Here is a 1,153,433-nt window from a genome sequence, read left to right as displayed (position 1 = left end):
ACATGTCTGTGGTCATATCTAAAAGCTATGTGTTGTTGGTCCCTGTTGTAGCCCTGGGGTTTGTTTTATGCAGGCCATGTGTTCTGCTGAGGAACCTGATAGGAAGACAGAGTGGAGAAGGTTAAGAGAAGTGGGTAAAGTAGGGAGTTGGTGACAAAAAAAGGAGTGGGAGTGGGGAGGAAAATAATAGAGATAGGTCTGATATAGGTTGGTTAGATGGGAATGATGCCACATGTTGTTCGGTAAGGTGTGGGAATTTCAAGAGTAATTATTGCTTTTCATTTATGTCAGTGTACTTGTTACCAAGGTAGGGAGGTGTCTCCAATGAGCCATGGGTCCCAGATTTTATGGAAATTTTTGGGAGTGTCGTGAATTCAGGCTGTGAGGCTATGCATATCTACTGAGTCTTGTATTTTTGGGGCTATAATTGTCTATGTGGGTAATCATGTCGTTGAACATACCTCTCCTATTGCCCTGCTGGCGGCAAGGGCCACTTTTGCTACGAGATTGTTTCGGCTCGCTTAAAGAGGTTTGGAGACCAATAAAGCCCACAGGTCCATGGCGCGTGGATTTCTAAGGAGTCTGGTCAGAAGAGATGTTAGAGCTTGCCAAGATGGTTTCAGTTTTGGACAGGTTCACCAACAGTGGAGGAGTGGCTAGGGAAATTTCTTCAGTCCACCCCCCCTCCCCCCCTTTACCCAACCCTCTCAGTTTCACACAAAGTCCACTAATGACAAAAACAGGGCCTCATTGTCCAGCAGGAGAGAGAAGCCCAACACCGTAGCCTACTCTGCATGATTACACTGATCAGTCTCTTCTCCCACTGTCAGGATGTTGCAAGATGAAGAGATCTTCCAACTGCACATGTGTAAATTTGTCCGGTATGCCCAATGCATTTCCAGCATTCCTAGCGATAGGAAACTGATTGATTAAGTCATTGCCCTTCCTACAACCCCCCCCCCCCCCCCCCCCCGCCCACCCCACTCCTGGAGAGATTGTAAAAAGCATAAAATAGAAGAAGCAGATAAATATTTACCTGTTTTTCAGCCTGCAGAGTGAAACAGCTGTCTCATTCAAAGCTAAAGCTTTTGAATTAGACAGTTGTCTCAAAGTGATGCATATCCCTTTAATTAAAATTATGTCTGGACATTAGATAGCTTTATAAGGCTCTTGAAAAAAAAATTATAAGGTAAAGCAGTCAATAATGTATCTTAAACAAGAGACAATCTCTTTGCTGTTGCCCATGATCTCTGGTCCAGTCAAATGCATATTACAGAGAAGCACTGAAGACCTACGACTCATGGCAATGAGTATAATGACTGAGTTCAATGCCTCTCGTCTGGTTTTTCTTTATGAGAAACATTAGCAGAGGTTTATGTTACCATGCTATCTGTGATGATACTGAACATAAATACCTTTGGAAATTGAAGATCTTAAGAAGGAAGCGCTTCTATTGACTGTCTGTTTGCATTTAGAGCAATGTTTTAGGCAATAAATAAATATTGCCAGGCAAAAGGGGCAGCATCTACACATGTATGGTATTGTGGTTATGGTGTTTAGAGAGTCAAAAAATAAAGTAAAGGATGTTGGTTACATTTAACTTCACTAAAAAAGAACAGTGATATACCACGTCTGCCACCATGCATAATATTACTTCCAGTATCAGTAGGAAAAGGGACTCATGTTTCCTGTGATGTGGAATTTGATGGCACTATAATATAAATAACAATAATACTAATATAACTATACAATAATAGAATGCTTCATCACATTTTCTATAAAAGTCATATACATTGAGGTATGATAGACAGCCTGCAGAATTAGATCCTTGTCTTTATAACACCTGCTAAATATTCTAATGATGAACAAGTTGAGTATTTTCTAATTGTATCAGTCAGTGATGTTTCAGTACAATTTCTGGGTATGTCTTTCAGTCATTTTGCATTATATCAGGCATGTCAGCATAGTGGTGTGCTATGTTTAGGGATTACGCTAAATCAATCTACACTCTCAAATATAAAACATTCTAATCTCTCCATTCAATCAGTGCAGTCAGCAATGACTGTTTGAGGAGTACGCATATTGTAGGCTCTCGTATGTTACTGTCTCTGTCTTTTTAAGATCGTGCATTTATATCGTCAGCAGTTAGTTATTACGAAGGTTAATGCATGAACACCATATCAAAATTGTCTTTTTACAGCCATGTGTCACAGGTGGCTGTCACTGATTTTTCACTATGCTACCATTCCAGTCTTTTAATTCCATTTCCATTCAAACGTAATTTATCCAAAGATTAGGAGGTATACATAAGCCCCTTGCAAATGAGAACAACACTCACGGCAAGTATACTTTACTTTTATTTGTTTCTTATTCTTCACTAGTGATGTACCGAACTGTTCGCTGGCGAATAGTTCCAGGCGAACATAGCGTGTTCATTCTGAAGCTGCATTCTTAGATAGAGGAGGGAAAGTGTAGCTGCTACTCATTTGATAGGGAAATTGATAGCTATTTTTTTTCTGTGTAATGTAATTGCAGTTGCCTGCCTGCCAGCTTCTGTGTCAGGCTCACAGTGGATACTGTGCCCACTTGCCCAGTGCCACCACTCATATCTGGTGTCACAATAGCTTAGGCTTGCATTTAAAAACAAAATTTTTTTTTCACTGTAATAGATTGAATAGCAGTTAGTTGTCTGCAAGCGTCTGGGTGTCAGGCCTTCAGCGTGTACTCTGCCAACCTCTGCCAGTGTACTTTGCCACTCATATCTGGTGTCACAATAGCGTGCCTTTAAAAAGAAAAAAAGTTTTTCACTGTAAGCTAATAGCAGTTAGTTGTCTGCAAGCGTCTGGGTGTCAGGCCTTCAGCGTGTACTCTGCCAACCTCTGCCAGTGTACTTTGCCACTCATATCTGGTGTCACAATAGCGTGCCTTTAAAAAGAAAAAAAGCTGTAAGCTAATAGCAGTCAGTGTAATTAAAGCGGGTGTCAGGCCTTTAGCGTGTACTCTGCAAACCTCTGCAAGCAGTGGCGTACATACCAGGGTCGCAGGGGTCGCGGCTGCGACCGGGCCCGGCCCACCAGGGGGCCCGGCCCCCCTGCGACCCGGTATGTACCCACTGTGGCCAGCCTCTTCCCCTGGGGGGCCCAGGAGCCGGCCACCTCAGGGCCCCCAGAGGCTGGCCGTGGTATCACCGGGCTGGCGGGCGCGCGAGGGAGCACTTTCCCCTGAGTGCTCCCTCTTCAGCTCCCTCGCGCACCACACTGATACCGGAGCCGGAAGATGACGTCATCTTCCGGCTCTGGTATCAGTACGCGGCGCGCGAGGGAGCTGAAGAGGGAGCACCCAGGGGAAAGTGCTCCCTCGCGGGCCCGCCAGCCAGAAAACCCGCCCAGCAGCACCACCACCACTGGACCCCAGGGGATCCCCTCAGCACTTCTAAAGGTAGGGAGGCTGGGGGGATTAAATTTTTTTTAAAAAGTGTGTGTGAGTGTTAGTGTGTGAGAGTGTTAGTGAGTGTGTGTGTGTGAGTGTTAGTGAGTGTGTGTGTGTGAGTGTGTGTGAGTGTTACTGAGTGTGTGTGTGTTAGTAAGTGTTAGTGAGTGTGTGTGTGTTAGTGAGTGAGTGTGAGTATGTGTTAGTGAGTGTTAGTTAGTGAGTGTGTGTGTGTTAGTGTGTTAGAGAGTGGGTGTGTCTGTTAGTGTTAGTGAGTGTGTGTGTTAGTGAGTGTGTGTGTTAGTGAGTGTGTGTGTGTGTGTGTGTGTTAGTGTTAGAGTGTGTGTGTGTTAGTGTTAGAGTGTGTGTCTGTTAGTGTTATAGTGTGTGTGTGTGTGTGTGTGTTAGAGAGTGTGTGTCTGTTAGTTTTAGTGAGTGTGTGTGTGTTCGTGAGTGTATGTGTGTGTGTTAGTGTTAGAGTGTGTGTCTGTTAGTGTTAGAGTGTGTGTGTGTGTGTGTTAGTGTGTGTGTTAGATAGTATGTGAGTCTGTTAGTGTTAGAGTGTGTGTGTGTTAGTGTTAGTGTGTCAGTGAGTGTGTTACTGTGTGTGTCTGTTAGTGAGTGTGTGTTTTGTAAGTAAGTGAGTGTGTATGTCTGTCACTGAGTGTGTGTGTCTGTTAGTTAGTGTGTATGCATCTGTTCATGAGAGTGTGTATGTCTTAAGCACTTACCTTTCTCCAGCGCCGGACACCCTTGGCGCTGGGGATCTCTCCGCCACTCAGTTCCGAATGCGCATGCAAACCGCCCATAGGAAAGCATTACTCAATGCTTTCCTATGGACGTTCAGCGTCTTCTCACTGTGATTTTCACAGTGAGAATCGCAGAAGCTCCTCTAGCGGCTGTCAGTGAGACAGCCACTAGAGGCTGGATTAACCCTCAGAGAAACATAGCAGTTTTTCTGAAACTGCTGTTTTCACCTGCACGGTTAAAACTAGAGGGACCTGGCACCCAGACCACTTCATTGAGCTGATGTGATCTGGGTGTCCGTAGTGGTCCTTTAAGTGTATGTCTATCTGCATGCACTGGTGTACATACCGCGGTCGCAGGGGTCGCAGCCCTGTGACCCCTCTGACCAGGTGCCCACCACCAGTTCGCGCAGAGTAAGCGTGCGGGGGGGGGGGGGGGGCCCACGGATCAGTTTTCGCACCGGGGCCCCATGGGTTGTGTGTACGCCACTGTCTGCAAGTGCACTTTGCCACTCATATCTGGTGTCACAATAGCGTGCCTTTAAAAAGAAAAAAAGCTTTTCACTGTAAGCTAATAGCAGTCAGTGTCCTTAAAGCGGGTGTCAGGCCTTCAGCGTGTACTCTGCCAACCTCTGCAAGTGCACTTTGCCACTCATATCTGGTGTCACAATAGCGTGCCTTTAAAAAGAAAAAAAGTTTTTCACTGTAAGCTAATAGCAGTTAGTTGTCTGCAAGCATCTGGGTGTCAGGCCTTCAGCGTGTACTCTGCCAACCTCTGCAAGTGTACTTTGCCACTCATATCTGGTGTCACAATAGCGTGCCTTTAAAAAGAAAAAAAGTTTTTCACTGTAAGCTAATAGCAGTCAGTGTCCTTCAAGCGGGTGTCAGGCCTTCAGCGTGTACTCTGCCAACCTCTGCAAGTGCACTTTGCCACTCATATCTGGTGTCACAATAGCGTGCCTTTAAAAAGAAAAAAGTTTTTCACTGTAAGCTAATAGCAGTCAGTGTCCTTCAAGCGGGTGTCAGGCCTTCAGCGTGTACTCTGCCAACCTCTGCAAGTGCACATTGCCACTCATATCTGGTGTCACTATAGCGTGCATTTAAAACCAAAAAACTTTTTCCACTGTTATAGATTGAATAGCAGATAGTTGTCTTCAAGCGGGTGTCAGGCCTACAGCGTGTACTCTGCCAACCTCTGCCAGTGCACATTGCCACTCATATCTGGTCTCACAGTAGCTTGCACCCATAGTACCACTAATCCCCAAAAAAATGACAGGCAGAGGCCTGCCGCCTGCCGCCACCACCAACACTAGCACCACAGCCGCTTCACTTGGTATGTCAGAGGAGTTATTTACACATCCGAAGAAATGAGTGATGCGCAACCATTATTGCCAGAGGATGTAAATAACAGGGATATGTCTTAGGCAGGCAGCATTACACACATGGACGTACGGTGTGATGATGATGATGTTGTACCCGCTGCTGCTTCCTTTGCTGAGTTGTCAGATACAAGTGAAGCGGTTGATGATGACGATGCGTCCATGGATGTCACGTGGGTGCCCGCTCGGCAAGAAGAAGAACAGGGCGAAAGTTCAGATGGGGAGACGGAGAGGAGGAGGAGGAGACGAGTTGGAAGCAGGGGGAGGTCGTCGCAAGGAGCTAGTGGCACAGTCAGACCGCATGCATCGGCACCCGGGGTCAGCCCGACAGCACGCCAATCAACGCATGCTGTGTCCACCACCAGAATGCCGTCATTGCAGAGCTCAGCAGTGTGGCATTTTTTTTGTGTGTCTGCCTCTGACAACAGCGATGCCATTTGCAACCTGTGCCAAAAGAAACTGAGTCGTGGGAAATCGAACACCCACCTAGGTACAACTGCTTTGCATGGCACATGATCGCACATCACAAACGCCTATGGGATCAACACATGAGTACAAGCAGCACACAAACTCAAAGCTGCCATCCTCCTCCTGGTCTAGCATCTTCAGCCACGTCAACCACTGCTGTCCTCCTTGCCCCCTCTCAACTATCCGCCACTTCGTCTCTCGCCTTGAGCAGTTCCCGCTCATCTGCCCACAGTCAGGTGTCTGTAAAGGACATGTTTGAGCATAAAAGTCAATGTCAGAAAGTCACCCCATTGCCCAGCGTCTGACAGCTGGCTTGTCTGAACTATTAGCCCGCCAGCTTTTACCATACAAGCTGGTGGAGTCTGAGGCGTCCAAAAAATTTGTGGCTATTGGGATACCGCAGTGGAAGGTACCCGACCGAAATTTCTTTGCACAAAAGGCAATCCCCAACCTGTACTCGATTGTGCAAAAGGAAGTAAGGGCATGTCTGGCACACAGTGTTGGGGCAAGGGTCCATCTGACCACTGATACCTGGTCTGCAAAGCATGGTCAGGGCAGGTATATCACCGACACTGCGCATTGGGTAAACCTGCTGACGGCTGCCAAGCATGGAATGCGTGGCTCTGCAGAGGAGTTGGTGACACCGCCACGACTTGCAGGCAGGCCTGCTGCCACCTCCTCTACTCCTCCTACTCCATCCTCTTCCATAACCTCCTCGGCTGAGTCCTATTCTGCTGCTGTGTCTTGCTCCACATCAACGGCACCCCTCAGCTCCCCAGGTACTATTCAACATCCCGGATACGGCAGTGTCACGCCGTCTTGGGTTTGACTTGCTTGAAAGCAGAGAGTCACACCGGACAAGCACTCCTGTCCGCCCTGAACGCACAGGTGGAAAAGTGGCTGACTCCGCAGCAACTGGATATCGGCAAAGTGGTTTGTAACAACGGAACAAATTAGTTGGCGGCATTGAAATTGGGCAAGTTGACACATGTGCCGTGCATGGCACGTGTGTAATCTGATCGTACAACGCTTTGTGCATAAGTACACAGGCTTACAGGACGTCCTGAAGCAGGCCAGGAAGGTGTGTGGCCATTTCAGGCGTTCCTACACGGCCATTGCGCACTTTGCAGATATCCAGCGGCGAAACAACATGCCAGTGAGGCACTTGATTTGCGACAGCCCGACACGTTGGAATTCAACACTCCTAATGTTCGACCGCCTGCTCCAACAAGAAAAAGCCGTTAATGAACATTTGTATGACCGGGGTGCTAGGACAGCCTCTGGGGAGCTGGGAATTTTTTTGCCACGTTACTGGACTGTAGGCTGTAGGCTCATGCGTCCTTTTGAGGAGGTGACAAACCTAGTCAGTTGCACCGAAGGCACCATCAGCGACATCATACCATTTGTTTTCTTCCTGGAGCGTGCCCTGCGAAGAGTGCTGGATCAGGCTGTAGATGAGCGTGAAGAGGAAGAGGAAGAGTTGTAGTCACCATCACCACCAGAAACAGCCTTATCAGCATCGCTTGCTGGACCTGCGGCAACGCTGGAAGAGGATTGTGAGGAAGAGGAGTCAGAGGAGGAATGTGGCTTTGAGGAGGAGGAGGAAGACCAACCACAACAGGCATCCCAGGGTGCTCGTTGTCACCTATCTGGTACCCGTGGTGTTGTACGTGGCTGGGGGAAGAACATACCTTCATTGAGATCACTGAGGAGGAGGTACGGGAAATGAGTAGCTCGGCATCCAACCTTGTGCAAATGGGGTCTTTCATGCTGTCGTGCCTGTTGAGGGACCCTTGTATAAAAAGGCTGAAGGAGAACGACCTGTACTGGGAGTCCACGCTACTAGACCCCCGGTATAAGCAGAAAGTGGCGGAAATGTTACCAAATTACAACAAGTCGGAAAGGATGCAGCATTTGCAAAATAAATTAAAAAGTATGCTTTACACAGCGTATAAGGGTGATGTCACAGCACAACGGCAATCTAACAGGTGAAAGTCATCCTCCTCCTCTCACGACCACGCCGGCAAGGACAGGACGCTTTAAAGACGTGTTGTTGATGGAGGACATGCGGAGCTTTTTAAGTCCTACGCATCGCCACAGCCCTTTGGGATCCACCCTCAGAGAACGACTCGACCGACAGGTAGCAGACTACCTCGCCTTAACTGCAGATATCGACACTCTGAGGACCGATGAACCCCTTGACTACTGGGTGTGCAGGCTTGACCTGTGGCCTGAGCTATCCCAATTTGCGATAGAACTTCTGGCCTGCCCCGCTTCAAATGTCCTGTCAGAAAGGACCTTCAGTGCAGCAGGAGGTATTGTCACTGAGAAGAGAAGTCGCCTAGGTCAAAAAAGTCTAGATTACCTCACCTTTATTAAGATGAATCAGGGATGGATCCCGAAGGGACTGACAGTGGGCGATACATTCGACTAAAAAAGCCCTTATGAGATGAGCTGCCTTGGGCTAAAAATGGTGACCCTATGTAGGAGGAACGGTCCCTATTCTGCTCTGTGTCAGTGTGTATCAGGGTCCCTGAGCACAGGTGTCAATCCATATCTGCCAAGTGACCCTATGTAGGGGGAACAGTCCCTATTCTGCTCTGTGTCAGTGTGTATCAGGGATCATTAGGATAGGTGTCAATCCATATCTGCCAAGTGACCCTATGTAGGGGGAACAGTCCCTATTCTGCTCTGTGTCAGTGTGTATCAGGGATCATTAGGATAGGTGTCAATCTATATCTGCCAAGTGACCCTATGTAGGGGGAACAGTCCCTATTCTGCTCTGTGTCAGTGTGTATCAGGGATCATTAGGATAGGTGTCAATCCATATCTGCCAAGTGACCCTATGTAGGGGGAACAGTCCCTATTCTACTCTGTGTCAGTGTGTATCAGTGATCATTAGGATAGGTGTCAATCCATATAGAGCTTGGTTGCTTCATCTAAGTGTTGCTTCTAAGTGTGTGTGTGGTTGGAGATATTCTGGAGAGTTTTACAGAAGCTTCAACTGTCTAAGAGTTGTGCTAAGAGTTCTTTTTTACTGTTACAGGTAAGATTCATCTGTAGGAAAAGGTTACTGACTGCACAAGGTTTGATTTCCTGTTGGTAATTATAAGGCATTTGATTGGATTAGGTAGCTACTTGCTATTGATTGCTATTTAAATTAGCTATTGTTTGCTAATAAGCAGAGGCCTACCCAGGTGTTAAACATTCCTAGTGGGAGGTGATTTTAGGAGTATATAAGGGTAGTTGTCATTAGCTTGGCTAATAGAGCTTGGTTGCTTCATCTAAGTGTTGCTTCTAAGTGTGTGTGTGGTTGGAGATATTCTGGAGAGTTTTACAGAAGCTTCAACTGTCTAAGAGTTGTGCTAAGAGTTCTTTTTTACTGTTACAGGTAAGATTCATCTGTAGGAAAAGGTTACTGACTGCACAAGGTTTGATTTCCTGTTGTTAATTATAAGGCATTTGATTGGATTAGGTAGCTACTTGCTATTGATTGCTATTTAAATTAGCTATTGTTTGCTAATAAGCAGAGGCCTACCCAGGTGTTAAACATTCCTAGTGGGAGGTGATTTTAGGAGTATATAAGGGTAGTTGTCATTAGCTTGGCTAATAGAGCTTGGTTGCTTCATCTAAGTGTTGCTTCTAAGTGTGTGTGTGGTTGGAGATATTCTGGAGAGTGTTGCTTCTAAGTGTGTGTGTGGTTGGAGATATTCTGGAGATAACCTGGAGGTAATCCGAGGTATTCAGGAGGATAAATAAAAAGTTAAGGTTTGTTTGATTTAAATTATTCACCTCATTGGAATGGCAGACTTAGTTCAGTGTAATAGTTGCTATTCATTTGTTTCGCGTTCCACTTTTTGGAGGTTTAGTTGTTGTCTAATCTGTAGACAGTTCTCTATCTTGCGACAGGAGATTGTATTTTTGAAGTCTGAGATTTGTAAATTATCTGATAAACAAACTCAGGCTGGAACTGCTGCAAAGCCACTGCCGCAGAGACATACTACGAATGGCAGATGGATTACTGTAGGATCTGGTAGACTTGGAGTTGTGGATAAAAGGCATATTGCACAGTCTGTTGCTCTACATAATTCATTTTCTGCACTTTCAGAGTGTAGTGGTGTCGTGGAGAGAGGCACTGAGGCTAGTGGTGTCGTGGAGAGAGGCACTGAGGCTAGTGGTGTTGTGCAGAGAGGCACTGAGGCTAGTGGTGTTGTGCAGAGAGGCACTGAGGCTAGTGGTGTTGTGCAGAGAGGCACTGAGGCTAGTGGTGTTGTGCAGAGAGGCACTGAGGCTAGTGGTGTTATGCAGAGAGGCACTGAGGCTAGTGGTGTTGTGCAGAGAGGCACTGAGGCTAGTGGTGTTGTGCAGAGAGGCACTGAGGCTAGTGGTGTTGTGCAGAGAGGCACTGAGGCTAGTGGTGTTGTGCAGAGAGGCACTGAGGCTAGTGGTGTTGTGCAGAGAGGCACTGAGGCTAGTGGTGTTGTGCAGAGAGGCACTGAGGCTAGTGGTGTTGTGCAGAGAGGCACTGAGGCTAGTGGTGTTGTGCAGAGAGGCACTGAGGCTAGTGGTGTTGTGCAGAGAGGCACTGAGGCTAGTGGTGTTGTGCAGAGAGGCACTGAGGCTAGTGGTGTTGTGCAGAGAGGCACTGAGGCTAGTGGTGTTGTGCAGAGAGGCACTGAGGCTAGTGGTGTTGTGAAGAGAGGCACTGAGGCTAGTGGTGTTGTGAAGAGAGGCACTGAGGCTAGTGGTGTTGTGAAGAGAGGCACTGAGGCTAGTGGTGTTGTGCAGAGAGGCACTGAGGCTAGTGGTGTTGTGCAGAGAGGCACTGAGGCTAGTGGTGTTGTGCAGAGAGGCTTGAAGACTATGGTGAGGCCTAATAGAAAGCAGTTGTTGGTGGGGGATTCCATCATAAGAGGTGTGGAGATGGACAATGGTGGTCTTGTGAGGTGTCTTCCCGGAGCTACTGCTCACAGAGACAGGAGACGTATCTGTAATATTGTTAAGCAAGCAAAGCAGGAAGGGGAATTGGATGTACTTGTCCATTTAGGGACAAATGACTTGGCTTGCAATGAGGTTTCAGAGGTTAAGGAAGTTTTTAGTGTTTTTGCCAATGATATACGGCAGGTTGCTTCCACACTGTCATTCTCTGAAGTTCTGCCTGTGCATAACACTCAGAATGACAGGCGGATGCGTATTAGGGACTTTAACTTGTGGCTTGGTGAATGGTGTCGGGAGCAAGGATTTGGCTTTATTGCTCATGGTAGCTCTGTTTGGAATGGAAATAAACTGTACAAAAAAGATGGTTTGCATCTTTCTCAAAAGGGAACAAATGTTCTCAGTGAGCAGTTCAGAGGTTTTGCTAGGATGTATTTAAACTAGGAGGGGGGGGCAAAAGGGTGATAAAACATCAATCCAATTGTCCCCCAAAACAAGGACAGAAGGTGCCTGTAGCAAGTGTGTTAAAAAATGATAAGCTTAGAGTCATGTCTACAAATTCTCGCAGTTTAGGGAATAAGATCCATGAACTTGTGGCAATAATGGCAACTGATAGTGTAGATTTAGTCGCTGTTACTGAGACATGGTATAATGAGAAAAATGACTGGGACATAGCAATACCAGGGTACTCTTTATATAGAAAAGACAGGGAAGGCAAGAAAGGGGGAGGGGTGGCCCTGTATGTAAAGAATAGCATAAAATCTAGCCTAATAAAGGTTAGTGAGGCGAACATAGAGTCAGTTTGGGTTACGTTAGAATTTGGTAATCACACAGTAACTCGTGTAGGTGTGATTTATAGGCCCCCAGGACAAATTGAAGAGTTAGATAATCTACTAGTTGAAGAAATAGCTAAAATGACAATGAAGGGGGAAGTTATCATTATGGGTGACTTTAATCTTCCTGATGTAAATTGGAAAACAAAAATAGCTACTTGTCCCAGGAGCACACATATTCTAAACTCCCTACTGGGATTGTCTCTAAAACAAGTCGTTGAGGAGCCAACTCGTAAAGAGGCCATACTAGATTTAGTGTTAACAAATGGAGATTTGGTATCAGATATTACTGTAGGTGAAAGTTTAGGATCCAGTGATCATCAGTCAGTGTGGTTTAATATAAGAACAGTGACCGAGTCACACCACACAAAAACAAAAGTTTTAGACTTTAGAAAAACAGACTTTTCCAAAATTAGAATATGTGTAAAGGAGTCATTATCAGACTGGAGCAATTTAAATGGAGTCCAAAAGAAATGGGATTATTTAAAAGTTGCACTACTGAAGGCAACAGAAAATTGCATTAGGCTTGTCAGTAAAAGCAAAAAATTCAAGAAACCACTGTGGTACTCCACAGATGTAGCCAAAATAGTAAAAAACAAAAAGTTAGCATTTAGTAATTATAAAAAAACCCAGAGTGAGGAAGACAGAATGACCTATAAGATTAGGCAGAAAGAGACTAAGCAAGTTATAAGAGCTTCCAAATCACACACAGAAGAGAAAATAGCACAGTCAGTAAAAAAAGGGGGACAAAACCTTTTTTAGATACATAAATGAGAAAAGAAAAGTAAAACAAGGATTAGTTAGATTAAAAACAAAAGAAGGAAGGTATGTAGATGAGGATAAAGGTCTAGCTGACTGCCTCAATGAATATTTTTGTTCGGTATTTACAGATGAAAATGAAGGAAAGGGACCACAGTTAAGAAAAAGGATAAATGAGTCATTTATTACACGTGAGTTTACAGAGGAAGAGGTTCTATTTCAACTGTCAAAAGTAAAGACAAATAAGTCAATGGGACCTGATGGAATACACCCAAAGCTATTAAAAGAGCTTAGTGGTGTACTAGCAAAACCATTAACAGATTTATTTAACCAATCATTGATAACAGGAGTAGTCCCAGAAGATTGGACGTTAGCAAATGTTGTGCCCATTCACAAGAAAGGTAATAGGGAGGAGTCGGGCAACTATAGGCCAGTAAGCCTAACTTCAGTAGTGGGGAAAGTGATGGAAACCATGTTAAAGGATAGGATTGTTGAACATCTAAAAACACATGGATTTCAAGATCAGAGACAACATGGGTTTACTTCAGGGAGATCATGCCAAACTAATCTTATTGATTTTTTTGATTGGGTAACTAAAATTATAGATCAGGGTGGTGCAGTAGACATTGCTTACCTAGATTTCAGTAAGGCTTTTGACACTGTTGCACATAGAAGGCTTATCAACAAACTACAATCTTTGAGTTTGGATTCCAATATTGTTGAATGGGTAAGGCAGTGGCTGAGTGACAGGCAACAGAGGGTTGTAGTCAATGGAGTATATTCGAAGCTTGGGCTTGTCACCAGTGGGGTACCTCAGGGATCTGTACTTGGACCCATTCTCTTTAATATTTTTATTAGTGATATTGCAGAAGGTCTTGATGGTAAGGTGTGTCTTTTTGCGGATGATACTAAGATATGTAACAGGGTTGATGTTCCAGGAGGGATAAGCCAAATGGAAAATGATTTAGGTAAACTAGAAAAATGGTCAGAGTTGTGGCAACTGACATTTAATGTGGATAAGTGCAAGATAATGCATCTTGGACGTAAAAACCCAAGGGCAGAGTACAGAATATTTGATAGAGTCCTAACCTCAACATCTGAGGAAAGGGATTTAGGGGTGATTATTTCTGATGACTTAAAGGTAGGCAGACAATGTAATAGAGCAGCAGGAAATGCTAGCAGAATGCTTGGTTGTATAGGGAGAGGTATTAGCAGTAGAAAGAGGGAAGTGCTCATGCCATTGTACAGAACACTGGTGAGACCTCACTTGGAGTACTGTACACAGTACTGGAGACCCTATCTTCAGAAGGATATTGATACCTTAGAGAGAGTTCAAAGAAGGGCTACTAAACTGGTTCATGGATTGCAGGATAAAACTTACCAGGAAAGGTTAAAGGATCTTAACATGTATAGCATGGAGGAAAGACGAGACAGGGGGGATATGATAGAAACATTTAAATACATAAAGGGAATCAACACAGTAAAGGAGGAGACTATATTTAAAAGAAGAAAAACTACCACAACAAGAGGACATAGTCTTAAATTAGAGGGACAAAGGTTTAAAAATAATATCAGGAAGTATTACTTTACTGAGAGGGTAGTGGATGCATGGAATAGCCTTCCAGCTGAAGTGGTAGAGGTTAACACAGTAAAGGAGTTTAAGCATGCGTGGGATAGGCATAAGGCTATCCTAACTATAAGATAAGGCCAGGGACTAATGAAAGTATTTAGAAAACTGGGCAGACTAGATGGGCCGAATGGTTCTTATCTGCCGTCACATTCTATGTTTCTATGTTTCTATATCTGCCAAGTGACCCTATGTAGGGGGAACAGTCCCTATTCTGCTCTGTGTCAGTGTGTATCAGGGATCATTAGGATAGGTGTCAATCCATATCTGCCAAGTGACCCTATGTAGAAGGAACAGTCCCTATTCTGCTCTGTGTCAGTGTGTATCAGGGTCTCTGAGGACAGGTGTCAATCCATATCTGCCAAGTGACCCTATGTAGGGGGAACAGTTGCTATTCTGCTCTGTGTCAGTGTGTATCAGGGATCATTAGGATAGGTGTCAATCCATATCTGCCAAGTGACCCTATGTAGGGGGAACATTCCCTATTCTGCTCTGTGTCAGTGTGTATCAGGGATCATTAGGATAGGTGTCAATCCATATCTGCCAAGTGACCCTATGTAGGGGGAACAGTCCCTATTCTGCTCTGTGTCAGTGTGTATTAGGGATCATTAGGATAGGTGTCAATCCATATCTGCCAAGTGACCCTATGTAGGGGGGACAGTCCCTATTCTGCTCTGTGTCAGTGTGTATCAGGGTCTCTGAGGACAGGTGTCAATCCATATCTGCCAAGTGACCATATGTAGGGGGAACAGTCCCTATTCTGCTTTGTGTCAGTGTGTATCAGGGATCATTAGGATAGGTGTCAATCCATATCTGCCAAGTGACCCTATGTAGGGGGGACAGTCGCTATTCTGCTCTGTGTCAGTGTGTATTAGGGATCATTAGGATAGGTGTCAATCCATATCTGCCAAGTGACCCTATGTAGGGGGGACAGTCCCTATTCTGCTCTGTGTCAGTGTGTATCAGGGTCTCTGAGGACAGGTGTCAATCCATATCTGCCAAGTGACCCTATGTAGGGGGAACAGTCCCTATTCTGCTCTGTGTCAGTGTGTATCAGGGATCATTAGGATAGGTGTCAATCCATATCTGCCAAGTGACCCTATGTAGGGGGGACAGTCCCTATTCTGCTCTGTGTCAGTGTGTATCAGGGTCTCTGAGGACAGGTGTCAATCCCTATCTGCCAAGTGACCCTATGTAGGGGGAACAGTCCATATTCTGCTATGTGTCAGTGTGTATCAGGGTCTCTGAGGACAGGTGTCAATCCATATCTGCCAAGTGACCCTATGTAGGGGGAACAGTCCCTATTCTGCTCTGTGTCAGTGTGTATCAGGGATCATTAGGATAGGTGTCAATCCATATCTGCCAAGTGACCCTATGTAGGGGGAACAGTCCCTATTCTGCTCTGTGTCAGTGTGTATCAGGGATCATTAGGATAGGTGTCAATCCATATCTGCCAAGTGACCCTATGTAGGGGGAACAGTCCCTATTCTGCTCTGTGTCAGTGTGTATCAGGGATCATTAGGATAGGTGTCAATCCATATCTGCCAAGTGACCCTATGTAGGGGGGACAGTCCCTATTCTGCTCTGTGTCAGTGTGTATCAGGGTCTCTGAGGACAGGTGTCAATCCATATCTGCCAAGTGACCATATGTAGGGGGAACAGTCCCTATTCTGCTTTGTGTCAGTGTGTATCAGGGATCATTAGGATAGGTGTCAATCCATATCTGCCAAGTGACCCTATGTAGGGGGGACAGTCGCTATTCTGCTCTGTGTCAGTGTGTATTAGGGATCATTAGGATAGGTGTCAATCCATATCTGCCAAGTGACCCTATGTAGGGGGGACAGTCCCTATTCTGCTCTGTGTCAGTGTGTATCAGGGTCTCTGAGGACAGGTGTCAATCCATATCTGCCAAGTGACCCTATGTAGGGGGAACAGTCCCTATTCTGCTCTGTGTCAGTGTGTATCAGGGATCATTAGGATAGGTGTCAATCCATATCTGCCAAGTGACCCTATGTAGGGGGGACAGTCCCTATTCTGCTCTGTGTCAGTGTGTATCAGGGTCTCTGAGGACAGGTGTCAATCCCTATCTGCCAAGTGACCCTATGTAGGGGGAACAGTCCATATTCTGCTATGTGTCAGTGTGTATCAGGGTCTCTGAGGACAGGTGTCAATCCATATCTGCCAAGTGACCCTATGTAGGGGGAACAGTCCCTATTCTGCTCTGTGTCAGTGTGTATCAGGGATCATTAGGATAGGTGTCAATCCATATCTGCCAAGTGACCCTATGTAGGGGGAACAGTCCCTATTCTGCTCTGTGTCAGTGTGTATCAGGGATCATTAGGATAGGTGTCAATCCATATCTGCCAAGTGACCCTATGTAGGGGGAACAGTCCCTATTCTGCTCTGTGTCAGTGTGTATCAGGGATCATTAGGATAGGTGTCAATCCATATCTGCCAAGTGACCCTATGTAGGGGGGACAGTCCCTATTCTGCTCTGTGTCAGTGTGTATCAGGGTCTCTGAGGACAGGTGTCAATCCCTATCTGCCAAGTGACCCTATGTAGGGGGAACAGTCCATATTCTGCTATGTGTCAGTGTGTATCAGGGTCTCTGAGGACAGGTGTCAATCCATATCTGCCAAGTGACCCTATGTAGGGGGAACAGTCCCTATTCTGCTCTGTGTCAGTGTGTATCAGGGATCATTAGGATAGGTGTCAATCCATATCTGCCAAGTGACCCTATGTAGGGGGAACAGTCCCTATTCTGCTCTGTGTCAGTGTGTATCAGGGATCATTAGGATAGGTGTCAATCCATATCTGCCAAGTGACCCTATGTAGGGGGAACAGTCTCTATTCTGCTCTGTGTCAGTGTTTATCAGGGTCTCTGAGGACAGGTGTCAATCCATATCTGCCAAGTGACCCTATGTAGGAGGAACAGTCCCTATTCTGCTCTGTGTCAGTGTGTATCAGGGTCCCTGAGGACAGGTGTCAATCCATATCTGCCAAGTGACCCTATGTAGGGGGAACAGTCCCTATTCTGCTCTGTGTCAGTGTGTATCAGGGTCTCTGAGGACAGGTGTCAATCCATATGTCAAGGTGTCAATATGTCATATGTCAGGTGTCAATCCATATCCATTGTGATTTAGGAATGTTAGGTGATTTATGCCCTTTATGGATTAAAACCAGACTCTGCATCAACTGTGTAATTTTCCATGGGAGTTTTACCATGGATCCCCCTCCGGCATGCCACAGTCCAGGTGTTAGTCCCCTTGAAACAACTTTTCCATCACTATTGTGGCCAGAAAGAGTCCCTGTGGGTTTTAAAATTCGCCTGCCCATTGAAGTCAATGGCGGTTCGCCCGGTTCGCCGGTTCGCGAACGTTTGCGGAAGTTCGCGTCCGCCGTTCGCGAACCGAAAATTTTGTGTTCGCGACATCACTATTCTTCACACAGTAAAAATAGGATTTCAAAACATATTTGGCTCTCCCTTGAAGACTGAGAGGGTTACTCCAACCACCATAACCACATCAGATTACGTGCATAATGTGACAGATATGATCATCTCAAGAATACAAGATTGCTATGCCCTCCCACTCACATTGCGCTCCCTCACGCTTGCCTCCGTAGCACGTTCGGCTTTTTTTAAAAAAAAATCTTCCGCCCTCCTCTCCACTCCCTTTCTCCATTCCCTAGCTGGCCCAGAACAAGCGCATGCGGTCTGAGACGAAAAAATGGTCCAAATACAGGATTCTCTATGATAAGCCTTGGCCCTTACGGCACCACCTATGACATCGAAGTGGGCATTTAAGATCAGCGTCGGGTGCTTTACCCTGTACTGGATTCCAAGTGAGTAAGAGTTTTGTTTTGCAGGTTTTACTACAAATCAAGGGGGTGTTTACCTTCTCCATAGTGCCCCGTAGGGCATTTTACTCAAGAAAGGACCACCTCCTCAAAATGCTTAAAGTAAACCTTATAAGAAAGTATGAATCAATTTACTGATCCTTATTTGTATTTAAATTTGAGCCATTTCATTTTCTGTACTTCTTCACATTTTATTTACTAAAATCATTGCCATCTTTGCACAATTTTTCTTTTCTTTTACTGAATTTATTTTCCTCTGACCTTTTTAGCAAATGAATAAAACTATTTCGGTTTGAATTTTGATTGACTAGTGTGATATTATTCGCATCAGGTATAAGAATTCCTAAGAGACAATGCACAGTGCAAAGGTTAAGTAGACTGTGACTGAAGATGTAGCAATGGAAAAAAATTCTAATATATATGAAGAATGAAGAATGACAGGCATAGCCAAAAATACAACAAAAACAAAGAAAAAAAATCCAAGACTGAGGGGGCCCATGATAATGAATTAATAAGTAAGCCAATAAATTAGAAGAATGTTATTTACAACTACATGACAGCTAGGTTATATCCACAAACCTCCTCAAAATGTTTCAATGCTTGTAATTTAAAAATGAATATATATATATATATATAATTTCTGCTGTAGGTCAGTTGGATTCTGCTTTGCTGATGGTAAAGTCTTCAGACAATGATTAATAGTTACTTATATCCTTAAAGTTATGTGCTTCTTATATACTTAAGTTATGACCCAGTGGTCATCTCATGAGAGGGAGGGATATTCATGAAAAGAGAAGAATATATAATATGTTGAAGAAAGATATAAATGGTGGAATAGCTCATGGGCTTAATATGCAAGCTGTAGTCTTTTCAAACCTCGAGGTGAGGGACAAACATATTATCAGACAAATGGTTGGATTAATTATTGTATTAAAGACCCAGAAGAAAGAAACAACATTATTAAATGGTCATTATGGCACATGGGGTTCACGAAGTAACATTTTGACCTGCAGTAGTATCCAATATGTTTTTGTACCGGATTGTGTGGAAAGGTTTGAAGTGACTTATACATCACCAGAGGACCTTCTGATTCCAGGTCAACAATGGTAATTTGATATGATAAATAAAAGTATCTAAAATGGAAACCAAAAAAGAGCATTAAGAAACCATTACTCCAAAAAATTTCACATTTCATTTTACAAAAAAGGTTGTCACATGTGACTTTACAAAAAAAAGTCCTAATTCATGCCCAGAATCTCAAGAGAATTAACTTCTTTTATCCAAAGGAGTTCCCTTAGTTTAAGGCATTTTGACCTGTCACCCCCATGTCTGACGGGTGCCACATCCTCATTTACCTGAAATTGTAATATAGACAAATTTCATTTAGCTTCATGAAAATGGTAGGACACACATAGTTTCAAGTTTATTGTACGGATACTAGATCTGTGTTAAGACAATGATCTTCGACTTTCTGACTAGTTTCTCCTATGGAAATTTTGCCATAAGGACATTTAAGTAGATAGTAGGCATGTGCATGGGGAAAATTTTCGGTTCGGTTCGGCATTCCGAAATTCGGGACTTCGGCAATTCGGGACTTCGGCAATTCGGCACTTTGGAACTTCAGCACTTCGACACACACAAGTAAAAATTACTTAGTATTAGTACATTTTGCCCCTACTCGCTATACCGCGAGTAGGGGCATGTCTATTAAACAGTGAGCAGCCTGTGGCTGCTCACTGTTAAAAAAAAAAAAAAGGGTGTCCCCCCAAGAATTCACATTCGGACCGAAACAAATTGCATATGTCTAGTAGATAGACAATGTACTATGATGATTCCTAAGAAGAAGAAAAAAAACCTTCACCTGTCCATGGATCGGTAAAGCTACTCCCTTTTGTAATATAGTTGTTTACCTCATATTAAATTCCTACCTTTCGGATAATTGCAAATTCCTGAAATTCCTAAATATGTTTATGACTGTGGAACCATATTGTGTTACAATGTGCATCTTTTTAGAAATTGGTCTTATCTTAGGTAATAGTAGATAACATATATTTAAAGGGACACTATAGTCACCTGAACAACTTTAGCTTAATGAAGCAGTTTTGGTGTATAGAACATGCCCCTGCAACCTCACTGCTCAATCCTCTGCCATTTAGGAGTTAAATCCCTTTGTTTATGAACCCTAGTCACACCTCCCTGCATGTGACTTGCACAGCCTTCCATAAACACTTCCTGTAAAGAGAGCCCTATTTAGGCTTTCTTTATTGCAAGTTCTGTTTAATTAAGATTATCCCCTGCTATGTTAATAGCTTGCTAGACCCTGCAAGAGCCTCCTGTATGGGATTAAAGTTCAATTTAGAGATTGAGATCCAATTATTTAAGGTAAATTACATCTGTTTGAAAGTGAAACCAGTTTGGTTTTTTTCATGCAGGCTCTGTCAATCATAGCCAGGGGAGGTGTGGCTAGGGCTGCATAAACAGAAACAAAGTGATTTAACTCCTAAATGACAGTGAATTGAGCAGTGAAATTGCAGGGGAATGATCTATACACTAAAACTGCTTTATTTAGCTAAAGTAATTCAAGTGACTATAGTGTTCCTTTAAGCTTTTAGCCCAGGAAAATGCAGTAAGAATGGTCTCTTTAGGAGGTATCCTATTCATTACAATATATATAGTTGATTGAGAAAAATAATGGGTGGTACCTTATTGTTTATGAATATGCATTTATTGTTTTTATGATGATGTAATTGTTTAAATATGGCTATATTATCCTATATATATCCTATGCTTGAGGTACAGCAGTGATATGCACAGTGTGAAATATGTTGTTTCTACGTGGCCACATTCTTTGTAATCATGTGACCTGGAATGTTATATTGGTTCCCATGGTGATAATGTCACATGAATATGCAGTTGGCCACTCCTCTTACTATCTTGTGTTAGTTCACTCAAAATAACCTATTCACAATGTAACGGATCGCCTGGCACCCCGACTGGGTACCTCCGTTGATGGATGCTCCTAGCGCTTCTTGAGGATTCCAAGCACTCTAGCCGACACCACAACCACCGCAGGACGAACCTCTCTTCCTTCCAGAGCGAAGCAGGAACGAGCTCTTAAAAGAGCTTAGGAGTGATTATAGCAAGGGAATATGCAGAGCATAGCAATCCCTTGTAGCAGATTCCCCCAATAAGAAACAGGACTCCAAATTGAGGGTGAAGTAGAACTAACTCAAACTTTATTTTACTTGGGACTAGCCCATTTGATCTTAACATTAACATTGCTGTGAAAACTCAATAAAATTACAAACAGTCAAATCATAGCAGGCAACATTCAGTGACTTATTATGACATAATTACATATTTATAAATAGGTGGGGAAGACCATAATTAACACAAATGTCTCTCCTGCATGCAGAATTAGCGATATGCAAATCTACCCAAATATGCAAATTACCAGTCTTGCTATTCAGGTAGTGCATATTACTGTTGCTACCAACAGAGGGCACTACACAAGCTCCATAGCCAAATCCACCTAGATGGTAGCAATCCTCAGCAGTACAGGAGAGCAGGCAATACATCCCAGGGGCCATAGTCACATGGCAGGAGGCTGGCAATCAGTCTTCTCCAATGCCCAGTGGCAAGGCTGGTACCGCCACATTTCTCCCCTTTTCCAAACAGACTAACAGGGTATCTGACCTCCTGCCGGTCAGTGCCCTGGTTAGTCCAGCAACCCACCCACGAAGTACAAACAGTAATACAGCCTACCCACAATACATGGTTACTACACCTGGGTAAAAGATTAGCTCGTCCATGTCCAGGTGCCTCACCAAGGCTGTGTGGGGTACTGATAGGCTGCCTTGGTGGGTTGCTGAGTGCCAGCACTACCACGGGAGTAGCCTGGTTTGAGCCATGCTGAAAAGAAGAGTTGGTAGGCTCCTCTCTCGGGATCTGGGGCTGCTGCTGGAGGGGGAGACCGACTGTCTCCCCTTTGGTTACATAGTCCTGCTGCTGGAGGGGGAGACTGACTGTCTCCCCTTTGGACACACAGCCCTGCTGCTGGAGGGGGAGACCGACTGTCTCCCCTTTGGCTAAACAGCCCTGCTGCTGGTGGACAGGACTGACTGTTCCTACCCCTAGTGGTGCATGTGCAGAGACCACGGTCCCATCTGCACTGTTGTGGAGCTTACAGTCTCCCCTTGGTGGGTTAAGCTGCCGCTGGGGAGAGGGGGTAACAAGCTCCTCTCCCATACATACTTTCAGCCGCTGGGGAGAGGGACCAACTGTCTCCTCTCCTAATGACACACACTGCCGCTGGGGAGGAAGGACGACACCTTCAGCTCCCTGTAACACACACTGCCGCTGGGGAGGAAGGACGGCACCTTCAGCTCCCTGTAACACATACTGCCGTTGGGGAGGAAGGACTGCACCTTCGGCTCCCTGAGACTCACTGGACTGCTGGGGAGAGGGACCAACTGTCTCCTCTCCTAAGGACACACACTGCCGCTTGGGAGGAAGGACTGCACCTTCGGCTCCCTGAGACTCACTGGACTGCTGGGAAGAGGGACCAACTGTCTCCTCTCCTAAGGACACACACTGCCGCTGGGGAGGAAGGACGGCACCTTCAGCTCCCTGGGATACATACTGCCGCTGGGGATCTGGGTCGACTGCCCAGCATCCCTGTAGGGCCGGTAGAGAGACCTCGGTCCAATCTCCACCTGCCAGCTGGGTGTCTTCCCAGGACAAGTCAATAAGATCTTCCATCTCTGGTGCTGGTTGGGACGTATGTGGTACAGTACCAAGGTCCCCTGATAACAGGCTTGGTTGCTGGGGAGGAGGAACTAAACTCAATGCTTCCGGTGGCATACAGTCAATAAGCCCCATCATGTCAGAGACAGGCGGCGTTATACATTGGAATAGGCAAACATAATCCTGTTCTAGTTCCCACTCCCGGTTGGCAAGAAAAGATAGATCTGGCTGAATGGCATCGATCTCCGTAAGGTCCCAGTTGTCTGCCCGCTCAGCTCGGATGGACCAGAAGCGAGCAATGTCGGTGTCTCCGAACCAGAGACTAGTTTCAATAGTATCCCACAACAAACCAGGGCCATCGTAGTCTTCCCCCTCAATACACTTGTACTCGATCAGCCATGGGTAGAGGTGGTAAGCATGCCACCGCAGGGCCCGATAGGAATCATCCAGCCACACCTCAGTCTCAACTAGCGTCTCCAGTTCACTTACCCATTCCTCTGAGGGCTGGTTTCCCAATAATGGCATCCGCAGCTCTAGTTGTTCTGCTTGGCGCTGGTTAGTGGTCAGGATTTCCTCAAACCGGAAGGGACGAATTTCGTCGATGTCCTCCTTCCAGAGATCGGTACGAAGCGCCACCCTCCACTCTGTCTCTCTTTCCTCTGGGATAGGATACTCCATACTGCGCATCACATCCTGTAGTCGCTGCTGGAGCCTGGCGTCAAAGGGAGATACTGCACGGCCTTCCATCTCTGAAGTAGTGCTGGTTTTCCCAAGGCTAGGAAGCCATCCCACCGCTTGCCACCAATGTAACGGATCGCCTGGCACCCCGACTGGGTACCTCCGTTGATGGATGCTCCTAGCGCTTCTTGAGGATTCCAAGCACTCTAGCCGACACCACAACCACCGCAGGACGAACCTCTCTTCCTTCCAGAGCGAAGCAGGAACGAGCTCTTAAAAGAGCTTAGGAGTGATTATAGCAAGGGAATATGCAGAGCATAGCAATCCCTTGTAGCAGATTCCCCCAATAAGAAACAGGACTCCAAATTGAGGGTGAAGTAGAACTAACTCAAACTTTATTTTACTTGGGACTAGCCCATTTGATCTTAACATTAACATTGCTGTGAAAACTCAATAAAATTACAAACAGTCAAATCATAGCAGGCAACATTCAGTGACTTATTATGACATAATTACATATTTATAAATAGGTGGGGAAGACCATAATTAACACAAATGTCTCTCCTGCATGCAGAATTAGCGATATGCAAATCTACCCAAATATGCAAATTACCAGTCTTGCTATTCAGGTAGTGCATATTACTGTTGCTACCAACAGAGGGCACTACACAAGCTCCATAGCCAAATCCACCTAGATGGTAGCAATCCTCAGCAGTACAGGAGAGCAGGCAATACATCCCAGGGGCCATAGTCACATGGCAGGAGGCTGGCAATCAGTCTTCTCCAATGCCCAGTGGCAAGGCTGGTACCGCCACACACAACATTGTATTTGATGACTTGACAAAGGCCAGTTCAATGGCTGCAATGTTGTCTTCACCTATGTATTGTTGACAATAAAAAAGGACTAAAAAAAACCAATATAAAAATAGGTACAAGAAAAAATATATTATCAGACAAAGAGCAGCTATATACAACAGCAAGCGACTTAAATGAGTAATAGACTCAAAATAAACAGAGTGGTATGTGCGCTCCTAATTATGAAACAGAAAAAAAAAAAGATAAATAAAATAAATATAAATCTTTAATGATGACTTATTAAAAACTCATAAAATGTTGTCAGGCTGTTTCACATCCTTAATAATTGATAAACCCAAACTGTAATACTCAAAAATTAGTTACAGACAGTTATAATAAATGGATACAAAAATATATGGCAACAATATGTAACAATACTAAACTCTGTGTAGTATCTATACAAATCTTTTTTTTTTAAAAAACAATTGATATAATGAGTAGCAAACATACCAAAGACAGTATATGAACAGATAGACACTGTAAACAATAAAGATAATATATGTCCACAGTATTTACCTATGAGTAAATGGACATTGTAAACAATATAGATAATGAACAGAGGAAACAAAATAATATTTAATAATATAGATAAAATGTACCTGACCTCGGTGTGGTCCCCCACCAGAGGTGAAACTCTAAATGTAAAAAAGGATAGCTGAAATTCAAAACGTGTGTTAGAGCCAGGTTATGGTCAAATCATTTGTAAATGGTTTGGCAGCTTACCGCAGTGTGGACTGTTGACCCCATAACCACTACAGGATGATGCAGTAGTTATGGTGCATATAGTATCTCTTGAACACATATCAGACAGTGCTTTAAAGCCATGTAATTTTTGAGGCTTGGAAGGAAGCAAATGAACAAGGATGTATGAGCAATCTGCCCTCTCTCACTAAAATCTTTCTTTGTTTAACCAGACTTATTTGATGTTTTGGGATAAGCCAATCTCCTTCCCATTAATTGTTCTCCTGTTAATTGCTCATTAAACGCATTTTCCATTTTTACGTGGGTTTTATTAATTATAGAGTGTTTAACGAGTTAAGTAATATCAAAAATGATCTTTATAAATATTTAAGAAAAGTAAAGAGGATTAATCTGTTACTTTTAATGACATATCGATTAACATAGATTTTGCATGAGGAGTTCATTCCAATGGGAGTTTCAGTACAGGATTCTGCAAGTGTAGATGTTTTTCTCTTCATGATGTACTTCGAGATATCAATATTATATGTTAAATTATTAACATGTAACCATTTGGCGCACAAATATGGTTATTTTGCTGTCTAACAAGTCAGTTTATATGGACCTCTGCTAATTTATTTATAAAGACAAAGACTTCTAATTGTTTCTTTGTTTGTGTATGAATTATGAATTGTCTTATCAGTGTAGAGTGGTACTAGAGCGCAATATTATCTCATTATTTTGCTGCCTAAGCTAAATTAGTTATGGCCACAACTTACTAATCAAATAGTAGCCAAATTAATCATACTGAACTTGAACAGAGCCCATGCACGTTGAAAACAGAGATTCTGGATTCTTTTTTAAAGGTCCACAATGTAAAACAAACTCAAAACCATTGTTTGTTTAAAGCAATTGTATAGCAACGTCTGTGTGCTGCGATCGTTCTATTTTCGGTTTCTAACATTCCATGGTAAGAAGATGTTTACTGTTTGCTACAATACTCATGTCCCAAGCTGCATTATCATACCTCTCACATTCATTGCTAGAGGTGGTGGATCAACAAGCAGGTAGTGGAATTACTACATATACTTATAATGCTACATCGAGAATAACCAATGTTGGATTCTACACCAAAATATATTTAAATGGGAAAACAGTATATAACACAAGCCTGTGAAAATTTGCACTGAACTACTTTGAACGAGTTTGGACGCCATTGCCCAGCTTGACAAGAGATATCATAAACCACTGTGCATGCGCGGAACATGTAGAGGATTTATTGAAATGGGATTCCCTTTAAAAAAAAAAAAATACTTTCAAAAGTCAAGTTGAAAACATTGCTGTAAATGTGATGGCGTTCTAATGATTATGTGTTTGAAATGAATACAGAAAGGATGCCACTTAAAAGGACACTGCTATGTTACGGCTACAGTTGATATTGTAATGATTTACTCCACACTGTAGGTTTATGTAGAGCTAAGGCTAACGGGGCTTAGATTTAGAGGTGTTTAGACTTACCTTGTTGAGAATCATGGGAGGTACAATCAAATACTGATTGAAATTTCCCAGGGCCCTGGTAGAATGCCAATGCCAGATTGGACCCCATTCAAGAGCCATGTGCTCTGTACTGGACATTGTGGTAACTGGGTGTTTATTGTGTGTGGGGGAGACTGAGTGTTGTGTGCATGGAGAAGGCTGGAAGCTTTATGTGGGGGTTAGCTGAGTGTGCCTGTGTGTGTGTGGTGGCTGACTTTAGTGTGTGGAGGGGAGTCTGAATTTGGCTGAGCGTTATTTATGTGGTGTCTGTGTGTGTGTATATGGACTATAGTGTGTATAGAGGATGTAGTGTGTGTGTGTGTGTATATGGGCTATAGTGTGTATATAGGATGTAGTGTGGGTGTATATGGGCTATAGTGTGTATAGAGGATGTAGTGTGTGTGTACAGGGGATATAGTGAGTGAGTGTGTTTCCATAGGTACTGGAGTTGCTGTTTGTATTGGGGATGCAGAATGTTTATGTATAGCAGTTAAAAACAGATGTGTGTATATAGCGTCTGGTGTTTGCAGGGACTATATAGTGTGTGTTTAGGGAATGCAGTGTGTTTGTAGGGGACCCAGTGTGTGTGTGTGTGTACAGTGGCTGTGGTGTGTGTGGGCAGGGCCGCCACCAGAAATTTTGGGGCTCCTGACAAAGCACAAGGTCTGGGCCCCCCCCTCCCCCTCCCCCCCCCCCGCCATCCGGCCTCCCCCCGCAATGAATGCAGTGTGTGTCAGTGTAATGGATGCAGTGTGTGTGTGTCAGTGTAGAGGATGCAGTGCGTGTGTGTCAGTGTAGTGGATGCAGTGTGTGTGTGTCAGTGTAGTGGATGCAGTGTGTGTGTGTCAGTGTAGTGGATGCAGTGTGTGTGTCAGTGTAATGGATGCAGTGTGTGTGTCAGTATAGTGAATGCAGTGTGTGTGTCAGTGTAGTGAATGCAGTGTATGTGTCGCTGTAGTGGATGCAGTGTGTGTCAGTGTAGTGGATGCAGTGTGCGTGTCAGTGTAGTGGATGCAGTGTGTGTGTCAGTGTCGTGGATGCAGTGTGTGTGTGTCAGTGTAGTGGATGCAGTGTGTGTCAGTGTAGTGGATGCAGTGTGTGTGTGTGTGTCAGTGTAGTGGATGCAGTGTGTGTGTCAGTGTAATGGATGCAGTGTGTGTGTCAGTGTAATGGATGCAGTGTGTGTGTCAGTGTAGTGAATGCAGTGTGTGTGTCAGTGTAATGGATGCAGTGTGTGTGTCAGTGTAGTGGATGCAGTGTGTGTGTCAGTGTAATGGATGCAGTGTGTGTGTCAGTGTAGTGGATGCAGTGTGTGTGTCAGTGTAATGGATGCAGTGTGTGTGTCAGTGTAGTGAATGCAGTGTGTGCGTCAGTGTAGTGAATGCAGTGTGTGTGTCAGTGTAGTGGATGCAGTGTGTGTGTCAGTGTAATGGATGCAGTGTGTGTGTCAGTGTAGTGAATGCAGTGTGTGTGTCAGTGTAATGGATGCAGAGTGTGTGTCAGTGTAGTGGATGCAGTGTGTGTGTCAGTGTAATGGATGCAGTGTGTGTGTCAGTGTAGTGGATGCAGTGTGTGTCAGTGTAGTGGATGCAGTGTGTGTCAGTGTAGTGGATGCAGTGTGTGTGTCAGTGTAATGGATGCAGTGTGTGTGTCAGTGTAGTAAATGCAGTGTGTGTGTCAGTGTAATGGATGCAGTGTGTGTGTCAGTGTAGTGGATGCAGTGTGTGTGTTAGTGTAATGGATGCAGTGTGTGTGTCAGTGTAGTGGATGCAGTGTGTGTGTCAGTGTAGTGGATGCAGTGTGTGTGTTAGTGTAATGGATGCAGTGTGTGTGTCAGTGTAGTGGATGCAGTGTGTGTGTCAGTGTAGTGGATGCAGTGTGTGTGTCAGTGAAGTGGATGCAGTGTGTGTGTTTGTGTAATGGATGCAGTGTGTGTGTCAGTGTAGTGGATGCAGTGTGTGTGTGTGTGTGTGTGTTTAGTAGTGTATGCATGTAAATGTAATGTTATTCCCCCTCCCTGTTTCTTACCTGATTCAGGGAGGGGGGGGAAAGATTCTTTGATCCCTGGTGGTCCGGTCCGGTGCCATTGTGGGGCCCGCCCGGCTCCCTATACTTGCAGAGGGAGCCCAGCGGACTGTAGCTGTACTTTACAGCATTTCCTCGCTCTCACTCCCGCGAGATGTGGTGTGCGTGCCGCGCGGAGCGTTGCCATGGTAACCCATGGCAACGCTCTAACGGCCGCACGTCTCGCGGGTGTGAGAGCGAGGAAATGCTGTAAAGTACAGCTACAGTCCGCTGGGCTCCCTCTGCAAGTATAGGGAGCCGGGGGCCCGCAGCTGCACCTGTATATACCGATCATCGCTATATATAGGTGCAGAGAGTAATTGTGGGGCCCTGGACTGCCAAAGCAGTCCGGGCCCCCCAGGACCGCCGGGCCCGTGACAACCGTCATGGTTGTCACCCCCTGATGGCGGCCCTGTGTGTGGGCAATGTAGTATGTGTGCATATAGGGAATCCAGTGTCCATAGTGTGTATGTGTGTGTGTACAGTCGCTAAAGTGTGTGTATGGGATGTAGTATGTGTGATACTTTAGCAAAACTTCATTTGGAACACCACTGCTGAGAAATAATACATTTGATACTGTCACTTTAAGAAAATATAATTTTTCAAAATGAAGTAAATTAACTTTAGCAATCTTCGGTAGCAATAGGATTTGAAAAGAATAAAGCATAAGCAAAGATAAATCCTGCTTGGAAAATGCTTTAACAGTATTCAGTAGAAAAAAAACAAACAAGGTAACTCCTTAATTAGGAAAATATAATACAGTCCATTAGACATCAATTAAGGAATAGGAGAAATGCAATTCTTGTTTTAGAAATATATCAGAGTCCTTTAGATTCTGGCAGAAACTGAATTAAATCAGGAAAGTATAATTATCTCAAAGAGTAACTAAATCCCAGAAGGCAGGCAAGTATTCCAATTATCCTACCTAGTAACTTTAGGTATCATCCATTAGTAAATCTCCTTAACTGAAGAACTTAACTGTATTCCTGGGGATAATGAGAATGGAAGTCCTTTGCAACTGTTCATGAAGATTTTGTGGTCAAGTCTGTCCCAAGTCTGGGAGTGGAGAAGTCAGTGTTGTCAGGATCAGGTAGAAGTGGTTTGGAACACAGGTGATAGATAGAAGGTTCTCTCTCAGCAGATAGTGTCAGGATTCCAACATGTTGTTTGTATTTGATTCCAGCCAGATCGACATTTAGTGATCAGGCCCCATACGCTTGTGATGTCATCCCTTAAACGGAAGCTGCACCTGATCTCAGGTGCTCAATCAATCTCTGTCAATCTCCTGTGCTCTCGCTTATTACTACATGGTTGCTGTTTCACTGTAGAACTCATGACATAGGCACTGTCGTTATTCGGCAGGTGTTAGTTTAAAATTACCTTAATAAGACTCGGACACCAGTTATTCTGTTGGAGTATAACGTCCACAGCTTTATTAAATCTCAAACAAATTAACAAATTTAGGGTCGTTGTAATTTCTGACATTTTGTTACTATCCCCCCATACAATACCCCTGACAATGACCCTAGCACTTAAACAATAAATAACATTTCAATAACATTTAACTTATAACACACGGCCTACCAAAGAGGCCCCAACCAAACGTAACTGTAGGGGTGTACCCAGACACCCCTACCCCCTAGGTTCGTAGCCACCGAAGAGCTTGAACCTACCAACACTCTTATCCACCTGGCCTACTCCGGCCTAGGCCTTGGCCTATCCACTTCCAATTCCAGCCAACTTCCGACTTTACCATGCCCTGTTCCCGCCGCTGTGACCAAACGGGAACACAACCAAACCTAAAGGGAGGGTGGGTGGGACAAAGAACAGGTGAGTGAATTTCTGTTAAAATGGCTCCTCTCTAAGATGGCCGCTATTTAACTCGCTCTTAGACCACCCCCACGCTGCATTACCCTAAGCCCACCCCCAATTCATAACCCTGCCCACTCTCTGGCCCTGTCAAGGCCCACTCCCCCTCTGCGTTGTTTTGTGGGCTTCATGACATAGGCACTGTCGTTATTCGGCAGGTGTTAGTTTAAAATTACCTTAATAAGACTCGGACACCAGTTATTCTGTTGGAGTATAACGTCCACAGCTTTATTAAATCTCAAACAAATTAACAAATTTAGGGTCATTGTCATTTCTGACATTTTGTTACTATCCCCCCATACAATACCCCTGACAATGACCCTAGCACTTAAACAATAAATAACATTTCAATAACATTTAACTTATAACACACGGCCTACCAAAGAGGCCCCAACCAAACGTAACTGTAGGGGTGTACCCAGACACCCCTACCCCCTAGGTTCGTAGCCACCGAAGAGCTTGAACCTACCAACACTCTTATCCACCTGGCCTACTCCGGCCTAGGCCTTGGCCTATCCACTTCCAATTCCAGCCAACTTCCGACTTTACCATGCCCTGTTCCGCCATAGCACATGCCTTGACCCCTTAAGGACATGCGCGACCCCCACTACACAAAAACAGGGCCCTATCAATACCCTCCTGAAAACCCAGGTTCAGCAAGTCAGTCCCTACATCTGACAAATGAACCCCGTCTCTCCTGAAATAACCGGGCAACATGCCCTCCAACTCCCTGTGTTGGACAACTACTCCCCCCAAACGTCTAATAAATGCTGACATTGCCCTATTCACCTTGCCCCTGCAACGGGCTACCGCATCCAAGTCCCTAGCGTGCCTCCACGCAAATCGGGGAACCATCTCCGACCACACCACTACAACGCCAGGGACCAGCCCTACCAGCCGGTCCATGTCCCTCTTCATCCACCTCACTAACTCCCTCTGAGGGACCAGACCCAAATCATTCCCCCCGCCATGCAACACTACCACATCAGGCTTCGCCCCCCCATACACTTTCCTGAACAAAACACTGCTCAAACCTTGCCAGCTAAATCCCCTAAAACCAAACCATGAGATCGCCACCCGCTCCCGAGGAAAGCCCAGCTGTGTTCCGCTCCTTCTAGCTGCAGCTCTCTTCTGTGCCCAATACACGAACGAATGGCCGATCACCCACACCGTCCAACCTGAAACGAAATAAAAGTTAGTACTTCGTCATCCAAACCACCGTCCCGTCACCAACACCACCACTCAAAATACTTAACTTTTAAAATGTGTTTTTTTTTATTTTTTTTGGAATTTACACCAGCCTGTCTGGCCTCACATACGATCGGAAACGCAAGGATTCCCACATACCAATCCTTTTTATCCTCTCGTCACCCAGACCTAACCTCGCCGCCTCTGTCGCGGCCCCAATACGGAATGAATGAGTACCAAACTGCATGGGCTCCAGGCCCATCCTCCCCAGGCCTATCCGGAAGACCCTGGTAAACTGGAAACGTGACAACGCTGACCCGTCAGCGTGTATGAAAAAACAGCCTTCACCCTCTGGCCGGAGCGATAAATAACTAGCACCCCGCAACACCGGGCACACCTTGGACCCTGGAAACCCGTACAATACCACCGTGCAGCCTTTTCCAAAAACATCCGTTTTTGACCTGCACAATCTGATACTCACCCTGTCAGCGCTGACCACCACGTCTTCCTGCTGCAGACCCCCAACCCCCGCCTTGTTCACACTCACCAGCTCGCCGACTCGAAACGCCCCAAAAAAGGCCCACACAAATGCACCTGCAAATAATTCAACCTCGAAAGGCGAGCGGCATATCGAGGGTAGCAGCTCCACCAACTGTTGAAGCATCCCGAAAGACACCGGCCGCCTCGAGTCAGCCGTTTTCTTCCCTCTCCTGAAGCCCTTGATAGCCTGCCGAACCAAGAAATGTTTAGTAACATCTTCCCACCCATTGAACTTAAATAAAAAAGCCAGAGCCGACATATGTCTGTCGACCATGGCCGGCGAGGCCTGCTTAACAAACAATTGGCAAAGAATCCACAACAAAACGTCCAGCCTCCGCTCCGCGGAAAGCTCCCCCCCTACCTGAAGCACCGTCTCCTCCCATACTTTCCAGACCTTAACATACGCCGACCAGGTGCTTGGCGCCAGCGACTTCCTTATGCACTCCCCAAGCAGGCCATCCCGAGTTGCCACATTTCGACTGGGCACACCTGCCCCACCTTCGCTGCACCAGGAGCCGCTTCCCAAAAACGTTCCCACTGTAAACGAGATAGAGCATCAGCCACCACATTCTTACACCCCGGAATGTGCCTAGCCTTAAACACAATGTTAGATGACATACAGAGCAAAACCAACCGCCGCAACAATCGCACCACCGGCGGCGAGCTAGCAGACAGGCTATTAATCGCCTGCACTACCGCCATGTTGTCTGAATGAAATGTGACCCTCTTGTTGGCAAGCTCCTTGCCCCAGAGTGACACCGCGACCACCACGGGAAACAGTTCCAGAAACGCCAGGTTTCTGATAAGCGGGGATGACAACCACGTGTCCGGCCACCCCTCCGCGCACCATTCTCCCGCCAAATAAGCACCAAAACCAATACTGCCCGACGCGTCCGTAAACAACCCTATAGCCTCAGACGACACAGACAGCTCCCTAAAAAACACCGTTCCATTAAAATTGGTCAGAAAATGATCCCACACCTCTAGATCTTCTCTCATGTCGGCGGACACTCTAATATAGTGAGACGGCCGCCGCGCCCCGCTGGTTGCCTGAGCCAACCTCCTACAGAATATCCGCCCCATAGGAATGACCCTGCATGCAAAGTTAAGGCTCCCTAGAAGAGATTGCAAGCCCCGTAACGTAACCTTCCTTGCCCTTTTTGCCGCGCCTACCACCTGTCGTAAAATCTGCAGCTTATCTACTGGCAACCTGCACTCACCAGCACACGAGTCAACCTCCAGACCCAAGAAACAAATGCACGTAGTGGGGCCCACTGTCTTATCCGCAGCTAAAGGCACCCCGAATGCATGCGACACCCACTGCAGAGTCCCCAGCAGCTGACCGCACCTACCCGAATCACGAGGGCCGACACATAGAAAATCATCGAGATAGTGCACCACCGATCCCCCCGCCGACTCTTTGCGCACCACCCATTCCAAGAACGTGCTAAACTTCTCGAAATAGGCGCATGACACGGAGCAACCCATAGGCAGGCACAAATCTACAAAGAACCCGTCCTCGAAATGACAACCCAAGAGGTGATGACAATCCGGATGGATGGGGAGCAGCCGAAACGCTGCCTCCACATCCACCTTCGCCATTAACGCCCCCCGACCCGCTCTCCGTACCAGCTCGACGGCTTTGTCGAATGATGTATAGGAGACCGAGCACAGGTCCGCGTCAATGTCATCATTCACCGAACCCCCTTTCGGGTGCGACAAATGATGAATCATACGGAATTTACCCGGTTCCTTCTTGGGAACCACACCCAAAGGGGATATCCGCAGATCCGCCAATGGCGGGGCCGCAAACGGACCCGCCATCCTTCCCAAGGAAACTTCTTTCAACAACTTCTCCCCAACCACCCCCGGATGTTCCATTACAGACTTAAGATTTGCGCTAACCCCACTCGGACCTTTTGCCTTGAAGGGGATCCGGAAGCCTTCCGTGAAACCCTTCCATAAAAACTCTGCATCTTGCTGACTATCGTATTGCCTTAGCCAAGGCAACATCACGTCGACCTTCACCGGGGACCGCCCCAGCGGTAGTCGCTGTAGCAGCGGTTCCTGTCGTACCTCCCCCTGTGCTACTCTTCCCTTTTTTAAAGCATCTACTGACCCCGTGGCTCCCGCCGCAACCGGAACACTCGTGTCTAAACCTACACGAAGCCCCCCATTTACACTGGCCCTCGTTAAACGCCCAGCAAAAACCTTTTTTCGGACCCGCCGACGCAGCGCTCCCAGTGGCCGCGCCGGCTGTCCCCGGAAAGGGAGCAGATTTCTGCGCCATCATCAGCCGCATCCATAGCGGCAGGTCCATCTGGTCCCACCGCATGGATGCATTCGCTGCTAGCCGTTGACGAAACTGTTCGTCGTACTTCCACCATGCCAGCCCCCCATAAGTCCGGTACGCATCACCTATTCCGTCGAGATAGCAAAATAGCTGGGAACAGCAATCCGGACGCTTTTCGCCTATAACGCTGGCCAAAATACAAAATGCCCGCAGCCAATTCCCAAAAGTCTTCGGGATCTTCCTATACTTACGCCTCTTTTCCTCCTCCTCTTTCTTGGCGTCCTTTTTGTCCTCCTCCTTGAGGTCTAGGAACTCCTCTAGGGGAAGAAGGGAAAAGATTTCCACGAACTCACCTTTCCATATCTTTTCCTTCACCTCCCCTTTTAAATGACAGCCAAGGGGACCCGCGAAGGACACGTGCACGTTTTGCCGTGCGGCCTCCGAGATGTCCCCAAACCCTGCCTCCTGCTCAAACGCCCCTTCAGTCGATTCCACCGGCTGAAGCGCGGCATTCGCGTCCCCACTGGCAACCCCCCCCGATAACGAACCTCTACTAGTAACTACCTTACCTTGGTCCCCGTCTGTGGCCCATACTCTACCAAACTGCTGTGACTCCCTACCTTCCTCCCACGAGTCCAATAAAGATTTCAAACAGCCTATGAGTGTTCCTGGATGTAATGCAGAGCTCGACTCACCACTGTTGCCCCCGGCCGCCTCAGGCCCAGGGGATGCCGTCCTTCCACCGGCCCTGACAGGCCCCGGAGCTTCCGTAAATCGCCGACTCCTGCTCTCCTGGTCTCTCCTCGGAACCGCTGGCGTGTGACTCCGTGACCTGTAAGGAGACGATAACCTGGGCAGTCTGTTCGATCGGTCCCCTGCCCGCCCGTGCTCCCTACGCTCTTCCCTTCCGTCCCAGTCCCGGCTCTTCCTTGCCGCCCTACGGTCCCTGCTGACAGACCTCAGCCTCCGATCCCGGCCACTCCTATCCGAAGAACCGGATGCACTCAGCCGACTATTCCCCCTCCAATTCCTAGAAACGGACCTCCGCTGCCTAACTCCGCAACTGTGCCTGGAGTCGCTACGCCTGTCCCGTGATGGGCTCCTGTCCTCACTCATCTGACCTCTGTCCGTGCACCTACTTCTGCTGTGCCTGGCGCTAGCGCTGCGCCGCTCTTCGCTCCTTCCCCTTCAAACACTAGGCCACTTATTCACACCACCCTGGGAGATGCCTGCCGGGCCCTCCCGCACTTCTCTGCCTCGCCTGCCTCCACCAGCTGTCATGGGCCCCGGCCCATCCCAACCCGGCTGGCCGCTACTCGTCGTCTCCTGTCCTCCGCCGACCACTACCGCCTGACTACCAGAAGCATCCCTGGCTGTTGCCGCTCTCTTCGAATTGTGGCTGAGCTCGCAGCGCCCCCTCTCTCCTCCCTCTGTCCTGCTCCCCGACCTGGCTCTCGATAAGGCCCTCCGTCCACTGCTGACCTGATCCCCTTGCTCCTGAGACGGGACCGCTAGAGAAGATCCTGCAGCAACACTCTCGCCCTGACTCCCCAAACCCCCCCTGGTGTTCGACTCACCGCTTCCCGACAATCTGGCCTCCCTGGCCTCCTGGCCGCTTCCCGACCCACTCTTCTCGACAGCTGTCCTGGAAACCGGCTCCGTTCCCGCCTTCCTGCCAACCGCAGATCCGCGGGGCGCCATCTTCCCCCGCGCTCCCTTCGCCGTGGCTTTCCTCGCCTGGCTAGCCGTCCCAGTGACCGGCGCCGCCTGCTTCGACAAACCGCTGCCGGAACCAGTCGCCATTTCCCTATCCTCTACCGACGGGCTCCTCCGACGACGAGTTGCGGGTGCCACACCCGGGCTGAGACGCTGTGGCGGCCTCGTCATCCGTGTAGGCCTCCGCTCCGACTCCCGGGAAGTTGCAGCAGCGCCGAGCTGCTGATGTAGCCACTCCATGCCCCGGTCCCTGACAGCCGCTCGGACTCCCTCCAGGATCTCTTCTAACGACGCCATACCTGAAGAAACGAGAAAACAGAGGAAACCCACAGACCTGACAAAGAACAGGTGAGTGAATTTCTGTTAAAATGGCTCCTCTCTAAGATGGCCGCTATTTAACTCGCTCTTAGACTACCCCCACGCTGCATTACCCTAAGCCCACCCCCAATTCTTAACCCTGCCCACTCTCTGGCCCTGTCAAGGCCCACTCCCCCTCTGCGTTGTTCCGTGGGCTTCATTTGAATTCCTGTGTACCGAACCTCAGGCTTTGTCCCTGGCTATGTTCCATTCTACTCTGCCACTCAAGAAGCAGACTTAACTTTGGATTCCTGCCTCTCTTCAGTTACTTCAAGGAACCATGCGTCAATCTACACTGGAAGGACTTCAACTCCCATCATTCACTAAGGAAAGATACGTTCTCCTATGATTGTATTTACTAATTGGTTCTAGCCACAAGTTTCTTGGAAGGATAAGGGTTATCCAAAGTCTGCCTCTGATATTCTACTTGTTATATCTATTTGAAATATAATTTGCTAATTACTGAATGATACTAATTATTGCTATTGGAGCCTACTAACTACAACCACATCATATACCAGGATAATTAATTACCAAGTTATTTCTTTATACTAAGAGACTGATACTTTGTACTGATTTTACCTATATGGGTCCCTGAGGAAGTTGTCACGTGAGAACGAAACGCGTAGGACGACCATATTTTACATATTTTTTGTATACTATTTTAGTTTTGTATAATAAAATCCTTTCTTTGTAAGAATACTCTGGTTATCGTTGTTGGTGTTTCAAATAGACCAGTCCGGAGAGGAGTCAGAAGGAGGTATTTTAGCCCCTACTATAATCGAGGGTGGCACCCACAAGGCGCTGTTATCATCTTTATCTGTGAGTGCAACTGAGAATTAGTTTTTTCTATTTATCAGACATTATTGCACTATTTTAAAAAAAAAATGTTTTATTATTTATAGGTTCACCAGCAAGATCCCTAAATTCTATGTACTTTGCATTACAGGAATCACCTGCTTGGTTACCTTATTGAAGACTATACTACTTACTGCTAATTAAGCATTCCTCATTGCAGTCACTTGGACTATATTGTTTGTTGCTTAGTAAGCATTTCCTTATTTTTATCACTGCTATATTCTTGTGTTGCAATTCTGAAACAAGATTCCAAGCATTCATGAATTATTTCAAAACCTATTTGCTGAAAAAGACTGCCAAAGTTAATTTCCTTTATTTAAATAAATTATATTTTCTTAAAGTGACGGTATCAAATTTATTTCCTCTGCAGTTGCGTTCCAGTTTCTCCACACAGCATTATAGATAGCAACCAAGTATCAAAGTGGCACATTGAGCACCTGAAATCAGGTGCAGCATCCTTTTAACACAGGAATGGATGACATCACAAGCATAGGTGGGGCCTGATCGGTGAACCAGGAAGTACTGCAGAGTGTATCTACCGATCAGTAATCATGACCGTATGTGTACACAGTTAGTGAGTGCTTGTGTGTGAATGTGTAGGCAGGGACTGCATTATGGGTACGAGTGGAGCAATTAGAGTGGTGCATTTTTTTTTATTGCTCTTAGTTTATTGCCACCTACCTGCATCTTCTCAGCTTGTGCCAGGGAGGGGACTTCAATTCCCTGGTGGTCCAGACTGAGAATATGCTTCTCAAGATCCAGCACTGTGTATTGTTGGAGCATTGCTGCGGGATAGCAGAGCTCAGGGGAGGAATACCCTGTCTGCACCCAGGCTCGCCACCACAACATAGTGTGTTGGGCTGGTGGGGGAGATCTTTGGATAGCACCAGCCCTTCATAAACCGACAGGGTAGATCCACTGATCTCCCCTGTCAACCTGGGCCTATGGTCTTCACAGCCCACCAGTCATTTGCCAATCCAGGCAGTACCTTGAAGGCAGCTATCTGTAACGCTAATTACCCTCTAACCTTAAAGGAACACTCTGGACACACAGCCAGTCCACTGTGTCTCCACTGAGAAAACCACATGAGAAAGGTAATTACATACGCGTGTGATGTGTATCAGTGCCGAGGGTATCTGTTTCTTTCTGTAGTGTACATGCTTCAGACTTGTTCACTAAAATTGCTAACTGCCGGAAGTACAAAGAGAATTTCACATTATACCAAAATAGCCAAACTATCAGCATAGCTGACTTGAAAATACATAGATTTGCCTAGGGTGTCATGTAAAAAAACTTGCACCTGCCTTGCTATTAATGATATATTTTTTCCAGTGTTCTGTTTCACATTATATATGTATCTACACTATCTTTGCATATATTTTATTTTAACTTACTGCAAGCACTTATTTTTCATGTTCATTAACCCTCTCTTCCAAGTGCATTTATACTCACTAGTAAGACAGTATGATACTCCTGTAGGCTATTTTCAGAATGTTTTACACATCCACTGTTTACACAAGTTCTGCTTATATTTTAACTTCGCTTGGCAACGCTGACCAGAATTTCTGCTAGTTTATTCATTTTATATGGTTTATAGCTGAGGCTAAAAACAAGTGAGAAGTAAACTCTGAAATTTACTGCTGTGCACTACCTACGTATACCAAAATGACAAATATCACAAAGGTGGGCGCATGCAAGGTGTAACAATTCCCAAAATAGTGCAATAAGTGTTAATATTAAAGATTGTTTTTACCATATCAAACTTGCAATGATTAATGTTAGTGTTGATATTATTTATTAAATGTAAAAAAAAAAAAAAAAATCAAATACATTTCATAGTATAAAAATAAAAGTATCCTGGGGGCGGGGCCGGGCCGCCGAGCTGGTCGGTCGCAGGCCAGCAGAGCTCCTGCTACACCACTTAACTAATCGATTTAAAAACATGCCTATATACCGAAAAGCCGACCGACGGCTACGAAGCCTGAAGCAGGGGGACCGCTGGATCCAGGGAGAGGCTGGCTCCCCGAGCTACAGTCCCCTGGAGGGGAAATCCTCACGGACTTGCCTGAGGCCTACTCCGGTGGTGAGTGGGGCGGACGGCCGCTGCCCCACTGGCCTGCCACACAGCACCCAACCTGGAGCACAACGCTGGGCGGACTCGGCCTCGTTCCCCCCCCTATGGACCGGGGGGGTGATCCCGGTCCTCACCCCAAGGCCTTGATCGGGAAACCACGGCCGAAGCTGAGAGGTCTAACCGCTAGGCCCAAGATGGCGGGCGCCATGTGCGCAAGCGACGAAGTACGGACTAACACCTAACACTGGCGCCCAAGACTGACAAGGTGGCCCCAGCTCTCAGATGGGGCTGAGCCGAGAAGCGAGTTCACTTACCCCCGCAGTCACTTCACTCAACGAATGCAATGGCGGCATAGGAGGTAACTCGCAAACAGACTACCGCCACCTGAACAGGCGGAAAGTGCCTCCGACACGGAGACAAGCCGACCACCCGCCCCATTCCAAGCCTGTAACAGACTCACCCAGGGACCGAAAACCGGGCTCCCCTTCACGGCAGACGCTGACAATTTGATTATCGGAGAGACGAGCACACTCCCGCATAGCTACAGCCCTATGGGAACCAACGTACACTCCACAATGCAGCATGGGGGGACTGCGTCCTGATACCTGCCATGATGGACACTCACTTCTCGGCATGATCACAAGGCAGAGCGGATTTTTCAAGCTCACGGGACTCTCGCTGAGCGTGGGGTCTCTGGACCGCAGAGACAACAATGGTGGTCCCGGTCGGCGGGGGTGATATAAGCAATGAAGCAACTCACTTACTCATAATTATAATTTAATTTACTTACAAAGCGTTGACTGTTCTGCATGATGTTTATACTGTACCAGCATTAGTTTTTCTTTTTTTTTTTCAGCATTTAAAGCTAAGTCACTGTTCCTATAGTACAACTAAGCTATTTGCTATTGGTATTTTACCACCTTAGCTTAAGCTAACAGATATCCTACTCTGATTTTATTTTTTTCTTCTCTTGTTTATAGCATGGTTATAGCATCAGTGTAACTCACTTATAATTTCTTATAGATGTCTAAAGCTAAGTGTTTACTAACCTACTTATATATGACTAAAGCTAAGTGTATGCTAACTTACTTATAACTACTTATTTAAGTCTAAAGCTAAGTGTATGCTAACTTACTTATAACTACTTATATATGTCTAAAGCTAAGTGTATGCTAACTTACTTATAACTACTTATATGTGTCTAAAGCTAAGTGTTTAAGTCTGTTAAAAAAAAAAAATTTGTGCCTGTCATTCTTGTGCCCCACATGTCAAGCGTGGGAAAGGCCAAAGGATTGCTTTTGGGGCACCTCTCGCCACTCTGTACAATTTGCGTGCACAGCAAAATTAAAGAATTTAAAAAAATAAAATAAAAGTATCCTGCTGCATATGATTGCACTAAAACTGTTCGCACTATGAATAAGCGCAATGAGCATATTGTGGCTGTTGAGCCCTGTGTGGGTATCTTCCAAGGCCAGAATGGGACAAGAATTCAGCTCAGTTGATCCACTAAACTCAGTATAGTGAATAACTGTCAAGCAATTTGCAAATTTTAGCCAAAACTGACAAATTTAAAAAAAAATTCTCCAACTCGGCTATTTTACCAGATCAGGTACTATGTATTTAGGCCTAAAATGTGCAATTTCCTTATTGACTTTGCACAATACCTGGTTTAGGAAATAAATACCTTTTTTTTAAGGTAGCTTGCCTTAATGGTTACATTCCATTGTTCAACTGTTTTTATGAATCCACACGTATTGTACTCCGATGTTCTGTACTGCCCAGCCCATCTGACAATTTCAATATCCTGGCCTCAAGAGAAATCATATTGTGCTTTTTCTCATATCCTGTTTGAAGACATTGCACAGATGGAGGAAACCTTCTCTGAAGATTGTACTCTTGTTAACAAAATTATTTGTATGTTTGGTCGTACACTATTGTTGCGAGTGACTTTCCAGCTGCTATGAATATCATTATGTATCTAAGTCTCAAATTGAGCGGCAGAGGAAGGAAAACATTAATTAGGAAAAAATCTTGATAATGTGTCAATGCTTGTGTCTGTTGTTGCCTTTTCCCCTAAAAAGTAGATTGCAGTGCAAGTTGCAAAAATAGACCCGAGCATGGGTTTGTATAAGTGGGACCTATCAAGGCTTTCTGTTGGCATGTAGATGACCGGATCGAAACCTGTCTGTGTCACTTGTACCCGGACCACATTCCAGTTTCTTACAGGAAATATTACTTTGCAGGAAGGATAGCGGAAGTATGGAATAATCTTCAAGGAGAAAACATGGGTTTAACACCGTAAAGGAATGCAAGAATTGTCGTGATATGCATCGAGAACAATATAGTGAAATCCTTCCGAGATTTCATCATAGACCGGCCTGAATTCTTATCTACAGCCGCAATCTGTGCTTATAGTTAGCACAGAAAATGAATTACGAAATCCTCATCCTTGACATGAGATTGTCCTAACCAGGAAACTAAATCAATAATTAAACCTGCTATTTTTAAATAAAATGAGCAAATTGGTCTATGTGCTTCCAGAAGCTTCATTACAGTTATCATAGACTAATTAATTGAAGAATAATTCTGAAAATTGGCCAGTGGCATGTAAGGCATTTGAGGATTGTAATATTTGCTTTTTGCTATTTGCTTTTTGTATGGTAACTTCAAAACACCGCAAAAGATGCACAATTACATGATGATGAAAGCTGAACAGCTTATTGTATGGTCTTCAACAAGTTATAACTCTCTTGTTTCATTACAAAAGGAACCATTTGCCACAAGGACAGTCCAATGTTAATTTTGTCAACTAACAATTTTAGTCAACTTAATAAATATTTTTGAGATTTAGTCGACTAAAACGATTCAGATGGCTAAAATACGACCATAACTAAAATGGCATTTTATTCAAAAGCCTATGACTAAAACTATATTAAAATTTGGCGCCAATATTAACACTTCCCAGAGGGGCTGTGGAGGGGGCAAGAGACAGACCAGGGCTTGGGAGAGAGACACCTAGAGGAGCTGTGAGGACACAAAGAGAAACAGAGGGGCTGGGGAACGGGCAAAAGAGACAGAGGCTTTATCTAAACCCTTTAGATTTTTGTCGTGTCGACTAAAATCTACTGGAGATTTGGTCGACTAAAACTGGACTAAAACTAAAACAATTCATATGACTAAAATACGACTAAAACGGCTTTTTCATCAAAAGACTACGACTAAAACTAAATTGAAATTTGATGCCAAAATTAACCCTGGAACAATTCAGAATCCACTGGCCTATGCTATACAAAGATGCAAAAACCTTAAACAATTTGGCCTCTCGTGGACATCATTAGTAAGGTACAGCTTAGAAGCCCCTAAGCAGAGTAAACAAGGGGTGTATTTATGGATTACCCTTCTAAAATCACTGATGACTCTAAGAATATACAAATAAACCAAGAGACATACATCGAGCCCAGATGAAATATTGCTTGTTTTCACTTTTGCTAGATCATAGCCAGGTTGTCTTAAATAAGTTTCAGGTTTTGTACAAAGGGTATTTTGTTTCCCAATGGCCCACGTGGTTTGGATCAATCTCATATGAAAATGGTATAGGTTCCTTCTGCAGCACCACAATTTATCGGAAATTTGTTTGAGGACCTGAGAGGGGGGGAGGACCATAGGGCAAGCTACTGAGCTTTTCTTCATTTCAAGAATATATTTTGCCTTTAGTATTATAAAACAAGATCCAGGTCTGGATTAACCTAGCATTCTTTCGCTTCTTGAAACATCTGTGGTTCTACAATTCATTTTCTAACATGCGCCAAGTGCATGCTCAAAAATTCTTCAAAGCTTTATTTCGATTATATAAATATGAACCCAATATAGTCTGAATAATAATTTGCCAAACTGAAGACACCCTTGTGTAATTCATATGCTGTTAACGTTGTGTGTTGTGTGATTTATCAGTATTATGTAAAATTGCTCGTATTCAATCATGCTGGTGCATAAACCAAAATACAACACCCTACCCTGGCCAGCTTAGACCTGCTGTTTGAAGTATCTACGGTATGGCAAAACTACATTTGTAACATTTTTATTTTGCCACCAGCGAAAATCTTTTGTAATAGATCCAAAAGAAGATAGTTGTGGAAACATGATTTCTCGAGTTTCTGTGCCCAAGAAACGAGATATGAAGGAGATACATAACAGTAATTTTATTTTTGGGTCAAGACTGCAGCATGGGGAGGCTGTGTATTATCACCAGGTGAACTGATTGGACTGGTTAGTATTGTATAAATACATATTAACTAAGAAGATTGTGGTGAGGCCAAATACTACAAAACTCTCCCCATGGTGCAAATACAAAAATGTGTTATATATCACCTGCATATCTCAAGCTGGACTTTGAGAGGTATTTCCTCGTCAGAGAAACTCATGTTTACACAACTCTCCCAGAGTTCCCAGCTTGATATGCAAATCCGTACAGACAGGCATTGTGTTTCAGACATCATACAACATTTCTGCTGGTACACTTAACAGAAATGCAGATACACAGATAAAAAACCCAAAAACAAAATAAAAACAAAGCATTGGCCAAAAGTGTATAGTTGTAGAAACATGATTTCTCCAGTTTCTCCAGTTTCTACTCCCATGAAGGGCTTCTTAAAGTCCAACTTGAGGTATGCAGGTGATGCATGTCAGTAAGTTTTTGTACATATTAACCCATGTAATTAAAAGTTAATATTAGTCAACATAGTTATGGTTCTGTTCCAATGGGAAACAATCACATTGTCCTCATAAAGCATACTGGGCTTTAAAACACATATGCATATACTGGGTGACAATACATATGCATATTTTTCCTTTTAGATATATGATCATTTACACTTTCATTTTGCTATGGTATTAATGCATTGTCCTGTGGAGTGAGAGAGGGTGAGATGTAATTCTCGACTGCCATTCTCCAAATCACAGAGCAAACAACAGAGAACTGAGATTACTTGATAAAGATAGGGGCGCCTGAGGATTCTATGCAATGCAGCCTGCCATGTACATCTGGATGTTGTATTGCAGGATAACAACATACCGCCACCCCCAATTGTCTCAGACAGTACCGATTTGGGATCCCTGGTAAATACACCCCAGTAAGCACAGCTGGGGTGCATTGTTGACTTTGGGTATTCTGCATATTCTATCTTCTCATGCGCTACATCGAATGATTTGGGCATTTTAATATGTCTTTCATATGAACAGCACAGTGTGTTGCAAGAAATAAGTATGTAAAGTATGAGATACTTTTAGACATTCATTCCCACAAAAAGGCCAGCGGTTTAAACAAAACGGCGGGTAAAGATATTTAGACGGGCAAAAGAACCCATAATTAAGAAAAAACACAAAAGGAAATCCAGACAAAGTAAGTCCAGGTGCCTCAAAACAAGATTAGCAGAACACTGCAGAAATATAAAAAAACGGGTACCCAAACCATTCCATGTCTAAGCATTTTCTCAAACACATTCGGGATTCTAAACTTCTTAAATGTATTGGAATTAAAAAATGCAAGGTTCCCTGGAGAGGTGGTAATATAAAAAATATTTTAGGTAGATCAGAAATGGAGTGGGTATTTAATTTACAGACCCTAGCCCCCCAAGGCTTAAGTGTAGATTTTGATTTATTTAATTTTTTATAATACCATTATTGTTTTTATCCATCTCATTTATTTTATGCAATTCTGGATTTAGTTCATTTATTGTTTATGCTGTCACATTGGGGCTATCCTATTCATAGTTGTTACCTACTTATAGTCTAGGATACCCCCAACCTGACCGCATTCTTACTAATATGTGCTGTATTAATACTTTTGGAAAAAATTTTATATATGCTTTTTTCTTTTAAAATATTTCAATTTTATCTTCTCTTTATAATTTTATGTATTTTACCCCCTGTTTTTATATGTATGCCCACAACCAAAATGGCTTCCTTTATTAAGGCTTTCCCACATAGCCTTCCTACATACATATATCAATTTATCTGTTGATAAATACCACCATTTTAATGTATTATTAGCCTATATACTGATTCATTCAGTCATATTATATATTGGGTTTTTTCTTTTTATATTACTAATAATACCCTGCTTAATTTAATGGCGGCCGGATGTCCTTTAACTACATGTCCCTTGCGCCGCCTATCTTATTTGTTGATGCCGATCACGTGACCCCCGCATTATACTTTCTTATCTGCTGCGGGTCACGTGACACACCATGCACCAGCCCCCTTTGACGTGCATGCCACCCACCAACAGAACGGCCGCACACCCATACTTTCTATGCGGCCAAGTCCCCTCCCACTTCCCATTTCAGCATATTTATGCTGACGTCGGTCATGTGACTCGCGCACTACATCTCCCATAGTGCTGTGCGAGTCACGTGGCGCGCCATATCTTTTATAATACAACATTTAAAGTTTGAATCCTCGTTTTTTTATCCATTTTTATCTCAAATGATTGTGGTATGTAGCATTTGTATTACACATACCTCTATTTATTATTTTATTCTCAATTGTAAATTTTACTTTTCATATGTACAATGCATGACTCTGATTGGCTATTGACTAATGATGTTATTTTGGCGCCATTTTTAAAGTACCAATGTTCCTATATATACTCTCTATTTGCCAGGTTTTAATATTATTCCATTTTGATGAAGCCCTAGTGGTGAAACGCGTTAATGGTTTTATAATATTGTGTATTTTATATAATAAATGATTTTTGGCTATATTCCTGTGCCATTATCTTTTTACACACAATTTTATTTTATTTATTTTTTCCTGGCATTTTTACTTACCTTCCATAACTTATCCTGAGGTGGGGATTATACCACCAACTCTATTTCCAGAGTGCAGTGAGGTCTGCACTCCATTTGTGAATATATTTTATTTCATTGTATCTATTGTTACATCGTATCATCAGAGAGCACTATTTGCTTTTTTTATTTTCCTCTTCTCCTGAAAGTTGGACATCATTACCTTCCGGAGGACAAGCATCCACATATCCTACAAGCGGGGATTATTCCGCTGTATGCCTGTTATGCCTGGCCATAGCTCATCCAAATGTGAGTGTAATATTTATATTTTAATTTATTTAATATTCACCTTATACACTCCGCACGATTGGTCCTCTCTTCTTGTGTCTTCCATATCACGAGACGATCTGAACTACTATAAACAGAGAAGATACTCTACCAGCGGAATCAGTGACTTATTTATTTATTTATATATTTTTTTATATTTTTTATTATTTCCTTTTGGCGCAGCCTTTCTTTTTTCTTGTTGTACATTTCTGCTACAAAATCCAACCAATCCACAAAAAAAAGTGTGAAAATAGGCAGATGTTTTGCATATATTTTTCAACATGTGTAAATTTACTCTTTTGTATAACTTTAATTTAAATTGACACATTACTATTTTTTAAACAGTAACCACTAGAATTTGTTACCAGTGTCAAGTCTAACCCTAATATTAATATTAATGTTAACCCTTTAAATTTCGTGAAGTCCTCTAACCCTAATTTCACAAAGCGACCCACTACAACCCGTATGCATGTAATTTCGCTAGAGACCAAGTATCTTATCTCTATGAGCTACTAACCTTAGCGCAACTGCTGCAATACTGCCTTAAACACAATAAACTCCACCATAACTCGTACAGCTACCACATGGCTGATGCTCTGCAGTTGCTGGATGCTACATCTATAAACTGAAAGACAAAAATCCTAAAACCAATCATAGGCCGACACATCAACATATCCTAGCCATTTGGTCCCACGGACAGTCTGCAATTCTGTTTCAAGAAAAAAAACACTGGTGTGAATATGGCCTACGCCACTTCAGTAACACACTCTTGCTACATTGTTCACCACCTCATTCAGCAGTGGAACAGCTTGTATTCGTACATTGTTCCCTGGACCCCCTCGGTGATGGAGGGCCTTCTATGAGCTGCTCTGTTAATCCTCCGTCCCTCTCTTTCTGAAGCTTGCAATGCATTGATATGTTAATTCCCCTTTAACACATTCATCACACACAGTTAGAAATTGCATTGTTGGAACCATGAGTTTGTGCGTGTTCCAGAACATATTATAAATGTGACACAGCGGTACTATGAGTGATTAGAGCACAAAGCACACTCTTACTTATTTCATATACTATGGGACCACTCGCAGTATATCGAAAAGCAATTTTCTGCAGTCCCCTCTGGTATTAAACGATTCATCATAAACCGTCAAGGAAAAAATGCTTCAGCAATGCATCATCAAACTCCTTACAAAGTGACAGGATGCAGGGCCGGTTTTCGTGTTAACCTTTTGGATGCTGAGAAGCCTAATCCCTCCTCTGCCCAAAGGCATTGCAAAATTAGCAAAGTGCCTACAGTGAAAATCTCTCTCTCTCTCTCTCTCTCTCTCTCTCTTTTTGTGGTGTGTATGTGTGTGTGCTATTTGCCTTTCCCAGTCACTGTTGATTGAGCTACATCCAGCTCTTTAGAGAAAAGAAAATCTGTAGGTTTTGAGACAGCAGGGAATCAATCTGTCAGTGAAATTAAAGTTATTTGTCCTCGTTAATTTGCAGTAAAAAAAAAAAAAAAATAGCCTGCATCTTTTTCAGGGCTAGCCACTCCCTTAGGATTTTAGGGGGCAGGAGGGAATAAGGGTTACTATGTTAGAAGAGTCTCTTTGTTGTGTTTATAAAATTGAGTGTGGTTTTGCTGCTTTGGAACATTTCATAATATACTGGGTGTTCTATTGGACCAGAATTTGAAGCATAGAACGACTTGTTAAATGCCAAACCCAAGGCAATAAATAACCAGGTCCATGTGTGCAGTGTCTCCAAAGATGCTTTTCACATTGTATTTATGTGAAGATGATGCTTTATGAGAGTGGTGTTACTAAAATTCTGGAAAAGTATATTCCTGGAACATGTAATGTCATCATTCAAAATGGAGATTTTTTGTATCCTGTTTTATACATTTAATCCCCACCTATATTATTAACTCACAGTCCATGTAATCATAGAAACACTAACCCAGGACTTCTTCCTATTCTCTCATTCAATGTGGCAGGTGAATGTTGAATTTCACTGCTGCCCGCCCAGAGTAAGTAGCCATACCATGTTTGACAACTTATCTGGGTCCTCACACAGGACTGTATTTACATCATGAGCATCTATAGGCACAGAATTGTCAAGCGCACCCCATTCCAAACTAATACAAAAAAACTTGATTGTTTAAATATATACACACAAATATAGAGTGAGTGCATGTGTGTGTGTAAATGTCTAAATGCGTGTACATGTGCTGAGTTGTCCACTCTGGCCCCAGAACTCGTCCCCTCTAGGAGTTCACTGTATTCAGTCTGAGGGGGCGGGGCCAAGCACAGATCACTTTATTCAGTCTGAGGGGATGGGGTCAAGCACAGATCACTGTGTTCAGTCTGAGGGGGCGGGGTCATGCACAGATCACTGTTCAGTCTGAGGGGGCAGGGTCATGCATAGATCACTGTGTTCAGTCTGAGGGGGCGGGGCCATGCACAGATCACTGTGTTCAGTCTGAGGGGGGCGGGGCCATGCATAGATCACTGTGTTCAGTCTGAGGGGGTGGGGCCATGCATAGATCACTGTGTTCAGTCTGAGGGGCTGGGGCCATGCACAGATCACTGTGTTCAGTCTGAGGGGGCGGGGCAATACACAGATCACTGTGTTCAGTCTGAGGGGGTGGGGCCATGCACAGATCCCTGTGTCCAGTCTGAGGGGGCGTGGCCACGCACAGATCACTGTGTTCAGTCTGAGGGGGCGGGGCCTTGCACAGATCTCTGTTCGGTCTGAGGGGGCGGGGCCATGCACAGATCACTTTGTTTGGTCTGAGTAGGCGGGGCCATGCATAGATAACTGTGTTTGGTCTGAGTAGGCGGGGCCATGGATAGATAACTGTGTTCAGTCTGAGGAATTGGGGACATACAAAGATCATTGTGCTCAAACTGAGGGGGTGGGACAAACACAGATCACTGTATTATATCTGAGGTGGAGGGGCCATACATCGATCAGGCTCCCTCAGGCTGAATACATCGATCCCAGAGTCCTGAAGCCACTTTTCCAGTCAGCAAGTAGCAGACACCAGGGAGAATAGACACCCTCATCAGTCATGCACATATAGGCATGTTTATTTATTTTTTCATGGAGACATTTGGCTGCCTAACGGACACTGGCCGCCCTGTCGCTATGCATGAGGACATCCAGTGCCACCGAAAACCCAATAGGAAAGTCCTAATGCGAGCGCGGCCATTGCTGCCCATGTGCATTAGATTTCCCCCGCTGGCTGATGTTGGCAAAGAAGAGGCGGAGCCTGAACCAACTCCCAGGGCTGGGGGGAGGGGAGGGTGCTGTGCCAGGGGGCGCACTATAGATATTGTGCCAGGAAAACAACGTTGTTTTTCTAGTACAGTACTAAAGTCTCCCTTTAGCATAAAATGAATCCAATGAACATGTATTGTAAGAATTGGACTAATTTATCTAATGGAAATCAAGTAGGCAGTTCTGAATGGGCCGTTAAAAATGGAGAACGACATGTAACACCAGCCGAGAACATCCTGACGAAGTATACGTGCGAAATGCGTAGACGTGAAGTGGTGACATCACAGGAGTGGGCGGAGCCGGGGAGCCACAAGATACGAAGCAACAATTGCTGAAACTGCACTTTTGCCATATCTTGAATGTGCGATTTGTAAGTAGCGGCATGTGGATGCATTTTACTCACACATTTTATCTGTAAGAGGCAATTTTATTTATTCTTTTATAAATAAATGTTTTTTTGCCATCATTGAAAGCTGAATTATTGGATAAGTGCATTTGGAGGGGATTGGTGACTAACTATTTGAGTCACAAACTTGTATATAAGCTCTAGTTAATGTGTGTGTACAACCATCAGTCCATTGATTATTTTTTATTTACTGAAAAAAAACATTTGCTCTATATGTTCTTTGATTTTAGTTTTTACATGTACACATTGTGTAACATGGATTACATCCTGTAAAGACATTACAAGACAATATAAGTATTGGTTAATCCTTTATTCCTTACACAAATATTCCAAAATATTTCTCCATCTTTCTGTAATGATTTATCTGTTTGTTGCCTGTGGGTTAACTGCACTAAGGTGATCAAGCAGTATTTTTATAATCTACAAAGTGTCAGCGCTTCAAGTAGTTTTCCCCTTAGTAAAAAATATATCACAATATGATATTGTAAATTGTATTTTTATAAGATTCTACTAGCTGCAGCACAAAGGTACTCTTAAAAGGGAAGTATTAAAATAAACAAACACTCTCTTCTTTCCTCTTGTTTTCCTTTTTTATATGTTTTTCTTAAAGGGTCACTCCAGACCCCTAAGCAACTTTAGCTTGCTGAATAGCTTTATGTGTGAAGAGTGTGTCCTCTTTTTTCATTTTACAGAAAGTGTAGATTTCAATAGAAATTGACTCTTTTATAAATTAAAATGGTTACACCCCCTTGGCCTTCTAGCAGACAACAGGTAATGTTACTTCCTGGTTTTGTTAGCTCAGTGGAGAACTGCAGTTTTTGCAAGTTCTCATTTGGGGTATATCTACTAAACAGTGATTTGTATTTATATTGTATTTGGGCAGTGCAGTGTCCCTGTAATAAGCGCCTTTTACATATATTTAGTTTTATGTATTTACAGAATATATAATATTATAAAACTAAAGGTTAATTTACCTAAATATACAAATAACACTTAGAAGCGGAAAGTTTACCTCTGTAATCCACATCCCTGATCTTAGTTTTCAGGAACTAGGATAAGGAATCTTAAGAGAAAATAAAACAACATTAAAGATCTCTGAGACATTCCCTCGTATTAACATAAGATTCTAAACTATATAGTAAATTAATAAAAATAAGTATTCTTTTACCAGGTTATTTGATTTAAACACAAACAGGGATATCCACAGTCAGTCACTATGTTACATTCATTTTCCATTAACTTCATGATCACACAACAAAGCAGCTATATAAGCAGTAGTTAAAAATAAAGTCTTGTTTCTTAATGATTAAAACGTTACATGAATTGATGTTAAATTTGCAATTTCAATTTTGAAAGGTCATGCAATTGTGTTACTTTAATTTGGTCATGTACTAGTGTGTTTAGAGAACACCAGTTTGTATCACATACTGAATAAATAAGGGAATAAGAACTATTTCAAAAATGTGATATTATTGTTTGCAGAGTGAGCATATTCGTTTACTATTTGTAGTTAAATGTCTAATACATAGAGAACGAAGGATAGAGAAACATTAAATAAATGATTTAAGTATACCATTTCTGTCTAATTTTTTATTTTTTCTTAATTTTTAATTATCAACAGCAGCCTATGTATATGATGTTCATGGAACTTGAAAATCACAATAAAGACCCTAAAAGTATATAAATATTTAATTACGAGACAGATGAGCAGTTCAGTCAATGTCCCAGCAGGGATTTATTTTAGTCTGGCTAAGGCCCTGTGGTCATCCCTCCAAGGCGTCTCTGTTTACAAAGTTCACGATCACATTTAGAAGGTTCGATAGTGCTGTGAAAAGCTGAATATTTTAAAATATATTAATCGGTAAAACGAGCAACTCGGATTAATGAATTATATGTTACGGGCATTATATGTACCATCGTAGAGTAATATAATTTTGCATCTGGTTTGGCACATTTGTATAGCATCTGCATCATCAGCTGTGTAGAGACAGAGGGATATATGTGTATGTGTGTATTTATGTGTGTACTCATGTATGTGTGTGTCTGAGTTTAGGATTGGTTAGATATAGATGTGTGTGTAGTTAATAAGTAGCAATTTTCTGTGATTGTCTAGTTATGTAAATGCAAGTGGCTAGTTCTAAGTGTGAATTTGTGTATTATAATCGGATTATTTATGGATTTATCAGTAAATATTGCTGATTAGATCTGCTTGTGAGCCCCTTCCACAGACAGTACAGCATTCCCCCACACCGGTATACACTACTGAAGCACTTGCTGACCTCACATTTGAAATGTACACTTGATTATTTGCTAAAGTGAGAATCTCAACTGAACGCAAAGTCGAATTAGAGAATGCTTCCAGTTCGGCTAATTTGACCTTAACTTTACTTTTGGTAAATAAGCCTGTTAGTGGTTTTTACTCACAATTAATTATAGAAATAAAATAATTATATAAATGAGAGAGCATCCAAATAAAAATAAGAATATCCTGTGGGGATATCTGAAGGAGCGGGTGTACATGAACAAACCGCGTACATTTGAGCAGCTCAAGGAGAATATCCGTGCAGAAATTCGAGCGTAGAGCCTCAAACATTAACTAATGTTATAAACAATACAACTGAAAGAGCCCAGCATTAAAAGACATAATCTTCTGTACCTAGTCAAACAAATCCCCATGCATTAAGCAAACCCTACTCTGAAATTTGGCCCACCTGGTATATGCAAAACACAATAACAACATGTAGCTAATTTTTACAATGTATTTTTTTTCAACCATGGCTGGTTTGTACTTGCGTCCCTTAAAGTCTTATGTAGATATAGTATATTTATTGAAACATTACCCCCAATTTTGAATACAAGAGTGCAGGAATATCTTTAAGTGCATCAAGTCTGATTATAACTTCCGTAGAACATGCTTTTCTCACACTACCAGCTTACAAAATATCCTTCGTAAATCCTTGTTGAGTTGTGGTAAGTCTGATGACTGACATATGCGTATATATTATCTGACAATATCTTGTATCCTTGTTTGGCCCATACAAGCTCTTTGGGAAAAATCACAGAAAAAGAATAAAAAAAATGATGATTACCTTCACGGGAATTTTTCCTGCAAACATCAAATAATGACAGCTGCAATCACCAAAGAAACTGTGGATCTCTAAGAGTGAACGCGATCATCTTTAAGTGGTGCTTTAAGTACCATAAACACAACAGCTCATTGGAGTTGCTATGATATCATATGTGTATGACATCCCTAATCTCAAATTTTTAATACTAAATTCACCCAAAGCATTTACATAAAAATAATTCCAAGATGGTTCGTAAAAGTGCCACTACCTATATATGGGACGCAAAGCAAGCTATAACCCAAAGATAGCTTTAAAAGGACACTATAGTCACCTGAACAACTTTAGCTTAATGAAGCAGTTTTGGTGTATAGAACATGCCCCTGCAGCCTCACTGCTCAATCCTCTGCCATTTAGGAGTTAAATCCCTTTGTTTATGAACCCTAGTCACACCTCCCAGCATGTGACTTGCACAGCCTTCCATAAACACTTCCTGTAAAGAGAGCCCTATTTAGGCTTTCTTTATTGCAAGTTATGTTTAATTAAGATTTTCTTATCCCCTGCTATGTTAATAGCTTGCTAGAACCTGCAAGAGCCTTCTGTATGTGATTAAAGTTCAATTTAGAGATTGAGATACAATTATTTAAGGTAAATTACATCTGTTTGAAAGTGAAACCAGTTTTTTTTTTTTTCATGCAGGCTCTGTCAATCATAGCCAGGGGAGGTGTGGCTAGGGCTGCATAAACAGAAACAAAGTGATTTAACTCCTAAATGACAGTGAATTGAGCAGTGAAATTGAAGGGGAATGATCTATACACTAAAACTGCTTTATTTAGCTAAAGTAATTTAGGTGACTATAGTGTTCCTTTAAGTTAAAACACAAAATGCTGTACTGCCAGTCTAGATGTTGAGTAATGACAGTTCACCTTACAGATATCCTCTTTAAGCCAATTTGCTTTTTAAAGGGACATTATAGTCACCCAGACCACTTCAGCTCAATGAAGTGGTCTGGGTGCCAGGTCCCCCAGGTTTTAACCCTTCACATGTAAACATAGCTGTTTCGTAGACACTGCTATGTTTACATTGCAGGGTTAATCCAACCTCTACTGGCTGTCTTCCTGACCGCCGCTAGAGGCGCTTCTGCGACGCTGGATGCGGAATTCGCATGCGCATTCCGCTCCACTTTGGGAGATGATGTCAGCATGGGTGGAGAGGTCACCAGCGCCGAGTGAGCCGGCGCTGGATAAAGGTAAGTGGCTGAAGGAGTTTTAATCCCTTCGGCGCCAAGGGAGGGGGACCCTGAGGGTGGGGGGTCTTAAGGATGATATAGTGTCAGGAAAACGAGTTTGTTTTCCTGACACTATAGTGATCCTTTAAGGAACAAGTGCTATGACATTTGGTAACAAAATTAATTTGTGCCAAAATCCCTCAAATATGTCTTAAATGATCAATCTAGACTCTGCTCTGCCCTATAACAATTTAATCTTAACTTTAATTTATGAAGTTAAACAGTTTTCAAACAGATTAAACCATTCAGATGTGGCCCTGGGCCCCACTCATGCTACCCCCTCAGCCGCACATATAGGTAATTGGCTGAGAGTATCAGCCAATACTCCTAGCCAGCCAGTAGATAGAGTCCCTTTAACAAATTCTTTCTATTTTTGAATGATAATTTGTTCTGTCAGAGCCAAGACACAACGGTAAGGACATATTACTCTCATCACAAGGGAATTTGCTCTACAGTGTAGCAAAGAAATAATGTGTTGTTTTTTTTTTACATTATATGCTGAATATTGAGCTGGCGGAAGGAAAATAATATATGAACCAATTAAAAGTAATTTATTATTATTATGTGAAACCTTCTACTATGTATGCTATATAAGATTTAAGAATGAGGTCTGAAAAAAAAGTTAGAATATTTTGCTAATTAGCACTACACAGTCAATATCAATGTAATAATGATGAATATAATGCCATTTACTATTATTATTGTATTATTTATATGTGATGAATAATGATGAAAAATACATACAGTACACATTAATTGCACAAAATTGTATGTTAAAAGAACATATTAGCATGTATTTGGAGATCAAGCCGTCTCGCTAACACTAACATAGTTTTAATTAGATAATACATTTGAACAGTTATGCAATGTGCTAACTTACTATTTGATGAGTTCATTGCTAGTGGTACTAGAAGCAGAAAAATATTAATTTGTTAACCTCTAGGGTATTTTGGAGTTTATTAGAACTAATTCCCTTTGTATTATTTAGCAACTGTTTCTCAACAGAGACCCATACGACTGCCAGCTGTTTTAAAGCCCCAAGGGAAATATCTGAGCGTTCTTTTTTTTTTTCACTATGAGACCACAACATACCTGGCGACAGAATAGACACCTCCATAAACATATCGCCTTGACAAATAAGTAATCTTTTCCTTCGTATTACAGAATTGTAAGGAAAATAACATTTGGCAGACCTGTTCATTTAATTAGGCCACATAGATATAGAGGAAGGGTTACTGCAGTACCCCAAAAATCTAAATTAAATACCCTATTAACTCTGTGCTGCTAGCCCCGCACCTTGTTGCTCAAAGCACAGTTCAATATAAGTCCAGATAAAGAAATCTAAATAGCGCAATGTGCGCAGGGAGTGCTGAATACAGTTTATTTGAAGGTGCCAAGGGTTTTCCCTTTGTCAAAAAGTTTGTTTGAGTATTTTGTTGTTACCTTTATCTGTTTTTTTTAATTTTTTTTAAAGAATATGTAAAATAAGCTTATTAATGCAGACTAAACTGGATCGTGCATTGAGTATCCATACTAAAAATTAGAAGACATGCAGCCATTTTTACAAATAAACACTATTAAAATGTTCAAACGGTGCAATTTCTCCTTTTAGTGGAATTTATTAAATTGGTTTGAAAATAAAATGAATTTGTTAATATGAGCATCTTCCTACATAACACCTAATAAATTACTCCAAATCATAAACTTACCATAAACCACAATGCCAGGTCTTAGTATAACATATCCGGATGAGGGGGACCTACCACCCTCAAAAATATAAAAAGTCTAAAAATGAATTGATTTGCTTTTTGACTTCTCTGAAATATACATAACCCTTACTGAAAATGCATTCTAAAAAATGACTAATGCTTGTCTCTGTACCAGGCAAACATTGCAGCTGTTTTGGCAACCAACAGCATTGTTAAAAATGTACACATGTAAAGATAAGTACATGACTTAGCTTAATTCTAAAGTTGATGGTACATGGAAACCCTTGCCCCCATTCTCAGCTCTGAGAGTAGCTTAGAACTGCAGTGCTCTGTATAACATTGCTTCAGCTCCTCAGAGGTGTAAATAGGGTAATCGACATCTTCAGTTTCAGCTGGCGGATTCAGTATTGTCCAAGTTGTGTTGCGTTTTCTCTCCTGGACGCAGGGAAAGCCAATCTGTGGATCAAGATTCAGCTGTTTGCTGCACACAGCCAAGTTCACTAAAAGGGGGACTTCACCCTCCTGATATTTAGGAGGACATGCTGGCTCCCATATATATATATATATTTCTTTTTTTCTCTAGCTGCCATATTCATGAACGAAACCCTCCAAGCACCATAACCACTGAATGTAATGGTTAAATGTGTGCACTGGCACCCTGCCCGATGTACCCTTCGTTTTTGTTCTCTTACATGTACTCCACACCAAACTTTTAACCAAGTAACGTGTGGTAAGTTTTGGATTTGTTTTAGCGCTCCACTTATAGGTGTAGGTTTTTTCACTTACACCGCCTTAACATTTCTTATGATTGTTTTGTGGATAAGAGGATATTTCCACACAAGTGTATAGAGCTGCTTTCATTTTCTATATTCACGTCTTAGCACTTATTGTCACACATATCCCTCTGTTCAAAGAGGGACACTTTGGATGAGGAGTCAAACCATTTGGTAACAGTTTGACTTCATAACAGGGGTCTGTCTGGCACTGCTGCACACCTACTTCCTTCTGGAAGGAGAGCCTGAAGCTCCAATCGGAAGCCTTTATTAGTTCTCTTGAACTAAGCCCTGCAGTGCCAGCTCACTGGCTGAGAGCATAGCTCAATGAAGACAGCTTCCGGAGCAGAGTAGGTTCAGAGGGGTGCCCAACATACCCCAGGTAAGAAGTGAAAGTATTACTAAATGCTTTGATTCCTTACACTGGGGAGCACTGGGGCACTCTGGCACCATAACCACTACAGCACTCTGTAGTGATTATGCTGCTTGGTAACTCTCACACCACTGTGATTTTTTTTAAAAAAATTTTTTACCCTTTGCCCACTGCCTGCTGCTCGTATTAGAACAGGTAAATAATTTGGATATTCAGCATCCAGGTTTAAGTCATTTGGTAGTATCCAGGCAGGTTGAAATCATGTGGACTTCCATGTTCTCTAGGATGGTAAATGCCAAAATGTGGACATGGATAAATATTGTGCTTTATATATCATTTGTGCATTTATATAGTCGCCAACATTTTCTGCAGCGCTTTACGAGTATGCAAAGGTTTTAGCTCACATCAAATAATTGACAGATAACAATGTCGGCAAAAACAAGAGATCAAAAAATGCCTTACTTGTCCCCTGGATTTTGACATCCAAGCACTGCCAGGCGGTCCTGGATTATTTTTGCTAATTTAGACCGAGGTTATCCACCCTTTAGTAACCTGGTCCCTAAAGGTTATTAACTAATGTGAATTGCGAGAAATTCAAAGGGAATATTACATTTTATACAAAAAAGCAAGCAGAACTGAAATCATAGCCTATTTGGAGAATTTTTTTTTAATATTTTCAGTTTAATTAGTTTATCATCCAGGGTGATTTACTAAACTGAGAATTCAAAGAGATTTTTTTTAAATATAAGGCCAGAGTAGCTGAATATTAAATTCACTTTGAATTCTCACTTTAGGGAATAACCCTGATGGTCTTCAAATGTAATTTTCCTTTTAATTCCCAACATAACTTGACAAAATATAAATAAATAAAAGCAAACATGGATTGGTATTATTCTTCTGGAGCCACCCTGAAAAATAGGGTGTGAGTACATGATTAGGGGTGTCAGTACATAGGTTTGTGGTGTCAGTATATAGTATTAGGGTGTCAGCAGATGGATTTGGGGTGTCAGTATATAGTTTTAGGGTGACAGTAGATGTATTTGGGGTGTCAGTATATAGTTTTGGGGTATCAGTGTATAGTTTTGGGGTATCAGCGTATAGTTTTAGGGTGTCAGTATATAATTTTGGGGGTGTCAGTGTATAGTTTTAGGGTGTCAGTAGATGTATTTGGGGTGTCAGTGTATAGATTTGGGGTGCTAGTGTATAGTTTTAGGGTGTCAGTAGATGTATTTGGGGTGTCAGTAGATGTATTTGGGGTGTTAGTATATAGTTTTAGGGTGACAGTAGATGTATTTGGGTTGTCAGTATATAGTATTAGGGTGACAGTAGATGGATTTGGGGTGTCTGTATATAGTATTAGGGTGTCAATAGATGTATTTGGGGTGTCAGTATATAGTTTTAGGGTGTCAGTAGATGTATTTGGGGTGTCAGTGTATAGATTTGGGGTGCTAGTGTATAGGTTTAGGGTGTCAGTAGATGTATTTGGGGTGTTAGTGTATAGTTTTAGGGTGTCAGTAGATGTATTTGGGGTGTCAGTAGATGTATTTGGGGTATCAGTGTATAGTTTTAGGGTGTCAGTAGATGTATTTGGGGTGTCAGTGTATAGATTCGGGGTGCTAGTGTATAGTTTTAGGGTGTCAGTAGATGTATTTGGGGTGTCAGTATATAGATTTGGGGTGTCAGTAGATGTATTTGGGGTGTTAGTATATAGTTTTAGGGTGACAGTAGGTGTATTTGGGGTGTCAGTATATAGTTTTGGGGTATCAGTGTATAGTTTTGGGGTATCAGCGTATAGTTTTAGGGTGTCAGTATATAATTTTGGGGTGTCAGTGTATAGTTTTAGGATGTCAGTATATCATTTTGGGGTGTCAGTGTATAGTATTAGGGTGTGAGTAGATGGATTTGGAGTGTCGGTATATAGTTTTAAGGTGACAGTAGATGTATTTGGGGTGTCAGTATATAGTATTAGGGTGACAGTAGATGGATTTGGGGTGTCAGTATATAGTATTAGGGTGTCAGTAGATGTATTTGGGGTGTCAGTAGATGTATTTGGGGTGTTAGTGTGTAGTTTTGGGGTGTCAGTAGATGTATTTGGGGTGTCAGTAGATGTATTTGGGGTGTCAGTGTATAGTTTTAGGGTGTCAGTAGATGTATTTGGGGTGTCAGTGTATAGATTTGGGGTGCTAGTGTATAGTTTTAGGGTGTCAGTAGATGTATTTGGGGTGCCAGTAGATGTATTTGGGGTATTAGTATATAGTTTTAGGGTGACAGTAGATGTATTTGGGGTGTCAGTATATAGTTTTGGGGTATCAGTGTATAGTTTTGGGGTATCAGTGTATAGTTTTGGGGTATCAGTGTATAGTTTTAGGGTGTCAGTATATAATTTTGGGGTGTCAGTGTATAGCTTTAGGATGTCAGTATATCATTTTGGGGTGTCAGTGTATAGTATTAGGGTGTCAGTAGATGGATTTGGAGTGTCAGTATATAGTTTTAAGGTGACAGATGTATTTGGGGTGTCAGTATATAGTATTAGGGTGACAGTAGATGGATTTGGGGTGTCAGTATATAGTATTAGGGTGTCAGTATATAGTTTTAGGGTGTCAGTGGATGTATTTGGGGTGTCAGTAGATGTATTTAGGGTGTTAGTGTGTAGTTTTAGGGTGTCAGTAGATGTATTTGGGGTGTCAGTAGATGTATTTGGGGTGTCAGTGTATAGTTTTAGGGTGTCAGTAGATGTATTTGGGGTGTCAGTAGATGTATTTGGGGTGTTAGTATATAGTTTTAGGGTGACAGTAGATGTATTTGGGGTGTCAGTATATAGTTTTGGGGTATCAGTGTATAGTTTTGGGGTATCAGCGTATAGTTTTAGGGTGTCAGTATATAATTTTGGGGGTGTCAGTGTATAGTTTTAGGGTGTCAGTAGATGTATTTGGGGTGTCAGTGTATAGATTTGGGGTGCTAGTGTATAGTTTTAGGGTGTCAGTAGATGTATTTGGGGTGTCAGTAGATGTATTTGGGGTGTTAGTATATAGTTTTAGGGTGACAGTAGATGTATTTGGGGTGTCAGACAGTATATAATTTTGGGGGTATCAGTGTATAGTTTTGGGGTATCAGCGTATAGTTTTAGGGTGTCAGTATATCATTTTGGGGGTGTCGGTGTATAGTTTTAGGATGTCAGTATATCATTTTGGGGTGTCAGTGTATAGTTTTAGGGTGTGAGTAATTAGGGTGTCTGGAAGCAGTAATTAGGATGTGGGGTGTCTGGAAGCAGTCTAGGAGAGCACTACCTCCCTGTGAACTAATGACCAGTCTCACTGACACCCTCTGCCTGACTGACTGAGGGATTCCCTGACACACAATCCCCTCCCACAGCCTACGTCACGCAGCCCGCCTGTTAACCCTCTGCCAGCCGGAGTGGGCGGGGCTATCCCATCTTCCCAGTGTGTCCTGCAGCAGGCGGAGAGTTAACCTGGAGGGCGGGGTCCCGGCTGGCCAGGCCGCGCTGTGATTGGTCCGCCGTGGCACGCCCCCTCCCCAGTCTCGGTCGATGCTCAGTCCGTGCTGCCCGGGCAGTGAGTGACATGATGTCCGCTCCCCGCGCTGCCTGGCTGGCCTGAAATCGGACCGCGTTCCCCGCCTCCCCCCCCCGGGTTCCTCAGCTCTCGGTGTCCGCTCCCCCCGCCCCCATGCCGCCGCCCCCTCCTCCCCCCGTGGCGGCATTCTCCCTCCCCAATGTGGGCTCCCCAGGCGGCCTCGCTCCTCCTTTGTAATCCGCACAGGGAATCATGGCGACCCGCCGGACAGCTCCACCTGACCAGGACGGCGAGAGGGAGCAGCCGCCGCCCGCCAGCCCTGGCTGTGAGGTGAGCCCTGGGAGGGGGGGAGGAGGAGGTGCGCTGGCACAGCCTGGCACGGGCTCTCCTGGGAATGGCCACAAAACTACAACTCCCATGATGCTCCGCTATCGGTAAGGCTTGGCGGCGTCATGGGAGTTGTAGTTCTGTGGCAGGTTAGTGGTCTAGGAGGTGCCCCCCACACTGCCTGGATCTCACTGCATGGCAGGCTGGGACCTCTGGTGCTGTTTGGTTACTGTGTGGGTCTGACTGCATGGCTGGCTGGTACCTGTGGTTACTGTGTGGGTCTCACTGCATGGCTGGCTGGTACCTCTGGTGCTGTTTGGTGGTTACTGTGTGGATCTCACTGCATGGCTGGCTGGTACCTCTGGTGCTGTTTGGTGGTTACTGTGTGGGTCTCACTGCATGGCTGGCTGGTACCTCTGGTGCTGTTTGGTTACTGTGTGGGTCTGACTGCATGGCTGGCTGGTACCTGTGGTTACTGTGTGGGTCTCACTGCATGGCTGGCTGGTACCTCTGGTGCTGTTTGGTGGTTACTGTGTGGATCTCACTGCATGGCTGGCTGGTACCTCTGGTGCTGTTTGGTGGTTACTGTGTGGGTCTCACTGCATGGCTGGCTGGTACCTCTGGTGCTGTTTGGTGGTTACTGTGTGGGTCTCACTGCATGGCTGGCTGGTACCTCTGGTGCTGTTTGGCGGTTACTGTGTGGATCTCACTGCATGGCTGACCGATACTTCTGGTTCTGTTTGGTTATTTTGTGGATCTCACTGCATGGCTGACTGGTACCTCTGGTGCTGTTTGGTTACTGTGTGTATTTCACAGGCTCTGGCCATTGGTGCTGGGCTGTGGTATGATTGATTATACTGGTACAGCCATGGTCTTGCACTTGTTATTTGCTCCTGGACTGGTGCAGGGAGTCCTCACTAAATAACTCCCCATTGTCTTGTCGTTTTTTTATTTTTTGGTTTTTTTTTCCTCACTGGAAAGTTGGGAGTTCAAGCTCCACCTCCTCCTCCTGATCTCAATTTTATTCCTGAGTTTCCAAAATCATGGCAGTCAGTGCATGCATTCAAACAAGTGCAGGGGGAGAGGGGAGCTGGCAAGGTGCAGGGGGAGAGGGGAGCTGGCAAGGTGCAGGGGGAGAGGGGAGCTGGCAAGGTGCAGGGGAGAGGACAGCGAGGGGGAGCTGGCAAGGTGCGGGGGGAGGACAGAGAGGGGAGCTGGCAAGGTGCGGGGGGGAGGACAGAGAGGGGAGCTGGCAAGGTGCGGGGGGGAGGACAGAGAGGGGAGCTGGCAAGGTGCGGGGGGGAGGACAGAGAGGGGAGCTGGCAAGGTGCGGGGGGGAGGACAGAGAGGGGGAGCTGGCAAGGTGCGGGGGGGAGGACAGAGAGGGGAGCTGGCAAGGTGCGGGGGGGAGGACAGAGAGGGGAGCTGGCAAGGTGCGGGGGGGAGGACAGAGGGGAGCTGAAATCTAGAATGGTTTAAAAGAGTGAAGGGGGTTTGCAGAAGATAGAAGGCAACAAGGCTAGTGGGTGGAGGGAGCTGTCAGTTTGCATAAGGTAGGGGATAATAGGCTAAAATGATTGGATGTGGCAAGTAGGTAAGGGTTAGCTGGTGCTAAAGGTAGCGTTCAGCTATGAAATAGATGGGAGTTGGTAAGGAGTGTTGGTTGGAATAGGGGTAGCAGTGTATATAGAAGGTAGATAGCAGCTGGTAGAGCAGCACTGATTTGACCCTGCATTTTTTTCATGAATTAAGGGTAGCTGCATGCCAAGTCTTGTTATATACCTTCTTCCCCATGGCCAGGTTGGCTACTTAGTCACTGGTTTGCATATTAATCTTTTAGGGGCTTGATTTTCACACTGAAAATAAAAATGTGATAAAAATCTAGATATAACCCAGATCTAAAGTCTGTTTCCAAGCAGTGTTTTGTTTACTGTGAATTTGGCATTTTATAGCCCAGCAAACTGTTTCTTTTTATCTAGCAGAAGCTGTTGGCTGACATGTGATTGACAAGTGTTTTAGGAGGTTACACCAATAATTGTTACAGCCCTCACAATATCATTTGAAGCAAATGTCCTCAAGGCTTCTCTGAGATCCTTAACTGGGTTTGAGATAAACAAATAAACAGCTGGTCACATCAAGGCACACCATGCCTCCCTGTGTTGTTGCACATCAAACATTCCAGGCTACTAATGCCATTGTTACCATAACTTTTACTGCAGTGATTGACTGATGTTGTAAAATGTTACATGCTATAGTTACTCCCGTGGATGACCCTTATTGGTCAGACCATGTAAACTCTGGATTTGAATACCATTTTGGTGTCTGGCTCCCTTGAAGTTTTCACCATGTCTTTGGCACTTTCTTCCTGTAAATCCCAGGAATCTGTTTGACCCTGTGAGTCACACTCCCATTTGGCAATTTTAACAATGATTGCTGTCAAAGGTTTCATTAAGTGGATTTGTGTAGACTTGTTACGTGAAAAGTGCATTTAATGTGCCATTCTTCTGCTCTCATTCCATCTGAAGCAGGGATTTAGGTGCATTTGTAACTCGTTAATACTGAATGTGGTTGTAACTTTGTGGTGTTGTACGCATAGTATTCTGAAGTTATTTACTAAACTGAGGATGAATTTGAAATTTCAGGCCTAACAGATCGGGTTTACTGAATAACCACGGATGAAGCCATGCTGATTAGTCTATTCAACCTTTGGCACTCCAGATGTTGTGGCCTACATCTCCCATATTTGCTGACGAAGCATCAGGGGAGATGTAGTCCACATTTGGAATGCTGAAGGTTGCCTGCCGCTGGTTGTGGTTGCAGCAGAGTGTACTAAACAACCAGGTACTTTCTACTAGGCAGAAATGGTCATGTTCATAAAAAGTGTGTATGAGGAAATATTACGCATTTAAATGGGTGTTTTGTGAAATATCTCATGTTTGATCCCACATGTTTTCCTGAAGCTGTTCTTGTAAAAGAGAGATGCATCACCTGACAGAGTGCAATAAATTCTTCTTCTGTACGGTATCAACAAAATATGCAGTTTCTAGTGATTCACGTTTAGCTTAGACAGCTATTCTCTTAACTTACCAGCACACAGGTACACAATATTCAAAAATTAAAGATAAATGTTTTACGATAAAAAAAAACCAAAAAAAACCAAAACACTCTACTAGTGTCAATCCGCTTATGGGTGGCTTTTTACCCCCAGACTCTAAGGGCCTCCCAGAGTAACTTCACACACCTGTCTCTTGCTCTCTTGAAGGACCACACTCTATCACCTTCCAGATGTGCTACATTCTCCCCTTGTTGCTTAGTTGCTATCCCCTTCAATGACTTTCTTGTGGTTTTATACCCCCCTCCTCTATATTCTAAGCTCATTTGAGCAAGGTCCTCATTAACCTATTGTTCCTGTAATATTTTGTAATTGTCTCATTTATTGTTAAATGTCTCCTTTGTGATGTCAAGTGCTGCAAATAAGCTGGCGCTATATAAATGCCAATAATAACTAGTTGGGAAGTTGAAGTGGTTATGGTATTTACTATATCTTGTCTGTAATATGATGGCCTGTTAGTTGACAACAGTGCTAAATAGAAGCTGCAAATACATGATTAAATTAGTTTTATTAAATGATTCCCAAGTGGTTATAGGAAACAAACATGCTAACCTCATTTTGGTAGAATTCTTGCTAAACGTTTTTGGGCAGAAACACCGTTTTTTTGTTATTGCTTTGCGTTTCAGAGCGTTTATTTGATTTTGGGGGAATATATGTACAAATCCAAGGTTTTTGTGTTTTCTAATGTAAATGCCTGAATTTCTACCTCTGCATTCTCAACATGCTACGAAGACTGTTCTGAATAAACCAATGCTTGCTTCTGAGAATGTAAACCAGTCAGATTTTTATTTTGTGCAATATCTTCCACGTCCATCCAACCATGTTATAATTTGATTTTCCAAAATCCTAATCAAATGGTCTGTTTCTCCTGGTGCTAATGTGCAGCCTCTGTCACAGATTTTCTTTAAAAAAATCTGAAAAATATATTTGGTTGCCAAAACCTAATGGCAAAGTTATTTCCACTGCATTAGTTGCTACATAATTGCTACTAATGTGTTTTTTGTGGGTGTGCTGTGCCCACATGGTAACCTCATGCTGAGGGGGCTTTAATAACCTCAGCGTTGAGATTCTTTCCTCCGCCACCTGCGTCTGACTAATCTACCCATTAACTCTTTAACTTAAAATCCATGCTGGACAAAGAGGATGCTTCCTGATCCTTCTAAACTTGGCATGCACAAAAGGTTTCAGTGATGCCGTTGACTTTTCATTAACAAAAAAATACCCTAAAGGGGCAGTTATATCATTGGACAATGGACAAATATATGCACCAAGAGCAAAAATGAATTGCTCGCTTTGGATTTAGCAATCTAGTAATGACTGAGTAAAAAAGTAGGTCTATTTCACTTTGTAGTGTCCCGTACCCGGATGTAACATTGATGTAACATTCTCATGTGACCAGAGATGGCTTAAAGGCATAGACTGGGCATTAACGTTTTATATGGCGCCTAATGGATGGGTTTAGGGGGGAAAAAAAGGATTCAGCATCACGGACTTTTCACTGTCGTTTTAGATTTCCAAGAGGAAGTGGTGCGACAGCTTTCAGAAAAGTAGATTTTAAATAAACCCCTTCATGTAATTGGCCAGAAACCACTTTAATTTTCCCATGTCATGCAGACATATCTCATTCATTTTATAATGGGGAATGACGTTGTACAGTAAGTTTTCCGCACACAACTGTGTGAGGACCGGGATTGCCTGTGAGAGCTCATACGTGTCTGGGTTAAAGATGGATATCCGTGAAGACAGATCAGGGCCCACGGGATTTCCTGCCGAAGAAGTACATTTATTATCTAGTGTTCTTATAGTAATTTTATCTAAAATCTGTCAATGGAACTTTCCAATTGATCCCAAGTCCAGAATTATCCACTCACAACTGATCATTCGTTATAGCTGTTTAGTTTAAACTATCTCTGTGTACAGACTTCTGAATTTGGGAGAGAAAAAAATTTGGCAAAAAATTTTTAAGCCATGCAATTTTAGGTTGGAAGATATATCCGGGAATGGTGTGAGAAGACTAATGGAGCTCTCATCCCAAGGATGTGAATTACTCTTCTCTGTTTGTGTGCCTTTTGCTACGCAATTTGTATAAAATGGATAACAATGGAAGGAAATGTGTGTCAGGGTGAGGTTAATTGGGGACGGAGGTTATTGAAATAAACCTGGGTTGGTTGTGATGGTTGATGTATGTTCTTGTAACAGTAATGGAATTATTCCCAGTGGATGAGCAGCTACTGTATATTAATGCTGCCACAGTGAAACCTGTACCTTGGATAGTATGTTCCATTACGGTTATACGTATGAAAATAGTAAATTGCTAAACACCTGCCATGGTATAGGCCTTATTACAGGGATCGCCAACCTGTTGCCTGAAGTGCAATCTATAACTTGGTACTTGTTGAAAAATGATTGACAAATTGTGTCTGTTAATATTATTTTTAGGGAAACTCAATGGGCCTTAACCCTATGCTTACATATTAACTTCTCCCTGCATTGTTTGCCTATAACCAGATTGGTATGCAAACATTTCCAACATTATAAGGCAACTCCTACTCAGATAGGACAGCAGGGACCTGTGTGTCCCCTTGACTTAGAAGTATGTTTTACAGGGACTCTAACTTACTATGTGCTGTGAATGGCAATATGACAAACATAATTGGTTTGGGGTGTGTTGCTTGCACAGTGGTTTCATTCATGACTTTCCATGAGTCAAAATGTTGCACAGGTTAAACTACATAATCCCATAAAACTCTGCTTGCTTGTTATATTATTTTCAGCAAAGGTATACAACATGCTTTTTTACATTAAAGAAATAGATGGCAGTTGCTGGTACGTGTGTGTTGGCCACTTTCTTCATACTTATGGAGAGAGAAGTGAGCATGTGAGATCTGGTACCCACTCGTACAGGGTTTTAGGCAGTCTAGGGATTTGCGTCTGTGTGCATCACTGGAGCAGGATCGAGAACAGCTTATTTGCAGTCGGATAGTTTAATTTCTTAGGGAAGCATTTCACACTTTAAGCTAACACCACCAACCAATGACAACTTCAGCTGATTGAGGTTAAGCTAGGAGGGTCTGCTTACTGTCTGACCTTTGCAACTGTTTAACCTCGAAGGTGGGGCTCTCTGCCCATCACTGGTCATCCATTGAGAGAAATGGGCACTGTACTGCCTCTTTGTGTGTAGCATATTGGCAAATACTGAATTTTGGCCAATTAAATACATGTGGCAGTACGGTGACGAAGCTAGCTAACTTGGGAGACATTCCCCAACTTTATTCTAAAGTCCCATATTTTAGCATGAGTTTCTAATTTGCTTAATTCAGTGTTTAGTGAGTAACACTGTGAGATTAAATGCTCACCAAGCGCAAGTTGTTTCCATTCAGCAACCAAGCAAAAAAAAAAAAAATCCCAAACAAAATTGAAAGTAAACTTTGGATAAACTGCCAGTATTGAGTGTTCCGTTCTGCTCGATTTTGTGTGCTCGATGAAAGAGGTGTGCCGATTGAGTTAATCATAAAATATTATGACAGTGTCTCAGCAGTGCTTTGTCGATAACAAATGGCTCCTGGCTGCCTGCTCTAAAGTGTAAATAACCGTGATTGAGAATATTGTGGTTTAATGAAGAGATTTTTAGCGATTGGTCAGGTTACAGGTGCAGCACTGTTCGATGTGCACAAGGTGTGGTTTGGAGTTATTTTTAAACTGAAATCTGGCTGAAACTTATTCTAGAACTCAGTTCTGTCCAGTTTTAAAAATCTCTTTGCATATGACCACTGATTTTTTTTTTTTTTTAATTTTATTTCCCCCCCCCCCCCCAAACTGAATTGCCATCAGGAAGGTCCCAGAGGTTTTGCAGCTCTCCAATAATGATTGACATCTTTTAGTGGGGATCTTTCCTGTACCATACCATTTGTTCACCCCAATACATGGTGCCTTGCAAAATGTTTTGTGAGTTAAAAATAAAAAATAATTATTTTTATACCTTTTTATATTAGTGTAGCATTTTAGGAAAACTTTATGTCCTGTCATGCATCTGGTATTGTAAAACAAGTGTTCTATAACAAAATGAATCCATGGAAACCCACTACTGAGAGTAGTTGTAATGTTTTGAGAAGTGATTCCTTGGTACAGTAGTCTGTTTTAGCGTGTTTCCTAAAATCATTGTCTATAACCGGCAAGCGCACATTACAGTATTGATGTTGGCAGAACCTGTTCCCTTGTATTGGCCATCAGTGGAGACCTCTCCTTCTGTTCCAGGAACGCCTTTTCTTTTTACCCCTCACTTCAATTGCAGTTATGTTTCTACACAATCTTAAAAGGTTACTCTAACCACCATGACCACTTCTGTTTTTAGTAGTAGTCATGTTGGTAGGAAAACTCAATGTGCAGCGTTACTGCTTAAATGGCAACATATTCACTAAGGATATTTGCAGTTTGGTACCGGGGGCTAGTTATACGTTTGGCACACATGACGTAGGCTGCCAGAAATTCTGTTCCTGATTGCATAATGTCAAATTTGTGCAAAAAATACGCCTGTCCTCATAGCGCACAGCACATTTGTGCTGGCGACACTCATGGTTAGCCTCTTCCCTCACAAGCAGTGAGCCTGCAAGCTGAAGCCCTGGTCTCCTATACCTCCTTAACTTAGCCTTACCCGCTCCCTATAGTGCTGCTTCCCCCCGCCCCTTCTCCAGTTCAGAACGTGGGCATGCACTCAGAGCTGGGAGAATGGTTCAACCCAATGCTTCTCTACGAGAAGAGTTTGATTGGACCATGGAGAGGGAGGCTGTGATGTTGAACGGTGTGTTAAAACCAACACAAAGAGCTTCACCTGGCTCTGTGTTCCAGGTAAGTGTATTCTTTCTTTTAAAGGGACTCTCCAGTGCAGGAAAACCTATCCGTTTTCCTGGCACTACAGGACCCTGCAGTGCCCCTCTCCCTCCCAGCCCCCATCTCATGTTGCTGAAAGGGTTAAAACCCCTCACTGAATTACCTGAATCCAGCACCGTTGTCCCTTGGCGCTGGGTCAGGCTCCGCCCATGCTTCGGCAGGGAAGACCTAATGCACATGTGCGGCAATGGCTGCGCGCGCATTACACCTCCCTATAGGAAAGCATTATTCAGTGCTTTCCTATGGGGATTCCGGCTACGCTGGAGGTCTTCATGCATAGCGTGAGGCCATCCAGCATCGTTTCAAACACTTTTCATATTCTAAGAACACGGAAGTCCCTCTAGTGGCTGTCTAATAGAGAGCCACAAGAGGAGGACTTACCTGCAAGGTAATTATTGCAGTTTATAAAAACCGCAATAATTACACTTGCAGGGTTAAGGCTGGTGGGAGTTTGAACCCAGTCCACTCCAATGAGCAGAAATGGTCTGGGTGCCTGGAGTGTCCCTTTAATAGCTCATCCAGTATGGCATTCTAAATGATACAACCCATTTGTTAATTAAACTTGTCTGTTCAGAGATATCCATGGAAGTTCTTAAATTAGATCACTGTTCACACATTACATTTCTGTAAAAGCTGAGATTTCATCGCCTTAAGCGCCTCCTTAGAGTTTGGTGTTAGAAGCCGTTTATCCTGTTATTTAAGCAGGGATTGGGCATAGGAAGGTATCAGTACAGCTGTTGCCGGTGTGCCCCTTCATTTGTCATGGTTTTATTTCTCACCTCTCTTCCATGTCTGGCTCCCATTCCATTCAGTCCAGAATTCATCTTGTTGTGAACAGTTTACCTGGTAACCTTTACCTGATAATTAAGCAACTGTCTATTGAAATTAGAGAGTAACTGAATAAATGGGTTTTGTGTGTGTGTTTTTTTTTTTTATATTATAAGATTTAATATATAAAGGAAATGACTTCTGCCTCCAGTTATGTTAATACTACAGCCTCTGTAGAATTAAACTGTTTCTAAAGTATGGGGATTAGAGGCAAGTGAGTTACAAAATGGTCTCTCTAGAGCAGGCTTCCTCAAACTCTGGCCCTCCAGATGTTGCTGAACTACAACTCCCATGATTCTCAGCCTATTTCATTCATAGAATCATGGGAGTTGTAGTTCAGCCGGAGTTTGGGGAAGCCTACTCTAGACTGTAAGGCAGGTTTGTCAAATATTCACCTTTAGTTCATGTGGGGATACAAAGCCAATGATTGTCTGCTATTCAGTGACTACACAAAGTCATTCCCATTTGTTATGATAGTCAACAAACTGTTCTGACAGATGGGAATCTAGATTTCCCAAAATAGAGAAAGCAGAGCCAGTGAAAGTTCCATGTTCCGCATCCACCCCAAGAGAAGTTGGGTATCCTGGTTGAACATGTTGATTCTCTGTGACCAGTTAACTAGTGAGTCGTAGTGTGAATCTGTTTCCTGAGCTTCCTTGTGTTTCTCTCTTCTTTATTTTTCAGAGAAGTTTTATTTATTTTTTTATTTTCTTGAGGTCCAAAGCATACTGACAAACCTGATTCCTTCATGTTCTGTATGTGTTTAGTGTGTAGTGTTATAGAAAGGCCATCAAGACTGTAAATAGGTTATTAGTTCACTTATCAGACCTCCGAACAGGGTTTTTTGTTTTCTCCAATTATATGTTTATTTTTGTATTTTTTGTCCATTTTCACAGTTGTACAAAAAACAAAACTGGGTTCTCACTGTTATCCATATTAGTCTGTCCGTTGCTGCAACCACTTAGGATTGCTTAGCCCAGCGCTCACAGCCTTTCATTGCATATTTTGAAGAGTGATATCTAAAACTATTGTATTATTTTGCGAAATGCTAAAGGTTTGAGGTTCGGTTGCAAGGAGAGCCTCTGTTATTATTCTATGGACAAAAAATGGGAATTTACGACTCTGCAAAAACCTCTTGCAATTAACCACTTTACTAAGCTGTAGCGGCTATGATGCTTAGTGCACCTTGAATCTTTAATTTCCATGACATTTTTAAAAATAAGCCACAACATGAAATGGCCACTGAACCACTGTTCTAGACCTGAACTTTTATTTAAGGCCCTCTAACTAACTGGAGGATTTAATGGAGCTGATGTGCAAAACCGCTACTTGGTCTGCATACATTTTATGTACTTTTCAATGTTGTTCGTTTTAAAAATTTTTTTGTCATCTCTGCTGGTGGCTAAATTCTGTGGGCACTGGTTCCTTGGGAGGAGACTTCAGTCCTATGTCAGCTCTACTTCATGGGCTGTCACCGCACAGAAGAAAATAAATTTTATCGAAAAGTGTGTGTATATCTGTATATCTTTAAATATATATATTTTTATTATATGATAGGATTCACAGATCTCACTCCTACTTTTCAAGGGTACTGCTTTGACTTTTGCTTTCCTATAGTTGATGACAAAGAGCTTGATGAACTGTCTGGACAAACAATGTCCGTGATGGCTCTTGTGCATGAGACAACGTCCCCTTATAACCCTTATTCTCTATTGTATAGAGGAGAGCCTGCTGTGAGTGTTCACAGAAACGTGGTAACTGTTTATTTGGCATGTTTGCGCAGTTCAGGCAGTTGTTCTGGTAACCAGATACGTTCCTTTATAATTGCACAGATTCCAAGTTATTTTGATGTTTCTGTTGATACAATTTGACTGGAAATAGCGATGGGTACTGGGTGCACGTCCAAAGAATGAATTCCAAAAACCTCTGACACAAGCTATTAGAGCTCTGCTCCAGTTTTCTATTGTGATCATCCCCATAAATGTATGGTTTTTATTTTTAGGAGTGTTTTCTCTTTTCCTTTTTAAAAAGCCAGTAGAAGTGGACATATAATGTGACTGGGCCACATTGACCTCACTGGAGATTTATATCAGAAGTTTGCTCACTTTTGCTGGGAAAAAGCAGACATTGACTTTATTGGGTATTTATTGGAGAGTTTGCCTAGCTGAAAAAATTAATGTTAATATCCTTCATGTGCCATCATTCTACCTTTCCAAAAAGTGCCTGTGATGTCAGGATAAATATTTACAGCTCACTTGTACCGTCATCTAGAATGCCAATTAATTGTTGCCTAAAAAAACAACCAGAGAACCTCATGTTTGGTGGTGAAAGTGTTAAATTGCTCAACTTTTTTTTTTTTTTTTAAAAAGGGGGGATGGCTGTTGCGATTTGTATGCCTGCATGCAAACACCAATGTTGATATATGTAACTCTCCGATTACTGGATTTGAGTGGCAGCAGTGTTGCATGGATATTAAAGATAAGTGTTTTTTAATTTTTTTTTTTTCCTCTCCCTTCCCTCAATGTGTAAAAGGATATGAAAGGCTCATCTGCTCGAGTTGGCTAATTAGTGGAAGAAGCCTCTGGCGTACTTTGCTGATATGACTGTGATATCCTTGGCAGGGATTCACGATTTCTGGATTTATTTAATAAGGCTGCCATGTTTTTCTTGCTTTGGACCTTTTAGGTTCCAGTGCTATGTGCTGGATAAGAACATTACCCAATAAACCTTCTCAGATTCCGTACAGTGTTTTATGTACAGCCTGTGGACATTTAGTTGGACAGCCGTGTTGGGTAGGATGGACTTCACTTTATGGTGGGAAAGGAGGTATGGGGATTACATGACGGCTCACCAAGTACAAGTTTCCTTGAATTGTACAGCTTTTTAATACACGGCTTCACCTGTTTCCTTTTAGGACATTGAAACACGGAAACCATGTGGAGAGATCTAGCTTCACGAGAGGCTGCCATTGCTTCGATTACTAATTGTCTGGCATTTTAAACGGAAGTAGAACATTAGAGTTCATTGCCAATCACTGCGTGTTTGAAAATACTGTTCCGCTTAAGTTAAAGTTAAAATGAGTCTCCCTGCGTACAGTAAAACTGGGCTGGATCTGTACAGCTGCTCATGGAATTCCTGACTATTTTTACATATCTTATTTCTTCCAGATAATAACCTTTTGGTCCTTCCAGGTTTTCTTGAATCATTTACCATTCATAACTAACTTCATTCTACTGAAATACTCTTCAGGTATCCACTATTTATTTTTTTTTCCAGCAAATGTGTCCACGGCGCAAGTTAATTTCCTTTTGATAAATAATGAGATTATTTGTTTGGTGCTGTGCATCGTGGTCCAGAAAAGCACAGTTAATGTTTAAGCTGTTGTTTCCTCTTGTGAGCCCTGAAGGATGATTAATAAATGATTATCGCTGTCTTGAGCACACATTCACAAGTTTAGCCATTATATGTTCCAAAACTAGTCAGACAGGGTTTAGCTTTAATGTTGCTAAAAGGGAGATGTCACCATGGGATGAGCACATTTTAATGGCGATCTAAAATCTGCTGATTTAGTTTTGTTAGAATAAAAAAAAAGTTTGCATCGAATGCCAGCTTGGCACACAGTACAGAACCCGAATGTCCCTTGATTCCTTGCTTTAAGACAATAAAAAGAATCCTGGGAGGTGGAACATGCGCCCTTGTTTGAAGCATCTTGAGAAAAGACGATGGCACTAATCTTGAAGTGAAATCGTGATATATAAACTTGAAAAACGTCTGTATCATGTCCGTAATCGATATAGGTGAGCTGTACTAGAAGGATATACATCCCATTTAGCCAACCTAACTTACTAGGTTTTTATTAATTGCCAGATGTTAATCCTAGTTTTAATGCAGACGCATATTAAACACATTCTAAGGCCTGCATTCGTCCGATGTTATTTTGGGGGTGATTTCTTAACGTTTTTTGGGGTGTTAGTTTTTCTTTTTTTATTTAAATTTGCAGGTTTAGTAAGCTGTTCTAGTTAAAGGGACACTATAGTCACCCAGACCACTTCAGCTCAATGAAGTGGTCTGGGTGCCAGGTCCCTCAGGTTTTAACCCTTCAGATGCAAACATAACAGTTTCAGAGAAACTGCTATGTTTACATTTAGGGTTAATCCAGCCTCTAGTGGCTGTCTTCCGGACAGCCACTAGAGGCGCATCAGTGACGCTGGAGGCACATTTCGCCTCCATCGCGCAGAGCGTCCATAGGAAAGCATTGAGAAATTATTTCCTATGGACTTAGAATGCGCGTGCTTGCGCATTCGGCTCTGCTGATGTCGGCAGGGGAGGAGAGGTCACCAGGGCTGAGGGAGTCCGGCGCTTGAATAAGGTAAGCTGCTGAAGGGGTTTTAACTCCTTCAGCACCACAGGAAGGGGACCCTGAGGGTGGGGGCACCCTCAAGGCACTATAGTGTCAGAAAAACCGCTTTGTTTTCCTGTCACTATAGTGATCCTTTAATTAAGTGTTTATTTTTTTTTCCAGCACATTTGTACACCTCCCCATATATGTATCACTAAGAGATTATTGTGCAACTTTTCTTCCTCGCTTTCTCCGCCAAAGTAAAATGATGTAAGAGTGCCAGAAAAAGAGACAATTTTCTGGTGGAAATATTAAATGCAATGTGGTACACCAAAAATAAAGATAATGTTACAAAAGTAATGGTGGAAATTAAGAACATTGCTGTTGACAATTCCCACCAGAACAATAATCCTAGAACAGGTGTGGATTATTCACGACACTTTGAGGCAGTCTGCTGGACCATGGCACACTAGTTGGAAGTCAGTGCTGTAGATGATCCTTTCAGAATTGTTTGATTATAGCACTCATTACAGCAAAAATGGCAAATGTGTTCCACCTCTCCCATGCATTACCTGCAGACTAGGCTTTTATTCTATTTATGCCTGGCCACTGTATTTAATTGAACGGATATCTGCAATCCAGGTTACCGTTCAGGAATTAATGCTATTAATGTAGTCATTTAGTTTTATAGAGACTGCTGAATAACTCTTGCTGAATACTGGCTCTGAGTACCTCCCTGCTCTCACATTCTGTGCATTTCAAATGGGAAAGGTCAGCGTGAGAGCTTAGTGTTCCAGTGCTGCAGGTTCAGTTTCCCTAAATCAATAACATTTGTATTTTTTGGCTAAATTTTTTATTTTATTTATTCTTTATTTAAAAGAAAAGTCAATCTTTCTCATTTTTAGAGAGCGCATCGTGCTTGGTTTGAAATGAGTGACTCTGTCTTGTTTTTGGGGGCCCGCTGTTCCTTCTTCCACTCGGGGAATGTGGGAAGGTGACATGACTGACCCCGTGTCTGCCCACTTGCTGTGCCGACCAGTTCAAACATTCACTTTTTATGAGCCTTTATCTTTCACGTTAGATGCAATAAATGTAAGACTTGCTGAGCATTCACTTATTCGCATTAAACACTTGCCAAAGTTGTGTGTAGTTGGAGGAATATTTGTATCTTTAGGATATGCAGCAATCTCTATCTTTTTCGTTAGACATATTTTGGATTCCAGTTGTGCAATTCTTTGTTTGTTGCAAAGAAAAATTAATATATATATATATATATATATATATATATATATATATATATATATATATATATATATATATATATATATATATTTATTTTTTTTTTGCTACATTTGTTGCAGCCTTCAGTAATGTGTAATTTGGTAACGTGGATAGGTTTATGAACATGACCACAATGCAAAACAACTTTTATAACAAGCTTTGTAACATATATAATCTTATATGTTGTATGTAGACTGTAAGCTCGCTTGAGCAGGATCTTCTTCAACCTATCGTTCCTGTAAGTTTTCTTGTAATTGTCCTATTTATACTTAAGTCCCCTCCCCCCCCCCTGTAATATTGTAAAGCGCTACTGAATCTGTTGGCTCTATATGAATGGCGATAATAAGCACTACATGCTTATGTGAGCAAGATGTATGTAAGAAGGTGGTATTGGGGGGAGAAACACTTCTCCCAGGCTTTCACTGCCTCCAAGTTTGGGCGGAATTGATAATGCAGCAATGTAACTAATGCATTTATAATTGGGAATAGTAGGGGAGTTGTATCTGCTGGGGAGAGGTGCTAGTTTTTGTCAAGCTGCCCTAAAAAATGTAACCAAAAATTTGTAAGATGGTTTCTGGCTGCAACGTAACCGTGCAATTGTAATGTAGTTATGGTGCCCTTTGAATGGACTTATTGGGAATGTATAGGCAACCTCATCTGGCCTGTCATAGTGTATACAAACTTCTCAGAGGGGAAAAACTCTTCATATGTAACAGCACATTTAGGCTAGCAAGGACTGATTAGTATCTATGACCAAAAGGGAAAGGTAGCGTTTCAAATTACACAGCAATTATTTGCTTTAGCTTTTGTCTCCAGAGTGAGTGAAGCGGTCGTGTGGCTAAGCACAGATGCTAACATGCAGCAGGGCTAACAATCCCTAAAGAGCTACTGTAGCTAAGAGAATAGTCAGTGTTTCGGAATACATAGAGTTTGTCCTGGGAAAATATTCTCCTTGTGAAAACTAGCTCAATTGAAGTGGTGTCCACTTTGAGGCACACCTGCTGGCTATTGCACACGTGAAACCGATGTAATAAACATTCTTCAATCAAACATTTCAAAGGGGAGCGTTGCATAATTGTAGCTACATTGACCTTTAGTATAATTGTTACAACTGTAAATTAAAATAAAAATCAATCTATCCTCACAATTTCAATTTCCCACTTCCAAGTGAAAATTTAGCTCTGGGGGGACGGTAGAAATTCACCCCCGTCTAGTATACTATGTCCTGGAACAGCAATTTACTTTTAAGCCCTGGCTTCTAGCATAGGATTTAAAATTTTAAGCATTGTGTGTATATATAAATATATTTATGTGTAAATCTTTCTCTCCTTATTTTTATTCCCACCCTTTTTGACCAGCAATTTCCTACTCCCATACATTCCATAGAACCAGCCCCACTTGACCCATTATCTGTGCCATAGAATACAGAACACTACTAGCAAATTACCCAAGATATGTGCATGTCATTTTCTTTTTTCTTTTTTTTACTTTTCCTTTTAAATACACCTATTTTTGTTGAATTTGAGAACATTTCTACTATTTAACTTGCTTATGATTGACAAAATGTTTTAGGAAGAAATAAAACCGAAAGCATATTTATGTTTTTACCTTAACATTTTTACAAACTCTTCACATGAAATATATGACTCCACTTTTATATTTTGTTCTGCGGACCAATGACCGAATTAGGGATTTCAAGAAGTAAGTTAGCATAAGTACTAAATATCTCCACAACAAATGGGAGATGCACATATTGCCTACACTTATCAGACTGATCTAGTCACCAATTCACCCACTGAATTGCTGGGAGGCAAAAGATAACGAGAAAGAGGGGGGTGCTTTTTTTTTTTTTTTTTTTTTTTTTTTTTTTTTTAAATAAACAAAACACAGAAAAGAAAGTAGTTTTAGCTTAATAGCCAACCCTCCCTCTCCAAACAGACTTATTATTCAGTACAAATGCTAATTAGGTTGCCTTATGTAGATAGAACCTGTTATCTGGGAAATAATTGTGTAATTTTTATTTTTATTCATTTTAAATGCAGTCGTGCATTCTGCTGTACTTATTAAGATTGTCTTTAAATATTTACTAGTTAATGGGCATGTTCCACTTTTTCTGTCTCCCTTGGCAGAGCCAGTCTGTAACCGAACACGTGTTGCATAGTGGTTAAGACGTGCTGTGATATTGCCCCAAAGCACAAGGCCCTACCATATCATTTCAGGAACAAACATAAAGTCGATTCATAAATGTAAGTAACCATTAACAAATAGAAAAGTCAGACAGACTATGTGACCTCTTTGACCTTTCCACAGTCTTGGGATTTAAGTCAAAGCTCCTAGACTGAGACTGCCCATTGAGGAGCATATCAGTGCCGCTGTTTGCAGTACGAGATCTGGTCTTGGGTAACGATTGCAGGAATGCCAGCACTGTGTGGTATTTACACTGAAAATAACTGCAGATAAGAGTTGGTTCACCCATCTATGTTGCCTTACTCTTGTACAGTTTGTCAATCATCAACTTGAGGAGCCTTTAAAGGGCATACTCCCATGATGGGAGTGTAACTAGTTAACTGAAAAATGTCAAACTAAAAATCGACATAAGATACTTTTTAATTTTTTCTTTCTGCTAATCCTCGGAGAGTCCGGAAGTGGTTCTACCAATCAAGAGTCTCTCAATAGATCTATGGAATCTGATCTTATCCCATAAATTCTTGCCCAGAAAGCATTTATGGGATATGTAGTTCAGCCCCAGCAGCAGTTTGAACCCACTTTTTCCCCAGAGTGCTTTACAAGAGAGGAAGGGGAACAGCACAACAAAGTTTTTGTCCTCCAAAAAACATATAGTATAGTTTCCTTGTTTATGGTACTTTTAGAACCCCTGTTCAGTTTTTCCACCAAGACTTTGTTGGTAGATCTGTTAGTTTATGGAATGTTTTAAGTGTATTGGACAAATGCAACCCTTCATTGAAAGACCGGGATTCTAGAACTTGTACTTTGTCATTTAACCTGTGTGTTAAAGAAGACTGCGCTTGGAGTGGATTTGTAAAATATATTAAGTTGTGTAATTATTCCTTCTAGAAAGTATGTGCCGCTCTCGTGTCCTTGCATATCTTTCCCACCATGCGTTGGCCAACCACTTCTTGTTTGTCCACACAATTAACATATAATTAATTTAAGAATTGTAACTTATTGTTATTGATAAGGCGTTAAGGAAATAGTGAAAGGGTTAGATGGGTACGCAAAATGGAAATCTCATTGGCACATATAAAAACTAGAGCCAGGCAGCACAAAAGATTTGCTTTGTCGTTCTGACTGTTTGTGTTGGAGGTAATATTCTTTTTAATTGTTGTTGTTGGTTAAATAGGTCTGTTTTTTTTTATTTATAGAGTGCAAAGAGAACACAATAAATAGGTCTGTTTTAGCTACTGATGACCGGCTTTAAGATTGCACATGTATACCAGCAACATTTCCGTCTGGTAGGGTGTCTCGCAAATTATCGTCTCCAACATCTCCAGTTCTTTTTTGTTTTAGTTGGGGGGCATTTAAGATGTTCTAAAATGAAAAGTGGCTTGATTTGTTAGTTTGCCTTTCACCGTCAGAGAGTGGGTGCCATTAGGCTTTGCTTTTCCATGTTGTATACTACTCATGTCGTGTTGCGTACATCTTATGTGAGTGGAGTTTACTTTTATGCATTCATTTCTTCACCAAGATCTTTGTGGTATTGAAAAGGAAACATCTGGATTATACTTAAACCACAGAGTACTCAGAATGTGTCTTTGTTGGTTTTGAAAGTTACGAGCTTCCGATCTGTGAGCGTGTGAGGTAAATATGAACGGTCTTGGATGCAAATTTAAAGGGAGACCAAACAATTGCCAAGCCTGCGGTACTGTTCTTGACCCGGGTATTTTCAAGGTGTGTGGGGGTGGGCGGATTTCTGGAGTGTTCCGTCTTAAAGATGTGATCTCTGTAAAATAAGTATTTACTTATTATTCTGGTGTCGCTGCCATATGTGTGCTAAACTCTGCCCTTTCCTAATTGTGCACAGGCCAGTTTGATCCCGCTTTCAAATGTTCTTGGGTTTGGTTTTCTTCCATTTTTATTAATTATTATTTATTGGAAACAAAGAATCTCTGGTTATTGCAGAATATAGTTTTTTTGGGGCACATAATTATGATAATAGTCCATGTGTCATTGTCATTTAATTCTTAGGATCTACCGTCTTAGAGCAATTTCTCTTGTTGGACAGCCTCCTCACTGAAATGTTGGGCAGTGATATAACACCTGCTGATCGTTACTGTTAAAGTTTTGTCACATTGCACAAAGTTTGAATATTGTAGTTGGGATGATGGCCAATTATCTGTGTTCAAATCCTTGAATTTAAGTATGGATTTAGGAGTGCCCCTCATCCTCCTATATCCTAGTAAAAAGCTGTTCACTAACATTGTCTCCATGGCATAGTTACCAAAGGTGTTGGGATTATTTGAATATATTGTGTGAGCTTGAAGACTGCCAAATATGAGTCATCGAGCCCGTGTCCTAAGGTTTATTAACTCTGTACAAAGGGCCATTTATGTTTGTCTCTCTGGTCATGCAGTGATTTAAAATAAGAAAAATGTCTTTCTATTTTGTTCTTTTTTTGAAGAATCTTTTATGTGGATTATTCTTTGGAGGTGTTATGGCCCAATTTTGTTTAATTGTAAACTTTGCAATGTGTGTGTTACATACCTTCCAAGTAGAATTGCTAGATCTACCACATATTCATGGACATATCGGCAATACATATTGATGGCCAGAACAAGGAGTACTGCCTACAGTATAGAATTAATATGCTACAGGCATGACATCCAGTCATTTATCACAGGGAAATCCAGAAACATATGAATAATACGTACTACCAATGGTCCTAGCCAGTCATACAACAGCATCCCCACCCGCCTCCCCCTAAATGGCTAGTGCCCCTTGTTTAAAGTATAGGGGCAATGGCGCAGCCATGGGAATTCAGTCTTTTACACATAAAGGCTTGTAATGGAATATGATCTTTTTTAAAACTAGTATATTCATCCACGCCCCTGGGCGAGTGGCACTTCACTACACGGAACACCTCGGTTCCGAATCTACCATGGGCACGACAAGGGTGCTCCTCTAGATTCCCCCCCCCCATTTTTTTTCTTTTTTTTTTTTTTTTCTTTCTCTCTCCTCCTCTCTCTCTTCCCTACCTCCCTCTGTTATTATGCTCTCCTTTCTACACCACTAGCTCTTTCCCTGACCCCACGCAAGAGTCTGTCCCCATTGCCCGTGCACACTTGTCTCAACAACAGTCTAATAGGAGGGTATGGTAGGCTGGGGCCTCGGGTGCTATGCGGATGCCCCGCTAAATCGTCGCTGCTCTCTACTATAGACTGAACCCACAGATTTTACCGCCCGCACGAGGACCCAATGGAAACCCACTATTCCTCAATCTATAGGATGACGAGCCCTCTCTCCAATTTATATCTTCAGGTTAGCCTTACCACAGACGTTCTAATAGCCCCTATCCGCTTCAAAGATACTCCTCGGCTGTACACAGCCATTATGATGACTGGCGTATCCTGAACATATACTACATAGTTACTACCTGGCTCACACAGGGATGATAAACTTACCCCTTCACATTCGACTATAAGAAGCAGATGTTTGCATATTTGCTACATGTACCGTAACGAAGTTAATGATGTTGCTACTGTACTACCTTCTAATTGTTAGTATTGTCTTGGCGTTCATTTCTTTATATTTATATGGCTGCTCCCGCCTGCGTGTCTGCGTGTCTCCTATTTTACTATCCTATCGCATTGTTATACATTTTCGGTGACACAAATAAAAGCCGTTTGAACTATTAAAACGAGTATATTTAGTATAATAGCCAATCTTCATTGCTGTTGGTCCTAACCCACTGTTTGGTTAGCTTTTACCTTTAATAAATATTGATAAGTGATATTTGGGTTATACTTGGGACATGGGCGACATATATTGCATATAGTTATGCAATGCATGCTGGGAGTTAGTTGGTTAATACATATGGTTGCCATATTCTCTATCTTTTCCTGAAGTCGTATCACTTATACTTATTGCTGGGAAGCACATGAAAGGTTTTTTTTTTTTTTTTTTTTTTTGTCCTGTGCTATGTAGACTTCAGAATCTGCTGTATGAAATGATGTAATCGGACAATGAGGAATCCTGCAGTAGCTACATTCTATATATTTCAGAGCAGCACTTGTGTTGCCTTTAGCATGAAAGTATGTGTTTCTTAGAAAACTTTGTGGACATGGCAAACCTATCCGTGGGCATTGTTACATGAATAATGTATGACTGCCATGAGATCAATGTGTGATACAGGGTCCTGTTTTAAGATGTGAGTTACGTGATCTGTCCACTAACGTTTTGTTCTTGCTGGTGTCTGCCATTCGCTGCCTTGGTCTGTTACATAAAGATCTATTGGTAAGGACACACCAGCTGTCTTGTGCCCCCGTACCCTCCCCTGTCCATTCACACTATTATGCTGTGTTTTATGACGAGTAAAATACAGGGATTTTTACATTTATTTTGTAAATATTTAATTTTTAATGCACACAACATTAAAGGGGCACTATAAGCACCCAGATCACTACAGCTCATTGGTCCCTTAACCCTGCAAAGGTAATTATTGCAGTTTTTAATTAAAACGTAATAATTCCCATTTGAGGGTTAACTCTGCCTCTAGTGGTTGTTCCTTCCTGGTCCTTGGGTGACTTTTGGTGTCTAACTATGCTGGATGTCCTCAGCATCATGTAAAACTCCATAGGAAAGCATTATACATGCTTTCCAGTGGGGGAAATACAGGTGCGGATGCAGCCATTGCCACGCATGTGCTTTAGATCTTACCCCGCAGTCTAAGTTCAGCAGGGGGAGGAGCAAAAGCTGAGCCTAAACTGGCGCTGGACTGGGGCGCAAGCGGGAGTGGGACATTATAGGGAGCTGCAGTGCCTGGAAAACATTTTGTCTTCATGGCACTATAGTTTCCCTTTAAGTGGCTTTCTCTAAGCTGTTAATGCTATTTACTTTAATATAATCTCTCTAAATGCGTGAAATTTTATGTCTTAAAACTATTTTTCAAATTCAATGAAATAACACGTCTGTTAACCATCATTTTGTAGTTTTGAACTGGTCTGAATGGTTTTCTGTTATGCTTTAAAGAGCTCTAACTAGTTAACTGATTACATCCCAAGCACGTTCACGCACACACTGAGGAAAAGACACAATAACAACTACAGGAAATCTTGCAATACTCAAATTATTGCCCTCACTGCACACATAATGTACAATCCAAACATACCACATGCTGCATACAAAACTTGGCTTTCTAGGGACACTCTAAGCCTGAGTTGAACACCCCTTTTTTTTTTTAACACATTACAGTTTAGCTTAGAATATATATTTTTTATTTTTTACATTTATTGCACGACTGCACTGTAAAGTGGCCAAACCCTCCAACAATTCTGCTTCCATTAAAATAGAGCAGCTTTTTACTTAAGGCACTCAATTAGCACCATTCTTGAAAATCATGAATTAAAATATTTGAACATAACATGTGGGTCTGGCAGGGTCCCTTTAACTGGAGTTCTGCTTTTCGAATATTTAGAAGCATTTCACCAATGTTCTTGGCTCAAGCTGGTGAGATCTGCAAAAGGAAATTCTCTTCTGGGTTTTAGTAATATGACCATCTGCTATTTTATTTTTCTATTCCAATCTGCTTGGCTGCATTTATATTGTAGCATTGCCCAAGTCTTCCGCTTACTCTAGGTAGCATTGTATATAGCGTTGGTAGTACCGAATTTGTAGCAGCAACAATATCGGATATGAAATATTAAGCTTTAACCTTTTTAATAAAGACTTTTTTTTCAGTACTTTTATCTTCTTTGTGTATTTGTCCAGCCGTGCTTGTTTAAACCTGTTCTGCATAACTGTTCACAGAAACATTAGTTATTTTATATTAGGGGGTTACTTTAACCACCACAACCATGCCAGCCCGCTGTAATGATTATGATGCTAGGAGTACCCTGACACAGGTCCCTGGTAATTGGACAATCCATTTTGCAATGGTTTGCCCTCTTACCTGGGTCCTGCCTGGCACTGGGTCTCCACTCTATGCAGGATTACGGCAGTCCACTTCTGCAAAGCTGTAGAAGCTGGGTGCCATTTCTTCCATTTGTTCATTGGCTTAGTGTTGGCTGACAACTCTCAGCCAATGAATGAGCATCTGTGCACAGAAATATGCCCAGAAATGACATTAGTCAGCCCAGAACTCTAGTTTCTGGCTGGCTGACAACACCCCAGTGATGCTACTGGTGGTGGAGTTTAATATCTAGCACAGGAGGGGTTACACTCCACATGTGCAGCATTTCATAGTGAAACTCTTTACCAAACTCCAGGCACCAGGACCACATCAAACCACTGAAGTGGTTATGGTGTCTGGATTGTCCCTTTTAACAACATTATACACAACACATTAAATCAATCTGGTGAATGTGTTGTAAATTATTTGAAAATTTTGTGTTAAACCTTATGATGCAGGATTTGTTGTTAAGAATCTGGTTTTGGTTGCAATGACAGTTTGGTATGCACTGCACACTAATAAAGCTAATGAATTTATGTGACATCCGGTCCAGGTGAACTATATTATTTCCACTAATTTCAGATGACCTGCCCAGTGTTTATTTCTTTCAATACTGCCGCCATATTATGTTCCATTATGAGTATACAGGATGTGAATTGGGGAATTGGAAGTATGAGCAGTTTAATAAGGCTTCCTGCATTCTTACCACTTCATCAAATTTTGTAGCAGGTTTTTGTGCAACATTGAATAAAACGTGTTTAGAACCGTGATATTCATGAGATGCATTGATTCATGCAGTGAGGTGTCTCTTGGCGTGCATGTGCAATAGCCTCCAAATGATTTCCTATGGGAAAGCATTAAATCATCACAATTGATCTCCACCATGGAGGTGGTGCAAGGCAGAGCAAGTTGTGGTGAGGCCGGCGTGACGTGGGAGAAAAGGTGAGTAAAATAAAAATTTTTACTACACAAAATGGTGGCCGAACACCTAAATAGAGATCTAATCGCTTTTGCACCAGGGGCTATTGCAACATACGCACGCTGCCTAATATCAATTCTGTGCAAACATGACATCGGTTGTCAGTCCTCACAGCACGCTGACATTAAATATGATCTGCTTCTCACTTGCAGGCAGTGCACCTGCAAGGGCTTTAAATCCACTCGCTCCCCTCCCCTTGCAGGCTCAGATTGCATGCGCACTGAGCTGGTGAGAGGATCCAATCAGAAGCATTGGTAATGCCAAAAGACATAGCTGGCGCTCTGAAATCTTCCTTGTGCTGGTTTTCAGTTAAGCCATTTATTTGCAGTTTTTTTTTTTTTTTTTTTAACAAAATGTAGGGGTGTGCCTAATGAATGGTAAGAAAAAAAAATGTTGAACCACTTCCCCACCCCAAAAAGTCAGTCATTTGCTTCACTCATCCATGCCAGAAAGAATTTACACCTGTTTGTTCCTATAACAAAATAATGTGCATGTTCACTCCCTAAACTGATACCCAAATAAATAGTGGGTTCTAATGATTGACGAAGCTTAATTGTTACTCATGGAGTTAACGAGACATCTGAAAGAACAATGTCAGACCTACTGACAGGCCCTGTATATCTTAATTTTTTTGTTTTTGATGCACCACCATATTCCATAACACATCCAATACATGCTCTGGAACAAGCCTCGAATTTAGCCTTTTATACTGTAAGGATTAGTTCTGCATTTAGTTCCTGCACTGCATGTTTTCCAATGTGATAAAATCCCCACCAGAATCTAAAGCTTGGTTACCTTGGTGATGTACGCCATCGTACATTTTATGTTTAGGCGTGAAAGCCACACAGTGCAACATTTTTATTTCTCACTTAGGTATGATCATCTTAAAAAAAAAATGAATAGTAGATGGCACATTTTACACCGTACATTGAGCCTACACATACAAATCGTTAACAATGTGAATTTCTTTTAGCCCAGTCAATACAGCGGATATTCATGGAATTTAACAGTAAAATTAAATAAAATATATTTGCTGCTTAGGCAAACTTTAAAGGCAAAAAGTCTGTGAATTTTTTATTTTTTCCCCGTTTAACAAATGTTTAAAAGTTGAATGTATGTATTAATATAGTATGGATAATGAATGTCCTGTGCAAACTTGGGTATTCTTATAGGGCAATTGGGTTAGGTAGGATTTGACCTGGCACTGTGGCATGTTTATGTCATTAAAGATTGTCACGCAGTACTTGCCTTATCTCAATCGCTTCCTCTTGTCTTCCCGTTTCCTACTCCTACACTTTTTTTTCCATTTATTTCTAACTAAAAACACAACACGATGTAGGGTGCTACTTTATCTATGTATATATGCTCCGCCTGACTTTTAGACTCTGCACGGAACAGTGTCAATCCCGACAGCCATTACCAATGACGGCTGCAGGGGATTGACTTTGTCTATGGAGGGTCTCGCAGGATCCTCCATAGGACTTCATTGCTGCACTCTCTAGCATGCGCAAGAGTACAGCAGTGATGTCTGCTCCTGGTGCTGAAGAGGATCCGCTCGACGAGGATAGTGGTGCCCACGAGGGACAGGTTCAGGCAAGTAGAACTCGCCTTTCACTATGCCACTGCCACCAGTGGTGATGTCGTTGTCAGGGGAATCATTGACATACGTGTTTATTTGTGTGCACAGGAAACTGTAGAAATGGGTAAATTCTGCCAGACTTTTGAAATGGATACGAAGTTTCATCATACATGGGAAATGGAGGAAATATATATATATATAACATGGGGGGATGGTTGCACTCACCTAAACATGCTTAAATGGGGTGCTGCTGGGGGCCATATTATACAATAAACAATACACAAGATCCAGCGCACTCTCCTATCTACTAAACAGCAACTTCAATGTTGAGAGATTTTATTAGTTTGTAAAAGTTTTTTTTAAAAACACCTAATCTAGGCAAAAAAAATGGGGATTTATTTACATTATATGATCATACATTGCATAAGCCTGCCACAACGTCAATGTACCCCATCTTTGGCAGGTCCTACTCTCACAGTCTGTCTGCTCTTATGAGATTAACCACTTACTTGGGAAAAAATTCCATCTGAGGCTCTCTGCAGTACAAGGCTAAATAGGGACCTGAGATGAGGCACCTGTAACAGGGAGGGGTGCAAAACCAAGGAGTTGGTTACAGGTGCCTCATCTCAGGTCCCTATTTAGCCTTGTACTGCAGAGAGCCTCAGATGGAATTTTTTCCCAAGTAAGTGGGTTAATCTCATAAGAGCAGACATTAGACTGTGAGAGTAGGACCTGCCAAAGATGGGGTACATTGACGTTGTGGCAGGCTTATGCAATGTATGATCATATAATGTAACTAAATCCCCATTTTTTTTTTGCCTAGATTAGGTGTTTTTAAAAAAAACTTTTACAAACTAATAAAATCTCTCAACATTGAAGTTGCTGTTTAGTAGATAGGAGAGTGTGCTGGATCTTGTGTATTGTTGTGTGTGTATATATATATATAAAAGATACTTTTTTTTTTTTTTTTTTTTTTTTTTTTTTATGAAATACCTAAACGCTCATAAAAGTTGGTTAGAGTGATCCAATAAACTCTGAATTTATCAAATTAAAACTGATTGGAAAAACTAAGGCAAAAATCGTTCATCTTGAAAAGTTCTCAAACTATTTTTGTTAGGGATGTACCGAAATTTCGGCTGCTGACATTTTCGGCCGAAAATGGGCCTATGCCGTTTTGGCCGAAAACTGGTCAAATTTGCAGAAATTAAAATAACAAAAAAACTTTTTTTTTCAAGTGTTTTTTGGCATGTGAGGGGTAAAGAACACTATGGGACAGGGGAGGAGGGGGGAGAAAAGAACATTAAAAAACAGGGAGGGGAGAGGAATATTAAGCGGGGGGGGGGGGGCACTAAAGGAGAAGGGAAGTTTTTCATATTAGATTAATTAAAAAGTGTTATATTAATAAAAATTTATAGGGAAAAAAACCTTATATTAAATAATTTGGGGAAAAAAGTCGGTTTTAGTTTTCGGCCCAGAATTTTCATTTCGGTGCATCCCTAATTTTTGTCATTTGGATTAAATTTGCAAAAATGTGGCTTTTAGTGAATGACCCGTGTGCTTAATGATCTGTTCAGAAATACTCTGATCTCCGATATGATCGCTGCTGTTTGACAGCTTTGTCGCTGTAGTAGTTTTGGTCTACTTTGCCCATCATGCTCAGCCTAAGGCTTTCTCTCGTTGCATTAAGGACATGCTGTCAATTTAAGAACGCAAACAGACTAAATTGCATCGGTGATCTGCAAAATACTAAAATATTGAAGGTGCAGTTTAATATCCACCTTATTTGTGGAAGGATTGTTACTTTAACTCTTCAGTCTCTTTGCGTGGTCCCTGCTTTCCTTTTTTTGCCTTTTTGATGTAAGCCATGCAATTCCTATGTTTTAAAGGCTTAAAGTCCTAGATGTGTGCAGTGCAATCCTCCTGCAGCGTTGATTGGTATACGGCTCTGTTATTGCTGCTGCAAGCGATGTGCTGAGTGGGTGAAGTCAGAAAGGAGGAAGGTCCCTCTCTCTGCTTCCAAACACTGCATAGCTCTCACGTTCTCCCCACTACATCCCTGACACAAGCTGGCTGAGTCAGGCTTGAGATTCACACTGCGCTATAGGCAGAGATGGCCCAGTTCAGAATACTAGACTGCATGCTCAACCCAAACTGGAGTTTGATCTGCAATCTGTACTGCGCTTGGAGCAATCAGGTTTGTACATGATGCTGTTTGCTGGAGTACATGGCAAATCTTATTAATGACCTTCAGATTTTAGATTGACTCCTAATGAGGGAGACGTACCTGCCGGGATACTTTCTTAAACAACCAGGTGCCGTGTTTGCATGCTTTTGGGTTCTATTCTTTCACGTAATAAGTAAGTTAAGAGGTTTATTTTTTTTAACACAATTATTCAAGATATTGTGTGTACCCCCTCCTTCCAATACGCACTATATTATAACCATATCTATCTGCAGGAGTTTAAATAGCATTTTCTTTAACCCTACCAGTGACAGGTGGCTTGGCGGAACCCACCACTTCAAAGTACTGATATATGGATATTTGTAAAAATGTTCCTTCATTAAGGACTCGGGCATAGTCTTAGTAGAGGGAGTTATTGTTTACTGGTCCTCTACATCCGTTCTGCCTTTTTATATGCTGTCGAATTTTCTTTTTGTTTGTTTTTGTCTTGTTTATAAACTGTATCTATGATAAAGATGTCTTGGTGACTTATCTGGGCTTCTTTCAGTCTTACCAGGTTTATTGTGACGCCACCTAGCCTGCTGCATTGTTAAAGTACATCTTTTCTATCTATACAGTTTTATTTAGGGGGAGTACATCTTTTAGGTTTTTCGCAAGGACCATTGCGAAATTAAGTGGGGGTGTGTGGCACGATATTCAAGATGAACTTTGTGTTTCTTTAACTGTACATCTTAACCATCAAGAGGAACAGAAGCTGGAGTGTAACATGGGATTGCTGCACGGAGGGGTAGTTTATGAACAATCTTCTTTAATAGTGTCGTCAAGTCTGGTGATGAAAATTGCCTTTTATTTTGTGTGTGTGATTATTCAGCTGCCAATTGCAAGTTTTAGGTATAGGTTGTGCAGACAGATGTTTTTCACTTCTGCTGTGTCTCCTACCTACAGCTTTGCTAGTGGCAAAAGGCCAAAGGCTTTGGGTGACTTTATGGTCTGATTTGTTAATAGAGAATTTTTAGAAAGCACTATTGGAATGCATGTTAATGCAGAAGTTTGCCACGGTGAATTATGGATGAAATCACAGCTAAATATTGTCCTGTTAACTTGAATAACATCTTTTGCAGGTCAATGTGTAATTTAAATAGGAAGCCCTTCGACCACAGACATCTAGTGTAAGCTTTGCATTAACGAGGTTGCATGCTATTGGTATTTTCTATTGAGAATCTTTACATTTGGTCTGGAGATCTTGCATACATTATAAAAAGTCGAAGTGGCTTGGAAATGCCTTTATGCAAACGTCACTGTAAACACCCCAGGTTTGTGTTTTTTAATTTCTTTTTTTCCTTTGCACATTTCTACAGCTACAAAAAAATCAGGCAGGGAAACTCAATGTTTCATTGTCAGCTGAAACGATGTGATTCTCCATTCAGGCATTGATCCAGGTTCTGTGAATTTTAAGCAAACCGTTGGTACACCCATAGATCTCTGCATTGATGCTGTGACCCTCCGAACATTGAGATCTTTAAAGGTCTGTACAGTGCTTCTTGTTACTCAAAACTCCCATTAGTGCACCCGGAAGAGAATGGTTATTCACGTTGTATTCTCCAATGTTTCCATGAATGTGTCTAAGGGACTGGTGGTTTAAAGTGAAAATATCAATGGCCTGTAACCCCGTTAATGTAAAGCCAACAGAATACTGGTAGTTTGTGGTGGAACGCTTTCCCGTTTACATATTGCACGCAAATTTATTATTTTTCTTGTAAAAAGTCATTAAAGATTTGTTTTAATTTGTGGAACCAGCTGAACTTTTCATATATCAATGATATTGATTTTAAATGAGCTTTCATTTCTAACTGTACATTATATATCTTTGTGGGCCTTCTGCCATGTCTTTTTATTTTTGTGTTAAAACCATTATGGCTATAAACTGCTTATTCATCCACTATCTTTCAATAAACCGACTGCTTCCATCGCTCTTGTATCCAGGAAGCCATTAGGTAGCATTAAGAAGACCAAAGCTTTTAGAGGAATAAGTTGCTCTTAATGTCTGCATGTGGTTGAGTATTACAGCTTAAGAACAGTTTAAAGGAACCCTATAAGGTGAGGAACACAAACATGTATTCCTGATCCAATAATGTTTAACCCACCATTTATGTGGCTTCCCCCTTAAAAGCAATTAAAACTTGCCTTACTTCCAGCTCTGTGTGGGTCTGCTGGTGCTAGCTCCGCCCCCTGGTGACATCATCTGAATTGCCGATTTTTAGCCAATATAATGCTTTACCATGGCTGAAATCGGCAAGAGGGCAGGGCCAAACACTGTTTTGGTCAATCAGCACCTCATCATAGCTATGCATTGAATCAGTGCATCTCTGAGGAAAATTCAGCGTCCCCATGCAGACTCTGGAGACTCTAAACGGCACTGCTGCTACTGTGCAGCACTGAGCCAGGTGTCCCTAGGGGCAATGTAAACACTGCCTTTTCTCTGAAAAGGCAGTGTTTGCATAAAAATGCCTAAAGGCAATGATTATACTCACCAGAAGCTGTAATTGTTCTGGTGACTATAGTGTCCCTTTAAAGTAATACCTGTGGCTGTTTTACACCAAGTCCCCCCACACCTTTTTTTTTTTTTTTACACCATAATCTTCATTATAAAGTACAGCAAATTGACAACTTACCCATTGGAGGCAGCTATGATAAATCATTTGTCCTCCTGAAGCTAAAAAATATAAATATACAAGTCCAAAGTTACTAGCGAAATCTTCTTGCCACTGTTAGCTTGGAAGGTCCATGGCACACTTATCAGCGGGGAAGGAACATTTTGAATTAAATAAAAACTGTAGAACGAACTGCTCAAAGGAAACATTTCTCCTATATTTTTTTTTTTTTTAATTTTTGCTCTATCTCTTCCTTCCAGTTTCTGAGCATTATCTCAACTGGAGGTTTTTCAGAAGTTGCTAGGCTTATTTTAGTACTTATTTAATATTGAGTACTATTTGAAGAAGTCAATGTTAGGGTCACTTGTTTCAGGGATGCTTCACTTGGATAATTTGTTTGGTACCAGGTGATGAGACCACTCATGTAAGGCACAACCTATTCTCTCAAGTGGTCCATGAAATGTGGATTTTAATGGACCCCTCTCATGTTCGTATGTGTGTCTGTCTGCAGTTTTTCAGGACCACACATTGAGAATGCATCTTGAAGGGGTCACGTTGACCCTATAGATCAGTGATAAGCAAGCCTAGGCAATTCTAGCCATAATACTTGTTAGACCGCCTGGTCACCGTTGACTAGTACATGATTCCCAGCAATCACCTTCTTCTAAAGGACCTCTCGTAACTGGACTGAATACCCTCCCTACAGTGTCCCAGACTTAGGAGAGCCTAATCCACTACTCAGAGAGCCATGGGACCATCAGGAAGCTCTTACAGACAGTGGGCAGCTGACCGTGAGCTACCCAAGAATCTCCTCGAACTATAGATCAGATCGCGGGGTAACCTTGGTCGGGTCAAACTTCATCCATGTAGATCTTGGCTCCAGTATCACCAAACAGGGCGCTAAATGAAGGGATGACAGAGGTGGTGGCCATACATCCAAAGACATCAGTTGTGACAGGAATCTTCCACTCAGTACTCTGGAAGTCTGCCCAGGTAGGAGGATGCCTGCCGCCCTGGTCAAAATTATCCTTGGGACTATTTGGGCAAGACACCTCTTATCTGTGAGTTTTTTCGACGAAGCTCTTTCCTAGGAGGGAGCTTTCCGGGAGTGACAAATATTTGGAGATATTGGTAGGGAACGTTATTGTTAGGCGCCCAGGTGTCTGATTGCTAATAAAGTTATCTTGTCCGACCAAGTTATGTCTCAGCCACTATTGTGCCAGGATTGTGAAATATGTAGCACAATGCTTTGTTCTGTTGATGACCCCCTGTTGGGGACTTCTTTATAAAAAGGTGACTGTCGCTCAATAAAGTGTGTTGTACCCTACATCAAGTCTCGGCTGATAAGGTGGCGGGTGGAGCTATAATCACTCCGGGGATTTCACGAAGGGGAAAGTGAATTCCTGGTGGCGATACTCCGGATATCTTTGAAAGGTCTGCCATAATACGGGCAAAGCATCATGGGAGATGTAGTCCACAACATCAGGAGTGCTGAAGGTTGATTACCCCTGCTCCAGATAGTTACATAGCACAGTTAGATGTGGTGTTTTCAATATAATCCGCACTCTGCTAACAGGATTACATTTCTTAAATTGCTATAGGCATTTTACAGAATAGAGATGAATGTCACGAGATGCTCTCTGTACGGCTAAAGATAACTTTAAAAAGTCAAAGTATAGATGGTTTTGACTTCTGTTGAGAGTAGTTGAAAATTTTGTTTGTTTTAATGCATGCTGGTATTTGTGCTTTCAGAAACATCAAAATAACCACAACAACCTAGAATAAACAAAAAGCTCACGAGTCTCAATGGAAACATTGCTTTTGATGTGTTTTTTTTCTTCTTTCATTTGGGGAACTTGTATGAAAATTCTTGCATTTTTGTTGTCCGCATCTTGCGTGCTATTCTGTAACTGGTGCACCAATCTTGCGAGAAACATGGTAGAATTACCCCCTGTGATTTCCAGAGATTTCCTTTGTCCGTGTGTCATTCAGTAACAATCTGGAAGTAGGTGTTTTTTTTTTTTTTTTTTTCACAGGTGCTTCTCTGTTGCAGAATATTTTACTGAAATTTCCTCCAGATCTATAACCTGCAGACGGGAGCATTTAAAGTGTCCCTAACCATTTCATTACAGAAATAATATAAAACAATTATATTTTCATCTAACCAAACTCTATCTTGATGATTTGAGATAGATATATAGATATAGATATATAGATATAGATATATATAGGAAACATGGGGGGATGGTTGCACTCACCTAAACATGCTTAAATGGGGTGCTGCTGGGGGCCATATTATACAATACACAAGATCCAGCGCACTCTCCTATCCACTAAACAGCAACTTCAATGTTGACAGATTTTATTAGTTTGTAAAAGTTTTTTTTTTAAAACACCTAATCTAGGCAAAAACATGGGGATTTAGTTACATTATATGATCATACATTGCTTAAGCCTGCCACAACGTCAATGTACCCCATCTTTGGCAGGTCCTACTCTCACAGTCTAATGTCTGCTCTTATGAGATTAACCACTTACTTGGGAAAAAATTCCATCTGAGGCTCTCTGCAGTACAAGGCTAAATAGGGACCTGAGATGAGGCACCTGTAACAGGGAGGGGTGCAAAACCAAGGAGTTGGCTAGACTCCCAAATATATATAGGAAACATGGGGGGATGGTTGCACTCACCTATATATATATATATATATATATATATATATATATATATATATATATATATATATATATATATATATATATATAGTTTTATTGTGGAAGAAGCCATCTTAGAATTGTATCCCAGTTTCCAAACACGCCGTAAAAGTTATGGCTAAAAAAAAAAGCTTAGAGTGTGATGTTGGCAGCCTTTCAGAATCTGCGACTTGCCAAGTGGCTTCCAACGTTCTACTTTGAAGGATTAGGTTCTTTGTATTCTGGTGCCGTGCACCAAACATGCTCAAGGAAAAGGATAGATCACATAGAAATTAACACAAAAAAAAAATAGTCTCGGTAACTGCTCGATTTGTTTACACCGTTCTAAATACATAGGTAGGTCCCGAATGCATTTATTTAAGCTGTTTGGTTCTATGCATATAGCTGAAACGACTTGATCTTTAGTCCATTGCCGTATTAGTCCAATAATTTAGAAAGCTCGTCACTGCAAACTTTCTAGTTCAATAAAAAGAAAAATGTATTAAGACACTGCAATACCTCATTATATTGCATTTTAAAATATTATTCATAGTTTTACAAATGGACCTCAAAACGTTAATTTAAGAGTCAGTATTGTTTGGTCTCTTACTCATTTGAAACAAAAATGTCTTCTGTTAAATGTGAAGGCAAAGGACAGGCTTAAAATGTGGAATTAAAGGGAGCTATGGACTGTTGCTGGAAATCGGGTTGGCTGACAGGTGTGCTTCTACTGCTTAGTTTGACGTGTGCTATTTGAGATCTGACAAGTATTTCATCCTGTGCTAATGTGTTTAAACTTGTAGCTGTCACGTGTGCCGGGATGAATATTTCCACCCAATACACAGTGATGCAGATGATGCTTTCTCATTTTTTAAAGAAAAATAACAATTGTGGCTTTCAGCAGGCATGGCAGTTGCGTATGTGAGTACCCAGTTATCTGTGATCAGGTACTAGGTTGTACCTGGCCCTGTGCCAATGTTTGCCAAGTAACTGAGACTCTGCAGTTTTTTTTAAGATTGACAAAAATGAAAAATAAAAAGTTACAGTAAACTTTATTATAATGCAATTTTAGTGAATCTCCTTCCTGTTCTCTAGACAAAAAAAAGTAAATTGAAAATTGCTTTAACCCCTTAAGGACACATGACGTGTGTGACACGTCATGATTCCCTTTTATTCCAGAAGTTTGGTCCTTAAGGGGTTAAAAGATTGTTAATCTTATAGTTGCCTGTCTTGTTCTTTGTTTGATTCCAGAATTTCTTTTCATTAAGCCAAGAAACCCTCCCAAAAAGGCAGAAGTTAGCCCTGCACTTGGAGGTCAGCATTGACAATGGTACTCATAAGCTACAGTGCTTATACAGACCCAATCTGAAGGAGTAACCTGTACTCTATTCCAAATCTCTGTGCTTTTAAATCACAGGTTTTTGGTAATACCGTAATGGCTATTAAAGCTGCCTCCATCTGTAAAGTAGATGCTAACATTGTGGCCATAGAGGAGATCTTCAGCTTGTCCATTTTTTGAGAATGCATGCTTACCGTGCTCTGAAAAGCCCCTCCAGTATTGGTAGGTTGTTTAATAGGCGATAGAATTTTTAAACAAAACCACTTGCAGGATCATGGAAGCAGTGAAGCACAATCAAGCTGCTATGTATCACAAGGTCCAAGTCACGTCTCCGACCCTGGTTTTAAGTTTTCTACATGCTATTTGGAATACTTTTGGCTGTTTAGGACCGCGTTCCTCAGTGTGCTATGTGCACATCAGCACCCGTGTGTTCCCTTGTGTGTATATGTTGCTAAGAATAAAGTTGTTGCTATGGGTACGTTTTAGTCAAATCTTGGATAGTCCATTACTGGGGCATGATTGGGTGAAGATTGAGAAATAGCTGGTATGGGGATGTTTTGCTGTTTCTGCGCACATACCATGGTTAACTTTTCTTTGATTTTAAACTCCTATCTGAACTCTTAACCGTTAATCAGTAATGTGGCAGCTTGAAATATTTGCAGAGATGTCCCTCACCAGGTCTATCTGTTGGGTTCTTTGTGATGAGATGTTTTACAAACATTCAGTCTGTAGGGAGATGCATGTATATGTCAGATAAAGTGTGGGTGAGAGGATGAGGTCATTCTTGTTTTCATGGTGTGCCTGTGACACACATTATATGAATATTCTTGAAATGAAATCCCACATACAAAGCAAAGAATCGTTTTTGTTACATTGGAAAGCCTGTTAATTCGCCCCAATGTTCGGAGGTCACTTCCAGTCTGCAGTGTCTCTTGTGGCTTTAGTGTGCATGCAACTTCTCCAGGTGCTTAAATTGTTCCATTAATAGGTTATTCCAAGCACACTGCAGTAGTTATGGTATTGGGAGTTAGTACCCTGGTGCCATTCCCCCATAAGGGGTCCAAACCTTTTAGGAACAGGTTGCCTGGTTCAGCCCGGCGCCAAGTCTCCTCTCATACTGGCTGGACCACGTACGGCAGAGCTGCTGAATCAGATGCCGGTCGTTTATCGACTGAGTGCTCTCTGCCAATGAATGAGTGTCTGTCTGTACAGAATTCACATTAGTCATCTCTGAATTAGCTGGCTAATGGCGCTGCTGGAGGTGGAAGCCTAAATATGTCCTACTGAGACGCTCCTGGCACTGTGACCACTTCAAAACACTGAGACTGTCATGGTGCTTGGAATAACCCTTTACGTGTTCTTGATACATGCTAGTGGCCGTCAGTATTTTTTATTTAAATGTATATCTCTAGCTAAATATTATAATGAACAAAAATAAATTTTAAAGGCTGTTGTATCTTGCACTGTTTTATGGTAGACTTGTGGTCATTAGCTGGAGGAGGAGGAGAGATGCTATATCCTACCTACTGTGTCTGGGATCAGGTTAGTAAACATTGTTAGTTATAAGCCAGAGTCTTGCTGCTGTTGGGTCATTTGCAAGCCGTAGGTTGGAATTTACTTGACTGGAAGAAATTCTTGGAATGGGACTGAGAATGCCAGGGATTAGAAACCGATACTGCAAACCAGCATGTCACATTCAGTTTGTACATTTTAGATGGCCCATATTTCTGGCGTCTGTTACTCTGCTCGCTGTTCTAGGAATTGGCTTCTTGCATTTATGTGACTGAATGTAAAGTTTTTTTTTTGTTTTTTGTTTTTCTTTCCATAAACTGTATTCAAACTGAAACATCTAAAAAAAAAAAATTATACATTTTTTTGTACATTTTTCTTGTACAGATAACATTCTCTTTTATAACAAAGAAAAATGTCAGTTTAAACAAACAACAAACATTGATTACCGTAAACATATGCCATTTCTATTCTCCCTCCCCCTCCACCCTCCCAAGTTCAATATGATCTAATCCCTAAAGCAACATAGAGCTGTAACTAACTTTTTTTTTTTTGTCATGTGATGTTGGAAACGCCATTTTGTAATGTTTCCACCTTGTTTTGTTTATAAGTCTGCAGCATATTCCAGAGCACTAAAGTATCTCCTAACAACGTGCTTATTAGTTGAAATAATTTAAATAATTTTATTATTAAAGGGGCACTATAGTGTCAGGGACTTGGTGTATTCATGACAATATAGTTCTAAAACACAGTTTAGGTAGTCTGCCCCCCTTACCTCTTGTTCGATTACATGTTACAGATACTGAAGAGACTTGTGTCCATCAAGTTCAGCCTTCCTCACATATGTTGTTGCTGTTGATCCAAAAGAAGGCAGAAAACCCAGTCTGAAGCGCATCCAGTTTTGTAACAAACTAGGAAAAAATTCCTTCTTGACCCCAAAATAGCAGTCAGATGTCTCCTTGGATCAAGCAGCTATTACCCCACTAATTAGAAATGACATCTCTGTATGTTATGTTTTTGCAAGTATTTATCCAATTGCAGTTGAAACATCTATATAGGCTCTGACAAAACCACCTCTTCAGGCAGAGCATTCCTATTCCTTATTGCTCTTACTGTAAAAAAAACCTTTTCTTTGCCTTAGATGAAATCTCCTTTCTAAATGCAAAAACCTTGTGTCCTATGTATAGCCCTGTTTATGAATAGATTTCCACACATTTGGTTTGAACTGGCCCCGAATATATTTGTATAATGTTATCATATCCCCTATGAGGCGCTGTTTTTCCAAACTAAAGAGGTTTAAATTTTTTAACTTTTCTTTATAACTAAAATGCTCCATTCCTTTTATAAATTTTGTAGCTCGTCTCTGCACTTTTTCTAGTGCCATTATATCCTTCTTTAGAACAGGTGCCCAAAATTGCACACCATATTCAAGATGTGGTCTTACCAGCAATTTCTAAAGAGGCAAAATTATATTTACATCCCAAGAATTTATGGCCCTATTTATACATGACAAAACCATACTGGCCTTGGCAACTGCAGATTGACATTGCATATTGCTGCCTAATTTGTTGTCTATAACAATTCCCAAATCTTTCTTGTGTGTGGTTATCCCTAATTCACTACCATGTAGGGTGTAAATTGCTTGTGCATTCTTGTCCCCGAAGTGCATAACTTTGCATTTCTCTACATTAAATTTCATCTGCCATTTGAGTGCCCAGTCCCCCAATCTATTCGATCCCTCTGCAGCAAAGCAATATCCTGCTCACATTTTATTACTTTACAAAGTTTTGTGTCATCTGCAAACACTGATACATGGCTTTCAATGCCTATTGCAAGATCATTTATAAATATGTTAAATAGAAGTGGTCCCAAAACAGAACCCTGAGGGACTCCACTTAACACTTTTGTCCAGCTTGAAAATTTACCATTAATGGTAACTCGGTGTACCCAAGAATAAGAATATTCATCTAGACCAATTTCTTTTAGTTTGAAGGCTAACCTATTGGGTTAGTTTGACATGACCTATGTTTCATAAAACCATTCTGATTATTGCTAATAACAAAGTTCTTCCCAATGAATTCCTGAAAATTATCCCTTAATAGCCCTTCAAATATTTTCAGTCACAGAAGTTAAGCTCAAAGGTCTATAAATTCCACGCAAGGATTTGAAACTTTTTAAATATAGGCACGACATCTGCCTTCCTCCAATCCTCCGGTGCAATACCTGAAAGGTGATCTACTCACATTGTTCAAGCGCCATGCGGGGCTTCTTATGTCTGGCTGCGCCCACATTTCGCCTCCTGGGCTGACATCAGAAACTGATGATCTCAGCCTATCACTATGCTTTCTCATAATAAAGCATTGGATAGGCTGAGATGATCAATTCTAATGATCTCAGCCAAGGAGTTGGGACCGAGCCAAACTCCACTCTGGCCAATCAGCATCTCCTCATAGAGATGCTTTGACTCAATGCATCTCAATGGGGAAAGTTCAGTGTCTCCATGCAGAGCATGCAGCACTGACCCAGGAAGCACCTCCAGTATCCATTTGAGTAACTACATTACGACCTAGTAATATTGCCACGGAATATGCTGGCGCTATATAAATGCCAGTAGTAGTAGTAGTAATAATAATAGTGGGACACTTCCAGTGGCAAACCCGGCCTTTTCTCTGAAAAGACAGTGTTTACATTAAAAAGCCTGCAGAGACTGGCTATACTCAGCAGAACAACTACATTAAGCTGTAGTTCTTCTGGTGACTTCAGTGTCCCTTTAAGGCAAACCTATGCAGTAATTTTATATTTTATAAAGATATTAAAATTAGATTTCCAAAGAGGTGAGTGGTTGCTGAATGAACAGTAATTTAACGCCTTTGGCTCAGTAAGTTTGCAGGTTTTTTTTTTGGTCAATCTGTTTACAGGTCTATGTGAATGCCTGGTGAATGCACAAGCCCACCTTGGGCCCCCAAAATAGCCCTGATTCTAGAGGGAGAGGCTGGTTCCATTTATTTGGTATGTCAGGATAATGTGCAGGGCAGCAAGAATCTGAACAATGCTTCATTCTTTCTGTGCTATGCCAGCAATGCCCTGTAAAATAATTTGGGTCTTGCCAAGCTGTGCACATATGCTGCTGCAGTTCAGAGTCATTGTCTATTTGACAGAAATGCAAAGATATTCACAGCACAGTGTCCTCCTTCCTGGGTGCACAAGGGGTTAATTTTTGGCAGGAATCGTGTAGTTTGTGGATCACATGCCAATGACACATCTCCTCCCCCTCAATAAGGGTCTTAATGTCATGTGTTTATCATCTGGTTGTGGTATACCGCATCCAATTTTTGTGTTGAGCTCAGTTATTGCATGGAATGTTTACTGCAGAGAGCGGTGCTGAACCTCCTGTTGGTAAAGAGCAGATTTTGGAAACTGTTTGACGCTTTATATACAAATGCGTTTATTTACTAAATTGAAAATTTGAGGTCAAACTAAAAACTAACTTCCAACTTTTCCCCCATTGCGTTGATCTATTTCCCACATCTAGTGGTTTGGTTTGGTGGCTAGACCCAGGAGTAATAAAGTATGGCATTGTGAATTCTGTCTGCTTGAATGATAGGAATTGTCTGCCTCGATTTCTGTATTTGTTACCCACTGATGTTGTGGTTTAACCTGTGGATTGTTCAGAAAATGACAGCCGGATTCCATGACTTACGGGTAGAAACTTTGCATCTTCTTGTCCTACTGCCAAACTCCTTTATCACTCCCAGTAATTCTCAGCACTCCCTGTGCAAGTGTGAACAAGTGAATGGATTGTCTATATGTATCTGCACATCGCAGGATTAGTGGGGCAGCACCATGTCCGTTTATGTATTCTGCTATACTCTAGCTAGTGTAATTATTGCTCAAAATTAACCTTCATTTTCTTATTCAAAGACTTAAATCTTTCTCTCCTTCATCTCGTTTTCCTCTAGTACTTTAGACTTCACCTCAGTCTGGTTTCTAGATCGGTGTTTTGTTTTTCCCCTCCTTTACAATTTTTCTTAATTATGAACAAAGCATTTTGCTCCTAAAATTGAAGTGTAAAATTGTTTTGACTGTAATAAAACACACATTCTGTTAAATCTTTTTTATTTTGTTCCTTCAACATTTTACTGTTATACAATTTTTTTTTTTTTGTTGTTGTTGATGAAATTGTGACCTAGTGGTAACTGTGCTTTAAAGTAACTCTATATATTAGCTACTTGAAAGCTTATTGATTTTGCCTGTGGATGAGAGATCTCTAATGTATTACAAAGTTCATACCTCTTGGCAAATCGTAAGAAAAGTCCTCGAATGTAGACTTTACAGAGCACCCTGGCATCCACATGCGCACATTCTTCTCGCCATTACAACCCTTGCATTCTTACACTTTCTCCACACAACTACTTACATTCACAACCTCTCTCCACACAATTACAACCCTTGCATTCTTACACTTTCTCCACACAACTACTTGCATTCACAACCTCTCTCCACACAATTACAACCCTTGCATGCTCACACTTTCACTACACAATTACAACCCTTGCATGCTCACACTTTCACTACACAATTACAACCCTTGCATTCTCATACTTTCTCCACACAATTACAACCCTTGAATTTACACATACTTTCTCCATACAATTACAAGCTTTGCATTCTCACACATTTTCTCTAGTCTACACAATTACAACTCTTACATTCACAAACACTTTCTCCCCATTGTTACAACCCTTGCATTCATGGTGCCAGTTTACAACCCCTGCATTTCATATGTGTATATCATTTCTCTTCCCCGTGATAGTCTTAACTCACAGCCCATCATATGTATCTTCAGATCAATGTTGATCACCTTTAAATTGCCTAGCAACAGTGTTGTGAAGAGCACATCTAGCCTGTTTATCTCCATTATATGTGACTAAATGTATCCTTTCAAACCAGCATTCGCTCTTTTCATCTAGCAGTCACAATGAGCGTTTCTAACCAGCATTTAAAAACCTTTTCAGATCATCTGCTCTCTAATCTGCCCTGTTGGCTAGTGTATGCAGCTTGCATGACATGACTTTTTAGATTTTTTAATTTTTTTTATTTTTTATTCTGTCTCTCATTTAACACAAATCGCCGCACAGCTTTTTGCACCGTTAACCTCCAATCACACAACCTTGGTGTTGAAATTGTCAAATGCTTCAATCAAAACTGGATTCATTCTGCAGATGTCTGTACGCCCACTTGTCGCCTGTATAGAATAACCTCTCTTTATGTAGGGTCACGTGAGGACAAGGCCTGGCTGGGGCTATACACAAGCTTTGTAGAAAAGAAAAAAATAGGGGGGAGGGGGGGGCGGGGAGACACAGAAGGTAGACTCTATGTGGACTGTCTTTTTATTTATTTATTTGAGGATCATGATCAGAAACCATATTTAAAAATTGCAAACACTACCTTGCGTTGCAGATGGCAAACTAGAGTGTGCAAATTGGTAGTGTGGCTGAACTCCGTGGTAAACGTCTGATTCTCGTTTTTTACATAGGGCACTTACGACAATCAGAAAGCCATACTTCACACTAATGACTCTACTTTTCTTTGTATATTGCGCGTTAAGGTAATCTGATGAATAAGAGCATTCTTATCTCGATGTTTGCAGATTTCTTATAATGTTTACAAGCCAGAGTTCCTCTAAAGGGTTACAATGTGTTAAAAATATGAAACAAGAATTTTTATTTTATTGATTTAATTTTTTTTAAATAATTTGGATGCATAATGTAAAGTGCCCTTTTTTTATATTTAATTTTTTATAAGCTAGAGCACTGTAACCCAGAACACAGGTGTGATCTGCTTTGTTTTTATGATTTCCATTCTGTCCTGTGACCAATTACTTGCTGCAGACCCATGACTTGTTGCTGCATTTGTACATCTCCCCCTCCCCAACACCACACATCAATTCTTTATTACTTATTCCTCACCCCTCATCCATCTCTTCAATTCCATATATCTTTTCACTCTAACCGCAGTCCCATGCTGACGGGGATTATAAAACCAGAACCAACCTTTCTGTATCTTTCAAACCTGTACCAATCCTTTCGCAACAATATCCATATTTTCATAATCACCTAAGTTACCAAATGTACATTGTTTAATGAATGTCTACCATACATCTATATAAAGTACTTGGATGTCTGTCTGTCTGTGTTTTTAGGTATTGATACACTGCTATGGCAATGCTAATATCATTCTAGTACGTGTAGATATCTAGAGGACAATGGCTGGACAAATACACAAAAAATAAGTCCTCTGTTCAGACTCCCACTACTCCTGGGCGGCAGCAGTGACCATAGTACACATGAGCCCCTCAACCTTCATTTATTTAAATATGCATAGGGATTTGGGATAGTGCGTGGGTAACTATTTTCTTGGACAATGGCTGGACGCCCTATTCTTAAGGACTCCATCAAGTTCTGTGTTCTCATATTTATAGATTGGGCACAGTGAATGTTCATTATTCCCAAGGCTGTCTGGTGTCAGTCTATGTGAGTAATACTGCAGAGGTGTAATTAGTGTATTGGGATGGGCTTTTTAGTCTTGTTTTTAAACTGAGTGAGTCATGGTAATCTTGTATTTTCGTAAGGCAGGTCCATATGGTGCACTGAAACTAGTATTGCATGATCCGTCTCTGTATCGATTGAGTGACCCTTACTGTAGATGTAAAATGAGACCCACTGGTGGTCGAGCCCTGAAATATCCCGTCTAGCTATTGTATAATTTTTACCCCTGGGAGGGGGAATCTGAAAGTCTCTGCAGCTGCATCCATTTTATTAAGGCTGTTTGGCGTTCTGCCTCATCCATTTCATTTTTAATTTTTGCAAAATCACTTTTTAAGTAAATGAAAATGTTGCATTCTGGTGGTTTTCACGAAGAGCCATAAATTGCAATTTTATTATTCTTTATTATCGTCGCTGAAGATCTGTGTGTGTTTTGCTCTCACTCACGCTGCTCTTAGAGTAAAATGTTTTTAAGGATTACTCTAATGGGTCTCCCGCAGCTTTCGATCTCAATCCATCCTTTACTCCGTGTCAGATGCATTACCCATTCCAGTCCTCTGTGAATTAAATGTGGCTTATTTACTCTCTCGCTGCATGTCTCAGGTGTTTGCTGCACTGTAAGCGCCTACTCACCAGAGACTGCTAGTGTTGTTCCCATCCCACAAACGCTGGCAGAGACACTGTGTACCCCCCTCCTACCCAGAGACAAACACTATCGCTCTATGCCTGGTTACCATAGAGATCAAATGCAATGTGATCAGACCATTAGGGAGCTGCTGCGTTGGGCTCTCTATTCAGAGACCGCACAGCCATGCCTGCCAGTTAATGTGAGCTGGCCCCCCCAAAAAAGCATATTCTGATCACCTGCCACTTTAAATTTCATTTTATTTTTTTTCACTTTATCTTAGACGTGTTGGTGATGAGAAAGTAAATTAAGACTAATTTATATATGGCTTAATTTGTAAGTTAAAAAAAAAAATGTTTAAACATCATTTGAAAAGAAAAAGCCATCTGCTCAATTTTATTTATTTTTCTTCCAGTTTTTGTTTTCTCTTAAATGTTGTTTTTGTACTAAAGTCAAAATGATGTTTTATAAATAACCTGGAGTTTTTTGCATTATTTTACTTCAAATGGATGTGATTGTTTGGGTACTAAAACTACCATGCATTTATATAAAACTCTATATAGCCCCATACGAACCAGTGGCATTTTTTTAACCTCGCAGTCTGGTCCCTAAATGCTTTATGCTTGTTATAGTGTCCTGCATATTTGACATAATCAGAACTATACGTTCCTGCTTTTTAATTGAGTGGAACAATGAACTAAAGACTGGTAGAACATTGTGTGAAATGTATTTCACGAATCTCTGGAGTGTCCAGTTTAGCCATCATAATATTATGGACATCCCATAATCACATTTGGGGCAAAAGGCATTCTCAGAGTCAATTCATGTCTCCTAAACAGCGACTAGTTGGGAACTAATCTGCAGATCACATTATCTGATTGGCTGTTGGCATCGCAAGGTTCTCTGCAACCTTTGCCTAGGGTTTGCAAATTGTGAAGGGATTGAAAGATCGCCACCTCCAGTTTGAAATACGGACAGGTCTGCAAGTGATTCTAAACGGTTTATACCCTGATTAGATGGAAATCCTTTATTTCCATTGTTAATTTGATTAACGGAAAGATGTGTTTGGGTGACTGTGACTTTTAAGTGTGTGTCCGTTGAATATTTGTATTTAAAGGACAGGTAAACCTGCAGCTATAAAGAAACGTAGGCTTTATCTTGGCTAGCCAGTCAGCTAAACCTGGCACTGATGTCATGGCTGGCTAAGCATACTGGGAGTCCTTGTTCTGGAACAGGTAGCCATCCCTAAGCCTTTATATATGGCCCTGCTTTTTACAGCCATCCTTGCGCCTTGGTGGGTTTATAACAATGTGTTTTCTTTTCTTTTTGTTCTTTATCACAGTGAAACTGTTTAAAACAAAGGCGGTTTTTCCCGAAATGTTATGACCTTTATCTTTTGATTTCCTAGTTAAAGAGTGATTAGATAACCGCTAAACTGAAGTATCTCTGTGCAGCCCTGCTTATTTAGGGAGATGGAACAATTAACCATTGCATTTGCAAACATCGGCATTCTATTACCTAGCCTAGTGGGTGCCCACGTGTAACCTATACCAGGAATTAGTAACTCGAGAAATGCTTTGCAACAAAGGAAAAGTCAGCTGACACCTTGTTTCTTGTCCACATAATCTATAAATGTCAGAAAATTCCTGGAGGTTGCTGTATCATAGTGCTTGGCAATCTGTGCACTCAGGGTTAAATAACTCTCATCATGCTCTGCCAGACACAGGTATTAAAGTGAAGCCGTTTAACCGTTGGAAACCTGCTTACTGTCTGTAACAGTGGCAATACATCCACATGCAGGAGGTTATGTTTAGAAAAAAGCATTGATCAAGGTGTAGTGGTACATGGACACCAATGGGAATTCTAGTTCAAAAACAAGACTGACAGACCAAGACCTGCAATTTTATAATTAATGTTCATTTCGTGTTTAGTGAAAACACCACGGTCTGCTGTCTGTTTTCATTGTGGAGGTTAGCTATATTAGTGTTGGGAAAAGATTCATAAGAAAATGCTATTTCCATGGGTTTTGAAGTGTGAAACCTCTAACATGTTGATGTTGCGGCTGAAAATTATGGATCGTGTAATACAAACATTGAGGTCACATCTTAGAACGAGAGTTGGAAAATGTAAAATGATATACATGATTTAAAAAGGAAGGACAGGAGGTACTGTGAGGACATGCGAGATGTGGGATGCCAGGTAGAAATAAATGAGGTATGTACGGCCTACGTATTGCCTAGTCAGAGCAGAAAATGGGCCAGAAGTAATGTGTATAATAATAAAAAATAAAGATTAACAAAATGGCTTCCCTCTTGAAGCTTGCTGTATTATTATTGTATTATGTTATTATTTATATAGCGCCAACAAATTCCGTAGCGCTGTATCTATAGGAATAGAATTTGTAAGCCATTTCCATCCTGTGAATACTTTTCTAACAACCTACTTTGTATCCCTACTTTTACCCTTTGTGTCACTATACCCCACTCCCTTAAGAATGTAAGCTCAATGAGCAGGGCCCTCCACCTCTGTTCCTGTACGTCCAGTTGTATGGTTATAATTACATGTCTGTTAGTCCACCCATTGTACTGCGCTATGGAATCTGATGGCGCTATATAAATAATAATCCTCACAGAGCCAAAACTTGGTTCAAGACATTCTGTGAGGATGGAAGGTTCTGCACTGTGTGTTCCTTTTTGAGTTGTTTACCTCATGGTAATCACAGGGTTACATACATGGCTTTGGACTTCCCTATGCTCTGGGCATGTAAACAATCCTGTATTCTGGTTCTTCCCACCAGCCAGAAATACAAGCATCTATTGCTGCTTGCACGTCCCTTTTCTGGCCATCCTGTGCCAGTTAATGACTTGTTCAACATTCAGATTGTTATCTGTGGTGACAGAATTTGCAGAATGTGGGTTTGTTTTCCAGGGGGAGGGACAGAGGGCAAAAGGTCAGAGCTGATATGGTGGAGCAGCTGCTGTAGCGCAGAGTAATATGTCCATGGTTTACTTGTGCATTAATATCTATTTACTGTGCCAGCAGACACGGCATCTGCTGCGAGTACCCAGCCCTCTCAGGGTTAGTTGTGTATACAAAATATCCACCATGGAGGTTCTTTGTTACAGATTTATAATTGGTAATGTAAACTCTGAATGCATAGGATGAACCCATTAAAGGGGTACGGTTACTTCCAAGACTTTAATATAATGTTTAAGTTCCCCCCTTTATTTAACAAATGTCCTGTCTGTAAAGTGTAAAAAATAAAATAAAGGCAGACGTCCATATCTCTTTATCCTCTATCTGAATGCCTCCATATTGGCTTCCAGTCAGTCATTGTTATAAGCCCAGTCCTTTCTATGTGGCCGTCATTATAGGGAAATAAAACCAGGTCTGTTTCTTCGCCTCATTTGCAATATGTGCCTTGGCCGTGCCTGGAATGAACTTGATTTTGGTACCATTTACTAAATCTTCACTATCCTTTTAAAAGTAATGCAGCATTATTTACTTAAAGTTAGCAAGTTATAGGGGATTGTTATTGTTTTTTTTTTGTTTTATAATTTGGTCTGTTGTCCCAAAGTATTATCTAGGCTAGGGGATCAGCACCTTATAAATGTAACATTTACTTGAAGCCTTATTAAAGAGATATACATACTTCTAACCAAACCGGCTTATTAGTTTTAGGATTTTATCATATGTAATCCCCTTTCAATTTCTATTTTAATTTTTTTTCCCTAAGTACCTGTTTTTTTTTGGTTATTTTTTATATTGGTTTTTATTTACTATTGCTATGTTATATTGCATTGTTAATAAAGTATTTTTCATAAATTGAAGAGATTGGAATACAAATTTCACGCTGAGAATTAAAAATAAATAAAATTAAATTAAAAACCTGGGATTCTGGGTGGAAACCTGCTGGTCTTCAGAATTTGTCTGGAATTTGTAGATGTGTTGAGCAGTACTCTGCTGAATTTACATAGACGGTGCCTCATAGGTGCTCAGATTTTAATGCATTAATTTACTAGAATGGCTCCGCGTGCATAGGTGGTGCTTGTCGAAGTGTTTCACAGGGGGGACAAGAATACAGAGGAGGTGATTGATGCACGTCATTACTGGAGGTGTTCAGGCGGGTGTTGAGGGTACCAGATGCTACCGTTATTGGAGAGAGAATCCCAAGTGGTTCTGAGGGAGCAATTTTTTATGTACTGACAAATGGGATCTAACATAACAAATGTGGTCAGCTTTAGAAGATCAGTTCACTTTAAATTAATGTTTTTGTATTATATATTTTTTTTTTATAGGTATCCAAAAACAAAGATGGACGAGAACAGAGTGAGATGGTATCGCCGGCGGAGGAGGAAGGCTTTTCGTGGCCTGGTCCGAAGTCTGTAGCCTTAAGAAGAACTTCTGAGGGGTTTGGTTTTACTCTACGGCATTTTATTGTTTATCCCCCTGAATCCGCTGTTCACACCTCCTTAAAGGTAAGTTGAATGCCATTATTTGATTAATCTGTACACTATGCTAGTTTTACACCTTCCTGTTTCCTTATCTAAATAGTTGTTTGTGAATGTTGCAGTCAAAATGTGTTTAGAAAAAAGTGTTTAGAAGGAATTAATTAACTGAGTGTCAGCTGCCATTCTCAGTCAATTAATTCCATCCAAATAGAACAAGACTGAGGATGCCTGCGAAGCTCAAGTTAACTTCAGATTGTTTTAAGTGAATAGTACCTGCAGTGACTAAGATTTAATTTGAACAAAAGAAGAGAGGTAACCGCGCCTTGAAAATAACAGAAATATATAAATATACAAAAATGTATACGTACACAATGGTAGAGATGATGATATCTTATATAATTTAACCTCAAAGAAAAAAAGAGAACATACAAGATAATAGTGCAGTATATCAAATACAATGAGTATGTGAATGAATAATTGAGAGAATCCTCACTCACATCTCCCAGAGCTAACAAGGAGCTCTGCCGTTGGTGCGCGTGGACGGAACAATCCCCGTCTTAGGATATATATGATGTGATGGATGTCTTGAACGTCTCAGATGGATAAGTATGTAAAAGAGCAAAAAATTTCCAAATGGTGCAGTATGTACTAATAAATTGAGTGAAATAAAATAATAAGAATTGGATACTCACATTTACTAGAGCAGAACTTGCTCTAGTTTCAAAGCGTAGGTGGTATTGTCCCCACCAGGGAGCCAGGTATATGTGGAAGAGCAGAGAATAATAGATGGTGCAGTATGTACTGATAAGATCAAAAAATATAAAATGCTCAAAATTCAGTCCTCACATTTAATAGAGCAAGACTTGCTATAGTTTCTAAAGCGTAGGTGGTACAGTCCCCACCAGGGAACAGGATGATAACCAGGAAGTAAAAAAACGGAGTTAAAATATATATAAATAAAAACTATATTTATTATATAAAAAGTAAATAGAAATAAATAAAATTATAGTATTAAAGTCTTTGCAAAGTCCAATTTAGTCCACTTGACGCGTTTCACCTGTCAAAGGCTTCTTCAGAAGTGTCTGAAGAAGCCTTTGACAGGTGAAACGTGTCAAGTGGACTAAATTGGACTTCAGAAGTGTCTGAAGAAGCCTTTGACAGGTGAAACGCGTCAAGTGGACTAAATTGGACTTTGCAAAGACTTTAATACTATAATTTTATTTATTTCTATTTACTTTTTATATAATATAGTTTTTATTTATATATATTTTAACTCCGTTTTTTTACTTCCTGGTTATCATCCTGTTCCCTGGTGGGGACTGTACCACCTACGCTTTAGAAACTATAGCAAGTCTTGCTCTATTAAATGTGAGGACTGAATTTTGAGCATTTTATATTTTTTGATCTTATCAGTACATACTGCACCATCTATTATTCTCTGCTCTTCCACATATACCTGGCTCCCTGGTGGGGACAATACCACCTACGCTTTGAAACTAGAGCAAGTTCTGCTCTAGTAAATGTGAGTATCCAATTCTTATTATTTTATTTCACTCAATTTATTAGTACATACTGCACCATTTGGAAATTTTTTGCTCTTTTACATACTTATCCATCTGAGACGTTCAAGACATCCATCACATCATATATATCCTAAGACGGGGATTGTTCCGTCCACGCGCACCAACGGCAGAGCTCCTTGTTAGCTCTGGGAGATGTGAGTGAGGATTCTCTCAATTATTCATTCACATACTCATTGTATTTGATATACTGCACTATTATCTTGTATGTTCTCTTTTTTTCTTTGAGGTTAAATTATATAAGATATCATCATCTCTACCATTGTGTACGTATACATTTTTGTATATTTATATATTTCTGTTATTTTCAAGGCGCGGTTACCTCTCTTCTTTTGTTCACGTTACTCTTTTACAAGGTTGGGGTTCCTTGTATTGGTTACTGCTGCCTATTTTTATTATATAGCGAGCGCCTAATCCACACATTTTTTGTACATACTAAGATTTAATTAGCTATTCAATAGAATTCTCACTAGTGATCACAACATGATGACTGTACACATGCTCATCTGCAGCAACAACACACTCTGACCACGACCGTTTTAAAGGTCTGAATAAAGTGCAACGACGTCAAAGCAGTGTCATTCCCTCGCAACACTCAGAGGAAAGCGGCCCTTTCTGACTCACGACAGAGTGCCACCTCTACTGCTCACAAGCAGGTCCACATGAGCTACTTTTAAGCATGCCTCTTAACTTGTGCTGTCACGAACCCTAAAAACCAAGGTACCATACGATTTGACATGGCAAGTGACAGGTCGACTTTAAATATAAATTCTGAAGAGTGCAATGTTACAAATAAAAAAACGAATACAAGGCTGCGAATTGAAAAAAATATATATTTAACTGCAGGTCACAGGTCTCCTTTAATAAGGGTTGAGGGATGTGTTTAGATTTTAGCAAGAAGAGCAGTCTAAACAGAGAATATGGGACCAGATGAGATGAAAGTGGTTGCAAAGGAATGTAACATTTTGATGGCACCTGAAGATAATACAAAATAGTGAGAGAGAAGGAATTCTGGAATAATTAACACAAACGGAAGTTTAGAACTTGACACATCTGGTAGATTTTAGACAGGGCCATGTCTGCTCGTGCATGGACGGTTAATTCTGATTTTCTTTTATGGGCAAAGGTTTATGGGCCCTATATTTGGGGAGTGCCTTTTATTTTAAAGCAGTGTGTCATTGAGCCGCATACCTTGTGAATGTAGACAGATACATGTACACCACTGCACCAACCAGGAAGCACGCTTCTGTTAAGGTTTCCTTCATGCAAAATGTAATCCAGCAAGCGCCTTCATGGAATGAGTTATCATCAACATGTTTAAGAATGACGAGCCTACTTTAAAGGCTTCTATGGAGATTATTGGAGACAAAGTGCTGCAGAGCGTAGCACATACACAACTTTAACACCGTTACATCTACAGTAAACTCCTGAGCTAGGGACATCTTTATCTTATGGTAAAGATTGAGGTTGACAAATATTTAAAACAAAGGAACTTTTGTCCAATCCCACAGCCGTCACAAATGGTGGCTGCGGGATTAACTCTTAGTGGATGATACCACGGCCACACAAGATCTGTCCTTTTTCAAAATATGCAAATACCCCCTAAAGTGACAGATCTGCTTTAAAAGAGCACTCTAGGTATCTTCATCATACTGAATTGGTGATCGTGCCTGGAATCCCTTGTCATTGAATGCATCAAACCTCTTTGAATTGGTTTAACACTGAATGAGGGTCCATGGATGTTCATGGCTTTGACCACCACTTGAGGCCAGGTGGAGTTTTTTTTTCTGCGTTGGTCATACCACGTCATACCAGGGATGCAGTAACAGTGATAGACTGAGAGAGCCCAACCTATCTAATATCCATCACTGTTTGGACCAATGGCACCCTGGAATAAAAAAAAATTAAAAGATCCTGATAATGTGCAGTTTAAGCTACATACAGCTTGAGGAACAACACTCCCTCACAAGGACAAGGCTCCATGCAACATCAGTCCAATATGATCTGTGGTTTCTCCTTAACCCATAAGCTCTTACACGACCGATAAGTAGTTTATCAAACAACAGCAGTTCCACTCTTTACATAGTATGTATGGAACTTCTCTATAAATTCACAGCAGCCATACTGCTGCTATCCTCCAGCTAGCTGAGCTCCGTTTGGCTGACAGGGCTCTGTGCAGCGATCAGCATAGTACATGTGCGTGGTGGCCACTACACGGCTCCCTCTCTGGTAAGGAGAGAGATCAGTCCTTTCTTGTGCATATTTCACACAGCTTTGATGGAATTGATGTAAGCGGTCAGGAACACAGGATTCCAGCTGCCTAATTGACAACTGCAGTTATAATCCACTCCGAGAGAGGAGGGTAGGTGCAGGGCACTGTAAACAATGCAGTTATCCGGCTTTGAGGGACCCTTTTAATGTCTTAAATGTACATGAATCTGTGTGTGAAATTTGCGACATGCCTAGCACAATTTATAGAAGAGATCTGAAAGACGACCTATCACTCCTCAGTTTGTGAAAGTCCTCGCTCTTAACTCCATGAATTTTCTGGAAGCGTTTACTGGCATGAGCAGTTCTGTAGAGTATAAATGATACGTCCGCAGGATGGGAGTGTGGGCAACCCCATTGGTCCATGATACCTCTGCCAGAAAAGTTCTGTACAGTCACGTTGGCTCATGCATTCCTTTCGTAAGTCAACGCATGAGCAAGCCCCCCAGGCACTGGGTACGGAGAGGTACCCCCACACCACCTATACCTTTTAGTTAGCCATTGGGTTGTTGAAAAATGAAACCAGTAAAAAAACGAGCACGTCACCGGCTTTAAACCCTGTATCTAGTTCATTTTACCTATTTTTGTCCCATTGGCTCTGAGGTAAATTTACTCCCAGATAGTATTCGCAGTTCACACTGCAGCCTTTATAGAGGGTAACTGTGCCAATAACAAGACGCCAGAGAAATGTTTCAAACAATGGGCTGGGTTGCTTAGCGATTATTCCCTCAAGGTGTGTGTGCTGTGACTGTGCCATTTCAGAGGTGTGTCTTGTCTAAGAATGAGTGCTGTCTTTGTAACTTTGTAAGAATCTGCTAGTGTTGGCAGACATTGAGATGTGTGTGTGTGTGTGTATCTCTCATCTGTCTGTCTAATCTATCTATGTCTGTCTGTCTATTCTGTCTAATCTATCCCTATAAGACTAGCCTCTTTTATTCTGGAAGCAATAGTTGGATATTTTGCATTTGAATAAATGTAATATGCATAGATAAGGGGACATTCCACACACCTGAAGCACTTTAGCTTCCTGAAGTGCTTTGTGTGAACTGTGTGGTATTTTTGTTTCCTTTTATTGCATATTTCAATAAAAATTGTCACGTTATTAAATGACTTGTTACACCCCTTGGTTGTTTTAGCTCAGTGGAGCTATACTCCAGTGGCAGCAATTGCCCAGAGCACCTGCCTTGCAAAGACTTCTCATTGAGCTGCATTGGGAAGGCTGTGATTGGACAGCTACAGAAAGTCTTGGTTTTATTTAGAATCCAACCTTTTCAAATCTAGCTTATTGGCCACATTACAGAACATACCAGAGGTATGTAAGGTAGGTTTATCTAGGAGCTCATCCAATTTTTATCTGTTAAATTATCAAATGTGTTATGCAAGTAGTAATATTTTATAGACTCCATGTCGAAGTCAAGGCCCGCTTTAAAGCGATAACAAGATGTAACCTATTAAGCTGGTGTGTGTTACAATACTTTACTTTCTGCAGCTTGTTTTTAAGCACCCACACTTTGCACATGGTTTAAACTGCTTTAATGTTTCTCCCAATGTAAGTAATGTCCTGTTCACCAACAATTGTTACGGGTGTCCTGGGTGTAATCCTATGGTGAGTCGTAACAATGCAGGTGGAATTGGGCATTCCATGGCTTTGTTTTATTGTTTTTAAAACTCTAGGTGGGGGCTGGGGTTGCTTTTATATAAACTTGTGAGATTGTGTCCGCTTATAGCTGGAGTTCCTTGCTTTGTTAATTAACGTTTGTTAATACACAGGTTTAATTCTATTTTCCTGTTTTGCTTCCTAGTCATTTCTAATTCAGAAACTCATTAGGACCCTTCTATCCAAACAATGGTGCGTTTGGTGATGTTCTCATTACATCCTTTTTCCAACTTGTAGGCAGGGTTGTTGAGAGGTCGTTGGCTGCCCACCAAACTACATTGTCAGTAAATCTGGTCTGATGAATGGCCGATAATGGAACTACCATCGCATCCTCTGTTACAAATCCGTAACTCTCCAAGTTGCCACAATATGCAGGAATGTTTAAAGCTTCAGCAGTTCCAATTTTGTTTATTTATATGTGCATAAATATATAAAATTTATTTTTCCCCCCCTTTGGCTCCCCCCCAGCTCTTAGCACCCAAAGGGTACGAAGGTCCATATTGGAAGCTTTGCCTGCTACTCTTTTTAAAGGAACGTTATAGTTACCCAGACCACTTAATGTTGTGGTCTGGGTGCTGTGGTTTTTTTGTTTGTTTTATTTTCAAACCTACCGCTAGACATCCAAACCTGTCGTCCTGACTGCCACTAGAGGTGCTTCCTCCTCCAGACATAGTAAAACTGTCTGGGATTCAAATGCTGCTGATTGCAGCATTTGATAGAGGAGCATGGTGTTTGGATGTGCAAGCATACCTCCAATCCATTGCTTCTCTACAAGAAATAATATATTGGACGAGATTGCAAACATGTCAGCAGGCATGCTGATCTCTTCCAAAGGAGGTGCTGGAGACTGCAAAAAAAGTACTCCTGGCGCTGCAATTGTGGTAATTTCATAGTTCTTTAACTTTTATGTTTAAAAAAAAAAAAAAAAAAAAAAGGGGTGGTCAAAAGGGAACCTGTAGTCCCAAAATAACTATTACTTTCAGAATTAGAAGTTCCCTTTTAACACTTTCTGTCATCCTCCCTCTCTAGCACAAGTCTGCTTGGGTACATCTCTTCCAATCTGTACTCCATGCCCTTTTAAGGGATATGTCATTCACATGGCACCATAAACCTTATTTTAGGATTTTATGATCTAGGCCTCTTATATATATATTTTTTTTTTTACTATTTTAAAACAAATCCACTCAGTCTATCATCTCTTTGTGTTCCCACGAAACCTTCTCTTCTAAATTCTGTTTACCTGCAAAACAATAGTCCTGCTCAATATCCTGTAAGTGTTTCAACCTGGAGTACCTTGCACCCACCTTGCGCTTGTGCCCCCCTTTTAGAAAATGTCTTATGTACTGCATAGATTTGCATAGTGGGATTTATTTACTACACTGGGGATGACGAGAATTGACAGTGGAACTGCAATTCCGAAGCTAAAGAAGATGAGCTGTTAAACTAATTCTAGAATTAATTTGTCTTGCCCGCTTGGTTATTTTAGAGTAAGATTTTAAAGTTTACTGTCATGCTAATTGTCGTTTAGTGTGTAAGTACAAATGAATTGAAGTTTGTGAAGCTGAAACACAATACATTAATTTCAAGATTCTCCAACTGTAACAAAATAATGAATCTAACATTTATATGGCAGATTCACCTAAATTATTTCCTATATCGGTCGAAAATTAAACAGCAACATACCGTACCTCTTTGTCTGTACCATAAAGAATCTAGATCCAGACAATGAGTCAGACATATCTCTTTATTACAGTCTGCCTTGCAAGTTATATCGTATAACGAGAGTTGCTTTCCTTGGCTGAGATGGTTATGATTTTAATGTTCCTCTGAAACTCTGTAAAGACGCCAATAAGCTGTAGTGGTTATAGTGCTTGGGCCGTCTTTCACTATAATCAGATCCCATGGTCACACTGAACTTAGCCGCAATAACTTGTAATTCTCTTTTTTTGCTTCATATTGAACATGTTTGTTTATCATAAGAGTGTGCAGCTGTCCCGAGTGGCTCCCGTAGTACGATGTGTCTGAATGTATAGCTGTGTACATGCGTGTAATATATAGTTGTTTTTGTTTTGTTTTTTTCTTTCTGAAGCCCTGAATTAGTCAGAAACCAGTACATTCGTACCTGCCTACCAATGCCAGTATCAATGCATTATTTGCCCTACTATTGCTGTAGTTTTGGTCCTTGTTTGAAATTCATTTTCCAATTGTGTGAAGGAAAGTTTCAGATACCAATTAGCAGAGTCCGTGGCTCGAATGTTTTACTTGACTAATCATTGTTTACAGTCTGCACCCTGTTGATAAGTGATTGGAAGTGAGTCACTGCTGCCTAGGGCTTCTTTTAGAATTTTATTTTTGCCCACAAGTAGTTTTTAGTTTTGTTTTCCGTCTCCACACTCCGATACTGTAGCTGTATTATTATGCCATTTTTACACAAAATAACTAGTCTTTAAATAAACTATTTGGTTCCCATGTGATAACTCCATTGGCAATGCATCGGCTGCAATATCACGTTAAACTTTATTCATTACATTCTAGTGAACTGAAAACTGAATTTCCGCATTGAAGCTAAAATATCCAAACCGAGACTATAGAAACGTTGGAGCTTTTTTTTTTCTTTTCTTTCTATTTTTAAATACATTTTTTGTTTTGTTTTCAATTTACAATTTAATGTTTAGTCTTATTAATTGTTGATTTGGGAAAAGGTGCGTGGAAGGGAGTTCCACTGCCAAAAATGGCTTGATAAATTATTGTTGGAGAGTGCCGCTCTTGTCACCATAGCCACTGCATTGGGCTTGCAGTGTTCTTTTTAGTAGCCGTTATACTTTAAGGTAAACTTGTCGTGATAGTTCTCTACTATTAAAACACAGGTTTACTTTCTAAGTAAAGTTACTCAGACCCTAAGCTATAGACATCTAGGAAGAGGTCACATGGGGGGGGGACATGTCTGAGTTAAAATAGATTAAACCTGGCCTAACTGGCTGATAAGTGTTATGACTAACCCTTTAGTGCCCTTTATAACATCCATGTTGGTTATTTACACCATAATAACAGCATGGAATGTTTTACGCGAGCTGGGCTAGGTCTTCACTAATGCAGTGGATATCCTAGAGAGAGAGGCACATCCACCCCCCTTGCTAATGCGTATATTATTGCTTATGGTTCCTAGTGGCCAAGTGTTGCATCCCTCATGGTTTTGTCAAACACTAGGCATTCAGTGTAAGTTTATCTATGCTAATGAGTTTAACAGTAATTCCGCCAACGTGAATCCTATTTTTGCATATGAACATTTTGACCTAATTACCGTGTCCCAGCCAGGGTGCAGGCTTTAGGTGCAAACAGTTCATGTTTTTTGTTTTTAAAACCATTTGGAAAATGTTTTTACATAAACACCAGTGTGTGGAGGCTTTTCTGCCTCCGTGTTTTTTGCACTTAAAATAAAAAAAAAAACTATGTATTTTTAAAAAAAATTTTCTCTATGTTGGGTTTTTAACTCGTTGTGTGTGAAGTCCTACCTTTATTATGTCTGTGTAATAGTGTACTGTCCCTTTAAATATTACTGCAGTTCTTTTTGTTACTTCCCTCTGCTGCTAGTTAGAGTTAAAAAAAAAATTCTAATCGGATTATTGGACGACACCCCAAAAATCTGGCTGCCCCCTATTGTTAATGGAGCTAGTCTAGCAGCAAAAAGGCGAGACACAAATAGCCCTTAGTGGACATGGCCAGTGCCTGTCACTAAAGCAGCCTGGATACTGGACAGGCTACTCATTTATTTTATTTATTTACAATTTTTTTTTTTTTGCTATCAAACTTTATAATTTAAAAAAATTGGGCTTGAGAAATTCTATCTAGCATTGTACTGCAGGACCATTTTTACAATTATTAATTTATCGACATCTTGTGGCTAAATTCTGTATTGCATTTTTAATTTGCATTTAGCCTCAAAATGGCCAACTTATTTAACGCGTTTATAGGAATATGTCTTTATAGTTTATTCTCTGTATATTGGGACCATTCCATCCCCTGGAGGGAATAGAGCCACACAGGCATATTCTTATTCATGATTAAAAATCTTTAGTCAAATCCATGTATCCAGTCTGGCGCCTTACCAACTTGAAATTTCACCAGCCCTCGCTGACTACTGCATTCTAATGATAGTAGTATGGTTCTTGAATTGTTCTTTTAACACACAATCATCACTGCATTCACTCATGCTGTGCACTTTTGAAACATCGAGAATAAAATATTTATCCATTCAAATTGCCTGAAACACAAATATAAGTGAGATAATGCAATCACCCATGAACTCACAAGGGAATTCCCATACTAGAGATTGCTGGAGTCCAAAAGGTTGTCTTGTTTGTGGGTTTTTTCTGTGCCAGATGCTAGTGTTGGGTACTGGTCATTAAATGGAATTTTTGGTGTTCTTTCTAAAAAGTTTCTGCAGGAATAAATGTTATCCTACAATGTGTCTTAACCACATGTTGGGGTATTTTCAACATCAGTCATTGAATAGTTTGTTTAAGCGTCATTTTTATGTTAACGTTATGTTTTTTTGCTTGATGACAGAGGGAAAAACCCTTGCCTAGTGAGTCTGTTGCACTGTATAACCATTAATCTATTACCCATAAAGCATCTTTACGCGCAACATTTCGGCGTAAGCTAGGAGTGTAAACTATTTTACTTTAAGTCCCTTTGCAATTTAACACTCCGTGTAAAAAGCGAGGGCATGGATTGGCTGATTAGGTATTTGGATTTGTGGAATGTCCGATTTAGTCTGAGTCCCTTTAACTTTTTAAGGCATCTTTGTCGGTAGGTTGCAATATTTTATTCAGTATTATGTTTTTGAGACCACTTACATAAAGCAATTTAGTGGGAATCTGTGATAATCTATTTGATTCAACACATCAGATGGCTGATTTTGCGTGACAGTAAAGTATGTATGTAGATGGTGCTTGCCAAGAAGCTGTTGAACTCTTGCCACTTCCCCAGCTTGTGTGTGTTTTTCCTACTCTGTACACTATAAATTTCTATACTCTGAAAACAGGAAAACCATTGTACTGTAATGCAGATTGGGATGCGTTTTCATAACACAATACACCGCATCCTTCGGATTGCATTTTGTCTGTTTACGTTTTCGGTTTTGTTTTACAAATTATAACTTTTTCCTGTTTACCTGACCATGAGATGTTTTGCTTTTATTTTTAAACACGTTTTACTTTATTTTTTTATTTTTTTTATTTCTGCATTATATTTTAACCCTGCTATTATAGGCAGTTTTATTAAATCAACAAAAGTAGTGTGCATCACAAGCATCGTTGAACAGTAAGGCTGCAACAGTAGCCAGTTGGTATGAAGGTGGAGTGACCATCTGCTTTAGAAACCCGAGTGTAGAATTGTAATTTGTCTCCACAGAGAATACCATAGTCACGGGGTTGGCGAATCCTGGATATGGAAAGGTATTTACTAAGGTGTTCTAGTGTTACATCAAGGCATACGGGCTATCCTGAAGTCAATGATGAGCTCACACAGATTGGTCAAGATCTTTGTGTTGAACCTTCTGGCCTTCATCAAAGTCCCTCACAATGTGTCACATACTGTAAAAAGTTTTCATTAAATAGGAAATAAAGACTTGAATAGCTGGTGTTAATCAAAAGGGACCATCAAGTCTGCCTTTGCCACCTCTTCCAGAAGTCTGTTCCATGGTTCAACCAAACATTCCAATAGACTGCCAGATATATTCCACAAAGTTCCTTGTGTTAAAAGCTTAGAATTGTACAAGGTATTAAACATGTAATGGTTTACTTTGATGTGACTGTCACAGTGGATGCTGCTTGTGTTTGTACAAGGCCCCAAATTCAACATGAAGCTCCATGGGTTGGTAGTAAAAGCAGTTGGAAGAAAAACAGGAGATCATTGTGATAGGAGATGGCGTAGTCATTCACTCAAGTTGTCCAAGCTTAAATTGGCTAACCTTATTACTGGCTACCAGCTAAAGAGCGATCGGAGTGTCTGCTAAATGACATGTTCCTCTCTTTTGCTCTATGGAATGATACATGCTTGCAATGCAGGGCATATTTCTCCTATTTTTTAAGTCTTTGCTCACAAGTATTTGCACTCCATCTTATGGATACCTTAAGGGACACTATTGGCACCTAGACCACTTCAGATCATTGAAATGGTCTGGGTGTATATGCCAGTTTGCTTAACCCTGCAAAGCTAATTATTGCATTTTTTTTTTAATAATAATAATAATAAACTGCAATAATTTGCTTTGTGTGGTAACTCCAGCTCTAGTGGCTGTCTACCAGAAAGCCACCAGAGACGTTTAGGTGGTTAGGCTGGAATCCCCGTAAGGGAGAGCATTGTATAATGCTTTCCTTTGGGGAAATCCTAATGCGAGCTCAGCAATTGCGCATTAGGTTTTCCACGCCGGCTGATGCAGACAGAGCAGAGGCGGACCAGAGTCCGCAGCGAGGGCCATCGGTGCTGGACTCTTAAGTGACAGAAGGGGTTTTCCTGGCACATTAGTTTCCTTTTAACACACAATGGATAGTAGTTTTTTTTCCAAAGTAGTGTAATGCTCATTAAGGGGTGATGCTCTTTCATCCACCTCCACAGCAATCTGCGATCAAACATTTTTTCATAACCTGACTCATCGTCTGGTTGCTAACCAGTTGAACACTTTGTAGAGGTCATTTTAAGTTTTAATCACCTGGCACACTAAAAGAGATTTTGACCTAAATTTGACGGACCTAAAAAGCATTGGTTGGTATGTTTACTGAATGACATGACTGGGGGCAGGGAATAAGTGCTGAATCTTAATCCTGTGACATCTGACTCCAGACAATGGGGTTTTATGTTTTACTTGGGAATAATTCTATGCACTGGAATGCACAGTCTTAAACTGGTTTAATTCCTTTATATCTGGCAGATCTGTGTGTCTCCGTTTAGTGCATCCAGCTATCTCTGACGTTAACTGAGGGTATGGGCTTTCCATGGTTCGTGTAAGATAGCATTGTTTAGGCTACCTTTACCTGTATTTACTTCTCTACTTGGTTTAGACAATGCAAACAATACAGTAGCAATGGCATGTCTTGATATGTTATAATGGGTGAATGGAACCTTTCTTAAAGTGAATGTAATAAAACAGTAATCCCTATAGTTGTTTGATTGTGGGGTGTTAAGCAAAGTGTCATCTCTTATAAAACCCTTCCTATACATCCTGCAACACAACTAGCATTAAAGGAACTATTTGGCAATGGTTTAAACCCGAAGTTTAAGCTCCGGTGCTTGGCACCTCTACATCCTGGCTTCCGTTCCTCTCTACAGTGCAGCACAAGGATGGGGTAGCCACTGATTGAAATGGACTTTTGTATAGTGTTTTAATCTGTTTAATATGAAATAATTGGTGTCCATGTTTATCTTGCTAATACTTTTATTTTTTATTTTTGTCTTTTAGGATGATAATAATGGAAACAGAGGAGGTAAGACTTAATTGGTTATTAATGTTAATGTAATGCTTTTATCCATGACTGCGCTTTGCCATGCGTTTGCGGCATTGGCAAGTTTTAAGGTATATTCAGAGCGGCAATGTCACTTTTTAGGATAGAACACAAAGAAGGGACAAGCTAATCAAGGACAAGCTAATTTATAGCAAAGCTTAATCAAACTTTTGCTATTTTCTCCCACCTCCCAGAACAGCCTATGGTCTGCCAGGGTAACTGTCATTCCTCAAAATTATATCCTCCTCTCTCCACTTAATTAATAGGTCCATTCTTCATGGTCGCCTTCCGATTCTGCTACGTTCCTTGTCACTTGGGTACTATCCCCCCCAATCATCATATTGTTCCTGTCAAAATTTGTAATAGTTTGTCCCATATGTTGTTAGATTCCCCTTTATTAATATTGCAAAGCACGGCAGAATAAGTTGACGCTATATGAATACCAATAATATTTTTTTTTTTTTTTTTTTTTTTTTAACTGTTAAATATTCTGTTGTACAAGCCTCACTTCTGGGTCTCACTCCTTTATCATCTATCAGTAGTGTGGTATAGAGCAGGGTTGCCAAACACCCATGATGCTTTCTAATTCTAAAGGCATGCAAAACATCATGGGAGTTGTAGTTTTACCACATCTGGTGATCTACCTATTTGGCACCTCTGGTATAGAAACATAGAATGAGACGGCAGATAAGAACCATTTCAGCATTATCTGCCACAACTCTGACCATTTTACTAGTTTACCTACATCATTTGCCATTTGGCTGATCCCTCCTGGAATATCAACCCTGTTACATATCTTAACGTATCATCAGCAAAAAGACATACCTTACCATCAAGACCTTCTGCAATATCACTAATAAAAGTATTAAAGAGAATGGGTCCAAGTACAGATCCCTGAGGTTTGAATATACTCAATTGACTACAACCTTCTGTTGACTGTCACTCAGCCACTGCCTTACCCATTCAACGATATTGGAATCCAAACTTAAAGATTGCAGTTTCTTAATAAGCCTTCTATGTGCAACAGTGTCAAAAGCCTTACTGAAATCTAGGTAAGCATAGAGTCTGGAAAGGGGGTATTTCATCGGCTAAAATAAAATAGAACACGTACATTCTTATTACCCACCAGCGCATCAATGTCCGTCCTTAAGGAGTTGGTCTGTTACTGGAACTGCCAACTTTCTATAGACTAAGATTGTTCAAGTGATCAACCATCTAGTGATGGGGATAGGTGGGTGACATGATCATGAACAATCCGTGCTTGAGCTAATGATCCCTGCATTTGTTTCAGTTGAATGACTGTGGGTAAATAGTACACTGTATATATGGCATTTATTCATTTGATAACAAGGGGATTGCAAATTTTATTATATATATTTATTAACTTATTTTGGTCTTTTGCATTTCCCAAAATTTGCACCTTGGTGAATTAACATCAATATAGAAATCTCTTCCATTTTTTAAATCTCTCCTGCGCCCCCCCACCCCCCTGTTAAGAATAGGAAGCTATATATGTGTTTAGTTAATGTGCTTTATACAAACAACTGGTAAGTAGACAGACTTTTCTTGTTTGTATAGGATATTTGAAGTGTTGTCAGCCATTGTGTGTATCATGCATCGTCTGTCTTTTGTCCTTTTAAAAAGGTTCTGTTTATGTAAAGGAAGAATTGTCACTGAGAAATCTGAAAGCTTCAGCCGCTACTTTCTTATGCATCCAAATACCGCAAAGATTTAAAGGCATTGTATGTACCTGGGTGCCCTATTACTGGAGCACAAGCCTCCCACCTCTCCCATGTCAGTCTCCTCTGGCCTTAATTGTAATGTCTTGGCAAATAAACAACTTGCTCTGAATCCATGTGAAAGTGAAGGTTCTAAGTCTTCCTTTCAAGGGTTTATGGGTGAGGCTTAATCCTCTGTGCTAAAAGAATGTGTGATGTCGCTTTTTGGCAAATCTCTATGTCACATATATGGTGTATGTATGTGTGTCTATATCTATATCTATATCCTCAATGTGCCTGTATAGGCCCATACTAGAAGTATGTGGTGTACCGGTCTGAAGAAAAGACCATTTGGGGAAAAAGGTATTTGATCCCCTGCTGATTTTGAACATTTGTCCACTGACAAAAAAAATGATCAGTCTATAATTTTAATGGTAGGTGTAGTTTAACAGTGAGAGACAGAATAACAAAAAAAAGTAACATTTATTTGCATGTCAATAAGTCAAATAAGTATTTGATCCCCTATCAATCGGCAACATTTCTGGCTCCCAGGTGTCTTTTATACAGGTATCGTCTTTCAATGTTGCTGATTATTATGCTGAATTGAGTTTAATAATACGACTGGAGTGGCACAATATACAAGAAAAGGTGTATTCTAATGGTTGTTTAATATTCTAAATCGGTGTGGATGTATTCCTGTAGATGCATTATCGCCAGCCATAGTTATTATGCTTTGCCTTTTCTGCTTAGCCCAATATTCCATGCTGAGCCAGAATAGGACCATATAGGCCAGGAATGATTTCCTGAGCAATATTGAAACTATCTGCAAAAAAAAAAAACAGACCTACAGACTGAATAACCAACTACACATTTATAACCCCCACCCTCCCCCTTTCCTGTTTGAATGCAGGCAATTTTTAAATAAAGCTCTGCTCCCATGGTTGCCATTGTAATGTAAATGGAGCACAAGGCCATCTTCTGTTTCCTTCTGTCAATGTGTATCTGTGATGAGGTTAAATTTAAAAAGGACACTATTGTCACCAGAACCACTACAGCTTAATGCAGTGGTTCTGGTGTCTATTTCCTGTCCCTGCAAGTCAGTGAATAGGCAGTGTTTACATTGGTGTCAAGTAATGCCTCTAGTGGCAGTCACTCAGACTGCCACTAAAGGGGCTTTCTGTGTCAGTGCTATCCAGCGTGCAGCATTGCAGCGTGCAGCATTGGCCGCATTCAGCGTCCCCACACACTGCATGTAGGGTCTCTGCGTTCTCCATAGAGATGCATCAATTCATTATCTCGGAGGAGATCCTGATTGGTGCAGCGCGTAATTTAGCAACACATGCACAATAGCCTCCCAATGCTTTTCTCTGGGAAAGCATTGGATTGGCTGAGAGTTTGAGGATCACAGCCATGGAGGCTAAGCCAGCTGTGGCGAGATCAGTGCGGTTTGGGAGAAAAGGTAAGTTTAACCATGATCGGAGCGGAGCCGGGCACCTAAACAGCCATAGAAGGACTAGAGTGTCTGGAATATGTTTGTATTCCTTTAAGTGTGTTACAATACAGTAATAAAAACAGTCCTGCCACATAAAGTGACAAGTAGGTTCTAAAACTTGGCAGGAAGGCAAAATCACCCCAAGTACAGTGAAAGAGAGTACCAATTCACCTAGATTCTAAAATAAAAATACCTAACTCTGGCACTAAATGTTCCTGCACTGTTTATATACAGTGCTAGCAAGATATGAGAAGTGGGGGAGGGGCCATTCCCATCCTGCCCATGTATTCTGACGGGGCTTGACAAATTTGCTTTATATATAGGAGTCTGCTAAAAAAAAGTTAGCTTTTTTTTCTCCCCCAACGACAAATACAATTCTTAAAGGCACACTATAGTCACCAGAACCACTGTAGCTTAATGTAATGGTTCTGGTGTCTATGGCCTGTTCCTTTAAGAATTGTATATTTGGAGGGGGTGGAGGAGGGGGGGGGAGGGGAAATAAACCAACTCCTAACTAGCTATCTAGACCCTAAAGAGTCTATCTTCATGGAGGAGCTGAACGTTTCCCATAGAGATGCATTGATTTAAAGCGTCTCTATGAAGAGATGCTGATTGGTGCAGCATTTTGCAACGCATGCTCAATAGCTTCCCAATGCTTTCCTATTGGCTTGTCCTTCTCCTACGTGGTCTCAGCGCCAGGAGGAAGTAATTATAGTTCCCTTCAAAATACCTAGTCTAAAGTAAAATATCTAGATAAAACAGATTCATTTATTAGCCCTAAGCGTGGGGAAGAAAAAAACTCATTTGTGTAGGATGTCAATCCGTATTTGGATGGAAAAATCCTGCAAGAAGAATACTGTGTTGTGGTTCTTTTTATTTGACGGTTTTAATATTTTATGGATATGTAATGCATTATATACACATGGCTGGTATCAAAAATATTGTTTCAGGTCACTGTGAACGTTGGTCAATAACTCTGCACATTTGACTTGAAACTATTTAGTATTTAAACCAATAGCATTACTAGTGTAATTACAGCAGATCCAATATCTTCACATTTGTATCTGTGGTACACCTCAAAAAACAGGAAAGGCCACCATAGAACAGCCACGTCCTCTACTGCTATTGTGTAGAAAATAGCACCATCTAGTGGTATGTCAAATATATAGAAACCAAATCTAACAAACCAACATTAAAAGGGAATTATTTCCCAGAATTTTCAAGAATATCTTTACTTATCTCTATAATTAACATACAGTATATTTCTTTTTTTTGAGGAAATTACGGTTACCTACAACTTTTTTTCCCCACAATGGGTTATATATATATCACAGAACCCGTTGTAGGTAACCGTAATTTCCTCAACAATTTTTAAGTGATAGATCCTCTTTAACATTTTCTTAGTTTTGTTTCTGAGGATTAGCATATTATTCATGGTTTTGTCTTGTTTATTGTATAAAATAAACATCTTAATCTACTAATCTACTTTAACCCCTTAAGGACACATGACATGTGTGACATGTGTGATTCCCTTTTATTCCAGAAGTTTGGTCCTTAAGGGGTTAAAGGAAAACTCCAGTGCCAGGAAAACAATAAATTTTCCTGGCACTGGAGGTACCCTCTCCCTCCCACCCCCAATCCCCTGTTTCTGAAGGGGTGAAAACCCCTTCAGTCACTTACCTGAGGCAGCAACGATGTCCCTCGTCGCTGTCGCCTCCTCCGCGCCGCTCCTTTTACTGTCTCCGTCGGCGAGACTGATCCCACCCACCAGCCGAGGAGACCTAATGCGCTTCCCTTAGGAAAGCATTGAAAAAGATTTTCAATGCTTTCCTTTGAGGAAATGAGCGACACTGGAGGTCCTTACACAGCGTGAGGACGTCCAGCGACGCTCTAGCAAAGAAAATCTTTGCTATAAATCAGGAAGTGACCTCTAGTGGCATTCTAGTAGACAGCCACTAGAGGTGGAGTTAACCCTGCAAGGTAATTATTGCAGTTTATAAAAAAAACTGCAATAATTACACTTGCAGGGTTGAGAGTAGTGGGAGTTGGCACCCAGACCACTTCAATGAGCAGAAGCGGTCTGGGTGCCTGGAGTGTCCCTTTAACACCCGGTTCCCAGCACAGCTAGTAATGGACTTTGCAAGTTCCCTCGTCTCTAGAATGGTGGGTTACCACTGACTACGTGGGTCAGGATCATTAACTCCAAACTCTTTCATCCTTCCCTGGAATTTAATGTCTATTTGGTTGTCAACAATCAATGAACTGCTGTCCCTCAACTAACCCATTCAAGCAGGACTTGCTCATTTTATGCATTATACAAATTCATAGATGGGAAAACTCTGCTTCTTTATAGTTTTGGATCCCAGGTTTTCATGAGCGTTTTGTGTAGCTTAGAATTGGAGTATAGATTTAACTGATGGGCAGTGATTGGAAGGACACAAGTATATACCCATATATAGGAGTAGTGGCTGTAACTAGGGTAAAAATCTAAATATATACTGTGTATAATAAAGACGACTTTAGCTTTTCATTCGGTGCGGACCGATGTCCCTTGAAAGAAGGCATCTAATGAACTTGGAAGCTTGTGAGATCAACCTGTCCTCCTGTTATTACAAACCTTCATTAGACTGTGCCAACCAAAAGCCCCATTTTGTAACTTATCCAGCTGTGTAACAGACTTCTGCATCTTCGTGTGTTTTGGAATTGGTATCATTCGTCATGGCTGATAAACCTATTGAAATCAGATACTTATTAGCCTACATTTGCTTACCGAAGCATGCAAGTTAATCTGCAATCTGAAATTACAGAGGATGAGGACATAGGGTTATATAAAACCCAGCTCTATCTGCACACTGAACCTTTTTTACTAAATAATTGCCTATTACTCATCAACAACCTGACTGTCATTATAATAAAATATTGATGCCATAGTTCACCCAAAATAATTATTCGAAGAGTAGAACGGTGATTTTGTTCATGGCTGACCTGCATTATTTTCTGCACAGATGGGGCTTCCTCTGTTTGCAAAGTGCTTTTGTCCTGCATGCCAGGAAAGGTGTGTAGTAGAGGTAATTATTGGCCACGTGTGTCACAAGATTAAATTATAGGATGTAAACCCATTTAGATACTAAGGAACAAGAGTTTAATTCTTGAGAATGTTACACGTTTAACTAGTTGACTGAATTTTTAGTTGCATGTGGATGTTGCCATAATCACTCCACAGGTATACCAAATGGTAACATCCAGAATGATTACAGGGTTAATCCAGCCTCCGGATCCAAGCAATCTGTATGTGCAGTGTTTCTTCTTGAAATACTGGGTATATAGAGAAATTGGTACTTTGGTTTTGTTGGCATGTGTGATTCAGGCTCATAGTGCTAGTATAATGCCCAACAATGTGGGACCCTCAACAAGATCTGAAAGTGGCCCCATAACTACTTATGGGACTAGCTTAAGATTTAGTGCATATGCACAGTTCTAAGGTGTGAAGAAAAATAAAAGTTAATTGGGGGTGGAGATCTTCCACAAAATGTTCCTAAAGAATACCAGCCAGTAAATTGAAAAGTTTCACTAGAGCTTTGTGGTGTGAATCTGGTGAATATATGTAGGACTTTCAATATTAAAAAAAAATCTACACTGTATGTTGGGAGACTTCATCCCAGTCTAATTTAAATACATAAGATAATTTAATTTGACATTCAAGGTATGAGATTTTCTTTTTTTTTTCATTTATATGTGTTTTTTTTTTCCTGGCAGCTGCCCAAGCAATTTAAATAAATCTAGGTTTTCAGGTTAATGCTAGAAAAAAACAAAAACTAAAATGTGGACTTATATTACACATGTGTGATGGTCCACCTTAAAACATTCCAGCTGGAGAAGACTAGTGTAGAAGACTTTGACATGGATTGTCAGAACAGATATTTAGAGGAGTTTGATTGTTTTCTTTGTTCCTGATGAGCGGTTTAATCTGTCATCGTCCATCTGGCCCTACAGATTCATTATCTCTGCCAGGATACGTTTGATTCTCTATAATGGCTCGCATACCACTACTGTATGTAGATTGTCCAACAGCAGAGGGCAGCAGTTTAGTGTCACTAGAAAATGTTAAGTTGAGCTCTTGCTATTGCTACATTAATTAGTTTTGTTTTTTTTATGTTGCACTTGGATATTAATCCTCTCGGGAGAATGGGTTTTAGGAAGTCCACAGAGAGGTCAGTCCTTTCCAGGATAAAGCAACCTTAACGTTTGTATGTAAAAGGTCTGATTGTTAATGATTTTTGGAAACTTTGTCTATAGAAAATCTTCAGGTTTCCAGATTTTTTTTTATACTGTGAGTTTATAAACAATCTTCTTAAAACTGGCAAGAGAAGGTAGGCTTCCACCAAGACCTAGACCAGGGGTAGGCAACCTTTTAGTAGTAGTGTGCCAAAACAAGATATTGAAGTCCCTTGATCTTATTTTTTTTAACGTTGATATGTGTGTTACTGTATTCTGCTTGTGTTAGTTATTGGTGCTGCGGTTGCTTTGTACCATTGTATTTGTGTATGTGGACTGTCATATTGTATATGTTCATGGGAAGTTGGTGATATTGTGTATCATACATATGAATGTGGGCTGTGTAAGAGGCTGCGTGTTGAATTGTTTGGTGGTGTGTATATGTGTGGGACTGCTTGTGAGGTTGTGTGCGTGTATGTGGATAGTCACTGGTGTTGTAGGGACTTTGTGTGTGGGCTATTTATATTATTTGTATAAGAGAAAAGCTTATTTTGCGTACATCTAACTGTGTGGGTGGCTTCTCTGGGATCCAGTGGGCACCGGGTTGGCCAGATGCAGGTCAAAATCTGTGATAACTGCTGTGGGCTGCTCTACTCCAGTGCAGGCACCCGTTCATAAGTGTTGAGATGGAGTGATCTGAACCACCTGCAATTGTCAGTTTGCACTAGCAGATATCTGACAGGCCAGTGCAACCTTGAGTGCCATGCATGGCACACGCTGTAGGTTGACGACCCCTGACCTAGACCTTGGGTGGGAAATCCTGACTGATTACCTGGAGCATTGTCAAAGAAGTTTCTAAACTTCAGAGAACATCCCAAAGCCCTCAGCAGAAGGAGAATTAATGGCATATAGTTCTATATGATTTGAGTTTGGTTAAATAGTCTTGGACTTTTAGGATGATAAATTGCTTATTAGTAGTAGATATAGATATATAGATATATTGGTGGTGCTATGACAAATGATGGTTATTATTATTATTACTGGTATTAATATAGTGCCAACATATTCCAGAACGCTTTACAATATTATCAAATGAGATTTAACAATGAATGAGACCATTACAAAAACTTACAGGAACAATCGGCTAATGAGGGCCCTGCTCAAACAAGCTTACGGTTGACTTTACCACGTGTGTTACAATGAATTAACGCTCATTGTTTCATGCAAATGAGAGCAATATATACATCGTTATGTAAGTTTGTAATCTGGGCTGGATTAGGCAGTTGCTATTTCAATGATGTTACAATGTTTGTCTGATGGCATAATTCCCTTTCGCCCTTTTAAAGAATTTATCTAAAAAAAACTTGTGATGTATTTTTAGTAATCCGTTTTGCATGTTATAATAAAGACCCAAACAGACTCTCGTCACTCTTTGTTCCCCGTCAAATCTTATAAAAGTCATTGTCTCTTGCAGGTAGGCAGCGAAACCGTCTGGAGCCAATGGATACCATATTTGTTAAACAAGTTAAAGAAGGAGGTCCCGCACATGGAGCCGGGCTCTGTACAGGTGCAGTAAACCCTATCAAAATCTGGTCATACATATGTGTCCGCATGTGGTGACAACCTTTCTAATGTATTATTTAAAAGATCTAAGTGGGCCACCATACCTCCACAACAAACCATGATCCCATGTTTTAATCTTGCGGAATAAAGAAGACATTTTATTTGAAGACCGTGAGTGCTGCCGTTCTTACTAATTTCCATAACAAACCAGATAAAGGTTTTGAATTGGGTCATGTCACTGGACCCCCAGTCACCAAAAGACAATCTCTGCCACAGGTTGTATGGAAGTGTTACATTAGTGCATATTTACATATGTAATCACTACGTTGAAATTCAGAGAAAAGAAAGGGAATTCGGGCACACCCGGAACATGCATTTCTCAGCAGTGAGCAATGATGCTGCCCTAGAGACACAAATAAATAAAAAATACAGATGAAGGAACAACGCACACACAAAAATAGTTTTTACGTTTTACAAGGCTACTTAAAATCTCTTATCTCAGCAAACAAATATGGGGATAAAGCATAGCCCAGCACTATGCCCCAGTACCCCTTTATTGGTGGGTCCTACACCAATTCAAACGTGCTAAATGAACTAAACTGTATTAAAAGAATCTGTTAGAGCATTGTTATTATATACAAAGCAAAATGAATGCAATTTAAAAAAAGTTCCAACTAAACAATTAAAGTGATAGTGTTTTAATGTATATACTCACAATGCAGACTGCTCTATATCTGCATTTTTTAATTTATTTACCGTATTTTAAATCCCATTAATGTAGCATTATATATATTCACAATGCTCTTGCAACAGATTAATTAAATATACTAGTTAATTTAGCCAGGTGTGATTTAATTTGACTCCTACGTTGGAATTGGTGTAGGACCCACCGATATTGGGGTAACATAATATTCATATGGTGGGATTGAATCCACAAATCTGTTTGCTGAGATAGACGATTTTAAGTAAAATTTTAAATGGTTTTTGTGTGCGTGCGCGGTTTCTGAAATTCAGGACATTTCAGACCGTATAGAAGTGCGTCATCGACACACGGAGTATAGGCAGCCTATATTGACCAACCTATTGGACAACTTATCCTAGCATGCCTGTCTAAATATTTCTACAGAGTTGACATGCCGTGCTACCTTGCTTTATAGCCTCTTTGTAAAGACACCGAACTATGGAAGCGTGCATGCATAATTGGAAAATGTATCAATGTACAGGTCTGCACAGTGACTATCTGTTAATTAAGCAGTTCTATTAATCCTATTTGATTAATGGAAATGCTGCTGGATCCAACAAAGCCTGTTTTCTTTAATACATTGGGATGTTTTGTTTCTCGCTGAGACACTTCTCTTTGTAGAAGAATACTTGGGATTGACTGATAGGTGAGACACTGGTTTAGTAAGAATAGCAAAATAATTTAAAGTGTATATTGTCTTTTCTACTAAACTGATCTAGAATAATCGATGTGTCGAGTTGTTGTATAGAACCTATATATATATGTGTGTGTGTGTGTGTGTGTGTGTGTGTGTGTGTGTGTTTAATACAATGTTCGGTTCTTTTTTTCTAGGGGACAGAATCATTAAGGTGAATGGTGAAAGTGTGATCGGGAAAACCTACTCTCAAGTAATTGCTCTAATCCAGAACAGGTAAGTAGACTTCTTTTAAGAGTTGTTATCCAGTTTTGTTTAATACATGCACTGCTAATACATTACTTTGGGTAGGGCGATCCTCTACATCCAACATGTCTCTTATATTAGCTAATATGTAAACAAACATTTCTAAACCATTACGGAGTAAAGAAAATGTCTCTTGTTCAATGTCTCTGATATTGAACATTGGTCTCTCCTGCTGTTAAGGATTAGAGTTTTGTGGTAGTCAGATGAGCTCTTTTCTGCTCGTGGAGTTGCTGCATTTTGTATTCTTACCTAATCACCTGTTCAAATTACAAAATAAAACACAGATTTTCTTAAAGGATCACCATAGTTTGTTTTCCTGACACTATATAACCCTTAGGTCCCCCCCCCCCACCCCACCCTCAGGGTCCCCCTCCTTACCTTAATCCTTACCTTAATCCAGCACCTCTCCTTTCACCGCGACGTTGGCTCCCGAGTGGAGCGGAATGCGCATGCGCGGCAAGAGCCGCGTGCCCATTTAAACTGTCCATAGGAAAGTTTAAATGGATGTTCTGCACGCTCGATGCGATTTTCGCATCCAGCGTCGCAGAAGTGCCTCTAGTGGCTGTCAGACAGCCACTAGAGGGTGGATTAGCCCTGCTATGTAAACATAGCAGTTTCTTTGAAACTGATATGTTTACACATGAATGGTTAAAACCTGGGGGACCTGGCACCCAGACCACTTTATTAAGCTGAAGTGGTCTGGTTGACTATGGTGTCCCTTTAAATTTCTGTTTTCCAATTTGGTAAAAATCTTTTCTCACAGTCCATGCATTTCTTCCCTGATCACATGGTATTCAGAAGTTGTTGCAACTAAATTGCCCTCAAAATAAGAACCTTTAAATCACTTATACACAAATTATACAGATTGTAAAGATAGTCCATGCACGTCTGGTCCTGTGCTAGTGTCCTGATGCAGTCAGAAGTCCTATTTCCTTCATTTGGGACCACCTGATTCTGTCCAGACCAAAGCCATCAAAATGTCTTCCTAGAAAAAGCAAAAACGCTGATGTGGAGGGATTTGCAGGTGCTGCTCCCTTACATTGAGATTTTGAAAATGCAAAGACTGCCAGTCTCTGTGCTGAGTCTACACGAACACACAATTGTCTGAAGACATGTCAGTCTTGGTGCTTGAGAGCATTCACCCCTAGGTAGCAGCACCTGCATGTCCCCTTCATGTAGCCCGGAAGTGTAATTCATGGCTCTCTCTGACTGACGCGGCTCACAGGCAGTGCTGTGAGCTCCAATTTAAAGCCCTGTTTTAATGTTGGGCTTTTTAGGGACTGTACACTGGCACCATAACCACTTCAACAAGCTGAAGTGGTTATGCCAAGTGTGTTCCTTTTAGCCATTTGCATAGTTCAATTAAGTCCATTTGAATTTGAAATGTGTTTTCTCAATTATTCATTATGAAGATTTTTTTTTCTCAAGCCGTTTTTGAGAATGTTTGACACTTCGATATTTTGATTTGTATCTTTGTTGAAGTTGTACAAAGACATATTAAAGATGACAGTATATACAGTAATAACAGGCACTCTCATTTTCAGTTCTTATGAAGCATTAATATGCAGCAGTACACATGCTTCTTCATTCATCATTTTTCATAGAACTCATCTTCATCTTCTACAAATACTTGTAAAAATAACAGCTGCACGGAACATTCAAAGTTTTACTCACACGTTTATTACCTTTATACCTTTTGGTACAACCTAGGTGAGCTAATAGATTTAAAAAAAAAAAAAAGGTTTGCATAGCCTTGGAATTAATTTGGGTTGACAATGGTGCATGTTGAAAATTAAAATGATTCCAGTGAAATATAAATAAAGCTTATTAAAAATGAACTTCTTTTCCTCATATGTTATTGGGCTGTAAAATTGCCTATTTCCCTAGAAGTCCCATTTGAGTAAAGTGTCTTTGCTGTGCCAGAAAAAAAGGAATGTTGTAAAATGAGTAAAAACTAATTTTAAAAAGCCTCATTTAAATTTGGCAAATTGTAAAGTAAGGGATGCTTTAGTGCATGCGCAGATCCCCTTAATGCCGGACCAGCCACTTTGTTCATGTGACACATTTATTGTCACCCCAGCCTTAACATGTACTCTTTGACTCCGCTAGCCCTTAAAATAAACACATGATATAGAGCTGTTGTGAAAATCGAATAAACCAGATATTAAACTTTAAACTGTCTTCACTTTCTGTTCTAGTGGTTCCACGTTAGAACTCAGTGTGATGCCAAAAGATGAAGACATCCTCCAATTGGTAAGTTAATGTCTCTAGTCTTTATCATTCTAATAAGAATTTCTGCTGTTATTATGACTGTCTGTTTTGTTTTCCATCAAGACAGTCTGTAGAATCGAATTGTGAAAAAAGAATAATAAAATAAGAAATGCAAATAATACGAATACATTCGATTAGAATAGGAGCAGTAGCCTTTTGGTGTGTTGTGCCTGTCCCTTGTCAAGTATTTACAGTGGTGGTGTGATGCTCTGTACAGTCCTAGAGTCAGTGTGGGTTAATCTAAAAACGTGCTGGTGATTTTGCCATTACAGTTTATAGCCTGCATGTATGCCTGACTCCGTGTGACTTGTAATCCACATGACTTTGTGATGATCAGATTGTTGCAGGCTGGTGGATTAATTAGTTGGCAGGTTTCCATTGATCGTGTGAAATGTATAACCTACAGTTCATAAATGACGTTGGGGATTATTTTCTACTTTCAGGGTTTCCAACCAGCTTGCTTTGGTTACAGTCATCACATTAGACAAAATCTTCAAATCTGGTAGTCCACTAAGTGCAGTCTGACAGGCAATTCACTGTTGCTGAATGTGCACATTCTTGTCTGTGGACTGTGACAATTTGACTGTCTATTCAAATTATAAACATTAGGACATATTTGATTAAAATAAAAATCTTGGTAGTGTTCTTTGTGGTTTTGTTTTTGTTTTTTTAATATAACACTCCTTAAAATGCATCATTTCAGGTATCCAAGTGATGATGGTCTAGTTAGCTCCATAAGTTGCCAGTAAACATGACCGAGAACTGTATGTGTCTACCTATCATACTTTGATTGGTCATCAAAATTAGAATTGTGTGCTGAATGATTGAGCCCAATGTTCAAATTAAACATAACATTCTGAAGAATTAATGAAGAGGTTTCTAATGTAATGACTCTGGCTGTGTAGTCAGGCAGATTTAATAAAGCCACCTAGGAGAGTAGGTCAAGTGTAGCACGTATACATGTGTGCAGAACTGGCTCATTCATTTTTCAGGTTCCACCGTGAATATTACAATGTAAACGTTTATTCTCTGTGTAGAATGGTATCCAGTTTAAATGTTTGTCCAGTTTGTTTATTCTGAATCGAAGTTTTGTGTAGTGTGTCCCTGTTTAGGAGGGACAATCCCTATTTTGGGCCCAAATCCCCCTGTCTCTCTTCTATCCTAATGTCCCTATTTTCTAGGAGCACCATAGTATTGGTGTGTCTGAGTGTATAACAGTGCTCCACAGCAATAATACTCATAGTAACATATATTTAAACTACAACAACTGTGTTTAGAAATCAGTCTGTGTAAATAAGATATATATTCTTATGATAAATTGCTATTAGTTTTATTATTCTTGGTAAGGCATCTAAAATATCTCAAGATAGCCCCTGGCCATTCCCCCAATCACATCCCGAATTCCGAATTGTCTCCCTTTGTCCATTTGTAGTGCTGGAAAGTATGTTAAGCGGGTTAACTGGTAATATATTTTGGTTTAACTACCTGAGGCTTGAACCCCGCCTGTTTACTCTTATAGTTGCTTGCTTTCTGTGGAATTGCATATAGCCCAGAAATATTTACCTGTAAACACTTTGAATGACTCACTTCTTTATCTTGATGTAGTCCCATTGTATACGTGCCCTAATGAGGGTTAAGTGACACAACTGACACTTCATTCTGCCATTCAGATGGCGTTACAAGCATTCTTTGGATTTTTATAATTTATTTTTTTAGCCTACGTTTGATGGAATTTCTAGTTATAAATGGAACTCACTTGCGCTTAAAAAGAGACCTTGCATTTTAAAAAGTAACCTTTTATAGAAACCGATTCTTAAAACACATATAAAGCCCATGTTTTATGGAAATATGACCGTGACTGTTTATGCAGAGTACAATTCTTTTGATACTCTGAGCTAGATACATTCTAAACAGATTATGTGGATCTAGACGTGTTCATGATGTTCAGTTTTTTTCCTCTGTGCTGTTTATAGAGCGAACTCCGCAAAAAAGGGTTCCGCACCCTCCGCATTCTGAGATGCTTTGTGTATATGTTTTCATCTGTTTTTTTTTTTTATTTTTTGTTTTAAGCTTTATTTTTTTCACAATTTTACATTTTAGGTTCCGTAACTGATTCAATATGTATTATACGGTTTTATTATTATACGGTTTTATTGTGTTTTATATATTTTTCTTAAGTTATATAGAATATTTATAGGTGCTACTCCTTTATATTATATTTAGGCATATGGCCTCAATCATATTATCTTCCTACAAACCACTCTTAAAGGACCATTAATGTCAACCAGGCCACAATGAAGTAATCTGGGTGCAGCAATGTTTAAATTGATGGGGTAAATACACCTCTAGTGGTCCTGGATTGCACAAGATATCAGCAGGCATGCTTATGGCATAGTGGGTGGCTGCAGCGGAGTAAGTAAAGAAGATTTAACTTCAGTTGTATATAAGCAAACAGGTTAACAGAGGTCACAATAATAGACGTAAACTTATAGTCCCAAAAAAGCGTTTTGTTATTTTTGGGACTATAGTTCCCTTTAAAGTGACTCTGTTACTGTCTAGGGTTTTTGCATAATTTGCAAAGATCTCGACGTTACATTGCCGCTGGGGCCCCATTGGTCATGGGAGGGGGGCAGGGAAAGGTGAGATTTACTTACATGAACCTGTCCCTAGCAGGCATCTGTCCTTTCTTCAGCTCCTGGTGCTTCATCTGCCAATAGATTGTCAGCATTGTGGTCTTGCGCATTGTGACGGCTGGAGGTAATTACAAGCTTTTGTCAAAAGTAGAAAAAATTACTGAGGCAAAGTAGTCCCTAATTTGTCTCTGTATATCTTGTGACTGTGTTTGAATTTCAGTAAAATTTAAACAGTCGAAATGAGTAATCTTTTTGATATACAAATTTTTGATATGGGGGTGACAGAGCCACTTTAAAAGGATACTTCAGGCACCAAAACAACTTTATTTAAATTAAGTTGTTATGGTGACACAAGGTCACCAGAGGCACTCTTATCTCAAGGGGTTAAACCCAAAGTTGCATCCAGTGGCGAAAAAAATAAATTGTGCCATGTTATTCTGCAGCATTTTACAGTAGGGAGATGGTCTGTTTCTGACCTACACACTTGACGTTTATGTTTACGTTTCACTTGACGTTTAATGTTCTTAAGCAAACCTTCTCTTAAACACTGATATATATATATATATATATATATATATATCTCATTTTTTTTCACTTGCTAAATAAATATTTCGGCACCAATATCTTCAGTGAGCTGCAAATGAGTATGCTGAGCAGCCATTTACGCTTGAATTTTTGTTTTTTTTTACCTCTCCCCATTTCAGTTATCAAATGGAATTACTGAACTGTTACCGTTTCGCCTGCCCAATAGGTGCATCTCATTCTTCTCTAACTTCTACCTATGCTAAAAATATAAAACAAATACTGCGTGCAAGCATTATAGTCATGGGGGGGGGGGGGGGAGTCCTTTTTGTATCGGTCTTATAGCTCAAGTCTAGAAATGTTGAGCCCTGACTTAAAATGTTTTTACTGACTTCTGTAATGAATACCATGTTGCTATGTATAGATATATACATATCTATATATAGAACACCTTCACTTTAAAATACAATTTTAAATTTAAAGGACCACTATAGTGCCAGGAAAACAAACTCGTTTTCCTGGCTCTATAGGGTCTTTGGGCCCCGCCCTCATGGCCCCCCTCCCACTGGGCTCTAGGGGGAGAAAGGGGTTAAAGGCTTACCTTTCTCCAGTGCTGGGCTCCCTCGGCGCTGGGGACTCTTCTCCCTCTTCTGACGTCACCGGCTGAATGCACATGTGCGGCAAGAGCCGCATGTGCATTCAGTCAGTCCATAGGAAAGCATTCTCACTAGAGGCTGGATTAACCCATAGGTAAACATAGCAGTTTCTCTGAAACTAGGTTTACAGCAGGCAGGGTTAACCCTAGATGGACCTGGCACCCAGACCACTTCATTAAGCTGAACTGGTCTGGGTGCCTATAGTGGTCCTTTGAACACAATTTAAAGGGACACTATAGGCACCCAGACCATGTCATCTAATTGGAGTGGTCTGTGTACACTGCCCCTGTCCAATTAACCCTGCAATTTGAAACATTGCAGTTTTTTATGAGAGACTGCAATGATTAAGACTGCCTCTAGTGGCCAAGTAGGAATAAGTAGAAAAAAAGGTGGGTGGGGATTGGGGTACAAAGGCACATAGTTTTGTATTCCTAACACTATAGTGTTTAAAGGACCACTATAGGCACCCAGACCACTTCAGCTTAATGAAGTGGTCTGGGTGCCAGGTCCATCTAGGATTTACCCTTTCTGCTGTAAATGTAGCAGTTTCATAGAAACTGCTATGTTTACCTATGGGTTAATCCAGCCTCTAGTGGTTGTCTCATTGACAGCCGCTAGAGGTGCTTCCGCACTTCACTGTGATTTTCACAGTGAGAAGATGCAAGTATCCATAGGGAAGCAATAATAATGCTTTCCTATGAGACTGGCTGAATGCGTGTGCGGCTCTTGCCACGCATGCACATTCAGCCGATGACATCAGAAGAGGGAGGAGAGTCCCGGCGCTGGAAAAAAAGTAAGGGATTAACCCCTTCCTCCCCCTTCAGCGCCACGGGAGTGGGACCCTGAGGGTGGGGGCACCCTCAGAGCACTATAGTGCCAGGAAAACGAGTTTGTTTTCCTGGCACTTTAGTGATCCTTTAAGTAATTTTTTTTTTTTTTTTTTTTTTTTTGTAGGGAGGGATTTATATTTATTGAAGAGAAATGATGAATTAGGCACACAATTCATCATTTGATTAGGCACACAGGTCTCGATAATTACAAAAGTTTCATATAGTATCTAGAACAGTCTAGAAGCCTCATGCTCAGTATTTAAACTATAAAGTTGTTTGGTGCAACATGTGTATCTCTTCAGTGGAAACCTCTGGCAGTGTCATACCATTTTAGCATGTTTTCCAATGTCCTAGTGTAATAGTCCTTTGAAGCCAAATGCCTGGTCGTGTTTTTTTTTTTTTTTTTTAATAAATGAAATATTTGTCCCACTCCAAACCTCCATGCTGTAGTATATAACAGCCCAGTATTGGGAAGTATTTTGACTTTCTAATCATGCTCTTAATATGCTGTTAAATTATACTGAAATCTAAGTAAGCTCTTGAAAGGAAGCAAACCCTTTTATAATGTACGTGTAAAATGAAATATTGCGTGTTGCCTTGAAGCTACTGTAAAAAGGTTCAGGAGCACCTCATTTAACCTATCATTCCACATTAGCATCTTGCTCTCAGCATGTAAAGATATGAATGAAATGAATGGGCACAATCACATAACCACTATTTACTTTGGATTCTCTATTGTGTTATGTTTTTCGCACATTTTATATTCAAAGAGGTTTTCTGTATCTGTTTAAACAAGCAAGGGGCAAACAGCTTGATAACTATATCAGAAATTCTTCAAATACCTCTGCTATTTTCTTGCAGGGCTGAATGGGCCAGTGCTCATATCTTTAAAAATGATTCCAATTCTTTCTGTCCCGTATGGCTAACTGGAGCTGTTCTCAATTATTAAAGTTCAAATTTGTTTTTTTTTTGTGGGATTTAGGCCTTTGATTGTAGGGAGTTGAGCAAACATTTAAAACAGTAAATCTCATTCTTTGTTTTTTTTTTTTTTTTCCATTTCTGTATATATGGAATTTAATAGAGGACTCCAAACACTTTGTATTTGAGTCGTGATTAAATGAGTAAGAAATCTGATTTGCGCAAATGGTAGAAAGGATCTAGGCTATTCTTCAGAGTGTAGGCTTGCTTGAACAGCACCCGACTAGATGTTGTCCACCTAATCCAAATATTTGGTTCTGAATTCTCTTGTCCTCCCCTCCTATTGAGTGTTGCAGTATATATTGGTTAAATACCAATCTGCGAATTCTTTGGTGTGGGAAGAACATCTTGATCTTACTGTGTTACCTCATATTTTGGCCACCTAATAAAAATAGTCTTACCAATAACGTAGTACACATTATTCCTTCTTAAAGAGACACACACATATTTGCAGTGGGAAGGTTGGCATAGTTATGCTAACTTTATTTCTTCAGTAGTTTTTTTATTTTTTATTTTTATGTGCGCTAACCTCTTCTGTTAATCCCTGCCAACCTACAGTTTCTCAAATTTTTTGCTTGAACAGTACAGTTGCATTTGATGCATGTGCAATGTTTTTGGGCTTTGTAGTTCATCGGTTAGCTTTCGATGTTCGAAAGTGGGCAGTTCAACTTTAATTCCCAGAAAGCATGCTGTTCCTATTGAGCAATTCTTAATCACAAGTTAAATGGCTGCCTCAGTCACTTCCTGACCTGAAGAAAACTGGGAAATAGCATTCGGATGCGTTTGCGTTTTTGCTTTGTCTTTTTATAAATTTGTGTGTGCGTATTTTTAATGCCTTTCATATATAATACAATAAAAAGGCCAACAGCACCCCTCCGTGTCCCTTTAATACCCTGCGTATTACAGCTGCTTCATGGAAAACCCATCGCCACACACGAGAAGCCAATACTAACTTTTAGTGAAAATAGAGGCTATTGGTTAATTTGTGAACACTCGACATATTCCGTGTCAGCATCCACTAATGAGGATACACTAACAGGAAAATAATTTCTGTTCCACAGCTTGAGGTTTCCCCCCTCCCTCCCCCCCCAGTGACCTTGTGATTCATCAGTAATTAATATTCACGCTAACTTATTTTTAGGATTCTATACCTTATTGTGCGAATCGCTATGTTTATATTTTTGACAAAAATAAATCCAAAAATATCTTACACCCACTCAGACTGTGAAATAAGACATGAGATGAATGTCACTGAGAGAAGAATGAAACCCTGCAGGTTTCCTAAAGATCTCTTCCACCGCGCAAGCAATAAAGAAAGCAAAGGGCAGAGGTATTTACCGGTTAAACTCCTTCTGGAATGGTCTAGAAGTTTCCTTTTGCATATAGAGTATAGGCAGTGCAGTGGACTTTTTGTTTAACCTGTAAGTACACATGCAGAACATGCAAAACCCCCCTTATTTTTTTTTTTCTGCTTTAATGTGTAATCAGTAATATATGGGGGGCTGCAGGTAAATCACAGTGATAACATCTGCATTGAGTAGTATATACCGTAGGACTGAGAAAAAACTGGAATAACTGCATTGAGATAGGTATAAGGACTTAGAAAAGCAGGTATATAGGGACTCTGAAAAAGCCATAACAGCACCTGCATCGGACAGTATATTAGGACTGAGAAAAGACGGTAATAGTACCTACCTTGAACAGTATGTAGACACTGGAAAAATTGTAAAAAATCCTTGCATTGAGCTTTATACAGGAGCTGCATAAAGACTGTAATTATACCTGTGCCAAGCACTATGTAGGGACCGGGAAAAGGCCGTAACATCTGCATCGAGCGGTACATAGGGACTGGGAAAAGGACGAAACATCTGCATCGAGCGGTACATAGGGACTGGGAAAAGGCCGAAACATCTGCATCGAGCGGTATATAGGGACTGGGAAAAGGCCGGAACATCTGCATCGAGCGGTATATAGGGACTGGGAAAAGGCCGAAACATCTGCATCGAGCGGTATATAGGGACTGGGAAAAGGCCGGAACATCTGCATCGAGCGGTATATAGGGACTGGGAAAAGGCCGTAACATCTGCATCGAGCGGTATATAGGGACTGGGAAGAGGCCGTAACATCTGCATCGAGCGGTATATAGGGACTGGGAAGAGGCCGTAACATCTGCATCGAGCGGTATAAAGGGACTGGGAAGAGGGGGGAGATCCAATAGTAATGCACAATAAAGAATTCTAGATTAACCCTCTTTAAATAATTGTGTATATATATATCCCTTTAAGGGCTTTTATTGGCTAAGCAGAGGATGTTAATGATGGCAGTGATTTGATTAATCATACAATTTAGTTTAAAATAGAACTGGAGACATGTCTTGCACTCAGCTGTGAATATCGTGACTCAATTGTTAATCCACTATTTAGTAAATAAATACATTTTTGTTTTTTTAACTGGTTTGCGATCAGGACCTCTCTTGGGAACATAAAGAGCTTCATTGTATGATAGGGGGGAGTGTTTTTCCATCTATTGCATGCGATGAGTGGGAGGAAGATTTTCTTTTATTTAATTCTTTCTGGATTCTTTAAGCAAGACTAGTAACAGACATGCACGATCAGGTGCTGTATGTATGCTATAATTAAGTTAGCATGAATTCTGCTGGGTATCTTTCTATGTAAATGGATTGTCATGGGGAAAAATAAACCTTATTCTGGGTAACAAACTCAATTTGTGCAGCTGCACCCGGTGTGAATGAAGTTACAAATTCTGTAGCAATTTACAAAAGGGATTGTATCTTATTTTTTTTTTTTATATGCTCAGTGCTTTTTATTTTTATTTTTTATTTATTTTATTCTGATGTGACAAAACGCAAAAATAGGAGAAAAATAGGGTATATCACGAAGGAAAATAAATACATGGCTGTTGCACTTTTGCCTTGATTATCCTGATTATTTTATTGTTCGTGGCCATTCCGCCACCCCTGGCTTTTGCAAATCACAAGCAGGAATGCATGGGTCTTTGTTAATTACTGTAAACACCAGGCTGTGCTTGATCCAGAGTGCTCTAGAGTTCTTGGGATATATAGTTTAGTTGTTGGCTGTGCAGGATGCAGAAAAACATAAATAAAACCACCAGCCATGGTAATGGAATCTGCGATTTACTATGGCCTTGCATGTGTAATATCTTTACTAATCTCATTGTGGGTTGGTCAATAGTGCAATTGATGTCTAGCATGTTGTTGCTGAACTATACTATTGAATGGATGTGGAATAAAGCGAAGAGTCCCTTCTGCCATAAGCTGCTGTCATGAGTGGTTATGGTTTTTAGTTTCTCTGTAAGGAAGGAGGTAACGTGCAGTGCAGATACCCGTACAGCTATAAAAAAGGGGGGGGGGGCGCAATTACAGCGGGTATTGAATGAGTGGTGACTGCAGACCAGCCCATACCCCATTGAAAGTCCAGACCACCATTGTATCTAGATGACGTTATGTATATTTGCGTGCCCAATGAGCTGCCAGTATATCTGTGATCTGAAGCTGGGACACTAGTCTGTGCCATTGCAAGTACACCAGCGGCATTTTAACCTCTCACCTGGTATACCGTTTTGCCAATTAGTCTGGTTACAATTTTACCAGGTGCTTACATTGGAAACATAGAATGTGATGGCAGATGAGAACCATTCGGCCCATCTTGTCTGCCAATCTTGTCTGCCCAACTTTCTAAATGCTTGGCCTTATCTTATAGTTAGGTTAGCCTTATGTCTATCCCACGCATGCTTAAACTCCTTCACTGTGTTAACCTCTGCCACTTAAGCCGGAAGGATATTTGATTGTTTTAACAGATGGGAAAGTAATAGATAAAATTTTAGAGTTTCTAGGTTATGGGAAAGTATATTACGGTTGGTTTACAAAAGTAATGCAATATGGGGAAAGAGAAATGCTTGCATCAACGTTAAACCTTTTTACCGTAATACTTATAAACACTTAGACATTATTCACTGTAACCGTTTCTAGGTATTCCATTTTCCCATAAGCTTTGTTCTTCTTATATACCATGTTTATATACCATATATGTTTACCTTGATCTTGTGAGTACACACTTCCTCCATCCCATAAAAGGTTTTTACGAAGGTTGACTGATTCTGGAATAATAAATCGAATCTTTAAGATGTTGGTTGTTTTAGCGTGGATAAAATAAATATCAACTCTATTCCTGTTTATTTCTTAAAGAAGAAATATTGAAGGCTGTTTTTGGAAAACCGGTTGCGTTAAATACCTCTCAACAAGAAAATAGAGGTAGCAGCGCATAGTCCCGTAGAAAACACATTAAAACTGGAAAGAATCCCGAGCTTCACAATACCACAAAGTGGAACAAAGATTTAACATGCTTGTTTTCACACCGTCATGTCTCCCCATCAGGGTATGAACTCACAATATCCCTCTTTATTAGACACATGCTTTATATTACAATGAAAAGGCTATATTAGTAGTGAAACTAACCAGTTGTGGATAATTGCAGATTATCCTAGCTTTAGTGAACAGATAATCCTAACTTTATTAATGACTGGAAGTTTTTTTTAGTTCCATAGTGGCAATGACATGTAAAAATCAATCAAAAACAGTGGCAGTAGATAGACCTCCCCACAGGAAGAACCTCCTCTTGGATTATATAAACAGTGTAATATCAGCAGAGAAACACATGAATAATAATCACAGCGTTAGTCGTATGAATAAGTAACAATATGAGTTATCCACAGGATAAAATGTCCCACACATGCATAGGTTCATTATCCATTAAAGGAGCACTACAGGGTCAGGAACACAAACATGTATTCCTGACCCTATAGGGTTAAAACCACCATCTAGCCGCCCTGGGCCCCTCATGCCTCCATAAATATAGTAAATCTTACTTCAAGTCTGCAGCTGCATGATTTGTCCCGGTTTCCTTTAGACCTGCCCACTGCCTGCTAACATCATCAGAAGTGGTAGCCTGATCCAATCACAATGCTTCCCCATAGGATTGGCTGAGACTGACAAAGAGGCAGATCAGGGGCAGAGCCAGCATGATTCAAACACAGACCTGGCCAATCAGCATCTCCTCATAGAGATGAATCGAATCAATGAATCTCTATGAGGAAAGTTCAGTGTCTGCATGCAGAGGGAGGAGATACTGAATGTTTGGATGTATTTTAGGCAGCCATGACCCAGGAAGGATCTCTAACAGCCATCTGAGGAGTGGCCAGTGAAGTTATCACTAGGCTGTAATGTAAACACTGCATTTTCTCTGAAAAGACAGTGTTTACAGCAAAAAGCCTGAAGGGAATGATTCTACTTACCAGAACAAATATTATAAGCTTTAGTTGTTCTGATGACTATAGTGTCCCTTTAAACTTGAAAGCTATAAAAATTAAGTGATATGTACTCCAAGCTTTGGAGTCATTGAAAATAATGTGCATTTGCATAATTTAATTGAAACTATGATTTATTAGGAAGGGTGGCATATATCTATCTCTATATATCTGTGTGTGTGTGTTAATATCTGTTTGTATGCCAGATTGTACGGAGAAACATCCTACATTGTGATAATGTGCACACAGTTTGTATTAGTTTCTATGTGAACAAAATAAAAATCCAATTCATTTTATCTCCACTGTCTAAAACCTGGCTCTTATTTCTACTTAATGTGAGGAAAAGAGGCCATTTTAATGTATTATTAATAAACCTGCGGCTTGTGCTTTTAACAGACTCTTTCCTGGTTAAAAATCACTCTGCACTCTATGAATTTCACATGCAAGCTGTTGTATGCTATTGTAAAAGTAGTCCTCAGAATGCTACAGGTTAGGTATAGCTCAACGTGTGATACATCTCCAGGGGCTAGCTTCTTCTCTTGGAGAAAAGCATAACTCTGTTAGCTGAATAGCATTTTTCTCATCGATGGCAACCGGATACCGGTTATTCAGTTACCAGTGTTAAGGTTATCTCTTGTAATAGAATCTAGCCCATGGCCACAAATGGCTGTAATAGTTTTCTCTCCCCCACATTACTCCATTTTGTTCTAAAGGTTAGTGTAAAATGGCAGTGTTCTGTAATAAGTAATAACGCTTTCATGACAAAGTTGTGCACAGGCCACATGCTGTCACTGGAAAGCCAACTGGTGCTATATAGTGTTGAAATGAGTATTCTCTGCTATAATGCCGCTTTGGGGGTATTTAATAGTGCCGCTGTGTGCTCTAGGGCTATGGTGTACCCTATTTCTCATGGCACAACCAAAAGTGCCAGGTGTCTTCACGTTTTGAGAGGTGTCTGTGTCTACTAATGCACGACTGTTAGGACCTTCTTCAGTGTTTGTCCGAGGCTACCATGATGTTTGCACTGCCTGTTTTCGGAATACTTTTGAAAATGAATAAACAGGTTGTCCTAGCAGTGGATAAAACTATCCCAAAGTGCTCTTTCTTCTTCATTGTAATAGTCAATTTTTCTCACAATCCTGTAAACTTGATGAGATGAGTTCCTATTGGCTGCAGTAGGGGTTCCTTTCCCACTGCACCATTTAAATTTTCTTTCAGAGTACAATAACTTTGCGTCGCATAGCTCAGTTGTTATGGATCTTTAGCTCAGACACAACAAATGAGTGTTTTTGTGTTGTCCTCTGTTTTGCCCAACTTGTATTTTCAGTATTTGAATGCACATACCCAAGTACTTCTCCCCAATTTCTACAACTCCAAATATATTAATAAACGCATAGCAAACACAGTATAGCTGCAGTCAGTTTATTACTTGTACTTATGCCATAAATGTTTTTCTAGGGAGGGTTTTATGAGGCAAGATCAAACCCAACACATCAAAATGAGGCTTCTGATTGGTGGAGCCTCTTCCTGGTGAGGGAGGGTCTGCCTAAAGCTTACAAAACACTACTAAATTGAGTTTCATTGAAGTGAGTGGGTCAGTGTGAGCCATGAGTACTTTGCATACCTGCCAACTCTGCATACCATTCAGGACAGAGGTGGAGAGGAATGGAAGCTGGCTGTATATAAAGGGCATTGTTGGGGGGACACTTTGAAGGCATATAACTTTAATTTAATGTATTTTTCCAAATATTTTTGCGTTATTGTATTATCTGCATATCCTAGACCAGGGTAGGTAACCTTCCACTCTCCAGATGTTGTAAACTACCATAATGCTCTTACAGCCATGATGCTGGAGATGTAGACCAAACGTCTGGGGTGCCAAAGGTTACCTACACCTGTCTTAAACCAAACCCCAGTTTGTCTAGGATGTCAAACTCTAGCTCCCACAATTTTCTGGCCATCAACTGCATACAAATAATTTTAAGACGTCATCCATCAAAACCTGGTGAGTGTTGTTTAACTAATTGGAGGAAAAGAACACCGTTATCATTTCATATTTCTTTTTCCAAATTGTTTCTCAAGGTTAATTTCCCCCCCACCTACAGTTGCAAGAAAAAGTATGTGAACCCTTTGGAATGATATGGATTTCTGCACAAATTGGTCATAAAATGTGATCTGATCATCATCTAAGTCACAACAATAGACAATCACAGTCTGCTTAAACGAAGAACACACAAAGAATGAAATGTTGCCATGTTTTTATTGAACACACTATGTAAACATTCACAGTGCAGGTGGAAAAAGTATGTGAACCCTTGGATTTAATAACTGGTTGAACCTCCTTTGGCAGCAATAACTTTAACCAAACGTTTCCTGTAGTTGCAGATCAGACGTGCACAACGGTCAGGAGTAATTCTTGACCATTCATCTTTACAGAACTGTTTCAGTTCAGCAATATTCTTGGGATGTCTGGTGTGAATAGCTTTCTTGCGGTCATGCCACAGCATCTCAATCGGGTTGAGGTCAGGGCTCTGACTGGGCCACTTCAGAAAGTGTATTTTCTTCTGTTTAAGCCATTCTGTTGTTGATTTACTTCTATGCTTTGGGTCATTGTCCTATTACAACACCCATCTTCTGTTGAGCTTCAGCTGGTAGACAGATGGCCTTAAGTTCTCCTGCAAAATGTCTTGATAAACTTGGGAATTAATTTTTCCTTCGATGATAGCAATCCGTCCAGGCCCTGACGCAGCAAAGCAGCCCCAAACCATGATGCCCCCACCACCATACTTCAGTTGGGATGAGGTTTTGATGTTGGTGTGCTGTGCCTCTTTTTCGCCACACATAGTGTTGTGTGTTTCTTCCAAACAACTCAACTTTGGTTTCATCTGTCCACAGAATATTTTGCCAGTACTGCTGTGGAACATCCAGGTGCTCTTGTGCAAACTGTAAACGTGCAGCAATGTTTTGTTTGGACAGCAGTGGCTTCCTCTGTGGTATCCTCCCATGAAATCCATTCTTGTTTAGTGTTTTACGTATTGTAGATTCGCTAACAGGGATGTTGGCATTTGCCAGTGACTTTTGTAAGTCTTTAGCTGACACTCTAGGATTCTTCTTCAACTCATTGAGCAGTCTGGGCTGTGCTCTTGCAGTCATCTTTACAGGACGGCCACTCCTAGGGAGAATAGCAGCAGTGCTGAATTTTCTCCATTTATAGACCATTTATCTTACCATGGACTAATGAACAGCAAGGCTTTTGAAGATACTTTTATAACCCTTTCCAGCTTTATGCAAGTCAACAATTCTTAATCGTAGGTCTTCTCAGAGCTCTTTTGTGCGAGGCATAATTCACATCAGGCAATGCTTCTTGTGAAAAGCAAACCCAGAACTGGTGTGTGTTTTTTTTTATAGGGCAGGGCAGCTGTAACCAACACCTCCAATCTCATCTCATTGATTGGACTCCAGTTGGCTGACATCTCACTCCAATTAGCTCTTGGAGATGACATTAGTCTAGGGGTTCACATACTTTTTCCACCTGCACTGTGAATGTTTACATGGTGTGTTCAATAAAAACATGGCAACATTTCATTCTTTGTGTGTTATTAGTTTAAGCAGACTGTGATTGTCTATTGTTGTGACTTAAATGATGACCAATTTGAAAAATGTGACCAGATCACAATTTATGACCAATTTGTGCAGAAATCCATATCATTCCAAAGGGTTCACATACGTTTTCTTGCAACTGTATATATTTTGTTAATTTTATTTTGCCTTTCTTTTTCTTAAATATAGCAATATAGACCTATAGTGACATTTCTCTGCTTGCTTTCCTGATTTCATGTTGTGTGTTTAAAAGTTTCTGATTTCTATTCATGTATACCAGTGAAACTTGCCTTTTCCGGCTCTTCCAAACTTTGCTTTCCATGCGGCTTAGCAAACCTGTTCACAAGGTTTAGGGTACTAAAGATAACCCATCATTGACTATAGTGTCGCTCAGAGTGAAATACATCGCTTCATTTGTCTAACAACCTACAAACCTCTACACATCAGAATACATGATGCTACATTGTACATGTACGAGACTTATTCAGCACTTTGCAATATTGCTGATGAGTGCAGAGTGTCTGCCTCCTCGAGCTTGTTAGTGCTTCCGCTTAATCTGTGAACCTTTAAAACTGAAATTGCCTTCTAGTTTCACCTTGTTAAATCACAAGAACATCGACTGAAATGTGATTTTATTTATTTTTTTCAAAACCATTTTTATTGTGAATGCATGGTACAAGAATATAGCATGAGTGACATTATCATTTATGCTTTTACGCTGTTATTCGGTAAGTTACATTCACTATTTTGTGGTTTTCTCAACATAAACAAAACAGAAAAAACAAACAAATAGGTCATTGTTAATAAGTAAGAGGTTGAGCTTAGACCGTTACCTTTAGATGTGGGTGTCCAGTTGGCGCAGCCATTGCCACTGAAATGTGATTTTAAAGTTGTTTGGCGATTTCCTTACCTGGTTATATTCACTGGTGTGCAAATAATATACACACAAACGCACAAGAAAAAAGCGAAAGGTAGCCTAGAAAAGTAAAAATTAAAAAGTAACCTTTATTAAATTTGGTCTGATTTTATAAAATGAGCGAAATAATAATTAAAAAAAGCTACAAATATAATAAAGAACACCCTAATCGAATGGTATAAACCTGTTCTGCTGGTGTAATGCTAATGTCATTAGTAGAGAAATCAAGACTTGCAGCTTCTACATAAAACAAGTGTCCAGATAAGGATACGCAATGTGACGCTAGCAGGTGAAATGGTAGAACATAACAGCAGGGAGGGACAAAGCGAAGGGGAGATATAGTCACTAAGAAATGGTCCTTGAGCCTGCCTTTGAATGTACCCATCCTAGACTAAATATCCCAATCATTCTACAATAGACTGAATAAAAGTATTTCCTGCTACGGTACAAAAGCAGGAAGAATTGAGGGGTATAAAAGTGTTCAGCCAGGTTCCATGGTACTGCAATCACTGCGAAGTGACAGAACCGGCTACAGAATAGTAATAATATACAAAATCACACTGGATCTGTGTAATAGTGTGTGGGTGGGAGGGTGTTTGTTAAAATAATGCCAAGTGGGTATTTATGCCTGTGCCTTTAACTTGCTGTAACAGCGAGACTAGGAGGCAGTCACGTTCCTGAATAAAATCTCTGCTTGTTGTCATGGATACGTGCATGATACGTTTGCTATGAAAGCCATTTCCCACCAAATCTAGCTCATAAATTCATGCTACACTGCGCTCTATTTATGATTTTTTTTTTTGCTGATTATTATACAAGTGCTTATCTGTTGAACTTTGATACTTCTTGATGGACCTGATGATCACAGGATTTTGTGATGATTGTAACGCGGGCTATCATGACAATCCGGTTATCTATAGACTTGTTGACAGTGGCGTAGTCTGCGGTCATATCCTGTTAGAAAGTAACTTCCCTGGCACCGATCTCACCTGGACATTAAGTAAACGGACTCATAGCTACCAAGACGTCGGTGCTTAGTAGGGGTTGATCTGTTAACGTCACAGAGCAGGGTGTGTTGTAGTAGTTCTGTGAAAGGTTATGTTTACTGTTTAACCATTGCACAGGATGGTGCAAAACCCTTCCTGCAGAATGTATAGTAATTCTAGCTTTTTTCAGATGGGGTTGATAATCCTTTGTCGCCGTGTTTCTGGATTAAAAAATAAATTAAAAAATCCAGTGCTTTAACTGTGTGCAGAACAAACTATCTGGAATGAAGACTATATATCCGCATGCATTTCTATAGAGTCTAAAGATTTTAAATGTACTGCCCTTGTTTCCCTTTTTGCATATTGTGACAGAGTAATGCCATGAATGCCCACACAACCAAAATGATTTCATTTTTTTTTTTTAAACCATTCCCCAAGTACAGCACATAGAATATTTTATATCATAATCTCCCGTCTTCACTCTTTGCACGTTTGTGCATATGAATATATCCAAGAGCATCATTAGAATAAAATCACGCGTTGCTACCACACATTACCTTTTCGTTCAGCACACTAAGATCTGTGATTGTCTATTCACATTGTATCACAGAGCTCCACTGTAATAACTCGCAATATGTGCTTAAACGCCCTGTTCTAAGTTTAGTACCTCCTAGCCCACAAACCATCTCATTAGGCAATGTTTCTCATTATTCTGACTGCACATTTTGGTTTTTTTTATACATTAAGGTTAGCATTTTAAATGCTAAATGTATCGGTTAATAAACAAAAGCTTTTTCTCCTTAGAGATACTTTTTACTTTCTGTTTTGTTTTTTGGTTTTCAGTTTGGGATAGCCACTTTGTATTTTGTCATGCATCCAGGATATCCCTTGATAGCCAGAATCTGAATAGAGGCCTTCTGTGCCTAAACAAATGTGTACCTAAAATATAAGCTTGTTCCTCATGTGATGTGACAAACAGGCTTCATAAACATAATCACATTCTGCCTCAAAATTTCAAGTTAATATTTGTTGGGAGGGCTATTGGCTAAAATTACCCATTTGTTTACTGTAACGTGAAGGGGCAATATTAACCCCTTAAGGACACATGACGTGATATGTCACGATTCCCTTTTATTCCAGAAGTTTGGTCCTTTAGGGGTTAAACATGGTTTATACGGAATACTTTGGAAAACTAAACCTATATTGGACATAAATATATTTTTTTAAAAAGTGAAGAAAATAAAAACTTTGAAATTATAATCCGCAAGACTGACTTGAAAAGGCAGATATTTCTGTTAATTAAAATGGCTTAATGTAAAAGAACAAATTGATACAAATAATAGTGTCTTTATATTCACATCTGTGCCTAACAGTAGTATTGCCACTCACATGTTACAGAGCCCTATTTCAGCTCTAGGTTGTTTAGTATAAATGGGATATCTATTTCAACCATGGATACTCCTAATCACATATAAAATCGAGGACAGATCACTGCATAAAACAATATATTTTCAATTATGATATACTCAAAGCTGTTGTGAAAGTCCCATGTAGTTTAGTACTTGAGTTTAAAGGAGCACTATAGGGTCTGGAACACAAACATGTATTCCTGATGCTATAGTGTTTCACTATTAAGGTGACTACTCCCTCTTTATTCCACTTAAAATGTTTTTTAATTGCCTTTATTCAAGTGTGCGCGTGTTTGCCATTGCAGGCCCTGGCCCGCCTCCTTGGCTCAGCCAATCACAATGATTTCTAATTCTGATGATCTTTGCAAAGGAGGTGGACCGGGGCAGAGCCATGCCGCCCAGCTAATCAGCATCTCCTCATAGAGAGTGGAGATGCTGAACCTTGGTGCTGCACACTGTGCAGCACTGACCCAGGAAGCACTTCTAGTGACCATCTGATGAGCAGCCACTGGAGGTGTCCCTATGGAGCAATGTAAACCCTTCATTTTCTCTGAAAAAGCAGTGTTGACATTCAAAAGCCTGCAAAGGAAGGCTATGCCTACCAGAACAACCTCATTAAGCAATAGTTGTTCTGGTGACTATAGTGTCCCTTGTAAGGCTGTTTGTTGTATGTATATGGTTTTGTGTCACATCACATGCTATTTTAACTGGCTGTGCTATCCAGATTGCTTGCAAATGGGTAAACAAAGGTATCCTCATTTTGTTAATTTGATCGTACTGGGCTTTTTTTTAAAGTTGTATGCTGTTAGAGCCGTAAAGTCAGAGCTACAGGTTTCTCATCAAATAACTCCATGCATGCACCTGTTTGGAACTGTAGGATGTGGTTTGTGCTGTGTTGCAGTTCCATCCAATCTGTGCAGCTTGTGAAGGCAGTCAGCAGTAAGTGATCCTCAGGTACACTTGTGATTTCACCAGCATGGTTATTGGTTATCTACCTAGCTCAAGGTCAGGTTTACTAAAGCAGAACAAACTTTTCCCAGTTAGATACTTTGTCCTAAAGTCTTCAGTTTCTGACAATTCCCACTGTACCAATTAACACCAAGAGCTAATATCTAATCGCATCAAAGCTGTTTAACGCTTCCATTCAATATTCTATTCCATCCTTAATGCAAAAGGTGCTCATCTGTTACGGAACTGTTTGATTCTCAATCCGATAGAAATAATAAATATATGAATTTAAAACAGTCCTCCTACACACCCCACCATAACTAACCTGGGCAGGACGCATGTTTTTTACATTTATTATTATTAATCCGTTTTTCTGAATTGGCCACTGGAGCGTGATTAGAGGAAACCTAGTGATTTACAGAGTTATGAAAAGACCGCATTTGGGAAGTTTTAAACTATGTGTAAAGATTTGTGGGTCCCATCACCTCCTCTTCTAATAGAACCCTTTTTCAAGTTCCGATGGGTTAATGTTTAATCGTGCATTCCAATATAAGCAGTAATTTACTAGTGCATTGCTTCACATGCAGGACGAATGGTTTAAAAAATATATATAGCTATCCGTATTTTAAAAGTGATAGAACAAATAACGGCACACAGGCTTTTTTCCCCCTATTCCAGCTAGGTTTTGGCATTTCACATGAATGAATAGACCGACATTTCCTCCGTAACATCACTAATTTTAGCTGGAATGTGGAGGGAAGTAGAGGGCAGCTCGTAGTCAGCTGAGAGCAGAGCTTATGGCCAGGGCTGTATGGCAAGCCACACTATTTGAGATGAATAATAGACCCATTCGTGTCGTCATCCATAAGCTGCGTTGCTGAAAGCTCAGGGGAGAAAGAGCCAGCGTAATGCTGTAGTGGAAGGAAGCATCCTTAGCCTGCAACTAGGACTACCACCTACATGTTGCAGAGACGATGCACTTAAACACGACCACAAGCCCTCTGCTTAATAAGAGGAATACATTGAAACAAGCATGCATACGTAAGGAAGGGAAGCAACAGCAAGCAATCGAAAGGAAATTTATGCTCTGCCGCCCTTTTCTGCTTTTTGGTACCTTCCAGAGAAATCCGTGTAGATGTATTTTTAGCTTTCTGTACCCGGCATCAATATGACAACCTAATTCAGTCTTTCCATCAATACAGCCGCTCTCACTATGTTTTATTTCCTGCCAGCTGCAGTTTCCAAAAGATGTCACGGCTCTGGTAAGAAATGCACAGCCATTTCTGTCATCCTTTAATGGAATGTTTATTTGTAATATGTCTGAGGATTCTAGCTTGTTAACACCCGGACTTGCTCGTGTATCTGCCTGATTTTTTTTTTGGGGGGGGGGGGGGGGGGGGGAGCAGCAGAATCTGTATCTAGTTAATGTGTACTTGCATGGGCTGCTTAATTTTTATTTTACATGTATTTGTTTAGTTTTTGTGTATTTTTATTTCTTTATTTTTAACTGTGATAGCTGTTTTACTTGGTTGCTATGTTGCATTTCTTTTTTTTTTATTATTATTATTTTTTCCTCTTTGCAGTAGCAGGGTTAAAAGCCTCGCCCTCCCCTTCAGTAGTTTGCGCTGCTCTGTTTATGGCTGCCAAAGCTTTTTTTTTTTTTTTTTTTTTTAAATAACCCACAATTGCAAGGAATAGACAGGCTGGTGTTGTGTGCAGTAAGCATGTTAAGGTTGTAGCAGGAAATGCTGTTGTAATATGATACCACACCTGAACTATATAAAAATCCGGGACAGGCATTTTCCATTTTTTTTTCTATACTGCATTGGCAACCTCTGCAGTCAGCTCCTGCCTGATTACATCGAGCATGAATCTTAAACCTATCTCACACCGTTTCGTGTAATGATTTTCCTTCTGTTGGCTGCTCTTACTTCGTGTCTATAATCCCGTTAAAGATATGCTTCTGCAATGATTACTGAAGTATCCTTCAATAAACAAGGGAAATGGGGCAAACGTGGCGTTTTTAGTGTAACCATTTTTTTACAGAGCCAAGCCGTAAAGCGCCAGGTAAGTTCTAGGCTAACTCAACCAGGAGACCCTTTTTACATTTTGTGTGGATTCAGGCTGTTTTTGAAGCTGGTCAGCTTTCACTGCTGATATTTTAAGTCTGGTTTACTTAATACATAAGCTTTGTATGCCATGTGTACCTCTGATTATTTTTATAAAGAAGTCATTGACCTCTTTGCTTGTCTTGGTACTGAAATAATCCCTTTAAATACCTAAAATGAATATTTCATTAATCAACTTGTGATGTTTATGTGAAGTGACTTATCGATGTTTGTGCGCTGTAACTGATTTGTTTCTATGTGAAATCCACTTTTGTGTAAGTCAATGAATTTATAGATATTGGAATATTTTTGCATGCTGTAGTGTCTTGATGCCCCATTCTCTATATTTATACATGTATACATACACACACGCATGTGCAATATAAAATCTGTGTCGTTTTAATGAGCAGTAACATTGATTATTGTTAAATATGTTCAGAGATTGAATGTATCCTCAAGATACTTACTGGAATTTTAACAAATGATGTATTAATGCAGTTCAGGTATCTGTTCAGCTGATAATCCAATAAATTATGTTTCTGGATAATTAATATGTGCGCACACACACAGCACTGGTCAGGTTTGATCTTACAAAGGTTGATGAAAAAGATGTAGGTATATCTATGCATGTATGTACATGTGTTAATGCATGAATGCATGTGTATATATATATATATATGAGTGATTACAATGTGTTTTTTTTTGTTTGTTTTTTTGTGTTTTATATTATAAACTAAATCATGTACATAGAAGGAAGCAAACCTTAAAATTGTTTTGTAATGTGTGAATTCCAGTGCTTGTGTACTAATTAATATACTTTTTTATTTTTTTTTTCCCAGGCATATTCACAAGATGCTTACCTGAAAGGAAATGAGTCCTATAGCGGCAATGCACAAAATATTCCTGAACCTCCGCCCATATGTTATCCCAGAATAAAATCTACATCTTCAGCTATGGCTGAACCTGTGGAAGTTCCACCTCCAGGCACATCACTGGCCAAACAACAATCTGTACGGCCAGCACGAACATCAACACCACAAGAGAGAAGCTACAGAGTGGAAATACAAGTGCCTCCTTCGCCAACAGATATTGTGAAATCAAATACAGCTGTGTGTGTGTGCAACGAAGATGTAAGAACTGTTATTGTGCCTTCTGAGAAGGTTGTAGATCTTTCATCAAATAGAACTAATCGTGGTGGCCCTTTGCACAGGACAGAAGAGGTAAGGTATGATTTGGCAGATCCATCTGCATTCATAGCAAAATCAAGGACCACATCACCACCTTCCACCACTCCAATTTTAATGCCTATAGTTCCAGTTGCTCGACAAATGGATAGTGGACTTATGAGCAAACCTCCAAACTATGGTGGACCTACTAATACCATGTTTGGTGCTAGAACTAATGCCCCAGGAGAAGATTCTCCATCTCCTACAAATCATTATTCTTCTCCAACTGCACACCAGCACATAGACTGGAGAAATTATAAAACTTACAAAGAGTATATTGATAATAAACGTATGCAGATGTATGGCTGCAGAACAATACAAGAAAGATTGGACAGTCTTAGAGCAGCATCTCAAAACACCACGGACTACAATCAGGTGTTGCCAAATCGCACTTCTATACAAATCCGGAGACGTAGCACCTCTCATGACCGGGTACCGCCATCTGGCCAAATGCACCAAAGGAGTGTTTCGCAGGAAAGATTAGAAGATACTGTGTTAATGAAAGAATGGCCTAGGAGTGCTTCCCAAGATACTTTAACCACTCCAGCTGTTGTCTCTCGGAACCATAGATCGGAGTCATGGGATTATCTTACGAGAAAAGGGGAGAAATTAGACCACTTCAGCCCAGATATTCATGAGACTAATGGAGAAAGAAAGCACAATTATAAATGGTCTGGCTTTACGGAACAAGATGACAGACGGGGTATTTATGAGCGGTCTAGGCAGCATTCATTTCACATGTCCCTTCGATCACCCAACTTTTCCATGGCACCTGCTGCATATACTTCAGATGGTAGAAGAGGAGGCACCAGAGTTCTAAGCTCTGCACATCCACTACAAAAGGTTCCTTCTGATGTGAACAACGTTCAGCCCACACGGAACTCATGTCGAACTGCACATCCTAGACAAAATCTATCTTCTGATAGATCAAACTTTGCAATCTCTAGAACGAACTCTATAAACAGTCCTACTCCCTATGCACCTAAACCATTTTCTCTCAATGTAAGCTTAGAAGATGGTATTCTCAAAGACCAAAAAGCGGTGAACCATATAGGTAAAAGTACTCCATTAAACCTTCAGAAGAAAACCTCTACAGAATCCTCTACGGTATTGCAAGGGGACTCTGGCATCAAATCCCCTGTTGCCTCTACACCGCCAGTTCCCACTAAACCTGTAAGCCAGGTTACAAATAGCACAGCTACCTCTAATAACGTGGACGTTCAAATGTCTCCAAGCCCAGAAGAAAATGCCCATGACTCGGGTTCAGAATTAAATTCTGTAGAGTCTGTGGTTTTGAGAGAAAAGCCTCCATCTGGTCGACAGACACCGCAACCAATAAGACAGCAATCCTATATTTTTGCAGTAAATCAGCAGGAAGCTGGATCTGATGCTGCTTGCTGGTTACCTAATGATAAGCGTCGAGAAGTTAATATAAAAAGAATTGAGCAGAAGAAAGCATGTGGCTCAACTTCACCTGGAGACTCCTTGGCATCCATTCCTTTCATAGGTAAGCTCCACTGGGTTTATGGTGGTATATGCTGGTTGGCTCTGGCAGTTTTTTTTATATACCGGTAGGTTTGTTTTTTGTTTAGTTTTTTTCTTCATGCCTTTCATATAGCGGTAGGTATTACATTAAGTGGACGTGCTCTTTGACGTTCTAACAGAAGAGGAACCTGCCTTGCTGGTCTAGTGCTTTGTTTTTAGTTTGTGACATTATGTAATGTTTTAATGTTTGTGTTTTTTGTTATTTAGAACTCCAGATTTATTCTTCTATTTTTGTCTCTCACTATGTTGCTAGTAGTATAATTTCCCAACATGGGAAAACTTTGTTTAGAAAAATAATTCTGTACCCAAAATGGTAATCATTAGAAGAAAGCAGATATTTGCAATGATTTTCCATTTTTATTCTGGGTAACTATTCCTCCTATTAATGACTGGGTTGTTTAGTTACTTCCAGCATATGCTACAATCAGTAAGAGATCTGTATCTGAATGTTGCCTACTTCCATCTATTTAATTTTCCATTACGTTTTATAAAGGGCTTGACGTTAAAAGTTATTTTGAAGGGGGGAATGGTCATATAGAAATGTGTCTTTTGGAATGTGAAAACAAATATGCATTTAGCGTCCAATTTCTGACAATAACCGTAAACCATGTAACGGATGCTCATGTAAAGCATCCAGACATGGTCAGGTGGTTTAGCCATCTTTTTTGTTCCATTATATTGTAGAAAGGACGTTGTCTAAATTACATTGTGGCATAGTTGTTCCCAAACTTGCTTGTTCTAGATGGAGTGTTTTCTCTGCACTTCCAAAACATATATTACTTAAGTGGCACACTTTACCCTTGGTTTAGTGCATGCCTTTTTGGCCTCAGTTTACCAGTTTGCAAACAAATACTTCCAATAGGTAATGTGCTATCTCATGGTAGTCACCATATCTGGTTCCACTAACAGGATGAAAATCCAGTATAGGATGCATGAAGGGTTACTCCAAGCACCATGATATCTTCAGTGATTTGAAGTTATCATGGTGCTTGGAATATGTTTCGCTTTGAAATGCTGCACCTACAGAGATTAACCCCATGTCTGCCGGAAGTAGAACTCCATCTTTAGCAGCATCATAGGGTTGCCACCAGCCAGACGAAACTAGAGCTCTAGGATGGCTAATGTCACCAAAGAGTAGGGCGCGAAGCGTTTCTATATGTTTTGCTCCATTATCGGTGAGCGACTCTTGGCATCATAACCACTACAGCAGGCTGTATGCTGTATGTTCCTTGGAGTAACCATGTAAGGTGAGCTGGAAGAAGATGTTTAATGCACTGTAAAATCTGCCCTAACTGTGCAGCAGACCAATAATCCAAAGGTCTATCCAGGGCCGGTGCAAGGATTCTCGTCGCCCTAGGCAAAAATCAATTTTGACGCCCCCTCATGAATGCAACTACATTCCCGCAGAGGTTTATTCACCGAACTCTGAATTTCAGTGAAAACACATTTATGGAAAGAGACATTGAGTAGACATTAAAGGGAAACTATAGTGCCAGGAAAACAAACTTGTTTTACTGGCACTATAGCTTCCCCCTCTGTCAAGCGCCCCAACCTCGTGGTGCAAAAGGGGTAAAAACACAAACAAAAAACGTTCTTTCGCTTACCCGGGTCGAACGCTGATGTCCCTCGGCGCTGGCTCGTTTCCACCTTAATACAATTATACAATACTTTCCTATGGGGTCTTGCGTGATGCTGGAGGTACCCATGCATAGCCACTAGAGGTGGAGTTAACCCTAAAAATCATTGCAGTTTGTTAAAAACTACAATAACTACTTTTGAAGGGTTTATGGCCCTGGGACAGTGCATCCAGACCACTTCAAGTGAACGCAAGTGAAAGCATACGCACACAATTTAGAGAATGGAAACAGCCTGGGGAGACATTTAGGGAAAGGATAGAGAAACTGTTGAGATATTTAGGAAACAGAGACTGGGAGACATTTAGGAGAGAGACTTAGTAAGCACACAAATTTGAGAAAAGACACACACTCTCTCACTCTCTCACACACACACACACTGACATACAGTGTCACTTACACACTCTCACTGACATATATACACACACAGTGTCACTTGCACACTCTCTCTCACACACAGTGTCACTTGCACACTCTCTCTCACACACACAGTGTCATTTGCACTCTCACTAACACGGTCTAACTTGCGCACTCTCACTAACACGGTCTAACTTGCGCACTCTCACTAACACGGTCTAACTTGCGCACTCTCACTAACACGGTCTAACTTGCGCACTCTCACTAACACGGTCTAACTTGCGCACTCTCACTAACACGGTCTAACTTGCACACTTTCACTAACACACACACACAGTGTCACTTGCACACTCTCTCTCACACACACAGTGTCACTTGCACACTCTCTCTCACACACACAGTGTCACTTGCACACTCTCTCTCACACACAGTGTCATTTGCACTCTCACTAACACGGTCTAACTTGCGCACTCTCACTAACACGGTCTAACTTGCGCACTCTCACTAACACGGTCTAACTTGCGCACTCTCACTAACACGGTCTAACTTGCACACTTTCACTAACACACACACACACAGTGTCACTTAAACACAAGCTCACACCACTACATAAAGTCACACTTTATTTACACACAGAAACGCAGCAATTTAACACACACCAATTTACAACCATGCACACAATAAACACTCCCCCTTAGCCTACCTGGGTTCTGTGAAGAGGTCCAGGCTGCAGGAAGTTTCTGCGGCTTCCTGTCACCCCCCCCCCCCCTTCGCCAGAGTTCTGCCGGTGTTCACAGGCAGGAAGCAGTGTGCTCTGCTCGGGTGCTGGGTTTACAGTAAACACCAGTCCCTGAGCAGGCAAGCAGCAGAAGGAGCCCAGGAGCTGAATAGCTGCGCTGGGGGTGGTGGCTAAGGAGCCGCCCACCAGGAAACTTCCCGGTGGGCGCCCCCTGCAGGTCGGCGCCCCCTGCAGGTCGGCGCCCCCAGGCGAATGCCTTATGGTGGCGCTGGCCTTGGATCTATCCCACCAAGGATTTCAGTAGCTAAATATATATTGCCAAGGATTTAGGCTTTTGTGAAAGCAGATTTAGACCTACTTAACATTAGATTGCAACGTCATCCTTAACCCCTTAAGGACACATGACATGTGTGACATGTCATGATTCCCTTTTATTCCAGAAGTTTGGTCCTTAAGGGGTTAAAGCCTTGATCCAAAGGCCTTCTGGATGGTAAGTACTACTTTCTGTACCGTGGCAGTTTTTCAGTATGCAATACAGGGTACCACAGGACCACGTGTACTGCCGTGTACTACTATATGGTTCCCATGAACTTGTAACGTTTTATATGTATACATTTGCTGAATTCTCCGATACTAAGCAACAAAGCCATTTATCTAAACACCTGGTAGGAGTAATGCTAATGATGCATTGTAGCTGATATCTTGCCTGTTGAGATACCTTTTGTATGGCTGGTGATCGCCAAACTACATAGAAACAATCTGCACAGACTCGTCCTGTGAGTTGCATCCCAATTGTGTATCTTGGGGGTTTTAATTTTAAACTCTTACATTTCCGTGTAAAAATGTTCCCACAGTTAAACGGATTTGGTTTTAAATGGAAGTCCTTAGCCCACACACGCCATGCATTTGTCATGACTGCCAATTTGGAATCTTCCAGGCAGTGCCACTGAAGCTGGCATGCCACAACAGGCGCACACAGAGTTGCACAATAATGAAACATTTCAGAAGAAAGAAGGGGTTGGTCTGGTTTAAACATATATTTCTTGTTTGACAAGCACGGTTTCCATTCAAACTTGCCGAGATCAAAAAGTTCAAAGTCCTCCATTTGTTATATTGGTGCTTGTACGTAAAAGATAAAGTAAACTCAAATCCCAGTTGCGGTATGCTGCACCCAGCAGATCAACCGTGTATGGTTCTTTACGCAATATTCCCTTTAAAGATTTTTTGATTCAGCTTTTTCTGTGTCGGTTTTGTAGTATTTATGGGAGGGTGTTTTTTTTTTTTTGTTTACATGTTATACATGCTTCTGATTTTAACCCATAGGCAAACCTGTTTATTTGCAGTGTGGAGCTCTTTATTCAGATTGATTTTGTTGCATTTGTAAAGCTGTGGAATGTTTTTTCTTAAATTTCCTTGTTGGTTTTAAATGATATTTCTCAATTCCAGTTATCTGATTGTAACCTTTTATGAGGTGCAGAGGGGTGCTGACAGTAGCTCTCCAGGATTCCTCTGTAGTGTAGAACTAGTTTGACAGCCTAGGTATTCAGAAGTGTTCTATACAGGTAAAGAATGTGAACTGATTTATAGATAAGACACATAAACCAATATGATATGCACAACTGGGTGCTGAAATCTTATCAGGGATTTTTTTTTTTTTTAGCTACCAATATATTTCTGGATGTTATAGACCCACTTACTTATAAAATATGGGTACAAAATGGATCCAGTAGGATGTACTAGAAATAAGAGAGATACAAAATAGTACAATAAATTCGAGACCGGGAAATAAATAGTGAATACTGGATGCATTCACATGGCACAAAGCCCTACAAGGATAGGCTCAGATTACACCAACGGAGGTATAGTGTGGTGATACCAGGGCCCCTTCTTTATCAAATGCTTGAGAACTTAATGGGGGAAATAAAGCAGAGAGAACCTTGACACAGTGATGGAATAAATATAAGCTACAGGTAACTGTATCTATTATTTAAGACAAAATGAAGAAGCCATGTGTGAAAAAAACAAGGTACACCCTTACTGCTTTAATAGGACAGGTGTTGCTAATCAAATTAGTGAATAGCGCACTAATAAGTGATATCAACCTTACTCCGTTGCACCCGAGGAAGGCGAATCGCGCTGTGCAGTGTTGTCTATGGAGATTGTTTCTGTTTTCTGTACCAAGAGAATCTATGTGTAAGATTACTATGTGTTTTTTTTTTTGTTTTTTTTTATTGAATAAATTGTTTTTTTTATTCTAACTTGGTACCTATCATTCCTTTGTCCCTTTGGGAGAAATTGAAGCATTCCATCGGTGGAGGTATTTGAGGAGATCTATATCCCACTCTGAGCCATTATACCTGGGCCAGTGATTCACAGGCTCACAAAAATGAGTGGGATATCATATGTATTTTTACCTCATCCACTTACTAGTACAGACTATATTGCCCTATTGTGAGCACTTTATTTTTCAGGTTCATGAGAATCCTGTCTGTTTTTAAGTATATTTTTTCTTTTATTTACCTATGCATTAATATATATTCACACGGCGTAAGGTGTCACTTAGTGCGCTACCCACTATTTTGTTTGTACATTTTTTTTTCTTGTCTGGTGGAATTTAGTGATTGATTTCACTGTGGATTTTTAGCAGTACTTTCGTTAGCGCCGGGCTATATCATACATTCTAGTGTGTTGGACTGTTGCTAATCAAATTCCCTAGATTCATTGATCATCAACAGGTGTGACCAGCTTTAATAAAAGACAGACTTTTTTTTTTTTTTATAGCAGTTTGCTGGTCTGGAGCATTCAGGTTCATTGATATGTAACATCATAGAATTCAAAGAGGGTGGTTTTTTTTCTCTTTTCCATGACTGTATGTAGCAAATGTTTTGTGTGTTTTTTTTTCGTTATAATTGCATGGATATACTCTGTAGATGTGGTTACTTAATTGCTTTATTACATTGACGTAATAAAAAAAAACTTGTCCTTGAAAACTAGTTAATGTATTTACTTGCGTCACATGGTAAAACTGTATTGTACTATTTAATAACTGCCTAACCAGTGTTGATAGTTATGGATTTCCAAATAGCTGAAATAGAATTCAAGGTATAGATAATTAGTCTGAATAGTGATTTTTCTTTATTTCCTTTATTACCAAAAAGCGTGGAAGTAGGACAATCTTCCAACACTGCGGTCTACATTTGAAAGCATTTATTCAGCAAATGCTTCAGAAAAGTCATGAGAAACCTGTAAAAGAAAGAGGTGCAAAAAATTGAAACAAGACCGCGTGGGAGTTTACATCCCCCCCTCCCCAAGTGTGGTATATTTAATACCTATTAATTCTCATTAATCGTCAGTACCACCTTTTTTGTAAACTTTTGCTATTATATCACTGTTGCAGGTGGCTAGACAAAGGTGTGCAGAAGAGGTTATACGTATTTTATAGTCAATTAAACCCCACATCATTTTGAGATATGGGTGCAGTAATAACACTGTTTATTTTGAAGGTTTACATTAACCCCTCTCTTCTCCCCCCCCCCCCCCCATTAATATAAAAAGAGATTAGTGCCAACGCCAGCAAGCTTCGTGCTGCATCCACTCAAACTTTAACCAACATTCCTCACAATTTGCAATTGTGAATTTTCAGCACGTTTGCTTTTTTACCTTTTATCAATTATCATTATTACTACAATAACTGTAAGTGAGTTATACTTCAGCCGCACAGGTATTAGTGACAGATGTAGCTCCTGCTAATCTGCTCCTCCCAGTGGTTGAACAGACTTACCATAGTGTTTTAGTACTTGTCTGACGCAAGGTCACTTATCCGATACCATAAAAAACGAAAACAATGATGTGGTATGGAGGTTGTTATTGTTATTCATGTAGTGCCAGTACCATGCTTTTTAAATTTTAACATGAGTTGTGTGTATAGTAAATAAGACGTACAACAAGTAAAATATTCAAATATTCCTCTTTTTCAAGCAAGCATACAGTCTCCAGGTTAATAATTTGACCAGCCAATTCACATTTTCGGTGAAAATAGCAAAACTGTATAACTTCTCCAACTCTCGTTTTTTTTGCCGCTAGTAATTTTTTATTTATTTATTTATTTTGCCTAAAATGTATTTTCCAGTAATTCTAAATTTAGTGGATAATCTTGTGTTATGTAACTAGAGTGGCGCTTTAGAGTGGATGTGTATTTTATAAAGATCACCCGTTCGATCTATTGGTATGTTTGTTTGGATGGTCTTGACCCACAGAAGGGTTTCTTGGATTGAGTTTGTACGGTCTGATATAAAGTTGTGAATCATTACCTTTCACGTACACTGTAAAACCTAGACAGTTTCCCACGTTTTAATCTCGGTTTATGGTGCTGATATAAGTTGCAGTTGATTTGTGATCTGTTTAAACAAGGAGCCCAGTTCACCTGCCTTGTTTTTGTCTGTTGTGCTGTTGAGTCACTTTCTCGTACGTCACTAGTTAAATTGCAATCACCTAGCAAACTTAGTCACATCCTTTTATCCCCCATTCTCTTAAAAATCACGGAAATTCCAAAGGTGCATCTTTATGGAAATGTATCTTGTCATCTCTATATGAGCCATGTTCTGTTAAATGAAAATACATTTTCAAATAATGTTTGGGTTGTTTTTATTTTTTTCTTCATTTTTCTTATATCTTTAAAACTGTAATATAGCAATACACATCTCGGTCACTTTTCTTATTTATTTGCACATGATTCATTTTAACTTAGTTGATAGTTGTTCCTGTAAGCATTCTGGTTGGAGGCAGTCATCCCAAACAATATGCGTGCCCTGTCCCTTTAAAGGAAGAGTCCATTTTAAGTCCATGATACATGTCCATCATTTCCAAGCACATCTTTCTTTGTGTGTAGGCTATGCTGCCCAGCAGGAGTTTGATCCATAAAGGGGTAACATATGCCATTTGCATTCAAACATGAGCCCTGGCATCCTGTAGATTCCATTTTGAGTGAATAGACATATGATACGTGTCCCTTTAACAAGCACGACCTGGATTTGCTTGTTATTAAAAGCTCTTGTACTGTCTGCAAAACCATTGTGTATGTGTGTTCAGGATTTCACTTTTCATGATAAATAAATAGACCTCGTACTTTGTAACCGTATCCATTTCATGATAGAAAACAGAGCTGGAAAATAATTAACTATTCTCTTATTTTTTTTATTTTCACTTATTTTTATTGTCTTATTGTCTTTTTTTTATGTTATGTTATGTAGGCGCATGTGTTAAATTGTTGTTGAAGGCATCAAAGTGCTATGGACTATTTCTAGCTCAAAAGCTTCATTTGTAGTAAAATGGAATCTTAAAAAAAGACCTATTTTGGGCCAATGAGCTGGTTAAAAACAAGAACTTATCTTGTCAAAGTTTACATTCATTACAGCTGGGTTTTGGTAGTAAATGATGCCCATTCACTTTCTGTGGATAAAAAAACACGGACTCATTGTACGAACGTGTGAGAATCGTCCCCCTACAACAATGCATCTGTTTGACTCTTCTCATATTAAACGTTTCCCTTGCTTTTCAGTATCCCACTACAATTTGGTTTGAATATACCATATTACAGATTATTTCAGATTTAATGTAGGGGCTAAGAATTCGTTCTATAATTTGCCAAGTTCAGCACACAAATGAAGATTGATGGCAGCAGCCATGTTGCTTTTTTAGCAAACAGTCTCCAGAGTGCTGTTACGTGTGTAGTGAAAGTACTATAGTCACTCTTGTCGCTGTATTTTGTTTTAATGTCTGTTGCAGACTTTGCAAATGTGTCCGTGAGATATTGGTGTATTAAATATTTAATATTTTTAATGCTTGTCCACAAACTCCTTCATTAATGGAAGGGATTGTTTCAATGTTTCTTAAATATCAGATTGGTTTGTTCCTAACTAGTGTTTAACGGTCGTGGAAGTCATGTTTGTAGGAATCTATAAAATATATACCCATACATAACTTGTATTTTCCATATGTGCAATGCATGCGTTCAAAAGTAAAAATAGAAAGAGCACTCCTTTTTTTTTTTTTTAAAAGTAATATGAAATCAATGTTTTGACCCTCCTGGGTCTTTATCAAGATGTATAGTTACAGTAACCTTAATATTTGACAGTCTTCTGAAATGTAACTGATACTTAAGGGGTATCACAAGGTATTAAGCTACACAAATTAATTAATGAAATTGCTAATTGTCTAAATTAAATTTAAATTTCTGACGTCCCAAAAATGTTAAAACATTGTATACCAGCCTGCAAAGCTGGACACCGTGTACATCCCATCCATATAGACAGAGAGCAACTTGTGATTTGTGTGAAAGGCACAATGAGGCTTTGGCTGTGCATAGAACAAGGCTGGCTTGTTTCCCATTCATGTGCTATCGAGGAGCCTTGTACATCGAGATGAAATGACGTTTCCTCCACTGGGAGGTGGATCGTGGTACTTCTCCCTGCCAGATTAGTAGAAGTGTAATGTGTATTCGGGCAGTATGGATATGCAGTGATTTTAAAGAAACTCTTTTAAGTGTATTTTGTAATACCTCGGATGCCTTGAACCCACCTATTGGTTTGAAGTGGAGATTAAGAATTCATCATGACATTGCTGGCTGTGCAGACTGGTATATGCTGGACTTGTACAGACTGTCACAACTTTTATGAACTGCTAATTGAAGATAGCCTCGGTAATTTTGGCATCTTTTATTTGTTCTTAACCATAATCTTACTGGTGCCGGGGACTTAAACAATACGTTGATTCCCTGGACTCTGTTACAGAGAAGGAGAGAAAACATTAACCTTTGTTTCCATCATATTCTCCAATTAACCACACTAAAATTAAATAACTGGTTACTTAAAGCACTTCTATGTTAAATGTACACAGTTCTGTACAAGGGGATTTTATTTTTACTTCTCCTTTATTTTGTTTATTAGAACAGTTAGAACAAATTTCAATCCTTTTTATTTTTTTTTATTTCAAAATATTTGTCATACTTGTGTCACATCCTTTGGTAACTGTACAGATGTATACTATTTTGTTTAAATGAATGGATTATTACATGCCTTCTCGCATTTCTGGATGGTTTCAGTTAAATATTTTTATTAGTAGCATAGGACAGACTTTTCATATGAGGATTAAACCTCTTTCTTGTTTTGTTTTTTTTTTTGTTTTTTTCTGTCTTATAAAATCGTGCTAATAATAAAATGTAGAATATGAGCATGCCGGATTCCGTTTTATTCTGCATTTTCATTAGCTGTCATTGGAGGGCATGTTGAAGTAATTTCCTGTTTTATAGCATGAGGAAATCAGATTATTGTGTAAGAATATTGCATTTGAAGAAATGACCTCTTTTTCTTATTTTTCCTGTGCAGACGAGCAGACTAGCCCCAGTATCGACCATGAAATTGCGAACATTCCTGCTTCTGCTGTAATTTCTATATCCGTGCAGCCTCTGCCCACCATTACAACTGTCCCTCCTAGCCCTACATCCCCGGGCCCACAATTGCGCCGTCATCTCTCCCACGATCATGGTAAGTTCCATCGTGGACATATGTTTACATCCCTCTTGGTGACCTGTTGCAGAACCTAGACACTAATCCTCATGTGCCATTTCTTACTGTAGTTTGACCTTTCAGTGTTTGTCTGTGTGGCTTGTCCATCTTTGTCTATGAGAAGATTTTACAAGAGTGAGAGCTGTATTGGATTAATCTGAATATCCCAATGTTGTACTGGCCTTTAGCTCTTAGACGCTGGGCTGATTTTACACATTTTGTTAAGTCTCTTCCTTTTGTTCCTTTGTTGGTTAATATTGCTGAAATGTAACGGGAGAATTTGGCTTACAACTTAAACCTACAACTCGAACCCTAAGCTTCATGAGTGCATGTTTGGTGACTCCCTTTTGAATATCATTTGTCACAATAAGCTCCAGATAACATGCAATGACAATGTTTATGGGGAAAATAGGTGATACCTCCCTAAATGTAAATCATTATTTGATTGAAATGGGGTTTACTGAACGCTTTAGAAAGCACAGTTCATTCAAAACTAGAAGCACCATGAAATATTATGTAACTCAACTAATGGGTGCAATGTGCTTCACTATTCTATACCAAGATAAGGATGATGTCTATTATTTGTTTAAATTTTTTATTATGTATGGAGTGAAAGCAGAGCAACACCAAAAGAGAAATTGTAGCAGACACATTTGCATATTACCATCCATGTTAGGTGTGCAGAATGCTGTAATGTGACCTCTAGTTCTAACCTGTTACAACACATTTAATTCCAGAGTCAATCAGGCCCAGTGTTCTGGAGGTTCACTCTAGCTCAAAAAGTGAGAGGTCCAAGTCTTGCGATGAGGGGCTCGATGACTATAAGGATGAGACAAAATCGTAAGTAACTTTCTTCTTTGCTAAAACACTCTACAATTAGTTCTCTGCATGGAGAAGTGTCTGAGTAGGTCACTCAATGACAGCTAACAAATAACCCCCCAGTAGAAATTCAGACCGCTAACTGAAGAGCAAGTGTGGGCAATATGCAGAATTGCACCTTCTAAGCTTCTTTGACAGAACTAATTTCCCTATTATTTTCTTTAATTTAAAAAGAGAAAGTTATATAAAATGGTAACATCACTCTCCCCAACCTTTGCAGCCAATAAATCATTGCTTGAGTGGAAATATGCAGATGGTGTGACTCATTTCACCCCACTCGGTTAACTCCCATTGGTTCAGGCTGCCACGTTATTGGGTTCAAGGTTAAGGGGGCAGGGTGTCCACTGGGAACAGGGGGCTGATCATCCTACTGGTAAATTATTATTGGTAAGAAGACACACTTTTTTTTTCAAATTTTTTTATCTAACCGGGCAATATGTTGTTGCAATGAAAACATTTTAAATTACCGGTAACCTTAGTAACCCACAATTCAAATACTGTAACATTTTATTTTTGATATATAAATATTTTATTTTTCATTGAAGATTAATTTAAATTATATTTCCCCCTGAACCTTTACCGTATGTTTCTGTTCTTCTGACAGAGCTCTGAAACTCGTTGCTAACCTAAAAGGAATCAAGGTTAGTGTTTTATGTTTAACGTTGAAGTGACTTGTGATATTTCATAGTAAAGTCTGCATTAACTTGTTTTCAGTACATGCATAAATGCCTCGCCAATATAGAATATATATTTCCAAGGTAAAAGTTCTAAGCTGCATTTTGGGAAGCAGTGCACTTGTTAAAAACACACCATCTGATTAGAAACCTGTAGCTACGTTCCAATTCTGTCAAAATCTTTGAGTTGTGATGATATCGGGGTCAATGGTTCTCCTGTACATCCTGTTTATTCGGGTGTTCTTGGTTAACTACCTTTTTTGATGGGTTTCTACATTTTGTACAGATGTATTAGTTTTGTTGACCCACTCAGTTGATATATTTGTCAAGATCCCCTTTCAATTGTTAGATGTTCTTAAATTCTTTAACAAAAATGTCACTCTGTTCCCAGACTGCTATGAAGGTGTTTTCCCAAATTACATACACACACTTTTCAATTAATTTCCTCCCCCAGGCTCCTGAAAGTGTACAGTCATCCGAAGACTCTGTATCTAGAAAAGATTCATCCTCTGATGTCTTCAGTGATTCCAACAAGGAAGGCTATTTATATTTTCGGCAACTGGTCACAGATAAGGGAAAGGTATGCAAATCTTTGTACTTAACCAGACTTTTAGTACAATCCCAGTGTCATACACGTTCATATTATTTGGGTTAATTAATGGGGATTTTATTGCTTTTCCTTCAATTTACAAAATAACCTTGAATGAAATGATTTTATGCAAGTGCACTCTTCATGCCCTAAAATAGATAATTCTAAAAAAAAAAACCACTCAAGTAAAATTATGTACAAGACTTATGGCTTCATGTTTTTTTTACTTATTGACATTTCACTCTTTGCTGTTTCTGCCGTGGCATGTACTTTGCAGGTTCTTGATAAGTTATCGGCAAAACACCCGGATGTTGAACTGTACTACCATGATTCTCAGACTATGGTTGGCAGAGATTTATTGTTGGTTTTAATCCAAGAACAGCAGAGGAGCTGCTGTTCGGCATTTGTGCTGAAATTTTGCTATTTTTCCCTTTTTAATTGTGAATACACTTTAGAGGACTGCACCAGTGCATATACATAAATAGAATGATAGATGACCTTGCATAGAGTCTGGTGCTCAGTCTGCAGTTTGGCATAACTCCTGCACACTGCAGCAGTTAATAAACACAGAATAAAGCAGTTATATGTTAAAGAGCAATTACAGTACATGTGTGGGAGAGCGGAAATGGACGTTAACAGACGTTCTGTAATACATCAATTGCTATAGAATAGAGCTATGGAAGACCGGAGTATCACTGTCTGCAGCTGGTGGAGGTGATTGGCTGCTCTAGATCCTGTAACTGCAAAAAATAAACCAGAACACAAGCGGTAAACTGCAATCTATTAACCTGGCTAAGAAGTAAGATTGCACATTTTGAGTTTAACAGTTAGGAGACGTTAACTGTAAAATTCCACTTAGTTCTAGAGGGGGGTATTAAGTGACTGGCACAGATGCCGACAAATATTACTATTGTTTTATGGATATAAAACGACCTTATCTTGCACTTATTCTTTTCTAGGTGCATAACAATTTTAGCTTCCTAATGTTTTGTGGTTTGTTTTTCTTTTTTTGTTGTTGCTATTTATTCATCCAATAAACTGTATTTTTCAGAGGGTTGGAGGAAGCAGTCGGCCGTGGAAACAGATGTATGTCATCTTACGGAGTTCATCACTATTTTTGCACAAAGATAAAAAAGACCAAACCGGGCATTCTTCGTCTCAGTCTGAAGAAGAGCAGCCGATAAGCATTAATGGCTGTCTAATTGATATATCATACAGTGAAACAAAGAGGAAGAATGTATTTCGGCTCACTACTTTAGACTGCGAATACCTCTTTCAAGCAGAAGACCGAGATGACATGTTGGCATGGATTAAAGCTATTCAAGAAAACTGCAACCTAAACGATGAGGTACTCCAAGAACTGATTATCATTAGACAGCCAGTGACTAAAGCAGTCACCTGAACAAACATTAATAGGTTGCTGCTGAAAAGGGTTGGACATATAAAGGGACCCATGCACTCTATACTATAATGTTGAGCTTTTCACGTGTTTGAATGCCCTAGAACAATATAAGCAAAATAAGTGATGAGATTTATCAAACTGCTTTGCATGATTGCCTTAAAAGAGATTTAGAATCCATGTCATATTTTATTAATTTAATGAAAGCCTGATCTCTGTGCCCCCTTTAAGGGAACCATTTAAATCAAAAACCCTCTTTCCTTCTGTTCTAGCAAACGGGCCAAGCGAGCAGAGACCTCATTGGCTGGAGAATTAAAAAAGCACAGCAAGAGCACAGCACAATGATGAGGTAGGCATTGTGCAGAAATGTGGGCAACCTTTGGTGGGCTTTTATTTTTCTCTCTCCGAACATAATTTACCTGAACTACCTAACTCATGTTGCAGCTCTTCTAGCAACAAAACCGAGCCTTCACCCAAGACTCCACGCCCTATGTTAAGCATCAGACAGACCTTCCTGGGAACAAAAACTGAATCGAGGACACAGAGCCCCCACTCTCCAAAGCAGGAATCTGAAAGAAAACTACTCAACAAAGGTTTGTGTTTCAGATCCAGAACTTGTGGACACTTGGGAATATGTAATCACTTTATATGTAAACCATGGTGATTCATGTACTGGAAAGACACATTTTCAAACACCCTTGCTAAAGCAAGTTGGCATTACATTTTGATGGGCCATCTGCTTCTTTCATTTTTTTTTTTTCAAGGTCTTTTTTGTTATGATTTGAAGCTCTAACATTGTGCCTTTTGACATTTCATCAATGCTTATTCCTGTCTGCTTTAGGAAGGATTTGGGGGGGATCGGGGCGGCAGCTAGTACAGTATCTATTGGAAAAAACACATTTAATGTTCAGATGTCATTGTTCCAAATCATTACTGGATACAACCTTGGTTGTAGACCTGGTTTGTAAAATGTAGTTGTTGCACCACACTTTCTCATATTTTCCAAATCTAAAACTGATATTCAATTCTAGATGATACCAGCCCACCCAAAGACAAAAACACATGGAGGAAAGGCATAAGCATTGTGAGGAAGACCTTTGAGAAGAAACCGACCAGTGGTGGGACATTTGGTGTACGGCTTGATGATTGCCCCCCAGCTCACACTAACAAGGTACCTTTTAATTCTTCTGTTTATGTCATCATATTGTCAATGTCAAGGCTAACACGCTATCATTATCTTTCCAGTATGTTCCCTTAATAGTTGATGTATGCTGCAAGTTAGTTGAAGAAAGAGGTCTTGAGTACACAGGAATATATAGAGTTCCCGGAAACAATGCAGCAATATCTAACATGCAGGAGGAACTCAACAAAGGATTCACAGACATTGATGTACAAGATGACGTAAGCTCTATTCATATACCAATTTGCCTTGAATGTTTATTAAATCTGTTTCATTTTTAATACTGTTCTGTTTATTATCTAGAAATGGCGGGACTTGAATGTAATAAGCAGTTTACTAAAATCCTTCTTCCGGAAACTCCCAGAACCTCTTTTTACAAATGGTAAGACAATTCTAACTCCTATCTATTTATTTTTAACATAAAAAGCGTATTCTTTTGTGTTAATGATATCAAATTTTTTCTTTCGAATGAAATCTCGTAATACCAATTACTTCCGCTGAATGCTTTTTTGGGGGGGGGGGGGGGAGAGTTTTATCACAATAACCAGAATGTGGACAGTGCTAAAAAATGTATATTGCGTGTGGCACAGAATAATTTGGTGAAAGTAACACGCACATCTGCAATCACCCCAAAACTGTGAAATGAAACAGGGTTATCATGAGAGTTTTTCGAGATGCTATGTAGGTGTATACAGTCAAAGTCCTAATTTAATTTGTGATTGGGATCTTCTCAACCTCTGTTGTTCTGAGGTTCATTCATAAAATGTTTTAGGATTCTTTTATTTTGACAAGTTAAAAAGATTGAAATCTAGTTTCTGTGACGTTGCCTTTTTATAGGCAGCTTTATATAAAGAAAACGTGTATGCACAGCCTAATAATTATTTGATCATTTAACAAGTTTAATGTTTTCCCCCCAGATAAATATAATGATTTCATTGAAGCAAACAGAACGGAGAACCCCACTGAAAGACTTAAAATTCTCAAACGATTGGTAAAGATATTACGCTTTAACTTTTTACTGTATGCCGTATTTGTCCAGTATATAAACAGTACACATAACTTTTCAGAATTGTCAAGTCCCCTCTACAATAAGGAAAATGTTAAAACAGAACTATGTTGCAAATTTTCTGATTGGCTGTATTGTGTCTTCTCTTACAAGTGCTTGTCAATGTTACATTACAACAATAGCAAAGAAACTCAACCTTATGAAATACTTTTTGGAGGTTTTAAATGACCCTTTAACAAACCATGTTCTTTGTAACTAAGTGTACAGGAAACATACCAATAAATAGAACGCAAGCAATATGCACTGTACCGGTATCTAATGTATACATTTACATTTATTTATAGATCATAGATTTACCGGATCATCATTATGAAACGCTAAAATTCTTATCTGCCCATCTGAAGACCGTAGCTGAGAATTCAGAAAAGAACAAGGTAATCTTGGTGCCCAACATGTTCTTTCAAATAAGAGGCAAACAATCAAAACATTGTGGCATTTAGGGATTGAAGCAGGTAGTCTCATGGAATTTCTTGTCTAACTTCTGTCAAGCCTCCAAATGCAGAGGGTTCTTTATAACCGTATGACTTTGATTTGTTTTTAGATGGAGCCACGCAACTTGGCAATAGTTTTTGGTCCAACGCTTGTTCGAACATCTGAAGACAACATGACTCACATGGTCACACACATGCCAGACCAGTACAAAATAGTGGAAACCCTAATTCAATATGTAAGTCTACATGTGTAAAATTTTATTTAACATTTTACACGTATTGATACTTGTTATTTCACATGTATTTACTTATATGTTTACTCATGTATTTTTTTTATTTATTTTTTCTTGTTTAGTATGACTGGTTTTTCTGTGACGAAGGTGAAGATGATCCAATTGTAAGTATTGTTCCCAAAGATGAGAAACCCTTTTTTTTTCTTTAAGGTATAGAAGATGATCATGAATAAAACTCAAGATCAGAAAACGCAACTTTTGAAAACCTGTTTTCAGTAGTCGGGCTGTATATAATGTTGAAGAATTGGATATATATCTTTTTTTGTATTGGATATAAATAATTCTCGTAACGCCACCAGTATTAGACCATAACCGAATTGTTATTTTTAAAAACAAAACTTTAAATCATTTACTCATTGGTAATAAAATATATTTACAGTGCCTTACTCTGGGGAAATAAAGGTTCCATTCTTTTTATATATGTCCATTGTTTGTTATGCTGGTAATTGGCCCCAGACTATTCCATATTTTTATCTTAATAATCGCTTCATCACTGACTTTTTTAATTTATTTTATTTTTTATTAATTGTATCTTGATAACCTGGAGATTGTTGTTGGACAACAAAATTGAATATAGGCCCCCCCCCAAAAAAATTGTTTTGTAGGATTCAAATAAACCTATTTGTGTAACGATGTTGAAGAGATCTTTGTTTATTAACTGTAGACCACTGTACAGGAGGAAAACACAGTAGAGTCTCAGCCAGTGCCAAACATAGATCATTTACTCCCCAACATTGGAAGGACCGGCGTATCCCCCGGAGACGTATCAGGTAACTCTCGCCTGCATGAACCACGCAAACATGCAGGCTAGGCAAACCCTTCAAGCGGATCTCATTATATAAACCTAGATTTCCTAATTGTGGCGGTTTGGTTTTCTAATCATACAAATCAGGTGTCTTTATCATTTTATTTTCTTTCTTTATTACTATAGTCTACCCTAGAGTGTACAAATGTTTCGGCTAATCTGCAATATATTCTCTTATTGCTGCCATATACTTTTTCATGGGCTTTTTTTTTTTTTAGACCCCATTCAAAGCTTTTATTGGTCATTGATCTCCTGTTTTTGAGACCGATTCTGTAATGTATACAAACACCAGATTTGAACACACTCTGGGTTAAAGGAACACTATAGTCACCTAAATTACTTTAGTTAAATAAAGAAGTTTTAGTGTATAGATCATTCCCCTGCAATTTCACTGCTCAATTCACTGTCATTTAGGAGTTAAATCACTTTGTTTCTGTTTATGCAGCCCTAGCCACACCTCCCCTGGCAATGATTGACAGAGCCTGCATGAAAAAAACTAGTTTCACTTTCAAACAGATATAATTTACCTTAAATAATAATATCTTAATCTCTAAATTGAACTTTAATCACATACAGGAGGCTCTTGCAGGGTCTAGCAAGCTATTAACATAGCAGAGGATAAGAAAATCTTAATCAAACAGAACTTGAAATAAAAGCCTAAATAGGGCTCTCTTTACAGGAAGTGTTTATGGTAGGCTGTGCAAGTCACATGCAGGGAGGTGTGACTAGGGTTCATAAACAAAGGGATTTAACTCCTAAATGGCAGAGGATTGAGCAGTGAGGCTGCAGGGGCATGTTCTATACACCAAAACTGCTTCATTAAGCTAAAATTGTTCAGGTGACTATAGTGTCCCTTTAAGATATTTGCATTGGCGTTTCACATTACACGTTTTGCATGCACATAACTCGGGTTAATACACCAACTGTAGTCCTTGTCCGATTCCTGCTAGGGAATTACCACTGATAAAGTTATTGATAACGCTATATCCCAGGAAATGAAAACACAAACCTCTTTCAATGTATCCTTTTCTTTTAAAATATTTTTTATTATTCATTATTTAAGTAATATACAGATTTACAAATTAAGGTTCTTTGGCAGCCAGACACAAACGTATGATAACATAAACATGTCTGATTTTAGTCTGTATTGCATGTGTGAACATTGGGCAGATTGGCAAAGAATTTCTCCAACAATACAACTCTGACATGACAATCTCTACAGTAAACTTCAGGTTCAAGTTTTGTGCCTTTTAATTTAAATTTAAAAAAACATTTTTTTACCAAGTATCTTTCTGGGGAAAAACACAAAAACTTGCAATACAGTGTTAAAATGTCGGCCTATGTTTATTAGGATACACACTCAGTTTTTATTTATTCTAGAACATATTTGTTGTGTACTAAAGTTTTGTTTTCCGTCTTTTTTTCCTTTTTCACTTGCCACCTTTTCCTTGGCTAAGTACTAGTATCACGGGCTATCTTAGCAAATTTCCCATATCTGCTGTTGCATTAACCTAGCATGTTACTTCCCGCGATGCTAACCCCTTGATCACATAATCTTTCTTTTGCAATAAAAGCGTAATTTACTGCTGCTGTGTACACTGAAACAAGACATTTATACTGATGTTGAAACAGGTGAAGTGGGAGGAGTCTATCACACAGTGATGTCACTGGTGGACTCTGTGATGTCAATGGTGGACAGCTGGAATTGTAGGAAGAAGGAGGATTGCTGTCCACATTGTAGCTGCCTTGTCTGCAGAAACCCCCGTTTTTTGTAAATGGACATTTATTAAAGAAAAACAAAACAAAAGATGTAACAAAAAATAATCGAACGAAAAACAAAAGAGAAAAATATCTGCACTGTAAATTTTCTGTTCAGCGTATTTTAAACAGATCAATGCTACTTTCTTAAAGTCTTTCTACAATTTTCTTGTTATTTCTGATGCAGACCCTGAGGAGAGATAGCATGGTATGGTCTTCTAGTTTTTGTGATCATAAGCATTAGCCATGTGTCTCTAAGGGGGTGTGGCATGGGGCTTAGCTCAACAAGAGAATCCAAAGTCCTTCCAAAACAACTCAGAATGATTTTCAGAGCCTTAGCTGTCCCCAGTCTCTCCCCTCTTTTTACATGTCGAGCATCACTTTCCCTTCTATGGTAGTTTTAGGTTTTGATGTTCATTCCTCATTCCATAAAAATGAGCACTAGCGCAGGTTAATTTTTCTATTGATGTCACGATTAGTGAAAATATCTTTAATGTTGAAACCTCCTGCTGAGAGAGAACCAGTTCGGCTACTTTTTTAAGCAGTCAGCAGGGAATTGTCAACACTGGCTCTGAAATTTAAATTGTAATTTTAAAATATAAATTATTTACAAAAAAAAAAAAAATTCTAATATGCAAGATTCAAATTAAGAGTGTAGTTTTAGATTAGCATGAATGTTGTGTGTTTTGGGTTTGTTTTTATTTTTTTATTTCATAAAATAGTCTTAATGACCTATGGTTTCCAGATCAGGACGCGTGAAAACGTCTTTAAACATCAGTATTTCTGTTGTTTTTTATTTTATTTTGAAGAACAGGGTACCCTGCCATCCCTCTCATTGAGCTGGTTCTGCCTACAATTCACAGCATCTTTTCATGGCGGTGGCTTTCTGTGGTGCAGCTTGCATCTTTGTGAGCTATGACTATCCCTTTTTCTTTTCTGCTTTGATACATTTTGTTCTGTGCTTGTCCTTTCCATGAAGCCTAACATTATTTGTTGCCGCGTCTATATCCCCTTTCGTTATGTTAAACTATTTTTTTCCCCCTCTGTTTAACTTTTTACAGATTCCGCTACTAGTGACTCGGCAAAATCTAAGGTATGTTATAAATGATCATTATTTGCCAGTAATATACATAAATACTGTTTTGGGATCTAAAACCGCTTTCACATTTTCAGTCTTACAGATACAAAATCAGTTTTTGTTTTCCAGTCCGTAGTTTAAGATGCAAATATGACCCAATTTCCACTTTGCAATCTTTAAATTAAACAAAACTTTTTTGATTTAGTTTTTTAATGTCATATTGTATTCTTGATTAAAGAGTTTCTCAAGGCAACATGACCATCTCAGAGTTTTGAAGGGCTTATGGTGCTCGGAGTCTGTATGTGCAAGGTTTGATTGTGAAACTCTGTGCATACGGAGATGTTTGGGTTACCTGCTAGAGGTGTAGCATCATTAGCCAGCCCGGGACTGGAGTTCTCCTCTTGCCAATGTCTATTCTCTAGATCTTTCTTTGCGCAGACACTCATTCATTGGCTAAGAGGGCTCTGCTGACTCTCTCAGCCATTGAATAAGCGGCCGGATCGGCATCCAGCTTCTGCAGCTCTTCTGAAGCTGGATTCGGTGAAGCCACCAACATGGGAGTCTTACCCCAGATAAGAGGTAGGCAAACTGGCATCATAACCACTGCAAGGGCTAACCATTTAAGGCTTATTGGTACCAAAAGGTTAGTTTGGTGAATGTTTGTCCCCTTAAATGGTTTTGTGGTGGGTCAAATCGTATCAATTAATTTGCAGGATTTTGTTTGTGTGGATAAACTGATACAGCAATGCCTCCTTCTTTGTGGAGCTCCTTATTGAATATCTCAGTGCTTTCTTGTATCTGCAATAAGATTACTTTTTTGTGGTTTTAAGTGAATATGTAAAATGAGCAGCCAAGAATGTCTCTTTTATACGACATTTTGGCCACCATTCTAGTGATGCCGATGTATAAATGAGAATTAGAATGAATGATTAAAATCTTTATGCCTTACAATGGGTACGTTGGCAAATAATGGGATTGTAGACCGTATAATACATAGTTATACAAACTGGTACCGAAGGGAAGGAGATCTTGGCCTGAAAATCTCAAATAGATTATAGAAATACTTACCAGGTAGCAAGTGAGTAGTCTGGTGAGCCAACAAGGCGAGAATGGCGAATAAGCCACAAATTGCCCTCAAATCTGCAAAATAGTACATGTGGAAAATGCAGGCTATTTGAGTCTTTGGGATTCTGTAGTAAAATGTTAAAGGTAACGATCATAAGGACTTATGTAAAATAAGTAAATTATGATTTATATGTATGTATTTGTTTGCAATTGATCAGTCTACTATTGTCAGTAACGCTCAGTATCTACGCTCCCCAGTTGAAATGTGACCTTGCTAATATGTATCTGTCTTCAATCCTGCAGGGGTCTTGGGGATCTGGAAAAGATCAGTATAGCAGGGAGCTGTTAGTGTCCTCCATCTTTGCTGCAGCTAGTCGCAAACGAAAGAAGCAGAAAGGCAAAACACATCCCAGCAGTTCCGAAGATGAACTGGATAATGTATTTTACAAAAATGATCAATCTCCTGTGGAGTTTCCGAAAACGGACAATGGTGACATTGAGAAACATGGCACTGTGCTTAGAAAACTCAAAGGATTAACATTGAAAGTGACTGATGTGGACTCAAATTCTAGCAAGGAAGATCAGCTGAGAAAAGAGAGTACAGCGTCTGACGAACCCACTCCCTGCTCAATAAACTTACCAAAATCCCCATCCTTGGGTCATAGACTGACTGTTCCATCTGATGACAAACGGTTCCCTTCCCAACCAACATTCCATGTAGAAGAGAGTATGTCTGACTCCGGGACTATGCTTAGCACTTCATCTCAAGCTTCTGGGCACAGGTCAAAACCCAAAGTAGTAATTAGCCCTGAACTGAAAGGCAGCGATTTCTTAACAGCAGACGTGAGTTCTATAACTTCGGATTACTCTACAACGTCATCCACAATGTACATGGCGGGAGTGGACCCAAATCTTCTCAGCCCAGAGGTTCAGTCTGTGGCAGAAAGCAAAGGTGATGATGCCGATGATGAAAGAAGTGAATTAATCAGTGAAGGCCGACCGGTGGAAACAGACAGTGAAAGCGATTTCCCACTCTTTGCTTCAAGTACTGCATTTGACAGGCAATGCCATGTTAAAGTAGACGAGGTGTCAAAGGGCAGTCGGAGGAACTCAGAAGGAAGTGCCAGCTGGACTGAAGGAAGTTCGACTCCAAGAATGGATAGTCGGCGGTTCAGTTCACATAAACTTATTGAATGTGACACTTTATCAAGAAAAAAGTCTGTGCGACAAAAGACAGATAGTGAATGTTCAGCAGAAGGAAAGACTAATGAAATAACGGAATTATCAATTGTGGTTGATGAGACCGTTAAAGGAAGACCTTCTGGCAACATAGACTTAAAAGGCAAAATTGAACCTGAAAAACAGGAACTTGCCTGGAGACTGAAGATTACTGAGAGGTTGAAACTGCGCCTCAAAGCTTCTGCGGATGATATGTTTGGAATAGGAAGTCAAAAAGCACATACTGAAAATCGTAAAAAGAAAAATGTTAGACGAAGGCACACACTAGGTGGACAGAGAGACTTTGCGCAAATAAGCATCTTAAATGCCTGGCAAATCCACGAACCAGGTAAATCAAAAGAACCTGAACTATCAGCCGTAGATCGGTTGAAGCCAAAGTGCCCATCTCAGGATCTCTCCATCTCAGAATGGCTTGCACGGGAACGTTTACGCACTAGTACGTCGGAACTCAACATGGGAGAGCCTGAAGAAAAGGCTATTGAGAACACTAGCATAGTGGAGTCTGCCTCTTCAATTCCACCATCATCCTCATCACAAGCAAACCTGGCAGGCCCTAGTGGAGCCACAGAAAAAACATGCCAATTAGTGTCTAACTCATCAACTGATCAATTAAATGGTGAAAGCTACCAAAATAAGAACAAAAGCAACTTTAGCCCTGCTGTTGATGCTCATCCTCATAAACTTTCTGGTACTCAAGTGGTCCGATCTCGATTCTACCAGTACCTTTAAAAACACTATCAACACATTTTAATACTTTAGTTTAATTTCCAGTGTATATTGTTCTGTGCCTAATTTTTTTTTTTTTTTGCAGCCTAAATATAGGCTGAATTCACTCATAGGCTCTGTGGAAAGTTTTTGCAGAGCTTTGCAACAGCCAAGAGAACAGAATTCATTTTAGATGGAAGTACTGAAAAGAAACACAAAAAAACAAAACTACAAATCTAAACAAATGAATTGCTTACACATTGTGCATACTTATAGTTTTGTAAACTGGCAAAAGCCAGGTCATTAGCTGACATTGCTTCATAAACAGATGCCCTTTTTAATTTCAGTCACTAAGAAAAAGTGCCTCGTCATGAATTCATCCAGAGTTTTTGCTAGGGTGCCATATTGTTCCATACAATTAGAGAAATGTACTGTGCACAAATCAGTAGCATATTTTATCAGTGACCAGTTTTCATTAAATTTTACAGATTTTAAACAGGTGGATTCAGAGCTTCCATTCGTTACGCATTCCAGTCGAATCTCCAAGTTTTGTATACAAACTTTTAATACAGTTTTTGAGTTTTATGTGACTTGAATTTTTAATCTTTCTGTAAGATACAGTAAGTAACTTAAATGTACATATTACATGTGTATCTTTTATTCAGATACCAGATTTGATATAAATGTTGTAAGATAGGCATGTAGATAGTGAGTCTTGAATGGAGCTGGTTGCTTTTATTGGAAAAAAAGAGTATAATTGTGCATGGATCCCTAAGATATAAACGTGTATCTAGCCTGTGTGCATACCCATTTAAAACACTGGAAATAAAATTGTTTTGGTGATTTTTTTTTTTTATTATATATATAACTTTATTTAAAAATTTCTAGTGGACAAAATTACGCAATAGTTATGCACCGCCAAACCGTGGCTTTACATGCAAAGTTTTTTTTTATGACCAAATCTGCATTAAAAGTACAATGTACTCGAATAAGGTGATTCTGTAAAGACCACAAAATGACTATACCACCCAACAGACATAAACAATGTTTAATAATGAATCTGAATGAAACCCGTAATAAAACAGCTGGCCAGTTCAGTAAAGTCTGTCCGCTTCTAGTTCTTAAATAAACTTTATTTAATAACACAGATACATGTTGTCGATTCCCAATTATATCATTACTTTAGCTTCCTGTATGCATAAGGCAAAATTTAGTAAATTGTATGCCTGTCACATGGTGAATAATTCTGACATTAGGGATATTCAATGAATAGCTCAAAATATGGTTAAAAAAGTAAGCCTACCTCCTAGAGAAATCATTATTCAGACTGAGGGGGAATGGAGTTGATAGTGGATTTCCATGAAGTGTTTTGGACTAAATTTCTAATTTTGTCCATTAGTGGTCTTGTTGATAACCCCCAATATGCCATTTAATATTTATGTATAAATACCGTACTTCTATAATAAATGGGAAATAATTATTTTATAAACTGTTTATTACAGTAGTGCCCAGCAACATCATCAAGGAACAGCAATGGGCCCAGGGTTTGTCAGGTTTTGACAACTGCAAAATGTCCTGGACTGTTATGCCTAGAGGACTGATTTGGGAACCATGGGTTTAGAAGCTGCTGATTTCAACATTGGCTAAAAATTTAATTATGTATGCAATCCTTGTCTGGGGAAAATAGCAGTTTTACAAACAAGCAATGGTTCCAAACCCGGTTTGTTTCCATAATGAAAGTTCTATGTATTTTATGTACATGCATGTACAAATTTCTTTGTGCCTTTTGCTGTCAAAATAGAACAGGAATTTATGGAAAATTAACTAGGGTGTTGCAAATTTGGGGACAAAATAGCGAAGGGAGAACTAAGCTAGACTTTTTCCCAATTCCAAATTTTGGCCTAAAGTACTAAACACTCCTTCAGAAGAAACCATTTAGTAAATTACACCCCAACCTGAGAAATGTTTCTTGCCTCAAAACATGCATATAAAAAAAGAAGTGCATTACAAATTTGTTATATTTTGTTTTTATTGTAAATTCTCACACTCGGAGTATTTAAAAATCCACTTAATTCATTAAACACTGAATTGAAAAAACAAACCACAACATTCAAACTAAAATAGTCAAAGATTTTGGCAGTGTTGGAGAATTCTTCACTTTTTGCATTTCCGTATTCTATTCGCCCCCCCATTCATGGTTTAGTGAATTCAGTTATTAGTGTTTATCACACTTTTTCTATAAAACAGAAGACGTGGAGTCCATTTTATTCTTGCACAGCTCTGCCAGTCTTTATGATTGCACTTGTTTTAGTTGCACAGGTTGGGAAATAATTTATATAGGAACAACTCACAAATGGAAAGATTAAATTGTTAAAGGAAAAACACCTTTCTCATTCCTTCTATAGTGCTAAGAATTCCCTAATACACCCAGGACACCCATTTGAAATAAAACTATTTTCTACTTTTTTTTTTCAGCGAAATCTTTTAATCACTGGCATCCAAAGTGTATTCGGCTTGTTTTTGTTCTTGAAAAAGGCAGCATTTCTGTATCTTACCTGACTTTTAAATGGCAAATTTAGCAATCCAATATACATACAGCGGTAATCTTCGCTTACAATGCTGGCTGCCTCTACAAAGTATTGTTAATCATTTTAAGAGGTACGGAATTTGTAACCGTTTTTGTACCACTCTGATAGTACATTTGCTTACATTTGGGAAAACGAATTGCCTGTATGGATTCACCTCCACCTACAGTAGCTGTACCTCTAATCCTGGGGCTAATAACCTTCAGCATTCCAGATATTGTGTACAACATCTCTCCCATAATGCTGGCAAAGGATCAGGGGAAATGAATGGAGTGCCAAAGGTTGTTGTCTCAGTCTGCTGCAATCTATAAATCATATTGGTTAAAGCGATACTTAACTGAAGGCAGCTTCATTATGGCAACGGGTTATAAGATGCACATGTACCAAACATCATCTCACAATTCCTAGCTCGTGGATGCACACTTGCCTTGTGGGGTACTAGTGCATCTTTGAGGGAGGGGGGCGGGCAAATTACAGCATGCACATTGAACTGATGTCAGGGAAGAAATCAATTAAATTAAAACATTTTCAAACTTGCATTTGTAGAAAATTGCTAGCATGTGTACAAATGCAGGTTTGTGCCCTTGTGAAATGTGGCAAGCCATGTGAATGCCTGCACTCCTCCTCCCAATATTAGGACCACCATCTTAGAATTATGGCAATGATTTGAATAAGCTTTCCAAATATTTATGTACAGAAGTCCCCATTATAGTCTATGGAAATATTTGTGGAGGAAAAAAAGTTTTCAACGGTATTGAATCCTTTGCAGAGCTTATTTAATCGATCCCTAGGTTTGCAAACTGTAGTATCATGAACTAGATATTATTGTGTCAAAAAATCTCTCCCCCACCCTCCACCCCTCTCTTTATATTTAGGCAGCTCTCTCTCTCCTCCACCCTTACCCCCCTCAGTATTTGTGGTTTATCAGTTTGACATTTATGACTGGAGTAATTTCACAAATGTCTCTAATTACATGTCTCCTACAGCCTTTTTCCTGTAAAATTGGGGGACAATACCTATAACCTCTTGCATGCTGGTGTTAACTTATGAATCTGGGGATTAGGAAGTATTGACAAGGGAATTCAACATTTTAGACCAAAACAAATGAATTTGAAAGAATTCTCTAATCTTTTCCCACTTCTATTTTGGCTTAAATAAAAAAAATAATTATAACCACTTTATCGGAATTAAGTTGTTATGGTACCAGGAGGTTGCTGGCACCGGCTTAGCTTTAGGGGTTAAACTGTTCGCAATTGATTTAACCCTATAGTTTTGAATCCAGCACCATTTAAGTCTGTCCCTTCCCTTCTGTTGGTCTCTGATTCTTGAAACCGGAAACTTAAACTGCCTACCGCAAATGGCTCAAAATTCACAAAACTGCTTCGGAAATGTTCATAATTTTTCTCAAGCTGTTTTGATGAATCGGGAGATACTGATTGGCTTAGAGTATCGGTGGATGCACTTAGCCAATCAGTGGCACCGTGTCTGGCAGACTGAGATTTCCTGTATAAAAAAAAAATCTGAGAGCTGGATTCAAGAGTTTGTGATCAAACTCTTCTTGAACAGTTTAACATCTAAAAATAACCTGGTGCCTTGCACCTTAAGAACTTAATGAAGGTGTTATGGTGCCTGGATTGTTCCTTGAACACTAAATGCAAATATATCAATTCTAAAGGTTAGTCATCTTAAAATAAAAATAAAGCATACTCTAACGGGCTTAATACATTTTATATGCATGAATAAAAGACCTCTACACAATGTCTAATGACCATGCTATAGAATGAGCCATCTTTGATCACATGGGATGCTGATAACATGCAAGGTTTGTTGGAACTAAGGGCTGACTTTGAAAAATCTGATATTAAATCATTTTCATTGTATTCTCAATGGTCTTGTCTGTTAACTATGTGTGATCATTCGATGTATTGCACAGAAGGATCAGTGCTGTTTGTGCACTCTGAATGTAGACCTATATAGTGTTTGTGGTTAGTAAAAGGATATTTTCATTAAAACAAATTTTTATTTTATTTGATTAAACATTTAAAAACTGCTTGTTGGCTTCTTTATTTCTTCTTAATTTGTGTTGAGTAACAAAGTATTGGAAAGTGCTTCTCAAATGCAAATTAGGTTGGATATCTTGATTTTTTCCATGCAAGCAAAATGTACAACCTGATTGCGTTTATTGCTCTGTTTTGATTTATTTGCTCAAAGAAGCAAATGTATGATCATAAAGGTTTATTGCGCATGGCTAGAGAAGTACAAATATCTGCAATTCAGATTTCAGTGCCATGCATAATAGGAGAAATGATTGCATTCAAAGCAATCGCACTTCCCTGCGTGTGGTTAATTTATACCGGGGGGAAAAAATAGTTTGATTTTTACATTTTACGGTATATAGATAGGTTAATAATAAACATGTATTTTCAACTACAAGCTGAGGAGCTCCAGTTGTGTCCAATTAAGATTGTTCATAGTTGCTTGAGCCGTTCGGATAAGGTTATTGTCGAAACACTGAATTATCAGGAAATTCACCAGGGAATTACAAATTATAGGCCAAATTGTATTCTTCAACTCTGCTTGTGTTTTGTTCAATAATCGGTGATTTGAAATCACAACTGACAAATTATTGTGTTAATCGAGAAAAGAAAAAAAATATTACATTGCTAAGTGATCAATAATTACTGTGAGTTGCTACCACACTGATCTGTGTAATCCCCCACAAAACCAATATCCAGCAAACACTATTCAATGGAGCGCTATATTATTTTACAACTACAACCATGACCTAAATCAAATCACTTATCTGAATATAAAATCTTCCAAAAAATCAGGTGTGTATCTTTAAATTCTAAAATAAACCATTCCAAACATAATACTATATGGGAATACCGATTTAAATAAAACCGCAGCACTCTCATATCCCAGAGCCATATAAGCTAGCTGTATAACCCTCTGGGTCTGTTAAGGGGGTCACCCCCCCCCCCCCCCCCCCAATTCCCCCTCCTCTCAAACTGAGCTAATCTCTCACACCCCCTTTGAATCTTACTTTAACAGTGTCTCTGAAGGGAATAATATATATATATTACACACACGTCCCAGCACTCGATAATCCCGGTCTTTTAATGCTTCGGTGCTGTCTCCAACCAAATTGTATACGATACCAGTAGAGAGCACTCAGGAGTCTTTCAAGGTAAATTTCATCTGTTGCTTTATTGAGCAATGACAAATTCACACAACGTTCCAGTCGACGTTTCAGTTTGTAAAAGTCTTTTACAGACTGAAACGTCGACTGGAACGTTGTGTGAATTTGTCATTGCTCAATAAAGCAACAGATGAAATTTACCTTGAAAGACTCCTGAGTGCTCTCTACTGGTATCGTGTGTGTGTGTGTGTGTATATATTCTACAAGGATATAAACTTTAGGTATTTATTGTACTTTTAACGAACACTGGTATTTCGTATGCCTGTTCATTCGTATCCTCCCTAACTGCTAGGCACTTAGTGATTTTATCCTGCAGCTCAGAGCGCTGATTTGTACGTTCCCGAAAATCACAGTGAAGCATAAAAGTAAATCCAGTGGTTCGTCAATCACATACCCAAACATCAGTCGAGACTAGATGATGGGTACAACAGGAATCATTTTTTTTTTTTCAGGCTAGATGACTGGATTTTATGTAATTCAGGAAATCAGTATACACAAGATATCAAATATACACAAAAAATATACAGGAACCCCCATAAATATCATATCCCCAGATAGCTTGGATCTGATGGCCAAGTTGTCCAAATAGCGCTCAGATCCCACGAATACAGCTGAATCGCCACTGGGGTAAAGTTTTGACAGACCACTCATGGGGCGCTTGCCCAAAACAGTTCCATAGTTTCAGTGTCAGCGGTCGGTCAATTTCAGGAGTTCCAGACCAAACAAAACAACAAACGGTTCCCCAGGTTCATAGGTAGTGTTTTTTCACCTTGTTAGTGGGAACAAACCTACTGAACAGCGCTCTCCGGGCTTGTCTTTGAAAAACATAAGCAGGCATTTGTGAAGTTAACTGGTGTTCTTAGGGTTGAGTGTCCGACTTGGAGTTCCAGACACTCTATGACCAAGTAAGTCTCGCTGCCTCTTTTCATGCGACAAGATGGCTGCAGTTTTCATCAGCCACACAGGGAGAGCACCTAATCCTGTGGTTTTCTTTAAACTTAATGAACCAGGTCGTGGTCGGTTATTTGGTAGATGTATCTACTGAATGCCGAAAAATAACTTTTGGGAAACAAATAGGTAGAGCTTTATCCAATGGTGATCTGAAACTAAATTTAAGATTCTAGGCTGAAATAGTCCAGCTGTAAATTTTCATAAATGTTATTTTGGAATTCCCCAATTGAGCCCTCACAGTCCTTTCTTATAGACTCCTAAAATATAGATGTCTCTATCACTGTGTAATCCCTTCTGTTTACCTCTCCACTTCTAATTACCGTATATACTCGAGTATAAGCCGACCCGAATATAAGCCGAGGCCCCTAATTTTACCCAAAAAAACTGGGAAAACTTATTGACTCGAGTATAAGACTAGGGTGAGAAATGCAGCAGCTACTGGTAAATTTCTAAATAAAATTAGATCCTAAAAAAAATATATTAATTGAATATTTATTTACAGTGTGTGTATAATGAATGCAGCGTGAGTGTATGAGTGCAGCGTGTGTGTGAGAGTGTGAGAGTTGCAGAGCCTTGGTGGGGGGTGGTTTTTTTTTTATATTTAAATTTTTATTATTTAAAAAAATTTGTTATTATTAATTATTATTTTTATTTATTTAATTATTATTATTTTTTTTATTTAATTATTTTTATTTTTTTATTATTCATTATTTTTTTTCGTCCCCCCTCCCTGCTTGATATATGTCAGGGAGGGGGGCTCCTTCCCTGGTGGTCCAGCATTGGTAGTTCAGTGGGGGGAGAGGGGGGCTGGCAGAGCTGTACTTACCTCTCCTGCAGCTCCTGTCAGCTCACAGTGTAAGTCTCGCGAGAGCCGCGGCTCTCGCGAGATTTACACTGGGAGCTGACCGAGGTGCTGAACGGACGGCGCGGAGGAGGAGAGAGCTGACAGGAGCTGCAGGAGAGGTAAGTACAGCTCTGCCAGCCCCCCTCTCCCCCAGTCTGTATTATGGCAATGCAAATTGCCATAATACAGACAATTGACTCGAGTATAAGCCGAGTTGGGGTTTTTTAGCACAAAAAATGTGCTAAAAAACTCTGCTTATACTCGAGTATATACGGTACCATTAAACATTGGCTGGATTCACACTTTGTAATGGCTATGGTTTTGTTTGTTTTTTGAGGGGTGGGGGTTTCATTGAGTGCAGCCACTAGGGGTGTTCTGGACAGGTTTATGGTCATGAAGAGTGACTGTTGGCAGATGTAAGATGACAATCAAATTATAATACACGAGCAGTCATTTAACCAACTTCTATAGTAACCGGCTATGAATAAGTATAAAACAAGGGGATAAAGTTCTAAGGCTTACAAAATGGTAACTTTAGCATGAAAATACCTGTCGGTTTTCGCTTCCAACATCAGCCAACATTTATAATTACACCCCTCATCTCCATTGCTACCAGTATTCCGTATTAGTGCGTAGCTGAAGCACAAACTGTGTTACTGTAATTGACAAATGTCGAAAATGTTGTTTTGAGAACCAGAAATTAATCCATCCAAGACTAATGTGAATTCTAGAAATATGGATATTTTCTTCCTATACTGTGTAACTGTCCCACAAATCTGCAATATATTTCCTCTGTTCCATCTATTTGCAAGTGGGTTTCAAGATAAAGGTGATCCATAAGTCCAATGTGGAGATACACATTTATATTTTGCTCTCCTATATATATATATATAGAACCTGAGCTCATAAAGCTGACTTGTACCATAGGAAACCTGCGATTGTGCTGCGCTGGTTAGGTTTGGTAGTGGACTACTAGGGACAATGGAGCTCTCTAGGACAGTCGGCTACTTCTAACCCTAATGGATTTATTAGCAAAAAAATATAAAGTACACAGAGTTTAAAGCTATATTAATATTGATCATGTCAGCATGATTTTTTTTTTCTATTCATTAAAATGTAAACTGTCAGGAATTTAACATAGCTAAACTGGAAAAAGTCCATAAGTCTGCAATGTATCATGGTCACCTAAAATTTGAGTGATGTTAAATTGCTGACCATTCACACTTTAGTCAGACTTCCTCCATTATAAATTCGTTTTGTGTTCATATAGCATAGCCCTCACCCTTGCTAAACAATCCTACTTTTCTCTTCAATCCCAGGCGTCTCTTTAATACCTTCAACTCTCTCCTTCGCCCACCTCAAGCCACCCCTCAAACGGACCTTTCAGCAAATAGCCTTGCATGCTACTTTACCAACCAGATTGAACAGTTAAGATAAGAATTCTCCCCCATTTGCTCCTCTCTCTTGCAACCACATATGGACCGTACCTTCCCTACCCTACAGGCCTTCTCCCCAGCTACAGAACAGGAGGTGGCTTCGCTTCTCCTCTTGTCCCACCTCCTGTCCGCTTATCCAGTACCTTCCCACCTTATCAGATCTCTCTCCCCATGTCTTGTGCCATGCTTAACACACATCCTAAACTGCTCTCTTTCATCCGGTCATGCTACTGTCGTACCCATCTTAAAAATAAGCCATCCCTAGACCCGTCTTACCCTTCCAACTATCGTCCCACATCCAGGCTTACTTTTTCCTTAAAACTTCTAGAATGACTTGTATTTACTCATGTGACTCACTTCCTAAATTCCAACTACCTCCTCGATCCTCTTCAATCTGGCTTTTGCCCCCTCCACTCTACTGAGACTGCTCTTATTAAAGATACAAATGACCTAATCACAGCTAAATCCAAAGGCCACTACCTCCGCCTCCAATATAAATATTAAGATATGTACATGGTGCACTCACAGGTCTTAATAAGTGATATGTGGAAAAAAAACAGTGTACCATACGGGAAAAAAATTCATTAAAGTGACCACACATGCACAATGAAAAAAAACATCTAGATATGTCCTCCCCTAGAGGGTGTACTACACAACTCTCCAGTGGGTAATAATACCTGTAATCTAATAAAGAACCCACCGTATATATATGCACAACAACGCATGCACCACAGAGGGTTGTAAAAATTGTATAACAAATCAACAATGTATACTAAAGTAAATAAGACTGCAGAAAACAAAAGAAGTTGCAATCCATATATAGCACTTGAAAATAATCATTATGCCAATGAACCCAAAGTGCCTGCAATAACCATTGTTATAATACATTAAAGAAAATTAAACAACTGAATATAACCCCATGGTAAATCCATGGTGAATGAACACCGAAAAAGTATTGCATACATTTTAATAATAGTGACCATATCTTCAAACCGATTATGATTTGAATAAGCCCATAACTAATGATATACATAAATATATATACAAAAATGGTCCGAAATAAACTACGAAATGGTGCTATAAAATGCAATCTTGAAAACATCTGGGATAGCACTACAGCCCTGTGTCACCAAATCGATACCTGAACAAAGAAAGTAAAAGGAACCAGCGCAGAAAAGGGATATCAACAAAGAAATACTTCCTGAATTTACAAAAACATAGAGTAGGTATTGTACTCATTGAGGCCTTTAGGTGTAACCGTGTCAAGTTTAAAAATCCAATATGCTTCCCTTTGAAGCAATAATCTAGATCTGTCACCCCCACGAGGTAAAGGAGGGACATGATCTATAGCCATGAATTTAAGTGTGGGAAGTCTGTATGAAGCTGCTAGGTAGTGTTTAGCCACCGGCTTATCCGTTTTTTGATCCCTGAAGGCCGTCAGGATACTGGACCTGTGTCCTCGGATGCGGTCCTGTGGGGTTAGGTCCGTCTTCCCTACATAAGATAATCCACATGGGCATGTTATGAGATAAATTACATGGTCTGTTGTACACGTAATGTAATATGGAATGGTCATTCTTTTCCCACTGTGAGGATGGGCAAAAGAATTTCCAGAATTCATGTGGCTGCAGGTGACACAACCGCTACATCTGTAGCATCCATGTTTCTTATGTATTCCGCTCTTCTTATAGTTCTGTATAGGATCACTCCGAACTAAAATGTCTCTTAAGTTTCTATTTCTTTTGTAACTGATGATTGGTTTCTTACAGAATATGGTAGGTAGGTATTTATCTGAGCCCAATATATCCCAATGTCAGTCAATAGATTTGCGAATGTGTGTAGAACCTGTATGATATGTGAGTGGTAAGTATATATTCGGTGTATCCTTGCTTGGTTCTACTTGTACTCCGTTGTGTCCATTTCTCAATCGCACAGGTTTTTGCTTCTTCAAGGATCTTCAAATGGTATCCCCTCTCCTGAAATCTGAGGGTCATCTCTTTTAGTTGACTTTCTCTATTCTTGGAATCACTATTGTAACGTAGTACACGCATATATTGAGACATGGGTAGTGAATCTTTAAGTCGCTGTGGGTGGTAACTGGTGGCTGATAATAAGGTATTTCTGTCCGTTTTCTTATGCTGGAGAGTGTGCCCCAATTTGTCACCATCTTTATACAAAGTTACATCAAGAAAAGGTATTTCCTTCTCACTGTATGCCAATGTAAATTTGACTGGTAATGGCAGTTTATTGATATTAGATACCATGTCTTCCAGTTCACTAGATGAACCCTTCCATACAATAAGCACATCATCGACAAATCGGTAATATGCAATAATGTTGTTAGGTATTTGATTTAAAATATATTGATTCTCAAATTGGAACATGTAAGCATTGGCGTATGAGGGTGCCATGGCCGCCCCCATCGCGGTCCCAGATAACTGTAAGTAAAATAGCTCCTCAAACTTAAAGTAATTGCATGTGAGTGCAATGCGAAGAAATTCTAAAAGATATTCTATTGGAGGTCCTTGATACTTGTCAGAGGATTGGAGTATCTCCCTGAGGGCTTTGATACCCTCCATATGGGGTACAATGGTGTACAAACTTTGTACGTCCAGCGTGGCCAATATTATATTTTGATCTTTCAAGGAAATCGCCCCAATTCTATTCAATACGTCTTTAGTATCACGGATACACGTAGGTAATTCCTTTACACTTTCTTTGATATGGAAATCCACATACTTTGCGATAGGTTCCAATAAGCTCCCTCTAGCCGAAACAATGGGCCTACCCGGAGGGTTGTTGCTACCCTGCTATCCTTATGAAGCTTCGGGATGGTGTATAATACCGGGTGTACCGGGTGTTCCACATACAAGTATTTAGATATTTTCATATCAAGATATCCCATTTGTACTCCCATCGTAATGTGTTCCCTTATGGTCTTTTGGAACTTGCTAACCGGATCAAACGTTAGTCTTTGATAAGTAGTAATATCAGATATTTGGCGCATAATTTCCGATTTATACTGTTGATATGCCATTATGACAATGGCTCCCCCTTTGTCGGCAGGTCGAATAATGATATCCGAATCTTGTTTTAAATCTTTAAGAGCTGCCAATTCAGTTTTCGTTAAATTTTGTCTATGGTCAGATGTTTTTTTGATGATCTGTTCGGTGTCTTTCTTAAGTATTTGCATAAATGTTTTGATTGAATTATTCATAGTCTTAATCTCAGTGGTGTATTTCGCTTTAAATGGGTTCTTCTGTGTACCTGATTTATCATCCTTACGGTGTTCATTGTTATTAAGAGTGTGTTGTAATCTATACATCTCAATTTCCGTTTTAAAGGGATCAGGTTTGGTCACTGGTACAAAAGTTAGTCCTTTAGATAACACTGAATAATGATCCACTGTCAGTGTTTTTTGGGAGAGGTTAAAAACATTACCTCTTCCGTATAGGTGGTTTGCCCTTGAAACTTGTGTTTCTGTCTTTCCTTTTGTCCTCTGCGTGGGATTGTGTTCTTCTTATGCCTCTGGTGTCCATTCGAGACGTCCCAGGAGATTCTTGTGTAAACGTGTCCCCTTCTAAAAAAGGTACCGATCCTGTACGTGACTTGTCTTCTCATTTCAGCATCTGAAGCTGACTCACCGGAGCTAATGTCCACCGTTTGAAACGTGGGTTTTCTAATACGGTACCTATATCTAGGTGCTGAGTCCCTATTCGAAGGTTGTGTACAGCTGAGCCATCTATATACCTGGTGGTATTGATAATCGTGGTTGGCTTTGGCTAATTTTTGCTTTTTAAACCTAGTCAGTTCATTCTTGTACTTATTGATGTCATCCTGTAACTTTAACATTTGCGTAGTTGCTGCCGCAGATTGTAAGGCTGATGTATTGGTAATCTCAAACTCTTGAATGGAGTGTTTCACCACAATCAATTCTTTGCCAACTTCTTCAACCACTATTACCATCCAGTCTAAGGAACATTTATTCGCAATATTCATCCACTTCTTACAGAAGTCTGGGTTCCGCCTTCCTATGGTTGGTGCATTTCTTACTCTAAAGCCCCTGGGTATCCTTTTGGCTCGGTAATAATCTGAAATCAAAATACCAGATCCAAATCCACCTCACGTCTTTTAAGTTTCATCAGATCATTATACAAATCTTTAGCAGTGTTAGTATGGGTTCATTCATTTGCTGTACGAGGCCAGAGTACCGCTTGTGCTTGAACATCGGTTATAGTCAATGTTTCTGCAGGGTCTGCCAGAGCACCTGCTCTGGATAAAAAATCCTCCATGAAAAAATTTCTTGAAACTTTACAACTAAACACTCAGTTTTTAAGACCTGTGACACTTATTAAGACCTGTGAGTGCACCTTGTACATATCTTGATATTTATATATATACACTCAGAACAAGATTATAAATGCAACACTTTTGTTTTTGCCCTAATTTTTCATGATCTGAACTCAAAGATCTAAGACTTTTTCTATGTACACAAAAGGCTTATTTCTCTCAAATATTGTTCACAAATCTGTCTAAATCTGTGTTAGTGAGCACTTCTCCTTTGCCGAGATAATCCATCCACCTCACAGGTGTGGAATATCAAGATGCTGATTAGACAGCATGATCATTGCACAGGTGTGCCCTAGGCTGGCCACAATAAAAGGCCACCCTAAAATGTGCAGTTTTACTGTAACCGGGAAGGGAGGGTGCGCAAACCAGTCCATATCTGGTGTGACCACTATTTGCCTCATGCAGTGCAACACATCTCCTTCGCATAGAGTTGATCAGGTTGTTTATTGTGGCCTGTGGAATGTTGGTCCACTCCTCTTCAATGGCTGTGCGAAGTTGCTGGATATTGGCAGGACCTGGAACACGCTGTCGTACACGCCGATCCAGAGCATCCCAAACATGCTCAATGGGTGACAAGTCCGGTGAGTATGATGGCCATGCAAGAACTGGGATGTTTTCAGCTTCCAGGAATTGTGTACAGATCCTTGCAACATGGGGCCGTGCATTATCATGCTGCAACATGAGGTTATGGTCGTGGATGAATGGCACAACAATTGGCCTCAGGATCTCAACATGGTATCTCTGTGCATTCAAAATGACATAAAATGCATCTGTGTTCGTGGTCCAGAACATACACCTGCCCATACCATAACCCCATCGCCACCATGGGCCACTCGATCCACAACATTGACAACAACAAACCACTCACCCACACGACACCATACACACGGTCTGTCATCTGCCCTGTATAGTGAAAAACGGCATTCATCCGTGAAGAGAACACCTCTCCAAATTGCCAGATGCCATAGAATGTGAGTATTTGCCCGCTCAAGTCGGTTATGATGACAAACCGATGAGGACGATGAGCATGCAGATAAGCTTTCCTGAGATGTTTTCTGACAGTTTGTGCAGAAATTCTTTGGTTATGCAAAACGATTGTTGCAGCAGCTGTCCGGGTGGCTGGTCTCAGACAATCTTGGAGGTGAAGATGCTGGATGTGGAGGTCCTGGGCTGGTGTGGTTACACATTGGCTGCGGTTGTGAGGCTGGTTGGATGTACTGCCAAATTCTCTAATACACCTTTGGAGATGGCTTATGGTAGAAAAATGTTCTGGTGGACATTCCTGCAGTCAGCATGCCAATTGCATGCTCCCTCAAAACTTGCAACATCTGTAGCATTGTGCTGTGTGATAAAACTGCACATTTTAGAGTGGCCTTTTATTGTGGCCAGCCTAAGGCACACCTGTGCAGCTATGCCTGCCACGTGATCGCTCTCTGAGAGTGATCATGTGGCCCTGTGGGGGACTGCCTGGGCTGTCAGGCAGTCCCCCAGAAGCGGATCAAGGCGGAGGTGAGTAGGAGCTGGGCGCTGGGGTTCAATGCAGTTTGGGCGCTCTATGCCACCATAATGGTTTGAATGCCCATTATTGGGGATGGCATAGAACGTCTTAAAGGGTTAATGTCAAAAACTAATACAATATGATGAAAATTTTTAACATTTCATTTTTATTGTCTCAATGGCCACTAGATGGCAGTATGTACTTTCTTTCATCACATTTTTAACCCTTTAAGGATGCAGGCAATTGTACACGTTTTGATCAAAACAAAACATAAACAAAAGTATTTGAGCTATATGTCTGTTCAACCAAAATCATTTCATATTTAGTGCACCCACAAATATTATATATCAATTTGTTCAGGAGAAACGGGGCTTTCATTTGACATCAGACATTTATATATGAAACCTAATTTAATATGAATAAAAGCCAAAGTTTAAGAAATTAAGAAATATTATTTTTCAAATTCTGCATTGTATTTTAACTCTGTCATACTGTTAGCTTTTACTGCAATAAATTGCACATATTTGTGTTCAGTAATGTCTCACGAATATAACAGTAACCCTATTGTACACGTTTTATGTATTACAGGGTTAAATATAGGGCTTTCCCTTTTTCGGATTTTACACACTGAAATTTGCCAGTTTGGTTTGCTGGCCCTATCTTGCCTTTGAGATTGCATCGTAGCCTAGAAATGAAAATTAACATCATCATAGCATACCATTTGCAAAAGTACACTACTCGTAATATTCAAAATGCGGTATGTCCAGTCATTTTTAGTAGTCCCTTAGTCACGAACCCTGGCCAAAGCTAGCAATAATATTAATATGAAAAAAGTGCCAGTGCTTAGTGATAATCCCCTTAGACATATACTCTAGGGCAGTGTTTCCCAACCCAGTCCTCAAGGCACACCTACCAGTCCAGGATTTAAGGATTACCAGGTTTTGTCTAAGGTGGTTTTTCTTTTTTTTCTTTTTTTTCTAAAAACACCTTAGACAAAACTGGGTAATCCTTAAATCCTGGACTGGTAGGTGTGCCTTGAGGACTGGGTTGGGAAACACTGCTCTAGGGTACCAAGAATTCTATAAATTTGACCTTATATGTATAGAGTTACAGTTTGTATTCAATACATTGACGTATAGATCTAGGAGGATGGGGATATCTGTCCTGTTTGCTCCACAAAGTATCCAAACCGTAATTATTCCAGATATAAAGCAGGACCGGACTGGCAATGCAGAGCCGGCGATATCCGAGCACAGGCCTCGCTGTGTTCCATGACAGGCCGGTGGGGAGATCAAAGATCCTCCTCACCGTCCCACAGGCAGTGTAATGAGGCTGCCGGCTGGGGAGGGAGCCAGGAGAGGAACCCGGAGAAGCTCTATCTTGCAGCTCCGCCGGGTTCCTCTTGCGAGATCCGGAGAATTTTTATTAAAAAAATAATAAATAGATGAATCTTGGCATTAACCTGCCTCCGCCAACACACAATCCCTCCTAACACACACAGCACCCTCACACAGCACCCTAACACACACACACACACACACACATCACCCTCACACAGCATCCTAACACACAAACAGCACCCTAACACACACAGCACCCTAACAGATTCACACACATCACCCTCATACGCACACACAATGACACGCAGAGCACCCTAACACACACAGAACCCTCACACAGCTCTCTAACACACACATCACCCTCACATAGCACCCTCACTCTCACACAGAACCCTCACACACACAGCACATCACCCTAACACACAGAACCCTCACACCGCACCCTAACACACAGCGCACCCCTCACACACATACTGCACACACACAAACACTTATCCCTAACATAGCACCCCTCACACACACAGCACCCTCACATACATACTGCACACATACACACACTATACTACTCACAAATGCACACTACACCCCACACACACACTGCACACCTCACACATACACACAGCAGCCCCCAAACACGCTACACCACTCTCTCTCTCTCTCTCTCTCTCACACACACACACACACAATACTTCCAAACATACTACAGAACCCCTCACACATATACTGCACTCCTAAACACAATACATTCCAGACAAACATTAGATCCCTTACCCAAATCTGATCAACTACAGAGATACACACACTAGATATCTATATAGACTCTGAATCTTCTATACACACACACACACTCACTAGATCTCCTATACACACTCTGGGTCCTTCAAACACACACTAGATCCCCTACACACACAAACACACACATACTACATTTCTGACATACACACTCTAGATCCCCTATGCACACACTAGATTCCATTTAAGCAAACACATAGTGTCTCCATAAATGGGATACAGTGAGTATCCCAATTATGGAAACCCCTGAGACAAGTTTCAAGCAAACACAACGCAAGCATGTTATTAAATTTGCTTGCGCTGTGCAGAACAAATACTTTTTCTAATGCTAGAGCTCTTCAGCAGAGCTCTGCACATGGTCTGCCCTGGAAGAGCATTGAACCAACATGCTCACTTTGAGATGGGGTGTGCTTGTCATTGGGAATGACAAAACACACCCTATCTGGCCCCGCTTCTTTTCAGTGGGCCACTGTGGATAAAAAATGCCCTGACAAATTTTTTTTCCCAATCCGGCCCTGCTTTAAAGGATACAAAATGCGAACATAGTATAATATTGCACACTTTATTTTAAATCCCCAATCCCTCAAATGGAACCCTTACATAAAATCGATGTGGTACTGTTGCCAATAACCACACAAACAGCGATGTAACACTATTATGGAGATGTTACCACTCCGATGGACAGTCGTTGCTGCAGTCAGAATGAAATGAAGCTTCCATAAGCCGGGATGACGTCCGCTGTAGTTGTCTAAAAGCTCTGGAGGCCGCTTTCCATCAACATGTTTTGCCCACTTCCCAGGGGCTTTGTCAAGATAGCTCCATTTCAGTCTGACTGCAGCAACGACCATCCATCGGAGTGGAAACATTGTATCATTTGAAGGTACCGATATATCTGGAATAATTACGGGTTGGATACATTGTAGAGAAAACAGGACAGATATACCTATCCTCCTAGATCTATACTTCAATGTATTGAGTACGAACTGGGACTCTATACATATAAGGTCAAGTTTATATAATTCTTGGTACCCTAGATCAGTGGTTCCCAACCTTTTTTTACTTGAGTACCACTTGACAGCCCATTTCCATAAATTGTACCCCTCACATTAGCAAATGTTGTAACAATATAGTTGCATTTATTTCAAACTTATACATTTTTCTCTGTTTAAACTCCCCTTTATCTCAGCCCCAGGCTCCCCCTGCTTCTCCTGCGCCCCAGGCTCTCCCTGCTTCTCCAGCGCCCCAGGCTCTCCCTTCTTCTCCTCCGCCCCAGCCTCACCCTGCTTCTCCTGCGCCCCAGGCTCCACCTGCTTCTCCTCTACCCCAGACACACAAACTGTCACACATGCAGACACACAGACACAACTGCAGATACGCACACTGACATACATACAGATGCACCGACACACAGATACAAACACTGACACACATGCATTTACACAAATACACACATACAGGTACACTGACACACAGATACATACCCTGACACATATGCAAATACAATGAAACACAGATACATACACTGATACACATGCAGATACACATATACTGACACATACAAAGATACCCACACTGACATGCAGATACAGATACAGACACTGACACAGATATAGGCACTGACACACAGATACACACTCTGACACACATGCAGATAAACAGTGATACATACCCTGACACACATGCAGATACACAGACCCATAGATACATACCCTAACACACTTAAGGATACATACCCTGACACACAGATACATACTCTAATATACATGCAGGTACACAGACACATCAATATATATCCTGTCACACACAGCTATACAAATTGACACATTGACACACATATAGCCACACATATCCATACCCTGACACACATGCAGATACAGACACATACATATACACATCCTGATACACAGACACACATCCTGATACATACCCTGACACACATGCAGATACACAGAGGTACACACATTGACACGCAGATACACAGACACAGAGATACATACCCTGATACACAGCAGATACACAGAGATAATACCCTGACACACATACAGCCACACAGATACACATAGACACAGACATACAGATACATACCCTGACACACATACTGATACACAGCTACACTCATGCAAATACACCAGGGCTTGACAAATTTACTTGGAATTTAGGAGCCAGCTAAAAAAAGTTGGGAGCCGGTATTGTTTTTAACTACCTAACAAAGCTTAATTTTCAGCGACTAAAATTGAGTTTTTAAAGGGACACTATAGTCAACAGAACCACTACTGCTTAATATAGTGGTTGTGTTGGCTATAGCTTGTCCCTTCAGGCTTTTCAGTGTAAACACTGCCTGGAAATACTGCCAAATGTATTTAGTGATGACTCTAATCAAATCACACCCAAAATCATGATTAAGAAATGTTAATCTCCACCTTTTTCCTAGAGTTATCTAATTGTCCTTGACATTGCATAAGACTTGTACCCAACCTTGATGCAGCTTTAGACTATTTCCATTAGATGTTCATGCAGGTCCATAATGCCCAAACTCCACTCAATAGTCGAGCAAGAGGGGACAATTTTCACCGGCTTATAGTAGACCTCCTAGAACTATACCACCTAATGGTTACATTAGGGACAAATGGTAGCAAATTGGCACTGAGTATGACCATACTGTCTACATGCAACCTAGCAATACCTGCCAAACACCTAGTAATTTGCAGAAAACTCTATTTTAACTAACCAGATTCTGAAAAGTTATTAAAAATATCTGCAACCTTCCAAACCAAGTCCAATCTGCAACTATAAAAGTGAAATATCTATTATTGCAAGGTGCTTTAAATGTAGCAAATGCCTACAATATCTACTTTTCTGGGCAAGCAACTCTGCTGATTGTCAATCTAAAAATATGAAAACACTGAAAAAATGTCACATCAATTTCTCACATTCCGATCAAGAACACCTCAGAATTTGAATTTAAGGTAGTATCTATCAAATATAAAACTGAATGTCTACTTGAAAGGATACTATAAGCAAGGGGTAGTAAACCTGGTCCCTACCACCCACTAGTGGGCGGTTTGGGATTTCAGTTGTGCGGTTCCAGCAGAAGGATGGAAGGGCGCATTACCATGGCAACACTCCGATAACGTGCTGTGCTCACAGGAGGACAGGAGAGTCAGCCTGCAGCCGGAGGAAATGCAGGCTAAAGTGAACATGCAACCACTGGACCACCAGGGCTTGTAGCATTATGTCCCACCTCCCTGGTAAAAGGTAAGAAGAAGGGAGGGGGAGACAATAAGATAGATTTTCACATCTCACCCACCTACACACAGCATAGACCCTGTGCACCTTTCACACATAAACACACACTACACCCCCCACACACACAGACTGCCCTGCCCCCTCACACACACTGTATCCCTCGCACACACTGCACCCTTTACACACATACACAATGATTACACAACCACACACAGCACCCCTCACACACACACTGCACCCTTCACACACACACACACACACAGAAAAAAAGTAGCATAGAAAATAGAGAAAAAATATTAATTTCAGTAAATATTTAGAAAAAAAAACTCCTTTCTAAAAATAAAATAAAACAAATGCACTATGACGTTATAAAATTAGTTACTGCGGCACTGGTGGGTGGTAAGGAAATTTTACCATCAACAAAGATACAAAAGTGGGCGGTAAGTATCAAAAGGTTGATTGCCCCTGCTCTAAGCACTAGAACAACTTTAACTTAATGAAGTGGCTTTTGTGTATCAATCATGCCTCTGTAACCAATCTACTCAATTCTCTTCTATTTGGAAGTTCACTTTGTTCATGCAGCCATAGCCACACCTCCCTGGCTGATCATCACAAAGCTCTCCTAAAAACGTCCTGTAAAATAGCTCAAATGTTTAGGTTCCCTTATTGCACAGTGTGTTTAATTTGGAATTTACTGTTCTGTTAATAGTCTGCTAGAGCCTAAAGGAGTCTCTTGTGTATGATTAATGTTCAATTAACAGAGTACGGGGTAGGAAGATCTAAAGTTAACACACTATGGGTAAGATCTGATTGTGAGCCAGTAGGGGCACATCAAAAAGTGGAAGGGGAATTAAAACAGAAGAAAATAACTAGAATTCAAATGTAGAAAGAGAATTAAAGACTACAAATACAAAAATAATGGAGATGGAGGTATCATGCATCTACTTATTCCCCAAGACCTAGATATTTGCTCTAGAAACCAACACACAACACCAGAGATACAGGAACTGTGTTATGAGATGTCAAAGCCCTTATTTTTATTTTTTGTGTGCGTGTGTTTGCTATTTACCTTTTTAATATTTTTACTTGTTATACAGGCCAACTACTTCTAGATTAAACACAACAGTCTGTTTTAGATAAACAGGATTTTTCCTGTATGGATTATTTTATAGCATTACTACATACAACAAATACTCCTCAGTTTGTTACTTATCTAATCTATCTATCGCTATACTTTGCGACCACTAGATGGCGCATCAGTTCCTTCCCTGCAAAATTGGTGACAAAAATCAAAATGACTTCCAGACCATATCATCTATTATTCTTATTTTATTATTTATATAGCACCTGCAAATTCCATAGTGCTGTACAATAGGTACTGTAGAAGTCCTACCACGTTTGTGGTAGGTATGCATACTGGAGACATCCCACAAGACTTGCCATTTTGGAGATGCTCTGACCCAGTCGTTTAGCCATCACTATTCGCCCTTGTTAAAATCACTTTTTTCACTTGCCCGTTGTTTCTACTTCAAACACATGAAATTCAAGAATTGACTGTTCACTTGCTGCCGAATATATCCCACTGCTTTGGCAGGTGCCATTGTAACGATATAATCAGTGTTATTTACTTTATCGGTCAGTTGGTTTAATGATGTGGCTTATTAATTTGTGTATGCAGGGCTCGCGTCCTGCAGGAACGCGTGGGAACGGTGTTCCTGCACTTTTTTTTTTTTTTAAAGCAAGAACACCATTCCTGCTATTGCTGCAGGACTCGGGGGCGGCATAAAATGCCATCCCCAAATAACCCCCCCCCCCCCCGTGTTCTCCCTGTCATGGGGGGGCCCAAGAGGTGATGGACCCCTCCCCCCACCCAGCGGGCGCCTGTCACAAGCGGTGAGGGAGCTATGTGCTCTCTGTTCCCTCTCGCCGTGTGCCGTTTGCTGATGCTGGGAGCCGGAATATGATGTCATATTCCGGCTCCCAGCATCAGAAGACAGCCTACGCGGTGAGAGGGAGCAGAGAGAACACGGTTTCCTCACCGCTTGTGATATGGAGACAGACACCCGCCCCACTGGATCCCAAGGACAGGTCCACGCCAGCTCTCCAGTTAAAAAAAATAATTTGTGTGTGTGTGTCTGTGAATGTATGTGTGTGTCTGTGAGTGTGTGTGTCTGAGTGTATGTTTGTGTCTGTGAATGTGTGTGTGTCTGAGTGTATGTGTCTGAGTATGTGTGTGTTTGTAAGTGTGTGTGTCTGTGAGTGTGTGTGAGTGTGTGTGTCTGAGTATGTATGTGTGTCTGAGTGTATGTGTGTGTGTGTGTGTGTCTGTGAGTGTGTGTCTGAGTGTATGTGTGTGTGTCTGAGTGTATGTGTGTGTCTGTGAATGTGTGTGTGTGTGTCTGAGTATGTGTGTCAGTGTGTGTCTGTGTGTGTGTGTGTGTGTATATATATATATATATATATATATATATACACACACACACACACACGAATACACAAGTGTATATAATTTTTTTTGTGGGGAGGGGGTATCTTGGGGGAGTTCCTACACTTTATTCCCCAGGACCTGACCCCTGCGTGTATGTATAATATATATATATATATATATATATATATATATCAGCACTAGCAGCCAAATAGTTAAATAACCCTTGGCAATGAGAGGGTTAACTATGTAGTGGCCAGGAAGCATCTGCTAGCCAGTCACAATTTTAAATATTTTCTCAAAATAAAAAAATAAATAAAAAGTCCATGGGGGTAATATTACATATTTAGCTTCTGCTAAATTTTTAAAACTAGTAACTGGGCAGACATAGCACCCCGTGCACCCACCAGTGGGTATTGAGCGGGGACATTTGAATAAGTAATGCCTCCACCATTAGCACATGGGAGCTATTAGAAGATTCGGAGGGTAGGACCTAGTAACCCCCTGGCCCCCACCCATTGGCTACAGGTAGGGGCTATAATTAAACAATGTGGGGTGGACATGCTATTGTCCACCCCCATTAAAAGGTAATTAGTCTACCTACTCTCTAATAAAAGTGAGAGGGTTCAATAAAACTGATACCCGTAAAATAATGTCTTCTTTCTTCAAATATTTCTTATTTCATAAAAAAACAAAAAAAGTACATAAATCCCAACACAAATAATAAAAAATAAAATCCAACATGAACAAAAACACAACAAAAACAGATACAATAAAATGAATCCATCTTCACCCAGCTCTGATAGTGGGGAAAGTCCTTACTAAGGCACTATGTTAGCTATTACATTGTGTGAGAAAAGTCCAGATTTCTGACACCCAGTCCATATTCAGGACATTCTTGATTTTGCAGTCTGAATTGCCCCATACAGCACTGGATGGTTTTTGCCCTGTTCAATAAGGGGCCATTTGGACTATAGTGAATAACCTTATAAATAAACAAATAAAAACACAATGGAGAAAAAAGAACCATTGCAAAGCGTGATATTTTATATCCAAAAATATGCTATCTGAAGGAGAATTTCTGCAATTTGTTGAATGCTTTGCATATTTGTGGTAGTTTGAACAATGTTCCACAAGGTGTCACCAGAGTTCTTCAACCCAAAGCTGTATTTGGTTTTCCCCCAAAGTCCAAGCGAAGACTGCTTTCAATTTACTGAGCAGTTTCCCTCATGGGAGCTGGGGGCTGAACTGCATATCCCATCCCCAAATATCCTTTTCCCCATAGTCTGTAAAAAGCTCTGCTCATAGTAATTAACAATTTATGTTTGTACCACTGTCAGAGTAAAAGTATGAATTGTTGAGAATTCAAACTGAATTAAAAATATTCAGGCCAAAATAGCAAACATTAAACTACGGACATTTAGAATTATTGAGAATCTACTATTTTTTACCCAAAAGTTTAAATTTGGACAGTTTACAATGTATTGAAAAACTCTGTTTACGTTTAACTATGTTGTTCTGTCTATGAAAGCAGTGGTTTCTAACCTTTTTGGAACTAGTCATTTCTCATAGAAGAAACATTTTAAAGGTACACCTACTTCTAAATCTTTTAAATATTATTACCAGTGTCTGCGATGGGCGCAGGAGGGGCATCTCACCTGGCAGCATATCAAGCAAGCAGCCGGGCCCCCTCCTGGTGTCGGATCCTCGGTCAGGACCCCACACAATCTACCCTGGGCACCCCCCAGTGAGTGGCACCCGGGGAGGACCGCCCCCCCTTTAGTACACCACTGGGGGATATCCAATCTGAGAAGAAAGACAAGTGGTGACATGTTCTACGAGAGACATATCGAGGTGGTAGCGGAATCCAAAGGAATACGTTTTCCAAGAGAGGTAGTATAAAGAGAAAACAAAAGGGGAACAAGAAAAGAAGTTTGGGTGACTCTACCCGAGACAGGACAAGGGGAGAAGGTGTAATAAGAAAAGGAGACATTGAATAAACATCGGGAGACATAGGAAGAGAACCATGAGAGGACAGTGTCACTGGGACCAGGGGATTAAAGAATTTGGAATGAATCAACAGTGTCAAAGGTAGTAGAGAGGTCATGAAGAATTAGTATAGAGTAGTGGTCTTTGGATTTAGCCACAATTAGATAATTTGCTACTTTAATCAGAGCAGTCTCAGTAGAGTGGTGGTAGAAGTCACTCTAGAAGCTTTGAGGAATAGGGAGCAGAATTATGGGACGATAGTTGGAAGGGAGAACAGGTCAAGAGATGGCGTTTTTAAGACAGGTGACAGTAGCATGTTTAAGGGGAGCAGGGAAAATGACAGAGTAAAGAGAGCAGTTGAAGATGTGCTTTAAGGACGGCTCAAGACAAAAGGGACAGAGATCTAATTAGGTGAGAGGGGAAAAGTTTGGATTTCTACATTTTATTTTATTTTTCCGACCTCACAAAAACATATTTGCTAAACACAGGGCATAAGAAAACAGAATATCAAACATGCTGGGAAGTGACAGGTCATCTTTAACGGCTTCACTTAACCTACTACAGCCCTGACGTTAAGAAGTCCAAAACACAGAATGAGGTTGCTCGAAGGCACACACAAGTCTTCTATGCATTAGACACATCTTACATACAGGGCATCTCACCATCAAACTTTCTATACACCGTCTTTATATTTTTTGCATTAGTTCCTCATATATCAGTGAAGACCTTCATTATCTGTGAAAAGCTCTGTCTTGTGTCTTCTGTCGAGTTTTCTTGCATATTTTGCACTCACCTGTTTTTATTTCTAGCTCCGGAAGCTGCCAGGATATATACACTACCACCAAATGGATAAAATACAATACATTGAAGAAAAAAAAAATTGAGGTACATTTAAAAAGGGATGTCCCCATTGAGATGAACAATTTGGAAAGTAAAAAGTGTAATTTAATTTAATTTAAAGCAAATCTATCCTTCTGCAAATTACTCTGATTCTTACATTTGCTGGTACCTATGTTGATAACACCTGACATCCATTCAGAGTCAACATTATTGGTTGGGTACTTGTGCCCATGGTTGAATTAACCCATCCAAGAAAATTTTATCCCAGCAATTGAAAACAAATGATTTTTCATTGCAGAGTTAACACACCTATGTTGGATGTCAGGAAGATAGAAGTCGCATATAGGTCTAATGACTCTCCTAGAGAGCATTTGATTGGCAGCATAGTGCTGCATTTTGCCATGCATGCATGGCCGGATTAACATAGGGGCTGATGGAGCTGCAGCTCCAGGCCCAGGCCCATGGAATAGGCCCATTTAAAAAAAATAAATAATAATAATTTTTTTTTTTACACACACTACTCCTAGGTTTGCCACCTGGCTGGTATTTTAATGGCACAGCCGGTATTTGAGGCTGCCTGGCACAGCCGGTATTGCAGTAATGCCGGCAATACAAATGCAGGCCATTTTCTTAGTATAAACGGACATTATTTTGCAATACCAGCACTGGCCAGTAGGGGTCACTGTGTGTGGAGAGAGGCAGGGATAGGAAGTTACAGCATATCCCTGCCTCTCTCTACTACTCACTGATCCGTGGGGGAGCAGCTACACAGCACAGAGAGTCCAGACAGCAGCTCTACAGCTCAGGTAAGTGAAGGATAGGGTGCAGGGCCGGCGCTACCATAAGGCGGCCCAGGCGGCCGCCTTAGGGCGCACCGGCCGTGGGGGCGCAAAATCAGGCTGACCGGAAGGAGGGAAGCGCACTGCGCTCCCCTCCAACCGACGACCTGTTGTAGCGTGGCCGAGCGCCCGGTTCTGCGGGCGCGCGAGGGAGCACTCTCCCATGTGTGCTTCCTCTTCAGCTCCCTCGCGCGCCGCATACTGATACCGGAGCCGGAAGATGACGTCATCTTCCGGCGCCGGCATCCCTACGCGGTGCGCGAGGGAGCTGAAGAGGAAGCACACATGGGAGAGTGCTCCCTCGCGCCCGCCCGGGAGCCAGCCAGCCAGCCAGGGAGGGAGCCAGCCAGCCAGCAAGGGAAAAAGCCAGCCAGCCAGCCAGGGAGGGAGCCAGCCAGCCAAGGAGCCCAGCAGCACCACTGGACCCCAGGGAATCCCTTCAGCACTCCAAAAAGGTAAGGAGGCTGAGGGATTAAATAAAAAAATAAAAAAACATGTGTTAGTGTGAGTGTTAGTGTGTGTGTCTGCTAGTGAGTGTCAGTGAGTGTCAGTGTGTGTGTCTGCTAGTGAGTGTCAGTGTGTGTGTCTGCTAGTGAGTGTCAGTGTGTGTGTCTGCTAGTGAGTGTCAGTGTGTGTGTCTGCTAGTGAGTGTCAGTGTGTGTGTTTGCTAGTGAGTGTCAGTGTGTGTGTCTGCTAGTGTCAGTGAGTGTGTCTGCTAGTGTCAGTGAGTGTGTCTGCTAGTGTCAGTGTGTGTGTTTGCTAGTGTCAGTGTGTGTGTTTGCTAGTGAGTGTCAGTGTGTGTCTGCTAGTGAGTGTCAGTGAGTGTGTCTGCTAGTGAGTGTCAGTGAGTGTGTCTGCTAGTGAGTGTCAGTGTGTTACTGTGTGTCTCTTACTGAGTGTGTTTGTGTGTTTATTAGTGAGTCTGTTTGATGTCTGTTAGTGAGTGTTTGTCAGTGAGAGTGTATGTTTTGTAAGTGAGTGTGTATGTATGTCTGTCGCTGAGTGTGTCTGTCAGTAAATGTGTGTGTCTGTTAGCTGGTGTGTATGCATCTGTTCGTGAGAGTGTGTGTGTGTCTTCAGCACTTACCTTTCTCTAGCGCCGGACTCCCTTGGCGCTGGGGATCCCTCCGCCTCTCAGCTCCGAATGCTCTTGCCGCGCATGCATTCAAACCGCCCATAGGAAAGCATTACTCAATGCTTTCCTATGGACGTTCAGTGTTTTCGAATAGCGGAAGCTCCTCTAGCGGCTGTCAGTGAGACATCCACTAGAGGCTGGATTAACCCTCGGTAAAACATAGCAGTTTCTCTGAAACTGCTATGTTTTCAGCTGCAGGGTTAAAACTAGAGGGACCTGACACCTAGACCACTTCATTGAGCTGATGTGATCTGGGTGTCTGTAGTGGTCCTTTAATTGTGTGTGCATCTGCATGCACTGGCGTAAATACCGCGGTCGCAGGGGTCACAGCCCTGCAACCCCTGCGACCAGGTGCCCGCCGCCATGTGTTGGAGGGGGCGAGGATATGAATGACATCATATCCCTGCTCCCTGTGTACCACACAGCGCGGCTGGCGCCCTGTGATGGGGCTGGGCTGCAGGACAGGACTCCAAGGAGCCAGACAGCATGCATCCAGGGGACAAGATTGAACTAGTATGTAATTGTGTATGTCTCTGTATGTATGTATGTAGGTCTCTGTATGCCTGTATGTCTTTGTATGTATGTTTCTGTATGCATGTATGTGTCTGTATGTTTCTGTATGCCTGTATGTCTCTGTATATACAAATGTATGTGTCCGTATGCCTGTATGTCTCTGTATGTACAAATGTATGTGTCTGTATGCCTGTATGTCTTTGTACGTATGTGTCTGTATGCCTGTATGTCTCTGTATACCTGTATATATGTATGTGTCTGTATGTCTCTGTATGCGTGTATGTCTTTGTATGCCTGTATGTATGTATGTGTCTGTATGCCTGGATGTCTCTGTATGTATGTTTCTGTATGTCTGTCTATGTATGTATGTATGTGTCTGTATGACGGTATGCCTCTGTATGTATGTCTATATGCCTGCATGTATGTCGCTGTCTGTGTCTGTATGTCTCTGTATGATTATTTCTGTGTTTGTATGAACCTTATTTTAAACGAGGGTGGGGGGCACCAAAATGCATCTTCGCCTGTGTAACTAAAAATCCTAGCACCGGTTCTGATAGGGTGAAAGGCTGCAGGGAGACATGGGGACACTGAGACACTAGAGGAAACATGGGGACACATAGACTAGGGGATACTGGGAGACCTGGGGACACAGATACTTGGGGACACTGGAAAACATGGTGACACTGAGACACTAGGGGGCACTGTGAGACATGGGGACGCTGAGACACATGGGGACAGTGAGAGACATAGGGACATTGGGAGAAGCTGAGACATTGGGACACAGAGATTCTAGGGACACAGTGTCCCCATGTCCCCCAGCCAGTGTCCTCATGGCTCTCAGTTTCCCCTAGTCTCCCAGTGTCTGTGTCCCCATATCTCTGTGTCCCTATTGACTCAGAGTCCCTATGTCTCCCAGTGTCCCCATGTCTCCCAGCCAGTGTCCTCAGTGTCCCCATGTCTCCCAGTGTCCACAAGTCTCCCAGTGTCTGTGTCCCCATGTCTCAGTGTCCACATGTCTTCCAGTGTCCCCATGTCTCCAATGTCTATGTCCACAAGTGTCCCCATGTCTCCGAGTGTCCCCAAGTGTCTGTCTCCCAGCCAGTGTCCATAGTGTCTCAGTATCCCCTTGTCTCCCAGTGTCCCCTAGTCTCCCAGTGTCCCCTAGTCTCCCACTGTCTGTGTTCCCATGTCTCTGAGTGTCCCTAGTGTCTTAATTTCCCAAAATGTTTCAGTGTCCCCATGTCTCTGTGTCCCCATGTCTCTGTCCCCATGTCTGTATTCACGTGTCCCCAGGTCTCTGTGTCCCCAGGTGACTGTGTCCCCATGTCTCACTGTGTCCCCTAGTATCCTAGTGACACACTGAGACATGGGGACAATGGGAGAAATAGGGACACAGACACTGGGAGACTAGGGGACTGGGCTACATGGGGACCCTGACACTGTGATACATAGGATCACTGAGACACTGGGTGACTTGCGAGACTAGGAGACAGGGAGACACTGGGAGCAATTCCTCTATACAGCAGAATCAAACTGTGAGTAGTTTGTTGGTGATTTTACAGAATTTTCTCTTATGTCACTCCTTGTGATTTACATCATGTGATGTCACGCATAACTAATTAATTATACAAATGATTAAGGTTGGTATTTTTTTCTCCAAGAAAGGTGGAAACCCTAACTACTCATCACATACTCTTGCTTAAAGGAACACTATAGGGTCAGGAACACAATCATGTATTTTTGACCCTATAATGTAAAAACCACCATCTAGCCCCCTGGCCCCTTCTTGCCTCCCTAAATATAGTAAAATCTTACTTGTATTCTGTAGTCTGCAGCTGCTGGCTCTGCCTCTGAACTGACTCTGTCTGCTGACATCATCAGAAGTGGTGGTCTGAGCAAATTGCAATGCTTCCCTGTAGGATTGGCTGAGACTGTCAACTAGGCAGATCAGGGGCAGAGCCAGCACAAGTCAAACATAGCCCTGGCCAATCAGCATCTCCTCATAAAGATAAATTGAATCAATGCATCTCTATGAGGAAAGTTCAGTGTCTGCATGCAGAGGGTGGAGACACTGAATGGCAGTGCTGCACATTAGGCAGTACTGCCCCAGGAAGCACCTCTAGCCGCCATCTAAGGAGTGGCCAGTGGAGTTATTTTCTCTGAAAAGACATTGTTTACTGCAAAATGCCTAAAGGGAATGATTCTACTTACCAGAACAAATACAATAATCTGTAGTTGTTCTGGTGACTATAGTGTCCCTTTAAGTTTGTTTAAGAGGGATGTATGGCAACAAAACTTGTGTGGTCTGGCTGACAATAAAATTAGGTAATTAGGTTCTTAATCTGGCCCTGCATGCATGCACACTAGCATCTCAATTCTTCCCTTTGGCGAAGCACTGGATTGGAGATCATCAATTTTCTTGATCTCAGCCAAGAAGAGTTAGTGCTAGCACTTACTTTACCTTTTTACCTTTTTAACTCCTTTACTTCTTTACCTTTTTAAACTCCTGTAGAGAAGTGGACACCTAAATAGTTAGGATAAGGCTATAATGTTAGGAATACAGGTAATGGCATATTGTAAGCCAAGACAATCAGACTTTAAAAAGTTTCCAGTACACCTATATTTACAGTTCAAATATTTTGGCATAAACATTGCAACTCCCTGCTCAGTTTCTGACTTAATGATTAGCACTTTAGGAGCTTTCCTTGTCCCAGATGGAAATTTACACAGGATACATAAATATGTTCGAATGGCAAATTAACAGTGTATCGTGGTGTTGGAATCAAGAAAGATACTCTTAATATCCACCCTTTTTTCCCCATTCCATGCTATCCTTTGACTGTTCTGATCCTATGTGTCTTACAGCGTTACTGTTTTTCTGCTCCTCTGTTTTTGATTACTTTTCCACCCCATGGATTGTGGTGATGGTGGGATGTGCATAAAGAAAAATAAGAGGTTATGGGAGATGTCCTCCACTGCACAAGTTCCACTCTGATCCATGAGGTTGTGGAACGATGTTTTTTGTAAACAGGGAGACAGTGTAAGTTGTCAGGATTGCTTGTTCTGACTATCCCATGTTAAATGTCATATCCTGTTTCACTTATGCCGTTCACTTATGTCAGCTACGTGTGTCTATATGCTATTTTTTTAAACTAACAATTGTATGTTTATTTGTGTATGCTGGGACTGTATTCCTACCTCTAACTTAATAAAAAATATATTCAAAAAAAAGTAACAAATTGATTTCATTGTCAATCAACGGGGTTCGCCCAGCCCCACCTCCCCTGTAGCTGTAATCCTCTTTGTAGGTCCAACAAATTAATGTTAAAATTCCTTATGCAAAATGTAAGAAAATCTTTGCTCATTCTTGTGAGAACCCGTTTACCTCCCCAAAAGAAGAGGGGAATACACATCCAATAAGCAAGATGGGTTCGGTGTCTCCTCCATACTCTCTGTATCCATTTCACGCAGCAAATACAAATGACAGTGTTTAAAAGCAAACATTCATTACAAAGAAACAAAAAATGGCAATGCAGCACTTTATTTCTGGGGGAAAAAAAGTGATCTGCTTATTTTATATATATATTTTTTTTACATTGGTTATACAAATTTATTCATTTAAAAAATAATCTGTGCAAACATTTTTTTCCCCCAGCTTTTCATTATTCTTTCCATATCTTTGCGGTCTACAAGCATGCATGTCAATGGAAATTATACCACAATTGCATGTTTCTGTATGTAGAAGTATAAAGTATATACACACACACACACACAGTGGGAGTTTATTACATCACACTTAAAAATATGTAACTTTGGAACAACTCTAAACACACAACTTTACTAATTAAAAAACAAACATAAAAATGTACTTTAGGGTTTAACTCTGCGAAAGAAAAAAACAAACTGATAAATAAGCACTTTTGAAAATATTTATTTTATTTTATATATATTTTTAAATATAATTAAATGGCAGTGCCCTGTGTGCCATATTAAGTATTGCCTTAAAACATGTATCGCCTTGATCGACCCTAAAGGTATTGGGTAACCCAGTTTTCAAACTTTAAACATACATTATATTTATATCAAAATATTTTGCCAAAAACACAAAGAAAATCCATAAAGCAATAATGATGTATTGTTGGGAAAATAGAATTCGGTCATCAAAGCCAGCCGGAAGCAAGACTCCCCAAAAAAATAGTGATTTTTTTTTTTTTAATTTTTATTTTATGGCTAAAAATGTACTCTATTATGTCTGCAGATGCTGTAATGAAAAATATTTTATACAAAATAATCTGTTCTCTCATTCTCAACACCAAGTTCCTCCGTATACTTCTCACGTAGGCAAACATACAGTATATGGAATATGCATTCACACACGCACACACACGCAAACACACAATATATATATTTCAGTTTCTCCACGAATCTGAAGATCAATAAATGAAGAAATAATTACAATTACAACTTCTGACTTGGATTTCTGGGTTTGTTCATTATATACATGGATCAGAAAGGTTCTGGCGATATTGTAGTAAGTGTCACTGCACCGATGACACACAGTGGAACATTTAATAAACACGTTGATGAGCTTGTACAAGTTACGAAGTCTCCTTGGATGTGGGTGCTTTTCCTGCATTCCCGTTCTGTGCCTTGTAGCTGGTGAAGCTAGGTGTGTGGATAGTGCGGATGGTCTTCATATTTTGAGTCGGTGAAGTGGGAGAGACAGAAGTAGGGGGAGAGGAAGCAGTGGAAGTAGAAGAAGCAGTGGGAGGAGATGGTCGGCCATTTGGGGTCTGCGGTGAGAATGAAAGATGGTGACCTTTACCTGCAAATGCTGTATTTTGAAGTTTCGAAGAGCCATTATGAACAGGACGTATAAGGGAGGAAGCATTAATGCTGCGACTGGTTTGAGTGTTAGAATTTGTTAATGAAACATTTGACTTCACAGACGGATTAGAGGTATTAGAGGTATCATTACACTGAGCAGACATAGAGCTGCTTTTCCCAGTGTTAGAAGAAAGAGCTGGGATCTTAGAAGCAGATAAAGTAGGGGAAGCAGCCTTACAATCCCCACCAGCTTTCTTAGTACCTCCGTTAGCCTGCAAATAAAGATGGCAGGAGACATTTTGTCAAAACACTTAACATGATACACACCAATTAGGGCATAGGAGAAAAAGTTGAAACAGAGAGTTTTGCCGAGTTTTTTTCTTTTCTGGACCTGGCAGAATCCATAAAGTGCGTAAAGTTTAAGGAGCTAGAAATGAAGCAGATAGTGGCCGTAATGTGACTTTAAACACATCATGGTTGGGACACTGACCATGCGTCTTGACAATGATTAGTTGGAAATGGAAGTGAGTGATCAAGCCATTATTGCGATGCACCAAACACACACATTGTGCATACCACACTAGATGCAGACACACGTCAACTCTTCCTTTCAAGGGCTGTGTTAACACAGAAGGATTCCCTTCTGCTCATCCCAGCCAAACGCCAGGAAGTTAAATCAAGCAACAGATGTTTGTACGGCAGCCATGCAGGAGTATGGTGAAAGTGAGACAGTACTATAGGAATTCTCATGCCACCAGATCCAGGGATATAATTAAAACAAGTGTAAAAGCATAATTCCTTGTTTTGGTTATATTTAGACAGATACTTGGCTTGAAGTTTAAAAGCTTTTAAGTCCTTCCATATAGGTGTTCTACGGTAAAACTACCTGTCTGTATTGACGTTGTGGCTCCTGTAGTTTTGGCTGTTTGTTAGGTTTTTCTGTGCTTCCTTGTCTAATTTTAGAAGACATTGGTATTGGCATTCGGCTGGTTTGCGACGCTCCATTGGAACCCTACGAGAACAACCAATATGGGAGGGAAAAAAAAGACGACAGAAGAATGAATCACACATCAGTATTAACTTAATCGTATTCACATGCCATGCTCCATCAACATTAAGAATCTTTAGACATGCAAAAAAATATGTTATTGTCAAAAAAAAAAGCACATGATCAAAACAGAATTTAGAGCAAACACGCAATTTTTATGTCCTGATTTTGCCCATCACCAAAGTATCAAAGACAGTAAACCAACAGGTTGTTAGGCACCTAGTGAAAAGCCAGCCACCGGGAGAAGTAGAAGCAAACAAGTCATTCGGCACCAATTTTTAAGTATCGTGATTGGTACATAATTATGAATCGGGCTTTTTATGCAAAGGTACCTTACGTGCTGCTGAAGGTATTGATGAGGAAGTCTCTATAGTATGTTTGGTTTCATCCACTATTATAGGTTCCTTGTCAGGAGTTTGTGTTAAATGTGAAGATTTTTCCTCTCTTAGTTCAACAAAATCAGATCCTGGTTTTGGTGCCATCTCACTCATGGTAGTTTCTAGTTGCTTGATGGTCTGTTCAAGGCTATCTAAGGTCTTATATGTATTTTTCCTTATCTCGTCTGTTCTGGATCCCTGCTCTGGTGCATCCAAGTACAGGGCCTCTTGTTCCGAATGTTTATCATAACTAGTTTTGATGTTTTCTTCTCTACTCTTGGATCGTGCAATTTCAAACCTTTTTGCTTCCTTATGTTGTTTTACAGTGCCATCAGCTTCTTCTTCCTCCTCATACACTACTACCTGTAAGGTTTTCTTACCAGTTTTTGTCCCTGTGCGTATTGCCTGTGTCAAAGCAGCTAACTGCTTTTTAGGGAACTTGAACTTGAATTTTTTCTTGGCATCCTGCCTCTGGCTGAGCGCATAATCTGAAGCATCAGACTTATCTTCATCTGTCAAATGTTCCTGAGAAATATTCCCATCTTCCAACCTTTCCTTCTTCATTTGTGCTAAAGATGGATAACGGAATCTACATTTGTTTTCTATAGATAGAGAATGAACAGGATTGTCCTCTTTCTTAGTTAATTCAAGACGGTTTTCGTGAGCAGTAGATGCACCTGGTTCTGGTTCCTCTTTCTCTTCCTCTTCCTCTTCCTCTTCATCTATCTTTCCTTTGGACATCATTTTTTCTAGTTCATCATCACATTCCTCAAATATTGTTGAAAGTCTCTTATATGCTGATCTGATATCCATGGGTTCATCAAATATGATAATAACTGGTTTCTTATCTGTGGAGAGGACAGAACCTTCTGGTCCTTGAAGTTCTGTGTTCCCAGAAACTATTTTCTCCGCATTTTCCCTATCCAAGTTAACAGTCTGCACATCGCTACCCTGCCTGCTCACAATATCCTGAACTTCACCAGTTGACAGAAGCTGCACTTCGGTGTTGGTTATCATAAAAGCAATATTGTCTGCTGGAGACTTCGATTCAGTTGGAGATACGGTCGGAGAATCTGCATCTTCAGATTGCTGGCTAAAAGTTCTTCTGGAATTCTTTTGTCTCATCACTACTGTCTGACCTACATCCATATAAGACATCTCTTGTTCCCGTAACACAGACGCAGCTGTCAAAGGTTCTTTGACTCTTAAAACATCACTCTTCTTCTCCAAATTCAATACAGTGGTGAAGGTGGAAATTAAATCACCAGTTTTATTTTCAGTAATTCCACTCTCTATTTCTGTTACTTGACTGGAGACATTTTTGTTTTTCTCTTCATTATCTAGAATGATCACCCTTTCTTCACCATAACTCTCACCATGCTGTGGTGCACTGCCTTTAGAACTGCTGTCCTGATGTTCTGCCCTGTCTACAAAAACACTGTAGGTATACTTTTCATTCACTAAAACGTTATGCCCCTGCCTATCCTTTGCAGAATCAGGTGCCGTGCTTTGTAATGTTTGTATTTTCCACTTTTCCTCTGGGATTTCAACAGATTTTGGGCTTTCTGGGATTAAAGTGCCTGAAACCTACAGGGAAATATACAAGATAAGTTGTGTTGTTGCAATGTCAATGATCCAAAGTTATTAAGCTGGCTTAGTGCGGGGAATTGTACCCTTAAATACAATTAACTGGACTTAGAGCTATAACATACATTTGTAATTGGTATTCTAAACTTTTCTGCCACTAGAACATTTTCATCTTTGCAGTTTTGATGTCCCAAAAAATTATTTTTATGTTTACTTTTTTTGTTAGATCTTAACAAATTTTGAGCATTCTCATTTTGTTTTACACTTTATCTTTATTTTTAATTTTTTTTTATACAAAAATGATACGAATCGAAACGGGACAGAAAGATGTTCTTTTTCACAGTCTACTAGTTAATTTGACCAAAAAATATCCAAAGCTTACAACTGCACAGAGTAAAGAATTTGTGCCAGAAAAGACAGCTTATATTGTATGTGAAACAAGCCCTTATATTTAGGGGTATCGTTTCCCATACAAACATAAACAGACTAGCAATCATTTTGCACTTTCAGGGTCTTAATTCTTGAAACATTTTATAAATTCTATTAACATATCCAGCTGTTAGTAAAGGTTTACTAAGAGGTGAAATTTGGATTGAATTAATGCTATTGAAGCCGATATATAACTATCAAATTCCCCACTCCCCATTTTGTTTGTAAATTTAACTCTTTGGGTTAATTTGGGTCCATTCACTAACCCACAAATTGTGGATATATGATACGGTATTGCATTTTTAAGAATAAAATTTCTGCAAAAAGAAAAATTCAACCAAACCTCATTTGGCCTATAATTTACCCTGTCAATTGTTCACAATGAGGTTGGTTCAGGAAGTTGCTACATACTTTGTTTGGAACACTGTTTGGAACACATGGTCATAACCTTCACTACCTTTTTTTTGTGAGTGTTGAGTTCAAAGTTTAACCTTGAAATTATTTGCTATAAAGTACACAGAACTTGTCCATAGGGAAATGGCATCTTGTGGGGTTAATCGGATAGAGCTTATCAAGTCAAGGGGTGCAGTGCTCCACCATCCTTATACTTAATCATCCACCACTGCAGAGACCTGTAGTATTAACCGATTCCATTCTAAGCAAATGGATATATAAATCAACATATCAGCAATATTTGCTACAGAGAAATGCCATTGTGTGTATCAGACTTGACCAGGTGTCCTAAACTAGCCAGGGTTCCCCTATAATGCTATCTGCATTATTCTGTCTGTAGGCACATACTGGTATCAGTCTGCCCAACTGTGTATTCTACAATAAGGGATAATGAAAGAATCATGGCATTAACACAAACTAAGGCATATACATATAACTAAGGATAATGAAATAGAACACCCCCTTACGGTTTTCGTGCAGATTGTTAAAACATTTAAATACATAGTTCTTACTTTGTATAAAAGAACATGTTATAAATCATGTATAATTTTTTTTTGTAGAGTAATAATACAAAACGTTAAACGTTGACATTAAAGTCCAGCTTATTTTAATTTTTGTTTAAAGTCACGCTTATTTCTCATTTTTGTTCAAATAACCAGAATTTACAAAAAAAAAAAGCATTACTAAGAACTGGCACATTCTCAAGACCGATGAAGAAATATCCCCTTTTTTAGAAGAAAAACCTAGACTTATACTTCGAGGAGCAAAGAATTTTAAACAAATCTTAACTAAAAGTTTTTTTTAGATAAAGCAAATGAAGGGAATGTAAGGAATTTTCAAAAAGAACAAAATGGTTTTTATTATTGTGGAGAATGCAGAGGGTGCAAATTGAGAGATAATAAATTCAAAAAGATTTTTAAATTTACCTCATTTGCAACCAAGAAAGACTATGATATCGAATCTTTCATAAAATGCAATCCGAAGGATGTTATTTATATGCGGATATGTGCTTGTGGCTTTAAGTATATAGGTAAGACGTCACACACTGTAAAAATTTTAAAAATTCGTATTAGAGAGCATGATTAGAATATCAATCGAAAATTCACTAATCATGGCATCTCTAAACATTTTATGGAATTCCACAATGGGGATCCAAGTGGACTAGAGAAAATAAAAGTTCATTGGAGGGGTCGAGATAAAAATAATCTCCATCATAAAACCAAGATGAAATGGATTTTTAATATAGATACCCTCATACCACAAGGACTAAATGTTGATTTTGCGATTACCCCATATATATATAGAAATATAAAGATATAGAAGTTACTTTTTTATTTCTCTTCTTTTTTTAAATTTGTATATTTATATTTTCACATATTATTGGTAAATATAGATTTCTATATAATTGATAAATATGTGTTTTTATAGGTATCCTATTTTATATATTAAAGTAAATCAGTTATGGAATATGCGCTGATATTTATACTATTATATTATATTTGTCCCCCCTTTTTTTCTAACGCAATTTCTTCTTTTTTTCTACTTCCCTCAGGACGTTTATTAACTATAAATAATAGCAACATGTTTTTCTATTGATTAGGATAGATTTCATGTTATTTGCTCCGGAATATTATATACATGTTTTTGTAAGTTATTAACCTAAGTTTTTCATATTTAGGACCATTTATAGTTTTTGTTTTATAGTAAGACATCTCTATTCGTGATTTTGACCACTGAAGATGAAAAACTGTATGACTCTTTCCGGTTAATTGACGCAAATACAGAGGGGAGCGTCATGACTTCAATAATGGCAAAAGCGGAACTAGAGGAGGAAAAAACATAACGGACGCCAGGACAAAGGATGCAGTCCTGACATTGAAAACAGAAGTGGGAGTTGCTTATCTTCAGAAAAAGCGCCCCAATACCGTCCTTTTTAAAGATTCGATATTACACTTTTGAGAAAGACTAATGCCAAAACGAGTCAAGTATATTTTATTGTTGTAGTGGATTCTTATATTTGATTTTTTTTATCAGCTGTCTTTATTTTTATGTTCAAATTAATATTTTTCTTGATATCCTGCATCCTGGATTCTCTATGGGAGTATTATAAGAATAACAAGGAAGCTGCTGGTATTTTATCTTGAGACCATCTACATCTATCCATTCAACACCTTCAGTCTGAGCCAGCTCAATTTAAGTGGCTCAGCAACATGTGAGTGAGACTGATTTTAATTAAGGTTTTACTTTTACATAAATGTTATTACCCTATGTTTTTTCCTGTTTTGTGATTTACCGTATCATCCAGTTTACATGTGTAGTTTACCGTATCATCCAGTTTTTCATGTGCTCTCACCATATTTTGTTTTATTGAATTGCACTTTTGTGTGGTGGAGCGACCCACATAGGTGATTGTAGCACCTTATTGTACTGTTTTAACCAATCCTTATATACTATTTGTTTGGGTGGCTGTTTATTACAATTTCTAGCTTTTGGACTGCACTCCTACTATAGAATTAAGCTTTATTAATATATTCTTCAATTACTGTTAAATTTAATTATATTTTACATATCCGATGTATTAACCTCTTAACCCCTTAAGGACACATGACATGTGTGACATGTCATGATTCCCTTTTATTCCAGAAGTTTGGTCCTTAAGGGGTTAAAGGCCCACTACAGTCCCCCAGGCCACTTCATGTCAATGGAGTGGACTAAATGCAGTGGTCCTGTGGTCCTGTCATTTCAACCAATCAAGGTAAAACATTGCCGTTTTGCAGAAACAGAAATGTTTACCTTGAAGGATTAAACACACATCCAGTGGCTATCTTATTGACTGCCACTAGAGGCACTTCCACAGCAATGACCAAATAAAACTCGGTCATGTGACGCAGCTATCCCATAGAAAAATATTGATTCAATGCTTTGCTATCGGGATGCTCGGATGAGCACTCACTGTGCTTTAGCATTAGGCCCCCATAGGATTAGACCACCGCATGCCTTCTTGATGAGGTCATAGGACGAGTAGTGGTAATGCCTTCTTGATGAGGTCATAGGACGAGTAGCGGTAAGCAGCACCAAGTGAGCTCTGGAAAACGGCAAGTAAAATCCTTTATTTTAGTAGATTTATGGCACATGGGGAAGAGGTGGGGATAGATCACTATAATTATGGACAGGGTCTATAAAGCATTAGAAATACAGGTTTGTATTCCTAACGCCCTTTTAAGGACTGTTAGGCAAAGGCTGTACAAATATCAAAGTGTTCTGACTTGCATGGCACGTCATTGGTCCTTAATGAGTTAATTTTCATACAGGCTTTTTAAATATTTCATGGAATAATATAATCGTCCAAATCAATTATGTTATGGTATGAAGGAACTTTAGCTCAGAGGTGGAAAGAAATTACAGAGATTCTGAGGACAGGACTTCTGTCACTGATAGCAAATCCTTGGTGCCACAGGAACTCATTACTGGCACCATTCTTGAAGTTATGCCAAGCAAACAACTTCTGGCATTTGAATTTTACAGCAGAACTGTCACTTATCTGGAAATTAGACTTTAAAATATATATATATATATATATGTATATATATATATATATATTGTTTTTTTTTTTTTTGTTTTTTTAAACTGTAACTAAAACTTTTTTTTCATGTGATACTCCAATTCACTTCAGGCACAGCCAAGGCACACAATGTAAATGAGGAGGAGAACAGAAACACAATTTCGGTTTCTGCTCTTCCACTTGAACAGTGTTCAATGGCAGAAACATCAATACATTTCTAAAGATGACTGACAGGAGCCAACGTGTGGATTTATAGATCTATTCTCTATAGTCATACTTTTTCATATTATACTCTAAATATTTCTATATATTATTTTATGTAATAATATCCTTCCTAAATTAAATAAGCCATAATAAAATTATAATTTATATATCCTCTGTTATAGAAAAAATAGAAATAAAAAACAAGTAAACAAACTGTATTCAGAAAGAAATATTTAAAATTATTTTCTCTGGTGGTAAGATTATCTAACAAGCTGCTTAATTCATACTTCAATGTTCCAGAAAGGTACTGTCAAATGAAAATTACAAGGTTGTTAACAAGCATGCGGTCTACAAGGTGTATCAAAATGAATGACCAGCATTGAGTGTTTTCTGGCAGATGGTTAATTGATTCAGAAATATCTTTCAAAATAAAGATCGTTATATATATATATTCAAAACTGAGTAAGTCATGAAAAAGGCCAAGAGGGGTAAAGGCATAAGGAATTAGAAAGGGAACACACATTTCTCCAACGCTCTCTGGCCAAATGTTGTTAATGCAATGTGCTCTAGATATGGTGTTTGAGTGGATCATAACGTGAGGGACTTCAATAGAACATGAACAAATTAAATGAAGTCAAGTGTGGCTCCTTAAAACTTTGATATTTTCTAGGATGGGAATGGACATTCTGCAATGCTCCATTTGTGGGCCGTAGACCAAAAAAATAAATCCAAAAGAACAATAGATAGGAACCGAATGGCCCATCTATTCTGCCCATTGTGAAATCAGACTGATTTTGCCCATTTCGTCTGCAGGATAACCTTATACTCTTATATGACAGTAGAGGAAGAATAAGTCTCATGGAATAGTGCTGGTGTCCAATTTTGCTCTTGATATACTTCCCAAAAAGGAAGAACCAAATGTTTTACAGACGTTTCCAAAGATCACTAGATCTGGTCTTGAATCAGCCAAAGCACATAGGAAAGGTAATTGCACATTCTTTCTATGGGTTTATGTGTTTTGAAACAGACCACCAACATCTAGGAGACCCACCAAATCAGAAGCCATATCAGAAGCACGCTGGATTAAGTGGCCAGAGATTGCTCTTGGAGACATATGTTGGTTCTGTGAAAAGAATGTTAGTATCTTCTTTAGGGAAGAAGGTATTAGTCAGGCCTTCAGGTCAACATTACCTTCTTTTCCCTAGGATGGCCTAAGGCTGTTGGCCTGAAATCTTTAACTTCAGTCTCAGATTTGGAGTGATCAATTTGACCTTTTGTGTTTATGTCCACAAAGGAGCACTTCTGGAAAGCCTATGAAATGAAAACATTATACATAACATTGTCTGAATGTTCTCAGGATTTTTAAACTGATGTTTAATAGAAATCTTTTAGTTCCAACTCGTTGGGGTATCCTTATAACATCACATGAAGTTACAGTAATTTTCTATTTAAACTCATCATGATCATTAAATATGATGTACTATTAAATGTACTATTAGACCCCTGGAAAGTCAGTTACTCCTTTGTAAAAAAGGCCATTTTGATGCTGATTTTCTGAACTTGTCTTAGTTGAATAACATATAGTAAGGTGATAATTTCCTATATACTGTGTTTTGTAATAAAAATATAATTTTAATTGTAGTATCCATTGCTTCATGCAGGGAAACTGAAATGTATTTCTAGAGAATAGTGTAGTAGAACATTTATTGCTAATGAAAATCTTTTTAATGGCATGGCAATGTGATTTAATTACGTATTAATGTGCTTAGATGTAGGAGTCAGGAATAATAATCTGCTAGAAAATATTAATAACAGACCAGTCGACCTTAATATATGACACAGTGTATCTTTCTAAATGATCATAGCCCATCTTATGAAAGTTTAGATTGCTCTTTACTATATGGTCTTTAGGCAACCCTCCTATTCATTGGGCACTACTAATGGGTCATGTTTTAAGGGCCTTTTCAGTGCTTAACAAGTTAATGACTGATCTAAACTGGTCCAAAGTGAGATAAATTGTTATAGTCTTTACCTGAAGTTCTGCCATGATTCTCTCTCCTTCTTCCTCATCATCGTCTTTGACTGTGGCAAGCGTAGTACTTAGACCTTTATCTTCTGTATCAACCTTGGCTGTTTTTAATGGTGTTGATGGAAGGCTTTCTTCAGAATCCTACATTAGGGGGGAAAAAAATAAATCATAGCTTCCTTAATACCTCTGGAATCCTATAGCCAATGATATATATTTAATGACCTATATGTAGGGAAGTCCTGCATAACACCATGATACACTAAGCCTAAAGCAAGCATGTCACAGTGCAATGACAGATAGGTTTTATTGACTGAGGGCTAATGAAGAGACATGGTCTAAGATCCATACCTTACTGTTTTCCTTCCTCACAAGGTAAGGGGATTCTGCTGCCCATGAGCTACCCACAGTAGACCCAGGTGGGTACATGCGGCGAGGAGGAGGTGGAGGTGGAGATTTTGTCACCTTATCATAATCCTGATCGAGGTCATGTACACCTTCTAGAAAATGAAGACATGGGTGTAAAAAGCAATATTAAAAATAATTTCTGAATATAGATCAAACGCAATTTTTAATAGTGTCTCTGATGGAATGTATGAGCCACTTTGGATTTAATTTCTATATATAATGAGTCACCAAGATAAAACCCAACTGAGTGCAGAAAATCCATAAGAAGACAACTTGCACGTGGCCTAATAGCACATTTTGCAGTGGCCAGAGATAAAACAGATGATTGTCTATTCATCTTAAATTAAACCATACAAGTCTACTATTTCCTGCTGTGTGTCTCTGCAGAGGCTACTTTTGTATTTAGATTGTCTAGGTTTTGATATGCAGCCACTTGTACTGTTGGTCTCTTAAATTATGGGATTAATACTGTTGATGGTAATAAAAAAAAAAAAATTCTCTACAGGAAACTCAAGTCATTTTGTATTACTCTCACAAAAATTTTAGTAAGGTTTGACACTTATTGGGTCAGCCTGGAGAGATACAGAAAATTATAAAAACACTTACTTGCAGGTGATAGAGGTACTAACTATCAGGGCAATCATTTGACATCAAGAATATTCTATATTCCAGCTATGTTTCTTTAAAGATGGATTCTACACATTGATGTGTCTTTTGTAAAAGGCTGGATTAATATGGCATTACATACATAGCATACACACACACACACAATCATAGTTAAAGGGAAACTCCAGTGCCCGGAAAACAATCCGTTTTCCTGGCACTGCAGGTACCCTCTCCCTCCCAGCCCCCAATCCCGGTTGCTGAAGGGGTGAAAACCCCTTCAGTAATTTACCTGAGGCAGCGACTATGTCCCACGTCGCTGCTTCTCCCTCTGCGCCGCTCCTCCTTCTGACTGCGTCGGCCGGTGGGCGAGACTGATCCCGCCCACCGGCCGGGGAGACCTAATGCGCATTAGCGCTTCCCATAGGAAAGCATTGAAAATACATTTCAATGCTTTCCTATGGGGAAATGAGTGACGCTGGAGGTCCTCACTCAGCGTGAGGACGTCCAGTGACGCTCTAGCACAGGTTTCCTGTGCTAGGAATCAGGAAGTGCCCTCTAGTGGCTGTCTAGTAGACAGCCACTAGAGGTGGAGTTAACCCTGCAAGGTAATTATTGCAGTTTATAAAAAAAACTGCAATAATTACACTTGCAGGGTTAAGAGTAGTGGGAGTTGGCACCCAGACCACTCCAATGGGCAGAAGTGGTCTGGGTGCCTGGAGTGTCCCTTTAATGAAGCAATAAACAAGCATGGCATTATAATACATATAATCAAATGAAACCAAGCCAAACAAGTCTGTTAAGTGTCGTGGATTACCTGTGACCTCTAATTTATTAATAACCTCGACTTTTAGAGATTGGGATGGCACTTCAAGGCTGGGAATAGACTTCATGATATTGGCTTGTGCTTCTTCAAGCATCTTTTCAAATTCTTTACCATTGTAATGATCCAGATTCTGTCTTTTCTCTTCGTATTTTCTTTCTGCTTCCTGTAGAATAATGGGAAAATGTCTGTTTTGCTGGTATATAGATAACATAGCAATACAGTTTTATAACCAGTTACGTTAGTTTTTAATGGTAATGTGTATAATGTTACGGATTTTTTTGAAGACTCCCTTGGTTTCAAAACACTGTAAGGGAAAACATTCAAAGCTAAATTGGGCTCCACAAGGGAGTCCAATCTATCAACGTATTAAAGAAACACTCCAACAACCATAACCGCTGCTGCCCATTGTAGTTGTTTGGTGTAAGGAGTGCCCTGGCAATGTCTTCGCTTAATATGACAAACCATTTTAGTGAGGTTTGACATTTACCTGGGTCAGCCTGGAGAGATACTGAAAATTATCTAAAAAACAAAACAAAACACTTACTTGCAGGTGATACAGGCACTAGCCATCAGGGCAATCATTTTACATCAAGACTATCCAACAGATGCATGTTTTCTCTTTTCAAGACAACATATCAAATAATGAATTCAATACTATCATCACACAAACATTTTTTTTACATTTTTTATTTCTCAGATGACTTAATTCCGTTTCTCATAAGCATGCAAAATAACATGTATTTTACCTCTATAGATACAGCTCGATTCCTGTAGCTTGTGTGTTGAATTTCTTCAATAAACAGGCTTTGCACAGATGATCCATTATGCTGACCGGCTGGTGGAACTTGCTGCGATCCTCCAGATGCTTCTTGCGTTGTAATGGCTTGGTTGTTGATCATTAAATCGGACACGGACTGGTTGTTGGAGTTAAGAGGGTTGTTAACAAGAGCTGAAGATTGCTGAGATTGTTGAATAAGAACTGGTGAACTTTGTACTTGGTGAACCTTCATACCAGCAGAGAGAGGTACTACCTCAGATTTAACAGATGTTGTCTGTGAATCAATTGTACCACCTGTTTCTGATTGTGTTGACTGGAGGTACACATGAGGTTTCTCCTCCTGCTTTTGGAGGACTTCTGTCTCAGTAACTTGTTCTTTGATGATAAACTGGTTGCTTTGATTGAAGTCAACGGATTTTGAAGGTCCATCAGTAACATGTCTAAAAATATCGGAACACAAAAACAGATGGGAAAGGTTTTCAGTGGAACTTAGTATTTACACATTGAAGAAAGTCTAGTTATTCCCTTTATAGATGAGTTGCGCTATCAGTAAGTTCAAGCTTGGATTGATCATAAGTGAAATTTACAAGTGCAATTATTCATTATATTAGTGGCAGCATAGGAGTTGAGCTTGGGGTACGAAGTGCTCCCCATTTTTTGCCAAACCACTCAAAGTGTTTGACAAAATTTTGAAGGACTCCATCATCAATTCCTGCACTCTGACCACTTAAATAAGCTACTCAACTTATGCTGGTTAGATTGTGCCTTTAAATATCTCCATGCTTTTAGTTTCTTATAAAAAAAAAAAAAAAAAAGTTACAAAAATATGTTACTTGATAACGTCCCTCATTCAAAAGTGTCCGTATCAGGTTCTAGAATTATAGATATCAGTATATGACTAATATGAGGTTTCGCAGCATTGCACTGTTATTCATGAGCCTCACTGCTATACTAGAAGATATTTATCTAAGGGCAGAGAATGGATGTGATATAAGTCATAGATTTCAGTCTTGGGCTAATAAGAGATTCCTAAGATTGGAATGAAAATCACTGAGATATTTATCTAAGGTCAGAGAATATATTCATAGCTTCTAAATCTTCACGAATAAGGGATCTCATTGCCTGGTACTTCTTCTCAAAAGAGAGATTTAGCAAAGGGCAAAGTACGAACATGATATAATCCTTATCTATAATTATTTTTATTGAAAAATGCAGAAACTCAAAGCAAAGTGGTGCTTGAGATGTCCGGTAAAAGCTATTAATGTAGTCTTGCCATAATAATAATGCATTAATAAGGACTGCAGAAATCCAAATTTAATGAAAGTCACCTTCTTAACGTGGAGAGGGCATCTGTCATGCTTCGGATCCTCTTTAACATGCTGTCCAGCTTGTGAGGCTCTTCTTTCAAAAATCTCACCGCCTCCACTTCGACACGTAGAACTGCCCGCATCTTATTCTGGAGGTAAGGGAACTCTCCTGAAAGTGAGAACGCACATAAAGATGGTTTCTTACAGAAAATGAATAAATCACATCATTGGACGAATAACATTTCTGCGTTATTTAACCCTTTCAGGACTTCAGCACCAAGGTTACAGCAACGAGAACACGGATTGTGAAATATTGACAGGGGTAATCACGAAAGTGTTAAACCATTTTGAAAATAAATGTGCAGAATTTTACATTTAGGCGAAAAACTGCTAAATTTTGGGGAAAAAAATATTTTCATTCGAGTTATTTAGGGCTAAAATAATCATTTTGCTTTGAATTTACACTGAATTCATGGCAATTCACTGTATAGTAAATAACAGACAGTATTACTGCATACACTTTGAGTATTAACAGATATCTACGTACCTTTCAGTTTGGAAACGGCTTCTCCAATCTGCCGCAGCATGAAAGCTCGGTCTTCCACATCCTTCAGCGTAATTGATTTGTGAGATGACGTTAGGTCCTTTTTAATATCTTCAACAAAGCCCTCAAGATCACTGGAAGACGAATACATGCAAAGTGACCAAGTATACATGGTCTGCAGTTTTTTCATGCAGAAAAGTCATTTTTGTAAAGTTCTTATTATCCAGGCATTTAACATTAGGGAACGTTGCAATAATTTACAGGGTTATTTACATGTGGGGGGGCCATTAAATAAAATGAACAGGGGAGACATAAGGTCCATAACATCCTAATCCATGAGCTATACAAGGGGGCTCTATCTCAATACACTGTGGGGGACACCTTGTCCATTGGCGGTGGGTGGGGGCTCTAAATATAATTACTGGGGACCTATTGCCCTCTCTACTGATTGATGGTAGGTGGATGTACTAATACAATATAAATAGTCCCCAGGCTAGTAAGACACCCTCACAAAAAAAAAAGGATAATTTTTAATTAACCCCTTAAGGACCAAATTTCTGGAATAAAAGGGAATCATGACATGTCACACATGTCATGTGTCCTTAAGGGGTTAAAATACCCTACATACCCCCTCACTCTAATAATATAGAGGGGAGGCCCAATAAGCTATATCCTGTTAAATAAAAATGTAATACTTACCATTAGATATTTTCTTCCATCTTCTTTTATTCAGCCCCAAAAAAGGCCAAATAAAAATCTATAAGGTTTCATAGTTGTGAATCTTGTACATAGCAATCAGTTCCCCAATCAGCAGAAAGTGTTTTCACGTTCACTGAATAAAAATGTATACACTTTTTCGAACGCCTGCCTATGCAGAATAGTAAGAAGGCTACATATACCATTGCACGCAATTAGAAACAATAAGTCGTGAAGCAAATCTTAATTTACATTTATTTACATATAAATGAAAAAAATTAACATTCCATTGGTTTAAGATTAAAAAGATATATATTGAAACATAGAATGTGACGGCAGATAAGAACCATTTGGCCCATCTAGTCTGCCCAATTTTCTAAATACTTTCATTAGTCCCTGGCCTTATCTTATAGTTAGGATAGCCTTCTGCCTATCCCACGCATGCTTAAACTCCTTCTCTGTGTTAACCTCTCCCACTTCAGCTGGAAGGCTATTGCATATGTACTAAATAGACACTCCTACTGATCTGGCATCGGAGTACATTATTTAATAATATAGCAGGGTTGAAAAATAGTGGAATTTAGGAATATTTACTATTTGGCCTAAATGTTGCTCATCTGGATTGTTCTGGGCTGCTCACTGCAATTTCCTCTTAACAGATCAAAGATTATTTTAAAATATCTCAGGTTAATGTGATTATACTTACACTATTGAAAGCACTCAAGGGATATATATATATAATAAAAATAAATTATGCTCCAGTTAGATTTCAATGTGATGGAAACTGTAAAACCCAAGTTAATTCTATTGGATTAATCTCCATATATTCTATGAGTTTGTCTAACAACGGAAAGACCTATTCTAAATTCAAAGATCAAACTTCAATTTCAGAGCACTATTATTCTATCTTTAAGATTGGGTAATTGCTAATTATACACCTGCCAGCCAGTGAGAGGATTCTATTAATTAGATAAGACTGCTCAGCTTCAGTTTACCATACAGGACTTGTTAATGTTACACAGCATGCTATGTGTGGTATAATCTAGGGTGTGCTACATGCTGTATATGGAACTATTAGTATATATTGTGTAGCTACGGTTTATTATCAGGTCTAGATAGAATGCCATGTTTGATGTTATTTTTTATATGTCTCAAGTTGTCTATCATATCTATAGCATTATGTCATATGTTTACCATGACAAACTGGAATTTTACGTAAATATAAAAAAAAAAAATATGTGTAAAACATTTTTAGTTAATGAAAAGGTTTGCTATGGGATTGTCTGCTGTGTAGCAAGAAAAGATGAAACAGGCGCCATTTAAATGCTAATTTTGTGGCTACTTGGCTGGAAAACCTGCTACAAGTGTTGGTCACAGAAAGGTTGAGACACACGGCCAATGAGATCCACATGAGGCTCCTGTACCCCGAGGCCAGGAGCAGGCAGTTTATGCACTATTGAGATGTTTGAAATACGTTCTCTCGGCACTGGTGTGCATGTTAGAACTTCAGGCATAGTATGCATGTAGACAGGTTTGCTACTTATTATATGAAATGCGTTAGATCTAAATATACCTATTAGACAGCACATGAATTCAGAGTGAATTTCAAATTGAAGTCCAAAATAACCAAACTGGAAACATTCTCCTAGCCAACTATGCTTGGAGCTCTGCTATTTTGGACTTAAATTTGAAATTGACTTTGAATTCTCACTTTAGTGGACAACCCGGTTAGTCGGAACCCTCAAACTGTAGCTGACACATAGTTTGATTTATTTTTGAGAACACACTACTGATGAAGTTAAGAAACGGCAAAATGAACAAAATATTTCTCGTCTACATATGTTGGTTTTATCAAATAAATGCAATACTATAATTGGAGAGTTGTCACCCTGTAGACAAAACTGCCATTAATGTATTGGATTTAAAGCAATGGTAAAATCCAATTAAAGGGCTTATTTTGAGGATCTCCACCAATGTGACCCACTCCTGCACCATCCACCACTGGTGAATTTGCAGGAGAATAGAGGATCCCTAGATCATTACAGGTTTGGAGGACAGCTTATCACCACTATCCAAGCAAGGCTGTGATACAGCAGGTGGAATGTTACAAATGCACTTCATGCGAACACTATTTTCACAAGTCACGGGGGGCAGAGCTGTCAATAACTAGAGAGGGAATGTGCCTACCAATACTTACTCTTTATAACCTTGATAAATAGGTTTAGAAGAAAGAAGTCAAGTGTGAGTCTGCATTAGAGATGTCCCGAACGGTTCGCTGGCGAATAGTTCCTGGCGAACATAGCTTGTTCGCGTTCGCCACGGGTAGCGAACATATGCGATGTTCAGTTCGCCCCCCTATTTGTTATCATTGAGTAAACTTTGACCCTGTACCTCACAGTCAGCAGACGCACTCCAGCCAATCAGCAGCAGACCCTCCCTCCCAGACCCTCCCACCTCCTGGACAGCATCCATTTTAGATTCATTCGGAAGCTGCATCCTTTTTTTTATTTATTTATTTATTTATTTTCAATTCTTTATTTTTATTTTGGTTGTGCATAAAATAACATTGGGCTTGCACAGCTCCAACAGCTGTTGCAAGCATTTCTTTGACAGGCATTACAAACATAACATGGTATAGTGAGTACTCACAGCATTTATATCTATATTTGCTTTGTTATCTGGTGCCGCACTCTAGCAGCCCATGAGGGCGTAAGATTAACCAGCTAGTGTCCCGTACGTGATAAGACAGACAGTACAGTATAGCTCGCTAGTTGCCCATGCCGGTGTAGGGAACAAACAGTAAGATATATCACTCTGGTAACTCATGTGACGTTAAAGGTAAGGCACAGTGATAATGCTCTCTGGTAACTAATGTGATGTTAAAGGGACACTCCAGGCACCCAGACCACTTCTGCTCATTGGAGTGGTCTGGGTGCCCACTCCCACTACTCCTAACCCTGTAAGTGTAATTATTGCAGTTTTTTATAAACTGCAATAATTACATTGCAGGGTTAACTCCACCTCTAGTGGCTGTCTACTAAACAGCCACTAGAGGTCTCTTCCTGGTCCATAGCACAGGAAACCTGTGCTAGAGCGTCGCTGGACGTCCTCACGCTGTGTGAGGACCTCCAGCGTCGCTCAAATCCCCATAGGAAAGCTCAAATCCCCATAGGAAAGCAATGAAATTCGTTTTCAATGCTTTCATATGGGGAGACCTAATGCGCATGCGCGGAATTGCCGCGCATGCGCATTAGGTCTCCTCGGCCGGTGGGCGGGATCAGTCTCGCCGGCCGGCCGACGGAGCCAGTAGGAGGAGCGGCGCGGAGGAGGAGACAGCGCCGAGGGACATCACCGCTGCCTCACGTAAGTGACTGAAGGGGTTTTCACACCTTCAGTAACTGGGGATTGGTGGGTGGGAGGGAGAGGGACCCTCCAGTGCCAGGAAAACAGATCGTTTTCCTGGCACTGGAGTTTCCCTTTAATGATAAAGCACAGTGATAATGCTCTCTGGTAACTAATGTGAAGTTAAAGGTAAAGCACAGTGATAATGCTCTCTGGTAACTCATGTGAAGTTAAAGGTGAAGCACAGTGATAATGCTCTCTGGTAACTCATGTGAAGTTAAAGGTAAAGCACAGTGATAATGCTCTCTGGTAACTCATGTGGGGTTAAAAGTAAAGCACTGTGATAATGCTCTCTGGTAACTCATGTGGGGTTAAAAGTAAAGCACTGTGATAATGCTCTCTGGTAACTCATGTGGGGTTAAAAGTAAAGCACTGTGATAATGCTCTCTGGTAACTCATGTGGGGTTAAAAGTAAAGCACAGTGACAATGCTCTCTGGTAACTCCTGTGGTGATAGGATATACACATTGTTAGTAACTCTTGTGAGTTTAGGATATGCCCAGTGGTAGCGTACATTAGCGGTTGATACTTGGTTCCAGTAAACACATCTATAGTACATATTAGCGACTCAATTAATATTAGTGTAGGCACTCTGGGGAGACATGTAGGCATTTCTTGTTGAGATGTATTAAACACTTTGGTAGCACACTGTAGCGTCTCATGGAAAGTCAAAACAACATAAGCACTTTAGTGGTGTGCGTTAGCCCCTCAAGTGAGTTGTTTATATGCGCAGGGCTCGCGGGCTGCACTCATGGGGTAGTGGCTGGCTGCTCATTGGAACATGTGAGCAGTTTATACGAATATAATATTATATATTATAATTATATATTAGAGGAATAGTACTACTTAACACACCTTATAATAACGCAGAGAGAAGCAACGCAGAGAGAGGAGTCTGAAGAAGAGGAGTCAGAGGAGGAAGGTGGCTTTGAGGAGGTGGAAGACCAAACACAGCAGGCGTCCCAGGGGGCTTGTTGTCACCTTTCGGGGACCCTTGGTGTTGTACATGGCTGGGTGGAGGAAGAGACCTTCAATAACATCAGTGAGGACAAGGAAAGGGACATGGCTAGCTTGGTATCCAACCTTGTGCAAATGGGGAGTTTGTGGTTGTGCAAATGGACTGTTTGCGGTTGTTTGCGGTGCGTTAAACGGGGAGTTTGGTCTGTCACTGTGAAGCGGGTGTAACCCTTACACTACCTGATCGATACAACATCATACCTGATGTTTTAAAGCACGTTATTCCAAACAATTTAGGAATGTTAGGTGATTTATGCCCTTTATGGATTAAAACCAGACTCTGCATCAACTATGTAATTTTCCATGGGAGTTTTGCCATGGATCCCCCTCCGGCATGCCACAGTCCAGGTGTTAGTCCCCTTGAAACAACATTTCCATCACTATTGTGGCCAGAAAGAGTCCCTGTGGGTTTTAAAATTCGCCTGCCTATTGAAGTCTATGTCGGTTCGCCCGTTCGCGAATATTTGAGGAAGTTCACGTTCGCCATTCGCGAATGGAAAATTTTATGTTCGCGACATCACTAGTCTGCATGCTTTACTTGTTCTACAGAAATCAGGGAGTGGAAGTTTTATCAGCCAATCATTGATCTCCCAGTGAAAAAAAATGGACCAATTTCTGCACGTGTATGCAATGCTATCATTAGAATGAATGAGAGGTGTGTGTATTGGCACTCGAAAACCATCTTCTAAAAAGTTAATCTCAAACACAATATCTTCCACTGTATGGAGGATCAATGCAGATCATTCATATAGATTGTAAGCTTGTTTGCGCAGAGTCCTCTTCAACCTATTGTTTCTGTAAGTTTTTACAATTGTCTCATTTATTGATAAATCTTCCCCTCTTATTATATTGTAAAGTGCTACGGAATCTGTTGGCGCTATATAAATGCCAATATTAATTAATAATATTTTCAGCTCACTGAGTGAGACTGCTTCCAAAGAGCTGACAGCCCCATTCCCCAAAGCTGGTGAATACTTAAAAGTTGGCAAAAGTATACGGAGATCACTGCTCGTACAAATGTTACATGGTGTGAAACAAAAGATATGAATTTAAATATAATATAGTCAGAGTTACTGGCAACTTGCCATTCTGAGATATTTACAATTTTATAAATATTTTATTTTTCCGCTTAAGTAAACGCTTTTCGAATCTGATCGATGAATTCAGCATTTCACCAAATTTTTTTAAAAGCACCATAACTCAACATTAATGATTTCATGAGGTCCCACATACTAATGAATGCTAAAACCACATGGAAATTTCAGATAAAAGAGAAAGCTTTTCGTGGTCTGCAAAATTTGGCAAGTTCTATGAATATATTTAAGGAGTCACTGAAGGTTTCTATATTTTTTTAATGCTGATTTCTAATATTAACGTAGGAATGTAAAGTCAGTCGACTGAACTATCAGCACAGGCCAGATGGAGCCGAATGTATTTGAATATTCCGCTTCCGAAAGCACAAACCCGCGTTCCATGGAATATACAAATTACATGTACACACGCACTATGCATTTGGCAATGGTTTGATATATGTCCCGCATTCATGAAATTAATCACATTCACTAAGACTTTGGCCAATAAAAGACAATGTAAAAAAAAAAGGATTAGGAGCACAAAAAATGACTTTATATTTTTTGGTGTTCGTTCTTTTTATTTTTCCGAAGATGATTACATTGACCAAGCTATTGCTTATCAGAACTCGGTAAAAGTGCCAGCAGCTTAAATAAAACCACAAAGGCAATATTGCCATTTAAAATAAAACAAAAATTAATAGAAATCCTTGTGACAAACATAGAATGTGACGGCAGATAAGAACCATTCGGCCCATCTAACCTGCCCAATTTTTTAAAATACTTTCATTGGTCCCTGGCCTTATCTTATAGTTAGGATAGCCTTATGAATATCCCACGCATGCTTAAACTCCCTCACTATGTTAACCTCTACCACTTCAGCTGGAAGGCTATTCCATGCATCCACTAAACAAAAACAGAGGAGCCAGTACACAAGAACCCCTATTTTGCGAAGGAGTTAATGTAAACACCAAGGGTACTGGTGCATGAATGTACGTCTGGTAGACAAAAACTAAGGCATCATCCCTAAATCCCCTTTTGCCCCATCTGTCACAAGACATACTACTCAAAATTGGGCATCAACAGTTAGTTATGGATCTTAGACGAGACGAAAAGGAGACGAAAACAGTACATTGGAGCAGACACGCAGTATTGGAGGAACATGGCTTAGTGTGTGTCCTCTGGATAAACCTGCTCTCTCATATGTAATAACTCTACATCAGGCATCTCAAAATTTGCCCCACCTCCCGATGTTTCTAAACTACAACTACCATGATTATCTGACCATCTACTGCATTGAAATAATTCTTGGAGTTGTAGATGAACAACTGGGGGGGGGGACCAACGTTTGAGATACGTACTCTACATAGAGCGTTACCATGTTAAGAAATAAAATAATGCTGTAAGTCTGTAACTATTGATGTAACTGGGGATTTTACATGATTTATGAAACTCAATTATTGTAGCATTGCAGCAGTAGGACATCTACAAAAACATGTCATCCCTAATTTAAATGGCTCTAAAACCTGTTTCATTTAATAATCACTTGCAGAGGCTTTTTGTAAATATTTAGACATAGTTAGAAAAGGTTTAGTACCATTAACTCTTACAACTAGAACAGGGGTAGGCAATGTTCTGCACTCCTGATATTGTGGATTACATCTCTTCTCAAGCCTTTCCAACATTATGGTTATAACAGAATTATAGGAGATGTAGTGCACAACAACTGGAGTGCCAAATGTTTCCTACCCCTGATCTATAACTATAAGCACCCTTTCGGATAACAACTCACACCTTCTGGCTTAAGTAAAGTGAGTACATTTATAAAAATAGGTCATATTAAAGGAAAAATTTATTTAAAAAAAAAAATCATGAATTGCTGCTTTCAAGTGATTTAATGTAATTTACTCCTGATAATGGAGTTACCAGTGTGTATAAAAATTGATGATGGATTTCTCCTGGAACCTTACCAGCTGTTCCTCCAGTACATTCTGTTAGCAGGAACTGAAAGGACAGAACAGCTGGCGTTGTCAATGAGAATTGAAGCATTAAAAAATCCACAACATTCTTAAAAAAATATATACATTTAAGAGCATTGCACAGGCTAACCTTAGAATTATGAATTCAGATCAATGGTAGTGTGAGCAATAAATGTGGATACACTCTTTAGGTCTCCCATGATAAATGTCCTAACTGCTACAAAGTATCCAGAATCTTAGACATGTTGAGAATATATCCAATCTATGATGTATATTAAATTGCAATAGCGATGGAAAACTAGAGAGCTTTATTATTTACTTTCTAATGCGAAATCCATAAAGTAAAGCAGGTTTGACGCAGGTAGTATTGAATACAATATGTACATTCCCTTACCACCACTTGCAGCAGATACATCAAAATATTATAGTCTTATTAAGGAATATACCCTACCTCCTTTGTCATAAAATGTACTCCTATGCAAGTTAACTCATTTGCACAGAAGATATATATACAGTGTAATCATGGCTCAAACAGCACTCTAGATATAGCAAGACGGATTTAAATTAAATAATTGTGAAAGCCAGACTTGTGTAATCAAATCCTGCAATAAATTGTACAGTAGTTACCTTGAACGACTGTGCACAGGTCTTCACATAAGGAGAAACACATCCCTTTGGAATGTGGTAGTATTAATCTAAATTCTACTTGTTACTAAAAACCTAAACTTACCAGGAGCCTATGTTATGATCGTAGTAGAAACAATTCTGGTAACTTAGCAAAACAACTACCGTAATGCTTATTGATAAAAAAAAACGTTTTTTTTGTTTGAAGGTATTGCAGCGCTTTAAGGTATTGCAAAGTAAAAAGAACTAATGAACTACAAACAAATTTTCTTTTTGATATATGCCTTTGCCAACAATGCAGTGAATGGTCTAAAGCACTGCTGGGCATTTTACAATCAACTGTCATGTACTCTAAATGAGAAGTACTAGTCGCGATTCATCACTAAACTGTAAAATCACCAACTCTATCTCTGTGGTCTGTAGTCATAGCCCTCCCAGAGTAATTTATCAAACTGTTTTAGAATGATTTAATAATTTACCTAGGTTCCCAGTTTACCTAGGTTCCCAGTTAGGGGTGCAGCTAATTTAAACAGACTTTTGGTAAAGAACCACATTAAAAAAACTAAAACCACTACCTTCCTAAATAAAGGAAAGGGTTTTTACGGGTGTGGTACTTGTCTTGCATGTAGGAACACCAATAATAAAAATAGACATATTAAGACTTTTAAGAACTGCAATAACGATGAGGAATTCCCTATTAAAGAACTTATAACTTGCCACTCAAACAACGTAATATATTTATTGGAATGTCCTTGCGGTTTAAAATATGTGGGACGCACTAAACGGAATTTACACACTAGGATTGAGGAACACACTAGAAATATTAAGAAAAAATTTGAAGGACACAGTGTATCACAGTGTATCACAGTGTATCACACCACTTCACCCTAGCCCACAACAGTGATCCCACCCAATTACTCTTTATGGGTATACAAAAGGTTAAGGGGAATTGGCGGGGAGGCGACCTCAATAAATTATTGGGACAGAGTGAGATGAGGTGGATATTCAACCTCGGGACTTTAAAGCCCCGGGGTTTGAATATAGACTTTGAACTCTGCCATTTCATTTAAATGGGTATCCCCCCTTTTTTGGGTTCAATGGAATTTATCCATTGTAATCCATTCTACCCTTTTTATACCCCTTGTTTTTCTTTCATACATTTCTCTTATTCATATTCAATCAGTGGCATATTATATATGCCCGAACACTATAAACACTGTGAATACCACTTAAAGAATATTGATTTAAATACCCAATAAGGATATCTATTCTAGCACATATGTATGTAATATCACCTTTTTAATGTTTAAAAATATATGTACCACCAGCACAGTATGTATTAGTCTATATGCACCACTATTTACATTGTATCAATATTTGACATTATGCAATTTTACTGCCATTTCAATTCTGCAGCTCTATTTGCTTTTTTCAGCTCCTTTTTTTTTTTTGGAATGGCTGGATGGCGATCACATGATTACGTGATGTCACTTCTGCCAACCACCCGGTTGAAAACAAGCACTTCCGCCAACCATTGTTAGTATCATGTCTTTTTTTTGGGGGGGGGAATGGCTGGATGGCGATCACATGATTACGTGATGTCACTTCCGCCAACCACCCGGTTGAAAACAAGCACTTCCGCCAACCATTGTTAGTATCATGTCCTTTTTTTTTTTTTTTTTGGGGAGTGGCTGGATGGCGATCACATGATTACGTGATGTCACTTCCGCCAACCACCCGGTTGAAAACAAGCACTTCCGCCAACCAACGCTGCCCACCAATGAAAAAATAGACAAATAAAGGCGTTAACATCATTAACCTATTAAAGGTACACACACACACACACATTATGTGAAATTGAATCTGATTGGACAGAATGAACTTAACTCATTAAAGGGGAAGACCCAGATGACATAAAATGGAGGATTCAGAGGACTAACATTACAGCTGACTGAAGAAGCTCTATTTGAGAGTGAAACGCGTATTGGCCATTTTTAAAGGACTTTTATTTGAGGACTTTTATCATCTTTGTTTTTATGTTTATTTTAAACCAATAAATTCACCATTTTCATTCAAAACCTCATCCAAGTCCTTTTTGGAGCCTCCAAGGAATCCTCACAGGGGAAGTGCCATCCCCATTCAAATTGGCACAAAACCTACACACCTAGAGCCGGGATTCGTGGGCTCAGGACCAGGTGAGCACCCCATTTATTCAACACATACCTGTGTCATTTATCACCATAAGTATACACATTGGTCTGCTTTCTTCCCTTTTTTTCGTGTTCCTGAGAAATTCTTCAAGCCGAAGTAGGAGGGTGGTGCTACCATAACAGCACACAAGCCTTTATACGGAGCCAGTGTTTTCTATATACAGGCTCCTTGAAATGTGAGTGTAATATTCAGCACGATATCATTATAATCACTGTGTAGCCATTTTTCAGTACCATCTACACTATATTGTATTTTACTTTGACATGTACCCCATATTTTACCATTGAGTGAGACTACGTTTTGGTAAGATTTATCTGTGTTTGAGCGCTCCACTTATAGGTGTAGGTCCTTGTCACTTACACCGCACCAATATCTACTAAATTTATTCAGTGGAATAGAGGATATTTCCACACTAGTGTATTGAGCTGCCTGTAAATCACTTTCTGACTTTTTTGAGCACTTTTGTTATACACACTCCTCTGTAAAAAGAGGCAACCTTTGATTGGTATTCCCAGTGAGAACCTGTGGCCAAAGTCCTACGCCTTTTAGCTTAAGCAGGGCTCGAAGGGTGACAGTGAAACACACGTAGCCTGTATCGGACCTAATTATTGATACTACTGATTGGACCTACTTATCATCAAGCTTCTCTTCTAAAACACTTTTACAGATCGCTCTGGTAAGGTGCCAGATTACTACAGCAGACTGTAGTGGTAAACATGTTTGGAGTCTTCCTTTAAATATGGAACCTCTTCCCAAGTGAATTAGAAACAAGTAGTGACACTTCTTGTTGATGGGTCTACATTTACCAGTCAGCCTTAGAATTGTTCCGGTTTTACCTCTGTCAGGGTCCTCTAGAAAGAGTCACACAGTTCTATTCAGAAAAACCTTTAACTGTATATATACAATGTATCAAAGAGCCAATACAGAGTAGAGTAAAGAGATTAATTACATTTTGCTGAAGATGTCGTGACTATCTAAGGAGTAGATTAAAATTGAGTAGCACAAGAGAAAAGGGATTATTGATTATTTCCTAATTTACTCACCATAACTTGGTGATAATTTGCTCCTCGTCGTGAAGGTATTTTTGACGCTCCTGCTCTACAAGGACACGCTGCCTCTGCACGGGGTCTTCCAAACTCTTGACAATGTCTGTCACTTTGCTGCTGATTTCAATCTCTGCCTTTTTCATCATTGCTCTCATCATCTCCTGGTTCTGCAGCTGTTATACAAAAGAAATCAGTTGGCATTTTTATATTCTTTTTTCCCCCTCTCTAGCATCTCCAACAGATGATTCATATCTGATGGTAAATTCGAGCCTACAAGCAGCCCGTGATTAAATAACGTATGTAAAAATGTACTTAAATGGTCCAAATCGCAGTATATTACATGCCTTCCTGACTCAATGTTTGCTCCCTGCGGGGCCTATTCTACATACTCTGTATAATGAATGATCACTTTGTAATTAACATAAAGCTCAATAGAGTTTGCAGGGCCACTACAAACTAAGCAGAAGGAATGTATACCGTCCATTTCCACTTTAAATCTGTTCGATGAATGACATTCTTAATGGATTTTACACTTTTAAAGGCTGTGTTTTGCAGATGGCTTAAGCGATCAAAAAAGTGCAATCATATTTATTTACTGTTAAACATAGCCTTGAATCTTTCTGTAGTGGAAAGGGGAAGGGTACGTGTTCTGGAAAGTATTCTATTGATTAAAATTGTGAAAATCACCTATAATTCATGCTTGCCTCTTTTTCTTGTGATGTTTCAATATCTTTGCACATTAAAGATTTAGCAATTGACATCACAATCCAGTTGAGTTCTGGCACAACCAGGACACAGATGGCATTAGAGGAGGAGAAACACGTTACCTTTAATGTATTTGTAATATGTTACATTATCTGCGAATATTGCTACCTTAAAATGATATCTGAGTTACATTATCTGAAAAAGATACATATGGAGATATCAGAGGGTAACTAGCCACCACTAGCGAATGATGTACCATTCTGTAAAGGTTTTTCGGTTCCAGACAAGGCACGTAATGCAGCACGAAAGGGATAAACACAATTGAAATATATTAATATGTGGCAATTTTTGAGAGTACGAATGAAATAAAATTAAAAAACACATTAAACACGGAGATTCATTTTAAAATATTATGTTTGGTTACCAGGGTAACAAACTTACAGACCTCATTAATATTTTTTGTTGCTTGATTTGAGATTTTAATGAGTCTACAGAGCATGACAAATGCAGCCCCTGATCCACTGCTCAGGTAATTTTTTTTTCTCTGTATTTCAGTACAACTAAAGAGCAACATAATCCATTATTTTAGATTTTAAGATCGGCTTTTGTTCAAAGCTGTATGCAATCCTTACCCTGAGCAGTTCCGCCAAGCGACCCTCAATTAAACCTTTTGTTATCTTCTCTTTTACCACGTTTCACAAGTGTTTTATGCATCTGTTCAATTACACTTTTATCACGTAAACCGCGCATATTTCTTGGTTGCATATTGAATTTCAACCTTAATGTTCTCTCCTTAAGAGCTGCCAGAATTAAACTGTCAGCTATTGTTATTAAACACATCGTTGGCGTCAGATTATACCTGTTCACAGCACACAACTGGGCCTGCACAGCTTCTTCATTTTCCAGCATTTATAACCTAAAACCACTATCAAAATATTCATCTCACAAAATTCCTTCGGTAGACCCAATACCCTACCTTGGGGGAAAAATAAATACCATTCAGCAAGATATTGGGACACCAAGTACAGGTATTGGCCATGAGAAGTCTTGCACAAGTGGTCTTTCAGGACATGAAGTAAAGAAACAACTTTTCCAGAGAGGAAACAAGAGAGAAGACACCAGCGTGCAAAAACTACAGACTGGAACTATAACCACTACAAGAAGGACTCATGGAACCAAGCAGGACATTTGGTTTATTGAAGGTTCATAGGCTAATCATGACTGCTTCTGTCTCTCCAGGGAAAAGGTTTTCAAATACCCTTCCCCAAATTCTGGCAGATTTTTTTATTGTCTTCCACTACATTGTTTTCCCAGTATTATTTAAGACTTTATAATAAAAAAAAATAATAAAAAAAAATCACAAATACTAATTGTGCAAGCTAGCAAAATGAAAACTTACCTGGAATTGTCGCATCCTATGCAGCTGCAGGCGAAGTTCTGCCACATTGCGCCTCATGTCATGCAGGCTAACCTGCATATCGGTGGACCCAGAGGGGGCAGATTGGCTGTTAGATTCAATAATGGCTAATGAATTCTTTATGTGAGTTCCTGCAACAAGGTGGGAAAACATTAAACATACAAACATGCAGCTGGAAACAAAAAATTCTAATATACATTTTAATAGGCAAAAAAAATAAATAAAAAGTTCACTACTTTCCAAGAAAACCTTCTATGATATTTCTCTTAATGATGTGGAAAAATTCATCACGTCATCCTCCAAAACCGAGCAGGTGGGGATGCAAGAAAAACAAAATGTCTGTGAAATGCCACTGGGTGTCCCCAATACACATAGAGCAACTGCCTTCAATCAGACAGCAAATCTCCATATAGTGCCCGTCACCTGGAATGGAAACAGGCGGAATGTGGTTGCCAGATTCACAAAATGTCCATTGTAATGAACTGACAGAACCGCGGGGGAAGGATTATATATTTAGAATCCCAACATTCTGAAAAGTTCTGATTTATAGGGGTACGATCAATTCCCACCATGTTTTAATGTGAGGTTTACTATAAAATATGTGTGTGTGAGGTCTGTAAAATAAAATGTAGAGACTCAGATCATTGCATTTACCTCTATACGGAGGATATCATCATAGCCCCCTGTCATTTATTGTTAGAAGACTTTCCCCTTTGCATCAATCAGTCTTCACGAAGAGAGCGTAAAGAGAGGAGAACGAACAGAAACATTGTTTCGGTATCTCCTACTCCTAAACAATGTGTACCATAACTGAATGGATTGAATGTCAATTCTTTCATCTTTAATATACATTTAAATACAGAGAATCACCAGAAAATAATTACAAAAAGTTAGAGGTGATTTTCAGAAACATCACAACTCTTAATCACACAATCGACATCAGCATGTAGTAAACACACCTCCACCACTAGATGGCAGTATGACTGTCCAGTGATTCACAAACAAACAGACTAGGTATATCTTAAAAATCTCGATATGTAGGGCCTTCTGAAAGTTGTTACACTGTAATCCTCTCGGGAATTGCCGTGCAACAGCAGTAGAAACCAACTTGGAAACTTCTAGGCTATAATCTTAAAAAAATATTTTGACCCCTTAAAATAAAAAATGCATTAAAAAAAATGAAATTTATATAGAAATGGAACTGTTACTGAAACCTTAAAAAAAAAAAAAAAAAAGTTAAAAAGAGGCAATACAATGAAACTGTATGTTTTAAAGGATCAGTTGTTTCTAACATATATTAACCATACATTGGCTCGGCCTTGAGAATATAACATTTTATTTCCCAGCATGCAGCAGGCATGTTTCTGATTAGCCGCACACTCTGTATCATTTTACTTGGTTTGATAAAAGCAGTATCTCCTGCTCGATTGATTAATGTGTAATCAGTTGGTGAAAGTCCACTTTAGAAATGTAAATATTGTAGCTGTTCGTGAAAATGATTCACTGCATTGTTTTTCTTCAATGACAGCACCTGCCTAATGTCTGCTCTAGTTATGCACTCAGCATAAGCATTGTGTTCTGCAGGGCAAACAAGAATGTTCGCTGATTCTGCTGACAACAAATGTATTTTGGAAGACACACAGCATTTCTTTGGCTAGTGAGACTAAGCTCCTCAAGTCGGAAAACACAGAATAAATGCTGATAAGTTGATAAGAGACGGCTTTCTATACATATCACACAGATTCAGTTATCATTTTTTTTTATATAACCTAACTGTATTAGTTTAATGCAGATGTTTAAATAAAAAATAAAATAAAAAGTATACTGTACTTTTGGCTTATTTGTTTCACCACTTATTTATGCATGAAATGAATAGTTTTTAACAACACGATTAACAGACGTTCACTTCTTGGACTTCTTTGATGGTTAAAAGGACACTATAGACATCAAAACAACTTTTCTTAATGAAGTCATTTTGGTGTGTAGATTGTGCCCCTGCATGTTCACTGCTCAGTTCTCTGGAATTTAGGAGTTATGTCTACCACAGGTTGAGAAACCAGGCTTTAAACAAAATACAGGATATTTTGACATTCAAACGTGTAGGCCAAAATTGCTAATTCAACTTGCTTAAGTGATTTGCGTGTGAAGAACATGTTCTCTTATTATAATTGAAACTGACATTTTCATAAATTCACCTTGTTACACTCCCCAAGCTGTCAGACAACAGGTTCGGATACATCCTGATTTGGTTAGCTTAGTGGAGCTGAACTCAAGATGCAGAGCACCTGCCTTGCAAAGACTTCTCACTGAGCTACATTAAGAAGTCTGTGATTGGACAGCCACAGAATGTCTGGGCTAGGGCAGAAGGGGAGGGCTTGCAAAGGCAGCAGACAAGAGATATACTCCAGTGAAAATAATGCACAATTAGATACCTGCATGTGTGCATTAGAAGTATATCTACTAAATAGCGATTTTCTCTTTTATTTTGTATATTTTTTTAAGATTTAGGCAGTGGAGTGTCCCTTTCATTATTCAATAAGAACCAGTCAATGCTCTGTGGTGGAGTCTGTTGTAAGAACACCAAACTCGCCCATTTTACAGCATCTTAGAATATATACATATTATGAACTGTGTTACACCAGAGGCCACAGATAGATATGTCATGTCCACAAACCACATTCATTTATAAATCTGCCGCCAACCATACATACCTGTACTGTCTGTGCTTTCACTGTTGCAGTTTGCAGATTTTAAGACTTTTTCACTGAAAAAAGAAACAATGAAAAAGTCAAATTATTCATCACTTCTATTTGACCAATATGAACAAATTCTAAAAGGAGCGCTATCTTGCACAACATACGAAAGACCCATTTACCAATGTTAAGAATTTTATCTTTACATTAAGTTTAACAATTATTGCCGTGTGTTCCATTGTGGTGTCTGTCTGACTGAAAACAGGGCTGAACCTCAATTATCATCATGTTTAAATTATCCCAGAATGCACTGCTCTTAGGGACAGATTGTAGAGGATGCTAGGTTAAAACAAACGCCGAGAATGTCTGTGTGACGAGACTCTGCAATTTTAATAATATATTGATTTGTATCCATGAGTTTATCTTCAACATAACTACTGACTATAACAGAGGGTCACTCACAGTTTGTGGTAAGGCTGCCTATAGTCCTTTGGGGTTTCCGAGGATAATCCAGCACCCTCAGCCAATCAGTGTCATTCTTATTTAGCATTTTTGTCCCCAGAAAGTGCCTCTTTTCTCTTTGATAAATATGGCCAATTGCCTGCAGAAGTTAGCATGTTTCCAAATTCCCTAGCTGGCTAACTGGATTTGAGGGGGTGAAGGAACAGATTATCGCCTCTGTAACCTATTGGTTATATATATATATATATATATATATATATATATATATATATTGACTATTTTTGGCACTTTTAAATTATATTCTGGTGGGCTACTTTACCGCTAGAGCAAAGTGTTGTGAAAGCTTTATATATATATTTTCAAGGAGGCTACACTCAATAGGATTGTCAGTGCATTGCATTCTATGGTTGGTTATATTTTAGAATAATTAAATGTACTTAATACATAATTACATGTATGGTTAGGTTTTAATTTTTTTGTTGCACTGCATACTGATCATTACACCTTCTTATACCATCTTATATAAGTGGGAACATGTAGAAACACTGCTTATTTTACCTATGAGCATCTTTAGAGCTGGGTCCCTTTAAAAGTGCAGTTTGCACGAGACCAGTTAAACTTGCGATCTGTTTCTCCATGGCGTGCATCCTCTCCCTGTAAAACGAGAATAGAGTATTAGCAGATGCATCTAGTTTGTGATATCGGAGAACAATGAACGCCAAATCAACATATGCATGAATTCTAGTTCGCATAAAGTACAATATAAAATCACAAACATTTGGTTAATGTAACAATGCATCTAGAGGGACTTCCGTGTTCTTAAAACACAAAAAGTGTTTTATATGGCGCTGGACGTCATCATGCTATGCATGAGGACTTCCAGCGTAGCCAGAATCGCCATAGGAAAGCGGGGGGGAGGAGCGGGGGCGGAGCCTGACCCAGCGCCGAGGGACATCTGCGCTGGATTCAGGTAAGTCACTGAAGGGGTTTTATCCCCTTCAGCAACTTGGATTTGGGGGTGGGAGGGAGAGGGGCACTGCAGGAACCTGCAGTACCAGGAAAACAGATATGTTTTCCTGACACTGGGGAGTCCCTTTAAGGAAGTGAGGACTGTCAGAAATTCAAAGGTAATTTCAAGTATAAAGAGTTACTCCAAACACCATGACCACTTCAGCGTCTCCCTTCCATGCTGGATGCCTACAAAAGAAAGCTTGTTCTCCCCTCCCTCCCGCCTCACTCCATAGCCGATATTTTATTTCTTCAAATCTCCTCCCTACTCCCTCCCTAACAGGTGCATGCACTCTGAGCCAGCAAAATGAGAAGCCTTTGATTGGACCACACAAGGCAGTTTGTTGATGTTGAATGCAGGAATGGATGCAGTGCTGGGAGCATTGTTTGGCCCTGGATCTTGGGAAAGTAAAAGTTTTTTTTCCAGATTTTATTCCATCTTTTAGGTGGGTGGGGAGGGGGGACCCAACAAATAGTGCCCAGCAGGGCATATTAACTTAAACCGTAAACATGTTTTAGAAGGGTTGCAGAAACCCCTTACTGCCAAAGTAGCTGAACCTCAAAATGTTTCCAAGTCAACTCTCCTTCCAGTTCAGCTACTTTGGCCTTGGATTTGAAATTAGTTTTGAATTCCTGGCAATTCTCATTTTAGTGAAATAACCTTGTGAATCTCCCCTCTGCACCTCTTTTGGCATATCGGTATTTGCAGCTTGGTAGTGTGACTCTCACCGAACTATATCTTGAGTGGCAATAAATACATTTTATTGAAGAAATCACATACACTTTACAAGGGGAATCTTGTCAAAACATTTGGTTTACAAAATATAATCTACACGGATAAAAAAAAAATAATACAAATAAATAAATAAATAAATAAAATACATGGAAATATTATTAGAGCCTTTCACATAAATTGATGAGACGTTTTACACTCGGCAACTGTTCAAAACGTGTGTATTACAGGAAACAGAAGACAAAGCTATAGAGTTTTACAAATATTGTTAAAAATGTTCATTAGCGCGTAACATTTCCAGATTTTAAAGCAGGAAATATTGATATTATTTCCCTTAGAAAAAAGATACAGTATTTTAAAGATGGTAGATGTTTGATCGTCAGGCTCTCTTTAGTTTACTAACAATATAAATTTATATAAAATTATCAAAAATACAATACAATGCATTACAAAAGATGCACAATGGTAAATTAAATGTCAATTTCTGGGAAAAATATCTCTATCCTGACCTTAGACCAATCGTTTCTGTTGTTTCCAGAACCCTTGAAAGATAGTGCGCTAATATTTTCCTCAATACAACAGCCCCCTGCCCCCTAATTTTTTTTAATGTATTTTTACCATAAAAAAAACGAGAAAAAAAAAAAACACAAAAAACTTGGTTTAGTGAAAGAGCCACAGAGCGGCTATTGCCAGCTGTCCTATTTTGCCAAAGCATTACTCATTGATCTGGTCTATACCTGATTTTGTCATACATAACATTACCAAGAAAATATACAAGGAAATTCATCTAAAACTACACAACAGTAAAAATAAAAAATGTTATGGTTGGCTGCGACTATAAAGCCAATATCCATGTGATAGGTTTGGAAATTCCTTGTGTCCAATATTAAATTTATTTTTGATTACCAGCTCAATAAAGAAAGAGATTATTTCTATTATTCTTATTTCTTCATTATAATATCCCTAAAAGCTTAATTAAATACAGATGCGAAAGCAGATATTGCTCTTTTTTTTTTTTTCAAGCTATAAAGCAAAAATCAGCAATCTCTTCTCAGTTTAGCAATCTGGAAACAATTTTAAATTTTAAACTTCAACAAAAGGTTTATTTTTTTTTTTTTTTAAGGGGGATGACCTTAGTTTTTATTTACTGTAAAAGTATGCAAAAATTCTGCGTTTGTGATGAATATCACTATGCATTTGAGAGATATGATTAAAATGACTGATACTGAATTACTCATGTGTTCCTCATTTATGAAAGAATGCGGTATAATTTTAGGGGACAGTTACCATTTTGGAATTGTAACCCTTTCGGCCCCAAAGTGGGCATCTATTGAGATGCACAGAGACATAATTAAAAGTTCCCTGCAGATATTGAAGCTCACGGTGAAAGTTTAATTCAGACCATCACCGATGCATTTTTTGCCATTCGCTTCTAAGCATCATTTCCATGGTAACAGCAAGGTACATCAGTATCTACTAACAATACAAGGGAGCACTCTCCAGTCACCAATTGGCCACAGAACCCAATAAGTCTGCTCCTACTTGGTACCTATCCCCTAGCCTTTTTAGTGCCAAAATGTTGAGTTGCTGTGCTGTGGTAGATTAATTAAATGACACATATGTAAGATTTTTTACAATTTATATTTATATACATTCATTATGGATGGACAGGTCATACGAGCAAATTAAATACAAGTTTGACTTACATGAAGAAGAGATAAGAGGCCAAATGAGTTTATAATCTGAAGGGACCTTAATTTCCGGAAATTCTATGAAAGTGGAGACAAACACCATACTTTACACTAGAAGTTCTAGTAATTCCAAATTCACTAAAATACCCAATCATCTTTAGCGGAGTTTCAAAAATTCAACAGAAAAAAATAAATCTGGTATTTATTTATTTGGCACATATTCTGACAGAAGTAAAGCACGTGAGGGATGGTTTGTCTAAACAAAAGTGAGCTTTGGTGATATACATCTGTATTAGACACATGTATTAACCAATACAGAACCTTTATGTACACCAGTAATATCCAACCTTGGCCTCCTGAATGTTTGAGAGCTAGATTCTCCCATGATACTTGGCTAACCATGGTATCCTGAAGGTTTGTAAACAAGAAGGCTATCACTAGTATATACACCAATAGTGCTTGTGAAAATGTTGATTTTAAAATAAAATAATTGAATTGGTATTTGAAGCCAGGACCAAAGAGTAGCTGTATATAAAAATATGTTTAAAAATTCTATTCAGATAAAACGTCCTTGTTTTTTTATTATAGACGTTATCATGTAATAATTCCATTCCAGCCAATAGCCACCATAAAAAAAAAAAAATCATGGCTGGACAACGTTTCTTTTGGCCAATTCAGGAGGATTAAAAGGAATTGTTCCAGAGGTATGTGTCTCCTATTTGAATAAAATGAAACAGCAATTTAGAGATTAAGGATATGATTCTAATATTCTTAAAGCACTACAAAGGACAATTGAGATGCCTTGAAAAGAAACTGTAAATAAGAAAATCAAAGTTAACGACAAAGTAGTTCTAAAACCGAGGTTGGCAGCTTGGAACGCAGTCTTCATTTATATTCCATCATGCACATGTAGTCTATAAGAAGCCAGCTCTGAGTGAATGAGTTGGAATTATAGGCTGGGTTCCCCGATATGCAACCTTTGCAGTTATACCTTGTAGGTTTTTAATCCCGTTTTTGATAAATTTGTGATTTTTAAGTGAACACTGTGTTTTTATGTATTTTTCTCTCCCCGGATGCACAATTTAGGCCGGGTACGGATTTTCTTTGAATTTTTCTTGCAATAATCACTACCTAACATATGGTTAAAATGTGATTTATTTTGCAGATCTTATATTTGTACCTATAATTCATTTATTTTATACGGGGTACTTTAGAACATCTGATTTGCTACAGTAACTCATTTGTAGCACGCAGCACCGAGTGCAACACTGATTTCTTTCAGTCATTCATACATATGACGCTTACAGACTTTTTTCAAATCTGTTGGCACAACTAAAGTTTTGTTGTGGACTGTTTACTTTTGCCTGCCTTTGCCATGCACACATGATATTATGTGCTCTATTTGCCTGCTAAATTGTTTGATATATTTTCTCATATGTTTTTGTGCTGTATATCCTAAGTTTTTACCATATGGTATCCCTTGGACCAGTTTTTGAGCAGCATTTAATAGAACTGGCCTTGTACATTTCTCCTGTTTTGATCCCCTGTGATTTGTATCTGTTTTTTTTTTTTTGGGGGGGGGGGGGGGGGTTAGTCACATTAGCTTGACAAATGCCTTCGTAAAAAAGACAGAGACAGGGCAATACACAGTATTTATAAATAACTTAATTTCATGCTATATTTTCCGTCATCCTTTGGTACAATGAAACTGTGTCAGTGAGCATGATTTGTTCTCTGTAATGATTCTGCCTGTGTAGATTTCACATTCATTCTAATGAGGACTCATGGAATTTTCTGGGAATATAGAGTCAACATTATGCAGCTATGCCTGTCACTACTGGTTTAATATATGAAGTGTGTTGTCTTGTCAAAATATCTGCATGGACCACTTTATTTAGCAAACCCAATGGTATTACAATCATTTATTCAAACTGGGTGTCACTCCACGGTACTGGTCTGCTTGTAAAACAGAACGCGGGTACGTGCCTAGTGCTTCGATTTTTGCCATCCTTGGTAAATCCCTTTATGTCCACCATCCCCTTTCAGAGTGTCTTCTGTCGCTTCCTCCTCACTCACAGCCTCTCTCTTCCCTGTATTTTCAGCTCCTTTTCTTTTAATCCCAGTATCAACCCACCTCTGCAGGCATCTCGGCTTCCAAATCTTCAATAGCTTCTTAAAAACTTTTTCAACTGGTCTTCACTCACATTTTCCATCCTCATTCTCCGCTTGCATTTTCCTTTCTGTCTCTCCTCAAGGTTTCTTTCCCTACCTCTCAATTCACAGTCTGCCTAAATATTTTGCCATTACTCCCACCCTTTTAAACTTCTCTTTCTCCATACTCTCCCATCTGTGCCCTCTGTTTGTTTCATTATATTCCACATTCCTGGCTTCTTTGTACTCCCTCTGCTCCCGCTCATCAATTTAATTCCTTTCCCCCATTTAATTAAAATAATCATAATAATTTATAATATTTTCTTTCACTCTATTTAGTAAGTGGGAATTATCTTTATGTGAAGATAGTTTGATCTATATAATGTTCCATCATGTCTAAATGATATAATTCAATAACATATAGAAGGCAACAGGTCGGTTCGAACACACTAAGAAGAAATGTAATTGGTCTATGTTTCTAGGAGTAGCCGAGGTCCATTCCTCGCTATTCTTTATTTTTGTGATGGTTCTTTTGGGGAGAACTATTGATGCATAGAGATACAGAGAGTTGCCTTGAGTATTTGTTTTAGACATATGCCTGATTTACTTTAAAATGTATCACTGCAAGGTTCGCCTGACATTTAAAGTACAAGAAGTTTAATATTCACTGCATCAGTCTAATTACTAGCAAATATATTTGTCAGTTTACATCTCTACGCCATTGGCTGACATGTATAAACATAAATTGTGTCTGACATTGTTGGGTGTGGAACTGCACTTTGTCCCTTTTAAGTAGTATGTAGCTGGGTGCAACTCGGACAGTCTCAGTACCAGAGACCAAATGCTGAGTAACAAAATAGAAGAAGGGTCCACGCACTCCAAGGTACAAACCAGGCACTTTTTTTTGATGGAGTGGGTTGAAAAAAATTGCCTGGTTTGTACCTTGGAGTGCCTGGACCTTTCTTCTATTTTGACGGTAAGAAGATAGCATGCTTCTGTCAGGGAGTACATCGATACCTTCTGTCTGTAATAGAGTATGTGATATAAGAATATTCTGCTTCTTAAAAAGGTATATATCAGGTGCTGTTTACAGAGTGACTACTAACCGATCCAAAATTAATTAATGCATGGAACCATCTAGAAGTAGCTGTTCACCTTAAGGCAACTATTTTATACACAAATCCATGGAATGGAATGATGTACGTAACTCGATAAGTTGAAAATCTCCTGTGTAACCAGGCTAAACCATGTCCCTCTGGTCAATAATGTCCAGGAGAAGAATGCGTTATAGGCAAATTATAGGCTGGCCCCTTTGGTACCAGGGTCAGTCATTTTTTATGAGTAGAATTATGGGCATGGATTTCATAAAATACGAGTCCCTAGTGTCTAGTTACTGAGGAAAACCATGATTATGTATCTGGATGACCTTCCCTTAAAATCACTTAAAGGGACACTTATAAAAGTTTTTTTTCTCTGTTCGCTTTACTTTTAAAGCCTTATTTTTTTTTTAAAACATACCTTTCGCTCAGGGCCGGACTGGGATAAAAATTCGGCCCGGGCATTTTTTTATCACAGCGGCCCACTAAGAAGGGGCGGGGCAGAGAGGGTGTGTTTTGTCGTCACTAACGACAAACACGCCCCCTTCTCAAAGTGCAGGCCAGGGCAGACCATGCGCAGAGCTCTGCTAAAGAGCTCTAGCATGAGAAAAAAGCCCTGTATTTGTTCTGCACAGTGCAAGCAAATTTAATAACATGCTTGCACTGTGTTTCCTTGCAACTTGTCTCTGGTGTCTCTATAAATGGATACCAGGAGACAAAAATGCCAGGAAAGAGTATTGTGCTGTGTTTGGAGCCTGCTTGTGGGATTGTGTGTGTGTGTATAGAGTGAGCTGATTGTGGTGTGGTATTGTGTAATAAGGTCGGTTTTAGTCGTGTTGTGTTTGTGGTGTAATGTAATGAATATGTGGCTAGGGTCTGTAGAGAATGTGAGTATAGGGGATGTAGCAAGTGTGTGCATACAGGCTATAGTGTGTGTGTGTGTGTGTGTATATGTGATGTAGTGTTTGTAGACAGTGTGTGTTTAGGGGTGTAGTATGTGTTTGCTTACAAGGAATCTAGTGTGTGATGTGTGTGATGTGTGTGAGAGTGCTGTGTATGATGTGTTTTGTGATAGTGCTGAGTGTGATGTGTGTGAGTCCTGAGTGTGATGTGTGTGAGAGTGCTGAGTGTGATAGTGCTGTGGATGATGGGTGTGAGTGCTGAGTGTGATGTGTGTGAGAGTGCTGTGTATGATGTGTTTTGTGATAGTGCTGAGTGTGATGTGTGTGTGAGTCCTAAATGTGCAGTTATAATGTCCCCCCCTCCCTTCTTACCTATAGCCTGGGAGGGGGGGACCGGCACGCTGGAACCTGGGAGAGTGAGGGGGGGGACCGGAACTCGCACTCCGACAGCATTCCTGGTGGTCCAGTGGTGAGTGAACTCTAGCCTGAGTCCTAAATGTGATGTGTGTGAGAGTGCCGAGTCTGATAGGAGTGAGAGTGCTGGGAGTGAGAGTGCTGTGTGTGAATGTTTGAATGGATTGTGTGTGTGGGGTAAAAAAATAAAAATTAAGCAGTTATAATGTCCCCCCCTCCCTTCTTACCTTTAGCCTGGGAGGGGGGACCGGCACGCTGGAACCTGGGAGAGTGAGGGGGGGAACGGAACTCGCACTCCGACAGCATCCCTGGTGGTCCAGTGGTGAGTGAACTCTAGCCTGAGTCCTAAATGTGATGTGTGTGAGAGTGCCGAGTCTGATAGTGCTGTGGATGATGTTTGTGAGGGCTGAGTGTGATAGTTCTGTGTGTGATGGGTGTGAGAGTGCTGTGTGTGAAAGTGCTGTGATGGGTGTGAGAGTGCTGTGTGTGATGGGAGTGAGAGTGCTGTGTGTGAAAGTGCTGTGATGGGTGTGAGAGTGCTGTGTGTGAAAGTGCTGTGATGGGTGTGAGAGTGCTGTGTGTGATGGGAGTGAGAGTGCTGTGTGTGATGGGAGTGAGAGTGATGGGTGTGAGAGTGCTGTGTGTGAAAGTGCTGTGATGGGAGTGAGAGTGCTGTGTGTGATGGGAGTGAGAGTGCTGTGTGTGATGGGAGTGAGAGTGCTGTGTGTGATGGGAGTGAGAGTGCTGTGTGTGATGGGAGTGAGAGTGCTGTGTGTGAAAGTGCTGTGATGGGTGTGAGAGTGCTGTGTGTGAAAGTGCTGTGATGGGTGTGAGAGTGCTGTGTGTGATGGGAGTGAGAGTGCTGTGTGTGATGGGAGTGAGAGTGATGGGTGTGAGAGTGCTGTGTGTGAAAGTGCTGTGATGGGTGTGAGAGTGCTGTGTGTGATGGGAGTGAGAGTGCTGTGTGTGATGGGAGTGAGAGTGCTGTGTGTGATGGGAGTGAGAGTGCTGTGTGTGAATGTTTGAATGGATTGTGTGTGTGTGTGGGGGGTAAAAAAATAAAAATTAAGCAGTTATAATGTCCCCCCCCTCCCTTCTTACCTTTAGCCTGGGAGGGGGGGACCGGCACGCTGGAACCTGGGAGAGTGAGGGGGGGGACCGGAACTCGCACTCCGACAGCATCCCTGGTGGTCCAGTGGTGAGTGAACTCTAGCCTGCGGGCGAGAGTTCACTCTCGCGAGATCCGGTCGTTGCCATGGCAACGCGCCGGATCTCGCGAGAGGAACTCGGCGGAGCTGCAAGATAGAGCTCCGCCGGGTCCTCTACCTCCCTCCCCAGCCGCATGTGCCGCAGGACTGTCCAAGTGGGCCGGTGAGGGAGATCTTTGATCTCCTCACCGGCCCTTCATTGAAAACAGCGGGGCCGGCGCTCAGATAGTGCCGGCCCCGCATAGACCGGCAGGGGAGGTCCTGGGACTTCCTCTGCCGGCCTCGGCCCATGGCCACCACGGCCCACTGGGCATTTGCCCGGTGTGCCCGATGGCCAGTCCGGGCCTGCTTTCGCTCCCCCCCGACCCCAATTTTAATATTTAATAATAATATAACATATATTTGTGTATAACTGTTCATTTGTGTTTTTACTCTTCTGTCATTAATAAACCAACACTATTTTATATTCCTATATATATATATATATATATGCTTTACTGAAGTTTTACTGTATCCATCCAGGTAAAATATTTTATAAATAAATAAATATCTGTACGGATTCCAAGAAAAATTCCAAGTTTTCAAACCAATCCAGGGAAATATTTTGTATATACTGTAATGGTTAGGTAGAAAATTGATCAAATATAGGTAGAATAAAAGAGAATGAAATTAACTATACACGTAGTTATAATATATATTCAATAAAACATAATAAAAAATAAAATAAACCACAAAAGAGACACAAACAGAATGCCTTAAATGCCTTTCCTACCACTCAAGCCTTGGAATACAACACACACACACACACACACATATGTGAAAACGCAGACAAACACACAGACTGATGGGACTCACACTCACAGGCAGGGCCGGCCTTAGGGGTGTGCGAGCTGTGCGGCCGCACAGGGCGCCATGTAGCAGGGGGCGCCGTGCGGCCGCACAGCCGGCTGGGATTTAAAAAAAAACAAACATTTTTTTTATTTTTTTTCAAATTTGCAGCGGGGGCGGAGCTTACCATGCGGCGGGGGCGGAGCTAAAAGCACCGGAAAACTGCTGCAGGGGAAGCAGGAAGGAGTCCCTGCTTCCCCACCAAACAGTCACCAGGAGCTGCACTGCCTCCACAATGAACTCCACAGGTAACTGTGGGATTGTCAGGTGAGTGTGACTCTCTGCCTGTGTGTATTACTGTCTGTGTGTGTATGACTGTCTGCCTCTGTGTGTCTGTGTGTATGACTGTCTGCCTGTGTGTGTGTGTGTGTGTGTGTGTGTGTATGACTGTCTGCCTGTGTGTGTCTGTGTGTATGACTATCTGCATGTGTGTGTGTGTGTGTGTGTATGACTGTCTGCCACTGTGTGTCTGTGTGTATTACTGTCTGCCTCTGTGTGTGTGTCTGTGTGTATGACTGCTTCTGTGTGTATGACTGCCTCTGTGTGTATGACTGCCTCTGTGTGTATGGCTGCCTGCCTCTGTGTGTATGGCTGTCTGCGTGTTTGTCTGTGTGCATGACTGTCTGCCTCTGTGTGTGTCTGTGTGTATGACTGTGTGTGTCTGTGTGTATTACTGTCTGTGTCTGTGTGTATGACTGACTGTCTGCCTGTGTGTGTCTGTGTGTGTCTGTGAGACTGTCTGCCTTTGTGGGTCTGTGTGTGTGTGTATGACTGTCTGCCTGTGTGTGTGTGTGTGTGTGTGTGTGTGTGTGTGGATGTCTTCCTGTGTGTGTGTATGGCCGTCTGACTCTGTGTGTGTGTGTGTGTGTGTGTGTGTATGACTGTCTGCCTGTGTGTGTGGATGTCTTCCTGTGTGTGTGTATGGCCGTCTGACTCTGTGTGTGTGTGTGTGTCACATACAACCAATACACGCATATCACACACTGTTAATACACCCATTACAAATATCACACATAGCATACATATCAGGGGGCGTGGCCTGGCACCGCTACAGCCTAGACGCCATTACAGACAGCTCCGCTACGAACTGCCTAAAAACGCCGAAAACGGCGAAAATAACTTCAAGCCGCCGACTACAAACGCCTACAGCGGGAAGGGGAACCCCTGCTGCATCGACCCATGCCATTCCGGTTCGGATCCGCCTCGGCTCCACCCCGCAAGACCCGGCAGAAACTCCGGTCTGAAAGCCTGAAGGCCGCAACTTACCACGCCGAGCTCCTCGCAGACTGGAGTGAGTACATACACCCCTTCCAAAACGACCCTGACACTCCAATCATGGGCCGAAAAACGCAAAAACAGACAGGGGCACCCATCCCAGAGGCGAGAGATATAGGGACGCTCCTCAAATGCTCCAGGCCCAAAACGGCAGAACTCTCACCACCCCCAGCCGTCCCAGACACCATAGAGCCTCAGGAGCCTGAAGAGGGGAAGGGGAAAGGCAGCAAGAACCCAGACACAGCAACAGCCGCTGTAATAGAGTCCCCAAGCCCAGCACACGCCACTAAAAAGGACATTGCAGACCTTTACGATAGAATCAAGCTACTATTTGACACAGACATCGCCCTAGTAAAAACTGAAGTACAAGCGGTCACTGACCGTGTACAAGTCACGGAGGAAGACGTGATCGATCTCAAGCAGAGCCTGGCAGCCCTAGGGGACACTGTGCAACAAATGAGAACTCTGCACTCCTCTCTGACGCACAGAGTGGACACCCTGGATGACAGGAGCAGGCGCAAACATATAAAAATCCGCGGAGTCTCCGATGCGGTGTCCGCGGAGGAACTGCCGCACTTCCTTAGGCGGCTGATGGCTACATCCCTACCCGCCAAACAAGCTAAACAAATCCCGCTGGACGGAGCTTATAGGGTCAATAGACCACAACGTGCTTCAACGAGCCAGCCCAGGGATATTATTCTCAAATGTCAAACCGTTACAGACAAACAAAAGCTCATGAAAGCGTTCCAAGAACGGGCCCCCATGGACTTCGAATCACACCAGCTGACATTTTATCAGGATGTCACCAGGGCAACACTTCACTGGAGAAAAACCATGCAACCTATTACAACTAAGTTGCGAGAGGCTGGCGTGGCCTACCGCTGGTCGGCGTCCCGAACCCTTATGGTCATCAAAGACAGAAAGGTGCACACAGCGTCTTCTCCAACGGATGCCCCCACCTTCTTCACAGCCCTGGACCTGACGAGAGGCGCTAGAACTCCACCGAGACCGGCAACACACCACCAATGGGACATACCCAATGTGACACCCTTTGTCCCAGCTCGGAACCGCAACCCATCTCAGGATCAAGACTCAGTGACTTAATCACAGCTTGAATGGCACTACTTTAGTGCACCTCCTCAATGTTGGCGACAAAGAAAGAAATAATTACATACCACCGAGCCACAATATAGTGGCACCCTGCAAAGCGGACTGTAGCAACTGAATATTCCATGTTCTTCTCTCTTTTCTAATGTACCTAGTTTTGGTTTAATTTCATGTTTTAACTTTGTGTTTTATGTTTCATGGCACACACCGCCAGATATTCCACCAACACTGACACACAAACAGACGAACCCGTTAATTCCAACCACAATCTCCCCTCCCCCCCCCCCGTCTCCCCATAGGTTAGGGGAACACAAGAACGACAGGGGCCTCTGCCACCGCCCTCCACCAACCACTTACCTAAGAGGCACACGCCTACAAACACGCTGCACCACTGACTTACCCACCCTTCAACCCCTCATGGGTGGCCAGACGACACGTCCCACGAAGGCAGCCGACCCCTGACAAGACACCACCAGGAACCCACTCATCATACCTCGACTGCCACGGAAGCCCATTACACATACACCACATAACAAGACGTTATAATATACCTCTGCTTAAAATCGCTAGCCTAATAGGGTCACTTCTTGTTAGGTATTAACGTCGACGATCCACCACTAAAATATCACTCAACAGTTTAATACGCTAATTTCTGACATCATGCTTTATGTTGATTTATACTGTTTAAATAACGTTCCTGTTCATATTGAATGTCATACAAAAGAAAAATGAGGCACTTACTATCTGGAAATGTAATTAAATACTGCCTCTCTACCATCCCATTAATATGGAACACCCCTGCATTTCCCTTTTCTTCATTTTGTACCCTTTATACATGCCTTAATAAAATAAAGAATTTAAAAAAAAAAAAAAAAAAAAAAAAAAAAAATAGCATACATATCACACACAGTCATCATACCTACTATCACATACACAGACAACACAAACATTACAGCATACATGGATGACGGGGGGGGGGGGGCGCTGTGAAGATTTTTCGCACAGGGCGTCTAAATGCCTAAGGCCGGAAAACTGGGAAAACAGGCAGAAACTACTAATCTCCCAAAATTTCAACTAGACACAGAGGGACACTTTAATATTAGGGGTGTGAGTGGGACATGGCCAGTGACAGATCTGTTTTGAGGACTATTAGGTGACTTAGCAATGTATGAAACTAAAAATTTAACACAGAACAAGAACAATGTATTTTATTTACACAGACAGAGTTCTAAACGCATTTATTGTAGTTTAAAGACTCATTACTGGGGGCGTTATTGCTGTGGAACTCGGTTATACACTTTAAAACACCAACAATATGGAGCTCCCAAAAAAGAGTGACAGTTACATTGGCTGCAAAGAGACTTGCGTCCATCAAGTTCAACCTTCCTCACGTCTGTTTTTTGCGGTTTATGCAAAAGAAGGCAAAAAAAAAAAAAACAGTTTGAGGCATTTCCAATTTTGCAACAAACTAGGGGTAAAAATCCTTTTTCACCCCAGCATGTCGGCCAGTTTTATCCTTGCATCAAGAAGCTATTACCCTACAGGTGAAAAATGACATAATTACAGGTGAAAAATTACATAATTTGCAAGTATGCATCTAGCTGCGGTTTAAACATCTGTACAGACTCTGATAAAACCACTTCTTCAGGCAGAGAATTCCACATCCTTATTATTTACTGTAAAAAAAAAAAAAACTTTCCTCTGCCTTAGAATAAATCTTCTATCTTTCAGTCTAAATGCATGACCTTGTGTCCTATGTATAGTCCTGTTTGTGAATAGATTTCCACACAATGGATTGTATTGGCCCCTGGTATATTTGTATAATTTTATCATATCTCCTCTGAGACAATTTTTTTTCTAGACTAAAGAATAGATTTTACAGATATTAGAATAGAGAAGAGGTACAGGGGAATTTGAGCTCATGATAGGGACTGTCCTTCTTAAATAAGGACACTTGGGAGGTATGCAACTACTAATTAGCACTGCTCTCATTAATTTGGCTCCTTTTCCTTTACTGACATGCCAGGAGAATCTCTCACACTTCAGGAAAAATGGGAGGCAGATTTATCAAGTGTAAAGAGTATCATAACATCAATACTTTTTTAATGCACGGTGTGAGGTCATTTAACAACACACGGTTTGGAAAATTAAAACATGATATACATTCAATCGAAAACAATTCTATGCAAAATATCCACAAATATGAAATAAGCAAGCAATTGCTGCTATATAAATCTTAAAATATCTGAAAATTGAACCATCAGCATAAACAAACATATACATTTTAAACACACAAATATAACCAAAGTTACCCATGCTAATAATACTGATTTACTGCACAGCTATAAATTAAGCTGCTGTGTAATAAAATATTTTATAGGGCTGAATTAATGGAATAAAAATAAGAATGCGTTGTTTAAAATTCGTATTGAAATATAAATTATTCATATACCTACATTTTAATTAAAGGGATTTATATGAGTTTCACAAGTATATAGGATAAATGTCTTCAGAAAGAAGGTCTTTGGTTTGAAAAATAACATTAATAAATGTATTTATTTAAATTAGGTAGACCTATTTTTTTTTTTTATGAACTGTAATAATCTGTTTTTAGACACTACAAAACAAGGTTTAACTACTACCTGGCCATGTTAGCCTCATACCTTCTTACATTCTTCAATGCTGCATTGGCTAAAATAAAGAATGTGGACTACTGTCCACAGCTCTAACGTATGTACTTTTTATTTTTTTATATATATAACCATCCCCAATAAAAAAAGGAATGTGGTTCTGATCAACAGTTCTGTTGAGTCACAATTTGTATTCTCCCAAATTTATGAAGAATGACAATCAACTGACTTTTAGTTCATAAAGTCCAGCACGGATTTGTGTTTGACAATGTTTTATAGCAAACTCAATAATTGGCGATGACATGTATCGGCCACAGCACGGCCAAGAGCCTAACATAGATAAAAAGTTAATTGGTCGGTGTGTAAAATGATAGCAGTGGCCGTTCACTTTACGGAGGAGGTCCACTTATTGTATGTGATGTGTGGTACAGTTTTTGGGGAATAAATTACTTATACCATACTTTTGCTGCGCTAATATTTATGGGGTAAATTTCTTTAAGGGAAAGTAACTTTTTTTGTTAAGTTGCATTAAAAAAATATGAGGGTAATTTTACTTCTATACAGGCTGTATTTCCACTGGTCATCCTAAGGTAAAATGCCTATAAGTTTAAAAGTTTACTCTAGGCACCTGCACCACTTGCATAATTGCCAAGTTGATGGTGCTCCGAATACTCTGCACTTATTTTCATCTTCGAGAATGACTTGGAAATACAGTGATTTTGAAATCATTGCACCTCTGAGCCAGCCCCTGAGAGCTGTCAATAAGGTCATTAGAACTCTGCGTTCCAGCTTCCTGGTATTAATTTTGTACAACTTGTGCAGGGAGAATGTACTTGCATGACTTGGACCGAGCTCTCTTCTCCTGAAAGTCGTTCAGCAGCCGAGTGAGCACTCTTTAAAGGGACACTGAAGACTGGAAGTAACTCATTTTTGTCAACACATTATACGGTTGAGACATTTAAAAATAAACATGGAAAAATATATAACAAAACATAACTTCCTTTCAAACTCCTGATGCAGCAAACGGATTAGTCGAGGAAGTAGATATAGACTGTAAGCTCGTTTGAGCAGGGCCCTCTTCAACCTATTGTTCCTGTAAGTTTTTGTAATGATCTTATTTATTGTTAAATCTCCCCCTTTGATAATATTGTAAAGTGCTACGGAATATGCTGGCGCTATATAAATACCAGTAATAATAATAATAATAATAATAATATTATATTATTATATATATTATTATTATTATTATTATTATTAATGAAAAGCCTAGAAGGGAGACTATTAGTTTAGCCATTCTTTTTATAGCTTCCCTCATCCAGAACAAATGTATGCAATTGTAAGCAACAGCAGGTAGACGGGGCAGAGATGTAAGATGCATAGGTAGTTATGGTGGTTGGACTGTGTCATTTAGTTCTTTCATTGCTTTGCAAGCCTTAGATATAGGATTGTTAGTTAGTATTGTTTGCAACACTGTGATGACAATATATTCCTTTGTCACCGAGACATGGATTTCTCATTTCTATTTACTAAATGATGTAATAACAGAATTGGAGCTCTCCCCTAGTACTCAGCAGACATACTGTAATCATTTACAGAACACTAGATAAGATTGTCAGGGTATTTATATCGGCAGACCTATTGTGCTATGATAGAAATTAAAGTGTATATTGCCTAAATCATTCTGAACAGAGCAGACTCCATTTTGTTATCTTCAAGCTAACAAAAGACACAAGATTGCTATCCTTTCTATAAAACTAACCACTTTGCCAGAGCTAAAGGAATGCTTAGTATATACAAACCTGTTGATAAGAGATGAGAACAGGGGATGGACAGACTGTCTAAATGCTAATGGAATATAATTAATTCTAAACCCAGACATTTGTGACAGAGAAGATTAAATAATTTAATTTTACTTTCGATATTGTATAACATCCCATTGTAAGTTTAGGGGTCATACTTAGTTTACGAACTGTCATTTTAGAAATTACAGCAGGAATTGGAGACACATAGTCTGAAGAAAGCCTAAAAAAAACTATTTGAACTGACAGTAAACTTAAATTATAAATAACCATAAAGATAAGCTAAATGATGTCAAAATAGCCACCAGGAAAAGTTAACTCTTTCCTGCATAGGAATGTTTAGTGGGACGAGACTGCCCTCTATAGACCAAATACTTAAATTGCTATCTGGAAGGTAACCACACCTCCAGTTTTCTATTGGTCTATCACCTAGTGAATTTTCCCTTTAAAAAAAATAAGACAAAGGGAAGAGAGAGGTATGCAGAGGAAGCAGTTGGAAGCAGGCTAAGTCAGGAGATAGAGAAAGAGACCCATGACATTTAAATTCCTGAGAATACCTGAGAACATCTGATGAGAACATCTCTTTAACTGGTAATTATACTGGTTTCATTTAATTAATCTAAATTAATTAAAATTTTCTAATAGCATGATATATGACTGGATAAATCACGATCAGATTTCGATATTTAGAAATCTTAGTTACTAAAGAATATATAATTAAGCATTCTATTCTGCAGATAGAAAAGAATAATTATATATATTAATGTAAAAATATCACGTTAGCATATCGTGATATTTATCCAGGTTTATTGATTTGCTCTAAAATAAGATAAACTATCTGTTTAGGCAAGTTAAAATTCTGCTTATAGAATATGGTAGATTACTCTTATTGGATGGTTTTATTTAAAATTACATGAGACTAGGTCTTACCGTATATACTCGAGTATAAGCCGAGTTTTTCAGCACATTTTTTGTGCTGAAAAACCCCAACTCGGCTTATACTCGAGTCAGTGTCTGTATTATGGCAATTTACATTGCCATAATACAGACTGGGGGCTGTGTGCGGTTACTTACCTCTCCTGCAGCTCCTGTCAGCTCTCTCCTCCTCCGCGTTTGTCCGTTCAGCACCTCTGTCAGCTCCCAGTGTAAGTCTCGCGAGAGCCGCGGGGTCATAGTGCGGCTCTCGCGAGACTTACAGTGTGAGCTGACAGAAGAGCTGCACGGACCAGCGCGGAGGAGAAGGGAGCTGACAGGAGCTGCAGGAGAGGTAAGCGCTCTCTGCCAGCCCCCCTCACCACCCACTGAACTGCCAATACCACTGGACCACCACTGGATCAAGCAGGGAGGGGGGGATGAAAAAAAAAAAATAATAATAATAATAATAATAATAATAAAATAATAATTCAAATAATAATAAAAATAAATAAATAATAATATAACAAAAAATAATAATAATAATAATAAAAAAAATATTAAAAATGCCCACCCCCCCACCAAGGCTCTGCATCACACACACTGCACTCATACACACACACATTGCATTCACACACACACACAGCACTCCTACACACACACACTGCACTCATACACACACACTGCATTAATACACACTGCACACACTGCACTCATACACACACACTGCACTCATACACACACACTGCATTCATACATACACACTGCACTCATACACACACTGCACTCACACACACACTGCAGTCATACACTCACTGCACTCATACACTCACTGCACTCATACACACTGCAGTCATACACTCACTGCACTCATACACACTGCACTCATACACACTGCACTCATACACACTGCACTCATACACACACACACACACTGCATTCATACACACACTGTACTCATACACACACTGCACTCACTCATACACACTGCACTCATACACACAAACTGCATTCATACATACACACTGCACTCATACACACACTGCAGTCATACACACACTGCAGGCATACACACACACTGCACTCATACACACTGCATTCAAACACACACTGCACTCATACACACACTGCACTCATACACACACACTGCATTCATACATACACACTGCACTCATACACACACACACTGCACTCATACACACACACTGCACTCATATACACACACTGCATTCATATACACACACACTGCATTCATTATTTACACACACTGTAAATAAATATTCAATTAATATAATTTTTTTAGGATCTAATTTTATTTAGAAATTTACCAGTAGCTGCTGCATTTCCCACCCTAGTCTTATACTAGAGTTAATACGTTTTCCCAGTTTTTTTGGGTAAAATTAGGGGCCTCCGCTTATATTCGGGTCGGCTTATACTATAGGTATAATTACCTAGGAGGTCTAGCCAGCATTTAAAGGGTTATTCTAACTGTCAGCTAAAGTTTTATGTCCTTAAGCGGCAAGCTCTGTGTCTGTGTGTAAGTTCCACTTTCGTTTCTCTGTGAAGTACTATCATAAATCATTGTCTTGACAATTACGACTGTTTTAGCTATTGGGAGATGTTTTTACATTACCATATTGTATTGCATACTATGTTATACTGAATATTCATTGATTATTATCAAGCATGTTACATATTATTATTATTATTTAATGTCACAATAAATTGTATCTATTTTTATAACAAATTGTGATTTTATTTATATGGAATACATTTCACTTACACGATAACGATCTTTGGGATCTGAGAATTGAAATAGTGGGCAATTCTCAACTGTTTACTATTATTATCCCATAAATATCCCCACATGATAACAAAAAGAGAACATCATTTATTTGCCTAATAAAACTCACCACGATATGTTTGCATACAACATAATAATATTATTTAAATAGAGATTACGATTTATATAAATATTTTTTTTTTTACTTTGACCTTTACTAGGTGGATACAGGTGTCTCCATGAACGCACACTGAGCAGACTAACGAAAGTTTTATTTAAATTTATGTTTTAAAAAGATATATTTGCTGGGGATTTCTCCAGGGTAATGTATGGCATAAAGCTTAAGGTCTACCTGAAGCTGACCTTGCAGCCACACACTTTGTTGATGACAGCTTAACTTTAACTAGCCCATTATTTCAGAAATTTAATATAAGCAAAGTCACGGGCTGTGCTCTTTAAATGATGTGTTAAATACTGCAGTCATGTGACCTCAGAGCACATGAGCTGTCAGTGATGTCTCTTACACCTTGTTACAGAAGACAGCAGGAAGAAAATGAGACAGGATGTAAAACAAGAGCCTATGATTAAAATGACCTTGGTAGTTTTTTTTATTTATTTTTTATTTTTTTTAGCACTGGAAGGGTATGCCAGTAAAGTAAAAGCAAAACTATTGTCTAAAAATTAAGAATGTTCACCAGACATTAAAGACAACAGATCAGGGCACAATATTTTTTTAAAATTAAATAAAATGTAAAATAATGTCAAATAATGTTAAATATATATATATTTTACAGAAATCAATGACCTACCTTGTATAGGGGTCTTTAGGTGGTGCTCCACTTCCATATCCAGCAAATGTTTTGTCCGTTGGTGATGGAATTACATCAGCTATTCCCATTATTCCACCGGTATTGCGCATTTTAGCTTCTACAAACACGCCGGTCCCTTGATCCTTTTTAAAGGACTGACGGAGCGGAGATGATCTATCTGACTGTATGGCATGGGGAACAACATGGGCATTGTGCGGATGAATTTCCATCATCCTAATATCTGTCACTCTGTGAGGAGAGGCTGGAGGAGTTTTAGATCCAAAGGTTGGCAAATGACTTTCTGAATGTTTGCGAGACTTTTGTCTGTACACCGCTTGTTCCATCATCTCCATCTGCATAGAAGAGTTTGAGTAAGTGCTTGCAGATCTCATTGCCCCCCTGTGATATGCAATAACATGATCTGGGATGTCAGATGGGTGCCCACCATGAGATGATGCTATGCTCATCCGTCCCTCTTGATATAAGTAAGGGTCTGCATACATGCTGTCATTTCGTATTAGCTGTAAATTTTTGTTGCCCAAATCTTCATCTGGTTTTACATCCCTTCTTTCCAAGATGGCACTTGGACTTGGGGATATGGATCTAGACACCGGCAAACTTGGAACCCTCTCCCTTTGCATTGTTGGGTTGTTCTGCCCTGAAGTTGGACGCCCTCCACCATATGGAATCCTGGATGGAGACGGAGGCATGGAGTGGGGAATGGGAGTAGCCGGTGGTGATATTGGGCCTGCATGAGAAGGATAGGTCGCAGAACCAGGTCGATGAACTGGTGGACCTTCTCGAAACGAATAAGAAATATCTCTTTGCATCTAGAGGAAACAACAACAAAAATTCACTCAGTATCAATATTTACGCAACAGATTAAATAGAGTTTAAAATTTGCAGAGGATCATTAAGCTAATAACAAGTCCATACTTTAAAACCAATAACCCAAATAAAATATGCTAGTGTTTCTGTAATCTTTTGAAAGATAAAACAAGATATATTTGGATGTTCGAATTCTTCTGCGAAAAGAAAAGTTTAATATATTCTACAGCAAATTTAAAAACCATCAACAAACAAATCTCTCAAATTCACGCGCCATGCAATCCCTTGGGATTTATTAAACTAATACTACATTCTAGAAGCAAAGCCATTTATTTCAAGGAAAGACACGCGTCGGCTCTAAGAACAGTGCAATTCAACTTTAGGGACTTTATAAAATGCCACATTTAAATATTTTTTCCTTTCAAACCTCTTTATCATCTGCCACATTTTTCAGCATCTTATGACACAACAATAAAAATATGGAAAATTGTTTTATCTGTTTTAATGATGTTGGAAAAGAATATACAGGAGAAGGCTAGAAAAGTTACATTTTGTCCCTCTTTACCCCAAGTGTATAAAGTAAATACAGAGTGGGAAGTAAATAAAAGTTAGAGAAGACAACACAGGATGTTAAAAATTTAAAAACTTAGTATAGAAACTTGTTTGGGTATTTGTGATCAACTGTGATAATCGGTGATGTAGTCAATCAGGTGTTTTTTAATACTCATTAGTAACAGGTAACCTGCAACAAATCACTGTTGCTACACAGAATTCCACAAAGTGTAAACTGAGTCAGTGTGTGACCTTCAGACAGTGGTGACCTTCAAATAAAAACAAAGCCAGCATTTCTCAGAAATGTTTTTACTTGTGGTTTGCTTTTCGAAAATCTTATGCCTTAGAAGAGTAAATGAATGGTAAATCCGTGCAGAGAAATATTTAATAGATAGCACATATTAATATTATAAATAATACACACTGCAATGTTACAGAAACCAAGGTTGGCTAAACTTTTACCCCAACACCCCAATGCATTCTTTAATAGCATGGATCACAGTGCAGTTCCTTCCATGTCGATCTAATGCAGGAAATAGATATTTGTACAGGTCTATTATAAAGAACAGTGTACAGTTTGGAACTTGCAGGAGAGCATCTAGCAATGGGAACCGTTTAAATTTGCCACCATATTCCAGGGGCAGACTTTCTACTTTTCAGTAAGCCTGTTTGGTCAGGTCCTATTCACCCGTTGGTTCGGTTTTTGTTTGGTTTGTCATTTACTTTGCTTTTTTTAATTTCCTCTTTAAATATTGTAAAGCACCGCAGAATACTTTGGCATTACATTATATACATACCAATAAAACATGATTAAGAGCACATAGAACTGCACTCCTAATTCTACTCATTAACCTGTTCATCACAGAAAATGTGCCGATGTATTTACATAATGGTATTTTTTTTTAATGATTAAGTATTAGTTTAGAATGTTAAGACATATTCTGCGCAAGTTTATACATTATAGCACAGGCATTCTACATATTGGTTTTCCTAAGGGTGTTGACGTTGAAAGCACATCACGGTGTCTTGCACTACACGTGTTAAGAGAAGTAGAGTTTTGCTGAACATGAGACTTTTAGAAATACAATATTTTAATGAATATTCAGGGATTAATGGGATATGCACAGATCGTCTGGAGAAACAGTCCTGGATAGCAGATAGATATATTTCTGATTTTCTTCACAATGCGATACAAAGGAAGGACCAAGTCCAGCTATAAGTGCCGGTATTATTTAATGCTTTTACACAATTCAGCTTGGCTCAGTTTGGACCAGGCTCTTACAAGATCCTAGAGGACGTGGTCAGCTTCAGGTAAGTATTAAAATGTTGTGCTACCAATTCCAGCAGTATTTATGAATTATATCATATATTTATCCAAATTGTGCTTCATAATCCGTGCCGAACATTATGCATGGTATAACTTCAAAAACTAATGTGCCACTATGCCATAATTTGCCTTAAATAAACCCTTTAATGGAATTACTTTGTTTTTTTCTCTCCACACTTCAACCTACAGAAATCAGTCTGGCAACATTTTAACTATAATCAATTTATTGGTGAAATATGCCCAGACCTAGTACTGAAGGAGTTAAAAGTTCTATAAGCAGGATTTTTTTTGTTTGTTTGTTTTTTAATTAAAACCTGGGGGTTTGTGCTTTAAACGCTCTGATAAATCAGCTATTTTTGTCTCTGTTTTTCAATTCACTACAATGTGCAGCTTAGCAAATAAACCCCATGAGTGCAATTTAAATTTCTGGTATAACACTTTATTTCCTTTCTAACCAAATGTAAATGTCATTTAACAATAAGAATAGGACAAAAAAAAAAAAAGAAAAAAAAAAAAAAAAAGAAAAATGCACAACCACAAATCAGCCAGTAAACCTGCAAAGACAATCATGCAAAATTATACGGAAGAATTTGTGGCATTTCGGCAGTAAAGTGGAGCTGTGATGTAATTCCAGTAAAATACAAGTTTAGCAGGCTAAGATTGCCACAAGGCATATGTATGTATATGTGTTTGTAGTATCAGTTGGTTAATTACACGTAGCTAAGATACTGTCATCACTGTACTGACCAGGTGCAGGAATGTAAGAACTGGAATTACGCGTCCCTCTCCTTTGTATCAGATGAGCCACGTGGTTAGACCGGATGGATGAGTTTAGACTCTATTCATTAAATAGGTTAAGGGTATGTGTGGGTGTAGTTAATTGTGGGAGGAGCTACAGTGCTATATAAGGAATGTACTCTATGTATTCAGTACTCAGACTTTGCTGTATTTTGGTGACGCTAGTCCCTCTGAGTCCCGATCGGTGATCCAATAAAGAATCTCTTCCTTCCTGAAGAAACCTGTGTCCATCTCTCTGTGCTTGGCTTCCGTCAGTTTCTCCGGTATCATTTGGTGCATTGGCCGGGAAGCTCATCGTTCAACGGTAGCTGAGAGGCAGAGGCGTGAGACGGTCTATCTTTGCCCACGTTCTCTACGGCTGCACCCCTGAACTTCTGCGTGGACCTCCCTTCGTCTCGGCGCCACTGGTCTGTTGTCCAGGAGATCATCGGCCTCTACGTGAGAAGTGCTGGGGTGTCCCCGTCGATGAGTGTGAACTCAGGTTCAGGAACGAGGAGGTAAGATAACTGCTGTTTTAGACGGCAGGACCCGCTAGGGGTATACCGATTGTGCGGTAGGCCCAAAGGGGTTTTTGAATCTGTATCTGCCCCCTCTGTCGGAGGGAAGGAGCGAAGGCGCACCGCTCGATCGAACGCTCTTTAGTCAGACCGTTTGATTTGGTTAGTCAGGCGGGGTCCTGGTGTAAGATAGCCCTAGCCGGACACCGGTGTCTTGTCTAGACTAGCGTTCTAGGGTGTATATTACGTTCGCTAGGTCGGAGGGACCGGGAGACTAAGCGGCGCCTGTGTAAATTCGGTTCGCTAGTTCTCATCCTATCTGGGCTAAGTGGGAAGGCGTGTAAATTTGGAACCCACTAGACTTTTGATAGTACGACTAAGAGGCGCCTGTGTAAATTCGGATCTCTAGCTCGTGGTATAGTGCGACTAAGAGGCGCCTGTGTAAATTCGGATCTCTAGCTCGCTATGTATATGTGGTGATTGGGCAGTGTGGCTAACCAAAACGGGTGTATATAGTTTTAGGTAGTCCATTCAAGGTACTGGCCAATAGTTTAGTTGGGAATTGTAAATGTGTTAACGATTGTTTTAGTAAAGTGTATATCTTGTTAGATAGCGCGAGCTCAGCCGTCTAGCGAGAGTGTTAATAGTGTGTTGCTGTATTATAGTGCACGGTACCATAACCCTGTATATTTACTGACATTGTATAATAAGTACTAATCATTGTCGTCCATTGCATGTTTTAACACCATAACCACTAATAATTGTATTGTGACCTTAACTTGTGCTTTGACCTATGCTAACCGTACTGTAACCGCTATTTGTAAAAGACGATGTTACTGGGTGTGTTATAGACGGGTAATTCGTATATAGAGAATTATAGCGTGGGTGACTGTGTAGTTACGCCAAAGGGCATAATATTGATTATATAGTGACTGGTGTAGCAGCTGTGTGTGTACGGGAATTCCCTGAGTGTTTATTGTTATGGTGTACGTTTCACTTGGTAACCATACCACGTGGTGCTGTTGCCAGAGGAAACGGGTGTGACTGTTGAATAGTACGCGTGTATAGTAATCGTTGTCGACGACGTTCCACTGTTAAATATGGGCGCGTCGCAGTCAACGATTCCGGATCCCTTAGGATGTATGGTTAAGAATTTTAAAAAGGGATTCAAAGTTTGTGATTTTGGGGTTAAGATGTCCCCTGTACGTTTGGTCACTTTGTGCACTAGGGAGTGGCCTACTTTGGTTGCGGCATGGCCGCCACGTGGCAGTTTGGATCCAACTCTGGTACAGCGCTTACACGTGGCTGTATCAGGTAGGCCTGAACTTTACGGCCAGTTTCCTTATATTGATTGTTGGAGACAGGCCGTAAATGACTCGCCAAAATGGCTCCGGACATGCCACGAGGAACAGTGTCGCCTCATGGTAGCTAGGACTTGTTCGTCCACTAGGGCTGGTGTTAGGCCCATTTTGGACACGCCCCCTGAGTCCGAGATCCCTTTGCCGCCCCCTTACTTTCCGGTAAGAGGAAGTGACGCAAATACAGGAAGTCCTGTAACCCTTCCCTCATTACCCTCATCCACTTCCGCTTCCTCCTCCAGTACAGGATCCACCCCCCCTCGTACTAAATCTCCCCTTCCGGAACCAGAACCCACCCCCATTAGAAACGAATATCCTGATTTGGCGCCACTTCAGACTTCCGGTCAAGCTTCATCTAGCTCGGCCCGAAGTGTTCTATTCACTACCTTTTCCCAAAACCAACCTCCCACATCCCCATACCCTATATCTCCCCGACCGGAACCCATGACTGACGCTTCCCTACGTAGCCCCATCCAAACCCGACAGTTGACTGGTGCCCAACAATTAAAGCACTATCAGATGCCTCTTCGCTTAAATCCCGGGTCAGCTTATATCGATGCCGCAGGTCAAATGGCACACGCTGACCCTGTCTTCGTATATGTCCCTTTCACCACTACCGACCTTTTAAACTGGAAGACCCATAATTCCTCGTATACTGAGAAACCACAAGCCATGACTGATCTGTTCACCTCAATAGTACAGACACATAATCCGACATGGGCTGATTGCCAGCAGTTATTAATGACTTTATTTAACAATGAGGAAAGGACAAGAATAAATCAAGCAGCCATTAAAGCATTAGAGGATAGAGCCCGTGCTTTGAACCAAGCTAATCCAGCAGCATGGGCCGCAACACATTATCCCAACACTGATCCCAATTGGAACGTAAATGGTGCTGATATGGTTCAACTCAGAGCCTATAGAGACGCTATAATTGCTGGCATGAAAGCCGGAGGAAAGAAAGCCATTAACATGTCGAAGACAGTTGAGGTGATCCAGAAAAGCGATGAAGCGCCCAGTGTCTTTTATGACCGATTATTGGAGGCGTACCGCTTGTACACCCCCTTTAATCCGGAAGACGCAGACAATTCCCGAATGGTTAACTCCGCCTTTGTCAGCCAAGCTTACGGAGATATTAAGCGCAAGCTACAAAAGTTAGAAGGGTTTGCAGGTATGTCAATCTCCCAACTAATGGAGGTAGCTAATAAGGTCTATATGAATAGGGAAACAGAAAGCAAGAAAGAGGAGGAGCGCAAGATGCGTAAAAAGGCTGATATGCTAGCGGTAGCGATCGCAGGCGTAGATAAACGGGGCCCAGATAGAGGCAATAATAGATGGAGTAGGGAGCCTTTGAGTAGGGATCAGTGTGCGTATTGCAAGGAAGAAGGGCATTGGAGGAACGAATGTCCGCAAAGAGAGCAGTACGAGAGAGACCAACCCAGGGCAGGCTACGGAAACTTTAGAGGCAGAGCGAGAGGTAGAGGAGGTCCCGGAGGGAGTAATGGTTATAGAAGGAGTAATGGGAACAGAGGAAGTGTTAGGGAAGACAGGTATATTCCAGCAGCGCAAAGGTCTCGCGATAGAGAAGGTAGGGACTTTGTAGGATTGGCTGACACGGTCATGGAGGACTATTGATACCGACCGGGCTCCATCCCCCTTGGTCGAGCGGAGCCTATGGTCGATGTATCAATAGGGGGGAAAAGGAGTGCGTTCATGATCGACACTGGTGCTGAACATTCAGTGGTGACTAATCTAGTTGCTCCTCCATCTGGAAGGACTATTACTGTGATAGGAGCAACTGGAAGAAGTGCTGAAAGACCGGTTCTTAAAAGTCGACTCTGTACATTGGGAGGCCACGTAGTAAAACACCAATTCCTTTATATGCCTGAATGTCCAGTCCAATTGCTGGGACGTGATATGCTATCCAAATTACAAGCGCAGATTACGTTCCTACCAGATGGAACAACATCTTTAAAGTTTAATGGACCTTCAGGTATTATGACTTTATCCGTACCAAAGGAAGAAGAGTGGCGACTTTATACAGTGTTGACTAGCCAAAACCCTAGGAGTGATGAGACATTGTTTAACATACCAGGAGTTTGGGCAGAGAACAACCCACCAGGACTGGCCCGCAATATTCCACCAATAAAAATTGAACTGAAACATGGGGTTTATCCAGTGAGCCTAAGACAATATCACATTCCGCAGAAGGCTAAGAAGAACATCCAATCCTATCTGGATAAGTTCATACGGTATGGTATCCTAAAATTCTGTACTTCCCCCTGGAACACCCCATTGCTGCCTGTTCAAAAGCCCGGCACAGATGAGTATCGACCTGTGCAGGACTTAAGAGCAGTCAATGATGCGGTTGTTAGCATACATCCAGTTGTACCCAATCCATATAACCTGCTTGCTTTAATTCCGGGCGGGGCTACTTACTTCACAGTCTTAGATCTCAAAGATGCCTTCTTTTGCCTCCGAATTGCCGCAGAAAGTCAATGTATTTTCGCTTTCCAATGGGAGAACGCTGTAACGGGCTCAAAACGCCAAATGACTTGGACAAGACTGCCCCAAGGGTTTAAAAATTCACCTACCCTATTTGGTTCAGCCCTAAGTCAAGATCTATTGGATTTCGAGTCCATCCCAGGAGAGTGTGTATTGTTACAATATGTAGATGACTTGTTGATAGCAGCAGTTACAAAAGAAATCTGTCAGCAAGCAACGCACGATCTACTACACATTCTCTGGAAGGCAGGATACAAGGTGTCTAGAAAGAAGGCTCAGTTGTGTTTGCCAACTGTCAAGTATCTAGGATTCCATATCTCTGAAGGTCAAAGAATTATGGGGCCAGAGAGAAAAGAAGCTGTCTGCCAAATACCAATACCCAAGAATAGAAGACAAGTGCGAGAATTCTTGGGGGCAGCAGGCTTCTGTAGGATATGGATTCCCAGTTATGCGATACTAGCAAAACCTCTGTACGCAGCTATCAAAGGTACAGAGCACGACCCCTTCCTATGGACCCAAGAACAGCAAACGGCATTTGAAGATGTGAAGAAGGCTTTGATGAGTGCCCCAGCATTAGGTCTACCTGATCACACACGACCATTCTACCTGTATGTACACGAGCAAAGAAGAATGGCTGTGGGAGTATTGACACAGTACTTGGGATCATGGCAAAGACCTGTTGCCTACATGTCTAAACAATTGGATGCAGTGGCCAGCGGACTTCCACCTTGTCTAAGAGCCGTAGCTGCAGCCGCCCTGCTAGTAGCTGAAGCCGATAAACTCACTCTGGGTCAAGAACTTTATGTACGAGTCCCACATGCAGTACAGACGTTGTTGGATTACAAAGGAAATCATTGGTTTAGTAATAGCCGTATGACCAAGTATCAAGCAATGTTGTGTGAAAACCCAAGAGTGCATTTAGAGACTGTAAACACCTTAAATCCAGCTACCCTTTTGCCACAACCTACTGAAAGTCAACATGATTGTTTGGAAGTAATGGATGAAGTATTCTCAAGTAGACCAGATCTTCGTGATTTTCCCATCCAGAACCCCGATGTTCAATATTACACCGACGGCAGTAGTTATGTGAAAGAAGGGATCCGCTATGCAGGATATGCAGTGACAACAATAGACAAGGTGATAGAAGCTCGGCCACTGGCGAAAGGAACATCAGCACAAAAGGCAGAATTAATAGCACTAACACGAGCGTTACAATTGGCTGAAGGTTTAAGAGTAAATATCTATACGGACTCTAAGTATGCGTTTTTAACCACTCATGCCCACGGAGCTTTGTATAAAGAAAGAGGACTACTGAATTCAGAAGGCAAAGAAATCAAGTACGCAGCTGAAATCCTACAACTATTGGAAGCAGTGTGGGAGCCGAAAGAAGTCGGTATCATACATTGTCGAGCGCATCTGAGAGGAGATGGTGATGTAACCAAGGGAAATCGGATGGCAGATAGTGCAGCTAAGCGTGCTGCTGAATCAGGAAGACAGGAGTATGTAGGGCATATAGCTGCTCTTATACCAACTCCACTGTCCCAATGGACTCCAGTTTATACAGCTCAAGAAGAGGAGTGGTTAAAGACTGAACCGGGAAAGTATCTGGAGAACAAGTGGTATCAGCTAGAAGATGGAAGAATAGTTATACCAGCATCGCTAGCGGTAGAAATTGTCCAAAATTATCACAACGGGACACATTCTGGGAGAGACAGTACTGAAGAATCTCTTAGAAAACATTTCTACATACCAAGATTGTCCAACTTGACTCAGGCCATTGTACGCAGATGTGTAACGTGTGCTAAGAATAATGCAAGACAAGGACCAGTAAAGCCACCAGGAGTTCAGTTTATGGGGGGACTCCCCATGTCCGATCTACAAATAGACTTTACAGTGATGCCTAAATCGGGTGGACATCGTTACCTGCTGGTAATTGTGTGCACCTATTCAGGCTGGGTAGAAGCATGTCCTACTCGTACAGAGAAAGCAGGAGAAGTTGTGAGATTCCTGCTACGAGAAATAATACCCCGATATGGACTACCCTGTTCTATAGGATCGGACAATGGTCCAGCTTTTGTTCACCAGTGCCTACAACAACTGACTCATATGCTTGGTATAAAGTGGAGGCTTCATACTGCATATAGACCCCAGAGTTCTGGTAAGGTAGAGAGAATGAATAGAACTATAAAGAACCAGTTGGCTAAAATGTGTCAGGAAACCCAACTTAAGTGGAACGTTCTCTTACCCATAGCTTTATTGCGAATCCGCAGTACCCCTACCAGAAGGATGGGCCTCTCTCCTTTTGAAATCATGTATGGGCGACCACCTCCCGTACTTGGTAACTTAAGGGGGGACTTGAGTCAGTTGGGAGAAGGAATTACCCGGCAGCAGGTTGTAGAGTTGGGTAAGACTATGGAGGAGGTACAGAAATGGGTACAAGATAGATTACCTGTGAATATTTATCCCCCTGTTCATAGTTATCATCCAGGAGACCAAGTGTGGATTAAAGAGTGGAATACTGTACCGTTAGGGCCCAAGTGGAGAGGTCCTTATGTTGTTCTCTTGTCTACCCCTACAGCAATAAAAGTAGCAGAAGTGACTCCGTGGATACATCACTCCAGGGTTAAACCAGCAGCAGTCGATTCTTGGCAAGTTACAGCAGATCCAGAGAATCCCTGCAAGATCCGGTTAAAACGCACTACTCAGTCGGAGTAACGAGGAATTATTGTGGATTACAAATTTTATTGTTACAGGTGTGAGTGAGAAGGCCATAATAAAGCCTGTCCGCTTACCATCACATAGTGTATAAGCCAGGAAAGTCTCGAAGGGACACCTGTGAAGATGAGCAGAACTCCATTCCCTGCAGCCCCTCACATCCTGGAAGCTGAGGCGCCATCGCACGGACGAAGACTGAGGATGACGGCGAAAGATGTGCTTTTGATAGTGTTTATTTATATGTGTTTTTATATTCAGGAAGGTAGAGGTACCGACACTCCTAGCTGTGAGGTATGCATTAAGACTACGAGAACAGGTAACCATATTTCCCAAACCCTAATTTGGCATTCACAATACGAGTGTAAAGGAGATGTATCGAGATGTAGATACTTAAATATAGATTATAGTGTGTGCCATTTAGGAGTAGGAGAACCTAAGTGCTTCAGTCCGGAGTATCAACCTCGTACAATTTGGTTGACTCTCAGGAATGGAGATCCTCAGGGGACCCTAATTAATAAAACGGTGTTAGAATCCGTACATTCTTCGGGTGTTCTGCTATTTGATGCGTGTAAAGCGATATCGAGTGGTAGAAAGCCGTGGAATGTATGTGGGGATCTTAGATGGGAGAGGACGTATGGGTCTAACGATAAATATATTTGTCCCAGTAGCAAAAATAAATATGTAAGTCCTAGATGCCCAAATAGAGATTATAACTTTTGCCCATATTGGTCTTGTGTGGGGTGGGCAACTTGGGGACAGACAGTAGACAAAGACATGATAGTGACTAAGTTGCCGACTAGCCCTTATTGTAAGTCTATGGAATGCAACCCAGTCCATATACTCATTAATAACCCCGACAAGTTCTTAGATAAGTATGGAAATTTATTTGGGTTTCAAATATACGGGACGGGTTTAGATCCTGGGACATTATTGTTTATAGGAATAGAGACTGATACGGTATCCTCCCAGACTCATCAAGTATACCATTCCTTTTACGAAGAGATGAGTATAGATAATAAGATCCCCCATAATGCTAAAAACCTGTTCATTGATCTAGCTGAAAGTATTGCCGGTAGTCTTAATGTTACCAACTGCTATGTGTGTGGAGGTACTAACATGGGAGACCAATGGCCTTGGGAAGCAAAGGAGGTAATGTCCGGTTCTGAGGCAGTTGACCAATTAATATCTTCACAAGCCGATTATCAGATGAGTGTTAGAGGTAAATCTGAGTGGAGATTAAAGACCTCCATCATAGGTTATGTTTGCATAGCAAGGAAAGGAATGATGTATAATACTTCTGTAGGAGAATTAACTTGTCTAGGGCAAAAAGCTTATGATGATGATACAAAGAATACAACTTGGTGGTCGGCTTCAAATGTCTCAGAACCATCTAACCCGTTTGCTAGATATGCCAATTTAAAGGATGTGTGGTTTGATCTATCCATCACATCTACTTGGAGAGCCCCAGCAAATTTGTACTGGATCTGTGGTAAGAAAGCCTATTCGGAGCTGCCACAGGACTGGGAAGGGGCATGTGTGTTGGGTATGCTCAAACCATCCTTCTTCTTGTTACCGATTGAAACAGGTGAGACTTTAGGTGTTAAAGTGTATGATGTGAATCATAGGAAGAAAAGGGGACCCATAGAGATAGGCGCCTGGGAAGATGATGAATGGCCTCCCCAGCGTATCATAGATTATTATGGGCCAGCCACGTGGGCTGAGGATGGTACCTTTGGTTATAGAACCCCTATTTATATGCTCAACCGTATTATAAGATTACAGGCGGTGGTTGAGATTATCACAAATGAGACATCACAAGCGCTCAATCTTCTAGCGAAGCATAACACCAGGATGAGGACAGCAGTCTACCAAAATAGATTAGCCTTGGATTACCTTTTGGCAGTAGAGGGAGGTGTATGTGGGAAGTTTAACCTAAGTAATTGCTGTCTTCAAATAGATGACGAAGGGCAAGCAATAGCTGAGCTTACTAGCCATATGGTTAAACTAGCGCATGTGCCTACTCAGGTATGGAAAGGGTACAATCCAAGTAGTTGGTTTGGTAGCTGGTATGAGTGGTTTGGAGGGCTTAAGGCAGTGGTAGGTGGAGTCCTACTAATTTTAATGTTGTGTCTACTCCTGCCGTGTCTTATACCCTTAGTAGTTAGGTCTGTGCAAAGCCTGATAGGAACTATAGCAGAGAGGAAGGCTGCTGCATAGATAATGGCCATATATAAGTATAAGGCTTTAGATCAGGGAGAAACTATGCAGGAAGATGAGTGTTGAAAAGATTCACATCATAAGAAAAGTCTGGTCTGGTTCATGGTAACCTGAGGTATATGCAAACCAAGGTTAAGTGATGCCTCAAGTAATTGTGAAATATCAGAGGCATCAAAGGGGGGAATGTGATGTAATTCCAGTAAAATACAAGTTTAGCAGGCTAAGATTGCCACAAGGCATATGTATGTATATGTGTTTGTAGTATCAGTTGGTTAATTACACGTAGCTAAGATACTGTCATCACTGTACTGACCAGGTGCAGGAATGTAAGAACTGGAATTACGCGTCCCTCTCCTTTGTATCAGATGAGCCACGTGGTTAGACCGGATGGATGAGTTTAGACTCTATTCATTAAATAGGTTAAGGGTATGTGTGGGTGTAGTTAATTGTGGGAGGAGCTACAGTGCTATATAAGGAATGTACTCTATGTATTCAGTACTCAGACTTTGCTGTATTTTGGTGACGCTAGTCCCTCTGAGTCCCGATCGGTGATCCAATAAAGAATCTCTTCCTTCCTGAAGAAACCTGTGTCCATCTCTCTGTGCTTGGCTTCCGTCAGTTTCTCCGGTATCAGAGCCTCACAATTAACTGCATGCTCACTCTTCACTAAAAGAAATTCTAGCTACTTTTGCGGTTAGATCATGTTTCTCACTTTAAATTCCTTTCACATGAAGTGGAGTATTTTATATCATATATATAGTAATTTCTTTAATGTATTCCAGCTTGATATGTAGAATATAGGCCATATATTTAGACATTTTAAGAAGACACCAGAATGTCAGGTGTACAATAAATCGTTTACTTTGTAGAGCACTCATGGATGCAGAAAGGAAAAAAAACATGTTGTTCTAGGTGCTAAATAGCATAATAATGAGAAGGAATGGCGTAAAGATCAGGCGCAAATGGACTGGCTACTTTATGCTTCAAGGGCAAACAAAGACATCAGCACATTGTTCCACTGCAATCCTCTTCCCCATTTGCCCGCCACCCTCCCTGGAGGAAGATCTAGGGTTTCCGACGATTATCAAAGTTGCGTTTGTGCTTTTGGTTGTAAATATGAATAATTTGGTTCTTTTGCACTCTAAGTAGAGGATATATTAGGAGCAACCTGTAAATAAACATTGGGTATGACAGAAATGCACCCATCCACAGGGAGCTAAATATTTTTGGAGTAACATCACTATATGCTAATGGAAGATGATTCAGACATGGAATCTATATGAGGAAATATTTTCTCCCAGTTTGACTTTCACCTTCTGATCATTGCATGAGAGTCTTGCGGTAAAATTAGGTCGAACATTTTATTTGTTTCTTTTTAAAGACAGAATGTCACAAGATGTGCCAAGTGGTTGAAGTTCTAAACTGAGATGGGGGTATAGAATTCTCTAAATCATGCAAAAGGGCATCCAGTCTCTCTGAACTGTTATTTTTTATTATTATTATGCTGCATTATTTTACTTTGTGTCTCTTTCTTCTTTAAGAGTTAATTGATGTTGAAATTAATTCATTTAGAATGTCCGATAATAAAATTACCAAGTTACATTGAAATACTTCATATTCTTCAGTATGGGAAATGAAATCGAACTGCTTTGCTTAGTTTACAAGTCTTCTTCCTGTAACATGCAAATACCACATACAAACAGTGCTGCCCTTCAATGTTATGTATCCAGGAAAATTTGGCGAAGTATAAATGTCACGTTATCAACATGCCTGCAGAGGGGGCTATGGATTTGAACAATGCAAGATAAATGTTTTTCTAACAACTTGTGACAATTTAAAAAGCGTATCCAAAAATATAGTCCATAGTCTGGATACGGCACCCAGAGAGTCTAGGTAACATAACCACTACATCGAGCTGTAATGGTTGTATTGAGTTTAGCAGTAGAGATGTCGTGAACATAAAATTTTCCGTTCGCAAACGGCGAACGCAAATTTCCGCAAATGTTCACGAACGGGCGAACCTGGCGAACCGCCATAGACTTCAATAGGCAGGCGAATTTTAAAACCCACAGGGACTCTTTCTGGCCACAATAGTGATGTAAAAGTTGTTTCAAGGGGACTAACACCTGGACTGTGGCATGCCGGAGGGGGATCCATGGCAAAACTCCCATGGAAAATTACATAGTTGATGCAGAGTCTGGTTTTAATCCATAAAGGGCATAAATCACCTAACATTCCTAAATTGTTTGGAATAACGTGCTTTAAAACATTAGGTATGATGTTGTATAGATCAGGTAGTGTAAGGGTTACACCCGCTTCACAGTGACAGACCAAACTCCCCGTTTAACGCATCGCAAACAACCCCAAACAGTCCATTTGCACAACCGCAAACTCCCCATTTGCACAAGGTTGGATACCAAGCTAGCCATGTCCCGTTCCTTGTCCTCACTGATGTCATTGTGTCAGGATCGGGTCAGGGATCCAACACGCAGAGTACAAAGAGTAGCAGATACGTATACCGGTCCTTAGAATGGCCGGACTTAACGTATAACTACAATAGAATGGTCAGAGACAAGCCGAGGTCGAGGGAACGAGAGGACAGGTAAGCGAGAGACAAGCCGGGTCAAGGATAACAGAAAGGCAGGAGAGTAAACAACAAAGCCGGGTCAGAACCAAAAGACAAGTGAATAACAAAGCACTGTGTGACTAGGCGGACTAGAACCACGACAGGGCAATGAGTGAATGAAAGAGCCACTGTTAAGTATCCTGGCTAGGGAGAGAAGACACGCCTCCGGCGAGTCCTGATTCGTCTCCCGAGATTTGAGTGACAGGACGTTCCGGGTTGGCGTCATGACGTCTACCTCCGGTCCTCCTGTTATAAAAGGAAGTGACTCCCTCGTGGCCGGCGTTAGCAAGACCGAGTGAACCGCGGGAGACCGAGGAGACATGCCGTCCGGACGGATAAACTTCTAAGTCTCTACCTCTCTCAGAGGTAGAGACTTCAGGTACCCTGACAGTACCCCCCCTCTCAGATACGCCCACCGGGCGGAAGGAGCCGGGGCGAGATGGAAAGCGGGAGTGAAATGCCCTGCGAAGACGAGGAGCATGAACATCCTCTTGTGGTACCCAACTCCTCTCCTCAGGACCATATCCCTTCCAGTCAACTAAATATTGTACTCGCCCCCGGGAGACACGAGAATCAATAATGGAGTTAACCTCATATTCCTCCTGACCCTCCACCTGAACAGGGCGCGGAGGGGCGATTGTGAAGGAGAATCTGTTACAGATTAGAGGTTTCAGCAATGACACGTGAAAGGAATTCGGGATGCGTAAAGTAGCTGGGAGAGCTAGACGATATGCCACTGGGTTAATTCGAGTCAAGATCCTGTAGGGACCAATATAACGAGGGGCGAATTTCATGGAAGGAACTTTAAGACGAATATTCCTAGTACTCAGCCACACTCTATCGCCTGGAACAAAATTCGGAGCCGCCCTTCTACGTTTGTCAGCATGTTTCTTAACCAGTACAGAATTGTGTAGAAGAATCTGTCGAGTCTGATCCCACAACTTCCTCAAATTGGCCACATGGACATCAACCGACGGCACTCCTTGGGAAGGAGAAACCGGGGGAAGAATAGATGGATGAAAGCCATAGTTCATGAAGAAGGGGCTTGAATGCGTAGAGTCACAAACGAGATTGTTGTGCGCAAACTCCGCCCAAGGAATCAAACCGACCCAATCGTCCTGGTGTTCGGAAACAAAACAACGTAAGTATTGCTCAATCTTCTGGTTGGTTCGTTCAGCCGCTCCGTTAGACTGAGGATGATAGGCGGACGAAAAATTCAATTTGATGCCTAATTGAGAACAGAACGACCTCCAAAAACGTGAAACAAATTGGGAGCCTCTATCAGAAGTGATCTCCGAAGGAATCCCATGCAAGCGAAAAATCTCTTTAGCAAAGACTTCCGCCAATTCAGGGGAAATCGGGAGTTTAGGCAAAGGTACGAAATGTGCCATCTTGGTAAACCTATCGACTACGGTGAGGATAACAGTGTGTTTTTTAGAAACAGGCAGATCCACAATAAAGTCCATTGCCACACAGGACCAAGGTTTGTCAGGAATTTCCAGAGGTTGTAGAAGGCCACAAGGAAGCGAATGCGGTAGTTTAGTTTTAGTACAGACCACACAAACCCCGATAAAATCCTTAATATCCTTCCGTAACGACGGCCACCAGAAATCCTTGGAGATCAAAGAATACGTCTTGCGAACACCCGGATGACCAGCCACCTTACTCTCGTGAAGACACTGTAAGAGCTCCAATTGGAGTTCAGGAGGGACGAAAAGTCTGGAAGCCGGAGTCAGTCTAGGTGCCAGATGCTGCAAGTTCCTTATCTGATCAAGTAGCGGAGAATGAACTTTGAGAGTAGTGTTAGCGATAATGTTACACTTGGGTACTATAGAGGACAAAACCGGCTCAGATACGGCAGCAGGTTCATATTGGCGGGATAAGGCGTCGGCTTTAGAATTCTTAGAACCTGGCCTATATGTGAGTACGTAGTTGAAGTGAGTGAGAAATATGGACCAACGAACCTGTCTAGATGATAGTCGTTTAGCCTCTCCAATATAGGATAAGTTTTTATGATCTGTCAAAATAGTAACAGGATGCAAAGTACCCTCCAATAAATGTCTCCACTCCTTCAAGGCCATTATAACCGCTAGTAGTTCCCTGTCACCAATGTCATATCTGCTTTCAGTACCAGACAATTTTTTGGAAAAGTATCCACAAGGATGTAATGGTTTATCTACACCCAACCTTTGGGACAGAACAGCACCTATACCTGTCTCAGAAGCGTCAACTTCGAGTAGGAAAGGTAGAGTAGTATCAGGGTGAACTAAAATTGGTGCGGAAGCAAACAGCTCCTTGAGTGTCTTAAAAGCCAGAAGTGCTTCAGTAGACCAATTCTTAGTCTCAGCCCCTTGTTTGGTCATATTGGTGATGGGAGCAATGATAGAGGAGTATCCCTTAATGAAACGTCTGTAGTAATTAGAGAAACCAATGAATCTCTGGATAGCCTTGAGACCCTTAGGTAAAGGCCACTCTAATATGGATTGGAGCTTCTCCGGGTCCATTTCAAACCCTTCCCCAGAAATCACATAACCAAGAAAGGTAGTTTGGGATTGGTCAAAGCTGCATTTCTCTAGTTTGCAGTATAAGCCATGCTGAAGAAGTTTGTGCAAAACCCTTCTGACTTGTCCGTGGTGAGTCTCAATATCCCTGGAATGTATAAATATATCATCAAGGTATACAATCACACAGTCATCTTGAAACTCCCTAAGAACCTCATTAATAAGGTCCTGAAATACCGCCGGGGCATTGCAGAGACCAAAAGGCATTACAGTATACTCATAGTGCCCATATCGAGTATTGAATGCAGTTTTCCACTCGTCACCGTCGTGGATTCTCACCAAATTATAAGCACCTCTAAGGTCTAACTTAGTGAAAATTTTAGAACTTTTTAATCGATCAAAAAGCTCGGTGATCAAGGGAATCGGATATACATTTCTGATGGTTATCTTGTTAAGGCCTCGGTAGTCAATGCAAGGTCTTAAAGAACCATCCTTCTTTTTAACAAAAAAGAATCCAGCCCCAGCAGGAGAGGAGGATCTTCTAATGAACCCCTTGTCTAGGTTTTCACGAATATACTCTTCTAGAACTAAGTTTTCATTCGTAGACAAAGGATATACATGACCCCTGGGGGGCATGGTACCAGAAAGTAAATTAATTTTGCAATCAAAAGGCCTATGTGGTGGTAAGGTATCAGCCTTTCTTTTGTCAAATACTGCCTTTAAATCTTGATACAAGGACGGTATCTGTACTTTGGTAGAGTCGGTAGCGTTATTAAGTGAGTTGACACTACAAAGAGGTGACACTTTCTTTAAACAATTCTCTTGACAATTCTGACCCCACGAAACTATTTCCCCTGATCTCCAATCTATAACGGGGTTATGTCTCTTAAGCCAGGAGTATCCCAGGACTATGGGAACAGAAGGGGATGAAATGAGTAGTAGGGATATTTCCTCCTTGTGTAGAATACCAGTAGTTAAGTAAAGAGGTGTGGTCTCCCGGAAAATCACAGGCTCAACTAAAGGTCTACCATCAATGGCTTCAACAGCCAAGGGTGTCTTCCTTAACTGGGATGGGATAGTGTGTTTGGTGAGAAACTTTTGGTCGATAAAACTCTCAGCAGCGCCGGAGTCTATCAATGCCATAGTCTCTAAAGTTCCCTTCTCCCAAGTTAAAGAGACCGGTAATAGGAGTCTATGTTCTTTGTAGTTATGAGTAGAGGACAAAATCGAAACACCCAAGGTCTGTCCTCTAGAGAAACTTAGGTGCAAGCGTTTCCCGGACGGCTGGGACAGCTCAAACGTACATGACCTCTGGCCCCACAATACATACAGAGTCCCTCTCTTCTCCTGTACTGTCTCTCCTCCTCTGAGAGACGAGTAAAGCCTAACTGCATAGGTTCTGAAACCTGTGGATTTTTGGTTTCAGACATTTGAAATGATGGTGCTAGTCTAGAGGAAGATTTAGCGGTTCTATCTCGAGTATTCTGTCTCTCCCTTAAACGTTCGTCAATACGAGAGATAAAGGAAATTAAGTCCTCCAGATTCTCGGGAAGCTCTCTTGTCGCTACCTCATCAAGTATTACATCAGATAATCCATTTAAGAATACATCTATATAGGCCTGTTCATTCCATTTTACCTCTGCCGCCAAAGACCTGAACTCTAGTGCATAATCCACAAGTGTTTGGTTGTCTTGTCTAAGGCGCAACAGTAATCTGGCTGCATTGGCCCTCCTGCCAGGAGGGTCAAAAGTTCTTTTAAAAGCAGCTACAAAGGAATTATAGTTATAGACTAATGGATTATCATTCTCCCACAACGGATTAGCCCATCTCAGAGCTTTCTCAATGAGTAAGGTAATAATAAATCCCACTTTTGCCCTATCAGTAGGGTATGAACGGGGCTGTAGCTCGAAATGAATACTGATCTGGTTCAAAAAGCCACGACACCTCTCAGGAGAACCAGCATAACGTACAGGTGGGGTAACTCGGGAAGAAGCACCTACAGTAGCTACCTCTAGCCCCGGACCCACAGAAGAAGCAGACGTATTACGCATCTCCTCAGGTGGATTAATAGGGCGAGACAGCAGCGCCTGTAGTGCTAGAGCCATCTGATCCATCCTATGATCCATGGCATCAAACCTAGGATCAGGAGAACCAAGCTGACAATTTGTACCTGCAGGATCCATGGCCCTGTCGTAATGTCAGGATCGGGTCAGGGATCCAACACGCAGAGTACAAAGAGTAGCAGATACGTATACCGGTCCTTAGAATGGCCGGACTTAACGTATAACTACAATAGAATGGTCAGAGACAAGCCGAGGTCGAGGGAACGAGAGGACAGGTAAGCGAGAGACAAGCCGGGTCAAGGATAACAGAAAGGCAGGAGAGTAAACAACAAAGCCGGGTCAGAACCAAAAGACAAGTGAATAACAAAGCACTGTGTGACTAGGCGGACTAGAACCACGACAGGGCAATGAGTGAATGAAAGAGCCACTGTTAAGTATCCTGGCTAGGGAGAGAAGACACGCCTCCGGCGAGTCCTGATTCGTCTCCCGAGATTTGAGTGACAGGACGTTCCGGGTTGGCGTCATGACGTCTACCTCCGGTCCTCCTGTTATAAAAGGAAGTGACTCCCTCGCGGCCGGCGTTAGCAAGACCGAGTGAACCGCGGGAGACCGAGGAGACATGCCGTCCGGACGGATAAACTTCTAAGTCTCTACCTCTCTCAGAGGTAGAGACTTCAGGTACCCTGACACATTGAAGGTCTCTTCCTCCACCTAGCCACGTACAACACCAAGGGTCCCCGAAAGGTGACAACAAGCCCCCTGGGACGCCTGCTATGTTTGGTCTTCCACCTCCTCAAAGCCACCTTCCTCCTCTGACTCCTCTTCTTCAGACTCCTCTCTCTGCATTGCCTCTCTCTGCGTTATTATAAGGTGTGTTAAGTATTACTATTCCTATCAGTTTAATCCCTGTTACGTCCCCTATCAGGGGACGTGTATATGGCATCGATTTTAGGAACCGGGAGATGGAAAAAGATGCTTCGTCGGTCCTCCTACTTCAAATTTAGGGCACTGCGCGTGCAATCTAATGTGCCACCAGATAGGAGTGGTGTGTTAAGTAGTACTATTCTTATCAGTTTAATCCCTGTTACGTCCCCTATCAGGGGACGTGTATATGGCATCGATTTTAGGAACCGGGAGATGGAAAAAGATGCTTGGTCGGTCCTCCTACTTCAAATTTGGGGCACTGCGCGTGCAATCTAATGTGCCACCAGATAGGAGTGGTATGTTAAGTAGTACTATTCCTATCAGTTTAATCCCTGTTACGTCCCCCTCATCAGGCCTTTTTTAGTCAAATGTATCGCCCACTGTCAGTCCCTTCGGGATCCATCCCTCATTCATCTTAATAAAGGTGAGGTAATCTAGACTTTTTTGACCTAGGCAACTTCTCTTCTCAGTGCCAATACCGCCTGCTGCACTGAAGGTCCTTTCTGACAGGACACTTGAATCGGGGCAGGCCAGAAGTTCTATCGCAAATTGGGATAGCTTGTAGGTGTTTGTGATGTGCGATCATGTGCCTTCGCAAAGCAGTTGTACCTAGGTGGGTGTTGGACTTCCCACGACTCAGTTTCTTTTGGCACAGGTTGCAAATGGCATCGCTGTTGTCAGAGGCAGACACACAAAAAAAATGCCACACTGCTGAGCTCTGCAATGACGGCATTCTGGTGGTGGCAACAGCATGCGTTGATTGGCGTACTGTCTGGCTGACCCCGGGTGCCGATGCATGCGGTCTGACTGTGCCACTAGCTCCTTGCGACGACCTCCCCCTGCTTCCAACTCGTCTCCTCCTCCTCTCTGTCTCCCATCTGAACTTTACCCCTGTTCTTCTTCTCTTCTAGCGGGCACCCACGTGACATCCACGGACGCATCGTCATTATCAACCGCTTCACTTGTATCTGACAACTCAGCAAAGGAAGCAGCAGCAGGTACAACATCATCATCATCACACCGTACGTCCATGTGTGTAATGCTGCCTGACTGAGACATATCCCTGTTATCTACATCCTCTGGCAATAATGCTTGCGCATCACTCATTTCTTCCAACTGATGTGTAAATAACTCCTCTGACAGATCAAGTGAAGCGGCTGTGGTGCTAGTGTTGGTGGTTGCGGCAGGCGGGCGAGTGGTAACTTGAGAGGTGCCCAAAGCTAAGCTGGAGGAGGATGGTGCATCAAGGTTCCGAGCGGAAGCTGTAGAAGATTGGGTGTCCTGTGTTCGCCAGTCAACTATGTCCTCAGAACTTTTCGAGTTCAGGGTACGTGGCCTCTGAACACTGGGCATTATTCTAGGGCCAAAGGGAATCGCAGCACCACGACCACGACGGCCCCTGCTGGGTGGCCTGCCTCTGCCTGTCATTTTTTTTTCGATTAGTGGTACTATGCGTGCAAGCTACTGTGACAACAGATATGAGTGGCACTGTGCACTGGCAGAAGTTGGCAGAGTAGACGCTGTAGGCCTGACACACACGCTTGCAGACAACTAACTGCTATTCAATCTATTACAGTCAAAATTTTATTATTTTATTATTTGTTACACCAGATTTTATTATTTGTTACACCAGATATGGCCCTGGCAGGCCCTGAAACGCACACGTGTGAAGGAAACTGACTGCTATTATTTCACAGTAAAATTTCTAGTTTTTTTTTTTAAAGTACACTATTGTTACACCAGATATGAGTTGCACTGGTGTGACACTGTGCCCTGGCAGGCCCTGAAACGCACACGTGTGAAGGAAACTGACTGCTATTATTTCACAGTCAAATTTCTATTTTTTTTTTTTTTTTTTTAAATGTACACTACTGTTACACCAGATATGAGCTGCACTGGTGTGACACTGTGCCCTGGCAGGCCCTGAAACGCACACGTGTGAAGGAAACTGACTGGTATTATTTCACAGTCAAAAAAGTGTTGTTTTTTTAAATGTACACTACTGTTACACCAGATATGAGTTGCACTGGTGTGACACTGTGCCCTGGCAGGCCCTGAAATGCACACGTGTGAAGGAAACTGACTGCTATTATTTCACAGTCAAATTTCTATTTTTTTTGAATGTACACTACTGTTACACCAGATATGAGTTGCACTGGTGTGACACTGTGCCCTGGCAGGCCCTGAAACGCACACGCGTGAAGGAAACTGACTGATATTATTTCACAGTCAAATTTCTATTTTTTTTTAATGTACACTACTGTTACACCAGATATGAGTTGCACTGGTGTGACACTGTGCCCTGGCAGGCCCTGAAACGCACACGTGTGAAGGAAACTGACTGCTATTATATTACAGTCCAAAAAGATTTTTTTTTAAATGCAAGCTATTGTGACACCAGATATGAGTGGTGGCACTGGGCAAGTGGGCACAGTATACACTGTGAGCCTGACACACACGCTGGCAGGCAGGCAACTGCAATTAGATTACACAGAAAAAAAAAAAGCAGACTGATGTTCTAGCCCTAAAAAGGGCTTTTTGGGGTGCTGTCCTTACAGCAGAGATCAGATGAGTCCTTCAGGACTGTAGTGGACACTGAATACACTATCCTAGCTATCGATTTCCCTATTAAGTCAGCAGCAGCTACACTGTCCCTCCTCTAACTAAGAATGCAGCTTCCGAATGAATCTAAAATGGATGCTGTCCAGGAGGTGGGTGGGTCTGGGAGGGAGGGTCTGCTGCTGATTGGCTGGAATGTGTCTGCTGACTGTGAGGTACAGGAACAAAGTTTACTCAATAATGACGAATAGGGGGCGGACCGAACATCGCATATGTTCGCCCGCCGTGGCGAACAAGCTATATTCGCCAGGAACTATTCGCCAGCGAACTATTCGGGACATCTCTATTGAGCAGCTCTGGCTATGGAATACACAGAGAAGTAGTAATTTAGATGGTACAATAAAACAGACATATTACAGAGCCAACCTCTGTGGCCTTGCTCTGTTTTCTTGGAATTTGGGGATAAAGTTCACCAATGGACTTCTCTATAAAACAATCCACAGGGTTGGTAGGATTTCATACACAAGTCAAGTTACTGACCATTTGAAAATTGTGAAAACTATTTATACACGGAAATAAGATGTCAAAAATTGAGTGGTCTGTTTATTAAACAGTGAAGCTGACTTGACACAGTGAGGATAGTCTGCATTTATAGTTCTTGTACCAGATGTCCCACTATGCCATATTTGCACCACAACCAATAAGCTGCGGTGGATACGGTGATTGGAGTGTCTCTTTAAAGTCCAGTCTCAGCTTGTTAGTTTGTGAATATGCACCAAATGTTGCTCAGCCATTTGGCATTTAAAGAGTAAAACTCTTGAGCATCATGGTTTGTGAAGTCATCAGACCAACCTCATTTTATACAAATCAGCTGTTTTAATGCTGGCAAAATATTTGCATACACATTTACAAGTTCAGGAACAGTCATTTTATGTTGTTGAAAATACAAAGTCTTATTACGTGCGCATATCATGTAGAAAAGTTAACCCAAATTATTTAAATTTAAAAGGGACACTCCAGGCACCCAGACCACTTCTGCCCATTGGAGTGGTGTGGGTGCCAACTCCCACCACTCTTAACCCTGCAAGTGTGAATATTGCAGGTTTTATAAACTGCAATAATTACCTTGCAGATTTAAGTCCTCTTCTAGTGGCTGTCTATGAGTAACTCCAGCGTCGCATTGAATAATGCTTTCCTATGGGGAGGTCAGCCGTAGCGAGGACCGTGGGTGGGGCCTGACCCAGCGCCGAGGGTCATCGGTGCTGGATTCAGGTAAGTCAGTGAGGGGTTTTAACCCCTTCAGCAACATGGGATGGGGGGTGGGAGCGAGAGGGGCACTGCAGGGTCCTGCAGTGCCAGGAAAACGGATATGTTTTCCTGGCACTGGAGAATCCCTTTAAGCTCTCCTTTACATGTTCAGTGCAATCTACATTTGTTACTGTGTTTGTATTATATTTAATGTTTAATTTCAGCTTCTTCCTGGCACCGTTTGCAATTCCACATTTATAGCATGTTCACAAACACAACATCTTGTCTACAGACAAATTTTGTTGTAGGACTGCTAGGGTGAGAGATTCTGGAAAATATGTCTTTGCTGGTAGAGAGGAATATCCTGTGTCAATATCCAGATGGCAACCTATTGATGTAGCCACTAATTTCTCCGGAGTGATGTTTAACCGCGGGCTGCATCACAGAGGAATATAAAATAACCATCTTCCAATGTGGTTTTGTTAAACTCACTTCTATGCAAGACCACAAAAAGCACAGCAAACAGGAGAGGACAATAAACGCCCTGTTTTCAAGCGAGGAGAAATATTTTTAGCTCCACCAAGTAAACAGGAATGATATGAATTATGGAGGTAGGTTAAGCAATGTGACACCATTTATGAACATTAAACATTTAATGTACGGATAGTGTGGGAAAGCCTTTATGTTTATTTAAGGGTGTTGAAAAATAATCATAAGTTTCACCCTAGCCAAAACTCATTCAATATACATGACTTTTCCTCCATTAATGCATATTTTCTATACACTATTATTCTTCCTTTCTCTTTTATATACTTTTAATACTGAACTATTTATTGTATACTATCTGTATGTAGTCACGTGATCCTGTTTTCTTACCTCTGAATAATTTGATGAAATGTCTATTCTTCCATTATTTCTAATCATGCTCATATACAAATGCCTCCCTAACTGGAGAAGAGTTGGTTTGGCCCAGCGCCCCGATGGCCACAGGTACTTGGAACACAGAACTAACACACTGTCTTTTTACAGTTTGCTATATTAAAAAAAAAAAGTTCTCTGCTGCTGAACAATTACAAAAAAATATGTATATGCTCGGCTGGTTTCAGACACATTTATGCTCCTGTGATTAATGTAAGTCGTCTCTCAGGTGACATTGTAACTTTTACTGCTTACAGTATTCCAGTTTGTACCTGTCATCCTAAGTAAGTTACAGCTGATCCATATCTTCACAATCAGCTCATTGCTATGAAATGAGTAGCACCCCAGAGGAGAATTGATCACCAGCCCATTACTCACATCCCCTCCCTCCCTAGCTATGCAGGATAGTTGTACATGCTAGCCCACTGGACAGTCGTCACATCATTCTTAGGTTGCACTGGGAAGAGGTTAGGGTATGTAACAGCAGGTGTGAATCTTGACATTCCATAGAATGATAGCTCAGTATTTATCAGGTCCACCCAGGGTCGGGTTTCTCATTCTCCAATGCAGACATGTGCCCTGTGGACATTGGAGTTAAGGACCTGCCTACCAGCTGCCATTTCTAGTTAAAGGTTCTTAAATGAAGATTTTCTCCTTTAGTGGATTTGTGTAGATTGTAGACGTATTGAAACCTGTATTTTATACCTTGGAAACGATATTAGCGAATTCAGTAATGGGTGAACATCATTTCAATGTGACGTCAAGTCATTGAAAGTCTGAAAGGGTTAAAATTCAGCTCAGAATTTGATTAAAATACATCTAAAATCCCTTTAGGAGGAGAACATTAGAAAGGAATGTTGCTCTTTGTTCATTGCCAAAAAAAGGTACACACATTTCTTGACAATATTTTCTCAAGGAACCAGGCAACATATAGCTTGGCAAACACCTTCTTTAAACTCTCCCAAGTAGGCCTCATTTGCACTTGAAAGCCTGTACTGCTATAGTAAATCTTTTATCATGGGGCCAACTAAAATAGTTTGGCGACCCAATTTTGGGCCTAAACCTAGGGTTAAAAAGTACCATTATTATTATATTATTTACATAGCGCCAACAGATTCCGTAGCACTGTACAACAGGTGATTGTAGTCAAAGGAGAAGACTGCCACTTTACCTCATTAGTTTGGACAGAACTTCCTGTGAAAAACAATCAACTAAAAGTTTCATCTCTTGAGGACAAATGTTCCTAAAATTACACTATCACTAGAATCCTCAGGGCCATAACAAATAATTAATGAAATAAACATAAGCTAAAAATATAAAATCAAATTGAACATGCCATAGAATTAATATGTTTTTTCCGTTTAGTTTATATTATCATTAACGAGTGGTCACTAGATTATGCCTTAATGATACATTGTCTATATTGGGTTCCCTGACTCATCATCTTTAAATCAGGGTTGAGATTACAAACTGGATAAACATTCTCTCACTTAAAGGCTTTGGGCAAAGTAGTGTGAGGAAAAAAAAATCTATATATAAATTACAAGTGATATAAACATTTCCTCAGATATGCTGGAAATTGTAAATTTTAAAGAAAAATTCTCCAATTCAGCTGTTTTGGCTTAAAATACAGAATTTCTCTGTCAACTATTTGCAATTCCTGGTTGAGTAAATATACCCCATTTCTCAAAACGTGCCAACTTTGCGTTAACTAGTTGTTTAATCTTTACAGTCGCTCAGAGTATTTTGCAGACGAGTGTATGTATTTTATTTGTTTATTTTTGTAAGTCTAACACTCTGCTCTAGAATAAATATGCCATAATTTAATCAACCCATAATCCTAGATATGGAGGATTAACACCTCCACAGTGGGAACATTCCAGATACTACATTAATTTATTGGCCTCTGCTGAAGAAATCTGTTTTGGGTTTATGTTATTTACATTTGGAGTGCAAATTATATTTCCTCCTTCTTCAAAATCCACTGAACGTTTTAAAAAAAAACCTCCACACATGTAAAGCACTTCAGCTTGTTGAAATGCTTTATGTTCCTGCAGTCTGTCATATTTGTGAAAGTAAAAAAAATAAAATAGATCTGTTATAATTGGGGCAGAGAGACTTTCTTCCACTTTTGTTACAGCCACTAGAATAACTGAAATGCTTGCTTCCCCTTTTTATCAATAAGCTGTGTTACAGCTCGTTGAGAAGCATAGGAAAGAAATGTGGCTCCAGCACGGAGGCTTTTGGATGTCTGCTAGCTGTTTTTCCATTTACCCCCAAAGAAAATATGCAGAAACAAAATACATAAGTTTTCTTTGGGGGTTAAAAAAAATTATTAAATGGAATGTTCCTTTAAGAACGCTCCAGAATCCTGAAGCACTTCAGCTTTGTGTGTGAAGAGTATGTCCTCTTTTTTTTAAATTTACAAAAACGTCAGATTTCAATAGAAATTAGCACTTTTAACCTGGCTACAACCCCCAGGCTGTCAATCAGGCAACAGGTCCTGGTACTTCCTCGATTATCTAGCTCAGTGAAGTTAAATTTAAAAGGCAGCAAATGCCCAGAGCACCTGCCTTGCAAAGACTTCTCATGAGCTCCCTTGGGAAGTCTGTGATTGGACAGCCACAGAAAGTCTGGGTGGGGTTAAAAGGGGAGAGCTTGCAAAGGCTGCAGACAAGAGAACTGCAGCTTTTGCAAGATGTTGTAAAGATATACCCAATAATAAAACATTATATACCCTAATGAATAAATGCATAATTACATTTCATTGGGGGTATTTCTACTAAATGTATAAGAAAATAAAACATTTCTTTACATTGGTGGGTTCCTTTGACAAATATTCTTCTATTTCAAATGCAAACATATTTTACTGTTTTGAAAATATGCCACAAAGAATTAAGTGTTCCTTTTCGCGCCCTGACTTGCCTTTACAATAAACAAGAGGGCGTGGAATAAATTACTGCTCAATAAATAAATACATTAAAAAAAAAAAAAGACACTAGATTTCTCAAGTTCACAAATTAGAGTCTTAGAAGACCATTGAATTCAATAATATTGCTGTAGTGGTTATGTTGCAAGGTGTCCTCATGGTCAGTTCTTCCAATTATGCCAAACTGATCTCTCCCAGGTTGTAGTAATAAGATACTCGGAGTCTATCAGTGCCATCTAAGTTTGAAGCATTTTATTTGTATAGAGCAGTGCTTCCCAAACCAGTTCACATGTCTCAGCAATAGTCCAGGTCTTCATTGGAATAGAAAATGTATATACGTAAATTCTGGACTGTTGCTGGTCTGTGAGGACTGGTTTGGGAACCACTTGCATGGAGAATATTGGAGTTAAACGTTACATTCAGGAGCCGACCAGAAGACCTGTGGTTTTATTTAATTTTTTGTGTTTTTTGTTTGCTCATAAAAACACTAGAGAAAACTGGAAGAACTTTACCAAAAGATAAATTGCACCATATTCACTAGAGTAAGCTTCAGTGGTTATGGTGCTTAGGAGTACCCTTTTCTCTAAATCTCTCTTTTGAAAAGGGATCGAGAAATTGACTATGGAGAAATTGACTATGCAGTTCTTGTTAGCACATTTCCAAAAAGAGACTAGTTCTATTTTTAACAGAAATCAGCACACCTCTCTCACATTTAAAATGTTATGAGTCTCTACTCGCCTTATTTAATCTCTTTCCAGATGTTTTATGATGTTGGTTTTAATGCTTAAAGCCTAAATGAACGACTAGACAATATTAACTCTATAAATTCAAGAGGCAGCAATTCTAGATGAAAGCCTTTAAAATGCAATGTAAGCACTCTAATCATTTCATCTTACTGCAGTGGTTATGGTACAAATATTATATCCATGCAGCCTTTCTTTTTTTAAATGTTTAATTCCAGAAATGCCTTGGACAGGCTGCTCCTGGCTCGGTGAATTACACAGTCGGTGTCATAGCTTTCCACTGCTTAAGTTTCAGGCAATTTAACTCTTACTGATAAAGAAACAGATTAATTGGCTCTAATTTTTCAGCTCTCCCCTACCTCTGGATAAAGATCTGATTTAAAAATAAAAGATTCTGTTGGAAATGTATCTCTCATCAAATGAAGTGCAAGACATTGCCTATCTTTGCTGAACCACATCGTCTATCATGGTCAGAGAGAGACTGGTTGAAAGAGACACTTCAGAAGTTGGAAAGGTCTTGATACCGGAGAAACTGACGGAAGCCAAGCACAGAGAGATGGACACAGGTTTCTTCAGGAAGGAAGAGATTCTTTATTGGATCACCGATCGGGACTCAGAGGGACTAGCGTCACCAAAATACAGCAAAGTCTGAGTACTGAATACATAGAGTACATTCCTTATATAGCACTGTAGCTCCTCCCACAATTAACTACACCCACACATACCCTTAACCTATTTAATGAATAGAGTCTAAACTCATCCATCCGGTCTAACCACGTGGCTCATCTGATACAAAGGAGAGGGACGCGTAATTCCAGTTCTTACATTCCTGCACCTGGTCAGTACAGTGATGACAGTATCTTAGCTACGTGTAATTAACCAACTGATACTACAAACACATATACATACATATGCCTTGTGGCAATCTTAGCCTGCTAAACTTGTATTTTACTGGAATTACATCACATTCCCCCCTTTGATGCCTCTGATATTTCACAATTACTTGAGGCATCACTTAACCTTGGTTTGCATATACCTCAGGTTACCATGAACCAGACCAGACTTTTCTTATGATGTGAATCTTTTCAACACTCATCTTCCTGCATAGTTTCTCCCTGATCTAAAGCCTTATACTTATATATCGCCATTATCTGTGCAGCAGCCTTCCTCTCTGCTATACTTCCTATCAGGCTTTGCACAGACCTAACTACTAAGGGTATAAGACACGGTAGGAGTAGACACAACAGTAAAATCAGTAGGACTCCACCTACCACTGCCTTAAGCCCTCCAAACCACTCATACCAGCTACCAAACCAACTACTTGGATTGTACCCTTTCCATACCTGAGTAGGCACATGCACTAGTTTAACCATATGGCTAGTAAGCTCAGCTATTGCTTGCCCTTCGTCATCTATTTGAAGACAGCAATTACTTAGGTTAAACTTCCCACATACACCTCCCTCTACTGCCAAAAGGTAATCCAAGGCTAATCTATTTTGGTAGACTGCTGTCCTCATCCTGGTATTATGCTTCGCTAGAAGATTGAGTGCTTGTGAGGTCTCATTAGTAATAATCTCAACCACCGCCTGTAATCTTATAATACGGTTGAGCATATAAATTGGGGTTCTATAACCAAAGGTACCATCTTCTGCCCACGTGGCTGGCCCATAATAATCTATGATACGCTGGGGAGGCCATTCATTATCTTCCCAGGTGCCTATCTCTAAGGGTCCCCTTTTCTTCCTATGATTCACATCATACACTTTAACACCTAAAGTCTCACCTGTTTCAATCGGTAACAAGAAGAAGGATGGTTTGAGCATACCCAACACACATGCCCCTTCCCAGTCCTGTGGCAGCTCCGAATAGGCTTTCTTACCACAGATCCAGTACAAATTTGCTGGGGCTCTCCAAGTAGATGTGATGGATAGATCAAACCACACATCCTTTAAATTGGCATATCTAGCAAACGGGTTAGATGGTTCTGAGACATTTGAAGCCGACCACCAAGTTGTATTCTTTGTATCATCATCATAAGCTTTTTGCCCTAGACAAGTTAATTCTCCTACAGAAGTATTATACATCATTCCTTTCCTTGCTATGCAAACATAACCTATGATGGAGGTCTTTAATCTCCACTCAGATTTACCTCTAACACTCATCTGATAATCGGCTTGTGAAGATATTAATTGGTCAACTGCCTCAGAACCGGACATTACCTCCTTTGCTTCCCAAGGCCATTGGTCTCCCATGTTAGTACCTCCACACACATAGCAGTTGGTAACATTAAGACTACCGGCAATACTTTCAGCTAGGTCAATGAACAGGTTTTTAGCGTTATGGGGGATCTTATTATCTATACTCATCTCTTCATAAAAGGAATGGTATACTTGATGAGTCTGGGAGGATACCGTATCAGTCTCTATTCCTATAAACAATAATGTCCCAGGATCTAAACCCGTCCCGTATATCTGAAACCCAAATAAATTTCCATACTTATCTAGGAACTTGTCGGGGTTATTAATAAGTATATGGACTGGGTTGCATTCCATAGACTTACAATAAGGGCTAGTCGGCAACTTAGTCACTATCATGTCTTTATCTACTGTCTGTCCCCAAGTCGCCCACCCCACACAAGACCAATATGGACAAAAGTTATAGTCTTTATTTGGGCATCTAGGACTCACATATTTATTTTTACTACTGGGACAAATATATTTATCATTAGACCCATACGTCCTCTCCCATCTAAGATCCCCACATACATTCCACGGCTTTCTACCACTCGATATCGCTTTACACGCATCAAATAGCAGAACACCCGAAGAATGTACGGATTCTAACACCGTTTTATTAATTAGGGTCCCCTGAGGATCTCCATTCCTGAGAGTCAACCAAATTGTACGAGGTTGATACTCCGGACTGAAGCACTTAGGTTCTCCTACTCCTAAATGGCACACACTATAATCTATATTTAGGTATCTACATCTTGATACCTCTCCTTTACATTCGTATTGTGAATGCCAAATTAGGGTTTGGGAAATATGGTTACCTGTTCTCGTAGTCTTAATGCATACCTCACAGCTAGGAGTGTCGGTACCTCTACCTTCCTGAATATAAAAACACATATAAATAAACACAATCAAAAGCACATCTTTCGCCGTCATCCTCAGTCTTCGTCCGTGCGATGGAACCTCAGCTTCCAGGATGTGAGGGCTGCAGGGAATGGAGTTCTGCTCGTCTTCACAGGTGTCCCTTCGAGACTTTCCTGGCTTATACACTATGTGTTGGTAAGCGGACAGGCTTTATTATGGCCTTCTCACTCACACCTGTAACAATAAAATTTGTAATCCACAATAATTCCTCGTTACTCCGACTGAGTAGTGCGTTTTAACCGGATCTTGCAGGGATTCTCTGGATCTGCTGTAACTTGCCAAGAATCGACTGCTGCTGGTTTAACCCTGGAGTGATGTATCCACGGAGTCACTTCTGCTACTTTTATTGCTGTAGGGGTAGACAAGAGAACAACATAAGGACCTCTCCACTTGGGCCCTAACGGTACAGTATTCCACTCTTTAATCCACACTTGGTCTCCTGGATGATAACTATGAACAGGGGGATAAATATTCACAGGTAATCTATCTTGTACCCATTTCTGTACCTCCTCCATAGTCTTACCCAACTCTACAACCTGCTGCCGGGTAATTCCTTCTCCCAACTGACTCAAGTCCCCCCTTAAGTTACCAAGTACGGGAGGTGGTCGCCCATACATGATTTCAAAAGGAGAGAGGCCCATCCTTCTGGTAGGGGTACTGCGGATTCGCAATAAAGCTATGGGTAAGAGAACGTTCCACTTAAGTTGGGTTTCCTGACACATTTTAGCCAACTGGTTCTTTATAGTTCTATTCATTCTCTCTACCTTACCAGAACTCTGGGGTCTATATGCAGTATGAAGCCCCCACTTTATACCAAGCATATGAGTCAGTTGTTGTAGGCACTGATGAACAAAAGCTGGACCATTGTCCGATCCTATAGAACAGGGTAGTCCATATCGGGGTATTATTTCTCGTAGCAGGAATCTTACAACTTCTCCTGCTTTCTCTGTACGAGTAGGACATGCTTCTACCCAGCCTGAATAGGTGCACACAATTACCAACAGGTAACGATGTCCACCCGATTTAGGCATTACTGTAAAGTCTATTTGTAGATCGGACATGGGGAGTCCCCCCATAAACTGGACTCCTGGTGGCTTTACTGGTCCTTGTCTTGCATTATTCTTAGCACACGTTACACATCTGCGTACAATGGCCTGAGTCAAGTTGGACAATCTTGGTATGTAGAAATGTTTCCTGAGAGATTCTTCAGTACTGTCTCTCCCAGAATGTGTCCCGTTGTGATAATTTTGGACAATTTCTACCGCTAGTGATGCTGGTATGACTATTCTTCCATCTTCTAGCTGATACCACTTGTTCTCCAAATACTTTCCCGGTTCAGTCTTTAACCACTCCTCTTCTTGAGCTGTATAAACTGGAGTCCATTGGGACAGTGGAGTTGGTATAAGAGCAGCTATATGCCCCACATACTCCTGTCTTCCTGATTCAGCAGCACGCTTAGCTGCACTATCTGCCATCCGATTTCCCTTGGTTACATCACCATCTCCTCTCAGATGCGCTCGACAATGTATGATACCGACTTCTTTCGGCTCCCACACTGCTTCCAATAGTTGTAGGATTTCAGCTGCGTACTTGATTTCTTTGCCTTCTGAATTCAGTAGTCCTCTTTCTTTATACAAAGCTCCGTGGGCATGAGTGGTTAAAAACGCATACTTAGAGTCCGTATAGATATTTACTCTTAAACCTTCAGCCAATTGTAACGCTCGTGTTAGTGCTATTAATTCTGCCTTTTGTGCTGATGTTTCTTTCGCCAGTGGCCGAGCTTCTATCACCTTGTCTATTGTTGTCACTGCATATCCTGCATAGCGGATCCCTTCTTTCACATAACTACTGCCGTCGGTGTAATATTGAACATCGGGGTTCTGGATGGGAAAATCACGAAGATCTGGTCTACTTGAAAATACTTCATCCATTACTTCCAAACAATCATGTTGACTTTCAGTAGGTTGCGGCAAAAGGGTAGCTGGATTTAAGGTGTTTACAGTCTCTAAATGCACTCTTGGGTTTTCACACAACATTGCTTGATACTTGGTCATACGGCTGTTACTAAACCAATGATTTCCTTTGTAATCCAACAACGTCTGTACTGCATGTGGGACTCGTACATAAAGTTCTTGACCCAGAGTGAGTTTATCGGCTTCAGCTACTAGCAGGGCGGCTGCAGCTACGGCTCTTAGACAAGGTGGAAGTCCGCTGGCCACTGCATCCAATTGTTTAGACATGTAGGCAACAGGTCTTTGCCATGATCCCAAGTACTGTGTCAATACTCCCACAGCCATTCTTCTTTGCTCGTGTACATATAAGTAGAATGGTCGTGTGTGATCAGGTAGACCTAATGCTGGGGCACTCATCAAAGCCTTCTTCACATCTTCAAATGCCGTTTGCTGTTCTTGGGTCCATAAGAAGGGGTCGTGCTCTGTACCTTTGATGGCTGCGTACAGAGGTTTTGCTAGTATCGCATAACTGGGAATCCATATCCTACAGAAGCCTGCTGCCCCCAAGAATTCTCGCACTTGTCTTCTATTCTTGGGTATTGGTATTTGGCAGACAGCTTCTTTTCTCTCTGGCCCCATAATCCTTTGACCTTCAGAGATATGGAATCCCAGATACTTGACAGTTGGCAAACACAACTGAGCCTTCTTCCTGGACACCTTGTATCCTGCCTTCCAGAGAATATGTAGTAGATCGTGCGTTGCTTGCTGACATTTTTCTTTTGTAACTGCTGCTATCAACAAGTCATCTACATATTGTAACAATACACATTCTCCTGGGATAGACTCGAAATCCAGTAGATCTTGACTTAGAGCTGAACCAAATAGGGTAGGTGAATTTTTAAACCCTTGGGGCAGTCTTGTCCAAGTCATTTGGCGTTTTGAGCCCGTTACAGCGTTCTCCCATTGGAAAGCGAAAATACATTGGCTTTCTGCGGCAATTCGGAGGCAAAAGAAGGCATCTTTGAGATCTAAGACTGTGAAGTAAGTAGCCCCGCCCGGAATTAAAGCAAGCAGGTTATATGGATTGGGTACAACTGGATGTATGCTAACAACCGCATCATTGACTGCTCTTAAGTCCTGCACAGGTCGATACTCATCTGTGCCGGGCTTTTGAACAGGCAGCAATGGGGTGTTCCAGGGGGAAGTACAGAATTTTAGGATACCATACCGTATGAACTTATCCAGATAGGATTGGATGTTCTTCTTAGCCTTCTGCGGAATGTGATATTGTCTTAGGCTCACTGGATAAACCCCATGTTTCAGTTCAATTTTTATTGGTGGAATATTGCGGGCCAGTCCTGGTGGGTTGTTCTCTGCCCAAACTCCTGGTATGTTAAACAATGTCTCATCACTCCTAGGGTTTTGGCTAGTCAACACTGTATAAAGTCGCCACTCTTCTTCCTTTGGTACGGATAAAGTCATAATACCTGAAGGTCCATTAAACTTTAAGGATGTTGTTCCATTTGGTAGGAACGTAATCTGCGCTTGTAATTTTGATAGCATATCACGTCCCAGCAATTGGACTGGACATTCAGGCATATAAAGGAATTGGTGTTTTACTACGTGGCCTCCCAATGTACAGAGTCGACTTTTAAGAACCGGTTTTTCAGCACTTCTTCCAGTTGCTCCTATCACAGTAATAGTCCTTCCAGATGGAGGAGCAACTAGATTAGTCACCACTGAATGTTCAGCACCAGTGTCGATCATGAACGCACTCCTTTTCCCCCCTATTGATACATCGACCATAGGCTCCGCTCGACCAAGGGGGATGGAGCCCGGTCGGTATCAATAGTCCTCCATGACCGTGTCAGCCAATCCTACAAAGTCCCTACCTTCTCTATCGCGAGACCTTTGCGCTGCTGGAATATACCTGTCTTCCCTAACACTTCCTCTGTTCCCATTACTCCCTCTATAACCATTACTCCCTCCGGGGCCTCCTCTACCTCTCGCTCTACCTCTAAAGTTTCCGTAGCCTGCCCTGGGTTGGTCTCTCTCGTACTGCTCTCTTTGCGGACATTCGTTCCTCCAATGCCCTTCTTCCTTGCAATACGCGCATTGATCCCTACTCAAAGGCTCCCTACTCCATCTATTATTGCCTCTATCTGGGCCCCGTTTATCTACGCCTGCGATCGCTACCGCTAGCATATCAGCCTTTTTACGCATCTTGCGCTCTTCCTCTTTCTTACTTTCTGTATCCCTGTTCATATAGACCTTATTTGCTACCTCCATTAGTTGGGTGATGGACATACCTGCAAACCCTTCTAACTTTTGTAGCTTGCGCTTAATATCTCCGTATGCTTGGCTGACAAAGGCGGAGTTAACCATTCGGGAATTGTCTGCGTCTTCCGGATTAAAGGGGGTATACAAGCGGTATGCCTCCAATAATCGGTCATAAAAGACACTGGGCGCTTCATCGCTTTTCTGGATCACCTCAACTGTCTTCGACATGTTAATGGCTTTCTTTCCTCCGGCTTTCATGCCAGCAATTATAGCGTCTCTATAGGCTCTGAGTTGAACCATATCAGCACCATTTACGTTCCAATCGGGATCGGTGTTGGGATAGTGTGTCGCGGCCCATGCTGCTGGATTGGCTTGGTTCAAAGCACGGGCTCTATCCTCTAATGCTTTAATGGCTGCTTGATTTATTCTTGTCCTTTCCTCATTGTTAAATAAAGTCATTAATAACTGCTGGCAATCAGCCCATGTCGGATTATGTGTCTGTACTATTGAGGTGAACAGATCAGTCATGGCTTGTGGTTTCCCAGTATACGAGGAATTATGGGTCTTCCAGTTTAAAAGGTCGGTAGTGGTGAAAGGGACATATACGAAGACAGGGTCAGCGTGTGCCATTTGACCTGCGGCATCGATATAAGCTGACCCGGGATTTAAGCGAAGAGGCATCTGATAGTGCTTTAATTGTTGGGCACCAGTCAACTGTCGGGTTTGGATGGGGCTACGTAGGGAAGCGTCAGTCATGGGTTCCGGTCGGGGAGATATAGGGTATGGGGATGTGGGAGGTTGGTTTTGGGAAAAGGTAGTGAATAGAACACTTCGGGCCGAGCTAGATGAAGCTTGACCGGAAGTCTGAAGTGGCGCCAAATCAGGATATTCGTTTCTAATGGGGGTGGGTTCTGGTTCCGGAAGGGGAGATTTAGTACGAGGGGGGGTGGATCCTGTACTGGAGGAGGAAGCGGAAGTGGATGAGGGTAATGAGGGAAGGGTTACAGGACTTCCTGTATTTGCGTCACTTCCTCTTACCGGAAAGTAAGGGGGCGGCAAAGGGATCTCGGACTCAGGGGGCGTGTCCAAAATGGGCCTAACACCAGCCCTAGTGGACGAACAAGTCCTAGCTACCATGAGGCGACACTGTTCCTCGTGGCATGTCCGGAGCCATTTTGGCGAGTCATTTACGGCCTGTCTCCAACAATCAATATAAGGAAACTGGCCGTAAAGTTCAGGCCTACCTGATACAGCCACGTGTAAGCGCTGTACCAGAGTTGGATCCAAACTGCCACGTGGCGGCCATGCCGCAACCAAAGTAGGCCACTCCCTAGTGCACAAAGTGACCAAACGTACAGGAGACATCTTTACCCCAAAATCACAAACTTTGAATCCCTTTTTAAAATTCTTAACCATACATCCTAAGGGATCCGGAATCGTTGACTGCGACGCACCCATACTTAACAATGGAACGTCGTCGACAACGAATACTATACACGCGTACTATTCAACAGTCACACCCGTTTCCTCTGGCAACAGCACCACGTGGTACGGTTACCAAGTGAAACGTACACAATAACAATAAACACTCAGGGAATTCCCGTACACACACAGCTGTTACACCAGTCACTATATAATCAATATTATGCCCTTTGGCGTAACTATACAGTCACCCACGCTATAATTCTCTATATACGAATTACCCGTCTATAACACACCCCAGTAACATCGTCTTTTACAAATAGCGGTTACAGTACGGTTAGCATAGGTCAAAGCACAAGTTAAGGTCACAATACAATTATTAGTGGTTATGGTGTTAAACATGCAATGGACGACAATGATTAGTACTTATTATATAATGTCAGTAAATATACAGGGTTATGGTACCGTGCACTATAATACAGCAACACACTATTAACACTCTCGCTAGACGGCTGAGCTCGCGCTATCTAACAAGATATACACTTTACTAAAACAATCGTTAACACATTTACAATTCCCAACTAAACTATTGGCCAGTACCTTGAATGGACTACCTAAAACTATATACACCCGTTTTGGTTAGCCACACTGCCCAATCACCACATATACATAGCGAGCTAGAGATCCGAATTTACACAGGCGCCTCTTAGTCGCACTATACAACGAGCTAGAGATCCGAATTTACACAGGCGCCTCTTAGTCGTACTATCAAAAGTCTAGTGGGTTCCAAATTTACACGCCTTCCCACTTAGCCCAGATAGGATGAGAACTAGCGAACCGAATTTACACAGGCGCCGCTTAGTCTCCCGGTCCCTCCGACCTAGCGAACGTAATATACACCCTAGAACGCTAGTCTAGACAAGACACCGGTGTCCGGCTAGGGCTATCTTACACCAGGACCCCGCCTGACTAACCAAATCAAACGGTCTGACTAAAGAGCGTTCGATCGAGCGGTGCGCCTTCGCTCCTTCCCTCCGACAGAGGGGGCAGATACAGATTCAAAAACCCCTTTGGGCCTACCGCACAATCGGTATACCCCTAGCGGGTCCTGCCGTCTAAAACAGCAGTTATCTTACCTCCTCGTTCCTGAACCTGAGTTCACACTCATCGACGGGGACACCCCAGCACTTCTCACGTAGAGGCCGATGATCTCCTGGACAACAGACCAGTGGCGCCGAGACGAAGGGAGGTCCACGCAGAAGTTCAGGGGTGCAGCCGTAGAGAACGTGGGCAAAGATAGACCGTCTCACGCCTCTGCCTCTCAGCTACCGTTGAACGATGAGCTTCCCGGCCAATGCACCAAATGATACCGGAGAAACTGACGGAAGCCAAGCACAGAGAGATGGACACAGGTTTCTTCAGGAAGGAAGAGATTCTTTATTGGATCACCGATCGGGACTCAGAGGGACTAGCGTCACCAAAATACAGCAAAGTCTGAGTACTGAATACATAGAGTACATTCCTTATATAGCACTGTAGCTCCTCCCACAATTAACTACACCCACACATACCCTTAACCTATTTAATGAATAGAGTCTAAACTCATCCATCCGGTCTAACCACGTGGCTCATCTGATACAAAGGAGAGGGACGCGTAATTCCAGTTCTTACATTCCTGCACCTGGTCAGTACAGTGATGACAGTATCTTAGCTACGTGTAATTAACCAACTGATACTACAAACACATATACATACATATGCCTTGTGGCAATCTTAGCCTGCTAAACTTGTATTTTACTGGAATTACATCACAGTCTGAGCAAGTCTCTTGCTGAACATTCCAGCCTGGACGTAACAATGCAATCTACCAGTTTAGAGAATATAAACACATCTGCAAGGTTATTCACTAGATAATGACTTGGTTGGAATTAAGCACATTGTGATGCTTCATAGCAACGCTTGAAACCTGGCCAATTCTGACCAATATTGCTATTTTGGCCTTAAAAGTTACACTCACTGGTCAGTTCGAGTCAATGTCCAATTTAGTGAATAATACGGCTAGCTTATTCATTAAGTAACTAAACAGCTAATCGTGAACTAAAAACTGAATTGCAAAATTTAGACAAATATACACTGAATAAAATTATAAACGCAACACTTTTGTTTTTGTCTGAATTGCAAAATTTAGACAACTATACACTGAATAAAATTATAAACGCAACACTTTTGTTTTTGTCTGAATTGCAAAATTTAGACAAATATACACTGAACAAAATTATAAACGCAACACTTGTTTTTGTCCCCATTTTTCATGAGCTGAACTCAAAGATCTAAGACGTTTTCTTTGTACACAAAAGGCCTATTTCTCTCAAATATTGTTCACAAATCTGTCTAAATCTGTGTTTGTGAGCGCTTCTCCTTTGCTGAGATAATCCATCTACCTCACAGGTGTGGCATATCGAGATGCTGATTAGACAGCATGATTATTGCACAGATGTCGCAAGTTTTGAGGGAGCGTGAATTGGCGTGCTGACTGAAAGAATGTCCACCAGAGCTGTTGCCCGTGAATTGAATGTTCATTTTTAGATTTAGACAGATTTGTGAACAATGTTTGAGAGAAATAGGCCTTTTGTGTACATGGAAAAAATGAGTTAATCTCATGAAAAATGGGAGCAAAAACAAAAGTGTTGCATTTATAATTTTGTTCAGTGTATATTTGGTAAAAATCTTTGAGTAAGCTGTACTCACACGGTGATTTTAGCATGAATTTTGCAATTTGTTTATGATAGCACTGACTGTCATTGGTCTTTAAGGGGTTAACACGGACCTTAATAAAGGTTTTTAAATGACATTTTATTTAAATTTAATAGGCATTGGAATGTATAAAAATACAGACTCATGTAGGCAATGCATTTAGAGGTCATCAAAAATATATATATGTAGTTGTGACATTTGTGTAACTTGTGTGCAAAAGCATTAGCGAAATGTCTATTTCTAGACTATGCAATCAGTAAACAACATTATCCCCCCATCACCAGGGAGCTTAACATTTCATCACTCTGGATGCAATCACCATTATGCAACAAATTACTATTAAAATATGCATTTGCATAGTCGTTTTATACAGTTTTATGATATAAAAGACTGTTTACATGCAACATTATCTAAATAATATTGAAAATCATAAAAGGCTTAAAGTGAATTAAAGGGACATTCAAAGAATCAAATCCACTAGTTATGATGCCATGAGTACATTGGCGCAATCCCAGCGTAAGCTGCCTGGCTCTGTCTTTAAAGTCTGTGGATGATCATATTTCTGCAATACCATACCTAAGCATACAGAATCTGGGAGTTATTCATAGTCAGAGGAGTGTTACCATCAATTTCTGTTTCTGCATAGAGGGGCAGAATGGAGGTGTGCTGTAGTGGTTATGGTGCATAAGACTATCACTTTAATAATGACATTCTAAAGCCTTCAAAAAATTGACATGACTAAAAAAGTAAAAAAATAACTAAAAATACTCCAAAGCAGGCCTCCCAACCAACCCAATATATGTGGGACAGTCCCCATTTCTGATTTCGGTGGGACTCTAGATTGAGAGCTCATTTTGGCAGGGTCCGCCTTCACCTACATTACTCATATGTCAAACACGTTTTGTTACAATTAATGTTTGTATTGTTTTCCACTGTAGAGCTCTGCAGATTATGCTGGCGTTTTATAAATAATTGTAAACATAATTGCTTGTTTGAGGGTCCTGTCCCATAATCTAAACTTTTTTTTTTCCTGGTGTTCCACTTTTAAGGAAACCAGGGAACTGTCCCCAGAAAGTGTGGCACTTGTGCCAAATTATCAAAGGCACTAGGATACTGCACTTTTTGCATGTTCTACTCTTGGTGGGCTGGCCTGCTTGACTGGCAGCCTGGTGTGCATTCATGCCAGGCTGACCTGCCAGTCCTTTGCATGGACCTACCCCCTTTCTGGCATGTATGGCACGGTTTGTCAACAGACCATTGTGTAGGTGGCATTTTTTATAACTTTTTATTACCGATAGTCAACATAATCCAAAGTGCTTTCTATTTTTACAATCAATATATATATTGATAAATTAACGAGAACATAAAAGGTGAGGGGTGAGCAGATTTTAGATAAAATAAATATTATTTCTGAGCAATATCATAAAGAACCACAGGCAGGAAAACCAAAATAAAAATAGTATTTGAGGTACAATGTATAAAAGTGAGTAGGGAGTTTCTGGTATTTATATCAGTAGACAGGCATCAGACTACCAAGCAATTGGCAGGGGACCCAAACTGGGTGAATCAAGATTCATTAGCTGTGAACTGGATAAAACATAATCCACGTAACGTGACCTCTTTGTTCATTGCTAAACCAATGTAGTCAAGTGCCAATTATTTTCACAGTCTGTTCAATGGACACTTATTGCATAATCAAATGACAACAGCAAGAATTGTACACTCTCCCCAACGCGGCTCATGGCTCCATAAATCATTATTACGGAGCAAATTGCAAGAGACATGCAGTGGAATATATCACACAGCTCGAGCCTTCTGATAGCTTCATACTAGAGCGGAACTTTACAAAAAGGAACAAAGAAAATTAGAAAGGAAGATTTAGCTTCAAAAAGAACATTTCAAGCCATTGGCTGAAACATAGGCCAAATAACATGTACAATATAATTACCAATATCGATACCGCACTGACACTCTCCTGGATCCCAGGGTGCAACCGGGCCTGAGGTTGGCCAATCCTCACAATGTGATTTGCAAAAAAGTAATTATAGTCCAGGCACTCAATTCAATCCAGTGGGCAGATTTTCTGCCGAATCAAAACAACGTTTTGGCGCACAACAGGGCCTTTGTCAAATCTGCCCACTGGTTTGAACTGGAGTGCCTGAACCATCATTAGGTCTTTACAAATAAATGTACAAGTCCATTTGCATTCAGGTCAAACTGAAGCAATTTTGTTTCTCTGAGGGTTTCCCCAAATGCAGCATCTTTGTCTCAGAATATCTGTCAAAACAAAAGAGTAGCCAGGTGGTGAAGCTGGGATTAGTCGCCAAGAAACAGAAGAGAAATATGAACTTGAGGCGATATGCCTATGATTCCTCTATTTAGAATCATTGTATGCAATGATTCTCTATGGCTGACCGTGACGGTACTGCGCATGCCCACATGGCCTTACGGTATGCGAGCCAGAAAGCAAGATTCAGAGCTCTCATACTCAGATGGTTTGGAGGCATGGCTCGAAGCCGCACATCCATTCCTTGTAATTAGTGAAATATTTTTTTTTTGTTTTAAATTCATCACAATTTCAGAGAGAAATTGAGGTAGCAAGTAAATAAAGTAAAGTAGAATTAGAAAGTATGCCCTGTCCATAAATCTAGTTTCTTAGTGCAAGTGCGTTCCACTGATGTTTTAGTGACGCATGCCTCCAAACCGTCCTGATTTTGTCAAGACACCCCTGATTTTCAGATCCCGTCTATCGTCCTGCCTTAGTTCCCTACAGATGAACAAAAGCCGGACAAGAACCATGTGTGAACATGGTTAAGATACTAACACTGTTCAACCATGAAAAGCTGACAAACCCATTCAATTATGTGACAGCAAACGCCAACACTATGCACTTGTGCATAACAAGACACCAACACTGTTCATCCGTGCCAATGCAAAGCCTTATACTGGCAGTCTGTCACGGTCGATTACTTGTTAAATACCTGCATAGATAATTATGAACTATCATGCCTTATTTATTTATTTTTTAAATGGCCAATAATTATAAAACACACGGCTCCACGCGATAAATTGCTCTATATTAAAATGGAGGCTGCGAATCGCAAGGTTTAGCCAGCAAGTTTAGACATTCTCCCACCACACTCTCCTGTTAAAAAAAAAAAAAAAAAGTCTTGCTCCAACTTTTCTTTATTTATACTCTAGAGCTTGTTGAATTTTTACAAAAGGAAAATCTTAATTCAATAAATAATAATAGTCTGAAGGCGATTTCATGTGCAAATGTTGGAAAAGGTTTGTTGACATTCCACTGGGATATACGCAGAGAGAAAATTGCTCTACGAATGTCAGCCCTGTTTATTTAGTAACCTCATATTCTGCAATTTTATCAAGAATCATCAGTAGGCCATCATGTCGCGTGCATAATTTCATATTATACTGACAATTACATTAGCATGACCATTTAGACCAGTGATCGCCAGTAATTATAATCTCAGCATCCCATGATGGTCTCTCTGCTGCAGGCAACCACTCCCATTATGCTAAGCCTGCCACTATGAGCTATAAGTCTCATCTTGCTCCACATGTGGCTGGCTAATTATGATGAGATTTGCAGGCCAAATCCATTTTCAGTTCTGGCACACAATGACAGACAGAAATAGCTCAATTTCAATATTAATTCCGTGTCACATTCTCCTGTGATGCTGAAAAGCTGCCTATTCCACACTTTCCACATTAATAGTCTGGATCCCTTTGACGAAAAGCAGGCTGCTCATTTAATAGGCTGATACAGTTACTGTTAACTCAGATTTCAAAGGACTTCCAGATACTCTTCAGAATACCAGCACCGGTCTAAATTCACATCGAAAATCAATTTGCACAGTTTTGGCTTAAAATCATTTTCAGACCATCCACCTTATACCTGGCGCAAGGCCAAAGACTGACGCACGCGTGGAACAATGTCCCAGCATAACTATAAAGCACTGACATCACTTGTAGCTCTAATTGTGCCGCAGAAACGGTTACCTCTGGATTTGATGGCTCGTTTTCAAAAATCAACCATTTTTCTTGCTCATGGAAAACATTAGCACACCCTAATCAGTGCTGGCGAACTTTGGCAACCCAGATATTTACAAAACGACAGAGTTAGTTTAGGCAACATTTGAACCTCTTTTTTGTTCTTTTTAAGTAATGCTATTAAAAAATAAATAGCTAAATAAAAAAATAAAAAACAATATTGTTAAAGAAGAAACTAAAAAAAAAAAAAAAAACACAAAAGTTACACTTTTGCTGCCCCTCGATGCACTGTTTAGTGGGTCTGCTTGCAGGCAGGATGAGATAATGGAATCAGGATTTCCTCCTTTTGGTCTATAGGGACTGATCTTATCCCATAATCCTCTGTTCAGTAGAAGATTATGGGATAAGTCGTTTATCTACAAAGAGCAGAGTATATAATCACATAGGATGATATGAACTGTTCTTTAAACTGATAGCAATCATATTGCATAATGCCTCCCAACTATACCAGTCTAGGCTAGACAGTCCCTCAGATCCTGTCCCGACTTTGTCCCTACTTTTGGGGAGACCAGGGAACTGTTCCCAAAATGTGTAGTGCGAGTGCCTCATTAGACACGCTTGTGCTGCACTCGGGGCTCTAAGACCCCGCATTGAACACTGAAACAGTGCTGACTGCAAGTCCTACCCTCAGTGGGACGGCCATTTTGACTGTCAGGCAGCATGACATGCTTTACGCCAGGCTGACCTGCCAGTAATTCGTGTCAGTCCGTCCCATTTGGGCAGCGTCAGTGATGTAATCACTGGCCCAATCCCTTTCCACTCTCCCACCACTGTCCCGCTTCTCAGGATCCCAATGTTGGGGGGTATACTACGCTGCTGTCAGCTTATAAACATGTTGGTTCACGGTTTATTGAATATGGCTAACCTGGAACTGAGGCTGCCTGATTGACGGCTCTAGCGGGCTGTCTTATAGCAGCAGACATCATAGCCCACTCAAAGACTTGGGTTTGCCATCCTGTGCTACTAGGGCAGCACAGACATTATTCACTAACATTATAAGCTCATGTGCCAACTCCCTAAGCACTTGATATAAAGGTGTGAGCTCAATGAGGGTTCGCAATTCTTTAAGCACCTTAATGGTTATAAATGGCAATAATAATACAAATGGTTAATTACATATTTTTCTATCTGTAACCCCTTACTATGAACAATCACAAATTGTAGCAAAGCTGGTTATAGGTGCTTTATGAAATAGTAATAAAGATATAACGTGGCCTAAATTCTACTATGGTTTTAAATTGTGTATTATTATTATTCATTATTAATTCCCAGCTATAAAGAAATAGTGAACACAAGTTTCAAGATGATCAGCCCAGACATTCACAGAAATCAGTACACAAATGTACTGATAGGTCACTGACAACGCAGTCTATATTAATCAGATCCACGGCAGGTGGCGCTTGATGAGGCTTGGCCATTGAAGTAGACAGCAAAAGGCCAACAGGCCAATCATCTACAAGACAGGTGTTAAGAGAATAAGGGATAGTTAATGGTTTCCATTCACTTAGCAGGGGACATCAGAATGACAAGCACTTGGATTTACCCAACTTTACATAGCCTAGCAGCAGCATCCCAGCAATCTGTTCCCTTTTTATACAGGCAGTGAGATGTGTCACAGTGCAAGGTCACGTCTTATTTTTACCGGATAAGCGTTCCTCCGGCGGAAGATTTTATTATTTTTTACTTTGAATAAAAAGAACTCACCACAAACCTGGAGAAAGACATTGACCATTTGAGAGCCAGATAATAGTAGAATATTTGCAAACATACTTATAATTTACCCCAGGTTGTTAACACTTTCAAGTCTAGGGTTCGGTAAATAACTTTTTCGAATGCGTTGTTGGGTTTGAGAGGATTAAATGTTTTTTGTTTTTGTTTTTGTTTTTTAAGCAACATTTTTTTCCTCTCAATAAGTGAATGATACGGCTTTCTTTAAACGTTAATTTGACAAGCTGTGTTGTGTAAGGACATTGCAGACTGTGTGAAGTGATAATGTTTAAGCACAAATTAAAAGAAACATTTTTTTTTTCTTCTTTGTAACTCTGATGGGGTTGAACCTCTAAACAATGAACTGATCAGGAAACTGCAACTTTAAAAGCACAAAAAACAGACAAATGGAAAAAAACACTTTAAAAAAAAACCCGCAACTTGGTAGTTTTGGTATAAATTTAGCAATTTGCTTGTCAAATTGTCAAAAATCACTGTTTAGTGAAAACCCCCTCAAGAGATGGAGGTTTAAAGGATCCGATTCTTACATGTTAATGTCCTGAAACATTTCATTCTGACTTGGTTAGAAAGGGTCTATATTTAGATTTAAACATTAAACCAGCAGCCATATGATAGACCTCAGAGACGCTGTGGCTAGGCAAGTCATTTGCTTCTATTCAGGGCTACATCATGCAAGCTTTATTTAACTCTTCCCTACAAAAAGTTATCCTAAAAAGTTTTTTTTCACAAGTTGGTAAATACGGCTTTACAGATAAGTTGTTAATACGAAACAAAATCCATGTACAGTTATGCATGATAGGTCCTCCTGTTAATTTATTCCACCTCTTTGCTGGAATTTGGCCTGTCCTGGCAACTCTAGCAGGATTAGAGAGATGGGGGAGGGTGGGGAGTCCAGGGCAGAAAAGGGTAAAAGGTAAAATAGTTCTTACTCAGCGGTTAAGTATGGATGACAGAACTTCAAGCTGCAAAGTTAACCAATGCCACTCACAGTGTTTTTTCAATAAACTTTAAAATTACAAATACAAATTTAAATTGACATTTTTAGGTAAAATAGCCTAGCTATGTCTATAGCACAATGGCATTTTTTTTTTCTAAATAGGTTATTTTAGACACAATGTTGCCATTTGTAATTTAAAATTAGGTACAATTATTATTATTTTATTATTTATTTAGCGCCATCAGATTCCGTAGCGCTGTACAATGGGTAATGTCAGGATTCAGGTATATATAAAAAAATTAATAAACAAAATAAATAAATCACTAAGCATTGTGTCCTCCAAAAAAAAACTTGGATTAGCCACATGTTGAAGAGTCTCAGGTTGTATCACATGGCCAAAAAATAAGAAATAACAGTTATGAAAATACAAAGCCCACAAAACATTAATAACCAGTTCATCTTGTTAAAAATACCTTTCCCCATTTCCCCCTAACAATTGTAAGCAATATGAACGGTCATCATTCTGTGTCTGGCCTGTAGGAATTAGGGGTGGATTTCATCAATGAACCTCTGATAAACCAGAGGGGCTCAAAAATGCCACCCCACTAATTCTTCCCTATAATATTATGATGTGAGGATGCTGCAGTGGGCACCTGCAAATGTACCTCGGTAAGGGGTTTGAAGATGGAGGCCTTTTTGGGAGTTGGGATGCCTAGGAACCATGCTTAAATAAGAAGGTGGCTGGGTACCTCCTCTTCCGGCACGGCGGCACCCGATGTGTGAATGGGTGCACTGACCCTACAGAAGAAGTGAGTTTGTGTATCCCCTAATAATATGTTCCTGTTCGTTCCTTCTTGTGTAGTGCACCAGGAGTCTTCAGCCTCTAGGTACTAACAGTGACACCCTCCAGCCATAAAAATAGAAAAATAAAAAATAAAAACACACAAAATTAGCCTCTCAACAGTGTGCTGTGTGAAAGATGAATTACACGCGTTTTGTCATAGATTAACACATTCTATTCAAAGTATTTGATCAGGTAGATTGACCTATGACTCATGAATTTATCGGATTTAATAAATACCTGGCATCATGCTAAAATGATAGGTGGAGAAGATAAAATAATATTTCATGCAGTTGCACATTGCCATCCTTTATTCCTCAGCTTAGGAATGTAGTGGGTGCCTCAAATAAAAAAAAAAAAAAAAAAAAAAAAAAAAAATTTTTTTTTGGCCATTAAAGAATACATTTAAATTAACCCATTTCTACATTACAGCCCCTTTAGTAACATTGTAGACATGAGAATTCTGATGGGATTTCACATTGATGATAAACTCACACAATACAAAGAGATGCACTACGCTGATATTCAGGGGCGGACTGACAGGTCGGGCAGATCGGTCGTGGACCGAGGGCCCGAGCCAGTCAGGGGCCCGGCAGCACAGCTCTGGCTGGGGAGATCTATCTTTGATCTTCCCAGCCAGAAGGAAATAATTCCATCCTCCCATATTTCAGTTGAAGTGTCCCCCCATGCTGCTCTGCTTTGCTCTGTGTAAGAGGGAAGAGGCCTGGCCAGAGGATAGGAAGTGATGTCACTTCCTGTGCTCGCTCTTCTGTCCTGCGGAGTGCTGAAGATTAGGAGCAGCGGACAGAGACCAGGTATGTGCTTTGTTAATATTTTATCCATCCCTCCCTGTATCTCTCACAGCCCCCCCCCCTCCCTGTATCTCTCACAGCCCCCCCCCTCCCTGTATCTCTCACAGCCCCCCCTCCCTCCCTGTATCTCTCACAGCCCCCCCTCCCTCCCTGTATCTCTCACAGCCCCCCCTCCCTCCCTGTATCTCTCACAGCCCCCCCCCCTCCCTGTATCTCTCACAGCCCCCCCCTCCCTGTATCTCTCACAGCCCCCCCTCCCTCCCTGTATCTCTCACAGCCCCCCCTCCCTCCCTGTATCTCTCACAGCCCCCCCTCCCTCCCTGTATCTCTCACAGCCCCCCCTCCCTCCCTGTATATCTCACAGCCCCCCCTCCCTCCCTGTATATCTCACAGCCCCCCCTCCCTGTATCTCTCACAGCCCCCCCTCCCTGTATCTCTCACAGCCCCCTCCCTCCCTGTATCTCTCACAGCCCCCCCTCCCTCCCTGTATCTCTCACAGCCCCCCCTCCCTCCCTGTATCTTCCACAGCCCCCCTCCCTCCCTGTATCTTCCACAGCCCCCTCCCTCCCTGTATCTTCCACAGCCCCCTCCCTCCCTGTATCTTCCACAGCCCCCTCCCTCCCTGTATCTTCCACAGCCCCCCTCCCTCCCTGTATCTTCCACAGCCCCCCTCCCTCCCTGTATCTTCCACAGCCCCCCTCCCTCCCTGTATCTTCCACAGCCCCCCTCCCTCCCTGTATCTTCCCCTCCATAATACCCTGCACAGCCCCCCTCCCTCCATAATACCCTGCACAGACCCTCTCCCTCTATTATACCCTGCACATTTAAATTAACCCATTTCTACATTACAGCCCCTTTAGTAACATTGTAGACATGAGAATTCTGATGGGATTTCACATTGATGATAAACTCACACAATACAAAGAGATGCACTACGCTGATATTCAGGGGCGGACTGACAGGTCGGGCAGATCGGTCGTGGACCGAGGGCCCGAGCCAGTCAGGGGCCCGGCAGCACAGCTCTGGCTGGGGAGATCTATCTTTGATCTTCCCAGCCAGAAGGAAATAATTCCATCCTCCCATATTTCAGTTGAAGTGTCCCCCCATGCTGCTCTGCTTTGCTCTGTGTAAGAGGGAAGAGGCCTGGCCAGAGGATAGGAAGTGATGTCACTTCCTGTGCTCGCTCTTCTGTCCTGCGGAGTGCTGAAGATTAGGAGCAGCGGACAGAGACCAGGTATGTGCTTTGTTAATATTTTATCCATCCCTCCCTGTATCTCTCACAGCCCCCCCCCCTCCCTGTATCTCTCACAGCCCCCCCCCCTCCCTGTATCTCTCACAGCCCCCCCCCTCCCTGTATCTCTCACAGCCCCCCCTCCCTCCCTGTATCTCTCACAGCCCCCCCTCCCTCCCTGTATCTCTCACAGCCCCCCCTCCCTCCCTGTATCTCTCACAGCCCCCCCCCCTCCCTGTATCTCTCACAGCCCCCCCCTCCCTGTATCTCTCACAGCCCCCCCTCCCTCCCTGTATCTCTCACAGCCCCCCCTCCCTCCCTGTATCTCTCACAGCCCCCCCTCCCTCCCTGTATATCTCACAGCCCCCCCTCCCTCCCTGTATATCTCACAGCCCCCCCTCCCTGTATCTCTCACAGCCCCCCCTCCCTGTATCTCTCACAGCCCCCTCCCTCCCTGTATCTCTCACAGCCCCCCCTCCCTCCCTGTATCTCTCACAGCCCCCCCTCCCTCCCTGTATCTCTCACAGCCCCCCCTCCCTCCCTGTATCTTCCACAGCCCCCCTCCCTCCCTGTATCTTCCACAGCCCCCTCCCTCCCTGTATCTTCCACAGCCCCCTCCCTCCCTGTATCTTCCACAGCCCCCTCCCTCCCTGTATCTTCCACAGCCCCCCTCCCTCCCTGTATCTTCCACAGCCCCCCTCCCTCCCTGTATCTTCCACAGCCCCCCTCCCTCCCTGTATCTTCCCCTCCATAATACCCTGCACAGCCCCCCTCCCTCCATAATACCCTGCACAGACCCTCTCCCTCTATTATACCCTGCACAGCCCCTCTCCCTCTCTTATACCCTGCACAGCCCCTCTCCCTCTCTTATACCCTGCACAGCCCCTCTCGCTCTATTATACCCTGCACAGCCCCTCTCGCTCTATTATACCCTGCACAGCCCCCCTCTCTCCATTATACCCTGCGCAGCCCCCCTCTCTCCATTATACCCTGCGCACCCCCCTCCATCCATTATACCCTGCGCAGCCCCCCTCCCGCCATTATACCCTGCACAGCCCCCCTCCCTCCATTATACCCTGCACAGCCCCTCTCCCTGTATTATACCCTGCACAGCCCCTCTCCCTGTATTATACCCTGCACAGCCCCCCTCCCTCCCTATATCTTGCACAGCACTCCCTGCCTCCCTTATACCCTGCACAGCCCCCCATCCCTCCCTCTATTATACCCTGCACAGCCCCCTCCCTCTATTATACCCTGCACAGCACTCCCTGCCTCCATAATACCCTGCACAGCCCTCCTCCCTCTATTATACCCTGCACAGCCCCCCTCCCTCTATTATACCCTGCACAGCCCCTCCCTCTATTATACCCTGCACAGCACTCCCTGCCTCCATAATACCCTGCACAGCCCCCCTCCCTCTATTATACCCTGCACATCAGAGATATAGACACACAATCACAGACCCACACACATAATCACTGACTTACACGTACGTACAGACCCCCCACCAGTCACCACACACGCAAAATCACTGGCATCATACACAAAAAAATTACATTTATCACTGTGTCACGTAGTGTGTGTGTATGTATACACACACATATACACACATACCCTCCCTGCACAGAACCCCTCCCTGCACCCTTCACATACCCTCTCCCCCACTGCACCCTGCACAGAACCCCTTCATCCCTGCACTCTGCACAGACTCCTGCACTCTACACAGACAGACCACTCTCTCCATACACTCTGCACAGACCCTCCCTTCCTGCACATTGCACAGACCCCTCCCTCCCTGCACCCTACAGAACCCCTTCCTGCACGCTGCACAGTCTCCCTGCACCCTTTACATACCCTCTCCCCCACTGCACCCGGCACAGAACCCCTTCATCCCTGCACTCTGCACAGACTCCTGCACGCTACACAGACAGACCCCTCCCTCCATGCACCCTGCGAAGACCCCCTCCCTCACTACATACTGCACAGACGCACTCCCTGCACCCATCACAGTCTTCATTTCTCCCTGAACTGTACTAAGTAGAACCGCTGTACCCACGCACATGACTGGGCAGCACGCACATAATATCTATGTATGAGGGCCTCACAAAGAAGGGGAAGGAGTAGTAGCCCCCCCCCAAAAAAGCTTTGCACCAAGTGGGGGGCCCTTGATCTCCTATTGCCCGAGGGCCCTGTGAGTTGTCAGTCCGCCCCTGCTGATATTCTGACACATCCATTTAACTAGACTAATTTCACCCGAATTCTATCAATGAGGCTGGGACATAACAGGATTTATTTACTTAGTAAGGGCTTCTCTAAATGGCATTAAATGCCTATTGGAAACAAGGAGCTGAACTATGTTAAACTTACCAAGATAATTACTTTACACAAACTGGTTGTCTCAGATTTACTTCATTTTCAATTTCACCATCTTACACACCGGCTTATTATTATCGTTACTGGTATTTATATAGCGCCAGCATATTCCGTAGCGCTTTACAATATTATCAAAGGGGGAGATTTAACAATAAATGAGACAATTACAAAAACTTACAAGAACAATAGGTTGAAGAGGGCCCTGCTCAAACGAGCTTAGCTTAACCCCTTAAGGACACATGACATGTCTGACATGTCATGATTCCCTTTTATTCCAGAAGTTTGGTCCTTAAGGGGTTTTAAAAGATAATGTACATCCTCACTCTTGTTTGGGGTTCCAAAGGAATCACATTTTTTTTATCATACTTGTATTTACTATTTTAAATAACTTACAAAACACATTCCAATTTGAAAAAGGCGAAAAGAAAAGAAAGACTAAGTGCTTGTGGTTTTGAAGGTTAATGAATCACTACATAAGATGAACAGGGGTAGTAAAGAACAAATCTGAATCTTAATTTGGATAAAATCATCTGGGATGGAGAAGAATATATACATTTAGGCCTCAATTTAATCGTGTTGGATACGTTTTCCAAATGATTATATATTTTTTGTCTAAGCTTTTAGAATAATTTAATATTATGAAAAATATTGATATATTGATTTTTTTTATATATATGTGCTGTAGTTTTTGATATTTTAATATGTTGAAAAATAATTTTCCAAGTTTTTCCAAAAATAGTAAATCATTTGGAAAGCTTATCCAAAAATATTAAATTGTGGCCTTAATTAGCATATTAGTACACGAATAACGAACTGAAAAGCTTGTAGGTAGTAAATTAGGCGAAGCACCAGTTCTAGTGATCTGTTGCATAATGGTCAGCGACCAGAAGAATATGGTATACTTTGCTTTTATTGCCGGCACGGATGTGACGGGGCTGGCCAGGGGAGCACTATGATTGTGGGGCTCCATAACACATTTTTAGTTGTACCTTTCAAAAGTTACACTTTTGGGGGGTTTATAGGAGAGAAAACAGGGCAGCTCTGTCTTCTATTCTCCTTATTGAATGCCCATCTACAATACACAAAGAATACCAGTATACACCGTAAAATGGAGTAAGAAACTCACTGATAAATCATAGTGGAGGGATACTCTGTATCACACTACTGGACCAACCAATCAAAGATGGTGCCATTGTGAACAGCTTCTGGCAGTCCTGAATGAGGGCAATAGTTTCTTTTTTGTAACACTTCTATTTCTAATGGTGGACAAAGAATCTTTTATTTGCTTTAAAAAAAAAAAAAAAGAAGCTTTATCCAGCAAAAAGTATTGGATGATATTAACTGGAAGTAACAAACTGTAAATATTTAAAGGCCAGTGATACTCTATGATCTCATAACAATCTCTGATATTTCAGAATCCAATCACAAAATGGCCCACTCATCTTATGGACAGCAGGGCTTTAGAAAGCGTCAAATGCTAAACATGCTGGCATAAGGCGTTAATGGACAGATAATGGCGTCTAAGGTGTTATAGGCCAGAGAAAAAACGGCAATGCTACAAGTTGCGATTTGTTGCTTATACTATCACATACACAAAGGGAGAATAATCAATGAACAATCAAGATTAGCATTGTGTCTGATGTTAGCCAAAGGCCATAAACTCATAAATTAAGACATGCTGAAGCATTGCCATTTGGCACGTTACACTTATCAATGACAGTCAGTAACTACATCATTTGTTTTTTTTCCTTGCGCTTATGAGCTTAACCTTCTAAGCAAAAGTTTTTTTTAGGTAATTTTTTTCTTTCTAAGGTAAAATACATATAGATTGACCCCCCCCCCCCCCACCCCCCTCCGAGAAATAAAACACCACTTGATAACCTATTTAAATAGCCATATAATGCATATTGGTTTGTTTTTCCTTTCTCCATTATTCCCTGAAGATCTGCATTACAAGGAAGTCAGCTGTTTCTTGTGATTACACACGTAGAAGGAAAAACACAACCCTGAGGTCTATTCATTATAATTGAGAGAATGAAAGCAAGCTTTGTGCTGCAGGACTAAGGAATGTAACATCCCTGCCCTACAGAGGTGAGAACGCTGCAGGACTATGTACTATCTCTCCCAACAGAAAAATGTCTCGGACAATGATGGAAATTTCTGCTAACAGATCAACTCAATAATACAAGCACATTGACATTTGTTTTGTCTCTTGGTTTATCCGGTGAAGAATTCCCCAGGCTCTTTCTCATAATTCTAGCACCGGTATATAATTTTTAAAAAAAAATCTTTTTTTTAATGTCCACATTTTTTGTTTGGTTCTAGTTTTGCTTTGTATAAATACCCATTGGCTTATTGTTCGAGTGCAGCAAAGATGACAGGTATCCAGAATTGTTTTGTGGTTTGGGATTAAAAAAAAAAAAAAAAAATGTACGATGTTAACAAAGGGATCCACATAAAAAAAAATATATATATATTTTGATGGTTGTTTCATCTGAGAGAGTTTCCTAACCCCGAGATTTAGTTAATAATATATGTTTAATCTGGCCTGGGTAGAAGGTAGGCGCCCAGCTGAGACTACAACACCCATGATGCTTTTCCAGTCTTAAGACTGATGGAGAATTTGGAAACATCTTAGGTGGAAAGGTAAACCATGTGTGCCAGTAGTTTTCGTGATACAAAGTATCATGGCGGCTTTTCACACCAGCTGGGATCTACCCTTGCTTTGAGCACTGTGCTGATTTGAAGCAGTTGCTGTATTCACAATAAACTTCCTTCCAAGTTATTTTTGTACCTGCCACACCCACTGTAGGTGCAGCCAGTGACATACTGGGCAAAGGTCTAACGCTGCCTTGTCACTTCCTTAAAGGGAAACTAACACCAATGTAAAAAAAATAAACAAAAACCCACAGACAGCATTTTTACACTTTAGTGCAAATGGCACAAATTGTCCAAGGGAATAGAAGGGGGGGCAGGGGGGTGGAGTTCTTCAATGTATCCCCCTTTTCACACCCTTAATAATAACATCATTCATCCCATCTCATTACAGTAGAAATAACATGGAAACCATGTTTGGGGATGTGCTGATGAAAAAAGCCATTTTGGGGATGTGCTGATGAAGTGTGGTTTAGAGGGTCAATACATGTGGTAGAAATACAAACCCGTAATCTACTGACACCCCTAAGTTCTATAGCAGCTGGGATCTACCTTTTAGCTGAAGAACGCTTTACATGGATAAAAAAATGAAAACAAAATATTTAAAAAAGGATCATAAAGAGTCAAGTAAAATTAGGTTTCACCAGGGTAGATTGGCCACTGGCTTATAATGATCTGTCACACTCTGTATTGGCACAAATGTAAAAGTTCCCTGGGGCAATGTGGATATAATGACCACACAGCAAGCAATAACATCTTTCTAATGGTTTGTGGTAATTAATCTATCAACCTGCATCAAAGCAACAGCTATGGAAAATACAACACACACACACACACACCACAACACACACACAATATGTTTTGTAACAGGTTAATAAACATGCATCAGAAGCCATTGATAAATACATATTGCTAGTATATATAAAAAGGCAGATTGCACATTCTATACAGCGCTACGGAATCTGATGGCGCTATATAAATAAATAAATAAATAAATAATAATAATAATATATCTATACATATTAACCTATACATACCTTGTATATGTAATATGCATATCTGTGTGTGCTTAGGGTGTAGAAAGCTGATCTGGGCTGACAATTTCTTATCTATTGTAATGTTATTTGCACTTTCAAAAACTACAGCAAATTCATGTTTTTTTTCGGTGATTTTGATGTTGATCAGTAATTCTCATTTAGAGATGTGAACAAGTTAAAGACTACACACACAACCAGAAACATGTTGATACAAAACGATCTAAAAACCCAGCTCAGTTGTAGAATTCTACATTTCAGTTCCAGCGAGAAACATTGTATCAGAGACGTGGACTTACCTTTCATCTTACGGTGACCCAGCCCTGGAAGCCTGCTGTATAGCTGCCAGCAATGGGCAGAGAATAAAATGGGTCCTTTATCAGAGGATCACTCCCCCACCACCCCCTGCCCGGGGTTGCAGATCACAGTGTCTGAAACCCAGCAGACTTTCCTTCTGAGTGAGAGAGAGCGCAGAGGAACCGACAATGCCAGATATCCTGCCTAAACAGTGACTGACTGCAGCCAGGGCTGAGCTAATAGCAGCCTCCCAATGACAAGGAGATCTGCAGGAAGGATCACATAGAGAGCATGCTGCAGCCACATGCTTCTTCTCTTCCACATCTGAGTTTTTCCTAGCCTGCTTCCAAGAAAAGCACAGTACAGCAAACAGAGCTGCCTGCCTCTCCAGAAACCGATTAACTACTTTCTAAGCACAGCCTGCCTGATCATCACATGTTGCATTACATACAAGAGGTGCTAAGGGCATCTCACAAGCTATACCTGGGCTAATATTCCCATCTATCTCTGAACTGCATTTCCCTTAAAGACTCTATGGTAAAAAATAAAAATCTGGGGTGTCAAGGTTGTAAATATATAAAAGTGGAACAAAATCAGTGATGTGGCAAATTGACCCCCTTTAAAGTCAAATATGATTGGATCCATCCATAAGGTGATGTTTACTTTTCATGATATAAAAGTAATTATGATTTTAATTCTTATTTCCATGCTTTATATTGAAATATATTCTACCCCTGGCAGCTATTTTGCTATTTTTTTTGTAACCCTTATGTAAATTTGATGATTAATAGGGACACTCCACCGCCCAAATAAATAAATACATATATCACTGTTTGGTTGATATAGCCCAGTGAAAGCAAACAAGCATCTAATTATGTATTTTTCAATGGGGTTATAGATAAACAAAAAAAAAAAAAAAGCTTGTGAAAGCTGCAGATTTCCTGTCTGCAGCCTTTGCAAGCCCGCCTCTTCTCTCCCCCCAAAACTTTCTGTGGCTGTCCAATCACAGACTTCCCAATGCAGCTCAATGAGAAGTCTGTGCAAGGCTATTTCTTGCCTCCAGTTTAGCTCCACTGAGCTTAACAACCAGGAAGTAACAGGACTTGTTGTCTGATTGACAGCCGGTGGATGTAACAAGGGTTATTTATAAAAGTGTCCCTGTCTATTGAAATCTGCACTTTTTGAAGAAAGAAAAAAAAAATGTAACTCACTTCAGCAAGCTGACATGCTTTAGCTATCTGGAGTGTCCCTCTATTCAGGGCCGGACTGGGAGAAAAATTCGGCCCGGGCATTTTTTTATCCCAGCGGCCCACTAAGAAGGGGGCGGGTCAGAGGAGGTGTGTTTTGTCATCACTAATGACAAGCACGCCCCCTCTCAAAGTGAGCATGTTGGTTCAATGCTCTTCCAGGGCAGACCATGCGCAGAGCTCTGCTGAAGAGCTCTAGCGTGAGAAAAAAAAAAACTGTATTTGTTCTGCACAGTGCAAGCAAATTTAATAACATGCTTGCACTGTGTTTCCTTGCAACTTGTCTCTGGTGTCTCTATAACTGGATACCAGGAGACAAAAATGCCAGGAAAGAGTATTGTGCATGTGTTTGGAGTCTGCTTGTGGTATTGCGTGTGTGTAGAGTGAGCTGATTGTGGTGTGGTATTGTGTAATAAGGTTAGTTTTAGACATGTTGTGCCTGTGGTGTAATGTGATGCATATGTGGCTAGGGGCTGTAGAGAATGTATGTAAAGGGGATGTAGCATGTGTGCAAACAGGCTATAGAGTGTGTGTATAGGTGATGTAGTGTTTGTAGAAAGTGTGTGTTTAGGGGTGTAGTATGTGTTTGCTTACAAGGAATCTAGTGTGTGTGTGTGTGTGTATAGGGGATTCAGAGTGTATATGTTAAGAGTGGTGTGTGTGTGTGTGTGTGTGTGTATATGTATAGGAGTCTAGTGTGTGTTTGAAGGACCCAGAATGTGTAGGAGATCTAGTGAGTGTGTGTTTATAACGGATTCAGAGTGTATATAGGGATCTAGTGTTTATATGTGTGTAGATGATCCAGAGTTGGGTAAGGGATCTAGTGTGTGTCTGGAATGTAATGTGTTTAGGGGTGCAGTATGTGTGAGGGGTGCTGTGTGTGTGTGTGTGTATGTATATATATGTGTGTGTTTGGAACTATTGTGTATGTGTGTGGTGCAGTGTGTTGGGGGGGTTCTGTGTGTATGTGAGGGGTGCAGTATGTGTGCGTGATGGATGCTGTGTGTGAGGGATGCTGTGTGTGAGGGTGCAGTATGTGAGGGTGCGGTAAGTGGTATGTGAGGGTGCGGTAAGTGGTGTGTGTGAGAATGCTGTGTGTGATGTGTGTAAGAATGTGGTGTGTGAGAGTGTTGTGTGTGACAGTGCTGTTTGTAATGTGTGTGAGAGTGCTGTGTATGATAGTGCTGTGTATGATGGGTGTGAGAGTGCTGAGTGTGATAGTGCTGTGTGTGAGAGTGCTGAGTGTGATGTGTGTAAGAGTACTGTGTACGATGTGTGTGAGAGTGCTGTGTGTGATGGGTTAGAGAGTGCTGTGTGTGAGAGGGCTGTGTATGATGTGTGTGAGAGTGATGTGTGTGAGAATGCTTTGTGTGATGGGTGTGAGAGTGCTGTGTGTGAGAGTGCTGTGTGTGAGAGTGCTGTGTGTGAGAATGCTGTGTGTGATAGTTGTGAGAGTGCTGTGTGTTATGTGGGTGAGAGTGCTGAGTGAGTGCTGAGTGTGATGGGTGTGAGTGCTGTGTGTGATGGGTGTGAGAGTGCTGTGTGTGATGGGTGTGAGAGTGATGGGTGTGAGAGTGCTGTGTGTGATGGGTGTGAGAGTGCCGAGTGTGAGAGTGCTGTGTGTGAGAGTGCTGAATGTGCGAGTGCTGAGTGTGATGTGTGTAAGAGTACTGTGTGTGATGTGGGTGAGAGTGCTGAGTGTGATGGGTGTGTGAGTGCTGAGTGTGATGGGTGTGAGAGTGCTGAGTGTGATGGGTGTGAGAGTGCTGAGTGTGATGGGTGTGAGTGCTGAGTGTGATGGGTGTGAGTGCTGAGTGTGATGGGTGTGAGAGTGCTGTGTGTGATGGGTGTGAGTGTGTGATGGGTGTGAGAGTGCTGTGTGTGATGGGTGTGAGAGTGCTGTGTGTGATGGGTGTGAGAGTGCTGTGTATGATGTGGGTGAGAGTGCTGTGTGTGATGGGTGTGAGAGTGCTGTGTGTGATGGGTGTGAGAGTGCTGTGTATGCTGTGGGTGAGAGTGCTGTGGGTGAGAGTGCTGTGGGTGAGAGTGCTGTGGGTGATGGGTGTGAGAGTGGTGGGTGTGAGAGTGCTGAGTGTGATGGGTGTGAGAGTGCTGAGTGTGATGGGTGTGAGAGTGCTGAGTGTGATGGGTGTGAGTGATGTATAAATGTTAGAATGGATTTTGTGTGTGGGAGGGGGGTAAACAAATAAAATAACAGGCATTATGTCCCCCCCTCCCTTCTTACCTTTAGCCTGGGAGGGGGGGACTGGTTCCTGGGACTGGGAGGCAGAGTGGCAGTGTTCCCTGGTGGTCCTCGTGGTGAGTGAACTCTAGCCTGGGGCTAGAGCTCACTCTCGCGAGATCCGGTCGTTGCCATGGCAACGCTCCGGATCTCGCGAGAGGAACCCGGCGGAGCTGCAAGTTAGAGCTCCGCCGGGTCCTCTCTCCGTGCAGGCTGGCTCCCACCCTCTCTCCCCGCCGGCGGCCGCATTGGATAGCATGTGGGCCGGTGAGGGAGATCTTTGATCTCCCCACCGGCCCGACATGGAATACAGCGGGGCCGGCGCTCGGATAGTGCCGGCCCTGCATAAACCGGCAGGGGAAGTCCTGGGACCTTCCCCTGCCGGCCTCGGCCCCACGGCCATCGCGGCCCACCGGGCATTTGCCCGGTGTGCCCGATGGCCAGTCCGGGCCTGCCTCTATTAATGATATATATTTTATTAAAGATATATTCAGCCTATTCACAAAAGACCCCGGGTGTACTTATTAAATGTTGTAGTGACTAGTCCTTAAAATGCAAAATGTAGACCAACTTCACTAAACTGGAAACTATTTCAAACTCATCCTAGGTAAAAATGTGTTCAGCTAGGCTATTTTGGGCAATATTTTAAAAAAATGTCTGATCATTACATCATATAGCAATGAAAGCCCTAAATATGCCGCACAATTTATGAGTCAAGTATTTTTGGATGTAACTATAGCAATCTACTATTAAATAAAAAAAGAAATATTTATTTTGGACCGAGAAAAATAACTAAGCTGGTTAGTTCCCTTGATATCCCAATGTTAAATCCTTGAAAAGCTGCAATCGTACTGAGCCTTGCTGAATACCCGAGAGACCATGCTGAAGTCAAAAACGACTCAGCTACTTGGTAGAGCTCGGCAGGATACAGATGCAAGCTGGATAATAATGAATTCACCAAGTTGGCACCGCTGACTTCTGCCTAATTTATAGTCCTATCTTTGGTCCACATTCTAGCTACTGCAAATGTAAGGAAACAAGGTTTAAAGGGATACAACAGGCATCAAAACAACTTTAGCTTAATGTAACAGTTTGGTGTATAGATCATGCGCCATGGAGTGTGTTTGCTCAATTCTCTGTCATTTAGGATTTAAAATCACTTTTGTTTCCGTTTATACAGCCCTAACCACAGTTATTCTGGCTGTGACTCACATAGCCTGCATTTTTTTTCTTCAATCAGATGTTAACTTGCATTAGACATCTTTATCTCCGGCTCTGTAACTAGAACTTTAATCACACACAAGCGGTTCCTGCAGGGTGTAGCAGACTATTAACCCCATAAGGACCAAACTTCTGGAATAAAAGGGAATCATGACGTGTCAGACACGTCATGTGTCCTTAAGGGGTTAAAGGAACACTATGGTCATCTAAATTACTTTAGCTAAATAAAGCAGTTTTAGTGTATAGATCATTCCCCTGCAATTTCACTGCTCAATTCACTGTCATTTAGAAATTAAATCACTTTGTTTCTGTTTATGCAGCCCTAGCCACACCTCCCCTGGCTATGATTGACAGAGCCTGCATGAAAAAAAACAACTGGTTTCACTTTCAAACAGATGTAATTTACCTTAAATAATTGTATCTCAATCTCTAAATTGAACTTTAATCACATACAGGAGGCTCTTGCAGGGGATAAGAAAATCTTAATTAAACAGAACTTGCAATAAAGAAAGCCTAAATAGGGCTCTCTTTACAGGAAGGGTTTATGGAAGGCTGTGCAAGTCACATGCAGGGAGGTGTGGCTAGGGTTCATAAACAAATGGATTTAACTCCTAAATGGCAGAGGATTGAGCAGTGAGGCTGCAGGGGCATGTTCTATACACCAAAACTGCTTCATTAAGCTAAAGTTGTTCGGGTGACTATAGTGTCCCTTTAACAGAGCAAGAGATACATTCTAAATTAAACATACTGTGCAATAAACTAAGTTTTAACATTAGATATCTCTTTACCGGAAGAGTTTAGCAGCTGTGGAAGTCACATGCAGGGAGTTGTGGCTAGATCTGCATAAACAAAGTGATTTAACGCCTACATGACAGAGAATTGAGCAAATTAACAATCTGATTTTTTCATGCAGGCTTTGTAAGTCACAGCCAGAAGAGGTGTGGCTAGGGCTGCGTAAACTGAAACAAAAGGGATTTAAATCCTAAATAGCAGAGAATTGAGCAGTGAGACTGCAGGGGCATGATCTATAGACAAAAATGGCTTCACTAAGCTAAAGTTGTTTTGGTGTCTATAGTGTCCCTTTAAGAAGGGACAAAAATACAATTGGAGTTGTTGAAATCACCAACCATGAAAGAATGCAAAAAAACTTGCATCAACATTATAAAGGAAGAAATACCTACAGGTTTATTCCCTAAAGCGAAAATTGTTGTGAATTCAACATGAATTTCAAATTTAACACCAAAATAGCTGAATTGGAAGCAGAGCTGACCGTTTTCAATTTGCCTATTTACCGGTAGGTCTTAAATGTGAAATTCTCTTTGAATTCTTGCCAATTCTCACGTTACTAAACAATACCTGTCAGTAATTCATTAAAATGGGTTTTCTATAGTGTGAATTTTGGTGAATTCACAGTGCATTCAAAATTAATTTCAAATTTTAGGCTGAAATAGTCAAAGTGAATTTTGCCAGTTCAGCCATTACATAAAACTGAAAACACTTTACAAACAAAGAACCAATACTCACAAAATGCGTCCAAGTTCTAAAGGACACTTGCCGAAATGCTTTATGTGTGAAGAGTGTGTCCTCTTTTTTTCATGTAACAAAAATTGCAGACTTCAGTAGAAATTGGCATGTTTATAAATGAACCTTGTTACACCCTCCTTGGCTGTCAATCAGACAAAAGATTATGTTACTTCCTGGTTGTTTAGCTCAGTGGAGCTAAACTCAAGAGGCAGCAATTGCTCAAAGCCCCTGCATTGCAAAGACTTCTCACTGAGCTGCATTAGATACTATTTGATTGGACAGTTACAGAAAGACACACCCCCAATGGAAAAATAATGCATAATTAAAAGCATGCATGTTTTTATTTGGGGTTGATCAACTTAACAGTGATTTTAATTTTATTTTTGGCAATGGAGTGTCCCTTTAATGCATGAGCTATAAAGCATTACAAACTCATCTCCTGAAATGAGTTTGCAAACAACATTGACCAATGGTTTCTAATGAATCAAATAGGCCAATTTAAGGGCAGATAAGCACATTACCTAAAATATAACTAGTAAAATCAAAAATAAAAACACTTGCATATCAAAAGTGTCTGTTTACAGGTAACTTTTAAAAAAATTAAAAAATAGAACACCGCACACACATACAACAGAATAGGTTAATAACACACCTGTCACTGGCATCATCACACTTTGCTGAATGTAACCGCGGTTAACCCATAAAAGCGTGGGATAGCATAAGGCTATAAGATAAGGCCAGGGACCTAATGAAAGTATTTAGAATGTTCGGCAGACTAGATGGGCCGAATGGTTCTTATCTGCCGTCACAGTCTATGTTTCCATAAAGGCGCCATTTGTAATTAAACTTGTGATATTGGTCTATCGATCTAGGCCATATTAAGATTAACAATGAAATGGCGAGTTTCTTCATGGCTTCAGGAGAATTGTATACAATGGTGTTAAAGGCAAATAAATGGTTTCTGAAGCTCGGATTGTGATCACTTTGTTGATTCTTACACAATACTGACCAAAAGAGTCAGAAAGAATGATCTGACACCGGATTATAATTTATCCCGGTGTGTTCCGCACTGGATCTGCTACTCCTCATTCACCCCACCAGTAACACTTTCATGCACCGTATTCATTAATATTTATTTTTTAAAGAAAAATGTTGATGCTTTGTCAGCCTTATGGGTGTAAGAGCATTATGGGGGATGTAGTCCACAACATCTGGAGTGCCGAAGGTTGCCTATCCCTGGTTAGTGGATGTAACTGTGAGTCAGACATGACCAGGTCTATTATCTACTCCGGGAGCAGTTAAAAGGCTTCCGAGACATCATGGCAGAGAATCAACCTTTTGGCCACCCATGATCTATACTACTTCCAGCTCACTATACCTATTTTTTGTACAAGGGCTGTAAGCAGACTAAAGAACAGCACAGTAAAAGTGTATTTTATTATGCAATTTCGTTCATGTGTGATTTAAGCAAAATAACTCATATAGTAATTGTCTTACCTGGGATGTGGGGGTAAAAGTGTATTTTAGCGTATTTTATTATTTGGAATTAGTTATTTTGCTTATTGTGCCACTTAATCACACTTTTACCGAACAGCACACACACACAAAAAAATACACTTTTACATTTTCAGGGATACTTAAAATAACCTGTCTCAGCAACCATATGAAGATTCAGTTCCACTATACGGCCATACATATTGCATGAAGCCCCCCACTATTTCAGGGAGTCTTACACTAATTCCACGTTGGGAGACAAATTAAATAGTGCTATATGAACTACAGTGTATTTATGTAATCTGTTTTAAGAGCATTGTAAATATATAAAAAGCAAAATTTGTTTGATAAACACACACACAAAAAAAAAAATGCAGTGTCAAACAATTAAAGTGATAGTGCTTTGAAGTATATACTCACAATGCATACCATATATCTGCTCTGTATCAAATAGAAATGATTAAATTGACATTGGTATCCAAAACCTCATAGTTATACTTTTCTTTGGGTACCTTAAAGTGGAATCTAAAGCTGCGGGGTGGGTAGGGTGCTCAACCCAAAATGAATCTGGTGTAGACTCCAAACATACACAGAAAAAAAAAGTGGGGGATTGGGGCACTCCCAGAAGGGTTGTGAGCACAGCTTTCAATGATGTCCATTGGAGCTTGCTGGGTTCTCAAATCACTGAAATTATTCTGGTCTGCAATGATTTAACATTGAACTTGTGAGGTTTATACCTACCAAGCTGCTGAATGCTACTGAGTTCAGGTAATCTAACAGTTATTCTTCATCATATGTTTAGCTGTTAACAGATCAAATATTCATGCAAAATTTATGGAGTTTGCTGAGCTGTATTCTGATTGACAGGATAGAGCAATGCAAGTGAAATAGTTCAACTAGAGGTACACTATAGTCACCAGAACAACTACAGCTTATTGAATTTGTTTTGGTGAATAGAATCATTCCCTTTTGCTGTAACTGCTGTGTTTTCAGAGAAAATGCAGTGTTTACATTACAGCCTAGTGATAACTTCACTGGCCACTCCTCAGATGATCCTTCCTGGGTCATGGCTGCCTAAAATACATCCAAACATTCAGTGTCTCCTCCCTCTGAATGCAAACACTGAACTTTCCTCATAGAGATTCATTGATTCAATTCATCTCTATGAGGAGATGCTGATTGGCCAGGGCTGTGTTTGAATTGTGCTGGCTCTGCCCCTGATCTGCCTCTTTGTCAATCTCAGCAAATCCTATGAGGAAGCACTGATTGGATTAGGCTACCACTTCTGATGATGTCAGCATACTGTTTGTTTTTCTGAGGCAAACAGCATGCAGAGTTACAGCTTCAGGCTTGAATACAGTAAGATTTTGCTATATTTATGGAGACATGATGGGCCAAGGGGGGCTAGATGGTGGTTTTAACACAATAGGGTCAGGAATACACATTTGTGTTCCTGACCCTATAGTAATCCTTTAATTATAGTCCCATAGTCACTTTTATAAGGAATTTTTAAACAGTGCATTTTAATGAATTGAAATCCAAATTAAAATAAAGTAGTATAAAATAGCTACGCTGTGAGTAAAGCTGAGCTGGTGAATTAAAACTTTTCAAAATTAGCATTTTTTTGATACGTTTTGTAAATGGTTTTCAATTCATTACAAGTCAATTGCTTGGTAAATAAACCCCTATGAGCAGTGTGTGCATTATTTTTATATCAAAGGTTCACTTGGGATTCATTTGTTTATTAGAATCTCAGTCAAATGTCATCACAATATGCTAAATTGGTTAATATCAGCATTATTGTTTTATTTCAAAGGGCCGTCGCTAGTGATTGGTTGCTCATTTATCTCTCCCGAAGGTTGTTTCATTCCTCCCAACATTTCAAATGGACAAAGAGGGACACTTTAATTTTAGTGGTGTGGGTGGGAGTGTGACTTCCTAAAAAAATGTATGCAACTAAAATGTAATTTTGAACAAGAACAATGTATCTTATTTACACAGATTGATTTCTAAACAGATTTATTGTAGTTTAAAGGCACATTACTGTGATTATTATTGCTATGGAGCTCAGTTATATATTGAGACATACCGAACAATATGGAGCTCATAAAAAATAGGGAAATTAGGATGGACCAGATGGATTTGTGCCCAAAATAGGGATTCTCTCTCCTAAATAAGGACACTTGGTAGGTATGTTATTTTATTTAATAATATTAAAACAGATTTGGGATAGAGTGTTCATAACAAGCAGGGCACCGTTTGGACATCCTGTCTTCCTGAATTCCGTTTGTTTTCTCTAGTCTAGTGTATAAGCAGGAGGGTAACCCATTCAAGAAGCACAACTGATCATTCCTCCCAATTTTGTGTACAAACCTGTTCATAATTCATCACTTCCTGGAGATTATCTCTTCTGTAAACTTGCAAAATGGATTAAAGGGAACATAAAAGAAGACTATAATGATCCTAATAACCCACCCTATCCAGCAATTATTTTTATTCTTTGCAATTCTGCTTTTAAAACGAGATGGGATTGTTGACTAAACAGTGACCTAACTTTTAATCTTTAAAATTTAGAACAAAAATTGGAGATGGTCAAACAACCCTCTTTTGTCCAGATATTTGCAACCAGTTTAATAAAACCCAACCATACTGCTGAATCTATACGGCACTTGGAGAACGGGGAGCATTGTCTAAATTCTATATATTGTTCCGGTTTCTACATTCTTTGTCAACCCACTTTTAAAGTAAAGTAGCTACATTTCCACGCAGAACAGTTTAAAACCAGTTAATTTTATAGAAAATGGCAATTTATCCTTTATATCAACTATATATTCCTGAAACGAATCTGGAAATCGACAAATTGATGACCGTTGATTCACAAACAGCGAACTGTTGTGAATTGCAAACTGATTTTCGAAACTCTTGCAAAAATAGTCAACTGATATTAAAATTGAGTTGGAGAATATTCGCGAGTATAATTGGACTAAATCTCAAAATGAGTTTTTTATCACACTTATTACAGTTTAGTGGATAAACCCTTGGCATTCCTAGTTTTGCGCTAAAGGGTATGACTCTCACATAGACAAAATAGCTCACTTAGTAACTGAGGAAAGTTGAGGAGGGGATTTTAAAGTTCTAGCCACAATAGCTGACTTGGCAAATTCTACAAATTAGTTTTCAGCTCAGCTAGTTTGGTCTAAAGTTTGACATTTTATCAGCAATTATTAGTTTAATGAGTAAACTCCAAAAATGTCTTAATCCATGATCCAGTATGTAATAAACATTCTCGCTGAGCCAATATTCTAGAATTACTATAGTTCCCGGGGTCTTCAAAATTCTCTACGATTTCCTGTTTTTCTAATGATTGCCTTGCTTGTAACATCAAAATTCCAATAACACAGACGATCCTAGAAAATGTAATTATATTGTAATTCATAGAAACATTTTTTGGCTCGACAAGTTATGAATTTACAGGACGGGTTACTGAGGACAGGCAAAACACATAATATGAACTCAATGGAATTTAAATAAATAAACTTTGAATTTAAAAAAAATGAATTGCCAAATTTAGGCAAAAACAGACAAGCTATGGCCATAGCAGAATTTGAGAATTTTTCAAAAATAAATTTTGCAATTCACGTTTACAATTCCTTAATATTTAGCAAACGAAACACATATTTTCAAAACCATGCAGAGTAATTGCAATAGGAGATGAAAGTGGTTAAAATTCTGTTCTTATAGCATTAACACCTGTGATACCGAAAAAAATCAGCAAAAATGCTGATCAGTGGAAAACCCGTGGCAAACGTGAGGTTAATAGTACAACCTAATATTAGTGTTCACATAGAGCTGAATAGTTTCATTTAAGCACGAAAAGTACATCAAAGAAAGGAATCAATAAACTAAGCCTGGGAACCTTAGTGTCTCCAGACAAAGCTGGAAGGAAATCGCAGACTTGGAGCACGACTTGCTGATAAGCTCATAACACAGAAAGGCCCATTTATCACAATCAACTTTCATTACTTCACACACCTGTGATGGGGGGACCTAAGGGGGTGCAGGGAGATGTGGAAGGGCAGGTTTATAGTAATGTGTTATCATTCAAAAAGATTTCAAGCCACATAAAAAAAACTGAAGAACCAAACTTTAATAAAAAGGTTAAGCAGAGTATAGTATAGTATAGAGCATGATCCATTCAAACACGTCTAAGCACTACTATTTATCACAACGTCATCATCATGCAAAGAGTTGACTTGTTCATCAGATTCGGTCGAATTGTGATTTGGCCGAATTTGCCCTCTTTAGTTTGTCCAAATGTTTTCTCTAATATTTTTCAATGGACAGTATTCGTCCAAACCATCCGAACAAGCTTCAGACAGTCCAACTGAAATTTCAATATCAGGAAAAATGATTCACATGATCCAAACTTTTCCACTGTGGAAAAGTCTAGAGTTAAAGAGGTAAATGGACACTCTGGTAGACACCCTCTTATTAATGCATTACAGGGAGTGCAGAATTATTAGGCAAGTTGTATTTTTGAGGATTAATTTTATTATTGAACAACAACCATGTTCTCAATGAACCCAAAAAACTCATTAATATCAAAGCTGAATATTTTTGGAAGTAGTTTTTAGTTTGTTTTTAGTTTTAGCTATTTTAGGGGGTTATCTGTGTGTGCAGGTGACTATTACTGTGCATAATTATTAGGCAACTTAACAAAAAACAGATATATACCCATTTCAATTATTTATTTTTACCAGTGAAACCAATATAACATCTCAACATTCACAAATATAAATTTCTGACATTCAAAAACAAAACAAAAACAAATCAGTGACCAATATAGCCACCTTTCTTTGCAAGGACACTCAAAAGCCTGCCATCCATGGATTCTGTCAGTGTTTTGATCTGTTCACCATCAACATTGCGTGCAGAAGCAACCACAGCCTCCCAGACACTGTTCAGAGAGGTGTACTGTTTTCCCTCCTTGTAAATCTCACATTTGATGATGGACCACAGGTTCTCAATGGGGTTCAGATCAGGTGAACAAGGAGGCCATGTCATTAGATTTTCTTCTTTTATACCCTTTCTTGCCAGCCACGCTGTGGAGTACTTGGACGCGTGTGATGGAGCATTGTCCTGCATGAAAATCATGTTTTTCTTGAAGGATGCAGACTTCTTCCTGTACCACTGCTTGAAGAAGGTGTCTTCCAGAAACTGGCAGTAGGACTGGGAGTTGAGCTTGACTCTATCCTCAACCCGAAAAGGCCCCACAAGCTCATCTTTGATGATACCAGCCCAAACCAGTACTCCACCTCCACCTTGCTGGCATCTGAGTCGGACTGGAGCTCTCTGCCCTTTACCAATCCAGCCACGGGCCCATCCATCTGGCCCATCAAGACTCACTCTCATTTCATCAGTCCATAAAACCTTAGAAAAATCAGTCTTGAGATATTTCTTGGCCCAGTCTTGACGTTTCAGCTTGTGTGTCTTGTTCAGTGGTGGTCGTCTTTCAGCCTTTCTTACCTTGGCCATGTCTCTGAGTATTGCACACCTTGTGCTTTTGGGCACTCCAGTGATGTTGCAGCTCTGAAATATGGCCAAACTGGTGGCAAGTGGCATCTTGGCAGCTGCACGCTTGACTTTTCTCAGTTCATGGGCAGTTATTTTGCGCCTTGGTTTCTCCACACGCTTCTTGCGACCCTGTTGACTATTTTGAATGAAACGCTTGATTGTTCGATGATCACGCTTCAGAAGCTTTGCAATTTTAAGAGTGCTGCATCCCTCTGCAAGATATCTCACTAATTTTGACTTTTCTGAGCCTGTCAAGTCCTTCTTTTGACCCATTTTGCCAAAGGAAAGGAAGTTGCCTAATAATTATGCACACCTGATATAGGGTGTTGATGTCATTAGACCACACCCCTTCTCATTACAGAGATGCACATCACCTAATATGCTTAATTGGTAGTAGGCTTTCGAGCCTATACAGCTTGGAGTAAGACAACATGCATAAAGAGGATGATGTGGTCAAAATACTCATTTGCCTAATAATTCTGCACTCCCTGTATATGCAAAATGCATTTAAAGATACACAAAAAATGAATAATAAAAAAAAAATATTCCTCCAAATAGTCTGCTACTAACACAAAGCTAGACCAGGAAGAGACTGCACCAACCAGTGGACTTGAGCCATAGCACACTGGCTGTTACAGAATACTGTTTGAGGCAAGCAAGGTGCTGACAATTGAAAATGGTTAGAAAAAAAGGGAATTAGAGGTACACCTAGAACATGCATTTCTCAGCAGTGGTGCTGCTGTAGAGACCACATTTGTACAAAACACATGTTAATTAAATATACTTTAGTTAATTTAGCACTATATAGTTTGTCTAACATTAGTGTAGGACCCACCGATATTTGGATACTGTGACATAATTGTGAGCTTAAAGGGACACTCCAGGCACCCAGACCACTTCTGCTCATTTGAGTGGTCTGGGTGCCAACTCCCACTACCCTTAACCCTGCAAGTGTAATTATTGCAGTTTTTCATAAACTGCAATATTTACATTGCAGGGTTAACTCCACCTCTAGTGGCTGTCTATTAGACAGCCACTAGAGGTCACTTCATGGGTTCTAGCACAGGTGTCCTGTGCTAGAGCGTCGCTGGACGTCCTCACGCTGTGTGAGGACCTCCAGCGTCGCTCAAAACCCCATAGGAAAGCATTGAAATGATTTTTCAATGCTTTCCTATGGGGAGACGTAATGCGCATGCGCGGCATTTCCGCGCATGCGCATTAGGTCTCCTCGGCCGGTGAGCGAGATTAGTCTCGCCCACCGGCCGACGTAATCATTAGGAGGAGCGTCGCGGAGGCGGAGACAGCGGCGAGGGACATCGCCGCTGTCCCAGGTAAGTCACTGAAGGGGTTTTCACCCCTTCGGTAACCGGGGATTGGGGGGTGGGAGGGAGAGGGACCCTCCAGTGCCAGAAAAACGGATCGTTTTTCTGGCACTGGAGTTTCCCTTTAACACAATACAGCCATATGGTGGAACTAAATCCCCATACAGGTTTGCCGAGATAGGTGACTTAGAGTAGCCTTTTAAAATTTACAAGTGTATTATTTTGTGTGCACTGTTACTTAATCTGTATTTAGTAAAAAAAATAAATAAAAAAAAGTTACACAATTTTGGCATTGTAAAAAAAATAAATCAAAAATAAAATCTTGTTAAAAATATAACAAAATGCTTCCTGCAGTGGAAAGAGAATTCATCTTATTCTAAACGTGATGAAAACCAAAGTTTTTGTAGCATTAGTATTTTTACAATCCCTTGTACAATCCCTTACACATTGTGTCACGTTATGTATGGGGTATGGCTCCGAAGCATCAATATGGATTCTTATAAAAATGTACGATTGAGCTTCTTATTGCCATGAAGTATAGTTGTTTTTTTTTTACAGATTTTAATCAAAATAACATGCAGTGTAATCTAAGCTAACAGGCAAATATACTGCAGATTATGTAACCAAAATTTTAAAAGCATGGATGCTCAGGTTGAAATGTATTTGAGAATGGAATGAGTACACTCAAGCGTGCTATGAACTCCAAATCCCATTATGCCATGCAAATGTAGGCTACCTGTAACTGAAAAGTTCGCAAGATTTACAGTTTTGGAAATTTCTGTCCCTGAAAGTATACAAACACCTGTATACAGGCATTTCTCACTTCACAAACTCTCGCCTTTTATGAACCATTTTTTTTTTTATGCGCCGACATTTTGTGTCAGTGGTCCACGGATCAGGGCCGAGAAGAGTGCTTTGGAGCACAAACAAGAAGAGAAGAAGAAGAATTTGTGGTCAGGAGTAGACAAGAAGAGAGATGAGGATCAGGAACACAGTTCCTGAAGATAAAGGGAAGTCTGAAAAACAGGTTTAGATTGCACTGTGTTCTTTTTGTGCTTTCATGGGCATACATTACAGATCCTGTAATATTATTGCACTGTGTGCTATTGAGTAGAGATTTGACTTGATGTGTCTGTGTGTGTCTGACATAGCTGTCTGTGTGTATGTGTGTTTGCCACTGTACCATGTTTTGGCAGGCAGCAATAGTAAGGAGCAGGAGGAGGGCTGAAAAGCCTGAAAAAAGGGATGGAAGAAAGTTTGAGAGTAACAGAGAAGTGATAAAGGAGAGGGGGAAGCTGATAATGAAGAAAGTGAATAAGTAGGAGGGCTGAAGAGAGGTGCCCCCATTCAACAAGTGCAGCATGTCTCTTCACTGAATAGTAGGAGGATTGATGATAATTTGATGAAGGTTTTTAATATGGTATGTATTCCTTTAAAATTCCTGCAACATACATGTATTTGCTATGCTTTCATTTTATATTTGTACTTAATAATTTAGGTTTTCAATGGTAAAATTTGTTGGTCAGGAACGGAACCTGTGTTTATTACATTGTGTCTATGGGAAATTAGTTCTCACTTTATGAACACCTCACTTTATGAACACCTCACTTTATGAAATAGGCTTCGGAACCAATTAGTTTGTAAAGTCGGGAACTACCTATACATGGTAAAGAGAAAAAACATAGCGATTTGTCAAATATTCAGTGAATTAACTTGTCATATTTATCAAGTTCTTGATCTAACAGTGAATTCTAGACAAGTCATCAATTAAGTTTAAAGGGAAACTGCTATGTTTACATTTGGGGTTAATCCAACCTCTAGTGGCTGTTTTCCGGACAGCCACTAGAGGTGCATCTGCGATGCTGGATGCGAATTCCGCATCCATTGCGTAGAGCGTCCATAGGAAAGCATTGAGAAATGCTTTCCTATGGACTCTTTCAATGCGCGCGCAGCGGGGAGGAGGGGTCACCAGCGCCGAGAGACCACGACGCTGGATAAAGGTAAGCTGCTGATTTTCTGACAATTTAATGAACAAACTTGTTAATTTAGAAGGGCAATACTGGTGGGTAATTCTCCCACGCACCATAACTACAGCTTGCAGTAGTGGTTATGGTGCTTCTACAATCTCCCAAGAGTTGGAAGTTGGCAGTAACATTATGAGACGGACATTCTCGGCCAATTAGCTAAGCCGTCCTCATGCTGAGGAACTCTCCGGCTCTCTGGAGATTGTAGTAGAAGCAGGGAGTGGTGCCCGGTGGAACCCAGGAAAGAAGTCAAATTCTTCAAAAATGGTAGAGAACACATGGCACTATTGGCACCATAACCACTTCAGCGAGCTGTAGCGATTATGGTGCGTGGAGTGTTCCTTTTAATGTGCAGACTTAATATATTATTAAATTATTCCCTCTATTACTGACACTCCGTTGGAAGACATACTACCATTGCGCTCTCAATTCTTTTCTGCTTGTTTATAAGGGCGTAGGCATTATTGACATAATTTTTTTTTATATCAATAATGAGAACAAATAAAATGAACACAATGAAGCTGTTTACTTTACGCACGTAGCAACTGCCAAGCACCTTCTATGGGCCCTGCAGCTAGTTGCCCAATGCAATATTGCTATGCTTCCTAAAAATGAAGAGACAGCTGCCTTTAACCACATCAGTATTGTCACTCCGTGCCAGAGCAGCCTGCAGCTATCAAAACCGTCCACACGTTAGAAATAAAAAGGTGTTGAACAAAACTATAATCCTAATAAATTACTCAAACTCATGCAAGCCACAGTAATGCCCAATACTTCTTCAGTCTGCGTTTGAATTAAACCTGATTATTGACAAGACTCACAGAGATCTCCTTATCCATATGACAATTAGTTTTCAGATAGAGCCTATGAAACCAGGCATTGGAAAATGTCAGTAATCTAAAAAAAAACTCTCATCTGAATAAATCTATCCTATGTAAATGAAATCCTGTATTCCTTTACTATCTGATATCAATATACAGACATATCATATATTTTAACTTTAATCTTGAATAATTCTTTAATAAAACAAGATCTGATCACTCTACATCTTCACAGGAATGACTTTCTCGTCCAACTGTCCGACATTGCTAAGGCAAGGTAAGCATGTTAATAGAGTGATGGAGGTATTAGCTGAGGATGCTTTGATTAAATAAAAAATGAAATAGATGAAAGATTAAATATTAATTGACGAGTCATTGAGTTAGACAAAACGAGACCAAGATACAATTTTCTATATTTCCCATTCTAGTGAATGAACACCAACCAAGGAAAATGTAATGACAAAAAATATCTCCAAGGTACATATCCACTGCAGGACTTCCCCTTAGTCCTCCAAACTTCAGGGCCTGCATTGCTAACCCCTGATTGTCATTATGGAATCCTAATGATCTAACCGACCTTAATCCCAACGCACGCTGGGCTATCACTAGCCAGCACGTAATCCTGCTTTGGAATGCACTCTACAAAACCACTTTCCAGAAAACGAAATAAAGAGATTTAAATAAACGTATAAACTAATTTAACCTGTATAAATAAATGGCAATCCATTTCCAGAAGAAATAAACAAAGCAAAGAACAGTTGATCAGAAAAAACAGAAATGGCGTAGATAACAGAATAACGAGATCAGTTTACAGAACGCGACGCTCTTTGTGTAGTGATGTGAACTGGATATTTGATAGAATACACGTTTTACACTGTTGGATGATGAAAGGTTTAATTCATTCTCCGTGCTGTTTTCATGTTGTCTACCACTTACTTGAATGGTTTAAAAAAAACAACCCACTGGTTTTGGACAAAGTAACTGTTACTTTCCTTGTGCCCCAGCCCCCCACACTCCAAAAGAGAACAAAGTGAACATTTACCTGCATTGCAGCATCGAGGTCAAATTCTCCCAGCATCCCAATCCTCTATTGCAGTAGTTCCCAACTCAATCCTGAAGTACCCCCTACCAGTCTAGGATTTAGGGAATACCCTGTTGTGTCTAAATTTCTTTTCTAAAAACACCTTAGACACAACTGGGTAATCCCTAAATCCTGGACTATTAGGGGGTACTTGAGGACTGGGTTTGCAACCACTGGTCTATGGTATTGTGAATAGTGATTAGGTCAGGCACCACTATTTCCACTGTACAGTGAACAGAGATTTGGTCAGGTACCACTATGACCGACTTAAATTGCCTCTTGCTTTTCAAGGATTTAGCCAAAATAAAATGTAAATTGTATTACCTAACTGCTATATATTGTATGGGCAATAGAACACCTTCCAAGATACACACATCTGTGATACTAGCACATAAATAAACCAGGAAACTATATGAAATCACATAGCACTGTGAATAAGATTATTAAACCCATACTGGGAAGAACACAGACTGTTATTACTGAAGGGTAATTGTAAAGCAAGGATCTAAATGTGGAGCAATCTCCATGGATACCAATGAGATATTCCTTATGATTGCTCCATTTTCAGACCATTTCCCAGAGATTATTCTTTACAAATTACCCCTAAAATGTCTGTTAACCCTTTATATAAGGGTTACGAAATACAGTTTCAACCAGATAATGCAAAAGGAGATAAAATGTGTAGCATTCTATCATATTGAAACACAGATTTAGAAATGTGGTGCCCAAATCCTAGGTTTTTAACATGCAAGAGGCCCATCAAAGTAAAACATGAGTCAACATGGCCGTATATTATAGTCCGAAAACAAACCCACACATTGTTATTCAGTAAAGTATTCAGTAACCACAACAGCTGAAAATAAAAAATTTGCTAAGTCAACTGTTTGTTTTCATTTTGATTTTCCCCAAAACGAATCATTTAAGCACACCCAGGCAATAATTATTCACAACACTTTGACAGTTCTAACAGAGGACTTAAAGGGACTCTCCAGGAACCAAAACAACTTCAATTGTAAAGTTGTTATGGTGCCAAGAAAAGACTGCAGGAACTCTTATATCAAGGGGTTAAACCGTTGCCTCCAGCGGCGATGTCCACTCCCCCCCCAATGCGACATCCGGCTTCTGAATTTTGAGATTTAGGAAGAGTGGAGTGCTGCCTGGCAGGGCCGCTTCTTAACACTGTATTTGCCTTGAGGCAAACAATGCATTTGCCTTGTGCAGCACTTTCCAGGGGGCGGCAAAAAACACCGCCCCCAAATGCCCAAGCAAATGCCTTGTAAGCCTCAGGGCAGGCGGCTAACTGAGTTCCAGGTGTCACGTCACATTCCGGCTTCCGGCCTCACTCTACGGCGCGTAAGGGAGTTGAGCAGGGAGAGCTCACAAATGAGCGCTCCCTCTCTGCCCGCCTGGAACTCGGCTAGCTGCCTGCCTGCCTGCACGCCTGCCTCCCTCCCTGCCCAAACTACCCGACCAGTAGCCCCACTGGACCACAGGTAAAAAATCCGCCCAGCTCTCCCAAAAGTAGGGAGGCTGTGTGGATTTAAATTAAAATTAAAAAATTGATCTGTGAGTGTTGGGGGGGAAATGTGTGTGTATCTGTCAGTGTATGTGTGAGTGAATGACTGTGTGTATGTCTGTCAGTGTGAGTCTGTGAGTGAGCGAGTGCCTGCAGGGGCTTCCTGGCACGATAACAACTTAATTTAGATGAAGTTGTTTTGGTGCTTGGAGTTTCCCTTCAAAACGTAAGACCAAACAGACTGCTAGAAATGTGCAAAACACTACACTAAAAATCTAGTTCTTTTTAATATTTTCAATGTGTCAACATTCTCTGCATTAAAGTCATTGCATAAATATCACACGAGTACACAGGATTTGGTGATTGATGGAAAAGTATGAAGTGTGCAAAAGAAGTACTCGGTGATTGATGCGTGCCAAGTGTGCAAAAGAAGTACTTACCCTCACATCTCCATTGACAGCCTTGGGAGTGTGGTTAAATGCCTGTGCGGGATCTTTATTATACACTTTCAAAAAGGATCTATCCTGGATATTCCTGGAATAGAAGAAAGGAAAAAAAAAACATCAAACGACTTAGCACTTGAAAGAAGGTAACAGGCATTCCCTTCCCTTTAGCATGTCCTAAGGAAGCAAATCATTCTCTAGTTACACATGTCTGGAGAAAGCAAGCACAGGGTACAAAAAAAAAAAAAAAAAAAAAAAGATAAAAGAAAAGTGTTGCAACAAAGCAGAATATGAATAAAACAACCTGAATATCTACAATTCTTCAAGTTTCCTTCTATCCAGACACATTTGCACCATTCGCAATCAGGTGCTGCACCATATAGAGACGTGTCATTTAAATACAGACAAACTATGGAACAGATCCCTGAACAGAGGCACTAACGAGGAACTCACCAAAGTTTAGTTAATATTTAAATTATTCCCTGCCAAAATCTGAGCAAAGCAAAACACACACACACACACACACACACACACACACACACACAAAGGCGCTTATCTGAAAAATGCACATTAGCAAAAAAAAACAAGCCCTGCTTTGGTCAGCAAACCATGCACACTTTGAAATATAATAAATTAGATGAGAACGCAGCTAGCAGAGGGAGATTAAGACAGGAGCCAATTTACACTCTGCTTTTTCCACGATTATAAGATGGTTCTTGCATTGCCGCTCGCACACATCCTGTACCTTAACTGTAACTTTTAACCAAAAAGTTGGCAGGGTTTTACAATCCAAGCCGAAATGGAGTCTTCACCCAGAAAGAAACAAAGTGTAGCGAAGTTTGCTCAAATGCCTTCAGGAAAGGCATTCCTTTCTAGATGTGTGCCAGTGAATTAGGAAGCTTTCTAAATAAAGCCTGAATTCCTCCACTCCAGGTGCAGCAACAGAGTTTGTGGGCTGAGTTTAGAAGGCGAGATTATGTTTAACAAAAAAAAAAAAAAAGCTAAAGAATGTGTTGGGTTGGTCTTATTCTCATGTTTTTTTTTTTTGTTTTTTTTTAAATATAAGTTGCTTCCAAGGTTTGGAGTATACATGTAGTTAACCCTTCATTTATTTTTAGTGTCATATTTGTCTTCTTTTAAAGTATTTAAAATATTTGTATTTTTATTTTTTAAACACTGCTACCCACAGTCCTAGTTTTCAGGGTCAGTCCCTCAGTTTTTTTTTCCCCAATATTCTCTGGCATTTATCCCAGGTTCTAAATTGGAATTTTAATCCAGTAATCTTTAAAGACCACACAAACTTGTGCTTGTCTAGAAAGGATTAGCAAATTGTTCTTCCAATGCATCACAATTATGCATTTTTTGCAGAATGCTTTTGGAGGTGCTATCCTGCATAAACTCTGTGAAGATTTTGGTAATTTGTATTCCATCTGAAACTTTTCAATTTATTGAACTGTGAATGTGGTGACATTTAAATCATATTTTGAATTGACTATGATAAACTAGTTTTTGCAATTCAATTTGCCACAATTCGTTGTTTAAAGGACCCCTATAGGCACCCAGACCACTTCAGCGCAATGAAGTGGTCTGGATGCCAGGTACCTCTAGTTTTAACCCTGCAGCCATAAACATAGCAGTTTCAGAGAAACTGCTATGTTTACACTAGGGTTAAACCTCTAGTGGCTGTCTCGCTGACAGCCACTAGAGGCCGCTTCGGCGATTCTCACTGTGAAAATCACAGTGAGAAGACGCTTACGTCCATAGGAAAGCATTGAGTAATGATTTCCTATGGGCGTTTTTAATGCGCTTGTGGTTCTTGCTGCGCATGCGCATTCGGCGTCACTCAGGAGCCAACGTAGGAGGGGGGAGAGGTCACCAGCACCAAGGGAGCCCGGCGCTGGAGAAAGGTAAGTGGCTGAAGGGGTTTTAACCCCTTCAGCCCAGTGGGAGGGTGGTCATGAGGGTGGGGGGACCTAATGACCCTATAGTGCCAGGAAAACAAGTTGGTTTTCCTGGCACTATAGTGCTCCTTTAATAAATAAACCTTTATTGTGCTTTTATTCACTAAAATCCAAAGTGAAGCAAAATTAAATCTGAATGGCAACATTTAGACAAGAGTAACCAAGCTCTTACTGTAAGTGAGATTTTTTCCAAATCAGTCATTTTTGGCTACATTTTGCCATTGGGATTTCAATTCACTGCAATTCAGAGTTCCGTGAATGTATTCCTGTTACTTATTTACTCACCTCTGATTTGATGTAGCAAATTTGGAAAAACAACCACCACTAACATTTGAGAAAATTGTATGGCATATACTACCTTCATTCAATTTGCCATCATTGAAACTGTCAAAACAAATTCCAAACTATCTGAATACGACCTCAATTTAATATTTTTAGAGAATCTGTTCAAATGATGTCATATTTTTCGCTACGCATTTAAAATTATTTTTTGTTTAAAATATAAATAAAAAAATCAAATTTAAAAAGCAATGTATCAATATATGAAATAAGTCTAAATATTACAATATTAAAATATTTTTCAAAATATTAAATCATTTGAAATGTTTATTGAAAAATATAAAATCATTAGAAAAGCTTATCTAACAATATTACATTGCGGCCTAAGTACAATTTTGATACAACATTTCCACAGTCTGATATTAATTGGCCTTTATGACAAAAAAAGCTCAGGAATGAATTTCCCAATAACATCAATGGCTATCTACAGCTACAAAGTAGATGAAGAAAAGGACTAATGGGGTTCCTAAGGTCCTCTAACAACAACCAGTTGGAAAGTCCTCTTTCTCATCTCATACGTGAAAAATAAAGATGAGGGCTTTCAATAGTTGGGGTCCTGTTAACTTGTCCATTTTCCTACATGATACACAGAGCTTGAGAGAGGAATAATTCTAGCCAATCAATCAATCCAGTCCTAGGGTCCCTTCCATTCTTTGAATTTGTCCCCCGTCCCATACCATGGGAAGGAAGGGACATGCACACAAGGGAGCCTCTGCATATGTAAAGTGTAAATAACATGCGTCGGAGGCATATAGTCATCCTCTCTAGTTAAAACACAGTCCTAGGAACCCCTTTCACTTTTAATCTTTTCTACCCACTACAGCCTTCTGCTGTCATTTGGGTTCCAGGACAAACGTTGTTTATTTTCAACCTCCCACGAATTTTGGCTCTCTCCTGGTAATATAACAGGGCCTTGATGGTTGACATTATAAGGCCGTGTTTCCTTTCTGATTTGATGCTTAAAGCGGCACTGTCATGCCGAACTTACCTTTCCTCAATCTCTTCCTCTTCTCCCCCTCTCTCAGGATCTGTTATTCTTTTCTTCCTGTCTTCTTTAGTTTTCTTTAAAATCATAAGACAGAGTAGGGACTCTTTGTCTTATGGAGGATTCCTCCGCTTCACCAGCTCTGACCAGCGGAGGAGCAAAGTGTGCTTCATTTCCGCTGGTCAGAGCAATTTTCCCATGATCCCTAGCTTTCCTCACAGTTCCCACAATGCTTCCTGTCAGTATTGCCGAACGTCCTGTCACTTAGACAGAACGCCGGCAAAACTGCCGAATTGCATCCTAACAGAATGAGAAGAGTTTCTCCATTGGTGTTAGGATGCAATTCGGTACTTTGATCGTATCGGAATTTCATTCTAATGAATGAAACTCAGATCCTATTCATTGCCGCGGCTGCATCTTGCAGCCGCTTAGTAGATAACTCCCTAATCCCCACGATATCAGGGAGCTATCTACTAAAAGGCTGAAAGACCTAAACTGGTCTTTCAGCCACATTTACTAACCCTAAGTAAAAATGACTTGGTATTAGTAAATAATATGCCCCTACTCGCTATACCGCGAGTAGGGGCATGTCTAGTAAGCAGTGAGCAGCCTGTGGCTGCTCACTGTAAAAAAAATTTAAAAAAAATCTTGCCCCCCACCCCTAAACGACGGGTGGGGTCCGTAAAGTAAAATAAGGGAGGGAGACCTATTGTCCCCCCCCGGCCCCCACCCCTGAGCGGTGGGTGGGGGCCATAAAGATAATGAGGGGGGGGGCCTACTGTCCTCCCCCCGGCCCCCACCCCTGGCCGGCGGGTGGGGGCCAGAATGGTAATAAGAGGGGGGGGATCTACTGTCTTCCCCCCCGGCCCCCACCCCTGGGGCGGGTGGGGGCCATAATAGTAGTAGGGGGGGACCTACTGTCCTCCCCCCCGGCCCCCACCCCTGGGCGGCGGGTGGGGGCCATAATAGTAGTAGGGGGGGGACCTACTGTCCTCCCCCCCCGGCCCCCACCCCTGGCCGGCGGGTGGGGGCCATAATGGTAATAAGAGGGGGGGGACCTACTGTCCTCCCCCCCCCAGGCCCCCACCCCTGGGCGGCGGGTGGGGGCCATCATAGTAATAAGGGGGGGGGGACCTACTGCCCCCCCCTGGCCCCCACCCAGGGCGGCGGGTGGGGGCCATCATGGTAATAATGGGGGGGGGACCTACTGTCCTCCCCCCGCCCCCACCTCTGGGCGGCGGGTGGGGGCACTAAGTAAATCCCCCCCCCCATCAAGGTGACCAGGGGTCCCCAAGCCCCTAGTCACCCACCCAAATAAAAAATGCCCCTACCTACCCCCCTCACCCTAAAAAATAGTGAAGGGGGAATAAAATTGCTAACCTGTAAAGTAAAATTAAACTTACCATTCAACGTCTTCTTTTTTCTAAAATCTTCATTTTTCAGCCCCAAAAAAGGCCAAATAAAAAACCATCATAGCCGTCGAACTAAAAATAAAATAAAAATCCCGAGCGCAAAAAAAAAAAAACCTGACGAAAAAGAAAAAACCCGAGCGCACAAAAAATTAATCCATCTTCACCCATGGAGGGCTCCGCGCAGACTGAGCTCCGCAGGGCGGGGGAAGGCTTATAAAGCCTTGCCCCGCCCTGCAATTAGGCTAAGAACACTCTGATTGGTGGGTTTAAGCCAATCAGAGTGCTCTTTGTCATTTTAAAGCGTGGGAAAGTTCTTTGGAATTTTCCCACGCTTGTAAAATGACACAGAGCACTGTGATTGGATGGCTTGAAATCCATCCAATCACAGTGCTCTGTGTCATTTTACAAGCGTGGGAAAGTTCTTTGGAATTTTCCCACGCTTGTAAAATGACACAGAGCACTGTGATTGGATGGATTTCAAGCAATCCAATCACAGTGCTCTGTGTCATTTTACAAGCGTGGGAAAGTTCTTTGGAATTTTCCCATGCTTGTAAAATGACACAGAGCACTGTGATTGGATGGCTTGAAATCCATCCAATCACAGTGCTCTGTGTCATTTTACAAGCGTGGGAAAGTTCTTTGGAATTTTCCCACGCTTGTAAAATGACACAGATTTCAGTGCTCTGTGTATTATGGCCCCCACCCGCCGCCCAGGGGTGGGGGCCGGGGGGTGGAGGACAGTAGGTCCCCCCCCAATACTATTATGGCCCCCACCCGCCGCCCAGGGGTGGGGGCCGGGGGGTGGAGGACAGTAGGTCGCCCCCCCCTCATTCCCATTATGGCCCCCACCCGCCGTCCAGGGGTGGGGGCCGGCGGGGGAGGACAGTAGGTCCCCCCCATTCCCCTTATTACCCTTTTTTTTTTTACAGTGAGCAGGCTGCTCACTGTTTAGTGGACATGCCCCTACTCGCGGTATAGCGAGTAGGGGCATTGGGGAGATTTGAATCTCCCTTATGCTATTATGGGGGTCATATTGACCCCCATAGAGTGAGGGGAGGACCTGGGGGGCTAATGAAGTGGTGGGGAGCACTGCTCCCTGCCGCTTCTGTCTTTACATATTGCAAGGAGGTAGCTGCACGCCGGTAGCTCCCTCCTTGTAATAAACTGAACAAACAAACGAACACTGATACTCAGTGTTTGTTTGTTCGTTTGATTTTTTCTATTCATTCATTCGTCTGTCTGATGAATGAATGAATAGATGAAATTCCCGTTCGCATGTCCAGGTGTTTCACTGGGCATGTGCGGGAATCTCACAGTCTGTGTAGTGTGGGTAGATGACGTGTCCCACAGGGACTTCACCTACCCACACAAAGATGGCGGCGCCCTGAATATAGATCGGGGCAGAAAATAAAGAATAAAAAATAGGTAATGTGGGGGGCTTAGGGGCATTTGGGGGGGACTAGGGGGTCGATTGGATGTAGTGGAGGCGGGTTAAAAAAAAAACCGGAATTCGGCATGACAGTGCCGCTTTAATAAAAACTTTCATTCCCATATTCTGTAAGTGGGAGGCACATCTGGACCTTTAACACAGAGAGATAGCTTTCTTTGCCAAAAACAAACAAACAAGAAAAGTGTGACAAACACATTCATATCCCAATGAAGGTCTTGTCTCCATTAATCAGAGAATTGGACATAAAAGGCAGGCTCGTTCATTTGTTGGTAGATATGTCTGGGCTAAACTTTTAATTGAAACTGACCGAAATCTGAATTAAAAAAAGTTAAGCAAAACCAGCCAAGCTGTAATGATATCCAAGCTAGAGAATTTATAGTTATTTTAGCTTGGAAATCGTTTCAGTTGTGTACAGTTCAGAGTTTAGTAAATAACCTTGCCTGACATTTACAGTTGTTGAGATTTAGAAGTGAATCTGCTCAGGTGCTTTCTTGTCTCATGACCATTAGATTGACCATGGTTAATTCCATGGTTAATTCTCCCTGATTACATTCCCACTGAGAACACTATTCCGTATTAAAATAGAGTAAACTCTTTGGCTTCAATACAATTACAATAAGAGACAAAAATGGTTATTTTTGGTATCAACCAGTGAAAATGTGCAGCACAGATTAGGCTGCATACATTAAATATTACAATGGACTTAGGTGAGAGCAGTGCTCTGCTCTGCAAAGAAAGGAGTGCATTTAATTAAAACATTCTACCAACTGAATGAATGGACAGTATCAGACTATGTTGATCAGGCCCAGACATGACATAAAAATAAGGCAATCCACTTAAAAGCCTTGAGATCTAGATGTGCAACATATTGTATCTATACTTCGATTTCATTAGCCTACTTTTGTTGAAGTTCAGTTCGTATCCTCCACAAATACTGGCTGACCATGATGGAAGCTCAATAAAGATTATCAAATGAAAAGATACTTAAAATGGTTAAAACTTTAGCTGACAGTTTTTACAAAAAGATGTCAAGTAGGTTTGTTGGCCAAGCTGGTGTGTTCTCATTTCATTTACTCGCACGGTCAACATGGTGGAATCAGTATTGGCAGCTTCACAGTGGATGGACTCCATCTGAATTAGTATCCCATTTTATTTACCGATTTGTTAAATATATTTCCACAGGTAAAAATAAAAATGCAAGTTCATCCCAAGCACCAAGGCACAATGATGAAACGGAAATTTTCCTTCATTGTTGACCTAAAAAAGACCACTTTAGGTATTCATTGAACGCAATTTGGGGGAAAATTTCAAGTTCCCTATATGATAATTCCTTTATGAGAACTTAAACATAGGAACAGAACATGTCAAGAGTCTCTACAATGTATAAACATTCTGAAAGTTATTAAACAACACATTCTGAGGAAGGTTTAAAGACTTTGGCTTTGGAAGACAGAAGCAAATTTCACTGGGCAAAAAGTTCACAAGCAAATGAGAAAAAAAAAAGTTCACAAGCAAATGTGAGAGATAAAAACGTATTATGGATCCAAATCCTAGTGACCAGGAGAGAGCCAGGACTCCCCAATTCATCTCAACTTATGAGAAGGAGGTAAGGGGTTAGATAAAGTGTGATGTATCTAGGACCCATGCAACAGTGAGAGGGTTCAGCAATCATGATACTCTGTGCTTTCAGTGGTAGGTGAAGGAGGCATACAAATCATATCACATTTTGACCTACACAGGCAGAACACGCCAACTCTAGGAAGAAGACACTTAATCCAACAAATGGATTTCCTTATTCATTGCATCCAGACAAACACATGGACAAAAATTATATGTCAATATAGACCATAACTTCAAAAATGCACAGTAGGACTCTGTAGACTCAGCACATATAATTTGATATTTTGACTCAGTGAACGCATTTCGCACCAATGTACTTTGTCAGCTTAAGAGGCCTTAAAATCATATCTCAAACACTACCACTTACGTAGTTAACTCCTAACACTACTGAGTGTTCTGAGATCATCTTCAATCCCTTGCAACATGTTTTCCATTGTAGAGATGTATGGATTTTGTTAAAGCTTTATAAATAAAATAGCTTTTTGCACCAATCTTACATTGTGAACCATTTTGATGACATACTGCCCAATGTCTCCCAGAGTTGTGATCTGAAACTGTCCACTTCCTAGTTTCCATCATTTATGATTAAATACTAGGGGTGCACAATGTGTCACATAAGTCATGGAGACACATGGATTTTGCATTTGATTAAAAATATGGATGAACAAAGTTTTTAGATATTTGTTTTTTTTAAATAAACATTTTCCAATACATCTCCTCTTGTGACACTGGTGCCTTTCCTTTCTCCTTTTCACTATCGTTAACCAGTTATTCAATAATTATTTTTAACAGGAAACAGTCAACAGGATATTCAAAAATATCAAAAATATTTTCTTTTGCACATGCGTGAACCTCTGATGTGAAAGTGCCACAAACTAAATTTAGACTTTAGAAAAAGGGTATGTTGGTTGTTTGTATAAACTAACGGTATATGTACATCACATCTGATTCTAATCATGTTCTTTGGTGAGATGCTGTAATTTCAGATAATGATAATGAGACACTCAAGATGAGTCCTTAGGGTGAGATTATAGAATTGTAATAATCGCTGCTGCAGTGCTTAAACTGCCTCCAACCCCTATAATAGCTGACTCCGTATCAAGCGCTAGAAGTGCCTCGAATATTAATATTCATCATTTAGTCTGATATAGATTTGACAGTTTACACTGCAGTGCATAGAGAAGTATAAGATAGACTTAAGATCTTTACTGGTAAAAAAAATGGTTCTATATTCTAGTATGTTCAGAAAAGTGAGATGAACTAATTTTTAAAACATTATAATTTTAACATTAAAACATTTTATGAATTTTATTTATTTACCAAATCTTATATAGGACCCTTATCCAGAAAGTTTAACATAGATAAACAAACCACACAAGGAGTGAAAATAACATTTTGATATAGTCATTGAGTTACAGTATACTATGGTATTATACTTAGAGGATAAGCATTTAGAGTAAATTATTGAACATACAAGGACAGCAAGGTTACATAGAACAATACATGTTCTACTGAGCTAAGCTATATATTTTCCCCAACAAAATTGATTGGGTTTTGGTTAGGGGAGGTAAGGGTCTTGATGGAAGATGCGCAGGTAGGGAGAGAGGGATATTGGTAAGGGTGAGTTGAGGGGAATCAACCAGAGGAATTCGTTATTGAGTATTATAATGCTCGGGTAAATAGGTGTGTCTTCGGAGGTTTGTAAAAAGATGAGAGAGAGGTGGCTGACTGGATATGAGGTGGACTCTTGTTCCAACAGTAGGGGGCTAAGACTGAGAATGAGGGGAATTTTGAAGGAGCACATGAGTATGGTGTCGGGTTAAGGGATGTGGTTGAGAGGGAACAGAGAACGTGGGTTGGGGAATAGCGGCATACCAGTGAGGAATGATAGGAGAGGGCAAGGTTGTGGAGGGATTTGTAGACAACAGTGAGGCATATGAAAATATTCTCACTAATAGAAAGCCAATTAAATTTTTGAAGAAGGGGCATAGCATGAGCAGATTGGGGCATGTTGAGAACGATGGGGGCAGCTGCATTTTATATTTGCTGGAGGGGACTCTCTGTTATAATGTTTCAAAGTGAACACTGAACAGCACTGATAGGTCGAGATCTCTCCGATTGAGAACACAGAGAAGGTTGGAAGTGGATTAGCCAAGCGCTCGCCACTTATCACTGATCATTTTAGAATAGAATCCTTAAAAAACACTGGTCCTTACTGAGTTAACGCAGGCACTACAGTTAAAAAATTATCCATTACGCCAATAACTTAATTTTGTATCAGGCATTTTAACTTGGCATTTATGGTATTAACAGGTGTCAGATGTTAAAATGTTTGATACATGTTGCCAAGTGATGCTGATACCTCGCCTTAACCGGCTCTTTGTTCTTGCTGTGCTGAAAATTAGTGTATGAGATGATGATCTCTATCCATTACATAAAGTAGAGCCTCATATGTTGAAGCTATGTTTGTATCCATCACCAGAAAACACTTACCTTACATCACTCAGCTCGTAGTAGATATTCCTGCCATCGTCTTTGATGTAAACGGCAGTACTGGGAGACTCCAGAACTTTCATTGTCAACTGCTGAGGAAAGGCACTTACAAAGAGGGCACGTATTGTGTCCATGCTTGTAATCTCATTGGGCATCTGTAGTTTCTTTGTGTCTTCGCCATACTGTAAGAACAGTACACCTGTCATAAAAAAAAAGCAGAACTATAATTACCTATGATATCCTCGTTAAGCAGAGTTCTTATTCACTTTAACAAAAATCAATTCAAATATGATTTGCTTTTGTATTGATTAGGATATTGAATAGAAACACACTGTCTCTCTAGTTATGGTATCCTACGGCTTTGAAGGCACACACACTGACATCTAATAAACGGAGTCAAGTATGATTGATAAATGCTCTGCGTTAGAATTTTATTCATTCTTTGCACCCTCCTATTTTCCCCATGATTGATCAAGCCTATCTGAAACAGCAAACATTGTGTGTCTGGGAGAAATATTAACAATGTGTAACTGTGGAATTACATTTTGAACCACGTCTTATAAATATATAAATATGAATTATGAGATTTTTTAAATTTTTTTTTCAAGCAACAGAGAACAAAAAAGGCCTTTGCATTTTAGAAAAAAGTTACAAAAAGAAAAAAAAGAAAATACAATTATTCTGATTGCCTGTTCAGGGCTTTCACCCAGTCCAATTTTACCTGTTCATAATAGCAACAGTTTTATTCAGCCATTTATAAATAGGGTTGCAAATAAGCTCTTGGATTTTGTTGGTATAATGCCACACGTTCTAGAAATCAATATTAAAGAGGGACTATAGTGCCAGGAAAACACCCGTGGTGCAGAAGGGGTTAAACACTCTGAGACTTTCCTGAGTCAAGCGCCGATGTCCCTTGGGACTGGCTTGGGCTCCTCTGCTCCTCCTGCGCCATCGTTAACCGGCGGGGAGACCTAATGCGCATGCACAACACTCGCCACGCTTGCATTAGGGATTCCCCCATAGGAAAGCATATATAATGCTTTGCTATCGGGTTTTGGGTGACACTGGATGTCCCCATGCATAGCATGAGGACGTCCATTGTCGGTTAGGCAACCAAAAGTTGCGTAATGACCCAGAAGTCCCTTTAGTGGTTGTCTGGTAGATTGCCACTAGAGGTGGAATTAACCCTACCTGGTTACATAGTTACATAGTTACATAGTTAGATAGCTGAAAAGAGACTTGCGTCCATCAAGTTCAGCCTTCCTCACACCTGTTTTTTGCTGTTGATCCAAAAGAAAAAAAAAAACAAAAAAAAAAAACAGTTTGAAGCACAATTTTGCAACAAGCTAGGACAAAAAATTCCTTCTTGACCCCAGAATGGCAGTCAGATTTATCCTTGAATCAAGCAGTTATTACCCTACATTGAAAGATTATATCCTTGAATATTCTGTCTTTGCAAGTATGCATCTAGTAGCTGTTTGAACATCTGTATGGACTCTGATAAAACCACTTCTTCAGGCAGAGAATTCCACATCCTGATTGTTCTTACAGTAAAAAAACCTTTCCTTTGCCTTAGACGAAATCTTCTTTCTTCCAGTCTAAACGCATGGCCTCGTGTCCTATGTAAAGTCCGGTTTGTGAATAGATTTCCACACAATGGTTTGTATTGGCCCCGAATATATTTGTATAATGTTATCATATCCCCTCTCAGGCGATGTTTTTCTAAACTAAATAGGTTTAAATTTGTTAACCTTTCTTCATAGCTGATATGTTCCATTCCTTTTATTAATTTTGTAGCCCGCCTCTGCACTTTTTCTAGTGCCATGATATCCTTCATTAGAACAGGTGCCCAAAATTGCACAGCATATTCAATATGTGGTCTTACCAGTGATTTATAGAGAGGCAAAATGATATTCTCGTCCCGAGAATGAATGCCCTTTTTCATGCATGACAATACCTTACTGGCCTTGGCCACTGCTGATTGACATTGCACATTGTTGCATAGTTTGTTGTCTATACCAATTCCCAAGTCCTTTTCGTGTGTTGTTATCCCTAATTCGCTTCCATTAAGGGTATACGTTGCTTGTGTATTCTTTACGCCGAAGTGCATAACTTTGCATTTTTCAACATTAAATTTCATCTGCCATTTGAGTGCCCAGTCCTCCAGTCTATCTAAATCCTTCTGCAGCAAAGTAATATCTTGCTCACATTGTATTATTTTACAAAGTTTTGTGTCATCTGCAAGCAAAAAATTACACTGGTAATTATTGCAGTTTCTTAAAACCTGTTATAATTACCTTTGCAGTGTTAAGGGACCTGGGACACTGCACCCAGACCACTTAAATCAGCTGTAGTGCTCTAGGTGCCTATAGTGTCCTTTAAGTTAGTTTAAAGTCAGGTCTTTAGGATATCCCTGACCTGTTATATTTTTTACATAATATTATACTATTATATTAAATTTGACAAGTAAAACAATTCTTTAAAGAGTGAGCGGCATATAAAGCAGTTTTCTCATTTTTATTAAATTGCTACAGTTCCACCTGTAAATGTCCAACGCAACTAGCACATAATGTTTTAATCAATGATTATTACAAAGAATAATCAAACAGTCTTATCTTCATGAAAAATTCAAACCCAGCATAATTCAACCCAGCTACAATTGGACTGCGAACACACGTTACCATAAAAGTATATTTATGTAGGGCTTGCATATTTTATGCCTTCATTTCAGCATCTAGACAAATTTCTTGGCGGAATATCAAATATAATAGAATTCAGAACATCCCTAACTGAGACACAGCAATATTCTATTTTTTTTCAGGACAAAAATTTACTTGTTAACATTTTGTAAATACGTTACATACCCAAATACATTCGATTTAAAGTCCACAGACAGGATTTTCTACATCTTTTGTATTACTGTATCTATTTATACAACTTGCTGTCTGTAGCAATGCCTGTAATTAATTGCTTCTTTTTGTGAAGCTCTCTGGTTAAGACAGCTATAGAAGGACTGTTAAATAAACAAATATTCCTGATGATTAGCCCGCAGAGACCACGATGACAAAATCTTCTGAGCGCACCTGAATATGTAAATGGTCTGGTTTTTAGATATTCATATATTTTAATTATATTAGTTGTGCTTTTTTTTGTTGTTTTTTGTATTTCATTATTATTTCATTAAAATTTTTTATTTTATTATAATGAAATCAAGGAAGGTAGATTGGCAAATGTCATTCTCTATGCTCTAAAGCAGGCTTCCCCAAACTCTGGCCTGCCAGATGTTGCTGAACTACAACTCCCATGAATCTATGAATGAAATAGATAGGCTGAGAATCATGGAAGTTGTGGTTCAGCAACATCTGGAGGGCCGGAGTTTGGGGAAGCCTGCTCTAAAGTATGCTTATGGTGCCCGGTGGATCCCTCTCATTGTTAATGGTATTATCACTAATTTATATAAAGCACTGTGTATAGGTTGCTATATAGGCTATGTGACATAAATAGGCACAAATTAATAAATTAGAAACTGTGAGTTCATCACAAGAGAGCCTATATAGACATATTTTTCAAAATCTTATGGTGGTCTTATGCATGAGTAAATCGCAGGGTGACAGCAAGCTTATTCTAACTCTACGTATGTTAGTGAAATCTGCTATACGCCTCAGTTTTCGTTTACAAAAAAATTAATATTATGCCTGTAATATTCATGTCTGTTTTCAACTGTCTGTTTCTCAGTTCTTGTTTGACCTCAACAATGGACATGTTTGTTTCACTCCTGATCTCTATACAAAAACTGGTGCTGCACCCTCGACATATTACGATCTTAACCTTGTTATCGTCGTAATATTCTTACTTGCATGTGGTACTTTGGAAGCACCGCAAAAATAAAGAATGTTAATATAAAAAAAAAACAAGTCGAAAGGTTGGGAAGTTATTATGGAAACAAAGGAATGTTGCGTCCGACTGCAGTTTGAGCAGAATTGATTGTTATTCATAAACCCAATGTAGTTCTAATGGGAATAGGGCCCTCAAATCATGGGAATAGGGCCCTCAAATCATCCTGTGTTAATCAAATGTTGTATTGCCTCTTAGATTTATTGTACCTTTGTCTTTTTACTTGTATGAATTGAACTCTTGTACAATGCTGCAGAATTGATTGCTGCCTTTTAAATAAAGGATAATAATATTTTTTAGCAAATCCAACTTTATAATTTTGATATTTCTTTGAGGACAACTTACTTGTGCCTTCTGCTTGCCAGATTGCAAAATATGTGTAATTACTGCTTTCACTTAATTTTCAGATATTTAACTAGTGAGCGGTAGACCAGATGTGGAATTTGAGGGTTTATTTTATCACCCAGAACATTCCTGAAAACTCAGGTCTCTAATGCAACTCATGATTTTTTTCAACCAATGCTAATGATTGATATACAGCCGTACATGGCGAACGGGTCAATACTGATTGCAGGTTAAGCTCTCTTCATCTAATGTTCCAAATAAATCAATGGACTCTTTTTTTTGTTGATTGCGCAATAATGATCATTTTATACCAGAATTACCCTAGAACTACATTCACAAATAACCCTTTTAAATATAACGCTTCTTAAAGTGAAAACTCTGTATTTAATGTATTGGCTTAAGTAAAAATAAGTGAATCCTGCTGAAATCAAAAGGTGATTATGATGTAGAATTATTAAAAATCTTTATTAAACCTGTATTGAATTATTGTACTAACTCCATTTTAATCTCACATAACCTCACATTATGACAGACCCTCCATTTTGCCTACATTACATGACAGAATTTCCTAACAGCATTTAGTATAATGAATAGAGACTGTATTTTCTAAAAAGACATAGCTGACTCCGGAATTATTGAATCTCCTGTAATATGCAACAAAGTATAGCCAAGGCCAGAGCCAAGGCCATGAGAAGCAGGCCTAATGAAATGTTCTATTCATAAAAGAACCCTGCACCTGACCACGAGTCTGACATCACTAACTGCCCAAAATGACGCTCAAGCCCCCCTTCCCACCGAGTAAGCCTCATGCTGGGAGAGATGGCGCTTGAGCCATCTGTCCACACCCGTGTCCAGAGCAATACCACCTCCCGGTGGGAGGACACCTAGCTAACCACTTAGTTCTTGATCCAATAAATAATATTGATGGGTGGACACTGACATAGCCACTTAACATTTAATCCAATTAATGATGTTTATTCACTGATATCTCAATAATCAATGATGATGTAATTTTGCATCAAAAAGAGCCTGCAAGCCTGCTTTTGTTCAGATGCTAATAAATTTTCTCGAAGTTATTTTAACCTGAACTCCGTGTGTCAGTGTGAATTTACTTCTTCGTATACGCAATTTAATCATCTCAATTTGGACAGGAACAGATAGACATTTAAACATATTTGTTTATTTCTAAATTAATCTACATCAATTACAACAATTCCTCTTTGCCAGCTCTTATAAACATCTGGTTGGAGCTTATTCTGCACTGAGCAAAATATTTCTAATTTTGGAAACAAAGTATTGTCTGCATAGCTTTTTATTTTGCCCAATGAATCAGCCCATAACATACCTTGGATCCATGTGTTTCATATTTAAATATGACCTGTCGTACAATCATGCTGTACAACCATGCTGGCAGTCAGGGTTATGTTTATTTATGAATTGTGATTGCCCCTTGTGTTCCCTATTAAGGGTTAATAAGTATGCAGGGGTTTAGAAAAATACCCCTCTCTGTCTTAATAAAGATTCTTATCTTAAAGCTAAATGCAGCAACTTGAATTGTTAGTGTGGGACTCACCTGAGCGGTTTTGCCTTGACTTGGCAGGTAAGCTTACACTTGAATGGCCATTGGAGTGATATTAAAAAAAAACTCTAGTTATTTAAGTGTGCATATGCATAGGGATTTGGGATAGTGTACAAGTAACTTTTTCTTTGGTTTTTATATAAGTTTGTTCAAGAGGCACCACACGTTGGGATATATATAATAAAAAAAAAAAAAATTTTACTACAAAATTAAAAAGTTGAAAAGGAGATGTCTTCTGCGAGACCCCTGTACATCTGGCTTTCAAGTGTGTCCTGGAGTACAGAAGGTAACTCCCCCCCCCCAGTGTCAGATAAAGTGCACGAGGCCTAGCGAGACACTGAAGCCTGGCTGTGTATTGAATGTAAATAATGTCTATGTGTTCACCATCTTGTACCCTATTTGGGAATCTGTCAAATCATGCTCTGTTGTGGAACTCCTCATTCCTGCCCCAAGAGTACAAATACATTTTTTTTTTTCAACCTACAAAATGTATGTGAAAACTGGATCCATTTATGCCACCTTACCTCTTATGGTCATCCTAACAGAGCTTAATGGCTGTTCTGTGAGCAAATACAGCCAGGCATGCTTTATCACACACACACACACACCTTATTTTCTCATGTTTAGGTCTATTGTACAAGCAATACCTAAGATAGCAATAACACATAATATAAATAATGTTGCTGGAGGTTTTTTTCACTAAATAGAAAATTGCTGTATGTTGAATTCAAGTTAAAAAAATTAGGAAAAAACAAGAAGCTGTTATGGAATCACTGGGGTCGGTTATGAACTCACCTCAACTCACTGTTTAGTGAATTGACCCCTAAATAAGCCATCATTAAAATTGTGGATTCGAATATACAGTCATTATCTCTATATTGTCTTAAAAGGCAAATATTAGAACACTAGTGATTTTTTTTTGTCACTTTAAAATTGATGTGATTAAAATACTCTGACATTTCTTAGAAGATATAGACTCTGTAAAGATGGTCAAATAATGAGGGTCTGTAATATTCTATTTTCCTTGGCAATTTATCTCTTTGAATGCAAAAAGCGGACATCAAATTAGTGCATTTATTTCATGTGTTGCCAATAGTAAACCAACTAATAGCAATGTTATCTATTGATGTACCTCAATTAAACATGTGGTATTTGGGCTTGAAATGGTTTCTTACTAATTTTATTAGGCATGGGGAGGGGCCAGGTGCGAGGAGACTGGCGCAGCGCTAGAAAAAAAGGTGAGTAAATCACCTTTTTAACAGGAGTAAGGGGGTCGGGACCTAAATGGCGCATTTAGACCTATAGTGTCAGGAATACAGGTTTGTATTTCTGACACAATAATATTCCTTCAATATCCACCTTTTGTTCAGAAATGTATTTCCTAGCTAATATGTTTCACCGCTTTAACTGCACTACGGCAATGTACTAAAAGTGACACAATCCATTAGTTTCCATGGTGACTGCTCCATTCTTTACGCTTGCTCTCAAAACTGCCCAATTACCATATTTCAGAGGGGGAAAAAAAACACATGAAACAGTTTTGGATATGGTGAATTAAAAATAATTTATCTATGGATTCTCATTTCAAAGGGAATATGGGGCCAGATCACTCAATGGCTAAAATATGCATTAAAGAGGTTAGGTCTTGCTAACATTTATGGGTTTATTGGCGTTCAATCTGGTTCCAAGAACAATATTTTCCATATGGAGCACAATCCAAGGTCCTTTCGGATAAAATTTACATTAAAGAGATTATTGTTTCTCAGACTTCGCATAATTTAATTGAAATAATCAAATACATAGCTATTTCCAGTCTAATAATTCTGTCTGAGTATTAAAGGAATATGATCACTTAATTGCATTTTAGATTTTCTTTGGCCCCTAAAAATATCTTGGATATAAGCTGCTTGCTGCTAGAGATGTGTCCTGCATTAGCACCGTGCCACTCACATTGGAAAAAGACTTTGAGTTTTATTGCATCCGAAATTAAAAAAGAAATGGTTAACAGGTAGCAAAATATTCCATAGGAAATGTATGTAGTAGCCTTCATTTCTAAAATTGCCGGTTATAGAATTCGCTTCTTTATAGCTAGGCATCCCAATATTCTCTCGAAGTGCCACTAGCAAAGGATACCGTCAGTTTTATTCACAAATGTGGAAAAAGTAAGGAAATTAAAGTAAAGTAAAATTTAATTTAATACGTTATGCCAAAATCGTTAAACTGGATTTCTTTTCCATTTCAGGATTTTTTTTTTCAAAAATGTGAAAGATATTTTAAGTTTACTTTGAATTCTTAACAAATCACACTTTTGTAAAACCCTGTGTATATCTAACCAAATACCACTAATACCTGCCTTTTGTTCATAAATGTTTTTCCCAACTGTTTAACTCCATAAAAATAATAATTTAGCAAAAATTGAACGAGCAAACAGAAATTATCTGACAATGAGAATTAAATCTCCCAGCTCAGGGGGGATGGCTCAAGACGTTGGATACAGATTTGGCGACCTTGACGACCGGCACAGCCATCCCAGGGTTCAAGTTAAAGGAACACTATAGTCACTAAAACAACTTTAGCCTAATGAAGCAGTTTTGGTGTATAGATCATGCCTCTGAAGTCTCACTGCTCAATCCACTGGCACTTAGGAGTTAAATCACTTTTGTTTCTGTTTATGCAGCCCTAGCCACACCTGCCCTGACTGTGACTGACACACCCTACATTAAAAAACAAAACAAAAAAAAATGGTTTCACTTTCAGTCAGATGTAACTAAATTTAAAAGTTTTTATCTCCTGCTGTGTAAAATTAACTTTAATTACATACAGAAGGCTCCTTTAGGGTCTAGCAAACTATTGACAGAGCAGGAGATACGAAAATCTAAATTAAACAGATTTTACAATAAAGGAAGGATACATATTAGATGACTCTTTAAAGGAAGTGTCTAAGGAGGCTGTGCAAGTCACATGCAGGGAGGTGTGACAAGGGTGCATAAACAAAGTGATTTAACTCCTAAATGGCAGGGTATTGATCAGTAAGACTGCAGGTGCAGATCTATACACCAAAACTGCTTCATTAAGCTAAAGTTGTTTTGATGACTATAGTGCCCCTTTAACCCCTTAAGGACACATGACATGTGTGACATGTCATGATTCCCTTTTATTCCCGAAGTTTGGTCCGAAGTTAAGGGGTTAATGAACCACAATAAGGAACAATTAGTTTCAATCCAGATTGCATTTGTATCACTTTTTGAACATAATTGGAGAATTTTAACTGAAATACTATGTTCACAGTGCATATTCTCTGATCCTTGTACATACTTTCTGTTTTTTTCAGTAATGCTTCCCCAGTACAGTAAAAAAATAAAACATTCTTGTCCATAAATGGAAATAGTTCCAAAAATATATATTTTTATTTTGAAGGGTGCTATCTCTTTAATCATCCTGGCACAGGTTTGCACAGTCTGGTTTTGAACCTTGATGTACAGCATCAGTAATTGTTCCATGTCTTTAAATGGTAAAATGATGTAATCAAAATGCAGGACAGGACAACTTCCAGTACAGTATCTACACGCACATTCAACATTACTCATCATTCCAAGTATAGAACCTTCATCCAACTGGTGGTCTGGAAGTTATAAAGTCATATTATTTATTGCTTAACAAACACTAGACAAGTGTATTTTGGATTGTGATTTTAGGACGAAGATGGGATTTTTCAGATATATTTTTCCACAGAGAGAGGGAGAGGGAAAGAGAGAGAGAGAGGCAAAGAAAGAGGGGGAAGATAGGAAAGGAAGGAAGAAAAGAAGATGGGAAGAAGGTAAGGATGTTGCATACATAGATTATAAAAATGCATTAATAGACAGATATGTGCATTTGTTTCTTGACTAATTGAAAACTGGATAAAAATCGTGTTTTTTTTTTTCTCTTTGTCTGAAAGCAAATAATGGTTGAAAAATTAACAAATGAGTAAATGGGCCGATGAATGAATTTCATTCGCCACCATTTGTTAATTCGTTAAACAACGGTTGCTGTATGATTGAATAAATATAACCCTGTAGAAGGTTGTCGTGACTTCCACCTTTTGGATTCCACAGAGATTAACGGTCATCCAAACTTAGTTAAATAAACAAAAAAAATTATTCAATTTCAGACGAACAGAAGAGATATGCAAACGAAAAACAAACAAAAATGATTTCCCTGCACATCTCTAATAGATAGATAGATTATAAGAAAGACATATAGATACATTGTATAGACGATAGACACATAGAGCATGCCAAGTACATTTAAAATTCAAGGTCAAAATAGTCAAACTGGCTGAATTCTTTAAGTCATTATGCTTTAATTTCAGCTACTTTGGCCTTGAATTTGAAATTCACTTTGAATTCTCACTTTTTAGTGATTGACCCTGTATAGGGAATCCTTATTAAAAGTCATAACAAGGCTTTCAGTGTAACTGAGGCTAAATCTTCTTAACACGACCACAATAACATAGAATCCACTGTATTTTCCTCTAATAACACATACATGTTTCACTCCATAATGCAATATGCTGTGCCTCGGGAAACCATGCATAATGGATTTGAACTTTGCCCTTCTACTTCAGAGGCCAGGACTGTAATTTTGAAAATTGACATTGGGCGGAAGCTATTACACATGTGTAAATTGACTAAAGAGGGAGGATTTTAATTCTGTTCTCTCACACCTTGAGACAAAAAAACATACCGGTTTATATACTTGCAGTAAGTTTTGGCAAGTTGCACTAAATTGCAACTCAGGCCAAGTAAGATGGTTTCCCCCTGAATTAAAGGGGCACTATAGTGTGAGGGACACAAACGTGTATTCCTGACATTATAGTTCTAAAACCACTTTTGGTGGTTGGCCCTCCGTATCTGGGGTTAGAAAGGTGATTTACTCACCTTTTTCCAGCGCCACGTGGAAAAGGCAGTGTTTACATTAAAAAGCCTGCGGGGACTAGGTAAATAAAATCCCATAGTAGCAACATTTTATCATTTTAACTTATCACGCATTAAAAATACACAGCCATAGTAGTTCTTTTAACGCACTGTACAACATTTCTTTTTCTCGCTTTTTATCATGGTTTTCCAAATTTATTCTCTAAATTAATTTTTGGTGCCAATTAAAAATCATTAGGAGGAAGAATCAGTATTACAATAGATTTCCGATCATTGTCATTATTACAATATTTTGTGTGTGTGTGGGGGGGGGGGGGGGGAGATACGGGCCATCTAGTGCATTTTTCCCTTACTGAAAACCCCCCACTAGTTAGTAAATAAACACCATAAAAAGAGAGCAGCACATTGATTTGAGCCACAATCTCCAATCTATTCCTGGCCCTATATATTTATATTTTATTTTGCTTTTAATAAAATTGCGTGCAGCTTCTGCTTTTATAGCAAATAAATCGATGGTTGGATGCAGCAAGGAAGCACATGGAAAATTGGAGTCATTTAAAATAATAAATAGCAGGAGCTTTAATCTAAAATAAGTATTTTTTTCTCCCGAGCTCTGATATTTTTTAGTACATTGTTTGTAATTTCAGCAACAAAAAGGAAGAAAATGATGCTGGATGATGCATTTTTACAATCAAAGTAGGTATAATACAAGGAGAAAGAAATTGAAAATAACATACGTAGTCTGGAAAAGGAGCACAGTTTAAATATATTAAACATATAGTGCCACTTAAAGGTTCAAAATAACATATAAGCGTATATTTACAAAATCATTTGCTGTTTTTGTTCTCCTCGAGAATAATGCAGATGATTATTAAACCTTTTTATATCTATGTGTTCAGCATCTATAGATTGCAAATAACACACGTAAAAAGCAAGATGCAAGTTAATATCTGAGAGTCATTTATTTAATTGCAGATAAACAGACTGCTCTGCTGTGAAGTCTTTCTACCAACAGTAATCATTTCATTTTAGATAACAATCCACATATGACCACATGATGTTTTCCATAACTTGCATCCTGGTATTTAAGCAACCACGCGCAGAGTCTGACGACGCAATAGATGCACGTCCGCGGAAAACAGGAGGACGTCGCCGAGGTAAATGATTAATCAAATTCCCTTCTTTTTCCGTGTTGGGTGCACAAGATTCCAATCACATGCTTTTTGAGAAGTGCTTAATCACGGATTTGAGAGTTTCAAGCCTGAAACAAAGCAACAGTTAAGTGTTCAGAAAGTCTAACCCTATTGTACAGCGCAGTAATTTGATGGCGCTGTATATAAATAATAAAATAATAATAACAGGGACTGTGTTAGATCGTCTTAAATGCCGAAGCTGATTACCTATAGGATCACCTAGGAGAGCAAGGATATCACTTTAATACACCTACCAAGAGGGGAGCTGTCTCCTATACAGACCCAAAAGTCTCTATAACCAGAGCTAGATTTTATAGCTCTGGAATATGTGAGTGTTCCATGTTAGACACATTTTTATTAAATTGGTTATAATTTTTACACTATTTTGTATATTTATTGTTTTCGTACAAGAAGAGAGTGAAGAGATAATTAAAAAGAAATAAAAGTATAAGGAAGTGATATTTTTCTAAACGGTTATATCACCATCATATTTTGATTAATTGCACTTATTTCACAATAGAGCACTCCACTACGTATATTTTTTGTAGTAGATTGCTTATTGTGTTTTTTTTTTTGTGGTGAATTGCACATAACAGTGTGGTAGCTGATTAATAGTAAAGTATCAGTTAAATTATTCATTTATATTGATTGGCTATAAGTGCTTTTGCACAACATTTATGGTATTATATTAGTCCCCAAGTGCTCAGTCGTGCTAACCTACTCCTGATGTGGAAATGCTATCTTAACAAACATGCACACGTACACTGGAAATCAATAATGTGAATCATCTCAGTTCAGGCTTGAGCGTGATGACCAACAGAACAGAACAGTGCATTTATTATCAGTGAGTGCATTTATTATCAGCGCAAGAAACATTGTATTTACTGCATTACACTATTGTGTTTTTTTCTGTATGTTCCCTTTATAGAATTCTCAGCCGTATCCCGTCTTGGTTGTGGTTTTTTATATTTGTATTGAACGTGATGACCTTGATTGTGCTTGCATGACACCTTCTTGCACTCTACAGTGCTTACACAACCCATCTGTGTGAGACTCTTCCTAGCTAACCATCTTGGCATTTTAAACCATTTTAAACCATGTACCAATAAATTGCACATGTGGCTGGCCAAAATTGAACAAATGCTGGCCAAAAAAAATGTTTTTTTACATAGCTGGAAACGATCTCCGTGGAGATCTTATAAGAACCCATTTTTTTAATGAATTAAGTTTATCTTAATTCTAGTTACCTAAATATTATAATTATGTGTTATACTTCTAATGAATACCATCCTACTATGTATCGTTCACAGATTTCCGAGTTGACAACTTGGAATTAATAAATCTTCAATTAGTTAGTTCAGCTCATTTTAGGAGCCCATATTTTGGCTCTGTGATGGGGTAAACAAGTTCTAACAAACAGCTAGGGACATTATAAGAAAATATACCTTGAACTGTAGGGTGGATTTATGACATTTACAAATAAATATGTAAAATTAGCAAGCATGGTTTGTTCAACGGAATGAAACCTGCCAGACTGTCATTGATTCCATTTTTGTAAAGAAACATTATTAAATATTTTCAAACATATATTTGCAAGTTTTGACTGTCATGTTTCTCCCACTTCACAAGTCATTGTGGGAGAAAAAGATGTGCGATAGTGAAAGTTTAAAATAAAGTCGCGCAAAGTGTTTATAAAATATGTATAGTCAAAATTAAAAAAAGAGTGATAAATCACAACAAAACCATTAAAAAAACAACACACACATACTCTAGTTAACCTAATATAATTCCCGGGAGTCATCCAGACCTTATCTCTTTTACCTTAATTTAATTATATTTGAAGTCAGTGAGCAAAGGTTTCTGGGATAGGGACAACTGACAAGATTCCATTTAAAGTCAGCAAGTTACTCTTGGATGTTAGGGACAATTTTGCACATGTATAATAAGACAAACTGTTTCCCCACAACCTTTAGTATTGATTTATGTCTTCCAGGGGCCTACATTATTACAACATAGATTTATTTATATAGTTTAGAGATGCACGCATTATTAGTATATATATATATTCTCTTAGCGTGTTTCCTTCAATAATTACAAGGTGGTTGCTGCATTGCTATGTCTTGTTGAAAGGGTTACTATATCTTCATTGGAACTTGGCAATGTATGAGCCATGGGCACCTTTAATCAGCATTGGCTTCACAATTTAGCTGAATATTATTCTGGTCACAGCCCACTGGACACAATCGCTATCCACAGTCTGACCTCTCTGTTAATATGGGTTATCATTAGCAAGCAGTCTTTAATCACCCGTTGTCATCAGAACCTCTAAGCTTTTTTTCCCCCCACATTTTCCAAAGTTAATATTCTTTGCATCCGAATATAGCACTCAGGTCAATACACCGCACCCTCTGTCTCCTTTCAAGGACTCTCGGCATACTGAATGTCCTTAGCTTGAAAAAAGAATATGAGTTCATTCGCTAAACTGAGAAACATGAAGAATTGGTAAGGACCGCAAATATGAGCCCAAAAACTGGATAAGTATTACTTGTCAACTCTGCTATTTTCCCATGAGAGATATTGTCCCCCTAATATTTGCAATGCTCTTGCCAATTCTCCAGCATTTGCAGTTTAGTGAAAAAACCCTATACTGTATGTAAAATAATTCTACTTTTTTTTAACGGTTTGTGTGTGGTTTGACAAAAACCGTGTCTCTCTCTGGCAACCATGGTAGTAATAGGCTAAAAGTGTTGGGGGTGGGTAAGCCAAGTTTTTTCGATATATCAATGCTGTCCAACGGTTTTGCACAGATCGTGCCAAAGTGAATCTTGGGCGTTATCAAGTGACTGTAGAAGGTGTACAAGGAAGAACACCATTTTCTGTCAAATAACTTGAAAATGGTTTTATAGTAAATAGGAGGACTTCGGTCAAAGACTACACCACCATAACAACAACAACGATTGATGCTTGAAATAAAACTTTAAGGAATACAATCTTGCATCTGTAATTGTTGTCTTCTTTAATGTCTATGAGCAACAATAGAGTTGTGGAAAGGTTAAAGGGACACTATAGTCACCAGAACAACTACAGTTTATTGAATTTGTTCTGGTGAGTAGAATAATTCCCTTCAGGCTTTTTGCGGTAAACACGTCTTTTCAGGGAAAAGGCAGTGTTTACATTACAGCCTAGAGATTACTCCACTTGTCACTCCTCAGGTGGCTGTTAGAGGTGCTTTCTGGGGCAGTGCTGCACAGTGAGCAGCACTGCCACTCAGTGTCTCCTCCCTCTGCATGGAGACACTGAACTTTCCTCATAGAGATGCAATGATTGAATGTATCTCTATGAGCAAATGCTGATTGGCCAGGGCTGTGTTTGGGTTTTGCTGCCCCTGATCTGCCTCCATGACAGTCTCAGCCAAGCCTATGGAAAAGCATTGTGATTAACTCAGAACACCACAGAAGCAGGCAGATCAGGGACAGAGCCAGCAGATGCAGGGGGCAGGGGGTCTGAATGGTGGTTTTAACACTACAGAGGCAGGACTACATGTTTCTGTTCCTGACCCTGTAGTGTTCCTTTAAACCTGATGGTTTTGAGTCTTTCATTTTATATTAACCCGTTACCCTGTTCACTAGCTCCTGTTCTGCTTAGTCTGTCCGTTCTTTCTGATTATCAATTTGCAGGTTCTTTTCTAATTATTTAACATTATTGTTTGGATATTCCCCAGCACAATGCATTGTCTAGCATTAAATAGCAATTACATTATACTTGTCTAGTCCTTTAATTTCTATTTTAAAAAAAATAAAAAAAATTAATTACTTGCGTACATCCTGTAATGTTAACTTTGTTCCAAAATCAGTAATTTGCCATCTGTAATAAGTCCAGAAGGATTCTTCCAGCAATAAAATATATTAGCATTGTTATAACACTAGGGATTCCCTTTGCCTAAATAAAATGTCTTAAAATAAAATAGAATGTGCATATTGTAATGGTTTTGCACTAAAACACACTTTTCCTTGAATGTAATTTTAAACAAACCATGCATGCTTTATTTATACAAATGTAACAATACTTCAGATACACCACCTCCACTAAAGACAGTGCATGGTGTACTTTTTAAGTTTCCAATGATTCATTAGCCATATGGGTTATGTATAAACAACAGTTCTTGGGCAAAGTTTTAAATGTGTGGAACAATCTCAATGGAAACTGATGTCCCTGTGGTCACAGTTTTAATGTCATGCTAATTAGACAATCCCTAAATGTCTCATAGAATACATCACTCAAGGACCAATATTGCACTCTTGGTAGATCTACTTTATAAGACACCGTTTCAGTGTAAACAATAACAAACGGATGAATAATGAATCTGTGTAGCCTAATGACATTACCCAATCAGATGGAGAATTTCCTTTTTGAAAGGAGAATTGTCATTGACAGGACAGTTGTTCAATCATTCATAATCCTTCCATAAAAAGCCTTATTGTAGGACAAATCTTCATCAACCCTTGTCTGACCATCCACTTGCCTAGAAAGGTTTTGATCAGGGATTTAAAATGCAGATTTCTTCATTAGAAAACCCTTCTCACATCAAACTAATTTATTTTTATCTCTACAAAGAAGCATGTAATTTAACTTAAAACAATCTTGAGAGATTAAGGCTTTTTATGTATCAGTTACAAGACAGATGTTGCGTTCGCTGAGTAAATGCGCTAATCAGACTCCTGCCTGAAAGAAAAATGGCAAATTGATCTTCACAATTTAATATGAGTCTTACATTGCCTTATTTGGTTATTCAAAAACACTATCTTTCATCATGTCCTCTTATTTGTCAACAAAAGCCATTGACACATCAATACTTCAACAGCACATACATTTGCATTTCCTAATCTGATGTTTTTCTAAATGATGAAAAAAAAAATTGATTACTTAACACTGAAAGGCAACTATGCAAAGAATCTAAAACCGAGCCTCTAATATATGTATTTATGTTCAGCCCCATTTGTCAGCGGCCTGTCCAGCATTCTATTATATCTACGGTGGTGTGAAGTTCTATAAGTGGGGATATTCCCACGAACACCAGTGGAAGACACTCTTATAGTCCATTGGTCACCATGGCTACTGATCCACTTTTACATCACATTTAAGATAAGTTAGCAACATCCAGGAGTCTGAATGGAATGCAGAATATGTTACAGATGGCAATTCTGTATTACTTCTCCTTCAATAATTACTGCCCATACTTCTTGATGACCCAGTGAAGAAGCAGGTGATGCATGGATGTTAACATTCAGCCTTATTTATAAAACCCTGATAGTTTGCTCCTTCACAAACCTCTACAGAGTGCTTATTTTTTTATTTTTATTTTTGGTTGTTTTTTCCACAGACTCTATAATGTATTCATCCTGCAAAGATATTCTATAGTGTGCTTCTTTAGAGTTTTAGAGTCCACCTTTACAGACCTACATAGACTGCTATTTTGTTTGCCGTGTTATGCAAACTTCTATAGTCTGCTTTGGAGAGCTCTATAGTACATCCATTCTTCTTTTAATAGCTTTATTATATGTTTTTTTTTTTTTTTTTACAGTTCTCTATATAATATGTTTTATATTGGCTTAGTATATATATATCGGCATACCTTTAATGCTCATAAAGTATAAGCTTTTTCAGCACGGCCTTCTTTACCACTAATAGCCCTGCAGAATATGTTGGCGCTATATAAAAAAAATGCTAATAATAACGCTGCTTCTTCAAAATTATTTCAATTTTCTGACACCTGAAACGGATACCATATACGTTGACACTGTTAACGTGAGCTTCTTCTATTTGTCTAATTTTGATTTAACCAAAATTTGGTTAGAGATAACAAGATTAATCTGGCATTTATGTGTTCACCAATCTAGAAATAGATTGTAATAAAGCCCAGAACCTCACTTAATATATAGAGTTTGATTTCTAAGTATATATAATAAATTACCAGTATGCTAATGATGTGATTTTGGCTCCAATTTTAAATTGTCAATTCCTCATTCCCCTATATAAACCCTTGTGTGTCAGATCATTCTTTATCGCCACTTGAAGAAGTCCCAGAGGTGAAACGCGTTGTGGTTATAATCTATGCTGTTTTATGCTGTCTTTTATTTCTGTATAAATAAAGATATTTTGGCTTATTTTACACTTTTATTAGAGTGTGCCATCTTACTCTTTTTTCTACATTTTACCATCACTGTTATTTTATTTTATTTTATCTCATACTGCCTGGCACCTGACTTTTATCTCCAGTGAGTACTACTCTCAAGACATCCTTGGTGGGGATTATACCACCCACGCCTTATTCATAGAGCAGTTCGCCTGCTCTGGTAAATGTGAGTACGTTTTCATTTATCCCAACTCCTGGTATTTTATTCAGTGAGCACTATTGTTGTTTCTTTTTATACTCTATGATCTTCATACTACAAAGACATTATTCTCACCTATATTTGCAAGTAGGGATTGTACCACTGTATGCCATTCATACTAGAGCTAGTTACAGCTCCATAAAACGTGAGTAGGACTATATCATATTTCTTTTAATTATCCCCTGTAAGAACATACTACCCTATTATTCCTTTCTGTTGTTTCATACGGATTCTACTGCTGAACCCACCCTGCTACGCCCATTGAGGAATTTCGCAGACACGTGGTAGAAAAGCACTTCTGACAAGTGCATCTCCACATTATCTCTTGGACTTGTTTTACTATTTGGACTTATTTGCTCTACTTGTATCTTTGGTCTATATATTTGTTTATCTACTCTGTATCATATACTGTATATATCATTGTATATATCAAAATTGTGGCGCTAACCCTAGTTCTCTCCCCTTTTTCTGTAGATACATTATTAATTCTTATTTCCTCCGTAAAATTTTTAAAGTCACCGTTGCTCCTACTTGTCCAAAATAGCTAGAATACATGGATCTCCAATACAGCTTAAATGATCAGTTTACATTATGTTTGGATTATTTTTAAATAAATGTAAATATAGCTATTATTGGATAAAAATTATGTTACACAGAGAATAGAATGTTCATATTGGAATTACTTGACACGTTTCAAACTCTTATTTACTGATAAGTGGTAAAAGGCTTCAGGAACATGTGCTTTAAACAGCCAATCAGAACCCGGAATTTCCACAGTTGAGTTGATTTGTTGAATGGATTCTAGTTTTTAGAGAAGAGAAAAATTCTGTATATTAATGGCTTAATTATTCAAGAGCCAACAATTGAACCCACAGTAGGTCGAGCTGTTTACAGTATCTTATTATGAATTGCCAGATTGCCTTATAGTACCGATAGAAGCTTTATTTAATCAATCTTTTCATCTATAAGCAACCAATTAAATCAATTGACTTTGTCACAAATTCCTGTGCTTTAAAGAGAGCATAAACACGTTGTGTACAGAAATAAAATCGGCCCCTGCATGCAGTGATTCAAGGCCAACAAATGCCTAATAAACACAAGCTTCTCGCTAATATTTGCCAGATAAAATATATAAACATTTTTCCATGATAGATTTCCTTTATCGGTTGCCATTTTCTTTACACCATATACATCTGGAATAATTCGGAATAGCCGCCAGCTGCTTTCCTTTTCGCTGTGTTCCCAGTTTTGCACTTGGAGCCGAGTATTCCCACAATATAACACTCCTAAGCATGTCCGAGAGTCTAGAACAAGTACTGCACAAAGGGATGTTCTTTAAACGGATCCTGTCTGGGGGTTTCCATCGGCTGTTGTTGATATAATTTTATAGGAAGATCAATTATAATACAAACATTCCCTACTTAATTATTTTTCCACTCAATCTGGATAGTGTTGCACTAGTAGTGGTAGTAACTGTCTTTGACTCGAGAACTGCTAATAAATCATCACTGCGAATTGTACATAATAATTTTTACAGCAAGCAGAAATGTGAACTTGAATATGAACCATGTGAGGTCAATGCATATTCCTCCAAAATTAAAAGGGTTAATGTATATAATTCCAAATAAGCATTTTACATATTTAAACTTTAGGATTTAAGATGGTAGTGAAAGTTAAGGTAGCACGTTACTGAATCAACATCAGTATTTAAATGGTATTAACTGATTAAAATGTAATGTCAATGTCATACAGAATTAAACGGCCAATTTTACATTCTCATTTTTTTAATAAAATGATTTTAGGGCATAAATGCTGCCATTGAAGCTTTGAAAACAGTGGCATTTCTGGGAAATGGTTGTGTTTACATTTTGCAATTCCCATGCTTCTAACAGCTTATAAGCAGACTGCCAATAGGGGCTTCGGGATAAAATTGCTTCAAATATTGAACTGATTTTACACCCCCTGACAGACACTGAAGACTGAGTGTCTGTTCAACCATTGGTGAACATTGGTGGTAATGACAATTGGTGGTAATGACAATTGCTGGTCATTACCATATGTCTTCAATCCTTCTTCATGAGAAGCATTTGATTGCCACTGATTACAGATACAGTTTGGATCACACTGCAATACATCGTATATACACCAAGGACATCTACAACATTACAATAAATTCTACTTCGATATTATCAATAATGCCCAGCCATACAATATGTACCACAGGATAATGAATGGAGCACATCCATTAAGCCTTTGCAACAATACAATAAATGGTCCACAGACAAAGACTTTTTTGCACATTAAAATGAAATGTACAGAGCTCAAGAGCTTCTGGCAAAATGTAATGAACTGTGCACAAGCATATAGCCTTGTCTTATTGTGCACACTACAGAAACATTAAACTAAATTGTGAACATGCAAACCATTTCTATCACATTGCAATGAATTGTGTATGGGTCAAGACATCCTTCCACATCACAACAAATAGTGTATAATCCAAGAGGTCCTTCCACATCACAACAAATAGTGCATGACCCAAGAGGTCCTTCCACATCACAACAAATAGTGCATGACCCAAGAGATCCTTCCACATCACAACACATAGTGCATGACCCAAGAGGTCCTTCCACATCACAACAAATAGTGCATGACCCAAGAGATCCTTCCACATCACAACACATAGTGCATCACCCAAGAGATCATACCACATCACAACAAATAGTGCATGACCCAAGAGATCCTTCCACATCACAACACATAGTGCATGACCCAAGAGGTCCTTCCACATCACAACAAATAGTGCATGACCCAAGAGATCCTTCCACATCACAACACATAGTGCATCACCCAAGAGATCATACCACATCACAACAAATGGTGCATGACCCAAGAGATCCTTCCACATCACAACAAATAGTGCATGACCCAAGAGATCCTTCCACATCACAACAAATAGTGCATGACCCAAGAGATCCTTCCACATCACAACAAATAGGGCATGACCCAAGAGATCCTTCCACATCACAACAAATAGTGCATGACCCAAGAGCTCCTTCAACATTCCAATACAACATATGGTAAAAAGGCCTCATTGTAATGATTGGTGCACAATCATCAGCAGGGCCCTTACAAGGATTTTTGGGTAAATAGGCGAATATACATTTTTCTAGCCTCCCCCCTCCCCCACCCCAAAAAAATAACATCTTCACCTGTGTACCTCTTAACTTCCCTTTTGGGCTTCTTATCCCCTCTTTGAAATGTCTTACCCCCTTTACTGTATCTTATGTCCTATTTTTTCCCCATTGTGTGTCTTACACCTCCCTTTTGTATCTGTTACAACCCCCCTTGTGTGTCTCTTATCTCCCCTATTTGTATCACTCTTACATCCTCCCACATTTTGTGTGTCTTACTCCCCCCAGCCCATTTGTGCACCTCCTTCTCTCCCAGCCACTTTGTGTCTTTTGGCCTGGTAGGAGCGAGCAGGGCCGGACTGGGACAAAAATTCAGCCCGGGCAATTAAAGGCAGAGCAGCCCACTATTAGGGGCGGGGCCAGAAAGGGGGCATGTCATGTCACCACCATTGACACGCACACCCCCTTGCCCCCCACCAAATGAGTATGTTAATGTGACGCTCCTCCAGAGCTAAAATAAATGGCATGAGTTTTTTTTGGGGGGGGGGAGAGGGTGGTTTGAGTTTGAGTTTGTGCTGCGTTTGCTGGCGATTCGTCTCTGGTGTCCTCAATAGTGGGATACCAGAGATCAAAACAGGAACCGGACTGTTAAAGAGTGTTGTGCATGTGTGGGGATGTTCCTTGTGTTGTTGTATATGTTTGGACGTTGCATGTGTGTAGAGCAATTGTGTATGTGAAGGGGTCTGTTTGTGGCGTACTGCATGTGGCTAGGATCTGTAGTGTCTGTGTCTCTGGGTTGTAAAGTATGTGTGTTTGTGTGTGTGTATTTATATAGGGCCTGTGGAGTGTGTGTTGTACTGTGTGTTTGTGAGTGTATCTAGGGGCTCTAATGTGTGTATGCATATAGGAACTGTAGAGCACATGTGAATAGGGGGGATAATGTATGCATAGGTGGTGTAGTCTGTGCCCAGGGGGTGCAGAATATGTATTTATAGGGGATATAAATTAGTGTGGGTGCATGCAGGGGGTGTAATGTGTGTGTTTATAGGGGTATAACGTATGAGAGTGCAGGGAGTGTAGTGTAGGTTTATGGGGTATAGAGTGTGTTTAGTGTGTGTATGTGAGTGCCAGGGGAATCGTGTGTATATAAGGGGTATAGAGTGTGTGTAGTGTGTTTGTGTGTAAGTGCAGGAGGTGCAGTGTGGATATAGGGATATAGAGTGTGTATTGTGTGTTAATGCAGGGACTGTAGTGTGTATGTAGGGGTATAGAGTGTATGCAGTGTGTTTGTGTGTTAGTGCAGGGGGTGTAGTGTGTTTGTGTGTTAGTGCAGGAGGTGCTGTGTGTGTAGTGTGTTAGTGCAATGTTTGTTAGTGCAGGGGAGCAGTATGTTTGTGTGTTAGTGCAGTGTGTGTTTGTGTTACTGCAGTGTGTGTTAGTGCAGTGTGTGTTAGTGCAGGGGAGCAGAATGTTTGTGTGTTAGTGGTGCAGTGAGTGTTAGTGCAGTGTGTGTTTGTGTGTTAGTGCAGGGGAGCAGAATGTTTGTGTGTTAGTGGTGCAGTGAGTGTTAGTGCAGGGGTGCAGTGTGTGTAGTGTGTTTGTATGTGTGTAATGTGTTTGTGTGTTTATGGCCTTAAAGTATTATTATTAAAAAGTAAAAAAAAAATACATTTACTCCCCCTTTTAACTTTGCAGGGGGGGGGGGGGGAGCATTCACATACCTGGTGGTCCAGTGAGGGGGCTACGCCACACACACACACATCCCTGGCGGTCCAGCGGCAGGTAATTCAGTCTGTACCCTGCAGGGTACAGACCATCTCTCTCTCTCCTTCTCGCGAGCGCCGTTTTTTTCAGAGCGTTGCCGCCGGTTACCATGGCAACGCTCTGATAATCTCGGAGCTCGCGAGAAGAAGATTAAGGAAGCTGCTCGCCGTGCGCGGAGGGAGACCGGCTCACTGCCCGATCTCCCCTCCGGCCCGTGATGGGTTAGACCTCCATCTTGGGGCCGGTGCTGCTGCGCATGGGCCGGCAGGGGAGATCTCTTGGTCTTTCCTGCTGGCCTCGGCCCATGGCCATCGCGGCCCACCGGGCATTTGCCCGGTTTGCCCGATGGCCAGTCCGGGCCTGGGAGCGAGTGCTCTCCTTCTGTTAGTCACTGGAATCTTGCGCCCCCAGAGCCGGTGCGCCCTAAGGCGGCCACCTGTGCCGCCTTATGGAAGTGCCAGCCCTGATCATCAGTATCTTGATTTGAGAGAACCACCAGGTATATATTTTGTAAAAAGCTTGCTGACATACCTAGTTGCACGTCGATTATGAGATATGCCTAGTTGTACCTCCACTGTAGGATTCCATATGCTCAGCATCCCATAAGTGGTCGTTGTTTCTGCTTTATTTATAAGTAGACTACTTACTCTATAAAATAATAAAGTCAGGTACAATAACGGAATTCATACCGGAATACAGAATGAGGAAGTATAGTATTTATGTAGATATATGAAAGGACAAACTTTTTGTTTTCATTATGTGGAGTTTATCCACTAAACAGCAAATTGCAGTGAGCTGAAAAACAAATTGGACAATTCACACCAATAAATGTGAATGTAATTTTTTTCCATTTCAGCTTTATTCATGGTTTGGCTAATTCAGCTTACATTTTTCAATACAGATACAATTTAACTTCAGTTCTGAGTTTAGTAATTAAACTCCTCTGTTGTAACTATTCACTCCGGACCAGGAAACATGGGTGCGGTGAGAGACTCGTTGTGTGCAGGAGTGTCTCTAGTTTCCTGGACAAGTCTCAAATCAACAGATTAGCAAGGCAGGAAAACCGGTTCTTGCCTTTATCACAAACCAAGCAGCTTAAAGGGACACTCCACTGCCAAAAAATAAATACAAAATTACAAATCACTGTTTAGTAGATATACCTGCATCAAAGAACATGCATTTAATTATACATTTTTCCACAGGGGTATATTTAAAAAGAGTTTGGAAAACCTGCAGTTCTCTTATCTGAAACCTTTGCAAGCCCTCCCCGTCTAACCCCGCCCAGACTTTCTGTGGCTGTCCAATCACAGACTTCCAAATGCAGCTCAATGAGAAGTCTTTGCAAGGCAGGTGCTCTGGGCAATTGCTGTCTCTTGAGTTCAGTTCTACTGAGCTAAATAACCAGGAAATAACAGGGCATGTTGTCAGATTGACAGCTTGGGGGAGGGGTTATCCAGGTTAATTAATAAAAGTATCAATTTCTATTGAAATCTGCACTTTTCGTAAAATGGAAAAAAAAAGAGGACAAACTCTTTACACACAAAGCATTTCAGTAAACTAAAGTGCTTCAGGGATCCGGAGTGTCCCTTTGATGTAAACATCTAGAATGTCACATAGTCATATGGTCTAAATACATAATGGATTTTACACATGTGTTATTCAGCCTGGTGTTGTAATATCGCTAGTACAGCTAATACATATAAAAACGAAAAATGGGTAGCGGGAGATGGCACTCACTAACGTATAGACCCACATGTATACAAAGCCTCATGATCCAAAGTGTACAGACCTTAGCACACAGCAACAAGATAAAAGAGAATTGGGCTCATGTATTGCTGTGTTTCAATCCCTTACTTTCTCTATAACGTTATCTTTTCAAGAGTCTGGTACCAGTTAATATTTGTTTCATTTCCCATAACACTTGCTAGAATGCGCCATGTTTTTAAATAGCTTTTTTTTTTTTTTAAACCCTCTGGTTATGGTAGTTTTTTCTTTACAGAATTTTTGACACATCTGTATCTAAGATCTAGGACAGTGGTTTTTTTTTTGTTTTTTTTTTCTCCAAAATAGGTCATCCAATGCAATGGTTTACAATAGGTTGCAATGGTTTACAATAGGTTTACAATAGTAAGTTTGCTATTGCTGCACTAACTAATGCGATCTTGCATCTCAATAATGTGCAACAATTTTACGAGACAGCAGTATCAGCCATCACATAACACATTTCTAATCAACAGTAAACCTTACTTCTGTTGTGAACAAACTAATGATGGAACAACACGCACCATTCTAGAAACTGCCGTGCTGCATACTGTCCAATTGATCCTTTTAAATAGAGGTACTATATATATATAAAGCGCTTTCAAAGCTACACTGTTCATGGTTTATGGAAGTAATACCCTAAAAGTAACGGTGACATTCTGGACTGAATTCTCTTATTTAAGACCTAATTTAATGAGCTTCCCAAGTGACTCCAAATGATTTATCTACAGGAGCCATCATTAAAGTCTATAGGAATTTATGTAGATAAATCATTTGGAAAAATTTTCTAACAGGTCTGAATCATTTGGAAATTTTATTAAGGCCATAAAGGAAAACTGTAGTATCAGGAAAACAAACTTGTTTTCCTGGCACTACAGCTTCCCCTTCTGTCAAGGCCCCTCCTCCCATTCCCCATAATGCAGAAGGGGTTAAAAAACCCTTTTTGTCACTTGCCTGGGTCCAGTGCCGATGTCCTTCAGCCCTGGGTTGGGTCCGTCTTCACTCCTCCTCCTCCGTCGGCGGGGAGACCTTGTTCGCATGCGAATACTAATGCACACTCGCATTAGGATTTCCCCATAGGAAAGCATTATTGAACGCTTTCCTTTGGGTTTTTGGGTGACGCAAGACGTCCCCATGCAGAGTGTGAGGACATCCAGCGTCAATGCCCGTATGTCCCTCTAGTGGCTAGCTGGTAGACAACCACTAGAGATGGAGTTAACCCTAGCTAGCAGATAACTATAACAATTTCTTAAAAAGGGTTAAGGGACCTGGGGCAGTCCACCCAGACCACTTCAATGAGCTGAAATGGTCTGGGTGCCTATAGTGTCCCTTTAAGGTTTAATTTCAATTCACATGTTCTGGAGTAATGAGCCTAAACAATATAACATCTGTTAAAGGAGCACAATAGTGGCAGGAAAACAAACATGTTTTCCTGGCATTATAGGGTCATTAGGCCCCCCCACCCTCCGGGCCCCCCTTCTGCTGGGCTGAAGGGGTTACTTACCTTTTTCCAGCGCCAGGCTCCCTCTGTGCCGACAACCCCTGCCGCGCACGCATTCAAACAGCCCATATGAAAGCATTACTCAGTGCTTTCCTATGGACATCCAGCGTCTTCTCACTGTTATTTTCAGTGAGAGGCTCGATTAACCCTCAGTGTAAACATGGCAGTTTCTCTGAAACTGCTATGTTTTCAGCTGCAGGGTTAAAACTAGAGGGACCTGGCACCCAGACCACTTAATTGAGCGGAAGTGGTCTGGGTGCCTATGGCGGTCCTTTAAAGTCTAGACATGTATTTCACTATCACAAAATATGATCTGAATTAAGCATGAGGCAAGGCATAGGATTGTTTAGGTGTGTTTCTCTAAACAGTTTTTCTAGTGTACTACAAATAATACAGAGTGAAATTCAAGGTTAAACAAACCTTTATTATGTTGAGTTAGAAAGACGTCATCTAGCTACAAGGAAGCCTACTCTGAGTAAACAAACCCAGCATTCATTGTGGTCTGCAAGTAACCCAACAATATAGCACTTCCAATTTAAATATATGTACACATGCTATCAAAACAAACTTCAAAGATCCAAAGCACTCTCCCTCATTGGGACCTGCTCTTTCGCTTACCCCGATGCTCTTTGTTTTCGGAGTTGAAAATGTGTGTGAATGAATCACAGAGCTCCAGAGCAATAATTTTCATAACAACGCACTATAATGCACATAATCTAATCATAATGCAGCACATTAAGAAATCTCACAGTAATATGCAGTTTAAGAGTGCAATAAGTCGTGTGAAAGAGTGCATCCACCACACAGAGACACACATCTATAAAGCTCACACTAAATGTAGACGTTCATCAAAGAGCACTGCATCAATAAAGCTCAGGGCACTTTGAGGTGTATCTAAGAGTATCCCAGAGTTCCACAGCATTAAAGCCTATTGATATGCTTGTGGTGAGTGTGAGTTCTCCACAGTAATTGTATAAATTATTCACTGACCTCCATATGTCCTTAATAAGGTTTCTATTTACATAAATTGTTTTTAAAAAAAGCATCCACAAAACCACAGGAAAAAAAAACTCTTTACCATACCCCCCAACATTGAGAGGTATGTGAGTGGAATGCAGGTTGGCAGGGGCCTAGGAGAGTTGCCAGTGACTCAACACAATGTCCACAATGGGTGTCTTCAGGCCCGCCTACTGAAGGCAGGTTGAAGGACCTCCTTTAGACTGGCCCCCAATGTAAAAGACCATGAAAATAGTGAAGTGCTCTCTGCATGGTCCTATTGCCGATACGAGAGGGCGAGTGCATCCACTCATTTGTTTGCGTTGCCCCGGGGATAGTTTCTTGGTGTCCCCAGATGTGGGATAGTAGGGAAGTACATTGGGGAAGCAGGGCAGGAACCTAAAACAAAAACTGTCTTGCTTAACTCCTTAAAGACGCAAATTCTGGAATAAAAGGGAATCACAACAGAATATTTCCGTCATGTGTCTTTAAGGGGTTAAATTGTATAGTTGGGAGGCCTGTTTTATGCCTACCTCTGTTAGAGTACCTTTTATAAAAGGATAACAATAATACAAGTTTTTTTTTTTTCACAATGTTGCAAAAGATACAACATGTATAAGATGGAATAGCAATTTAAAAGATCACAGAAGCAATTATCCAGGTAGTGTGTGAAAGGCCAGAAACCTTGCAACACATATCTCTTATTGGTACATTTTGGTACTACTAGCAATCACTATTCAAGAAAAAACACTCAGTTAATAAATTGTGGTGGTGAAAAAAAATCAGTGTAAATGTGTATATATTGATGGGTAACGTGTCAGTTTTATTCACTGTACACAAACTCATGGTGCGATGTCAGTTTATATGTATTTTAAAAGCAGTCATTACAGCAATGTAAAGACTATAAGACATCCAAAGACATCAGACAGGAATAGAAGAGGCATGTTTTGCTCCATATATTGCTGAATTCCTGTGGTTTTGCTGCTGCTTCCGTACAATAGAAACTCTTTCGAACTGGCAGAACGTCTCGCTGTTTTCTTTCAATTTTCTTTGTACACTTTATACATCATTCCAAGACAATTCTCTTTGGTCTAAATCAAAGGCTCTCCATCTGCACTGACTCACCAACAAAAATATCAAGTTCAGCTTCTGAAAGACTAATTCTAATTGTTTATCTGTATCCTTAAAGTGGGGTTAGAAGGAAAACAACATATCACAATTATATATTTGTATCTTAAAAAGCAACATCTGCACAACGTCTATAGTTATATTAGTTATAAATGCCTTCCAAAAAATCAAAGAAGGGAATCTGTTGCACTTTACAAATAGCTTTTAAAATGTCATTTTTTTTATTGTAGTGCTCTGTTAAAAATACCTAGCATATGTAGGCAGGAGACGAGACCTCCAAACGCGTGGCACAGCGTAAAATGCGGAAGATGGGACGTCTGAGACTCCGTTATTTCTTACCTTCTACCTACTTATATTATGAGTTTTGTATAGTTATATGATACATTTTCAGATTTTCTTTTTATCTCTATGATAAGATTGTTCAAGAAAGATCAATATTGTTTCCTTACAAAATATATATTACGAAAAAAAACAAAATCAGAGCAAGTCTAGTTTGACTAACTACCTGAGAGATAAATGGGCATGTTATTTTGAGATATTAATGATGATGCACAGCTACTTGATAAATCAGAAGGAAACTGGGTATCCATATAACAACCCTGGAATCCCACATTATCACCTCTTAAAATGTGATTATTTACAAAGTTAACAATATGTGAGAATCTTTATCCTGACTGTACAAGTGGAGCTAATTCAGTCCGCCTCGGGCAGAATAACTCAAGTGGTTGCTCTCAATCTTGGACCCCAGTGAGTTTAGTCCTAAAATGCAATGACATTTGCTCAATTTAAAGAACTTCGAGACCAGGAAGTATCCCCACTTAAATCAACAAGAGCTCTTACTTTGAAATCAATGAAAGACTCTGTGATACAAGAATTTACTGACCATTCCATTTTTCCAAAATGTGAACCTGATGGTGAACAGTCTCCTAAATCTATGAACATATCCTTGTCTCAGATATGGCCAACAGCCAGTGTACCATGATCAGATAAACTCTACTGAAATCCCAAGTAAAGCAGGTTCAAATCTACTGCCAGGGTTATTTACTAAAGTGAGAATTTAATATGAATATCAAATGTAAAGTTTAAAATAGCCAAACTAAATTAAAATTCCTCTAAATTAGCTATGCTTTCAGTTATTCTTCTCTGACCTTAGAGGGACACTCTAGAACCCTAAAGCAGATTAGCTTGCTGAAAAACTTTATGTGTGAAGAGTGTGTTTTTCTCATTTTGGAAAAAGTGCATTTCAATAGAAATTTACACTTTTATAAATTATACTGGTTACATGCCCTGGCTTTTCAAGCAGACAACAGGTAATGTTACTTCCTGGTTTGATTAGCTTAGATTAGCTGCAAGAGGCAGCAATTGCCCAGAGCACCTGCCTTGCAAAGACTTCTCATTGAGCTGCATTGGGAAGTCTGTGATTGGACAGCCACGGAAAATCTGAACGAGGTTAGAAGTGAAGGGCTTGCAAAGGCTGCAGGCAAGAAAAAGCCAGATTTTGCAAGCTGTTTTTAGATATAACCTCAATGAAAATAATGCATGCACGTTGTCATTTGGGATATATCTACTAAACAGTGTTTTTTTAAATTTATTTTTTATTTGAGCAGTGGAGTGTCCTCTTAAATTTGAAATTCACTATCAATTTTTTATTTTAGTAAATAATCTATTGAGACATTGCAATTTCTACTCCACTGCAATCACCCTGCCCGTATACAGTTTATACTTTTTCTGTTTCTTTAAGAAAAAATAGATTTAAGCAATATTCAACAAACACTAACCTGCAGTTTAATGAACCCAAATTGCAATATTTAGGCAGAAATTTCTGAAACAAAAGAATTCCATCTCAGATGCAGCCAATGCATGGCTTTTTTAAGCCTAAAATGAGCAATTCAGCAATCATATTTGTATAATCTGCTGTTTAGCAAATAAACCACGTCCAATGAAATTTCTCATAGCGCATACATAATGCCTAAATAGGAATGCAAATTCAAAAAAGGAGGAAGCCCCCCTCCCCCAACAATAAACAAAATTCCTTTAAGCAGGCATATGTAAAGTTTTACTTTATAGCTAATACTAACTACCATTCTCATCAGCCTCAGCTAGCAGGAATTTCCAAACACACAAATTCATACAGAAATCTACATGGATTATAAAAAAAATAAAAATAAAAATGTAATTCACTACAATCTCACATCAGGTGGAGAGATCCACTAGCAATTGGCACAGAGACTGCCTGATATCTGACTGTGCCTAATGGGGGTTGTAGTCTAGAGCAGCCTTAGTGCATGAGGCTGTCCAACCTTCTATTTACTGTGACATGTAATTAACAACGTCATTAAAAGAAAGGCTGCGAGTGGTTCTGGGTCACTGAGTAAATGCCGGTTGTGGGCAGATTTCTCCAAACACAAAGAAGTAAGGTGATACTGGTTATTGGACATTCAGGCCGTAGTGCCCATGGGGGTTAATAAACACTGTGTTCGGCCTGTGCATGTTAAGGCACACCTTTTCTAGTGTGTCTGTGCCTGCAGGAATTAGGTGGATCCTTCACTGACATGCATTTCACATATATCTTTCAACTGTGTTTTTTATTACAGCTATTTATTTTTATTTTTCTTGCTACAGTCGATATGTTTAGAATGTTCCCTTAGGGTAAGTGAAAGCTCTTTGGTAAATATTCATTTAACTTTTACCTTCTGTGTACGATAAGAAACCTATGCAGGTAATACAGGTAGTGTTAAGGCACTATCCCAACACGGAAGCTAGAGGCAATTAATAAAAAGATAAAGTACATGTTACAGGACGTTATGGTGGCCGGGTTTAACGTAAGGAGCAAGGGATATTGTCCAAGTTATAAAATAAGAATAACCGGAGACAGGCCAAGGATAGGAGAATAAGGTAGAATAATCGAGAACATAAAGCCAAGCTCAGGAAATCCAGCCAGAGGTAAGAATAGTCAAAATAACAGAGCCAAGTCAAACCAGAAACACACACTGAATACTATAACACACTCTAAGAGCATGACAGGGCAAGGAAGTGATGTCAGAGAAGGACCTAAATAGGCATGAGTGTGTGGCAATTGGCTGTGGAACGAATCGGATAATCAGTAATTTATTATATATAGGTGTTTAGCACACAAATGGTTTGGACTGTGACTTTAAAACAGGCCGGAACCATGCGTTTCTCGTAATTTTAACAGAAACATAGAAGCACATTTGGCGTCGGCGAAACATAAGTACATGTAAACAACGCTTTTTGTGCACATTTAGCGTCAAGTTTCGTTTTCGTGATTTCTTTATTTTCTGTAAACAAGATCCAGTACAATATATACAGTATGGTTGTAAGTGTGTACATGTAAATATATATATATATATATAACATACATGGTGACTTAGTGTTAATAGAAAAATAATATTATTAAAATCATTAAAAAAAACAACAGACCAAAGGTTGAGAAGATTACGACTATCTCCAGCACACGATAGCAATACACGGTTCAGAGTAATGTGTCATTTATATCACATTGTATTTTAATTATGGCTAGGATGAGGTTAGGTATTTGTAAGGGCTAGAGCTTACAAAAGAAGTCAAGGTTAAGGCTAGGGGTAATGTTAGAGTTAAAGTATATTTCACCTTATAGAATCATACACGTCTTGGCTTACCTGAGATCGGTGGGAGTTAAACTTGATGTTCCCACTACAATAATGCAATATTCCATATATAATCTCTCCTCCCCGGACCTCTCCCCTGCCGTCCTGCAATGTGTCACTGCTTTCCTATGTCCTCCCGCTTTCTGAAACTAAATCTCTCTAAAACTGAACTTGTTGTCTTACCTACTCCTAATACTGATCCTCCTCTTTCGCTCTCCCTTCAAGTTAGTGGTATCCACATAAGTTCATCCACGCTGTCTTGGCGTCATACTTGACTCTGGCCTCACGTTTGAGCCTCACATCCAGTATGTTGCCAAATCCTGTAGATTCCATCTTAAAAACATAGCCCGCATCCGCCCCTTTCTTACGCAAGATGCTACCAAGGAGCTTGTCCATGCTCTAGTAATTTCCTGCATGGATTATTGTAACCCTCTCCCGATTGGTCTTCCCAAAAGTCGTATTGCCCCTCTACAGTTTGTAATGAATGCTGCAGCTAGACTGATTTTCCTCTCTAGTCGGTCCTCTCACACCTCACCCCTCTGTCAGTCCTTACATTGTCAGTCCTGTATCCTATAGGAGTCAATTCAAAGTGCTAACCCATACCTATAAAGCACTGAACTTTTCTAGCCCCTCTTACATCTTCTCACAGATCCACAGGTATGCCCCTTCTCTGTCTCTCCACTCTGCCTGTGACCTTCTCCTGTCCGCTGCTTGCACCCGTACGGCCAACTGACGCTTGCAGGACTTCTCGCGGGCGGCTCCCTTCGTTTGGAATAGCCTGCCTACCGCCATCAGACTCTACCCTAGTCTTCAATCGTTTAAGAAGTGCCTTAAAACCCATCTCTTTAGGAAAGCTTATGGGCCCCCCAGACTAACCTCTACCTCACATACCTGTCTCTTGCACTTACCTAAAGGGCAGCAGTCTACTCTCTCCTCCAGCTCTGCACCACTCCCACCTTATTTGATTGCTATTTTCTGTCCTGTGTTTTACACCCCACTTCCTATAGACTGTAAGCTCGTTTGAGAAGGGCCCTCTTCAACCTATTGTTCCTGTAAGTTTTCTTGTAATTGTCGTATTTATAGTTAAATCCCCCCTCTCATAATGTTGTAAAGTGCTACAGAATCTGTTGCCGCTATATAAATGGCGATAATAATAATAATACTAATATTCTAGACTAAAGATCAAGTGATATAGTGATGTGTGTGATGGCTTTATCTTCCCATAATACATGTTTCATGGGTATGGATATTTTAAGGTTAGTGTAAATGTAGTTTTGGGATAAATGTTCATTGTTTGAGTAGTATAGGAGTACATGTTTAATGTATTATAAGGGTTGACGCTAAGTGACAGTGTTCGAGTAGTTTAGTACCTGGTTTCTCAACCTGAGGCACGCGTACCACAGGGGGTATGTGCACCAAGAGCAGGGGATATACCAAGAGCTGGCCGGTTTGCCACCATAATGTCCCCCAGGAGGTGGCCGTCTGTGCGCTAAGGCAGAGTAAGGACCCGCTTACCTGGATAGAAGGTACCTACTCTGCCCAAATAGAGTGTCAGCTGTAGCCGTGTGGTGAGGGAGCTGTATTAATGCCTCAAGACTGCATGAAGAAATCATGTGTTAATACCTGTTTAAGAAAACAGCAAGGGATGAGCACATTTAATAAGAATTAAGAAACACAGAAGGGGGGATGGAGGTATCCCCTTGTATTGCAAATTAGAAAGAGAGAGAACAAAAAAAATAAGCTCTATTCCCTTTCTTATTGAGTCATTTATTTTTAGCATTTACATCTGTTTGTTCCCAGATGGTGGGCAGACTGAAATATTTCTAAGTATCGCATAATAATGGAAACTATAAACATGATCTGCCTGTTGAAATAATATGATGTAATATATAAAATATATATAAATATAGTGGGTATATGTAGACACTGTAGATATAGATATACTTGTGTGTGTGTATATATATATATACTCTTTTCTCATAGATTGTCAGCTTGTTTGATCTGGGCCTTCTTTTTTTTTTGTGACGTACCTCATTGTCAGTTATCCCCATTCTATGATTGTAAAGCGCTGCGGAATATGTTGGAGCTATATAAAAAATAATAAAAATACATATATGTATGTAAACCTAAGATACCGCACTGTAATACATGTGTTTAAACATTCAAGGGTTTTGGACACGGGGAATATGGAGAGAGAGCACATACGTATCTCCAGCACTCTCTCACTGACGGACCTGAGCTCTGACACAGCCAGTATTTACTAACACTGTTGGATGTCAGGAAGTAACTCTCCGAATGGGATTCACTGGTAAAGCAATCACACAATAACATGCTTGTAAATGTCACGTAGACTCCTGCTACATTACCTGTCACAGAGCAAAGGCTATTTATAGAGTTTATTGAGGCTTTGATGACTTAACAACAGAATTATTGTATTATTTCTCCTCATTAAGATGCCTTCCTGTTTGCTGGAAGTGGTTTTGGCATTATTAGCAATGAATAAAAGAGCAGTGAATACGAGACAGTCAGACAGGGACATAGTTAGGCAGGTTTTGACTCACATGTGACAGAGCTCAGCTCTATTGAGGTAAAACAGTCCCTAGATCAAATATCTCCAAAGCACTTATAATAAATGAAATACCAAATGCACAGATTGGTCATAGCTACAGGTATTTAATAACAGCATAGGCTGGGTAGGTGTCAGGACAACTTCTGTCTCCTTGTCACTAATGAAAAGTAACAGGTGAGAGCCATGAGATCTGCTTGAATCCTTAAATAGAATTCATTATAGTTGTCTGCTTTATTTTTAACTATTCATAGTCAGGAATAGATAAAATAGATGTATCTGTTGTCACTCAGTGACCTTATTGACATTGTAATAAAATAAAGGATTGCAGCAGTGCTGTTGTTAAGGGTGGTCTTTAAGGACTTAAGCCCCCTTCAATGCTAGTAACATCACAGAGATAAAATTCAGGGTGGCATGGGTTCCAATGTGAAAGGTGACGGGAAAGACAAAATGAAGAGGGTACGGGGGGCGTGAATGAGATAAAAGTGAAAAAGGACCTGAATGCTGGACAGAAATTGAGAGATGGAATGAAGAGAACAAAGTATGATGTGGAAGGATAGAGATGAAAACTTTTGAAAACACAGCTGACAATACTGTCAGGCACTGCTGATCTCTTACTCATTATTGGCTTCCTTATATCTTATATAGGATGCCTCTGATTTGTCCGATTTAAATGCTTTAAATGCCCTTTTCTTATTTTTAATCTCTTCTTTTACTTCTCTACTAAGCCACATTGGTTTCAATGCGTTTATTTTATATTTATTAACCAATGGTACATACTGAGAAATGTACCTTTCTAATATGTGTTTGAAGAGCTTCCATTGCCAGGAGTTTATGCCAGTCGATATGTTGTAGAACTTATTGAAATTGTCTTTTTTTAAATTATAGGTTTTAGTATACCCCACATGCTTTTTTGAGTTTATTTTAAAAATTACCATATTGTGATCAATAACAAAGCACTATACAATACCATTCATGGTACCTTTTTTTCATGCAGATGACACGCAAATCTACCTGTCCTCTCCTGATCTCTCCCCATCCCTCTTGACTAGTGTCTCTGACTGCCTCTCTGCTATTTCTAACTGGATGGCTGCCCACTTCCTTAAACTAAACTTGACCAAAACTTAAATTCTGGTGTTTCCTCCCTCAAGTGTTGTTACTCCTGTGTCTGTCTGCCTCCAAGTCAACGGTGCTACCATCAGCTCCACCACGCAGGCTCGCTGCCTAGGTGTTTTCTTTGACTCCGACCTCTCCTTTAAGCCTCATGTTCAGTCTATCGCCAAATTCTGCCGCTTCCATCTCAAAAACATTGCGCGCATCTGACCCTACTTAACGCCAGATCAGACTAAGGTGCTGGTCCATTCCACTGTCCTTTCTCGCCTTGACAACTGTAATCCGCTTCTCAGTGGTCTTACGTGCGCCCAACTTGCGCCGTTACAGTCCATCTTCCTGTCCGCCCGCACCTCCCACGACTCACCCTTCTGTCAGCCCCTACATTGGCTTCCTGTAAGATACAGGGCTCAATTTAAAATTCTGGTTCTTGCTTTCAAATCTCTACATAATGCTGCTCCCACCTATCCATTATCCCTAATACCCAAGTATGTCCCGTCTAGGCCCTTACGATCTGCTGAAGACTTACGTCTATCTTCTGTCCGTACTCCCACCTCTGATGCTCGCCTTCAAGACTTCTCGAGGGCTGCACCATTCCAGTGGAACTCACTTCCCTCCTCCATTAGATGCTCACCCAGTCTCCAATCCTTCAAAAAATCATTAAAAACCCACTTCTTCATAAAAGCGTATAAATTAAACTGTTAATAGCTCCCGGCTGATTTCTCTTTTGCAACTGTCATTAGTCTAATACTATCCTTACCTTTTGTGTCACTTTACCCCACTCCCTCTAGCATGTAAGCTCATTGAGCAGGCCCCTCAACCCCTCTGTTCCTGTGTGTCCAACTTGTCTGGTTACAACTACATGTCTGTTCGTCCACCCATTGTAAAGCGCTAGGGAATTTGATGGCGCTATATAAATAATAACATAATAATAATGGTGGTGGTAATTAATATTAGGAGTAAAGGATGCATAGAACTTAGAATATTGAGCCCAACTACCAATGAATCAGATAAGGAGGACAATACAAAAATGTAAAAAAAAAAAAGGTATCTGTATTTCTGTACCATTGTAATGCTATTTCTATGTTTCTGTTTGATAAAAAAAAAATACCATCACACTAATGTGAGAAATAAATGCATACATTGGCTCCAGTCTCTTGCATAGAAAATATCACAAAAATGTCTGAATAACAGATCCAGAACACTTCAAGTGTTCTTTTTTCCCGTCAACGGATTTTATACAAATTTACAAGAATGAAGTATGCTAATACCCTGAGAAGCTGCCTTTCAGAATCCACATCCCTTATTTGTCTTCCTTTCTGATCTTATCCATATGCTTTTCATCAGAATCCGTTGTAAGCTTTTGATCAGTCACTTTGAATTACTCTGGACCCTTTAACCTAATTATTAAGCCCATATGACATTGACTGAACAAGAAACAAGGAAAGACGTAGATCCATAAACCTCTCGATAAAATAAAAAAGTTAGTAGTCCGTAGTAATATATTTAGCAGGGGTGGTTTATTTCCTCTAGCATTATGGGTATATTGGTTTGTTCTTAATAAAAATCTCTCTAAGTGACTGAAAAAATGAATGAAGGACACATTGATAGTACAATTATTTATAAGCGCCAGGTGCCCTCTGTTGTTACTTTTAATATATACAAAAACCCTTTAGGTGAACTCTTTAAGCTTTAAGTCACACACCCTGAATGTTGAAAAACAGACATTGACCTTGAGTTTTTTTTTTTACTAAAGTACAAGTTGTGGTTAGTTTGAAACAATCTTCAAATGTTTGGTCATAAAAGCAGAGATATGGAAAAAAGAAGACTCCAACTTTGCTAAGTTGGACGTTTTTTTTTCTCTAAACCTTCAGTTTTGGTCTAAATTTTAAAATCACCTGTCCTCTACGGTGTTTATTAAAAGTATGTTATGGCAAAAGGACACAAAAAAGATCACATACATAGCAGAGTTGTTAAAAAAAAAAAAACACTCTGTATCTCTGTAGTAGTGTCCCACTGCTTCCTCCCCCCCCCAGCTAGCTATGGGGAGCTGTGCCCAGAGCTGGATAAAGGTAAGTAAGCTTTAGTCTAAAAAGCTTGTTATTTTTCTACTGGGGGACATATAAAATAATGCCAATAAGGTATTATTATAGTAATTCCATTAACTAATAAAAAGGGTTAGAGAAACCCTTCAATCAGTAGAATGTAGAATAATGGCTACTAACATTTTTTTAAAGGGGGATGTAGAGTTTTTAAATGTTTGCAATAATTAAATATATATGCTTTAGAAATCATCTTTGTTAGGAACTAATTATAGGGCCACAATACAATGTGGAACTTCTTATTTACTGTAAGTTCAAATATAATACAATGTACAATGCAAAAGACAATGTCAGTCAAATAATTACAGATGATACGCTTATTCTCTTCCTCAAAAAATATTTGAAATAAAAAATATAAAGTATATCACATTACCCGGTCAGTTCACAGGAGATAACATTGTTGTATTTCTACAACACACCTAGAGTGCTTTGCAAATATGCAAATGAGCACAAACTACTTTTTTTGGGGCAGTGAGTTTCTATGCTATTAATATCTTTTCAGCCAGATATAAATGTACCGAGGCACAGCCATGGGCAACTGTTTTGACCCTTAGCGGCTCGTCAGCGTGGTTATTTTGACATACTGTTCTATATTCATGCGTGGCTAATATAACATATGACACGCCTGATTTTATGATTTTTATGTAACATATATTTATCATGGGCATCCTCAAACACTGAATAATGGTTGTAGGTAAAAAAGATTGTATAATAGATTTTTACAGAAGCTCTGCAATTCTATTTGACAGCATGGAATGTCTACAGACTTGTATTCTATCCTGAAAAGTGACATTCCAAAACCTACCCTTTATGAGAATGTTACAGTATATTTTACTGATTCACAGTTTTGTAATTAGAGGCAGAAATAGGGTTGTCACGTTTGCTTGAATTTCTACTTTCCATCATGCGCAATTATTTTTTAGTGAGCACGTCTATTATTTTCTATCTATTATTTACTTAATTATGCCATACTTGGAAATCTCATCTGTAGCATATCTGTAAGTGAAAGGATGAATACATCCCCAAAATTATTTATTGTTACCAGCAACAAAGTTACAAGTGAACTAAAATATAAGAAACATTCCACACACACAAAAAAAAAAAAAAAAAAATATATATATATATATATATATATATATATATATATATAAAACATAAGTACAGTTCTATACTGGCGCTATAGTATTGGGGATTTTCCTCTTGCACGACACATTTATAACTATTACATAAATATTTGTAGTTTTAGAAGCGGTAATCCACATCGTTGTCAAACTTTTTGTGACTGTATTTAGATTTCTGATCATGCAAGCATAAAGAAAAAAAAATAGTTTTTCTTTATTACTATTTTTCATACCTGATAATTTATGTGTTTGGAACATTACCGTAATGAAGCTAAAGTGAATGATGGTAAAAAAGGATTCGATCTGCAGATGTTAAACCTTGGGTCAATGAATTTGATTCCTCTCCAGTTGCATATCAATGTTTACGCGCCTCTGTCACCTTCTGTGGTCTTTCATATTTTGCAAAGACCCTCATATAGTGTCATTGCCATTTAGAGAGCTGTGGCTGCAAGTTGCGAGGAAAGGTGAGTTTTAGTCACCTCAAGCTGTCCCTCATGGCTGCTGTCATCTTCTTCCTAGCTGCCCCTTTTTTGTCAAGCTTTGTCCAACATATTAAAAACACATAGCTGTTTTCCTGGCACTATAGGTTCCTACAGTGCCCCCCTCCCTTACACCCCACTCCCGCGGTGCTGAAGGGGTTAAATCCCATTCAGTCACATACCTGAATCAAGCGCCGATCAGGTTCCGTCCACGTTCCTCCGTCGCCGATGTCAACCGGTGGGGGAGACTTAATGAGCATGCGTGGCAGTGGCACTAATCAATGCTTTCCTATGGGGATTCCGGTGATGCTGGAAGCCCTCGTGCATAGCGTGAGGACATCCAGTGTCCTAGACAGCCACTAGAGGAGGAGTTAAACCTGCAATGTAATTACTGCAGTTTCTCAAAAACTGCAATAATTACCACTGTAGGTTTAAGGGACAATGAGCTGAAGTGATCTGGGTGCCTACAGTGTCACTTTAAACTATTGCTCAGACCTCGGGTTGTTCTAATGAAGAGCAAGAAATATCCTAAAGTATAATTTTACTGGTGTTCAAAAATAGTTCTAGGTTAATAACCAATCGACTCCAAGTGGGATATCTCTGGCTTTCAGTGATGTCCATATTTACTTACTTTCTCAGTTTTATTTTGCCATTAAGGTTAGCTGGCATGTTACGCTAGGACTGCTTTATTTACACAGAAATATATACAAAATATGCACATGCATGCTCTTCCTTTCTCAGGTGGTATTTGAAACTTAGCAAGCTCCTGTTTCTAATGCATTAGATCATTTTGGAAAGGCATATCTTGCAGACATATATCTGAGCAGCCTCTATTAACTGTCATCATCTGCATTCATCTTATTTTCTCTTTAATGTCACAGCTGGCACTGTTATCGATGCACAGCCCCCAAGTCATAGCAAGAATCTAATATTGTGACAGTTCGTAGAACGCACGTTTTAGACTGACGCCTGCCATCTTAAAATCCATTTCGATGAAACCATCAAGTCAGTTTGCTTAATCTCCATACTGTCTTCTTCTATACTATAAGTAAGCAGTCCATTTGATTGAAAAAAAAAATCACGTTTAATTAAGGACACATGACATGTGTGACATGTAATGATTCCCTTTTATTCTAGAAGTTTGGTCCTTAAGGGGTTACAAGCACCAATGATTGTATCAAGACCATGCAGTGTCCATTTTCCATAGGCCTGTCTTGTAAAAGGTATCCTGCAATGTGGGAGGGATGGGAGACATGAGGTTCCCCTTGCAGACAGAAGCAGGTAAGTCTCTCGGCAGCGTGCAGTGCATTCCAACGACAAGCTTATTTTATGCACAGAATTGACATTAGACAGCCCACAAGAGAATTCCAGGCTGCCCAAGTCACATATGTTGGTGATGCAACTTGCCCACGTGTGCAACCAGCACACAAATTCAAGCAGAAACACAGCACATCCAGACTCCGACCACCATGACCACTTCAAAAAGCAGAAGAGGTTATAGTGGTTGGAGTAACCCTTTAACCCCTTAAGGACACATGACATGTGTGACATGTCATGATTCCATTTTATTCCAGAAGTTTGATCCTTAAGGGGTTAAAGAATTCCTTCCATTAATGCATTCCTGCAGCCCACGATTGAAAAATGGAGAGTGGCTTTAAAAATGAAATGAGAACACAATAGCATTTATAAAACCACACTGTAATGGCAGTCTTTCTGGTAAATCATATCACCTTTATGTCAGACCTGTTCTAGATCACAGCCAGCTGCTAGAATTCCCATAGGGTCGTTTCCCGATGGGAGTGAAGAAATTCACTGCTTCATCCTTCGATTAACTGATCAACTCAGCCTTTTCTATTATTGCTGCTCCCATTATTCACATTATATTCCAATGGTCATCTCCATAGCAACTTTGTAGCTAGCAATTTATTGGACCCATGCAACAATATTCTGAGTTTAATTACATATTATTGAATTGCACTAATCATAATAATTGCAGACTTTATGATGTGTTTACCTGATAGGGCATTTGTGTAACTAAACATTGCCAAATGTATATGGTTTGCTTTGAATTCTGTGTTTCTGTGGTCAAATTCATCTTGAATATATTTGAAATAATGCTTTAAATTCATGTTAGTTGTATTTCCATACAGTGATTTCTGTTGTGTTTGTATCTGTTTTTTGTTTTTATTTATTTAGCCATCTGCAAGGTATGTTTCAATTTACTTTATTAGATGGTAACAATGCCACACAATTACATCATCTTCAACTGGAAAATGACACAGACCAGCCAATCCTGGTCCTCGGACAGTTTTCTAAAAGAAGCCTGTAAGTTTCCTGCTGTGCGGAGGTGTCTGGAAATGTAAGTCTTTGAAATACTTGCCTGTGGGTATGTTAGCTTGTGTGTGGCTTCTGAGCAGGGCAGGCCTTCCGACTATAATCCATAGGTGGCTCTCTAATTACGTGATTTAATGCTGCTGCCTAACACACGTAACTGGAAAGCAGGGCCTGTAGTATGGGGCAGAGTGTGTGTACGTACAGGGGCTGTTGTGTTTGTGTATATGGGATACAGTAAATGTGTTTAAAGGGGTATAGTATGTGTACAGCGGTTGTAGTGTGGAGAAAAGTTTGTCTTTATAAGTATAGTGTTTGTATAGGAGAGTAGTGTATGTGTATAGGGAGTATAAGGGTAAATAGGGTTATATGTGTCTGTGTATAGGGGGTATAATGTGTGTACAGGGTGCATAGTTTTTGCATAGGGACTTTATAAAGCAAATAATTATTTAAAAAAAAAACATACACAGACATACATGCACAAATACATATACTAACACACAAACATTTCTGCACACACATACGCACACACATACACACACACACACACACACACACACACACAAAAAAAACGCTGAGGAGCCTGCCTGTTGCTCTGCCTCCATTACTAGCGTGGCAAGACCTGCCAGCGTGACCCAAGACGGGCCCCATGGTGCTCAAGTTCATCGGCTGCCTGGGGTCAGTGTAGGTGATTAACAGCAAGGGCATGTGCAAGGTGGCTGTGGGTGATTGACAGCTGGGGGATGTGGGAGGTGGCTGTAGATGATTGACAGCTGGGTAGATGTGCAAGGTGGCTGTACGTGACTGCAATGTATATAGGGGATGTGCGGGGGGATATAGGTGTGGCTGCACAGCTCGCACACCCCAAAGGTTGCCCCTGCTTCTGAGCACTCTTTAATATTGTGAATTACAGCTTGGGGAGAGCTATATGTTTCTTGCTACTTTGGTAGTCTCTTTATCTTTTGAAGTGGGGAAATAAAGGGTGAAGCCAGGGAGCAACTAGTTATTGCATCTGACAATATGCAAAAAAAATGTACATAATGATAAGAAACATTCCAACACATTAGGTGCCTGGACTTTCCCTTTAAGTACAGGAAAAAAATATAATTAACATTAAAGCTTTTGGACTCTTTACAACTTGAATTACACATTATAGAGCAAGCAGCTGCCAGTAAGGGAATTGGTAGCCTTTCTTCCGAATTAGTTCTGTCTTTTAATGTGAAGGCATCACAGCATAAAATCAAAGGAGGGGAATCAGAAAATCACCCACATGAGACTTGCTAAGTCTATCTCACTTTGTATAGATCACCACTGAGCCGTCTCGCAGAATCCCCAGCCTTGCTTATGGGCAGACAGTACATGGGGAGGATATTAACAAACTACAATGGAGAATTCAAAAAAAGTGCCAGCATTATAAAGACGGTGATGAAATAGCAATGTTATGGGAAAGCGATTGTATATATGAAAGTAAAAAAATGACTGATCTTCAAAGAAACCGCAGGGCACAGTAAGTGTGACCTGGAAAAGTCCCCGCTATTCTTTTTTTTAGCATTGCCTGATTATAATGTATTTTTCACTTGTCTGACTTAATGCCCTTAAACATGGAGGCTTAGTAGGCACTGGGCCAATATATTCACATTAGAGTACAGCAAGCAATATTGCTCCCCACCTCAATGGGTGGTCTGCTCATCTCAAAAATAACCGCACAATCCAACACATAATATAGCTACGACGCTTGTTTTTTAAAATGGAAGAATTCGATAACATGGTAATACTAAAAGAAAGTGACCTTTGTGTATGCTTGTGGCATCATCCCATTGTACAGCGCTACGGAATCTGATGGCGCTATATAAATAATAAAATAATAATAAAATAATAATAATCATCAAAACAAGGAAGCACAAGTTTCTAGAGGTGACGTTGCCGTAGATGTGTTTTGTTGCACACTCACCATGTGAACAATTTAGTAGTGACCACTATCACCAACTCTTAAAGGTCAACAGTCATCAAATTCGCACTTCTCATTTTTTAAAGTCTTATTACATTTATTGAAACTTAATTGCATATGTTTTTAAAAGGATGTACGGTAGATTTTTTTTTTTTATTGAAAACGTTTCACCTTTTTATCTGGTTGAGCCGCCACGTTGGGTCAGACTCTACTGTAATCTGACAAAAGTGCCAATCAACCTAACTTGACTGCTGCTGCAGTTTCACATAGAACAATCACAGCAGCAGCAAGTTAAGTTGAGCAACGCTTGGTCAGATAACAGTAGAGTCTGACGTAAAATGGCAGCTCAGCCAGATAAAAAAGGGAGCATTTTCTAAAAAAAAAAAAAAAACTAAAAAACTTTATTTAAAAACATCATGATTCATTAAATGTAATAAAATAAAAAAAACAAACAAGAAGAATAACTGATTAATGCAATAACAACAGGTCTTCATGAATAAGTGACATACCTAATGATCTCTCTTTAGTTTGATTTGTCGATCTGACAACTGGCAGACTAGCCCTCGTACGGCTGCCTCTTACGAAAGGCAATGTTGATTCGCCCTCAAACATAGCGTCTCCAGAATCAGCAGACGCCTCAGAGAGATGTTCCGCCTGCTCTCCCAGGCTTGGTTGTGGACTTGGAGAAAGCTTTGGGCTTTTTGTCTGAAAAAACAAAAAATGCGAGAAGTCAGGAGGTTCTAGAACACATGAAATGTGAAATTGTAACTTTTCCATTGACTGATTTTGCTGTTAGTACACTTCAAAACACACACACACAGAAAAACCAAACAAACAAATCGTTTCAGTAAAAACTGATGAACAAATACCAGTGAAGTGTTTAATTGCTAGACATCATTGCCTTTTAAGATCCATTTACATGTCATTAACTTGTAGCATTAGCACACATGCATTTGCTCCTGTGCTAGCACAAGGCTCACCTTCTGAAATTATTTATTGGTGGGTGAGATAAGAGATGGCCATAGACACATGCACTGAAATCACCTCTTGGGGCATCTAGTAACAGGAATGGCTGTCCATCAGAGCAGATCCACACAAAGCCTTTGGACAGTTTCGAAAAATTCTTCAACACTAGCATGTTTTTTCTAAGGATAGCGAGTCGGTTTGGGAACACTGGGAGATTATGCTTGAATAGATTTCTGTTTTTATGTAACATGTATTCATGTTTTTGGACCTTTAGCTCCTTTCCATATTCCTTTACTAACTTTCCAGCCACATTTTTCAGAGGGATGTTATTACCAGTCCATAGTTATGCAGCCAGCCAGGCTTTGTTGGTGTAGTAAGTGGGGACAAACTTTAGTTTGGGTCACTCCATTCCTAGACTTTGCCTTTTCTTCCTAACTGATTACTTACTGGGGTATTCTCTAAACTATGACATTTCTTGAATTAGTCCAGAATGGCAAAACTGAGATGAAAATAGCGGAATTGAAAAAAAATATCCAACTCAGCTGGAGTCACATCTTGGCTATTTCTGGCTCAGCGTTGAAATTCAGAATTGATTTGTGAAAATGTGGCGTGTAGTGAATAACAATGCTTCACAAGTCCATTATCTTCATGTCACGGGCGTTTGTATTTGGATGACTTTCACATAGCATGCTATATACATAAATATTACTGTAATATCATCCAATCAGTAGGGAGCCTGTAAAATAATTCAGTTTATTAACTCACCAATAGCTCTAGAAGAGGTAGGAATAGCCACTAAAAACACGTTGCTAACACGCAAGAAAATATAAAAGAGATAAGAAAGCGTACATTGTGTTTATTTTGCTCAATTTAATTTAAATAAACTCTGTTTAACCCCTTAAGGACCAAACTTCTGGAATAAAAGGGAAACATGACATGTCACACATGTCATGTGTCCTTAAGGGGTTAAGCAAGAAAGAAAGTGAAAAATAAATATTAAAGCTATTCTCTAGGCACTTTACTTTATTTGAGTGGTTATAGTGCTAGGTTGCTGTGCCTGCAGTCTTTCCTTTAACTAATTTGTCAAAGCGACCAAATAGGTCACCAAAGTAGCGCTCATAGTTCTGTCTACAACCTACCTGTCGGTCATAGAGTTGGGGATTACAGGTTTTAATTTCTCATACATAGCATGTTGATCCAGAGGAACTTACATCTCCCTCCCCCCCCCCCCTTTCACATAGGGGGCGACCAAATAGGTCACCAAAGTAGCGCTCATAGTTCTGTCTACAACCTACCTGTCGGTCAAAGAGTTGGGGATTACAGGTTTTAATTTCTCATACATAGCATGTTGATCCAGAGGAACTTACATCTCCCTCCCCCCACCCCCCAGGAGTGGACGCTTGCAAGTCCACGGCTACAAGTCCAAAGGCTACAATACTACGACTTTAAAGCCCTATTTTGTCAATCTGACAAACAAGTTAAAGGAAATACTGCAGGGATGTAACTATGGCACCATAACCACTTTAATAAGCGGAAGTAGTTATAGTGACAAGTGCTCATTCAACAAGGGAAATTATTTTAGAATATTTTTTTTACTATGAGGAATTTTTTGTTATTTTTACTAAAACGTATCTTATCATTCACTAAATCGTGATTTTACCTTTTTATCAATAGATTACAGTGTTTGAGAATCAGAAAATCAGTTGTTGTGTTATCATTAACTTGATCAATGACATTCACATAAAACTTGTTTTACATCGAGCAGCTAGACTCCATTAATATATTTAAAGAGGAGTTCTTATCCACAAAATATATTCATGACAAGATCGGCTTAAAATAAGTTTTAATAATTAATGTATACACCATGCTAATAAAATCTCCAGCAATTGCTGTGAATAAATATTATTTAGCTGAGATGTGCTACCTTTACTAAAAATGTATCTTAACATCTGCTGGAAGTGTGGACTGTCTAGCACAAAACTTTGTCTAGCAGACATCAACTCCCATAATGGGTAGCTCATACGATTTGTAATAGAGTCACTTTGTTGTTAAAGTGCCAGAGGTTTCCTCTATCCAGGTAGAAATTGACCAATATCATTATAAAACACACTTCATATTGCTACGAGAATGATATTTTGCGGCTATGGGTTTACGGCTGCACACCAGATAACCTAGTTAGCTGAAAGGTTCACTGTGCGATGTCACATCTTGTTTCAGAATAAATAAGTTGCAATGACAGGTCATTTAATCTGATATGTCGGCAGCATCAAGTGTACACGATGATGGCATGTTCCCTTATATAAGAGTGAACCTATCTCTAGCAAAAAATATAACACTAAAAGGAAACAAGTTCCAAGAAGATGTATTGCTATCTACAAATCAGACACATCTATGAGTTAACCCAGGATCATTGTGATCCACAAGCCATTTATAAACATCAGTCCCCCATTCAAAGGGCACAGATGGCATTGCCCACTTCTAGGTTCAGCCATGTGAACACCTTCAGATACCACTTCTTTACCACTGAGATGGATTAAGATTCAATAATTCCCTACGCAGATTACAGGATAGGGCTCCGTGCATTGGTGTAGAGGGGCAAATTAAATAGGTGCCATCGCCAGGCCCCTGTTTAAGCTACAGGACATGCCTTGAGATTAACTTCAAAACGTAACATCCAAAATCATGACACCACGGTGTAACTCAAGACCCTAACCATTAAGAGTCAGAAAGGAGAAACTATCACTGATGTAGCATTGTTAATAGAACTGGCTATAACTTTAGTTGTTAAAATATCTCTCCGGTACCAATGTAACTGCAACATTTGTACTCTATAGCCTGTGGTAGAGGACTATGAAACAAGAGAGGATTTTCTCATGCAAATTAAATTCACATGTTACTGTATCCCACTTGTTAAAGGTTAAAGGAACACAAACAAACATGTATTCCTGACCCTATAGTGTTAGAAACACTATTTAGGTACCTGTCCCCCCATTACATAAGGTAAAAACTTACCTTTATTCCACTGCCCACTGCTCCACATCCTTGGCTGAGATAATCAGAATTGACCATCACAGCCAATCCAATGCTTTCCCACAGGAAAACATTGGGAGGCTAATGCGTGGCAAAACACTGTGCCGTGCCAATCAGCATATCCTCATAGAGATGCATTGAATCAATAAATCTCTATGGGGAAGGTTCAGCACCTCCATGCAATGTGGAGATGCTAAACATTGATCCAGGAAGCACCTCTAGTGGTCATCTGAGTGACTGCCACTGGAGGTGTTCCTAGGCTGTAATGTAAACACTGCCTTTTCCCTGAAAAGACAGTGTTTACATTAAAATGCCTGCAGAGAGTGACTATACTCACCAGAACAAATACAATAATCTGTAGTTGTTCTGGAGACTATAGTGTCCCTTTAACTACAAAATTAAGTACATACATAGGCAGCCTCTAGCACTTTATTCAGTACTACAGATCTCATCATTCTTTTGGAGCTAATGTGATGGGATTTGAAGTCAAATACATTGTTATATTTAAATAAATAAAATGTAGCCATGGTGGGCATATACTATATATTTTTTATGAAACAATATTCAGGAAATTATAAAATGAACATGTACAGAACACTGGAAAACCAAATTTGTCACAATGTCAATTTTCGGATAACTCCGTCATTATACAGAAGAATTATGATTTACTGTCTGACTTCCTGAGCATTTGCATTTTAAGCATACCTTAATTTATTATTAGGTTTTCATTAGCTGCAGCCGTCAGCTCCTGTCACCGCCATTAAACAGTAATTATATGATAGGAATAACTAATGCTGAGAACAGACCATCTGGAGGTCATGGCGGAGATATGTTGCTATTAAAATATTAGGTATAATCAGGCATCCTGCTGTGAAGTCAGTTGAACACATTTGCTGTTCAAAGAGCAGCTACTCGCTGCTTCCAGTTCATTTAACACTGGGGTTTAAACACAAGACACAGCAGACACAGCATGTATATAATATGTAAAATTGGAACACCCACAGACCACCTGCACGAAACGCAACAACACACATTATAAACCTTTATAATGCTAATATTTTATTTGCCAGCTATTAACATAATTGTGGAGTGCAAGCGTTTCTAATCATTGCAATACATTTGTCTTTTTAGTCACTTAATATAAATGATTAATCATTAGTTTAAAGAGTATACAAATGGCAATATTTTGTGTTAACACGTTTAATAGTTCAGTAAGTAATCGTAAATTTCGATATATCTCCCTGCACGTCTTTACCTCTTTCTGTGCACTTTTACCACTTTGTTTACCTTAGAAACATTGGTTTTGAGAGCAGATAAGGGACAGTTGTCTTATAGGTTCACTTATCTCCTATGAAACATGCATGTATTATTATTTAATGTATTTCCTATTTAGAACACTAATGGCTTATCTAAAGCTGGTATGCCATCTTCTATTTTTTTCGTGTTGTATTTACGGGTCTCTAAAGATAAGTTTTAAGAATTGAACAGAATATTATGGCTGCCATACAACTGATCTGTAACGTGTAATCAATGCTTTTAAGGAACAGTAAACAACAAAAGTGTATTCCTAACACTATAGTGTCCCTCAGTGATAAACTTAATGACCACCCCCCATAACAGGTGTTGGAAGGATTAAAAAAAACCTTACTTCTTTCCAGGACTGAAGTCCCTTGGTGTTGGTCCTGTCTCTGCCGCCTCCGACATCGGCAATGATGAGAGGCTAATGTGCATGTCCGGCAAGTGCTGCGCATGCATTAGGGCCTCCCCTCAGGTAAGCATTGAATCAATGCTTTCCTAACTGATTTTTTAGGAAGTTGAATGTCATGATACAAAAGCATGAGGACGTCCAGCATCGTTTCACTGACTTCAACGTTGTTTAAATTGCAGGATTAAGACTGCCTCTACTGGCTGTCTGGTAGACAGCTACTAGAGGCAGTCTTAACCCTGCAATGTAAACATTGCAGTTTCTTTAGAGCTTCAATGTTTTTAGGTTTATAGAACTAAGGGGACAATGAGATAAGGAGGTGTGGGTGCCTATAGTGTCCCTTTAATGTTCCGGAAGCCCACGGAACAACGCAGAGGGGGAGTGGGCCTTGACAGGGCCAGAGAGTGGGCAGGGTAAAGATTTGGGGGTGGGCTTAGGGTAATGCAGCGTGGGGGTGGTCTAAGAGCAAGTTAAATAGCGGCCATCTTAGAGAGGAGCCATTTTAACAAAATTTCACTCACCTGTTCTTTGTCCCACCCACCCTCCCTTTAGGTTTGGTTGTGTTCCCGTTTGGTCACAGCGGCGGGAACAGGGCATGGTAAAGCCGGAAGTTGGCTGGAATTGGAAGTGGATAGGCCAAGGCCTAGGCCGGAGTAGGCCAGGTGGATAAGAGTGTTGGTAGGTTCAAGCTCTTCGGTGGCTACGAACCTAGGGGGTAGGGGTGTCTGGGTACACCCCTACAGTAACGTTTGTTGGGGCCTCTTTGGTAGGCCGTGTGTTATAAGTTAAATGTTATTGAAATGTTATTTATTGTTTAAGTGCTAGGGTCATTGTCAGGGGTATTGTATGGGGGGATAGTAACGAAATGTCAGAAATGACAATGACCCTAAATTTGTTAATTTGTTTAAGATTTAATAAAAGGTGTGGACGTTATACTCCAACAGAATAACTGGTGTCCGAGTCTTATTAAAGGTAATTTAAACTAACACCTGCCGAATAACGACAGTGCCTATGTCATGACTTATTCCAAAACATTCAAATACTCTGCTGTTTTTGCATCCTTTTAGATTGTCATAGGTTACACCTTCCAGATCTAGTAATTCTCTTGGCGTAAGTAGAATTCTATTAAAAGTATGTACAATCATGGAGTCTTTATTTAGCATTTTTATGAATCCATTTTAGACCAATATACTTTACTAATACTCTAAAATCATCTGCCAAGTGATATCCATTGACTTGCACAGTACATAAAATAACACGGTTTATAAATTATCTCTGAGGAACTAATAGGTATTTTTTTTTTTTTTTCTTAAACAATACAAATGGTATTTCTTTTTTCATTGTGTCGGTAATATTTACTAGTAATGCATTCTGCTGAATAATCCACTACACCTCTTTATTTTTCCGTTTTTCTTTTATTGTATATTGTATTCTATATTGAGGCTGCAGTAACCTCATCCCACTCACTATCACATTTTGGGGAATAGAAAATAATGTTTGACTATTAATAGATTACTTTTCCTTTCTTCTAACAAAATAGGGCAGAATTTAAAAATAACTATATATAAGTTGAAGAAGAAAGTCCCATCCAGTCCTGTTCATGGTTGCTTGCATTGTTAAATAAATGAGGTTTGTTGTCTCGCAGGAATACTGGGAAGTCTTATCGCTAGACGTGATATGCAGCTGTTAACTGGTGTCACCTGTTATGGAATCTGGCCACTCAAGGGCATTTATTAAGTAGTAAATTAAAATGCACATTAAATCACTAGGGGATACTCCAATCATTAAAAAATAAAGGATTGCCTTTTAACTTAGAGTCACTGTATGTTGGTTTGGCTGGGCACACACAATCGTCAGCATATTCCCTGTGTTTTGTTCTTAACAATGCAAACATAATTTTATATAGATTCTTAGAAAGATACAATTCCCGAAGGATGACTATCATGAATACATATTGGGGTATCCGTCACTTGTCTTTTGATTCTCTTTGATTGTCATGCACTCTACATAATATTAAACCTTTGAGTGGCAGAACTGTGTCCAACAAACTGAAAATTATATCTCTCTTAAAGGGTTAAGGCAGAATCATCATTGTACCCTCTATTCACAGTATCCCCAGGCAGATTGCAATCCATGTCTTATTCAGTCAACTGAGACCCCGTCTTTGATCACAGCCTTGCTTTGGCAAAAAAAAAAAAAGTTTATTTTAATAAAACTTGGGGAAGGTATTATGTGTAGCATGTTACGTAAGATTAATGTTTGACAACTTACAAACACAAGCAATTTGTTACTTATGGGAGCAATGCTAGATCAGACATTGTTCTCTGAGATATGATTCCACTCACAGAGCATGCAAACTGAACAGGTGTCTCCGTTCTTGCAGAGAATGTGTCACATTGCAACTCATTTCTTTTACTATATAGTTTGTTAATAAAAATAGAAAATGTAGACACAGAGCATGCAGTTTCAAAAGAGATTGGAAGAAACTTTCTGACATCTAGCTACAAAACATTATTTTTGACAACTTTCCCCACCAGCATTTTGTATGAGACACATTTATTCCAAGGCCTGTCGCAGGGCTTGGTTGTTATATAGATATACCCCTAATGTTTTAAAGTGGGGCATCTCAAATAAACCAAAATGTAATATACTAAATCGGGGTATCCTTTGAGTTATCAGTCTAGCTACCTTAAGATATAATGACCACATTTGGAGATCTTTGATACTACAATATATATGAGCAAACCAGGCCAGCAATTACTTTCTTATCCTCATCAGGCTCAAATATTGTTGCTGTCACATGACTGAATGTGTGCTATTGAGTGGTATTTTTTTTAACAATGTCATGGAAACACCAGATTATCAACATATAGACCACACAAACTTTAAAAGTGAATGGTCAACTTAATTTAAAAACAAAACAACAACAACAACAACAACACAAATGTATTAATCACAAAAGCAGGTGTATTCAAAGCTTCAAGTATTGGCATCCAATTCCCATATCCCTTTGCCAAGCATTTGATCTGATTTTGGCTGTGAGAGGTTTATGTGAGTCATGGCCAGCTAACATCTGGAGATCAGCTATTTGAGTACCCCTACACTTAAAAAAATATCTACAGAGTATATGAGCTTTGTTCACTTTTTGTCCTACATTTAATGCATTTGTAAAGATATTTTTATACCACGTATGTACTGGCATTGTCTGTCACTTTAACACCAGCACGAGCATCTCCACTACAAAAAATGGAAAATTTGGATTATGAATCTTTGTAACCTGTTTTCTACATTGTACCTGGTGCAGAAGTCAGGAGAGAGGAAGGGAGATAGCCCCAAATTGCCATATACCAAATAACAGATTTCTATGGGAAATACATTTATTAGTTCATATCCTGTATGTTTGAATAGGCTGATCCACATGAAATGAAAACTTAACATAATATATAAACATATACTAATATAAGTTTGAGCTTGGCGGCTGCAAATTAATGCAGGTGTAGGTGCAAGCATGCATTCAAACAACTTAACTTGGCTCTAATTCTCAAGAGAATTCCATGCACTAAAATAATACTTACCCTGAAGATGATTGGTACCTGTTAAGGTGTATTTCACACATAGGCCTTGGTTTAATATTTTTGGATGAGGTTTTCAAATGATTTAACATTTTTGGATAAACCTGATTTTTTTCTTTCTTCAAAACATTAAACTATATGAAAAAAAATCATATATATATATATATATATATATATATATATATATATATGTAAAAAAACAGATCAAATTCGTATCTTGTAATACCTTTTTTATTGGACTAACATAATTTTTTAATAACAAGATTTCGGGATAAGCATGATGAAGCATTTCTGAGCAAGACGACACATAGAATTCAAAGTTGAGTTGTGATACAGGGGTTAAAGCAACTTTGGGATTCCTGTCCCACTACCAACACTTTACATGAACACTCTCCCAGCATTATCTTACTATTCTGTCATATGTACCAACACTTTAAAATTCATTCCTATATGTTTATTCTATCTATATACCAAGTACTATGTGTTAACCTATGCTTTCCCATACTCATATGCATGTATGCTTATATATATATATTACTGTGCATTTATATTTGTGTATATGAGTTCATGTGCATGTATGTATATGTGTTTATGTATATGTACATGTGTTTATGCGTTCACATATACACTTTTATGTGTGTGTGCATGTATAAAGTGTACCATCCTCTGCACTGTCTGCTTGTTTGTTTTTCTTTTCCCTCTCTCCCCCCTCACTCTGCTCTTCAGAAAGATATTTATGACCCTCTACAAAGATGGTGTCTATTTTCTACCAAACCTGTGTCTTATCTACACTCATGTCGCTTTAACCCCTGTATCACAACTCAACTTTGAATTCTATGTGTTGTCTTGTTCAGAAATGCTTCAGACTTGAGAAAGGGAGGTTATCCCGAAAGCTTGTCACTAAAAAAATCTGTTAGTCCAATAAAAAAAGTATTACAAGATACAAATTGTATCTGTTTTTTACATCTACATCACTGGACTAATACGGCTACGATCTCTACTTGAACTCTATATTTATATATATATATATATATATACACATATATAAAATCATCATAGTATAATAGCGGAGATTTAGATTTAGCAAAGTTTTCTGTTCTAAACAGTGGTGTAAAAATGTAAATGTAATCATTTGCCTGTTGGTTCCACAGATTTCCAAAGTGATTGCCTCAATTTTAGTAGTTTAACACTTTTGTTTTCTGTAGAACAGAACATTCCTATTTCCTTCAATGTGTATTTTTCACATTAACCAAATACAAAAGTTGTTTTGTTGCAACTGTGGGCTTCTGATTGACACAAAGACCTTGTGGGCCAATTGAACAATTTTACATCCCTGTACACATTCTCTAAGTGCTTAACCCTTGATATGTGAAGTGTTATATCTTTTATAATCTTATAATCCAAAATAAGAGTAGCTGCAAATTCAAAGGAATAAAACATTATCGATCATATGTTTCATGTGGAGGGCTCTAGCCATTTCAGAAGGATAAATTATGTTGAGTGGACAGAACCAAGGATTTTCTCAGCTAGCTTGGAGCCAACAAAAACTGTTCAGGGTCACGACAGGGAACTATGTGTTAGGGGAAGTTAATTGGACTCCATGTTCAAAATGTACATGCCAAAGCTCGAATGCAAAGCACTCTAAGTTGCCGCTTGCTCTTTCATTGTAGGTCAGAACGCATGCAAAACCTTGTCTATTTTAGCAAAAACATTCACATCGCCAAAGGCACAGTGTTAGAGGGAAAATCTCAGGCAAATGCAGAGAAAAAGAAGAGAAAGTACTAACTCTCTGAGAGGATTCAATTTTCATCAAGTACCTTTGAATGTCAAGTTCTGAATGGAGTGAGGACAGCATGCAATGAACTGCCTGTGGATGAAGGAGAGAAGACAAAAGGGACATAGAGAGACGATTTGTTGAAGGAAAATAAAGAGATTTTCTCATGTGTCTTATCCCTGTCATTACCTTATCACAATAGGTACGCCCTAACACACAATGTCAGCGTGCACTAGAAATGCCGAAATAACACGGCACTCAGTAATATAGTAGCAGACAATACGATTAACCTGCAGTGTCATAGAATACGGTACAAATCTATAATGTACATATAAGTAATATATAAACACACAATCAAGAAGGGCTCTCCATTCGACGTCTTGGTATATTTATGGTCACTGTGCAACTTTTGTCTCATACACTAAGCCAAAAAAGAAAAGTGCACTCACTGGACTTATTTTCAATTGTTTTCAGTGCTGCATTTATTTCTCCACAGCATACACATTTTGTATATATGTATGTATGTATATATACAACATACACATTATGTACACGCATATATATATATTTTTTTTTCCTCTTTTTTTTTTAATTAGAGGTCATAAAGTCATTATAGAGACTAAACCTTATTGTATATAAAAAGTTGTGTATTACACATTAAAGAATAAAATCAGAGTGCACAAAACAAAACAATCTTATGGAAATAGATTACACTAAAAGATCATTTATAAAAATGTATGCTGATATCTAATTTAGAGGTAGGAGAAGTCAATACTTTGTCACCTAATTTAAAGAAGATATAATTATAGTATGTAATTAACAATCTGGAAGTTTGACATTTTTCAAATGCATGGGATACATCTTTAACCCCTTAAGGACACACGACATGTCTGACACGTCATGATTCCATTTTATTCCAGAAGTTTGGTCCTTAAGGGGTTAAAGGGAAACTATAGTGCCAGGCTGACAAAGTTGTTTTCCTTGTCATTACAAGGTCTTACAAGGTCTTACAATGTTTCTTTTTTAATTTAAATCTGAAACGTCAAAGCATGAAAAAGGACACTCTACTTTAACAATCAATTTTGGGAATTTGCAATAATATTGTATTTGAACTTAACAAATCTTTGGGGTTCATTTCTGAAAAAAAAAATACAGATGAACTTGGCTACTCATTTATTTGTTGTTTATTATTTTATCTTGCTTCAAATTAACCGTGAATATGGGATATATCAAATATAGATATGAGATAATATAAGCACTATAACAAGCGATACTGATGAAATTTAGAGTGGAAGGAAGTCTGTTGTACTTGCCTCTCTGTCCTTGCCATCTCAGCTGTCACCTTATATTATACGTCATTCTGGCTGTACCAGCAAGAGTACAGCAGTTTTATAACTTTTTTTTTTTTACTGATGAAACTGAAGGTCTCACTGAAGCGACACAACCTGGGAAACGTAAAAATCTGAGCATTGTTTTAATCTTTTAATAATGCTGATTTGTATTTTGTGTTTTCTGTTATGCATTATCTATATAGTTCATTAACTAAGGGGTCGACTCTATTTTGATATCATTTGGAACATATTGTTCTGCTCGCAACATTCAATTCCGATTTTCGCAAAAGATGTTTTTGTGAAGCACTAAAATATATCAAGACTGTCAGTCAGAAATATGTAAACATATTTAACCCCTTAAGGACCAAACTTCTGGAATAAAATGGAATCATGACATGTCACACATGGCATGTGTCCTTAAGGGGTTAAGCAATGCGTTACAAAAATAATGTATTATACAAAACAGTCACAGTGAGACACATGTTAGTGCCTACCACTTTAATTGTCTTATACATAAATACTTTATCTTAAAATATATATCCACACATTCCTACTTTAACCCGTAAAGTAAGTTTATGCAATTATGTTTCATTATTCAACAATTCCGTTATAATAAATCCTAATATATCTTTCTTTGTCTTGAACAAGTTGCGCTTATTTGCTAAACAGTGAGTTGAAAACAGAATTGTGAAATTTAGGAGTAAATGATTCATTATAAAAAATCTCCAATGTCACCTTTTCTTCAGTTTGCCCATTTTGTCCTAAATTTTGGAATTCAACTTTGAATTCACTACAATTTGCTGTTTATTGAATACCACAACAAGAGGACATAGTCTTAAATTAGAGGGGCAAAGGTTTAAAAATAATTTCAGGAAGTATTACTTTACTGAGAGGGTAGTGGATGCATGGAATAGCCTTCCAGCTAAGGTGGTAGAGATTAACACAGCGAGGGAGTATAAGCATGCGTGGGATAGGCATAAGACTGCCCTAGACTTGAGATAAGGCCAGGGACTAATTAAAAGTTTTTTGAAATATTGGGCAGACTAGATGGGCCAAATGGTTCTTATCCACCGTCACATTCTATGTTTCAATGTATTCATTGTGTTTATAAAATTCAGAAATAAATAGTGTTAGGAATAAACTTGGCCCATTGTGATGACATTCTGACCACTTACGGACCAATTTCCACCCAGCACTCTGAGTTAGATGCAACAATACATACTGTGTCCATTCCTGTTGCATCGACAAAATAAAATGTATAAAACTGATAAATATGGGTTTGTCCAGAAATACAATTAAAAAAATATTTATTCCATAGTGTTATTATAACACTGAACAATGATCACAATAAAACACGTACAGAGAATTCTAAAAGGGTTCAGTAATATCTTTCAGTAGCACTGCATCCTAATCTTTCAAAACTTTTAGAAAAAGGATAACAAAAAAAACTCTAAAAAAAGTCTGTATTTTCTGTTACGGAAAAATAAATAAATATTGACAAATCACATTATAATTGGAATGAATGACAATCGTTTTTCAGTTTAGTAACAATGCGTGATCTTCGCTTTTCCTGCACTATGTGCTTTCTATTCAGTTACTACACTAATTGAAGTCTCATTTTTATCTCCCATATCTAAAGCTACATTCAGAAGCCGCACAGTCTCCCTTTCTTTTCATTATATAGTGAAACAAATACCCGTTTCTTAGAGAGATTGAACCGTTAATTCCTTTTTGATAGGCTTCCGTCTTTGCTTTGTATACATTAATGCAGTTTCTGAAGTTCCACTAATCCAAACACAGATTGTTCTTTTTTACTGGTAATAGGTGTATTGTATCAGCTCTGATAACCTCATTATATTGTCTGTGCTGTTCTGGCATTAAAAGAATGTTTTCGCGATAGCTTTTCAGGCATGGCTGTACTAAAAAACATGAACACAATCTTTTCAGTATTAGACAGCCAGCAAGGCAAATCCTTGATTGCAAGCTCCAAAAAATACTGCTTGGTTTTGTATGATTCAATGTATCTAATTTTCGTTGAATAAGGTTGGGGACAAGAAATACATCAAACACCGTGGCAAATTGTCAGAGCAGACTGCAGACTGCAAGTGTTGCGGGCAAGAACATGGGATGGGTCTACAACAAACTGACATTGTAGAGAGTGAAAGTACATATTCGCTAAATGAAAAATACACTCTCCTAGAATAACACTAGAATTTGCGAGCTGGGCATCTTTTTACTTACTACTAAAATATCACAATTGATTTAGTTTGTTGGTCATCTATAATGGAAATTAGTTTGTTGTTCTGCATGCTCAAAATTGGATATGAGCTAGTGTGATTTGGAAAACTAGCTTTAAATATTAAAAAAAAAACACAAAAAAATAAATAAAAATAATAAACAATATAGCAAAAAACACACAAAAATAAAAATAGTAATTACTAATATGGCCACATGGGGGAGCTGTGAAAAACCCTGTATACAGTCATTCTATAATAATAATAATTACAACAAAGTATTTAACCAGGAAAGGTACATTCAGATTACTCTGGTTTTTAAGTACGTTCTGGGGATGCCCAACATCCAGTGGTTGTTACTATTACCCAATTTAGTGGTACTCATAATGATGGTTTAGTAGACCAAATTGGTGTTGCACATGCTCAATGAAAGGATATTTTATACGAGGGTGCACCATGTTAGGGGGGCGGGTTCCCAGCAATCCAAATGAACACAAAAAAACTTTGGCAAACATATTAATATCCAAAAGACAGAGTTTAGAAGAAGGCTTGATAAAGGCTCAGGATGCGAGCAAAAACTTTGCTGTACCACTTCTTGAGATAAACTCTGCTTATCGGATATTACTTTGTGTGCCCACGTTTTCTGTGTACTTAATGATTGGACTTAACTGGTCCTAGTAAAACATCTTCATGCAACCATCTTTACTTACTAACTGATAAAACTGAACTGTTTGGTTGGTCTTCACTATACAGTAGTTTAATTTTGTCATCATAACATTATCTGTGGGAATTTGTCTTAATCAGCAGTAACAAGATCATACATAACGATATTGGCATCCTTCCTTTAATGGAACAATATGTGTGTATTTAGACTATTCTGCTTGTTCAACACATTGTAACTGATCAATAAAGAACAACTTCAACATTCAGCGCATTGTAAACATTCCGTTCATTTTAAGAATTCAATTGGGTGTATTCTCAAAACATTCCAGCAATTCTCTATCAATTGTATACACCTTCTTGCGTACCTTGAAGCAATCTATTGTATAGATATTGCACATATTTTTCAGCCCAGTGTGCAGACTATAGTATCAGCGTAATAAATAGTGATGGATAACCTTGGCCATGTCTCTACATGATATTTCCCGTCTAAGTATTGTGGGAAATGTGGAAGTGTCTTAACAGTGGGTTTATCAAATTTCAAGCGTTAAAACATACTATAGTCAATGACCAAGATATTAATGCATCATTTATATAAAGATGAATATTCTATATGTTCTATATTATGATATTATTCTACATATCCCTAGAATGGAATTTTGACTTTATTCAAATATAATAACCAATCCTGGGTACATTTCAAAGATTATTATATAATGAGAAAAAAAAACCCGCTGATCAACAATAGTAAGGATTTTAAGAATTGAGCTGAATGCATGATGTTGATTTAAACAGTACATTTTTATGGTCTCCCCATTGGGGACATATTTAACTCTGCTGTATCTCTCGGTACAGAGATCTCATCTCCCTCCCAAAGCAATCATATACTCCATTAATTGGAAGACGCACACAAAGTCCAGATGTGCATCTTTTCCCTCCTCATAAAAAAACAAAAACAGAGACAAAACTTTTACTGAACAGAAAATGGAAAAAAAGTGAGCAAAAATTTGCAGTTAGGCTAGGACCCAGTAGTAGACAGGTGTCTTGTAGCTGCCTATTGTCAAATCTGGCCCATAAGAGATTACACTATCAGGGTTATTTCCTGAAGTGAAAATCAAAAGTGAATAAAACATTTAAGGCCAGAGTAGCTAAATTGAAAGCATAGCTGGCCTAGAGAATTCTTCCAGTTTGGCCTTTTTTTTTACCTCAAAGGGACACTTTTTAATGTTAACTAACGAGTTCCTCTGCCCCTGTTTTACATTGTAGAACTAAGGGTGGCAGGGACACTGCACCCAGACCACTTCAATTAAATGGTTGCCTATAGTCAGGGCTGGCACTTCCTACAGGCCAACTAGGCGGCTGTCTAGGGCGCTGCTTAAGGGGTGTGGCGGCCCTGACTTTATGTTCAAGTTTGCTCCGTTGCTGCCCCTCTATTATTTAGAGTGTGCCGCCGGCCATGTTACCGGGTGCTAGGGAACACTTACATTGTTGCTCACTAGCGCCTGGTAGAACACCGGTCTGGCGGCATACACGTCAGCCCTCAAAGCCAGGCCCCCTCCCAGGCATCCCATGGTGAAGCAGAGCGAGGGCGCTTCAATTGCTCGCTCCTGCCCCTTCCCCTGTACGTGGGAGCAAGTGGACGGGAGGATAGCAGAGGCGGGGCTGAGACAGGAAGTGATGGGCCACCAGGCACAGGCAACATAGGAACAGCAATGGAGGTAGGATGTGTGTCAGAGAATGTGTGTTAGTCTGCTTCAGTCAGTATGTTTGTGTATGCCAGTCTGTATGGGTCATTGTGTGTCTGTATAGGTCATCGTGTGTCTGCATGGGTCATTGTGTGTCTGTATGGGTAATTGTGTGTGTCTGCATAGGTCATTGTGTGTCTGCATGGGTCAGTGTGTGTCTGCATGGGTCAGTGTGTGTCTGTATAGGTCAGTGTGTGTCTGCATGGGTCAGTGTGTGTCTGAATGGGTCAGTGTGTTTGTTTGGTTTAGTGTGCATCTGTATGGGTCGTTTTGTGTCTGCATGGGTCAGGGTATGTCTGCAAGGGTCAGTGTGTGTCTGTATGGGTTATTTTTTCTGTATGAGTCAGTGTGTGTCAGTGTATGTGTCTGCATGAGTCAGTGTGTGTCTGCATTGGTCAGTGTATGTGTTTGCATGGGTCAGTGTGTAGGTCAGTGTTTGTGTCTGCATGGTTCATTGTGTGTCTCTGCATGGATCAGTGTGTGCACGTTAGTTTGTATGGATCAGTGTGTGTTTATACTTGAGTCAGCGTGTGTATTAGTCTGCATGAGTGGAGGCGGCAAAATATTTTTTGCCTAGGATGGCAAAAATGCTTGCACCGGCACTGCCTATAGTGTCCCTTTAAATGTGAAATTCACTTTGAATAGATCTTGAAATCTCACATTAGTGAATAACCATGTTAATTTCTCTTAGAAATACAGGGCATTTTTTTGTATCAAGGTAACATTGGAGATATTTCAGATGATGTAGTTGATATATATTTATCAGAGAAAGATTCCAGTGGAAATTAATGGCATATTATCCGTTAATTGCTTCATATTTATCACTTTGCGTCAGAATTGTTCCATTTTTACATTGATATATCACCCCATGAAATTTTAACTCAATATATTGTTACAATAAATTAACTGATTAAATATCATGCATAATGAGATATTTAGGTATCACGTCAAGTAGGTTCAACTTTTTTTTCCATAAATTAGAATTTTATGAACAATTCTATACTAAAAAAAAAAATATGTAATAATGAAATCTCTAGCTGAACTGAATGGAAACCAATGTTGCATGAAGGTGACAACTCCAATTTAAATTTAATGAGAAACCATTGAATGAAATGTGTTTTCAATATGAATAAATGATTGAGGAAGATGTGCATACTCATGATACACTAGTTCTTATATCCACAATTATTTTTGCTTTTCTTTTTTTCATATTTTTTGTTATTCTCCCTTACCATTGGAGCAAATGAGGAGCAGGAAGTATTAATTTTGAGCTTAAAGGGGACAAAACATAACAATTATTTTTTTGGGACAATAGGTTCCCTTCTGTCCACCCCCTTTGCCCTGTAAGAGACTGCTCATCTTTTTTCCAGAACCTGTTCTCCTCCGCTGTAGCCTCCAGTGATGTCAGACAGCATACACTCGTGATCTTGTCCAATCCAATGTTTGTCATAGTGAAGCACTAGATAGGAGAATGCATGTGCGGCAAAATGCTGTGATCCTCCAATCATATGCTGCTAGCTGCGGTAATTGTTTGTCAGATCTCTGCCAGGAGGAGGAAGTATCTCTATTGGCTGTCATATTAATAGCCACTAGAGGTGGATTTAACCCTACAATGTAAGCAAACTGGAACATATTACATTGCTGGGTTAAAATAACAGGGACAGCGCACCCAGACCAGATTGAGTTGTACATGATCATAGAGCAGTCTTCATCTTTACTTAGGATGGCAGTTCCTATCACAGTGTTTTATTAAAAAAATTCTACAAAATCCCCATTATTGGATCTGGAAGTATGTGAATGTACTAGCTCCTTATGTTTACATGCTGATTCTGATGAATTCATTTCTTGGAACTACAGGGAACACAAAATCCTTTATCTGATCTTGGTTTCATGAAGACATAGTGACATCTATCAGATAAAATGACTCTGCTTGATGCCAGATTTGTATCTCGAGAAAATGAAGTTGAGGCCCAATGGGGAAGCCAAGAAGTTTAGACAAAGCGATCTGCAGGCCGTATTGTCATACTCAAACTATAAGTAGAAGCTGACAAAGTACTAATCGTTAGGAATACTCAACAGAAATTGGAGGCACACGTTATAACCCTAATGCCAGATTTATCGTAAAACACACTTCAACAACAACTTACTCATTTTGCACATGCTTACAAGATGTCAAATGTAAACAAGATCCTCACTTACGTACATGGTTAGCTAAGACATTATTTGTCAATGACAGAGAAATACCTGGCACAAGTTTGACAAAGGCGCTTAAAGTGCTCTTAAAGTTCCAAAACATTGCACTTTATATCTATAAATCTTCCTGGGAATATAACCATTTTGGGGGTCCTTCTCTTTCATTTCTGGGTATACTGATTGCATTGGGACAAAGCCTAAAGTCCCATGCAGGGATAATACTTCTTCTGCCATGTGCGTGCGTAAGATACTTTATTTCCTTTGCGAGAAATATTATTTTGATCTATCGGATTTACACTATATATTTGTTTCTCTTTATATTTTTGGGTGTCTACGCTGCTTAAAAAAAAAAAAAACGGCATGCAAGATTGCTATGCTATTTATTACTTCAGGGGCATATTGTGTTCGTTTTGCATGTATTTTGTAAGCATCCTTCCCCTGTTTTATGGATTGCCTTGTAATGGAGCCCCTCTTGACTGGTGGCACTTGGATATCTTTCACTTTTGTGTACCTTCAAAAATATCCTTAACTATTTTCCAATGAGACTTTTACACATAGACATCGTTCCCAGGGACATTCTCCGGGGACTACTGCAAATCTCAAGCATAATCTCTCCATGTTTTCAAGAGGTCTTATTCAGATAATATTTCTGCTGTGTTTTTCCTGTTTAGACACTAATTTGTTTTATAGAATATGATTAGTGTCAGTTACTTTCACAGAACTACAAAAAAATGATGACAACAATGTTTTGTCCCTATCTCTATGATGGGAGCCATAGCCTTTCTTCCAGACAGCCATGCTTTAGCAGAGGTTCCAAGGTTCCACTGGTTCCATCTTAGGTTCCAAGGCTCTACATAGGTTCCAAGATTCTACTGGTTCCATCATAGGTTCCAAGGTTCCACATAGGTTCCAAGGTTCTCTGCTACAGTCAACTGTCAGAGGCAACACATTGTGCATGTCATTTGTTCTCTGTGTCCATGTTAATGCACAGATTGAAATGTATGCATGCACATGCATTGATATGCTCATATGGGCAGACAGCACTTTAAATGGGTTCAGCGAAATGCTTAAAAAGTGCTGTGGTATTGTTTCTATTTGAATACAGAATCCCTGAGCAGTGGGTGAAATTATGGTTGCCCAACTAATCATATGGAAAATGGAAAGTTATTTGTGTACGGTCCCTTTAAACCGCTTTTATCAGAAATGTCACAGGAAGGCACACTGAAGGATTCTTTTGCAGAGTATGAAACTAATACCTCTAATACTTCAAAGCTATTGCACTGTTTGAAAAATAGAGACAAAATAGGTTTTTGGGAGGTAAATTTAATGAGACAAAAACCTCAAAGGTGACAGGTCCACTTTAATTATTTTAAAGCAGTCGATGTGTAGGCGTATGTTAGCCTTAGAGATTGCATCCGACTAAAGAACAAGCAAGCTGAAAGAAAGTACACAAACACAGATACACTCTAATTAATGTGTGTCTCCATATTGTGTCAGAGGATACAATGTCTACAGGCCTCAGAGTAGGAAAAACTGATATATAGATTTATATTTATATTTGTCTTCCTTGAAATAATTAATGTTTTAGTTGCGAGATATCTTATATCATGCAATCAGATTTCTATGTAAATTTTTGAGGTTCAAAAGCACAATTGTATGTTGTGCTAAGGCTTAATTGCTGCCGGAGAGGATTTATTAAAGAATGTCAGACATTTCTAAATATTGATTTACGGGCCAGGAATTTGACGGTCTATCTAGCATAGGGCAACATATTGAGCTGAGGTCTACTACTAAGTTTGCCTTAGGTACACAATTACTAAAAACTTGTCAAACCCCATTTCCCTGATACTAATCTTAACTCTTCTTTCAGATCACCAGAGGCGCCTTGTACTCATTCTATAACACTGACTGTGAACAATAGACAGAGGGCCCCGTGTATTATACAGGAACTTGGTATTTGGTTATATACGTCATACAGAGATGCTATGTGTCAGAAGAGCATGTTTTTAAATGGCAACCCTTAGACAGGTGCCATTTGTCTATACTGGGTATAGGCAGGCGTGTAGTTCACAGAAGCTGCCACTAGGAAGCAGGCTACACTCTTTGATAATCTAGCTGGCCTTGTTACTCCAAACCAAACATCAATATCTACAAAATTAAAGATCACTATGTAAAAAAAAAATTATATATATATATATATATATATATATATATATAGTGCAATCAAATTTCGTAGCGCTGTACAATCTACAATACATATATATATTCATGTGTTGCACATAAGAATGTTGAGAAGTTGGAAGAAGAATGTTGAGACGTCTTAAGTTTTCTCTTTGCCATTCTCAGTTTGCCATTCCAAAGTAAAGTACTGAGAATCCCTGAACAACCTGTAGACAGGTAAAGGCAGGCTCTAACCTTTTCCATCTGGTCAGTGATTTACAACAATTCACTGTTCAGTGATTGGTATTCCTGGTTTAACGAAGTTCACGGGTTTATGTCTCCTTTACAGAGATCAATATTATGTTATAAAAAAGAACCTGCAAAGGATCAAGTACAACCTATATAATTAAAATAGTTTGTTCCTTACAGGCTTGGATCTGACCTGCTCATGCCACGGTAGCAGTGTTCTAAAAGGCTGAAAAAGTAAAATAAGTAAGAGTTTATGATGGTGAAGAGTGTTTAAGAAACATATTCTTACAAAACCATGTTTTCACAGAATATTTAAAATAATATAGTCGCAGTGGGATGCGAACATGAATATGGTAAAGACAAAAAGTGACAGATTCATTTCGAGAACATCGTTATTAAAAGCGTGAGTTTATTAAAAAATAAATATTTTTATTTCATTAAAATTTCTCCCTGTATCAGCTGTACTTAAACTAATAGCAAATGTACACATTTCAAATAAATCTACTTTAAAATTCCAAAAACAAAGAAAAACGTGTCCAAGCAAGTATTCAAAAATATATCGTTTTAGTATTAACTATAATGACGAGAATAGAGAATTGATTGGAATTTTAAACCTGAATCTGATTGCAAGTTGAAAGCCTTCCCTTGGCCAATCTGTATTATATATTTCTTACAATCGAGCTCTAATCATTACCATTTTTTTTTCACGATCTCTCATTTGATTATGTAGCAGGATACTATAGCATCAGCACCTCTGAAAAACTATCCAGAAAAGGAAATTGGGAGCTGTCCTTCCAGACATCAATCCCCTCTGATGTGCTTTGTTCTCTAAACATATTCTTATGTTACTCAAGTTTCTTAACAAACTGCAAGGTGACTGACTATGTCTGGATTTATTCTCATGATAATGAGAAGAGGTATGTGATCATGCCAGTGATGGTTTTTTGGTCTAAATTTAAATTTAGATGATAAACTACATCGGTAAAGCGCAGCACACAGGGGTGTAAAATGATATCGAAGAGTGCAGAACAGCAGGAGAGTAGACCAGATATTTTGCCCACTGCTTCTAACATTCCTATTATTATTATTGCCATTTATATAGCACCAACAGATTCCGTAGCGATTTACAATATTATAGGAGGAGGGATTTAACAATTAGAAGAAACGATAGGTTGAAGAGAACCCTACTCAAACTATGATCAGTTCTTCGCACACCAGTGAAAAGCCCAATATAGAACACAATTATGTCTGAATGCTCTCATGCTGGGTCAGTGTGGCGCAATTCTGCACAAGCCTGGGATCGTCTGCAGGGTTCAGTGTGGGATCCCTTCCGTGGCTGATTTGCTGAACTGCCTGCTTCAGTGAGGACATGCAGTCTGCCCTGGTAGCGAATGGTCACTCATTACTTCCAGCTTGGGCCACTGTCGCAGTTTAATTAAGATACTCAACTGCCAGCAGCCTTGACGATCACTGCTTCGCTAGCACTGCCTCATCGGCTTCTCTCCCGTCCCAGATTTAAAATTGCCAAGAATTTACTACTGTAAATTTTACACACACCATCAGGATTATTTACCAAAGTGAGAATTCAAAGTAAATTTCAAATTTCACACCAGAGTAGCCAAACTAAAAACAAATCTGGCCTAAAGAATTCTTCCAGTTTGCCTATTCTGACCTTAGATTTAAAATCCACTCACTTCTCACTTTAGTAGATAAGTCTGTAAGTCTTGCTGTGAGTTTTATTGCTGTGAATCTATCCCACCCAACTGTCCCTATTTAGTAGTGACAGTCCCTATTTTGGACCCAAATCCCTCTTTTCTACGTCCATCAATATAGTTTGTTGTGTCTGAGTATATAACTGAGCTCAAATGCAATAATACAGTAATGTGTCTTTCAACCAAAATGAATGTGTTTAGAAGCCAGTCTGTTTAAATATGATACATTGTTCTATATTATTTTTTAGTAAATTGTTTTTATGTCACCTAAAATTTTACAGAACAGCCCGGGCCCTGGCCACGCTACGACCCACTCCCCTAAAATTAAAGTGTCGCTCTTTGTCCATTTAAAATGTTGGGAGGTATGTTGATAGAGCTTTGTGATAAATCATGCATACTGCACACTACTATAAATTCTATTGCTGTGGAGCATATAATAGAATTATGCACACTGCACATTCTATGCTAATAGGATAGGGACAGGGCTATCTGGACCACAAATAAACACAGTCTTTGATGTTATATTCACAGGAAGCTCTTGTCCTAACCTTTATTCGTCAGTCTGAACCAACTCCAGAAAGTCTCACACTCACAATCACATAACATCTTGTCGAATATGCAAACAGCTTTAATAAGTGCAATACATATGTATATACTTGTTAATCTATGGAAATGTAAGCATTCATATCCATCTCGTGGTACTCAGCACGATGGCAAGGTCTGGCAAGGTCACCCATTTCAGTAGAACGCCCCAAGAAAAAGAAAACGCACATTGAATGAAGAAAATAACAAAATGCAAAAAACAGTAAACTTGTTTCTCCTGCTGGTTTTCTGAGCTTTTACCAACTAGCCATGCAATAATCCTTTGGGGAACATCGATCACCGTGTGAATATGACAAAACACCCAAGGGGAAGGATTTCAAATTCCGGTGCATTTCACATTCCCTTTACTGCAAATAGCCAGAGGATTATTAAAGTTTATGTGCTTGTTTGTCTGTAGGAGTGTGGTATGGGCTCAGACGGAGCTATTCTAATTTACAGATTTTCCATCTTTAAGCCCAGCTTGACAGTGGGCACTCTGTTCTTTGGGCTATTAGCCACGTTATGTTTGCACCAAGGACAGGCCAAAAATTATATTGGCCCTAATACAGAGACAAACACGCCTAACGCGTTTTATCCAAGGTATACTTTACAAAGCCTTTGATACCGGTATAAATATATGAAGAAAGGGTTCAATTCCAGAATTCTGTAAAGTGATCTTCAGGTAAGCAGATCTTTTGATCTCTGACATTTTACCAGCACAGTTTTATATATTGAATTCATATTGTCCCAAAGGAAAACTAATCGTTTATAATAATCTATCAAACTGTCCGTCTATATATCCATATTTTTTGTACTTTTATACAAATTTTAAATCTTAAATTCTAGATGCATTTTCCACACCTCCCAAATCCAGCATGGGGCGTATCGGGACGCCAGTGGGAGGGAAGTCACTAGTCCCAACCCTAAAGGGGAATGCCTGACCAGAAAGGGGGGCGGGTCCACCCAAGTTAATGGCCAGTCAGCCAGACTGCCTGTCTATCATGTAGGCCAACCCACTGAGGCGAGGACAAGCACAGAGCATCTGCAGTTTCAGTGCTCCCTGCAGGGTTGTAGTGCCTTAAACATAGCGCAAGCTTGTCTTATGATGCACTCCTCTTATGATTGTTGGGGACTGTTCATGACGGCGATAAAGCACCTAAAAATAGGGACTTTCCTGCCAAAATTGGGACAGTTGAGAGGATTGATATTTTGATTAACTGTATCCCGCGTCCTCTAAAATATCAATATAATAATAAAATATAATAATTTTATGTTTAAAAATGTATAACTAAAAAAGATTAATAAATAAAATACCTGTTCCTATACAAGGAGTTTTAAATTATGTTTCTGAATAGTCAGATTTTTTAAACTATAAGCTACAATTTTAATGCAAAAACAGAACAACAGTTTTGCATTTTTAGGAATATGTAATCGGCCCCTGTACAAGGACACATAGTATTCTAATATTTCATTTTACAGAACATTTCAACTTAGTTAATCACGCTTAGTATGCTTGATGCATCTGAGCGCCACAGCATTTGAAAGCTTTATCCTTTTAATATTAGTTTAACACTTCATAAATTATACAACATGCCTTCCAGTAGATCCAATTAATATAACAAAGAGGAAAACAGAACGCAAACAAAACACCATTATTCAACTTTTACACAGCTTGCCTTGTACAAACATTTTGGGGGAAAGTTCAGTTGAATAGCATTCAGCACAAGACAGCTGTTAGCATGACTTGCTGCAGGGAACCCTCGTGAAAGAGTTGTCTTCAGGATTGAGAGGCTCTAGGTAGGGATGCATGTTCACAAACATTTTGGAGGATTTCTGCTTTACAAAAAGCTGTATTTAGCACCATATTCATATTTAACATGTCGAGAAAAAGGGATAACTCTAGAGGAGGGGTACAGTATACCCCAATTATACCCCAATTATAAAAACAAACACGTGTTTTTAATTAGAATATTTTTTGTAATATCTTTTTTGACTTGTATGTATTTTTAGACTGTCATACATCAGTATATTTATGTCCAACATAAATATTTAATAAAAGAAAAGCATGAAAAGAAATGTACTGTGAGCAAAAAAACGGGTGGAATAGAATAGTGATAATGGGAAATAGTTGTAATAGATGTCCCTTCAGTGGATCAGTTCTCAAACTGGTTACAGAGAGAACCTAAACCACTCGCATATCAGACTGATCCCATCCAGAAGGGCACTCCAGATCCGAAATGCAGGCCGAATCCCTCTACATGAGAGATACAGGCATCTGTAAGATGGTTTGTGTGATCTGGAATAACCACAAATATGGTCAAACATCAGTGTTTACTTTGAAACTGCAACTCAAAACCTTTCAGACGTATCTTCAAAGAAATAGCAAGATTCTTATACGCTCACTAAGTGACACACATTTAATTGGTTAATTGCTTGCTAATTAGAAAAATTGTGAAAGTTTGGTAAGAATATTACCCTCAAGGTGTCCTCTGTATATCGGTATTTTAAATAGTGTATAATGAATATATATTGGCGGTTTCATCATTTACATACATCCATTTATGACACAGACTCTCCAGTTACCTGAACAAATGGGATCCTTTGAAAACAGGATGAAACAGCTTAGACGGTTTGATATGCACAACAGAAATTGCAAAGCTGAAAAAATAGAACAAGGAAACATTCAGCCACACTATCCCCGAAACCCCAGTTTTTTGCATCCAAGAGAAGGAAAGAGACCCTGATGAGTCAGCGGAACCCTTCAATTCTTGTAATAAGTTTATGTAATGCTGGGGAAGGCTTACATTCACTTGTTATGTCAAACCACGAGACAAGAATTATTGCTGTATGTTGTTCATGTCTGCATTGTGTTGAACACAGGTGATGTTTCGCTCACCCATTCTCTAATACAAACATATGGCGGGCCAGGGATTGGCTCAGAGTCTTAAGCCTATTTTTGGTTTTCTGTAAAAGTCACATGTAATGGATCAGAACCCTGGGGAAATGCCAAATAAAGATGTTTATAGGTGTGCATAACTTTTATTTATGGCTGTTTTTTTTAATGCATATTTACTTAAATACATTTTTTTATCTGACGCATTGAATCATGGATGCACAATCCTCCTTCGAATGTCCATTCAATTAATTTGGACAATTCATGTTAAGGAAAGGTCAAGTCAATTGTTATATTCATTTACAACGCAAATCACAACATGCTCCATTTATTCTTGAGAAATCCCATTTTACACAGTAGAAAGCTTACCTCAAGCAAAATAATCTACAATCATGGTGCCATTACCCTACCCCGACCTACAAAAAAAACAAAAAAACGATTTTTTCACGTATATTACTAGTACAAATATGTGACCAAAGATTGTCTATTAAAGATAGAAATTCACAACAGCTTTCAAATCTTCCCCTACTGCCATTCTCATGCTGACGCACGTTGCCAGTCAGTTAGCTCTGCACATGCGCTCACATAATTCTGTCTATACAATATACAAATAATATATGATCTATATCAGGAAGATTTAACTTGCACCAATTTTGGTCCGATATTATATATAATCTATATCAGGAAGATATAACTAACTAGCATCCAGGCCGCTTGGTGCTAGTTATATCTTCCTGATAGAGATTATAGGCATTATTAAGATTTTGAACATTTCTGCATAGGCAAGAATAATTATTTATTTTTTTTTTTAAATGGCAGTTCTAGTACTGATTGAATGCAAAAATGCAACATTATAGGAGGGATCTTTTTTTTTTTTTTCTTAAAAATAATTTTAACAAATATTTGTAAACATAATATTTAAAAGTCTACACTTTTTATTTATCTTTACAGGAGCAGGAACATTTCTGAGTTTCTTCTTTAAAATGCAAAATGACCCTTAACTGTATTTATTGAAATAAAACTCATTGTTCATTCCACTGGTTATACTTTCAATAAAGTCACTGCACGTTTTATAGATTATTAATGATACAATGGTTTTGAATATATTAGCCTTTTACAAATGAATACCACTGCTTTATTAACTCTGCTCTTGTGAGATGGAAGACTTCACAGACTGTATCTGCTTTATATTATTCTTAAACATAATGCGTTTTTCAAAAAACAGTATGTAAAGTATTCTTTAATAAATACCACTTTCATATAAGGATTTTTAGTTTATTTTTCAAGGATTGCGATTTTATGTTTAGATCCAGATGTTAAAGTTTAGAATTAGGTGAAATGTGATTTTTTTTTAAAATTTTTTTTGCTAATAAGGACTCATGTTGTTTATCACAGTGTGTGTCACATAAGTCATTATTCCAAAAGTTTAAAAAACAATCCACTCTGCATATTTATTTATCACATTTTAAATGTTACAGCTGTTTATAGCTCTAACCCATGTCCCAGACATTAAAAGAACAAAATATATATATATTTTGTAATATATCTGTCATTTTCACATTCCAGACATTTGTTAAATAAACACAAAGTGAAATAACATTTTGTACAGTTCACACTAAAAATAGACAACGGCCTCCCTACTTGGATCATCTTCTGGTCATCTTTTACAACATGTCAACAATTCAATGTCCTCACTAATGTAATTTATTTTTGCTACCATAAGGTGCACAAATATCTTTAAATACTGTTGTTGTCACAAAATATACACATGAACATATCATGACTAGGTATGTAAAGCTATTCTCTAGAGCAGGGCTAGGCAACCTTCATCACTCCAGATGTTGTGGACTATATAGATGCATTATGGGAGAGGTAGTCTACAACAACTGGAGTGTTGAAGCTTGATTGAGAATTCACTAAAATGAATCGAGATCTATGTCAGAGGAGACCAGCTAAACTCAAAATCCTACTCAGTGTAACTCAATAATCATTTTGCCAGCTCAATCCAGTCATTCTGTGAACAAAAGCAGAAAAATTGCCACAGGTACAAACAACACGTAACCTCAACGATATCCATAGTCATGATATAAGACAACTTGCCATCAAGACACATATCTAGAGGGCAGGATTCTCCAGGCCAAAAGCAAGGCACACAACAATTATAGTGCAGTTCATAACTATTTAGACAGTACCGATGCACGCATATTATTTAAACACTGTGTTCAAATGCTTCTTTTTTGTATTTGATTGGGTTTTCAAAGATACAAATGATACAAAGAAACATCAAAAATAAAATAAGTAAAAGTAAAATGATAGAAGGTATTGGGCAAATGCAAAGACAGTTCATCAATCAATCAATCAAGTGGGCTCGCAGGACCACAGAAGTAACAACATCATTAGGAGGGAAACGTATACAACCTTTCGTACATTTCACCAAACATACCAGCCAGTAGGCTGCTGACACACCTGGGGAAGTAAATTGGCGGGGTAGGCACTTACCACTAGATCCCATAGCACACAGCCGTGTTCAAATACTTTTAAAGACCTGAATTATATTTTTGGCAAAACACATTTAGGGTCAGAATAATTCAATTGGGTGTTATTAACAGTTTGTGATTTAAGGAGAAATCTCATGACCTGCTTTGTCATTAAGAATAGCAGATTTACATTCACTTTTATGTCAAAAGTAATGGGACTAATTAATATACTAAACAAAATTGTTATATTTAGACTGTGGTTGTAAGAACTTTCAGAATGTTTCACTAGAGCAAGGATTTTTGAGAATTCAAAGTAAATTTCAAATTTTAGACCAAAATAGCCAAACTGGAAGGATTGTTGACTTTTCCGTTTTAGCGACTTTCACCTTGAATTTGAAATTCATTTGTCATTCCCAACAATTCTCATTTTAGTAAATAACCCTGTATGTATCAATGAAGATTACTACCTGTAAATAACATCAGACTCTGGATATCTCTTCGGTAATGAACCTGCATACATCTAAAATTCCTATTAATTTTGTGCACCATTTTTATGGCATTCCTTGGTTCCTTAGGCAATAAGTCTGAGGTCTTTGACCTGCACTAAGTATATTTTAATCTGAACTCATTTTTACACAGTTTAGGAATCCTCTTGCTGCAAGGCTAGGGTAAACATATCTTATAAATTACAAAGACATTTAGCTTGCAGATCTACTACTAAGTCCAACCCTAGGTTGAATCATTGTCGCCCGTCACTTGTCTGAATAGAATTACTGTTTACCAGTCTGGACATTTTTACATTTTATTTTATTAGGTTCACAGGCACAGGCAAAATTGTTGGATAAGCTTTCAAAATAATTTAATATTTTCGATGAACTTGACATGTTTGTTTGTTTTTTTAATAAAAATTATTTTTTGTTTTTTTTAAAATGTTGGAAAAAACATTGTAAAAGGTTATCCAAATATATTAAGTCATTTGAAACGCTTATCCAAAAATATAAAATCCAGGCCGAATGCGTCGAAAGATCAGCTGGTTATATCAAGACAGTGACTTTGCCTTAAATTTCTCAAGAACTGGAATTCTGTAGGTCAAGTGCCAATTGCCAGACACGAGTTCCTACAAACTAATTTAGAGAAAATCTTGTAAGGAATGAGTCTAAAACCTATGGAACTTTAATCTTCCCTGTCTTTGTGACCTGTGTTGTGAAGTGGTGTGTCACAGGAATTTAAATTGGAACCTCAATCACCTTATTTACATCAGCATTTTTAGGGATTAACTAAGTGTTTGGAAAATAAGCTTCTCGACATAATTCAGTCTGTTAGAAGTAGATATGCACTCTTTCTGATAATTTCCCTGTATTTCTGGTTTGGGATGCTAGTAAATATTGCAAAACAATCTAGCATCAAAACTGTTGTATAATCATAGTTATTTTTATATACGTTGTTGAGAGTGTTAGTTTAAATTCTTTCTCTTTGTATGCTAGTCTGTTTTGTTTTGTTTTCTACATATTTTACATTTAAAGGATTTTTACAAGCGGTGACTTGTGGAGTCTTGAGGAAATACTCAAGGTTAATTAATCTGAGGAATAACGTTTCACCCTATGCCCTAGTCTTGAGGAAATACTCAAGGTTAATTAATCTGTGGAATAACGTTTCACCCTATGCCCTAAGACTGGATGCAGTTTTTAATTCCCTACTATGTCTATTCATCTGTTATTCACATATCAACCCATATACAGGAATGATGCATCTTCCAAGCTGTCATGAGTCAAATGCGGAGATAATTTGAGCTCAGTAAAACCTTTCAGACTCACAGAACATTCTATACAGTATTCCCTACACCACTATTTATATATTTGGATCATTTCATAGTTCTCCATTAAATTGTAGACAGAAGCACTAAAACAGGAGAGCTCAGTTTAACTTGATGATGGGCTAAATTACTACATTACAGCAGGGGAGGTTTAGCAAGCGTAGAAGTGGGGGGGGGGGGGGGGAGGAGTGGGCAACTGCCCCTTGATCCATTAGCGCATATAGATTGTGTGATGCAGCCTTACAGCATAATTCTTTTACTCATTAAATGCTTCTATCAGCACCGTATTGTAGGAGGGAAGCAGTAGGCAGGGATTGTGCAACACCTTGCCAGACCATTACTCTATGGGTTATTTCGCACACTGTTTGTGTTCAGACTGGTGGATAACAATCTCAATGCTCAACAGGGCTGGACTGTCCCACTGGCATATATGCTAGTTGTTTTTACTGTACCCCAAAGGCCAAAGGTCGCCAGACTTCCCCTCTTTACAGAAAGGGTAGTAGATATGTTGGAAAGCAAATCAGAGGAGTGTAAGAATGCTCTAGGGGTGCATAAAGCAACCCTAAAGAATAAACAAGAATACTAAAGATGTAATCATAGACAGTCTAAAATTTACTGTCATCTGCAAGTACAATTTAGATTTCTATAAAATATATTTATCTTATATTAGGAACCTTAATACTACAGACGTATCTTTTTCCGCGCTCTCTGTCTTAAGACAGCGTGCTCTTATTATTCCATTAATATGGTGTGGACTGCGGAGGTATTGTAGTGACCTTGGTTATAGTGATCAAAGTCATTTAAGGAAGCGTAGAATCCTGTCCACTGCATAATATTCAGCTACCAATTATCTTCTGATACATGGCGTTAACGATTTCACGGAATTTCATGCCACTGTTTCAAAAACACAGGTACATAGACATGGACGGTTTTATAATATATCTTGCTTTCCATCTCTCTTTAAATCCTGTTTTGATATAAATATACAGTTTCATCTTTCAGTAAATCCTATTATTTGTTTCTTTCTGTATTTCTGTATATCCTTTTACCATATACCTTCTACGGAATTTCTACAAATAATAACATCTTCTACACTCTTTTCCAAGGGATCATTTTAGGATACTAAGGCTGAGCTCAAAATATACAGAAAACAAATCTATATAGGTCGTTTTCAAGAATTTTTCCTTTTGTAAAAAATAAATAGGGAGTTATTTAACGTTTTTCAGCAGTTGTCACGAAGACTAATTTAGGGCATTACAACAACTTTGTGCAATCCAGTAAATCAAGAATAAGCACGTCTCAAGCTTCTGATAATAGACGTAAATAATTAAATTAAAATATTTGGAATAGTACACAATGTTCTGCTGTCTAATGACAAATGAAAAAATAAATACTGATAAATAGTGCAACTTGTTTTTCATTATAATGTTTTTTTTTGTTTTGTTTTTTATGTTAGTAACCATAAGAATGTTAAATCTACTTCTATATTCTGGTAGTTCTTAGAAGGAAATTGGGGTCTTCATGTTATTTCATGGGGGTACTACTGATTGGAGCAAGCTCGTCATATTCATCGGGACACAGCAAACTGATTATTGCAATGGTGCTGCCTTTCTCATTTTTTTTGCAAAATTGATTTTTGTGTAAATTATATTAAATTTAAAGAATTAATTTCCGAGTTAATTTTCCAATTTAAAAAATGCACTGATAAAACTATCGTCATGCACCTCAGTTTGAGTCCCTAAAACCTACTACTTTATACAATGGTATCTCCGAAAATTAGGAATGCATGGTTACATGTATTTAGGCTGTTTTGTGTGTGACTTGTGGTTATATGCTATTGTAAGTCTATCCAGAGGTCAGAGGGTTAACCATTATTATTGGAGTTGCAGAACCAATTGTGTACTTACTTTCTCTGTAACTGTAAATAATATACACAGAGCCACTTTGTACTAGCCACAGGAGACTGTGTGACAGACGGGCTGCGTAACGCCATTTGGCTGCAGTTAGAAATCCAATCATTTGCTGATGTTAGAACACAAGTACTCAAATAGCCCATTAAATTTAAACCAGCATGTTACCAGCAGCCGTTACAGTATCTATTACTGGAACCACAAATCAAAGCTAGCGAGTTCTAAATAAATAAGTGACATGAAAGTGGAAAGACCCAAGTTGGAGTATAGTTAAACCAATAGATTTTGTGTATCGAGCCAGACTTGATGGCATTTACCATTAACAGAAAGAATAATTTCATAATTATGCCAAACATATGGGTAACAAAGAAAGGGGGAGATACAGCGCTCACTCAAATAGCAGCAGATTGTGTTAATTGGATACCCTAACAATCCAAGGTCAAACAATAGGTAGAAAACAATACAAAACTATTTTGCACCAAGTATAAATTGAAATAATCATGGGTATAGGAGTCAAATGGGGATATGGAGTCCCAGATACATTTGTGGCGGGTTAAGAGGCGAAAGCAAAAAAACTTTTTAAAGGAGTTGGTTGTCTTTTTATTTAAAAAAAAAATTGCATATTGTTTAAAAAGAAGATAAAGTACTATTAGAAACACTGAAATATTTGCTTCCTTCCTAATTTATTGGGCGATATGGACATATAGTTGGAAAGATAGACAGACACATGGTCAGACATACCAACAGATGGACAGAAAAGTCTTATTTTAGGAGTATCTGGTTAAGTGATCATGCTTAATATATACTTTTACAATTATGATTGATCATTTATAGATAATTAGTGTAATTAGAATAATGAAAATTAATTATCATATTTAATAAAAAAAACTAAATATTTACAGTGATTAATGTCTAAAATGTAAATTCAGCCTTTGTTAGAAATAAGCAAACTGCGTACAACATTCATATGCCAGACTCTTCAGCTTCCCGTTAAATATATTACGAGCATTTATTGAGTATTATTCTCTACTGACCCAAGATAATTCTCGTCATTTATTCACAACCTTCAATGAAATATTAGACATCTGTTCGGAGCAGTAGAATGAAGCAGCTGATTGAATTCACCAGAAGCAAAGAGAATTTCCCAGTGAATCAAATGCTATGCAAACAGATGTTTTATAATACAGGAGCCAGATCTTCCAGCTATAGGATCTGCTAATGTACAGAATGTGATGCTGGTATTTGGAAGAACTCCGCATATAACTAAATGCTGTGTATTGTTTGAGAGAATATATTTCTGGTACTCATTGGGAAGTATCATATGTCTAGAACTTGTTAATAGCAATATTGAGAAATGTTCCAGGTACTCACTTATACTGGAGCAAAAGAGAATTTATTCTGGAAGACATCTATAAAGGACACACATCCATTCTCTTAAAAAAAATCCTACACTTGGGAAAAATATTTGGACTCTTACTTGGAGAAATGCTCTCAGTAAAGGAAATATTTTTAGTAAATTCTTAAATTTGATTTCTTTAGTAAAAGGGGAGGAAATGCTTCTAGTACTCTCTTATGGGGGGGGAGATGCTTCTGGTACTCTCTTATAAGGGGAGGAAATGCTTCTAGTACTCTCTTATAAGGGGGGGGGTGCTACTGGTACTCTCTTATAAGGGGTGGAAAGGCTCCTAGTACTCTCTTAAAGGGGTGGAAATACTACTTGCACTCTCTTATAAGGGGGTGGGGATGCATCTAGTACTCTCTTATATGGGGAGAAATGCTACTGGTACTCTCTTTTAACCCCTTAAGGACACATGACATGTGTGATATGTCATGATTCCCTTTATTCTAGAAGTTTGGTCCTTAAGGGGTTAAGGAGGAGAATGTTGCTGGTACACTCTTATCAAGGGGGAAATCATACTGGTACTCTACTATAAGGGGGGAATAGTACTCTTATCAGGGGGGACATCCTACAGGATGGTTGTGGTACTTTCTTATTGGGGGGGGGGTGATCCTAGTACTCCCCTATAAGGGGGTGCTTGTGGTACTCTTTTTAAATTGGGTTGAATGTTACTCTTATAATGAGGGAAATACTACTAGTACTCTCTTATAAGGGGGATAAATTCCTTGGGTACTCTCTTGTAAGTGGGGAAATGCTACTAGTACTCTCATATAAGGAGGAGAGTACCATTCCTCTGGTACTTTCTTATATTCTGGGGGATTCCTCAGGTATAGAGGGGAATGCTTCTGCTATGCTCTAATAGTGGGTAAACTGAAGCTAGTACTTGTCTGTTATTTTTAAAATGCTAAAATGTTTGTGCAAATTGGTTACAATTTAATGGTTTCTAATACTTGGGACATATGCTTCTTAAATCCATATAATGCTCATTTAAAGTTTGAATGTACCAATATTATTTACTGCCTTCTATAGGATATGCAAGGTAACGAATGCATCTTAAAAAACGATTTATCAATGTATCAAGAATGAATGCATTAAGTGATTTCTTTGATGTAAATTAAATGAAATCTGGGACAGCATAGTCTACCAATTCATTACGGGAGTGCTCTTTAAAATTAGCTTATAAAGAAAAGATCCATATCTTTGAGTAAAACTAATAACAGTTCAGGATTCCTCATTAAAAATGAATGATAGTAGAGAATTTGTTTATTTTAGGAACACAAGCATTACGTTCATTCTGTTAACAGAAATGACAATCTTCAAGTACAAAACTTAATTCTGATTGCAATACAAAGTGTCAGAGCAAATTGTTTTCTATCCATATTAATGGGGGAGTTCTGTTAAAGCAGAGTAGGTGGTCTTGTCCTCTAACGATCCCAAGCTAATTTATTTTGCTAATTCTATTTTCTCCCTTAACAGCACACTTTCTTTAAACATTAATTGCTCATGCATGCCACTTGCTTCGGGGGTCTCACCAGACACTTCCCCGCTACTGAGCAATGTTCAGAACATGTTATTTAAGTCCGTTAGCAGGTATGTTAATTAAATCATATCAAGATATGTATTCCTACTAGAAAAACAATGCTTACATAACAGAATTGTTCTCATTATACTATCAGTCATAGTATGCTAAATGATATCAAATTATGGTTAGGGCTACTGTAGGACTCCTTATCTTAGAGAAATATACATGTACTTAGTTGCTTGAGATAAGTAGCTGCTTAACTAGATTATAGCAGGTATGGCGTGTACACTGGGCTCCACTTGAAGGTGGCTCCACTCCACAGCAGTGGTTGGGCAGGCAGTTTGTTTTATTATTTTAGCCCTGTCATGAGCAAGTAGCATGGCTGCCTTGGTGGATGGGGGGTCAGTGCTGGCAGTGTGAGGTCTGCACCTCAGGTGGGAGCAGACCTCGGTATTAGCTCCCTTAAAGTCTATTGCTTTCATGTTCGTCAGAGAGCAGTTGCTGGATGTTCCAAGCTTGCACGCTGACTCATTGAATTCCAAACTATGAGAGAGTGATTAATGAGGTCTGCATCCTTGCATCCTCCCCTGCTCAACAATTATGGACTCAGTACTCAGATCACCAAACAATTAACCTTTGCTGTACCACCAAGGAGTATGACCCCCCTTGACTGAACTGGACCACCAAGGATAGCCATAGCCAACCTTCCTTGAAGAAACCCAAGCAGGATGGGTCTGCACAGAGCATGACCACACACACATTACATACAGCCAACATACCAGCTATCACATCACATACAGCCAGCACACACCACACACTTTACAATCAGCTGTTTTTATGGTAAAGTTATATTATTATTATTATTATTATTGCCAATTATATAGCGCCAACAGATTCAGTACTGCTTATATATATATATATATAAAAGAAGAGTGTCAGAGGTTTGGACAATGTGCAATTTCAGTGCTTGACATGGGTGCCATTTTCAGTAGATACGCCTCCTAGTGGGAGTCACACTCTCATTAATACCCTCCCCTGATAACAATTTGCCAGAGGAGGAGCTGGGGAGACATAAATCTCAATGGGGAGCACATAATACTTCCTACAGGAAGCAATGTAGGAATGGTATTAATGAGAACAGATCTGCATTAACGTTAACACCATGGAACAACAAATAACCCAGCATTTCTCCTCTGCTGAATTCTTCATGCGTTCAACACTTACACAATTATTGACATTGTTTCAGCCACAGAAAGGCCTTCACAATTACAATTAAAGGGACACTATAGTCACCTGAACAACTTTAGCTTAATGAAGCAGTTTTGGTCTATAGAACATGCCCCTACAGCCTCACTGCTCAATCCTCTGCCATTTAGGAGTTAAATCCCTTTGTTTATGAACCCTAGTCACACCTCCCTGCATGTGACTTGCATAGCCTTCCATAAACACTTCCTGTAAAGAGAGCCCTATTCAGGCTTTCTTTATTGCAAGTTCTGTTTAATTAAGATTTTCTTATCCCCTGCAATGTTAATAGCTTGCTAGACCCTGCAAGAGCCCCCAGTATGTGATTAAAGTTCAATTTAGAGATTGAGATACACTAATTTAAGGTAAATTACATCTGTTTGAAAGTGAAACCAGTTTTTTTCATGCAGGCTCTGTCAATCATAGCCAGGGGAGGTGTGGCTAGGGCTGCATAAACATAAACAAAGTGATTTAACTCCTAAATGACAGTGAATTGTGCAGTGAAATTGAAGGGGAATGATCTATACACTAAAACCGCTTTATTTAGCTAAAGTAATTTAGGTGACTATAGTGTTCCTTTAAGATTGTTTTGCTAATTTGCATGTGGGTTCCACTCATATTAATAGGAAATGTGGTGCACGTATTTAATAAATGGACTGCTATAGTGTTTAATATTACAGACAAGAGGTATATGGTACGTGCTTTTTTTTTCTTTCACTTTTATTCAAACTCTATACATCTGGAATAATCTAAATTTGGCCCGGGGTGTCCATTTCTATGAAAGAAACAAAAGTTATACTTAAGTTTTAGGGGCTTTTTAAGGACAGTACAAGTGTACGGTTCTTCTGAATTCATCCATAAACATGACTTCCCTTTGTAAGGGAGCCAAATAATTTAAATTGGTACCTAGATTCATGACTGACACAGATGCGTAACATCCAACAGAGGTAAATTCAACAAAGCCAGGCTCGGTGTTTGTCCCCAAACAAACGCTCTCTGTTATGGCTGGATTTCATTACCTGTGATAGATCTATCAGTCCTTTCATCTTTTGCTTCCTCTTTTGACCGTAGCATAAACATTTAAGGCCAAAAAAAACCCCAAACATTAGCAACAAAAAAAGCCAGACACTTTCACGGATAGTTAAAAGAAAAATGTAGTTAAAGAATAATAGGTTAACATAGTATTGGACAAACTAAATAATAAATGAGAATCATGTAGTAATTAATATATTGTGCAGCGCTGTGGAATTTGTTGGTGCTTTATAAATAATAATAATAATAATAATTGTATCTTGAGATTAACCTGGCAGACTGGGGAATATGCATCAAATTCAGAGTGCTGCTAACATGAAATTAATTTGAAATAGCCAAGTTGTATAGAATAAAAAAAAAAAAGTCATTTTTTTTTTGGCCTGCTAACCTGGAAACATTTAGAATAACAATGAAACTCTTCAATTTAGTAGCCTTGATTTGTGAGCAATGCTCACTAAAGACCTTTAGCATCTCTTAGGAACCCTAAACATTAATGTGAACTAGTAATGCTTTACATAGAGGTATTATTCATTAGGCTGCCTGGGTCTAAGGACAAAATGATGTATTCTAGATAAACCACTAAATCCTCACCTTCTGAACCTACAATTACAAAAAGCACCTACTAAACTGGGAACATTTAGGTTCAAATCCTGGTCAGACCACCTCACCAGTGACACCTACCTCAAACCCTCATAGATTGTAACCTCTTTGGCTTTTCGTTACCTCTCAAATATCCCCTTTCCATTTCAATAACTGTAAATCGCTGTGGAATAATTTGGCGCTATATAAATTCTAATGATAATAAAAAGGAAAATGTCCTCTCTATCCACACTAATATCGTCCTTCCTCTGTTGTCCCCAGTGACTGTTTCCCCAATGTAGTCTACACCTCATATCCCTAATCTGTGCTCAGTTAATATCACTAATTATCCAGGCCCACAAATGATAGCTATAATATAGTGCCCTCTATCCCCAGATGGTTATAATTAATTATAATCTGGGATTACGGTTATAGGTTCTGTCTAGGCTGCAGGGGTAGTCAACCACCGGAACTCCAGATGCTGTGGACTACATCTCCCCTGATGCTTTGCCAGCATTATGGTTGTAAGAGCTTTAGGGGCATGTAGTCCACAACATCTGGTTATGATTGCGAATTCTATATATTCTATGTATTGTACATATATAATATAATGGTTATGACTGGCCATTATTCCACTCAATGGTCAAAACTTTCCACAAGCAACGGTTAAAAAGCTACTTACAGGGGACACAGCGATATATCTCATGGTCCTCAATGCAAAATAAACAAAGTAATCTGCAGTATTGCCAAACGGAAATAATTAAAAAAAAAAAAAATTCCTGGCATGGGTTTAAGAGGAAATTACATTTTGTGCTTACAACCTTTACAACAACAACGGTCAGATCTAATACTGACAAAGCCATGGTCAGTTGCCGATTAAACCGATAAAGATCTAACTATTCAGATAAAATACCTTATTTGTAACAGCTATGCTTTCTGTGCTGTATCCTTCACAAGGCCAGCTGGAAGCCAGACACCTTGGTTCCTCTATAAACACAACGTACTCCGTATACCAGACTGTAATAGAAGCCTGAGTGACAAGGCTAGCACCTTAGAATATATCCGTCCTTTATAATTAAAGATAACTGATCTTAATGTGAAAGTCATACTGGTCATCTGTGAGTGTCACTCTGAAATAATATTTTGATGTATATGACGTCACACTATTGTCCGTCCCAGAAGATGGCAAAGTCCAGCATTACAGGTGCATGTACCGCACCTCCTATAAGGCTCAGCCAGCCATTAGACGATTCTTGAGTTAGAGTCTTCAGTATATGGGTACCAGATATTCCCTATATTTGGACCAGATATAAGTGGGTGCACTAGTTTTCTCCTTATGGGAACATTTGTATCAATACAGATTTTTTAAGAAAACTTTTATAAGTTAATATCTTTCCAAATAACCGTTTAGATGAAAAATGACTAAAACGTTTATTCATTAAACATTAGAGAGTAGCGTACTATCAGTACTGACCAAGTTTGCAACTGAGTATGCACGTGACATCTTGCTACATCGTAATTGTTCTTGTTAAACCATACTTAACCATACTTTTTTCTCTACCCTTCAGGCATAAAAGTAAAAGCTAAAATCTTAAAGGAACAAGACAATTTCACCTATAAATTTGCACATGCACTGCAGAAGTAAAATTCTCAAAGCCAGTTAGTGCCATCAGTATTGCCTAGAATCTCAAAACACCAGTAACTGCAGTTATAAAACAGAGTTTTTGTCCCGAGGATTGCAGAGAATCTCTACTGTTTTGTGTGATTTATAGTATATCACCTTAAATATTTAGCATCACTCTAAAACTCCTTTTTAATCTAGCCTAAGGAACAGTCCATTAATTAAATTAATCAACATCTTATCTGCAAGTCCACAGCCATCAAAAAATCCCTATGCAATGCAAGAGATAAGATCTTGATTCATTTAAAAAAAATGTGATTCAATTTCAATAAATGTAGAATTTGTGTTCTTTTGAACTGAAACAGCGTCTTTCCTTCTTTGAACCAATTCAAGCATTGTGTTGTAGTAATGAATAATAATGTGACCTATTTAACCCAATTTTTCCAGCATTCAGCAGACATTCAGAGCTTCTGTCATTAGTAAGGATAGTCCAATCACAGCTAATCCGATTAGCAAGAAAAGTGGGAGCTTTTTCCATAAGATAGCGCGGTTTATCTTTAAAAGAATGCCGTGTTTAAGACTACACAACTCCAGATATTGCTTCGAGAAGAAACAAAATGACTTTCATTAAAGCACAATGCTTAACTTCTCACATTTTAAACAACCTTATAGCTATGGATTAGGTTGTATTTTTTTATGAAATGAAAATTCAAACCATTTACATTTTTTATTTTACCTTATATGTCTGGATGTCAGACCATACTCCAAGCAAACCAAAGAAATAACAAAAATCACAAGAGAGTTTAAAAAAACAAAAAATGAAAAAATCATAATAGAAAAATAGAAAACACAAGCTAAAGTAGAAAGACTACAATACCCTTTGTGTTTGTGACTGTGAAACTAATTCAGAAATATAGTAGTGCTGTGCTCCGTTAATGACAGATTACATATCCTAAAAATGACATATTAATGATGTCAACAGATTAACAGTGTATGTCTGTAGCAAAACGACTGTTGTGCTATGATTTATATCAACGGTTCCCAAAGTGTGTGTATGATGATAGCACCGGGAACTGTGCTCTCCCCTTCCGGCTCTGCAGGACCGGAGGGGGAAGCAGAGATCTCCCTCTCCAGCCAACTAGCACTTTGCTAACAACCGGCAGGGAGTGAGGGAGAGAGGACCCGGGGGAGCTCTAACCTGCAACTCCGCCGGGTTCTCCTCTTGCGAGCTCAGAGCATTGCCGCGGTAACCACGGCAACACCTCAAATCTTGCGAGAGTGAACTCTAGCAGCTCCTGAGGCTGCTAGAGTTCACTCTCTCCACTGGGACCACCAGGGCTTCCCCACCGGAATACCAGTGATTACAGGAAATGTCCCCCCTCCCTGCTTACCTTTGCCTGAGAGGGGGGGATCATTTTTATTTTTAATTAAAAATAAATAAAGTATATATTAATTAATTTGCCCTCCTACCCCCACAGACCACACACCACATAATAACTCCCCCATACACACACACACTGCCCCCCCATACACACACACTATCCCACATACACACACTACCCCCTATACACACACTACCCCCCAGACACACACACTGCCCACCATACACACACTAACCCTCCATACACACACACACACTACCCCCATAAGCACACTTTGCCCCCCCTTACACACTGCCCCCCCCCCCCCCCCATACACACTGCCCCCACCCATACACACACACTGTACCCATCACATACACTGCACCAGGGTACTCGTAATGGGCTACAATGGTAACGACGCTCGGAACAGCCCCTTTAACACAAGTATGTAGAAAGGAGAGGAGAAGGTAACTGTGTAGTAAATAAAAGCAACTTGATTGCTTAATACAAGCCCTTAATCACAGGTGCATGTACCGCACCTCCTATAAGGCTCAGTCAGACATTATCTAATTATTGAGTTAGAGTCTTCAGTATATGGGTACCAGATGTTCCCTATATCTGGACTAGGTATAAGAGGGTGCACATGTTTTCTGCTTGTGGGAACATTTGTGACAATACAGATTTTCAAACTTTAAACTTTTTCAACAACAGTTTTTATGTGTACAGTGGACACAATGTATTTCCTGTCTGACTAGCAATAAATGTTAATTCTGTGCTTTATTATGTGAAGAAATGTTGCTGTTTAACCTCTCCTATCCCACATTTATGACATCATTTACATTATACATGTTAGTGCATTGATCACACCCAGGCTCAGCTCGGAACATAATCCTCTATCGTCCTACTCATAGTTACTAGCACCCAGTTCCAAATTACTCGGAAAACAATGCCTTTTTATCAAGATAGTAATATTGTGACACATTAAGACAACATTGTTTACTTTATGAGCATTGTTTTATAAAAGGTGTTTCCTGAAACAGGAAGATGCTTATAATTCAGGTATTCTTCCAATTATAGCACCTGCTAATTTGTAATAATCCCATGACCTCATTATCTCATCACACTAAAACTACTATATCACTTAACTTCATTACCCAATGAACCAAATTACTGCATCACCACCCATACAGTAACTATTATGTGTATTGTAGCATCCCTCTATGACTTCCCTTTCAGCATCTCTCCATCACCTGTCTTACACCATCCCTCCATCACCTCCCTTATACCATCTCTCCATCACATCCCTTACACCATCCCTCATCCCCTTCTTTTCATCATTCCTCCATCACCTTCCTTACACCATCCCTCCATCACCTCCCTTACACCATCCCTCCATCACCTCCCTTATACTATCCCTCCATCACCTCCCTTATACCATCCCTCCATCACCCCCTTATATCAACTCTCCATCACCTCCCTTACACCATCCCTCCATCACCTTCCTTACAGCATCCCTCCATTACCTTCCTTACACCATCCCTCTATCACTTCCCTTATACGATCCCTCCATCACCTCTCATATACCATATCTCCATCACCTACCATATAATATATATAAGGAAACTGGGCTGCTGCTGTCTGAGGGATCGGGTAAGTGTCAAATCATATAATGCTCTTACAATTACAATGCTGGTAAAAGATCAGGGGAAAGGCAGTCCACAACATCTGGAGTGCCAAGATTGTCTGCTCCTACTCTTGTGGTTTCCTACTAACACTGCCCCTTTAAGAGAGCATCACAAATTGTCTTGTCACCTCCTTATTTGGGTAGTAGTTACTGCATAAGTTGTAAAGCTTAGAGATTTAAAGCAAGTGCTAGGATTTTAATTGTATCTTTTGCTTTTTTTTTTTTCTTATTATTAAATACAAATTAATAAAAAATTATTGGGGTTATTTTGCACATATATTTAAATTAATTTGTTGTATAAAGCAATTAAAAAAGAATTAGTGATCTCCAGCCAGTAGCACCCCTCTACAGAGTATACTGTACTAAACGATTTCATGACAACATGGCTCTAGAGCAGAACTGACCATCTGGATTTGGTAATTCCGGAAATCGACCACAAAAGGTTACTCGTTGGCCTTCAGCCTGCCTGAGAACTCAATAAGCCTTATTATATGACAACGTCATTTAATAGCATCCGGACAGAGATTTATAGATCGCTCCATGAATTAACTGAGCGGTGCAATGGTAACTTCTAATTAACACAGTCTTTGTCTGTGTATCTGCTTCTATGTATCAGACAGACAGACTGTTGAAGCAAAGCTTCGCCTCGTAAGAAGGAAACTGTAATTTTGGGGAGAAATGATTCTTTCATTTATTAATTCAGAGAAAACCAGGCTAAATGCAGCATTTGTTCCCCGATAAGCAGATGCCAAATTGGAATGCGGGGTACAAGTGGGTAAACTGCCCATCCTACGTAAAAGCTATTTCCATTCTTTCGTTGTCTTTCTTTAATGTTTTAATAATCATTTCACATTACACACTAACTCAGTAATAACAGTACATTCCTATTGTGTTTTACACCCCACCTCCTATAGAATGTAAGCTCATTTGAGCAGGGCCCCCCTTCAACCTATCGTTCCTATACATTTTCTTGTAATTGTCCTATTTATAGTTAAAACCCCCTCTTATAATATTGTAAAGCGCTACGGAATCGGTTGGTGCTATAAAAATGGCGATAATAATAATATCATTCAGTTGTGCTGAGATATTGAATTTTAAAACTTTGTTATAAGAACAAGAAAAACTAATTGTAGAAATGCACAGAACGATTATTTAATCTACTGCAAAATGCTCACAAATGACTATAATAATCAGTTTCCCAATACAATTATAATTATGAGAAATAATCAATCTCATGGCATGCTTAAAGGAACACAACACTGCCCAAACACAAAAATATAAAAAAAATCTCTAGTCGTTACATATATTCCCAACGAAAACATGAATGCATTTAATCATGTGTTTTTTTTCATTGAGTGGTATATCTAACAAACGCTGGCTAAAGCTGCAATCTTTACAAGCCCTCCCCTTCTTACATAACGCACACTTTCTGTGGGTGTCCAATCACATACTTCCAATGCAGCTCAGTGAGAAGTCTTTGCAAGGCTCTGAGTAACTGCTTGCCTATTGAGTTTAGTGTTATTGAACTTAATTACTAGAAAGGAACAAAACGGAGCAGTTGTCTGATTCACAGCCAGAGAGGTGTTTTTGGAGACACCATTTAAAGAAACACTATATGCACCATAACCACTACATTAAGATGTTTTCCTTTTTGTCTGGAAATATAGTATACATGTTATACAGGTATACAGTATTACAGGTTCTGGGAAATGGCTGTGCTTACTTTTGTCCTAAAACACACTCAGACAGACAGCCACTAGAGCCATTTCCTCCTTAAAGGGACAGTGCAGGTACTGTAACTGCTTCATTTCATTGAAGTGGTTATAGTGTCTGGAGTCCCCTGGACAGCTGTGATTGACTTGAGTGTTAACAGAAAGCTTTCAGCCTATCACAGCATCTATTACTGGTATGAATTGGTATGGCTAGAATGAAGTGTCTAATCCCTGCCTTAGTCATACCTACAGTAAGGGCCGGGCTGTGGGAAGCCAGACCCCCTTATTTAGTGTTAAACTGCTTGAAAACGTTTTAACATTGAATGGACGGACAGTACCAAGGATGTTCAGGCACTATAACCAATTCAATGAGATAAAATGTTTATAGTGTCATCAAAAATGAAGATAGGAGCCGCACTCAATAACGCAATGCGCAATTACATTAGCCTGAATAAAGGCTGGTTTGGAATGTACACTTTTCTGATTTGCGTTCCAGGGGACTCCTATTAGCGTTTTTTTCCACTTATTTTTTTATATTATTTTTTGTATAAGCTGCCTTTCTTCCCTTGGACACACAGAGGTGAGCTATTAATGTACTAATGTATTTTTATTGCTATTTTATTTGTATGATTTGCAGGGCCGGTGCTTGGATTTTTAGGTACATAGGCGAAGATGCATTTTAGACACCTTGAGTGCCTGAAGATTTTATTTTTGTCCTTCTGTGTTTTCAGATATAACATGATAACTCCAAACATAGCTAATGCTTATGATAGGAAAGCACTGGAATTGAATTGGTGGCTCGAGGCGGTTGCCATGCATGGACAGTATGTCCCCAATGCTTCTCTGTGAGAAGAATATGATTGGACAAAAGTCATGAACACATTGATTTAATAAGTTTTCCAATGTTATTGCTGGAAAACGTTTCCAAATGTTTTTTCTACAGTAGGCTACATTAAAGCCTATAGACATTTGTGTAGATAAATTGTTTGGAATTTTTTTCTAACAGTACCAAACTATTTGGAATGCTTATTAACCCCTTAAAGCCGTTACGGCGTTCTATGCCGCCGCGGCTTTAAAGGGCTTTAAAGATGTACTCACCTCCGCCGCGATCCTCTTCTGGAGGGCTGCCTGACAGCCCAGGCAGCCCTCCTCCGGCAAATGAGTCCCCCGGGGGCCATGTGATCGCTCTCAAAAAGCAATCACATGGCCCCCTATAGCTGGCTGTGGATCTGCCGGCAGGGGGGCTGTCTGAAATATCAGACAGTCCCCCTGCTGGTAGGTAGTGTAAAAAAATTAATTAAACATGTTTCAAAATAAATTAAAAGTATTTTTATATATATAATATATGTATATATTATAAATATAATATATATACATATTATATATATGTAACGTCATATGTAATGTATTTTAATATTAATATAAGTATATATATTAGTATTAAAATACACTTAGAATGACATTACATATATATAATATGAATATATATTATATATAATAGATATATACACATATATTATATATATATACGTATAATTACAATAATAAATAAATAAAATAATAAAATAAATTAAAATAATAAAATAAATAAAATATTGAAACAAAATTGAAAATAAATTATATATTTATTATATATTCATAAATTATATATTCATATATATTATATATTCATATGTTATTTCATTCTAACTGTATTTTGTTATTAATATATATATATATATATATATATATATATATATATATATATATATATATATATTGGTAACAAAATACACTTAGAATTACATTCTATATATATCTATCTATATATAAAATACAAATAACCGCAAATATATATATAGAGATAAATACATATAATTACATAAAATAGCTGATACACATCCAAGTTAACTCTGCCCATCAACTATCTGGTGGAATAACCACCATCAAGAATACAAAGCTCCTAATGGAATTCTGGAATTTCAAATTCACCTCTTTTGGGACCAAGTTCAATGTAGTGAAGCAGAAGAAGCAACTATCAAATCCATAAACTAAACAGACACAACTGACCTTTAAGAAAGTAAACACACAATTCTACAACAAACAAGGACCCAGAGAACTCTCCTCGTTCCACACTGCAGACAGTGCTCACATACACAAAAAGGTTCCTTGTCGTCTAAAATACTTACAAGGACCTTTGTCATGCAGAGGCATTGTTGTTAGGCATTGGATGTTTTGCCTACCTGTTTAATTAAAGAGCACAAAAAAAGAACAAGACAGAATCTAGCACATTTTACCAGATAATAACTAGTTCAGAGAAAAAAAAAAAGATAATTTTAAAGAGACTGAAGAAGGTGAGTTCTTGCCCCAGGCATGTCACTTCCCATTCAAAGTAAGAACGCCTTGCCCGCTTGGCACTTTTTGTATACTTCCTGGTATTCTACCTGACGGCCTTAATCAGTAAAAATAATCATGATTAAAGGAATAGTAATTCTCATTTTCTTAGAGAATCTGGGTGTAGAACATGAAACAAATAAACCAAAAAAATATAAAAAACATTATATGCACTCAGTAATGATTCGCTGATTCTCAATTTCTCATTCACAGCAGTGGGTGCACTCTGATGTCAGTTGGTAGTGGAGAACTGGCAGATCAATAAATCCCAGAGCAATAAATGAAATGCAAACTTGAATTTATTTATGGCCATAAGTTCAAAAAATGGAACTGGCTTTTTCTGCCCCCCCAAAAAATGTTTGATCTAGAAACTTATTCCCGCTAATGTTTTTTGAGTAACAAATAATGTTTTTCGAAACGAGCACGATTGTTCTGGAAAGATTTACAGAAAATAAAAAGGTACTAAAAGGAACCAAACTACCGGCAATGATGTAAAAAGCCGTAGAGATCGCCAAACAAATTGAGTACATGGCATATACACATGGCCAGCGCAATCAAAAAGCTAATCATCTCTGTGTGCCTTGAAGCCCGCAACACAATTTAATCAGAGAGAGATGAGTTAGCATAAAAATAGCACAAAAATAGCATATCGTACACAATTATCTCCCTCAGCAATTGAACATGGATGTTATTTAAAAGTCGGCGACGATAAGAGTGCTGCAGTTCAAGATATCTGCTGATTTAGATACGCTCTGTAATTACTTGACATTTTCCTTAGAATTACAATTGTAACAATGCAATAAACTGTCTAAATTGGATGTCCCCTTAATAAAGACACTAATATAACCAACATATGAAAACAGTCAAACTGGAAACTAAGAAACATGAAAAAAGAATATTAAACTAGATAAAAATGATACAAATTAAATACAGTCAGAGAATACTGTTGCTGTTTTTAAATTTGGATTTGGATTTGTTCCAATCCAAAGAGTTAGTGAATAAGCCCTCGTAATGTTCTATTAAACTATATCTTTGTTTAATGAGGATAAATGCTTCTAGCTGCTACAATGTTTCTGCTCATCCTTGGTGACATCAAACAATCCCTGGGTACCAAGCAAACATATTAACTGCAATTAGAAAGGAATCCTGTCCCATCAGATTTGCCATAGGAGTTAATAGCGATTGGGTGAATTGAAATTTTTTTAACCGTAAAAATATTTTAAATGGTTAATAAAAAAGTGAAGAGGTGGTAATCAAAGTTGGAGGGCCAGGTTTTTTTTGTTAAACCACTCAGGTTGGTAACAACTGGACGGCTTAAACCCCAGATCCTTACTCCATAACCATCAGTACAAGCTGTAGTTTGTATAGTATTTGGCAGAGCAAGATTACCCATAAGATGGCATGGGCACCCCAATGAGCTTCTGTCTGAGCCTGAAGTTCCAGCTCTGGCAGCGAGGGTGACCTCATTAATTCAGCAGATAGATGGAGATATCTCCCTGTTCAGCTCCTTGCCCCTTTACCTGCTATCGATATCGATATCGAGTGCAGATCACTTTAAGAGCTCCGTGGCGGTCCCCCAGTGGTTTGCAATGACTTGCAGACAGCGTTCCGAATCATCAACTGTGTGCCGGAACCCCAAGTGAGCTCCCAGTATGATCTGCAGATTACAAAACTGGACCACCGGACCAAGTGAGCACCAATATTGGTGCAGACCACAAAGCTCTCCACTGGACAACCAAGGATCCTGCTCCATAGCTCACCCTCTACCAGACCACCAGAGATCTAGGCCAGGGTGGCTTATACTGGACCACCAGTTGTAACAGCTGCCTCCTGCCAAAACAAGAAAAGCTTCTCCAGAAACACGCATTCAGACACTACGCACACACAAAAACAATACTCAGAGTGCCCTACACACATACGTAATACTTAGACTCTTTTGTACACAAAATTCAGCCACCACACACAACACTCAACCAGCACATGCAGACACACTCAGTTCTCCCATAGAGTCTCTTCCACACACTATACACACCATCACACAGGCAATACCAACAATCCCTCCCCCCTCCCCACTGCCACAAAGAACAGGGCTCTAGTAGGGGGCCTATATCTGGCATCCTGCCTAGGACCCTGAGCAACCTTAATCCGTCTCTGGTACTTGGAGTGTCCCTTTAAAAAATTCTACCTGGTTAAAGCATTGCATGTATTTTACATAGTTATATTTACCTTGCCTAATTCTGTTTGATTTCTGGAGCCAGCACAGCACAGGGATACAAAGTGTTTCTCTGGTTTCTGCTTCCTGATTTTAGGGGATACTTGATGTTCCATCGTTTGTGCTTCAGAGCTGTGTTCAGGGTTTGTATACAGACATGGGAGCACTGAGACAGTCCAGGCATGTGTTGTACTCCTGTACCTACATGTTCTGCGAGAACATAATATCAGGTTGCTGCATATCCTAGTGCAGGACGTCTCTGCCTGAGTACTGGTTTTTCATGGGTGATAAAGTAAATAAGAGAGGGAGGGTGGGGTTAAAGTTTGCAAATGACTGTATCTCTTCTGCCCATAAAAGAAGAAATCTTCCAAATCCCAATCACAGCCGACTATCCTGACATTCGCCTGCCAGAATACTAAAAATACAGCTCAAGGTACAACACAAAGACAGTGACTAACACACAGAGTTCCTCTGCACTGCAATGGATCATCAGGCTGTACTCAGTTTGCAGAAATATAACCTTATAATGATATGATTAGGGTGAATTCTGCTGTTTGTATAATAAGAGCACGATAAAATAAAAAAATAAAAATAAAATATTAATACACTAACCCTCTAAATGGAACTATTAAAATAACTCACACAGATTACGGTATTTACCCTTAAATGTCAACAAACGAGAGCTGGTTTCTAGCTTTCAATCCAGAACAAATCTCACTAAATTATCATCTAATACGGTTCCTGACTAAACTCTGTTGTCGCAAATAAAAACATGAATTGCAAAAATAAGGCTAAAAAAACTGACCTGCAAAAAGTTTCTGCATAAGTAATATCTTTCTAGTTTGCCAATTTAGGCAAAAAAAAAATTGCAATATCCTTACATTTTCTCCACAATTCCAAGTTTAGTATGTAAATTACAAATTAATTGCAAAATTCAGGTCTGTATATTTTATAACTGAATTTTTTTTTCACAATTTTTATCCTATATATTGATAGGATAAAATATTGGAGGAAAGACGAGACAGGGGGTATGATAGAAACATTTAAATACATAAAGGAATCAACACAGTAAAGGAGGAGACTGTATTTAAAAGAAGAACAACTACCACAACAAGAGGACATAGTCTTAAATTAGAGGGACAAAGGTTTAAAAATAATATCAGGAAGTATTACTTTACTGAGAGGGTAGTGGATGCATGGAATAGCCTTCCAGCTGAAGTGGTAGAGGTTAACACAGTGAAGGAGTTTAAGCATGCGTGGTAGGCATAAGTCTATCCTAACTATAAGATAAGGCCAGGGACTAATTAAATTATTTTACAAAAATTGGGCAGACTAGATGGGCCGAATGGTTCTTATCTGCCGTCACATTCTATGTTTCTATGTTTCTATATAGACTGTAAGCTCGTTTGAGCAGGGTTCTCATCTACCTATTGCAACTGTAACATGTTGTAATTGTCTCATTTATTGTTACATTTCCCCCATTTTATAATATTGTATAGCGCTGCGGAATTCGTTGGCACTATATAAATGGCGATAATAATAATAATAATATATAGGGATGGGTGGACAGATGGATGGATAGATACAAGAATGGATGGATTGATGGACTGGGCCACAGGTGAACTCTCATTCTCTCACACACATTAAGTGTTAGTGTATGTATAGTGATTACCTACATGTTAGTTCATGGATATTTTACATTTATATTCATTTATAATTGTCACTTCCCTGTTAAAGTACAGAAAGCAGAGACCAGAAACATAGATAGCAGTCCTACGCATGTCCTTACAGTTTCGTCATATTACCATGCCCTACATTACCTTGTCACATGATCAAGGGTGTTAGCTTTGAGTGTTTTTGTATGCAAATGACCAGGTACGTATTACCTGGAAAAACCTGCACGACTTGAACTAGTTAGGCTATTGCCAATGGCTATTATATAATTTGCTTCAACTTTATCTAATGCTTCGAAGAAACAACTACAATCATTAAGACATTCTATCTTATCAGATATCCCAAAGCAAATCTCTATTAAGATGAAATGTGAATTAGTTTATAAGATTGGAATTCAATTAGTTCTAAGATATAAGAGTGAATAACAGGAATGAATACATAAAACATTATTCATAGAATCACATGAAATTCTGATTTCTTTAAAAATAACCCAAATGGAAAAAAAAAAAAAAATTCCTATAAGAAATCTGACTTGTGTTGTCATTAATTAAACAATTAAGGGTGGTTTTTGCTAAAAAAAAAAAAAAAAAAAAAAAAAAAAGGTGAGCTAGGATAAGAACGAAAAGCAACTTGTTAGGACAAATGTGCATCTGCTGCAGGCTTGAGATTAGATATAAATATAATACTATTTTTGCAAGTTTTTAAAAAAAACATATTTGTGATTAGACAGTGATCATGTCCCTTTAGGTTTAAGTGTCTTTTTAGCCAGTTATGAATTTATATATATATATACACACACACAAACAAACTTATACATACATAACAGACACATACATGCATATTACTACAAATTATATGAATTGAGTGAAACTTTAAGTTAAAGATTTTCATCCTCTTAAGGCATTCATTGGCACACACAATGTTTAACAACACACATTCTCACAGACAGACACACACTGACATACGCTACCTTGCTGCCCTCCTTCCCACCACTGTATATTTTGGCTGAATAGGCACCTGCCGGCCAGGTACACAGACGCCTACTCTGCCATAGCACATAGCCGCCTGCTTCGTGGGAGTATTCTAAATTGGGCCCCCAGTGATAATCGAAACAGAGGGCCAAGGTAGACTCACGACTTTAGTGAACTCCTGTTGTTCCGCCACGTTCATTTAAATGAAGACATTAAAACATCAAAAATGGAAACAATTATTCTTTATAATGTACAGTGTTTTAAAGTGAGATGTGCAATCTCTATCATGGTGTATTCAGGTTTATCAGTTAATTCCATACTCACACACCACAAATAAGACATCAAGATGAAAATAATTAAATAAATCTTTAAATAAAATTACAGCTCGTCTGGGAGTTTTTCCACCCTGATCTGTCAATTGAGTTTGCAATTATTACTTTGACTGCGCTCTTACACAATTACTAAATAGGTGCACCCGGTGGCTGTTTATTAGCAGAGACATAGGGGCGATGAAGGATACCGTATGGTGGCACATCTAGGTGCAATGTTGATGCCCCACTGGGAAGAGTTCCATGTAAGCAATTATTATTTCAATGACTGTGTCTTGTCTAACAGAGCAGCAGAACTTAGCACCTTAACTGGAGAAATACTTAAGTAGTAAAACAAACTAATTGTCTGTTAATTAACCAAAAAAAAATAGAAAAAGGTGTTTTTTGTTTTTGTTTTTAGATCTTGAAGATAAACCAGTGTTTTTTGAAAAACATTTCTTGCAATACATTCCAAACCAACTACTATGGAACACATTAATCTCATACTTGGGAACTCTCCAAGTTTAAACCAGAGGTTTCGAGTCTGACAGCTAAGGATCTGGCTCACACCTATTTTGTCTGGGCAGGGGTAGGGGAAAGTGTTGTTTAGTTAAACCCATTTTTGCCAGGTAGGCATACCTACCTACTTGCCAGGTAGACATACCTACCTACTTTTTGAGCTGGACCATCCTCATTACTTTTTGAGAAGCATTACTGTCTATTTTTAGCCCATGAGCACCCATGTTCTTCCATGGGACTAGAAGATGGGAAAGACCTGAAGCATAGCAAGCTTGTACCCTAAAGTAGAATTAGGAATGCAAACCTGTATTACGGAATATAAACCTGTCCCTAGATCTATATAGGACCCTTCCTCCCATTTGTAGTAAAACATTTAAAAAAAGAAATGTGGGCACCTTCTTCCTGCACAGTCTTTTTTGGTACTGTCCACCTCTCTGACTCCCGCAACATCATGGAGGAGGCATGACTTCCACTGCAATGGTACAACTGAGCATTGGGAACCTGGCATACATTCAATATTCTCCATAGGAAACCATTGTATTCAGTGCTTTCCAAAGGGCCTTCACATCACATGACCGAGTTTTCCGTATGACAGCCACTAAAGGTATATTTAACCCTGCAATGTAAACACTGCAGTTTCTAAAAAAACAAAAATGCAATGTTTTACATTGCAGGGTTAAACGAACAGGGCCACTGCACCCAGACCACTTCATTAAGAAGAATTGGTCTAGGTGGCATTGTCCCTTTAATTATAGTAATGCCACAGGCATAACTACCCATCCCCCTTATTTTCTGATTTGTGCACCAGTAAAAAAAAAAAAAGAGAGAAACGTTAAAAAATTTTTTTTACAAAATTTAGGCTGTTTTAAGCTTGGTTTAGGTGTTTTAAGCTTGGTTGATTTAAGTATTGCAATTTTATTCTGAGGATTTTTTTTTTCTTTATAATACTGACATATATATTTTTTCAATAAATCAGTATGGGGTTTGCTTAAGGGATTCTCCAGTGCCAGGAAAACATATCCGTTTTCCTGGCACTGCAGGTTCCCGCAGTGCCCCTCTCCCTCCCACCACCCATCGCAAGTTGCTGAAGGGGTTAAAACCCCTTCAGTGACTTACCGGAGTCCAGCACCGATGTCCCTCAACGCTGGTCAGGCTCCGCCTACTCTCCTCCCCCGCCGACGTGAGCCGGCAGGGGAGACCTAATGCACAGGAGCGGCAATGGCTGCGCACTCGCATTAGACCTCCCCATAGGAAAGCATTATATAATGCTTTCCTATGGGGATTTCGGCAACACTGGTGGTCCTCACATAGCGTGAGGACGTCCAGTGTTGCTGAACCCTTTTCGTGCTCTATGAACACGGAAGTCCCTCTAGTGGATAGACAGCCACTAGAGGAGGACTTAACCCTGTAATGTAAATATTGCAGTTTATGAAAACTGCAATAATTACACTTGCAGGGTTAAGGGTAGTGGGAGTTGGCACCCAGACAACTCCAATGGGCAGAAGTGGTCTGGAGTATCCCTTTAGTGCAATAACAATTGTTTATATAGCGCTGACATATTCCGCAGCACTGTACGATAGGTAAACAAGACAAACAATTCTAAGAAGAAGAAAAGACTGGGCACAGACTGGGCACAGACTAAACACCAAATTGTATGGAATTAAAACCTAGGCAAAAACTTGTAATTTAGAAAAAAACACATATATAGTCACCGCTTTTTTTGTAATTTGGTTTTCGATTTATTACAATTCACTGTTTAGAGCATAACCCCCTATATTTTATTTTTTATATTGTTTGGTTGGCAGAGTTTGCTGCGGACAATGCAATGCGGACGGGACATTTTTCAGTCAGATCGAATCAAGACCATGAAATTATAATGAAGGAATTTGAAGATCTGTCATCAAAATAAGAGCCAAGAAACTCACAGGTAATGGCCAACTAATACATTGTTCTGAGAAGAAACTAGGTGATTATCACTATATCGGACTTGTAATTATTTCAAAACAATGCGGCCGTACATGTTTATTGTGCAATGCCTCCGTTCTTAAGTCAGCTCTAGTAGCTACAAAATATCAAATGAAAAGATATTATTTATGCGTGTACGTGGTATCAAACAGCAGAGGACTCTTGGAAACGAAGAAGATACAACTATGATTGATGTCTTTCTGTATTTTCAGCCTAGTTAGCTGCAGTATAAATGACATCAAGCCAAATCCCAGGTGGCTACTGACAATCATTTATTTTTTAGCGGTCCTGTTATGGAGTCTGTTTGTTTATATAGGTATATACAGTTCGCATTTTAAAACAAACAATTTATAGGCATCTCTTTCCCTGCTCTAACAATGTAGAAAAATATCTACTAAGAACAACAACGCTGGCTTTGTACAAATCACATCTCTGAGCTGTTTATCACTTGAGGTTTGTTTACACTTTAAGCAATGGCTTAACTTTTTTATTTTTGTTGCCCCGGGTGTTACACAACTCCCACATATAAAAAAGCCTGAAAGTGAATGATAAAGAATTCTTTCTATAAGTCAGTTTAAAATAATAATGCAAACAGATTAATATTAATTTCATCCAACCAGGCTATAATACCTTTTGCAGGAATTCAAGATCTGTCACATGCCTCACACCAGCCCACTTTTGAAGCGGGCACAACGCAAGCACATCATTAACGATCTCGCTCAGTGCAGCAGGAACTAGGACCATGCCGTGCGGGTTTCAGCTGCGCTCCCTGCATAGTCCTGTTGGTAAGAGGCCAGCCAAAGGACCTGCTCTGCCCCTTTTCCAGGAGACCTGCCCATTATTTGCATTGCCAGTGACGCAAGTCATATCACTGGTGATGTCCCCACAGTTCTGCCACCACTCATTCTCGCACCATACCTCCCAATGTTGGAAGATATGTTGCCATTAAAAAAACTAAGAAAAGAGTTACCTGCGCACAATTCCAAATCCCTATGCATATTTAGATAAATGGAAGTTTTTAGTTTTACTCCAATGGCCATTAGATGTAAGCCCACCTGCCACGCCGAGGCAAAGCTCTTAGGTGGATTCTACACTAACATTCACCTTGCTTGCTTCAGCTTAAGGCAAAATAAAATCTCTACTGAGACAGAGAGGGGTATTTTTAAACCCCTACATACTTATTCACTCTTATTAAATATGTAAACCCCTACATACCTATTAACCCTTATTAAATATGTAAACCCCTACATACTTATTAACCCTTAATAGGCAACACATGGGCTGGGCGACAGCATTGTAACATGTGGGTGGCAGCAATGACTATAGTACACATCAGCCCAAATACATACAATAAAAACCAAAGAAAAGTTACATGCACACTATTCCAAATCCTCTATGCATACTTAAATAAATTGAGTTTTTTTGTTTCACTCCAATGGCCATTAGGTGCTGTAGGCCAATTGTTAGTGTAGGACCCACCTAAGAGTTTTGCCTTGAGGTGGCAGATGAGCTTACACCTAATGACCCTTGGAGTGGAATAAAAAACCCTTCATTTATTTAAATATGCATAGGGATTTGGGATAGTGCGCAGGTAACTCTTTTCTTTGGTTTTTATTGTATGTATTGTGGATGATGTGTACTTTTGTACTTTTGTACCTTTGTACTTTTTGCTGATGCCCAGGAGTAGTGGGAGTTTGAGCTCAGGACTTATTTTTGTGTGTTTAGATATGTTTAGATGTGTTTTCGTGTGGAGACGGACATTTTTCATTTTCCTCAACAATATTCAAACCCTCAGTTACAATTACTGAAAAAATATATATATTTGGCAAACTAACATACACCCCAACTGTCCTGAATTTCGTAGGGATAGTTCTACTTCAAGGACCCTGTCCTGCTGTCATGCTTTTATACTCTGGTATTCTGCGACTGGGTAGAAAACAAAACCAAGTCATAATAAAGGCCTTGTATTCTGCTGTGCCAAAACAGGACAAATTCACCATGGGAGAGCTGGGTTGGTATAAGGGACCCTCTATCCTCTGGCAGCATGCTGATAATTGGTGATACAATTCAACCATACAAATAATACTCAAACTGACCTCACTCCCTCTCACATTTAGAGAATTATGCTTTCTTTAAACTTTAAAATACTCAGAGAGTACCTGTGAGCATTTTGGTACAGGAGGACTTAGTTATCAGTTAGTAGATGATCCGAATGACCGCGTGATCTGTGAGTCCTCTTATACCCTGTGCCCATAATATATATATTTGCAATATAAATATATTCTGGATGTCTTCCACAAGGGCGTGTGATATGGTAACAGGAAATGCCAATAAATTGTTGAAATAGAAGACTCTTAGTATGATGGCACCATAACCACTATATTGTTTATGGAGTCTGGAGTGACCCATTAATTAGCCAGCTGTATAACAGGTGTTAAACACTGAATGTAGCAGGCTTCAGGAGTGCTATATGATATCGAGATGTATATCAGAGATACAGATTATGATGTGGATAGCTGCAGTCACTCAGACACATGCCTCTAGCTCTCATGCCCCCTATTTGACCTTTTTATGAAGTACTATTAATCCAGTCACTGGGATGGAACTCAGTCAGACTAGACATGATTGAAGACCTGACTACCTCGAAGGAGGATATGGTGTACTGATCGAGGCAGTGCAGTAATAGCAGCGTTTTTGAGAAAATACGGCCCTCTGCTTTGTGCATGGCATTATCACATTAAAGGTACAGTATAGGCACTCAGACATTCATCTCATTGAAGTGGTCTGGGTGCAGTGCCCCCCCCCCCCCCCCCATAGTCCTACAATGTAAAACCTTGCTGTTTTAGAGAAACTGCAATGTTTACAATGTAAGGTTAAGACCGCCCCTAGTGGCTGTCTACCAGGTAGGCATCAAAATAAAACGCATAAAATAAAGCATTGACACTTTTCAGAGGAAACGATGGATTCTGGCTTGAAAATGGCTTCTAGCCAACAGGTCGGTTATAGTGGGATTTTCCTGTCCCCTTGACCTGAAAGGGTTAACTGTACCATCAGCTAGAGGATGCCATTCTAATTAGTATCCTTTCTTTTAAGTTATGGTATTATTTTGAGACTGCACAAGGTAAATAACATAAATGAATGTTGCTTCTATATTCTGTGCAGTATAAAAACAATTCAACCTAGTAAAAACTCCAGGATGAAGGAATAAATGAGAGCAACAACAGAATATTTAAAGTGCAAAGTGCATAATTTGCAAAGACCCCTGATGGTGGCATTGCGGCTGTGTGCCCGATGTCTGGGGGTGGGGGAGGAAAAGGTGAGAGAAACTCACCTGAACCTGTTCCTCATGAGCCCTGCCACTTTTATCTCCTGCCTTCAGGAGCCGACATCAGCGATGTATGCGAGCAATTGTAAATGAGTAGAGTACTGAGGTCTATGGAGGACAGACAGAGCTTTTTTCCCTAGAGCCATCAATGATAATGTCAGTGGCAGGGCGAGTATTTAATAAATACTCTGTCTCCATGAAATACTCATTTAGAGGTGGGGGAGGCGGGAGGAGGGGGCTTGGAACATCTGCTTTAAGGTGAGATTTTTTAAGGCAAAAAAGGGGCTATTTGGGTGTTTTAGTATAGATGGTCATTCTATTGGGTTTTTATGGTGATTACTCCATATTTGTGTCTGGATAAATCTCCATCATGATGCCACACCATGTATACAATAAGCAAAGTGACATTTCCATGATCTGAAGCCCTCTCAGGTCTTTGAGAATGATTTGATGGCCAAAATGTTTCTCCAGCAATGTAACAGGTTCTGTGGCACCAAATATATTGCTTTTTCCGTGATTCATTCCATTGTGTTGGAGCTTCTAGTGGATTGTGGATGTAAACAGACAGATATGGACCTAATTACATATGGCGCCAACTGAGGCTGTAGAATAGACTTCGGTTTCAAACAAATTGAGATTTGTCTTAAATTTTAGGCAAAAGAGTGATTTGTCTAAATTCTACAAGTCCGCCACTCTCAAAAAATATCAGGACACATTATGAAATGAACGAAAGGGGCAATAGATGAGCCAATTCATTGTTTTTCTACAGAATTCCATCCTAGTACCGGAAAAAGGGAGCATTAATGTAGTATTTTGTTATGTATTATTGTACACTAATAGGCACATTTTGGTGTCACTTTGATTTTTCAAGAGCATTTTTTATTCTATTTTCACAATATCACAATTGTATCCACTGCTCTGTTTTTTATTAGTTCAACACTAAGTTGGACTTAGTTGGAACAATCAGTTCAGTATTTTTTTTTTTTGCAAATAAATTTTTTTTGTATTTATTTTTTAACGACCCCTGCTTAGTACAGCAGATATTCTCTGTATTAGGAATAGATTGTAACAGTTAGTGGGTAGAGAACACCCTTTCATCTACTATTCTCCAGAATCGATATACAAACAGTAATTTAAGTAACGCCAGTCGCCGCATAGAGCTTTAAGTGATGTTTCCTCGGGTGACATCACATTACACCTTTTGATAAATCAAGATGTTTGCTTCAAGATGTTTGCTTCCTCTTGGTAATCTGTTTGTTTGATGTCAACTTCCAACATCTCAGCAGAAACAATCAGGCCCTCCATCTCTACCCCCCTCTATTTGTGCAAACCATGACTCATAGCAAAAAGGAGACAAGATAATCCATGGAAATTAACCCTTTATGTTATGAAAGATAATGTTCTGACAATTTGTCTGGCATACTGAAAACAAAAGCAAAGGATGTTTAGGGTGCAAAGAGATTAGGGTGAGTTGTGATCAAGGGCGTATACTGTAGAAATACTGGCCTGGGAGATTTTTGAACATGTGAATATATTGTGTTTAAATATGTCTCTTGTGCCTATTGAATAATAAATGAATTGGGGTGCAAGCACTAATTTTCATTAACATCTATATTAAGCTACATTCTTTTAAACTGTATTTCAAAAAAGACGGTTTAAAGACGTTCAGAATAAGAGAAAGATGGACAAGTCAAATTGAGCAATGCAAGAGAGAGAGTTTATAATAATTCTAAACAGCACATGATTGACCTACCTACAGGCACAATTGTATTCTAAAAAGAATCAACCCCTTCCGTCCCAGCCCATGGGGTTAGTTTTCACCATCTCTCCCAGTGTTGGTCATCACTCAGCAGATGAATGATTTTCTACACCAGAGCTTTGATAATTCCTTCCACATCACATAAAAGATCAGTAAAAATCACCCTCACACTGCTGTTCTATTCAGACGCATACGTGGCTCATGCAATATAATGTGACTGAGTAGCAGCCAGAGGGGGATAAGTGAATAACATTTATTATACTGTTACAATGGCACCTGTCAAGGGGTGGGATATATTAGGCAGCAAATGAACGGTCAATTCTTGAATTTCATCTGTTGGAAACAAGAAAAATGGGCAAGGGAAAAGATCTGAGTGACCCTGCAAGTAGTGGTGGCTAGACGATTGGGTCAGAGCATCTCCAAAACGGCAAGTCTTGTGGGGTGTTCATGGTGTGCAGTGGTTAGTACCTACCAAAAGTGGTGCAAAAAAGGACACCCAGTAAACTGGCATCAAAGTCAAAGGTGCCCAAGGCTCCTTGATGAACTATGGGAAGAAGTAAAGGCCAGTGGAGGCAGTGTTATGCTCTGGGCAATGTTCTGCTAAGAAATCTTGGGTTCTGGTATTCATGTGGATGTTGTTTTGGCATGTACCAACTACCTAGAGAATGTTGCAGACAACGTACACCCCTTCATGGCAATGGTGTTCTCTAATGGTATTGGTATTGGTATTCAGTGTGGCCTACTGCCACACTGCAAAAATTGTGCAGAAATGGTTTGAGGAACATGACACAGAGTTCAAGGTATTGCCTTGGCCTCCAAATCCCCCAGATCCCAATCTCAATCAGTTGTATGTGCTGGAAAAACAAATACAAACCATGGAGGCCCCACCTCGCAACTTGCAGGGCTTAAACGATCTGCTGCTAATGCCTCGGTGTCAGATACCACAGGACACGTTCAGCGGTCTTGTAGAGTCCATGCCACAATTTGTCAGAGCTGTTTTGGCAGACCGAGGGGGACTTACACGATATCAGGCAGGCGGTTTTCATGTTGTGACTGATCAGCGTATTTGCTGACCTTAGTAACCAAGTGCAAATCCACTGAATATAAAGATGCCTGATTTTAGCCAGGCAACTGCATTAACTGTACAGCTTACTGTTTACATTCTGTTAGCATTGGCAGTGATAATCATCCCCATTCCTTTTCTTTTCTAGCCTCCCCTCCCCCACACACACCCTATCCAGAAATTATTTTTACCTACGGATAAGTAAGTTATGCTTCCTCCACCTCTTATCATGTCACTGATGATAGGTCATGCACTGTTCCAAATAGGCAGCATGTTTTATAAAATAGTAAGATAAACAGGGAAAACACACAGCACTGTTATTTTTTTTCTCCTTTTATTTACAGTAGAATATTAATAATAAGCATAACAATCATTATAGTAAGTCAAACACTGGCCATCTGCATTCCCTTCTGTGATTAGACTCTGTTTACAAGTTAAAACAAGCATTCAAATATCTTGGCAGTCAAACTACCTGATCAGCAAATTTTTCAAAACCAAAAGAAAAGGGTTATAAGAACACAAATATATCTACCTCTGCAAAGTTGAAGCCGTAAATGTAGGACGTATTTGCAAATTAACAAATCGGAAATGCGATATAAAGAATTCTCAATATATAGATTCCGATGTGACTAAAATGTTAAGCTGCATGTATTGTAAGCTATTAGTAACATTTTAATTTGTCTCTATTGAATATAGTTTATAGATTCAGAGATGCGATCAATACAAAACTCCTCCTTTTAGCAATGATTTGTGTTGGGCTATATTGACCAAAAATGTTAAAATTCACTATGAAATTACTTTCGATTCCGGCCATTTCAGATGTTAGTAAATAACCATTTTGTAGTCCAATATAACAGCAATTTGACTTTAAAAAGTAAATAAATATTTAAAAAAAAAAATTGCTATACAACTCTCATGGTTTATCTCTAAGCCAAAATATTTAATTTAATGGAAAAATCTATTTAAAGTTTTTTTGATAAAAGTAAATAATATAACGTATGCATTAGCAAAGGATCATGGGACATACACATTTTGACCGCCAAAGTTCTTCTAGATCATTTTCCGATTTCACTATGTTTACATTAAACTGTTACATTTTCAGTAAAATTTGATCTGGGATGGCAGGCCACCTTTGAGAGAGGAGATTGGGGATTAAGTAATAAAAACAGCATATACCAAACAAAGCTGTCATGTTCTAAATAGCAGTTTTTACAAAGTTCAAGTGAAACGGTTCAGAGAAATGTTGGTGTGTTTGAAATATTTCAGCCCCAGAGATTGCAGTTTCAGACAATGGTCAGAAAGGGTAATTTACTACAGTGAGAGTTCAAGGTGAATTCAAAGTGAATGTTACATTTAAGGCTAAAATAAATGAACTGGACGAATTATCTGTCATCTATGCTTTCAATTCAACTACTATGGCCTTCAAATGGAAATTCACTTTGGATTCAGTGTGAATTCTTACTTGAGTAATTAACCCTGACAGTTTAACCAACCTACTATATATTGCTTTTTATCTTCACTTTAAATCTGAATCACCCTTATTCCTCCTGGAATTGCCTGGAATTAAAAACATTTCCTGAATGAAGTATCCAGTCCTGTTAATTTCTCTTTTACATTAACCTTTTACAGACCTCACACTGCACTGAACATTCTACAGGATCTCCGCTAACCACAGCTCCTGCCCTTCCTGACCTTTCCTACACAATAACCACGATCTCACTGCACCAGTTTTACTTAAAGAAAAAAAGTCTTTATTTTTTTCCTTTCTGATATTTTGTTTCTATCGTTGTAGTAAAACGGGTACATGGGTTCGCAACACATCAGGAGCTCTTTCACAGATTTCAAAAATTGACTTAATTCTTATTTGCCCTTACTCTTATACTAATTTGGAAAGCTTCAGAATGCATCAAATATGTCTACAAATGTGTCTGGCATACAGTGTAGATGCCAATATTCTAACTGAAGTTCGGGGTATGTTATTCTGGGTGTAAAAACAATCAAAGTGTCTCATGTCAAACGTGTGTCTTTTCACAAGGCACTATAGACACCTTAAAGGAGAGCTGTTACCTCAACACTATATTTTAATGTTATAACCCTTTCATAAAGGTTTGAAAAAAAAATGGATTCTTTGTTAAATGAAGTATATGTAATTTAACAAAGAATCTATTTACTTTTAAAACTTAATGAAATGAACATTATATATATTTTTTAAAAATAGCATTTATGCGACAGTTGTCCTTTAGCACAGTCTTTGCGTCCCCCGTGACTTGAGGATTCAGGATACCCCACATTTTATAGGGTGTAAGGTGACATAACGTCATGTTTGTCATTACAGGTGCACTCCATTGATCACTTGGTGACAACCTAACGATCACATTGAACACGTGTAACTACTTAGTCCAACCCTGTGGTTGTAACTAAAAGATCAGGAGGCGGAGATAAAAACACAGAATTCTTTTCGTATTTGAAATAAGCATTGTGTAAAGTGTTAAGCCAACATATCAGTTATCACTAGTTTATTTTACATTGCATTTACCCAAGAACCCACCCACATGTCCCTTAGCTAACCCTATGAATAACTAGTTTGGTTCTATTAGGCCACGCTAGGCCTTCAACTCCTTCTAAAGACATTCCTTCACAGTGTTTACACAGACTGAGCCGCTGAATGATGTAAACACAGGACAGCTATAGCTCTGTTTACTGGCTGTCCTTTTCACTATAATATATCCGTTGCTGTGTTTCTTAGATCTGCTCAATGCCAGCACATGACCCCTACATACATTGCTCTCTAAAACATAGGCAACAACTCCGAAAAAAAAAATGAAAAGGAAATGATTGTGAGTTTGGTCTGCTGGCTGATGTAGGAATGGAAAAGTTAAATCCTTTTGCTTACTATTATGTTGTAACACTTTCAATGTCACCAGGGAATTTGAAGGAAATATTGCCAAGAGGGAAAAGAGTTTTCCAAACAGGCATTTATTGATAAAAAAAATTTAATAATGAAAGAGTTTTCATTATTCAACACAAGCGCCTTCATTTCTCTGAATAATGAAAACTCTTTCAGACGATAATAGTCCAAAGTCGGGATTGTCCTGATGAATCTGGAGATTGTTGGGAGGTATGTAGACATGCGCCTGGCTCTGTATTTAGGGTTATTTACAAAAGTGTGACTTATCAGGAATTCAGTGTGAATGCAACGTGAGTTTAAACTTTTAGACTACTTTAGTATAGCGGATATAGGCATTTTTTTTAATTTCTTCTATTTTGACATAACATTTGAAATTCCTGACTATGAATTCTGGACATGTAACACTTTATTGAATAACCTTGATTGTGTCTGGTCTCAAAACAACATCTAAGTGAACATTCCAAAAGCCACATGTTAGACTCATTCCCTCCGAGAAGATGCTATAAATACGAAAATCAGTGTGTAACACAGGAAGTCTTCAAAGCAAAATATTATAAATCCCAAATAGCAAAATAATGTATTCAAACCACAACTAACAACAGATGGGCTGGATATTACAAACATTGAACATGCATTAAGGGCCGATCCTGGGTGGTTTCACCGCACCCAGGCGCTTGAAGGTGGGGGGCGCCAAGATGAATCCTGTCCCAGGGGTCCCAGGTGGTGGCTGTCTGGCCACCGTAGGACATCCCCGAAGTGGCGTTTATTAAGTAAGGCAGAGTAGGCAAAACTCCTATACTGAATATGATGAGCAGAAGTTGTTTGGGACATGACAGGTGCTCTTTAAGGTGCTACAGAACTTCTAATCTCAACTCGCTGTACCAATAGCAAGAATAGCATAGTATTATTGGAACCATAGATTCACAACGGCTGAAACTCTGCTTTCTGGGCTTCCTGAACTACTAATGCATTAGTAAATCTATTGAATAAATAATATATAAGTTTCAGCCAGATGTAATTTATGAAATACAGTTCTGAAAATGTTATCCACAAAACTAAAAATGTTACAAATTAAAGTTGCATGGCAAAACATAGGCTACAGGAGCTACGCTGTGACTGTAGTTGACCTGGACATTTGTTCAAAATCAGCGATAGAGCCTCAATTTTCACATTTGCTCTTCATTTGCTAGAATTCAGAGTTTAGCGAATAACTCTGTAAGAGGTTTTGATCAAACATCCCCATTCTAAAGCCTCATAGGTCATCATGGAACAATAATGCAAACTATTTACTAGAAGTTTGTAGCTATTTACTTGTATAAGTTATTTACTATTCATAAAGCACCATCATAGATGAAAAATATTTCAAGCTGCAAAATTGTATTTAAAAAAAAAGGGTGAAATTAGCAGGTTGGTATCTGTTTACAAAGGCACCTAGACTGACTATCCAAAGTGACATCTAAATACACAAAATACACTGCAGTTTAGAACCCAAAGATCCACTATGAGAACACATGTAGTGCTTCATTACCGAACCATAGCCTGGGGTTAGTTACAAAAATGTAGTTCATGAAAGGGGCAACAGTATCAGGTTAATCCAGAGACACCAATTAAGAAAATGGGAATTTAACAATGGATTGAAAACAATTCAGGATTTAATATCCCAGTTTTTATATTCATTGCTTTTCATAACACGGTCCCCGAGGCAGTGATTATTCTATTATTCATATCCTGGATGATAGCAACACAACCTCACCTTAAAATCTCATCTGTTACATCCTCCCTTGTATATCTATCTATCTATCTGTCTATCTATCTATCTATCTATCTGTCTGTCTGTCTATCTATCTATCTATCTATCTATCTAATGTATCTTTTTCCTGAATTACAGATAACATATTTTAGAATTGATATTTCTTTTACATATATTAATAAAATGTCCAAACCCAATTTTTGTGACAATGTTTGGGACAAATTGGTAACATTGTTGCTTGCTTACACAAACCACTACAAGAGTGCAGACCAACATACTTTTCAGTACAAATAATGCAAGAAGAAGGTTATTCACTAATCAGCGAGTTGCGATAAAACCATTTTTGAAACAGTATTTTTGGCCTTAATGTTACGAATTGGTTACCACCGCACATGTTTAGCTTACTTCAGTTGATTAATACTGACATTTTACACTTTCACACAGCATTTTCTTCTAATACCAAATCTCTACTTGTTGCCCCTACCTCTCATGCATTATTTAGAACAGGCATAGGCAATCTTCGGCACTGCAGATGTTTTGGACTACACCTCCCATGATGCTTTGCCAGCATTATGGGTGCAAAAGAATTATGGGGGATGTAGTCCACAACATCTGGAGTGCTGAAGGTTGCCTATCGCTTATTTAGTAACCTCCGTCATAGATTAATTTGTATAAAATATACAGCAACAACTTATCGCACAACAACAATAATGCAATTCAGAATTATAACCTGGAAGCTTAATTTATTCACAGAAGCAGAACACACCAATATCCAGAGGTTTATTCATTAAATACATAATTGTAGTGAATTAAAAACTTTCCAAATACAGGCAAAACGTGATCATTTCTTTAAATCAGCTATAGTCGCAGCATTCCGATTTTAGCCTAAATTTTGCAGTTCTCTGCAGTTGAGCATTTAGTGACTAAACGTTCGTGCATTCCTAAAAGTGCACCCACTGATACGCCTTTCTGTGCAGTCGAGAGTAAAACTGATCATCCGATTACACTATGCAAGTAAGATCTTGCACGTATGTTTGGTATGAACAAATATTTTATATTTACTCATTTGGAAGAAAAAAAAAAAAAGAAAAGAAAAAGGATATTATAGATCAAATCTCTTTACCTTTGAAAATGTCAAGTGTCCAGCAGATCGAAGGACCAAACGATGTCTCCCTGTGAAGTTAATCCACAAAGTTGTGTGCTGTGTTCCTTTTTGTGCAGTCAGGTATAAACTAGCCCCATCTCCCTCCTGTATTCACTTGAATTCTGCTTGCAGCCTATAGGAGTTTCATTTTTTATTTTTTTTTAAAGCCGTAACATGTTTCTATGAGTGCCTTGACATGCTTTTTCAACCGTGACATCACACCATCTCCATAGTTACTCACCCCACCTGGCAGGCTACATGCATGTGTTACACGTAAAAAAATAAAATTAAAAAAATAGTCAATGTAATCATTTTGCTATTTTGTGGGAATTCTTTGTTAACATGTGATCATTCCGTTAAAAGAATCACACTGCGTACGTCCACTGTGGAAAAGTTGGATGAATTCTGTTAAGAACGACTAGTTCTCAACAGAACAATCAGGTTTTTTGGCTATCTGCCCCTCCCTGTCTGACTATGTAGCTATCTGTTGAACAGTGCCACTATGTTTCCCTGGCAGCTCGTATTTAAGGTGAGGGCTCCGAGGACTGCTCGAGCAGGTTTTTCTGTTTGTATGGCCTCTGGGTTAAAGCTTCCCTTAAAAAAAAAAAAACACAAGTATAAAAAATCTCCTTGATACAAATAAACCAATCCATGTGCAGTTTGTATAAAGTGTTTATGTTTTGTTGCATAATTTATGAGATTCCTATTTGGTTTGTCTTTCACTTACATACTTACAATAGTAAGCATTAAAGGGACACTACATGCACCCAGACCACTTAATCTCACTGAAATAGTCTGCATGCAGTGTCCCTGTCGCCTTAGCCCTGCAATGTAAAACCTTGCTGTTTTAGAGAGACTGCAGGATTAAGGCTGCCTCTAGAGTTTGACTTCATGAAACGACACTGGACAGCCTCACGCTTTGAAGCGCTAAGGAATCTGTTGGCGCTATATAAATGGCAATAATAATAGTAATAATGAGGACATCCAGCATCTTCAAGTCACCAATAGGAAAGCGCTGAATCAATACTTTCCTATGGGGAAGGCCTAATGCGCATGCACAGCACTCGCAGCACGTATGCATAAAGTGTGGACGTTGGAGGAAGAGGAGAGGGAGCCAGCGGAGAGGGAGCGCGACACTGGAATAAGGTAAGTGTAAAAAAAGGGTTTTTAACTTTTTATTTGCTGGGAACGGTGGGAGAGGAACACTTGAGTGTTAAGAATACAGCTTTGTATTCCTGAAACTAAAGTGTTCCTTTACGTTTAAATGTAGCCAGGAGATCACACAACTATTTTACTATCTTTTCTCTAGACGTCTAAGTGGCGGAGGCCAGAGTAGTCAGTATGATTCTTCACGTGAGTCTTTGTTGGAGGCATGGTTAGAATTAAAGATGAATTTTCACGTCTATGAAAATGACGTCATTCAATAAAACTCGCGTAAAACTTTTGTTAACCTTTTTTTTTTTGCTTTATATGATGGTTTATTTCCTTTTAAAATTGCATACATGTGTTACAATATAGGGTTGCCCCAAGGTCTACTGTCCCATTATGCCACAATTTACAGTTTATCCCTATAAACACTTGCCCCGTGATTTACTAGTGCCTGTATCTAATCAGATACGCTGGCATAGAAAACTCTCCGAGCAAGCTGAAAGAAATATAGAAATAGCAATAAGGAATAGTATTTATTAGATAGACTAAGCAGCTTACATGCTGAAATGCCTTGAGCTAGACAGGCATAGGGCTTGCATATCGCCGTACCTGTTATTTGTCATCGGCTAGGTCCTACTTGAAAGTACCTTTCACTTCTTTTATTAAGTAGTGGATGTTTAATGTCCGCCAATTTTATGAGTAGTGACAGGGAATTCAAGGCAGAACTTAGAAACTTATTCTAACTGTAGATAATGCATGAGTAATCTCGGTGTACGTAAAGAATCAACGGCAGACTGTTAGTTTCCCAAAAAACAAACCAAAAAAAAACGACAAAATATTTCCATATTAAATGTGGACAAGGCATCTGACATGGGTGCCCTAGGTACACACTAACATAGGACTTAAGTTCCTACTTGCAATTTTCAATCAATTTGGCTCAGCTATGGTGTAAGATAAAAATTAAAAAATATATATTCTTTATGTATTCATCTACATTCTGCAAGAATAGATATTTGGAGATTTGTTTCTAGTGCCTGTATTTTCTGTATTATCTAGCTCTGTGGAAGTTTAGTTTGTTTGACGATTAAAAAAAATATACATGTTTCTTTATGTTTTCATATTCAATAAATATTTTCCTTTTATAAATTAAAACACAGTTTCTCGAGTGTGCACTCAAGCAACCAAAAAAGTTTGGCTCATCTTTGCTACGTTTAAAAAAAAAATTTTTTTATTGAGATTTTAGCGAGACATTTCAGTGACCGCACATAATCTCAAATGATCAAATCAAATGGTAGAAAGCTACATGTTGCACTAGTATTGTACCTCCAAGTAAAAGTGATCTCAGCTGAATTTTTTGCCACATATTAAATTTATTCAATAAAACACTTAATTGCACTTAATTATATATATACATTTTTAATTTAGTCTAAAATAATCAGTTTACAGACATTTTTTTAAATTAACTATATTTGTCTTAATTTAGCAAATCTCTTGTTTTACTACAATTCAGTGTTTAGTAAATCAACCCCTTGTTTCCCTGCAGGGCTATAAATATGCAATTTTTCTGAATTCAGGAAGCATTTAAAAATGTCTTTTAAACATTTGCATTTCAAGTATTTAATTTCCTTGTGCGAAATTGTCGTTGTGAACGTTAATGTGCATTTTTCTTGTAGCTTTTGTTAAGAGTCTCTTCTGGGTAAAATCAATGGCCAAATCTTTCAAGATACAACATGAGTGAAAAGTTCCTATTTGTGTTATGATAGCAGATTGCTTTTAAAGAAATTCCCAGCTGTTGGGGAAACATTCACATAGACCAAATATGCCCCGATCACTAAATGTTGGCACTGTACTATTTGTGGACTATGTCTCCAATTTACCTTACTCATTTAAAGATGAACACAATTAAATAAAACACTGTAACTTATAATAACTTTTATATCATGTATATATATATATATATATATATATATATATATATATATATATATATATATATATATATATATATATATATATATATATATATATATATTATACAGATTTAGCAAATTACATCACAAGCCAGATCAGTTCAGGCACATCCAGGGCACACAATGCAAAAGAGAAGCAAAAATAGATAGAACAGCTTTATGTGTGAAGAGTGTGTTCTCTCTTTTTTCATTTTGGAATTTTAATACAAATTAACACTTTTATAAGTTATACTAGTTACACCCCCCGGCTTTTCAAACAGACAGCCGGTCCTGTTACTTCCTGGTTTGGTTAGCCTTTTTGCACTGAACTCAAGAGGCAGCAATTGTCCAGAGCGCCTGCCTTGCAAAGACTTCTCATTGAGCTGCATTGGGAAGCCTGTGATTGGACAGCCACAGAAAGTCTTGGCGGGGTTAGAAGGGTTGACTTGTAAAGGCTTCAGACAAGAGATCTGCAGCTTTTACAAGCTGGTTTTAGACATATCCCAGTGGAAAACAAATGCATAAATAAATATTTTTATGAGCTTTATCTACTAAACAGTGATTTTAATTTATTTTTTTGTATTTGGACAGTGGAGTGTCCGCTAAAGTTTAACAACTCTGTTCATACTGACCTTTGCTGCACAACCAGCCTAGTAAATACTGAGGTACAAAATGAAGAAGAGGTGATTGCGCACTTTTATAGAAGGAACTCCTGGATTGTGAAAATAATCTCTATAATCTGTAAGTATAAAAAGCCAACAATCGCGTAATAAAATCACACACAAGGTATGTAAAATTAAATAATTGGAAAACTCACAATGTTTAGAGCATTTCTGAGTTTGCTCTAAACTATGAAGGCAGGATACATCAAACAGATGTGAAATTGCTGGTTTGGGGTCCCCCAGGAGGTATAGATAATCCTCTGTTTAGTAGATCAGGAACCAGGAACCAAGATGAATATATAATAAATACTTTAATTGATGCAAAATAAATATGCAAAATTATATAGGGCACAAAACACTTCATAATCAATTAAAACACAGAAACAGGTGTACATCCATTAACCTCCCCCTTCTCCATATATGGTATGTTTCCGGCCGTTTTTCAGTACTTCCGCCTCTTCCAACATGTCCGCCGTCATCATTTCCTTAGTATGTGTATGGAGCCACACCCAATATGGCCGCGCGTGTCTGACGTTTTCACTCCATGTAAGTTGAAATCGTCATATCCGTTTCGTCATTTCCGGTTGACGTCACATATGTCCTTTTCGGACATTGCTCAGGCCGGCCTCCCCTGCATTAGTGAGCCGCAATCACATGACCGCACACCTGCCGAAAAGGACATATGTGACGTCAACCGGAAATGACGAAACGGATATGACGATTTCAACTTACATGGAGTGAAAACGTCAGACACGCGCGGCCATATTGGGTGTGGCTCCATACACATACTAAGGAAATGATGACGGCGGACATGTTGGAAGAGGCGGAAGTACTGAAAAACGGCCGGAAACATACCATATATGGAGAAGGGGGAGGTTAATGGATGTACACCTGTTTCTGTGTTTTAATTGATTATGAAGTGTTTTGTGCCCTATATAAGGGAGCTTATTTTAGTTGCAAACTTATATGCACCTGAGGAAGACCTATTGCATTAGGTCGAAACGCGTTGTGCTATTTATTGTTTTTTATTTATTTTGCATCAATTAAAGTATTTATTATATATTCATCTTGGTTCCTGGTTCCTGATCTACTAAACAGAGGATTATCTATACCTCCTGGGGGACCCCAAACCAGCAATTTCACATCTGTTTGATGTATCCTGCCTTCATAGTTTAGAGCAAACTCAGAAATGCTCTAAACATTGTGAGTTTTCCAATTATTTAATTTTACATACCTTGTGTGTGATTTTATTACGCGATTGTTGGCTTTTTATACTTACAGATTATAGAGATTATTTTCACAATCCAGGAGTTCCTTCTATAAAAGTGCGCAATCACCTCTTCTTCATTTTGTACCTTTCTATGTAAGTGTAAAAGAGTGACTATACACTTAGGTGATATTGCTGCATGCCACATTATCTTTGATTAAGATATTTGGTTTATTAGCGCCACCCCTTTTCTTTCCTGTTGTACTAGTAAATACTGAGTTTTCCACCTCGAAATGTGAAAAGTGAGCATTGAGGCTTAATCAGCAATCTTTGACGTCAGTTTTGATGTTAACTTGAAATATCTAGTGGCCATTTGCACACATGCGTTCATAGATCTTATACATCTCATACATTTTTGCAAGTATTTCTGTCATGTGTCTTTGTATCTGTTTCTTGCGTTATCTGCAAAATACATGATGTCTCAGGAGAGAAGCACCCCTAGGCCCCCTGCTGTTATTATGGTAATCAAAATCAATATGTCCAATTTGGCTGTTTTGTCCTTACATTTTAAATACATTTTTCATTTACTTTGAATTCCCAACAATTCTCACTTTAGTGAATAATATCGAAAGTGAGTTTAGATAAAAAAAAAAAATCCAGACTTTAAATAAAGCTGACTTTTTTTCAATTTGGCTCGAATTAGCGCAACAATCTTTTGTTTCTCTTCGTTTACAGATACCATAAGAAAATAGGTTCCAAGTAGAGGGTGTGTTCACCGGAGTAAAAGCTAAGTTAATTTACAATCATGAAAATAATATTTATAACGTAACAAACAAAATCGTTATCAGCTTGATTTCACAGCAGTTCACGATCTCAATAATAACCATCGTTGTTCCCCTTTAAAATAAAACATATAACAACCGCAATATATCTACATTAATCCAAAGGATGGCTCAGTGATGGAACTGATGGTGAAGTGCCTGTTTCATCAACGGGAACATAAAATATATCTCAATACGTCTTTTCTATTTAAAATGCACTAATTATTTCAGAATCAGTAAATCCCTTCTTGTATAAGAAAAGATCTGAAATATACGGAAGCAAATTACTTTTAATTATAAAAGGTGCAGGGATTTGTTCTATTATAAATGATAAATCAAAATCAATTGTTCCTTAAGTCATAATAGAATAATCACAGAGAAAACTAGCTACTCGTCATGTTTTAAGAAAATACAGAAGTTTGCAAACAAATAAATAGATAACTAAATTAAAAATATCCATAATAAAACGTTCAACCAATTATTTTGACTTGTTGAAATTGTAACTACTGTTAATGATTAAAACCAATGAATATCCAAATTATGTGGTTCCGTTGAACAATATCCATTTAGGACCTACGTTTCTCCATTTTTGTTAATTCTTTGGTGTCCCAGAAAAGTAATCGATGTCAAAATAAATGTCTGCATGACACATCGCCTTGCCTTGAAATTGCGAGGTTTATGTATATTAAGATGACCCAGATTGTGGTATAGACACATTTGATCTTGATAAAGTAATATGTCCACCTAGAAATTACTACATCTTGAAACCATAAACTGTAATTACTATTCACAAACATAGGAGCTTTCCATACTCTAAATACACACAAAAATGCATGAAATAAAGACTCTGTTGTTGGTACTTGGTTAGAAAATATTTAAAACAAGGCTAGAATGGATGGTGCATTTCCTACAGAGGTCACAAATACATGTTCTAGGACAGGGATAGGCAACATTCAGCACTCCAGCTGTTACGGGCTACATCTGCCATTATGTTTTGCTAGCATTATGGTTGTCCCCAACTTTTACAGTTCCGAAGGTTGACTACCCCTGTTCTAGGAAATGCCTGCCTGCCTTTGAGAAATCGTACTTTGAAATGGGCAACAATAAAAACAGCTTATCGTAACAATTCTTACCTGATCTCTTAGGCGCTCCTGGTGACCCATAATTGCTGTCGCATGGTGTGGGTACTTGTACTTGAGATGCTCTAGAAAGGCCTCTCTCTTGCGGTCCATATCTGATGTCTGCATTCCAAGGATTTCTTTAGAACTTCGAGGTCCTCCTACAGTATGTCTCCTTGGGATGTTCCGTCCAGTTTTGGGTGGAATGTGACTATTTCCATTAGAAAGGTTCTCTTTTGATTGACGATTTTCTGCATCGTCTAACGATGCGCCATGCGCGTTATTTTTTGTTTGACCTGAAAAATATATTTATGAAAACTCTTAATTATATGATTCTTTTTTTTTGCAAAATACCAAATATTAATTTGTATCTAATGTGATAAAGTTTCTAAATAGTTTTGTCTACTAGAAAATGATAGTTCACCACAAAACAATGCTATAATAATATATAATAATATGCATTTTATCTGTAGCTATAAATATATGTGTATCTATATGTTTAGGGATGATTTTGAGAACATCAATTGTATGTATTTAGATATGTTGTAACTTTTCACGATTTATGGCAATTATTTTCTATGGCTTACAGTTGGTGGCACGCACATTGTATATCAGTATATTTCAAGGAATTAACTGGTCTCTTTGTAGCACATATTTTTGCTTTTACGTCCGGGTTCACTGTAAAGAATTGTGTGTTTAGGAAAACATATTTTTAAACCTTTGCGGTCCTATGTTGGAATATATCCGACAAAATATTTAACCTCTTGCGGCCCAATGTCGGATTATCATCCCTGGATAGTAACACCGATCCTCCGTGCTGGGACCTCCCTGCCTGTGCGCATTGGACACTTTTGTAGCACCCAGCACAGAGGATCGGCGGTACTCTCCAGGAAAAACCCGACATGGGACCGCAAGAGGTTAAATATTTTGTCGGACATAGGACCGCAAAGGGAAAATACAATGCTTCCCAAGTAAGGCTATGCAGCAATAGACTTTAAATTAAGCAAAGGCACTGAGGTACGCTTGGTAGCCAATGGAAAGGTAAGGGTGAGGAGTAGGGTTAAGATCAGAGTTAGTGTTAAGAGTCAGTGATTACGTTAGAATTATGATGAGGATTAGAATTGGGTTTATTATTAGAATGTAGAACTAATGTACTCTAGGAATTAGGGTTTGATATACAAGGTTATTTACTGAAATGAGAATTAACAAAGTAGCAAAACTGAGAACCCAGTTTGAATTAGGGTGAGAATGACATTTAAAGTTAAGAGTCAGATTTGCATTTGTGCCATAATTTTGCATAATATTAGGGGAAAATTAACAGGAATGATTAGGTTTTAGTGTTGATTAAAAAAGTAAATTATGTATTAAATTATTTTAAGAAGTTTGATATTTTTAATCTTCCTCTGGCAAAACAAATAATCTGTGGTTGGCACGTGGAGTCTTATCGCCGCCACTGATTGACACCAGCGTAGAGCACAAATCTAGCATTCAACCATCCTGAATGGTGTGACCATGACCACCGGATACATATTTTTGGCTGCCCTTGTTATGACTCCTTTTTACACTCTTCATTTCACCATTATTTATTTTTCGCAAATTGGAAGCATCATGTACTATAAACTCAGTGTCTGTCCCATTTCTGCCTTGTAATGCCCCTGACCCCCCCCCCTCACCCCCCCAAAAAAATAGTATTCAAATTATCCAATCACTAACCATCATACAAAATAATGATGCACTAAAATCAGGCATAAGTAACCTTCGGAACTCCAGATTTTTGGACTACACCTCCCATGATGCTTTGCCAGCAATTATGGATGTAAGAGTCTTATGGGGGATGTAGCCCACCACATCTAGAGTGCTGAAGGTTGCCTACCCTTGCACTAGATATTTAAATCAGCCATTTACTATTGGCAGAGAAGTATTTTTTTTTAGCAATAATACTATTTAACAGAACAATTTAAATGTTGTATTTCTCCAAAGCGGATTAACAATAAGTCACAGTATAGTAAATCGTGTTATATACCATTTTATGTAATCACTAAGGAATATTTTTTCTCGCCTAGCAGTGGCCTTTGTTGGATTTTAAAACATTGTTTTGTTTTTGAATGTTCTCTTCCATATAACAATCCTTCATGCGGAGAACTCATCTTGTAAAGAACTCTCACTGAGTAGATTTGGATGACATTTCCTGCAGTGACAATCCTTTCTAATTTAATTATGTGCACAAGCACAGAAAAGTAAAGGCAGTTATAATGAAAATATCGCAACATGCCACTCAGTTAGGTCAAAGAAGAGGATGTGTCTGATTTGAATGACAACCCTCGAAAACCAGCATTTACTGGTCTCAAAACTAGATTGCAAATAATGGGTAAAGATGACAGCATGCTGGCAATCTTCCTTTGAAGTGGGTATGTACTTATTACTTAACCATCTGCGTAAATACAGTTCAAGGCACTCTAACTACCGGTGAGAAGCAAAACAAATCCTTCCCTCCCAAAACTGGTAGGCATCAGTAAAACTGTAAGTTTTTGGTTCTTTTTTCAGCAGTGAAAAAAAAGTAATAATAAAACATAGCAACAACACAGCAGCTTGTAGTACACAGTAATAACAGAGAAAATGTGAATTAATGATACAAGCACTTTAAAAACCATGATAAATATTTATTTGAACTCTGTCAGTGTTCAGGGTTAAAAAATAATTGATCTATGGTGTCAAAAAATCACTCTATACATGTGCCCAAGCAGTTTGGCTTACACTAAGTAAAGATAAGGATAGGATCAGCAGAAATAGGATGTTGACGTGGTTATTATGGCAGAGTCCATTGAAATAAAGTGAGGAATGGTAAAAAATTGCCAGAGAACCACAGACATTTACCTCCCTGCTTGGCTGAGACCACTAAAATGTAGTGAGCCCTATGGAAAACCACATTGCCACTAATTCCAGTGTCATTGTTACAGTGATTTCAGTCATATCACAGGAATACTAATGTATAATCAAATTCATTCAAACACACATACAAGGAGCTTTCGACAATTTCCTGCGCTCTGATTAGACGCTGCCAGACGATGAACTCACACCGTTTATGAAAGTGACAAAATTACCAATTTAACTGAAACTACTGCAAATACCATACTAAATAATGCAAATTCAATTTTTGTTTTGTTTGAGTGTATTATTAAAAGAGACACCTAATTGGAAATACCCGTGTCTGTTCATATTTACTTTGAGTTAATAATTAAGGTTTCTTATTAATTAGAACAAATATACCTAAGGCAAAGGGGGGGAGAATGATGTTGAGTCTGGAAATAAAACTCACGTCCTGTGTTCCCATAACGAAACTTTCGAAGGAAGTAATGAGGTTAAAGTTTAACCTTTCCTCGCTCTGTTGGGGACGGCACATAAACAACATTTCTAATAAATGTTTTATCACTGTATCGAATATCCAAAGGCTCTTCAGGATAGCTGGTGGTGGAAGATGCACGTTGTTCGGAATTCCGCATACCAAATATAGTTCATTCTGGAATTATTCCAACATAGTTTGTAAATTTAGTTCTTGTTCATCTCCTCTGTCCCCCTTCCCTGTCTACATGGCTACTGTCCTTATAGTCAAATATAAGATTACTATTAAAATCGAGCGTTCCACAGTCTATGCTATCTAAGCAGCTATTATTTGTTTATTAAATATCATTTCTGGCATTTCAAAATACTGCCACATTTTTTTATTTCTAGTTAAATGACTCTTGACAGGGATTATTATTACATATCATGTTATTCAATGCAGCACAGAAATTGTCTTGATAAGATATTTTGTCTGATAAGCATTTCAACCATGGCGTTGCCTTTGTGCTCTATGGTGTGTGCGCAAGGGAGGAAGTGTCTGCGGTGGTGGGGCGCCGTGTATTCAATGAACATGTGCGATAACGTTCTTTACAGTAGAAAGCAAGATGAGCAAAAACATATAAAGAACAATAACATGTAAATCTAAATGAATTAATAGTAGCTGATGGAGCATTAAGCTCTTGGTAACCGGCACCCCCGTGCTCGCAGTTGGCATTGGGAGGTGCTGTTGTGCTTTTTCATTCTGGGGCTGTGGGTTTTGATGGGGTGAAAGGTGCGATGTTGGTGACATCCCAGTGATGTGCGGGTCTCGTCGTGATGCCTGGGGCCGGGTGTATGCCCAGGGTTTGCAGGAACTGAGCCACTTAAGTTGGCAGGATCAGCCGGTGGCGGTGTCCGTCTTGTTTGGCGATGAGTGCATTCGGGTATCCCCATTTATACGTGATTTTGGCTGCTCTCTGCTGCGTTGTTACATCTTTTAGAGAGGTGCGCCACTGCAGTGTCTGGCGACTCAGGTCTTGGTAGAAGTTTAAGTAGTGTTCCTCGAATGTATATGGGGTTTGTCCCCTAATTGCACGGAGGAATCCCTCCTTGTCTGAGCGGGATTTAAAACATATGATAACATCTCTAGTGGTGATTGATTATTGCAAGGGCGCCCAGGTATGCGGAATAGGCCATCTACAGTCAGCCCTTTGGCCTGCTTGGGTGGCCGTATAGCTGAGAACATTCTCTTAATGTATTACGGCAGTTCTTCGGCAGCCACGGTGTCAGGGATTCCTCTCACCTTTAGGTTCCGTTGGCGTGCCATGTCCTCCAGTTGTCCCACTGGTGAGTTTAGCTGTGTGCACGTGGATGCCAGCTGTGTGCTTAGCAGTGGCGTCCTGTTGGGCCCTCAGGTCCTGGACCTCTTCTTCTGTGCCCAGCGCTTTCTTCAGCAACCCCAGTTCCGCTGTGTGTCTACCTTAGTAGGCAGCGGGGGTTCCGTTTGCCACGGAGGCACAGCTTGGCTTCTCCTTTGGGGTGTTGGAGTCGGCACATTGCTCAGGTATTCATTCTCTGAGGCTCAGAAAGTGAGTCTAACCCCAGGTCCGGCAGGACGTTCACCATCTTGGGCCTACAGGTCTGGGACAGCAGTTGGCCAATGTCGCTGGTTTGTCCCGTGCTCGTGTACTGGGTCTCTCAGCGGCCGCATGTACCGTGGCATAGGCAAATTGACCGGTTAGTGTAGCTTTTTCGAGTTTCTTTTGTCAGAGTTCAGGTGCCATGCATCTTGTCAGCTCACCAGTTACCTCCGCCCCCCCTACACATACCCAATTTGAATAATACTTTTGCAAATGGTATACCATGATGTCTCATTTCTGGTCTGCCATACAATCTCAAAGGCAACATGGACCCAGTAAACCAATCTGGCATCTTTAAATGTGTAAAACTAAAATGGGCAAGTACATTATTTGATTCTGTAATTTTCCAAAACATTGTGTAACCTGTACATGTGGGGCATTGTTGTACTCATGAGAAATCACAGCATACAAATATGTCTGTTTTATTGAAGTAAAAGCTAACAATATTATGATATTCACAGTTACAATACCATGCAAAACTTGGAAAATGTCTTAATTTCTCACACTTCTTTAAAAGATTTTATTCATATTAAATTGTGTTCCACATGTAAATATTGTGATGTGATTTCTATTTCTTCTGAACTATTTCTCCTGAACACTTTTGTTAGTAAATGTATAGATTAGGAGAAAAATCTATTTTAAAAAGGCATGGACTGACAAGGCAGAGCAAAAAAGAGGAAGTCCCTCTGCTCTCTTCTCAAAGCAATCACAGCGCATGCACTTCAGTTACTATAGAAACTAGGGAGTATAGGAATGGAGTTACTCTCTGTTCCGACGCCAGCACGCTGGCAATTAATCCAGCATGCATATTTCACCAACAAGATTTGCCCTGATTGGTGATGAGCCAAGGACGGAAAATCAAAGAAGAATAGAGGCAGAGCACAGGCAGAGGGGAGGTCGGCCAGGGGGTGGGTGTAACACCCACGAAGCGGCGCTGGTATGGAGTAAAAGTGAGTAAATCTTTATATTTTACATTGAATACACCTTGTATATCTGTGATAAATTGTGTATTCAATGTATATGGAAGCAATTTAAGGTAAGTCATTTTTTTCCATTGCAGCTTAACTTTAAAGGAACACTAAAGTGTGAGGAATACAAACGTATTTCTATGAAGACGCTGAATGCAAGTGCTGCACAGAATTGATTTGATATACCTCTAGTGGCCGTCTGAGTGACACCTAGAGGTGTTACTAGGCAGCAAGGTAAACACTGCTATTTCTCTGCTATACATTAAGCTGTAGTGGTTCTGGTGACTATAGTGTCCCTTTAAAGATACCAAATCAGAGAGCTATCTACTAAACAGCACCCTAATCTTATATCCTAATATATGGCAATCCCAAATAAGGGTACCAAATTGGAGAGCTATATATTAAACACAGCAGCTCCCTAATTTTGTACCCTTTAATATGGCAGTCCTCGTAATGGTCTCAGATTAGGGATATATCTACTAAATAGATAACTGACCAAAAATAAAAAAAATCTAATTTCATTATTTTGCTCTTTCAGTTGCTTAGTATATAAGTCCCTAATTTGGTACCCTTATTTATGGAAATCCAAGAAAAAGATATCACTTAGGTAGGGTTTAAAAACAAAAACAAAAAAACAAACCAAGGAGGTGAGAGAGGGAGATTTTCACATCTGTCAGCAGTGGGCAGTGCGCACTAATGACAGATGTTTTTTATGCACAGAATTGACATTGGCAGCATGGAACAAAGTTCCCCAGAACACAATTACAAATATTACAGTATATGCAGTAATTCAAGTTTTTTTTTTTTTTTTTTTTTTATGCTGCCCAAGCTATACACTTCCACTAGCTACACAGGCTCCTTGAAACAAATCTGTAATTTTCAATCAGATATTACAGCACAGTGTGTTTATTTTAAAAGTGTTTATCTAATGCTCTGTTAATTGAACACACTTTTGCAGGCTCTAGCAGGCAATTTTTATAGCAGGATATAATATATTCTAAATTAAAGAGACTGTGCAATAAAGGAAGTTTAATAATGAAATCTCTCTTTTCAGGCAGTGTGTAGGGTGGTGGTGTAAGTCAAAAGCAGAGGAGGTGTAGCTATGGCATAAAGTAAAGTAAATAAAGGCATAAAGCAAGTGACTTAACTCCTAAATGGCAGAGAATTGAGCAGTTAGACTGCAAGAACATGATCTATACACCACCACTTTATTGAGCTAAAGTTGTTTTGGTGTTTGGAATGTCCCATTAAAGGCGCATTGCTGTAAGCACTATTACTGTGGAGCTCTGGAATACACTCAGACACACCGAAAATACTGAGCTCCTACAAAAGAGAATCATTAGGATAGAAAACAGAGGGATTTGGAAAATAAATAGGGACTGTACCTTCTAAATAGGGACAGTGTGGAAGTATGAATCTATGTTAAATATTGTTTATACTCAAGCTTTTTTTTTTTTTAAAGTATGCTCTATTGCAGGGTTAAAGCCGGCATGACTCTCTACCAGGATATGTCAGGGGTTATTTTGCTGCAATGATTTGCCCCAAAATTAGTATGAACATTCATGTTGAAAAATGTTTAAATGATGCTGCTATAGAGATTTTTATGTATCTCTTTAATGTCGGTATTCCATTCTGTCCTTAATTTATAAAGTCAGTTTCTAACGCACAGTAACTCACTGTTTAGCGAATAATCCCCAAATATTTTTGTTGCTAATGTTATCTGAGTAGTATAGAGAATATGGCATTTAGTTTAAGTGGCAGAATGAATAGCTCATTAAAAGGGCACTCACACGGCCATATCTCTCTAGTTATTAATTTGATGCATGATGGTCCTTTCATGTTACGTAAAACACACATTCTCCAGGTTTTTGTTTGCACTTAGTGTCAGCATTTTATGCATGAAATGGAAGACAAAATACAGAGCTCGAATCGTTTAGCTGACCTTAAATGTCGTTATTAAACTGGCTGATTTATAAGGCTTTTGAGCACTTACTGTTGGGCTTCTTTTAAAGCCATTGAAAACTCAACAACTCTCCCCTAATCACTGAACAAAGAACATTAAAATAACTCCCTTTTACATTTCATAGCAAAGCACACAGATTGCTCTTGCCGTGCAGGATACAGTGCTAAGCCTGTCTGTTAAATGGACTTGATACATGATATTCTGCGGAACAGGGAAACACCTTCAGAGTATCACATTTTTGCTGAGCCTTAAAGGGCCGGCGATGAATATACTGCACTCAGCCCAGACTGGTTGGATTAGAATAGAGCCTGCAATCAGTTAAGCAGGAACAGACCAATAAATAAACTTTCATTGACTAAAGAAGGAAGACGTGTAGCTCCATTTACACGGTCCTAACAATAGCAAGACAATGCTCTATGGAGTATACAATCATTTATGGTCAGTGAAAAGGTAGACATCCATCAGCTGTTGTGGGACTACAACTACCATGATGCTTTTCTAGCCTTAGGCTGGCACAGCATCATGGTAACTGAAGTTCTAAATGAGCTGGTAGAGGTGTACCTTTTGACCTCCAGCACTGTAATTTCTCCTGAGCAGTCATTTATGCTGTCTATCAAGGCTGGCAAAGCATCATTGGAGTTGCAGTTCTACAACATCTGGGAGCCTACCTTTTTGACCATCCCTGCTGTCACCTCATCCACAGAGTCATTCCGCTGCTTACCTTTTATCTGTCCGTTAGTAGTAATATCCAAGCGTTGATCAGACTCCTGGCTTTCAATCTCCATTGTCCCTAGAGCAGCAGCAGCTGAAGGTTTTCAACAAAACTTTCAGCAGTTGCTTAATAAATAATGAAAAAAAATGGTAATAAAAAATGCGTATTAGAAAAAAAATAAACAGCATTCCAAGCACATCCAATGACGCTCCCCTGAAACGAAGGCTCTCGATGAGCTGGGAAGTCTGTCTAAACTCTGGGCTGTTGGCTGGGGCTGCTGGTAAGCTTCCCAAATCAGCTCTCAGTGAGGGCCCCCAACAGGTGACGACGGGCTTCTCTGCTGGTGAATTCGAGTCTAAATGCTTTCCACTGTTGTCTATTCCACATATAGCTGCAATTACCGAGGCATTGAGAATGGAATAATTTTGCAGGAGGGTACAATTGCACATATGGGTTTTTGAAAACTTCTATTAACCCTTAAATTGCTGGATGTTTTAGTAACACTCTTGACTCTTCCATTCAATGATTTTTTGTTTTTAACTATAATTTGTCTTTGTTTCTTTATAGACTCTTTTTTTTTTTTTTTTTTAACCTTTCATTCTACTATTTGAAGAATGTTTCAATCACATCTTTTATGTCTCATATAATTTTTGGGGTGGATTTTGGCGATAAAACCAACGGTGAATATTTTGTATAATCTGCAGCCCTTGATATTTTACTTCCAAAGCTGGCTATGCCGGTGGCATCCAGGTCCAGATGTCAAATATCTAGAATTTGGTGAACATTCACGCCAGTACAGATGTTGAAAACCGAAATCCGTATGGCTGGATTTTGGCGTCCTAATTTCCCCAAATTTTTCTAAACCAGACCAGGGGCATTCGGAGTTTAGTGAATAACCCTGATAGTACACCTGCTATCTTATAAAGTAGATTCGTCCTCACAGCATTTAATGCCTTTGCCAGCTGGTGCATTAGAGAGCACTGAGCACTTGCCAGTAACCTGAGGTGACCCATGACTGACTTCATCTGCAAAAATTACAAAGGAGTTCTAGATAACCCAATAACTGTGACAACTTGTGAAGTTTGCCCTCCAGTTAAAAAATATTTTTGGGGGAAGTTCCCTGGACATCCGTATAACCAGAAAAGCCCTGGCATCTTACTTTTCCATCTCCCCAGATATAGTTCCACTTTCACCATGAAACCCAGCTTCTCATGTTCCCATTTAGTCACAGTTAAAGGTAATGAATTGGTAACAAAAAATGTAGAAACATATAAAAAAAACTATTCTAGTCAGATGCCAGATGGATGAGGGCCCTCTAGAGGACAAGGGTATATTTAAAGGCATCAAAACAACTTTAGCTCAATGAAGCAGTTTTGGTGTATAGATCATGTTCCTGCAGTTTAGTCACACTGTTCAATTCTCTGCCATTTAGGAGTTAAAGGACCACTATAGGCACCCAGACCACTTCAGCTTAATGAAGTGGTCTGGGTGCCAGGTCCAGCTAGGTTTAACCCTTTTTGCTGTAAACATAGCAGTTTCAGAAAAACTGCTATGTTTACCTATGGGTTAATCCAGCCTCTAGTGGCTGTCTCATTGACTGTGATTTTCACAGTGAGAAGACACCAGCGGTCATAGGAAAGCATTGATAATGCTTTCCTATGGACTGGCTGAATGCGCGCGCGCGCGGCTCTTGCCACGCATGTGCATTCAGCCGATGACGGAGGAAGAGGGAGGAGAGTCCCAGCGCCGAGGGAGCCCGGTGCTGGAAAAAAGGTAAGGGTTAACCCCTTCCTCCCCCTTCAGCGCCACGGAAGTGGGACCCTGAGGGTGGGGGCACCCTCAGGGCACTATAGTGCCAGGAAAACGAGTATGTTTTCCTGGTACTATAGTGGTCCTTTAAATCACTTCTGTTTCTGTCCATGCATCTCTAGCCACACCTCCCCTGGCTGTGACTGCAACAGCCTACATGAAAAAAAAATGTTTAATTTTCAATCCAATATTAACTAGCTTCAGAAATGTCCTGCTCTGTAAATCGACTTTAATCACACACAGGAGGCTCCATAGGGTCTAGAACAGGCTTCCCTAAACTCCGGCCCTCCAGATGTTGTTGAACTACAACTCCCATGATTCTCAGCCTATTTATTTCATTCATAGAATCATGGGAGTTGTAGTTCTGCAACATCTGCAGGCAGGGGTGTATTTACGCGAGGCAAACAAGGCATTTACCTTGGGCGGCACTTTCTGGGGGGGCGGCCAAAAAAGCCACCCCCCCAATCACCCTGGCAAATGCCTTGCTAGCCTCTTGTACTGGGGGGCCCAGGAGCTGGCCAGGTGGCCAACTCAGAGCCTCCAAGGCAGGCAGCGGCGGAGCTTTCCGGGCGGGTGGCGAGGGAGCACTGATCCTCCTGTTCAGCTCCCTCGCGCACACTGCAGTGATGCTGGAGCCAGAATATGACGTCATTCTGGCCTCAGCATCACTACGCGGGGCGCAAGGAAGCTGAACAGGAGGATCAGTGCTCCCTCGCCGACTGCAGTGACCGGCCGGCCGCCCAGCAGCTCAGCAGCCCCACTGGACCCCAGGGAAAGCGGGAATCCACCCCAGCATTCCCAAAGGAAGGGAGGCTGGGGGGGATTGCCCAGGGCAGCACAAAACCAGGATACATCACTGTCTGCAGGGCCAGAGTTTGGCCCTATTACCTCTACACAATACAGCACTGTTTGAACAAGCACATGCTTGGTGCAACATCACTGATTGGCTGAAATTGTTCAACAGCTTCCTGATTGCTAGTGAGGCGAACAGCATCACGAAACTGGACTTTTACAACGGGAGCTTAACAGGTCTGCATTTTTCTGTTTATTTATTTATTACATGTTTTTGAAAATGTTATAAAAAAAAAAAAGCACCAGCCTGGTATAGTTTGTTCTGGGCTTTTGATCAGACACATTCAATTTATGTGTTTTTTTTGTTATTATTCTGGGCAGCAAAACAAAACAGTCAGCTCACAAGGGAAGCAAAACAAAGAAACTTTATTGGCACCTGAAGCAAACAACAAATACAAATACATACTTGACACGTTTTGCACCCAGAGGCACCTCCCCTATTGCCGTATGCTTTATATATTATGTATTTATGATTATAAATAAACCAACAGAAGCCTTTAAAAACACATGGGTGTTTTATAGAAAACCTGCATATTTAGGCAGTATTAATAATAACTTGTGAGCCTATTAGAAATCTGACTGGGCATTATGTCACCAAAGCAGCTAAAAATAGATTTTTACATTATTAGTATCCAATCGATCACTTTTTTTTTGGTCTTTCATCTGCTATTGGGCAACAGTTATAACACTGATAAGAAAATAAATTATTTCGCTTTTTTAAAAAGAAATGTATTTTACAGAGAGTCAAGTGCAATGAAGATGTTGATAGGTAACATGTGCAGTTAACCTATTGTGTTCTATATTTACAAAGCAGAACCTTAGTCAAACCATGTATTTTGCAAACGTGTATTTAATACGCTGTTGATTTTGCCACTTTAGTTTGGTTACAGTAAATTTGTTAATGACGAATCACGTGCTACTTGCAGGAATCATCAACCCAGGGGAGTAGCTTGTGGTGTTTATTCTGCTGATGTGCTAACACGAAGAATTATTTCGATGTATTGTTTTTTTTTGTTAGGAAAGTGTCAAAGTTCTATCTTTATCTAAATGAAGTGGTCTCGGTGCAGTAGGAACGTCAATGTTTTCATTGCAGTGTTAAACATACCGTTAGTGGTTGTGATTAGAGTCACTTCCTTTGTGAGAAACGAGTCAGACTTGTTTCTCAGTCAAATAGTGGTCATTGAGAGCATTTGATTAGGCAATGCAGCAATTTGCCTCGTATGTTCACTAGCTTCCTAATGCTTCCTTATGGGTTCCCTTCATAATCTCAGCCAGGAAGGCAGAGTAACAACAAGGAGATCAGAGTGGTATGGCATGACAGAAGTAAAAGGGGGGAGGGGCATCACCTAAAGGAGGGAGGGGGGTTACCTAAATAATTAGTAGGATACATTTGCATTACTAGTTTCAAAGTGTTCCCCTAATCCTTTAATATAACCAAAATGCAAAATACCTACTATGACCAGTTCTCATGTATCTCAGGACTAAGGGAAGTGTTGTCCACTACGTCCCTATATACAATGGCCAGTAGGTCCTCAAGCACTCTGATTCCTACACTGAAGCGTTTACCTAGTATACACAAAGTGCTCCTGGTGAGAAAAAGTATTGTTTATTTTAGATCCAGAAAGTCTGTTTAAGAATTATTCATGGAACGTATTGATTTTGTCGATTTCTCTTTGTGTTCTAAATCTGTAGTCTCTAGAGCAGGTGTAGTTCTAACAGCGGAATGCTGCTTTTCCGGGTTCTACATATCAAGGCTTCAAAAAACACAAAGAAATGGCTTTGTAAAAAGTCTCTATTTTCTTAAGCTAGAAGATACAAAAATAACCAAACTAAGAATGTAAACTACAAAATAAAAAAATACATAACAGAAAGTCCAACTGCTACTACTGGTTTATTGACTATACAAGAGACTGGTTGTATATGGAGTACAACTGTTTTTCCAAGGCTTTGCTTCTACAACAACTCTGTAAGAAGCCACAAAGCACCATAGAACCGAAAAGATTATCCCAACGAAGATGTAGGAGGCAGAACAGTAATACAAGGCCAGATAACTGGCAGCTCGTTCACTGATCTTGTCCTTGAACTTTGTGTGAAAGACTTTGTGACAACTGCCAAATTAATTAAAATTCCATTACGGCCAACCGGATACGGCGTACGGTGAAAAACAAACTAGAACAAAAAACAATGCAAACAAAATGTTTCGCTACTACTACTGACCCCTGGTGAGATATTAGGGCCCTACTTTATTAGGTGGGTTCCATGGAAAAATCGAGAGAAACTGCTGTCAAAACTCATCAGTTGGTTCTTTGTTTATCATTCTACTAGAACATCTTGGAACTTGTCTTGGTGCAAGTCAATCTATGATTATTTATCTAAAATATTTAATTAAAAATGGTATCCGCTGGTTTAAAAAAACAACAACAACATGATTGTGGAAGGGGCTCATGACTTGAGGGCTGTACCTGTCAGTCAGAAATGTCACCCTCCTTTTGATTAGAGCTGTATAATATTGTGTACAAACAATATGAATTTAGCAGGGATATCAGCAAACAGATATTTCGTCCCTGGAGTGTGACTCCTATCACTCACCAGCAGCAAGGGATATTCATGAAATAAGCACGTGATTGTGTGTATGGATGTGGTTGTGTGTATACATGGCTGTTCTTGTGTATCTGTGAGTGTGGGACTGTGTGTTGTATGTCACAGCGGCTGCTGTTATGGAAGAAAATGAAATATAAATTCTCTATCTTTTACAACAAAAAAAACTATACAAGAGATATAAAAACATTTATTGTGCAGAGACGTAGACGCACAGACAAGTTTGTGAATTAATTAATTCATTTCATAAACATATACAAACTTTTCACAAAACATTGCAAAATACCACACAGTAAAAAGAAACCAGTGATAATTAATTTACATTTCACACTGATAGATGGAGAAGAAATATGCGATTCATCACATCCAGTGTGTTTATTGCATGCTTGGATGGGCTGTATTTTGTATGAACTTCGGTGATCAAAGGTAAGACACGTCTTTGAATTAGAAATGTACAAAGTCGCCGATAATGACAGACAGCTATAATGAAACCCTCATCAACTACATGTGGAGGTGAGATGATTGTACAAAGTTTAAAGCCTGATTTCAGAATGAAGGGACTAATGAGGGACCTTTCATGCTAGCCTATTTTAGTACTCTTGAAATAAGATAGGAGTGTACAGAATACCAACCAGTGTCGTACATAGGATTCCCCATGCAGTACAGCTGACATAAACACAGGAGACTGAAATAAGCTGCTTATAGCTGGGGCAATTTAAAGGACCACTATAGTGCCAGGAAAACAAACTCGTCTAATCAGTGGAACCGAAGTGCCCAACCATGATGCTGCCAGAGCTCTCCTTAACATTCGTGTTATCCTGTTGAAAGGTTTTTGGGCTCTCTTTGCGAAGCCCTCTAATGGATGGGACAGGAAGAACAACCATGGATCTAGTTCGAATTATATCTAAAATACAGCCGCCAATAGCCTAACCAACTCCTTCCAAATGGGACCACCACTGTGCACCTCCACTAAATGTGCAAATAAGTCATGTGCAACACAACTACCAACACATGTCAGAAGAAGTTTTACCTGTGTGGAACAGGTGAACAGGAGTGGTATACCATCTAAACAATATTTTGAACATTTGTTCTTGGGAAATAACTGATTTTTTTTTTTTATATATATAACCAAAGAACAGGACACTTGCTTTTAGAGGATGTGAGACCCGTTGGGTTATCTTAACAAGATCAAAGTGCCTCATTTGCAGATAATAATACTATGTTTTATAGACTTATTGCCATGAGTTATATTCCTGTGAATCTCTGATAGACACTTACAGACACCAAAAAAATGTTACTCCTTAAAAAAAAAAAAAAAAAGAAAAAACAAGGATTTGTGGATTTTGGCTTGTAATAGAGACTGTCCTCCCTAAAGCAGGCCATTTGGCAGGTATGAAAGGTGTATAATGTTTTCTCATAAATAGGCTAAGGTTATATTAATAGCCTTTTAGTATGAACTGGCAGGTTACATTTTTATGCACTGTTTACATCAAATATCAATTAAAAAGCAGACCTACATATAATGTATATTATGGCTTGCTTATGAAATGTATATCCTGCAACAAACAGCTCCAGTTAGGAAGAGGCACAATTTTAAGCAGAAAATAAAGCTCAACTATAATTCTTAGAGAGGCATATGGAACTAACATTATAGAATGCTAATATACTGCCATGCACCCAATTGATATAAACAAGAAACAAAGTCTGCAGCCTCCCAACGGAGTCACTGAAAACTGTCAGTCAAGCGAACAAGATGTGAAATGATGTGACATTCAAGTGTCCGGAAGTCTGATTGGAACGAGCAGCTTAGGCATCCAGAAAGAAGATGTTGGCTTAGAATGTGCCGTAATAAGACGGAATATTATGGGTATTGTAGTTTAGAAAATATGTGGACTGGATTTTAATCATCCCTATACTAACACTGCTTATATTTCTCCTTCCAAAGCTGTCAGCACATTTGAAATTCATTGAAGATAGTGATAGGACTAATCAAGTAAATCAAAATTGTTTTCCCTAACGGGTTAGCATTAGGTATAATGACAATTCCCTTTTTATAGATTGGTGCTTTTTTTGGCTAAGCCAGTAAAAATTACCTTAATAGTGCAAATGTGACAGTATTACCATATAGTGGTGATATATTTGACAACAAAAAATAAGGTGCAAGAGAATAATGAGAACGGACAACAGCTCAAAAAGCCTGCCCTTCACTGTGTCTCTGCTCAGATCTCAAGCTGGTTTGAGCATTACCTCACTGACGAGGCCTAACAAGGGAAACGATCATCTGGGGTTGCCTAATCTCTTGTGCAGAGGGAGCTGGCCTGCACTTTGGATCTGGACTGCCGTTTTTGGTGGGATCAGTCTGATATGCAAATAGCCCTGGAGATCTGAGCGGGGACCCACCAAAGGGCAGGCTAGTTGAGCTGTTGTCTGTTCTCAGTACTCTCTTGCCAACAAAATTAATTTTATATACGAGGGAACCGTTTTAACATATCAGTTTTGATATATTATGAATTGGTTCCATCTAAAATTAACTGTTACTAGAGAGATAAACCTGTTCTTTAGAGAAGTATCACCTAAAAGGGCCAGCCTAGAGCGTCGACCTGTTTGCCATTTATTAGAATCTGGATTTGTTATGGAGCGACTATGAAGATACACATTTATTCTAGTGAATCATAGACCAAACTGGTGCAATTAATATAACATTGAAAGATAGAAGCTCACCTTCCCAAGTTTGATAGACAAGATATAAATGATTATCTGAAGACAATTACAAATGCTCAAAGTGTTTAAAAAGTTAAAATTGTAATTACTACTGAAAAGAAGGGTCTGTTAAAATTGCACAGATTGTTCGTCACCTTCGAAGCTAGACATAGAACCCCACCACTACGTATAATAATTTTCTAATTACTGAGATCAGAGAGGAGACAAGCTGTCCCTAACAACTCTGTCTCTGTTAGAGCTAATGTTTCTTTCTGGTTCCGGACTTGATTACCAAAACATGTTCATCTAGATTAATGTCTAAAATTAGACCAGTGGATGTACAAAATTCCCATCAGGTGGGTGTTTACACTCAATACGAGTGATCTAGTAATAAGATACTCTGCATACCTTAATTCATGATTGAGACGTGGTCATTTTTCTTTCTATTTATACACAAGGTTCCTCCCTTCTCTAGTTCTACGAAGAAGACTAACTAGCAAATTGACATCTTTTTCAACCAATCTTATCAGTCTTATCAAGCTAAACCTTTACTTTAGAAATGTGTCAGTAACTGCTACAAAACCGTCCCAGTTATTCACGTAAACTGGTAGTGAGGGTAAATGATAAGCACATTTTTTTTTAATTTTAGGTCAAAAACACAGAATTGAGTTCAATATTTTTTTTGAATAGACATAAAGTTGCAAGATTTCCTGATAAACGGGATCTATAGTGTGTCCATAGAACCTTAAATAGAGGATAACCCTTAAATATATAACAAATATTGGAACTGAAGGTGATCCCTAGCTTAAATAAGCCAGGGGGCACCAAGAAAAGATTCTCTGGGTCTTGCCCATAGAAAATAATAAAAACACCTTTATTATAGGGTATAAGATCCCCCAAAACAGAAAAGGAAACTTATATATAAAATCTCTAATAAAACACTTCTAATAAAACACACACTTACTTGAGTATCCAATTAAGTTTACACTATACTAGTGTGTAGAAACTACTTATTCTTTGAGCTCCTGATTGATTTATTATTAAATAGGTATCATAACTTAATATTATTTTTTATCATTATTAGGACTCTAAGCATATGCTAATGTGGATAAGTTTGTGCATCAACTATCTCTAAGTATATTTTTTTCATATCTGCATACTCCTATTCAGATATAAGACCAAGATCTCCCCTGTGTGTTTTATTAGAAGTGTTAGATTTTATATATAAGTTTCCTTTTCTGTTTTGGGGGATCTTATACCCTATAATAAAGGTGTTTTTATTATTTTCTATGGGCAAGACCCAGAGAACCTTTTCTTGGTGCCCCCTGGCTTATTTAAGCTAGGGATCACCTTCAGTTCCAATATTTCAATATTTTTTTTGCCTAAAATTTGCAACTCCTTGGTCAAATTTCAACTATTCATGCCTTGTTGAAATCATATGTGATTTAATGAAGACATTTATGGATGTGTGGCACTTGTTCTTAGAGAGTTCTTAACGTTAATAATATGCAAGAACTTAGTACAAGAATGAGTTGGTATACCAAGAAACTGGTGTCATAGAATCAAACATACATGTACACATATTATCAATTGGAAACTGCACAAAAAGTAGTTTTCAAATCTGTTAATCAAAAGTCTTAAACTAAGCAGGACTTTGTTTTCTTATTAGAAATATATACTGCGTGGCACAGAAACATCTGTTATTTTACATATCTGTCCTTCATGATTGTCATGTTATCTGGCTCTAACTGTGTCGTGGTACATCAGACTTGCGCATTCAGGTGACATTTCTGATGCCAGTCACTATCACTGTTGGTCCGTTTGTAATTCCCATGTTTCGCTTTATTACAGAGAGATGAGCACTACAGCGTCCATTGGGTGTCAATACTCTTGCACATTCTGGATTTGCAAAATACCTGGATACCCTACGGACTGGTAATACGCTACTATCCTTCTTACCTTCTTTTCCTCTTGAGTTGTGTGTCTTAGGTTTACGTAGTTTGACAAAGATTGCTTTATGCACGTCCCAAGCCTTCTGGGATATTATTAGAATTTATTTATTGCTACTTCCGCCGTAATCTACTACCTACTATGGAATAAATAATATTAGCACAGCACAGTATAGGTTAACAGCCTCCAATTCAAGTTGTGTCCTCCTGTTCATCTTTGTGTTTATTAGAAATAATTGCCTCTTGAACTTTATTTAATCGTTTAACATGTGAAGATTTACAGACAATCTAAAGCTGCTCTATAGTAGACAGACAAGTCATTTTAAACAGTATGTCCTATTTTTACATCTTCCCAAGTGAGGAAGCAGGACAACAATTTACACATATATTCGAGATGGATGAATAATCTTCCCTGAACCATGGAATGAGGGTTATAATAAAGCATTACAAATTAGAATAAAACTATGAAGCTGTGGCTGTTTATTTCATTGATACATTTTCCTATGACAACAAGATAATAGTGACCGAAGCAATGTAAGTTGGAGGCCCAGAGTGCAAAGAGAAGGTTCTCAGTTTTGAGCTGTTACTTGGATGGCTCTCGCCTGTTTTAGACACAGCTATGGAGAACAGAGATCTTTGGATGCCCAGCAATTAAATGACATCTTCAGATCCTTCACAGCAAACCTTCTTGTGCCCAAATATGCTGTTGTCCCATTTGAGCATCTAAGAAAAATGATTAAATCAAAACCCTTTTTTTACCCCCATTTCTTTTTATTTTTTTAATTTACGTTTTTATTGTAGCATAGCAGATTAATACTAGCCAGACATATAGATGCAACAGTCAAATATTTTTTTTTAATCAACTGAATAGCCTTAAAGCAAATCTAAAATACTAATGTTATGTTCTGCCCTATTGAAATATTTTTTTTTAAAGAGACAGATCCACTCTCGTTACTAAAGATAATTTTTATAAAATGTTACTATTTACAATAAAAAAAATATCAATCATTCACACGTGTTATCTGAAATTATTTAAATTATCAGGGTTATTTACTAAAGTGAGAGTTTTAAGTGAATTTCAAATTTAAGGCCAGAGTAGCGGTACTCAAAAAAAGGCTGACTTTGTCCAGCTCGGCTGTTTTAACCTTAAATATTAAATTCACCTTGAATTCACTTTTAATTCTCAATTTAGTGAATAGCCCTGTATATTATGTATTTATTAACTGACATCAATACACCAATATGCTTCTTCAACAACATCTTTGATGTAACAACGGGATATGACGCACTATGGATTGAACCCTTCTAGCAAGTCATAGAATGCATCTATTGTAAACCAGGTATTTCCTGGCTTTGTTTTGTTGATTCATGATCTATTGAAGGAAATCAGGGTCATTTGACTTAAGGGTAATCTATAACTAAAAATAAATTAAGCGAAAAAGCTGGTGGAGATGGCACTCATTGGTGGAAATGTCCTTTAAATTAATACAACTCAACTGAGTTTTTAAGCATACAATATACATTAGTGCCAGCATAAATGGCCATAATTGATCTGGACAGAAGAGACCTTATTAGTGATACAGAGAATCAAGGAATAGTGCTCTCGATCAGTTGACTGTCTACTCAAAAAGGCACATCAGTCCATCTTAGACTAGAGCAGATGTTTACATTTAAAGCCTTAGTAATAGGCTACAGGTTTTAGAATGGTAGGTAATCTTGCGTTTATACGGCAAATGTATCCAGCAAATATCCACTATATTTAAGTTCCATGTGGAGCTTCTGTAAGCCAAACAAAAAGTAAACCATTCAATCAAGTAAAGGAGACCAACACATGATTCCAATGAGTTATCAACGCTATCGATGAGGCAGAGCTTACATTTTTATTGGGGATTTTACAAAGACATAATAAAATATCTGTTTAAAAAAATGTTTTTAAAATAATTAGAACCATTTCATTGACGTTGCCATAATTAAAAAAAAATCTAAATATGGCACTCATTTATAGGACAGTGTACTTCATATGATCTAGCCCTATGTATTTGAATACATCATGAAACCCGTATTAATTAAAGTTCTAGGAAACAGACAATCTTCGTCTATCATCTTCAATGCTGAAAACTCAGCTTAGAAATTTAGCCTCAGTGTACTAACCAATATAAATCTGCAATTCCCAAATCAGTACCCCCTGCACCTGTACCATAAGCAGACACTCCCACACGTTAAATGTGCTGAACAGCAGTACATGTTCGATTATTCAACAAAATGCAAGAATGTTTACAAGAATGCACAGTGATTGAGCTGTAGATGCGTATTTGTACACTAAAAGTTCTCTCTCCCAACTTTGCAACTAATCTGCACATTGTTTGAAGTTGATAGCTGATACGATCCCCAATATCCATCCGCAAATTCTGTTTGAAGTGAGGTTTTAGCTTTAAACATGAGGAAAGCCAAACTGCTATCCTTGGACTCATTCTGTGACCAGTTAGATGGAAAAGTGATAATCAACTACGGGACGTACCCGTTCACTTCATGAATATAGCATTAAGAGGGAATGCATGGAGCAGGATAGGGTGTGTGGCAGTCATATGGCTCCATAAATAATATACTAGAGGGTCCACAATTTTATCATCCATATATGTTAGAGGTCCCTATCCCCTGGAAGTAGTAAAAGTCAATATTCCCTCATTCTCTCACACCTACTGTAAAAATTAAGTGGTTGTCCAACCTACTGGCAAAAACATTAGGTCAATATACTGTTTCTCCTTATCTCGTAATATGCAATGAAAGAGAATACCCAGGTCCTGCCATGATCACAGTCCATACACCATTATTTATTCCAGCACCAATGGTCAGTGGTATCTATTACTTAAAGTAAAAAGCAGGCACAAAGAAAGAACCAGTGATGACCCAACAGAGGTTCCTAATGTAGACTGTCGCTCTGACTCAGGATAATAGTGAAATATGTCATAGTGTAAGTAGAACCCTGCTGCTGAGTCGGGGTGATCATCAGCCAAGAGCCTTTTGGCATCATACAAACCAAATGATTTCAAACAATAGCTGTTGTTATATACAGGATTCAAAAATGACAATCTCACTTGTGACAAATCTATTCTAATTGTACATTTTTTCCTACAAATCTGGGAATTCACCAGATGTAAATAGATACATGATATTTAGATAAAACACACATTGCGAAATAGTTGGTTACAGGATTACGTGCTTTCTGCAGTCCAGGGCAAGGAAAGAGTTAAATACATTCCATTACCACCCTGGGAACGTTCCAAATAATAAGTAAAAACATCAGGCGCTGACCATTGTTTGAATGAGTATTTCCTGAATAGCCCCAGTTTAAAATAGTTCACTAACAAGGTTATAATGGGCAAAACGACTTTTAAAAAATTTTAAGAACATATATGTCTAGGAACAAAACAAGTCAGAGGACGTTGTTTGATGCACTTTTCCAAACAAAGGCTGGAATGCGGTGAAAAATAAGCCTCAAATGAAACATTTGGCTGGCACTATTTCCTTCCCACTAATTGGAAAATACCAGCACAATCGTGCCAACTATCAACTAATCATTCACATGCAAATGGGCCAATGTGTTGCATGGACAGATAAGAAGAATGGAGTGCTCTAATCTGAAACTATGCCCCAAAAAACAACCCAAACTCAACACAAAAGTCATTTGGAAACAGATCAGATTTTGAGAGGTTTTCTGTTCCTTATTTCGTTGATCCACCTACCAAGGCTACGTTCTTCTGTAGTTGTACTGTTTGTCCCCACATCTAATAGAGCAAGCACCTAGATCCCTCTAGAAATTGTAAAAATCTTTGCTCGGCTTGGCTGATATTTTAGGAGCCCAAACAGACTGGCATCATCATGTTTCTAAATGCAACACTGGACTGGAAATGAATGAGAAAAAATGAGAAAGGGGTTAAGGGAAGTTGGGAGATTAGAGGGCAAATAACGTAAAAGAAAACAAAATGCAACAAATTTAAATGATTTCCCACACCCCTCACTTCAAACACTAACCTCGATTTAATTCTTGCAACCAAGTACTTTTAAAAATTTCGACTGGTTTTCGATCTTTTAAAAAAACAAAAACATATAACCTAAACCTTAACCCCTTAAGGACACATGACGTGTGTGACATGTCATGATTCCCTTTTATTCCAGAAGTTTGGTCCTTAAGGGGTTAAATAGAACCGAATTTCCGAAGCCCATAATTTAAATGTAAAACACAGGCTTCTCAACATTTATTTTTCAGCAGTGTAGGTATACTCACAAAATGAATGGCAGGTGAATTTTCAATAATTCATAGATATTTCGCAATTGCTAATTAAGCATAACGTGGAATAAACAATTAATTTCAGCACCATTTTATTTAAACAAAAATGAAAATAATGCAAAGGTAAAGTCAGGGTTAGGTTACACAACGTTACGGTCCGGACAGTCCTTGGGGTTACAGGAATATGACCTATACGTGGTTTTCACTTTATTTCATTCTATCGCATATACTAAAATAGTGCTGTGCATCTGTGGACTCACCAGGCACTTATTTGACACCTTCATTTATCATGGTGCCATCCAAGCAATGGGCACCATCAGGAACCATGACAGTATCGCAAGTAAGGAGGTGACACACAATATTGTCCACATTCCCTTGGTGGAATATGTGCAGGAGCATTGACAGGTTTGTCTGCCCACTGTCTGTCATTGCTCATTCCATAGTGTGTCATTCACTTTGCTCTGTGTATGACGTATTAATGATTTTACAATACATTCCTTACTCTACAATCACCTCTCGCACTGCAAACACAGCACTCAAAAACAAGCAGTGCCAGGGTACACAGACAGTTTATGCTCAACTGTTTTCAAGTGTTTTCACAAAAACTCAAGATTCCTCTATAATCAAGGCCTATCTCCTCTGCTTCGGATACAATGGTGAGGAACATAACACTTCTCATTATTATCCATTCACATACACTACATGTACAGGCTAAGCTGGATTCAGTGTTAATTCATTTGTTGCCACTATATTGACACAGTATAACAGGAGCCTTTGTGAATTCAGGTAAGCAATAGGAGTAAATGCCGACATGGCATAGTTGAATCCAGCCTACGCCATCCAAATATTTGGGATTTATTCTGCCAGTCTATCTATATGGATGAATCCTCTAAAACTAGCTGTGCTGTTCGCATATCTTTTTATTGCTAGATTCTGCCTCAAAAATATCAAGTGGTATGTGCAGCTTAACTTCACAAAATGGTTTGCTCATTAAAATGATCAAGTCACACATGGTTGAATACAGTTATGTGTTGGCACCAAAAAAATGTAATTCATGATCGCCCCCCCCTTCATCTGGCATTGAAAAGCATTCTGGGAATTTCCTCCAAGCCATCTACGATGACTATTTAACCCTTTAGAAGCTGTAAGCTTTGTGAAGTATCTCATGTTTATTCAAGTCCCTACAGAAATGCGTCACACAAGCATGAAGTTTATAAAAATGAATACTCACATTAAATACGAAGGAAATAAGGTTAAGGTTCAACTTACATTCAATCTAGCACAGAGGCAAAGTCCTCCCAGCAGCCTGATCCTCACCCTGTGATGTCACTTCCTGTGACTGCACGTGGTGGGATGTCTGGGAAGATAGACCGATGTTGCGGTCACCGGCCCGCCGAGCCTCGCGGTCGTGCCCGACCGGCACGACCGCTCCGACTACACGAGCTTACCTGCTCGTCGGCGAGCCGGGAACCGCGCATGTAGTTCTTCCGGGCATCACGCCCGAATCCAATATGGCGCCGACCACGTGGTCGCGTCTATGGATAGCCCCGCCCCCGAGAATTATACTAACGTGTGCGTGACGTCACGACGTCAACGCACACGCACGTTCTGGGGTCAGAGGTCGCCCTCTGACCAATCATAGCTTAGAGAGGGGTATTTAAACCCCTAATTCACCCTAGTACTTTGCCATGTCGTGGTTTCAGTTTCCTGATTTCCTGAGAGTGCTATTTCCATGATTCTGATTTCCTGGTATCCTGATCCTTGGCGTTTCCCTGGTTATTCTGATCTCTGGTTTCCCTGACTTGGCTTGTTTTATCGGTATTGAGTATTTTCTGGCTTCCTTGACCTCGGCTTTCCCTTTGACCATTCTCTGTCTCTAGCGTATTAGTCCGGCCATTCTAAGGTCCGGTTTACGCTCTATCCTGTTATTTTCCTTTTCTTACCTATGTATATGTTTACATAGTTTCTGCGTGCTGGACCACATTACTAGTCGTGACATTACGACATGGCCATGGATCCTGCAGAACTATGCAAGCATATGATCGCCTGTGAGAGTAGGGTGGAGGATATGGACCACAGGTTAGACCAATTTGCCCAGGCATTTCAGACCTTGCTCCAGAGGACTGCCTATTTAGAGGTTCCTCCGGTACCACCTGTGGTTCCGCCACCTGTAGTGGTTCCCGTACCACATAAACCACCGTCCATAACCTTGTCACCGCCCCCTCGCTATGGAGGTGATTCTAAGGAATTCAGAGGTTTTTTAAACCAAATTGAATACCACTTTGAGGCCTCTCCAGGTTCATTCCCAACAGATAGATCAAAAATAGGCTATCTGATGAACCAATTAACTGGAAAAGCCTTGACCTGGGCTAACCCCTTATGGGAAAGTGGTGACGCAGTAGCCCGTGATTACAGTACTTTTCTTACGGCCTTTAAGGCTACGTTTGAACCTAAAGGCAGGGAGAAGAATGCTGCCAAAGCCCTTATGAGAATCAAGCAAGGCAGTCGTTCTGTAGCCGATTATGCAATAGAGTTCAGGACATTAGCGTCTGAGGTTGATTGGACCAATAGCGGTCTGGTGGCTGCTTTCTCTGAAGGTTTAGCTGAGAATATACAAGATGAGACTGCCGCTAGAGACCTTCCGGTTAATCTTAATGAGTTTATTGCCTACATGATAGACATTGATAACCGGCTCAGAGAGAGAGAGAAAAACAAACAACGTAACAGACGTTCTAATTTGTCCATAGCTCCTCGTTTCTCTAACCCAGTGGTGAGTAGCCAAACGCCTCTTCCAGAACCTGAACCCATGCAATTGGGTAGTGCTAAACTCACTGAGGCAGAGAGACAACACAGACGTAACAAGGGGTTATGTATGTATTGTGGCAAGAAGGGACATCTAAGATCGTCATGCCCGGTTCGGCCGGAAAACTTGCACACCTAAGGCACGTACGGGGACCGACCTTAGGTGTGATGTATATGTCCCCTAAATTGACTAAGAACCGTTTCCTTGTCAAAGTAACCTTAACTCTCGAGAACACTACTGTTCAGTGTGAGGCTATGATTGACTCTGGGGCAGCGGAGAATTTCCTAGACAAAGAATTCTCTGCAAAACATCTCCTGCCCTTAAGACATAAAGAGAAACCTATAGCAGTCGAGGCCATTGATGGAAGGCCTCTTACCCAGCCTTTCATCACACACGAAACTCTGCCAATCACTGTTTCAGTGGGTATTCTCCACTCTGAAGAAATGACCTTTCAAATCATATCTTCACCTACAGTTCCGATAATACTCGGTTTCCCTTGGCTCCTGAAACACAATCCACGTTTGGATTGGATTGAAGGAGAGATTGTGAGTTGGGGCGAGAGATGCAAAGGTGTTTGCTTTAAGCAAATCCCACAACCTATTGGCACCATTAATGTTCCTGTTACACCTCCCTTGACCACACAAATTCCTCAGCAGTATATGGATTTGAAAGAGGTATTTAACAAGGTCCAGTCAGAAGGGTTACCTCCTCATAGACCTTATGACTGTACTATAAACTTATTACCAGGGACTATGCCTCCCAAGGGAGGAGTCTATGCCTTGTCCCCCCAGGAAAATCTTTGTTTGGAGGAATATATTAAGGATGCTCTCAGAAAGGGTCATATCCGTAGGTCCTCCTCACCAGCCGGGGCTGGATTCTTCTTTGTCTCTAAAAAAGAAGGAGACCTACGCCCTTGTATTGATTATAGGGGTTTGAATAGGATTACCATAAAAAATGCCTACCCTATTCCCCTTATATCAGAGCTATTTGACAGATTGAAGGGAGCTCGAGTCTTTACCAAGCTCGATCTCCGAAGTGCATACAATCTAGTCAGGATTAAGGACGGTCACGAATGGAAGACCGCATTTAACACCAGAATGGGACATTACGAATACCTGGTTATGCCGTTTGGATTATGTAACGCTCCAGCGGTATTCCAGGATTTTATTAACGATGTCCTAAGAGAGTACCTTCACATGTTCGTTCTAGTGTATTTGGACGACATTCTCATCTATTCCCCAGACCTAGAGACACATCACGAACATGTGAGAATTGTACTGAAAACCCTGTTACAGAACGGCCTTTACTGTAAACTGGAGAAATGCCAGTTTGACCAAACGGAGATACAATTCCTTGGATACGTTATATCTCCGTCTGGTTTCCAGATGGATCCTCGCAAACTGGAGGCAGTCTTACAGTGGCCATTACCCAAGGGCCTTAAAGCTACTCAATGCTTTATAGGTTTTGCGAATTACTACCGCAAATTCATAAGGGGATTTTCCTCCGTGATTTCCCCTATAACCAATTTAACAAAAAAAGGAGCAAATTGTATATCTTGGCCCAAAGAAGCAAGAGAGGCATTTGAACGATTAAAATCTTTATTTTCCTCAGCACCTGTCCTGACCCATCCTGATCCATCCAAACCATTTATCCTAGAGGTGGATGCATCAGAGACAGGAGTTGGAGCCATTCTGTCTCAAAGAGAAAGTCCTGATACGCCTTTACATCCCTGTGGATTTTACTCTCGCAAACTCACACCTGCAGAGAGAAATTACGACATAGGGAATAGGGAACTTTTGGCCATTGTACTTGCCCTTAAGGAATGGAGGCATCTCTTGGAAGGTTCCAAAGAGCCACTTTTGATCTTTACTGATCATAAGAATTTGGCTTATATTGGGGACGCTAAGAGACTGTCCTCTCGTCAGGCTAGGTGGTCATTGTTCCTCTCCCGATTCAATTTCGTAATTACATACAGGCCTGGTACTAAAAACACCAAGGCAGATGCACTTTCTCGGCAGTTTGAGACAGATGAAGTTCCGGAACAGGTGATATATCCTATTGTACCTCCTGAATGCCTCATTGCCACTACAGTTTCCGAAGTGTCTTCTCCACTCTTCTGTGCCATAATAGCAGATCAAACTCAGGCACCTGTGGGAAAACCTCCGGACAAACTGTATGTGTCACCTCAGTTTCGAAAGAAGGTACTAGATTTGTTCCATGACAACCTCACAGCGGGCCATCCTGGAGTCCATAAGACTCTCTCTGCTATCTCCAGGAGATTTTGGTGGCCTGCTCTTAGAAACGATATCAAAGATTATGTTGGGGCATGTCAAATATGTGCCGTTTCTAAAGTTCCTCCTAGGTCACCTCCTGGACTGTTACAACCACTGCCCATACCTAGTGCTCCATGGACCCACTTGGCCATGGATTTCATTGTGGATCTACCCAGTTCAAACGGGTTTAATACAGTCCTTATGGTTATTGATAGATTCACGAAGATGGCACATTTCGTCCCACTTAAAAAATTACCATCTGCTCAAGATCTAGTTCAAATATTCTTGAGAGAGATCTTTCGGTTGCACGGTGTTCCCAAAAACATAGTATCGGACAGAGGTACCCAGTTTGTTTCTAGGTTTTGGCGTTCCTTTTGCAAACAATTGGGCGTCGAACTCTCCTTTTCGTCAGCATATCACCCTCAAACAAATGGAGCAGCAGAGAGGGCGAATCAGTCTTTAGAAGCCTATTTACGTTGCTTTATAAATGCCAATCAATCTAACTGGTACGAGCTCTTACCCATGGCTGAGTTCGCCAGAAACAACGCCACTCATGAATCTTCTAATCACAGTCCATTCTTTGTTAATCAAGGTTATCACCCCACTGTTTTTCCTTCTGCATTCTCAGACACAGAAATCCCCGCTTTGAACACCCGTTTAGAATCGATTCATGATACCTGGGATTCTGTCCATTCAGCTCTGCAAAAAGCCTCATTACGAGCAAAGGTCCAAGCTGACAAGAAACGGGGCGCTAATCCTGTCTATCTTCCAGGTGACAGGGTGTGGCTCTCCACAAGACATATCAAGCTTAAGGTCCCGTCCATGAAATTTGCCCCTCGGTACATTGGTCCCTTTCGAGTTACCCAACGTATTAATTCAGTGACCTATACTTTGGCACTACCGGCTCATATGAGAATAGCGAATACTTTCCATGTGTCTCTGCTCAAGCCCCTTACTTGCAATCGCTACACCAGGGTATCCACTCCTCCTCCGCCCTTGGTAGTGGGTGATCAAGAAGAATACGAAGTCCGTTCTATCATGGACTCCAAATTATCCAGAGGTGTCTTGTCCTATCTCGTTGACTGGAAGGGTTATGGTCCCGAGGAACGTTGTTGGGTTCCTGCTGACCGGGTCCATGCGCCCCGTCTTATCCGGTCATTTCACAACCGCTTTCCTCTTAAGCCGGGTCCTTCCCGCCCAGTGCGCGGTCTTCGAGTGGGGGGTACTGTTGCGGTCACCGGCCCGCCGAGCCTCGCGGTCGTGCCCGACCGGCACGACCGCTCCGACTACACGAGCTTACCTGCTCGTCGGCGAGCCGGGAACCGCGCATGTAGTTCTTCCGGGCATCACGCCCGAATCCAATATGGCGCCGACCACGTGGTCGCGTCTATGGATAGCCCCGCCCCCGAGAATTATACTAACGTGTGCGTGACATCACGACGTCAACGCACACGCACGTTCTGGGGTCAGAGGTCGCCCTCTGACCAATCATAGCTTAGAGAGGGGTATTTAAACCCCTAATTCACCCTAGTACTTTGCCATGTCGTGGTTTCAGTTTCCTGATTTCCTGAGAGTGCTATTTCCGTGATTCTGATTTCCTGGTATCCTGATCCTTGGCGTTTCCCTGGTTATTCTGATCTCTGGTTTCCCTGACTTGGCTTGTTTTATCGGTATTGAGTATTTTCTGGCTTCCTTGACCTCGGCTTTCCCTTTGACCATTCTCTGTCTCTAGCGTATTAGTCCGGCCATTCTAAGGTCCGGTTTACGCTCTATCCTGTTATTTTCCTTTTCTTACCTATGTATATGTTTACATAGTTTCTGCGTGCTGGACCACATTACTAGTCGTGACATTACGACATGGCCATGGATCCTGCAGAACTATGCAAGCATATGATCGCCTGTGAGAGTAGGGTGGAGGATATGGACCACAGGTTAGACCAATTTGCCCAGGCATTTCAGACCTTGCTCCAGAGGACTGCCTATTTAGAGGTTCCTCCGGTACCACCTGTGGTTCCGCCACCTGTAGTGGTTCCCGTACCACATAAACCACCGTCCATAACCTTGTCACCGCCCCCTCGCTATGGAGGTGATTCTAAGGAATTCAGAGGTTTTTTAAACCAAATTGAATACCACTTTGAGGCCTCTCCAGGTTCATTCCCAACAGATAGATCAAAAATAGGCTATCTGATGAACCAATTAACTGGAAAAGCCTTGACCTGGGCTAACCCCTTATGGGAAAGTGGTGACGCAGTAGCCCGTGATTACAGTACTTTTCTTACGGCCTTTAAGGCTACGTTTGAACCTAAAGGCAGGGAGAAGAATGCTGCCAAAGCCCTTATGAGAATCAAGCAAGGCAGTCGTTCTGTAGCCGATTATGCAATAGAGTTCAGGACATTAGCGTCTGAGGTTGATTGGACCAATAGCGGTCTGGTGGCTGCTTTCTCTGAAGGTTTAGCTGAGAATATACAAGATGAGACTGCCGCTAGAGACCTTCCGGTTAATCTTAATGAGTTTATTGCCTACATGATAGACATTGATAACCGGCTCAGAGAGAGAGAGAAAAACAAACAACGTAACAGACGTTCTAATTTGTCCATAGCTCCTCGTTTCTCTAACCCAGTGGTGAGTAGCCAAACGCCTCTTCCAGAACCTGAACCCATGCAATTGGGTAGTGCTAAACTCACTGAGGCAGAGAGACAACACAGACGTAACAAGGGGTTATGTATGTATTGTGGCAAGAAGGGACATCTAAGATCGTCATGCCCGGTTCGGACGGAAAACTTGCACACCTAAGGCACGTACGGGGACCGACCTTAGGTGTGATGTATATGTCCCCTAAATTGACTAAGAACCGTTTCCTTGTCAAAGTAACCTTAACTCTCGAGAACACTACTGTTCAGTGTGAGGCTATGATTGACTCTGGGGCAGCGGAGAATTTCCTAGACAAAGAATTCTCTGCAAAACATCTCCTGCCCTTAAGACATAAAGAGAAACCTATAGCAGTCGAGGCCATTGATGGAAGGCCTCTTACCCAGCCTTTCATCACACACGAAACTCTGCCAATCACTGTTTCAGTGGGTATTCTCCACTCTGAAGAAATGACCTTTCAAATCATATCTTCACCTACAGTTCCGATAATACTCGGTTTCCCTTGGCTCCTGAAACACAATCCACGTTTGGATTGGATTGAAGGAGAGATTGTGAGTTGGGGCGAGAGATGCAAAGGTGTTTGCTTTAAGCAAATCCCACAACCTATTGGCACCATTAATGTTCCTGTTACACCTCCCTTGACCACACAAATTCCTCAGCAGTATATGGATTTGAAAGAGGTATTTAACAAGGTCCAGTCAGAAGGGTTACCTCCTCATAGACCTTATGACTGTACTATAAACTTATTACCAGGGACTATGCCTCCCAAGGGAGGAGTCTATGCCTTGTCCCCCCAGGAAAATCTTTGTTTGGAGGAATATATTAAGGATGCTCTCAGAAAGGGTCATATCCGTAGGTCCTCCTCACCAGCCGGAGCTGGATTCTTCTTTGTCTCTAAAAAAGAAGGAGACCTACGCCCTTGTATTGATTATAGGGGTTTGAATAGGATTACCATAAAAAATGCCTACCCTATTCCCCTTATATCAGAGCTATTTGACAGATTGAAGGGAGCTCGAGTCTTTACCAAGCTCGATCTCCGAAGTGCATACAATCTAGTCAGGATTAAGGACGGTCACGAATGGAAGACCGCATTTAACACCAGAATGGGACATTACGAATACCTGGTTATGCCGTTTGGATTATGTAACGCTCCAGCGGTATTCCAGGATTTTATTAACGATGTCCTAAGAGAGTACCTTCACATGTTCGTTCTAGTGTATTTGGACGACATTCTCATCTATTCCCCAGACCTAGAGACACATCACGAACATGTGAGAATTGTACTGAAAACCCTGTTACAGAACGGCCTTTACTGTAAACTGGAGAAATGCCAGTTTGACCAAACGGAGATACAATTCCTTGGATACGTTATATCTCCGTCTGGTTTCCAGATGGATCCTCGCAAACTGGAGGCAGTCTTACAGTGGCCATTACCCAAGGGCCTTAAAGCTACTCAATGCTTTATAGGTTTTGCGAATTACTACCGCAAATTCATAAGGGGATTTTCCTCCGTGATTTCCCCTATAACCAATTTAACAAAAAAAGGAGCAAATTGTATATCTTGGCCCAAAGAAGCAAGAGAGGCATTTGAACGATTAAAATCTTTATTTTCCTCAGCACCTGTCCTGACCCATCCTGATCCATCCAAACCATTTATCCTAGAGGTGGATGCATCAGAGACAGGAGTTGGAGCCATTCTGTCTCAAAGAGAAAGTCCTGATACGCCTTTACATCCCTGTGGATTTTACTCTCGCAAACTCACACCTGCAGAGAGAAATTACGACATAGGGAATAGGGAACTTTTGGCCATTGTACTTGCCCTTAAGGAATGGAGGCATCTCTTGGAAGGTTCCAAAGAGCCACTTTTGATCTTTACTGATCATAAGAATTTGGCTTATATTGGGGACGCTAAGAGACTGTCCTCTCGTCAGGCTAGGTGGTCATTGTTCCTCTCCCGATTCAATTTCGTAATTACATACAGGCCTGGTACTAAAAACACCAAGGCAGATGCACTTTCTCGGCAGTTTGAGACAGATGAAGTTCCGGAACAGGTGATATATCCTATTGTACCTCCTGAATGCCTCATTGCCACTACAGTTTCCGAAGTGTCTTCTCCACTCTTCTGTGCCATAATAGCAGATCAAACTCAGGCACCTGTGGGAAAACCTCCGGACAAACTGTATGTGTCACCTCAGTTTCGAAAGAAGGTACTAGATTTGTTCCATGACAACCTCACAGCGGGCCATCCTGGAGTCCATAAGACTCTCTCTGCTATCTCCAGGAGATTTTGGTGGCCTGCTCTTAGAAACGATATCAAAGATTATGTTGGGGCATGTCAAATATGTGCCGTTTCTAAAGTTCCTCCTAGGTCACCTCCTGGACTGTTACAACCACTGCCCATACCTAGTGCTCCATGGACCCACTTGGCCATGGATTTCATTGTGGATCTACCCAGTTCAAACGGGTTTAATACAGTCCTTATGGTTATTGATAGATTCACGAAGATGGCACATTTCGTCCCACTTAAAAAATTACCATCTGCTCAAGATCTAGTTCAAATATTCTTGAGAGAGATCTTTCGGTTGCACGGTGTTCCCAAAAACATAGTATCGGACAGAGGTACCCAGTTTGTTTCTAGGTTTTGGCGTTCCTTTTGCAAACAATTGGGCGTCGAACTCTCCTTTTCGTCAGCATATCACCCTCAAACAAATGGAGCAGCAGAGAGGGCGAATCAGTCTTTAGAAGCCTATTTACGTTGCTTTATAAATGCCAATCAATCTAACTGGTACGAGCTCTTACCCATGGCTGAGTTCGCCAGAAACAACGCCACTCATGAATCTTCTAATCACAGTCCATTCTTTGTTAATCAAGGTTATCACCCCACTGTTTTTCCTTCTGCATTCTCAGACACAGAAATCCCCGCTTTGAACACCCGTTTAGAATCGATTCATGATACCTGGGATTCTGTCCATTCAGCTCTGCAAAAAGCCTCATTACGAGCAAAGGTCCAAGCTGACAAGAAACGGGGCGCTAATCCTGTCTATCTTCCAGGTGACAGGGTGTGGCTCTCCACAAGACATATCAAGCTTAAGGTCCCGTCCATGAAATTTGCCCCTCGGTACATTGGTCCCTTTCGAGTTACCCAACGTATTAATTCAGTGACCTATACTTTGGCACTACCGGCTCATATGAGAATAGCGAATACTTTCCATGTGTCTCTGCTCAAGCCCCTTACTTGCAATCGCTACACCAGGGTATCCACTCCTCCTCCGCCCTTGGTAGTGGGTGATCAAGAAGAATACGAAGTCCGTTCTATCATGGACTCCAAATTATCCAGAGGTGTCTTGTCCTATCTCGTTGACTGGAAGGGTTATGGTCCCGAGGAACGTTGTTGGGTTCCTGCTGACCGGGTCCATGCGCCCCGTCTTATCCGGTCATTTCACAACCGCTTTCCTCTTAAGCCGGGTCCTTCCCGCCCAGTGCGCGGTCTTCGAGTGGGGGGTACTGTTGCGGTCACCGGCCCGCCGAGCCTCGCGGTCGTGCCCGACCGGCACGACCGCTCCGACTACACGAGCTTACCTGCTCGTCGGCGAGCCGGGAACCGCGCATGTAGTTCTTCCGGGCATCACGCCCGAATCCAATATGGCGCCGACCACGTGGTCGCGTCTATGGATAGCCCCGCCCCCGAGAATTATACTAACGTGTGCGTGACATCACGACGTCAACGCACACGCACGTTCTGGGGTCAGAGGTCGCCCTCTGACCAATCATAGCTTAGAGAGGGGTATTTAAACCCCTAATTCACCCTAGTACTTTGCCATGTCGTGGTTTCAGTTTCCTGATTTCCTGAGAGTGCTATTTCCGTGATTCTGATTTCCTGGTATCCTGATCCTTGGCGTTTCCCTGGTTATTCTGATCTCTGGTTTCCCTGACTTGGCTTGTTTTATCGGTATTGAGTATTTTCTGGCTTCCTTGACCTCGGCTTTCCCTTTGACCATTCTCTGTCTCTAGCGTATTAGTCCGGCCATTCTAAGGTCCGGTTTACGCTCTATCCTGTTATTTTCCTTTTCTTACCTATGTATATGTTTACATAGTTTCTGCGTGCTGGACCACATTACTAGTCGTGACATTACGACATGGCCATGGATCCTGCAGAACTATGCAAGCATATGATCGCCTGTGAGAGTAGGGTGGAGGATATGGACCACAGGTTAGACCAATTTGCCCAGGCATTTCAGACCTTGCTCCAGAGGACTGCCTATTTAGAGGTTCCTCCGGTACCACCTGTGGTTCCGCCACCTGTAGTGGTTCCCGTACCACATAAACCACCGTCCATAACCTTGTCACCGCCCCCTCGCTATGGAGGTGATTCTAAGGAATTCAGAGGTTTTTTAAACCAAATTGAATACCACTTTGAGGCCTCTCCAGGTTCATTCCCAACAGATAGATCAAAAATAGGCTATCTGATGAACCAATTAACTGGAAAAGCCTTGACCTGGGCTAACCCCTTATGGGAAAGTGGTGACGCAGTAGCCCGTGATTACAGTACTTTTCTTACGGCCTTTAAGGCTACGTTTGAACCTAAAGGCAGGGAGAAGAATGCTGCCAAAGCCCTTATGAGAATCAAGCAAGGCAGTCGTTCTGTAGCCGATTATGCAATAGAGTTCAGGACATTAGCGTCTGAGGTTGATTGGACCAATAGCGGTCTGGTGGCTGCTTTCTCTGAAGGTTTAGCTGAGAATATACAAGATGAGACTGCCGCTAGAGACCTTCCGGTTAATCTTAATGAATTTATTGCCTACATGATAGACATTGATAACCGGCTCAGAGAGAGAGAGAAAAACAAACAACGTAACAGACGTTCTAATTTGTCCATAGCTCCTCGTTTCTCTAACCCAGTGGTGAGTAGCCAAACGCCTCTTCCAGAACCTGAACCCATGCAATTGGGTAGTGCTAAACTCACTGAGGCAGAGAGACAACACAGACGTAACAAGGGGTTATGTATGTATTGTGGCAAGAAGGGACATCTAAGATCGTCATGCCCGGTTCGGCCGGAAAACTTGCACACCTAAGGCACGTACGGGGACCGACCTTAGGTGTGATGTATATGTCCCCTAAATTGACTAAGAACCGTTTCCTTGTCAAAGTAACCTTAACTCTCGAGAACACTACTGTTCAGTGTGAGGCTATGATTGACTCTGGGGCAGCGGAGAATTTCCTAGACAAAGAATTCTCTGCAAAACATCTCCTGCCCTTAAGACATAAAGAGAAACCTATAGCAGTCGAGGCCATTGATGGAAGGCCTCTTACCCAGCCTTTCATCACACACGAAACTCTGCCAATCACTGTTTCAGTGGGTATTCTCCACTCTGAAGAAATGACCTTTCAAATCATATCTTCACCTACAGTTCCGATAATACTCGGTTTCCCTTGGCTCCTGAAACACAATCCACGTTTGGATTGGATTGAAGGAGAGATTGTGAGTTGGGGCGAGAGATGCAAAGGTGTTTGCTTTAAGCAAATCCCACAACCTATTGGCACCATTAATGTTCCTGTTACACCTCCCTTGACCACACAAATTCCTCAGCAGTATATGGATTTGAAAGAGGTATTTAACAAGGTCCAGTCAGAAGGGTTACCTCCTCATAGACCTTATGACTGTACTATAAACTTATTACCAGGGACTATGCCTCCCAAGGGAGGAGTCTATGCCTTGTCCCCCCAGGAAAATCTTTGTTTGGAGGAATATATTAAGGATGCTCTCAGAAAGGGTCATATCCGTAGGTCCTCCTCACCAGCCGGGGCTGGATTCTTCTTTGTCTCTAAAAAAGAAGGAGACCTACGCCCTTGTATTGATTATAGGGGTTTGAATAGGATTACCATAAAAAATGCCTACCCTATTCCCCTTATATCAGAGCTATTTGACAGATTGAAGGGAGCTCGAGTCTTTACCAAGCTCGATCTCCGAAGTGCATACAATCTAGTCAGGATTAAGGACGGTCACGAATGGAAGACCGCATTTAACACCAGAATGGGACATTACGAATACCTGGTTATGCCGTTTGGATTATGTAACGCTCCAGCGGTATTCCAGGATTTTATTAACGATGTCCTAAGAGAGTACCTTCACATGTTCGTTCTAGTGTATTTGGACGACATTCTCATCTATTCCCCAGACCTAGAGACACATCACGAACATGTGAGAATTGTACTGAAAACCCTGTTACAGAACGGCCTTTACTGTAAACTGGAGAAATGCCAGTTTGACCAAACGGAGATACAATTCCTTGGATACGTTATATCTCCGTCTGGTTTCCAGATGGATCCTCGCAAACTGGAGGCAGTCTTACAGTGGCCATTACCCAAGGGCCTTAAAGCTACTCAATGCTTTATAGGTTTTGCGAATTACTACCGCAAATTCATAAGGGGATTTTCCTCCGTGATTTCCCCTATAACCAATTTAACAAAAAAAGGAGCAAATTGTATATCTTGGCCCAAAGAAGCAAGAGAGGCATTTGAACGATTAAAATCTTTATTTTCCTCAGCACCTGTCCTGACCCATCCTGATCCATCCAAACCATTTATCCTAGAGGTGGATGCATCAGAGACAGGAGTTGGAGCCATTCTGTCTCAAAGAGAAAGTCCTGATACGCCTTTACATCCCTGTGGATTTTACTCTCGCAAACTCACACCTGCAGAGAGAAATTACGACATAGGGAATAGGGAACTTTTGGCCATTGTACTTGCCCTTAAGGAATGGAGGCATCTCTTGGAAGGTTCCAAAGAGCCACTTTTGATCTTTACTGATCATAAGAATTTGGCTTATATTGGGGACGCTAAGAGACTGTCCTCTCGTCAGGCTAGGTGGTCATTGTTCCTCTCCCGATTCAATTTCGTAATTACATACAGGCCTGGTACTAAAAACACCAAGGCAGATGCACTTTCTCGGCAGTTTGAGACAGATGAAGTTCCGGAACAGGTGATATATCCTATTGTACCTCCTGAATGCCTCATTGCCACTACAGTTTCCGAAGTGTCTTCTCCACTCTTCTGTGCCATAATAGCAGATCAAACTCAGGCACCTGTGGGAAAACCTCCGGACAAACTGTATGTGTCACCTCAGTTTCGAAAGAAGGTACTAGATTTGTTCCATGACAACCTCACAGCGGGCCATCCTGGAGTCCATAAGACTCTCTCTGCTATCTCCAGGAGATTTTGGTGGCCTGCTCTTAGAAACGATATCAAAGATTATGTTGGGGCATGTCAAATATGTGCCGTTTCTAAAGTTCCTCCTAGGTCACCTCCTGGACTGTTACAACCACTGCCCATACCTAGTGCTCCATGGACCCACTTGGCCATGGATTTCATTGTGGATCTACCCAGTTCAAACGGGTTTAATACAGTCCTTATGGTTATTGATAGATTCACGAAGATGGCACATTTCGTCCCACTTAAAAAATTACCATCTGCTCAAGATCTAGTTCAAATATTCTTGAGAGAGATCTTTCGGTTGCACGGTGTTCCCAAAAACATAGTATCGGACAGAGGTACCCAGTTTGTTTCTAGGTTTTGGCGTTCCTTTTGCAAACAATTGGGCGTCGAACTCTCCTTTTCGTCAGCATATCACCCTCAAACAAATGGAGCAGCAGAGAGGGCGAATCAGTCTTTAGAAGCCTATTTACGTTGCTTTATAAATGCCAATCAATCTAACTGGTACGAGCTCTTACCCATGGCTGAGTTCGCCAGAAACAACGCCACTCATGAATCTTCTAATCACAGTCCATTCTTTGTTAATCAAGGTTATCACCCCACTGTTTTTCCTTCTGCATTCTCAGACACAGAAATCCCCGCTTTGAACACCCGTTTAGAATCGATTCATGATACCTGGGATTCTGTCCATTCAGCTCTGCAAAAAGCCTCATTACGAGCAAAGGTCCAAGCTGACAAGAAACGGGGCGCTAATCCTGTCTATCTTCCAGGTGACAGGGTGTGGCTCTCCACAAGACATATCAAGCTTAAGGTCCCGTCCATGAAATTTGCCCCTCGGTACATTGGTCCCTTTCGAGTTACCCAACGTATTAATTCAGTGACCTATACTTTGGCACTACCGGCTCATATGAGAATAGCGAATACTTTCCATGTGTCTCTGCTCAAGCCCCTTACTTGCAATCGCTACACCAGGGTATCCACTCCTCCTCCGCCCTTGGTAGTGGGTGATCAAGAAGAATACGAAGTCCGTTCTATCATGGACTCCAAATTATCCAGAGGTGTCTTGTCCTATCTCGTTGACTGGAAGGGTTATGGTCCCGAGGAACGTTGTTGGGTTCCTGCTGACCGGGTCCATGCGCCCCGTCTTATCCGGTCATTTCACAACCGCTTTCCTCTTAAGCCGGGTCCTTCCCGCCCAGTGCGCGGTCTTCGAGTGGGGGGTACTGTTGCGGTCACCGGCCCGCCGAGCCTCGCGGTCGTGCCCGACCGGCACGACCGCTCCGACTACACGAGCTTACCTGCTCGTCGGCGAGCCGGGAACCGCGCATGTAGTTCTTCCGGGCATCACGCCCGAATCCAATATGGCGCCGACCACATGGTCGCGTCTATGGATGGCCCCGCCCCCGAGAATTATACTAACGTGTGCGTGACATCACGACGTCAACGCACACGCACGTTCTGGGGTCAGAGGTCGCCCTCTGACCAATCATAGCTTAGAGAGGGGTATTTAAACCCCTAATTCACCCTAGTACTTTGCCATGTCGTGGTTTCAGTTTCCTGATTTCCTGAGAGTGCTATTTCCGTGATTCTGATTTCCTGGTATCCTGATCCTTGGCGTTTCCCTGGTTATTCTGATCTCTGGTTTCCCTGACTTGGCTTGTTTTATCGGTATTGAGTATTTTCTGGCTTCCTTGACCTCGGCTTTCCCTTTGACCATTCTCTGTCTCTAGCGTATTAGTCCGGCCATTCTAAGGTCCGGTTTACGCTCTATCCTGTTATTTTCCTTTTCTTACCTATGTATATGTTTACATAGTTTCTGCGTGCTGGACCACATTACTAGTCGTGACATTACGACATGGCCATGGATCCTGCAGAACTATGCAAGCATATGATCGCCTGTGAGAGTAGGGTGGAGGATATGGACCACAGGTTAGACCAATTTGCCCAGGCATTTCAGACCTTGCTCCAGAGGACTGCCTATTTAGAGGTTCCTCCGGTACCACCTGTGGTTCCGCCACCTGTAGTGGTTCCCGTACCACATAAACCACCGTCCATAACCTTGTCACCGCCCCCTCGCTATGGAGGTGATTCTAAGGAATTCAGAGTTTTTTTAAACCAAATTGAATACCACTTTGAGGCCTCTCCAGGTTCATTCCCAACAGATAGATCAAAAATAGGCTATCTGATGAACCAATTAACTGGAAAAGCCTTGACCTGGGCTAACCCCTTATGGGAAAGTGGTGACGCAGTAGCCCGTGATTACAGTACTTTTCTTACGGCCTTTAAGGCTACGTTTGAACCTAAAGGCAGGGAGAAGAATGCTGCCAAAGCCCTTATGAGAATCAAGCAAGGCAGTCGTTCTGTAGCCGATTATGCAATAGAGTTCAGGACATTAGCGTCTGAGGTTGATTGGACCAATAGCGGTCTGGTGGCTGCTTTCTCTGAAGGTTTAGCTGAGAATATACAAGATGAGACTGCCGCTAGAGACCTTCCGGTTAATCTTAATGAGTTTATTGCCTACATGATAGACATTGATAACCGGCTCAGAGAGAGAGAGAAAAACAAACAACGTAACAGACGTTCTAATTTGTCCATAGCTCCTCGTTTCTCTAACCCAGTGGTGAGTAGCCAAACGCCTCTTCCAGAACCTGAACCCATGCAATTGGGTAGTGCTAAACTCACTGAGGCAGAGAGACAACACAGACGTAACAAGGGGTTATGTATGTATTGTGGCAAGAAGGGACATCTAAGATCGTCATGCCCGGTTCGGACGGAAAACTTGCACACCTAAGGCACGTACGGGGACCGACCTTAGGTGTGATGTATATGTCCCCTAAATTGACTAAGAACCGTTTCCTTGTCAAAGTAACCTTAACTCTCGAGAACACTACTGTTCAGTGTGAGGCTATGATTGACTCTGGGGCAGTGGAGAATTTCCTAGACAAAGAATTCTCTGCAAAACATCTCCTGCCCTTAAGACATAAAGAGAAACCTATAGCAGTCGAGGCCATTGATGGAAGGCCTCTTACCCAGCCTTTCATCACACACGAAACTCTGCCAATCACTGTTTCAGTGGGTATTCTCCACTCTGAAGAAATGACCTTTCAAATCATATCTTCACCTACAGTTCCGATAATACTCGGTTTCCCTTGGCTCCTGAAACACAATCCACGTTTGGATTGGATTGAAGGAGAGATTGTGAGTTGGGGCGAGAGATGCAAAGGTGTTTGCTTTAAGCAAATCCCACAACCTATTGGCACCATTAATGTTCCTGTTACACCTCCCTTGACCACACAAATTCCTCAGCAGTATATGGATTTGAAAGAGGTATTTAACAAGGTCCAGTCAGAAGGGTTACCTCCTCATAGACCTTATGACTGTACTATAAACTTATTACCAGGGACTATGCCTCCCAAGGGAGGAGTCTATGCCTTGTCCCCCCAGGAAAATCTTTGTTTGGAGGAATATATTAAGGATGCTCTCAGAAAGGGTCATATCCGTAGGTCCTCCTCACCAGCCGGGGCTGGATTCTTCTTTGTCTCTAAAAAAGAAGGAGACCTACGCCCTTGTATTGATTATAGGGGTTTGAATAGGATTACCATAAAAAATGCCTACCCTATTCCCCTTATATCAGAGCTATTTGACAGATTGAAGGGAGCTCGAGTCTTTACCAGGCTCGATCTCCGAAGTGCATACAATCTAGTCAGGATTAAGGACGGTCACGAATGGAAGACCGCATTTAACACCAGAATGGGACATTACGAATACCTGGTTATGCCGTTTGGATTATGTAACGCTCCAGCGGTATTCCAGGATTTTATTAACGATGTCCTAAGAGAGTACCTTCACATGTTCGTTCTAGTGTATTTGGACGACATTCTCATCTATTCCCCAGACCTAGAGACACATCACGAACATGTGAGAATTGTACTGAAAACCCTGTTACAGAACGGCCTTTACTGTAAACTGGAGAAATGCCAGTTTGACCAAACGGAGATACAATTCCTTGGATACGTTATATCTCCGTCTGGTTTCCAGATGGATCCTCGCAAACTGGAGGCAGTCTTACAGTGGCCATTACCCAAGGGCCTTAAAGCTACTCAATGCTTTATAGGTTTTGCGAATTACTACCGCAAATTCATAAGGGGATTTTCCTCCGTGATTTCCCCTATAACCAATTTAACAAAAAAAGGAGCAAATTGTATATCTTGGCCGAAAGAAGCAAGAGAGGCATTTGAACGATTAAAATCTTTATTTTCCTCAGCACCTGTCCTGACCCATCCTGATCCATCCAAACCATTTATCCTAGAGGTGGATGCATCAGAGACAGGAGTTGGAGCCATTCTGTCTCAAAGAGAAAGTCCTGATACGCCTTTACATCCCTGTGGATTTTACTCTCGCAAACTCACACCTGCAGAGAGAAATTACGACATAGGGAATAGGGAACTTTTGGCCATTGTACTTGCCCTTAAGGAATGGAGGCATCTCTTGGAAGGTTCCAAAGAGCCACTTTTGATCTTTACTGATCATAAGAATTTGGCTTATATTGGGGACGCTAAGAGACTGTCCTCTCGTCAGGCTAGGTGGTCATTGTTCCTCTCCCGATTCAATTTCGTAATTACATACAGGCCTGGTACTAAAAACACCAAGGCAGATGCACTTTCTCGGCAGTTTGAGACAGATGAAGTTCCGGAACAGGTGATATATCCTATTGTACCTCCTGAATGCCTCATTGCCACTACAGTTTCCGAAGTGTCTTCTCCACTCTTCTGTGCCATAATAGCAGATCAAACTCAGGCACCTGTGGGAAAACCTCCGGACAAACTGTATGTGTCACCTCAGTTTCGAAAGAAGGTACTAGATTTGTTCCATGACAACCTCACAGCGGGCCATCCTGGAGTCCATAAGACTCTCTCTGCTATCTCCAGGAGATTTTGGTGGCCTGCTCTTAGAAACGATATCAAAGATTATGTTGGGGCATGTCAAATATGTGCCGTTTCTAAAGTTCCTCCTAGGTCACCTCCTGGACTGTTACAACCACTGCCCATACCTAGTGCTCCATGGACCCACTTGGCCATGGATTTCATTGTGGATCTACCCAGTTCAAACGGGTTTAATACAGTCCTTATGGTTATTGATAGATTCACGAAGATGGCACATTTCGTCCCACTTAAAAAATTACCATCTGCTCAAGATCTAGTTCAAATATTCTTGAGAGAGATCTTTCGGTTGCACGGTGTTCCCAAAAACATAGTATCGGACAGAGGTACCCAGTTTGTTTCTAGGTTTTGGCGTTCCTTTTGCAAACAATTGGGCGTCGAACTCTCCTTTTCGTCAGCATATCACCCTCAAACAAATGGAGCAGCAGAGAGGGCGAATCAGTCTTTAGAAGCCTATTTACGTTGCTTTATAAATGCCAATCAATCTAACTGGTACGAGCTCTTACCCATGGCTGAGTTCGCCAGAAACAACGCCACTCATGAATCTTCTAATCACAGTCCATTCTTTGTTAATCAAGGTTATCACCCCACTGTTTTTCCTTCTGCATTCTCAGACACAGAAATCCCCGCTTTGAACACCCGTTTAGAATCGATTCATGATACCTGGGATTCCGTCCATTCAGCTCTGCAAAAAGCCTCATTACGAGCAAAGGTCCAAGCTGACAAGAAACGGGGCGCTAATCCTGTCTATCTTCCAGGTGACAGGGTGTGGCTCTCCACAAGACATATCAAGCTTAAGGTCCCGTCCATGAAATTTGCCCCTCGGTACATTGGTCCCTTTCGAGTTACCCAACGTATTAATTCAGTGACCTATACTTTGGCACTACCGGCTCATATGAGAATAGCGAATACTTTCCATGTGTCTCTGCTCAAGCCCCTTACTTGCAATCGCTACACCAGGGTATCCACTCCTCCTCCGCCCTTGGTAGTGGGTGATCAAGAAGAATACGAAGTCCGTTCTATCATGGACTCCAAATTATCCAGAGGTGTCTTGTCCTATCTCGTTGACTGGAAGGGTTATGGTCCCGAGGAACGTTGTTGGGTTCCTGCTGACCGGGTCCATGCGCCCCGTCTTATCCGGTCATTTCACAACCGCTTTCCTCTTAAGCCGGGTCCTTCCCGCCCAGTGCGCGGTCTTCGAGTGGGGGGTACTGTTGCGGTCACCGGCCCGCCGAGCCTCGCGGTCGTGCCCGACCGGCACGACCGCTCCGACTACACGAGCTTACCTGCTCGTCGGCGAGCCGGGAACCGCGCATGTAGTTCTTCCGGGCATCACGCCCGAATCCAATATGGCGCCAACCACGTGGTCGCGTCTATGGATAGCCCCGCCCCCGAGAATTATACTAACGTGTGCGTGACGTCACGACGTCAACGCACACGCACGTTCTGGGGTCAGAGGTCGCCCTCTGACCAATCATAGCCTAGAGAGGGGTATTTAAACCCCTAGCTTTTCCCATTACTTTGCCATGTCGTGGTTTCAGTTTCCTGATTTCCTGAGAGTGCTATTTCCGTGATTCTGATTTCCTGGTATCCTGATCCTTGGCGTTTCCCTGGTTATTCTGATCTCTGGTTTCCCTGACTTGGCTTGTTTTATCGGTATTGAGTATTTTCTGGCTTCCTTGACCTCGGCTTTCCCTTTGACCATTCTCTGTCTCTAGCGTATTAGTCCGGCCATTCTAAGGTCCGGTTTACGCTCTATCCTGTTATTTTCCTTTTCTTACCTATGTATATGTTTACATAGTTTCTGCGTGCTGGACCACATTACTAGTCGTGACAACCGAGGGGAGGCCTTGAGCAGCATGGAGAGGAGGAGATATTAGCCAACCCGGAACTTTCATGTGGTGCTGGCTGATGATGCTGCCGGAGGTGGAGTCACACCTTTGGCAGCAAAGTTCTTTAACCCCTTAAGGACCAAACTTCTGGAATAAAAGGGAATCATGACGTGTCACACACGTCATGTGTCCTTAAGGGGTTAAAGCTGCACATACAGACTACAAGCACCATAACTTCAACTTACAGTAGTGGTTATAGTGCTTGGAGTAACCATTTAACATTCTGAGTGGGTTTCTAATATACAGAATATGCCCAACAGGCAAACAATGCGTACAGGAGGAGGATATATATGTAAGTGGATGTATTTAAATAAGTGTAGTAAAAACAGAAGTGGGGATTTAACACTAAAATATTGTGTGAGTTTGGAAAATGCCTTTTGTCCAGTATAACTATTATGACTCCGCAATTCTCAGTGAATAAACAAATTGAATGCCAGACATAATCAAACAATATAAATGGTAAGGGCAATGAGCTGGGCACACTTCACTAAGGTCAAGCCAAAGCAAATATAAAAGATTTTAAAAGAGGAAGTCGAAGGGTGAATCTTAATATCAGTGAACTGAGGTAAGGCAAGGCCCTCTGGAATTGTACTGGGATGCAGGGGAGGGCTGGCAGCCTTAGGCCTGGGGGGCAAAACCAGTCAAGTGGCCCATTGCGCCACCAAATCAGTTCACCATCCATGCCCACCTTTTTCTGGTTTTATAACGGATATTGATGTAATGCTAATCAGTAGCTCTTTGCCATACCCGCTCCTTCACGGCTCTGACTTTCAATGTTGTCAGAGCACAGGCTGAGAATCTCTGAGCCTGTGCTCTGACTCAGTAACTGAGCGCCGGAACCACGAGGGAGAGGATATGATCTGACTGCACCTACTGCTGGTGCGCACCAGTGGACCACCAGCGAATCGTTTAAATTAAATATGCTGGTGTACCCAACTTGTGAGCTGTGTTGGCCGCCGGGCGCCTCTGTGGTCATGGCACCCTGCGTGACCGCACAGCTTGCCCACCCCAACAGCTGGCCCTGCTGACACACACTGATGTTACTACTTAGACATCCCTCAATATTAATACAGAGATGAGAGTAAACACAAATAAACTGTGGAAACTAGAGCTGATCCCCCCCAAATTTATAAAGGTTTGCTTAGAGGATTTATTCAAGATTAAATCATGCCTCCTCCTCTCTCCCCCATGCGCTGCTCTGTAGGCTGGGAGGAAATGAAGAGTAATCACAGTCTCCCAGCACAACGCCACCTGTGGCTGCATGGGGAACAGCTGTTTAATGTAATGCTTGCAGGACGGCCAGCTGCCGCAGAACCTCTTTGTTTCCGTCTCTGCAAAGGGCTCCAGGCACTGCTTGTTGTGAGTGTGAGCCACTGTAAATTAGGGGCAGAGGGCACTTGCACTGCGGTCAAGACGGGTCTGGGCAGGAGGAGAGTGCAGTGCAATCAGTGCACTCCCCTCCTGTGGGTCACCAGTAGACTGGTGCACCTGCCCAGGATCAGAGCCGGTGCAAGGATTTTTGCCGCCCTAGACAAAATATAAATTTGCCGCCCCCCCCCCCATGTGACATCACAATGCCCCACCCGTATGATCTGCCATATGAACTAACGCCAGTGCTGCACACAGTGTGTGTTTACATTAAAAAGCCTGCAGGGACCAGCTATAGACACCAGAACCACTTCATTAAGCTATAGTGTCCCTTTAATGTGAGGTAAATTATAGATTAGTGTCACTAATAATATACTAGATTGCCTACTTACAATTAGATGAGGATGATGATGGGCTGCAGTTTGGCTCCACTGGTCTGGTGTAGAACAGGACCTCTGGAGGCTGTTTGCAACTGTGGTCACAAAATTCAACGTTCTGGGAGAATTGGAAGCAGCTCCATTTTTTGGGGGCCTCTTACACATCTCAAGGTCTGGGCTCCAGTGCCTGACGGTGAGTATGCCCATAAGGCCCACTCATAAGTCCACTTGTATGTTCCACCCACCCATGAGCTCGCTCACAGGGAGTGGAGTGTGTAGGGGATGTGTTATGTGTTATCTAATATGTGTGCTTATGGTATGTAGTGTATAGGGATACCAGTTTGTGCAGGTGATGCAGTGTGTTTGTGTGTAGTGGAAGCAGTGTGTATTTGTGTATAAGGGATGTATTATGTGTTTCTGGTTGTGTGTGAGGGATGCATTGTGTGAATCTGTGTTTGTATGCATAAGGGATGCAAGGTGTGTGTCTGTATGTGTGTGCATTGAGTGTAAGAGATGCATTGTGTTTCTGTGTGTATGTAAGAAAAACAGTGTGTGTGTTTGCATGTGTGTGTAAGGGTTTGCATTGTATGTTTCTGTGTATGTGTGCAAATGATGCATTGTCTTTGTGTGTAAGGGTTGCATTGTGTGTGTGTGTGTAATGGATGCATTGTGTGTTTCTCTGTGTGTAAGGGAAGCATGTTCTGTTTCTGTGTATGTATAGGGATGCATTGTGTGTTTCTGTGTATGTATAGGGATGCATTGTGTTTCTGTGTATGTATAGGGATGCATTGTGTGTGTGTGTGTGTGTGTGTGCGCGTAGTGTTAAAGAGCTCCCTGTCTTGCCCCCTGTCCTATAGAGCTGTCCCTTCTGTCCCTTAGAGCTCTCCTCTGCCCCTTAGTGGTCTCTCCTCTCCCCCACCCTCCCCTAGCGGTCTCTTCTCACACTCACCCACCCTCCCTGTGCTCTTCTCATCCCCCCTCCACCCTCCCTGTGTTCTTCTCACTCCTCCCTCTGTGTGTTCTCACCCCCCGTGTTCTTCTTACCCCCCTCCTCCCTGTGTTCTTCTTACTCCCCCCCTTGTTCTTCTTACCCCTTCTTCTTATTACTCCCCCTTCTTCTTACCCTCCTCCTTCTTCTTACCCCCCCTTCTTCTTCTTACCCCCTTCTTCTTCTTACCCCCCTTCTTCTTCTTACCCCTTCTTCTTTTTACTCCCCCCTCTTCTTCTTACTCCCCCCTCTTCTTCTTACTCCCCCCCTTGTTCTTCTTACCCCTTCTTCTTATTACTCCCCCTTCTTCTTACCCTCCTTCTTCTTCTTACCCCTTCCTTCTTCTTCTTCTTACCCATTCCTTCTTCTTCTTACCCCTTCCTTCTTCTTCTTACCCCCCCTTCTTCTTCTTACCCCCCTTCTTCTTCTTACCCCCTTCTTCTTCTTACTCCCCCCTCTTCTTCTTACTCCCCCTTCTTCTTCTTACCTCCCTCTTCTTCTTACTCCCCTTCTTCTTCTTACCCCCCTCTTCTTCTTACCCCCTTCTTCTAATTACTCCCCACTCTTGTTCTTACTCCCCCCTTCTTCTTCTTACCCCCCTCTTTTTCTTATCTCCCCTTCTTCTTACTCCCCCCTCTTATTATCCCCCTCCCCTCTTCTTACTCCCTCTCTTCCCTCTTCTTACTCCCCCCGCCCCTCTTACCCCCCCTCTTCTTACTCCCCCTCCCCTCTTCTTACTCCCCCCTCCCCTCTTCTTACCCCCCCCTCTTCTTACCCCCCTTCTTCTTACTCTCCCCCTCCCCTTTTCTTACTCTCCCCCCCTCCCCTCTTTATACTCTCCCCCTCCCCTCTTTTTACTCTCCCCTCCTCCCCTCTTTTTACTCTCCCCCCCCTCTTTTTACTCTTCCCCCCTCCCCTCTTCTTACTCTCCCCCTTCCCTCTTTTTACTCTCCCCCCTCCCCTCTTTATACTCTCCCCCTCCCCTCTTTATACTCTCCCCCTCCCCTCTTTTTATTCTCCCCCCTCCCCTCTTCTTACTCTCCCCCCTCCCCTCTTCTTACTCTCCCCCTCCCCTTTTCTTACTCTCCCCCCTCCCCTCTTTTTACTCTCCCCCCCCTCCCCTCTTTTTACTCTCCCCCCTTCCCTCTTTTTACTCTCCCCCCCTCCCCTCTTTATACTCTCCCCCCCTCCCCTCTTTTTACTCTCCCCCCTCCCCTCTTTTTACTCTCCCCCCCTCCCCTCTTTTTACTCTTCCCCCCTCCCCTCTTCTTACTCTCCCCCCTTCTTCTTACCCCCCCCTTCCCTCTTTTTACTCTCCCCCCTCCCCTCTTTATACTCTCCCCCCTCCCCTCTTTATACTCTCCCCCCCTCCCCTCTTTATACTCTCCTCCTCCCCTCTTTTTACTCTCCCCCCTCCCCTCTTTATACTCTCCCCCCTCCCCTCTTTTTACTCTCCCCCCTCCCCTCTTCTTACTCTTCCCCCCTCCCCTCTTCTTACTCTCCCCCCCTCCCCTCTTCTTACTCTCCCCCCCTCCCCTCTTCTTACTCTCCCCCCCTCCCCTCTTCTTACTCTCCCCCCCCCCCCCTTCTTCTTACCCCCTCCCCTGTAGGTGGCCGAGCTGCACTCCGGTCCGCGGTCCCGGCCGGAGTGACAGGAAGGTGCTCAGTGTGCACCTTCCTGTCAGTCCGGCCGGGTACAGGAAACAGAAACTCCTGTTCCGCGCGGAACAGGGGTTTCTGTTTCCTGTACCCGGCCGGACTGACAGGAAGTGCACACTCAGTGCACTTTCCTATCACTCCGGCCGGGACCGCGGACCGGAGACCAGCTCGGCCACCTACAAGGGAGGGGAGGGAGGGGAGAATCTGTTCTGCAGCCGCCTGAGCGCTCTTTACAAAGCGCTCGGCGGCTGCAGCATTTAAAGGGCCGGCCCGCCGCGGCCGGTCCTAAAAGAATGTCGGGCGGCCTGGGGGGCAATTGCCTCCCTGCCCCCCGGCCCAGCCCGCCCCTGCTGGGATGGGATCCCAATACTTCGTTTGTTTTTCTCAGGAGCCAAAATATTATCACAATTTTAAGGGAGCACAGACTGCTGATTAACATAAATGTGTTTTGGCTAAAAATCAGCATTTAAAATAGGAAATTGTGTGAAAAAGGATATTAAATAGCCAATTTCTGCAAATAGCAAGAAATAGCAAGATATATGAACTATACCTGTTCCAAATATGATATAATAAACATCTTTTGCATACAGTGATCACACCAACACACTACTCGACTCTTTGTACTCGACTACAGATGACTTTCATAAAAAATGCTCTACGAGACATTATACCACTAGTTCTAATTTTCAGGTTATCTTACCTTTTATGGCAAAAAATAAAAATTAAAGTCGATTCTTAGTATAAACTTTAATGACAGCACTCGGCACCATCATGTTAAGTCTATACTATCAGCATGGTTTTTGGCAGGTCCTTCAAAATGATCTGTAGCTTTTTCAATCTCCTCTCTGAATGGATTGACGCAGAATATTTGTTGGTAAATAAAAAAATACATACTTTGTTCTAACAAGAACTGAAATGTGGCAGTAATTTAGTTACAGTATATTAAAGCGAATATTTATACAATTCAAAATATGTTTATAAACTGATGTTTAATTTTTTTGGATTGAAGCCTTCAGATTATTCTACTGGTTTCAAGAATTGTGATAGCATAACCTCCGATAGTATGAAAGCAGGACATAGTTATAGAACACTATAGAATGTTAAGAGCCAGGCAAGATATACGTAGGAGCTTTCACATCCTGTGTTAAGACATTATATTTGGGTTGAGCTATTTAATAACAAAACTTCTTTTTACTCCGATCACATGCGTATTTGTCATGACACAGCAGGGCATGAGATGCAAGTTACCCTGTCCCCCAAAATGAGGTGCATATGGGCTCTGTCTGTATGCGTATCCACAAATGAGACATCATGGAAGTTATGCCCAAGCACGAATGGTCTTGTATGGCACTTTGATGTTCAAGCACACGAGTGGTACAAAGCATTATAGGAAGATGGCTGCATTCGTAACAGGAAATACTTATACTTACTTAAATACTATTGTCACCAGAACCACTACAGCTTAATGTAATTGTTCTGGTGTCTATAGCATGTCACTTGCAGGCTCAGCAATGTAAATGCTGCCCTTTAAGAGAAAGTGCAGTTTTTGCATTGCTGGCTAGTAGCACCTCTTCCTATTTACACTGTGCACCACCTACATTCATCGTCCCCCATGTAGACTCATTGATTCAATGCATCTATGAGGAGATGCTGACTGGCGCAGTGCAGCACATGTGCAATAGCTGCCCAAAGCTTCCCTGTGGGAAAGCATTGGATTGGCTGAGATCATCAAGATTGATGATCTCAGCCGCAGTGAGACTGGTGCATAGAGGGAGAAAAGGTGAGTCACTAAACTATTTATTCCAGCACTATAGTGTTAGAAATATGTGTTTGTATTCCTGACCCTTTAGTGTATCTTTAAGCACTCTGACTATTTACTGGGGCATAGAAGAGGGACCTATCACAAATGACAGTTCCCATTAAGGGGCAGAGGTCAGTTACTCATAGTTCATGTGTTTAGAATGTATGTGTTCTGTGCCTGTTGAAGAAGGCATACATTCTTTAATTAAATCTCACATTTTGGGCCAAAGTTAGGGAAGCAAACAGAGTTTATGCTATGTGCAACTAACTTGTACTTGACTCCTGCTTAGGTGAAAGTCTTGATTAATTCAGCACCTGTTTTGTGCCTGTGTTACCTGTGAGAATGTATCAAGTTGACCTACTGTAGTGTATCGTAACTAGAGCAGTGTCACATGTCACGTTTGGACACTGAGATTAGCCCCTGTGTTGGCCTCAGGTGAGCATAAGGGTGTATCGTTTTGTGTCTGGCACAAGGTATCCAGGGCACTGGGATGAAAAGTGCTAATTCAAGCAATTCAAGTTCCCTACTATGGCCTAACAGAACCATGAACATATTCTTATAAAAATCTGTGATTGCACGCTTGGGTTCCCAAATCCATCCTGTCTGTTCTGATCCAGATAATTCTAGCACCATGAATTTAATTTCAAGTTTAATCAAATGGAATACAATTCAATACAGACAAAGAATGTACAATTGTAGTCAAACCAAGGAGAAAAAAACTAAAAGTATATTGTGTACAGATTTTAATGCCATTTGATTTTTTGTTTAGGTGCTTTGCTAATCCCTTCTCAGTTAAGCAATTATATATATTATAAATGGTTTTTAATATATAGGTTGCCTATGGTGACGGAAACAACCCTTGTGGAAAGGAATGGTCAAAATCATAGGAATCTGAATTCTGGCAGACGGTGTATTTACATATTGTCTAAAATGAAAAAACAGATGCTACATGTAGGGAGCCAGAAATGTATTTATTTCTTTTTTATCACACTGTAATCCCTATAATTAATCAGCATATGGTGCTGATTAAGAAAACACAAAATCATTTTGGAAAATAATGTTTTAGTGAGATATGGTGATAAGGGTGTTGGTAGGGTTTGTTTTGTAAACACTTCATGTAATGCATTTCAGAAGTATTCAGTCATCAACTTCCTTCTTTTGTTATCTGTAGAGCAGTCACCTGTCCGCATTCACACAGATGGGACATAAACTAGACACCTTGTTCTGGAAGCCTAAGGAATTTCATGAGATAATATAGTCCCTAAAACATTACTCAAAGTTTTATTATGTAACAAGACACAAAGTGTGAGGTAGGGGACGAATCCCCTCTGTACTCCATCCATGATAACTTTGTAATTCCCAGATTTTACTAGTAACATGACGTAAAGTCATGATTTTATTAAAGACACGGAGGCGAGTATTATGCATAACTCTTTCTTTATTTCCTCAGCAGCAAAGATAGAGGAATATAAATATTATCAAAATGAAAGAAAAAACTGTATAGGCACATAGGCAACCAATCACATAGTAGAGGAAGTGGCTATATAAGGCCTGTGTCTCCCACAATCCCCCTCTTGTGGGTAACTTCAAGATAAAAAGAGAGAGAAATATGGTAATAACCAAACTCCAAACTGTAGACTTACCAATCAAAACTGCCGTTAGATCATAGGGAAAAATTGATATCTGGAAAATATAAAGTATAATTAATATAAAATTGTACAAATATTATATGCAATCCATAAATAGCAGACCAAATTGCGACATACCTGAAGAGTGCAACAATATCTCATCCCTAGACCCCACACCGGGAGGGTCGGAGGGAATAATACTCGCCTCCGTGTCTTTAATAAAATCATGACTTTACGTCATGTTACTAGTAAAATCTGGGAATTTTATTAAAGACACGGAGGCTCATATTATGCAAGTTCAAAGCTGTGCTATCACCTGAGATGCGATGTGTTCAATTGGTCTGTTTAATACAGGGAGTGCAGAATTATTAGGCAAGTTGTATTTTTGAGGATTAATTTTATTATTGAACAACAACCATGTTCTCAATGAACCCAAAAAAATAATTAATATCAAAGCTGAATATTTTTGGAAGTAGTTTTTAGTTTGTTTTTAGTTTTAGCTATTTTAGGGGGATATCTGTGTGTGCAGGTGACTATTACGGTGCATAATTATTAGGCAACTTAACAAAAAACAAATATATACCCATTTCAATTATTTATTTTTACCAGTGAAACCAATATAACATCTCAACATTCACAAATATACATTTCTGACATGCAAAAACAAAACAAAAACAAATCAGTGACCAATATAGCCACCTTTCTTTGCAAGGACACTCAAAAGCCTGCCATCCATGGATTCTGTCAGTGTTTTGATCTGTTCGCCATCAACATTGCGTGCAGAAGCAACCACAGCCTCCCAGACACTGTTCAGAGAGGTGTAATGTTTTCCCTCCTTGTAAATCTCACATTTGATGATGGACCACAGGTTCTCAATGGGGTTCAGATCAGGTGAACAAGGAGGCCATGTAATTAGATTTTCTTCTTTTATACCCTTTCTTGCCAGCCACGCAGTGGAGTACTTGGACGCGTGTGATGGAGCATTGTCCTGCATGAAAATCATGTTTTTCTTGAAGGATGCAGACTTCTTCCTGTACCACTGCTTGAAGAAGGTGTCTTCCAGAAACTAGCAGTAGGACTGGGAGTTGAGCTTGACTCCATCCTCAACCCGAAAAGGCCCCACAAGCTCATCTTTGATGATACCAGCCCAAACCAGTACTCCACCTCCACCTTGCTGGCGTCTGAGTCGGACTGGAGCTCTCTGCCCTTTACCAATCCAGCCACGGGCCCATCCATCTGGCCCATCAAGACTCACTCTCATTTCATCAGTCCATAAAACCTTAGAAAAATCAGTCTTGAGATATTTCTTGGCCCAGTCTTGACGTTTCAGCTTGTGTGTCTTGTTCAGTGGTGGTCGTCTTTCAGCCTTTCTTACCTTGGCCATGTCTCTGAGTATTGCACACCTTGTGCTTTTGGGCACTCCAGTGATGTTGCAGCTCTGAAATATGGCCAAACTGGTGGCAAGTGGCATCTTGGCAGCTGCACGCTTGACTTTTCTCAGTTCATGGGCAGTTATTTTGCGCCTTGGTTTTTCCACACGCTTCTTGCGACCCTGTTGACTATTTTGAATGAAACGCTTGATTGTTCGATGATCACGCTTCAGAAGCATTGCAATTTTAAGAGTGCTGCATCCCTCTGCAAGATATCTCACTATTTTTGACTTTTCTGAGCCTGTCAAGTCCTTCTTTTGACCCATTTTGCCAAAGGAAAGGAAGTTGCCTAATAATTATGCACACCTGATATAGGGTGTTGATGTCATTAGACCACACCCCTTCTCATTACAGAGATGCACATCACCTAATATGCTTAATTGGTAGTAGGCTTTCGAGCCTATACAGCTTGGAGTAAGACAACATGCATAAAGAGGATGATGTGGTCAAAATACTCATTTGCCTAATAATTCTGCACTCCCTGTAGAAGTTGCGGAAGGTCGATTCTCGAGACCAATCCGCTGTTTGCATAATGTCTTCCAAACGACAGCCAACCGCAGACGCTTTCGAAGCCATAGCGCCCCGAACAGAATGAGGCGTGAAGACAGAGGTGTCTATACCCGCCAAAGATAAGAGCCAGCGCACCCAACGTGCCATCGTTGGCATTGAAACAAGTCGGTGAGGTGCTCGAAAAGAAATGAACAAGGGATGCAAATCCGACGAAGCCAGAGACTGCGTAGCTTCTAGATAGGCCTTTAGGCAATCCACCGGACAGAGTGCAGCACATCTCGAGAATCTAGGGTACACAAACGACTTAGAAGCCGATTTCGTCCTCTTGGATATGTTGAAATCAACACCTTCTGGAGTGAAAACAATGGTGTCCCAATCAAAGGCCCTGACGTCGGAGACCCTCTTACACGAGATCAAGCAGAGTAACATAACCAGCTTGGATGACAATTGCTTGAGGGTCAATTCCTGGTTAGGGTACCATGAGGACAGAAATTGCAGCATCACATTGACGTCCCAGAAGGCAGAGAAACGAGACTTAGGAGGACGGGCGAGGCGGATACCCTTGAGGAGGCGACATACAAAAGGATGTAAACCGACGGGTGAACCATCCAAACCGCTATGTCCAGCTGAAATAGCGGAGCGGAGTCAAACAGGAATGTGAGGAACTCCAAGATCAGATGGAGAGTTCCATGAAGTACGGTAAGCTGATCTTGTGCCCGGAGCCCAGGCGTTATCGAGGAGCAGGAGAGTTGACCGCGGAACGTTTGGGACAATCCAAGATCCCCTGAAAGGAGCCACGCTACCAGAGGCAATTGGTGGAGCAACACCAGCCCGTGCGAGTTCCCGTCCACATCCAGAAGTAGGTCCAGGAAGCTCGGGATCAGTCAGGGGTAATCTATCGACAACTCCATCAGGCGTGGAAACCACGGTCGGGATCTCCAAAGGGGGGTGATCAGCGCCAGGCAACAGTCATGACGGACCAACTTCGAGATCGTGCGAGCAATCATGTTGAATGGTGGAAAGGCATACAGACGGCCCGATGGCCATTCTTGGAGAAAAGCGTCTGTCGCCGCCGGGTCCGGTCTCCAACTGTAAAACTTTGGAAGTTGTGTGTTCAGACGTGAAGCAAACAGATCCATCGTGAACCATCCCCACAGTCTGTCTAGGCTTTGGAAAACCGAAACGTGCAAGTGCCAATCTCCCGAGTCTCTTAAATGTCTGGAATTCCAATCCGCTCCCGAATTGTCCAGAACTGGAACGTGTTCCGCCGTCACAGAGACGTTGTTGTAAAGGCAAAATTGCCAAAAATCCTTTGCCAGTAGAGCCAACATCCTTGACCTGGTTCCCCCCAGGTGATTTATATAGCGGACTGCTGACACGTTGTCCATCTTGAGGAGAACGCAGCAGTTCGCCCGACCCAGGTTAAGGCTGCAAATCGCAAAGGCCCCTGCCAAGAGTTCCAGACAGTTGATGTGTAATGATTTCTCGATTTCGGACCATCTGCCTCCTGTGGAATCGTTGCCACAATGAGCACCCCAGCCGTGTAAGCTGGCATCGGACTCTATCACTACGTACGGAACGGAACCGAAAATGGCCCTTCCGTTCCAGTTCTCCATGTGTGCCAGCCACCAGACCAGTTCGTCCCTGGATTCCTCATCCAGTCGTATCCGGGATTCGTAGAAGCGATCCGAACGGAGGTGTGAACCCTTGAGACGTTGGAGGGCTCGGTAATGTAGCGGGCCGGGAATATCGCCTGGATGGAAGCCACAAGCAGGCCGATAAGCCTTGCTAGCTGTCTGATGGACAAATCCGACACCCGGAGCGCTTGTCGAAGCTCATTCTGGATGGTCTTCATCTTGGATTCCGGTAGGTTTAGGAATTGCTGAATGGAATCCACTTGGAAACCCAAGAATTCCATGGATTGAGTAGGAATCAGGGTCGACTTATCCCAGTTGATCTGGAAACCTAAGTTTTGCAGTAGGTTGATCGTACAGTCCAAATGTAAATAGTAGTTGGTCTCTGGACTGTGACATGATTAAAATGTCTTCCAGGTAAATAATCAGGCGTACTCCACGGGTACGAAGGAACGTTACCACTGGTTTCATGACCTTGGTGAAGCACCAAGGAGCCGAGGACATACTGAAAGGCAGGCAGGTAAAACGTCAATGCCTCCCGTGCCAGGTAAAGTGGAGGTAATCCCGGTGGTCCTCCGCGATGGGAACCGTAAAATACGCGTCCTTCAGATCCAACTTGGCTAACCAATCCGACTGTCAGAGGAGGTCTCTGAGGCAATGTATGCCTTCCATCTGAAAGTGTTGTTAGCGGAGGAACGCGTTGAGAGGACGGAGATTCATCACTGGGCGGACTCCTCCTCCTTTCTTTGGCACCAGGAAGAGATTGCTCATAAAGCCTGGAGCGGCAAACGGTAATTCTTCAATAGCACCTTTGGACAACATCTCCTCGACTTCTGCCGAAATCATCCTGTCCTGATCCGGAGGGAGGGACAGTTCCCTGGGGATAGAAATTTGGACAGGCAGAGAAACAAACTCTAGGTGATAACCCCGTACGCACTGTAGTACCCAAGCATCTGAAGTCATATCTGCCCACCCCCGGTAAAGCAATGCCAGCCTTCCCGCCACCCGAACATGAGCGAGATGGGAAGAAAGGGCACTCACCATAAGGACGTCTGCCCGAAGTGGCACCACGGGGGTATCTGGGGCCCCAAGATCTCCCTCTGGCTGGGAAGAAGGGAGGGGACCTCGGATCCTGAAATCCTCGGGATGGAAAGAAGGAACCTCTGTTGGCACGGAATGAGCCTTGAAAACCACGGCGGGGTGGACGGTTCCTGCTACGCCCGGCCCCTCCGAAAACCTTGGGCTCGAACATGCGCTTCATGTTTGCTTGCGCCTTGTCTATGGCCGTAAAGGTCTTAACATACGAACCCAGGTCTTTCACGAAGGAAGTACCAAATAACATCCCTTCATCGGTCGGACCTGGCTCCTCCACCATCATGGCAGCCAATTTTGGGTCGATCTTAAGAAGGATCGCCTTACGTCTCTCAGAGGACATAGCAGTATTAGCATTCCCCAATAAGCAGATAGCCCGCTGGACCCAACCTATGGCAACGTCAACATCCAGAACGGAATTGCCTGCTCTAGCGGCGTCCAGAAGCTTGTACAGCTTAGAGGGCCCAGGGTATCCAAGATCTTGTCTTGGCACCCTTTGAGCGAGTAGTCCAGGCCCTTCTTGGGCTTCCAGCCTGACTTGTTCAGGAACTGAGCAATCTGGGGGTCAATGTCAGGGGTCTTGCAAGCCGAGCCCGGTAGAGAAGGCCTGGGGCATTCGGCGCATAACTTATTGCGACCCTCTTTGGAAAGGGGGGTACGCATACGCCGTGGGCGATATGGTCCGGGGGAACCCACTCAGACGGAGGTCGTCGGGGTCGAATAGAGGGTTGCCCTGAGGGTTAAGGGGTAGATCCTCACCCGACTCGCCCTCATCATAGGAGTCATACTCCATAGCGTCATACTCATTCGCCACACTCCGGTCGGTATCCGACCCATCATCCAGGGCCCTAGCCCGTTTCCACAATCTAGCCTTTTTAGCCCGGCCAGGGGCTCTTTTGCGCGTGGGAGGCGCGCTATCAGTGATTTTGTCGATGTGTTTTGACTTTGCCTTAGCCTTACGGGCCCCAGGCACAGTCGGGGTAGGTGAGGGCGTCCCCACACCCAGGAGGGCGGGTGCCGCTAGGGAAGGTAATAGCATGGTATGCAGGGACTGAGAAAAGGAGGAAGATACAGCACCCATGGCTGAAGCAAAAGCTTTTTGCAAGGAAGAAGCCATAGTGGCATCTAACAGGGCTTGAAATTCCTGGGAAGCATTAGCACCCTCAGGATTGTCTAAGTTAAAATCAGTAGTGAGGCCCTCTGGCCCTTCCTCCCTGTCCTGCATAGTGGCAATAATAAGTATAAGAAAAATCCCAGAGCAGAAACTATAAAAGCAAAGTGACAGAAAAAGGGTTGATTAACCCACAGAAAAACCAGCACTGGGGAGTAAAACCTTGACGCTGGTGCACCACAGGGACCCAGAGGCAGAGCAGACCGCACGGCAGCAGAGGGAGCGACCGACCATGAAGAAGGACCGCCCCTAAAATGGCCACCGCACGTGCAGTGAGCGCTCGCGGACTGAAAACCGTCCGTCACTTCCTCCCAGCAGGACTTGGGGTGCGGCTGCAAATTTTTTTAAAGGGAAAGGGACCCTGTCGTGCTAGTACATGGCCACAGCGCTAAACGGGCCCCTGAAGATATAGGGCCCATCAGGTGGCTCTAAGTGCGTGGGTCACCCGATGGGTCCTATCAGCTTGCGGGCCCCGGTGCAGCTGCACCGGCGGCAGTTCCGCCACTAAACGTGGGGTCAGGGCGGCCGGGCCCCCCAGGGCCAGCGGGCCAGTGACAACCGTCATGGTTGTCACCACCTGATGGTGACCCTGACAGTAAAAGTGTTCTCTTAAACCATAGATAAAATCATTGATATTTCACTACAATGAAGTAAGATCCTATTTTTTTGGAGCACACTACAGGATTTTGTTGCAAGCTGCAATGTTTAGTATTGCACATATGCCTAGTGTTAATGTATTAAATTACATTGCAATGTGCTCACATAATTACATATGCTCATATTCAGTAGTAACCTTATCCATCTCAGGTAATTTAAAGGGATTCTCTAGTGCCAGGAAAACAAACCCGAAAACAAAACCACCGACGTTCGCCATGTGTGCCCATTAGACCCCTCCCCCCATAGGAAACCATTATTAAATGGGGATTCATTGAGTACACCCAGACTTGGGACACCATAGAATAAACTTAGGATAGTGGGACAAGAGTCACAGAATGAGACTGTCCAGTCAGATCTGGGATATTCTGATAATGTTTTTTCCAATTCGGCTTTTAAATATATTTTATACATTCAGTTCCCAAATCTCACTGTGTAATTTGTACTATAAGACCGACATGCTTGCAAATTGTAAGAAGTCTCCAAAATTTATAAATCCTTTAGATTGTAAGCTCATGGGCTATCTAGCACTTTGTATAAAAGAGCTTAAATGGCTAGATATCAGTTTACGGGCTGGGCCCTCTCTACCTTTTGAATTTGTTTGTGTATATTGTGCGTCATCCACTAATTGTACAGCGCTGCAGAATTTGTTGGCGCTTTATAAATACCAGTAATAAATAAAAACAAAAATCCACATTAATCCAAATAAAAGTACTTACATACATGGTACCAGCACATACAAACAGGACTACCCAGTTCTAGCCCCATTCCTGCCAGTGGAAAGATTTATGATTTAACGTTCTACCGAATTTTCAGTTTTAAGACCATAAACGTGTTCTTTAGACAACAGCTGGATTAAATCCCTATCAGTGTTCCACATCACAATTCATTCTTAACTTTTTTTTTCTTCATATGTACAATTCACTCACTAACAGCAGCAACCAAATGTTTGATATGCAAGTACACAGTGGGATTTTACTTATTCCTTAGAACTGTATTTGTCTGTGATCCATCTCATTAGCACATTTTAATACACTTTGAATAAAAAGTAGCAGAATTAAATGTCTATTCCAAACAAAAAATAAAATGAAATTTCCCCTTAGTCTTCATTTTGGATACAGAAAAAAAAGGATAAATAAAATATTCTACTTCTCGGGTGATTTTACAATTTTGAAATCAACGAAAATGCTGTGAAGACTTTTTTTTGTATATTAAACAACCATATCACTACATTTAAAGGAAACAGGCCATTTTGACAGCATTAACACTTTAGCAAACTAGGCTTTTTTCCCCCCAGGAATCATTTGCAAAATAACAATAAGAAAAAATGTCCACAGCTGCATAGCCTGCATTTACAAATCAATATCATATTGGTGGGAATAATGCTGCTAATTACAGACATTAAGCATTTCTATTGCGTATTCTACGTAATATAATCGGAAATTATCATATGTGAAAAAATGGCACATGATGATTATTACCAACAATGGCTAACCTTTTGTACCCCAGCTGGTTTACACTAAATCCTGATCACATGATGCTCTACGATGGAGCCAACAGCAGCCAAAGGTGATCCGTACTGACTATACCAGCTGGTACATGTTCTAGTAAAAACTTTTTCTTTGTTTCTATCTATCTATCTATCTATCTATCTGTCTGTCTGTCTGTCTATCTATCTATCTATCTATCTATCTATCTATCTATCTCTCTATCTATCTATCTATCTATGTCTGTCTATCTATCTATCTGTCTATCTATCTATCTATCTGTCTATCTATCTATCTATCTATCTATCTATCTATCTATCTGTCTGTCTGTCTGTCTGTCTATCTATCTATCTATTTATCTATCTATCTGTCTGTCCTCCACCTGTCTGTTTATCTGACTGTCCAACCACCATCTATTTGTATGTCTATCTGCAGTACAGTCAACTAATTCACTTTCAATGAGTGCTACCTGAAAATGTATCCAATGGTTTAAAATAATCCTCAATGTTCTAAATAATTTTATCATGCTAAAATAATCTTTTGAAAAACACAAATTTCTAAATCTCGCTCCAGTTCAGATTGAAGATCAGAATTTGATCAGATTGAAGTTCAGAGTGAATTAAGTTGCAAGTATTTATTTAAAGGGACGCTATGGGCACCCAGACCACTGCATCTCATTGAAGAGGACTGATTGCAATGCCTCTGTCCCCTTAACCCTGCAATGTAAAAAAAACTCCAGTTTTAGAGAAACTACAATGTTTACATTGCATTGGTAAGATTGCCACTAGTGGTTGTCTACCACAGAGCCACTAGAGGCACATCCTGCATTGTGTTTGACTACGTGGAATTTCACTCAGTGAAACAATTTGCATGAGGATGTCCACCGTGTTCAAAAACTCCATAGGAAAGCAATGAGTCAATGCTTTGTTATGGGGAAAGCCTAATGCACGGGTGGTACTTGTGACGCATTCTCATTAGGTTCCCCCCATTGGCTGACTGTGGAGGAGTAGGAGCGTAACCCAGAGCCAAGATACATTGGTGCTGGAATCGGGTTAGTGTAAAGAACTGTTTAAACCTTTACTTAACCGGGAAGGAGGGGCAACAAGGGGGGTCGTGGGGGCCGATGGACACTATAGTGTTAGGAATATAGCTTTGTGTTCCTTTACATATTACCCTATAGGCAGTGTAAATGTGGGCAGCCTGTACGGTAAAAGTAGGTTGTTTGCCTTTGGGGAAACCGTATCTTTATGTATCCAATAATTTTATTTAGGGAAATGTGGAAAACATACAACGTAATTGCTTGCCATTCTAACTAGGAAAGTGTATATTTCCCTGCGTTCCACCGTTATGTATTACAATCATATTGTAATATCAACATTGAGAGAATGTAATCAGGTTTATTTATTTATGTCCTAGTCTAGTATATTTCAAAATAATTATAATGGACAGGTGATTGCATGTTCGTTGCAATTGATGTATGTGATTATCCATTTATTATGTTACTAAGATGGGAACTCTATAAAATGAAGCTTTTCATGATGACCTTTCAACCTCCTTCAACAGACCCCCTCAACACGTTTACTGGGTTATCAGAGTAATGGGGTGCTGCGATGGGAAGCACAAACTATCCACAAACTGATTCTACTTCCCATGATTCTACAGACATGTTCTCATATTCCTCCTATAATTCCACAGAGAATATCAGAGAATGAAGACGTTTGTATGAAACGCCCAACTAACTAAAACAACTGTCTATCCTCTTCCAAAGTTAATGTTACAAAAAGGAGAGGTGATTATTATACAACATTGCACGTTGTCCTTACTACATAAGGCCTAGTCAAAAGTTTATAAGCTAAATTATTGTATTTTGTGTGTGTGTGTGTGCTGTTCCTTTAACTGTATTTTGTACATGTTTTGGTCTTTACAGGAGCACCACTGCTTAGAAATGCATGTTCTAGGTGTGCCCCCAATTCACATTTTTTCTGGAATCCAGACCAGATTTCTATTGTGCTGAGCACTTCATCCATCCACTATGTAGGTGACCACAGGAAAGCTTTAAACCGAGCAGTCTCTCGAAGCAGTTTATACTGCAAGTAAGTATTGCAAGTTAGCATGTAAATCTCCCATGTTAAAATTAGTAGAGTACCCGCCGATATTGGGGTACTGTGACGAAGTGGTGGGCTTTAACACAATATGACCATATGGTGGAAATATTTATTTGCTAAGAAAGGTGATTTTACCTATCTTACTCTACCTCTAAGTGCTGCAATGCATACATTGAGAATTGCTCCTACCCACTCAGTTTGCACTAAGGACTCCTGATAGGCCACAGACTTTTTGTCTCTGGCAGCCTTGAGTGCAGTGCAAAGGCACCTTGAGTACCATGCATGGTACAAGTGCCATAGATTGCTGACCCCTAATCTAAATCAATAAAGGAACACACAAAGGATAAAATAAAGGTGATTATTTTTTACTGTAGAATGTTCATTTAAAGAGCTATTTTGTTAAAAAACAAAAAATATAACAGACACACTTTAAACATCTACTGCGGCACAAATGGAGTAAACACTTTGAAAAATGGTGATTGCTTTTTGCCGAAAAGTCGGACAGAGCTGAATAAGGCATTTCAGTAGAAGACACTAGACTGTATTAATCTAGACATGTAATTAGTAATATTTTTCTAATGCATTGTATATCATCTTTTGTGTACTCTCCCGGACATTTTATCACTCCATTTCAGAATTATAAAGCAGTGGAGTGATGATTAGCTTGAAAAATTAACTAATTTACAGACTAAATGGCAGTCTCCTGTATTTATTGCGATGGTACAGTGTGTGATCTGGTTAAAATGTTAAATTTGTTAAGTGTTTACCATGCCTAGAGGAATAATTACAGTCAGTGACAGAACATCTTGTCCTTTGTTAACAGCATTTATATGAAGTAGGTGCCTAGTCCATGGAGAATTATTCCAAACACGTCCTACTCTCTGGTTATATACCGGCAATTGTGTTGCAAAGAAGCATTTTCCCAGATAGATTTTGGGAGTGGGCAGGGAAGGGGGCTGAGGGGTGGCTTAAGTTGGCCCTGAGGCAGCTATAAACAAAAAGCCCAATTTGAGACCAAACAAGTACATTATCCAACCCCACTTCACTTACTTTCCTAATTTTATATTTAAGGTGTTGTACAAAAAATAGAAGAAATAAAATGCAACAAACACTAAAAGAATATTGTTACATAATATGTATTTAGTATCACACTGTAAGGCAGCAGGACAGAGTCCTCTCTATTCTAGACTCCCAGGGGGGCAATTGTATATGTCATTAGATTATTAGGACCACTGACCAGCGTTTATTAACAATGGCATCATCAGCTTACAATATTCTCTTTAATGTCCAATTATAAATTCCTAGACACATTGATAAGTCTCTCTCCCACGCAATAAAGATTTTATTAAAGGGGAAGTGTTGTTAAAAAAACAATTCCTCTTACTTTAATGCATTAGATAGATAGTTAACATGCAAATAGAATTGATACAAGTATCTCTCCGGCTCCTTATTGAGAAGCCTTCAAATCTGCAGACACAGAGGGTTTTATGATCATGTGTAATGGGAGTTATTCTGGAAGGATATTTTCCGCAACACACATTACCGGAAACAGCTTCATTTGTCTATGCCCAATTTTTTAAAACATTTTTTAAAATTCTTTATTTTTGCTGTGCATAGTATTACAAACAAGCTGGTAATGTCACAACAGCTATTTCCAACAAACATAAGACATGGTAGGACATGTGTAGGGCATTTCTAGAATACTAAACATTTTTTTATATTATTTCAAAAGTCTAGACACACATCTAGGCACTATGTTAGACTGTTGCTGTGACTCAGAGAAGGGTAACTAGACATGGAGAGTGGTGTCTGTCAAATAATATATGAACGTAGACATGCTAGGTATTGTAGGTAGAAAGAGTGCTTATAGGCATGCTTAAGAACATTTGAACTACACAGAGTGGGCTACCCTATACTGCTCCCCTGGTATTACAGGGTCAGTCGCACAATAGATTGAGAAGAAGAAAAAAAGCTGATAAAGTATAGAAAAAACAAGAATATTTGCATAAAGGTGAAGTAGGTTGGTGTAGGATGTCTAGCAAGACGTTCAGACTATGCCCTTAGCAGGTTGGTTACAGTCCCCCTGGTTTGTGAAGAGCCTCAGGCTTGTTGCTGCATGTGCAGGCAGTCAGTCCTGTAGTCGTCTGCTCCGTACCTCATCTCGCTGCGCTGACCCTGTGCTCGCCGTAGAATAGTGCAGGCGCCATGCTGGTTGGGCAGTCTGCCTCCTAGAGGCCTGTTTGTTTGACCTCCGTCGCCTCTTGTGGGTTGGTCATGCAGTGGCAGATGTAGGTCGGCAGCTGGTACATCGCGTAAAGCCCAGGGGAGGGTGAACTACCTGCAGGACATGCTTGGTCCACTTGTCCCTCAGCCAGTTCCAGAAGTAAGCTAACAATTTGTCCAGATAGTAGACATTTCTCCCAGGTAGGTCAAGGAACACGTGGCGTCCACCATTTTCAGTGTACCTCCGTCCGCGTGTTGGTGATTGTGGCTCTACTGAGGTGGCACCGGGATCCCCCCCACCGGTCCAGAGTGGTGGAGTCCTGTCTGCACCGGGCTGGGGGACTTGCCGCTTCTCCCTTCCCGAGCACTCGTCAGGCCCAACTATTGGCGGTAACAGGCTTTAGCCAAACAGCAGCACGTGACGGCGGGTCAGCCAATTGGGGGGCACAAGAGTAGGCTGTTGGCCCCAGTTTGAGGGTTACAAGAGCTGGTTGATGAGCTTTAGGCAAGGTTTTGGTAGGAGCTCTTGTGAAATGCGACCTCTCGCCATGACAGTCAGGCCCCGCCCCCCCATGTCCAATTTATAATTGAGCTTTACGATTTGTCCAGGTACCAGACTGAGCATGACAATTGCTCAGTTCTGGTAAAATTCTACCCCTTGACCTTAACCTTTTTGAAGTTAAGCTATGGCAGAGATCAATTGGGGACAGGGTTATGGCAAGTTTAGGATGCAGAATTTAGGCCAAAAGCTATAAAATGCATAAGATTTGTATTGATTACTTAATGACCATAAAGAAGATGGGGATTTTGTCATTACACGCATGTTTGTGTTTAAGTAAGAGATACAACAAGGAAAACATGTACACGCATGTGTGTTTTAGATGCTTGACATAGCAGAACATAGAAAAAAACTGTAGTAAAAAAAAACTTTAGAGCAAATTCAAATGGGGTCAATAATGATCATAACCACTGTAGCCTGCAGCATTAGTTATGATGTTAGCATGCCCCTGGCTTCATCACGACGTCTTGATTCAAACCATGAGTGCTTTGACACACTGTGCTCCAGCCCCAAACTCCAACAGTCCAAGTTTGGATGGAATTCTGAAATGTTTAGACATTGACGCCATTCATTCTTGGAGAAAATTAATATTGCTGATGTGCCGAGCAAGGTTCCGTGTCACTGGTGGCCTGTGGACTCTCTGTTTGTGTCAAGCTACTAGAAAATAGTTTAACACAGAACCAAGGATGGGTATGCTGATACCATAACTACTGTAACAGGCAGCACTGATTTTACTGCTCAGGGCATCCATTTAAATTTAGGACATAATGCTGACAATAAGTAATTCAGGATCCTTAAATCATCAAAAACTATGTAGTCAGTCTTTCGGACCTGCCCACAGAAAGCATTGAAGGCATGTTATGATCCTCCAGCTACCAAGGTGAACCCAGCGCAGAAAAACGTAAATTAACATGTGTCAGTAATTTCCAGTAATTCTCTTTAAACAGAAAACCCCTGCAGGAATTATTTAGTTTTAACACAGTTTAATGAGTGCTAGTCGCAGCTGGAGCAATTTACTGATGTATGTAAAACATAAAAGATGTTTTGAAGGTTTTCTTGGAAGGCTTTCTAACCTGTCATATCAAATCGGGATTCTATTTATTTAATAATGCTTTTATGATGTTTTTGAACATATGAGGCATTGAATATTTAATTGCTGTGTGAGTCGGGCCTGGAGATATTTAATTCCGCTGTCATGCGTGGCGACGAGCGAATCTATTAACACGTTTTGAGTTACGGTATGCAGTCAAACACATCACGTATGCCCTAAGATATGGTGTGAAACACGAATAAATTACTATGGTGGGACACTTTCCTCCTCTGTTTATTCAAACTGATGTTTTTCCATTATCAAGACAAAGCAGGCACTAATCTCTTGCTAAATAATGGATACTGACCACGGGAACCAATCTAATGACAGTATATATCAATATATTCTCACTATATAGGACTCGAGTATAGCACCTGTTTCACTTTGAGCGTTTTAGGTATGCTCCTCAATGTCATCTGCTAGAACATTAATATAGTAATTGACAGAAGCTCCAGGTACTACTCAAGCAGTTACAGTAACAGCAATCTGTATTTTACATAACTGAACAGAGAGACTTCGGCTGAGCAGAACCTTACCAAGTTTTACCATGGCTCGATAAACATTTTAGTTGTGTGGAATAAAGGTTCCTACCACTCATAGGATGGCCTGGTCCCTGTGTGAATTATAATTTTGGAGGTTGTCCTCTAGACTATTTAGAACCTAGTACTGGGTAATGGTAAGCAGTCAACAGGAAAAAAAACCTTGTATCACATTATTTACAATATTGAAAACGATATTACACGTGATGTATCACTTATACCAGGTTAAAAACGATGTGAGAAAAAAAGCCTTGTATGTTGCTGTGGTAATAATAAGACATATTGGGAAAGATGCCGTAAAATTAAATTTAATTAAATTAAACGTGGTGCAAGGTGGGGCAATCACCATTAAAACCAATGGAATGTTTTTGCTACTTTTACTGGTAACTAGGATGATTTCTCCAATTTCAGAATTTCCCCCCATCATTGACATGGATAGGGTGCCATATGAGTTGAGTAATGAAGCAATCTGCCATCAAAAATGTGTGGATGTATTGGCAGCTCACTGAACACAAATACAAGAAAATAATACATTGGAATCCCTTGCGGCATGCATTTTCCCCAAATATCTAAAAAATAGATTGCAAAGGACAAAGTGATACCTCTAATAAACAGGAAATGATGGGAAATAATAAAATTAGTGCTAACATAAGCCACTTAGATAAATAAAAACAAAAAAAAGGCCAAAGTTAGGATTGATTTTTGAAAAGGTAACAGGCTGATTAAGCAAGCAAATTTACTCAAATATATCATTAATATATATAAAGCCAGGGAAACCCAGAGATGACAATGGGAGGGGGACACTTCTAACACAGAGCACTGTGTCAATAATAGTTTTAATAAATCCTACTGAACATACACACCATCTTTAAAGTGCCTAGTCACTCTACAGCTGAGAGCTCAGACACTCAGGCTGTGTCTAGTTAAAATGTTGTGAAGCTTCAAACTGAGAACTTGGGCTGTGACTCAGAGGACCGACCTGATTCTGATTTAAATCTGTTTTACACTCTAATTATTGCTGATTATGTTAATCAGCGACTTCTTTGCTCCATATAACCACTGCAGATTAATTATAGTGCCAGCTCCAATGGTAATAAGGAGCAATAAGGAGTCTATCAGTATCCTGCTTTACCTTACAGAAAGGGTAGTGGACGCATGGAATAGCCTTCCAGTTGAAGTGGTAGAGGATAACACAGTGAAGGAGTTTAAGCATGCGTGGAATAGGCATAAGACTATTCTAGACTTACGATAAGGCCAGGGAATAATGTAAGTATTCCCGAAAATTGGGCAGAATAGATGGGCCAAACGTTTCTTATCTTTGTTTTTGCAACTTAAACCATGTGTACACTGTGTAATAAGAAGTCTACCAGTATCCTGTATGCACTGTGACTGTGTGCTGAGAGCTAATAGGGAGTCAGGAGTAGCCGCTGTGGTTGGAGTCTATCAGTATCTTGATGCTTTAACCCTGTGCACACTGTGTGCTGAGACCTAATAGAGTATCTGACATGTTTCATAACAGCAGCAATATTTAATATAAATATAACGTTATAATACCAGCAACACTATTTGTTTTATTTTAAAGAATTTTCTTTTCTGAACAAAGTTTTGCTTCTTCGAGCTATATTATTGATTAAAATCCCATTAACTGTTTTTAATCACAGTTACATTGTAGCCAAGAGAATTGTAAGGTGGCAAGATGTGTATCGAAGCCAATCATAAATGTCAATGAATAATATAAATTTAAATCGTATAAATGTAATTATTCTGTTAGGGATATTCACTAAACTGCGAATTGCAAATGTTTGGCAAACAAACCCAAGTCAGGATATATTCTCAAACTCAGTTATATTTCCAGTTTAGTTACCTAAGTTACCTTAGTTTGCAGTTTCAAACAATTCACATTTTAGTGAATAATCATGTTTTCTATATTTAATCTTGGTGTCTTGTTTTTCATGCTTAAGGGGAGACAGCCACCAAAGGCACTTCCTGCAGCTTCACGGAGGATGAGGACATCTAACGTCTTGCCAATCATCATTGAAACCATGACGTCGGAAAAGGCAGAGACAGAGTCAGCGCCGAGGGACCTGGCTACAGGTAAGTGGTTAAAGGATTTTTAACCCTTTGATCGAGGTGGTGGTAGAGGGACACTGTAGTGTTAGCAATACATCTGTGTATTACTAACCCTAAAATGTTCCGTTAATCTTCTTTTATCATTAACAACATTTGCATATTAAATTAATGTGAATAAGGAAAAATTAAAATTTTTCAGGTAGTTAACTAGGTGACAGTTAATACATCTATCATTCTCTTCTTCTCTATTGGTGAGTTGTCATAATTTAACATTTTGTATAATGTAAAAACATTTAGTGGTGTCAATGCTTTCACCTGACAAAGTGTATGTCAACAAACATTTGATCTAAAATTGTAAGTAAATATCACAGATTGATGATATGTGCACAGCCATAAATTACCCCTGAAATAGGAAGAGTCAGTCTAGTATTTAAAGAACATTTTTTTCATAAAAAAATTAACTTACATAAAAAATACAACAGAAAATGTGAATAAATGTTTGTTTTTTGGTAACAATTCAAAGTTTGTGAAAACCTGTTCTTCAACCATCCAATTCCACAATTGTGGACAAAAACATGAGTGGGGGATACAACCTGTATTTCACATGAGTACTCCTATGCTTTTGGTAGATTTCATTGCACAGTTTAAGTCTTTCACCAGAAGTTCTAGAACTTTGGTGGGGTTAAATGTCTCTGTCGAAACACAAAACAAAACACGAACGAATGTCATGTTTATAGCAGAATGTCACCTAGAACATGCAGGTAGATATAACATAAATACATGAGCCCTTTCCTATCTAAAAGTGCAGAGTTAGCACCCCCTAGAGGATGTGATCATTATCTCAAGCCAGTGCAATAATTCTGGATACAAATATGTATACTCCAGGATATAACACCTATTTTGCTACACAATATACATATTTTGTTTTAGCCACCCTCCTTGTTTGCCAACTTTTTTGCATCAGAAGGGTGGATTTCCTGTTGTCTAGTGGGAGCGTATAGTAAAATCTTGACTTCTGCGTTATCTGCCACGGCATCCCTTGAGCACATCCTAAGGGACATCACATCCTTCCTGATTTCCATGTGAATGTACAGGGAACTGCCAAGGCTTAAAGCCCACTATTATTGACTGCTTCACTTTTTTTTATCTCCCAAGCCTGACTGCATAGAGTAGACATGGCCAAACTGCAACACACAAGCCACATGTGGCTCTTTAGATGGTCCAATGTGGCTTGCGAAAGCTTTTCAGGGCCGGCGCTACCATAGCTGGCCTTAGGGTGCACCAGACTGGAAGTGCGTTCCCACCTGCCAGTCATTCCTTGTAGCGTTGCCGAGCTGTGGCCCGAGGTAGAGGAGCTTGTTTCCTTCTACCCATCTGACAGGAAGTGTGCGCATCCTGTCAGACCAGGTGGAGGGAAACAAGCTCCTGTACCGTGGTCCGCAGCTCAGCCACACTACACAGGGGAGGCAGGTGGGGGGATGGAAGGGTGAAATGAGACACATGTTGGGGCTGAGAAAATTAAATGAAAGAAACATGTTTGGGACTGGGATAATGAAACACATGGGGTACTAGGGAAATATGATACATGGGGTTACTGGAGGAATGAGACACATGGGGGTATTGGGGGAATGTGACACATAGGGGGTCTGGTGGAATGAGACACATAGGGGACTGGGGGAATGTGACACATAGGGGGGCTGGTGGAATGAGAAACATAGGGGACTGGAGGGATGAGACACATGGGGGACTGAGGGTAATGTGACACATGGGGGACTGAGGGTAGTGTGACACATGGTGAACTGGGGGAATGAGACACATGGGGGACTGAGAGTAATGTGACACATGGGGGACTGAGGGTAATGTGACAATTGGAGGACTGAGGCTAGTGTGACACATGGGGGACTGAGAGTAATGTGACACATGGGGTGACTGAGGGTAGTGTGACACATGGGGGACTGAGGGTAGTGTGACACATGGGGGACTGGGGGAATGCGACACATGGGGAGACTGAGGGTAGTGTGACACATGGGAGACTGAGGGTAGTGTGACACATGGGGGACTGGGGGAATGCGACACATAAGGCGCTAAGGGAATGAGATACATTGGGTACTGGGGGAATATGACACATGGTGGGACTGGGGGAATGTTACAGATGGTGGAATGGGGGAATGAGACATATAAGGGGCTAAGGGAATAAGACTCATGGCGGGAGAGGGGTAATGAGACACATAGGCGGAGGGAGTGAGACACATGGAGGAGGGAAGGAAACAGATGGGAAGGGCTGCAGGGGAATGAGACACATGGAGGGTTTTGTTGAATTCTCCAATAAATTTAATTGCAGCTCTTGAATATTTTTTACATTTTAACATGAGGCTCTTAGTTTGGCTACCCCTGGCATAGTGCTTAGTGTCCCAATCAGTAGCTAGGAATCACTAGCTGTATTCCGGAAACTGTGGTTTTAATGTTAAAATAAGCTGGAACTCTGCATAAGAGATTGGGAGTGTTTAGTAACTCTTGGAAACCCCATTAAACAACCAGTAGATGCTTCTATATCCCTTAAACGGGGCAGAGGAGTGCATGCAACCTTTTTGGCCTTTCAATTTGTATTCTTTACTCCCATGCCATTGCAGTAAAAGCAAAGAACATGATAAATATGTAAAGTATGAACAGTTGATTAAATTTCATCTATACATCCTCTTGCAACATTAAGTTATGTTAGTCATGCCATGACCTTTAATGTAACATTAAAATTGTATGATAAATAGAGCTTGGCTGCAGGTAAACTGCTTTATTCATCATTGCGTGTTAGGTATTATTTGGGATCAGGGTTCTACTTCAAATCAAAGACTTGTTTCTTTGTTTTATTTTATTTTAATAAATTGAAACCGCAACCAATGTTATGTTTGATGATCAAAAGTAACAAATTAGCCAGTTGGTTGAAGGCTTTGAATAGCTAAATCACTTCCTTTAAGGCTCATTAACTTTGGTGTTGTAATTAAACCTTTAACCGAAATAGGCCATAGAATGCGGAATTGAACATTAACAAGTAAAAAAAAAACGTATTTTGTTATCAACAGGGATCAACAGCTCAGCTTGAAACTAGAAACCCAAATTTCACTAGGTCATTTGCATCCAGAAAATATTGTAAAATGTTGTAAAATCAGGAAATGTAATTTGTACTTAGATTAAGGCGTACATGTATTCACTAAACTTGAGAATTGCAGAGACTAAGAGGGGAATTAAAAATTTAAAACATTGGATATAATTGGATATATATAACTGGATATATGTCTGTGATGGAGAAATTCTTTGTTCAGTGATTTGCAATTCCTACGTAAATTTGCTGCAAATTCCAGTTTCGTGATTAAACCCCACACTGCTAGATCCATTGACTGCATTACTTGTTAAAACCATTTGTGTACATGCTTCATCTCTGGTTGATCTGACACAGCCTTTTATCATTCCACGGTTCATAAAATGACTATGGTCAAGTTGGGCAATAGTAACTACTGTTCATCAACTGACAGTTTGTTAATCTGCGAATGTGTGTCAGTATGAAACTTGCTTTATAAATTGTTTCTGATTAGAATGCTACTTATGTCTTATATACCTACTTTACTTTCTATTGTCTTTTTAAAGAATATAAGTTCTGTTTCAATATGGAGTTCTAGATTGTATTCAATGTAACCTAGCACTACTAATGATTTTATCTTTATAGTTGCTATATACATTGTTTCCCTTTTCTCACTGGGCAAACAAACTGGTTCTTAGGGAATATATGTATGTCCTTCGTTGAACTTTTTTGTAAATCCAAAGATAGTTTTATCACTTTGATCTTTTCTGGAGGTCTTCCTAATATTCAAGAGTCTCTGGGTCTACTTTTTTAGAGGATCCATAGGAATGTCTGTGAGTTCTGCTGCGGTGTTTCCATATGCTTCCATTGCTATAAGCCAGCTAATGTTACCATAAACTGAGCAGCAGAGTCTCATGCAGAGTACTATGGTTCTAGCAGTGAATAATAACAAAGTCAGTTAATTCACTAGAAACTAGATGAAGTGTTGAAGTTAAAGCCTTCATGAGGCAGTGTTTTGTCTTATCTGGCACTCCTCGTGTACACCATGTGCCAAGAAACAGAATATCCATTGTGTACAAAATGTTTTCATGGCCTTGAAAAGTTTTAAAGAGACTCTGTCACCTAAACAGCGTTTCGAGACTCTGTCATCTAATCAGAGTTTGAGTTCCCTCTGGCAGCATTGGAATTCTACTAGTGCAGGGCAGACATTTTTCGGTACCACCAATCAGCATGAAGAAGTGATGTGGGTCTATCAAAACATTAAGGATCTGCCATATTGTGTGCTGTGTTATAGGACGCAGAGTGACTTTCGTTTACCTTGTTTTCACTGGCATTAAATATTCAGCTATAATATATATATTTTTTTATTATTATTGCCATTTATATAGCGCCAACAGATTCCGTAGCGCTTTACAATATTATGAGAGGGGATTTAACTATAAATAGGACAATTACAAAAAACTTACAGGCACGATAGGTTGGAGAGGACCCTGCTCAAACGAGCTTACAGTCTATAGGAGGTGGGGTGTAAAATATGACAGTGCAACTCAAGCAGGTATTTATAAAGCCTTCAGTTTTGGTAAAGTAGAGTGTTTGGGTAATGCATGTTTTGTTGGACAGGAACACTTTACAAAATTCTTTCTGCAGCCACCACCCGACATGGGCAAAGCATATATCCTCACCACCAGGTCTGTGAACTGGAACTGAACTTACAACAATTACAGAGAGCTGCCAATAAATGTGATTTATGGACATGACTGGTCTAAACAAAAGGATCTCTGTAAAATACCTTTACTGCCCCTTTAATTCACAGCCATTAGTATGTCTGAGTACATTTATCTAATTCCAGCTTTACTTTAGATTGTAAGTTCCATTGGCAGGGCCCTCTTCACCTACTGTTCTCGTATGTCATATGTGTTTTGTTGGAATTAAATGTTTGTCTTGTTTACCTGGTGTACAGCGCTTTGGAATATGTAAATAATTGTAATTGATGTTCACATTTTAGAAAAAATACTATATCATCTCATGAACCGAACAAGGGCAATTACCATAATCAAAATGTTAAATACCATATCCTGTTCCTTCCACCTAATGGTTCGCCATGGGACTTAAGAGTAATAATAAAGAGTTGGGGATCAACATTTTGCAATTATCACAAACATTTCTGCACAACAAAGTAATGTGGTTCCGGGTTACATGTATGTACACCATGCACAGTGATACAAATCAGGATGTGGAAAGGAAACAAGATAACTTACCACAACATCTTGCTACTAAATGTTTATTTGAATCTTCTTCAGGCTTGTATCTAAATGATGTCTAATCTACTCAACTCCGGAAAAGTTGACATTTTGTGGCATGAGTTCCTAATATAAATTCCTGAGACGAAACCCAGTTAACTTCAGATGGTACCTTTCTTTACAGTAGAAAGTGAGTAAAATCACCCAAATCTGAACTGCTGATGAGTTTACATAAATTATGAACATTCACTATGGGTGAGTTTCTCATAGTTGTTCTCCTGTCTTCAGAAGAGTCCACATTAATGTAGAACCCAAGTGATATGGAAAATAGGCAACTGACAGACAGTTACATCAAAATATGTAATAAAAAAATATTTATACCAATCAAACTGGGAGATCCAACATTCCACGTAATCCAGCATTGATCCAATTAATTCCACAAATTATTATTGGAAAACACTCACACGAGTGGTACTTGTAGATAGTTTTCAGCAAATCTTTTACGTATCAGCTGCTCTACAACCATGATTTCCATGAAGTTCATTTAAAGCCATTTCCAAAGACAGCACTACAGGAAGAATACCAAATCACCTCTCCTACATCCATGAATCTTATTTTAAAAACAAAGTGTATCATGTTCTGAGAGAGTTGTCTAGTGTTAGAGTTCTCTGATGAGTTTCATGAGCAGAACAGGTCAGGTTCAACCTGTTAGTTCTAGAGCTGTTTGTGACTGCTGCATAATGAAACAAATTATGAATGTAACTGTCCATAAACAACATATTTTTATTCTTTATGCGTTACAGTGTTCATTGGAATCGGGTCCAAATTACAACTGTATCCCTGGCCAACGCAAGGTGATAAAATTGCAATACCTTGCAGGACTATGTTAATTTTTAATCTTGGCGCTTTGAGATACCAATCACACTTTTCAGTACATGCTCAAAAGAATGCAGACATTTGACCCTACAAGTTCAGCAGTCACAGCCATTGATGAAAGTTGTACAAAATCAAACACGCGGCAGTGTGATTTCTGCACATTGCAAGTAGCACTAGCAGGGCAGTAGCAGGACCCATTTTGCAGAGCTCAGTGACCTTTTCAGTGATGGCATTTTGGGATGACACTTCTCTACAAATTCAGATTGTTAATATGCTGGTCTGCTAGAGCTCAAATCTGAGTGCTGCTGAAATTGGAAAGTGAAAATCTCTTGAAGCATCAACAGCTAAGTTACAACTTACTAAGGCACACAATCTCACAAAATGGAAACACAAACTGATCAATTATTTAGCATCTACCTGTCTTCTTTGGTTGAAAAGTCACCAACGAGCTACAAACTTCCTCTGGAAGCACAAACATTGTTCATGATCATTAAATGTTGGACCTTTGAAACAACTACTCTGGATAGATCAATCATCTAGCTGTAAAATAAATGACTCTGGGTTTGGCTAATTGTTTTTGTAACATGATAGTAAATGTAATGGTTATCTATGGCTGTTTGTCATGCCACTTAATAAGAATAATATGAATATTGTTTTTTTTATGGCCATTTTATGACAGTAAAATTATCGTGAAGACATTAGAAGCACTGCCTTGGACTGATTCAAGCTCAACCTGATCAAGTCAATTTCATGTAATGATAGTAGTTGGGAGGAATTCCATGACATGGGGGACTCCTTCAGGATATTCATTAAAAAAAACAACCCTATATCATGGAAATGTAATAGTGCAGCAACATCAACAAGAATCTTCAATATTTAATAAATGGTCTCTACCACTACCATGCTGACCCTGTGCCATCCATTAGACAGCACTGCATATTTCAATAACATTAAATGGACACTCTAAGCACCAAAACCACTGTATATGAAAGGAAGTTTATTGGATTTTTCATATTTAAAGAACATTGGGTTGGGAAGGGGGTACAGAAAGGAGAGAAAATGGAGACAGGTTGTAGGGAATCACACAGTTATTTTTACATCCAAGTACACATATCGTTTATACAATTGCTTTAAGATTTTCGGTTCAGTACAATTATATTATAATACATTTGCGTGTAATACGATCACTGGTAACATTACACTATAGTTTTTAACAGTTCTGTATTCCTAAGACTATATAGTGTGCCTCTGCCTCCATGGACTCCCCTGGCCAGTCATGAAAGGGTAAAAAAAATATTTCCTTTACTTAACTGATCCAGTGCGAGAGAGGTCTCTCGTTGCTGGATCCATCTTCTTCTCTTTCGACGATGGGAGAACTTAATGAGTGTTCGCAGCTAGTGTATGTGCATTAGGCCCTCCCCATAGGAAAATATTGAATCAATGCTTTCCTATAGGGATGCAAAGCATGAGGATGTCCAGAGTCATTTCACGGAGTGGTAGACAGCCACTAGGGGCGGTCTTAACCTTACAATGTAAACACTGCAGCTTCTCTAATACTGCTATGTTTTACATTGCAGTGTTAAGGGGGCAGGAGCACTGTACCTAGACTTCGGTAATGAGATGAAGTGGCCTGGGTGCATATAGTGTCCTTTTAATGAAAGCATTTGATTGAACAAATATCAAAAATAATGCCACCAGAGGCAGCATGGAAGAGACTGATCTGGCACTGGAAAAAAGATGTGTTTTATGACAAGTCATAAACTTTTTTTTTTTATGGGATGGATATATGTATTTTTTTTTTTTTTGAGTTTCACTGGCGGTGATACAGTGAAAAGTAATAGGGACATAAGTACAGTGCTACATTGCCAACTAGGGATGTATGCAGGGACGTATCGCATTTGCCTTGGGCGGCACTTTGCAGGGGGCGGCAAAAAAGACGCCCCCAAACGCCCAGGCAGATCCCTTGTTTGCCTTGTGTCCTGGGGAGCTCAAGAGCTGGCCGGCTGGCCACTTTTGAGCCCCCCTGAGGCAGGCAGCGGGCAGCGGGCATCAAGGGAGCATGCTCACCTGAGCTCTTCCGGCTCAGCTCCCTCATGCACCGCTTAATGAAGTCGGGATATGACGTCACTGCGGCTCCCGGCATCACTAAGGGGCGCGCGAGGGAGCTGAGCAGGAAGATTAAAGCTCCCACGCCGCCTACTCAGCCTGTCCGACCCCTAACTGCCCGCCCAGCAACCCCACTGGACCGCAGGTAAGTAATCCACTTCAGCTCTCTTAGGGAGGCTGGGTGGATTTAAAATTTAATAATAAAAATAATGATAATTAAAATAAAATTATGTGAGTGTTGGGGGAAATGTGTGTGTGTCTGTGAGTGTGTGTGTGTCTGTGAGTGAATATGTGTGTGTGTCAGTCTGTCAGTGCGTGCATCTGTCAGTGAGAGTGTGCGTCTGTCAGTGAGTGTGAGTCTGGCAGTGTGTGTCCGAGTAATAGTGTGTGTCTGTCTATCAGCTTGTCAAATCAGTGAGTGTGTGTATGTCATTGTTTGTCAGTGTATATGAGAGTGTGCATCTGTCAGTTAATGTGCGGCCTTGACAGGTAGGGGAAATTTGCGGTGATTACAGTGATTAAGATAGACATTAGACATGGTTAATGGAAAGAAATATGTAATTGATGAGAGACACTGGGAGGTGGATGCGAGAAACACTGGGATGTAAGTTTGTGGGAGGCTGTGTGACTGGTAGGAGTGTCACTGCTTGCCAGAAAGGTTGAACTCAGGCACATTGACTAGGGGAATAACATCTCTAGGGTAACATTCCTAAAGTGATTTCAACATTAAAAAACATCCGTGATATTTGCATTTTATGGTCAAAAAGTATTTCTGTACTTTAAAGAAGAAGTGTCACTTCCTAGCATTTTTAATATGTTTCGTACTGACTTTATTTAAAGGGACACTATAGTCACCGAGGGCAATTCAGCTCAATGTCCCTCAGGTTTTAACCCTCCAGATGCAAACATAGCAGTTTCAGAGAAACTGCTATGTTTACATTTGGGGTTAATCGAGCCTCTAGTGGCTGTCTTCCAGACAGCCACTAGAGGCGCATCTGCGACGCTGGAGGCATAGTATGCCTCCATCACGCAGAGCGTCCATAGGAAAGCATTGAAAAATGCTTTCCTATTGACAGCTTGAATGCGTGCACGGCACTTGCTGCGCATGCGCATTCGGCTCCGCTGACGTCAGAGGGGAGGAGAGGTCACCAGCGCCGAGGGAGCGCGGCACTGGATTCAGGTAAGCTGCTGAAGGGGTTTTAACCACGGGAGTGGGACCCTGAGGGTGGGGGCACACTCAGGGCACTATAGTGTCAGGAAAACTGCTATGTTTTCCTGACACTATAGTGATCCTTTAACTGCAAAATTGTTGTGAGGCGTGGAACGTAACACTAAATGTAGAACTTCACACTTTTCAATCCTGCAGCTCGGAGCCTCCATCTTGGCTCCCTGTCAATCATTGTTATAAACTCTGTCCTTTTTACCTGGCACTCAACATAGAGAAAGCATACAGAGAGACGGAGAATTAAAACAATGTTTCCATGTATTCTCCTAATTTGCAATGCTTGTCCTGGCTTCACCTGGTCTGAACTGGATCAGGGTGTCATTTGTTAACTTTTTAACATAAATTTGAAAGAAATCAGAGCATCTCAATTATATAAAGTTAACAAAAGTTGTAGGTGGTTTTCAATAATTTATTCATTGGTATAAATCCCAAAGAAGTGACAATTATCCCTATAAGCGTTTGTCTTTCTTAAATAGCAGAATACTCCCAGGACACTAATCAGCTCTTGTTAATATGTTTTTAAAATTAATGGAACCCTGAAAGGTCTGCTTCCTAATGCTTCTGTAAAAAACAATTAGGGTTTGAGAAAGGGCCGGAAAGGCACTAATATGTTTATGGTTAAATTCCAGTAAACACCCTTTCTCTTAGATATCCAATAAATGAAATAAATACTTGTAAGCTTATTAGGGCAGAATATATATGATTAGTAAACTATTAGCGATAGTTTTATTGTATCTATGGAATGCACAAGGTGTGATCAAATCACCCTACGCTAGGAAGGTATAATCATAGAAGCAGGTTACAGTGGGTAAATACAAGAACTATGAATGGGTATCCAGTAGAGTCTTCATGATTATACCATACAGGTCTATATGAATATTTTTATACATTTTGATATATTTCTATGTATGTCATATGCATAGGGAAGGGGTAGGCAACCTTTGGCACTCCAGATGTTGTGAACTATATCTCCCCTGATGCTTTGCCAATATTATGGTGACAAGAGCATTTTGGGAGATGAGTGCCGAGTGTTGCCTATCCCTGGTACTGTATGTATGGATACAATTTACAACACACTGACATTTTTTAAAATATACATCCATGAAAACTTGTAATTATCATAAAATATCCCAAATTTTACAAATAATTATTTTATTATGATTATTTTTGTACGTGTATTGATTAAATAAATTGTAAAAAGTGAAGTGAACAAATTAGTTTAAGGACATTGTTTTTAAATACAATGTTTTTACAATTATACAGACACCATCTTAAAACAAATTGTGTTAGTTTGGCATGAAAAAGTCCATCATATATGTACAGTAGTTATTAAATAGGTCTTCTTTCACTTACAGAAACATAGAAACATAGAAACATAGAATGTGACGGCAGATAAGAACCATTCGGCCCATCTAGTCTGCCCAGTTTTCTAAATACTTTCATTAGTCCCTGGCCTTATATTATAATTAGGATAGCCTTATGCCTATCCCACGCATGCTTAAACTCCTTTACTGTGTTAACCTCTACCACTTCAGCTGGAAGGCTATTCCATGCATCTACTACCCTCTCAGTAAAGTAATACTTCCTGATATTATTTTTAAACCTTTGTCCCTCTAATTTAAGACTATGTCCTCTTGTTGTGGTAGTTTTTCTTCTTTTAAATATAGTTTCCTCCTTTACTGTAAAGTCTATCTCATATAAAGTCTAACATACCCACTAAATAATCAAGGTATGTACATCATTTACTAACACGTTTATTCACTAAAGGGAGAATTGTCTGGGATGCAAAGTAAATTAAGATTGAATTTTAAATTTTAGGGGAAAAATAAATCAACTGGAAAAATCATCTCAGCTATGTTATCAGTTTGATTATTATGGTCTGCAATTTTAACTTCTGCATGAATTCTTTTTGCATTCCTGACAATTTACACTGTAGCAAGTAACCCTCCATATTGCACAAGAATGCTGTAACGTATCCCATGTAGAATGTAGCGTTTGCTCCGAACAGTCCAGCGATGACAATTTATTGTTATATAACACTCCCCCAGAATTATGACTTACTTGTATCTCTCTTTCCATTCCTGGTGGACGAGATCCAAAGAACTCTGTTCGACCACAATAGATAAACAATATTAATTTACTTAAATCCTTTTGGGCTCAGTTGGAAATTTTAAAGGGAGTGCTATCCATTACAGGGCAAATTAGCGAGTGAGAAAGTAGGATTAAGGTTCCTTAGTTAAATCCCAATTCTGTCTGGTGCCCCTCTCCACGGCTGAACTGGGAACATTTCCTGCTTTGCCTCCCCCTTCCTTGCTCCTGTTATTTTACAACAGTGTGAGGATGTTTGAAGAGGAATGAAGCCGGCCAAAGGAGTTCCGTAGCTTAAAGAAAAACATATGGATAATTTCCTGTAGTGTACTCCCCATGCAGACGTACAGTAAACTACAGGCAGTTGGGTGTGGAATGGGATTTTCAGCTAAAGGACATGGCTGCAGGGCAGACAAGCCACTGTTTTCATGTTTCCTTCACTTGTAAAAAGCGATAAGAAAATGAAAACATGTATACAGCCCTCCTAGGGTATGTCGTAAATTATGAAATATTTTTTTTCTCCTAAATTCATGTTTTATCTTTCTTGTTATGACTCTGGCTCATATGACACAAGTGGCTGGTTCTGGTTATCAATTCCATAACTGATGAGATAATAACTGGGTGTTATGATTTAATCATCAGTTTCCTTAAAGTGAAAGTAAACACTGCAGGGAAATAAGCAGTAAACTTCTATACAAGTGCTTTTTAAATGACACGTCTTTCTTACTGTATCGTATTAACTCCTTCATAACAATGCTTATTAAGAATTAAAAGAGTTACATTTGTTTCTGTATTTCCATTCTTTCACCTTTACTTTCACATTCATATTTCAATAATAACAAAGTATTTAACCAAGAAAGGTACATTCAGATTACTCTGGATTTCAACTACGTCCTGGGGATGTTACCTTAGCCCAACATTCAGGGGTTGTCACTATTACCCAATTTAAACTATGTTGGTTTGGTCGGCAGAATTTCAGTACCAAAAATCCAGTTAGGAAATTAATCAGACGAACCAAAATTGGTGTGAATATGTACCAATCAGTGTATTGCAAAATATATACATAATATAATATTATGCATATAGTTTGCAGTACACTGATACAAGTATTTCAACTGAGAAAAAGTAACTGAGGAGATTTACAAAAAAAAAAATCTATATTTATATATTAAAGGAACACTATGGGGTCAGGAACACAAACATGTATTCCTGACCCTATAATCACTGCAGTGCTAACCCCTCTCGCCCCCTTAAATATAGTAAAATCTTACCTTATTACCAGTGCAGCACGGGTCAACTGGTGCTGGCTCCGCCGCCAATCTGCCTCCTTGGCTGACATCATCAGAATTCATTATCTCAGTCAATCACAATGATTTCCCATAGGAAAGAATTGGATTAACTGAGATAGTCAATTCTTATGATTTCAGCCAAGGAGGCGGGGTGGGGTGGAGCCAAACGCTGCCCTAGCCAATCAGCATCTCCTCATAGAGATGCATTGAATCAATGCGTTTTTATGAGGAAAGTTCAGCATCTCCATGGAAACGCTGAACGTCAGTGCTGCACACTGTACACTGAGGAGTGGCTACTAGAGGTGTTCCCAGGCTGTAATGTAAACACTGCTTTTTCTCTGTAAAGGTAGAGTTTACATGAAAAATCCTGAATGGACATATTCACATGATAGACACCATAACAACTACATTAAGCTGTTCTGGTGACTATACTATTCCTTTAAATATATAGTAAAGAACTATAGATTCTTTTCACTGCTTTTTTCCCTCGATTGGTCACTTCTCACTTGATCTGTAAAAGAAATTAACATTTAGTGACGATCCCCTAGCCATCAATTATCTTTTTATCACATCAATTATCCCTTTTTTTAGCCCCAAAGGTGGATATCAGAATCACAAATCAAATACGAACATATTCAGCATTGTGCGGCTCATTTGGTTCATCATTCAGGTACAATTTGGATCAGAGTTTGGAAATTCGACCAATCACCTGATCGCTGAAATTCAGACGAATTGCAGTTCAAGCCAAAACACATTTCCAAGTCTTATAATTTCAGTTGTGTGAAGTTTATTACTATGATAACGTATGTTATAACTTTTTTTTAATAGGTTAGTGCTATACTAGGCTCAGTTTAAGCCCCACTCTAATACTGTAACTGTTACTATAAATGACACTTAACCTGCAGTTGACTTGAGATTGTCGGGTTATTAAATAAAATGAGAATTCAAAGTGCATTTCAAATTCAAAGTAAACGTAGCCAAACTGGAAAAATTATCTAAGTTAACTATGCTTTCAGTTTGGCTAATTTGGTCATAAATTTTAATTTTCACTTTATTAAAAAACCCTGCACTTTTTCCCTATCCTATGCATTAGCCAACAATATGTTTTTTCTACAGAAGCCAGGTTTGCACGTTTGTGAAAGACAGACAGATAGACAGATAGATACAAATAATCATATATAGATAGATATAGTAATCGTGTATTTTTACAGAAATGTTTGTTCTCATTTAATCATTCCTCTTTTGCATATTTAGAGTGGGGTGTAGAGCAGGAGTACACAAAATGTAGATCCCCAGATGTAGAACTACAACTTCCATGATGATTTTCATGTCTTTGCATAAGTGGCGTCTCCAGGATTCATACAAAAGTAGGGGGGCAGTTATAAAACGTGTGTATATATGTGTGTGTGTATATATATGTATATACACACACACATAAAGTTTATATATACATACATACACAGGGCTCAACGAATTCCATACGCCAGGTTGGCCTGGCGCCTGGCATTTGTCAGCCCTTTGCTAAGCCGCGCAGGAAACATGTATTTTTACAGAAATGTTTGTTCTCATTTAATCATTCCTCTTTTGCATATTTAGAGTGGGGTGTAGAGCAGGAGTACACAAAATGTAGATCCCCAGATGTAGAACTACAACTTCCATGATGATTTTCATGTCTTTGCATAAGTGGCGTCTCCAGGATTCATACAAAAGTAGGGGGGCAGTTATAAAACGTGTGTATATATGTGTGTGTGTATATATATGTATATACACACACACATAAAGTTTATATATACATACATACACAGGGCTCAACGAATTCCATACGCCAGGTTGGCCTGGCGCCTGGCATTTGTCAGCCCTTTGCTAAGCCGCGCAGGAAACATTAAAACTAGCCGCCGCGGGGAGCATGGAGGCGGTGCGTGAGGGAGCAGTAACCTGCGGTTCCTCTCTGCTCCCTTGCGCACTGTTTAGTGACATGACGCCACTCCGGCCCCGGCATCACTACAGAGAGCGCGCAGAGGAGCAAAGAGAAACTGCTATGGCCCCTTCTGCTCCTCCTCCCCTCCCCTCCCCCCCCCATAGTGAGGCCACTGCTTTGCATGCCTTTAGAATTATAAGGCATCATGGAAGTTGTAGTTTTAAAACATATGGGGATATGATGTATTATCCTTGGCTCTGACATGTTATATCCCGACCACACTATTAATGCACTATTACACCATGTCACCACCATTAACTTAAAAATATTCAATATCATGACGATGCTGTCCAACTTTGGCGAAACGCTTTCTTATGTGCCTGTATATGCTGTTGGGGCATTACATGCTACCTTGTCATGATTTTATGCACACCAAAAAAAAGAATTAAAAAAAAAAACCAACAACAAATAGGGATCTACCTTTTTGGCACCCCTGGTGTAACGTATTAGTAAATAAGGTTGGAATCTGAGTCTTTCCGTCCTTCAGACAGATTACAAAAATTAGTATAGACTAACAAATACCTTTCTTTGTAACAACACACAGTGTCCAAATAATCTGCGTCTGTGTCATTATAAGGAATACGCTGCTACTTTGGGAATACATATTCACAAAATGGCAAGAGAATGCAAATGTTATGTCTGATTGTGAGTATATATGACAGAGTACAGTTGCCTGAATAAAACCGTGTTGCTACTGCTGTTGTATCTTGTAATTATACCTTAATATGTCCTCTGAACACATGCTGTATTAATATAATGAGCCTTTAATCACACCTTTAATTCTCATCGCACTTATAAAGTACTCAGATAGCAAGTTTACAGGATGTTTTTTTTTTTTTTTTGCTGTAATAAACGTACACAGTTTATCTCCATTTGCAACAGAAACTGTCGGCCGATAAAGACACTGTTGTGTTTGTTCAGCTGAGTTTTTTTTGGGTTACTTACAAAATTATATCTGCATCACGAACGTAGCTTCTGTTTAAATTCTGGCTCAAGATTAGATTGTATTTTCCAAAGTGAGAAAAAAGCTTCTTCTGTTCTATATTATTTCAACTCATTTAAAACAAAACAAAAAAGTAAACGATGAATGACAATTTGGGAAAACCCCAAATATATTTCAAATGTGATGATATACCCAAAGCCCATAAGGAAATTAGCAGTACCTTAATATTTCCATTTGTTTGTTGGGTTTTAGCAGTTCTCTTTTAGGAGGCAAACACGGTATCCCATAAATTGAAGGACCACTGTCATGGGTTCTAGGTCATGTAATACCTCGTAGTGTTTCTTAACTCCTTTTGAATTAAGGATCCCGACTAAATAATAAATAATTATTGAAAACTAAGGCCTCAATTTAATATTGTTGGATAAGCTTTCCAAATGATTTCATAATTCTTTGGATAAACTTTTAAAATTCTTTTTTTCAAGATATTAAAATATATATTAAAAAAAAATTATATACAACATGTCTAAATAAAAAATATATCAATATAGCAAAAAAAATCTAAATAATATTTTAAAAAATGGAAAACAAAAATTATGATATTAACTATTTTTAAACATTTATCCAAAAATATTAATTCATTTGGAGAGTTCATCCAACAAAAATTATTAAATCGAGGCCTAATGCAGTCCAGAAGCGTGCATGCCATTTCCTGGCTATGATGAGTGAAGACTACCACTACCTGGATAAGTTTTCCCTATAAAGGAAGAGGTGAATGCTCTTTGTAGGCTTGCATCTCTTGTCATTGCCCATTCCTTCCGAGTTCTGTAACAGAAACTAGACACAGGTGCCCCACCCATGTCAATATCTGGTTTGATGAAGGTCCTGATTCCTTAGTGAGATGATCATTCTGTTTTGAAGTATTAGAAAATCCTTATAGGTGTACCTTTGATCAGACTCTTTGAATAACTCGTGTGCTTATCTAGAGCTCTTTGCACTAACCATCTTATTGACAGTGTATCCATGCATCTCACATTTACAGATCAGCCTATATTACTAATCCACATGATAAATAATCCATTCACTAAGAGGTAATATCTTTACAGAGGTCTACTCAACATGGAGCTGCTGTAATCCTATAGAGACTAAAATCAGACATGCACATCAATAATCACAGTATGCTGAATGTATGTTTGGTAGTTAGTTAAAGAATGTTTTAGTTTTTTTTAGATTCTTGTTTCCATAGTTTTACCCTTTCTGCTTGGATTCATTTCAGAATGGTCCGAGTGATTGCAGATGTTTGGCTGTGGTCACATAAGGTGCAACATGACTTTTCCATTGTAGATTTGTACAGCATACCCTTCTAGGACTAATTTGACTGACATCTCAATGAACCTATGGTTATAACCATAACAACAAACATTTGGAATCAATCCATGCATGGTATGTGATACATCTGTGAAAGAAATAATGTAAGTCTAGGAAATGTGTAAGCCATTGAAAATGTTTGAAGTATGCTACAGAGCCTTCATGAAACACACACTTTTAGTACAATGACAAACAGCTTTGCCCTTCTACCCACCATTCACCTCACCCCTAAAATCAAAACCTTCCCCATGCATAATTTACAACCTGTCACTTTGGATCATTTGTCCTTATGTCCACCTGTGTTTGTAAGTGTGTGCAGGGCCAGATAGATTAAGAGCCCATTGGGCCTGGTGCTGACAATTATTATGGGCCTAATTACAGAATCTTATCGACAGAAAACACTAAAATAGTTATACCTCCCAAGTGTCTAGTATCTGGTGGAAGTGGTGCTGGACACAAACTCACAGGATATAGCTATAAGACAACACATACCCTATCCTAATCTCTGGATTTCATCTTTCAAGTAAATCCATACCCCCTAACAGCAGTGTCCGATGAAGCATGTCAGTGGGCAGAGTAAAAGGCTGGGACACTGACGCGAATCACTTAACTAGAACTGCCTAAAGGGGCGAACATGCCCAAAAAGGGTCTGAGTCTGCCCGAAGAATTAGAAAGTCAGCCTGGTATTAATGCATGACAGGCTGCATGCCAATAATACAGACTGGCCAGCAAAAGGCATACCATGCAGACAGCACCCTGAACTTGGCATAAATGCGTCTAATGATGCGCTCGCCCCATGCTTTCTAAGAATTGTCCCCTAGCACTTACTTGTCCACTCCTCTCCTTACCTTCTTACTAGGGGGCAAAAGCTCCTGTTATACAGTCAGAGGAAAGGTGTATGTAGTAAATGTAAAAGAAAGCTACAGTGTTAGAGAGACTGAAGCAGGAAGAGCATTTGCATAGTGCGCAAAGTCAGCTTTACCTTAATTAATTTCTTTGTCAGCCAGGCCACACAGGTTTTGTTCCCCTACTTCCCTCTTAAAGGACCACTCTAGTGCCAGGAAAACATACTCGTTTTCCTGGCACTAGAGTGCCCTGAGGGTGCCCCCACCCTCAGGGACCCCCTCCCGCCCGGCTCTGGAAAGGGGTAAGGGGTTAAAACTTACCTTTTTCCAGCGGTGGGCGGAGAGCTCTCCTCCTCCGATCCTCCTCTTCTCCTCCCCGTCGGCTGAATGCGCACGCGCGGCAAGAGCTGCGCGCGCATTCAGCCGGTCACATAGGAAAGCATTCATAATGCTTTCCTATGGACGCTTGCGTGCTCTCACTGTGATTTTCACAGTGAGAATCACGCAAGCGCCTCTAGCGGCTTAACCCATTCACAAACATAGCAGTTTCTCAGAAACTGCTATGTTTATGAAAAAATGGGTTAACCCTAGAAGGACCTGGCACCCAGACCGCTTCATTAAGGATCTAAATAGTCATATTACCACTAGTGTCGGGAATATATGTTTGTGTTCCTTACATTTTAGTGTTCCTTTAACTTTGGTTCTCATCATTCCCATTGTGACAATATAAGTGCTGTTAATTAGGGAATAGCGGTAATTAGACTTGTGCTCAAATCCTTTTCCGCTGTAATCCACGTCTGAAAGAATCGATCTGACTGGGATTTACCTGTTGGGATTGGTTCGTTCGGGCACAGATTAACAAGAATTTAATTCGTTTGCTGGAGCTGAAAAAGTCTAATGGTAACTTGCTGCCCATTTTAGGAAACTGTGCATATTAAGACCCCCTTGAAGTACATATCTTAGTGAAACACCCTGCAAAAACGACACGTAATTTCAATTAGATTTAAAAAAGTTTGTTAAACACTTTTATTCTCATACAATCAGCTCACTGAAAGTTAAAATCTCTTGCAGCAATAACAAAACAGAAATATGTTTATCTCCAATGGTAATTTTTAAAAATGCATTTCTGAGTTTTGAAGATATTTTTGAGCAAAGCAAGCAAACCTTTCTTCATAGGAATACAAAGTCTAGAAGAAACTAGACTAAACTGATTGTCATGCTGGCTGCTGCGGCAATAATGGATTTAAACAGATTAGAGAGCCTGACAAGTTACTCAGTACAGTGTGCCAAGGCATATTTTCTCATTGTTTGTTTGAACAGCATATGCCAGATATACAGTAACTTCAACAACGCTTGAAAAGGGGAATGCCGAAACAAGACATTCTTTTTTTAAAATTAACTGCACGTACATCTCTTTCAGCGAAATTCTCTTATGGGAATTTTTCAGAACTTCCTGTTTTACTAATGATAGGCGCATGTGAGAAGAATTATTTAGGTCATGGAGGTCAAAAATCACCTAAAAATATCCCTGATTATATGCAGTTTACAAAAACAATCTGGAACGACTGCCGGCTCTCTGTTTTTCTTGGGCATATAAACTCGAGAAGTCATATTTCTACAACTTTCCCAGAGTTCCTGGCTTGACATGCAAATGAGCACAGGGAGGCATTGCATCTCAGACTTAATTTCTTCATAGAGAGATAGAGAGATAGATAGATAGATAGATAGATAGATAAATAGGCAGGCAGACGTCTGTCCAGCTTGCCTATTATGACCCAATATTTGAAATTTCCTGGTGATTTCCTAAACACAATGTAGTCAAACTTAGCTAGATTCCACAATTCTATTTCCAACAGACTTGTGGTTTCAAGCAGATTTTAGGGGACTGGCCATTTGTCCAAATTCTGCAACTCAGAAACCCCATATGGACATATCACAAAACAAATGAAACGGTCAATGGATGAGCCATTTTATTTGTTCTGTGATTTGGTGTTCCGCCTGTGGTGCCAGAAAAAGGAGCGAGGAATGGAAAAGAAAGAAAATAATTTTTTTGTCACATTAAAATGTTATATATATATATTTTTCTTAAATAACAGCCTATGCAATACATGCCATTGTCCACTCCTAAAGATATTTGGGCACCGCTCCCTTCTTCTTCCACAGTGGGTAGGTGGCCATCCCCAACAATAAAAAAAAAAACTCACAAAAGAGAGAGGGGGACAATAAATCTTCATTCTTAAGTCTTTTTTTCTTCAGCCAAAAAAGGTTAAATAAAATATTCCCGGGCAAGTCTCACAAAAGATGTGAATTGCTTGTCAGAGCTTCCTGAATACGCTCTGACTCAGATTTCAAAGCATGGGATGCCTTTATAAAGGTACAATTTGCATGGAACCCAGTAGGTGTCACGTGGAGTATTTTTTTTTTATATTGACACGTCGTGCATGTTTTTTGCAACTCAGGTCTTTTTTCAATTTAAGAGTAGTGTTGGGTTATTAGGGATTTATTATTTAGGCTTTTTGGGACTGAAGAAAAGAAAACTTGTGAAAGTGAGTATGACATTTTTATATAGTATATTTAAGGTGAATGGGGTAGGTTGGGGCGGGTAGGTACGACATTCTTTAAGTGGATGGCTAATATATTAACTCCATGAACAAGTCTAATTTTCAATTCACTACAATTCAGAATTTATCAAATAAAACTGTGTATTTGACTGTCTGCATATGTGTGTTCATCTCAATGTTTGTGTGTGTTTGTCTTTGTTGATTTTATTTTTTCCCCACTGCAGCTAGGATGTCAGTGAACAATTTGTGGCCCATCAGGAACCCTGTGCGCTGCCAGCTTAGCTTAGATATTAACTTATTTTCATTAAAAGTAAACAAAACTATTTTTGTTCCTGGTGATTTATTGACAAAAATAAATTGCATGGACTGAATACAAATGTACGGAACAAAATGTAAATCCATCACAGTATAAAAAGTAAAACCCACATACCAAAAACTCCAGTGTACGGGTGACGGCACCCAAAACACTACACTTTGTCCCATCCTAGAAAGATTATAATTCTGCTTTGAATGTATTAACACCCTCTATGATAAGTTACAGAGTCCGTGATCTCTGATTAGGAATTGGTGACCAAGTTTCCCCGTCTGTAGCACATGCCCAGTGCTTAATTGGAATCTGAGTTAGTCACTAGTGATGTCCCGAACTACTATACACAGCTCTTCTAGTATCAATTTTTTAGATCTTCAAATTTTTATTGAAGACCAGCGGATTAAAACCAAAAAATTTTTTAAGCCAGTAGACGCTAATGGATATATAGAGAAAAAGAGTTGTCATCATAAACCTTGGCTAGAGAACGCCCCAAGGGGTCAGTTCCTACGAATCCGACGAAACTGCACGAACGAACAGGATTTCATTACCCAAGCGAATATTATCAAGAAACAATTTCTAGAAAAGGGCTATGAAGAGATGAAACTAATGAAAGCCATGAAAGAAATTCAAGAGACCCCTAGAGAACAATTACTTACTTACAAACAACGGCAGAAAAATCTTAACAATAATGAAGCCCATTTTATATGCAACTTTAACGGGAACAATAAAAAAATTAATAGAGTCATTCATAAACATTGGTATATGCTACAAAAAGATCCCATTTTAAAAAATTTGCTACCAACGAGACCAAAAATTATTTATAGAGGTGCAGCTAACTTAAAAAGATCTCTAGTTCACAGCAGTGAGGGCCCATCTAAAAATACAGTACATTTTTTAAACCAAAGCAAAGGCTTCTTTGGGTGCGGGACATGTCTAGCATGCAGAACAACAAAAAATCCTAAAAGACATATAAAGAACCTTAACCATAGCCAGTAACCTGTGTTTATTATACATTATCCCCCATAGCCAGTAACCTGTGTTTATTATACATTATCCTCCCATAGCCAGTAACCTGTGTTTATTATACATTATCCTCCCATAGCCAGTAACCTGTGTTTATTATACATTATCCTCCCATAGCCAGTAACCTGTGTTTATTATACATTATCCTCCCCATAGCCAGTAACCTGTGTTTATTATACATTATCCCTCCCATAGCCAGTAACCTGTGTTTATTATACATTATCCCCCATAGCCATAACCTGTGTTTATTATACATTATCCCCCATAGCCAGTAACCTGTGTTTATTATACATTATCCCCCCATAGCCAGTAACCTGTGTTTATTATACATTATCCTCCCATAGCCAGTAACCTGTGTTTATTATACATTATCCCCCATAGCCAGTAACCTGTGTTTATTATACATTATCCCCCATAGCCATAACCTGTGTTTATTATACATTATCCCCCCATAGCCAGTAACCTGTGTTTATTATACATTATCCTCCCATAGCCAGTAACCTGTGTTTATTATACATTATCCTCCCATAGCCAGTAACCTGTGTTTATTATACATTATCCCCCCATAGCCAGTAACCTGTGTTTATTATACATTATCCCCCCATAGCCAGTAACCGGTGTTTATTATACATTATCCTCCCCATAGCCAGTAACCTGTGTTTATCATACATTATCCCCCCAATAGCCAGTAACCTGTGTTTATTATACATTATCCTCCCATAGCCAGTAACCTGTGTTTATTATACATTATCCTCCCATAGCCAGTAACCTGTGTTTATTATACATTATCCCCCCATAGCCAGTAACCTGTGTTTATTATACATTATCCTCCCATAGCCAGTAACCTGTGTTTATTACACATTATCCCTCCCATAGCCAGTAACCTGTGTTTATTATACATTATCCCCCCATAGCCAGTAACCTGTGTTTATTATACATTATCCTCCCATAGCCAGTAACCTGTGTTTATTATACATTATCCTCCCATAGCCAGTAACCTGTGTTTATTATACATTATCCTCCATAGCCAGTTACCTGTGTTTATTATACATTATCCCCCCATAGCCAGTAACCTGTGTTTATTATACATTATCCCCCCCATAGCCAGTAACCTGTGTTTATTATACATTATCCTCCCATAGCCAGTAACCTGTGTTTATTATACATTATCCCCCCATAGCAAGTAACCTGTGTTTATTATACAGTATCCTCCCATAGCCAGTAACCTGTGTTTATTATACATTATCCCTCGCATAGCCAGTAACCTGTGTTTATTATACATTATCCCTCGCATAGCCAGTAACCTGTGTTTATTATACATTATCCCCCATAGCCAGTAACCTGTGTTTATTATACATTATCCTCCCATAGCCAGTAACCTGTGTTTATTATACATTATCCCCCCATAGCCAGTAACCTGTGTTTATTATACATTATCCCTCCCATAGCCAGTAACCTGTGTTTATTATACATTATCCTCCCATAGCCAGTAACCTGTGTTTATTATACATTATCCCTCGCATAGCCAGTAACCTGTGCTTATTATACATTATCCCCCCCATAGCCAGTAACCTGTGTTTATTATACATTACCCCCCATAGCCAGTAACCTGTGTTTATTATACATTATCCCCCCATAGCCAGTAACCTGTGTTTATTATACATTATCCCCCCCAATAGCCAGTAACCTGTGTTTATTATACATTATCCCACCATAGCCAGTAACCTGTGTTTATTATACATTATCCCCCATAGCCAGTAACCTGTGCTTATTATACATTATCCTCCCATAGCCAGTAACCTGTGTTTATTATAGATTATCCCTCCCATAGCCAGTAACCTGTGTTTATTATACATTACCCCCCATAGCCAGTAACCTGTGTTTATTATGCATTATCCCCCCCAATAGCCAGTAACCTGTGCTTATTATACATTATCCTCCCATAGCCAGTAACCTGTGTTTATTATACATTATCCCTCCCATAGCCAGTAACCTGTGTTTATTATACATTATCCCCACATAGCCAGTAACCTGTGTTTATTATACATTATCTCCCCATAGCCAGTAACCTGTGTTTATTATACATTATCCCCCATAGTCATTTATCGTTGGACCTAGCAGCATGATGTCTTAGGCCGGCCCAGAGAGTGAGTGAGTGAGTGAGTGAATAATATAATATATATGTTCAGAAACATATTAGTAATATATGTAAATCGGGTTCATGCAAAGAGGGTGAAAAGGTATTAAAGAAAAACACACTTATTGCATCAAATTTACAAAGCCAAACTTTTAAAAGCTTTTAAAAGCTTTCCTCATTTCTTTCTCGGGATGAGGAATATATCGGTTGTAGACTGAGGATTTCCATCTGCCCAATCTTTTAATAATATGCACTGGAGTGTCAGTGTTGAAGGAGACCGAAGCTGCCCCTATTCTAAATGAAAGACCCGAGACATGGATACAACCCAATCTTAGGAGTAGTGTTCTGATGTAGAAGATGAATTTAGCCATAGTCAGAGGGATTCAGTGAGAGTAGTGGTGAAATGTGTGTGGCATGACTGAGTGTGGGTAAGTAAGAGTCAAGTATTTTAACTGGGCACTAGTTCTAGGTGGGATAAAGTGGTATAGCGGATGGATGAGTAGTTTGGTTCGTTTTAGAGGTTTGTAGAGAAAGTATATAGTAATCATGATTTTTAGCAATATCCAATATTTTTAAGGTGGTCTCAAACAAACATAAAATGCTATATAAAATTTGTGGGAATATCGAATAGTCGTGTACAGTAAATCAGAGAGGGCTCAGAATATCGAACCATCGATCGGTATCCAACCTTGTGCAAATGGGGAGTTTGCGGTTGTGCAAATGGACTGTTTGCGGTTGTTTGCGGTGCGTTAAACGGGGAGTTTGGTCTGTCACTGTGAAGCGGGCGTAACCCTTACACTACCTGATCGATACAACATCATACCTGATGTTTTAAAGCACGTTATTCCAAACAATTTAGGAATGTTAGGTGATTTATGCCCTTTATGGATTAAAACCAGACTCTGCATCAACTGTGCAATTTTCCATGGGAGTTTTGCCATGGATCCCCCTCCAGCATGCCACAGTCCAGGTGTTAGTCCCCTTGAAACAACTTTTCCATCACTATTGTGGCCAGAAAGAGTCCCTGTGGGTTTTAAAATTCGCCTGCCTATTGAAGTCTATGGCGGTTCGCCCGGTTCGCCCGTTCGCGAACATTTGCGGAAGTTATTGTGCCTGGATGGTTTCTTTAAATAATCTACCAGTGCCACTTCCAAGATTAGGGGCTGAATATATGCCATAGTGCTTTACATATATACAACCTAGAAATGTTTCTGACTTGGGGTGCCGTGGAAAAATATTGAAATATTAAGGGTGCCTTGAACCTAAAAAGTTTGGGAACCACTGATTTAGACAACAAGTCTGTAACTTCCTGATTTGCTTAGCTCAGTGGAGCTATATTCAAGAGGCAACAATTGCTCAGAGCACCTACCTTGTAAAGACTTCTCAGCGAGCTGCATTGGGAAGCCTGTGATTGGACAACCACAAAAAGAATGGGCGGGGTTACAATTGGAGGGCTTGTTAAGGCTGCAGACAAGAGAACTGCAGTTTTTACAAGCTGTTTTTATATATAACCCCAATGGAAAAATGCATAATTAAATGCATGCAAGTTTTACATTTGGGGTTTATCTACTAAACAATGATTTTTCTTTATTCGGTATTTTGGCAGTGGAGTCTCCCTTTAACTCTTTAACGAGTGGCACATTGGTGTTTAATTACACCCATTTTCATGTGGATACATTCTCAAACAGCAAATACCTGTTCTCAAAGTTGCCAGTCATCAGTAAACAAAAAAATGACTCAGTGCAGTGCAGGGGGGAGGGGGGGGAGGGGGGGGGGGGGGAAACAAAAGTTTAAATGTGTCTCTCTACTATAATCCACTCTCTCACAGAACCCATTAATGCTGGCAATCTAGACGAGCGCACATCCTGTCTCATAAGCCGTCAGACTTTGTTAACTGGCTGCTAGTTTGTGTCTAGTTAGTACGGATCCGAAATGTGTATTGTCTTTCATTTACACCATAAAAGAAGACGGTTCATCCACTAGTGAATGCCGAGGAGTTTATTCTACAGAACATCTATTTCTGACTGCAGCTCTTTACCTGAATTATACAATAAAAAAACAGAAGCCAAACATAAACACTGTATGTGCGCCTGGAATCTTGTCCCTTCCTTTTTACAGTAATATTATATTTGTATAAAAAGGAGTAGCTGTCTTCCAGTTCGAGCTTCTGGCCTAAAATACATCATGTAATTGAGCTGCCATTGAAACCGTTCTAATAACGTACTGCACCATAAAATATCTGAGCCAGTGCTTTTGTAGATCGGTATATCTAGATATTACTAGCATTCAGTCCTCTCTTTTTTTTCTCATTCCAGTTCTGCAAGTAACAGAGCAGTAACATGTTAAATGCTGCCAATGAAAGACTTTCACATGTTTCCATACTCCCTGCACAATGAGCAGTTTGTACAAGCAGTTCCACTGTCACTGGATTCAATGTAAAGAGATGAGTTTTGGAGAAATATGATCCTGTGTCCTTCCCACAACCACAATTTTACGGGATATGTCAGGCACCATGACCACTTTAGTGATTTAAAGTGGTCATGGTGCTTCTAGTCGGTATGTGCAGCATTTTAGTAAGATTTGCTGCACATACCAAGATTATGAATTTTGCTGCCAGAGGTATAACCCCCACCTCCAGTAGAGTCATTAGCAGTCTGGAACAGGAGTTCTGGCCTGCTAATATTCATTCCGTGAAAAAAAGGCATCTGTCATCTATACAAGACCCATAGCCCTGCGCCCCATTTTTTTATTTTAACATGGTGCTGGTTGCTTTGCTGCTGCTACGGTTCATGGTGAAGAGCAGCATTAGAGGCAGGTGCTGTGTTTGCCTGTCTGTCTCTGTCTTTTCACATCGCCTCAACTTCCCATCAGGCCCCGCTCACTGAAAGAACACTGCGGAGACCAGCACTGAAAAAGCAGTGTTTGCAAAAAAAAAGCCTAAAAAGCCTGAAGGGAATGATTATACTCACCAGAACAACTACATTATGCTGTAGTTGTTCTGGTCACTAAAGTGTCCCTTTAAGTTTAACTTAAAGGAACACTATAGGGTTTGGAATACAAACATGCATTCCTGATCCTATGATGTTAAAAACACTATTAACAGAGTAGGAGATGGGAAATTCTAAATTAAACAGAATTTGCAATAAAGGAAGTGTAAAAGTTAGATGACTCTTTACAGGAAGTGTTTGGGAAGGCTGTGTAAGTCATATGCGAGGAGGTGTCTCTAGGGCTGCATCAACAAAGGGTTTTCACTCCTAAATGGTAGAGAATTGAGCAGTAAGATACATCAAAACTGCTTAATTAAGCTAAAGTTATTTTGGTGACTATAGTGTCCCTTTAACTTTATTCAAGCGTTGCATGGGTGAGAACTGCCAACCTCAAACAATCCAACGCTTTTCCATAGGAAAGCATTGAGAGGCTCATGTGCACACGAGGCAAAACGTCTTGCTGCACCAATCAGAATCTCCTCATAGAGATGCACTGAATCAATGCATCTGTATGAGGATCTTCAGTGGCTGAACGTCAGTGCTGCACTCAGAAAGCTCCTCCAGTGGCTGTCTGAGTAACTGCCACTGGAGGTGTCCCTAGGCAGCAATGTAAGCACTGCCTATTAAAAAGGCTGCAGGGACATACTATACTCACTAGAACAACTACAGTTGTAGTTGTTCTGCTGAGTATAGTGTACATTTAAGTTAACTTGTACTTTCCCTGCAGCCCCTGTTCCACCCCCCACTGCTCCCAACCTCCATCTGCAGACTATATTGTCCCCACTGCAGCCTCTATCCCTCCCCTGCTATCGGCCCTACTCCCCTCACTGCAGCCCCTGCACTCACACTGCAGCCCCTGGCTGTCACATAGCAACCCTTATGTCTTGCCAAGGGTGCATAATTCATTGTTGCACAATAGAATATTGCCATTTAATGTAATTTGTGTAGTGCATATATGAATTGGCCACTTGGTTGCAAGGTCAGATGACAGAAGGAATAATGTAAATTGCATAAGAATGTGAAAGGGGTCAGATTGTTTATCATATGGATTGATCCTTTGATTAATCAAAAACTCTGCAAGGTGTGAGAAGTCACACAAGTGGCCTGGAAGTCTGGTTTGGATATAAACTCTCTAATTTGCCACAGATTCCCTCTTAGATAGGGGGGTCCTTTGATATGTTAATGGCCATTAGCCTTGTGTTCCAGAAGACTGTTAGCCGTGTGTTCATATCCAAAAGAAACATTAATATTTACCCACAGATTAATTATTAAGCCTCATTTTTATTATATTTAGAATGGGACAAGCACAATCTTCTAATCAAGCCCAAACATGATTTGTGTAACTTAACCATAGTGGAACAGATTGTGATGTCCATTATATTTGGTCACAAGTAAGGAGTCTGGAATCTCTATCTCTATCTATGGAATGAAAAAATGGTAACAAATTCATAGATACAATTATTATTTCTGTGGCAAGTACAGAAGAGGAGATAGAACCAAATGTTTCCACTTGCATTGATGTTGATTTGGAACACAAGTGGGTGGTCACTTATAGTTACTATAAGTACGCCTTATCTCCACCTCTGGGCGAGGCTTGGTAATCCACAGGGTATATATTTAATGATACTGAAGTGTGTATGGACTTGCTTGGGGGCCAGAATCTAATTTTATTAAAGACACGGAGGCTCATATTATGCATAACTCTTTCTTTATTTCCTCAGCAGCAAAGATAGAGGAATATAAATATTGTCAAAAATGAAAGAAAAACTGTATAGGCATAACGGGTAGCCAATCACATGGTAGAGGAAGTGGCTATATAAGTCCTGTGTCTCCCACAATCCTCCTCTTTCTTTGCTGCTTCCTCAGACAGATAAGTACTTTTTGTTTCTCTCTGACTCAAATTTGATGATCGTTTATTTGTATGATATTTCATTGTATACTATTTATGATTGTTTAATTACCTGTTACCACTAGCGTTCCCCCTGGGACCCCCTTGGTGCTTTTCCCCCCCTACCCGGGGATTTCTGTAACCTGCCTTTTTCTATCCCCCTCGTGCTCCCGCACGACTCCCGGCTCTGTGCTTTTGCCGCAACCGCTCTGTTGTCGTCCGCGGCTGCGCACGCATCCCTCCCCGCTCGCGGGCGGGCTCGGCGGATCGGGTGCACGAGCCCCTTCCCCTGCCGGGTGCCCAGTCGCGTGCGCCTTCCCTCACGTGCGGCGGCCATCTTGGGCGGACCTCGATCCTTCCCCTGTGCTGCCGTGCGGTCACCTTTGCTTTGCCGGGTCCCCTGGGAACGCTAGACGGTCTGTGTGTTTCGTTTTCTGTGGGTTACTCAACCCTTTGCTCTTCTCACCCACCTTAGTGTCATTTAGCAGTATTTAATTGCCCACTGCAACTTTGCAGCATGCAGGATAGGGAGGATGGGCCTGCGGGTCCCCCTGGGGACTTCCGCTCAGACAGCGCTGAGGGCGCTATGGCCTCCCAAGAATTTCAGGCCATGCTGGAAGCCACTATGGCCTCCTCCATTCAGAAGGCTATTGCCTCGGCCATGGGAGCTGTTACTACTTCGTTTTCACAATCGATGCACTCCCTGGTTTTGCCTACTCTGGCCTCCCCCGCCCCTACGGGCGTGAGGTCCCCCTCCCCTGCTCAGACTGTGCCTGGAGCCCGTAAGGCGAAGGCCAAGTCAAAACACGTCGGCTCCCACTCCTCGATGCAGGTTTTACCTGCCATGACTGACACGCTTGAGGCGGTCACAGATGGCGCGCACCCCACGCGCAAAAGAGCCCCTGGCCGGGCTAAAAAGGCTAGATTATGGAAACGGGCTAGAGCCCTTGATGATGGGTCGGATACCGACCGGAGTGTGGAGGAGGAATCCGACTATATGGAGTATGACTCCTTTGGTGATGATGATGTGTCTGGCGAGGATTTGCCCCTTACGGGCGTTAACCCATCAGAGCCCTCCGCCAAGACCCGGGGTCCAGTCTTAGGCCCCTCCGGGGTTGACAACACTATTCTTGATCCTCAGGGTAACCCCCTGTTCGACCCAGACGACCTACGTCACCCCCGGTCCGCTGAATGGGTTCCCCCGGATCATATTGCCCAGTATGTGGCCAAACGTATCCGCACACCCCTTTCCAAAGAAGGCCGCAATAAGCTGCGGGCCGAATGCCCTCGCCCTTCTCTCCCGGGCGCTGCGGGTAAAACACCAGATATTGACCCACAGATTGCCCAGTTCCTGGGTAAGTCGGGCTGGAAGCCCAAAAAGGGCCTTGACAATTCCCTGAAGGGATGCCAGGACAAGATCCTGGACACACTAGGGCCCCTCTCGAAGCTCTATGAGCTTCTAGATACTGCTAAAACTGGGGATTCAGTTTTGGACGTGAACGTGGCCATTGGTTGGGTCCAACGGGCCATATGCTTGCTGGGAAACGCCAATACGGCGATATCTGCGGAGAGACGTAAGGCGATATTACTAAAAATCGACCCTAAACTGGCCACTATGACTGTGGCGGAGCCTGACCCGACTGAAGAGGGTTTACTGTTTGGCACCTCCTTCGTTAAAGACATGGGGTCGTATGTCAAGACCTTCACGGCGATTGACAAGGCGCAGGCGAGCATGAAGCGTGTGTTCGCGCCTAAGGTTTTTGGAGGGGCCGGGCGTAGCAGGAACCGTCCACCCGGCCGGGGTTTCCGAGGCGCATTTCGCGCTACCAGAGGTTCCTTCTTTCCCTCCCGGGGATTTCAGGACCAAAGAACCCCTCCTTTCTTCCCAGCCAGAGGTCGGGCTTGGGGCTCCAGATACCCCCGCAGCGGTGCCACCAGCGGACGTCCTTACGGTGAGTACCCTTTCTTCCCCTCCCGTTCAGGTAGCAGGGAGACTGGCCTTATTTTACAGAGAGTGGGCACAGCTCACCTCAGATGCTTGGGTTCTGCAGTGTGTAAAGGGGTATCGCCTAGATTTTGTTTCAATGCCTGTCCAGTTCTACTCCCCCAGAGAACTGTCCCTTCCACGGGAACAAGACGAGATGATCTCCGCGGAGGTCGGAGAGATGCTCTCCAAGGGCGCTATAGAGGAACTGCCGTTCGCCGCCAAGGGCTTTACGAGCAATCTGTTCCTGGTGCCCAAGAAAGGAGGCGGAGTTCGCCCTGTAATAAATCTTCGTCCCCTCAACGCCTTCCTACGTTACCAGCACTTCCAGATGGAAGGTATTCACTGCCTCAGGGACCTTCTGCGCCAGTCGGACTGGCTTGCCAAACTAGACCTGAAGGACGCCTACTTCACGGTCCCCATTGCTCTAGAATTCAGAGATTATCTCCATTTCACATGGCACGGGCGGCGTTGGCGTTTCACCTGCCTGCCTTTCGGTCTCTCTTCGGCCCCTTGGTGCTTCACCAAGCTTCTGAAGCCTGTGGTGGCGTTCCTCCGTACCCGAGGGGTTCGCCTCATTGTTTACCTGGACGACATTCTGATTTTGTCCCAATCGAAGGAGGATATCCTTCTACACCTAGAATGGACTACCACCCTGCTACAGAAGTTGGGTTTCCTGATCAACTGGGACAAATCGGTCCTAGATCCCGCCCAGTCCATAGAGTTCCTGGGGTTCAGAGTGGACTCCGTCCAACAGTTCCTGTTCCTACCAGGTTCCAAAGTGAAAACCATTCAGAAGGAGATTCGAAGAGCTCTGCGCGTCGCAGACTTGTCCATCAGACAGCTGGCGAGAGTAATTGGCCTTCTCGCGGCCTCTATTCAGGCAATCTTCCCGGGCCCACTACACTACCGGGCCCTCCAGCGACTCAAAGGGTCACACCTTCGGTCAGGTCACTCCTACGAGTCTCGGATACGCTTGGACGCAGAGTCCAGAGACGAGTTGGTGTGGTGGTTAGCACACATGGAGGCGTGGAATGGGAGAGCCATCTTCGGCTCCATCCCGGACGTGGTGATCGAATCAGATGCCAGCTTACACGGCTGGGGTGCTCGTTGTGGCGACGTTTCCACAGGAGGCAGATGGTCCGACGTGGAGAAATCATTGCACATCAACTGCCTAGAGCTCCTGGCTGGAGCTTTCGCGATCCGCAGTCTTACCCCAGGACGGGCGAATTGCTGCGTTCTCCTCAAGATGGACAACGTATCAGCGGTCCGCTACATAAACCACCTGGGGGGTACGAAGTCCAAGATGTTGGCAATTCTGGCGAAAGACTTCTGGCAGTACTGCCTCTCCAACAACGTCTCGGTGACAGCGGAACACATCCCGGGACTAGACAATTCGGGAGCGGATTGGAATTCCAGACACTTAAGAGACTCTGGAGATTGGCGTCTACACACTTCGGTGTTCCGAAGCCTGGACATGTTGTGGGGAAAGTTCCAGATGGATCTGTTCGCATCTCGTCTGAACACTCAGCTGCCGAAGTTCTTCAGCTGGAGGCCGGATCCGGCAGCGGTGGCGACCGATGCCTTCCTTCAAGACTGGCCACGGGGCCTGCTATACGCATTCCCTCCATTCAACATGATAGCTCGCACGATCTCGAAATTGGTTCGCCACGACTGTTGTGTAGCGTTAATCACCCCGCTTTGGAGATCTCGACCATGGTTTCCCCGCTTGATGGAGTTGTCGATCGATTATCCTCGGTTGATTCCAATCTTCCAGGACCTCCTTCTGGACCCGGATGGGAACCCGCACGAACTAGTATTGCAACGCCAGCTACCACTGATAGCATGGTTCCTTTCAGGGGACCTTGGATTGTCCCAGGCGTTCCGCAGACAACTCTCCTACTCCTCGATAACGCTTGGGCCCCAGGCACTCGAACTGCCTATCGGGCTTCATGGAGATCGTGGTCTGGTTGGTGCTTGGAACGGGCAGTGGATCCCGTATCTGCCCCTTTGCCTTTGATCCTCGAGTTTCTCACGTCCCTGTTTGACTCGGGCAAGGCGTACCGCACGATTAACCTCTCCCGCTCGGCTATCTCGGCCGGACACAGGGGTTTGGATGGTTCCCCTGTCGGCAGGCATCCTTTTGTGTGTCGTCTTCTCAAGGGTATCCGCCTTGCGCGCCCTCCTCGGCCTCGCTTCTCTGCCTTTTGGGACGTTAACATAATGTTGCAGTTCCTCTCCTCATGGTACCCTAATCAGGAGCTGTCTTTGAAACGCCTGTCATCCAAGTTGGTGATGTTACTCTGTTTGATCTCTTGCAAGAGGGTCTCCGACGTCAGGGCCATGGATTGGGACGCCATTGCATTCACCCCTGAAGGTGTTACTTTTGATATATCCAGGAGGACTAAATCTGCATCCAAGTCCTTTTCGTATCCCAGGTTTCCTGGCTGTCCGGCGCTCTGCCCGGTGGATTGCCTCAGAGTTTATCTGGATGTCACGAGTTCCCTTCGCTCTGCTGATCTACACGATTTGTTCGTATCTTTCAAGTCGCCTTATCGACCGGTTTCTACACCTACCCTGGCACGTTGGATACGGGAATTATTATCCTCTGCGGGTATAGACACCTCTGTGTTTACGCCCCATTCTGTACGGGGAGCGATGGCTTCTAAAGCCTCCTCGGTCGGATGTCGTCTGGAGGATATCATGCGGGCGGCAGATTGGTCCAGTGAATCGACTTTTAGAGATTTCTATTTCAGACCTATTGAACACATCGCATCTCGAATAGTTGCACAGCTTTGAACTTGCATAATATGAGCCTCCGTGTCTTTAATAAAATTCCCAGATTTTACTAGTAACATGACGTAAAGTCATGATTTTATTATAGACACGGAGGCGAGTATTATTCCCTCCCGCCCTCCCGGTGTGGAATGGGGATACGAGATGCTTGAGACTCTACGGATTTTTTCCTGTTCAATAGGTATGTATTGATTATGTATTGATTAGGTATTGATTAGGTATTGATTATGTATGTTTATTTATATGATTGGATGGTTTGATACATCTTTTATGTTCACTAAATTATTTATCCTTTGTATTTCAGAATCCGGTTTCCTTGTTTGTGACTCCTTATGATGCTGTTTGGTAAGTCTACAGTTTTGAGTCTGGAAATTACCATATTTCTCTGTCTTTTTTAGCTTGATGTTGTCGCATTGTTCCTGTTTCCTGTGCTGATCAAGTAGGACATCGTTTCTTCTTACCTGGTCTTCGGTTTTCGCAAGAAAGAGGGGGATTGTGGGAGACACAGGACTTATATAGCCACTTCCTCTACCATGTGATTGGCTACCCGTTATGCCTATACAGTTTTTCTTTCATTTTTGACAATATTTATATTCCTCTATCTTTGCTGCTGAGGAAATAAAGAAAGAGTTATGCATAATACTCGCCTCCGTGTCTATAATAAAATCATGACTTTACGTCATGTTACTAGTAAAATCTGGGAATTCTGAGTGAGTCACCATCTATCTACCTTGCCAGAGACCTCCTGGGCAGAAGTTTTACTTTAAAAACCTGAGTAAGTGATTAGGACTTCTGTTTTTTTATCCCTTTTGTTTTTATCTGTTGTTGGTGTAACTAATTTGATTGTCATCTATATTTTTGTATGCACTGTAACTATTTTTTTGCTCGGAATAAATATTACTTTATTAAGTTCTGCCTTTGTCTGGTAAAGAATTACGTTATTTGAAGAGACTAATTAGTGTTTTGCAATTGCATAGTTATTGTGCTAAAATGTATTTGGTGGGTTTTTATTATTAAATTACCTGGGGGACCAAGGCACCCCATTTATAAATGGGATAGGGGCTGTAGTGGGGGTTAAGGGATGTATTGGGGGGATAGAGGCTGTAATGGGGGTTAGAGGCTGTATTTGGAGAACACCAGGGCACTCCTGGCACATTGCACAGAGCTCCACATAAGTCAATCTTATATTTTGTAATGTGGAGCTCCGTGTTTTATTTTTGCCACCTAATCTCTTCCTCTTCTCCTATCACACCAATCTGTCCACTACTCCCTCTGCTCTTCCTCTTCCCCTATTACTCCCACTCATGCCTTCAACTCTTAGCCATCTCCTCTCACTTTTCATATCACTCTTCCCATCACAGCAACCCATGCCTCCCCACTCCCATATCTCTCACCCATCCCTCTGACTCCATCCTCATATCACCCCAAACCCTCTCTCCCCTTCTTCTCATTACTCCCATTAATCACTTCCTCTCACCCCATACTTCTATCTGTCATCCAGCCATCCCACCCTTTCACCCCATACTCATATCACACCACCTATCCTCTCTCCTCATCTTCCTATCACTCTCACCCATGCCTTCCCAAATATATCGTTCTCGTATACTCAGACATAACCACTAACAGTAGCCCCATAAATTACACACAGACCGATACAACAATTACAGCCACCCCACACCTACATAAAACAAAATAGCCTTCTAAAAAATATTCCTGGGTGCACACAACTATTATAAGAACCACAATAACTCCAGAGAAAAATTGCAGAAATTTGATTTGTACTAAACTCAAAACAATGCTCAATATTCAACATGATGCAACAGTAAGTTGTAACTTCACATCCACATACACACACACACACACACACACACACCATACATATTCTTTAAATACTGCAGAGAGCTCTAGATACAGTACATGGTGGTGATTTCATACTGTGTGTATTGGGGAAAAAGAGAAAACATTTACAAAACGTCCTATAAAATAAAATGAAATGTAACACTTGATAAAATATTTCTGAACAATAAATGAATAGTAATAATGACTTATATTGTAACCATCTATTGAAATCCCTTTAACAAGGACTCAACATTCAAAGGACCAGCATTTTCTCAGAGTTTTCTATGCAGACCTGGTGCAGGTAGAACTTTCTCTCCCAAGAGAATTCTGAAATTCTCTGTGTAGAAAAGAACACTCTGACTGGGAGCTCTACCGTTATAGTGCTGAGATAAATATCTTATCCTGGGTAGCTAGAAATGTTCGTCGGCTTCCCATTAACCCCTTAAGGACCAAACTTCTGGAATAAAAGGGAATCGTGACATGTCACACATGTCATGTGTCCTTAAGGGGTTAAAAAAAAAAAAAAGAATCTCCAAAGCATCCTTAACTTTGGAATACAGCCCCTATCAGGACAAGACTGGTTTGTTTAGTGAACATGTGCTTAGCCGGCTGCTTTCTGGAACTCTAACTGCTGGGGGGAAAAAAACACCAGACAAAACCAGAAAATAATATTTGTTGGCTACTTCTAACTGTAGGCAATTTAAGGCCACTGGCCTTCAACTCCCATCACGCCTGCCCATATAGAGTTATTTCTACACAGCACCACTAACATGGCCATCCAGCCATTGACAATCTATTTTAAACAGATTATAATCTGCATTTATACGGAGAGAATTATTCACAGAAAAGAAAACACAGATCAGCTATGTCTGGCAATTCTGCTATAAAAGACTACGGCTTCCATGATAATAAGAGAATTTGCTGTAGGTAAATAACACTCATAATAGAAACAACAGTGACAGCTGGTGAAGTTTAAAGGACAACTGTCACCTGAAAAATATTTGTAATATAATAATCTTTTTATCAAGTATTCAAAGAAAATAGATTATTGTCTTTTTTTTTTAAATGAAGTACATGTAAAAAAAAAAAAAAAAAAAAAATCTGAAAAACCCATCCCTACCTTTTGTAGGTGACAGGATCCTTCAGCCATATATAACTGCACCTTTGGGTACGACTGTGTTTGAAAACCAACAGTCTCTATGGTATTCCCTGTTTCTGTGTCTGACCCAAGGTGTACATATATGGCTGAAGGATCCAGTCATATAATAAAGGTAGGCATGAGGTTTGTCTCTTTTATTTATTTTTTTTAACCTATACTTCATTACAGAAATATTTTTTTCAGATGACAGTTGTTCTTTAACCCCTTAAGGACACATGACGTGTGACATGTCATGATTCCTTTTTATTCCAGAATTTTGGTTCTTAAGGGGTTAAAGATGCGGGGGACTCTACCCATTATTACTTAATTCCATGTATTGAACCCCTGACTCAATGAGACATCATGCCCCTTGCAACCATAAACCTACACATACCAGATTTACCAAACAGTCACTTTAGAGAGGTCCAACTCCATCTACTGATGCTTGCTGTTACACAATGACAGCCCTAGAAGTCAGGATGATATGCAGGCCTATCTATTAAGGCATCCAACATCTGACAGCCCCATGCAAAGCCAGTGGCTGATGTCATAAATCCGGTTAGAGCAGACTCTGTCTGCCTAGGGTCCTATACTCAGAAAATGGGTTCTCTTTGAATTCTCAGTTTAGTGAATAAACCTGCGTAAAATAATCAAAACTTCTTACCACAACAATAGGTTTATTTATTTTTTAAGAAAACAAAAAACAGCCTTTACTAATATGAATAGGCTGTGCAATTTTGGGCACCTGTTCTAAAGAAGGATATCATGGCACTAGAAAAAAGTGCAGAGTCGAGCTACAAAATTGATAAAAGGAATGGAGCATTTTAGTTATGAAGAAAGGTTAAAAAATGTAAATCTCGTTAGTTTGGAAAAACGGCGCCTCAGAGGGGATATGATAACATTATACAAATATATTCGGGGCCAGTATAAACCATTATCTGGACATCTATTCATAAACAGGGTTATACATAGGACACGAGGTTATGCATTTAGGCTTGAAGAAAAGAGATTTCATTTAAGGCAAAGAAAAGGTTTTTTTTACAGTAAGAGCAAGAAGGATATGGAATTCTCTGCCCGAAGATGTGGTTTTATCAGAGTCCATACAGATGTTTAAACAGCAATTGGATAAATACTTGCAAAAACATAACATACAGGGATCTAATTTCTAATTAGTGGGGTAATAGCTGCTTGATCCAAGGAGACATCTGACTGCTATTTTGGGGTCAAGAAGGATTTTTTTCCTAGTTTGTTGCAAAATTGGAAAATTGCAAAAATTGGAAGTGCTTCAGACTGGGTGTTTTGCCTTCTTTTGGATACACAGCAACAACATATGTGAGGAAGGCTGAACTGGATGGACGCAAGTCTCTTTTCAGCTATGTAACTATGTAACTATGAAACTATGTAAGAAACAGAAATATGGGAGAAAAAAATTAGAAATCAAGAAAGTGTTAATAAAGTGAGAAATCATGAAAGTAAAAAAAAAATCTGCTGAGTGTCCCTATTTGCATTATACAAGATTAGTTGCTGTATAAAGGAAAAAATGCATAAGTATGGAACAGTAAATTTCTGTAACTCAGTTCTTCCATTTATTTTTTTATAAGACGATAGCTCTGGTAAATAAATGCATCTACTTCTCATGAACACGGTTTCAACAAACAATAGAGACAGCCAGCATATGGCATTGCAGCTGCTCTGGGCTAGCAGCTCCCATCATGCACTGCCAGACATCTGCACTTCAAGGGCTACAAATTAAGACTTGCATTAATCTGCGACAGCATTATAAATCGACTATAGATGAGAAGTAACATCCACAGCAGCTCAGCTACTATGCACTGCAACTCCCATCAAGCTCAGACTCGACTGTTTATAGACTACAATTCATAATTCAAAAACTTGCTGGCTGTGGATATCTACAATTGCTATCAAACTCTGAGCATGGTGGGAGTTGTGGTAAGAGTTGAATGTTGGCAGGCTGGGCATGATTAGAGTTGAAATCTGCAGCTTTTTGTGGACTATTATGGATAGATTTACATTATAGATGTTTGTGAACTACCATTCTAATGACGATAGTCCATTCTTTCAATGATTTTAACTTCAGTCATAGTGCTTGAACATGCTCCATACAGAGTTTAACCATAAATTGCTTAATTGCGCAGAGCATCCTGCCTTGCAAAGACTTCTCACTGAGCTGCATTGGGAAGTCTGTGATTGGACAGCCACAGAAAGTCTGGGAGGGGCTAGAAAGGGAGGGCTTGCAAAAAAAAAACTGATGCCTGATTCTCCTATATGAGGGGCATTGGATTTTAACATCGCAGAGGAGACCATGCCTCCTTGATCTCATCACAGGAGACGGAGAGTTGAGTTTTTCAAAAAGTAAGTAAAACTTTATTTTAGTAACTTTTATGGCACATTGGGGGGAGGGAAAGGGGACAGGGCTATATAGAACTAGAGACAGGCAAAATATAGCACTAGGAATAAAGGTTTGTGTTTTAATAATTGTAGCAATATAAACTTCAAAAATCCAATTCCCACACTTAAAGCATTCTTTCCCCCAGACCAACTCTGTTTTACTTCTGAAAACTGTTAGAATGTTCTTAGAACAGTGCATAAACGAAACCAAATGTTAACCTAAGGCAATAATAGTTTTTTTTTTTGTTGTTTTTTTTTTTCAAATCTGAATTACAGAAAATTATTACATTATTAAAAAAGAGCCACAGTGTGTTTCAGTCCTGATTCTGGAATGATTTGGAAAATTAAGTATTATTGCCTGCAGTAATTTATATTACTTGTAGCTGCATTAAACATACTTATGAATTCTTATTTTATAAAACAGTAAAACACAGTCATCTGCTCGTAAAATTATGCAAACCCAAGTATGAGTTTTACTGTGTCCTTAGCTGTAACTGTTGTCTATGCAAACGTGACACAATAATAAAGAGTTAGATGTTTTGCATCTTGCAAATATTCTTGCAAATATTGTATTTCCTATTAAACAAGCAACATAGAACACATTGAAACATGTTGCAAAAAAGGGAGGGTTGAGGGGGGGGAGGGGTAATAACCGAGGCCACAGTAATTCAGTTGGACACATTCAGGATTTGATTCTACCAGGAAATGTTTCATGTGAATTGTAATATGCTGAAATGCTAGTGCATTAAAACCGCTTTTAGTTGTATTGGGTTTGTGTTTTCTTTATTAATGCAAGATAACAAAAATAAGTACATTTTCTTTTTGGCAAAATCCGTAACTGCTTTTTCCCGTATCTATAAGAAACTAGGTTATTTTTGCTTTTTCTAGAGACACTATAGTAACCATGTGCAATTCAATTCGGCCTGAATTTAAATTCGGAAGAATTTCGGCATTTGGACATTCAGATGCTTCCAAATGTCCGAATTGCCGAAGTGCCGAATTGCTGAAGTGCCAAATTTCGAAAGTGCCAGACCGAACCAAATTGCCGAAGTGCCGAATTGCTGAAGTGACAATTGCCAAAGTGCCGAATTTCGTATTGCGGAACCGAATTTTGGAAGTCCGAACCGAACCAATTTTTTTTGCCCATGCACATCCCTAGCAACCAAAAGAACTTTAGCTTAGTGAAGCAATTTTGGTGTATAGACCATACCCCTGCCTTCTTATTGCTCAATTCTCTGTCATTTAGGAGTTAAATGGTTTATGCAGCTCTAGCCACACCTCTCTGCATGTGACTTACACAGACTTCCTAAACATTTCCTGTAAAGAGTCATCTAATGTTTACACTTCCTTAATTACAAATTCTGTTTAATTGTATTTCACTGATTGAGATTACTGTGTTGTGGGATTTATATGAAAAAGTGTCTTGTAGCAGGAGCTTACGGCAGTTCCTGCTTAGGAACTAACTCACAGGAATTAGCAGCGGAAGCAGGAAACAGATCCTGGCAGACCCCAGGTAAGATGTCAAACCCTTCAAAATTGGTTTGACTGCTTACAATGGGGATTGCTAGGGTACTCATAGCACCATATCCACTACTGAAAGCTGTAGTGATTATGGAACTTGTAGTATTACTTTAACATTGTTCCCCCTAGAGAACTTTCTAAGATAAAAATGCAAGCTTAAAGTCTGTTTATGGTTTGCATAAGTTTTGGCCAAGGAACTGTGTGACATTTCTCATGTAGTCCGATCATTCAAGTGGGCTATTTTTGTTAGAGGGCAGCATCACTGAAAAATCTAAGCTATATGTGCATTAAGTCTGACAGCAACATATATCGGAGGTACAAAACAAGAACCTTGCAGAGAGATGCACTGTCATGGCGAGACATAGCAGGCTGCAAGACGGCATTCTTCCTGCCGTGTCCATTGTGCCAGTGCACAGATGTTTATTTTAATGCTACTCAAATCTTTCAGCACAGGAACATTTACCCATAAGTCTTTATGTTACAATATGGAGGATGACTTGGCAATCTTCGACTTGTTCCTGACATTATGCACTACTGCCACGATGTTGTGAAATATCACTTTCATTTTTCTGTTTAAATAGCTGTTTGTATTGAAGAAGAAGAAAAAAACATTTTAGCTACTGTAGGAAAAAAACCTAGATCCCTCTGCCAAACCTGTCAGTTTGAAGCATTTTGTGCCAAAGTGAATATCTTTCTTCAACAAACCAGTACATTTTTTGGCTTCCAGCCATGGTCTGCATGGGGGATAAGAAAAACAATCATTTGGGATCTCTTTTTATCCACCCCCCCCCCCCCCCCCCCTTAGCAAAACAGCTTACCTTTGGGGGAAAAAAAGTCTTGGCTTAATGTTGATTAATTTTTTATTTAAAAAGTAGACAATATATTACTATCAATTTTCGTTCCCATTTTCAACATAATGAAGCTTTGGTAAGTGTTGGTCAGTGAAATGTACAATTTGATGTACTCTATAATTTTTTCTTGATATTATGTATTTAAATGAGTCTGCATTAGACACCATTCTTATGGTCTCTATACCTTAAGACCCAATGGAATTAACATTGCTGAATGGGCTTTGATTATGGCAAATAAAGGTCTGGCACTTAAACATCTGTCAGCATTTGAATTCCAAGTCCTTTTTACTAAATTTGTCATGAAGCGCAGCTTTGCCAAGTATGCGTCTACATAGTCTGGGGTGGCATTTCAGATTTTAATGAAGTTTTGCAATCACCATTTATTATTCTGAAACACAATTTAATCTGACCACAATGAGTTTTGGAACAAAATGCAAGTTCATTATTAAGCAGTACTGGTAACCTGATAGAATGTTTCATGAGCTCTGTTTATGGATTTTTTTTTCTTAAATCATTTTATTAATTGACAACTAGTGTTCTGCAGGATATAGGCATTGTCAATCTAGTATAAATTAGTATAGCATTGTTAAAATTCCAAACTCAGTGAAAAGAGCCATACACCACTTTTCCATTGCTCTTTCTTAAATGAACACTATAAAGCCAGAAACACAAACATGTATTCCTGACTCTATAGTGTTAAAAACACCATCTAACCCCCTGGCCATCCCTTGCCCCCCTATATATACTAGAACCTTGTCTTTATTCCAGTCTGCTGCTGCTGGCTCTGCCCCTTAACTGACTGCTTGGCTGAATACATCAGAAGTGTTTTTCTCAGCCAATCACAATGCTTGTCCATAGGATTGTCTGAAACTGTTAAGGAGACAGATCAGGGGCAGAGGCAGCACAAACCAAACAAAGCCCTGGCCAATCAGCATCTCCTCATGAGGAAAGTTCAGTGTCTCCATGCAGAAGGAGGAGACACTGAATGGCAGTGTTACTGTGCAGCACTGCCCCAGGAAGCACATCTAGTAGCCATCTGAGGAGTGGCCAGTGGAGTTATCACACAACTGTTATGTAAACACTGCATTTTCTCTGAAAAGACAGTGTTTACTGCAAAAAGCCTGAAGGTAATGATTCTACTCACCAGAACAAATACAATAAGCTGTAGTTTTTCTGGTGACTATAGTGTCCCTTTAACCTTCCCTTAATTCACACCTCTAGACTAAACATTGTATCCCTTTCCAAGTTGGCCTTGCAGATTTTATGATTTGCTCAGAAAGCCAATACTTTAGCACCCTAAAGAAATAAAACAAGAAACACAGCACTAAAAATGACCACAAATCTAACCAACATCAGAGGTAACATTGTTTGACATGTTGATGCCGATGATGAATGCCAACAGGCTGATATGATTACTACAAGGTCCTTACCATATGGCATACATTATATGTATGGGTAGACTTGTAGCCTTTTTGACATGTCCAATCATTAACATTCAGTTTGCTATAACATCTAATTTAATATAATCAGGCTTCAGAATACAACGTTATGATGTCTTTATTGCCTGTCGTTCATTAATCTTGCAGACTTAAAAAGTAATGTATTACAACAGATTATACTCTAGACTAATGCACATCATTTGCTCTCTCCTCATATCTCAGATGAATTGTTAATTACTGATTCTAAAATCAAACACTGGATTTCACATTTCTTCTGCAGTCGCTGTAAGGACATAGTCAAAGGCAGAGCAAGCCAAAAACGCAGTCCTCCTCCAGCACCAACGAATATACAGGTTTCCTGACAACTTACGGGCATCCCTAGGTAGTTGGTTACCCCTTGTCTAAAAAGGGAAAGGCTGTAAGATGGTGGTAGAAATGTGATCAGTAGTATGTCTTATCTTCATAGAGAATTTGCCCTTTTAATAAAACTGGCAAAAATAGCTTTCATTGGTGTTATGGTTTTTTTTCCACAGCTTTTTATAGCTCAAAAAATACTTATTAAAATCTTTATCCTGTTTATTTTTGTACTAAATACAAAATCCATTATGTTAATATTCCTACTGCCTGAAAACACTGCTCATTGCAGAAATGTACTGGGTTAAAGCAATATCATTTTAAACCAAACATTACGGCTCCAATAAAGCAGTACAATAAATGTGAGCAATAAATAACTATTTCCGAGGGCGAACATGTTTCTAATGAGCGTACTGAGTGGATTAGGGACAATTAAGGTAGGTGGTAGGAAATGTTAATGACTAGTTCGGATTATGAATTAAAAACAAAAATCCATTAGGACATTCAGATTTTGGGCTCCTATTCCACAGCTCCCAAACTTCCAAAAAGCTTGTATGTTTTTAAACACATTTATATCATAGGCCATAACAAGGTATCGCTGCACATGGAAGAGGGTGTTCAATTCAGGCCCCTTTATCAGTAGGTAATGTCAAAATCTGCCAAGTGCAACATCTCTAATAGAGACATAGATGCATGATAGGTGCCAATTCTATCACTCTTAATTTGCAGTTTTATGTTGCTGTGACAGTTGCGACACTTGCCATTGAAAATCCCCGCCCTTCGTGACTTTGCCATCTACTGGAAAATGTATCCAGGATAAAATTACAGAAAGTATGGGTAAAACTGTCATTTCTGTGACTACTGGGTTTACATGTGGGTCACAGCTTTTGGTTAACCCCTGTCAAATGGGCAAGTGTTTGGGTCTCTACAGCCACATTATCTGGACCTGTACTGCCCATGCATGGCTACTTTGTTAAGACATTATTAGTATATAAGTGTGTACACATACTACAGTATAGACTACATACATGTATTCACACAGAATATGCATTACAGATGCCAATTATGCATTTATAAACTGCACATTCATCATGCCATGAGTTTCTAATAGCCCTCTGCAGTATATATCTTCTATATATATTGGGAAACTAAACAAAAATTGCCTGGGTGCAGTCCATGTTTAATTTATACATACCCACACTACATGCTTGTATTCACACACTGCATGCATGCATTGACACGCTACATGCATGTACTTATATGGTATAACCACGTAACCTAATGATACAAAATCTACATTACAAACTTCATTTAAAAAAAAAAAACCTGACAAAATGAATTAAAATAAAAAAATTTGCAAAATTATATCAAATAAACTAAATACAAACAATATATACAAGAGGGCATAAGCATATAAACTCTCACAGAAATGCACACATGCTAACAAACATTACACAAACAAACACATACACACAATTATTTTCTAATTCTACAGGCACTAATTATGTAACTCTGCCCTGCTCAGTGTTGATACTTGTATCTTCCTTATTGAATACTTGGATAACTAGGACTCTGGTCCACTTTAAGATGCTGACTACGTACAGAACCTATGCCATGGTCGCTCGCATGTCAGCAGAGACAGTAACACATTACTTTTATCACTCCACTGCTAAGTCGATATGTTAGAAGTATTATATAGGTCAAACGGCCGACTTGACAAATCTCCAATTTATCTATAAACCCTTCCACACTACACAATTTAGGTAATAAATCCCTCGGAGCTATAGAAATACCGCCAACTGGTTTCGCACTCCACAACACCATCAATGATTAGATTTTATTAAACCTGATAACTAAGTCATATAACATATATCTATTTTTTTTTTTTTTACTCTGCTAAGCATGATGAGATTTTACTGGTAAAGTAAAATATATTAAATCCTATACTTCCCGGCAATCTTTCAATTTTAGCGTTTCTCCAGCCTGCTGTTATTCTACCCTGACATTAGGCGCGCTTGCAGTAAATATCTTACTATAGGGAGAAAGAATATTCATTACACACTTTATGACTATGCTTGGACTGTATTTGTCCTTATCAGGGATAGTGAGTTTGGTTTTCTATATACATCATTATTAAGCTGGTCACATATCATCTTGTACTGCAATATGGGGAAGTATTGGCTGAAATAAATCACAGCACATACACTTTCTAAAAATCATTAGCAACAGCAAAGCATTAAGTGAAATATAGTCAATTAACAGATGTTTTATTTTTTATTGCGTTTCAAATTATTACACTACTAAAGAGAAACTTTCACATTTGGGGCACTTACAGGACACACATTTTATTTAATAGTTTGATATGATTTAGGCTATTTCTTATAAATAAATGTTTTTGTTGTTGTTTTTTTTTTCCCATTTTTATTTATCGCATAAGGGAGACTTTTCAAGAAACAATATTATTTAATTCAGGGCTTGTGGAGTTCTTGAGAATAAATATTACCGATGGTTTGTTTTTTGACTGCTAAAAAATACTGAGTGACTCGTAAGTCTCCTAATGTATGCAAATAAGAATCAGCACCTGGATTACTTAGAGAAGATAAAGTAACAAATCCTGAATTACTCTGTAAAGCAAAGCAAATATACCCAAATCACACACAAACACATGCATTCTGGCTGCTTAAAAAAAAAAAAAAAAGAAAAGATAATTGGGGTTTATTTAACAAATCAATCAAGGCTGTTCAGTAAGCTGTGAATTTCTGGGAATTTAAACAGAGTTATTTACTAAAGTGAGAATTGTTGGAAAAGGGAAAAAAATAAACAAAATCTCCAAGTATTTTCCATTTCGCCTACTTTGACTTTAAATGTGAAATTCATCTCGAAATTCACTTTAAATTTCCAACAATTCTCACTTTACTAAATAACCCTCAAAGTGGACGCAAGGTGAATTTTTAATTTGACATCAGATTTGTCACACTGAAATTGTAGCTGACTTGGAGAATAGATTCTAGCTTAGTAAATTAATGTTGCTATTTCTGTCAACGTGATAACACTTTTACTTTTAAGAACAATAAAGCACTATTCTTCATGCATGCCGACAGACCTTCAGGAATCTTGCAGTCTTTGTATTATCTGCATTATGTCTCCAGTCACTGCTGAGTTTACTGATCTGCCTAAATGATCTACTTGCTAGTTTCCCAACCTCTGGTGTGAGTACTCCAGAGGGCACGCACACCACAGGCAGAGCGTATGCTCAGGGCCGGATTAGGAGCCCATTGGGCCTGGTGCTGACAATTATGATGGGCCTAATTACAGAATCTTAGCGACAGAAAACAATAAAACAGTCCTACCTCCCAAGCGTCATTTATCTGGTGCAGCTGGTGCTGGAGGGAAACTCATAGGATGCAGCTATAAGAAAACACAAACCCTATGCTAATATCTCACTTTCATCTTTCAAGTAAATTCATACACCTAACAGTAGTGTCTAGTGAAGCAAGATTTTGTTGGACGAGGTAAAAGGGTGGGCCACTGATGTGAATGACGTAACCAGAACTACCCAAAAGGACAAACATTCCCAAAAAGGGGCGTATCTGCACAAAGAATTAGATGGTCAGCCCGGCGTGAATGAGAGCACCCTGAGGTGGCATAAATGCGTCTAATGATTCGCTCGCTCTACGCTTTCTAAGGACTGTCTCCTAGCACTCGCTGGTCCACTCCTCTCCTAACCTTCTTACTAGCCGGCAGAAGCTCCGGTTATACAGTCTGGGACAGAGAAAAGGTGTATGTAGTGAGTGTAGAAGAAAGGGAACATGCCACAGTGGTAGAGAGACTGAAGCAGCCAGGGCTCGAGTCCTGCAGGAACGCGTGGGAACGGCGTTCCTGCACTTTTTTTAGTGCAGGAACGCCGTTCCCGTTTATGGTCCTGCAGGCACTCAGGGGGCGGCAAAAAATGCCGCCCCCAAATGCCCCCCGTGTTCCCCCTGTCATGGGGGGGGGGCCAAGAGGTGGCCTAATGGCCACCTGAAGGACCCCCCCCGGCCGGCTCTTGTCTCTCTCTGTCAGACGCGGCGAGGGAGCTGTGTCCTCTCTGCTCCCTCTCGCCGCGCCGTTTGCCGATGCTGGGAGCCGGAATATGACGTCATTTCCGGCTCCCGGCATCAGCAGACAGCCCGCGCGGCGAGAGGGAGCAGAGAGAACACAGCTCCCTCGCCGCGTCTGACAGCGAGACAAGAGCCGGCCGCACTGAAGCCACACTGGACCCCAGGGACAGGTCCACGCCAGCTCTCCAGGTAGGGAGGCTGGGTGGACATTTTTAAATGTAAAAAAAATATATACAAATTATTTTTGTGTATGTGAGTGTGTGTGTATGTGTGTGTGTGTGTGTCTGTGAGTGTGTGTGTATGTGTCTGTGAGTGTATGTGTCTGTGAGTGTGTGTATGTGTGTGTGTCTGTGAGTGTGTGTGTATGTGTCTGGGAGTGTGTGTGTGTATGTGTCTGGGAGTGTGTGTGTGTCTGTGAGTGTGTGTATGTGTCGGTGAGTGTATGTGTGTGTGAGTGTATGTGTGTGTGTCGGTGAGTGTATGTTTGTGTGTCTGTGTGTGTGTGTGTATGTGTCTGTGAGTGTGTGTATGTGTCTGTGAGTGTGTGTGTGTCTGTGAGTGTGTGTGTCTGTGTCTGTGAGTGGATGTGTGTGTGTCTGTGTATGTGTCTGGGAGTGTGTGTGTATGTCTGGGTGTGTTTGTGTGTGTGTGTCTGGGAGTGAGTGTATGTGTCTGGGAGTGTGTGTCTGTGAGTGTATGTGAGTGTGAGTGTATGTACGTACGTACGTACGTATGTGTGTGTGTGTCTGTGAGTATGTGTGTCTGTCTGTGAGTGTGTGTGTGTCTGTGAGTGTATGTGTGCACCTGAGTGTGTGTGTACGTGTTTATATATGCATGCAAGTTTTTTTTTTTCTGGTGGTGGGGTGACGGGGGAACTCGAGTGAGTTCCCACACTTTATTCCCCAGGACTTGACCCCTGGAAGCAGCATTTGCATAGTGTGCAAAGTCAGCTTAACCTTAACTAATTTTATTGTCAGTCAGTCCACACTAGTTTTGTTCCTCCACATCCCTCTTAAGTTTCCAGACTTAAGCAAGAGCATGTGAAGAGTAGTAAAAAATGTTTAAAAAATAAACTTTTTTTTACATCATTGGGCGTATTCCATGGGCCTGGAGCTGCAACTCCATCAGCTTGGTGTCCCCCAGGAGGTGGCCAGCTGTGGGGAATGGAGGCGGATGATCTTCCCAGCACTACTCCCTTGTGCGCCCTGCAGGGATGCCAGGTGTCGGGTTATGACATCATTTCGACCCTGGCACCACTAAACAGAGCGAGAGGGAACAGTGCTGTAAGAGCACGAAGATTCCACAATCCCCACACTGTACTCTAGGGAATAGATCCCAACTGGATCTCAAAGGTAAAAATATAACAAATTCTGAGTGTGTATATGTCAGTTTGTGTCATATCGGTGAGACTGTGTGTCAGTGTCCTCTGTATCTAAGTGTGTGTGTCAGTTCCCTCTGTTTGTAAATGTATGTGTCAGTGTCTTTTGTGTGTGACTGTTGGTGGTATGTGTCTGTTATTGTGAATGATAGTGTTTCTGTTAAATAAGTAATTAACCAGGAGAGATTACTCTGGTTTCCAAGTACATCATGGGGATGTTACTTTTGCCCAACATCCTGGGGATGCTACCATTACTCAATTTAATGGTAATCATTTTGTCTACCTCGGAGTGAGTAAGTGCTGAGCCAACCGTGCCTGGAATTTAACCTGCAACCCCCAAGAGTTGAACAGATTCTACTGATGATGCATTAGCCCACTGAGCCAAATCAATGAGAGTGTGCATCACTGTGTGTATCAGTGTGTCAAATCATTATTTGACACATTGTCAGTGAGTGTGTGTGTGTGTTAGTGAATGTGTGTGTGTCACTAATTGTGTCTGTCAGTGTGTCAAATCATTGATAGTGTGTCTGTCAGTGTGTGTTTGTGTTTCATTGCCCTGTGTGTGTAAGTGTGTGTGTGTCAGTGTCCTCTGTGTGTTTGTGTGTCTGTCTGTCTGTTAGTGAGTGTGTGTCTGAAAGTGTGTCTGTCAGTGTGTGCAAAGTCAGTGAGAGTGTGTCTGTCAGTGAGTGTGTCCTCCAAGTGTAAGCCTGTGTATGTATCTGTTTCCTCTGTGTGTAAATGTATTTGTGTGTGTGTGTCATTATCCTCTGTGTGTAACTGTGTCTGTCAGTGTCATCTGTGTGTGTGTATGTGTGTGTGTGTGTGTCAGTGTTCTCTGTGTGTAAATGTGTGTGTATGGGTGTCAGTGTCCTCTGTGTGTAACTATAATGTGTGTATAACATTTTCATTTTGTGACTTTATATAGTTCATACACTCCTCCTTGCACACACAATATTCACATTCCGTCATTGTGAAATATTCTTTGCTACCTAAAATAAGGCTTGTTCTCCTGTATGGGATTATCTTATCTATATCATTGTTTACACATTTCATTTGGTATTTAAATCAATACATATTACTTTTCTCAAGGAATTCTCAAGAAAAAAAATAGCTGCTGACAAAGTTATCAGGAAGTTTGAAATTTCATGTTAATCTTAAATACAGATTATCATATGTTACAATACTTGATGACTTGGAAATATCAGCATAACTGAAAAAAACAAGCAAACAACTAACTGTCAATCAGTGGCGGATCCGGGGGGGGGGGGGGGGGGCAACGGGGCAATTGCCGTCTCCCCCCCAAGGTTCTCCCATGCCGGCTAATGCAGGGCTGGCATTGTCAAAGTGCCAGCCCTGCAATGTGCCTGCGGACCGGGGAGGGAGATCAGAGATCAAAGATCTCCCTCCCCGGTCCGCAGGTACTGTGCTGGCAGCTGGGTGGAGAGGGAGTGAGAGAGGACCCGGAAGCTCTTAACTGCAGCTCCTCCGGGTCCTCCTCTCGCGAGAACGGAGTGTTGCCGCGGTTACCACGGCAACGTTCCAAATCTCGCGAAAGTGAACTCTAGCCCTGGAGCGCGGGCTAGAGTTCACTCTCCCCACAGGGACCACCAGGGATTCCCCACCGGACCACCAGGGATGGAGAAATGTCTCCCTGTAAAGGTAAGAAGGGAGGGGGGACAAAAAATATTAAAAAGCCTCCCTACCCTCTTTCCCCCCCATACAAACACTGCCCCCCATACACAGTACACACACTGCCCCACAAACACTGCCCCCCATACACAGTACACACACTGCCCCACAAACACTGCCCCCATACACAGTACACACACTGCCCTACAAACACTGCCCCCATACACACTTCCCCACAAACACTGCCCCCCATACACACACTGCCCCATACACACACCACACACACTGCCCCACAAACACTGCCCCCCATACACACACTGCCCCCATACACCCACCACACACACTGCCCCACAAACACTGCCCCACAAACACTGCCCCCGTACTGTCCCGTACACACACTGCCCCCATACACACACTACACACACTGCCCCACAAACACTGCCCCCATATGCACACTACACACTGCCCCACAAACACTTCCCCCAATACACACACTACACACCCATACAAACACTGCCCCCATACACACACTACACACACTGCCCCACAAACATTGCCCCCCATACACACACTGCCCCAAACACACACATACTGCAACTCTCATACACACTGCAGCTCTCTCTCACACACACACACACACACACTGCAGCTCTCTCACACACACACTGCCCCACACATACACTGCACCCTAACACATACACTGCAACCCTGACATACACTGCCGCCCTCACGCACTCGCACACACACTTCACCGCTCACACACACACACACTGCACCTTTCACACACACTTCACCCCTAACACATACCACTGCTCCTATGCCCTATATCCAGCAGACCCCAGATAAGTTGTCAAACTGTTCTTAAATGGTTTGACTACTTACTCTGGGATGGGATCCTGGCACTACTGGCACCATAACTACTACACTGAGCTGTAGTGGTTATTGTGCCTGGATTATTTCTTTAAATAATCTAAAAGTGCCCCTCCCGAGATCAGGATCCGCAACTGATGTCAATAGACTGCATGATGGTTTAGAGAAAATGCATACAAAAACGCAAATACATCTCCCCTGCCCAATTGTGGATCCAGGAGTGCACCAATTTTCTTTGTTTTATAGATATATATTTATATATTTATATATACACACACACACAAACAAGTATTTTTACAGGAAGTGAAAGAAAGATGACCAATCAACTCTACTTGCCTGATTCATGTGAACATTGTAACTACCAGATTGTGTTCCTAAGCATAGACTAATCTCAACTCAGAATTGTTTCTAAGCTCTGTATTTTCTGTGTTTTTTTATCTTAGGAACCTTCCCTAAAATCATAAACTCACGTTCACCTTTACAATCCCAATACAATGGTATATTTGTATTCTCAATACCAAGCACTTCACCAAACACAACCTGCTCCGATTCATCGCCCTTCAAATAAGCCAAAGGCATTTCGTTTAACCACACAATAAAAAGACTCACTGTGCATCACAAATAAATTAATCATAAAGTGTTAAAGTATTTCATAGTTTAACAAATAGCTCAGCGTACATGAAGACACATGTTATTAAAGCACAATACAAGTTATAGAATATGAAAAGCACCTGATTAATGTCTGTCCAGCTTCCGCTTTTTTAGCAAACACTCCCGAGGTAAAAAATGCAGACATAAACGTAAAAAAATGTGGTTTTATTTAACGCAGGAATTTGAACAGATGACTATATTCACCTTTTACATTGATTGTGTTGGATACAATCAATGTATTGTATGCTGTCCCCTCTAAGGTCCAAAACCACAGCTTGGGTTTTTATATCCTCCTAAAAAATCTGTATAAATTCAAAATACTTTCAGTTTAGTACTAACATAGTTTAATTATTTTTATTTATTTTTTGTCTAAGACTATCATTATAGAAGCACGTTTCTACTAAGCTAATTAGCCAATAATGTTTTGCAGTTAAAGTGAGCTGTCATATGCAGATTAAAGGAAAACTAGCGCCAGGCTTCACCACCCTATTTTATACATTACCTAGAAAATACGTTCAGAAAATTCTTTAAAAATGTAAAATATAAAATGGAATCTTAGCTTTGCGTAAGATCTCAGGTGTACCATCTGACCGAACAAAGAAGGGGATGGGCATTAACATATATCTTAAACTAAGTGTCCCCTAACTAGTGAGGGAATTGTTATTTGGAAATTAATTATTGTTATTGGCCCCCTGGATGTCAGTGCATTTTTTGGCAAACATAAAGCAACTTTCACGACTCTTACAAAAAAATAACGAATGATTAATTGCACAATGCACTATTAAATGTACCGTATATACTCGAGTATAAGACGAGTTTTTCAGCACATTTTTTGTGCTGAAAAACACTCACTCGTCTTATACTCGAGTCAGTTGTCTGTATTATGGCAATTTTTATTGCCATAATACAGACAAGGACCGGGGGCTGTCAGGAAGCTGTAAATTACCTTCACCGCAGCTCCTGTCAGCTCCCTTCTCTCTCCTCCATCCGTGCAGCTCCCAGGTCAGCTTCCTCTGCAACTCTCACGAGAGCCGCGGGGTCAGAGCATTGCCACGGGTTACCGTGGCAATGCTCCGCGCGGCCGCGAGAGTTGCAGAGGAAGCTGACCTGGGAGCTGCACGGACGGAGGAGAGAGAAGGGAGCTGACAGGAGCTGCGGTGAAGGTAAGTTACAGCTTCCTGCCAGCCCCCCTCCTACAGCCCATCCACTGGACCACCAGGGAGTGAGAGCCCCCCTCCCTGGCCAGCTAACAAGCAGGGAGGGGGGACGAAAAAATAAATAAAAAAATAATAATAAAATAAAAAAATAATAATAATAAAAAAATAATAACAACATTAAAAAAATATATATTACAATAATAATTAAATAATAATAATTAATAAAATGCCCACCCCCACCAATGCTCTGCACTCACACACACACACACACTGCACTCTCACACACACACACTGCACTCACACACACTGCACTCACACACACTGCATTCATACACACACTCATACACACACTGCACTGCATTCATTATATACACACACTGCATTCATACACACACTGCATACACACTGCATTCATACATACACACTGCACTCATACATACACACTGCACTCATACACACACTGCATTCACACTGCACTCATACACACACTGCACTGCATTCATTATATACACACTGCACTCACACACTGCACTCATATACACACACTGCACTGCATTCATTATATACACACTGCACTCATACACACACACTGCACTCATACACACACACTGCACTCCATTCATTATATACACACTGCATTCATACACACACTGCATACACACACTGCATTCATACACACACACTGCATTCATACATACACACTGCACTCATACATACACACTGCACTCATACACACACTGCATTCACACTGCACTGCATTCATTATTTACACACTGCACTCACACACTGCATTCATTATATACACACTGCATACACACTGCACTCATACACACACTGCACTGCATTCATTATACACACACTGCACTCATACACACACTGCACTCATATACACACACTGCACTCCATTCATTATATACACACTGCATTCATACACACACTACATACACACACAGCATTCATATACACACTGCATTCATACACACACACACACTGCATTCATTATATACACACACTGTAAATAAATATTCAGTTAATATAACTTTTTCAGGATCTAATTTTATTTAGAAATTTACCAGTAGCTGCTGCATTTTCCACCCTAGTCTTATACTCGAGTCAATAAGTTTTCCCAGTTTTTTGGGGTAAAATTAGGGGCCTCGGCTTATATTCGGGTCGGCTTATACTCGAGTATATACAGTACTTTGAGGTTTTCCTGCCTAAAGCCCTATCAAACAATGGTCTAAGGCAGGCTTCCCAAAACTCCGCCCCGTCAGATGTTGCTGAACTACAACTACCATGATTCTCAGCCTATCTATTTCATACAAGCATGGGCGTTGTGGTTCAGCAACATCTGGAGGGCCGAAGTTTGGGGAAGCCTGGTCTAAGGGTACCACCACTAGAGGGAGAAATGGAAAGTCTAAGGAAATAGTGAGACATCAATATTTTAATTCATTTATTCCCTTTAAATAATTTAAATCAATTGCTTGTGTTAAACATGCACCAAGTCCCCTACAGAAAAAGCAGCATTATAGTGATCACAAAATCATCAATATGTCAATCAAAACCATGTAACTAGCCCAGACAACACTACTTCCAGCTGTTGACTGACACACCTGGAAAAATTCCTGGATTAGTTACCCCAGGTTGTCTAAAATGTAACTAGGTCCTGTAGTAGTTTGCTTCAGTACTGCTTAATTATGGTTTTCTTTACAAAACACCTGTTGTCACCTACATACCAGCCTGCATTTATATCCAACCTGAAAATGTGTACAATTTAAGCACCTTAATCTTCTTTAAGCCAGAGATCCCGATGTCCCCACTAACAGCAGTAACACATTGTCTATCACCCACACTATTCAGCAGTAAGCTAATTGGAATATCACTCCATCCTACCTTGGCTGATTATCAGTACTAAACCTCCTCACGACAGAAACACAGAATCTTCTTCGGACACTGCTTATCTGATGTATCCTCTTTTGCATGCCTACAATTCAGAAATAACTCTAGATAGATGACTACTTGCAACACTGGTTTCTCTCACTTTCTCCTCCTATGATGTTCACTCAGTTTAGGTCTTCTCTCCCCTCCCTATTTATCTATTGCCCTTAAGGACAATTATCTTATTTTCCCAAGTTCCCTACTTGTTTTCATCTGGCATTTATAGTTTCATATTAAATGTCTTTACCATTCCTACAAACATAATTTAAACTTGTCTTTTTCTAAACACTTATCTCTTAGCAACAGTCATGGTCTTTACCTTTACCTTCAAATGTCCTCCACACAGAGTTATTCATTGGACCTCCTCGTTGTTTTTTTTTTTTTTTTTTTGTAAATCTATTTATTAAGACAAAATAGTCAGCGAAGAGTTGGCTCGCAGGCCAGACATAGAAACAATTATTCCGGTATAAAGCAAAGTGAGCATGAGAATTTCGAGAACCAACATAATACAATTAAACATGACTAACTTTTCAAGATCTGGAGTCCTGAATATTGGTCATTTGAAGAGTTCCGTGTTTCCCTTCCGCTAAATGGAAGTGCAGTGAGCGAGCTTTGTCTTAGAATGCCTTAGTAATGTAAGTGTACATGTATGTGTGTTTACTCATAGCGTACCGCTACTCTTGGTTTGGACATAGCCTATGTTCGGGGTCCAACTGCGATAAACAAGACTAAGTGTATCAGATCCTCGTTGTTTACTCTTGTTCCAACAGAGACTTTTCTAATGCTACTTACAGCAACAACACACGGCTGCAAAATAACAAGCTTCTTGAACTCTAAATATTCTTGCAAAACAAACTGCTTACCCACGATTAACATCATCATTCTATAGCAATTCACTTTCTTTGACTACTTGACAATATTTATCCATTGCCATGTGCTCCTCTAGTCAACAAATGCAGACACAGTACAACGTCTTTCTAGGATATTCCATTTATGAAAGTTGAGCCATTCAATTAATAAACAAATCAATTATAAAATAACTACACATCTACATCGCTGTCCTCCCATTTACAAAATGCCAACATCACACACTCATACACCACGTTCAACTCTTATCTTTGCCCCTCTACATCTCAGACCTACTCTACATTCACCATATAAGATTTTGCTACTGGTTTCAATGGGCAGAGCAATGCCATCTGAAACTTCACACTCAACTTTCTCACATACAACCCTCTGGACCTTAACTCTCCTGCTCCATCTTATAGAATTCTTCCCTGGATACAACTTTTTTCAAACTACCGTCTAGCTCATATTGTCACCTTTGCATTAAAACCATTTGAGACAATAGCATATTATCAACTGATTAAGTTCTACTCTTATGGCTTTCTCAACCATCTCCATTTTGTTTTTTTTGGTACCCATGAAGCAGCATTAGTTTAGGCCATGTTATATCACATAATCATGCCTTCTTTGTCTACCATTCACATTCTTCCTTTTTGCTCTACATCGGTGTCCCACAAGGTTTATTAAACATAATAGTTCACCACAATCCCACAAGTTTCCGAAGGTTGAACCTTTGGTAGTGTGTGGACAATCCACTCAGTGGTAACAGTGACATAGCCAGTTCTATTAGTTTGAGGCATTTTGATTACTTGCAAAAAACATGAACTTGTGGATGGGTTGACATGCGAAAACTAGGAACTAAGAAATAGCTGAACTGCAGCAGGAAAACTGAACCACAATTGAGCCAAAACAAGAGGAGCAGGTACATCAGAATACTGTACACATTGGATATTCAATCCCTCTCCCATGACTAGTGATATATTATACAAGTGCTAAAAATTCAGTGGAAAAACTATATAGAATGTTTTTTAACCACCTTTATATAGACAATGATCTAAAAAGATTTCCAAATACAGCAATCTATCGAACAGCTTCACACCTTTGTGAAGGACCCTCACACCAAACACAAGAAGTAGACTAAAAAAAATATACCAATATTGGTGGAACGCTCACTAAACGACTGATATTCGTGTCCCTCTCCCATGATTGCCACTGGTATCTCAAACAAATTGCTAGCATTTGTCCATTTTCACTCAAAACGCCACCAAAGTCACTCAAGTCTTTTCTTTCCTTAGTATTGGATAAATATAACTTTTCCAGAGATGTCCCCATATTCTTAAGAATCGTTACCAAAATTAACTTGAACTTAGTTATGATATCATTCAGTCACGGTGTCCACTTCTGACGAATTTAATGACACTATAGAAACGAATGACGATAATAATGTGTTTTTTATTCAGTCTTTATGCTACAAGTGATTACATCGTGTTACATAGATCACGAGTTCCAATGTTCTTGAAAAATGACAGAACTTTACAACAGCTGCGGATTCAGCACACGTCAGGCACTAGATATTTCGTTATCTGTTTTATTTTTATTGTTGGTGTGTTTTCATTTTGACTTGACTGGTTGTTTGCCAGTTCTGAGGGTCTGGATCAAAAGGACATTTGCTGACACACAGAAAACGAAAACCCACCAACAAAGGCAAATACTTTCAGGATTCTAACGCGGCCAAACTCATCCTAGGGCCTGAAATCTTGCTGTAATGATGAAACACTACATATATCGGATTAGATGCGAGTAGAGTCATCACCTTTGTTTTCCCTTGTAGAGCAAGTCATGCTGCAGAAATTCTCTAATAACCTCTGCTAAGCCAGGCATCAAGGAATGTTAGCCTGGAAGGCCTTTTTAAGTAAACTCTGAAGAAAAAAAGCAGCAGTTTCAGATTACAAAAATTGCATTCTAGCATGTTTATGAAGAGCATGACAGACAATATAGAACCTGTTACAATATGGGAGGGGGCAGGAGCACTGACAGGAATTAGCTTTAAAAGCCTTTTTCCTTTACGGTAAGATGAATAAGCTACAGATAAATACTCAGATATACAGTTGAACAACATCTACATATCCTACATGTAAACAAACAAACAAGTAAAAATAAACAGGTCAGACACAACGGTTGAGAATGTTTGTGTTTCCTACGAGCTCCCAGAATGCCATTCAAAATATGCAAATAAGCATAGACAGCTTTAATTTTTTTAAGATTTTTTTCCCAGTATTTCTGTAGGTTCTTCTTTCAATGATCTGATGTTTTATAAAAACAGCTTTTCACATCAATTTACTGGTTAGGATCAGAACAACCTAGTTTTGCCCTTTTTAGCTCCTCGGCATGGTGCTGACTATACAGATAATAAAGATGAATGTTTCACACAATCACCAGTATTGCTTGTCCATGGTATAACAAAAATATATGTACTTTGCTGCATTGCTTTGACTTCTAGAACATCTCATCCGCTATAGAAAATAAAGCATCAAAGATTTCTCAGGTCTTTTTTTTTCTTCTTTTTTTAGAATTTAGTTTCTACAGTACTTTACACCAAAAAGTAATATAGATTTATTTTAGAATATAATAAAAACATATGAGTAATGGATTAATCAGGTGACATAATCTATTTTTAAATAGACAGTAAAAAAATAAAGATTAGCTCAATTTATATAAAAAAAAAAGAATATTTACAGAAATCCAATAATATAGTTGGTCCTCACTTTGAGACCTACCTGCTTTACGACGGCGCGGACTTACCACCATGCTCTCTAGCGTGGGGATTCAAAAGATTCCCCCGAACACAGATTTTAGAGATTCTCTGTGCTAGTGCGCTAATCTATGTTTGGGGAATTTTCCCCGAACAGAGATTTGTGGGATTCCCTGCGCTAGTGAACTGGTCTATGTTCGGGGGCGTTCCGGCGAACGTAGACCTGCTCTCTGTCGCATGCTTTCTAGAGCATCCTCATTTACCGACCAATTTGTTTTATGACCAAGTCATAAGAACGGAACCCAGTCGGTAAGTGAGGACTGTCTGTATATGAGCAGGTCATGGAACATGCCTATTTTTAATTGCATTGTCCTTTAAAGTGTACATTTTGATCTGAAAGTTTGAAAAGACCAAGCAGCCAACAGTTCTCTTCTGTTCTTCCCTTTGGATTTAAATAAAAAAAAAAAACGCAAGGCTTCTCATTAAACTAAAACTGCATCATATATAAAACTCATTACTTTTACATTAGTAATTTTTTATTCATTTGATCTCAAATTATATACATAAATTATCTAGGTGATACAAATTTCAAAATGAGCCCATAAATATTTTCTTCAATTGCAACATAACATATACTAAAATTATTATAAAACGCCTTCATTAGAGTCTTCCGTTTGTAGAAGAGATCCCCATGACATTGCTGCTACAGTAAACAATTTATTTTTGGCAGTTGCTAGGGTCAGATGATGAGGCTGTTCTAATGAACGGAACCCACTGACAATTCCATGGCAGTATGGCTGCCAGAATATGATAATTTTGCTGGAAGCTTATTAATTCTACAATCCTTTTAGGAAGGGTGTGAAAGTGCTACTGGCCAGCATGTGGGCTTCATGTGCTCCTGGTGTAAAATCAATTCATTCATATTGGCAGTTCATTCGGGATCCTGTCCCTGAATAGTTCTCTGAATTCACACAAGGAGCACAAGATTTTGCCAGGCAGTATCTTACCCTGTTCAACAGAAATCAGAATTAATAAGCATGCCACAAACAAATGTTGACTTGGCCGACATGGTTTTTAAACCAGAGTTTAAGAAGAAACACTTTTTTTAACTACACATTTACCCTTGTCTCAGTGTGCTGCTTCAGATAACATCTTTTCATATTCAGGCATTACTGGACCTTTAAAGGGGCACTAAAAGCATAACAACTATGTCTCCATGTAGTGGTTATGGTACAAGGTGTTTTTGGGTGGTGCCAACCAATCTTTGTCAAACCATTTTCAAACCTTCTCTTGGTACCCAGAGTCTGGACCTTTTGTTTTTGCTCAGAAAAAGTAAACTTTTCACTGCAGTATTTGCCATCAAATGCTGACCAACCAGAACTTTCAACAAGGTGATGCGTTATTATCTTCACTGGGTAACAATACATGAGGACAGAAGAAGAAGTTTTGAAAATAAGTATTCTGTTCTGAAAAGTGATCTAAAGTTCTAAAAATGGTGCAATCACCATAGAAAACAGTAGAACCAGCAGGCACATTCCATTAGTAAAACCTGATTTTTTTTACATTGTTGTACCACTTTTTTTTTTTTAGAAGAGAACTCTTTGATAAATTGCCTGCAGTGTGCTATTGAGTACAAAGATGAGCACTTAGTCATAGGCATGAGGCCATACTAAGGTAATGACATTAAACCATGGCTAGGAAGTATGAGATAAGCACAGGAGTAGCCTGGGTAAGACTGGGGGCATGCCAGCGACACAATTCTGATGATATCTGCCAAAACGTTTTGTCTACCAGGCAAACATGCTCACCAAAATGGCATGCAACCCTACAAGCCAGCCAGCCTGGGCAGGAATACCCAGAACCAATTAGAGCATTTCATAATAACATGTTTGAACTTTGCCCTAGCAGACCAAGAAATAGGACACCAAAGAAAAACCCTAGGATGGCGGAATTGGCATACCAAATCAGGACCAGCCCAGTGGAAATAAAACCGCCTGTAGGTATGATTTAACTACTGTGGCAATTAGTCAACCAATTAAACAATCATTGGTTTTCTTAAAACATTTAAACTGGACGGTATGTGCAAACCGTGAGTGCAAATCTTCTCCAACCAAACATTTCCATTTAAAAGTATTTCATACTTATATGCATGTTTCTACACAATCGTCATCGCTAGTATTTTCTTTAAATTCTAAATTAAAGATTGCTTTTCCATTAGTTTGCGTGGCTCTGTTGAATTGCTTAGGATGCCCCAAATGTACTGCACTATAACTTGCTGAACCAAAATTAAGTTCTTTTTAATTTATCATGACTTTTGGTACATGGTTACTGCAAGTCACAGTACAGGACTTGCATCCCACGAAATCTGACATTTAATTAATTCTTCCTGTCCGGAACCAAGGTTAGACGGTGAGATAGAACAATCCTCAAACACTATTTGTATTTTGTACACAAACACCACTGAGGATTATCCGCTAATTCAGTGAATTGGCAAGACACTTTCAGGCCAAAGTAGCTGACCTGGAAAAACAGATGAGTTGTATTTTGTTACGGTTTGATTATTTTGGCCTACAATTTGCAATCCCTTAGCAAATTTGCCACAATTCCCTTTTTGGGGAATGAATTCCCACAAAAGATTTGTCAGCACTTCACTGCCCCTGGCTATAAAATTAAAGTAGTTTAGCCTCCACTCCTCGGCAGATGACCTTTCTAAGCCCTTTTATTCAGTAAAATGAAAAATTGCCTACAGCGTTTACTTTGTGTGAGTAACACATCTACCAGATACAAACTTCTTTAAATGTAGTGCTGGTTCCTTTTCACTCTAACTGATCCCGGGACATTTCCTCACATGGTATTTTTTATACGGTATGCGGATTTAAAATATAATTTTGCTTACAAAATAAATATAAAAAAGATACATGATAAAAAATACATTTAGGAGTTTGGTAAAAAGTGAGTTGTGGTAAAATTAAAACATTTATAGTAAAACAGAATTCAAAAATATACCAATTTCAGTTACTTTTTCAGATCTAAATACAATTCAGAAGTTGCAATTCACAGCAAGTCACAGTTTGACGGATAGATAGTCACAAGTGTCAAATCACATAGACAGGCATGTATATTGAATAGACCAGGCAAACTGTATCTGCACAGGATGTAATATATCTAAATCACCAACATGTTCTGCAGTGCTGTACAAATACAGATTTACATCAACAAACAGCTCTGATCACTGCTGTATTCAGTACATCTATACGCAGGAATACTATTCAAAGAATTATTCTGTGTATTCTTTAAATTCAAATAACATGCAGATTCAATGCACAAGAACTGTAATAATACAATTAACCATTGCATGACAGGGGCGTATAAAATTAGCAAGATCCCCTATAATGAACTACATGCCAACAGACTGAAAAATGAATACACAGCCTATATAATAGAGATCTTAAAATCTTAAACACTCCAGTATTTGCAAACTACCAGTCCCATGATACTCTGCCATGATTGAAAATGAAGTCCACAATAACTGGAGTGCCAACCTTACCCATTACTATTATTATGATTGCCATTTATATAGCGCCAACAGATTCCGCAGCGCTTCACAATATTATGAGAGGGGGGATTTAACTATAAATAGGACGATTACAAGAAAACTTACAGGAACGATAGGTTGAAGAGGACCCTGCTCAAACGAGCTTACAGTCTATAACTTATCTGTAGGACTTTAAAGCTTGCAATCAGACAGTCTTACAGCAAACACTGCTAGGTCAGAGCAAGACAAGTTTAGAAAATCTGGAATGTCCGATATAAAAGAACAAACATGTTTAACTTGGAAAAGAAAAAGGAATGTAGTGTACCCTGTGCAAATTATATTTAATATTTAAAAAGCAAAACATTTAACGACTCGCTGGCTGGCACAGAAAGGGTTAAGGAATAGACAGTACCTTTTGATGATCTGGGTCCAGTTTCTTTAGTGGATCTCTGCGTTTTTTGCACCTGCTGTTCTTCCTGCAGTCTCTGCTGCTGTTTAATAAGCAAGTTCCCCTCACTGCCTGCTCTCAGGATCTTGTCTCCTAAGCTGATTTTTTTTGATCTGCTACTAAAATCTTCTTTTCTATTTGTAGGAAGCTTAGATGCCACATTAGCTGACAGGGGCCTAGCCAACCGAGAAGGCTTGGACATTCTCTCAATTGTAAAAATGTAGCCAAAAATAAAATAAAAATCGTAATATTTACAAATGTATCTAAAAGCAAGAAAAGGACAATTGTTAAAGCCTAATCAGTTTCCCATAGTTGCAGAGCTGTAGAAAGGAGCTGGGAATTTCTCCACCTTGAGCTGAAAAAGCCAAGGGCTGGGGGGGACGTTTAATCAGTTTGAAGCTCCAGGAAGCTGGCAGTCAGACAGGGACTTTGTCAGACCTGTGGATTGTGGAATGTGTTCCTCTGGATCAGTCATAGGAGTGACTCCTCTGCAGTGCTAGATTTACAAAGTGCTGGGGTACAGCAGATGCTGCGGTTGGCTGCTGTGATTGTGTGTGTGTGAGTATGTGTGTGTGTTTGTCAGTAACTGCATGAAAAGGCTGCTGGCAGGCTCAGACTAGTAACTGGTCCTTATCACACCACAGCAAGAATTCCCCCCAATGCCCCACCTACCCAGGTAAACTTGTCCAACACAGCACAAATGTGTACATTTACTGACAAAGGAATTTAGTGCAATCTCCAACTGTTTTATTGATGCTATTTTCATGCCAAGATATATTTCTGGTTAATATTACAGATGTCTTTAAAAGATTCTTTTTTTTATTTGAAGGGGTGTGTATGCCAGGAAAAAAAAGCCAAACATTTTGTTGATATCAATCCAAAATGTCACCATTAAAAAAGGTGTCTAAAATTATAGTATTTAGAAGGACTGTTTAATTTGCCAAGACTAACAGTTTTTGGTGTAAAATGTTCCGTTCCCTTGGCAATTCTCCAGTTACTTGTTTGGTAAATAAATTACAGGTTGTTTGTGTAGATGAGTCACATATATATTTAAATTAGCATTTTGTTAGAGTAGTTGTAGTGGATTATTTTGATGAAGCTCGCATGTGAGGCAGAAATATTGCAATTTCAAATAAAACATCTGTTTCAAAGATGCGGCTCTGTTAGAATAGAAGAACCAATAAAAACGGTAAAATAAATAAAAAATAGAATGTTATAGTGCCACCATTTAAGCACTTGTTAACTTGGTAGAAAATTTATTTTCATTTTAGTTTTGTTTGTACTGAACTTTTGTTCAGTTTCAGGCCACTGAATTTGAAGAGAATTTCAGATTTAAGACCAGTGTAGCTGACGTGGAGAATTTTTCCAGTTCGAGTTTTTGACCTTAAATTTGAAATTCACATTGAATCATCATTAAAGTAACACTACACTGTTAGGACTACACAACTATATTCCTACCACTATAGTATCCATCTGCCTCCATTTCCCTCTCCTCCCCGCCGGACATAAAATGGTTACAAATCTTTTCTTTCACTCAGCTGACTCTAGCGCCAAGGTCTCTCAATGTTAGATCAGGCTCCTTCTCCCGCAACATAACAGAAATCCAGGAACCTAATGCGCATGCACAGAAAGTGTTAGACCTTCACCATTGGAACAAAGCGTTGAATCAATGCTTTCCTTTGGGGATTTTGAAGACGCTGGACAGCCTCACGCAAAGCGGGCATCCAATGTTGTTTCAAGGAGATTAACTCTCTGAAAGAAAACTCCTCTAGCGGCTTTTTGGATGACAGTCACTAGGGGCAATCTTAACCTTTCAATGTACACAGTGCTCTTTTTTACAAAAACGGCAGTGTTTCCATTGCTGGTTTAAAGGGACAAGGACACTGCACCCAGAATACTTGAATGGCCTTGGTGCCTATAGTGTCCCTTTAAATTCTCACTTTACTTAATAACCCTAAATTGTCTGAAGTGACAGCTCCTCTTTCCCTAGCCTCATTAAATGTCACTGAAGTGTTATAAAACATATGTTTGTGTTCAGTTCAAGTTCCCTCCCATAATGACCTGGGATTGCACATGCACACTCAGGGATCTACAGAGAAAAACACAATGCGCATGTACACACTCTTGCATTCATCAAAGAGAAACAGTCACTTAAAGATAAGTAACACTTCCTTGTTCCTTCACCCCAGTAAATGCGATATTGCAGCCTCCATTGGGGTGAATAACACTGGAGAGGTAAGTAAACAATGTACTTACCTTCACTGTGCTTCGTGATATCACCTCGCCATGATGTCACTACACACGTGTGCATGTTCAGGGATCGAAAGGACAAATGCGAATGGGCATTTTGCATTTTTTCCATTAGTTAAAGTAGGAGTTCCAAGAGTTAACTTATTTACATACTTTGCCTGAAGATTAGCAAACATAGCACAGACTGTGGCTAACACTTAGCTATTAGATTGTGCTAACGTTCCCCAGACATATGACACTTCAATAGTTAATTAAATTTATGTAGAATGGCCGGCATGCCTTACAACTCAATATTAAAACTATTAGATATTTTAAGAAATTAAATTACGGCTATCGGGTTGCACTAAAATCTCAGTGGCAACAGTTTCACTTTCATTCTCAAACTATTATGATGCATTGATGCTTAGGAATTAGGGATTCACGGGTTACTCCAACTGAAAAACAATGTTATGATAAAACATAGTAAGCCTTGCTGATACAGCTCTCCCCTTAAAGACAAAAAGAGAAAATGCATTGGTAATTCAGTGCAGAGGCCAAGTTCTTCCTGCAGCGCTATCCACCTTTTGTGGCATCATCCCCCTCACTGCATGGGAGGTATATTATGGAGTCAGGCCTGGGGAGGGCATAGGGTAGCACTTAGAAAGAAACGATGCCAACCAATGGTTAACCATCGCCAACATGGACATTTTTATTCCAGTCAAAGTACATGTAAGTACATAGATTGCTTTTTAGTTACAACTAAAGTTTTTCAGCATATTATTCATAATAACTATGCAATTGGTAATATACATTTTTAAAAATGCCTTACATAGGTACTGTCAATTATCTGGATTATTTCAGTTAGTTTCAATGTTGTATTTGTTTATTTTTTCTAAATTAGCAGAGTAAAATATAAATAACAGGATAACGTTTATAGACAACATTTAAGACAGTACTATAAGCAGTGTCTTTTTTTTTTTTTTTTTTTTTTTTTACAAAAACAGGGCACTCTTGATGCCAAAATCTGAGCCCCTGACCTACCACTTGGCTAATCAAACAAAACGAAGATTGGGATATCAGAAAAGTAAATAAAATAGTCTAAAAATAAAAAAGTGTAAAATAGTAATAGTAATTGTGTGCTCAAGTGTATCTAAGTGCCGTTACCGTATTTGTTTCATTTGTGATTGCAGGGGTGTATTTATGTGGAATGTCTGTGTTTTAGTGGTGTGCGCGAATTAAGGAGTGTACAGTACTTGTGACGAGTCTAGTGTGTGTAAACAGCAGCAACTCTGTAAAGAAGGAATCTGTAACCAGCTATTTAACAACGAAACAAATGATATAATACTATTTCTAGAACTTACATTTTTTTCTGTTTCCTTTTTAAAAAGCTATGCCCTTCCCGGAGATAGGGCACTAGAACAGGCCCTGGTCCAAGTTGTAGACCCACAAGGGGATCCCCATGTTTTGTTAAACTATTTAAAAACAAATTGCAACATTACAACTACAAGGGGCTGAGACAGTTATACAGAATAGAGCGGCACATTAACATGAATACTGAAATCGCAGTCTGTCTTTTCAGCATCGCCAGATTGCTCTTTTAATCGCTTGCACTCATTCATAGCGCCCTTATCTAACAGAAAGGCTTTTTAGAAACTTTGATAATTAGACCATATAAGATTAAGTAACCTTTACTGTCTACAGTATTATCTCACTATTTCAAACATCAAGAGCAATTTAGGCAAATCCACTCACACGTTATCTCATTCTGTTTGAACTGTAAACTCTGGGGGCCTGGATGGGAAGCCGGCTTTTAGAAAGGGGTGATGTGTTTTAAAGCACATCAATATTGTCATTCTCGTCTATCTTCTCTTTACTACTAAGATTCTCTTTTACCTCTGTGTTATATTTATTTCTTCCTCTAACTCGTCTCATTCCGCACATACCTTCTAACGTAAGGCTCACCAAAGTTTGGTTAATGTTTTACATATATTCTACCATATTATCAAGATTGGGTAACCCCTTCACACAGAGTATAAAGAAACAGTAGCCTAAATGAAGTAAAAGACAGAGGGAGATACGTATACCGGACGTTAGAATGGCCGAGCTAAACATGTGCCCAAGATGGGCGTAAATACAGCTTGAAAATAAAGCCAAGGATGCCAGAGGTACTCAAAATACGAAATAACATGCCGAGGTCAGGGATAGTGAAAATCACAATAGTCAAAACAAGGCCAGGTCAGAAACAAGAAAACTACAACTGTTCAGTATGTACTCTTGGGCTAGAATAAATCACGACAGGGTAAGGATCCACAGAAAGAAGGGAGTATAAAAAGGGACAACCAAAATACCATTGGACAGCATCATCACCCTGCAGCAATACAAACATAGGGGTGTTACTAGTGAAGAGTAGATGAAGAGCCCAATAAAAGCTAATCTAACCTTATTTAAACCAAAACCTACAGGGTCTTGTATTTTATAAGGACTCCTGTACGTGGCGCGAGGTTGCTATAGCAATCTGGCAGCCTCGCAGAAGTGAGGTAGTGCAGACTATGCTCTGCACAGGAAACATTGGCCATTCTGGCCAGACTAAATGCGAGGCAGCCCGAGGTATGACACATATCTATTCTTTTCCCCTTAAATTTGCGCTCCGCTGCATTTATTATTTGTGATAATTATGCTGCAATCTTCACTCAATGAGCAAACATATCTCTCTTCTTGGGTTCTGCAGAGAGACTGAAAAAGATATGACTCCACCCATAGTGTATTTTACCTATGGAAATATAGTACTGTAATCAAACAGTTAGACAGGAGGAGAAGTAGGGAGGGAATAATCATGATAATCATGATAGACTAAGAGCTAGGAATGATCTGTAGAATTCCAGCACTTGTCATAAAAATGCATTTTCAAAAAGGGCTGCTAGTTTCTTACAAACACCAAAAACAGGATATTCAACCTATCAGTCATTTATTTGAGAGATGCCTTATATATTCTAAAAAATGTGATCCTTACCAGTTCTACAGAGAATGAATAGATAAACTAATATATTCAATTGTGAAAAATTACACATTTGTTTTTATTTAAGGAATACACAAACCACTCCGAAGTATAGAAGATACGTTAGATACAAAGACAACTTGCCGCAGAGATTTTAACCAATAGTTGCATTTTATGAAGATAAGCACAAAGTGTGCATAAATATTTTCGGTATCCTTTCTGTTCCTTTCCTGAAGACTAGAAAATAATTCTGACTTACTTGACAGCACAGACCCTGGTAATGCCTATTTCAATCAAGGACAAACAGCAAAAATCAACAGACACAAACAACTGTAAACAGAAAAAAGTAAAGCAGCAGGGAGTGTTTTGGGAAACCGATAAAGACGACTTTGCACCATATGTTGTTAGCTTCAGGCTAAATAAGAAAAAAATAAAAAATAAATAATATCATCCAGCTTTTATAATAATTATTGGCTTCGCATTTGAATACAGCGAAAAAAAAGACATCAAGAAATAACAAATTAGTACATCTCTTTCCAAACAATTATTTCGTTAGAGATAAAAACAAGAGGGTTTATAACGGTTAGTCTTATAATTGGTTGCATGTAAGAAATATTATATAGGTTGTGCAGAGCAAATACACATAAAGACATTGTAACAACATTAATAGGCTGTTACAGTAATGAGGACATTCTTGGTTGTTTTCTGTTACCTAAAGTCACCCAGGTGCTCACTCACATCCAGACAGAGAAGGATTAAGATTCCACAGAGCCGTAGGTAGGTTACCTGTTTGCCCCCCAAAGCCCCTGCATTTATTCTTCACATCGGAGTGGTGAAGGGGCAAATTCCTGTTTCAGGGGCTCTGTCTAACTTCTGGGCCTTTGTCGGCCTTCTTGGGTCACCTTATAGTTAATTCTGCTTTGCATCCTAGGGTGTTGGTAAATTCCAGAAACACCTTGGCCTTGGGTCCAAAGCAAAACACAACATCTTAATTAGTATTTTTATTTCCACAATTCCAGCTTATCAGACAGCAGTTTAATGTAAGAAAAATATAAATGAGGTGCCACAAAATATACTTAAATGTGGTGGATATAGTGCATAAGAATCAAATATACTTATCTGAAATTTTGAACCAAAACAGCCTCTCAAGGTCATGACCCAGTTCCCGACCTTTTACAACATACACAGATATACAAAGGAGTCTGAGATACGGCTGTGTGAACTCTAGATCAGGAACAAAAAATATACATAGTGTGATACAGTAAACAGAATAGTAATGCGCTGTGATTATAATACACTCACAAGATCAGAATAGGCAGTGCGCTCAGAAGGTGCATGCCCCGATATTGATGGGCGGCTAGATGCCTCCACTCTCCACTGGTAATCCAAGCGGATCGAATGTGAAAATGAGACTCCGGTGAGTATAAGTTGTATAAATGTATAAATTTATTGTAAAAAAAGGGGCCATATACATTAGCCACCTAAAATAAAACAAAAGAGTAGAGGTCCTACGTGTTTCGTTCCTGTGGTTGGGAACTTCCTCAGGGACCAGATTCTAATGATACAACAATAAAAACAATCAATACAGAAAAAATCATAGCAGTGTAATGTCCCTACCACCTTCCCAAAAGTACGGATATCATACCTAGCCTGGTATTTTCCCAAAATATCCCAGGTCGACATTTATTGTCAATAGTCAAACAAATGGATCATTTAGAAAATATGTAAGTACAAGCAGCAAATCCTAAATTATGGGGCTCACTCAAAAACCTCAGAATAAAAGAGTGTACACAATGGAATGAAATAGGTTGCACCACAGCTAGATAATGTTATAATAGGGGTAAAAATACCGATAAATGAACTACAATAATATACACTCAGAAACTATCAAATTTAAAAATTATGGAAAATAAAAAGATAATAAGTAGATAAATAAAAAAGTGAATAAAAAAGTCCAAAATCAGATTTTATTACCATTTGAAGAAGCCATGTGTTGGTGAAACAAGTTCTCTTTGTTTTAAAGTCTGTTGTATTATTAAAGGAAAATTGGCCATTTTATTTTGCTGTGCCATATATCCTTTTCTTTTTATCTTTATTTATTAATTTTAACCTGGTCACCTAGAATTTTGGAGAACAACTCACCAAAGAATGTTACGCCTTGAAAATTTAGCAGTAGTTCCTGTTTAACCAAATGTGAGTATTAGACATTTTATTGGTTATTTTTCAACATATTTTATGCAGAGAGCACTATTTTGCATTGTCTCTCTTTTTTGGGACACCTGAACTCTGAGCAATCTGTGAAAAGTACCACTACATGTGAATTACACCAGAGCTTGTACTAGCTCTGCAATTTGTGAGTAGGACTATTACGCTCTATATAACACTTTTAATCTGTTTTTGACATACTACACTATTTTTCTCTCTTCTTTTTTATGGTTAAAACGGACTGAATAAGCAAGAATCTTCAGTTTACCACAAGAGAATCAACGGAAATAAGGTCGTAATTTATTGTACCTCTAATTTTGAACTTTTTTCTTCACCTTTTTATTTATTTACCTATTATCTTTTTATTTTCATTATAACATTTGATAGTTTCTGAGTGTATCTTATTTTTTTTTTATCAATTAGTATTTTTACCCCTGTTAATACATTATCTACCTGTGGCGAAATTTCATTCCATTGTGTATACAACATTTACTGTCACCCATTTGCTCCATTCACGTTCCCAATTTCTTCATTTAATTATTATCACAATTCTCCCAGCCTGTGAGTAACACATAACCCCCATCCATTGAATATCCCACTTCTCCCACCCACAACGAGTAAGTGACACCCAATATTTCACTCTAACATCTACCTAACGCATAACCTCACCTTCTCCTACCTAAGACAGTTAATGATCTCTAACAGGCAGTTAAGGTGGCCCTTTCAATTTTCAGATTTTATTTTTAAAGGAATTCTTGACAATCCTTGGTGGCCCAGTGGTGAGGGACTCTAGTCTTCATCTCCACTGGGTGCAGATTGAGAATACTCTTCTTCTGAGCCCCAGCACTGTATGGGATCATAGCATTGCCCTACTGAATAACTAGACATCACAGGAGGAATACTCTCAGTCTGCACCCAGCAGAGGTGCAAACTAGACTCTTCTGGCAATCCCCCCACCATACAAGCCTGCACTGGCCCAGTGATATAGATTTTTGGTATCTCACTGGGCCCGATTGCAGTTGTGTATATATATATATATATATATATATATAGCATTACTCACTATTTATATAAGATATAGGTAGTTTTATTCAAAAGAATATAATATATTCCTTACCCCAAATATTATCTTACTTTTCATTTCACCTTCCTAACGTTCCTGAATGATTCTGTTTCATTTCCTTCTACAATAATGCTTTTGATTTCTAAAGCACGCAACATTTCAGAATTATTCACTAAACTAAACTAATTTGAGGGAATTAAATCCAAATGTCAAAAATGAGGCTGAGATTGCAGATGATTGCCTTCCTCTTTTTATTTTTATTTTTTTGCTGTATAAAAAATAATGGATTTTTTTTTTTTTAAAAAGAAGGCATTTATCAGGAGCATATATATACCCAGGACATACTTGAAAATGAGAGAAATTTTAATGTAGTCTTCCTGGTAAAATATTTTAGAAACAAATAAATAAATCTACATACAAATAATTTAAATAGTTTAAAATCGCTCGAGCCCAATAAAATCCACAATATAGTCGGTTACCAAATTTAAATGGATTCTCACATACAACGATACTATGTCACTAAAATATATATAGAAAAAAATACAAACCTGGCATTTATATTTTTGCAAAGGAAATTAGATTTTGTTAGCGTTACAAAATGAAAAAAAAAAAAAAATTTCCCCTACAACAAAATATACTTGCTGTTGTTCTGTACACCATGTGTAGCAAAGGAATATTAAAACGTTATCTAGCTAATACCTAATAAAAATGAACACGTCGATACATGCGCAAGCCATATGCAATAAGCCTGAATGCAGCTTTAATAGTCTTGAGATGCTGCGTTTAAATTTCTGTGCACATTCAACCTTGGAATGAAAAACTTTGTGTCAACTGGTCTGCCGGACAGCTGTTTAAATATTATCACTCGTCTGTCTGCAGAAGGAACAAGCTTCAGGTTATATATTTTGAAGCATCCTGGCATGGTCTGCGGACTTTACCCAATAAATGATATAATGCTTGTGGCTTGGCAAGAGTAACTGTATTTTACAAATGCTGCACATACCAGACTCAAAGTTACTTAAAAATTGATCTTTTCCACTTTTCCATAAACATATAATATTTTATAAGATTTAAAGGTGCGTTCTATGCAAAATAACCATGACAGCTCATTGTAGTGGTTGTAGTGTTATAAGTCTGTGTGCACTGTCTCTGGGTGTTCTGACAATCTGTTTAGAAGCCGTATGGCAAAAACTTGGGCTCTTTCTGGCATCCTTATCCCTTTCCATGCAGATGCACTGATAACATGGAAATTATAGTAACAATCATGAATCTACCCAAACCTCGGACAGTATGACTATAGTAAAAGGACTTATAATGTTTAGGTATGCCGCTAAGTCTATATCCCTTCACTCTGTAAAACAACAAGGGTATTCAATTGTGTACACTAACTATAGACAATATAAGGATGAAGATCCCAGATGTTACAGACCTTGTATGACCCTTGACCCATCGGCTTGTTTAAGTTGTAGGTCTTAGTTAAACTCATATGTGAATCTGTACATACAACCTGTTGGAAGACCGTGCACAGGGTCAGAATTTCAATATGGTAGAGTCAGGCATGGTTTTATCTGAGTCCCCATCTCATAATCATATTTCCCTAGTACTGTTAGTATCCTGGCCATTTTTCTTAATTTCTCCATTCTTGTTCTTTCATAAATGGAAAATGTTCGAATTGGACAAAAGTGGTAAGTGCAGTGCCTCCGGATCCTGTCCTGGGTCCACTTTCTTTAATCTGTTTATAAATGATATTGAAGTGGACATTGAAAGTCATTTGTCTGTGTTTGCTGATGAGTAGGCATGTGCATGGGGAACATTTTTGGTTCGGTTCGGCATTCCGAAATTTTGGATTTTCGCAATTCGGGACTTCGGCAATTCGGCACTTCAAGACTTCGGAACTTCGGCAACTTCGGAACTTCGGCACTTCAGCACTTCAGAACTTCAGCACTTCGACAGTTTGGAAATTTGGCAATTTCGGGACTTCGGCACTTTGGAACTTCTCTTGCAGCCGCTTGGTAGATAACTCCCTGATTCCCACGGTATTAGGGAGTTTTCTACCAAAAGGCTGAAAGACCTAAATTGGTCTTTCAGCCAAATTTACTAATACTAAGTAAAAATACCGCGAGTAGGGGCATGTCTAGTAAACAGTGAGCAGCATGTGACTGCTCACTGTTTTGAAAAAAAATAAATAGTGCCCCCCCGGCCCCCACCCCTGAGCGGCGGGTGGGGGCCCTAAATACTAATAAGGGGGGGGACCTAATGTCCTCCCCCTGGCCCCCACCCCTGAGCGGCGGGTGGGGGCCCTAAATACTAATAAGGGGGGGACCTAATGTCCTCCCCCTGGTCCCCACCCCTGAGCGGCGGGTGGGGGCATAAACAAGAATAAGGGGGGGGGACCTAATGACCTCCCGCCTGGCCCCCACCCCTGAGCGGAGGGTGGGGGCCCTAAATACTAATAAGGGGGGGACCTAATGTCCTCCCCCTGGTCCCCACCCCTGAGCGGCGGGTGGGGGCCCTAAATTGTAATAATTGTAAACATTAGGTCCCCCTTATTATAATTTAGGGCCCCCACCCACCGTTTAGGGGTGGGGCCCAGGGGGAGGACAATTGCCCCCCCCCCCATTATTTCACATTAGGGACCTTATTTTTTTTATTTTTTTACAGCGAGCAGCCACAGGCTGCCTTTACTTAGTATTAGTAAATTTGGCTGAAAGACTAATTTAGGTCTTTCAGCCTTTTAGTAGATAGCTCTCTAATACCGTGGGGATTAGGGAGTTATCTACTTATTCATTCCTGTCATTGACTGGCCAAGTAACTTACATTTTATATGAATGTATGTTACTTGATTGTTGTAAGTTTGTATACTTTTTATTTAAAATTGTTTACAATGTAACATTCTTCTTCTTTCACTTGGTAAGTATATTAGTGCTTAGGCCAGGCATAGGCCCTTCGGCACTCCAGATGTTTTGGACTACACCTTCCATGATGCTTTGCCAGCATTATGGGTGTAAGAGCATTATGGGGGATGTAGTCCACAACATCTGGAGTGCCGAAGGTTGCCTGTGCCTGGCTTAGGCTATACTGTGCTTCGGAAATTCATCCGAATTCATATTCGGGCCGAAACGAATTGCACATGTCTACTGATGAGATTTAATACAGATAACTGTAAAGTCATACATTTTGGAATAAGGAACCCACAAGCCACTTATTTATTAAATGGGGTTGAGTTAGGGATAACATTAAATGTAAAGAACTTGTGAACAATTTTCGATAACAAGCTGGGCAACAGTATGCAATACTGGTCTGCCTTTGCAGAGGCTAGTAAGGTGCCTTTGTGTTTAAAAAGTGGTATTGATTCACGTGATCAAAATTTAATTTTGCCTCTTTACACATCAATGGTAATGGTAAGTTTTAAAGAAGGATATTACAGACCTAAAAAAAAGTGCAGAGTCGAGCTACAAAATTAGTAAGAGGGATGGGAAACATTAGTTAAGAGGAAAAGCTAGAAAAACTGAATTTGTTTCTTTAAGAAAAAGGTGCTTCAGATGTGATATGATAGCACTATACAGATATATACAGGATCAGTACAAACCCCTATGTGCAAACCTGTTCATTAGCAGGAACTTACAACAGACAAGAGGTCACCCATTGAGACTGAAAGAAAGGCATTTTTGCATACAGCAGAGTAGAAGGTTCTTTACAGTAATGATAATAAAAATTTGAAGGAGAAGTTGTCTTATCACATTCTATAGATATTGTTTAAAAAAAAAGATGCAGATGCTTTTTAGCATAAACATAATATTAGAGGATATAATTGATATGTATGTAAACAGGTTGTTGATAGTGATGTCCCGAACAGTTCGCCAGGAACTGTTCGCCGGCGAACATAGCTTGTTCGTGGCGAACATATGCGGTCGGCCCCCTATTCGTCATCATTGAGTAAACTTTGACCCTGTACCTCACAGTCAGCAGACACATTCCAGCCAATCAGCAGCAGACCCTCCCTCCCAGTCCCTCCCACCTCCATGACGAATAGGGGGCGGACCGAACATCGCATATGTTCACCCGCTGCGTTCGTCACGAACAAGCTATGTTCGCTGGCGAACAGTTCCCGGCGAACTGTTCGGGACATCACTAGTTGTTGATATAAGGAGAAATCTGATTTCCATTATGGAGCCAAAAGTGATTTTTTTTTTATTTTTGTTGCATAATTGTAAATGTCGACAATGTGTTTTTTGCATTCTTTTGGATCAACTGCATAGAAGAATGGGCTTTAAAGTTAAACATTTTGTAGGTTGAACAGGTTTAACCTTTGTCAACTATGTAACTAGCTACCACCTCAAATCCCTTTAGTTATAACATAATTATTAATAATATTAATGATGTGCTCTTGGTCTATATAACACAGGTCATTTGGAACAATACAACATAGGTAGCCAACATTTTAGCTCTACCTCTTCTGTGGAACAACATTTGTCAAATAAAACTGTGAATAACTGGGTAAATTGGCCATAAGGCTAACCCTACCTATAACCCTAACCCTATTATCCTCTCTAGATGTAACCCTAGCCCTAAACCTAACACTATTTCTAGCCTAACCCAATCCTTAACCCTAGCTGTATAACTTTAGCTCTGAACCAAGATTTAACCCTTAACTTCAACCCTTATCCTAAACCTATGACTAACCCTTACTGTTACCCTAGCAGTAACACTAACTTTAGCCTTAATCAGAACCTAACCATAGCCCTAATCTGATGCCAAACCCTAACTCAAACCTTAGCTATAACTAACAAAAGCACTAAACTTAGTCCTAACTGTAGCCCTAACACAACCCCTAACACTATCTTAGGTCTAACCCCAGCTCTTACGCTAACCTTAACCCTAATCGTATTGCTATTCTGAACCTTAGCTCTAACCAAACCCTTACTCTTAACCCTAGCCTCAACACCAGCCAGATACCTACTCATAACTTTAGTCCTAGTTTGTGCGTATGTGCGCTGTTGTGCTGTATACGTTCACAAGTAGTTTCTGGTATTGATTATGATACCTATGAACATGGGCAGTGTATTGGGGCTGCTTGTGAAATTGCGTGTCTGGATGATATTGTGTGTTTGGTGTGTATATGTTGAGCTGCTTGTGGTATTGCATGTGAGAGGCTGCTTATGGGGTTGTATGCAAGCATGTGGATTGTCAGTGATGTTGTGTTTCTGTGTAAGCTGTTTGTATTATTTGCATGAGGGGGAAGCTTATTCTGCCTTTCTGTGTATATCTAGCAGTGTGGGTGGCTTTCCTGGTATCTAGTGGGGACAGGGCTGCCAGGTACCGGTCAAGGGAAGGAGCTGCGATAACTGTCATTGTCATGGGCTGCTCTACTTCAATGTGGATTCCTGTTTACAAGTGCGGGGAGGAAGTGATCTGAGATCACTTCATCTAAGTGCTGCAATTGAGTATTGTCCCTCACCAACTGCAATCACCGCTTGGTTTGTACTATCAGATAGCTAAAGTCACACTGGGAATCCTGATAGGCCAGAACCTGTTTGACTCTGGCAGCCTTGAATGCTGTGCAAAGGCACCTTGAGTGTCATGCATGGCATACGTGCCATAGGTTGCTGACCCCTGGTCTAACATATTTGAGAATCTATATATTTAATTATTTAAAGGAGGACACATTTAGAATATGGATATATTTAAAACTGAAAATACTGCATTAGATGTACTGGGATAATAGAGAATGTTGAGGGCAGTTAATGGGTCATCACATGAGTGGCAGATGAAACATGCTTAATTAGGAGGATAAATCTGGAATCGGCATGACTTTTAAAAGGCGCAGACAGACCAAGAAGATATGAGTAGGAAGGGGTACAAAGTCATACTGTTTTTATAGAGAGATAAAACAAAATGATGGGGACAAAATGAATTAGCCTAATCTGAAATTGGGATATCTATTATTAACCAAGTGTTTCTAAGGCCTGTGATTTATTATTTTATTAATATAAAGAAAGGAATAGAAATAACTATGATTTGCAGACTAAATTCCTCTATACAGTATTTACTATATACAATAAAATGTTCGAGCTCGTTTAGCTGTTCCTTCTCTGCTAATTGCCACTGACTGCCAGAATTCATACGAATCTGGTATTAATGAGAAACATCTCATTAACGTCTCGCTGTTTAGCTCTTTCTCTCTTTCTCTCTTCTTTCATCACTCCTTTCTTCTTCACGCTTCCCCCCCCCCCCCTTCCCTCTCTGTGTTGCCCACACTGGCTTTAACCATCTTTCTCTGTATCATTGTCGCCCATACAAATCAAGTTTACTGGCACATTCCATAGGGAAGAAGTTATGGGACTTATTAAGTCTCTGAAATGATTTATAGAGAAGTGGTATACGAGGAGGGTATCATTCTTTTTATGTGGTATGTCTCAGTTTGTGGAGTGCTGTATGATGTCAGCTGCACACTGTGTCACTGAGACATTTACAGTCTTATTCATTAAACTTATAGTGAAATGAATGGAACATCCATGCTACAATAGCTGAGCTTTGGCTGTAGCGGAGTTAGAGAATTTTAGCAGATCAGTTATTTTAGCCTGAATTTTGTCAATTTGATTTGAACTCACTACACTCCAGTTTAATGTCAGAGTAAAAAACTTTATTTTGAAACATAAATGGTTTCTAAATGTCTAATCTTTATAATGCTTAAATTAATTGATTGGAGACACATTTCTTCATTGTTACTGAGGGACAATGATGCTGTCACGTTCATATTTTTAATTCCCAGAGACCTATAACTAAGCTGATGGGAGCAATGCCCTCGTCACCTAATTACTGTCTGCCTAAATTTGAGATAATTTTATCTGGTTTTTTTTTTGGGGGGGGGAGGGGTTTATTACCCGTTTTTTAATGCAATGGTACATGTTGACATTTTATAAAATAATTATAATTATATTTTAACTCTCTAATTATACTGAAGAAAGTCTATCTCTATATAATCCTTATGATAGGACATGCACAGATTCCCATCATGTGAGTTATGGGGTTTAACAAGACATTCTCCTATCACAAAATACTATAAAAATATATACTTGTTGTGACATTGAATGGACCTATTGGGACTCAGTACATGGTGTTTTTAAGATAGAATCTATAAATGACAATAAGATAAGCTGTGAGCGAAATTGAAGAAATAAACGCTGGACATCCCAGCATATATCGTAACTGACTGTCAGTGTCTGTATAAACTGCCAAGGAACATTGCCCTTGGCATACAATGTATTACTTAACCAGAACATGTGTCCTTTTTACATACAAGGTCAAACACTCTTTCAACTACCAATAAAAACAATTATACAGGTGTGCTCTATTAGATGTTTTAGATGTTTAAGAATTTTTAGCTTCAATTTGACCTTTTCCAGAGTAGGCTTTATAAAAATAATAAAAAATAAAAAAATCACTAAATGGGCATTTTGAAGAATTGGCAAGAACATTACAAAGGTAGAAAAATATGTGAGTTGAAGAATTCTTACAGTTTTGCTATTTTAGATTTAATAATGCAATTCCATTGTCAATTTTTTACAATTCTGGGCTTAGCAAATAAACACCATCACTGAAACATTAGGGGGTTTGTAGAAAATAGTTTTTCAGAGAATAGTGGTGGAGACTCACCGATAATAGAAAGGAGATCTGATTATTAGTTTGTTATTTTTCCCCGATTACGTATAAGAACACTAGAACATTTAAGATAATTTTATTTACTTACAATTATCTGTCATTGTGGTATTCAAAAGTTGACAATTTCGGAATAAAAAGTCGCATATTTGAGAATTTTGTTTTAAAAAACAAAGCTCCACCTTTTGTTGTTCTGTATAATAACATTTAATCCCATTTATTTATTTATATATTTTTTTAAACTATAACTATACCCACATAGGTCATACTTAGTTTTAGAAATTAAATCACTACTTATTGATAACCTGATTAAACCAAGGTACAGTTGCTTTTCTGTTCCATTTTAAAAGTCAATCAGTGTATTTGACAAACTACTAGTACATTCAATATCAGTTAGTTTTGTTGCCAAACTTTAACTTCACTTGGTAAAGAAAGAGATATTTCTTGCCTTTACTTAACAGTTGGCCACTTGAAAGGTTGCTTGAAATTGCATTGCTTAGCTTTGTAGCAGTGCAAACCCAAAATCCGTTCATTAAATAATGCAGTCGTACAGTTTTTCAGAGGCTTCTAATGCATTTTAACCCCTTCACTTCATTACTTGGTGCTTCCACTAGACCAGGCATAGGTAACCTTCGGCTCTGCAGATGTTTTGGACTACACCTCCCATGATGCTTTGCCAGCATTATGTGTGTAAGAGCATTATGGGGGATGTAGTCCACAACATCTGGAGAGCCGAAGGTTGCCTATCCCTGCACTAGACTAATATTTTATTTGAAATATAGAATACATAGCACACTAAATGCAGACAGATCAACAATTTCAAGCAGTGACTGATATTCAGAGATAAAAAAAAACGATATTATACAGACCTATCTTACTTAATGTATTTGTTTCTGCGTTCTATGCAATAGGATTGGAACAATCTAATTCAGTAAACAGTCCATTCGGTAAATTCTGAATGACAGCAAAATAAAATCTGAATGGCGAAATGCGAGAAAGAAAATACGAAAATCTGCAAAAATTCCCCAAACCCATTAGAGTCACAGTTTTGTGGTTATTGCCTTATTTCCGCAAATCAGATTTTAGTTTGCTACAACCCAAAGTTTAGCTAATAATCCTGATTAACTTCCAGCTGTAGCTCTCGGGGGTAGGCAACCTTCCGCACTACAGATGTTTGTGGACTACATCTTCCCTAAAGCAATCTGACCATAAGAGCATTATGGGAGATGTGGTCCACAACATCTGGAGTGCAGAAAGTCGCCTACACTGTCCTATGTTTGATCTACCTAACCTAACTCTAACAATAACCATAAGGTATCAGGCATCATAGAGCAACAATGAGCTGTATAATATGAGATATCATTCCATGATTGGGTTAATGTTTATATATATATATATATTTGCATGTATACAGTATATACACACAGAATTCTGTTTCTGGTGATGTATACAAGCATTGACTTGTCTCTGAAAAGACCGCAAGCAGCTGATGCATTTGTACAGGAATGTAAAGAATTAATTGTGGTTATTTTATTATTTTTAACAGAGAGTCTGTAACTTTCCTCTCAGGTAAAGCCTGGAAGAAGTGGAAAGTCTCTTGTGAAGTGCCCTTTGTTCCCGGTAGCCATATCCTCTAATCTAACTTAAACCACATTGAATAATTAGTGTTCAGAACAGCTAATCCGTATGGCATATTTCAAATGATCTCTCCAGCATTTTATCTGCATTGGTTCCATATGACACATTCATCTTTTATATTCTCCGCGTTTTGAAGCAGATCTGTCTTCAACAAACGCACGCATGACGGCCTCCTTTAGATGAAGGATTTAAGTGAAGCTATTCAACATGCTTGTGAAATCACCAGCAGTGCCAATGTCCGATGTTCTGTACTGTGCTGCATAATTGTAGCTGTATCAGAATTCTAGATCCTGCATCTGGGAAAGGAATGAATCAACCATTGTCCACTGTGGAGTATTGCTCTTAGAAGCACTTTCCGTCATTCTTAGACATGAAGGTAGTGCTAACTAAAAATAAATCATGACTACTTTAAAAAAAAAAAAAAAATTATAGAACATTTTTTTCATTATTATTTCACATAGATGATACAAAAAAACGACAAGACAACAATTTCCATAGAAGTCTCAAAAACTGTGTTTGCGATAATTAAAAATATGTTCTAGATTAACAATACCTTCTACCATTCCAGGTAAGACATATAAATAGGCAGTATTATACAGTCTGAGTATTAAGTCACTATCAATATACAAATACAAACATATAAAAACTTTAAACACAACCCTGTGGACATCAGATAGACACTTTGGCATGCAGGACCTCCACTCTACTATATGGAATCATAAAGAAAGAAAAAGAAGAGAAAAACAAAAAGAACTTGAATTCTCTCAAGTTATTAGGTCAGTCCTTTCCCATTATCAGGGTATTTCAATAACCCACTTGTTCCATATCTTGTGGAAGAGATATCCCTTACATCTAGCATTATAGTATCCACTTTCTATCAAGCATTGGTATGCAATCTGTTTTTTAACCTTAAACCAACCAGGATGTTCCTCATCCTTCCAATATCTTGCTGTTACCAGTTTCACCGCTATCGAGATGTTAATTGCCAATGTTTTGTTAAAAAATGAAAAATGGGCCAAATCAAAATGAAAAAGTGCTATTTCTGGGGTATTGGAATTAATGGATTCTGTCAGATTAGAAATTAGTGTAAAAGCTCTAGTCCAAAATATCTTCATTTTCTTACAAGACCACTGTGGCGGAACCAACCTCGCCACTGTGAACTGGAGAAGCCTGGTTGCTAGCCTCCTGCCCTGCGACTATGGCCCTGGGGTGTATTAACCCTTTAAGAACTGTATTTGGGCACAATGGGGTTTTGTATGCTGTTCCTGGCCCTTTAAATACTGTGGAGCAGTATTACAACTTTTAAACTGGCACTTCGGATGCAGTCAAAGTGCCGAAGTCGTCGAAGTGGCCGCCATTACAGTTGAACACGTAGCGGCGGCCATTTTAATCCAGTCGAACGCGGTGAGCTGTACCTTCCCCTACCCTTCGACACTGCGGCTGGAGACTAAGTCCGTTCGAAGATTCGAACACACGTTCGAACGGGACTTTGTCATTTCTTGGTGTAAAATAGACCTCTGGTAGACAATATAAAACCATGGAAACACAACCCCGGTTTCACTTCGACAGAAGTCGAAGTGCGTTCGACGATTCGAACGCCGCCTTCGGATGGGACTTTGTTATTTTCAGGGCAGAAATAGACCGACCGCACAGCCTGAATCTGAGGAACTGTTTTGGGCATGAAAATGTGCCTGCGGTCGCTCAAAAGTGACTTATACCTATCTCCCGAATGGCTGAACGGATTTGTATGATTTTTGGGTATGTTTGTATTTGGAATGTGCTGATTAATAATATGTAACTGTTATTAATATTGGATGTATGGTTTTAGAGTTATGAAAGTTGGGTAAAATGTATGTTTAAATTGTACGTTATAATTGGGTTACCTCTCAGGCTAAGGGGAGGGAATCTGTAGGATGTAACCATTGTGTGATTGGGTAATGGATAATTGTATGTGGGCGTCTCCCTTGCAGGGGACAATTGCATAAAAGCAGAGTGTGTGTAATTAAACCTGAGTTCTACTTTACCCTCAATTTGGAGTGTCGTCTCTTATTGGGGGAATCTGCTACAAGGGATTGCTATGCTGGTCATATTCCCTTGCTACATCATTGTTAAGCTCTTGGAATAGCTAGTTCCTGTTTTGCTCTCTGAAGGAGTCTACGGTGGTTATGGTGTCTGCTGCAGTGCTTGGAGGCCTCAGGAAGCGCTAGGAGCATCCTTCGACGGAGGTACCCAGTCAGGGTGCCAGGTGATCCGTTACAACCACCACATATGGAGTAGACTACCCTGCTCTTCATTACATCTCCAGCAGCCTAAATAATCTTTAGCCCCAACTTTAAAGAGAATTTCTGGGGAATAGTGCCATCTATGTGCCAGTTTAAAATGTAATTCCTGAATGGAAATACAGTGAATACATTTCTGAATTGTAACCCAACTATCCGGCCGCTTAGTCAGACAAGGTGTATATAAATCACTAAAGTGATCTAGTTCAAAACCTATTGTGGTCCCAATACTGTGCAAGGCCACTGCCAAAGTCCTTATAATGACAAATTCCGAACATACAATGCAAGGAACATATGTGTCCTCCACTTGAGCTCAAAAGTAAAAAAAACTTAAGAAAAATACATAGTGCAAATATATATATATGAAATCATGTTGGAACACTCACAAACAAAGAGTAGATGAGCCTGCTCTGACTGATCAGTTTGACTAGATCCCTTGATTGGTAAGCGATGCAGGAAAGGATGCCAGCAATAGGTATGTTTAAATACTTTATTGCATCAAATAGTAGTAAAAACGTCCCCAGTGTTCTTCTCCTTTGATGGCCTCTTGTGTATGGAATCACCATTCCTGTAAGTCCGCTGCCGGCTGCAAGACTATGGGCTTATCAATATCCTACACAAGCACTTCCTAGAGGCGGGGTTTGCGTCCGAACCACGTGACGACGTAACGTGATGTGGCGTGTGCGTGATGACGCGTTTCGCCAATTGGCTTCCTCAGATCACAGATCATTATCGATCAAATCGATAACTCTCCTAATATTATCATTCGAGTGTCTATTCTGGATGAATCCTACCTGATCTTGATGAATTATATATGAGACAATTGCTTTCAATCTGCTAGCAATTATGGAAGAATATAATTTTGTATCTCTGTTTATAAGTGAGATTGGTCTATAATTGATAACCCGGGTGCTATCTTTATCTTTTTTCGGTATTGGGACTATCGTTGCTTGTAACATTTCATTCGGAAAGGCTTTAGCTTGTCTAACTTCATTAAATAATGCTGTTAGATATGGAGCAATCATTTCTGAATTTTGTTTGAAAAATAAATTTGGAAATCCATCCGGGCCAGAAGTTTTATTAATATTTAATCTAAGTATTGCCTCTTGCACCTCATTGATATTAAATATATTAAATTGATATTAAATAGGGCTTATAAAGAGGCCATCTGATCAGGTTTTATAGTTGATCATTTAAGTTATTTCAGAAAATCATGCATCTCCTTCCTGTTTTGAGATTAAGTATTATATAAATCTGAGTAGTTCTCCAAGAAGGTTTTTCCCTATGTCCTGTGGGGTTAACACTATGCCTTTTTCTGCAATTATCTTTACTATTCTTGATTTAGATTGCATTTTTTTGAGTTGATTAGTAAGCAATTTTTTTACCCTATTACCCAACTGGTAGCTGTTTAAATTTCACCATTATTTTATTTGCTTGATCTATTAAATGTTCTTTAATACTAAGATTATTTTATTTATTTTATTTGAATTTTCAGGATTTGGGTTAGTTTTGTTGGAAACCTTCAACTTATAAAGTTCTGTATATAGTTCTGATATGTTTTTATTTTTTATTTTTACAATTGTACATTTCCATTTTAATAACATGGTCCCTAAAGACAGATTTATAAGCACACCAAGCATTAGTGGCACTCATTTCTATATTCCAATTTTCTTTAAAGAAAATGTTAGTGTTTTTATTAATTTCCTCTAGATGCTTAGTATTGTTAAAACCCTTGTTTTTTTTATTCTCCACTGTTTCCCTCTCAAATTATATGAACATTTGAAATTCAAAATAACTGGGTTGTGATCAGACCATACAAATGAACCAGTTTCACAACTGATACAATCCTTAATGGCCCAGTTGGAAGTTAAAATCATATCTAAGCGACAGTAGGATTGATATTAATTAGATAAATAAGTGTAGTCGTAATCATTTGGTTTTAAAATTCTCCAAATGTCATAAATTAAACCTTACTAAAGTTTCTTGAAATGATTTTGCCATCCTAATAACAATGGGGTTCTTCTTTCTATCCCTTAGAACCTTTCTATCCATGTCGACATCTTGTAGACAGTTAAAGTCGCCCATGCATAGGAAGGTTCCCTAAATCATATCACCTATTTTAGAAAGAATATTATTAACATAATGAACCCACCTCTGGTTCGGAGCGTATACATCAAGAATTGTAAATTTCTTATAGTTTAATCTACGGATCAAGAGTAAGTATCTACCCTCTATATCAGTCATCTTGAATATCTCTTCATATTTCACACGGTTTGAAATCATAATCCTAACACCCATTTTTTTTTCCTGGAAAAAAATGTGGAAACATTTGAAAAAATGTATTTTTTAACCTTAGAGCGTCTAGACCTCTACAGTGAGGTTCTTGTAAACTGCAGGCGTCTATATGCTCTTTTTTCAGCCAGTCAAGCAAAGTTAGTCTCTTCTGGGGGATATTTATACCCTGAATGTTAAGAGATAGAAATTTCAAATCAACTTCCTTCACATAATATCTAAAAAACTATGTCATATAGGAAGTCCCCATGCCAAATGTCTCTGTCCACACTTACAATACAAACATATAACAACATACAGTGATACTTATTCTTGTATATCACCTTAGTGGTGTGATACATCCCCAACACACCTAAATCTTATTCCCTAATTATCTAGCATCTTGGAGGTTATCCCCCTCCCCTCCCTCCTCTTCTTTTGGATATCATAACTAGCATACAAGGGGTTAAGTCAAAGAAAGTATAAAACAAAAGATTTTTTTTTTTTAAATCCCTCTTTCTCCCTTTATCCTTTTGTTCATCCTAGGATGCTTGACCATCTCTCTATTATGTTAATCTATTTTATGTGGAATCAGACTTATATATTATCTACCCAGATACCATTATTTATCCTATCTCTCACTCACGTGAATTTATTTTTATCCGATGTGTATTAGTATATATTTTGTGTTTTTGTTTTAAATCCTTCTTTATTAGTGCCCTGTGATTCCTTCTTTCTGAGGAAGGTAATTCATATTGTGAAAAAACAATTAAAGTTAATTTGTAGTGCATTCATAAATATTTAAGTTATGTATGTTCATACTCAACTCACCCACGGTGATGTGAAATTATTAGTGAGGCATGGCAATCGATAGTTATTACATTTTACGAGGTTCTCATTCATTTCAATCTTCAATTTAAACCCTCCTTTGTGTATGTGTTTATACTTTAATTTCAATAACTTTCTACCGTGTTAATATCTTAAAAACCTCCTTTGTTGGGTATACTATTTCTCATAAGGCATAAGTAACTAAATTGGAGAGAGAGATAACAATAAAAAAACAAGAGATAAAAAAGGAGGTAAATTAACTATATTCTCTATTTATATACTTAACAACTTAAAAATATTCCCCCTTTATACTCCCCATGCTTCCTTCTGTCCTACCCTCTACTTCTCCAACCCCCACTTGTTAGCAACTCTATCTACATAGTTCACTACAGCGTCCTTCAAATGTATCTTTATCCAAGATCTTTAAGAGGAAACCCCAGTTATATTTTATATTTTTGCTTCTTAAAAGGTCAGTAAGGAATTTAACTGATTTTCTTTTTGATCTTGTTTCCATAGATAAATCCTGGAAGAAAATGAAGTCTTTAAATTTCCCATCTGCGGTGTTCAGAGATTTTGAACCGGACAGGATTTGCTGCCTTACTTTTGAAAGATGAAAACGGATAATAACATCTCTTGCTTGTGCTTTAGGAATATTTTTGGGTTTAAATACCCTGTGTGTCCTTTCGATGATATTTGAGTTTTCAGAATCTTGTGGTATTATTGATGCTATGATATCCATCAGATACGTTTCCAGCTGGCTTGGCTCTATGTCTTCTGGAATCCCTCTTATTCATAAATGTATCCTTCTTGTGCCATCTTCAGCCTCTATAACCTTGTTTTCCAATACACCCAGCTCAATTTTATATTTCTTTATCTATTTGTTGGATTCTTTTAAATCCTGTGATATTTTAGATATATTTGTTTCATTCATTTGGACTTTTTCTCCCAGATGTAGTAGCTCTTCTTTAATTTCTCTGAATCGTTCACTTAGGTCTTCTTTTATGTGCTTAAGTTGGTTTTCTAGGCTTTGTTCGAAAATTAGGGCTAAGTCCTCTTTCAGTTGCGTGTATTGCAGCTTTAAAATCTTTTTGAAATTTTCCTCAGTGATGTGTGCGTCTTGTGGGTTTATATTGGTTAAAGAGACATCTACTTCTTAAACTAAGGATATATTTGATTCATGACTCATTGAGTTGTCAATTTTCTCCAGTGATCTTGTATTTTGAGGGGAAAACATTGACATTAATGTTTTATCTTCCATGGAATGACCATCTGGCTTTTTGTCCTTTTTGGACATTTGCTTGGTCCCATAATTTTTTTTGGGGAGACATATTATCTTTCCCTGTTTACTCCTTGTCCATTTGAAATCTTAAGTTCCAGTCTCCTTCTTCTACTCCTCTTCCCTTTTTGTTTTTAATTATACGGTTCTGCAGCTTTATTTTATTTTCCACTCTGGACACTGCGCATTTAAGCAGTCCCGCCCCAAAATTCAAAAAGGGAGCATACCTAAGTTGTTACTTATTTTGCACTTATAGCATTTATAGATATAATCTGAAAAGACTTTTAATGATACCAAAGGGAAATCTTCCTTTCTTCCTTTCCTTTCCTTTTTCTTTTCTTTTTCCCTTATTTCTTTCTCTCTTTCACCTTCACTCCCACTCTTTCTTCCCCTCGTTTCTTTTATCCCATTCAAGAGCTATTTAAGAAAATTGTTCAAAGTTAGTTCATTTGTCTTTAACAAGTGGGAGCACATTATGTTACTAATATGAGGCACTAATATATGATGAGTAATAGACAATTCGTTTTGTTCCGAATGCAAATTTGGATGAATTTCGGGAATTCGGACGCTTCTGAATGTCCGAAGTACCGAAGTGCCAAATTGCCGAATTGCCGAATTTCCGAAGTGCCGAAGTCCCGAATTTCGGAATGCTAAACCGAACAGAATATTTTTCCCATGCACATCCCTGAGTAATAACACGATTATCGCATTTTTGTTTCTTTTGCCTTTTCCGTTTTATCCCCCTATTGCTTTTTTGCAATACCCCTTGCCGTGGCCTTAACACATTGAAATGCCTTTATATTGTTTTAATGTTCTTTGAACTCACTTTTGAGGTGTTCTTTGAAGTGTTCTGAGTTTTCAAATAATCCCCGCGTGTGTTAATACTCCAGCGAAGAAGTTAGCTGCGTCCTCTCTCCTGCACCGTAGGAAAACCTCGTGGCTGTCGGAAATGGGCACTTGCTACAAGCCAAACACACAACTTCCCCTGTTAAGGGCCGCTGCTTAAAAGGCAGGTTTTAGGGGATCCGGGAGGCTGCAAAGGCAGAAAGGCAACCATTTTTACGGAATCAGATACTCCAGGGAAGGTAGGACGTTCGGGAGCAAATTTCTGTTGGGGTGAGGGTGACTCCTGCTGACGCTCTGATGCTCCGCCCACTCAGTGGCTCACATCACGTCCTGTCATAAATCATGTCTACTTGATTCTTCCCTATAGAGATTGCTGTCATTAAGACCATAACAGCCACCTATCAAAACTGACATAAATCATATTGTTTCACATTTAGATTCTATTTGTATAAAGGGACACTACAGGAATCCAGGCCACTTCAGATCATTGAAGTGGTCTGGGTGCAGTGTCCGTATTGCACTCAGTGCTGCAATGTAAAACATTGTAGTACCAGAGATACTGCAATGTTTGAATTGCAGCACTAAGTCTGCCTCCAGTATCTGTCTACCAGACAACCACTAGAGGGCTTCCTGGCTGCTAATGGACTTTTGATCCGGTAACTGAAACTGGACGTCCTAACACTCTGCATGAGGATATCCAGTATCAACTATTTCTGCATAGCAATGCATTGATTCACATGTGCTTTAGCGCCCTTTTATCTCAGGACGTCACAGGAGGCCGTGATGCGATCGAGCGTCGATGGACATCAGGTTAGTAAATAAAGGATTTTTAACCCTTTATTTACTGAGGTAGGGTTGGGAGGGGGACGCAGAGGGAACTATAGTGCCAGGAACACAGCTTTGTTTTCTTGGCACTTATAGTATCCCTTTAAAATCCCTTAGAAATTTACATATTTTTATTAAACATTGACTACCATATACTACTTGTGTTGAAGGAACACTCTAGTGTTGTAAATAAATAAGTTCAATTCAGTTATTCAAATATATATGTGAGAGGCTGACATTGTAGTAAAAAAAAATGCATTTTGGGCACTGATTTTTGTTGCAGAAGTAACAAAAAAAGACAAATGCCTTTTCCTAAGGTTTGATCCTCAGTAGGCTCGTGGTATATAAAAAGATGATACAGTTTTAATTACTACTATCCTGTTATTTTCTGATGTGAAATAACTTTCCTGTACAGCCCTTGGCTTTATGAGGATAGGATTTGCAATTACAAAAGCAATTTAAAAACTGAACATTCGGACATATTGAAAGATAATCTTAACACTTGTGGCATTATTCCCTACGAAGCAATGAACAACTTGCAATGTGAGGTCTAAATCAGGTATTTGGAGATAACCTGAGTGAGTAAACAGCTTCTTTTCAAGAATGCCACCACGTGGCAATTCACTTAACTACTAATTTGGCCATTCCACTGGCTCAAGGTACCATCTGCTTTACAAACCGCCAAGTAACAAATAGTTCTGCGGAATTAAGTATATTGTGAAACTGTATTTAACATGGTACGAAAAATGCCGACGAGGACAAAGTCAACAAAATAAGCCCAGCAAAGAGTTTGGTAATAACACAGTAAAACAATAACCTATATTTTATAACAGAATCAAAACAAAGAAAAACGCTTCAGATTTGGCTTAAAATGTTACATTTCCAACAACTCTCACATTAATGAATAACTTTGAATGCATTTTGCTGAGTGGTAATGTGCAATGTGAAGTGTACCTTTAAGATTCAAGTGTTGTTTGAGTGGGTGTTTGAGCATATGCTCTGCAGGGAAAAGTCATGCATCTGATCTACAAACATTGTCAAGTCTATTAATGGAATCTTCTATTTGCAAGTTCTAAGGCGGCTGTTACTATATGGTGTACAGACTAATTAGCATTTTCTAATATTTAGGTATGAGATTGTTAATTGGTTATTGCTACAGAAACTAAAACCGCATCTGACATTTTTTTTTTTGCCAATATCTGATAGTTTTGTATGGAATATTGATCTGATTTACATTTTAATTGACTCAATCAACAGGTATTTATCTCAAATATTCACATATATCCCCCATTTACTCCACACATACATATACATATATCCCATATACATGGGCATCCGCAGGAATTTTTCCAGGGGGGGCATAATTGTAATGACATCCATGCTTGGTCCCTTTTTGACAGTGTCATTATGACATAAAACCAGGGTAAATAGTGTTTTCATAACTATAGTGTCAGGAACACATATTTGTATTCCTGAAACTTAAGTAAATTTAAGGAACATTCTGGTCACCATAACAACTTCATCTAAATGAAAATACTACGATGCCATGGTGCAGTAATTCGCTGAAAGAGTCCACTGCCATCAAAGAATACCATTGGTTTCCCAACAGAAAATGCAGTGTCATATTCAATAGTTCATTTTGCAGCCAAATTAACTTTAGTAAATTGCCAACGTGGAGATTAACCCAGGTCAGTTATTCCACCTAATACTGTAAGTCAGTTGCAAAGCTGGTCAAACGCGTTAAAGTAGCCTTAGCTTCTAACTTTCTAGAATTTTCTAAAAATGTACTTCAGTTGATTAAAACAGCATATTGTTTACACAGAATGAAAGATGATCAGTGTTATTTACTAAGGTGTGACTTTGCACACATGCAAAGTGATTTTCAAACTTCAGGCCACAATACCTGAATTGAAAACATAACAGTTTAGAATTTAGAATTTTTAAAATTAAAGTACATTTGGAATTCACTGAAAATTCCTACTTTAGTTAATAACCCTGATTATATCTTGATGAATGAAAGCAATGGAAAGACAATTTCACTTGGATAAGAAAGTTACTGTACAGGGTCACAGGTTCAAATCCCGGCAGACTCAACTCAGCCCTTTATCCTTCCAAAGTCGATAAAATGAGTACCGTCAATTGGGTAATAATAACATCTATTACTATTCACCTGCCAATTTGGTTAATTCCGAGAGCAGGCGCTGAAAAGCGCTTTGAGCCCCACTGGGAGAAAGGCGCCATATAAACACTAGTTATTATTATTACTGTATCTATCAGTCAATGGGGTAGCCATCTTTATTAATTATCCCACTAAAGCTGGATTATATGGAGCACGACAAATACATATGCTCATGTAAGTCTTGTGAGACATACCTGTCTAATCTAGAGCATATAAACAAGATATCTCTAACACAATCAACTTCATTGGAAAACAAAAATAAAATCACAGGTTAATTAGAGTGTTGATAAAGAAATGTTACGCTGCAAAAAGGTCAGTTTTAAGTGAGTTTATTGCAAAATGTTTGCATTGCACCATAAAAAATAATTCTGCCTCAGATGTACACAAAACATATTCTTTGAAATTTGAAAGAAGTTTTGAAATTCTCAGGAAACACATCATCTTACCCCTCTTAACTGATCAGTTGAGAGATGATCTTCTCACTTGATTTTCCAGAAGACCAGCACTGCATGTAATCTCTTGTTGCTTCTTGGAATTTGTTGTACGAGATTTTGTTTTGATCTAATACAGTGAGTATAAATGGGAAAATAGTCTCATTGTTTCTGCCTGCCTTTTTTCTCCTATGATTGTCAAAAGGTAGTCTCCAGCTATAGTTCAACTACAACTCTCATAATGCTCCGTATGCCATAGTTCAGTGGTTGTTAAACTACATTACCATAATTCTCTGTGAGCCACATGCTTCCAGGGTATGGGAGCTGTGGTCCACTAATTTCATGGACAGCCCTGGTCTACACTTTTTAGGTGATGTAACATTTTATTGTGATTAAAATCATGTGTAATTCATAAAGTATTCTACATTTGCAGCGTTTCTCCAAAATAAACATTTTTATGCTCAGTAGGTATTTAATATTAGTGGATACCAGAACAAATATTTGTAGTTGGATAGCCAACAGACTGGGTTAATATAGTGCAATTGGATCATGTGAAATATTAACAGACCACACATTCTTTAGGGCAGTGTGTTTCAACCTTTTATGGAGAAGTACCTCAAGAAAGTAATTTCTATTGATTTAAATTCCAAATGAAACATATAGACACTTATATTTAAGTTAATACCATATTAGAGCACAAGCCTGATTAAAAGTAGTAATTACTATTTTAAAAATAAATATGACATAATGTGAGTATTGAAACAAATTTAAGTCCCAAATCATTGTGATTAATATAGACTATAAAAATCAGATATACTTGTCTTCAATCCATCCTAAATTATGATAACGTCATCAATAAACCTCATCCAGAGTACCAGGTTTGCCTTCATGCTGTGCTCCACCCAGATGTGCTTCTCCTCTCATACTCACGCAAAAAGGTTTGCATAACTGGGGGCAAAACTGGTGCCCATGGTTGTACCACATGTCTGCAGACAAAATTGATTTAGATTTAGAAATAAAAAAATATTGTGAGTTATGTTCGTCTCTACTAAGAATTTCCTTAACTGCACATCTTCCCTTTACATGATCAATCATACAAAAATGATAAGTCCATAAGTCGGTCTACGGGAATAGTTTGTGCTGTTTTTGCACTTTTTAAATCCTCTGTTCTGTCTGTTTGTAAGTGTGTTGTATTTTATTAAACTGATTATATTTATAATGGTTTTACATTATGTATTTTTATTTTGTATTTTCTAAGCAAATTACAGATTGAGAAGATTAAACAGATTACTACTGTGTATCCTGTTGGGATTTCTATGTATATAATTTACTGGTATATTCTAACATTTTGGTGCGTTTTACCTAGGGTGATTTTTAGATATAAAATATTCACCTTACATTGTATCTACCACACAGTTTTATTTTACAGTGTTTTGATATTTACAATCTAAGAAAGAATATGCATTTTATTGCTGGGGAAATGGTAAGAAGCCAGAAAAGTAGAAAAAAATATATTACAAGGGTATTCCAACAAATTTAATTAAAATATGTCAGCTCCAACCTGTTTACTTCTATACAGCAGAATTCTAAATTGAATCGACATCATCTCTCTCACACAGCACAGCTATATTTTCAAGTAAGACCTCATGGTTAAATCCGAACAGCCATAGAGGAGGGAGGTCTGAGTATACTGAGTATACTACAGGGAATCCTTGCAGACTACATTCAGTTTGCACTCTGTTGTACAAATATCTGATAGGTATTATGCCCACATTATTGCTACATTTTTAGGAGGCTGCATTATTGGAAAAGAGCTCCATACAAATACAAATAAGGACGACTAAATAAATAGAAAATTTAAATAATTAAATTAATTTAATCATATTCCAACTCCAACCCAAAACTTTTAAAATTGGCTTCCTAATTGTACTGCTATTTTTAATTTCTTAAAGGGACACTATAGTCACCAAAGCATGTTTAGCTCAAAAAAGCAGTTTTGGTGAATAGATCATGCACCTGCAGTGTTACTGCTCAATTCTCTGCCATTTAGGAGTTAAATCACTTTGTTTATGCAGTCCTAGTCAGTCACATTCCCCTGCATGCGACTAACACAGCCTTCCTAAACACTTCCTGTAAAGTGAGATCTTTAGTATACACTTCCTTTATTGGACAGTCTGTTTAATTTAAAATGATTTATTTTCTGCACTGTTAATAGTTTGCACAGGAGTCTCCTGTGTGTGATTAAAGTTCAATTTACAGAGCAGGAGATATAGTTTCTAAAGTAAGTTAATATCTGATTGAAAATGAAACCATTTTTTTCATGCAGGCTGGGTCATGCACAGTCGGGGGAGGTGTGGCTAGGGCTTCATAGACAAAAACAAAAGTAATTGAACTCATAAGTGGCTCTCCCCACCAGCCCACTTCAATTACAAAAAAGGCACATTATAAGTGCTGAAAAGGGGCACCCCCTACAGAATATGCAACTGTTGGCAAGTGCCTACTCTACCTAATGGGAAATTTGGTCCTGGTGTGTATGTATATGTGTTGCTCTATCTGTGTTTGTCTATATGTGTCTGTATCCAAGTTTGCATGTGTGTTGCTGTGTATAAAGCTGTGTATAAATTATATTTGTGACGGACCGCCTGGCACCACGACTTGGTGCCTCCGCCAATCGATGTTTCCTAGTGCTCACCAAGTACTCCAAGCATTTCAACAGACACCATAACCACCGCAAACCACGCAGCCAGCGTTACAGCTTGGTTGGGGTCTTGCTGTCTTCCACCCACCCTGGACCCAAGATCAGGATCCAGCTTCCAGTGGGTTGACCTCTCCCAATCCAGAGAGTAAAGCAGGATAGCTCTTACAAGAGCTAGTGATTATAATCCAAGGGAGTATAATGAGTATAGCAATCCCCAGAGTGAATATAGCTGTTCCCTCTACACATGAGACGAGGCTCTACATTGAGGGTGAAGAGGAACTGTTTAATGGCAGCCACAACTGGCCTTATATGCAAGTCCCCATGCAAGGGATTTTCCATAACATATTCCAGGGGCATTCCCCACTGGACCTGAGAGGGGACTGTGACAAAGTACACACTGTAATTACATTGGATCCCAGGTTCAAGACACTCCCACACAAAACAGGACAATCCCTCCCCTGTACCTGAGAGATAATTGAGTCAGGAACTGTACTAAACTCAATTATCTACAGGCACAGAAAACATATATTTACTATAACCCAAAATAAAGTACCCCAAAACACACGGAAACTCCACTAAAGTCATATCCCCTGATAGCCCCGATCTGGGGGACCAACATATCGAAAAATCACCCAGATCAGTTCAGGGGTTCGGGATTTCCATGGAAGTCATAATTTTGACTGAATATGCACATGGTGCTATGCCCAAAACAGTTCCAGGGAATCAGGGCTAATGGTCGGTCTCTCTTTTTGGAGTACAAAAGTACATAAATCATATGAACGGAGCTTCTTAAAGTGCATTGGGCAAGGTATATTGCATAGTCCTGACTCAAGAGGCTGGCAAGCAGGCCCCTCCAAGAGCCTGTGACGAGGTTCAATTCGTCACAATATTCCTGAAAGTCTGCCGTATTTCTATGTTTCTCTGTCTATGCTTGTGAGTCCAACTGTACGTGACTGTTTGTACATGTGGCTTCGTAAGTTTAATCAAGCTCTAAGCAGTGAACCTTCTTTGTTATAGTGATAAAAACGTCTCTGTCTCAGAATCAGTTTTAAAGTTTGTGATCCATGGGTGGTAAATTAGTTTGGCATACTGGCGGTCACATGAGTATGATTAAAATTCAATTTACAGGTTTATTTTATCAAAATAAAGTGTGCTCTGCAGATTCACAGGCTGCTGCCACTGTATCAGTAGAGAAAGCCTCGGAGCGAGGGAAGATCACATGTTTATTTCCTAGTTATTACAACAGACTTCCTTTAAACTAAGCAGATGTTTCCTCTTTAAATCTTGTCTCCTAAGACTCTATGGTTTACATTATATCTGTGTTTACCATCTGTCTCCGTGTTCAGTTTATGCCAAATATCTGTTCCATGTCCTCTTGTACCTTGGAGAATAACCTTCATTACGATGCTTCAAATTCCGTGACCTCCTGGAAACATCTCTGTTATTTTCTTATAGTGTAATATCACATACAATAACAATAAAAATGGACACAGCTGCCACCGAGGGCCTGTTTTCCTGATTTGTGCTTTGATTTTAAGCGTGTAAAGAAGAATTTTGGAATTCTATCGTGGACTTTGATTAAACATATATAAATGAAATAAGTGGAAACGTAATGCTTCTATAACACAATGTGCAATTTACATTTAAAATAAAGGTTCCATGGCCGGACCCACTGATATACAAATTAATATTCACTAAACAGAAATCAGATAATAAAATGAAAAAAACATTCTGCTTTTTTTTTTTAAATAAATTGTTTTTATTTAGACATCTTATTGTTTCATGATACCAGTTTTGCGAAAAAGATATCACGAGGCACCATTATTTCCACCGCAGGTTGTATCTACCAATAGAGTTGAAGCAGTATTAATCTGCTCCAGAATGGTGAGTTGAACCAGTAGCCCTGTCAGTAGGTGAGCTGTCAAACCATTCTAACACAGTTTGACAAATTACACAAGGAGGGTGTATTTTTCTGTTTAACCCCTTCAATGCTACACACGAGGTTGTGAAGTAAAGGGCTATATGCTATTTAAGTGGGGTGTACATTAGAGATCATGGGATACTGGTATGGGAATGGCAGGTTTTATGCTAAAATAGGTGAACTGTTTTGGCAAATCTTCCATCTCTGCATTGTTGCCTAAAATTGCCATTCCATTTCCCCAATTTCCGAGTTTAGTTTAGCCTCATATTTGTTATGCTGTGACTTACTATCCATTACCAATTTAATAAGGAACTGCCATATGGCTCAACAGAATTCCTAGTACGTGTAATCTGTGTTTATTGCACAATACCTGCACATAATAGCACCCAACGCACTATTTAGGCCTTAAACACTTTTACGCTACAACGAATCTACAAAACCTGAGTGAACTAAGCTGCAGAAGACCGCTGTTAATAAAAATTTACTTTAGTATTGCTTTCTAACAGCCAAATCAGTGTTTTCCAAAGGGAGAAATAAGTTATATGTATAACCATGTTTTAACATATACCTTATGCTTTATTTCTTCATCCTTCTTACTGAAAACTCATATAACTACTGCTACAAAAATAGCAGCACTTATATGGCTCTTCAAAACATTTCACGAGTATAGAACATAACACACATTTATAGCTGTATAACTCAGTATAGCAACTCTTTTACAAAACTCTATTGGGAAAAAACCCAAAGAAAATCATTTAAAAATTAAATTATATAACACTGTGAGAAAAAAAATCTACTTGAATCATTTTATTACATTACAAAAAGAGTTCTACTCGGTTCTATCAATTCATCTAAATTCTTAATTACAATAAAATTGTGTGATATATGGTTTTAATTATAGTGCTAATAGAACTGCATGTTTAAATTGTGTTTTATCTCTAGATATGAGGGATCATATTTATCAAGGTGAAACAAGAACACTCTTTGGCGCAATTGAAGCAGGCACCATAGGAACAGATTTAATGTTTCTGTATATTGCTTTTTAAGTAACTAGTTGTACCAGAATTGCTCAACTTTTTTTCAAATAGGCTATTCAAGCTAACTATGCATGTTTAGACAGCACTCTGTCTGAAGAACCACTTGACAGACGCTTGACGTGAAATGCACTGGGGTTATACAGCATCCATAGGTTTGCTGTGTGTTTGTAGTTTGTAGACCAGCGATCATGATACAGTCGATAACATGATCTAGGGATGAGCAATTACTACAGATTTTTTTTAAAATTTGTTTTAAGAGAAAAATTAGCTTGATTTATCCTCTTTTCTATTTTTAGGTGTATAGTCAAATTCTAGGGACATTTAGTGTTCAGATAGTTTGCTCTGTACTCTACTTAGTGGATAGGTGCCCTCGAACGCAAGGCAGGGCTAAAGTTCTCTGTTTAATATTGTGCAATATTTCATTATAATTTTTATGATTCTCCATTGTGCAGCCTAAATAAACTCTCACTCTCCTTGGACTCTAGTAAAACTGTAGTATTATGTATAGAATGTCTAACAATTTTGTGACATCTTATAATCCAGCTAGGTGATAACCGCTTGACTTCCCTCGATCAATTTGCCAAACACAGCAAGATTTAAAAAACAAACACATAGATACAGCTACAAATTGCTATGCTGGCAATTTCGATATTGTGTCTGCTTTCTTTGAACACCGGTCACTCAGTTTAATTGTGGGATGATTTTAAGTCAACTGTGGGAAAGTATTTATTTTCCCCTGTTGACCCTGTACCTATTGTTTATCTACCTTAGTGGTCCTATTAAAAATTTAAGTCTACCTGTTCCACTTGATTCTCCATTACAGGACCTAATACCTGTATTATTGAGTACTATACAGTCCTAGGTAGCAGAAAAATATGAAGATGCAGCTAATGACCAGATGTGAACCTGACTCCTAATGATAAGAAGAAACATTTCTCAGGAAATTATAGCAGTCTCTCTATATCTAGTAAATTGTATATGCTATATTTTTTACTTAGTAATAGGAAAGAGACAATACTTAATAAAGCTAAAGTCAGGAAGACTATGCAACAATAGGTTAGAGATCGAAATTTTGTAACTACCTGCATTCTTCTCTATCAAATTCAAAGTAACAGAAATGTAACACAGATGTTAGTGCCTAAAAGATAAACACTAAGTCTTCTAAGGTGAATACTAGTGGCCTGCTCAAGTATTGTATTATGTTAGATTAAAAAGTATGTTTCTTGAATAGGAAAACACACCGAAAGTAAAATGTGTTGGTTAGTAGATCAACTGTAACACTCTCAGATGTTTAATTAGCTCTCTATCACACAGTGGTAACAATGAAGTACATGTAAACTTAAGGTGCCGACTATATTTATGTCCCAAGTAGCTTATCTAAAAGTAACTAAATATCTCCTTTAGATACTTGAAAAGCTATTTACTTATAATACACATCCAATTACTGATATCATCATCCGGAACCAAACGGTCGACTAATGTATAAATGCAGGGGTTATATAAAGGGACTCTTAAAGGGACTCTCCAGGCAGCCAAATTTACTTACCTGGTTCCAGCGCCGGGAGCCTCGTGAAGCCGTGCCCCCTATTTTGTCAAAATGACGAAATAGGCGGGCGCGAGCAGGGAGCAATCAGATGCTTCCATTTGGAAGCGTCATTGCTCCCTTGTGCGCATGTGCGGCTTTGCCGCACATGCGCACATACTTCAGAGGGCGGCATTCATGCCGCCCTCTGAAGTCCTGAGCGCACTACCGCGCATGCACGCGGTGTGCGCGGCCGCGAGCTGAGCTGACTGACAGCTCAGCTCGCGGTCTTTGCCCGCCCTCCTCCTCTGCTGACAGGCTGGAGAGAGAAGGCGTGCAACCAGTGCCTTCTCTCTCCTGCACACGTCAGACGTATTTTAATACGTCTGACGTGTACAAGGTCTTTTTAGGGCCCTGCATGATAGGAAGTCCCTCTGGTGGCCGTCTGAGTGACGGCCACTGGAGGTATTCCTATCAATCAATGTAAACACTGTATTTTTCTCTGAAAATACAGTGTTTACATTAGATTGCCTGCAGGGAGCTATAGATCTCACCTGAACAAATACATTAAGCTGTAGTTGTTCAGGTGACTATAGTGTCCCTTTAAGAATAGAAGTTAACTTAAAGATAAAGTATGAAATTGCTCAAAAACCATACCAAATTTAAAGTGCGTTTATATATCATCACTCTCCACTTCAATCAAACCCTCTAAATATATCATCACTCCCCATTTAGTCACACCCTCTAAATATATCATCACTCTCCATTTATTCACACCCTTTAAATATATCATCACTCCCCATTTATATAGTTACATAGGCTGAAAAGAGACATGTATTCATCAAGTTCAGCCTTCCTCACGTGTTTTTTTTTTTTGCTGTTGATCCAAAAGAAGGCAAAAAAAATCTAGTTTGAAGCACTTCCAATTTTGCAACAAACTAGGGGGGGGAATTCTTTCTTTATTCCAGAATGGCAATCAGATTTGTTACCCTACAGTTAAAAAATTATATCATTGAATATTATGTTTTTGCAAGTATGCATCTAGTTGCTGTTTAAACATCTGTACAGACTCTGATAAAACCACTTCTTAAGACAGAGAATTCCACTTCCTTATTAGTCTTAAGGTAAAAAAATCTTTCCTTTGCCTTAGAGTTAATCTTCTTTCTTCCAGTCTAAACTCATGACCTTGTGTCCTATGTATAGTCCTGTTTGTGAATAGATTTCCACACAATGGTTTGTATTTGCCCCGGATACATTTGTATATGTTATCGTATCCCCTCTGAGGTGCCGTTTTTCTAAACTAAAGAGGTTTAAATTTGTTAACCTTTCTTCATAGCTAATTTGTTATCTATAAGAATTCCCAAATCCTTTTTCGTGTGTTGTTATCCTTAATTCATTACAATTTAGGGTATAAGTTGTTTGTGCATTCTTTAACCTGAAGTGCACCCTCTAAATATGTAATTACTGCCCATTTAATAATTACACTTTCTAAATATATCAATCTTCCCCATTTAATCACTCCCTCTAAATATATCATCACCGCCCATTTAATCAATTCTGTACTCTTGCGGAATTGAAGAGGACCGGCTAAAACAAGATGGCTGTGCCCACAAGGTACAGGTTCCCATAAGTAAATCTCACCTTTACCTGCCTTGCCCTGACCACTGGACCCCCAGCAGCCATGTCACATTTGGGGGAATTTGTGACTTCTGCAAAGTCCCCAGCCGGCGACAGTGACATAACCAAATCCTCATTATGTCATAATTTTACAATATGACAGGAGGCTTCATATTTTGCATATCTTTCTTTACTTAACTCCTAAGCAGCAAAGAAACAGAAAAAAACAAGAACCGATGAGAAACAAGTAATGTATATATGAGGCACAGTGAGCCCTTGATCCTCCTCTTTTTTTGCTGCTCCATCCCAAGGATGTTTCTGCTCTCTTCCCTGCCTCTCATTTTGCAAAATGAATAGGATCTAGTTTTGGAATAGGATCCTTAAAGATCCAATTTTCACAACAGCATGAACCATCATTTGAAGTCAAGGGGTCAAAGCAGTGATGGAGACAAAGGGATTGAAATCTCATGGACTCCGGAGGATAGTGGGACCAGCTGTACCCCATCTAGGTGCTATGACTGCCTGCTCCATGTTTCACAAGACATTCACTTTTTCTTCTAATATTCTTGGTATGATCGCATTGCCCGATAAGGCACCTCTCTAAAACCTGGAACGCACCTTCTCATTGCGAATACGTCAATGAATTTAATAAAGTAAATTGAATTTGTCTGTTAGGTACTTAAATATGCAAACTTTATCATCAACTCGGGAATCACATATGACAGATTTAAAAAATGTATGCTATTCTGCTTTGTGTTGCATTGATGGAAGAGAAAATACATTGCAGACTGTTTTTTTTTTCTTTATCAGTCAGAAACAGAAAATGAACCTGTCTTTTAAAGTAATCTCTTGAAATTGATACATGCCTCATTGACTCTTTGACTCATTTTTTTCACTCGGAACAGTGTCTATATTGTTATGGGCCATCCATCTAAATTTAAATGAAAGCAATATGAGAGAATTGATTCTGATAGGAGAGTAAAACAATACCCATTTCATGTTCTTTATATGCCAGAACGTTATATAGTGCCACATGTCATCCTGCTTCCGAACAAACATTTATCGATCACATTAAAAACTGAATCACAATGATAATGTAACAAAGTGTATTGAATAGCTTCTACTAGCGCTCACAGGAAAATGCAATGGCTGTTACTTTAGTGAATTTAATTTTAAAAGTTAAAACTATGTCCATAAATTATTTTCATATTTTATAAGTTAGAAGTGGCAAAATCGCTCGAGTTGTTCAAAATTTTAATTTAAACATAAATTGTCACAGTTCCCGTTTTTGTCTTTTTTTCAAATCTAGCAAATACTACTCTCCAACTTAATTTTGTCAGATTTATGAATTGGCATAAATACAATTAACTTACACCGGTGAACTGTGCTGGATATAGCTGTTTCAAGTTTAGTTTCTTTTCTGAATTGTATCATGGTTCTTAACAAACGTAAGAATTGCAGGGAATTCAAAATTTATTTCAAATTAAAGGGACACTTCACTACCCAAATATTAAATGAATAAAAATCACTGTTTAGTAGATATACCCTAAATTAAAACTTGCATGTATTTTGTTATCCATTTTTTTATTGGATAAACGTCAGATCTCTTGTCTGCAGCCCTTGCAAGCCTTCCCCTTCTAACTCCGCCCAGACTTTATATGATTGTCCAATCACAGACTTCCCATTGCTGCTCAGTGAGAAGTCTTTGCAAGGCAGGTGCCCTGGGCAATTGTTGCCTCTTGCATTCAGTGCAAATTAGCTAACCAAACCAGGAAGTAACAGTACCAGTTGTCTCTTTGAAAAGCCAGGGGGTGTAACAAGTATAATTTATAAAAGTGTCCATTTCTATTGAAATCTGAACTTTTTCCAAAATAAAAAAAAGGACACACTCTTCACACATAAAACTTTTCAGAAAGCTAACGTTGTTTAGACTTCTGGAGTGCCCTTTTAAGGTGGAAAAATTCTCGAAGTCAGTTTTCCGTTTTAATACTTTGGCTATCAATTTGAAATTAACGTTGAGTTAATTCTCACTTTAGTAAAGAAACCTGCATGCTAATTTTCTGCTTTTTCTAGGGACATGCTGTCCATTCTGCTTCTGATGACATGGAACACAAGTTGAAATAACATTCTATAAAAAGACTGCTGGAGGTCAAATATCAGCTTCCTTTGTAGAAGACCATAACTCTGGTTGAGGATTACTAGTCGAGTAACACAAATGACAAAGATATAACTCCTTGAACAAAGGGTATAAAACTCTTATTTGAGATCTATAATGAATCGATGTCTAGAAAGTATCTTTAATTAGAGGAAATCAATGCCACATTGACAGATCAAAGGCTGTAGTAGACATTCCAGGTTTTATTTCCATGTTCATTGTTAATGCCAACAGCAGGTATACATATGCACCTAGAAATACCAAGAGGTTGCTTTAGTTTACCCATATGTTTGATGTTTGCATCTGTTTATATTTGGAATCCAGAACTGATTCCTTTGAGCACCCCACCCCTCTACTATAGGTACCCATCTGGAGGAGACCACAAGAAAGCATAAATTAATAAATTTACTTATACAAAGAGTAGAGTATCTGGAAGTGGTTTAAGCAGCAAGCATTGCAGTGAGTATGTTAATCTCTCATGTTAAAATTAGTGTAGGTCCTACCAAAATGGGGGTACTGATACGTAGTGGTGGACTTGACACAATATAGCCATATGGTGTAGATGATTCCCATATATATTTGATAAGATATGGGATTTTAAATATCTTTGTGTGCGCTATTCCCTAATCCATATTATATGCTGTGAATAAAGAGCAGATTTTGTTTTATTGAACAATAACCCAAATAATAATATTAACTACACTTTAGTAGGATGCATTGCATTGTATAACAGATCTTTAAAAATGCTGTGGAAACAATATTACAGAGCTATTACGTATGGGGCAGTTTCCTTATATGTGCGGTGGGGGTAGAGGATATCGGAGGTTGCATACCAGTAAGTCAAGCATGGAAACCAAACATCAATACAAGTTTCAGCAAACCAATACAGGATGATTCTAAAAACATGTATTTCAAAATACTTTTACAGAGCCCTCCATATGATATGAATAATTGTAAATGGGAATCAACACAGTAAAGGAGGAGACTATATGTAAAAGAAGAAAAACTACCACAACAAGAGGACATAGTCTTAAATTAGAGGGACAAAGGTTTAAAAATAATATCAGGATGTATTACTTTACTGAGAGGGTAGTGGATGCATGGAATAGCCTTCCAGCTGAAGTGGTAGAGGTTAACACAGTAAAGGAGTTTAAGCATGCGTGGGATAGGAATAAGGCTATCCTAACTATAAGATAAGGCCAGGGACTAATGAAAGTATTTAGAAAATTGGGCAGACTAGATGGGCCGAATGGTTCTTATCTGCCGTCACATTCTGTGTTTCTATGTTTCTATGTAATTTTACTAAAACAAAGCACACGGCATTATTTCATTTATTTCATTTGTTTATTTAAAAAAAAAAAACAAAGCAAAACCCTATATGTTTGTTTTAGATCGATGCTCCCAGGATAACGTCCAAATGTATCAAGCTGCCAGGTTACTTCACTAATGAGCTACGTGAATGCTCCTGAACTTAAAATATAAATGTCAGCTAGACATCCAGCTGTTAACAGAAATTAGACCACCAATCGCATTGTTAAGTAAGTTATTTTTCGTAGTCTCCTGGGACTGCTGAGTAAGATGTGCCATTAACCCTCATTATGTTTTATCAGTAGAAATAATGGCATAAAACAAAGTTGTCTGATTTCCTGCTGAGAACTGAGCTGCTAGACTGAAGCACCGAACTGCTACGATTCACGGACAACTAAATTAATAAGAATAGAACGCAGAGAATGGAGAACCTTGAAGCTCTGCAATTCAGGCATGTTATACGCCAAATTATTTGTAGATTGCATGCTTTTTGTATTCATCCTATCACCGAACTCACCAACCTGCCCGATTAATATCTACAATTTCGCCAAGAAATAGTATAATTTAGATCCATGTTCTAATTATATACTAATCCACCAGTGACTTTTCCAAGTGGTAAGAAGACATCACTAGATAAGCTGCACTGTTTAAACCAGAAAGTGTGGGAAGAGCGAATACTGAATACTAAGAGCAATACTGTTTATCATGATGTAATTAGTGTAATTGTTGAATTCATTTAGTAGATGGAGCTGCAGCAAGTTTATATAGTTTAATAGAATGAACAGAGTTTCTATGATGCAAATGAGAAGAAAATGTATCCTGAAGAAAATTAAAATAAACCTTTATTTTAATTTATCTAAAAAAGAATAGTAAAAACCTTGCCATGGGTAACATCCAAATAATTATTAATTACATGTATCCTGCCATATGAATGCCCAGTGTCGAAAAGCATCCAGAGTAAAAAAAAAGAGGACTTTCAAGTTTTACAGAAAACAGGTAATTTATAACCCATTTACGTAACATGTAAGTAAACACTTAGTGATAGTAAGTGGACTGAGTGACAGCATAAGGGAAAGGCAAATAGGAAAAAGATTTAGCCCCCGAGAATCTGTCCCTAATCAAGCCTTCAAGGGCACTTATACTTGGTCTGAAATTCCAATCCACTAACTACTGCTGGCTAAAGGTTCCCTGCTAAAATAAGGCAAAGGATAGGAGTAGGAAAAAAGGGTAATAACAATGTTGAGCACGGGCCATATAGAAATAGAATGACAAAAACAGTATAGGCAAGTTAGCAGAAAAGGATGTATACAGATCCATGAATACAATAAAAACATGGTGTTTTTTGGGGTTTTTTTTAGCTATCTTCTCCTATAAGTATCCAGTGTCAAAAATTTATGTGGCAGAGAAAAAGAGGACTTTTAAGTTCAACAAAGAATAAGTAATATGTAACTTAGAAAAGTAATATTTAAGTAGATAAACCGTTGTAACATTTTTTTTTAAAACAGACATTCAGAAAAACAGTAGAAATTGGGGGAATGGCAGCATTTGAATGACAGATACCTTGCGGGTTGTGTAAGAGGGGCTAAAGGAGTGGGGAAGCTGGATGTAAGAGGCGGCTGGAAAACACATGCATGCTGTCAGATACAGAAACGGCTTATAGACAGGGTGGCTGAGGGACAGGCCAACAGACCCTCCAGGGTGGGACTGGCTTACACTAACAGCATAGTGTTAGACAATGGTTACCATTCTAGGAGCAGGTAGTCTACTTTATAAGCAGTTTATCAAACTAAAGTCATTTCTGCCGGCCAGCATCTGCTCTGTCTGAATATAATAAAGCTGTAAATAGGATAAAGTTTGTGTTAGTAGCAGAAAATAAAGACAATTATGGAAGAATTTTATGACTGCAATTAGGAGCAATGGGACTCGATTAGTGATATCAGGTTAGGGTCAAAGTTATGTAAAGTGGGCTAAAGGGAAACTGTCACGTCTTACCTGGCCCTCTGCCCCCATGGCATGATTTTCTTATACGTCTGTAACACCTACCTCTGGTTTGTCCGTGCTCCACCTCTGCCTTTTGTTGATTTGCCCTGCTTGGGTACACAACAGGGCAAAGCCCTTCTATGCTCTCTCTCACTTTAGATATAAACTTCATAGATACCCATACAACTAATATGGATCACACTGCCTATACTAACCTCTAGTGATTCTCACGTTCGTGATGACACCTTTCACTAGAGAACTTTTAAAGGTGTATCACGATGTTGCTATACCTTAAATGACAATATAGTAATTACATCTAGAATTAAAATTGTGGAGGATGATTTGGCAGGATCCGATTAGCAGCAATATCAGGATATCTAGTTATGCGTGATTATATTGTCACTACTTATATTCACCTTTTCAATATGACAAACATAAAATTGTGGATTATATCCCCAATTGAGCGGGTAAGGTGTTAAACACACCTTCCTAGGTGCAACATGTAACTGAGCATCTCTAGCTTGTCAGCTGTTGACTTTTTTCCTTAATAGCTGAGCTGTCATTTACAATTAAGCATTTAGTTAGGGCAGTAAGTATTTGACTGACACATGGTAACATGAGCACCACATATGATAGGCTCATTGGTGCTATTCCCCTAACCAATTAAGGTTATATCCACGTCGGAGTCTCCCTGTATATTGAACTTTTCACATTGGATGAGACACGTAAGGAGACACCCCCTAAATGGCTGATCCTAAGTAGGGTTAATGAACCCTTGGATATTTAAACAGATTCTGTGAGGAGAGAGCTCACTCTGCCCCTGATGACGGCCTTATAATACGCTGAAATGCGTGTCGGGCTCGATTTATTTATTTTAATATGCACTTTTGCACTTGTTAGGTAGCACCTTTTTTATTTTGTGTTGGAGTTACCTATATATATAGGGTCCTTGGTTCAGGTAGGCACTAGCTTTGGACAGATGCTAGTTTACTGGCTGTGGGGTATGGTGGCAATGGTGGGAATAGAATAGTGGTCGCTACAATAGCTTGGAGATATCTCCCTTCTGCTTTGATCCTGATTAATCTTCAATTAGTAGACATCTTGGGGGACGGGGGGGATTCTCCTCCTCCCTGTGTAGGAATTTAGACCACTTCCCCCTTTCCTTATCACCACTTATTGATTCTGCTTAATAGCAAGATAACCCTCTATAGTGGAATGGCTGTCTGCACCCTATGGTGTTTCCTTATACCTAACATATATACTCTGTTCCTATTTGGGACCCTTTCACTGTGAATAGTAGCTCTATGCCTTATGGACTAATAAAGGTTTTTACTATATTTCTTGGCATGTAAGCTACTTATTTAACCCAAGTTGTACCTATTCCTAGACATTCACGTCAGTTTGTTCCTATACTCCTTAGCCGGTTGCTATAGGTGGAGACCTCCTGTGTGTGGTTTCCTGGTCGCCCTGCCTGCACACAGTATGCAAGGTATGCACACAGTCAGCCACAACAGCAGTGTGAGTGGATTTTATTTCACAACCTGTCTGCAGACTGTCAGAGATACTACAAGTAGGTAGCCGTATCCTTACTATATGTCTCCCTGAGTGTCCTCATCTTCTAATGCAGACTGTCTTGTTGTTCAAATCATTCAGTGCTGTCAGTTGCTGAGCTTTGATAAGGAAGTCTTTTTCTGGAGTGAGGAGGCGTGGCTAAAGAGGCAGGTTTATGGTGCAGCATACTGCAAAACATTTATTTTATTATGTAAAAACTATAAAGATTTGAGAATGCAAAAAAAATACAGCATTTTAATGTGGCTAAAACCTATCAAATGCATTAAAGCTGTATTGGTGCCTAAAGTGTCCCTTTAAAGAGTACAATTTTCTCTTGCCTTTCTGACAAATCACACCTCAAATATTAATCCTTACCAGCGACTCCTGAGACAAGATCTAAAACCACTAAAATCAAATATCTTACATCTGTGTATAAATGGTTCAATAGAACATTCTAAAGGTGGGGGTACTAAACGGCATGAACATACTGTGTACTGAATGAATTCAGATATGTAAAACTTATAAAGTATGGAGCTTTTTATCAAATGAGAGACTGTTATAATTATTCACAGCAAGTTAATGTAGGGGAATATTTAAACAGCAGTACTCCCCAAAGGCTAAATGGCTGTTAATCAAGCAAAGAGACATGTTCATTGTCATTCATGTTGAACAGTGTTGGGGAAAATATTATATATATCTGTTTAATATGTGCTTGATTAAGTCTGTGTGTATGGGAGGTCAGGAATTATCTTCAATGGGAGTTTCTGTTTAGATAGTTGGAAAGATACAGCACCTGAAAGGCACCTATAGTCTCTATCTAGGAAATCACACCTTAGGTTAGAGGAAAAGGGATGGCTGGGAAAGTTAACACTTAAATAAAATAACAGGATAGACAACACTTTGGGCCTTGGAAAGTAAATCACATTTACATATCAATTGAGCTGAGGAGTTTGCTATTTACAACATGGGAACCAATTCCTTTAAAAATAGAAGATACTGACATCACATTAGATTAGGTTTGGTAAGACACACATGCTGCATACAACATCTCACAGCACATACACAATGTAGCCGATATTATTAGATAGATGGAATGTATGAGTGTTATGAATGTATTGTAACTCTGTAATACTATAACTCTGTAACATTCTTCTTCTGTAATATTTAACTGGGCAGATTCTAAGTAAAGATTTCTCTCTGGTAAGAACTATGGTGTTGGCTGTTTATTTGTAATATCGGGTAGAATACCTTAGTAGTGCTAGTCATATATTTATCTGGACAAGGGGATAAAGTTATATGTTAGTTCTTGGAAGAGGTGACACAGGGATATTACATTCACTATTAAAACACAACGCAGAGTGGATTTCTCTCAAATGGATACCAATTGGAAGTATTGGTGGTGAGAGAAGGATTATACAACAAACAGAACAAATTATCCTTTTGCACATCATGAATATATATATATATATTTATACTAGTACAATAAAACACTGTATTTTGCATGTGCCTGTTTATTATATAAAGCAGCATGATTTCTCTATACTAACTCCCAAGAGTGTTCTTTTTCATATACTATATTACTATATACTATAATCTAAACTACAAGGTTAAAATGTGACCATGTAATAGTCTGCGTCATTCGCTGTAATCTGCCGCTATGGAGATTTAACACCACTCAATGGAATGAGTACCCTCAGATTTAATTTTAAAAAAAATCCAAGTGGAATCAATATCACTTGTACTTGTCCACAAGTGGAATTTTAATTAATCCTCTGATTATTTAATTCAACGACTCACAGTTGCATGTGAAGATTACAAATGGATAAATATATTTATAGAATATATCAGCTGTGCAAATTCTTTTCTCATGGTGTTTAATACAGAGCAGCAGGCTAAGGTTTTTCATACGTTTGTTCTGAAAAATAAAAAAATAAAAAAGCATTTTTTTGCTCATGGGGATAATATTGCAAAATTTATTTTTTTTGTTTTTTTTTTAAAGAAAACTCCATCTAAGTCACAAGTTTAAGAAAATATGTTGTGTCTAAATCCTAAAATGTTACAATTTATTCTTTGAAAAACAGGAACTATTTCATAATATAGAACACAGGGGGCTTTAATCTGACACATCCTTCTCCTATTTCTCCTGTAGAAATGACACTAAGGCAGACTTTCCAACCAGCAATCCTCTCCTCCCGCACTGCACAAGTGTAACAGAAGCTCCCATGCCATGGCCTTTTGGACTTAGCCCCCCAAGAGCCTCTGAAAGGGGGCTTGTGATGGTAGCAATTTAAAAACAAACTGCAATGTTTGATAAATCTGCAGCACCCTCTAGTGACTGAATAAAGATGTGTACATTTACATAATACTTATATGCAAATTAAGGCAACCAGATAACAAGTTAAATGCATTTATTGTTGCTTTCTATTGTGTTTGAAAATGTTACCCCTATTATAAAGTTAATGTATTAATTATAATTGCTCATTCTCCAAAGTTCTGTATATTTGCATTTTAAATGTTTTTCACCACAACTTTAAGGACAAGTCACCAAAGGCTAGTCCGTGTCCAAAAATAAATAAAAAAAATGTGGGTTAATTCTGTCTGGAACTGTATGTCCTGGGTTGTTATTTGGGGATCCCAGTAACAGAGTCATTGAACATGTTGGTTGGTTGCTTGGTCCCTAGATCAAAAAAAGAGCTAGACCTGAGAATCACAAGTTTTTTTGTAAAGGCAGTAGCTGGTCACAGTACTAGCAGAGGTGTGGATACCTGCCTTGAAAAGGCAAAGGCAGAAGGGACGATACCTCCCTGGACAGAGAATGCAAGTCCAGGATGGATGAAGTTCTCAGCGACCCAAGTCAAGCTTTGGCGACTGGGACTGAGGTGTTCAAGTGTCCCTGAAAGTAGCTAGGAAGCGGACCTCGCGGAAGTACTCAGTCGGAGTACGGGTGCTATGTCACAACAAGCATCCCATAAATCAACTATTAACCAGATACAAAGTAAAATAAATATCATGTGTACAGATAAATTAATCAAAAAGAGCAGGAGGACCAAATCCTCACGCCCCACTCTGTCTCTATTCTTTTGGGCAGTATGATGCAGTGCTCCTAGTGTGCTGAAATCAGTAGGGAACCTTAAAGGATGTGGATTACAATAAAATAATGGAACAATGACACACAATTGGGCCCATAACAGAACCCAATATCCTATGCCACCAAGCAATCATGAAGACCTACAACAGTAAGGACTTCCAGGTTGCTTCTATTCACAGCAGTATCTGAAGTTTGACGTTGTAGGCCCCCAGCATATACAACATGTGAATTCTCTGCAATAAGTCTATGCTTTTATTATCACAACTACACAGAGAATATGGTCTCATATCTCTGATTGGACGGTTCCAGGGTTCCAGAGAGGTAATGATGCACAGTGCCGTCTAATCTCACATTATTTCAGAGAATAGCATTCTTCTTTTGACACAAATATTTTATTAAGTTAATCAGCTAGTAGTTAGATCTTGATACCAATATAGATTCATTCAGACATCTCAGATCTGCTCACTGTAAAACCATGCAGCATATATAATAAACCATGCGAATGGAAATTTTCTGCTACCGTTAACATGAAATAAAGATTAAACTTGCCGGGGGAAATATTTTGATTACTGCTACACATTTTCAAGAAATCAGATTAACTTTTAAGTGCCTACACATGTCACCTAGAAATCAACCTTTCATAAAAAAATAAAATAAAATAAAAAAAACACTGCTACAGAATCACAAGTAATGTGTAATTATCATAACATCATCAGAAGTATAAACATACTGGGAAAATCGTAGTATAAAAGTTATGATTTAAATTGATGGATCATTAGGTAGTCCTGCCACGGTTTTCTGATGATTAAAGACTAGAGGCAGGCAGTGCAGCACAGCAAAATATTTATTTCGAGCGAGTCCATGGAGCACACTAAAACCCACACTTCGAATGCTCACAGCAAGTTCAAGCAGGCAATTCAAACTTCAATGCTCAGGAATTTGGAATAGGTAACCGTTTGCTTGCCAATTACTATATAGAGCAGGCTTCCCGCCAGATGTTTCTGAACTACAACTCCCATGATTCTATGAATGAAATAGATAGGTTGAGGATCATGGGAGTTGTAGTTCAGCAACATCTGGAGGGTTGGAGTTTGGGGAAGCCTGATATAGAGTAGCTACCATCATACTCTGGATGTATATGTTCGGCTTCGAGGTTGGGCCATTTCTAAACAAGCAATATATCCAGGACGGAATAAAATCTCATAAGAAATATAGTTTGATATTTTCAAAATGATTTTTTTTTCCCCAAGGCGTTTATACATTAAGCCTGGGGTAGGCAACCTTCGGCACTCCAGATGTTGTGAACTACATCTCCAATAATGCTCTTACAGCCATAATGCTACGAAACCATCAGTGGAGATGTAGTCCATAACAGCTGGAGTGCTGAAGGTTGCCTATGCATGCACTAAGCAGTGGATTGTGGTGAGTTGACAAGGGAAATGCAAAATGTATGATTTAACAGTCATTTTAGAAAAAAAAAATCTGTTATGTACATGTAACAGTAATGTCTGTTATTTTTCTGATTTGACAGCTTTTACCTAAAATTTGTAATCTGATGGCTAATTCTGATGGTCCGTGCAGTGAACAGACCATTAATATAACAAATTGGAGGTCAAAATTGCTGCAGCTCTTACCCAAAACCCAGAACTGTCAGTCAGGCAGCTGGAATTCTCAGCTTCAGCTGCCCGATGTGCATGGCGCATGCATAACTTGGGTGGACGCCCCTTTCCTGCAGACTGGACATACGCAGATTGAAGCTCTGTCAATTGCTGCACATGTAGTGGAATACTATATATTTCAATAAATATAGGAGGTCATTTATATCTTATAGCTTCCCTTTCATTTTTCACAATTTCTTGTTTAGTAAATGTAGCCCACCTCGTGGGTTTGTTGAATTTTCCCCGGATAACCCATTATTGATAATATTACTCAGTCTTATCACTGCCCCCCGGCCTAATGTTACCAGTAGATTATTATTATTATTATTATAAATAAATAAAGGCATATTGGTAGATGATGATACCTGGGCAAGGGAATATGTCGTACTCAATGTCTCCATCAGTTAATTTTCTTCTTCCTTTAAGTCCCTTGATCGATTTACTAAATTTGTGATGTTTGGAAGGAGAGGTGATGGCTGAGTGTTTTTTCTTGGAACATGCTAAATGTCTTTGTGAGTATAATAACTCAGCCTGGCACTATATATGTCTTTATGTACCAATGGGAAACTAATAAAAAGTGATTTTTTATCTCTACTGCTATGCCGATACTTTTCTCCAATAATATCAGTACAGTGTGGTTTTAGATACATCCAATATATCAATGTATCACTCTGCAGAAAGCATAGAGAAGTGAATTACCGTTTTATATTTCTTCTTCTCCAATGCACAGCAATTGTTAACGTGAATGATGGAAACACTCTACTGAGTATTTACAAGAACATCAACAGCTTTTTAAAGTTACCTTTGCCAATATGTTACACAATATTTCTCCTTGTTTCTCTTCATCGTAATGTCTCCATCACAGCTGTTAGATTGCGTACGTGTACACAGTTTTGGAAAGTAAATACATTGGAGCCTTCTGTTTAAAAAATAATTTTTCAATTTTAAAGGTATACCTCTCAATGTTTCAACTAACCAGGAGGTACGTATACAGCTGAGAATGTTACTAGACAAAGACAAATTATTGTATTGGTTCAAGTTATAAACACATGTTCAATGCAGTTTAAATATACATTAAAGTGAGTTCCACCACTGCGGAGCTCTGGGATATACATACTCTATATTCCTGCAAGTTGCATTGCTTTGGAGCTCTGTGATATGCTACATGTCAAATAATAAGCTGGGCCAGCACTGGTAGAACAGCTTATTATCGGAGTATAGTGTACATTACAGTGTCTAGCGATGCAATCAAAATGTTCACAGATGTTTAACTATAAATGTTAGACACTGGGCAGGCAAACAGGTGGGCAAGTGGATGTTTGTAGCTTAGCCATAAGTCTCACAGGGCAGTGTTGCACACTATGAATCATTCCTTTTCTGGGTTTTGTAGTGTTGTAGGGGACGCAGACATATGTTCAGTGTCCTTGTCCGAGCAGGATTAACCATAAGGCAACCCGAGGCAGCCAAAATGGCCAGAAGGTTAGAGAGGCTCCACTAGCTTTCCCTATGTGATTAAGGAAGGAGGGGTCCTTGAGATGTTATATATATCGATATAGCCAAACATCATTGCATTGGCGATAATCCCATTCATGTTACTGGAGCTGGCCATGGCTGTGATGTCTGTGGCCACAGCACAGGCTCTCTCATATAAATGTATGAGGCAGTCTGTCCGATGAGCTGGGGACTTATATTGTATCTGATCTAAGTGCTTGCAAATTGCTCCATGTGTAAGCAACAGAGAGACAGTGACATGGAACTCATCACACCGCAACCTTACACAAGAGTGTGTGTCGTTACTTGAAATGTCCCTTTAATAAAAATACAATAGTAAAACAATTGACATTAAAAAAATAATAATTGGGGGGGCGGGGCCGGGCGGCCATGCCAACAGGCAGCAAGTCGCCACAGCTCCTGAAGAAACCAACCAATATTGGGCAAATACCCTCTAAAATCAACATGAAACACCCTGGAAATTTGTGGCACAAGCTCCTGGAGTGTCCCGGTGCAGCTAGAGCACCTGAAATCGGGTGGATCTGGGTCCCGGTGAGATGCTCGGGGGATTGGGGACTGGGGCCTACCTGGCAGGGGAGTGGAGCAGACGGCCGCTGCCTCGCTCTCCATCCCGGCTACAGCAAACCACAACGCGACAGGAGCCCGCCCGGCCCCGTGTACCCCCCCCCCCTTGGACCGGTGGGGGTTATCCCGGTCCCCACCGGGCAGGCAAACATCTCCATGGCGGGCCTGGGTGTCTCGGCGTCGACTGTTGAAAGCTACCACGCGGCCTCAATAAAATGGCCGACAGTGCAGCGCCTACCCCACAGACCGCGGAAGACAGACCGCACAGACAGCGTTGATACAGACCCCATATCACATAGCTGAATGTCAGAACAACCCTGAACGGAGAACATGGAGGTAAGAGGGAGAGGGCAATTTACAGCGCTACCACATACTCAAACTACAAGCGCAGGGCAAGCCCCAAGCGAGAGCGCCTCACCTCAACCTCCTACCACCAAGATTATGGGCCACCACTGGGGGAAAGCCCGGATAAGCTATCCCCTTGCAACAGCTACACAGCTACCCGTACCTGGACACTGTGATCCACATGGCGCAACACCTGTACTTACCTCACGTCCGGGCAATATAACCACAGTGACCCTCTGACACTATGCCCGGTGGCGGGATGTTCAAACCTCGTGGACTTTGGCTGACAGCTGAGAATATACCCAAGCCTGTGTAAGGATGCCAACTAACAGCATGAATGAAGATGGGTTAGACAGTACCACGGAAATCACAGCAGACAGCCTCACCAAAGGACACTCTGGCGATATACACCGCTACACGGACATAACTGGCAGTTAGGTCACAGCCAAACAAATATCATATAGCGGTCCCCAACACCCAGACTACCGCAGATGACGACCTAAAGTGCCGCGCTCTGCCTGGTGGTACCTTATCGTACCTCACTTTGTATTATAATACCTTACGTTACTTTATCTGAATAATCGTCCTAGCTGGGCTATTTAATAGTAAAAATGCTTAGCGTAACTCATGTATTTCACATATGAATAATGCTTAGCGTAACTCATGTATCTCACCTATGTATAATGCTTAGCGTAACTCGTGTATTTCACATATGAATAACGCTTAGCGTAACTCATGTATCTCACCTAAGAATAGGGCTTAGCGTAACTCGTGTATCTCACCTATGAAAAATGCTTAGCGTAACTCGTGTATTTCACATATGAAGCATGTTGAGCGTAACTCGTGTATCTCACCTATGACAAATGCTTAGCGTAACTCGTGTACTTCACCTATGAAAATGCTCGGCGTAACTCGTGTATTTCACCTATGAAAGATGCTTAATGTAACTCATGTATTTCACCTCTGAAGACATATCAATACTATGAAAAATGTGCCTGTACATCAAAGCCACACTATGTAACACCACTGTTCACCTATCCTACCGGATGTCGCTGTTGTGGCACAAACCGGCTGTTTGTTCATCCTGTGCACAACCAAAATAAAGAATTGAAAAAAACAAACAAAAAAAAAAATAATAATTGAAAAGACCATTTGACATTGCATTGAACTGTATGATGCTATTTAAGCTGTGGCGAGGTATTCGGCCTTTTACGAACTGTAACTGGTTGAATACACTCAGGTAATTCAGAAATAAAATAAATTATATTTAAAGTATCACAAAAAATGGAGGCAGCTCGTAACTGAGGCTTAGGGAAACATTTACAGCAGATGGAAAATATGTTATATGATCCGACTAAATCATTTTCTGTTAGCTTCTAACTTATACAGACATAGGTGCTGTGAACAGGTTTGGGTCTAAATTATCACCATACCATTATTTAGTCATCAGTGCTCGAGGAGAAATCAATAGGCAACTATACTCTAATAGTCAATAATTCTTTTAAAATATGAAGAATTATTTAGATGTTATTTTTTTTCCCCAAGTATAATTGAGCAGGAAGCTTATGCAAAGAAGTGTTGCCATTATTTTATTATATTTTATACGCTAGCTGTACCATTCAAATAAATGTAATAAAAATATTTTTTACAATGAAACACATCCGTAGAAAAGATAAAAAAGCTTATGTACAACAAAGTACAACAACATACAAAAAATGTACAACAAAATATTTGGAGAACAATGCAATTCAGTGAAATGCAACGGGGTGCATATTTAAGGAGACAAAATACATATTTAAGGAGACCAGATGTAGTTGTAGAAGGATTTCAATAATGAAGATCCTGGAGTTTTTTTCCCTTGTTCTTAAAGGAGCACTGTAGTGCCAAGAAAACAAACTCATTTTCCTGGCACTATAGGGTCATTGGGTCCCCCCCACCCTCAGGGTCCCCCTCCAACTGGGCTGAATGGGTTAAAACCCCTTCAGCCACTTACCTTTCTCCAGCACCGGGCTCCCTCTCTGCTGGGGAACTCTCCACCCCCTGCCGACGTCAGATCTGAATGTGCATGCGCGCGACTTCAAACTGACCATCATTACTCAATGCTTTCCTTTGGACCTCGAGAATCACGGAAGCAGCCTCTAGCGGCTGTCAATGAGACAGCCACTATAGACTGGATTAACCCTCAGTGAAAATTTTCAGCTGCAGGGTTAAAACTAGAGGGACCTGGCACCCAGACAACTTCATTGAGCTGAAGTGATCTGGGTGCCTATAGTGGTCTTTTAAGTTAGCACTAGACATGTATAAAGAGGCTATATAGTCATGTAGTCATGCCAGAGGTGCATGCAATATGTAATCACTGACATGTATACGTGGCTTCCCCAAATAAATGAAATGAATTCAATCTAAAACTATAAACCAAGCAAGCCATAAGAAGTCAGGTCACTTAATTAATATATTATATATAAATATAATGTTTATTTACTGCTTGTCCTCTTTTTACTTCCATTGGATGCGTCTTCTCACTTGATCTGTGAACGTAATGGTAGGAAAATGCACCTATCAGTGTCGTGTAAAATGTGTACATTAATTTCCCGAGAGGGTGTTTTCTGTTTTGGGGCTACCTACCTCTGTCAAAACGTGCACTTTTATCTCATGCAAACTTTCCACTAACACCTTGTTACAGTGCTAGGCAGAGATGTGGGTGGTTGCTCATTGGAGTATATAAATTCACAACACAAGAACTGTTAATTGCCAAACGTTGATGTGCTGTTGCTTTTTTTTTTTCTTTTTGCTCATTTTTATTTCTCACATGTTCCTTGATTATTCCAAACACACATGATTTGCTTTCTGACTGTAGGACACAATGGAAAAATTGTACTCCTTTTAATGAAGTATTATTAAAAAAACGTTCATGAACATTACAGGAACATTTTGGCATGAAATGGGAATTTAACAGGAACCAAATTCTATTATATTAAACGTATAAAATAAATGTCACTTTTATTAAAGGTAATATGTGTACATTATATATGTATGTATATTACAGTACACTGATTAGCCCATTTTTGCTTCTATTTGGTTCATATGGTATATATCTAAAATACAAATGACAGAGACATAGTGCTCTCTGTAATATATTTTGTTCAAACGCAAAAAGTTAAAATGCACTCACAAAGGATGCTGGCATATGTGGCATTATGCAAACACAGATGGGACAAGTCCGCCTTCAAAATGCCCCTCAGATATCCCGATTGTCGGCTTAGCTGAAACGGGGGACTCTGAATTGATGTTCTCCGCTGCCTGCTTCTGGTGTGCGTTCCACTGCAGACTGGTTTGCGTTCCACTTCACTGCACTTCGTGTGTGGTGGCCGATGCTGCCTTACGCGTTTCGTGAGACTTCTGCTCACTTCATAAAAGGAAAGAGTTCAGTTCTCGTCAGAGATTTAATTATTGGCATTCTGCCTTTAGCTGAAAACTGCTCTACAAAGCTAAAATTATATTCATTAACATAATATTGATTATCTGGTGCCACTAAGATTTAAATATTTAAAATCAAACGCCAGAATCGAAGTGGAAAACCTATTGTGGTAGATGAATTACAAGCCTCTGTTTAATGAAATAATTAATTATACTGGGAAATATAAATCATATGTCTAATATAGACCATGCAGTATATTTAAGAACTGAATAAAACTCTGTACAATATGGTAAACCTTGGAACAGCACGTTTGGTAATGACTAGACTTGGAGATTCCTTTTGGTCCAAAATGCAATTTGCCCAAATTAGGAATTGATTGATCGGCTGGAGTTCAGAACTCCAAAGTAAGATGCAACCTAATCACAGATCAATGTAAAAAATGCTCGGTTTGGGTCGTGATTTTGGATTTCGCCTGTGGCACCAATATAGAGATGATTAATAGGGTAAAAAGAAAAGTAACGGCTAGATTTTATTTTTCCTATTTTTTTTGGTGGGGGGAGGGATGAAGGGGGGTTATTCTTCTGATTCTTTTAATTCTGAAAATTAGTTGTTCCAAAAAGTTTTGTATTTTCTGGTAGCTGAACTTTCTTGCCATGTACAAGTTTTGTAATGGCATTGCACTGAAGCTGCCTGAGCAGCTTATCAGAAATAAAGTCTACACTCATAAGCAGTAGCAAGGTTAGCTATCACTGATATAGAAAACTAGGAGAGCTCTTCAATTTTCCAGACTTAGCACATTTACATCCCTCCCAGCCCCACCGAAATACCAGTAAAAGTGGTTGCAGGAATAATATAAGACACAGAAGTCAAGTAAGTGAAGAAATAAAACGGAATATTAGGCCTTTTCAAGTTTTTAAGGCAGCTAGGAATGAGGCACTATTCTAAAGACATAAAGAATGTAACACAAAGACACAAATTACACAATCTGCAAAAGCTAAAATCACGTTAGCTAACACAGTCTGGGGATTCTTCTATCATAGAACGATTCAGAAGAGATTCAGAAGACACATTGTTGCGGCATAATGTTCGAAGGCATAAAATTTCACTGTCTGCAAAGGAAATTATTCTTCATAGCAGAGGTAGTGTGTAGGAAAACATTTTATGTAAGTTCCCAAAGGGTTTGGTATTGTTTTATTAGAATTGAATTTAAACAGAAGAATAGTTGTGTTGAATATTAATCCCGAGAGACACGTGATTGGCAAATATAACAAGGTTAGTTTTTTTTTTTTTTGTCATACAGATCATTTTGGAAATGTAATGTAGATTAAGTCCTATAATAATTGCTGTTTTCATTGCAGTATTGTCAATAACATGCTTTTTTTTAACCTTTCATTTAACCGTGATTTGTAAATATGGTCTTATTTTCTCTGTGTAAAGGGTGGTCAGGGACTCCAATGCCGTGGTCACCTGGGTCCAATAACTGTTGGTTCACATCGCAGTCATATATCACTGCTGTAACATGTCTATCAATCATTATGATTTAATGTCCTATTGCCCAATATTGCTCCTTTTAAAATAGGGCTTGTAGCGGAGAGCTGATATCCCACAGCTATTCTCCACTGACGATCCCAGGAAGGCTCAGGAACAAGGCAATAGTAGATCCATAGGCAGAGTTTCCAGCAGGCAAAGTAACACAGCGATATCCCCACAGCAATCCCAATAACTGGACGACACACAGTTTCAGGAACAGAACTGCTGGCTGGTACATCCAGCCTGCCTTTTATTACAACTGTACACAGACAAGCCACACCCAGGGGGAGGCATAAAACAACCAATGGTATCTTGGGTACAACCCACACATCCCCTCCCCTTAGTGTGACACATAATCCCATTATTGTACAGTTTCAAACATAACTTTTACACCATATTCATAACTTCTATAATATTTGTGCTACAAACATAAAACATGCATTTTCAGACTCAGCAGCCTTTAATTAGTAATCCTCTCAAAAATCGTCCCAATCCCTCCAGCAGATCAAAAGTTAGCTGGAGGTCCCTTTATGACCGACCGCACACACATTTTCCTGCCCAAAATAGTTCCATAGATTTGAGCTGTGCGGTCGGTCAATTCCTGGCATAAAAATGTCTAAGTCCCGTTCGAAGTGCGGCCGGTACTTCGGCGTTAGTCGAAGTGTCGAAGTGGAGTCGATGTTCGGAGTTAAAATGGCCGCCGCCACGTGGTCCTTTGTTCGATGCCGTGCACTTCGACGACTTCGACAGCTTCGACGGTTACTTCGGCACTTCGACGGTATCCGAAGTGCCCATTTGAAGTAGCACCACTGCCCTGGGGTAATCCAAGGGCAAGGCACAGTGTTTGTCTTTTAGGGCCAGGGTAGGGTAGATGAGGGCAATCCATAATACAGGGAGGACAGCCACAATAGGGTTCCGCTACACTGCTCCCCCTTGCCCACAAGCCGGCATACACAGTCTGATCCAACACGGATCGGCTTGTGGATGTCCGGGGCTCACGGATCATTTTTCTAGGTCAGCAGATCTGGAAGGGGAAGGCTGTCACACTCGTCGGAGGTGGGTGCACAAATCGCTGTCACCTCCTCTGAACGTTCCCGGTAGGGCTTTAGCATGTTCACATGGAGCATGCGTCGCCCTCCAGCTCCTGTGCAGGGGCCAATTATGTAAGTGGTGTCACATCTCTGTTCCACGACTCTATAAGGGCCTTGCCATGCGGCCTGCAGCTTATCATGTCGGACAGGTTTTAAAATTAAAACTTTCTGTCCCACCTGGAAGCTACGGTCCCTGGCGCCCCGATCATACCATGTACGCTGACGCGTCTGGGCCGCCTGGAGGTTCTCTCCTACTGTCTTAGTTAGGGCCTCCAGTCGGTCCCGAAGTGCCAACACATAGGGTATGATGGGGGTACCGTCTGCACTCCGGTCTCCCTCCCAATGTTCTCGGATGAGATCTAGGGGTCCTCTTACCCTCCTCCCAAATAATAACTCAAATGGGGAAAATCCCGTTGATTCTTGAGGCACTTCCCTGTAAGCAAAGAGGAGGTGCGGCAGGAATCGCTCCCAGTCCTTATGGGTCTCAGCAAAGGTTCGGAGCATTTGCTTTAAGGTGCCATTGAACCTTTCACAGAGCCCGTTGGTCTGGGGGTGGTATGGGGCACTAATAATGGACTTAACATTGCACAGCCTCCAGAGTTGTTGGGTGATCTCGGCAGTAAACTGAGTACCCTGATCCGAGATGATCTCCCTAGGTAACCCTACCCGGGAGAAGATCTGCATCAGGGCCTCGGCCACTGTCTCAGCGTGGATATTTGTCAGGGCCACTGCCTCGGGGTATCGGGTAGCGTAGTCTACCACCGTGAGGATGTACCTCTTGCCGGAAGGGCTAGGTTTCTGGAGGGGGCCTATGATATCCACCGCTATTCGGTGGAAGGGTTCCTCAATTATCGGTAGCGGATGCAGTTTTGCTTTCCGCCAGTCTCCCCTCTTCCCCACCCTCTGGCACGTGTCACAGGTATTACAATACTTCCGTACTTCCTGGCTAACTCCCGGCCAAAATAAATTTTGCGTCAGTCGGTATCTGGTCCGACTAACCCCTAAATGCCCGGATAGCGGAATGTCGTGTGCTATCCGCAGCAATTCGGCTCGGTACCTCTGTGGTACCACTAATTGCCTTAACACAATCGGGTCTGACCCCTCTACTTTCTTGTCGGACTCCCGGTATAACAGCTGTCCCTCCCATACAAATCTTTCCCCCTCTGCCCCAGGGTGATCAGAGGTGACTTTATCTCTATATACTTGCAAGGTAGGGTCAGTTATCACCTCTGCTGCAAATTCGTTAGGGGGGGACCAGGGGACACAGTCTAGGGAAGGGGAAGGTTCTCTTACCTGGACCTCCGGCAGTGTGTTGTAGTCCTGGGTGCGGGCCTGTTGTCGGGTGACCACTGGGTGTGCTTCCTCAGTGATGGTGGGTTGTGGCTCAAAAGCAGATGTGAGCTTTCCCAAATCATTTCCCAGTACCACCTCTGCGGGTAACTGGGGCATCAACCCCACCTCCACCCTCCCTGCCCCCGCTCCCCAATGCAAATGGACGTTGGCAGTGTCCAGCCGGTAGACGGCTCCCCCAGCAACTCTGACGGCTATAGTCCGGTTAGTCTTAGCCTTGTCAGCGACCAAGTGGCTTTTGACCAGGGTTATAGTGGCACCAGAGTCTCGGAGCCCCTGTACTGCTTTTCCCTCCAGGTATACCGTCTGTCTGTGGTGCTGGCGGTTATCGGCATGGGCTTGTAGTGGGTTAGCTTCGTGTAGTACCTCCCACTGTTCTATGGTGGTGACAGGAACCGCGTAGCCATAAGCAACTGGTGGCTCCTCCTGGTAGTGATGGGCAGTGGCTCTCGGGGGTGGTGGGGGCCCTGGTCGGAGTTGTGGGCACTCTCTTTTGTAATGCCCCCACTTCTGGCAGTGATGACAGGGCCCAGAGCTAGGTTGGCGGAAACGTGGTTGCACAGCCGGTGGTGGTGGTGGTAGCTGTCGGGGTGGTACAGGGGGGTAGTTTGTTCCCCCAAAGGTTTCATTGTGACTTTTGGGGCTACCAGTTTCTGTGACCTGCGTGCATCTAGGTACTCTAGGCCTTCCTAGCCGCCTCTGTGAGGGATACAGGGTTGCGGTCTCTTACCCACTCCTGTACATCCGTTGTTACCCCATCATAGAATTGTTCCATGAGCAACATTTGTATCACATCTTCCATGGATCGAGCCTTGCTGGCTTGCACCCAGCCAAGGGCCGCCCGCTGCAACCTACAAGCCCACTCGGCATGTGAGTCTTTATCTGCCTTTTTCAACTCTCGAAACCGCCTTCGGTATGCCTCTGGTGTTATGGCATACCGGGCCAATATAATCTCTTTTACTCGGCTGTAGTTCCGGATCTCCTCATCTGGTACAGTTCTATAAGCTTCTGCTGCCCTGCCAGACAACCGCCCAGCCAAAATAGGTACCCAATCCTCAGTATTGATTTTATGCAAGGCACACAGTCTTTCAAAATCTTGGAGGAAAGCATCTATGTCTTCCTCCGCCTCCACATAGTTTTTAAACGCTTGGTAAGGAATTTTTATCTTACCCTCTGTATTGTTGGTATTTGCTGTGTCCTGTACTGTGGATGGTTGTGGCCTTTGGCGCCACATAAATTCTTGCACCTCGGTCATAGTCCTGGAAATAATGTCAAGCATTTATTTTCCTCCATAAAAGGCCAGTCTACATTTCACTTGTCTTTGAAATTCTTCTTGTTCTGACCCATCCGATGTGTTTTGCTGTTCAGGGATTGCCCTGTCCTCGGTTTGGTATTCTGCCATGACTTCTGCAATGAGAGTTGCTTTCTTTTTGTTGCTTGCTGCAATCCCTCTTGCTTCCAGTAAGTCCTTTAGCGTGGATCTTTTAAGCTTAGCATAGTCACTCTCCATCCGTATTCCATTAATCCTTGTTCCCTTGTGAGTCTGGATCCCAGCGCTGCCAACCAATGTAGCGGAGAGCTGATATCCCACAGCTATTCTCCACTGACAATCCCAGGAAGACTCAGGAACAAGGCAATAGTAGATCCATAGGCAGAGTTTCCAGCAGGCAAAGTAACACAGCGATATCCCCACAGCAATCCCAATAACTGGACGACACACAGTTTCAGGAACAGAACTGCTGGCTGGTACATCCAGCCTGCCTTTTATTACAACTGTACACAGACAAGCCACACCCAGGGGGAGGCATAAAACAACCAATGGTATCTTGGGTACAACCCACACATCCCCTCCCCTTAGTGTGACACATAATCCCATTATTGTACAGTTTCAAACATAACTTTTACACCATATTCATAACTTCTATAATATTTGTGCTACAAACATAAAACATGCATTTTCAGACTCAGCAGCCTTTAATTAGTAATCCTCTCAAAAATCGTCCCAATCCCTCCAGCAGATCAAAAGTTAGCTGGAGGTCCCTTTATGACCGACCGCACACACATTTTCCTGCCCAAAATAGTTCCATAGATTTGAGCTGTGCGGTCGGTCAATTCCTGGCATAAAAATGTCTAAGTCCCGTTCGAAGTGCGGCCGGTACTTCGGCGTTAGTCGAAGTGTCGAAGTGGAGTCGATGGTACGGGTCGGCGATGTTCGGAGTTAAAATGGCCGCCGCCACGTGGTTGTCAGGGATCTTACCTGGAGTGGGAGTCCGGCAGGCAGAGTTAAGGCACCCTTTGCAATTCGGCACAGACCGAGGGGACTCAGGACAGAAATCCCCAAGGGTGTGACACAGTGCACTGGGGCTGAAATAACCAGTGCTTCCTGGAACGCAGTACAGACAAGGGAAATCCAGAAGAGTAGTCGGTAACAGAATCAGAAGTCAGGGCTGGCGGCAATCAGGCGAAAACAGTAGACGAGAAGGAGATCAAAACCAGGAGTCAGACAAACAGCAGTGAAACCAAACGGAACAGGAAACACGATCTGACAACAAGGACCAGACTTGCGGGGTTTAAATAGGAAGACTCAGCCAATAATCATGGAACCAGGAACAGGTGTGCAAATCCCAGGCAAACAGGCTCAGACTACAGGATACCAAGAACATGTAGAAACAGTCAAAGATGCGTGGAGCCCAATGTAAGGATCCTGACTGGGATGCAGGCAACTCAGGTTCGATCCCAGCCAGACCCAAATACACAATATTGTGTAAAACCCACTGATGATCCTGACATTACCCCCCCTTCAAAGACGCCGTAGGCGAGAAGAGGAAGGCAAGTACGAGCCAGGAGGTTACTTTTTAGTTTTCTTGGTTTTAGTAGTACTTGTAGGAGTGGAGGTCATAGCTATTAGGGCCTTTTCAAAAACTTCCAAGTGCTCCTTCCGGACTAGAGTCCCATTAGAGGCATAGGTACAACCAGCAGGATGGACTTCCTTGATAGGACTTGTAGTGGTTGTGGTGCTTGCCTTCCTAGAAGCAGACTCTTTAGTGGAAATAGCGATCTCGGGTTCTTTCGTAACTGATTCCAGCACATCCTCAGGAGCAACAACTGTAGAAGACGGAGGATTGTTCAAAGTGGTCAAGCAAGGACAGGCAGCATGTTGGCAGACAGGTCTCATAGGATATGCCGGAGTAGTACCCAGACGGAGAACCCGAGGCCTAGAAGGACGAATGGGACAAAAGGAGATTAAATGCCCTCTCTCCCCACAGTAAAAACACAGTCCATGCGCCACCCTTCTTGCCCTTTCTTGAGATGACTGACGGCACCTAATCAGTCCAATCTCCATGGGTTCTTCCGCCTCGCTGCCAGATGTATAGGATGTTTCAGGGATTTCAGGAGACTTGGGAGTGGTAGGGTTAGTAGTAACATCAGTCCGAGTGAAAGGAGTAGTGTAAACCATTTCCAGTCCGGGTTGCAATATATGGGAAGCAACAGTAGGTGTTCTCTGTACATAGGACTTTTGTGTCTTGTTGCATTGTAGCCCCAGGGACCGAATAAAGGACTCCCAGGAATCCAGGACTGGGCTTTTGGTGAGTAACAATTGGTGGGCCCAAATCTTAAGGTGCCCCGACAATAAGGTAATTGCTGTCCTCACTTTAATGGCATCTGTGGCATAGGTAAGTGGTCTCAAGAAAAACAGGACCTCGCAGTCAACCTTGGAGGTGTCAAACTTAGACCGGATCCCAGAAAATTTCTCAGGTAGAGCAACCAGCGGTTCAGATAGTCCAGAGTCATAGGTTACTCTCCCTTTAAGGGAAGCCAGCTCCTGCTGTAAGCCCTGCAAAGCCTGGGTGAGCTGGGAAACTTGCTGGGTCATGGCTGCAACGGTAATCCTCAACTCTGCAGACTCCATTTGGTCAGATCGTACTGTCAGGGATCTTACCTGGAGTGGGAGTCCGGCAGGCAGAGTTAAGGCACCCTTTGCAATTCGGCACAGACCGAGGGGACTCAGGACAGAAATCCCCAAGGGTGTGACACAGTGCACTGGGGCTGAAATAACCAGTGCTTCCTGGAACGCAGTACAGACAAGGGAAATCCAGAAGAGTAGTCGGTAACAGAATCAGAAGTCAGGGCTGGCGGCAATCAGGCGAAAACAGTAGACGAGAAGGAGATCAAAACCAGGAGTCAGACAAACAGCAGTGAAACCAAACGGAACAGGAAACACGATCTGACAACGAGGACCAGACTTGCGGGGTTTAAATAGGAAGACTCAGCCAATAATCATGGAACCAGGAACAGGTGTGCAAATCCCAGGCAAACAGGCTCAGACTACAGGATACCAAGAACATGTAGAAACAGTCAAAGATGCGTGGAGCCCAATGTTAGGATCCTGACTGGGATGCAGGCAACTCAGGTTCGATCCCAGCCAGACCCAAATACACAATATTGTGTAAAACCCACTGATGATCCTGACAGTGGTCCTTTGTTTGATGCCGTGCACTTCGACAGCTTTGACGGTTACTTCGGCACTTTGACGGTATCCGAAGTGCCCATTTGAAGTAGCACCACTGCCAGGCACAGTGGTGCCAGGCACAGTGTTTGTCTTTTAGGGCCAGGGTAGGGTAGATGAGGGCAATCCATAATACAGGGAGGGTTCCGCTACAGGGCTCTTGATGTTACTGCTGTTTAACATTTAGTGAATAGCCAATGAAACCTTCCCACCAGATGTATTTAGCTACAGCACCCAAAAAGGGATGTGGTTCTTGCCTCTTTCTGGTCAATTTTTTGTATATGTCCCATCATGCACTGCCTTTATGTCCAGTAAATTTAGCTTTACAATAATCTTCTTTTACCAACCAGAACATAAATTTAGGTGTTGCGTGGTGCATCTTCCCTTTTATTTAGGCCTCCAGTTGTGTCTTTCCTTTGTTCTGCATCCCCCCAGTTGTATCTTCCCCCCCTGTTCTCTCTCCCTTATCTTCGTCTTAATGCAGTCACCAGTGTAAATCTTCCTTTTATCCCCCCTACTTTGCCTCTCTTTTTTATCCTGTCCCCTCTTTTTCTCTCCCCTTTATCTCAGTACCCCAGCATGTATTTCTCTCTCCACTTTATCTCCCCCAGTTGTGTCTCACTTTCTCCTCTTTGTCTCCTCCAGGTCCACCTGTGTCTCTCTCGCCCCATCCCAACCATATTTATGTCCCCTCCTTGTGCCCTCCATGCGCATTTCTCCTCCCAACCCCCAATGTTTGCCTGCGCTCTCTTTTCCCTCTTAATCATGTGCTTTTTTTTCGTATTCTTAATAAAATTAAAAGCAACATTCTTGCAGCTTTGGATGCTGCTGGCTCTGGCTGCCGATGTCATCTCACTCTCTATCCCTCAATTCCTGTGTCTGTGTGTGGATGTCATGTGACCAGACGTCTAACTGAACAGGAACTAGACAGTCTGCTCTGCACTGGCTGACGCTGCGTGACCACCACTTATTACGAGAAGACCTGGGAAACACTGGAAACCAGGAAACAAGTGTTTTATGTGGCTGAATAGGACATTTATCCTGTTACTAAAATTAATTTCCCATTTTCTGGGATGTATGCTCACCCTAAATAAATACAATTAAGATAATTATTAATTTAGATAAGTATTAATTACACTGGGGATCCATTGGAACAAGGATCGGACCTCTGGCACAGGCACCAACATTGGAATCTTTATTATAGTGCCTAATTCCTATTTTGCTTTTTTAACCTTAAATAAATGACAATATTATTATTATTATTATTAATATTAAAGGTTGGGAGAACTAGGGATGTCTATCAAGCTAATGGTCCTAGGGTTGTTAAAATGTAAACATGAAAAATTACCCAGTGCATAAAAAGCACACTTGTATACACCATGGGAGCCAGTAGAAAATTGCATTTCTATACTTACGGCTTTAAATACGGATAGGGTAATGAAATCTTTAAAATGACAAAGTTCTAAAACATTCAATGAGTTGCTGCTCCTATTGGGCATTAATAATATTCAAGTTGTTAATAAAAAGTATTTTACGGTTGGCATTAGTGTCAGAACAATGATTCTAAAGCTGAACGCTCTGCACTTTCCGTGATTTTTTTGAAGAATTAAGATTTCATATGTTAGATTTATTCTGCTTCCTACCTATCAGCAGTGTTGTCATCTAGCCTACACTAACTTGTTTCTGAGATCCATTATAAAAGTGATTTATAATGGTGGCATAAATCCTCAATATGGCACAGTAGTTTCATTTACTGTTATAGGGAGATTTTCTTTCTGCCTTTATAATAATAAAACTATTAACTGCTTGTGGCCAGAAGGATGAGCAAGTTATATGTTCTTCGAATAAAGCAGTCATTTTAGTCACCAATGCATTCTATTCTCTAACTAGTGAGAAGATAAAAGTCAAACTGGCAGAATTAGAAAAACTATGATTGGCTGAGAATGCCTCAGTCTGGCATGAATTCACTTGAGGGTGGCTTGCAGGGCTGCCAATGCACAGTGATGCTAAAATACGCTAGAGGTGTATTTTAATTCAGTATGGGCATATTAAATGCTGTTTCTTCTAGATTATACTCTGGATATCCTTAAAGCAGAACAACAGAGAGCAAACCCAGGATGGCATTTAGTCCAATTACCAGATGTGCCCCAAAAATCAGGACTGCCGAGGCAAATTTAGGACAGTTGGGTTGTATTCTGCATGCATGTATGGGAGGAACATCTCCCTCCACAAGTCAGTTGAGGCAATACACCAGTGATGAACCAATGGTTCAGCAGCAAAGAATTTTGTGTTAAATTGTTTTTACCCAATCTGTCTGTTGTTCCTGAGAGAAAAGTACCGCTAGGGGGTCTTTTATACTATGGTTGTGAGTAGTCTGTAATTTTTGGCAAAAAATATTCAGTTTCTCCAAAACAATGTTCTGCATTATAAGACGAAATGGGCAGCATCTATGCATTAAAACCTCTACATTAAGAAGCAGTGGTTCTGGTGTTTAGAGTCTACCCTTAATATAGGCCAGTGGCTAGTAAATACTGATTAATATAGGCCAGTGGCTAGTGAATACTGATTAATATAGGCCAGTGGCTAGTGAATACTGATTAATATAGGCCAGTGGCTAGTGAATACTGATTAATATAGGCCAGTGGCTAGTAAATACTGATTAATATAGGCCAGTGGCTAGTGAATACTGATTAATATAGGCCAGTGGCTAGTGAATACTGATTAATATAGGCCAGTGGCTAGTAAATACTGATTAATATAGGCCAGTGGCTAGTAAATACTGATTAATATAGGCCAGTGGCTAGTGAATACTGATTAATATAGGCCAGTGGCTAGTGAATACTGATTAATATAGGCCAGTGGCTAGTAAATACTGATTAATATAGGCCAGTGGCTAGTGAATACTGATTAATATAGGCCAGTGGCTAGTGAATACTGATTAATATACGCCAGTGGCTAGTGAATACTGATTAATATAGGCCAGTGGCTAGTGAATACTGATTAATATATGCCAGTGGCTAGTGAATACTGATTTTTGAGGTCTTTACCCTCCTTGCTTAAAGTTCCCTGCCAGCAACTGTTATTAGACTCAATATGCAACATTTACTGCTAAAACTAGTTTTATATGATTAGTATGAACATAAATACTAAATAAGAAGAAGACAGGTAGACACAGACCTCCCAGCTGACATTAATAGGAGACAAAATGCCATCGTAATTCTGTAAACTAGAACCATGTGCGTGATGGCACAATTACACACACATTGTTTTATCAGCGGCACATCTCACGTAGGTGTACATTGCAGGATAATAGCATTTCTTAAAGGATCTGTCATGTTTGGTACGCATGCAAGGATTATTTGATCTAATTATTTCCACTAGTAAGAGTTAGAATTTGCGCCAGTTGATTTATTTGTTTCACAGCAGGAACACAATTACTTAATTTTCCCTACAGCAGATGGGCATGGAAACTGGCATCTTTAGCATAAACGCTGCTTTTCAAAAACATTACAAACTAAGTGAGCGAACTAAACTTTAAGTGACTTCTAAACATGAATTTAATTAACATGGATAGACGAATGATTGAAGGAAGGAAATGTCTCGACTTAAAGATACTCTACATCTCATTCTCTTCTCTTCTTTGTTGCCCCTGAGCACTGAAGCTGTTTCTTAGCAGTTTGAATGAACGTATTTGTTCATTTTTATAATTATGTAGCCAGGATTGAATAGTAAGAGATTATAAGACTTAGAGGTAAGCAACTCAGTAACCCGATGCATATAAATAGGTTTTTACAAGTCTGCTTTGTAGACATTTAGGCCATTTGGCTGCAGAAATGCCCTCGGCCCCATCCTAAAAACCACAATGAATAATGAGGAGTGAGGAAGCAGAGGACAAACGGAAGGAGTGACAAATGAGAGAGAAAGAAAAAAGAGAAATAGAGAGACAGAAAGAGAGCATAAACACAAATAAAAATTGGACAATTATATTTTAAAGAGGACACTGCATGCATTGAACATCTGTTTTTGTTTTGTATTGCGAAAATTAGGCCAATGGGCTTGTTTAGATTTCTATATTTTATTCTCCTGCATCTTAAGAAAAAAAAAAAACAACTCAGAACTTGAGTGATAACCAAAGAATCAAAATATAAATGAAAATAAATACGTGGTTTGGAGATGTAAGACAAATGTTTTATTTCTTATAGGCAGTGGTGTATCCTGGTTTTGTGCTGCCCTAGGCAGGACAAAACTCAGGCGCCCCCCCTCCCCCCGCGCCACCCCCACCCAACCTTTCCCCCCGCCCCGCATTCTAAATACACACACACACATTCACTGACAGATACGCATACACTAACTAACAGACACACTCACACTCAGTAACAGACACTCAGTAACAGACACACACTAACAGACACACACTCACTCACTAGCAGACACAAACTAGCAGACACACACTCACTAACATACACACACACTCACAGGCAAACACACACTAACAGACACACACACTAACAGACACACACACTAACAGACACACACACACTAACAGACACACACACACTAACAGACACACACACTAAGACACAGACACACACTAACAGACACACACTAACAGACACACACTAACAGACACACACACACTAACAGACACAGACACAAACACTAACAGACACAAACACTAACACACTGACACACAGACACACTGACAGACACACACACTAACAGACACTAACAGACACAGACACAGACACAGACACTAACAGACACACACTCACCCACCCACATTAACACATTTTTTGTAAAAAAAAAGTAACACATTTTTAAAAAAAAAAAAATGTAACACATTTTTTTTACAAATATTTTAACATATTTTTTTTAAATTTATTTTTAAGACTTCTTTTTATTTATTTTTAACACATTTTTTTGTATTTATTTTTAACACATTTTTTTTTTTATTTAACCCCCCCCCCCCCAGCCTCCTTACCTTTGTGAATGCTGGGGAGGGGGGCTGTCTCTTCCTCCCTGGTGGTCCAGTGGCTGCTGGGCGATCGGGCGGTACTGCCTGGCGGGCGGGCGGCCGGCCGGCCGGCGAGGGAGCACTTCCCCTGAGCTGTCTGCTCAGCTCCCTCGCCAGCCGCAGAGTGAGGCTGGGAGCCGGAATATGACGTCATATTCCGGCTCCGCCTCCCAGCCTCACTCTGCGGCTGGCGAGGGAGCTGAGCAGACAGCTCAGGGGAAGTGCTCCCTCGCCGGCCGGCCGCCCGCCCGCCCGCCAGGCAGTGCCGCCCAATCGCCCAGCAGCCCGCCAGCATGTCTGTTAGCCGCAAGGCTAACAAGACATTTGCCTTGGGCATTTGGGGGAGGCTTTTTTTGCCGCCCTCTGGAAAATGCCGCCCAAGGCAAATGCCTTGTTTGCCTCGCGGCTAATACGCCCCTGCTTATAGGCTATATCTGAAAGAAATAGAAGTGAATGTTAAATGTTTAGTTTACTTACCAGGATTAAATGGAATCTGTAATAACTGATTATAAATTGTTTTCATTGCAAAATAAGACAAGTTTAAATATGCATATTAAAGGGACACTCTGGACATCTAAAGCACTTTAGCTTGCTGAAATGCTTTATGTATAAGAAATGTGTCCTCTTTTTTTTCCATTTTATAAAAAGTGCAGATTTCAATAGAAATTGTCGCTTTTGTAAATTAACCTTGTTACGCTCCCTGGCTGTCAATCAGACAACAGGTCCTGCTACTACGTGGTTTGGTTAGCTTAGTGGAGATAAACTCAACAGACAGAAATTGTCCAGAGCCCCTGCATTGCAAAGACTTTTTATTGAGATGCAGTGGGAAGTCTGTGATTGGACATCCACAGAAAGTCTGGGCGGGGTTAGAAGGGGAGGGCTTGCAAAGGCTTCAGAAAATAGATCTGCAGTTTTTGCAAACTGTTTTTAGATATGTCCGGAAAAGAAAAAAATATATACACATAATTAAATGCACACAAGTTGTCATTGGGGTATATCTACTAAAGAGCAATTTTTTGTATTTTTCTTGTATTTTGTCAGTGGAGTGTCACTTTAGTTGCAGAATTTGCCTACCTTGCATCTTACTGTTTTATTGTAGTCATGTAGAGATTGACAGAAAAAAAATACTGTTATCAGAAAACATTAAAAAAATTAAAAGCATATCAAAAGTTGGCTGTTACATTTAAAAAAAATTTTTTAACAAAAATATATAAAAAATAACAGAAAAATCCACAACAGAAACAAAAAACAAATATGAACATTTACAACATAATTTTATAATAATAACATGTATGTCAGTATACCGCTATGACTCATCTTTTGGTATTTTCCAAGAGTTGCTTATTTTGCTTCAGCCTTGCCAACAGATCTATTAATAATTAATCCATATGAATAATAGGTGTTTATGAGTAGTAAGAGTGTCCTGTGAATAGCAATGTATTGTTACATTGTTTTACTGCCATTGAGACATGATTGCTTTAAAGAACATTCTAACAATGAATAACAATGAATGGCTCAGAAACCAACACTTCACAACACTGACGCTCAGTGCCAACAAAGTGGTACACTGTACTTGCAGTGTACTCTGTATATAGTTTTTGTTTCTTTGGTTACACTTCCCTTCCTCATCCCTTGATTGTCCAGGTATATCTCCTAGAGCCTTAGCTTCACAATGGCCTTTACTTCCTCCCCACTACTGAATGTCCTTTCCATAAATCATAAATGCAAAAGGGCTGAACAAGAGGAGGTTATGTGCTCTATGGACGTTTCAAGTGCAGCAGGCCTCCGTGCTCTTTGTACAAGGGACACACTTCTGGGATGGTTCTTGGCCCAAATTCACTTTTTAACTTGGCCATGGAGCCTCATTTGGACTCATCCATGGGAAACTCACACATCTCCAAAAAGATATTACAAACCATACGCGCCCTGTTTTTTGCACACAGACTGGTGGACTGCTGGAGGGCGACACTCCCAGGAGACCATGACTACACATTTTTATCCCATCCACATAATCCCTATTCTACAATTTATTACTTTTTCATGACACACTACCATCCGTCCAGCCTAATATCCACGAAAATAGGTACAGCTACATGTTGGGGTCATGCCCAGTCATCATAATGATAGCCTCAAACATGCATACACCAATCATATCCAAATATAGACTCAAAGACTAACTTCTTTCTCAACCACAAATCGTAGCGGTGGCTAGGGAAGCTCTTGCCACAACACCCCAGACCAGGCATCCCTTCTTTCCATATGGGAAGTACACAAATGTGTCATAAGGGGTTCTTCATTAAGAAGAGCTCTGAATTAAAAAAGCAAAGGGATGTGTGAATTTCAACTTTATTAGCATAGCAAACATCCATCATCTTTATTGATCTAAGCTTCTCCAACTTAGATGGGAACGTTCTACTCTTCTAAACGCAAAATGCTCTTTCATACAAAATAAAGCCTTTATCTTCCTACGTGGAAACAAAAGTGGAAGAATGCTGGCCCGTATGCTTAATAAAAAGAAGTGACTGGTATATTGAGAAAATATGAGACACAGCTATCAAGATTTGTCGTTTCCCTGCTGAGATTCTATCTGACATACAAAGGTAGTATTCAGAGTTATACCCTCTCCCACAGTCCCAGATGGTGGAGGTGCGAGAACACTTCAACCAAGATACTAAAGGGACACTGTAGGCACCCAGACCACTTACTTCAGTTCATTGAAGTGGTCTGGGTGCAAACTCCCATCACCCTTAATCATGAGCATGTAATTATTGCAGTAGGATGAACAGAGATAGAAATATTACCAGTCCTTATAGTGGCTGGACCTAACGTAATAAACAAAGAGAGAAACATAGTCAGATAATTAGCCAAGGTCAGGAATACAGATAGTTGGAAAACGATCACAGAGGTTCTCAAATTCATATAAGCAAGCCAAGATCAATACCAGAAAATAAGCATGCATGCTGGCGTCATGAACTCAGGAGAGCTCTATGCAATAGAGCCCAACGTACACGTACTTTTTGGGGGCATGGTTATGATAATCACGCCCCCAATCATATAAAAGCCCAGTCTGCCCTCAAAACAGTGCCCTGTTGTGGTTCCTAGTGTGCCTTGTGTCACTAGTGTCCCTTTAGTGTGTTTTTTGTAGCCTTTTGTGATAGTTCTTTGGTTTTGACCCGGCTTGCTCTTGACTATTCTGACTTCTGGTTTCCCTGACTCAGCTTCGTTCCTGTATTTATGGCTTCCATTGACCTTGGCGTGTTTCTGACTTTTCTTATAGTTATATCTTTTATCCGGCTATTCTAAGGACCAGCTTAGGGACTTTCTTTCTGTCTCTATTTCTACAGGTGGTTGTCACTCTGCATGTTGGGTTATTTATTACACTTAGGCTCTGATTGGTCCACGTCACCCCTGCAAACCACAAAAAGTGTGGAAATTAGGGTGATGTGAGCAACTCCGAGCTGGAAATAATGTTCCACAAACTTTTGCCACTTAAGGATGCACCCTTAGAGCTGGCAGCATCTGAAATGCTATACGGTGAGTTCGACATGCAGGCCTGTGAAGAACTACAAAACAACTTTAGGTTAATGACGTGGTTCTGGTGTATAGATCATGTCCCAGCAGTCTTACAGCTCAATTCTCTGCCATTTAAGAGTTAAATCACCTTGTTTATGCAGCCCTAAGCACACCTCCATGGCTGTAACTCACACAGCATGCATGATTATTTTTTTATTTTTTTTATTCTTTATTTTTGCAGTGCAGATATACTGTACAAGCTGGCTAGAGGTGCCCAGATGGCAGTCCTCTGGCTTTTCCCACGCTTAACATGCGGGGCACATGGATGACAGGCAGAGGCGGCTCTCTAATTAGGCGGTTTAGGCGGCCGCCTAAGGCCTCGCGCTGGCGGGGGCCTCGCGGCCGCCTAAACCGCCTGTGGGCAGAGTGTGTCAGGTCCTCGGTCAGTGACCGAGGACCTGACACCAGGAGGGGGCCCGGCGGCTTGCCCGGTATGCCGCCGGGTGCGAGGCCCCTCTTGGCTGCCCGGCCACCATCGCAGACACTGGTCTGCAGCTCCGCAGTGTGCTCCGCAGAGCTGCAGACCATGTGACTCGCGAGAATTGGCCAATCAGAGCGTTGCCGCGGGTTACCACGGCAACGCTCTGAAATCTCGCGAGACTACATGGTCTGCAGCTCTGCAGAGCTGCAGACCGAGAGCAGTGGCCACCGGACCACCAGGGAGCCCACTGGACCACCAGGGAAATCAAGGTAGGCTCTCCCTCCTAATCACCCCCCAACACACTCAGCCTCACCCCCCAGTCACCATCAACACACTCAGCCTTACCCCCAGCCTCACCATCCCCTCACCACCCTCAGCCTCACCACCCCCACCACCATCACCCCCATCAGCCTCACCACCCCTAGCCCCCACCACCCTCAGCCTCACCCCCCCACCACCCTCACCATCAACCCCACCACCCTCACCATCACCTCCCCCCACCACCCTCAGCCTCACCCCCACCACCCTCAGCCTCACCACCCCCCACCCTCACCTTCACCCCCACCACCCTCAGCCTCACCACCCTCACCCCCACCACCCTCACCTTCACCCCCCCTCACCTTCACCCCCCCTCACCTTCACCCCCACCACCCTCAGCCTCACCACCACCCTCAGCCTCACCCCCACCACCTTCAGCGTCACCCCCTCACCATCACCCCCCACCACCCTCAGCCTCACTACCCCTAGCCCCCACCACCCTCACCATCACCCCCCACCACCCTCAGCCTCACCACCACCCTCACCATCACCACCCACCACCCTCACCATCACCTCCCCCACCACCCTCAGCCTCATCCCTCCCCACCACCCTCAGCCTCACCACCCCCCACCACCCTCAGCCTCACCCCCACCACCTTCAGCATCACCCCCCTCACTATCACCCCCCACCACCCTCAGCCTCACTACCCCTAGCCCCCACCACCCTCAGCCTCACCCCCCCACCACCCTCAGCATCACCCCCCTCAGTCTCACCCCCAGCCCCCCTCAGCCTCACCCCACACACCCTCAGCATCACCCCCCTCAGCCTCACCCCCACCCCCCTCAGCCTCAACCCCACCACCCTCAGCCTCAACCCCACCACCCTCAGCCTCACCCCCCACCACCCTCAGCCTCACCCCCCACCACCCTCAGCCTCACCCCCCACCACCCTCAGCCTCACCCCCCACCACCCTCAGCCTCACCCCCCACCACCCTCAGCCTCACCCCACCACCCTCAGCCTCACCCCACCACCCTCAGCCTCACCCCACCACCCTCAGCCTCACCATCACCCCACCACCCTCAGCCTCACCATCACCCCACCACCCTCAGCCTCACCATCACCCCACCACCCTCAGCCTCACCATCACCCCACCACCCTCAGCCTCACCATCACCCCACCACCCTCACCCCCTCACCATCACCCCACCACCCTCAGCATCACCCCCCACCATCACCCCACCACCCTCAGCATCACCCCCCACCACCTTCAGCATCACCCCTCACCACCCATCACCCTCAGCATCACCCCCCACCACCCTCAGCATCACCCCCACCACCCTCAGCATCACCCCCCACCACCCTCAGCATCACCCCCCACCACCCTCAGCATCACCTCCCCCCACCAGCCTCAGCATCACCTCCCCCCACCAGCCTCAGCATCACCTCCCCCCACCAGCCTCACCCCCCACCACCATCACCATCACCCCCACCACCCTCAGCCTCACCACCCCCACCACTCTCAGCCTCACCCCCACCACCCTCAGCCTCACCCCACCACCCTCAGCCTCACCCCCACCACCCTCAGCCTCACCACCCTCAGCCTCACCCCCCTCAGCATCACCCCCCTCAGCATCACCCCCCTCACCACCCTCAGCATCACACCCCTCACCACCCTCAGCCTCACACCCCTCACCACCCTCAGCCTCACCTCCCCACCACCCTCAGCCTCACCACCCCCACCACCCTCAGCATCACCCCCCACCACCCTCAGCATCACCCCCCACCACCACCACCCCCAACCACCACCCTCAGCATAACCCTCAGCCTCACCCCCCTCTCACTCTCACATTATCCCCCCTCTCACTCTCACATTACCCCCCCCCTCTCACTCTCACATTACCATCACCCCCTCTCCCTCTCACCCCCCCTCTCCCTCTCACCCCCCTCTCCCTCTCACCATCACCCCCCTCTCACCATCACCCCCCCTCTCACCATCACCCCCCCCTCTCACCATCACCCCCCCTCTCACGATCACCCGCCTCTCCCCCCCCCGCCCCCCCCATACACACAACACACTTCAAGCAGCTACCCCATACACATAGGGTCTCAGACAAAAACGAAAACATGTTCAGAGACCTACATTCACACACACACAAGGATACTCTTTGACAGACACACTCTCAGGCCCATACACAGGTAGACAGTGCATCAATGTGTATATGTGACACTTTTGTTTGTTAGTGGGGCCTCATGTTTGCATTTCGCCTAAGGCCTCATAAAGTCTAGAGCCGCCTCTGATGACAGGCACAATTTAAAAAAATATATATATATATATTTTTTTTTTTTTAAAACATGCTTAAACCATTGGATTTAGACGTAGATTGTGAGTAAGTTATGGTGGTGCAATAACTATGCTATGAGTAATCCGCTTAATGTAAATACATATGATGAGGTATAGAAACATGCTAGAGCTATAAACATTGGGTGCTATTACGTTTCCACATTTAAATTATACTGCACAGGTTTATGTTGAGATGAGAGACAGAGTATGCACATGTGTCTAGGTGCGTATTACATAAAGATCTCAGGCTGTTAGACTTTAGCGATTGGTGGTATACATGCTATATAGCTGATATTCACACTTAGGCTTACGATTTTGTGTAGGTTACATGCTGAGAAACAATAAAGTAAGCAAGCTTTCAGTGAAATAATGAATTGTTTGGTCGTTTAGTAACAGTAGCTTAATATGGTTATGCTTTTGTTGTTATGTTTGTTTAGCCCAGAGATTTAATAAGCCACGGGCAACAGGATTTTTTTAAAACATTTAAAAAAAAATATTTTTTACAGCACTGTATGTTGTTTTAGAAGTTATGCTCTGTTAATTGAACTTTAAAAACTCACAGGAGACTATTGTATGTTCTAGGCAGCAATTAACAGATCAGATGACAATAAATTTTACATTAAACACACTGTGCAGATAAGCAAAAAAAATTAAGACTCTTTTTCAGGATGCGTGCAGGCAAGCTGTGTAATACTCAACCAGAGGGAGGTGTCGATATTACTCCTTTTACTCCTAAATGGCAGATATTTGAGCAGTGAGACAGTAGGGACATGATCTAAACACCAAAACTACTTAATTAAGTTAAAGTTGTTTGGGTGTTAGGAGTGTAGTTGGAACAAGCCTAGGATTGCACTAAACACTAAAAAGCGTTGGCTACGGTAAGATACCACAATTTAATATGGATACATTTTATATAAAAAATTGATGATGCAATTCCATCTTTAAAATCTGTCTCTGTGCTAATTGACTGTCAAGTAATGCTAATTAGCAGCCAGCTTCAACATGTCAGCTGTTAATAACAACCAATCAAGAGTGCTGTAATTAAAAAAAAGATCTGCAGGCAGCTCTGAGTGGGTAGCTGATCTGTTATCTTTTAACAGTACGTCTTGAACTCACTGGGCAGAATGTATCTGTAGAAATTATGTAAATTTGTAACAGATTCGTCATTAAACATGTCAGTCCCACTATGGATAAAGCTGTTTCCAGTCCAGGCCTTTTTCTATTTTAATTTAATTTTGTTGACTTTTTTGCCTCAGTTTTAAAATTTGTCTTTCAATTCACTACAATCAGGTGTTTGAAAACACACACAAAAGCCATGACCAAGCACATCATAGTCATACAGCAATAGGGGGCAAGTGCCCCCCAAATAATCTCCTTTCTTTTATTTAAATGGTATCCATGAGTAACAGGGATAACTCAGATGCCTTTCCCCCTCCCTTGGAAAATGTTATGTTGACACCCCTAGCCCCAGCTATGTTTCCAGACTCTGCAATTTTGTTCCTTACAATAACGTTTAGTAAAGATTCCCTGTCCCTGTCAGTCTGAATCCTGGACTTCAAAGACAAAATGGCAGAGGCAAAGCTAAGTCTCCCACCATACCAACTTATACCAGGATTTGAGGCAATGATTGGCTTAGAGTGTTAATTTGATGCTCTCAGCCAATCACTGCCCTCTAAATCCTGGTATGGAGTGTTGCATAGTATCCGTCTGTGCTAATTCATCATCAAAGGCTGGGTTTAAGGGTGCTGGGGACTGCGAATCTCTACTAACTGGTGAGTAAGACTCCAGACTCACAGACTCCAGACACCATAACCACTTAAATTAATTGAAGTGTTTGTGGTGCCTGCAGTGTTTTTTTTTTTTTTAACTTGTCAATATTGATCTTCCTATAATTAGGATACTGGTGATTTCTTTTCTTTTTTTTTTTTTCAAGTGACACAGCATTATAGATACTATTCCCTAAGAGCTCCCCTACTTGAATGAACACAGGGAAATTAACTGGGATAATAAAATACAGCATTTTGTCACAATATTCATCTTAGTTTTATGTATAAAGACGTTCTGTTGCTATTCGCAATCCAATACTTCTGGCGCCCCCTTTTGTTATTGAAGTTTCTTACATTTGTAAGAAGACATTTAACATTTCTATAAATCATTGGTATTTTAACTAATCAATTTAACCATAAACCTCCTCATCCTCTGTACTAATCCTACTACTCATTTCATCAACCTCATTTAGAAAGAGTGTAATGTCTACACTACTGTAGCTACAAAATGTTTTAAATCTATTATCAACTACAGGCTCATTTGCATATTTCTGTGCTTATATTAAAATTATGCAAAATTATTAGGTGACAAAATATTTTAGTTTTTTTCTCCAACCTTCACTCTATCCCTTAAACCTCTGGTTTAATGTTTTAATTTGATCAGAAAACTCTATTGTCCCGTAAAAACACCCAATGTTTTCCTGCTGTAATTCAAGTGAAAACCATAGCCTACTCACTGCATGACAAATTGCAAATTACCAGATATGCAAAAAGTGCAACATAATCCACTAGGCATTAGCTGGTTTCTGACTAGGTCACTTGTTAGGCTAAAAAAAACCCAGAACAAATTGGAAGAAATTGGAAGCACTAGAGGTGCTTCCTGGGTCAGTCCTGCACAGTGTGCAGCACGGAATTCAGGAGACACTGAACATGCCACTATAGTGTTCCTTTAATGAGAGGGAAGGCAGGTACAGTTAAAAAAAATAACAGCAAAACTATCACTATTTGTAAAGCCCAACAGAAAAAAAATAACTTTGGTCTCTAAGGGGTTAACATACAAAACACAACCAAATACAAGCAAATTATTTATTTCCATTTGTAAAAAATCAGGGCATTGGATATCAGTTTGAACTATTAGTAAAACATGAAACAATCGGAAAAATCCATCTGATGCTTCCTTGGTCTAGGTGAATTTTATTTTCTGTACCATATATTTTATAAATAAAATTTGGATGGAACCGGTGAAGCACTTTTCAATGTAATTTATCCTTTTCCTGATTATTTGAAATCACACCCAGACAAAAAGCAAACGATAACTATTTAAGATGAATTGAACGCTGATGATGTCTAGCCCTGTACAATATCCACAGCAGAAATAATTGAATACATTGTTAGCAAGACTTGGTTTTTGGATATTTTTTTCTTTGACTGGGTGCCCAAGGTGAGCATTAAAGGTTTGCTTACACAGTTCTGTCCATACTGCAGGACATGTAACATAGAAAACTGTAACTAGCTACTAATTCATGTGAGTTGCAGGAGGTATCTGTTGTGACCATGGCAAGATATCACAGAACAGGAGGTAAGCATCCTGTGATGATACAGATCTATCATCCCTGCTCCCTTGTACACACTAACCTGTATTCAACAGAGAATATGCCATCATACATGGCACATTGTCTATAATACAGAATGCCTGAGAGCACAAATCTCCAGGTCTAACGCTAGACCACCAGTTGTATTTTGAGAAGCACAGGGTACCACTTGAGAATCTTATTATTATTTAGCAATCATACCGCAGCTATAGCAGTGGTTTTAGCAGGTATAAAAAATGTAGAAGGCTGTAGAATTTTTTACATCTTTGCATCTGGTAAAAATGATAGTGTTTCGCCTTTATCACCTTTTAGGGAGATAAACTGCCATCGGCTTACTAAGAGCTCCATTCTGAAGCTTTAAAGGAACTTGTCAGAAGAAAAGGGGAACAGGGGAATTACATTGATTAGCCATAACATTAAAACCAAAAATGCATACAAGTGCACAAAGGTAAAAAATGGCACTAGTACAGGTAATAAGTGCAACTTCCCCAGTGTCTACAACCACTCACAATGTAACATAGGAACTGCACTCAATATTCCAACCTTAGAACCAGGGTGCAACCAGATCCGGGCTCAGCACCAAATCCCAAATATAATACTTCAAAAGAAAGGATAAGGGCATTCCAAAGGTTCAATTTCAGGCTATTTATTGTCACCAGAATGTGCAAAACAAAGTTTCAACCAGTGTGGCCTTTATCAAGCTTGATAAAGGCCACACTGGTTGAAACTTTGTTTTGCACATTCTGGTGACAATAAATAGCCTGAAATTGAACCTTTGGAGTGCCCTTATCCTTTCTTTTGAGAGTATTACAACCACTCACATGACACAGATTATAAATATTCATAAAAGAAAAAAATCTATAGATAGAGGGTGCAGAATTTTAAAAGCAAGGAAATAAGATAAAACAAAATAAATAATATGTATTCACTCTTGACCCTTTGCGAGTATAAAATCAACCTACATATATAAAACACAATCCATAGCATAATACAGTACATGCAAGTGTGTGTAGAAATATAGGTGACAATTGCCAACCCACTACAATCAGGGGTAGGCAACCTGCGGCACTAGTGCCATGCATGGCACTCGAGGTGTCTTTCCACGGCACTCAAGGCTGCTAGAGCCAAACAGGGTCTGGCCTATCAGGAGTCTCAGTGAAACTTCAGATATCTGCTAATACAAAGAGGTAGTGAAGGACAATCCTCAATTTATGCATTGCAGCACATAGAGGAAGTGATCTCAGATCACTTCCTCCCAGCACTTGTGAATGGGAATCCACACTGTAGTAGAGCAGCCCACAGCTGATGTTGCAGCTCCTGTCCTTGACCTATACCTGCCCAGGCTGGTCCCCACTGGAACCCAGGGAAGCCAACCACACTGCTAGATATACACAGACCTGCAGAATAAGCCTCCCCTCATACAAATAATACGAACAGCCCACACACAAACATACACACAATCCCCACAAACGCAACACCACTAACAATCTACATACATGCACACAATCCCACATGCAGCCTCTCACATGCAAAACCCCAAACAGCCCCCACACATACACACGCTATCTAACACACAATGTGAAATATCCATCTACACACAATTCCACAAGCAGCCCTCATACACAGCCCACACTCATATGTATCATACACGATACCATAAACTACTAATGAACATTTACAATATAATAGCTCATATACGCACAAATACAACGATACAAAGCAATTACAGTATAAATAACACAAGCAGAATATGGCAGCACACACACCTCAATTTAAAAAATAGGATCGGCAGGGCCGTTTGAAGGAATTTGGGGGCCCCAAGCAAAATGGACATGGTGCCCCTCCCCCCCCCTGCATGCAAAGCCTACAGGAACCACAGCATAGCCATACAGTTTAAGTTCACCCACACTTTATATAAATAAAAAAGGTTTACAGTGCAAATACTGCTGTTGCATATAATGTGCATAAAACTTGAAAATTTTAAACAATTGAAAATTCCCTGTGTTCTCCTCATCTCCCCTTCTCCTCACCCCCCTCCCTGTGTTCTTCTCACCCCACCCTCCCTGTGTTCTCCTCATCTCCCCTTCTCCTTACCCCCCTCCCTGTGTTCTCCTCATCTCCCCTTCTCCACCCCCCTCCCTGTGTTCTCCTCATCTCCCCTTCTCCACCCCCCTCCCTGTGTTCTCCTCATCTCCCCTTCTCCTCACCCCCTCCCTGTGTTCTCCTCATATCCCCTTCTCCTCACCCCCCCTCCCTGTGTTCTCCTCATCTCCCCTTCTCCGGCCCCTCCCTACGTTCTCCTAATCTCCCCTTCTCCTCACCTCCCCCCTCCCTGTGTTCTCCTCAACTCCTCACCCTCCCTGTGTTCTTCTTACTCCTCCCCCCTCCCTGTGTTCTACTTACTCCTTCCCCCCTCCCTATGTTCTTATTTCTGCCCTAATGTTCTTCTTACTCCTCCGCCCTATGTTCTTCTTACTACTTCTTACTTACTCCCCTCCCACCCTCCCTGTGTCCTTCTTATCCCCCCGTGTCCTTCTTATTCCCCTCCTCCTGTGTCCTTCTTATTCCCCTCTCCCTGTGTCCTTTTTACTCCCCTCCCCGTGTCCTTTTTACTCCCCTCCCCCGTGTCCTTCTTACTCCCCCGCCTCCTTCTTACTCCCCCGCCTATGTTCTTTTTACTCCCCCCCCTCCCTCCTTCCCTCCCTATGTTCTTCTCACCTTCCCTTCCCTGTAGCGTGGCCGAGCTCAGGGTGCACTTCCTGTCAGTCCGGCCGGGAACAGGAAACTGAATCTCCTGTACCGCATGGTACCCGGACGGACTGACAGGAGGAAGAGGAGCTCGGCCACGCTACAGGGAAGGGGAGGTGACGAGAGAGGCAGTGCTGCAGCTGCCTGAGGCTCTCTATAGAGCGCTCAGGTGGCTGCAGCCTTATAGGAAGCGCCGGCCCTGCTTGGGGGCCCAGGTCAGCTCGGGGCCCAAAGCAATTGCTTGGTTAGCTTGCCTGGTAGCGACGAGCCTGAGGATCGGCACGCTACAGGACATCACAATCCTATATCAGCACAGTGCTGCTAGAAGGTTGCCTACCCCTGCACTAGATGCAGAGCCACATATAGCAGGCTCTGACTATATAGACTTGTAAAGATCACTTTATCTGGTTTGCCAGATAAAGGGCAAACAATTAGAATCAGGGTTACTCACTAAAGTGAGAACATCAAGTGAACTCAATCTCAATGACGTTGTCTGGGTGCAGTTTCCCTGTAGTTTAAACCGTTCAGTGAAAGACCCTGCCATTTTACAGAAACAGCTATTTTTACATTGAAGGATTAAATACATCTCCGAGGGCTGACCTCCTGGCAGCCACTAGAAGCACTTCCTTCTCCAGAACCGAATCAAACTTGGATCTTCAATCACATGCTGCTCATATCAGGATTTTTGCAGGAGCACAGCGTTTTGCCGCTCTTCTCTAGGAGTAGCACGGGATTGGTCAAAGAACATGTAAATGTAATTTTTAACAGCGCAGGGGGTGGACACAGTGATAGAAGGTAACCTATAGTCTGAACAAATGATTGTTATTTTGGGGACTATAGGTTTCCTTTAAAAATGTTTGAATTATAAACTTTATTAATACATTGAAGCAGTCAGGGAGCGGGATGTGTGAGTATGAGATGTCAGTATAGAACATAAATTACTATAGCAACTTGCTATATTATAGTATAGCTGCTCTAGCGACTTGCACAGCCATGTATAGTACAAATAGGTAGCAGAAACTGTATGTACTGTACATAGGCATTATTTAGCTTTATTTTATTTTATTTATTTTTTATCTCTAAACAGATTATCAGATTTTTGTTACACAACATTTCTGTTTTATCCTACCTCTAAATGCTGGATAAGCATGCCACTTTTTAAATATATGCTATTCTAATTTTTTTTTAAAAAAGTGCTTGGCAGGGAAGAAGTCTAGTGTTACTGAAGGCACTTGTTTTTTTCTGACCACACACTTTCTAAATGGCCACTAGTTTAGCTTTAAGAATAATTTTCTTCAATGGACTTCAATTTTTGCAATCCACAGCATGATAGGTGCAGTGTGGATAATATATATATATATATTTTTTTATTTTGCACAAACCTATAGAAAGTTCTGCTTTGTGGCTTGTAATGCTGTATTATTAATCTCCCTTACTTCCTACATATCAATAAACATCTGCACACTCTGTCTGTTCTTCTATTTAATCTTACAAGCTCATCATGAGTTGGCAGGTATTTATTCTCGGTTGCACCATCTGTCTCCAATTCCCCAATAGATTTTGTGTTCCACTCAAATCTGCAATCTCCAAGCACATTCATTCGATCCAAGTAGTAGTGCTTCTGTCAAATCGGTACTGTTTCACTGAATATTTTAACGCAGACAGTAAATTTTCTGAGATGGCGAGTGATCACGGCAAAACATCTGCAGTTTATTTACTAAACAATTCTAGAATGTTGATCACTGGACTGCAAACCCTGGACCAAAACGGTAGAGGTGGGAAAAGAAGAACTAACTCAAATGATCTTGCAAATTGGTCAACTACTGACCACAATTCAGCTCTTGCACAGATATTCGCTAAAGTGAGAATTCAAAGTGAATTTCAGATTTAAGTCCATTGTAGCCTAACTAAATATTTAGCGGACTAGCAGAATTTTTCCATTTTTTTTTCCAGTTTGGGTATTCTGAACTTGTATATTCAGGATTGTTACAATGTTTTAAATTTTAGAATAATATATTTAAATCATATAAAATAGAGCACAGGCCAATGGAATAGCAGTAAAGAATAGAGAGGTAAAATTCCATAAAACATAAGTGACACCAAGCTATTTATATATGATAGAACAGCTTGCTGTAGTGGTTATGGTATCAGGAGTGCCTTGGCACCATTCCAATGTAAGTAGTCAATCTGTTTTTGAACAGTTTTACTTTATATCTGGTGTCCATCCAGAGCCGCTCCCCGTCTCCACTTCTGACATTGGAGAGCCAGAAGGTCATGAGCATGTAAGCTCATTGAGCAGCGCCCTCAACCCCTCAGTTTCTGTGCGTCAAACTTGTCTGGTTACAATTATATGTTTGTTAGATTACCCATTGTAAAGCGCTGCGGAATTTGTTGGCGCTATATAAATGTAATAATAATAATAAGCTTTTGCGAGTTTGTTGCTGTTACCAGTAATGATGAGAAGTTAAGCTAACCAACTAAAAAACAAAACAACTAAAAAAACAAACCTACAGTTCAATTCGGTTCTAAACATTTTGTATCTGGGGTACTAACTTCTAAGCTATCTCACAGGCTTCAGATCAATACTTTTTTAAGACCCAAGCTTTTTGAAGCAATTCATCAAACTGTCTTTTGAATTAGTTCAGAAAACAAAACAACTAAACATTTAGCATAATCATGATGTTAATAGATTTTCCCTGCTGAACTCCTTGCCTCTGAATAGATATCACATGAAAGAATGGTTTGCTTTTCACTAACTGGCCTGGGTTATATCACTGTCATCTCGCATTCCAATTAGTGTCAATCAAATAGATGTTCAAACTGATGCTTGTGACTGACCACTCAAAGCATGGCTGAGTACCTAGACCTCTAAACATATGTCAGAACTTTTTCTAGATTGGATCCACTGGCACATAACTGTTCCTTGAATGTATTCTATAAGAGGGCTGTTATCTCTGTATAATGCAGATAATCTTCAAAGCACACTAAAATCGCACACAGAGACACACACATACCCCTGCTTTTATTCACTAAACACCAGAATGCAGACAATTGAAGATCAACTAGGTTATTTACTAAACTCTGAATTCTTCACAAATTAATTTGGAATCTTAATACTAAGGCAGAGTTGGAGAATTGGAAGTTTAGATTTTTCCAGATCAGTTATTCTGTCTCAATTTTTTCATTCAGTTTTGAGTCACGAAAATTCAGAGTTTTGTGAATAACCCTGTTAACATTTTAGCTGATTTAGAAAAATTCTCTAAAACGAACTGCAGTCACATATTGGCTATTTTTTCCTGAATTACATAATTAAGTTTTAAAATAATTATCCTTCATTTTCATCATATTCATCATTTATGGGGTAGTTCGCTAAAGTCCCAAACCATCTGGCTGCATACGGGGCCATTTGGACTTAAAAATATGGACATTCTTCATGTAATTTAACAATATCTGGATATTGTCATTCAGGTTACAAACCAAACACAAATTAAATCTGGGCCCAGATGCTTCAAATCAGTAACAGAGTTAAAAAAAAAAAAAAAAAAAAAAAGAAACTATTTGGTGGCGTGAAGGTTAAACATGTGGCAGCTGGCCAGCGCTTTACTGCCAACCGACACATTAAAAAACTCTAAAATAAATAAAACTCCTATGGGTTTATTGACTCCCATAGCATTTTTATTTATGTATGTATTTATTTATTAAATTTACTGTAACTGAGGTTTCAAACTTCCCCATGCCTCCACCTGATCCTGGGCATCGTCTTATCTTAAGGAGTTAAACAGTTTATGTACGGTTTAACCACAAATTGCTCCAGACTGCACCTGTCCTCCAGGCCCTGTGTCTACTGTGTGTTAGGTTACCATTTGCAATGTCCTTGTTATTTTTCCTGAATTCCACTTATTTCTCCTGAATTATTTTAGCGAATAAACTGTTTAGTCATTCGCAATCAGGAGAAATAGAAAAATGCAGTCATTTTGCACAGTCTGGCACAATTTATTAACATTAACACCTTGTGATGGATCTGATAAAACGCCTAACTTAGAACATCGGCATTGAAAACAAATCAAAGTCATAGGAATAATTGTGACAGTATTTGCATTGTATTCTATTTCTAACTTAATCAAACAAATCAAAACTGAATAAAAAAGAAGCATTAATAAGTGTGAGATTAAGTACATTCCCCAGAGGGCCTCCAATTAATATTAAATGCTGTATTCGCTTTATCATTCCTTACTTAGTTTCAATGGTTTATGATACAAGACAAGTATTGTACTGTCTAGCCGACTGGAAAATGATAATTCTGTCAGTCGTTTTGAAATGGGAGTTTTACTGTTGATGAAATGTTGCATTTGTCTTTGATCAAAGAAATCAGTTCCAATCTAGAGCTTCAAAGTGCACTAATAGATAAAGAACACACATTTAGAAAAACGTCTTTAAAACGCAGCAGAACGTTTAACAAAAAAAAAAAAACCTCTGCTTTCCACTGTTAAAGAACTGCGGTCTATTATTTATCAGATTTCGAGGAAGCCGCGTTCTAGCTATGCTCAGCTGAAATGTCAGGGATTCAACAAAACCTATTTAATTGACTCCATCCATCCACTTCAACTCCAGAATTTGCAGCTCGGTGCCTTACTAATGATAAAATAGATTTGTTTAGAAAATCAAAGAAGAAAGCTAATATAATGATACAAAAAAGTCGATGAATTCTTCTTGACTGCATCTTATTTACAAAACAAAAAAATGTGCTTTCATGGGTTGTCATTTGTTTTAGTTTAGGATCAGTTAAAAGCAGCACTGTCACTGCCTGGGGACTTTGCAGAATTTGGGGGTTTCGATGCTGTGGGTCCGATGGAGGAGGGCCAGGCAAAGATGAGTTCTACTCACCTGAACCTGTCCCTCACGGATGCCCCTTTGTTCTTTTGGTGGGTCCACTGAAGCACCAGGAGCATACGTCAGGGCCAGCCTTAGGCGTGTGCGAGCTGTGCAGCCGCACAGGGCGCCATGGACCAGGGGGTGCCATGTGGCCGACACAGCTCACACATGGTTGGTGTCAGAGGAGCTAAAACAGGTACCCAGGTGGAGGATTTCATTATTCTCCACCCTGGTCTATTAAAAATATTTTTTTTTAAATTGAGGCGGTGGGGGCGGGGCTTAACGAGCGTTGGAGATGGGGCTTAACAAGTGACAGGGCGCAGCTTATCGCAGAGACGGGGCTAATACGTACCCGAAGCCCCTGCACAGGAAGAAGGAAGAAGCCCCTGCTTCCCCAACAACCAACTGCATCCACTCCCCCTTCTAGCCATAATGGAAAGAGGTAAGTCTGTGTGTGCGTGTGTGTGCTTGCCTGCCTGCCTGTGTGTCTGCATGCCTGTGTGTGTGTGTGTGACTGCCTGCCTGTGTGTGTGACTGTCTGTCTGTATGCATGTGTGTGTGTGTGTGTGTGTGTGTGTGTGAGACTGCATGCCTGCCTGTGTGTGTGTGACTGTCTGTCTGACTGATTGCCTGCCTGTGTGTGTGTGACTGTCTGCCTGCCTGTTTGTTGTGCCTGCCTGTGTGTGTGTGACTGTCTGCCTGCCTGTTTGTTGTGACTGCCTGTGTGTGTGTGTGTGTGTGACTGCCTGCCTGTGTGTATGACTGTCTGTCTGTGTGTGTGACTGCCTGCCTGTGTGTGTGTGACTGCCTGCCTGTGTGTGTGTGTGTGTTACTGTCTGTCTGCCTGCCTGCCTGTGTGTGACTGTCTGCCTGCCTGTTTGTTGTGACTGCCTGTGTGTGTGTGACTGCCTGCCTGTGTGTGTGTTTGACTGCCTGCCTGCATGTGTGTGTGTGACTGTATGTGTGTGTGTGTGTGACTGCCTGCCTGCCTGTGTGTGTGTGACTGTCTGACTGCCTGTGTGTGTGTGACTGTCTGACTGCCTGTGTGTGTGTGTGTGTGACTGTCTGTCTGACTGATTGCCTGCCTGTGTGTGTGTGACTGTCTGCCTGCCTGTTTGTTGTGCCTGCCTGTGTGTGTGTGTGTGTGTGACTGTCTGCCTGCCTGTTTGTTGTGACTGCCTGTGTGTGTGTGTGTGTGTGTGTGAGACTGCCTGCCTGTGTGTATGACTGTCTGTCTGTGTGTGTGACTGCCTGCCTGTGTGTGTGTGTGACTGCCTGCCTGCCTGCCTGTGTGTGACTGTCTGCCTGTTTGTTGTGACTGCCTGTGTGTGTGTGTGTGTGTGACTGCCTGCCTGTGTGTGTGTTTGACTGCCTGCCTGTGTGTGTGTGTGTGACTGTATGTGTGTGTGTGTGTGTGTGTGACTGCCTGCCTGCCTGTGTGTGTGTGACTGTCTGACTGCCTGTGTGTGACTGTTTGCCTGTGTGTGTGTGTGTGTGTGTGTGTGTGTGTGTGTGTCTGTCTGACTGATTGCCTGCCTGTGTGTGTGTGACTGTCTGCCTGCCTGTTTGTTGTGCCTGCCTGTGTGTGTGTGTGTGTGTGTGTGTGTGACTGTCTGCCTGCCTGTTTGTTGTGACTGCCTGTGTGTGTGTGAGACTGCCTGCCTGTGTGTATGACTGTCTGTCTGTGTGTGTGACTGCCTGCCTGTGTGTGTGTGTGACTGCCTGCCTGCCTGTGTGTGTGTGTGACTGCCTGCCTGCCTGTGTGTGTGTGTGACTGTATGTCTGCCTGCCTGCCTGCCTGTGTATGACTGTCTGCCTGCCTGTTTGTTGTGACTGCTTGTGTGTGTGACTGCCTGCCTGTGTGTGTGTTTGACTGCCTGCCTGCGTGTGTGTGTGTGTGTGTGTGACTGTATGTGTGTGTGTGTGACTGCCTGCCTGCCTGTGTGTGTGTGTGACTGTCTGACTGCCTGTGTGTGACTGTTTGCCTGTGTGTGTGTGTGTGTGTGTGTGTATGATTGTCTGCCTGTGACTGTGTGTGTGACTGTCTGCCTGTGACTGTGTGTGTGTGACTGTCTGCCTGTGACTGTGTGTGTGACTGTCTGCCTGTAACTGTGTGTGTGACTGTGTGCCTGTAACTGTTCATGATTGCATGCCTGTAACTGTGTGTTTGGCTCTGTGACTGTCTGCCTGTAACTGAGCGTGTCTGACTGTCTGCTTGTAACTGTTTGTGTGACTGTATACAGGCAACTTGGTGGGGGGGGCACCGTGAAGACTTTTCGCACAGGGCACCTAATGACCTAAGGCCGGCCCTGGCTGACGTCACTGCAGTACTATACAGCATTGAGATCTATGGAGGATCCCCGAAGACCGCAGAATCCTCCAAAAATAAAGTCAATTCACTGAAGCCATCACTGGTGACAGATGGAGGGATTAACCATTCTAGAAAGCTGTAGCTCCACCCAGTGTCTAGACGTGTCAGGCATAAGAGAAAAACTGAGACAAAGTAGTCCCTACTTTGTCTCAGTATATCTCTTGACTGGGTTGGAATTTCAGTGAAATCCCATCATAGGACTTGTGAGTATTTTAGAAAGATTCTATCTTTATGAAATACTCATTTTCCAGGGACCTAACAGTGCTGCTCTAAACATATAATCAAATATTTTTTGGAGAATTAATTTGCATATTTTTTTCCAAAAGAAAAAGTAAATATTATCTAACCATTATTTCCTAAACTTGATACAGAATTTGGACAAAAACACTGCGTAAACCCTACCTAAATGTTTCACCCAAATATGTTTTGACCACAATGACATTGTCTTAGAGGGTCACAAGGACCCGTGTTCAAAGCTGTCTTGTTTTGCTTTCTTGACCCTGTGACATTGAGAAGGCTCCGATGGAAAGCAAATTATCCATGACCAATTGTTTAACTACCTATTTTATCATGTGTGTTATAAGGCAATGTGTTTAGGATTATAAGTATTATCCATGAATTCAAGTGAGTCTGAACTTCAGGCTCTAGTATTCAACACACACCTGTCCTATGGTCTTCATCAGTGCAAGGCAGATGGACAATGCACCAATTTCTATACAGAAACCTACATCTCCAGTTCCTATATCTTACAGTTTTATCAGCACAAGTAGTTAAACGGACACTGTAGGCACTCAGGCCACTTCAGCTCATTGAAGTGGTCTGGGTGCAATGTCCCATCACCCTTAACCCTGAGCATGTAATTATTGCAGTATTTATAAACTGCAATAATTACCTGCTAGGGTTAACTCCTCCTCTAGTGGCTGGTGGCCACTAGAGGGCCTTCCGGGTTCGAAGATGACTTTTGGTCGCTATGCTATGCATGAGGACTTCCAGCGTCATCAGAATCCCCAGAGGAAAGCATTGAATAATGCTTTCCATTGGGGAAATCCTAATGCTGACGGCTGACGACGGCAATGGAGGAGCGTGGCCGGGGCTGAGTCAGTGCCGAGGAACATCGGTGTTATCAACCTCTTCTGGACCACTGGGGAGGTTCCTTGACAGAGGGGGAAGCTATAGTGCCAGGAAAATTGATTTGTTTTCCTGGCACTATAGTTTCCCCTAATATCTGCTCAATCATTTTTCAATCTTCTCTTTTAAAAACAAACCCAATAGAAATCCACTGGAGCAAAAAAAGTACTTGTTACTACACAAAGAACACGAGTTTGAAACTGTGTTTCTCAAAGTGTCTTCACACCTCCATTCCACTAATCTTAAATTAATGCTGAGTTTCTCATCTTCAGTTATTTTGTTAAACACCAACAGATAGAGATGGTGCTTCCAGGAACTAAAGACACTATAGGTAGGTGAGTTATTATCAAAACAGGTGATCCTGCCTCAATGAATCAGTCTATGTGGGATTTGGAGTTTGTGTTATTAGCATGATCTAGATAAATGTACCATAGTAGTAGCACAAGCAGTTCTAATTAGTAGCAGTAGTAGTAGTAGTAGTAATGATATTCATATAGCCAATTTATTCTGCAACACTTAACAATTTTTAAAAGGGGATTTAACAGGAAATAACAGATGTTAAAAGGAGCAAGGGGTTAATAATTAAAGGGACACTAAAGTCACCAGAACACAGCTTAATGTCTATAGCATGCCCCTGCAGGCTTTTCAATTTAAACAATTCCTTTTCATAGAAAAAGCAGTGTTTATATTGGTGCCTAGTAACAGCTCTAGTGGCAGTTGCTCAGACAGCCACTAGAAGTGCTTCCTGTGTCACTGCTGTACAGTGTGAAGTACCTACGTTCAATGTCTCCCCACTCTGCATGGAGGCGCTGAACATTCCCCTTGATTCAATGCATCTCTATTAGGAGATGCTGATTGGTGCAGCGAAGGCAACAGCCGCGCATGCACAATAGACTCCAAATGCTTTCCAATGGGAAGGGATTGGATTGGCTGAGATCATCAAGCTTGGCCATGGAGGCGGGGGAAAAAGTAAGTAAATTCAGGGAGGCGGGGGAAAAAGTAAGTAAATTCACCTTTTCAGGGCAATCAGAGGAGGACCACCTAAACAGCGACACCAGCACTATAGTATCACTATAGTGTCGGGAATACATGTTTGTAGTGTTCCTTAATAAAAATGGGCATATATTGTGATCTTAATTAGAACTATGGGTACTAAACCATTAAATAGATAGTGAATAAAACAAAGTTAGATAAAAGTAGTTTTTTCACTGCATGCCTGATTGCAGAAGCAAAATTAAAAAATATACACATAAGCAAAAAAATAGTTTCACCCCAATGCTGACTGCTTCTACAACAGTAACCCAAGAAGACCTATTATGTATGTCACCATAGATATTTGGTAGGTGGGCAACATGGCATGTCAATCTTCTAAGTTTAAAAAAGAATTGTACAAAATATAAATGCTGTTTTAACTCGACATGAATGGTACTCTAGTAATGAAAAGATCCTTAAGCTAAGCTTTAATTTCCAAAATAATGTTAATAATTATACTAAGTAAATTCTGTAGCCACGGGGTGACTATCCATAATTGTCTCTAAGTAACATCTCTGCCATTCCAAACGGTCATGGTTTTAAAAATGTCCTTTTTTAATGTTGATTTCTTTGTTCCATTTTTTGTCATTTTGTGCAATTCAAATAATTTACTGATTTTATAATTGCCATCTTATTTAATAGACATTGACAAGTGATATATTAGTAGGTCCATAAAATGCAATTAGGGGACTAGTGATTAAATGATTTTTTTTACAATGCAATACATAAAATCTATATTACCAGTAATGGATATGAGAATGAATTACAGTGATAGTATCTGTTTTCCAATGCCTAATATACACTGCGAGCAGAATTATTAGGCAAATGAGTATTTTGACCACATCATCCTCTTTATGCATGTTGTCTTACTCCAAGCTGTATAGGCTCGAAAGCCTACTACCAATTAAGCATATTAGGTGATGTGCATCTCTGTAATGAGAAGGGGTGTGGTCTAATGACATCAACACCCTATATCAGGTTTGCATAATTATTAGGCAACCTCCTTTCCTTTGGCAAAATGGGTCAAAAGAAGTACTTGACAGGCTCAGAAAAGTAAAAAAATAGTGAGATATCTTGCAGAGGGATGCAGCACTCTTAAAATTGCAAAGCTTCTGAAGCGTGATCATCGAACAATCAAGCGTTTCATTCAAAATAGTCAACAGGGTCGCAAGAAGCGTGTGGAGAAACCAAGGCGCAAAATAACTGCCCATGAACTGAGAAAAGTCAAGCGTGCAGCTGCCAAGATGCCACTTGCCACCAGTTTGACCATATTTCAGAGCTGCAACATCACTGGAGTGCCCGAAAGCACAAGGTGTGCAATACTCAGAGACATGGCCAAGGTAAGAAAGGCTGAAAGACGACCACCACTGAACAAGACCCACAAGCTGAAACGTCAAGACTGGGCCAAGAAATATCTCAAGACTGATTTTTCTAAGGTTTTATGGACTGATGAAATGAGAGTGAGTCTTGATGGGCCAGATGGATGGATTGGTAAAGGGCAGAGAGCTCCAGTCCGACTCAGACGCCAGCAAGGTGGAGGTGGAGTACTGGTTTGGGCTGGTGTCATCAAAGATGAGCTTGTGGGGCCTTTTCGGGTTGAGGATGGAGTCAAGCTCAACTCCCAGTCCTACTGCCAGTTTCTGGAAGACACCTTCTTCAAGCAGTGGTACAGGAAGAAGTCTGCATCCTTCAAGAAAAACATGATTTTCATGCAGGACAATGCTCCATCACACGCGTCCAAGTACTCCACAGCGTGGCTGGCAAGAAAGGGTATAAAAGAAGAAAATCTAATGACATGGCCTCCTTGTTCACCTGATCTGAACCCCATTGAGAACCTGTGGTCCATCATCAAATGTGAGATTTACAAGGAGGGAAAACAGTACACCTCTCTGAACAGTGTCTGGGAGGCTGTGGTTGCTTCTGCACGCAATGTTGATGGCGAACAGATCAAAACACTGACAGAATCCATGGATGGCAGGCTTTTGAGTGTCCTTGCAAAGAAAGGTGGCTATATTGGTCACTGATTTGTTTTTGTTTTTGAATGTCAGAAATGTATATTTGTGAATGTTGAGATGTTATATTGGTTTCACTGGTAAAAATAAATAATTGAAATGGGTATATATTTGTTTTTTGTTAAGTTGCCTAATAATTATGCACAGTAATAGTCACCTGCACACACAGATATCCCCCTAAAATAGCTATAACTAAAAACAAACTAAAAACTACTTCCAAAAATATTCAGCTTTGATATTAATGAGTTTTTTGGGTTCATCGAGAACATGGTTGTTGTTCAATAATAAAATTAATCCTCAAAAATACAACTTGCCTAATAATTCTGCACTCCCTGTAGAACAGAATATATTGTATTTGGAGGCAGTGTATTTGATGGGGCAGTGTATTAGATGGGGGGCAGTGTATTAGAATTGTGGGTGGGGGCAGTGTATTAGAATGGGGGATGGGCAGTGTATTAGAATGGGGGATGGGCAGTGTATTAGATTGGGACTGCATGGAGGCGCTGAACGCTCCCCATGGCCACGCAGCTTTTTGCCACACATGCACAGTAGCCTACCAATGCTTTCCCATGGGAAAGCATTGGATTGGCTGAGATCAAGTTTGATGATCTCAGCCAAAGTGAAGAACACACTCATTTGACTTCAAAATCAACAAGATGATGTCATTTGTTTTCTACAGCTGTCCAACAGCATAAATTCACCATCTCAGTCCCATTACCAAACTTTTCTTAATATGTCAAGGTAGTTGGACTAAAACATTAATGCACATCTCCTTATAATAAATTCACTCTTTTGGTAACTTTGAAGTGTGAGGATGTCCAGTGTCAGTAAGGTAACTTTTTTTATGCTGTGCTTTTCTAAATAGACCTATGTTTCTATGAAAACTGACGTTTTAGATATTTTGCTGCCCACGTAAACTTAAACCTTGTTTATTTGTCCCGTGATAGCCTTTGAGTCTGACATGCTTGATCTAGAGTATCCTAGAGATATCTGAACCATATTCTGCACTCCTTTCTATCGCTCGCCTGGATAAACGCAACACTCCACCACAATATACCTCCCAATCTTTCATTGGAGCAACACTACAGATGTGGCGCACTGTATGGGTATGCAGCTGTCTCTAATCTGTTCCCAACCCTTGACCCATATTTTGAATAACCTGAATTTCCCAGCTGAAGACCATGCAGCAGGCTTCAATTTTTGGGGAATCGCCAGACCTATATATCTCCACCATCTACTTTCTTAGGGTAGACTGAGTTTGTTAGACGCTTTGACACATGGCTGGCCTTTAGGATTTATTAGCACTTTTGCTACAACTAATTTTCACACTTTTTGCATTCTGCTCATTTCCCACACCTTATGGAAAGGGATGTGATGACAGAACCATTGCATCAATGACACACTCCAGCCCCCCCCCCCCCCACTTCCCCCCTCCCTCCCCTCCCCTATTTTGTGGAATCATCTAGCATTTTCTAACAGGAATTGATGAACATTTTACTCAAGTTTTCTTTATTATGAATACATTGAAGAATTTCTTAATTTAGTCTCCACTGATTTAGAAAACTCAATTAGCTTATTGCAGCATTAAATTGATTGCCGTTCAATGTAGCCAAGACTAATATCCATCTCATTTTCCAGAGTGACAGCTTTTTCAGTTTAGATTTTATTAAAGATTACAGATTTGATCATATTACAAAATTATGTCTTTTTAGTCAAAGCAACAAAAGAAATAACGAAGGCTAAGTGCAATTACAAATCAGTAATAATACGTAATAACCAGATGCATTTATTATTTATTTATAAAACATTTTACCAGGATGGATACATTGAGATGTCCTGGGTCTTTGTCCACAAAACTTTGCATTGTTACAATAGGATACAATATTACAAAAATACAATATACAAACTATAAATATATATACACATACACACATATATAAATGCAATACATAACAGGTAATAAATATATTCACCCGTGACAGGTGCAGTCTGTGCTGAGGTATATTGCCATAGATCTCTTAAAAGATTTTAGATTGACTGTGTCCCTGAGGTTATTCCATAATTGCGGTGCTCTGTAGGAAAAGGAGGATCTATTTGTAATAAGTACAAATAGAAGGTACTTATATGTATTTAGTGTATCATAAAACCAGTGTGACATCTTTAACCATCATTATACGTACGCAAACCCCCCAAAAATAAAAACATGTTTCTTGGATAAAATATATGCTGTGTGGTCTCTGGATGCAGATAACTCCAAATACCTGCATTCATTTTAGAATATATTTTTTTGTATGTGACCTTTTATTCCTTATGGAACATATGCTGACTTTTTTTTTTCTCAAAATGCATATCATTTAAGTAATTTACATGCCCAGGGATCAGATTTTATGATGCATCTGCTGTTGTATAAATTAGCTGATCTGGAAAATGCAAAGACTTTATTCTGGGTGAGTTAATGATTTAGAGAGCCATTAATTCGCCATACGGTTAGACTGATTCTGTCTTATTTAACTTTTTTTCTATATTTAAGTTCATAAAGCCAAGATGCAAGAATGAGTGTCTTACTACCTGTAAGAGCTATTCAGACTAGTTTAATAATCTAAGAAGTCAATTTGGTTACATTTAAAAACAAAAAATATAAACAAAATATGCCTAATCCCACTAGATCCAAAGGCTAGGGGTTACAATTAATACTATTATTAATAATATTTAATAATACTAATAACAAATAAAATCTAATAATTCAGAAGTGGGAAAGAAAACGTTTCCCATAAAGATCAGCATTTGTGATTGGTGGATCCAGAATTAAAGGCAATCTGTCAACCACAACATGACAGAATATTCATTTTAATCATCAAATGCACTCATTTATGGCTGGTGCTAACCTCATGACTCACTCAGCATTTGGCATTTTTACATGTTTATTTATTTATAATTTATTTATAAAATATTTTACCAGGAAGGATACATTGAGATTTCTCTCCTTTCCAAGTATGTCCTGGGCCTACAAACCCTGCGTTGCTACAATAGGATACAATATTGAAAAAAAATACAAAAATACAATTTACAATATATATACGCACATACACACATATATAAATTTAACATATAATATGTAATACATATAGTCAACCTTGGCAGGTGCATTCTGTATTGAGGTATATTGCCACAGATATTTTTTTTTTGTCAATCTGTTTTTTATTCAAGGCATATAAGATGGGATACAGAAGAGAAAACAGGGGAAATGCACAAAAGATTTACAGCATTGGGTTTAAGACATCAGTAATGTATCACATTTCTAGGTTAATAATGCCCCATTTTTTTTTTTTGAACTAGAAAAAGTATGCATTTAAATAGAAGCTGAACGTAAGTAAGTTAAGATTAGCTAAAGTGACACCGCCAACATCTAAGCAAGTCAGGTACACAAGATGCTACGGTGCTTGGGCAGTTAAGTTAATGTGGCTGCAATATACAAGCGTGTAAAGCCGTGTTTTCAGGCCGTCCAATTACGAGACTAGTCGATTGAGATATATCAGTAAAACTCTGTACCGTTCCAGCATTACTGTATGTATACAATGGTGACTGTAAAGTCAGGCTACTACATTTTGCCCACAGCGAAAGTTAGCTCATAATAAACAGTGAGTAACAAAAAGGTCAGCATAGTTTAGAGTAGGTAAGGTGAGGTAATCGGGCATGTTAGGCAATATGGCCTGGCCAGTGTTTGCATTACGAACTGAGGATACAGCGGCCCTGTGCGAATTAACTAACACCAAAATAAACAAACGTAAACAATAGTAAGGCAAGCAGTATTAGCATTGAAGATATTGCAGTTATGCAGTGATACGCTAGGACATCAGGTATACAGTGCTCATATGATACCTGATAGGCATATTGTAACTGGTTTGGCTAGCTGTTGATGTAGGCAATGCTAAAGCATAATACTTGCATATCAAGGGACCCCTTGGGGTCGTGCCAAGCCAGGCAACTGAGGTAATAATTTGCAATGCTCCTAGTTCAAAGTCCCAACTGAGTACCAGTGAGGTCGCCAGGCAGTGACTGGCATGTCCAGTTGTGTCTGTGGTTGTACGCAGCCCACTCCGCATGGTGTGCTTCTCCGGCGGTGGGGTCGGATGATTCGCTCCAGTGCCGTGGTGTCACTGCGTCCGGGGGCCGCCTGTCTTCGGCCTGAGGCCTTAGTGGGTGCTCTTGCCCGGTTGCCATTGATACCATCACCAGGATCGTGGGCCCAGGGATCTGCCGGAGCCCGGTCTCCCTGGGTGTATGGCAGGCTACGGAGGATTTCCTCCTGGTGAGCGCCCAGCTCAGATGAAGGGTAAGCGGTCACAGCGGCAGCGTTTTCTACGTGGGCGATGCGACTTGTTGGTACACTAGTGCCTTGCGCTCGGTATGTTTCCAGGCTTAGGGGTTGCTGGACAGTTCGGGTTGTCTGCTGATGCTCGGTCGCTGGCTGCAACGGTGGCTGTGGCTGTGCTGCACGGGATTCAATCCGGCGCCAGAACGCTGCACAGATTCTGTTGAAGGTATCATTGAATCTTGCCTCCCATGCTGGCATCCGTGTGTTCTCCTCCTCAGTCGCCATTTTAGGTTGTTGTGAAGGAGTAACCTGGGGGACTGGTGAGTCCTTTGTGCTTTGTAGTTGCTGGGCCCCCAGGTGGTACCGGGAAAACCCCGTCCGGTCCTGGGGGGGGGGGGGATCGGGTCGGTTATGGCACTCTGACAGCGGGTGGCTGAGAGACCGGCAGTGTCTCCCCTCCATGTGGTCCGACTTTCAGGTAAGCCGTAATGAGTGCTTTGGTCGCGGATCGTGGACGGTGCTCCCCAGCCGCTTGTGGGTGATCCCCCTTCAGTGTGGGGTTCGGATTGTAGCTCTTGAGCCCCGGTTTAGTAGTCGTTGAGCTACTTTTTTGTAGATTTCGCAGTGGTTATTTGAGGAGCTCCCCTCAGACACGTCCGTCGGCCATGTTAGCTAGGCCCCCTGTCATAGATATTTTAAAAGATTTTAGATTGAATGAAGATTAGGTGTCTATCTATCTCCCATAACTTTCTTGATTTTTGCTTCGCAAGTAACGCCAAGCCTCAATAGCAAGCCAGTAACCACCCAGATGCTGAGAGGTTGCATTAACAATGAAACAGCTGAGTAGTTCACTGGCTTTGCATCTCTTCCTGAGTTGTGTTTCAAAGCTGTTGTATACAGCAAACACAAACTCCAAGGAACCCATGTTTAAAATTGAATAATGAGGCAAAATTTTTATTCTTTGTTGAACTAATTTGCATTTGCCTACCCAGAATCCTTTGCAGTAGAAACATCACTTCAAATTTGAGATTTCTGTAGGAAAAGCAAGTCTTATGGCCTGACTGGTGTGCAGATCTGTGTTTAACATTGTATTGGCTTTCGATAGATAGATAGATAGATAGATAGATAGATAGATCTATAGATAGACAGACACACACACATTTTATATATTTATGTAAATTTAGAGAGAGAGAATGAGTTTAGTTCTGTTACTTTTTATTTGACTTCCTGGACCGGGACCAGTTAGCCTCAGTAACCATTATTTATTGTTTTCTTTTTGTTTGTTTTTTTGATACATCAAGTCACACTTCCTACATACTCCTTTATCAGTGAATAAATTAGGACTCGATAAGTAACCCTTGTAAGTACTCTTGAAGTTCTCTTGAATCTGGGCAGAGATCCAATGTAATTTCCCCTCTTAATATTTGATGGTTTTCTGAACATGACCTGACCTGTAATTCGAAAAGAAACCTGAATACTTGATTTAACCATGGCAAAGACATTGTGTCTCCAAATAATTCACACTCACTGACATTTTCAAGGATCATTAGGTTTTACTTTGATTTGGCTAAGGGGAGGGGGGGGGAGTGGAACATGTGATGAATAAAATTAATCTAAAATCACATGAACTGCGCAGATTTAAAAAAAAAGTATCCACTTGCTCACGGTTAAAGCAAGGCAAATATTAAAATAGCCTAGTAGCTCTTTATATAGTCTGATAATTTAACTATGTATCATTTTAGCCAAATTACTGGAAAATGTTAACATTATGATTTTAGAATATATTTAGTATAGTTTAAATGCTAAGTATAGCAGGTGCATCAGATTCATGTCTTTGTGAATTCGCACAGTAAGAGGTTTGTATAACAGAATGCTTAGCACTAGGCATTGAGGATACCACGCCAACCTCTATGGGAGTGTGTGGACGTGTATGCAGCTAACAAATTGCTGAATCTAAATTAAATGCAGTTACATTGAATCCATACATTTGCCAATCGTTGTGTTAGAATAGTGTGTATATATAAATGTGTATATATATAGCATTTGAAGCAAAGGCCACTATTTTTGTGCCAAGTACAATGCTGCAAATAGAGGTCAAAACTTAAAATTGACGTGGTATTCAGCAGATAACCAATTTATTGAATTGCCAGCTAACTAATTCTTTCCAGGAATGTCCTCTAATGAATGGTGACAATTCAGGGGTCCATATCTCAGGCAGAACTCGGTATGCCTAAGATTTTTAGGAGTACAATATGGTTAGTACTGCTGAATTAGCTATTTGAGTCTATAAATTCAATATTTCATCTAAAGTCAAAATAGTAAAGTTGTGAAACTACTTACTTTTATTGAAAAACAATGAATTCATATAATTTACCCTTGAATTACAGTAAACCTGACCTATGATCATACCTTATATTTTGTTTGGGTATGCCTACAAGTCCACTTCATATTACAGAGACATGGGATAGTTGATAATGGTTAAGTAAATTTATCACAGCTTCTAAAGCAAACACACATAGCATTAAAGAAACACTACAGGTACCCAGACCACTTCATCTCAATCTCAATGGTCTGGGTGCACTTAATTCGGACGGTACACCATACGATATTAAACTGAAAAAACACAGAAGAACCCTAATAGTGTGGTATGTTTTAACACCAATGATACGACTTGAAAGAGAGAGAAGTGCCACTCACGTTTAAAGGAGCTTATTATAAGCTCGGATAACAGCAGCTACAATACCCATTTGTGGATCTATAGCCAGCAAATGTCTTCAGTGTACTCCAATGAATTTTGAAAAAGAGCAGCATAAACACAGATAATCCGATAGTCTATTATCTTAACCCCTTAAGGACACATGTCATGATTCCCTTTTATTCCAGAAGTTTGGTCCTTAACGGGTTAAAGCAGATTGGTGTCTAAAAAATGTCCACTTACAAACATGGAGCTCTTTGCTAGCTCAAATGTCTCAGCACACAGCGGTATAATCCTCACTTAAAGGATACCGGTAGATATAGTTCTGACTCTTCCAAAACAGCATTAACTTTAAGACACATAGAAAAGTGCATTCACTGCTCTCTATATCAATTACAGTTTACATAAAAAAAGAATACTACAGAATACTATCTAATCAGCTTAGTTAGTATAATCCCACCAAGAATATGTGAACAAGGAATCCAGAGTGAAGGATAACCTATTGGTAGTCAGGCAGTATATAATTCAGGTAGATACATACAAAACTGGGATACAGCTAGGTTCTAAAATACAAGAAATAAACCGTACATAGTGATGTACCGTTATAAATGTGAAATACAGCAGTTATTGGTTACACTCAGAAGATGGAAGTTCAAGAGGTGCCTTAAAGGAACACTATAGTCACCTAAATTACTTTAGCTAAATAAAGCAGTTTTAGTGTATAGATCATTCCCCTGCAATTTCACTGCTCAATTCACTGTCATTTAGGAGTTAAATCACTTTGTTTCTGTTTATGCAGCCCTAGCCACACCTCCCCTGGCTATGATTGACAGAGCCTGCATGAAAAAAAACTGGTTTCACTTTCAAACAGATGTAATTTACCTTAAATAATTGTATCTCAATCTCTAAATTGAACTTTAATCACATACAGGAGGCTCTTGCAGGATCTAGCAAGCTATTAACATAGCAGGGGATAAGAAAATCTTAATTTTATTAAAGGACACGGAGGCTCATATTATGCTTATCTCTTTCTTTATTATACCTCAGCAGCAAAGAGAAGGTATAAGATATTCATAGAAAAAACTCAATAAGAACAGGTTCTCAAAGGGTTAACATAACATTCTACCCTTAACCAATAGGAACAGTCCTCTTGTCCATAACCACCCATGTGACCTTTCCTCTCCCTCTTTCTTTGCTGCTGCCTCAGCTAAGTATCACCTAATTTTTTCTCTCTAGTCAGAGGAATTTTATTGCTTAATTTGCTTGAATTTATGTACTGTTTATGTATTTTTCCACACAGTTTTTTCCCTTAGGTATACCCCTTTAACCCCTTAAGGACCAAACTTCTGGAATAAAAGGGAATCATGACATGTCAGGCACGTCATGTGTCCTTAAGGGGTTAAGCCAGCGTGTCAACACGCTTTGGGGTTTTCTTCACTCAGCGGTTTACCGCCTCAGGCCTCAGGCGGTAAACCCACCCCCTCCCTCACCGCTCCGGGTAGTTTATTACCCGTTCCATATCCCCATCCTTCCCCCCTGAGCGCTCACCGCGACCGTTTTTCTCCGGCGCGACCGTTTCGCAGCTGGTAAACGCTCGCGCATGCGCAGCCGCACAGAGCGGCAGCCATTACCATTAACGGCTGACAGGATTTTCCCGCCTTTTTCCCGACGCCCCCCTGTGATCTGAGGGGCGGGCGGGAGTGCGCGGATTGGCTGCTGGCTGGGGCTTGCAGCTTACCAGTGCTCCCTTGCGGCCATTCCGGAGGGAACACTCGGTAAGCTGACAGTCTTTTGCTTGTGCCTTGTCCTATCACTCCTAGCCAGCCACATTTATCAGAATTTCTTGTACCAGGAAACTCTGTGAATAATTCTGTGTATATATACAGTTTGAGTGTACATTCATAATAGTTACACATACACTCTGTGGTTATTCAGTTGCTTGTGCAAACTGAATATTACACAATTTCTCTCACTCCCTTCAGCCAATATATCTAGCATGCTGAACCTCAGAGCCCAGGAGACTGGCACTCCTACTACTGCCAGCAAGGACACCAAGCTCCGGGTGTCCCCTGCCACGCGCCCACTCTCACCACAGAGAGAGGACGCGGCTTCCATGGAGCAGCTGAACTCAGAGGAGTTCCATACGCTCCTGGACGCGACCATGGCCAAGTCGGTCACACAGGCCATATACACGGCTATGGGGGCAATGTCAGACAACCTGACACAATCCATTAGTAACGCCATCCTGGCGTCTAATCACAACCCTAGCGGCCTCCACCCCAAGGCCCAAGATGACCAGCCTGCTTCCCTCACCGGTCGCAAGGCCACGTGGGCAGACGAACCTCCAAAACATATATGACGGACAGGTTGCGCCCTGTCACTAATGAGGACGTGGGGCCCCCACGTAAACGAGCCTCCCACCGGGCAAAAACGGTGAGGAAATGGAAATGGGCAAAAGCCCAAACTGAGACATCCGACTCTGATTCGGAACTGGAGGAGGTACTGAACGAGTCTGAAGAAATAGACTCTGTTGAATCGGAGAACTCCTAACCGGAGCGCAGCCTGGCAGCAAACCCTACCAACACGGGTAAGGCGGCTATGGATGACTCCATCATCCTGGACCCTCAGGGCGAGCCCCTCTTTAACCCGGACGACCTACAACATCCTAGGTCTACCGAATGGTTTCCGGCTGACCATGTGGCCCAGTATATTGCGGCCAGGATTAGGAAACCCCTGGATAAAAATACCAAGAACAAGCTAAGGGCGGAATGTCCACGCCCGACGGTCCCTGATATGGCCTGTGCCACACCAGAAGTGGACCCAAAAATTGCCCAGTTCCTGGGCAAAGCTGGCTGGAAGGCCAAAAAGGGTTTGGATTATTCGCTGCGCCACTGCCAGGACAAGGTGCTTGACTCCTTTGGCCCCAGCGCAAAAATCTTCGACATGGTCGAAGCGGCACTCTCAGGTGACACACCTGTAGACCTCCTGGCTATTCGAGAATGGGCACAGCGCTCTATTTGCCTCATCGGCAATTCCAACGCTGCGCTAAGCACAGAGAGGTGAAAGGCGATCCTCATGAAGATCGACCCGAAACTGGTCAACATGGCCATATCTGAGCCTGGTACACAGGCAAAAGGCCTCCTTTTTGGAGACAATTTTGTGAAAGAGTTGGGTACCTATGTGAGCACATTTACAGCCCTGGACAAGGCGCAAACAAATCTCAAACGAGTGTTCTCACCAAAGGTTTTTGGGGGGGCTGGCAGACACCGGGGCCGTCTGTTCAGCCGCTCATCACGGGGCTTCTACCGGGGCTACCGAGGCCCCACTACATCCAGGTTCCCACAGACAGAAGCCAGGAATCCTACACCCTTCTTTCCTGTCAGGGGCAGATCATGGCAGTCCAGAGGACACAGAGGTGCCACATACGGCCGACGGCCTTATGGTAAGTTCTCTTCCCCTACCTCATTCTGGTATAACACATGTGGGAGACAGACTATCCCAATTTTTCGAGGCATGGCAAAGACTCACGTCCGATGCCTGGATCCTCAACACAGTGCTAGGGTACCACATAGAGTTTGTACAAAACCCAATACAATACACTATGCCAAGGCGGATGGTGTTTGCCCCCCAAGACAGGGAACTAGTGTCGAGGGAAATCGGAGCACTGTGTCAGGGATCTTACCTGGAGTGGGAGTCCGGCAGGCAGAGTTAAGGCACCCTTTGCAATTCGGCACAGACCGAGAGGACTCAGGACAGAAATCCCCAAGGGTGTGACACAGTGCACTGGGGCTGAAATAACCAGTGCTTCCTGGAACGCAGTACAGACAAGGGAAATCCAGAAGAGTAGTCGGTAACAGAATCAGAAGTCAGGGCTGGCCGCAATCAGGCGAAAACAGTAGACGAGCAGGAGATCAAAACCAGGAGTCAGATAAACAGCAGTGAAACCAAACGGAACAGGAAACACGATCTGACAACGAGGACCAGACTTGCGAGGTTTAAATAGGGAGTCTCAAGCAATGATCATGGAACCAGGAACAGGTGTGCAAATCCTAGGCAAACAGGCTCAGGCTACAGGATACCAAGGACATGTAGAAACAGTCAAAGATGCGTGGAGCCCAATGTAAGGATCCTGACTGGGATGCAGGCAACTCAGGTTCGATCCCAGCCAGACCCAAATACACAATATTGTGTAAAACCCAATGATGATCCTGACACACTGACGGAGAAGGGCGTGATCTACCAGGTCGCGCCTCACTCCCCAGGCTTCCTGAGCAACCTGTTCTTGGTTCCCAAAAAGGGCGGCGGCGTGAGGCCGGTGATCAACCTACGCCCTCTCAATACATTCGTACGATATCACCACTTCAAAATGGAAGGGATCCATTGCCTACGAGACCTTCTCAGGCTGGGGGATTGGATGGTCAAACTGGACCTCCAAGATGCCTATCTCACCATCTCCATCGCAGAGGAGTGTCACCACCTCCTCCAGTTTCAATGGAACCAACAGACATGGAGGTTCCGGTGCCTACCATTTGGCATCAGCACCATGGTGCTTTACAAAACTGCTAAAACCGGTAGTGGCACTGCTGCGCATGATCATATATTTGGACGATATGCTGATCATGGCTCAGGATGCCCTTCTACTTCAACAACATCTATCCTGGGCACTATCCCTCCTTCACAACCTGGGATTCCTAATCAACTGGGAGAAATCCTAGGATTCACTATAGAGGCAGTCCAAGGGACCCTAAGCCTACCACCTTCAAAGATCAAGACTATCAAGAAGGAGATTCGCAGAACGCTGGCTCGTCCAACCCTCACCGTGAGACAACTAGCCAGAATAATCGGACTCCTCTCAGCCTCCATACAGGCAATCTTCCCGGGCCCCCTACATTACAGAGCCCTACAGAGACTGAAAACAGCACAACTACAATCAGGTCACTCCTACTCAGACTCCGTGCCACTCGATCACACAGCCAAAGAGGAGCACATGGAAGCATGGAATGGCAGCACATGGAAGCATGGAATGGCAGAGCAATCTTCGGCACCGCCCCAGATTGCATAATAGAATCCGATGCCAGCACGCGGGGCTGGGGAGCGCGTTGTGGTCCTATCTCCACGGGAGGAAGATGGTCCCAACCGGAAAAGGCACTACACATCAACAGCCTGGAACTTATGGCAGGCTCTTTCGCGCTGAAGAGCCTCCTGGGTCCCAAAACGCACTGCTCCATCATTTTGCGGATGGACAACATATCAGCAGTCCAATACATCAACCGCCTCAGCGGCACCAGATCCAAAATCCTGGCAGACTTAGCCACGGACTTCTGGCAGTTTTGCTTGGAACGCAACATATCAGTTCAAGCCGAATACATTCCGGGACTCTCGAACACCGTAGCAGACTGGAATTCCAGATACCTACGGGATGCCAGCGATTGGCACCTGAACCGCGCAACGTTCTTAAAACTTCAGACATTATGGGGCCCGATGTACATGGACCTGTTCGCGTCGAGATTGAATACTCAACTTCCGAAATTCTTCAGTTGGAGACCGGACCCAGAAGCAGTAGCTACGGATGCATTCCTCCATCCATGGCCGGTCAGAAGACTATACGCTTTCCCTCCATTCGCTCTACTGGCACGAACATTGGTACACCTTGACCGCTCGTGGACGTCCATGGTCCTCATAACACCATTCTGGACAACACAGCCTTGGTTCCCTTCACTCATGGAGATGTCCATAGATGTTCCCAGATTGCTACCAGAGCATCCACACCTCCTTTCGGATCCCGAAGGGAATCCACATCCACTGGTGATGCAGGGTCAACTCAAATTGCTAGCGTGGCTCCTCTCAGGGGACCCTGGGTCATACCAGATGTTCCACAGACAACTCTCAAACTATTGGCGGGAGCCTGGGCTCCAGGAACACGGAGATCCTACAGTAGGGCCTGGAACGCCTGGAGTGGTTGGTGCATGGAACAACAAGTGGATCCCGTATGTGCCTCTGTGAATTATATGTTACGTTTCCTCACACTCCTATACGACCAAGGCCTGGCGTATCGGACGATCAACGTTTACAGATCAGCGATATCCGCTGGACACAAAGGCTGGGAAGGATCCCCAGCGGGCAAACACCTACTGGTGTGCAGACTCCTACGTGGGGTTCGATTTGCCAGACCCCCACAACCCCGATACACATCAGTGTGGGACGTGAATCTAGTCTTAAACTTATTAGAAAGATGGCCACAGAACTCTTCTCTCACATTGAAGCAACTATCAGCGAAACTGGCCATGCTCTTCTGCCTGATTTCATGCAAACGAGTTTCGGATGTTCGGGCACTAGACGTTGATGCACGCTCGTTCACCCCAACGGGAGTAACATTCAACATCTCCAGACGTACCAAAACAATGATTTTCAGTATCATATCCAGCATTCCCTCATAACGTAAACCTATGTCCAATAGCCTGCCTGAAGGAATATGAAAAACGGACACAGGCATTTAGAAATCCGAGACACCACGAACTGTTTTTGGCCATCAACACGCCACACCAACCAGTATCCTCGGTAACAATAGCCCGATGGGTGAAGTGGATAATGACCACCGCTAATATAGACACGTCCATATATGGCGCACACTCCACCAGGGGAGCTATGGCGTCCAAAGCGTTCACTTTGGGATGCAGGTTGGAAGACCTATTGCGGACGGCGGATTGGTCCCGTGAGTCCACCTTTAAAGATTACTATTTTCACCCTACAAACCACATATCATCGACAGTCATTGCACAGCTTTGAACTAGCATAATATGAGCCTCCGTGTCCTTTAATAAAATTACCAGATTTTACTAATTACATGACGTAAAGTCATGATTTTATAAAGGACACGGAGGCGAATATTCGCCCACCCGGTAAGTATGTCATTTCAAACCAGTTTTAAGACAGCATTGTATGCCCCTCGATATATCCTGACATGCAGGTAAGGTTGAGTTTGTCTAGATACGAGTCGATTATGTACCATAAGTTATATTACATACCATAGCACATACAACAGGCAAGTTAATCTGTACAGATAACGAATACATAGAGTTAAGCAACACCAATGTGGCAAACAGTTGCGAGACCATATTTTACCACTTCTTTTCTCTATCCCATTTCAGCTTGAAGATCAAATATCGAAACCTTCAGATGACCAGTTGTCAGCACAGTTCAAACGGATAACTTCTACAGTTCAGTTGCATAGAAGAGTTCGTTACAAGGGATAAAGTTTCCAAATTGTTCTTCTCAAGTTATGATGATCCAGCTTCGGCATGACCAAAGAAAGAGGGAGAGGAAAGGTCACATGGGTGGTTATGGACAAGAGGACTGTTCCTATTGGTTAAGGGTAGAATGTTATGTTAACCCTTTGAGAACCTGTTCTTATTGAGGTTTTTCTATGAATATCTTATACCTTCTCTTTGCTGCTGAGGTATAATAAAGAAAGAGATAAGCATAATATGAGCATAATATTCGCCTCCGTGTCCTTTATAAAATCATGACTTTACGTCATGTAATTAGTAAAATCTGGTAATTAAACAGAACTTGCAATAAAGAAAGCCTAAATAGGGCTCTCTGTACAGGAAGTGTTTATGGAAGGCTATGCAAGTCACATGCAGGGAGGTGTCTCTAGGGTTCATAAACAAAGGGATTTAACTCCTAAATGGCAGAGGATTGAGCAGTGAGGCTGCAGGGGCATATTCTATACACCAAAACTGCTTCATTAAGCTAAAGTTGTTCAGGTGACTATAGTGTCCCTTTAAAGCCTAAAAAAGGGCTGCGGTGATCAACTCTCCACCTTGGTCCGAAATAGATGTTCAGCAAGCACAGGAACTTCAGAGGTTGGAGTTAGGAATCAGATTAAAATTATATATTTTATTAGGCACAAAAAAACCTGATATATAAAAGTAATAAAAGCAATATCCAACTGACAAAAGTAAAAAAAGTAAAAATTTGGATATTGCACTAATATTTGTGTTCAGCAAAGTCTCCCGAGTATAACAGTACCCCTCATGTGCAGGTTTTATGTTTTTTTTTTTTTTAAAGTTACAGAGTCAAATATAAGTCTTGTGTTTCAGTATTTTCACATTGAAATTCACCAGGTTGGTTATGTTGCCTTTGAGACCCTATGGTAGCCCAAGAATGAAAATTACACCCATGATGGCATACCATTTGCAATAGTAGAAAACCCAAGGTATTGCAAATGGGGTATGTTCAGTCTTATTTAGTAGCCACTTAGTCACAAACACTGGCCAAAATTGGCGTTGAAATTCGTTTTTTGCATTTTTTCACACAAATATTAACACTAACTTTGGCCAGTGTTTGTGACTAATTGGCTACTAAAAAAGACTGGACATACCCCATTTGCAATACATTGGGTTGTCTACTTTTGCAAATGGTATGCCATCATGGGGGTAATTCTTATTCCTGGGCTACCATACAGTCTCAAAGTCAACGTAACCAATCTGGCAAATTTTTATGTGAAACAACTAAAAAATGTAACATGCTATATTTGACCCTGTAACTTCCCAAAACACCATAAAACCTGTACATAGGGGGTACTGTTTTTCATGTGAGACATCGCTGAATACAAATATGTGTATTTTATTGCAGTAAAAGCAAACAGTATTATGACACTCACAGTTAAAATGTCACGTAGAACTAAACAATTTTTTGAATTCTTATTTTCTCCCATTTTTTTATATTTTATTTATAGTAAATTATGTTTCATACCTAAATATTTGATGTTAAATGAAAGCCCTGTTTCCCCTAAATAAAATGATATATAATAAGTGTGGGTGCACATAATATGAAAGAGGCAAATTACGCCTGAACAGACATATAGCGCAAATTCAAGTTTTTGTTTACGTTTTGTTTTGATCACAACGTGTACATTTGGCTCAGTCCTTAAGGGGTTAAGTACTACTTGGTTGTAGGGTACAGCACCTTTTGCACGACATAGTATATAATCCAAAAGGATTTGCTGAAAAATAATTAATACAAAATTGCAACATCAAGCCAAACTGTGACAGAAGCTCGCATGCCATGTCCTTTTGGAGAGGCTTGAAGGCCAGCCTCTTGCTCACAGACTATGGACCTGGTCCGAAGACATTGTGATGGTAGCAAATGAAAAACAAACTTGATATACACTTGACTTCATTGTTACTTGATAACTCTGCAGTGCCCTCTGCTGACTGAATGGAAGTGCATTTGCGTAATGCTGTTATGCAAATGAGGGCAACCAACTAACTAGGTAAATGTATATATTACTGTTTTTTAATGTGTTTAAAAATGTTACTTGTATTATATAGTTCATGTAATAATTATTATTGCTCGTTCTCCAGTTTTCTATATATTTGTATTTTAAATGTTTTTCACCACAAGGCTAGTCCTTGTCCAAAATAAAGAATATTTTGTTAGTTTCTTTCGGAACTGTGTCCTCTGTGGATTTGTTCAGGGATCCCAGTAACAGAGATTTTGGACCTGTTGGCTGGCTGCATGGATACCTGCCTGGAAGAAGGGCTGCAGATGAATAGTCAGAGGGCACTGTACCAGTCTGGAAGAAGAGAACTGCAGCCCGTTCGGGTGGGAGAGCTCATGCTTCAGCGACTGGAGCTGAAGTGTTCCAGGATCCCTGGAAGTGGCTAGGAAGCAAACTTGGTGGAGCTATTTGGTCGGAGTACGGGAGCTCCATCACACAAACCTCTTAGGTGGTTCCTAACAATTCATCTAGCTGCTTTCAGCTAAAAGGCTAAATTTCTTTAGTAGCCCTGCTTTCTATGGCTTATCTCTTAAAACACAAAGAGTTAAATATATACAAATAAATTGGCATTAATTCCTCATACTGAACGTCGGTTTAACAATTTAAAGGACAAAACATGCACAATTATTGCTCCACAACTTTATTATTTTCCAGTTCCTGAATAAACACTGCCTGCCTCCTATTTTGTATTCTTCCAAATTACTTTAAGACTCAACTAACAAGTGAATTAAAAACAGAAATTACTACAGGGTCTGCGTGTCCACTCTCCTTGAGGAACATGTCATACTAATCTTCAGTACCCAGACATTTTGTAATACATGTGCTGTTAGAGAATTTGTTTTTGATTAGCCGTTTTTATGGTTCCATAGCTCTCAGGCAGACTTCATTTTCTCCCGTCTGATTTCAGAAATTCATGTGTTGACTACTAGTAGGACGTGACTTGGAGATTAATTTTCTGCTTTCCATTCTTTTTGGAAAACATTAACATTACAAATTAAAGGACCTCTTTATTCTCTAAAAACAAACATACAAAGAAAAATGTTATTTAAAAAAATAAACCAACAAAAAGATACACTGTATACATTATTTAGAATCGGCTGTCTCTTCAAATATATTCCCCCCTCCCCCCAAAAATAAAAAAATGTTTAAAGGGACTCTCCAGGCAGAGTAGTTTACTCACCTGGTTCCAGCGCCGGGAGCCTCGTGAAGCCGCGCCCCCTATTTCCCATTTGGAAGCGTCATTGCTCCCTTGTGCGCATGCGCGGCTTCGCCACACATGCGCACATATTTCATAGGGCGGCATTCATGCCGCCCTCTGAAGTCTTGAGCGAACTACCACGCATGCCCGCCACCTCTCCTCTGCTGACAGGCAGTGCCTTCTCTCTCCTGCACACGTCATACGTATCCTAATACATCTGACGTGTACAAGGCCTTTTTAGGGTCCTACATGATAGGAAGTCCCTCTGGTGGCCGTCTGAGTGACAGCCACTGGAGGTATTCCTATCAATCAATGTAAACACTGCATTTTCTCTGAAAATACAGTGTTTACATTAGATTGCCTGCAGGGAGCTATAGATCTCACCTGAACAAATACATTAAGCTGTAGTTGTTCAGGTGACTATAGTGTCCCTTTAAAATCACTTAAATTTGCCTGTAAACCAGCCACAAGACAACCTCCTCTTCTACGCCTGATATGCTTTGGCTAATGATTGTCCAACCATAGAAGGGCATTTGGGACATATTAAAAACGTGTGGCTATCACTGTGATGCATCAATCCAATGCTTCTCCGTTAGAATCACTTGCTGCACACGCAATGCACTGTAACAGCATACTATGAATGCTGACACATGGCACAGAAACAGATTTAATTATTGAATATATTTCTGACAGGAGTCTGTAGTGTGGCTGTGTGACTGAGAGTTATTAGAGGCACTCGAGTTTGAAAAAGAAAACAGTCATTTCTGAGGAAGTGCACTGTTTTTAACCACAAGAAAGAATGGGAGGGTAGGATCTATACAGGAACCATATTTAAACATCATTTCGAGATGATAGGAATTAATGGCCCTTATACTGCCCCTTTATATATTTCCTGGTAAATCAATGCTGATGTAGTGGCGATGCCGGTTTTTCCATTACTGTATTTAGGCTACCTTGTGTTCCTGTGAATATGAAGTTATTTAGAGATATCCTAGCTTTTGTTGAAGTTAATCCATTTTTCACAAGAAACAAACCGTAAATGAATGTGAACAAACACAATTCTATTAAATGTGATGATGTAGAATTCTAGACAGACTAGCTCATCAGCGATGACAATCACTCAGTATATTTGTTAGAAACATCAAAGCTCTTCCATAAACATGGCTTTTTAATTTTTCCTACCTACACGGGCAACCTCGATTCAAAATACCAGGCTCTCCCTTTGTTGCGGTGGATAGAGCAATCCTAGACACCTATTTTAACCTCTCAGTAAATTTTCAGCAAGCTAGCGTGATACCCACACTCAACTATAGGCACACTCAACAAGTGGTCCATATCTCTTACAGTTAGTTTTTGACCAATTAGAAATACATGTTGGTGTCCGGAAGTCTGAAAAGGCTAACACGGGTGTAGACCCTTTGTTGAAGTGACACTCTAGGCCCCACAACCAGTTAATCTAATTGATGCTGTCAAGGTGTCTGGGGACACTGGCGCTGTCCCACTGAATGAGGTTCCCAGGCTGCTTTGGGTAATGTTGTTACCATAAGCTTAGATATAGAGGTTTTGTCCAGCATCTATCTTTTTGCATATTCTAAAGGGTATAAGGAAACTAAAGGGACACTCTAGAGACCCAGACCACTTCATCTCATTGAGTGTCCCCTGTCCCCTTAACCCTGAAGCTGCAAACACTGCAGTTTTATAGAAATTGGCGTGAAACAGCAGGAAGTGGCTACCAAAAAGCCACCAGAGGCGCTCCTGCTGTTTCATAGAGCTCAACTGACGTCAGAGGAGGCAGGTATGGAGCCAGTGCTGAAAGACCTCAGTGCTGGAATAAGGTAAGTGGAAGAATGTTTTCTTTAACCCTTTTATCGGTGTGCCAGGGAAGAGCAGGGGCAGAAGACCGCTATAGTGCTTTGCAATCATAACACTATAGCGTTCTTTTAAAGGTGCTAAGTCCTCTTGCTAAAAGTGACTGGAGTGATTTCACCCTTAACATCTGAAAATCCGAGACATACTTCTTTATTACAACTTACTATGCTCACAGCCCAGCAGATTGCACCTGTAATAAAATATGTCATGAACAGCTAAAGGTTGGCATTTATTTTATAAACCTGAACAACACATTTTAGAACCTGACATTCTTTATTTTAAAAAAAATAAAATACACTGCAGTTTATGACATAGTCCATTTTTATGAATTCTTATTATTATAAGTAATGGACATTTATGACAAAAGACAATGCTGATAAATATCAAGATAATCGTGCATCCTTTAAATGGCCCCAACTATAATGCTATTAATGAACGGGGCTCCGGTCTGTATTTCTTTATCATTTATTGCAAGCCTTTCATCTCTCTCGTTACCATCATGATACAGTGACACAAAGAACAGTGAAGGCTATAGTAATCATGCAAACTGTTTAATCAGGTCATTTTTAATTTCACGGCTCTTAAAGTTGGTTTCATCAGATCAAGAGCAAAAATAATCAAATATGCTTACGATTATGCTCTCTTGTCAAGCTGCAATGCTTGCATCCATTAAAAGCAGTTAACGGTGACATGCAGATAATCTGGTACAGACATAGCACATAATTGGATAGAACATATTTTGTAAGATGTGATTATGACTCCCAACAGCACCTAAACATGTACAGTCCGAGTATTTGGGACCTGTGTCCTGCTGTCCCATGTGTTTTCTCCAGTGCCCAGAAAGTCAACAGAAAGTAGAAAGTGATTGTTTCATTTTAGGACAAAGGATCACTAAGGAACACTATGTCATCCTTGGGGGACCCTCACTCTCAGGGTCCCCCTCCCGTGGCGCTGAAGGGCTTAAAACCCCTTCAGCAGCTTACCATAATCCAGCGCCACCCTCTCCTCCCCCGCCGACATCAGCTTAAGCCGCGCGCGCATTCTAACAATCCATAGGAAAGCATTTCTCAATGCTTTCCTATGGACGTTCTGCACGCTGGATGCGAACTTCTCATCCAGCGTCACAGAAGCCTCCTCTAGCGGCTGTCAGGAAAACAACCACTAGAGGTTGGATTAACCCTGCTGCTATGTTTACATGTGAAGGGTTAAAACGTGAGGGACCTGGCACCAAGACCACTTCATTGAGCTGAAGTGGTCTGGGTGACTAAAGTGTCCCTTTAATGCTCAGCACACACTTTATGGGATGTCTATCTGTTTGGCCGGGTTACCTGTTGAACTTCAGCAGTGGTATAGAGTTTTGTAGATTGTTTTCTTTTTGGTTATGCCCCCACACCATTAAAACCTTCCAGGACTGAGAGTTTTCCTTATTTATGGTAGGAGACAAGTTTGCATAAATGTAAACATACTGAATATTAGTGAATTACTTCTTACTAGCATAAATTCATTTTGGAGTCTTATCACTAAACAGTTTTGATAAATTTGGGCCAATTAAAGGACCACTATAGTGCCAGGAAAACATACTCGTTTTCCTGGCACTATAGTGCCCTGAGGGTGCCCCCACCCTCAGGGTCCCCCTCCCGCCCGGCTCTGGAAAGGGGAAAAGGGGTAAAACTTACCTTTTTCCAGCGCTGGGCGGGGAGATCTCTGCCTCCGTTTCTCCTCCGTTCCGCCCTGTCGGCTGAATGCGCACGCGCGGCAAGAGCTGCGCGCGGATTCAGCCGGTCGCATAGGAAAGCATTTACAATGCTTTCCTATGGACGCTTGCGTGCTCTCACTGTGATTTTCACAGTGAGAATCACGCAAGCGCCTCTAGCAGCTGTCATTGAGACAGCCACTAGAGGATTTGGGGGAAGGCTTAACCCATTAATAAACATAGCAGTTTCTCTGAAACTACTATGTTTATAAAAAAAATGGGTTAACCCTAGCTGGACCTGGCACCCAGACCACTTCATTAAGCTGAAGTGGTCTGGGTGCCTTCAGTGGTCCTTTAAGAAATTTTATGATATTCCAATTTTGGGCAAGTTCACAGCCACCATATCTGTGAGATCTATGTATAGTAAGTATATATATATATATATATATATATATATATATATATATATATATATATATATATATATATAATACTGCAAAGATTGTGACGTTATCCATGCCAATATTTCCCCTAATGAACAGATAATAAGGCACAGATCACCACTGTGAAGTCTGTGGGCCCAAATCTCGGTCAAATACTGGAGCATATATCTCCTTGTTTGCCCAAGATTAATGGAAATTACACTCCCAAGTGGCACTCACTTCGACTTTGAACTACAATCAGGGTCGGACTGGGGATACAAAGCAGCCCTGGAAAAAAAAATCTATGCAAACCCCATAAGTCTTGCCACCCAGATGATTGAGTGATATAAATTACTATTAATAATATATAATATTAAATAATATATAAACACATAATAAATATATATATATATATATATATATATATATATATATATATTTATTTATTATGTGTTTATTTATTACTCAATTATCTGGGGTGGCAAGACATAGCCTTACATATTATTGATTAATACATAGGATCTTGAAAAAGACCCATCAGGGTCGAAACGTCGATTTTTTTGCTGGATGTAATTATAAATCACATTTATTTCACTTAAAGACCTGTGAGTGCATGCTTGAATAATATTTGGTTTATTTATATATAAATATATATATATATATATATATATATATATTTCTAATATAAAATATTGGTCCTTTCAGAGTAAAACATTTAATTATACAGTAATACCCACATGCTAACACAGACAATCTCACTGACACACACAAGCTAGTTGATTCACAACCTAATAGACAATCTTACTGATATACATAAGCTCATTGACATAAAAACACAAGCTCACGGATGCACACAAATATGCTCACTGACAGATAATTTCACTGACACACACAGACAAGCTTATTGGTATACACACACAAATGTAGAACAGACAAACTCTGACACGCACAAGCTTACTACAGGCAAGCTCACTGTCACACACACAAGCTCACGGACACACACATGCTCATTACAGACAAGCTCACACACACATGCTCCCTACAGAAAAGCTCACTGTGACACACACACATACATGCTCACTACAGACAAGCTCACTGACACACACAAACTCACTAAAGAAAAGCTCACTGTCACACACATGCTCACCACAGACATGTTCGCTGACACACACATGCTTCCTACAGAAACGCTCACTGATGCACACATGCTCAATACAGACAAACTCACTGATGCACACATGCCCCCTACAGACAAACTCAGTGATGTTTCCTACAGAGAAGCTCACTGATACATGCTCACTACAGACAAGCTCACTGATGCACACACGCTCACTACAGACAAGCTCACTGATGCACACGTTCACTACAGACAATCTCACTTACACATATATGCTCCCTACAAGCTCACTGACACACACACACACATGCTCCCTACAGACAAGCTCACTGACACACACATACAAGCTCACTCACTAGTAGCAACTTACACACAAGCTCACTAACTAGCATGCACACACGCTCACTCACTAGCAGACACACACACACACACAAAAGCTCACTCACTAGCAGGCACACACACACACAAGCTCACTCACTAGCAGACACACACACACAAAAGCACACTCACTAGAAGGCACACATGTACACACAGAAGCTCACTCACCAGAAGGTGCACACACACACACACACACACACAAGCTCACTTAATAGCAGGCACACACATGCGCACACACACACACACACACACACAAGCTCACTCACTAGCAGGCAGGCACACACACAAGCTTACTCAGTAGCAGGCACACACACACACACACACACACACACTCAAGCTCACTGATACACGCTCACTACAGACAAGCTCACTGATGCACACACGCTCACTACAGACAAGCTCACTGATGCACACGTTCACTACAGACAATCTCACTTACACATACATGCTCCCTGCAAGCTCACTGACACACACACACACACATGCTCCCTACAGACAAGCTCACTGACACACACATACAAGCTCACTCACTAGTAGCCACTTACACACAAGCTCACTAACTAGCAGGCACACACGCTCACTCACTAGCAGGCACACACACACACACACAAAAGCTCACTCACTAGCAGGCACACACACACACAAGCTCACTCACTAGCAGACACACACACACAAAAGCACACTCACTAGAAGGCACACATGCACACACAGAAGCTCACTCACCAGAAGGTGCACACACACACACACACAAGCTCACTTAATAGCAGGCACACACACACACGCACGCACACACACACACACACAAGCTCACTCACTAGCAGGCAGGCACACACACAAGCTTACTCAGTAGCAGGCACACACACACACACACACAAGTTCACTCACTAGCAGGCACACACACAATCACTGTCATGGCTGAAGCTTACTTGGCACTGGTAGGTAAGTTGCCATTTTGTGACCCTTCTTTCCATTGAGGTCAGCAACATGTGAAGGCGGGACTTGCATGTGGGAGGCGGAGTTATGTTCAGGAGGCAGAGATTGCATGCAGAGGTGGGGCTTGTGTGCAGAGGCGGGGCATGCAGCCAAAATTAAGATACATTTTGAAGGGAGACTGACATGTCTCCCTCCAGGCCATGGGCAGCCTAATGGCGGCCGCACCAACCCCCAGCTCCCCCCTCTTTACTCCCCCCGGACTGACACAGGCTGGCACAGTTTCAGGGGAAAATTATTTAAATGGAATTAGCCTAATTTAGGGCTGTCTGATCGGCCCCAGGTTCCGTGGCCCATCAGGAAATTTCCCGGTATCCCGGTGGGCCAGTTCGGCCCTGACTACAATTCAATTTGAGTAATGCCAACTATGGAGAAAGTCTAATAGGATGAGCTAGGACATTTCGTAGGAGAAATCTCGTAGCTATAGTGGAATTCCAGTGTAACAAGCTAGGACATCACATCCCTAAAATAGTAATGAGACTTAAGTTTAATAGTTATATTCATTATTTGCATTACTTTACTGTGAAGGGTGTTTTGTATTGATAATAATATTAATTTATTACAATAATTACTTAATATGCGCCATGATTGTTAAAAAATATAATGTAGGGGACGTGGTTATGCAGCTCACCAAGATGGCCGCATGAGCTGCTAGCTCTATGTGTGGTATAAATATAGCAGCCATAATCTGAGAGATTTGAAGCCCGTAAACAGCTCTGGTGGGGTCCTGCTACTTCCCTGACTACAATGGCACAGAAATCTGCCAAGAAATCTAAGCAGAAGTCAGCTTTATAGATCTCAGCCCTGTCTTCACCACTCACAAGATGGCACCGGCGGGCCACGATCCCTGGCCTCCTGCTCCGATTGCAGCAACAGCACCTGCTTTTCTATGCATACCTCAACTGCAGCGACGCATTCCTCTGTCCAGAAGATGCTTCAGATATACAGGCGATAGCAGAAAGAACCAATCAACTGGAGGAAAAGACAGAGGACATTATAGAAGCTCACAATACCCTGGCTGACTCCTATACAGAACTGCACGCAAGGCTGGATTGGTTGGAGGACAAGGTGGCTGATCATGAAGACAGAGACAGGCAAAGCAACATATGCCTGAGGGGCAGACCGGAGGAAGTTCTACCACAAGACCTGGCTGCATACGCCATGGAACTCTTCCAACTTCTTGCCCCAGAGCTTACGGTCTGAGATCTGTTACTAGACAGAATACATTGCCTACCAAGACGGCAAAACCTACCGCAGTTGCTGCCAAGGGATGTGATAACTACGCTGCACTACTTCACAACCAAAGAAAAAATCATGCAGACTTCATGACCTATCTCCAGCGGTGCCAGGCAGATTTGCATCAGTGAAGCTGTACACGACCTGTCAGTCTCAACGCTCCTGAAGCGAAAACACCTTGCTCCTATCACGTAAGCCCTGAGAGCAGCCAACCTCAAATACAAGTGGGGCTTCCCAGCACGCATCATAGCCAACCACAATGGTGTAACCAGACACATCACAATCCCGGTGGAGATGCCAAGGAGACAAACAACAAAGAAAAAGGCACATCCTTCCCCGTCGACGATCACCATGGACTGGCATACAGTGGCTATGGCGAAGTGACGAAGTCTAAAAGTCTCAGAAATGGAGAAGACACGTTGTACCTGCTCACTCTCCTCAACAGATAAGATACCCTATATGGGAAAATGTGAATATGCTTGATACGTCTGACACATTATCTCTTAATTACATGTTTAAAGCTGCCGTATGGGATGGCTCGTGTAAATGTTCACAGATCCCATGTCCAACCCTCCCCAAGTTTATATACCTCACCACTCCAACTATTCACTCTAGGGCTCTAGAGTTTCCTCTCCCTTGTTGAAGATGTAGTCACCCCATGGGAGGTCTCACCCCCCACAGGCTCACGAGAGGAGAGCCATGTTTAAACCGTCAGTGTACACGCGCACTCCTTTAGACGGTATTTTGTACATAGTTTCTTGTTACTTTTTGAGTTTATTTTTGACCTTATACTTTTTTCTTTTCTCTATATCAACCACTGGCTATTGGCAAACCTAGCACCAACCCTAATATCATAACTGTGTCTTTGCACAACATAAGGACCAGACACACACACAATGCTGACACACACTGCACTAAAAGTCGTGCGACCCGTGCCTTGGTATATTAGAGACCAATGTGAATATACTGTATATCCAGATTGTTATGTATTATGGGGGAATGTGGATGGTCGGGCGAGAGGCTAGGGTCAAAAGGGGAGACAGGATGGGAATCAGATAGCTCCGGTAGTTCTTGTCCACCCCCTATTGAGACCGGGCACAAAACAATCAAACAACCTCGGCCTCATAACCCACGCTCTCAACCTGCACCGACTATATAGTAAAAAAGATAACAACAACAACAAAAAATCCCCCCCAAAATTAAAAAATCTGAAAAAAATAAAATAATTGCCAACCCCATGTTGGGGATCCGTTAAAAGCATGTTACGCAAGGGCCCTGTTAGGAAGCAAATCCTGCTACCACCTTGTCCGTACCAATGGCGCGAAATATAATTTCTATTAATGTGGAAGAGTTGAACAGCCGCCTAACAAGCGCAGACTAGCACTAGCGGAGGCGAAAAAGCATAATGCCCATGTGTTCTTCTGCCAAGAAACACACTTTAAATGGGGTCACAGACCAAGGTTTAACTCAAAGCACTATCCCCACGACTTCCACTTGTGTTTTAAGACCAAAAAAGGGGTGTTTCGGTATTAATAAGCAGGGCTGTCTCTTTCTCGTTCGTAAAGAAGATTGGAGATAATGAGGGTAGATATTTGTTATTGCAATGTTATGTAAACAATGAACATCCGTACATCCGATCGCCCCGCTAATTGCAGGGATCCTAGTTGGGACCCGGGGCTATCCAGCGATGTATGTTTCATGTGTGTACCCCATTCCCTTCCCCTAAGTGTTCCCCCATATTTGTACTGTGTTTTACTGTTTGTAATATGCAGGGCTCGAGTCCTGCGGGAACGCGTGGGAACGGCGTTCCTGCACTTTTTTCATGGCAGGAACGCAGTTCCCTTTGCTCCTGCAGGACAAAGGCAGGTGCCTTTTGAGCCCAGCCGGTGCTCCTCCTGAGCAGAGCCTTCACTATGCAAGCGGGCGCGGCGTCGCATAGTGAAGGAGTCAGGACTCAGGAGCGGACGGACGACGGAGGACTTACTTCCGGGTTGTTCCTCCTCCGACCTCCCCTGCCCTTTGCGTACGTGGCTACGCGGAGTGATGTGACGTCACGCGGAGGCGGAGTCACGGAGTGTAACGCTAGGAGGAGGGAGAAGAAGCCAACAGCCAAGCCAGCCAGCACCCACCCCTGAGGCCAAGCCAGCCAGCACCCCTGAGGCCAAGCCAGCCCTGAGTCAGAACTGTAAGTATATTTTACTACTATTGGAGGCTGGGTGGTTGGATGGGGGGGGGGGGGATGCAGATGGGGGCTGGGTGGTTGGAGGGGGGAGGGGGTGGATGCAGATGGGGGCTGGGTGGTTGGAGGGGGGGGAGGGGGTGGATGCAGATGGGGGCTGGGTGGTTGGAGAGGGGGTTGGAGTACACGTACAATGATATTAATTAAATATATATATAATTTTCATTATATATATATATTTATATATAATATAAAATAAGTATGTAAATACGTTAAAAAATAAAATTAAATAAATAAATATATGTGTGTGTAAATTCGTTCTAACTGTATTTTAAAATTAATATATATATATATATATCAAAATACACGTATAACTAAATAATATATATATATATATATATATATACATAACTATATATACCTATATATAAATAAAAAGAATTTGAAAAAAATTATATATATATATATATATATATATATATATATATAAATAATCTACGTATATATTTATGTAATAATTTTACATAATTAGGTATTTTTATTAATTAAAATTTGTGGGACCTGCCTGACAACCCAGGGTGAAAGTCCAGGGAATTTAATTTGTTAGCACTATATTTAACTGTTACTTTCCAAGACACCCTAAAACCTGTACATGGTGGGTACTGTTTTACTCGGAAGACTTTGCTGAACACACATATTAGTGTTTTCAAACAGTAAAATGTATTACAGCGATGATATCGTCAGTGAAAGTGCATTTTTCACACACAAATGGCACTTACACGGACGATATAATTGTTGTGATATGTTTTACTGTTTTTAAACACTAATATTTGTGTTCATCGAAGTCTCCCGTGTATAACAGTACCCCTCATGTACAGGTTTTATGGGGTTTTCAAAAGTTACAGAGTCAAATATAAGGCTTGCTTTTCAGTTTTTTTCTAATTGAAATTTGCCAGGTTGGTTATGTTGCCTTTGAGACTGTACGGTAGCCCAGGAATGAAAATTACCCCCATGATGGCACACCATTTGCAATAGTAGACAACCCAAGGTATTGCAAATGTGGTATGTTCAGTCTTATTTAGTAGCTACTTAGTCACAGTTACTAAAAAAGACTGGACAAACCCCATTGCAATACTTTGGGTTGTCTACTTTTGCAAATGGTATGCCATCATGGGGGTAATTCTTATTCCTGGGCTACCATACGGTCTCAAAGGCAACATAACCAATCTTGTGAATTTCAATGCACTGAAAATTTTCTGCGAAATTTACATTTATTTAGGGGGGGTGGGGGGGGGGGTGGCAGTGGATCTTGGGTGAGTTCCCACACTTTTTTCCCCAGGACTTGACCCCTGGTAATATGTTTTAATGTGTGTAACTGTGTCCTGTTGGTATCGCCCAAAACAGGAGATGGTTATCTGTCACCTATCCCCCTTCTCCTGTCTGGGACAAAGGAAAGTGTATTGAAATAGTTGAAACCCCTTGCGGATGTCTGTGCATGAAAGCTGTGTGTACCAATAAAGGATTGTCAGTGTTTTTACCTCCAGAACTGTGTGGCATCCAGTTACTGGGGGGAAAATGTATGCCTGCTTGTTGTAAGGGTTCCTGAACGGCTGAAGGAAAGGAATTAGCAGAGGTAACCGTTCGGGTTACTAGGGGGTCCGCTATAGTGCCCCCTCTCTCCTTTGTTGTTCATACTATGCTTAGAACCGTTGGCTCAAAAAATAAGGCTCCATCCTGACATCCGCGGAGTAAAACTAGTAAGTGAGGTGTTTCGTCTGTAGATGTTCGCAGACGATATCCTACTGATTCTGAGTAACCCAACCACTCCTGTCCCAGCCCTCCTTCAGCTCCTAAAAGATTATGGCAATATTTCATACTACTAATTGAATCAGTCAAATACTTAGGCTCTGCCAATAGTCATTTCGGCCCAAGAAGTACAGCACCTCACGCAAATGGACTCATTTGATTGGAGGATAACCAGTGTCACCTACCTAGGTATCAAACTAGCCCCTTCCCTACAGGGAGTTTTTAACCCGAACTATAAAACACTATCCCAAATGTGCGCTGCCAATATATAAAATTGGACAAGGTCAAATTTTCATGGCTAGGCAGGGTCAACATGACAAAAATGGTCCTACTGCCAAAGTTGCTATATATATTTAGGATGCTCCCCCTAGGGATGCCTCCTCCCTCAGCAAACACATAAAATCAACTATTAACCAATTTATATGGGACTCCCACAGACCTTGCGTGTTTCTCGCACTGCTGTATTACCACTGCTCCAAAGGTGGAGTGGGTCTCCCCAATATATCGATATACCACAAAGCCTCCATTCTGGTATCAGCCATTAGGATGCACACCCCAAAAAGGGAGCTACAATGGGTGGACAAAGAGAGCTCTCAAGTCCCGGGTAATTCCCTAGCGGATGTATACCTAAATACCTCCGGCAAAAAAAACCTACCACTATTCAAGCCCATGCTCCTCTCCATATACCAATTGGACCAATTTAGGGTCAAAATGGGGGATAGCCATGAATTTCTCCTTGACACTCCACTTTCTGCTCTATCAGCTTCATTCCCTTGGTTTACCTTCTGCTCCTGGCTTCAGAGGGGAGTGAAATACATAGGGGACATATGTAAGCGCTGAGTCGTTGCACCCTTTCCTGATTTGCAACACACATACCAACTGCAAAATTCATATATCTTCCAATATCTCCAACTGAAGAGCATCATAACAACACATGTTTAGTTAGTTCCCAATGTGCAACCAACCCCACCCCTAATGGATCGCACCATATACGATAGATGCAAAACAGCACCCAGTAAACCCAGGGCTCTCTCAAAATGCTACAGAGCGTTGACAGAGTCGAGGCCAGATAGAGAGTTCCCCTTCACCAAACAATGGTCCCTAGAGCTGGACTACGAAGTGACTTCTAAAGAATGGGTCTCAGCTATCAATGCTTTAAAGGGAATTACTAAGTGTTACTTCCATGTGGAAGCACACAGAAAATTAATATACAGGTGGTACCTCACACCAAAATGACTGCACAAAATGTATCCGCCAATCTATTATCTATGCTGGCGTTGCGAACAAACTGAAGGTAACATGACGCGTATCTGGTGGCAGCATATTCTCCTTGTGGGAAGCAGAAACACATTAATACATGCCTCTTCTTAAAGTTGCCCAGATACATATCTAGGACATCCACACTGGTAGGCCCATTTGTGATCTTAGCGGCCAGACATGTAATCGCCCTACATTTGAAAAAACAGACATGCCCCCACAGATCTCATGTTATAGAGAAAATACACCTGTTTTACACTTATGGAGTCTGCTGCTCAACACACCCTCTTTCAGAAGGTGTGGCAACTTTGAGTCGACTATCACGCAAACGAAAGTATAACATCTTGAACCGCTTCATGCCCCCTGCAATCACCAGTGTAGGCACAGACCTAAACTCTTTTACTCTCAAATGTCCGCGCTGCCCAATCTCGGGGAAATGTCTAATGACCCAGCATGGTTGATTTTTTTTTTTAACCCCCATCACCCAGTTTATATTCCTTTTCTTTTTTTTTATACCGCATGATGCCATGCCGCCGCTTAATATCTGCTCTGACCTAGGCATGCACAAAATAAAATTTGACACACTGCGTACGCCTGGTTACGAGATAACTGACATTTTGTTTTGTAGACCATTGAAAACTCACATGCAGACCATTGCCGATGATACATTGTCCTTACTGCACTTGTTAAAGGTGAAGCTGTATAAATTTTGTATATGAATGCTTATGTACATTGTATTACATGGCGCAATAATGCATTCCCCCCACCCCTCCCTAAACCCTTCTTTTCTTTCTGTGTCCTTTTTCCCACTACTCAACAAAATCAAAAATGATCAATTCCAAAATATATATATATATATATATATATATATATATATATATATAATGTGAACAAAAAATAAAACTGAATGAAAGTGAAGTATGAATCTCAACTAATGAGTTGACAAGTTAGCATACAATGATTTACAAATAGTCCAAATATTATGTTTGCTCTCTTTGGGACACAACGTCTTCGGTCCAGGGAAGCCAGGCAGCTAACTATCCATCTCTATTAGAAACACAACTCATCAAAAACATTTGAGCTGTAATTCAAAAATAGCTGGAGAGCTTCGTGTCTACTTCTGGACCTCATTAAGTTCCATTCCGACACCCTCATCCTGTATATTATTTGGCCAATCTAATACTTTTAGTGAATTGCTCTCAGGACAGGAGAATCATGATAAACTTAAAATGAATTTTGCAAACTTCGAACAGTACAGCAATCTGCCTGAATATTCCCTTAGTTTCCATGGCGATTGCTCTACATATAGAATCTTCTTCCCTCGTTATTCTTTATACAAATACGTGATGTGTCACACCCTGGAGCTGAAGCCATATATATCCCATTATCAATTAATTAGGACTGTTCTACTATTTGTTTTAAAACCTGGTTCAGCAGCTTCCAGATTAATTGAATTAAAGCAATTAAAGCCTGGAAACTTTAAAAGCAACTTGTGCCTAATTTTGATTTACAATGATGTACATACTCTGAGAACAAAAAAGAAAAAAAAACTTTTTTGTTCTTTTCAAAAAGCAATGGACAGCATCAATCTCGACTTGACAAGGTACATCCCTTAAAGGTGACCTCGCGAGTCTCATACACACAGCTGACTCAGTCACATCTTATCTGTCATTTCAAGGTGTCAGCATTTTAAGTTGCCCATACGCATTGATTTTGTGCTGGGCAGTCTCAGCTATTTCTGTAAGTTAGTTGTCGCATGTAATTAGATAAATACAGATCCAACAGTGACTTGCGCACCCCATAGATTTATCTAAGAGAACAATCTTGAGCGCTTACCTAGACTCCACTTAACTTGTTCCTGTTTGTTGCACATAGTATAAAAAAAATTAAGTGAAGTGATCTCACATTACATGTAACTGAGCTTGCAATCTGTTATCATTATTATTGGCATTTATATAACACCAGCTTATTCTGTAGGGCATGTCAATTAAAAAGGGGGAAATTTAACAGTAAATGAGACAATTACAGATTGTTACAGGAACAATAGGTTGATAAGGAAACTGCTCAAACGAGCTTAGAGTCTAGAGGTGGTTGAGTATAAAAACACAATTAGAAGGCCAATCTAGGGGATATTTTCATATATAAGTAAATGTCAGTTAAAATGTACTTATAGCATTAAGGACAGCACACTGGTATTGTGTTTAAAGTTTCAGATATTAACAAGGGAGTTGCATATCAGTGACAGCGCCTTATGTCATGAGAAAATGAAAAAGTGGAAAATTATAGTATTTTGTAATAGGGACTGAGTATATGAGGACTGGTGGTGGAACAACAGGGGTCGCTGAGGGCACGCGTGTGACTGGTCTCTCTATGTTCCGCCTATCCTATCAGGGGAGCCCAAGAGCAGACTGGCCGCCAACCTGAGGGCCCCCCAGGAAGCAAGATGGCAACATTTCAGCTGCAGGGTTAAAAGGAGATCGGGTGGTGAATGGCCTCCATACCACTTTATTGAGATGAAGTGGCCTGGGTGCCTATAGAGTTCCCTTAAGCTGTCCTGAAACACAACCAGTAAAATAAGTTTGAGGTTTTATAACGAGTAGATTATGTGGTCCAAATGGCTCCCTTTCACTGTTACATTCTATGTGATAGGAAAATCAAAAGATAAACCATTATAACACTCCAGGCACCATAACAAATTCATCCTAATAAAGTTGTTATGGTGTGAGAAGGTCACAGGGGTCAGTCTTACCTCAAAGGGTTAATGCATCCGCTAACATTCTTTAACAGTTGATGCTCTCAGCCAATCAGAGGCGCCCCTGTCCGAGGCTTCCTGCTTGAAGTGTTAGAGTCAATCAGAAGTTAAAGACTGTGGGGTTAACTGCTTGAGTTAAATCTGACGCCCTGGAACTCCTTGCACCATAACAACTTCATTATTGTGAAGTTTTTATGGTTCCCAGAATGTTCCTTTAAACAAGAGCGAAATAAAAATAACTAAAATGGAACTGTGCGCTGTAGTAAAACTGCGACACTATCATATCATCTTTCAGTAAACAGTTTAATGCTATTTGCCACTTGGAATAAAATGCCAGACGCAGACACCTTGCCTGCTTAGTACAAAATGTTAAATGAATAGACATTTCAGGCAATTTTACTTTTTCATTGTGCCGAGTTTCTGAACAGTGCTTACCTTTTTTAAAGGCTCTTTTTATCTGATGACATTTCTTGTATCTGAATCATCATATTATATATTGTATTATAATTCAATGCTTGGAAAGGATAAAATCATAATAACTACGTTTTCATTCAATGTGTTAGAAGAGTCGTTTTGTTATGCAATGAGCTGACTTATTTTGTGCCCTTTTTCCATAACGGAATGCATAATTCAGTTCTGAGAGCTCTGTTACACCGGCATTAAAAGAAGCGTTATAATTTTACTTTAGTGTTAAAATGAACAGCGCTCAAACTGCTGTTTTGGTAGGAAATATATATATATATATTTATATATACAATTATTATTATTATTATTATTATTATTATTATTTTCTCTTTATATTGAATGCAAAAAAAAAAAGGTTCCCCATGATGAAAATTTTAAAGTAATAAAACCTAAGAGTATGAGTAATTTCTACAGCTCCCTCTTATCTCCTTAATTTAACATTTGGTCAGTGCTTGATCTTTCACTGCTGAATAATACAGGTCTCAGTTATGTCAGAGTTTCTACCTAGATGTTTCATATAGTTTAGTAAATATGCAAAAGCCAATGCACTGGGGTCATCAGGCTACAGGTGATCAGTAGAACTCTAACCAACTGAGGTCTGCTGAATCCAGCAATAGCCAGGGCTGATGTGATGCCTAGCGTCATATCCTATTCTGGCAGTGCCTTGTCAGCACTGTGGCCTTGTTTGAGTTGATAAATCAGTGTCCACCAAAAGGTTAAAAAAAAAGTTTTCGCCCCATTTGTCTTTTCCCTGCCGTGGGTTCCGCTTGGTTCCTCAAATAGTAAGGCATATCATTCCCTGATTTTTTGGTTCTTCGATCTGGGCTTTTTAACTTTACACGTTCTCCAATTTTTACGTTAAAACTGGCCATTCTAAGGTCCATCCTTTCTGCCTACTTTTGATAATGGTAAAGAAAAAAGTAAAATTGGAAACATTCTCATACTCAATTATTCCAGCATATTTATTGTGGGTGATATTGCATGTCCTTTTTTTGATTGGGTTATATTGTTGCCATGTTGTTAATGCTACTGTTGGAGGTGCAGAAAAAAGTAAGCAGAATATGAAGCCTTCTGTTAAGTGATAACATTTTACATTTCACCCTCAATTCATCACAGTAGCCCTGGTGATGTATCCCCACAGAGATTTATGTTCTGTGCAGTTAGTCAAATGAATTGTAGACTTGAAGAATCAGTATCGGAAGAGTAGTGACCAAATTTTGGCCAGTCAGCAACTCTGATAAAAAAATAAAAAACAAAGCGGAGACATGAAGCAATCCTGAAACAACAGAAAAGTCCAATGGCTCGTTGCTTTGGGCTTAGGGTTTTACTATTCTGCAAGTGCTGCCAGCAGGCAAATAATTAAAAATTGCCTGTGGGGTCACTATCAGCGGTGTATTTACCGCGAGCCTGGCAAGGCATTTGCCTTGGGTGGCACTTTCAGCCACCCTCCAATCGCCCTGGCAAATGCCTTGTCATTCTCTTGCCCTGGGGGACCAGAGAGCTGGACGGATGGCCACCTCAGGGCTGGCATGTACTCATGTAGCGGGCGGGCGGCGAGGGAGTGCTCTCTCCTGAGCTCTTCCTGCTCAGCTCCCTCGCGTGCACCGCAGTGATGCCCAAGCCGGAATATGATATCACTCCGGCATCCCTCGCTGCCCACCTGAACTGCTCATTGCATACATGTAAGTGGAGATGGGTAGGATATATTTATTAATTCATTTTGTATTTGTTTGTGGAAGTGGGATGGGTTGAATAGAATTGAAAAGATGGAGAGAAGTAAGAGCTTTTATTTTATTTATTCTAGAGGTTATAGATTTGTCTCCTCCTAGTCACTAAACACATTATAGAAAATATAGAGAATTATGACCACAAGGATGAGGCATCATCCTTGAAACTTTGAGATTTAGTTTTGGAGAGGTTTTTATAAATGCTGAATCGAGCTTACCCTGTGGAAATCGCTCTAGTGGGGAGGAGTGATTCCTTTTCTAGATTATTATACCAAGGGGCTGTGTGTTCTCTGAGTCATTATTAACTTCAAGAAGGCCCAGAGGATATGGGAAAACATGAGGGAAAGCACTGTTAGATGTGTGTGTGCCCGTTAGAGTGTGTGTGTGCGTGTGTGAGTGCGTGCGTGTCTGTCTGTCAAAGAGTGTGTGTGTGTGTGTGTCTGTCATTGAGAGTGTATATGTGTTTGTCAGTGAGTGTGTATGTGTGTTTGTCATTGAGAGTGTATATGTGTTTGTCAGTGAGTGTTTATGTATGTGTGTCTGTCAGTGTGTGTAACCGTATCTGTCAGTGTCTGTATGCATATCTGTCAGTGAGTGTGTATGTGTGGTTGTCAGTGTATATCTGTCAGTGAGTATATGTACGTGCCAGTGTGTGTGTGACACTGAGTGAGTGTGCGTCTGTCAGTAAATATGTATGTATGCGTGTCTTGTCAGTGAGTGTGTATGTGTGTCTGTAGGTGAATGTGAGTGTGTGAACTGTGAATGTGTATGTTTCAGTGAAAGTGTGTTTTGGTTAAAGAGTGTGTGTGACAATATTGTGTATCTGTAAGTGAGTGTCAGTACATGCAACAGTGAGGGCATGTGTCTGTAAGGAAGACAAATTTGAAGGGGGAGGGCCTGAATTTTGTCATGCCTGCGGCAGCACAAAACCATAATACACCACTGGTCATTATGACCCCCACATTATTACAAGGGAGATTACCAGGGCCGGACTGGCCCACCGGGATACCGGGAAATTTCCCGGTGGGCCGTCAGCACCTGGGGCCGGGGTGACCTGCGGCCGCAGGGGAAGCTTTTCTTGCGGCCGCAGGGATAACTTGAATGGCGGCCGCAGGGGAAGCTCTTCTTGCGGCCGCAGGGGGAGCAGGCTGTTCTGTCTCTGCTCCCCCTCCCTCGCGCGCTAGAAAGAGACCGGCGCCAGAATATGACGTCATATTCCGGCTCCGGTCTCATTAAGCTGCGCGCGAGGGAGGGGGAGCAGAGACAGAACAGCCTGCTCCCCCTGCGGCCGCAAGAAGAGCTTCCCCTGCGGCCGCCATTCAAGTTATCCCTGCGGACGCAAGAAGAGCTCCCCCAGCCAGCGGCCAGCAGACCTCCCCCAGCCAGCGGCCAGCAGACCTCCAGCGGCCACTAGCCCACCCAGCCAGTCTTTACCTGTCACCCACAGGTAAAATTTGTAATTCTGTCAGTGTGAATGTATGTGTCATTGTGTGTCTGTGTCATGGTGTGTGTGTCTGTGTCATGGTGTGTGTGTCTGTGTCATGGTGTGTGTGTCTGTGTCATGGTGTGTGTGTGTGTCTGTGTCATTGTGTGTCTGTGTCATGGTGTGTGTGTCTGTGTCATGGTGTGTGTGTCTGTGTCATGGTGTGTGTGTCTGTGTCATTGTGTGTCTGTGTCATTGTGTGTCTGTGTCATGGCGTGTCTGTGTCATGGCGTGTCTGTGTCATGGCGTGTCTGTGTCATGGCGTGTGTCTGTGTCATGGCGTGTCTGTGTCATTGTGTGTCTGTGTCATTGTGTGTCTGTGTCATGGCGTGTGTGTATGTGTCATTGTGTGTCTGTGTCATGGCGTGTGTGTATGTGTCATTGTGTGTCTGTGTCATGGTGTGTGTGTGTGTGTCTGTGTCATGGTGTGTGTGTCTGTGTCATGGTGTGTGTGTCTGTGTCATTGTGTGTCTGTGTCATGGTGTATCTGTGTGTATTTAAAAAGTGTTTTTACTCACCTTTTTTTTTTCTCCCCACGCCGTGCTGGTCTCCCCTCGACTGGCCCTGCCTCTATGGCTGACATCATCAAGCATGAGGATTGGCTGCAAAGGCCCTGATAGTAGGTGCTGCACACTGTGCAATCACGCTGTGCAGCACTGACACAGGAAGCACCTCTAGTGACTGAGGTGTCACTAGGAAGCAATGTAAACACTGCATGTGAGAATGCTTAATGTGTGTGTATATATATATATATATATATATATATATATATATATATATATACTCAACCATCTGGGTGGCAAGACATTGCCTTACATATTACATACGGCAATATATGGCGCAATGACTTATGGGGCTGGCATAGATTTTTTTTTTCCAGGGCTGCTTTGTATCCCCAGTCCGGCCCTGGAGATTACATACCTCCAGCATGCCCTCACTCGCCATACCTCAACTGTGAAGGTGTCTGGTTCTGCCAATTTTAGTTTTTTCTAATTTTGGGCAGACTGATCCAATACCTCACTGAACTTTTTGCCATGCCCAAATCGTATCATCAACGAAAGCTGACTGTGTTTTAATTCCTATGTTTATTGTTTTACTTTTTCGTGAGTTATTGGGTATAAGTAAATTAGACTACTTCGAGAATGCGACTTTTGCTAAAGTTTACCTAGGGATGCAGTAATATCACAGGGAAAGAAATGTACGAGGGAATATTTAGAATAGATTTCCTAAACTATGAAAATATGAATGTGGAAAGTAAATAATCATTCATGTTTAAATAAATTATGTATATATACATAAATTACAAAAATAGGTGAACGGATAGACACAGACAGAAAGACTGATGGACAGACGGACAGATGGACAAATAGATACGCTAAAAAAATAAATGGGTTCACCATTTTCTTCCATTCTAAATAGATTTAAGAACATTTTTCCCTTCAATACACATGAAGAATAGTATTAATATCAACTGCCTTGGAGATATTGTAAGACTAATGGATTTGCTGCCTCGCTGTTCACACTGCACACTTTGGATGAATAAGCACATGCATTGTTTAACCTGGGGTATTCAGAGGAAAGAAACCCATGGAACTGAATACTATTTAGACAGAATACTTGTAATAGGTGTGTTTTTAAAGAGGTAAATCACATTACAAACCTGGCAGACACGGAAGAATAGAAGCCATGTATTAAATTTCTAGATAATACAATGTAACAGTGAATAGAAAAAACTGTAAGTGAAACTTTTTTATCAATCTGATGAAGAGTTTTTGGGGTTTCTCTTACCCGTACTAAGGGAATCTCAAAGCACATGAAAAAATAATATTAATGTATATTAAAGCTGGTGGTAAAATTACAAAGTTGAATTGCTCTTTTGAATTTCTTTAATTCGTGCGGGAAAAAAATGAATTCTTTCAATGTGAAATACAATACCTTAAAGGACCACTATAGTGCCAGGAAAACATACTCGTTTTCCTGGCACTATAGTGCCCTGAGGGTGCCCCCACCCTCAGGCCCCCCCCTCTGGTCTCTGGGGGGAGGAAGGGGTTAAACTTACCTCTTACTCCAGCGCCGGGCGGGGAGCTCTCCTCCTCCTCTCCTCCCTCTTCTTCCGTCACCGGCTGAATGTGCATGCGCGGCAAGAGCCGCGCACGCATTCAGCCAGTCCAGAGGAAAGCATTCACAATGCTTTCCTATGGAAGCTGGCGTCTTCTCACTGTGAAAATCACAGTGAGCAGCGCGGAAGCCCTCTAGCGGCTGTCAATGAGACAGCCACTAGAGGCTGGATAAACCCTATTATAAACATAGCAATTTCTCTGAAACTGTTAGGTTTATAAAAAAAAAGGGTTAAACCTTGCTGGACCTGGCACCCAGACCACTTCATTAAGCTGACGTGGTCTGGGTGCCTATAGTGGTCCTTTAACAAGATAATTGGTTGGCGGGCCCTAACCCATAAACCTTTTATTTCAATCTCTCGTAAAGATCACTGCATCGCCACTCCCACAAAGCACAGAGTCGCCACTCCCACAAAGCACAGACACACTACATCTCATTGGTTGAAATAAATTAGTAGAAAAGTATGTGTGGACATTTAACATTATTTATTCTACCGTAGACAGGGAAAATATTGGCTGAGAGACTTGCACTGCCAGTTCCTGGATTGGATGTGAGGCGAGGTGGATTATATTCCTGGCTAAAGAAAGTGTTTTTATTTGAATGCATTTTTTTATCAATATTAAATATTAAATAGGTAGTACCCCTTTTGGCCTTTCAGATCTGGACTGACCTCGTGAGAGGATCAGTCTGATTGTAAATGGTATAGTAATCTCTGTAATAGCATATGTGAGCTAAAACTAGCTAGAGAGCTGAGTATAAACCCATCAATAGGCTTCACACTATTGGAGTTGTTGAAGTTGTCGGGACGTGATGCGAATTGGGGTAAACTGAAGTGATTGTCAAGTTCATGAAACTGTTTAAAATTCTATGTGTTTCCTGTAAAGTATCCACTTGATGTTCAATGATTGTACAGTGCACATAAATGGATAAACATGGTTTTCTGAATTAATACTTTTTGAAGATTCCACTTTCCAAGCCTCTCACTTAGACGAGTTCATCTCCTATTTACAGCTTTCTGGATCTGCATTGCAAAAGATTGTAAATGTCTGTTAACTCAGTAGCTTTTCTACATATTGACAAGCTTATTGATAGGCTCCATCACAATTTTTTTTCTAGATAAAAAACATCAACCTCCCTATGAATAATTATGACCTTCCCTTATATGTATACAGCATTTTTTGCCTTAAAGGGACACTATATGCACCCAGACCACTTCAGCTCAATGGTTTTAATCCTTCAGATGTAAACATATCAGTTTCAGAGAAACCGCTATGTTTGCATTGCAGGGTTAATCCAACCTCTAGTGGCTGTCTTAATGATAGCCACTAGAGGCGCTTCTGCGATGCTGGATGCGAAATTCACATCCAGCGTGTAGAACGTCCATAGGAAAGCATTGAGAAATGCTTACCTATGGACTGTTTGAATGCGCTCACGGCTCTTGCCGTGCATGTGCATTCTGTTCCACTCAGGAGCTGACGTCGACAGGGGGGGAGAGGTCACCAGCGCCGAAGGAGCACGGCGCTGGAATAAGGTAAGTAACTGAAGGGATTCTAACCCCGTCAGTGCCAAGGGAGGAGGGCCCTGCGGGTGGGAGGGATCTAAGGGTTATAAAGTGTTAGGAAAACGAGTTTGTTTTCCTGACACTATAGTGATCCTTTAACACATGGGTTTAAGTTACATGTATTGATTGCTGTCACTGATATTTTGAGTTCTAATTTTGTGGACTTCTGAGACCTCCTGCAGTTCGTTCTGCTATCCACGCATCGCAACAACAGCGCATCACATGTGCAGTGGTTGTTATGGTAGCTCCGAGCTTGGCAATGAAGTGTGTCAGGGTCACAAATGAGATTTGCCCTTCATGGGAAAGTTAACCCAAGCAGGGAAAATCAAACAAGAGACTACTATGTGTACATACAGCGAATGGTATATTAATTTTAAACAAATAACTCAAACACAAGATATCTATTAAATTTCGTAAGGCCGTGCTGATTTCATTAAGGAGTAACATTAAGCAAAACATACCATTAAAGTCTATTCTCTTTTAAAAGAAAAAAATCTTAGTACACCACAAAACTGATATAGTACAAATATAAATTACATACTGAGATAAGTAATTAAATAATGAATTATAAATATATAATTACACAGATATAAAATTAGCCTCTGGAAGAAAGGTGGGAGTAGTGATTATGCTGTGAATGCTGGCTCGGCTTCACATTCCAATCGGCACAGGCAGGTAACAAAGCAGAGAGACCCTATATATACTGCACTTTTAGCATCTCGCACTGCGCTCCACTAATCAGCATTAGCACCTTGAACATTCTATAAAACAAGCTCTTTTTCCCTTTTTCTCTTTTAAACTGCTCTAACAAAGAACTGGTAACAAAGGGTTAAAAAAAATTGGAAGGTCAGTATGCCGTGAATGGATGTTGAGCTGCCTGCCAATCATTCAGGCTGGCAAACTAAAGGCAGAGTAGACAGACATAGGAAAGAAAAGGGAGGCTATGGCGCATGCGCGGCAAAATGCAGCGTTGCTCCAATCAGCAGCTCCTCATAGAGATGCACTGAATCAATGCTTCTCTATGAGAAACGTTCAGTGCCTCCATGCAGTACGTGGGGATGCTCCACGTCAGTTCTGCATATTGTATAGCACTGACCCAGAAAGCACCTCTAGTGTGTTACTGCCTCTAGAGGTGTTATAAGGCAGCAATGTAAACTCTACATTTTCTGCTGAATTTGTTTATTGCCTGCCCTTGTAGGCTTTTTAATGTAGACACCAGATCAACTACAATAAACTGTAGTTGTTCTGGTGACTATAGTGTCCCTTTAACTAATTTAATTATCAGAAAATCCACACAGGCTTTGCTCCATTACATCCATCCTAAGCTCCCATACTTTGCTCTGGCAACTCACACTATGTAACTGACCTGGAGCTTCAGATCCATTATCCCCTATGTTAATCCGACCCTGGCTACATCAGAAGTGAGTATATCTCTAAATGTTACATTGATACATCATGTCTCTCTGTGATATACAATGTATTCAATGCATTTGGGAATGATTAAGGTTAAAGTAAACCTGCGATGACAGATACACTTTAGCTCTATCAACTATTCTTATTTATGTAATCCCCCTATGCAATAAGTCAAATAAATTATATATGATTATATGCAAAATGCCACGATAAATATATGCATGGCTCATAATTATGCAAATTGCATCTTAATTACGATGGTATTTATGGAAAGAAAAATAAAATCACCTTTAAATGCTCCAGCACAGCCTGACAGCACAATGGCTTGGGAATACTTATTTTTCAAAATACAGTTTATCCTAAAATAACTTCGTAGCAATCAGACTATTGTAATCAGTGTGCTGATGCAGTGTCACTAAGAAAGTTATATGACTTTATTTCATTTAACTAATTTACTGACAAGGGCTTTTTAAAAATCTGTGGAATCTTTGGCAATGTTACCATGAGTGATTATTCGCTAAACTGGTAATTATGATAAAATGACAAGGGAATATATATTTTAGCCCAAAATATTTATGCTGGGATTTTTTTTTTTTTTTTTTTTTTAACAAAGTTTTCATTTTAAGTTTTAGCAGCAATACAACTTTTTTTTTTTTAATTTACATTTTTTATTGTAGCATATCATTTGTACAGTTATCATGTCGTATATTCTTGCTACTTTTTTGATGCAACTTTTGCATATAAAATCAACAGATAACAGATAAACACAACCGTGTAAGTAAAGCATAGGTACAGTGATATACAAAAATAAATTATACTTAATATTTACAGTTCGTAGTTGCATGGTAATGATGAGACAAACAAACGTTTGCTTGCTAGGGGTAGCTTCCATTTGGGGGGTATGAACTATCTGGGAGATACATAGTAATGCGGTTGGGATGGTCTAGTTGGCGGTGGGCTCGCTGGAGGTGGATTGGGAACATGGGATCAGGCATATAAACGGACATATATCAATATCTGAGGGTGGTAGCCTAGGGGGTAGTCCTCTGGTACACGCAGTCCAAATTACAGGGTACTTGCGGCGTTCAGGTGTTCGGTTGTGGAGTGCCTGATGCGCCGTTCGTCCTCGGGAAGAAGGGTTGGATTTTCCTGACGTCCCATATCTTGGATGTGGACGCTGGTGTCTTCGCTGCAGAGGCAGTGCCCGTGGTGGCTTCCCGGGTTACAGTGGCGGATCCAGAGCCTGATCTCGGGAGGGGCACTTGTAGATTTTTTAAATAAATAATCCAGACACAATAACCACTACAGCTCAGTGTAGTGGTTATAGTGCCAATAATGCCAAGACCCCCTCCCAGAGTAAGTAGTCAAACTGTTTAAGAACTGTTTGACAACTTACCTGAGGTCCTCTGGGAAATGGGGCTGTAGTAGGGCAGAGGAGCAGTGGTATGTGTGAGTGGTGCAATGTGTGAGGGGTGCAGTGTGTGTGTGTGTGAGGGGGACAGTGTATTAGCAGTGTGTGTGTGAAGGTTGCAGTTTGTACGTGAGGGCGGCAGTATATGTCAGGGGTGCAGTGTGTGTGTGGGTCAGTATGTGTGTGTGACAGTTACAGTGTGTGTGTGTATTGCAGTGTATGTGTGGGGAAATGTATGTGTGTGGGGGCAATGTGTTTATGGGGGGCAGTGTGTGTATGCAGGGGCAATGTGTGTGTATGGGGGGCAGTGTATGTGTATATGGGGGCAATGTGTTTATGGGGGCAGGGGCAATGTGTGTATGGGGGGGCAGGGGCAATGTGTGTGTGTATGGGGGCAGGGGCAATGTGTGTGTTTTTGGGGGGCAGGGGCAATGTGTGTGTGTGTGTGTGTGTGTATGGGGGGCAGGGGCAATGTGTGTGTTTATGGGGGGCAGGGGCAATGTGTGTGTGTGTGTGTGTGTATGGGGGGCAGGGGCAATGTGTGTGTGTGTGTGTGTGTATGGGGGCAGGGGCAATGTGTGTGTGTATGGGGGGCAGGGGCAATGTGTGTGTGTATGGGGGGCAGGGGCAATGTGTGTGTATGGGGGGCAGGGGCAATGTGTGTGTGTATGGGGGGCAGGGGCAATGTGTGTGTGTATGGGGGGCAGGGGCAATGTGTGTGTGTATGGGGGCAGGGGCAATGTGTGTGTAGGGGGGGCAGGGGCAATGTGTGTGTGTATGGGGGGCAGGGGCAATGTGTGTGTGTATGGGGGGCAGGGGCAATGTGTGTGTGTATGGGGGGCAGGGGCAATGTGTGTGTGTGTATGGGGGGCAGGGGCAATGTGTGTGTGTATGGGGGGCAGGTTCAATGTGTGTGTGTGTGTATGGGGGCAGGGGCAATGTGTGTGTGTATGGGGGGCAGGGGCAATGTGTGTGTGTATGGGGGGCAGGGGCAATGTGTGTGTGTGTATGGGGGGCAGGGGCAATGTGTGTGTGTATGGGGGGAAGGGGCAATGTGTGTGTGTGTATGGCGGGCAGGGGCAATGTGTTTGTGTGGGTGTATGGGGGGCAGGGGCAATGTGTGTGTGTATGGGGGGCAGGGGCAATGTGTGTGTGTGTGTATGGGGGGCAGGGGCAATGTGTGTCTATGTGTGTGTGTATGGGGGGCAGGGGCAATGTGTGTGTGTGTGTGTATGGGGGGCAGGGGCAATGTGTGTGTGTGTATGGGGGCAGGGGCAATGTGTGTGTGTGTATGGGGGGCAGGGGCAATGTGTGTGTATGTGGGTGTGTATGGGGGGCAGGGGCAATGTGTGTGTAGAAGAAGGATGCGGGGGGGGGCTTTTTTTTAATGTGTGTGTGTTTTTTTTACATTTAATTAAAATAAATATAAATGTTATGAGGAGGGGGGACATCTTTCGTTCCCTGGTGGTCCCAGTGGGGATTCATTGGTGGTTCCAGTGGTAGGAGTGAACTCTAGCCCGCGCTCCAGGGCTAGAGTTCACTCTCGCGAGATTTGGAGTGTTGCCGTGGTAACCGCGGCAATGCTCCAAATCTCGCGAGCGGAGGACCCGGAGGAGCTGCTGGTAACAGCTCCCGGGTCCTCTCTCCCTCCCCTGCCGGTCGGCTGTCAGTAATGTGCCTGCGGACCGGGGAGGGAGATCACTGATCTCTGATCTCCCTCCCCGGTCTGCAGGCACAATGCAGGGCTGGCACTTGGACAATGCCAGCCCTACATTAGCCGGCAGGGGAGAATCTCGGGGGGGGCAATTGCCCCGTTGCCGCCCCCCCCCCAGATCCGCCACTGCCGGGTTATCCCCAGGGTTTGTAGGAATGCTGCAGAGTCACTTGCTTGGGTGATGTGTACTCTATTGCCTCCGTTGTTGACAGAGAGCCTGCATCCTGGGCCCCATCTGTAATGTATCCCTTTGGATCTCAGCTCTTGAGTGATTTCTTTCATGGAGTGTCGCCATATGACCGTTGCCCTGGAAAGGTCGTTATAGAATGACAGCTCCGAGCCTTCAAATTCAACTGTGTTCGTTTCTCTGACGGCTTCTTGAACCATTAGTTTGCTTCGGAGGGATTGAAAGCGGATGAGTAGGTCCCGTGGACATCAGCTGGGGCTCTTGGTGGTTTAGGAATGCGAAAATGAAATTCCATCAGTATGGATTTGGCTTTCGCCTGTGGTAGCAGGGAGGCTAGTAATCTACGCAAGTAGTGTGTGATCTCAGGGTCTTGCACAGCTTCTGATATCCCCCTTATCCTGAGGTTTCGCTGGCGTTTGGCGTCTTCTAGTGCTGCCACCTTATTTTCCAAATTAGTGCTGGTCCTCTTCATTTGGGCCATTTCCCTTTGCAGGGTTTCAATTTTTGCTGTTGTCGCAGCTTCATTCGGTTCCACTGCCTGTATGCGGGCTGTCATAATGCCCAGATCTTCCCTGATTAGGGCCACATCTGCTGCAGATTGAGCTTTCAGCTCCTTGAGCAGGTGGAGGATGTCTGCTTTGCTAGCCGGCATCTGTTCTGGAGGTGGAGTGTCCTCTCTCCTCAAACTCCTTCTCCGTGTCGCTGCCTCATCTGCTTCCTCCATACTCTCTTCCGAGGAGTGATCAGAGGCTTCCCGCGCGGGCGCCATCTTGGTAGGCCGCGGCCGCGGCGTTGCTCGAAGTAAATTGCCGATATCTTGAGAGGTCGGCATCGCTTCTTTATGAAGCTGCTTGGATTTGCGTCCCATTATGTTCCGACCAGTGCTGGTATCAGTTGGGCTCCCCGAAAGCGCCGATTTCTTATTTTGTATGGGAATTTCTCCAGGAGCTCAGTGCTCGCACGTCTGCTTAGGTTGCTCGCTAGCTCCGACCCCCAGCAGCAATACAACTTTAAAGGAAAACTCCAGTGCCAGGAAAACAATCCGTTTTCCTGGCACTGCAGGTTCCCTCTCCCTTCCGCTCCCCAATCCCCAGTTGCTGAAGGGGTAAAAACCCGTTCAGTCACTTACCTGAGGCAGCGACGATGTCCCTCGTCGCTGCCTCCTCCTCCGCGCCGCTCCTCCTACTGACTCCGTCGGCCGGTGGGCGAGACTGATTCCGCCCACCGGCCGAGGAGACCTAATGCGCATGCACGCCAATGCCGCGCATGCGCATTAGGTCTCCCCATAGGAAAGCATTGAAAAAGATTTTCAATGCTTTCCTATGGGGAATTGAGCGACGCTGGAGGTCCTCACATAGCGTGAGGACGTCCAGCGACGCTCTAGCACAGATAATCTGTGCTATGAATCAGGAAGTTCCCTCTAGTGGCTGTCTAGTAGAAATGCTTCCGACAAGAGAACCGCAGATTTTGCTAGCTGTTTCTAGATATACTACCTATGAAAAAATGCATAATTAACTATATGAATGTTTTCATATAAAAAAGTGATTTTTATTTATTTTGTATTTGGGCAGAGGAGTGTCCTTTTAACCCCTTAACCCCTTAACGACGAGTGACGGACGAGGTCCGTCACTCAGGGGAATGCGTTAATGACGAGTGACGGACCTCGTCCGTCACCCGTTAAAATTAACCCCAGATCGCCGCAATCGCGGCGATCGCGGGGTTAATGGTGCTCCGGTCTGCCTCTGCATTAGAGGCAGACCGGGAGCACCGGATCGGGCTGTCAGAGTACATGTGCCCGCTCTGACAGCATGCCAGAGCGGGCACATGTGCTCTCTATACTCACCTCCGCCTCCCTGCACTTCCTGGTTCTGTGTGAAGTGCAGGGAGCCGGATCTTCAGTGATCCTGCCCCCTGGTGGAAAGAAAATATAGTCAAATTAAAATCCCCCCCCCCTTTACCCCCCCTTTACCCATTTTAATAAAAAATTAACCCCTTCCCTGCCAATTGATCACTGACTACAGTGATCAATTGGCAGGGATTACATTTTACTAAGATCTGATTTTTTTTTTAACCCCTGAGGGTTAATTCTTTTTTTTTTTTAACCCTCAGGGGTTCAATTTATTTAATTAATTAATTTAAATATTTTAAAATTATAAATTTAGCTAGCTGGGGAGGGTGGAAGTTAGTGGGGAATTGGGGGATTTAGTATTACGCTAACTAGGGGTTAACGTTAAAAAAAGTTTAAAAATACGCTTTAAAAAGTTAAAAAATTAAGTTAAAAAAAAAGTTTTAATAACATTTAAGTAAAAAATGTAAAAAAATAAACCCTTTACCCAGTCCAAATAAAAATTAACCCCTTCCCTGCCAGTCGATCACTGCCTACAGTGATCAAAATACAGATCACAGTATTATACTGTTCTAATTTTTTTTTTTAACCCCTGACGATTAACTTTTATTTATTTTTTAACCCTCAGGGGTTAAATTTATTTAATTAACTAATTTAAATATTGTATAATTAAATATTTTGCTAGCTGGGGTGGGTGGGAGTTATGGGAAAATGGGGAATTTACTGTTAGTGCTGCTTACTGCTAGTTAGTGGTTAACGTAAAAAAAAAGCTTAGAAAAATGTTAAATCTGTAAAAAAAAGTTTTACGAAAGTTTAGGAAACTTTAAAAAAATGAATAATCAAAACAAAAGTTTAAAAAATAGTTTTAAAAAGTAAAAAAAGTTTTAAAAAGTAAAAAAATACATTTAATAACGCTCATTACCACTACACCTGGTACAAGCTAGCGGAAAAATGATCCCACGCTAAGGTTCAAAATATGCCTTTTGAAATACACTGGGATGTCTTCTTTAAGAAATGGTATGGCTTTATGGGGTATTTGGTTTATATAGCCTGGTAAAATACTCTAAAATGGGACATGGGCACAGCGTAAAAATTTAAAGTTTGAAAAAAAATGGAATGGCTGTGTCCCAAATGTGCCCCTCCGATGTCCACATATACCTGGCAAAGGTACATACGGGGGTATTTTTGTACTCAGCAGACATAGCTGAGCAACATATGAAGTATTATACAGTGGTAGTACACATAAGGTTTGCAAAATATACTGTGCAAACTCACTTTGTGTGTCAAAAAGGCAGAAAAAACGCTTATTACCACTACACCTGGTACAAGCTAGCGGAAAAATGATCCCACGCTAAGGTTCAAAATATGCCTTTTGAAATACCCTGGGATGTCTTCTTTAAGAAATGGTATGGCTTTATGGGGTATTTGGATTATATAGCCTGGTAAAATACTCTAAAATGGGACATGGGCACAGCGTAAAAATTCAAAATTTGAAAAAAAATGGAATGGCTCTGTCCCAAATGTGCCCCTCCGATGTCCACATATACCTGGCAAAGGTACATACGGGGGTATTTTTGTACTCAGCAGACATAGCTGAGCAACATATGAAGTATTATACAGTGGTAGTACACATAAGGTTTGCAAAATATACTGTGCAAACTCACTTTGTGTGTCAAAAAGGCAGAAAAAACGCTTATTACCACTACACCTGGTACAAGCTAGCGGAAAAATGATCCCACGCTAAGGTTCAAAATATGCCTTTTGAAATACCCTGGGGTGTCTACTTTAAGAAATGGTAGGCCTTTGTGGGGTAGTTTGAATTTAAAACCTGCAAAGATGCTTGGAAATTGCACATAGGCCCGGCGTCAAAATTCAAAGTTCGGTCAAAACTGATATGGCTTGGTCTCCTATATGGCACTGTAGCTTCACAAAATAGTGCCATAGACATACAATGGGGGTGTCCTTTTACTCAGAAGACTTAGCTGAGCATAATTTGGGGGGTTTGAACTTAGTGGCACACATGAAATATACAAAATGCCCAGCAAAAATGCAATCCGTATGTAAAAAATGCACAAAATTATTTTTTACCACATACTTTGGCATGTAATGGTAAAAAAATGGGGGCATGTTAAGGCACAATATGCACCTTATGAGATACCCTGGAGTGTCTTCTTTTACAAATGGTAGGCCTTTGTGGGGTGTTTTGAACAGTAAAACTGTTATAATACCCCAAATGGAAGCATAGGCTCATTAAATCCGTCTCTCAAAATTCTACTGTGAATACTGAAAAGGACAGGTCTCCTGTATGGCACTGTAGCTTCACGAAATAGTGCCATAGACATACAATGGGGGTGTCCTTTTACTCAGAAGACTTAGCTGAGCATAATTTGGGGGGTTTGAACTTAGTGGCACACATGAAATATACAAAATGCCCAGCAAAAATGCAATCCGTATGTAAAATATGCACAAAATTATTTTTTACCACATACTTTGGCATGTAATGGTAAAAAAATGGGGGCATGTTAAGGCACAATATGCACCTTACGAGATACCCTGGAGTGTCTACTTTTACAAATGGTAGGCCTTTGTGGGGTTTTTTTGAACAGTCAAACTACTATAATACCCCAAATGGAAGCATAGGCTCATTAAATCCGTCTCTCAAAATTCTACTGTGAATACTGAAAAGGACAGGTCTCCTATATGGCACTGTAGCTTCACGAAATAGTGCCAAAGACATACAATGGGGGTACCGTTGTACTCAGCAGAAGTAACTGAACACATAATAAAACTTTGTACAGGAATAACACACACCAACTTTACAAAATACACATGAGAAGTTCTTTGTTATAAGTTTGTGTGCGAAAACCCCCAAAAAACACAATTTTACTCCAATATTTAGCAGAGGTTGGCGGTAAAATGGCTACGTAGAAAGTGTCAAAACAACCTTAGGTAAATAGCCTGTGGTGTCTACTTTATATAAATATATACTTTTGTGTGGCAATTTTGTTTTCTTTTATGGCTATTAAGCTTACAAGACAAACATACCAAATTCTAAAATCGCTCCACATAAAAAGTTTATTTTACTCCTTGTGCTTTGTGACCTGTAACTACCAAAAAAAACTGAAAATCCCAGACACATTATATATTCTGTAATTCAGAACAACTAAATGAATTTATTTTTAATTACTTTCCTTAACCTGCACTAATTATGTACACATTATTATTGCAAAAACTGTAAAAAAAACACACAAAAATTCATTTTTTTGCATATTTCTGTATTTTTTTTATAATAAATAAGCATTTATATATATATGTGTTACATCAAATTAAAGTCCTTTCTGTCCTTTAAAAAACGGTATATAATATGTGTCGGTGCAATAAATTAGTAAAATGCAAATTGCAGTTGAACGCAAATAGCAAAAAATGCAAAAAATGCCGTTGTCATTAACCCCTTCAGGACGGAGTCAATAGTGCACGTTCTGATCAAAACAAAACGTAAACAAAAACTGGAATTTGCGCTATATGTCTGTTCAACCGTAATTCACCTCTTTCATATTAAATGCACCCACACTTATTATATATCATTTTGTTCAGGAGAAACAGGGCTTTCATTTTATATAAAATATTTATATATGAAACAATTTATTATGAATAAAATAAAAAAAAACTGTAAGAAATTAGATTTTTTTTTTTTAATTTGTAGTTCCGCCTCACATTTTAGCTGTAAATGTCATAATACTGTTAGGTTTTACTGCAACAAAATGCACATATTTGTAATCAGCGATGTCTCACGAGTACAACAGTACCCCCCATTAACAGGTTTTATGGTGTTTTGGAAAGTTACAGGGTCAAATATAGAACGTTCCATTTTCAAATTGAAATTTGCCAGATTAGTAATGTTACCTTTGAGACGGTGTGGTAGCCCAGGAATGAGAATTACCCCCATAATGGCATACCATTTGAAAAAGTAGACAACCCAAGGTATTGAACGTGGGGTATGTTTAGTCTTTTTTAGTAGCCACTTAGTCACAAACACTGGCCAAAGTTAGCGTTCATATTTGTTTCTGTGTGAAAAAAGCAAAAAACTAATATTTGGCCAGTGTTTGTGACTAAGTGGCTACTTAAAATGACTGGACATACCCCATTTGCAATACCTTGGGTTGTCTACTTTTGCAAATGGTATGCCATCATGGGGGTAATTCTTATTCCTGGGCTACCATACGGTCTCAAAGGCAACATAACCAATCTGGCAAATTTCAATGTCAAAAAAATGAAATGCGAGCCTTATATGTGACTCTCTAACTTTCCAAAACACCATAAAACCTGTACATGGGGGGTACTGTTATTCTTGGGAGACTTCACTAAACACAAATATTAGTGTTTTAAAACAGTAAAACATATTACAACAATAATATAGTCCATAAAAGTGCCGTTTGTTTGTAAAAAATGCAAAAAACGTCACTTTTACTTAAAATATCATCGTTGTAATACAATTTACCAGTTTGAAACACTAATATTTGAGTTCAGCGAAGTCTCCCGAGTAAAACAGTACCCCCTATATACAGGTTTTATGGTTTCTTGGAGAGTTACAGGGTCAAATATAGTGCTTGCGAATTAAATTCTCTGCACTTTCTCCCTGTGTTGTCAGGCATGTCAATCAAATTTTAATTAATTAAATGACATAATTATGTTAAAAAATTACTTAAATATACACGTAGAATTTTAATATATATGCATTTATAGGTATTTAAATTCTACGTGTATACTAATGTAATCTTTCATGTAATTATATGTATTTATCTATCTATATATATTTGCGGTTATTTGTATTTTATATATAGATAGATATATATAGAATGTCATTCTAAGTGTATTCTGTTTCCAATATATATATATTAATAACAAAATACAGTTAGAATGAAATTACATATGAATATATAATTTATTTTAAATTTTGTTTCAATATTTTATTTATTTATTTTATTATTTTATTTATTTATTATTGTAATTATACGTATATATATATAATATATATATGTAGATCTATTATATATATAATATATATATACATATTATATATGTAACGTCATTCTAAATGTATTTTAATACTAATATATATACTAATATTAATATTAAAATACATTACGTATGACGTTACATATATATAATATGTATATATATTATATATATAATATATATACATATATTATATATATATAAATACTTGTATTTTATTTTAACATGTGTATTTAATTTTTTTTTTACACTACCTACCAGCAGGGGGACTCTCTAATATTTTAGACAGTCCCCCTGCTGGCAGATCCATAGCCAGCTATAGGGGGCCATGTGATCGCTCTTTGAGAGCGATCACATGGCCCCCGGGGGCCTCATTTGCCGGAGGGGGGCTGCCTGGGCTCTCAGGCAGACCCGCAGAAGAGGATCGCGGCGGAGGTAAGTATAGCTTACCTCCTGGGGGCTTCAGCCGTTACGGCGTTCTATGCCGCCGCAACGGCTTTAAAGCCCTTTAAAGCCGCGACGGCATAGAACGCCGTAACGGCGTTAAGGGGTTAAGTGAAAGACAAGCTTCTGAAGCTCTGTCCTTAAGGGGTTAAGGACACATGATTCCATTTTATTTCTGAAGTTGTGTCCTTAAGGGGTTAAATCGATTAACTTTTGCACAAAATACAAGTGAAGAAAAAGTGAAGTGTGGTGAGCTGGAAAATATTATTGCAATGGAAAAGTTCTCAATGCACCTGTTTTTACACTTTTAGCTTTTTGTGCCCTAAATACTGCAATTCGGTTTACAAACCACCACAATTCAATTTTTACTAAATATAAATACATGGGAGGTATATTCTCCAGCGTTAATAATACACCCTGCGTAATTTAAGTGCTGGTATTTTAAAATCCTCAGGGAGAATAGTGTGAGCGGCAGACAATATTGCTTTCATTCATTCTTGCTGGTGTTAAAGATTATTTCAAAGCTAAGGTAATACCGCAAATTGTGTTTATAAAGGAGCTCTTGAGATAACTAAAACAGAAATTGAAAACTGGGTTTGCAAACAGCATCCTCTGAAATTATTTCCTTTAGTAAACAACATTGAGCCTAGCGACCTTTTCTAGTCTTGCTAAAGATATATTTTTTTTTCCAGTATTCACTATAGTAAGGATTTAACCCCTTAAGGACACATGACATGTGTGACATGTCATGATTCCGTTTTATTCCAGAAGTTTGGTCCTTAAGGGGTTAAAAGCTATCATAGCAATCCTCATGAGTGTGTCTGTTACCCAATACATGGATTAACCATGAGCACATTAGTAGCTGCTTCAACACTAATTTCTGCTATAGCACCTGTTATACCTGATACCTGCTACACCTGATACCTGTAGCTCAAATTGCACCTGATTTCTATAGCATCTCTTATACCGGATCCCTATAACACCTTTTACACCTGAGACGTATATTACCTTTTACACATCATCCCTATAACACCTTTTACACCTGAGACATATATTACCTTTTACACATCATCCCTATAGCGTCTGTTATACCTGAGACATATATTACCTTTTACACATCATCCCTATAGCATCTGTTATACCTGAGACATATATTACCTTTTACACATCATCCCTATAGCATCTGTTATACCTGAGACATATATTACCTTTTACACATCATCCCTATAGCATCTGTTATACCTGAGACATATATTACCTTTTACACATCATCCCTATAGCGTCTGTTACACCTGAGACATATATTACCTTTTACACATCATCCCTATAGCATCTGTTATACCTGAGACATATATTACCTTTTACACATCATCCCTATAGCATCTGTTATACCTGAGACATATATTACCTTTTACACATCATCCCTATAGCATCTGTTATACCTGAGACATATATTACCTTTTACACATCATCCCTATAGCATCTGTTATACCTGAGACATATATTACCTTTTACACATCATCCCTATAACACCTTTTACACCTGAGACATATATTACCTTTTACACATCATCCCTATAGCGTCTGTTATACCTGAGACATATATTACCTTTTACACATCATCCCTATAGCGTCTGTTACACCTGAGACATATATTACCTTTTACACATCATCCCTATAGCATCTGTTATACCTGAGACATATATTACCTTTTACACATCATCCCTATAGCGTCTGTTATACCTGAGACATATATTACCTTTTACACATCATCCCTATAGCGTCTGTTATACCTGAGACATATATTACCTTTTACACATCATCCCTATAGCGTCTGTTATACCTGAGACATATATTACCTTTTACACATCATCCCTATAGCGTCTGTTATACCTGAGACATATATTACCTTTTACACATCATCCCTATAGCGTCTGTTATACCTGAGACATATATTACCTTTTACACATCATCCCTATAGCGTCTGTTATACCTGAGACATATATTACCTTTTACACATCATCCCTATAGCATCTGTTATACCTGAGACATATATTACCTTTTACACATCATCCCTATAGCATCTGTTATACCTGAGACATATATTACCTTTTACACATCATCCCTATAGCATCTGTTATACCTGAGACATATTTTACCTTTTACACATCATCCCTATAGCATCTGTTATACCTGAGACATATATTACCTTTTACACATCATCCCTATAGCATCTGTTATACCTGAGACATAGATTACCTTTTACACATCATCCCTATAGCGTCTGTTATACCTGAGACATATATTACCTTTTACACATCATCCCTATAGCATCTGTTATACCTGAGACATATATTACCTTTTACACATCATCCCTATAGCATCTGTTATACCTGAGACATAGATTACCTTTTACACATCATCTCTATAGCATCTGTTACACCTGAGACATATATTACCTTTTACACATCATCCCTATAGCATCTGTTATACCTGAGACATATATTACCTTTTACACATCATCCCTATAGCATCTGTTATACCTGAGACATATATTACCTTTTACACATCATCCCTATAACACCTTTTACACCTGAGACATATATTACCTTTTACACATCATCCCTATAGCATCTGTTATACCTGAGACATATATTACCTTTTACACATCATCCCTATAGCATCTGTTATACCTGAGACATATATTACCTTTTACACATCATCCCTATAGCATCTGTTATACCTGAGACATATATTACCTTTTACACATCATCCCTATAGCATCTGTTATACCTGAGACATATATTACCTTTTACACATCATCCCTATAGCATCTGTTATACCTGAGACATATATTACCTTTTACACATCATCCCTATAGCATCTGTTATACCTGAGACATAGATTACCTTTTACACATCATCCCTATATCGTCTGTTATACCTGAGACATATATTACCTTTTACACATCATCCCTATAGCATCTGTTATACCTGAGACATAGATTACCTTTTACACATCATCTCTATAGCATCTGTTACACCTGAGACATATATTACCTTTTACACATCATCCCTATAGCATCTGTTATACCTGAGACATATATTACCTTTTACACATCATCCCTATAACACCTTTTACACCTGAGACATATATTACCTTTTACACATCATCCCTATAGCATCTGTTATACCTGAGACATAGATTACCTTTTACACATCATCCCTATAGCATCTGTTATACCTGAGACATATATTACCTTTTACACATCATCCCTATAGCATCTGTTATACCTGAGACATAGATTACCTTTTACACATCATCCCTATAGCATCTGTTATACCTGAGACATATATTACCTTTTACACATCATCCCTATAGCATCTGTTATACCTGAGACATATATTACCTTTTACACATCATCCCTATAGCATCTGTTATACCTGAGACATAGATTACCTTTTACCCATCATCCCTATAGCGTCTGTTATACCTGAGACATATATTACCTTTTACACATCATCCCTATAGCATCTGTTATACCTGAGACATATATTACCTTTTACACATCATCCCTATAGCATCTGTTATACCTGAGACATAGATTACCTTTTACCCATCATCCCTATAGCGTCTGTTATACCTGAGACATATATTACCTTTTACACATCATCCCTATAGCATCTGTTATACCTGAGACATAGATTACCTTTTACACATCATCCCTATAGCGTCTGTTACACCTGAGACATATTTTACCTTTTACACATCATCCCTATAGCATCTGTTACACCTGAGACATATATTACCTTTTACACATCATCCCTATAGCATCTGTTATACCTGAGACATATATTACCTTTTACACATCATCCCTATAGCATCTGTTATACCTGAGACATAGATTACCTTTTACCCATCATCCCTATAGCGTCTGTTATACCTGAGACATATATTACCTTTTACACATCATCCCTATAGCATCTGTTATACCTGAGACATAGATTACCTTTTACCCATCATCCCTATAGCGTCTGTTATACCTGAGACATATATTACCTTTTACACATCATCCCTATAGCATCTGTTATACCTGAGACATATATTACCTTTTACACATCATCCCTATAGCATCTGTTATACCTGAGACATAGATTACCTTTTACCCATCATCCCTATAGCGTCTGTTATACCTGAGACATATATTACCTTTTACACATCATCCCTATAGCATCTGTTATACCTGAGACATAGATTACCTTTTACACATCATCTCTATAGCATCTGTTACACCTGAGACATATATTACCTTTTACACATCATCCCTATAGCATCTGTTACACCTGAGACATATATTACCTTTTACACATCATCCCTATAGCATCTGTTATACCTGAGACATATATTACCTTTTACACATCATCCCTATAGCATCTGTTATACCTGAGACATAGATTACCTTTTACACATCATCCCTATAGCGTCTGTTATACCTGAGACATATATTACCTTTTACACATCATCCCTATAGCAACTGTTATACCTAAGACATATATTACCTTTTACACATCATCCCTATAGCATCTGTTATACCTGAGACATATATTACCTTTTACACATCATCCCTATAGCATCTGTTATACCTGAGACATATATTACCTTTTACACATCATCCCTATAGCATCTGTTATACCTGAGACATATATTACCTTTTACACATCATCCCTATAACACCTTTTACACCTGAGACATATATTACCTTTTACACATCATCCCTATAGCATCTGTTATACCTGAGACATATATTACCTTTTACACATCATCCCTATAGCATCTGTTATACCTGAGACATAGATTACCTTTTACACATCATCTCTATAGCATCTGTTATACCTGAGACATATGTAGTAAGGCCTTTTGGCCTGTGTTTGTGGGAGGGGCGTATGACACACCCCTTCCCTACTTAAGGGACACCCCTTACCTGGCTCCATACCTTCGAGGTCAGCGTTGCATGAGAATCCACTTCCGGTTCACGTGCGGCGCCATCTTGCTTTTCAAAAATCCCGCGGTTTTCGTCCGGTGTAGCTGTGTCCAGGATTCCTTACAGATTTTCCGCCCGTCCAGCTCCTCACGAATCCGGTCTTCGTCGCAGACTACGTCCTAGTGACTTCCAAATCGTAAGTTCGACGCCTGGATCATTCCCACGGCGTCGCGCTGTTAACCAGGCCTTACTTTACGGCCTAACACTTTACGGCCTAACACTTTACGGCCTAACACTTTACGGCCAGCTACACTTGGCGGCTAATAGTCTTTTCATTAGTTTATTCACGAATGGTACTCATTTACCTGTACCCACTTCGTTTCAAATCGTGGTCTCATAGCATAAGTACTCATTCGAACTAACTGTCTTTCGGTTTTCTGCATTACTCATACACGTAACTTTCGCATATTTTATGTATCAAACAAGTTCTGGTCATTCAGCGATATATGCTCACGGCAGTTTGCTCATGTCATTCACATCGCTATTCCTTTCATAGCTTGAAATTCAGCACAGCCTGTATACGTATATATAGATAAATAGGTCGGTTATTTACCTGTTTATGTACAATCCATAGGATATGTTATTTAAATCTAATTATGTGTTATGTTATCCGGACTTTATATAAAATATTCATGTTTTCTCATTAAATTGTATAGCAGATATAGTACATAAACGTGATAAACTTTCTCTAAAGGTATTTCTGTATATTACGTTGTCACAACCATGTACACACGATTACATGGCACGTACACTTCTGACCTTTCTGCATGTACTCAACGATATATCGAGTATACAAGAACACGGTCACAATATCTCACATTGTCGGGTTGAATCACACTTTCGGTTCAACCACTCATACATCTACTTTTTCTGCATATTGTCAAGTTTCATATTTTCTACCTCACCCACATCTTTGTATTTATATTAAGGTTATTAAATCTATACCGGATAAATCACATAAAACCCTCTGCACCAGGAATACTACAGTAGCTTGGCCATATATATATTGATAATTTTGCTCACTAGATAGACACATTATACGCACCCACTACCAGGGTAAATCCCTGCGTTACGGTGTTACCCCATAACATATCAGGCAGATGACTACCATGCTCAAAATTTTCCACTCCTACACATACGGTCAAATTCTACGACAGCATATCTAGTCTACATTAGTATCACAAGATCCAATTCTCATACTATCATTTCTATTTTACCCATTTAGGTTTATCCAGGTTGTTCTTTACCTGACGTTTCATATACGTATACATACTATCAGGTACGTAAGCCTGCTCACGTATCACATACGTTCTCCCTACATAGGACTTAGAGTACTGGCAATCAGGGGTATAGGCCCAATAGGTATCTCCCCTCTTGGCATACTGCCTATAGTTTAGCGGTCCGCAAGGCCAACACCCCGCCTCAACGTTTCGGAGGCAAACGCCCCTCGAGCCACACATGAGTTAGCCGCCTCGCATTATAGAGAGGGCATCACCTGTCACTCCCTTCCCTGTTTTCTTTTATTATCACCGAGAGGCCTACGTATTCCTGCCACTACGATGGGTGGCCTCAATATCCCCTCGCGCCAACGCATAGATAGAGCCTCTCATAGCCACTTGGCAACTAGCAGGGCCACATCTGTCACCAAAGAACAAGATTAATTTTTTGCCTTAGCCGGCATAGTTAGCCCGCCAGTACATCCCCTGGGGTTTTTAACACACTAACGGTATATTTTCTCATCTAGTATGTCTCAAGAAGGGTTAGAGGATTTCTCCATCCCGAGCACTCCGGTTAGACCAAATACCCCATCACCGGAAGAAGACATGGCTAGTCCTGCATCGTTCAGGTCATGGACAATCCCTCGCATTACCAGCGAACTCAGGAAGCGACACATTCCTTTCCCCGCTACTGCCAGGAAAGCGGAACTATACAAACTGTTGCACACCTCAACTTATAACTCTGATGCAGGGGAAGGGACTAGCCAGTCTAACCCGACAGATATACACGGAATGCTTACATCCCTCATGTCATCCATGGGCAAGGTCAACTCCAGGCTGGAGAAACTGGAATCGGTCACCACAGCCCTTACCTTGGCTGGGTCAGCCACTGTGACCCCTCCGCCACTGGTCGAGTTGCCACTAGTTTCTCCAGCCACCACCTCTGACGAGCAAGAGGTTAACCCTGCCCATATGATACCTGAGCACCTTAAGAAAGACATCCTGGAAGGTAAAGATGTCAACTTAGCTGCACTACTAATTGCCTCCCAGGATGTGGTGGAGCATAAAACTTATGCGTATGAGGATATTTCTGTGGTGGTCAAGTCCAGGGGTGCACGCCTAAACAGGAAACTCACCATCCCGGAATTTGTGTTGGCTTTTGGCATCTACCGGGATGTCATATGTGCCGTTTACCCACACAGGCGTGAGGAATTTGACATGTATATGCACAGGCTGGTGGACCTGGGCAATAAATATGGTGGATCGGCATTCTACGATTACCATAGATCTTTTTCTGCGAAAGTGTCAGGCGCCTTCTCACAGTACGGGACAAGGTCCAACTGGAGTAAGATAGACACAGTGATTTTCTGCAGACACTTTGCAGGGCTAAGGACGCCGGCTCGTGCATACTGCTCCTCCATGTCTCATTCGGCAAATTTTTGTCCCACCACTGCTAACGAGCATACCCACGTGCAAGGACCTAGCTCCGCTGGTCCTACGGAGAAAATAGCTAAAGACAAACTGGGTAGACCTATCAAGTTTCTGGGCAAATCCCAGATATGTAATAACTTTAATGTTGGTACTTGTAATTACAGCGGTTGTCGTTTATTGCATATATGCTCAAAATGTTTCAGGGCACATGCAAAAATCATGTGTCCCAATAAAATGTATCCCAAACAGTACCTAACGTCTATAAACATATCCCTACTTGTGACATTTCTGTCACAGCATCCATCTACACATTTAGTAGATTTCATAATCTCTGGTCTATCAGAAGGATTCCACACGGGTATCATACATATGCCTTCAGGAATCCTAGAATGTCCAAATCTACAATCCGCCCAACACAACCCTACAGCTGTTGACACACTCATAGCTAAGAAGTGACAGAAGGTTTCTTATTGGGACCTTTTCAATCCCCTCCTTTCACTACATGGAGGACAAACCCTATCGGGGTTGTCACAGGAAAGTCTTCCAACAAGCAGAGACTTATTATCGATTTGTCGGCACCACACACCTCTACCACTCCTAGCCTCAACTCCCTTATACCATCGGAGGAATTTTCCCTGCAATATTCCACTATAGATCACGCCATTACGGCTATCATACAGGCAGGAGTCGGGGCATGGCTCAGCAAGACCGACATAACAAATGCATTCAAACTACTACCAATTCACCCCACACTGTGGCACCTACATGGCATCAAGTGGGCAGGGAACTACTACTTCTTCTCACGCCTAACTTTTGGTTCTAAAAGTAGTCCAGCCATATTTGACACATTTGCCGAAACCCTATGCTGGTTACTACTCAATATATCCAGATGCCCTACAGTCATACATTATCTGGACGATTTCCTAATGGTCGAGGAGAATTCTTCCCCTCCCAGTAGCCTCAAAGAAACCGTCAGCCTATTCAACCAGTTGGGGGTCCCAGTCTCCCCTACCAAGACCGAAGGCCCAGATACCATCATCACTTTCCTGGGCATCATGCTAGACTCGGCCAACATGCAAGCTAGCCTACCACGCACTAAGGTAGAAAACATCCTGACAAACATCAACCTCTATATACAACTACGCACTTGTAACCGCAAAGAATTACAATCTTTACTGGGGTCACTCAATTTTGCCATGCGTATTATACCTCAAGGCGGTGCTTTCATCTCACGCCTCCTCAGCATGTTCCCACTGTTTCTACATGATGCACACAGATTATCCCTAGATACCCAAGCCACGGCAGACCTTCTCATGTGGAGAAACTTTTTTACCTCCTGGAATGGTAAAAGCATGTTCCTCCCTCAATTGTCTGACACTTCTCCTACTGTTTGGACAGACGCGGCGTCTACCACAGGTTTTTCAGCGATATTTGGGAACGAATGGCTTTGGGGCAGCTGGCCTTCAGAGGTGCAGGACCTGGAGCGTTTTTCCTCTACCTCAGCTCTTTTTGAGATATATCCCATCGTGGCGGCTGCCGTGGCATGGGGACATCTATGGACAGGTTCATCAGTAAGGTGTTACTCAGACAACCAAGCAACCTGTTACATTATTAACAAAGGTCGCTCCAAATCCCTTACTATCATGAGATTTTTGAGGAAACTCACTTGGTTGGCAGCATGTCATAATTTTTTCTTGCATTGTGTTCATATCCCAGGTATATGTAACGAGGCAGCTGATAATTTGTCTCGTTTTAAATTCCAGACCTTTCATCAACTTCTCCCATCAGCCGCGTTCACAGCCACGGCCACTCCACTGTTCCATCAGCTAGTAATGGACTAGACCTTATCATGCAACATTGCAGAACTTTGTCCCAACTAGCTCTATCTACAAATACCAGGAAAACCTACAACAGAGCCTTCAGTTTATTCAAAAGATTCCTTTTGGAACACAACATATTACAACCGTTCATCATGACATCTTTTTTAGGTTTTGCCTCTTTTTGCCACATCAAACTCAAACTTTCTTACAACACAATCAAACTATATCTTACAGGCATCCAACATCACATGCTGACATTACAACCCAACAACTCAAGTTTCATGTCATCATACCAAATCAAGAACATCCTTAGGGGTATACAAAGATCCGAACCCCCGCATACAGCACAGAGGCTTCCTATAGATTTTCATATATCCGTTGTCCGCACTCGTACGGCCAACTCGCGCTTGCAGGACTTCTCACGGGCGGCTCCCTTCCTATGGAATAGCCTGCCTACCGCCATCAGACTCTCCCCTAGTCTTGCATCTTTTAAGAAGTGCCTTAAAACCCATCTCTTTAGGAAAGCTTATGGCCTCCAAGACTAACCCTTACCTCACATACCTGTCTCTTGCCCTCTCCTAAAGGGCAGCCCACCTTATTTGATTGTAAATTCCTGTCCTAATGTGTTTTATAGAATGTAAGCTTGTTTGAGCAGGGTCCTCTTCAACCTATTGTTCCTGTAAGTTTATTTGTAATTGTCCTATTTATAGTTAAATCCCCCTCTCATAATATTGTAAAGCGCTACGGAATCTGTTGGCGCTATATAAATGGCAATAATAAATAAATACAAATAAATAAATAAATTATCACAACTACTAGATCTCAAACCCTTCTCCATCAACACAACTCTAGTCATCAAAACAGCAATTTACGTGGCTTTTTATGGGTTTCTGAGACCTAGAGAATTTACCGCCATCAATACAACACAATCCACTCACCTACTGCTCCATTCGCACTTAACCAAACACATGGACTATTATATCCTGACACTACCTCATTCCAAAAACAGTCAACATGCTCCACCCGTAGAGGTTAAATACTATCCGACTCACAACAGATGGTGCCCTGTCCAAATACTGGACTCTTATACAGAGAGTCTCAAGGCACCGCCATCACAACCACTTTTTGTTCTACGAGGTTCAGTTCTCACTACTACCAACTTCATGACCCACGTTAGGTCCTTACTAACACAGCTGGGACTCAAGCCAGCTAACTATTCAAAAAAACTATTCTAAATCCCATTATAACCGACCAAGTGACCATCAAGAGACATCTAATAGAGAAACAACGAACCCTCACCCTTTTAGGAATAAATCTCCCGAAAGGCCACATAATTCGAAATCATATGCCCGAGTTACAAGGGATAAAACAGAGACTCAGGGAAATAACACACAATATAACGCCCGAGAACTAAATTTTCAGGGGAGACCACGGGGTCCAAAGGAAAAGACCATCACCACTTATTTCCGTCCAAGGATGGAAACTTGGGAACATACCAATCGTTTTGCCCCTCTGTATCAGAATTCACCCACGAAAAGGGTGAGAACAGAGGACTAGTGCCACTATCAAAAGTTGTCTATCCATTGAAACAAAGGGAAATAGATAAGGGTATTTTTAACTTAACAAACACTCCCCTAACAGATGAGGAGATTGATTTGCTATCCAAAGGAATGAAGTTTGCTCCTAGCAAGACTTCTAATGACTTCAATCTCTTTATAGATCTAAAAAAATTTATTCGATCATTGACTATTAAAAGACATTTTCTCCTAAACCCACCACGGTTAGACAATACTTTGAACACCCCAACTACCCCTTCTGGTTATAATTTTCAACGTAAATCACATTTTTTTCCCATACAAAGCAAGGGCCCTTTTTTGGAGACATTTGAGCATATGGTGAATCAAACCTTCCAGTCGTTCAATACAAAAGATAAGAAAAGATCACAAACCTCCAATCTTACAAAGAGGGAAGAAAAAACCTTAAAAAATCTAATTGAGCGTGATGACTTAGTAATCAGGGAGGCGGATAAGGGAGGTGGCATAGTTCTGATGACCACCTCCTATTATCTAGAAGAATCTGCCAATATACTGGGGGATAAAAATACTTACACCATTCTAACCAATGACCCCACCTTCCGCTTTAATACGGAACTTAAAATACTTTTAAATCAGGCATACACCAACGGGATAATTTCTCAAAAAAAATTTTAATTTTTGTTCCAAAAGAACCCTGTTATACCTATTTTTTATTTTCTCCCCAAAACACATAAACGCCTCCCTAATCCACCAGGGCGCCCCATTATCAGTGGAGTAAATTCACTAACAGCCAATTTATCCGCTTATGTGGATTCATTCTTACAAAAGTACGCGCAGGGAGCACCTTCCTATGTGCGGGACACGAAATCCTTCTTACAAGAGTTGGAATGCATCGAATGGAATCCGGAATACAGTTGGGCCACATTGGATGTGACCTCTCTGTATACTGTGATCAGCCACCATTTGGGGTTGGAGTCAGTCGACCACTATATGTCCAGAGATAATACATTATCTACAGGCCATAGGGAGTTCATTTTGTCCTCAGTTCAATTTATTTTGGATCACAATTATTTTTTCTTTAATGGTGATTATTATTTACAAATCACTGGGACTGCCATGGGTACCAGGTTCGCCCCCAGCTATGCCAACACCTACATGAGAAGATGGGAAGAACTTTTCGTGTGGTCTGGGCATGGCTGGAGGGAGAACCTGGTCCTATGGCGGCGATATATCGATGATGTTATTATTATTTGGAAGGGGTCTTCAATTGATTTTCAAGATTTTGTTCAATACCTTAATGGGAACCAGTACAATTTGGTTTTCACTCCAGAATGGAATAAATATGAAATCCATTTTTTGGACCTTGTTCTTTTTTGTGATCAAGAAAAAATACAGACAAGGTGTTTCTTTAAACCTACAGATGGTAACGGCTACGTACACCAACGAAGTTGTCACCACAAACCATGGCTACGTGGTATAGCCAGGAGCCAGTTCACACGTGTCAGACGAAATTGTTCTAACCTTCAGGATTTCAAGACACAATCATCATATATTAAGAAAAAATTTACCGATAGGGGCTACAATAAAAATTCTCTGGATAGAGAAATCCGTTCTATTAGCTCAGTGCAGCGTAGTTCTTTATTAGAAGACAAAAGTAGGGTGAATGAAAACCAAAACTTTAAATCATCTTTCATAACCCAATATAATACTGATCATTACAAAATTAAAAAAAGTCTACAGGAATTCTGGCCCATTCTACTTCAGGACCCAGTTTTAGGAGGGTCTCTATCAGATCGCCCTATGGTGATCTACAAAAAGAATAAGAATTTTAAGAATCTATTGGCTCCCAGCTATGCCATTAAACATCCTAATACCCAACTTTCTTCGACCATTGGCTTTTTTAGAGGCTGTGGAACCTGTAAAGCCTGCACCACCACATCATCACTTAAAACCAAGGTCTTTCATAGTAACATCACAGGGGAAACATTTAAGATGAAATCTGAAATTAGTTGCCACACGGACTATGTGGTTTATCTACTACAATGTCCGTGTGGCAAACAGTATGTTGGACGGACAAAGAGGATTCTAAAGGTTAGAATACTTGAACATCTGAATAACATCAGAAAAAAAATTCCAACTCATTCAGTTTCGGCCCACTGCTCCAATTGTCCATCATTTTCTTTTCAGGGATTTAGTTTTATGGGCATTGAAAGAGTTCTTCCATTCTGGCGAGGGGGTGATAGAATCCAGAAGTTATCCCAGAGGGAAACCTTCTGGATACACAAGTTAAAAACCCTAGAGCCCAAGGGTCTCAACATTGGTATTGACTTGGTTTGTTTTCTGGATTAAGTTTTTTATGTATTTTATTTTATTGGGCTTTTGTCACTCTATTCATTTTCTAATATATATATTCTTTTTCTATATGGGATATGTGGACGAACATGCACAATTAGACTGTTCATCACGTATATTAGTCAAAATCGTATTAGGGAGTATTGATTTGTTATACTCTGCAATTAGGCAGGAATTCTAAAAATATTACTTTATTTGTATTTGATAACAAAAATGCTAGGAAATAATCCCACTATTTGGGATATTAGATATATGTATAACTCCACTTAATATTGGAGATTTTTTCTATAGGAACATCACAAAATAAAAAATAAAAAAATAAAAAAATAAAATAAAAAAAAATTGCACTAATTTTAAAATTTACTATCATTAAAACACTTTTGTGGCATCAATCACATCTCAACAGATCAGTGGTTATTGATTTGTGAGATTAAATATATATGTAACTTCACTTAATATTGGAGATCTTTTTCATAGGTATATTATAAAATTGATTAAAATGTACTATAACTCCATCTAATATTGGAGATTTTCTCTGTAGGTACATCACAAAATTGACTAAAATTGATTAAAATATATTATTCTCAAAATTATTATTCTTAAAATTATCCTTACGACACTGATTATATATTAACAAATCAATAAATATGGATATATATACTATATAGTCCAGTTGTGTATGTTACATTTTGTATATATGTTTTTTTCTGTTAAGTCCATATACACCAAAAAAAAAAAAAAAAAAATTTTTTTTTGTATTTTGTTTACCTTTCACTTTAAGAAATAGTGTGTGTCACTGTTTAACATAGCAGACAATAAGTGATTGATTATGCAAACAATTGTTGCTAATCTCACAAAAATATGCAGTCAATAAGGTTATTAACATCATTTTTTCTTTAGCAGATAGAATATATTATGTTTTTTCCGGTTATATATTTGTGTTGAAGTATAACGAAGGTGGAACGCATATGACCCGCTGGTGGAACGCAAATGGAACGCAAATGGAACGCGGAAGTGCGGTTCAATTCCCACTTCCGGTTCCGGTTAGCCGAACGCGCCAAAATTTGATCACAGCAATATGAAGGAAATAGAAAACAGCTGTCCAGCTCCCTCATGGAACCTATCAAGCAACGGACACTGGACACCACCCACGGAACCACCCACGGAACCACCAATGGACATAGGGAGTAGCCCTATTTAAAGAGGACTTGGGGATGGGGGGAATAGGATGTATTTTTCACATGCTGTAATTGCATATTGATTTTACTTTATTTTGTATACGGTCCCTGATGAAGTTCTTTGCAGAACGAAACGCGTAGGACCATACCGTTCTTTCTTTTAAATATATTTTATATTGATGGTGATTATTCACTTTTAATCAATAAAAAACATCTTTTTCTACCATTACCCGTTTGGAGTCCTGAGCATCATTAAGGAAGCTGATAACGGAGCCAAGGGATTACCAACCCCCCATTCCAACCAGGGGAGGCACCCTATGAGCGATATATTCTACTCTATTCTGTGAGTGCATTTGTATTCAGTGCAAAAAAACGTGTTGACTGTACTTCACTATTGTTGCATTTTTTATGTTCCTTTTAGATTAACTTCCAGCCGTATCCCGAAGTTCTGTGTTGTTTTTCAGCTAACTATTCAGGCCACTCCTTCCGCATAGGAGCGGCCTCCACAGCCTCCAGTGTAAACATACCGGTTCATGTTATCAAGACACTGGGGCGCTGGAAATCATCCGCCTACACACGATACATTCCTAACCCTGTACAAGAAGTAAGAAATGCTTTTCAGAACATGTCTTGTTAAAAGTATGTATATTGGTAGTTTGTATTAAATATTGAAATTTCTATTTTTGCCCTCTTTATTTTCAGGCCTACCTCATCGTCGGTTCCGGCACACCACAACCGACTTGCTACTTTTATACCATCCTACACTTATTAAGGTCTTATTTCTCTTTGCCATCATGAGCCCTTCACACAAGTAGTAAGGCCTTTTGGCCTGTGTTTGTGGGAGGGGCGTATGACACACCCCTTCCCTACTTAAGGGACACCCCTTACCTGGCTCCATACCTTCGAGGTCAGCGTTGCATCACCCTCCCACCCACTCCTCTTTATCAAACTCCTTTTATTACATCTCTTCTTGGTGGGCCCTCTTTATTTTCAGGCCTACCTCATCGTCGGTTCCGGCACACCACAACCGACTTGCTACTTTTATACCATCCTACACTTATTAAGGTCTTATTTCTCTTTGCCATCATGAGCCCTTCACACAAATAACCTTTTACATGATATCTCTATATCACCTATTACACCTGATACCTATAGCTCATATTACATCTGATACATATATCACCTATTTACACGATCTCTATAGCACATATTACACCTGATCTCTGCATTATTATTTTTTATGAAACTGGTAAGTTTATTGAACCATAAAGCAAAACTGACAACATTGAAAAGATATAAATGGTCTCTGACCAATTGCTTTCTAACAGGCAATTTATTTAGTTTTCAACATGGTACATGGGATGTTGACCATCCGCAGGCAACCTCAAAATTCCAAGTGTGTTTATTATGTAGGCTTTCAGTGCTAGAGATTGATAATAGACATGTTATGCAAAATGTTTAGCTCCAAGCCAGTTCAGTACAATAACAAGACTAGTGGCTATTTTTTTTTTTTTTTTTAAATACGTCCAATATAAAATTTTTCCTTGGCAAAATATACACTGAACAGGTACATGAGAGGAACAAAAATAACTTGCTCGTATTCCATAATTTCACCATACCCTAAGGACACTATGTAATATTACTGAGACCTATATCTCCAGTAACACCTGGGATTAATAACTGTCTTATTCTGGTCTATGAGGCCTGCATGACTATATGGAATACATATCTTCAATATCTCCCAATTACACAGTACAGCATTAAATAATAAAAATCAATATAGTTGTGTACACAATAATATTTAGAAGGCAAAATCTGCTTTATTGTGTACGTGTACGTCAGCACAGACAAATTTAATTTTGTAATACTCGTTCTGAACTTTTCCAGTAAAAATAAAATTATATTGTTAGTTTTGTAAAATAATTCCTTGAAAATGCTCTGCAAGATATAATACTTACATGAACTCTCCTCTCTACATCTATCTGTACCGGTAATGTTCCAGATAGGTTGTCAGGACAGGACCATGAAAAAGTTCAATGTGCTCCGACTAGCAGGTAGAGTAGGCTATTAGCGGACTAGAAAAATCTCTGTTGTGGCTGTTATTGACATTTAAGGTAGCTTTTTTATTAAACTGGTACACACTGTACTGAATCTTTTTGGGTCACGTCTACAATGGTATAGTATATATCGGACAAGTAACTGAATGTAAGATCCAAACTTAAGCTGAAAGTAAACTTGACAGGAGATATTTAGAAATATGTTTTGCTTACACCATTAAAGAGGCAAAATTATTCATGGGAAATGGTCTTTAAGTTTGTAGACATCGACTCGGCAATCTGGACCCTCTGTTTTCTACTCCTGCTTCTGCAGATCTCTGCCCTGTGGGGTATGAAGGGATGTAATGTTTAGCTTGTATATACACTGGAATGTAAATATATAGAACATATGTCGACGCTATCGATATGGGTACCTCCATGAGGGTCGATCAGAATGTGATATTTGCCTAGCACATGTGAGGGACTTGATTATTATCCTTGTGGTGACCTCTTTCTATCATGTTGCATCATGTTATTTTGGTATATTGCTTTAAGAGCTCTGCAAGCTATTCATGTCATATCACTTTTAGAGAGACACTGATGGACGTAGTGTGAGGCTATTTGGACACTTCATTGTCTCCATGCACTGTTAATGTGTCTAAATTCTTATCAGAGTGTGACAAACCCGGTGATTTCCCTTGCCCCAGTTATTTTTCCTGCATTAGGTAGCTTGATCTACCGAACACCGACCACCCCCTGGCTCATTTAACTTCAAAGTAACCACAAAATGATGTGCTCTCTTGTCTCCCGAAAGCAGGCAGCGGTACTTGGTCGTCGAGTGTCTGGAACTCTAAGTCGGACACTCGACCCCGCGAACACCGGTAACTTTGTACGAACGCCTGCTTCTATTTCTGACAAGCCAGGAGAGCGCTATTCTGTGTAAAGGTATGCACGAAATAGAGGAACAATCGCTTCCAGGGCCAGAGGAACCGATCAGTATTTTGTTTGTTTTGGGACTTCCGAAAGTGACCGACCGCTACCACTTTTCTCATGGAAATATTTTGGGCAGACGCCACGTGTGCGGTCGGTTAAAACTTTACCCCAGTGGTGATTCAGCTGTATTTGTGGAATCTGAGCACTATTTGGACAACTTGGGCACTCAGATCCAGGCTATCTGGAGATATAGGACTTGTGAGGGTCCCTTGTAATATTAAATATGCTGTGTTTTATGTTTTATACTTTGTACCTCTAGTGTCTGGTAAATAATTAGTTTAAGCAAAGTACACTCAATTATCTCCCAGACACAAACACACCTGGGCGTGTTATACCTATATTTTTGCTGGAAACCCCCTGCTGGGGGTCTGTGTATAAAAGTGGGCCATCTAGCCATAATAAAACATTCCAGTTATTCCCTTCATCTAGTCTCGACTGATGTTTGGGTTTGCGAATGATAAATCGCTTGATTTTTTCCACAAGCTGCTTGTATTTCAGGGAGAGTACGAATTAGCTTACTATGTGAACGGGCTATAATCATTTAAACCTCTAAGAGTTCAGGAGAGTTTGAATGAACATACTATACAAAGTACATGGGGTTCATAACAGAGAGCATATGCATAGCTGTTGTTTCCAGGCTCCTTCACTAAGAGCCCCATTTCTACTCCACAACTTCCATCCGGATCCTCACATAATCTCTCCTAAATCCCTGATTGGCTTCGGACCTCTGCTTGGATACTGGACTTTGATTATTTGTATCTCCTATGACTTAATTTAACTACCTCTGACCCGGCTCCTGATTAACGGCTTTCTCTCTGGTTACTCCCATTATTGGACTGACAAAGAACCCCGGCGTGTTTTTTTTTTTTTTTCTTTTTTAAGTGATATTCTCGGACTGATTCACGGTAACAAACTCTTGCTTGCTTAATGGATTTCTCTAAAGTGTTATACTTGGACTGATTTTTGGTAACAACCTCTGGCTTATATTTTGGTTTATTCTCAAACAATTATGAATGGAATGTATTCATAATAATTACCTTTTGCTTTCCACTTAACTAATATAACATTATATTTCTTTCATTGACCTAAAGATTTCTGACAAATTTCTTTTTTTCTCTGGATCAATTGCTTTTACTGCTGGATTATCAAAATACTTCTATAAGAATAACATTTTACTTGAGAAGTCTACTCATAGTAAATTACTTTATTTTTTATTTTATATAATTTGATTGCAATATCCTTTTGGCATAAGAAAACATAGCTCTTTCTCTCTATCTACTTATTTCTTTTCCTGTTTTTTCTATCTTTTTTTTCACATTTATTCTGTACAGGGAGCCATACAAATATGACAGAAACGTGATAGTTTGTGGCTCTTCCCAAGGGGAGTTTAAATAAATGGGGTGTGGGATGATGTATAACTATAATGTTATAATACGATGTTATAACTGTTTCACATTGTTTTGTGTATTAGCTTCTTGAAGGTCCCATATTCACACTTCTCGTCTCTGCCTAATCCAAGATTTGTAGATACGGCAGTATTTTTAGTTCAGGGCTAAAAAACACCTCTAGTGGATATCTTCCTGACTAGAGGGTACTACCACTTCTATGACTGCATCAGACTCGGTTCTGTGCCATGCAACGTCCTCATGCATTACATGAGAATGTTTAATGCACTCTAACAGTTATCTTTGTTTTAGTTTAATGGTATGAGAAGCATTTGTCATGCATGTATTTCTTGCCCTTCTCTGTGAGAAGCATTAGATTTAATGAGAAGATGAAAAGGAGCCAGCCAACAGGAAGATGTCACATGAGGAGGAACAGGTTACTGCATTGAGTGAGTCTCAATGCAGGAAAAAAGGTAAGCAAAATACTTTTTTTGAACAAATATAGAGGTGGAGTAGAACACTGCATCCCTAATGCTATAGTGTTCCTTTGATAAGGGGGTGAAGAATTTTGGAAAGATGTCTCAGAGACCTCTTGATCCATCTCTATCATATAGAGGATGGAGTGGAAGCATTGAGTGGATCATGATCCCTATTAACTGGACAAACAGAGGATTAGGGAAGAAGAATCTTTGGATCTACTAAAGGTTCTCTGGATCCCCACATTCATTTTCTCTACCATTCCACTCAAACAGTGGTGGTAAGCAGACAACAAACCCAAGCTCCCTCTAGTAATATATGATTACTTTATTTATTATACATGATTACTCTTTGATTGCAGGGACATACATTGTAGTTAGGAAACGATTTAACATGCTCTGTGTTTTTATGTACAATTCTATCCTTTTTTTTTACCATATAGATATTTTAAAGGGACACTCTAGAATGTAAAGTATCAACCCTTTTTAAATAACATAACATGCAGGTAGTGTGATAATAAATGAAGAATAAAATATATGAAAATGTACAACTAAAAAGCACCACGAGCATTTTCTGTGCGTTCCCATGCTTTGCAGCTTCTGCAGTGAGCTTCTGGTGCTGCCATAACTTCCTATGGGAGTACTTAGTTTAACACAATAACACCTCAACAGTAGAGCTTTAATCTGAAATGCCTCCTGTAAAGATCTTTAAGACAAGACGGAATGTTTCTGAATATTTCAGCAGTATATGTGTTAAAATTTGGTTTGTGATACTTTTGGTATCTAATTTTATGCTGGTGAATTGCGAACAACTTGGTCTCACGAGTAGTGATGTACCGAACTGTTCGCCGGCGAATACTTCCAGGCGAACATAGCGTGGCGGGCGAACGCATGCGGGCGAACGCATGCGCGGTTCGATCCGCCCCCTATTCATCTTCATTGAGTAAACTTTGACCCTTTGCCTCACAGTCAGCAGACACATTCCAGCCAAACAGCAGCAGACCCTCCCTTCCAGACCCTCCCTCCTCCTGTACAGCATCCATTTTAGATTCATTCTGAAGCTGCATTCTTAGATAGAGGAGGGAAAGTGTAGCTGCTGCTCATTTGATAGGGAAATGGATAGCTAGGCTAGTGTATTCAGTGTCCACTACAGTCCTGAAGGACTCATCTGATCTCTGCTGTAAGGACAGCACCCCAAAAAGCCCTTTTTAGGGCTAGAACATCAGTCTGCTTTTTTTCCTGTGTAATCTAATTGCAGTTGTCTGCCTGCCAGCTTCTGTGTCAGGCTCACAGTGGATACTGTGCCCACTTGCCCAGTGCCACCACTCATATCTGGTGTCACAATAGCTTGCATTTAAAAACGAAAAAAATGTTTTCACTGTAATAGATTGAATAGCAGTTAGTTGTCTGCAAGCGTCTGTGTGTCAGGCCTACAGCGTGTACTCTGCCAACCTCTGCCAGTGCACAGTGCCACACATATCTGGTGTCACAATAGCGTGCATTTAAAAACAAAAAAACATTTTTCACTGTTATGAATTGAATAGCAGTTAGTTGTCTGCAAGCGTCTGTGTGTCAGGCCAACAGCGTGTACTCTGCCAACCTCTGCCAGTGCACAGTGCCACTCATATATGGTGTCACAATAGCGTGCATTTAAAAACCCAAAAACTTTTTTTTTCACTGTAATAGATTGAATAGCAGTTAGTTGTCTGCAAGCGTCTGTGTGTCAGGCCAAAAGCGTGTACTATGCCAACCTCTGCCAGTGCACATTGCCACTCATATCTGGTGTCACAATAGCGTGCATTTAAAAACAAAAAAATGTTTTCACTGTTATAGATTGAATAGCAGTTAGTTGTCTTCAAGCGGGTGTGTCAGGCCTACAGTGTGTACTCTGCCAACCTCTGCCAGTGCACAGTGCCACTCTTATCTGATGTCGCAATAGATTGCATTTAAAAAACAAAAATTTTTTTTCACTGTTATAGATTGAATAGCAGTTAGTTGTCTGCAAGCGGGTGTCAGGCCTACAGTGTGTACTCTGCCAACCTCGGCCAGTGCACAGTGCCACTCATATCTGGTGTCACAATAGCGTGCATTTAAAAACCCCAAAACTTTTTTCACTGTAATAGATTGAATAGCAGTTAGTTGTCTGCAAGCGTCTGTGTGTCAGGCCAACAGCGTGTACTCTGCCAACCTCTGCCAGTGCACATTGCCACTCATATCTGGTGTCACAATAGCGTGCATTTAAAACCCAAAAACTTTTTTCACTGTAATAGATTGAATAGCAGTTAGTTGTCTTCAAGCGGGTGTGTCAGGCCTACAGCGTGTACTCTGCCAACCTCTGCTAGTGCACAGTGCCACTCATATCTGGTGTCACAATAGCGTGCATTTAAAAACAAAAAAATGTTTTTCACTGTAATAGATTGAATAGCAGTTAGTTGTCTGCAAGCGTCTGTGTGTCAGGCCAACAGCGTGTACTCTGCCAACCTCTGCCAGTGCACAGTGCCACTCATATCTGGTGTCACAATAGCGTGCATTTAAAAAAACAAAAACTTTTTTCACTGTTATAGATTGAATAGCAGTTAGTTGTCTTCAAGCGGGTGTCAGGCCTACAGCGTGTACTCTGCCAACCTCTGCCAGTGCACAGTGCCACTCATATCTGGTGTCACAATAGCGTGCATATAAAAACACAAAAAAAATTTCACTGTAATAGATTGAATAGCATTTAGTTGTCTGCAAGCGTCTGTGTGTCAGGCCAACAGCGTGTACTCTGCCAGCCTCTGCCAGTGCACAGTGCCACTCATATCTGGTGTCACAATAGCGTGCATTTAAAAACCCCAAAACTTTTTTTTCACTTTAATAGATTGAATAGCAGTTGGTTGTCTGCAAGCGTCTGTGTGTCAGGCCAACAGCGTGTACTCTGCCAACCTCTGCCAGTGCACAGTGCCACTCATATCTGGTGTCACAATAGCGTGCATTTAAAACCAAAAAACTTTTTTCACTGTTATAGATTGAATAGCAGTTAGTTGTCTTCAAGTGGGTGTCAGGCCTACAGCGTGTACTCTGCCAACCTCTGCCAGTGCACATTGCCACTCATATCTGGTGTCACAATAGCGTGCATTTAAAACCAAAAAACTTTTTTCACTGTTATAGATTGAATAGCAGTTAGTTGTCTTCAAGCGGGTGTCAGGCCTACAGCGTGTACTCTGCCAACCTCTGCCAGTGCACATTGCCACTCATATCTGGTGTCACAATAGCGTGCATTTAAAACCAAAAAACTTTTTTCACTGTTATAGATTGAATAGCAGTTAGTTGTCTTCAAGCGGGTGTCAGGCCTACAGCGTGTACTCTGCCAACCTCTGCCAGTGCACATTGCCACTCATATCTGGTGTCACAATAGCGTGCATTTAAAACCAAAAAACTTTTTTCACTGTTATAGATTGAATAGCAGTTAGTTGTCTTCAAGCGGGTGTCAGGCCTACAGCGTGTACTCTGCCAACCTCTGCCAGTGCACATTGCCACTCATATCTGGTGTCACAATAGCGTGCATTTAAAACCAAAACATTTTTTTACACTGTTATAGATTGAATAGCAGTTAGTTGTCTTCAAGCGTGTGTGTCAGGCCTACAGCGTGTACTCTGCCAACCTCTGCTAGTGCACAGTGCCACTCATATCTGGTGTCACAATAGCGTGCTTTTAAAAAAATTTTTTTTTTTAACTGTAATAGATAGAATAGCAGTTAGTTGTCTGCAAGCGTCTGTGTGTCAGGCCAACAGTGTGTACTCTGCCAACCTCTGCCAGTGCACATTGCCACTCATATCTGGTGTCACAATAGCGTGCATTTAAAAACAAAAACATTTTTTCACTGTTATAGATCAAATAGCAGTTAGTTGTCTTCAAGCGGGTGTGTCAGGCCTACAGCGTGTACTCTGCCAACCTCTGCCACTGCACAGTGCCACTCATATCTTGTCTCACAGTAGCTTGCACGCATAGTACCACTAATCCAAAAAAGAATGACAGGCAGAGGCAGGCCACCCCGCAGGGGCCGTCGTGGCCCTTATCCTTATTTACTGAATATTCCCCTGTATAACAATGTTTGGCATTTAGTGAATATTCCCTATTCTGCTCTGTGTCAGTGTGTATCAGGGTCTCTGAGGACAGGTGTCAATCCATATCTGCCAAGTGACCCTATGTAGGAGGAACAGTCCCTATTCTGCTCTGTGTCAGTGTGTATCAGGGTCCCTGAGGACAGGTGTCAATCCATATCTGCCAAGTGACCCTATGTAGGGGGAACAGTCCCTATTCTGCTCTGTGTCAGTGTGTATCAGGGTCTCTGAGGACAGGTGTCAATACATTTCTGCCAAGTGACCCTATGTAGGGGGAACAGTCCCTATTCTGCTCTGTGTCAGTGTGTATCAGGGTATCTGAGGACAGGTGTCAATACATTTCTGCCAAGTGACCCTATGTAGGGGGAACAGTCCCTATTCTGCTCTGTGTCAGTGTGTATCAGGGTCTCTGAGGACAGGTGTCAATCCATATCTGCCAAGTGACCCTATATAGGAGGAACAGTCCCTATTCTGCTCTGTGTCAGTGTGTATCAGGGTCCCTGAGGACAGGAGTCAATCCATATCTGCCAAGTGACCCTATGTAGGGGGAACAGTCCCTATTCTGCTCTGTGTCAGTGTGTATCAGGGTCCCTGAGGACAGGTGTCAATCCATATCTGCCAAGTGACCCTATGTAGGAGAAACAGTCCCTATTCTGCTCTGTGTCAGTGTGTATCAGGGTCTCTGAGGACAGGTGTCAATCCATATCTGCCAAGTGACCCTATGTAGGGGGAACAGTCCCTATTCTGCTCTGTGTTAGTGTGTATCAGGGTCCCTGAGGACAGGTGTCAATCCATATCTGCCAAGTGACCCGATGTAGGAGAAACAGTCCCTATTCTGCTCTGTGTCAGTGTGTATCAGGGTCTCTGAGGACAGGTGTCAATCCATATCTGCCAAGTGACCCTATGTAGGGGGAACAGTCCCTATTCTGCTCTGTGTTAGTGTGTTTCATGGTCCCTGAGGACAGGTGTCAATCCATATCTGCCAATTGACCCTATGTAGGGGGAACAGTCCCTATTCTGCTCTGTGTCAGTTGGTATCAGGGTCTCTGAGGACAGGTGTCAATCCATATCTGCCAAGTGACCCTATGTAGGGGGAACAGTCCCTATTCTGCTCTGTGTTAGTGTGTATCAGGGTCCCTGAGGACAGGTGTCAATCCATATCTGCCAAGTGACCCGATGTAGGAGAAACAGTCCCTATTCTGCTCTGTGTCAGTGTGTATCAGGGTCTCTGAGGACAGGTGTCAATCCATATCTGCCAAGTGACCCTATGTAGGGGGAACAGTCCCTATTCTGCTCTGTGTTAGTGTGTTTCATGGTCTCTGAGGACAGGTGTCAATCCATATCTGCCACATGACCCTATGTAGGGGGAACAGTCCCTATTCTGCTCTGTGTCAGTGTGTATCAGGGTCCCTGAAGACAGGTGTCAATCCATATCTGCCAAGTGACCCTATGTAGAGGGAACAGTCCCTATTCTGCTCTGTGTCAGTGTGTATCAGGGTCTCTGAGGACAGGTGTCAATCCATATGTCAAGGTGTCAATATGTAATATGTCAGGTGTCAATCCATATCCATTGTGATTTAGGAATGTTAGGTGATTTATGGAACAGTCTCTATTCTGCTCTGTGTCAGTGTGTATCAGGGCTGGGCTTTGAGGACAGGTGTCAATGTTAGGTGATGTCTGCCCTTTATGGATTAAAACCAGACTCTGCATCAACTGTGTAATTTTCCATGGGAGTTTTGCCATGGATCCCCCTCCAGCATGCCACAGTCCAGGTGTTAGTCCCCTTGAAACAACTTTTCCATCACTATTGTGGCCAGAAAGAGTCCCTGTGGGTTTTAAAATTCGCCTGCCCATTGAAGTCTATGGCGGTTCGCCCGGTTCGCCGGTTCGCGAACATTTGCGGAAGTTCGCGTTTGCCGTTTGCGAACCGAAAATGTTATGTTCGCGACATCACTACTCACGAGCAATGACTCATCAATAGCCTGTACTAGGGTCACAAGTGCTCAGTGTTCAAACTGAGTAAAAACTGACAGAATGAAAAAGATTTCAATTTGTTACATTAAATGAGGTTCGGAGGAAGACAGGCAGGCAAAAAAAGCCAAAAGAAGACTGAAAGAGGATGAAACAGAATTATCAGAACATGTCTTTAGTGAAACACAAAAATGCTCACTGTTCTTTTGAAAGACAGCTATTTAGGCTGAGTAAAGCACATTTACCATTTAAACGTAGCTGAACACTGCTCTGTCTGTGACTTTATCTCAACAAGAAGGCAAGCATTTGTGGGTAGCCTGAGGCTGAGAATGTTTCTTAATGCGATAGGAAATGCTGGCTTACTTTAAATCCTCCTAAGAGAATCCAGCATTATAAAAACCCTTCAGCTCTCCAGAGACCAGGTGAACTTGCTGAGGTTACGTGGGATGGACTGAAGAAGTAGACTAAACCAGCTCAGCAGAAGCAGTGACAGAATGAGGAACATTACAGTCTGATTCTTAATATGCAAGAGACGGACATCAACCTTAGCCCCATGTTTAGAAAGAACATAACAGTGATAGTTACCTGTGGCTATGTCTCCAGCAAGTGTTTTATCCAGACAAAAGATGGAATCCTTTATAGGGAAACTATCGCTTAATTTCCATCTATAGTTTTTATTTAATTTTAATATAATAAGAGAAAGTAACGCAAAGCATGAATTCATTCATCCATAAAATACTCAAAAAATATGAAGGCATAAGACAGACAGAGAGACAGATAGACAGATAGACGGACGGATAGACGGACGGATAGATAGATAGATAGATAGATAGATAGAGAAGGTCATAAGCATCTTAAAGTTATCTTCCTTCTATCCCAACCAAGAACTGAGCATTCTCAGTGCATGTTGTACGGCTCAAACTGACTCCTCTCATTTCCATATGGGCTCCCTGTGTACTGAAATAATTAGAATATCTACTCAGTCACTAAGAAGTGAACTGACAACAATCTGGCAAAATTACACACAGAGGAGTAAGCAACAACGGTCGTTGTTTTTTTTTCAGAACAGTTAAGAGAGAGGGAGAGAGAGAGAGAAAGAGAGATTGTATATGTGTTTCTATATAAAAGAATAGATTTCAGAAAATACAGTTTCCTTATTCCTTTATAGGCAAACTACCGCTCATTACAGTGGTTGTGGTACTATGAGTGCCCCTTTAAGTAACGGAAAGCATTTTTTGGTATCTTCCAGAATCTGTATTTTTAATAAAGTTATTCTCCAGCAACATATTTTCCTTGCACAGGTTATGGTGCAATGATTCACTTTAATAAAAAAAGTGACTTCTAGCTGTATACTTTTTGTCATTGTTATAGTAACGCTATAAAGTTTCAGTAGTTTTATAGTGCTGTTTTGAATGGCCGATGTCATTTGAGTGCCAAATACATTTCTGCACCTGGTGCTGTAATGACATAGGGTACAGCTGTGTATCCTGTAAGTTTGATTTTGAGGCTTTGAGGTAGTTATCTTTAGGGCTACATAAGGCAGAATACGACTTAGGGATTTTATGGTTTTATGTGGGATTTGGGATCTTAAAGAAACACACTAGGTACTATAACTACTTAATTGCACGGATGTGGTTATAGTGCCTGGTGTCCCCTGGTACCGTGCCACAAATCATTGTTAAACTCGTTTTTAACAGTTTAACAGTAACTCTAAGTCCCCTACAGCCCAGCCAATCTGTGCGAATACATCTGCTTTAGGCTGAGCAGCAGTGGGCGCTAGTGATTGGCTGAGAGTGTCATCTGACTACTCTTAGCCAATCACTGCTGGCCATTGCTGTTATAAATTGGAGTGGCTAAGGCTGCGAGCTGCTGGAAATATTTCTTAAACTACTCAAAAATACTTTTAAAACTGAATGGAGAGTACTATAACCACATCAGGCAAGGAAGGGCTGATTACATGTGGCCTGGAGAGGAGGGGGGAGGTGGGCGGCAACTACAAACAAATTGCCAAATATGAAGACAAAGCAGCAGATCACACTTTACACCCTTTCTAAAGTTTATATTAAATGTTTTATACTAATACCATAATAACTGTAGCACCATAATAATAGAATTGTGCTGGGAGGCAGCAGCCCGCAACCCTTTCCCAAATGCATCGCCTTTCACCTTGCTGGCTCCAGTGTGCTTCTGGGACCATAACAACTATAACATGCAGTAGTAGTTATGGTACTTGCAGTGTTATGGTAAATGTAACTGCAACCAAGTGTTGGACTACCCAGCACATCCAACAGAAAATAATGGAATGGCTACCAATGACAGATAGGAGTAAGCTACATCCTGGTTTGAGCACAGTTCACTGCAGGAACCTGAAAACCCACTTGGAATGTATTTTGTTTTTATATTTTTATTTTTCTCATTTTTAATAAATTACCTATATAATGCATTTCAAGTCAGCATGGTATTTTCCTTCCAGCTTGACTGTTAATGAAGGTTTTAGCCTAAATCTAGAACACTTTTTTTCTCATTTACATTTTTATATGACAAGCTGGGCTTTTCACTGTTGCTAACATGCTTTTTGACAAAACAAGATGTCAGAAATTGCAAAAATCAATATTTTGTTATAATTCTGCAAATGTTATCACGTCAAAACAGGAACTTATCAAAAAAAAAACAGCTTTGCTCATTATAATGATGTCAGATATTTCTAGAATTCTATATTTTTTGTGTGTCATCCCCCACGTACATCTTTTATGATTTTACATTCACAGGTCGAAAACAAAGATTAACTTCACAAACTTAGAACAAGTTTTCACAATGTATAAACAGAGGTTAAAATGCAATTATATCAAACATTACAAAGAGCTGCCACTACTATTAAGGGCTAATAATTGAAAAAACAAACGAAAAAAATTCCCAACACAAAAAATATGCAAACAATATTTCCTAAAAAATGAATCTATATTACTGTAACACCCTTCCCGTACAAGCAACATCAATTTTTAGGCACAATCTCTAATATACATATAAAAATATATAAAATATATAGCACTTTTCACGAACGCACCCTACTTCAAGAATGTGCGTGATGTAGTTGTGGTGGTGAAAGGGTTAATGTTCACTATTTGTCTGCACTAGACCGGAAATAATGATAAAATCCCCCTTAACACCACCCACACTAAGCCATAACAATAATGATATTACTATTTTAATGCTGCCACCACCAAGACAATTTATAAATGGGGTGGCTTGGTCCTCCAGGTAAATCAATAATAAAAACCCACAAGATACTAAGCACAATATTTAAGGAATTGCAAAAATACTAATTAGTCTCTTCAGGTAACGTGATTATTTACCAGACAAAGGCAGAACTTAATAAAGGAATATTTATTATGAGCAAAAAGTAGTCATACAAATATAGATGATAATCAAATTAGTTACAGCAACAACATATAAAAACTAAAGGGATAAAATAACAGAAGTCCTTACTCAATTAATCAGGTTTATAAAGTCAAACGTCTGCCCAGGGGGTCTCTGGTAAGAAAGGTGGTGACTCACTTAGAATTCGATTCTGGCCCTAAGCAAGTACAATCCACACTTCAGTATCATTAGATATATACCCTGTGGATTACCAAGCCTCGCCCAGAGGTGGAGATAAAGCATACCTATAGTAACTATAAGTGACCACCCACTTGTGTCACCAACATCAATCCAAATGGAAATGTTTGGTTCTATCTCCTCTTATGTACTTGCCACAGAAATAATAATAGCATCTATGAATTTGTGACCATTTTTTCAATCCATGGATATGTCACACTCCTTACTTGTGACCCAATATAGTGGACATCACAATACCTTACCCTATGGTTAAGTTACGCAAATCATGTTTGGGTTTTACTAGAAGATGTGCCCGTCCCATTCTAAATATAATAAAGATGAGGCTCAATTATTAATCTGTGGGTAAATATTAATGTTTATTTTGGATATGATAATCACCATTAACATATTTTTAAAAAACCCTATCTAAGAGGGTATCTAGACATATGGCAAATTAGATAGTTAGTTTATATGTAAACCAGACTTCCAGGCCAGTTATGTGTGACTTCTCACACCTTGCAGAGCCTTTGATTAATCAAAGGATCAATCCTTATGGTAAACCATCTGACTCTTTTCACATTCATATGCAACTTACATTACCCCTTCTGTCATCTGATCTCTACCAAGTGGTAAATTAGTATATGCACTACACAAATTACATTAAATGGCAATATTCTATTGTGCAATAATTAATTATACACCCTTGGTGTGACAGCACTAATCGTGCACATCAATATGTACAGGTTTAAACAAGCTAGAATGAATTAATCCCCCATGCAGGAATTACACTTACAGTTAAGTGCTGTTCACTAGTTTCAGTAATTGGGGTGATAAAACACTCAAGTACGTTGGATCAACAAAATGTTGCCGACCACATCTCCCACATAAATCACTCTTTACGTGCAATCACATCATGCACGGAAGTAGAGTTCAATAATAGAATTAGAGTTCAATAGTAATTACAAAAGTTGAGAATTGGCATGAATTCAAAATTCATTTTAAAATTTAAAGGGATACTCTTGACACCAGAACTAATACAGCTTAATGTAGTGGTTTTCTTAGAAAATGCAGTGTTTACATTGCTGCCTGATGTCACCTCTAGTGGCTGTCAATGGGGCATCCAGGATGCGAATATTACTTACAATGGCTGAACACTCCCCATAGAAATTCATTGACTCAATGCATCACTACAAGAATATGCTGATTGGAGCAATGTGGCATATGTGAAGGCATTGGATTGGCTGAGATCACTATTATTGAGGATCTCAGCCTGGATATAAGGTAAGTAAATTTTTAATGTGCAAAAGAAAGTGCAAATATACAAAACTGTGTCTCTGGCACAATAAATGTGAATAAATACAATCATCATAAAGTGTTAAAAGAAATAAAAGACTGGGATACTGTTTACCTTGAATGGTGTCAAAATGCACAGCGAATTCTTATAAAGAATAAAGAGAATATATATATATATATATATTCACTTGCAAAATAGAGCACAATATCAAATTGTGCAAAAAGCCCTGTGTTGTTTCAAGGGCTATAAGCCTCCCTATAAACCACCAGTACACTCCTCTACCATTCTTTTAAGTCCTCAGTGAAGTAAAAGATGGAGATCTTGATCAGATTTCTAGGTGGCTTTGTGGAAATAGTAAAAATAATATTCTTTATCTGACTTAATTAAGAGGGATCAAATAATCTAGAAGGAGGTAACATGTCTTGGTATTAAGAAGGTGAATAAACATTGGTGAGGTGATGATCATGAATGGGTACATTTAGTTTAATAGGAAGAAATTAAATGGATATATTTATTTGGAACATTAACCCTGATTATTTGATCTGCTTATAGACAAGTTGGATAGATGGCTTTGTTTTGGAACAGAATCTTTTGAGGGCACTTCAACTCCCTCAATTGGAAGTACCTTCAGTGTGGCCTCTGCCCAAGCTCTTAATTTAAAATTTCCTTTTTTATTATTTCTCATTATGTTTTATTTTTCTTTTAGTTCTTTCTCCACTTTCTCCTTTTTAACGCACTTACCTTCCAGGTTCTCCACTCATCTCTTGTTCTTCACTTTTCCAGTTGCCTCTCCTTCTTTGTTGCAACTCAGCGGGTGGTAGTCTTCCTTGGAGCAATCCGACTTGCATTGGTTCAGGTTCATCACTTTGTACAGAAAGAAGAGTAGCTGTAGGAAAACTGGAGCTGGCAGCCATGTTCTTTGGGCTTGTGGTGAAGGAGGTAACCCTTTCCAGGCGTCTCTCACGTAAGCGGTGGTCTAACTGAATTGCCTGTTGCACAAAGGCTTCATGCGTGTGAGGAATGCCGAAGTGAGCAAAATCATCTTTGAGAGTCTCTGACAGGCCCAGGTGGAACTGATTTAACAGGCTCATTTCATTGCAACAAGTATCTGAGGCATAAAGTTTGAAGTCAGCAATATATTCCTCCACTGGTCGGCGTCCCTGGCGTAGTGCTCTAATGGCGGTTTGGGCTGTTTCCTGTTTGTTGTGATCATCGTATATGGAAGGCATAGCTGTCACAAACAGGTCCCAGGACTGGATACAAGTATCATTGGCAAGAAGGAGAGTATGAGCCCATTCTTGTGGGGATCCAGAAAGGAGGGATATGACAGAGCATACCTTTACTGCCACAGAGTGGTATGTATGAGGTTTCAAATCAAACATCAGTTCACAAGACATGATGAAGGAACGATATTTGGATCTGTCTCCCATAAACCGTTCCGGTAGTGGTAGTTGGGTTTCAGGGGTCAGGGAATGATCCTCAGGTAAGGGCACTATGTGTGCTGATACAGGTGGTTGTGGTATACTTGAAGCGGGAGCGGCAGCTTGTGATTGTAATTCTTGGACAGCTTGTGTCAGACCGGACATCTGTCTGGTCAAGGTGTTCAGCATCTCAGCAACTTCTGCAAGCTTTATATATGCCGCTCAGATATTCTGTAAGGGTTTAGCGAAGGGAGCCCTAGATGCAGCAAGAGCTGTAGACAAGTTTAAATATTTTGCAGTACAGACAAGGATGAGGCAGGGACGAGGTCAGACAAGGCAGAGGGTCAGTTCAGGCAGCTTAGTTTAAAAGTCAGTAAATCATGCGGAGTCAATATCAGGAACGCCGGTATCAGGATAGTAGGTACAGCACAGGTAGGTGAGCACAGTATATCTGAGCACTGAGGAGGTTCTTTTGTAGGGAGAGGTGAGGCACCTCCCTCCTCAGTGTTTTCAGGTGTGGTGTGGCACTTTAATTGAAATAAGGCTCATTCTCCTTTAATAGACGCCTTACAGTATCCATTATGCTTAACTCTGCGCCTAAGGAACATTCAGCGTCTGAGCGGCGTCTTTGAAGAGGAGTCCTGGCCTCGTGGTATGTTGTCGGCGTGCTGCATAACGGGCTTGTGAGTGCACAGGGAGTCTTGCTGGAAGTCTTGCATGCCATCCTCGATGCAGGGTGGCGTGCGGTATGGAGGAGCCAACCGCATGGAGACGCGGCGAGGGAGAACCAGGTAAGTGCACAGCGGGGGGACCTGACAATGTGTGAGGATAAGATGGAAATGACTTTAATCTGATAGACATCATTAACCCAATGATCATTGCTTGCTCCTAAGTGGGTATTTAGGAGTGTGTATAAAGGTGAAAGTCGTGTGTTAGATACAACATATGTGAGTGGCTGATAAGGTATATGTGAATGTTATAAAGAGTGTGGTTAATAAGGTGTGTCTGTTAGAATATAACACACATTTACTTTGCATGTATATAAGTGAGGAATGTATTGACAAAGTATTGGGGAGTACATAGACTCAAATAAGTCTAGGGCAGTCATAAACCTACATACTTTACTGGTTACTCAATAAAACAGTAAGTGAGAAACTATAATATATAAGAAAACAACAAATAAAGAAAATCAAATCAAACGAACAGAAAATAAGATTAGAAAATAACCTAATGGCAGGGCAGAAAAATGGTCTATGCAGACTACTGATAATCAAAAGTGTTTTACAAGATAAAAACATCATTTCATGTTTGCCATTAATATTGTAGTCAAAGGATTGGTTCGCCAATTATGCCAATTTATCTTGACAACCTCTAGGGGCATAAAACATTAGGTTACAAAGAAGAAAGTTATTATCCATCGTTAAACAAATGTCATGATGTGGGTAAGACAGGATAGTGCAGTAATTTTCTTTGTGGAATTAAAGAGAAGCAATGATATTAAAATAAATACATAAAAAACACATATTGTTGATAAGAATCAAGACCAATCATATGGGGTGTAAATAGCTTAAACATACAGAACTATCTTTATATGGATTACTATAATTTTTATCAGAACTTAAGCAGTAAACTTTAAGCTTGTTGGATGTTACAATGCAAACTTGGTAATTCTGTGCCATTTAGATATGAAGATGTCTTAAATCTGATGATGATTTTACTTTAATATGATGATAATCTTTCCACCTGCACTGACCTTTGATAGTTATGGTGGGAGTAATGCTATTGTCTAGCTTAGTGGTTCCCAAAGTAAAAATTTCTAGGTTGTATATCTGTACAGCGCTGCAGCATTTACAGGCGCTATAGTGTAATGTACAGTTTTGGTGTTTGAAGGGGTACTTCTATATAGTTTTAATGGCACTCCCTGATACACACACACACCCTGACACACACACACACACAGATACACACCCTGACACTCACACACACATACACACACATATATACATATACACACACACTCATACATACACACACACATACATACACACACACACACACCCTCATACATACATACACACACACACATTACATTTGTAATATTGCCAGCCACCCTCCTGTTAGCTTATCTTGTGTATCCAGGAGGGTAGCTTGGAGCCCTGCTGCTGGTGGGAGTGAGGGGTCCGGAGCTCTTCGTGCTCCTCCCCTAATGCTGCAGATGCCTCCTCTCCCTCCTGCGCTGTCTCTCTGCATGACGCTGGGAGGAAGTGACAGGCAAGTCCCCATCCAGGGCGGGAAAGGCCCTCAGTGATCCCATTTAAGCCTCGGTGACTGGGTCTGAAGTGCTGTCAGGTCTTTGATAGCTACAAGGAAGCAGACTTGGCAGAGGTACTCGGTTGGAGTACTGGAGCTCCGTCAGAGGGGGTATTAGAGGTCTCTAAAATGTGGATGAATCAACGTGGATACATACACTTTATACATACTGCAAACCTGGTAACCCCAGGTAAACCCAGGTAACAAACAGAAAATAAAGAAATAATTCATAAATACCTGACAAGGGCAATGATGTTTGATTGGTGGAACTGAAAACCGACACCCCATTATCTAGATGACTTTTCTGATGACTATTGAAATGGCCTGCCATTATAGAAGTCTATCTAAATCCTTACCCCTCTTATACTGTTATATTAATAGAAGTCCTACTGGTAATCTCAAGACTTTAAAGATGCTTAAACGTGTTAAAAAAAACTTGTTTTTTGAGGCAAATGGCAAAACATGTACACTGGACTATTTTACTGTACGAATACTCAATTCTTCAAGCAGTATATTGCAGACCATCTGGGATTTGAGGCTGGATAATACATGCATACAAAAAAAAAAATAGCATAAAGCATTTAGTTATAACTGTATCTTTCTTTAAAGTATAAGCATTTACATTTTCTGTGTAGAACAGATAGAGGTATCATATCATAATCAAAGCATCAAAGAAGAATCTAATGTAATCATCAACGGATCCAGATGAGGCAAAATAATATTTAATATTCAGTTTATTATAAATATCCTGTAGTTTGAAGTATAGTTATAAGAGATGGTGGGATCACTTTGTTATGTTAATAGTATAGGTTCCTTCTTTAATAGCTTGAGATAACAGAGGAGCTACCGACTGATTAAGGTAGTAAGCTTTTGTCCATCCTTTTTTTAAAACTTCTTGGATTCTTTTTCCTTCTGTCTTGTCCCCTATTCAACAGTGGATCTTTAAATAAAGCGTTTTGCAATTACTTCTACTGGAGTTTCCATTTGGGAATTCAACACTCTACTTTCAGTATTATATGTGTTTTATAGACTGTTCATATCTAATAAATACATTAAAAGCTTGTTCTGAAAATACAATAAAGAAAGTTCAAAGCATGACTGTGTTCAAACAAGCTACTAATACCATTCTAGAAAATGAAAACCAAGTACATATATCAAACTTTATATAAAATAACATAATGGCACAGTGTATCCTCTCCAGCTCTGCTGAGTAGACATTGTCCCAAGTGCTTCTTCCACAGGATGCCGAAGGTTGCCTATGCCTGGTCTAGCCAATCCTCAAAAGAGTAAAAGCATGCATTTTTGTGCGTAACCCTTGATGTTTCTGCCTTGTACTGCACGACCAGGATGGAAATTTACATTCTTAATTTAATTGTTTTTTTTTAATTCTCTGGAATAACCATTGAAGATTGAATACAAATAACACCCGTTCGAGCACTGCATTCAGTATAACATAGCCTAGGCTGGTGGTTGTACCATTATGTTATTTTATATAAAGTTTGATATATGTACTTGGTTTTCATTTTCTAGAATGGTATTAGTAGCTTGTTAGAACACAGTCATACTTTGAACTTTCTTTATTGTATTTTCAGAACAAGCTTTTCAGAACAAGCTCTTTTGAGGATTGGCTAGACCAGGCATAGGCAACTTTCGGCATTCCAGATGTTTTGAACTACACCTCCCATGATGCTTTACCAGCATTATGGGTGTAAGAGCATTATGGGGGATGTAGTCCACATCATCTGGAGTGCCGAAGGTTGCCTATCCCTGGGCTAGACAGTGTCCTGCTTACATTGCATATTCGCCTAACAAGCTCTTCTGTTATGGCTGTAAAGTCAGCTTGGATTGATATTAGTAGGAAACAGAAATATGGTTCCTGGCGCAAGCACGCCTGGGGAACTTTTTGGATGCAGGTATTTCTGACTTAGCAACCGATACAAGTGTAGATGATATCAACAGAGCTACTTACTAAAGTTCGAATTTAAAGTGAAAGTAAACATAAACAAACTGGAAACATGACCTAAGTCCACTATGCTTACTATTTGGTTACTTTAATTTGAAACGTACTTTGAATGCACTTTGAGTTTTTACTTTAGTGAAATAATCCTTTAACATTCTACAACCACCAGCCTAGGCTATGTTATACTGAATGCAGTGCTCGAACAACGGGTGTTATTTGTATTAAATTTTCAATGGTTATTCCAGAGAATTTTAAAAACCAATTAAATTAAAAATGTAAATTTCCATCCTGGTCGTGCGGTACAAGGCAGAAACATCACGGATCAAGCACAAAAATGCAGTGAAAGAAACTGCAACATCACCCTGATATTCTGTGACATATCGTCAATACAGCTGGGACAGGTGATTCTGAACATTATGGTTAAATCACAGATTAATCCTTGCGATGGTGAAATAAAAAAGTCAGAGAGCGTATCTAGAATAATGATGTACAGAGTCTTTAATAGTTTTTTTGTGGATTTTGTTTCCATTAACCTGTATCCACAACACCCACTGGGTGTTAAACTCATTCCACCTGTGGCTATAGCAGGATGAAGGGCTGAGTCAACCCTGCTGGGTCAGTGGATTCTGGTCCACTGTGATGTTGAAGAATCAGTATTTAATTAACTTACCTGGATCACTGAGTCTTGGCTCAACATTCAGTAAACATATGCATTAGTATGTATCTAATTAATTGACTCTGCAAGACCTGCTTCTAAAGGAGAAGGGAACATTTGCACCACATCTCCTTGGAACGTTACCCAAACAATTATATGAACTCATTCGATGTTTGGCAATTTAAATTCTTCTTTATATTGTTGCTGTTGGCGAGAATTTTTAATTGCTAGCCTTAAATCACATTTTAGAGATATTTATTTAATTTCACTTTTATCCCAGCCAAAAATCATGCGGCAGAACACTGAACAAAAAGGAAGACAATATAATCTGATGAAATGTCTAGTTCTGGAAATGCAAAGCAGATAAAACATCCTCAGGAACAAACAATATCTAAGAATGTTTCATTAGCCAAGTATACAATTACTAAGAGGTCAGTAGTGTTTTAACCCTTTCTAATTCTTTAAACTAGTAAATATAGCTATATAGCTATATAAGTGTCTTCCCCATGAGAAATATCAAGGTTACTGATTTCAGCAACATTATTATTGTTCTTAATCAGAAGATCACACTGAATCTTTTTTCAATTGAACAAGAAATGAATTTTAAATAACATTTTTGCTTAAAGGGACACTAAAGTCACCAGAACAACTACAGCTTAATGTAGTTGCTCTAGTAAGTATAGTCAGTCCCTGCAGGCTTTTTGCAGTAAACACAGTTTTTTTGAGAGAAAAGGCAGTGTTTACATTACAACCCAGGGACACCTCCAGTGGCCACTCCTCAGATGGCTACTAGAGGTGCTTCCTGGGGCAGTGCTGCACAGTGTGCAGCACTAACGTTCAGTGTCTCCACACTCTGCATGGAGCCGCTATACTTTCCCCATAGAGATGCATTGAGTCAGTGCATCTCTATAAGAGGAGATGCTGATTGGACAGGGCGGCGTTTGGCTCTGCCCCCTGGCCTGCCTCCCTGGCTGAGATAATCAGAATTGACATTCTCAGACAATCCAATGCTTTCATTTGGGAAAGTATTGTGATTGGCTAAGATCATCAGTTCTTAAGATTTCAGCCAAGGAGGTGAAATGGATATCAGCCTGGTCGGCGCTGGAAAAAGGTGAGTTTTAACCCTTTTGCATTCCTGACAGGGGGGTCGGGGGCCTAAATAGTGATATTAGAACATGTTTGTGCCCCTTTAATTTGAGTATTTTTGCTCTAAACATAGCTTAAAGATGTATTTCCATGATACAAAGTACAATGGTAATGTATTTATTCATTTATTGCTAGTGAAGCACACACACGTAAGGAGTGCGTAACTCGCAATGAGCTGCTACATGAAACGTTCTGGATTGTGATGGGTTGAGATCTGGCTGAAGATTAGGTGCTGTTCTGGATCTCACTCTTCAGCAGAAGAATGAATTTTATCACATGACAGGAGGCTTCGTATTTTGCATAACTTTCTTTACTTTATGCCTCCAGCAGCACAAGTCAATCAGAAAACTTTAAACCAATCAGTAACAGGCATCACATCCATATATAAAGCCCTGACAGTCACATGATTTCCTCTTTCTTTGCTGCTTCCAGCCAAGGCACAGGTCAGAGTATTAAGCTCTCAACTGTTTTCTATATATAATGCAAATTTATCTTATGGTCCCTTTAAATTGTTTTGGCATTGTACCTTTTTACTTTCCCCCTGTCTGGGGCCTCCCTTTTTCATCTGCCTCCTCTATTTCCCCCTGCTAGATCCATCCTTCTCCCTGGACTGCTAGGTGGTTTGTTTCCCACTGTTTTTCCCCTGCTGGGATCTGTTGCTGTCTGTCTGCTTGCCTGTTTGTCCCTCGCGATTCGCGGCATTTTACCGCGATCGCGCAGGACCACCAGGCTTCTCTAAGAGTTCCAGGGTACCGAGGGGTGGGTAGGGGGGCGCGAGGGGGTGCCGACCGAGACCGTCGGACCGCAATCGCGGGCCGCGGTCGCGGACTGCGCGGCGAATTTGCGCGCGAACGGCGGCCATCTTGGATCTCGCGATACCGCGAGATCCTCGGCGGCCATATTAGTTTCGCCAGTTCGTGATTCCCACGAACTGGCACAGAGTTCCTGCTTCTATAAATGTTTATATTTAGGTTTTATGTGCCATTAAAGTATTACATGAATAATTGGTCCTTCCCACAGGACACCTAACCTAGTTTTAAGGTAAAGTGTTTATATTCTTGATACAGTCGGAAATAAAAAGTTTTTGCCACATAATATAATGTGTTAACTACACACACTCCTAATCCCTGCCACTCAGTGTTAAAGGGCCACTGCAGATTACTTACCAGTAGGATGGTATTACACCAAACCAGGAGCAACTCCCATCAGGCTAAGCACACTTCTCACTGTAAGTTAACCCCTGCAACTCTGTGCTAAAGGGCCACTGCAGATTACTTACCATTAGGATGGTATTACACCAACCAGGAGCAACTCCCATCAGGCTAAGCACACTTCTCACTGTAGTTAACCCTTACAGCTCTGTGCTAAAGGGCCACTGCAGATTACTTACCATTAGGATGGTATTGCACCAAACCAGGAACAACTCCCATCAGGCTAAGCACACTTCTCACTGCAGTTAACCCCTGCAACTCTGTGCTAAAGGACCACTGCAGGTATCTTACCATTGGGATTGTATTACACCAAACCAGGAACAACTCCCATCAGGTTCAGGCTGCACTGCCCAATTAGATGAACACTCACAGGAGGCAATGATGATTGTTACAAAGCACTGTAGTACTACCCAGGAATCATTACAAACAAACAAACAACAACAACAAAAATCTGGCATTATCCGGAGTGACAATTTTGTCTTACTAAGGGTGTCCACCACGCCCAATCAAGGGCTTATAACGAAGTACGCACAATCCACAATGGCAAAATTTCCACAAAATTATACACAAGGGTGAAAGCGTACTGAGGTCTTCGATACCTCCCATTACCGGGCTTACGTCCCGACCATTACCGGGCTCCGTCCCGACCATTACCGGGCTTCGTCCCGACCATTACCGGGCTCCGTCCCGACCATTACCGGGCTCCGTCCCGACCCTTACCGGGCTCCGTCCCAACATTAAAGACCGTTCACCCCGGTCGATAAGAGGGTGACCCCTCTTCAGACCACTAGTCAAACTCCTAGTGGTACTGATTACATGGTACCTGGGTGCCCCCCAGTTGTACGTGGAAGCCACTGTGTAGATACATACGCACTGACGTATACTCTGTCTCCCCACAGACGGGAAAAAATCATACTACCATTGTGTCAGACACTCCACAAGACCCTCGTCAGGGGATGAGGATCCATTATCTCCACCGTCCTTAGAAATCATAGACAAATGGAGGGCAGAGGACTCGCTCTCAGAGGAGGAGGTCTGGCAAGACATACCTCAGGAAGTCAGAGAACCCAGCCAAGACCCAGAATGGCTAAGGACATATAGATATTGGGGTCTAATCCCCACGCCCTAGGACGGGCTGATAACCACGGAGTACGATCTGTCACTGTATGCCAGACCGGAACACAATGGATACATGTATGTCGACAGCACCATGAAGGAGAGCTCACGGTGCTGCCAAAACTCCACAGTACTATACCCAATAAGGGTGACCCCTTGGGTAATTTGGAGACTACCGTACATCCCCATACGGGCTTACGTCCCGACATTTCTGACCGTTCAGCCAGGTCTTATTGAGGGCGACCCCCTCCTCAGACCACTCCAGAAAATCTCTAAGTGGTACTGATGGAAACAGTTCTGGGTGAACCCCAGCTGTATGTGGAGACCCACTAGTGGCAATAAGTGTATTACCGTACCTGACACCTGTCTCGGTACCCCACAGACCGGAAGAGGGTCCCAACAGGCCATAAGGGACATACATACAGGGGTGACCCCCTAAGCTGGGTGACCCCAGGATAGTCTTACCCCGGTGCTAGTGGCATAGGTACGAAGGGGTGATCCCCGCGCCCTTGTCTAGGGTTTTTTTATTTTTTTTATTTTTTTTTCTACCTTCAGAGTATGCTCTGGCATTGCATGCACAGACCAGGACTCACTACAGGCATGTGTTCCGACGCCTCTATGTGTCAATTGGAGGACCCGTACACCCTTCCCTTAACCGAGAAGGAGAACTCACTATACCGCCAAACTCTACAACTCTAGGACATATAAGGATGAACCATTAGATTATACATAGGGAGACTTTCACGTCTCCCATACCAGGGTACGTCCCGGTCCTACGGAGGATGTCCTCATTCTCAGACCACTACCCAGATCCTACGGAAGTGGTACCGATTCATCGAAATGCTGGGTGACCCCGGTTATACACAGAGACACACTGAGTGGCAATAAGCGTACTGTTGTACGATCCTGACTCCACAGACCGAAAGGGTGTGAACCAACAGGTCGGATTTCCCTCAATTCACCGACCAATTTCCAGGTGAGGATTAAGCTGCCAGGGCAGCTCCGGGGGAAGAAGCCCTCTCCAAGAGGCTGGCTAACAAGTCGGGCACCTTACCACCTAAGCACCACGGGAAGGACCCAACGCGACTTCCCCAAAGGGGAAAGAGAACACTCGACTTAGCGGAACCATCTCTCGGAACGTCCTGCTCATTGAACATCTCAGACCCTTCATCAGGGGACGAGGACTCCATTCTCTCCTTTCTCTGGAGATCATAAGAGAATGGAGAGTCTCCATCGGAAGAGGAAAAGTGACAGAACCCACTGGAAAACTCGCGTACCACCAGACACCCAGGATCATCCGAAAGGGGTTTGCCGAAGCACCGGGCACACCTTGCAAACCTCCGGCTTTGGGGAAAAGAAGTACGAAACAAGCTCAGGATGGTATGCCCACGTCATCTAGGAACGAACAATATAGTCCTCAACAGGGAGCTCGGTGTCACTACGGTGATATCTATGCCCCGATCAGACCGAGGTCCACGTAAAGTAGTAAAGAAGAAGACAGGAGACTCTCACCGTCATCAACATAGACCAACCCAATGGTTTTGGGACGTACCGACATCTCAAGAAGGAAGGCATCTATTAGGAGACCTACTCCTCAAAAAGGTTTTTGCAAGGTTAGATTTGAAAGGACGCTTACCTATTGGCACACATAGTACCTCAAGAAGTTTTGGAAGCTGGTCAGGACACATTGAAGAGCAAAGGGTATCCGCTGTAACTTACTGACCCTTTGCAAGCCCAATTCCTAACTGCGTAGACAAACGAGATTTATTGTCACAGTTCCTGGAATTGTTGGGATTCATAGTGAACAGAGCGGAGTCGGTTCGATTCCAGTCCTGAGTAACTACGTACCTCTACTTCGGAATAGATTCCACATTGGACGGATTGCACCTTCCCCACATCAACGATAGCGACTTTCGTAAGGAAATTCGACGGATATGACGGAAAGGCTCCATAGTACCTTGACTACTTCCCAGGACCACTCCACTGACGGGCCAGACATCGGCTGAAAGCTCACTGCCTGAGATCCGGGCACACCTACGAAATTGGGATCAGAATGGCAAGGACTTCGATAATACTCGTTACAGAGGTAAAGGAGCTAAGCGTGACTTCTGGAATGATTGTTTTAATTGGGATCATCCTCTGCTTCTTCAGTTTTAACTTGCCTTCGGGCAGATCAAAGGGAGAACATCATCGATTGTTAACGCAGGAGCGGCTAGAGTTGGTGGATTGGTGTCTTCCAAGGGAGACTGGTATGTCAAGGGACTATCGCAACCAACTAGAGTCATGGGACTCATGGACAACAGGTATTCCCCGAAATAATTTATCCACACTTGGAAGTCACTGGGGTATGGAAAGGGACTACGATTTTTTATTACCCCTATCTACCTCGATGTTGAATCTTGCTCATAATTTTTCACGACGGGCCGATCGGAACGATCCGACCGCTCCATTAACGGGATACGTTCCGTTATTTCTACAGCGCATAGTACGATTCACGACACTCCGGTCGATCAAGAACCTTTGATAGGCCGTTTTTCCGCGGGGTAACGTACGGTCCCGAACCATGAGTTAAAGTATCACGGTTGTGAGACTTTGATTGGGTTTTTTTCGGAACTAGTCAGATAACACGATCCTATCCCTCCGTCAGTCATATCACGTTAGATTTTTTTCGTCGGTTATCAGATATTCTGGAGTTCGACGTATATGATTTTTCGGTATCACCAGAAGGAAGGACCTCTACGGTGTCTCGTAGAACTAAATCCTTTCCGCGTCCGTGTTTTACCCTGTTCCCGGCGGTTTTCCCAGTCTTTGTACAGTTATAGCGGTGTTTGGTTAGATGGAGATCCCGACAACACTTAGATTGACACATTAAGACATCGGCGGGGTTATAACAACCATACAAGCCAGTTCCCATGAACACTCCGTCTAGATGGGTTCACGGGTTGTTATCGTTAACGGGGGAGGAGACGTGCTTTAGGTACTCATTCGGTACGAGGCACGGCTGCTTCTCAGGCCTTCACGAGGGGCCTCTATATTTTTTACAGGCGGCGAATTGGACACGGCGAGACATCTTCCGTATATTTATTTTCGTCAACCACACACGCATCCTTTCGATCATACCACAGCTTTAAAAATGCAAAATACGAAGCCTCCTGTCATGTGATAAAATTGTAGATTATGCTAACGTAGTGTACCTATAATCTTAATTTTAATAATGACAGGAGGCGAGTATTTTCCCTCCCTGTTTCCCTCCCTATACTCTGGGAAATTCTAATTTTCTGGTTATCATTCTCAGTCTAATTATAAGATTTTGGATATTTCAGTATATTTATGGGATGCTTATTTGGTTGACGGGTGTTACAGCCGTGGCGATTATTTAAGTATACTATGGTTGTTTAATGTTGCAATTTGTTAACGTAATATAAATATAGATGCATATAGTACTGGTTTTTATGTGGACATCAGTTGGGTTCCATCACCTTTCACGTATTTCTGTTCTTTTCAGAGTAACCATCATAAAGATAAAAATCAAGATAAAGCTGGAAGGTTTTTCAAGTCATGTTCCAAATTATGTTCTACACGTTACTCAAGACTGTTATTCGAATTCCCTGACGTTATAATGGACTGTTTTCGCATCAAAGAAAGAGGAAATCATGTGACTGTCAGGGCTTTATATATGGATGTGATGCCTGTTACTGATTGGTTTAAAGTTTTCTGATTGACTTGTGCTGCTGGAGGCATAAAGTAAAGAAAGTTATGCAAAATACGAAGCCTCCTGTCATTATTACAATTAAGATTATAGGTACACTACGTTAGCATAATCTACAATTATATTAGTAATCCATTTATTGTGCTTAGCCATAGAATCTTTCAGAAGCCTGATTACCAATTTCTTTTTTTTTTGTCTCATCTATTTTTAAAGATTCTGATTTTTAACAGATTTTTTTATGTAAAATGTTTACATGAGATATTTTAGAATGTGAAAGAAAAAAGAAAAGATTATTTTAACTGTGTCTTTTCTAATGTTTGCTATGCAACGGTGTAGACATTTTCACTGCCCACAATCAAAAAGCAGCTGAAATAGTAAAAAGCAGCTCGTACCTTATGAAATCCAGCCAACCGATACATTTTCTAAGCAAAGTACACTGAAAGACAAAAATAGAACACATTCCAACTTCCAAGCAGAACACCAAACGAACTACAGTGCTTACCATAAAATAAGGTTTATTGATAAATGTGGACAGTCGACATAAAAGGGAAATACAACACACGCCTAACATGTTTCAAACATCTTAAGCTCTTACTTAAGTTATTTTTTTAGATTTTAATTTTTCCCTATTATTATGTTACAATTTTTTTTTCTTTGTATATTTCTTGAAAATGGTAACAAAGTTTTAAGATTAAAATCTTTTTTTTATTTTTCCAAATTATAATTAAATAAAAAAAAATACAAGTAAAATAAAAACAGATTTATATATCCAAAATGGCCCGGTGCCAAAGTAGTCATGAAAACATGCCTTACATGCTACAATTTACTGTGCCTTTATGTCATAGGCTGCAGAATGATGTTATCTGTTCAGGATTATAAAAACAACATCATATGGAAATAGAGTTTAACTCTGAAGTTACTAAAGCAGTTGCAAAAATGAATCATATTATAGATGTTCATAGGAGAAATTTTTTTTTTAATCCATTCATTTTTCAATTTCATTACATCCAATATTCAGAAAATATTGGTTTGGACGAAACAACATTTGTCTGATAACATTGTTTATTTTTTAAATTCAGATGCCCATGATTCCGTAGGTTATCTGCTAAATGCTGAAGGATCAAAATTAAGAAAAGCGTTTTCCCTAATTGTGTTATTTCAGTTGTTTTTAGACAACTCCCTAATTCTCTATCCTTATCAAAACAAATGAATCCAAAAAAACCTATTAAATTTGTTATTGTTCTATTTGTTTTCGCGACGCGCAGATTAGTGAATTCAGACACTTCTAAAAGGCAGAATCGTTCAAAAATTTATTGCACAAGCCTGATTGTCATCATTATAATTGGCTTTAAAAAGCATATGACACTAAATGATTTGCAGTTCTAATATTCATTAAAGACAACCCCGGCTGAAATGTGATTAATTCAACTGAATGAGCACGTCGATGTCTGCTTTAAAATCATTAATTGTCACATGTAAATCACATGTAAAATATAGAATTTGCATATTTTTCAAACATCAAATTCCACAATCACTCAGAACAGATCTGGTAGAAGGAAATTTTGAAAACAAACTCAACTACTGTTTGCAGACAAACCTACAAAAATCAATCTGCAATATTTGTCAACTGGCAGTTCATTTACACTGTATTCACTATTAATCAAATAATTTATCCAAATGGTTCCCTGCTATTTTCAAATTAATTTTATTGCTTACTGCAGTGAGATTCACTTGAAAAGTGGTCAGCCAAATTGCAAATACAATGCAAATAAAATGCATTTAACCATTATGAGAAAGGAAAATAAGACACCATTAAAGGACCACTCTAGGCACCCAGACCACTTCAGCTTAATGAAGTGGTCTGGGTGCCAGGTCCAGCTACGTTTAACCATTTTTTCATAAACATAGCAGTTTCAGAGAAACTGCTATGTTTGTGAATGGGTTAAGCCTTCCCCTATTTCCTCTAGTCTCACTGACAGCCGCTAGAGGCGCTTGCGTGATTCTCACTGTGAAAATCACAGTGAGAGCACGCCAGCGTCCATAGGAAAGCATTATGAATGCTTTCCTATGTGACCGGCTGAATGCGCGCGCAGCTCTTGCCGCGCGTGCGCATTCAGCCGACGGGGAGGAGAAGAGGAGGTTCGGAGGAGAGCTCCCCGCCCAGCGCTGGAAAAAGGTAAGTTTTAAACACTTTCCCCTTTCCAGAGCCGGGCGGGAAAGGGGAAAGTCAGGGCACTCTAGTGCCAGGAAAACGAGTATGTTTTCCTGGCACTAGAGTGGTCCTTTAAGGTAGGAGTAGTGTTTGGGATAATTTAGGGTTGGGGTATCAATAAAGGGTAATGTGGGTAGTGGATAGTGTTAGGGTGGCTTAAAGTTACACGTGCAATTCTCCTGGTCTATATCAGGGTTACTGGACCAAATCAATCAAATAAAGGGAATACCGTTGAAATTCAGCTTCATTTCAGCTGTTTGTGAATGGCCAAATCAGCCTAGTTATATGGAGAATTGTCTGATTTCAACAGACAAGCAATTTGCAGCCAAATAGAATTATTCAAATAGCCAAATTTGCCTTTAATGCAGAGTTGGTTCAAGATTGCCCAGTGCCCTAGGAAGGATGTCAGAGCTTTGGCCTCTGTTCTGTGAATTGGACTGGAGTGTTGTGTGTGGTGGTTGAGTGTTGTATGTGTCTGGGGAAGACTGAGTTTTGTGTATGTGGGTGGTTGAGAATTGTGTGCGTGAGATTGTAGTGCCAGAGTGTTGTGTGTGTTGAGGAGGCTGAGAGCTATACCTGGGGGATAGGCTAAGTGTGTCCGTGCTATTTGAGTGTTGTGTATGTTGTGGCTGATTTTTGTGTGTGGACAGGAGTCTGAGGGAGGATGAGTTTGTATGTGGTGTCTTGAGTGTTGAGTATGTTGTAAGGAAGGAGATTAAGTGTTTGTACGGAAGTGTATGTTTTCCATATTTCCCCTTCCTGCTTACCTTTCAGCAGGAGGAAGTGTTTAAACAACAGAGCCCTGGGGTGCACTTTAGGACTGTTATAATTGGTAGTTTGGAGGGGGAGCATTGTGGGCTGCACCTATATCTGGTGCAGATCACTTTAACAGCTCCCTTGTGCTCATTCAATAACTCAGAGCACTGATTGCAGCATTCTAAGTCATTGAAAAGCACCATGGGACCACAACCACAAAGCTTCCTCAACGAAGTGAGGGGGCATAGGGTCGAGCAGGGATTTCTTTTGTTCGGAATATTTGTGAGCTTGGTCTCTAACGCGTATGTATTTAACGCGTATGTATTTAAACAGGTAGGCAGCCACAGCATCCAAAGTCTCACAATTAGGTCCAATAAAATGTAAAAACAGGTAAGAAGAGGGGGCAGCGCCATGATGTATTTCTTGAGGTAGAGGTGGTTCCAGGAGTAGTAGACTATGTGGAGACAGAAAATATAGCAAGATATAGTGTAGTATTGTGACAATTAAAAAATAAGAAAAAAAGGATTTGCACTCAGTTTGTAGCGCTAGGATAGCTCTCTCTGGTTGTGTCTTGGCTGTATAATCCTAACCTAAGGATTTGTGTTGTCTTCTTATCTTAAAGTACCATAGTGCAAAGAATCTTCAGTTGGATACAGAATATCAGGATGATATCCGCCCTGCCTTATGGGCTCACTGGTAGTATGGAGCAAATTATGGTATTACTCACTACACAGCGCTATGGTGGTACCAAAGGAATATGAGGTCCCAGGTTCCAAAGGAATATGTGGTCCCAGGCTCCAAAGGAAATGTGGTCCCAGGCTCCAAAGGAATATGTGGTCCCAGGCTCCAAAGGAAATGTGGTCCCAGGCTCCAAAGGAATATGTGGTCCCAGGCTCCAAAGGAATATGTGGTCCCAGGCTCCAAAGGAATATATGGTCCCAGGCTCCAAAGGAATATGAGGTCCCAGGTTCCAGAAACAATCAGGGTGAAGTCCAACAAAGTTTAAAATGTTAAGTACTTTATTACATTTACTAATTTCTAAAACAATAAAAACAATATAAAATAGTAAGATACACTTAACATATTTCAATGGCTTTAAAAAAAAAAAAAAAAATTATATTTCAAAAAAAATTAAAGCTGTAAAATAAGTTGGAGAATTTGATAAAACGTGATAAGAAATTAGAAGTAGCTGTGAGAGGAAAAGAGAGGCACAAGTCCTGGGCAGAACAAAGTGACTGGCTGGAGTTGAATTTTGAGAAAACAACAGAGATATAAGGGTTACAGTGTTAGTTAAAGCTCAGTAAACACGGGTCAGGAGTTAATAGGAAAGGAATGGATAGATTGGCAAATTGCAGAAGCAGATGATGAATGGCAAGTGAGAAAAATGAGATATTAAGAGCCCATCAAATGAGCCAGACATTTTTCCTCCTCAGCTAAATTTTGCAAGTCAGTTGCAATATGCTTAACTAAGTTAATGTACCTGCTCTGGAGAGCTGTGTGTAATTGGAAAGTCACAGGTTCGAATCATGACAGATCCGCTCATCCCTCTGACATTGATCAAATGACTATGTAAGGAACGAATACATATAGCAATCGTAAATTCCACAGAGTATGAATCACGCTGGTTAACATTAGGTCACTTTTTAGAAAGTGCTATACCTGTCTCTACCATTTACATATTTTATTTTTTTTAATTCTTTATTTCTGCGGTGCTTTGCATGACATTAAAACAGTACATTGCAAGTCAGAATTTCCTGTACATAGCATCAACATTTTTATCTTGCATCTTGTGAGACTGCACCAGTTATATAATTTTTTTAAATACAAGTTACAACTTGGATCCGGGTCTTTTCCCGCGTAACCTGTGTTATTCGTGTGTTTGAGTCATATATTCGGTTCTGGTATCCGCGTTCCGTGTGTTAAGGAGTTATGGAGTATGTGGTGCCTCCATGGCTATGACACTTGGGTGTACCTGTATGTGTCGGTATGGTGTCCCGTGGGCATAGTGATGGGTGTGCACTTCCGAAGTGTGTGGGCTGTCCATTACAGCCTCATACCGTAAGTGTGGTCTCTGCCTCACGTGATAGAAACTCCTAACCTAGGGAGTTGCGGGGGGGGGGAGGGTGTGGGTCGTGGCAAGAGTGTATAAGTCACTCTATTAAGCGTTTGTGTCATGGCCCCGTCCTGGGTGTACCAGCTTCCCAAGTGTGGTGAGCTTTATATCATGCGGGAGTGGGTCTTGTTCAGCCTGTAGTGTCAGTCAGGTAGGGTCCATGTCAGGATTAGGCCTGTCGCGAGTTGTACGTGTGTCAGTCTTCTAGTAGGAATCGCAGCAACACAAACATTTAACCATTTAAATTTCCTTTCATAACTCAGGGAGGGTGTGAGGTTAGACAGATTTCTCCTGACCTGTACGTTTACATGCAATTCTTGACTCATTTTAGACTTCACAAACCCACGAGCTGTAATGTCTACACCCACTAAAAGTGCAGTATATACCCTAATCTTTGCAGAACAATGTACATTTCCATATGATCACTATGAAGTTAGGTAATGGGTCAGATATAACCTGTACATTTACTATGCTGCCCTTTTAAAAGCTAGCTACTGCTCAGTATTCTAGACTTGTCATCAATATAATATCAGCATTTAATGGATTCTAGCAATATTTATACTTTGTCAAACCATTTAATCTTGTTTTTTGTAGATTGAAAATAGTAAAGTGTGTTTTATATATTTTTAGTGTCACTTTTCAGCTTCATGAGGGTAAAGGACACTGGTCACGGGACACTGAGCTTGGCTTTAACCCCTATCAAACGTTTGAAGACATCAAAAGCTTACAGCTACAGGCTCAAAAACAGAGATCAGGAAAAAAGGACAAGAAAATAAACAATTGTGAGTTTCACATTGATTACACGAACTGTAGAAATTATTGTAACGTTTCCAAAACGGCACTTGGTTTCCAAAAATGGGTACAAAAATAGTTATTGTTGCCACCAAGAACAATGGGGTACTATGAAAATGTTAAAGGTTCAATGAAAACAACTTTGCAGTCTTTAGACCTGAAGTAAAGGTAATCTTTATTTTTAACCCCTTAAGGACACATGACATGTGTGACATGTCATGATTCCCTTTTATTCCAGAAGTTTGGTCCTTAAGGGGTTAATCTACTAAAGTTTTACAAAAAAATTTTTTTTGAAACATTCCTGTTAAAGGACCACTCTAGGCACCCAGACCACTTCAGCTTAATGAAGTGGTCTGGGTGCCAGGTCCTTCTAGGGTTAACCCATTTTTTCAGAAACATAGCAGTTTCAGAGAAACTGCTATGTTTATGAATGGGTTAAGCCTTCCCCCTATGTCCTCTAGTGGCTGTCTCATTGACAGCCGCTAGAGGCGCTTGCGTGCTTCTCACTGTGATTTTCACAGTGAGAGCACGCCAGCGTCCATAGGAAAGCATTATGAATGCTTTCCTATGTGACCGGCTGAATGCGCGCGCAGCTCTTGCCGCGCGTGCGCATTCAGCCGACGGGGAGGAGAAGAGGAGGATCGGAGGAGGAGAGCAGGAGGAGAGCTCTCCGCCCAGCGCTGGAAAAAGGTACGTTTTTACCCCTTTCCCCTTTCCAGAGCCGGGCGGGAGGGGGTCCCTGAGGGTGGGGGCACCCTCAGGGCACTCTAGTGCCAGGAAAACGAGTATGCTTTCCTGGCACTAGAGTGGTCCTTTAACTACGGACACTTTTGCCCTGAGCATTAAAACAAAGAGTACAAAAAACCTTCCTGCACATAGGAAAATTGGGAGGTATTCTGCAAATCGCACACTCTGATTGGTTCGTGTTTTCTATAGCCTTGTTTTTTTTTTTTTTTTAACAATAACCATAATTTCATATTTGAAATTTGTGATGCAATTCAAAAATGTCTGCCACCACACAGAAACACTGGCTGATCGTTGTCTTCTTTTCAAATTATTTTTATTAAACATTTTTAAAACAAGAGTGCGTGTGTTAATATAAGGGCAGGGCCAGCACGTCCATAAGGCGGCACAGGCAGGCACAGGCAGCCTTAGGGCGCAAGAGCAGGTGAGCGCAAAAATCCGAATCCCCTGGCTCTGGCTGGAAACTCTGATTTTTCAAATTACCTCTCTCTCCCTGCAGCCTGCAGCTGGTAGAGTCGGCCGGCCTCTCCTGATGATGTCAGGAGGAGGGGACGTGACTTCCACTGCTCATAGAACACATAGACGCCGCATTGTGTGCTGAGCGGCGAGCAATGGGGCCGCCATCTTGGACCGGTCGCCGCTCCACTAAAGCTATTGAAGAACCCCTAGAAAGTCCATCTCACAAAAGGTAAGTGAAGGACTTGGGGCATTTAATACCCCTACCCCTTAGTACCCCTACCCCTAGTCCTCAATACCCCTACCCCTAATTCTTAATACCCCTACCCCTACAGTATTAATACCCCTACCCCTCAATACCCCTATCCCTACAGTATTAAAACCCCTACCCCTCAATAGCCCTACCCCTTAATAGCCCTAGTCCTACCCCTTAATACCCCTACCCCATGTCATGAATACCCCTACCGTGTTAATACCCCTACCCCAGCCTATCCCAGCACACATGGTCCTTAATATCCCAACCCCAGCACACACAGTGTTAATACCCCTACCCCAGCACACCCAGTGTTAATACCCCTACCCCATGTCATTTATACCCCTACCGTGTTAATACCCCTACCCCAGCCTATCCCAGCACACATAGTCCTTAATACCCCTACCCCAGCACACACATTGTTAATACCTCTACCGCAGCACACACAGTGTTAATACATAAAGTGTGATGGGTAGGGGTATTAACACTATGTGTGCTGGGTAGGGGTATTACCACTATGTGTGCTAGGGTAGGGGTATTAAGGACTATGTGTGCTGGGATAGGCTGAGGTAGGGGTATTAACACTGTAGGGGTAGGGGTATTAAGGGGTAGGACTAGGGGTATTAAGGCCTAGGGGTATTGAGGACTAGGGGTAGGGGTATTAAGGGGTAGGGGTATTGAGGACTCGGGGTAGGGGTATTAAGGGGTAGGGGTATTAAGTGCCCCAAGTCCTTCACTTACCTTTTGTGAGATGGACTTTCTAAGGGTTCTACAATAGCTTCAGTAGAGCGGCGACCGGTCCAAGATGGCGGCCGCATTCCTCGCTGCTCAGCACACAATGCCATAGACGTGCGGCGTCTAGGTATTCTATGTCTATGGCTCTTCTCCTAGGACTGTTGGGGAGTCTGGGAGAAGAGCAGTGAAAGTCATGCCCCCTCCTCCTGACATCATCAGGAGGGTCCGACTTCACTGGCTGCTCTCTTGTGCCTCCAGCTCCTGTTCCACTCCTCCCTGGCCCAAGGTAAGAAATACACTTTGCTTTTGTTAGTTTTTTTGTTTTTTTAAACCCATTTTTTTAAGCAGCCCCTGTCTCCCTACTCTGCCACCCCTATATCCCCTGTTGCACCCTTCTACAAAACCTATGCCCCCACCACAGCCCCTGCTCCTCTCAGCAGCTCATGTCTCCCCCCTGTGTCTCCTCTCTCAGCCCCTGTTCCCTCTATCAGCCCCTGTGCCCCCATCACAGCCCCTCTGCTCCCCGCCAGTGCCTATGTGCCCCTCTCTCAGCACCCACCACAGCCCCTGTCCCCTCTCTCAGCCCCAACAACAGTTCCTGCCTCCACCACCAATGCCCCAGTGCCCCCTCTCTCAGCCCCTGTGCCGCCTCTCTTAGCCCCTGTCCCCCACCACATCCCCTGCCCCCTCTCTCAGACCCTGTGCCACCACCACAGTTCCTTCCTGTGTATATGACAGTGTGTATTGTGTGAATGTCTCTGTATGAGAGTGTCTGAATGTGTCTGTGTGTGTCTCTATGTCTTTGTTTGTATGACATTGTACCTATATGTGTAGATTGTATGACTGTGTTTGTTTGATTGTGTGCCTGCATATATATGCGTCTGTATGCCTGAATACTTATGTGTGCCTGTATGGTTGTGTGTTGCTATATATCTATGTCTATGTGGCATGGGAGGAAAAAGACACACAATGTGCCCTGAGGAGGGGGGGGGGTGGGGGACAAAAAACTGGCTGAGGGGAGAGAGCCACAGATGGGGCTGGGGGGGGGGGGAGAAAGAGATACACAAAGATGCTGGGGGAAATCAAGAGACACACATAGGGGCTCAGAAAAGTAAGAGATATACAAGGGGGGTTGTAAGAGACACACTGGTGAAGAAGCTTTGAAGACATAATAAAGGGGGGGAAATACGCTAAAGAGGGTAAGAAATTCAAAAGGGGGGGCAAGGAGACACACAGGTGAAGAAGCTTTTTTTAATGGGTAGGGGGTGCGACAAATTTCATCTTCGCCTGTGAAGATGTCCCAAAACCACCACCCTCAATGCAAGTGGGAGAGACAGCTGTAGTTCTTCCTCAGGGACTACTGGATCTAGTATTGAACTGAATCTAGTAGTAGGAGGTAATTACTCCTGTCCACCCTTCAGAAACCGGTCCAGCTTCTACTTCATCTCTTTCTATTCCAAAATAAGGAATTCTTATTTCAATTCCTCAAGGATGCAGCTTAGGTGATGCACTGACAATTACCATCTGATCGACCTTTATCCCCCATTCTCGATGCTCCCAAGGATTGTGACCAGAACTTATCAGCAGTATGCATAAGTAATATTCCAAGCCCATGTGACCTTACAGTACTTGGAAAAGTTTGGAGTTCTACAGATTATGATGGATACACAATGCAATGTAAAGCTTCTAAGGTATTTCATCCAGTTTTGGAACCTAAAGGCTTCCTAGGTAAATACAGTATACTTGCCCGTCCCATTTGATCACAATCTGATCTATCTGTTTTTCCTATTCACAATGCTCCAAAGAACTGTCACCAGGGTATGCCAGAAAATCTGCACCAGTGATACTCATAGCCCCTGTGGCCTTGCAGAACTTGGTAAGCAGTTCTCATCAAGATATCCAGTTTGGAGCCTTCGAGTTTCCCTCTTAAAGCCAAAGCTTCTGGTTCAGAGGTCATTTAGACATCCGAACAAGAGGTTCTTGTCTTTGGCACACGAAAATGAGGTTCCTAGATGGAATAGTTTCACTAAAAGAACCTTTTTTTTGCTCACATCTAACATACAATTTCATCAGTGTATTTGATTTGGTGTTCTCACAGCTGTTAGTGAGAATCCTTCTGGGATCCAAAGTTATGGATTTTTACAAGTCTGCTTGAATAATGGCATGTCTGCCAGAAACCTAAAGTGTTAGATTGCTGTCATTTCAGTTCTCTTTCATAAGTGCCTGGCCCATCTACCTGATTTCCAAATAGGAGCCTCTCTATACCCTAGCCCTGAAATTTTATGTATAGGCTACTATGTCCTCCAGGAAGTGCAATTAACAGGAACTTCCAGCTCTCCTGGCTGCAAGGTGGAGGTGGGTATGAGTGCCCGGTGAATCCAAGGTAAGAAATAAAACCGTTCTAAAATGGTTTCACTACTTACAATGGGGGATAACAGGGCAATTCTGGCATCAAAACCACTTTGGTGCACTTTAGTGGTTATGGTGCTTGTTTAAGGTATTCACATAAGAGAAGCAGAAACCATGACAAAATACCATCACTGGTCCAATCTGTTTTACAAGACAGAACTAGAAAACATGTTATCTAAATTCTGAACTGTAGTTAATTGAAATGTGATTTGTAATATTATGAGACTAAAATAGCCAACGTGACTAAAACAAAGTAGGAGAATGTTTTCGAAATCTGTTTTTTTCTATATTTGGTGATTCATTATGATAGAGGGTTTAGTGAACACTCCCCCTCCTCCCCCAAGTGTTTAGTGTTACTTATTAGTATGAACCTCAGTGATGATCAGCAACACATTTTCAGAATAGTTTATTTTATAATAAATCATACAGAATGCAATCAACAAGGAATTATTAGAAGATGCCTTGTGAGTAGCACTGTAAAGGTATCTGCAGTTTCATTTTCCGATATTATGCTGTGTATCTCGCTCTCAGTATCTATAATGAATAGAAACAGGGTTAACCATTCTAGCTGGGACACAGTGTTACATATTGAGTGATGGCAGTCTTCTGCTTTCTTCAAGCCAACAAAATTACAAGCAGACAGAAGCTGTCAAGTAGAAATCTCTCCAGTGCTTCCCACTAGAAGCCTCATTCAATGATTTGACGGCACTTAGTTGATCCTAAACTAGTGAGTAGTTGATGGCCATCAAGCTCATGTAATATAGATTTTGGAAGAGGAAGGACAATTACAGAATTCTCCAGACCTGTTAGCTATACGTTGTTCTTTTTTTTGTTTTGTTTGTTTGTCTGTTTTTTGTATTTTTGCAGATATGGAATCAAATATGGAATCAATTCCAGCCTCAAAACTGGCAAAGCATTATAGGAGTTTAATATTTACAATACCTGGATATATACCATATGTGCTTCTATGCCTTGATTAAAGAGACACTAAATTCACCACGACCTCTTTATCTCAATGAAGTGGTCTGGGTGCAGTGGCCTTGTACTTTTAACTCCACAATGTAAAACACTACAGTCTTTTTCTGAAACTCCAAAGTTTACATTGTGGAGTTAAGTCCACCATCGTGACAGCTGACAGCCACTAGAGGTGATTCTCCTTCATTGACCGAGTAAAACTCCTATGAGAAAGCTTGGATGCATGCGCAGCACCAGCATGAACATCAGATCCCCAATTTGACTCGATGCTAGAGAAAGGTCAGCAAAACTTTTGTTTTATTAATTATTATAGCACACCGGGGTATGTGTATAGGGGGGCAGTAAAGCATTAGAAATACACGCTTGTATACCTAACACTCCAGTGTTCCGTAAATGTCAAACGTAGGGATGAAAAGAGATTTTTTTTCCCCAATAAAGAATTTGTTAGTGTTAAGTAATTAACTTATATTATGACAATATCTGTTTAAATAAATACACACACTTGACATTTGATATTTATTGTTAAAATGATAGTATACGGTTGTAACGATTTAGATTATTTTATAGATATTTATTGGAAACGTGTTTAGAATTCTATCCATATCCACAAATGGAAACATAATAATAAATATAGTATGGGCATGCTGTACACAATACATTATCTGGTGTTGTAGTAATCAGATATATTAACCAATTCAGTGCTCCCTTGTGTTACTTTTTCCTCTGGTGTTTAGAGAATCAAAGTCCTTTGACAATAACCATTTTTGCTCATACCAGCTTACTGACACTGAGGTTTTAAGATTAAGCATTATGATTAACTCAAGTCATTCTGCAGCCAGGCGACTGTCAGAACATTTCCAAATTTGACCTCTACAGCTGATCAACTGATAAAGTTTTCTTGTCCCAATCTCCACACAGTCACACAGCCTGGAAAAAGACATGAGGAGAACTCAAGATTACAATTGAAGATAATCACTACACTCCAGCCACCATCTGGAAAAAGAACAGCTAGCAGATTTAACAGACAGTCCAATCTCCAAGGAGCACATACACTTTTTAATTGAAGAATCAAAGGTCACAGAGTTTGGACAAATGTACCTTTTCAAACCAAGCTGTTAGAAAGATGAAAGAAACTGACCTGTTATTAAGACTGTTATTCCTCTAAAAATTGAATAACCTCTTCATAAAATCTGTCTACTCAGAAAAAGGTGATAAAGAGAATGGGAGAGCACAATTGCACATGAATTTAAGTACAATGAACACTATTTTTGTTACATAGTGTATCAGTGCAGAGTGTTATCAAGGTCAGATGTTTATGACGTCATCTTATATTTAAAAAAGTTTTGTTCTTTTTAATTTAAGTCAGCAACTCACTTACTGGCCAGTTTGAGACTCCCTCTTCTTTGGACCTCAGGAGACACTTTGAAGAATTGGACGTTGTGTGAAGCCATTTCAAGGTTCATCAGTCCTTCTGTAAAGTGGGCCGTCCTGTGGTGAGGGGAGGGGGGGTATATGTTCTTGTGTCCCTTGCAGTAAGGTACCTGGGGGCTCAGCTCAGTGCCAGGAGCTCAGTGCCAGCACTGGGTGCCCCCCTGTCTCTCTCCTCCCAGCAGGGCACACGCCTTGGTTTCCCTGCCAGGGTTGCAACGTAGCAGCCTCATCTGCGTCTCCTGCTCTGCGGGCTCTTTCTGTTGGAGTTGCAATATTATGTGCATGACAGAGCTGCAGCGGCAAGAACTGCTCTCCCTCCTCGCTCCCTGGATGCCAACGACTTTTAGTTCACATGGCTGAAGGGGAGGCTGGAGAACCCAGTCCTGCTCAGGGCATGAAGGCAGGAGGACTGGCTGAGCAAAGTGCGGGCTTTATGAGAGGGTTATGGCAGGTGGGGTGCCTGTAACAGGAATGGAGAATGATTAGAGAGTGAATGATGCTCCATTCTCACCCCCCTCCTAGGAGGATACGTTTTACCCTCATCTCCCAAGGACTGCAGTCATGACGTCATCCTTTTGCCTAGTGTGGTTGCATAAGGTGGCACAGCTTAGAATGTTAGAACCGTGAACGTTCCAACTTCGAACAGAGAATGTTACAGAACGAAGTGTAAGGGCAGTGAAGTGTTAATAAATAATTCAATGATCGTTACCTGGTGAAAGTATCTGTAAACCTCAGCTATGTTGCTGATGACTTTTTCTTAAAATTTAAAATGAAATCTTTGATTATTTCAGGTAGGATGGCAACTCACCTGACGTTCAGAAATGAGTGACACGAGATATTTGTTGGCATCCACACAGCTGGGTAAATGACTAATACACTAGATAGAATATTTTACTGGTGATGTAGGCTTTAGCTGCTGCAGAACCTCTTTGGAGACTTGCATGTCATCATCTGCTTATTTCTCATAATTCCTCGATAGTAAGCTAAGAATACTCAACTAAACAAGCTGGGAAATCATGTTTGCCCCACACACCTATCTGAGGTAATTAGGGTGAAAGAAGCTTTTATACTCCAATAGGTAAATTGCATATTTGTGTGTATATGGAATATAGTCTTTAGCAGATGTGTCCATTGACCAGCATTGAGCACATCTCATTTAGAGAGAGAGAGAGAGAGAGAGAGTGTGTGTGTGTGACTCTCTTCTGAAATGTGTCTGTGGGAATGTGTGCATTTCTGCAAAAAAAAACATTTGTGAGAAGTGTTATGTGGATTCTGGTAGGTTGCGTTCTCTTTGCATCGTCACACTCAGATTCTTCCATTAGAATGTAAAATTATGAAGTGTGATCACTCCAGAGTATATGACTCTAATGCACCAGAGTCCAGTGACAGCTGGCTTTACAGTTAAAATGCACGGGCCGGGGCAGCGCATTTGGTACCCATGCTGTTAGGGCCACCCGATGGCAATGTATATCTAGGGGGCTCAGTCAGCGCTGCCGTGCTTTAATAGCGCGACCAGGCCCCCTGTGATGACATCAGAGCTGGGAGGAAGTGACAGCCCCGGTCACTTCCTCCCAACTTACACAGAGCCCGCGTGGGAGGAGGAAAGAGAGGAGGGAATCCCATCAACTGGACCAGCCACTGGACCCCAGGGAAAGTCACCCTCCTGCACCTAAAAGGTAGGAAACAGGAGATTGACTAAAACATTTTGTGTGTGTTAGTGTATATGTGTCTGCATGTATGATGCTCTATATGTGTTTGTGTCTGTATGTATGTTTATATGTGTGTATGTGTCTCTGTGTGTGTGTTTGTTTGTTTGTTTGTATGCATGTGTCTGTATGTGTGTGTGTGTGCATGTATGTGTCTATGTGTGTGTCTGCATGTGTATCTGTTTGTCTGCATGTGTGGGGGCGGGGACATAAGGGGGGTAGACGTATAGGGAGGGGCCCAGGGCAATTTTCACACCAGGGCCCCATAGTTTCTATTTACACCTCTGATCCAGGCACAATAACCACTACAGCACTTTGTAGTGGTTATGGTGCCAGTAGTGCTGTAGTGCCCTCCCAGAGTAAGTCGTCAAACTGTTTAAGAACAGTTTGACAACTTACCTGGGATCTGCCTGGATAGGAGCTGTAGTAGTGTGTGTGAGGGATGCAATATGTGTGTATAATTGGTGGAGTGTGTGTGTGAGGGATGCAGTGTGCGTGTGTTTGTGTGTGTGTGTGTGTGTGTGTGTGTGTGTGGGGTGCAGTAATTGTACAGTGGTGCATTGTATTTGTGAAGGATGTAGTGTGCATGTGAGAGGTGCAGTGTGTGTGTATATGGGGCAGTTTGTGTGTGAGGGGTACAGTGTGTGTGTGTAGGGGACAGTGTGTGTGTTTGAGGCAGTGTGTGGGGGCAGTGTGTGTGAGGGGTACAGTTTGTGTGTATGGAGGGGCAGTGTGTGTAATTTTGTGTATAGGGGTAATTGTGTGTATGGTTGAGCTGTGTGTGTGTGTGTGTGTGTGTGTATGGGGGAAGTGGGTGTGTATGGGGATAATTGTGTGTATGGGGGCTGTGTGTGTGTATGGAAGGAGTTATTGTGTCTCTGTGGGGGTAGGAGGGCAAATTCATAAATATATTTAAAACATTTTTTTAATTAAAAATCATTATTTTCATATCCCCCCTCCCTGCTTACCTTTGCCTAGGAAGAGGGACAGTACTAAATCCTGGCGGTCCTAGTGGTGAGAGTGAACTCTTGCAGTTCAGGCTAAAGTTGACTCTCGCGAGATTTACAGCGTTGCCATGGTAAATCTGTCTATCTATTAATCTATCTGTCTGTCTATCTGTCTGTCTGATGATTGGTCTGTCTGTGTGTCAGTTAGATATATCAATTTTCCCATTTGACATTTATCTATTCACTTACCCATTAATCAATCTACCCATTTTCCTTATCTATCCATTCATCCACCCATCTATCTGCCTGTCTTTCTAATCTACCTAGATATATCTATATATGATAATAAAAAAATGCTATAATATTTATGTATTGTGTGTGTACTTATGTATGTCTTTTTACTTTGATATAAAAAAAGAAACAAACATTTTTTATAACATGAGTAATTTCATAAAATATTAATCCTCAATCTGTAATATTCTGTAGACATACAATCACAGTCAGCCCTATCAACAAATACACAGTTTTATTGATTACCTATTCGCGGGACTATTGGAATTAGGCCATCTTGCATTTAGTTTAGTCATGAACATTAGCAATGTGGTAATAACATTTTTTTAAACCACATACCAGAGATAAATATTATATTTGTCAAAGGAAACTGACATTATATCAACATGATTTAGTAATTCATTCTGTCTAGCTGTCCTCAAGGGTGCAATTTAAACAGCAGTTAATTTTGTTCATTTGCTTGTTAGGGGCTTGTGTGAGTGTGTTGCTAGATGTTCTAATATGGATTCAGGAATAAAATATATTGGACACTGTGGGATTTCAACTGAAACAACTCGACTAGGTACGTCCACTTGAGAGGGGAGAGTGATGAATACATTTTGCAGCTCCAATATAATTCTGTGTTCTTTCGGTAAAACAAAGCATATTTCAACTGGAAACCAAGATCACAATATAGATTTGTATGTGGTCAATCAAATAGTAAACATATTGGCCATTCAACAGTATTAAGTATTCCTGTTCTAGAATCAAAACTGATGGTAAGGGACAGACTCGCAAACTTTATCCCCTACAACAGTGATTCTTAACCCCGGGGTTGTGATCCAAATGTGGGTCCCCATTGGCTGAAAGACACACATCTTATTCTGCTCTGCCTCAAGAAAAGCCCATAATTGTTTAATGTAGTGGCATTGCCATCCCAGTTCCACAGAGACCCTTTTAACATTAAGAAACCACCTTAAAAAGAAAAATCCCATACAGTGTGTTTAATTAATTCATTAAAGCAGTACTGTCAATGTAGAATGTTTCACAGTTATTGACGATTTTTCTGAAATGTACACCATTTGCAATGTATACTGTAGGTTGTGCGCACGACGAGACAATCACACATAACTAAAGTATTTTTTTTTTTTTTAAAAAAGCAGTACTGTCACCATCCCCACAACCCCCATTAAAATTAGTTTTTATAAAGATAATATCTCTTCTGAAATGCCAACAAAGACTGTGATTGAATTTCACTAAAATTCAAAGCTGGTCAAAATAATCGGAGACAAAGTAGGGACTTTGTATGTACAGCACCACTGCACCCAGACCACGTCATTGAGATAATGGGGCCTGGGTTAGTGGTCCTGTAATTCAAAAAGACTTGGGTTTTTTGTTAAGCTGTGGATTTTGTCTATATACCTCTTCTCTACTTCCATCGTTTCTCCTTGATGTTTTGTCATTGTTCTCCTTTTTTGTCCCTGTTTTGTTTGACTTGTCCTTCTTTTCTTTTCATTGCGTTCCCTTTCTCATACTATGTAATCAAACAATATATGACATTAGGACAATGTTTTGTGTCCTTGACCTATCAATAAATACTTGAAAAAAAGTGTCACATCGTGACTATTTACTGCATAATCTTCAGATTCATCCAAAAGTAAATTGTAGACTAAAATCAGACCATAAAGAATGTTCATGTTCTATAGCTTTTTATCTTCAAAAGCATTACATAAGGCATGCAAATAAAGTAACAGTTTTGTTACAGTCTTCATTTCAGCTAAGTAGATGTATGTATTTTATTGCTTTTTAAAAGTACGAAAAGTGCAAATCTGTATTTAATTTTATTTTTAATATGTTTCTTTTGCTAATAATCTTTTGTTGCCACCTTGTGACCATATCTGATATAGAAATGGTTATTTTTTTTCCAAGTATTATACATCCCTGGTCTCTAGAATGATCTATGATAGATTGATCCTGTCTTAAACATCAACTTCTCACTAGAGGTTGAAGGTTAGTAGGCATAAAGCCTATTGTCAGGGCTCTAAAAACCAACACCATCAATTGATTTTTGTCAATTTTCTTATTACCTTTCTTATAATCTTAATGTATCCAGCTCTGCACAATCCATGGGAGTTACAAAGATAGAAAAGCATTGTGGACACAAGGAGCAGTTTGGTGAATATACTCCACACATTTGAAATTATAGCTAGGGTTGTAGAAAAATACCTAATGGCATGGAATTCAGCAGTGACACTGCAAGGGCATCTATACACCAAAATGACTTAAAGGGACACTATAGTCACCTGAACAACTTTAGCTTAATGAAGCAGTTTTGGTGTATAGAACATGCCCCTGCAGCCTCACTGCTCAATCCTCTGCCATTTAGGAGTTAAATCCCTTTGTTTATGAACCCTAGTCACACCTCCCTGCATGTGACTTGCACAGCCTTCCATAAACACTTCCTGTAAAGAGAGCCCTATTTAGGCTTTCCTTATTGCAAGTTCTGTTTAATTAAGATTTTCTTATCCCCTGCTATGTTAATAGCTTGCTAGACCATGCAAGAGCCTCCTGTATGTGATTAAAGTTCAATTCAGAGATTGAGATACAATTATTTAAGGTAAATTACATCTGTTTGAAAGGGAAACCAGTTTTTTTTTTTCATGCAGGCTCTGTCAATCATAGCCAGGGGAGGTGTGGCTAGGGCTGCATAAACAGAAACAAAGTGATTTAACTCCTAAATGATAGTGAATTGAGCAGTGAAATTGCAGGGGAATGATCTATACACTAAAACTGCTTTATTTAGCTAAAATAATTTAGGTGACTATAGTGATTCTTTAATTAAGCCAAAGTCATTTTGGTGCTTAGGCTAACTTTTAACAACTTTACTTTCAAGTATAAACATTTTTACTTTCATGTACTTTGCAAAATGAAATGGAGTCCATAAATCGTCATTTGTACTCAGGATTGATGAGGAGTTAATTTTTTTTTCCACAAGCCACTGGTGCCTGATTTAACGACTGCAGTTTTGTTGAAATGTCAGCTGACCCCTGCTTTCAATCAGTGAAGTAAGTTTCAATGGGTCATATTATTCCTACAGTCAAGGAGACGGGATGAGTGAATGGACCATTTCACTGTTAGCAGTACATTAACAGTCCAGAGAGAAATAAAGATGGCTATAGTAGTTTGAAAGACCTTATATTTTTAGAAATAAAAACTACCTAATAGTAAGGTAATTTATATATAATAGTAAGGTATTTGACAATTAATATTTATCTATTTGTGTCTCAACTTCTGCCAAATTGTATGTTTTGCTTTTATAAAATTTCAGACAGTTTGAGAAAACTATACAAAAATAAAGGACATTATACAATCAATTCAATCAAAAAGTGAGCGGAAGTGAAGGGGTTAATGGTCATATCAAAATATGCTTTTTTGTTTTTTTTTAATTTGGCAATTACAGTAAATTTTTCTCCCATGAGATAATGCAAGAATATGAAGAAAAATATTCTCCTATGAAACACAAGTTTTCAGAACAATGTTTTAGGCTTCTGATGTAAAGCTTGTTTCTATAACTAATTAACAGATTCTCAGGCAGCAGGTAAAGTTTATATGATGGTGCATCATGCATGCACATGTTGCCATGGCAATATGAACCACTGCAAATCAATACTATATTCATTTTAATTGGCTGAAAAGTGAATTGGAATGAGATGATTTTGGAAACAAACATACCACTTTGTCGTTCTGACAAATACATTTCTGTATTAGACTATTCTGGATGTAAATGATTTGCAGTTTAGATTATAGACACAAGTACAAAGCCATGTTATGTATAGATCCAGAGAAGATTTGCATGTTCGTCAAATTATGAGATCGCCAGATTGCAGCTGATTGGCTAGAGCGGTCATCTGACTCTCTAAGACAATCAGTAGCTCCCCATTCATAAAAATAGGTATCTTTCTATGAATTGGGATCTACCGATTGGCTTACAGCATCAGCTGACTGCTCTAGCCAATCAACGGCACTTCAATTGAAGAAGCCCGATTCTGCAGGGGAAAGGGAGATCTGATGCTCGAGAGCAACTACGGGGTTAAATCGTTCAAGAACAGTTTAACCCCTTCAGGTAAGGAAGCGCCTCTGGGCACAATAAAAAATTAATTTTGGTGAACTTCTTATGATGCCCATACAGTTCCTTTAATGAAGCAGTCTAATTGTATAAATCATGCCCCTGCAGTATTATTGCTCAACTCTCGGCCACTAATTTATTTTCAATTAGTTGAGACAGCACAGTAGTTTATTTTAGAAATTTGTATCTCCTGCTCTACTAACTGAACTTTAATCACACAGCATGCAGGCTCTATCAGGCTATTAAAGGAATAGTGGTTCTGGTAACTATAGTGTCTCTTTAACAGTTAAATGGCAAATAATTGAGCAGTTAGGCTGTAGGAACATGCTATAGACACCAAAACTGCTTCATTAAGCTAAAGTTATTTTAGTACTTATAGTGTCCATTTAAATTGAAATGTGTTTGCTCCTTGGACTGATTTCAATATTAAGAATTTTTTAGTAACAGTAATCTATACATGGAAAGATTGAACATCTTTTATTGTTATTCATTAAGTTGGTGATTGTGGATATCTGATAACCTAGGATTAGCAAATTCTTGGCCATATTATTATTATTATTGCCATTTATATAGCGCCAACAGATTCCGTAGCGCATATAAGATAACTGAAATTTACCTTTCTCTACTGACACAATTCTCTCACAACACCTTCCATCCTTGATCTCGGAATATTAGATATTGGAGTATAAGTCCAAACTTACTGACGCAGCCCTGAGCCTTATACCTGCATTCTGGAGAAAGAGTTAATTTACCAGAGTTAATGACTGGAGTGCACATTTGGAGGAAACACGCTTTGCCGAATAACTCATATTGTCTCCTCCAGCTTTGCAGAGAAAAGGTGTCTTTTGTGTTGATGTGATTCATTCACTCGAATGTTACTTACTGTGTTACATTTTATCTGCTATACGGTTGTACTTTTTCCTGTTCTTCAATAAACATTGAATAATAAAAAAAGACAACTAAATATATAGATTTTGCAGTCTAGTAATAAAAGGGACAAGACAGGCAGTAGGATCAAGGTGAGCAATAGATCAGAATTAAGCAGACAGCGTGTGTATCAATTTGCTGCAGTTTGTGGGTTAAGCTTCCATGTGTGATGCTCCTCTGATGACACCGATGATAAATATAAAAAGTTAAAGCGATCATGCCCATGGGGAATATATTCTAGTTGAATTTCCCAAGATAATTTATCAAGCGTAGACGATTACTTTGTTGTGCGCATAGTGGAATCATGGTAGATATGAACTCTGGTGGATCTAGATCCTATAGGCACTTACCTGAATAATTTGTGTTTTTCTATACAATTCAGGGACATAATGCGTATTTGTAGATTAGTGTGAAAATACTAATTATTTTAGAGAGAGAATGATAGAAAGGGGGTCTATAGCATTGAAGTGTGGATTACAGGATAATAATGATGTTTTGCAGAACTCATTAACCACAAAACCGAAAGTCAAATGACATTTTTAATTGACATTGTGTGCCTGGGTGTCCAGGCATAGACATAGCACATCATAAGAATTAATTTATCCCTTATGGCAGCATATGTGGGGTGCACAGGTACATATGGCGCTATGAGTGCAAATGGCATCCTGAAGAGTTAGCTTAATAATGCTCAGGTTAAATGAAATATGTAATATGTGCTTAAAGGGACAGCGCAGACCCCTAAAGTACTTTATGTGTGAAGAGTGTGTCTTCTTTTTTCACTTTACAAAAAGTGCAGATGTCAATAGAAATTGGTACTTTTATTAATTAACCTTGTTACATACTCCTTGGCTGTCAATCAGACAACAGGTTCTGTTACTTTCTGGTTGTTTAATTCAGTGGAGCTAAACTCAAGAGGCAGCAATTGTTCAGAGCACCTGCCTGCGGAAGATTTCTCATTGAGCTGCTTTGTGAATTATGTGATTGGACAGCCACAGAAAGTCTGAGGGGTGTTAGAAGGGGAGGTCTTTGAAAGGCTGCAGACAAGATATGCAGCTATTGCAAGATAGATTTATATATTCTTCCAATGAAAAAAATGCATAATTAAAGGCCTCCATGTTTTTATTGGGGTGAAACTACTGATGTAGAATTATTGAAAATCTTTATTGAACCTGTATTGAATTATTGTACTAACTCCATTTTAATCTCACATAACCTCACATTATGACAGACCCTCCATTTTGTCTACATTACATGACAGAATTTCCTAACAGCATTTAGTATAATGAATAGAGACTGTATTTTCTATAAAGACATGACTAACCCCGGAATTGCTGAATCTCCTGTAATTTGCAACATAGTATAATCTGAAGGCCATGAGAAGCTGGCCTAATGAAATGTTCTATTCATAAAAGAACCTTGAGCCTGATCACGAGTCTGACATCACTAACTGCCCAAAAACCATGCCAAGTACTCAAAATGGCTAGCTGTCAGATTCCCCCTCCCATCGAGAGAGCCTCGTGCTAAAGAGCAATGGCGACTGAATCCTGGTCAGAAATTACGACATCCCATGATGGGAGGATGCCCCACTAGTCACTCAAATCCCTAAACCAATTACTAATACAGATGGGAGGGCATTTAACTAACCACTTAACATTTAATCCAATTAATGATGTCTATTTGCTGTAATCTTGATATTCAATGATGATGTAATTCTGCTCTTATAAGGGCTTGCAAGCCTGTTTTTTTACCAGATGCCATTAAATTTTCTGAAGTGCTTTTAACCTGAACTCCATGTGTCAGTGTGAACTTACTTCTGCGTATACGCAATTTAATCATCTCAGATTTGGACAGGAACAGATAGACATTTAAACATATTTGTTTATTTCTAAATTAATCTACATCAATTTGGCGCCCAACGTGGGGCACCGGGCTATGGCCTCTGGCCGGTAAGCCGTCCTAAGGAAGATGCTGTTGGCAGTGGCGGATCCAGAGCCTGATCTCGGGAGGGGCACTTGTAGATTATTTAAAAAAAATAATCCTAGCACAATAACCACTACAGCTCAGTGTAGTAGTTATGGTGCCAGTAGTGCCAGGATCCCACCCCGGAGTAAGTAGTCATACCGTTTAAGAACAGTTTGACAACTTACCTGGGGTCTGCTGGGATATAGGGCATAGGAGAAGTGGTGTGTGTTAGGGGTGAAGTGTGTGTGAAAGGTGCAGTGTGTGTGTGAGCGGTGAAGTGAGTGTGAGTGCGTAAGGGTGGCAGTGTGTGTGTTAGGGGGCAGTGTGTGTATGGGGGCACTGTATGTCTGTGTGGGGCAGTGTGTGTATGGGGGGCACTGTATGTATGTGTGGGGCAGTGTGTGTATGGGGGGCACTGTGTGTATGGGGGGGTCGTGTGTGTGTGTTTGGGCAATGTGTGTATGGGGGGGCAGCAGGGTGTGTAGGGCACTGTGTGTGTATAGGTGTGCAGTGTGTGCGGGGCAGTATGTGTGTGGGGTAGTGTGTATCGGGACAGTGTTTGTGGGGCAGTGTTGTATGGGGACAGTGTTTGTGGGACAGTGTTGTATGGGGACAGTGTTTATGGGGCAGTGTGTGTATGGAGGCAGTGTTTGTGGGGCAGTGTGTGTATGGGGGCAGTGTGTGTATGGGGTAAGTGTGTGTAGTGTTTGTATGTGGGGCAGTGTTTGTGGGTCAGTGTGTGTAAGGGGGAAGTGTGTGTATGGGGCAGTGTTTGTGGGGCAGTGTGTGTGTGGGGCAGTGTGTGTATGGGGACAGTGTGTGTATGGGGACAGTGTGTATATGGGGACAGTGTGTATATGGGGACAGTGTGTATATGGGGGCAGTGTTTGTGTGTATGGGGGCAGTGTTTGTGTGTATGGGGGCAGTGTGTGTGTGTGGGGTCAGTGTGTGTAGTGTGTGTATGGGGTCAGTGTGTGTATGGGGTCAGTGTGTGTAGTGTGTGTATGGGGTCAGTGTGTGTATGGGGTCAGTGTGTGTAGTGTGTGTATGGGGTCAGTGTGTGTATGGGGTCAGTGTGTGCATGGGGTCAGTGTGTGCATGGGGTCAGTGTGTGTATGGGGTCAGTGTGTGTAGTGTGTGTATGGGGTCAGTGTGTGCATGGGGTCAGTGTGTGTATGGGGTCAGTGTGTGTAGTGTGTGTATGGGGTCAGTGTGTGTAGTGTGTGTATGGGGGCAGTGTATGTTGGGCAGTGTGTATGGGGGCAGTGTGTATGTGGGGCAGTGTATGTGGGCCAGTGTGTATGGGGTCAGTGTGTATGTGGGGCAGTGTATGTGGGGCAGTGTGTATGTGGGGCAGTGTATGTGGGGCAGTGTGTATGGGGGCAGTGTATGTTGGGCAGTGTGTATGTGGGGCAGTGTATGTGGGGCAGTGTGTATGGGGCCATACAGTGTGTATCTTACCTTTATTGAGGAGGAGGGGGGACATTTCTGGATCCCAGTGGGGTGGTCCCAGTGGGGAATCCCTGGTGGTCCAGTGGTTCCAGTGAACTCTAGCCCGCGCTCTCGTGGTAACCGCGGCAACGCTCCAAATCTCGCGAGAGGAGGACCCGGAGGAGCTGCTGGTAACAGCTCCCGGGTCCTCTCTCCCTCCCCTGCCGGTCGGCTGTCAGTAATGTGCCTGCGGACCGGGGAGGGAGATCACTTATCTCCCTCCCGGTCTGCAGGCACAATGCAGGGCTGGCACTTGGGCAATGCCAGCCCTGCACTAGCCGGCAGGGGAGAATCTCGGGGGGGGGCAATTGCCCCGTTGCCCCCCCCCTGGATCCGCCAATGGCTGTTGGACGGGGGAATCCGGGGGGAAGGAAAGGAGATTGATCACCTCTGATTACACGGTAGAGACTTCTGCAGAGCCACCGGTATGTTCCAGCCCCTTTGATTGACCCGTCCACGTGTCTGTGACTGCTGCTGGGAGGACATCAAAGACAGGTAATATCTTGCCCGGTGTCTTGTTACTCACTTGTTTACCTGCATTTAGTCTATCTGTTGCCTGGGTGTTTTTGTATTGGCCTGTTTTAGTTTAAGTGCCCGGGTAGAGTGTTTATCTGTGTACCCCTTTTGGGATAAAGGGGGGTGGACCTGTGGTAGTTTGCCTGGGGGTCCTCTGTTTGTCTGTTTACCCCTTTTGGGATAAAGGGGGGTGGACCTGTGGTAGTTTGCCTGGGGGTCCTCTGTTTGTCTGTTTACCCCTTTTGGGATAAAGGGGGGTGGACCTGGGGGTGTTTGCCTGGGGTCCTCTGTTTGCCTGTTTACTCCTTTTAGGAACCACGTGGCTGTGGTTGTAAGGAAAAAGGGGGGTGGACCTGTGGAAGTTTTCCTGGGGGTCTTCTTTGCCTGTTTACCTCTTTTAGGTGCCTCGTGGCTGTGGCTGTAAGGAAAAAGAGGGTGTTGGATCTGTGGAGATTGTGTAGACTCATAGTTTCCTGGGGGTCCTTCTGGTGTCACTTTGATAGCCTAGCTAGCCTCATTGTGCACATAACTCTGCTTGCAGAGAGGTGGTACCCTCCAGCTTCGAGCGCTGAGGCTGGTGGAATTCCAATTTTATTTGTGGCGGGCGGATTCAAGCAGGTATTGCTTGTCTCCAGCACCACGTAGTAGTGAGACTTACGGGTGGGTCCGTAGGTGCACTACGGGAGTGAGGATAGAGGTAGCCACTCTTAGTGGACTGCAGTAACGAGGGAGGCTATACAGGATTCGGGTCGGAGATGATTGCTGTTTCCTGTGGCCGCTGGTAGTGAGACTTACGAAAGTCGTTCTCCGAGCGGGGACACTACGAGGTTGAGGGAGGTGACTTTGGTCACATGAGTAAAGGAAAGGGATTACTGTTGATTTTATTTGAACTGTGATGCATGCACTGTATTTCAATTGAATTGTTGTGTTTTTTTTTGTTTAATTGGGAGTCATTCAAACTCCCGTGTCTGTCTCTACTTTCACTTCACTTTGACTCTTACTCCACTTCCTGTGTTATTTTATACTTTCCACTCCTATTTCTCTTGTGAGAGAAGTGATTGGTCACACGCTTCTCACCCCGCTCCAATCCGTGGCTACCACCTCGGGTACACGGATTTAGTGACTAGTCTACGTTTTGGGAAGATGCACTTGGAGGGACCCACCCTTTCAGGTGGCAGCCGACCATTGTAGACACTCTGTTTAAAACCTTCTTTCCCCTATATCTGGGACGCCTTTTATAGGGGGATATGAGACAGGGATTATAAAGCCCGGTAAGGGCTGACTAGCGTGTGATCTAGTTGAAGATTGCTAAAGTGTGTAAAATTGCTGTGCCTTCATGTGGTAGATTGCAGCCAGAAAGCTGGCGTAGATTACTGACAGAGAAGAAAGCAAGCTTACAGATAATGCTTTACTGGTACAGAGTAGCAAGAGCTATTCAGCAGGAAGGTTGGGTTGAGGAAGAACTAGATCACAAAGGGTTAAGAATGTATGTATATCATAATAATTGTTTTTGTATTTTGTGTTAGCCATTACCCTGGTAGAGGGTGGGGGTTTTGTATTGAGTTTCACTGAGAGTATTACTAAATGTTGTGTTTTTGTGTCTCTTTGCTTTTGCAATAATTGTAATGTAGCTATCCTTCTGTCTTGTTACTGTACAGCATTGACATGGTTAAAGAGATTCTGCTTGCAGTCTCTCTCTCTCTCTTGTTCCTCACTCCCACTTCCCCCGCCTCTCTCTCCTTGCCTTCTGTGAGACGGAGGTTCGGGGGGGAAGGGAGGGGGGTTGCAATTCAGATTTGTTTCTTCCGTAGAGTTATTCAGAAAATACTGGGTTGGCAACGGAAGTTTTTGCTAGAAAATATTCTAATTGTGTATTTTGCTACTTACATAGGAGTGATGTGTCGTATAGGAGGTTTCTAGGGTTTGTGTGTTGTTTTTGTTGTTGCCATTTGTGTGATGCCAGCAGGTTCCGTGGCGTTGTATATGTATTTGGACGTGTTGGGTGATTGATGGCTGGTGAGTGGTGGGGGAGGTTAGTTGCATTCCGTGAGTTTATTTTTTGCACCATGTTATTTCAAAGCTTCACGGGCTGTTAAATGTATAATGTTTTAAACTGTCTTATTTAATCCGTCAAGTCTGTCCATAGTTTGGTATTTCATTTTGCTGAACAGAATGTTGCTTCTCTGATTTATTTTATTAGGCTATAACTTAGTGTAAAGCTGAAATGCCCTAAAAGAAAATGGCCCCTAGAACAAAAGAATGTTGTCCTTAAGTGGCCTGCCCTCACTCTGCCCTTACCATATCAGTGAGGTCATATCCGCCCATATATCGTGTCATGCTCATCCCATCTTAAGACATACTGTTTTCCTTGTATCCCACATATTATGAACAAGAAAGTTACAATTACTAAAATAATCCTGCTATTAGTTTCCCTGTATCAGAAAAGTGTCTGTGACAAGTGATGGTTAATATGTAGATAGAATATATATGTGTATCGATTCACGTGTAAGTAGCAAATGTGTTTTAACTTTGTGTGCAAAAATTGATAACATGCTGGAAGAGGGGTTATCTTAAAGAACATTTACTAAAAGAAATTTCTAATAAACAAAGATTTCTTGAACAAATGGTAATACAATTAAGGATTGGTTTCAAAATGTTTTGATCTAATTGAAAAGGAACCAGTTAACATTATAAGCATAACTATTAACAAATGGATAAGGTGGGAGTGTGCTCCAATCTGTCTTTATTGGATAGTGTTTGCCTCCAAGATTAAAAGACTGACTAACATAATTTTTGTTGTATGCCCAGATATTTTATTATTGCATATGCATAGGAATTGAGACTTTGGGCATTATAGTGTATTGATTCTAGATCTGTTACTAGCAGCAAGTGCTTAGCCTTATGCCATGCCTATCCCACGCATGCTTAAACACTTCTACTGAGTTAGCCTCTACCACTCCAGTTGGAAGGCTATTCCATGCATCCACTACCCTCTCAGTAATGTAATACTTCCTGATATTATTTTTAAACCTTTGTCCCTCTATTTTTGAGACTATGTCCTCTTGTTATGGTAGTTTTCCTTCTTTTAAATATAGTCTCCACTTTTACTGTGTTGTTTCCCTTTATGTATTTAAAATGCTTTTATCATATTTCCCCTGTCTCGTCTTTTCACCAAGCTATACCTGTTAAGATCCTTTAACCTTTCCTGGTGAATTTTATCCTGCAATCCATGAACCAGTTTAGTAGCCCTTCTTTGAACTCTCTCTAAGGTATCCATATCCTTCTGAAGATATGGTCTCCAGTACTGTATCCAGTACTCTAAGTGAGGTCTCACCAGTGTTCTGTACAATGGCATGAGCATTTCCCTCTTCCTACTGCTAATACCTCTCCCTATGCAACCAAGCACTCTGCTAGCATTTCCTGCTGCTCTATTACATTGTACATTGTCATTAACAGCCAGAAACTGGAAAACAAGAAAGATGAATTAATGTATAGCTGTTTACAATGCTTAACAATATCTCCATTATCTTTTTTATTTATTTCGCAGAATACAATGTTATTTGTCTATTTTGTATGTTTAAAAAAAAAATAGTAATAATACATTATCAGTGAAGAGTAGAATAAGTTTTATCCCATTTGCGAGACATAAAATTGTGATAATGTATATTTGTGATATAAGTAAGAATTACATTTTGAGATGTTAGACATAAATTAATAAAATAAAGAACGAGAGTCAGGGATAGTGTCTGTCTCCACGGGCACAAGTCTGGTGTGGGAGAAGTAGTGGGCTAGCCACTGCGGGGCACCCACGGAGTGAAACGTTCGAGGCCTGTGCAGACAAGATGAGCATGTTAGCCTTTTATTATTTTTCTCTAGGGAAAGCACAGGGCCAGTTAATAGTTGTTGTACATGGGCTATTTGCAGCCTCCATTGCATTTCTACTTAGTTCTGATTTCTGATGTATCCTCCACTGCTACATCACCTGTCTGCTCCCTTACCTGCCCACCCCTGCCTACTCCTCCTCCTACTCCTCCCTCTACTCCACCTTTTCCTCCTACTCCCCCCTCTACTTCACCCTCTCCTCCTTCTACTTCACCTTCTCCTCCTCTTACTCATTCCTACTCCTCCCTCTACTCCACCTTCTCCTCCTCTTACTCCCCTCCTCTACTCCACCTTTTCCTCCTACTCCTCCCTCTACTTCACATTCTCCTCCTACTCCACCTTCTCCTCCTTCTACTTCTCTCTCCTCCTCCTTCTCCTCCTCTTTCTCCTCTTTCTCCTCTACTCCTCCTACTCCTCCCTCCTACTCCACCTTCTCCTCCTCCTACTCCTCCCTCTACTTCACCTTCTCCTCCTCCTACTCCACCTTCTCCTCCTTCTACTTCTCTCTCCTCCTCCTTCTCCTCCTCTTTCTCCTCTCCTCTACTTCACCTTCTACTCCTCCTACTCCTCCCTCCCACTCCACCTTCTCCTCCTCCTACTCCTCCCTCTACTTTACCTTCTACTCCTCCCTCCCACTCCACCTTCTCCTCCTCCTACTCCTCCCTCTACTTCACCTTCTACTCCTCCTACTCCTCCCTCCCACTCCACCTTCTCCTTCTCCTACTCCTCCCTCTACTTTACCTTCTACTCCTCCTACTCCTCCCTCCCACTCCACCTTCTCCTCCTCCTACTCCTCCCACTACTTCACCTTCTCCTCCTCCTACTCCACCTTCTCCTCCTTCTACTTCTCTCTCCTCCTCCTTCTCCTTCTCCTCCTCTTTCTCCTCTCCTCTACTCCTCCTACTCCTCCCTCCTACTCCACCTTCTCCTCCTCCTACTCCTCCCTCTACTTCACCTTCTCCTCCTCCTACTCCACCTTCTCCTCCTTCTACTTCTCTCTCCTTCTCCTTCTCCTCCTCTTTCTCCTCTCCTCTACTCCACCTTCTCCTCCCTCCTACTCCACCTTCTCCTCCTCTTGGTCCTCCCTCCTACTCCACCTTCTCCTCCTCCTACTCCTCCCTCTACTTCACCTTCTACTCCTCCTACTCCTCCCTCCCACTCCACCTTCTCCTCCTCCTACTCCTCCCTCTACTTTACCTTCTACTCCTCCCTCCCACTCCACCTTCTCCTCCTCCTACTCCTCCCACTACTTCACCTTCTACTCCTCCTACTCCTCCCTCCTACTCCACCTTCTCCTCCTCCTACTCCTCCCTCCTCCTCTTACTCAATCCTACTCCTCCTATTCCTCCCTCTACTCCACCTTCTCCTCCTCCTACTCCTCTCTCTACTCCACCTTGTCCTCTACCTGACAACATTATATTTTGAAGAAAAAGTTGTTCTGGCCACTCTTCCGCCACTTCCCAGGGGGGGAATACCACACTAATGAAAAATTATTCAGACTGGTGGAGGTGCACTTCATCATGAAAGACCTGTTTTGGGCACTCTCAAGGAAATAAAAGGAAATAGTGCGGTCCTGATCCAGATTCCCATGGAAGTAAGACACCTGTATCATCACTGGGAGGTGGCTGTCCCTCATGTTTTCTTCACTAAGTCCCCAAAAATCTCATGAAAGGAACCTGACTCATTAGAAAAAAAAAAAACATGTTGCAGAGACACTAAAGATCAATATCAGCTCTCTACAGAGGGGGGTCAGCAAGAGAACTGTAAATAGAAAGACAAATACCCCCAATCTCACACAGAAATAGGTGAGGAAACCTCTTCTACTGCTCCTCATGGTTGCGTTGAACAGATGAAAGAAGAAACAAGACACCTCTCAACAGAGCATGCAGTAGCTTTACCAGATCCTGACTCCACTCTGTTTGCGGATAAAGAGGAAAGGTACCATACTGGATTTGCTGTTGCTACAGAAGATCAGGTACGTCAAGCATCTTCACTTTCCTCACCCACATCTGCTCAAGACGCTGAATTGACAGCCTTCTCAGTGGCATACAAAATGCCTGAAGAAAGACATGCCAATACCTACACTCAAGATATGCCCTGGGTGCGGCACATTATTTTGGATCAATCTGGAAGATAAGAAGCACCACTCAGCTGACCAAGCTGCCAACCAAGCCACAAGTGCACCAAGGGAAGTGGACGGAAGGGTGTCTGCCGAAGAAACTTCTATACTCACCATGTAGATCCTATCCACAGATCTCAAGCTTCTGAAAGAATGACAAGCAGCTGCTGACCCTGAAGAAATACAAAACTGGAAAAACAGAAAGGGGCAACCCTTGAAGACGGGCTGTACTCCAACACTCTCAAGTTCTGTTTACCCAAAAACATGTACTGGGCAGTGGGCCCATGGAACTTTATACCTATCCAAGACCCTCATGAACTCTTTGATCTCTAAATACTCTGAAGCACCTAGAATTACTCCTCTAATCATCAGTTACTGCCGATCCTGTGTCATTTGTGCCAAGGACAGCTCCGGCAGAAGAGGAGGAGAATCCTAAGCACCTAGCTAACTCTCACTATTCCTTTCAAGAGTCCAGGTGACAAAGAGCTGCTGGGTCAAATATGCACTAGTTATAATAGACATTTTGTCAGGATGGCCAGAAGCCTAGCCGGTCATCAATGTGACAACCAAGACCATATACCCAATAGTGCATTGTGAAAGTTGCAGATATCACTCAGTGGATTCACTGTTCCAGATACAAGACTCTCTCTGCAACATGGGAAGTAACATTTGTTGATTTTGACAAACCTTTGACTCTAAAGGAAAAATTACTTGTTAGAAGACAAACAGATATCAACAAGTAGGTGGTTGATGGCCATAATAATGCCTGACCACCTGCCATCGATGGAAAGCCGAGGACCCCAAAAGGAGACCTCGTGAAGATAAAGAGATCCAAACGCCAAGCTTCCTCAGGATTATTTGCCCATCCTGAGTTTGTGGTGATATTAATATTGACTAAATTATCCGAGTCCACCTACACTGATGTAGCGTGGGACAGGTTTAATACTACGATGCATAAGCAAATGTGCCCTAGCCAAGGTTATTATGTCCATACACATAATACATGACAAGGTACTCTTGACACACCACATTCATGCTTCAGAACACAAAGAGGAGCACCCCTCTAAAGGGAAAGTTTGACACATATATATATATATATTGATGCCATAGGTGTGCCAAGGGGGGGTACCAGATGATTTTGCAGTAAAAGGAAAGTTTGAGTCCATTTTCCCAACCGTCACTGCTAATAATAATATTTTGATTTGCATTTATTATATCTATTGCAACCAACAACGTTTACCTGTCACCATGACTTGTGCCTATACTCCAGATAACACAGGTCCATATGGTAATGTAAGCTTGTCTATTTTATGATGTCCCTCTGAAGAACTAAGAAGACTTTAAGAACCGTTACTTCATAGGGTTTTGTGCCTTTGGGCTAACATGTCTTCTGATACTAACTAATAAAGTTTATCTTTTAGAATCTAACATTTCATAGGGGGGACTGATGTAGAATTATTGAAAATCTTTATTGAACCTGTATTGAATTATTGTACTAACTCCATTTTAATCTCACATAACCTCACATTATGACAGACCCTCCATTTTGTCTACATTACATGACAGAATTTCCTAACAGCATTTAGTATAATGAATAGAGACTGTATTTTCTATAAAGACATGACTAACCCCGGAATTGCTGAATCTCCTGTAATTTGCAACATAGTATAATCTGAAGGCCATGAGAAGCTGGCCTAATGAAATGTTCTATTCATAAAAGAACCCTGAGCCTGATCACGAGTCTGACATCACTAACTGCCCAAAAACCATGCCAAGTACTCAAAATGGCTAGCTGCCAGATTCCCCCTCCCATCGAGAGAGCCTCGTGCTAAAGAGCAATGGCGACTGAATCCTGGTCAGAAATTACGACATCCCATGATGGGAGGATGCCCCACTAGTCACTCAAATCCCTAAACCAATTACTAATACAGATGGGAGGGCATTTAACTAACCACTTAACATTTAATCCAATTAATGATGTCTATTTGCTGTAATCTTGATATTCAATGATAAGGGCTTGCAAGCCTGTTTTTTTTACCAGATGCCATTAAATTTTCTGAAGTGCTTTTAACCTGAACTCCATGTGTCAGTGTGAACTTACTTCTGCGTATACGCAATTTAATCATCTCAGATTTGGACAGGAACAGATAGACATTTAAACATATTTGTTTATTTCTAAATTGATGTAAAGAGTGATTTTTGTAGCTTGTACTTGTAGAGTGGCTTGTACTTTAATATTAGATTTAAAGTTTATTCACTAAACTGAGAATTCTAGCAGATTGAAATACAAATAACAAAATCCTGGGCAAAATACCTGATTTGAAGTTCACATCTTGGCAGAATTTTGACTACATTTTACCATTTGTAAATATTTGCTAATATTCCTAGTTCATAGTATAATCGATCCATAGTGATTAACAGTATTAGTAGTATTCACATTAATTGCATTCTATGGCTTAAAGGAACACTCCAAGCACCATAACTACAACAGCTCACTGTAGTGGTTGTTGTGCCAGAAGTGCCCTAGTGCTCACCCCCGCTCTATATACACACAGCATAAGCAGTCAATTAATTCTTGAATTGTTTGATTTCTTACCTGAGGTCCGCTGTGCGTAACACCCCACGTCTTTTAAACCTGGAGTGTCAGTAGTTCCTAAACATGAGCTTCCATTATTTCTCCTGATCTTAGTTCAGTGGGGCAGGACTTTGCTCACTGGCTGAGAGATACCTACTTAGAAGCTCCCAGCTCTCTTGCAGTAGTAATAGAGTCAGGGAGTGGCACCCAGAGGACCCCAGGTAAGAAGTCAAACCAGTACAAAGTGGGGGTGCCAGGGCTCTTTCGGCACCATATCCACTACGCTGTGGTGGTTATGGTGCTTAGAGTGTTCCTTTAATGCAGCCATCTTCAGCAGTTATTGTACGAAAATGAGTTTCAGTAGCTGAACACGGAGTTTGTTTGTACTCAGCAGTCCTCCTTTGACATTTAAGTGGACTTGGTGGGCTCCTATTAGTGTCAACGTAAGCCCCCAGTGGCTCACTCAGGTTTATTATAATGAATGCCAAAGTATAGTCACTGACATTAATCATCATGTTGTGTCATAAGGCTTAGGGACCTGGCATACTTGTGTCTAAAAAGCAATTGAAAGATTCTTGTGACCTATTAAAAGAGAATCTGTGGTGAACTGATACAGGGATTCCACATTGACCTGGATAATGTTTCTAATCTGACTTTTCCAATTCCTAGTTTAGTGAATAAATCCCACAGTAACTGGTGGAGTTTTCATTTCTCTGCTGTTACAGCTTTTCTAATGAGTTGATTAATCCGTGTAAAATAAATTCTGTGGGGATGTTTTGATTTTCCGTAGCATGATAATTGACAATTTTACATCGTGTTTCATGGAAATGTCAGCTTTTTCTACGTGAAACCATAACTGAAACAAATTCACTGAAAAAAAATCAGTTGCTTGACAGTTTTCATTTTCATTTTAATTTCTTTTTTGCTCGCTACACTGTTTAATTTTTTTATACCTGGCAATGAACCCAGTTTGCAAAATTGTCAACAAAACACAGAGATTGATGAAGTTAGATATTAAAAGTACTGAACAACACAACAGTTTTATTAGACATTGTAAGTCATGCTAGTATTTTAAAGGGACACTATAGTCAACAAAATAACTTTAGCTTAATGAAGTAGTTTTGTTGAATAGATCATGTCTCTGAAGTTTCACTGCTCAATTCTCAGCAATTTGGGAATTAAATCAATTTTGTTTCTGTCCATGCAGTCATAACCACACCTCCCCTGTCTGTGACTCACACAACCTGCATGAAAAAAACAATTGTTTCATTTGCATTAGATGTTAACTTACATTAAAAGGTTTTTATCTCCGACTCTGTAAATTGAACTTTAATCACACACAAGGGGCTATTAACTGAACATGAGATAACAAATTCTAAATTAAACACAATGTGCAGTAGAGGAAGAGTAAACATTGGATATCACTTTACAGGAAGTGTTTAGGAAGGCGGTTTGTAGGTTGTAATCATAATTCTCAGCAAGAGAAATGATTAGCTGAACATGATGGAAACGCAGTCTGAAAAAGTGTGAACGTTTAGCTATTGCTTTGGGATAGTAAAACTGCCACCGTTTTTTTTATTAATAAAAATAAACAATAACATGTGAGACAGCTGTGTTGTGCATTGTATACATGATATATAGTATATATTTCCTTTCATTGCATTTACTGGTATATCCTTTATCTATGGGGGCTGCCATCTTTGACCAAAATCACTGCTTAACCAACCACAAAATGTGCAGGAAATGAAGTGTTAATGTAATTCAGAATCCTAATGTCATGTGCCAGTGCCAGACATTTCAAGAATGCACTCACAGATGCATAGAATTAGGCGATAATTGGTGCTTCTGACCAATTAATGCTAAAAATGTCCGCTCCCATGGGCCAAAGGAAAGCAAGGAGTGTCACTTATAATGTTTATCTAATATATAGAGATTCAAAAAACATGCACAAAAAAGAATATGATACATGTAATCTTTAATTTAAGTAACACATTTTGCCCAGTTGCCATACAGATTTGCTTTACAATTTTTAGTAATCTGTGTGGCATGAAGAATGAATTCTCAGTATTGGAATGTTCCATTATTTTAAATCCCAAACACACATATCTCCACTTGTTAAAGTGATACAACACCCTTATTCCATCAACAGCCTGGTAAGACTTGCTGTACATCTTATTCTGTAGTAAGCAAGCCATAAGTTTTCAGTTCTTCACAAACCGCAATCCAGTGAGGTCTTGAGCATCAATATGTTCAAAGCAATGGACTGTGGGTAAGTGACTAAGCTTACTTACATACAAAATGAGGAAAATTATTTCTGAATTTCACTGTTAACACCCAGTAAACTCTAGAACAGTGGCTCCAAACCAGTTCTCACGGACTCCTGGACTGTTGACTCATAGAAACATAGAATGTGACGGCAGATATGAACCATTCAGCCCATCTAGTCTGCCCAGTTTTCTAAATACTGGTACTTCCATTAGTCCCTGACCTTATCTTATCGCTAGGATATCCTTATGCCTATCCCACGCATACCTTAACTCACTCACTGTGTTAACCTCTACCACTTCAGCTGGAAGGCTATTACATGCATCCACTGCCATCTCTGTAAAGTAATACTTCTTAATATTATTTTTAAACCTTTTCCCCTCTAATTTAAGACTATGTCCTCTTGTGGTAGTTTTACTTCTTTTAAATATAGTCTCCTCATTTACTGTGTTGATTTCCTCTATGTATTTAAATGTTTCTATCATATCTCCCTGTTTCATCTTTCTTCCAAGCTATACATGTTAAGATCCTTTAACCTTTCCTGGTAAGTTTTATCCTGCAATCCATGAACCAGTTTAGTAGCCCTTCTCTGAACTCTCTCTAAAGTATCAATATCCTTCTGGAGATACGGTCTCCAGTATTGCGTACAATACTCCAAGTGAGGTCTCACCAGTGTTCTGTACAATGGCATGAGCACTTCCCTCTTTCTACTGCTATTACCTCTCCCTATACAACCAAGCATTCTGCTAGCATTTCCAGCTGCTCCATTACATTGTCTGCCTACCTTTAAGTCATCTGAAATAATCACCCCTAAATCCCTTTCCTCAGATGTTGAGGTTAGGACTCAAATATTCTGTACTCTGCCCTTGGGTTTTTACGTCCAAGATGCATTATCTTGCACTTATCCACATTAAATGTCAGTTGCCACAACTCTGACCATTTTTCTAGTTTACCTAAATCATTTGTTATTTGGCTTATCCCTCCTGGAACATCAACCCTGTTACATATCTTAGTATCATCCGCAAAAAGACATTCCTTACCATTGAGTTCTTCTGCAATATCACTAATACAAATATTAAAGAGAATGGGTCCAAGTACAGATCCATGAGGTACCCCACTGGTAACTAGATTTTGCTTTGAATATACTCCATTGACTACAATCCTCTGTTGCCTGTCATTCAGCCACTGCCTAACCCATTCAACAGTCTTGGAATCCAAAACCTAACTCCTGGACTGTTGCTGGGCCATGATGATTGGTTTGAGAACCACTGCTCTAGACCAATATTTAGTCCTTTTAGGGTTCATCTTGGGTACAGCTATGCAATTTGCAGATACTTCCTTCTGACATCAGATGTTTGGGCTATAATGGTTTCATCATCATGTGGCAGAGTCCAGCTCTCAATGTATATTATCAATCATAGCTAGGAGCAAGTTATATCCTTTCTAATATAAGAGTAAAGATCCAGATGTATTACAGTCAACTATGTCTTAATTTTACAGAGTCTTAGAAATAAATATTTGCCACAGTAACTCTACTGAGTAACATATTTTATTTGGCATGATTTATACTTAATTCATATTCGATGTCTACCAGGCTAGATTGTAGAGTTGGCAAGTCTGTCTACAGAACTAATTGGTAAGGACCATTTACTCTTCAGTAAATAATTTTTGTTCCTAATAAATCTGATACTCAGCAAAAACGTTAAATGTCTAGAGAATTAAAGTGTGTACTTCGATGAAATTTATCATCTGCATTTATTGTAATAGGCTCAGATTAAGCAACGTTATCTTAGATATTTAACTGGAGTTAAATGTGACCATTAACAAGAAACAGTTACAGGAACATGATTTTATAATGACCCACATAATCATTAAGACTTGCTTGTTCACAGTCTCGAAGACAATTAAAAAAAAACATAATTGGTAACAAACATTAACAGAAGATGTACCAGCGTTAATGAGTGATAAGTCCTTAGCATACACTGCAACGCCACAGGTGTAGTGGTTTATGTATATTGTGGTGTATTGAAAATGACCTTTCTAGACTAATATTTGCCATGTTTGCAATAGTCCTTAGCACATGTTGGCTACTATATTGATGCAAAGGGCATTATACAAATATTTATTGTGCACACATGAAGTCTCATATATTTACGTAAAGTGATCTTATCATCCATAAACTCAGTGAATGACAGGTTCACATGAAGATAGGTACACATGTAATCTATCGAATGAGTTAGGAGAAGTCACCACCAGATGTATAAATAAATGTAAAAAAAAATATATATATATATATATATATACACCCCATACATATATACCCTGTCCCTAATGACACTCAAGGACAGGGGTAGGCAACCTTCTGCACTCCATATGTCGTGGACTACATTTCCCAAAATGCCATAATGCTGACTAAGCATTAGGGGAGTGTAGTCCACAACATATGGAATTCAAAAGGTTGCCTACCCCTGCTCTATTTGCTGAGGGATGTGTTGTTTTTTTAAGGATGGGTGACTGCCTGCATCATATTTAGAAGAAAGTCTTTAATACATTAATGGCATCCCGACAGTAGGAAAATCATTTCCTAATCAACTATGTCATATAAAACATCTGGTTAATTAATCACACCCAGGTTGTGTTCGGCTCACAACTACATCAAATTGCACAAAACTGGTAGGTCTTCACCTTTTCAAACCTCACAAACACATATTTGTTCAAGGAACATTCATAGCACCATAACCACTGCAGTTTATAATGGTTTTGATGCCAGGAGTGGTAGGCACCCTGCCCGCCTATCTTTAAATGGTTACATTTTGAGATTTGTGAATAGGATTCAACCTATCCTATGACGATACGTCATTGGGGGCGTGGCATGTCCGTGACCGGGTCTTTTTGGCGTGAACATGATGTACACGCCCCCTGCTTTAACCATGTGAATAGGGCTATAAAAGAACCCCCGATGCTCGAAGATACCTGTTTAGCCTCAGAAGAAGGCGCCTTTAGCAGCGCCGAAACACGTGTCAGGTAGCAGGCAGAAAGGTTAGATAGGAGCTTGGTTACCAGCCGGTCCTGTCTCTTTAGCTAGCTAGCTAGTCAGCTTATTTCTTAGTCGATTCATTTGAAGTGCGGCTTGCTAGATTGGGGGAGGTTGTGGGCGACAAGAGATTTTGATTTATTCGTCAGATGATTTTTTTTGCTTTATTTTTGCTCTATATTTATTTTTATACCCCACCTCGTGCTCATTCCCCACTTTAAAGAGGCTGTGTTCATCACAGCAGCAAAGGTACAAGCAACACTGTATCAACTAAGCTCTGTTTCCAGACTAGCAATTTAGCTACTTAGTAATAGACCTCGTTGATTGTACACTATTTCTCTCCCTCTAAGGTGCAACAATTTGCTACTTACTACCCCATTAGATTCTTTGTTTGGTCACTATTAGGGGATTCTGTAGGGAGAGCTAATAGAAACATTAATGATATCTCTCATATTTAGGATACAAACACTATCCTGAGGTACTATTACCACTTAGAGACGGATCAAACATGGTAGTGTGATCTTCTTTCGATTTTGGTTTTATTGATATCCTAAGGTTATATATCCCACCCAGGCACTACTATTTACCTATCTATATCTTTATATTTTTTCTTTTCTTTTTTTTCTTTTTTTTCCTATCATAGATGTGAGTATTTTATTGCAGTAATTATTAAAAGTTACGTTTTATTTTATTTTTGTATATATTTATATATATATATATATATGGTAATCTACTAGGGGGGCACCCTATTATTTCTGACCCACCAGGTCTGCATTTCTACTTATACACTTATGTGAGGGTTATCCCCTGCTTTGGTCGCCCCTGACACACACTTAGTTGATTCCCTTCTGGGTATCCAACTTGTCGTTCTTCTAATTTCTAATAAATGAAAAAACGAAAGTTTTAAAGTCTTGTTTGTTTCTCTTTTAGATCTTATGTTTCCTCATTTGTTAATAAAATATGACCTTTAAAATCTGTTTACACATAATGTCCAGTTTTATAACTTTTCCACTCTTTCTAAATTATACCTAGAATCAGCTTGTTAAACTATCAAAAACCCATTAATAATTATTATAGCTTCTTTTTTTTTCTAACATTTTATTGCAGAGACTTGAAGACAGCTACATAGATTACAAGAAAATGCTTAATAAATTAGACTATTAAGGTGACTTTTATTTTAGGTCTTATCAACAACATCATTAAATGGATGTTCTGCAAATATATGATGCCTAACTTCAGACTTCGTTCTACAGCAGATAGTAAATTCAGTCGGTAATAAAATATGCAATTTTTATTGAGCACATATTTTTGAGGCAACTCAACACTCGGTGAACATGGCTTAAGAGTTTGATAAATGTATCCTGTAAGAATTTAATACTAAGTATACAGTATATAACCCCTTGGGAAGTCAGTTGTAGAACTACCCTAAACCCTTTGCTACTACAAGACTGACCCTATTTGTGGTGGTACTTATTGAAATGTTCTAACTGTTCACTAGAACCACAATTAGGGTATCTAATTAAATATACAATACGAAAATACAAGTTTAGACCACCCAGGTGCAGTATACAAAGTAAATAAAACAATTACTTCCTTTTTGTTAGGTGAAGGTATAGCAAAGGATTCCTCTCAATCCTCAATACAACTTTAGAAAAAATAGGATATACCTAAACCTATAAAACAAAAGAAAATGCGCTCATAGGGGATTAACGTCAAAACATAAATTGCCCCTTGTTAATATGTTTCACTCACAAGATTGAAGTGGTTTTCAGGCACATCAGATAAGTAAATCTTCACGGCTTTCTCACAGTTGGAATGATGAGTGTATCATGAAAAAGATAAAAAATTGCATAGTATAGCACTGTATTTAAATATAAACTGGCTTTTAATGTTTGCACTTACAATATAAAAGGTATAAAAAGGCCCATCAGTACAAATCTGTTTGTCCCATCGCTGTGGAGTATGGTAACCCTCAAGGAAATATCCAGCAGGAGAAAAACAGGTATATAGTAAAATAAAATAAATAAAATACAGTGACAAATAAACAGCTCACTCTATCTAATTAAACAACTTGAATAGAATGTAGAATAATGTTATATAGTTTGTTACAGTTACGTTCAGTATTCCTTATCTTTGCATTTTGAAATATGGCAAGTAGGAGAGCCGGCTACAGGATCTTGGAAGCCTCGATATTGTCTAGCCTTGCATTGCCAAATTTATGCCCCCTTAATGATCAGGAAGCAACATTCTTCTCTCTAATTTGTATGTTCTACCCTACCTTTCTACCTGTTACATTTACCTTATCAGCAATCCTGGTGATTACACCAGTATCATCATCGATCATACAAACAAGCACTAATCTACATTCCCAACATTTGTGGAAGTCCTTCACTGAAGAAAGCATGACTACAAGCGATCTAGCTGCATAATACGGTACCATAATGACTAAAAACTACGTTTGAAGTGAAACTTAGAGTTTATTGGACCATTCAGATGGGGGTAGTCATTGTAAGATGTGTTACACAACTTGAAAAAAATATAAGACACATTTTTGAAGAAGATCGGGGGCCTCTGTGATGGCAATGTCCTTATAAAGCGTGCAGTTATGGTTGCAACAGTAGAAATGCAGATAAAAAGAAAAGCCAAGGTACTTATTTTCACAGCAGATATTGTTTCTACAATATGTCCGTCAATATTGGAGGACACGGGCTCATCTTAGTAATTAGTAAAGTGTGGTAAACCCATGACTGACCAAATGTTACCAATCCTCCACTGGTTAATGAGAGAGGTATCACAGACAGAATTAGTCTTATTTTTTTTATTAAAGATATTTATTTTACTCATCACAAGGTTTTTTGTTGGTTTCATTATTTTTTAATGTTTTTCATTTCTGAGAGAATATTTTTCATGTTTCCATTTTGAGTGAACTACTAATCTAATTATGCTAAGCTAACAGATGGGTGAGAACAGATTTGAGGTCTACAAAAATTCAAGTGCGCAGGGCCAGAAATTGCTGACTGTCATCTGGTCCCTGTAACCTCCTCCTCTACAGTGTTCTTCTTGTACAGAATATCTGTAGGAATGCACTGCACATTGATAATGCAGCATGTAACCATTATTATGGGATCATTATTATCTGATCTGAAAGTTTGTGCATGAAGTGATTATAAAGGAAATCGGTCACTGGGGAGATGGATGTATCATTGAGTTATCACCTGGAGGGAGATACTTATTCACAAGAATCAAAAGGAGGTTCTGTGAATCTTCTCAACAACGAGAAGTGTCTGTGAAATAAGTAACTCATCACCCAATGAGCAGGAATGAAACTCTAGCTAACAAAGGCCCGAGGAGTGAAATCTCAATTCCTCCCGGTTTTATACAATAATCATCCTACCAGGCATCCAGTGGCATTTGTCTTGTGCTGATGGCAACTCTGAAAATGATGTTACATCTCTTGTTATCACTAATTATTTCTTCCCCCAGTCAGAAATAGAAAACAGAATTGAGGCAAGATAAGTGTATCCTGTGAACAAGGTGTTTTTAAATTTATGTTCATGCTCATCTGCAAGTGTTTGTTTATTGTTTTACACCTAAAACTGGAACCATTCACATGAACATTTTTTTCCAGACAGAATATCCTAGACCCATGTACATGTGATTCTGACTTCACTCTCCCACCAAGGGCCATACCAGTTGTAGGGGTAGTTTAGGGGTAGTTTAGAAGTTAATTACTTTATAGTGTGACATTAAAAGTTGTTATTGAGCTGTTAACATTGTTGAAGCAATTAAAATCCGTCTGACCTAATATTGTTTTACAACACTTCACAACAAAATGTCAGCTCTCTGAAATATGGCCTTAAGTTCTCCCCTCAATTCCTCAGTCCTTACAACCTCCCAATGCCCTCTCCCATCTACCGCCTCCCAAACATCCCTCCCAGCCCGTAAGGTTCATACAGATCGTTTGATTACCTCACTTTCCTTTTTGCATTTGTCCCTCATCCCCTACTATTCCTATATGTCAAATGTGTCTTGTTAGAATTAAATGTTTGTCTTCTTTGTACAGCTCTGCAGAATTTATTGGCACTATCTAAATAATTGTTATTGTCATTGTAGTTATGGGCTGGCTAATATCAATTCTGTGCAAAATGGGTGTCTGACACCAGCATGCACTGTATGTTTGCGCCAGAAACCCAATGACGGGTGCCGCCCATTTTTAAAGTGATTACTCTTCATGAGGTCTTGAAATTCCCTTAATAAAGGTAGTTGATAATGAGATTCATTTTAATTTTTCTAATGTACTTTTTGGACTCTACATGGGTCTTCGTGAGGGTACATCTTTCAAAATCTGTTGTATGACATCTTAAAATGTATCCAGGTTTTCTCAGCTGAGACTTTTGCTAAAATTATTCTACAATCTATTCTACAGTATCACTTTCTCTTTAATCATTGCTACATCTTAATTTATTCACATGGAAAATAGAAAGACAGCTTTTACACAGCAGATGGTTAGAGATTATTATGGTGTACGGACATCATTCTTGTGTGAGATCTTCTGAAAATGGTAAAGTTCTAGAACTGTGCAAAGAATAACATAAAACTGTGTGAAAACACACAGAGATTCTCAAAGAGCCAGGAGTTCTGCAGGAGAGGCAGATAGGAATTACTTTAAAATGCTAATCGCACCTGTGATGCTAATTGGGCTATCCTGACTACCTATTAGCAATAATTCCTATGTGTATCTGGCCTTGGATTAAAAAAAAAACAAAAAAAACAACGTAATCTACATCTCTAATGATTTTACAGAATAGTAGAGTCTCTAATGATTTTACAAAATAGTAGCTTTTTTTTTTTTTGCAAAATGCTGAAATATAGAAAGATCTTTTTAAAACTCCAGTCTGATTAAAGGGATGCTTCAAGCACGTAAACACCTATGAATGTTGGATGGGGTTCAAAACAAGTTTAACCACACAGGTGCTGGAGCTAAACTAGTGATATTTTAACAGGAATCTGAATTACAATTCCAATGTACCTTTCTTTCATAAATTATGGTGCCCTGTAGATTATTTGCTGCCCTATAGTATATATAATGTATATGCTTCACGATACCTGAGTGATTTATCACCTGATTTATTATCAGACACATTTGTCCAGGAATTTCAGACAAAGACTTTCCATATGTTGCCCATCAGTTTTGATAAGAGATATGTGTTCTGGAAAACAGATATGGTACGAATATCTTCCAGTCCATGATTACACTGCGCATGACGAGATACAAATAGGTGGACTTCCTTGCACCATATTCTATAAAAGGAGGGTATTTTGTAATTGTGGTTGAAGTGTCCCTTTAAATGGTTTTTGAGATTTTTATTCCTGATGAAACATGTTTTGAAACACTGAGAAGCACTCAATTAAGTGGTTATGGTGATTGGATTCCCGTGGCTCTGTCTTACCTTCTAGTGTTAAACTGTTTTGTTTTTTTTTTAAATCTTTATTTTTGCGTGCATGTGGGTAACAGACAGTCGGGCCATGCCTCGATAGCATTGGCAAGATAGTTGGTCAAACAAAACATACAGTTTACAAGGCATTAGATTATACTGCACATTTTTTTTTAACAATATAGTGTAGAGAACAGGCTAGGTAGGGCATGTCTAGATAAACCATAAAGAGATAAGTACAATACAGTGCTAAGTCTTAGACATGGTGTACAGATTTTAGTAAAGTAGCTTGTAAATCGAGTTGATGGCACTGTGTAGAATTATTTAGCAACCGATTTATACAATGTATGGTTAACAGCATAGTGTTTAATAAGCGTGCTCTGAATTGTGGGTAGCAAGCTTTGAGATTTCTCTAGAGTGTCATGCTTCGACAGGTAGGTATTATGCATAAACTTTTAACTGGGTATAAGCTACCGCTGGTGAGTGCTAAGTTTTACCCCCTCCTCCCCCCTTTACTTGTTCAGACCAGGTTTTTAGGCAGAATTTGTGCGAAAAAGAGACTTGCTTTTAGAGTGTCCTCATGTGTCTCTTGGTAGTCTCTGTCTTCTGTGGGTTCAGCATGTTCCCGCCGCATGTCGGCTGCCCTTGTGTGGTGTGACTCCGTCGGGGTCGCTTGGTGGGCGCTGTGCGGCAGACCGGGAGTAGCGTGCGGCAGGACACCTCTGGGTCTCAGTGTGTCATGGTAGTGGCAAATTGTGGTGCATGATCCCGCGGTCTGTTCCGTGTGGCTCGTGCTTGCCTGTTTTGCCTCCTTCTCTGCTGCCTGTCGCGGTCTTGTCCCTCATCACACATTCTCGGCCTGATCTCAGCTTCATGAGATGTGTAGCTTGTTGGGGCGCGATGGTGTATGCGGGTAGATGGCTGCAGTGGAGGTCTGTGCTGCCGGTGCCTGCAATCAGTCCCCTTTGCTGCCACTGCAGGTAAGTAGCCTGTGGACTTTCTGGTCTCTGCCTCCGCCATCTTAGTTGCACTGTTTTAGTTGCGGGTCGGGGCGGCCTTGCTGTCGCGCCTTGGGTGCTTTGCGGTGGTCAGGGCTCGAGGGTGGGGACCGGGATCACCCCCCCGGTCCATAGGGGGGGGAACGTAGCCGGTTCCTTGCGGGTCTGGCTCTTGGCTGAGCACCAATGGGCGGGATAGTGGAGCAGCGGCCGTCTGCCCCACTCACCGCCGGAGTAGGCCTTGTTTGTGCCAGTAAGGATTCTTCCCCCAGGGGACTGAAACCCTTTGGGCCAGCCTCACCCTGGGTCTAGTGCTCTCCACCCGGTAAGGGCCGCCGTCGCCGGTCGTTTTTTTGTTGATAATCTCAGTTTTGTAGCTCAGTTTTTTCTGAATTTGCTGGAGCTGGTCTTACTTGCGACCGTCCAGCTCGGCGGTCCGGCCCCGCCCCCCCGTTAAACTGGTTTTAAACAGCTCAAAACACTTTTACACTAGAATGTAGGATGACGCCAGAGGATCCCAGGCACTATAACCACTTCAATGAGATGAAAAATTAGTGCAAAAAGTGTATGTTGTGTGTTCCTTTAATATCATCAGATGACCTTTTTATTGCCTACCACCCCTCGTCTTAAACAAAACCCCTCTTTTATATTTGTGTTCTTGTGCAGGTTTTAGGGTGTTTTGACAAACACTGTCCAGCATTAAGTTATTCAGTATCCTGGGTTTGTGAATGACATCACTCCTGGTAATATGCATGGACAAACCATAGTCGAACCCACATTCATTTCTTATTTTAAATGTGTATTAGCTAAGTTATCATAGAGTTGGTACACAGTACACAAAGCCATTTAGCGTCTGAAAATCAAGCATTATTATATTTGGAATAAAACTTTCATTTGCAATAGGCCTGTTTTGAATTAAACATAAAATTGTTATTTTCCAAACTGCAGGCAGTAAGCACCAATGCTCTGTGAAAATGAACCTTCTCTGTAGTTTTGATAAGTGTGTCTGGTGCAGTATCTAATACAAGTAGAATCTACTGCTGTCCTATGGGCACGTAAATTGTTCTTTTATAACTTAAATCTATGCAATGAATATTGTATTTGTTAAATTATTATTATTTTTATAAAGCCATTTACCACAGCAGCAAAATACTGCATCCAACTTTATTTTACAGTAAATATACAAGCTATAAACTTTATACGAGTTATATACAGTAAAATGTATGCTAGTATTGTTATGGGAGATTACTGTAAAGGAAGGTGTTCACATACCATTTAAGGATTATCTTGGAGCATGATTGACTTTTTAAAGACCTATTAGGAGTTTGATATGCCTTAATGTAAAGAGATATACCTAGGCTTTATCAATTAAAGTGACACTACACTGACCAAATGAAAAAAATAAATAATAATAATCGTTATTTGATAGAAAATATGCATTTATTTAATTATGCATGTTTTTTTTCGTTTTGTGTATATCGAAAAACGGTTTGGAAAAACTGCAGATGTCTTGTCTGAAGCCTTTGCAAGCCCTCCTCTTCTAACCCCGCTCAGACTTTCTGTGGCTGTCCAATCACAGACTTCCCAGTGCAGTTTAATGAGAAGTCTTTGCAAGGAGGGTGCTCTGAAAAATTGCTGCCTTTTAAGTTGAAGTTCACTGAGCTAAACAACCAGTCTGTAACAGGACTGATCTGACAGCCAGGGGGATGTAACCAGATTAAAGGTCAAAAGAGCCAAACTAGAATCAAATCAGTCACGAACGAAAGCTATATTTGCAGTTCGTCTATTCTGGCCTTAAATTTGAAATTCACTTTAAATTCAGTTCAGGAAATAACCTTGTTAGACCACATAATACATATCTTTTATTTTAAATTTAAATTATTACAGTTTTCCTTTAATACTCAACATACTTCATATTGTTAGATGTATTATTCTAAATTTGTAGCTAATCGTGCAAGTAATCAAGAGGCCTCAAGATGTCGTTTATGAAAGTCAGTGAAAAGCTATTTTATGGTGGGCACTCAATGAACCATGTGAACAGGTTTACAGAAGTGGAGACACTGCTCCTCTGATAGCTATATAACATTACCCAACACCATTCATCTACCAAAGCGTTCGTTTATTGACCAAACATTGATGTAAGTGTCACGAACGCACCCTTTTCTAAGCATTCGCGACTTGGCAGTGTAAGGGTTAAACTTCAATATTTGTTTGCCCTAGACTTAGAATAGTGAATAAAATACCCTTAACACCACCCACATTGAATTAAAATAATATAAATAATATAATAACGCTGCTACCACCAAGGCAAGTTATAAATGGGTGGTTTAGCCTAAAAACTCACAAAATATGATTTAGCACAATATCTATGTGATTTCAAACTGCTTATTTGGTGGTCTAATCAGGTAATGTGAGTATTAACCAGACAAAGGAAGAACTTAATAAAGGAATTTTTATTATGAGCAAAACAAAAAATAGTCACAGTGCATGCAAAGGCAGATGACACAAATTATTTACACCGATCAAAAGTTACAAATACAAAAAGGAGAAATTAACAGAAAACCTAACTACTCACTAGATGGAAATGTAACAGTATTTTCTGTCCAGGGGGTTTCCGGTAAGGAAATATGGCGACTTCTTCAAAATTAGTGCTTAGATTAGTAAGCACACAGGGCATTTTCTCATCATTAGATTTAGATCTCTTGTATTCATCTCCAGTGTCCAAGCCAGCCCCGAGGTGGTATAGGTGGGGGGCAGGCGTACCTATCTAGACCAACAACAATCCAGACAGAACCATTTGGTTTGATTAATTGATTTTCCTTTTTATGCTTGTCAGTAGAAATTATTGCATCTATGAATTTGTTGCTATTTTTCAATATCATACACGTCGCACTTCCTACTAGTGCTCTAATACAGAGGACTTCCCAATTCCTTCCTAATGGCTTAAGTTAACCTAGTTATATTTATACTCTTTTTATATGGTTTGCTTTCCCCGTTCTGAGTATATACAGAAGGAGGCATTATTATTATTATTAATCTGTGGGTTATTAATAATGTTTCTTTTGGATATGAGACTGGAAGACAATGGTCTCCTGACTGCTAATGGTAACTTAGCATATCAAAAGAATCCACAATCTGTGAGGGGTACAGTAACATGGTAGATTAGCCTGTTAGATTACATTGAAGCTGGAGGCAACTCATGTGTAACATTGCACACCTGGTGTCACGGGTGGCGGTGCAGAAACCAGGACCTTTGTGTGCCTGATGATGATTGAAGTAAACCCTGTGGAAATTAACAATAAGGGCCTGGTGCAGGGTAACCACGCGCCCCCTGGTGTTGAGCACCAGCATTTGTGCGGCCAAATAACAGGGCCCTGATGCAGCTTCTGCGGATCCTAGGAACTGGGAGCATGGAAATAAGCATACCTCCCAGGAGATGAAAAGGGAGACTCTGCAGCAAGAATGTATCCAGTACAGAAACAAGGCAAGACTAGGATAGTCACCAAACATGAAAACAAGACAGAACTAGTAGAACCCAGAACCAGAGATGGATAGAAAGCTAAACCCAAAACATGTACACAATACATAAGGGAAACATTAACATAACATGGGCAGGACAGGACTGTACATGGACTGGGAATACAAACTAAAACAAGACAAGATATGATAGGCAAAACAAGAGGAGACAAAACTAAGCACTATATGTGAAAAACTATGGGGATTTAGTTACATTATATGATCATGCATTGCATAAGCCTGCCACAACGCCAATGTACCCCATATTTGGCAGGTCCTACTCTGCCTAATGTTCCTAAAAGAACCATAATAAAACACATATAGCACTTACTTGCAAGAAAGGGCAGAGGACTTAAAACCACTGCTGCAGGTCCAGACTGAAACAAAAGGAATCATGGAAAAGGAACGGGTGTGGCAACATAAAACAAGCATTTAAATGAATCCAGTAGACTGGGAATTCCAGGAACGGAATACAGGAATGAACCCAGAAAACCCAGCATAAAGAAAACCAGACATGGAACAGAAAAACCAAGAAAAACTAAACAAGAATTGTAAAAAGAATACTGGATACCAGAAGCCATTGCCAGAATGATCCGCAGCTAGGAACAGGATGTGACACCTGGCAGAGGAGCTCTGGATGGAGTCACAGCTTCAAAAAAGAAATTCATGTTATAAACCCTCTGACATCGATCACATTCCTATACAATCAAATTAACCCATCTCATGCTAAAATTGTCCATACCACCTCTATCAAGTAGACAATTCATGTATGCACTATACAAATCACATTAAATAGCGATATGTCTATTGGCATGACAGGTGGACTTGGCAACATTCCACCACATACCATTGATCATCTTTGTCCAGCCAGTTTGTCCACCTTTGCATGCATAAGAAACACATTGTTTTTTTTGAGAAATTATGTAATCAAGTATTATTATATTACTATTTATGAAAGGTAGATATATGATCCAGAAAAAAACATTAATTGCCACATTAAATTAGGAAATAGAGTCATTGAGATCTGTAACTAGCCATGATGATTGGGTGGAGGGTCCACCATAAGGTGGCATATAATGTTAGCTGATTGAACTATCCCACTAAGGGGTGTTGGCAGAAGTAAATTTCTGCATATTCCTGATTATATTACGCAGTGTATCGAAACACTCAGCACTGAATGACTTGCACGGCAAGATGTACTTAAATGAATAGGCTGCTTGCATACTAATTAGCTTTATGTAAATCACAAGTTATATTTAATTTTATGTAAATTATCTGATGTTCCATCTTAATATATTCATTTAGTCTGATTCTTCATCAAATCTGGTAAAATTGTAAGTGTATATCATCATTAACATGCACTAAGCAGCATGTTCCAATATTTTATATTTTACGCACGCATTGATTATTGTATATTGTTTTATCTATTCCTTGATGACTATATAATCAGTTTAATCTTCCATAATTATTATTATTACTAATCTTGTGTTTGATTATAAGAAATAGCCTGTGTATAAGGGAACTTGCTGAGATTAAATATATCTGTCTCTATATATGCTACAACGTGCTACTTATTGTCCTCGTAGATCCCAATTAATTTAAAAAAGAAAATCATTGTGAAGCTTATTCTCGCAATATCATTTATACTGATATTCTATCAGCCTTACTCTCTGCTTCGTGCATTGACCTATTAGCGCAAATGTGTTTTTTTCACACAGAACATATGTAAATTATCAAGCGCTTGCTAATACTTCGAGGTCATACAAATTTGTATAATTTGATACACTCCCTGTGACTCTTGGTCATTATGATTATTCCTAGATGATATTTAACTTATATATACAGATACACTGTACCCCACAATACAAAATTGGTTTCAATTCCATTGGTACAATTGAGTTTAACCCCTTAAGGACACATGACATGTGTGACATGTCATGATTCCCTTTTATTCCAGAAGTTTGGTCCTTAAGGGGTTAAATCTATTTATTTTTTTTTGCTTTTGTCTTGGTAGAAATACATCCTTATCAAACACATGTCTGTTAACCATATAATTAATATTAAATAAAATGTTACTATTTATAATCAAATGAGATTGAATGTATCATATTAACAATATGCTGTATTAAGGCAATATTTAAAGGGGCTCTTGAAACATAATAAAAACTATGGGGCACTATGGATGGTGGCACGAGTTCCCTGGCAGGCTGGCACTGCACCCTGGTGCTTTTCCTGAATTGTTTGACCTAGGATCCCTGGGCACCTAGAGTCATACTAGTCTTGCTGATATAACTAAAGTGGCAGTCACCTGGTGCTCTTAGTCAGTGAATGCTCTAAAAAGTTGCTCAAAGAAGATTGTTAGAGCTGCGGGCACCCGAGGCATCCAGGTATGTGTCAGACTGTTTAAAAACAATTTGACTTTTTACTGTGGGGCAGAGTCAATGGATTACTGCGTACCTCCCTAGTATCCGTATTTAGAAGGAACAGTCACTATTCTAATGTCTCACATTTCATAAGCTCCATATTGTTGGGTGTCTGAGTGTCTAACAGAGCTCCAGAGCAATAATATTCCCAGTAACGCGTATTTAAACTACAAAATGTGTTTAGTAATCAGTCTGTGTAAATACGATACATTGTTTTTCTTCTAAATAATTTTTATAAAAAATATTATTAGTAAGTCTCCTAAAATATCTCAGAACAGCCCGCCACTGGTATCGATGTTTGTCCATTTGGAATGTTGGGAGGTATGATTCTAGTATAGAGAGCACCAACACTCCAATATAAAGAGACACTCCTCTACTGGAAAAAAAAATTAAAAGAATTTACATGGAATTTACTTAAGGAATAATTGAGATGTGAATGACTTGCTAAAACATATCTACTCATCAAAGAAATGCAAAGTAGGGTTTTGCACAAAATCTGCTAGTTGTATGCTGCAGATCTACAAGTAGTATTGAAGTACTTCTCATACTATCCAAGATTTGCTTGGCTTCAGATTATGGGATTTGTAGAAGCTAAACAGTTGGAGTTTTTGTAGTTTTCCACAACCTAATCAACAACAGAAAAACTAAACAAGACCACATGACTTACTTGGGAAGCTCGACTTTGATTTCTAACCAAACTGCAATTCAGCCGACTTTGGGCCAATTTGGGTGCTTGGAAGCGTGACGAGTTTTGGGGTATATTTGCCAAACAGTAATTTATATATATATTTTTGGAGTGAACTTTTAAAGGGTCCATGCCAAGTACTCATCTTACAAATGACGTGAATTTGGTGGAACATTCCTACTTCCTACATGGCTACTGTAACACTGCTCCTGAGACAAACACATCTAACTCAGGGTATGGCTACCCATGAGAGTACTTCATTAATGCATGGAAGCCAGACCCAATGTTAGGAGGCATGTAAGTGCATATGGAACAAAAAAAACACTTTATGCATTCAGCTAGGAAATATGAAAACATATGGAAACAGATTTCAAGTTCCTAATTATGAGTAAGGTTATTATGTAAGATATTAAAGTAAATTGATTACAAAGGCATAGTGCAGATTCTTTAAACCAATGTATATCTCTGGCCTACGCAGTATCATACCAAGATTTAGGATCACATGGCGCATACACACACCAAAGTCATTAAGTCATGATGTGCCAAACCATGAAGGTTCTGTTGAAATGTGACCAGGAGTTGGAGATCCAAAGGTGGGTAATCAAGGAGAATTCTCATACAACCCAGAATTCTCTTCACATTAGAAATCTTGTTTGGCTTGGATCATCATCCAAGGCTGAACTTAAATACCAGGCAGTAAGGGTAAATGTATCTGGCTTTTTATCTTCCCTTATAAAATCCAACAATCTGTTGCTTTGCTCCATGATTTGGGGGATATATCTCCAGATATCCCTCTGCAAGTAAAATAAAAATGTAATTGCCATATAGCAAAATGAGAGCAAGTATACGAGAACACATCTAAAAAGGAAAAAAAATACATATTTTTACTCATGGTAGGGATTCATTGTAGAGAGTTGCCAGTATTTCAGGCTTGATGTCGAGCATGTTAATCTATATCAGGAATGCCATAATGAATATTAAAGAGATTATCTACTTTTAGAGTAACTGAAAAGAACGGGCAAGGGAATTTTAGACCAAAATATCCAAATTGAATAATTGTCTCATTTTGAGAATTGCAAATTTTAGGTGAAATGATTCTGCTTTGTTTTCTTCTGACCTGTTTTAGCCTAAATAGCGCAATTCACCAGCCAGCACTTCCTAGCCAAAGCAAAACATCACATTATTACAAATGATATTAATTGCACTGTGGTTTCATCTCGAACAGATCGCCGTGTTCCGAGATATGCTAAACTCACTTTTACTAACTCGATAAGATCAAATGAGCAGAATGTTCTTTTATATAGGCCAAAAGCATTACACGGTGCAGCTGTATGTTCTGCAATTGCTGTTTATTATTTTAACAGTTCTTGCACGGATGGCTGCTCACCTTTCCAACATTTCCCTTTATGGCATTTTCCACCTTGATATTACATTATGAGCGCATTTTTCGTTTTCTCATACTTTGTTTCCTAGCCAAAGTTAAGTTTGCTATATAACAGGTGACAGGTACAATAAACACAAAATCAAATTAGTCTCGGAGTCAAATAATGAAATAATATTCTAGGAAAGTACCTTGAAGTCCACTCTATTATACTGTGTCTGTGGTTAGTGCATATTTAACAGGATTACGTCAGGAAACAGATTGCAAATATTGTTTATCTTTCAAAGGAGTCGTTTTATTACTTTTTGTCTTTGTAGTTATCAGCCGAGAATGTAATTGTATCTCAAAGGTTGAGTAACCAAACAAGATCATTTTCTAAGTAATGAATTGTGAAGAATTTACTAAGGGAGCTGCAAATTGTAGACCACAATAGCCAAAGTGAAACATTCTTTTAACGGATCACCAGTTTTTTCGGCCTAAAAGTTTCAGTCCTCGGAGTTGACACAATTTAAGCTGCTTTGCACACACAGAGCACATATACTAAAAGGTATTTTCAGTAAGGTACTCTTTATAAATAGCAATAATAATAATAATAATTTATGCCATGCTCCTTGGTGCAGGAGGGGAGGTTGCTCCTAAGTACCCATCACATTAGAAGGAAGAGGTGTGAATGTCCTTACCTAAAAAACAATGGGAGAAAATCTATACATTTGCTTCCCAGGGCTCGATCTCATCGAAATACCAAGAACATAACTACAAAATGATCACATACTGGTTCAGGACCCTAGCGATAATGCATCAGATTTTTGAGGGTGTCATAGATGTGTGTTGGGGATGGGGGGGGGGAGTTGAAACCAGCCTCATTATCTGGTGGTCGTGCCCTACAATCGCATCTTACTGTAGGGAGATCCACACGGCAATAACAAGAATTGTGAATACATCCCTTCCTTTTCAGCCCCTTCTTATAATGTTACACTACAAAGTCCTTATGGCTTTATAGAAAATCTCTTACCAAGCATTTGTAAACAGCAGATACATCCCTTATTCCCACTATGTGGAAGAAGCAGTCTGTGCCCCATCTCCCGCAGTGGATGGCTTGAGTAGAAGAACTCTACCTGATGGAGTCAACAACAGTGGCGTTGAAGGGCACAACAGATTGATGGATAGAGGCATGGACACCATGGGTGGATTTTATCACACGTAGGCAGTCTTAGATTATTAAGACCACGTAGCCCTCTCCTTGCTTATCCAGTAGTGAAGAAACCTCCCACTTTTTTGTCAATCCCTTATGTATTCTCTGAATGAGCTTTGGGCTTTTGCACAAACTAGTAAAATAGTTTTTCTTGTTAAATTGAAAATTCAGTTTTGCTCTTAGTGTCTGATTTTTCTGTGATACATGCTGTCTTTTTCTATTTGCACCTAAATTGTGCTTGACTTATTAAAGATTGCCAAATTAAAGATAATCCTCTTGCCCGTTCTTCTCTATGCTAATTAATTTTCTATAGGCCAAATATATTGGTTCAAGGTTAACAATTTCACGGTGTATGAGACAAACTACAGGGTTATTTTCTAAAGTGAGAATTCAAGGTGAATTTCAAATTTAAGGTAAAGTCAGCTATGGTTTCCATTCAGCTATGTTGGCCTTAAATTTGAAATTCTATTTGAGTTCTCACTTTACTGAATAAACCTGCTAGTTTATATCCTCAAAGGATAACTCAGACCATCATAAAAGCTACAGTCCACTGTATTTGTTATGGTGTCCGGAGTGCCTTGTCACTCTTCCAGAGTTAGTTTTAGAACAGTTTAACAACTTACCTGGGTTGCCTGAGCACTGATGCCACATCCAGACTTTGAGCTAAGCTGGTCCAATATAGGATTGTGCTCATTGACGTAGAGAGCCCAGTTTACACTCGCAGCCATTGCGCGCAGTCCTGCGTGGGCCAACTTGGATCAGAGATACTTCCCTGATTCTCCTGTAAGGCACATCCTGATTCAGGGCTGCGGCTGTGGGCACCTGGCGGAAACAGATAAGTTCTATAACTGTTTGACAAATTACGCCAGAAGGGTTCTAGGTCCCTCCTTGCATCATAATCACTATAGACAGCTGCCTGGCTGTATGCGCGGAGTGTTCTTTTAATGCAACAGTTTAAATTCTACAGAAAATATTTTCTAAAAACTGAACTGTGACAGCCTGATTTTGGAGACTACATTGAGCATATTCACATATAAAATAAATAAGATAGTTCTCATATTAATTCACTCTTTCCTCTTTCTTGTAGAGATTGTTTAGTTTCTGAAACTCAAAAGTCTAGTGAATTTTGCAAGTAACCTTGTCTTTCTATCGAAAGCCCTGGGGCACTGAAATCCAATAAACAGGAGAACAGTGAGGAGCTTAGCGGGATTTATAAATTAAATCACCAGGCAACTCACAAAACAACGGTTTTATTGAACAGTTATTCTGTTAGATCAGTAGTTCTGAAAGGTGGTCTGCGGTGAGTAGGTGGCAGTCTCCTGGTTGATGTACCAGAGGGTTTACAGTTATTGAAGATGCAAGGCAAGGAGATAGAGAGAGAAGGAAGTACAACAAGGACATTGAGACTCAGAATAAAGGTGAAAGAGAGAGAGAAAGAAAGAGAGAGAGCATAGAAGGAAAAGGAAAGGTGGTAGAAACATAATAAAATGTAAACACCCTTAACTGTCTATTCAGCTGGACCCTTGCAGGAATTGCAGTGTCCACTCCCCTTGAAGTCAACTACAGTATGAGTCAAGACCTCTGTCTAAATTCCAAACTTTCCCCAGAATTGTTGTAGTTGTAAGCCAGGAGATGTTGTTTTAGAGGCCATGAGTGCACCGGTCATTACATACTAAGATCGATACATGAGAAGACCATCCCGCAGGTTGGTGTTGCAGGGATTCTCTTTCTCAATGGGATTTGTTTGTTGGATGATCCGTTTTCTTTCCCAGTGCATTGCATTTGTTACACTAGTGCTTTCTTTATTCATTACCTTGCAGTGCAATCCAAGGGAAGAGATGAACAGGTCAGCAGGACAGAGTCCTCAAGTTCTCTACACGGCACAAGAAAAGCAATAAAAAGATGAATGCAGATTTACAGGAGGATTGACCTCACCTATGTATGAGTTGCACTTAGCTCCCCATTCTTTACTCACAACTAATGACAGAATAGCTCCTATGGATAGGCACTTTATAAAAAAGGAAAATACATTCTTAAAGGGGTATTCTCATAAAGCATGCTAGCTTGCAGAATTACTTTAGGGGTTAACTGGATGTCCTTGACAGCTTTTTTTTTATATATATAAGTTCTGTAGATATTGGCACTTTTATAAATTCCCTTAGTAACACCTCTCATATGTCTCACCTGAAATCTACTTGAGCCACTATCCCAATTTGGGTACAGCCCAGAGTGCACCTATCACCACTGGGACTACTACTGCTTTCACTTTCCACATTCTATCTAGTTACTCCTTAAATGATTGGCCCACCTTCTCATGTTCCTTCTTCTAGATGCTATGGTCATTGGGTATTGCCACATCCACCACCACTGCATTTTATCATTCCTTGTCTGCCACCACAATTTTTGGTTGGGTGGACACTACTTTTTTGCCTGTATGGATCTGTAAATCCCACAGGATCCTAGCCCTGTAATTTTCGACTAACTTTTGTAGTGCCTCCCATCTGGGCTTAGGCAGATCCAGCCCATATTCTGTGCAGACATCTCGATATGCAATCCCAGCAACTTGCTTCTGCCTCTCAGTGAATGCTGTCCTGCACCCGATTCAGGTGGAATGCTGTCCTGCACCCGATTCAGGTGGAATGCTGTCCTTGCACCCGATTCAGGTGGAATGCTGTCCTTGCACCCGATTCAGGTGGAATGCTGTCCTTGCAACCGATTCAGGTGGAATGCTGTCCTTGCACCCGATTCAGGTGGAATTCAGCAAGATCCCTATTCTTTTTAAAGCTCTCATTCACAAAACTGAGTGAAGGGGTATGGAGCGTTGAGCAGGCGCCTTCCCAGGCATCGTTAGTCTACATGACCACTGAAATAATTATTTGTTATTTTACCCACATTCCATGAGAGGGATACATGTGCAGGTGAGCTGTAAATATTAACCCCATCCATACATGAGTGAGGGAGTAGAAGGAACCATTGTGCACAAGGTGACTAGATCCACCAGGTTTTCAGGGACACTTAGAATGTTGTCATATTTCTGAAAAACGAATTAAAAGAGTTGTCCTGCAGTATGTATAATGCATATTCGGCAGGATTCTTCATTGCCTAATTAATACAGCTTCTTCTACATACTACAGGGATATCCTTTTCATGTGCTGCCCATCAATGTGCATGTGCGATATGTGTCCACACAATGGTGTATCTAGTCACCCTGGTTGTGTAGGGCCCCTAAGTACAAGGGGTCAATGCTCTGATTATTAACCCTCACATTGTCACACTTTGTGTGGGGAAATACAAGCTGTCATATTGTGTGGTTGCTAGGTTTTTGAAAATATTAATATTAATAGTTGTTATTTAGAAAATATAGATTTTTAAGTGGGATGGATTTTTTTATTTTTGAATAGTTCAGGAAATATTGGTGAATACATTCCCGAGCTAGTCTAGGCTTGAGTTTTGTTAATAATACCATGGCCGAAGTGGGAAATGTGGGGTTTGGACCCAAGGGACAGATAATGTGTGTTATTAAATATCTTATAAACCACTGGAAATGTTGCAAAAAAATTTAATAGAATACAATCAGTTTCTGTCTTGTCAAATAATGTTATGTTATTTTATGTGTTAAGATCTATGTAGCCTTATTTTTATTCTGTGCTTGGGGCCCTTGCACTGTTTATGCCTAGCAGCTAATGAGGTATAAATTTGCCCCGGGAGCATTTTCTCATTATTTCCTTAGAATATGGCTTATACTGAAGCTAACGCTCCACAATAGGAATATCCTATTATTGTGACATAAAATAACACCAGCAATGAAATCGGCAATAACAATTCACTGGAACACTCGGGAGAATAGAAGAACATGAAATACACGTAAAGGTTATAAAACGTAACAAGAATCTGGGGAATTACAGTCAACATAAGTAGCTGCACTAAATTACTGGCTAATAAATACCTACGGAAAAAAATATCTTGTGTCCCTATAGTATTTTTTTTTTTATTAACCTTTGACAGAGCGTGGAATTCTCAGGGAGCAAAGTAAATAGAGTATACAAAGTAAACAACAGGTGATAGATGACATAATTGATTAAGCATAGAAAGATTAAAAGCATACAGCATACCTCCCAAGTGTCCCTATTTAGGAGGGAAAGTACCTATTTTAAACCCAATTCCCTCTGTACCTCTTTTCTATCCTTATGTCCCTCTTTTAGGAGCTCAAGATTCTTTATGCGTTAAACATGATACCAGAGCTCCACAGTAATAATACTCACAGTAGTGTGTATTTAAATTACAATAAATGTGTTTAGAAATCTGGATAAGTAAGATACATTGTTCTTGTTCAAAATTACATTTTAGTAGCACAAACTGTTATTAGTAAATCACCTAGAGTTTTTCAGAACAACCCCACCCCTTCCTATGCCCCATATCATACCCTATTAAAGTGTCCCTCTTTGTCTATTTGAAATGTTGGGAGGTAGGCTACAATAATGTTTGCAACTGTAAACATGATCAGATCTATCTTTTGTTATATCAAGGTGTCTCAAATGCTCTTCTTAGTCCCCCACCCCCCTTTTCTCTCTTTTGGTCACTGCTCCTCGGAGGCGGTGCCAACCGAGCTATGGGCAGTGAATTCAATTTCTGGACACCGACGGGTTCTTGATGATGCCGTCTCCTACATTAAAGACCCAGTGGAATTGGCACTCGGTAAAAACACTTATTATCAGTCTGAAAATAGTTGGGGGGGAGTAAGGGTCAATGATGCATGGATACTGCAGCGTTCAGACGATGGATTTATGTGGCAACAGATTAACTTGAAGGGGTTTGTTCAGTGAATCATTCTTTTAACCTAAGTGATGTTTCACAACGTGCCTAAGACAATGTAAATAACATTGACAGCTGTTCCAGGTCTACTGATCCGGAAGTTGATGTATGTAGGTTAATGTGTTACTGTGTCTTTAAAATTGCTGGTGAACTTTAGGATGTTTGCAATGCACAATATAAAACAGAGAGGCAGAAAGGTTGGCCTTAAAGCAAATGTTTGCTATCAATTTCAGCATTTCAAATTCCACTCATTGTTCAACACTCTCTTTAACCTCTTCAATGGAATCAACCTATGCCAGTATGATGTGAATGACACATTAAAAAGCCATGTACTACATGTCATGCCAGCACTCGAAGGGTTATAGCCATAAACTTGATACAATTGACTACATTTATGTTTCCATGGTAACTATCTTTGCCTTTAGCTACCCTGTGTGCGCATTATTGTACTAACGATCCCGACTGCTGCTCTGGAACACAGCAATAGTTGAACCTTCAGGCCCAGCACCTTATGTCACAAACAGTTTATAGCAAAATGAAATATGAAAAACAAGTTCAAGGAAGAGATATCGTAAAGAAACGGGTGCTATTTTATTCTGTGGCTTTTCCATAAATGTATGTGTTACAGGTCCGTGTGCACACAAGTGGTTGTCAAACGTTCATCAAACCAGATTCTAAAAAAATGATAATGATGTATCAACGCAAGATAAATTTGATTAATAAGAATGTTTGTATATATGTAAACATGTATAAGTAATTTAAGAGTTCAGACACAAGTACCATAAACACTGTGAACTATATTACAATAAAACAAAAATGAATAACGTGTCTGGACTTTCAGCTGGTATCATGTAATGGTTACCAAAGCAATTACAATCCACATTTCATAAAATCAGAAATCATTATTGCCTTAAAGCAGGGGTTCCCAGCCCAGTCCTCAAGGGACAGAAGGGGAGAGCACTACACAAAAACACACTACATCCACTACACACAAACACACTGCATCCACTACACAAACTGGTATCCCTATACACTGCATTCCAGGCACACACTTTAAATCCTCTACAATAACACATAACACATCCCCTACCAGGGCCGGACTGGCCCACCGGGATACCGGGGAATCTCCCGGTGGGCCGGTAGATTTGGGGCCGGCAGTGCAGCACCTGAAAAAATATTTTTCCCTCCTCTGAGTTTTTGTTTGGGGGCTGGGTTTGGGGGCTCCCACATTGCCAGTCTCTCTGCACGGCCAGTCTGGTAGGATCCAGCCCCCGTACTGGAGCTCCGCCCCCAGCCACAGCCTGGTGAACTTTCACACAGGAAGAGGAAGCATATCATGAAGGAACCTCACACCAAGCTTAGAATGCACACTGCCAGTAACAGGTAATTGTATGAGTGACACTGAAAGAGTGAGAGAGAGAGAGAGACAGAGACAGAGAGAGAGAGCGAGAGAGAGAGTATCAGTGAGCTTGTAGTGTGCTCATAGGCGTGCGCAGCCTATTGCATTAGGGTGTGCACCCTCAAGCACAAGCACACGCGGCGTGTATATATATATATATATATATATATATGTATATGTATGTATATATATACACACACACACAAAGCTGTGTGTGTGCTGTGTGAGGGTGCTGTTAGTGTGATGTGTGTGTGCTGGTAGTGTACTATGTGGGTGAGGGTGTTTGTGTGTGCGTGCTTGTGAGGGTGCTGTGAATGTACTGTGTGTCAGGGTGCTGTTTGTGTGTGTGTGTGTGTGTGTGTGTGTGTGTGTGCACTTGTGAGGGTGCTGTAAATGTACTGTGTGTCAGGGTGCTGTTTGTGTGTGAGGGTACTGGTAGTGTTTTGTGTGTGTGTGTTTGTTAGGGTCCTGTTTGTGTTTGTGAGGGTGCTGTGTGTGTGGGTGCTGTATGTGTGTGTGGGTGCTGTATGTGTGTGTGGGTGCTGTATGTGTGTGGGTGCTGTGTGTCTGTGGGTGCTGTATGTGTGTAGGTGCTGTGTATGTCTGTGGGTGCGGTGTATGTCTGTGGGTGCTGTGTATGTCTGTGGGTTTGCTGTGTATGTGTATGTGTGTGGGTGCTGTGTATGTGTGTGGGTGCTGTGTATGTCTGTGGGTGCTGTGTATGTCTGTGGGTGCTGTGTGTGGGTGCTGTGTATGTCTGTGGGTGCTGTGTATGTCTGTGGGTGCTGTGTATGTCTGTGGGTGCTGTGTGTGGGTGCTGTGTATGTCTGTGGGTGCTGTGTATGTCTGTGGGGGCTGTGTATGTCTGTGGGTGCTGTGTATGTCCGTGGGTGCTGTGTATGTCTGTGGGTGTGCTGTGTATGTCTGTGGGTGTGCTGTGTATGTGTATGTGTGTGGGTGCTGTATATGTGTGTGGGTGCTGTGTGTGTATGTCTGTGGGTGCTGTGTATGTCTGTGGGTGCTGTGTGTGGGTGCTGTGTATGTCTGTGGGTGCTGTGTATGTGTGTGTGTGGGTGCTGTGTATGTGTGTGTGTGTGTGCTGTGTATGTGTGTGTGGGTGCTGTGTATGTGTGTGGGTGATTGTGGGGGTACATAACTAAATATCCCCCCTCCCTTCTTACTTTATGTGGGGAGGGGGGATTCTTGTTCCTTGTCCCTGGTGGTCCAGTGGAGGTGGGGGCAGATCAGTTATCCCCCCTCCCTTCTTACCTTATGCCTGGGAGGGGGGATCCTGCTGCTGCCATCCATCCCTGGTGGTCCAGAGGAGAGTGAACTCTAGCCCCGCAGGGCTAGAGTTCACTCACGCAAGATCTGAGCGTTGCCGCGGCAACGCTCAGATCTCGCGAGAGGAACCCGGCGGAGCTCTTGCCTGTGAGCCGGTGAGGGGAGGCTGAGAGCAGAGCCGGCGCTCGGATAGCGCCGGCTCTGCATGAGCCGACAGGGGAGATCCTGAGATCTCCCCTGCCGGTCTCAATGCATAGGCGTGCCGCGGGGATTAGGGTGTGCCCAGGCACACCCGGCACACCCCGTGCGCACGCCTATGAGTGTGCTTGTGTTTGTATCAGCTAGTTTGTAGTGTGCTTGTGTGTGTATCAGCTAGCTTGTAGTGTGCTTGTGTGTGTGTCAGTGAGCTTGTAGTGTGCTTGTGTTTGTATCAGCTAGCTTGTAGTGTGCTTGTGTGTATCAGTGAGCTTGTAGTGTGCTTGTGTGTATCAGTGAGCTTGTAGTGTGCTTGTGTGTGTATCAGCTAGCTTGTAGTGTATCAGTGAGCTTGTAATGTGTGTGTGTGTGTGTGTGTGTGTGTATTAGTGAGCTTGTAGTGTGCTTGTGTTTGTATCAGCTAGCTTGTGGCGTGCTTGTGTGTGCATCAGCTTGCTTGTAGTGTGCATGTGTGTGTATCAGCTAGCTTGTAGTGTGCGTGTGTGTGTATCAGTGAGTTTGTAGTGTGTTTGTGTTTGTATCAGCTTGCTTGTAGTGTGCTTCTGTGTATCAGCTAGCTTGTAGTGTGCTTGTGTGTGTATCAGCTAGCTTGTAGTGTGCTTGTGTGTATCAGTGAGCTTGTAGTGTGCTTGTGTTTGTATCAGCTAGCTTGTAGTGTGCTTGTGTGTATCAGTGAGCTTGTAGTGTGCTTGTGTGTATCAGCTAGCTTGTAGTGTATCAGTGAGCTTGTAATGTGTGTGTGTGTGTGTGTGTGTATTAGTAAGCTTGTTGTGTGCGTGTGTGTATCAGCTAGCTTGTAGTGTGTTTGTATCAGCTAGCTTGTAGCGTGCTTGTGTGTGTATCAGCTAGCTTGTAGTGTGCGTGTGTGTGTATCAGCTAGCTTGTAATGTGCGTGTGTGTGTATCAGCTAGCTTGTAGTGTGCTTGTGTGTGTATCAGCTAGCTTGTAGTGTGCTTGTGTGTGTGTCAGTGAGCTTGTAGTGTGCTTGTGTATGTATCAGTGAGCTTGTAGTGTGCTTGTGTGTGTATCAGTGAGCTTGTAGTGTGCTTGTGTTTGTATCAGCTAGCTTATAGTGTGCTTGTGTGTGTATCAGCTAGCTTGTAGTGTGCTTGTGTTTGTATCAGCTAGCTTGTAGTGTGCTTGTGTGTATCAGTGAGCTTGTAGTGTGCTTGTGTGTATCAGCGAGCTTGTAGTGTGTGTATCAGTGAGCTTGTAATGTGTGCATGTGTATTAGTGAGCTTGTAGTGTGCGTGTGTATCAGCTAGCTTGTAGTGTGCGTGTGTGTATCAGCTAGCTTGTAGTGTGCGTGTGTGTATCAGTGAGCTTGTAGTGTGCTTGTGTGTGTGTATCAGCTAGCTTGAAGTGTGCTTGTGTTTGTATCAGCTAGCTTGTAGTGTGCTTGTGTGTATCAGTGAGCTTGTAGTGTGCTTGTGTGTATCAGCTAGCTTGTAGTGTATCAGTGAGCTTGTAATGTGTGTGTGTGTATTAGTGAGCTTGTAGTGTGCGTGTGTGTATCAGCTAGCTTGTAGTGTGTTTGTATCAGCTAGCTTGTAGCGTGCTTGTGTGTGTATCAGCTAGCTTGTAGTGTGCGTGTGTGTGTATCAGCTAGCTTGTAATGTGCGTGTGTGTGTATCAGCTAGCTTGTAGTGTGCTTATGTGTGTATCAGCTAGCTTGTAGTGTGCTTGTGTGTGTGTGTCAGTGAGCTTGTAGTGTGCTTGTGTGTGTATCAGTGAGCTTGTAGTGTGCTTGTGTTTGTATCAGCTAGCTTGTAGTGTGCTTGTGTTTGTATCAGCTAGTTTGTAGTGTGCTTGTGTGTATCAGTGAGCTTGTAGTGTGCTTGTGTGTATCAGCGAGCTTGTAGTGTGTGTATCAGTGAGCTTGTAATGTGTGTATGTGTATTAGTGAGCTTGTAGTGTGCGTGTGTATCAGCTAGCTTGTAGTGTGCGTGTGTGTATCAGCTAGCTTGTAGTGTGCGTGTGTGTATCAGCTAGCTTGTAGTGTGCGTGTGTGTATCAATGAGCTTGTAGTGTGCTTGTAGTGTGTGTGTGTGTATCAGCTAGCTTGTGTGCTTGTGTGTGTATCAGCGAGCTTGTAGTGTGGTTGTGTGTGTATCAGTGAGCTTGTAGTGTGCTTGTATGTGTATCAGTGAACTTGTAGTGTGCTTGTGTGTGTATCAGTGAGCTTGTAGTAAGCTTGTGTGTGTATCAGTGAGCTTGTAGTGTGCTTGTGTGTGTATCAGCGAGCTTGTAGTGTGCTTTTGTTTGTATCAGCTAGCTTGTAGTGTGCTTGTGTGTGTATCAGCTAGCTTGTAGTGTGCTTGTGTTTATATCAGCTAGCTTGTAGTGTGCTTGTGTGTGTATCAGTGAGCTTGTATTGTGCTTGTGTGTGTATCGGTGAGCTTGTAGTGTGCTTGTGTGTGTATCAGCTAGCTTGAAGTGTGCTTGTGTTTGTATCAGCTAGCTTGCAGTGAGCTTGTAGTGTGCTTGTGTGTATCAGCTAGCTTGTAGTGTGCTTGTGTGTGTATCAGCTAGCTTGTAATGTGCTTGTGTGTATGAACTAGCTTGTAGTAAGCTTGTGTTTGTCAGTGAGTTTGTAGTGTGCGTGTGTATCAGTGAGCTTGCCTGTAATAAGCTTGTGTGTGTCAGTAAGTTTGACTGTTGTGAGCTTGTGTATGGGGCAGAGAGCTTGTGTGTGTTGGTGTGCTTGTCTGTAGTGAGCTTGTGTGTGTCAGTGAGCTTGCCTGTAGTAAGCTTGTGTGGGTCAGATCACTTCTGTGTTTGTCATTAGCGAGCTTGTGCTGGTCAGAGAGGTTGTGTGTGTTGTGTGCTTGTCTGTAGTTGGTTTGTGTTTGTCTCTAGTGTGCTTGAGTGAATGTCAGTGAACGTAAGCTTGTCTGTAGTGAGCTTGTGCATGGGTCAGAGAGCATTTGTGTGTATCGGTGAGCTTGTCTGTAGTGAGCTTGTTTGTGTCAGTGAGCTTTTCTATAGTCAGTGTGTGTGTGCCATTGAACTAGTGTAATTTATTAATGTGGAACATCCTTTTAATGTATATATCTTATGAAATTATATACCGTATATACTCGAGTATAAGCCGAGTTTTTCAGCACATTTTTTGTGCTGAAAAACCGGAACTCGGCTTATACTCGAGTCAATAGTCTGTATTATGGCAATTTGCATTGCCATAATACAGACTGAGGGAGAGGGGGCTGGCAGAGATCTTACTTACCCGTCCTGCAGCTCCTGTCAGCTCCCTCCTCCTCTGCGCCGTCCGTTCAGCACCTCGGTCAGCTCCCAGTGTAAGTCTCGCGAGAGCCGCGGAGGAGGAGGGAGCTGACAGGAGTTGCAGGACGGGTAAGTAAGATCTCTGCCAGCCCCCTCTCCCCCCCACTGAACTGCCAATGCTGGACCACCAGGGAAGGAGCCCCCCTCCCTGCCATGTATCAAGCAGGGAGGGGGGACGAAAATAAAAATAATAATTAAATAAAAAATACCGGTAATAAGAAGAAATAATAATGAAAACAATATATTTAAATAATAAAAAATAATAATAAATAAAATAATAAAATTGCCCACCCCCCCACCACTGCAACACACACACACACACACACACACTGCACTCATACACACACTGCACTCATACACACACTGCACTCATACACACACACACACTGCATTCATACACACACACACACTGCATTCATACACACACACACTGCACTCATACACACACTGTACACATACACACACACTGCACACATACACTGCACTCATACACACACACACTGCACTTATACACACACACACTGCACACATACACACACTGCATTCATACACACACTGCATTCATACACACACACTGCATTCATTATACACACACTGCATTCATTATACACACACTGCATTCATTATACACACACTGTAAATAAATATTCAATTAATATATTTTTTTTAGGATCTAATTTTATTTAGAAATTTACCAGTAGCTGCTGCATTTCCCACCCTAGTCTTATACTCGAGTCAATAAGTTTTCCCAGTTTTTTGGGGTAAAATTAGGGGCCTCGGCTTATATTCGGGTCGGCTTATACTCGAGTATATACGGTAATTGACACACTGATGCCGATATGCTGATATCGGCATGGAGTATTTCCCTGCTTAAAGAATTGTCCCCAAGCAGAGCCAGTCACAACGGACAGGGGGCGTCCTGGAGGGTGGCGGTTATAGCACTGTAACACCCATGGATCATCTGGAGCGAGGGGCTGCAGGTAAGACAAAAGTCTTCCAAAGTACATACATAAATACAATACAAGCTAACTATGTGACACAATGAATTAGAGGGCTGGAATAATTTTTTTCCAGGGCTGCTTTCTGTTCCCAGTCCGGCCCTGTCCCCTACACACTCGACTCCCGGTGAGCGAACTCACGGGTTGAACATGTAGGTGGACTTATGGGCATACTCACCGTCAGGCCCTGGGGCCCAGACCTTGAGCTGTGTAAGGGCCCCCAAAAAATGGAGCTGCTTCCCCTTCTCTCAGAACATTTAATTTTGTGACCACAGTTACAAACAGCCGCCAGAGAGCCTGTTCTACACCAGACCAGTGGAGTGAGACTGCAGCCAGAGCCCATCATCATCCTCATCTAGTTGTAAGTAGGCAATCTAGTATATTATTAGCAACACTAATCTCACATTAAAGGGACACTATAGTCCCCAGAACCACTGCAGCTTAATGAAGTGGTTCTGGTGTCTATAGCCTGTCCCTGCCTGTTTTAATGTAAACACACACTGTGTGCAGCACTGGCGTTAGTTCATATGGCAGATCATATGGGTGGGGCATTGTGATGTCACACGGGGAGGGTGACGGGGAAACTTTTCTTTTGCCTAGGGCGGCAAAAATCCTTGCACCGGCCCTGTTGGCAACCACTGCCTTAAAGCCATGATTTGATTCCATTGTTACATGTCGAGCTGGATTAGCAAGTAATGCAAGGCTAACAAAAAGAAGGAATGGCTAGGCTTGTGCACAGTGGATAAAATTTGGCTGATTCTGCAAAACAAAAAATAGTTGTGGTCAATGCAGGATTGGTCCATGGGGCGTTTTGGTTTGCATGGATTTTGTTGATGCAAACAATTCAAGAAAAGGAGTCAGACAAACCAACAGAGCACGAAAATTTTGCCAATATTTGGTTCACAGATCAAGTGATAACAGGCAACCAATAGAGGGAAAAGCTGTAAAAACAATATTTTTTTTTTTTTTTTTTTTTATTGCTCCTGACTTTTTTCCCCACTTTATTGATCACATCTCACTTGATTCGTGAATAAAGTCAACATTTAGTGGCTGTCCCCTAACCATCAGTCATCGGAACTCTGGATAACAAGACAAAAGAGATAGCTTGTTCATTCCGGGTTTAATTTGTCTCAATGTTTAGTCATATGGAGTTACCAAATATGGACGACGCGACTATTGCCTATAATTCAGAAGAATCGCAATTTGTTTGCAAGAGAGTGCACAAATCTAGCAACGGCGCATTTGTCAGGGTTTTATTACATAACAGGTTTAATGTGCCATGTGCATTCAACAATGGACTTTTGAAAAAATCAATCCACAGTCTTAGATGCCTTCCAAAAAACATGAACTCAAACAAATCTGAGAAATTTGCACATATAAATCTATTTTTTTTTTTTTTTTTTTTTACAAATGGGATTTAAAAAAAAAAAGACAAAGTCAAGGTAGGTGTTTGTAGTGCTTGATCTGCTCATGTGCCAACACTTCGAATTCTTTTGAGTTATTGATCGTTTGTTAGAAAAGTCTTTTCATGTCCTTTTCAAGTCGTTTCAACTGTTGAATGTTTTCAATATTGGACTAACACGTTGATAACTCCTCCTCGGCAGGATTACATATAAACATAGTAATCTAGGTTAGAAAACAAGCTCATGTCCATCGACACATAATTTTATGCTGTTAACCCAAAAGAAGGCAAAAAAAGAAACTATTTAAAGTTATGCCCTATTATGCCACAAAAGGGGGAGGGGAAATCCTTTTTGACTCCATAACGGCAATCAGATTTCATCCTGGATCAATCAGTTCACATGAATATTATTTATGTCTTTGAATTTTCTAGTTTAAAAAAAAAATAGATTATTATCACCGTACCCTGGGTATTAAATGTAACGTGTAGAGCTCATTTTACTTAACCCAATACTGTTAAAATTGTTGTTGTAAAGTATCTAAATGGTGAGTTTTTGTTAATCATCTGCAGCTATTAACATGTGGATACATTTGCATATTTAATTGTAATTTCTCTAAATATTTGATGAATTTAATCATTGGAGGTTTTAATTATTCAGACATTTAATTATATAGTGGGACATGTTGTTCAGCCAGGGGAAACAGGTTTTTGAAGCTGTTAAATATTGCTTTATTATCTCAGTTGAATAGATGCTTACCTACAATTTGTAATAACTAACTGTACTGATGTTAAAAAGGACATTAGTCTAGACTGTAAGCTCATTTGAACAAGCCCTCATTAACATATTGTGCCTGCTAACGTGCTTTCACAGGTTTGGGGTGAATGGGCTCGTTATGCAGAAATTGTATACGGACACAGTCACTGAATCAAATGTCCCAAAGAAGTATAAAGACTTTACCAGAGTTCCAGCACTTGGCAAAAGAAGGAGTAGACTTCATTGAAGCTGTAGTTGAATTGCGGGAGATAAACCAAAGCTAGGACAGTGTTGCAGGAGTTAACCAAGGTTGAATCAGCGTTGCAGGGGTTAATCAAGACTCAAGGCAGAATTCAGACAGACAAGATGCAAGGGATTTCCACAGATGGGTAATCATCTCACTTCAGTCAGGAGCTGACTCTGTACTCCAGGGGAAACAACAAAACAACCGAGAACATACCCTAGGGTGGTCTGTGTTTAAATAGGGGGAAGGGAATGGGAGCCCTCCCATGAGGATGGGTCCAAGGGCTATATAAGTGGAAGGCACCTCTAGATAACAGGGTGACAACACCTCCGCTATGTCGGTTTGTGCATTTAACTTGCAAACCTCCATGCTGCTTCCATGCTTGCTGAGCTGGATTCCCCATGGCTTTGTCACCCTGAGGGGATCCTGGAGCAGCATGGGGAACACACAACACATTACCCAACATTCCCACAGGAGGAGAAGTAGGGGTAAGGATAGACAGGGTGTGCCTTCTGGAAACATGACAGGCAGGGCAGAGCAGAGCAGGCCTCTCTGGAAACAGGACAGGCAGTGCCATGACATGTTCATAGCAGTTTGCTTCTTGTGAGCTTCTATATTCCAATTGTAAAAATTCTCCACCTATGTCGTATAATAGTAATAAACAAACCAATAATAACATACTTTATACAGAATACTGAATACTTTATTGACTTAGTATAAATTTGTTGATCATTTAGAACAGGGGTGCCCAAAGGGTAGATCCCCAGATCAGTCTGGTTTTCGCGCTCAGCACTCTGTGGAAACGGCTCTGACCAAAGTATCCAACGATATAATCGCTGCAAAATTTCATGGTCACTATTTCATCCTAATTCTTCTTGATCTTTCTGCTGCTTTTGACACTGTAGTTTATAAACAGCTTCTTCTCATCCTCCGCAATATCGGTCTACGAGATATTGCTCTCTCCTGGTGCTCCTCCTACCTCACCTAGCACTCTTTTAGTGTTTCTTTCTCTGGCTCTGCCTCTTCCCCCCAAACCCTCTCTGTTGGTGTTCTCTAAGGTTCAGTCCTTGGTCCCCTACTGTTTTTGATCTATACTGCCTCCCTTGGTAAACTTATCAGCTCTTTTAGCTTCTAATATCACTTCTATGCAGATGACACGCAAATCTATCTGTCCTCTCCTGATCTCTCCCCGCCTCTCTTAACTAGTGTCTATTTCTAACTGGATGGCTGCCCAGTTCCTTAAGCTCAACTTGTCCAAAACAGAACTTTTGGTCTTTCTTCCCTCAACTGTTGCTACTCCCTTTTCTGTCTACCTCCACGTTAATGGCGCTACCATCAACTCCACCATGCAGGCTCGCTGCCTAGATGTTCTGTCCAGTATATCGCCAAATCCTGCCGCTTCCATCATTGTGTGAATCCGCCCCTACTTAACGCCAGATGCGGCTAAGGTGCCAGTCCATGCCACTGTCCTCTCTCGCCTTGACTACTGCAATCTACTTCTCAGTGGTCTTACTTGCTCCCAACTTGCCCCATTACAGTCTTTGTTCAATACGGCGGCGAGGCTCATCTTCCTGTCTGCCTGCGCCTCCCATGCCTCACTCCTCTGTCAGTCCCTGCATTGGCTTTCCGTAAGATATAGGGCTCAATTTAAAATTCTGGTTCTTGCTTTAAAATCTCTTCATAATGTTGCTCCCACCAATCTATCCTCTCTAATACACAAGTATGTCCCGTCTAGGCCCCTACACTCTGCCAAAGACCTACATCTATCCTCTGTACGTACTCCCACCTCTGATGCTCGCCTTCAAGACTTCTCTAGGCCTGCACCGTTCTTGTGGAACTCCCATCCCTATTCCATTAGATGCTCACCCAGTCTCCACCCCTTCAAAAAGTCATCAAAAAATCACTTTTTCACAAAAGCGTATCAAATAAACTGTTGATGGCTCCTGCAACTGTCATTTAAAAAAAACACACACTAAGTCCTTAGTGAATGCTATTCTACCAATATACCTAATACTGTCCTTACCTTTTGTGTCACATTACCCCACTCCCTCTAGCAGGTAAGCTCATTGAGCAGGGCCCTCAAACCCCTCTGTTCCTGTGTGTCCAACTTGTTTGGTTACAAATACGTTTGTTAGTCTGCCCATTGTAGAGCGCTATGGAATTTGTTGGCACAATATAAAAATAATAATAATAATGATGTTGTACAACTACAACTCACGTGATGCTCTGCATGCCTTTAGAATGCTTTTAGAATGACAAAGCATAATGGAAGTTGTAGTAAAAACATATGGGGATCTACCTTTGGGGCACACCTGATTTAGAAGACTACATCACTGTAATATGCCTGCTCATATACTGAAAACATTGGTTGTATTTTTGTCAACTGTTGTAGCAGGGTTAGAGACATGTCAACCCCGCACAGCAGTCAGCCAGGGCTGCATATACACAAAGTGCTGCTATTGTCTCCTGTGGACAAAAATGCCCTGGAAAAAACTTTGTATATTGCAAGTACTTTAAACCTGTTGGTAAGCTGTGCTTTTAAGGGACACTATAGTCACCAGAACAACTGCAGCTTATTGTATTTGTTCTGGTGAGTATACTCAGTCCATTACGGATTTTTGCTGTAAACACTGTATTTTTAGAGAAAATGCAGTGTTTGTGAAAACTTAACTTCACTGGCCACTTCTCAGATGGCTACTAGAGGTGCTTCCTGGGGCAGTGCTGCACAGTGTGCAGCACTGCCATTCAATGACTCCACCCTCTGCATGGATACACTAAACTTTCCTCATAGAGATGCATTGATTCAATTCATCTCTCTGAGGAAATTCTGATTGGCCAGGGCTGTGTTTGAATTGTGCTGGCTCGCCCTTGATCTGCCTCCTTGACAGTCTCAGCCAATCCTATTGGAAAGCATTGTGATTGGTTTAGATAAACACTTCTGATGATCTCAGCCAAGTAGGTAGATCAGGGGCAGAGGCAGCAGCTGCAATACAAGTTTTTACTATACAGGGAGTGCAGAATTATTAGGCAAGTTGTATTTTTGAGGATTAATTTTATTATTGAACAACAACCATGTTCTCAATGAACCCAAAAAACTCATTAATATCAAAGCTGAATATTTTTAAAAGTAGTTTTTAGTTTGTTTTTAGTTATAGCTATTTTAGGGGGATATCTGTGTGTGCAGGTGACTATTACTGTGCATAATTATTAGGCAACTTAACAAAAAACAAATATATACCCATTTCAATTATTTATTTTTACCAGTGAAACCAATATAACATCTCAACATTCACAAATATACATTTCTGACATTCAAAAACATAACAAAAACAAATCAGTGACCAAATACCTTTCTTTGCAAGGACACTCAAAAGCCTGCCATCCATGGATTCTGTCAGTGTTTTGATCTGTTCACCATCAACATTGCGTGCAGCAGCAACCACAGCCTCCCAGACACTGTTCAGAGAGGTGTACTGTTTTCCCTCCTTGTAAATCTCACATTTGATGATGGACCACAGGTTCTCAATGGGGTTCAGATCAGGTGAACAAGGAGGCCATGTCATTAGATTTTCTTCTTTTATACCCTTTCTTGCCAGCCACGCTGTGGAGTACTTAGACGCGTGTGATGGAGCATTGTCCTGCATGAAAATCATGTTTTTCTTGAAGGATGCAGACTTCTTCCTGTACCACTGCTTGAAGAAGGTGTCTTCCAGAAACTGGCAGTAGGACTGGGAGTTGAGCTTGACTCCATCCTCAACCCGAAAAGGCCCCACAAGCTCATCTTTGATGATACCAGCCCAAACCAGTACTCCACCTCCACCTTGCTGGCGTCTGAGTTGGACTGGAGCTCTCTGCCCTTTACCAATCCAGCCACGGGCCCATCCATCTGGCCCATCAAGACTCACTCTCATTTCATCAGTCCATAAAACCTTAGAAAAATCAGTCTTGAGATATTTCTTGGCCCAGTCTTGACGTTTCAGCTTGTGTGTCTTGTTCAGTGGTGGTCGTCTTTCAGCCTTTCTTACCTTGGCCATGTCTCTGAGTATTGCACACCTTGTGCTTTTGGGCACTCCAGTGATGTTGCAGCTCTGAAATATGGCCAAACTGGTGGCAAGTGGCATCTTGGCAGCTGCACGCTTGACTTTTCTCAGTTCATGGGCAGTTATTTTGCGCCTTGGTTTCTCCACACGCTTCTTGCGACCCTGTTGACTATTTTGAATGAAACGCTTGATTGTTCGATGATCACGCTTCAGAAGCTTTGCAATTTTAAGAGTGCTGCATCCCTCTGCAAGATATCTCACTATTTTTGACTTTTCTGAGCTTGTCAAGTCCTTCTTTTGACCCATTTTGCCAAAGGAAAGGAAGTTGCCTAATAATTATGCACACCTGATATAGGGTGTTGATGTCATTAGACCACACCCCTTCTCATTACAGAGATGCACATCACCTAATATGCTTAATTGGTAGTAGGCTTTCGAGCCTATACAGCTTGGAGTAAGACAACATGCATAAAGAGGATGATGTGGTCAAAATACTCATTTGCCTTATAATTCTGCACTCCCTGTATTTAGGGAGGCAAGGGGGGGCTGCAGGAGGGGCTAGATGGTGGTTTTAACACTATAGGGTCAGGAATACATATTTGTCTTCCTGACCTTATAGTGTTCCTTTAAGAGAACGTTTCTCTGGTGTCTGGTATAATACGAGAGGCACTCTGCTATACCTTGCTGCATTGTAACCTTGTTACCTGCTGGAGAAGTTGTGATGATGCATTCATTCCAATGGATGTACTGTCCACAGCATCTTGGGGTCATGTTGATCTTAACTAAAATGAATAATACACTAACCCTACCTGCCAAATAGTCATAAAACGTTCAATCATTGCTAAACATTTCTAACTCACAGCTTGACTGGTAATCTAAATGGAGTTTAAAGGAATATTTTTGTGTTAGGAATGTAAAGGTGTCAAGGCTCCAGATGTGTATCTGTATCTTGTCCAGTTCCACAGAACCTTCTGAGGAGCACAATAGCACAATGTATTTTATTCTGCCTCAAGGTTAGCCCATCACTCCATAATATCCAGAAGGGCTTGGTACAATGTTTCCTTAGAGAAAACTGGCTTTAATGTACTATATTAGAGAAGAAACCAAGGCCCTTACCAATGTATGAGTAAGTCAGAACAGCATACAGGTTTGTTAATGTCTTAGGTAGGTCTAAACGTTGCCAGTCAAGCCTCTTACTAAGAAATTCAAACAAAACCCTTGGAGAGCATATGTTGCACCACACCATTACGGAGGAGATAGTACATAGCATTTTAAGTACTAGAGGAACACTGTGATAATTGTATGTGTCTGTGAGAAGCACAACGTGAGCTCTCTTTATTTTATTTATGATTTCTGAAGAAAAATCATAGCCTATAGATATTTCAATGGTTAAGGCAAGCTAACCACACCCTTTCAAGGTATATAAATATGCAATTTCCCAGATATCATTAATATAAAGTATGCTATATATTTCAGTTTAATTTAATATATTTTATATTTCATTGTTATTATGTCAGCTATATGTGAGAAGCTGCCTGAAGAAGATAACAAGTTCTTTTAAGATATATTTAGTATTTGTCACCTAACTGACTCAGTATAGCATATGTCATTCAGATTCACTACCGAGAGCCAATATGATAATAATGGTTTGACATCCCAGTTTTGTAAATTATATTTCCCATGATGCGTTGCCAATTTTATTGGCTGGCTCAGCATTATCACATGACCCTGGGTTCTTACAGCTGTTAGCATAACTTTATTAATATCTGCTTAAACACACAAAACAGAAATAGGCTGCGATAAACATAAATACAGTGACAAAGAATGCAATCATTGTATTCAGATTAGAAGTGGTCCAAGGACAATCTGTTACAAACAGATCCCGAATCACAGGGAGCAGTAGAACGTAAAGCAGGTGGTAAAACAAATCAGCCAGACTACAGTAGAATTATTAATTAGGCAGTTTGTTTACATATGTTTCCTCCGCTCGTTACTTCCCCTGGTGTGTTGCACCATCTACTGCCAGAAATACTGTAATTTGGCAGCTTCCGAGAAAAAAAGACAACAGAAGATTGTACAGGAGAGGCTACAGAATCAAAACAACTCATAAAACATGGGTTGGAAATAAACACATCTGGCTGAAATATTTTCTATAGTAAATATAATTTATAAATATTAGAAATGTAAAAACATTTTAACACTATAACACATACTGTTATTAACCCAGTGAGGAATGTACGATTGTCTTAGCTATCCCAAGACCTGATTAACGTAATATTGTGTGGCGTTATAATACGTATTTCTAGTACTTGAAATTGGTGTTTACTTGGTTGGTTTGTTTTTTTTCTGCTTTATTGAATATTACATTTAGTGAGTACTATGTTATATTGCTTTTTATTGTGTTGTTTTTTTGTCAAGGTTTTGTTTTGTTGTTTATGGACACTGTTCATTGTTATTGACGACAAGACATATTGCACTAATACCTTTATTGAAATTATATCCCACACCCTGTATATGCAACTCTTGCTCCTATTTGCAATTTTTGTTACACAGAAATGTTACACATATTACAATGAGTTCCATCTATACTGCCTCCCTTGGTAAACTCATTAGCTCCTTTGGCTTCCAATATCATTTCTATGCAGATGACACGCAAATCTACCTGTCCTCTCCTGATCTCTCCCCGTCCCTCTTGACTAGTGTCTCTGACTGCCTCTCTGCTGTTTCTAACTGGATGGCTGCCCACTTCCTTAACCCCTTAAGGACACATGACATGTGTGACATGTCATGATTCCCTTTTATTCCAGAAGTTTGGTCCTTAAGGGGTTAAACTAAACTTGACCAAAACTGAAATTCTGGTCTTTCCTCCCTCAAGTGTTGTTACGCCTGTGTCTGTCTCCCTCCAAGTCAATGGTGCTACCATCAGCTCCACCACGCAGGCTCACTGCCTAGGTGTTCTCTTTGACTCCGACCTCTCCTTCAAGCCTCATGTTCACTCTATCGCCAAATCCTGTCATTTCCATCTCAAAAACATTGCGCGCATCCGCCCCTACTTAACGCCAGATGCGACTACGGTGTTGGTCCATTCCACTGTACTTTATCGCCTTGACTACTGTAATCCGCTTCTCAGTGGTCTTACGTGCTCCCAACTTGCGCCGTTACAGTCCATAATGAATGCGGCGGCGAGGCTCATCTTCCTGTCCGCCCGCACCTCCCATGCCTCACCCTTCTGTCAGTCCCTACATTGGCTTCCTATAAAATATAGAGCTCAATTTAAAATTCTGGTTCTTGCTTTCAAATGTCTACATAATGCTGCTCCCACCTATCTATCCTTCCTTATACACAAGTATGTCCCGTCTAGGCCCTTACGATCTGCTGAAGACTTACGTCTATCTTCTGTCCGTACTCCCACCTCTGATGCTCGCCTTCAAGACTTTTCGAGGGCTGCACCGTTCCTGTGGAACTCGCTTCCCTCCTCCGTTAGATGCTCACCCAGTCTCCACTACTTCAAAAAATCATTAAAAACCCACTTCTTCATAAAAGCGTATCAATTAAACTCTTAATAGCTCCCAACTGATTCCTCTTCTGCAACTGTCACTAGTCTAATACTATCCTTACTTTTTGTGTCATTTTACCCCACTCCCTCTAGCATGTAAGCTCATTGAGCAGGGCCCTCAACCCCTCTGTTCCTGTGTGTCCAACTTGTCTGGTTACAACTACATGTCTGTTCGTCCACCCATTGTAAAGCACTGCGGAATTTGACGGCGCTCTATAAATAATATAATAATAATATAATAATAATAATATTGGCATTATACAGCTATAACATGCTCAAACCAGTTAAAAAACATACTATGGTCTGTGAGACCTCACAATGTAACCAAAAGGTTTTCAACAAAAGTTGTGATGAAAGTGAATGAAAACACATTAAAATAATAACTCTGAGACAGAAAGGGGTATTTTTTATATACACCCCTATATACTTATTAACCCTTAATAGGGAACACATGGGATGGGCAGGAGCATTGTAACCTAGCTGTATGATAAAAAAAGTGAATACAAATACAAAAATAAAAGTCCTGCGCTCACTCTCATCACTCCTGGGCTGCAGCAACGACCACAGTACACATCAGCTCCAATACATATAGTAAAAACCAAATAAAAAAAGTTACGTGCTTAAACCCTATGGATATTTAAACAAATGGAGGTCATTTAGTTACTCCAATGGCCACTGGAGGGAATAGAAGATATAAAATATGGCGTATACTGCGCCCAAATATTATACGTACATACACCTCTGCGAGGAAAAGTTGGTAACATACCTCGGAATAATAAAACAGAAAAAATAATAGTGCAATACAGTATATAACAGTGCAAATATTTGTGCTAGGTAACTGTAAGAAAAACACTCACATACGGTAGAGCTTTATAAGAGCTCTACTTTTTTCAGCGTGGACGGTATAATCCCCGTCTAAGGATGCAAGATGGTAAAGATGGTACTGGTCCTCCAAATGCACAATGGGGATAAAAGAGAAAAAGACGCTCTGATAGTGTAGTAAGTACTATAAAATCAAGGTAGTAGGATAAAGTATTGTACTTACAATTTGTAGAGCAAGACCTGCTCTAGTTATCACAGCATGGGTGGTACTATCCCCACCTAAGGATATGATAGCACCAGGTAGTTAACAGGACATAAAAGAGTAATAATATAAAATAATAAAAAATAGATGTCTAAATGTATAAAATAGACTATTTATTATAAAATATCACATATAAAAGTATAGGTACAAATGTCCAAAAATAAGGGGGTCCCACTTGACGCGTTTCGCCTCTCCAGAGGCTTTATCAAAAGTGTGGGGTGGTTCCTCAGTGTCCTGTATAAGTATGGACTTATATGAGATTATCACTGTATACTTTATGGAAATCTTTCTGAGTCCATTTTAACAAAGAGTTAAGTTTACTAAGGGAGTGTTTCATATTAATGGGAGGTGTGTGTTTTCATTCTAGTTCTACTGTTAATGGATGTTTGCAATTATTTCAAGTGTCTTCACAAAGTCATCTGTATGAAATGGATAGACTTTAGTTGTTTTGCAACCTATTTCTCACAAATGGTACTGCTGTGTGGATGTTTGCTCTTTTTTTAATCATTTTAAAACCTAAGGGGGGGGGAGGGGGTCAATAAAAATGATGGGTTATAACCAACTGCTTGTTCCTGCCTGCTTAAATGAAGGGGTCCAACAATTCGAACCTTTTGCTTCCTCCATCCAGTGTGCAGTGGGGTGAAGGTAATATAAATAATGTGGGATACTATGGAGACTCTTGGGTCTGAGCAGAGGTAGTGGAGATGTCTTGTTGATATTTTTAAAAGGTTACTCTGCCTTTAAATGCACAAATCCATTATTATAAATTTTTCCGATATCAGAACTATTTGTGTTACATGTCCCTGACATTACAGGTTTAGCTTGGGAATAACCTTTTGCTTTACGCTACCATGGTGTGATCAGGAATTAGAAAAGGTGGCTCATAATTAAAGGGACACTATAGTCACCTGAACAACTTTAGCTTAATGAAGCAGTTTTGGTGTATAGAACATGCCCCTGCAGCCTCATTGCTCAATCCTCTGCCATTTAGGAGTTAAATCCCTTTGTTTATGAACCCTAGTCACACCTCCCTGCATGTGACTTGCACAGCCTTCCATAAACACTTCCTGTAAAGATAGCCCTATTTAGGCTTTCTTTTTTGCAAGTTCTGTTTAATTGAGATTTTCTTATCCCCTGCTATGTTAATAGTTTGCTAGACCCTGCAAGAGCCTCCTGTATGTGATTAAAGTTCAATTTAGAGATTGAGATACAATTATTTAAGGTAAATTACATCTGTTTGAAAGTGAAACCAGTTTTTTTTTTCATGCAGGCTCTGTCAATCATAGCCAGGGGAGGTGTGGCTAGGGCTGCATAAACAGAAACAAAGTGATTTAACTCCTAAATGATAGTGAATTGAGCAGTGAAATTGCAGGGGAATGATCTATACACTAAAACTGCTTTATTTAGCTAAAGTAATTTAGGTGACCATAGTGTTCCTTTAATGTACTGTCCTTTTCCTGCTTAATCGGCCTTATTTTATGGGATTTGTGGAGACAGCGAATCAATCTATATAGAAGAGAATGCTTATTCCCATTTATACTAAAAGCAGAGATTGTTTCTTCCCCTTTCTGTTGTACGTTAGTGGAGTTATCCATTTGTTTATTCTCCAATAGTGATAGATCAGGAAACACAATTATGGTAAGTACGGACCATGTTTTCCTTAAAAATAAAAATAACATTGAAACTGCAGAGATTTGTCTCTGCAGCTGTTCTGCATTGGAGTATTCACTTCTTTACTACATGATGAGAGCTAAAATATAATCAGTCCCAGAGAAATGTGATTCATATCTCTTTTTTTTTTTTTATGGCATTATTCAATTCTTCCTTCTAAACAGGTTGTGCACATTTGAAACATACTGGAGTCAGTGGTGTAATTATGTGTTTAGATGAATTGCTTTATATTCATCAGGCTGCACTGAACAGCAGCATATATCACTTCTAGAAAAGAACTTACTTCTACAACTGTCAATTCCCTGAACGATAGCTAGGATGGTAAAGGAAACTATTCTATGCCATTGTTTATGAAGAATTGATGTAGGGCAAAGTAGCTGTAAGCAATCAGTATGTTAGATGAGGTCACTGTACCGCCAGGGCCACCAGCTACATCTTTAACATCAATAGAGAAAGGTCGTCTACATTCCACCTGTACACAGCACACATTTCTTTATTTGGCTCTGACAATCTGGAGAGTTGTATAAACACTTAACCTGTCTTAAACCTGTGCTTCCAGCAATAACAGAACTTACAGCCTATCAGAAGCTCAATTTTCACTCATTTATCTATCTATCGATCTGTACATCTATCTGTTATTTATCTGGTTATTTATCTGTCTATATTTCTATCTGTCTGTCTGTCTGTCTTACCGTTTGTCTTACCATCTGTATCCATCTGGTTGTTTCTCTGTCTTTCAATCTATCACAAAATGTCCAGTAAAATATGCTATGTTTCATTATATGCTAGCTATGGATAACCTATAGAAAACCTGCTAAATTGAAGAATATTTCGAATCTGCCTAGCTGGACTTAATAGGCACTATTCTGGTTTAAATTCACTGTTCATTAAATAAACCTTACAGAACCCAGCTCATCCCCGAGAACCCCAGAAAGTTACCAAGTGGAGTTGAGTTGACTCTTATTAATAGTTATGGCAATCTATTCACTAAGTAGGGAATGTGGAGAATTAACAGAGGAGTTGTAACATTGTAGACAAAATAGTTGAATTGGATCTATCATCTCTGCCTTTACAGTATGAGGAAGTGAAAGACTGAGTGTGGCAACTGAAGCTCTCATTGAGTGAAATAGTATGTACTAAGCCTTTTACTGGCCACCTTGTAAAACCACCCTAATACTGCATAACCAAAAAGGAAGCAGGAGGACCCACTTCTGGATTAAACCACTGCAAAACGGTTTAATCCCCAAAGGTGAGATGGCACCTGGACACCCCTGCCCCCAGAACAAATTCACTGAGCTGAAAATGTTATTGAGGTGGGAGTGTTGCTTTAAATCACAGAGACTTTCTGGGGTAACTAGGTTCTTTGTGGGAAAAGCCCTAAATCTGATCCATTAAAGTAACGAAAGCTAGTTGTATATTTCCTTAACAATAAGGATCAGAAATCTTGACAATTTGAAAATAAAATAAAACATTCTTTCATCGTATGGTCTAAACCTAATTTGCTGTGTTGCAAAATAAACATTTACTTGCACGCTTGGCCTTCCTGACTTTGAGAAGAGACTAGCGACAAGCATCTCTGTGGCTGTAACATTTACGTTGGCTCCAAATCCAGGACTAACCAGAAAAATTAAGTCCAGCGGCACATTTGTCTGTGGATTTGTGTTGGCACTTAGCATCTGCAGTTCAGAAATATCATTTGCCAAAGAAAGCACAGCAGACAGTACGCGATTGCTAATTTACAAGAAATCCTCCAGGGTAACTGTGCTGAATTTGACCAAAGGGCTGTGAGGTTTGGTAGAACACAATGCCAAGAATATAATCTTCTTTATGGATGAATTGGTCTACAAGGACTGTGGATGGAGGGAGAGTGATGTGGAGTAAAAGCGAATGTTGCTGGAACTACTCTTGATGGAAGACGAGAGATAAATGTCACATAAAAAGTCTGAGCTGTGAATTAGAAAAAGATTTGGAAACATAAATGATTTGGATTCTTCAGTGATTGATCTTGACAGTATTAAAGTGGATTATGAAGATATCTGAGCTAAATATACTAAAAAAAATTACACAGAACGATATATAATTCTCCATAATGGTCCACATTAATATTGTGTAATGTAATAAGTAGACTAATGTATTATGAATTTAATCGTCTTGAATATATTCACATAGTATCCTTTTGATCCGTATCTTAATAAGTTATATAAAATGTTAATACACTTTCAGTGAGTAACTAAAGTGAGTTATTCAAAGTGAGTTAAGGTCAAAATAGCCAATTAACTGACTGCTTGGTAGAGGTGGTATTGTCACTTCCAAAATGGGTTAATTTGATTGTATGGGAGGACAGAAGGTTTCCAGCCTAAATACCTATTTGAAGCTGGGACCCCAACAGAGCTACTCTGTGATGTGTGAGAAGTCATACATAAGTGGCCTGGAAGTCGGGTTTAAATATAAACTAACTCTCTAATTTGCCATATGTCTAGATTCCCTCTTAGATAGGGGGTCCTTTGATATGTTAATGACCATTTGCCTTGTGTTTCAGTATCATATCCAAAATAAACATTAATACTTACCCACAGATTTATAATTAAGCCTTATTTTTATTATATTTAGAATCGGACAAGCACAATCTTCTAATCAAACCTAAACATGATTTGCGTAACTTAACCGTTGGGGAAGGGATTGTGATGTCCGCTATATTGGGTCACAAGTAACGAGTGTGACATATCTATGGAATGGAAAAATGGTAACAAATTGATAGATGCAATTATTATTTATGTGACAAGTACATAAGAAGAGATAAAACCAAATGTTTCCATTTGGATTGATGTTGGTCTGGAACACAAGGGAGTGATCACTTATAGTTACTATATAGGTAGGTATGCCTTATTTCCACCTCTGGGTGAGGATTGGTAATCCACAGGGTATTTATCTAATGATACTGAAGTGTATATTGTATTTGTTTGGGGGCAAAATCTAATTTTGAGTAAGTCACCATCTTCCTTGCCAGAGGACTTCTGTTATTTTATCCCTTTAGTTTTTATCTGTTGTTGGTGTAACAAATTTGATTGTCATCTATCTTTTTTCTTGTATGCACTGTGACTATTTTTTGCTCATAATAAATATTCCTTTATTAAGTCCTGCCTTTGTCTGGTAAAGAATCACGTTACCTGAAGGGACTAATTTGTGTTTTGCAATTGCTTAGATATTGTGCTAAGTTGTATCTGGGGACCATTTATAAATTGTCTTGGTGGTGGCAGTTTTAAAATAGTAATATTTAAATTATTATGGTTAAGTGTGGGTGGTATTAAGGGGGATTTTTTTATAATTATTTCCGGTCTAGTGCAGACAAATAGTGAACTTTAACCCTTTCACCATCACAACTACGTCCCGCACACTCTTGAAGTAGGGTGCGTTTGTGACAGAAACTATAGGCACCAAAACAACTTTAGTTTAATGGAATAATGGGGATGTATAAATCATGCCCCTCCAGTCTAACTGCTCAATTCTTTGCCATTTAAGAGTAAAATCACTTTAGTTTCTGTAGATGCAGCACTAGCTTTAGCCACACCTCCCCTTTTTGTGACTGACACAGCCTTCATGAAAACAAATATCGTTTTATTTTCAATCAGATCTTACTTTACTCTTAACTCTGTAAATTAAACAGACTGTGCAATAAAGGAAGTGTAAACATTAGATGACTCTTTACAGGAAGTGTTTAGGAAGGCTGTGCAAGTCACATGCAGGGATATGTGTCTAGTGCTGCATAAACAAAGTGATTTAACTCCTAAATGGCAGAGAATTGAGCAGTGAGACAGCTGGTGCATGATCTATACACCGAAACTGCTCCATGAAGGTACAGTTGTTTTGGTGACTATAAATTTGAAATTTACTTTGAATTTTCACTTTAGTGAATAACCCTGTTTGAATTAATGACAATTTATACCTCAGTGAATAACCCTGTTTGAATTAACTTTGCGTTTATGACAATTCCTGCTTTAGTATATAACCCTGTCTATGTAACCTGTACTAATATATCCACATGCAATTAATACAAACATTATGCTTTTACATTGCAGTTACAATAAAAAAAAAATGTTATGTTCTAAATATCAAACTTAAATTCCATTATATTTAACTGGGGGTACCATCATGCAAGTAGTGCATTAATAAAACACCCCCTCACCTGATCACCATGAACTGGACCTAACTGTCCTCAAGATCTCTAACAGTAGGAGATCAAGGAGCCTCCAAACGAAAAGCTCCTTTAAATCTATACTAAAAATTTTGAAGGAGACCTCACAGTCGTGGTTTTGTGGACATAAGTCTTTCCTTCTATTCAATTTTAATGCATATTAGTAAGTCCTTGAATCATTGAAACATTCCTCTATACGTGCGACACATAATTCAGAACATATTTCTTTCTGATTAAAAGGAGCATAAATTTAGATTAAAATAAATATTACATTTTTGTAATTTGTTGCAGCTCAGCATTGAGTGATGTTCAGTGAGTAAACAGAGCTAACGAAATAAAACCATCTTGGTACGTGTCCAGATAAAGCCAATGAGCCGCTGCATGTTATTTGTGTGCTGGAGGAAGAGAATTACCGCTGCACACTGTCTTTTTGTGTATGGACAAGTGAGAGTTAGAGTGGAAAGGGTCCCCACAGATATATTTACTGGCAGGAGTGCCCAGTACACAGCTAATCACTTGACTGCACATTGATTATACACTTATTCAAACCTCACAGACCCAGCAACTGCTTAATTGCACAATATTTCAGTGTCTCTCACTCTCCGCTCATTAACCCTGGATTTCAGACAAAATAAGAGCAGTTTGTCAATGTGTTCCGATCAAAGTGACAGAATGGTGACTTTATACATTGTAGCACTGGTATCTAAGTCCCTGTGGAGAGGCACACTTGAATGAAGTTTTAAGACAATCTATATATATTTTTACATTTCTTATACAAGACATTAGCCAGGGATTTTTCTATAGATTATTAAATATCTATCCATCCATGGGTATATTAAAGAATAGGGGTGTGTAGTTTTATAGTAGGAAACGGGCAATGGACAAATAGATGCCCAATGATACACAGGGCATCAAAATGAATTAGAATGGGATTAAGGCCTCCATTTAACATTGTCATATAAGCTTCCCAAATGATTTAATATTTTTGGATAATCTTTTAAATTATTTAATATCAGGAAAATATTTGTTTTAATATTTTTTTCATAAATTTATATATATTTTATATATATATATATATATATATATATATATATATATATATATATATATATATATATATATATATGATTTATATTCTGATATTTTAATATGTTGAAAAAAAATATTTAGCCAAAAATATTAAATGCTTTGGAAAGCTTATCCAACAATATTAAATCAAGTCCTAAGTCAGGTACGTTAGTGAGTTATGAGTAGAAGGCCGGATGGAGTCAGAAAGGGGTCTGAGTACTCAGGGAATTATTTATGAATATATGGATTTTAAGGAATGTGCAAAAACAATATCCAGCATATGCTGAGCACTGTAGGGGAGAAAAGAAAAAAACAAAACAAATTTTTAACTTGAACAAAAGACCTGGAACTGCCATTTTGTCCATCCACTGGAGCAAAAAAAAAAAAAAGCTATGTGTAATACAGGGAGCAGTTTTACTCACTAATCCTTACTATAAAAATATATGAATATGTTCAAATAAGACATAAAAAATTGTTGCCAATTCTCCTCATTTTCTTGTCCCTTTAAGTAAGGAGTAGGCAACCTTTGGCACTCCAAGTGTTGTGAACTACATCTCCCCTGATGCTTTGGAACATTAAGTGTCTAAGAGCATTTTGGGAGATGTAGTCCACAAAATCTAGATTGTCGAAGGTTGCCTACCCCTGCAAGTGTTATTGAAGCAGTTACTATATTAAGGTGTGCAGTAGTGTTAGCGGAGTATAAAAAAAATTGTGTAAGGAATAAGTTGGCGCAATAGGGAATCAGCTAAATAATGATAAAATAATATTATGGTGATGCAGCAACCTACAAGGAGTTCTGATATAAATAACCTCCACGAAATCAAGAATACAAATCCAAAAGGTGCAGGTGCGCAATGTTATTTGGAAAAATAGCAACCAGAGAAATATACTTGAACAGATAGTATGAGAAATATACCAATATATACACACACGTATATACAGAAATAAAAACAAGATCAGTGAGCAGCTGAAGCATGCATAAAACACCAAGTGGTCAGGCAAAATATATACAATATAATGTAAACAGCAAATTTATACTTGCACTTGTACTTGTACACAGGAACAGCTTAATCTAAAATACATAAAAACAAGAACCTAGTGCAATATTGTAAAACAGTCTTTTGCAGGGTATATGTAAAAATCTAAAACTCACAATTGTGGAGTGGTTGAAGTACCACTCCAGGGGGGCGGCGCCTGGCTTCCGGGAAAGATGGCTGCTCGGTGTTAGAGCTCCGCGGGAAGCAGGCACACAATAGCCTACAATAGCGGTCGTCCACAAGTCCGAGCCCAGCACTCCACAGCACAAAGCCCCACAAACGCAGCACACCATGGGGGGAGGCAGAAAATCGAAAACCAACGCAGCGGTCGCCCCGATATTCCGGAGCCGCGGGGAACCCGACAGAACACGTGGCAATGGCGGCAACGGCGGACAAGACTCTGAATCAGAGTCAGACGTAAGTGAAACCAGCCACACACAGGACCAGGGTCCCCTCACTAAAAGTGACCTGCAAAGCCTCCTACATGACATTAAAAGCAACATGGCAGCAGAGTTCACAAAACATTTAGCCCCCCTAAAAGAAGAAATGGCTGACCTGAATAAAAGGACATTAGATATAGAAGACAGAATAGAGCAGGTCACCTCAGCCTCCACTACCCAAGCACAAACCATCCTGGAACTAAAAGAACAAGTCAGAGCCCTTGAAGATGCACAGGAAGATTTAAATAACCGATCGAGGCGAAACAATATTAGAATTAGGGGGATCCCTGAATCCATCACCATGGACACTTTAACAGCCACATTAAGAGAAACCCTCTGCGGCCTATTACCAGAAGCGCCACCGGCAGAGTTGCTCATGGACAGGGCACACAGAGCACTGAGAGCCCCAGCCTTAAACGCGACTTTACCCAGAGACGTAATAGTGCGCATGCACTACTTTCACGTCAAGGAGGCCATTATGAGAACAGCGCGGGATACCCCACTACAAATCGAAGGCCATCAGGTCCAATTCTTCCAGGACCTGGCCCCGAGCACTCTACGTAAACGGAGGGAGCTAAGGCCCCTCACACAAGCGCTGACCCAACAAAGAATCAGATATGCATGGGGCCACCCGTTTAAGCTCCTGGTGCGCAAGGACAACCAGACCTTTACCCTCCACCACCCGTCAGAAATGGCAGAATTTGCAGACCATCTCGGGATCACAGGTCTGGACCAAGGACCACACCAGTCACAAGCTAGAGCACCCTCCCAACGACGCAGAGGCCCTGGAGGACCCACAGAACACAGAGACTAGCACTAGCCACACAGGCACGCCAACCGCCAGATACCCAACAGCGACTCGACCCACGCAAACAAGAGCCCAGAGATCGCCCGACCGCCCGCTGCACACCCATCACAAAGAACAGAGACACCTTTTCACGCACAAAGAAAGAGACTGAAATACCCTACAGCACATCCAGAAATAGAGACAATCCAAGAGACAGCAAGTATAATGGGGGCCCCGCCTGGCCAGACCGTAGAAAGCCGCCTCAGGGGGAGGCGCCGCGCTCTGACTTGACACGCTCTCCTCCCGGGCCCGCTCCGGGCTCGGGCGGACGGGGTGGCCCTGCCCCTCTCCCCCTGGCATTTGCCCGGGGGTGGGGGGGGGGCCCCCGACCCCGCCACGGGTCCCACTAGAGATAATAGAGGGCGGGGCCGGATCCCCCCTGAGGGGAATACATAAACCCCAACTCCCGCTGTGAATCCACGCAGCATCCACCTGGGGAACGGGCACCCAGCTAGACAGAACTAAAGCGGGGCTCCTGGTGGCGCTCGCCCCCAGGCGGGTCGCGGGGGGGGGTGATGTTGTTGGGGAGCTCTGGGATTGAGTCTGAATCTCTCTCTCGGGGCGCTCTGATGATGTCGTTCCCCGTGTGGCCGGTGCGGGGGTGGGTGCTGCTGAGAATTTAGAATTGCATAAACACCAGAGGAGGAACTACACCATCCTTCTAGTATTCCTGTTTTAAGTATGTAGTAGGATTATAATTGATGTTATATAGCTTACTATATTAGGTTTTTGTACAAAACGCCAGTATCTAGATTTTTGTTTTTTTTCCTCTTCAACATGTTGTAGCCCTGAAATGAGTTGCTCTGCTAACCAATGATACTAGCTACCAATTCTGAATTATGGGCGGATCAACCCGGGAGGGGTCGGGTGCCGCCCCCCTCCCCCCGTGCCCCCGGCTGGGGGTGGGGGGGGCGGTGGACGCGGCGGGAGGGATCTTATTGGCGTACTAACGGGGACTGAACAACATGTTGAATGTTTAATGTTTATTGTTTGATGCTTGATGTTGATAACAGACACACAACCGAACCTCAGGACACGGACTTGTGAGTAAAATGACCATTCCACCATCACAGCCTGCAAGCAAGACTCTGACAGGCCGACGAAACCCACTACACACCTACACCACAACTCAAGACAAGACAGCCAAGGAGCTGCCAGACGACTACCCCGACTCCTACTGGCCCCAAGGATAAGACCAGTAGACTAATCTCTCCCAGTCTCCCTGCATCGACCGGGCCCCTAGGGGACCCTGCACCTGGGGCACGGGATACCCATATCTCGGAACACACGAACACACCTCATATCCAGATAGTAACCCAGACACAGAAGCACAGTAACCACAATGCCCCTTACAATCAAGTGCGTGTCAATCAACGCACAGGGACTCAACTCCCCCTCCAAACGACACAGCCTCCTGAGATGGGCCCACAAACTTAAAGCGGACATACTCTTTGTCCAAGAGACCCACTTCACTGTCCAAAGAGCATTTCCCCTAACGAATAGATACTATAACCGAAGTTACTTTGCAAGCTCGCTAAACACAAAAACGAAAGGGGTGGCCATCCTAATTCGCTCATCCTGCCCGATTACGGGCATAGCAAGCGCAGCAGACCCCCAAGGCCGGTTCCTAACCATCACGGGATACATAGGGACCAATCAATACGCATTCAGCACCATATATGCTCCGAATATACCTGAACCTACTTTCTGGCCCCTATACTCGACACACTTACAGACGTACACAAATATACCGATCATCATCGGGGGAGACTACAATGCAGTCTGCACCCCGGCTATCGACAGACAACACCGGCCCAGGACACAACATAACAGAAATGACACTCTATTTGCCAACTTCCTATCTACCCAACATCTTATAGATATCTGGAGGGCCCAACACCCGACCACGAAAGACTTTACCTTTTACTCACACCCACATGCATCATACTCACGCATAGACACATTCTTAATATCCCCGAAACTACTCCCCCAAATAACTGACACAACCATAGGACCGATAGCATGGTCCGACCATGCTAACATCACACTGACCCTAAATATACCCCATCTCAAAAGGCACTGGACGTGGAGGCTCAACCCTCTCCTACTACACGACACAACACTCACAACGGAAATCACTAAAAACCTCACAGATTACTTTGAACTAAACTCCACAGCAGATACCTCCCCAATCTTCCTATGGGCAGCTCACAAAACAGTCATCAGGGGGCACTTGATTAGTCTAGCATCAGCCAAGAAACGTCAAAGGCAACAAAGCCTCTTAACTGCCCTAAAGGATCTCCGCCAACTGGAAACAGAACACAAGAGACACCCTAAGCCGGCCACCCTAGCCCAACTGACAGAAGTACGACGCCTAGTGAAACAGCTCACACAAGCCGACACAGCAAAAGCCATGATGTGGCTTAAACAAACATATTATGAAAAGAATAACAAAGCAGACACGATGTTAGCACGTCGCCTTAAAAAGAGAATAGAGTCTAAACAAATACATAAAATAAGGACCCAATCGGGACAACTGAGCAACAATCCAGATAGGATAGGTGAAACATTCCACAACTATTTCGCAGCGCTATACAACCACTCCCCCACATCAAGTGAAACAGGACAACTAGACGAAACGGCCATGACCGACTTTGCAGACAAATTGAACCTCCCTATCCTATCCCAGACCGCCAGAACCACATTAGCAGAGGAAGTCGCGGTGGAAGAAATAGCAGCGGCGCTCAAAACCTTTAAACCCAACAAAAGCCCAGGACCAGACGGTTACACGGCATTATATTACAAAGAATTTAGCCCCATCCTACTACCACACCTTACACGAGTATTTAACACCCTATTACAAGGTGAAACGCTACCACCAGACATGACTACAGCCCACATCTGCCTAATACCGAAACCTAACAAAGACCACACACAACCTGAACACTTCAGACCAATCTCCCTCCTTAATGTGGATCTTAAAATTCTCACTAAAGTCATGGCCAACAGACTGAACTCCCACTTAGAACAGCTAATACACCCGGACCAGGTGGGGTTCATTGCCAACAGGCAAGCTCTGGATAACACACGCAGAGCCATAGACCTAATCTGGGTTGCGCAGCACAGACGGATCCCTATGACAGTCATTTCACTTGACGGCGAGAAGGCATTTGACCGCCTTCTCTGGACATATCTATACCACACCCTTACGAGATACGGCTTCCTAAACAACTTCATCACCTTTTTAAAAGCCATATACCACAAACCACAAGGTGCCCTTCTGCTCCCCAACATCACCCCACCACGCTTTACTATTGCGAATGGAACACGACAGGGTTGCCCTCTCTCACCCCTCCTATTCGCGATCTCGCTAGAACCCCTATTGCAAGCAATCCGCACCAATCCTGACATTAAAGGATTACAAATCAGAGGGGAAGACTTCAAAGTTGCAGCGTACGCAGACGACGTCCTGCTAACGCTCACTGACCCCGAAACATCAATAGGAACCCTACTGACCCTCATACAAACGTACTCCACATTAAGTGGCTATAGACTCAACGTCACAAAATCAGAGCTCCTACCGATAAACATAAACAAAACAGATTGGCACACCTACAAAATCTATTTCCATTACGTACCTGCCTTGACTCCATCACGTACCTAGGAATCCACCTGACAAGTGATTTAGCGCACCTATACGAAGCGAATTACAAACCCATGCTTCAACGGGCACGTGAAGACCTAAAACGATGGCAACCACTAGGGATATCGTGGCTAGGCAGGGTAACCTCAATTAAAATGAACCTCTTACCCAGATTCCTGTACATGTTTCAAACCTTGCCCATCCCCGTCCACAAACAAGACCTTAAAGCACTTCAGAGAGAGGTAGATTCCTTTGTCTGGAACGGCCGAAAACCAAGGGTACAAAAAACCACGCTATATGTCCCCAAAAAGGCAGGTGGCCTAGGACTCCCGAACTTCACACACTATATGATAGCAACACGCCTAGCCCAAATACAACAATGGCATCTCCCACCAAGCAAAAAGCGATGGGTGGACCTGGAGCACCTGATATTTGGCAGGGACCATCCATCCCTATACATGTGGTTACCCAAAGCACAAAGACCATTGCCACCACCCACATCCCCCGCGATAACACACTCCCTGGATATATGGGACAAAGCGAAAGACAAATACGACCTATCATCCTACTTATCCCCGATCTCCCCAATCTGGAGAAACAAACTGTTCCCACCAGGACTAACCCCGACACACTTCGCAAGCTTTGATAACAGGAATATCTGCAGACTAAAACACCTATACGCAGCAGACGCAATCATTGCATACAACGACCTACCAGACAAAGACACACTAAACACATTTGACCACTTCAGATACATCCAACTCAGAAGTTTTGCCTCTACACCCATCATCAAACAGGCAGGCACAGCCCCCCTCACGCGATTTGAAAGAGACAGCATGAGACACCCACTGAGAAAGGGCCAAATCTCAGACCTCTATACCACCATAGCAACACACCCTACCCAGGTAAAGCTCCCCTACATTAGAGCATGGGAAAAAGACCTAGGCACATTGGAAGACCCCACGGAATGGAATGAAATATGGGAATCCATAGCCACCACCTCAATATGTGTCACCCATAAGGAGCAAGCATATAAAATGCTGTTCCGATGGTACCTGACGCCACAACGGCTAGCCGCTATGAAAACAACTCACCCCAACCTTTGCTGGAAAGGATGCGGAGAGGTAGGCACCTTCCTCCACTGCTGGTGGTCGTGTCCTAAATTGAAACCACTGTGGCAAAGCATTATAGCCCTGATCACTAGAATATTCGACAGACCAGGCCCTATGGATCCCTGGCTACTACTATTATCCAAACCCATAGATGCCTACACAAGAAGGGAAAACAAACTTATAGCCAGAATAACGCTCGCAGCTCGCAGAGCGATAGCAGAACAGTGGGCAACACCACACATCCCTTCACAAACCACCATCACACACAAGATACAAGATAGCGCAAACATGGACAGACTAACAGCCCTGATACACGAGACAACCACACAATACCATAAGATTTGGGACCCATGGCTAAACGGAAACACCTCACTACCTTGGTAATAACACCCAACCCAATACACCCCAACAGTGACCCAACTTCACGATGCCGCACCAACAGAGACACACCCATGCTACAGCACACACCCAGCACCCATAACACGCAACACAAGCCTGGGCCCGTGGCCCGGGGGGTGGGAGGAACCGGGGGGGACCGGCCGATGCACCCCTACCCCACCCTATCCGACTCCAGACAAACCCTGACTACCCACCCACTACCCTTAACCATCCTCTTATGAAAGACTCCCACAGTTTTGTTATAACACTTCTACTAGCTAACAACAATACAATGCAGAGTTATACTAAGTGGGCAAACAAACTCGAAAGAAACAAGCACATGGTTACTTTACTGTTCATATTTATGCAATGTTAAAACTTTCTTAAATTTTATTATATAAAATACCAGAGCGGACACACTTTCCAATGCAGATGTGAAACACTTTCCTACTGCACGAACTTGTTTGAATCTGAGAGATGTCATGTTTGAAATGCATAATATCATATCCATAAGAGACTTAAACTCCTGACTATCACTATCACAACAGCGAACTGGATAATCATGACACAAACGATGTTTGTTCTGAATGTATTGGATATGTGTTCGCACCTTGGAATAAATAAAGAATTAAAAAAAAAAAAAAAGTACACCCTACAAACCACAAAATTCACATACCCTAGGAGACATAGACGATACAAAAATCACTCCGACTCCACAAACTAGGACATACAACAACACATTCAAAAGAACCTCTCCAAGCAAGAAGAGGGTAAAAATCTGAGATGCAGACCACTCTGGTCATAAAATTAACAAAAGTACAATCGCTGTAAATAAGTTGTGTAACCTACAGTGTACTAAGCTATTACACTCCAATGTAACTGCAATGTTTGCTACCCCACCCCTTATCTTCATTCTGTACCCCAACTTCTTTGAAAAACTGAAAAAAACACCAAAATAAAGAATTTATAAAAAAAGAAGTACCACTCCAAACTATCAGGCTCTGGGAGGATCAGCCCCTGGAGAACGTAGGATCCAAGTGCAGTGTGCTTGATGAACTCACTCTCAGCCGAATAGTTGAAGTATACAAAAATATTTCTTTAATTGTCAAATAAACAAATATATCAATGGTAAAAATAATTTTAAAAAGTGGTGTAGGAGTAGATCAAGTATAGTCCTGGATATCAGTGAATAAACCATACAAGTCCTATTACCCTGTGTATTCCAGCTGATAACAGACTCTCCATCCACATGTAGTGACTTCTGGGTTCGGCGTGCTGAGTATAAACATTCTTCTTTTGTAGTTTTAGTGCTAGTATTGGCAGACTGTGCTCCATGATCTACTGGCTAATTGCTCTGATCAGAATACTGATGTCTACTATATTTTAGACACATTGAGTGGAGAGGTTTTTCTATATTAATAAATCAAATTTTGGTTGTACACGATGGTCCACTGGCCTTGAATAAGTTTGAACCTATTCAACCCTAATGTCTAAGTGTTATAGAAATCCCATCTAAATCTGGCAAAGTCTTGACTGGTCAGTTTTCAGCAAGTTATTCTGTAATTCAGAAACCAAACCCAGGAAAGCGCGTTAACTATTTGCCTGTGCATTCATAGTTTGACCTGGTCTGTGCTTCATGGACACCAAGAGCAAGCCAAAAACTAATAAGGAGCATAGTATCATACACTTCAACTAGAGTGTTTCAAGTGAGATCCTCTGAGTCCTCACTTAAGAATACTGAAATCAGCATACAACAATGATTGATGAGCACCACCAGACAAAATTAGTTGACGTTCTTTAGCATTCAAGTGGACATTGCAAGTGGACATTTCGACTATAAAAGGGTCTTTGTCCAGTTCTTGTTGATGTCAACACGAGGGTGACAACAGATTTGCCAGTTTTGACTCACATCATGTTACATATGCTCTATTGAGTTACCAATTTATTTATTTATGACACAACTCACCGTTTCTATCATACTCTGGGAGTTTGGGTGGATAATGATGCTTTAACTTCACAGTATCTGTGAAATAATTCTAATAAGATAGAATGAAGAATAACCCAGAGTCCTTGTTCCTTTATTTATATATAGTGGGCTTCAAAAACACAAGTCTGATCAAAAATAGGCATAAGCTTAAACAACTATTTAAAATGACCACTTTTGGAGTCTCTCATTTGAAAGACACGTGGACTGAGGGAATACTCTTTATGGCAAGAGAATATCAAGATAGAACATTTAAATGACCATTCCACCTTACCTAGACTGCAGATTAGGAGCTGAACTTAGCCCAAAAGGCATAAGGAGTCCATCTTGGCATGCTGTTTCACCTTTCTTCCACCCTTTTAACAAAGAATAGAATAAAGTGGTGGCCTTTAACCATTTTGTGGCTCCTTGGGAATAAGTAATGTTTGAGTCACCAACAAGTGAAGCACAAAAGATGTTCACTTGCAATTCAAAAGCATAATATGCAACAACCTAAGTGGGTTTGCTGAGAGAGTTTTTACTTACAGAGGACAACCTGAAGAGATGATCACAAGCATTTAAATTGTGGTTGTGAATTAATCTGGCTCATTCTGATGACATTAGATGAGAAGTTGTGCATCCTGTGACTCTACATTTTTGGATGAAAGTCATGGGAGTTATAGCCCAGTACCAACCAGATTAGTATGAGTGGTTGCCCAAATCTAAAATTGAACATGCTGGGCGTTTATCACAGCATACACCGGGATTACCTTTTTCTGAGGTTCAAAGTCATTAAGGATTACAAAAACCTCTACAAGTCAAAGGACAAAAATCCTTTGAGCGTTTACCAGAAAATATTCACCTTCTCCACAGCAATTTCTGCTAAGCTTTTAATCATTTCTCTCCCACACAGTCTTGGGATAACACGCAGTAATTTAATGCTATAAGGTCAACGGCCTTAAAAAAGTGACCAGCATTACATATAGTGTAAAAAGAATTCCATATTATATTTAATATGTTTTAAAGTTGTTTCTATTTCAGCATTGAACCAAAATACACACTTCAGATTTTCTCACATTTTTTTTTTTACATCTGTACCAAGTGAATCACAATGCACATGCTAACATTTCTAAGACATCTGCTGCAAAGTCGAACATAGATCTACTCGTTCAATGTTCTGACTGAGTCGTTTAAAAGACCTATAATTGTTAATCGATATTGGAATATTAATGAAATACAAGGCAATGGTAAATCAATCTGCCTTTCGACGAGAGTAGCAATGAATGCAGTTATTATTCATATTTGCATTTTTCAAGCAGTCATGTCATTTGAAAGGCGTCTTCACTCAACAGTGAATTATTGTAAATTGAAAATGGAATTTGAGGAATTTAGGACAAAGTAGAGAAAATGGAATGTATCCCAACTCCACTATAGTTTTAGCTTTGCTATGTGGCTAAAATTTTGCAAACTACGATCTCGATTTAACATTTTGGATATGTTTTTTAAATGCTTTAATATTCTTGAATAAGATTTTTTTTTTTAAATTTAAAATGATAAAATATTTAAAAAAAATTAAGTAAAAAAAAACAATATATCAAAAAATAGCAAAATATGTTTAGAAATATGAAATCATTTGAAAATAATATATCATTTGAAAAGCTTATCCAAAAATATTAAGTCGAGGCCCATGTTCACTACAATTCACCGTTTAGTGAATAAACCAGTAATACGATACATGGGGATAAATTAAATCCACTACCTGGATAAGATGCTACAAACTGACAACGTTCGATCTCAGTAGATAGGGATATTAACGTCAGCTGTATCACTCACTGAAAAGACATTTTGGCATATTCAATAGCATTCTCACCACAAACTGAGCGAGATTAATTAAAGTGTTCTAAAATAATGTCTAAAGTACTAAACGTGGGGCAATCACCATGGAAACCACTAAAAAACCACAGGTACATTCCATTGGTGACGTCTCCCCTTTTTACATCTTGGCATGACTTTTTAAAACAGAACACTTTGATCAATCTTCCCCACAATGTTTGAAGCTGTACATTACAAGATTCAGTAGTGAATTAGCTGCTGATTATGGTAAGAGATACCAATTAAAATTATAGCGACTGTACACACCTATATAATAATAGTTTAAATGTCAGCAGCTGCAACACGTAATATGTGATTTTGCAATCATCACAAACAAACAACAATCAAGTCTAAGTATAACAAGTAAGTGAACTTTGACACTGAATTTAAGTAAGGTAGGATTTATGCTTCACAGGCTAATAACCAGTTGTTGTTGTTTTTTTTTTTTTTTTTATATTTTTTTTTTTAAATAATATCACTATAGTCTGGCCTAATTTTATATTATTCTTTAAAAATATTACTATCTTCTGGGCCACCTTTTTCCCTAATGGCTTCCACTATTCCAGAGATCCAGTTTATCTCTAACAGTGGACAGTTTCACCCTAAACTGAAACCAAGTTGTCATTCCTAGAGCCTGGACATCAGCTCCGCTACATGTGAGTGAACATTTTATATATCTTTTATGATAATATAGTAATAGATTATTATATCATTAATAACACCTCTCTGTTACATGTAGTATAATAAGAAACAAAAAAAAAAAGATTTAAAGATAATTTAACCAACAGGTTACTAATCTATTTCCAGTAAATACCCCCTATAAAAGGTGTTAAATTGAAAGAGCCAAGTTTTAAGCTCTGTTAAACGTAAGGTATAGTTCAGTATCATTACTATTATTTTCAGACAATTTTTACAAAATTATTTTTTATTGTTCTCTCTTTATTTCCTGGTCTTTATATTCCAGTTGAACTTGTACTATGATTGCTTACTTTTATTTTGTGTCATATATCGAGCGCTCTACTTAGAGTTTAAAATTGTTGCCAGAAATTAAATAACCATGATAATGTTTAACAAAGAAAATATTATATCTTGTTTCCAGAGCTCTCCTGTGTTTTGGATACTATTTTGAAACTTAGCTATATTTGTTAAACTCAATCTCAGTATTTGTCAAATGCTTTAATACTCCCAGTATTAAAATAGCAGAAGTGATGGCATTTTGGCTGTTTTGCTATTCTACTGCCATCGCATGAAAGGGTTACTTGGTGCAATTTATTTCATCAACTTGTACACATAAAAATTGATGTAAAGTGTTGTAAATTGTGCTACCTAATTTCTGGAGAAAAAACATTATTCATTGTAGATTATTTTACAGCTTAAATGATCCGGCCCCAATGACCAATAAAATAAAATGCTTCTTTTTTAACTTAATGCCAGTTGAATAAAAGAAACAGGGGTTCTGAGACCCCAAATAACTGCACTATGGGTACTCGAAAGCGTTAGTGAGGTTTTGGCTCTTAACCCTAAGCACAGTAAGCAACAGGGCCATGCCTAGATTTCCTTTTGGACTTAGGGAGACTATGAATATGCAAATGAGGAAATACAGGACTAGACCCTCTTTGAGAAAAGGCAAGCCCTATCTGCAAGTAGAATTCAGTAACCATGATTGCAGATTGGTCTCCAAATGCAAAGCAATCTGAAAAATATTGTATAAAATTAAGCTTATTAAAACTTCATTACAACTATTGTGTGTTTGCCTAACCTTAAAAAGGAAAATACAGCAGTGAACATAAAGAGAACAATTTATTCCACTCTGATTACTTTCTAGAAACATCCATGCTATACCCCTCTATCTATTTTATGTACAAAAAATGTTCTTGTGCGTACCACTTTGTGAAAGGGTCAAAACCGAACTTCTATAAGACTTCATTCCAGGGTCATCCTGTCTAGGAAGGAAAGGCCAACCCCCGGAGTGGATAAGGAGGGGGGAGCATGACTGCTGCCCGGAGAGGTTGCCATGGCGACAAAAATGGATACAATGTTTGGGATGCACCTGGACCGGGGACACTGGGTAATACTTACCAGACCACTGGAGAGCACGCTGAGGGAACCTAGCAGTGCTGTTTCCCGCCCACCCTCCCTGGGTTGGTGTGAACACGGGATATGTTATGGTTATATGTGTTGTGTTTGGTGTGGTTTATTTTCTGTTTCTTTTGTCACAGCTGCGGTTTGTCCTTCGCCAGCAAGTGGAACTGAGAGCAGTGCCCGGACGGGCTTGGGGAGTCGCAGCCTGGTCTGGTTGAGGACGGACTTCAGGCTGAAGAGGCTCTGGAAGAATTGTTGTGTTAGCTGTCTGCTGGGAAAATCCAGCAGCTGACAGTTGGTTTAAATTATGCTGGCTTAATAATAAAAGCTGTGGCCGTTGCCCTTACCCACAATTTGGTTGTCTGTGATTTATTGGGGGGAAGGGTAACGGAAGATAAAAAGGGAGAGGGTCAGCAGTCCTGGATCATTTTAATTTCATCATAATTATCATTCCACTGGAAGCAATAATTTGCTACAAATCTCAACAGCATTATACTCACCATGACCCTGCTTAAGGGAGGCCATTTTATGAGCATAAGCCTGATTGGTCGTTTTCCAGGCACCTCAGACCATCAGTTCAAGAGAGATTTATCCTGAAGAAAGAGACATTGTCCTCACCTAAACTGCACTCTCTAAATGGTATTCATTTTCCAGTTAGTTAGTTCTAAAAACAGCAGCTTACATTTTACAGGAAAAGAAGTTTGTCACGGTTTTATAGTTTATTTCCTGTACCCTGAATAAAGAGGCAGAACTCCAAAAAGAATATCCATAATGTATACTAATCTTTGCAGAGAGTTCCACTTTCATGTGGGTGTTAAAAAAATAATAGGACCTAGACTATCTACCCCAACCCCAAACCAAACCCAGATACTAAGTTGCAATTACATAAAGACGTTCTGACTGTGGTCCATTCACAAAATGATTTTTTTCATTATTTTTTCTTTCGCTAATGTCTTTGATGTAATTCCTCTGTTGAGTTGAGTGTGATATAAATCTTCTCCCCCAAAATATAAAAATTATAACTTTCATAGCAAAAATAATTAGAATATTGCAGAGGATTTATTAAACACACTGTATGAGACATATAACATCCTCAGCAATGAAAAATAAATAGGTGCGCTGGAATGAGGTGAAGTGTTTGAACTTGTCATGAATATTATTTGTTATATGCTATCACCACCCATACTGCATACATTTAAATTGTGCGGTCATAAGTATTCTGATGATTTGAACACCCTAAGGTTAATGTACATCAACAACCAATTAAAAACAAGTGGTAAAATGTTGTATGGGGGTTGGGGGGGGGGGGGGGGTGTAATTTGTGAAAGAATTATGTTGACAGTATCTATTGCCTTTAAGAATTTGATTTAATTGAATTAACATCCACAAACTAATCATATGTTTTCTTTCTAAATAGAGTTTATTTTGGAGATTTTCTAATTATTAGGTAGGGGTTATCAGAGACTCCATTCCTTTGTATGTAGTGGCTCACCAGTAATGACCTCCGACCTTTTTGGGGGGACATATTGATTCAATATACTCAGAAGGGCAGAGTGAATGGGGAGGGGGGGGCTGAAATGCTACGCTGGTGAGTGGATGCAGACCTCAGAGTTCCTCATCCTTAAGGCTTTTATTTTGTTTATTTTGGCTGCTACCTCATCCAACTTGACATTTAATCAAGCTATTGTAGCCCCTCCCCCCCGACATGGGAGGAAAAGTAAGGAAATAGTTGAAGCACATTCTTTAAAGCACCCCGACTAGGAGTCATTGCTGGTCTGAAAGCCTCCATCAGAGAGGACTAAAATGTTCCCAGTCACACAAACAGATTCCGGTTATCGGATTCTGCCGACACCAATGATATTCACTGATAACTTCAGTTTTAAATAGTTCAGGGGTTTCCTATAAGTGAGGCCCAAGAAGAGGCCCTAAAGCCACACACCAGGGTCAGTAATACTACTTACCATCCCCAGAGAATCCAGACAGCTTCTTCAAGAAGTTTGGTTTATCAACGTTAGAGTTAAAACCAGTACCTTCTGTCTTTCATGGTGACTAATCTCCCACTCAGTCTTTTAGTGAACCCATCGGTGCATTAACTGATATCTTACATCCCTGAAACTAGGATGGCCCTTTAACCCCTTAAGGACCGATGACCGTTCAGGACCGTCATCGGAAACATCCCCTTGAGGACCGCTGACGGTCCTGAACCGTCAACACGGAAAACGAGCAGCGGGAGCTTCCACCAAAATCCCGCTGTTACTCTCTTCAGGCATGCGAGGCAAATAGTAACAGCCAATTATGCCATGTGAGCAACACATGATCGCTCACAATTGGCTGCTGTCAAAGTGGGTGTTACAAACACTCACTTTGACAATGATCTCTGCCCCTCTCTCCTCTGTAGCGTTTTGAGAGGGAGAGAGAGACAAAGATCAGTGCTTGATTGTTTGTAGCCAGTTTCTTCAAGTGTTGCCAAAGTGCCAGAACCTGTTAAAAAAAGTATTAAAATTCCATTTTAACCCCTTCCCTGCCAAATCCTGTTACAGCAGTGCATTTGTACGGTCTGTATTTTATTTATTTTTTGCCCTTAAGGGTTATTTTTTGTTAAAAAGCTGTGTATTAGTCTGTTTTAGTCTGGATTTTTAAAAGCAGCAAGTTTCAGTTAGTCAGTTTCTGTCCCCCAAATCTCGATTAGATTATTTTTTAGGGATTGCCGCTAAAGGAAGTTTTAGTCTGTTTTAGGGTTAGATAGATTGTTAAAAAAAAAAAAAAGAGTTTTTAAATTGTGTGTTAGTAATTTGTTAGTTTCGTGTTAGGTAGTGTGCTGGTGAAACATGCAGCGCATGTACAGTTTGGAGGAGACATATGCCTTCTTGGCGTCAGACTCTGACATCACTGACATTGCGTGCGATTTTGACACAGGTCAGTTTTCTGACACGTCTAGTGACACGTCATCTGTGTATTAGCTGGCTGCAAAAAGAAGCTGTGCTTCCCCTGCTACGCCGAATGTGGAGGAGGAGTGGGTACCTCCACAGTTAGCTGAGCCCAACATCCCCCCTTTTAGTGCCAAAGCAGGCATTAATGTCAATGTGCATGACTTCTCCCCTATGCAATATATGGAGTTATTTTTAGGGGATTACATCTGGGAGGAGATTGCTTCCCAGACTAATCTCTATGCTACCCAAATTTTTAATACCAATCCAGGTAGCTATGCAGGGCATCCCACAGATGTCCCTGAACTGAAAAAATTCTGGGCTCTTACGATACTCATGGGGATTATAAAGAAGCCATCAATTCGTTCTTACTGGAGCACCAACCCTATCTGTTCTAGTCCGGTGTACTCCTGTGGTGGAATCTCGGTAAAAATAAATGTAGTAGGCCGAGATTACCACGTGGTATATGTACGTGCATATACTGGTGTATCGGTCGGTTGGTTGCACGTGGCAAAGATACAATCAGTAGTGTACGGAGCATGTGCAAGGATACAGGATATAGTATTCCCCTCCTCCATTGTGCTGGGCAAGCCATGTGGTCAAACAGGAAGTTAGTTCTTGTTCGATTGATTGGGTAAGAGTATGTGTGGGTGGAGCTTATTATGGGAGGAGTTACATGCCTATGTAAGGAGCCTACACTATTGTTCGGGGCTCAGATCTTGTTGTATTTTGGTAACATTAGTCCCTCTGAGTCCCGGTCGGTGAATCGAATAAAGAATCTCTTCCTTCCTGAAGAAACCTGTGTCCATCTCTCTGTGCTTGGCTTCCGTCAGTTTCTCCGGTATCACTCCCAAACAATATCTAGAGCAAGATATGAGTTGCTGCTCCGATATTTACATTTTAATGCCAATACCCTCTGTCATCCCAGAGATCACCCCCAATATGATAGGCTTCATAAAATACGCCCACTGGTAGACCATCTTCAAAAAAAAATTCTGAAGTTTATGCCTCCTCATCCAAATTTATCAATTGATGAATCCTTCATGAAGTATAAATGGTGATTAGGATTAAAACAGTTCCATCCCCTCAAAGCGCTCTAGAGATGGCATAAATTTCTACAAGCTTTGCGGGAGTGAAAGTGGCTATACATTTGCCTTTCGAGTATATGAGGAGAAAGATGGTCAACTGGACCCTTCTGGCTGTACTGACTTTCTGGGGACAAGTGGGAAAATAGTTTGGGACCTACTGACCCCTTTGTTCAATAAAGGTTGTGGCGGACAGCCTGGCACCACGACCAGGTGCCTCCGCCGATCGCTGCTTCCTAGTGCTCACAGAGTACTCTAAGCACTCCATCAGTACTGTAGTCCCCACTTCCAGCATTACAGCTTGGTTGGGGTCTCGCCGTCCTCTATCCACCCTGGACCCACACAGTGGCGTCACTAGGATTCATTTTTAGGAGGGGCACATGGTGGGCCAGGGACAAAAGTAGGGGGGCACATTTAATCCCACCCTCGCCGCAGTTTGACCCCGCTCCTGCAGCATTTTAAGCCCCACCCCCGACACAATGTGTTTTGTTTCTTTTTTTATAATCCCTGGTGGAGGATTCATTATTTTCCACCAGGGATTATTAAAAAACAAACACATTTCTATTGATACAGTGCCATAGTTGGCACTGTATCCATATACAAAGTCCACACACACACACACACACACAGACTGCTGAGTCCATACACACACACACAGACTGTGAGTCCATACACACACATAGACTGCTGAGTCCATACACACACATAGACGGCTGAGTCCATACACACACAAAAGCTTCCTCACTAGCAGACACACACAGACTGTGGAGTCCATACACACACACTGCTGAGTCCATACACACACACACACACAGACACAGACTGCTGAGTCCATCCACCCACACACACACAGACACACAGACTGCTAAGTCCATACACACACATAGACTGCTGAGTCCATCCACACAACAGACACACACACACACACACAGACTGCTGAGTCCAAACACACACACACAGACTGCTGAGTCCATACACACATACAGACACAGACTGCTGAGTCAATACACACACACAGACACAGACTGCTGAGTCCACACACACACACACACACAGACACACACACACACACACAGACTGCTGAGTCCATACACACACACACAGACACACAGAGTGCTGAGTCCACACACACACACACACACACACACACAGACTGCTGAGTCCATACACAAAGACTGCTGAGTCCATACACAAAGACTGCTGAGTCCATACACACACACACACACACAGACTGCTGAGTCCATACACACAAACAGACTGCTGAGTCAGTACACAAAGACTGCTGAGTACATACACAAAGACTGCTGAGTACATACACACAGACAGACTGCTGAGTCCATAGACAAAGACTGCTGAGTCCATACACACACAAAGACACACAAAGACTGCTGAGTCCATACACACACACACAGACACAAAGACTGCTGAGTCCATACACACACACAGACTGCTGAGTCCATACACACATACAGACAAACAGACTGCGGAGTCCATACACACACACAGACTGCGGAGTCCATACACACACACAGACTGCTAAGTCCATACACACACATACAGACTGCGGAGTCCATACACACACAGACACACACACACATACTGCTGAGTCCATACACACAGACTGCTGAATCCATACACACACACACACACACACAGACTGCTGAGTCCATACACACACACACACACACACACAGAGACTGCTGAGTCCATACACACACACACACACACACAGACACACAGACTGCTGAGTCCATACACACATACACAGACTGCTGAGCCCATACACACACACACACACACAGAGAGACACACAGACTGCTGAGTCCATACACACACACACACACACACAGACACACAGACTGCTGAGTCCATACACACACACACAGACTGCTGAGCCCATACACACACACACACACAGACACACAGACTGCTGAGTCCATACACACACACACAGACTGCTGAGTCCATACACACACACACAGACTGCTGAGTCCATACACACACAGACACAGAGACTGTGGAGTCCACACAGACACACAGACTGCGGAGTCCACACAGACACACAGACTGCTGAGTCCACACAGACTGCTGAGTCCATACACACACACAGACTGCGGAGTCCACACACACACAGACTACTGAGTCCATACACACACACAGACTGCTGAGTCTATACACACACTGACACACACACACAGACACACAGACTGCCGAGTCCATACACACACTGACACACACACGCACAGACTGCTGAGTCCATCCACACACACACACACATACAGACTGCTGAGTCCATACACACACAAAAGCTTCCTCACTAGCAGACACACACACACGCAGACTGCGGAGTCCATACACACACAGAGACACACAGACTGCTGAGTCCACACACACACACAGACACACACACAAGCTTCCACACTAGCAGACAGACAGACACACACACATACCAAGCCTACCTGTCACTGGAGGCTGTAGCTGGGGGTCAGACAGCCATCTTCTGGCCTTTCCAACAGCAGCAAGGCTTGCTGCTTAACGGCAGGGGCGGGGCTTATGTGCGGGAGGCAGAGCCTAATTTGTAGGTGGAGCCTGTGCCGGGGAGCCTGTCAGTGCTTTATCCGGCCCCAGCATCTCTCCACTCAGACAGCACCCAGCGCTCCAGCTGCTCTGCCCTGCATTCCATCAGGCTGTAACACACTGTTACAGTCCGAGGTAATAGAATTTAACAACATGGCCAGCAAGTTGCCAGCATTTGGGGGGGCACAGCATGATGTAGGGGGGGCCATGGCCCCCTCTGGCCCCCCCCCCTAGTGACGCCACTGGACCGACGACCAGAATCCAGCTTCCAGTGCATAGAACTCTCCCAATCCAGAGAGTAGAGCAGGTATAGCAGTGTAGTTTTTACAAGAGCTAGTGATTATAGCAATCCAAAAAACAATCCTAAGAGCAGGGCTTATAGCTGGTATAGCTGTTTCCTACAATCACGAGACGAGGCTCTGTGTTGAGGGCAAGCAGGAACTCATTTATTGGTAGCCACAACTGGCCTTTTATGCAAATCCCCATGCAAGGGGCACTGCCCCCTAGACCTGAGAGTAGACTACAGTAAAAACACACGTACATTGGCTCTCAGGTACAGGACACTCCCATACAAAATAAGACAATCCCTCCCCTGTGCCTGGGAGATAATTGGATCAGGAATTGTACGAACTTAATTAGCTCCAGGCACAAAAACACACATTTCAGCAGTACCCCGAGAGTACCCTTAAAACCCATGGAAACCCTACAAAAGTACATCCCCTGATAGCCCCGATCTGGGTGACCAACATATCCAAAAATCACCTTGGTCGGTTCAGGGGTTTGGGATTTCCATGGAAGTCATATTTTGACTGACCGCACACGAGGCTCCTGCCCAAAAGAGTTCCAGGAAATCAGTCTCTTTAGGGAATACTTAATACAGTCAAAATATCGAACGTAGCGGTTCGTGGATAGGTTCAGTCTATGTCCCTCGTTCAGGAGCTTGCTCCCACCGAACGCTGATCTTCCCATCCGAATCCAGCCAAACATATGTAGAGATGGAAGTCCCAGCGGTGTTCGTACTGTTGAGTGTCTGATTATAGTTCCATGCATTCAACGACCAAACACCGCTGTATGTGTGTGTGCTAAAGATGGCCACGCCACGTGTTTGCATGCCGAACGGCAACCACCCAGCCAATCACCAATTAAGTTGCAGTTAAACATAAATCAAGGAGGTTAATGGGCTGCACACTCCACTTGCGGGTGGTAGAACTGTTCGGTAACCGATCAGAATATTTACAATCCGTTCGGTAAGTCCCATATACCAAACCATATAAGGGAAAAGGCACAATCAAAGCCTTTCCATAGCCATGAACCAAGGTATAATACATGGGCCATAGTCCTGAGGCAAGAGGTTGGCAAGCAGGCCCCTCCAAGAACCAGTGGCGAGGTTACTTTCATCACAAAGGTTACCACCTTTATGTGGAATTTTTTTACAGCAGTGTCCATTTGTTTCAAAGTCTTTATGGTTTTTCACACACTGGCCTGCGGCACTGTGAGAAAAATGTCAACAATTTTCCCAGACCTCTCATAGAGGCCAAATTAAAAAATGGTGAATGCAAAGCTCTGCACAAAGCTGAAGTGCTTGCAATAAAAATTAAGGACAGGAAGGATGTTAACATGCTAACCACCATCCACAACAAAAGCATGTCAGACGTCACTATCTGAGTATAGACCAAACCTGTTTGCATCAGGGCTTATAACTTGGGCCGGACAAGGGATATAAAGCAGACAAGCTCACTGTCACACACATGCTCACCAGACAAGCTCACTAACACAGACACAAGCTTCCAACAGATAAGCCCACTGACACACACATGCTCACTTCAGACAAGCTCACTGCCACACTCACAAGCTCAATGCCACACTCACAAGCGCATTCAGGAGAAGGCACACACACAAGCTCATTCGGGAGCAGTCACATACACACATATAAGCTCACTCACTAGCAGGCGCACACACACACACACAAGCTCACTCACTAGCAGCCACACACATACAAGCTTCCTCACTAGCAGCGACACCCACAGCTCACTCACTAGCAGGCACACACAGGCAAGCTCACTCACCAGCAGCCACACACATACAAGCTCACTTGCAGTCACACAAACACACACAAGTTCACCCACTAGCATGCACACACATGCAACTTCACTCACTAGCAGGCACACACACATTCACTCACTAGCAGCCCCACATACACACAAGTTCACTCACTAGCAGCCCCACATACACACAAGTTCACTCACTAGCAGCCACACACACACCTCACTCACTAGCAGCCCCACATACACACAAGTTCACTCACTAGCAGCCACACACACACCTCACTCACTAGCAGCCACACATACATACAAGTTCACTTACTATCCGGCGCGCACACACACACACACACACACACAAACACACAAGCTCACTCACCAGCAAGCACACACAAGCTCACTCACTAGCAGGAACACACACACACACAAATTTACTCCCTAGCAGCCACACACACACAAGTTCACTCACTAGCAGCCACACACACAGACACACAAGTTCACTCACTAGCAGGCACACACACACAGTCCGAGCCAGCATCACACTGAGCAAGCATCAGCCTAAGCCAGCATCAATCTAAGCCACCAACAACCTAAGGCCCGTTCAATCTAAGCCAGCACCGTTTCTTGCAGGGCTGCATCGCCTAGACTGTCAGACAACGATATAGAGCTGAGTTCGGTGAAACATGACTAGTTGTCATGGTGTGCACAGTACATTACATTAGGGTGTGATTATCACCGTCTAAACTTTACTTCAAAAATACTCATTTACAAAAGGAGGTATAAAGAAATATGTTGGGTTTTAGCTCCAGTTATAACAAGGTGAGCAGAGAAATACTGTGATACATACAGAGTCTATTACATGAAAACATAGAGAGCTAACTCGTAATCTACTAACAGTGCCCCGGGAGATCCAGCCAGGGGACAGGGGAGACAAATTGGCCATGCACTCAGCCACTCACACACACACACACACACAAACACACACCAGTTCACTCACTAGCAGGCAACCACAGACATACACAGAAGCTCACTTACTAGCACAAACTCACTCACTAGCAGCCACACACACACACACGTTCACTCACTAGCAGCTACACACACAAGTTCACGGTCGGGCCTTTCTTCATGATTAATTAAAATTTTATATATATATATATATATATATATATATATATATATATATATATAAACAAATAATAATTATTTACTTATTAAAAATATGTATTTTTATGCTTTATGAGTCTTATGCCAGTATACCATTATCCTCCAGTCCAAGTACATTATGTCATATTATATTTCTCAAGACACTTAGCCAGCTGAATGGGAGATGTAGTCAGCAAGAATCACAGTGCTAAAGGTAATACATTACTACTAAACAGTTTAGATCAATTTCTAGATGCAGAGCATCAGATAAAGTCCAAACGTACTGTGAAACTGTGTTTTCAGTTCCTGCTTGGTTGAGACTGCAGTCGAGCGCCGTCAGCAGGGGAGAGAGAGAGAGAGAGAGAGAGAGAGAGAGAGAGAGAGAGAGAGAGAGAGAGAGAGAGAGAGGGAGGAGAGAGAGAGAGAGAGAGAGAGAGAGAGAGAGAGAGAGAGAGAGAGAGAGAGAGAGAGAGAGAGAGGGGATGTATTCAAATCATGGATTTGTAGCTTGGGCTCCAAAGAAAATTATTCTTTAGCAAGAATGGAACCTTATTAGCATCTAGAACCATGATCACTACAACAGGCTGTGTAGGTTATGGTGCTTATACTGACCCTTTAAATAAATTCGGAATGCATAAACAGATAAAACCAGTTTATACAAGACAAATTCCTCTGCTATTGTATTCCTTTGTTGTAGAAGCTGAAGGTTTCCTTCAACGCATTTTCAGAGCTATGACATATTTCCTAAACATTGTTTATTGTTTCCATCATACCTTTCTCAATTACATGTTTAGAACAAAAAAGGGTCCTGCATTGCTGTCCCTCCTTAATGATCACCAAGAGGCAAATCTTTCAAAAGGGATTTATTCACAAAACTCCAATTGTTAACATATTAAAATCAAAATGGAAAATTTGAGGCGGATATAGCTAAGCTGTGACTATACCCGAGTTGGATCAGCTATTTTACTCTCCATTTTTCCCATTCAAATTTCAATTTGCTTCAAAATAGAGCTTAGTAAATAACCCTCATAGTCTTTGCTTTTCATTGGTGGGAGAACTGCCTGCTCATTGGAGTATTGTAGCCTTTCCACTGCAGCTAGATCCTAGTTAGACAGAAGATAGAGGTAAATAGTGTTACGGGAAAATGAGAAGTCCAGGGCGTCAGAATAGGGAAGCTATGGATAGTAAAATAAAGGTTTTCCAGGTGCCGACTTACCACAGGTTCTCTGTATAGGGGCTGATTTGTACTTTCCAAGTTGTTTATAGAATAAGGAGGAATTGCTTCTTAATATAATCCAAGTATATATTATTGTATGTTAACGTATGGAAGGCTAACACACAGTGTTATATCAGTTATAGCATTCAGTGGCAAGGTGGATGCTTCACGCATGGTATAGCAGAGTAGCATGTAACAAGACATTACAAGGGTATGGTGGAAAAAAACTGTATATTTTTAGGTAGGGGTACAAACATGGCCGGACTACCCCACGGGGATACAGTGAAACTCCCTGATGGGCCAGGGTACCTTGGACCGGGTCAGTAAGCTTTTTTGTGTCAGTAGTTTGTCTGTAGTGAATTTGTGTATGTCAGTGAGCTTGTCTGTAGTGAGCTTGTGTGTGTTTGTAATGCAGAAAGATAAGTCCTGCGCTCTTTGTTTTTCTTTGGTAAAAACCAAAGAAAAACAAGTTACCTGTGCTCTCTCCTTAATCCCTATGTATTTTTAAACAAATGGAGGTTTTTTGGTTACCTCCAATGGCCATGAGAGGATGAGCCCACCTGCCAACGTCAGGCAGACCCCCCTAGGTGGGTCCTAACTCTAACCATTCACCTTGCTTCTTTGAGCCTCTGGCAAAAATCTCTACTGAGACAGAAAGGGGTATTTTTTATATACACCCCTATATATATATATCAAGGCAGACCCCCCTAGGTGGGTCCTAACTCTAACCATTCACCTTGCCTCTGGCAAAAATCTCTATTGAGACAGAAAGGGGTCTGCCTTGACATTGGCAGGTGGGCTCATCCTCTCATAGCCATTGGAGGTAACCAAAAAAACTCCATTTGTTTAAAAATACATAGGGATTAAGGAGAGAGCGCAGGTAACTTGTTTTTCTTTGGTTTTTACTATATATTGGGGCTGATGTGTACTGTAGTCATTGCAGCCGCCCAGTGATGGGAGTGAGCGCAGGACTTATCTTTCTGCATTTGTATCCATTTTTTGTATCACTCAGCCTTGTTACAATGCAGCTGCCCATCCCATGTGTTCCCTATTAAGGGTTAATAATATATAGGGGTGTGTATAAAAAATACCCCTTTCTGTCTCAGTAGAGATTTTTGCCAGAGGCTCAAGGAAGCAAGGTGAATGGTTAGAGTTAGGACCCACCTAGGGGGGGGTCTGCCTTGATGTTGGCAGGTGGGCTCATCTTCTCATGGCCATTGGAGGTAACCAAAAAAACTAAATTTGTTTAAAAATACATAGAGACTAAGGAGAGAGCGCAGGTAACTTGTTTTTATTTGTGTATGTTTGTGTCAATCAGCTTGTCTGTAGCAAACTTTTGTGTTTTTGTGCCAATCAGTTTGTCTGTAGTAAACTTTTGTGTGTCAGTCAAGTTGTCTGTAGTGAGCCGGTGTGTCTGAATGATCTTGTACAAAGCATAATTCTAAAGGTAATGCAGACTCTGTAGGATTACATTGGATCACAGTAAGAGAGTCAGGGACAATGGTTGATGGTTTACCCTCTGCAGTGCAGAAACATCCTCTGTACACAATTAAGGAAACAGAGTGGGGTCTGATAATTGGATTCATTGTTTTCCCCTCTGCCTGGAATTACCTGTACCTGATGTCTTCTGTTGATTAGAGTTTGATAGTTTTAATAACATTAATTGTTGTCTGATGTACCTGTGATTGAATTACCTGTTTTATATAAGACTCTATGTTGTTTGAAGTGTACCATGTTAAAATGTATTTAATTTTCCCCTGGGCCTCATGTTCCTGATTGGTCAATATTGTTTATGTTTTATTTGTAGAACTGTTATATATTCTGTCTATGAATCAAAATAAAATGTGTTCATGATTTACCAAGAAGGAGCTTGTGTGTCTTTTGAAGCATCCAGGTATATTACTGTTTGTTGTCACCTATAGAGTAGTTACTCATAGATAATTGCCAGTGGACTAGATAGATAGAATAACCTATACAAACTGGAGCTAAAGTGCAGTATATCCTGCATTGCCAGTGGATACATGGCTCAAAGTACCGGATGTTAGTGCTAAGTATAGCAGTTTGAAAAATCTTATAGCCTGAAACAAGTTGAATTAATTCATTCATTCAAGTCGTAATTTTTTAATTTTCTTTAGTGTAATGTTTCAGTAATTCTTTACTTGGATAAATTGGTGAAAATGCAGCCATCCACTACACAAGCACACACTAGTTCCACTACACAAACACACTGCATCCACTAATCACACACACTGCATCCACTACACAAACACACACTAGTTTCACTACACACACACTGCATCCACTACACAAACACACACTACTTTCACTACACACACTGCATCCACTACACAAACACACACTAGTTTCACTACACACACACACTAGTTTCACTACACACATGCAGAAACACTGCATCCACTAATCACACACACTCAACATCAAGTTTGCCCAAAAAGTAGATCCCCAAATGTTGTAGAACTATATGCCTTTAGAATGCTTTTTGAATGACAAATCATGATGGAAGTTGCAGTTTTAAAACATCTGGGCATCTACCGTTTAGGGACCTCTGCTCTACATCAAATATTAACACACTGCATCCACGCTACACACACTGCATCTTTGTGGGTAAATTCAGTTTGTGCCTAGTGTGTAGACTTGGAGGGTGAGCCCCAGGGCCCAGACCTTGTGCTGCATTATGCCCCAAAAGTTCTGATGGCAGCCCTGAGTCGAGGTGGCATACTATTTGCTACATACCGGCACTTACAGTCAACGTTTTCTCAATCTGCTGCGGGAAAGATAAGTCACTACAATACAGAAGATCAGGAATAAAGGTAAACATCAGTTTTATGAAATCTATATATTTTTGTGGAATTCCACAGGTATAGATTAGTATAAGGTATACGATATTTTGATATATATGTAGGAACTACAGCCAATTTTGCAAAGACCCCCTATGGTGACATCCCAGGGGTGCAAGCAGAGGTGAGTTATACTTGCCATCGCCTGTTGGCACCACTATCTCGTGCACCTATCACACTAAGCCCTATTAAGGATCCAACAAGACCGTGGGAGCCTCCATTGATATTATCTTGCAATGAGTGGGAAGTAACAAGATTTATTGTACCTCAAGTTTGAGATTTACCATAAGACAAAATAGTTCTTACTTTGTCTTTTATCTTTTGACTGCATTTGAGTTTCAATGAAATAAGCTTTCTTTCAAGATTGTATCTTATAATATCCTCAAAATTGGTGGGGGAGGGGTAACAGCTGCTTTAATATATCAGCTTGCATCACATTAACTGCATTTGCAAGCAAGCGAGAACTCGGACCAACATGCACAAGTGGAGTTATTCACATAACAAGAAATTGCAGTGGTGGAGCAGGTGTGCTGATGTTTTGCATTTGGAACTTCAAACCAGACGAATGCAGTGTATTAATTAGTGAATAAACCACCATGTTTATGTTGCTCAAAAATGGGGTATGATTTTTTTTTGCTTGGTAGAACGTCCATTTTTCATCTTCGCTTTCAGTTTTTGCATTACATTGTAATTGCTAAGGCTAAGTGTGCACCACAATCCAATTTATTCAAAACTGTTTTCATAAAATTGCTTGAACAGTATTTAGGAAAAATAATATGTGAACGAAATTCATTCTGTCCAAGTCAGTCGCAAAAGATGGACAACCTGAATTCTACCGAATCAGATTTTATTCAGCATGCACGTCTTGTAATTACCTATATAAAGTATAATGATGCATCACCCTGGAATGAAAACTACATGCTTGTCATATTGTGTCATGTTGTTCGACCCGCATGAGCCAGTTGCTGCTGACATACAATGAAATTATGTAACTTTCATTTGGAAGTATATCAGGAGCATTTAACAGGGTGTGTTGATAGATAATAAATATTATATTATACCATAAAATATGGTATCTCTATACTGAAGACAGAAAAAAAAAACCCCTGAAATGATCAACTATGCAGTTTCTACAAAAGGACAAAAAAAACTGCCTCAGAAAAAGAAGCTCTGAAACAATATCCCAGACTGCCACACAAAATATGCAAATCGATGCTTTTACTTATTGCCACATCACTGCAAGCTTGGTTTGCATTGAACTGCTAATTTAAAATAGATTTCATGCAACGTGTTAGAGAAACATATTTGTCAGTCTTCTGTATTTTGGGCAAGGTTTTTTTGTTGTTCTTTTTTGCCTTGTGATAAAGCTGGTCCTCAAAGACTTCCTACCAGTCCATGATTTAGGGATTATCCTGTGGAGTCTAAAGTGTTTTGGGGTTTTTCCTTCTAAAAACACCTTAGACACAGCTGGGTAATCCCTAAATCCTGGACTGTTAAGGGGTACGTGAGGACTGGGTTGGAAACCACTGTTATAAAGCAATGGGAATATTTTGACTAATCTTTATTTAACCCCTTAAGGACACATGACATGTGTGACATGTCATGATTCCCTTTTATTCCAGAAGTTTGGTCCTTAAGGGGTTAAAGGTTAGTCTAAGCCTCATCCGCAATTTGCATTGATGCAAAGTACATGTTGCTTAAAATGAAACTCTAGACCCCTAAGGCACTTTAGTGTGCTGAAATGCTTTATGTGTGAAAAGTGTGTCCCATAATTTCTTTTTACATAAAGTGCAGATTTCAATAGAAACCTTGCTACTCCCCTTTGCTTCCAAGCAGTTCACATATCCTGTAAGTTTTTGATCCCCAAAAAACTTTTTAGTAGATACATTAATGAAAAATGCTTGCATTTAATTTGTTTATTTTTTAATTGGTGATATGTCTAATAAAATCTTGCAAATGCTGCATATCTGTAGCGTTTGCAAGCCCTTCCCTTCTAACCCCGCCCAGACTTTCTGTGGCTGTCCAATCACACACTGTCCAATGAAGCTCAAGAGTTGCATGGCAGATGCTCTGAGCAGTCGCTGCCTCCAGCGTTTAGCTCCACTGAACTAACCACACCAGGAAGGAACAGGACCGGTTGTATGATTGATTGTCAGGGTGGAAGCATTTATAAAAGTGCTAATTTCTATTGAAATTTGCACTTTTTCTAAAATGAAAAAAAAGAGGACACAATCTTCACACAGAGAATTTCTGCAAGCTAAAGTGCTTCAGGTGTTTGAAGTCTTCCTTTAATCTGGGTACAACAAGGGACAGAATATGAGCAATAGAGGACGTGAAGAAGGCCCTTGTTTGCACAAGACTCTTAGTGCTGGCCCTGATAGTTTCATAACTACCCATGTGTCAGGAGCTAAGTGTATTCCAAAGCATAATTTCCTAAAATCATCCTCCAACAGAGACTTGAGTACAGAGCAAATCCGCCGTGAATGCACACGTGCCCTCCTTCCCACATCCTCTCTAACAGAGATTGACCATTCTCAGGTTGATGTAGACCAGACAGAAAGGATGTTGGTACCACGTAGCCGACAGCTTTTAAAAAGTTCTCATCAATGTAAATATTCTATGCAAATTCCAGCCCACATTGTCTGGTTTAGAGAGATTCCTAAACTGGCTTGCTTTTCTGGACAAAGCCTTAGAAATCAGGATTAGTGAGCGATATGAGATTTAGAAGGCCATCTACAGGTTGATTCAAAATAGGTAGTGGAGTTTAAAGGGTTCTCCTGACGTAAAGAGCACACAAAACGTAACTGCGTGAATCTAGAGAACTCAATTGAAGGAAGATTATACTTTTCTTCCTGAAATGTTTTGGTTATCAGGAATCCTCTTATAAGCAAATGTCTAAAAACAATACATCCTGAATCTCTAAAAATATATTTTTTTTTTATTCGGCTTAGAAGAAAATGTGGTTTGAAAAAAACGTGGTATTCCAGTCAAGGAAATACGTTTCTTTACTGTCAATGTACACAGGACCTGGTAACTGGTAGCATTAGAAAATAAACTAATTTATTCTGGTAAACAATATTAAACCTGTCAGACAGGTATTAAAGATTAACAAGTAAACATATGTGTTTTGTTGCTAGAGCAGTAAATGACACACATTCCATTTAAACTCTTTTTTCGTAATGTTTAGATTGGCCTTACTGAATGTGTTACAAAGCATGTTAGGAAGATTTGCAATTTTCGTTGAGTAATATGTCACGTAGGAGACGTTTTCGAAGATGTAGGTAATGGTGAGATCACAATACTGTAAGGCCTGAGGCCAAATATGTGAAAACAAGTTTAAAGCTAAACATTGGTGATGTATTTAGAAAAATGCGATTAAGTCATATTTAATTTCCAAATGGACATTTCAAGAATCTGAACTAAGGCACAATGGTACAATGAAAAAGGAAGAGACTGAGAAGAGATTACAAAGAGATCCTCCCAACTATCAGTCCCTATACCCTAAAAGAAGATTTGTTCATCATTTTAGGGCAGCAAATTGCCAATATAGAACATAAACTTGTTTTCAGAATTGTTGTATTCTTTCATACTCACCGGTATATATCTTCCTGTGATATTTCTTTCTACTGTACCTCTTTAAATAAAGCTAACCAAAAAAAACAGTGCACAATGGGAGCTCCTCTTCCTGCTAGGTTGTGTTTGCTGCTGGTCTAACCCCTTCGGCAACACATCTGCACTAACTATTTCCATGTGTTTGTGTCTGAGGATCCTAAGTGACAGAGTCTTAGGAGCTGGCGATATATTGAGGTTTTATTTTGTCATTTCAGATCCTTATCTGGTATTATTTGATGATAGGTTGACAGGTTTCTTGTACTTACATCCTATTATCCACAATATTAGGGATTTAGACTATGCTCAATATATCCTTTCATCACTACTATATAGGGGGTGTTATTTGCTGAGGGCTACTTTTGATATTATAGTATTACTCCATCGACTACCATTCTGACGATCTTGTTTAAATCAGAGTGTATTGCCGTTTTCATTTCCCTTATACTTTACTACCCCCAGTTTACCCTTGATTCTGGTTACTCCCCCCTCATAGGAATCTGGTTACTTAGTGATATATTCTATTGGGACACTTATATTCATCTCAAATTTCTGAGGTGACTTTATTCCAGTGACTTATTTTCTCTCTTCACACACACCAATAGTTAGTTACATTGGCTACTGAGACATTGTTGCATATATACTACAAACAACAATTTACACGGTTATCTCAGCAGCCAATTTTGGAGCTTTTTTAGGGTGTGTTGTATACATAGCACACGACAGATGATTCCTATATTTTATACTCCTTCACTGTATATACACTTTTACCATTAGTATTTGTTTATTATTTTTCTCCTTAAGAGGGGTTAATAAAATGTATTATTTTACATATACTTCATTTATGTTCTATATTGGCAATTTGCTGCCATAACATTATGAACAAATCTTCTTTTAGGGTATAGGGACTGATAGTTGGGAGGATCTCTTTGTAATCTCGTTTCAGTCTCTTCCTTTTTCATATTATATTCTTTGGGTTATGCCCTTATACCCTGCAACCTTACCAACTCCAGTGTAGGATTTTCTTGTCTTACACTGGGTGTTGTGTCCTCTCTCTAAGGCTGGTACAAACTCTTAACCTCCCTAGTTCCATAAAGGATGCTAGCCAGGCCTTTCAGCTAATATCGACAAGCATAGTCAGAGGTTGGTTGTGCCTCTATGTATACAGAAGTGGGATCCCAAGATTCAGTAAGGGACTCAGGACGCATTCTGTTCGCAGCCTGTTATTACAGAACACAGCCAGGCTCTGGCCTGGCCAGTCAGTATGAGGGCTGCAGCTCCTCTCTCTCCAATGCTGCTGGACTACTGATAAACACTGCAGCCCGATTCTCCTCCACTGATTTCACAATCCCTCACTGGAGCGGGACTGATGGCAGGGAGGGCGGACTGAGGCAAGGACAAGGACAGAATTCCCATTAACTGCCCAGTAATCTTGTTCTGGGCTAATAACGTCCAAATGACGCTGCCGCAGGTAGAGTTATACATAATGCAGCAGGGAAGTTATACTCAGTGTGCGCAGTAAATGCAGCACAGACAGACTACAGGCACCATGACCACTTCCAATCAGTAGAGTAGGTATGGTGCATGGAATAAACCAATAACAGCCGCACTGGTTCTTTCCATTGTTTATGAAGCCTGCAGCTTAAATACACATATACTCCGGTCTCTCTCCTCATTTCACAAACACAGGGAAAAAGTTAGTGCAGATGTGTTGCCGAAGAGCCTAGACCAGCAGCAAACACAACCTAGCAGGAAGAGGAGCTCCCATTGTGCACTGGTGGTTTTTTGTTAGCTTTATTTAAAGAGGTACAGTAGAAAGAAATATCACAGGAATATGAGTATGTGTAGTGAGTATGAAAGAATCAACAATTCTGAAAACAAGTTTAATACAAACACATGGAACCTACTCTATGGCACACAATGCAACATGCATTTATAAAATGAATAGACCATTGGTAAAGCAAAAAAGCAAACATGGGAGAGACAAGAGAAAATAACATTAAGCGAAGTAGAAAAGGAAGCCTTGGAAAGAAGAAAAAACAAGTAGGGTAAATGGTTAAACCAGCGGTTCCCAACTGTGTGCGGCAGTGCCCCAGCATGCACACAGGGAAACATTACTGCTTAACAGGGAACCGGTCGAGTTCCACCAGACCCCTGTAATGTCGACCGGCTGGGAGGAAGTGACAGCCTGTCACTTCCTCCCAGTGTCATGCAGAGAGATGGCGCGGGAGGAAGAGGAGGCAGCCGCAGCGCTGATTACCCTTTCACTCCCCCCAGCAGGACCAGGACTCCAAGCCACTCTCCTGGACACACAAGGTCAGTGAGCTTCTGTGTCTGTGTGCGCACACATCTGTATATGTGCCTCTGTGTGTCAGGGTGAGTGTATCTGTGTCATCCATCAATGTTTGTGTGTCAGGGTGCATGTGTGTATGTACGTGTCGGTGTCTACATGAATTTGTGTGTATGCGTCGGTGTATTTATATGCATCTGTGTGTTAATGTGCATGAATATCTGTGTATGTATGTAGTAGTGTATGTGCATACCTCCAATCAGTCAAACACCAGCACAATATACAAGCACACTCCTGCAATCCAACACAAATATTACATATAAACACACCCCTGCATTCAATCTCAAGCAAATATACAGGTGATACTCGAAAAATTTGAATATCATGCAAAAGTTCATTTATTTCAGTAATGCAATGTAAAAGGCGAAACTAATATATGAGATAGACACATTACATGGAAAGCAAGATAGTTCAATCTGTGATTTCTCATAAGTGCGATGATTATGGCTTACAGCTCATGAAAACCCCAAATCCACAATCTCAGTAAATTAGAATATTGTGAAAAGGTGCAATATTCTAGGCTCACAGTGTCCCACTCTAATCAGCTAAGTAAGCCATAACAACTGCAAAGGGTTTCTGAGCCTTTAAATGGTCTCTAAGTCTGGTTCAGTAGGAATCACAATCATGAGGAAGACTGCTGACCTGACCGTTGTGCATAAAACCATCATTGACACCCTCCATAAGGAGGGAAAGCCTCAAAAGGTAATTGCGAAGGAAGTTGGATGTTCCCAAAGTGCTATATCAGAGCACATAAATAGAAAGTTATGTGGAAGGGAAAAGTGTGAAAGAAAAAGGTGCACAAGCAGCAGGGATGACCACAGCCTGGAGAGGATTGTCAGGAAAAGGCCATTCAAAAGTGTTGGGGACTTACACAAGGAGTGGACTGAGGCTGGAGTCAGTGCATCAAGGGCCACCACACACAGACGGATCCTGGACATGTCGTATTCCTCTTGTCAAGCCACTCCTAAACAACAAACAACGTCAGAAGCGTCTTACCTGAGCTAAAGAAAAACAGACCTGGTCTGTTGCTCAGTGGTCCAAAGTCCTCTTTTCTGATGAGAGCAACTTTTGCATCTCATTTGGAAAACAAGGAACCAGAGTCTGGAGGAAAAATGGAGAGGCACACACTGCAAGATGCTTGAAGTCCAGTGTGAAGTTTCCACAGTCTGTGTTGATTTGGGGAGCCACGACATCTGCTGGTCCACGGTGCTTTATTAAGTCCAGGGTCAATGCAGCCACCTACCAGGAGATTTTGGAGCACTTTATGCTTCCTTCCGGCGACAAGCTTTATGGGGATGCTGACTTCATTTTCCAGCAGGACTTGGAACCTGCCCACACTGCCAAAAGCACCAAAGCCTGGTTCAATGACCGTGGGATTACTGTGCTTGATTGGCCAGCAAACTCACCTGACCTGAACCCCATAGAGAATCTATGGGGCATTGCCAAGAGAAAGATGAGAGACACGAGACCGAACAATGCAGAAGAGCTAAAGGCCGCTATTGAAGCATCCTGGTCTTCCATAACACCTCAGCAGTGCCACAGGCTGATAGCTTCCATGCCATGCCGCATTGAGGCAGTAATTGCTGCAAAAGGAGCCCAAACCAAGTACTGAGTTAATTTGCATGCTTAGACTTTTCAGAGGTCCGTTATTGTTCTATGTACACTCCTTGTTTTATTGATTGCATGTAATATTCTAATTTACGGAGATTGTGGATTTGGGGTTTTCATGAGCTGTAAGCCATAATCATTGCACTTATAACAAATCACGACTTGAACTATCTTGCTGTGCATGTAATGCGTCTATCTCATATATTAGTTTCCCCTTTTACGTTGCATTACTGAAATAAGTTAACTTTTGCACGGTATTCTAATTTTTCGAGTATCACCTGTATATACAAACATCCCTTCACTCAAACACAAATGTACATCCACGTTTAAAAGTGAACATTACATTCACACACCCCTGCAATCAAATGCAATCATCACATAAAAACACCCTGTATTAAAACACAATACATGTATACAAGCACCCCTTCAAACACCAACACTGCCCATTACACTACAGCGCCAATAAATGCGGCAGCGCTGTACAGATATACAACCGAGAAATTTTTACTGGGGGTGCCTTGGGAAAATACTGAAATATTAAGAGCGCCTTGAACCTAAAAGGTTTGGGCCAATGGGTTAAGCTAAGGATAGCAGAGAAAGGGTATGCTAGAGTGAAGGGTCAGCAGCAGTAGTGAAAGTCAGGTAACGAGTAGCAATTCCACAAAAAGAGTGAAGTGGGTGGCACACAGTTCTTTACCTTCTAGTATGTTTTCATCTTCCAGCACGCTTATAGTTTCGGGCAGATTCACAACATACGGAGGTTGGTACCCTGTGGTCAGGGATGGTAGGAGACAGTCAATTAAGTTTTGCAATGTCATGAAGGCAGTTTTAAGGACATTTCTTGCAATTGTTTGCTCGTAGAGCAGGTCTTTCGTTTAATAAAGATATAGGGCTGCAGCGGTAGTGTCAAGGTGATATTCTCCCAAGGCTCCTGGGGGGAGTGAGCATGTATGTATAATGTTGTTATGAATGGGTAACTTTACTTACGCGTCTGCTGCTGTTTATAGGGGGCCTGGATAAGTGTGCTGATACGTGCCTGCATGTGGGTGTCGTTATGTGTGTGCATATGTGTGTATGGGCTACTATTCATTTAAACACCTGTGCTTACTTTTGGTTCAAGAACAGACCTAAACATGGTCATTTCAAGGGATACACAAAAATGCCATGCTACACACCTAGTCCTACGTCAATGCAAACAAAGTTGGATTATTGTTACAAATTTTTAAAATGACTATTCTAACATTAAGATGCTGCACACTTTGATTACTTTCATTTCGAAATGTTTCAAATTCTCTCTTTGCAGAGAAAGATTTGAAAATATAACTCGCCCTTTGAAAGAACAGGTGAATAGTATTTATATAGTATATAGTGATGATATAAAATGCTGTCCCACATAGAAAATATACACCAAAACTTCAAATGTTTATCATACAGTTAATTTAGTCTATTTATTAAGAAATTCCAGCACACATTGCATACTGAGATCCTGCTCAATGTTTATTCAGGATTTAATCTTAGGCCTAGCTCCCTAAATTAGATTGCTAAACTCCTTTGAGGAGGTATCTGTATCCAAAACTCAGAATTACCAGTCACAAGCAGTTCTGCCAAGTTCAGCCCAGTAGATTTCAATGTAGCTGCTGCACCTGGATTCATGTACGTGTATAAACCTAACAAATCAGTGGGTCAAATACATGTAGATATGCATTAGACAAATCAAAACTCCTGGAAGACAGTCTTCTTCATGCATTATTATAGACTAGACCAGCGTTTCCCAATTGGTGTTCCACGGAACCCAACACAAACTGGGGTTCCACCGAAAAATGTGAAAAAAAAAATGGCGGCTGGTGTGCGGGCGGCGAGTGAGCCCTGATCTCCCTCGCACGCACAGCAGTGATCCCGGAGCCGGAATATGACGTCACTCCGGCTCCGGCATCACAAAGAGGTGAGGGAGCTGAGCAGGGAGATCAAAGCTCCCTCGCCGCCCACCTCCACCACTCACCTGTCTGCCAGACCTCCTGACCGCCCGCCAAGCTGCAGCCAGCCCCACTGGACCACAGGGACTCCATGCCAGCACTCCTAAAGGTAGGGGAGCTGGGTGGAGTAAAAAGTTAAAAAAAATTGTATGTGTGTCTGTTAGGGAGTTTGTATGTGTTTGTCAGTGAATGTGTGTGTGTGTGTTTGTCAGTGAAAATGTATCTGTTCTTGTCAATGAGAGTGTATATGTGTGTCTGTCAGAGTGTGTGTTTGTCAGTGAGAGTGTCTGTCAAAGTGTGTGTGTATGTATGTGCCAGTATGTATCAGTGTGTTTGTATGTGCCTGTGTCAGTGTGTATATCTGTGTGTCAGATACATACCGTATTTTTCGCTCCATAAGACGCACCTCACCATATGACGCACCTAGTTTTTAGAGGAAGAAACCCAGAAAAAAATATTCTGAACAAACTGTCCCATAGTGTTTCTTACTATGGGACAGTTTGTACAGAATATTTTTTTTCTCCCCTGTCCTATAATGTCCCCCCCTCCCATAGTCTTCTCCTCTCTCCCATAGTCTTCACTCACCCCCTCCCCATAGTCTTCACCCACCCCCTCCCCATAGACTTCACCCACCCCCTCCCCATAGACTTCACCCACCCCCTCCCCATAGACTTCACCCACCCCCTCCCCATAGACTTCATCTCCCCCCTCCCCATAGACTTCATCTCCCCCCTCCCCATAGACTTCATCTCCCCCCCTCCCCATAGACTTCATCTCCCCCCCTCCCCATAGACTTCATCTCCCCCCCTCCCCATAGACTTCTCCCCCCCTCCCCATAGACTTCATCCCCCCCTCCCCATAGACTTCATCCCCCCCTCCCCATAGACTTCATCCCCCCCTCCCCATAGACTTCATCCCCCCCTCCCCATAGACTTCATCTCCCCCCTCCCCATAGTCTTCATCCACCCCCTCCCCATAGTCTTCATCCACCCCCATAGACTTCTCCCCCCCTCCCCATAGACTTCATCCCCCCTCCCCATAGACTTCATCCCCCCCCTCCCCATAGACTTCATCCCCCCCACGCCATAGACTTCATCCCCCCCCTCCCCATAGACTTCATTCCCCCCCCTCCCCATAGACTTCATCCCCCCCCCATAGACTTCATCCCCCCCCCCATAGACTTCATCCCCCCCCCCCATAGACTTCATCCCCCCCCTCCCCATAGACTTCATCCCCCCCCTCCCCATAGACTTCATCCCCCCCCTCCCCATAGACTTCATCCCCCCCCTCCCCATAGACTTCATCCCCCCCCTCCCCATAGACTTCACCCCCCCCCCCCCTCCCCATATTCTTCTCCCCCCCATAGACTTCATCCCCCACTCAGCTTGTGCACACTTCCTTTCAGTCCCGCCGGAAACCGGAACATGAAATTCAAGTTCCACTACCGCGGTGCGCCCTGTGCTGCCGGCCAACGCTGCAAGACAGGTAAGTAAAGCTTCATATTCGCTCCATAAGACGCACAGACATTTCCCCTCACTTTTGAGGGGAAAAAAAGTGCGTCTTATGGAGCGAAAAATACGGTATATACACTGACACCGAGATAAAAACACACTGGCGCATACAAACACAGATATACACACCTTGACACGAACCGGCACATACAAACACAGATACACACACACACAGATACACACTGTGTGTCTGTGTGCCACTAACTGCCAGTGTGTGTATCTGTGTGTCAAATTTATAAACACTGGAACATACAAACACAGATACACACCTTGATACATGCACCTTGACACACAGATACACACTGTCAAGGTGTGTATATCTGTGTGTCAGATTCATACACACAAATACGCACCTTGAAACACAGATAGATACACATACATACACAGATCCACACTGTGTGTCACTATCTGCCAGTGTGTGTGTGTGTGTGTGTGTGTGTGTGTGTGTGTGTGTGTGTGTGTGTGTCTGTGTGTCAGATTAATACACACTGGCACATACAAACACACACACCCTGATACACAGATGTGTGTGTATATCTGTGTGTCAGATATACAACTGGAACATACAAGCACAGATATACACACCGGCACATTTAGATATTTACAAAAAGAAATTGGGGGGGGGGGGGGAAGAAAGAGTTCCACTATGTTGATCCACTATGTCAAAGGGTTCCATGTGAAAAATTAATTGGGAACCCCTGGACTAGACATTAAAAATGTATGTAAAACTAAACAAAAAAAAAAAATTTAATTTGAAGTTCATACAAATGTTGCAAAAACTCCAGTCTGTGCACCTTCTGACAAAAAAAAAAAAAAAAAAATGTTATATATATTCCACCAAAGAACAGCTGCTCACCGGTCTTTTAAAAGTTCAAAATTTTATTAAATAAAGATTAAAAGAGACCAACGTTTCAGTCCCAGCTCGGGACTTTCCTCAGGGTAACATAGCAAACATTGTTATGTTACCCTGAGGAAAGTCCCGAGCTGGGACTGAAACGTTGGTCTCTTTTAATCTTTATTTAATAAAATTTTGAACTTTTAAAAGACCGGTGAGCAGCTGTTCTTTAGTGGATTATACGATTGGAGTCCGAGCTATGGCACCCGGCACAGTGGCAATCAACTAAAGCGTGAGTGCGGGGGATTTTGGATTTTATTTTTTATTATATATATCTCACCAATGAGAAAAAAAAAAGCATAATTAAATAATCTACTAAATAAATAACTAAACTAGAACACTGGTGAGCTTATACCATAAGAGTGAAAAAAGACTGCCTAGAGAGCTGGAAGGTTAGGATCATGGAGCAAAACAATAAGGAAAATGATGATAATATAAAAAAAAATAATAAAACAAGCACAGGCAATTATTAACATAACCTATACACGATTGCACCCAACACATAGGCTCCTAGTGTGCCTGTTTAATTGGCAAAACTAGTGTAGCTCCATCGGAAACCATACCCTGTGCTAGACTGAGGCTTTCCTAATAAACTTGCATTATTTTGATAAGAAAACAGATGCAAATTGCCAAATAGAGCACCAAAACTGTTTTAGCTTAATGAAATGGTTTTGGTGTATAGATCATGCTCCTGCAGGGTCACTGTGCCATTTAGGAATTATATCACTTTATTATAATTTATAGAGCGCCAACAAGTTCCGCAGCACTGTACAGTAGGTGGACTAGCAGACAAGTATTTGCAACAAGACGTGTTAGACACACTTGAACAGAGGGTGTTGAGGGCCCTCTTTAAATGAATTTACCTGCAGTCCTAGTCACACCGCCATGGCATGTGACCTACAGCCTCCCTACACATTTCCTGTAAAAGGAGATATTTAAAACTTAAATTCTAAATTGAACAGACTGCAATAAATTATCTCCCACTCAGTTAGTAGACTGCTAAAGTGTCCTGTGTGTGATTAAAGTTAATTTAAAGGGACACTATAGTTACCCAGATCACTTCAGCTCAATGAAGTGGTCTGGGTGCCAGGTCCCTCTATGGTTAACCTTGCCTGCTGTAAACATAGCAGTTTCAGAGAAACTGCTATGTTTACCTATGGGTTAATCCAGCCTCTAGTGGCTGTCTTCAGGACATTTCGCCTCCAGCATGCAGAGCGTCTATAGGAAATCATTGAGAAATGCTTTCCTATGGACACTTTGAATGCGCGCGCGTGGCACTGCCGTGCATGCGCATTCCGCTCTGCTGACTTCAGACGGGGGAGCTGACGTCGGTGGGGGAGGAGAGGTAAGGGAGCCCAGCGATGGAATAAGGTGAGTAACTGAAGGGGTTTTAACCCCTTTAGCACCACGGGAGGGGGACCCCTCAGGGTACTATAGTGTCAGGAAAACCGATTTGTTTTCCTGACACTATAGTGATCCTTTAAGAGAGCAGGAGATAAACACACAGTGCTATACGATCAAATTGAAAATTAAGCTATGTTTCCATGTTGGTTGTGTAAGTCACAGCCAGTGGATGTGAGGGTAACGCTTAAATGGCAGTGAACTAAGTGAGGGCATGATCAATACACTAAATCTGCTTCATTAAGCTAAAGTCGTTGTGGTGCCTAGTGTCCCTTTAAAATAAAACAAACATTCCTGTAACAGTGCGAGGAATATACTAGGTTTATTGCTATGCAGCCAAATTTAACAAACAAGAGGAAGCTATAGAAGGGGTCTGGCTGCTGCATAAATAAATGCAAACGGTTCCCAGGTAAATAATGTTTGCATACGTCACAATGTTTATAAGCAAGGTTACTAAATTAATAGTTTCATATAAACAATCACCTAATAATATTAGAATGTTATGACCCACTTTTTAATTAGCATGGACATTTGAGATTATAGGTCTGCATCCCTATGAGCACCTTTTGTGAAGATTCCAAATGGCTAGTTGTCTCCTGGCCCTTTTTATCTGCAACATTGCTAGGTGTTGGGCTCATCCAGTGTGCTCCACAGCAAACCTCACAGGCATCCAACTCCAACCTTAACTACAGTAAAACATGAACTCCCAGAATTCTCTGCCAATATATGTTTGCCAAAGAACTACGTAAGTTGCAGACCAACAATAGTTATGCAGGGAAGCTTTGCACAAGAAGTACATATAAATATATGGTCTATGAGCCCAATCTTCCTCTTTACAGGGCCTTTGTTAAAATTGAAACCAATGTGTTAAATTCCCAATTCAGAGATCAACTTAAAGACAGCATTTAGAGACTTATTTATAAAGTAAACACAGGCTTACATGTTTTTTTCTCCAACACTAAGCATGATCAATTTATATTTCCACCTTTGCATCTATATAATATGCGTGAAGAGATGTAAATAGGCTTTATACAGAAAATGAGACAATATGGTTAACAAAAGATGTAAACCGGTATAGTTCTACACCAGCTGTATGCAGATGGTGTAGAACTGTAAATCGATTAAGGGATATATATATATATATATATATATATAATAAAAAATAAAAAAAAACACTTGTAATTAAAGTATTACTTTTCTATTTTACCACAGCAGATGTACAGGTATGCATTTTGGATAGGAATCTTTATAGACAATATTGAGTATTAATAGTGCCACAATTGCACCACTTTTACCAAAGAAACGCTTTTATACACCATTTTTTTTAGTTTAGTTTCTCTGTGTAAACTCATCCATCCAGCAGTGTTACTTCTTGCCCCAAAAACCGGTCGCCATGACTTACAGCACCGGAATGGATTATTGTCAATTATATAGTGCCAATTTGTTCCGCAGTGCTTTTCGTTATATAAAGGGGGACATTTGTGATACAGGTATCAACTTGCAGGGATAGCGGAAGAGGAGAAATTGTATTATGAGGAAGAAAAACCAAGAAGCTCAGTTTTAGAACGACTGGGTTTCAGAAATCAGGAAGACATCAAATCAGAGATGGGAGGAGAGATCTATCTGGTTGTCATCGGCATAAAGTACAGGTGGGAGCATAATCCGAAAGAATTAATACATTTGCAAGACAGGCATTATAAAGAGAAAACAAAAACTGACCAAGAACAGAGCCTTGGGAGGCTCCAATAGAGACAGGACAAGGGAAATACTGAATGAGCGTTGGAAGATATAGGATGAGAACCAAGAGAGGATATATCACAGAGGCAGAGGGATTGAAGAAGGAGAGGAAATGATCAATAATGTCAAAGTCAGCAGGAGAGGTCTAGAAGAAAACGTATGGAGTAATGGCCTTTGGATTTAGCTGCAAATAAATATTTACTTTAACCAGAGCAGTCTCAAGAGAATGGAGGGGGTAAAAGCCAGCTTTAAGATAGTCGAAGAGAGAGTTTCGCTTGAGAAAGCATGATCCTTCCAGAAGCTTTGAGGAGAAAGGGATATGGGATGATGGTTAGAAGGGTAGGGCATCTACGACAGTAACATGTTTAAGGGGAGTGGAGTGGAGACAATAACAATGTAAAGAGAGCAGTTGAGTATATGCATTAAAAAGGACAGCACAAGACAATGGGGGGAATCTGATAATGTGATATGAGACGGGATCAAGCAGACAAGAGGTAGGACGAGAGGGAAGGAGAAGCACAGCCACCTTCTGTTTAGTAGCTGCGGAGAAAGCATGAAGAGTAGCAAAGGCACAAGACAAAGGGCGTTGGGGGATTCTTCACAAGTGCTACCTCTGCATATGGCTTTGGCAACAAGAATTGCTAGCTCTAAGTAAACACTTATGATTCCTGTTTGGAGCACAGACTGTAAGAGAGGGTCTGGGGTTAAAAAACAAAAACAAAAAAAAAGCAATTATGAGTAGAGGCATGAAGATATTGAGGTGAAAAAAAAAACAATAATCAAAGATTTGAGATTTCAAGATATAAGGGAATGTGTAAGATCTGATAGGTGAAAGTCAAATGGTAAACATAAATTAAGACTATAAGTGAAATAACCAACACACACACACAAAAAAAATAAACATTTACCAAATCAATAGTTGGGCATGGAAGGTACAACAGCAATACCATAAGAAAAGAGAGGGGGAAAAAAAAAAATATATATATATATATATATATATATATATACACACACACACACACACACACACACACACATATATATAGTGAAAAATAGGAAATCGAATAAATTAAGCAATATATGTATGCTTAACTTGACCTTCAGAAGTGCTACCGCTGCATATGGCTTTGGTTGCAAGACTTGCTAGCTCTAAGTCCTGAGTAAACACTTATGAGTGTGGTTTGGAACACAGGCTCTGCATTGACTGCAAGACTTGAGCTAAAACTTCCAAAAACTCCTGCTGTACCCATAAAACACTGCACATGGAAAAAGCTCAGTAGTGCTAAAGAAATATAGTAAACATCAGCATAGCCTTGAATTTTGTAAAAGATGCCGGAATTTAAATGTGTTTTTACATTTACTATGTAATAAATGGGTCACATACTGCCTGGAGTGTTTGAAACATAGAATGTGACGGCAGATAAGAACCAGTCGGCCCATCTAGTCTGCCCAATTTTCTAAATATCTTAAGTCTAGGATAGCCTTATGCCTATCCCACGCATGCTTAAACTCCTTTACGGTGTTAACCTCTACCACTTCAGCTGGAAGGCTATTCCATGCATCCACTACCATCTCAGTAAAGTAATACTTCCTGATATTATTTTTAAACCTTTGTCCCTCTAATTTAAGACTATGTCCTCTTGTTGTGGTAGTTTTTCTTCTTTTAAATATAGTCTCCTCCTTTACGGTGTTTATTCCTCTTATGTATTTAAATGTTTCCATCATATCCCCCCTGTCTCGTCTTTCCGCCAAGATATACAATACATGTTTAGATCCTTTACCCTTTCCTGGTAAGTTTTATCCTGCAATCCATGAACCAGTTCAGTAGGCCTTCTCTGAACTCTCTCTAAAGTATCAATATCCTTCTGAAGATACAGTCTCCAGTATTGAGTACAATCCTCCAAGTGAGGTCTCACCAGTGTTCTGTACAATGGCATGAGCACTTCCCTCTTTCTACTGCTAATACCTCTCCCTATACAACCAAGCATTCTGTCCCTTTAAGCTTCCATTTATATAATTTAATTCTTTCTCCGCAATATTAAACATTTTAACAGGATTTTCAGTAGATCATTGAAAGTTATTGACCAGAATGATATTGTACTTTTTTTTTTTTTTTAACTTTGCCACGCTTATGAAAATTGGTCACAGAACAAAGCCTTACTTAACAGGATTATTTTCCTGTGCCAAGCCAGCTACCAATTTAATTGGGATTATATATGTGAAAAGGATTACAGTCTGGGTGTCCAAATGTTGGAAGCTAGCAGGTGATTATGTACACTATAGACCAACAAGAGCTACAAAACTACATTGTGGCTAGGGGATTAAAGAATATGAAAAAAGATCACATCAAATACTATGGTATTTTTCTCCCCTGCATATTCCCAATGATAGTATTAAGTCTAAAAATTGTATAGAATACTACGTTAAATACCCTATTATTAAAGACACTCATATTTACAATACAGACATTTCAGTATTAGAATTAGGAATGGTCAAGATCAAATATAATTTTGTGGTTAAGATTCCACTGTGTACTCTAGTAGTGTTCGGCCACCTGGCTAGGCCTCTACAGAGGACAAAGACCATAAAACGAAAAATGAAAAAAAAAAAGAAAGAAAAAAAAAAAAAAACACAATTACCAACTGGATACAAAGTTAAGAAAATTTATTCATTCCATGCTAACTTGGAATGTAACTAGTATATGTACATAATACAAATCCTGAAATATTACAAAGTTGAAAAATAGGAATTGCATTAATAAATACTGCGCTGCAAAGGAAAAACAAAAAACAAAAAACAGTTCTCCAAAATATCAACAGACCCCACACTAAACACATGGGGTCTCATTTTAGCTTATATGCCCCAAAAAATCCACTTGGGCCTGAGACAAAGAACTTTATGTTAATGGACAGTTTTTACCCGGTAATACCATTCTGCAATCAACAAAACAAATCCATATGTGTTTAACATTAAACATACCACATAATGTTCTGTATACAGTATTCTAACAGAGGAGGCAATGTAATGATTCAAAATATGAAATGCCTCTTCTGAAAACCAGTCTAAAGAAAGAAAGAAAAAAAAAAAAAAAAAAAACCACACACCACACTGACAGTTTTAGATGACCAAAACAAAGTGTGCAATTAAACAAAGATCCATGTATTATCCAAAATAGTAATGGGCTGCAAACCTTTTGCTTTGCAGCTACCAGGCTTCTTAAACAAAGATGGGGTAAGGCATCAAAGTGTGCAGTACATGGGAAGGTTTATAGCAGTGATAGCTAACCTTTGGCACTGCAAATATTTAACAGCTACCTTGAAGATACTTGAATGATGCTCAGCCTCCCAAAAAAAAAAAAAAAGCAAAAAAAAAAAAAAGGCCAAGCATCTAGGAAAAAAGGTAACCAGCAACATTATGGGGTGGTGGGTGCCAAAATGTAGCCATCACTGCTTTAAAGTGCTTGCAAGCATGGACTGGAGTGTAATGGACCCCAAACACCATCAATAAGAGTCTGTCCTTCCATGGAGGGGGAAGGTGTATTCTGGACCACTGTCTCAGGAGTTCTGCTCAATGTACATTTTGGAGAGGGATATAGCCATGGATTTGGCCAGCTCCTGGTCTCTCTGTCTCTGTGCCTGGGTCTGCTTGTACCAATTCTCATACTCCGGGTTGGGCAAGGGCTGATCAAACACAGCATCATAGTGGCCATTGCTGAGCCAGCTGAGCCAGATGCAGGGCCTGGAGGGGTCCTGGAGGCCCAGGTGATGGACCATGGTGGAGACGGTGGGGCACTCAGGCCTGCCCCCTGTTGTCAGGTGGATGTTGATGTCCAGCATCTGGCTCATTGCCAGTAACTCCGGGTAGCCAGCCCAGGCTCCGTCCTGGGCCGCATTGATGAGGAACTCGCCCACGTCGCCCTCGATGATGAGGTTAAAGGTGTCCAGGTGGTCGGCCACGTGATGCACGGTCTGCTCCCGCAGCTCCGAGTGCAGGCCCTGATCCCCGTAGATCGCCTTGCTCACCGCCCGGTACAGGCAGTTGCCGTCCGGGATGATGTGAAATCGATAGCGGTGCTTCTCGCGGAGGTACTTGTCCTGCTTGTCCAGCTCGGCCCAGTGCAGGGCCAGCCTCTCCTTGCTGTTGTTCGAGCCGAAGGTGATGGAGGGGCCGCTGGGAGGCTCCTCGGGCTGCTCCTGGCCCCCAGTGGGGCCCCACTCATACTCCGGGGCCTGGTGAGGCTGCTGCTCGGGCCTGCTGCTGTCCTGCTGCACCATGTCGCTCAGCCAGGCCCGCAGCTCGGGGGAGGAGGGCGGCTCGGGGGGAGCCTGCTCCTGAGCCTTGGGCAGGTGGGGGGCAGACAGGTGCATGGTGATCCCCGAGAACACAGATTGGCCCCCAGCTCCTGGCTGCAGGAGGCGGATAGGGACGATCCTCTCCGGGCTGCACATGGATTTGAAGTGGGTGTGCGCGCTCCCTGGCACCCTAGGGAGGTAGGAGAAGGCGGGCATGGTAATGATGGAGGAGGAGGAGATGGAGATAGAGGAGGAGGTGGTGTATGTCTGTGTGTGAGCAGAGCCTGTGTATTGTATGAATCTCCCGCTCCCTGCTCTGTATTTATAGACTCAGAGTTACACATTACTAGAGGAATAAAAATAGTCATTATGTAATAAGCCACTACCAATATATCCCAGTGACAGACAAGTGCACACAGCCTGTGAGTCACACTCAGTGACCCCCCTCCTCCCCCCCCCCCTTGTATAATATATTCACCTAGCTCAGTGTTTCATCTTCAATAAATACATTATACCCCCCCCCCCCCAAAATATATTCATATATACTATGTATCCTCATCAATAAATGTAATGTGCCCATTCCCAATAAAAATGAATAGCTAATCATCCATAGATAGATAGAGAGACATGTTTTCACTCTGCTAGTGTTGTAGAAGGGGGTATAATAAGGAAATACCTGTTTGTTTGTTTGTTTGTTTTCTTTATACATATGTTTTTTCTGTACATTATACATTAGAATAATATCACATTTTTTTAAATGTATAAAGAATAAGATTAGCTATTTAGCTATTATCCCTCTTCCACTTTCTCCAATTCTATTCTGTATACAGTGGTAAGCAAACAAGCACAGTACTGACACAATTCTGCTGAAATGTCAAGGTTAATATTTAGGTTATATAATTTCCACTGTCTCCTGTTTTATCACAGAGGAACAAGGGAGCACGTATGGTTAGTAGATGTTTACTGTTAAGGTTAGAGCTGTTTCGGATGTATAGGATTAATGGGAGGTTAGGTTGTCTTCAAGATGATGTGGACTGTTAACTCCTAATACCTTTTAAATTTAGTGTATGTTAAAGCAGCTCTGTCACCCCCATATTAAAAATCAATATTTCGTAAAGATCAAATCTTTATGAAATACTCAGATTGACTGTGTTGGAAGTAGGATAACCTTGTTGCAGTATTTGTCCTACTGCAACAAAAAGGCAGAGCTACCGCTATCAAGTTTGTCATTTCCACCAGCCGTCCCCAGTGACTGCTGTAGTCAAAGTAAGATCTTTCTATGGAGGGTCCCTCGGCCTTGCAGGATCTTACATAGACTATAATGCTGAGTATAGCGATGACGTTGGCTCCCAGCAGCTAAAGCACCAGGATGTGAGGAAGAGGATGGAGGCAATCACAAGGAACATGTTCAAGTAAATAAATGTCACCTTCCTCTTTCCCCCATGACATTGGAAATGTCACCATCAGGGTCTTTGCAAATTATGGAAAGACTCCAGACTGTGACAGCGCAGCTTTAATTAAAGGGACACTCCAGGCACCATAAAAACTTCCACCAGAGGTCCTGCTAAAAGTCTTGCTCTAGGTGCTGTTGATAGGCTAAGAGAATCCGCTTTCATTCATAAAACTCAAGCAAGTAAGACAGCATCCAGGACCTGTTGGCACCATAACAACTTTATTGTGATTAAGTGCACACACTGTTATACACACACTTAGACAATGACATACTATTATGCCCACATTCAGACAGTATACACACACTACTACATGTACACAATGCTACACACGCAATCAGACGTACACATATTGTAAGTAATTTATTAATGATGTCATGGTTTTAACACCTTCCAAATGTTTTTTTTTTATCTTATGTCACTCCCTGAGATGTTACGCAATGTCAGGTGGCACTGTGTCCTGTGATGTCACTCATATATAACTAATTATGCAAATTAGCACAACCTGTAATTTTTCCCCAAAAAGGTGTAATGGGAATAGAGAAAAGTAAGAAAGCTATGCATACAATAATTAAGGCTGTTCTGTGATGTTATTGTAGGCTCACATACAAAAAGGGGTTTATTGGTGTTTATTAACTAAATGTATTATAATTCTATTTGAATTCTCAGTGAATTCAAGACAATTCACACTTTAGTGAGTACCATTTACATGTATTTCCATGCAGCATACTCTGCCTGGAGGGCTTTCCAACAACAGGACCAGTTAGTGACATTCCTATGCTAAAGGACTGAAAATAATTAGACACTGACTCCCATTGTGATTCCTGATGAGACTAATTGTTTTCTCTCCCATAGCATACATACTGTCTGGAGTACTCTCCATGATACTCGTTCTCAGAAAGCAGTATTCATATGCATCCTATTCATCCTGCAACATCATGGTGCCTATCAATTCTACCAAACAGATAAACTATCTCATGAACAAATGCAAACTGCGTATATATTCCTTTAAAATTTCGACATCACCAGGGTGGAGATGACCAGTTTTTTTTTTATATAAATAGATCTCACACATTTAAAAAACATACGCAAAAATAATAAATATATGTATTGGAAGTTCCAGCACTTTCTAGAAATTTCTGTACTTTGCAACTTCAGTGAGTTCCTTACTATACTAGTTAGTGACTCAGGCAATCATGTTCACTTAAAAGGAGCAGCCTAGGTACCATAGCCACTACATGTTGATTTCGTGATTATGGTGCGATTAGGTCAAACTGATTGTGACCATATTTTATTTCCATTAATTGACTAAATGGGTGAGTTAACACTCTCATCCGATGAATGGTGTTAAAATATGGATGTAATTTATATTGATATTGCAGAAGTGGAACAAGCATTAGCACTTATGGTGAGTGGGTGTCTTAAGACCCCAAATAAAAAAAATGAAAAAAGCACTTAAAAACAGTTTGACCAAGAACCAGAGGAGCCAGTGCCTGGAAGCTAAGTGCACTATAACTTCTTCATTATCATGTAGTGGTTTTGATGGCACATAACCTCTCCATTGGCAATGAGTGGTTTTTGTGTCCAGACTGCTGCTTTAATTTTCATTGCAGTGTGAAGCAGTGTTTTGTAAACATTAGTGTTGTGGGAGTTTTTAGCAGCTTTCTACTGAACACCCAAAAAAACACCCAAAAAAAAGCGGCATCTTTACATTCTGTACAGTAATATTATTAGAACAAAAATCACGATGGGCTTATAGAGAAATACTAATTCTTATCCAAAAGCTTTCCTTGGATAATTAACTGTGCTTTAAGGTACAAACTGAATTCATGCATTGTACTTTTTTTTTTTCCTGCATTTTTCGATTTTTCATGCTGTTGGACAATTAATGAAAACTGCTTCCCTTCCCAAAGTATCGATCTTGGAGGAATATTAGGTAATTCCCCCTTTCCTGCATTTGGGTCTTGCAGCCCTAACGTGATATATATTTATATGTGCTCACAGTTCCAAATTGGAATTATCATGTTAAATCACATTACCACAAGGTTCCATTAGAACCTTGTTGGTAACTGTAGCTTGTGCCACAGTCCCTAAGTGACGTCACCAGCTCCAGAACGATCGAGCGGCTTCCAAAAGACTTGTTTACATCTTCTCCACGGTGACGTAATCGCGTAGCGTACGGGATTCGTCTGCGGGCGATTCCCTACGCTTGGTCTCAACCCATCCGTTTGATTGGCAGCCGGGCCCCGGGCTTGGGAGCCTTCAGGGTATGAAGTGAACTTTATTTTTGGACCTGACAGGGTACAGGCGTCATGTCCCAAAATTAAAAAAAAGTGACATTACAAAACTGGGAACAACATTTGTTACTCACTAATCATTCATTACATTTAACTGATGCCCAAAAGTATTTAACCCCTTAAGGACCAAACTTCTGGAATAAAAGGGAATCATGACATGTCACACATGTCATGTGTCCTTAAGGGGTTAAAGCACTTTTGAAAAAAAAATTTGGTCATGGTTTTTTTTGTTAAGAGAAATGTCAGCCAAGACATTAAATGCACTGGGTTTTTTTTTGTGTTTTGTTTTTCTTTTATTGTCATTGAGGATGATTTAGGAAAAGTCTGGAGCGACCCCTTATGAAGAATAGTATTTTATTTTTTTATGACTGGCATTTATAAAGCGCCAACATATTCCGCAGCGCTGTACAATTGGTATGTAACCTATCGATGTGGATATTTTCTTCTTACCGGTTGAGCTATGTGATTTCCTCTGAAATGGGAAAATTAAACCAAACAAGGATAAAAAAAAATGCAGCTAATAGGTTAATAATCTAATGACACTGCGTTCGTTGCTAAAGAATCACTCCAAGCACTACACCTCACTGTAGTGGTTATGGTGTTGGGAATGCGCTGGCATCTAAGGGCTTTACATCCTAATTTCCCTGTTTAAGAACATTTTGGCAACTAACCTGGGTTTTGCCAGGTACATGCTTGAGAAGTCTTGCTGTGTAAGGTTGTGCTCATTGGCAGAGAGAGTTCGGTTTGTGCTCTCAACAAATGAGCCTGTCCTGCACAGTAGATCCTAGCTCAGTAAAGCTGACGGAAACTCCAGGACCTGGAGAGGTACCTGGTGGGTGAAGTCCTTGTAGGAGAAACAGCATAAGAATGATGCCTCTGTCCCAAGATGGGCTTGGATAGGTCTTGGCAACCTTGTGGACAATCAGGAAGATGCTGCCGTAGACTCATCGATTTCCTGGTTGGAAGATACAACACGCATCCTGCACTAAATGAGGGCAGATGGAGCTTACCAGCCCAAGAAAGTGAGTGCGGCCGAGGTCAAGGACACCATATGGGCTCTTGGGGGCCGGCACCGTGGTCCTGGAGCATAGAGTGGAAGCAGTGGTCACAGCAATCAACCAGATGGCTGTCACATCTAATGATATGCAGGGCTAAGGTTCTTGGTTGGACTATGGGAGCTCTGTCACACAGTGGTTTGTATCTACCTACAAAAAGTGGTGCAAGGAAGGACAACCGGTAAACAGGCGACCGGGTCATGGGTGCCCAAGTTTCATTGATGCACTTGGGGAGTAAAGGGAAGCCCATCTGGTCAGACACTCTTAGAAACATACTCACAGATACTCACTCAAAGTCTTTCCTGCTGCGTAGCTACCGTGAGACCCATAAGCAGGGCGAAGAAATAAGTGTTCTGTATAATATAGTGGAGCTGGCAAACAGATCTGGAGTGGACAGGTGCTTTATATTATTGCTGCCTCTTATGATATAATATGGACATTTATGCTCTTCCATTATTTATTTATTACCATATAACCATTATAAGAAGATATTTGGAGGGGCGGGGCCTGACCGCAGAAGGGAGCAGACCCATGTCGCTGCTGCTCCCGTAGCTGATCCGACTTAATGCCGATTTCCGACAAACGGAGACCGCGAGCTGACTCGATTTGGAACCCACTCGACGGGGGAATCCACAAACGTGGATTTTGGCAGCAGGTCAGAGCCCCCTAATGTTGCGGCCTACAAGCATGGCGGCACGCTCTCCCGCCGTCCACAATTACAGAAAGGCAGAATATAAGTCCCCGTTCCCCCCCCTATGGACCGGCGGGGGTTATCCCGGTCCCTACCACGCTGACACACACTGCCCATCGACCTCCAACTGCCCACTCAAGCCTGGGCTCTGAATGCTCCAGACCCGGCAACATGGCGGACGCAACCCAACTAACGAGGCCAGCGCCCACGAACCCGCAACTTACAAGCCTGGACCTGGCATTTCAGCGATTCTGGGACAGGTGGGAGCAGCTCCTCATGAGACCCTTCCCATCACCCGAAGGCCCGACAGGGGAAACAGAAGCAGAGGAAGAGTGGGCCTACCCCGGGCACTACTCACCCTCCTAGTCCAGCACCGACCACCGACCTATCACCCGGTCCGAGGGTCAAGGGGAGATTATCTCCACGGCATCGACAACATCGCCGGAGGCCCAACCGCCGCTGGCGGCGCAGAACCACCAGGGTCCTCCGTGGCGCCCCAGCAGGGAAAAACTCGGCCTACATGTACACCCGAGTTTGTGGCACCGAGAGGCAGACCCCACACGAGACCCGGGGCCAGGCGGAGGTCTTCACAGCCGCGCAACACACCTGCACCCTGCGGATCCCTCCAACTTCAATCATCACAAAGCCACGGGAAGGGATCGGCTGAGGAAGTGGGCCGGGGCCAGAGACCAAGCCGGGAGCTGTACACCCCGCCAGGACTGATCCACAAGGTTTGCGAAACCGTCACTGTCAGAACACCTTGACCCAGCGATGCTCCGATGTCCCAGTATGACATTTAGCCAGACTTATGAAAAGCACAGCCGTGCAACACTTGTGCATCTGTTTGACATAGAACCATATCATTGGCATTTCTTCTTTATATGACTTAGCTCGCTACCTATGCTCTTATACTTAGATTGTCTACCTATGACTATTATGCAAGTTATTCTACACGTCTATAGCACTGGGCATGGCTTGCATATTCCAGCCATACTAACTGGCTTTACATAGCTACCATCTTGCATCATATAAGTTTTAATCCTGTTATATGGTTAGATAGGCCTTATATTACAGATATAAACGGGGTATGTACGGTTACGTTATCCTACTGTCTTCTTATGCTCATATAAAATGACCCTCGATACATAGCCTGTTAATGACAAACATATTACACTCACACACGCGCCATGTTGGCCATAGTTTAGCCTTAAATCTCCCAGCCACCCTATCTGGGCTGGACTACAGAACCGTTGAAAATATTGTAACTACACTGCTCTTGTCAATAATCGTTTAGCCTGCTCACGAGGTATCGCATGAGACAGCCCTGTATAAGAGACGTCGTAATGTGTCACTGTTCAGCTTGTATACTTCGACTCTACACAACTCTTAGATTCCTTAACCCCTTAAGGACCAAACTTCTGGAATAAAAGGGAATCATGACATGTCACACATGTCATGTGTCCTTAAGGGGTTAACCTAGTCTCAGCATGTATTTATATATCCAGCAACTGAATAACCATCTGACGTAACCTTAATATTTTACACAAAAAATGAGGCTAGCATTATATAGAGACGATATGCCTTACATTGTATTATCCCTGACTTGTTTGAAATGTTATTGTCTCCCTTTTTACTTTCTGTACCCACATTCATTTTTGCCTCAATAAAAAAGAGATTTACTAAAAAATAAATAAATAAATAAGAAGATATTTGGGTCGTAATTAATCAAAGATTACATCATGGATATGTCAATCGACAAGATAAATAGGTGTTTTATTATTACAAAGTGCTCAGACTGGTTTAATGAGAATGAGGCTTCCAGGTTAATTGTAGCATGCTAGATTCCGATAGATACTGTCTATGTGTGCTGTGTGCTTTTAATCACAAGTTAAGGGTGTTTGATGATTCATTAAATGCTACTGAAATATTTAACACAACTTATAATTTCCCACTTAGTTTGCTTAATATAATATCTAATAATTAATTACATAATTTATATAATATTACGATTATCATGGAAGAGTAAACCTAGAAATGAAATATTTTTAACAGTCACGTTTTATCCATGTCTGACTTATTCTAGTCTGGGACAAGATGCAGACGATGGGAGACTTTGTGGCCACTGCAGCAAAAAACTTTTTAATTTTTGATAGTTTTACATTGGTTTTGTGTTTTAAAGTATTGCGGTAGAGATAAAATGCCCGATCTGCCTTAGTTCTCTTTGCTTGCTAGACTACAGCACACAGTGTTTTATCTAAGTTGATCAGCACCTTAAGAAATAAACTGTCACAAATTGTATGGGAGTTTTTTCTAGGTTAGATTGATGACTAGTTCTTCTTAATAGACACAATATGTTGGTGACGGAGCATGTTGTTAGCAACCACAATTTTATTCTGACGAGAGTTATTCATACAATAGTATACAAATAAAGGATGGGAAGCACCTTGTAATTTAAATGTCAAAATAATTGCCAGTTTTATCTCTAGATGCCTGAAATATTAGTGCAATGGTTATAAGAAAATAAAAATAATAGGCCATTTAAATCTAAACAAGAAAACCAAACAATCTGTCTGCACTTCCCATCTAATGTTGAATACCCATCATGGATCATTTAAACACTGGTCTGGGGGAAATGTTTGTGAAAATCAGTTTATTAAATATAATTATTTAATCCAAACCAAAATGTACATTTTCAAATCTTGCAAGACTGTCATAAAGGAACACTCTAAACACCTTTCATTTCCCAAAAAGTGCAGATTTTAATAGGAATTGACTCTTTTATATGCTGATCAGTCACAACATTAAAACCACTGACAGGTGTAGTGAATAACATTGATCATATCGTTATAATGAGACCTGTCAAGGGGTGGGATATATATCAGGTAGCAAATGAACAGTCAGTTCTTGAATTTCATGTGTTGGAAGCAGGCAAAATTGGCAAGCGGATAGATCTCTGTGACTTTAACAAGCGTCAAAATATTGATGGCTAGATGACGGAGTCAGAGCATCTCCAATATGACAAGTCTTGTGGGGGTGTTCCAGGCATGCAGTGAGTAGTACCTAACAGCAGTGGTACAAGGAAGGACAAAGGGTAAACCGGCATCAAGGTCATGGGCACCCTAGGTTCAATGCGGCAAGTGGGGAGCGAAGGCTAGCTCGTCTGCTCCAATCACACAGAGGAGCTACTTCTCACACCAAAACTGCAGATAGTTCCATCCATGCAGTCCTAAATACATTAAAGCCCATTCTGTGTATAACAGCATGGAATGTCCTAATGCTTGGTATGGTTTAAATACCTGTAAGAGACTTTTCTCAAATGTATGCACTACAAAGGCCACTTCTAATGGGGCATAGCCGTTATTTTCTTGAACTCTTGTTTTTTTTTTTTAAATATAGGATACAGTTTTTTACTCAAAAATGTGGTATAAAAACTTCCTGCATTCTATATTCAGTGTCACCTGACACAATGTCTGGGTGACCACTGGGAGAGGAGCTCAATGTTAGGGTGATCGATGGAAGAGGAGTGCACAGACCACCCCCTTCTGCCAGTCGCTCAGTGTACTGTTGACTTGCAGACCATGATAGAGAATCTTCATTATTCTCCACTTGGCCTGACTGGAAACTGCTCAATGGCAGTTAGAGACATAAGTGTAGGAGCAAGAGAGACAAGGGCGCTAGCAAAATACACAAGGGGTTAGGGGTGGAAGAGACACTGGAGGGTTAACTTAATTGATATAAAGAGTCGAGGAAAGAGTGTTAAGTTGGGAATAAAGGTTGGGGAGTAACCCCGAGTAAATACATATTAAAAGATAATAGTACAGAATAAAGCATCTACCCAGCCCAGAGCCATATAAAATACAACTTTTACTAAATTGATTAAAAGACAAAACTAGTACATAAAATGTGTAAGTATATAAAGACAGACCTATAATGCCAGAAAATACGAATATTATTCTGGTACACACACTGTAGGTCACAATTAAGAAAAATGCTATCACAGCTGTTTTTGTAGCAAAAACTAAGCAACGGAAAAAAATTCTGACATTGCGAAAAAAGTTGAGATAGCAAGTTGTTCATTGACACCCAAATGCCCTTTACTAGACAATAAACTAAATCAATTTACAACTTTAAAGCACTTAAACCACTTTAACTAAGACAGTAAACAAATAGGTTTTGTTGATTCTGCCAAGCTATAAAATCTGGTATGTGTTAACTCAAACAAAGTGAGAAATACGAATGGGTATTACTGAAATTAAGTTAGAAGGATATCATTTTTAAAATGTATCTTAAATGCAAAGTGGAATCATTATATTAATCTCGATATAATCTTTATAGTTTATAGTATAGCACAGGGGTTAGCAACCTATGGCACACAAGGTGTTTTTGCACGGCACTCAAGGCTGCCAGAGCCAAACAGGCTCTGGCCTATCAGGAGTCCCAGTTGGACTTCAGATATTTGCCAGTGCAACCCGGGCGGTGAATGTGAGTGGTGATGGACAATTCTCAGTTTCAGCATTGCAGCACTTCGAGTAAGTAATATCAGATCACTTCCCGCACTTGTGAACGGGAATACGCACTGCAGTAGAGCAGCCCGCAGCAGCTTTTGCAGCTCTTGCCCCTGACCTGTACCTTGCCAGGCCGATTCCCACTGGACCCCAGGGAAGCCAACCAAACTGCTAGATATACACAGAACTGGAAAAGAAGCCTATTCCTCATACAAATAATACAGACAGCCCACAAGCACAACATCACTGATAATCCACATACATGCACACAACAATACATGAAGCCTTTCACATTCAATACCACACATGCACACCACCAAACACACAATGTGACATATCATCCAGACAGGGCAGGCTTCTATAGGAGCAGGTGGGGCCATGGCCAAAGGCAGCACTTTAACAGGGGCGACATTTTGCCACTGCTCTGTCTGCCCCTCTGTCTGCAGTCTGTCTCTGCCACTGCTGCATCTAGCATCAGTATCCTGGAAGCGGCAAAAAATTCCGCATGGATGTACACAGTGCTTCCTCCTATCATAGAGGATGCACCTTATGGTGCCCCTCCTCCCCCAATGCAAGCAGTGTGAGCACATAAGAGGTTGTGAGGGAGCTGTAAACCTCTTGCTCTGCTCCCTCGCAGGATGTCTATTGATGACGTCATATTCCGGCTCCCTGCCTCAGTAGACGGCCCGCACGGGAGAATAGCAGGAGGGTTACAGCTCTGATACACTCACGCTGCCGGCCTCACAGCAGCCCCATTGAACCCCAGGGACAGATCCACTCCAGCTCTCCCAAAAGTAAGGAGGATGAGTGGACAATTTATAATAATAATATTAAAGGGACACTCCAGGCACCCAGATCACTTCTGCCCATTGGAGTGGTCTGGGTGCCAACTCCCATTACCCTTAACCCTGCAAGTGTAATTATTACAGTTTTTATAAACTGCAATAATTACCTTGCAGGGTTAAGTACTCCTCTATTATTATTATTATTTTATTGTTTATATAGCGCCATCACATTCCGTAGCGCTGTACATAGTGGCTGTGCCTTCTGGGTTCTTAAAAAACGAAAAGTGTTTTAAATGACGCTGGACGTCCTCATGCTATACATGAGGAGCCGGTATCCCCGGTATCCCCAGAGGAACGCATGCGCATTAGGGCTCCCCCGCTGTGGGCGGCATCCCCAAACTATAACCAGATGAAGTTTGCCGCCAAAATGAACACAATAGCCCACATACACACAAATACAATGTTTACAAAGCAACTTCACCGCCTTTAAATAACACAAAAAGAATACAGCTATATACACACCTGAGTTGGACCGGCACACCAAGGAACGTCCAGGTCTTGTTTTGCCACAGTACTACTAAAAGGTTTCCTACCCCTGTTCTAGCATGTTTAGATAGTTTATATATATTTGTTTAGATAGTTTATATATATATATATATATATATATATTTCCATTTAAGAAATATTATACATGTAGTTTATAGGACACACCTTTCAGTTATTGTATATTATATTGCATTGAAATATAAAATTATGTCTAACTACAAGAATTTAGTATTAGAGATAAAATAGTAGATATCTCTTTAAATCGAAATTGTGGGCATAGTCCTATAATAATTAAGATCACCATATTAATATTCATATTAATAATATACATATTTGTTCTCTTTTTAAATTATATTTATTAGTAAGTTTTTTCAAAACATAATATAGATTTGTACGATAATATAACAATCAAACAATATCAAAAAAACTGAAATAAAATATAATACAGAGCATAACATTTTGGAGGCAAAAGTGAGTATAACAGTTACCTTTTTGTAGTATCGGGAGGTGTATGAAAGTATTTATCTATGACCATGTTCCTTTAACCCATTTTCCCTCTAATCCCAAGAGAAACGGTAATAAGGCAGAATATTGAGAACATTGTTGCAATGCTAGTTCATATCTCTTATCTAATATTAAGTACATGACTTCTTCAATAGATGGAATATTAGGAGATTTTGGGCAACAAGGTATGACTGTCGTCGCAGCAATCAGAGCTTGACCTATTATAATCCTATCTATTAAGAAATTTATAATTTGTTCATAATTTTCACAAAATATTATTTGTAATACTTTGTCCCACAATATATACAATAATCAACTCTATGAGCAACTAAATAATTGTTTTGAACCGGGCGGACCTAAGGTAAGGTATCACTAGTGCAACATAGATACCATTATTATAGCTAGATACACGGCGGACCACCCAGATAAACATATCCTTAGAAAGGATAAAGGTATAATTTTTAATTATAACCCTGCAACCAAATATAAGTATAGAGAGGGTTAACCTTAAAATGTGTTTAAAATTGACAAATGAATGTCTACAGTAGAGACTAATATGTCTTCTAAAAGTATTTAAGCAGGATACAGAGTAACAATATACTATATACAGCAGGCAGTATGGTATGTATTTGCTGTCTAACAAGGGTATATTACCTAGATTGTTCTTTGGCAAGTAATACAGTTTACCAATGCAATATAGCTACTAAAAAAGGATTATGTAAAGAGCCCCAACATTATATGATATATCATAAGTATATGTATCCTGTAGTAACAAATATAATTTGCGCAAAATAGATTAAATCCAAAGATTATAAAACATTTTCACTGTTCCTTCAAGGGCACCTGTCAAGGAGGTATAACCGAGCTTGCCTCAACTATTTTGACATACACAAAACAAATTCAGTAAGAATAGCCGTCATAAAGCGAAAATAAAAACAGGTCACAGTGTGCTAAATATATCCATGTAGTAGTCAAGTATAATAAGTTTAAGAATAACTGTCAGAATTGCATGTCTCAAACTAAGCACACAAACTTGAGCCCACGACGAGTGTTTATTCACTGGCAGGCTCTTCAAGGGGGAACGAGGTGCTAGTTAATCTCCCTTTAATCAAAAACTCCTTCGTGGTTAATATGATAAATAAAATATATAATATCCAAGTAAATAATGCAACACAACAAGGATGGTATCGGATTGAGAATGTAGGTGATCTGAGTTCTTTATTATGATAACCTAAAAACTCTAAAATATTAAAAATAATTGGAAATTCTAATATTATTTTGGATCATCTGTTGGGATTCAAAAACAAATGTGGAATAATAGAGCAAATCCCAGAATATGTGCATTTAGTCTCGCTGGAACAATACATTATGGACATTGATTTGGAGCCGTGGAGACAGAGAGGCATTCTCTTTACAGTTCAAATTATAGAAGTAGAGAAGACAAAATCCTTCCAACGCTTAAATCAAAACTTTCAGCTCCCATGGTCAGAGATCTTTAATTACTTAAGGATAAAACATTTTTTTGAATAATAATTTATTAAGACAGAGATCAAACATAACAAATAAACTTTTTGTTATTATTAAATGCAATCAAGTAGCTAAGGTCTTATCGAAAGCAATAGATATACTGACCTCATTGGATAAATTACCAGATTTCCCTATATTCCAAATTTGGTAAAGAGACTTAAATTATAACATAGAGATGAAAACATGGAAAAAAAAGCTTGGTCAAAAGTTAAGCAGGTAATGCATTGTACAAACTGGTCAGAAATTCCATTTAAATAGATGGTACTTAGTACCTACAAGACTTCCAAAAATGTATGACAATCAAACAACAATTTGCTGGAGATGTAATAAGGTTAACGGTACATATATACATATTTGGTAAAATCGTGAAGAGTTGGTTAATATTTGGTTAAATATTTAATATTTTATTTAAAAAAAATACATAAATGTGGACTTGGGTTATACTCCAGAAACTGTTCTTTTACATATAAATTTGCCAAACATAGATAACAATGTATTTTTTTTATTTTTTATTATACATTGTTTAGCAGTCAAAGTTATTATCACACGTAACTGGAAAAAAATCTAATTGCCTTTAATGGCAAGATGTCATAAATCAGCTAATGTTCCAAATCAAGTCTTTTCTAATATGGGAAGAATAGTTACAAATATTGGAACTGCAACATGCATCATTGAAAACCTTGCATCATTGAAACCCGAGAATTTTGAAAATAATTCAGAGTATATCTGCCCCTTATAATGCCCATGGTCATTCCTTTTGGCAATGGATGTATTTTTCTTACAAAACTTGAATTCTAAAGAATTAGAATAATATTTTTCTTTTCATGTTATTTTTTGTTTTTATGTATTATGTTTATTGTCGCCCAAAATATACAGTAATTTTAGGGAATAATAATAATATAGTGGCGGATACTGGCTATATTACACTCCACGCCAGCCCCCATCGGAACCTACAGGAAATCAATCCTCCGACACCTCCTAAACGCAGCCAAAGCCCTGATCCCATTATATTGGAAGCAGACCGCAATCCCTACAACAAGGCGATGGCTGGAAAGAATTGAGGAAATATACATGGCGGAATCAATACAGGCATCCCTCCTGGGTACCGTAGAAAAACACACAAACAGGTGGCGACCGTGGCTGGTCTATGTGGCAGAGCAATCCGCACGGACAGGAAGAAACTCGTGAACATAACAACAGACACGACACAACAACCAGAAGAACGAACCCCGGAGAATCGAACGAACCCCGATGGCTGAACCCCGTTGGTCGGGCCCACTCCTCCACAACCCCCCAACCTCACCCCCCCTTCCGCTCCTCCCCCAATCACCCCCCCTCCTACACCCTACCTTTCCTGCCCCCCCCTGTACCATCCCTTAACTGACCGAACACGGAACGCTGTAATTGACTAGACACCAGCAACTAGACCGCTCACACATGACGACCGATATACCACCCACTATCAACACTCATCGCCGACTGAAACACCGATGAGCACCTAACCGATAATGAAATTAAAAGGCACACTGATGCTCCAACCCCTCACGACAGGGACACCTATACACTGGAATATATTTTCAACAGCACTAACGACTCCCATAAACTCAGGACCCCTGGGTACCCACCAATTATTGGGTATTACACACTTGACGACAGAGGCGTTAAGGACCTAGGGGAACAACGACAGACGTATGGGACACTCAGTTGGGACAAAGTTGAACTAGTTTAAGTTTTCAATCTTTAAATGGCTTACATAATTAACTACCGCAAACTACTGATGCACAACAGCTTGCAACACTCGATAACGCGGGATCTACGCGTCCCACCTTCAAAAATAACTAAAACGCATACACTAACCTGCCATATCTCATGCACTATAACTGGCTTTAATATCTGACTATCAAAGCTAAGCCAAGGACAGAGAGAGGGGGGAAAACAAAAAAAAGGAAAAAAAAAGAGGAAAACTCATGCAAACAACACCAGTATACAATCAGGACCCTAAGAAGCTACAGCCACCACCTGTACAGCGTGGCAGTACTTGAGGCTGCAAACCTCTTGTCTCCTAAAGCCTATTTATTGCACCACCTCTAGCTGACAGGGCTATTCACTACAAGACCAACTGCTAATATTTCTGTCATTGCATGAGTTACACTGAGGACTATACTAATACTAATATGTATTTCGAAACGAGGTATAGCTTATGCTACCGCTGTATATGATGTTACATATGTTCCTTGCTCCTTGTAATACGGTATACTATGTCTTTGGTTCAAATACCTCAATAAAAACATGATGAAACGTTAAAAAAAAAATATAGGGGCGGATAAGCAACATATACGGGGAGACTAGTATGCATAGGAAATTAAAATCGGGGCAAGCAAAAGCACGTCCATCGCTGATGAATATAAACGCCACCCGGAGGATGGTTCTGGAATAATACAAGTGTGAAGCTAAAGACGACCGAAACGTACTGATTGGAAAACTCTTTGCTAGTGAAATACTTATGTGAAACTAGATGTTATAGCACAATAAAAGTGTATCAATAAATAAATCAGAAATGCCTATACAGGAAATCAGTCAGATGTACAAATATATCCAACCATAGGGATGAGGCACCAAATTACATTTTCATACATTAAATCACCTATACGCAAACTTGCCATTATGCTATTGGAGGCTGGCAGGTTCACCTTAAATTATTTTTTAAATATCTGTACTATTTTACGGCACTGATAATGTATACCATAAAATTATCTTTTTTTTACCTGTTATTACCCAGTTGTCCTTAAATAAACCACAGCATAAGGCTTCTGGCTATAATGAGATTAAAGGTCTTTTGGCATTGAAGAGATTAATTATCTGCATTCTGAATTCTTACTTTGTTTCATATTAATTAAGTCAGACCATATAATGAGGTGGTTTTAGGACTCTACGACAGCTGTGCAGTCTACTGAACTGAAGCCGCAACTCATTCTTATGGTCTGGGGGATACTCGGGTGCTTTGTTCGTTTTGCCAGGTTTTTGTGACCTCGGTTTATGGCAGATGGTATACTCTGAGAGCGGTGCACCCTCAGATATCCAAATAACTGAAAATTTAAATCCAAAACATTGTTGACACATAATGAAGGATTAATTGCTTTGGATTTACACCAATGGCTATTTGTGATGGGTAATATAGCCTCCAGATAGGAGGTATGTTCCATAGATTATAAATATACTCAACAAATACCAAGGCAGAGTTATATTTACATGATTTCTTCTTGTTTTTGTAATTTTAGTTCATACATCAGTAACTTTGAAACCTAGTGTGAAGAAATGACTATATTATTCGATATTTTGTTGCATAGTTCTTGTTTTTTTGTGTATTTTTCATTCGGCAGATGGGACTGCCGAACAGAGACCACCCCTGGCTCACTTAACTTCAAAGCCGGCATCACTTTCACCCTCTATGTGTGCGGTCAGCGTTCGTACTGCCGAACGCCACGTGGCAGAGAAAACCGCGGCCATCTTTTTTTTCGCCAAACAAAGGCAGCGGGACTTGGTCGTCGAGTGTCTGGAACTAAAATCGGACACTCGACTTCCCAAACACCGGTCTCAATCATACGAACGCTGGAACTAGTGATACCGATTAGCTAGGAGAGCGCTATTCGGTACAAATATGCACACGAATGAGGGGAACAATCGCTGCTAGGAGCCAGGGGAATTCATTCGGTACTTTTATGCATTTTTTCCCTTTTTCTGAAGTGACCGGCAAAACCACACGAACCTCTGGAACTATTTTGGGCAGTCCGCCCACAATGAACCGGTCACAAAGGACTTCCATACTTTTTGCGAACCCCTGAACCGATCCGGGTGAAATTTGGATATGTTGGTCACCCGGATCGGGGCTATCAGGGGATATAGTATTTGTGGGGATACCCCAGGTATAAAGGGGTGTTCCAGAAATTGGGGAAAATAGTGAATTTTCAGCCTGGAGATAATTAGGTTGTTACTATATCAGACCTGATTATCTCCAGGACTAGGGGAGGGAACTGCCTGTTTGTATTGGGTGTGTTTTATATTTTTACTGTTCGGGATTGGATAAATGTTACTCCTCCCTGTGGGATGTCCCCTTGCATGGGGACCTGCATAAAAAGCCATGTGTGTGAATAAACGTTAGTTCTACTTGTATCCTGAACCTGGACTCTGACTGTTATTTGGAATTCGTATGCCGTAACAAGGGAATTATCTTATGCAGCTGTTTTATTCCGTATGGATTTCGGTTCCTTGTCACGACTAGTAATGTGGTCCAGCACGCAGAATCTATGTAAACATATACATAAGTCAGAAAAGGAAAAATAACAGGACAGAGCGTAAACCGGACCTTAGAATGGCCGGACTAATACGCTAGAGACAGAGAATGGTCAAAGGGAAAGCCGAGGTCAAGGAAGCCAGAAAATACTCAATACCGATAAGACAAGCCAAGTCAGGGAAACCAGAGATCAGAATAACCAGGGAAACGCCAAGGATCAGGATACCAGGAAATCAGAAACACGAAACTAGCACTTTCAGGAAACCAGGAAACTGAAACCACGACATGGCAAAGTACTAGGGTGAATTAGGGGTTTAAATACCCCTCTCTAAGCTATGATTGGTCAGAGGGCGACCTCTGACCCCAGAACGTACGTGTGCGTTGACGTCGTGACGTCACGCACACGTTAGTATAATTCTCGGGGGCGGGGCTATCCATAGACGCGACCACGTGGTCGGCGCCATATTGGATTCGGGCGTGATGCCCGGAAGAACTACACGCGCGGTTCCCGGCTCGCCGACGAGCAGGTAAGCTCGTGTAGTCGGAGCGGTCGTGCCGGTCGGGCACGACCGTGAGGCTCGGCGGGCCGGTGACCACAACATTCCTGTAACTATCGAAGCAAGCTCGCACTACCTTAGACTCTGACCTTTCGGGAGGAAACTACCGAACGCGGTTTGTCTAAACTTGGTTTCCTTACACCTATATCGGGAAAGATTCCAAAAATATGAAACAGACATATGCTACAAACATAACACTATATGTGAATATAATAAAATGCATATGTTTTCTTAAGTTTTAATTTATGTGAACTTGGTGATGGGCCCACATTAGATATTAGCTCAGTGCCCTCTATATTCTACTCGGGAGAAGAAATTAAATAAAAGTAGCATCTTTCAGAGTTTCTGAGTAGTTCATGTACATAGTTAGGGACGACATATCTACCATGTTTTCCTGGACAAACAGAAGTTCATCATGTTGATTGGAAGCAGATGAAAATGCTGCCCTGTATTATGGATGATGCATATGCTGTAGAATTCCTGATTCACCTGATTTACTACCTGTATATAAGGACAACTATATGATCCAACACGCAGAACTATGTAACATCTATCTAGAACAGAAAAACAGACAGAACATAATTCGTTCCTTAGAATGGCCGAGTTAATAGGTTGAAAAATAGAGAATAGTCAAGGGAAAGCCGAGGTCAAGGGAGCCGGAAATAGACAAGATGGGTAAGAAAGCCAAGTCAGGGAAACCAGAAATTAGAATAGTCAGGAATAGCCGAAGTCAAATACCAGAAATATCAATAACAAGATCAGGAAAACGCACTCTCGGATACCAGGAACGGAAACCACGACAGGGCAATGAGCTAAGGTATTCTGGGGTTTAAATACCCTTCCTTGTGCTGTGATTGGTCACAGCTTGGCCTCTAACCCCAAAATGTGCGTGTGCGTTGACGTTGTGATGACACATGCACGTTCGCGTAACTTTTGGAGGCAGGGCTACAAATGGACGCAACCTCGTGGTCGGCGCCATTTTGGATCCCGTGTGTGAAGAGGATGGACACCCCAATGGTTCAGCTCCCGACTCGCTGCTGCACAGGTAATTCCTTTGAATGGTCGCATCGACCGGGCGTGGCCGTGAGCCGGGGGCCTTGACACTGTAGCATTTGACTTCTACATACTGCAGGGCAGCACTTTCTGTATGTTTTCCATCTATTTGTATAAATGATATGTGTCCTGGAAAACATGGTGGATATGATATCCCTATATACATAGTAAATATCGCTTTTAACTTTAAGGAGATATGATGTGCCAAGACTGTCCAGATATTAGCAGATTTGCCTAATCCCCAGTCCAGAAGGGCTAATGCTTTTCTTTTTTCTCCATTTCCCCCAAACGTACATTTAAATAGCTTGTTGCTTATTTGCCATAAGTCAGATGTTCGCTTATGTCCCTCCATAGATTAGAGAGATATACAGTAAATTGCAGATAAATCAACTACTCCATAGTACTCTTTTTTTCCAAAATCAAAGTTTCTCCCTAGCTCCCTAGCTCAGTGATAAGTTTTTTTATATTATACCAGTTGTTACATGGTAATGTATATTGTAATTACGTTGTTCCAACACTCAACACTTGTGAGTATTACCAGAAAAACAGCCTTGTTCTTCCATTGGGTTGTGTTGCGGACCTGCCCAGGATGTAGTCTGTGTTATTAGGTTTTATTTTGAGCTCAAAATCTTGGAGAGGGAGAGACAGAATTAGGATAGATATAGATTTGGGGCAGTGATAGAATGGAGAATAGAGAGACAGAACATGGGAGAGGGAGGGACAGAATTGGGAGAGGGTAGAGATGCTTAGGGCTCCCACCAAAAATGTCTGGTTCCCTTAAAATAACTCAGGTACACACTCCTTGCTACACACACAGTTACACACAAACTCTTCTAAAATACACTCATACACCTTGCCTAGGGACAAACACACATACACAGATTCCCACAGTCAGACACACATAATGCCGGTTATGACTAGCCATCCCATAAGCTTGGATTGACACCATGATACACTGCTTCACTTCGGATTATGTGCTTGGACTTTCAGATGTTTGTGAATTCCCATGATACTCAAACAGCAATATGGTTTGGTTGAGGCTCGCATTAGTCGTGGGGGCTCACGTCTAATTTTCGAGAGGGTTCCAGAAGGCCTATGACCAGTCCTGAACATATGGGACTCTTGTCACTAGGATCTTAGTGTTGTAACGCGTTACACAGCAAAACGTCTCTGGGGCATAGAGCTTCAATTTATAACCAGGGCTCTTCTTATACATTCAACATGCATAAAGGTCATTAATTCAAGTTAGAATAAGCTAAACAAATAAACAACTGTAAAAAAAAAAATTTAAAAACATAAAACAAGATACTATTTATTTGAATAAAAAATTTACACCTGTACAATTTATTTTACTGCTTAATTCCTCTTATAGCATGGTGCCTTAAATAAGTAATACACTGTCAGCTGATGTTCTCTAATTATATAAATGAGTTAGATAAATAAAAAGGTACATCAGTTATTGCGAATATATATAATTTGAAAAACTCAATATACACATTCTGCTCATTATGGTTATTAATATTACATTATAGCATCAATATTTTCCACGACTCTTTAAAATTCTATACGTTTTACAAATGGTAGAATGCCAAGCAAGCTCTTATGGATGGAAACTCTCTGTCTAAGCTAGGCGGGATGTAGTGGTTATGGTGTTTTTAGTGTGTAACAGATCACCTGGCACCCCGACTTGGTACCTCCGTTAATGGATGCTCCTAGTGCTTCCTGAGGACTCCAAGCACTCTGGCAGACACCACAATCACCGAATCCGAGAAACCTTTAAATTCTCCCAAGCGTATGAATGCTGTAGACCATTGAATAGGAACCATACGAATAGGCTTGTACTCCTAGCAGTCAACTGGAACAGCATGCAATAAATCCTTCCCCCCAATAATGAGACGACACATCACTTTGAGGGTAAAACAGGAACTCTGGACTGGCTCATCCAGCCTGGCTTTTATTTCCAACTCACACATACAGGCCACACCCAGGGGGAGGCATAAAAGAACCAATGACATAGATGTTACCTCCCACACATCCCCTCCCCTTAGTGTGACACATAATCCCATTATGCATACAGTGTAAAATATACTTTTACAGAACTTTCATAACTTTAAAACCATACATCACATTCACATAAAAATACATATCCACAATCAATCCATTCAGGGGAACAACATATTAAAAAATGGCATGAATCCGACCAGGGGTTCAAAAGTTACTAAAAGTATCTTTTGTTCCTTTCTGGCTGGCAGAAAAACATCCCCACAATGCACCCTGGTTTCCTCCCTTCTGCCCTGGAGTTAATTGGAGAAGTAATCCAATTACCCAGGACTAAAGGCAGACTCCATTAACCACATGGTTGCAAAACAACATAAAACACTTTAAAATACATAAAGTCACATTTACACATAACACACAGACATTTCACCTATCCCCAGATAGCTGGGATCTGCACGCACAAAACTACCGAATAGCGCGCAGATCCTACTCACACAGTACAATTGCCATGGAGCTAAAGTCTTTCCCATAGTCTTTCATTATATGAATAGGCTCCATGGTATGGCTATCTGGGGTATCACATTCCCATAAAGTCTGGTCCATAGTCCAAAGGCAAGAGGCGGGCAATCAGCCCCCTCCAAGGACACGTGGCGAGGTCGGTTTCGCCACACTTCTCCCCTTTTCCAAACAGACTAACAGGGTATCTGACCTCCTGCCGGTCAGTGCCCTTGTTAGTCCCGCAGCCCACCCACAAAACAGAAACAGCAGTACAGCCCACCCACAATAAATGGTTACTACACCTGAGTAAGAGAAAAACTTGTCCAGGTCCAGGTGCCTCACCATGGCTGTGTGGGGGACTGGTAGGCTGTTTTGGTGGGTTGCTGAGTGGGCAGAGCCCAGCGGTACTCTGCCCTGGTGCCAGCACTACCCCGGGAGTAGTCTGGTTGGAGCCTGGTTGCTGGAGACCGACTGTCTCCCCTTTAGATGCACCGCTCTGCTGCCGGAGGGGGAGACCGACTGTCTCCCCTTTGGATACATAGCTCCGCTGTTGGAGGGGGAGACCAACTGTGTCCCCTTTGGCTAAGCAGCCTTGTTGCTGGGGGACAGGACTGACTGTCCTTACACCCTGTGCTGTAGGTGCAGAGACCACTGTCCCATCTGCACAGTTGTGGGGCTTACAGTCTCCCCCTGGTACATTAAGCTGCCGCTGGGGAGAGGTGGTAACCAGCTCCTCTCCCATTAGAACACTCTGCCGCTGGGGAATGGAGACTGGGCTCTCTATTCCCTGTACATTAATGATCCGCCGCTGGGGAGAGGTGGTAACAATCTCCTCTCCCATACATACTTCCAGTCTCTGCGGAGGGAGACCGACTGTCTCTCCTCCCAACACAGAGTCCTGCTGTTGGGGAAAGGAAGCTGGGCTCTCTATTCCCTGCTGGATACTCTGCCGCTGGGGAATGGAGACTGGGCTCCCAATTCCCAACAAATCACACTGCCGCTGGGGAGGGAGGACGGCCCCTTCAGCTCCCTGTAACTTGGGCGCAGAGACCACGGTCCCATCTGTGCTGGTGTGGGGCTTACTGTCTCCCCTTGGTGTGCTAAGCTGCCGCTGGGGAGAGGGGGTAACCAACTCCTCTCCCTTACACACTTTCAGCCGCTGGGGAGCAGGGCTGACCCTATGTACTCCCTGTAGGCAGGGCGCAGAGACCACGGTCCCATCTGCGCTGGTGAGGGGCTTACTGTCTCCCCTTGGTGAGCTGTGCTGCTGCTGGGGAGAGGGAATAACAAACTCCTCTCCCTTACACACCTTCAGCCGCTGGGGAGAGGGGATAACAGGCTCCTCTCCCTGCACCGTAGACTGCCGCTGGGGAGCAAGAACGGCACCTTCAGCTCCCTGTAACGCACACTGCCGCTGGGGATCTGGGCCGACTGCCCAGCATCCCTGTAGGGCCGGTAGAGAGACCGCAGTCCCATCTCCACCTGCCATCCGTGGGTCTTCCCAGGACCAATCCGTGAGGCCCCTCAACATTTGTGAGTAAGGGCCACCTGCTTCCCCACCTGGCAACTCTGGCTGCTGCTGGGGATCTGGGTCGGCTGCCCAGCATCCCGGTGGAGAGACCTTGGTCCCATCTCTACCTGCCTGTTGTGGTTCCTCACAGGACCAGTCTATGAGGACCCCCACTTCGGGTTCCTCCCGCCGCCTCAGGGAAAGACGGCTAACCTCCTCGGATGCAGCCTCTACTCGGCTGCTGTAATGCTCCTGCTGCTGAGCATACTTCCTCTCTTTCGCCAACCGGAATTCTCGGTCCAGCCTTGTGTTTCGCTCGGCCATGACCTGGTTCCAGATCACCCGGCGTGTCTCCATGGGTATATCATCCCCATACTCGGCCACTCGCTGCCTCACCTCGGCCAGCCAATCATCTCCAGAGCCAGAACCTTCCATACTAGTCTGCTCCCAGGGGCGCTGCACGAGTGCTAGCGTTGCCCTCAATTTGTAAATCCAAACAGTGTCTCTGAGCTGCTTTACCTCGCACTAGGACGCCATCCCACCGCTTGCCACCAATGTAACAGATCACCTGGCACCCCGACTTGGTACCTCCGTTAATGGATGCTCCTAGTGCTTCCTGAGGACTCCAAGCACTCTGGCAGACACCACAATCACCGAATCCGAGAAACCTTTAAATTCTCCCAAGCGTATGAATGCTGTAGACCATTGAATAGGAACCATACGAATAGGCTTGTACTCCTAGCAGTCAACTGGAACAGCATGCAATAAATCCTCCCCCCCAATAATGAGACGACACATCACTTTGAGGGTAAAACAGGAACTCTGGACTGGCTCATCCAGCCTGGCTTTTATTTCCAACTCACACATACAGGCCACACCCAGGGGGAGGCATAAAAGAACCAATGACATAGATGTTACCTCCCACACATCCCCTCCCCTTAGTGTGACACATAATCCCATTATGCATACAGTGTAAAATATACTTTTACAGAACTTTCATAACTTTAAAACCATACATCACATTCACATAAAAATACATATCCACAATCAATCCATTCAGGGGAACAACATATTAAAAAATGGCATGAATCCGACCAGGGGTTCAAAAGTTACTAAAAGTATCTTTTGTTCCTTTCTGGCTGGCAGAAAAACATCCCCACAATGCACCCTGGTTTCCTCCCTTCTGCCCTGGAGTTAATTGGAGAAGTAATCCAATTACCCAGGACTAAAGGCAGACTCCATTAACCACATGGTTGCAAAACAACATAAAACACTTTAAAATACATAAAGTCACATTTACACATAACACACAGACATTTCACCTATCCCCAGATAGCTGGGATCTGCACGCACAAAACTACCGAATAGCGCGCAGATCCTACTCACACAGTACAATTGCCATGGAGCTAAAGTCTTTCCCATAGTCTTTCATTATATGAATAGGCTCCATGGTATGGCTATCTGGGGTATCACATTCCCATAAAGTCTGGTCCATAGTCCAAAGGCAAGAGGCGGGCAATCAGCCCCCTCCAAGGACACGTGGCGAGGTCGGTTTCGCCACATAGTGTTCCTTTGATTTGGCATGCCAAATACTATACAAATACTATAAAGAACTTTGATTTTACCCTTGTGACGAAAGCACCTTCGTCACTGGGATTTGGAGAGGCCTGCTTGCCAGCCTCTTGCCCTGGGACTATGGCCCCTTTGGATATATTGCCCTTTAAAAACACTCTTTGGGCATATTGGATTTTAAAAGCACTGTTTCTGCCCTCTTAAATTGTCCAGCCTTGTTTTGCCGTCGAGTGTGTGGAACTGTTTTGGGCATGGGACCATGTGCACGGTGGGGCAAAAGTAAGACTTCCAGGACATTCCTGAACCCCTGAACTGATCTGGGTGATTTTGGGATATGTTGTTCACCCAGATCGGGGCTATCAGGGGCTGTGTTGTTTTTTGGGGTTTGTAAAAAAGTTAATTGAGTTAGTCCATTGTCTTAGCTAATTGTATCACAGGCAGAGGGGAAGGTTTGTGTGCTGTATGTGGGAGTGTCGGACATTGTTGTATTGTTCTGATTGGTTTGTGTGCCTGTGTTCCATCAGGCCCAGGGAGTGTGCCTCTGGCCTGAGGAATTGTATAAATTGTGAGTGCTGGTTTGCATTAAAGAGACCTGTTCTACCCTTCATGAAGTCTTGGCTCATGTTTGGGGGATTAGAGAACCTCACTCTGGGGATTGCTATAATCACTATACTCCCCAGAGTATAATCACTAGCTCTTGTAAGAGCTGGTCCTGTTTCTGCTCTCTGGATTACAAGAATGGTCTACCTACTGGAAGCTGGATCCTGGTCTTGGGTCCAGAGTGGGTGTAAGACAGCGAGACCCCAACCAAGCTGCAGCGGTTCGTGGGGTCTGCGGTGGTTATGGAGCCCTTGGAAAGCACTTGGAGCATCCGTCAACGGAAGGTACCCAGTCGGGGTCCCAGAAATGTATTTTATTTAAGTTGTATAGAACTTATTATTTATTGACTTGTTTAAAAAAAAAAAAAAAAAAAAAACTAACATGAATATCCTATACGATTTAGAGTAGAGTTTTCCTCCAGGCCCTAGCCAATACTTTATTGCAGTTGCTCATCCATCCTGCAATGTTTGAATAGCTCAATAAAAGGCCATAGGTATAGATGTAGTTCCTCTGGTGAACGGAAAAGATTTTGACAAATTACTATGACAGAGCAGGTTTGATCCCAATAATAGAGGTGATGCTCAGTTGAATGGATCCACTAAAAATAGTAACAAAGAAACTGACAGACGATCCAAGTCTCTTGTTCCACTGAGTCTGCTCATTTGTCTGTGTATTAGAACTATTTATACTGCTTATTGACATTGACAGTGAAGGAAAGACTTTGTGAAGATTGTTTTCACTATACAAGGAATGTTGGAGATTTGCCAAGGGATTGGCAGATATTAGGATGAAAGAATCAAACAGAAAATGCATTCTACAGTTTAGCTATTTTCCCAGTATTCACTATTTTGGGCTAAAATGTTCAACCCATGAGAATTCTTTGTTTCTTCATTCTTCATTTCCAATTTCGTGAACAAACTCCATAGCATATTTTGATAAGTAATGACAACTCATGCAGGGTTTTTACGACCGCAATGGCAAAGTATAAGATTCCGAAAATTCATAAAACTTTGTTTTTTACAGAGTTATTAACTAAAGTGAGAATTTACAGTGAATTCAAAATTAATTTCAAATTAAAGGCCAAATGAACCGATCTAGACATTTTTTTCCCAGTCAGCAATGCTTGCAGCTCTGCTACTTTGGCCTTAAATTTAAAATTCACTTTGAAATTCTAACTTTAGTGAATAATTAATGGCATCCAGCACGATGCACATTCGCTCATAGATTGTCAACTCGTCTCATACATTTATTTATTTTTCAATTCTTTATTTTGGTCGCGACATATGCAATAGGAAGTACAACAGTCAGACACAGAGAGGCTTGCGCAGAAGCCGATATGATCAATATGCTCAATTGCCCTCAGGGAGCATGACTAAAATATGCGTAATCCGTCACTATTTTTACCTTTTTATATAAAATACATAATAAAAAATAGAACCAAAGAAGCAAGAAATTGTGTACAGGTTATGGACCATTGAGTGAGGCCTTTACCCCTTGAACTGTTCCCATAAGTTCCAAACTTTGTGGAAGGAGGTCATTGTGTTTCGTACCTGCGCTGTCAGCTTATCCGGTCTCATTTTTAAGCTCGTTTAAGCAGGGCTAGCTTCAACTCTTGTTTCTGTTATATTCCGCATATAAGTTATTAGTTATCAAATATCCCCATTTTATATTTGTAAAGCACTGCAGAATATGTTGACACTTTATAAATAATAATAACAAAGCATTTAACCAGGAAAGGTACATTCAGATTACTCTGGTTTCCAAGTACGTCCTGGGGATGTTACTTTTGCCCAACATCCAGGGCATGTTACTTAATAAAAATAATAATAATACATTGTTCACTTGCTTCCATGAAAGTACTATTTCCCCATTGCTTATAATGCCAGCAGGCAAATTAAATTTTTTTTTTTTTAAATCCAAGCCTAGATTTGAAGCATTGGGTCTGGATTTCAGCCATCCGGCAAGATTTGGTCTGGTTGGAATCTGGACCATTCAGGGGCCTGAATTTCAAAATCCGGACATTTGGTATATAGTGTGAATATTGTCTGGACTTTGCAGTCTGAATGGGCAGCCAGATGGTTTTGACCCATTGGTTAAAGCCATAATAGCTGAAATGGAGAAATTATTAATATCATTATTATTATTCAAGTCTTTGCTTCCAGTTTGGCTTCTTTGGACTTTAATTTGATACTCACTTTAAATTCACTTTGGATAACTCACAATTCAAACTTGAGAAACAATCCTGATAGGTAACACTACTGACTAAACTATTAACTAGCTTAAGCGATTGTACTCAAAATGGGCGGAATTCACTGTGACGTATACCTACTAGGAACGTGTAGGCTAGTGTTTAATCATCTCCATTCTAACCGAGAAGGTCTCTGCTGGCCACCCACTCAAGGCAGGCCACACGCAGAACACTGCTCCTAGAGCGCAGATACCATTCAGCACCATGTGAGCCTGTCTAATGATGCTCATTGATGTGGACAATTCCCTGGTGCCCCAGATGCTAAGGCATCCATCTTGAAGTTGTCAATCATATAAGTGAGTGGTCAAGTTGTCATGCCTCTGCAGTATAGATTGGCAAAATGTAAAAAAATGCTGTAGACTCTGTAGTGGACACCAGTAAAAGCACAATGCATTGTCTCCACTTAGAGTCTGATGGCTCCCAGTTGTGAGATTGGCTGTATCTTCCACCAGCACCAAAAAAAAAAAAACCTCAAAGTCTACAAGCCAGAGTTTGCTACTGTTGGTGAATTTTGTTAAAGTGCATCTGTTTATTTTGGGGATCATTAAACATTTTGCAAAGCCCCCAAAAGAGACATCTCGAGTTAAGGTCCAGTGACCATTGTGTACAGGGAAGGTAGGTTTACCTATCTAAACCTGTCCCTCCTGGTCGCTGCCACCTTCTTCTCGCAGACCTTCTTCCTGTATGTGAGAGCTCAACACTGAGGTCTATGCATGATCCCACAAGATAGCGGGAGCCTCCACAGATCACATATTGCAATGAGCAAAACGAGGCCTAATCCCCACAACTGTTAAATCTTCAATTGGAGAATATGAATCTGGTATATTAAAAACACATCTCATGGGTCCACCTTTAGAGGGGAAAGGACTTCTTTGAGACTCAAAAACCTTTTCCTCTTTTTCTGTGTTACGGTCCTTTCTAGGAATTCATTCCCTCCCACCACCCCCACATTTAAATATATATTACACAGCTGTACTGCGGTGAAACAGTAATTTGTATTTTAATTATAGTAAATGTGTTTAGAAATTGGTTTGGTTTGTTTAAATAAAATACCTTGATTTAAATAACATTTTACAGTTATCTATACGGCTCTCTGTACATCATGAAGTCACGAATGTTCCAAAATAGCACTGTACATTGGCCAAATCTCTGTCTTCAAATCTTAAATGTTAGCAGATATGCAAAAAAATATTTGGGGATTACCAGAGAGATTCAAAGTCTCCTTCTTGATCCATCATTCCCCGGGAAATATATTTTCTTATGTAATATTTAGATTTTTCTTTTCTTTTTTTTAACCTTGGCTTGCCACCACAAACCTTGAATGATATTTCTTCGCTGGAGATGTGCTCACCAGCTATTTATGCTTTGTGTCAATCCTCCATAGCTCATCTTGTGATTATAGATCTGGCTCATGAGTTAAAATCCCCACTGAGTGATCTTTTAAGCTACAGCTGCCTGCGTAATCAGTCGGAGCTCACATTTTTCCAGGCAACATGGTGTCCTGGAATGTGTGGCATGCCAGTCAGCCCGCAGTTTCAAATGTCATGGCGGGGAATGTTGCTATTTAGGGCTGACATGGTTCTCATTCATAAAATGGTTTTGTTTTCCCGTCAAACATGCATCCATTTTTTTTTTAATGCGAAGTCTGCCAAGAATCCATTGCCAAATACCAAGATTCAATTACAAAGTTACACTTGAGATTGTGCGATATTAACGTTTTCCATTTTTTTCCTGAGCTTAAATGTCGGCTCGACAGTCAGAAGTCCAATTAAGAACTCTGTGTACATTAAACATACTTTATTTTCTGCCTTAGCAAAATGCAAGATAATATATCACAGAAACTGCGGCAGGCTTTTTATTTACTGCAGATTTATCCAGAGGCAGCAAATGAACATTTCAGATACAGCCTATCATTACTCCTATTTCAATATTCTTTGGAGATGCATTGATTCAGATTAATGGAGGAAGCTGCTTCTAGGTTTATACACAGACATAACTAGATATTGCTGGTCGCAGAGTGAAAAAAATGTACTTGATTATTTTTAATCAACATTACATGGACGTTTCTGAAATATATAATGAAAATAAATATAAACCTAAATCACCGATGGCTAGTTTTCACACACCAGATGTTTGTGAACCTAAAGACAAGCTACGTATAGGAACATGTAATTCTCAAACATCTATGGCTTTGATTGTAGCCATCACTGCTCTTTTTTAAAGGGACTCTATAGTCAACATATAAAAGCAAGAAAGACAGGTCCCCCAGCCTTCCTTCTTGCTTTTATATGAACTTTCATTTAATAAAAATAATTTTCGAGGTGTTTTTATATTAAAAACTTACCTCCGTTCCAGCGCCGAGCTCCCAGACATGCCGCGCCCCCTTTTTCGTCAAAATGACGAAATCGCGGGGCCCAATAGGACGCTTCTCATCACGATGTGGTGCGCACGCGCGGCTTCGCGCTGCACCAATCGCGTTCTTCATAGAGCGGCATTGAATGCCGCCCTATGAAGATAGTCAGCGCTATACCGCGCATGTGTGCAGAATGCGCGTTCGCGAGCTGAGCTGTCTGACTGACAGCTCAGCTAGCTTTCTAAAACTAACAATAAGGGGGGGGACCTACTGTCCCCCCCCGGCCCCCACCCCTGAGCGGCGGGTGTGGGCCCTAAAATTATAAATAAGGGGGGGACCTACTGCCCCCCCTCGGCCCCCACTCCTGAGCGGCGGGTGGGGGCCCTAAAATTATCAATAAGGGGGGGGACCTACTGCCCCCCCGGCTCCCACCCCTGTGCGGCGGGTGGGGGCCCTAAAATTAAAAATAAGGGGGGACCTACTGTCCCCCCCGGCCCCCACCCCTGAGCGGCGGGTGGGGGCCCTAAAATTATCAATAAGGGGGGGGACCTACTGTCCCCCCCCCAGCCCCCACCCCTGAGCGGCGGGTGGGGGCCCTAAAATTATCAATAAGGGGGGGACCTACTGTCCCCCCCCCGGCCCCCACCCCTGAGCGGCGGGTGGGGGCCCTAAAATTATCAATAAGGGGGGGACCTACTGTCCCCCCCCGGCCCCCACCCCTGAGCGGCGGGTGGGGGCCCTAAAATTATCAATAAGGGGGGGACCCTGGGGTGCCGAGACGTGCACACAGGGGTGCCGCGGAATATTTCCCCGGTGCTATGATTATGGCAGCGGGGAAACATTACTGCTCAACAGGGACCCGGTCGAGTGCAGCAGTCCTTTAAGACTGTGACCGGGTCACTGTAAGGTCGGCTGGCTGGGAGGAAGTGACAGTGTGACAAAGTGTGTGTGTGTGAGTGTATGTATGTGTATGAGTGTGTGTATGAGTTTGAGTGTATAAGTATAAGTGTGTGTATGTGTGTGATTGTTTGTATGTGCGTGAGTATGAGTGTGTGTGTATGTGTATGGGTGTGTGTATGAGTTTGAGTGTGAATATGAGTGTTTGTATGAGTGTGAGTTTTTGTAAGTGTGTATGAGTGTGCGTGTGTCAGGGTGTGCATCTTTGTGTGTGTGTGTATGTATATATCAGTGTGCTTCTGTGTCTGTACATCTGTGTATGTGCATCTGTGTGTCAGGGTGTGTGCTTTTATGTCAGTGTGTATCTGTGTCATGGTGTGGGCATGTATCAATGTTTGTGTGTGTCAGGGTGCGTGTGTGTATATATGCCAGTGTGTATCTATGTGTGTGTATGTGTCGGTGTGTATCTATATGTGTGTATGTGTCATCTATATGTGTGTATGTGTCGGTGTCTATATGAATTTGTGTATATGTGTTGGTGTATTTATATGCATCTGTGTGTTAATGTGCATGAATATCTGTGTAAGTATGTATGTGCGTACATCCAAGCAAACACCAGCACAACATACAAGCACACTCCTGCAATCTATCACAAATATTACATACAAACACACCCCTTCACTCAAACACAAATACTTCACACAAATGTACATCCACGTTTAAAAGTGAACATTACATTCAAACACACCCCTGCAATCAAACGCAAACGTCACATACAAACACACCCCTGTATTAAAACACAATACATGTATACAAGCACCCCTTCAAACACCAACACTGCCCATTACACTATAGCGCCAATAAATGCGGCAGCGCTGTACAGATATACAACCTAGAAATTTTGACTTGGAGTGCCTTGGGAAAATACTGAAATATTAAGGGTGCCTTGAGCCTAAAAGGTTTTGGAACCACTGATTTAGCACATAAACCATAAACAGGGAAAACAAACTGGTATATTCAAATGGTTCTACTAGATAGATGTACATGGGAAACTGACTTGCGAACTATTGCAGTGACTATGGTATTAGGAGGCTTTAGGCTCAGTCCTTCTAGTTTTTGTCAAACAATTATCAAGGAGTTTGACAAAAACAGAGGATTTGTCAGGACTCTAAGCACCCTGTTCTGCTCAAGATATAATAATTAGGAGGTTTATTTGAGAAAGTAGGGGGACCCAGAACAGTTCTAGAAAGATATGATGTCATATCACTTCCCCTAGTTGCTTTAAAAGAACACTCCAATTAACATACTGTATATATATATTTTTTTATTTTATTTTTTTTTAATTGCAGGGTTCAGATTTGTGTTCAGATTATTGCCCCAATCTCCCCTTACTTTGCCATTGAAAGGGCTAAACATCAAGTAAACCCTTCTTCATTCCGGCACCTAGAGAGTCTTCTCACTGCAGGTCAAATTCACCTCCTGTAAAGTCATCATTACTGATGACTAGTGTCCAATCAGATACTTCTTCAATAAAATCATTGGGACGCACAGTGCATGCATAGCAAGCGCCATGATCCGCCAACAATGCTTCGCATAGAGAAACATTAAAACCAATGCTTCCATAGAAAAGGACTCTCTTCCACTCAAACTATAGTTGATAGTGAGTGGGGCAGGGAACCATCTTGGCCATCTGCATGACTAGGTATTCGTGAAAGTGACACTTTTTATACAATAAAGGACAGGAGGCATTCAGTCTATACCTACAGCACTTTAACTTGCAGAGTGGTAACGCAAGGGGAGCCCACAAGCTGTTACAGCCTCCTTCACAGGGCACCAATAAATCCATCCTCCTGCACCCAAAAAGAAGGAGGTGTCTGTAATTAATGTGTATATTTTAATGTATATGTGCTTCTGTCTGTTTGGAAGCATGTATATGTTTTTGTTTCAGGGATTATATATCTCTCTGTGTCTAAAATAATGGACATGTGCGCAGGAATGAGTATCTGTGTGTAAGTAAGATGTGACTTTAGTGCACTGAGTGCAAAAAATATTTTGAATTACATTGTTTAGTAATTTACTTGCACTGCACTTCATAGGGCCCAAAATCATGACTGTCTATCTGCTTCAGGATATTTGGCACCTATGGCAGATACATCACTGTTTTGTATCTACCAGTGATGACATTCAACCTAGTGGCCAATCTGTTACCACCCAACATTTTTTTTTTTTTATAATTCTTTATTTTTGTTGTGCCTTATGAGTTACAAGCAATCCTGTTATGCCACGACAGTAGTACCAGGTATATCAACGTTAACATCGTCATGACAGGTTTAATCTGCACATTTTTTGTGAGCAGGTATGCGTACTAGTACGTGCAATCAACGTTAACAACGAGCAAATTATTAAAAGTTTTGCTTATTAAAACGTACATATCATGGAAAGTTGGTAGAAGAGAGACAAAGGAAAAGAACAAGGTTTGAGCATACAATCTACGTTCAAGGTTATACTAGGTAGTTCTCATCGTTCGTGTTAATATTGTTATCACTCGCCGTGATACCGTCCTCTCTCGCTTTAGTGTGTGTGTGACAGGTAATCTCTCGCTTTAGTGTGTGTGTGACAGGTTGTCTCTCGCTTTAGTGTGTGTGTGACAGGTTATCTCTCGCTTTAGTGTGTGTGTGACAGGTCATCTCTCGCTTTAGTGTGTGTGTGACAGGGTAGCTCTCGCTTTAGTGTGTGTGTGACAGGTTAGCTCTCGCTTTAGTGTGTGTGTGACAGGTTAGCTCTCGCTTTAGTGTGTGTGTGACAGGTCATCTCTCGCTTTAGTGTGTGTGTGACAGGTCATCTATCGCTTTAGTGTGTGTGTGACAGGTTAGCTCTCGCTTTAGTGTGTGTGTGACAGGTCATCTCTCGCTTTAGTGTGTGTGTGACAGGTTAGCTCTCGCTTTAGTGTGTGTGTGACAGGTTAGCTCTCACTTTAGTGTGTGTGTGACAGGTCATCTCTCGCTTTAGTGTGTGTGTGACAGGTTAGCTCTCGCTTTAGTGTGTGTGTGACAGGTTATCTCTCGCTTTAGTGTGTGTGTGACAGGTTAGCTCTCGCTTTCCACCAAACATTTTAAATAGCCAACGATAGACGTTTTGATTTTAAGTGACGTGGCTGAAAATGTGGCTATGAGTAGGACTATTCCAGAAAAATGAATACATGAAATACTGATTTATCTAACTAAAAATTTAATTTAGAACACGATCAAACGATCTTATATACACACATTGGATTCTAAACAGATTTATTTTAAAAGCCTTATTTCTTGCATTTTATTGATGTGACGCTGTAGATCTACCAAGTTGGACACTCACGATATGCTCCAAGTCCTCCATATCACCCAACAGCCTGGTGCTGTCACCTGATGTCATGAGGACTGAAGGAAAGTGCACCACAAGCACCTGTTGAGCGGGGCTCGTGGTGCTTTAGGAGTTAAACGGACATTCTGGAACCTAAAGCACTTTAGTTTGCTTAAGTACTTTATGTATGAAGAGTGTGTTTCATTCTACAAAAAGTGCAAAATTCGATAGAAATTGTCACTTTTATAAATTAATATTTTCATTTGGGGTACATATACCAAACTGTGTTTTGTTTTTTGGAGGCGGGGAGAGAGGGGTGGAAAGAATCTCTTTAAATTCAGTGAAATGTAAGTACATATACAAGTGCTAACATCTAATGCAGTAATGTGTAGTCTGTCATCGCATGGCGATCCTGTGCACCGGTGTGATACGCTCACTTTGTAGGAGGGAAAATGTCAGTGAAGTCCACTCGCTGGCCTCACCTCACCTTCCTAATATCATACCCTCGCAGGTCTGCACTGTTATACACTCATACACACAAAAACCTCCAAACACACTACAATAAAAGGATATTAGGATAGAAAAGAAGGACAGAGGGATTTACACTGGGAAGTAATGCTAATCACTTATCAGCATTAATAAGTAGTAGTAGAGGGAGATTGTAGTAATATTATAATATTATCAGTATTATTTCCAATTTAGTAAAGAAAGCAGTTTGTATTGGGGATGGCCAAGATTAATCCTCTGAATTGCATATTCTGAATTGCATATAAATAAGTTAGTAAATGCACTAGACGTCTGTGTTTTTTTTTTTTTTTACAATGTCACTGTGACAGTACTGAGTACACTTCTCTTTGGAAATACTCCCAGATCAGATTGTGGGACCCACGCTCCACTCACATAAAATCATACTGATCCAAGGCTGTGCTGGTGTCTGCCCAATTCAAAGATGGCCGCCAAGAACCCAACCCGGATGTACCTGTTCAGTTCGGATTTCCGGTCGGTTGCCATGGCGACGGACGCTGATAACCCGTATTTTAGAGCTATGGAGAGTATGGAGGTACAGGGGAGCCCCTCCCAGAACGAGCTGCTAGCTCTGGAAACATATGACGTAGAAGAGCTACTGTGGAGGTACTGAGTAACCGGTGTTACGTCATATACGTATCTAGTGGCATTTATGACGTCACACACCCAGATATATTTATATATATCTATAAAATATAAATAGATAACAATATTTATATTTGTATAAAATGTATAATGTATTTGTGTATGTTCTCTCTGATTACTAATGTGTCTTGTTTTCCCTATGTCAGCACATCTCTGTTATTATTATTATTATTATTATTATTATCGCCATTTATATAGCGCCAACAGATTCTGTAGCGCTTTACAATATTATGAGAGGGGGATTTAACTTAAAATAGGACATTTACAAAAAAACGGTTAGAACAATATGGGGGTCAGTTTACTAAATGGCAAACTTTATGAACATGAGAATTCACTCATATCACTTGGGCAGAAAAAAAACAGAATTGAAAGAAAATATAACTCCAAATCTAGCAAACAAGTAACACATTTAATGCTTCCTAGTATATCTAGTGTATTAGTTTCCATGGCGGATAACTTTTACCTGGTGAGAATGAACCTTTTACTCCTGATTGGGAATCATTTGTGACATCTCTCCAAGTCTGTAAATGTATGTAAGTCACTTTGATTTTTAAAGGACCTTTAAATCTGGTTTGTAGTTTTTTTAATTTTCAGGTGTCGTTAAAAGGGGATCAGTTGGTTAAGAATAACCGTATTTTTTCACATGTAAGTGGTACATGTGTAGATAATGCGTAATACATAATGCATATTGATGTCTAAAAGGGTAAAAAACAAAACAACACAACATTACTAAAGAAACTGCAGTTGCGCTACAAGTGTCATTAGAAGATGCTCCACCAGTCTTGGGGCTCTCATTCTTGTCTATGGGGGTCTAATTTGTATCCCATTCTACTGCAGTTGCTATAAGTTTATAAACAGCCAGGACCAGTTTGTGAAATGTAGTCAGCAGACCCTCTTAGTACATACGTGCACATCTTTGCTCTAATTTCAGGGAGGAGAGAGAGATTTGCCCGAATTGTAAGTGCTGCACACACACACCGCCCACCTTAGACAAAATTGAAATAGCACGAACGACATACAGGGGGTCTGGCCTATAGCTGCAGTAAGTCGTTCTCAGAGCTTACAATGTGAACTCTGCAGAATCAATTTAGTAATAACACACACTTTTAGCCTCAGGAATTACTATTGGCAATAAGGAAGTTTGAATTGTAGTAATGAAACAAAACTCACCAAAACATTTTCTGCATAGCAGGCATTTAGCTTTATTGGGATTTGACATTACGGTATTATAAGAGCCGATCTTTCTGTTTCTTCTATTAAAGGAATTTTCACATTTGCTGCACCATCCGTTTTTTCCCCCAATTATACTTAAATATACCGTAAATAAATTGAAGTTGCACGCTGATTAAAAACATTGTGTGACTGCTAGAAGGTCAGTGATTGATGTTATAATTCTGTGCCTACAAATAAACTAATCTAGTTGTAAAATCACATTTTATTCAGGCACTTTCCTTGATAAGTTTGTCTCGGCAGGGTACGTTCTTGTTAAATATCAGCCTTGAGATTTATAGGGTATAGCCAGATAGTTAAATGGCAGAAGACATGCTTGTCAAATTCAAACATTACTGAGGCTTTTCTTTATTGATTGAACATATTTAACAATGGTTTAGCAAGAATGTATGGTGCCATAATTTGCTGGAAAATGGAAAAATAAATATATTGGCTCAAGTTATTAATCTCGTGTGTCATGTCATCCTCAACGGAGCTGTTACAGTTTGATCTTTCTAAAAAGGGAATTGTCTGAAATTAAAGCATTTTATTAAACTGAAAAAAAGACATGCCTTATGACCTTTTTTTTTGTGATTCAAAGAAACTGCAAGGCTTTAATGCATTTTTATATTAATTTCTTGTATTTTCCATGGTTCCCAGTAATCATTGTCAGGGGACCACTGTTGTCTTTTGTGGAAACTCTTCAATGGGAATTGCAGACCTTCACTGAACATTGGATTTTAACGAGTACTATACCCATTTTATAACATTTATTCCTAGTTGCAAAATTGAGGTTTAAAGAGCTGATTTGGAAAAATTCTCTAGCTTAGTTGAAGTCACAGCTTGGCTATAATATCCTTAATTTTGCCATTCATATGTAATTCGGTGATGAGCGATTAACTCTGAAGGAGTCACAGGAATATGATCTTGAGAATGGAGGTCCTCAGCAGTATTATTTTAAGTGACTGTGCAAGCTATCTCATACCCTTGAATGTATTGTACCTGTGCGATGGAGCGCTGTTCTCCATGTTCTTCTTGCTTTGCTCCATTGCATCTTCTGCTGGGATGCTGGAAGCAGAGTATGATGTCACTCTGGCTCCAGCATCACTATGCGGAACATGAGGGAGTAGAGCAGGAAATTTGCAGATTAATCTCCCTGATTACTGCCTCCTTTGCGCGCCCGCCCGCCCGCCCGCCTGCCCAGCAGCCAAGCCAGCAGGAAGCCCTAGAAGCAGCCAGCACAGTCATCAGTCAGCGGAACAGCCACACTGGACACCAGGGACATAGCGAAATAATCCACTCTATGTCTCCCAAAGGTTGGAAGGCTGGGTAGATTTAAATTTAAAAAAACAAAAACAAATTAAAAATTAAAAAAGATATAATTTGTGAGTTTATGAGAAAATGTGTGTCAGTATCAGTGTAGGTCTGTCATTGAATGTGTGTGTTTCTGACAGTTACTGTGTCTGACAGTGAGTGTGTGTTTCTGACAGTGAGTGTGTGTGTCAGTGTGTCTGAGTGATTGTGTGTCTGTCAGAGTGTCAAATCAGTGAGGATGTGTCAAACCAAGAAAAATTGGAGAAATGCGCAACTGGTATTTAAAGTGCACTCCCAGGTGCCACCATATTTATTTGAAGGACAGCATACAAATTCAAATGAATCCCTACCTGCCGCAAAGGAATTTTAATCTCAGATTACTCCAAAGGGAATCCAGATTCATTTACAAATGCCAAGCGATGGCACCCAATGGATTAAATGAAGAATTTAATTATACTCCATTCATTCACTCATAATACAAGCTCTCTCATCTTCTCTTCCCTACAGCCCTCTACTTAAAAATTACTAATGCAACTTGATCATTGACTTGAGATATAATGACATAAACTGTATATTTTTCTTGTGTTAATTATAACCACTCTTACTCATTATTCACCAATAATAATGTAAGCATCAATTAAACTAGGATACTTCCATTATATCCAACGGGCTGTTAATCCTTATTAATTTTTTTATCTTTTTTACTGCTAATTAACAGTAAACTGTTTTCTGATTGGACACATTCCAACTACAAATTATAGCCCTAGATATGTATATATATGTTTTCCCCTACTCTAGGACTTCAAAGATTACGTTTCTATTAACAATATACACATTTATAACTCAAGACATTCTTATTTACATACACAATAGGCTGATTGACCACTTCGATTGGCCGACTTATTTGTCAAACGAAAATCATTCCTGATTGGACACACCTCAACCAATTAAACATTACTGCTGGATATTTAAAAACTCTGTCCACAGAGGCTCATTTCCCCCGAAGGGCCTCCTAACCGACGAAACGCGCGTCGGGGCTCCACTTATCACTTGTGGTCAATCTGCAGACGCTTAACAGACACTTTGTTACATTTCACCATACAGCTAGCACATGCAGCAGACCTTCGTTTATTGTATCCTTCAGACGCAGTCTGACCGAAGTGTACCAATCTCTACAATACTGCTCTACCAGTGACAGCTAGATAGCATTTACTTTTGCCTAACATAGGTGCCCTCAAAGGCACGTATCAGCTAACTTTACGAGCAGCATGATTTATGACTTATTCCTCTACCTGATGCACTCGCATACTGCTTAGCCAGACAGCTAAATCTTGTTTTCCTTTAGTAATTTAGTAAATTTAGCACTGAATATATTGGTAATAGATCACTTAGTATCATTGTGTTTAATTATTACATTATTTCTTGTGTGGCAATACTCTACTGCCATCTAGTGGATACTATAACCCTTTTACAAATTGCTACATTAAAAGTTAAGTTTTATTATTCAACTATTTATTTTTGGGCTAAAAAAAAAACAAGTAGTAGTTTCTCCCTATTGCCACCTCTAGTTAAAGGGGGCACCCTCTCAAGCACTTGGTACCTCAACTATGTCTTTTTTCTCTAAAGTGCCGTGCAGCTCGAGTATCTGAGTTTATACTGCGGATAGTTGTTTTGTGTTGAGACACCCGGTCTTTCAACGCAAGTATCGTTTTACCCACATACCCCAAGCCGTACAGACACTTTAGAAAGTATACCACATACTCAGTCTGACATGTGAATAACCCTTTCAATTTAATCTGTTCACCAGTTGGAGGATGGGTGCAAAAATCACCCTTAATGGTCCTACTGCAGTGGTTGAAACTTAAACAGGGATATGTCCCATGTACAGGTTTTAAAAGGAATGTTTGTCTGATGTTCATCTGTGTGTCAGCCCTGACTACCTTGTCTCTTATAGAGTGCCCACATTTGTTTGCAAACAGTGGAGGATTCTTAAATAAATGTCCAGTCTGTTTGTCTGTTTGTAGTATAAACCAATTGTTTCGTATGACCTTCTGAATGTGTGGTGTAAGTGCTCAGTGAGTACTCACAAATGTTATTCTGTCTTGCTTGGATTTATTAGTCGTAGAGAATAAATCCTCCCGATTAATGCCTTTGGCTTTTCGTTTGGCTTTCCGTAGCAGACGTGAGCTATATCCCTTAACCAGGAATTTCTGTGAAAGGTCTGTGAAGCGGGTATCAACTATGTTGTCATCGCTGACAATACGGCGGACTTGCAGGAACTGGCTGTATGGAATTGAACAGATTTGTTTAGGCGAATGAAAGCTTTTGACGTGTAACAAACTATTTGAATCAGTCGGTTTAGTGTCCAGATCAGTCTCCAGGGATCTATCCTTTTTACTAACCTGCACATCTAAAAAATTGACACTGTCAGTACTCACTACCATAGTAAACATAATGTCCCTATGACATTTATTTAAGCATTTCAAGAACACCTCAATATCAGACCTGTTGCCCTGCCATAACATAAAGCAGTCATCTATAAAGCGTAGCCACTTTGTGCCATACATCTGAAAAAGCTCATGTTTATTGACAACATTTTCTTCAAAGTCTGTCATAAATAAATTGGCATACGAGGGTGCCATATTGGCACCCATCGCATTCCCCTTGGTTTGTTCATAAAAAAATTACATGTATCTAAAGAAATTTTTCTTTAAGACAATTTCCAATAATCTGTTAACAAATGAGCAATTTTTTTCGTCTGTAAGAACACTAGATAGTCTTTTTCTGCACTATTGTCAAACCTTCCTGATGAGGGATGGATGTGTACAAGCTGGAGACCAGTAAGTCAGAGCTCTATCCATATTTTTCGGATGCTTGGCAACAGAATCTTTAGTGTCCTGAATATAGGATCTACCCGAAGATGCTAACGGTTGTAGAAATTGGTCCACAAAGATGGCTAGCGGTTAAAAGATAGAAAGAGCCGCGCTGGAGGGAGGAGGAAAAGGAGGCAGTGAGGAGGGGCCCCTCACTCCCATCAGCCTCAGGTACCACACTTGTTTCCTGCACTGCCAGGCTATCTCAATACAGAGAAACCCTGGGCTGAAAAGGAGGTCCCCAATGCACTCTAGGTAAGAAGTCAAACCGTTCTTTAAATGGTTTGACTACTTGCACTGCACTGGGGAGCACCACGGCACTCCTGGTGATGGTGCTTGGATTGTGCCTTTAGAGACGGTTTCTGGTGAAGCTATGGACATGTGCGGCCTATCGTCGCTGTGGGGCGGGTGAGGCGGCCCATCACCTGCTCAGCGCGGCATTGCAAGACGTGGAGTCTACCTGCTCCGTTATAACCCTCCACCCCCTCCCCCCGGACCGGTGGGGGTTATCCCTGTCCCCACTGGGTCCACTGAGCCTGCTCCAAACCTGTACCGAGAAAACTCGCAAGCCATGCGGCGCCTTCTAGATGGCCGTGGCACTGAAACCAAAGCACAGCCAAATAAGCCTGTCAAGCCAGAGCTGGAGGGAGGCTTTTGATGCCCGGTTCGAGGCAATATGCAAAGCCTTCTGGGACAGCCTTGCCAAGCGGGGGCCCTTGCTCACCCCTCTCGAGGCGAAAACCATCTGCAAAACTGCGGCTGACGCTGGTGCCTCTTCCGGGCTGGGGGCCCAACTGGAAATCCCTCCACGTCGTGGCCCACATACCTGCGGGATAGATGGCCACCCGGAAATCCCAGAGACCCACACTCCCGGAAATCGGAGAGGGAAGATCCATGGACCAAGGGCGCTGGCGGAGGCGCTGACAACCAGCCTACAGCATTTGCATATAGTCACTATACCTTATCAGAATGCTATACCAGAAGTGACGCAGCCGCACCGGAAGTGACCGATACACCCGAACAAAGGATGGACTGTCCACTATGGCATGCACGGGGTATCGGCTGAGACAGCTAACACTGCCTCCCTCTGCGCCCCTCATGTTGCCTGGCAAACGGACTGATCCAAGACAAACCTCAAGTGAACACTGACAGCTCTTACCAAGTTTGTGGCATATATATGATCTTCCATATCACAGAAGGCAATGTTTGCTTGTTAACTAAACGACACTAGATGTTTATTTTAAGCTTACGTATCAGTGATTTATTGCGCTGAGGCAGCCCAGTGGGCCACATGTCGTGGCAGTAGGTAGTTAGCTTCTAAGATCCTAATCATATGTCATATAGCATACTGCCCTAGTTCAAATAATCTGCTATCTTCATATTTTACTCCTGTTGTTCTCCATGTCCAGCTAGCCTACCACTATGCTTACACGCATGCATGCCTACAGCTAGGACAGGAAAGACGGACGAGTTCAAAATAAGAAAATGCGCACGTCTCTTATGTGCCCAAATGTTATATATGTATATGTATATGTTGATTAGCTTGTGGACTGCCGTTGGGGCACTTCAAGCATGTTGTAAACTTTTGCATAGCAAAAATAATACATTTAAAATAAATAAATTGTAGTAAATTAAAAAATGAATTGCAAAATGTAGGCAAAGTGATGATTGATGATTTGGAAAACTTATTCCGCCCAACAATAGTCACACCTTTGCTATATTACCCTAAATTTTGAAATACTGTTTTTAGTTTAGTGCAATCAGGTATTAATAATTATATACCTCTATGTAGTGCAAATACTGACACTATATTAAACACTATACTTTAAATAAGCTGTTTTGTCTTACTATGTTGATATTGGGCTACTCACCCTTTTTCTACTCTACAATATTATTTTTTTGGGACGATACTGAAATAAATAAGACTCTGTTGACATTTTAAACATCCAGTGGGTGGCGCCACCCCAATAATATGTCAAGAGATAATGTTTTTCTAATCTGTCTAATCTAATCTAATCTGTCACAGTAACAATTTTAAATTGAAATATAAATGGTAAATTTGGTATTTATGTTTCTACTGTGTCAGCACATGTAACATTATTAATTTTTAAAGAATGTGTCACCAAAAGGTAATCTATTCCAGTGATACTTTGCCAGCCACAGTTTTGGTCACCCCTGATGTATACATATGTTACTTATTTTTTCTGGCCAGAGAATAAAGTTTGTTGTTATCACACAGGTTTTTTTTTTTTTTATTTACCGTGAAAAACATGTAGTGGCTCACAAAAACATGTCTTTCATAGCAGCTTGATTGTGTGTTTGACATCTTACCTTGACCATCCTGTCCTTACAATATGTGCAAAATACACAAAAAGGAAAGAGCCAACACGTAAAATGTACAGTTTGAAATCCTTCAAGGATACCTCTAATAATCTGCCTCAAGTAAAACTATGTGGATTTGGTCATATAATTTGGGTACTGTTCAGGCCGTTGGTAGTCCGAGGAAAGCTGGAGACGTTCTCCGCAATCCACGAGTGCCCGGGAGGTCGGAGGAGGTCAATTCAGGCCTCTCGACGACCCGAGCGAAAAGGGAAGGAAGACATGAAAGAACAAAAAGGCAACAATAAACGTAGATAAGAGTAAATACACCAATTCTCGGATAGAAGGCAAATAGCCGACCGGAAGGTAATAAAAGCACGTCCCACTGGACAGGGCCAGGAGCTAACCCAACGCGGGAAAAAAATATAGACAGCTATAGGTATTCCGGGAGGCAGATATGGAGTAGCTGGTAAAGACAAGGAAAAAACACAGCTTTCTCCTGTAGGCGTCTGAGTACCGGTCACTGCCTGTGCGAAGTTCTCCTTGGCGATGTGCCGTCGCCGGTTTGGAATAAACCGGGGATGTGTCCAGGTATTCATAAGACACTTTGCCCTTCAGGCATGAGGTTTAGGGCCTTCACCCTTCCCACCATATTCAGATGGTCGTATACCGGTGTCCTCTTGGACACTATGGCAAAAGTGTTTGTCCGGACACCTGCCTATATCCATGTCACTGGTGGGCACTGGATTATCCTCAGAGATATTCCCCCAGGCCTGCGGCCAAAAGGGGTTCAGTACCAATAGTGCAAGCCCGTCAGTAGGGTACAGGCCCAGCAGGCCAAACGACTGGACACAGAATGGTTAGCCAAGCAAATAGGCACAGATATAGCAGGCCATTCAAGTAGGCACCGACATAGCAGGCCATTCTTATGGGCACAGACATAGCAGGCCATTCTTATGGGCACAGACCTAGCAGGCCGTTCTTAAGGGCACAGACATAGCAGGCCATTCTTATGGGCACAGACATAGCAGGCCATTCTTATGGGCACAGACATAGCAGGCCATTCTTATGGGCACAGACATTGCAGGCCATTCTTATGGGCACAGACATAGCAGGCCGTTCTTATGGGCACAGACATAGCAGGCCGTTCTTATGGGCACAGACATAGCAGGCCGTTCTTATGGGCACAGACATAGCAGGCCATTCTTATGGGCACAGACATAGCAGGCCATTCTTATGGGCACAGACATAGCAGGCCATTCTTATGGGCACAGACATAGCAGGCCAATCCTGGGTTGTATATTATATCATATGAGTATCTGTTATTTATATAGCGCTACCCAATCCACAGCGCTTTACCATGTGTCTTGGAAGAGTAATGGGGACCTCTGAGCTAGGGTAGAGTTCCCCAAAATTTTGTAGCTCCTCAGAGCACCCTGACATAGGGCCCCCAGACGTCAACCCTTTTAGACAGCGTAATGCCGTGAGAATAAACTTGAACCGGGACTGGCGGTCCCTGAATGCCCAGCAGGCAAATAGCGGTATCCCAGCTGTATTGTTATAAGCGGAAGTAGTTTCAGTGATTACCCCGTCCACGAAAGTAAGCTACATTGAGCGATACTCTCCTTAAACTGTGAATTGGAATGCATCTGCTCACACAGATCTGTTTGATGTTTCCATCATAATATAGATACCATCATCATATCTGAAAATATTGTATAGTATCAGTCTGTAACTCACAGCAATCCGTGATCTACACTGTCAGCATGATAAACACTGTCAGTAAAACTCCCAGGAAACTGTGATATACATCTGGCAGCAAAAACGCACAGCAATCTGTTTGCCATAATAGGGTCTGGTGTACCATGCGCAAAAGGGGTCAGACGTGGGCCCCTGATACAGTAGATATGGTGTATGCAGGGTACAGGTTCCCACTGGAAGTAAGTGTATGAAGGAAGGAGCCAGTGGTAAAATAAGGCCTGTGTCACAGACAGAGCATTATATGGATACTGTCTATAGGCTGTACTCCAATCCAGAAAAATAAATCATATATACACATATCTCAACATCTATACACACACACACACATATCTACTTATATATACAAATACATACACCCACACATACATACACCTGGATATAGATATATGTCAAATAATGTCCCATGTAGAAGGTGTCAGCTCATAGCTGTATTAAGTCCCCCAAAGAAAAAACAGACGTGCAGCGGTTAAAACGCTGAGCTGGTGGAGGCAGACCTCCAACAAGTAATGCACCGACGGGGGAGGGGCCACGAGCGGTCGCACTCCCTCCCGGTCGGACTCTCCCCCACCCGGTCGGACACACGCGGTCCGCGGGCGGAGGCGGCCGCGGCCACGTGGGGAAGAAGATCCGGCCACTGGGTACTCGTGTTGCGTACGCGAGTGCACTCGCGACCGGAAAACCACATGGGACCGCCGGAGATGAAACTGCGCGGTCCCGGAGCTCAGGGGTCGAAGGAGGCAGGAGTAGTCAGCCTCCTGAAGCCCCCGAGCAGCACGCACAGCGCCAGGCAAGGGCACATAACCGAGAAAAGCAGGCATACAAAGAAATGTGAAACGGACAGGGGGGTGGGCACAAGTCTAAGGAAAAGACAGCAAGGACCCCAAAGCCCCCACAAACATACACAAATAAGGGAAAATACAGTGAAAGCCTGAAGTACAGGCACTAAGAAAAACCCCACAAAGATATATAACAGTATATTGGAGTAAAAACCCACAAAGATATATAACAGTATATTGGGATAAAAACCCACAAAGATATATAACAGTATATTGGGATAAAAACCAACAAAGATATATAACAGTATATTGGAATAAAATCCCACAAAGATATATAACAGTATATTGGAATAAAATCCCACAAAGGCATAAACAGTATAGAAAAGAATACATCTAACAAGGGCAAAATAAATAACTGAACATAGATTAAATCCCACAAGGGCAATCTAAAATATAGAAAATAAAATACTGAAAATAAGAACAAAACACAAAGCCACCCACTATAAGCAGGAGGCAGAGGTACTCTGACCTGTACTGATGCGGAGCAGCAAAGAAAGAGGAAATGATGCATGGGGAGGGGAGTTTTATAGTACCTAACTTTTTTCTGATTGGTTGTTTTTTCTGTGCTGCTGTGGAGTTCTAGTAAAGAGAGACTTACCGTATATACTCGAGTATAAGCCGAGTTTTTCAGCCCATTTTTTGGGCTGAAAAACCCCAACTCGGCTTATACTCGAGTCATAGTCTGTATTATGGCAATTTGCATTGCCATAATACAGACCGGGGGAGAGGGGGGCTGGCAGAGCTGTAACTTACCTGTTCTGCAGCTCCTGTCAGCTCTCTCCTCCTCCGCGCCGTCCGTTCAGCACCTCGGTCAGCTCCCAGTGTAAGTCTTACAGTGTGAGCTGATAGAAGGAGCTGCACAGACCGCGCGGAGGAGGAGAGAGCTGACAGGAGCTGCAGAACAGGTAAGTTACAGCTCTGCCAGCCCCCCTCTCCCCCCCACTGAACTGCCACTGGACCACCAGGGAAGGAGAGCCCCCCTCCCTGCCATGTATCAAGCAGGGAGGGGGGACGAAAAATAAATATAAATAAAATAAGAAATAATAATTAAAAAAAAAATAATAATAATAAAAAAAATAATAATAAAAAAAAAGGGGGTATAAGGACCACTGTGGGAGGGGGGGGGTATAAGGACCACTATGGGAGGGAGGGGGTGGGATAAGGACCACTATGGGAGGGAGGGGGGGATAAGGACCGCTATGGGAGGGAGGGGGGGGGATAAGGACCGCTATGGGAGGGAGGGGGGGGATAAGGACCACTATGGGAGGGAGGGGGGGGATAAGGACCGCTATGGGAGGGAGGGGGGGATAAGGACCACTAGGGGAGGGGAGGGGGAAGTAAGGACCACTAGGGGAGGGGAGGGGGAAGTAAGGACCACTAGGGGAGGGGTGAGTCAGGACCACTGGGGGAGGGGGGTGAAGGAACACGGGGGTGGGGAGGTAAGGACCACTGAGGGAGGAGGAGGGGAGGTCAGGACATATGGGGGGGGGGCAAATATCCTTGCACCGGCCCTGCACACACTGCATTCATACACACACTGCACTCATACACACACTGCACTCACACACACTGCATTCATACACACACACACTGCACTCATACACACACTGCACTCATACACACACTGCACTCATACACACACGCTGCACTCATACACACACGCTGCACTCATACACACACGCTGCACTCATACACACACGCTGCACTCATACACACACGCTGCACTCATACACACACACGCTGCACTCATACACACACACGCTGCACTCATACGCACACACTGCATTCATTATACACACACTGTAAATAAATATTCAATTAATATATTTTTTTTAGGATCTAATTTTATTTAGAAATTTACCAGTAGCTGCTGCATTTCCCACCCTAGTCTTATACTCGAGTCAATAAGTTTTCCCAGTTTTTTGGGGAAAAATTAGGGGCCTCGGCTTATATTCGGGTCGGCTTATACTCGAGTATATACGGTAAGCAAATACGAAGCCTCCTGTCATGTTATAAAATTAGGCCTGGCACATCATAGTGACGCAGCAGTAGGTGTGGAGTGATATTCCAGCACCTGTTATCAATGCTGCTCATCACAAGAAGTGTGAGAGTAGATGCACATCTCTCCTTATTCCCCCCACCATTAAATGTCAGGGGACACTGTAATTATTGCCTCCTCTCCTTCCCCAGGTACTGGTCCGCAGGTTTGCTGTACGGCTTAGAAGAGAGTGGTTTGATACAAATGTGTGTGAATTTGTGTATATGTATCTATTTATGTATGTCACTGTGTGTAATTGTGTGTCTATGTATGTACGTGGGATTGTGTATCTATGTTGTGACTGTGTATGTGAAATTGTGTGTCTTTGTGTTTATATATCTGTGTATATCTATATGTGTGAGACACTGTGTTACCAGATGATTGGCTAGTTTTATATGTACATATTTGAATCAGTAAGGTATATGAGAAAAAGGTGAACGGACTATATCACTTTTGTTTCTGTTTGTGCAACCTTAGCCACACCTCCCCAGGCTGGTGTAATGTAATTTACATGTAATTTACTTTAACAGTTTTTATCTCTTGCTCTGTGCATTGAACTTTAATCACACACAGGAGGGTCTAGCAGGCTATTAATAAGAGCAGGAGATAAGACATTTTAAGTTAAACAGAATTTGCAATAAAGGAAGTGTAAACATTAGATGACTCTTTACAGGAAGTGTTTAAGAAGGCTATGCAAGTTACATGCAGGGAGGTGTGACCAGGGCTGTATAAACAAAGGGATTTAACTCCTATATGGCAGAGAATGGAGTAGGGAGGCTGGAGGGGCATGATCTATACACCTAAACTTCTAAATTAAGCTTGTTATTTTGATGACTGTAGTGTCCCTTTAAATTACCGGATTGGGAAAGGTTTGAGGTTTAGTCCTTGTAAGTTATATATAACACCATAAAGCCTCAGCCGCTAACCAAATGGTCACTTAATACATCAAGGCAGCTATTTTTTTTTCTACCCTGTAGTTTTTTCATTTCTTCCTCTTTACCTCTCAAGTGACTTCCTGCTACTACCCCTCTGTCAATTGATGTTTTTCCTTTTCCATGATAATGCCATGGCTATTACTGTGTTACATCTAAGTGCGAACACATTGAAATGAATATACTGAGCTAACTAACTGTGATTTTATCCTTTCACTAATGTCTGAAAAATGTAATAAAAAGTTTATTTGGGAAATAAAAAAAAAAAAAAACACTAAGATGAACTAAAAACTAAAATGTACTGCTGTTTAAAATTGTTCAAAACTTCTTAAAATCATATATTTCAAGTTACAAAAAAAGGCCATTAAATGTTTCCTAGGTTTCTTTATGTATGCTGCCATGGCATTGTGAAGCTGGTAGCTCTCCAGCTGTTTTGTAAGTAGATTTCATGTGGGCTGCCGGCTGACAAAGCATCGTGGAAGATATATTTACAGAACAGCTGGAAGGCTACCTTTATTCCACCTCTGCATCGTAAACATTTATAGCCAGTATGTGAGCATTATATAAATATCTTCAGGTCCTAGCACAGGTAATCATCATAAGGTGCACATTCAGAACCTGTAAATGACTGCATAGCAAATATTTGTAGGGAAAATAAGTTGACAATCAATTATTTTTGTATAGGTTGAATTCTGTATATATGTGAAGTCCTAATACCACAACAAGTACCTTGACCTCCTCCGTCCTTACATTACTCCAGGCTTAAATACATGTGTTTTATAAAGTTTTTTTTTTTTTTTTAAAGTAACACTATCTTGTAAAGAGCATCTAAGGGGGGCAGAGGGGATAGCACAGCTGATAGATCAATATTTAGAAGTTGTTCCATGAATTACTCTTTACACATAACCCCAACTACACAAGTAAACTATAAAAACATTCTCTGGAATAACCCAATTCAAGATAATCATCCTAAAACAAAAGTGACGCTTATTTGAACTGTTAGGTGTTGGGAAAGTGTTATAGCTCAGCTGGTTATACCAAGGAAACCACTAGATATACATTTGGTGCTAGCAGAATTGCCAGAAAATGTATAATGAAAAGGTCAGTCTATGTACCTAAACCACTTTGCATTAATACAAAGTGCTGGGTGCATAAAGCACCCTAACCCCACTATTATATCTGATATAGTGACTGATAGCAGCAGTAATCTGTAAAAAAAAAAACACAACTGAGACTTCAAACAAAAAAAAAAAAGACGGCTATACATGATTCCAAAGGAAGGTAGGGTTTATTGGGAAAAAGCACACCTCAAAATACCATATGTGGCTATTTAATCCTTAATCATGATGATTAGATATGATTAAAGCCGAGGTGGACTTTTCTACCATGAACTTCACACTTCCCTTGGCATCAAGAGACTTTATTTTGTTTGATATACTGTTTTGGTATTGCTGTCTTCTGAGACGAAGCACCAGTTGCTTGGAGGGGAACCTTTGGAGTTTTGGTATTGCTGTTTTCAGAGATGGAGCACCAGTTGCTTGGAGGGGGTCCTTTGGAGTTTTGGTATTGCTGTTTTCAGAGATGGAGCACCAGTTGCTTGGAGGGGGTCCTTTGGAGTTTTGGTATTGCTGTTTTCGGAGACGGAGCACCGGTTGCTTGGAGGGGATCCTGTGGAGTTTTGGTATTGCTGTTTTCTGAGATGGAGCGCCAGTTGCTTGGAGGGGATCCTTTGGAGTTTCACTGTGTGCACTGTTTTTCTTTGCGTTCGCACTCTAGGCCTGTCAGTCAGGCTGCATTATCTTATATCTGGGTTATCCTATATCAATTTTGTCCTTATTGTGCGTCCAGCATGTGCATGACTCACACACAGACAAGACGACTCTTTCTCCTCCTTGGAGAGAGTCGGGCAGAGGACTGTATGCTCAGTCTACTGCTCTCCTTAGCAGACCAAAATAGCACTTATTCTCCCTTCAAGATGGTCTCATCCATATAGATAGCAGCTGCTTGTGCACTTGTCCCGCTTCCAAATTTCACAAGATTTACACCCATGTATAAACTGCACATAGATTGCTGTGCACTTTGTAAACTTTACTTGTAGTTTATAACTGTCAGGATTACTAGTTGATCCAGCACGTAGAATTGTGTCACACAGATGACTAATAGGTAACGTATGACCAGGCCTTAGAATGGCCGGACTTAACGTACCAAAGAGTAGTCAGGATACTTGCCGAGGTCAGGGGATACAGAAAGAGACACAACGATAAGGGAAAGCCAGAAGTCAGGAATACCAGAATACAAGGAAGTCAAAATCAAAGCCAAAGTCAAAAACCAGAAGAAACTTGAATCAGGAATGCACTCTCGGACAACCACTAGGGAAACCACGACAGGGCACTGAGCAGGATGAGAACTGGGCCTAAATACCCCTCCTCTGGATCTGATAGCCTGTAATCGGCCTTTGACCCCAAAGGCAGTTACCAGGTTCCCATTTACATAATTGCTGCTCAGCACAAACCCTCCTGTGGATTTGATCGCTGCTCGGCACAACTTTTCCTGTCAGGACAGTAATGTTGCTCGGCACAACTTTTCATGTCAGAACAGTAAATGTCATTAATCAACTTTTTATATGCGGATTAATACGTGACAATAACAATGTGCTAATGACCGAGGGGTATATACTAATATTGACCATATTGAAAGTACATTTTACCTATCCATTATAAAATGTAAATGATGATGTACCAACTAATGATTAAAATGACTAATGCTGCGTAATGAATAGTAACAAATATTTCATTCTTTCCAGACCTTCAATTTCAGATCTCCTCAGAGTGGGTGCCTTCAAAAGAGAAAATGCCACCCAAACAGATGTGACTGAAGTATTAGAGCTGAAGGAGTTGACAAATGTAATACAAAATGTAGTAAAGGTGAGGTTTCCATTTGCTGTCCATAATTTATACTAAACAAAAACACACATACATACAGTACAATCCAGCATGTATTTAGACATTCTGTAGGATCAGAGTTCTATGTGATTCTACACAAAAAAAGTGCTCAACCAGTTCCCGTAAAAAAATGTTTATCGAAAATATAGCTTAAATAATGGCAATGCCCCTTAGGGAGGCGGTAAGAAATAAAAAAAACTTAAATAATTTTGTGTGACTGATTGCGTAGTTTTTCGGGTTCTATGTGGTAGAGTTGGCTATACGGGTGTGAGCAGCAGACAGTAGAAGGTCATGTGCAGAGCAGAGAGACCGAGAAGGGGCATACCGGCGGATCAGTAAAGAAATATAGGAGGGGCTACAATTGGTCAGTGCTTTATAGATGTGGATTAGTGCCTTGAATTGACTCCTATAGGATACAGGAAGCCAATGTAAGGACTGACAGAGGGGAGAGGTGTGAGAGGAGCAACAGGAGAGGAAAATCAGTCCAGCTGCAGCATTCATTACAGACTGTAGCGGGGCAATACGGATATACTTGTGGGAAGACCTATTAGGAGTCAGTTACAATAATCCATGTGGGAAATTACTAGAGCATGGACAAGCTCCTTAGTAGCATCTTGCGTAAGAAAGGGGCGGATGTAGGTTATGTTTTTTTTTATTATTTTTTTATATTCTTTATTTTTGTAGTTACAAGCATGCTTATATCACCACAACAGCAGATACAAGCCAATGGAATAACAAAGAATAAACAGTTTCATGGCAATCATTGACAGCACAAATTTTTAAAAGGAATCAGGCTAGGCATAAATGTCTATACCATTAGTTTCAATCAGGCTTCTAGCTACGAAAGGTAGGATAGACATTTTGGTTAACATCAGGAACTTATAAAGATTAACATACCATATACAAGCGTAGGTAATATGCTAGAGATCCAATGCAACATTTTCATACTATCCAGTGATTCGCTATATTGTAGGTTACATTAAATTGCGTTTGTCTCGATTTGAGTCCTGCATAGCAGGTTGAGTGTTAACGTGCCTAACAAACGTGTCTAGAGATAGGGGAAATGTTGCACTCGTTAGATAATTTCAACAGGGAATACCACTGGAATGCTTCTCGGTAATGGCACATACCACTGCTAGCCTTAATATTCTGTCAAGTCATGAAAGAAAAGGAGAAACAAGGAAAAAAAAGGCAAAACAAGAAAAACCTCTTGTATATGGTACACAGCTTAGTAGAAAAGGTCCCGGTGGAGCTGGCAAGTCATGAGGGAAACCTCTGAGGGGAGCAACTGGAGGGCAGTCACCAACCCATGCAACAGATTAGCCGATACCCAGTGCAGGAATAAGCATGCTGTGTTTGTTAGGAATGTGAGTTGCAGTAATAAAAACTCAGTAGTTGACTGCTCTGGTTGTTAGGCAGGGAATGTGTCCAGGCATCAGTCCCAGAGTAAAGGTAATGGCATGTAAGGGGCATATAAGAAAGCAAGGTCATATCGGTAGTTCACCATGATAAACCGGGTCTGCAATGCCATCTGAGCCTGTACCGAAAGACAGTCCGGGGCCTCTCACCCATTCATCCAATGCCCAGTCTGTGGGAAAGTCGTTGGTCGCTCTGCCGTGGGTCTCTCTTGACTGTCAGCACTCCAGGGGTTAAAATCCTCACGGTGTTCCCTTTCGCCGTCTTATGTGTCTGCAGCCGGTGTTGAGCCTCGTGCATGCGGGTGCTGTTCAGCTGTGGCGTCCCCGATCTGGGCTGTAGCAAGGAGCCATCTTTGGCTAGGTATGTGACCCGCTGTGTACCTCTGCTTCTCAGGTCAGTCTTAGTGGAGCTGGCGGTGCGGTGGGTGATGTCTGCAGGCTTTTGTTTTGGTTGCGGTGCCTCGTTCGTTGTGGGCCGCGGTGACCCTGTCGGGTGGAGGAGGGTCCGCACGAGCCTCCCATGGGGGTCCCCGGTGCCGGTGCTTGGTCACCGTTTGTGCTCTTTGGGCGGTTAATGCCCTTTCGTTGCTTCGGCCGCTGAGTCACATTGCCCTGCGCTTGCTCTAGCGGTGGTGGCGCTTTGCTCGGGTGCTTTGCTTGCTTGTGAGGTGGTGTGCGGCGGCGTGCTGCCGTTGTGGCTGATATCAGTACTGGGTGTGAGCTTCTTACCCGCAGTCGCTCCCAGAATCTCAGGCACACTGCATTGAATTTGTCCTTGAAGGCTGCTGCCCATTCTTCAGTGGTCTGCTGCTTCAGGTCAGTGGTCCCGCTGTCGGCCTTCTTAGCTAGGCCTCGTGGGGCCGTCCGTACGGCTTCGTGTTGAGTAGTGTGCCAGAGGTGGGTGCTCTCTGTGCGTTGGTGGACCGGGATGACAGGAGCCTCTTTCGTGGCAGGGGGAGAGCGGCCGTCTCTCCCGCTCCAGCCTTCGAGTAGGCCTCAGTTGCTTTTCCGGCAAATATTGCTTGTTCCGTTGCTTGATGGGTATCTTTGTACTCCGCTTATTGTGCCCTTTCGATTGCTGGCCCTGTTGGCCCGGTTGGTCGCCGGTTGGGTCGTGTAAAAGGGCTTTCCGTGCGGGCTAGTACAGGAGCCCTTGAGGTTGCGACCACTCGGCTCTGCAGTCAGCGTGGGTTATGTTTTTAAGGTGGAACCTACAGGATTTGGTAACAGACTGGGTGTGAGGCTCAAATGTGAGGCCAGAATCAAGTATAACGCCAAGACCGCGCGCTTGCAAGGATAGACTGATGTGGGTACCACTCATTTGAAGGGAGAGCGAAAGAGGGGGATCAGTATTAGGAGGATGAAAGACAAGGAGTTCAGTTTTAGAGAGATTGAGTTTCAAAAAGTGGGAGGACATCCAATCAGAGATGGAAGAAAGGCAAGCAGTGACACGTTGCAGGATGGCAGGGGACAGGTCCAGGGAGGAGAGGTATATCTGAGTGTCATCAGCATACAGGTGGTATTGGAATCCAAATGAGGTAATAAGTTTGCCAAGAGAGGCAGTATAAAAAGAAAATAGAAGGGGACCAAGTATAGAGCCTTGGGGACTCCAACAGAAACAGGATGAGGGGAGGAGGTATCATTAGAGAAGGAGAAACTGAATGAGCTTTGGGAGAGATAGGAGGAAAACCAAGAGAGCACAGTGTCACAGAGATCGAGTGATTGAAGAGTTTGGAGAAGGAGAACATGGTCAAAGGCAGCAGAGAGGTCAAGAAGAATTAGTATAGAGTAGTTCCCTTTAAATTTAGCTGTGATTAAGCCGTTAATTACTTTAATAAGAGCAGTCTCAGTAGAGTGGAGGGGGTGGAAGCCAGACTGAAGAGGGTCAAGGAGAAAGTTGGAATTGAGGAAGCAAGTCAGATGGGTAAAGACAATCTTTCCAGAAGCTTTGAGGAAAAAGGGAGCAGGGATATGGGACGATAGTTAGAAGGGGGGGACGGGTCATGAGATGTTTTTTTTTCTTTTTTTAAGATGGGTACTACAGTAGCTTGTTTAAGGGCAGCAGGGACAACACCAGAAGAGAGAGTGCAGTTGAAGATGTGTGTTAAGGAAGGCACAAGACAAGAGTAGAGAGATCTTATAAGGTGAGACGGGACATGATTAAGCGGGCAAGTGGTGGGTCGAGGGGAAAGAAGAAGCGCAGCCACCTCTTGTTCAGTAGTCTGGGAGAAAGTCTGAAGGGTAGGAAAGGCATGACCTAGATGTGGTTGAGAAAGAGAGGGGTAAGGTGGGGAGAATTATTTCCTTAGCTGTTCAATCTTGTCGGTAAAGTAGCATGCAAAGCTATAGGCTGTAAGGTTAGTTTGGGGGGTGGCCACAGCAGGGCAAAGAAGGGAGTTACAGGTATTAAAAAGACGCCTGGGGATTGCGGGAGCATGAGCTAATGAGGGAGGAAAGGTATTATACCTGTTATATAACTTCATCTCCCATGATGCCTTGCAAATGTACATCTGAATGAACTTCATGGGAGTTGTAGTCCTGAAAGAGCTAGGATTCTACAATTTTCCATCTTTACCCTACACTTTTATCATTGACCGCCTTTTCCTTTTTCAGGAGAGGGTGATCCTTAGGCAAAGGTTATGCAAATCGCAGAAGAAAATCATGAAGACCACTGCATTATGCTGTGGGAGTTCATTTTTGCTAAATCATATTAGCAGAAACAGTATTGTATAATTTTCCGAGACAGTATTAAGAGCAGCAATGCAATTCAATATAGAAGAGAACGTTTCTTGAGAGAGGCTAAGTCTCATTTAAAAATGAATTAAACATGTACAAATGGGAATAACTCTTTTAATTTGCTGGAGATTTAGCTGCCTGACTTGGTAGATGAAACCAATAACTCAGTGTAAAGACTCCTTAGAGTAGAACATTACATGTACAATAAAACAATAACACCGTCTGTTTACAGTCAATTCAATGTTTATATAACCAGCTCCAAAAGCTAAGGTAAGTGGCCACAAGACACATATAATATTCTCTGAGCAGCCATTTTACTTTTCATTTAAAGTCGATGGATGATCTGAAGAAAGATGTGATTCTTCAGAAGAGCATTCTGCGAGCCGAACATGAGCAGAAGATACAGGCGCAGGCAGTGGAACTTTATGGTAGGATGAACGATGCTGTGCGAGACCTTGAAGCTGTTCACAAAAAGGTAGAAAATCTACTTGGTATTTTTATGTTCCTGTAAATTGAATTTTAATTTTTTGTATGTTTTAATTAAATGTAATTAATTAAGACAAAGAGTAGTGAGGTGCTGCAAGAGTCTTTTCACTAAGTAATGGGCTTTACAATATGTTTATAGCAAAAATTCTCCACCAAATTTATCCCACCACACATCAATAGAATTAATCCAGTATGTGGTGTTTCTGGAAGTGATTCAGCGTGTTTTAGATCTCCTCCAAGAGATTAACACAATACAGATAGATAAAAGAAAAGAATAAGTACGTAATGGTAGTGGGTTAGTGATAAAATATGATTATTTAGTGTCCACAACCTTCTACCCACATCGCATATTAGTCTAACTTCGACCAGTACCATCTGCTACCACCTTAGGCGTCCTTAAATTACCTTTATAATTCCTTGCTAACCTTTATACATCACCTACCCTTAAAAGTCTCTTAAAAGTTAACTTCTGCCTGTGCCCAACCTTGTCTCTACTCTATCACCACCACTTGCACTTCCTGTCTCTCCAAACAGTAATTGATAGGCCTATTAGCATTTCCCTAATGTTTATTGCACATGGGGTGGTACTAACCCTGCACAGTGCTTGTACCTGAATAAATCAAGATGCCGTAATGTGGCATTACATCTCTGTAGCTTTAAAATTACAACATAAACTAGGCTGCCTAAGCACAAATTTAAAAAATATCATTTTTGCCCAATTGATGTAATTGCCTCCTTTTGCCGATTTTCATTTTAACAAACATCCAGACTTAAAGTTACAGTTTGGGCTTAATGGGGACCAATATATAAAGCACAAGGGAGCAAACTTCAGGTGTATATGTGTCATAAATTAGAAATGTTTTGAATATTTCACTAGCACAGGTATAGATCAGTTTGGGGACCTTGTCCATTCATTTCCTACCTTAGACTAACTTCAGAATGTATCATTGACATTATTAGATATTGATATATTGACAAATCTGGTAACATCTGATCTCATTGCAGAAAGTATCTAACCTGAGAAGAAGCTTCCAGATGCAGCTAATTAACGCTCTTGCTGTCATAAAGGCAAAGTATGAGGTAAGTTCACACCAAACTGCTTCTATCTGACTTCTAAGAAAACACTATGATCTGATTACCTAATGGGAAAATGTGTTTCTAATCAGCATCATGCAGAAAGAACTGAAAGTTTCATACTGGTTTTATGTTTTTTTTACATTCAGGCTGAACAAATCTGGTATATTTTGTTGTTTCGCACGTAGAGGTATATGAAGATTGGTGTGAAGACATGTGGAGGGAAATCAAGTTATTAATCAGAACCATGATTGATTTAACTAATTTCCCTCCATAAGAAGAAAAACAACATGTGAAGTTTTACGAGTGAAAAGGCAATTTTTGTAACCAATTAACTAGTACCTCTGAAAAGTTGTATAGAAACACTTCAAAAAGTTAGAGCCAGCACTAATATTGTCAATTCCGCATCCTCATGGTGCTTGAAATCTGTCAAGTCTTGATTTTAAAATATCATTGTTATTCATTGTTGCAAATTCGAAGTGAATGTCAAATTTAGAGCCAAGCTGGGAAAATTCTCTACGTCAGCTGTGCTTCCATTTTGGCTTCCTTTGCTGTTAATTTGAATTCCTGACATTTCTTGCCTTCATCAATAACCCTGATTGTATTTGAATTTTCTTGTATTACCATATCTGCTCTTAAGAGCTAAAGATTTTTGTTGCAGAATAAACACGGTCAGAATATTGTCCCACAATATAAATGTGTGTCAGTATTTTTGGGAAGTAGCCAAACCACCAGCATTTTTAAATACGGTAGCTATCTAGACATGCAATCAATATGGCCTGTCTACTGCTATTATTTAGGAAAATAAAATAATAGTTTTCTTTGATACCAGTGTTCATGATAAATGATTTTGGCATTTTTTTTCCCGTTTGCAGTAAGGATTTTAGTAATTCTTTTGATATTTAAGCTGCAAAGCAAGAAGAATTGCCTTTCTGATTGTTGACGACAAGGATAAAGTTCCAACCAGCATGCACCTCGCGCACACAAAGCCCACCACCACTCCTTTATTATGCCTGCTAATGCTTTGTGCCTCCTTTCTCGAAAGCTACATTGACCGTGCAGAAAACAAAACTCTACACAATTTCAGCAGCTATGAAATGTCTTGCTGTGTTTTCTCATAATTTGTCCCTCATTTCTGCCCAGTGGGACGCAACACATATTTAACTGTTTGAGGAGGTTGACAGCAGCACAGCATTGCTCAACCCATTCCAGTGCGACTTAAATACTATAACTGTAAAAACAACAACACATACAAACCTCCAGCTAGGTTTCCATGATCTACCAGTATAATGTATAAAAAAGGTAAAGCCCAGGTGCAGCCGTTTTTGTATGTTTTAATCATCGTAGGTGGAATTGTTAGGGGATATATTCATATATCCCCTATATAATATATTTATTTGTTTTCCTGATTTTGGAGCATCATGATGACCTGGGTTTGTAGGACTTTCTTGCAGCATGATAAGATAACATATAGGTTTAGCAGACCCTCAACCAAGAAGTGGTTGACAACATACATAAACGAAAAATGCCAGCTGTTGTTTCATGTTATTGCAAACTTGTCTGTCCTCAGGTACATTTGCACCAGTTTCCAAACTCTCTCATAAAGCACAAAATGTTAGCAAAGAGCTTTATGAAGTGAGTTTCTACGGGCACGCAGCTGCTCACAATCCTACGCCCAGCAAGAATATAATGCTTTTATTTAGTGGGCTGACTCTGGGTTTGACAGTCACTGCAGGAACCTACCTGATAATGCATACCAGTAATTTTGATACTATTCACTATGGAGATTTTTGTCACTATAAGTTCTAGTGTGTGTATTAATGTGTGTATGCATATTAATAGGAACTGTACCTTGCAAATGCGAAAACATTCACAGTCCTTACCAACATTAGCATTCCAGTTGTTTACAGCATACTAATTTGTTTGAACAAACTAATACTTAGTCTTTATTCAAGCTGGTCAACCTTTTCATACATTGTTAAACCCAAAAGCACTTTCTTATGGTATTTTTGCATACCATCTTATTTCTTTCTAACTACCCTTAGGCCAGCTTTTTTAGTTTTTGGTATAAAAGAATTAAAATTTTGTGTATATGAACAAGTTAAGTATGCAATCATATCGCAAACCCTTGCACACATGATTTATTTATTTTTTTAATACCCAAATATTGATATCAAGAATTAAGCATCATTTAAAATTTTCATGGTCGGTCGGCACTGAAAATTCTGAAATTCAGCTTCATAGACACCTTTTTTTTAATAGATAATGATAATATATAGATAATGCACTAAACTATTTGAAAACCGATACCTTATCAAGTTCCCACTGCTGCTGCAGCATTGAGTCTAACCAGGGCATGAATATGATGCCATTCTGGTCTGTAAGGTTTAATTAATGTTATAAACTTCTGTCTCGCAGACGTTTATAGGAAATGTAATTCAACCTCCAGCTGCAGTTCCACTTATCAGATGAGAAGAGTGAGACTACTGAATAAACAGATAGCAAGCAGTGTGAGCGTTACTTCAGTTAGATTCACATCCCTACTGACAGTTATTATTATTATTATTTATATAGCGCTAACCCATTCCGCAGCGCTGTATTTATGTGAATGGGGCTGTAGTTTGAATACCCCTAAGCCACTTACCACGTTTTGAGTACATCCACAGTTCAGACCTTCTTAAAGTGCTGGATAGAGACCTGCACTGAGCACCCAAGCCGTGGGTGCAAACAGTGCAAATGTTGTACTGTCAAAGGCTGGATGCATAGATTTTGCAAATCACTGCAGTTACACGCAGCTATGTGAAAGAGACAGGACAAGGGACATCCTTGCCACATAACTGTCAGGGTACCTGTAGTCTCTACCTCTGATAAGAGGAGAGACTTAGACGTTTTCCCGTTCAGAAGGGCTGTTTTCTCCGTTCCTCGCGGTTCCTCCGGTCGGTTACACGCCGGCCGCGAGGGATCCACGCCCTTTTATGACGTGACGCCCAGTAGCCGACGTCATGAAGCCAAGCCTGCTCGACCTGTCACTCAAACCCTGAACACGAACCAGGACTCGTCGGGGGTGTGATTACCTCCTAGAACCGGGGTATTTAATAGAGCTTCCCGCATTTGCTCATTGCCCTGTCGTGGTTCTAGCCAGTCTAGTCACTCAGTGCTCTTGTATGTCTATTGTCTCTTTGGTTCTGACCCGGCTTGTTTGTATTACTCTGCTTGTCTCTGTTATCCTTTGACCCGGCTTGTCTCTCGCTCACCTGTCTTCTCGTTCCCTCGACCTCGGCTTGTCTCTGACCATTCTCTACTTACTCCTTACGATAAGTCCGGCCATTCGAAGGTCCGGTATACGTACCTACTACGCTTTGTACTCTGCGTGTTGGATCCCTGTCCCGATCCTGACATTACGACAGGGCCAATGGATCCTGCAGGTACAAGTAGTCAGCTTGGTCCTTCCGATCCTAGGTTTGACGCCATGGAACATAGAATGGATCAGATGGCCTTAGCGCTACAGGCGTTATTATCTCGTCCTAATAATCCACCAGAAGAGATGCGTAATAATTCTATCTCTCCTGTAAGTTCAGGTTTAGAGGTAGCCACTGTAGGTGCCTCCTCCCGTATTACCCCACCTGTACGTTATGGTGGTTCTCCTGAGAAGTGTCGAGGTTTTTTAAACCAAATCAGTATCCACTTCGAATTACAACCCCGTTCCTATCCTACAGATAGGGCGAAGGTCGGATTTATTATCACCTTACTCATTGAGAAGGCTCTGAGATGGGCCAATCCGTTGTGGGAAAACGATAACCCGTTAGTATATAATTATAATGCCTTTGTAGCTGCTTTTAGAAGAACTTTTGACCCTCCTGGTAGAAAGGTCAATGCAGCCAGATTACTGTTGCGCCTTAGACAAGATAACCGAACACTTGTGGATTATGCACTAGAGTTCAGGTCCTTGGCGGCAGAAGTTAAGTGGAATGAACAGGCTTATATAGACGTATTTTTAAACGGATTATCAGATGTAATACTTGATGAGGTGGCTACTAGAGAGCTTCCTGAGAGTTTGGAGGATTTAATCTCTTTTATCTCTCGCATTGATGAACGCTTAAGAGAGAGGCAGAACACTCGAGATAGAACCCGTAGACCTTCCTTTAAACTAGCTCCCTCATTTCAAAGTCCGGAGACCAAAACCTTACCTTTTCCAGAACCTATGCAGATAGGCAATACTCATCTCTCAGAAGAGGAGAGACAGTATAGAAGAAGGGAGGGGCTGTGTATGTACTGTGGAGTCAGAGGTCACTTACGCCTAAATTGTCCTAATCGATCGGGAAACGCTCGCACCTAAGTTTCTCTAGAGGACAGGCCTTGGGTGTTTCTATTTTGTCCTCTACTCATAATTATAAAGATCATAGGCTTCTGCTACCCGTTTCCTTAACTTGGGAGAGGGGAGTAGTAGAGACTGTGGCATTGATAGATTCCGGAGCTGCTGAGAGCTTTATCGACCAAGTTTTTGTCACTAAACACACTATTCCATCTCAGTTAAGGGAGACGCCCTTGGCCGTTGAGGCCATAGATGGTAGACCTTTAGTTGAGCCTGTGATTTTTCATGAAACCATACCCGTTAACTTAACTGTTGGTATTTTACACGAGGAAGACATATCTCTGTTACTCATTTCATCCCCTTCTGTTCCCATAGTCCTGGGGTATTCTTGGTTAAAGAGACATAACCCTATTATTGATTGGGAATTAGGGGAGATAATCTCATGGGGTCAGAATTGTCAGGAGAAGTGTTTACAGAAAGTCTCACCGCTTTGCATAGTTAATACTTCCACTCAGTCTACCGACTCTACAGAAGTACAAATACCGCCACTGTACCTGGACTTAAAGGCGGTATTTGACAAAAAGAAGGCCGATACTTTACCTCCACACAGGACCTTTGATTGTAAGATTAATCTACTCCCTGGTACTATGCCTCCCAGGGGCAATGTATACCCTTTGTCTACTAAAGAGAACGTAGTCCTAGAGGAGTATATTCGTGAAAATCTAGACAAAGGATTCATTAGGAGATCCTCCTCCCCTGCCGGGGCTGGGTTTTTTTTTGTTAAAAAGAAGGATGGTACGCTGAGACCTTGCATTGACTACCGAGGTTTGAACAAGATAACCGTTAGAAATGCCTACCCGATTCCTTTGATTACCGAGCTTTTTGATCGTTTAAAGGGTTCCAAGATTTTCACCAAGTTAGATCTCAGAGGGGCATATAACTTGGTGAGGATTCAGCAGGGCCACGAGTGGATGACGGCGTTCAACACTCGATATGGGCACTACAAGTATACCGTAATGCCTTTTGGTCTCTGCAATGCGCCGGCAGTATTTCAGGACTTGATCAATGAAGTTCTTAGGGAATTTCAACATGACTGTGTTATTGTATACCTGGATGATATACTTATACATTCTAGGGACATTGAGACTCACCACAGACAAGTCAGAAGGGTTTTGCGCAAACTTCTTCAACATGGCTTATACTGCAAACTGGAGAAATGTAGTTTTGATCAGTCTCAGACAAACTTTCTTGGTTATGTGATTTCTGGGGAAGGGTTTAAGATGGATCCGGATAAACTCCAGTCCATTTTAGACTGGCCCTTACCTAAGGGTCTCAAGGCCACTCAGTGGTTTATTGGATTCTCCAATTATTATAGGCGCTTCATTAAGGGTTACTGCTCCTATCACCAATATGACCAGACAGGGGGCTGACACTAAGAATTGGTCTACTGAAGCACTTCTTGCTTTCAAGACTCTCAAAGAACTTTTTGCTTCCGCACCAATTTTAGTTCACCCTGATACTACTCTGCCTTTTCCTACTCGAAGTAGACGCCTCAGAGACGGGTGTAGGCGCTATCCTGTCCCAAAGATTAGGTGTGGATAAACCATTACATCCATGTGGTTTTTTTTCCAAAAAGCTATCTGGTCCTGAGAGCAGATATGACATTGGTGACAGGGAACTACTAGCAGTTATCATGGCTTTAAAGGAGTGGAGACATTTATTGGAAGGGACCTTACATCCTGTTACTATTTTGACGGATCACAAGAACTTGTCCTATATTGGGGAGGCCAAACGATTGTCCTCCAGGCAAGCTCGTTGGTCTTTATTTCTCACCCATTTCAATTACGTACTCACTTATAGACCTGGTTCTAAGAATTCTAAAGCCGATGCTTTGTCTCGCCAACATGAACCTTCTACTGTATCTGAGCCAGTTTTATCCTCTATAGTCCCCAAGTGCAATATTATCGCCAACACAAGTCTTAAAATTCATTCTCCACTGCTTGACCAAATCATGAAGTTGCAACATCTGGCACCTAGGCAGACTCCTGTGGCAAGACACTTCGTTCCTCCTGAACTCCAACGGGAGCTCTTACAGTGTTTTCACGAGAGTAAGGTGGCGGGGCATCCTGGCATTCGCAAGACATATTCCTTAATCTCTAAAGATTTCTGGTGGCCTTCTTTACGAAAGGATATTAAGGATTTCATTGCAGTGTGTGAGATCTGTACTAAGACTAAGCAACCTCATACCCTTCCATGTGGTCTATTACAGCCCTTGGGCATTCCAGAGAGACCATGGTCCTGTTTGGCCATGGACTTTATTGTTGATTTGCCTATTTCTAAAAGACAGACTGTGATTCTCACTGTAGTCGATAGGTTTACTAAGATGGCTCATTTTGTGCCTTTACCTAAACTTCCGACTTCTCCTGAATTGGCGGAAATATTCGCTAAAGAAATTTTTCGTTTACATGGGATACCTTCCGAAATTATTTCTGATAGAAGTTCCCAATTTGTTTCACGTTTCTGGAGATCCTTCTGTTCTCAATTAGGTATCAAATTGAATTTTTCTTCTGCTTATCACCCTCAGTCTAACGGAGCTGCTGAACGTACCAATCAAAAAATTTAACAATATTTACGTTGTTTTGTTTCCGAACATCAGGACGATTGGGTCGGTTTGATTCCTTGGGCAGAGTTCGCACACAATAATCTTGTTTGTGATTCCACTCGTTCTAGTCCCTTTTTCATGAATTATGGCTTTCATCCTTCCATTCTTCCTTCGGTCTCTTCTTCCCAAGGGGTACCGTCGGTTGATGTTCATGTTGCCAATCTGAGGAAGTTGTGGGATCAGACTCGACAAATTCTCCTACATAATTCCATGTTGTTCAAGAAACACGCTGATAAACGCAGAAGGGCGGCTCCTGTTTTTGTTCCTGGTGATAGGGTATGGTTGAGTACAAAAAACATTCGTTTAAAGGTTCCTTCTATGAAATTCGCTCCTCGTTACATTGGTCCTTACAGGGTCCTGACTCGTATTAACCCGGTTGCGTATCGCCTAGTTCTTCCATCTGCCTTACGCATCCCTAATTCTTTTCATGTTTCCTTGCTGAAACCGTTAATTTGCAACAGATTTTCCTCCACTGTTTCCTCCCCTCGCTCTGTTCAGGTTGAGGGTCAGGAGGAATACGAGATCAACTCCATCATCGGTTCTCGAATTTCTCCAGGGAGGTTACAGTATCTTGTCGACTGGAAGGGATATGGTCCTGAGGAGAGGACTTGGGTACCTCAGGAGGATGTACATGCTCCTCGCCTCCGCAGGGCTTTTCACTCCCGCTTTCCATCTCGTCCCGGTTGCTTCCGCCCGGTGGGCGTTTCTGAAAGGGGGGGTACTGTCAGGGTACCTGTAGTCTCTACCTCTGATAAGAGGAGAGACTTAGACGTTTTCCCGTTCAGAAGGGCTGTTTTCTCCGTTCCTCGCGGTTCCTCCGGTCGGTTACACGCCGGCCGCGAGGGATCCACGCCCTTTTATGACGTGACGCCCAGTAGCTGACGTCATGAAGCCAAGCCTGCTCGACCTGTCACTCAAACCCTGAACACGAACCAGGACTCGTTGGGGGTGTGATTACTTCCTAGAACCGGGGTATTTAATAGAGCTTCCCGCATTTGCTCATTGCCCTGTCGTGGTTCTAGCCAGTCTAGTCACTCAGTGCTCTTGTATGTCTATTGTCTCTTTGGTTCTGACCCGGCTTGTTTGTATTACTCTGCTTGTCTCTGTTATCCTTTGACCCGGCTTGTCTCTCGCTTACCTGTCTTCTCGTTCCCTCGACCTCGGCTTGTCTCTGACCATTCTCTACTTACTCCTTACGTTAAGTCCGGCCATTCTAAGGTCCGGTATACGTACCTACTACGCTTTGTACTCTGCGTGTTGGATCCCTGTCCCGATCCTGACAATAACCTATTCAATGAGACAAGGTTGTTGTGGAGCTTGTAGTGTGCTTTTAAACCATTAGTAAACAATCCCAACGTTTTTCAGTCCTGATCACTATTTATTCTCATTTTGTTATTGAAACCAATAAAGGCATCCAAACCATTTCATCTCAATGAAGAGATCTGGATGCAGTTGCCCTTTATTTTTTCACTCTGCGTTGTAAAACACTGCCATGTAATAGATACAGCAATGTTATGAGTACAGGGTTAACACCTCTCATAAAGAGTATTTGATTGACGCAGAGCGGCGTCTTGCTGATCTCAGCCAGGGAGGCGGAGCGGCTGTGGTGAAATCAGTGTGGCGAGGATATAACTGTAAGTAAAAACTACCTTTTAAACCCTTACTTGGTGGGGGAACTCACGCCTAAATAGTAAGTGTAGTACTTTAGCATTAGGAATACTTGTTAGAAAAGCTATACAGTCTTTATATTATTTACAGTATGTCTCTGTTGTAGCATTGCATGCATATCTTTAATTGTAATTTCTAATCCCTTTACAGCATAATCCTTCAGACAGCAATGGGATAAATTCCTCCCATAGTGCATCTTCAGTAAAGATCGATGCCCTTAAAAAGAAACTTGATGAACAGGAGACTTTAATTCAGTCTTTGAACGCACTTATCTTAGAAATGGAAGAAAATGAGCAACCAAAACAGGTATTTAAAAATCTTATCTTAGTCTGTATTGAATTGTATTATTTTTACAATATATAAATCTCTAGCAGCAGATTGATATTAGTGGCTTAAGATAATTATTTTGCAGTCTGATAATAAGCTGACCAATATATCTGACTCAATGAAAATTACTTATATTTTATACTAGTGTGCGCCAATAATATTCACTAAACTCTGAATTGCAATGAATCCAAATTGTAGGCAAAAAACGCTGATTTGGAAAGAATTCCCCAATTTCACTACATTTGCAAGTTGGATATTTTTTCTGAAATGTTGTATTTCAGTTCACTACAATTCAGTGTTTAATGAATAAGTGCTACAGTTATAATCTTTATGCCTAGGCTGACTGTTCAATATGAAACTTTATAAATATTATATAAGGCACATTCACCTGGTGGATTTGTAAAATTTCCACAATCTTATCCAAAAGATGTTCAATACCGTTCTGTCTACTGTCACCTGAGCATGTTTTACATTTGTAAACCTGAAACAAATCGGTGCATATGTAAGTGCTTTACCATGTAATACTATAAATCGTTTTCAGATATTATAAAGTTATTCCATGTTTACGAATGCCATACCAAAAACTAAAAAGGGTGAATTGGAATCCAGTTAATTTATCCAGATGAGGCAAGGCATCCCACATCTTAACCCTGAAGAGAGACGCCAAGCACTAAAATAACTTTTGCTAAATGAAGTCGTTTTGGTGAATAGGTCATACCAATGGTGCCTTTTAGGATATGGATCACTATGTTCACGCAGCTGTAGCCACATCTCCCTTGGCTGAGTCCCACAGCCTCCATACACTCTTTCTGAAAAATAGTCTAATTTTGTTAGCTATACTTATTGCACAGTATGTTTAATATAGAATTTCTTATTGCCTGCTCTATGAAATGCCTGCTATAGTCGGCAACAGCCACCTGTATAAAAATAACAGAGCAGGAGATAAGAAAAACTGCTGTAAGATCTGATTGAAAATGAAACCATTTTTTTTCAGGCATACTGTGTGAGTCACAGCCAGGGAAGGTGTGGCTAGGGCCACATAAACAGGAACAAAGATTATTTAACTCCTAAGTGCCAGACAATTGAGCAGTGAGATTGCTTGGGCATGATCTTTACACCCAAACTGCTTCATTAAACTAAAGTTGTTTTGATTTTTCGAGTGTCCAGTTAAGACTTCCTATTCCCCATATTGCTTCATATTCCATCTAAAATCTTTAAAAAAAAAAAAAAAAAGATTATGAAATGCTGCTTTTAACTTCAGATGCACAGTACCCCTTGCCCTCTGCTATGTTTGTTGCATTTTGATACAGCATCCACGTGCAAACTGAAATCACATAAAAAGACGGCAAAAAAAAGAGATTGCTCTTACGATAAAAAGCATTATGAGTAGGCAACCTCTAACACTCCAGATGTTGTGGATTATTTATCCTATGATACTCTATGAGCATTATAGCTTGCACAGCATCCTGGGATATGTTCAGAATATTGGTAAGTGTGAATGTGGTCTAACCCTCCTATATTTTACTAAAGAGTCAGAATGAGTTAGTGTATCTACGTAAGCAGTTAAGCCATTTTTATTTTATTTTTTTTAAATAGACCTTAAATACCCATGATCACATTTTCTTCTGTGCTATCTGGTAAAGTGAAATATTCAGTGGCAGATCATATTTGTTATAGCCAAACAGTGTATAGCATATTTATTGGTAGCAAGGAGTCTGCTATACTTGAACATCCGTTGTTAAATTGCTCCCTCCAATGGTATACAATGAAACCTACAGGTAGATCATTTTCTGGAAAGTGCACAAATGAAAACAGCATCACTTCTTTAATATTATTTTAGATCTTTTGGACCATGTTATTACAGATTCTTATTTGTTTATTTTATCTGTAATTTTAAATGAGTATTTTACAGTATTTCCTTAATAATCTCTTAGCCTAGCCAATATACTCTAAATATCCAAGGATTATGCCTTAACTTAAAATGTACATAGGTGTTCCATGTTTGAAACCTTACAATTGTAATGGGATATTATTATATTAGTTCGATGGAATAAAATAACCTCCTGTTGAGAACTGAAACCATAGTTGTGCAGCACACATATTTACTTAAAGGGTTCCTATTGTGCCAGGAAAACAAACCCGTTTCCCTGGCACTATAGGCTCCTGGATTGACCCCTTCAGCCACTTACCTGAATCCAGCACCGATGACCTTCGGCGCTGGGTCAGGCTCTGCCCATGCTCCTCCCCCACCGACGTCAGCTGACGGGAGAGACCTATTCAATGCTTTCCTATGGGGAAAATCTGACGCTGGAGGTCCGTGAGGACGTCCAGCATCAGACAACGGACTAAAAGTCTGTTTGGATTCCGGAAGCACTCTAGTGGCTGTCTGTCAGACTGCCACAGAGGGCAGACTTAGAGCTGCAATGTAAAAACTGCACATTTGCACGAAGTGCAAAAGGGTTAGAGCACCCAGACCACTTTAATGAGCTGAAGTGGTCTGGGTGCCTACAGTGTCCCTTTAAGGAACTTTATTTCACGTTTAAAATCAGAATTTTCCTATGTATTTATACACTGAATTACATATCACTATTAATTGGTGTCAGAATGGTTTCCATTGCACTTGGGAAGCCAGTGAACAAATTATTGTGAATAAAGCCAAAGAAATAGCTCAGTAAACTAAACTGGATCCACTGATCTGATCTTAATGCAGAGCCTGTATCGGATTTAATTGAGGAAATATGTTTTTGGATAAGCTTTTTAAATGATTTAATATTTTTGGATAAACGTTTAAAGTGAGTTTTAGTCCAAATATTTGTTTTAAGTGTTAAACTCTTTTAGATTGATCAGTATTGCTTCAGACCTGAGGAAGATTGGAAAAGTCTTGAAAGCTTGTCTTTGAAATATTATGTTAGTCCAATAAAAAAGGTATCTTTGAATACTGCAATACTCTGGTATTTTGGCATTATATATGCATTTTTTTGTTCTTCAAAATATTAAAATATACATACATAAAAAATTATATATATATATATATATGTATATATATATATATATATATATAATGTGTGTGTGTGTGTGTGTGTGTGTGTATGTGTATATATATATATATATATATATATATATAATTTTTTATGTATGCATATTTTAATATTTTGAAGAACAAAAATCATTTTAAACGTTTATCCAAACATATTAAATCATTTGGAAATTTTATCCAACAATATTAAATTGGGGGCTGTATTGGCAGTTGATAAAGCTTTTTGTTGAGGTTTGACAAGGGAGGGTGTTTTAACGTAGTACATTGAGAGGACAGAGAATATTGTTTTGTTCAACTTTATGCTTTGTCTTTTTTTTGTTTACCATCTTTTTTTAACCATTGGCTAGGACAGTAAAATTATTAAATATTTTTGAAATGTAATGACTTCTTCCAAATCTGGTGTTTTTGTTCTGGCATCAAAGAAAAAAAATCAAAGAACAAAAGTAAAAAGTTAATTTTAATCAAAACAAATGAAGAAACATACACCAAACTTTTATAACACATTTAAAAATGTTGACTTTGAAAATCAGTGTGCACATATGGCTTGAGCTCATCTCCAAGTCATGTCACTGGAGGTAATGAGTGTGAGTGTGTCTTCTGTATGTACACCACCCGAACAAATGTATTACAATAAAAGCCAATTATCAGGGTATATAAGGTATATAGTAAGACATAAGCAATGTGTGTGCAATAGCTCAATGTACATTAAATGTGCAATGAATTCCCATGTGGAGAAAGGGTAATGGGGAAGCACACGTTGAGCATATGGTGCATGTGAGTGGGGTGGCTGCACACTCACACATCCCTAGCTACCTCTACATTACCAACCCAGTGATGCCAGGTGCATCACTGAAAGAAAACACACAAACACAAATAAGTACATATTGGAGGTTTGTCTGTAATAAAATAAGTGAATTTCCAATGCAATACATAGTCATGTAAAAAAATAACATGGATCCTAACCAAGCAGGAGAGGGCCATTTACCATGCAAAATGGGGTTCTTGTCTTGGCAGGTGTGCTGGACAGACCACCATTAACCAGGAGGGATCTCCAAATAGCCCACCACTCTTCCTTCCATGTGTGGAAGATGACAACAATTGGGTAAAGTTCCTTTCGATCAATCTAAGGACTAGCATAGTTTAAAATAAAGACATTTTTTAGCTTTCCTATGTCTTTCTTAAAGTCTTCATCTACATCATCTTAAAGTCCTAATTTGGGGGGTAGTATTCCATGGTTGTGGGACATCCCTTTGATTGCCCATTTGCAATTATCCAATCCAGTTGTACTAAACATAATGTATTGCAATGTATTTGTGTGTTTCTATTCACTGCTGCACTTTGCCAATATGCATCTTTAAAAATATTAAGTTGCAGTGAGTGAGGTCACACCAGCATTGTGATGCTTTGGGGGTGTCTGCACTCCGTAATCACTGCTGGTGTAAACCAACCCCTCTGGCACAGCAAAAAATGTTTTTATTCCCTCCTTTGCTATGTCAGTTTTGTCCAACTTGTGCGTACGGTGTGGATTATACATTTGTTCCCTTTACGATAGTGGTTTTAACATTTTAATTACTGCCTTTAACACCATTTAATACACTCTATGAGATGTCACTGAATGAGAAGGACACCGTTAATTCCATAACCTACAGATTTATTGCTTTATTTGGTTGTTTTTTAACCGATGTGTGGTGTTAAATCCAGATCAGGTCTGTTTTGAAGAGATTTGTGTATCCCATGGTCCTTAGGAGGTTAATGTGTAAACCCATAGGCTAAAATAGAATGAGAGAACATACAATTGTCTTTTAAAAGTAAATGTATCTAAAACTGATAAAATTGTATAGTAAATCCAAAACATATAACAATCTCTCACCATTTCATTCTAAAAACAAAACGTTAACACAGGTTGCTCACCACTGGATTCATCAAGAGAATAAACATACTAATCTAGATTAAAAAACAAATAATCTTAAATTTAAAGCGTATAATGTTTTTTTCTGTATCTGTGTATTAATAAAGTAACATCAGAAATAAGGTTAGTGAATCCAGGAGCTTGCAATTTAGTATTTTGCTTTGTTTAACATCAGCTCTCGGTTGTAGGAAGTCAAGATTCACTGCTCTAGACAGATGGTGCGAAGAATACCATAAAAACTCAAGCATTAAAGTGTAACAGATGATTGTAGCTAGAGAGGACTATTCTTTTGTTCATTGTGCTAATGAGTATATTCACTGCAAAAGGGAACAGAATAGTTAATTACTTGCAATTCTTACCTATAGCAGATGGTGGCGCAAGAGTTTAAGCTTAGATTTAAAAAGAAAACTGAATCCTCAATGTTTGATATTTTCGCGTTCAATGGATAAAAAACACTGAGAATTTTGCATGTTGACATTTGTCAATTATTAGGCTTTTAGTTTGTCAAAGAATGGAATAACCGTTTGACTCAAAAGGATTGCACAGTTGATTAAGTAATTTATATTGTAAAACCTACTAAGGAAGAATTTTAGACCACCTTACTATACATGGTAAATATACAGTATTTGGAAGTATTTCTGTTATTTCATTTCTATTTAATTGTATGTGTGAAATATGATTTGAGGGTATATTTACTGATTTAAGTAATTATTCATTTATAATAGTTTGGCTTACAAGCCATTATTCATAGGTAAGTGTGAATTCATTAAAGTTGTAAAGTATTACCCTGTAAATTGCACCCTGTCGCTATAAAAATATATTTTTATTGAAGGTTTTACTAATTTTTAGGGATCTTTTTTTCTTCTGCAAGGGAAAGCTAAAGTGGGCTTTTAAAGAGGCAGTTTAACCCCTTAAGGACACCTGACATGTGTGACATGTCATGATTCCCTTTTATTCCAGAAGTTTGGTCCTTAAGGGGTTAAGCACCATAACCTCTACAGCTGAAGATCTCCTATCAATGAGATCGATCTGAAAATAGCTGAGACCAAATCAGCTATAAACTGTTTCCATTCAGTTGACAATGAGTACGGTAAACCACTGAGAGCTGAGCTAAATGAAAGTCATTTTCTTTTTATACAGAACTGTATCACTTGTCCTACTTACATTTTTAAAGGGACCGTGCATTTTACATTTTCATGATGTATCTAGTTTTCTGTGTATTTATGCCCCAGGAGATTGGAGCACACTATCAGTGATACTTCATGTGACATAACAGTATTCAAGCACTTGGTACAGGCTACGTTCAGAGTGCTGCCTTAAGCACTCTCGTATGATCTAACTGCTGTGAGCCATAGGCGTGGGCACAAAGAAAAAAAGTTACTATCTCAATATTACGTAAAATAAAATAATTTAGAAAATTTGCATGTTCCTCTTATGATAACTAGGTAAATACAGGCATAGTCATGTTTTTTTTAAAATGTAAAAAAACATAGCAAACTAACCCATACTCATGCAAAAGTGTGCTTAGAGATCTGAACAAGGCACAAGATGCTCACGTTGCATTATATGTGCCTAGGCACAACACCCCTTGTGCACAGCAATGCTCTATGTAAGCATAGTGTAAGCATGTCTAGATAGTGATTTGGGATAGTGTGCAAGTAACTTTTTTCTTTGGTTTTTATTGTATATATTGGGGGTGATGTGTGTTTCTGCCCCCCCAGGAGTAGTGGGAGTTTGAGCGCAAGGCTTAATATTCTATATGTCTAATGATGCACTTACTGGGAACATGTTCCTGGTGTCTCCAAAAGTGAGACACCAGAGAGCAAACGTAGGACAGCAGGGCTAAGGTCAGCTATTATCACATAACATTTCCTAATGCGTCTATGCTTTTAAATAAATCATTATATGTGTAATACACCTATGCTGCATTTTTACCTGAGTATTTATATCTTTCATAAACTGGAAAGAAGACAGTAGAATGGGGAAAGAGAAAAAAAGGCAATAAAGTAAAATCATGTTTTTAAGTTATTTACCATTTGCCTCTAGAGTTTTATAAACCCACCATCTAAATCGTCCATTATTATAGCTTTTTATGTTCTTAATTCCAATATTTGTTTTAATATGTTGCTATATGAATACTTGTCATTTCCTGTAATTTTATATTAATTTTGTCTTCCCTCTAAAATAAAGCCTTGAATTGAAAAAAGCAGCTTAATCATTCATGTTTCCTTCTCTGTATTTGATGTTTACTTTCATATCTTGTTACTGAACTCCATTGACATCACAGTAGGACAACGATCAAACCTGGATGTGTATTTAAAACTTTCTCCTACTCCTGTGTCTCTCCCCAGCATTGTGTCTGTGTCACGTGCATATATGTATGTTTCATGTAAACATATAAATTAGTTATACAATGCCGCTGTACTCTTTAAGGCAGGATTCACCTCTTGCAGCTCAGAGAACCTTGCCAGAATCAGGACATACATGGCTCAGTTTGCTGGAGAATAGTGACAGTTATACTCATCAGCAGAAGCTATCATTAGCTTGTTGCCAATCTCAATCATTGGTTGGACTCTGCAATAGCTGTCACCTTGCAGTGAAACTCCACCTAATCTTGGACAGCACTGGGGCATGTGTGTCCCTTTGCAGCTTTAACCTCAGTACTACCCTAACACCTTAACTCTAGTCCTAACCCTAACTTTAACACATTAATACTACCTGTAACACAATAACTCTATCTCCAACCCTAACATACTAACTCTAGTCCTAGCCCTAACTTTAACACATTAATACTAATTGTAACACAATAACCCTATCTCCAACCCTAATACACTAACTCTAGTCCTAACCCTAACATTAATACTACCTGTAACACTCAACTTCCCGAACACCGGTCAAACTTTGCGAACGCCTGCTTCCTTTCCCAGACCAGCCAGGAGAGCGCTATTCAGTAGTTGTGTTCCCACGAACTAGGGGAACAAACGCTACTATAAGCCAGAGGGTACTGTTCGTGGTTTTGTTCTGTTTTTAGACTTTTCTAAATAGACCGACCACACAACCTAAACTCATGGAACTATTTCTGGGCAGGAGCCTTGCGTGTGGTCGGTCAGAGTAAGACCTCCGTGAAATTCCTAAACCCCTCAACTGATCTGGGTGATTTTTGGATATGTTGGTCACCAGATCAGGGCTATCAGGGGATGTGACAATTGTGGGGATTTTATGTGTTTTGGGAAAATGTGTTTTTTCTGCCTGGAGATAATTGAGTTATTACAGTATCTGACTCCATTATCTCCCAGGCAGAAAGGAGGGATTGTATGGTATGTAGAGGAGTGTCATACTTTGTAACCTTGTTGCTATTGGTTTGTAACTTTGTGTTGTAGTCCCCCACAAGGTCCCCTTGCATGGTGACTTGCATAATAGCCAAGTGTGGCACCATTAAAATTCAATCCTGTTGTACCCTTCGTCTAGGCTGATGTTTGGGTAACTGTCTACTTGCTGGGGAGAAACTGCTTGGATGCTGCATTTGTCTGGGAACTGTTCGAATCAACAACCAAACTTTTAGCTATAATCACTCAGGCTACAGCAGTTTGGGGGGGGACAAGGCATACGGGTATCTACAATACCAGCGGTCGTAACACTAGTTCTAACCCTAACTTTGACACTTTAATACTAGCTGTAACACAATAACCCTATCTCCAACCCTAACACACTAACGCTAGTCCTAACCCTAACTTTAACACATTAATACTACCTGTAACACAATAACCCTATCTCCAACCCTAACACACTAACGCTAGTCCTAACCCTAACTTTAACACATTAATACTACCTGTAACACAATAACCCTATCTCCAACCCTAACACACCAACTCTAGTCCTAACCCTAACTTTAACACATTAATACTACCTGTAACACACTAACCCTGTCTCCAACCCTAAATCTAACCCGAAGACAAGCCCTAACCCCAACACTATATTGTTATATATTTTTCAGCTTATGAGCAGTATGTGCTGATTTGATAGAAAGATGACTTAGTGTGCTTTTGCATCAAGAGAATACGTTGTATGTTATGTAGACAATAGAGAAGAAGAGAAAGCGCTAATTAACACAAAGGCAGCAACCCTAGAAAGGGAGATCCCTCAAACCCTTTCGGACACCAAAACAAAGGAAAAGAAATAAGATAAGGGCTGCACCAAATCTAGTATTGGGAGATAGAAACAATATAAAACAGAAATCACAGATAAAAAAAACCCAAGCTAGCAATAAATATTATAAGGAAAGTCCAAAAGAAGGATCTCACTCAGATCCAGTAGTGGGTAGCGTGCTTAGTTGTGAATAATATACTCAGTGTCTTTGTACAGGTATGTCCACTTTTATGAAAGACATAAAATAGAGGAAACCAATAGTGCAATATGTATAGTCCAATATATAAGCTATATGTAAGAGGATGGAATGCACTCACATTTGTAGGAGCTTATAACTAGCTCTAGCGTGAAGGACGTACAGCGATATAATCCCCGCTTAACGGATAGATATATGATGTCCAACACTCAGGAAAGGAGTAAAAAGAGACAACTAATAGTGCTCACCGAGTAAAATATCAGAAATAGATAAATAAAATAATACTCACAAGTGTAGAGCAGGCTAACTGCTCTCTGTAATCAGCATTAGTGGTATGATCCCCACCTAGGATATCTTGCAGTACTAGTAGGTAAAAAGCCAAGAGAAGATAAAATAGTAAAAGTCTATTTAAAAAAAAAAAAAAAAGAGTGGGGGGCGGGGCCTGACCGCCGGTCGGAGCTCCTGCTTCTGAGCTGAAATATCGGAGCTAACTGCGGGCCACAAGCAGACACCGACCTGAAAATATGATCACAGCACTGTTCAGGCGATGGGGAACCTGGTGATACCCGACAAGACGCCGTTCACTCGCGTCAGCACGTTGGTCACGTGGTGTCCTGGTTACACTTCCGGGTATCGGACGACCGGCGGCTTTTTTCCACACACCTTTTGGTAAGTTCTCATTATGATTTATATACTCACCTCACACACTGTATCACTGATCTTGAAAAAGGCCCTAAAGGGGTCGAAACGTCGATCACAGAGATTTTTTTGCACATGTAATTTGCAACTTTGAATAAATAGAATTGCTTACAAGACCTGTGAGTGCACCTTTTTCACAAATTTGGATTTATATACAACGCTGAGGTTTGCACCCAGGCAAGAATTTACACGTTCAGCAAAAGGGTGTGTGCCAAGATTACTTTCTTTTATATATATATATATATATATATATTATATATATATATATATATATATATATATATATATATATATATATATATATATGCCTTTTTGACCACTACTCCGTTCCTTTCTATCGATGTTCCAATATTGAGAATTAACCGTATTAGACTGCTATGTATTCTGCTATATTGATAACGCATACCTGTTTTTATTGTACACACTCCTTTATTTAACTTATTTCTATAATATAATATTAAAACTTGAAATATCAAAAAAAAATTCAAGTCCTCTGCTATTAGCCAGGTCTGAATGTTATTTGCAACTGTGAATCACCTCCTGTGCTGTGACCGTAGTACTGGACAGGTCGACAGCACATGTAGCCATCTTAGTCCTACCCTCAAAACACGTGCACGCTCTACATTTGTGGTTTTGCTGACAGCATCCAAAGCTATGAATGTCAGAAAATATAAATAACTTATTTTTAATCGTAAAATTAGCATTTTCTTAAGGATTCTCATAGACACTGGGGGCTTGGCTCAGTTACCAGGGTAAATTTCCACTCATCAATGGCTAGCGGGCAAGTGGAGATTTTGAGCGCTATTCATACATGCATATATAGATACATGCAGGGAACGCTTGTTAGAGATCATAAATCTCCCAAAGCAAGATAAAGGTCTTATAGAAAATACACAAAATCACCGTAAATGAAGGAAATTAATTTGTCATGTTATGTTATGATCATGTATTAGTCAGCCTGCAAATGAGATAGACTGCAGTTGTTGTTTTTTTCTATTCCGTCTCCCTTAAAAAACACATTCAGAACCATCTCTATTTATCTGTCTATCTATGTCTGTGTGCATACTTAATCTGTATATAATGATTTGCTTTGTAATCCTAATAAACCCACTCTGTGTATTGCCAACATTCTAATAGCCTCAATCTGTTCTTTTGCTTCATTGATTTGCATAGTGAAAGGCTAAATTCAAGTATGTGTAAAATAGGTAAAAAAAATACACATACGTGATGTGTTAGTCTAGACAGTCAGAACATGGCATCTTCAAACGTATTTAAAGGCTTTGAAATAGCCAAGTAAGTAGGGGTATCTATTGCCATAAGCTCCAACTGCATTCGAAAAAGACTTTTTCATGGTGGAAGTTGCAAGGATTAAACAAAGGCGTGCATAATAAAAATGTAAATGAGCTTGCTCTCCCAAAATTATAACTTTAAAGTCTTTTGTTGGGCCCTATCCTTAAACCGTCTTACAAGGTAATCACTGTTTGCATAGAGATTTAAAGTGAAGTGCTCAATAGCATTAGACGCCTGCACAGTCTATATGTGACAAGCATGCAAACTCATGTTAATGTTCAGAATATGAATTGCCTCCGGGTGGCTGCAGGACCAAGGAGAAAACCAACTGTGTTGATATCAGTGGGCCTGATGGACTCCATGTGGCTTAAAGGCTGAAAACTTCACTACTTTGACATGTGATGTGCTCCTTATGACACTGGCAGCACTGTCACAGAGAAATGGTACAAAGGCAACAAGCCCCCCTCCTTAGCAGTGCACTCTGCAACCCCCTCAGTGCTGGACGTCCACAAACTCCCTGCTTTTGCCTAGTTACGGACAGCACTTTCCTAAACACACAGAGAGCTATGTGGGTGGATAGGCCCCAGCTGCCTTTATAGAGGCAGTTTCCATAATAAATTGACCTGAATGATGAGGGCACACAAACAGTTTGATATGCATTATCCCTGTCAATAAAAATGTCCCCATGCGTTGGTCTTTGTATGTAATGTACTGCCGGCTTTCTTTCAGCAAGCGCTCTCTTTAGTTGCTTTCCTTTTCCCCTATTCATATTTTAAATATGCAAAAGAATGCAAGAAATTATATGACGGCCATGCTGTATAATTATTGCCGGTGAGCAGCACACTCGAGCCTTTTGTCCGCGTCCTTTAAAATAAAAGGCTCCCTAATATTTCAGATTGTCTTCGAATCAGAAGATGACCCAGAAAAAGAGAGACTTTTGGAAGAAAATCGAGAAATGAAAGAAGAAGTTGACGCTCTGCAGGGTAAAATCGAGCAGCTGGAAAATGGTCTACTGCAGAAAGAGAAGCATATTCAGATGCTGGGTAAATTCTACACACTGATTTTTGTTAATATAATTGAAGATTAAGCAAAATGTAAATTCAAATTGAATTTTTCTTTTCATTTTGTTATTCTCTATTAAGGGTTACTCTGAAAATATGTAAATTATGTGTGTATATTTCTACCCTTATTTGAATAGTTAATTGATAAAACTATATTAATTACTGCTTAATTAATCAGTATGATTTATTACTAGTTTCATTGATGGTGTGCACTGAAACAAAAATGGCCATGTTGTGTGATGGTGATATATATAATATAGGGTGTGGTTATATGAAAGTATATCTATATATTACTGTTAAAAGTAGAAGAAATACGACAGTAATAAATGAAATAAATAAGTTAAATTTTGCCAAAATAGTGAAGTCTAAAAAAAAACAAAAAAAATTCAGATTCAATTCTAAGTTGGCTGCATTGGAACATTTTTTCCCACCTCTGTTTTTTTCCTCGGTTTTTGCAGCTCAGATATCATTACCATAAGGCATTGAACCATTTAATGAATCTCTGGATTAAAGGAAAATTAAGTGCACATATTTTTTATGTTTTTGTATTCTTCATAGACGTTATTTATCATAATTTGTGCCAGCCATGTTTTTGTCTTCAAAGCTCCCCAGATTGGACAAGGCTATCGCATATGACGTCATGCCATTAGGGTATCACTTGCTCTGATATTTAGCCAGTGTGCTAATTCAGGTTATTTGAATAGTTGAAGTGGTATTTATCTATTAATCCATTATCTGCTGAACAAACCATAATCCACTCAAACTTATGTTATGAGATTTAATGGTGGTTCTTATCTTTTCATACCATGCTCTTTCAGCTCAAAAAACCCACCTGCTAAAGTACTTTGTATTTGCTGTGACTAACAGCAAGGATGTCCATTAATGGTTTTGATCAAAAGCAATGGCCATTCAAACCCACACTTGGTTCTTGAACTTATTTCTTAATTTCCCTCTGACCAGCCGGCCAAACAGCAGGAAGAGGTCCATGAATGTCAAGGGCAGTCACAAAGGTCAGAGTACTGCCAGGACTTTCGTCCACAGTGCAAAAGATAGGGGTTTCGTACTGACCTGCATTGCACAATGTGAATGCATTGTCACATGGCTGAGATTTCACGCTCTGCATTTCTTTCTCATTGTTTAGATCTAGATGTGGGCTCCATGAAACAGAAAATGGAAAAAGACCAAAAGACCATTGAGAAGGTGTGACTTTTGACATTAAGTGATGGCTTTTTTAAATATGTTAATGACCAGTCTGTAGCATTATCTCAAATTGCAAGAAAACTTGCCGAAAGAACTGGGAACAAAACGGTTTTGTATGTTCAGATTGATGGCTCATTTGAAGGCAATGAAAAGATGACAAGCAGCTTATCAAAGTGAGATGTAATCTTCAAAGTCCATTGAAGTGGTGTTTCTACTAAAAAACAAATAGTCGTGTTTATACCATTTTGCAAAGGAGTAAACAGAATCAGTGTTGTATTAAATCTTTAACATTTTAGATGCATTACAATAGACCATAGTGCTTGATTATTAAAGCACAGTGAAACTTGAAATTATACTATGTTTGCACAATGAAAAGACAGATTCTTAACATTCTCCTAGAGTTTTGTAATCAAATATATTGTGATCTATGTCGAGCTTTTAGCATAGTATTTGACAAAATATTTATAATGATGTTGACATTTACAAATATGCCTATAATCCATGTTAATTAAATGATGCCATAGCGGAAAATCCATTCAATTTATCATTGTAAGAAATACTGGAACTTTTCATGACTTCCATAATATCTGGATAATTCCTCTTCTGAGCATTAATGGAAAATCAAAGATATCTCAGGATCTGATGCTCCTTCTCCTGTGTAACAAACACCATACTGTCAGCTGTCTGTGTAGACTGTGTAGATTAAAACGTCAGAAGATCGAACCAATCTACTACAATCATATCTATACTTTCTTTACCTGTCAGACCACCGTTACTATCCAGCTGATAACCACCCCAGCACCAGGAAAATGTGGCAATAAGAGAAAAGAAAAAATGATAAGCAAACCAGTCACAAATATAAACAAGACAATTTAAATATTAGATTAATATTAATTCTTAATAAAATAATCCAAATGAGTCTCTTACAGGTTATAGTACAGACAGGAGCATGTAGACCGTTTCAGTACTGGCCGAGTTTACTCAATGGGTCATCATGTAGGATGTGTAAGGAGACAAACACAAAGAGAGATCTCTGATAGTGTAGTAGTTAATATAATTAGTGTATTGGTGCAAGAAAAAGCACAAACGCACTCAGAAGTGGAGAGCTACTATGTCAAATATAACAGTGTGTAGCGATATTTTCCTTACTTTAGGAAATGTAGGTGTATACACATGTACAGCAGGCAACGTGAACAGATATGGTCTTGATCTACTGTTACGATGTCTCATGCAGTATATGTGGAAATAAATACAAAGAGAAGATACCAATAGTGTAGTATCATTGGAGTATTTAATAAATAATTTATATTATTCCAATATTTGAACTGTCTTGCTAGTATGTACCATTTCATATGTATGACTCTTTTGCTTATCATTAGGCGTAACCTGAGGTTTTTCCTTTTCTTTTTATTGCTTTATCTTATTGTTTGGGTCTGAAAGTACCCATTCCTTCAGTGTTTGCTGCCTCTGAGCTACCGGACACTCTGTTAGCGCTGTATCTATTCTACATGTACCAGGAAGATGTGGGTTTTGCATGTGGAACCCTGTTAAACATGTTGTGGCCCTCTGCCTTCGTCCAGCATTTTATCATACCTATATGACTTAGGAGAGAGTGGTTCAACCTGCAGCCGCTATAGGAGTGCACACCTATAATACATGTTTGAAACATTTACAATGTCGGGGTGCTACCAACTTAGCAGTGTCCCACAAACCAGACAGAACTACTGCAAAATGTTGTTTGCAATGCACAAGACTTTAATGTCGAGGCACTCCTGCACTTTCTACAGTTGATGTCAATGATGGGGTGCAGCATAAACACTATATTGAACTGTATTCTCATTACAGAATAGAAGAGAATAAGGCAGTTAATGCAGTCCATGAAGGGGGTGAATCTGGAATATTTTATTTTGCATGCCAGTAAATATTCACGCAGAGAGTGCTGTTTTATTAATGTCTATACCTTATATGCACTCATACCATAGTGTCTTTTGTTTGAGAACTTGATTTGATTTCTGTTCATTTTAGCTGTCTTCTGAACAAGATAATTTGAACTCGGTACTCGAGGAGAAGTCTGCAGCCATTGCACAGGTAATATAGAGAGCTGTGTCTCCTTTCTATGTATCCTTTGTTATTATCTGAAAACACTATACTGCTGTAAATGTGGGTTGGGTGGTGTAAATATATTGGACTCAAATTAACTTGTTTAGAATATCGATTATTTTAGTGTTGCAGTATTGCATAATAATATATCACTGGCGAGCATAACATATAGTTCAATATACTCAATAAGACTAATGATGCACTGTTTACAGATTATAATACATAACGTTTTTTATAACGTTAAAATTTGAATTGCAGTAATTGAAAGCAGTGACAATGGGTAACCTCCCACTCAGAAGCACTTAACCATAGGTATGAAATAATATTGAGCCCCAAAGCATGTGGTGTGAAGCATAAAGGCTTTATAGAGCATTACACCTCTCTTTCTTAATATCTGTGTATGCACATGCCATGTTGATCCACATTGTATAACTGTTTATTGCCATCTACCAGCATTTCTCAGCATGAGGATTCACCATCTGTTGAAATTCAAAGGTTAATGGTATTTGTTGAAATGAAATGGTGGTATTTGGGGTGTTTTGTCAATTAAAGAGTTTCTTGGATAGAAAATTGTCTATTAGGTTTCTCCTTACTATGGTTGCTTATGGCAATGTTTCTCCTCAAGATCTGGCCAGACTGAAGATGTAACACCAGTTGTAGCTTGGTTGCTCCATCTAAGTGTTGCTTCTAAGTGTGTGTGTGGTTGGAGATATTCTGGAGAGTTTTACAGAAGCTTCAACTGTCTAAGATTTGTACTAAGAGTTTTCCTTTTTACTGTTACAGGTAAGATTCATCTGTAGGAAAAGGTTACTGATTGCACAAGGTTTGATTTCCTGTTGGTAATTATAAGGCATTTGATTGGATTAGGTAGCTACTTGCTATTGATTGCTGTGTAAATTAGCTATTGTTTGCTAATAAGCAGAGGCCTACCCAGGTGTTAAACATTCCTAGTGGGAGGTGATTTTAGGAGTATATAAGGGTTGTTGTCATTAGCTTGGCTTATAGAGCTTGGTTGCTTCTTCTAAGTGTTGCTTCTAAGTGTGTGTGGTTGGAGATATTCTGGAGAGTTTTACAGAAGCTTCAACTGTCTAAGATTTGTGCTAAGAGTTTTCTTTTTTACTGTTACAGGTAAGATTCATCTGTAGGAAAAGGTTACTGATTGCACAAGGTTTGATTTCGTGTTGGTAATTATTTCCAGTGGCAATTGTTATTAAGACTTTCCAAGTTCCAAAGCCTGTCTAACCATTGAGGAATAGAATAACTACCTCAAGACAGTCACATTACTTCTAATAGTTGCTTTTTAGAGAGCTGCATCCTTTCTGCTTTATACGTAGGCTCACATACAGACATGTTCATTCGCTGAAGTGCCCATCGTTAGAAATTCAAATGGAATTCAAAATCTTAACATAGCTGACCTGGAGAAGTCGTCCGATTTGGTTACTTTTTACCGTAAAAATGTGAAATTCCTTCTGGATTCGCAACATTTCGCACTTTCGCAATGTGTTTGGTAAATGTAATACATTGTGTATGTTATCCTGTATCTGCCTCGTGTGAATTTGGTCATTAGAACTGTTTGTACACAATGAAGTATTCATATGGAGCCAGCCGGCAGGTTCCTTTTGATATAACCCTTCAGCTTCCCATCGCACAGCTCCTTTAATTGCCATGCGACTACTGTCTGCCCGTACGTCACATTAGTACAAATGCTTTTGTTACAGTAAACTGAATGTGTTGTTTATCATAAAAACCAAAACCCAGCTTGCGTTCAATATTTAACATGTGCTGCAAAAGAATATGACAGTGTCCGGGAGAGAATGTTCTGCTCTCAGAAAATCAACGCGCCTTTAGATATGTAAAGAGTCATTTTCATGCCGCTTGTCAAAGTCTGGGCCAAGTGGTGAAGACTTTACTTATTTTGTTTTGTTTGACTTCGCATTGTGCATTGTTGTGCTCTCTGTCATAGAAATACATGAAAAACGATACTTCAGGATTACAATGAGAGCTTTCTGTGAAACCAACTGGTGAGGGCTGGGAGCTGGGCATAAATGACTGAGTGGCATCATATTGAGTTAAATAATGAAAAAGACTTTGGCATGTTGCGCTGTTTTACAATCTGACATTCTAAAAAGATTTGACCCCTTTTTGTCAGTAGAACAATCCATGGATTTTCAGCGTAAATGAGTTTATTTTGGTAGTTAAAAAGGCCGTTGCTTGGAAATTGTGTTTTATTTTAAAAAAAAAGTGTTCTGGTGTTCATAACTGTTAAATTACTATTGATGTTTGTGGCAGGATTTTTTTTATTAATTGCATATGGTTTCTTGCTGCCAATAACCATTTTGTTTTATACTCCAATTTATTCAATAGTGAAAATGATACATGAATTTTATCTTCAATGTGTTTAGTTCAGACACGTTTCTCGAATTGACAAACTGAACTAGTCCTTTTATTATTATTATTATTATTATTATTATTATTTTATTATTATTATTATTATTTTAACATGTCTGATTTAAAGCTTATAGACACATACCTTTACTAAAACAACTATGTACGATCATTTAACGTACTGAATAGTAAGCATCTGATGGGACAGCAGGTGTTATTCAGAATCCCTGCAATTCTGTATGAATGACACAAAAATCTGATACATGGCTTTGTAATATGAAAAAGCCTTCATTTATATGGTGGGCCTCATTCCGTATTTGGTTAGGTTATTAAGATTTAGATCTAGATTTAGATAGACCTCTTGATCACTGTGCGTCAAGGGATATCAACTGAGCTTTACGCTAGAGGCCAAAGCAGTTATTCGGGGTTGCTGTTTTTCGCTCTGTGAGGGACCTCCTAATTGTTTTGGGTCTAGACTGACCTTTTAGGTGGAACCAATATAGTCAGTGCTATATACGTTTTTTCATTGCGAATGTGTCGATTTGGTAAAAAAGGAAAATTAGAAAACTGTGATTTTGGACCATAACCGAATCTATTTACGTTTGCTTTATCTTAGCAACTTTCCTTTCCTCTATGTAACTGTGATTTTTTTTTTTTACTATTGTCTTCAGAAAACAAACATGTTTCTTATTTATCTATATATATGCAGCTACAGCATCAAAAAGAAGAGGTAGAAAATATTATGAAAACAAAACTTACTGAAAAAGAAAGAGAGGTACGTTATTTTTAAAGGTAACAGAATTTAATCAGTGACCCATAAGATTTTTCTGTCTGTCTCCTTCTATGTGACTATCGCTCCAAAACATATCCTGGGTACTCAAAACATGAACTGAACGGAAATAATAATCAAGTAATAAAAAAAATAACATGTTTGCCACTTTAAACACATATCTGGGTGAAATTCATAGGTATCAAACCCTCATGTGTCCGAGTACAACGCAAAAACCTCATGGTACAAATATCTATAAAGAGCGTTGTCCTCTTACTGTTGCTAGATGCAGAAAAAAATGAATAAAACCTGATCAAAATGAGGAAGTAATTTAAATCAATTATTTAAACATGACATTATGAAACATTAGCGTTTGTAATAAAACTCCTGGAAACCCTTGTAAATCTCAGCATAATGGAAAGGAGATTTTTACGATTTTTGCTCAAACTATGATTTCTGCTACAAGTTGGCTGATATTCAGTTATCTTCACCAATCGCTTCCTTTAGTCTAGAGCCATAGCAGCAAGTTGTCAATAGCTGCTCCTAATTAATGGCCATTATTGTAATATTGCTACGACGTATTGTGCGTACAGGTGTAATATTCACCGGCCTTTCTATAGTTTAACAGTCTAGTGCCTCTAATCAATATTTTCCTTGATGGACGATCAGGATCTCCATTCTGCAGATAGCAAGTGATAGCCAAATACTTCATATAAACATCTAGGAATGAATTACCTTAATTGTTTAGAACTAGTATTTATAACAAGACTTGTTTACCCCATTATATTAATCACACTTATTTTGTGAAATCATGACACTTGGTGGGAACTAGGCACATGTTGCGATAAGACAGGCTATGTAACCATTCGCTAGCAAGTGATAGCAGAATTACCTGATAAATACGTTACCAGTAAATTAGCATTTCCAATTGCCAAATCATATAACATATAATGTTGTTATGCAGTGAAGCCAATCATTTAATGATTAAGCTGATTTTCCAGGTACAACAGAACTTATGATGTATGCATATCTGTATTCCCTGAACAAAAACACAATTCTTTCTCTTACTGTGGAAGTTACTTACCGGTAGTTATTTTTTGTAAATTAAAATGCTTTAACATATAAATGTGTGGGTTATGAGAACATTTGCAGCAATGTTACGTTAGAGTGTGCGGCTGGTGAGACTAGACTTGTGGAGCATTTGCATTAGTGTGGCAGCTTGTGCTTGTCCCAGCTGGAATGCTACATGCAAAAAGCAAGCCGTGATATGGATCCAGAGTTTATTTTCTAAATATATCTTTTTCAAGAATTGCTGAAAGGGAACTTGTGCCATTTTGTGTGTCTTTTGCACTTGTCACTCCGTACAAGCACTTTGTGTTATCTTTAGGGAATTCTATGTTTCTTCAGATAAATGTTTAACGCTGAAAAGAAACCCTTAGAGAAAACATGTCTTATTAATACTTCCTGAACTGTTGTATTTCAAAATGAATAAAGCGACATTGGGGGGACACCCAGAACATGTATTCTTCGGTAGTGGTGCTGCCGCAAAGACCAAAATATATACAAAACACAGACTAAGGAACAGCGCGCACAAAAAAACTCCAAAAATAGTTTTAATTTTTACAAGGCAACTTAAAATCACCTATCTTAGCAAAAATATACAGGGTTTCAGTTCCACCATATGGCCATATTGTGCTAAGCCCACCACTACGTTACAGTACCACAATATCGAAGGGTCCTACACTAATTTTAATATGGTAGATTAACATGCCAACTGCAATACTTACTGTTTAAACGGAGACTCTTCTCAAATTCATTGCTTTCCTGTGATCCCCTCTAAAGAGGCACCTTTAGTGGAAGGGTGGAGTGCTCAACTCAAAAGAAATCTGTTCCTTAATCTGTATTTTGTATAAATTGCGGTCTTTACATCAGCACCACTACTGAGACATGCTTTTTCTGGGTGTTCCCCCAATTCCCCTTTTTCTATGTTAATTTGGAATCCAGACCAGATCCCTTTGAGTTGAGACCCCACCCGTCCACTATAGGTGCCCCTTCTGATGTGACCAGAGGAAACATTTGAAGAGTGCCTCTGGAAGTAATCTAAGCAGTTCGTATTGGGGTACTGTGACATAGTGGTGTGGATACCAGGAGCAATCACCATAAAAGATGAATAAAATCTAGTATATGAGAATCAAAAGAAATTGCAATATTATAAAATATGGAAAGGGAGTTTAAGATTCTAACAGTTCTTGAAGGCAGTAATGGGGGATAAACCAAGAGTTGGGTATAGAAGAAATACTACAATTAAAACTGTTTAGCCCTCAGAAAACTCAGGAATCTTAAAACTACAAGTAGACAGTACATTTTAATATGAAATGTATGTACCCATGTGTGAGAAAAGGATGTAAAATGTGATTTTATGTGTCCAGGGGGAATAATATAATGTTTAGAACTAGAGGTAATATACAAGATAAAGAATATACTATAAATAGTTTTATCAAATGCAATATCAAATTTGTAGTTTATGTTGGGCTGTGCACTCTGTACATTTTTTTAACAAAAGGCTAAAATGTATTAATGTTAACTATATCAACCATTTTATACACTTTATAAATCAAACAAACTAAACTTAATTTTGTTAAATTCTACTTAGAATATACAAACCATAAAGTGTGATAACCAGGGTATTATAAAGTACTGGAAAAGTGCAGATACTGATCTGATCTGAATTAGTAGGTAGGACAACTCCACCACTGCATTAGTGTTTGCCTGGTCATTCTGGCACTTCACGTCAGCATTCTAATGAAATAAATACTTATCCTCTTACATTCTATTCGGTTAGTTCACTAATCAGTGTATTGCATTCGTTACAAAATTAATGAAATAATCACAGAGTTGGAAACTTTCTCTAATGTAGTTAAGGAGGTTATTTTGTGTTTCTTATTTTATTTTTATTTTGTATTTATTATTTATTTTTTTGTCATTATACAAATGATTTATTAGAGATATTATTGTATTTCCTGTAGAACTGTAAACAGGTTCAGGTTAATTATTAGAGACAAATATCTATTTTAGAACCCATTTCTGGTGTGACCGTAGGAAAGACATGCTCACAGACCCCTTGGATATTTGTAAGGATTCTGTTGCTGTGTTTGAAAATACAGATTTATAAATTGCCAACAGAATACATACGTTATATTTATGTGTGAACATATTGTCAGATACAGTTAATTGAGTAATACCAGGCTTTCTTCTTAACCCCTTAAGGACACATGACATGTGTGACATGTCATGATTCCCTTTTTTTTTTTTTTTTTTTTACTCTTTTTTTTTTTTGCAGTGCAAAGTTAGGCATACAGGCTTGCATGAACATTGGAAAGGTTGACTGCAGTAGAAAGCACAGAGATGTGATATACAATGTCAAGAAAAGTTGCACTGTTTTCTGTAAAGACATGGTAAATTAGTGAATGTCAAATGGTAGACCAAACAATCTGATAAGAACTAAGCTGAATCTAGTGACAACACAAATAATAACACAAGATTAAATGTCCTCCAGGGAGCATATGCTTGGGGATTCATGCAACAAACTGCTTAGTTTGAATATATGAGAACAAGAGTAGGTTAATGCATAGAAGTGAGAGTCACAGATAAAAGGCATTAGGGCAGATCATATTCATTGGCATTGTCAGCAATAGCTTTTTGAGACAAGTTAAATGAGCTGATTACTTCGACTAGTAAAATCCACTGGAGCCCCCCACAGCAAGTACTGAGCACTTCTCGGATCATGCTAAGGGCTTTATATACATGTAAGCTGAGCTGAATGGCCCCTCAGCACCCCCCTGACCCCTGGTTTGGTTAAGCCTATTAGTGATGTATTCCCAGCATAACGGCAAACCTGGCCTGTTCTGTTTGACCAGTCCCAAGTCACAGCACAGGCCCATCTTTTGCGCCCTTGGTCTAGCGCTATCAGGAGCCGACATCTGAATTCCTGCAAGGGGTGCTCCTCCCGGGTGTCAGGCAATAATGTAGGGTTTCGTCTCTTCAAGGTTTGAGGCCCAGGTGAGTGGACGCTTGTACGTTGGTGCTGGGAAGTAGGTGTGAGCAGCCGAGGGTCCTTCTGTTGGACTATCAAAGTCATGGTGTAGGGGGCCGCTGCAGCCCAGCCCCTAGAGCAGAGGTCTTTCCTCTTCGTCCCTAGGGCGACAGCACGCGGGCCGCTATTTTAAATTCCAATTGCCGGATTTTGTTTCCTCCCTGCTTCTTTGGATGCTCCAGTGAAGACCGGGATAACCCCCACCGGTCCAAAGGGGGGAGAGGGGCAGCAAGCGCTTCAGAGAGCCCGTATGTGGAAGCCAGGGAAGAAAATCTGGGTGGCCGTCTGTCCCGCTCCTTCTTCCGAGTAGGCCGAAGACTTCAAAGTTTCCTGTCGCCCTCATGGGCGCTAAAAACTCCCGATTTTGAAGTCCGCTGCAGCACCTGCAACCACTGGTCCACTATGTTGCAATTTTTGGCCTCAGATTTGGCGTATGATCCGCAAATGTCAGCTTAGAAGGCTGAGTCCCTCAGGAGCCTCTCCTGCATGCCTCCTGTTTCTTATTTTATTTATTTTTTTAAGTTATAGCTTAGCTTTGGGATGATGTCTAGGGTCTGGGTTTGCAACTTGTCCAAAATTCCTTGTAGAATCACAAAAATCCTTGTTAAAAGTTAGTGTCTGAACAGTGTTTGTATGCATTTTGCATTGTTAATCATGTCCTTCCTCAGGCAAGCTTTGAGCACCAATCAGTATCACTATTGACAAAACGTGATATATTTATTGTACAAAATATTGACAGAACACATGGTGGGTGGGGATGGCCTGGTTTATGCCTTGCCTTCATTTAAGTGATCGGATGAATATGTGAATATGGAGGTAGATCGATATGCAGGTGTATAGACTGCTGGATGGTATATATGGTAGATCATTAATTATTTTGAAACAAATTTCTACAAATAACAACCTGCCCAAGTCCATTTGTTTTCAATCTATAAACTATAAATGGATTCCAAGTTTGTAATACCATTAAGTCATGTTTTCTTTATTTTTATGGAATGAATAAAGCAATTAAATCTTTTATTTAGTAAATGGAAACTGAATCACTGTGTTGTTAGTTACCATCTCTTTTTTTATATCTTCGGTTAGATAATCCACAGAGCCTTAAAAAAAGGAGCATGTAGCATCTCTGAAATACACAGGTGCCGGATTAGTCTTTTATCACTGCCCAGTTTATTCCTCTGAAGTTTGTTTGTTTTTTTTCTTCGTTTTTTTCCCTAGTGTCTTGGGATTGTGAATTGCTGGTGTTCCACAGACTTGCTGATTCCTTTTGTTCCACCCACTCACATTTGCAGGCATCCCAACTCGGCTTTGAAAAAGTAGTGATGGCCCATGTTAAATATGCTCATCAATACAATTTATTGTTGGTAAATTGGTGACAGGATCAAGCTGCCTTGCATTAATGAATTGTTCATTGGCAAGACATGCTTTCCGCATCCTACCAGCCTAATGAATATGTTAATCTAGATTATCCCAAGTGATGGGAAAAGCACTTAACAAGAGTTACTGTTTTCTACAAGTGCTGGCTGTTGTGGTTCATTGAAACACGACTGTTTTATAAACCATTTTTATAGTCATCAAGTGTTAACCATGCAGTGTTTATGGCAACTCGGATTTTTCATTTGCTTTGATTATTTCTCATTTCTATAGCTAATGTGTCTTTCACACAGACCAGGTGCAAGTTGTTTGCGTTTGCTCATAGGAAATATTTGCCACACCATTATAATGAGTATATAACACTTATTATGAAATGCTTACAGCCATCATCTAACAAAGTGATCACATTATTGATATAGGGCAAAGCAAATATATTTTAATGATAGAAACATGTCTACTCAACATTGTGTGTCCGTAGACTATTTCCTTTTTGTCTTACTGTGATGCTAAAAATATTGGGGACATTTTTCCTGGACCTTTTGGTCCAATTTATTTTTTATTTTTTTTAATTCTTTATTTTCTGTGCGAAATTTATTGCTTTTACAAACTTTTGCCACAATGGCATATCAACGGTATAACATGGTACAGTTAGAGTATATTCAAGATACAATTGGTTACATGTTTTTAGTTATGGCAGGGCTGGTGGGTTGTAGCGGTATGTAGTCGCTATCTAGGAGGAGTGTGTGTGTCACTCTGTAGATGTTGTCACCACTAACTTGGCCTGGTTTGTTTTGGTGGGTAGTGGGTATCGGGTCTAGTGAGGCTGTTTTTTGTTAGTGTCCTCTACCAGGCGATATTCCTGGGGTATTTCCCTGTGTGTGGTACAGGGCTTAGTGTGTGCTCCCATGGAGTGGTCGTGTAGGCTTCCGTCATGTGGTGATTCGCTGGTGTAGGTCTATTCGTGGGTGGTCTAGTTGTGTGTGTTAGATCCATGCTATAAAGGGTATGGCTAGTCCGTATATGCCCGTTGCGGAGCCTGTGGAGGAAGCCTATCCATACTGTCTGACTATGGCTTTGCTAATGTGAGGCGTTAGTGAGTGCGGGATCGCTTGGGTGATATGTGGGCTCCATTGATTGCTCTTCCCCTGTAACCCAGGGGCTGGGGGAGGGGTAAGAGGGGTGTTCGAGCTCCGGAGTGTGTGTTACCCATCTCTTGGTTATGGTTTGGACAGTCTGAGGTATAGTGGGATTTCCTGTAGAACTAGAAATGTCCCATTTTTCAACCGGGGTTGATTGAAGTTGGCTTCAAGTTAGGTCATCGCTTCTTGTATTTCCCCGTGGTCAGGGGCTTTTCCGCTCCTCGCTGTCCTCTGCCTGGGGCCTGAGGTTACATTTGTGCGTTGGTTCTTTAGTCCCAATGTGTTCAGCAGTGCCGGTCCTTCTGCGGGGTCCGAGATTTTGTAATGTTTTCCCTCTTTAGTTATCCATGAAGTCTGTGGTGTCGCCCACTGGTAGTTGATACCTGCTTCCTGGAGGGTTGCGGTGAGTGGTCTCATGGTCTTGCGCCATAAGAGTGTGTCTCTGCTCAGGTCTTGGAATAGGGAAAGTTGGCAGTTTTCAAACTCGAAGGGGGTTTGTCCTCGAAATGCTGCCATTAATCCCAGCTTATCGGTCATAGTGCAGCAGCGCAGGATAACATCTCGTGGCGCTGACGTGGGGGCCTTGGGTGATTTTGCTATCCTGTATACGCCATCAAACATAAACTGCTTGGCTTGCTTGGATGGCAGGATTGTTGCCACCAGGCGCCTGACGAAGTGGGGCAGCTCTTCCAGTTGCAGGTTTTCTTGGACTCCCCATATTTTTATGTTTTTCCTCCTGCCCCTGTCGTCGATTATATTGAGTTGCCTGGCCATCAAGGCCTGTGAGGTTTTCAGGGTTAGTACAGTTTCCCCAAGGGTTTGTAGGTCCTGCTTCAAGTCTGCCAGGCCTGTTTCTGTTGCTTGTGTGCAGGCTGTCACAGACTGTACTTCTGCGGTGAGTACTGCCAGATCTCTCTCCCACATGCTTTTAAGGTTGTCCTGCAAGCTCGTGAGCATTTCTTGGATGTCGCTTTTGGAGGCGGGTGTGTGGTCTCCTGCCTTCGGCATTGCCTCCGGAGGGTGAGTAGTGGAGGGGAGAGTGTCAGTGTGGTCTCCTGCTCTCAGCATTGCCTTTGCAGGGTGAGTATTAGAGGGGAGGTTGTCTGTGTGGTCTCCCTCTAATGGACAGGCCGGCGGTGCCAGGTTTACTGGTGAAGGTGGGGTCTGCAGCATTAAGCTTATGTCGCGCTGCGTTTTCGGATCGTGTGGGGGCTGCTTTTGCGATCTGCGCCCCATCTCACTCGCCTCGGTGATTTCGGAGTAGTCCGGTGTGTAATGCGGGCTGAATCCCCAAGAGAGTTCAGACGCGTGTCCGCTCCCGAGGTAGGCCCTGGGGCCTCGTTTTCGGGTTTTTCTGCCCGGGGTTGAAAAAAAAGGCATCTGTTGGTTCAGCAAGCTGCGTTGGAGCCAGCACCCTCGGTAGGATTTATGATTTTTGTCGGGTTCTGAGTATTTTGGCCGATTTAGTCGTTTTTTCTCCGGCGCTCTGGAAAATAGCGACTTCTCCATTTAGACTCCAGGCTCCGCCCCCCATACAGCAATTTTTGGTTTTATTTTATTTTGTTCTTGATCAAAAAACTAGGATTCTTCCTTAATTTGGAGGTCGAGACTGCAATTAGACGCAGTGATACTACCAGACAACCTTTTTTGGGGGAAGGGTCTGGTGTTTGAGAGCCCAACATTTTCTGAACATGTTTTCTTTTTAAGATTACACACATTAGTGCAGTGTCCCCTTTCCCAAAATTACCTCATGGGATCACCTTATCAATGTGTTTCTAACCCATTCTGACGGGAATAAAAGCTGAGCTATCGAAATTAAAATTGCTATTTTATTTTTTGTTATTTGTAACTTTAACACAATGTGGTGATGTATCAATCATTGCACCTTCATCATCCATGCCTTTGAGAACCAGTACACAAAAATGAAATCATCACCCTGTTAGTTTGTTGTTGTTATTTTTAATTAGTTTACATTCCTTTACTTTATCAATTTAACATGCAGGACTCATTTTCATGCTTGCCTAGGTGCAAATCCTGCGTTAATCCATAGTCAAAAAATGTATGAGGGAGCACACTAGGTCTTAAAATTAGTGCAAAAAAATATTTATTGTATTTATAGAAAATATATATATACACAGTTAATGTATTTTCTAGAAATACAATAAATAAATGTTTGCACTAATTGTAAGACCTAGTGTGCTCCCTCATACTATATATTATGACTACTAGACAATGTCAAGTGAACATTTTCTCTGGCAAGTAGAATTTTAGTCCTGCCAAGCATAATATAGCTTGGATGAGTACATGCGTAGGACTTCACATTTTTTTGAAAAACAGAGAGTATGAGAACCCTGAGGCAAAAGCTTAGAGAAAACCAGTAGCGTGCCCTTAGATTAGTATTTGCTCAGCTTTTTAAATGTTTTTGTTCACTTGTGCCATTAAAAAGAGAACCTAAACTATTTGCATATCAGACTGGTCCCACTCATAAGGGCAGTCCAGGACCAAACTACCGGCATGTCCTCTCTGCACGAGAGATGCAGTAACCCTGGAAGATTGTTTCTGCCTCCTTTGGGCTTCACCAGGGAAATGTAGCTGATTCCCCTCTAGACACAGGGAGCACGGGGACCGCATCTGGATTACCCTTTTAGTTTAGGGAGAGCCCAACAAATATATATATAATCCCAAATAAAAAGGGTGCACCCCAAGGGAATTTAAGTGAATGAACTTGATATAATTTATTTCATATAAACGAAAAAGATACACATAGTCCCGATCGACGTTTCAACCCCTATATGGGTCGTTCTCAAGATCTTGAGAAAGACCCGTATAGGGATCGGGACTGTGTGTATCTTTTGCTAACATGCAATAAATTATATCAAGTTTATTCACTAAATTCCCTTGGGGTGCACCCTTTTTATTTTGGATTATCTACTAAACGCGGATAGCACCGAGGTAAAAACATCTGTCTTTATATTTTAAAGGTGAGTGCCAAGCCTTTGTTATATTTATATTTTCTAATTTTCAGTGTTGCAAATGTCCTCATACCCCCATTTACTGCAGTATCAAAATGATCATGAAAAGTGGCTTCAAATGAAACACAAGAATAAGACACATCCATAGATTAATCTACTGTTAACCATTTAATGTATTTCTTTATTATTTGCATTAAACTATAAATAACATATATGAATATTTCCCAAACATAAAATATCACAAGCAAAATTTACAATCTCAACCCCACCAAAAAAGCAATTAAAACTAATTTCTAATGTATGACACACTGCTTGGCCTGATCAATACTGATTCATTTTTAGTATGAAGAAATCACAATTACAATACGAGAGTCCCATTCAAACAATAACACACCAAACAAGATTTTAATGTCGGCAGCATCCATCCATTATCAGGCTGCACTGTGTAAACACTTTCCATGTCCCGCTATCATTCTTTTGTATGCTGTTTGCTTTGAACAAGCCATCCCAGTTTTAGTGAGTGGGTAACTATAAATATAATTGTATCTGCACCTATCTCTTCTGATATTTATACAGCTCACTTGAAATGAGATTTGTTTTACAATTTACCCTTTTCCTGGTTTAAAGATATTTAAAATAAATAATAATTGAAAAGCAGCCACTGTATTAACCATTAAAGATCCTTGTGTATTGTTAGCACACATTTTCTTCCTTGTTTGCATTATGGTACTTATTGAATGAGAAGCACACATACACCTGCACCTTATTCAGGGCTTGGGCAAAGGCTTCTATTTAAAGAGCCTGTTTGCACACAGTTCTAAAGCGTAGTGTGTTAGTAATAAGGTTACAGTTATTACTTAATATTGTTTAACCATGTGTATGGAATATAAAATATAGGTCCTATTCGGAAATGCTCGTTTAAGGTGCATCTTTAGGAAAAATAAATCTGTCACTCAAAGTTTATCTGTCCTTCAAAAATGACATGTTGGTTCTTAACCCCTTTACTACTGAGCACTTTTTCATTGAAAAAAATATTAGCATAACATTTTTTTTTTTTTTTTTTTTAATTCTTTATTTTTCTGTGCAGAGGTGGTTACAGGCATATATCATGTGCCACAACAGCACGCATAAATTGAGCATCAGGGTTAGCATCACATTTATTTTAAACAACAGATGCTTAGCTAGCATATAAATATTTCACAACCATGGAATCAAAGTTAACTTTACTTTGGAGTTTCATGTATCATAAAGGGTATATATTTTCAGTAAGGAAGCACTGCTTGTCTCTTTATTACACATGCATACACCTATTGTATCTTTCCCCAGTGAGGAGAGAACAATTGTATATGCAGCAAGAATTGTAGCCTAAGAGAGTTTAAAAGCCCCGTGTTTGCTCCTGTCAATAAGAAGGCAGTACCGATGAGAGGCTGCATTGCAAAGGGAGCAGAATGTGTCAGAAAGTCACTCGACAAAGTGACAGCTTGAAATGAAAAGTAGCAGGGTTCAATCTACGCTACGACAGAGTTGAAAGTTCATCGTTTAGTAGATTCACACTTCAAAGCTAAACCCTCGTCCCCACTGCCATTCTGTTTCTTCTATGAATGGAATAGTGACTGTGTGTCTCTTTTAATAATTCTTTGTTATCCTAATTTTTGGGAAACATTTGAATAATAGCGTATGTTATGAGTGATGCAGCATCTCAAAGGGAAGATATTGCAACAGATCTGTGTTTCCCTATTTATTTTCTGAAACAGCGCCCCTGATGGGTCATTTTATTTATGTACTACACTATATCTGTTTATAATATTTTTGCTTTTCAAAATGTTATGTTGTTTTGACAGCGCCAACAAAACTGTAACAATCTAGCCATTTTAAAAGACTGCTCATTGTGAGTATGCCAAAAAGCCTAATTTATTTTTGCTTGTTTGTTAGAGGCATACTGTATTTGCACTGGTGGTTAAGTTTACTTTTATGTATTTGTGACTCTATTAAATAAATAGATATATTGGTTACCAATTGATATATGATCTTATCAGAGCACAGAGTCTTTTGAAATAGCGCCACAAATTTATAATGCCTTTCTATTAGAGATGTCACGAACATAAAATTTTCCGTTCGCAAACGGCGAACGCGAACTTCCGCAAATGTTCACGAACCGCCATAGACTTCAATAGACAGGTGAATTTTAAAACCCACAGGGACTCTTTCTGGCCACAATAGTGATGGAAAAGTTGTTTCAAGGGGACTAACACCTGGACTGCCGGAGGGGGATCCATGGCAAAACTCCCATGGAAAATTACATAGTTGATGCAGAGTCTGGTTTTAATCCATGAAGGGCATAAATCACCTAACATTCCTAAATTGTTTGGAATAACGTGCTTTAAACCATCAGGTATGATGTTGTATCGATCAGGTAGTGTAAGGGTTACGCCCGCTTCACAGTGACAGACCAAACTCCCCGTTTAACGCACCGCAAACAACCGCAAACAGTCCATTTGCACAACCGCAAACTCCCCATTTGCACAAGGTTAGATGCCAAGCTAGCCATGTCCCATTCCTTGTCCTCACTGATGACAACATCATCATCATCACACCGTACGTCCATGTGTGTAATGCTGCCTGACTGAGACATATCCCTGTTATCTACATCCTCTGGCAATAATGGTTGCGCATCACTCATTTCTTCCAACTGATGTGTAAACAACTCCACTGACAGATCAAGTGAAGCGGCTGTGGTGCTAGTGTTGGTGGTGGCGGCAGGCGGGCGAGTGGTAACTTGAGAGGTGCCCGAAGCTAAGCTTGAGGAGGATGGTGCGTCAAGGTTCCGAGCGGAAGCTGTAGAAGATTGGGTGTCCTGTGTTAGCCAGTCAACTATGTCCTCAGAACTTTTCGAGTTCAGGGTACGTGGCCTCTGAACACTGGGCATTATTCTAGGGCCAAAGGGAATCACAGTACCACGACCACAACGGCCCCTGCGGGGTGGCCTGCCTCTGCCTGTAATTTTTTTTGCGATTAGTGGTACTATGCGTGCAAGCTACTGTGACAACAGGTATGGGTGGCACTGTGCACTGGCAGAAGTTGACAGAGTAGACACTGTAGTCCTGACACACACGCTTGCAGACAATTAACTGCAATTCAATCTATTACAGTCGAAAACATTTTTTTTTTAAATGTACACTGTATATTGTTATACCAGATATGAGTTGCAATGGTGTGACACTGTGCCCTGGCAGGCCCTGAAACGCACACGTGTGAAGGAAACTGACTGCTATTATATTACAGTCAAAAAAGTTTTTAGTTTTTTTTTAAATGCAAGCTATTGTGACACCAGATATGAGTGGTGGCACTGGGCAAGTGGGCACAGTATACGCTGTGAGCCTGACACACACGCTGGCAGGCAGGCAACTGCAATTAGATTACACAGGGGGGAAAAAAGCAGACTGATGTTCTAGCCCTAAAAAGGGCTTTTTGGGGTGCTGTCCTTACAGCAGAGATCAGGACTGTAGTGGACACTGAATACACTAGCCTAGCTATCGATTTCCCTATTATATCAGCAGCAGCTACACTGTCCCTCCTCTCACTAAGAATGCAGCTTCCTGGGATGCCCAGGAGCAGCTACTTCCCATCAGGAGCTCCGTTACCCCCCCCCCCATCCCCCCTCGGACCGGTGGGGGTTATCCCGGTCCACCCCTGAGAGGCTAATGGACGCACAGAGCACAGCTGCCCAGGCTGACATACTCATCTGCGACTCTCCCAATATGGCGGCAGCCGCGTGTCCTCCTGGTACCAGCAAAGCATGGCAGGATATTGAGTCTAAGCTGGACAGACTCTTTAATCAATTTTGGAAGCAAATAACAAGCAGGAAGCCCCAACAAGCTCCACCACAGCCCTAACAAGCTCCACCACAGCTAAGCGAAGCAGTCCCCATTAAAATCCACCAACGCAAAAGGCGTCGAAGACGGGACCTGAGGCACAAACAGAAATGCAGAGCCTGCCCCACGTCAAGCACTCGCCTCCACCTTAAGCCACCACAATCCCGCACCGGACATGAAGCACCACCGGGACTGATCCGACCACCCGACAAAACAAGCTTCCACCACCTCAAGCCGTGAACCCGGCACTCAGCCAGAGACTTGCCTTTGTTGTTCCAGGTATCAGGGACTCCCAGGGTCTGCACCTGGCGCCCAGAAGGGATCTGATGAGCACAAGCAGTAAACAGCAGCTTGCCAAGCATGTCCCACTATAGCCGATCCTCCACACCATGCCTTTGATCACATGAACTGCTCTCTGCACATTAACTAATCGTAAAGTAGCAAGCGTTTAAACATGTCATTATTTCACCTCCTAAAGAGTTTATTGTCGTAGTTCCTTACATGCCTTTACCTTAACCGTTCATGTTATTCACTAGTCTCATCTCATGGGGCGACTCACACTTGATTTATAACTAGTGATGGAGCTGCTGATATAAATACACAGTTGATAACGTGCAAGCTACACCCTAAACATGACAGCCATCTTTCACAACAATGTACTGCTATATACTCATACCTTCAGTGCAACTAGCCATGATATACGCACGTTCCGCCTAGCATGCTCAAATATAACACACTTCTGTCTAAAAAATAAAAATAAAAAAAAAGAATGCAGCTTCCGAATGAATCTAAAATGGATGCTGTCCAGGAGGTGGGAGGGTCTGGGAGGGAGGGTCTGCTGCTGATTGGCTGGAATGTGTCTGCTGACTGTGAGGTACAGGGTCAAAGTTTACTCAATGATGACGAATAGGGGGCGGACCGAACATCGCATATGTTCGCCATCCGTGGCGAAGGCGAACAAGCTATGTTCGCCAGGAACTATTCGCCAGCGAACTATTCGGGACATCTCTACTTTCTATGACTCAAATTTACTTTGTGTAAACAAATATAAGCATTTTTATTGCATTTCTCAGTCTTTCTGTAATCATTCACATCACTTGAGGTAGCAATGGGTCCCTTATAAACCATAAAATCACTTTGCTTATGTCCCCATAAAAACAAAATCTGTCTCTTTTATCACTTGATGTATAACATAGAAAAGTTTGTATTAATTAAAAAAACAATCCTTTTCATCTCCAGCACAGGAAAGGGTGTTTTACAGTATATAAACAATGAGGAATTATCTGCCCTGATAGGTTGATTCCTGGAATCTATGGGTTTACTCGCCATTTAGTAGGGATTCTAGGCTCTCAGCAAGCTACTGCCCGGCCTTCAATGATAATATGGTGGAGGAGTTATGCTTCCTTCTCGCACTATACCAGCTCATAACAGGAATTGAGGCAATGATTGGCTGAGAGCACTCAGCTGACACTCTCAGCCTATCAAGGCCCACTACCCTTGGTATGGTATGATGTGGAGCATAGCTCTGCCTCCATCATTTTATCATTGGAGATCAGGCTGAAAGATGCCAGAAACGATGAATCTAAGCAGTGAGTATTATATTATTATTATTATTATTATTCACAGCGCTGTACGGTATTATAAGAGGGTGAGATTTAACAGTAAATTAGACAATTACAAAATGTTACAGGAACAGTAGGTTGATTAGGACCCTGCTCAAACAAGCTTACAGACTTGAGGAGGTGAGGTATAAAAACATGATAGGGCATCAAGGGGACAGCAAACAAACAAGGTGGGAAGTAAGAGTGGAGTGTGGCCCTTTAGGAGAGAGCGAGAGACATGTTTGTAAGATAGAAGTTACTCTGGGAGGCTATAAGCTTTTCTGAAAATATGGATTGTGAGGGACTTCTTAAATGATTGAAGACAAGGGGAGAGCCTGATGGGGGCTTTTTAGCGCAAATTAACAGCAAGGGTGTGAGCAGTGTACAGGAGAAGGTCACTGGCAGAGCAGAAACACAGAGAAGGTGCATAACTATGGATCAGTGAAGAATTATAACAGGGGCTAGAGTTGGTTAGAGCTTTATAGTTAAGGGTAAGTATTTTGAATTGACACAGGAAGCCTGTGTGAGAATCGACAGAGGGGCGAGGTGTGAGAGGAGCAGCAAGAGAGAAAGATATGCCTGGCGGCAGCATTCATGGCAAACTGTTGTAGCAAGACAGTACTGAGGAAACTGGTTAGTAGGAAATTACAGTAATCGATGCAAGAAATTACTAGAACATGAACAAGCTTCCCGAGGCGTGTTGATTAAGGGTGGACATGGGCAATGTTTCTGGGGTGAAATTGACAGATTTTAGCTACAGACTGGACATGAGTCACAAAGATGAGGCCAGAATCAAAGATCACACTAAGACATCGACCTTGCATAGACAGGCTGATGCAGATACCATCAACCAGCCTGGAGAGCGAGAGAGAAGGGTCAGTATTGCTAGGAGGAAAAATAGGAAGCTCAGTTTTAGAGAGAGTTGAGTTTCAGAAACCAGGAGGACATCCCGTTAGAGATGGAAGAAAGGCAAGCAGTGACACATTGTAGAACAGCAGGGGAGAGATCAGGGAAGAAGAGATATATCTGCATGTCATTTGTGTACCGGTAGTAGCGGAATCCAAATGAATGAATGCGTTTTCCAAGAGAGGCAGTATGAAAAGAGAAAAAAAGGGGACCAAGAACAGAGCCTTGGGGGACTCCAACCGAGACAGGATGAGAGAAGGAGATGTCATTGGAAAAGGAGACACTGAATGAACATTGGGTGAGATAGGAGAAGAACCACGAGATGACAGTGTCACAGAGACCAAGGGATTGAAAAGTTTGGAGAAGGAGGACAGGATCGGTAGGAATGTGCATGGGCATGGTTTGGTTTGGTTTGGCATTCCGAAATTCGGGACTTCAGCAATTCGGCCTAACCCTAACCCCAGGGCTCGAGTCCTGCAGGAACGCGTGGGAACAACGTTCCAGCACTTTTTTCACAAAATGCAAAAAATGCCGCCCCCAAATGCCCCCCGTGTTCCCCCTGTAATGGAGGGGCCACCTCGTGCCCCCCCCCCCCCCGGTGGGCGCCTGACTACCTATCAGACGCGGTGAGGGAGCTATGTTCTCCCAGCTCTGCTCCCTCACACGCCGTTTGCTGATGCCGGGAGCCGGAATATGACGTCATATTCCGGCTTCTGGCATCAGTAGACAGCCCGTGAGGGAGCAGAGCTGGGAGAACACTTCAGCCCCACTGGACCCCAGTGGACCCATCCATGCCAGCTTTTCCAAAAGGTAGGGAGGCTGGGCGGGTGGGAAATGTTAATTCTAGTAATATTAATAATTTGTATAAATATCTGTTTGTGTATGTGTGTGTGTATGTATGTCTGTTAGTGTGTGTGTTCGTGTGTGTATGTATGTGTGTTAGTGTATGTGTGTGTGTAGGTATGTCTGTTAGTGTATGTGTGTGTGTATGAGTGTATTTATGTCTGTTAGCTTATGTACGTGTATGTGTTTCTGTTAGTGTATGCATGTGTATGTTTGTGTGTATGTGTTTCTGTTAGTGTATGCATGTGTATGTTTGTGAATGTCTGTCAAATCAGTAAGAGTCTGTTTGTCAATTAGTGTGTGTGTGTCTGTCAGTGTGTTTGTGTGTGTCTTTGTCAATGAATGAATGTGTCAGTGAATGTGTGTGTCAAATCAGTGACGTCTGTGTGTTTGTCATTGAGTGTGTGTGTTACTGTCAGTGTGTATCTGCCAGTGTGTGTCAGTGGATGCGTGTGTGTCTGTCAGAGAGTGTGCTTGAAAGGACACTATAGGCACCCAGACAATTTCAGCTCATTGAGGTGGTCTGGGTGCAGTGTCCCAGTCCCCTTAAACCTGCAAGTGTAATTATTGCAGTTTCTCGGAAACTGCAACAATTACCTTGAGGGGTAACTCCACCTCTAGTGGCTGTCTACTAGACAGCCAGTAGAGGGACTTTCAGGTAATTAGGTGACCAAAAGTCGCCTAACTGTGCTGGATGTCCTCACGCTGTGCATGAGGACATCCAGCATCTGCTAAATACCCATAGGGGTACCCTATACCCATAGGGGCACTATAGGGAATCATAGCGCTAGGAAAACAACTTTGTTTTCCTGGCACTATAGTATTTCTTTAAAAGGAGCAGAAAAAGGTGGAGTCTAAAGAGGAAGGGGTGGGTTCTTAATCAGGAAGAGGTGCACCCTTGACAGGAAGGGGTGGTAAATTTAGATTAGGGGAGTGCTCAGGTTTAGTCATGCCTAGGGCAGCACAAAATTAAAATACACCACTGTGTGAGTGTCTGAGTATGTGTGTGTCTGTGTTTACCTGTCAGTGTGTGTGTGTGCACATGTTTATATATGCATACGAGTGTATTTTTTTTGGTGGGGGGGTGTGGATCTTGGGTGAGTTCCCACACTTTTTTCCCCAGGACTTGACCCCCGCCTGTTGACCCTAACACTACTCCTAACCCTACCCCAGCCCCTACCCCAATCCTACCCCTACCCGTTTTGCCACTTTTCAGAAGCCTGAAGCACTTCGGAAATTTGGCAATTCGGTTCTGCACTTCGGAAATTTGGCAATTCGGTTCAGCACTTCCAAAATTCGGCACTTTGACACTTTGGAAATGTGGCACTTTGGACATTCAGAAGCATCCGAATTTCCGAAATTCATCCGAATTTCCATTCGGACCAAACCGAATTGCACTTGCAGAGAAGTCAAGAAGAATTAGTATAGAGTAGGGACCTTTTGGATTTAGCCGCAATTAGATAATTTGTAACTTTAGTCAGATCGGTCTCAGTAGAGTGGAGGGGCGGAAGTCAGATTGAAGAGGGTTGAGAAGAGAGTTGGAATTGAGGAAGCAAACCAAACGGGTAAACACAAGTCTTTCTAGGAAAAAGGGAGCAAGCATATGGGACAAGAGTTGGAATGGGAAGACAGGTCAAGAGATGGCTTTTTTAGGAGAGGTACAACATTAGCATGCTTAAGGGGAGCAGAGACAATGCCAGAAGAAAGAGTGTAGTTGAAGATGTGTTAAGACATGGGCATATATATCTGGTAAGGCGAGATGGGATGGGCTTAAGCGGACAAGTAGTGGCACAAGAGGAAAGGAGAAGTGCAGTCACCACTTTTTCAGTAGCCAGGGAGAAGGAATGATGGGTAGGAAACTTATTGTTCAAGTGCGGTTGAGAGAGAGAGGGGAGAGAAGGGGTGAGAATTCTTGTTTAGTAAGTGAGATGGGATTTGGAGCTGCGACTGTGGACGCCAGGCACTATAACCACCTCATTCCGTGATTATGGTGCCTGTAGTGTTTCTTTCAAAAAGGTTTGAATGGTTTTTTTTTTAGGATAGGATATAGTTATAGATGATATGTGGACATTATTAACATCTATGGAGTAACAATGTTTTTATCTCAGCAACGTATGAGAAAATTACTTAAAGTTGGGTTTCATTTTCTTTTGAAAAAACTGCAGAAACAGAATCATGTGATAGGTTGAGCTTGATTGATTTTGGTAATTTCTACCAATACTGAAATGTAACTTATTTCAGGTCAATTTATATAATGATTGACATAGAGAAGGGGTAGGCAATTTTTGGCACTCCAGATGTTGTTAACTTCATCTCCCATAGTCATAATGCTGGCAACAGCAATCTTGCAGATAACTTGTGATTGGATAACTCGAGACAAGGTGCTACCGCTATTAAAGAAAATGAATGTAAATAAAGCTCCGGGGCCTGACGGTATTCACCCACGAGTACTTGAGGAGCTAAGTGGGGAAATAAGTGAACCTCTGTATTTAATTTTTCAAGATTCTTTTGTTTCAGGTGTTGTACCGGAGGTTTGGAGGAAGGCAGATGTTGTTCCTATATTTAAAAAGGGTTCAAAATCCTTGCCTGGAAATTATAGACCTGTGAGCTTAACTTCTGTAACTGGGAAAATATTTGAATGGCTATTAAGGGATAATATTCAGGAATTTATTGGGAAGAACTTTGTTATTAGCAATAATCAGCATGGTTTTATGAAACATAGGTCATGTCAAACTAACCTAATTGCATTCTACAAAGAAGTAAGTAGAAGTATAGATCAGGGTGTTGCAGTGGATGTGATCTACTTGGATTTTGCCAAGGCATTTGATACGGTTCCTCACAATAGGTTAGTCTTCAAACTAAAAGAAATTGGTCTAGATGAATATTCTTGTTCTTGGGTAGAACATTGGCTTAGGGATAGAGTACAACAAGTTGTAATTAATGGTACATTTTCAGGCTGGACTAAAGTGGTAAGTGGTGTCCCTCAGGGTTCTGTTTTGGGACCACTTCTATTTAACATATTTATAAATGATCTTCAAACAGGCATTGAAAGCCATGTATCAGTGTTTGCAGATGACACAAAACTTTGTAAAGTAATAAAATGTGAGCAGGATATTGCTTTGCTGCAGAGGGATTTGGACAGATATGGGGCCTGGGCACTAAAATGGCGTCCTATGATCCAGGGGGGGGCAACGGGGCAATTGTAACCCCCTCCCCCCGAGATTCCCCCCTGCCGGCTAATGCAGGGCTGGCATTGTCCAAGCGCCAGCCCTGCAATGTGCCTGCGGAGATCAGAGATCTCCCTCCCCGGTCCGCAGGCACCGTGCTGACAGCCGGCAGGGGAGGGAGAGAGGACCCGGGAGCTCTTACCTGCAGCTCCTCCGGGTCCTCCTCTCGCGAGCATGGAGCGTTGCCGCGGTTACCACGGCAACGCTCCAAATCTCGCAAGAGTGAACTCTAGCCCTGGAGCGCGGGCTAGAGTTCACTGTAATCACTGGACCACCAGGGATTCCCACTGGGACCACCAGGGACTAAGAAATGTCCCCCCTCTTCCTCAATAAAGGTAAGAAGGGAGGGGAGACATAGAATATTTATTTTATTAAATAAAAAAAATTAAAAGCCTCCCTACCCTCCTTTCCCCCCCCCATACAAACACTGCCCCCCATACACACACTGCCCCTCCATACACACACTGCCCCCCCATACACACACTGCCCCCCATACACACACTGCCCCCCATACACACACTGCCCACATACACACACACTATACACACTGCCCCCCATACACACACTGCCCCCCATACACACACTGCAACTCACACACACACACACACAGACACTGCCCCACACATACACTGTCCCCTAACACACACACTGCAACCCTGACATACACTGCCGCCCTCACGCACTCGCACACACACTTCACCGCTCACACACACACACACTGCACCTTTCACACACACTTCACCCTTAACACATACCACTGCTCCTATGCCCTATATCCCAGCAGACCCCAGGTAAGTTGGCAAACTGTTCTTAAATGGTTTGACTACTTACACTATGGGCGCCATAACTACTACACTGAGCTGTAGTGGTTATTGTGCCTGGATTATTTCTTTATATAATCTACAAGTGCCCCTCCCGAGATCAGGCTCTGGATCTGCCACTGCTATGACGATAGATGGTTCCATCAATCTCTTTATAAGAGATGCATGTAAACTATGTGGCAAGGTGGATATGTTAATATGTGAGCATATTAAAGACCCTGTTGATTAGTACAATGTACAAACTACAGCAAAATCAATTAAATAGTGGGGATTCAAGTACAATTTATGATCTTGCATTATATATGTCTGCCATTGCATTTTTGTTTTGCTAATTATTCACTTTTTTACAATATGCTTTTGTTTTTACCAGCAAACTCGTATACAACAAGAACATGAAGCCCGACTACGTGAACATGGAAATAAAGTCCAAGAAGACTTACAAAAACAAAGACAACTGCTGCTCCTTGAAACTGAACAATTGAAAAAAATGCAAAAACAACAACTAATTCCTAAAGCTCCGAAAGCTGATGTGGCGGTACAGCATTTCTTTCTAAATCAAGTCAATGTGTAGCTGTGTCTTTAACTGTCAGCTGACTGATTTCATTTTGTTCATAAAAGTTTTACAATTCACAGACATCAATTAAAACACCCTAACAAGTAATACAAATGTCCAGCAATCAAAAATGATTTCTCCTATGGAAATCTGTGAAATTGAAGACCAGACATTTTTTTTAACCAACCACAATTCCTAACACATTCTTCTCTAGCCTGCAGTCACAATTTCATAAAAAATATCTTTAATTAATGCAGAACTGGACCTTAAATTATATTTCCACGCCTGCCACTTTTTGAGGGTGGTTAAGAGTGGAGTGGATTCTCATTGGAAGGGGGTGAAGAGTGCCCAGGTCATAGTTTTCCTGTTTAAGGAACCCAGTAAACAATTGGCATCTACCCACCCACTAATCAGGGCAACTCTAGCTATCAGGCACTCCGTGGTTGAACCTTTGAGTCTATCTTCCTTTCCCTCACCTTTGACCCCATTTGTATACAATCCCGTCTTTCCCCCAGGAACAGCACCTACAGTATTTGACACGATGCTCTTGCAAAGAATTTCCCAGATTCGCCATATCCTTAGGTCAGTAGGCTACACCCCATTGGATACATTCATTGGAGGGCACACACCAACTTTCATGCTGCAATTCCACTACCACCAACTCACTGCTTACTATGCAAAACCTCCCTGCCTTGTGAGATACTTGACAAGTTTCAAGCCTTTATGTCTCCATGCAGAACATGGCCAAACACTTGATCCCATTATTCTGGCGTAAACCGAATCCACCATCTATAAAACTTTTGTTTTCTAAAATAAAGGACCTCAGGGCAATGGAGGAGCTTATCTTTAGCTCATCCGGCTGCATCCACACATACACTGCAATCTGGGCTCAATGGCTGACCACTATAGAGCCTGCTGATTTTTCTGCTGTTTTTTAGACAATTCTTGACAGTCCCTAACAATTTTCTGACTGCATCCACACTAGCATCTACAGTCCAAGATCGGTTGATATGTGAGTATGGCTGATGTTATTACGAGATCCACCTCTCCTATTTTCTTCTTAACCCCCCTTACCTGTTCAGTCTGTTTTATCTGTAAGATAAATATTCATAAGCTGGATAGGCAACCAGTCTTGTTGCTTGAATTCATATGAGTCATACCTTTTCAATATAACAACCAGCATAGCTTCTAAAGTGTGATATATGTTATTGAGACCCGTGTCTGTGTCTCATCATGACTGAAATGATTTTTCACTGGGCCCTTCAAGTCCCATATTGTGCTAATGGTTGATTATCTAAATTGAGACTTTTATTTATTTATCCTTTTTTTTTTCTTCATTTCTCTTCAATAAATACCCCCAAAAAACATGTTTAAGGGCTGCCTATATCATTAATACCTGCCAAGAATGTGAATAATTAAAGGACCACTCTAGGCACCCAGACCACTTCAGCTTAATGAAGTGGTCTGGGTGCCAGGTCCAGCTAGGGTTAACCCATTTTTTTTATAAACATAGCAGTTTCAGAGAAACTTAATGGGTTAAGCCTTCCCCCAAATCCTCTAGTGGCTGTCTCATTGACAGCCGCTAGAGGCGCTTGCGTGATTCTCACTGTGAAAATCACAGTGAGAGCACGCAAGCGTCCATAGGAAAGCATTGTAAATGCTTTCCTATGCGACCGCCTGAATGCGCACGCAGCTCTTGCCGAGCGTGCGCATTCAGCCGACGGGGCGGAACATAGGAGGATCGGAGGCAGAGATCTCCCCTTTTCCCCTTTCCAGAGCCGGGCAGGAGGGGGACCCTGAGGGTGGGGGCACCCTCAGGGCACTCTAGTGCCAGGAAAACAAGTATGTTTTCCTGGCACTAGAGTGGTCCTTTAATGGCAAGATTCCACCTCAACTGAAGCCTTTGGGGGGTGGGGGGATAGGGAGGTTAAGGGATAATGTCGGCACCAAACAAATTTAGTTTAATGATGCAGTACCTATGTATCGATCCTGCCCCTGCAGTCTCACTGCTCCATTCTCTGCCATTTAGTAGTTGAATCAATTTTCTTTCTGTTTATGCAGCGCAACCACACCTCCTCTGGCTGTGACTCACACAACCTACATGACAAAAAATGTTTTTTTTAATTTAGATCTTACAGCACATTGTGTTTATGTCCTGCTGTTGATTTGACTTTAATCACACACAGGAGGCTCATGCAGGCTCTTTCAGACTCTTAACAGAGTAGGATATAAGATATTATAAATTAAAGTGACTGTGCAATAAAGAAAATGTAAACATCAGATCTCTCTTTACAGCAAGTTTGTAGGGAGACTGTGCAAATCACAGCCAGTGGAGATGTGATTAGGGATGTATATAATAAGTGATTTAAGGGGACACTATTGGCACCCAGGCCACTTCATCTCACTGAAGCAGTCTGGTGCAGTGCCCCTGCTCCTTTAACCCTGCAATGTAAAACATTGCAGTTTTAGAGAATCCACTAGAGACATTTCCTGCATCTACATGGACGTGCATGAGGACGTCTTGCGCCTTAAAAAAATCCCACAGGATAGCATTGATTTAATGCTTTCCAATGGGGAGGCCCTAGTGCGCACATGCAGCACTTGCCGGGTATGAATATTAGGTTCCCGGATCGCTGTGATGTTGTTGGAGGAGGAGCCCACGCACTGAAATCAGGTAAGTGAAAAAAAGGGCGCGGGGAGACCATGGCAGAGAAACACTATAGTATTAGCAATACAGAGTTGTATTCCTAACATTATAATGTTCCTTTAACTCCTAAATGGCAGAGAATTGGAAAGTTAGAATGCAGGGTCATGCTAAAGCTAAAGTTCTTTTGCTGCTTTTAGTGTCTCTTTAAACATTTAAATGATGCTGCCTAAGGATAGCGGTGAAATAACACAGGAAAACCATGTGATTCCCAGTGATCCCTAATAATCAGAAAAGTCTGAACTGACCTGTAGCGGAGCCCTAGTCCTAACAGGGACTCTCCTCCGCTGGTTACTCCAAAATATACTCAGGAACAAGTAAAACAATCAAATGGAACAGTCAGGCACAGCAAAGTAATCTAAGAATCTCCTTCCACATCCCCTGCAACTGGACGACACTCAGCTCTGGGGGTTTTACTCAATTTTATTCACACATACACAGCTTTTATGCCATCTCCCACGCAAGGGGTCTCACAGGCAGAAAATGCAAGGGTTTCAATCCCAGGATCCCTTGTGCTCCTCCAATTTAATTATCTCTCAGGTACAAAAAATCCCCCAAATCCCCCGCACACCATAAATCTCCCAACCATACATAGGAACCCCACAAAAAGTACATTCCCTGATAGCCCCGATCTGAGTGAACAACATAACCAAGAATCACTCAGAACGGTTCGGTAGAACGGGAACGGCATCGTGTGGAAGATTTGACCAACCAGACACGATGTGGTAGCCCAAAATAGTTCCAGGAGAATAGGTGCCCTTGCCTGTCTCTGTTCGTGAGGTTACTGTGCGAAAAACATACAAGGGAATCTCTTGTTCACGATACGAATGCTCTCCCTGTTCAGTACTTTATATCTCCCAAACGCCATTCGTGGAGGTGGTCGGGAACAAGGACGGGCAGCGGTCGACAGTTTACTGGTGTTTGCGAGAGTGCCAAGCCGAAAATAGTTGCAGGCACTCGACGACCAAGTACCGCTGCCCTTGTTTGGAAGACAAGATGGCCGCCATTCTCCCAGCCACGTGTTCGGTTATACGAAATGGTGTCCACCCAGGAGAAGCACTCATTAATTGTTTCCCTTGCAGTTTCACACTTAAGTGGTTGGTGTTAACGTTCTAATGGGGTACAGGGGTGGTCCTTGTTCAGGAGACAAATGTATTCCGTTCGTATTAAGTCTCCCGAACGGCCAAAAAAGAACCACACAAAATAACTGGGGCACAATACATGAAATAACAGGGGGAAGATCTGGACAGCCAATTTATGGGATAAAAAGTAGCTTGCACATGTCCAGTCCGCTACATGACCCTTTATCACAAAAGGGAGGCTTGATATCCCTAAATAGGCATTCATCTTCCTGTTACTCTCTATAGGTTCAATTCTGTGCACGGTCCAGAGTCTTTGGTAGCATGCAAAGCATTTTTTAACTACTAAATACTGTCTTGTTTTTTTTTTTTTAACTAAAGGAAACAATACAATGTGTAATAAATAAACTGTGAGTTAATCGCTAACATTTTTATTAAAATTATCCATTTCAGAATCTCAGTGCAGATAAAGAACAGCTGCTCACTCAGATTAAAAAACTTACATTCATGAATGAAGATCAGGAAAAGAGCATTGAACGGTACAGTTATTACATACATTGTTTGAAGCACCCCAACATCCTCATTACCTTCCTGACAAATGTTCCAATGGCTGACTCTATAGCATTGATCCTCTTATTGTCCCCTTTACCTTTGCCTTGTCCCAAACAACTTGTACATTGAAATCCTCAACCTACCTAAAGCATTTTATTATGTGATTACAAGTGTGTTATTAAGTATTTTTTACATTTTAGGCTTCGGAGAGAGCTAGAGAGAGTTAACAAAGCCTGGGAAAAGAAATTTGAAATATTAAAGCACAGGTATGTGAACTACTTATTCACCTGTGTGTATATCTACTATGCATTGCACCAGCTTGCTGTTTAATATGGGGAGCTTGGGATCTACATTCATTTTTAGCAATGGGCGTGCATGGGGTAATAGAGAGCGATTGTATTACTCTAATGAGATGGAGCAAGAGCTCACATCACAGACAGATTTCCCATCAGGCAGAATAGGCACCTGCCACTTATAATGCGCCCTTTTGAAGTTTAGGTGGGCTGTTGACGGGAGATTAGTACCAGCAGCCTTGGCTTGTGTCATCTGTAGTACAGTCAGCTTCCTATGCTTGATAGCAGAGCTGCAGAAACAGTTATCCAGGATAAACTACTCAACACTGTCCTAGCTCCTACAGGGTCTGTGTGTAAGTCTGTACAGGAAGTAGAAGGGATTATTTCCCATCTGCCCACTAACAGCATCTCACACAGGAAATACCATGAAAGAGGAGCGGAGACAGCACTGAGTGATGCACACTGTATACCAGCTCCTGCACCTCTACTATCAATTATAGGAGGATGCGACTTTGCAGATAACCCATCAGACTCCACATGCCTGTACCCTAAACAGTGGTGTATTCTGGTTTTGTGCTGCCCTAGGCATAACAAAACTCGGGCACCTCCACCCTTCCAAATTTCTCTTCCTGACAGACACACGTCCTCACAGAAGCATGCACTGACATACACTCACTTACAGATACACAGTCATTGTCACACGCACTGTTTAACCAACACAACGTTCACTGAAACATACACATTCACAGACATACACATGAACTAATTCACAGTTACACTACCTCACAGTTACACACACAATCACATTCACCGACAGACACACATAAACACTAACTGATAGACACGCATTCACCGACAGACACATACATAGTCACTAACAAAACTAACATGCACACTCACTGACAGAAATGCATACACACTCACTGACAGACACACACTCACTCAGACGCACGCACACACACTGGGACACACATATACTCACTGACAGATACACACTGACAAACACATATACAACACTCACTGACAGACACATATACACTTAGTGTCAGACACACACATTGACTGACAGACACACATACACTAGCTGACAGACACACACTAACAGACATACGCATTTACTGACAGACACACACTGTTAATGACAGATACGCATACACACACTGACACGCTGAAACACGCGTATATACACTGACAGACACGCATACACACACACTCAGTACACAAACATGCATACACTCTCACTGACAAACACATACTCACTGACAAACAAATATACATGCTCAGTGACAGACACACACTCGCTAACACACACACTCTCTCACTAACCGACACACTAACACTCACTAAGAGGCACACACTAACACACCCACTAAGAGGCACACACTCACTAACAGACACACACTAACACACTCACAATTAAAAAAGAAAAAATTAAAGCCCCCTTGCGCGCCTCTTAGTGATGTCATATTCCGGCTCCGGCATCACTGCGGTGCCTGCGAAGGAACTGAGCAGAAAGATCTCATGGGAGAGTGCCCCCTTGAAGCCCACCTACAACATCAGCTTCGGGGGGGCCCTAAAGTGGCCAGCCGGCCATCTCTCGGCCCCCAGGGACAAAAGGCTGGCAAGGCATCTGCCAGGGCGATTGGGGGCTGCTTTTTTGCCGCCTCTGAAAGTGCCTCCCAAGACAAATGCCTTGTCAGCCTCACGCTAGATACAGCGCTAACCCTAAACAACCCCTTTCCCTAACCCTAAATGTAACCCCTTACAAAACGTAAACAAACCTTTAATCCTAAATTTAACTCCTATTAAAAATGAAACATGTAATTTACAGTGAGGGAAAAAGTATTTGATACCCTGCTGATTTTTAACGTTTGCCCACTGACAAAGAAATGATCAGTCTATAATTTGAATGGTAGTTGTATTTTAACAGTGAGAGACAGAATAACAAAACAAAAAATTAAAAAAAATGCATGTCAAAAAAGTTATAAATTGATTTGATGTCAATGAGTGAAATAAGTATTTGATCCCCTATCAATCAGCAAGATTTCTCTTAAAGGGAGTGCTCCTAATATCAGCTCGGTACCTGTATAAACGACACCTGTCTACAGAAGCAATCAATCAGATTCCAAACTCTCCACCATGGCCAAGACCGAAGAGACAAGACTGTAGACCTACACAAGGCTGGAATGGCATACAAGACCATCGCCAAGCAGCTTGGTGAGAAGGTGACAACAGTTGGAGCAATTATTCGCAAATGGAAGAAACACAAAATAACAGTATTCCTTGGTCTGGTGCTCCATGCAAGATCTTACCTCGTGGAGTTTCAGTGATCATGAGAACTGTGAGGAATCAGCCCAGAAATACACGGGAGGATCTTGTTAATGATCTCAAGGCAGCTGGGACAATAGTCACCAAGAAAACAATTGGTAACACACTATGCTGTGAAGGACGGAAATCCTGCAGCACCCGCAAGGTCCCCCTGCTCAAGAAAGCACATGTACAGGCCAGTCTGTGGTTTGTCAGTGAACATCTGAATGATTCAGAGGAGAACTGGGTGAAAGTGTTTTGGTCAGATGGGTATTCCCCAAAACACACAGCCAAGGCAACAAAGGAGTGGCTTAAGAAGAAGCACATTAAGGTCCTAGAGTGGCCTAGCCAGTCTCCAGACCTTAATCCCATAGAAAATCTATAAAGGGAGCTGAAGGTTCGAGTTGCCAAACGTCAGCCTCGAAACATTAATGACTTGGAGAGAATCTGCAAAAACCTGATGGCCAACTACAAGAAACGTCTGACCTCTGTAATTGCCAACAATGGTTTTGCCACCAAATACTAAGTCAAAGGGGTCAAATACTTATTTCACTCATTGACATGCAAATCAATTTATTTATTTTTACATACGTTTTTCTGGATTTTTTTTTCTTTATTCTGTCTCTTACTGTTAAAATACACCTACAATTAAAATTATAGACTGATCATTTCTTTGTCAGTGGGCAAATGTTCAAAATCAGCAGAGGATCAAATACTTTTTTCCCTCACTGTATCCCAATAATACATTTAACCCAACTAAACCCAATAATTGTAAACACCTCTTGTAACACAACTATATCCCTTTTCAAGCTTTTAATCCTCTAAACACCCTTTGTAATCTTACTCTGACATTAACCCCTATGTAATCTTAACTCTCCTTCTATAACCACGTATAACACTCCCTAAATTCACATCTTTAAACTCAACACATTACATTAAGTATAAATATATATATATACATATAATATATATATATACATATAAATATATATATATACATATGCTGTAGTCAGATTTGTATACATGCTTCTGTGCCTGGAATATCCAGTTAATAAATGCATTACTGGGGGCGTGGCCGACCGGACATGGAGTAAGCCGCACATCCACGAGGCTCTGCCACCCCTAATAACTAGCCCTCCTGCTGCCAAAGATGGGGAAAACCAGGCGCCAGATGACCCCTGGACCCTTGGGAACTGCTTCACCAAAGCGGGTCCCATGGATGAATTCTTATCTACTCCCGACGGCCTCGGATTCACGCAGCAATCAGACAAGATGGTGCCGGACTCACCGGGCGCCAGCAGCACTGCTGATTCCATGTCGGGATCGGTGCGCCCAGACTCACTGACGCAAATCTCGGCAGAGCTGGCTGCAATAGCCTCTAATATGATAACTAAGGCAGATAAGACAGCACTGGTGCAAGAGCTGAGATCCGTCATAAGGGAAGAGATTCAGGAAGTGCGGAGGGATCTTACCACCCTGGAGCAGCGTGTCACGGAACTGGAGGCAGAATGCATGCAGGCCTCCCAACACTCCCAAGCCGCAGACAACGCCACATCCCGGCAAGGCTCTGTCCTCTTAGACCTGAGGAGGCAGGTTGAGGACCTGGACAACCGCGGCCGCTGAAATAACATCAGCGTTAGAGGCCTGCCCGAACGAGCTGGAGAAGACCTGACAGCCATCCTCTCACGGCTTTTCACGCAGGTACTAGGGAGGGAAGCCCCCACCACATAAAACATCGAAAGGGCCCATAGGGCTCTCCGACCCCCCAGAAATGACGGGCACCCCAGGGGCGTTATTTGCTGCCTTCTCTCATTCACCCTGAAGGATACCATCATGAAAGCAGCCAGGCCTCAGGCCATCACCTACATGGATGCCCAGGTGTCACTTTACCATGACCTCTCCCCTCTGACGCTGGAAGCCCGCCGAGCGTTGAGACTACTTACCAGCATGCTTCAGGAGAGAAGGATACCGTACAAGTGGGTAGACCCTTTCAGCCTACAGGCTAGGAGAGATATCACCTGGCGCACACTACGGTGGCCGAATGATGTACCCGGGTTCCTATGAGCCCTGGACCTACCGGCGGTTGCAATACCCAATTGGATCCTGATGGATCCACCGCAGCTAACTGCAGACCCCGCCAGGACGCATTCACCAGGTAACAGGGGGGGTCGGCCCCAGAAGGGAGGAGGACCAGACGGTCCTGAAGAATGAAGCCCCACACAACCAGCCCACGCCCGCCCGGGGGCCACACGCTCCCAACCTGAGTGGGATATGCCCTCCGGACTTGGACTTCCGCCCTGCCCGGCATTGATGCCCTGGACTCAGCTGCAGAGATGACTTTGGGGGTATGTACTTTGCCTCAGTAACGCACTTGCACTATCTGCCTGTGCGCTCCCCTGAGCTACCTTAGTTGAGCCGGATACAGGCAGTAGGCTCACGACCCCTAATTATACTAAACTCTCGCCGGTCCTCACGACCCCACGCAGCAGCCCCTTCCTGTATATCAGATCGGGTTATCCATACCCTAGAGCAACAGACCGATCTCGGGTCATTGTTGCCTATTCACACCTGACGTCCCCTGCCCCTCTACCCCCCCACGACAGAACCAACAACCACTGACTGACCTCACCTGACTGACTAATACCTCTCCCTACGTTCCCCCGCTGCCTTCTGCTCTTTCCCCCTTATACTTCTCTTCCCACTCCCTTTACCCCTCCCTCCCCCCCCATTGCCCACCCCCCCTCATTGCCCACCCCCCCTCACGCACGCACCGCAGCGATGGCACAGGGATTCCAACCAGCTCCACTCAAGCTCTGGTCCAATAACACCAGGGGCCTAAACTAGGGATCGACCGATATTGATTTTTTAGAGCCGATACCGATACCGATATTCTGTGAACTTTCAGGCCGATAGCCGATATAATTTGCCGATATTCTGTACATTTACCATTTTGGAAAATAAAAAACTATTTCTAAAGGTAAATGCACAAAATATACATGCCACGTGTAGTGGATGAAGTGTGTTTAGACAGGGGAGCTGTGTATGTGTGTGTAGTGGATGCTATGTGTGTGTAGTGGATGCAGTGTGTGTGTATATAATGCAGTTTGTTTGTATAGTGTGTGTGTGTATATAATGCAGTGTGTGTTTGTATAGTGTGTGTGTGTATATAATGCAGTGTGTGTGTGTGTATATAATGCAGTGTGTTTATATAATGCAGTGTGTTTGTATAGTGTGTGTATATAATGCAGTGTGTTTGTATAGTGTGTATATAATGCAGTGTGTTTGTATAGTGTGTGTGTATATAATGCAGTGTTTGTGCAGTGTGTGTGTATATAATGCAGTGTGTATATAATACAGTGTGTGTGTGTATATAATGCAGTGTGTGTGTATATATAATGCAGTGTGTTTGTATAGTGTGTGTATATATAATACAGTGTGTGTAGTGTGCATTATATATACACACACTATACAAACACACTGCATTATATATACACACACTATACAAAACACACTGAATTATATACACAGTGTGTTTGTGTAGTGTATGTGTATAATAATAGTGTGTGTGAGGGGGCATTTTTTATTAAAACATGTTTTTTAAATTTTTATATACCGTACATTTTTTTTTTTTAATATATATATTTAATTATTATCATTTATTTTTTGTTGTCCCCCCTCCCTGCTTGTTGCCTTGCCAGGGAGGGGGGATATGTTAATCCCTGGTGGTCCAGTGGCATTGGCTTAGCTGGGGGAGGGAAGTGGGGTGGGCAGCAAGCGTTTACTCACCTCCCAGCAGCTCCTCCAGCTCCCCAGTGTAAATCTCGCGAGACCCGCGGCCGTCAGAGCTGGCCGCGGGTCTCGCGAGATTTACACTGAGGAGCTGGAGGAGCTGCTGGGAGGTGAGTAAACGCTTGCTGCTCGCCCCCCCAGGACCGCCGGACTTGTAATGAGCCTGGCGGTCCTGGGAGGTATTATCGGCAATATCGGTATCCCTATTGGCTGATACCGATATTGCCGAAAATACCGAATATCGGCCGATTATATCGGTAAAACCGATAATCGGTCGATCCTCAGCCTAAACATCCCCGAAAAACGTAGACAGCTCCTGCGGACGCTGTGGTCGCTTAGGGTGTCCGTGGCCTTCCTGCAGGAGACTCACTTTAGGGACGGGACCGCCCCCACGCTGCAAGACAGGCGATTCCCTCAGGGGTTCTTCGCGAACCACTGGGACTCCAAACGCTCAGGAGTAGCCATCCTTTTCGCGGGGACAGTGACATTCCAATGCAACTACAGCCGGGTGGACCCGTTGGGACGCTTCCTTTTCCTAAAAGGAACCATAGCAGACCGACCGTATACCCTGGCCAATGTGTACTGCCCCAACCGCGGCCAACACTCTTTCCTGGCCCGGACGCTATCTCATCTGGAGAAGTTCAGGGAGGGACTCCTGATACTGGCAGGGGACCTGAACATGCCCCATGACGCACAAGCGGATACGTCGCTAGGTACTAGCACCATTGTATACGCAAGACCAAACAAACATTGAACAGACTCAGCCTAGTTGACTGCTGGCGGGCGGCGCACCCAGATGAGAGAGACTACACCTGCTATTCCGCCCCACATAACCAATATAGTAGGATAGACCACGTCTTTGTTGCACAGGAATACCTCCCCTTGCTCATGTCCGCGGACATAGGGATTCTCGGTGACTCTGACCATGCACCCGTGTCGGCTCAGATCAAGTCACCCCTCTTTAAGCCGAAGTTACGCCAATGGAGACTAAATTAAACCGTACTGTCGGATACGGAATCCACGGGACTGACCGCACGATTGCTCTCCCAATACTTTGAAACCAATGCCTCCCCTGAGGTGTCTCCGCTGGCTGTATGGGAAGCACATAAATGCGTTGTCCGAGGGCATTACATCAGCTACTGCACGCAGCGCAAACGAGAAAACACCAGAGATGTCCTGGAACTGACCAAACAGATAGCCGATCTGGAAACCACGCACAAACGGGAACTCACAGAAGACACGTACCTGCAGCTGACGGGCGCGAGGAGGCAACTCAGATACATACTCTCCCAGAGACTACTCAATGTGTTCCGCAGGTCCAAACGCTACTTCTATGAGTATTCCGACAAATGTGGTAGGTTACTAGCCCGGACCATGCAACAGAGACGGAGGCAAAACCATATCCACAAAATTAACACTCAAGGACAAAAAGAGACGAGACTACCTGCGGAGATCATGCAGGCTTTCAGGGACTACTACACCGGCCTCTACAACCTGGCCGAAACACACAGCGCGCACCACGACATAACACAGACGCGAACTAACAGACTATCTTACCAAGTATGTCACCCGGAAACTTACCCCCGAGAAGGCTGCAGATATGGAACAACCCCTATCCCTAGAGGAACTATCGTCAGCGCTAAAGCTGTCCAAGTCCAACAAGGAACCAGGACCGGATGGCCTCCCTGCGAGCTACTTGCGCACCTTTAGAGACACCTTGCTACCGCACCTACTGACTGGCCTGAACTCACTTTTAGACGGGAGGCAGTTTCCCATGGACTCACTACGGGCCGTGGTGATGGTCCTGCTGAAGGAGGGGAAGGACTCAGCGTGCTGCGCAAGTTATCGCCCCATCTCCCTCCTAAATGCAGACCTGAAACTCTTTGCGAAAGTCATGGCCCTCCGCCTCGCCAGGGTGCTGCCTGAATTGATCCACCCGGACCAGGTGGGTTTCGTCCCAGGCAGAGAGGCTCGAGACAACACCATTTGGGCCCTCAACATCATCCACTCGGCCAGGAAGCAGGGTGAGGGATTGGTCCTCCTCTCAACGGACGCGGAAAAGGCTTTCGACCGGTTGGACTGGACCTACCTCACGGCCACACTGCAGCACATGGGATTCGGCCCCAACATCCGGACTTGGATAGCCGCTCTCTACACGTCCCTAACGGTGCAGATTCGAATAAACTGCGCCCTCTCCGACCCGTTCCCCATACAGAAAGGAACGCGGCAGGGTTGCCCCCTATCCCCCTTCCTATTTGCCCTCTCCCTGGAACCGTTCCTGGGGGCGGTCCGGTCGGATGGGGGAATTGTGAGGCACATCATAGGAAACACGGAGCACAGGGTTGCGGCATATGCTGATGACATGCTCTTCTTCCTGGAAAGACTGCTGATATCCATCCCGAACTTATTGGGTCTCTTCCATACATTCGGGAAAATCTCGAACCTGAAACTCAACACAGAAAAGTCCGAGGCCATCAACATCTCGGTCCCCTCTGAACCTAGTTAACACTTGCGATCCCAATTCAGATTCAGATGGTGTGGCTCGAAACTAAAATACCTCGGCATCTGGTTGACCAAAGAACTCTCGCATCTCTAGGAGAATTTTGCCCCCATCCTGACCTCGCTTTAGGCCGATATGCAAAAATGTACGGACCTATATATTTCCTGGTTTGGACGTATAAACACGATTAAGATGAATATTCTCCCACGCCTGTTGTACCTATTCCAGACGATCCCTATCTCCATACCACGAGCATTATTTCACTCTGTATCCATGGCAATTTGAAGGTTTGTTTGGAAGAGAGGGGCACCAAGGGTCAGCAAACAACAACTGGAGCAACCCAAACATCAAGGGGGAGCTGGGCTCCCCTCGATCCTAGGCTACTACCGAGCAACCCATTTGCTGAGGGCTGCCGACTGGCATGCCCGCCCAACGGAAAAACTGTGGGTGCGAGCAGAGATCACACAGGCAGGTGGAAAAACACCCTCACTACTGTGGAGGACAGGAACACCACTCACTGCCCTCCGCACGGGCAACCCCCTCATCGACGCGACACTGAAGGTATGGTGCGCCCTCCGCGACCTGCAACAGCTGACCACCCACACCAGCCCGCTCACACCCCTCACCTGTAACCCGGACATCGGAGGTGGATTGACACCGGCGGACCTAAAAAAATTTGCACAAACGGACTGGACCTACATGCGACAATGGTGCGACAGTGGCACCCTCAAAAACCTGACAGACCTGCTCCCTGACACCACTCCAACCGCACTCGACAGACTTCGATACCTGCAGGTCAAGTCCTACTACTCCGCCTCATCGACCAAACAACAATTCCACCGAGACCTCACACATTTTGAGAAACTCTGCTCGAACAGGCGACATTTGGAATGGGGAATCTCTACACTGTACGCGATGCTTATGGAAGGAGAAAACAGACCACCACCGAAATTCATTGCAAGATGGGAAAATGAGAAACCGGGGAAATCCTGACTGCCCAGGAATGGGACAAAATATTCCTGCTCACACACAAAAGCTCTATTAGCTCAAAGTACCAGGAGATGAGCTACAAGTTGCTGACGACCTGGTACAGAACACCAGACGTGCCACATCGCATGTCCCCGGAAAACGACGAGACATGCTGGAGGTGCGGGCAGGAAAGAGGCACTATGCTCCACATCTGGTGGGCGTGTCCAGGAATCGCCTCCTTCTGGGAGATGATGAATTCCAAAATCAGAGAAATATCAGACCCGGACCTCCCGCTCCAGCCCCTTCCCATGCTGCTACATCATACGACCATGACGCTCAAAACATATAAGAAATCCCTGACGAGACATCTGCTGACAGCCGCGAAGTCCCTGATACCCACTTTATGGAAGAAGGCGACAGCCTGTTCCAACAATGGGTGGATAGAGTGGGAGAAATCCACGCCATGGAGACAATGACTGCAGACCTCCAGGGCCGGTCAGAAAAGTGCAACCAGACTTGGACTCCCTGGCTCATTTACACCTCGGTGGCTAGAACAATCCCCTAAGTCCCATACCCAGGCCTTCGCGCCCATCCCCATTACTCTCCCCTCCGCCTCGACCACCCTTGCTCAGTCTTCTTCTTCCTCTTCCTCTCTCTCTTCCTCTTTCTCTCTCGCTCTCCTCTCCGCCCACTCCTCTTTTCTTTCCCCTCCCCTCTGACTCGCACCAGACCGGACAGTCCCACACCCAGACACCGACCGTACCATATAATCTGCGCATCGTCACACACAGACGCCACAGCTAGGGCAGACCTGGTGATGACCATCGGACGGAACCCCTCGCAGATGGGGTGACATACTGCCCACACCCGGGATGCCCTAGACACTGTGCGGCCCACAACCTCTCACGTCGCAGCCCGGGCCACGGTACGCATAACCAATGCAGGGACCCACACCCGACCCATCGACCTCTAATCACTGGCGCCACAGAGCCACAAAAGCGAGAGAGGGATATATTACAAAAGATACTACCAGCAATGTACCGATTGCTGCACAATATATCTATGATTGTATCTGCCCTTCCTAACCTGAACACCCACGAGATGCCAAACCGCTATTGTGAAACGTGACCAGGGCTTGTGAACGAATGCTGTAGACAATGCATATCCTTAACATAGAACTGACTGCCCTCTCTTTATTCCCTTCTGTACCCTCGCTTAAAAAACAACTGAAAATAAAGATTGTCAAAAAAATGCATTACTCACTTTAACCTCTTCTTTTAAGGGGTGGGAAAGACAGGGGCACCTAAGAATAATGTGCCTACAGGTACCGTATATGTAAATCCGGGTAAATCTGACTTTCGTGATCCCATCTTCTTTTGACTGCCTGTGTGAATTACTAACTGGTGTTTTCTATACTTAGTTGTTCTTATTGGTGTCTTGGAAAAGCTAGTCTTTTCTTGAACTAAGTTTGTGGCAGTTTAGGAATCGCTATATGTTTCAAAATCAATGAGCACAGTCACCCAGATACAACTGATGAATTTGCGAAGAAGTTGCCTTTTGTGATTAACAGAGTTGGAGATTGTTCTCCAATTGTTTTATTTTCTCTAGTTTAGTTGGAGTCGAACATTAGGGAACAGACCCACTTTTTGTCCTTTGTTACTGAGAACAGAAAGTGCTTCTAAAATTGGAAAACCAAGTTAGTTCTAAAAAAGAAACCCGCTTGCATCTGATTACTTTGGAAATGATTGACTAATTATATTGCTCTAGTTGGACTGATGCTACCACGAGCTGACTACAATTGTAACCTTGTGGTATGGCATCTGCAAGCATCAGAGAACAGAGATAAGTAAAGACAGCTTTATGATTTGTGGCTGTGGATGATAAGCCAAAGGATGCCTTTATCTTGTACACATTTCATATGAGCCTATTTGCGCTTGAGTCATATTTTCCCTTTCACTATCTTGTACTATATTAACTATTCTCTTTTATCATTTAATGTTTAGCTCTTTCTCCTTCAGTGTCCCTGTTCCAAAGTAACTGAATTGTTCCTTTTATATTTAAACATTGTTCACTCTCTGGACTATTTTTATTTATTAGAGATTGTGTATGTACGGAAGCCCATAGAGGCCATTTGTTTTTAATATTTTTCGTACTTGTTAAGTCAAGAAAATAACTTGTTTTCTCAGCAGAGCAAATCATAAAAATATTAAAAATACATGGCCCCTCTGGATTTCCATATGTATGCAAAAAATGTTAATTTTTCAATAGAAGATATTTAGCAAAGTTATAATGGTGCCACATTCAAAGGATGCATATTATTAGAACATGATGTGCATGGTATAATCATATTACCATTGTGACCCCTAGAGATGCTGCAGATTGTAACACCCATCACTCTAAGCCTGTGGAATGTTTATTAATTCTGAGGTTTTAAAGTCTTTATGAAAAAGTGGGCACACTGATTCTGTTATTTTGGTTTGATATTCTTCCAATTATAACTTTTAAGATTAAGCAATTCAATTTTTGCTTAGTGAAGGCTTCTGCAGGATTGTAGCATCAAATGATATACAAGTGGTACTGTAGAATTTAGACGGATTTAGATAGACTGGGGGCACTCAAATGACAGATGAAATTTAATGTAGAAAAATGCAAAGTTATGCACGTTTGCATAAAGAATGCACAAGCAACTTATACCCTAAATGGATGCGAATTAGGGATAACTACACACGAGAAGGATTTGGGAATTGTTGTAGACAACAAACTATGCAACAATATGCAATGTCAATCAGCAGTGGCTAAGGTCAGTAAGGTATTATCATGCATTAAAAATGGCATTCATTCTCGGGATGAGAATATCATTTTGCCTCTTTATAAATAACTGGTAAGACCACATCTTGAAAATGCTGTGCAATTTTGGGCACCTGTTCTGAAGTAGGATATTATGGCATTAGAATAAGTGCAGAGGCGGGCTACAAAATTAATAAAAGGAATGGAACATTTTAACTATGAAGAAAGGTTAACAAATTTAAACCTCTTTAGTTTAGAAAAACGTCACCTCAGAGGGGATATGATAACATTATACAAATATATCCTGGGCCAATACAAATCATTATGTGAAAATCTATTCACGAGGTCAAGTGTTTAGACTGGAAAAAAAGAAGATTTAGTCTAAGGCAAAGGAAATGTTTTTTTTTACCGTAAGAACAATAAGGATGTGGAATTCTCTGCCTAAAGAAGTGGTTTTATCAGAGTCTGTACAGATGTTTACACAGCAACTAGATGCATACTTCCAAAAACAGAATATTCAAAGATATAATCTTTCAATGTAGGGTAATAACTGCTTGATCAAAGGATAAATCTGACTGCCATTCTGGGTTTTTCACCTTCTTTTGGATAAACAGCAAAAAACAAATGTGACGAAGGCTTAACTTGATGGACACATGTCTCTTTTCAGCCTATGTACCTATGTAGATTAAAGTAGTATACAGAGATCCATTTAGCTGTAATGTTTCTATTTGTGTTTCTGTCAGTGGTAGCATATATCATGTACATATGCTTAGTACTTGCATAGCTGTCAGCAAACATATGCTTCTCTGAGGTTTGCCTGTAATCTAAAATCACCAGGCTGGGGACAAGGACTTTACTGAGCTACAAGCAATCCATTGAATAGTGTGTGCTGCTGGTGTGCAGCAGTTAAAAGCTGTAGAGTGCATGTGGCATTGCTATAAGTTATACCTGTATGCCAACAGCAGGGTTATAAGCTGTAATCCTCGATATATATAATATGCATATTGTTTCAAGCACTTTTATTTGTATTTGTAACTTACATCTCGATACATGACATAACCCTGCTAATTTCTGGTTCCGCTCTTATCCATGCTGATAGCACTGCAGAGCCTTAAATGGCACTCTAGCCACCTGCTCCCATTCTCAGTGATGTTTTCCTGTATACATTTTCTCTATAGCACATATTATCATAGCAATTCTAATATACAAATGCTCTTACTCACCAATGTGTACATGCTTGAGATCCTTATTAGCATGTTCAAGACACTCCTCATAGAGACAGTACAGGGTTATTCACTATGTTCCAATCAGTAGTGAATTAAAATCTGAGCGACAAAAGAGCCATGTTGTCACTATAGCTGAGTTGAAAAATCTTTCCAGGTATTTTGCCTCAGTTTTGCCATTCAGATATTAGTTCCATACAATTTGTGAGTAATCCTGGGTAGTGTAACTAGGGGTCAGCTTCAAGAGGCAGAAGTCCACCCCGTGTACCTCCTGCAAGTGTGGTGCCTTTATGGTTCGATAACTCCCTTAGCAATTACGCTTATCAATTTAAACTGTGCAGTGTAATATAAAAACCTAGCTACTATGCAGTCTAATGTGTGACTGAGTATTTCAAGAGACCTCCACTTGGCACTCCACTTACTGCTGTCTCCCTTACTGGGTCAGCAATAGTGCAGTGGTACTCAACCAAGTCCTTAAAGGGACAATATAGTCACCAAAACAACATTTGCTTACTGGAGAGGTTTTGGTGTATAGATAATGTCGCTGCAGTCTCACTGCTAAATTCTCTGCCATTTAGGAGTTAAATTACTTTTGATTCTGTTTATGCAGCCCTAGCCACACCTGCCCTGGCTGTGACTGACACAGTCTGCATTACATCAGATGTTAACTTACTTTAAGGGTTTTTATCTCCTCCTCTGCAAATTGAACTTTAATCACATATAAAAGGGTCTAACAAGCTATTAACAGTGCAGAATATATCAATTCTAGATTAAACAGAATTTGCAATAAAGGAAATGTAAACGTTAGATAACTTTGCAGGAAGTGTTTAAGAGGGCTGTGTAAGTCACATGCAGAGAGGTGTGGCTAGGGCTGCATAAACAAATTGATTTAACTCCTAAATGGCAGAATATTGAGCCGTGAGACTGTAGGGATATGATCTATAAACAAAAACTGCCTTATTAAGCTGAAGTTGTTTTGGTGACTATAGTGACTTGCTCCTTCTCAAAGCATTATCATTCTGTAAGGTGTGTAGTTACAAATTATTTTTCTGTTTTAGCTTCCATGCTATTAAAGATGAAATGTTCCTCAGACAGTCTCTTCACCGCCAGGCCATGAATCTTCACCGAGTGTCTGTCAGTTATATGGTATGAATAGTGTGTTTTTTTTAATCTAAATTCTTAAAGAGACATATCTTTCTCTGTTAGAGGGTTATTCACTGAACTGAGAATGTAATTCAAAAAATCCAAACTGGAAAAATGATTTAACTTGGCTACTTTGGCCTTAAATTTGAGATTTACTTTGAGTTCTGTCCTATGGAGCTATTATATTTGTATATAGATTCAAAATCAGTTTACATTTTCTTTTAAATAAATAAAAAAAAATGTGAATTTGCTGATCTGTGGCACTTCACTCTCAAGGTTATTTACAAAGCCATCAAGTGTCAGAAATTGAGCAGGAAATTGCAAATTTAAGGCCACAAGGGACAATTTGGCAAAAAATCCTCCAACTTGCCTCTGATTCCAGCTCAACAATTTTGACCTAACACAATTGATGGATTAGTAAATGAGCCTATTATTATGCCATACATGTCGACACCTGCAGGCCACTGTATGTTGGAGAGAGTTTACAAGACTGTTCTGATTGGCTAAGGCCAGCTACACATGGGAATTTATTTGGAACCGAGGCTTGTGAAACTATTACCTGTTCAGTCGGCACTATGATTGAAGTTATTTATTTTAAAGGGATCCTATAGTGCCAGGAAAACTAAGCTGTTTTCCTGGAACTATAGGGTTAATAGGTTCCCCCCCCCCTCCTTCGCGCCCACCCTCCCATGGTGCTGAAAGGGTTTAAACCCCTTCAGCCACTTACCTGAATCCAGCGTCGATGTCCCTTGGCTCTGGGTCAGCCTCCACCCACGCTCCTCCCCCGCCGACGTCAGCCGGTGGTGGAGACCTAATGCGCATGCGCGGCAATGGCCGCACACGCATTAGACCTCCCCATAGAAAGCATTATTTAATGCTTCAGGTCCGTGAGGACGTCCAGCGTCAGATAACAGACCAAAAGTCTGTTAGGATTCCAGAAGCGCCCTCAATGGCTGTCTGGCAGACAGCCACTGGGGGCAGACATAGAGCTGCAATGTAAACATTGCAGTTCTCTGGAACTGCAGTGTTTAACGGATCACTATAGGCTGAGGAACACAAACATGTATTACTGACCCTGTAGTGTTAAAACCACCATCTAGCCCCCTGGGCCCCTCATGCCTCCTTGAATATAGCAAAATCTTACTGTATTCAAGCCTGCATGCTCTTTGTCTCAGAAAAACAAGCAGTCTGCTGACATCATCAGAAGTGGTAGCCTGATCCAATCACAGTGCTTCTCTATAGGATTGGCTGAGACTGACAAGGAGGCAGATCAGGGCAGAGCCAGCATGATTCAAACACAGCCCTGACCAATCAGCATCTCCTCATAGAGATGCATTTAATCCACGAATCTCTATGAGGAAAGTTCAGTGTCTGTATACAGAGGGAGGAGACACTGAATGTTTGGATGCATTTTCGGCAGCCATGACCCAGGAAGGATCTCTAACAGCTATCTGAGGAGTGGTCAGTGAAGTTATCACTAGACTGTAATGTAAACACTGCATTTTCTCTGAAAAGACAGCACTTACAGCAAAAACCCTGAAGGGAATGATTCTACTCACCAGAACAAATTCAATAAGCTGTAGTTGTTCTGGTGACTATAGTGTCCCTTTAACATTGCAGTACTAAGTGCAAAAGGGTCACAGCGCCCAGACTACTTCAATTAGCTGAAGTGGTCTGGGTGCCTACAGTGTCCTCTTAGTATTTCAAAACCAATAATACTTGTTTATTAAAGAGGAAAAATGTATATGAAATCTCTCACACACTCTGACTTACAATGGTGATTCCAAATCCACATACAGTGATATAGAAATTTCAAAAAAGTGATTATAGTGATATTTATTAAAGAGGAGACAGATATCAAAACTATATCCCACTTGTGCCAGGGGATTTTTTTTTTTAATTTATAAATTTTAATGTAAAAAATATTCTGTTTTTATTATATGCAGGAAGATGGCAGATTGGTTGCACCGACTACAAGACTGCCTGCAAAACAGAACTTCTGTTTTCCTACTTTACCACTGGTATGTAGATACAATGTACAATAGTGCAAAATAAAGTCCCATGTTAATAATGTGCAAACATGGGATGAGACTATCTATATTAATAGATTTATGAAATAATATTGTTGTTCCTTTGCAGCCCCAAATAGGAGCCAGGCCTCTGTCTCCAATGCAGATGTCACATTTTACTGAGAGCTACGTAGGTGTACAAGAGGAAGACCTATTTACTGACAATGGTATGTTTGCAAAGCATGACTATGTGAAAGACCGTTCATCCATTTATTTGGTAATATTCTGAATCAGAGCAATTAAGCAATATGGTATTTGCTAAATCTGATTAAAGCAATATTGCCAGCAGAGTAATACCATTTTCAGATAACTGAATTATAGAGAGCATAGTAGTAAATACCTGTTGAAAATGTGACTATTTTCCAGGGGGCTGATGGCCTCTTCTATGAAAACTGTCACTTCACCAGAATTTAACCCCTTAAGGACACATGCCATTTGTGACACGTCATGATTCCTTTATATTCCAGAAGTTTGGTCCTTAAGGGGTTAAACTACTGAGTACAACATTGAAGATCACCTAGAACCTGTGTTAAACGTTTCTTAATGAGATGCGCCATATACTTTTGAATTTTTTAAAGACATATAGAAAGTGACATCATAGTCTAGTTCAGACTAGGCAAAGCCCGGACAAACATTGCAGATGAGGAGGAGAAATAGTAACATGTTTTCATTGTACCTCTTTATCTGTATGCTTTCTCTATTCTGACTGACAGGTACAAGCGAAAGAGCTTATTATAGTAATAATAAATGACTTCCATAGTTACATAGTTCTCTAGGTTGAGTAAAAAAAACTAAAGTTAATCAAGTTAAACCGTGAAGCTCATTTTTTTATGATGTTGATCCAAAAGAAGGGGAAAAAAAAACAGTTGTGGCAATTTCCAATAATGCCACAAAAATGGGGAAAAAAATCCTTCTTGACTCTATAATGACAATCAGATTTTTCCTTGGATCATCAACCAGTTTACATACATATCAATTAAATCGTTGAATATTCTGTTTACTCAAAAAAAGCATATTTGCCTTTGTTTAAATTATGTATAGAATCTAATCCTAGATCTTTTTTGGTAGAGAATTTCAGATCTTTTTTGCCCTTATTATAAAGAACCCTTTCCTCTACTGTAAGTGAAATTACCTTTTTTCCAGTCTCAATGGATGACCTCTTATCTGTTGTATTTTTATGCTAATGAACAGGTTAACACATAGTGGTTTGTACTGACCCTGTATATATTTGTATAGTGCTATCATATTCCCTCTGAGATGCCTTTTTTCTAAAGAAAAGAAATTAAGGTTTTTTAGCATTTCCTCATAACTAATGTTTTCCATTGTCCATACTAATTATGTAGCTCACCTCTGCACTTTATCTAGTTTTGCAATATCCTAGTTTAAAACTGGTACCCAAAAGTGTACCGGATATTAAAGGTGGTGATTACCATTGATTTGTAAAGGTGCAAACTTATATTTTGGGTAAACTTATACATGTGTATTTACACCTGTACTTGATACTATTTAGTGTGAATTGTTCCTTATTGGTATGTAAAAATGTAGTCCGTGATGGGAGGGGAAGGTGTGGTGGGAATAAGTAAAAAACATTTAGCCCTGAGGCAACTATATACAGAAGGACGTGCCAGGACGAAGCGTCCGGTGTCCGAATAGAAAGTATCGGCCCAATGGAGCCAGAATGGGGGAAGGGTAATTGTAAAATATATATAGTTAACCACTTGTACCCTTAGGGTGTATTCGGATATGAGTGTCACCAGCTACCACTGGTTAGTCACATGTCTAGCATATTAGTCTCTAATGGTACAGTCTCAAAGAGTAACCATTTACCAATTTTTTACCCAGTAACCAAAGTTATAACACAGAGATCAAACATATTAAGCATATCAAGCATATTAAGCATAGTAAAATATAAGGTGAGCAACCAAATTAGTGTATTTCAACATTCTCACGTGTCACCATGAGTCCTCGTTTAAGAGGGTCAGGATCGCTCTTCGCCAGCCGGCTGATAGCGTGTAAAAGTCTCATTTGTGTTTTGTCATAGTAATCCAATCCTTAGAGATTTTTGTGGGTGATTTGCGAGCGTCTTTAGTGTAGGTATTGTCTTCTTGGTGGTCGATAGCAATGCCCCAATCTTTCAACAATTTCATCCCGTCCGTCACAGATCTGATCTGATGCTCTGTACCATTCTTTTTGACAATGAGACGTGTGGGGTAACCCCATTTATATGAAATCTCGGTGTCTCTTAATGCTTTGGTAATTGGCATAAATTCTTTGCGTTTCATTAGGGTAGCTGCTGACAGGTCCACGAACAGCTTGATCTCTGTATATTGCGCCGGTATGTTGTCGGCGATCCGCGCTGGGCGCATAATTCGTTCTTTAGAGGTAAAATGGTGCACACGGGTGATTACATCTCTGGGTATAGATGGTGCAAGGAATCTGGGCTTCGGCAGCCTGTGTACGCGGTCCAAACAAAGATCTCGATCTGTGAGTTCCGGGCACAATGTTTTGAAGAGGGTTGTAGTGTATTCCCTCAATTCTAACGGCCCAATATCCTCAGGTATCCCTCTCAGACGTATATTGTTGCTTCTATCACGGTCTTCATGATCAGCTGCTTTTGCTGTTAGGAAGGCGATTCTTTCTTCCATAGAGTCATATGCTCCTGTAAGAGTGTTGTGAGCTTCGATAATTTCTTCAGATTTATCCTCCAATAAGGAGGTGCGTTCCCCAATCGCTTGGACATCTGCCCTTACATCACGGGCCAGTTTGGAGAAGTCTGTTTGGAGAGATTGTTGCAGCTCTTGCAGCATCCTTTGGAGTGCTGTTTCTGATGCTGGTATGGTATTCCCCAGCGAGATGGAGGTGCTGTCGCTCCTATCGGAGCACGCCATAGGCGACGATGGGCCGCCGGCGCCATTTTGTGGAGTCCGCCGCAGAGGTGTTAAGGCCACGACTTGCATCGTTGCTGGGCGTAATTTGTTTGTTTTTTTGCTTCTCTTTGGGCCATGGCTATCTCGGGTGTCGGGTGGTTATGTTTGGGAGCTGGTGAAGGTCGGTATTGCTCTTCTATTCGCTGTAAAATATATACCCTCGTTGGAGCTGACGGCTCACACAACCATGTCCTCGAGCTGCCAGGCCACGCCCCGCAAAGTTATATTTTGAGCATGTGAATCAACACCCCTTTTATACATGAAAGCACCTTACTAGCTTTTGCAACGGCAGACTGGAATTGCATACTGTTGCCTAGTTCGTGATCTATAATTGTTTCCAAGACCTTTTAATTTAATGTTATCCCTGACTCTACCCCATTTAATGTATAAGTGCTTGTAGGTTCTTCATTCCAAATTTTATTACTTTACTTTTATCTGTATTGAATCTCATCTGCTACTCTCCTGCCCAGTTCCCCAATTTATCCAAATCACTTTGTAGAGTTCAGACTGTATTATCTTACCTAGTTTTGTATCATCTGCAAACACGGACAAATGACTTTCAATATCCACTTAAAGATCATGTATAACTAGAATAAAGAAAAGTGGACCCAGGAGAAAACTCCACTTATTACTTTTGTCCAATTTGAACATTTCCATTTACATATCTGCAGTCTGTCTTTAAGCCAGTGTTCTATACAAGAACACAGTGTTTCGTCTGAACCAACAGGTTTTTTTTTTACTAGTAACCTTTTGTGTAGAACTGTATTCAAATGTTTTAGCAAAATCCAAATAGATCATATCTACCTGATCACCCTGATGTATTGTTATATATTTCTACTCATTTTCTCATAGAACGCTTATTAAATTAGTTTGGCATGACCTGCCTTTCATAAAACCAATTTGATTCTTGCTAATAATAATTTTGTTCAAAATTAATTCTTCAAATAATTTCCCAACCACACATGCTCACACGTCTGTAGTTTCCATGTTCAGCTTTTAAACCCTATTTAAATATAGGCACAACATCTGCTTTTCTTTAAGAAAAGAATCCTGAATAATTACTGTAACGGACGCCTTCCGTTGACGTATGCTCCTAGCGCTTCCTGAGGACTCCCAGCACTGCAGACGACACCACAACCACCGCAGACTCCACAACCGCCGTAGCTTAACTGGAGCCGCGCCGTCTTCCTTCCACCCTGAATGAACCTCCAGCATTCAGGACCTTGTGGGAAAGACCGCTCCTCCAGGAGAGGGTATCAGGAACAAGAACTAAGTGATTAAAGCTCAAGGGAGTATGCAGAGCATAGCAATCCCCAGTGTGATATAGCAGGTCCCTCCAATAACGAGACAAGGCTACGTATTGAGGGTCAAGAAGAACTCTCTTGTTTAATTACACACACTCTGCTTTTATGCAATTCTCCCCTGCAAGGGAGACGCCCACATCCAATTAAACATTACCCAATCACACAATGGTTACCTCCCACAGATTCCCTCCCCTTAGCCTGAGAGGTAACCCAATTATAACATACAGTTTAAACATACATTTTTATACATTTTTATAACTTTAAAACTATACATCCAATATTAATAAAAACAGTTCAAAAGTTGGAACACTGCTCCCAAGTATTTAAAGGGCCAGGAACAGCATACAAAAACATCCATTGGGCCCAAATACAAGTCTCAAAGGGCAATACCTTCCAGGGCCATAGTTGCAGGGCAGGAGGCTATCAATAAGTCCTCTCCAATGCCCAGTGGCAAATGGCAGTTTGTCACAATTACAAATAGTGGTAAAGATATTTATACTAAACTTCCTAAGCACCTGTGAGTGAATACCATCTGGCCATGTGGCTTTGGTTACACTAACATTACTTAATTTCTGAAGCACGGTGTCCTCAGTCAACCAATCACATGTTTGCTGTATGGCTTTTTTTAAGGGGGATATTTTAGATGTATAGCCATAGATTCTTCTTTCCTATATACTGAAGAGAAATAGTTATTTAGAATTGTTGCCTTGTCCTCATCCTCACCCATCTCACTTTCCAATGGACCAATACGTTCACTCTTAACCTTTTTGGCATTAACATACTTTTTGGGGTTGGCCTTGCTCTCTATGGCTATGAGCTTTTCACTTTCGAGTGTAGCCCATCTAATGGTACTTTTGTAAACCGTATTGACATGCTTATAATTGTTATAGGAAGCAATCAACCCATCTGATTTAAATGTTTTGAACACCCTTTTCTTATATTTTAGCCTGCCTGTGTCTTAGTATTTTTGCTTGTTGGCATAGTTACTAACAAAAGTACTTGTCAGGATGCAGTTGGATTATTATAAATGTAATAAATGGATTCCTTTTGAAAAAGAATCTTCCGTCATTATATTCATGCCTGAAAACCTTCATGTTCCCTCTGGCTTGACATTTCCCCATTCCTCCTGTGGGTGTACAAACATGGAACTTAGACAGAGTTTCCTGGTAAAAGTGGTAAATGCAGCAAAGAAGGGGTAGTCTCACCATATAAGTGGGTGGGATTTTCAGTTTTTTTGGTATCTGGACAGGGCAAACTTCCCCTTCCCATGAAAATGGGTGTTTGACTTGGAGTCCTGGCTAATACCTACCAAGTTTCTGAAATACCTGGTGAAACTTGGTAATTTTCCAAGTATGTAGATATGGTGGATTTTCAATTTTTAGTATATGTGGACTAAACAGCTTTTTTATTTTATTAAATGCCTCCCGTACTCATGCTTAACCGTTTCTCAACCAAAGAGGAGAGCAGCTTATAACAAAGATATTCCACTGCTCATCCATCTGGCAGTGAATGGGTTAATGCCCACACAACATGAGACTTAAAACAAGACCAACGTTAATTATTATTTCTCTTCTGCCTCAGTAAGCAATTCTTCCTCTACAATAACCGTGTGTAATACAGATGACTGGAATTTTGTGGTTTTGGCATCATTGAGGGCTTTGGGGATTATGCAAATGTGCTTATGAAAATGTGGTCTTTTGTATTTCTGTAATCCCCTGTACATAGAGAGAAAATACTCCAACATTTGCCAACAACTGAACTACAGTACAACAATGATAATATTTAGACATATATACAATGGGATGTATCATTTTTATTATCAATTTCCAAACTGATTTGATCTGAATTGCCGAATTACAGTGATTAGTCTGGCTATTCAAGCAAAGGGTAGAGAGCATCTTATGTAATATCAAAGGGTTTAGTTAAAGTAGCCAACAATAAACACATAATTCTGTATTAATATCTTATATGGTTTATCCGCTTTATATTGAGATGAGTGTATTAGTCACATTTCTGTGGACTTCATATTTCTTTTTTTTTCCTAAAAACCTATTGATTTTTAAAAAAGCAATCATACATTTACCATATCAGATACAATTTACTATCACAGGGAAATGACTAGATATGATAAATGATTTCCAAACCTTTCCCTAATGGTGTTTAATGGAAAATAGTATGTACGCGTTAATAAAAAAATAAAATTTTAAATATCATTATAATATAGTGGTTCATACTCATGTTGTGGGTTTCTTTTACTCCCCCGCTGTAGTCCTTCCAAATTGAATTAAAGTACTTGCTTTGTTTCATCTCTGATGACTACTTTGATCCATAAATACAATATGTAAATTAAAAAAAATACAAAACATAAAACCACATTTCTCAAATAGTAACTTTGTGCAGCATGCATCCAAAGTGTTCTTAAATGTTGCTTCCCATAGATAAAATGTGTCCCCAGTGGACACCTTAAAGAGTGATATGATTAATGATAGCAATGTGGGACTAGAGTGACATAGAACACAAGCAGGATTATTTACTATTAAAGTAAGAATTCAATGTGAATTTCATATTGAAGGCCAGAGTAGCCAAAGTGAAAGCATACTTAAATAGAGCCAAAGTCTGGAAAAGAAAATCCTAGAATGGTAGGGATGTGGAGAAGGTTTAAAATAGAAATTTGTATTAAAAAATACAATGCAAACACTGTGAATATTATATCAATAATCTGCTCAGAAAAAAAATCTATATATTATTATTATTATTATTTATATAGCGCCAACAAATTTTGCAGCGCTTTACAATGTGTGGACTGATAAACATGTAATTGTAACCAGATAAGTTAGATGCCCAGAATTTTAAATTGAGCCCTATATCTTATGGGAAGCCAATGCAGGTACTGACAGAGGGGTGAGGCGTGGGAGGTGCAGGCGGAGAGGAAGATGAGTCTCGCTGCCGCATTCATTATAGACTGTAAAGGGGCAAGTTAGGAACACGTAAGACCACTGAAAAGCGGATTGCAGTAGTCCAGACGAGAGAGGACAGTGGCATGGACCAGTACCTTAGCTACATCTGGCATTAAGTAGGGGTGGAGCTGATGAGATTACAAAGAGAGGCAGTAGTCCAGGCGAGAACAGATGAGTTTACAAAGGGAGGCAGTATAGTTCGAGAACAGATGAGTTTACAAAGGGAGGCAGTATAGATTGAGAACAGTAGGGGACCAAGGACCGAACCTTGGAGGACACCAACACAGAGGGGTTGGGGGGAAGAGACAGAGCCAGAGAAAGAAACAATAAAAAAACGCAGGGAGAGGTACGAGGAGCACTAGGAAAGAGCAATATCTCCTAGACCAAGATCATGGAGGATGAGAAGAAGCTGTTGATTATCAACAGTGTCAAAAGCAGCATAAAGGTCAAGTAGAATTAGGATAGAATAGTGACCATTAGATTTTGCAGTGAGTAGATCGTTGGATACTTTAGTCAGAGCCATTTCCACAGAGTGCTGAACGTGGAAACCAGACTAAACTGGGTGGAGCAGAGAGCTGGACTCGAGGAAGTCTGTCAATCTCGCATCCACAACTCTTTCAAGGATCTTGGACGCAAAAGGCAGTAGCGAGATAGGGCAGTAGTTGGGAGCTAGAGTCAAGCTTGGGCTTTTTTAGAATTGGGGGCTACAGTTGCATGTTTTAAGGGTGATGGAAATATGACAGAGGAGAGGGAGAGATTAAGAATTTTAGTGAGAGGCAAAGCAAGAGAAGGAGACAGAGTACGGATGAGATGGGAGGGAATAGGAACAAGGAAGCGGGTGGTGGGGCGGGAGGACCGGAGCAGAAACCTCTTCCGCTGTAGCTGGTGCGGATGAACATAGAACAGCAGAGGGAGTGAGGTTGGGAAAGTATTGTAAGGGAAAGGAGAGAGATGAAAGATTGCTTCCCTTTTTGTAGAGATCTTGTCAGGGATGTGAGTTGCAAAGTTTGTGGTCCTTATATACCTGATGCTCAGTGATTGCTAAATCTTCTAATAAAAAAAAGAGGATGAGAGGAGGAAAAAAGAAAGGAAGCAACCCTGATAGGGGATAAGAGGTGGGCTAAAATAACCTTATATGGTTATAAGGTACCTACTGCGAGCTAATCAAGTCAGGGCTGGGCGGCTAATGAGAAGATAAAAAGCAAGGTGGCTAAGAAGAAATGTTGGCAGAGCCAGGCTGGAATAGTAGGCAGAGCCAGGCTGGAATAGTAGGCAGAGCCAGGCTGAAGCGTAATCCAAAGCCTTTTTTTGATTTTATTTCTGAGAAATGTAACATATAATAGTGAGTATTGTATGAATTCATCTACATTAAAGTTTCACAGGTGCAGTGAGTATAAAAAGTCTATACGCCCTCATGAAATTGCCGGTTTTTGAAGTGTAAAGAAAAAGAACAATGTACTTGTCAGATGTTTTACAGCTGCAATGTGATCTTCCATTAACAAAAATCAGGAGAAAAAACAAATAGTTAAATATAAGGAGCATTTTAAATAGGCTTTAGCACTTCATTTCAATTCAATTAGGCCTGACTGGTAGCATAGGACTTGAAATATTAAGCCGTTTATATAGATGCCCACACCACAGTGCATTTTAGCACTTCATTTCACTTAAATATATATTACATGTATCCATTTTTTAAAGTGACTGTCACTTTCTGGGTTCTTTGCATATTTTGTAAAGACCCCTGATGGTGACATCTCCGCATGTTGTGGCGCAGCAGAGATGAGTTGTACTTAATGCTGTCCTCTACACTCTTTTTTTCTTCAAACTCCTGGTGTTTCCTGCCAGGAGGCATTGTCAGTGCTGTACACTTGCACATGCCCGAGAGTACAACACTGATGTCTATGGAGAATCCAGGAGCTTCTATGGATATTTTCTCGCAATATAGATGCGATGCCTTATTCCAGTGACGCTAGTGATAGCTGGAGGGAGTGACAAAAAGGTAGCTCCACCTTTTGTCAACTTGAGGATTCTGCATAAGACAAAGTAGTTCTTCATTTGTCTTATGATATCTTTTGTCTGCATATGAATCTCAATAGAATTCCAATGCAGTCTTTATGAGAATTTCATAAGGATTTTAACTTTATGAAATGCTAGAAAAAAAATATTTTCGGTTGATATAGCCACTTTAGCGGAGATATCTTGATTAGTTGCAGTTACAAACCTGACTTTTTTTATTTGCACGTAGATGAGCTAAGTTTAAAGTATAGTAATGTAGAGAGAGCAGAGTATTAAGATAATGCTTTTAATCTCCCAATAAAACAATTAGAAAGTCCTATTCATTTCAGTGATAGACTAAATAACCTCTAGAAGCCACCATGCTGCTGTTGGTAAATGTTTCCTTTTGGAGCACGGAAGCTGTCACTAGTTGTAAACAATTGCACAGAAAATATTGCAACAGGCATGAAAAATAGCCTTTTCTAGAAAAGTATATGTGGCACATCATGTCGGATAATCAACTGTGGGGTTTACAATCTGCACTATATTTGTCATTTTCATGTTTGCATATTTATAGCAAGAGATACAAAATGCAAGTGAAAAGTACCTTCAGCTGTGTTGTTAGTGATGTTTACTGTCATTTTTTTTATCCACTGTTTATTATTGTACCTTGATGACTGTTTACACTATATTTAAACAGTTTATTGGCAGTAACCCTTTAAATATCAGTGGTTTATTCACTAAATTGCAAATTGTGCAACAAATTACTCAAAGTATAATAACACATGAATTGAAGAATATTAACATTTTTGTTGTTGTGACCGAAGATTTGCAATAGCCTTGCTAATTCTCCACAATTTCTGGATTAGTGAAAAAGCAGCAAAATTGAATTTTACATTAATTTATGAAGAGCTACCCAAGTATATCAGAGACCTAAACACAGATTATTTGAATGTCAGTTGACTTCATATCAGGTGTAACAACCCCAAATTACCTTTATTAGAGAATAACCCATCAAAATGAGAAGAAAGAACTTTCTTAAATACATTGATTGAACTGGATCTTTGTTTAAAATTCTTCACTTAAATCTATGTACTTAAGCAGAACTTTCTCACAGTGTGGAAGTTAGGCAATGTTGACTTTCGCCTCATTAGGAACCTCCTTAATGAGCTGAAAAGACACGACTCCGGCAGATAAAAGCCTTAAAGTGTTAGCGATTCTTTACCTGCTTGTCAGCAAGAGAAAGCTCAAATATGTATATCTGATGCACAGAAGTCACACATATTATCCCAGCAGATTACATTGTTTTTTCTGTGTTGCTACATTCCCTCTGCCAATGGGTATGGTCTGCGGGGTTTAGCCTACAACCCTACTTATCAGTTAGCCCTTTCATTGTCATATGCATAAAAAAATTACTGTTTGGTTTACTACTGACTTAAAACTGTGGTTCTATATAATTCCTTTCCGTATGCATTTTTTTATACTAAAAGCTGGATTTATGTAATAGTAAACCTGCACCTCCCAAGTGTCCCTATTTAGGAGGGGCAGTCCTTATTCTGGGGCTCAAATCCCTCTGTCCCTCTTGTCTTTCCTATTATCCTTCTTTTCTAGGATCTCCACATTGTTGGTGTGTCCGAGTGTATAACAGTAATATGTTTAGAAATCAGTGTGTGTAAATAAGATACATCGTTCTTGTGCTAAATTACATTTTAGTTGAATAAATTGTTATTTGCAAGTCACATAATATTTCTCAGAACAGCCGTGCCCTTGGCCACACCACCTCTCACATTCAGAACAGCCTGCCCCCCCTGGCCACACCCACACACACCCCTAAAATTAAAGTGTCCCTCTTTGTCCATTTGAAATGTTGGGAGGTGTAAATCTATATCTACAAGGAAGACTTTGGGGTATATGATCCATATCAATTAAACTGTGAACAACATTCTCTCCCCGCAACCTGATTCCTCTCCGGAAACTTTCATCAAAACAAAACACTAAGCCCTCAATGAACACTATCCTGGCAACCTACTTTTCTACCCTACCCTTACCTTTTGTGTAACATTACCCCACTCCCTCCAGCATGTAAGCTCATTGAGCAGGGCCCTCAATCCCCCTGTTCCTGTGTGTCCAACTCGTCTGGTTACAAATACTTGTTGCCACACTACCATCTGTCTCAATGGGACATCAGGAAATATTTGGGAAGGTTTTTGAATTCAGCAACCTGGTGCTTGCCACCTTGGTAAAAGCTGGGACTGCATGGAAAACATTAGTTTGGAAATATCCCAAATTAGCAGTGAATACTAGTTAAATAACGTCTGGTAGCAAAAGCAACACTGTTATTAAAATTCTCTTTAGATTATGTAATTTTTAATCCATTGTTTTCTGTTTTCTATGTCCGTAGAATCTCAGCAGATCCACCACTGCACTCCAGAAACACAAACAATTATCTAATGAGTTACAAACAGGATCAGTTTGTTATATACTTACGAGTGATTTAGAATTTACAGATTTGCCAATGCTTAGTGTACAGAAGGCTGTGTGGACTTTGAGTAGAATATAACAGTGCTTACCAATCTAGTTCTCAAGACATACTAAAGGTCCAGGTTTTGGTCTTATTCCCATTGAAAAAAAAACTTGGAAAGTTAAATCCCAGACTGTTTATGCTCTGAAGACTGGATGGAGATAGGGGATAGAGGATGTAGTTGCAAATAGTAACTCCGAAGGTTGGAAATGTAGCTGTAATTTATTTATTTATAAAATATTTTACCAGGAGGGATACATTGAGATTTCTCTTGTTTTCAAGTATCTCCTTGGTCCACAAAACATTACATTGTTACCATAGGATACAATATTACAAAAATACAATATACAAACTATATATATATATATATATATATATACATACACATATATACATTTAATATATATAATAGGTAATAAGTATAGTCAACCATGGCAAGTGCATTCTCTATTGAGGTATATTGCCATAGATTGTTTGGGATCTATGGAGATAAATACAAAGCAATTCTTCCACTGTCATTACTTATTTTATTGCAAAGCAAGAGTGCTGCAGGAAATTGGTGGGGATAGGAAACAATGAGCTGAATTCATGCTTGGACATGGACAGTGGCCGCCCAACAAATTCAGGTGCATTGAATACAGTGATTGCAAAGTGAAGTACTGATTTCAGTAGAGGGTAAATACAGAGAGTTAAAAACTTGATATAAGCCAGATATACAGTCTAAGAACCAAAAGCACCTCATCTTAATGAAGTGATTGTGGTGCATAGATGCAGTCCCTGCAGCCTTGCCTTTGAAAACAGTGCTATTTCAAAGAAACGCTGTTATCTTTCTGCAGGCGCTACGTCAATCAGAGAGTCAGTAGGGGCTTTGAACTGAATGCCCAGTGTCAGCACGCAAAGTATGGCGATGAAGGAAGCTGGGTGTGCGTCCAGTGCTCTGTTTGAAAAGCAATGCTTGTTTAGGGGAGTATTGTTCTGGCGTGAACCATATGTCCTCAATTTCTCTCTGTGAGAAGCATTTCATTAGACATAAGTCATTATGCTCAATGACTTCACAGAAGGCTGAATGGGCTGCTGTGAGGAGTTTGTCTTGGCATTTAAGTAAAGGTATGTTTAACTGCAATTTTTGATGATTCTTTTTAAAAAGGAGGGCATACTAAAAAATATATTATTAGCGTGATTCCTTAACAGCCATATAAGCTTTATGTCCCAGCTAACAGACCTTCAGAACATTGTAGTCCATAGACCAGGAATGGTTAGATACATCTGTTAGTAAACTGTAAGTCTTTTCAATACTCGACCATCCAAAATCACAAATCAAGTGCCTGCCAAAGGTTTATAGGAGTCCTGATCTTAAAACAGCTGGAGGTTCAAGCATTTGATGACCTCTGCCCTGAGAGGTCCCATTATCTTCTCTTCTCCTCTTTATACACCATAATGTGGTCAAATCTATCTGTTACAAATAAATAAAAAAAACTTTTCAGGTGCATCATACAACACAGAAAAAAATTACCTTTATACCAAGCTGTTTTTTTTATATTCTGACTTCATCAGAAAATTGTGCAACAGATCAATGTTTCTGTTTACTAGTATGCGTTTGCAAAAAAAAAATGAATTACAACTTCTCAGGACACATTTTGTTGGATTCTCAACCTTTAGAAATATACACATACAAGAAAGCACCAGTAGAGTGTTGACATTGCATTTTCCATTCTGTTTTGTATTTAACCCATTTGCCCTCAATGTCCCTCGAAGGATACCCTAAAATTGAATGTAAACATACTTTTTATTTTAGTTTTCTAGTTCATCCTGAGCATAATCTGGATTGGGGAAGTGTTAGAATGTATACAGTATCCCTTGTCTTCTGACATGTTGATAGAATTAGCATCCAAGGACACATATACGTTTTGAAACATATATTGGTTGAGAATTAAAGATGGTCAAATTCCTTAGCATTGGCTGTTTATAACATCTGCCAGCATTTTGGGGAATTTGGATTCTCAAAATGCCAGCAGATACACATTTTCACTGTATGTAGGCATTATGAAGAATGAATCATAAGATAATTATGGCAAGCTAGATTGATTATCTATGATAGATATGTTTTGGTTCAGGTGTCCGAGGTCTGCCCAATAAGTATAAATGTCCTTATCAAATAATGAATTTGGTCGGGCTAAGTGAATCTGCAGCAATCACTTGGCTCGGATGCATTCTGGGTCCGGATTAAAATCAGTGCTTTACACATTCAAACTCAATACAAAGTATTGGATTTGGAGGATTCACAGTAGCTAATTATCATTCACTTGCTTTTTGCAAGTGAATGATAAATTGAATTACTATTTGCCCGCTTACAGTGCTAACAGCCAGCAGGCAAATAGTTTAAAAACCTGCAACAATGCTATGACTAACTATGTGGTGGCTGGCCAGTATTTGCTAGCCAACCACCCATTAAAAAAGTAAAAATAAATAAATCAGAAAGTGCAAGGGGTTCAATAGGACCCGCATATTACTATAAGGGAGGCTTCATCTCTTTTCATTTTTTTCTCACCTGTGTGTTTGCGAATGGGTGTTATCGTTTAATTTTCAATTATTCCATTGTGGTATTATGATTTTTTATTTACCCTTTTTTGGGTCTGAAGATTTGCAAGAAAGATTGTAAGATGGTAAGCAGCAAATTGGGACTGGGCAGCAGCAAATTTAAATATAGGGCGTGGGGATGTTTGTGTCTCCTTTATAGTAATATGGAGATCTTTTTGACCTCATAGTTTTCCCTTTTTTTTTAATGTGGGCTCTGGCCAGTTGGCACATGGTTAACCCTCGCATTGCCAAGTATTATTAAAGTAACATGGAATTATCAATTCACTTGCTTTTTGCAAGTGAATAATAATTTGCAAATATACATCCTGACAGATGAATTTGGTCCCGAATTTTTTGTAAAACCGGTGCTATGTGAATATTCTGGATCTTATACTTGGTATAAGATTTGGAATGCGAAAGCACTGATTTAAATCTGGACACCAAATGCATCCCAGCAATTGCTGCAAATTCACTCAGAACGACCGAATTCTGAGCGTATTTGGCTTTAATAAATATGAGAATTGCTATTGCGGTTGGAATTTGGTCAATTTCACCAGATTTTTTCTATTCGGACAAAATCTGCTGTTTACTGAATACCTCTGTGAATGTTACACTGTTAACTTCTGTACTAGGTTACTTTTGCTGTGTTTTGTACTGTTGTTGCCCTAACGCAGTACTTGTAGCAGGACAAAAACATAAGTAGAATAGAATAGAGTAGAAGTAAAGAGTTAGGTTCAGAGGTCAGCCTTCAACACATGCTAATAAATAACCTGGATAGGGCCGATTTCTGTGCGTAACGAATTCACTAACTTACACTGGGTCTTTACCAACTAGTTCATCGAAATTGTATGAATGCCACCCAATACCCACATACATAATAAGTGTTTTACTTTACTAGCACGGAGCATATGTACTATGTGGGGCATTTCATGCTACTCTTACAACCTGCAACAAAGCCCTGTAGAACTTTCAGAGATCTACCTTCTTCCTTTCCCCTGCAGGGCATTGCAGAATTGTATTTGCCGTCAGCTGATATATACCTTACAGTATACCTAAAACCCTCCTCCTCACTATGGCTGAATTAGGCCAGTGTACTTTAGGGGTATTTTTCAGCCTGAGAAGGGTTTCTACAGTGAAAAAGTATGGCAAAATGTTCAACCCCTTTGTGTTCTACAAAAGGACTGACTCAGTTAGCATCAGTGGAGAAATTAAACATTAAAACTAAACCAGCACTTGAACAGTGAACTCGAATAGTGAACTGTTCATGTTTATGTTCAAGGTAAGGAATGTGTATACTAACTTTCCCTATTTCCATGATAAAGTTTTGTTTCTCTCATTTTATTTTTGTCTTTTTTTATGTGTAAACAGAGGCGGCTCTAGACTTTATGAGGCCTTAGGCGAAACGCAAACATGAGGCCCCACTAACAAAAAAGTGTCACATATACACATTGACGCACTGTCTACCTGTGTATGTGCCTGAGAGTGTGTCTGACAGAGAGTATCCTTGTGTGTGCGAATGTATGTCTCTGTGAGCATGTTTGTGTTTTTGTCTGAGACCCTATGTGTATGGGGTAGCTGATGGTGAGAGGGAGCGGGGGGTGTGATGGTGAGAGGGAGTGGACGGTGATGGTGAAAGGGAGCGGGGGGTTGATGGTAATGTGAGAGGGAGCAGGGGGTGATAGTAATGTGAGAGTGAGAGGGGGTAATGTGAGAGTGATGAGGGGGTTAATGTGAGAGTGAGGGGGTTAATGTGAGAGTGAGAGGGGGTAATGTGAGAGTGAGAGGGGGTAATGTGAGAGTGAGAGGGGGGTAATGTGAGAGTGAGAGGGGGGTAATGTGAGAGTGAGAGGGGGGTAATGTGAGAGTGAGAGGGGGTAATGTGAGAGTGGGGCGCGTAATGTGAGAGTGGGGGGGTAATGTGAGAGTGGGGGGGTAATGTGAGAGTGGGGGGGTAATGTGAGAGTGGGGGGGTAATGTGAGAGTGAGAGGGGGTAATGTGAGAGTGAGAAGGGGGTGATTTGAGAAGGAGGGGGTGATGGTGAGTGGGGGGAAGCTGAGGGTGGTGACGGAGGGTTATGCTGAGGGTGGTGATGCTGAGGGTGGTGGGGGGTAATGCTGAGGGTGGTGAGGGGTGATGCTGAGGGTGGTGATGCTGAGGGTGGTGGGGGGTGATGCTGAGGGGGGTGATGCTGAAGGTGGTGGGGGGAGTGATGCTGAGGGGTGGTGAAGCTGAGGGTGGGGTGAGGCTGAGGGTGGTGGGGGGTGAGGCTGAGGGTGAAGGGGTAATGGTGAGGGTGGTGGGGGTGAGGCTGAGGGTGGGCAGGGGTGAAGCTGAGGGTGGGCAGGGGTGAAGCTGAGGGTGGGCAGGGGTGAAGCTGAGGGTGGTGGGGGGTGAAGCTGAGGGTGGTGGGGGGTGATGGTGGTGGGGTGATGGTGACGGTGGTGGTGGGTGTAGCTGAGGGTGGTGGGGGTGAGGCTGAGGGTGGTGGGGGTGATGGTGGGGAGGGGTGATGGTGAGGGTGGTGAGGGGTGATGGTGGTGGGGGGTGATGGTGGTGGGGGTTAAGCTGAGGGTGGTGGGGGGTGAGGCTGAGGGTGGTGATGGTGGATGATGGTGGTGGGGAATGAGGCTGAGGTTGGTGGGGGTGATGGTGACGGTGGTGGGGGGTGAAGCTGATGGTGGTGGTGGGTGTAGCTGAGGGTGGTGGGGGTGAGGCTGAGGGTGGTGGGGGTGATGGTAGGGAGGGGTGATGGTGAGGGTGGTGGGGGTGATGGTGGTGAGGCTGAGGGTGGTGGGGGGTGAGGCTGAGGGTGGGGAGATGGTGGTGGGGGTGAGGCTGAGGGTGGGGTGATGGTGGTGGGGTGAGGCTGAGGGTGGTGATGGTGGGTGATGGTGGTGGGGAATGAGGCTGAGGTTGGTGGGGGTGATGGTGGTGGGGGGGGGGTGAAGCTGATGGTGGTGGTGGGTGTACCTGAGGGTGGTGGGGGTGATGGTGGTGGGGGTGAGGCTGAGGGTGGTGGGGTTGATGGTGGTGGGGGGTGAAGCTGAGGGTGGTGGGGGGTGATGGTGGTGGGGGTGAGGCTGAGGGTGGTGGGGGGTGATGGTGAGGGTGGGGGTGAGGCTGATGGTGGTGGGGGGTGAAGCTGAGGGTGGTGGGGGTGATGGTGGTGGGGGGTGAGGCTGAGGGTGGTGGGGGGTGAGGCTGATGGTGGTGGGGGGTGAAGCTGAGGGTGGTGGGGGTGATGGTGGTGGGGGTGAGGCTGAGGGTGGTGAGGGTGATGGTGGTGGTGAGGCTGAGGGTGGGGTGGTGGGGGTGAGGCTGAGGGTGGTGGGGTTGATGGTGGTGGGGGGTGAAGCTGAGGGTGGTGGGGGGTGATGGTGGTGGGGGGTGAGGCTGAGGGTGGTGGGGGTGATGGTGAGGGTGGGGGTGAGGCTGATGGTGGTGGGGGTGAAGCTGAGGGTGGTGGGGGTGATGGTGGTGGGGGGTGAGGCTGAGGGTGGTGGGGGGTGATGGTGAGGGTGGGGGTGAGGCTGATGGTGGTGGGGGGTGAAGCTGAGGGTGGTGGGGGTGATGGTGGTGGGGGTGAGGCTGAGGGTGGTGAGGGTGATGGTGGTGGTGAGGCTGAGGGTGGGGTGGTGGGGGTGAGGCTGAGGGTGGTGGGGGTGATGGTGGTGGGGGTTGAAGCTGAGGTTGGTGGGGGGTGATGGTGATGGTGGGGGGTGAAGCTGAGGGTGGTGGGGGGTGATGGTGGTGGTGGGGGGGTGAAGCTGAGGGTGGTGGGGGTGATGGTGGTGGGGGTGAGGCTGAGGGTGTTGGGGGTGATGGTGGTGGTGGGGGGTGAAGCTGAGGGTGGTGGGGGGTGATGGTGGTGGTGGGGGGTGAAGCTGAGGGTGGTGGGGGTGAGGCTGAGGGTGTTGGGGGTGATGGTGGTGGGGGGTGAAGCTAAGGGTGGTGGGGGTGATGGTGGTGAAGCTAAGGGTGGTGGGGGTGATGGTGGTGGGTGAGCCTACCTTTCCCTGGTGGTCCAGTGGGCTCCCTGGTGGTCCGGTGGCCCCTGCTCCCGGTCTGCAGCTCCACAGAGCTGCAGACCGTGTAATCTCGCGAGATTCAGAGCGTTGCCGTGGTAACCCGCGGCAACGCTCTGATTGGCCAATTCTCGCGAGTCACATGGTCTGCAGCTCTGCACACTGCGGAGCTGCAGACCAGTGTCTGCGGTGGCCGGCCTGGCAGCAAGGAGGGGCCTCGCACCCGGCGGCATACTGGGCAAGCCGCCGGGCCCCCTCCTGGTGTCAGGTCTTCGGTCACTGACCGAGGACCTGACACACTCTGCCAACAGGCGGTTTAGGCGGCCGCGAGGCCCCCGCCAGCGTGAGGCCTTAGGCGGCCGCCTAAACCGCCTAATTAGAGAGCCGCCTCTGTGTGTAAATATGTCTCTATTATGACCATTAAAGCGACACTTCAGATACGTCTAGCACTTCAACTCTCTGAAATGCTTTAAATGTGAGGAGTTTGAACTATTTTTCATTTTACAGAAAGATCTGTTTTATATAGTAATTGGCACTTTTATAAATTAACCTTGTTACACCCCTCTGGCTGTCAGTCAGACAACTGTTGCTTCCTGGTTGTTTTTTTCAGTGGGGCTAAACTCAAGAGGCAGCAATTTCCCAGAGTACCTGCCTTGCAATGACTTCTCATTGAGCTGCATTGGGAAGTCTGTGATTGGACAGCCACTGAAAGTCTTGGCTGGGCTAGAAGGGGAGGACTTGCAATGACTTCAGACAAGAGAACTGCAGCTTTTGCAAGCTATATTTCAATATACCCTAATGAAAAAATGCATAATTAAATGCATGCATGTTTTCTTTGGGATAAATCTAATAAAAAGTGATTTGTGTTTTTTTGTTTTATTTGGACAGTGGAGCGTCGCTTTAACAGGAGAGCTCAATTTAGCCAGCTTAATCAATCTTAGGACTCGAAACATAGCACCTCATTCCACACTTATCCAGTAATATTATAGTCGGCAGTAAATTGTTTTGATCATGTTATGTGTTACAAATATAGTTATTTTATAAAGGGTTTTATACTAAAGTTATGCCAAGGAAGCAATTATGGCTTAGGCCAGTCATAATTCCGATAAAATAATTTCTGACATTAATAATGCAACCACAGTTAAACTATTTCTTTTTTCACCATTTTAAAGGTCAAATGATAGCATTTACTATCCGGGTGTATAGAGCTACTCTAAAACAGCTACATTTATTGTGATGGAATGAAAATATCAAATATCGTATACCCAGCTCTGATTCTTTATAAATGTACCTCCCAAAAAAAACATTCGGGATAAAAAAAAGATAATTAGATCTTGCAACAAGGATTTCACAAGATTGTTTATTTCAGGATTAATTTGATTATTATTTTAGGGAACATACCGAACAAGTGTTCTTGAAATCACATTAACTCATGCCCTTCTGTCCCTTGAATATTTGGGACTGACAGCTTAATACAATTGTACCAAGTGAATCCTGTAATTACATATATCACGCAGTCTGAGTGTGTTACATTTCTTTTCCGCTTCTCCGGGAGATGGAGGAATGAAAAGAAAGTCGGCCTTTAAAACCTATAATAAGTTAATCACGTTAATCGTACATAACATGACGTCAGCCTACTAAACGCATTTGCCTTATGGACAAGCGAACCGTTTGGTTAAAATGGCTTTTGTTTTGACTATGAAAATACACAAGCTTGGTTCAGTTGACATGTACTCTTAAGTTTTTTGTCCACCCCTTCTCTGTCCCTCATTCATACGAATGCAGACACCGTCAAGAATACATTGTAGTCCCATGTAATGATACTAGTGACTCTTTAAATGGGGGTTTTCATTCACACTTTGCCATTAAAATAGAAAAGCCTTTTGGTCGTGACCATACAAGCATAATAAATTGTGTATGTTTGTGATACTGAATGCATTTTGCCCATATGCTGCACTGCACAGCACCATGAATAAGACATTTACCGAATCAGTCCCACCACATTAAACAGAAAAACAATCTTTATTCATGGTAACTTATCAGTTTCAATTAATCAACTCTAACAATGGAATTTCTGATGTGCTTAAGCAACTTGAAAGCAATAGGTCATCTCCAGGGCAGCCTTGTTGTGTCTTTGTGCCTTTGGCTTCAAACAAAGCCACTTCGAACTGATGTAGTGAGCACAAGTTTCGATGTCCCTTTGCCTATATTTTTCATACGCTTGCAAGGAATTATCTTCTTTGCACTTTTAGCATTTTTCATGTTTGTCAACAGTCTCTAGAGTCCAGCCAGCGGACCACTTTTAGACGTCTGCTACTTCAGACCCAGCAGAAAAGATCTTTTCTGCTAGATGACCATCCTTTCTGTCCCTGTGCTGCTATGTGAATTGCATTGTGCAGACCATTCCAGTGGTTTTCAAAAGGGGTAACCATTGCTTTGATTAGGTTACACGGTTTAGCAAAGAGCTCCCTCCCACTGCCTTAGGGTCTGTGAAAGGTTTGTGACCTGTTTAGAAGTGCCAAGTGAAATGTCATGTCGCCCCTCCCAAAAGGGAGTTTCTGTATTCATTTGATCAGTCTAAAAAATGATTGGGGATGGTAAGATCAGTGCTTTTGAATTGCAATTTATAGTAGTTTACAAAAATTCACATTGTTAGAAGAGAAAACATGGAAGTACTTCTTTCTAAATTGCATTACCTGTGAAATTTCATTAGTCTTTGGAGAATATTTTTTCCATATTTAATAATATAATAGAACGTGCACTTCCAAATGTCTCATCGTGTAGTTAATGCTTTTTTGTTTATTTTAGATTTTGTCTTGTTGTAAATTTTCCTCTATAAAAATAATTAACTTTATTAAGCCATTTTAAATCAATCTTGTTCATTTAATATTGTTTGTCACCAAACAAATCTTCCCCTTGCATTCATTTATCTTACATACATGTATCTTACGTTTGATCTTTGTGAGATTTTGCTTTATTTTTTTATACATGTACATTTAACCAAATTCATGTGCATATCAAGTCTTAGATCCTCCAACATGCCACGTTTAAAATTTTAACATGAAAAAACATTTAGATAAGGTTTATTGAAAACTCGCATCCATAATATTTAAAAAATAAATTTAAAAAAGCATAGATAATTGCAGTAGTAAAAAACATACATTAATACATTAACAGTCATTAAAGTAAGAAGTTAATCATATTTAAAAAATAAATAAAATATTAAAATAGTTGTCGAAACTACTAAGCCTCAAGGATGACACTTTAATGCACCTCCTTTAAAGATTTTCTTAATTTTTTGCTTTTATTAAATACTACATGTTTTGGGCATACATATGTTTTGCTTGTTTATATATTTTTTATATGCACAACAATGTGTGTACACATATGATTATTATAATATATACTGTATATACACAATACATATTTTTCCAATGCCATCAGACTCCTGCTGTTGATCACAGCGAGAGACATGTCTAGACGCTGACTTATTGTCCATCAATGATAAGTCAATAAAGCAATCTTGAACAGAATTCATCAAAGGTTTTTTTAAGCCTGGTTTCTGTCCAATTGAATGAATTGCCCAAACTCGTTTGGATTGATGTTAAATAATGGTCATCACTCAGGCCTCTCACTAGTTTGATACTGGAATAATCAGTATGGTTTGAAGGAAGAGAACATTTAAAAATGGAATACCTCATAGGGGACAAAAAGATTTTTATTTTGCGGAATATATGCTGGTTAATAAGTTCTTTATGCTAAACTATTTTGACATTGAAAATATTTATTTCCCCAATAAAATAGTACAAATAACAGTATATAACAAATAATCTTCTAATTTGTATTAAGTTATAATGTATTTACCACTATGAATACAAAGGCGTAGAATGGCAAATACAATGTGGATCTATAAAAATCAATTTTATGTCATATATGATAATCTCTAAAATACATTTTCCCTGCTATGAGTAAAGCATAACTATTCAAAACAAATACCATGCACACGTGTTCCCGTTCAAGCCACTATTTCAGATTTTAGCAGAAATTTGAAGAATCATACAATAAAGTTTATTGGGGAAACTGGATGTATGTGTTTCAAAACAGTGTAAATTTGACAGAAGTTAACTTAATGTTTTATGTTTATAATGCCTTTCATTATGATTTATTGCTTCTTCTCTCTTCTGACCTGACTAACTCACAGGCAGACACTCAGGTGCCCAGACCTAGAATATCACAAAGACCGGACAGCACCGATGATGCCCGAATGCAAACAAGCCCCACAAACACAAAGCGGTCTTTTTTTTTTTTTTTAACGTTTATTGGTCCTTTAAGTTTGGTTCCTTGTGTTTTGCCATTTTCTACGCTGTTGAGCTGTTCTGTCACTCTATTAAACTCTACAACTCTGTGCACTCAATATGTGGACAGAATCCAAGGGAGTAATCTGTTAAAATGCATGTATTTGACATAAACGTCTCTGGTCCATTGACAATAATGATAGTGCTATTACGGATTAGCCCTTGTTAGAAAATCAAGTTTGAGACGGCTTTTATTTTTGGACATTGTGTTAAGAGGTAATCCTTTTACCCATTCATGGAGGCTGAGAAACCGTGCCAAGCAAGAAAAAAAAAAAAAAAGATCATGTTGGGATTTTGCTAATCAAATAAAATGTCAAGAAGACGTTGTACTTTTTGAAAATTAAGCAACAAATCCTTTGATTTAAAAAAAATAAAATATTAACCATCTTTTTTTTTCATTTCTTCAGAACTGCAGGTGGTATCTGACGATACTGAAGGAAATTTGGAAGGGTTCCCCACTTTCCTACCTCCAGTGAATTAAAAGACACATTTTCGTTTTCCACTGGAATGTCCTCATATTTAATAAATCTAACAAGCAGACATACTGGTGACACACTCATAGCTATGTATTGTATTGGTGAATAAAAATGTGATAAAATATGTGATTGTTTTTTTCTCTAAAAATTCTCGAGATTCTAGGCAATGTGAAATTTTGATTAGATGAAAGGTGGGTGGCACCCAAAATATGCCTGAGAGCTCTAAAGGTCTACATTATTGCTTTTCAATTTAAATCCTTTGTTGTTATTAATTATGAAACTCTAGCCATAGATTGGGCCATAATGGCTGTTCTGTATTCCCTTTCCTGAGTTTTTTGCAATAATTGTAGAAGACATTAGACTTCATTTTTTTTCCCCACGGGAATTTCGAAATGTCAGAATGGGATGGGTATAGTCAGTGTTCTCAGAAGCTGTAAGATTTTAGGCAAAGCTTGGCTGCTGTTCAATAAAGACCACTTAAACTTGTAAATTTGTAATGTGTACAAGTTTTTAAAAATCATGTTGGCAACAATTCAGTATGTTTTACAATATGCAGTAATTCTGGCGGATAAAAGAGCAAACTGAAGGCAAAAAGGTGCAATGCAGGCAGGAGAAACCCGGGGGTATCCAAAGACCCCAAACAAGCGACGACCACCCCTCGGGAACCCTCCGAAGCCGCTGGGGCCTACTCGAGACCGAACCGAGGTGAGGCGGCCGCTCACCCCGACAGCAACGATGCACACAGCCCCTCGGTCACACATGCATCCAACCCCCCCCCCTATGGACCGGCGGGGGATATCCCGGTCTCCCCTGGGCAACATGGGTAGCCCAGCACAGCCCCACCGCAAAACTGAAACCGAGCCTGTACCAGAAAGGGGCAACTCGACACACGAGGCCCTCAAGATGGCGGTGACTGGGGAAGCTTGCCACATCGCAGCGGTCACGGAGCTCCGACTGGCCGCAATCTTCAACTCCTTCTGGGAGAAATTGGCAGCCTACATGCGACCACCCCACCTGACGACCCAGACAAAGGGCAAGTTACCAAGCCCAGTCCGGGTGACCGCACGGCGGAACTCCAACACTCTCATAGGCTCCAGGCGCCCGAAAGGCCGGCGTTGCAGGAGCGCCATCTTGAAAAAACACACCGGGAGACCTAATACCTACAGGGACGGCCTGACACTGACCCACGGAGCCAAGAGAAGGCCCAGAACGGAACACCCACGCCCTGAACACCGGCAAGCCGCGACCAGCAATAGAACCGGCGGGAATAAAACAACACTCGACCGGCAAGGGAGAAGGCGGGAAGCGAGACCAAAAATGGTGGCAATAATAAGCCAGACCAACGGCAGCACCCTGCCACGACAGAGATCACCTCTCAAGCACCACGACTTTGAGATAAACGCTACCTACATACGGCGAACAACACTGGGAGACAACACTCAGCCACAACAGGGCATCGGATGACCCCATAGTGACTGTAACACGCTATCAGGCAAGGTGCCCAATGCCACCCGTTTTTATATGCCTCAATTGAATAAGTATACTATTTGTGGACACCTACTCTCTTTTAATCTTGTTTTTATGTCCTTATGTTTGCACACGCAGGGGATCCCAGGGGGTCTCACGCGTAGCACACTCGTTTAAACTACCACCATTGTGTTCTAACATCCCCTCTCTCTGTTGCATTATATACCGTTCACACCTATATGTATTCACACTAAGAGAGAGTACTCTACATGTAAAGCCTCATACTCTACTTAACGTAACGATCCATATTTGTTTAGACATAGCAATTGTACATTAAGCGATACAACTAACAAGCAGACGCTGCAGAAACACTGTCTTACCTAGTTTAACCTATTAAGATTTTCTTGCATATGACAGCCTATAGTTTGTTTATACATAGGCAGATGTACCTGACAGGCATCTCACTATACATAAAAGCAACAAGTATAATCTGTGTATCATACTAAACACTTACATATTAAGCCATTCTTTTTATATTTGTTCACTATTCTCAACTTGTAACCACTCATAGCCACAACTAGCCTTCATGTCATAATATACAAAAATGTGCATTGTATTCCCATGCCATGCCTCTGCCTACCTATGTTCTCTGTTAAAACGTGAGCACATGCTGTTGGGGCATGTTAAATGCATTTGTAACCATGTTTTCTCTATGCACTCAAAAATAAAGAATTAAAAAAAAAAAAAAAGAGCAAACTGAATAGGGCTTGGAAGTCGAATAAGAAAGACTAAAATGTGTCTGGGTGATATGAACATCTTTATAAAGGCTGTACAGGTATACACGTAATCTAAATGCACATATATATCCACCATACCAGTGTCAGTAAATGAGATATCTTTAAACCGCCCAATATAAGGAACACACTTTCACATACCTTGTGTTCTCCGGCTCACCCTCCACAGTCACATAAACTGAGATATGTGGTGCGTTCCAGGCTAGCCACATACCCAGCACAGGGACAGGAGATGATGATTGAATAGAGACCAGGGAAACGAACAGCGCTTCAACCCCTGTAATTCATATGTGCTACTGAATACTCTAACAGAGAAAGCAATGTATATGTGTCTGTATTGGAGCACCAGGCTCTGACATCCCAAGGCAAAGGCTATGAATCATGTTTCAAATCGATTATAGGGGCAAACTGATCGTGCCTGAAGTCTATACTCAAGACTTGTTGTTTTCACAAATAAACCAAGTCCTTATAGTTGTCCTCAGTATCTCACAGTTATTTTTTTAAAGCTGTACGTTTACAATGGTTTATGAACATTTGGAGGTTTACACCACGTATCATAAAAATATATTTATACATGTAATCTCTACCTTCTTTATGTCAATAGATTTTTATATTGTTGTTTTTTTTTTTTATTATTAATATTATTTGCAATAATCTTGTCTGGAACTGTTAAAAGTACGCCTATGGACATGACCATTAACACAGGGACTGTTGTAGCGGAAGCTTCAGGTTCACATATTGCAATAGGTTTTAACTGCCTGCTTTTCCTATCCTCTTATCTCTCATATTTTATCTATCCTAATCAGGGCCGGTGCAAGGATTTCTGCCGCCCTAGGCAAAGATTTATTTTGCTGCGCTATTATGTCACTCACTCACTGACAGACACACTCACTCACTGACAGACACACACTCACTCAGACACACACACACACACACACAGAAACTCACTGACAGACATACACTCACTCACTGACAGACACACACTTACTGACAGACAGACACACACAGACACTTACTGACAGACATACACTCACTGACAGACACACAGACACTCACTGACATACACTCACTGAGAGACACACAGACACTCACTGACACACAGACACTCACTGACAGACATTCACACTCACTGACAGACACTCACTCACTGACAGACACACACTGGCATACATACAGTCACTCCCTGACAGACACACACACAGACACTCACTGACATACACTGAGAGACAGGCATACACACACACAGATACTCACTGACAGGCACACAAACACACACACACTGACATACATACTCACTTACTGACATACATACATACACTCACTCACTGACAGGCACACACCACTCACTGACATACATACATACACTCACTCACAGACACACACATACACACACAAGCAGACACTAACCGACAGTCAAACACTCACCTCACTGGGGTCCAGTGTGTGGCAGCTCCTCACTCCTCCCGCCCGCAGTTTAGTATGCCGGTGGCTGGAATTACGTCATATTCCGGCTCCCGGCATCACAGAAGGCGCGCAAGGGAGGAGTGAGAGGCTGCAAGAAGAGCCTGCCTCGCCCCCTGCCTGCTCCGTCCCCCTCTCCTCAGGTCATCGGCAATTTGTGGCAGAGCAGGCACCTGCCATCAAGGTAAGCAGGTGCCTGCTCTGCCTTGCCTAGCACAGCATCGGGTGCGCCCTGAGGTGGCCAGATGGCCACTTCCTGGCCCCCCTGTGACAGGGATCCTCTCGGCGCCCCCACCTTTGGGCGCTTTGTGGATCTGCCCGGCGCTGGGGGCGGCTCAAGAGTCACTCACCCAGCGCTGCGGCCCAAGACAAGGGGAACCCACCACAAAACATCCCGGTAGGCGCCCCCAGAAGGTTTGCCCAACGGTGGCGCCAGCCCTGACCCTAATGGCACAAACCCACATATGACATAGGCTTGTGCTCTTAGGACGGGCCTATCTCTGCTTCTGGCCCGTTGTACATGTAAGCTCCTTGGAGCAGGGTCCCCATCATCCAATCTGTAAGTGTCTCATTTATCGTTTACATTTCTCCCTTTTATAGTATTTGAAAGTGCTGCGGAATAAGCTGGCACTATATAAATGCCCCATCTAGGATTTATTCCCTGTGCACCATGGCCCATTTGAAGAACAGTGACCCCCTTGGACACTTTGCACTCTCTGCTTTCAGATTCTTGAAGATGCATGTAGGAATGGATTTATAAATACCGTCAATGTTAAGCACTACCTATGGATGAAGAAGAGAGAAGGTGTAAGATGCAAGGAGAGAGGGTCGAACAAGTTGTTGGTTGAAATGACAAAGTATCAATCTCCACTTCATTGGCTGAGGACAACAAGCTATGGGTGAAAGAAGAAACAGAGTTGAGGTTATTAAGTGAAAGAAGAAGCATTCAATTTCACAAATAAACTAGAAAGTGAAGCTGATACCTGTGAGGTTAACTGAGATTGGCAATTAGACAGGTAAAGGAAATACTTGAAGGCATTGGATATGTGTTGGGGTTTGAGAAAAACGGTGCAGATAATGGCAATAAAGTAACTGTACTTAGAGAGAGATGGGTGAACTGTAGAAATGTTAGCATGAATTGACCTACATGGAACAGGAAACCTAATGTATTGTTGTGAGACATAAACAAATCTAAGAATTATTTTGTATATAACCTTATTGTATAAGTGTTCCTTCTCGGCCACTCACAAAGTGACCCGGTGGTCATGTCATAGGTGACACATAAACTTCTCTGTTAAAGTCTGTGGCCCACTGGTTCTACATAGATATTAACTAAAAAACTTTCACAACTGATTATGATATTTTTTTTTCCATTCCAACTCCAATATGTTTTTAAAATCTGATCTTTAAATGGCCTGTGTGGCTCAAAATATAAAATTAGGTCTTGTGTATCATCTACGAAGGTTTGTTTGGTGTGGACCTATCGTGATACTGTGATAATTCTTTTTTGAAAGTCATTATTAATATAACTGTGCTTTTTTTTTTTATAATGAATACTGTTTTCCATGTGGTTCACCAGCCTGCAAGCTATAAATGTACATTGTAGAAAGGCTAAGTTAACAATGGCCAGCACATATTTTACATAAACTCTAGGATGGCATTATTTAACAGTGTTCTCTAATCACTGTCAAGGAGTCCTTAGCAGACACTGTGTCTGCACCAGTCAATGAGAGATTGTTACCCTAGAAACTTGTTAAACTTGGTTAAAATCCTGCTATATATCAACAACTGTTCTGCTAGTCTCCTGCTGAATTACAGTTACACAGTTTGGCGCTTCTTTCAAATTTCTTTCTAAAGAAAGGGATTTTTTTTCCCTATAGAAATGAATTGGCTTAATTAGTAAGTAGATTAATGGCAATTGCTGGTGAGTGGGTTTCCAGCAGAGTTGTACCAGAGAGGGTTAATAGGAGTCAAAACTGGAATCTCTCTGAGAACTGGCTTCAAGCCATCAACCCCAATTACCTAAACCTTTTAGAAATGGCACAAATTCAGCATTTACCTATATGTGCCTTTTAACCATCAAAACAATTGTGGGGTTTGTTTTTTTCTTACATTGATTTACTCTTTGTTGATTTTATTTAGTGTAAAGCTTAACAGAGCAACATTTTAATTTAAATTGAAAAATAAATAAATAAAAATATAAATATACATGATGCTTATTTAATGCACCTATTTTTTTTTTATTATTATTATTATTATTATTATTATTTTTACTTATCACCCATAGAATAAGCAGCATGAATTAATCTTGTATTTTGCAATTTGCTCTGCTGAAATCCTAACAAATGACTAAAAAGAATGCATTGTGTGTGTATGAATTTATTTGAGTTTCCCATTTGAATTTGGTGACACTAGCAGCCTGAATGAGCAATTCCCCCCTCTCCATCCTTCTTGCTAAGAGAAGTTTTGATCATGTTACCAGTGATACAATGTGTCCATAGCTTCACTTGCAGCTGGGATAACTTTGCAAAAAAAAAAAAAATCCCTGCTGGTTAATGGATATAATAGGAGCAACAGTGGCCGGACAGCAAAGTAATTAATGCTTAAAGGAGCTGAGGACGGTTTTATAGTTGAGCTTTTGAGGAAATCAAGAATAAACCTGGTGAAAAATGACGCATGTTTTAGGATTTCAGAAAACTGCCAACAGGCTGTGGTTTTTTTTTCTTGATCCTTTTTTTTCAGTTCCATCTCACTTTATGCTCCAGAACAAAGGGGGTCGAACGACTAGCTAGATTGCAATGGGTTGTATGCCCCAGCACATTAAGTGCATGATGGAAACATATTGTATGGAGATAGTTTGGAGGGGAATTCTAGGCTTGAAAGAAAATGTGTGTGAGCTTTGATCAACTCCCTGGGGTCCACTGTGAGCACAGATTCTCTTGCAATGCAACTTATTCAGCTCCAGCTCAACACGTTTGAATGCAATTTGCATATCTGTAATTTATCACATTTGTCTTGAGGATTTTGCTATGTTAATAAAAGATGCCTTTAAAGGGAAGATGAACGCCACTCGGCTTATATTACAAATGATGCCATTACTATTCAGATGGGCTTGCCCCAAAGGATATGTTTTGTGTTTTGTTGTTTTTTTTTTTTCCATCTAGGTTTAAATATTTCAAAATCTTCAGAATCTGCTGAGATTGGGGCTCATTAGAAGCTGTCTTAGACTGTTCTGCTGCAAGCCTTGTCAGAGAAGTCAATGTTGGAGAAAGTTAAATCAGATTTTAACTGGAACAAGTGGATTCTTAAAGGCATCATATTTTTCATTGGGTTCTGGCAACTGATTATTATAGTGCAGTGATTAACTTATGGCACTGCCTATGATTATGGACTACATTTCCCATAATGCCTAGCAAGCCTAAGCCAGCTATAATGTAAGCCTGTCTGGGTAAGCATTGGGAGTGCTGTTCAGAAAGTTTCCAGTGCTAATGATTAGCCATCCCTGTAGATGATATATTCACAGCTATAAAATCTTACATCCAGGTGGAGATGCTGTCTAGAGGTCTTTTCTAAATTAAATGAAATGCTCTTTCTGATACAGCAGACAAGAGGAAGATTAACAGAGAATCAATGCCAACAGATCTGTTTTACCAAACCACAATCATGCTCACTATCCTTTGGCTGTAACAGAGAGAAATTCTGCAGTTGATGTTATCTGATGACACTTTATTCCAAAGTTTATTCCAAGGTGTTGTCCTTGGGGAGATAGAGGAGAGGACTTGAAATGACACTTAATAGCCACTGTTCATTTTACCAAAGCCACATACATCCTTCCTATAAATAAAGCTGTAAATCAACCCTGTAATGTCCCTTTAAGGGCGTTGGAAAGCTGTGGACAATCCTTCTCATATTAAACGCAATATTTCTTTGCTTTGGAGGAGAACAAAAGTCATAGCGAGAGGTCTTTGTGGCTAATTCAGTCAAATAGCCATCTCTCATTCCCCACTAAAAAAGGTCAGTAGCGATGTGTATGGTCCACCGAGGGGGGGTTTTCACAGTGAAAACTGAGCCAGCTGTCCCTGTCACAGTGTCACCATTGGGGGGCACACACTCTGCATGGCTGTTAACAGCTCTCTACACCTGCAAAATGGACATATTTTCAAACTTTTCTTGTACCCCCTTTTTTCCACCCTCAACCCTTAAACAACGAGATAAATAACTGCAGGCAACTATTATCAATGACTGAAAATATTTAAGGCTGACTAACACATGCATTCAGAAAGATGTACTGCGATTTACAAACAAGTTCCGTTGTGAGTACCGCCAGTTTAGTAAATACAGTGCAATCTGCGCCAAGCATGTGCGCTATTATTAATATCAGTTTTAGCGAGTCTCACAATGAAACAGCCTACAATAGCAATAACTAGCTATTTATAGGCAGGATATACAGGTCTTAAAAGATTCCCCTCTTTAGCCCTCAGACATTTATACATAGGGAATAATGCAGAATTTAATGAAATGTTACCAACGTGTATTTTTACAGTAACTTAAAAGATTTACAGGTTAATGTTTTGATTCTGAATGCACAAACTCCCATCTATTCACTGTCACCATGCAGAATAAGATAATTGGTTGATTATAATTAATTTCTGGAAAAGTGCCCTTTCAGTGAAAGTCATAGATCTTCGGTTTTTGTACTAGCAAAAATTAGATTTTTCTGTTATTGTGTTTTGGGTTTTTTTTAATAAATGTGCCCATTGCTCAGTAATGTATGTATGCAAGAGGTTAGCAGGGATTAATTTGCCTCTAATGAGTTAGATGGCATTAGAAGGCATTGCTCCTGAATCCCCCTTGTGCATCCCAAGGAGGCTTCAAGGCTAAACAGTGCCATATTGAACACTTTTGTCCTTAAAAAGAGGAAGAAAACAATATATTTGGAGGGGCAGACAGGTTATAGCCTAATTTATTCATTGTGCAGGACATGGGAAATTGTATGCCTGGTGTAACACGTTGTTGAGAGCAGGTGCTGGTGTGAAGCTTTGTTGCATTCCAACAAAAGCCATATAGAACTATGTCCTGGGTGGAGGTGGCTTCAGGTTGTTGCATTCTATCATCCCTGTGATGTATCCTCCCACAATGCCTGCAATTTATTTATTAACCATTAATTCAGCAGTGTAATATATGCTATACGTATCTCTAGATATGTTGAAGTAAAAGTGTGGCTTCCATTCTAGATCACTGATAATCCCATGCTAAAGAGATTTGGAGAAAAAAACAGCATTTTGTGTTTCAAAGGTTTAATGGTTATAATTCAATGAATATGAAGGATAAATGGAAATAGATACACTATTAGTAAAGTTTTAGGGGGTTGGGCTATGATAGGGCCACTTCTGTATAGATAGCCCCCCTAGATTTAGCATGGGCTCAGTCCACTCAGTGCTTCTGATCTGTGTCTCCTTTCCAGCTTCAAGTCTCTCCATGCGTAATAAGCCCAGAACTCCCTACTCCACTTGTCTCAGGTTACTTTGAAGAATAGTGTTACTTCAGCCAATTACACAGGGGTCAAACTTTGCAAGGGACTTGGGGGCACATCACTGGACCCCCGCCAGGACTTCCAAATTATCAGAGGAAAAGCAGGAGCTTTGGAAAGGTGCTTTACGCGTGTGCGTCCTCCTGCAGCACAGTGCCAGAAAAGGTGCGAAAAGTTGGCCAAAGTTTGGAAAGTTTCCCCTGAGACAAGGAGCAGGTCTGTCCCTTTGGGCAATGCAAATGAAAGCTGCTGGGGCACCGTATGCTCCCTGAATGAAGCTGTATGGGTTTGAAAAGATAAAAAATGAAGCTTTAAAGCCTAGAAAAGGACTTTTGTGTGGTTTAGACACAGAGTACTTGCGCATGAACGCAGTGCGCTCCTTGCATTGAGTTACCCTTTCTTTGGGATCCCAATAGCTACCACATAGTGTGTTTCATTACAGCATGTGCTTTTCATCAGCCTGCTTTGTTCTGGCTGAAAGTAATGCTGTGAATTAAAGAAATGACAATATTTTCTATCTGCTTGAAAGTCCAAAGAGAAGGGTACTTGAGCTTGGCAAAAATCAAGGAAATCATTCACAGTGCCACCCTGCACCTGTAGTCATTCAGAGGCTACAAACCTATCCCTATTAAACTTAATTATTCAAAAACTGTACAATGGTTGAAATGGAACAGGTTGGAGTCTGTTTATTGGTGGTAAATGTTTTTTTTCTGAAGATCTCCTGAATTACATTGTGAACTTGCTGTTGAGTCTGCCCCCTTTCCTTTCAGCCTGGAGCAGCCTTGGACTTTTTCAATTTTCAATTGTAACATCTGCTTAATCGTAGGGATCAAAATATGGAGACACAAAACATATGCAATGGTTGATTTGTTAAGTCCTGGTAATGAGTTATTAACGAGGGAAAACAATGGGAGAGGATAGAGAGAGCCTTATGGTAACAGAGTCACTTTATGTAACGCCTGACATTACCCTTTCTTGATAAATGAAATCCAGTCCTGGACACCAGGTGATAGCAGGAAAATCAATGCGTGGAAGAAGCAAAAAACACTAAGACCTTTTTTTTCTCTCTCTATGTGAAACATTAGGAGACATAACATTTAATTGGCTGATCAGGGGAGGGATAGTCTGAGGTTTAATTGCCAACAAGATTAGCTAAGCAGACAAAACAACAGGATTTTTTGGGGGCCTGTTTATTTGCTTGCAAACCCAGCTTTAAGTGTATCATTGAAAATGTGTTTTATTTTAACACATGTCCTCCTTTACAGTCTCTATATTGTGCAAAGACAATAGTTAATGGTACATTAAAGACTAAGAAACCCATGCCAACAAGTCTTGGATACATTGTTTGAACCCCTGTTCCTTTTTGCTTGTTTTAGGCAGCTGCAGACCAGGATCTAGAGACACAAAAAGAACAAGTTTGAAATACCAGGTGCATTCGAGAGAACTAAGACATGGATTGATATGTTATAGCCCAGGACATGAAGCTAGCTATAAAGATATCATTTCGATTGTTTGCCTCTTCCACGCCGTGTAAAGTAAGAGGCGCCTGTACAGCTTGCTTTTTTGCCAGCAAAGCCTTCTTCTCCCTCCCAGGGTTGTCCTAAAACAGAGTCTCCCTCAGCCAAATCTGAACACCTGTTGGTCAGACCTCACATCCAGTCGTGGGAATTGTCCCCCAACTATGATTCCAGATATTCAGAATGCAATTTATTTGTGGAATTATTTAGGACCCTTCTAGCAGGCTGCATCATTGCATCTTGGAAACAGAAATTTGCCTCTGTGACCAAAAAAAAAACTTGAAAGAAAAAAAAGGGGGAAAGAGGATTCAACTAGTGTTATCTAAACCCAGCAGCTGGTACTCGATGCCACAGGAAAGATACATTAATGAAAATGGGATGGGTTCATGGATTTAGTGGGTTTCACACCCTATATATTATAAGGCACTAATCCCAACATTGGGTGATTAGGAGGCATGGGAATCACTTTGGAGGGAATTCACACTGGGTGTTGCAGATTTTCAGATAGAAGCCAATGACATTACATTTAGGGATCTCTGATTTTATTGGGAGAGCTTGTCTGGGTTAGATTTAATTGCCATATTACTGTACAGTGGATGCGTTGGGGGCTTTGGGAAGCAAACCAGAGAGAAACCTAGTGGGAACAGGATTAATATTAAAATGAAATGATAGGCAAAGATCTGTTATTAATTCAGCTAGATTCTCAGGCACATATGGAGAATATTGCAGAATTGATTTACACTATATAGAAATATACAGAATATTTAGATACATACTGAGACATACAGAATATTTACATTTAAATATTAAAGCTGAAATCAATATCATGGTACATTTTGAGCATTTGCACAATTTCCATCTGTTACTCTAAGGGTAATATAGTAAAAACAGAAACAAAATATTATTATTAAAAATAATAATAGCAATAATATTGTTTTATATTTATTTATATTTTATATTTTACTTTAAATCACAATTGGATTTTTTGTTTCTGATTTTTTTCATTGTGTTTTTTTTTTACAGGAAGAGTGAAATCTGGCATTTGTAAGATTTATATTCTGGTAGCTTGTATTAAAATAAAATGCTGTCCTAATTTGAATATTATTAGGTGCATTAAGCTGGCTCATGCAGGGTTCTGTACCCAACTGGTCTGTATGTTGCTTGGCATCTCCATAGCAGAATGAGTGGAAGTGGGCATTTTGATGACTGATATTGGGATATGTGTACACATTGCAAGGAATGGGCAGAGTAATTAGAGATAAAAATAGACCCAAGCCAGTTTCACAGTGCCCACAATCCCATCCCAACTGGCACAAGGCTGCCCTGGGGAAGCTTGCACAGATGCCACTGCGTTTATCTGTACAGCAAATACTGGTCAGGTCCTCTTTCACAGCACAGAGACAAACAGGCGTCTAGCATTGTACTTACCTTAGGAGTTTAATACATAATAATGATAGTAATAATAATAATAATAATAATAATAATAATAATAATGATTATTATTATTTTTACTATAAATGTTGAATAATAGTAGTTTTATGAAACAGATGCCTATTTAACCCCTTAATGACCAATTATACAGTGTGTTATGAAATACAAGGATTTGTCTAAATCCCTGGATCTGAGGGTGTTAAGCCAGTGGGGGTGAGGGGGGAGGGGTTGGGTGCAGGTTTGTTTTGCTTTGTTTTTGTAGATACACCAGCACTCAATGGGTTAATTTTTTCTATGGAGACTGACATGATCGTTTTGGTTTGTTTTTTTTGTTGTTTTTTTTTTGTTTGTTTTTTTTGTGCTGTTAAGGGCTGGTTCATTAAGGCATGCATGTTGCTCTAGTGATTATATTAATTTTAACGCAGGGTACATGTAGGCAATACGGGGGCAATACATGATTTAATCAGATTAACCCTTTGCATGCCTGGGATTCTCAGATAATTATTCAGACACCTCCGTGTCCTGCAATGCATGGCCAGCTCTAACAGTTGACTCTGTAATGAATGTAATGAGATTTCATGCCTGATAGAAGCATGGGCAGAGTGAGTCTCGCTGTGTTTAATGAGAGCCTAATGTATGGCCTGAGTCACATCTTACTCAGCTCCCAATAGAGCAGATTTAACATCATTGTAATTAGCTCGGGGGGGGGGGGGGGGGGTTCTATGATTTGGACGCTGACTTATTTGCATCTACAGATTTGATGGTTATTATTCAGTGGATTACAACTCTCACCATTCCCAGCCAGCCACGTGCAGTGTTGGATACAGGAGCATGCTATGTGCATACATTAATTGGGGGGAGCCGGATAACAGCGGTGGCTGGATGAGCCTGATGGGGTTTGTAATCAATGGCTACTGATTTGAATGTCCATAGCTGTCAGCAGGACAGGACTGCAATCAGCCAGATTCACTAATTCCAAGTAATGCCTGCATCCTCCTCTCCAGGCAGTATGTCTACTAAAGGATTAAAGGAATTGCAGGTTTGGGAGAATATATTGTGAGGATGAATCCCAGCACCCTCAACCCTCCATTATTAGTTAGTTAAAAACCATGAGAGACACTGGATGTGATGGAAAGGATCTGATTAATATCTCACACCCCATTTCCCTCTCCTGTATCACATACAATATTTACTAAGGCCCTGGAAACCCCCAACATGGCACAAGCTGGGGGTACAATGGGAGACATACCAGTGCCTGCCCACAGCACCAGACACAGAGCTGCCACGTCCTCCAGATTTTACTGGACACAGTCATTCACACGTATTGTATGACAGCTCAGGAAAAGCGATGCCCTGGGGCATGTACCATTTACATATTGCAGACTGGAAACCTAGTCAATCAACATTACAACCTGTAGCACCTGAAACCCACATACTGAGTAGCAGCACATGAAACCCACATACTGAGGATCAGCACATGCAATCCACATACTAAGGAGCAGCACATGCAACCCACATACTAAGGAGCAGCACTGAAATCCACATGCTAAGGAGCAGCACATGCAATCCACATTCTAAGGAGCTGCTTGCAATCCACAAACTAAGGAGCAGCACATGAAACCAACATACTGAGGAGCAGCACATGCAATCCACATACTAAGGAGCAGCACATGAAATCCACATACTAAGGAGCAGCACATGCAATCCACATACTAAGGAGCAGCACATGCAATCCACATACTAAGGAGCAGCACATGCAATCCACACACTGAGGAGCAGCACATGAAACCCGCATACTGAGGAGCAGCACATGAAACCCACATACTGAGGAGCAGCACATGAAACCCACATACTGAGGAGCAGCACATGAAATCCACATACTAAGGAGCAGCACATGCAATCCACATTCTAAGGAGCTGCTTGCAATCCACAAACTAAGGAGCAGCACATGAAACCAACATACTGAGGAGCAGCACATGAAATCCACATACTAAGGAGCAGCACATGAAATCCACATACTAAGGAGCAGCACATGCAATCCACATACTAAGGAGCAGCACATGCAATCCACATACTAAGGAGCAGCACATGCAATCCACACACTGAGGAGCAGCACATGAAACCCACATACTGAGGAGCAGCACATGAAACCCACATACTGAGGAGCAGCACATGAAACCCACATACTGAGGAGCAGCACATGAAATCCACATACTAAGGAGCAGCACATGAAACCCACATACTAAGGAGCAGCACATGCAATCCACATACTAAGGAGCAGCACATGAAACCCACATACTAAGGAGCAGCACATGGAATCCACATACTAAGGAGCAGCACATAAAACCCACATACTAAGGAGCAGCACATGCAATCCACATACTAAGGAGCAGCACATGAATCCCACATACTAAGGAGCACCACATGAAACCCACATACTAAGGAGCAGCACATGAAATCAACATACTAAGGAGCAGCACATGAAACCCACATACTAAGGAGCAGTCCATGAAATCCACACACTAAGGAGCAGCACATGAAACCCACATACTAAGGAGCAGCACATGAAATCCACACACTAAGGAACAGCACATGAAACCCACATACTAAGGAGCAGCACATGAAACCCACATACTAAGGAGCAGCACATGAAATCCACACACTAAGGAGCAGCACATGAAACCCACATACTAAGGAGCAGCACATGAAATCCACACACTAAGGAACAGCACATGAAACCCACATACTAAGGAGCAGCACATGCAGTCCACATACTAAGGAGCACCACATGAAACCCACATACTAAGGAGCAGCACATGAAATTCACACACTAAGGAACAGCACATGAAACCCACATACTAAGGAGCAGCACATGGAATCCACATACTAAGGAGCAGCACTATTCCAGTATAGACAGTTGGCATTGAGTAGCTCTGTAGAATAAGCTGGCGCTATATAAATACCAATAATACTACTACTACTACTACTAATAATAATAATAATAATAATAATAATAATATTTTAATATACACCATGACTCCTACATAATAATGGATGGTTAATATTAAGATCTGTAGAATGAGAACCTATTAATCACAGAGGAATCCCAATGGAGCTCAGCTACTTAGTCACCTGGATTCCTATTACAAAGCACAGGGCAGCATTATTCATGCAGCGCCCATCAGTCCAGGAAAATACATTGGATCCAGAAACTCTACTTGTTGAGGAGATCCACGGGAAACCCACTACAGGGGAAAACCTTTCATGCACTGCACACCAACCGGAAGCCCACATGTATGAGGCTAAGGATGTGCAAAGTGTGTGGCAGGAGCTGCAGTGTGCTGTTATAATTGTGTTAAACACACCCCATTCCTTTCTGCATTGACCCTATGTCAGCACATCCTATGTAGAGGGTGTGTTAGTGGCGACTGATCATTCAAAGTTAGAGGAATACTGCTTTTTAAAGTGGTTGTGGTTGAATCCAAGGTGCCCAGCAGGTACATTGTGATGTATATAGTGCAGGATCAGGATGCATGCTGGGATATACTCAGTTGATACCAAGTGATAGAACAGCAATGGGCACTGATTGGCACTTGGCAAAGTTTTGTTTGGGGTTAGTGTATGTTATAGGGATTTATGACGTAATTTTCTCGGTGGTTGGTGATGCAAGAAAAGCGTTATAGGCTGCATTAATTAATCAAAGTACTTAATTTGGTTTAACTCCAATACTTGTTTGACTGAATTCCCCCCTATAGCATATGAATACTACATACAGCAGGCAGCACTGTTCATTCTACGACCTACTGCACGGTAAAGGAAACCTGGTGGCTCTAACTAACATTGCACCTCACCTCAGTATACTTCACCCAAATTACTCGCCATATCCTGACACACCATATGCCACTGCTGGCACCGTGCCCTCTTGCCAGTCATTAGCAGAGTACACTCTGTGTGAGCTTTGTAAAATCCCACGGGAAGAGGCAGCACTGTAGAAGACCCCCCTGTGCCCCTCACTCCACTCCAATAACATGCTATGCCATGTAAACAACATGGGGGAATGATTTACCTATCAGTAGGCCTGGCATAGCCTGTGATTATTTTTTTTTTTTTTAATTCTTTATTTTAGTCACTCAGTAGGTGATATAGAGTAATCATTACAGTACAATATGTGGGCTAGTGCCCATGACGGTCACATACATGATCAAAAGCATTAGCACTAGGTTAGACGCAGTGTCCTGCCGAGTGGGTTTTTTGTTTTTAAAAGGTAACATGTCAGGTAACACAATATGCAAACAACAATATAAAGAAGACCCCTTGGCACTTATATATGAAATATTGAAGAGATGGTCCGCAGGTTGAGGTGCCCCAGGGATCATCGGAGGCCCCCTCTGAGGTTTCATCGGAGTCGATTTACTGAACTATCTTTGAGAGGGGGGGGGGGGTCTTGCGACAATATTGTCATGGGCGCATTTAGTTCACAGTAGCATGGCTACATATGTAAGGCTGTACTTTGGCCCTATACTGGTGTGTACTCTGCAAAGGGTTATAAACAAATATCAACAACGGAAAATAAAAGATAGAGAACTATGGGTGCAAGTATTAAACATTGACATAGAGTCCAACAAGCAAATTAACAAGTTTATACATGGTGTGTATAGTCACTGAGTGTATCGGCGGGGTCTGTGGCATTCAGTAGGTTTCCTGCCTATATTCTTCCTTCAGGTTGTGCCGCCCGTTGTGTTGGCACGCCGGGATGTTCTGGGCACAAACTCCTTGACTGTTGTGGGGTCCAGTCTGGCCAGAGCAGTCGCAGTGTCCTTATGCGGTGATATCAGGCCCAGCTGTGTCAGGTGAGAGTCCAGTTCCTGTAGGCTTCTTGCCCTGTATGTGGTCCCTTGAAAGGTGAATGTCACTAGCCTCGGTGTACCCCAGCGGTACTGGATGTCTTGTGATCTAAGGTGTTGCAGGCTCGGTTGTAGCCCTTTGCGCCAGCTGAGTGTGCTCCCGGTTAGATCTGGGAACATTTGTAAATTTGAGTCCTCAAACAGTATTGGGGTTTTCCCCCTGCAGGCTGCCAGGACCATGGCTTTATCTCGGTGAGTTTGAAATCTCACTATGAGGTCAGCTGGTGCATTAGAGGGTGCCTTGGCTGGTTTGGGCAGTCAGAACCAACCGTCCATTTTCACCTGTTTGGCTTGCTTGGGTTGCAGTAGCATAGCCATAAGGCGCCGCACAATGTGTGGGAGGTCGTCAGTCCCGATGGCATCAGGAACCCCTCTGATTTTCAGGTTTGTCCGTTGCCTGTGATCTTCGAAGGCTTCAACTTTATCTGCAGTATCTTGTTGCAGTTTGTAGAGGTCTCCCATTCTCTGTTCCAGAGTAGTGAGTCGGCCGTCGTGGGCATCGGCGCTTGTCTCCAAGGTGGTAAGTCGCGTATTGGCCCTTTCCATAGCCTCTTTGAAGGCAGCTCTGTCTGCAGCTAGATCTTGTCTGAGGTCTGTTAACATTTTTGTTAGGAGGGCTGCAGTGGCTGGTTCCCCTGCTGGGGAGGTTTTGGTCATGTGTACTTTAGGTTGGGTTGCCGTTGCGCCTTCACCCAAGTCTGGGTAAAAGTCTTCTGAGGAGTCAGAATACTCAGGTTCCCCCAGCGCCATTTTATCCCATGCGGCCTTCTGTGAGTTGAGCAGGAGTTCGCCTATATCGTGGCTGAAAGGGGGCTTGTCGGGCTTTTTCTTGCCCATTATTGCTTCCCCTGCCAAATGGTCGAGTGTGGGGTTGGTAAATGCCCAATCTCCGCCGGTAGATCGGTTATTTTGCTCAGTTTGGCCCAGAGCTATGCACGATGCGTCCGTGCCGTTCAACAGCTAGCTCCGCCCCCAGCCCTGTGATTATTAACAATAACAATATATTTATATCATATGATTTACCTATCAGTAGGCCTGGCATAGCCCTGTGATTATTAATAGTGATGTCGCGAACAAAAATTTTTCGGTTCGCGAACGATGGTCGCGAACTTCCGCAAACGTTTGCGAACCGGCGAACCGGGCGAACCACCATTGACTTCAATGGGCAGGCGAATTTTAAAACCCACAGGGACTCTTTCTGGCCACAATAGTGGTGGAAAAGTTGTTTCAAGGGGACTAACACCTGGACTGTGGCATGCCGGAGGGGGATCCATGGCAAAACACCCATGGAAGATTACACAGTTGATGCAGAGTCTGGTTTTAATCCATAAAGGGCATACATCACCTAACATTCCTAAATCACAATGGATATGGATTGACACCTGACATATGACATATTGACACCTTGACATATGGATTGACACCTGTCCTCAGAGCCCCTGATACACACTGACACAGAGCAGAATAGGGACTGTTCCCCCTACATCGGGTCACTTGGCAGATATGGATTGACACCTGTCCTCAGAGACCCTGATACACACTGACACAGAGCAGAATACTTTTCTCCCCCCCGGCCCCCACTCCTGCGTGGTGGGCAGGGGCCATAAATCACAATGGGGGGGGACCTAATGTCCTCCCGCCCGCCCCCACCCATGACCGGTGGGTGGGGGCCATAAAAATAATGAGGGGGGGACCTACTGTATGATGTTGTATCGATCAGGTAGTGTAAGGGTTACGCCCGCTTCACAGTGACAGACCAAACTCCCCGTTTAACGCACCGCAAACAACCGCAAACAGTCCATTTGCACAACCGCAAACTCCTCATTTGCACAAGTTTGGATACCGAGCTAGCCATGTCCATTCCTTGTCCTCACTGATGTCATTGAAGGTCTCTTCCTGCACCCAGCCACGTACAACACCAAGGGTCCCCGAAAGTATGCTAATAAACTGAAAAAAGAAAAAATCTCCCAAGAAGGAGATCTAAAACTGGCATAGCAAAAGGTTAGACAACTATAATAAAGTGATACCTACAAATCCTAGTGAGCATAGGTGTATAATAGAGGGAGAAAGGGAAAGCAGAGTAATGCTTCCTAATACCGTGGTTAGTACCCTTTGTTAAAGTAAATTGAGTAATGGACAAAAGTCTTTATTGTATCATTTATAAATAACAAAGGGATACTATACTCATTCCCCTATAGTGGGTAATTGTGTAATAATGGTAATACTATTACCTATTATATAATATTGGCAGGGGCAAGGAAATTCCCTCTAAATAGATGGGTATAGGCAGAGAGTATGGAGACCGGAGTGATAAAGTGTCAATAAGGTGATATAAAGTTAAATGTATCACAGACACACAGCCACCCTTTCTCTTAGCTAGTTTCCAGAAATGCTGGATAGGTAGAAGGGTTATAAAGACTCAGAGAGGTCTAAGAAGAATCCTCTAAACTAGCCCTAATCTCCTTAAACACCTTCAAGGGTGTTCTAAGCTAAAGCTAAATCTGAACGTTTAGATGACTGCCTGATTTCCCATCACCGATGCTGGCTAGGAATAACACTGTGCAAGACAAAGAGTGGGTCTAAGTGCCCATAGTGCAGTAAAGTGTCCCTAGTGAAGTGAAAAAGAGAATAACGAGCAGGCACCCAAGAGAATAACGAGCTGGCGCCCTATCAGGGGACGTGTATATGGCATCGATTTTAGGAAGCGGGAGATGGAAAAAGATGCTTGCTCGCGTGCACTCTAATGTGCGACCAGATAGGAGTGGTGTGTTAAGTAGTACTATTCCTATCAGTTTAATCCCTGTTATGTGCCTTTTTTTGGTTTGGTTTTTGAAGCCACAGTGCAGCACCAGAGGCCCGAAAAATTAGGCATGTACACATGTCTGAAAAATTAGGTATTGTTGCAGCCGCTGCAATAGCAGCGGCCAGAAAAATTGATGTTTGTTTCCCAGGCAGAAAGTGCCCTAAAACATTGCGGCTTGAACCCTAGTTGGTGGTGGATAAGTCACGCAAGTCAACCAGCATTCAGAGCTAAAATAAATGCAGCGTGTGGACCATTTTTAGCCCAAGGCAGCTCATCTTATCAGGCCTTTTTTAGTCGAATGTATCGCCCACTGTCAGTCCCTTCGGTATCCATCCTTTATTCATCTTAATAAAGGTGAGGTAATCTAGACTGTTTTGACCTAGGCGACTTCTCTTCTCAGTGACAATACCTCCTGCTGCACTGAAGGTCCTTTCTGACAGGACACTTGAAGCGGGGCAGGCCAGAAGTTCTATCGCAAATTGGGATAGCTCAGGCCACAGGTTAAGCCTGCACACCCAGTAGTCAAGGGATTCATCGCACCTCTCCCCCTGTTAGATTCCCGTTGTGCTGTGACATCACCCTTATACGCATACTTTTTAATTTATTTTGCAAATGCTGCATCCTTTCCGACTTGTTGTAATTTGGTTACATTTCCGCCACTTTCTGCTTATACTAGGGGTCTAGTAGCGTGGACACCCAGTACAGGTCGTTCTCCTTCAGCCTTTTTATATGAGGGTCCCTCAACAGGCACGACAGCATGAAAGACCCCATTTGCACAAGGTTGGATGCCGAGCTACTCATTTCCCGTTCCTCCTCCTCAGTGATCTCAATGAAGGTATGTTCTTCCCCCCAGCCACGTACAACACCACGGGTACCATATAGGTGACAACGAGCACCCTGGGATGCCTGTTGTGGTTGGTCTTCCTACTCCTCCTCAAAGCCACATTCCTCCTCTGACTCCTCTTCCTCACAATCCTCTTCCAGCGTTGCTGCAGGTCCAGCAAGCGATGCTGATAAGGCTGTTTCTGGTGGTGATGGTGACCACAACTCTTCCTCTTCACGCTCATCTACGGCCTGGTCCAGCACTCTTCGCAGGGCACGCTCCAGGAAGAAAACAAATGGTATGATGTCGCTGATGGTGCCTTCAGTGCGACTGACTAGGTTTGTCACCTCCTCTAAAGGATGCATGAGCCTACAGGCATTGCGCATGAGCGTCCAGTAATGTGGCAAAAAAATTCCCAGCTCCCTAGAGGCTGTCCTAGCGCCCCGGTCATACAAATATTAATTAACGGCTTTTTCTTGTTGGAGCAGGCGGTCGAACATTAGGAGTGTTGAATTCCAACGTGTCGGGCTGTCGCAAATCAAGCGCCTCACTGCCATGTTGTTTCGCCGCTGGATATCTGCAAAGTGCGCCATGGCCGTGTAGGAACACCTGAAATGGCCACACACCTTCCTGGCCTGCTTCAGGACGTCCTGTAAGCCTGTGTACTTATGCACAAAGCGTTGTACGATCACATGCACGGCACATGTGTCAACTTGCCCAACTTCAATGCCGCCAGCAAATTTGTTCCGTTGTCACAAACCACTTTGCCGATATCCAGTTGCTGCGGAGTCAGCCACTTTTCCACCTGTGCGTTCAGGGCGGACAGGAGTGCTTGTCCGGTGTGACTCTCTGCTTTCAAGCAAGTTAAACCCAAGACGGCGTGACACTGCGGTATCCAGGATGTGGAATAGTATCTGGGGAGCTGGGGGGTGCTGTTGATGTGGAGCAAGACGCAGCAGCAGAAGAGGACTCAGCCGAGGAGGTTATGGAAGAGGATGGAGTAGGAGGAGTAGAGGAGGTGGCAGCAGGCCTGCCTGCAAGTTGTGGCGGTGTCACCAACTCCTCTGCAGAGCCACGCATTCCATGCTTGGCAGCTGTCAGCAGGTTTACCCAATGCGCAGTGTAGGTGATATACCTGCCCTGACCATGCTTTGCAGACCAGATATCAGTGGTGAGATGGACCCTTGCCCCAACACTGTGTGCAAAGAAATTTCGTCCGGGTACCTTCCACTGCGGTATCCCAATAGCCACAAATTTTTTGAACGCCTCAGACTCCACCAGCTTGTATGGTAAAAGATGGCGGGCTAATAGTTCAGACAAGCCAGCTGTCAGATGCTGGGCAAGGGGGTGACTTTCTGACATTGGCTTCTTACGCTCAAACATGTCCTTGACAGACACCTGACTGTGGGCAGATGAGCGGGAACTGCTCAAGGCGAGAGACGGAGAGAGGGGGCAAGGAGGACAGCAGTGGTTGACGTGGCTGAAGATGCTGGACCAGGAGGAGGATGGCGGCTTTGAGTTTGTGTGCTGCTTGTACTCATGTGTTTATCCCATAGGCGTTTGTGATGTGCGATCATGTGCCTACGCAAAGCAGTTGTACCTAGGTGGGTGTTGGACTTCCCACGACTCAGTTTCTTTTGGCACAGGTTGCAAATGGCATCGCTGTTGTCAGAGGCAGACACACAAAAAAAATGCCACACTGCTGAGCTCTGCAATGACGGCATTCTGGTGGTGGACACAGCATGCGTTGATTGGCGTGCTGTCAGGCTGACCCCGGGTGCCGATGCATGCTGTCTGACTGTGCCACTAGCTCCTTGCGATGACCTCCCCCTGCTTCCAACTCGTCTCCTCCTCCTCCTCTCTGTCTCCCCATCTGAACTTTCGCCCTGTTCTTCTTCTTGCCGAGCGGGCACCCAGGTGACATCCATGGACGCATCGTCATCATCAACCGCTTCACTTGTATCTGACAACTCAGCAAAGGAAGCAGCAGCGGGTACAACATCATCATCATCACACCGTACGTCCATGTGTGTAATGTTGCCTGCCTGAGACATATCCCTGTTATCTACATCCTCTGGCAATAATGGTTGCGCATCACTCATTTCTTCAAACGGATGTGTAAATAACTCCTCTGACATACCAAGTGAAGCGGCTGTGGTGCTACTGTTGGTGGTGGCGGCAGGCGGGTGAGTGGTATCTTGAGAGGTGCCCGAAGCTAAGCTGGAGGAGGATGGTGCGTCAAGGTTCCGAGTGGAAGCTGTAGAAGATTGGGTGTCCTGTGTTAGCCAGTCAACTATGTCCTCAGAACTTTTCAAGTTCAGGGTATGTGGCCTCTGAAAACTGGGCATTATTCTAGGGCAAAAGGGAATCACAGCACCACGACCACGATGGCCCCTGCGGGGTGGCCTGCCTCTGCCTGTCATTTTTTTGGGGATTAGTGGTACTATGCGTGCAAGCTACTGTGAGACCAGATATGAGTGGCAATGTGCACTGGCAGAGGTTGGCAGAGTACACACTGTAGGCCTGACACCCGCTTCAAGACAACTAACTGCTATTCAATCTATAACAGTGGAAAAAGTTTTTTTGGTTTTAAATGCATGCTATAGTGACACCAGATATGAGTGGCAAAGTGCACTTGCAGAGGTTGGCAGAGTACACGCTGAAGGCCTGACACACGCTTTAAGGACACTGACTGCTATTAGCTGACAGTGAAAAACTTTTTTTCTTTTTAAAGGTACGCTATAGTGACACCAGATATGAGTGGCAAAGTGCACTTGCAGAGGTTGGCAGAGTACACGCTGAAAGCCTGACACCCGCTTTATGGACACTGACTGCTATAAGCTTACAGTGAAAAACTTTTTTTCTTTTTAAAGGCACGCTATAGTGGCACCAGATATGAGTGGCAAAGTGCACTTGCAGAGGTTGGCAGAGTATACGCTGAAGGCCTGACACCCGCTTTAAGGACACTGACTGCTATTAGCTTACAGTTAAAAACTTTTTTCTTTTTAAAGGCACGCTATAGTGACACCAGATATGAGTGGCAAAGTGCACTTGCAGAGGCTGGCAGAGACACAATTCCTTCTTAACACTGAAGGACAATTCAGGAAAAGTGCTTCCCTCCAACAAGCACTCTATGTACAGTATATGCTTTGATTAGTTAATCCTGCAGTGTGTGAATGCTTCATACAGCAGGTAAGCACTTTTCATGTATTGCACAAAAGCAGGCATGATGGGCCTGGCAATGCTAAACACAAAGTTACCTTTCACTAGTCATCTTCTAATAGCCTTTCCATGGTGACTTGTAGACTACATAGTTACTCTGGTGGTAGAAAGCACAGTGTGAATTGGGCGACCTTTATGTATATTACCTGGCTAATCTCTGGGTAACCTTGACACACAGTGCATGCTGGTTAATCCATACACACTGCACATTAGAATGGCTATTTCTGGTTATTACAGATTATGGAAAAAAAAAATTACCCACAATGCATTCTATCAATCTACAATGAAAAAATTTGTTACATGGTTCTATTGAATGTAGGGAGGAACCAGTCTGGATAAAGAGTTTCTCAAATCCTAATTTGTTGCATTTGCTACATTTTCATGTACTGTTTAAAATGTATCAGACAGATCAGGGCTCTGAAACTCTGCTCCCCCACCTTCCATTAACATAATGGGCTACAGCATCTGGGGGTCTCGTTTTAGAGGGGCTCACTATAGATCAGCTATGATTTTCTCGATACCTTTAACTCACAGCTGGTTATAAGATGAAATTGATGCAGCAATCACGGGATGCGACAATGCAATCGATGAATTAGTCAGAATGGAATCCCACATAAGCTGACATGATTGTGTACATTGATTCCCCTCCAGCAACGTTCTACAGGGCAGAACCTTTCATTCACCGCCCTACAGAACGCGAGAGCAGATAGCCACAGGGCTTGTTTGTTAGAAATCCTGCTCTTAATATTAAAATAAAACAATTATTGAAGTGATATGGCATAACACTGGATCACAGGTTGTTGCAAGGCGATAAATGAATTTTGTGTGAGTGTTCAATGTCCTGATGGCATCCATTGGTATTATTAACCCATTAAGGACCAGAACCATCCATATTATATATATATATATATATATATATATATATATATATATATATATATATATATATATATATATATATTGCAATCTGTACTGGTGATGCATTGATGCTCTAGGGGGATCTAGGGTTTCCTCCTAACAGCCAAGCCTTAGTGAGTGATCCTGGATTTTAGTGAATTATTGATAACAGCTAATACAGTGTAATGTTATGGGTCACACATTGTTTTTTTACATATTAAATGTAAAATTACATATTAATATAATTGTGTGTGTGTGTGTGTGTGTGTGTGTGTGTCTGTGTGTGTGTGTCTGTGTGTGTGTGTGTGTTTGTTTGTGTGTGTGTGTGTGTCTCACAGCACTCAAACAGCAGCAAAGAACCCATTCCTTGTTGAATAAACACATCATACGTTTCTGAATAAATACATTCTATCTCTGAACAACACGCATAACATAGTCCTTTCGATTTCTTTACTGTTTCAGTGTCGGTTTCTTACAAATAATTCTTAAAGGGAATGCTGATTAATATGCAGGAAAAGCTGCATGTTTTTATATGATGGGCAGCAGAGCATATAGCACGGTATGATGATTAAATAAACTGTGTATTAACACCCCATTTTAGAATTCATTACCAGATATGGAATTCGGATTTATAAAGCGTTGTAAAATCAACTTTACTGAAATCAGCCAACGTTTGGAACTTTGTAGCTTTTCCTCAGTAACAGACAGAAACGTTCTGTACAGAACAAAATCTAGACAATAAGGCAGCAAATATAGGCCATTAGCGACTTATATTTATATTAAGATCTGAGCCATGACCCAATATAGGGGTGGGGGGGGGGGGGGGGGTTGAAGAAGCTCTTGAATGTCTCGAAACGTTGATTAATGATGAGATTTTTATCCATGTAATAGCCTTAATTACCAACTGTAATGCCCCCATTAAAAACGCATTAACGAAGTAAACGAAATGAACACTTAATTCTAAAACATTTTAAACATTTATTAAATAGAAAATGATTCAAGTGTTAAAAAAATAAATTATCTTCATATCTTCCAAAAAAAAAAATTGATATGAAATTAGATCGATTTTAGTTCATACAAAGGTGCTGTCATTGCATATACTTCAATTCAATTATATAAATTACACATTCAGATTTTTGTTTTCTAAACAAAATAGTAATAAATATATAAATATCGAGCTGATTGCCATCCGTGTGATAAAGATTATACATTAGATTGGAGTCTATAAATATTTACACACATATATATATACACATTATTTACACACATGGAATATTGCATATCCAGTATTCACAGGTCTAGAACCAGCGTCATAGGGGGCTCATTTTCTATGTTGCTGAAGGAAGATTTGTTTAATTTCCTGGGGTCTTCTGGGGTCCACACTTTAGCAGTTCTGATAACGTTTTGATCTCTGAGTTGTTTTTCATCAGTCCATGACAGGGAATGTCCAGTGAGAGGAGGGAGCCCATAATCTGGGTCACTGGGAGACGGAGATCCTGAGGAGGAGAAGACAATATTTTAATTCCCTCTATTTGAATAGCTTAATAACGGTCACAATAAGTAAGTCCTTATAACTACTCAGATTAGTAATATTTTAGTTTGTTATATTTTGAACTTGTTTCTATTCTGTGATTTAAATGATGTCCCTGGTCCCTAGTTGAAGATGTTACACAGTGTATATACATTGTCAAAGCTGGAGACGTTTTGCGTGGAATTACTAACTTTGGCGCAATCACCATCGAAACTAATGGACAGTTTGTAGCTAATTTCCTGGCTAATTTCAGGGATTTCATTTGAATGAACCCTTTGCTCTGACCAGGAGCACATTGTTCTATAGGGTTACAATACAGTGCCCCTCACTAGGCTGATCCAGGATACACTGCCTGCATGGTTACATTATAGTTAGTATCACAATGATCCCAATTAGTTAAACATAATTACTTAATAATGACTTCATTAAGGTGAATGCGAGTTATCATGGTGCACTAAGAAAATAAAGTGATACTTGATACTGGATCAGAACCGATTAGACACGGACTATGTTAGAGCGATGCTGAGAATTCCAAAGAATCATTATGTGTAGAGTTCTCATGGCATGCGGTAGGTGTTCCTATTACACAAAGTGACCTCGTCAGGAGGTCTCCAAGCTAAGTCAGTGCACTGCAGTAACTCCGGGGCCCCAATAAATCACCCAGGACAGGTAATAGTAACAGGCTAGCCAGGTAATCCACCATGCACCGTATTTCAGTACAGGTAGGTAAGTACTAACATACTTTCTATGAGTCGCTGTACCCCATCCCAATGCAGGTAGGTAGTAACAGTCTAGCTGTGGTTCAGGAGACTCACTATACCCCGTCCCAGTGCAGGTAGGTAGGAACCGACTATCCAGGGGTCAGGAAGCTCACTATGCCCCATTCTAATGCAGGTAGGTAAGCAGGTAGGTAGTAACAGACTATCCATGGGTCAGGAGGCTCACTATACCCCATCCCAATGCATGTAGGTAGTAACAGATTATCCCTGGGTCAGGATACTTACTGGTGCTCCTGTGACAGATGATGACTTTCTTGGGTTGGTGCGGACTCTCGGTGTTGGTGTTCCTCAGTGGGAGGTCAGACTGGACCAGCTCGCTCAGAAAGTTGATGTAGCCGATGGCCAGGCGCAGGGTGTCCACCTTGGACAGTCTTTTCTCGTAGGGCAAGGTGGGGATGTGGGACCTCAGACCTTCAAAGGCATCATTGATGGACTGCATCCTTCGGCGCTCCCTCACGTTGGCCGCCTGCCTGAGCTGCTGCATCTCCATATCAGACCTCATCCTCTTCCTCCGCTTCATTCCCGAGCTGCCCTCCTTCATCCCTGGGGACAGCTCGCAGGACCCCTCCCCGCAGCCATATGGGAAGCCCCCCGACGAGGAGGAGGAGGAGGAGGAAGAGAAGGAGAAGTTGCCTGGGTCTCCATAGTCTTCTCCATGCATGACCCGGCTGTCCTTGTAGTACTCCTGGATCTGGCCGGTCAGGAAGTCCACATCGTCATCCAAGAAGTCCTCAGCGTCCAGGTGGTCCCTGGAGGACTGGTCAGTGAAGAAATCCTCTTCATCAAAGTAAGGAGAAGGGAAGGACTCCAAGCCGGTAAACTGCTCCAGAACTGAGTCCATGTTCCCCCTCTGGCGTGATGGTGGCCCCAGTGACAGCAGTGGTCCTGGTCTCCTGTGGTCCCTTTGCAGGTTGAGGACTTGACGAAGTTCCAGCCAGGCACGCGAGGATTCTTATAAAGTACATGGACAGGCGCGTGCCATTGCCTAAATCACGGAGCCAATCAGGAGTCTGCACCCCCCCCCCCCCCTTCCTCAATGTCCCCCCTCCTTTTCCCCTCCCTTCCCAGGACTTCCATACACCTCCATGTGATGGGATTGGGAGGCAGACATTGCCACTCCCCCCTCCCATTCACACAGGTAGCTGGGGATCGGACTCCCAGCTGCTCTCCCCACTTGTATCTCTCCCCCCCCCCCATAAGAGGGGGTCAAGAAGAAAGAGGTCAGTCAGTCGTTGCTTGTATGGGACCCAGGACAATGAGCACACTCGCTCTGCACAAATCATAATGTCACTAAATAAAGGCTCCTCAACCAGTACTACTGTGCACAGCCACAGGCTCAGAGCCCAGGGACCAGCAGCCATTAGGAATACTTGCCATGTATTCCCTGCAAGCCTCTCATGGCTACAAACTGTCTAACAGGGAGAGACTGTCACATTGAGCTGATTGGAGAATTGTTACGATTTACAGGACAGGGAACAGATTCACAACACAGACTGGCTCCTCTAAGAGATGGGGAAACTGGAACTAACTGACTGACACTATAGGAAACTGTCAGAATGTTGATACTTTGTAAGAGGTTCACAGAACACTTTGCTGACAGTCTTAAAATAAGAAACAAACACCTGCTCCAGTCATTTCATTTAATAGAAATACTTTAATTATTGTCAGCAGTACAGATCTAAATATATATATATCAACCAGACACTGCAGATCGATCTGTAAACAGTGATACTGTATAGTATGAGGTATATATATACTATAATTCGTGTACGATGGATTGTGATGGTGCTTTGCATTTTAATATAAGTTAATGTCATATGATAAAAGGGGTGTATCAACATGCATTCCAACGATTTACAGCGATTTAGAATGTGACATTGCAGTGCCAGAACCATAGAACCATACAGGATAGATTTATACTGAACTAAAACTGGACAAATTGGGGCCAATGATTTATAGAAATAAAACACTTTATTCAAAGTTATTGCAGATTATTGCAACAGAGTACAGTGCATTGCATTATTGTTTAATAGAATAATTAGAATAATTCTCAGGTTTATTGATGAGAATATTATAACACACAGTATATGACATGTCTATATAATAAGGCAAATAAAATATTATACGGGATTATGACATATAAGGAGGAAAGACTATAATATACACAAATATTACATGGGTTACAGCTCAGGACAATTTAATAAACACAGCACAAAACATGCATAATATTACAAAATACTTCAACGTTTAATAATAGAATGTATCAGACTATAGTGCAATACAGGACAATGTAATAAATACAATGCAATACATAGTATATCATATTGAAGAATATTACCCATCGAGTAGTAATTAACAATACACACTATAAAGCACACTAAACAGTATAACAAAAAGGGCAGTATAGCACATGATATGTAGCATATTTAATAATATTTTAGCGAATATATAAGAGAAGGTATTATAGCACAACAGAGAATACGCCAACATGTAACGAGACATTGAATTAAAATGGAGAAATATGGAGAAGAATATGCATAGACATCATAAACAATATATTATATAAATTATAATATAGGGTTCTGACGTTCAATACAACATGGGATACACAGCGTATTAGGGACAAGACAATACAATATAGGCAGGGCATTACAGTATCATATAATATAATATACACTGCGTATTACACAAAGAGAATTCTGATCTAGATCCAATCTGTGATTATTATAGAATACCTATTACAGACAGCATTCTATTAGAAATATCATATAATGTAATATGCACACAGCATATTACAGACAGAGCATTATAATAGAGCGCATTGCATGGCCGTGTGGTATAAAACACAGCATATTACAGACAGAGCATTATAATAGAGCGCATTGCATGGCCGTGTGGTATAAAACACAGCATATTACAGGCAGAGCATTACGATAAAGGGCAATAAATCACCATATAATATGGACACAGCCATGTAGAGAGTGTTATAATACAGGGCTCTAAGACATCATATAGCATGGAATATGCAGCATATTATTATTTAATTACATTATAATAAATTATAGCACCATACAGAACATACAGTGTGTGTTATAGCTTAATGTAAACAGAATATGCAACATGTTAAAGAATGTTACACGGTATAATTAATGGATTGAATTGCTATGTCTGTGATAATAAACTATGCCAGGCTATGTCTGTCATATTAAACTGTGCCAGGCTATGTCTGTAATAATAATCTATACTAGGCTATATCTGTGATAAACTATGCCAGCCTATATCTGTGATGTTAATCTGTGCCAGGCTATGTCTGTGATAATAAACTGTACCAGGCTATATCTGTGATAATAAACTGTGCCAGGCTATGTCTGTAATAATAATCTATGCCAGGCTATGTCTGTGATAATAAACTGTGCCAGGCTATGTCTGTAATAATAATCTATGCCAGGCTATATCTGTGATAAACTATGCCAGGCTATATCTGATGTTAATCTGTGCCAGGCTATGTCTGTGATAATAAACTGTACCAGGCTATATCTGTCATAATAAACTGTGCCAGGCTATGTCTGTAATATCAAACTATGCCAGGCTATGTCTGTAATAATAAACTGCGCCAGGCTATGTCTGTAATAATAATCTATGCCAGGCTATGTCTGTGATAATAAACTGTGCCAGGCTATGTCTGTAATAATAATCTATGCCAGGCTATATCTGTGATAAACTATGCCAGGCTATATCTGATGTTAATCTGTGCCAGGCTATGTCTGTGATAATAAACTGTACCAGGCTATATCTGTCATAATAAACTGTACCAGGCTATGTCTGTAATAATAAACTGCGCCAGGCTATGTCTGTGATAATAAACTGTGCCAGGCTATGTCTGTGATAATACACTGTGCCAGGCTATATCTGTGATATTAAACTGTGCAAGACTATATCTGTAATAATAAACTATGCCAGTTGTCATCAATATTAAACGGTGCCAGGCTATATCTGTAATAATAAACCGTGCCAGGCTATATCTGTAATATTAAACGGTGCCAGGCTATATCTGTAATAATAAACCGTGCCAGACTATGCCTGAGATATTAAATAGTGCCAGGCTATATCTTTGATATTAAATAGTGCCAGGCTATGTCTGATATGTTAGACTGTACCAGGCTTGTATGCCCCATCATGAAGATGTACATTTAATAATTGGCATGCAGATTTCTATGCACATTTTAGGAGAAGCTGATGTGTAAACATGACCTTGGCACTAAACGAAATGACCCCTTATTAACTGCATGGAAGAGACCACTTTATTAACCTCTGTCTGCCCCCCTAGTCTGAAAAACCTGAGATTTGTAAACAATTGACCTTAATGACTGTCAGCACTAACATAGCCCATTCTAGATAAAGGAAGGGGAATTGTCATCAATCAACAAGTAGCATTCTCTGCTCAGGACTGGGCTGTCTGCAGTGAGGATGGTGGCCAGGCAGAGGCTGCTGTGACAAGGACATTATTATCTGGGGTGACCTTTTTCCTGTCACAGTCATGTTTCTCCAATAGGTATCACCTACAGAGATGGAAACAAACATTGGGCAGTAAGGGCTAGCTCTTCAAGACTTGCATCTATCCCATATCTTTCAACATTCCCTCTTCCAGTCACTGACATATATCTTTTTGGTCTGTTCTGTTTTTCTATTTGTCCAAGTAGGACTGTTTTTGTATTAATACTGCCTTAAAAACATGCTTACTGTGTGTACATTAATGGCAATGCATGCTAGTTAGTGTGTGTAAAGGTGTGTGTTTTCACACAATTCCAGCTTTAAACATTTTTTCCTTCTAATACATTGTTGTCAATGCTTCAGGTTATGTTTAATATTGATATATTTTCCTACACAGACACACAATATTTTAATGTGTCAAATGGTAAAGTAGTACTGTCTGGTCACTAACATGTTAAATGCCCTGTTAGATGAGAGGTTAACCCTTTTGGTTCCATATTATTTTTGAATAAGAACTGCCTTTTCCACAATTCATTTTGATTCATACTATATTTCAATTTTATAATTATGTTTCCATTAGAGAGAATGGCTCCCTGATCTGATTTTACAATTTATTGATTAGTGTGTAGTCTGTGAGGATAATATCAGCCATCAGTGACTTATGTGACTGAGTGGGTTTATGCCATATAATAACTATAAGAAAAAGTAGATTCATAAAGATTCCTGTAAAAAATATGCAGTAACATCTTTTAATTTGGGATCCCTTTGGAGTTTTATTTATGTATGTATTCATTTATTTTGTATTTATTGATTCATTTCTTCCTGCACCTTTTGAACTATGTTTACAGCAAGGGCAGCGCTTTTCCTGCGAGGCTCAACAGTATGTGCCTTGCTGATAAGTAAGTGCTGATGCAATTATTACAACATACAGATTAATCTTACCCTTAAAACTGGAAAATGTTCTCGGTCCCCACCTGCTCCACAACCCCAGGAAGCAAAAAAGTACGCAATAGTTTAGTAAATATGGAGATGATGCAACGCGTGTATTTTCTTCAATAAATGATTAAGATTGCGTTTGAATTTATTATGACAGCAACCCCTCTGATATTTAATGTTCCCAGCTCTCTCGGTCACAATGTGCTCCGCAAACAATGTTCTACGGTTCGAATAATTCACTGTCTGTCATCGAGATCAGAAACATTTCCAGTGTTACAATGTTACAATGTTACAAGATTCCAACTGATTTTCAAATTTAAGGCCACAGTAGCTGAATTGGAAGAATAGACTGATTTAGAGAATTGTTCTGGTTTGATTATTTTTCCCTTAAATTTGAAATTCACTTTCAATTCTCACCTTCAGTTCAGCCATTCAATGCTAATGGCCAAGATGGGGTTAACAGGTTAATTTATGGTAGCCCATTCTTTGTTAATGTGTCATTATGATATAATTATTGCTTTTATAGCTGCCAATAGTATTCATTAACTATTTCACTGCCCAGGGTTGTTCGATTAAGACGATTTAAAAAAAAAAGATAAAAACAAAGATTTCAAAACCTCTCTATATAAGTGCCCTTTATATATTAACCCTTTGAGGGTGAGTTGCTTGCCCAATAGCTCACACTCCCGTCACAACGTGTTAGATTATTTAAATCCCTATGTGCAATCTTAAAATTAAGAATTAGAATAAAAAATAACAGATTTATGATTTTAGTTCCCTGCAGACTACATCGCCTTGCAGCGTTTAGTAAAATCACATAATGATTGAAACAGACTTATTCCTGGGTTGATGCAGAGAGAGGGTTCTACACAATTAATTATGTCCATTATTCTTATTGTTTCCTCTATAAAGGGCAAACATATCCCACAGCTATATCCAACTACCAGCCCCTCTTGTGTTAATAGGGATGATGGGAATTTGCTCTAAGACAAGTGATGGGAGAGGCTTACAAGTCATATCCAGGTTTGGAATAATTGTCTGAATAAAACAATATTACACAAAGGGGATGTGTGCCATTTCACCTCTGTCACACTATTCAATCAAGCAGTGTCCCTACCATTATATTAAATCATCTCAATCCAATGACTGCAATTAGATGTAATAGGATAAATACAAGCTCTGAAGAAGGTACAGGCTCAGAGATCCACCAAAGGAAAGGGACGAATTAGTTAAACATTCGATTTATTTAGGGTTCATTGAGATCTGGGATAGAATGGGAAAAAAATAAAATAATAGGTTTTACAGGGAAAATGTAAAACAAGGAAAAGACTGACTCTCAGGGGTATTGTACAAGAAATGACAAATCAGTCTCTAAAAATGAAAAGTATTAAGATGTTATTGATGATGTCATTGAGTGTCAGCGAGTAACTAATTAATTAGTTTCCAGTTGTTAAATTATTTAACAATGATAAATAAAAAAAAGTGAAATAAGACGTCTGGCTTGGTGACCTATACGTTGGGTTTATTAGATACAATGTGTCCAGGTGAGGAATTATATTGGGTATTAAATAATGAATACATACATTTATTTGATCTCCTGTAATAAACCAAGTGATTTGGTAAAATATCGACATTAACTATTTGTAGCCTGGAGCACCATGTATGTATGTTTATACAGACAGCCACCCTTTCCTTGTCTGTGGCATGTTAGAGGTAATTACCCCTAAAGCAGGGGGTGGGGGTGGAGGGGGGATTATGTGGGTCCTAGTGTGAATTTTTATTTAGCATTTTGCTCTTTTGATTATTTTTTAGGACCAGCCCATAAATAAGACCACAGACACATCTGCTGCTTGTGGAAAGGGAACAACACAGGCTGTTCACACCAAACAGACCCTCTGGGTTTTTTGGTTCTATGGTGCTTCATACAAGGGTGTCACCTCACCCCATTCTCTGTCTTCCTAATTCCCCATCCTTGGGAGGCACCTGCAGCACAGCATACAATATACATGGAGCTGGTACCTGGGTGCTTTGCTGGTAACACACCACAGAAAACCTCTTCTCAGACTCTCTTAAGTCAAGATGCTAGAGGTCACTCTATGCCCCCCTCCTTCCCTGTAGCAGCCATGGTGCAAGCTGCAAAGCTGGGCCATCCATGGGAATCCCAACACTTGTGCTGCTCACAAGCCAGCTTCCCCTCCACCCCCTGCAAAACAGCAAGCCAGGAGAACAAATGAGGTGCAATCGATCTGCAGACTTCCTAACAAATGAAATTACATGCTAAAGATGCATGTCCCATCAGGCAGCCCTGCCTAAAGAATAATCAAGCAATATTATAATTACAGAGCTTCTGTCCTAATGTAACTTACCTAACTACATACCCAATGGGAACTGCCTCGGGAGCAACACTTAGGGGCTTATAAACTCTGTACAGTGTGTCCATACATCCACATAGAACAGTTATAACATAGTATAATGTAATGTAATATAATATCTATACAGTGTGTCTCTACATCCACATAGAACAGTTATAACATAGTATAATGTAATATAATATCTATACAGTGATTCTCTACATCCACACAGAACAGTTATAACATAGTATAATGTAATATAATATCTATACAGTGTGTCTCTGCATCCACATAGAACAGTTATAACATAGTATAATGTAATATAATATAATATCCATACAGTGTGTCTCTACATGTACATAGAACAGTTATAACATAGTATAATGTAATATAATATCTATACAGTGTGTCTCTACATCCAAATAGAACAGTTATAACATAGTATAATGTAATATAATATCTATACAGTGTGTATCTGCATCCACATAGAACAGTTATAACATAGTATAATGTAATATAATATAATATCTATACAGTGTGTCTCTACATCCACATAGAACAGTTATAACATAGTATAATGTAATATGATATCTATACAGTGTGTCCCTACATCCACATAGAACAGTTATAACATAGTATAATGTAATATGATATCTATACAGTGTGTCCCTACATCCAAATAGAAAAGTTATAACATAGTATAATGTAATATAATATCTATACAGTGTGTCTCTGCATCCACATAGAACAGTTATAACATAGTATAATATAATATAATATAATATCTATACAGTGTGTCTCTACATCCACATAGAACAGTTATAACATAGTATAATGTAATATAATATCTATACAGTGTGTCCCTACATCCACATAGAACAGTTATAACATAGTATAATGTAATATAATATCTATACAGTGTGTCCCTACATCCACATAGAACAGTTATAACATAGTATAATGTAATATAATATCTATACAGTGTGTCCCTACATCCACATAGAACAGTTATAACATAGTATAATGTAATATAATATAATATCTATACAGTGTGTCTCTGCATCCACATAGAACAGTTATAACATAGTATAATGTAATATAATAAAATATCTATACAGTGTGTCTCTGCATCCACATAGAACAGTTATAACATAGTATAATGTAATATAATATCTATACAGTGTGTCCCTACATCCACAAAGAACAGTTATAACATAGTATAATGTAATATAATATAATATATATACAGTGTGTCCCTACATCCACATAGAACAGTTATAACATAGTATAATGTAATATAATATCTATACAGTGTGTCTCTACATCCAAATAGAACAGTTATAACATAGTATAATGTAATATAATATAATATCTATACAATGTGTCTCTGCATCTAAATAGAACAGTTATAACATAGTATAATGTAATATAATATAATATCTATACGGTGTGTCTCTACATCCACATAGAACAGTTATAACATAGTATAATGTAATATGATATCTATACAGTGTGTCCCTACATCCAAATAGAACAGTTATAACATAGTATAATGTAATATAATATCTATACAGTGTGTATCTGCATCCACATAGAACAGTTATAACATAGTATAATGTAATATAATATAATATCTATACAATGTGTCTCTGCATCCACATAGAACAGTTATAACATAGTATAATGTAATATAATATAATATATATACAGTGTGTCTCTGCATCCACATAGAACAGTTATAACATAGTATAATGTAATATAATATAATATCTATACAGTGTGTCCCTACATCCACATAGAACAGTTATAACATAGTTTAATGTAATATAATATCTATACAGTGTGTCTCTACATCCACATAGAACAGTTATAACATAGTATAATGTAATATAATATAATATCTATACAGTGTGTCTCTGCATCCACATAGAACAGTTATAACATAGTATAATGTAATATAATATAATATCTATACAGTGTGTCCCTACATCCACATAGAACAGTTATAACATAGTATAATGTAATATAATATCTATACAGTGTGTCTCTACATCCAAATAGAACAGTTATAACATAGTATAATGTAATATAATATCTATACAGTGTGTCTCTGCATCCACATAGAACAGTTATAACATAGTATAATGTAATATAATATAATATCTATACAGTGTGTCTCTACATCCACATAGAACAGTTATAACATAGTATAATGTAATATAATATAATATCTATACAATGTGTCTCTGCATCCACATAGAACAGTTATAACATAGTATAATGTAATATAATATAATATCTATACAGTGTGTCTCTACATCCACATAAAACAGTTATAACATAGTATAATGTAATATAATATCTATACAGTGTGTCTCTACATCCACATAGAACAGTTATAACATAGTATAATGTAATATAATATCTATACAGTGTGTCTCTACATCCACATAGAACAGTTATAACATAGTATAATGTAATATAATATAATATCTATACAGTGTGTCTCTACATCCACATAGAACAGTTATAACATAGTATAATGTAATATAATATAATATCTATACAGTGTGTCCCTACATCCACATAGAACAGTTATAACATAGTATAATGTAATATAATATCTATACAGTGTGTCTCTACATCCAAATAGAACAGTTATAACATAGTATAATGTAATATAATATCTATACAGTGTGTCTCTGCATCCACATAGAACAGTTATAACATAGTATAATGTAATATAATATAATATCTATACAGTGTGTCTCTACATCCACATAGAACAGTTATAACATAGTATAATGTAATATAATATAATATCTATACAATGTGTCTCTGCATCCACATAGAACAGTTATAACATAGTATAATGTAATATAATATAATATCTATACAGTGTGTCTCTACATCCACATAAAACAGTTATAACATAGTATAATGTAATATAATATCTATACAGTGTGTCTCTACATCCACATAGAACAGTTATAACATAGTATAATGTAATATAATATCTATACAGTGTGTCTCTACATCCACATAGAACAGTTATAACATAGTATAATGTAATATAATATAATATCTATACAGTGTGTCCCTACATCCACATAGAACAGTTATAACATAGTATAATGTAATATAATATCTATACAGTGTGTCTCTACATCCAAATAGAACAGTTATAACATAGTATAATGTAATATAATATAATATCTATACAATGTGTCTCTGCATCCAAATAGAACAGTTATAACATAGTATAATGTAATATAATATAATATCTATACGGTGTGTCTCTACATCCACATAGAACAGTTATAACATAGTATAATGTAATATGATATCTATACAGTGTGTCCCTACATCCAAATAGAACAGTTATAACATAGTATAATGTAATATAATATCTATACAGTGTGTATCTGCATCCACATAGAACAGTTATAACATAGTATAATGTAATATAATATAATATCTATACAATGTGTCTCTGCATCCAAATAGAACAGTTATAACATAGTATAATGTAATATAATATAATATCTATACGGTGTGTCTCTACATCCACATAGAACAGTTATAACATAGTATAATGTAATATAATATCTATACAGTGTGTCTCTACATCCACATAGAACAGTTATAACATAGTATAATGTAATATAATATAATATATATACAGTGTGTCTCTGCATCCACATAGAACAGTTATAACATAGTATAATGTAATATAATATAATATCTATACAGTGTGTCCCTACATCCATATAGAACAGTTATAACATAGTTTAATGTAATATAATATCTATACAGTGTGTCTCTACATCCACATAGAACAGTTATAACATAGTATAATGTAATATAATATAATATCTATACAGTGTGTCTCTGCATCCACATAGAACAGTTATAACATAGTATAATGTAATATAATATAATATCTATACAGTGTGTCCCTACATCCACATAGAACAGTTATAACATAGTATAATGTAATATAATATCTATACAGTGTGTCTCTACATCCAAATAGAACAGTTATAACATAGTATAATGTAATATAATATCTATACAGTGTGTCTCTGCATCCACATAGAACAGTTATAACATAGAATAATGTAATATAATATAATATCTATACAGTGTGTCTCTACATCCACATAGAACAGTTATAACATAGTATAATGTAATATAATATAATATCTATACAATGTGTCTCTGCATCCACATAGAACAGTTATAACATAGTATAATGTAATATAATATAATATCTATACAGTGTGTCTCTACATCCACATAAAACAGTTATAACATAGTATAATGTAATATAATATCTATACAGTGTGTCTCTACATCCACATAGAACAGTTATAACATAGTATAATGTAATATAATATCTATACAGTGTGTCTCTACATCCACATAGAACAGTTATAACATAGTATAATGTAATATAATATAATATCTATACAGTGTGTCTCTACATCCACATAGAACAGTTATAACATAGTATAATGTAATATAATATAATATCTATACAGTGTGTCCCTACATCCACATAGAACAGTTATAACATAGTATAATGTAATATAATATCTATACAGTGTGTCTCTACATCCAAATAGAACAGTTATAACATAGTATAATGTAATATAATATCTATACAGTGTGTCTCTGCATCCACATAGAACAGTTATAACATAGTATAATGTAATATAATATAATATCTATACAGTGTGTCTCTACATCCACATAGAACAGTTATAACATAGTATAATGTAATATAATATAATATCTATACAATGTGTCTCTGCATCCACATAGAACAGTTATAACATAGTATAATGTAATATAATATAATATCTATACAGTGTGTCTCTACATCCACATAAAACAGTTATAACATAGTATAATGTAATATAATATCTATACAGTGTGTCTCTACATCCACATAGAACAGTTATAACATAGTATAATGTAATATAATATCTATACAGTGTGTCTCTACATCCACATAGAACAGTTATAACATAGTATAATGTAATATAATATAATATCTATACAGTGTGTCCCTACATCCACATAGAACAGTTATAACATAGTATAATGTAATATAATATCTATACAGTGTGTCTCTACATCCAAATAGAACAGTTATAACATAGTATAATGTAATATAATATAATATCTATACAATGTGTCTCTGCATCCAAATAGAACAGTTATAACATAGCATAATGTAATATAATATAATATCTATACGGTGTGTCTCTACATCCACATAGAACAGTTATAACATAGTATAATGTAATATGATATCTATACAGTGTGTCCCTACATCCAAATAGAACAGTTATAACATAGTATAATGTAATATAATATCTATACAGTGTGTATCTGCATCCACATAGAACAGTTATAACATAGTATAATGTAATATAATATAATATCTATACAATGTGTCTCTGCATCCAAATAGAACAGTTATAACATAGTATAATGTAATATAATATAATATCTATACGGTGTGTCTCTACATCCACATAGAACAGTTATAACATAGTATAATGTAATATAATATCTATACAGTGTGTCTCTACATCCACATAGAACAGTTATAACATAGTATAATGTAATATAATATAATATCTATACAGTGTGTCTCTGCATCCACATAGAACAGTTATAACATAGTATAATGTAATATAATATAATATCTATACAGTGTGTCCCTACATCCACATAGAACAGTTATAACATAGTTTAATGTAATATAATATCTATACAGTGTGTCTCTACATCCACATAGAACAGTTATAACATAGTATAATGTAATATAATATAATATCTATACAGTGTGTCTCTGCATCCACATAGAACAGTTATAACATAGTATAATGTAATATAATATAATATCTATACAGTGTGTCCCTACATCCACATAGAACAGTTATAACATAGTATAATGTAATATAATATCTATACAGTGTGTCTCTACATCCAAATAGAACAGTTATAACATAGTATAATGTAATATAATATAATATCTATACAGTGTGTCTCTGCATCCACATAGAACAGTTATAACATAGTATAATGTAATATAATATAATATCTATACAGTGTGTCTCTACATCCACATAGAACAGTTATAACATAGTATAATGTAATATAATATAATATCTATACAGTGTGTCCCTACATCCACATAGAACAGTTATAACATAGTATAATGTAATATAATATAATATCTATACAGTGTGTCCCTACATCCACATAGAACAGTTATAACATAGTATAATGTAATATAATATAATATCTATACAGTGTGTCTCTACATCCACATAGAACAGTTATAACATAGTATAATGTAATATAATATAATATCTATACAGTGTGTCTCTGCATCCACATAGAACAGTTATAACATAGTATAATTTAATATAATATAATATCTATACAGTGTGTCTCTACATCCACATAGAACAGTTATAACATAGTATAATGTAATATAATATAATATCTATACAGTGTGTCCCTACATCCACATAGAACAGTTATAACATAGTATAATGTAATATAATATAATATCTATACAGTGTGTCTCTACATCCACATAGAACAGTTATAACATAGTATAATGTAATATAATATAATATCTATACAGTGTGTCCCTACATCCACATAGAACAGTTATAACATAGTATAATGTAATATAATATAATATCTATACAGTGTGTCTCTACATCCACATAGAACAGTTATAACATAGTATAATGTAATATAATATAATATCTATACAATGTGTCTCTGCATCCACATAGAACAGTTATAACATAGTATAATGTAATATAATATAATATCTATACAGTGTGTCTCTACATCCACATAGAACAGTTATAACATAGTATAATGTAATATAATATAATATCTATACAGTGTGTCCCTACATCCACATAGAACAGTTATAACATAGTATAATGTAATATAATATAATATCTATACAGTGTGTCTCTACATCCACATAGAACAGTTATAACATAGTATAATGTAATATAATATAATATCTATACAGTGTGTCCCTACATCCACATAGAACAGTTATAACATAGTATAATGTAATATAATATAATATCTATACAGTGTGTCCCTACATCCACATAGAACAGTTATAACATAGTATAATGTAATATAATATAATATCTATACAGTGTGTCTCTACATCCACATAGAACAGTTATAACATAGTATAATGTAATATGATATAATATCTATACAATGTGTCTCTGCATCCACATAGAACAGTTATAACATAGTATAATGTAATATAATATAATATCTATACAGTGTGTCTCTACATCCACATAGAACAGTTATAACATAGTATAATGTAATATAATATCTATACAGTGTGTCTCTACATCCACATAGAACAGTTATAACATAGTATAATGTAATATAATATAATATCTATACAGTGTGTCTCTGCATCCACATAGAACAGTTATAACATAGTATAATGTAATATAATATAATATCTATACAGTGTGTCCCTACATCCACATAGAACAGTTATAACATAGTATAATGTAATATAATATCTATACAGTGTGTCTCTACATCCACATAGAACAGTTATAACATAGTATAATGTAATATAATATAATATCTATACAATGTGTCTCTGCATCCACATAGAACAGTTATAACATAGTATAATGTAATATAATATAATATCTATACAGTGTGTCTCTACATCCACATAGAACAGTTATAACATAGTATAATGTAATATAATATCTATACAGTGTGTCTCTACATCCACATAGAACAGTTATAACATAGTATAATGTAATATAATATCTATACAGTGTGTCTCTACATCCACATAGAACAGTTATAACATAGTATAATGTAATATAATATAATATCTATACAGTGTGTCTCTACATCCACATAGAACAGTTATAACATAGTATAATGTAATATAATATAATATCTATACAGTGTGTCCCTACATCCACATAGAACAGTTATAACATAGTATAATGTAATATAATATCTATACAGTGTGTCCCTACATCCACATAGAACAGTTATAACATAGTATAATGTAATATAATATCTATACAGTGTGTCCCTACATCCACATAGAACAGTTATAACATAGTATAATGTAATATAATATCTATACAGTGTGTCTCTACATCCACATAGAAAAGTTATAACATAGTACAATATAACATATACAGTGTGACTCTAAATCAACATAGAACAGTTATAATATAGTATAATGTGTATAAAGTGTCTCTAAATCCATATAGAACAGTTATAGCATAATATAGTGTAATATAATATAATGTAGCATATTATATATACAGTGTATCTCTAAATCTATGTAGAACACTTATAACATAGTATAGTATACTATAATATAGCTTAATATGTATGCAGTATGTCTCTAAATCATGAACAGTTATAACATAATATTTTATAATATGTATACAGTGTCTCTAAATCCAATATCCTTAATATACTATATTATGTTATAGCTGTTCTATATGAATTTAGAGACATAGTATGAAATGGATACATTGTATCTAAATCCAGATAGAACACATATAACACAATACACCGTATCCATTGCATACTATGTCTCTAAATGCATATAGAACAGCTATAACATAATATAGTATATTATGAATACAGTGTATTTCTTAATCCATATAAATCCACATAGAACAGATATAACATAATATTCTATAATATATACACATATAAAATGTATGGTATATACTATAATTGTTATAAAAAATAAATGAATTACTATGAGGTTTTATTGCATGATAGATAGATAGATAGATAGATAGATAGATAGATAGATAGATAGATAGATAGACAGACAGATAGAGACAAATTGATGGATAGATGTATACTAGATAGATAGACAGACAGATAGATAGGTAGACAGAATGACAGACAGACAAATAGATAGATAGATACTAGATAGATAGACAGACAGATAGATAGATAGGAAGACAGATAGACAGACAGACAAATAGATAGATAGATAGATAGATAGATAGATAGACAGACAGACAGGCAGATAGATAGATAGACAGACAGATAGATTGATAGACAGACAGATAGATAGATAGATAAAGGTTTACTTTAACATAAATCCTCCCCAAATGAATTGGAGAATATATAATTCAACACAGAGATATTTATATTTTTTTTAGATACTGATAGATACTAGATAGATAGACAGACAGACAGACAGACAGATAGATAGATAGATAGATAGATAGATAGACAGACAGACAGACAGACAGACAGATAGATAGATAGATAGATAGATAGATAGATAGATAGATAGATAGATAGATAGATAGATAGATAGATAGATAGATATACAGACAGGTATCACACACATAAATATATTTATATAGATAGATATTTTTTGATGTTGCTGTATCTACATTGAAAAGTTTGTAGTATGTTGTTAGAATGTTTAATAACAGTTTATTGGACTTATACAATTTTGGAAAAATCTATCGATCTATCTATCTGTGTGTGTCTCTCTCTCTATCTCTATCTATTGTTTGTCTGTCTATCTATCGGTCTGTCTCTATATCGATGTGTGCAGTCTATATAATGCTTGGCTGGACAGTCTCAGTCATTGCCCAGTGATTGAACGACCTCCTGTCCACTCAATGTGCACTGCGCACACTGTTGACAGCCCCCCCTCCTTGGTATTATGGGGGGACATCCACTGTTTGCATCGTGAGACGCTTTGAGCCCATCCAACGTGTGTCCCCTCCAGTCAGTTTCTGGGACAATTAGGATGTCTCTGGGGTTAGGAAGTGACTTAATGAGGGCTTCCCTCCAAAGCAGCACCTGCAGGCCGGCCGGCCGGGTGTGGAGGGATGGGGGCTTGTACCTGGGTCCCTGTCCCAGCTCTGACAGGTCCCTGCTGGGGGGCGAGGAGCCCAGCCCTCCCTGGGAGCCAGGCTGCGAGATGGGGAAAAGCATGGGAATCTCAACACGTGTGCTCCCAGAGCCGGGGGGAGCAGAGCTCGCCTTTCACACACAGACACAATGTATCAACAAGCTCAATGAACATTCTAAATGATGGGTGATCGCCTCGCAGATTGCCTGGCAAATCAAATTATATGCTCACTTATGGAGGGTTTCATGCACTTTACGAGGAGAACAGGTAATTCCTGATGGTGTGAATAAGAGGAGATTTATTGGGGAGTCCCAGTGAAAGGACTGGGTTTGGTGCTCGCGTTTCCCTTTCTTTGCTCCTGAGGGGCACAAAGGCAGAGCCCAGGCTCACACTGACTGGCCCTTTCTCAGAGACATGTTCGTTTGTTTTATACCATGCAGGACGCAGGGCAGACACCTGCTCCCTCTATCTCCCTCTGTACAGGCTGATATAACCTGCAGCTTACATCCAGGGACAGGAGGGACTAGATATATATATTATACACACACAGCCATCTACAGACACACACAGTCACACACACACACACACACACACACTGTGTCCCATCCAGGGGCAGGAGGAAATATATATATATATATATATATATATATATATATATATATATATATATATATATATATATATATATATATATATTATACACACACAGCCATCTACAGACACACACAGACACACACACTCTGTCCCATCCAGGGGCAGGATGGACTATAATATATATATTATACACACACAACCATAGACAGACACACACACTTTGTCCCATCCAGGGGCAGGGTGGACTACAATATATATATATTATACACACACAGTCATCCACAGACACATGCATTTTGTCCCATCCAGGGGCAGGTTGGACTATAAGAACTGACTATTCACTTCCTGCCCAATATATCCCACCCCTTGACAGGTGCCATTGTAACAATATAATCAATGTTATTCACGTCACCTGTCAGTGGTTTTAATGTTGTGGCAGATCAGTGTATAGTAACTGTATGTTAATTTATACTTACTCTGTGTGTGTATGTATGTGTTTGTGTGTGTAATATTTATAGTATATACACATTAAAGCATTATATATCACAATACATTGTGTCAAGTAACTGTTCTTTATGTTCAGGTATTGATGAACAGGTTTGGTATTGTACCAGATATCATACAGTGAGGGAAAAAAGTATTTGATCCCCTGCTGATTTTGAATGTTTGTCCACTGACAAATAAATTATCAGTCTATCATTTTAATGGTAGGTGTATTTTAACAGTGAGAGACAGAATAACAAAAAAAAATCCTCAAAAACGCATGTCAAAAACATTATAAATTGATTTGCATGTTTCTTAAAGCGAGTGCTCCTAATCTCAGATCGTTACCTGCATAAAAGACACCTGTCGACAGAAGCAATCAATCAGATTCCAAACTCTCCAACATGGCCAAGACCAAAGAGCTGTCCAAGGATGTCAGGGACAAGATTGTAGACCTCCACAAGGCTGGAATGGGCTACAAGACCATCACCAAGCAGAATGGTGAGAAGGTGACAACAGTTGGTTCGATTATTCGCAAATGGAAGAAACACAAATTAACTGTCTCCCTCAGTCTGGTGCTCCATGCAAGATCTCACCTCGTGGAGTTTTAATGTTCACGAAAACGGTGAGGAATTAACCCAGAACTACACGGGAGGATCTTATTAATGATCTCAAGACAACTGGGACCATAGACTGAAGTTTGTCAATGAACATCTGAATGATTCAGAGGAGAACTGGGTGAAAGTGTTGTGGTCAGATGAGACCAAAATCAAGCTCTTTGGCATCAACTCAACTCGCCGTGTTTGGAGGAGGAAGAATGCTGTCTATGACCCCAAGAACACCATCCCCACCGTCAAACATGGAGGTGGAATCATTATGCATTAGGGGTATTTTTCTGCTAAAGGGACAGGACAACTGCACTGCATAAAAAGGACAATGGATTAGACCATGTACCTTCAAATCTTGGGTGACAACCTCCTTCCCTCAGCCAGGGCATTGAAAATGGGTCGTGCATGGGTATTCCAGCATGACAATGACCCAAAACACACAGCCAAGGCAACAAAGGAGTGGCTGAAGAAGAAGCACATTAAGGTCCTGGAGTGGACTAGCCAGTCTCCAGACCTTAATCCCATAGAAAATCTGTGGAGGGAGCTGAAGGTTCGAGTTGCCAAACGTCAGCTGTGAAACCTTAATGACTTGGAGAGGATCTGCAAAGAGTAGTGGGACAAAATCCCTCCTGAGACGTGTGCAAACCGGGTGGCAACTACAAGAAACGTCTGACCTCTGCGATTGCCAACAAGGGTTTTGCCACCAACTACTAAGTCGAAGGAGTCAAATACTTATTTCAATCACTGAGATGCAAATCAATTTATAATTTTTTTGACATGCGATTTTCTGGATTTTTTTGTTTTGTTATTCTGTCTCTCACTGTTAAAATACACCTACAATCAAAATGATAGACTGATCATTTCTCTGTCAGTGGCCAAACGTTCAAAATCGTCAGGGGATCAAATACTTTTTCCCCTCACTGTAATGAAACGCAGGTAATTAGCAATAACAGTAAAGGAGTTTAAGCATGCGTGGGATAGGCATAAGGCTATCCTAACTATAAGATAAGGCCAGGGACTAATCAAAAGTATTTAGAAAATTGGGCAGACTAGATGGGCCGAATGGTTCTTATCTGCCGTCACATTCTATGTTTCTATGTTTCTATGTTTAGACTTCGAGCCAATAGTATACTTAGAACCAATAGTGTAGTATATCATCTGATAAAGGTCCCTGAAAACATTATCACCAATTTTTTTCCTGATTGAATGTAAACAAGCAGAAGAGATTCTACAAAGCATAAATCCGTCTGACTGCACTATTTTTGGATTGTACAATATATAGGGCTCCAAATTCCCACTTGCTACTAGACACTACTAACTGAAAATGTAGGCCCCTGGTGAGTATACCAGGGACTCTCTAGGCTTGCAGTGGCCAGTAGTTTTAAGGCCTCGCTAGTAGCGTATGATTTGAAATTTGAAGCTACGATTTCTTTAATATAGCACAGTTTGGAGGAGAAGTGTGGAAGACAAGGGCTCCAGATATTTTTGTCCTTTACTTGCTCTGTTCTCTTGGCTTGCTCCAGGTCTCCTCGGTGAGTGGAAGCAATGCAGTGATAGAAATACACATGGAGTTTGATAGAGTTTCATATTTCCTTTGGGTCTCTACCACTGCACTTCTGCCTCTGGCTGGGTCTCACGTAGGAGCAGAGGAAACATGGGAGGCCAATCAAACGCTGCCTAGGTGCCATTCTACAAGGCTTGTATGCTAAAACAGTGACTAGCTGCCTGCATTTCCATCAGCCACTTTCAAAGGAACAGAGTCATCTCTTTTATTGCCTGTGTGTGCCTGTCTATGTATGTGTGTACCTGTCTGTATGCACCTGTCTCTGCCTGTCTATGTCTGTCTGTGGCTTTGTGTGCTTATTTGTGTCTGTGGGTGCCTGTCTTTGTATGTGTGTACCTGTCTGTGTTTGTCTGCCTGTATGTGCCTGTGTGTGCTTGTCTGTGTCTGTGTGTTCCTGTCTGTGTCTGTCTATGCATGTGTGTGCCTGTGTGTACCTGTCTGTCTGTGCTTGTGTGCACCTGTACGTACTTGTGTGTGCCTGTGTGTACCTGTCTGTTCCTGTCTATTCCTGTTTGTGCTTATCTGTATCTCAGTGTTTCTGTCTGTGCCTCTGTGTACCTCTCAATGCCTGTGTGTGTACATGTCTGTAACGTTTTATGCCTGCCTGTGTCTGTGCGCCTATCTGTGTCTATGTAAGGCTGTCTGTTTGTGTGTGTGTTGGTGCTTGTCTGTGCATGTTTGTGTATGTCTGCTCAACTGTGTTTATGTGTGCTTGTGTATCTGTGTGTGTGTCTGTAAGTAACTATGTGTGTCGCAAGACAAATGTAAAGTGATGCAATTGGGAAGTGGTATTGGTGGGGTTTGGGAAAAGGCCAGGGGTGGGGTTTTATGAAGGAGTCACGTAATTTTAATTTCAAGGTGGCTCATGCCCTGGGTGTTTTTGACCCTAGCAATACCCCTGTCAATCAGCCTTTTAATGTTAGTTTGTATTAGCTTGTTATATTTTGAAGAAAATCTCTGTTTACTGCTTAAATATGTATTTTACACCCCTTATTTAAACTAGTATTTTAGGTAAAGTTTATCTTTCTAGGTGCACACAATGTGCTGTAGAAGCCTATGGTCGTATCCAGCAATACACAGTTTTGGGGAAGGAGTTTGTGACAAACTCCCCTTTTTCTGTGAGTTTGCCACAAGTTTTTGGAGGGGCCTGTTTGCTTGCCTCCTACCCTGTTACTATGGGCTCTGCAATATACCTTGCCCAATATACTGTAAAAGGCTTCATCCAAGTTTGTGGTACCAACATCAGTCCATCCTTGCAAGCGCGCTGTCTTGGCGTCATACTTGACTCTGGTCTCACCTTTGAGCCTCACATCCAGCATGTTGCCAAATCCTGTAGATTCCATCTTAAAAACATAGCCCGCATCCGCCCCTTTCTTGCACCAGATACTACCAAGGAGCTTGTCCATGCTCTAGTAATTTCCCGCATGGATTATTGTAACCCTCTCCTGATTGGTCTCCCCAATAGCCGTACTGCACCTTTACAGTCCGTAATGAATGCTGCTGCTAGATTGATTTTCCTCTCTAGTCATTTCTCTCACACCTCACCCCTCTGCCAGTCCTTACATTGGCTTCCTGTATGCTATAGGAGTCAATTCAAGGTACTAACTCACACCTATAAAGCACTGAACAACTCTAGCCCCTCTTATATCTCCTCACAGATCCATAGGTATGTCCCTTCTCGGTCTCTCCTTTCTGCCCGTGACCACCTCCTGTCCGTTGTCCGCACTCGTACGGCCAACTCGCGCTTGCAGGACTTCTCGCGGGCGGCTCCCTTCCTATGGAATAGCCTGCCTACCGCCATCAGACTCTCCCCTAGTCTTGCATCTTTTAAGAAGTGCCTTAAAACCCATCTCTTTAGGAAAGCTTATGGCCTCCAAGACTAACCCTTACCTCACATACCGGTCTCTTGCCCTCTCCTAAGGGGCAGCCCACCTTATTTGATTGTAAATTCCTGTCCTAATGTGTTTTACACCCCACCTCCTATAGAATGTAAGCTCGTTTGAGCAGGGTCCTCTTCAACCTATTGTTCCTGTAAGTTTATTTGTAATTGTCCTATTTATAGTTAAATCCCCCTCTCATAATATTGTAAAGCGCTACGGAATCTGTTGGCGCTATATAAATGGCAATAATAAATAAATAAATGTAATGTAAGTACTTTTGTACTCCACAAAGAGAGACCGACCGCTGGCCCTAATTCCCTGGAACTGTTTTGGGCATGAAGCCATGCTTGCAGCCGGTCAAAAAGAGACTTCCATGAAACTTTTGAACCCCTGCTCTGATCTGGGTGATTTTTGGATATGTTGTTCACCCAGACCAGGGCTATCCAGGGATGTTATGTTTTGGAGTACTTTCTGAACTTTGTGAAAATTAGTTTTTTTCTGCCTGGAGATAATTGAATTACTTACAGCACTTTATTCAATTATCTCCCAAGCAGAGGGGAGGGATTGTTTGATGTACATGGGCGTGTTACAGACTGTATGTTGTTTTGATTGGTTTGTGTCCTTTGTGTTCCTGTGCCCCATCCAGTCGGTGTTCTTCTGGCCTGAAGAATCGTATAAAAGCCAACCTGAACCATTAAAGCTCAGATCATCTTGCACCTTCTTGAAGTTTCGGCTCATGTCTGGGGGATTGGAGAACTACACTCTGGGGGATTGCTATAATCACTATACTCCCCTAAGTATAATCACTAAGTTCTTGTAAGAACTTGTTCCTGCTATGCTCTCTGGACTAAGAGAGGTCTACCCACTGGAAGCTGGATCCTCGTTATAGGTCCAGGGTGGGTAGGTAAGAGACGGCGAGATCCCAACCAAGCTGCGGCAGTTCGTGCTGTTTGCAGTAGTTATGGTGTTCCGGCGCAGTGTTTATGGGACTTGCAAGTACTAGGACGCAGCAATTAAAGGAGGTACCCAGTCGGGGTGCCAGGCGCTCCGTCACAGAGATGAATAACCACAGAACCCTGCTTAATTCTATGAACCTTAAGATGTGTGAAAATAAGAGAAGATATCATAGCAGTCCCTAGCCCTGTTTTTGTATTTTTCCACCCAGAACGAGTGGGACTATTTTTCGTACATACTGCTTGATTATTTTCAAACCTCTCAGTGCTGTACATGTAGTGTGAGACAAAGAGAGCGAAGTACTGGCTCTTTTCTTATATTGTGTTTTTGATATAATAATGAAAGGAAGACCAAGAGATGGAGAAACTAGATATGCAAAAGAATATGCAATAATTAATAGTGACAATGCTGAAACGACTACAACTGCAAGTTTTCTATATTACAAGGCTGCTTAAAAATGGCTGTCTCAAGTGACTAGTGTGGGGATTTGAGCCCCTTTAACTCCTTAGTGACCACGGACGTACAGAGTACGTCAGACAAAAAACGGTTGTTAACAAACGCTGACGTACCCTGTGCTTCCACAGCAAATATGAGTGCTGGAAGCGATGCCTCGATGTCAAGGCCCCCGTATCGATCACTTCTGGGTTGCTCCACGTGGCGCCCAGCAGTGAGGCAGAGCATCAGAAGCCATCAGGCAGGCTTCCGATGCTCTGCCTGTGTGCAGAGTCAGCAAAATAAATGAAATTTAAAAAATTAATAAAAAATATTAAAACTAAATACCGTAATACCTAGCACGTCCGAGGTAATCCTAATTACTTACCCAATCGCCGCCGTTCCCCCGCAGGCGATCAGTCTTCTTCTTCACTGGGGGGACTGTCTGACAGCCCAGACAGTCCACCCTCGGCTAAATAGGACCCCATGGACCACGTGATCACTCTGAAAGAGCGGTCACATGGCCGTAATAGGCGTCCATAGTGTTGCCTGCAGGAGGACTGCCTGAGCTGACAGGCAGTCCCCCTGGTGGTGAAAAAAAGTCAAAAGTTTTAAAATAAAAAATTAAGCAAATAAAATAAAATATATATATATTTATGTATATATAAGATATACATATACATGTATTATATCTATATATAATATGTATATAGTGGACAATTTATTCATACTTACCGTAATTTTATTTTTCTGGCTATTATTCATGGCAGCATATAGATCATGGGTTAGCTCCGCCCCTTACAGCCGATAGGACAGGAAAAACTCCAAAGGCTTTAAAAGGAGGCTCCATTCCTAAGGTCCTCAGTCAGTAATAAGCTCTACAGTAGATAAATAGAGACATGGGTGGGTAGTATATGCTGCCATGAATAATAGCCAGGAAAAGAAAATTACGGTAAGTAATCAGAACAATTCAACATCGATTAGAAGATTGCACTGAGTTACGTACTTGACGTCCAAATTGCGCATCATTGACTGCTTTAACGTCCAGTATGTAATGCCGGACAAACGTGTCTAAAGACGTCCAAGTGCCAGCTTTACAAAAAGTGTCAGCAGAAACCATTGCCATGGAAGCCCACGATGCTGCTAAAGCATGAGTAGAGAGTGCCCTGAAACCCTTCGGTATAGGTAGAGAATGGCATTGATACGCTTTCACCTTAGGCAGGATCTCTGGTGCTAAATGCAAGACAACCATATCCTGTTGAAAATTAGTGAATGGGGGTTCACATGACCAAGCCTGGAGTTCCCAACTGAGGTACTAGCCACCAGCAACAGCATTTTTCTGTGCTAATGTCATGGAAGCTCCTGCTAGAGGTTCAAACGATGCTTTAGTCAGAGCCCGTGAGACCAGTGGTACGTCACATGGATTCAACACCCTCAGTGGAGGCTTGAGTTTAATCTCTGCTTACATGAAGCAAAGCACCATGGGCTCCAATGCTCAATGGGTACCCATTCATGTGGAAAGTGCAGATATGTGCTACTATAGAGTGTTATAACACAGACCCTTTCTAGGCCTGATTGAGGAGTAATTCCAACCTCTATTCCTGAGACCAACAGACAAATGCATGCCAAGTTTTGTAAAGTATTTATAGGACTGTAAGAGGATCTCAATGACCATTTCAGGGACGCCTATACTTATAGAGACTCCCGCATCAACACCAGAACTTGAGGATCTTGGTGTGTCAATGGACTTTGTAATAGGTCTGGACTGGAATTTCCCCTGGAGGTTCCAGATTCATCTTACTCATCATAGGAATTTAGAGTAGACGTGGCCTTCCACTGTCTCCTTTTGAATTACCTTTAGGAAAGTTGAAAACATGAAAAACATGTACATCAGACTAAAATTCCAAATTTGAGTCAGTGAATCCTAAACCTTAAGCATTCTGGTCCTAAAATCTAGAAAAAATACTTCTGGACCTGGTAGTTCCAAGAAATGGCCATCAGATCTATGTAGGGTATCAGTAAAATCTGAGTCAACCCTGAGGATACGTTGGGACATAGTCGCCATTCCACCTTGTCCACAGTTACTCGGCTCAGGTAATCAACCATTGTATTCTGGGCCCCTGGTTGTTCTGCTGTGCCCTGATCATCATGGGCTGTAATTCCCTCATTAATAACTGTGAGACCCACCTTGACGATTGATATTGGATACAGTTGCATTGATATTCAAGCAAATTGTTCTTCAGCAACCCTATGAAGTGAAGAAGAGCACTGAAAATGACTTGTAAATACATAAACTTAAATGGTAATATTGTGCCTTCCCTTATCCACAGACCTTGTGTAACATGGTCCAAACCTGTGCAACCAATCCTTGAAAACTGGAATCCAAGCTTATAATTGACCAATGAGGTTCTGTTCACTGGAAATCCAGAGATATATTCTCTCTTTTTAGCTACCAGGCAAGGTGTAACTCCACTGATGGTGACATCATCAGTGGCTGGCTCCAATTCATCTTTCTCTTGTTGAACCAAGATAGGAAAGACCTGGGATGCCATTGGGCCCATCTGACAAGTCTGATGGTGGAAACCAGGATTCCTAATAGTTGTGTATACTTTCTTGCTGTTACCAAGCAAAAATGAAGAAACTGGAAGAGAAAACTTCCACAATCTGTGGAACTGTTCCTGAGATAGGGAAAAAGCAGAGCATAGAATTTTCCACCCAGAAATGTCAACCTCTGAGCTGGTGTGAAACTGCTTTTCTTGATATTTATCAAGCAGCCAAACTTCAGGAGTTCTGAAAGAACTATATCCCTCTGTGTGCCTGCCTTCTGTGGGTCTGTGGCTACCAGAAGTAGATCATCCAGATAATGGAACCAGGTGGTATTCTGGACTCTCAATATCACTATAAGCACATATAAGGTTCTTGGGGCTGCAGTGAGGCCGAATGGTAGGGCACTAAATTGGAAGTTCTCTTCTGAGATAATGCTGAAGATCTAGGGCTATTGGAATGTGATAGTAAGTATTCTTGCGATATATAGAGAAAAGGAAATTATCCTTCCAAATTGCTTATGATATGGATTTGATTGACTCTATCCAGAAGGCTCTGACATTCAGCCTTTTGTTGGCCCTTCTTAGCTTTTATGTGCCTTTTCTTTTAGCACCAGCAGAGAGGCGAATATTGTCCCTGGAACTGCTCTTGTTATGGGACCTAAGAAATCACAGTTTCATCCAGAAGGTTTTTTACATATTCCTTCAATGCTATACCTTTGAATTCATCTGTCTGAATTCTCTTGTTGGGATAGAGACTCCTGTATCTAAAGAAAATAAACTCCAGTCTATATCCATCTGGACTATGGATACCACCCAATTCTCCAGAATGTGACGAGTCCAGGAATGTCTGATCAGAAAAAAAAGGCTCCTGGTACTGGAGGACAGACACAAGTTTCTTGCTGAAGAGCAAAATTACTGCTTCATAGCTCTATTTAGTTCCATCGTACCGTGTATAATGTGTCCAGCTGATGGCTAATGGTAATTGGCATTAGGGCAAGATAAAAGCATAACAACAACGAGAAATAAACTAGAAACCAACTGCCATGAGTTACCTCTGAAGTATTCCCTGCAGGGTCAGTAACTCCATGTATCTCAGAAATGCTGGTCACTGGAGGATCTCCTGTCTGACCATGACGAGCTAGGAATCTTGGATCTTCAGTCCTAAGGTTCAAATACCTTGCAGCCCTCAACCGCCTTTTTAATGGATTCATCCAAAGCTTTCACAAACAGCAGCTCCCCCTCAAATAGAATGGTGTGGAGGGCAGCTTTGGCGGATGAGTTATCATCCCAGAAACAGAACCATAATGCTTTCCTAGCTGCTATAGATAAAGCCATTTGTTCGAGAGAATATACTAGTTACAACTAGGGAAGTTTATGTGAAGAAGTCAGTTGTAACCTGAAGACTTCAGACTGAATCTTCAATCTTGGCTCTTAATATCTCTCTCCATAGCAGCCTTTAGATCTTTAATCACACTTTTCATGGTTCTAGAAACAGCAGTGAAAGCTACAGCTGGATGACATCCTGCATCGACAGGCGTATAAATTTGGACATGTCTGCGTCCACTTTTGATTCATAGGCTTGTGTAAAAGAGCAGAGTTGTCAAGCAGTAGCATCGTCCCACAGGCTACCCTGGAAATCGATGCATCCACCTTAGGTGGTGTAGTCCATGGGGTGGAGGTACCTTCCTCCACAGGGTAAAGTTTGGCCTCTGAAAGTTTTATTACCCCTAAGGCCTCTGAAATACTCTGGAACTTCCTTTGGAAGCCCTGCCTGCATGTCATGTGGCTGCGCAGCTATAAGAGATGCTGAAGCGACTACTTTCTGGCAACAGTCAGTGCATAACAGTTTTCTTTCCACTGCTTTCCCATCACAACCAGAACATGGTGTAGATTCAGATAATACCTTGCAACTTCCTTTGTAAGCTATGCCAACATGTCCTGTGGCTGAGCAGGTATGTACTCTTGTTTTATCTTACATTCTGTTCATTAAAGGTTCATTCTACTGCCTAAATGAAAAAAAAAATCACTGTTTGGTAGATATATACCAAATGAAAACACGTATGCATTTATTTATGTATTTTTTTATTGGGGTATATCTAGAACTGGGCATTTCTTCACTGGGGGTATATCTGATTCCAGCATTGTGACGGTAACAGCATTATTGAGAATATTGCCCACAACATCTGAAGTGCTTAAAGTTCCCTGCTCCTGATCTAAAAACAGCTTGCAAAAGCTGCAGATCTCCCCTTCTATGCCCCTTCTAACTTTCTGTGATTGTCTAATCCCAGATTTTCCAATGCAGCTCAATGAGAAGTATTTGCTAGGCCGGTGCTCTAAACAATTGCTGCCTCATGAGTTTACTTCCATTGAGCTAAACAACCAGTACGTAACAGGGCCGCTTGTCTGATTGACAGCCATGGGGGTGTAACCAGGTTAATTTATAAAAGTACTAGCAAGCAAGCTGTAGTGGTTATGGGTCTTGGAGTTTTACTGTAAATCACCATCTGGGGACTTTGCATAATTTGTAAAAAAAAAAACCCGACAGTGTTCCGGGGGAAGGTAGGCTAATGTTAACTTACCTGAACCTATCCTTTGCCGCCATATTTTTTTTATTTTTTTTATTTGCATTTTTTATTATGGCATATGCATTATGTGGTACAGAATAGAAAGAGGAGGCATTTTGGGATAGCACAAGTTTATGATTACAGGATGGTATGTAATACACTCCTAAGAAAGACTGCCATATTTTTGTTTTTAAACGTCAAGTAAAGTAACGTAGAGTACAGTAGATTAGAGTGAAATAGGGTAGAGGATAGCCTAAAGTAATACAACAGGATTAACAGGGCAGTGCTGAGGCAGTGTCAATGACAGTGTGATCGGCATACCCTGTACTGGTTGTTATTGCAGGCTAGGATAGAACAATTACTCAGTTGCTTATTATTTAATACAGGCTAGGACCAGGCTATGGCATGTAAAAACTGAACAGAGGCGAAGTAATAGGGTTCTGTCAATGTTAATTGCATCAGGCTAGGTTTAGCAAGTAACTCGATTAATATGAGATGGAGCTTATACATCAACATTGCGCCTTGCCCTAAGTGGTGCTTCAGTAGTTAAGCAGTTAGTTACAAGCGCTTCCCTGGACCCAGATCAACTAGCTATGCCTCCCACCTCCCGAGATAAAGACACGACAGTATTAGCTAGTTAAGTGCAGATCCCCATATTCCTAACTAGTAGCTGGTAAAAACGACTGAGTCACTAAGCACCCCCTTTATGTTGGCAGTCTCTTATATTTAGACAGTGTTTTATGCTTGCCGCTGGTATTCAAGGTTGCAGTCATGTTCATGTTCCGCCGGTTGCTCCGGTAGTAGTAGTGGGGACGCCGGATTATCCAGTGGGTTGTGGAGCTTTGTCCGCCCATTCCGCTTTGCGGCTTGGTGGAGAGACTGTTGCTTTGGGGCTCAGTGCCGGTAAGAGGGTAAAGTAGCGTTGTCGCATGTAGGTCATATGAGTCTCTGCATTATCGGTGCCCCCTGTGAGTTTATTGCAGTCCAGATGTAGGTTGGTCGTTAGTTGGCGGCGCGTTCTCACCAGGGGTGGCTGTGAGTGGTTACCCTTTCTTTGCTTGGGTGCTTTGCTTGGTCGCTATAGTAGTGGCTTGTTGCTTGCCATAATAGACGTCGGACCAGCTTGTTCCCGGAGGTCTCATGGCTCCCTTCGGGCTCGGGGAGAGTGCATGCCCTCCCTCTGGCCTCAGCGCTTCTGTCAGCCGCCATTTTAGTTGAGGCGTTTGGACTGGGAGGCTGGGTGGTAATGTGCAAGACCGGGAGATCCTTCATAGGCAGCGTCAATTCCCTGTAGCTATCACGGTGGCTGATGGTGGGAGCTCCGCACAGTGTCTAGAAGTGTCAGGTGTTGGAAAAATACTGAAACACATTATTACCTACTTTGTCTCAGTGTATCTTTTGACTGGGTTGGAATCTCAGTGAAATTCCAAACAGTCAATATGAGTATTTCACAAAGATTTTATCTTTATGAAATACTCATTTGGTGAGATGGGTGGATGATAGTCAGTGAAGCTGTACATTCCCCCCCCCCCCCCAAAAAAAAACCGTAAATTCAAAGATGTGTATAAATGTAATTTTAGACCAGCAATTGAATACTTCTTCCTAAAAGAGTTTTGAATGAGACTTATGTTAGTATGTCAAACTCATTGCATGTGATATTTAGAGAAACAAATAGAAAGAGGGTATAATCCAAAAGACTCAGGGTTTTACTGTCTCAAAAAAACACAAAGGCCTAACGTTTTCTCCTGGAGAGGTTCTCCAGCATTATATTAAATACATTCTCTTACATTTGAAGGACACAGGGGTGACATTTTGCCAGCCTGGCCGTTAGGGGCCCGGGCCGCCTCTGCTGCATATATTTGCAGCAGAGACGGGTCTTTAAACCTTGGGGCAGACTAATCAGGACCCGACATGAGGAGGGGGCCCAGCGGCTTGCCCTATATGCCGCCAGGTGGGGGCTTCTCCATCAGTCTGCCCGGTGAGAGCCTCCGGTCTGCAGCACCATTAGGTCCAACACTACAAACACTACACAACATAATGTTGTGCCTGTTAAAATCCCCCTCCATACCACTTATCCTGTATCTCCTGGCTGCAGCCCTCTGGAATTTCTGCATTTAGTCTGGAGCCTGATCTGTGCTTGGCCCCGCCCCTTTAGACTAAACAAAGCAATCTGCGCATGGCCCTGCCCCCTCAGACTGAACACAGTGATCTGTGCATGGCCCCGCCCCCTCAAACTGAACACAGTGATCTGTGTATTGCCCCGCCCCCTCAGACTGAACACAGTGATCTATGCATGGCCCCGCCCCTCAGACTGAACACCGTGATCTGTGCATGACCCCGCCCCTTCAGATTGAACACAGTGATCTGTGCATGGCCCCACCCCCTCAGACTGAACACAGTGATCTGTGCATAACCCTGTTATACACATACTGTTATACAAACACTGTTATACACATACTATTGCACACACTGATATACACACACGGTTATACACATACTATTGCACACACTGATATACACACACGGTTATACACATACTATTGCACACACTGATATACACACACTGTTAGACACACACACTGTTACACATACTGTTACACACACACTGTTATACACACAATGTTGCACACATTGTTATACACACTGTTATTCACATACTGTTATACACACAATGTTGCACACATTGTTATACACATACTGGTATGCACACAATGTTGCACACATTGTTATACACATACTGTTACACATGCTGTTATACACAATGTTATACACATACTGCTATACACACACTGTTACACACCCTGTTGCACACACTGTTGCACATACTGTAATACACACTGTTATACACATACTGCTATACACACACTGTTACACACACTGTAATACACACACTGTAATACATACACTGTTATACATACACTGTTATACATACACTGTTACACACACTGTTATACACAAATTGATACACATACTGTTACACACACTGTTACACTGTTACACACTGTAATACACACTGTAATACATACATTGTTATACACACTGTTACACACACTGTTATACACACATTGATACACATACTATTGCACACACTGTTACACTGTTATACACACGCTGCTACACTGTTACACACACACTGTAATACACACACTTTAATATATACACTGTTATACACACTGTTACACACACTGTTATACACACATTGATACACATACTGTTACACACACTGTTACACTGTTATACACACACTGTTACACACACACTGTAATACACACACTGTTATACACAAATTGATACACATACTGTTACACACACTGTTACACTGTTACACACTGTAATACACACTGTAATACATACATTGTTATACACACTGTTACACACACTGTTATACACACATTGATACACATACTATTGCACACACTGTTACACTGTTATACACACGCTGCTACACTGTTACACACACACTGTAATACACACACTTTAATATATACACTGTTATACACACTGTTACACACACTGTTATACACACATTGATACACATACTGTTACACACACTGTTACACTGTTATACACACACTGTTACACACACACTGTAATACACACACTGTTATACACAAATTGATACACATACTGTTACACACACTGTTACACTGTTACACACTGTAATACACACTGTAATACATACATTGTTATACACACTGTTACACACACTGTTATACACACATTGATACACATACTATTGCACACACTGTTACACTGTTATACACACGCTGCTACACTGTTACACACACACTGTAATACACACACTTTAATATATACACTGTTATACACACTGTTACACACACTGTTATACACACATTGATACACATACTGTTACACACACTGTTACACTGTTATACACACACTGTTACACACACACTGTAATACACACACTGTAATACATACACTGTTATACACACTGTTACACACACTGTTATACACACATTGTTACACATACTATTGCACACACTGTTACACTGTTATACACACGCTGCTACACTGTTACACACACACTGTAATACACACACTTTAATATATACACTGTTATACACACTGTTACACACACTGTTATACACACATTGATACACATACTGTTACACACACAGTTACACTGTTATACACACACTGTTACACTGTTACACACACACTGTAATACACACACTGTTATACACACTGTTACACACACTGTTATACACACATTGTTACACATACTGTTATACTGTTATACACACGCTGTTACACACACTGGGATACACACAATGTTACACATACTGTTATACACACGCTGTTACACACACTGGAATACGCACAATGTTACACATACTGTTATACACACACTGTACACACAACCTATTTATTTTTATTTTATTTTTCTTTGTTATGTTCTGCTCCCCTTAGACTCCTCCTCAGCTCGTCCCAAACATGTCCTCTCCTGGATGGAGCATTCCAGGCACTACGTTCATGTTAATAGCCAACTGTGCTTTCATGTTCGATAAGTATTTACAGTGGGTGGCTCCAGGCTGGATTCCAACACATATTTTTTCTCCTATTAGTCCTAATTTATATTTAGCACAAAACCAAAATGCTAACAACAAAAAATCTACATGTGTAGTGTCATTTTTCAATAACATGAGGTGTCTTCAAAACTATAAAACGACAAAGAAGGGAGAAGACAAGGAAAAAAGAAGTTGAAAGAGAGAAATATTGGCGAGAGAGGTAAATAAATAGATAGGGGTAGAGAGGAGGTCCTGCAGGTTAGTAATCAATAAAGTAATTCTATATCCCTCAATCAGGTTAGTAATCAATAAAGTAATTCTATATCCCTCAATCAGGTTAGTTATCAATAAAGTAATTCTATATCCCATAATCACACATTTTATTTTTATTTTTTAGAAATTATAACATTGTCCTTAGAATCCAGCCAAGAAGTACACTGAGGATGTCACGGTCAACGGCGGTCATTGTCATCTTTATTCCCAGCTTGATTTTTAATTCACTGCAATTCTTTTGTTTGAGAATAAACCATTAATCAATCTATTTTATTGTTAGCTTTTTGTTATTTCTTGTTTTTATTTTAAATGAACTCAGACATTCAGAACCAGCATTTTCTGCATCTTTTCTATTTTGGCCTGGATCTCAAACATTTGACATCCGATCAATTTTGGAGGGGATCAGATCTGCGGTCATTTCAAGCAATTTATAGAATGATGCATTTAAATAATTTATTAACAACGTCTTTCTCTGAGTAACGTCCACATTACCCCAATATGATTTGTTAATAAATAGAATAACTATTCTTGAAATCTTTTTCAAGTTTTGAGGACCAGTTTGAAGTACACTGATCTAGCTGAAAATGTTGGGTTAGAGCTAAGTGATGACTAAAATAATAATAATGATTATTGTTACATTTATTAGTAGTAGTATTAGGTCATTAAGTCTTTAAATGGACTTGATTTTAATGATTGCTTATGTTAATGGTTTTGTGGCTCCCTCTTGTGACCAATTCTGATACTGCATGCGGTTTTATGTGACAGAAGGCTTCATTGGATGTGTTGAGCATTTTTGAAAAGTCCCCAGTGATAGTAATTAGACCTCTCTGGTTAATCTGATCAATGCAAGAGGACAGAAATGGATGGAAAGAGATATATGCTAGAGGATTTATGTGTTAAGTGTGATTTCTTTGGGGGAAAGGGAAAAATTCTTAGCAAACTCAGTGTGAATTTCAAACTGCAGGACAAATTAGCCCCCCCCGCCTCCCCCACCACCCAATTTTTTTTTCCAAGTCAGCAACATATGCGTGAATTTCCCATAATATATTGATACTTTTTCTTGAATGTGTTCTCCTGACTTTTAATGACTTAATTACAAATAAAACAAACAGATATATAGTAACGAATAAAACAAGGGTAGGCAACCCTTTGGCACTCCAGATGCTCTTTACTACATCTGTCGTGATACTCTTACAGCCATAATGCTGGCAAAGCATTAGGGGAGATGCAGTCCACAACACCTGGAGTGTTGACTTGGGAAACTACCAATCTTTCTTTTACTTTTAGAAAATGATATCAAGGTATTGGGTTTCCATTGCCATCATGTTTATAGAGGGTACAGGACTATAGGTTTGGGCACCCCTTCATTCATTTATTTGACCCATGCGATTGGAAGTACTAAGTGAAGTTTTATTACAGGTGGTTTAATTGTAGTCCAAACTAATGGACCATCTAGGATTACCTGCGGAGTCATCAATGAATAGGACTCCACAAGCAAATACCGAACAATCGATTTGTTCCAGTATGTTTTAAAAGGTATTCGATTTGTTCGTACCTGTTAAAATGCATTTGTACACAGGACTGCTTGATTCTAGACCTTCACAAACCAAAGTAGGACATGCACTATTCATGTCCATTTTCTCTAACTACTGGAGATAAATAATGCAAGTTAGAGCCTAAACCAAGATATGTTGTTATATAACCATGAACTGAGAGTGCATTTTGCTAATTATGTGCTTGTTAATTCCGATAATAAATTCTCTGTGGTAATATTTGTGATCTATCTACTGAGTTTCCTGAACTCTCACACCATTCCAGCCTGGGTGGCTTAATTGCTGGCTTGGTCCATCGCACCTATATTTTACAGAAATTATTCCGTTTGGGTTTAATACTTTTTTTTGATTAGTCTATAAACTCCTTACTTGAGCAGACTTCATTTCAACCTGTTGTTCCTGTTGAAATTTGTAATATAGTTTGTTTCATTTATTGTTATGTTCCCCCATGATAACATTATAAAAGCCTGCGGAATACGGTTGATAATAATATTGATATTGCACAAAACATCTATTTGTCTCCCTCTAGTGGAATAAATGAGTTTTAGTCATGTTAACCAAACTTTTCATTATAATGGTAACTTGCTATAGAAAGAAAATCCAGAATCGTAACATCAAACAAACTTCGTATTTTGGCACAACGTTATTTTGACACTTAACGGGTTATTAACTTAAGTGAGAATTGTTGGGAATTCAAAGTGAATTGATAATGAATAAATTCATTTCAAATTTAATGGCAAAATAGCTGGACAGGAATAATTCTTTAATTGAGCTGTGCTTCGACTCCAGCTATTTTGACCTTAATTGTAACATTCAATTAAATACTCAACAATTCTCACTTTAGAATTCTAAGTGTCGTCTTTGCTCAGAAATGCTTTAGACGTGAGAAAGGGAGGTTCTCCCGAAAGCTTGTCATTACAAAATTCTGTTAGTGCAATGAAAAACATACTAGAAAATACGATTTTCATCTGTTATTTTACATCTGCATCACTGGACTAATATGGCTACAATCTCTACTGTAAATAACCCTGTGAGATTTGAACACTGAACCCATCAATGTGCAATTTAAAGGACACCGGTCGTGGTACATACAACTGTTAACCAATTCTTTGGCATAGAGTGCTCTTTCGAAGAATCGACTGACAGGGAGAGCAGGGTGACCTGCCACAGGCAATCCTCTAGCTCATCATAGAAGGCTATAATAGCGCAGATGCAGCGGTTGCTATGGTTACAGCCTCACTGTCGCTGTTAGAACTGGTATACTGGCAATAAATCCAGAGTGTCAAAGTTACAGACAAAGTTTGCCCTACTTGGCAAAGTGTCCCCAAAGCTGTGTTAATGAAAGCAGGTTGAGGACAGAACATGGGAGGACCAGAGGTGGGTGTAACAGAAGGATAATATCCACAAAACTGAGGACATGGCAGTGTTGGACTGGAGGTGAGTTTACATCTAAATATTTTATATTGAATATAGCATTTCTCCACTAGTGCACAGTGACTTTAAACATCACATTATACTCTTATCCTTGTTTCAGTGTGATTATTTATTTCTTGTTTGTATAATTACCAATATTTATTTTGCAAAAAATTAAATGCTCTCTGGATTGGAGCGCTATACAAGAAATGTTAAATAAAAAAAATATAAATATCTCTGTGTTGAATTATATATTCTCCAATTCATTTGGGGAGGATTTATGTTAAAGTAAACCTTTATCTATCTATCTATCTATCTGTCTATCTGTCTATCTGTCTATCTGTCTATCTGTCTATCTGTCTATCTGTCTATCTGTCTATCTGTCTATCTGTCTATCTGTCTGTCTGTCTGTCTGTCTGTTTGTCTGTCTGTCTGTCTGTCTCTCTATTTTCTTTTACTGATTAAATCTGTCATTGCCTTATACAGAGAACACACCAAGACTCAAAGTTTCAAGTCTGACACTACTAGCTAGGCCTAACAGTTACTCTGTCTATCATGTGACCTCTGGTAATGGACATGGCAATCCCGAGAACCTTCCTTCAAGTGACTGGTGTAGCATTTCTCAGTACCCAGTATATAGGTAAGGATATGGAGCACAGCTGTCTGTGAACTCTATATTTGTAGCATTCACCCCTATGACAATGACATAACAGCTAAGGCTAAGGCTGTCATAAAAACTAAAAGAGGAATATTAAGAATATAATTGTTAGCAATATGGCGAACATAGTTTATAGATAACATTATAATGATGAAGCTAGGAGATCATCAAATCATTACCTTCATTGTACATAATACTTTGCTCTTTTTAGTGTCCCTAGGCATCTAAATGTATGAGAAGAGAGAGGAACGTACTCGTAATCTCTCAACTTTAAATCTGTCATTTTTTTCTGGAGGTTATCCAGACTGTATGTTGCAGTTTATGAAATATTTGGAGTTTGGTCAAAGCTGGTGGATGATAATTCGTACAAATCACTCCTAGGGTGTCAGCCATGCAGCCACTGTTGCTGCTGTAGTTTGCACTAGCTAGTGAATGAGTGTAGATTTTGAACCCTCAATCAAATCATGCAGTTTTGTAAGGCAAATATGATGCCCTAATATTACTGGAAAGTTTTTGCCCATTCCCCCATCCTGGTAACCATATTCTAACGTGGGATTTATTTGCAAGTTTGAGATACCTGTGTTCTGTTACTGTGACCTGTTACTATCCCATATATATTCCGCACCCCAGACTCTCGCCTTCACTCCTCCAATGCTGCCCCATCCTTTTTAAATGCCCTGCCACATAAAATTTGACTATTCCCGGGGGGGCGGAGCCTAAGCCTCATGCTGAAAAGACGTGTATCGGGCGAGCTCCCGCTTGGCTCACCGATTGCCGGGGATAATCGTCCGCCACTGCCCCAAAACGAGATGACCCTCCAAGCAGCCTGAACTGGGGGTGCCGTGGGGAACCCACCAATACCTCACTTGAAACCCTCCAACGTCGGGGAGACAGCGGGGGCCCGCTGAGGTTGTAGGCGTCAAGTCTGCTGAGCAGGCCACCCTTGCTCCCACATCCCCCCCCTCTTGGACCGACGGGGGTTATCCCGGTCCCTGCCGAGCCGACCCACTCAGTTCTAATGCCATTACAGACGGCACCTCTACCCACAGAGTGTACACCCATGCCTGCCAAAATGGGGGGAAGGCCTTCCATGAAAGAACTGAGCCCGACACCAACCAGTGGGACGAAGGGCAGCAGCGTGGAGAGCACCTCGCAGAGACTGGTGGCAATTTTCCAGGAGTTTTGGACAAGATTGGAAAAGCTCATGGCAACAACCGAGCCGCATCCTAAAGAACAAACACGAAAGAAAACGCCACTCTCGGTCAGATTGCCTCAGAGAAGCAGGCCCCGACAGCATCCTGCCTCTCTCCTAACGTGTGCACCCAAGCCGCAAAACAGCGGGAATCCGACCCCTTCCCAATCACCAAGAGGGAAGAGGGTTGCACCTCGCAAGATGGCAGGACACAGAGCCAAGCTCCGACTCCAGAGGCAGCGGGAGACCACGCTCCAACACGGGCGGCAGCGGAGAGCTGCGCTCCGACTTCTGTTTCAGCGGAGACCTGCTAGCCATCTGAACCAGCAACAGTATCTGGGAGCTATACAGACCTGGAACACCAGCGTTCGAACACGCAAGGCAGCGATCAAACAACAGGACGGGAAAACCCGACCAAGACTCAAGCGACTGATTCACGGGGCCTGCCACCCCACTATGCAAGCAAAGCGTCGGAAACACACAATCTACCAGGCTCCTGACAGGTTGGTGCAAAACCTACCATGACCTGGGGGCTGGGAAAACATCCCACCAGGGCAATATAGTGCCAACCTGCACCCCAGCTTGGGACTTCAGCCCCGCAAGGGTATAGAATGACCTTACATTCTCGGAGACCTGGAGGGCCTGCTGTGTGACCCATAGACTCTGCAACACTTAGAGGCTTTGAGACTTATCTCACAGTGAAACCCCGGGTATCAGATGAAGTGCGATACAGGCACTTTTGTACCTACCTGCATATCAAAAATAAAGAATTATAAAAAAAATTGACTATTCCCATTTCTGCCAAAAAATTCACATAAAAACACAATTATTTAGACCAGCCTATCAACTTCTCCTCCATGACAACCTTTTCCGACTGTCTCCCATTTACTGTGATCCCTCCTCCCTTCACACTTCTCCCATTCTTTCAGGCATATCCAGATGATTTGATTCTGGACGTCCATTTGTATATTTGTCTCCTATCCATTTTTGTGAGCTCATTTGGGCAGAGCCCTCTGCACCTACTATTCGCGCATGTCAACAGGAATGACTTGTTTGTCTTGGTTTCCCCATGCTTTCCAAACCATTCTGATTTAGAGTCCTGTCCTCCTGTCCAAACTTTGTTACCTGGTGCCCATTTTGAGCGGTGATTCATGTCACTGACTTGCCCCCTTTCTACACCCACCCACTGGCGTCCCACTTACATGGACGAAGAAGTTGCAGGTATGTTTTACCTATTGTACAGCACTGTGGAGAAGGTTTCTGCCATATAACTAATTGTAATTATAAATCTCATCTCACATCATCAATGTGCATTATGAAAAATTAACCCTACCCTATGTGCAGGGTGACAACCTATCGTATGATTTGTTTTGAGAGATACTCATATGCAGTGGGACAGCCCCCCCTTCCAAACACAACCTTCCCAGGTACCTGAAAGTGATACAGGAACCTGAGAGATCTATCATGGCATGGGTGTCTTTAATTACAAAAGAGCAGAGTAGCAAAGTACCCAATAAGCGAGTAGGCAGATACGAAGGCAGGTGGTCCAATGGTCAGGGACTGGCAGCTAGGGGGAGTAGTCAGAACCAAAGTCAAAGGTCAAAGCTGGAAATCTACAAATAAAAACTGGAAGCCGGGAATTCACAAACTCAGGGAGGAATAACAGGAAATGGAAAGCAATTCACAAAGACACCAAGGAACTGAAGCAAAGCACCAAAACAAAAAAGCACTGTATGAGGGAAGTGCTTGGGTATTTATAGGGAGACTACATAATGTGACTGGCCTCGCTCCCCCTCTTCCCTCCTGTCGGTGGAGCCAGTGATGTATTTTGAAATGGTGCTGCTCTAGGCATGACAGACCTCGGGCACCCACTAATTTAAATTTAGCCGCCCCTTCCTGCCAAGGCCACACCTCTTCCTGTTAACTAACACACATTTTGACTGACAGACACACACTCACGGACCGGCACACACTGTCAGATACACTGACATACACACGCACACTCACTGATGTGACGAGACCAATCTCGCCACATTGCATTGGAGGAGCCTGGTTGCCCACCTGTTGCCTCTGGACTATGGCCCCATGGTAAACCTTGTATTTTCCCCTGCAGAAAGGCTTGTTCGTGCCTCTCTGCCAGGGTGTTCGGTAAATTCAATGTACCGAACAAACGCACGAATGACTGGACCACTGCTTGACCCTCAACACGGAGCCTTGTCTCATTCTTGTGGGGGATTTACTGTATGCTGTTAGAGACTGATTGCCAGGAGTGTAAGCCGCTTGGGTGCTTTTCCTGTTCGTCTGCTAGCAGCTATTTGTGAGGTTCCAGTTCGGGAGTTTGGAGTGCTACTTTGTATGCAGTTCGGGAGTTTGGAGCATTCCCTTGTATTCAGTTCGGGAGTAGCTGTGCCTGTGACTCTGGAAGGGGAAGATCTACTAAACGGCTTTTAACCCCTTTTATGCCCGGAGTGTCGTAACAACTGATTTGACACAATTTGACAGACACATACAATCATTCAGACACACACAGACAAGACACACATAACCACTGACTGTTGCACACACTTACTGACAGACCCGCACAATCACTCAGACACACACATTCACTGGACACACACACTCACTGACAGACATACACACACATTCACTGACAGACACTAAAAAACACACTGATAGATATACACACATATTCACTGACAGACAGACACAAACTCACTGACAGACACACACACTCACACGATGACACACACACACACATTCACTGACATACACACACTCACTCATTGACAGGCACACACTCACTGACAGGCACACACACACTCACTGACAGACACACACACTCATTTACAGACACACACATTCACTGACACACACACTCACTTACATTCACTGACTCACACACACACTTACATTCACTGACAAAAACACACACACACACATACACACATTTTTCCCCAACACTTACAATTATTATTATTTTTTAAATTTAAATCAATCCAGCCTCCCTACTTTTGGGATAGCTGGGTGGATTTTTTTACCTGTGGTCCAGTGGGGCTGCTGGGCAGTAAGGCAGGCAGGCTGGTGTGCAGCACTGAGCTGTCAGCGAGGGAGCTGTGATCTCCCTGTTCAGCTGCCTTTGCAAGACCTGACGCCAAAGCAGACACAGATGTCAGAAGAAGAAGAGCATTGCAGGAGCAGCAGGTGCCACAGCCCTTTAGGTCATTTTAAATACCATAACAATTTAATCTTACTTAAGTGCTTATGGTGCAAACGATTCTTTCCCTGAAGCTTTTTTTAAATGTTTCATTTTAAAGATAAAAACATTTGTCTGTTTGTAGTTCTGCCTACAGAGGACTTACTTCTGCACTTTGCACCCCAGTAAATGCTTCAAGGCTGCTAACAGGGAAGAGGAAACAACAGACTCCTTATAACCTACAATACCATTTCATATATATAATTGTAACATAAATGAATGACCAAAATGACAGTCACTGTATATAAATCCTGATAAGTCCAGATATTTTCAGAAACAGGTGATTTATTTACATATTTAAACTTTACTCATTTTATCGGAAATCTTCACATTCACTCTGGCATCCAAATCTTCTTTATAAATCATATCCAACCCCCTTTCATTCACTCTAAAGATCTGTTTCTTCACTTTGAGGCTGTAAGAATCTACATATTCCCCCTGAGATCAATAAATTGTTTCCATTGATTCTGTAAATCCGCCCAGTCACCCAAACACAAGGTATCTGGCCCCTACACCCCAATCATCCCGTTCTCTCTTAGAATTTTTCCATTCGGATGTAGAATCTTCCCATTAATTCTGTCAGTTTGTGTATCCAGCAGTCTGTGTGTGTACTCAGCAGTCGGTGTGTGTACTCAGCAGTCGGTGTGTGCGTGTATTGCATTTGTTGAAGGTACCAATAAATATAAGCTTCATTTTATCGATAATTTACATTTTTATTCATGTGAGTTTTTGTGTATGCAGGGCCCCAGTGCAGTGCTTTTCCCAGGGGCCCATAATGCTGTTAAGATGGCACTGCCACAGCCATCAGTCTCCATCTTCCTGACAACTCCATAGGCTGCATGTTGCCATTATATGCTATATAAATAATTATAATTATATGGGTTCCTTTCACAGAACACTGCATACCAACATCATAAAAGGAAATGTTTATTAGCACTTTATTTTTCGCCAGCAATTGACCCAGTGGGCTAAGTTCAGCAAGCTTGGGTGGATGTCTTGTAAAGCCTTCTATGGATGCATCCGTTATGAAGAAGCAAGTTAACCCAGGAATCATGAATCTATTAACCTGTGTGGATTGTGATGTGTATAACTCAAGAATAGGTTCCTGGATCTCTCCATTAATGGGGCACATTATGAGATGCTCAATAGCTTTAGTCCTATTAGAGGTGGACGAGCCCTTTATGATGCCATTCTACAAAATGGCTAAAATGTCATCATACTCAACTAGTGTCTGGTGTCAATGAAACATGAGTTTAAAACCAAGTTCGTTATTTTAATATCAATTTGATACGTTCTAGTTGTGATTTGAGAACTTTCACGCATATAAAAATTCTATTATTTTAGACAATTATTTTAGTCTGTTTTTTTTTATTAAGAAAAGTTCATTCTTGGATTTGGTAGTTTTCATGGCTTCTAATTACTCTCTGCTGCTTTTTTTGGCTTCACACAAATCCACTACCACTACAACATTCTTCATCTTTTTAATGGTGTTTAACCTTGACAGTGAAGCCAATGCCAGGTTACCAGATAAAATAATGAATCACAAATTCTTCCATGATGTCATGATATTTGAATGAGTCCTGTTCTTATCGGGTCCCTCTCTCAAATTTCGAAAGCATCTCACGAACGTATCACGGTTCTCTCCAATAGTTCATATTTAACTTTTTGCATTGGAAACTATAGGGTGCACACTATGCAGATTAATATTCTCCGCTCTGTCTTTGAACCTGATAGATGAAAGAAGACTATAAGTAGCTGTAATAATGATAATCAGGGATGAGAGCCAGCTGTAGTGAGTTAAGATAACAAACAAGAGGCTGAAATATAAGATTTATGGCAATTATATTGCCACCTGCTATTGCTTTAATCTGGATCTGTGAAGGCCAATTGTTTACTGTGATTGCCACCGTGTGAACATATGATAGCAGTTTGGTGGGGATGGGAAACACATTCCACTCTTTTCATTTTTCTTTATAGTCAAGTGCTTCTCAATAGTGAGTGGCCCTTTATATTAACCTGTCGTTTTATGGATGAAAAGTTGAATTGTATTTATTTCCTTTAATTTGCTTTTTGTTAATTCTCACCCATATCTTTTCTTTGTGTATCATTACTTTTAGACACCAGACAGACACTTGTGTTTACCCTTTTCTGCTTTTTTTTTGTTATTATAAAATAGAGTTTGTCAAAAACGTATTATCAGGACCTTGCAAAAAGGCCGGATTTGGGAAAATTCTTATGGCAGACAACAATGACCCATTAAGGTGTTATAGATGTCCCCACTTTACCGCCATCATTGCAATGGGAAGCAGTTTTAACAGAGTATTCTCATACCTACCAGTAGTCCTGTTTTAGGAGGGACAGTCCCCATTTTGGGTCTAAGTCCCTCTGTCCCTCTTTTCTATCTTAATATCCCTCTTTTTTGGGCCGTCTTTAATTTTTTTTTTTATTCTTTTTTTTCGTGCATGAGAAAGAATAACAATAACATCGCTTTGGAAGTTTGATAGGCATACAATGCACAAATTTTGTTAAGTAAAAAGGTGATATGAGTTGTAGGTAACATATATATATATATATATATATATATATATACAGGTTTTGCAACAATCACTTGTACATAAAATAAACAGGCTAAGGTACTCTATTCTATACTTTTGAGGTGTAGCCAACTCGGTTGCTGTTTTTGTAGGCTGGGTGGGGTGCTCTGTAACCCTGAGCTTGGGGGGGGGGGGATATTTATAGATCGGGCAGCGCCGTGGTCATGATGTACCTTCCCAACTGCCTTCATTGGAAATTGGGTGTGCTTATTGGGGAGTAAATTAGAGTAGGGGGGGGGGGACTTACGAACCGCTCCCTCTTTAAGGACTTGGATTGTGAGGTGGGGGTAGCTTGGGGTGGTTCGCTGTTATTTGTATTACCCTTGTGAAGTTCGTAGGCTGGGGGCGTGGGGACAATTCACCGGCTACTGCTCCACTATATGTGGACTGTGTTGGTTGTGATGTGTTTCGATATGCTGGGAAAGTGTCAGCTATCCCACCACATGGCTCAGAGTAGGCCTTCTATCTTACTTGTCTTATTCTATATTACTTGCTTTCCCCTGCCTTGGCAATATTACACTGTACAATAGATAAGGTCTATGTTCCCCATAAGTACCTTCGGTTTATAGTTACAGGTAAGTTAAATTCAACTAAATTCAAACTAGGTAAATTAAAATTCAACTGATACAGGTACACTTCCAGATTGAGACATATTGGCAGAGTGAGGCGATCAAACATTTTGCGGTTTAGGAGGTGGTAGGTATTATTGAAGAAAAGGTCCTTAAATTTTCATACTGATGAATGTCCTCATCAACCATCGGACCCAGTCACTAGGCTACTACTGCAAGCGCCATGGGGTCGGTGTCATATTTCGCCTTGGCTTTTGCCACGGTAAGCGCTCATACTTGAGCAGGTGAGTTTGTTCCCAGGTGTGTCAGGGCTCTCCCCCGGTTCACCCTCGGTTTCTGGGGCCTAGTTGTAGGTGGAGGCGCTTTGTTACTGGGCGCTAAACTTTGGAACTTCAAACTTAACACATTGGGCAGGGAGGGGCTGTGCAGGCTATTGAATAAGGTTGAATGAGTTCAGGTCCTCAGGTACCTGGTCTGTGCTGTTCCTTCCTCCCTGGGTAACTGGAGGTTGCATTTGCACCGGAGGGGGGCTGGCCCGTTGTATAGGTCCCAGATGGTTGAAACGGTATAAGCTTATCGATGTCCCAATTATGTGGTGCTTTCCGCCCCTGTACCTGTGCCCTCTGTTCCAGAAGGCTCTTCAGGCCCAAGGTCTGGAGCGCTGCATCCGATTCTGCGGCTGTGGTGAGTCGTAAGCTCTTCTCCCCTTGCGATATGAGCAGGCTCCTGGGGAAGCCCCATCGGTATGGTATTGAGTGGATGCGTAGTATCGAGGTCAGAGGTTTAAACTGGCTCCTCCATAGCAGCGTAGGTCTGGATAGATCCTGAAAGAATACGAGGTGAGTATTTTCAAAGGAATGGGTAGGCTGTCCCCTCACTGCCGCCATTAATTGTAGTTGCGCTGATCTTGTCTGGAACTGGACAATAATGTCCCTTGGGGAGTCCGCCGGTGCCTTCCTAGCTTTAGGTACGCGGAATATCCCATCCACCAGGACTTGTTTGGTCTGCCTGGGGTTTAGTATTGTGCTCAGCAGTCTCCTGGCATAGTGGGGCAGCTCCCCGGGCGTGATTGACTCAGGAATGCCTCTGATCTTAATATTTCTGCTCCTGTGCCTGTCTTCCATAGTGTCCATTCGAGTGATAAGTTGTGCTTGGGCTTGTTGGAGCTCTGCTGTCAGGGCCTCCATTGTTTGGTATCTGGAGGAGAGTCCCTGTGTGTCTATTTCGACTGCAGTATGCCGTCTTTAATATTGATTGGACCCTGGGCAAGAATATACTTGGGCCCCCTGGATCACGCCTTCCCACAATCTAGCATGCAATCACGCCCTCCACCAAAACACACACAAAAATGTGCAGTGTGTGAGTATATATCAGCCAACCCACTGCTTTCCCATAAGAAAGCATTGGGAGGCTATAGCGCATGCGTGGCAAAACAGTGCGCTGCACCAATCAGCATCTCCTCATAGAGATGCGTTAAATCAATACACTTCTATGAGGAGTGCTCAGTGTGAATGCCAGTGCTGCACGTTGTGCAACACTGGACTAGGAAGCACCTCTAGTCGCCGTCTGATGAGCAGGGCCGTTTGAAGGAATTTGGGGGCCCCAAGCAAAATAGACATGGAGGCCCCCCCCCCTCCACGCCCTCCCCACCTTATGCACGCAAAGCCTACAGGAACCACAATAATTAACATACACCACCCCATAATTAATACACCCCCATAATATACCCCCCCCATAATTAATCCACCCCCCATAATTAATACACTCCCCCATAAGTAATCCACCCCCCCATAATTAATATACACCACCCCATTATTAATACACCCCCATAATTAATATACACCCCCCCATAATTAATACACTCTCCCATAATTAATATACACCCCCCCATAATTAATACACTCCCCCATAATTAATACACTCCCCCATAATTAATCCACCCCCCATAATTAATACACTCCCCCATAATTAATCCACTCCCCCATAATTAATCCACCCCCCATAATTAATATACACCACCCCATTATTAATACACCCCCATAATTAATATACACCCCCCATACTTAATACACACCCCATAATTAATATACACCCCCCATAATTAATATACCCCCCATAATTAATATACACCCCCCATAATTAATATACCCCCCATAATTAATATACACCCCCATAATTAATATACCCCCCATAATTAATATACACCCCCCATAATTAATACAACCCCCCATAATTAATACACCCCCCATAATTAATATACACCCCCATAATTAATATACACCCCCATAATTAATCCACCCCATAATTAATCCACCCCCATAATTAATCCACCCCCCATAATTAATCCACCCCCCATAATTAATATACACCCCCCATAATTAATATACACCCCCCATAATTAATATACACCCCCCCATAATTAATCTACCCCCCATAATTAATCCACCCCCCATAATTAATACACTCCCCCATAATTAATATACACCCCCCATAATTAATACACTCCCCCATAATTAATATACACCACCCCATTATTAATACACCCCCCATAATTAATACACCCCACATAATTAATATACACCCCCCATAATTAATACACCCCCTTTAATTAATTAAATAACATTACATAAATTACAAAAACACATAAATTACTACTCACGTTTTGATGATGCCTTCCCTCCGAGACCGACCACTGGATCCTTGCGCTGAAGATCCGTGAAGGCGGATTGACGGCGGCGCTGCGTACGGCGTCATCACGCCGCGTCCCAAAGACTCCTCCCCTTCTCAAAGGTGCGGCTGAGGCTGAGCGCAGCGTGATGATTGCTGCCGGGGGGGCGACACATGACACGTGAAGTCATGGCACCCCCCTGGACAGTGGCACCCGGGGTGGGCCGCCCCCCCCTTAGTACGCCACTAAGGGGGGGAAAAGGAAAGGAGTGCTGCAGCCGCCTGAGGCTCTCTATAGAGCGCTCAGGCGGCTGCAGCCTTATAGGACGCACCGGCTCTGCTTGGGGCCCCAGGCCAGCTCGGGGCCCCAAGCAGTTGCTTGGTTTGCCTGTCGGGTAGCGACGGGCCTGCTGATGAGTGGCCACTAGAGGTATTCCTAGGCAGTAATATAAATACTGCCTTTTTTCTGAAAAGGCAGTGTTTACATCAAAAAGCTTGCAGAGACATGCTATAGACACCAGAACTACTACGCTTAGCTGTTGTGGTTCTGGTGACTATAGTGTCCCTTGAATATATATATAAAAAAAAAAGAAACGTCACAAATGTATGAAATAAAATGTCTGTATCATTATTCTAAATTTAAAAAACAAAACAAAAAACTATGCACATTCCTAGCTTGACACAAACATTTTGTACCTTGTGCAGATTACCTTGTATATGTATAAAAAAATAAAATAAAAAGTAATCTGTAAAATACAAAGTATTTGTGTCAGAAGTTGTGCTTTTTTTTAATTTTTAGAGTAATGTTACAGTCATTTTATTTAATACATTTGTGCTCATTTCTGTGCTGGTTTGAGGGGGGTGAGGGGCAGTATTACACAATCTGTATATGTATAAAAAAATATATATAAAGATATAACATTATTCTAAAAATTAAAAAAGCACAACTTCTGACACAAATACTTTGTATTTTACAGATTACTTTTTTTTTTAAGCAATGTGCAGCTAGAGTTAGTAAAGTACTACAGGACCCCACGAACGCCTGGGAAACTGTTACCACTGCCAATGCGACTTCCCGAACAGTTAGGAGAACGTCATTCGGGAGGCATAAACTTAGAACAGTGGGGGCATTCGTATACTAACAGCCAGGGGATACATTCATCAGTGTTCGTGTGAGAACCCCCGAAAGATGACCAGTCGTTGCCTTGTTTTCTCCTGGAACTGTTTTGGGGCATCACCTCATGGCCGACCTGTCAAAACTTCATTTGAATGGCGTTCCCAAACCACCAAAGGGATCTGAGTGATATTTTGGTAAAGTGTGCGCTCAGATCCAAGCTATTTAATGATATGACTTTCATGGGATTCTGAAGTTACTAAAATGTATTTTTGGATGTTTTTAAATATTGTAGATTTTTCTGTACCTGAGAGATAATTAAGCTACAGTTGTTTCTCATGCAATTATCTCTCAGGCACAGAGGATCTTGGGAAGAAAAGCCCTGTAATTGTGACTAAGAAACCCCAAGCTAGGGACAATGTATAAAAGCCGTGTGTGGCAGGAATCAAAGCTGTTGTACTTCCAGAACTGTGTGTCGTCCAGTTGCTGGGGAGGAGGTGGAATATCTACTTGGTGTTTTCTTGCTCCTGATTTTACTCTTGGGTGATCCAGCGAAGAGGAAGTCCCTGTTAGGACTAGGACTCCGCTACATTGGTTGGCAGCATCGGGACCCAGAGCTCACAGAGGAACAAGAGCCACAGTTAATGGATAGCGACAAGGAATAAGTGGAAGGGCACCCTTATTGCCGAACTGATGGCGGAATACCGAAAAGTCGGCGCTTTGGATCAGTGCGAACAAGTAAGAAACAAATATGAAAAGGGTATAACAATTTAGTTTGTCTTTCTTGTCTTTCTTTTTACTAATACATTTGTACGCACTTTACTGTTACAACTGAGCTTTTCACTATTTGACTGGAACTTGAATTCCTTAACCCCTTAAGGACCAAACTTCTGGAATGAAAGGGAATCATGACATGTCACACATGTCATGTGTCGTTAAGGGGTTAACCTAACTATATGGGTAACTTTATGGGAATCTTGGTATATCAACATATGTTGTTAAAAGTATTACTTATCTAAAGCAGTCTGTACTATTATGTGTATTTATGCATTTTTTTCATATGTGCTGTGAGATGTGCCGACCTGGGGCCATCTACTGACTATTACTACAACATTTCAAATTCAAATTCTATACTTGTTTTGGGTTTTTCACCTAAACGTTTACTTTACTATACTGCTCCACTCTTGATTATATATTTTCCTTTTGATCCAGCAGAGAAGACGTCCCTGTTAGAACTAGGGCTCTGCTACACACAGTACCTCTAGGGAATGTAATGACCGCCCTCCCTGGCTACAGCTATGAAGCAGATAAGGGGGAATAAACATAATATTATACCTAAAAATATAATAAAAAACCATAAAAAACTGCTCACACCTCCCTTCCACATAGAAGACAGCTCCTATCCTACCCCACACTCAAATCCAGTGACACTGCATCCATTACACACACATACACTGTATCCTTTTGGCTGTACTCGGGGGTGGACCCTGGTGGGTGAGCCCCAGGACCAAGGCCTTGAAGGGACACTATAGTCACCAGAACAACTACAGCTTATTGAATTTGTTCTGGTGAGTAGAATCATTCCCTTCAGGCTTTTTGCTGTAAACACTGTCTTTTCAGAGAAAATGCAGTGTTTACATTACAGCCTAGTGAAAACTTCACTGGCCACTCCTCAGATGGCTGTTAGAGATCCTTCCTGGGTCATGGCTGCCTAAAATGCATCCAAACATTCAGTGTCTCCTCCCTCTGCATGCAGACACTGAACTTTCCTCATCGAGATTCATTGATTCAATTCATCTCTATGAGGAGATGCTGATTGGCCAGGGCTGTGTTTGAATTGTGCTGGCTCTGCCCCTGATCTGCCTCCTTGTCAGTCTCAGCCAATCCCATGGGGAAGCACTGTGATTGGATCAGGCTACCACTTCTGATGATGTCAGTAGGCAGGTTTTGACTATTGACTATTCTGAGTCAAACAGCATGCAGAGCTACAGCTTTTGCTATTTTTAGGGAGGCATGAGGGGCCCAGGGAGGCTAGGTGGTGGTTTTAACACTATAGGGTCAGGAATACATGTTTGTGTTCCTGACCCTACAGTGATCCTTTAATCTATGAAAGGGGTCCCAAAATGTCTGATGGCAGCCTTGGATGCGTCTTTAAACTACTATAAATGTGTTTAGATATCAGTCTTGCTCTAAGTTACTCTTGTACTAAGTTAGATTTTAGTTGGATTTATGGTTATTAATACAACACATAACACCAGCTCCACCCCATGCCACATCCAATGATGCACCCCTAACTAAAATTAAAGTGTCCCTTTTTGTCTATTTGAAATCGTGGGATGTGGTTACCTAACATCCATGGTGGGGCAAAGTGAATTTGCAAATTGCAAGATATTACCCATCTCTTTCATGGGTGGGCTAGTGGAACACAGAACCAAAAGCCCACCTTATAGTCCTATTACCTTCCACTCCAAAGCACAGCACGTGGGCTCTTATCATGGTAGCTCTTATAGTGCT

The 1,153,433-nt window shown here is 40.6% G+C and overlaps 5 protein-coding genes across 26 annotated transcripts; 2 read left to right on the top strand and 3 right to left on the bottom strand.

The window, feature by feature from the left end:
* Positions 1–61,183: 61,183 nt before the first annotated feature.
* ARHGAP21 (Rho GTPase activating protein 21) lies at positions 61,184–182,410 on the top strand. Of its 6 annotated transcripts, none has more exons than XM_063452557.1 (25): positions 61,184–61,343; positions 108,311–108,490; positions 121,428–121,452; positions 130,370–130,462; positions 132,032–132,110; positions 134,339–134,393; positions 154,465–154,494; positions 156,180–158,073; positions 168,224–168,382; positions 169,141–169,243; positions 169,887–169,923; positions 170,411–170,536; positions 171,597–171,893; positions 172,217–172,293; positions 172,389–172,537; positions 172,976–173,115; positions 173,190–173,345; positions 173,428–173,506; positions 174,042–174,115; positions 174,475–174,564; positions 174,732–174,857; positions 174,977–175,018; positions 175,579–175,684; positions 178,539–178,570; positions 179,924–182,410. In XM_063452557.1, exons 1-25 carry the CDS (start codon positions 61,266–61,268, stop codon positions 181,586–181,588), a joined length of 5,892 nt encoding a protein of 1,963 aa, XP_063308627.1. In that variant the 5' UTR covers positions 61,184–61,265; the 3' UTR covers positions 181,589–182,410. The 6 variants fall into 6 exon arrangements, with proteins under 6 accessions (XP_063308627.1, XP_063308628.1, XP_063308626.1 ...); XM_063452558.1 differs by lacking the exon at positions 61,184–61,343 and adding an exon at positions 88,520–88,664 and having other exon boundaries at positions 175,591–175,684; XM_063452556.1 differs by lacking the exon at positions 61,184–61,343 and adding an exon at positions 88,521–88,664.
* A 31,604-nt stretch (positions 182,411–214,014) lies between these two features.
* KIAA1217 (KIAA1217 ortholog) lies at positions 214,015–805,403 on the bottom strand. 17 transcript variants are annotated; one of them, XM_063452544.1, is made up of 21 exons: positions 603,293–603,509; positions 471,830–472,110; positions 408,839–408,919; positions 398,289–398,484; positions 353,876–354,074; positions 343,613–343,706; positions 266,257–267,086; positions 246,408–246,503; positions 245,406–245,458; positions 242,677–242,825; positions 240,570–240,745; positions 228,532–228,662; positions 228,006–228,153; positions 226,646–227,117; positions 225,891–226,062; positions 224,414–224,562; positions 224,069–224,206; positions 223,228–223,347; positions 215,757–217,388; positions 215,263–215,388; positions 214,015–214,342 (listed from the first exon to the last, which is right to left on the bottom strand). In XM_063452544.1, the coding sequence occupies exons 2-21, from the start codon at positions 471,941–471,943 to the stop codon at positions 214,148–214,150; spliced, it is 5,271 nt and encodes a 1,756-aa protein (XP_063308614.1). In that variant the 5' UTR covers positions 471,944–472,110; positions 603,293–603,509; the 3' UTR covers positions 214,015–214,147. The 17 variants fall into 17 exon arrangements, 15 of the variants coding, with proteins under 15 accessions (XP_063308614.1, XP_063308610.1, XP_063308616.1 ...); XM_063452540.1 differs by having other exon boundaries at positions 214,015–214,648; positions 603,293–603,508; XM_063452546.1 differs by lacking the exon at positions 603,293–603,509 and adding an exon at positions 552,344–552,675 and having other exon boundaries at positions 214,015–214,648.
* A 116,436-nt stretch (positions 805,404–921,839) lies between these two features.
* Positions 921,840–923,761, bottom strand: OTUD1 (OTU deubiquitinase 1). The gene has a single exon (XM_063450791.1). It carries the CDS (start codon positions 923,698–923,700, stop codon positions 922,747–922,749), a length of 954 nt encoding a protein of 317 aa, XP_063306861.1. The 5' UTR covers positions 923,701–923,761; the 3' UTR covers positions 921,840–922,746.
* A 35,016-nt stretch (positions 923,762–958,777) lies between these two features.
* C4H10orf67 (chromosome 4 C10orf67 homolog) lies at positions 958,778–1,074,704 on the top strand. The gene is made up of 16 exons (XM_063450790.1): positions 958,778–958,892; positions 975,017–975,137; positions 979,641–979,784; positions 980,801–980,875; positions 989,662–989,817; positions 1,002,011–1,002,158; positions 1,003,318–1,003,376; positions 1,005,402–1,005,464; positions 1,008,571–1,008,636; positions 1,029,849–1,030,013; positions 1,034,268–1,034,353; positions 1,034,567–1,034,632; positions 1,049,293–1,049,380; positions 1,051,324–1,051,398; positions 1,051,517–1,051,613; positions 1,074,516–1,074,704. The coding sequence occupies exons 1-16, from the start codon at positions 958,807–958,809 to the stop codon at positions 1,074,587–1,074,589; spliced, it is 1,569 nt and encodes a 522-aa protein (XP_063306860.1). The 5' UTR covers positions 958,778–958,806; the 3' UTR covers positions 1,074,590–1,074,704.
* A 25,773-nt stretch (positions 1,074,705–1,100,477) lies between these two features.
* PTF1A (pancreas associated transcription factor 1a) lies at positions 1,100,478–1,102,660 on the bottom strand. Its single transcript, XM_063450789.1, has 2 exons — positions 1,101,969–1,102,660; positions 1,100,478–1,100,929 (listed from the first exon to the last, which is right to left on the bottom strand). The coding sequence occupies exons 1-2, from the start codon at positions 1,102,582–1,102,584 to the stop codon at positions 1,100,724–1,100,726; spliced, it is 822 nt and encodes a 273-aa protein (XP_063306859.1). The 5' UTR covers positions 1,102,585–1,102,660; the 3' UTR covers positions 1,100,478–1,100,723.
* Positions 1,102,661–1,153,433: the final 50,773 nt, after the last annotated feature.

The sequence above is a fragment of the Pelobates fuscus genome, chromosome 4, assembly GCF_036172605.1.
Source record: "Pelobates fuscus isolate aPelFus1 chromosome 4, aPelFus1.pri, whole genome shotgun sequence".
NCBI classification, from domain to species: Eukaryota; Metazoa; Chordata; class Amphibia; order Anura; family Pelobatidae; genus Pelobates; species Pelobates fuscus.
The sequence above is the reverse complement of the archived record's forward strand: the minus strand, read 5'-3'. Positions and strand labels throughout refer to the sequence as shown.

Bases quoted from the DNA above. Each gene is read 5' to 3' on its own strand.
- ARHGAP21 (XM_063452556.1), top strand. From the start codon at position 88,581: ATGGCCCAGTTCAGAATACTAGACTGCATGCTCAACCCAAACTGGAGT. The intron at 88,665-108,310 runs GTTTGTACATGA...TTTTTTTTATAG, and splicing joins ACTGCGCTTGGAGCAATCAG to GTATCCAAAAACAAAGATGG. The intron at 172,538-172,975 runs GTTTGTGTTTCA...ATTCAATTCTAG, and splicing joins AAGAAAACTACTCAACAAAG to ATGATACCAGCCCACCCAAA.
- KIAA1217 (XM_063452542.1), bottom strand. From the start codon at position 480,488: ATGGAGATTGAAAGCCAGGAGTCTGATCAACGCTTGGATATTACTACT. The intron at 408,920-471,829 runs GTAAGAATTGTT...CTTCATCCACAG, and splicing joins AGGAGCGCCTAAGAGATCAG to GCAGTTCATTGCATGCTGTC. The intron at 242,826-245,405 runs GTATGTATGGTT...ACCTTGTTGCAG, and splicing joins TGAAAGCACAGACAGTACAG to GAACTCACATAAAGAATTCA.
- OTUD1 (XM_063450791.1), bottom strand. From the start codon at position 923,700: ATGCCCGCCTTCTCCTACCTCCCTAGGGTGCCAGGGAGCGCGCACACC.
- C4H10orf67 (XM_063450790.1), top strand. From the start codon at position 958,807: ATGGAGAGTATGGAGGTACAGGGGAGCCCCTCCCAGAACGAGCTGCTA. The intron at 1,002,159-1,003,317 runs GTAAATTCTACA...CTCATTGTTTAG, and splicing joins GAAGCATATTCAGATGCTGG to ATCTAGATGTGGGCTCCATG. The intron at 1,049,381-1,051,323 runs GTATGAATAGTG...TATTATATGCAG, and splicing joins GAGTGTCTGTCAGTTATATG to GAAGATGGCAGATTGGTTGC.
- PTF1A (XM_063450789.1), bottom strand. From the start codon at position 1,102,584: ATGGACTCAGTTCTGGAGCAGTTTACCGGCTTGGAGTCCTTCCCTTCT. The intron at 1,100,930-1,101,968 runs GTAAGTATCCTG...TCTCCTCCTCAG, and splicing joins CATCTGTCACAGGAGCACCA to GATCTCCGTCTCCCAGTGAC.